At 46.1% G+C, this 1,153,433-nt stretch overlaps 3 protein-coding genes, 1 long non-coding RNA gene and 1 pseudogene across 14 annotated transcripts; 1 reads left to right on the forward strand and 4 right to left on the reverse strand.

Moving 5' to 3' along the window:
- Nucleotides 1-2,169: 2,169 nt before the first annotated feature.
- Nucleotides 2,170-898,168, reverse strand: PDE4C (phosphodiesterase 4C). Of its 9 annotated transcripts, none has more exons than XM_085638143.1 (18): nt 897,951-898,168; nt 764,185-764,258; nt 722,623-722,685; nt 624,312-624,541; nt 90,680-90,871; nt 89,246-89,282; nt 88,652-88,725; nt 86,570-86,619; nt 71,756-71,868; nt 38,763-38,856; nt 27,179-27,348; nt 24,588-24,686; nt 22,738-22,902; nt 21,405-21,504; nt 19,486-19,640; nt 17,258-17,380; nt 15,495-15,677; nt 2,170-2,924 (listed from the first exon to the last, which is right to left on the reverse strand). In XM_085638143.1, exons 2-18 carry the CDS (start codon nt 764,221-764,223, stop codon nt 2,301-2,303), a joined length of 2,511 nt encoding a protein of 836 aa, XP_085494269.1. In that variant the 5' UTR covers nt 764,224-764,258; nt 897,951-898,168; the 3' UTR covers nt 2,170-2,300. The 9 variants fall into 9 exon arrangements, with proteins under 9 accessions (XP_085494269.1, XP_085494270.1, XP_085494272.1 ...); XM_085638144.1 differs by lacking the exon at nt 897,951-898,168 and adding an exon at nt 869,633-869,807; XM_085638146.1 differs by lacking the exon at nt 722,623-722,685 and having other exon boundaries at nt 897,951-898,162.
- On the forward strand, nt 182,579-727,048 carry LOC146772335 (uncharacterized). 3 transcript variants are annotated; one of them, XR_014972127.1, is made up of 4 exons: nt 182,579-182,816; nt 193,244-193,387; nt 614,052-614,209; nt 726,348-727,048. It is a non-coding gene; the product is annotated as an uncharacterized LOC146772335 (long non-coding RNA). The 3 variants fall into 3 exon arrangements; XR_014972128.1 differs by lacking the exons at nt 614,052-614,209; nt 726,348-727,048 and adding an exon at nt 213,859-214,087 and having other exon boundaries at nt 182,640-182,816; XR_014972129.1 differs by lacking the exons at nt 614,052-614,209; nt 726,348-727,048 and adding an exon at nt 193,774-194,189 and having other exon boundaries at nt 182,640-182,816.
- Nucleotides 758,365-759,502, reverse strand: LOC146772336 (polypyrimidine tract-binding protein 2-like; annotated as a pseudogene).
- A 92,915-nt stretch (nt 898,169-991,083) lies between the features above and the next one.
- CIST1 (colon, intestine and stomach enriched 1) lies at nt 991,084-1,073,302 on the reverse strand. The gene is made up of 4 exons (XM_085636911.1): nt 1,072,889-1,073,302; nt 1,000,968-1,001,420; nt 994,646-994,803; nt 991,084-993,747 (listed from the first exon to the last, which is right to left on the reverse strand). Exons 1-4 carry the CDS (start codon nt 1,072,956-1,072,958, stop codon nt 993,700-993,702), a joined length of 729 nt encoding a protein of 242 aa, XP_085493037.1. The 5' UTR covers nt 1,072,959-1,073,302; the 3' UTR covers nt 991,084-993,699.
- Nucleotides 1,073,303-1,075,176: 1,874 nt separating this feature from the next.
- Nucleotides 1,075,177-1,077,885, reverse strand: IQCN (IQ motif containing N). The gene has a single exon (XM_085636991.1). The coding sequence runs from the start codon at nt 1,077,883-1,077,885 to the stop codon at nt 1,075,177-1,075,179; it is 2,709 nt and encodes a 902-aa protein (XP_085493117.1).
- Nucleotides 1,077,886-1,153,433: the final 75,548 nt, after the last annotated feature.

Here is a 1,153,433-nt window from a genome sequence, read left to right on the forward strand (position 1 = left end):
AAATACGTCAAGGAGAACGCGACAAAAGGCTACGAGACACTGAAAGTAGTGCTTTAGAAATGTCCATACATAACTACATTAATGTATAAATAAGAAAGTATTTTATGATAGTCCTGCAAACGTAAATGAGATTAAATCCCCCACTTTTATTATTAAATTGGCCTTAGGCAAGAAGGATGAGGTTTTTATTAAAAACTCCCCATTTTTCTATGTTTTATGAATACATAACAATGGATAAAAGACCCGCAACTGAGCAGTTGTGTAAAAACCTCAAACTCCATGTGGTTATTTTGCACTTATTCAACAAAAAAATGAAGTCAGTCCCGAATTTATGTATCTGAAAGGAATTGATGAGTAAAGGAGGGTGAAAATGGGATCATCAACATAGCTCGCCATCCCCTAAACAAATAAAACTATTTCTTGCAAGCCTGGGAGAACAAATTCAGAGAAATTTAGGGTAAAAATAAAAATCTAGCAAATCTATGCAAAGCTTCTGTCTTCATAAGAGGCAGGGACACTGGAATTATGCAATTCTACGGGTGCAGCTTCTTTGTGATTTAATTATGGATTTTCCGCATTTGCCACATAATCCATCATCTGCTGCATAATCTGTTGATGGTAACAAAAAAGCTGTTTCCAGTTTAAATGGATCAAAAGTTACTAACAACGTTGCAAAGTGTTTGCATGCAGCGCAAGAAACTTCGCAAAGGTTAACAGGGGCCGTATTACAGATGACTGCGCCAGCGCAAATTGCCGCTGTGCGCCAGAGTATGCACCTTACGGCATTACAGAGGATCAGTCTGTAATGCCATTGTGATGTTGGCACAGACTTTGAACTCTGTGTTTATGTGCGTTTGCATCTGTGCGCATATTGTATTAGCACACAGACGCAACCGCACATAAACACAGACATACTCTGGCGCACAGCGACAATTATCACTGGCGCAGTCATCTGTAATACGGCCCCTGGTCGTCCTTTAGCTGTTTTTTTCTCTATTCAGTGGTTACACTGGTATTAATGACGTAAAATCTTTGTCCAAACAGTATTACCATGTGCACAAATGACAAAATAATGAAGCAATACTATCAAAAAATCTGCTCCACTATGCCGCATAATTTGCCTTTTCTGGCCACATAATTTAGCTAACTCTACTGCATAATTTGGTGCTCCCCTGTCGCATAATTCCATTGGCCCTGACTATAGGCTTAGAAAACAAGTATATTTCTCCCTCTCAAACCTAAGTGGTTTCTTCTTTTTCGTTCTTTGAAATATCATTTCATCCCAGAAACCACAGTGAAAATTTCTGGGAGGTTACAGAGTCACACAGCTTCATTTGCATAAGTCAAGGCGAAGGCGTCTGGGAGTCAAAGGAATGTTTGAGGTATGTAGAGACATGAAAAAAGGGCTTGAGTGAATGATAGAATGGTCAGAGTCATGTAGAGAAATGGAAGGAGGACTTGAGCGGATGATAGGTTGTTCAGAGTCATGTATAGAAATGAAAGATGGACGTAAGCGGATGATAGGATGTTCAGTCATGTATAGAAATGAAAGAAGGACTTGAGCGGATGATAGGCTGTTTAGAGTATGTATAGAAATGAAAGATGGACTTAAGCGGATGATAGGATGTTCAGTCATGTATAGAAATTAAAGAAGGACATGAGCGGTTGATAGGGGGTTCAGAGTCAGATGTGAACAATCTTGTTTACCAAGTACCCTGGCATGTGATAGTTACTACCCAGATATGGGATAGTGCCTGGAGACGTTCTGCCCTTAAGAGCCGGGGTTAGAAGGCGAGAGACTTAAGGCACAAATAAAGGTTCAAACCCAACACTGGTCAGGGACTGTTTTTACAGGGTAGAATAAGTTCTGCTGATGTCATCAAATGGATTCCTGTATAAAACTATATTCTGACATTTTGGAATAAACATTCACTTCTCAGTTGACACTGTTGTTTGCTCTGTGCTATAGAAATACTTTAAATAAAATAAATAATACATACAATTTTTTCCCATTTTGGGACGCTCTATTTAGATTCATTTCAGGGATTTTGTGTAATCCTGAATGAAAGCATTTTTTTGCAGAAAAAAATGGAAATAACAAAACAAATACGCAAATTAAAATAAAAAGACCCATATTAAATATTATACCACATTTCTTGGTGACAGTGGTGGTTTTAAATAGATACACTCCTTCTCTTTTTCTTTATTTGTGTTTTTTTTTTATAAAAGATTCTAAAGCAATCAGCCAAGTGCGTGGTTAAAAGTGACAAAGTCGTTGTGAGGTTTTGTTTCAATTGATGTTACGTTCCGAGTGGAAGAAATGTGACGTTGCCCTCCTGGTCGAGGCTGAGTGCCTTCTCCCCTGAGCTCTCCTTTCGGGGGAGGTCTGTCTGTACCCGGGAGGTACTTGTGTCCGTTTGCGATAGCGTCCTCTCAACAGATTTTCTGTTGGTAAAGTTTAAAGCTTGTTTTTGCTTCACCATCGATAGCTTAGGGGGGCTATTCTGCCCCTCGGCCACATAGTCCAGTAACGATTTCTGAGACACGCTCCGACACACCCCAATGGGCGAGAGCTGGTCAACTCCTTCGTCGCTGCCGTGGATCTCAGCCGATTCGGAGTCATCCGTGGCCAGTGTCTTGGAATCGCTCCCGCTAGTGTCCTCTTCCAGTGGGCTCTCGGTCTCTTCGTGCTCGGTGTCGGACTCGCCTTCCTCTTCCAGCGTGAGCTCGAACTGAAACTTGTCCCCACCGGAGGCCCTCTCTGGATCTTGATCCTCAGGGGGCGGCGATGGGCTCTGTTGGATCATGTTCTGGTACCATTCGCGATTATCTTCCAAAGTGTCCAAAATGTCCTGGGCATCGGGGTGCACCAGATCCGCCCACGTCTCCCACAGAGGGTGTACAATGTAGTCGATGAATCCAACCTGCAAAAAAGACAACAGAAGGTTGGTGGTTACACACAAGGTGATATTGTGATCGGGGTGGCGGAAGTGTCTACGGCTAAATATCTGAGACATCAAAGAACACATCTACTCATCCACACAAAGCTTGGGTGGCTCCTACACCTTCTCACAGCAGCGTTCTCCTTTCTTAGAACCCTCTTGTGGTCAACTTATGGATTTGTATCCATACATTGCAGATGAGAGATGTGGCTGAATCCTGGCTTAGAGACATGCACAATTGTGTGCTCCCTGTGCATCAAAATTACCATTGTACATCTGAAAGACATCTAATGCGATTCCTGCATATACCTGTAGTGCTTCACTATGGTCAGTCGTACCTTTTCTTTGTGCAGTCAATTTCCATATAAGCCAGGATTCCGTTTGATACCTGCATGCAGTTTTAGTGCTTGCTCATCACTCATTGCTGGGTTCATGGACACTCATGCGTGTGTTCTAAGAATCTCTCAGTAGGAAGCCGTGTCAGTACACGCATATGCATTGCTGAAGTCACTCTGAGTCCAACCCCCGTATGAAGAGACCCCAGTCTGCACCTTACATCAGTTATGAATCATTTCTACTTCTTTCATAAAACATCATGAATTCACTAGACAAAGACAAACACCTTTTTGTGTAGAACCTTTGCAGGCTCTACAGATAAAGGATCGCTGACCGCATAGTGCCACAACCTTGTGTGTGCATAGTCACACGCCTTGTCTGCCGGCTCTTTCCCACGTAAACAGTCCATCCAACTTTATATATGGCCAATATTTGTGGCGTAGAAGGACCACCATCAGATCTTATGTATGAACAATATCTGTGCATCCGCTGCAAAAAATCTCTTATTACTGACTGAGTAGACGGCAAACCCGCTGCATAGGAGTAATGTGTACCCATGATGCACAGTTACACTAGACTCTACCTTGGGAAGATGTTTGTCACAATATCGAGTAAAAATATAATTATGCCATAATGTCATATGCAGAATTTTGACTGCTGCGATACAGAGAAGGTAAGTATACACAGTTTAACATAAATAATTCCACATCTACCTACCTGATGATATGAATATTGTGAAGTGAAGTCTATATCGATAAGCATACATTTACTATTCTACATTCCACGCCTGATGTGATGCGGAATTAAGAATAGTAGATGTTGAATTAAGAATAGTAGATGTTGAATTAAAAGTAGTAGATGTTGAATTAAGAGTAGTAGATGTTGGATTAAGAATAGTAGATGTTGGATTAAGAATAGTAGGTGTTGAATTAAGAGTAGTAGATGTTGAATTAAGAGTAGTATATGTTGGATTAAGAATAGTAGATGGTGAATTAAGAATAGTAGATGATGAATTAAGAATAGTAACTGTACACATAACTACACAGACTTAACGTCATGATTTTGTGGCAGTCTAAATTCTGTATACAATATTTGTCGGGACGATATTTAAAACCCAATACTGTGGTCGAACACCGAGTGGCGTTGTGGAAACGTGTAATATTTTACTTAGCATAAACTACAGCCATTTTGACTGTGGTGTCCATTTCCTTTCCTTCGTAATTCTTTCGTACTCTGCTGTTTGCCTTTTCACTCTGCTTGTGTCATCTATTTTAGTTGACCTCTTTCACATGGCTCAGCAATGTACGTGCTGGGGGGTTTGTAGCTGCCAGTGCACCTGGTCTTAGATGTTATCTGTTGACTGTTTACTGCTGCCATAAGCATTCCTGCTCCCCCTCCCTATTTGCTGACCAAGTGGTTATTCGTCTGCCTTGGTTTGCTGATAGCTATTTCTAAACTTGTTCCTTCCATTTTTGTCCACATGCTTACATTGCAGAAAAGGAGTATAAAAGACGATGGTTTGTGAGTTCAGTGTACTACCTCCTACAGCACTTGAGAGTGTTGTGTGGACGTGGTGAGTGATTAATAAACTTGATTTATTTTACTTTAGCTCCAGTGCCGATCTCTATTTCGTTGGTCTTTGGACCCGTGGACAAGAGGGTGACCCTGCACCCGTGTGCTCCCTTTTGGGTACATTTCAACACATGGGGCCCCATCGGAGACACGGCCGTCCGAAGGAGTGGTCTTGATGGAGGATCGAAATATTACTGAGGATGCGCACTGCATGAGGAGACCTTTGTCTTTGCAGGCCGACGTGACTTTTCCGGTTTTCCCGATTTGACCCTCCAGGTGGTGGCCGGTCTCGACTGGGGTTTTCTTTGGTGTATTCTGAAGTGACCATTAGGTCGACCAGAGATTGGCAGGTGGGAGTTAGAAACTTCTGTTTGGTAAGGCCGCTGAAGCGGCACTCTTGATTTTTTTTGGTTTGGTCTTTGGTTTGGATTTGGTATAAAATCTTTGCAAAGACTGAAGGCAGATAATGTGGAGATTTTTCTCCTTTTGGAATATTTGTTTGGAGTAGTAATATTTTACATATATTTGAAAAAAAAAACATGCCTGTTCTCAGCACACTCCGTAAGTGGTGTTGCTGCTCTTGTGGTACCGAGAAAGCTTTGGAGCAAAGTCAGCCGGCTCCTGCAGAAGGGACCCCAAACAGGGAGATGTACATCAAATACGGTATTTCTCTCATAATGTATGATTCATTACGGAACAAATACACAAAGAAAGAGTCGGATTTACAATGGCCAGTGAATGGGTCATTTGATTCTAAAAAGGTTCAATATGTAGAACAGTGTTTATTTAAAAGAAAAAGTAGACAGGATATGTTTGATTGTGTACGTATGTGAGATAAAGAAGTGTGGGAGAGAGCGACGAGAGCGGAAGCCATAGCAGAGAAAGAGCAGCGAAAAACGATATATCAAAAATCGGTGGAATTAAAAGACAAAGAAATGAAGGAAAGAATAGAAAAGGAAGATAGAGAACGTCGATTAGAGGTAAATGGCCAGTACCCTATTGGACGCCCTATTTATCCGATACTTAATAAGCCTCGAGATGATTCTATTTTGTTAGATCGACCCCCACCCCATATAAATTCCCTACTCCAAGTGCCCCTGAGGATGAAGCTTCTGACGAGGAGCTTTCTTCCTCAGAGGATAAAGATAAGCAAGGTGGGTGGCAGACTCGCTCTACTTTGACTAAGGCAGAAAAAGATACCTTAAAAACCGCTGCTAGAGAGGAAGCTCGTCGGAATAACGGTGCATTGATCCTCGTAGCTATGGTTCAACAATGGAAAGATATAGAGCAATTTATTTTGTAGAAAAGTTCACTTGGGAGGTACTATATGGTTGGCGGCATATTTCTAATGAAACAGAGCCAGATGATATAAGTACTAATTATAAACAGTTAGAAGATGGGACTTTCCTTTTTTCGAACCTACCTGATATGATTAGACGAGTGGTCTAATTACGAAACGAAACATTGCGTTTACGAAAGGAGCAAGAATTAGCTAGGAAAAATAAAGTTGCAGAAGCAGTTCAATCTCAGGCAAACAAAGTAGGTGCTTCGGTAGATGTGAAAAAACCCAATAGTAGTGAAGTTGTTATGAAACCAATGCGTGAAGCTGCACTCCTGTATGTTCCTCTGAAGGGTGCGGGAACAAACTATGATAAAACTTCGGATGATGCAAAGGGATATTTTATGTATAATCAGGTTTATACTCCTTGGAGTAGAGCCGATGTTATGGCTCTTAAAACTGCTTTGCCTGATCCCCGAAGAAATCCTGCCACCTTTTATGAGGATGTGGAAGGAGCCATCAGCTCCTGCACTATGACCTTGCCAGATATTGATATGTTCTTTGGGCTTATTTTGCCCCCTGATATGTGGAGAACAATACGTAAAATAGATGACACTGTGGCATTTGGTGATACCTGGGAACATTCAGAAGAAGAAAAATGCGGAAAGAGCGCCTGCGTAGAAACCTCAGAAGGAGATATTAGATATTCCTAAAGCTATTGTGACTAAGTTGAAAACTCTCATATCCCTAAGAAGATAGATTGGACTACGTTAGCGTCCTGTAAACGGAAAAATAATGAGTCCGTTTCTGATTTCTTTTCAAGATTTGAGGAGACATTCCATGATTTTAGTGGCCAGTCATTGGCCGATGATATGGGTAAACATTTGTCTGTCGACAAATTTGTCACTAATATGTTACCGGAAATAGCTAGTCGCTTAAAGGCTAGCAAGAGTTCTTGGACCACGTCTTCCCCAGTTTCCCTTTTGACCATGGCCCAATATTATGAGCGACAGGAACAGGAAGCGAAAGGCAGGGAGGATAAGAAGGTTAAAGAATTAAAGACAAAAGTTATGTTGGCTCAAGTATATGGTCCACTGTTAGGGGAGGTGGAAGAGGCGGACGTGCAATGTATACACCTGGAGCTTCCTCTTCCTCGAGCAAATTTGTCTCCTGATCAGTGTGCCTATTGTAAAGAGACTGGGCATTGACGTTCTGAATGCCCTCGTTTGCAAGGTCAGCAGTACCAGCGAGGAAGGAGAAGTATGAGAGGACGCCCAGGGAATTCAGGAAACAGGGGAGGTACAGGAGCTAGTCCCAGGTTTGTGGCGGTTGAACAATGACCAAATTACTCTAATACTTTTAATAGATGAAATCAATACCAAATGTCTGATTATTCTGCTGATGCACTTGCATATTCCGATTACGCATAGAGATGCCTAGGATGGGGTAAGGGACCGGTTTAGGTGCCAGTAGATCAAATGGGTCCTTATGTTGATGCAAATGTCTTGGGATCTACTGATCGGTTTCTGGTTGACACAGGGGCTACCCATAGTGCTCTGTCTAAAAAATTGGTTCCTAGGGCTCCCCTGTCCGGCACAATGATAACATCGATAGGATTCGATGGAACACCTACACCTAGCCCGCTTTCTCAGCCACTTGAATTCGAACTTGACAAATTCACTGCAGCATGTCCATTTTTGCTTTCCCCTAAAACGCCAGACAACATTGTGGATATCGATATGCTTAAATATTTTCGTGCTACAATATGTTGTTCTCCGGAAGGTGTGCGTGTTATTTTAAATGACAATTATCCAATGGTTGAGACATCCTGTCTTATCAATGAAGATGCCGCTCTGGCGTCCCTACCTTGTACTTTGTGGGCTAGATCAGATACTGATGTAGGTCAAATGGTTATTCCACCTGTGCATATCCAAGTAAAGGGAGGTGTTTCATTGCCTCGTCTGCCCCAATACAAAATATCCAGAGAGGGTGAAGAAGCACTAGCAGGTATTCTTCCTATTTTGAAAAAAGACACTGACACTAGAATTTATAGATTCATTATTGATTTGCGGGAGGTCAATAAAATTGTAGTGCCCCGATACCTGGTAGTTTCTGATATCACAACCCTTTTCACTATGGTCCCTCCCTCTGCCACTACATTTTCGGTGATCGACTTAAAGAACGCGTTCTTCTCAATACCCATTCACCCAGACAGCCATTATCTTTTTGGATTTACGTTGGAAAAGAGATCATTCCGGTTCTGTAGAGCTCCACAGGGCTATACAGAAAGTACCAGTATTTACAGCCAGTCTTTGAAAAGACAACTTGATTCCTTTCCTGTACCAGAATGGGTGGAACTCATTCAGTATATCGATGACATTTTGTTAGCTGCTGACACTCCTGAGCAATGTGAAGAAGGTACATTGTTACTGTTATCGTTTCTTGCATCACATAATCACAAAGTCTCTAGAAAGAAATTGCAATATTGTAGACAGCAGATTACCTGTTTATGTTATGTTATATTTAATTTGTACAGCGCACGGCTACTCGAAAGTGTCCCACCAATCCAGACTAAAAAAGCAGTGTTTTTAGTTTTTTCTTAAACAAAAGAGGGTCCTGGGTAGCCCGAAGAGCCAAGGGCAAAAAGTTCCAGGCAAGGCCAGCTTTGCGCACAAAGGAGTTGCCCCAAGTCTTTGGCGATTAAACCTGGGGGTCTGAACCAACAGCTGAGCAGACAAACGCAGCTGTCTCCCTGGTGTGTAAAAGGCAAACCTCTTCTGCAGATAGATAGGTCCCAGGCCATAAAGGGCCCGATGGGCAATGGATAACATTTTGTATTTCAGACGGGATTCGACTGGGAGCCAATGCAAGGAGCGCAGGTGAGTGCGAACACTAAGCCTTGATCGCAAGCCCAGAAGAACCCTGGCCGCTGAGTTTTGAACAACTTGCAATTTCTTAACTAAAAAACCTGGGCTGGCATACTCCAAACGGAATAAAATGAGGGCACGGACCATAGTTTCTTTGGCACTAGCTGGCAAAAGAGGAAGAAACTTCCTCAAGGCAGGTACCAGCCAGCTTCTTCACCTGTGTCGAAAAATTCAGGTTTTCATCGAACCAGATGCCAAGGTTTTTTACGGCGCCTTTACTTGTAGTTGGTCGAGGAAAACCCGGTGGCCAAAGCGTATCTCTAAAATCAGACGAGAAGGAGCCACTGTCACCTACTGTCTAAGGAGGGACGTGCACTCACACCAGACTGCCTTCAGACCTTTTTAGATACTCCTGTGCCTCGTACTCAGAAGGATGTCTGTGCACTGATTGCCCTCACTTCTTTTTGTAGACAGTGAATCCCCAGTTTCTCGCACATTATTAAACCTTTGTCGCCCCTTTTGACTAAAGACACTCCGATGCCCCTCACATGGACTACTGAATGTCAGAATGCCTTCCAACAGTTACGCCAAGCTCTTTGTTTTGCACCAGTATTAGGAACTCCAGACTACACTAAGCCTTTCACACTCTACGTACACGAGAGGGAATGTTGTGCCCTCTCAGTCTTAACACAGATTCACGGTGATAAACAATGTCCTTGTGCATATTTCTCAGCTGTTCTTGTCCCAGTCGCTCGCGCGCTGCCTGGATGTTTTTGAGCGGTGGCAGTAATGGTTGTATTTATACGTCAGAGTGAGGGAATAGTTTTGTCACACAAACTGCTTGTGTTAGTACCCCATTCAGTTGATGCTTTACTAAATCAAATGAAAACACAGCATTTGACTAGTGCTAGTGCTCGTTTGACGGGATATGAATTGACACTTTTGGTCCCTCATATCACATTGAAAAGATGTTTGACACTTAACCCTGCTACACTACTGCCATTTCCAGTTACTCAGCCTCAGTCACAAGAGTTACATGATTGTATATTTCTCACTGAAGAGCGACAAAGGGTTGTGTTGACCTACAAGATAAACCTCTCTCTAGTGTTGATGGGGAGTTATGGGTTGATGGCTCATGTTTAAAATTACCCAATGGCACTACATCTGCTGCCTATGCTGTTACAACACTTCAGATAGTAGTTGAGACAGCTCGTATCCCACAGAAGTCGGCCCAAGCGGCCAAGCTGATTGCACTAACGAGCATGTGAGCTTAGTACAGACTTACTTGTCAATATTTTCAATGACAGCCAGTACGTATTCGGAGTGGCACACAATTTTGGCCACTTATGGAAAGAAAGGGGTTTCCTTACCTTACATGGGACACAGATAGTACATGGAGAATTAGTACATAATTTTCTTTCGGCCCTAACTTATCCTAAGAAAGTGGCAATTGTTAAGTGTAGTTAACACAAGAAAGTGACTGATAAAGTAGGAGCAGGTAACGCCTTTGCGGATCACACAGCCCATGAGATGGCAATGCAGCGAAGTACCACATCTATGTATGTGGTGAAGTCACAAGCTGAACGTTGGCATGATGCCAGGCAAGAGGTGCTGGACATGCAACAATCTGCCTCCGCTGACGAACTAGACCAATGGTCTAAGGAGGGAACACTGGATGATGAAGGCTGCTGGAGGAATAAAGACTAAATGGAAGCTACCCACGGCCTACTTATACCCCTTGATTCGCATGGCACATGGGCCGGCACATGTTGCTGCATCCTCAATGGCAAAACAACTCATGCAAGTTTGGGATCATCCCGATATTGCCGGCACTGCTAAAAAGATAGTCCAGTCTTGTCTGGTCTGTCGCCAGTATAATCCTGGAAAGGGAACGCAAACTCCAACAGGAGGGTTTGCGACACCAACTGCACCTTTTGAGGTCCTGCAAATGGACCACATTCAGTTTGAGCGCTGTAATAATCTAAAATATGTCCTAGTAGTGGTTTGTGCCTTCAGTAAATGGGTGGAGGCGTATGCTACGAAGGATAATACAGCTCTCACAACAGCACAAGTTCTCCTAAAGGAGTTCTTTCCTTGATTCGGCATTTGTCGGGTCCTATGGAGTGTCAACGGACCTCATTTCATTGGGCAAGTTGTAGAATATGTCATGAAAGGGTTGAGGATTAAGCAGAAATTTCAGGCCGCTTTTCACCCACAATCAGCAGGCCTGATGGAGCGTTACAACTCCACCCTGAAATTGAAATTGGCTAAAATACAGGCTTCCACGTCTTTGAAATGGCCTGATGCACTGCCCCTAGCCTTGCTTTCTATCAGATCAATACCACATACACGATCTGGCCTTACGCTGCATGAAACTGTCTTTGGAAGGCCCATGAATATTTGGGGGGGTCCCTAAGCCTAGCCCTATACATGATGTTCCCCACATATTGATGAGCGACTATCTGCCCCAGTTAACTGACAGCTTGTCTTCTATTTATCAGCAGGTGCGGAAAGCTTCCAGACAAGGGTGAGGGCCACGATCTGCGGCCTGGCGATTTCGTGCTGACGAAATCATTTCAATGGACAAGTTCCTTGTCACCTCGGTGGCGTGACCCAGAGCAGGTTCTCCTTGCTACCAGAACTGCAGTACGAGTGACCAACCGGAAGAACTGGGTCCATGCCAGCCATTGTCGAAAGGTTCCACACACCCTCGTGAGCCCTGCTGCATTGACAGATCACCGTGACATCCTGGTCACCGAGAAAGGATGAGCTGCATCACCTGAAGGGCCTGAGGAAGTCTTCCCGTACTACACGATCCCTGGTGCATCTAGATATTTGCTTCGATCCAGGAAGAAAGACATTTCATTGCAAAAAGAGACTGTTTGAGCCACTGTCCTGGGTGGTTAAAGACTGACTATAAAGGGGGATAGCCTTTTAGTGACTACTCATCTCAACGTTAGTGAAGATACCAACGCCCGCCCAGGACCTTAGGGCATCATCTGTTTTGTTGTTTGCCGACGAGATGAACATGCCTGAGGAGAAGAAATCGAATGCTGTAAAAATCTGTAGCAAATACACAATGTTCATCACTGGACTAACTTTGACTGCTGTTATCATTGCTGTAATAATGTGGGTTGTGGAGGAAGTAACTCCGGCTCGAAACTTACTGACTGCTACTATTCCTGTCCCCACCGAACATTATTATTTCACTCTTCCCTATCATGAAAAGAAGCACCAAATGTCATATCTCAATAACACTTTCCTACAAATGTTGCATCAAACTCATAATGCTAAGAAAACTACCAACTGCTGGGTATGTGGAATGATGCCAGCCCATCAGAAGAAAGGAGGAACGCCTTTCATTCCTCTGCCATTCTCGCATAATGGCTCCTGTAGAGCCTGGTTCGCACTGTTGTGGGCCTCTGAAATCAGTAATATTACTCTAGCTGATGTAGGAGGACTTAATGCAAAACTAAACAAGGTTTGTTACCTTGATGAGGAAAGGGACCCACAAGCCAAAGGAACTGTATGGGAAATGGAGGAGTATCGCAAAGGAGATTCCTCCACAAGCTATGTTTTCCCCAACACTCGAACGGCCAAGGGTAATGGGCCTCCTGTTATCGCTGTTACTAGAGGCCGAGCAAATCTTTGTGTGAGCAGTTTTGGCAGTATCCCAGTGGGAAAAAGTGACTGTACTACAGTATTGAATATCACTGGAATGAACAATAGCAGTTTTTTATCTTCACATAACACTTATTTCAATTGTGGAAGTATAGGTTACTACCATCTACCAATCAGATGGTCTGGAATATGCTATGTGTCCTTCTTGCTTCCTCCTGTGTTCTTAGCACCTGCATCTTATCATAAAGATCATAAATTGTTTAATGACATTTCCTTGAACCGATTCAAAAGAACTATAAATAATGATGAAGTGGATCAAACTGACACTGTATTACAACAATATGTTAACTTTAATTTGGGACTCTTTTTCTTTGTTGGTGCGGCTTTAAATAGCAGGAAAATACAACGCTTGACCCGAGTGGTAGAGGCTGTGAACAATCAAACAGCAATGGCTCTTGGAAATATTACAGAGGAACTCCAAATTATGAGAATTGTGACTTTACAAAATAGAATGGTGCTAGATGTAATTTTTGCTGATCATGGTGGAGCATGTCGCATTATCGGGAGTAGTTGCAGCGTGTTCATCCCTGACCACACCCCTTCTGTTTATGATGCAGTTTCTAAAATGCATAAAATAGCCACTGAGATACATCAAGAACATGGACTTGGACTGGATGGTTCTGGAACTTATTTTCTGTATGGGGTTTGAAAGTATTAATGACCTTATTCATAATTATTGTAATTATCTTCTCTTGTTGTTTATGTATTCAATGTGGGCCAATGCTCTGTTCCCTCTGTATTTTCACTTGTACTACTTGTTTACCATCTAAAACGAATGTCCAGAATGCAAATGCCTGTTTAGCAATGGAACGAGAAATTTGTGAAATGATGTCGGTTGATATTCATGATGTATATCATACCCCTTTTAAAAAATAAGAAAATGTCTTAGCTTATGCGAAAAGGGTCGTGTGTGGAAATGTGTAATATTTTACTTAGCATAAGCTACAGCCATTTTGACTGTGGTGTCCATTTAGGTTCCTTCGTAATTCTTTCGTACTCTGCTGTTTGCCTTTTTACTCTGGTTGTGTCATCTATTTTAGTTGACCTCTTTCACATGGCTCAGCAATGTACGTGCTGGGGGTTTGTAGCTGCCAGTGCACCTGGTCTTAGATGTTATCTGTTGACTGTTTACTGCTGCCATAAGCATTCCTGCTCCCCCTCCCTATTTGCTGACCAAGTGGTTATTGATCTGCCCTTGTTTGCTGATAGCTATTTCTAAACTTGTTCCTTCCATTTTTGTCCACATGCTTACATTGCAGAAAAAGAGTATGAAAGACGATGGTTTGTGAGTTCAGTGTACTACCTCCTACAGCACTTGAGAGTGTTGTGTGGATGTGGTCCCACTCATGAGTGATTAATAAACTTGATTTATTTTACTTCAGCTCCAGTGCCGATCTCTATTTTGTTGGTCTTCGGACCCTTGGACAAGAGGGTGACCCTGCACCAGTGTGTTCACTTTTGGGTACATTTCCACAGCATGACCAATGACATTTCCCTGGACCATTTCTGATCTACTCATTTTTCGAAAATGCGCACCTATCAATCACATGCATAAACTCCTATTATTCCAAACCTAAGTCTGACACCATTGTGATATTTATCTGCGTGTAGCTTTACCTGTCTCTATAACTTGATAGTATCTACCTGCTACATTTGAAAAGCTCCGTCAATTTCTGCTTGCGTATGGAGTTTGACCCCACTATCTGCAGCCTTACGTTGCATTGCATAGGAGAGGATGTGGCATAATGGCTAGAGCGGTCGACCTCAGGGCTGGGGAACTGGGTTCAAGTCTCGACAGGGATGCTCAACATCCCGTGCAAATCACTTAATCTCCTTGTGCCTAAAAAAATGAATGTGTGGGTCTGTAATGAAACTGGTGCTCATGCAAAGCGCTCTGATACCTTCGAGTCAAGTTCGCACTATATAACCGCCCCTCCAAAAAAAATGTTGGACGATTGGATGAAACGTTGTCAGTCAATCTCCAGGCATGAATTGTTTTTCTCCACACAAGGCGACCTGCAAACTTTATCCAGGTACAATCTGCGACAACTCACTTCTGTGTGGCATCTAACCATGCATGCTTAATTTGAAAGGTTGTCTAGGTACAGCAGTGTACACATTTGAAGCCTACATCTCGCAGTCTTATCAACGAAGTACGCATCCCATTTATAAAAAATCATGAAATGTTTACATGCATCTTGTGTCTAGGAGTCTAAAGGTCTTTTGTGAATTGGGTGTATAGCCCTTTGGTAAGGGGGCTAGATGTAGTAACAGTCTATACATTTAAAATGTATTGGCAATGCAGGATTACAACTACGTGTGGTGTAATTTTTCAAATTCGCAATTTAGAAAGGATTCCAGAACTCCTAGGAAAGTGCGTGAGTTCCAGATTCTTAGAAGTAGTTCCGCGTAATTTAAGGTGCATTTACAAAGAAAAAACTGCTTGCATAAGTTTGTGAGTACTAACTAACTTGCAAGTTTGTGGGCATTCACTTACTCTTACATATGTCCCTTGGGTAGAGATTTATGATGCTGGTGTAAAACTAAACAGAAGTAAATTGATTTTCGAGTGTAAATTCTTTCTTTTTAAACTACAAACCTGAATTTACGCTCGTAAATCATGCCATTCGCACATCTGAATTGAGGTTGAGTGCACATTACTTTTGTGAATTAAGCCCAAGGTGTATCTGCCGTTTTAGGCGGAAGTGTTCTCATCGTGAGGTCATGGCGCTGCATGACTTATTAGGTGCATTGCCTACCATGACGTGTTCTGCACTCTATTTGTCATTCATACTGAGGACAGGTCCCTCGACATACCTGTGACTTTTCCACCGAAGCGTTGTGCTTATCACACATGGGGCTGATCTCCATGCCCTTCTCCCGCTCGCAGTCTCCCTGGTGAAAGAACTCGACCATGATGCGATCCGTCCACTGTCGGTATAACTCTAAGGGCTTTGTGGGATTGCTGAGATCTGCACAGTGCACCATATTCTGCAACACCTGGGTTAAAACAGGAGACCGGGTGTCAAAGGTCAGAGGCATAGAAGAAAACTGCACTTGACAACACTGGATCAAACCATTAGAAGGGTTCATTCGGGTGTGTGAAGTGACCACTGCCCTTACAAGCTATTTATTCTATTGGTTGTTGTCGCACAACACTTTGCAAAGTGTGATCCTCTGCTTCCTCAAAAAACCGAGTGTGATATTCAACCAGAGTGGGGTTGGTCTCTTGGAAAGTTATGGCCGTATGATCGCTCATCAGTAATCCCTTCACACACCTCTGAAAAGTTAGTGTTTAATCCAGAGTGAAGGTGGCAAGCTAAAGGAGAGACGACAATTCAACACACTTGAACCTTCTAAACTGTGAGCATTGACAGTAATGTCAACGTTTTTTCATACATTTGCACCCATTTTCTAGCCTTGTGTCCAAATCTTCTGCCTGCACCTGCATTTTCGTCATATGGTCGAAATATCGAAGTTAAAAAAGAATCATTTAAAGAAGAAAATAGTGCATGATTGGAACAATGGGTGAAGCTGGGAAACTTTCGACAAAGGCCTCAAAACTGCTCATGCCACCCTATGACAGTATCGGTAGATGGACACAGTGCCAGCTGGTCTACCTAGTTGTTGCAGCCTGGTCTCAATTCTTTTGTTTTCTAAAAAAATAACCCCCCAATTTGCTCTTTTTTTTAATTGATAAAAATACCATGACATTGATAACCTCTGCAGTTTTCTCTCAGCTTGCAGACATCACTGTTTTTCCCTGGTCAGTACTAACATTTCATGCCTGGCAGTTGCGGACAGGAAAATATAATAGTTAGAAGGTTGATCCCAATTGGGGTGACCCCTTTGGGGCCATCACACCTGTGGTTAGGTATCAAAGAGGGCGTTTCAGTCAATGGAGCAGCCGTCGGCTCTGTCGTTCGAAACACTGTCCTTCCGTGGGCTCCAATGAGGTAGAGACACCTGGATGGATGGGACTTTCACCAATTTTTGGCAGCTGTCCTCTTACACCCAGCTCCATTTGACTATATTAAATACGCGATCATATATATCATATATCATATATCACAAAAGCGTGTTAATTTACCCTGCAGCTCGCTAGAGTAATCAGTTGAAGCGCTGCGAGGCCTCCGGGTAGTTACGCACTATATAAATATAATTTTTCATTTCATTTCATATATCACAGATATTATGGCTCCTTGGACACATGTGAGCAGAAATGGGACAGAAATGGGACAGTGACTGCAGTTCATAGTTAAGAACTAATGGTTAATAAGACTGAAATGCCTAATTGCCCGAGCAATAACTGGGGGGAGGAGCGCTGCTTCGATTTAAAGCAGAGGACAGGGTTACGTCATGGTGTGAGGGTGGTGGAAGAGACTATGATTCCTCTGTGGAGCTCACTTTTAACACCGGTTTGCCACCACTGCCCCAATTCAGGCTCTGTTGTTGTGACACTAACATTCACCCCTGTCCTACTGGTCTTTCAAGTGAAAATCTCTGATTATTCTCCCCCATTTCCTGCTCAACAGTTTAACAGCACTTTACAACACATACTCCGCGTCTTTCATATGCACCTGTATTCGATCGGAATAGTTATCGAGCAGCAGGACTCCTAAGCTTGTGACTTTCTTGGTTTCGACCATGGTCTTCAGATCTGCCAGCAGGTTCATGTGTTTGGACATGTCCGTCGCCAGCACCTACGGGGGAAGAACAAGGGGATCAGTACTATCGTAAACGATACGAAAACCAGGGTACATAAGGGATCACAGAAAGGGCCTCTGCTCTTCTGACCAATCAGGAAAAGGCACTTATCTGCGGCATCCTATCAAAGACATGGTGAGATCATCATCACTGAAGAAAGAGTGCCGTAGAGTAGCATAGAGTGGATTGGAGTGCCGAACAGTACAGTAGCGAAGAGTAGAGTGGCGTAGAGTAGAGTGGCGTACAGTTCAATGGTGTAGAGTAGAGTAGAGTGCCATAGAGTGGCGTTGCGTAAAGTAGAGTGGGGTAGAGTGGAGTGGCATAGTGTGAAGTGGTGTGGCATAGAGTAGAGTGGCACAGAATAGAGTGGGATACATTAGAATGGCATGGTGTAGTGTAGTGGCGTGGAGTGCTGTGGAGTATCAGAGTGGCATGGAGTGGCGTGGAGTGCCGTATAGTGGAGTACAGCAGTGTAGAGTGCCATGGATTGGATTGGCACAGAGTAGAGTGGAGTGGCGTACAGTGATGTTACGTAGGGTGGCTGAGTGGGGTGGTGCATAGTGATGTGGAGTGGCATAGAGTGGAGAGGAATGGTATGAAATAGAGTGGCGTAGAAAGAAGTGGTATAGAGCAGAGAGTTGTATAATTGTATTGTGTAGAGGGGAGTTGCATAGAGTGCCGTAGAATGGCCTAGTGTGGAGTGGATTAGCTTGAGTGGCATTTGAAAACAGAATAAAATGGAGAAAACATGAGAACCCAAAACAGAAGTGTCCTGAAATGTGTATCTCAAACACAGTGCGATCAGCAGACGGACTCTAATTAAGTTGGTTCATGCTCCACAGAAAGAAAAGGAAGTGACACTTGACATGAACAGGCCAATTAGAAGGCAGCAAAGAAGAGTGACAAATAAGCCAACGAATGGTAAGCAATGGGTGGTCCCCAAGCCCTTTATTATGAATAATAGGCCTCGCAAGCGGGAGTGCATGCAGCATATGCGCTTTTGCACGCAAGACCTACAAATTACTCTGTAAATAGTTCTCATCTGGAAACTGCAATGAAATGTATCTCATATGGGTACCTTGGAAGTCTAAACCATAGTTGGATACCTCAGTCCGCACTTTTTAACAAAGTTCATTTTCTCATAGGTAACTATCTTCACCAGAATTGAATGTATAATAATCAATAGTCAATACATTAGGAGAATACTCTCTTAATGAATGATCAAGTGTGCCCTTTTTCAATGCCATTGTACGCTGGAGACATTATTTTATTTTCATCATGGAAGGCTCTTCCTGTTACATGATCCAAGTCTGAGCAGCATGTTGACTCCTGGATTTTTTTTTAATCTCAACTATGAGAAGAAATGTGACTTTCCCAAAATCTCATGATAACTGATCAAATTCACTCAACCAATCAAGAGACTTATATTGCATTAAACCACATAACATTGGCAGTTAGCCCATATACGTCATTTACTTAATACAACAAGGTCTTCAGGGATTTCTTGACCATATTTTAGGTGCACAATGATGCAGAGAATCTCAGAGGAGGGAGATAGTATAAAAGGCAAATTTGCCTGTAAATTGTACAATAGATTTTGGCTTCTTGGTTGTTAGAAAGTAACAAATATAGTTTTTGGTTAGATAATAAACATTAACAGTAAATGCCAATTTGTTGATAGGTTTTTAAAATGACAGAGATGCAGCGGATTGGAAAATAACTTAACCCAAAGCTGTTAAGAACACAATTATATTCTGAAAAGGCGCTGCTGGGTTCTGCACTACCTGCAGCATTTAAATGTCATCCGAGGGTGGGTGTAAATCACAGCCATAACATCCTGTCTTCTGCACAATGTAACAATATGCACATGTTGCCTCGATTTACGCGTGAGAGGTAGGTATACCACAATTGACGAGGCTTGAAAGATAAATGTCCAGCCCTAGATACCAAAGTCACATGACGTAGTGCTAACATGTAAACATTACTGTAAACAGGAGGTGTAAAAAAGGAACCAATGGTCTTGGCATTAAATGAACACCCTAAAGGGTGGATAACTTAAAATTCTCTGAATACCAGACTTTCCCAAATGACCAATCCTCACCATGTCTATGACCATCTTTCGTAGAGATTGCCGCTGTTTTTTGGTCAGGTTCTGAAAGATGTCGCAGTTCTCTTCCTGCAGAAGCTTAAAGCCAACAGCCAGGTGGTGGTTTTCCAAGACGGAGGCGTCATTGTACATAAGTGCTAACTCTGAGTCTACGATGGAAAGAGAAAGAGTATGTGTGACTTTTAGATACATGAGATACATTAAAAATGCCTGGGCATCTTTGCTTTGTCACTGTAATATTTAATGGAACTTTGTCCTAACCCAGTGGATAGAAGACAAGTTACAAAATATTTTCCTTTGCAACTTTGTGAGTTTCTTTTAAAGTCATTCACTTATAGCAGAAAGATTCTCTACAAAACATAGTCCTTTTGCGCACAAAACTTCTCATGTAAGTGAAGTTGGGAAAGCGTAAACTTATCAAACAAGGAATATGAAGGTTGGCAACATGCTCGGCCACCGTCCGAAGTCACGAAAGTAGATGGGCTGAGTTGAGTTTGGTAAACAGCACATTGTACAACCACTATTGCCTCACCTGAGACATTTCCAAATACATAGAGATGTATAGATTGAAAGAATGTTGAGCTTTGTGTAATAACGTTTATGATTTTGAGTCTATGCTGCTTGTAAAGAAAACTTAGAAGGATCAGTGTGGTTTCCAAGAATCAATTAAACTGTTTTTCCTCTTTCCTTTCCATAACTTCCAGGCGCTGGTAGAGTAAGGCCAATTCCCTTTAGAAACAGATATCTTCTGCATTAGGCTGTAGACTAAAAATGCTTTTTATGGGTTTTGGGTCTGTATTCCCCCTCAATGACTCACTGAAAAGATGACTCAGCGAGTTTCCTCTTAAAGGGAATGACCTACTTAGGTGTGAACTAGCTGAGTCAGACCCTGGGCAAAAAATGCAGAATACCAAGAACAGAGGTCTACGGAAACCACGATGAGGTGACTAAAATAAACCTCTTACCAAGAAGGGATTCTAAGGGAATGATGAACAAGTCTCAAACTTCGAGGTCAGGCGTAAAAATCTGAAATAATCCATTCATTCATTTGACCACATACACAGTCATCTGTTCAACTCTTCAATAAATGTCGTCCATATAGGCCTACTTAATAGCTGCTGGGTGACTGAGTGTGGGTGACATTGCTTAATTTGTGAACACATCAGTGCCAGGGCCCTTCTCAGGAGGCCACTACAGCATGCGCCAACCATTGCCCCTGCCAGCGCTGCCATAACAGCACCAACACAACTACTAACCATCACACTCCTCCAAGTGTGAAAACTCAGAGTATTCCAGGCCGCTAAAGGTATAAGAATGGCTTAGGGGGCAGGTATTAGTCATTTTAAACATCTGTTGCTGTGTGTGTCTCTAAATTGGATAAACAGCGCCACCATGCGGCAGACTATCGTTAGAGCAGTTGTTGATAATTAAGTGTCCATGCCGAGACCCGGAAACCACCGGCTCAAATTAAGCACTGGTGGGGGGAGAGAGTGAAAAAAGATGGTAAGCACAGCACCCACACTGGCTACGGTGGGGACAGCTATGAGGTCTTTTTCTTGATACCAGGTGAAACTCATGGAATGCTGCACCTTGAATCATAAGACTATTGCATGAGAAAACAATCAATACAGCAGGACCACAGGATTTTCTTTTGTTTAATGTGGATTTACAACCAAAATGTAGTCACAGTTAAAATCAGTTTCTAAAAGAAATTGCCCTCACCTGACCACGCTGAGGTGACACACTCTGCCTCAGGAGAGGACATTACTTGTTTCCACCACTAGGTGGTGGCATTCACACTGTTTGCACCTAGTTGTTTACTCAGATTACAGATCAACAGAATAAAATAGTTCACTGAAATAGAAAAAACCTAAAGGTAATGATTATGAAGTGAGGAGAGGATTCCTACTTACTTGTGTTGATCAGAAATTGATTAGACACCCCTGGATGATCAACATCATGGATTGCGCTGGCAAAAATTGCAGACAGAATTTCTAGATCAGTAAAAACAGCCTAGGATAAAGTAAAAAAAAAAAAAATTGTGAAACTGGAAACTAGAAACCTTTTCTGGGTTGCATTTTATATTTATGTGACCAATCTTGCGCAAAAAGAAAAATGAGTCTAAATGTTTGCATTATTAAGGATATGTGTATTTCTAAAGCAGAAATAGAATATTTAAAACTCCATATATCTTGAAAAAATAATTACATTTGTAACCATCTTGGAAACAGAAGAGCAAATTTAAGTTTGTACTCTTTGGTTCACGTCTACTCTTTTATGTTAGCAGTTGGAGAAACTGATTTCCTGCAGTCTTCAGACTGAAAGTTAAAATAACCGACCTCTGTCAAGACTCAGATTCCCATTACAGTTAAAAAGTTGGACCCAGATATACAAAGGGCTTGCGTTGCACTTGTGTTACGCAGCGTGACGCGAGGCATGCAAGCCCCTCAGCCAGGTTTACCAAGTAATGCAGAGCCACCTTGCGTGGCTTATTAGATCTGGAGTAACTCAAGGCAGCGCAAGTTGCTGCCTTGAGTTACTATGGGTTGGGAAGGCGTAACATGGGTGGCGCGTGGGCGTTCCCACACATCCACCTATGGTTTTTGGTGCATTGCCACATCTACTAAGACTAGCAGACCTGGGAATGCCTCAAAATGATATGCCTTCCCAACAGAGGCGTAATGAGAGAAATATGTTTATTTCTCCTTGTTATTTCCTCTTTCTACGTGCGATGCATTCTGCAGAACACGTAGAAAGAGGAAACTGCCTCTGAGTAATTTTTTGTGGAGAAATGTGTCCCTTCCTGCACAAAACAAATTCTGGCTGTAACCCAGGCAATCTTGCACCAGGGCGCAAGGCTGTCTGCGTTAGCAGTCACAAGTGCGCCAGCACAGGGAGATAGCAGGAATGCACCATATGCCTGTAAATATGGCGCATTTCTGCCCTTTCTATTTGATGTAGCACAGTAAGTTGTCTTGCTGCATTGCACCAAATGTTGCTAAATCTGCCCTAGGTTTTGAAACAAAGTATTTTTTCCCAAAATGTATAGTTTTTAAAAAGTACAGAGAATCACACCTTTGGCTGTAGCATGTAGCTATACATGCATTCCAAAAGCCGGAAGTCAGTTTTGCCTCCAAGTGACTTCAGACAATGGAAGAAGCCTGGGCTTCTATATGAAGCCAGGTTTAGGGGAGATGACACCCTAAAAAGCAGAGGGTCACTGGTGGACTTCTGGCTGATGCTCACCTCCAGAGCTGGAGTAGAGAGCAGCACGTGCGTTGACTGGACCACATCAGCCGCGTGGATGTTATTGTGGTAGGCCACGTCAGCACGGTAGTGATCCTCCAGCGTCATCATGTAGGTGATGAACGTGTCGGCTGGAATCCGGAAGGTCTTCAGCAGGTCTCGCTCCTGTAAATACAGATTAACAAACAGCTTGTTACCTGTAATGTCGAGCTGTCGCGGTGGACAATGTGCAGATAGCTGAACAAGGAGGCCTGCTCGGACCGGAGACGCGGTGAATATTTGAACAGCCACTGGGCAGGGCCACCAGGAGCAGTTGTAGAGGAGTTTCATCATTAAAAGTTGAAAAGTAATACGTTTTCTATTTTCACACAATAATCAAGTTTTGAAATTGCTCTAAATGTATAGCTTCTAGGACTCCGAGCTTGATTTCTCTATTGCTTTTGCAGCCATACCCTGAAAAGTCCTCATGGAAGTGTAATAATTTTCCTATTTCCATGCGCTGCGTTCGGCAAGTTTCGAAGTGCTCCCATTTACCTTCCTTTTCACGTTCGAAAGAGCCTTGCAGAATCACCATCTCCACCCAGGTAAAGATCACCATAGCTTGCTCAACCAGACTCACCCCGGCTATTTATCCTGACTACGGTGACCAGATGCATACAACCTCAGAGGTACGGTCTGCTGTAATGTGGTTGTTGCATTTGTCCCCAGTTCATCTCCAATCACAGTTAATGCTGCCATCATGTAGCTAGGTGGGTAGGTGCGCCTTCTCTGTTAAACCTATCTATGCCATTTCTAGAGGAATTGCTTCCGAACACAAATAAATAGACAAATACAAAGGTTGGCATCTGTGAATAGGGACATTTCCCAATTGTTTTACTGATTTCGGTTCTTAAATTAGTGGTAAGTGCATAAGCAAAAAATGTGGTTCATTAAACCATTACTCCTGGAAATTTATTACTACATAAGCTTTTCAGTTGGACTCGAGTTTTTTTTATGAATCCCCAAAAATTCTGAAACCTACTTCAAATGAACATGGAAACCTAGAGGAGCGGATTTCCCACAATTTGTAACCAGTAATGAGTTTTGCAAAAACGATCTAATAGTCCGGTTTGTAAAATTGCAAATCGGAGTGGGTCATAATCCAACCTACCTAAATAATACTACTTTGGTAGGTTGAAAATAGGGACTCACTTTGATTGGATACTATCACTGGGATGGTGGCTTGCAAGAGTCATAGGAGCATCATGCCTGTTATTACAGTTTTTTTTAACCTGCCCAATTTCCGTAAAAGAAACAGGACTCCTTTTAAAATAAATAGTATTTTAAAAAGTTCCTTTGAGAGTTGGCAGTGGTTCCCTGTAACACTGTCTACTTCCACAGAAACATTTTCCACAAGCCACAGTGTTGGAGGGCTCCAAGGGGCACCCCTTTATTTATGCAAATTAGTTACCCACCAACTGGGGATCGATACATTTTCAAGGTCATGCAGCCTAAATTATGGTTGCAAACCATTTTCAGTTTGGAACGGACACCGTAGAAACGCCCCTTACAAATGGTGTTTCAGTATCCATTTCTAATCCCAATTAATGATTCGAAAAAACTTTTCTGAACTACTAAATTGGTTAAGTACATTAATGACAGGGTTTTATTGTTTGCAAACCCACTGTTTTACCAATTTGGAAAGTTTGCGAGCGTACATCTTGGTCCATATTCCTGGTGTCAGGAAAATGGCGAGAGTTCTGGCTTTCTCCACTTAATGCCCAATCATCAGACACCTTTGATTTATCGCACAGAGCTCAGTATTAGCACTGTCGAAGAGTTCCTTCCGCCACTTTGAGGCAGTCTCTTACCTGGAATATGGTGTACATGATGACCGTCAGAGGCCGGTTTCCCGAAAACTCTGCTACTTTGAACATATCCAAGCCCCATTTGTTGGAGTCTTCAATTTCCTACACGTGGAAGAAACACATGGATTACATATACGTCTTAAGCAAGAAGGAAGTTTCCTAAGGTACCTTCCATATTACTATCTCTGTTCAGATCTGGAGGTTAATCATCGTCTTCCTAATCTATGTTTAGGTCTAATTTTAACAGTATGGAAAAGACCAGAAATGTTAACCTGGTCAACTGAAGTCACTTGACAGGCAACCTACAGCAATTTCAGGGCAACAGCCAAAAAAACACACTTAGGCCAACGTTTACTAAAGTTTGATGCAACGCAAGGTAGCAAGGAAAGTTTCTGCACGGCATCAAATGGAGAGAGCAGCAATTCACCATAGCTACTAAGATATGGTGCATTTTGGCTCTCTCGCAGCAGTGGAATACTTCTGGCTGCCTAGCGCCATGGCACATGGATGCCTGCATTAAGGGCAAGATAGTTTTTGTGCAGTGAGGGGCACCTTCCTACAAAAAACCTATCCTTTGAGGCTTATTCCTCTTTGTACGTGTGCTGCAGAATGCCTTTCAAGGCTCATAAGACTGAGCCGAAACGCATTGGGTCAGTATCCCTGAAATAAATTGCACTTTTTGAATCTCCAACACCCATCTCCAGGAACCTTTCTGGTCTTGTGGCGCAGAGTGAATGAAAGGTATGTATGTATGAATGTCCTGGCTGGCTGTGGAAGTCTAGTATGTCAGGTCGCAGTAGAGAGGTCACAGGTCACAGCTAGACTATTTGCACTTCACCCAGTGCAAGATGAGGCTTGGGCATCATTGTGAAAGGACGACTCAGTGTACCAGGCAACAATGCACCATCACAGGTTAGAAAATGGACTGCGTTAATGTTGAGAACAAAACTATTTGCAAAATAGAGGCTAGAAGGAAAAGACTTCTCTAATTCTCACACGAGACAGCACACCAACCAGCAATCACGTGGCACTGTATACAACCTAACCTTTAGGTTTCACACGAGACTGCATACCAGTTCACCCCTCATGAGACGCGTAGAAGCTTTTCTTCCAGCTCTTGCTGAAGACTTCAGACCAGCCCACTCTACACCTCTCACACATGATTACATTCCAGCACTGCTTCTAGCTCTCATATGAGACAGCCCTTTAGAGACTGCCAACCAAGCCTCTCAGCAGAAGTGCCACCAGTTAACACCAGCCTGCCAACAAGCATAACACTAGACTGCCCAACTTTCACATCAGACTGCCCACAAGTTTTTTTATTAGGGGGCTCGCGAGCACTCACACCAGACTACAGAAAAACACTCTCCTACCAGAGCTGACACCAGACTGCCCACTGTCTCTGACACTAGACATCCTCCATCGCTCACCTCCCCCCAATTCTCCCACCAGGTTGTCCATTAGCTCTGATACAAGTCTGCCCACCAGATTCTGCTCCAGACTGACAACCAGCTCTCACACCAGACCGCCCACCAGGGTAACACAAGCTAGGAAACCTGCACCACATCAGACTGCCCACCAGCGCTCACAGCAGAGCACCCAGCAGCTCTCACAGCCAAGCACCCACCAGCTCTCACAGCCATGCACCCACCAGCTCTCACAGCCATGCACCCACCAGCTCTCACAGCCATGCACCCACAAGCTCTCACAGCCATGCACCCACCAGCTCTCACACCAGGCTGCCCACCGGCTCTCACAGCCATGCACCCAGCAGCTCTCACAGCCATGCACCCACCAGCTCTCACAGCCATGCACCCACCAGCTCTCACAGCCGAGCACCCACCGGCTCTCACAGCCATGCACCCACCGGCTCTCACAGCCATGCACCCACCGGCTCTCACAGCCATGCACCCACCAGCTCTCACAGCCATGCACCCACCAGCTCTCACAGCCGAGCACCCACCAGCTCTCACAGCAGGGCACCCACCAGCTCTCACAACCATGCACCCACCAGCTCTCACAGCCATGCACCCACCAGCTCTCACAGCCGAGCACCCACCAGCTCTCACAGCAGGGCACCCACCAGCTCTCACAGCCATGCACCCACCAGCTCTCACAGCCGAGCACCCACCAGCTCTCACAGCAGGGCACCCACCAGCTCTCACAGCAGAGTACATGAACCTCACACTCCAGGCAATCCAAGGGGCATGATTCAGAGTTGGGCATTAAGAGAAGTATTTGGAGGAAATCAAATAAATCAGAGGAAAAATCACTAGTCGCATCTCGTCCGCCAGACCCTGCCTGCATCGGTGGAAATCCCACCAGTGGGTTCTCCTCACATTTCACATTTTCTCCAGGATTCGAAGGAATGCACATTAGCACACAACTCTAAACTAGTCCCTTAACTTAATGTCGTGAAGAACTGCAATCCAGCAAGACTTCACCCGTCGAACACGACCAGTTCAACATCTGATGTCTTCATTCAATACAGAAACCAAACCCCAGGTGAGGTGACCAGGAAGTGACTGGTTGCCAGAAGGCATCACCCACCAAAGCCCACACTAAAACCTAGCCCAAAGCCCGACAATGCTCACCGATGCTAACGATCCCTCCTGCTCGGTCTTGACCCCGAAGCGTGGAATACTGCAGGTGGTGAAGCTGGAGCTGTGGGTCAGCTTCTTCACCCCACTAATCTGGCACATCGGCCTCTTCTTCTTGTCCTCTTTCGATGTCGGCGACGGGATTTCCACTTCATGCTGCTTATCTAAGGACGAAAAGGAGACAGAAGCCAGATATGAGACGCGGGCCAGCCGGGATCCAAGCCCGATTAAAGTACACCGGTTCAGATCTGCATTCATCGTTAACGTCCATCAAATTTACTCTACAGGAGACAGCACCATTGAGTGTTGTTTACGAATACCTAACTTTTTGTACGGCTTATTCAGTTTTACTCAATTTAAATGTTACAATGTTATGATTTGACTTCAGTTGCATACCATTTTTTGTGACAAGTTTGGTTTTCCTATGTTTTCACTGTTTTAGTCATCCAGCAAGTTTCTCTTGAAGCCAACGTGAAATGAAATGAAATGAAAGGACATTTGTATGGCGCATGGCTACCCGGAGGCCTCCCAGCATCGCAGTGAGGGCAGGCTCCTGGCGTGATGTATGTGTGTAAGCTGAACAGACACCAGCACACTGGCACCGCCCTTGATGCACAGACTCTGAAGAGGCTTCAAAGGAACTACATGGAGAAGTAAAATGTATTTAAAAAAAGGTTATGGAGACACAAGAACATGCCATGCCTATTAAGATTGAAAAAGATATATTTTTTATAACATGAAAACCCATGTTAAGGATTCTCAGCCTAGAACCAAGAATAAGGCAAGATTTGGGAAAAGACCAGATGACGTTTACAGGAGCACTGAAGCTCTGGTCAGAATGAAGTCCACCTCCGGTTGGGCTCGTTGGGCGCGTCCTGCAGCCGGATGCAGTTTCAAACCTGCCGCCCACCTCCAATCCCACCCACCAGCTGAGCAGTGACCAATCAGAAGTCTTTACTCCTATGCCATCTGGACAGGGCCCTTTGACAGAACTTAAGCTTCTGAGAGTCCAGATGCCAATGGGCTAACGTGCACCCAGCCGGTATCACCGCGCCCGTGCTCGCCACACTAGGGTGCCACTTTATGGGGTCCACAGATAGGCGGTAAAGCCTGTCCTGCCCTCCCGCCCAGGGGCACAGTTCTTCTGGTGCACGGTGGAATTACTGTGCCAGTTTTATGTGGATGGGTTGGCAGCGGACGCGTAATTGGCTTAATGTTTTATCGCACATTAAAGAGGCAAAAATCGAAAATATTGCACATGCTGCATTTTGGTGAGAGTACAGCACCTGTTACAGGCTACCAAAATAATGTGGTCCTAAAAATACCAATTTACACATCTCTGGCAGAGGTGATATCGTAATACGGGCCAGATGTATCACAGCATCGTCCTTGGGGCGCCAAGGGGCGCGGGGGAGGGGCCACACTGCGCATCTTGCACCTCTGTCATGTCTCAAGCACAGCGCCGATTGGGGGACACCCCAGCGCCGCATCCCCCCTCGTGGCCTCGCGCACCCACCTAGAACCAGAACCCGGAGCTCCCCCGGCTGAAGGTGCATCTCCCCCCGGGGGCTCAGCTTCTCGGGCGGAGCCCCGCAGCAGGCATCGTGCCCTCCGCTTGGCAGCCTCCCGTCGCCTCAAGCCCCGAGCCCTCGCTAATATTATTTCAACACTGCCAATTGACGCAAGTTGGGGTCTAATAATATTACCGCTGCCATGGCAACGGGAGACAATGTGTGGAGGAATGTCGGTGCTTCCCTTAAACCCATGTAGTACAGACCCCCCTCGCGGGCCTTTCTTCCCGGATGGCAGGGACCAAATACCTCGCAGCCCTCAAGGTCGTGTCGTGGCTGGGTCACAAAATGCTAATTTGTGTGCCCTTCAGAGCTACACTGTGTCTTGAATTATTACTGCACAGAAAAATATAAAGACACATTCATAATCCTATTTTACATACAATCAGAGGATGTTTAAAATCTAATTATCGATTATGTCTGAGCATCATGATGGATATGACGACACAATAGGATCTAGTGAGAACAAGCAAAACACAAGGTGATGTCACTATAAAAACAGAGCACAGTGACGTCACAAAGGGTGCGACTAATACAAAAGGACACAGAGACGTCATAGAGGTGACATCACAAAGGATGGGGGATTGTAAAACAAGAGATCTTGTTGACATTACAAAGGGTGATGGGAGATCACAGGAAGGGTGATGTCGCAAAGGATGTGACTGTAAAACAAAAAGACATGGAGACCCCTTAATGGTGGCATTATAAAGAATGCTAATGTAAAACAAAAGGACATGGAGACGTCATAAAGATGACATCACAAAGAATGAGATTGTAAAACAGGACAGAATGGTGACATCACAAATGATGACGGGGATCACAGAAAGGATCACATCACAAACGATGTGAATCTAACACAAAAGGACATGGAGACGTTATAAAGGTGACATCACAAAGAATGGGATTGTAAAACAAGAGAAAATGATGACATCGGAAAGGGTGACATCACAAAAGATGTGAATGTGACCCAAAAGAACATGGAGACGCCATAAAGTTGACATCACAAAGGGTGCCGGGGGATCATAGAAAGGGTGACATCAAAAACAATGTGAATCTAACATAAAAGGACATGGAGACGTCATAAAGGTTTTTTTATTATGCTCACACAGAGTATAGAGTAGCGAGGCGCAATTAGAATGAAAGAAATGGGAACAAAAGGTGGGGGCACTACAGGTGTTTGGACAAGAACCCTCACTCACCCGAGGGTGACATGCTTCATCATCGGGTCCCTCCACACGCTGGGACCGCAAGGTACCCAGTGTGAGCTACAACTTTCCCGCAGGAAGTGTTTTTAGTAGCACGTCTATGTGTTAGTACCTCTAGGGTAAGGGTGAGGGGCAGTGTGCAACTAAAAAGTGTCTTAAAACTATCTCAATGATAGATTCCTATGTCCTAATGGATATAGGTTAAAAGCAAAGTGAAACAGGGTTATGGATATTCACCCTGTATACGGTCAACATGTTTCTGCCTTATGTGACTAAGATGTTCCAGGCATTCTTCAGGACCATAGTGTATTGTCACTCTGCTATTTAAACGTTTACAAATTATAATGTCAAAAATATCATAAATATACTCAGGCCTATATCTTGACCAACAGTGCACAGTGGCAACAAGTTCATTAGTAGGTCAGATGGCCCCATGGGCAATGTTTAAGGTCCGACTCTACCATCTTAACAGTCTCTTCACACGTAGAACTCTCTTATACGTGTGCATCTGTGATCTATGGCGACTCTGGCGGGTGACAAGTGACAATAAAAAGCATGAGGAGATATCACAGGAAGCCTGATGTCACAAAGGAAGTGAATGTAATACAAAAAGGACATGCGGACGTCATAAAGGTGACATCACAAGGGCCAGTTATGAACCACAAAGGGTATGTCGACATTACAAAGGACACGGTGACAACACAACAGCAGCAATGGTGAGACCCTAGGAAGATGACATCATAAATGAATGAGACATCACAAAAGTTCTCACAGGCGGAGGATACTCCCCTGACTGGATGTTGTATCTTATATATATTTTGTAACTCTTTTTTTTTTTTTTAGCATTTTTTGCATAGAATATCAACCCAAACCATGTCCCATTTATGGAATCTTCTGGTGTCAAAGGAATAAAGTGAAGGGCATAAAGAAAGAACAGAGCAGGTACAGGGAGAAAGGAACTAAGGGACGGAAAGACAGGAAAGGTTTAATAGAGGCAAGAGACAGGAGGGAGGCGGAGAAGGAAAGAAAAGAGGGGTACCTTGTGATGTATTTGTGATGTGTGCCAGGGCTCGTGTGCCAGTGTTCACAACATCGCCCTCCACCCACTCTTCAGATCATGGGACTACCAATCTCAGCCACATGCTGGCATTGCCAGATGACTCCTCAGACCAGCTGCTTGATGCCAGCATGCGTAGCTCTTGCTCTGGGTGGCATGCGGCGGGGCACCCCGCTTGAACTGTGCCCTCGACTGGGGACAGACTATAATTAGAGCCCTGGGTGCTCCCTCGCTGTGAAAGTTCCTGAGGATGGCAACACAAGCAAACACAAACCACGCGCCACAGCTGCAAAGAAGCGGCTACAGTAGAAAGCCCATTCACCACCCAAGCAAGGACAGAAGGAAGGCGAGCCCGGATTGGTCAGGCGGGCTGAACCTACATCTGTCATGGACGCAGGGTCACCTCCACAAAGAACTGCAGTCTAGTGCCACACACAGCAAACAGTTTGCCTATAGGTCTTAACGTGCTATAATACTACCTGGGGTGGTATCTTCTGCTAGGAAGGATGTAGGAATGCCAGCTTTTCTTTCCTGGTCTTTGTTTTATGTGCTGAGAATTATTCTTAAGTGTCTTAAAATACTTTTCTTTTATAGAGTAAAGGGGGGACTGAACATTCAGTTATTAAGTACTACCTAAGTCTTCATATATATATATATATGTATAGGATTGACAAAGCCTGCTGTGCAGGCTTAAACGCGTCTCTTTTTATGCGGGTCGTGGGAGACCTGAATAACAATAAAGAAGCCTTATCTATGCATACCTTGAGTACGTGACACTTCTTCGTTGGAGTAGGATTGTTTTCTTTGATATATATATATATATATATATATATATATATATATATGAATTTGACGCAAATCATTTATAACTGTGCCCAACTGTGGTCAGATTTTTATTCTCTCCTTTGCTTGCTTTTATGAAATGACCACTGGGGCTTGAAAACTGTAATGGTTTTCATACAACTTAGCAATTGTGATTTTAATCAGTTCTAAATCAGTCTAATAGGACTTGGTGTTTGCGCATAAACAGACACCCTCGTACTATGTGTGATGAGGTGATTAATCAGTGAAAACACCGTCTTTTGATTATACATGAAAGTATAAGTTTGTGCATAAAAACCCAACATATGTAACTGACATATTATGAATAGAAACGTGTTATTTTGAACTGCCATGTATCCAACTCTTAACGCTCATGGAACAACTGAAATACGGAGCACAGTATGTTTTCTATGTTGTTTGCATAACACATGGTCCGTCTCTTTAAAAGAGGCAGATTGCACGTTCATGCCTGACCCGTGATCAAGGAGTGCTGTAACTCCGAAACGCGTTGGGATATTATTTACCGCCGTGTGTGAATAAGCATGCGTTCATTTCAATAGGGTGCCGATGCAGTGATGTCTTGACCTGGAGTTGGGGTTCCTGTGTCGACTTGCAGTTTGTTGTGGAGAAATATTTGGAACCGATATTAGAACAGCAGGTCCATAATGAAGGCCACTATATATGCAGCGAGTTCAGGAGTTCGACATCGGCATCAGCCCACTGGGGTAATGAACTGTATTCAATATTTGGGAACGGCGGCAAACCCACTTGGGCGAAACAGAACCACCATTACCAGAATGCTTTTCATCTACGAAGGAGGCCCCCTGGGGGCGGAACTTTGATTTGAATAAAACAGGTGACTGTAATGTGCCGCTGTTTGCTCTGAATCGGCCTGTGAACAAGGGCGTAAGCCCGAAACGCTCAGGCCATTGTTTGAAGTGATCCTGTGTCTTGGCTGTTGACATCGCTGCAACTTTCATTATATATATATATATATATATATATATATATATATATATATATATATATATATATATATATATATATATATATATATATATATATATATATATATATATATAGTCACAACAAATGGCTCCTCTTTCACAGCGCGCTCACGGGTGGGTGCGAGTAGTGCGCATCAGGAATCGTAGTCCGCATTATGTATTGTCATCAAAAGGAAGGGATTACTCGCACTCCAGGATATTTTGAATATATATTCTGGAGGGAGAGTAATCCCTTCCTTTTGATGATTATATATACATATATACATACAGTGGTGGAAGTGTATTAAGAAAAAAGGGAAATGTGATGCTGTGCACAATGGGGGCAGAGCGAGTAGGCGTGGGGTGGGGTCAAAAGGGGGGCTAAAAAACCAAACTATTCCAGACCTTTTTTCGGTCTTTCACCGTCATGTGTGTACATATACATTAACACACTGCTTAAAAGTTACACAAAAGCAAATTAAGTTAAACAGTGAAAAATGCACCATCGTAGTTTTTATAATGTCTACTAGAGGTCTGTGTCTGTGACCAGAGAGCCAGAAAATTGAATCCTGGTTGGAGCAGCGGAGAATACTTAAGGTTCGTAAAACAGGCCCCTGCAGCCCCTTCGGTGCAGGGCCCTGTGTTACGGGCCTTTAAAAAGAACGCACTTCACAGCTCAGCTGGAAACTCTTTTCCAATACCACTTAAAAACAATAAATCTGTGTCATCAGGCAGCTTCAAGTGATTTCATTAATTATAGCCAATTCCAGCTTCCAAGCACCCTTCACATTTACAGATTGACCCGTTGAGCTTTTTTACACTTCTTTCAGGTCATCAGGCACCCTGGCAGGAAGGCTTGTTTAGCTGTCTGCCTGCCTTCGGCTTCCTGGAGACTCCCTGCCTTACACTCATCTGAAGCATTTCTGCTCATCATAGGAACTCCCTGCCTCCTGAGGTCACATCCCCGCCCCACACTGAGCGGGTTCAAAGCTACCCGGACATCTCGCCTCATGGGAACAAGGAATGACGCACACTGGACTGAAACTGCAAACACTTCTACCGTGTTATGATACATCGAATAATGCTACTATTGTTGTTATGTCCTTAAATTGGCCTTTTATCTTCAGAAAAACAGACTATTTCTTGAAAAATCTCTGTCATCGTTCCAGCCTCTGCAATCCTACTTAGCTACAGCGGGCATGGATGCTATGCAAGGCCGTTCTGGAAGTAATGCCAAATGCTGGTGCATAGATAAATTAATTATATGCTAAGAAAGTGTACAACAAAAAATGCCACAGTTGTGCTAGGAGTTGGCGAGATAACTAGAAAACACGCATGGCGTCCATCAGAGTAACTACAGGTATGGTCTGTTAAAAAGTATTTTTTTAAATGTATAAATGTTTGTTGAAATTTTAATCTTTATATCCCCACCCTTGTACATGAATAAATACTAATCTCCGTAAATTAAACACAAAGTATACATTTCTTGAAAAACTTTCAGCGGCTACACATCATACCTGATAGTAAGCGCTTTCCGGCTAGCCCCACCCCTCAGCTTTACTTCCACGTGCACACACTGCACCTTTGCAAATCCCTGAACAATAAAATAACCCTTCACTCTCGCCCGATGTCACTCCTGAGTTTTGCTGACTTGCACAGACTAGCTAGAGCCGGGCCAGCTTGGAACTAAACGAGGATTGTTTTTTTAATGTTTTTTTTTTGGCAAAGTTTTCCCTCTAAAATATCTGCCTCGGTTGTTTGTCTTTAGGCGTTGGGACCGGAGCCCCCTGACAACAGACCTAGTTAGTATGAGCCCCTCTAACAGGTGTGAGTAGTGCACACTTACCCAGTTCTTTATGGTCGAGGGAGTGGGCTGCATTTTAAACCAACTGATAGGGTTCTGAAGTTTATGTTGTCTTTTTGCTCGATGGGGAAGGAAGGATATTGTGTACTAATCTTTCCATTGTATTGTGCAGGGATAGATGGATGTCTTGCACTGCTGTCCTGCATGGGGAGAGAAGGATCTCTTGCACTAGTCTCTCCTCTGTCTTGTGCAGGGATAGATGGATGCCTTGCACTAGTCTCTCCTCTGTCTTGTGTAGTGATAGATATATGTCTTGCACTAGTCTCTCCTCTGTCTTCTGCAGGGATAGATGGATGTCTTGCACTAGTCTCTCCTCTGTCTTGTGCAGGGATAGATGGATGTCTTGCACTAGTCTTTCCTCTGTCTTGTGCAGGGATAGATGGATGTCTTGCACTAGTCTCTCCTCTGACTTGTGTTGGGGAGATTATTGTTTTATGTTACACTCCTGCACTTGGAGAGACAGATGACTTGCTAAGAGCTCAGATTAAAGGGCAAAGAGGTTAGAACCACTACACATTTACCTATCTTACAGACTTCAGCACCCACTCACAATGCGCCAAACTAAGGAGAGATTAGTGCAAGACATCCCTCTCTCCCCGCACAAGACACAGGAGAGTTAAGTGCACAATATCCTTCTGTCCCAATGCAGGAGAGTAGTGCAAGATATACATATCTCCCCACACACGACACAGTTGAGGTTAGTGCACAATATCTTTCTGTCCCGATGTGGGAGAGTAGTGCAAGACATCCGTCCCTTACTGCACAAGACACAGGAGGGATTAGTGCGAGATACCCTCTCTCAATATGCAGGAGAGTAGTGCAAGACATCCATCACTCCTTGCACAAGACAGAGGAGGGATTAGTGCGAGATACCCTCTCTCAATATGCAGGAGAGTAGTGCAAGACATCCATCACTCCTTGCACAAGACAGAGGAGGGATTAGTGCGAGATACCCTCTCTCAATATGCAGGAGAGTAGTGCAAGACATCCATCACTCCTTGCACAAGACACAGGAGGGATTAGTGCGAGATACCCTCTCTCAATATGCAGGAGAGTAGTGCAAGACATCCATCACTCCTTGCACAAGACAGAGGAGGGATTAGTGCGAGATACCCTCTCTCAATATGCAGGAGAATAGTGCAAGACATCCACCTCTCTCTAGACAAGATGAACTTCTGTTACACTATGCTGTCATCGCTGCCCCCTTGCTTGTGCCACCTAGGCAGAGAGGTCATTGCCCATTAGGTAGGTTACTGCACGGGCAGGGGGTCAGCAGAGTGCGATAGTGAGCAGAGAAGGGTGGATTCTGCAGAAGGATGGCATGGTTACTTACTCTCCTAAGTAACTGGGAACTAGTCCTGCTCAGTAAAGTTGTCACTGTTTTTACAGGACTAGCCTAGTCTCTTCTTTGGGTGAGAGGCTTCATTCTGACTGTGAGAGGTGGCAGAAGGCGTTCCCGGGAGAAGCCATCTGAAGCCACCCTGCTCTTGCCACCCAGGGAAGATTGCCACCCAGGAAAGCGTGCCACCCAGGGAAGCGTGGGATGTTTCTACTGTCCACACTCGGTAGATTGTAGTTCTGTCTTTGGCGCGAGAAGTGCCCAAACCTTACACGACTGGGTCCTATACATGCCTGGGTAGCACTGCACTGAACGTGCTCTACAACAAGTGACGTCAGCTGCCGTTCTTTCAACTTGGTCCCCTCAGACTCGACACCGGGCAGCTCCCGAGCTCCCGAGCCCAAAAGGCCCTCGTGTGCTGGTTGGAGTTGAAGTTCTGTAGGTCCCCCACACACCTGCCAAGCCCACCGCCCTCTAACACATACATATCTGCCAGCAAGTGGTGGGGGGCGGGGGAGTCACATTTAAGGACGGACATCGTCTCGCGCCGGCTGCCACATATCTGCACCTTCTTGAAAACCTCAGAGCGGATTTCCTGTTGTCACTTCTGTGCCCCCGGAAGTCCCTGGCGGCTGTGGTACGTGATCAACGTGAGAGTGACGGAAGCGAGCGGGGTGAAGCGGACAAAAGGTCATGACCTCGTTCTCACAGCGCCATCTGCTTCTCTGGAGAGATGAGCAGATGGAATTTGGGTCAAGTTCAGGGGCTTTGCTAATGGCTGTGGGAACAACTCGGAGCAGAAGCCGCCGGCCCTGGGAGGTGAAGGGATGCTTTCCGTATGGGGCTGTCAGACGAGCAAGCGCCATCATGGACTAAATGTGGCTAGCACTGGCTGCCCATTGACCTGATGCACTGTGGGAACTGAAGTTTTTCATGACTCTTTTATTTTTTACTCACACCGCATATTGTTTATGTTGTCCACAAACATAAAGTAAGGCCCAAACCATAGAACCAGTTCGGTGATATATGTGACCAGACCTATGGGGCACAGAACAGGCCCTTCACCGATGCCACATACAACTGCATAAAGGGCCACTGGGCACAAGAGTTGGACCAGCACCCCAGGCCTCCATGTCCAGCAAGTACTGGCCATGAACAATGCCCTTCTCCCAGTCACTGTGTCCGTCTCGCCTACTCCATGTGTGCCCTTGGGACTGTACACATGGCGCGATCTTCACCCACACCGTCTGCTCAACATCTCCTGCTCCAATACCAGGGCCACTGGAATGACGCGATTCTGACATTGCAGCATTTTCCACACAATTATTGGTTTGCCGCATTTACCATTTAATCCATCATCTGCGCATAACAAACTATGGTTTAAAGCTCAAACGGATCAAAAGTTACTAAAACACGACAACACCTATTGCTACACAGTGGACGGCCCTTCACAAAGGGTGACTGGTCATCTTTCAGTTGCTTATTGCTGTATTTAGGCGTCAAATTGGTACCAATAAAGTGAAATCTTTTCCCCGACAGTGTTACTGTGTGTAAAAATGATAAAAATAATGAAGTAAGCTAAAACAAAATGTGCTGCATTGTGCGGCGAATTTGGTTTTTCTTGCGGCAAAATTTAGTCAACTGTTCCGCACAATTCTGTTGTCACCTGCCGCATAATTCCAGTGGCCCTGCCCAATACGCACTGACCATGCGTCCGGGCAGTATCTATTGCATTCTTCCTTTTTTAAGACATAAATAAGGGAATGTAAACGGGAAGTGCAACTTTCGGGTCCCCCGAACTTCCCCGGTGCAAATATTACCAATCTAGATGGAGATGAAAGTTCGGAGAACATATGTTGCCCCTGGAAAGCTTTCATCCGTATCATAACTGCCATCATTATGAGCAATCTAAAAGATGCCCTGTAATGAGGCGTAGGTGAAGTGACAGGTGGTACTATGTTCAGGGCCTGATCATCGAGGCAAATCCATGATGTGATTGACAGTTTCTCAAGCCAATGGTTGAAGGTTTCTGAGCTACAGATAGCAGGTGTCACAGGTAATATCAATTATTGCATACTTATGGTTGTATATTAACATTTAATAGTGATAGTTACATCTCATCAGTAGTTATAACAAATAAGGTAAACAACATTGGAAACAATAGTTATATTCACAACTGATTGCTTAATCAATTGAGCGACAGCCAGTAGGTACTCAGAAGACACCGGCTGCTCAACCAACTGAGCTACAAACAAGAATTTGTGCATCAAGGTGTGTGGTACAATGGGAATGCAGTGTGCTTGCCTTTATACTGATCACAGCCACATCGCACCCCACCTGAGAGACCTACACTGGCTCCCTGTCAACAAGAGGATAACTTTCAAACTCCTCACCCACGCACAAAAGGCACTCCACAACACCGGACCAAAGTACCTCAACAGCCGACTCAGCCTCTACACCCCCACCCGCCATCTCCACTCCGCAGACCTCGCCACCGTCCCCCGCATCCGAAGAGTGACCGCCGGCGGCAGATCATTCTCCCACCTCGCCGCCAAGACATGGAACACCCTCCCCATCTGCCTACGGCAGACCGAAGACCTTCTGACCTTCAGAAAACTTCTCAAGACCTGGCTCTTCGAACAGTAGCAGCTTCCCACCCCCCCCAGCGCCTTGAGACCCTCACGGGTATGTAGTGTGTTTTACATATGCCGTGATTGATACTTAAATAACTCACCTAAAAAAGTGCTGGAGATGTATTCGGAGACTTGGTTTCCAGAGCGACTCGTTTCTGACAAGTGTGTTAATTCTCTATTCAGCATCCTTTTAAACTGTAGAAAAGTAAACAGGATTAAAAAATAAAGTAAGAGACAATATGATGGAAGAATTTGATATGATCACAACATACGTGAGAACTTATGGTGAGGTACATCCGAGCTGCACATATAATTCACCTATTTATTTTCAAGCTATAGGAAAAGTTTGCCATTTACCAAAGCAACTTGTATTTTATTACCTTGTCCAATGTCTTTTTCATTTTTTTGTGTAACTTTTAATGTTCCCTAAATTCGATTTTTCTCTCTTGTTCCCCGTGTTCAAATATTACCTTCCCTTGTTTTTCTCAAATCTTTTAACACTACCAATTTGTTTTATTCTCACCCTCTGCTTGTAGTTTTCCACCAGGTCTTCTCATCCCACGAGTGGCTTATCCACATCGCATTCAATTCAGAAACTCACCTGTAGCAATTATACAGACAACCCTCTTCCCCTGAAGTTGATGCATGTTGGTTTATACATTAAACACAGTTGCCATGGCCTAATTTTGTAAGGGGAATTGTATAAAATACACTTTGGATTATCTTGAAAGTAATGGTTCTTCATCCACTTCTTCTGTGGTAGTGTAAGTAATTTTCCTAGTCTCCGTAGAAAAAAGTCTCTCTCAGTACAGTTGGTAGTTTAAGCCGTCCATCCATTTATAAAAAGATCGGATTAAGCCAAACTCCTTTTGAAATAGGTTAACTCATCTGCCCATTTGTAGTACAATAGATTCTCATACACCCATTCACGATACAATAGGTTAACTCATCTGCCCGTTCGTAGTACAATAGATTCTCATACACCCATTCACGATACAATAGGTTAACTCATCTGCCCGTTCGTAGTACAATTGATTCTCATACACCCATTCACGATACAATAGGTTAACTCATCTGCCCGTTCGTAGTACAATAGATTCTCATACACCCATTCACGATACAAGAGGTTAACTAATCTGCCCTTTCGTAGTACAATATATTCTCATACACCCATTCACAATACAATAGGTGAACTCATCTGCCCGTTCGTAGTACAATAGATTCTCATACACCCATTCACGATACAAGAGGTTAACTCATCTGCCCGTTCGTAGTACAATAGATTCTTATACACCCATTCACGATACAATAGGTTAACTCATCTGCCCATTCATAATACAGATGAGTAATCCATACACTCATTCATACAACATGAGATTGTGTTCAGCCCATTCAAAAAACAATAGATTGACCTACAACCATTCGTGCTACAATTGGCAAGCCCTCTGCCCATTCACAGTACAACGGGTTGTCATACTCCCATTCACACTACTATAGATTAAGCCCCCCCCCAATTCATAGTTCAATAGATTAATCCATACACCCATTCATAATACAGGAGGCGGAGTCGTCTGCCCAATCATAGTACAACAGATTCACATACACCCATTCATACTATAATAGGTTAAATATTTTGCCCATTCACAACATAGTTGATGAATCCATACACTCCTCCAATCAACAGGAGATTGTGTTCCGCCCTTTGATAGTACAATAGATTCTCATACACCCATTCATACTACAATAGATTACGTTGTCTGCCCATTTATTGTACAGTAGACGACTCCATACACCTATTCACACTACAAGAGCTAAGGCCTTCTGTCCAGTCATAGTACACTAGAATGTCGTGCACCCACTTACAGTACAATAGGTTACGTCCTCTGCCCCTTCACAGTACAATAGGTTGTCATACTCCCATTCACACGACTATAGATTAAGTCTTTCCCCCGATTCAAGGTTCAATGGAGTAGTCCATACACCCATTCATAATACACGAGGCTACATCTTCTGACCTTTCACAGTACAATAGATGGTCATTCACCCATTCATACTACAATTAGTGGTGCCCTGCACCGATTCGTAGTACAGTAGATTAGGCTACACACCCACTTTATACAAAACAAGTTGTCATTGGTCCATTCATAGTACAATAGAAGTCATAAAACCATTCAGACTACAATAGGTTGAGTGCTCCATCCATTTAGTAGAGTAGATTTGGTTCTACAGCTATTTATGGGAAACGGCCACTACAACGCGGCTGTTTCCACGCAAACCTTAACCACGCATGCATTACAACGCGTGCGTGGTTACCACGAAAGCCTTTACCACGCATACCTTTACTACGAGATACGTAGTAAAGGCATGTGTTGTAAAGGCTAAAATTAGAAAAAGGGGGCTTGGGGGGTCTCCCCCCCCCCCAAACAACTCACCTGATGTCACATCGAGAAGTGCAGGCAATCGGCGTCGTTTGAGAGGAAGCGGAAAGAAACTTCCGCTTCCTCTTTACGACGTACGACGTCATGGAGAGGAGACGACGTGAAGAGTTAAGGGGAATTGCATTTTTTATTTTTAAATATATATAAAAGGATTGAGGGTTAAGGGCAGGGGTAAATATAAGAAGGCCTGGGGGGTCACGTAAGGGTACAAGGGGAGGGGTATAACCTTTACCAAGAGTATGCCCTTACCATGCATAAATTTACAACGAAAATCGTTGTAAAGGTATGCGTGGTAAATGAATATTCGTGGTAAAGGTTATGAGTTGAAAAAGCATTCCGTTGTAACGCATGCGTGGTAAAGGCATGCGTTGCAACGGAATGCGTTGTAACAACATACAACCCTATTTATACTACAATAAATTAGGCCACGAGTCAATGTAAGGAAAATAGTGTAGTAGACCAACTCACACTAAACTACCTTAAATTCTCCACTCAGTCGTAAATGATTGGTTACATTTCCCTTTAATGTGATCTAGCCGTTCAAGTCCTCAACTGATGTAGGTTCCAGCAGATAACACTTCATAGCACTAAATAGCTTATTCTTGAAAACATTCACCACGCTTTTACTTCAAATAGATGTGGAGGGTTTTACCGTTTTGAAGTGCGATAAGTAGATTGTATGCGTGTGGTAAGTTTTGTGACATTTGATGAAACAGCTTAGAGAAATGTGTGATTTAAGGTGACCAACAGAGACGCCTGTGTTTGAACAGAGCTACAGAACCCCTCAAAATCACCCTTAAAAGAGTGACATCCTTGATCTGACCAGCCTTCCCCAAACTTGTAAGTGTAACCACAGGTTCATCTTTGGAAACTTTCCGAAATTTTATAACCTGCTGCAAAATGTTTTAAAAGTTTAGCCAAAAATGGATTTCGAATTCCCCCAAGTAAGGTGTTATTTAACCTTCCATTCCTGGGCCAACGCGTTGACTTTGAACCAGCGTTTCTAGTTGCGTATGTCAAATACACCCCCAGTACCTTGTAGAATGGGTACTCCTTGGGACACTGGGTTAACTCCTGAGTGAGTTGCTAGTAAATTAAATTACACCACCAGTGCCCAGTAGAGTTGACTACTTCACGGGTCACTGGATTGATTCCTGAAAGAGTTCCAAGAATATCAACTAATTTACGCCACCCATTCTTAGTAGACTAGGGTGCTTCCTTGGTCAACGGGTTAATTTTGGACTAGCGTTTCTAGTAGAGTACGTAAATTACACTGCCAGTACCTTGTACAGTGGGTTCCTCTTGAGACACTGGGTTGATTCCTGAAAGAGTTCCAAGAATAGCAAGTAAATTACGTCGCCCGTTCTTGTTTGAGAAGAGCATTTCCTGGGTCATTGTGCTAATCCCTGAGTGAGTTGCTAGTAAATTACTCCTCCTGCTCCTAGAACATAGAGGAACTTTAGGACTCGCCGAGCTGATTCCTGAATGAGCTCTTAGAAGAGTAAGTAAATTACACCACCAGTTCCTAGTAGAGTAGGGTACTTGTAGGTCACTACGTTGAGCCCTGAATGAATTCCTAGTGGAGTAATTAAATTACACCAACTTCTTCTAGTAGGGAAGGTCACTTGGGGCCCTTCTGGGGTCACTGCCTTGCCTCAGACTAGACACGGGCACCTCGAGACGTCTGAAATGGCCGATCCAAGTGCGACTCGCTGCCCACCGGATCAGTCCCAAACCTGTCACCTCAACGTGGAAAGCCCGCAACAACCTGCCCGACAGACCAATGGCGACTGCAAAATCTGGAGGCGGCCCTGTAAATTTCACTTGGGTTGGCTGCCTCACCGATATACAAACACCTTACAGAGAGGGGGGCCTTGAGAGATATGCCCCCACATCCGCCCACTCCTCAGGATCCTGTAACACACCCATTAAACTGGCTCACTCCTTTTACAATATTGCTCATCAATTCAGATTTTCAACTCTCTTGAATAAAATATTTTTTTAAATAAATGCCCACTTGTTAAAACTTGTAAGGGACCCCTGTGAGGTGGGTATCAGTTTCCACTCCTGACATTTTAGCAAGCAGTACTTTCCATTCTTACATTCTTAGTTTTACGCCTCCCGTTTTTTTATTTTCATGGTTTTAAATAAGTATGAACAAAGATGCAGAAAAGGCATTAGGGGCTTTATTTTTAACAAGTGAGTAATAAATAACAAATCTTAAGTGGGGTAATAACAGAATACGTAATTAGACAGAGTACAAAAATAGAGAAATGTACACACTGTACATAATTAAAGATGCTTATAATCAGAGATAAATAGACTGAGTGGCGGATACAACAATAATAAAAGACGATAAGTCTAGGTTTAATGTGCTAACAGCATAGTTTCATAAAAGCGAGACAAGGAACAAAAGGTGGACTGTATTGAAGTCTCCCTGGCCTTCAATCTAATCCTGCACAAAAAGTTCCTCATGCAGAGCAATGCAAACACTTCAGCGAATGCTGGAGCATCCAGCCAATAGCATTTAGCGAGAAATATATATATTCCACAGGGCCGTGCCAAGACGTGATTGACAAAGTCTGAAGCCAATGGCCGAAGAGGCTGGTCAACGAAAGCCAATGGTTGAATGGGGTGTACCAAAACTTACTCTTTACAGAGTGTAAGAAGTAGACTCAAATACCTCTGCTGTCAAGACCCAGACCTTAAAACTAGAAGTACCAGCACGCAACATGCCGAGGAAAATATCAATTGTTCCAGATGCTACTCAAGTGGCGACTTTAGAAGTGATTTGCCCAAGATCACACAACGTAATAAAGTAAAGCTAATTGAGTCTCTTGCATCCATAATCAATAACTATACCAGAAATCTGTTTTCACTCCCTTCTCTTATATGACGGAAGGCGCTATGAGCTAAGCATGTATTTCCTGGCATGTCTGCAGGGTACCCTAAGTAAATAATTTAAAAAAACGCCCTAGCATAAACCCTCTGAGCCAATAAACTAGCCAGCTATCGATTGGAGGAACGAACCTCTCTGGTCCTGTAGAAATACTGCGTATTGTTGCTAGGAGCGACAGGCATCGCCCGCTGGCTGTCTGCCAATCACATCAACAAATGGCAAGGTGTTTTTTTCACGGTGTCGAACCCTCACCCGCTAAATCCTTGGACATAGTGGCTGGTGCCGAGATGTGCAGTGCCCCCAGGTCTATGGAGTCCTACCGGGTCTGCCTCCTTACCCTGGAAAAAGTGAAACTACAGGTGCCGGGACGCTAAGAAAAATAAACAAAAGGGCCTGGATAACGTATTCAAACACAGGAGGTGGGGGAGGGTGATGAATTTGAGCTCCCTGTTGAGGGCGGGCGCCCAGTTTCTGAAAACAACGGCATCCCACGTTGTCATGACAACCTTATTTCTCATTCACAATACGTACGGTCCCTTATACAGCAGCCATAACAAACTGAAACGCCTTCTTGGCGCTTGATCGCCCAGTTGTTGTTATTAAACAACTCAATGGCAGTGCAGGAAATGAGGGCGATCCGGCCGGACGCTGGGTTTGACAACAGCAACCTACAGGGGAACAGCTCCAGCTGTTCCAACACAAATGCCTCACTTACATGGCCAGCAGCACCCTTTCTATCCAAGTCTTATCCTAGGGGTGAGCTGGATGGAGCTTTACACCTTGGTGCCCATCCTGTGGAGGGAAGCAAGGACACACAGCTCGCTGTCACCAGAGAACTGGTTAAGAGACAAACTATGAGTTGGAAAGAATTTTCGGCCTTTTCCAACCCTGCATGCCAGACATATCACTGCCTACGAGAGTAATTACATTATTAACCATTTAGATAACACTTAAGATTGTATTAATCATTATTAGATGTACTTTCAAGCGCTACTCATCACAATGTAGGTTGTCGGAGAGCTTTACATCACGCATATATGTTACAGAGGCAACGAATCATATAACTGCAGGCGTCAGTAGACAGGAAATGTTACATAAGACAATGAGGGTTTGAGGGCAGGAGTCTCACATCACCAATCCTGCTGGGGATAATGTATCTGGGGTCTACAGAACGCAGTCGTTGGGGCTGTCTGTCCTGATAAGTCTTGGCCACTACCGAGTGAACTCTTTTTAGCAACCTTAGAATCACGAAAGATGGGTAAAAACACACAAGCGTTGAAATGCTTGCATTGCAGAGTGCGTGCCGCTGATTGGTGCTTGTTCGCAACTCGCTGCTGAGTTTGACAACGATTGTAACTTATGCCCAGCAGGCCGAGCAAGGATCTCTGCGGCAGCAGCAGGAACCCACTGAGATAGCTGCGTCAAATACGAAGCAGTGACCTGCGTGTGGCAGGTTGTGGTTTGCGGCAGGCACATGAACCCTCGGTGCTATTTCATCATGAGGCAAACCTGTGACTGGACTTCTGACCGGTCTCTGCAGCACGTGCATTGACACCAGAGTTACTTTACAAGGGAGTTTTTATACCACAAAACTTGCTGGAAATACACAGATCTCTACAGCAGGCGCCTTTACCCTGCAACACATCTTAAAATGCCGTCTGTTTGAGACACGTTTGGCCAGAACAGATGTACTGTCACATCTGTCCTTACTGGCAATCACTTCTGGGCAGAGTTTTTTATTTATTTATTAATATGTAGTTAGATGACTGTCAGATTTCTCTCCTTATGACTCGCCCCGTCATAACTCCGCCCCTTTCTGCTGGCTAGCGAACCCCAATACAAGGCACCCTAAAGAGCTGCTCACTGGTACTCGTTTTATTGCCCGCAAGGGGATGAACCAGCCATCGTGGGCCTCCTGCTGTTGTGCAGCATCCACGCGACCCCCCGAGCTATCACAGGGGCTCACTCACCTTCTTGCAGCACCAGGAGGTGGATAGCTGGGGAGCCCCCTCAGGCATCTCCGCGCTCAGAGTATCCCGGCTCGGGTATCGGGCAGGCCAGGCTCGCCTCAGGCAGGACGGGCTCCTCTCTGGTGGGATCGGGGGGCGGCGTGGCCTGTGGTGGGCGTGTGGGCCTCGGGTGCACGGGATGGAAGGAGGCAAGATGCCCCCTCTAGGTGGCCTCAGGCCGCAGCATCCGAGCCCGCAGCACCGACAGAAGAACCGGGGGGTGGGGGGATCCCCATTCCATCGATCGATCGATTGCTGCTTCTGTATGGAGCACGCTGCAGGAACAGCTCGCATCACCCCCTCTGTTCGTGGGGGGCATTCTCAAAAGGACCCCAAATATGCTGTAGCGCGAGAAGAGGTTTCGGACCACACGCGATGGATGAATCTTTGGATGCAGATCTGCGGATAAGATCAGCCGCCTCCAGGGATCCCCCGGCCTGAGCGCTCATCCAATGCATTATCAGGGGATCCAGTGGGTACCAAGGATCCGGTGGGTGCAGTGCTCGCGATCTCAGGGCCCGGACAGGGGTCTCTCCCCGAGGAAGGCCTCGGTGGCCTGCAGGGCCTCCTTCCCCGGGGACGCCCGGGGTCCATGCGTGGCGGGGGATGCTCGCTCCCTGGCACGGCAGGTGTCCCCCCTCCACCGCTGCGCGCCCCCGATGCCTCTCACCCGCCAGGCCGCACGAGCGGGCACGCGCGGCAACAGAAGGCAGGCCGGCTCCGGGGCCGCTGATTGGCTGCTCCGCAGAGAGGACCCCTAGAGATAGAGCATCCTCGTAACCCCTTCCGCGCCGGTGGCTTCTTCCTTCCAGAAGATCCCAGCATCCTCGGGAGCGCGGCATCCCCGGCCCGGGCGCGCGCAGAGACGGGCAATCCCCGCAGACTGCATCCACCCCGGCAGAGGGCGGGCTCCAGAGGGGCTCCCTGAAACCTGGAGAGACTGCTTTATTTATTTATTACTGCTGCAATCATAGAGGGTCTCCATGCACTCTGGAGAGACTGCTTCCCTCATAGAGGGTCTCCCTCTTCTCCGGAGGGGCCCCTTTAATTTAGAGGGTCTCTCTGCACCCCGGAGACCCTCCTTCAACCTTAGAGGGTCTCCCTGCACTCAGAGACTGCTTCAAATTAGAAGGTCTCCCTGCACTCTGGAGAGACTGCTTCGCTCATAGAGGGTCTCCCTTTTCCCCGGAGGGACTCCTTTATCTTAGAGGGTCACTCTGCACTCCGGAGACCCTCCTTCAACCTTAGAGGGTCTCTCTGCACTCCGGAGACCCCCTTCAACCTTAGAGGGTGTCCCTGCACTCTGGAAGGACTGCTTCAAATTAGAGGGTCTCCCTGCACTCTGGAGAGACTGCTTCAACACTAGAGGGTCTCCCTGCACCCTGGAGAGACTTCTTCAACCTTAGGAGGTCTCTCTGAACTCCGTGGAGAGAATGCTTCAATCATAGAGGGTCTCCCTGCATTATGGAGAGACTACTTCGATCATAGAGGGTCTCCCTGCACTCTGGAGAGACTGCTTCAACATTAGAGGGTCTCCCTGCACTCTGGAGAGACTGTTTCAACCTTAGTGGGTCTCCCTGCACTCTGGAGAGACTGCTTCGCTCATAGAGGGTCTCTCTGCACTCCGGAGGGGCTCCTTTACCTTAGAGAGTCTCTGCACTCCGGAGACCCTCCTTCAACCTTAGAGGGTCTCCCTGCACTCTGGAAGGACTGCTTCAAATTATAGGGTCTCCCTGCACTCTGTAGAGACTGCTTGAACCTTAGAGGGTCTACCTGCACTCTGGAGAGACTGTTTCCATCCTAGAAGGTCTCCTGCACTTCTTAACTCGAAGAAGGTCTCCCTGGACCCTGAGTGGTCACCCTGAATTCCAGAGGCTACCCCTGTTCTCTGGGAGGTTTCTCTGAACTCACAGGAGTCCCCCTGAACTCAAGAGGGTCTCTCTGAACCTTAGAGGGTCTCCCTGAACTCGAGAGAGTTTCCCTGAACTCTGTAGAGTCTCCTTAAACCCCAGGGGGTCTTCCAGAACTCCAGAGGCCTCTCTGAACTCCAGGGCGCGGGTTTTCGGTTTCTCTGGGATCAAAGAGCTATCTGGACCCCAGAGAGTGTACAGCAACTCTAGAGGGGTTTCCTTCCCTCCAGGGGGTTTGCCGTCCTCCAAGGGCTCTCCTTGACCTCCATGGGGTGTCTCTGAACTTCCGGGATGACCCTGAATTTCAGAGAGGCTTTCCTGTCACAAATAACCGTCAAAAGGTCCGCCGCCCTGCACTGGTGCAGTAGCGGTGTCTGTGGGGTATGGACCATGAGACATTCAATTGGACCAGTACATAGGAACCTGCCAAGACCTGTATTGGAGAGTTCTTAAAGCGCCACTCGGCATTGAGAGGAGACCCTGAATGGATGAATGGCGGTGTACTACAGTGGCTTTCGGGTTGACCCCAGGCCTACAGGAAGGTTGGGGGACCTGCGACGGAGGGGCTCACATTTCTAGAGTCGGAGTAAACACCAAAATCTGCCCAGGCAAAATGGTTCCAGCCAGCCCCACACTGAAGGAGGCTGGTACTAGAATATGGTCATGGGGTCATGGCTGGGTCATGGAAACCTCCCTGTGATGACAGCAGACCCCCCTCTAACCTGCATCCCACAGGAAACACGTCAGAGAAAAAGAATGGCCAGTCCAGCCCGCATCACACTTGACTCAAGTTTTTCAAAGGAGCCAGCCTGACTCCAGGCGCTACTGACCCTCCCTAGCCGACACCAGCCCGACAGACAACCTCCACAGGGCCAGTCCGCCTCGTGGCCGAGGGAGTAGCCTGAAAATGAAAATATCCCCCCCGCCCCCCACACTTTGATCCATCCCTCTAATGCCTTCGGATGGGTGAAGCGAGCAAGCCATATGAACCCTAGATGAGGTCCGTCATAACACCTTCCCTCATCTATAGCTTCATCCTTTAAGCTTTTCATTAATCCATTCATCTATCCGTCTTTGGATGCTTCCAGCCATCCTTTTACCATTCTATCCATCCTTCCTTTAATTCTGCCTGACCTCCTTACATCATTACACCCTTCTACCCTTCCGCTCACACTTCCAGCCATTCATTCATCCATCACTTCACTCTCCGTTTACCAATTCACCCATCGATCCAGGCTTCCATTCATCCATTCACCCAGCATTTCATCATTCCGGCCATTCTTTCTTTCACCCACTCGTGTACATGTTGTTTTACCCTTTGGTCCTTTCACCACTGTATCCACCCTTTTCATCCTTTGACTCTCCCTTCCTGCCAGTTTCTTTCTTTTCAGATGTCCTTCTTCTCACTCTTCCTCCCAGCCCCCCCCCCCCTCTCTCTCCTTCACTCCTTGTTTCACCTGCTGGGCCTCCTTTACTGTGAGGGCTTTAAATCCGTGTCCGCCATTATTGTTTTCCTTTCCTTTTCTTTTTTTAAAGAGATTTGTCTGCAGAGCTGCAGACAGAATAGGTTCATCCCCCACTTAAGCTGTGAAAAGGGGGGTTCACGATGCCACTGTTCGTGCCAGCCTGGTGACACGGGGTGCTCTGTGGTGGGGTATGTCAATGTGAGCCCAGAGACTACGGCGATTTCACAAGTCCCTGCACCAATAGTGATATAAGGATGGTGTGCCGTGCACAGGGTGATCTATGATGGGGCTGGTGAATGGGGCTCTTTCCCTAGTCTATTCACCAGAAGTGACACAAGGACAATGCACAAGTGATCAGCTATGTTCATGTGCACCAAGAATGGGGCTCTTCCACTAGTCTATTCACCAGAAGTGACACAAGGACAATGCACAAGTGATCAGCTATGTTCATGTGCACCAAGAATGGGGCTCTTCCACTAGTCTATTCACCAGAAGTGACACAAGGACAATGCACAAGTGATCAGTTATGTTCATGTGCACCAAGAATGGGGCTCTTCCCCTAGTCTATTCACTAATAGTGACACAAGGACAATGCACGAGTGATCGGCTATGTTCATGTGCACCAAGAATTGGGCTCTTCCACTAGTCTATTCACCAGAAGTGACACAAGGACAATGCACGAGTGATCGGCTGTGTTCATGTGCACCAAGAATGGGGCTCTTCCACTAGTCTATTCACAAGAAGTGACACAAGGACAATGCACAAGTGATCAGTTATGTTCATGTGCACCAAGAATGGGGCTCTTCCACTAGTCTATTCACCAGAAGTGACACAAGGACAATGCACGAGTGATCGGCTATGTTCATGTGTACCAAGAATGGGGCTCTTCCACTAGTCTATTCACCAGAAGTGACACAAGGACAATGCACAAGTGATCAGTTATGTTCATGTGCACCAAGAATGGGGCTCTTCCACTAGTCTATTCACTAATAGTGACACAAGGAAAATGCACGAGTGATCGGCTATGTTCATGTGTACCAAGAATGGGGCTCTTCCACTAGTCTATTCACCAGAAGTGACACAAGGACAATGCACAAGTGATCGGCTATGTTCATGTGCACCAAGAATGGGGCTCTTCCACTAGTCTATTCACCAGAAGTGACACAAGGACAATGCACGAGTGATCGGCTATGTTCATGTGCACCAAGAATGGGGCTCTTCCACTAGTCTATTCACCAGAAGTGACACAAGGACAATGCACAAGTGATCGGCTATGTTCATGTGCACCAAGAATGGGGCTCTTCCACTAGTCTATTCACCAGAAGTGACACAAGGACAATGCACGAGTGATCGGCTGTGTTCATGTGCACCAAGAATGGGGCTCTTCCACTAGTCTATTCACCAGAAGTGACACAAGGACAATGCACGAGTGATCGGCTATGTTCATGTGCAACAAGAATGGGACTCTTCCACTAGTCTATTCACCAGAAGTGACACAAGGACAATGCACGAGTGATCGGCAAGGTAATGTGCACCAAGAATGGGGCTCTTCCACTAGTCTATTCACCAGAAGTGACACAAGGACAATGCACAAGTGATCGGCTATGTTCATGTGCACCAAGAATGGGGCTCTTCCACTAGTCTATTCACCAGAAGTGACACAAGGACAATGCACGAGTGATCGGCTATGTTCATGTGCAACAAGAATGGGACTCTTCCACTAGTCTATTCACCAGAAGTGACACAAGGACAATGCACGAGTGATCGGCAAGGTAATGTGCACCAAGAATGGGGCTCTTCCACTAGTCTATTCACCAGAAGTGACACAAGGACAATGCACAAGTGATCGGCTATGTTCATGTGCACCAAGAATGGGGCTCTTCCACTAGTCTATTCACCAGAAGTGACACAAGGACAATGCACGAGTGATCGGCTATGTTCATGTGCACCAAGAATGGGGCTCTTCCACTAGTCTATTCACCAGAAGTGACAAAAGGACAATGCACAAGTGATCAGTTATGTTCATGTGCACCAAGAATGGGGCTCTTCCACTAGTCTATTCACTAATAGTGACACAAGGACAATGCAAGAGTGATCGGCTATGTTCATGTGCACCAAGAATGGGGCTCTTCCACTAGTCTATTCACCAGAAGTGACACAAGGACAATGCACGAGTGATCGGCTATGTTCATGTGTACCAAGAATGGGGCTCTTCCACTAGTCTATTCACCAGAAGTGACACAAGGACAATGCACGAGTGATCGGCTGTGTTCATGTGCACCAAGAATGGGGCTCTTCCACTAGTCTATTCACCAGAAGTGACAAAAGGACAATGCACAAGTGATCAGTTATGTTCATGTGCACTAAGAATGGGGCTCTTCCACTAGTCTATTCACTAATAGTGACACAAGGACAATGCAAGAGTGATCGGCTATGTTCATGTGCACCAAGAATGGGGCTCTTCCACTAGTCTATTCACCAGAAGTGACACAAGGACAATGCACGAGTGATCGGCTATGTTCATGTGCACCAAGAATTGGGCTCTTCCACTAGTCTATTCACCAGAAGTGACACAAGGACAATGCACGAGTGATCGGCTGTGTTCATGTGCACCAAGAATGGGGCTCTTCCACTAGTCTATTCACCAGAAGTGACACAAGGACAATGCACAAGTGATCAGTTATGTTCATGTGCACCAAGAATAGGGCTCTTCCACTAGTCTATTCACTAATAGTGACACAAGGAAAATGCACGAGTGATCGGCTATGTTCATGTGTACCAAGAATGGGGCACTTCCACTAGTCTATTCACCAGAAGTGACACAAGGACAATGCACGAGTGATCGGCTATGTTCATGTGCACCAAGAATGGGGCTCTTCCACTAGTCTATTCACCAGAAGTGACACAAGGACAATGCACAAGTGATCAGCTATGTTCATGTGCACCAAGAATGGGGCTCTTCCACTAGTCTATTCACCAGAAGTGACACAAGGACAATGCACGAGTGATCGGCTGTGTTCATGTGACCAAGAATGGGGCTCTTCCACTAGTCTATTCACCAGAAGTGACACAAGGACAATGCATGAGTGATCGGCTGTGTTCATGTGCACCAAGAATGGGGCTCTTCCACTAGTCTATTCACCAGAAGTGACACAAGGACAATGCACGAGTGATCGGCTATGTTCATGTGCACCAAGAATGGGGCTCTTCCACTAGTCTATTCACCAGAAGTGACACAAGGACAATGCACGAGTGATCGGCTGTGTTCATGTGCACCAAGAATGGGGCTCTTCCACTAGTCTATTCACCAGAAGTGACACAAGGACAATGCACGAGTGATCGGCTGTGTTCATGTGCACCAAGAATGGGGCTCTTCCACTAGTCTATTCACCAGAAGTGACACAAGGACAATGCACAAGTGATCGGCTATGTTCATGTGCACCAAGAATGGGGCTCTTCCACTAGTCTATTCACCAGAAGTGACACAAGGACAATGCACGAGTGATCGGCTATGTTCATGTGCACCAAGAATGGGGCTCTTCCACTAGTCTATTCACCAGAAGTGACACAAGGACAATGCACAAGTGATCAGCTATGTTCATGTGCACCAAGAATGGGGCTCTTCCACTAGTCTATTCACCAGAAGTGACACAAGGACAATGCACGACTGATCGGCTATGTTCATGTGCACCAAGAATTGGGCTCTTCCACTAGTCTATTCACCAGAAGTGACACAAGGACAATGCACAAGTGATCGGCTGTGTTCATGTGCACCAAGAATGGGGCTCTTCCACTAGTCTATTCACCAGAAGTGACACAAGGACAATGCACAAGTGATCAGTTATGTTCATGTGCACCAAGAATAGGGCTCTTCCACTAGTCTATTCACTAATAGTGACACAAGGAAAATGCACGAGTGATCGACTATGTTCATGTGTAGCAAGAATGGGGCACTTCCACTAGTCTATTCACCAGAAGTGACACAAGGACAATGCACGAGTGATCGGCTATGTTCATGTGCACCAAGAATGGGGCTCTTCCACTAGTCTATTCACCAGAAGTGACACAAGGACAATGCACGAGTGATCGGCTATGTTCATGTGCACCAAGAATGGGGCTCTTCCACTAGTCTATTCACCAGAAGTGACACAAGGACAATGCACGAGTGATCGGCTGTGTTCATGTGCACCAAGAATGGGGCTCTTCCACTAGTCTATTCACCAGAAGTGACACAAGGACAATGCACGAGTGATCGGCTGTGTTCATGTGCACCAAGAATGGGGCTCTTCCACTAGTCTATTCACCAGAAGTGACACAAGGACAATGCACAAGTGATCGGCTATGTTCATGTGCACCAAGAATGGGGCTCTTCCACTAGTCTATTCACCAGAAGTGACACAAGGACAATGCACAAGTGATCGGCTATGTTCATGTGCACCAAGAATGGGGCTCTTCCACTAGTCTATTCACCAGAAGTGACACAAGGACAATGCACAAGTGATCAGCTATGTTCATGTGCACCAAGAATGGGGCTCTTCCACTAGTCTATTCACCAGAAGTGACACAAGGACAATGCACCAGTGATCGGCTATGTTCATGTGCACCAAGAATGGGGCTCTTCCACTAGTCTATTCACCAGAAGTGACACAAGGACAATGCACAAGTGATCGGCTGTGTTCATGTGCACCAAGAATGGGGCTCTTCCACTAGTCTATTCACCAGAAGTGACACAAGGACAATGCACAAGTGATCAGTTATGTTCATGTGCACCAAGAATAGGGCTCTTCCACTAGTCTATTCACTAATAGTGACACAAGGACAATGCAAGAGTGATCGGCTATGTTCATGTGCACCAAGAATGGGGCTCTTCCACTAGTCTATTCACCAGAAGTGACACAAGGACAATGCACGAGTGATCGGCTATGTTCATGTGTACCAAGAATGGGGCTCTTCCACTAGTCTATTCACCAGAAGTGACACAAGGACAATGCACGAGTGATCGGCTGTGTTCATGTGCACCAAGAATGGGGCTCTTCCACTAGTCTATTCACCAGAAGTGACAAAAGGACAATGCACAAGTGATCAGTTATGTTCATGTGCACTAAGAATGGGGCTCTTCCACTAGTCTATTCACTAATAGTGACACAAGGACAATGCAAGAGTGATCGGCTATGTTCATGTGCACCAAGAATGGGGCTCTTCCACTAGTCTATTCACCAGAAGTGACACAAGGACAATGCACGAGTGATCGGCTATGTTCATGTGCACCAAGAATTGGGCTCTTCCACTAGTCTATTCACCAGAAGTGACACAAGGACAATGCACGAGTGATCGGCTGTGTTCATGTGCACCAAGAATGGGGCTCTTCCACTAGTCTATTCACCAGAAGTGACACAAGGACAATGCACAAGTGATCAGTTATGTTCATGTGCACCAAGAATAGGGCTCTTCCACTAGTCTATTCACTAATAGTGACACAAGGAAAATGCACGAGTGATCGGCTATGTTCATGTGTACCAAGAATGGGGCACTTCCACTAGTCTATTCACCAGAAGTGACACAAGGACAATGCACGAGTGATCGGCTATGTTCATGTGCACCAAGAATGGGGCTCTTCCACTAGTCTATTCACCAGAAGTGACACAAGGACAATGCACAAGTGATCAGCTATGTTCATGTGCACCAAGAATGGGGCTCTTCCACTAGTCTATTCACCAGAAGTGACACAAGGACAATGCACGAGTGATCGGCTGTGTTCATGTGACCAAGAATGGGGCTCTTCCACTAGTCTATTCACCAGAAGTGACACAAGGACAATGCATGAGTGATCGGCTGTGTTCATGTGCACCAAGAATGGGGCTCTTCCACTAGTCTATTCACCAGAAGTGACACAAGGACAATGCACAAGTGATCGGCTATGTTCATGTGCACCAAGAATGGGGCTCTTCCACTAGTCTATTCACCAGAAGTGACACAAGGACAATGCACGAGTGATCGGCTATGTTCATGTGCACCAAGAATGGGGCTCTTCCACTAGTCTATTCACCAGAAGTGACACAAGGACAATGCACAAGTGATCAGCTGTGTTCATGTGCACCAAGAATGGGCCTCTTCCACTAGTCTATTCACCAGAAGTGACACAAGGACAATGCACGAGTGATCGGCTGTGTTCATGTGCACCAAGAATGGGGCTCTTCCACTAGTCTATTCACCAGAAGTGACACAAGGACAATGCACAAGTGATCAGTTATGTTCATGTGCACCAAGAATAGGGCTCTTCCACTAGTCTATTCACTAATAGTGACACAAGGAAAATGCACGAGTGATCGGCTATGTTCATGTGTACCAAGAATGGGGCACTTCCACTAGTCTATTCACCAGAAGTGACACAAGGACAATGCACGAGTGATCGGCTATGTTCATGTGCACCAAGAATGGGGCTCTTCCACTAGTCTATTCACCAGAAGTGACACAAGGACAATGCACGAGTGATCGGCTATGTTCATGTGCACCAAGAATGGGGCTCTTCCACTAGTCTATTCACCAGAAGTGACACAAGGACAATGCACGAGTGATCGGCTGTGTTCATGTGCACCAAGAATGGGGCTCTTCCACTAGTCTATTCACCAGAAGTGACACAAGGACAATGCACGAGTGATCGGCTGTGTTCATGTGCACCAAGAATGGGGCTCTTCCACTAGTCTATTCACCAGAAGTGACACAAGGACAATGCACAAGTGATCGGCTATGTTCATGTGCACCAAGAATGGGGCTCTTCCACTAGTCTATTCACCAGAAGTGACACAAGGACAATGCACGAGTGATCGGCTATGTTCATGTGCACCAAGAATGGGGCTCTTCCACTAGTCTATTCACCAGAAGTGACACAAGGACAATGCACGAGTGATCGGCTATGTTCATGTGCACCAAGAATGGGGCTCTTCCACTAGTCTATTCACCAGAAGTGACACAAGGACAATGCACGAGTGATCGGCTGTGTTCATGTGCACCAAGAATGGGGCTCTTCCACTAGTCTATTCACCAGAAGTGACACAAGGACAATGCACGAGTGATCGGCTGTGTTCATGTGCACCAAGAATGGGGCTCTTCCACTAGTCTATTCACCAGAAGTGACACAAGGACAATGCACAAGTGATCGGCTATGTTCATGTGCACCAAGAATGGGGCTCTTCCACTAGTCTATTCACCAGAAGTGACACAAGGACAATGCACAAGTGATCGGCTATGTTCATGTGCACCAAGAATGGGGCTCTTCCACTAGTCTATTCACCAGAAGTGACACAAGGACAATGCACGAGTGATCGGCTATGTTCATGTGCACCAAGAATTGGGCTCTTCCACTAGTCTATTCACCAGAAGTGACACAAGGACAATGCACGAGTGATCGGCTATGTTCATGTGCACCAAGAATGGGGCTCTTCCACTAGTCTATTCACCAGAAGTGACACAAGGACAATGCACGAGTGATCGGCTATGTTCATGTGCACCAAGAATTGGGCTCTTCCACTAGTCTATTCACCAGAAGTGACACAAGGACAATGCACGAGTGATCGGCTATGTTCATGTGCACCAAGAATGGGCTCTTCCACTAGTCTATTCACCAGAAGTGACACAAGGACAATGCACAAGTGATCGGCTATGTTCATGTGCACTTAGGAAATGGGGCTCTTTCTCTGGTCTATTCACCTGAAGTGACGTGAGGATTATGCCTGAGTGATCGGTTTGTTGGGTATGTTAATACGCGCCAAAAATAGGTATCTTTCCCTAGTCTAGTCCCCAATAGTGACACAAGGACAATGCATGGGTGATTGGTTATGTGGTTATTTTCATCTGCACCAAGAATGGGGCTCTTCCACTAGTCTATTCACCAGAAGTGACACAAGGACAATGCACGAGTGATCAGCTATGTTCATGTGCACCAAGAATGGGGATCTTTCACTAGTCTATTCACCAGAAGTGACACAAGGACAATGCACGAGTGATCGGCTATGTTCATGTGCACCAAGAATGGGGATCTTTCACTAGTCTATTCACCAAAAGTGACACCAGGGCAATGTACGGGTGGATCCATGATGCAGGTATGTAAATGTGCACCAATAATGGGACTCTTTCACTAGTTTATTCACTAATAGTGAGCAGCACTGACAAGAGGATAACACACGAGTGATCGGTTTTGTGGGTGTGTGTAATGTGCACCAAGAATGGGGGTCTATTCACCATTAGTGACATGAGGACAATGCACAGGTGATCCATGACGTGGGTATGTTAACATGCAGCAAGAATGGGGCTCTTTCAGTAGTTTATTTACTAATAGTCAGTAGAGGATAATGCACAAGTGGTCGGTTATGTGGGTGTGTGTAATGTGCACTAAGAATGGGGCTCTTTCACTAGTCTATTCACTAATAGTGACACAAGGACAATGCATGAGTGACCAGTTACGTGGGTATGTTAATGTGCACCAAGAATGGGACTCTTTCACCAGTCTATTCACCAATAGTGACACGAGGACAATGGATGAGTGGTCAGTTATGTGGGTGTGTGTAATGTGCACCAAGAACGGGGCTCTTTCACTGGTCTCATCACCAACAGTGACACGAGGACGGTGCCAGGGTGGTCAGTGACATGGGTATGTTAAATATGTGTCAAGAATGGGGCTATTTCTAGAGCCCCTGCACTAACAGTGATACTAGGATGGTGTACCGGGGGATCCGTGACTATGCTAGAGTAAATTAATGTGAGCCAAGAATGGAGCTATTAACCAGGCCAAGACTGAGTCTCGGTCACATGCACAGGGCCATCGATGCAGCCTGGAGTGAGGCTCTGCTATAGTCTACGGTGGCCTGTAAGCCGTCCAGGAGTCAGAGTGCATGACTGTCAACAAAATCACGTACGTTGGGCACGAGTGAGTTTCCACCAACGTGTAAGTTGTTTGAGAAATTCAGAGACCGGGAGGTGAGTGGAGAAAGTGTTGGCTGCTTAACGGGGTTTGTGGCTGGCAAGTGTGTGAGAGGGTGCGGACTGCATGACGGGTTCTGTGGGTGGCAGGTGTGTGGAGAGGGTGTAGAGTGTGTAACGGGGTCTGTGGCTGGTCGGTGTGAGAGAGGATGTGGCGTACCTTCAGGCCCGACTCCAGGACTCTGTATCTGGGAGGCTATGAAGATGCCTGGGTGGGCCATGAAGATACAGGGGGGAAGTGGGCAAAAATCAAAGAATATTTTTAGAGATGTGCTATTTAGACTGACAAAATCTGACCAATTTGGAGATGTCAAGAAGCGAAAGTACCACATACTTTGTGATGTCGGATCTAATGACCGATCTGTGGTAATGTCCAGAACACATTTTTGTATCTTTGACTTTAAACTACTTACTCCTGGGACCTTGCATTCCCCGTCTTTAGTTAAAGCACAGTGCAGCGATATACTTGGCTATTTATTTACGTATAGGTGATAGATGCAAAAACATCAGCTTTCCTCGCCACTGAATTCACAACTGTGAACGTAGCAAACAAGTTTCAGAGGGGTGTGGGGGTGTATGGGTTCTTACACCCCTTAAAAATGTATTCTGTAGGGAATAGTTGGGTACTGACACTTTCAATATGGTAGAGTGAGGTGTTTGTCGGATTTCACTCGGATTTTTTTAAATACACACAGACAAAAACACACAAACACTCCTGTTAGTTTAAACAATAGTGTGTTTCAAGTACTCCTAACAATCCGCACTCTTCTCCCTTCCCACTGCCCCTTAAGCCCCCCTTATGCTCTGCTTCTTATATAATGTATTTTAACAAGATATGTTAGCGTGATTGTCGGGAAAACTGAAGCTCACCCCCCCCCCCCCCAAATGTTACTGGCCAAGCCACGCCTCTGCTAGCCAGTAGGGTCTGTGAGGGCCTGGTGAGACTCCTCGCGGGACCTCCATCTTGGCCCGCGGCCAAAATGTTTTCGACTATCCATTACGCATGTTTCACTTTTACAGATACTGCAGCGTCACGAGTCAAAAGTTGAGAGTATTTAAATATGTTTTTATACTGGGCTAGGAGTTCCCTTTGGGAACGTTTGAAAACAAAAATCTCTAATGGAGCTTTTTAAAACAGTGTGGGCAAGTAACATTAATCAAAACCAAATATGTTTTGTCGTTGTGAGATGAATCCCCCTCCTTAACGAATTTTTGGGAAAACTTTAAATGGAACATTTTAATACATACTGGGTCAGTAACTTTGCTTAAAATACACAAGAGTTTTTCTCTTATATTTATTGAAAAGAGAAGCCAGGGTGTTTTTAATGCGCTTGGTGCAGTGTGCATCCCTTGGAAGGGTGTGAGGAAAAAGCTCCCAAGAGAATCATTTTACAATCCACTTAGGAATAGGGTCATTTTATAAGAAGTAGGCATCAAAGTGGGGATAAGCTTGGACTGATTCAGCCACAGCTGGACCACAATATAATTGAAGTATTCCCAGGCATGTGACTGACTCTGACACAGCCCTCTCAGCCTTTCAGAAGCACCCTCTCTAATGAATCCTTACCTCTACTCATCCATTGGTATTTCAGCATTCCTACAGTGCTTGCTGCACCTCTTGTTGAGTCCTCAAGATGCACTCCTAGTGGACTGGTAGGTTGGACCCTGTCTTACAGATGGGGTTAGCTTTGGTGTCATCTAATGTGTAGAGTTTTCATGTCATGCGTGAGCGCCCCGAAGGTGAGGTTCACACTTGTCTCAGCAGCATGTAACTACACCCACCAATGCGGTGTACAAAACTGAGTGCGAGCGTCATTCAAATCCATTTGTGCTGGTTTTAAGGAGAGCCCTTGTCTTTGTTGGTGATCTGAATGCCAGCGGCTTTGACGATGAATATTCTATAGGGACAAGAGAGCTAAGGTTTGCGTGGAAGGACAAGAGAAGGTACCCCCTGAAGAGGATATGGTTGAATCGGTTCTGGCACAAAGACAGCCGAGGCACTGTTAGGCCACCCGTACATCCATCAATTGAGTCCACCCAAGAGCGAAAGCCACGTTCCACTGGAGGCGCTTTTACACCACCAGTAAACCACTCTATGGAGCCCACCTAGGAGTAGCAGAAGGCTCAGAGCCATGGAGACACATATGGGCCGGGGTATGATAATTACTACATAACGTGGTGGAACCACCTCATTTGTGTGCAATCCATGATGGCAGCCAAACATCTCACAACAATGGATCTATGCCTAAACCAGCCCAAACCTGTTTCTGTTGCCAATGCCTCTTAGCTGTATCAGATAAACGAGTAACACAGAAAATGCTACAAAGAATTAGAATTGGAAGTGTTTCAATTCTGAAAATAAGAAACCGTGAATGAACTTTTAATAAAGTCAGTCTAGTGGTCTCCAGAGAGTCTCAGTCACTCCCTTTAACACCACAATCCTGCGCAATCTCTTGCTCTGGTAGGTACTTACCACCTTTCCTCTCGGTATCTTTCTGAAATTATCCATCTGAATGTCTCACTCGTCTCCTTCCTCTTTCATCTCTGCCTTTTCAGACTGTCATTCTGCATGCCCTTCCGTGTCCTCTCCCTCATTCACAGTGCCCTCTCACTTTCTCTTTCTCTCTCCTCACTTGTACACTTGTTAGTCAGTTATTTGGATTCAGAAGGATAGCGGAGGGATAGAAGAGGGAAAAAGGTTTGCATTTATAAAGCACTTGCTACCCCTGATGGGCTGTTGAAGCACTTTTTGAACTAGTAGCACGCTACTCCAGACACCATAAAGGATTAATGAAGAATTAGTATAGTGAAATATTAAAGTAATATGAGTGGTGGATAGATTAGTCAGTTATTAGGATTGAGAAGGATAGTGGAGGGATAGAAAAGGGAAATGTTTTGCATTTATACAGCGCTTGCTACCCCTGATGAGGTGTTGAAGTGCTTTTTTGACCCACTGGCATGAAGTGTGAGACACTCGTACTTCCTTCAGCTTCATCTCTCAAGCTCACAATTGTGCCCCATCATGAACAGTTTTACACAACCTGACCCCGCCCAGACATGACTCAGTTCACAGTGTACATTACACAAGAGTCATGTTTCATTAAAACGCTATAGAAACACAACGTCTGGAAGAAACAGATATGCACAGCAAAGGGAAGATGACGTGAAATGTGAAATGTAAACCGCGTCACTGACATGTGGTTTTTACAGTTGTTGATAAATGGATCCGTCTTTTCGTTTAAGATGTGTACATACGGCCTTGTAGGAACCCGTTCTAAAGAATGTTTTTAATATTTACCGGGTCTGAGAAATGGCAGGTCCCGTCCCAGTTAAAGCCCTGACTGTAGCCTGCAAGGGTCACAACAGCTGCTGTTCACTGCCCCCACAGCAAACCAAGGCTTGTTTTTTCCTTAGAATGGCAGAGGGACGCCTTGGGCATTGGCCTTGAATAACAGACCCGGCTCTACCCCCCCTGTGACTGCCCTTTGGCACGGACGTGAAGTATTCCAAGGCACGGGTCATTTCGCAAGTGAGTCGATGAAGCAGAAAGCACGGGACGCAGGGACACGTGAAACATTAAAAATAACACAAATGCACACCCGTATATTTGTAGACTGGCCATGGGTGGAGCAGAGACTTTCCTTGGGAGGGCCTGGCAAACGTGGCCACCGTGCCTGGCGGGGTCTTTCGCTGGTTGTAGAGAGGAGGGGTTGCGGAATGTGTGACGGGTTCTGTGACTGATACGTGTCGCGAGAGGGCGTGGAGTGAATGACTTGGTCTGTGGCTTATGAATGTGAGTGGACAGTGTGGCGAGGTATAAGGCTGGCAGCTGCGAGGAGATGGTGTTGAGTGTGTGAAGGGGTTAGTGGCGGACAGTTGTGTGGAAAGGGAGCAGAGTGTATGATTGGGTCTGTGGTTGACAGGTGTGGGTAAAGTGTGTGGAGTTTGTGGCAGGGTCTGTAGTTGGTAGATGTCAGGAGAGGGTGTGGAGTGTGTGAAGGGGTTAGTGGCGGACAGTTGTGTGGAAAGGGAGCAGAGTGTATGATGGGGTCTGTGGTTGGCAGGTGTGGGTAAAGTGTGTGGAGTTTGTGGCAGGGTCTGTAGTTGGTAGATGTCAGGAGATGGTGTTGAGTGTGTGACGGGGTCAGAGGCGGACAGTTGTGTGGAAAGGGAGCAGAGTGTATGATTGGGTCTGTGGTTGGCAGGTGTGGGTAAAGTGTGTGGAGTTTGTGGCAGGGTCTGTAGTTGGTAGATGTCAGGAGATGGTGTTGAGTGTGTGACGGGGTCAGAGGCGGACAGTTGTGTGGAAAGGGAGCAGAGTGTATGATTGGGTCTGTGGTTGGCAGGTGTGGGTAAAGTGTGTGGAGTTTGTGACAGGGCCTGTATTTGGTAGATGTCAGGAGAGGGCGTGGAGTGTGTGACGGGGTTAGTGGCTGGCAAGCATGATGAGAAGGTGTAGAAGGTGAGATACACCCCATGGTTCTACAAACGGGGTAACCAACAATGAAAAAGGCAACCAATCAATTATAAACATGCACCAAATCACAGCTGGAAATTCTAGTAGCAACCCCTCTTATGACATTGATGTCTAATAAGGATTCCAAAGATTTAAACATTCTATACCCAGGGTTTGTCAGAGGAGTTAACCAATACCAAAACTCTTGCCTACTAAGGTAAATGGTCAGATTCCATAATATTTGTCTACAATCTTTAGAAGAGCGTAATAACCCATCCTTTTTTTTTGCATATTTATATAGCGCGAACTCGACCCAAAGGTATTGGAGCACTTTACATAAGCACCGTATTTACATTACACATTCAGGCACGAGGAGATTAAGTGATGTGCCCAGAATCACAGGATGTGGACGCGACCCCGAGGCTCGAACCCTGGTTTCCAGCACCAAAGTCGTCAGTGTAGCCGACGGACCACATCCTCTCCCATTTAATGCACATTTGCTTTAACGTGTGTTTTGACATAAATATGTCTGCAACCCATCTCATAACGATTCATAATAAACAGGCTAGACTTAAGTCATCTGACATAACTTTTCACAATAAAGCCACTGGTCCTACTACCTTTACCATTGGCGCGCCACCATAACAAACTCTGGCCTACCATACCACGCTTAAGGTTACCCACAAGGCCACCATCCATTACACATCCTACAATTCGAAAAGCTTCAGAATTAGAGCTGAAAAAACATTATACAACCTCTCCTAAGAGGAGATGAGAAGGATTATCAAAGTACAAATCTTCTACCCCCAGGGTTTTTCAGAACGAGTACTCAGCACGAAAACCCTGGCATACCACCGAAAACTCTTAACCCCTTCGCTGCTGCGGACATTCCGCTGCAGCGCTGGGGGGGGCAGGGGGGCAGCGCGGTGGGCCTGTGCTCATGACGGAGCCGCTCCGTCATGAGCCACAGTTGAGCTGTGCTCATGACGGAACGGTTCCGTCATGACTCCGCCCATTTGCGTTGTCGCCCCGCACAGGCGGGGAAACAGCGCCGCGCAGGCGGAGCGGCCGCCGACAGGATTGTCATGACGGAACCGTTCCGTCATGAGCACACGGCAACCGTGGCTCATGACGGAACGGTTCCGTCATGAGCAGGGAAGGGGTTAAAGTCCAAGTAATTCCATGTTTGTTTACAGACTTTAACACAGCGTGATGACAATCCACTACTAACCGCCTAATTGTAAACTTTTCAGAATAAATAAGTGAGGCCTGCAGATTTTGTAATAACGTTTCAAAATAAGCAGATTAGACCTCCGGCGCCTGACATGACATCTCGAAATGAACCAGTCATGCCTATCGAGTAATCTTCCAACTTGTGATCATAACAACTTAGACTTTCTGATTGAGCCTACGCTTTCCCACAAGGCAACCACCAGGTATACAGTCATAAAAATGCAATTTTACCAAATTAAATGTGGTCAAACAATATATAACTCCTGTAAATGGGCGTACACCAGGTGAAAGAAGACTAAGGCAATCTTGTAGTGTGCAAAGTCTTTATAATGGATTAATATTCTGAGATAAAATGATAACTTCAGCTCAACCAACGCGTTGGTAAGTGCTCGGTATATTGCTCTGGGCACAAAAGGGCCGTCAGGTGCCCGAAGAAAACAATCCGAATGAGGATAGACATTGAACCACAGACGAGGATTCCACCGTCTGGGCATTCACTGGCCCTGGGAATTTCCCCTTGTCGCTGGTGCAATACACTGGAGCAACTACCTTCTGATGTTCTTTGTTGAGGACTCACTTTTGCTTTGATCACAGATTGTTTTCTTCGGGCACCTGACGGCCATTTTGTGCCCAAAGCAATATACCGGAGCACCTACTTCAGGAACCCCATTCACTTGCCGCTGTCGAGGTTCCGCCCTAAGACTTTTCAAGCCCTGATGAAGTTCTCCGATGAGAATGAAACGCGTTGTTTGAGCTGAAGTTATCATTTTATCTGAGAATAATAATCCATAATAAAGACTTTGCACACTACAAGATAGCCTTGGACTTCTTTCACCTGGTGCACGCCCATTTATAGCCATATCTTCAGGATCTGGGAAGCAGAGGTACCACGCAACGGCTGGTGCCGGGCTTTCAGTGCACAGGACTCTATAATTGATGAAATAGGGGCGAGGTGCAGAACTCTCAGTCCGCCGTTGTAACTCTGTTCTTGTAATAAAATATAACTCCTTATACGAGGGTTGAACAAGGATTATCACACTTCAAATCTCCTATCCCCAGGATTTGTCAAAGGAGATGAGCAAGCCCCTTGCTCACTATAGTAATCTGAGTCATTCATTGTCACATAAGACTTATCTACAAGCTTCAACACCATATACAGACAACCCACCCTCAAAAACCTATTGGCTTTGCCATAGGTGTTTCACAATCAGTATGTTTGGCCGACTGCCTTTGTCGTAACTTTCCATGATGAACATACTAACCAATCTGGCATGAAGACTTGATCATTGGGTTGCCACCATATCCAACCCAGGCCACCAGTATTGCACTTAAGTTTTCCAGCAAGGCACCCATCAGTTATCCAATCAACAAATTGCAAATATTTACAAAAATGCCAATTGGCAAGATAATGTCCTGCCTCGCCATAGAGGGGTTAAAAAGGTCTGTCAAAGTGCTGATCTTTTTCCAGGAGTTGTCACAAGGGGTGTCCAACATCAAGGCCGTTGCTCACTACACTAATCTGTCAGATTCCATCCGACACAATACCTGTCCGCAGGCTTTGACATTTGCAACAACAATCCATCCTTAAATGCCTACTGACGTTGACATCTGCTTTTCAACAATAAATATGTCAGGCCTACTGTCTTTGCCATTACTTTGCATTTACACAGATAAGACCCACAGCAATGATCATTGCTTTGCCACCATAAACATTGTCTTGAGCATAAGCTGCCGAGAAATATAAAAATTGCAATGCAAGCACTCTTTGTCAGTGGAACCGCATAACATCTGCCCAATCAAATGCTGTCCTCGAAGCGATCAAATGTGGGTGGAGCCAAAGCCCTTCTCTCAGTAGTGCTTCTTAAAGCTCCTTTTCAGTTGATTCTAAAAGTCCAGCAACAGCTTTGATGTCAAGCCAGACCTAATACATTTGGCGGCATAAATATGGGGCACTGAAAATGCGCAGGCCCTGGGGACAAATGCCCCTTCCCCCTACAGCACATCCCCTTCTGACAGACCTGTAAATAGGATTAGGTTTGAGGTTAGGGGGAGTAACGGTTATGGTTGGGTAAAAAACGTGAGGTGTTACATCAAGGTTACAGGTTACACTTAGGGTTAGGCAGACCTATGGTTAACATTCTATGCTTTGAAGTCATAAAATTCAATGCCTAGAATTTTGGAAGTCATTTCACGTTTGTCTTAGTGAAGCTACTGCCATGCATACAATTCTCAAATACGCATAATACAGAAGTCAATCGTTGTTAGGTGAGATGCCAGGTTCCAGTCTCGTGTTTTATGTATTAAAGCTCTTGAGAGAAAAAAAAGGCAAAGCAGCTGATGGGCATTTAACATTCAGAATAATAATCCCTTGGTTCATACTAGGCATGGGCACTGAACTCCGCTCCGTTCATGGAGTTTTCTGTACTCCGCGGAGCTCGTGGAGTGCATAATCGCGTAGTGCAGAAGGGTTTTTTCCCTGCTCGTGCTTGCGAACGGTAAGTTCGCGAGCACGAGCTGTCGCTCGGGTAGAATTTGTACCCGAGCAGCATGAAGACCAGCGCTAACAGCAGTTTGCACTACACTCCACCACTTGCGGAACTTTGCGGAGTTTTTTTGTAACTACGCGGAGTTCCGCTTAGCAAAACTCAGCAAACTACGCCCAGGCTTAGTTCATACCTGAGGTCAACGTTTTGGCATGAAGCCAACATTCAAGCGCGAGACCTCGGGTCAGATGCAAGGACCTTGGACAGACAGTGGACCCGACTTTGCCTTCCAGAGCTGGTTTTAGGCTTGAGGCCTGACTTCAGACACAAAGTCTCGCTTCAGATTTGACCGTAAGGTTCAGACATCAAGCCTCGACAAGACACACATCAGATGCCTTAAGATTTGTTCCATTACGTCATGTTGGCACCTTTCTTAGAAAAAATCTCAACTATTTATTTATTTTTTGCTATTCTGGAAAAGCCAAGAGCTGGTAATTGAAAAACAAAATTGGAAGAAGTGATCATTCTGAAAGGATTTAGACAGATCTCAAATACTATATAACCAATTTCTTTATGGGTTTGCTCTTTTAGGTTTATGTGTCAGAGAGGAAATAATACAGACTCTCACTGCTCTGAATAATATTTGTACCAACCTGGACTAAGAAATACAGGCCAGGCTGGTAAATAAAATAAAAAAATCAGCCAGAAGGCAATCCTAAAAGTCACAGGTATACCAGCACATCTGACTCGAACCAACCTTTATATATATTAGGTTTTTCGTTGAATGATTTGGCCGTGCAGTTAAAAGCTGCAGGTTCCCAGGAGCCGGTTACACCACGACAGGCACGCTGAGGTGTCCTCTGCTCTGTGGTGCAGCAAGGGCAACGCTTTACTTGGGCAGGTGCTGTCAGGTACGGAGTACCTGCACTTCTTTAAGCTGAAAGGGAGAGTACCTGCACTTCTAATCACTGCTGCAATAGCTTTAATGGGAGAGTACCGGACAGTGCGTTCCTGCATTACTATTTATCCATTAAGAGGAGTGAGCAATGTGGCTGGTTCCAAGTGTCCTAATCCTGGGAAGAAAAATGACTCCGCCCACTGGTTACTGCCATGGAAGAGTTGGAAACACCCGCCAATCCCCTTCAGGAAAATTAATAAAAGTGTTACTGCCAACTACACTGACTCAAGAAGGGACAGGGCCAAAAGTGAGAGCAAATTAAAGATAAAGTTGCCGATACAGTCAACAAAACCCCAAATTGCTACAAGCTTCCCTGCCTGCCCCTCAGAATGGGACTCAAGAACGCAACATCCAAAGCAAACCCCTCATCTGCAGCCGAGCGTCTGGAGCAGAATCCCTCAGAGAGTTAAAAATGATTTGTTCTAAGTGCATCTGTTAGGAAATTTGAGAGATTAAAATTAAAAAATAAAACTTATTAATTAAGAAGCAAAAACCACTTTCCTAAGTATGTATACTGTTAAAAAGAAAACAAGCAGGTAAAGTCTGCACTACACTTTTACCACACTAAACCAAGATCAGACCATGAGGAAACAATTGTTGTCTTTGGACATATTTCAGGCCATGAAAGTGTTTTGAATCATGGTTTGGTAAATGAGAAAGTGTTTTTGCCACTCAGGCCCTAATTGCAATTTGTGTGTTAACTTACTAACTAGTTGAGTGGCAAGCACCACACCTGGCGCACTTTTAACCAGGCGAATGTTGGCACGTCAAACCTGCCGAATTTTACTGGGGGGGGAGGGGGGAATCCACGTTAAATGAACATGCATGCATATACTGAAGTGATAAGCACAAAAAGCTGCATGTTATTCCCCAATCTAAGGGGGATGATTTTAAATAAGCGCTACTTGTACTTCCTGATAAATTCGGATGTCTGAGGCGTCGGAATACATAATATCGCACCCTTTTCCATGCTGGCCACAGTAGGGCCCAGGTGTTTGGGGAAGCATGAGTGTGTCCACCGTTGAACCCTTTCTTTTTTATTTCAATTAAAGAAGTTATTTTTTTGGGGTTGCAACAAATGAAATTCGACCGAACAATACGTTCAGTTAAATTGTATCACCTTTGGACTTTGTTTAGCATAAAGTGTTTTTAACAAAATATTTTTTAACACAAGCAGAACAAAACAATCCAATCAAAGGTCATATAACCTTGGAAGAAGTGTGACCTTTCAAGATGGCAGCCAGTGTGTGTGGGGGACTGACATTCATGCTCATTGAATCATGGGAGAAACATGTACAAACAGCCCTTTGCATCAACAACAAACAAACCACTTTTCCCCTGAGGCGAAAGATGTAAATAAACACTTCCACCAACACAAAATTCATCCCACACCAAAGTGCTTGTTTACCTATAGTGAATGATATACACATGAAATGACTAATGCCCTGCATGAGATTTTCTGCTACGTGGAATAGTGCTGAGAACGCAAAAGGGGTCAATAAAGTGAAATCGTGATTAACATTTAACCATAATTTTCCAGTGCTTTTCCAGTGCTTAATTTGAAGGAAAAAAAAGTGCCTGGCCCTCATCAGGAGGCCATCGCAGTTTGCACCACACATTGCCATGGTACTTACACAACTACTAACCATCACACTTTAGAGTGACAATTCAGTCTGCTGGAGGCCGCCAAAGCTTTAACAATGGCTTGGGTGGCAGGTAATAATTGTTTTAATGTATATTGAATTAACAAACAACTGTTTTCCAGCACATATTTAAATTGTAGAAACAGCACCACCATGTGGCAGCTGTCATAAGTGAAGGTTCAGGCAATTAGGTGTCAGCAATTAAGTGCCAGTGCTGAGCAACGGAAAACACTGGCTCAAATTAAGAACTGGCTAGATCTTCCCAAGTGCCAAACAAACATCAGAGCAGATTCTGTTTTGAGTTCAAGGATAAAGTGTGAATTTATTTGATCCTTTAAGTCAGAATTTGGTTCTGCAACAGCATTTTCTAAAACAGCCGCTGTCACTGGCGGCTTGGCACTAGATGGTAGGTGCTCACTTGCATGATGTGGAGAGTGGGCTTGTGCAGGAGTGTGACAGCGATGGCCACTTCTGAAGGATCAGTGGCTAATCTTGCGATGACTTTGTCTGGAGGCACCAACTGGAGAATTTACACTTCTCCTAAGACTTGGGCGTTTTTTTTCTAAAAAGTACAATTTTGTATCTTCAGGGTCTCAATAAACTTAGGGAGAGCACATGGAATAAACAAAAACAATAACCTGCCATCTTTTCTGGGAGATTGGCATGGTCAAAGAGGACATACAATTTACTCCAATAACAAATCTCTTGCCCCGTACAATTTAGTGTTTCGACAACTTCCACAGTCACTAGTTAGATTGTAATTTACATCTGTCTTATTTATTTTTACTTAGTACAAGTTAAGCTGTGTTTCACTTCCTAGACTGCCCTCATCTCTAAAGCAGGAAATGACGTCAGAGGAGACCTGGAGGTGCAGCTGCCGACCTGTAACTGCAGCAAAGGTACAATGTAAACAGCTGCATCTGCTCTTACTTCCCACCAGCAACGTCACACTGCTTTACTACAGATCTATTGGTCTGAGCTTCCTGTCTGTGAATTATGTCACTTCCGTTTAGGAAGTTTAAGTCATTTTGACAAACTGGTGATTATTATAAGACAGAGGGCAGGAGGTTTGGATTGGAAAATCTATTAGGAGTAAACACCAGTAGTAGGAAACATCCTTATGTTATTTTTGCTATAAGTGTATAGTCAAGGCAAGACAATTCTTATTGGACAAACCCATCAGTTACAATTATAACTCAACAATTCCTCTCGTGAAGGTCTTATTGTCTGTGAAATGGCATACCCAACACATAAATATTGCAGCTTCCTAGCATACTGAACCCATCATTCCACAATTTAGTAGTTCCTCAGAGCACTATAACTTTTCTTAGAGTAAATCGTTTGCCAGCGCCTAGATTGAGCAATAGGGTTTCATCTGATTGCACAAATTAACCCCCTGTGCCTTAGTTAGTGGCCACTCATCACTCCAGCGTGTTAATGCCACATGTCACAAGAATTCTTTCCTTAAATTTAGTGCTACTCTTCGGAGTAGTCTGAGCATTACAGGATTATAGTACAACATAGAGACCACGCCGTAAAATCTGATAAGTGATAATGATTTTGCGTGTCTCTGCTCCTGTATTGGTCAATTTGTACACCTGACCCAGAGGCAATAAGGAAAGCAGACAACAGTGTTAAAGAACCCAGGCTGATGGTTTACCATCCCAACGGAGTCTACCAGGCCTTACCAGCCGTGTTGACGTGAGTAGGTGCGATGGAGTCTGCCAGGCCATAAAGGCCCATGTTGATGCAATAGATGCGATGGAAGCTACAACGCATGTATGGGCCTTGTTGATGTGAGTAGGTCCGATGGAGCCTGTAAGGCCTTACTGTCCATGTTCAAGTGAGTAGGTGCGATGGTAGCTACCAGGCTTTAGAGGTCATGTTGACATGAGGAGGTGTGATGGAGTGAGCCCGGCCGTAAGGCCCATGTTGATGTAAGTATGTGTGATGGTAGCTACAAGACTTACTGGCAATATTGGAATGAGTCGGAGCAAATGACGCTCCCAGGCATTGCCAGCCATGTTGAAATGAGTCGGTGCGATGGAAACCAGCAGGCCTACTGGTCATGAGGAGGTGACGAGATGAAAAGCGATCGCCGAGACATTAGAAGATCAGGAGGGAGGGTTGTGCATGAAGGTGTCATTGTTTTGACAAAACATTGTAGATGTTTCAAGCTCAAATTAAGGATAAGAACTGGGTGAGAAGCTAGAAAAAACTAGGTGGGAAGACATATTAAGTTTAGTATAACTTTTACTGAAGGGCTGCAGCCATCAACGGTGGACATCTCTACAGAAAACAGGAGAACCTTTGAAAAGTCAAAACATGACTGGGTCAGACCAAGTCCGATAGGTCTTCAGACGAAGAGGCCTGGCAAGAGATCTTCCCATTTCCCTGCAGGTTCATCATTCACTCTGGTGAAGTTTAATGAATGAAGGCAAGAGGGCTTCCAAGCACTGCAGAGACACATGGGACGGAGAGCCGTGCACGGTGCCTGGACACCTCCGGCCCATTGCATACACCAATGTAAATAACATGATAATCAGTAACATAACATTAGATGAGACAGGTGGGTCCCACCAAGACTAAGGGACAAGATGGCGGGCACGGCCGCGCCGCTTACCTTATTCGAGGCCATTTCACTGACTGAATGCCTGGTCTGCAGAGTCTCCAGCTGGTCCAAACACCAATCCAACTCTCCCAGGGTCTCCACCGCCAGCTTCTGAAAGGCATCCTCTGCGGAGAGAGAAGCAGGCATTGAGGGGAAGTGTGCCCGAGCGGCCTGCCGACAAGCCCCAGGTGGCCAGTGTCATGTCCGAGCAGTGGCCTCACGCCTAGGCCTGCTGCTTCCCTCCTCAACCATCCACCCTGGTCCCCTCCAACAGATGGAACTGTGCCCGGAGGTCCCCAACGGCGTGTAGGCCAAAACCCCCAAAAGTTGGCGATGTCCGCTCGCCCGAAGACCACAGGTGGAGCCCCCAAGCAGCCGCGGTCCCCTGGAAACACAACCAGCCTGGTGAGATAGCCCTGGCCTCCCCGCGCCTTCTTACCGCCCTACAAAAAAACACCCCAGTGGATCCTTCGGTGTCGCCTCCGCGGTTGCTCTTTCTACGACTGCGGACGACAAGGGTCAACCAAAGCCAAAATTGGGTGAAGGGACCGGGCTACGTCGCTCAGAGGTGCCATTGATTCCGCGCAGCATCGCGCATAAATATTTTCAGAAAATTGCAGCCATTGTTGTGTTGCCATGGCGACGCAACAGGGCTGCGCTTCGCTCCAGCTAATGGGCAGGCATCTCCCCTCCTCCCTGGAAACATTACAAAAAAAAGGAAAAAAAAGCTGTATTAAAGCCCCCGGGAAATAACACGGGGAATGTCCGCGCCGAAAAGGCAGCAGATAAAGGCAATATTTAACCCCCGGGAAATCCAGTTAGGAAGGGCTGCTGCGGTACTTCAAAACAGTGCAGCTGCCACAACCCGTTCAGATATGGGACGGGGGGAGGGAGAGGCAAAGTGCGGACTGGAGTCAGGCCGGCAGGGAGGGCGGCTGGAGAGCAGGCCCATTGGCTACGCTTGAGCATTGGACAATAGCGAGCCAGTGTTCCAATCTCGGCTCCCCTGCCTGAACGCACCATGTGTGATCCTGCAACATCTCATCTGCCTGTACCCTGGTTCCATTACCTAACGGTGAGAAACAATCTCGAGGGCCTGTATCAAGTGGTAGAAATAAAAAAGAAACGTGCTATTCTGTTTAGTCTGGTGCCTAGAAGCCAATGAGCCTGTGATGTGGCGCTGCTATATAAATCTCTAAATTAATAGCCCAGGTGTGGGTCCTTGTTGGAATGTTTCGTCAATGTAACATTCAAAATTACCGCTAATTTGGGGTCTGTTAATACAGCACTATTTCGAGTTTCATTTCATGGGATGGGGAGTGACCCTGAAAATCTGTGTTTTATGAGACATTTCCTCTATGATTCCCTCTTTCAGTCACTCTCCCCTAGGTATATTCCATCAGGTTTTCCTGGCGAAATTCTAGCAGAGAGAGAAACTCGGAAGTGAGGTGTTGGAGCAGAGGTCATGACCCCGAGCCGGTCGTTAACTCATGTTTTTATAGCTAAATCGGGTTTAACGCAGTTTTTACAACGCAGACCTAACTGGCGATTTAGTTAATTGGAAATTCCACCACTTTGTTTGAATTAACATATGTGCACATCTAGTTTTGGGGCAGGTGTGTGGAAGTTTTTAGCACAGGCTTTTATTGCAAACAAAGTCAGTGGAAAGGTAGAAATTTGACCTTAGCCAGTGATGTGTAAAGAATTTTGGGGCCCCAGGGAAGACATATTTTGAGGGCACTTATTAAGAACAACTTTGAATGTTATTACCAAGGCCCCAACAAACCCAGAGAGAGACAGGAAAAGGCAGAAATAGAGAAGAAAAGTTTGACAAACAGAAATAGACAGAAAGGAGAGAGATTGAAAGTTCACTTCCAAGGATGCCCCTTGGAAGGTGGGGGGCCCTGGGCAGTCCCACCTTCTAAGCGGGCCCCTTGGAAGGTGGGGGCCCTGGGCATCCCACCTTCTAAGCGGGCCCCTTGGAAGGTGGGGGCCCTTGGCATTCCCACTTTCCAAGGGGGCTCCTTGGAAGGTGGGGCCCTGGGCATCCCACCTTCTAAGCTGGCCTCTTGGAAGGTGGGGGGCCCTGGGCATCCCACCTTCTAAGCTGGCCTCTTGGAAGGTGGGGGGCCCTGGGCATCCCACCTTCTAAACTGGCCTCTTGGAAGGTGGGGGCCCTGGGCATCCCCCCTTCAAAGCTGCCCCCCTGGAAGGAGTGGGGCCGTGGGCAATCCCACTTTGACCGTGCCTTAAAAGGTCTCTGACCGTAGCTCATTTCCAGACTGTCCTATGGAGAGAACTGTAGACATTTTGATGCAGGCGGGTTCCTTTCGAAGGCGGGTAGGGCTGGATCAGTGTCACTTGGATGCCAGACACTTCATATATTAATAGCAAGCTACAGGACAAACCAGGTGCAGTTTTGGAAACCTCTCTCCCAGGGTGCAGGGCCCTCCCAGCATCCTGTTCTAGCTGCCGCTGTTTACTAAGGCTGACTGGTTATAAAGTGTGATTCACCTGCTCCACACACATGCAACGCTAGAGCACCCATTTAAAGTCTTCAGATGGATGAATGGCTGAATGAACCCTCTTGGAATTCGAACCAGTGGGCTGCATGTCGTGATATCGAGGTCAACAATATCGACCTATCAGAATATCCCATCCACTACATGGCCTACCACGCCTTCTCGCGGTAAGCAGACATCTCCTATTTACTTAGCGCCACATCACATGGGGCCCTTTAATCTCCGACTCAAGTGGAGTCGCAAGCTGGACTTTCTCAAAGTCCATACCCGAGGTGCCTCCATGTCTGGGCAAGACTCTCTACATCTAGTTACTGAGTGTCTCTCTCATTCCTTACTATGACGTACAACATGTTGTTGGTCTAAATTGCTTTATCTCCACTTGTACTTTGTACCACGTTACCATGTTCTAAAGCGTTTTATCACCCGGGGTCCAGGGACTTCTTGGCGGCTCTGTCAAAAACCGGATAATTACATGAAGACAGGGACATCCCATGCTGTGAGCACATTAATACAGCGAGAAGATGTGTGAAAGAATATTGAAACAGTGTCAACTGAACCCAGGAGGCAGGGTTTTTTAAATCTCTTTCTTATGCTGTTTGTTAGCGCCTGGACAGCTGAGCTCTCGCAGCGCTGCGCTTTATAATTAGTTAGCATAACGTAAAATATGTTCCTCAGAAAAATATATTTTCATAATGTTTTTTATTTTGTCGTTTACAGGCACACACAAAATAATATTGTACAAACACACACACAATAATATAACACACACAAAGTAAATGTCATTCTCTTGGGCCCATGAAGAAACTCTTCCTTCTCATGCACTACATGGGATAGAAAAACAAACTGTGCCTTTCAATGCTGTCCCACCAGCACATGCAAAGCACTGCCTCGGAATGGAATCTGAAGAGGCACAGGAACACCGCTTTCCAAAGAAAAGGGTGTATCAAGCATCAATGTCTCGAACATGGGTAAATCAATTGCAGCGGATTTGATCAAAAAGAGTTGAAACACAGGGCGACACATTCATGTAAAGGTAACTTATGTTGGACATATTAAACTTCATATGTACAAGCACATGGGAAGGTAGCACTGCGTTACATTAATGGACATATCACCAACAAGATACTGTGCACAAGGGCTTGTGAAGTTTGTGACGGCGCAAGTGACATGTGACGTGGTATATACAGTGATAGTGGTGGGCGCGACAAAGGACAATGTAAAACAACCACAAATTTACATATTTAGGACATCCAGACAATAAATGATGTAAAATTTCGAAACAAAGTTAGGTCTGGTGTCCGTAAATAGGGGCGCCAGAAGTTACGCTGTTAAAGTCGACGGATTCTTTCCATACAAATTTACTCATATCACTCCTGGGCTGCATCAAATTCCCTCGGGACCCGAGACGCTCGGCCCCCGCCCCCCCCCCGGTTGTTCAGATCCACTCCGATCAAGCTCCTGACACCACGGATGTCTCTGCTTCTACCGGACAGAACCCGGTCACCACCCTTCGCCTCACTGCTTCTAAATCTATTGTAACCTGTCCTGATGATGGCCTAAGACTTCTGCAGCCCGAAACGCCGTCAACTTTAACAGCGTAACTTCTGGCACCCCTATTTACGGACACCCGGCCCAACTGTGTTTTGAAATTTTACATCATTTATTGTTTGGATGTCCTAAATATGTCAATTTGTGGTTGCTTTACATTGTTCTTTGTCGCGCCCACCACTATCACTGTATATACCACGTCACATGTCACTTGCACCGTCACAAACTTCACGAGCACTTGTGCACAGTATCTTGTTGGTTACATGTCCATTAATGTAACGCAGTGCTACCTTCCCATGTGCTTGTACATATGAAGTTTAATATGTCCAACATGTCCAATACAAGTTACCTTTACATGAATGTGTCTCCCTGTGTTTCTCCTCTTTTGGATCAAATCCACTGCAATTGATTGTGCCGTCTATATTTGCTATTCACATTATACCCATGTTCGAGACATTGTTGTTTGATACAGATTACTGCCCCAGTCACCTTGTGGTTTACGGGCTACCTCCTGTGGTCTGATACTGCTTCCAAAGAAAAGGGGCACATAATAAACACTATCCTAAAAGGCAGGCCTTAAACTCACCAAAGAGAAACACTGCATCTTATTGGAATACTAAATGCCACTTGAACATAGGCAGTCTTTCAATACAGTTTTTAGTAACACAAAAAATGCTACTTTCAATGCAATCCTGTGGGACAGAAGCAAAGATTGCCCTGGAGTCCGATCCTATGACCACAGTATCCTAGGATGTAATCAAAGGGGGTACAAGTAGAAACATTACCTTTCAATGCAATTCGATGGGGGACAAGGACAGACTCCTCCTTTCAATGCAGTTCTATGGGCACACGGACAAACTTCTCCTTTGAATACAATCTTACAGGATACAAGGAAAAACCTCTCCTTTCAATCCAATCCTATGGGGCACAAGGACACACTTCTCCTTTCAAAGCAATCAGATGGGGCACAAGGACAAACTTCTCTTTTTAATTCAATCTAATGGGGCACAAGGACGAATTTCTCCTTTTAATGCAGTCCTATGGGGTACAAGGACAAACTTATCCTTTCAATGCAATCTTTTGGGGCAGAAGGACAAACTTCTTCTTTCAATGAAGTCCTATGGGGCACACAGACACACTTCTCTTTTCAAATCAGGACTATGGGGCACAAGGACAGACTTCTCTTATCAATGCAATCAAACGGGGACACAAGGACACACTTTTCCTTTCAATGCAGTCCTATGGGTCACAAGGGCAAACTTCTTCTTTCAATGCAATCCAATGGGCACAAGGACAAACTTCTCATTTCAATGCAGTCCTATGGGACACACGGACAAACTTCTTCTTTCAATGCAGTCCTATGGGGCACACGGACAAACATCTTCTTTCAATGCAATCATATAGAGCACAAGGACAAACTTCTCCTTTCAATGCAATCATATAGAGCACAAGGACAAACGTCTCCTTTCAATGCAATAATATGGGGCACAAGTACAAACTTCTCTTTTCATTTCAGTCCTATGGGGCACAAGGACAATTTTCTCCTTTCAATGAAGTCCTCTTGGGCACAATGACAAACTTCTTCTGTCAATGGAGTCCTATGGGTGTATGTAAATGTTTGCTGTTTAATGCAATCAAATGGGCCATAACAGCAAACGCTGCCATTGAATGCAATCCTAGGAGACACATGAACACTTCTCTACTACACAACACTAAGTAGTACATAAAGAGACAGTTCTTTTCAATACAATCCTGTTGGCCACTTCAAGAAGAATGTTGCTAAATGCATAAGAGGGAGAAAAGTTGTAAGCATTTTTGTCATTGGTGATGGGTGTGACGTCATCACAGACATCCTCGCACTCTTTAACGCTCCTAAAATGTGCTCACACAACCTACCAAATATTTCTATACTGTAACTTAACCGTTTTCATGTACTCTGTGCAGTGGCACTAAAAAGAAGTCTTGTATATATGCCACATAGCACTGCACGGCAAGGCACTGTTTTTCATGACCCCCACTGAGTTTCACTCAAAGCGAGGGTCTCACACCACATGCATAAGCCAGACATAATGTCTTTGCGAACGCTATTAAAAAAAAAAAAGCATCAAAAAGGATTGCTTTCTATAGAATATGGTTAATAAGATCGATTGCAACAAAAGTGTGATGATGGAAAGCATTTTTTTCCAGATTTAAAATAGTCCCTCATGCATCTCAGTAGGAGGAGGAATGATACACCAAACAGCCAATAGCATGAGTTAAGAGACACATACTATTCTGACTGAGCGAAAGTGCACTCTTAGTTTATTTAATAATTAAATAATAATAAACAAAATGCTAAAAATATGAGCATCCATATCTATTTGAGGAAGCTGTTAACTTGTTGCCTGGTTTCTGCCTATAGGCGTTCTCTGTCTGCCCTCTCTCCCTCTTTGGTTAGAAGAAAGTGGCTTCATGTAGTCTGCAGAATTATTGGCTTAATGAGACAAGCGATGGATGGGTGAATGATTGAATGGCTGGACAGACATGAGTGAAAGGAGGAAAGGTTTGGATACATGGATGGGAGATTGGTCTGGAACCACATATCTGCAGGTGACTCTCGTACAAATGTGAGTGGATGACGAATGAATGGCTGGACAGCAATTGTAAAACAGTGTTGACGTCACATGGGTGACACAAGCTGTTTCATGCACTAGTCTGTGCCCTTTGGTTTCACATTCAGTCCACAAACCTACAGTGAACCTCATATATGTTTATCTCACTTGTCGCACATTTCACTTTTTATCCTCGTGAAAAAAGGAGTTACTTTTCTTAGAGTTTGCGTGACAATGCCAGGACTTTCACGACTGGGGGTGGTCTCTGTAGCCACAAGCTGGTGTGCAGGGCTCAGACCTCCCGCCCAGGAGGAATGCTGTAACAGGTTGTTTTCGAGAGGTGAACCTTCGCCCTGCCCCAGCTGCAGATAATCTTTGGGCGTGCTGCTGACGTCATGGTCGTGTCTTCTGGCAGAAGGATTCACTTCCTCTGGTTCCCTTAATTCCTTGTAGGGACATCTGATTCCAGTGCATTCGGACTCCTAAATCCTACTTTGCACTGCCCCAGGGGCCCTGGTGTTTTAATGAAAAGCTTCTAAAGGGGCCAAGGGCGGGAAAGGGTTCGCTGGGCTACTGGCGCAAGTCAAGGAGGACATTTTGAGGCCTCTCCGCTGGGGCCAAGCTCAACCGTTAAATGATGACTTTAATTTGACCTTCAGAATGTGGCCCGTGTGAGGCCATTTCAGGCTTCTCTGCTGGGGCCAAGCTCAGCCCATAACCAATGAATTTATTTTGACCTTTCTAGGGTATGGTTAGTGTGAGACCATTTAGGCTCCCCTGCTGGGGTCACATTGGATCTACAAAGGACTTGAATTTGACCTTGCATTTGTGGCCCGTGTGAGACCACTTCAGTCCTCCCTGCTGGGGTCAAATCCCACCCATAAGTTATGACTTTAACTTGACCTTTCCAGGCTGTGATAAGTGGGAGGAACTTTTCATCTCTGCCCAGTCTCGCACGGCTTGTAAGGGGCATTTACGGTCTCACACTCCAGCATGCACTGTGCACACTCACGTGCAGTGTGGAAGGGCGCAAGATCACACAGTGCGGCGCAGCTCCTGCCACAGGGCAAACTTCCAACCTCCAGACACAAGTCTGTGAGCCACGTCACTCACGAGCACCCCGGGAAAATGGAAATCCTGGACTCTGCACTACACTACAACTGCATGACGTGACATCTGAATGGCCTTGGGCAGGTTACTCGGAGTACGTCTGGCCGCAGGGAGAGAGGCGGGGAGAGGTCCTGACAGCGATGAGATATTGGTGTTGCTGAAAAGGAGCTTACCGCGCCCCTAATATTAGGGGGAAAGGGCGCATTACATTTTGCTGCTGAATTAATACATTCTCAAAGTTCAAAGGTGAGCTCGAGGCCTCTGCCCTACAAGCAGCAAACCACATGGTGACTGGAAACGTAGCACAACAGGCGTGAGGACTAGAGTGAGGAAAAGTTGTATAAAATGATGCTTCCAAAGTGAAGTGCGGTTCACCCGTATCTTGCGTAACTTTATTTTTTTAACACAAGTGGGTGCAATGAGTGGGAAAGTGACGCTGGACACAGGCAGGAGACGGACTGGAGGATAAATGTTTCTAAGCGACACATGTGTACAACGCTCATGCAGGCACACGCTATGCATAATGCGAATTTTTTGGAAATTTGCCAATTCCACTTAAAACAGAAGTTCGGTAAATTAAAATTTTCCCCAGGGGTATCCAGTTTGTGACACTTCAGACCAGACTAACAGAAACTCGTTTGGCCTGCTGGTGACTGTCTTAATCTGTAAACTTTGGGGGCAATAGATACAAACCGAGAAATGATGCCAATTAAAGAAATAAAAGTGACTGTGCTGCAAAAACAAAGAGAATCAGAGCGAGAGCATAGATGGAGAGAGAGAGAGAAGAGGAAGGGAGGAGAATTAGTGTGAGCGCCAGGATAACAACGGACACCCACTCCCAGCAACATTTTATTTAAAAAGTAGAGGTTTCATTTGATGATGGTCCCACAACTTTCCCCCAATGCATTCCAACTAAAAGCTAACGGTTGACCCCGATATCATTGAGACACGAGCTTTTCAAACATGACGTTCGGTAGTTGGGATGCCTCTCCTGCATACGTGCACTCGGCGGCCGGAAGGGCTGGAGGAGTCAGTCTCATGTCAGGCTCTGCCTTTAAGGGCCACCTGACATCAGACGCCGCTGCCCCAGCCCCGCCGGCCTCTGAGAACGAGGGGCCGGGTGGTTGCGGGCCACGCCAGGCCGAGCAGGCTGTACTGGGGTCGGAGAGAGCAGCTGGAGCCCGCTGCCCCCAGGGGCGGCCGAGACACGAGCTGCCACTTTTATTAACGAGATGCGTGACGTCAATGGGACGCAGCGTGAGGGGAGCCCTCGGTGGGATCAGTGTCTGCAGGCCAGGGGTGGGAGGGAAGATCCGGCCTGGAGTCCACGGAGCGGAGGGCTGCTGGAGCTGAGAGTGGAGGAGCGGTGCCGGGGCAGGGGGAGGGGGCTACATGATGTACCGAACCAGGGAGAGGGATCACCGAGGGACAGAGAGATGGCATACCCGATTTATTTAACTTATATGAAGATATAGCCGTCTATGCCTCAAGTGACGCATTCTTCACCCCCCCATAACAATGGTAATAAATAGCATATTATGCTCGGCATATCTGTATATATGGTTACAATTTTCCATGTGCATTTGATGTAACACAAATATTTAATGCTTCTGTGAGGAAAGTAACTGTAAGGCAGTAAAACAATATTTCTCCTGTCACTTTTGCTGTACTGTAGTAATAAACTTGAATTTGACCTTTGCACTGTACTAATACAAGTGTCTGTGTGTTTATAAGTACAGTTGCCCACAATAACATGTGATCATGTGATATGTGATATATATATATATATATATATATATATATATATATATATATATATATAATGTGCTTAATTTATAAAGGGAGAGAACAGAGCTTTACCTCAATAACCAAGGGGGGGCGGGCATTACCTCATTCAGGAAGACAGATTGAGGGGCAGCCCCAGTTGCCAAGGTGTAGACAAGAGCACGCCTCATTTACAAAGGGCGAGCTGGCTTCACTTCCGGTATACAGGCAGACAAGGGGTGTACCTCCTCCAACAGAGGAGAACAAGTGTTGCCTCATTTATGAAGAGAGAGAAGAATGTGTACGTCATCAACTGAGGGCGAACACATTACACCTCATGTGTGAAGGCTCAGAAGAGGCTGTACCTCATTCAAGAAGGGAGAGCAGGTTATACCTCATGTCTCAAGACTAAGATGAAGGTGTACCTCATTTAGGGGCCGTTCTTTCTCCTGTTTGGGCCCTCTTCTGTGGAAGGCTCTTCCGTTGGCTCTTCGCACACAGATGAATGTTGCACTTTTTCGTAAGTCACTTAATACCTGGCTTTTCAATCAGTAGGTTTTACTTCCTTATCTTTGTCATTTCCGCCGGGAGCCGGGAAACCCTTTTGGGTAGCTGTTGCGCCTAGATATAAATTTAAATAACATAACATTTATCAAAGTGAAGAAGGGTGTTTATCTCGCTTGTGAATCACAAATCAGCTTTCAACTCCTTTGACAAGTGAGAAGCAGGGCTGCCTCACGTGCAAAGGCCATGAACCTCTCTTAGTGCCCCACTGAGGGCGGGTTTTTACCCTATTTACAAGGCAAATAATGGCGAAAGGCTAACTCATATCAAAGAAGAGAAGACCGCCCTCTGTTTACACGGGCAAAGAAGATTAGTTAAGCCCGGTTACTGAGGTACTGAAGGGATCGTACTGCAATACCAGGGCAGGTAAGGGGGATTTCAGTCACATATATTCAAGCTGGGAGCGTCTTTCACCAAAATTAACAAAGTCAGAGCAAGTCATTATCAAGGCAGAGAAAGGAAGGCGCCTCCGTAGACAGAAACACCTGAGCAGAGGGGTTCCAGGGCGTGAAACCCGTTGAAATGTCCCTGCACCCCCATGTCCTATGGCACGTTAATGTAGGCTCCGTCTTACGGACACTGCCTCACACCCCCGCAGAGAAAGGGGTTCACGTAATATATATATCTGCATTCAAGTGGCAGCCGGGTGTTCTTGAGAACAAGCAGAAACGTTTCTACGAGACGTAGGTAGTGGCTTACATCGTGGTTATGCGGGAACTATCCGGGTTTGGTTGGGTGCAGCTAAAAGATGGTGAGGATTCTTGGAGGTGCACATGTGTTGTAGCGGGTGAGCAACGCTAAAGACAGGGGTCTGGAACCACTGATGTAGGGCGTCTGTTCTTAAATTCTTGTTAACCCCTCTGGACACAGCCCGACAGGCCTCGTTAGGTCTCCATCCTTTCAGGCTCCGCTCGGCCCACAGACCCTGACATTCCATGAGACATCACGTTCTTACAGCATCACTGTCGTTTCAAAACCTTGCTGTATGGCTCGGATGGCGCAAATGTGCACCAAGTGACAAGGGTAGAGATTGGACAAAGTAATAAAAAAATTATTTTGATAGTGTAGTAGTGGAGGGCACTGTGGCACGCCAGTGGGGATTTCAATGAAGAATCTACGTAATTGTCTGGTTGCTTCGCTTCTACCACCGGAGATGGGCAAAGACCCAACACCTTAGGGTACAGCATGGGTGGACCACCAAACATAATTATCTCCATTTTACTGAGAATCAACTCTAAATAGTTTATGTCCTTTGAGTGTTTAATGGCTTGAAGACATTAAGGAAAACCCGTGTTTTCCGTGAGCGCTTCCTTGTTAAAGAGTCTGGTATCATCGTTGTAGTAAAGAAACCTAACCCCAGACTTTGAAGAAGTTTAATCAGTTGGGCAAAATAGGATTTAAGAAGATTGTGGAAATCCAGACTTTGTAGATGTTTCATCAATTGAGCCATATAGGCTTTAAGAAGGTGGAGAAAAAGCAGAGCTGTGAGGTATCAACACATCAACTCAAAGGGCATCGAAGAAAGGAGAAATTGTAAATACCTGAGTTCTTCTCGATAAAAGGAAATCCACTCATTTCAGAAAATATCTCTTTAGCCCCTTGATTTCAGGTCTATAGAGGAGAGTCGAGTGCTCACTGGCGTCAAACACCACCGATCGATAGAGAAATATCTGTAACCAAACCCACCAACATCGACGTACACTCATGTCCACAGTGGTGGCCAAGATGACTGACTGTCTGGTTGAATGTCTGGGATCGTCGCAGGGGACTCCGTTCATTGACAAAACTTTTAGGAAATTTTGCAAGATATTACAAGTTCAAAATTGGCATATTGTTAGGAAGGTCTACTTGGTCGGGCTGAAACTTTTTAAAAACAGATGTGCATCGAATCAATTCAAGAAGCGAATGACTATCCCCAACTCGAAAGATGTCGAATAATCTTTGACGGTAAGAAGACTATTTCTTTAAAGGTTCCGGCATGCAGACATCCTTTGGGGCATTCTGTAGAATTACTTCTTTTGACTAGCGCAATGATTGTCTTAGAAATGGTTTAAAATTCTCCATACCATAAAATTGTATATAACAGAAACCTCTGTTCCCCTGTGATCTGTCTCAAGAGTCATGTTTTTAAACTCCATGTATATAGTGTTATTTTTCCTGTGAAACATTTGGTGAATTCCTCACAACTCCACTGTGCTGAGCTCTATAAAAGTTGGCTAAAATTCTGTTTTGCAGTTGTTTTGTCCATTCTGGTAAAACAATACAATTTGTTTTGATTATTTTTTATTTTTATGCACATGGTATTGTGCTTGATACACAATTTAAATCTCAACTTCCTTTCTAGATGGCAATTCCTTTTTAACCCCTCAACCAAGAAGATAAACTATTTTTTGGTTTTAGTCTGCCATGTAAATTGTTGTCTGTGAACGCTTTCACATAGACAGCATGTGATTCAGTCACCCCCAAAAATATTCAAGTATTCAACTGGCCTCTATTTATTATTAAAGGCCGTCTATAGTTTTCCTGTGACTAACCCCCGCCATTATGATTTAGTCCAGCTAGGAGGAGAGTGACTGGTATCCGGCTGGATAGGGAGGTATAATGCCAAGGTGGCGTGAAGATGCCATGAGAAGAGGAGACGTTGCTGCCACTCTGTCTACAGAACACCAGATTCAATGCATGACCTGCTATGTGGGCGGGGCATTCAGCTATCCTTAGTACACATAGACCCTGTCGCAGCTTATTTGGATATTTAAAGGGGCCATCTAGTGAAGGATGTCACAATAGAGTTTGCAACCCAACCAATGAAACAAAGAGACATTCCGGACCCCCCATTGTTGGTGACTGCTGAGGACGCAGGACTGCGTAAGAGGACACGCTTTATACTTTCCCTGGATGGCTGCTTTAAGACCAAACCAATCTATCCGCAGATTGAAATTCCATAAATCTAATCCGCCGGCCCACAAGCTGAGCTGAAAACTGCATGATATTACCAACGTTTATTTGATTGCAATAATAAGTACTTAATGTCCGTCAATCTTACAAGGTGCTTTAAAGGAACTAATGATATGCAAATCCATAAGACATTCATATTTGTAATTTTTTCTCACTTGTTTCTTGCTTTACTAGTTTATGTAAAAAAATAAATATTATTGTTGATGCATGAATTTTCATTAAAAAAAATTAATGTCCATCAATATGAATAAAGGGCAGAGGTAATAACTGCGTTTACATTATAACAGTTTGTACTAAAAAAAAATGCCTCTTCAAGAAATGAAATAAATGTACAGAAGAGATCCTATGTGGTATCATAATAGTGGACAAAAAGGCCAAAGTTTTTCATGCAGAGGAGCAGACACATGCAAGCCCTGAAGCAGCCATGGTCTCCCTGCCTCTTGGTGTACCGCTGCGAGCAGTTCCTTGTGCCCACAGCAACATGACGTACTGGCATGTACAGGAATGTACGCATTCTGACAGCCCCACCGCCGCAGTGTGTTACCTCCACTGCTTTGTGCATGCTTTTCACGGCAGCCATGTTCACATTCTAAGCAACATCATAAACAACACAGACGTTTGCTACACCAAGTCAACAGGCAGAACAGTATATGAGGAATCAGGGACTCTAGCTGCATTTCAAAAGGAGAATCTTTCTGGCGTTTCATATAGAAACAGGGCGGTGCTGCATGAAGGCCACTGCAGACAGCTGCCTAATGGCGTTACCACACATTGGCCACAAGAGGGAGCTAAATACCAACAAATGTCCTTACTAAGGCCTTGTTACTAGCAGAGAGAAAGCTCCAGAATAGAAAAAATGTATTTTGCTGTTGGGTCCAAATATCAAAATAGCCGTATGAATAACCTTTTTAAAATAAATGCTCTCCCCTCAGAACACGTCTCGCAGAGAGGCCCCTTTGCCGCCACTTACAGAGTATCTTCCATCACTGAACAATACCTCACCATCTTCTAATCCTGCCGGACATTACCCAACAAGACTATCCTCAATAAAAAATAGGAAACCCAACCACATACGATGCTAAGAGACCACTTTGTCTCTGGGCAAGACGTCCTCCATACTGGTAAAGGGCGCCACCAGTATGAAAGGTTCATACCAACATAACATTCTGTATCTTTTTTTACAACTGTCCTTGGAGAGTTGTGTGTATGCACAACTAAGCAGGACTTTACAAGAAGTGGTACACTGTAAACATGACTTTATTCTAATAAAGAGTAACCCACGGGGTCTCTATAATATTCTCCCATAATTTTGAAGTTTGAGAAAACTATGCGCGAACAGAGCCCACGGTTGACATAAGCGCTCCCTCATATTATGGCAAAACACTATACCCGGGTCCAGTGTGAGTGCATGTGTAGAAGCGTGGAAGAGAAAACCTGCAATTAAACTGAGCAGTATGCTTACACCATCACAATGCTCCCCTGATGGATAACAGATGCAAATGTCCAAAATATTCCCAAATGCCTCTCTTGCTTTGCTCAAATAAGCACAATTATAGATGTGCGAATGGACGGAAATGTAAACACAACACCTTATATGGGAAAAAAACACTACTGCACATATCAAACTAATAGTTGCTAATTCTGCGGCTGGTTTATTATTCTGACACTTTGCGTCTGTTTCCCAACCACACTAAATTGTGACCCAGAGACGTGTAGTTTGTTCTAAGGTTTTTCCCATTCTCTGTATTATAGTCTTTCCTCTTTTCACTCACCTGAGAGGTTGGGCTTGCACATCGAAGGTGTATTGCTGGTGGTCTGTCGTCTACAAAAAGAAAATGAGTGAGAACTATTAGTGTGGGGGACATACCAAGCGATGTCACTGACGGACAACTTTTAGAACCATCAGGGCTGAAAGGGATGTCTTGAGTCCAAGGACATGTGAAGGATCTACGCATTGTGTAACTTGTCCACAGAGAACCCAAGTGATGTCCCCATGAACCTGCCCTTCTGATTGGCCATTAACGCTGACAAACATTCATGGATGCAACAGAAAAACAGTGGTTCCACTGTAGTAGTTAATCTAACTCATTTAGTCAATAATGTGAGTCAAAAAATTTGAATAAAATGATTAATGGGACTCATTTCATTGTGGTAACAAAATTGCTGATCAAATGGTTATATTGTCGCAAAAAGTTTGCTCATGAGTCAATATCCTAGGTTCAATGGCGTTTCAACCCTGAATTACTTTATGGGCCATCATCAGGGCGGTTGAATATCTGAGGGGTTCTACTGGGTGGACCTGAGAAGTCCTAAATTGGGAGCAACAAGAAAAATGAGAAGAGTGGAGGTGGCTCATCCCTGATTCGAGAGGCCAGGGAATGGAAGAAATATCAGTAAGACAGCCTGCTGTTGGAAGAGTACGCATGCAGAGTGTCGCACACGGCAGGAAAACCAAAAAAGTGCAACACATGCAAAAAGTAGGCCCAATAGCTATGGTGTAGGAATTGGGCTTGTCATATTGAGGGAAAAAACATTATTGAAAGAATGTGGAGGTGCGGGACAGTAGAACACCTGCATCTGTCAATCCGGCAGTGATTAATAGCTTCCATTGGTCAATCCTGAAACGCTACTGAGAATGGTACATGTGAGACAAGGATATACGATCAAATAATGTCTTACTGTGAGAATATAACCTCTTTCATCAATAATTTAAGGTAGCCCTATAGTCATCAGCTCTTAGTTCCCACACGTATCCCCATAAAAGCTGTACACAAAGGCGTGACTTACTTCTGGGCATCAAGCATATTTTCACTAGTTTTCTTGTGTGTTATCTATTTAAAGTACTATGCTAAACATTTTTTTTTCTACATGAGTATTTTGAGACTGTTGTTATCAACACTGACATTATAATGAAATGTGTTCAATTAATTGTATTGATCAAATGTTGATCATAAATAGACAAAAGGGCAAATTTAGAGTTTTGTGGACATTTTACTCAGTCAATACTGACATATTTAGAATTTCTTTGACTTTAATATGCTCTTATGGAGGTTGGGACATCCAAAATGTTTTTGATTTGGTACCCTGTTCGCTAAACTCTTAAGAAGGGTGGAAATTAGTTAATTTGAATACTCCAACCACTGTTTTCCTGCTGCTTCATCGTGTCAGGTTCCTTCTTGGCTTTCTGTGGGTTTACCCTTAGCTCCTTCTTTGGGAAGATTCATCCCTGTGTCTAGGTGACGGGTATGGGACTGTGTCTGAACTGTCTCCTGATCCTTCATAGACTTTGTGTCTGACATGTTCCTGACTCTGCCCTCACCTAATTGGCTTTTAAACTCACCAGTCTCTTTAGACCATGATGCGTACATGAGCTGGTCTGTCAGCCAAGAGATTGACGAATAGCTAAGGGACTGACTTAGATCTTGGCGGACGGGTTACTCCATCACAACGATGACATCCTATGGGATTAATTTTTCTGCAGACAGGATATCCATCACCGTTGTGGTGGAGTAACCCGTCCGTCAAGATCTTCTGCACGCCCCAAGTCTTCAAGCCTGTATTGACCGTCACAAGGTCAACACGGGAATGATCAAGAGGCGTCGATCTTATGGCTGAAGGAGTAAAAGAAGAAAAAGCGCGACTCATCTCCACCGGCAACTCTATAGACCTTAACAACACCGATTTAGGCTGCTTTTGTAAGATATAGGGGCATTTATAATTGTAACGGGTGGTAAACCCGAAAGAGACCTTTAACAGTGAAGTACGTCACAACAGATCACTAATGTGACCCATAGAACCACCAGCAAACGTGACCCTCTTCTCTCCATGCACATGGATTTGGACTCATCACTTACTTGTTTGTCACTCTGTCTTGTAGATGGGTCAGCATTGCAAAGTTGCTCCGTACAGTGCGTAAACTCGCCAGGACCTAGAGAAAGGCACAGCGGAAGCTTGAGCATGGTGGGTTCAGCCATAAACAACTCAACATCTTATGATGAACAGAAGCGTGAAGGTGGCATGAAGACGATGGGTTTAATCAAAAACAAAGTCCTAATAATGTGGTGATCAGGACTACATTGTAGGCTTGAATCCATGGCTTTAGCCAATGTCATGTCCACATCTTACAGAGATTAGAACCACAATGGATGGATGAGGTCAATGGACTTATTTTTCATCAGACTTTGGCCCAGAGCATGAGAAAGGTAAAAAAGAGAGAAAGGCAGAGCTACAGAAATAAAGCAAAAGAGTGACAAAGAGGTGAAAAGACTCTGAAACAGTGAGATAAGGAGACAGGAGCAGAAAGGTGGAGAAGAAAGAGGCATAAGTTGGAATCAAGACTCGGTAGCTGTGGTATTCTGCAACTCCAGGATATGGCAGTGCCGGTGGTGGACTCTTAACAAAAACTCCAGCACATTTTTGTGTACAGTTTAAGCACTGGTGACACATACCTGTGCAAAAGGTGTCACAATCATGTCTTCTCCGTGTCTGCAAAGAAAAAATTCTCATTAGTTGACAATGTTTGCAGGAATCCAGATATGTTTTTCCCTCTGCCAATAACGCATAATGATTTCAAATTTTTGAGATCTTCACGTGTGAAATTCCCCCTCCAGCAGTCCCTAGTTCAGCCTTCTCTTAAAAGGCTGTCGGGTGGTGGATTGGTCGGCAGGGTTGACCGTTAGATAATTTAATGATAGTTGCTCACCCTGCCTCTAGAGGGCAGCCTTCAGTCAAGGTTGATGTTAATTCATTTCATCTAACTGGGCCTAGAAACCATGATACCAGTACAAGAAACCAGAGATTAATACAAATATACAAATAGTCTTTGATGTTCAAATGGACCTGCCCGGCCACGGTCCAATCCTAAAAACATCCAAATGGAGAAAGTTGCTTATCTTCGGGAATTAGAACCCATCACATTTGGAAAGTTCACGCCCCTCCATTCTTTGTTCACACAGACACCTGAGATTCGTGTTTCTGATTTCAGTGTTTTAGTTGCTCTTCAACCACATCCGCAAAGTTTAAATGTCAACCTAGACTTGTATTGATTCTTCAATAATGACTATCAACATATTGTCAAGGTAAGTAGGAGTGAAGTTAAGGAAAGAAAATCTATACTTCTCCGAGTATTATCACATTGACGATACGTTGGTAGCTGATATTCTGAAGCGGATGGTGATCGACATTTGCGACTTCGATACTGTGACATTCAATAATACAGGACTCAGGTGTTTGCGACATTAGATGTTTGAAATAACATGGAATTTAAGTTATTGACGTAACTGAACGAGAAGGCCCTGAATGAACACAGAAGACATAAGAGTGAGTGACCATGGAAACATTTGTGTGGGTAAGATGTTGGTGTGAACTATGTTATATAGTACTCAATATAATTCCATCGAGATTACTACTTTGGAAAACAGGCCATTTTCATAATATTCACATATATTTATCATTTCCAGACAGCAAGGCATGCGCCTGAGTCCTCATCCATGCATTTTAATAAACATTTTGTATAAAAAATTATGAAGCAAATAGATGAGTTAACAAAGTGAAATTGACCTGCAAGTGAACACAATATTAATGAGTTGCCAGAAACTCAGCATGACACAGAGAGCTCTAAGTCAGTTGTATCTTTTTCACAAATTAGATAAATAGAGTGGGACCAACCACAAGTTAGATAAAGTCTTCTTATCAAACATCATCTTTAACTTGCACTTGCCACAAATACAACTGCTACCACTTCTGCTCGACTGTGGCCCTAAGCTACTTCCGGCTTCGTCAGTCACTTACTGACCACGCGTCAACGTCCTGAGCCTAGACATGCAGGGAAACTGTGACATATGAGCAACTCATTACGGCCTAGAAAACAATGGAAAACTTACAGTTCACTGGCGATGGAGGAGTTTCGAGACATTGCTTTCGGTGACATGTCATAGTCACTGTCGGAGCGGTAGAGGAAGGACTCTCGTCGTTGGCTGTGCGGGAAGTTTCCTTGGAGGATGAGAGCGGAGCCCGGGCTAGCCTGGGGATCCAGCGGGCTTCTCCCCGTTGACAGGCCATTTTCCACATCAAAGCTGGAATGGAAGAAGAAAAGGTTAGAAACATGTAGCAAGAATATGAACTTATCCTCTTTCTGATATTTAGAATTTTAGAACTATGTCTTATTTAAAAAAGAAAAAGAAAACAGAAGTTTAAGGCAAATTCCCTTTTGGTCCCTGGCAGAAAAGATTAGGATGGCGGCAAAATGGTGGCAAGATGGGAATACTTTTCATTTAATGTTCATCTAATGTTTGTCTGTTATCGTCAAAATTATTGTTACAAAGCGCTCTGATACCTTTGGGTTTGGCCAGCACTAGATAAAACTCTTAAATAAATAAATCTGAGAGACCCTATAAGCTTCAGAGGACATGAAGTGTGGTGGGGCACCTACAAAATGGGAGAAGTTGTGACATTATAACTGGGTTCGAATGGCAAAGATGAAAAATTAGAGCAATAAAATAATTGATAAAAAACATATAATCTACTGCGCGAGACTTAGCGACGTTCTAGTACTATGCCAAATGTTTAAATTACCATGAACCTCATAGTGGAAAGGTGTTTCCTAACGTGAGATTAATGATCAAATACAGGACAAAACCCAGTTAAAATCCAAGAAGTTATTTTTAGCAGAAGTTACAGATATTCTGGTAATGGTCACGAAAGCAGTAAATTGAACGAGATTCCATCGTCATCTATAAACACAATGAAACTGCCGAAGGATAGGATTACATAGAGGTTTTGCAACCTTCAAATGTATGGGAGAACATAGGGTCGATTATGAGGCCACTGAAGTACCACAGTACACGCAGTCCTTCAACATATACAATAAAATGTAAAAGTACCAACAAGTGGAACCTCAATGAAATCTACTAAACCATTGAAGGTGTCACTGAAATCTACCACATCATTCAGACTGCCGATGAGCAACAAGTCGTATCGGCATTAAAACTGCCAGCGAGTGAGACGTCACTAAATCTACCACCTCATTGAGGCTTCTGATGAGGAACTCTTCACTGAACTCTACAACGCCACCTGGATGTCCAACGAACGAGACATCACTGAAATAAACTGCGTCACTTAACGTGCCAGTGAGCATGACTGCAGTGAAACTATGCCATCGAAAGTGCTGATGCGCGAGACTGCTTTGAAATTCACCACCACATCAGGATTTGACGAGTAAAACTTAATTGAAACCTATGGATGTCATAGATGGTGAACGAGAGAGGCTTTGTTGAAATCTACCACATCATTGAGGCTACAGGTGACTCACTCATCCCTGCGATGTCCACCACCACCAAGACGGCCAGTGAGTGAACCATCACTGAAGTTCACCAAACCCCAAAAAGGTGCTAATAAGTGAAACTTTGCTGAAATCTCCCACACCATTGAAATTGCTAAGGGAGGAGACCTCAATGATCTACCACGTCATCGAGGCTGGAAATGAATATGAACGCAATGAAACTGACCATGCTGCGGAAACTGACGATGTATGAGATATGATTGAAATCTATCAAGTCACCAAGGAAGCCAACTGAGAGACGGCACCAAAATCCATTAATCTTTCTTAAATCTTTATTTCGACTCATAGAGTCATAAAAGAAATACAATACAAACAGAAAACAAAACAAAATTTTCCAAGACAAGGAACATCTGCATGTAAAATTGGATATATCATTTACAGAAATTTTGCAACCATAAGTACTCATGTAAAACAATTTAAACTTTTAATTCATTAAAAAAGTTCTTCTGATCTTCCATACAGCTGCTAAATACTTGCTAACAGCAAATACAGTAGGGGGGATAAATCAGATTTCAACAAACGGTAGGCATCTAAATGGTGCCTAAAACCCCAATTTCTGCAAAAAAAGAAGAAGGCTTCGTTGAAGTCGACCATACGAATGAGTAGTCCAACGCGTGACAATCTACTAATGTCTACTACACCATTGAGACGTCCAATGAGAGAGACTCTCCTGAAATGTAACTTCCCAGGATGGCTCTCATTGAGTGAGACCACTAACATCTGTCAGGCCACAGGGTCCATCAATGGGTGAGACTTTCTTGAAGTCTACCACATCATGAGATTCCATTGAATGACGCCCAGCTGCTATTCATCTGACAGATGTGTTCACTGTGCACACATACTGAATTTGAGTACTGCACGCAAATACAGAATTTTCGGTCAACTAATATTGGAGAATAAACCTGGCCGAATGGGCTCAAACTCAAAGAAAGCCAGTATCAATAAGCTGTATGAAACCCTGGACCACCAGAGTGATTTAGACCTGGTGCAGGTATGCACACTGCTGAACCACACCGCTTAGAAGACCCTGGTAATGCGGATGAACATGGACCTCAGGTGGCACAGGACCACCGTGCCTGTCCTTGCTCACCCGCCTCTGGCCTTCATCAGGGCACCTCGGGATCAGCCCGATTTACCGGCCCTGACCGTAGTAAACTGAAAATAGCCCGGAGAGGTATTTTTAGCAGTTCAGCGACAACGTATCGTTGCCAATCCATCCTGGCCCGATGGACTGAGCGGTGATCTCAGTGCAAGCTTCTGACAGCTGGCCCCGCCCTCCAGTGAACTACGAAGATTCCACCACGACACCAGTGATGAGGACGGATGAGACATCCCAGACGGGTGTCACCTCCCATCTTTATTAATGACAGCACTTCTCAGAGGGGTAGTTTGGGGGGCAGGGAACACATTTCCTGTCCTACAATAACAATGTGGAGCAGTTGCAGCAAATATACTGACTTTGGTACAGCAAACCTAAATTCTATTCCTAGTTCTGGCCTTGTCCATATTATTTAATCCTGAATAAATCAATTTTTTTTCCTGGCCCCTTTTAGCTTATAAAACAGCCTTAGCAGTGCCTTGTAAATAAATGGCTGCCACTGGTGTTAAGCGCTGTATACGAAACCTGAACCATATTGTTCAGTTTTTAAGTGTCCATATGCAAATGCGTTTGTACTTCTCCAATATTCTTGTTCATTTCTCTCTTCCTCAATCCGCCAATACAAAACTAGTATTTATTTGGTTTACTTTTCTAACCCCTCGTCTCCATGACCCATGGCTCAGACCTTCTACCCAAGATGAGGCTGCAGGTGAAACAGTAAATGAACTAGTCACATTTTCGAAATAGGTTTAATTTGGTATTTAGCTCAGGATGTGTCATTAATGCTATGAGGCCACGAATTTGAAAAATTTTGAATAACTTATTGCGTGGACTGAGTTGAATGCCAGAGGAGCGTGAAAGCTTAAAACATTTATTGCGAGGGCGCATGTAAGATACTTGGGACGTGGACGCTTGAGTCCGGATGTTTGTTTTGTCTTTCGTTGAGGGACCACCTGCAGTTTTTGACTTGTCATGCACAAATAGCCTGTGATGACAAAGCAATTCTTTGTAGAAGATGCAACAGATTTTAAATTGAGTTCCAATCCCAGCATCCATTGAGGCCAATCCAAACATTGTGTGATTCTAGACAAATAACTTTGTCTGCATGTGTCAGAGATTGTAGAAGTGTGTTTTCTTGGGTAATGTAAGTATATGTTGGATGAACATTCAACTATACAGTGTGACGTCTTCCAATACCCCGGGTAAAAGTTTCCCTTGCCCTCTTCTTCACCTCCCACCCATGTCTCTCCAATCTGGTCTCAACTGACCTCCACACACCTCTTGTTTCAAGGCACCCTGGTACAATATTTTCCTGTAAATAGTTCTTCTGCTCCTTAAAGCTAAGTTTGCACGAATCTATTGACTGTGTCTATTGTCTCACTATTGTCTCGCAATTAACAAGTGCAACGTCAGTAGCATACACAGGTATATTGTTTTATACATATAGAGGTGATCAAGGTGGTCCCTCCACCGAAACGCGTCTTAGAGCCTACTGAATAGTAAAATTCCTGTGAACTACTCCAGCGTGTCGGTGCCTGTCGCTTTGAAAAGGTCAGAATTGCTGTTGAGATATATATATATATATTTTTCTTTTCTTCTTAAAATAGATGGATTGAAACAGACAGTGGTGCCATGCCAGGAAAGCTGGAATTTAAATCCTAATTGAGAGTCCAAAACAGTAAGGGAATTCAGTGCAGGATTGAGGTACAAGTGGCTATATCACACAAAGCTCAAGACACGAGTGGGTATATAACACAAAGCTCAAGGCACGAGTGGGTATATCACACTAAGCTGAAGGCACGAGTGGGTATATCACACTAAGCTCAAGGCACGAGTGGGTATATCACACAAAGCTCAAGACACGAGTGGGTATATCACACAAAGCTCAAGGCACGAGTGGGTATATCACACTAAGCTGAAGGCACGAGTGGGTATATCACACAAAGCTCAAGGCACGAGTGGGTATATCACACAAAGCTCAAGACACGAGTGGGTATATCACACAAAGCTCAAGGCACGAGTGGGTATATCACACTAAGCTGAAGGCACGAGTGGGTATATCACACTAAGCTCAAGGCACGAGTGGGTATATCACACTAAGCTCAAGGCATGAGTGAGTATATTGCACTAAGCTCAAGGCACGAGTGGGTATATCACACTAAGCTCAAGGTGCGAGTGGGTATATCACACAAAGCTCAAGATACGAGTGGGTATATCACACAAAGCTCAAGACACGAGTGGGTATATAACACAAAGCTCAAGGCACGAGTGGGTATATCACACTAAGCTGAAGGCACGAGTGGGTATATCTCACAGTAAGCTCAAGATACGAGTGGGTATATCACACAAAGCTCAAGACACGAGTGGGTATATAACACAAAGCTCAAGGCACGAGTGGGTATATCACACTAAGCTGAAGGCACGAGTGGGTATATCACACTAAGCTCAAGGCACGAGTGGGTATATCACACAAAGCTCAAGACACGAGTGGGTATATCACACAAAGCTCAAGGCACGAGTGGGTATATCACACTAAGCTGAAGGCACGAGTGGGTATATCACACTAAGCTCAAGGCACGAGTGGGTATATCACACAAAGCTCAAGACACGAGTGGGTATATCACACAAAGCTCAAGGCACGAGTGGGTATATCACACTAAGCTGAAGGCACGAGTGGGTATATCACACTAAGCTCAAGGCACGAGTGGGTATATCACACTAAGCTCAAGGCACGAGTGGGTATATCACTCTAAGCTCAAGGCACGAGTGGGTATATCACACTAAGCTCAAGGTATGAGTGAGTATATTGCACTAAGCTCAAGGCACGAGTGGGTATATCATACTAAGCTCAAGGCACGAGTGGGTATATCACACAAAGCTCAAGACACGAGTGGGTATATCACACAAAGCTCAAGGCACGAGTGGGTATATCACACTAAGCTGAAGGCACGAGTGGGTATATCACACTAAGCTCAAGGCACGAGTGGGTATATCACACTAAGCTCAAGGCACGAGTGGGTATATCACACTAAGCTCAAGGTATGAGTGAGTATATTGCACTAAGCTCAAGGCACGAGTGGGTATATCACACTAAGCTCAAGGCGCGAGTGGGTATATCACACAAAGCTCAAGATACGAGTGGGTATATCACACAAAGCTCAAGATACGAGTGGGTATATAACACAAAGCTCAAGGCACGAGTGGGTATATCACACTAAGCTCAAGGCACGAGTGGGTATATCACACTAAGCTCAAGGCACAAGTGGGTATATCACACTAAGCTCAAGGTATGAGTGAGTATATTGCACTAAGCTCGAGGTATGAGTGGGTATATCTCACTCAGCTCAAGGTATGAGTGAGTATCTTGCACTAAACTCAAGGCACAAGTGGGTATATCACACTAAGCTCAAGGTATGAGAGAGTATATTGCACTAAACTCAAGGCACAAGTGGGTATATCACACTAAGCTCAAGGCGCGAGTGGGTATATCACACTGAGCTCAAGGTATGAGTAAGTATATTGCACTAAGCTCAAGGCACGGGTGGGTATATCACACTAAGCTCAAGGCGCGAGTGGGTATATCACACTTAGCTCAAGGCACAAGTGGGTATATCACACTAAGCTCAAGGTATGAGTGAGTATGTTGCACTAAGCTCATGGCACAAGTGGGTATATCACACTAAGATCAAGGCGCGAGTGGATATATCACACTAAGCTCACGGTATGAGTGAGTATATTGCACTAAGCTCAAAGCACGAGTGGGTATATCACACTAAGCGCAAGGCGCAAGTGGGTATATCACACTAAGCTCAAGGCACGAGTGGGTATATCACACAAAGCTCAAGACACGAGTGGGTATATCACACTAAGCTCAAGGCACGAGTGGGTATATCACACTAAGCTCAAGGCGCGAGTGGGTATATCACATTAAGCTCAAGGCACAAGTGGGTATATCACACTAAGCTCAAGGTATGAGTGAGTATATTGCACTAAGCTCAAGGCACGTGAGGGTATATCACACTAAGCTCAAGGCGCGAGTGGGTATATCACACTAAGCTCAAGGTATGAGTGAGTATATTGCACTAAGCTCAAGGCACGAGTGATTATAGCTCATTTAGAAGTGCCCACTATACCTCAAATGATGAAACGTGCGCCTACTCAAACTTTGTAATGTTCGTGATGGTTGATTAAGAGCCTTCACCTGTGCCCAATGCGTTCCTATGAGTTGTGCCTCCGCTTCCAGAAACCGCTCAAGACGTGAAACCCGTTCCTCCCAATGATGACGGGCAAGACACCATGGTCATCAGTCGACTTCACAGCGACACAGGGCCAGCCACACAATCGCAGCATTATGAGGAGTACGTTCCATGACTCGTTACACATGGCACTAAAACACTTTTCACGTCAGTTACACTCATAACCCCCACGCACCAGTATAGTGAGGTAAAGTGCACACGTTCTATCCATCACTCCTCACGCTGCTGTACACGAAGGCACTGATTACAAGTTCATGGCTCCATCCTGAACTCTGTGTGAACAGGAGTATACACAGGGTTTGGAATTAGGAGTTGTGTGATAATTATCACAATCTTGCAATTTTCCCGTGATAGATTCCAGCGGGTCAAACCAGTCGAAATATATCAGAAGGCAAAGACGGGGAGAAAAAGGGAAAACATGCAGAGTCGGCGTTGTAAATGACCATTGTGCGCGTCATGTCTCATTTCCAAGATGAAAACTTGGAACAGGTATTTACCACACTTGGTAAATACCTCACACTGGGGTATTTAACGGGGTGGTAAATACCCCACCTTATTCTGTACAATTAGTAAACAGGGATTTAAATGCAACGTTGTGATATGAGCAGCACTCATATTCAGCAAGAAACACTTTTCACCTGCACATAGGCCACACTGAACATGGCTATGGCCTGTCTTGACAGCGCAGCTGTTGCCAGACAATTATGTGAGCATCGCCACAGAGGGGCTTTGGCTCCACCCACATTTCGAAATCCAGGGGTACATGTTTTGATTGGGCAGAAGCTGTGCGCTTCCACAAACAAAGGGCTTGGCCTCCAGGCAGCTGTGATCCTTTTATTTATCCAGGTGCCTGAGCTTGGACTTTCAGGGGCACATATGACATTGTAATGCTATTCAAATGTCTCAAATAACTAGATAATTTATGTTGTGCTTCTCTGGCAGCAGCGCAGATGGGTGAAGGGTGTCTTTAACCTACATGGATGTTTAGGTCTGGCTTGACAGTGCAACTGTCACCTGACCTTTTAACCTCTACCAGTATAATTCTACAGTTCTCTGCTTCTCCGCAAATATATATTAATTTTCATGCTGTTTATTTGTAATCTTCCACATTACTATACAACATTCCTTTAAAGCCTGGCCTGTTGTCATTGCCAATGCTTGTTGAGAATATTTACAGTCATTAGTTTTGTAATGAATTCCTATATTCTGTTATGAAGATTTGGTGCTAACTTTTGGTTGAAATTATTATTGCTGTCCCACCAACGTTTTTTTAAATGTAATATTAATCCATAATGTTACCTGTTTCACTGCAATGAATTTCTATAAAAACACTGAAAAATGCACTTTTTGTACTAGTCTGTAAACAAAAATACAAACATAGGGTTGAATGAGGCAGACGAGTTCTGTGATCGCAAACTATGGAGCCTTATTAGGTCCACGTACATGAATCTTGTTAAAAAAAAATCTCATAAACAGTCTTTTTGGAAAGTTTTCTGTTAAGGGGTACAGAGGATCAAAGTGATAGGTAGTTGAAACGTGTCATTGCTAAACGTTTGACTGTAACCGTGATTATACTGCACTCTGTGCAACATATAAATGTGTTGTGACTGTATTCCTTCCCCGCAAAAAACAAGACTTTTCTTCAGGGTTCAAGCGATTTTAGATGTGTAGTGTCCACCATGCCTCTGGTGCTGAAATGAAAGTAAGAGTCCATTTTAAATGCACATAATTCCGCATATTTCACTTCTACTTGGGATAAAATGACTGAAAACCCTGCATTTGCGCTGCTTCAGTTTTTAGGTCTCGCCTGACCCAGCGCATGCGCTGGTCTGGCGAGACTTATTGAGAGGGCTCCAAAAAGTGCTACCAGGCCAGCCTAGAGCTACAGTGCATGTGCGCGGGCGCGCGCGCGCCGCGTTTTACCGAGATTACTTTCACTTTCTCACCCACAAGGCCGCTTTGATGTTTGAACGCAATCGCGATCACTTAGCTTGCTGCCTCTCGAATTATTTGACTAAACATAGTTTCGTTTTTAATGCTGAAGGTTTTCTATACCCCTCTTTTATCTCGAGTGCTCTTCCTTACCTCCCGTGAAAGAACAGCCGCAGCATTACGGTGTGGCAGTCGCTGTACTATCATGGTATCTAGCTCAAACTAGAACTTGATCAGTTTTTGAATATACGGGAATGCGAAACCTTTTAATGTTCAAGTGTTTCTGATTCCCAGCTTCTAGTTCTTCCTACAATTAAAATGCAAAGAAGCGCAAAAGTTGAGTGATTGTCCTTTCAAATGTTAAAATTTGTAAAGTGATAATCTTCATTCTCCAAACTTAAAGCTATTTGTAATAGTAGTCTTAAATACGATCACACACCAGCATATCTTTGTAACAGAAATACTCTTATTTCGGGTAGATCTTCCTCATCAGTGTATAGCAGTGATCTTCAAATGTTATACCGACATCCCCTCAGTAACCTGTGCAAAGCCTCATTCAATCCCCCTCTGCAAAGCCTTTCTCCGTTTCTCTGCACAATCATAGTAAAACGCAGTCGGTGCTTATGATATTCTAGCCTTCTGAAGGTTCCGGCAATATTTTTGACATTCCGTGCACTGAGGCAGTGGCCTGTTAAGCGCATTACACACTCTTTTCACTAAGACAGCTGGTGAGAAATGCAGTAACCCAAACAACCTTCATGAGCGCCATCCATGCTGCTGATAAATCTTCCTAACTGTTAACAGTGGCTTGTCGTACTCACTCAGAGGGCTGGCACTTGCACAGAATGCATTTGAAATGCAAAATACCTCGCATTTGAGAGAGTTCAAGCTATTGCCATTGTAAATGACTGTGCCTTTTATTCATTTCAAAACAACACATAAATAAAAGGCATTGTCATTTACAATGCCAATAGCTCAAACTCTGGAAAATGCGAGACCTATTGCATTGCAAATGCTTGTTTTCTCTATTCTAGGGCGAACCCCCTCGATGAATGGCTCCAGGGGACTGATTTATATTAAGGTTTTCATTGTCTTTGCTACGAGGAACAGTAGTCTAAGAAGATTCCAAAAGGCATATATCAAACGACCACTAGGTGGCGATGCTTCCTAAATAAAGTTAGAAAGAAAAAGCAAGCTTCACTAAACTGCATGACAAAGGAGTCGGCTGGAAGCAGGACACGTGGTTAGTTATCACTAGATCGTGTTTTCCTTCTTCATGAGTCATTTCTCAGCCATTAATGTTTCTTGTGCTTTGGTAGCTGAAGGGCCCGTTAATATGAGCCCTCGCACAACCTTAGGAACTATAATATACATTATTGATAGAGAATTGGTTTCCTCTGAAGGCTAGGAGGATGTCAGGGTCACTAGAATTGAGCAGCAGAGAAAGACCAAATTATGCGGCAGGGTAAACTAAATTCTGCACTAAGGAGAAGCAAATTATGCGGCACAACGTGTCATATTTTGAAGCAGTGCTAGTGCACTATTTTGTAATTGTTACAAATGTTAACGCTGTTTAGGAAAAGATTTCACATCATTAATATCAGTTTAACACCTAAATACATCAATCTGCATCCGAAAGGTGACCTACCACTGCGCGACAAAAGGGCCGCCGATGCGTGGCAACACGCGTGGGGATCTTTTCTGTAACTTTTCATCTGTCTGAGCTGAAAACAAATTTTGTTTCTTAAAATCTGCTACTTATGCAGATGATGGATAATGTGGCAGATGTGACAAACCATAACTAGTCGGAAAATGCCACAACTGCAGAATATTATAATTCTAGTGGCCCTGAGTGTAACTAAAATGCACTACATCCATAAAACACTTTACACTGGAGTCTATCTCGCTGAGCAATGATCATGTCAAGGAGTCTTGGGTCCCTTTGGTGCTCTGTTAGCCATCTCCTCAACATTCCCTGTCAAAAAGAGAGACGCTCTTAAACATTCCCTCTTTGGTGGGGCGCCTAAGTCTGGACCACCGCTCCTGCGCTGTGAGGTCGGCATCCTCCTTTCAGAGCTGCAAACAAGAACCTGAAAGTTCTGCTTTGCCAAAGTCATCCATCTTGAAACTATGGCCCCCTTTAACTGATGCATTATACTGAACTCTTGATATGATGTAACTGGACATATGCACATTTGCATAGATGTAAAGCAGTGTGTTACCCATTGCCTGTGGCTCACACCACAACACTGCAACTAAACAAAGACATAAATAACACTGATATCTTACAGAATAAGTCTGCCTGGATGAGGTGCTAGTAGTGAATTGTACAAAGCTTTGCTCATCCAATAAACTAAGCCTGGGCAAAGCACTACGCTACGCTCGCGTAGTTTGCGACGTTTGCGCTACTTCGCACTACGCGAATTGCACGTAGCACAGTGCAAACACGCAGAGCGTAGTGCAGCGGTCATTTTTTGCTTGCTCGCGGTCCTCAACGTCAAGTTGGCAACCACGAGCAAGCAATATGACTTCCCGGCGAGACTTTTTCCTCGTTCGCGATCAGCAACATCAAGTTGCCGGTCCCGAGCGTGGAAAATAAACCTCCCGGCGTGATACTCAACGTGGGGAGGTCAGGTTTCTCATTGCGAGTGGTTGCGCATGCTCGCGACCGCTCGCGATGAGAAACTACCAGTCTGCGTTGAGAAAGCTGCCGCTCGAGTAAAAATCTACTCGAGCAACAGAAAACTACAGCTCGCTCTGTGCAAGATGCCGTTTTCAATGATTGCACAGTGCCGGATGCTTGTCCGCACTGTGCAATCATTGAAAACGGCATCTTGCACAGTGCGAACAGGGTACTACGCAGTTCGCGAAGTGCTACGCGTAGCTCGAGTAGTGTGAAGTGCACTTTGCGTAGCTACGCGTAGCGCTACTTCGCGAACTACGCCCATGGTTACAATAAACATTTTCTACACCTCAACCGCAAAGACATGAAATCTTTTAAAAATTGCTTGCAAACTTTTGTTAAACTTTTCAAAACTTTGCTTGCAGGTGTTAATTTCTTGAGAAAAAATTATATTTTCAAACACTTTTTGTGAGAGAATTTTACTGTGTGGATTTTTTTTCATTCTTTTAAAACTTTGCAAACCTTCACACAGGTAGCAAAGGTTTGAGAAAAAAAAGTCATTTTGTTTGAGGAAAATACCCTCTAAGTGTGAGCTGTGTTAATGTTTAATGAATCAGATGCAAAGTACTGAGCAATAGAATTGGGTTGAATACATTGAACTAATGACAAACTGAACAGCCTGACTATTTTACATTTCTGTGTATTTTGGACCTAGTAAACGTCTAATCAACACTTAGCTCATATAACACAATATTACCTTGAATTTCTCACAGGATTACAAGAAGAAACGTTAAAGTTATCAGCAATCTACCTGCTTCAAAGTACTTTTAATAAGAATTTTAATGAATCTATCTCGTCATCCCGCAGTCTTTGTCCCCGCAGGGAATCACAATGCGGTTGTTACAACGACCGCGTTGTGATTCCGCATACCATTACTCCGCAAGTCGGAACAACGACTTGCGGAGGGGGGCGCTGGATGTTGGAATAGTATAATTTACTATTCCAACTCCAGTCTGGGTGGACACTAGGGAAGGTGTTGGATTTTAAATCCAACACCTCCCCCCCCTCCGCAAGTCGTTGTTCCGACTTGCGGAGTAATGGTATGCGGAATCACAACGCAGTCGTTGTAACAACCGCGTTGTGATTCCCTGCGGGGACAAAGTTTCAATACCTTTTTCCTGACAAAGACTTGTTTAATCACTATGTTACATAGCCGAAACTTTGTAAACATGTTGTAAGTTCAAAAACTTTCAAGAACAAACATGGGCTCTAGGCGATACATCACACTTTGTTATAGATTGCCATAGTTACAATTGAACGTCCGAGGGAAAATATGTTTGCTGCGCAGTTTGGTCGATTGGACCGGCCTCTGTCAATTTAATGATATAATATAATTAGAACTCCAGGTCTTATAGTATTTAATATAGAAAAATGTCCATCTTTTGTATTCATATTTAGATCTTTTGCAAATGTTATCTATATTTGTTTTGTGTTTAGAGTAAAGACAAAAGTGCAACCAGTATATTTCAACAATTACTTAGTATGACAAACGTACACTGACATTTGAATACCTGATGGACTTTTGTTGCTATTAACAACGTTAATATGGGATCTACACAGTCTTTTTCCTGGGTATCCTATTTCGTTAAGCTACTGAGACAAGCGCTCAGCTAAACTTTGAACTCTGAGTCTTTTGATGGTAAAAGACAATTTGTAATTTCACGTATTCGATCAGTCTCAGATATTATTGTAAGTACTGAGAACTTTTACTGTCCGCTGTTTTATCCTGTTTTATATCATCTCCATGCGTGAGTTTATGTTGCTTGCTATTGGTCGCATTCGGGACCGCTATATCTCTGTTAAGCGCTCTGACACCCTAACGGGTCACATTTGCGCTATATAAAACACTAAATAAATAAATAAATAACACCACCTTTAAAGCTGTTAAGCTACATTAAGGAACTTTTTTAAAATGCCCTATCTGTTAATGTATACTGCTACTTACTCAGCAGTCCTGATTGACAGCTGTATCACTCAAAAGAAGAGCCATTTCCTTTTCTCTAAATTTAAAAATAAATACAGATGCAAAACAATGATTTGTGTGTCCATATTTAGCTGTAAAAATCAATTTGCCAGTGCTAAGATATAAATGACATCTATTCAAAGTACAACAATTCAAGTAAAGCAATCATTGTGCAGAAGTTACCATACACAGATCAACGTTCAGAAGTGCCTAGAAAGAAAGGGCATTTTGGGTTCTGTCGTCGCAATTTAAAGAATAAAAATGGTATTCATATAGACTCTTTTGGCCGTATTCAAGAGGCCTATATCCAAGAGGATGTCTGTTTTAGTCCTGGAAATCGTATAGGTGGATCACTCTGATATCTGGAGTACGACACACTCGCTCACTTAAAAAGGGGCAACAACTGTTGCTACATTTTTAGTAACGTTTGATCTGTTTGAGCTACAAACAAAAAATGTTTTGTAAAAATCTGCCAATTATGCAGCAGGTCATAGATAATGTGGCAAATGCAGTAAATCCCTAGTTATGCGGAAAATAAAGCGGCCACGAATCGCATAATTCAGTGGCCCTGTCCGATGTCTCCATGGTTTAGAGTATGAAGCGAGGTCCGACACAAATCTCTGTGTTCATCGGGCTTTGAGACAGACCGTAGGTGGTAGCCTCGTCTAATCTTTTTCGTATATCCCGCTATTGTCCCACAGACGCCGATAAGCTTTTGCAGGAAAGGGGACCAAGGGTCATTGTATCATCCATGCCAGGAAATCTGCTTGCGCAATATATTCATAACTGTATCCCTTGTGCATGTCTTGCTTACGTGAACCGGTCCTGTGCCAACAAACTGCTCCCCATTACTGTACTCTACAACCGTCGCTGCTTGGCCATCCCACCCATCTTCAAGTGAAAACTCCTCTTTCCAGGTAGTGTTTTATGGGCTCTTAGAAGCCAGTTTTCCTGTTACTCACCCGATTGTGCTAATTTTATCACTGTAGGAAGAGAGAAAGGCATAGTTTCCTTTGAGGTGCTCAAACACGCGTGCACACATTTCTGCGACCAAGGCATCTATCCACTAAACTCAACGGGTAATATGATTATTAACATCAAAGGCTAGTTGGAAAAAAACCACTTGCCCTTGGGCCTACTGGGGGTCTCACAGGACATTACTGCGCATGACCCTTGAACCTGACCTCCCTGGTGTACCTGTTTCGATGCACAATCTTTTTTCGGTCAATGCTATAAGCACCTCTAGCTGTCTATCGGCAGACCTACTGTTTCCAATACATAACACACTCAACTGTGGGCTTTGGGTCAGCCCCTTGCTTATGATTGGATGGTTTTGTTGACTATCTCAGTTGTCGGCTCTCGATTCTCAGGCTTTTCTCCTTGTTCTGTTTTTTTCCCACTCAGGAACATTTGAGTCTCGGAGCCTTCTGATTGGACGAGCCGTATCCTTCCACTGTATACCTGATGGGAATCTTGTTTTAATTTCGTTTGAGCTCTCCATGGAGGTGCATGTGTTTCTTTGCTCTCTCCCTCTTTTCCGCTCCACTCTCTCACTCTTTGCTTCTCTGCCCTGACCCGTTTCTCATCCTGCTCCCCATGTTTTTTATATTTTTTGCAATTATTTTTTTTTTGCAGGGCCAGGCAGCTGAACAGTGCTGTTTAGTCGGTTGCTCTTTTGTCTCTCTCGCTCCCCAAAGCTGCTTGCTCCAAACCACCTCCCACTCCCTATAATATATATATATATTTAGTTTTTTATGAGGGTGAGGTAACTGCAAACTGCTGCCATGCCGTTTGCTCACTTTTTCATCCCTTGCTCAACTTGTTTAACCCTTTTTTCCATTTCAATTTACTGGCCTAACAGGGATCTCTGCTATTTTAGAGCGGGAATAAAAAAATATCTATCTTCGTCATGAAGTATGCGCACTCACGAGTCTTGATGTGTCATTATGCACCTATGCGCATGCGTCATGATGAATGCATGCGCACTAGTGACCTATTCCAACATTGCCAGCTGTGTGTGTGCATGCCTTGACACATGCAGAAATAGCACAGCAAAAGTCAAGAGTTGGGCATTTTAGAGCCAAGACCTATTGGCTTAGTGAATGCTTGTTTAACTGGGGCTACGGCATGTTCATTGTAATAGGAAATTAATAGCAGGTCCAAAGAGTAGATAGAGGCATTCTTAATTTTAGAAAACTATCAGTAAGATATAGTCACCCTGTGTAAGATTCCGAAAAACTTTACTTGTTGGAATCACTTTTTACCACCGTATCAAGAAAACATAAAACGTGACCTCAACAATAACACAGCAGCACAGCAACACAACACACAAATACAAACAAAGCCAGACCTCACACCTCAACCACAGCACCTCACTACATAACACAATCATATCTTAGTGACATTTGGGCAAATTTACAAGGGGATATTCTCCTTTACAAAGCGGCGTTAGGGCACTTTACAAAGCAGCGTTAAGCCACTTAACGTGGTTTAAAGCTGCCTTGTAAATAAGGTCTCTTTTCACGCTTTACTTAGAGTGAAAAGGGGCGTGCAATGGGTGTTGCAGTGGGCGTTCCTCCGCAACACCCATTGACTTTTGACGCTGCCCCGTATTTACAAAGATGGGGCAGTGCCACAAACTGAGGCCAGGGAATACCTGGTCTTAAGCAGGTGACACGAGGAGAAATTATTAATGTCTCCTTGTATTTTGCTCTTTCTATGTGTGCTAAAGAATAAATCGCCTTTCAAGGTGTCCGATCCTGCACATAAACAATCCCCCGCCTCCTCTGAGACAAACGGCCAGTCATTCTTGGACTGGTTCTTATCCTGGTAAAAGGTGTGGAGGGTGGTGTCAAAAAGCCACAAACAGGTGATTATTAGAAAAAAAGTTGCCCCATTGACAGTTCCTGTTCCACCTTGTACTTTCTTTTTCTAATGCAATTATCCTCATGATAATAATTCAGATACAGGGCGCAAGAAAAGTTCAGAACCTTTGTCAATCTAACTGCGTTATCTGTATTGCTAAATCTTTGTTTTGTGAATGATTTACGTTACCAAAATTAAGTTTTTGCTATAATTTTTGTCACAAGGGCCTATTTTTGCAAAGTGTTTTTTAATGCCATTTAAAGCGCTACCTTCACAACGGTTGAAAAGTCTGCATAGTTTTGAATAAATCCACAAATTACATAGAAAGTACTTCGCAAAGTCATCTGCCCCTAAAATAAGCATGTATTCAGCGCTACAAGGCTATGTCAAGAAGGGAAGGGCGCTATATAGAAATAAAGTAACCCAATAACTCTCAAATTAGAAACCATTTTTATATTTATTTGTAGTTGGAATTTTCTTGAACCCGACAGCAGGGCTTTGTGAGCTGATGCACATGCTGCAGAAATCTGTGTGTAACCTGAACGTCACATGTTAACATTCTGATCGGATCCATGCGTCCAAAGCCAGAGAAAAAACACATGCCCCACCATGGGTAAAAGGTGCTATAAATGTTATGACAAACCAATGGAATCCATTTAGGTGGAATAAGCTTAGCACCAGTGCAGACATTGTAAAAATAATTTGTGCCAGGGTCCTCGTTTGGAAGCCACTGCAGCGTGCGCTACCCATTGCCCCTTCCAGCGGTGCCAACGTCACACCATCACAGCTACTGTCCATCACACTCTTGCAAGTGTGATAATTTGTACTATTCCTGCCCCAAAAGCTATACGGATGGCTGGGGCAGCAGGCATTAGTCATTTTAATGCATACTTAGTTAATAAACAACCATTATTGTGCTCATCTCTAATATAGACAGACAGCACCACCTCGTGGCAGACTGTCAAAAGTGCCGGTGATGACACTTAAGTGCTGGTGCCTTGCACTGGAAACCACCGGCTCAAATTAAGCACTGCTTAACACTGCATGACTGTGGCAGAATTCTTTCTATATAAAAGTTTAATATTGTATAATATGGTCAGTGTCTAAACAGGCCTAAGGGAAGCACTTCTTTCAGGTGTTATCAGTGTCACAAGCTGCCACAAACTCTGCTGGAGACATGACGCCATTAAGGATCTGTTTGCACGATGATGTTAAGTTCATAAGATGAATGAAGCCGATTTGAAGCTGCCCCATAATTGCACCTAGACCGCTAGGGCACCAAGAGAACAGTAGTAGACAGAAGCATTCTGGTACTTGTGGTTTTCATTTTTTCCTTCCAAAGACAGGGGGCTGCATGGATCCTTGCAACTGGGCATTTGTGTCCTGCACAAACTGTTGACATGTGGCCTTGACAATAGCACTGTAGAACTTGGGAGTGGCTGCAATTATGTACTTTAGTCCAAGTTGCAAAGCCAAAAAATACAAATCCCAGAATGCATTATATTGTTAACTCAAAGTCCAGGAATAGTTTGCCTCCCAGGGACAGGGAGTCATCTTGCCACTCTGCCTGTTCTGAGGTGTGTTTTGTTTAAATAATAAATATTAATAAAATATATATGTCCTTTGATTCTGAGTTCTGAGACTCTAAAAACAATTTAGAATTTCATAAGGAGAAAAAAGTTAAGGGTGTGTTCAGGAAACTCAAACAGAATCTGGGCCAAAAACACTCCCTTAGAAGGATGCCAGACAGCCTCATGTTTTTATTTTCATAAACAAGCCTTTCCCTGACCTTTTAAAGAAGGATTGAACACAAGGGAGTTCTACAGCATTGTATTTAAGTCTCTTAATTTGGATGTCTGCACCTGGCATAAGACTGACGCTTCACCAGCCCTACTAGTTTCTTGATGGTAGCCCATGAGCCATGCAGGGCCGACTTTAAAGCAATGCAACTGGTTCATTGGCACTGCCGCTGAGTTCAGGGGCGCTGTGTTTGCAAAAAAACTTATGGGTTTAAAACCAGCTGCTGCAGAGTTCCTTGTGGATCAAGCAGTTTTCAGGCAACAATAAAAATGTCAAGATAACTCTGGTGATTAATGTTCCTACTGGAGACATATGGAGCTTGTCTAGTGGCAGTTCTCTAGAAAGGACAAGAACCATTTCAGAGCTCTTCCATAAGATGGAATGTAATCTCCCATCAAATGCAACAGAAACATCAGCAGAATGGGGCAGGTGGGATTTCCATATAAGAAAGAAATCTTAGATCTTTCCAATGATGCCGTGCAACACATGTACAACGCATTTTAAAGCAAACAAGTTATCGTTGTCGAAAGTGAGGCATGAGAAGCTCATCCAGTCCTGTTTTTTTATTTGCATTCCTAACAATAAAAAAAATTCATAACAATAAAAAACTAAAATGCAAGCACCATATTGCAAAAAAACAAAGAGCAAAAAATACTAGCTCAGATCCTCATGCCCGACAGGGACAATCCGATGAATCCGCTTCCAACTCTCGCGGGAACATGAACGTCTGAGACGCTGTATGTGCGTCAGTGGACTCTCCGGTGGCCAGGGCGAGGACACGACCCATTTATCTTTTACTGCCAGCAGTCCTGCAACCCTGCAGTGATTACAGCACCGCACACAGCGCACATCGCGTGCACTAGACTGTCAGACCGGCCTGGGCAGGCGGGCGAGGCGCATCGGCGTCACCGGTGAACAGGAGGGAATAAGCAAGCTGTCAAGAAATGAGGCCATGCAGAGTATCACTGTTTGCATGAAAAGCTTCTGCGTTAAGCAAACCAGTTTGTTGGCTTTGTCAATGTTTATTTTGTTTTTTTAATGGTTTTTGCAAAAAATATTGCTGGAATTGCTCCCTGGCCCTCATCAGTCTAAAAAGCACACACTGGCTACAAGTAAAACAATCCTTTGCTCCTCATAAAGCACACATTGCCATAGAAGGTCTTGGCCCTTCAGGGAACTACTGTGCGTGTGGAAGTGCTCCTTGTGAAAGAGCAGAATGCTGTCACTCACAGTGAAGTTAGCTACTCGCGGACGCGGGCTGACCCACCGCCCCGTGCTCTATGCATTAGTCTACTCAAGTGTCAATCAAATATTGCTTTTGCTCAGCAAGGCACAGAGCATGGGGAAATGGATGCATCGAGGATCTGTTGGATATATGGCACACAGGAGCGGCCCGTCCATTGGGGCTGGGGGGCCACGCCCCTCCACCTTTTGCCCCTCACGAATAGTGTCTGTCAGGCCGCACAAAGGTCAGCCTGACAGACACCGTTCACTTTCAGTTCCAGCAGCCAGGAGCCAGACATGCACATGTAGCGCAGGCTCCTGGCTGCCTGAGCTGAACTTTGCTGGGCTGAGGAAGTCACAGCTCCTGTGGGCGTGATGTCCTCAGCTTAGCAAAGGTTTCTGAGGCCCACCCCTCAGTGACGAGGGGGAGCGTCATTGATTGCCTCGCACCTGGGCACTTCACTATTAAGCCCTGAAGTGCCCAGGGCTGAGTGTCAATCAGTGACACTTCATCAGAGTGGGGTGGGTTCACCAGTCTCACTGACCCCACCCCACTCTGTGATGACGTTGGGACTGCTGCCTTCCCTCGCCAATGAGGGACGGCAGCAGTCCCAAGCCTCCTGGAACCTCCGAGGCAGAGCGGGCTGAAGGTAAGTGTTTGTTTTTCTTTTAAACTGTTTGGTGCATGAGTGTGTGTCTGTATGAATGTTTGGTGAAGAGTGTTGTGAATGGACGTGTTTGCTTGCATGCGTGCGTGCGTGTATGTATGAATGTTTGGTGAAGGGTGTTGTGAACGGATGTGTTTGTGTGCGTGCGTGTGAGCATGTGTGTGACTAATTGCTTTGAGTGTTATGTGTATGTGTGCATGTGCGTGAGTGTGTCCAGTCTACCTCCCACCCTCCAAAACTTACCGCCCACCACTGATGGCAGTGAGTGAGAGCACTTTACCGGACCACATGTGGACAGCTGTCTGAGAAGGAAGGCACTTCAGTGTCAGGGCTGAGATGCCCGATTCCTGTGCCACTCCTTCATTTTTTATAGTTTTGCAATTTTGAGCATATTTCCACTGTTGGCAAGAAAATAATAAACCATTGCATGTTTGCCAACGTGAGACCTATTGTTTTTGCCAGTGCTTGTTTGTTATATTGTGGTATTTCTGCAGCTTTACAATGCTGCTAGTGACCAGAATTTTAAGCAAGAGCCTAGAATCAGGCATTAAAGGGCTTGTGAGGGCGGATGGGCATTGATGAACAGTTTGGGATCCCTGAACACGGAAGAGCTGGCATGTCACGGTACTGGCCACACATGTCCTTCCTCATAACTCTCCCGCCTCTGTGGGAAGGGTCCATCTCCAGACCAGGCACCCTTAGCAAAGCAATTAGCTCTAAATGAAAAAATATCGTTAATTTTATTCATGCCCCTCAGACAAGCCACGCCCCGCATAAGCCGGAAGGGGCCGGCTGACCTAGAACACTTCCTGTTAGAAGCCAACCCCGTACGAGGGTCCTAGACGAACACTCGCAATGCGCTAGCCCTAGGAGTGCGGAAAGGAGAGTTAGAGTAATGCAAATTACCTCTAAGTAATTCGCCCATTACAAGCCACGACTACTGGGTAGCAGCGCAAAGCGTCTGGACCGCAATTGCTGTCCCTGCATCCTGTTTTTATTTTCTGAATTTTTGTCTTTCTTAACAATGTTTGAAAGAGTTCTTTATCGAAGGTGGGGTGTTACTGACATATAAATACATACCTTAAAAACATTAATCGTGCATGGTCATGTGAAGTGTCATTGGCATAGCAAGGATGCCATAGGCCCTAATGCAAACAAGGCAAGCATTGGCATAGCCAATAGGTCTCGCCTTTGGGACCTTATAAGTGTTTAGTTATCCAGCACAATACCCTTGGTGCAACAACATCAAGTGTTGCATGACTTATAAGGTCCCAAAGGCGAGACCTATTGGCTATGCCAATGCTTGTTATATTAATCTATGGTGTAAATGATGATAGAGGTTTTCTGAACTTAAGCTCTGACTGAACACTAACCTTCATTGACAGTTATCTGATCTCGTCACACTGTATCCAAGTTGCAAACCTATAATCACATCCAGTAAAGACTGCTGGACCTGAGTACCCAAGAAGCAAAGGTTTTGAGTAAAGCAAGAATACTCAAACCCTGGGACGACAGGAGCCACCTGTGTACTGCCCAGAGATCAGTGAGAGAGCCAGAGTCACGCAACATTAGAGTTCAGAGAATGCGGTCCATACTGGAGATATAACTCTCACACGGAATACGATTTACGATTGCGCACTCAGCTACAGAAGGAATCTATCTGCATGCGGATTCTTCCGATCCTCTTATAAAGACTCTTCGGTCCCTAAGATAGTTAAGAGGTAAAATCCAGCAAAGTATTTGACTGTTGTGGTACTTTTTCCTGGCATGAGTCGCCACACCTACCAAGCCCCATAAAAAACTTTTGGACCTATTCCAATCAAAGACGGCAGCTAACTAAGGAATATCCGACATAATCCTGGGGCATGTTGTATGTAAAACTCCCCACAACAGACTAGGAGGTGTGGTGATGGCCACAGCTAACCAAGGAACACGAAATTTCCAAGTCTGGGTGCAACATCAAGCACAAACACAAGAAACCAGCAGAGTCCCGCACAGGGAAACGAGCGGGCCCCGGAGTGACGAGCGGGCAAGGTGGGAGAGACAAGCACCAGCCGCTTTAGTGAAAACACAGCAGCCAGGAAAAGCGGTGAGAGACATCTAGGGCCCGAACCGCAGTGAAATGCCATGTGGTGAGCAGAAATGAACTAGCGGGGGCGGCAGAAGAAGCCTACGGAGAGAAGCGAGCAGACCCCGGAACAACATGCAGCCGAGTTGAGAGAGGCTAGCGGGTGGTCACGCTTGTGCAGACATACTAGTCTAGGAAAGCGGTGAGTGGCCCGGGGGCCCGTGCTGGAGTAAACGACCGGTCGGTGTGCAGAAGCAAACTAGTGTGGGAGGCAGCTGAAGAGACCCAAGGCCAACTGGAGGAATCGCGAGGCCCGCTCTGGCATACTGGGGGTACAGAACATACGCCAACGTCGCGCAGCCCTCCAGGGCCAGGCACGAAGGTGGGAAACACAGTAGCCGCCACAGCAAAGTTAAGTCCTGCATCACCCCACACATACTATACCCAGGGGGGCTTGGAGGGGCGCATGATAGGGTATAAAGAACACGGGCACGCCTGTAGTTCGAACAATTGCAAATAACAGTGGATTTGCCCGTACAGCGCTGGAGAGCGAAGGGACGGTAATGAGCATCGGAACAGCGCGTAGGCGGATCGGGAAGCCCAGGAGTGGTGCGAAAAATTGCAAATAACAGTGGATTTGCCCCATTAGCGCCGGAGAGCAAAGGGAGGGTAATTAGCATCGGAACAGCGCGTAGGCGGATCGGGAAGCCCGGGAGTGGTGTGTGCGCGCGCAGCCTTCACTTTTCAAGCACTGCACTTGTGCTTGTGGCGCGCTGCTGCTCGCTCCCGCAAAGGTGGATGTCGCCACAAGCACGAGTGCAGTGCTTGAGAAGTGAAGATCGACGGCTAAAGGCCCTCCTAGACAGTGCATGCGCGCTGCCTAGGCGCGACCTAAAAAATGGTCTGCTAAGGTGGTAAAAGGCAGCCATTCACAAGGTGCAGTGTCCATTACTGGGCCTCGGTGCCACAGAACCTGCTGCTCTAATGATAGCTGTTCTCCTAGGGGTGGTGGTAGGAAGAAGGTTGTCTGTTGAGTGGCTACACCTAACTGCCCTTGAGGCCTGCTACATGCCCCAGCTCACCACTGCGCCCTCTTCTGGTGGGGCAGTTGTGTACGCAGCTGAAGAAGCACTCAATGGACTTGAGCTTGTGTGAGATCAGTTGTGAATATACAGAGGCAGGAGTACAAAGCTCTCACAGGGGTCAGAATTGCAAGAAAGCTTGTAACAGAAGCCATGCCAACTCAGCGGTCAGCGGTCAGCAGGCGTCTGCCAGCTGGAGTTCAGCCAAGCACCAACGTCCTGTTTTATTTGCCAAGATTTGCGCACAAAAGCCAATTTTCTAAGGTTATTTCGAGTGGATTAAAAATGCAGGAGACACAATTAAGAGAACAAGACCCATGTAACTGAGAAAACGTGTGTGCAAAAGACACATCACACGTGTCAAGTATGTGAGAGGGCCTGATGTACTCATTGTGTGTGCGAGATGCAAGGCCGTCCCATGTGCATAACCAGGGTATAGACAGGGCCACTGGAATTATTAGGAAGTGGGGGAAATGCAGCAGAGGTTTCTAAATTATATGGCAAGAATATGCAAATTATGCCGCATAACGAGGCACATTTTGTGATAGTGTTACTTCATTATTTTGACTTTTTCACACGTCCACTATGCCTGGGCACATCGTTAGTACCAAGTTAACACGTAAATACAGCAAAGGGCAACTGAAAGATGGCCAGTCTGAATCGGCGATGGGTCTCCACTGCGTGGGAACTCACATCCCTCTATTTACTTCTGATCCCTTTGAGCTAGAACCATTTTGTTTTGTTAAACTCTGCAAATTTTCCAGCAGACGACAGATTATGTGGCAAATGCACAATTATACGAAAAACACACCATTCACACAATCGTATGATTCCAGTGGCCCTGGGTATAGCTGAGGTGTGGTATAAAGCCGCTGGTGTAACTAAGGTACCATGCAGTACAAGACTGTGACACTTTTGTACACATGCGGCCTAAGCCCGCCTCATCAGTGTAAACATGATACACGAGGTATAATACTGTAGGTTAAACATGAGATACATACCGCTCTCACCAGCGTGTGCGATGTGTAAGACAGTATCCTTTGCATAAGAAGGGTATGCCTGCAGTCTGAGATGGTACCACCTTACCAGGGTATGCAAGCGTGCATCATCAGTGTACTCACGCTGCATACGCCTGCACCATTTGTGCAACAAAGGAGTGCTTGAGGTGCAATATGCCACACCGCCTGCATTACAGAGTAAGCATCATGCACAAGACCCTTTCACCTGTATTACCAGTGTAAGTGTGCAACATCCGCATACTCATGCTGCACACACCTGCTCCATCCATGCAGTGAATGTGTGCTTGGGGTGCAATATGCTACACCACCTGCATATACAAATTAAGCATCATGCACACGACCATTCCATCTGTATTACCAGTGTAAGTAAATGTGCAACATCCGTGTACTCATGCTGCACACACCTGCGCCATCCGTGCAACAAAGGTGTGCTTGAGGTGTAATATGACAAACCGCCTACATATACAGAGTAAGCATCATGCACAAGACCCTTTCACCTGTATTACCAGTGTAAGTAAGTGTGCAACATCCGTGTACTCATGCTGCACACACCTGCACCATCCGTGCAACAAAGGTGTGCTTGAGGTGCAATATGACAAACCGCCTACATATGCAGAGTAAGCATCATGCACAAGATCCTTTCACCTGTATTACCAGTGTAAGTAAGTGTGTAACATCCGTATACTCTTGCTGCACACACCTGCACCATCCGTGCAACAAAGGTGTGCTTGAGGTGCAATATGACAAACCGCCTACATATGCAGAGTAAGCATCATGCACAAGATCCTTTCACCTGTATTACCAGTGTAAGTAAATGTGCAACATCTGTGTACTCATGCTGCACACACCTGTACCATCCGTGCAACAAAGGTGTGCCTGAGGTGCAATATGACAAACCGCCTGCATAAACAGAGTACGCATCATGCACAAGACCCTTTCACCTGTATTACCAGTGTAAGTGTGCATCATCCATGTACTCACGATGCACACACCTGCACCATTTGTGCAACAAAGGTGTGCTTGAGGTGCAATGTGCCACACCGTCTTCATAAACAGAGTACGCATCATGCACAAGACTATTCCAACTTAGCTTTAGGGGGTTTGTTTGGGGTGCTACATCCTACACAATAAATATATTTTTTTGGTAAATGGTTGGGTCAAGTGCTTTCATGCGGGTTTGGTGAGGCGTCTGTCGGAAGTCACAAGGAATTTTTACACACACAAACACACACACACCACCTCCACCCCTCCCTCTCTCTGTTTTTAAAGAATTCAAAATTGTTGGCTATTTTACAAAATATTGTTTTTCTCTCACTTAGTACCCTATCAATCCGCATTCATTTCCTTTTCCACTGCCCCTTAAGTCTTGATTGCCGTATAGTATATTTTAGCATTGTATTTGGCATGTAGGGTATTTTAGCATTGCATTTGCCGTGTAGTGTATTTTAGCATTGCATTTGCTGTGTAGGGTATTTTAGCATTGCATTTGCAGGGTAGGGTATGTTAGCATTGCATTTGCCGTGTAGTGTATTTTAGCATTGCATTTGCCGTGTAGGGTATTTTAGCATTGCATTTGCAGGGTAAGGTATGTTAGCATTGTATTTGCCGTGTAGTGTATTTTAGCATTGTATTTGCCGTGTAGGGTATTTTAGCATTGCATTTGCAGGGTAGTGTATTTTAGCATTGCATTTGCCATGTAGGGTATTTTAGCATTGCATTTGCAGGGTAGTGTATTTTAGCATTGCATTTGGCATGTAGCGTATTGCTGCCATGTAGTGCATTTTGGCATTGTATTGCCGTGTAGTGTATTTTAGCTTTGCATTTGCCACTAGTGTATTTTAGCATTGCATTTGCCGTGTAGTGTATTTTAGCATTGCATTTGCCACTAGTGTATTTTAGCATTGCATTTGCCATATAGTGTATTTTAGCATTGCATTTGCCGTGTAGTGTATTTTAGCATTGCATTTGCAGGGTAGTGTATTTTAGCATTGCATTTGGCATGTAGCGTATTGCTGCCATGTAGTGTATTTTGGCATTGTATTGCCGTGTAGTGTATTTTAGCATTGCATTTGCCGTGTAGTGTATTTTAGCATTGCATTTGCCGTATAGGGTATTTTAGCATTGCATTTGCAGGGTAGGGTATTTTAGCATTGTATTTGGCGTGTAGTGTATTTTAGCATTGTATTTGCCGTGTAGGGTATTTTAGCATTGCATTTGCAGGGTAGTGTATTTTAGCATTGCATTTGCAGGGTAGTGTATTTTAGCATTGCATTTGCCGTGTAGGGTATTTTAGCATTGCATTTGCAGGGTAGTGTATTTTAGCATTGTATTTGGCATGTAGCGTATTGTTGCCGTATAGGTTATTTTAGCATTGCATTTGCGGGGTAGTGTATTTTAGCATTGCATTTGGCATGTAGCGTATTGCTGCCATGTAGTGTATTTTGGCATTTTATTGCAGTGTAGTGTATTTTAGCATTGCATATGCCGTGTAGTGTATTTTAGCATTGCATTTGCCGTGTAGTGTATTTTAGCATTGCATTTGCCATATAGTGTATTTTAGCATTGCATTTGCCACTAGTGTATTTTAGCATTGCATTTGCCATATAGTGTATTTTAGCATTGCATTTGCCGTGTAGTGTATTTCAGCATTGCATTTGCCATATAGTGTATTTTAGCATTGCATTTGCCGTGTAGTGTATTTTAGCATTGCATTTGCCGTGTAGTGTATTTTAGCATTGCATTTGCAGGGTAGGGTATTTTAGCATTGCATTTGCCATATAGTGTATTTTAGCATTGCATTTGCCGTGTAGTGTATTTTAGCATTGCATTTGCCGTGTAGTGTATTTTAGCATTGCATTTGTTGTATAGTGTATTTTAGCATTGTATTTACCGTTTAGTGTATTTTAGCATTGCATTTGCCATATAGTGTATTTTAGCATTGCATTTGCCGTGTAGTGTATTTCAGCATTGCATTTGCCATATAGTGTATTTTAGCATTGCATTTGCCGTGTAGTGTATTTTAGCATTGCATTTGCCGTGTAGTGTATTTTAGCATTGCATTTGCAGGGTAGGGTATTTTAGCATTGCATTTGCCATATAGTGTATTTTAGCATTGCATTTGCCGTGTAGTGTATTTTAGCATTGCATTTGCCGTGTAGTGTATTTTAGCATTGCATTTGTCGTATAGTGTATTTTAGCATTGTATTTACCGTTTAGTGTATTTTAGCATTGTATTTGTCGTATAGTGCATTTTAGCATTGTATTTGTCGTATAGTGTATTTTAGCATTGTATTTACCGTTTAGTGCATTTTAGCATTGTATTTGTCGTATAGTGTATTTTAGCATTGCATTTGCCGTATAGTGTATTTTAGCACTGTATTTGCCGTTTAGTGTATTTTAGCATTGTATTTGCCGTATAGTGCATTTTAGCATTGTATTTGTCGTATAGTGTATTTTAGCATTGTATACTAGTGTGATTATTGGGAAATCTGAAGCTCACTGCCCCGTCAATCTTGCTAACCAAGCTACGGCCTGTAAATATCCAGTCTGCCCCAGAACATAATGATGTCTCTGTCACAATTCATACTCATTCTTACTCCCTGTTTTCATCACCGCCACCATTTCCAATGCTAATGTCAAGGTGAGTGCAAACGTTAGAAGCTCGCTTCTGTGAAGTTTGTAAAAGTTAGCAAATTGCATGACATCTTATGAAAAGTGCAGGAGAAAATGGTCTTTAAAAATATGCTTTCAGGCTGAAAGAGCACGCAAACTAACTTTTTGCAAAATGTTGCAAAAAAGCATGGGAATTATGCTACATGCATAAATGAAAGAAAAATTAAAAATGTTTGCAATTTATTGAAATTGCAAATTGATAATTTTGGCCCCGTTTCACCGGCAGAAGTGTAATTTTTCACGCTCCTACTAATTTCCAAGTAATGTTTGCGAAGCTTCCAAGTTAGATCTGAGGTCTACTAAATGTCAATCAATCAAACCGGATTTGTATAGCGCTGCTTATCACCCGTGAGGGTATCCAGGCACTGAGGTGTTAGTCGAAATGTGTTGACAGAAGGGGACTTCTTTGTGATAAAGATGCTTTGTGTCCATGCGGTGTGTTACTCCGCTCGATTTGCTGGTTGTATCACATTGAAACCGTAAGGACCACAGAAGGTGGCTCGTATGGTCCAGTTTTACAGGCCTCAAGAGTAGGTGTTCCCAAAATATTTTATGCAAAACTCCTGGGGCCTCTACTAATGAGAGAAGACCACTACAAATTATTGAGTGCATCTATAGGCATTAACAGCTGGTAATTATACGATCTCGACACCGAGGGCCTGAGGTGCCGACGAGGACCGTATAGATGGAGCTGGTAATCAAAAGCCACTATTGACTTGCCACCACACCACCTGACTTGCTACTGAGGAACATCTTTCTCCACAAAAATAAAAAGATACATACGATTTGAGGAAGCAGTACGGTGACAGACTAACCTCTAGCTGCCATCTTGATTGTTCCCGAACCTCTATGAACTGTACCGGAAACATCAGCACCCAGCACATTCCCACTCCCCCTCTCCAACACCTGTGAGCACCTTTAAAACATTTTTTTTAAAAGGAGTGGCTTTAGGAGAAAGAAGACGATGAGGTCAGCAGAGAGTACATCGCCCGCCTCTATGCTGAAGCTCCACCCACAAAAAGAAATGGTGGCGCTCAACTGGAAAAGAGAAAGCCCAACCAACTACAGAGAAAAGGTAAAAACAAACCAGGAAGGGGCAAGTTGGCTTAAGCTCTGGGATGGGGTAAGTAACCAAGATACATTGGCACACCTCAGAAACAGGGTTCGGCTTATGGCTCTCACCTGGCCAGTATTTTATCCGCCTGGCCTATATGGTCATGCCTATAAAAAAAAATGGGGGAAAGCAGTTAAACCCAATAATACTAAACCCAAAACAGCAAATGCATGAAGAACTCACTTAAAAAGTATTTGAGATCTGTCTAAAAGATTTCCAAATGAGCATTAAAGCAAACAGAGGAATAGTTGGCATGTCAGAAAAGAGCAGTGGGGATTTTAATCACATTTCTTTTCACCTACCAACTCTGGTCTCTTACCGAACAGCAAAACACCAACTCTGGTCTCTTACAGAACAGCGAAACACCAACTCTGGTCTCTTACAGAACAGCGAAACACCAACTCTGGTCTCTTACCGAACAGCGAAACACCAACTCTGGTCTCTTACAGAACAGCGAAACACCAACTCTGGTCTCTTACAGAACAGCAAAACACCAACTCTGGTCTCTTGCAGAGCAGCAAAACACCAACTCTGGTCTCTTACAGAACAGCAAAACACCAACTCTGGTCTCTTGCAGAACAGCAAAACACCAACTCTGGTCTCTTACAGAACAGCAAAACACCAACTCTGGTCTCTTGCAGAACAGCAAAACACCAACTCTGGTCTCTTACAGAACAGCGAAATGTAAATAAATGCCTGGTATTTTTTTCTGAGAACCGATGCGACTCTAGTTCTGCAACTTCAGAATCCTTCATCAACGGGCCATTACTGGTAGTTATTGCCCGCACATTAACTGTTTTAGTTGGCTCTCAAGATCCCAACGTTCCATCCCATGCGTTAACTTCTGCTTGTGAACTGTGTGCAACATCGTGGAAACAGATCAGTTTCATCTTTCTTCAAAATAAACCTTTACGGACCAGTTCCCAAAGAAAATCCCCTCGGGTTGATGTTTGGAAGTGTCGGAAAGAGAGACCACAGCTGTTGAGGCAAACGCCTACAACATCTGTCCAACTTGGCATTCCAAACTTCAAATCTTGGCCTGTGGTTCTTTGCCTCACACTTGCCAGCATGAACATAATTTACAAGGAGAGGAGTGTGCAGAAAAACATCTGGAGGTTGCAGAGTGCTACCAAGTGTCAAGACGCCTCTGGGATACATCTACAGGGGTTTAATTACACAATCTTCCTGAAGAAGCCAAATAAATTGGGAAATGTTGAGTCAACATGATTTATTTCAAGTAGGATGTGGATAGGAGGATATATAGTCCACTCCTTTCACAGCTCAAAAGATAAAATCATTTCACATAGTTAACTGAGATTGGACTTTGGCCATCAAGCCGGCTCCAGCGAGGAGCTGTATTCAAAAGTGTCAAGTGCACTGTGGGTAATCTACGATGAGAATGACCCCAGCACGGCTCTCAGGGCAACAGTGATGGAACCAAGCTTCTTGGTGTTGGAGCGGCAGTGGAGGATGGAACCAAGCTTCTTGGTGTTGGAGCGGCAGTGAAGGATGGAACCAAGCTTCTTGGTGTTGGAGCGGCAGTGAAAGATGGAACCAAGCTTCTTGGTGTTGGAGCAGGAGTGAAGGATGGAACCAAGCTTCTTGGTGTTGGAGCGGCAGTGAAGGATGGAACCAAGCTTCTTGGTGTTGGAGCGGCAGTGAAGGATGGAACCAAGCTTCTTGGTGTTGGAGCGGCAGTGAAGGATGGAACCAAGCTTCTTGGTGTTGGAGCGGCAGTGAAGGATGGAACCAAGCTTCTTGGTGTTGGAGCGGCAGTGAAGGATAGAACCAAGCTTCTTGGTGTTGGAGCGGCAGTGAAGGATGTGGCAAGCTTCTTGGTGTTGGAGCGGCAGTGAAGGATAGAACCAAGCTTCTTGGTGTTGGAGCAGCAGTGAAGGATGTGGGCAAGTTTCTTGCTGTTCGAGTGGCAGTTAAGAATATGGTCAAACTTCTTGGTGTTGGAGCAGCAGTTAAGAATGCGGACAAGCTTCCTGGTGTTCGAGTGGCAGTTTAGAATGTGGTCAAGCTTCTTGGTGTTGGAGCAGCAGTTAAGAATGTGCACAAGCTTCCTGGTGTTGGAGCAGCAGTTAAGAATGTGGACAAGCTTCCTGGTGTTGGGGAAACAATGAACAAAAGTAACCTTCCTGCTGATGGAGGCACAATGAGGAGTGCACCCCATCTTCTTGCCCCTTTAAGTCCCAGGTTCAAATCCAGGCGGGCACATTTAGCTTCTCATCCTTCCCAGGTTGAGGAAAGGAGTGCTAACGAAACGTCATAATCCAAATGTCAGATAGTGGTAGTAGTTCAAATCCACGGACATCTGGCCACCAATGCTATATTTAAGTACGCTTAGGGGTATTTTATCTATCACGCAACACACGGGAGTCATTAAATTAAGTCAGAAGTATCATGCGCTGAGGGATAGTGTGAGTGACTGATATTAATGGAATGCCTACCCGAATTTCAGTCTTTGGTGGTCTTGCACCGTATACTTGAAATAGGATGCAAAATGCAACTATGGTCTATTGGTAAGCAAGGGAATTCCCTGCAAGCCTGGTTCATCTGAAATACAGGTAGAGCTGGGGTAGAATCAGTCACGTGGGGCAATGCCTGACATGTGACTGATTATGCCACAGTCCAAACAGCCTATCAAACAGATCAGAACCATAAGATATTGAATGATTTATCACTGGGCACCTTTGGTCCCCACCTGTGGATAGAGGGCAACCTATGTTGCCTCTCAAAGCCATCCATAAATATCTGTGCCCCCTCAGTGAAGGGGGGTCACTCGCGATTGCAACAACACGGTCACTCACTTCTATAATCCTGGAGCAGAAGAAGGAATCGTTGCGAAAGCCTGGCCAGACCTGACCAATCAGCGCAAGACTAAATTCAGCATCCCTCCGAATGCCAATGACCTTACTTTCTCAGGACTCATCAGCCAATCAGAATCAGCTGAAGTGCAGACCAAAAGCCAGAGTGCAGAGAAAAACAGAAAATTATATTTTATGGAACTCAGAAAGTTCTTGGGACGGTTAACGCTCTGCTTCCAGAAGCAGATGGAATGACGGCGTCTTGGCCACTCTTGTATACAAAGGAGGCCTACCCGTGAAAGCAGATACACTATTTTGTGCATGAGCCAACAGGCCCCTCCCTCTTTATACACATTACTGGTAATCTTCCGCCCTCTAGTCCTGACGTCAATGCAACCGCTATCCCAGCTGCTGCTGGAAGATAAGCGCTTGAGAACTAGGCCGCTGGCGGTCCCTGATGTGGTGGCCCGACTGCAAGGAAAGGCAGACCGCAAGAGGTCTGCACCAGGGCATAGTAAAAACACACAAACCGAGCTTCAGCCAGATGAGGGCATGTGTCGGTGTGGAGCCCTGCAAGCCAGGAAACCCAGAGGGCGTTTAATGTGGAAAGCACACACGTGAACGTAGTCTGCTACCAAAGACTGGCTCATATGTCTTATCACTTCCTTCCATCTTTGAACTCTCAGGTCATATTTTCTGCTTCTTAACCGGCCTTTAAGGTTGGACTGGTAAATAAAATAGGCCCGGACACCAACATAACAAGCATTGGAAATGCCAAAAGGTTTGGCTTTAAAGGAATATTGTCTGGTAATGTGAAGCATTATAAGTAGATAGCATGGGAATAAATATCTATTTCTGTGGAAGCGAAGAACTGTAGAGTAATGTTGGCGTAGGATAAAAAGGTCATGTGACAGTAGCACTGTCAGGCCAGATCTAAACATCCATGTAGGTTAAAGACAGCCCTCCTCCCATCTGGCCTGCTGCCAGAGAAAAACACATACATTATCTGGTTATCTAAGGCACTTTAATAGCATTTTAATGTCATGTGTGTGCGCCCCTGAAAGTTCATGCTCGGGCAGCTGGCTAAATAAACAAAATGATCACAGCCTTGTGGAGGGCAAGCACTTTTTTGCGGAAGCACACAACTTCTGCCCAATCAAAACACGTACTTGTGACTTCCAACATGTGGGCGGAGTCAATGCCCCCATCCTGGTTATTAAAACATAATTGTCTGGTGACTGCTGTGCTGTCAAGGCAGACCATACAAATGGCCCCTATTAGCAAATTAAATATTTCAAACTGTAACATAACCGTTTTTAATTATAAAGTGTAAACCTTGATCCAACAGTTATATGCAAGGCAATCACTGTCTCTTGAGTATGACCACCGCCACCACCACCGCCACCCCCACCGCCACCCCCACCGCCACCACCACCACTGCAGATCCTCTCGGCTACGCAGAGAAAGATGTGACGACCGGGCCTCTCAGTAATTTAACCGACTACCGGTGTAATTTTCAGAATGCCAACAGGGTTGTGTGTCTAGGCATACAAGAGAGACGAGAAGATAATGGACTCTTATGCCACAAACAGCACTCCGGCTGGTTTATAGCCTGAAAAAGGAGGAACAATGCCATACACTCCAGGTAACTGGCTGTCGCACTCCTTCAAAAGAGGCTTCCAATGCAGAGAGCCATTAAGCTACAATCTCTTTATTTTGCAGGGCGATCTTCCCAACTATGTTACTCCTCCTGTGTGCAAAGGTTTTACCACGTGCTGCAAGCTGCCTAGGCCATCCTCACTGGAGGGACCGTCCTAAGACTGGAAGACACATACTGGCCTACAAGTCCAGCTTCCAAGTTCAGCATCCAACAATGAGAAGTTCTGGATGCTGGTACGTCAATCTGCGACTTTTCTGCTAGTCGATATTTTTCAAATCGGACACGCTCCTACAATGCACCATAAGCAGAAGTCTTTGCCTTTTGCGGAGCCTGGCTTAGTATCAGAAATCTTCTGTTAGTATAAAAACAAACTCCTTCAGTACACAGTTTTACTTATGGTGGAGTCGGTATTAATGACGAGAGCCCATAGGGACCAGAGATTAGTCACAAGTAAAGATTCACACCTCTTCGTTGTGCTCTTATCATCTTCAACGGACGACACATCGAAGAGCACCACTTAGGGTCTGAATGTTCCCAAGATGAGCTCCAGACATCCCTCCTCTGGAACAGATTCAATGTCAAATTATTGGTCCCCAAGATATCAACCTATTCGTATATCTTAACTATGATATCGACTTCCAGAATATCATCGATTTGCTGTAGGTTTACTGTTGTTAACTCAGACTTAACAATACTTCAGCGAGGATATTATAGCCATGAGTTAAATGTAGAGTAATAATTCGACCACGATAATGTGGAACAACGTGTGGGTGGAACCACAGTCTCTGGATCTCCTCCAGACTCCCCCTAAATGTTGCTCCAGGGGTATATCCTTTATAACTCTGTGATATGAAATTCTACCCTCTTTCGCTGGGCATCCATGGGCCACAGAGACATGTCACCGGTCACAAGATTATGGCCAGAACTTTGAGAATGTTTTAGGACTTGAAGCTTTGCATCTCTAACCCCATCCAACCCAACTTTCCAGCTCTGTGGCACCATCTTTGCCCCCCTTAGGTCTGGCGTAAAACAGCCACAACCTGTCGGAGATCACAGCACCATGCATGCGACCATTAAACTTCCTTTTCTATGCATTATAACTTTATCTTCTTTTATACTTCTTAGTTACATTTTTTGTCCTTCTTCGGTGTCTACCAGTGCAGTCTACTCTTAAATTCCTAGAGCTCTCTCTCAGGTCCATCGAGCCGCGTTCGTCTCAAGATTTCGATTGCCAGAATGAGGTTTTGAAACAGTTACAGTCTTCAGTACAGACATCTTTGCTTGTACTCTGTCGTTGTCATGCCAATTCCTTGAAGTGCGAAGCTTCTCCCAATAGTGGGGGCGAATGGAGCACTAAAAATAACGCAACGGTGAAAGTACAGTTTTACATCTTGATATCCGCTGCAACATCTCCATAAACTTTGTTGCAGCTTTGATTCCTCTATTTGGATAGCAGTCAACAGGACTTCTTGACTGGACTGAAGAAGCGTTGCCCTTATTAAGCTAAGGAAAAATCTAGTGAACTGTAGCATTGGTACGGACCACGTTCAGGGTTATCCGAGGCGTCTGCCAGCACACCCGGTCACTTGATATCCATATGTAGGCAAATATTTTGAAGAGTTATGGCCGAACAAGGGGCTGGGATGTAGCAAGAGGAGTTGATGGTTTAGCGATGGGTGGAGCGAGATATGTCCGCAGGTGTCACGATTTGGGAATGGAGATTAGCAATCACGCTGGATAATGTGGTAATCTGTTCATTTCATTGGTGGCGAGGGTTCTTGTCGGGTAAGATGAAGTTCTTTATTTACATGAGCCCTTTTCAAAGCAGGTGTTGTATTAATTGTATGGTAATTGAATTCATATAGCAATTACTACCGCTGACAAGGCGCTGAATCTCTCTTACGGTGAGTAGCTCACCACTCCAGGACCAATGGTTATTGGTTGCTGTGATTATTGCTGGTTAGAGGGTTTATTCTTGTGGTCTAAAAAATATACCCCTTTCGTGCATTATCGCAGTAAGTTTGAGGTCAGTTTTGTGGCTCTAATAGCCAGACATCCCTGCTCAATGCTTGACCACATTAAATTTGAAATAAGTTCTGCATCTTGCAATAGTCCCTGTTGCAAACATTTTTGTTGCATGGGACCGCTTTTAAGGAAGAGAAATGCAAACATACGCTAATGGCCGCCTAAAACATTTCTTTAATAGTACAAGCTTTATAAATATTGCATGTAGAGTATGCCTTTTATTTTCAGTGAGACAGTTTTGTGTGCACTTCAATCGTCCTGCATGTGCCGTGTAAAAATTCTTTGCAATAAAATATTCCAGGTAATCATAATGAAATATAGCCTGGAATTCAGAGCGGGTACGTCAGTGCTGCTGCAAAATATTTCCATGACGCAGTAAGACATTTGTTTTACAGCCTCTTCCATTATAAACACATGGAAGGAGTCAATTTATTACTAAATAAAATCAAGAACTAGCAAAGCCAATAGGTCTGGGTTGCATTTTGAGTCTTGACAAATAAATGTAAACAGAACATTTCTGCTGCTTGGAAAACACAAAAATGGGATTGCTTTCCAAATGTCAATATCTATGAGATAAGGAATTTAATGTGTGATAATTCCTTGTATTTTTGAGTCCCTCGTCCATAGCAAGGCAACAGCTCCATAGAAAGCTGAACGATTCATCAAACAAACAATAGCATAAGGTAAAGATGGATATTCCTATGAGCAGAGACAAATCCTTCACTATGAAGATTTTAAAGAATTGGTAACAATGGGTAATGTCAAACTGGACCAAATAAAGTGTGAAAGGGGAATATATTTTTACTCACATAAAAATACATGAAAATAAGACTGAGAAGCGATGGACAAGAATCAACTAGGATTGTTAAGATCACATTTACTGCCCGCAGAATAAACCTTTGCAGTTGATGAACGTAAGGTGCGCATGCTCTCCCGCTTGTCCTTCCTCCATCTCACTGCTGAGCGCTGCGACGTAAGACGTCATAGGAGCGCCGCTCTGGTCACTCATGGAGGACACCAAAATGCATCTCACATGGGCCTTGATGGAAGCCCAGCATCCTTCCAGCCAGGCACGCCTCATTATGTTAGCCAGCTACCCCCGATAAGGAGCTTTGGTGCCTCCCAGTGGGGTGTGAAGCGACGATAGACATTGCAACTACAACTGCAGACTGAGGCATTCCTGTTGAAAATGTATTTCCTCTTAATCAATTGCTGGAAATGATTGCTGCCCGGCCCTCGTTTGATAAGCCCGATTTAACCCGAAGTGTCCGATGCTGTCCCGCGGGCCATGGCGAAATTTAAGACTTTCCTAAAGGGTACATTTCTATACAATGACTCTTCGAAGGACTCGTTTGCATAGGTATTGGTCAAACTGGACATCTTGCATGGGCCCGGCCAGGCCCGGTTCTAGGGGGTGGGCCAGGCCCACCCAAAGATGATACACAAAAATGGAGCCAAGGGGGTCAAAAAGGCAGGTCGCCCCCCACTCATGACCATATACAAAAAAGGACCTGCCTCGTGCTAATCCTTGTTTTAAGCACAGTGTACACACTCAACACTTTATACTCAACGTACTGGCTTCTGCACAAACTGTTGCTCTTTAGCCGTCTTTGCGGCCCTGATTGCCATTCGCTAAGGAGTTCTAGCGTCACTGGCTATGTAAATGCCTGAAACTAGGTATATTTAGAAAAGTGTTGGATGGAGGCTGGATAGAACCCGGAGCGCAAGACTGACGAGATATACGAATCCGCGGTTTGCGGGCAAGCAGCTCAGAAGTACCCGAGGTAGCACAGACGCTCCTATTCTGAGGGTTGAGGTATGCTGTAAATGAGCAACCCCAACGGTCCTGACAGATACTATACTGGTCAGAGCTAATAAAGCAGAGAGGCTAGTCGACCCTAGCCCTGAAGAAGTTGCCGCCAATCCATACAGGCAACGAAACATGTTGGTTTTAGTGGACAGCCACACAGCACTAAATAAAAGTCTGATTTAGCTAGTGTGGTCTTGCCCGGTTTTAATTGGGAGTGCTTTGGGTCCTGATCAGACTCACTCTCCTCTTTCTTAGTGTCGACACCCACTTTTTTGTTGTTGGAACATAGACACAGTTTAGATTTTTAGTTCCACTTCACATTAGGTATTAGAATAGACACAACAACTTTTGATTTATTCTTTATCTTCATTTGGGACGGCAGTCACCTATGATGAGAACGTGAGGTAGCGGGCGAGTACCTGTCTGCATAAACCTCGTTGGGGTTACGTCCGTGAGGTACTGCCGTCCGCCTCACTTTTTTGCACTTCTTTCTTTTGAGGTATTGGAACAGAGACTATACTCGATGGTTCTGTTGAATTTGAATTTGAACTCGCTTTTTCTTCCTCTTTTCTTCTCACACATAGTGGTGGGGATATAATAGCTTTTTAGGGGAAACACTTTTCTAAATATACCTAGTTTCAGGCATTTACACAGCCAGTGACACTAGAACACCTTAGCGAATGGCAATCAGGGCCGCAAAGACGGCTAAAGAGCAACAGTTTGTGCAGAAGCCAGTACGTTGAGTATAAAGTGTTGAGTGTGTACACTGTGCTTAAAACAAGGATTAGCACGAGCCACCCAAACATGAGCCTTGGCCCTCGTAATGAATCTGCCACCGAGGTACAACAATAAAAAAATGTTCAGATAACTGGAGATTTATGATCCTGCTGGAGAGCAGTAATTTGTCTGTTGGTAGTTTTTAAGTGCAGAAAAACTGTATTTTATGTGGATAGCTCAGTGGGCTACTGCCTTGTGTTACTTGCAGTTCAGATTTTACAATCCTAAAATAGGACAGTGACCAATGAACTGTCATCAAAGAGCTGCATACAAACTTAGCTTTTTTGTGTTGTGGTATAGTTAGAATTTCCCTGGTCTTTCATTATTCTAATGTTGCTAAAGGGAGTTTGTTTTGGCAGATATACATTTTTATCAGTAAAGCCAATCCGCAACCACTGGAATACTCTTTAAATCCTGAGTTTGTGCTTCTCCACCCCCTTAAAATATATTGCTCACCAGCATGGATGACGTGATTCCTACACCTTGTAATCCTCATTGTGTATGTGACACTCCCTGTAGACTAATTTACATGATTGCATGATTGATTGTCTCCGTATATTGTGTGCGTGATGTAAAGTACTATGACACCCTACACTGATATGAGCAATGCTATACAACAAATAAAATGCGTATGCGAGAGGGGCTACGGAGAGATGAGGGGCACTGGTAGAGGGTGGCAGTGAGGAAATCCGAGGAGGAGGTCAACGGGGGGGCGGGAGCTACGGAGAAATGAGGGGCACTGGTGCAGGGTGGCAGTGAGGGAATCCAAGGAGGAGGTAATGGGGGAGGGGCTTTGGAAAGATGAGGGGCACTGGAAGAGGGTGGCAGTGAAGGAGTCTGAGAAGGAGGTCATGAGGGGGAGGGGCTATGGAGCGATGAGGGGCACTGGTGGAGGGTGGCAGTGAAGGAGTCTGAGGAGGAGGTCATGAGGGGGAGGGGCTATGGAGAGATGAGGGGCACTGGTGGAAGGTGGCAATGAGGGAATCAGAGGCGGAGACAATCGGGGGCTAAGGAGAGATGAGGGGCACTGGAGGAGGGTAGCAGTGAGGGAATCCGTGGAGAAGGTCGTGAGGGGGAGGGGCTATGGAGAGATGAGGGGCACTGACGGAGGGTGGGAGTGAGGGAATCCAAGAAGGAGAACAATAGGGGGAGGGGCTATGGAGAGATGAGGGGCACTGGTGAAGGGTGGCAGTGAGGGAATTCGAGGAGGAGGTCATGGGGTGGTGGGGGCTACAGAGAGATGAAGTGCACTATTGGAGGGTGGTAGTAAAGGTATCTGCGGAGAAAGAAGTAATTGGTGGGGCGCCGAAAAAGACTTTCGCACCAGCACTAAAGCCGGCCCTGTCATGGCCTTTCTGTTTTTGCTTATTTAATTAACAGTTGGGTCATTAGGGCAACTGTGGAACATACTTTAAAGTGCATGCTAATTACATTTACAGCTATATTCAATGTTTCAAGTTTGAAGGTGATTTTACTAATGTTTTTTTCCGGGAACAATGAAAGTGGAGCCTGATGGTGGCTGTATGGGGCTGTGGCCCAAGGTCAGCTGTGAGATAAGGTGCACTGGAGAGGGGTGTTAGAAAAGTGGATAATCAGGCCTGGAAGGGAGTGCGGGGCAGAGTCCGGATCAGGTGGAGGTAGTAATGAAGAGGGATTCTCCCTGGGGCTCGCACAGAGGGAGCCCGAGAAGAGTCACTTGCCTGATACTCCCACCTCAGAAACCTCCTCTTCCCATCAAAGGGACATTACATGGAAAAAAAACACTTTTTGAGAGTGATAAGATTTAGAAAGAGATTTGGAAAACACTGCATTTTACTGGGCTTTTTAAGACTAAGAAGAGATAAAGGAGGGCTGTGAAGCAGGCCTGGCTAGACATATAAGCGAAAAATCGGGCCTGCAGTAGCCCACCCGAATGCAACCTTGGCCCACCCAAACAAAAATTCCTGGAGCCGGGCCTGGGCCCGGCCCTCCTGCGCCCATGTCGTACTTCCTGGTTCAAACCTGTCCAATAGGAGAGGTGAAGGCTGGAAGCTGGTTTACATGCTACACTCGCTTGACAAGCGACTGACACCACATCCCCCCCCAGCCTACCAGTAATATCTTATTTCTCTCCAGGCCTCTGGGTGCCAATTAAAGGGTGTGAGACTGCAGAAGAAAGTGGTGTGAAGGGGAAAATGTGAGGGGCTGAGACACTCGGACAGCAACTTGCCTTTCCACAGAACTTAGTAGTGTTAAATTCACAGTCTCATATTTTCAAAATTACAACTTTTTCAATTATTCGCCACAAAATCATCGGTAGTTAGTTATCTGATACAGCTAAAAAGCCACTGTCAAAGCCAGCAGGTCTGGCTTGTTTTATGGGTAGGTGTGGGTTACTCTGTGAGAAGTCTGAATGAAATAACAGACACCTCACATAGAGGCACCCATGATTGGTCAGTAGGCACGCTGTGCAAAGCACGGGATTTTAGTTTGCGCGGTGTTTAAGCCACGCCCTTAAATATGTAAGCCACACCTCTTGAACAGGATTCAAATTACACATCTTTGGCCACGCCCCTTTTAGGGTCACCCACCTTTTTCATCCCATTTAAAACGTGGGCAAAGAGACGCAGTCCCTGGAAGCGTTTCAGGGCGGCCAGCCAAACCTCACCGCGGTGGTGAGCCGGTCAAGGCTTCTGACAAGGTGTGGCTCTCCACCGACCACGCCTCCTTGGCGTCCCTTCTGAAGGCGTCTGGACACAGCGCGCCGCGTTTCCTTCCTGGCTCCTGGACACGACCGGCGAGAAGAAAGGTGTGACACACACATGGCCTCTGGCGTAAGTCTCACTAGGGACACCAGATTTCCTCAAATATTTTCAACAAGGGCGTATCACACAAAAAACATAGCTTTAGGGGCAAAATATTCTTGCAGCTGATAATAAAATAGATATGCGATGGTGAAAAACACAACTTAAATTTGCGCCATGTAAAAATTGCATTTTATGTGAAATGAAGATATCACAGCAAGTACTTTGGAAACATAAGAAAGAAGTTTGATGTATGGCACTTTTAAAAAGTGAGCAGCAAAAATATTTTGGCACTGGGGGAATAGGCGCTAAAAATATTTGTTTACATTAAGTTCAATTCTTGACATTCACCAACCAGGTCAGTGGAAGTGAAATTGCAAGAGGGAAACATTGTTTCAAATTATTTGCTGTGCTGTGTGTCGCAGACCGCACTCTCCGCGGGTTTGCTCCTTGCTAGGTGTAAGGACTTTTGCTTCTCCTTGAATAGATGTTGCGCCCAATTTTTTCTTTTCCAAGTCTGCAGTAGTGGGCTCTAGCGATCGGCAAATAAAAAGTTGTCCACACCCAGTGTAAGGTGCGACAGAGCGGTTTAAATCCAGCAAACGGTGCATTTCTTTCATCATGGATTCAGGTATGCAGACATTATGCTAGTGACTGAATTTGCAACTAGAAACAAGTCAATATCTCTGGCATTGACAAGATTTTACGGTAAACAAATATTTATTGAAAGCATACACCACACAAATTAAGAGGAAAGAAAAGCAAATGTCACTGACATCTGTGTGCTTGCAAGAAATAGTTAAAAAAAACAAAAAACATCAGATGTAATTTGAACAGAGCAGTGATAAACAGTGTGGGTACCTCTAAGGAGGAAGGCACATTCAGTGAAGGCATTGGTAAATTTTGTTTTTTTCAGTGCACACCGAATCACAAGGAAAAAAATGTTTTTATTGTGGAAATCTGAATGATGTGCTGCTTCTGAGTTGCCGCCACCAACAATGTAAATGTGCGCTGGGACCCGGGCCAGGACATTCCATGTCTGTGGTGGCCCCAAGGCCACAGAATGTCTAAGAATGTCCATGGCCTCACCAGTCACCACATTACTGGTCAGAGGTGGAGGAGGCCACAGACTGCCTAATAATACGGTGAGGCTACGGACAGTCTGAGTCCGATACGGGGGAGGCCTCAGACAGTCTAATAATGCGGTGAGGCTACGGACAGTCTGAGTCCGATACGGGGGAGGCCTCAGACAGTCTAATAATGCGGTGAGGCTACGGGCAGTCTGAGTCCGAGGTGGAGGAGGCCACAGACTGTCTAATAACTCTGTGAGGCTACGGACAGTAGGAGTCCGAGGTGAGGGAGGCCACAGACAGTCTAATAATGTGGTGAGGCTTCAGCGATTCTGAGTCCGAGGTGGGGAGGCCTCAGACAGTCCAATAATGCAGTGAGGCTACAGACAGTTGGAGTCCGAGGTGAGGGAGGCCACAGACAGTCTAATAATGTGGTGAGGCCACAGACAGTCTGAGTCCGAGGTGAGGGAAGCCACAGACAGTCTAATAATGTGGTGAGGCTTCAGACATTCTGAGTCCGAGGTGGGGAGGCCTCAGACAGTCCAATAAAGCGGTGGACCAGGGACGTTTTAAGTCTAGACAGGGGCGTAATTCAGTGCCCTGCATGATGATTCTCATTGGGGAGATTCCGTCCAGAGTGTGGAGACAGTATACATTATGCGCACAGAGACTGCATATATGCCACAGTATACATTATGCGCACAGAGACTGCATATATGCCGCAGTACACATTATGCGCACAGAGACTGCATATATGCCACAGTATACATTATGCGCACAGAGACTGCATATATGCCACAGTATGCATTATGTGCACAGATGCTGCATGTATGCCACAGTATGCATTATGCGCACAGAGACTGCATATATGCCACAGTATACATTATGTGCACAGATGCTGCATGTATGCCACAGTATGCATATTGCACACAGATGATGCATATATGCCACAATATGCACACAGAAACTGCATGTGTGCCACAGTGTGCATTATACACACAGATGATGCATATGTGCCACAATATGCAATATGCACACAGAGACTGCATGTGTGCCACAGTGTGCATTATGCGCACAGAGACTGCATGTGTGCCACAGTATGCATTATGCACACAGAGACTGCATATATGCCGCAGTATGCATATTGTGCACAGAGACTGCATGTAAGCCACCCAGAATGCATAGTGCACACAGATGATGCATGTATGCCACAGTATGCAATATGCACACAGAGACAGCATGTGTGCCACAGTATGCATTATGTGCATAGAGACTGCAGGCATTCAGTGATCCTGGTGTCACATAATTCAGGCAGGTTCTACACTCAGATGCACACACTTCCTCCCGGCTAGTCAGTACTGAACACACGGAGCTGTTGTTTATTTGTATTGCTGATGCCTGCAGAGTCCACATGCGGCCAGCAGCAGCTGGACACGCTTTTGTTTCACTCCAATAAACAAACAGGCAAACACACTCTTAGGCAAAGAGACATTTTAAAGTGTTGCACGTGCAGAAGGCACAGTGTGAAAAAAAATCCAACATGGGGATGAATGGTGCAACCCAAAGGTGCTCAGCGGCAATGATTGAAACCATGGATCCAGAGGTGTCCAATGTGGGCCGAGGAGGGCCAGCCACGTGCAAGATGGTCCGGATAGCTGCTGCCTTTAGATGGGGGGCCTGTAAATATACGATGTGCGGAGACCCTCAAATTCTCGCATGGATCTGACCCTCTTGGGCCTACATTGGACACTCATTCACTAGCACTGCTGAATTTTACCCACCGCTGAATTTTACCCACCGCCTGCCCTATGAATTCTCCAGTGTGCTCGATTTACCCTCACTTTTCATACCCTTTGCGTTGCTGTCCCTGGACAGTTAAAAACTATGGAATGAGCTGTGGGTCGCCCCCGTAGAAGCGTGAGGTGTTCTAGTATTCCAGTGCAGCCTATAGAACTTCACTTCTTAAGAAGCAACTGTTCTGTGGGACTCATTTACACAAGTAGCCGTGTGTGCAAGTCGCGACCCACCTAACTTAGTTTAACCTTTGTACATCACTTAACGAGGAAAGAAAACACAGGTTCATAATCAATAGAGCGGAGCCTTTCTCATTTCCTCTCTGGTCAAAATAAATTACTTTGAACTCAACCTTTCTAAACAGGTACAGAACATAAGCAATTTTGGGACAGTAGTGCAGAAGACGCAATGTGTGAATAAAAAGAAGTGCAAACGTGACTTGTATACAAGTAAAACCAAACTACTGCTGATAATCCCTGGTTTGTGGGCAATTTGTACAGAAGCCTGTTGTTAGATCACAGGTATTCCTTATATATATGACTGTGTTTGTAAACAAATTGATTTCTGTCAACGTTTCGACCATATACTATTCATAGGGCTTCATCAGGACAAGTCATCTGACTATTGTGAGTACCACAATACTCCCACACCATGGTGTCAAAGTCCACCCAGAAAGATTCAACAGCTCAAGCTCTCACTAGCAAGGCTGTGCAATGCCAACAATCTCAGCACTGGAATCCCCTGAAATATAGAACTTGATTCTCTGGTGTCTGAGCAGCGCAGCGATGTACGCAGGTAGCATATCCATGCAGTGGACACAGTGGCTTTGGCTCTGACCGGATGAGTGTTCCTCCTTCATCACAAGCTACTGTATGATGAGTAGATCACTCCACATTCTATGGAATGCAAATCGCTGTTTTACATTCCATAAATACACTGAATTATCCACATTAAAATCAATTATTTTTATTTTGCTTTTTCAATGCAGCAGGCTTTTAAAAAAATGTTTTACTAGTTGCTTGAACTTTGCGTGCTGGAGCAATCCATATACACTGACAAACAAGCACTGCCAAAGCGGAGAGATCCCACATTAAGATGGCACAAAGGCACACACAAACCATGATTGTACACTTTCACAGACCTATTGTGTTTGTCAATGGTTGTTTGTGCGCCAAAAAAACAGTTGAGAATCAGTTAAGAAGGAAAATTCACGCACACACCAGGCATTAACAATGTGCAATATTAAAAAAAAGAGTATAAGACCCTCCTGGGGTGCTGTGGGGGATTCCAAGCTGTCTGCATTGTTCAATGAACTGCCTCAGAGGGGGTGGAGGAGGGGGGGGCTCTGGCAGGCTCCCCTGCAGAGGTACAAGATGTAAAATATGAATTGATTAACTGTTAAGTTTAGGTATCAACGAACGTCAAACAAAAGTGCCTGGGCCATTACATCACGAACTGCTTCAATTCAGACTCAGGCTCCACCATCTGCAGACTGCCTTAGATGGAAATCCTAGGCTTCCCAGCAAGCCGCTGCGTCAGAGCCTGCTGGGCTGAGGCGGAGTCAGTCACAATCCTGTCTTACACCTACCGGTCTTTAGAAGCCTGCCCAGCCTTTGCCCATGGAGAGCGGCTCCTACTTACAGTAAAACCAGCTGTTACGTCACCAGAGCTATGGCAAGGGTTTTAAGTAGTGACGTCAGACAGCTTTTGGAGGTAAGTTTGCATTGGTCCCTGGAGATACCAACAACACTGTGCCCTTTTCCCCTAAGAGTTGTACCTGAGCAGTGTGGCTGCTTCTAGCCGCTGAATTGTCCCAGTATTATATTTTATGTTTATTTTGTGATAGTTGGCTTGAAAATACTGCTTTCTTGAAAGGACAGCTGACAACGAGCCCTGATTGGATTAGATTGTTTACGCTTTGTTTACATTTCTTAAATACATTTTTGATAAAACCGTAGACATTGGGGAGGGCCAGTGGATTTGCTCAACTCAGTGGGTGCAGTGTTTACCGTATAATTATGATGTGCCACATAAGGTGCCATATAATTTGCAGTTTTCACAAAGCATGTTGCTTCTCACTAAAAAAAACTGACTGGAAATATTCCTGACACAGTATAGGCAGCACCACTCGCCTTGTTAGCTACATAATTCAGGTAGCCTTGCTGCAGAATTTGGCCGGCTGCCCGCTGAGGCAACCAGTATTCATTCTCCTGCCTTCTGCCTCTAGGCAGGACATGCACCAAGCCGCCTTGGGATGCTCAACCCCCCCCCCCCATCTTTTTTTGCCGGTGCAGAAGTATTCTTGTGGTACCGCAGTACCATAAGGGTGACGCTTAATCAGTACCTCTGCTGGAGTGCCAAAGTACCTCATAGATGGATAGTGCTGGGTTTCGGGGGACTATCATGGTACCCGCAGCACAAAAAGTTGTCTTTTAAATTTTGTTCCCTGGGGTGCGCTGTTCTCTTTGGGTCATCCCCCCCCAAATAATGACAGGGAATCAGGGTGTCCCTACCTTTCCCCCTTAGACTCCATTTTTACATTTTCAGGACATGGACAGAGTCCCAACGTTCTGTAATGGAGGGCTCAACTTGTTTCTATGAGTTGCAGGCCGCAATTGTTTGGCACTGTGGGGCCGGTAGCCGTCCCGCGGTAACTAAACAGCCAACGGGAGAAAAAGCTCCTTCGACCAACCAGAGGGCCTATTTTTCTCATTTACGATACCGCAGGACTCCAGCGGGACTCCTCGGGGACTAACAATCCGGCTATACTTCACATTTTAAATCCTTAAAACCAAACCGGAGCACCTCTATAAACACAAATTTCTCAAAAACGGCTGAACGGATTTACACCAAATCATAAAAAACACACTTTCAAAGTAAAGTTCTAACTTTTTGCCAAATTTGGTGTAATTCTATTCATATTTTTTTTCCTGTGTCATAGTTTCTAAAGGAAATTAGCACGGGAATCAATGTTTTTCATTACCCTGACCCCCTACCACATCGCATTTGTTCATGACACAATGCATTACAGATTGACGCAAAACTTTGAGGTGCAAATATTACTGCATGTTAATCAAGGTAAAGGCTGAGCGACGTGGTGTGGGCTGCAGATGTGTTTCTGAAAGTGAGTTCAGAATAAAACTAAAGCCTGTTCCAAAAAATCTGTGAGAAAGGCCAAAGCGTCTGTTGAGAATAGATTATCCGCTGGTGGGTGTGTGTGGGCATGTGCCCATGGTAAATAGTTGTAGGACAGTGGTATAGACAATTTCCAGGTAGTGAGGATTTTTTATAAGTTAGGGGAGTTTTGATCCAGAAATTTGCTGAAGATTTTGAGGAATTGTAAATTGTTGAATAATGTAGACTGTAGGGTTGCCCCCCCCCCCCCTTAGAGGTGGTTCATCTCACTCTGGTGTTATAAGCATGGATCTAAGTTTGTATACCATTAAGCCCATTTCAAGAATGTGTGGAAGGTTGTCAATAATGCCTCAAAAAGCATACCTAGCCAAATTAGTGCCTGGCGCTTTAAGGAACTACTTTGTATGCCGATGTGCTCATTGTGAAAGGAGAGAATGCCTTCACCACAGTAAACTGAGCCAATGACTGGAGTGGACTGAACCATTGCCCACACACGGTACTTTGTAGGGGGCGAAAGAAAAAAGTGTACAGCACTGTAATTGACAAATGGATGTAGAGGGCTTGATGAAAGTTCCTATAAGTAAGTTTACTACACATATAATTTTAATAAAAATCAGCAGACTTTGGCTACCACAAGACATAAGAAATAAAGTAAAACAAAATGTTGGGGGGGGCAATTCCATAGTTCGTATAGGGTGTATGTTGCTGGAAGCTTGGGGGTGGCTGCCCCAACTGGAATGCAGGACTATAGAAATGGCAGGGGTCTGTCCCCTTGGCCGCAGCCGCAGGGAGGCTCTTAAAAGAAAGACATCTTACCTTGAACTTGGCCGGCAGGGCCAGGAGGAAGGAAGCAGAGCTTCCCTTCTAGGGACCTACGAAGCTGGGTCACACGCACTTTCCAACAACCGGGCGGTGCAGGGTGAAGGAAGGCGTCCACTCTAGAGACAGCCTAAACAGGCAGAAATCTAAATTTAAGCCCTCGAACAACAAGCTCTGGTACAGCAGGTTCCAGCATCCGGCGTCCAAACAAAAACAGAATGAAGATGATTCAATTATTCGGCAAATCCCAGTAGCCTCTGCGAATTCCTATTTTTATGCAAATGTGCCCGATGGCAAGAGATGTTACATGAAGTCCAAGTTAATTCGAGTGCGTGGACCTGAGAGCCAAGAATGTGCTTCTAACTTAACCCCTTCATCAGGTCGACCACTTCCAATCCTGATTAACAAGGCTACAGAGAGAGGAGTCTGAATATATATATATATATATATATATATATATATTCTAGTAAGCCGAAACGCGTCTCTCTGTTATTTTTTAGATTGAGGGTGACTTGATCCAATAAATCAGATGCTGTATCCTGACTGCCTCGAGTCCGTGCCTTCTTCCATGCATAATTTGTCAAATAATAAGTTCCAGGGCCCTGATCAGGAGGTCACCGCAGCTTGCACCGCCCATTGCCCCGCCATCGCTTCCAATGACGGTACTAAAGCAACTACTAACCATCTCTCCCGCCTGCACGTGCGACAGTTCAAATTATTCCAGGTCCCCAAAGCTAGAGGAATGGCTGGGAAGGCAGGTGTTAGTATTTTTTTTTAATGTATATTGTATTCAAAAACAACTGTTGTGCTGCCTATCTCTAAATAAGATGAGCAGCGCCACCATGTGGCAGAGTGTCATAAGTGTGGTGATGACAATTAAGGGCTGGTGCCGAGCACCAGAAACCAGCGGCTCAAATTAAGCACTGGTGTGTGTGTGGGTGTCACTCTAATATAGCTTTGATTGCATTGATTCTTGTGATTAAATGGAAATACATTTTGTGATTAATAAAGATTAATTTATAATGTAAATAATGGATCTCCAAGCTTTATTTAAGGACTGGCATCAATATATAGATTGTGATTATCAGAGTGCCTAGATACCCTCCCTATTTTGTGGCAAACCTATAGATTTTGATCGCATAGCTGTTGACCTGGTGGAACCCATGGATGTGTACACACAAAAAATAGACAGAGGATCAGCAGAAAATGTACACGTCACATAGATTCCACAAAATACAGTGGAATGCAACCAGAAGAGCCTCTAGGGGGAGCAGAGGCTCCGGTGTTATCACCTCTGGGGACCTCTGAATAAAACCTTTGCCATTAATAGATGTGACGCAGGCGGCTTAAGGTATTTGTCGGTTCTTGAAGAGGTGGCAGGGCTGGGGAGAGAATTTTTAGAACCTCAGGTTAAATTATGTTTTATCACTTAGTTGGTTTCTAGCAACAGGCCATTTTTGAGGTCATTAGATGCAATATGGCGCTCTCTACTGGCTATTTGATGTCCTACTCTGAGGCAGCTGCAAAGAGTGGCCTTAGTGTGTCCGGTGGAGGATTGCGCAAGAACACTGGTGCCTCTGCCCGGCGGGCGCTAGAGAACCGGAACGAAGATGATCTGAAGCCCTGGACTTGACACAGGACAGGTCTCTTGGAAGACCCCAGGGGTTGCAATCTTGACCTTTGGTGACCAGTAAATAACAAGCACAAAATGATGGTTTCCTTATGATGGCCAAGGGTTCAAGACAAATGCCACCGTCAAACATTCCGAAGAGCGCAAACCAAAGGGCAATTCGGAAATCCATTACATATCCAGAAAGCGATGAGAAAAATTGCATCCTGGCTGAAGAGGGGTGAAACCCCGAAACCGGTCCTAGGATGCTTGGTTCCAGTCCAGGGAGGACCTGGCTTGGCAGTTCGGGCTGGACTGTTCCCATGAGGCACAGGGTCAAGACTGATTTGCATATGGCTGGGTTCAAACTGGAATGGCATGGGGAGCAACAAAACGATGGATTCAGGCCCAGATCTCTGTACTGGGGTGAATGTATGACATTGTTCTGCATTCTGTCCATCAATTGTTGTTTTTGAAATTTACAGGAGGCCGGGAATCAAGTACTTCCAGAAACACCTCTGCCTCCGAGGAGCCAGGGTTGAGTCAGTCGCGTGTGAGGCTAAGCACGACAATATGTCGCGATACCTCTCCTTTGTGGTAATCTCTCTAGTTCCCACGGGACATCCCCCATCTGAGCAGTCCACGCCTCTAGGTTCACACCGGCCTTCCCAGGTGACTATGAGAGTGAAGCGAGGGAAATCCAAGTGTTGTTGGCACAGACGCGAATCTTAGAAGACAAAGTTGTTTGCCTCAGGAGGCCGTCCTTGAAGCGGGAGAAACAAGCCCACACTTTGCAATAACAAGCTGCAAGAGAAAAGTACAAACATGACATTTTTACTAAAGTGTGGAACTGTGAACCACACCCAGAATGAGTCAGGAATATCTCATTCCCAGTGACAATTCTGGACAATTAAACCCATTTTTAAAAAGAATATTGAAATGGGAATGTATTGATCTCCGATTGTAACTATGTTGTGCTCTGTTGTCCGCAACACAGTGGCTGGCACATGAAGGAAAGTCTGCCAGGATGAACCAAGAGGAAAGAGTGAGTGACCAAGTACCTATAAGCAACAAGCGAAAAACTTTAAAACTCTGAAGGCAATTAAAGGGAAAACACTACAGCATACCAGTTTACGTGGAAATCTATTTTCTTTTTTACTTTGCCCCCATTACTGAATTATTGCATTGTTGAAATATGTTTATTTGTGTTTGGCTTCAAAAATTACATCTTATTCATTTATATTCATTAAGTGCTTAAATTATTTTACCCTCCTTGGGGATTATTATATGTAATTGTATTTTTTTATTTATTTTCCTAATATTGCTCTGTTTTTTAAGAAATTGACTGAATTGCACTTCAATGCTATTGTTTGCTATCGCTTGCCTTTATATATTTTTTTACATTTTATTTATATAAAAGGATTTTGGGAAATATGTATCCAAAATAATTTTGGTAAACGTATCTGTATAAAGTACTAATATAAGGTTTGTCTTTGAGCAGTGACTTTAGCCTTGTAGCACTTTAAAATGTTTCATACTAAAGGCTGGGCTTTCATGGTACTGAGAAATGGGAATATGAACAAGTAAGTTAAACTAATTTGAGGGTATTATTAAAGAGATATTTCGTAAATCAAGAATAGAAATTTCGTATTCAGTAGAGGTGGATGAAGTATTTACCTATGACTGCAAAATCTGGAGAATATGTCGATTTCGAATCAGCCTAACTAAGTGTAGCTTTACAACTTCACTAATGCAATGTTCCCATGCCCACAGGTTCCTCCTATACCTGGGATGTTCTCCAGCTGCAAGATGCCCCATGCATGAAGGGTGGTCGAACTGACAGTTAGGAAATGGCCCCTTTCTGCAAGGTGAGGTGAGATGTATGAGGTGGCGAGGACTGGACCATGAAGGGGTGAGGCTGCCACAACCAGGACGGTACACGGGAGAGCCTGGAAAGATATATCCCATGGCGACCAAGACACGGAACGAATGGGGCAATATAGAGATGTGGAGTCAATATGAATAAATCTGAAATTACATATATTTACCTTCACAATATTGAGGAAATCAGTATTTCGGTTATAAAATTATTATGGCGGTGCAATATTTTGAAGTCGATATTATAGCATACAGCGGGTGGCAGGACTCTGCCGGGAGACTGCCACCAAGCGGTGGCGGCCCACCTGTTGCTCTTCCCACCAGTAAGAACGTTTTATAGCTGCTACAGAGAACTGCTGAACCTGCCCCTCTTTCTTTTGAAGTTTTGTACTTCACAATTCTTGGACAGTTAAAAAAAAAAAATGTTGCCTGTTGCACAGACATGCTAATACCATGTTCTGTTTCCTCTCTTTTGAGGCCAAACTTCTTTAACTTGAGATCCGGAATTACAAGGGCAGTGGCAGGCGTGCCGAAGGGTAATCCAGGAGTGAAAGATGCCCCTGGCAACCCCTGACTATTGTACGACTGAATATTGACACCAATAATATCATGGTATAAGATTATTGAGTACAACATATAGTAAGTGCATATAGGGAAGTACAGATTTACTATTCCTTACTCCACATTTACGTACCATAAAGATATATATGTGCAGTGAAGATCCTTGTATTAGGAGTTAGGTATGTAAAATCTAGAATAACCCGGCAATATTTTTTCTCCATGTTTTCTCCATGAAATTCTGTTTCACCAAAATTATGGGTCTGATACTCAGGGGACATACCCTAACTGACATCCTGCAACCGACCCACTTTGAAAGAGCCCTTGGCACCAGCCTTTAAAAAGCATAAAAACAAGCCAAAAGTTATCCCCAAATCAAGAGGATGTGGTGTAACGGTCAGAGCTGCGGACTCTGGAACTGGGGAGGGTCGAATCTCGGCGCCGGATCAACATCCTGTGATTCCAGACACATCACTTAATCTCCCTGTTCCTACAGAGCATTAAATGTGTCTTGTGTAATGTAACCAGTGCTTATGTAAAGCGCTCCAATACCTTCGGGACGAGTTCGTGCTATTTAAAAATGCTACCAATTTTTTTTTTTTTTACTTTACTGCATTTATTGAAGTGCAAGATTTACGAGCAACGAGTGCAGGGGTTTTTAGAGGGCAACTGAGTGTCAAACTTCCCTTGTTCGGAAATTGTGCAGTTTATTAGTTCACTTCCAGCCATGTGGAAGGCTTAGCCGAAATGATACATGCATTTACTGATTGTGTTTCAAAAACTTCATCTCTGACTAGAAGAAAGAAACTTCTCGATTTCCCGTCTTGTTTGCGGTTGCCATGGAGACGTTTGTCCTTGGTGTGTTGTGCCACAAGTCTGGAAACACAGATTTGCTTTGTAGAATGCCAACCCCTCGGGCGGTTTCGGAGGGGGAGGGGGGGTGGTGGAGTTTGGTGCAGGGCCTTGGCTGCCTCTCTGGTGCCCTGCCTTTCTCATCGCTTCTCTGGAAGTGGGCGTGGCCAGGGGGCCCCTCGGCCTCTGCCCTCAGTAGTAGCTACAACTCTTTCAAATTGAGTTTGACAGTAAATTGTGCATTGGTTGGAAGTGCGCAGGCAGGCGTCACTCCAAGCACCAAAAGTAACATTTTGAAAAGGAACTCGTAACAAAATACATTGTGTCGTTTCTTGCTCGATATTATATTTTTTGATAATTTAAAATACACCACAGGTCGACTGTAATATTGCAACATATTTGAACGTCATGGGAGGGGAGGTGGCAGACAGAGTAGGGCATGTCCTGCTGAACATTAAAAGAGTCTATCAAACAGGACCAAGCATCCCAAAAAAGGATTTTGCGACTATGCATTTTTTTTTATTCATTTTGTCATTTAAAAATGATTTTTCGCTCGTTTCACTTATTGAAGGCACAATATTCCAGCGTGTGGGTTTTACAGAAAACTACCAACCCTGCACATGTTCAGTTATGCATCTTAGCGGGATCCGCAGAATTCCACATTTCCAAACTTCACAACTATTGCAAAATCAATTAATCGTCGCAAAGCACATTTACCGAATTTGCAAACTTTCACTCCTTATTTCTAAAAACTATTTCTCGCTATCTGTTGTCATTTGCTGCGCTGTATGCAGTGCCACAGGAATTATGTGACTATTGTAGCCGCGACGTTTTATGCATAATTTGGGATTTGCTGCATTTGGTACATTATCCATAATTTGCCGCATAACCTGTAGATTTTAGCAACAACAAAAATAGTTTCGAGCTCAAACAGTTCAAAAGTTACTAAAAACACAGCAGTGCTACCACGCAGTGGAAGGCGTTTGCAAGGGTTGACTGGCAACCTTTCTGTTGCGTATTGCTGTATTTGGGTGTTAGTCTGCAACTAATGAAGTGAAACCTTCGCCCAGACAGTAATAAATTGTGTAAAACTGACAAAATAATGATGTAATACTATCACAAAATGTGTTGCATTACGCCGCATAAATGGCCTGTTCTTGCCGCATATTTAAGTCAACCCTGCCACATAATTTGGTCATACCCCCAGCATTATTCCAGTTGCCTTGATTATAAGGAATGGGTTTCCACGGTAATATACAACTTTATAGTTGTGTACCTGAAACAGAACACAGAGAATTTTTACAAAAGTGCGGTGTCCAAATATCTAAAAATCCCAGCCTGCTTTATATATTGTGCTCAAGTGAACCTTTTAGGTGACAAGCAATCTTTGAATTAATGTATGTTCTTATAAAACAACCAGGCTTGCTGCACATGAGCGTGCTTCAGAAGTTCAAAAATAGAAACAAGCATTGACAAAGCCAATAGGCCTCGCCTTTTTGGCTCCAAAGCAGACCTATTGTCTTTGCCAATGCTTTTTGCTGATGCCGTTGAGAAGAAGTGGGGATTCTTTAGTGGACAAAGGGAATCCGATCAATGAGAACATGCAGGTACGTACAGCAAGGGTACATGCTTTAGAAATTGTTTCTTTAATCCACACATTGACCGGGGCACACTGAAAAAACTTGTAGTTGGCACTGGAAGCATGGGAAATATAGAGGGTGGTAATGTCTGCATACTAGATACTAGGCACAACTTAAATATTATGGAAACTCGAGAGAAGGAATTAGGCAAAGCCAAGGTGGCATATGAAGCAAACCTCCTAGTGTCAACAACATAATCAAGCTGCAGAAACAACTGCTACGAGGCGAACAGGGTTCATACACTGTTGCAAGTTAAGGGAATATTCAACAGTGTCTAAATTATAGCGATTTATGCCAGGGTATAGTTCAATGTAAAACTTGACGGTCTTCACCAGAGTAAGGAAGGTAGAAATATCCTTAAGCCGAAACGTCAGACCACAGATGTTGTCATTCCCACCAACGCACTTGGACTTAGAATAAAATATCCCTCAAGGGACCACTCTGGACGCGAAACAACAACAAAACCCCTTTGTCAAGATGTAAGATCGCCCTTGCCGCAAACCCAGCTGAGACGTCGCTGCTCTGCGCGGTTTGCGTTCAGGACTCAATGCGATTTCTGAAGTATACAAAGAAGGCTTTGTGCTCTGTAAATGTCTTGAAACTTAACAGCGGTAACTGCTGCCGAAGGAGATAATAGGATGGAAAGCGATGGGCTACAGGCCTATTGTGAAAACTGAAAGCCGCTTTCTCAGGGCATGGGGCCAAGCGAAGATGACAACATCCGCCTTCTCGCTTCATACGGTAGACATTTAAGAATGGTAACATATAGTTGCTAATCCTATAAGGTGAGTCAGGACCGACGTATGGGAGAATATTTGGTGATGGTTCAGCTTCAGCGGAGAAGGCCTGTGTAGTGAATTTTCAGGTGTCCTGGTTCATCGCAGGGTGGAACCCATTGACAACTGCAGGTCAGAAGACAGGAAGTGTTTCAATGACTATCGGCCCACCACTGCGCTCTACCACATCGCCGTATCTAGGGAGCGGACCGCGGAACAAGACACCCACATTACCTACAGGTTTGCACCTTTGGTGACTCCAAGGATAATGATGTCACAAAAAGCAGCGTCCCTTTAAATGCGACTTATCAAGCTGGAGATAGACCCCTCTCATAGACACTCAACAATCACAGTCGAAATGTGTACTGCTTTCACTTCATCAGTGTGATGTTGTTGATCAGTCAGAAGCATAATGTTATTTCAAGTAAAATAAAACACCGGGCAAATGCTTCCCAAAGTAACATGTGTAGAATAGACACTTACTCCATGCCTGCCGTCAACAGACAGCAAAGTTCAGTAAATGGTGGCTGAAAGACATTGCCAGCTGCTGGATGGATTCATGGCACACGCGACGAGAGTGGGAGCCTGGCACGGCTTCCTCTAAGCTTTAATAACTCCTTGTTTGGTGTCAGTGTTACTAAATGCAGACTAGAGGTGGGCACAGACCTCAAGCCAGGCCTTGGTGGTGAGATCTTATGCACAACGAATAGAAGGTCCAAACTACACGTGGTCCGGATTCTAATTCTAGCAGTGAAGCGTGTCCAATGATGTCAGCCATTACTGCACCGCGTGATCAGCTTGAGAGGCGAGTGTACATCTCTTTCAGGAAGACGTTTTAACCCTAGAAGGTTGACGTGGAGGCACAGGACTCAACTAAAGTCTTGAGATCCCAACTGGCCATGTGGGCTTCTTAAATGACACCCTGTGGAGACCACACCAGTCACAGCGCAGCGACTGAAGCTAGCCAGGGACTGAGGCTTCCTTCCAAGGTGTACAAACCACACTCAAAGCTAGCCTCGCTCTACAGACCAGGAGTAAGGTGCACAACCTGGACTATGATGAGAAGCTGCCTACGGCTCCCGCCAAGCTGTACCAGCAGTTTGAGGATCTGTCTGGTTTTAGCAGCTCCCAGCCACCACCTATCATAAGAACTGAGCAGAGACAATTTTCTTGAGTTTGTTTCCTCAGCAATGCTTCCTATAAATGTTATTTTACTCCCATTCTGTCACTACCACTCTAACATGTTACTATCTCTCTCTCCAAATCTTTATCTTTCATTCTCCTTCTTTTCCTTCTTCACTCATTCCTTCCTTCGTCCCTCTGGATAGATTAGACGTTTCTCTTTCTCTCTTTAGTTGTCTCTTTCGACGCCCATCTAAATCTTTGAATACCTCATCACTGATCTATTTCTGCAACTATTCTTTTAATCTCTCTTTTTCTGTACTCCTGTCTATATCATTGTCTGTCTTTCTCTAGCTGTTGGCCCCTCTCTCTAAGCAAATCCATCCATCCATCATTTTCCCAACCTCCCTCAACCCTTCATTTCTGCCTCTCTTGAACAAAAATCTATCTCCCATGACTAGCCATGGACCAACCCGGCTGAAGCCTCGCCGACCCAAGGACGGCCTCTGGGGAGCTTGGACGCTGCTTGAACAACACTTGCCATTCAGCACCCCCACAATCACCGACACTGTCTGCTGTCCGGAGAGAGAACAAACTCCACAGCACTGTAAACAAAGAAGGAGCTCCGCCCACTCATGTGCCTCCTGGAGGAGGCGTCCTCAAGGCGCAGCACATAGGCTCAGGGGCGGTTCCCATTTCACGGGTGGAGCGGTGACCCGCCCTTCCTGGGTCTGAATGTGGCATACGATGGTCAGAGGGAGCTCGGTGATGATCTACTCACATTTACTCTGGGTGTTTGTGCACGCCCTCAACATTCAAGGGGTTTGTATAATATTGAAGTATTACTTACAGAACATGTTTACCCAATGATTCAAACATATTCAGTAAGATAGGGGATAAAGGGATACAGGGTTGGATTGCAGAAAACATTTTTATTGTTTTGTGGCTAAGACATAGTAGAATATTTTCATCTACGGACAGCATATTCTACATCAAAATGGCCTATTTGATCCAACAAAATGACCTCAACAACCACTGGACTTACTTTTGTTTCAGGAATAGTGAGGTCTTAAATAGGGGTAGGCGGAAGTTGCGCAGTTTTACTCCGCTGAATTCCGTGGAGTTACATAAACACTCTGTGAGATTCCATGGAGTCCGGCGGGCAAAATTTGGCATGTCGCCTGCTCTCGCTGACTTTTAGTGCCGAGAGCTTTTATTCCAGCGTGACTGGCATCAGGCGGCGCAACAGAGGGCGCTGCTTCCTTCTACCGCTCTAATAGATTTTCTACTCAAGCGGCAGCTTTCTCAATGCAAACGGTTGCAACATGCTGTGACCTCCTACATTGAGAAAATCTCGCTGGGAGGCATTCTAGTGCTTGAAGGTCATGCTAGGGGACGCACATTCTTACTCCCCAGTGTAACCTTGGCACGCTGCGCTCAAGAAAAAAATCTGCCACAAGGCACTTGCCAGAGTTTTGTCCCAACTCCATGATACTCGTAGAGCGCAGAGTGGGCAAAACTCCGCGACCTCCGCCGGCGGAGATGAATTTCCTGCCCACACCTAGTCTTGAGCCCTTTTCACAACTTACACTGGCGACAGATCTAGAGCGGTCATCGTAATAGTTATTGGCATGCAGATAACGAGCCCTGCCGGTTAAATACCAATCTTGACTTGTGATTGACCCATGGAAATGAGTAAGGTGACCTCTATCTGACCTCTAGTTGGGGTTGGATTGTGCCTGCTAGGACAAATGTGGCTTGCTTGATTTTGAAGTCTCCAGAAAATGGCAAAGCTGTATAAAACTCCCAAACTAAACTGTGCCTCCCAGAAGTGGTAAGAGGATTTTGGAATAGCAAGCGGACAAAAGCCTTTCCCCCTTCTCTTAGTTCCAGGAATCCCGAACTTCCACAGTCTTTGAAGCAAAGAAAGATTGGCAAACAACCATATAGTTATGGGGAGTCACTTGCTATTTCAACCGGACGGTAGAAAAATATTTTTATTAATCTATTCGTGGAGGCGTAACAGTTCCCAGGCTCATTAATCGGGTCCCTTTTTAGTGCACAAACTCCCCCAAACCTGCCACAGACTTGACAGTAACTATGTCCCATCTTGCATGGGTGCCCAGGATGGAACAGTAGCCTCCTCTGGTGCTGCAGAAAATTAAAAATTCCCATTAGGAATATTTTGTGGCCAGTTTGTGTCATTATATTTCTCTCATTTTGAAGTATTGAGCCACAGCTGATCTAAAACATTTGTCAATACTATTAGAGCAGAAGTATAGGCTTCAAGTCTATTTTCTAACTGCAAAATAAAAATCACAGAGGCGTAAAAAATACTGCCGTTAGAAGTTACATGCTTCCAGTAGAAAAAGTGTCACATAGCGCTGAGCTTCAGCAGACTAGTAGGCTTCAATACACGCTATGTTTCTAGTCCTTGCTTTTCATTTAACAAAACTATGCATTCTGGGACATGTAGTATTCCTGAGTTTGAAAAATAGTAATTAGACTGCACACCTGGTAACTGTGATTTGATGTCCAGCCTATATGGAGTAGTGTTAACTTTCAAGGGACCACCACAAATGATGTAAATTTATGTTTCTTGGTTTCTTTCAGTCCTAAGATATTTATTCAAATCTGACTTCAGAATTAACAATATATGTGCCACATTTGTACATCCTGTATAACGGATTTAGAAATGCTTGTAAACTTTAGCTTATACAGCAGTTACATGGTTTCATTTCCATGCCCATTTGAAAACCGTGGCAGTAACTAACCTCCTTCTTCGATACTGGACCCCGGTATCACTTAGTTAAAGTTAGGAAACTCTCTCCTTTGCAATCAGAAGGAGTCAAAGTAATGACAACGCTCACCTTGACAGACTAGCCGCAGCGTATCACCAGGCATTGCCCTGCCTTCAAGACTGCATTCAAGCACTGAAGGAAAAACATCTTATTACCTCCTTTCTCTCTAGGGACTCAAGGGTATCTGGGGGTGCTGCATAAACCCGCCACATCCCCAGTTCCACTGCCCTTGGATCTAGCCTATGACAGACAGACGGACGGACTGACAGTTGCCCTGGAGCCAGCTCTCAGTCGCCCACCGCACTCCTCAGCCTTCCTACATCATGACGGACAGGTGGACAGATGCGGCTGACTTGAGATCTCAGTCATACACACCTCTCTATACGTCCACATCCTCACAGACTGAAGGACAGAAACGGCTGAGACAAACTCTCAGTGAAGCCCACGTCTCGTAGGTTCACATCATGACAGACAGATGGACAGACATAGCTGAAACGAGCTCTCAGAGATGCACAGCTCTCCGTAGGTCCGCGTGCTGGAGGACAGACGGTCAGACACAGCTGAAAATAGCTCAGTAAGGAGCAGGCCTCCTCAGGTCCACCTTGTAACAGGCAGGTGGACATACCCGGCCTGAAACGAACTCTCAGCGATGCACTCCCTACACCCTGCCCATATCTCGACAGACAGAAGGACGGACACCGTTCAGATTAGCAGACGGTGATGCCATTTCCACTGGGGCTACAGATGGACAGAGGCTGCTGGAACTAGATGCAACTAAAGCGCATCTCTTCGCAGTTCTACCTTATGACAGACAGACAGACGGACAGATACAGCGGAAATACAATCCGAGGGATATCTCAATCTGTGTACATCTACAAGCAGAACGGACGGGCACGGCCGATTGAGTGTTGCATCCATGCAGATCTACGCAACGACAGACTAGTCTGGAACATGCGATGAGTGACGACCAGCTCTACTTAGGTCTTCACGACGGACAGACAGATGGACAATGCTGCAATGAACAACCCGATCCCTGTAGGTTTCCCAACACAATGGACAGAGAGACTCCACAAAGGCTGCTATGAGTGACAGTCAGTTGTACTTAGGTCTACAAGATGGACAGACAGATGGACAGACAATGATGAAATGGACATCCTGATCCCTGTAGGTCTATAAATACAATGGACAGACGGACCCTGAGGAACTGAGCTCCAAGTTATATGAGATCTTTAGCATAAGGGAAAGTCTGACAGACTTCCATGATGGACCTTCCATGCGCTCCGCTGTCCCCACCATCGACTATAAGGATCTATTTCGTTGTCATTTTTGCGCAGTGCCCCGCACAGCAGACTACGATAGTTCGAATGCGCCGTTGATATTGTATCAAGTGCCGCTGGGGCTGCCGTCTGAGGTCTGTATCACTATAAGTGTTCACATTTCACCTTAAGAGCATCGGTAAAGACAGAAGGTGCTTTCAAAGCTGTCTCATGGACCACGTCGCATACCGCAGCTCACCCCTCCCGTGTACCCGGCATCTCCTGGGCTCCTCTTCACAGCTGGTGGTCACATCGTGCAGGACCGCTTATGAGACATTCAGACGGGACCTCTCGAGGGACATTCATCTTGCACCGTTAAAGGTTTCCTGGTTTGCCCCTAATGCTAGCCTTCAGGAAAGGCCCAAAATTACAGGATAGGCAAATGTCAACAGTTGAGACCTGAGCTGTGAGCTTTAAAGCCTCATAAAATGACACTACCCCGATTATTTTTGGGGTCAAAAACTCTGTGTGCCTAGATGAGGCGAGTGCAAAGTTACCAATGGGGTTGAGCGATATTGACAACTCTTTAACCCTGAGAATTTGCAGTTTGTCAACCTCTCGCATCTTTGCTTTAGGGAGATATTTTCCACCTGAAATGTTCTGGTGGGAGATTTTTCCTTAGAAGTAAATTTTATGTATTTTTTTGCCCTGCAACGTGTACTTCTTTATTGATTTTCTTTTACAGTTTTAAAAGAAATTACTCGAAAATGAGTGCAAATTTCTGCAATTTCACACAGCCGGTTTCTCAAATCCAGCATGTGAGTTTAGTATCAGTAAAACACTGTAGATCTAAATTGATGAACAGACACTTCAGACGATAGAGGGTGTACGAACCACAACGTGCCGCACGTTCACGAGCACTGACAGGTCTGTGATGCCTTCGCATAGTTTTTGTTAAACCTTCTGAAGCCGGGAGGTGTGAGGTTGGTGGTGCTGAACAAAAATGGTCTTAGTGTTCTAGCCTGGAAATTGATTCCAGACATTAAGAACAGGTTATCTAATCCTTAGAATTGGCGTGTTATTGATATCCCTTTGTCGCGCAGTATGAGAATGAAGAAAAATGCACTCGACACAAACAAAGAAAGGAGAGAGGTACTGAGAGGCGAAATGCATCACTGCTGTTCCCTGGATAAAAGCATCGATTTAAGTACCAAATTAGAGATGTAATTTTTCAGGAAAAAAATTGAACACAGATAATGATTTCCAGCGAGTAAACTCTTTGTTCTTTCGTGAAAATGGCAAAAAGGTTGAAAGCGGAATGTGCCGGAGCTTTCTGAAAAGAGGCGGCTATATTTAGCCTTCCGCCTCATCTGTCCAGCTGTAATTATTATGTCTGCGGCTTCAACGCTTGTGTATCAGTCGGTCTCAAATAGTTTTTCTCCCAAAGATACACAAATTTCGCATAGTCCATATCCTAATGTGAATTTGAAAGAGGTGGCCTCGCCTAGAATAAAATGAAGAGAACTGCCGACAGGCTTGTACTTTTGAAACTTTGACCTGCGACAGAATCTGCCCTCACACATCACAGACAGAATCCGTTCCCAATTTCCTTAAAACCAAATCTGGCTTTGAGGGTAGAATACACACTATTTACATGAATAGAATGTTGTTTCCTACAGATAAAGGTCTACGGTCTGCTGTAATTCTCAACTAAAACATAATTGCAACGATCTCATTTTTAAGTTTTTTCGTAAGCCTATTTCGTACGGTACCTACATGACATGAAGTGGCTTCACCGAGCTCTTAGTCCTCTGGAATTATTTATTTATTCACTCCCATCCATGAGCAGCTCACACATTCCATGTTGTTTCTTTGCATTTTAGTATGTGAACAATTGGCACGTAAAAAAATTGAAATTTAAAAATGGTAGTAGTAAAAAGAATCACATTTTACCACTTTCCTCTGACAGTTACTCTGTGTTAACACTATCTCTTAAGCCTTAATCTGTCTCATACTCTAAATTTAACTGCTAACTGCTAAACCCTATGCTTAACACTTATACCACTCCTGTGCTATTCATCAGTGCCTAATTTGAGCCGGTGGTTTCTGGTGTTCAGCACCAGCACTTAATTGTCAACACCAGCACTTATGACAGCTAGCCACATGGTGGTGCTGTTTGCCTAATTTTGTAATGAAGACACCAACAATTCTTTAATAATTCTATATACATAAAAAATTACTAATACCTGCCACGCAAAACATAATAGAATAGCTTGGATGGCAGGTATTAGTAATTTTTAATGTATACAAAGTCTGAATTGTCATTGACCGCACTGACACTGGCAATGGGTGGTGCAGGCTGCAGTGTTCTCCTGACAAGGGCCCTGTCACTTATTATTTTTATAAATTAAGTACTACTAAACATAACATATACAAATATTGTATTTGTATAGCAAGATATTCATCCCCCAAAGAGGTATCTAGGTACTATTGACACTCAGAGGTGTATTGATATCTAGCTCAGTGCTTCTCATTTTATTGGCCTTAGGAGGATGAAAGGCTGAGTGAACCTGCTGGGATTCTAACCCGTGACCGCCAAACACAGATCCCAGGAGTGGCTGCAACAGTTCACTGAGCTACCACTGAGATGTTCTGAATATTTTTCCTATGTTCTTTTTTCATTTCCCTCCACTGTGTCTCAATGTATGCTACAAACACTGTGCCACAATGTGTAGTTCCCCGCTTTGAGAAAGACCTTCTGGTCGAAACGCGTCAGCTATTTGAATACATTGTTTTGGACCTACCTGGAGTAAGGGCATTGTTCTTCTGGCGCGGCTGCATCAGCAGGGACCTTTGAAGTATATATATATATATTTTACATACATACATACATATATATATATATATATATATATATATATATACACTCCAGATGGCTTGTTCTTTTTTCAATTCTTTATTACGGCTCGTCCACACACTGACACGTTTCGGCTGTCCTCAGCATTTCTAAAAAGTGTGAAATATATCTATCTCTTTGAAAGAACATAGGCAGGACTTTCTGATGTGAGTTGACATAATAAGCGGGTTGAACTTTGAGCTAAAACAACACACCTCATCACTCGAGGGCTAATGTAGGGGCTTCACTCTGGAGGAAAGGCAAAGCCGATAATGCTAGTGCAACACAAGTCCTGCCTTAAAGAGAAAACACATGTATTAATACTAATGGTGGCACAATGATGGTGGTATATCAGTGAAAGGAACTTGTGCAATAGGACTCGGACAAAATATTCCAGAAGTGTTCCTGAGGTGGAGAAAGGGACTAGAGCCATTAAAGCGGTTTTTGAGCTTGTGAGCCTCGTAGCACCAGTAATTAAATGTGTTTCATGTTTACAATGTGTTTAAAGACATTCATCTGAAATGTCTATGTTAATGTGGAACGCTTGGACACGTCTACTGTGTACATTACATCCAGTGCTAGTAGGATAGCTCAGCGGTTCGATCACCTGAGATCTGTTTGTGTGCTGCAGATCAAAGCTTCCTTGGTCTGAATACAACTTTTATCCTTTTGAGGTCGCCCCTCCTTTTAATCCCTTTGAAGGTTGATAAAATGAGAGTCATTGAGTTGGGCAACAGTCACATCGATGACGTAAATGGTGAGAGACAATTCAGTCTGTGTAGTCTGTTCCATCAACAGTCCTTTTCATTAAATATTTGCAACAGCAGTACATTTTGTTTTTTGAAACCCCCCAGCATTTAGGATAAGCTCTCACCTCTTTCCATCTGATCAGCCAATGACATTTTCTTATCATTAGAAAACTAGACAGTGATTTATTTGTGGGTTGCAAATTCAAGAAAAAATGAACAGGCTGGTTCCTTCTAATGAAAAGATCTTCTGATAGAGCGTGGGCTGTGTGGCAAGTATCTCTGGTACTACAGGGGCTAAATTTAAAACTCAAAGACACAATATCCTGTAGGGCCAGGATTCCAGCGCACTCTAGGAACAGCCTGGACATCATATTTATAAGATGGTCACGAAGGCGTCGCTCGCTGCTAGAATGGGGCACAGTGAGATGGTGGGCATTATAGACAGGCAACCATGAGAGATTCCGTATTCCTGACTTCACTGAAGTATCCGGCAAAACAATTGATGTTTCTTAAACATGCCTTCATACATGTTCTGTAATGTAGGGTCTTGCGTGGCATACAATAAATCAATGTGGCGCCTTGGGCGCATGACGGCCAATGCACAATGTTGCCATACATATTATATGGTAAGTTATCTGCATAGGAAATCGCCAAATCTGCATTGTCCCACGCTTTCATTCTTTTTCTTACTAATTTCCTAGCTACATATTTTGGGAAACTAGTGAATTTTAGCCAAAACAATTGTGAATTAGCAAAAATTGAATTTACGACTAAAATCTTGGCAAATCCTGGTCTTTGGTATAAAATCCACAGGTTGTCGATAACCCTCTGAACGTGATCGATTCACAAGTCGTGTTTGCCACAAAAAAGCAGTAGTCGGAATCTGTGAAAAGAGGTGAACGGGCCCTTTTGCTCTTTCTGGTTGACTTGAAAATAAACCAAATCATGATTTGAAATTCAGATCAACGGACTGCTGCTGGCGTCAAGTGAAACCGAATAAGCTGTTTTTTTCATTTTATTTTCAACAATATTAAGAATAATAATGATTTTAGCAATGCATTGCAAATGCTAAAAATTCAATTAAGATCATTCAGAATTCTATGCATGTCTAGAGGAAACTGTGCCATCTCTAGGCAGTGAAGCAAATTAGGAAACATTTACACAGTTTTGGGCTTTATTCCAATGATTCCAAAACTAGTTTATCCGCTCATAGACCAATTAAGTCTATATATTCATATACAATGGGTTTACAGTAGATTTTGAACTGTACCTCAAAACTAACTCTGTAAAGCCAAGTCACAAAGATTAAGTTCTCTTTAGATGTGTTTGTGGAATGAAACTCTGAAATTCTCTTTGCTAATCGGCTTAGTTCTAAGGAAAACTCTTTTCTAACCGGCTTATTTTTCAACCCTCAGTGCTTTAACCATTCTGTTGCGCGACACTTTTGACGGGTTACCTTTCTCTGATAAGTTCTCTGTGAGTATACATCTATCTAACCGCCTAAACCAAGTTGAAATTTTATGGCATTCAAATATTAAAATTATTTTGAAAGTGTTTGTGGTAGGCACGTTTTTTGGGGTATTTATGGATATATATACATTATACATATATATTGGAAGGGATGTGGCCTAACAGCTAGGGCGGTCGACCTCCAATCTGGGGAACTGGGTTCGAGTCTCGGCAACAACCCTCAACATCCTGTGATTCCGGGCAAATCACTTAATCTCTCCGTACCTAACAAAAATGAATGTGTCCTTGTGTAACGCAACTGTTGCTCATGTAAAGCGCTCTGATACCTTCGGGTCAAGTTTGCGCTATATAAAACACCGGGAAAAAATATGTTACTTCTATAGTGAAAATCTAACCAAACGACAGGGGAGACCTGTATATGGTGAAAGGGAAGCTTAAAGTCAGTGAGTGATGTGAAAGGAAGCAGAGTCGAGGACGGTTCTGAATTGTGTCATCTTTAACAAGGTGAATTGTCAAATCTTTCCTAAATTGGAGCTGCGTTGGGCAGTCCCGATGGACACAGGGATGTTGTTGCAGATCCTGGGCGCACAGATGGAAAAGGCCTGCTGCTATGTTTTTTCCTTATTTAAACTCCTCAGTCTGCAGTCAAATGGTGCCCTGGCTGCCGTTGTGCTGAGAACCACCCGTTCTGCACCAAGACGCACATATAATATTTACTTTGGATAGCATTCCATTCCATCCATTTTAAGTTGGTTGCACCATTACAGAAAAGGGCCAACCACTTTCAAAGCAGTCTCGTCCGCCGTAAAAGGAGCCATCCAGCCAACACTGCCAACCAGGAATGTCCAACGTAAGTCCAGGAGGGGCAGATCTATACCAGAGTTTCAGGATATCCCATGAGATAAATGTACATAAAATGTTTGTAAGTGTGCCTCACTTACATAGTAAGAGGCATCCTGACACTCTAGCATGGATTGAACTCTCCTGGACTCACTGGACACCTTTACTAGAAGATAACCCTATCAGTGTAATGGCCTACCGTAATCATGAATGACAGACAGCTTGTCACTCTAAGGACCAAGGGGTCTCCGTAAAGCACGGGCAGACCCCTTCTGCTATAGCGACTGACTGCAGGCAGTACAACGGTGAGTAATGCAGTCTTACCCGATTGGACCTGCAGAAGGTGGGACTCTTCCCAGGCCATCTAGGAGGGGACAGTCTCGTCTGTGATTGCTTGGAGGCCTCATCCACCCTCTGGCCCTCCTCCTGAATAGTAGTTAGTACTCCTCTGCCTGCCTCTTGCAGCTTCCAAGGCTGTCAATCACCTCTAGTTAGGTACCTGTGACTGCCCATCACCTCCTGGTGTTGTTTACCCTTCTGCAGTGGGATCTCTCCTGGAAGGAATTCAAAAGACTGGAGCAAGAGAGGGTTGGCTACTGGCTCCAGCAGGCTGAGCTCCTGCCCTGAGCTGGGGGGACGAGTGTAAACTGCATCTCCATGTGGTGACCCCAAACAGCAACAAACACAGCTGCACTGCCCTTCCCACCATCCTGCACAGCGTGACAAACAGCTGGCCATGAGCATAGGCCAGAATTGAGGAATCCTTCCCAGGAGGACGATTTAAAAGGCAGGATCTGATCTTTGGAACGCAAGAAGCTGACTCTGTTGGTGCAAACTATCTAAGGAGCATTTACAAGGACACTGTGCAAGCCCAGAGGAAGAACATAAACCACACCCGTTCAACGACTGCACCCTTCCGGAAACCAAACATTATATCTATGGAAACCTCAGGCCAACACGAAAAGAGCCTTCTGAGTGAAAAAATCCTGGTGCTGGTGGGTGGGAGCACCAAAGTGGCAAAATCTAAATTTGCTTGCAATTCCAAATATACTTGAACTGCAGCCGATGGGCCCACCATTTAATACAGCAAGTATAGAATCATGTCCAGTCACATAAAAACCAAGCTACACACCAAAACACACACAATTCAATAAATGACTGCATGTCTCCAGTGCCCTGTAGTGTGGCACACCTGGCACCTCTGGTCGAGCCAGCAGCAGTTAATCCTCCAGTGAGCCCTGCAACCGCGCCCGCCATCTAGACTCCAGAACAGAACTGGAGACTTTTTGCTCCCACCACATCCAGCAAAATCTGTAACCGTTGTCTCAGCATGGGAGTCGGAAGGCTAGAAGAGAATACAGACCCTTAGAAATGCCGGTAGTCCTAGGATGCTTGTTTCCAGACCTGGCTTGGCAGTTCGGGCTGGACTGTTCCTGGGCACAGAGTCAAGACTGATTTGCATATGGCTGGGTTCAGACTGGAATGGCATGGTGAGCAAAAAAACGATGGATTTAGGTCCAGATCTCTGTACTGGGGGTAAATGTACGACATTGTTCTGCATTCTGTCCATCAACTGTTGTTTTTGCATTTGACACAGTTGCCACATAATACAACATCTGCTGCAGAATCCTTCGATGTTAATTTTTAAAAATGTTGCTAGCTTAAGCGTATCAAAAGTTACTAAAAACTTGACAACACATGTTGCTGCACACTGGGAGACCCTTTGCAAATGTTAATTGGTGGTCTGCTGTTGCATATTGCCGACTCTAGGTGTCAGACTGGGAGATATGAGGTAATACCTTTTCCCAGATAGTGTTAATGCGCAGATCTGAAAAATAATATCACAAAAAGTATGAATCTTACTTTAGGTTAAATTATTCCTCCAGTAAAGCTCTAAATGTGACTATGATACATTATTCCTACAGTAAACCTCTAACTGTGACTATGTTATGTTATTGCTCCAGTCAAGCTCTAAATGTGACTCTATGTTACATTAGTCCTACAGTAAACCTCTAAATGTGACTCTATGTTATGTTATTGCTCCAGTCAAGCTCTAAATGTGACTCTATGCTACGTTATTCCTACAGAAAACATCTAAATGTGACTCGATGTTACATTATTCCTACAGTAAAGCTCTAAATAGGACTCTTTGTTACGTTATTCCTCCAGTCAAGCTCTAAATGCGACTCTATGTTACGTTATTCCTACAATAAACCTTTAAATGCAACTCTATGTTACGTTATTCCTACAGTAAAGCTCTAAACATTACTCTATGTTACGTTATTCCTCCAGTCAAGCTCTAAATGTGACTATGTTACATTATGCCTACAGTAAAGTTCTAAATGCGATTCTATGTTACGTTATTCCTACAGTAAAGCTCTAAACATGACTCTATGTTACGTTATTCCTACAGTAAACCTCTAAATGCGACTATGTTATGTTAGTCCTACAGTAAAGTTCTAAATACGATTATGTTACGTTATTCCTATAGTAAACCTTTAAATGTGACTCTATGTAACGTTATTCCTACAGTAAACCTCTAAACATGACTCTATGTTACGTTATTCCTCCAGTCAAGCTCTAAATGTGACTCTGCTAAAGTACTCCCCTAGTAAGGCTCTCGGTACGACTTTACAGCATTTCTGGCCGTCCGGTTCCTGGTTATTGCTAAAATTGCCAACTTTTCGTTCAGGACTTGAAACTTCACTGACCCTTAGTTTTCACCGCGTGTTCCAAATTTGTATTTTTTTTGTAATCAGGTATATATGTTTTTCAGTTTTACCCACCTATAAGTGTTTCACATATAATTGGACCTGATGGCCAACTAGCCAGAGAGTAGTAACTAAGGCGTCGCCTGGATTCTGTAAATGAATAGGGCCGACGGGTACAAACTACTGTGAAAAAGCTTGTTCTGTAAAGGTCTACACAGCAGAATCCTTCTCAGTGGTCACCAGGCAAAAATCTTCGGCCCCGTCAAGAAACAAGACACCCTCAAAAGCATCGAAAATGCACATTTTCAATCAAATACATCTTCTTTAGGTGTTCACTTACTCCTTAGAAAGGCTCAAATGTTTATCTAAAGGAAGCGCCACTTTGAAGGAACTTTGTCAACTGACAACGTCATTTAGCAAAATATTTAACACGAGCCTTGAGGTCTGAGTAGGAAAAAGGCACCTACAACTATCTATTCCCCTAATGGGCCATCAGCGAGAGAGAAAGAATCGTTTGTTTGATGACATCAGCTTGGGTTTTGAGATCTATTGTGACATCATTCACCGTTTATCTTCTTTTAAGTCGGCCAAAGCCTTGTCCATATACAACCTGTGCTTTATAAAACGTCTATCATATATAAATGTATTGTTTATTCAGAATGGATCTTGGAGCACGACCAATACTTTTAATTTTCTGTAAATCCTGGAGCAGTGCGATGTCTGTTCTGAAATAAGCTGAGCATTGATTGTAAGAAGACAGACACTTTTTAAGAGACAGGCGTCGAAGGTGTCGTTGACATAGCTCTCCGTGTTGACAGGAGGTCGCACCTTATATAACGTATTATGCAGAAACTAATGTCACGAGTAGGCCTGGGCGGTAAATTCCGTTCCGCTCGCGGAATTTGCAGAATTTCGGTAATTTTGCGTTCCGCGGAGAACGCGAAATTGCCCAAAATTCTGCTTTCCGCGACTTCGCGAAATTTTTTCTTGTTCGCGTTCTCAAAATGCGTGTTCGCGAGATATTTCTCCCCGAGCACGCAAACAGCAACTGTGAACAGGAAAAAAGCATTGCGAACATGCAATTCCGCGTGTTCGCGGAATTTCTGCATGTTCGCGGAGATTTTTACCGTTTCGCGGAGATTTGCGTAACACGATTACGCAAATTCCGCCCACCCCTAGTCACGAGTCTGATAAAGGCATCGTAAACTGTAACCGTGTCATATCAGCAGGCACCTTGTGATACACTTGACATGACACTAGCCAGCACACAGGTAGGATATCAATCAGTGACAATCAGTATGCCCAAAGTTTCCCAATGGCGGATAGCATCTTAGTTTTGCTTCATTCTTAACGTCTCCTTTAGCTGGAGCTTCAAAACCAAATATACGGTCCCCTGGAGAGGCTGCATGGTGGTTAGCACATTTTAGAACCGAAAATGTGAGCAATAATCAGGCTGACGGTTGCTTTGACGCGGAGACATCCTTACAAAAACACAACGCGGCCTAGTGTTCTCGACAAAGACCAGAGCCCGGAGTTTGCTGAAGGCCTAGATGCCGGAAGCCTGAATCCACATCAAAGATTCCCCGGCTTCAATTAGGCAGCAAGAAGCTGGAGCGGGCCTTCCCACCACCGCTGCCTATGCGCAATGGTTCACCGCCCACCTTTTCTGATTTGCTCCTAATGAGAGCGCAGCGGTTGACTCTAATGGAAAATGAGGAAAGACGCTTTTCTCTTCCATTAGCCGACTGTGCCTGGCTGGGAAGAGCTCGCCTTAATTAAAGATGGTTAGAATGAAAAGGTTCCAGTGAGAACGGGAAGAGGAATGTTCCAGAGAGGGGAGGCATGACGAGTTCACTCCTAGAAATTGATGCAGATACGTATTTCCGATCTCTAAGGTTGCCCACGCTTGCTCTCGTAACCTAACCTTCAACGACTTCTTGGACCAGTCGACCTCCCATGCGTCCAACATAGTCGGGATTTAATAAGCTAAGATGGCAGGAATGTTCCAGAGATGAGAGGCCTGACGAGTACGCTCCTAGAAACTGATGCACATACGTATTTCCGATCTCCAAGGTTGCCCATGCTTGCTCTCGTAACCTAACCTTCAACGACTTCTTGGACCAGTCGACCTTCCATGCGTCCAACATAGTCGGGATTTAATAAGCTAAGATGGCAGGAATGTTCCAGAGATGGGCGGCCTGATGAGTACGCTCCTAGAAATTGATGCCGTACGTATTTCCGATCTCCAAGATTGCCCACGCTAGCTCTCGTAACCTAACCTTCAACGACTCCTTGGACCAGTCGACCTTCCATTCGTCCAACATAATCAGGATTTAATAAGCTAAGATGACAGGAATGTTCCACAGATGGACGGCATGATGAGTAAGCTCCTAGAAATTGATGCACATAGGTATTTCCGATCTACAAGGATGCCCACGCTAGCTCTCGTAACCTAACCTTCAATGACCTCTTGGACCAGTCGACCTTCCATGCGTCCAACATAGTCGGGATTTAATAAGCTAAGATGGCAGGAATGTTCCAGAGAACAGCGGCATGATGAGTACGCTCCTAGAAATTGATGCCGTACGTATTTCCGATCTTCAAGATTGCCCACGCTAGCTCTCGTAACCTAACCTTCAACGACTCCTTGGACCAGTCGACCTTCCATTCGTCCAACATAATCAGGATTTAATAAGCTAAGATGACAGGAATGTTCCAGAGATGGGAGGCCTGACGAGTACGCCCCTAGAAATTGATGCACATAGGTATTTCCGATCTCCAAGGTTGCCCACGCTAGCTCTCGTAACCTCACCTTTAATGACTCCTTAGACCAATCGACCTTCAACTCGTCCAACACAGTCAGGATTTGATGAGTAGACAGCACAAATTTGTTCTCATTGCTGTACCAAGTTAGTTCAAAGAGTTGTAATTTAACAAGTACATTTTAACAGAGGGTACACGAGACCTGACTTACACCCTTTTCCATCTTGAGTCACCAAACCGTCTCATCCTGGCCTAAACGCTTTCATGTCTCTCACTTTCCTTGTCTGCTCACAAAACAGTGAACCGTACAAAGAGGACTAAAACATGTACATTCCTATCAAGGAGACCTCTGAGATGCTAGTGGGGCTGGGGAGAGTCAGCAACAAGTCAGGCAAAAAAGAAGAAAGTCAAACCTTTGGAAAATTCAACTCGACAGGGGATATTTTTAAAATGGCGCCACTCTGGCAAGAGGTTTCACAGAAGGAAATGAGGATAAAGTCATTATTAAGCGGGAGGAATTTATTAGGAAGCATAACGCCTTTAAAATTAAAAAGTCTTGCCAGGGTGTCTCTAAAAAGGTAACTTCTTGGGACGGAGGCCGAGTGAGAGGCGCTGTTCGCAGACTAGAGTGCGCGTTTCCTGTTTACCTGGCCTTGGAGATAACTTCCTGTGCTGAAGTGCACTTCCGCCGCAGCGGCAAGTGCCTCTTGAGCGGTAACAACTCGATGACAGCGGATTGCCTGCCTCGCCGCGCTGGACTTTGGACAGACCGCTTGTTAATGGCCGGGCGGCTGGCTCAGCATAGCGCCTTGAGGTCGCAAGGCCCTTGCACCAGCGCGCGGCAGGCGTTCGAGAGCCTTCTCTATGCAGACGTGTGCATAATACTGCAAGCACTGATGCCTGACCCGTAATCTCAGTTTTTTTTACAACTGAGGTGAGACGTCTCTCAGCCAGGCGGAGGATGTCACGTCCACCGCATTACAGATTAACCACCGTTCATAGGTTTATCTAGAGGGGGCATCTCTCGAAATTGCAGCCTGGGGCACTACACTGACGAATTGCGCCCAATCAACGCTCACGGTGATGTCACACGGCTCCAGAGAGAAACTTGCCAAGAGATAGTTCTGTCGGCTAATGCACCTGCTGCGTGTAACCAGAACGCATCCGGGTGAAATCCTGACACAAAAACCTATGCTTCGGGCTGGTGGTGACCCCGACATTTACATTTCTGTGATACCACGAGGCAGCTTCCTAAAAGTAAGGTAACCAAGGGCTTCCAAGATGCAGTCAATCCCCCCCCCCTCCCCCCCTGTAGTTCATACACCTACTTCACAGCAGCATGCAAAGGGCTGCGTTTATAAACTGCAGGGGGTTGTGTGTGATGGGGTGTTCACCTTACTTATGGAAAGCTTAAAAAGGCCGTTGCTTATCACAGTTTACGTGAGGGAGATTTGTATGCATCACATATTGCAGACTGAACGCTTCTAGACACATGCATGACTCCCCAAGGAGACGTGGGCCAGGCCGGCTCAGTCACATGCTAAGTTTTGTTATTTTAAGTTCTGCAAGCGTTGCTTTACTGGTTTTTTTGGTTGCTTGTAAAACACACACTGAAAAATGCACATTCACATTCCCTGGCCTCTTTGCTGAGACTGCAAAGAAAGATTCTAGTTGCAGAAGTAACCACCGCCGACTGGGAAAAAGAGGACACAAATTTGGTTCGTAAAAAGAAAAAAAACCACAAAGACCCATACATTTAATTTAAATGTAAGCACCCTTCCACGTAAATATCAACATTAGAGACTTTTTTTGATAAAATGTGCAAATCACCACACCTGTTCTGCTATAAATGAACTATGAAATTCAGAAATGGGGATCTTATCTGGCACGCGGGTGAAAATCGGTTTCCAAACTTCTATCAAATGAATATACCCAAATATTCCACCAAATGTCTAATCCGATAAGCACTTTCAATTTCAATATCCTATGCAATTTCTGCACCCACGATCACTTCATCCAATAATCCATTAAGTGTAAGATTATTGTCAGCGCTCTTCAAAACAAAAACTATATCTAGCAAGCGTGTGATCTTATTGGCCGCCTAGACAAACACGTGGCAATATTCCAAAATCTGTCGGATCACATCTGTGGTCTCAAATATACATTTAAAAATCAACCCACTTCCTGACCATGTAATTCTGCTCAAGTGCACATTAGGAAATCCCTCCACGACGGTCCAGTGGCATAAGTCCTTTCACGTACCTAGATAAAAATCCCACTAATTGTCCAATCACATAAGGGGTTTTATATCCGAACACTCCAGAGGTTTTGCCTTATCTTATACAAATACCTCTTAGTACTGACTTTTATAATTGCCCGGTACGCCTAACACTCTTAATTATACATCCAAAAAACTTAGAAATGTTATCCAATCATATCAACATTTTCTAGAACATAAACTAATGGTTCTATTAGTCTCCGATAATTCCAGCTTTTTTCCATTATACAATTGAATGCTCATTCACGATTGTGAATATGCTGGTTCTCTCAAATATATAAGGTAATACGACGCCCAATGTAAGATCTTGTTGGTACCCTAAAATTTACAGTAAGTATGTAAAAAGTTGTATTGCAAAATGAATTAAAATGTTTGCAATCAGTGTCCATAACAAACAGTAAGGTATATTGAACATATAATTACATAAAATCTGTAAATGTCTTATTAATAAACATTGGTTCCTGAGGCCAAGGCGACTTCAATAGATCTGTCATGATCCGGGGGCCAACGGCGCAGTTCCGAGGATGAGGACTCCAAATCCCAGAGGCCCCCGCGGCCACCCGTCGGAAGAGACGTCACAGCACCCCGGTTGAGTATAAGAGGCGCGGCAACCAGGTAGGCGGGGCCAATGATTCCCGTTCGAACTAGCGGATCCTAACGGCTTCGACCTAACTCCCGCATCGTCCCGCAAACCCTGACTTTAATCCAGCCGGCGAAACGACGTGGAGATCTCAGCAACGGACTTCTCGATGACCCAGAGGAGGTAAGCAGGCTACGGTTCTCCTGGCGCGCCTCTGCATTATCCTTAGGCGCCACCTGCTCCTCCAGACTTCCCGGCGTTCCTCCGCCCCTGGATTTCCCGGGCGTGAGTGGCAGCGCCCCCTACATCTGCAGACCTCCCGGTGCTCCTCCGCCCCAGGATTTCCGGGCGTGAGTGGCAGCGCCACCCGCATCCACAGACCTCCTGGCGCTCCTCCGCCTCCCGGATTCCCAGGCGTGAGTGGCAGCGCCACCGGCTCTTTCGACGCCGACCACAAGCAGCGGCGGCTCCTGCGCTCCTCCGCCCCCGGAGTTCCTGGGCGTGAGTAGCAGCGCCTGAGTCCGCAGGCCGCCTCGAGCCTTTCCCTTCGCCTCCCCGTGAAGGAACGAGGAGCGCGAGTGAGGAGAGCGCCCAGAACGCCTCCCACGTCTGCAAACATTCCGAGCAGACTTCAACGGGAAAGGAGACCCTCTCACTCTTCGTCCCGTCCGTGAAGTAACGGATAGGGACTCGCAGAGAGCTGCCATAGGGGACACAGCAACCCCCGAGACCCCTCCAGCGTCCCTGAGGGGACCCTAGCTCATCTTCCGCTGTGGGAAGAAAGGAACCCCAGGTAGGGGGAAGAACTAGTTGGGGGTGTGGGGGAGGTAGAGAGGAGCCTGTGGCTTAACCAGTCTTCTTGTTTCTTCCAGGTCTCTCTCCCAGCTGTTCCTTCCCGTCCTTCCCTCGCCCACCTCTCTCCTCGTCCGAGGGTATTACACGTGCACCGGACAGGGGGCGGGGGGCCCACACATAGCATCAACGTTATCCTGAGGAGAGGAATTACTGGGACCACGACAAGATCTCCCAGAGGCCGCTCCAATTTTAAGACAGGCAATCAATTTACATTTTAAAAAGGCACCCATCACCGACGGGATTCTGACAGAAAAGCAGACCCCAATCGCTCTGTGACATGACCGAATGTTTAAAAGTAGGAACATTTGATTCAAAAAACCTCCTTTCAACAGTCCGGGCTTTACAGGCATTCGATGTGTATCCGTGAATCCTCTTTCTGATTGCGTAGCCGATATCTAATGTTGATCACCATTTAAATTGCCATCTCGATGGCCTTAAAAGGGAATGAAAAGGAATCTGAATCTAATTATCGTTTTTTTTTTTTTTAAACTGAAATGATGGTTGAAAAGTAGTTTTCTTTCATTATATTTATATGTGCTGCTCACCATCCATGAACAGTTTCAGTCTTTTTTCGATTTGTGTAACTCCTCATGAGTTCACAGGTGTCTACCTTGTTGCATAGATTGTCTGACCTGGGAGGCTGGCCAGGTTTTTTTCTCCAGATTTCTCCAAATTGTAAATGTTATCAGACTGAGTGAAAATTTTCCCTCCACAATTTTTTTCCTTTGGTGAGCTCTTGCAACTAAATTCCGCACATGGATTGAGCCGTGGCTTTTTGCAATTTTACACAACAGGACAGGTAAGTTGCCTGGGTACAAAAGTTAAATTTCAGATGCACAAATACAGAGGACAATCATATTGGCAAATTCTAGCATTTTAATCCAGTGTGATATGCAAATATAGCATACTTTCTAATATGATGGTGAATAAACCTTTGAGTGTCAATCACACCCTCCACAAAATTCTAACCCACTGAATGTGCACGTGTCCATTCATATCAATACTCTTTAATATTTCACTTATTACACAGACAAATGGCTGATGAGAACCAAATAATTAAACATATAACCAAGTAGGAGTTCAAATGTCTAATCGTAGCTCATTTCAAAATTCTGGAACTCAAGCAAACTTCGAACAAGAGCAGCACTTTGAAAGTATCTGATCCCCCGCCAAGTCTAAGAGCTCAACAGTTCCATTTACATCAGCTAATAGTATTCTTCCTATTAGATCAACTCACCCACCCTCAAGAATATCACCCTGCACTCTCAAATTCCACTTAACGCTCTTGTGCAGTTTGGCTCTTCTTAACTGCCAACGCGGCAATGAAGATTTGAATTCTAAGACCAAAGTCAATAAGAGTGTGGATGAAAATCCTGAAATACAAGTGTTCAACACTAGAAATTACTCCGATAGTATTCGATTTGAATGTTTATCTTAATTTTTCTTTTACAACAGGTAACCAAATATAAGTTAACCAGCCTTTGGTCAGACCCAAAGGAAGCAGTCTAACCGTAACTGTTTACAGTGTCCCTTCTAAGTGTGGGAGCAAGAAATAAAAAATACAATCTGACCCGATTACGTCAAGTTAACGCGGTTGAGTGTGATTCCCTGGGCATGGTAACCCCTCGATCGTATGTGTGTTCTCCTACTTGGTTAGACTATGTGAGGAAATCTGATGAAAGTATCTTCTTGAGCAAACACTTGCTAAATACTGTAATTATGCTGGTAGCTTCCCAATCCCTAATTTCTGAATTTATTGCAGAAGAGGACAAAGAATATTTAAGCTAGAACGGCCAGTCCCCGTTGCACAATTTCAATACAAACTACTAGGCCACAGGCCTACTGAACTGGAAGACAAACACTCTCAGATATGTGGTGTTCTAACTGGGCCTTAACACCAAGGTGTAACAGAAGAGCTGCAAAAGATCTTGAACGCCTACATTTCCATCGGTTTTTGTTGTCTGCGTGTCTTAAAAGTGAGGGTCCCAAACTCCTTGGCGCAAGATACCTTTCGCAGCTGAAGCTAGTAAGGCTGAAAGTTGATAGCCTGGTAGCCCACCGCTGAGAGTTGTCAAACATTCCCTGGTTGCCTTTCATATGTTGAGTCCCTTATACAAGAATTTAAAGAGACGCCAATTTTGTTCACGTGGCGTATATATCCCCAATCAATAGACTGCGGCAGGGCTTTTGTCTGCAATAGGAAACAAATGCCTTAAACTCTTCGATTTAATCCGTGCTTTTTTATCATTAGAATATTTTGTTTCATAATTCACATAAATTAATCTGTACAACAAAGACACTGTTGTTTAAGCTCCTGTGTCGGCTCTCCTCTCGTCACTGTAAATATGACGAGCGTCCGTAATGTTTAAAGCTCAGCAAATATTTTTGTGGTGAGATAATAAACCCCCCAAAAAGGGGTGCTAGTTTTCTCAGTACAATAAATGAGTGGGTCGACATTCAGGGTGTTTTCTCCAAGTGATTCTGGGCCATTCCATATCTTACCTGCCCGTGCCCACCATGCCACGCATCGTGGACATGTGCAGGGGAAATGAGTGACAGTCGCTGTGCCCTTAATAAAATGGGGCAACCATCACTGTCACCCAGTAGTCCGTTGGTCTACACACAACCACATCAAAGGTTTACACTGGAGTAGCCATTAATGGCTCTACTGATGAGGGACTCACGAGGACGGACAGGTACACAGGACGGTGAGACACCTTGAAGAAAGTGTGACGAAAGGGTCCTCCCTCTCGGAGCATCCCATGTAGCAAAAAACTACAAAACTAAGAAATGAATCGCGAGAGGTGATTATCTCCAGTACTGATTGGGTTTGTAAGTATGCATGCGTATTTTGTCTTTTGGTCCTGACGAAAGCCACATTGACCCTTGGAGTCATGAACACAGATGGCTGAAACATGTTGCCCACACTAGGATAAGTGGGATCAACTAAATATCCCAGAAATATCTACCACTGTTTTCAACAATGACCGGAACTGCCACTTTTATTAAAATACAATTGGTGGTAGAAGGTCCTGAGCCAATTTTAACACCACCTTTCACTATCATTCGCACAGTCATAGATAACACAAAAGAAAACAGCTCCTCTGTAATCAGGTGTCGTAGCACACCCTGGAAGCATTCGGCGACCAGGGTGGGAACCCAACAATGAATCATGTCACCAACTAGGTTGGTGAGTGAGGGTTCTTCTAACATACCCTCTGGGTTTCAAGGCACTTCGGCCTTAAAGTCTATGAGGGACTGGTCTCTAGAGCTGATTTCCCCATATTTCATATCTCTGTAAAATCAGAGGGCACCTGAGTATGCCATGCATACACCCTTGCCTCACCACTCTGCTATCCTTTTAGGCACCATGCACACCTGCCTGCAGCTGTTTGTGTTTTTCGGCTATTTATTTAAATGATACATGTTTACAAGGTATCAACATGTTCTAAAGTAGTTCGAAGGAAGGGCACCGGCAGAAAATAAACCACTTGTACAAATAAAGATGGAAAAAAATGCCAGTCATTTTTAGATGTTGGTTAAAAGCCAAAAGCTAAAAGCTTCAAGCTCTGTTGCCGGGGAAACGGCCTAGCGGATGATGCCTTTAGAATGAAAGGACCTGAAAAATACGAGTGCAGATTAAATTGTGTATGTCCTAGACACACCCATTAAATACACGGTAACTTTATAGATCGGAAAAAATGATGGGGTGTCCCGAATACCAAGTCTACGGTGAACAAAGGGGTGAAGACATTTCACGATTTCAGCATTATGAGGTTTTATCAGTGATTGCTTTGCTGAGCTGGAAGGGGGATCTAATGGAATGGAACTTGGCTCGGCCTCCTTAGGAGAACGGATGCTGATGAACAAAGAGCCTATACTGACTGGCGACGAGGAAATCAAAGAAAGGGGTGTAACGTAGTGGAACTAAGACACTGCAGTGGGGTCAGGCGTTTCTAAAAGGCCCAATAATGGTGCTGTTTACATTAAGTTTTGTGATTTATGGAGAAATTTGCCACTAGTGTTTTGGTTTAGAATTCACCAAACCGTGGGATAGAATTTATTAAAAATCTCAAGAAATGTAAACCATATCCTTATTAATTATGTATTAATCTCTTGTCAGGCTACACCGATTATCAAATGGAGTTAGGTAACGTGAATGAATCACTTCATGAGGAAGTGTGAAGTTCTCAAACTCAAAACGTATTTTCACTTTATTCGACTCATTCCCGCCCACCAAGTGCGGGACAACAAACCGCAGCAATCTGTGTTTGCCCCTATCCTGGTCTTGAGTGACAACGGAGAAGCACTAAAGCCATTGGTTGGCAGTCACATCAGTCATACAGGAAAGAGGTGGGGCTATGACCAACGGTAAAGGGCTGCTGAGGGGGTCACTCGTGGCCCCGCACTACAGCGGGAATATTCCTACTGTGCTGCAGGGCAACCTTTGGCCACCATTTTTAAAATACTTTGGTAGACCTGCACTTTTTAAAGCTCAAGGAGTTAAACAAGAAATTGCTAAGTTACAGGGTCGAGAATTTAACATGCTCATACTTTTAAGTATATAAACTATCCTCTGAAAAAACAATTTTAAAGGGAGAGATAGGGTATATTTATAGTAAGAATAAGTTAGTCTGCTGGGGCTATCTCCAGTATTTAATTTGACCTGGTGGTTGCCGGTGGGGTGCCCCGGCACTCATTTTTTGGAACCGGCCCTCATTTTTTTCCCCATTGGACGTTTCACCTGGGGAAAACATGCAAAGGGGGAAAAAAAAGAGAGATGGAAAAACCATCAGAAAGGGAGAAAGCAGGAACCGGCAAGTGCGAGAGGGGCAGAAAGTGTCGGGTAGTCGATTAAAGAGGCATGAAGTGGAGTCCATACTACGCAACTTGGAATTTCTACCCGTTGACACGTAAAAGAACAGGCTGTGGGCTTCTGACCAGCAGTTTATGCACTCACACTCATTTTCTTTTATAAATTAAGCACTGGCTATCTCCAATACTGTAATCCTCTTTATTTTAGAGTTTCTTTGTAATCAAGGCACCCCACCCTCTGAACATAATTTACCCATCGTTAAGTTCCTTCCACCTAAGCCTATTAACAGCCAAGTTAAAGGTCTTGGAAAAATAAAGGTTGGAGACCCTTGTAGAATAATGCAATATTCTTGCACGCGTCGAGCTCGCCCAACCTGCTGCGTTGCAATGGTGGGTCTTCACCCCTCTGCAGTATGTCAGGTAATGGGATAATGTTCATGGAGCCCGTGGCCAGGGGCCCGGACGCAGCAACGGTGCAGCACGGTCGATATAGGGTGACTAGATTTAGAAAACCAAAACCGGGGCATTCCACAAACATAGAAATAGGACTGCAGTTTTGCTTCAATGGAGGAACAAACATTTAATTGATGGAAAAAGTTCAGACAATGAGAGGAAGTGACATGAAAAGTCAACTTTTACACAGAGTATCATGCTCGTTAACAAAACTGGTTTATGCTAGGGGGCAACATTCTGCATTGGAACTTACGGTAACATTCTGCATTGGAACTTACGGTAACATTCTGCATTGGAACTTACAGTAAACTTGCTTCCCTCTCTATTTGTTCAAAACTCTCAAAACCAAGACATGCTGTGCTCCATTTACTAGAACTTTCTGGTACAGATGGTGGAAAACGAGGACTATTCTGGCAAATCCAGGATGTCTGGTCACCCTATATTGATAGCTATGCTCGGGTCAAGGGTTGAAGACCTGTGCTAGGGCTACGGTCTATAACCCTCTGCGGTATCTCGGTCACTTTTTTATTTGCCTCAGGGTTGCCAGAAAGCTGACTTTTGTTTTTGCGTTTTTTTATAGCGCAAACACGACCTGAAGATATTACAGCGCTTCATGTGAGCACCATTTACATTACACAAACTTTTTACCACCACAGTTCTAAAGTCAGTCACTCTGGCCCTGAAGACGCAAAAGTTAATTTTGACAGTCTGACCTTTTACCATACTGACGGAAGACTCCACAAAGAAAAGATTTGGTACAGTCCGTGGGGAAGGAGGCTTTTAACTCAGTCAGAGGTCTATGTTTAGCAATTCAGACATCAGCTTAATATTTTTACCATACTCCCATGGCCTTTAACTGAATAAAAGAGAGGCTCTGCAGAAATTAGAATAGAAATCTTTTTAAAGCCGCTGTCAAGAGCCGCACGACTCTCCCGCGTGACAGGTAACGCTGAAACTTGCAGCCTGTGCAGAAACGCACTCCTAGTTTGGAAAAGCTGGAATCTTCCGCTGGGCCAGGTCCTGCCGCGTGCCTTCACTTCCGCGTTTGGAAGAGCAGCAGATGGCGGCCTCCAGGGACTTGTTTCCAGATCCATATGCGCCACGTTCAGCCCAGTCAGACTTTACACCCATTTATCTCCGTCTCATCTGGGCTGGGTGACAGCTGCAATGCAGGCTGTCCTGGCATGGGCTGGTAAGAGGCCTGTGTGAACCCAAGGCCAGTTAGCAGACTGGCTCAGTGCCAGGGCTTGGGGGCAGCCGATGTGGAACAGGTGGCCCCGGAAGGAGCTGACGTGATCCCTCAGTGGGCACTGGGACACTTGGTCAGAGTTGTAGAGCTTTGAGGATCGGAGAGTGCATATGAGCGAGGTACCGAGAGCGTCTGCATCACATCTGGAGTACGCCAGGGATGTGTCCTTGCTCCCGTACTCTTTAGCCCAGTGGTTCTGAACCTGTGGTCTTGGGACCCCAAAAGGTCCGCGAAGCCTATTCAGCAGGTTCACGACTACTTAGAAAATTAAATAAAATTAACAGAATAATAAAGTGTATATAAATAAACAAGCAAAATGTACAGATGAACATTTTAAAAGGTTCTGTTAATTTGATGGAATTTGAAATTGGTGGCTAAAAATTAAGTTAGTGTCCTTAGATTGATTCGTGGGAGCAGTCAATAGTGTCAAACAGACTCTAGTACGGACGATGAGCGGCCTAAATTGAATTTAGAAAAGCTCCAGTCATCTTAAAAAGAAAATTGGGAATTAATTAAAACATTAAATAATTTGTGCACTTGTTTAATGAATGCTTGTTTCTGTATTTTTTGTGTATTGATTAGTGGTTGAAATCCTTGAAAATGCTTATTTTGCTGTCCCTGCTTCAAGCAATGATGCAGCGGTGGTCTCTGTATTCCAGTAATGATTCAGTGGGGGTCCCCAGCTTCCAGTAAAGGTAGAAGTGAGGTGTCCATAGAAGTTAAAGAGTTAAGCACCACTGCACTAGCCTGCATCTTAACGACGTCAGCGATTTCCAAGAAAAGTTAAACCTTGATACGCCTAACCGAAGTAGTAATAGGTTACCGATTTTTGTTGTTCGGTGACGATGCTGTTCTTTTATCTCCCTCAGAATTATCTTTGCTGAAATTGGTTAGACACTCCACAGACTGCAAACACCCGACACTCAAGAGATGTTAAAAATCAAAGGTGTGCTATTGATAAACACTCCTGTACTAAAAAGTTAATTTTCAATTTACAATCATTCTCTTAAATGGGACTATGAATTGGATTCACTGGGTATTGAGTATGAACATAGGTTGAAATGGGGCCGAGTAAGAGAGAAAGCAGCGCACGCTACAAAGCAAACAAACGCAGCAATCTTGAGGTGTTCACAGACAATTGGTAAGCAACCCGTACGGTCAATTCCGCAAGTCTACAAAATGGAGTCAGAAGCAGCTACTACATGCGGGGCAGAATTGTGGGCCTTCGTAGATACGAAAGAACTGTAAATAACTGAATGTTTGTTTTTGAGGTCTGTCTTGCGATTGGGCTGTAGTTGTCCTCTGGCAGTGCCTCGTTTAATGCTCGACATAAGGCCCATTGCAGCGGTCATGGCCGTTCTCCAATATTATATTGGATACGGCTACGTAGAAACAGAAATGCAGGAGAGTATCACGTGAAATAGCCTCATTTTGAGTGGTCGCTACTAGTTGATGTCATAGTTATTTTTAGGGAGCTAACGATTGCATATATTTGCGAATCAAAGCGGTGTACCGGTTTTGTCATAGAGCCGAAGATAGTTCCCTGACCGACAAGTAATTGCGTCAGAAGAGTTTTATGGATGTTGAGGATACTTTTTATTGGCTGTAGCCTGAAGAATGCCTTACTTGGGAACTTAAATTTAGGGGTCCTTTCCTCTAAAATCTATAAGTCTAAATGGGATCGGACAAAACATAATGGTGGATTTTGAAACTGACGAGTGGGGTGGCCGGGAAGTAGTTTGCAATGTATGCTTCTTGGCATCAGATCTGCTGCAGTTGGCAGCAGATGGCTGGCACCTTTATTTAATTAATGTGGCACCTCAAGGGCTACCAGTGCCTTGGCACTATGTTATGGAATGGACTGGGCACAAATAAATTTACCGCAGGTTGGATATATCTGCAGGTCTGGTTGCCCAACGGGCAGGCTTAGGGAGAGTAAGGCGAGTGAATGTATCGAATGTCAATGAAAGTATTATTGTTAGTCTCTCTATATTTTATAGGAATTTTTATGGCAATCAACTATATTTAATTGAGTCTATGAATTTTTGGAGAATATTGGATAGAAATCTTTTATTTGTAAATTGTCCTCTATTTCTCTTATCATGGAATTGGTTGACAGTGGAATTTAGCACCGATTAAAATGTTGTTTTATTTTTTTTATTTTAAATGGTTATGACTGTGCTGAAAGCAATAAGTTGTATCAATTTGGAGGGAGATTGGGGGGGACTTTGGAGCATCAGGGTAACCAGCCCCGGTCACAGGCCTTGAGACTCCATCAGCAACAGGCTCTAAGAGACATGTTTACATGTGTAGTTTCTACTCAGTGCCCTTTCCAGGATCTCCAAGAGGGAAATAGAATTATTTTGAGGAGCTTGGGGTGGACCAGGGCTCAAACTTGTGATGTCACCAGGGTAAAAGTATGGGTCAGGCCAGTTCTCTGACCATGAAATTCTGGTGAACAAGCAGACATATCTGGAACACAGATTTTGAATGTATTCCTTTTATGGGAACTTGTTAAAAGAAAAAAAAGCTATTGGGGCCACTTATCAGAAGAGTGAATGTGTTAAAGCAGGGAAGCTTGCAGGCAATGGGGAGACTTGTCTCATCAACACTTGCACTTAATCCGAGCAGAACATTTATGACATCCTCCCTGGGTGCACACGGTGTTCTTAAAGGGAGTGTCTCTGTTTTTTACTGCTGGATTTAGACAGCTCAGGTGTCAAACAAAACCTGCTGGTTACAGTATATATTGAGTGAGACTTGCGCCCGCCCCTTTCAATCATCGGCTTTCTTTGACCAGCCTCCTTCAGCCATTGGCTGGAGGCTATGTCAATCACTTCTTGGCCCAGTGAAGCACTTATTTCTCTTCTTATTGGCTTTAGAATTGTCAATCACTTGTTGGCATGGTCCAGTGAGGTATTCATTTCTCTCCTTACACTCTGTTCTCTTTGAGATTGTATCCTTCCACCTCCACTTGAGTACTTGCACTACACAAGGGACTATTTTACTAGTATTGCTCTATCTATCCGCCCCTGCGGCTTTTAATGTGCCTTTGCTGCATGCGTTAGCATATTAAAACCCAGACCTATTGGCTTTGCTAATGTTTGTTTAATAATATATTTTCAAATGCCACACATGCATGTGATGCTGAGCAAAGGTACCATCTGTACCATGTTATAAGGACAGTCAAACCCTTCATCCTTCTGCGGTACCACAAGCTTGGATGAGAAACAGATCCATGAAGATGGAGCTTGGAGGCTGGGCAACTTGTCTTCTGGCTACCTTGAGCGTGTTCCTGATGTCCTCCGTCCCCAGCGATGGGCCTACCTGGCGCTCATCCGTTTCACACCGCCTGGATGGACATCCATGGGAAATCGATGCTCGGCTGCCAGGCGGGGTCGGGGGCAGATTAATGACACTCATTTTCTGCACCTTGATTGAAACAGATTGAAAATCTGCTTCAGTCAGACGGCCCAGGAGAAGACAGACTCTTGGATTCTAAGATGAGAAGCTGCCTTCACAAACAAGCACTGGTATCTGTAAGAGAACTGTCCTACAGCACCCAAAAAGTGTCCAAAACCATATTCTCTTGAATGTCACTATCCAACTTGTAATCCGTAAACTGAGCACGTCACCGTGGCGAATACCTTTGTTTCGTGCAGCGACTATGTTTATTGGTTTGGAAAGCAAGTACACCAAATTTGTTAAACTGTGGATTTCAAAACTACAAATAACACAGAGGCGTCTTACGTGGTCTCGAATACTTGCATAGCCCCTGTATTTATACTGTACAATGCTCCAATACCCTATGGTTAGGTTTGTGTTATAGAAATACCATATACATTCATACTGTACATTTTCCACTTTACACTGGTTAATCTCTAAAAAATATTATAGGGACCTGAATAGACCGACACATGGAATTACAACAGATTTTGGAGAGCAAAATGCATGTTTAAAGGAAGTGGGACCATTTTTTGGGGTGGGCGAATTGAAATGGTATGACCACCAGGTGAAGTTTGGAACTCCAACAGGTACAAACTTTCACTCCCGAAAAGCCAGATACCCGATCAGATGTAGGCAGAATATTGTGAATCTGTATTCCCCGCTGTCTCAAGTGCCCACCGTAGCCCTGAGTGGTGGTGGTGGTGGTGTGTGAGGGTGGAAGGAAACACAAATGTGAAAGGTCAGCTACACTGAGAGATCTCTTTCCCGACATCCTGAAGTCCATTCCTAGGAATTGTAAGAGAGGATAAGTGATGGGTACAGGCCGCCTCTCAGGAAAGGGAATGACCGGTGGCGAGCTTGCTGCTCAGCAGCCAGGACATTTCATCTGCAACGCCAGGCCAATTTTTAGCCCCCCACACTTTAAAAAAAAAAAAAAAACTTCACTAGCTATGCAGTTCACAAAACCAGTAAAGTTATAAAAAAGTTTGCAAATCTGTGCAATACACAAGTTTGCACACCACTAATTTACATACAAAAAGTGTTATTGTACGCCGTTAAGACCCCTTTCAAGTTACTAAATATGAAGGTTTTAAAATTTAAAAATGAAATGATTCTTTCTACATCTACACAGAACCATATTCTTTTTGCCACAACTGAAAAAGGGGGTGAGACAAATTGAAGTCTGCCTAATTTTGCACATTTTGGAAACTTCTCACTTCTGTAAACCAAATTTTGTGAACTTTTTAAAGCATTGCCCATAAAAGATTGTTTTTTTATGTGTTTTTTTCAATAAAAGGTTGCTTCCAATAAAAGTGAGAATTTTTCCCCTTAAAAACAGACTTACTTGTGCAATATTTTTTCTCCCAAAAACTCTTCACACACTAATTCCAAGTGGTCCCCAAATATATGCATTTTTAAAAATGTTATTCAAAAACATCAGGAATATTGATGTTCTGGAAATTTACTTGGACTAATTTTGACACGAATCCAGAAGGAAATGTTTCAATTTTCCATGTTATTGTATTGTACTCCTTGGTTTAGTAATAAAAAGTGGGGTTATCTTTTTAAACAGTCTTGAATGCAGAAGGAACAGTCTATAACTTAGCTGCAAAGAGTTTATAGAACCAGTGCCCTTTAAAGAACACAATCATTTAGAAAGAAGCCAGATTCAACAGGAAGACTAAAGTTTTTAGATGTTTACATGTTGGGTTACGTCACTGAACTTGGAGAGGTGCAGATAGGAGCCTGGCGGCCATGTTGGGTACCCGGTGAATACAACCGCTGGTGTGAGTAAAGCCCCTTTTAAAAATTGAGTCTTCGAAGTCATCATCACACCTCTGGTCCACTGTTCTACAAGGAAACTATTCTAGCGCTTACTCCTAATGGGTTTGGAAGTTTAAAATGCAACCCAGTTCTATCAGACCAGGGAACAGAGGCGTGTCCATACAACATGGCTTGCTGATGCCACAATTTGGTCAACCGGGACCTGTGATTAGGACCTGGGTCTCCTGGATCACAGAAGACAACTTCATCAAGCGACAACATCTTCAAAGCTTCCGAAAATGCAAGCACAATTAGGGCAGGTACTTGACATTTTCATGAGATATATTTGGGGGAACTTAGCTGGATTTGTTCTGATGGTCAGTTCAAAAACAGAAATCGAAAAACGGTGTTTAAAGACCATTGGTACTGCCGTTCGACAACCAAATGTGTCACCTGAGGAGTGGGTGTCACCGTCTCATGTAAAATCGCACTACTTCTTGTATCATTTTGCATGTGTTGCCGCCACTGCCTCCTATGAGAAGTCTGCCACGCCAACTAGGTGCCCCACGCTTAAGTTTGGCTCAAATGTAGTGTTGATTCCAACTCCTGCCTCATACTTCCACCACTAGATACTCCCGGCCCCACCATCTCACTCTTTCAGGTTCTTTTTCATCCTTATCTTCTGACGTGGTCATTGCTTTTCTGTATTTTTTGTGATTTTCTCTCTTGCGCAGGGTCAGCCTGCTGAGGAAAAATGAGTGCCGGTCCCCAAAAATGAGAGCCGGAAACCACTGGCTCAAAATAAGCACTGGGTGTGTGACCCCCCCCCCCCCCCCCCCCCCCCAAAAAAAAGGGGAGGGTGTCAAGTCTTGACGACACCAGGACCCTAGAGTCTGGAGTCCTTCCAGATAGGGCATGGGACATCACTTCCTGTCCAGGGGTCTTGACAGGTAGTGTGGTGACAAGCTGGACATTCCCGACTAGGACAGCGCAGGGACGGCGTGGGAGGACGCACGCTCGGCCAGAAGATGAAGCAGACGTGTGTTCGACAAGGCACTTACGACTTCAGCATAAGTGCCGACAACCTGAGTCTTCCGTTGAAGCCTACATGCCCAACACAGTAAATCTCGAATAGCCATGGAGCCAGTATTGCCATTCTTCTCGCCACACCCCCACTTTCGGACAGTGCTGGCGCACCGGGCACAAACACTGCAGAGGGGCCCGAATGTGAAAAAGAGTCCAGAACACTGAGGGCTGTGAAGTCCTGGATGAAACAAGGCCTGTATTACATTTTTACTATACCGGTGAAGATTGAGAATTTCACGAATTTGACAAATTCATTAAATTTCTCAAAACAAAGTCATTTCGTGCAGCTTTTTTATAAATGGGCGAGCACCCGGTAAAAAAAAGTCTCAAAAAGAGTCGCCGAGAGACATCTACTCGAACCAGCCTCTCGCGAAATTTTAATACGCAAGATGTGCAACCGATTAATAAAAAGTTAGCAAATGTACCAGCAAACCGCACATTGCTATGAAAGTGTAATTTTATGAAATATTCAAAGGAATTTGCGAAATGAAACAAGAAAGGATGATTCGATTTCAGACCCCCGTAGATTCAAGCACCTTCCATGAGCAGATGTGATCCATGTGAAACTTTTGTAAAGCCCAGAAGATTGATGGTCCTGCCTGCACTCACAGGAGCAGCGTGTGAAGTTTGTGTTTGCCACATTAGTCTGTGTCAAGACCCCGCCCAATGCGTGACTGTTTGAAATTACTATCAGCTGTGTTAGTCCAGCTGGTTGCATTAAAGCAAAACAATACTACAAGTCCCAGAGTGCACTATTTTACTAAATGACATACAAGGCATGGGCACACAGGCCCTTTCAAATGGAACCATAGACCATCCCAATGAAACACGAGTCCTCACGACTGCCCCACGTGAACCTTCACACCACTAGTTCCTGTCACCATTATCGTAAACAGGTGTACTGGCTACTAGTGGAAATCACAATATTTTCTGATATAGCGACATCTCTGCAAAGTCGTTAGGGCCGCAGAAGTGGCAGTCACACTTCAGACATCACCAGTGTGGACTGCACCGGCAGCAAGAGCGCCCTCTGGCGGTGTAAATGTGAAACAGCGCTGCACGTGCATTCAGTGACTTTTCTGAATCTGTGCACGAGGCACCAATCTGAGAGCAACTATTTATTTTCACTAAGACCCTCACACAAGTCACTAAGGCCTCAATGACTAGCACTCTGCAATAGTGTTATTATTTTTCACATCTGATGCATGGTAATACCCTGGGGTTGGTTATTTAACAGATACAAGAAATAAAAACAACTATGACTTTTGACCTCAAAATAGGGCTTAATTTGTAGTTTTTGGGGGTTTACTACTTCAAAATCTACATGTCATCTTATTCACCAGGTCTTTGTCATCCCGTAAATTACAGCGGGTTGTAGGGTTGTATTTAAACTTGTGATCTGTTGGTGAAAAACTCACTAGCCACTGGCACAACTGCTGTGACCCTGGGCGAGGAAAGAATGGCAGACATCATGTAAAGCCAAAAATGTGGCGCAGAAAACAATTTGAGCTAAACTAATGGACTGAGTTTACGCTCATGCGCAATAGTGAACTCAGGTGTGGGATTTCTCAATTAATATCTGTAGTAGTAAATGTATTGTCTGATTAATAAAAATCATCACAAAACAACGCATATTAAATACACATATACATTAAAAATACACCTGTTAAAATTCCTATTCAATTAGTAACTGATTTTTGTTCTCCCTCTGGCAATTTATGTTACTTGAATGTCCTCCATGCTAAACTACGTCATTCTATAACATCCTGGCCTTTATCATCCTATGGAACGTTGACTCCTGTGTTAGTTTACACTATTTTAAACTCAGGACCACAGGTGTAATGCGATTCTGCTGCCACAGTTTCACCTGCGCTCATTTTCTTTTACACCATTTCCATCTATTGTTGGCAGATTTCAACAAAAACATGTTTCTAGCTCAAAGTGACCAAATTAAAAATGCGGCAAGCGTGGTGCCGCACAGTGGAAACCTTTTGGAAAACTGAGCAGGATTTTTTTAGCTGCTGACTGCTGTATTCAGGGTCTAAAATGGCACTGACAGGGTGAAGCAGTTGCCTAGACTGTTGTAAAGTTTGTTAAAATGTCATAGTAGTGAAATGATACTGCTATGTAATGTGCCGCATTCTGCCACATAATTTGCATTTCTTGCAGCATATTTTTGTCGTCCCTCGGCCACGTTCGTGATTTTCTTCGCAGTCTCAGTGGGCTAATGCGCGCGCTACAGTGACTTGTGTTTGACCCCATGGACCAGGCTTTGCCCCCACACGCGTCAGCTCCACCTTTCAGCCTTCTGGAGAAGTGTGAATGCGTACAGCCGAGTTAGGAATACACATCTATCATTTGTCATTAGCGCCGAGAGACCCCCTTCAGTGTGCCCTACGAATAAAATTGCGTTTTTTAATTTGAGTATTATGTAAAGGAGCGAATGTGACGCCTGTTATTTAATAGAGCCTGGAAACGGTAGGGGTGTGACACTAAGCGCTACATGAAACATGTTTTTGTTTAATCTTATGGTATGTACACCTGCTGCTGTTGTACCATTCCCCTTATGCTAGGTTATGTTCCCTTGGCACTATGTGCTAAACATGGCGTGCTTTCCAGGCTGTGTGCTAAGCATGGCATGCTTTCCAGGCTGTGTGCTGAGCATGGCATGCTTCCCAGGCTGTGCTAAGCATGGAATGTTTTCCAAGCTATGTGCTAAGCATGGCGTGCTTACTAGGCTGTGTGCTAAGCATGGCATGCGTTCCAATCTGTGTGCTAAGCATGGCATGCTTTTCAGGCTGTGTGCTAAGCATGGTATGCTTTCCAAGCTGTGCTAAGGAAGCATGGTTTGCTCCCTGTTGCCAGATATCGCCCTCTTCTACCTTTACATACGTTAGAGATGCGCTGCTCCTTTATGGATTTATGTTAGATAGAGAAAGTGACAGAATAGCGGCAAGAAGCCTTCAGAGCTTGGCGCTGCAGCGGGTCCCCGAGCCACGCACCAGAACGCCGCGCACTTACCGCCTCCTCTTCTGGATGATGTCGATGGGGCGGTTGACGGCGCACGGGGACCCGTAGATGTGCCCATTGCAGACTCTCAGAGCCCCGTCTCCTAGCGCCAAGAAGCCGCAGTTTGTGGGCAAACTCATGCTGCCCTTCCGCGTGCGCGCCCCTCCCGAAGCAACGAGGCAACCAATGTTTAAAAACAACAAAACCTCCGGAAGTCGTTCCAAGACCCCGGAGCTCCCCAGGATTCACCCCGTCCTTTGGGGGTCCCGGGTAGGATCCAGACCCAGCTCAGCCGCGGTCCCATCGCAGGGGTGCTGGTGCCAGTCCACGGGGGCGACCCCGGACATTCCGCGGAGAGGGCGCCATCGTCCACGAGGGGCCGGCTCCTGGGGGCCCTTCCCTGCTTCCGAGAGACCCTTTCTCCCAGTAATGCTTGGATCCGGTGGCACGCTGCCTACAGCGCCGCGATGCCCAGCAGCAGTGGCGGGCGGGGTGCCATGCTCGCTCTATTCCTTTGTCTTGACATACCCCCTTATTGTCTTTTACTTTGATTTTCTCTCCCCGATTCCTCCAGCGCTCGACCCTGCTCTCGCGGGCCCTTCTCCTATCTCCAGTTCTGTCCTGGCACAACTGTCTTCGAAGCGCCTGGTGCTCTGTGTCTGCTTCGCAGCGCTCTCCGCGTGGCTTTGCCTCGATGCCTTTCCCACTTGTGTCTTTCGGCAAAGATCATTAAAAGTTTCTATGGGGTGGCCAGCCGTGCCCCCCGCCCCCGGACAGCGGTGAGCGGACAGAGGCAGCGCCCGCGGGCGCACAGTGCCAACCCCACAGCAACAGGACACCACCGGCCCCGGGTGCCGCCGGTGCTCGCCGTGATGTCAGTGTGCGGGGGAGGGGCCGAGCGTGTGCAGGGCTCGGAAATATTCTCTTTAACCCTCTGCGGGACACGGCAGTGCATGCGGAGGGAGCTCGGCCTCCCTGGGGAGGAGGGGGTGGCGCACGCCCCCCACCCCTTGTCTTACACTACACATTGCTGCGGTGCAGGAACCTGAATGTAACAGTGACCTTGGAGTGCCGGCCCTCGCCCCCGCCGAGGTGAGATTTCACAAGTGCATCCGACTCTGGCGTCCTCACGCCCGTCCTCGTGTTGTGGTGCAAAAACCACAACAAACATCACCATGACCGACCCCCTGCTGTAGTGTAAGGGTCATGAATGTGCCAGGGACTGTGTAAACTCGCGACAGACCTTCTGCTGTGGTATAAGAATCATGTATGTGCCAGGGACCGTGTAAACTCGTGACAGACCTTCTGCTGTTGTGTAAGAAACATGTATGTGCAAGGGACCGTGTAAACTCGTGACAAACCTTCTGCTGTGGTATAAGTATCATGTATGTGCCAGTGACCGTGTAAACTCATGACAGAACTTCTGCTGTGGTACAAGAATCATGTATGTGCCAGGGACCGTGTAAACTCGTGACAAACCATGTGCCAGGGACCGTGTAAACTTGGGACAAACCTTCTGCTGTGGTGCAAGAATCATGTATGTGCCAGGGACCATGGAAACTCATGACAGACCGTCTGCTGTGGTGCAAGAATCATGTATGTACCAGGGACCATGTAGTCTCATGACAATCGTTCTGTTGCGGTACAAGAATCATGTATGTGCCAGGGACCGTGTAAACTCGTGACAGACCGTCTGCTGTGGTGCAAGAATCATGTATGTGCCATGGACCGTGTAAACTAGTGACGAACGTTCTGCTGTGGTGCAAGAATCATGTATGTGCCAGGGACCATTAAAAAAAGTGTCCAACTCCCTGCTGTGGTACAAAAATCATACATGCGGAGGAACCATGCAACCTCGTGTCTGATCTACTGTGGTACTAGAATCATATGTGTCAAGAACCCTACAACCTCGTGTCTAGCCCCTGCTGTGCTGCAAGAATCATATATGCACCAGAAACTTGTATCCTTGTGCCTGACCTCCTCCTGTGGTGCGAGAATCATCTATGCACCAGGAACCATGTAACCTTGTATTTTACCCCCTGCTGTGCTGCAAGAATCGTATATGTATCAAGAACCTGGATTATTGTGGCGGACCCCTGCTGTGGTGTAAGAGTTGTACCTCTTCCATGAACCCTGCATTATTATGTCGCTGGGGTGCAGAGATTGTACGATAATGGTGCGCTGCCCCATACTGTGGTGCAGGGATGGACTGATAATGGTGCGTCACCTTATGCTGTAGTACCAGATAGTACAACAATGGTGTGCCACCTCATACTGTGGTACAGGGATAGAATGATTATGGTGCGTCACCTTATGCTGTGGTACAAGGATTGAATGATTATGGTGCATCACCTTATGCTGTGGTACAAGGATTGAATTATAATGGTGCGTCACCTCATGCTGTGGTACAGAGATAGAATGATAATGGTACCTCGCCTCATACTGTCATACAGGGATAGAATGATAATAGTGCATCGCCTTATGCTGTGGTACAGGGATAGAATGATAATGGTGTGTCGCTTCTTGCTGTGGTACAGGGATGGAATGATAATGGTGCATCACTTGATGCTCTGATATTACAATATGGTGTATCGCCTCATGCTGTGGGATAGAATGATAATAGAGTATCACCTTATGCTGTGGTACAGGAATTGAATGATAATGGTGCACCGCCTCATGCTGTGGTACAGGGATAGAATGATAATGGTGCATCACCTCATGCTGTGGTAAAGGTATAGAATGATAATGGTGCATCACCTCATGCTGTGGTACAGAGATCAAATGATAATGGCGAGCCATCTCATGCTGTGGTACAGAGATAGCACGATAATGGTGCGCTGCCTCATGCTGTAGTGCAGGGATCGAATGATAATGGTGCGCTGCCTCATGTTGTGGTGCAGAGATAGTATGACAATGGTGTGCTGCCTCATGCTGTGGTGCAGGGATTGAATGATAATGGTGTGTCACCTTATGCTGTGGTACAAGGATTGAATTATTATGGTGCATCACCTTATGCTGTGGTACAAGGATTGAATGATAATGGTGCATCACCTTATTCTGTGGTACAAGGATTGAATGATAATGGTGCGTCACCTTATGCTGTGGTACAAGGATTGAATGATAATGGCGTGTCACCTCATGCTGCGGTACAGAGATAGAATGATAATGGTGCATCACCTCATGCTGTGGTACAGAGACAGAATGTTAATGGTGAGGCACCTCATGTTGTGGGATAGAAAGATAATGGTACGTCACCTTATGCTGTGGTACAAGGATCGAATGATAATGGTGTGCCGCCTCATGCTGTGGTACAGTGATAGTATGGTAATGGTACATTGCCTCATGCTGTGGTACAGAGATAGAATGATAATGGTGCGTTGCCTCATGCTGTGGTACAGAGATAGAATGATAAAGGTATGTTGGCTCATGCTGTGGTAAGAGATAGAATTATAATGGTGCATCACCTCATGCTGTGGTACAGAGATAGAAGGGCAATGGTGGTTTGGCTCATGCTGTAGTACAGACAATTAATGATTATGGTGCATCACCTCATGCTGTAGTACAGGGATAGAATGATAATGGTGCGTCGCCTCATGCTGTGGTACAGGGATAGAATGATAATGGTGCATCGCCTCATGCTGTGGTACAGAGATAGAATGATAATGGTGCGTCGCCTCATGCTGTTGTACAGGGAAAGAATGATAATGGTGCGTCGCCTCATGCTGGGATACAGGGAGAGAATGATAAAGGTGCGTCGCCTCATGCTGTGGTACAGAGATAGAATGATAATTGTGCGTCGCCTCATGCTGTGGTGCAGGATAGTACAATAATGGTGTGTCAGCTCATGCTGTGGTACAGAGATAGAATGATAATGGTGTGTCACCTCATGTTGTGATGCAGGGATAGAATGATAATGGTGCGTCGCCTCATGCTTTGGTACAGAGATAGAATGATAAGGGTGTGTCGCCTCATGCTTTGGTACAGAGATAGAATAATAATGGCGCATTGCCTCATGCTGTGGTTCAGGGATAGAATGATAATTGTGTGCGGCCTTGTGCTGTGGTTCAGGGATAGAATGTTAATGGTGCGCTGCCTCATGCTGTGATAGCACGATGGTGGTGCATCGTCTCTTCCTGTGGTACAGGATAGTATGATAATGGTGCGCCACCTCATGCTGTGGTACAGGGATAGAATGATAATGGTACACCACCTCATGCTGCGGGATAGAATGATAATGGTGCATCGCCTCATGCTGTGGTACAGGGATAGCATGATAATGATGCGTCACCTGATGCTCTGGTAGTACGATAATGGTGTATCACCTCATGCTGTGGTGCAGAGATAGTACAATAATCGTGCATCGCCTCATGCAATGATAGTACGATAATGTTGCGTGGTCTCTTGCTGTGGTGCAGGATAGTACGATAATGGTGTGTCACCTCATGTTGTGGTGCAGTGATAGTACGATAATGGTCTACTGCCTCATGCTGTGGTGTAGGGATAGTACGATAATTGTGCGTTGCCTTGTGCTGTGGTAGAATAATAATGGTATGCTGCCTCGAGATGTGGTGCAGGGGTAGTACGAATATTGTGCGTCACCTCATGCTGTGATAGTCTGATGATGGAGCATTACCTTATGCTGTGGTACAGGGATAGTACAATAATAGTGCGTCACCTCATGCTGTTGTACAGAGATAGAATGATAATAGTGCATCGCCTCATGCTGTGGTACAGGGATCGAATGATAATGGTGTGTCACCTCATGCTGTGGCACAGGGATAGAATGATAATTGTGCATCGCCTCATGCTGTTGTTCAGGATAGCACGATAATGGTGTGTCGGCTCATGCTGCGGAACAGGGATAGAATAATAGTGTTGCATAGCCTCATGCTGTGGTACAGGTATAGAATGATAATGGTGCGCTGCCTCGTGCTGCGGTACAGGGTTAGAATGATAATGGTGTGTTGCCTCAGGCTGTGATAGTACGATGGTGCAGCACTCATGCTATGGTACAGGGATAGAATGATAATGGTGCATTGCCTCATGCTGTTATACAGGGATGGAATGATAATGGTGTGTTGCCTCATGCTGTGGTACATTGATAGAATGATAATGGTGCATCGCCTTATGCTATGGTACAGGGATAGAATGATAATGGTGCATCGGCTTATGCTGTGGCACAGGGATAGAATGATACTGTTGCATTGCCTCATGCTGTGGTACAGGATAAACAATAATGGTGTGTCGGCTCATGCTGTTGCACAGGGATAGAATGATAATGGTGCGTCGCCTCATGCTGTGGTACAGAGATAGAATGATACTGGTGTGTCGCTCATGCTGTGGTACAGGGATAGAATGATAATGGTGCATCGCCTCATGCTGTGATAGTACAAAAATGGTGCGTCTCCTCATGATGTGGTGCAGGGAAAGTACAATAATGGTGCGTCGCCTCATGCTGTGATAGTGCCATGATGGTGCGTCACCTCATTCTGTGGTGCAGGGATAGTACGATAATGGTGCATCGCCTCATGCTGGGATAGTGTGATTATTGTGCGTCACCTCATGCTTTTGTGCAAGGATAGTATGATAATGGTGCATCGCCCCATGCTGTGGCTCAGAGATAGAATGATAATGGTGTGTCGCCTCATGCTGTGCCACAGGGATAGAATGATAATTGTGCATTGCCTCATGCTGTGGTACAGAGATAGAAAGATAATGGTACATTGCCTCATGCTGTGACAGTACGATAATAGTGTGTCGCCTCAGGCTGCGACAGTACCATGATGGTGTGTCGTCTCATGCTGTAGTACAGGGATAGAATGATAATGGTGCGTCGCCTCATGCTGGGATAGTGCGATGATTGTATGTCACCTCATGCTGTGGTACAGGGGCAGTACAATAATGGTGCGTCTCCTCATGCTGTGGTGCAGCGATAGTACAATAATGGTGCGTCTCCTCATTCAGTGGTGCTGGGATAGTCCAATAATGGTGCGTTGCCTCATGCTGTAATAGTACGATGATTGTGTGTCACCTCATACTGTGGTGCAGGGACAGAACATTAATGGTGTGTCACCTCATGCTGTGGTGCAGGGATAGTACGATAATGGTCTACTGACTCATGCTGTGGCATAGGGATAGTACGATAATGGTGCGTCGCCTTGTGCTGTGATAGAATGATAATGGTATACTGCCTCGAGATGTGGTGCAGGGATAGTACGAAAATGGTGTGTCGCCTCATGCTGTGATAGTACAATGATGATGCGTCACCTCATGCTGTGGTGCAGGGATAGTGCAATAATGGTGTATCGCCTCATGCTGTGGGACACGGATAGTACAATAACAGTGCGTCTCCTCATACTGTGGTGTAGGGATAGTACAATACTGATGCATCTCCTCATGCTGTGGTGCAGGGATAGTACAATAATGGTGCATCACCTCATACTGTGATGGTATGATGATGGTGCATCATCTCATACTGTGGTGTAGGGATAGTACAATAATGGTGCGTCCCCTCATGCTGTGATAGTAGGATGATGGTGCGTCGTCTCATGCTGTGGTGCAGGGATAGTACAATAATGGTGCGTCACCTCATGCTGTGATAGTATGATGATGGTGCGTCACCTCATTCTCTGATAGTATGATCATTGTGCGTCACCTCATGCTGTGATAGTATGATGATGGTGCGTCACCTTGTGCTGTGGGGCAGAAGGAAGAGTGCTTGGAAACACAGTGCATGGTGCCAGTCTCAGCTGTGGTCGATGTGCAAGTACCTCCAGATCATGCAAGTGAGGGAGGGGTTCCAGTTTTGGGGATACAGGACATGGTCTATGCTTCTTTGGACCCCTGTGTATCCGACCGGAAAGATCCCTGGTACAAAACTGAAGTAGGGGTCCAGGATGGGGTGTCTAGTGACGATTGCCTGGGACTGACTGTAGAATGTGGTTGTTCAAGGGTGGTAGGGGACTTCAGCACGTTGATATGGTTGTCACCTTAGTATATCACTTTAGGGGGTCATACCAGTGGGTCAGACATAACATTTATGCCGATAACCAGGGCCCCTTGAATAAAGTGACAGAAAATGCCGAATTATGCAGCAGGGTTGACTAAATTATGCAGGACGAAAAGGCAAATTATGCGGCATAATGTGGCACATTTTCTGATAGTATTACTTCCTTTTTCATGTAATTTTTACATTTGATAACACTCTTGGCATAACACTCTGGGCATAGGCTGCACCTCATTGGTACCAGTTTAACACCGTTAAGCGTAAAGCGCTTCAATCTCTTGTCAGGGGTAGTAAGTGCTATATAAATACAATTACACTTAAATATAGCAATAAGAAACAGAAAGGTTAGCAGACAACATTTAAAAGGGCCTTCCACCGTGCTGCAACATGTGTCACTGCATTTTTAATAACTTTTGAACCATTTGAGCTAGAAACAATTATTTTGGTTAAAATCTGCAGATAATGCAGTAGAGGATGGATTACGCGGAAAATGCGGGAACTCCATATTTATGCGAACACGCTTGCACAGTCACGTAATTCCAGTAGCTCCGCCCATAACTGACAAAGGTGCTGGGCCAGAGTAACGCTTATACCAAATTTTTCCACAAAAAGTAAATATATTTATTCATGGAGTTAATGTCAGTTGATTTGGTAAACTTCATGTCAGTCTTGGGTTCTCTTGTCAGGATAAACTTTAACAGGTATAATGAGGTTGTGAAAGTTACCCAGTGTTTTTGTAAAGAAACGGGGCCCATGCCTTTGAAAATAAGCGGTGGTCCACGGCCCTTGTACCGGGATGACACGTCCCTCTGTCGGACGCCCTTCAGAGGGAAGGAGGTCTCTTTAAAAGGGACAGGTACCCAATTCATCACACCTGGTGAATAGGCACTATACATGGTGAGCTGGAATAGGTTACCAGCTTACTTGTGAAGACAACGAGGCTCCATTTTAATAAGTGGTTAATTTATAATACAATAAGTACTAAGGATTTCGTCAGGATGACACAGCAGCTCTCACCATCTATTCCCCTGCCAGCGCTGCCAATGAAAGTACCAACACAACTAGTAACCATCACACTCCTCCAAGCGTGACCAGTCAGACTGTTCCAGGCCCTCAAAGCTATAAGAATGGCTTGGGTGACAAGTACTAGTGATTGTTAATGCATGTTAAATTAATAAGCAGCTGTTGTACTTGGACCCAAATTTGGCAGACAGCACCACCATGTGGCAGACTGTCACAAGCGCTGGTGCTAAGAATTAAGTGCCGGTACTGAGCGCTGGAAAAAACCAGCTCAAATAAAGCACTGATTTTAATCCTCCCCAGGACATGGGAGATGGCTGCAGATTAGAAATTCTTGCTTTTCGGGTACAGGGGTGGGGTGCGCAGGGCAGTTGAGGCAGAGCAGGGCATCTGAAGTCCCTTTTGACATGTCCCCGCCCCCTGCCAACGCCAAGCCTCTTCTATAAGAGACAAATGGCACAAGCGCATAACCAAAATGTTGGAGACACACACAGACAGTCACTAACAAAGATAGGCACACAGCCTAAACACATGGACGCACACGCACTTAAATGAACCCAGACACAGAGGTACACAGACACGCACACAGATGCACACACTCACGCACATACGAATGTGAACACACACATACACACATCACAGAAAGTTGGAACTTGCGTGCCCACCCCTCCTAAGTGTAGTTTGAGGGCAAGCGTGGAGAGTACAGAGAAAGGGACTGTACAGAGGTATGGCGAGAGAGGCGATATGGGGTAAACAGTAGGAGGAGGTAGCAGCGTGAGGAGGCAATGAGGCGGAAGAAGAGAGAGGAGGCAATGAAGAGGTAGCAGTAAGAGGAGGCGATGAGCAGGGAGAGGAGGCAATGGGATCAACAACACGAGGATAACAATGATTAGTAAATGAGGTCATACTCAACGTCATTGGAATTATGCGGCTAGTGAGGGCTAATTTACGTGGCAGGGTTGACTAAATTATGCAGCAAGAAAAGGCAAATGATGCGAGGTAATGCGGTACATTTTGAGTTAGAATTATCTAATTTTTTGGGGCATTTTTACACATTCTGGGGAATGGTCTCACCTCATTGGTGTCACTTTGGCAGCCAAATACAGGAATAAGCAACATGAAGGTGACAGTCAACCTTTGCAAAGGGCCTTAAACGACATTTTTTGCCGCATTTGAATTACAAACAGAGATTTTTCTGCTGAAATCAGCAGATTACGCATCTGATGATGGATTATGTGGCAAATGCATGGTGCCACAGCTGCAAAAATCGCATAATTCCAGTGGCCCTGGCCGCACTGCCAGGGAGCGAGCACGTGGTAAACGTGAAAGGATGGAATGGGGTCAGTAATGGGGTTTGGGGTACATTAATGGATGGAGGCAAGATAAATCATACAGCCAAAAAGAAAGGGGGGTGGGATCAGAATACAGAGCACTAGGAGGAGTGGGGACCAGTCAGGAGAGAGCATGGAGGTGAACAGTGAGAAGGAGCACGACAGGACACACCACAGGGGGAAAGACGGTGGAGGATGAACAGACTCGTGTGAAAATACCCTTAAGACCTCACGCAGCAGAGAGGTCTCGGGGGGGGGGGGGGCTGCACGCCAGCCAGATTGTTTCTACAGCTGCAGATGGAGAACTGGGAAAGGTTCAAGGAGATGATTACAGAAAGGAGCCAGAGGCTGCAAAACAAAAGTAATAAAGCTCATCACCTCTTATATTATTGTCTCTTTATTCAATTCCCAATAAGATCCTTTCTGAGTTGCTCTTATGACGGTGTGCTGTCTGCGTCTGTCACCCGCATGTCCGCTGTCAGATTACAAGCCTCAGAAAGACATTCACACATAGTAGCCCTTAAGGAACATGTTTCTCTGCCATTATTGCTTGTTTCATAACATTCGTTAATCGCCCCCTAAAGCCCCGGGGTCTTGTAATTCAATTACTTTATTGAATCCGGACTGTAAATTGACTTTTAAGAATAGCACATGAAGATTTTTGGAGAAAAACAGATTTGTTTTATCAAACAAATACCCTTGATATATTTTTCAATATAGCAGCCAATGATATTTCCTCTCCTTGTAAGCTCCAGTGCTTAAAAACATACACTTAGCATGATATCGCTGGGCTTACTCTGAGCGGTTTTAAAATTAAATGGGATTAACATCGATTTGAAGATCATCAGCAAAAGCATAGGTTTAAAACAAAATTTAATACAGGGTATTAGTGGTTATAGATGGCCCACTCTTTTTATAGTATTTTTATGGAAGTATGCTTTGTGCAAAGTTATTAGCATCCACCAATAATGAGATAGAATACAGAAACACCGCCGACAAGAGGGTAACTCTCTACAGTTGTTTTGACTCTTGTAATGGAACAATCCATTAGAGAGGACTGTCTTGGAAGAATTCTTAGTAGTAATGATGGAAGAGGTGGCAGTTTTTAGTCTACTATAAATGGAGGCCAGTCAGAGGTGTGGTCACTGAATTAGTTGTGAATTCACTCTATCTTAGAATGAATGCATCCAATAAGTGTCCAGATGAAAACTTACGGTCCAAAGTCGTGCTCCCAAATACTAGGGGGGTTTATAAGCTGCCATATATTACATGAGGTACTTCATCACGTTCTGTTTTTTAGTATTAATGGAACAACTTTATAAAGGTTGCACAATTAAGTTTATTCATGCATTGTCAATTTCACAGTAATGTAAATTCAGAAAGCGTTGCTTAGATTTCACCCCTCAAATATTAACTTTATTTAGACCTACATCATGAGCAGTGACAACAATATTATACAATAAGAGATTTTAATAAAATCTTGCCCCTCCTCTTAATTAGGAAATTCCATATTGCCATAATGCTTTTAAGAAGAATGCATTTTGTGTAAGAGGTCCTATTGTGCAATATGTTATGTGCTTTAGCAACCAGCTGTAAGACATGGCCTCTTGCTTGCTATACACACACACTATGCCCCTACCAATACCAGCTCACAAACCGGTCCATTCTGATCAAGCAGAATTTTTTTTATTTCTTACTTCCCTCGAAGAATTACAAATAACTAAATGCGACTTACTCCTACCCTCCCAAATCAATTTATTATTTTGTAAAAGGACATTCAGGCACAGTTGCACATGGAGTAATAAACAGACTGCAGTAAGACAACCTTCTACGCCCTAAGATCTTTCAGTGATCATTAAAATGTAACCTACATTTACCTGTAGTCTGTTGCCATTCTTCAAATTTGTATAGAATAAAGCTTTCATTGATATCTGCGAAGATTTTCTCTCACAAATCGCTCATAATTCTCTTGAAATAAATGATTACTTCCATTAGATGACAACGATTCCTGCAGGTAGGCTTCCTTTTAAAAACCTGGACTTTTTTTGTCTCTTTATGTTGTTTTGAGAAAAGCAAAGATTACTAACATTCATCTAACCTCATTGTCATAAGTAAAATTGTTTTAAAGTTAACGCGAGACAAAATGGAACATTCCTTTTCAGAGCGAGTACGCACGAGGAATTATCTGCCAGTCTGAGACCGAAAATTGCATCGAGGGGTCAACGAAGAATTGGATGAAACGAAGAATTGGATGAAACGTTGTGATGTACGGGGTCAGGAAAACAACGAGGATCCGTGTGATATTGGTATGATACCAGAATATACCGTTTGTAATATCCTCCAACCAAAATATTGACTATCGCAGTATTATGAATGTAAATATATGTACAGGAAGGTATAGATGTAATGCTCTTAACTACACATACATGTATGTTGACTGTATGTCTTAAATGTACATAGCGGAAGAGCTAAGAATAGGACATCTTTACTTACCATTATGTTCTTCTCTTCACAACATTTTGGGAGTCAATATTTTGGAGATAATTGGCAGGTGATATTTTGATGATGAATATTTTGACATACAAACTGCACAATTTTGCTTGTATGATAAAAACTTTGCACACCTTTACACACGAGGAAACAACTATCTGCAAATATTTCAATAGACTGAACTATATGAATTTTCTTCCAGGTTGACCTTGGAGATTTTTTGTATTGGATGACAAGTGCAGGGGTTTTGATTGGGTGATCAGTGTAACATACAGCTCAGAATGGACGATGGCCCAGTAAACTTTGGAATGTTATTTCTTTCATTAGCGCCGGGACGCCCCCTTGCTGGGGCAGCTGTCGCGCTTTACAAGCTAAGATAACATAACATAACATTTCTCAAAATAGCGCAAGAACAAAATATAGGACCATTTTCAGAACGAATCTTCATCTACAGGAACTCGTTTCATCACACTGAATACGTTTTGTGTCAACTGTTTGTCCACTTATGTTCGAGACTACGCCTAATCTTGTTTTGGAAGAAAAACATACAGAACATCGATTTGCTATAATTGTGCTGGTGCAAGACATTCTTTTAATTTGTAAACAAAAAAAGCTTATAAAAATATATAGAAAGAAACCTGTTTGCCACTTATTTTATATTGTAGGATTTTTTGTCTTTAAGTATATACTGTATGGATTACTACTGTGTCGATTGTTTGCTGTTGGAGCACTTCTATGTAGCATGTTGGATCATTCATCCCATTTTTGGTGCCCCAAACTGAAACTTCTAGAAACTGAAGTCAGACAGAGGCAGGAGCTTACACTGGAGAGTAAGGACCTGTTACAGACGGTGCTTCTGAACAGAAACTATCATCAAAGACCGCAATGAGGAACACAGGAACAGGGCAAACGCTGTGCCGCGGAACACCCGAAACTGTTAAATACTGTGCTGCCGACAAAGGATCCGGACAAAGACAATGTTACCGAATAGAGGACCCAGTCGCGAGCTAGCGGTTTGCGAATTTTGCATATTTTGCTTTTGCGTAATTGTTATTTTTTGAAACATTATGCAAAATTACCCGTAATTACGCTAAATTTGAATACATCATTTAATATATATTTTAGAATGAAATGCACCCTCGTGTCAATTTGTAACACAAGGACACAGAGTGCACTCAAAAAATATTGTGAAAAATACAATTTATGCAAACAACTGTCACTGGAGGCCTGGGCGATTGGCATTGCGCTCGTTCTCCTGTGTTATAATTTTTTGCAATGAACAATGGCTTAATTATGCAACATTGTGTAAAGTTGGTGTATAATTCCTGAAATTATGCTAATTACACCAGCATTATCTAATTTTTACCCACGCCTAACAAAAAATGTGCTGACGAACTGCTTTTTAAAATACGGAAGCCAGTAAACGACTGCGCTGCTGAACATAGAATCTGGTCAAAGAATGCACTGTTGAACCCAGTTGAACTGCACAGCTCAACATAGGATCCACCCAAAGGGTGCATTGCTCAACATAGGATCCACCCAAAGGCTGCACTGCTCAACATAGGATCCACCCAAAGGCTGCGCTGCTCAACATATGGATCAACCATAATGCTGCACTGCTCAACATAGGATCCACCCAAAGGCTGCGCTGCTCAACATAGGATCCACCCAAAGGCTGCTCTGCTCAACATAGGATCCACCCAAAGGTTGCACTGCTCAACATAGGATCCACCCAAAGGCTGCGCTGCTCAACATATGGATCAACCATAATGCTGCTCTGCTCAACATAGGATCCACCCAAAGGCTGCACTGCTCAACATAGGATCCACCCAAAGGCTGCGCTGCTCAACATATGGATCAACCATAATGCTGCTCTGCTCAACATAGGATCCACCCAAAGGCTGCGCTGCTCAACATAGGATCCACCCAAAGGCTGCTCTGCTCAACATAGGATCCACCCAAAGGCTGCACTGCTCAACATAGGATCCACCCAAAGGCTGCGCTGCTCAACATATGGATCAACCATAATGCTGCGCTGCTCAACATAGGATCCACCCAAAGGCTGCGCTGCTCAACATAAGGATCAACCAAAAGGCTGCACTGCTCAACATAGGATCCACCCTAAAGGGTGCGCTGCTCAACATAGGATCCACCCAAAGGCCGCGCTGCTCAACATAGGATCCACCCAAAGGCTGCGCTGCTCAACATAAGGATCAACCAAAAGGCTGCACTGCTCAACATAGGATCCACCCTAAAGGGTGCGCTGCTCAACGTAGGATCCACCCAAAGGCTGCGCTGCTCAACATAGGATCCACCCAAAGGCTGTGCAGCTCAACATAGGATCCACCCAAAGGCTGCGCTGCTCAACATAGGATCCACCCAAAGGCTGTGCTGCTCAACATAGGATCCACCCAAAGGCTGCGCTGCTCAACATATGGATCAACCATAATGCTGCGCTGCTCAACATAGGATCCACCCAAAGGCCGCGCTGCTCAACATAGGATCCACCCAAAGGCTGCGCTGCTCAACATAAGGATCAACCAAAAGGCTGCACTGCTCAACATAGGATCCACCCTAAAGGGTGCGCTGCTCAACGTAGGATCCACCCAAAGGCTGCGCTGCTCAACATAGGATCCCCCCCAAAGGCTGCCCTGCTCAACATAGGATTCACCCAAAGGCTGCACTGCTCAACATAGGATCCACAAAAAGGCTGCGCTGCTCAACATAGGATCCACTCAAAGGCTGCGCTGCTCAACATAGGATCCACCCAAAGGCTGTGCTGCTGAACATGAGATCTGGTTGAAGACTGCACTGCTCAACATAGGATCCAGTCAAAGAGTACACGTCTGGACATAAGGACCAGTCAGACTGCTCTCTGAACATATGATGAAGTTAAAACTCACTGCTGGGCAGGATGCCCTTGTTTTTCTCATTTCTGTACAGCGCTTTGATACCCGTATGGGTCTTGTTCGCACTTTATAAAACTTTTCAAATAAATAAAAAATAAATACAAAGAACGCAAAGTATAAAATGGGAGAAACCCAAATGTTGCCCAACAACCATATAAGATAGACAGCTCCTTCCTACCTGACGAATAAATTCCAAAAGCCTCCCCTTGTTTGCCATATTCTTTTTGTCAACTCAAGGGTAACTAATCACCCCAGGAGTCACTCTTACCATATAGATGTGCAGGCGCCTTTCCACCTGTGGGGCAGCCTTCGGATCTCGAAACGAGACCCTTCGGAAAGACCCAGGGATCCATCATACTCAGATAGACATACTTCACATAAACACTCTCAGATATGCTGAATTGAAGAATGTGCATTTATACCGAACCCAATGAAACAAACAATGCACCATTCACAATAGCCATCTACAAATGGCACGTAGCTTGCCATGCTGATCGTACTACGGAATATCGTATATAGGAACATTGTGGTATCGGAATATTGAGGAACAAAACAGAGAAATGTAAGTGCATATAGAGGAAGTATAGATTTACTATTCATAACTCCACTTCTAGGCACCTTGAACACACACACACACAAACATATACATCTATTACCTACTGGCGGTCGCCAGTAGGTAGTTATAGTTAGGACCTATTTTCCATAGGAAATCCGCAACATTCTATTTGGAATAACGTTGGCGCCGATTGACGAATCTTCGCAAAATTTTCCAAACTTTTGGCCAGCTCCGGTTCGCTCCTATCCTGAAAATTTCACGGTGATTCGTCAAGCGGGGGCCGAGAAAAAAGGGAGGTCCCAAAATGCGTTTTCCCCATGCATTTTCCCATAGGACCTGTTGACGCAGCTACAGCCCGAACTGCTGAACGGAATTACACCAAATTTGGCAAAGAGGTAGTCCTCAGTTCAGACTTGTGCCTTTTGCTTAAATGGTGAAAATCCGTTCAGTAGTTCCTGAGAAAATTAGGGTAAAGAAGTTAGTGTTATCTATGGCCTCGGAGGATCCGCGCACCCTCCCCGCACCCTCCCCGAACCCTCCCGAGCACGAGATGAATGCTAATTGGCTGCCAACACTCTGAATCAGGAAGTGTTGGCAGCCATCTTGTGCCTCGGTAGAAGCGAGGCACAAGAAAACCGAAAGAAAAGGCGCAAAACGCGACAAGGGGGCAGGGTAGAAACACCCTGACCCCCTAGGCCTGCTCAGGGGGTCCCACAAGTTTCATCAGTGATGTCATTTGAGATGTCATCAGTGATGTCACTGACCATGTCATGAATGATGTAATATGTGACATCATCAGCAGTGGATTGCGGGCGCGCGAGATGTAGTTAGTACAACTAACTATATCGGAGGAATTTCAATGGTTTTGCTCAAGTGAAATGTCCAGCTAACTATAACAGCCCTGAAACCTATTGTTTTGTAATTGAATTTCTAAGGTTTTTTAAATGCTAATTCCTAACTATATCAGGCCTGAAACCTATGCTTTTTTCTGTGAATATATATATATATATATTATATATATATATATATATATATATATACACACACATACATGTTCTCAAGTTACATATATGAGGAGTTAGATATAAAATTCTCGATTTACTTAATTTCAATATTTTTGGCCCATATATGCTGGCCGTGATATGTGGTGCCACTGAGATTCCCATTTTATATTCCGTGGGCACCCCCCCCCATGCTTACTAACACCTCACATCACATACAGAACTCAACTTGGCCCCAACCCATCCTCACAACCAATCCGAATACTGCTAAATTTTACAAACAGGTATTAAAAACAACTGTAATTCCCTGAAACTCCAGCTGTGTGTGGTGTGGAAGCCGCCCTGCGACACAGGGGTGCACTATTATTAGTGCAGGAGGCCCATTGGCACTGGGACCAGGAGTGAAAGAGTGCGACACCCCCAAACTCGGACTGCCTTGAACTGTCCCAACAGAAGCAGGTGAGCCACTGATGTCCTTGTGTGCATTGGACCAGAGCCCCCTTGCTGTCAATAGATGTCACACCACTCAAGGCAGGAGGAATCTAGATGTGGTGGGCAGGACCCTGGAGCAGCACCCCCATTTCACTTTTGTTCCCTTCGAACGAATTTACATACACTTGGCGTGCCAAAACTTAGCTGATTGAGTTAGTAGGTTGGCAATTTTTGTGCAAATCCGTCCATGGGGTCAAAAGTTATAAACAAATCATAAAATGCCTTTTCAGTGCAACATGGGGCTGAGTCATAACTACTCAGGGCCTACAGCTGCTGTGTAATACACACACACACACCCATACATCAATACCTACAAAGTACACATAGTCACATAGACACGCGAACAAAGACACAGGCACACGTACAGACAGTACGACACAGTTCAGAATCAAAGATAAAATGTATGGTTGAGAAAACATTTCTGCTACAACAGCCATGAAAGTTCAAGCAGGACGGGGCGCAAAAGCGGCGTCAGCATATGTAAAAAAAAAAAAAAAAGTTAATGGAAAGCATAACAATTTCAGGAAGTCAGTTACTTCCTCCCCCTTTCGAGTTTTTCATTCAGTATCTGCAGACCGCTGCCAGCTGGACGGGATTATGTAAGAAGGAGCTTATCCGGGAAACAATTTGACTTTGTAGCCAAGTAAAACCCTGTACTCTGGATGCTTGAACCTCTACAGTCTGAGGGCTCTCTCCCGGGGCCAGAGACTTAATTAATTCAGTGGTCTTAGAAAGGTGCCCTGCACCTCTCCTATCCAGGGTCTACACTCAGAAGACCGCGCGAAACATCCTGAGAAGGCCTTCTTCAGGGCAAACGACTGCAAACAATGTGTATTTGGAGACACCACTGAGAAAGAGTGACAAACAATTGCAGCTGCCTATTCTGAGACAAGGGAAAAACAAATCTGTTCTCTCTGGCAACAAGATGGGGAGAAATGATTACTATTCGGATGTAAAATTAAAATTATGAGTGTGCATCAATGTGATGAGCAAAGGTTTCGTCCTCCGGCAAGGGGCAGCTTGGTAGACCTTTTCTGGGATGCTTTAGGGTAACAGTTAGAAGGTTTCCACAGAATATTTGGTAATGGCCCAGTAGCAAATCAGAATTTTCCAGGACAGACTCACTGGGGTGATCTCACTGGAAGGACTGTGGTCTAAGTTGGCCCTGCAGCGTCACAGCTGGGATGGAAGTGTAAGGCTGGGTGAGCCCATGAGTGTCATACATTTCTGGGTCTGTGATTCGTGGAGCGCAGGGCTTGCTCCGTCGAGCGTGTTTGAGGGTTGTAAAGTGCCAGGGTGCTGCACCTCCAATCCATGAAGGGCCCTGATGTCTTTGTCTCTCCATCAGGCTGATAGTGCTTAGAAGCAAGGGGGTAGGCAATAGCTCTAAACCCCTCCGGCTCTGCCCCTTGCTATGGCACTTGGCTCTAGAGAGGCAAGTGCTTGGCCGTCCCTGGGACCTTTTGGAAGAATGTAAAGGGTTTGGTGTTCGAACCCTCACTCAAAGGCGCTCCTCTTTCAGCCCAGGACTAGATTAAATCCAAGCTCTTAACCGTTGTGTAGCTTTTGGCCAGTTTGCCAAGACTGAGGCCTCCTTCACGCCTTCCTTCACTCATGTGGTGTATTTGGGGCCTTAAAAAGGTGCCAGGCTTCTTAGCACGTCACCGACTGCCAGACTTTCTCATCTGGCATCATTTTACTTGACGGCATCTCTGCCTCGTGGCTGCTGCCGCACGGATTATAGGGCCTTCTCCAGTGCTTAATTTGTAAAATAATAAATGCCAGGCCCTTCGTCAGGCGGCCACTGCAGCATGCGCCACCCATTGCCCCTGCCAGCGGTGCCAATGACAGCACCAACACAACTAATCAACACACTCATACAAGTGCGACAATTCAGACTTTAAATATACATTACAAATAACTAATACATGCTGCCCAGGCTATTCTTATAGCTGTGGGTGGCAGGTATTAGTGATGTTAACGTATATTTAATTATTAAGCAACTGTTGTTGTGCATCTCACAAAATTAGAGAAATAGCGCCACCATGTGGCAGGCTGTTAAAAGAGCGGATGTTGATAATAAATTGCTGGTGCTGAGCACCAGAAAACACTGGCTCAAATGAAGCACTGTCCTTTTCTGATTACCACCTTTTTCCGTTGTGCGCACACAGCACACCACTGCTCCTCAGGCTAGGGGTGCTGTGTAGTTGCATAAATGTTTTAGACCTAACTATAATTGTAATTAGTGTGTGTATTCCCACACCCTCTCCTCCTATCACACTGCTAGGTGCTGCAACCCAAGACAAGATGAAAGCACCCCATTGGTCACTCACACGACACCACAACGTGAAACGGTAGTACAACAAGAAATACAATACTCTGCCAACCACACACTCCCCCGCGGGGTAGTGCGCTACCCGTCTGAAAAGGACCTTCAACGCCCACATATGGGTGGGATCTGCCATATAAATGCTTAAAAAATGATAGTTATTGATTACGAAGAGGGACCAGGAAGGCGCTTTCTGTGCACCGCTCTCTTTTGCAGGGCAGGCCTTTCCAAGTGAAAATGCCACCTTTTGACAAAAGAGCCTCTTAATCTTTTTTAGTCTTTGTAACTCACTCACTCCAACCAGTCCGGTAGCGCTTGGAAGCCCGATTTCGGGTAGCCATGCGCTCTACAAATACTGAAGGATATGTAATACAATAGAAAGAGCAGAAAAATGACTTATTTTGTAGCATATGGGAAGCACTCTAGCAAGCAACGATGTATTTTGCCTGGCGAGTGACCCAAACACGTTTGCTTTCTTGGGCAAGTCCTTGTGCACGTCATCACGTCTGCACTCCCCTCTCCTTCCTTGCTTAGGGAGGTGAGAGATACCCCCTCCTGTGCCTGTCTGACCCGCCTCTCTGCAGGCCCTGTCGAGCAGACCACCAGTCCTGAACGTTCACTCATTAAATATGGCAATCCGGAGTGTTAGTCCAATTACTTCAATTACAGCAAACCAAGACTACATCTCCCAGAATCCATTGTTCTTAAATGGAAGACCAAGTCTAGAAGCAGTGTCGGTGATGGAGCGTCGCGCGGTGGCCTCCGTTTGTTAAGCCCAAATTTGCACCTTCCTCCTGGGCTCTCCCCCCCCTCCCCCATAATACACTCACTCATCTATCACTTCTTTCTCTATCACTCTTCGTTGTCTCACACCGCTGTAAGGCTGTGTGAACGGGACATTGGCGCTATCGCAGAGGAGCCCACAGCCTGGCTGAGCAGGAAGAGGGTGGCCCAGGGTCTGTTTATTTTCTATTGCAGGTACCCCCCACCCCCTGTTGCTATTGCCCAGTCAGTGGAGTGCACACTGTGTTTTGAACTACTTAGAGGTCTGTGCAGAAGTCATCGCAGGGTCCCCGCCCCTCCAAGGAGCCCGGATGGCAGCGGGCTCGCCTAATGCCTCGTCTGCTTAACAGCAGCCGGGGCAGGGCTGTGAAAGGGCCTGAAATGCCGGCGTTTAAATCTATTAATAGCTGGTCCGGGGCGGGAGGGGGGGCGCGGCCTGAGTGGAGGGAGGACATCGGCTGCAGCGTTTTTACAAACAGCTACATATCTCGGTGACGTGGGTTACGGGCCCGCCCTCTCGCATGCGCCAGAGCTCGAGTGTGCAAGGGAATGTCCCCAGCTGTAAGATACCAGCCAGAGCTCGAGCGTGCAAGGGAACGTCACCGGCTGTGAGTTACCAGCCAGAGCTCGAGCGTGCAAGGGAATGTCACCATCTGTGAATTACCAGCCAGAGCTCGAGGGTGCAAGGGAATGTCACCGGCTATGGGTTACCAGCCAGAGCTCGAGCATGCAAGGGAATGTCCCCAGCTGTGAGTTACCAGCCAGAGCTCGAGCGAGCAAGGGAATGTCACCATCTGTGTATTACCAGCCAGAGCTCGAGCGTACAAGGGAATGTCACCGGCTATGGGTTACCAGCCAGAGCTCGAGTGTGCAAGGGAATGTCACCGGCTGTGAGATACCAGCCAGAGCTTGAGCATGCAAGGGGATGTCCCCAGCTGTGAGTTACCAGCCAGAGCTCGAGCGTGCAAGGCAATGCCACTGGCTGTGGGTTACCAGCAAGAGCTCGAGCGTGCAAGGGAACATCACCGGCTGTAAGTTACCAGCCAGAGCTCAAGCGTGCAAGGGAATGTCACCATCTGTGAATTACCAGCCAGAGCTCAAGCGTGCAAGGGAATGTCCCCAGCTGTGGGTTACCAGCCAGAGCTCGAGCATGCAAGGGAATGTCCCCAGCTGTGGGTTACCAGCCAGAGCTTGAGCGTGCAAAGGAATGTCACCGGCTGTGAGTTGAATTAATCATAACCTCATATGGCTTTTCTTTACAAAAACCATATCAAATCAATTGTAAATCAATCTTCACAATAAGCCCACACAAAAAAGCCTATTTCCTTTTTATTCAACCTAACCTCAGCCGAGGTAGGTATTATTTTATTCTAAAGGTCATTAATATCATAGACTTTTCAATAAATTTATGCGAATTACAGATATATACAATTCATATTTACAGTGACATGTGACCCCACGTGAAAAAAGAGTAAGACTGTACGATTTTTATATTATCATTTGAGGTTATCAAGATTACAAGTGATGGCCCGTTATGTCATGAGCCCGATTATTGCAATTTAGAGATAAGAGAAGGAAGACTACATAAACTTAAATGTTTTAGGGTGTAAAAGTAATATAATTCTTATTTGAAACGATGCGCCCTTCCCAATCTAAGATGGCCGGCATGTAGCCTTCCTTTATGTCTGAAGTGACGTCTGGAGCTCCGTAACCTTAATATAACGGGACTTACTACTTCCAGGTTGCCGTCAGGTATCCTGGTGATTGAATCCCATACAGCGTTATACCGACTGCTGGACGGGCGTCTCCATTAATGTAAGTTGATGCCCCACAAGGTTTTTTAACTAAATAAGTGCGTAAATATATTAGAACTACCAAAAAATAGCGGCGTATTTCCCTCATTGAATTACTTAATTTTTTAGTGATAAACGCTTCGGTCTAAATTGAAAATTACCGAACACACCTGCGATATCACCTCCCATTATACGCGAAGACAGGCAAATCTGAGTAAGTCCTTTTAAATTTACAACGTAACTAAATGTATTGGTTGATGCACATAATAATGTGCTAATTCTTGCATACCAGTTGCAGAAATCACCGCGTTAAGAGATATCATTCTCTAAGAATTAACAATGGAAAATCTTGATTGAGTCCTTGAGCCACTCGGAGTGAAACAGTGAATTAGAGTAAGTTCAACTCTCCTTATCACTGGGGTGAGCACTTTCACGCACTAATATAGCGGGTGTACTCAAACATTGTACCTTTGATTGTAGGATTAGGAGATACTTATCCACCGCCGCTACACATTGGATCCTACATGGACATAAGTGGGCAAGTATTGGTAAGTGACCGTCCGTGCCCCTAAAAAGCCCAATTCCTTTATTAATCGTTATATCAATAAGATTACTAACGTAGAGCTTAATTTGTTTAGTCCCCAGAAAATACAGTCCTGAAGAGACCCGGTACCTAGAGTGGGTCGAAACGTCGTCGACAACACATATAAAGAGACAGTTTTTTGACCAACAATTACAAACAATAACGAGTCTGTCCTTATATAATTTCCAATAACCTTTTCCCCTGTTTTTCACCTTTGTCATACACTAGCATTTATAATAGGTTATGGTTTTTCACGTGGGGTCACATGTCACTGTAAATATGAATTGTATATATCTGTAATTCGCATAAATGTATTGAAAAGTCTATGATATTAATGACCTTTAGAATAAAATAATACCTACCTCGGCTGAGGTTAGGTTGAATAAAAAGGAAATAGGCTTTTTTGTGTGGGCTTATTGTGAAGATTGATTTACAATTGATTTGATATGGTTTTTGTAAAGAAAAGCCATATGAGGTTATGATTAATTCAGAGTGACATTATTGAGTCACATATTATTAATTATTGTTTACAAATGAGTTCCTTGTGAATTTTGTCTTGTACTCAGTACCTACCCGGTTCACAAGGACATAAGACATAAGGGTTGCTCTTGTTATTTTGAATACCGGCTGTGAGTTACCAGCCAGAGCTTGAGCGTGCAAGGGAATGTCACCAGCTGTGAGTTACCAGCCAGAGCTCGAGCGAGCAAGGGAATGTCACCATCTGTGTATTACCAGCCAGAGCTCGAGCGTACAAGGGAATGTCATCGGCTATGGGTTACCAGCCAGAGCTCGAGCGTGCAATGGAATGTCCCCAGCTGTGAGATACCAGCCAGAGCTCGAGTGTGCAAGGGAATGTCACCGGCTGTGAGTTACCAGCCAGAGCTCAAGCGTGCAAGGGAATGACCCTGGCTGTGAGTTACCAGCCAGAACTCGAGCGTGCAAGGCAATGTCACCGGCTATGGGTTACCAGCAAGAGCTCGAGCGTGCAAGGGAACGTCACCGGCTGTGAGTTACCAGCCAGAGCTCGAGCGTGCATGGGAATGTCACCATCTGTGAATTACCAGCCAGAGCTCGAGCGTGCAAGGGAATGTCACCGGCTATGGGTTACCAGCCAGAGCTCGAGCATGCAAGGGAATGTCCCCAGCTGTTAGTTACCAGCCAGAGCTCGAGCGTGCAAAGGAATGTCACCGGCTGTGAGTTACCAGCCAGAGCTTGAGCGTGCAAGGGAATGTCACTGGCTGTGGGTTACCAGCCAGAGCTCGAGCGTGCAAGGGAATGTCACCATCTGTGATTTACCAACCAGAGCTCGAGCATGCAAGGGAATGTCCCCAGCTGTGAGTTACCAGCCAGAGCTTGAGCGTACAAAGGAATGTCACCGGCTGTGAGTTACCAGCCAGAGCTCGAGCGTGCAAGGGAATGACCCTGGCTGTGAGTTACCAGCCAGAGCTCGAGCGTGCAAGGCAATATCACTGGCTGTGGGTCACCAGCAAGAGCTCGAGCGTGCAAGGGAACGTCACCGGCTGTGAGTTACCAGCCAGAGCTCGAGCGTGCAAGGGAATGTCACCGTCTGTGAATTACCAGCCAGAGCTTGAGCGTGCAAGGGAATGTCACCGGCTATGGGTTACCAGCCAGAGCTCGAGCATGCAAGGGAATGTCCCCAGCTGTGAGTTACCAGCCAGAGCTCGAGCGTGCAAAGGAATGTCACCGGCTGTGAGTTACCAGCCAGAGCTTGAGCGTGCAAGGGAATGTCACTGGCTGTGGGTTACCAGCAAGAGCTCGAGCGTGCAAGGGAACGTCACCGGCTGTGAGTTACCAGCCAGAGCTCGAGCGTGCAAGGGAATGTCACCGTCTGTGAATTACCAGCCAGAGCTCGAGCGTGCAAGGGAATGTCACTGGCTGTGGGTTACCAGCAAGAGCTAGAGCATGCAAGGGAATGTCACCATCTGTGAATTACCAGCCAGAGCTCGAGCGTACAAAGGAATGTCACCGGCTATGGGTTACCAGCCAGGGCTTGAGCATGCAAGGGAATGTCCCCATCTGTGAGTTACCAGCCAGAGGTCGAGCGTGCAAAGGAATGTCATCGGCTGTTAGTTACCTCCTAGAGCTCGAGCGTGCAAGGGAATGTCACCGGCTGTGGGTTACCAACCAGAGCTCGAGCGTGCAATGGAATGTCCCCAGCTGTGAGTTACCAGCCAGAGCTCGAGCGTGCAAGGGAATGTCACTGGCTGTGGGTTACCAGCCAGGGCTCGAGTGTGTGAGGGAATGTCACCGGCTGTGAGTTACCATCCAGCCTCAACGCTTGTGCCTCCACCCCCTACATAACGGTGGGATTGGCTTAGGTCAGATAGCATTTGTACGCGCGTGATGGCCACTGGGATGGGATTGTGGTGCTCAAACTCAGGGCCATTGGAATTATGTGCCAATGGCTGACCAAATTATGTAACAAGTTGACTGAATTATAGGCAAGATATGGCAAAGTATGCGGTACATTTTGTGGCAGCATTATGGTACTGTAACCTCATTTTTTCATGTTAACACTGTCTGGGCAAAGCTTGCACCTCATTAGTGTCAATTCAACAGCAATCCGCAACTGAAAGTTGACTCTGCGCAGAGGAGGGCAAGCTACTGCGGGATAACGCTTGTGGCAATGTTTTTAGTAACTTTTGATCCGTTTGAGCTAGAAACATTTTTTTTGTTAAAATTTGGAACGTAAGCGGAAAATGATGGACTATGAGGCAAATCTATATGCGGAAAACGCAGCGGCTGCAGAATTGCATAATTCCATTGGCCGTGCTTCAACTGTCCAGGTCAAGTGCAGGTGGACCTGTGTGGTTGGGGACGTGTGGTCGTGGTGCATCCTTTGCCGTGTGGGGGGCAGGGCATGAGACATGAAATGTGATCTAGGTAGGTTGTGGTGAACATGGCGGTGCTGGTGCGTGTGTCAATATTTATAGTTTTAATATGTAAAGTGATTTGGCGTGCTTCCTACAGCATTTATTCGATGAACGTCATTGACTGTCTGTGCCCCATTTTGGGACTTTGCCTCTGGTATCCGACTATGAATGGTTGAGTGGCTCATTGTTGAAATTGGTGTCGTCTTCTGGAGAAACAGGGTTCATTAAGGTGGAGGCACTGCAAAGGAGTTGTGGAATTGATAATAGCGTGTGCAAGGGATTTGTGGAATTGACGGATAGTGTGTGCAAAGGAGTTGTGGAATTGACGGATAGTGTGTGCAAGAGAGTTGTTGAATTGACGGATAGTGTGTGCAAGGGAGTTGTGGAATGGACGGATAGTGTGTGAAGGAGACTTGTGGAATTGACGGATAGTGTGTGCAAAGGAGTTGTGGCATTGACGGATAGTGTGTGCAAGGGAGTTGTGGCATTGACGGATAGTGTGTGCAAGGGAGTTGTGGAATTGACGGATAGTGTGTGCAAGAGAGTTGTGGAATTGACGGATAGTGTGTGAAGGAGACTTGTGGAATTGACGGATAGTGTGTGCAAGGGAGTTGTGGCATTGACGGATAGCGTGTGCAACGGAGTTGTGGCATTGACGGATAGTGTGTGCAAGGGAGTTGTGGAAATGACGGATAGTGTGTGCAAGAGAGTTGTGGAATTGACGGATAGTGTGTGAGGCAGACTTGTGGAATTGACGGATAGTGTGTGCAAGCGAGTTGTGGCATTGACGGATAGCGTGTGCAACGGAGTTGTGGCATTGACGGATAGTGTGTGCAAGGGAGTTGTGGCATTGACGGATAGTGTGTGAAGGAGACTTGTGGAATTGACGGATAGTGTGTGCAAGGGAGTTGTGGCATTGACGGATAGTGTGTGCAAGGGAGTTGTAGAATTGACGGATAGTGTGTGCATGGGAGTTGTGGCATTGACGGATAGTGTGTGCAAGGGAGTTGTGGAATGGAGGGATAGTGTGTGAAGGAGACTTGTGGAATTGACGGATAGTGTGTGCAAGGGAGTTGTGGAATTGACGGATAGCGTGTGCAAGGGAGTTGTGAAATTGACGGATAGTGTGTGCAAGGGAGTTGTGAAATTGACGGATAGTGTGTGCAAGGGATTTGTGGAATTGACGGATAGTGTGTGAAAGGGAGTTGTGGAATGGACGGATAGTGTGTGAAGGAATCTTGTGGAATTGACGGATTGTGTGTGCAAGGGAGTTGTGGCATTGACGGATAGTGTGTGCAAGGGAGTTGTGGCATTGACCGATAGTGTGTGCAAGGGAGTTGTGGAATTGACGGATAGTGTGTGCAAGGGAGTTGTGGCATTGACGGATAGTGTGTGCAAGGGAGTTGTGGAATTGACGGATAGTGTGTGAAGGAGACTTGTGGAATTGACAGATAGTGTGTGCAAGGGAGTTGTGGAAATGAAGGATACTGTGTGAAGGAGACTTGTGGAATTGACGGATAGTGTGTGCAAGGGAGTTGTGGAAATGACAGACAGTGTGCTGCTAGGAAGTTGTGGAACTGATGAACAGCGTGTTACCAGGAAGTTGTGGACTTGACAAATAGCCTGATGCTGGGGAGTTGGGAATTGATGGCTAGCGTGTTGCCATGGAGGTAAGAATTGATGGATGGTGTGTTGCTAGGGAGTTTTGGACATGATGGATTGTGAGTTGCTAGGGAGTTGTGGAATTGACTGATAGCATATTGCTAGGCATTAGGGAATTGATGGATAGGGTGTTGTTAGAGCTGGGGGCGTAAGATTGCGCTCAGCATTGCTAAGATTTGGAGAAACATTTGAGGAGACACATTACAAGACAAGCATTACAAAATGAAGCAGCAGTGACTTAATCAAACGCCAACAAGCACAGTACACCTTGCAACATTTACTGTGGTCTGTGGTATGCAGTCCACAGCCACCCACTGACCCCAGGGCTACAGCTGTCCCTGCCCCCTGGACACAACAACATAGACAGGTTGTGACATGGGCCCCTCCGCTCAATGTCTTCACAGTGCTCCGGCCTTTAGTGGCCTGTATCGACAGGGCAAGGTCTCTCACATAACATGTGCCAAGTGCCACTCAGGGCCCACTTGGCATGGCCAGCGTCCAAGTGTCTCGTGGCGACTGTCCTTCAAGTTTGGGTATCCATTTCCTCCCTTTTCAGTGACTCTTGTGCCTGGGCTGGGCATGTGTCTAGCAGCCACTGGGCACAGTGGGTCCCCAAATACCACAGCTGGCCCGCCGGAGGTTTGCTTCAAGCAAAAAGAGTCTTGCAGGAACTGTGGAACCGGAAGTGTGCCAGGCTACACGTGTTTCACCAGCATTGTTCGCTGAGTAACATTAGAACTCACATGGACAGGAAATTGAGGTGGTATATTGTCTGCCTTTTATGCATCATGTACAATATTCACACAGGTAATCACTAGGCCTGGGTGAAAATTTTGTTCTGTTCGCGGAAATTGTGATAATTTGGCATTTTCGCGTTCCGCGGAGAGCGTGAAAATGTCAAAATTTCCGCTTTCCGCAGCTTGGCGATAATTTGTTTCTTGCTCGCGCTGTAAAATTATACATTCTCGCGCGCACGCGATCGCCTTACCTGAATCCCTGCGTTCGCCACAAGTTTTCTTGATCCGGTCGCGTTCTTCATGAGATGTTGGATTGTTTTTAGCCATTTGCGCTGTCTCGCGACAGTTCGCGCCCGCAGTGACGTCATGCGTCGCGCCATCACGTCTTTCTTCTCGCGATCATGCACCGCGAGACAACTCAAAACAAGATGGCCGTGCCCGCGAGCAACCACATGGGTAAGTTGGCGACCCGCAACCATGCAGAAAATCTCGCGAACATGCGGGAAAAAAAATTCCGCATCTTCGCGATATTTCCGCTTGTTTGCGATAATTTTAAACATTTTCGCGATAATTTGCGAACGTGGATTTCGCAAATTCCGCCCACCCCTAGTAATCACTAGACCGGAGCGAAATGTAAATAATGCCATCAAAATTTGCGTAATTCCGAGAGTTTTGCGTGGTGCTTCTCATGCGAAATCCCCGAAATTAAGCCCTTATCCCACTTTGTGTAAGTATGCACTATTCACAGTAAAAATTGACAGAGAAATACACAATTCATTATAAAAATTTACAGCAAACACACACAAAACAACCAAACGGGAGTGGCTGTTATTTGTGGTGCTTTTGTTTAATGCATCTTAGCTCTAAAATATAGCGTAAAATGATGGATTTGTATTGTGAGTAATTTCGCCATAATAATTTTGTATAATTAGATGAAAGCAAATGACGCTAGATGTGAACGGGTAGAACCTGTAATTCTCACAAGATTTCTCCATAAAATGCATAGGAAAATATTTCAATTTTTCCCACCCCCAACAATAACCCAACACTCTTGGTGGCTTATGGTTGTTACGGAGGAGCAACATACGTATTCTGGATAGTTCGTAATTCAGGAAGCAGCGGACAGCTCTTCTCCCCTGGATGCTGTCCAAAAATCTGGAACTTTTTTCCAGTTGAGGTCGGACAAGCTTCAGACAGCCTTGATTTTAGGCACGGACTTAAAACATTGCTTTGTAGGTGGCATGTACGCAACCAAGACTTAATTGCTATATACACCAGGATGCCTTAACCACATATACGTCTATATAATCATTGTCCGCAGGAGCATAGCCTGGCGCCGGCCACGGTCCAAGCCACCTGTAGCGACCAGACCACCGGCTCAGTTCTGTACAGCGCTTCGTGGCCTACGCAGGTCTAGTTTGCATTGAAAAAAGGCCTACGCTGCATAAAAACAGAGTTTTGTGTCTTTATGAATATCTTCTGAAACTTGGACCCCACGTCTTACTTACAGAGCTTTCAAACAGGTGAGGCCAGAGGTGCAGCGGTAGAGCTTGGAGTCAGGCTTTCTCAGGTAGTGTATTGCAAATGACACACACCTTCTCTCAGAATAAGTGGAGCACTCCAACAGGAAAAACATATTTTGCCTGGAGGTTCTGGAAATCCTTGCTCTCTTCCTGAATGTGGATTAGCAGGCTTCGCATAGACGTCAGTGAAGGTGCTCTGCGGAGACGGGAACTGGAAGTGGGATTACAGGTGAGGGGTGGGTGGAGGTGAGTAGACCAGGTGAGGCGCTCCCAGTGAAAAACAAAGGGGGACTTGAAAAGCAAAGGTGGTAGGCAAGGCCTGCTTTGAGGGGAAGTATTTGGGTACAGGGACAAGAAGCATTAGCACAGTAGTGTCGTCCGGTGTGCCTCGTAGGCCCAGAGGAGAGGATACGCAGAGACACTTATAGCTGCTCACATATATAGACTCATAAACAAGAGCTTTGGTGTTCTGTTACAGGTGAGGGCCTCTTTTCCAGGTCCCTGGCACAGGCAGAACCTGTTTCAGGAATGTTCTTGAAAGCGAAAGGGATCAAAGTCCTATTCTTGAGTGAGAGTTCCGACCTGCGTCTCTCCTTTAGCGCGCCCTCGAGCTTCCACCAACATCAACACATCTAAATGTACCATCTGGAATCCCACAGGTGTTTGTACTGCACCTCATCTTACTCCATTCTTAAGAAATGATCTGAGCAGCCAGTTCTTAGAGACATGAATTCCAGCTGTGCCCTCACCCCTGGCTGATCTGAACTAATGTATCAGAATATGCCCAACAAAACTCTTTTATCACCTCTCTAGGCGCCATGACAATCTCTATTTATTACATAATGGACCAAGTGTGCACCGATCAAGTGGGGATTTTCTAAAAGAGTTCAAATGAGAAACCTATAATCCAATTTTCTGAATTCTCATTTTCTGGTCGGGCTCAGAGGCAGCTTTCAGCTTTATCGCTAGTCTCATGTAAAAAATAAAAAAAACTAAATTAGCATAATGTTAGTCCGATACAAACAGGGTCTATGGATGAGCTATTTTCATCAATTGGACTGCTCACTTGTCATTCACCATCTGCTCCCACCCACCATCGCATACTGAACGCCGGGGCAATAGTTCCGCTCAATTCAGTGATGGGCTCTCTCGTACTGTGAGCGATGGCATTATGACTGATCACGTGAACATGTGCCTGGAAAGAAGTGTTCAGAAGGGATAGCGCTCAGTTTGAACTGTATCAGTAGCATTTAGTGTCGGCTGCCCACGGTGGCGCCGCCAACAGACTGGTACGTTACCCCAACGCCCTCCTTTCGGCCTCGGTCTTTCTGGTGACTCTCTGTCTCACCACCGTTGACGCTCAACCCTCATAATGGCTGCATCTCAAACTCTACTTTAGACATCTTCCTTACCTCCGTGCCTTGTCTCTCCACTCTAACTCGTCGGTCTTGTGGTCTCGGCCCCTCCCCCACGGGTGTGTCTCGTCCCCAGCTCTGTTATAGCTTCTCTACACCACGACACGCCTCCCGTCCCCTTGTTGCCTGGTCCTTCTCATGGCCTTCACCTCTCCTTGCCATGCCTCCTTCCTTCTTGCCCCCACCATGCTGTGTCCCCCCCACCCACTTGCCACTTAGGCCTTTTTGTGGCTCAGCCCCGTCTCCCTTGAGCCTGGCAGGTTCAGGTGAAGCGCGGCTACGCACCAAAACAGTCGCCTTTGACCCTAAATTAAAGATTAGCAGCAAACTATACAAACTGTAAAAAAGTCTACTGGGACATTCACATTTTTAATGAAAATTCACTCTTTGTTTCTGATGTGAAAATGGCAGAATTCTTTTGTGGTTTCATTTTTAGGTCGAGCCTACCAGTGAGCGCAAGCTGTCTGGTTGCGAAAGATCTATTGTGATCTCACAGTTGGCTTACAGCCCGGCTCTTTCTTGCCATTCGCTGGCTTTAGTGTCACTCTAATTTACTAGCCTCTTATTCGATGGCTTGTCTTCCTCTTCTTGTGTTTTTATCTCGAGCAAAACCTCTTTACAATCCTTTTGTTTGGCTGACTTGTATGCTTACACCGCTCAAATTTTAGGTACTATTTTTTTCTTTTTCATTCAGCACACAGAGAGTGCATGTGTTTGCTCGCTTTCCCATTTTGTACAGCTTTACCCCTCAAATACCACTTGTGCTAAGGCCGGTCCTAGGATTTTTAGGGCCCTGGGCGGGAATGGAAGTGGCCCCCCTAATTTGCATAGGGCGTGACATCACATTAATACGATATACATTGACTTAATCCTATGGTGTTGTTGAAGAGATTTTGCATGAAGCAACTTTAATTTTAATGATGTAATATCCACAGAAACATAAATAATTGCACTGATAAAATAGGTTGAAATATTTTAAAACTATGTTAAGTGTAAATAGATTATATTCACTCTGGGTGAAAATGCTTGGCCCAGGTTTCTACAAAATATATATCTTTACTCCAGTGTTAACATTTGTTCCAGGCTAGTACGTTATTATATGTATAGGTATGTGGTAGTGATATAGTGTAAACCAAACACATACCCCTGCAATGACCAGGGTAGGGGGCCCTCTTTTGTGCCTTGCAGCAATTGTGTAGCGCTGTGAGGCCAACGGGAGGGCCCCCCCCCCTTAGGCCTTGCATTGATGGCGACCAAGACAACAAATGAGGCACCCTTGTAAGCAGCAGAGACAGTGTGGCTGCTGTTTCCTCCACCCCACCACTGACCTGTGCAGGGTGTTAATCTTCCCCCCACCTCCCCAGACAATCTACCTTGCCATTTGAAGTGGGAGGTGCAAGGCCGAGCCACACCTGGCTGCTAAATAGTGCATGTATTGTGGGTGTGGGGGGGGGGCAGAAATGCATGTGAGAAGCGTGCTGTGGGCTGTGACCAACTGATGTGGGGCCCCATGTGGGTATGGTAGAGGTGGGGCCCTGGGCACCAGCCCACAATGCCCAGGCCTAGTGCCAGCCCTGACTTGTGCCTGTGTTGCATCCCACCCTTTCCAGCTTGTCTGTAAAAAGCACATCAACAGGGATATCTTTGCTGAGGAGCAGCTGAAAGGAAGACGGGCGTCTAAAGAAGCATGTCACTTCTCCTGGAGGTCCATAAAGAAGGCAAATTAGTGGATCCCATGGAAAGTAAATCCGGCATCAGCAAGTGTTTACATTACTTTCTGACACTTCCTTATTCTTTTAACAGCCTGTTTAGAGTTTACTGAGTGAAAAGGATTTGAAAATTAAGCCATGGCATTTTTGTAAAAATTGAAAACAGTGAATTCAATGTACAGTTCTGAGATACCATAAGATTTGTGTTGGTTTTTTTCTCCTGTATTTTGAAATGTTTTTTTTCTTTGAACAATGCTTTACAGACATACATTTGCACACCTGACAGTGCAGCACTCATAGGATAAAGGCAAGACCTATTGGCTTTCCCTATGCTTGTTGTGGGTGAATTTAGTCCACCCTGAGGTACACCGCATAGACCTTACATGTAACTATTTAGCTATGTTCTAATAACTGTGTAACCTTTGTAACGATGTAACCTGCAACTTTGGTCTGATACTCATGTAAAGCGCTCTGATACCTCCGGGTCTAGCCAGCGCTATATAAAACCTTTCAAATAAATACATTTCAAAGAAAGGATATCGACAGTGAAAACAATTTGCATGGAAACATATGGGAAAATTAAGATCAACTACCCCTAAAGCCAACGTAAAACGAATTAAGTAGTTGTCGTGCTTTGTGAAAAGCAGAAAATGCCCCCAAGACATGACAGTGCAATGTCTGGGCTGTGCGGCTGCCTCCCTTCCTGTTAGTGTCTGATGACAACAGTGATTGGCCGCCAAATGACGCACGAGGTCAGCAGGCGCGTCATGCGGGTAAGACGATCCGTGCACTGCCCCAGGAGGGGTCCCTGGCTTCCGAGACCTCTGCTCCAATCAAAAGTCAGGTCTTGTTTTGTGAGGGGGTGGGGAGTCGACAGCAGCTGTCTGCATATCTCCTCGAAGGTTCTGTGCCTGCAAGAAAGAGCAGGCAAGCCTGCCTTGGTTCCAGGCCTGTAGAAAGGTGCGTCTGCAGTGCTTGTACACTGCCTGCCAGGTTCATGCAGACGGGCTACACTGTGGGAGGGATTCCAGTATGCTCTTTCAGGAGCTGACGCTACATACATACATACATACATACATATATATACATATATATACAGTTCACACTTCGCTGTGGTGAGAGCAGAGAAAAGTCTGCAAAATGATAGTTCACCAGCAAACTTTCTGAAGTTTCCGACTCTCACAAAGTTTGTGCAGTTTCCTGGTCTAACTTTGCAATCTGCTGTGCAAATAGATTTCTCTGGATAGAGAAATTATTTTCAAAACTTTGAACCCAAATCAGATTGCACCGTTAATAGCAAATCACACCCAGTGCTGCAACCTGGGCACAAATTGCGAGAAGGTAAAACCTGGTGCAACTTGAGTCAACAGGTAGCACATGGGCGCTGTTTTTCTGCCCTGCAATGAGGAATAATGCATCATTAGAGAGTTATTCCTCAATCTGTAGTGGGCAAAAGGAAGTTAGGCCTACATTTCAAACACCAGAATCCTGATCTTTACCGGGTGCACAGTTTGCACCCGGTGAAGCAACACAACTTGTGGGACTAACATAATCAAAGCCGTGGACTGACAATTTTCATTCTAGTCAAGCCCAGCCTAGTTTGAAAATGTATTAACCCATTTTTACTGCCAGTTTACCTTTTGTTATAGCTTTTCCATGAATAATGTCATTGAAGAGCAGAAGACCACAAATGGCATCACCCCCCCCCGAGGGGGCAGCCGGGATGACAGATCTCCTCACTCCGCCGACCAGTGCTTGAGATGGAAAAATTGAACCTCCGGTACCTTATACCAGAGTACCTGTTCACTTATGAGAAGTGCCCGTACCAGTGCCGGAGTGGCAGTAGCGGGCACCGGGCGTTTCCCCGATGGGCCACCAGGGTGGGGGCCGGTTTTGGGCCCCTGGGGGGCTGTTATTGTTACAGGGGCCAGCAATATTGAACCCTGTAACAAAATCGTCCGTAACAGGCCCAAGCAAACAGCTCGGCCGCACCCCACCCCACCCTGGGTGCCAACCGAGCAGTTTGCCAGGGCCGGTTTCAGTTCCCAGTCCAGCCCTGGCCGGTACGCTCCCATTGAATGTATTGCAGCAGTGCCGATAAGTGCCGGTACTCTCCCTCTCTAAATAAAGAAGTGCAGATACTCAGTACCCAACAGCTCCGTCCCATTTAACGCAGTGCCGCTGACCCGGCGGTGATCCGCAGGCGGTGTATCTGAGATCCCCATTAATTTCGAGTGGTTCTTTTCGCCAAATGTTCTCATTCAGACACTACCAGCAAAGTTGTAATGCCAGCTGGCCGCCATGTTCTAACTGTGTCCAGTGTTTATTTTAATTTCCAGAAACAACCCCCCCACCATGTCCGAATGCTGAGACGGTCTAACCACTGGGACAGGGTGGGAAAGGCCTGATGAGAAATACATGGGGGGAGAATGGTCTTTGCTGAATCGAGGCCTTTGCTCTGACAGTGAATGAAAACTGCAAAATGCAGACCTACCCAGATACTTCTCAGAGGGTAAGAAACAAAACAGACTCACCCCGCACTCACAGCTGGAGATAGGAGCGGTCGTGTTTATATTAGAATTCAATATTTCCGCTGAGTCGTCACACAATCGTTTTGCAAGAAAACACAGTGCTGTGTTTATAAAAATATGTAAAGCAACATATGGACTACTCTGGGGCAGTTCTGTTTTACTTTTGGTGGCCAGATCACAAAAAGTTTCTCCCTGGCTCTGTTTTGTGTCCCCGGTGGTAAATAGTGTTGTACGAAATTTGCATAATTTGCTTTTGCATAATTACGTGAAATGTTGGGAAAATTACACCAAATGCGAGCCGCCATTTGATTTAGCACTAAATTTTAGCGTGAAAAGCTTTAACGCAATTTGCTGTTAAAGAACAGCATGAAACAGTATTGTGTGAAACTGCTGCTCGCAGTCTGGCCATTGGCACTGTTCGTGCAAGCTTGTAGTAAAATGTTGTGGCAAACAGCACTTAATAATGTGACATGGGGTAATGGCATAATTTGGGGAATTTCATGTAACAGGCAAAAGATATCATTTCTGAAAGTATGCAGAGTAATTTAAGTTTCACACGGGACTATTGGAAAGTTTGCTCCAGTCCAAACACCATTTATCGCTGAATTGTGTGAGCCTGATTCTGGAGGAGGCAATGTGTGACAAGAACCTTTGTGCTTATTTGTCGTGCGGTATTGTATTGTGAAAACCAAAGTCCCGGGCACACGTAAGCTAGGTAAATTACTTACTGTCACAAAAGGTCACACGTATTTTCACAATGTCTGATAATATCAACGCAATAGTTCTTTCAAGTATTTAACCTTTACGAACATAACCAGCCAACACGTGTTTCGTTAAAATTGGAAAGTATCCCGTGACTTCTTCAGGGCTGTTTTAGGAGCATCGTAAACGGGTGGTGTCGCTTCGCTGGTGATAATTCCTAACCGGCTGCACTGGTGGTGGAAAATAAGTGTAAAAGGAAACTCAGGGTAGCGAGTTGTCAGGAAAGGCCAATCTGGAATGCCGGAGACCTAAGGAGTTCTGAAGCGGAGCCTGCCTGAGAAATCCGCTTCTGTGGCCAGAACGCCAAGGTGCCGGCGATCCCAATTAGAGCGCCTGTCAGAGGTACTGTGAGTTTGTCGTATGCATTCCTGTCGCAGGTGCGCTTCAGGACGGTGACAGGCACTGGTTCACCTCTGTACCGGATGTATTTTATTGTGGTAGTGAGATGTTCTGTTGATGTAAGATGGGATTTCGCTTAGGGTGAGCTGGGGGCTGTCTCTGGGGCATGTTAGCCGGCTGTGATCTACAAACACGGAAATGGAAACACTCTGCGTACACAACACAAGTCTGATCCAGCTGGGTTTGTGTTTCTAGATACCACAAGATTCAGACACACAAACATAGCATGTCCAGACACCCCTGTGGAAGAGTTGCTCTGTGTTTCCGGGGTCGTTGGTGATATACATAGGTTCCTTACAGGCCGCTTTACCTCCCAGAATGGGGGATCACTTACAATCTTTGCATCCAGATCTCACCTCTCTTACGCTTTGGCTTACTCTGAGCCCTAGAGTGACTGTTCACCCACAAGCTCTGTAATTGAGTACATAAGCCCCATAGACGGTGCTCGGAGCGAGCGCCAACACCACAACGCAGGCTTGAAGACATGTAACCTCCACAGTTGCTTTGACTTCCTGTGTCCTAAAAGTCCAATACAAACTGCCCAATGTGGCTTGCAAAAGCACGGTGGGGTTCGGAGCCACGCATGTCTGTTCTTCATCGACACGGCGTTGGCTTACACAGCGCTGGAGCACTTGTTTCACAAGACAGACAGACTCTAAGGAGAAGACGACGCTTGATCTATCATCGAAGTATATGTCGGCTTGAAGTGATTCGCCTCACTCATGGCTGTCCATTTGTGCACCTCTCACTGCATGGGCCACAGAACCCTTGGTTGTGCCTCTGCCTGCACAAAGTTCTGCTGGTCCACCTCAAATGGACTTGCCAAGGGCAACTGAACCGTGCATCTTTGTGCCATGCACCCCAGGCCATCTCTCTGTTTGAGTAGCGACCTCTGGGGGTGATGTGGAGCCCAGGGTCTTCTAGACAATATGGGGTTACATGAGGCTTCTTCCAGGGTTGCTCCTGGCTGAATGAGGTGGTACTGTCCTAGAATGAGGGTCCTCAAACTTGGAGCCACAAATGGATGCTGAACAGGGGGTGGAACTGTAGCTGCTGTGGGCATGCTCTGGACATGGGCAAATTCTAAGCTCTGGGCATTTACTCTAGGCTTCTGGACATAAACAACAGGTCCTAGGTGGGGCGTAGGGATATCACGTGTAAAATAAACAGTGGCTTTTACAAAGGTCCCCCTTCAATCTCTCTGATTGCCTCCTCTGACCTCACTGGAGAGAAAAATAGAAGATTACTTAGTAGGTAGGGTTATATGTCAGGATATCGTAGTCATAAATATCATAAAAGATAAATGCAGTACCCCAAATGCTGTTGTCTCCAATAAAGTGTTTCTTGGTAAACAATATTTAGAACCCAATATTTATGTGATATGACACTCTAACGACTATGTTGCGGTATCACACTGTAGGTGGGTTGACATAGGGAGAATGCACTTCCAGGCAGCCAGACCCTGGGCAGGGCTGGGGCCCTCCTTCCGGTTATGTAAGAATGGGCAGATAATATTTACAGTACCAGATAAATACAGGTGTCCTTGAGTGAGGAATTTAACTAGGGCAAACAGGGAAACAGAGTGAGATGACCATATTCATTGCACAACTTGGAAGTTTAGTCATTTCTCGAACTCCTGTTTGTTTGTGCAGGGATCAGAGTTTGTCTCCCAACACAGACTCACACTTTTTGTTGCTTCTCTCTGGCATCATACCCTTACGCCGGGGTACTCTCTAAGACCAAGGCAGGCATTGGTCTGAAACTTTGCTTCGGTGAATCAGCTAGATGTTTCGGCTTCATCTAAGCTGTGGCTAGGCAGACCTTCCTCTGGTGCCTCAGATACCCTGGCTTAGGAAGCCCCGTTAGAAAGTCACAAGAGAAGGTCAATGCAGATGCAGGCCGCTGAACCATCTCCCCATCCAAGGAAGAGGTGCAAGGAGGGACGACAGGTGGTTTGCGTGGCACCTTCCAGTCTGAAGGTCTGCTGGAAGTTGGCCAGTGGAAGGCGGCCTAAAAAGAAGGTCATGGGGGGGGGGGGGGTCTTCAAGGAGCTGCAGCCCACCCACCACCATGAACACCCACTGCTGCCACAGAAGGAATCTAAATCAAACTAAAACTTTTTTTTAGAGAAATACAAATGCGACTTTTGCATTTTATGAAGGTTTCTTTTTTTTTAACAAAGAGTCAACGGGCATTGCATGTTCGCACATAACTAACATTGTTGCCCTGACTTAGAACCAACCTGTGGAATTTAGTGCACATTTCTGTTTTTGTTGAGAGTTTTCAAGCAAAGAATATATTTCTTTCTATGAGTAACTTGAATATTCTGCATTTGAACCCGATTTGTCTAGGGTTTTGTAGCAAGTGGGTGCCCAGGACCGGAAAGTTTGACCCTCTGCTGTGTCCACAATTTCAGATTTAATTTATGCTAGTCTGGATTTCTTTAGAGCCTTGTCTTTAAAGAGAATGATCACGTCTTTCTTTCTTTTTAACTTAAATTCAAGAATGGGATTAATTTGGCTGTGATCGGCCACGCTGTTAGGGGTCTGTCACTGGCACGGTCGCCTTACTCCTTGGTGGACTGGGCGCTCTTTGCTCTGCCAGGTTCAGTTGGGAAGCCACAGCAATTTCAAGAATATTTTTTGAATTGCTCGTCACGCCCCCACCCAATTGCTAAAGCCTAAAGCTCACCAATATGCAAGACCTATTGGCTTTACCAATGCTTGTTATTGTGTTCCAATCTTTTCACCACTTTAAAATATACATTTTTGTATTTTTTTTGTATTGCAGTTTAGTGTCTAGTGTTTCAATGCCCTCTATATTTTTCAGTACATATTTAAATGTCTCTTTCGAAATGACTGACCCATCGGAATGTTGCAGGGGTGAATCCCGTAGCACAACTGTTTACGGGGCAATGGGAGGATTCCGTGTTTGACAAATCCCAAATGTGAAAGATAAGTGTTAATATTAAGTATTATCAGATAATCCCTGCGTAGTATTGGGAAGGCAGTCGAAGAACCATAGGGTAACTACAGACCCACAGAGCCACAGCGCCACCTAGTGAAGCAGAAAGGAAACAGACCGAATGCTAGGTTTATAATTAGGGCTCCCGGTTTTATGGTATTTATTTTTTGGCCATTTTATCTGTATTGATCCATATTTATTTTTTGCCCATTTTATCTGTATTTATTTTGAGTTTTGCGTATAAATGAAGTTGTAAAACTGTACATTTCCATATCTATTTAACTCATAGATGCACACTCATACTTTGATGTCTGTTGTGTTTTAGCTATTTAAGCTGCCAAATATTACATAACAATACATCCACTGGTAAATACTAGCATTATACCATAAATGTAGGTTGACGTAGGATGAAATTTCTTTTAATAACTGCATGTTTTTTTATTTCCCATGCTGTCCATCTGCTCATCTGTTGGCCTATAATTCATGAAAGACAGCACAGAGAGTCACTCAAAATAAGCACAATTTTCTGTACTTATCCACTTTTAAAAATAAATGCAGACAGAAAGCACATTGTTTTTTGTCTGTATTTATCTGTAAAACTTAGTAAAAACGGAAAACAGGGAGCCTTATTTATAATGTGAAAACTTTAAAAAGTATGCTAGTGTTTGGGCGGGGGCTGAGGTAGAGAATTGATTGGAAGCGAGGGAAGTGGTGCTATCCTTCCGTTATTGATGAGTTTCGGCATGTGATAAGTCAACAGATGGCCCTTCTGCAGGGTCTCCAGGCAGTGACAGTGATGCTAAAGTAATTCTTTGAGGAGGGTGCCGTCCTACAGTAACTCCACGCACACACCTCAGGAGTTAGCACAACTGGCATCAAAGAGCAAGTGAGCATAGCAAGGGAGAAAACCTTTTCCAGAGCGGCCCAAAGGGGTTGTAGGACTCTGAAATGTATCACTGAGCTGCATATTATAAAGTATGTATGTGCCCCATAGATATATTGGCCGTGATTCTGTTGGTGGAAAATAATCCAGGAGTTATATATCACACCAGAGCCATAATGATACCATGGGCTACGTTAATTGACAGCTGCAGTGAATCACACCTATTGCGAGTTTTGGCGGAATAACGTGGATTCTGGTGCTTAAAATATCCAAATCTGCATGGAACAGTAAATACCATATACTTTTCCCCTGTTAAATTCCAACAGATTTAACCAGCAAAAGTTAATGAATGGGGAAATTTATATAATGCACCTGATACTTTCCAGATGTTGTAAATACCACCCTACTTATAATTAGGGGCTCTGCAGAAACAGCGGTTTATGCAGGGGTCAGAAAATACCCATCCACATGTAATCAAGGCCAGTGAGTGCCCTGCATATTTTTTCGCCCAGTCTCATCCCTGCACAAGAACGAAGGAAGGAACAGCTAGTAACTGGAAGGGCGAGCGGGAGAGGGTGAGGCTGGACACGCCCGTCCACTGCCAGAGCAGCTATTCCTGGTTACGGCGCCGCGTGGCTGGTATTTTACCTCGATGGCCAGCGTTTCTATATTAAGGTCGTTTATAGAAAAAAGTAACAAATGGGAAAATCAGAAAAAGGTGGTATTTCCACTTCCACATGGAAATTAAAAATATACAATATTGATAAAATAACCTCAAAAAACATTTTAGAGATGTTTACAATAGCGCTAGATAATTATTTATGAACCAGAAGGAAACCTGACAGCTGAGAATGAGTGAACAGGATTTTATATAAAATCGCGTCATAAATGTACCAGATCAAGATTGCCCCAGGACCGCAAACGTCCAAGTGCCCAGTATTTTTCCTCAGAAGATGGCAATGCCACCGCCTCTTTTTAAAACCTAATGGTTTCCTTCCCCGCTTCTCGCGGCGCTGTGCTGCAGTGTTCTGGATTCCCCTACTGGGTCCCCCCCCTTGTCTTGTTTGAATGCCGCCTCCTATGCGCAGGGCCTGCGCGCCATCCCTTTCAGGGTTAATTTAAAAGAACCAACAGCAAAACTGAGAAAGGGGGGTTCGATTTTATGAATATTGTTTCTCATCTAAAGAAAAAGAAATGTGATAACAAAGCATTTTGTACGTTTATACGTGCCATGGCCCTATTTTATTTGATAATACAGCTCCTTACCAAAAGACCATGATGTCACAGCCACCCCCCAATTGGCGTGATCTGAGGGAAGGCTCCGCCCTTCTGGACAGGGAAGGACAATATGACACAAGCGCTTAGTGACGTCACAGGAAACCGAGTGCCTCGATGCACAAGAAGGTTCCATACTTCTATAGAGAGACGTAACTGTAAGATGCAGGCCATTAGTGATGTCATAGAACCCCCAGTGCCTCGTTCCAAATGACAACAGGATGCACACCGTTAGTGATGTCACAGAACCCCCAGTGCCTCGTCTCACCCTTCTATATATGGATCAATAGGACGCAGGCCCTCGGTGATGTCACAGATACCTCATTACCTCGTCTCACCCTTCTATATATGGATCAATAGGACACAGGCCCTCGGTGAGGTCACAGATGCCTCAGTGCCTCGCCTCACCCTTCTATATATGGATCAATAGGACGCGGTGACTTAGTGATGTCACAGAAGCCTCAGTGCCTCGCCTCACCCTTCTATATATTTGGATCAATAGGACACGGTCACTTAGGGATGTCACAGAAGCCTCAGTGCCTCGTCTCACCCTTCTATATAAGGATCAATAGGAAGCAGGCACTCTGTGGTGTCACAGAAGACTCAGTGCCTCGCCTCACCCTTCTATATATGGATCAATAGGACGCAGGCCCTCGGTGATGTCACAGATGCCTCAGTGCCTCGCCTCACCCTTCTATATAAGGATCAATAGGAAGCAGGCACTCGGTGATGTCACAGAAGACTCAGTGCCTCGCCTCACCCTTCTATATATGGATCAATAGGACGCAGGCCCTGGGTGATGTCACAGATGCCTCATTGTCTCGCCTCACCCTTCTATATATGGATCAATAGGACGCAGGCCCTCGGTGATGTCACAGAAGACTCAGTGCCACGTCTCACCCTTCTATATATGGATCAATAGGACGCAGGCCCTCTGTGATGTCACAGAAGCCTCAGTGCCTCGTCTCACCCTTCTATACATGGATCAATAGGACGCAGGCCCTCGGTGATGTCATAGATGTCTCAGTGCCTCGCCTCAACCTTCTATATATGGATCAATAGGACGCAGGCCCTCGATGATGTCACAGATGCCTCAGTGCCTCGCCTCACCCTTCTATATATGGATCAATAGGACGCAGGCCCTCGGTGATGTCACAGATGCCTCAGTGCCTCGCCTCAACCTTCTATATATGGATCAATAGGACGCAGGCCCTCGGTGATGTCACAGATGCCTCATTGCCTCGCCTCACCCTTCTATATATGGATCAATAGGATGCAGGCCCTCGGTGATGTCACAGAAGCCTCAGTGCCACTGTACACTTTGTAATAAAATGAATGTACTAAAACCGATGAAATGAGAAGAGAAGCTTACCCTCTAAGTGGACACCGAGTTGTTCAATGAGTTGTTTGTAAATTTCTTCTAGACACCAGTTTGTGCTTTGAAATGTGGAATTATTATTGCAAACATTTTAGGTGCGGAAAGCGGTAGAATAAAAAATAATAATAATAATTACGGTGAGAATGTATTTCCCCCACTGACTAGCATTGTAGCAGCGGCCATTTAAAGCCATTTTAGGTTTGAAGAAATCTCTGGTCTCCCCTCTGAAACGGGTCTAATGTTGTTGTTCGATAGCAGCTCTATCACACGCAGCCTGCTGTCGGTGGGGTCTCTCAGCCCCTCTCTAACCAGATGATTCGGTTCGGCATTTGGGGTCCAAATAAGGCAGGACCGCTGCCTCCTGTGTGCTGGGGCCCGTAGTGTAGATGTCTGTCAGAAAAGACATCAACAAAGCCCACGTGCTTCCGCAAAGTTCAGCACTATTTCTGCGCATGCGCTTTTCACCACTGGTAGCGCAGATAAAATGAAAAGAGCAATATCGCCCCCAAGCGGCAGTTTGCTGATATAGACACGTTATCATTTACCAGAAGTCCAAAAGCAAACCACAGAGCAACGTTTGTAGAATATTCATTTCATTTCATTTCAAATTTCTGAATGTAGAAAAAAACAAGCAGCTCACGCTCCTTTAATGTTCTAAACCTTTCGAGATGGGAATTCACAAAACATTGAAAATAATCATTCTTCGGAGAAGCTTCTCTGGACCACGACGAGGGTCCTTCAAACCAAAAACTAAAGTTGATCAAAGCATCCACTTGCATTTACTCCTCCTGTACCCCCTCCCCCCTCCCCCCCCACCCTTCTTCACTGCGGCAGCTGGTATTAACCCCCGCCTGACCAGGCAGCCCCCTTTACAAAGGCCTGGTGTCTTACCAATCAATCAACAGTCCTTACCAATCGGCAATACACCGCATTTACAAACCCAGCATGAACCAAGCCTGACCCAGCACTGCAGAAACACCCTCTGGGTACTAGGTGAGTTCCTGTTAAACCCACGGCCTCCCTGGATAGGCTTTAAGGCGCATCAACAAAGTATTCTATTGTAATTGCATTTACATAGCGCTTACTACCCCTGACGAGGCGCCAAAGCGCTTTTTCGGTGAGTAGCAGGATATTTCAGAAACCAACTTCTCGGCCTGGAACCTCTGCTCTAATGAACTGAACCTTTCAAAGACACCAAGAAGGAGCCGCACGACTCGTGAAAGGCACTTCCAGTGGTGAGTCGTCGCCTGTGCACTCATTCTACAGGTCACCTCCCACGACAGCGTGGTCTTCAGAAAAGAAAAAACCCAGAAAACTTACAGACAGGCGCACTTCTCTCTGATCCTCACTGAAGAACAACCTCTCAAGCGCCTAAAAGCGATTCAGGTGGGCGGCTCAACCCAAATCAATGCACAGGAAACGCATGAAGAATACAACAGATGCTGCATTTCGCACGTGACTACAGCGCGCGGGAGGAAAACACGTTTCAAGCCATTTTGAAATTATGGACAAGTTGTTAATGCAAGCCACTGCTGTCTGACAGCTCTCGCGCGTCCATCATTAATGTTTGCTTATTCAGGCAAACCCACTATTCGATACCACATCACTCACCGCATAACACTCTTTGCGTGTGGCTTTTGTCAGCTCTATGAGGAGTCGTGAAGTACGGACCGGGGTCTGGAAGTTTGAAGCAGAAACTGTAACTGGGCAGAAGTGGCGCGAGGAACTCTCAGTGACAAGCACCAGGAGGAATGATTTGCACCATTACCACATGATGCTTACTTGACGTGGCCACCACGTCACGGATGTACATTCCAGCAATCCACTCAATTGCACCATAAGAATGGAAGAATATGTCCTGTATTTTACAACTTATGTAGCGCTGCATGTCTGTGAAAAGACTACAAGGCCACAAAGCCATCTGAGTTTCAGGTCAACACTGTTTGGAGATAATATATCCGGGACCACTGGAATTGTGCGGCTACAGCGTTTTTCACATTATACATTTGTCACATTTGCCACATATTCTATCATCTGCTGCATAATCTGCTGATTTTAACAAAAAAAACGTTGTAGCTCAAACTGTCCATAAGTTACTAAAAGTGGAGAAATGTGTGTTGCCGCATAGTTGAAGGCCCTTTGCCAAGCTTGACTAGTCACCTTTCTGTTGCTTATTGCTATATTTGGATATTAGACTGGCACTAATAAGGTAGAACTAATACCCAGACAGTGTGAACAAGTGTGAAAAAGACGAAATAATGAAGTAATATGGTCACAAAATGTGCTGCATTATGTTACATGATTTGCCTCTTCTTGCCGCATAATTTACTCTCCACTGCCACATAATTCTAGTGGCCCCGATTATATATATATATATATAGGGGTACTGGAATTATGCAACTTTGTGGCCCCTGTGTTTTCCTGCACTATTATGGATTTACTACACTAGTTTCATAATCCATTGCGTGCTGCATAACTCACAGATGTAAGCCTTTGTTCTTTGCTCTGACAAATCAAGAGTTGTTTGCAGAAGTACCATACAATGGCATGCCATTTGCAGAGGTGAATTGCCAACATTTCAGCTTCTGTATTCAGGTGTTAAACTGATGGTACAGAAGTAATCCTCCCCATCACACAAACACTATTAATGTTTGTTAAAATAAGAAAACAGAGAAATAATACCGGCCCAAACTGTGTCACATCATGCTGCTTTATCTAGCTTTTGGTGCCGCATAATTTAGTGAATCTTGCAGCAAAATCTGGTTTCTGTTGATGAATAAATCCAATGGCCCGGATTGCACGTCATACCTGCCATTATTCCTTCCCCACCTGGTTTTAGACCTGTAAACTAATTATACAAACGGAAACAACTGCTCTTCAGGGACACGGCAGGCCAAGAAACCCTCCCAGAAGGCCACACTGGCAAGTCATAAGCCCTTACCCTCTGGAATTTGCATATCAGTTAACCAGGAGGAGTGCTGAAAGAAATGATAGCTTTAAACTCCAGACAGGTAAGTGGCTTACAGTTTTCTGGTTGGTGCAGTGTGGTGTCCCCGAAGAACACCTTATGTTACAGTGCTTGTAGCATGGCACACTTGAGGTAAAGACAGACGGGAGGTGACCCGCGGCTTCATGACAGCAAATAGTGGGTCCTCTACGACTGCACTGAATTGGGACAGATAGACCAGAGAATGCTATTGGATGCATCCCAGCCAATAGCTGGGCATTTTAGGACTGGACAGTCTTGGAACAGGCACATTGGAGAATGCGCTGGAGCACAGCTAATGGCAGGGCAGTGTAGAAATGAGTAAACTTGGTACAAGGATTGTTGATTGACCTGCACGTCCTCTGAGGTTTGAAATAAAATCTATATTTTTGTAAAAAGAAAGAAGTTTCCAAGCTTCGAATGCACCAGCCACCCGTGTGAGCTTATTTGCTCATTACACAATTATATTTCTCTCTGCTACATTTTGGTTTTGTCGTTTTTAAGTTAGTCACAGCACTTACCGGATTCTATAGCCCACTTTCAAGGCAACAACACCTCTATGGTGGTCAAGTGTTTTTCTTCTGTGAGCGGGTACAGTTTTCAGAGCAGTGAAACCTTCAGGGCAGGTAATTTTCATATTATACTCTGCAGTAACTTGCACATATTTCTACATTCCTTTCAATTTCTATCTGATTATAATCTTTTAAAAGGCAGTACACGCTTGCTAAGATGACTTTTGGCTCGATGGAACAACAGTCCATTGTACGTTTATTAGGATGGAGCATGCCACCCTGCATCTGTTGACGAACCGGCCTATGTGCGGAGGAACAGAGTGTGCCTGGTGACGTCGACTCGTTTTTAACTCCATTTTTGGTCTGAAAGTGGCAGACTGCTTCCAACATGCACTGCCCTGCTTTTTCCTAGTGCTATTCGGTGAATAGGGTGGCCCCAACAGCCTAACGGCCAGCGTTTCCAACTTTGGAGCTGGGGATCCAGGTTTGAGTCTCGGCGTTGGCTCAACATCCTGTGATTCTGGGCAAATCGCTTCATCTCCCCGTGCCCAAGAACAGTGCCTCACGCGGGATTAGCTGCACTATACAAATCCGAATATTATGAGTATTATTGGTATAAAGAGGCCGGTTTGGGGGGACGTCCGCTGGCCCATTAGGTCAGTGGTGGCTATGGCCACTGCTCCATTGGCAGGAGACCACCAACCAAAGGGAAAGATCTGAAGCAGGCAAGGGGGTGTCCGAGACGTCAGTGGAGCTGCAGCGTCTCTGCTTATAGCAAAGAAGTATTGCCAAGTAGGCACCACATTTTCTGTGCCTGTTAGTCAAAGTATTTTGTTTTTCAAAAACAATAAGCAAATAAACTCAAAGAGCTGGGAATTTTCTCCCGGTTTCTAGTCTACATTACCTCGGAGTCATTTGTCTTGATTCCTGTTTGGAACTGCCAGGGTTTCCTTGGTGGTCCCAAAGAGTAAAAAAAAAAAAAAATTTACAACTAAACGACCACCCTATACAGGAGAGATGCACCCACATGACCAATTGGTTAATGTTTTCCCCTGACAGTGCCAGCTAAGGTAAGATATTTGTAGACCTCAGACTTTCCCCGACTGTGAATAGAGTGGGCTATCGGTCAGAGTGGTGAATATGGCAGCTGCCGCCTTTCGGTGGTATTTCCCATATCGGCCAAACTCAAAATGACCTCCGAAGTGCCTTGACGTTGTTAACTGCCTTTCACGGTGATCGTCCCAGAATCCACTCTTCAAGTGCAGTCCTATCACAGTGCCATTCCCAGAATCCACCTGTTCATCACACCTGGACCACTCCCTATCTCTGAGATGAAGCTTTCATAAGACCGCAGCCTATGGCATCCAACAGAACTAAAGACAACGCCAGATGAGAACAAAACGCTGCTCTGCAGCAGTGAGGACGCACTGGACTAGAGGGAAATTGTGAGATCCACATTCACCCTGATAAGAAGTCAGTGTTGGGGACTGGAATGTGTCGGACTCTGACCCAGCCCTTCCCATCTGTCACACTCCAGGCTGTTGTAGATGTTTCCTAGTTTTCTTGTAGACCAGTCCACATCCGACGCCCACTAAGGCGTACTCAAGGATTCCACATCTGCACCAAACATCTACTATGTGCCACAGTCGTCCAGCATGCGCCCAAATTACCTACCACCTGCTCAGACCATCCACCACCTCCCCCCAAGTCTTGACCACATACTGAAAGGCCCCTCTGTTGTCCTAATGCTCACCCCCCCGCCCCAAACCCTCCCCTGCATGAATCACCCTCTACCGGCTTGATGAATGCACCAACAACTCAGTCACCGTCAGTAGCCGGTCTTTACACTCATAGGTGCAGCTGTTGGGACAACCTTGCAGTATAAAAGGTGAGTCTCTATGTGGGCCCGGCTGACAAAAAAAACCTCTGCAGTGTGTTTACGATAGAAAGCTGTGTGCTGAGCGCCTTCTTGAGGGTCTGGGGTGGCTTGGCCAAGGCTTTTTCAGTGTGCGGCCAAGGCCTTCTTCGGTGTCTGGGGTGGCTTGGCCAAGGGTGTCTGGGGTGGCTTGGACAAGACCTTCTAGAGTGTCTGGGGTGGCTTAGCCAAGGCCTTCTTCGGTGTCTGGGGTGGCTTGGCCAAGGGTGTCTGGGGTGGCTTGGACAAGACCTTCTAGAGTGTCTGGGGTGGCTTGGCCAAGACCTTCTAGAGTGTCTGGGGTGGCTTAGCTAAGGCCTTCTTGAGTGTCTGGGGTAACTTGGCCAAGGCCTTCTAGAGTGTCTGGGGTAGCTGGGCCAAGGTCTTCTTGAGAGTCTGGGGTAGCTGGGCCAAGGTCTTCTTGAGAGTCTGGGGTAGCTGGGCCAAGGTCTTCTTGAGAGTCTGGGGTAGCTGGGCCAAGGTCTTCGTGAGAGTCTGGGGTAGCTGGGCCAAGGTCTTCTTGAGAGTCTGGGGTAGCTGGGCCAAGGTCTTCTTGAGAGTCTGGGGTAGCTGGGCCAAGGTCTTCTAGAGTGTCTGGGGTGGCTTGAACAATGCCTTCTAGAGTGTCCGAGGTGGCTTGGACAAGGCCTTTTTTTTTTTTTTTTTTTTTGAAAACCTTTATTGCATAGTTCAAATTGTACACAGCTTGTTACCTACATCCTGCTTTGATACAGGCCGGTAGCGACAACTCAGCATCTAGAGTGATAAGCATTGCAGGGCAAGTATCGATCACTTAACACAGCTCTTATGCCTACAACCCTTATGGGCCGGCAGCAGAATAGAAATAACCGATTACCTATGTGGAAAGCGAGTGCATAGGAGAAAGCCAGATGAGGTCAAACATGGAGTAGTCTAGGTTCGATTATCTATATTAACTAACTCAACGAAATCACAACAGCAAAACCCTCCCAGGGTGTGCCCACCATACTCAGTATGTGGAATGCCGTATCTTACAGCACGGGGCTGCGGCACCGCGCAGCACATCACGGAAGAAAGTAGGAGCAGGAAGGGGCGCAGCGCAGTCCCGGCCAGCAACGCCGCTGTTCTGGGAGGGGGGGGTAGATATGAACCAGTCGGGAAGCCAAGAAAGTGGAGTTACCATTTAGGATGCCATGCCATCCATCCCAGTAGGGAGCAAGGGGCACCAGTCCCCGGAACCAGGGGGGACCACAGAGCCCCCGCCCCTCTCCCCCGAGCCGCGGGCCTGCGATATGTGAGTACCCTGGAGAGCGTGCAGCCAACCCGGATGTGTCAAGTGGCGTCGTGTGCGGTGCGTGCCAGGAGAGGGGGGGGGAAGCGGGGTGAGGGGAGACAGCAGCGAGGAGCGCAACTGGGGCTAGGTGTAGGTCAGTTTGAAACGGGCAGGTCATCCCCCCCCGAACCTCCGCGCGGGCTCCCTCCCGCCTCAGTCGCGTCCGGAGGGCGTAAAAGATATGCCTTGAGGGGCCCCCATAAGTCTTTGGGATGAGACTTGCGGGGTAACAAGTCCGCGTAATTGTGAAGTTGTTCCTGCCAGGTCGACATTGATGACAGCCAAGTCTTAAATTTGGGCGCTCGTCCACGTCCCCATCTGCACGCCACGTGCCGTTTAGCCAGCCTTTAGCTTGGGGCAGGAGCGACCCAGGAGGGCAACGGCGGGGCAGGGCGCTATGTCCAGCCCAACCATCACCGACAGGGCAGCAAACACCTCAGTCCAATATGTAGCTACTGCACGGCAGGACCACGCCAGATGTATAAAATCCGCACCCGGTCCTCGGCACCGCTGATAGCGGTCGTCATCTCGGAGTCCAAAGCGGTACAATTTGGCAGGGGTATAATAAAGTCGATGCAAAAATGTATAATGCACCAATCGAAGACGCGCATTTCCCGTCACTGCAGTGATGTGGGTGCAGCTGTCCTCCCACTGGTCATCCGACATGGGAGCGCCCAGATCACCGTCCCAATCCCTCCGCGCCCTGAGCGAGGGGGGGTGGGAGCCGCCTGCACGTGTGTATATAGCAGAGAGACCACATGCGTCGGGGCAGGAGTCTGGAGCAGGGCATGTAGTGGCGCCACAGTCTCCGGCTCAGCAGGGAACTGCGGCGTGACAGCCCTGATATTTTGCCGAAGGCGGACGTAGAGGAATGTGTCCATTGCCGATGGGGTAGCGTCCCCCAAAAAGTGCGCAGCCGAGCGAAAGCTCCCCTGGTGGTATAGGTCTCCCCACGTGTGGATCGCCAACCGAGTAAGCATTCGGCGTCCCAGTTCCTCGCAAGTAACACTCAGTCTGGGGTCATGCGCCAGGACCATACGGGGAGAATATAGAAATTTGACATCCATGTAATCTGCCAGGCGCCTCCAGGCCTGCACTGTGCAATCGACCGTAGTGGGGTCACGGGTCCCCGGAGGAACCACTGTGTATAGATACCCCGATGGTTGCGCAGGCCTCATGAACCCATCTTCAACTGCAAGGTGGGCCATAAAGGGGGGAGGGTGGAGCCAGTAAACCGCGAAGTGGCCCTGGGCGCAGTCATAATATTTCTGGAAATTCGGGACGTCGAGCCCTCCCTGATGATAGGGCAACATAAGTGTCCTTAGTCCGATCCGGGCCTGCTCCCCCCCCCAGATTAGTCGAGAAACCTGGGAGTTCAGGGTCTTGAAAAAGTATGCCCCCGGGTTATAGGGGATGTTGGTAAATAGGTATAACAATTTGGGTAGTACCACCATCTTGATCAGGGAGATGCGTCCCGCCATGGACAGGGGGAGGTGGATCCACTGTGTGATTTGATCCGAGAGTTTATCCAGGACAGTCCCGTAGTTAGCCCGTATCATGGTTTCCTTGTTCCTGGTCACCCGTATCCCCAGATAAGTGAGTTTGTCCGCTTCCCACACCAAGGGATAGTCCAACGGGAGCCGCGGAGTACTGTCCGTCAGGGGGAATAAAGCAGACTTCGCCCAGTTAATTTGTACGCCCGCTACGGCTCCAAATTTAGTCACCTCCCGCAGTAGTGGGTTAAGATTTTCTCGCGGCTTGTGGACAAACAGGGTCATATTGTCCGCATATAGCGCGATAAGGAGTTGGCGCTCCGGATAAATAAGAGAGCGGTGTTTGTGGTGTTGTCGTAGTTTGGCCGCTAACGGCTCTATGGCAATGGCAAACAAGACGGGAGAGAGGGGGCATCCCTGGCGGGTGCCTCTGTGAATGGTGAAGGGGGCGGAACGTGACCCATTCAGCAGAACCGTGGCCTGAGGATGTCGATATAACAACCGGATCCAGTCTAGGAAATTAAAGGGCACTCGCATCCGCTCCAACAACGCCAAAAGATAGTCCCACTCCAGAGTGTCGAACGCCTTGGTGGCGTCCAGGAAAACCGCCGCGGCTTCACAACTGGGGTCAATATCCTGCAATACCGCTTGCAGGGTGCGCAAATTGTGGGAGGTCGCTCGGTTGGGCACGAAACCGGCCTGGTCGGGAAGGACAAGACGTTCCATAAGCAGATTAAGGCGCGTGGCCAGCACTTTAGCAAGGATCTTGCTATCCGTGTTCAATAAGGAGAGGGGTCGATAAGAGTCGCAATGTTCCGGGGGCTTACCCGGTTTCAGCAGAGATGTGATTAGGGCTTCGCGCATCGTTCCCGGCAGGATGCCCTCCTCCAAGGCAGAATAGTACACCCTTTTCAGTATAGGGGCAAGAACATGAATGAAGGCTTTATAAAAGTCTATCGGCAAGCCGTCCGAACCCGGCGCCTTGCCAGATTTCATAGACATGATAGCCTCCTTTATCTCATCAAGTTCGAGTTCGTGGTGCAGGAATTTCTGCTGGGATGGTCCCAGCCACGCTATCGCGGTGTCTTCCAGGTAATCCTGCAGGACTATCGGAGTAGTCCTGTGAGAGGTGTATAAACCTACATAATGGTCGGTAAGGACTTGAAGCTGGGCCGAAAGGTCCCTCTGCGGAACTCCCTGGCCATCTAGCAGGGTGGAAACGTAATTTCGATACCTAGGGGGACGGACAGCAACGGCCAAAGCTCTGCCGGGTCTGTCGCCCTCCCCATGTATCCGTGCTAAATAAGGCTTCCCCAGGAATTTACACTCCTTGGCAGCCGCGTCAGTGTATTCGGTCACTTTATCCCGCAGACGCGCCGCGACAGCGCGATCATGTGGGGCCCGAGCCTTTTCTTGTTCCAAGAGGAGTAGTTCAGCTTCACGTTTGCGTACGTCCCCGCGTAGAACCTTAAGAACCCCCCCCTTCGCAATGCACCAACCCCGCACAGTAACCTTGAAAGCCTCCCATACCGTAGTGAATTGGGAGACTGAGTCAGCATTACGATCAAAAAAGTCAGTGATGTCATCCTCCATTTCTGCCATAAAGGCAGGATCCGTGAGGTGCGCGGTGTTGAGACGCCAGCTCAGGTATGGGGAGGTGTCAAGGGGAACGCGGATCGACAGTAAGACAGGGGAATGATCGGAGAAGGTCCGGGCAAGGTGACATGCCCTGAGCAGCCATGGGGCGAGACCCGCTGAAAGGAAAATATAATCGAGACGGGCCCAGGAAGAGTGCACAGCGGAGTGATGGGTGCCCTGTCGAAGCGTCGGATGAAGGTGTCGCCACGCGTCTACCAGCTGGTGCTGGTCCGCTAAATATGCCAAGTTGCGCTGGGTTTGCGAGTAGTGTGACGGCTGTGGGTGTGACCTGTCCATCGCGGGGCTAAGGGCGGTGTTGAAGTCCCCCCCCAGTACTACATGAGAAATACCCAGCGTGTGTATCTTCCCCCAAAGATTCAGGAGCGGAGCCGGGTCATCCACGTTGGGGCCATAGTAACAGGCAAACAGTATGGTGTGTGAGTGTAGTGTCCCCCAGATCATGCAATATCTGCCACACGTCCCCACCTCAGTACCCGCTGGTATAAACCCCACCCCACGCCGCACCAATATGGTCACCCCTCTCGCGTAAGTCGAATAAGATGAAAAGACCCTGCACGCAGCCCATCTCGACGCGAAGGGGGGGCTTCCTCCCGGCCGCAAGTGCGTCTCCTGAAGCATGGCAACAGATACTTTATGCCTATCTAGGTAGCCCAGGACTTGGCGACGTTTTCTCGGGTCGTTCAGTCCCCTCATGTTCCAGGAGACTAACTGAAACTGTTGTGCTGGTTCAGTGTTCTCTACGCTCCCCATGGATCCAAGCACAATAGCACCTGACCAGCAGACCCAGCCTGGGACAAGTCATAGCAAGCATGGTAATGATATATAAGGACATTCTTGGGGATAACTTCTAATACCCAACTCCACCCCTCAGTAACTGGGGAGTACGTGATAGGAAATCGAAAGCAGAATACATGCCCACCCACACCGGCATCCCCAACTGGCCGGGAATAAGGACCCCACCCTGCCCACCCATTCCCAAACAATATCATCCCAACTAAAAAAACCTGAAAAGCAGCATCCCCTGCCCCACATGGGGGGGGGGGGTGCAATGGGGTTCGCCCAACGGGGGGATAGTGCCCAGGGGGCGCCCAACCAGCCTCCCATCTCCCTACTTACACCCACGAGAGCCAGATAGCTAATCCAGCATCTCAATGTGGGACGGAGATGGGTAACCGGGCACATACATCTATAATGACCGGCCCAGGCAGTGATAACTGTAAAGGGTTACCTCACCGGGGCGTGTAGCAGTTCAAGCAGATGTACGCAGTAGTGGCACCTAAGAATGTCAGCATCCGTACAGTGTGAGGGGTCAGTCCTGCTGTGCCAGTGGAGAGGACGATCTAGAGCGGCGTTGTCCATCTCTACCTCGAGCGTTGTCCCTCTTGTGGCGTGTGAGAAAGTCTTCCACCTGCCGAGGCTGCTGAAAGAAGAGTTGTTTACCATTGTGTGTTATTTTCAGTTTCGCTGGATACAACATGGCGTAAGGTATTTCCTGTGATTGCAATTTCTTCTTGACCGCTGCGAATTTACGCCGAGATTCCTGGACGGTGGCGGTGAAATCGGGAAAGAAGGAGAAGGTTTCATTGCCGTAGCGCACGGTGCCCACCTCCCGCGCCCGGCGCAGTACGGCATCTCTGTCCCTGTAGTTCAGGAATCGGGCGATGATGGGCCGCGGGAGGGCTCCAGGTGGAGGGCGGGTGGCCAAGGATCTGTGTGCCCTCTCAACGATAAGGTGTGGGGAAAAGGAGTCCCTACCGAAGAGTTCAATCACCAGGTTTTCAACAAAGGTCTCAACCTTTCCAGTATTTGTGGATTCTGCCAGGCCTAGGATGCGAACGTTATTGCGTAGGTCCTCATTCTTGTCAGCGATAACTTTGAGGAGCCTGTCCATCTGTGTCATCTGCTTGCCCGAGGCGGCCGCGCCGTCCTCGAGGGATGATATCCGCTCCTCTGTCTCACGGATACGGGAGTCATGATGATCCAGTTTAGCCACAACTCCCTCCAGCCTGGCATTAATACTGTCAATTTTGGAGTCGATTGAAGAGAGGCTTTGTTTCATGCCCAGCAGGAGGGACTTCCAGTCTGCGTCCGGGGCCTCAGCGAGCGGGTGTGCCCCCTCCGCGCCACCCGACGGGGGGGGGGGTTCTTTTGGCCTCATAAGGCAGTTTGGACTGGCGGGCGTCGCTGCGGCCCATGTTGCGATGAGGTGTCGGCCCCTCCGTTAGTCCGGCCACTCCCCCAGGGGAGGAGACCCGGTCGGGATCCAAGAGGGAGGGCCCAGTCGGCAATCGAGACCGGTCCTTAGGCAACCGGCAGGCGAAGGGGTCCCGGAACCTCCAGACTCAGGCCAGCGTCCGGTAGGGGCAATGGCGGCCGCGTCAATGCGGGCGAAAGGGTGTGGACAACAGAGGTCGTCGCAGGCCTAGCCGGGAGTCCGCCGAGCAGTCCGGGCCCAGACTGGGGGCAGAGGCCCTATGGCTCCGGGGAAGGCAGCGGTATTGTCAGGTCCCCTCCGTACCACAGTCAGGGGCTCCGATGTCAGCAAAGCGGGCCGTAGGCGCAATGGACGAAAGGACCAGACCCCAGCAGGAGACCCGCGCGGCAAACTCAGATGGTCGGGCCCCAATGTAGTTCACACCGTAGCGGCCCCCCCTCAGGGTCCGCCACATACCCACGGGCGATGATCGGGAAGGCTGCAATGGATGGGGGAGCACGTTTCAGGGGAGGGGGGGGGAGCCAGACCAGGCCGCGGTAGCAGAGTGGAGGAGGAGGGGGCAACGAGGGTCCAGCCAGGCCGGGGGGAGGCGGCACGATGAAGCAGGCAAGCAGACAAGTAGACAAGATGGCGGCTAGGATGCGGCCGACTCACCGGGGTCCCGCGTACACATCCAGTCAGTGGCGGCCCAGCTCCACCTCTTCAGCGGAAGGCAATGCAAGGTCTCAGGCACTTCACCCGGGGCCACAGGGCGACCGGCAGCAGGCGATCCCGGCTGGAGCAGTGTAACGGGTCCCAGTATCGTATGGCACAGGACAGTACCTTCGGGATGGGTGCACCCTCATGCGGCGGTCCGGAGCGGTCGCCAACGGCCCGCAGGGAACCGCAATGCGTCCCACTCCTCAGCTCCCCTCATCCGGGCGGCGGTCATGCATCGGCGCTGTAGGCAGCTCGGTGCCCCCTCCGCATCAATCCAGCGCCCGCAACCGGCCTCCGTAGCAGCAGTCCGGGGCAGGCCTTCGATCCCCGGGGTCTCCCAGCGGGCAGCAACCGGCCAAGTCAGGTCTCGCGCCGGGGCCGTCTCCCGCCCTCCAGCACACCTGCGAGTATCTCGGCTCACCGATGCGCGAGCGCCTCGAGTTTTGCACCGCTGGAGTCCGCAGGTTCTCACCAATGCAGCGGTGAGGGTTGTGGGTGAATCAGACCGGTCAGGATTGCTTGAAGTGTGTTGGTAATGCCCGGTTGGGCGGGAGCCTCACTACAGTGCGGCCATGTTGGTTTAGCGCCACCTAGCGCCCCGGCTTGGCCAAAGCCTTCTTGAGTATCTGGGGTGGCTTGGCAAGGCCTTCTTGAGTGTCTGGGGTAACTTGGCCAAGGCCTTCTTGAGTGTCTGGGGTGGCTTGGCAAGGCCTTCTTGAGTGTCTGGGGTGGCTTGGCCAAGACCTTCTTGGGAGTCTGGGGTTGCTTGGCCAAGCTGTCATGCTTACACTAAAAACAGTAAACCTAAAAACTATAACACAGTAAACAGCGAAGACAAAATAAAAACAGAAATCTTACACACTAAACAACATCAGCTTGCAATCCTAAATATAAGATTCACAATCAATGTGATGTATCTAAAATAATTTTCCCCATAAATATTGATCATAATTCGTCATTATAGGAAACGGTGCACCCTGTGTGTCCTTCAGCACCTGGGACAGCGCCGGGGCTGTCTAGGGTGCTGAACTAATCCACTTGGAGGTCTGTGGGGCTGCGCGTGGGTTCCCTGCGGAGATACAACATCGGCACCAGAGCAAGGACTGTCTACTGAGCTTCACACCGAGATGCACAACTGTGTTTGGGGAGTTTTGTGAAGCACACCCAAAAGCAAAAACAGTAACTTAATCTGGTCATCAAACTTGGATTGTGATTAGTAAAAAAGTACTTGGTTACTAATATTTGGAGGGATGTTATTATATCTTATTAGAAATTCAGGTATCACTGTCTCACGAAATACTGGTCGTGATCTAAAATTGGGAGCCCTCGGATTACCTGATCTTGAGGGTTAAGTATTTTGAGGAAAATCTGGCTGTGATAAAAAAAAAAAAAAATCTGCTGAGTCTAGGAGGACTCACACGAGTCATTCAACCATTTTGCTAGCCCAAAACTACAAGCAGCGTGACCTTTGCAAGAAAATCATATATATTTCGTATGGAAAATATATATTTAAAATTGCCTATGTCTGTTGCCGTGCAGAATGCAACCAATGTCAGTGGTGAGCGTTTAAGCTTCTGTGCAAATTCTCAGCTTTGCTTTCCTTAACGCCTGGACCAGGCGTGGGAATGACTTCTCAGCTTGTCATGGTGGGAACTCTTCTTGCTCCTCAACACCCTGGCGCACACATCACAAACTGACAATCCTGTGTAATTTTGATTTACCAGTCAGAGGTGCCTTAGAACCTAACAGAGCTACGAGGCATCTGAGCTACCATGAAACACTTGTAGGAGAAACACGATTGGCTTCCGGCTTCAGCAAACAACTCCATCACCCCAGTGAGATGTGTCCATGGTCAAAATTAAACAACAAATATATATATAACACTTATCCAGAGGTTCCCACAATATATATAAGTGGAAAGTGGTCAAAACACTCCATATATTGACAGACAATTCCAAATGCAGTACACAGTGACGCATCTACCGATGTCTGTTCACAGTTCCACAGTCACAAAGTTACACAGCCGTGCAGTTTCTGAGGTTCATATGATACGTTTCACAGATTATGTAATACACAGTGACGCAATAACAGTTTCACAGTAACAAGGTTACACAGCTGTGGAGTTTCTGAGGTTTTTTTACTAAGTTACACAGATTCAGAAAGAAACAGGGGTGCATAAGAAAGCTTCACAGTAACAAAGTTGCACAGCCGTGCAGTTTCTAAATTCCATATATTAAGTTACACAGTTTCCAAATGAAACAGACATAATAACAGAGTTTCATAGTAACAAAGTTACATAGTTGCACAAGTTTGGGGGTTCATATACTAAGTTACACTGAAAGAAACAGCAGCGCCATAACAACGTGCACTAACAGTGCTTCATAGTAACACAGTTACACAGCCGTGCAGTTTCTACGGTTCTTATATTAAGTTACACAGTTTCCAAAAGAAACAGACACAATAACAGAGTTTTAAAGTAACAAAGTTACATAGTTGCAAAAGTTCAGGGGGTTCCTATTCTATGTTACACAGTTTCAGAAAGAAACAGCAGCGCAATAACAGAGTTTTAAAGTAACAAGGTTACATACCCGTGGAGTTTACAGTTTCAGAAAGAAACAGCAGCGCAATAACAGAGTTTTAAAGTAACAAGGTTACATACCCGTGGAGTTTACAGTTTCAGAAAGAAACAGCGGTGCAATAAAACCAGTTTATTATTTTTAAGCAGAAAGCCGTGAAACAGGGGTAGTAATTTCTATGTTGAAAAGCCTGAGACTCTTTTAAAGATATTTACACCCCTTACACGACTTACACGACTTACTGTCGACAGCCCTATCTGTTCTCTCATTTCTGCGCTGCCGTGAAACTCTTTCTGTGATATAATGACGCCAAAGTGCATCCGATGTCATTTGTGGAAACCGGATTATTTGGGGAATATGAAGGCAGCGATTTAAGGGTCGTTAAAATAGGTAACGTTAAAGCAATGGTAATATATATAATTTACAGTGCTTAGAAAGTCAGAACTGTGGTAGAAAGCGCTACAATATGTACCCCTCTGTGAAGCTGAAGGCTCTGACAGTAAAACGCTATTTGATACACAAAGTGTCATTAAATTAACTCTGTGGGTGGGTTCTCGTGGACAGCTTTGGAAATACATAATTTCGCCCCCTGGCACTGTTCGTCTGTCTCTCTCTCTCCTTCCATGCCCTCCTATGTCCATACCCTGTTCCTTCTGCTTCCCAGTCAGCAGGGGGTCTGGGAGCCCCCCCCCCCCTCCTCATTGGCCCCCACCTTCTATTTCCAGGTCAGTAATCAAAGAATCTTTATTTTCGGCCTGACCTCGACTAATGCCATAAGCCCCCTCGTGCTCGGAGCCGTGAGGTGCCTCCTGGGAGCGAGCACGGCCTGACCCGCCTGCTGACGTCATCGCGCATCCGGGTAATGACCCGTGGAGAAACCACGAGGATGACCCGAGGCCCCTGGACGGCACCTGCGGAGGGGCACTGCTCACATCCTGGCACCAATGAGCATAGAAGCAGGTCACAAATCCTTTCCGGCACAGCCAAGCGCAACAGAGAGGCGCATTAAAGTATGGCACAACACTGAGGCGCGTGCATGGCACACCGTGGTGCAACTCCGAGGCGCATTAAAGTATGGCACAACACAAAGGCGCGTGCATGGCACACCGTGGTGCAACAAAGAGGCGCATTAAAGTACGGTGCAACACTGAGGTGCGTGCATGGCACACCCTGGCGTAACAGAGGTGCGTGCATGGCGCACAGTGACGCAAATCAGAGGTGCATTAAAGTACGGTGCAACACGGAGGCGTGTACATGGCACACCCTGGCGCAACACAGAGGCATATTAAAGTATGGCGCCACACTGAGGCGAGTGCATGGCACACCCTCACGCAACACAGAGGCGCATTAAAGTATGGCGCAACACTGAGGCGCGTTTACTGCACACCCTGGCGCAACACAGATGCGCATTAAAGTATGGTGCAACACTGAGGCGCATGCATGGCACACTCTGGCGCAACACAGAGGCGTATTAAAGTATGGTGCCACACTGAGGCACGTGCATGGCACACCCTGACGCAACACAGAGGCGCATTAAAGTATGGAGCAACAATGAGGCGCGTGAATGGCACACCCTGGCGCAACACAGAGGCGCATTAAAATATGGTGCAACACTGAGGCACATGCATGGCGCACCCTGGTGCAACTCAGAGGCATATTAAAGTATGGTTCAATGCTGAGGCGCAAGCATGGCACACCCTGACGCAATACAGAGGCACATTAAAGTATGGTGCAACACTGTGGTGCATGCATGGCACACCCTGGCGCAACATAGAGGCGCATAAAAGTATGGTACAACACTGAGACGCAAGCATGGCACACCCTGACGCAATACAGAGGCGCATTAAAGTATGGTGCAACACTGCGGTGCATGTATGGCACACCCTGGCACAACATAGAGGCGCATAAAAGTATGGTGCAACACTGAGGCGCATGCATGGCACACCCTGGCGCAGCACAAAGGCGAATTAAAGTATGGTGCAACACTGAGGCACATTAAAGTAAGGTGCAACATTGAGGCACATTAAAGTATGGTGCAACACTGAGGCACATGCACGGCACTCCCTGAAACAACACTAAGGCACATTAAGGTATGGCACAACACTGAGGCACATTAAAGTATGGTGCAACACTGAGGTGCATGCATGGCACACCCTGGCGCAACACAGAGGCGTATTAAAGTATGGTGCCACACTGAGGCACGTGCATGGCACTCCCTGACGCAACACAGAGACGCATTAAAGTATGGAGCAACAATGAGGCGCGTGAATGGCACACCGTGGCGCAACACAGAGGCGCATTAAAGTATGGTGCAACACTGAGGCACATGCATGGCACACTCTGGCGCAACACAGAGGCGTATTAAAGTATGGTGCAACACTGAGGCCTGTGCATGGCACACCCTGACGCAACACAGAGGCGTATTAAAGTATGGTGCAACATTGAGGCACATGCATAGCACACCCTGGCGCAACTCAGAGGCATAATAAAGTATGGCGCAATACTGGGACGCATGCATGGCGCACCCTGGTGCAACTCAGAGGCATATTAAAGTATGGTGCAACACTGCGGTGCATGCATGGCACACCCTGGCGCAACATAGAGGCGCATGAAAGTATGGTGCAACACTGAGGCGCATGCATGGCACACCCTGGCGCAGCACAAAGGCGAATTAAAGTATGGTGCAACACTGAGGCACATTAAAGTATGGTGCAACATTGAGGCACATTAAAGTATGGTGCAACAGTGAGGCACTCCCTGAGACAGCACTGAGGCACATTAAACTATGGTGCAACACTTAGGAACATGAATGGCACACCCTGACACAACACTGAGGCACACGTAAACTATGGTAGAAGACTGAGGCACATGCATGGGACAGCACTGAGGCAGACAGAAAGTATGGTACATCCCAGAGGCACATGTGTGGCACACCCTGGCACAGCACTGAGGCACAACGCAGAAAGCATGGCACAGCAAATTTAAACTATGGCTGGGCCCAGAGTCACCTTGCACAAACTAGCCTGCAAACACTGGTACTGTGGCACAGAGAAACATTACATGGCCTGGCACAAAAAGGAGATCAAAGCACGGATGCACAGAGGCACATTGCACACCCTGGCACAGCAAGGAGGCACATGGCAGCAAACATTTGCACTACATCACAGCACAATTCCATAACCTTGCACAGTGCACAGGGGCATTCTGCGCCCTGGCCCAGCACAGGGGCACACTACACACCCGGCACAGGACAGTAGCAAAGTAGACAAGAGCGCATAGAGCACGTGTTTTGAAGTGGCACAGCATGGAGGCTTTCTTCACACAGAGGCATAACGTATAGATGAGCCAGGCCACGGCATAGCACAGTGGCATACTGCACACCCCACACAGCATACCAGTAGTCTGTTTTGCACACTATAGTATTGAACAGTGGCGCACTGAGCTCAATGACACAACAAACAAGCACTGTCAAAGCCAATACGTCTGGCTTTAATGATCCAACATACACATTCACAAATGCGGTTTACATGTGTTGCATTTGCAAATGTTGTTCATCAGATTAAAACTTGTCCTATTGGCTTTGCCAATGCTGGGGGGAAAAAGTGGCAGAAATGGTTAAAGAATTAAACATGACAAACAGCATGATGAGCGCGTGTACTTTTCAGATGTAAAATAGTTCCTCATGCGTTCCAATGGAAGCACTTCCTTGAAGGTGGAATGATACACCAAACAGCCAATGTCTTGAGGTGAGAGAGAATACACCTCTGGGTGGCTCCAAAGCCCGCTCTATGTATATTTAAATAATTGGCAACAATACATCTCACGGACAACAAACTACGAACAAGCGCACTACCTGACACTACCTACAGGCCCACTGCACACGGTGGCACAGCACAAATGTGACATCAACCGTATCATTATCTTCATGTCATAGGTGTAACACAGCCTAACAGGGAATCAAAACATTCCTCACCAGACTTGGAACAGAAGGAAGGGGTGTACCTCTCAACGATGCAGCTGGTGCAGTGGCACCTGGGCTCATGAGTGTGAAGGACCCACTGTACACCAATTACAGCTGCCTTATAATACTTAACCGGGTACCAGGGTACCATTTTTCTTGCTTGGACTAGGAACTAGGGCACCCCTTAGTATGTCACCGACAGAAAATGGGAATCAGCAGCCAACCATAAGCTTCTGCGCCCTACCCGTGCTTCAAGGGCAACATCCTTCTTACACGTGTCCCAGTTTGCTCTTAGAAAAGCTAAGCCATGCTGCAGTCACAAAAGCAAAGATGGCAATCCATAAGCAACTTGGTGGGTTAAGCACTTACTGCAAAGACAAGTGTCCTACCTCTACGCCACAGGATGAAATTCCCACAGTGTTTACAGTTCCTTGCATCATTCCACGGTTGTTAAAATGAGTACCATTGTATTCAACAGGTTCAACACCTGTTGTTGATGCACCTAGATACAAGTAGGAATGTGGTTTGAACTCTACAAATGGTCACTAAATTAAACCATCAGCTTCTCTTTGCTAATTAACAGCAACTCACCAGAGAACTGAAACACTTGATGGTTATGGTTGAGTGGTCCTGAATTTTGTAAATAAATGTTTTGTATGGTAGTTCACACGTTTTATTTTTCAGCATGATTCTCAAGTGAGTGCCTGCTTTCATTTCATCATATCCTTGTTTTGATATTTGTGTTGGTTTTTACAGTGCTTAATTTGTGAAAGAATGTGTGCTGCTGCCCAAAGCTCTGCTCAGAAGCCCGCAGCCGGTGCAATTAAAGGTCGGCATGCCCAACACCAAGGCTGGGAGTCTTGAATCCACTTCATGCCTCTTTAACCCATTACCCGACACTCTCTGCCACTTTATCTCACTCTTGCATCTCCCTGCTTTTCCCCTTTATGACATTTCTTTCAGTTGTTCTTTTCCTACGTCTTGCTGCTTCCTTTGTTTTTCCCGCTTTTGCTCTCAGTAAACGTCTGATTCAGTAAAATAAGTGCTCGTCCTCAAAAATCAGTGCTAGTGGGCCCCACCGGCGACTGCCGGCTCAAACTAAGCACTCATTTTCCCATATGGTAGGAGTAGTAACTGCAGAAATGGACTCTTACAGTGGGACACCACCAGCAACCCCTACAGTCGTCTCTCGGTCTCTATCTTAGTGGATAAAATCCAACTGAACCTCAGGCTTTAATCCCAGAGCTGGTTCTTGACCCAACAATTGTGCGATTCAGGATATAGCACCTTAACTCTCTTGGCCTTAAACTTTACATATCTGTAGTGTCAATATTTATCGAAAGGAAGAACTAAACAAAAAGTTATTATGTTCTCGTAAGTGAATCCCTTTCCAGTAAGCAAATCTCTTTTCTGATAACTGTCAAACATGTTGTGCTTCGTCTATCCTCCACTTCAAAGAGCCTTCGGCTGTTCGCGGGATCTGTAATGCAAATTTCCTCAGTCCATCTATCGACAACGACCATAAGAGGCGTATGACTCTTGGAGGCTACGGAGTAGTTCTTAGAGGAAATGAGAGATTTAAAAACTATCAAGCAGATATGTCAGTGAGCAAACACAGGAAGACTCTACTTCAAATTTAGAAGGTGCTCCTTGGGGTCAAGAAATTAGGTGCTCCAATCTTCGTTTAATGATCATCTACTTAGGAAACAGAACATCACTTTCTCTTTTTCTTCACCTGCCACAACCTGGACACCTAGGATCTACGGAGGATTGAACAGGCGCAGAGCCCGGACACCCAATGCCAGGCTGTGAAGTTCACTTTTAATCTCTTTGTTAGAGTTGGCTGAAATGTACATTTCTTTCACCAAGATCAGTCTTCACGCTTGACGAAGGTTGCACACATTGTAAATTTCAACGCATGAAAGTTCATCCTTTTGCGGAAGGTTTGCTACAAAAGTTTTGTATACAAAGAATTTTCCCCCTAAAAGTTGCTTTTTTATGAGATTTCTTTGCCCCAAATCTTACTTTTGTAGAAGTTTTTACCTTTACAATCTTTGTGAAGATTGCCTCGCCTGTGAAGTTTGCCGAGGCTCCGGCATTCTCCAAAGCCTTCAGGTTCAGCCTCTTTTGATATTAGGATATTTATCTTTGGGTCACCCCCTTTAATTTTAGTTGGGGATCCAGACAGTTGTGCTTACAGTTCGGCCCTGCAGGGGGTCCCGCAGGCAAGGGATCTGAATAGCACCATATTAATTGGCTTGCAATAATATATGTTATTTCACCGCCTCACTCCGGCGTGAGACAGCAGGCGCAGACAGAGGCTTAAACAATCCTCGCCTTGTGTCTTCTCTTGCCTTGAAGGCGTCACAGCTGGAGGTCATGTGGTGTGTGTGTGCGTGCTGACGTCATCGCAGCTGCCCAACCATTGATTCAACTCTGCGTGGGCTCTAAAGATTGTTCTACCTTCACAAATTACCCGGGAATAACCTCTGGAAAAAGAAACCTATCATTCTTCAAGTCGATGGTAAAAGAAAGTGTTTATACATTGTTTCACAGAAAAAAGAATCACACAAAAATGAGCCATGACTAGAGCTCTTTTGATATTTATTTTCTGCATTTATGAGAATACCCGCAGGCGCCGGGGTGTGATGCCCATCAGGATCACATGAACACTTCATCTTGTCATTTTATTATAAGTGATTTTTGTTTAGTTATGGTGATTTTTTTTTGTACGGTGCATATTTATCAATTACTTGCCCTCAAGGTGCTTTTCAGTTCAGAGTATGCATCCACCATTATAATTTTGCCCTTCTCTGCTGGTACGTCCATAGACCAGCCCTGATCCAACGGAGAGACCTTGGTATGATGAGGAGCGTTTGCTGTTCCTTACAGTTGTGTAAGGAAAAGACGAGCAGATCTTGTGAACTGTTGGCCAAGTCTGTGTGGGGGTGATGCAGATTTTCAGTTTCCCTTTTTCATCAGTCATCGCAGTGTCCCCTCTTACACTACCACCCTCCTCAACCATCCCCAGCACCCTGTTGGGGACCTCCTCACCTCTCCTCTACTCCGAAGACTGTCCACAAACTCCACTTTGACTCCCCATCCGTTGACCGGTCACCATCATCTTCACCTCCACTGCCCCTTTGCGGTCATAAAAAAACTCCATGGTACCCTTTTAATAACCCCTGCCTTCTCCACTTTTGCAACAACAAGTTTACTAGGGATCACCCCTTCCGTTAAGAGGCCTCACCTGCTCCTTCACATGAACGTCATCTGCTTCAAGATTAACAGACTCATGATGGAAGCGAGATCATAGTCCTCGGACCTCAGAAAGACTTGCACTTCTGTGACTTCTCTTCCGCACACCCCGAATTGTCATCTCCGCTCTAATCACGATGACCGGTCCGACCGAAGAGTCACCAACTTCAGCCCTTGCATGAGCAGAACCACTGCTCCTCTGTCCAAGAAAGACACCCAAGACTTGTTTTGAGAATATGAGTCCAACATGGGACTACTTTCCCATCTTTAAGATCACAGAGAGTAAAGCACTGATCTGTCATGACAAAGACGTAAGCCACGACAAATTAACAGAAGCAAAAAAATGTATGATGCCCTTGAATACAAGTCAGTCCTCCCTCACAAGCCGCACGCACAACTGCAGGCATGCCTTGATAATTAGGCAGGAGATCGCAGAGGACAATTAACCCCTAACTTGGTAATTTGGACCAAGAAATATTATCCCCTAGTAAGTTGGACCCAATGTTCCTGATCGAAACCTTGATGAACGGATTATCCTAAACTTCGGGCATATGTCATCAGCAGAGGATTGCGGTCGCGTGAGTTATAGTTGCCTGCACTAACTATAACGGGGGAATTTCATTGGTTTTTTACGAGTGAAATGTACAGCTAACTATAACTTGTGTGAAACCTATGGTTTTTTCAGTGAATATATATATATATATTTACAAGGCTACGTTTACTTCTGGCCTCTTCCTGCTTGCCTGAAAGAAAAAAGATAAATACACTAATTTCAGACTTCACACGCACACACAATCGGGACAGGCTAGATATTTTGTGATCATTGGCATCCTTTAGTCTTACTTCTATGTCTGGCCTGTCCCGGTTTTTGTTTCTCAAAATCTGGTCACCCTAGCGTTGGCTGGGGGGCGGGGGGGGGGAGGGGGGGTTAGTGCTTCCTTTGAACTGCACTCAGAAAGCAAACAATTAAGGCCCATGAAATTGTCCGGGATGGGAGCTATTTGGACCAGAGATTGGGCGGCGAGATGAAGAGATTCCTGTGGTCTCCGCCTTGCATGCTGTGGACCCGGCGCACACCCTGAACATGTTGTGTGACCTGCTGCAAATGTGTCTTTCTTGAAGACTTCATTAACTGACGTGTTTTCTATAAACTCTCTTGGCTCGCTGGTATTAAAGCGTACATTTTTCACAGCCTCCCTCACAGAACTCTCGTTTTTGGGGCGGCTTTCTCCTCGCCATTTGGCGCCACATTAAAAGTAACTTATTGACATAAACGAGCAATCCGGAAAGAAATGTTTAACTTGAAGAGGAAGGGAAAATGAACAAACAAGCTCTTGAAATGTTGGATGGGGAAACTTCTAGATGGCTGAGTGCTTCCTAAGTCCTATTTAATGAGCACGCCTCAGACCCATGACCCTCTTTAAGACAAGGAAATGTGGGAAACAAAAACATGGTGCATGAAAGAGTAAAAGCAAGCCCCCGGCTGGCCCTACTGGAACAAAAATTCCTGTTAGTGTTGTGTAAAACAATCCTACACAAACCTTTGGCCTTCAGACACATGAGTAATCAAGCGAGCCTGAGGGGCCTGCAGTGACCAGACTAAAAGGTCTCCAGCCTTGCCCGGGTTCATAATTAATGAGACGGAGCAGTCAGTTGTTGTACGTACAAGTGGCCATTGTGCTGTTTTCGAGGCCGACCAGAGGCAACTTCAGTGCCCTAAAACTACACTAAAGCACCAAATGCGCAGCAAATTACAGTTTATAAGCCCAAGGGCCCAAGATATGCAGGGCCATTGGAATAATGCGTCAGGAGAGGGTCAAATCCTACGGCAGGTTTGAGTAAATTAGGCGTCAAGAAAAGGCAAATTATGCGGCGGAATGAGGCACAATTATTGATAGCATTACTTCATTATTTTGCCCTTTTTAGGTCTCGCCTGACCCAGCGCATGCGCTGGTCTGGCGAGACTTTTTGTGAGGGCTCAAAAAAGTGCTACCACTGTAGCCTAGAGCTACAGTACATGTGCGCGGGCGAGCGCACCTCACTTTCGCGGCCGCATGGCTGCTTTGATGTTTGATCGCAATCGCGATCACTTTCTTTTTTTTTTATAATTATTTTTATTTGCATTTCCAACACAAAACATAATAAGCATGTCACAATGAATCGTCCACCACCTTCTACCCCACCACCACCCGCCGCCCACCTCCCCCAGCATAGCGCAAAACATATCAATGCATTGACATAGAAGAACCCACCATCCATGTAGGAAATTAGCTGCCTCCAAGTCCCTTCCATATGCAATAAGGCTGCCATAATAACCCTCTCTACCCCCTCAGAGCCCCCCCATCCAGGCCATAATAACGTTGCCATTTCCCCCACACTCTGGAAAATTTCTTCGGGCAGCCCCTTGCTTTGTAAGTAACTCTTTCAGCCGCCATATATATGTCCATCCCCCTCCTCCATTCGTCAAGCTTCGGGGGGTTCGGGGCTCCCCATTCCCGTGCCACATCCCTCTTGGCCACCACTAATGCTAACGTCAGAAAGATGAGATGGGGTCGAGTCAGATCTATATCGTTTATTATCCCCAGTAAAAATAATTTGGGCTCCAGGGGTAGGGACACTTCAAGTTTTTCCCCGAGTTCTCTCATTATCCTGGCCCAGTAACTATGGAGGACCCCACACTCCCAGATGGTGTGGTAAAAGTTGCCCTCGGCATGTCCACACCGCAAACAGCTAGGGTCGATGGCCCGCCCAATCCGGTGTAGCCGGAGTCGATCATAGTAGACTCTGTGGAGGATTTTGAATTGGATGAGTCGGAGTCGAGATTTTATTGCCACTTCCCTAGGGTGCATCAGGGCAGTTTCCCAATCAAGCGTGTCCATCTCCCCTAGATTCGATTCCCACACACTCTTCAGTTTTACCAGTCCGTCCGGCATGTTGTTAAGTAGGGTTTTATAAGTCAAGGAAACTAGCCTGGCCTGAACCTGGTCCTGTAGTAGGCGGCCTTCCAGCGGAGCATATTCCGGCAAGGGGTCCGACAGCGCCTCTTCTGCGTGGCGTATTTGCGCATACTTTAGGAACTGAGAGGAGTGCAAGCCGTACTCTGCCCTTAATTCCTGGAACGACTTCAAGGCTCCCCGGCGCTGGAGGTCACCCAACACGGAAATGCCAATATCATCCCACCGTCGGAAACCTTTCAGCTTATGTAATTCCCGTAACCATGCACACCTCCAGATTGGGGTTTGTCTCGACGGTTTGTGCCGCCATCCAGTTCGTCTTGTCGCCCTGTCCCAGAGCTCTACCGTCACCCTTGTTGCCGATAATAGTGCTGCCTTCCCCTTCCCTCCATATATATAGTGCAGGCATGTACGACGGTCTAATTTCACCCTTTCCAATCTATACGTGGGGTGATCCACCGGGGCATGTAACCAGGCATTTATTGGTGCAAGATGTTCCGCCCAGTTGTATGCCTCCACGTTGGGGAGCGAAATCCCTCCATTATACTGGTTTCTCTGTAGGGTCTCCAGCGCTATCCTAGGCTGTTTCCCCAACCAAAGCAGCTCTCTTAGGCCCTCATTTATTTCTTGAAACACCTGACGCGGGAGGAGGAAATACTCGTTTTGTAGTGCATAGAGGAACCACGGTAAAGTGATCATTTTATACATCGCCGCCCGCCCTAGCATTGTGAGTGGGAGGGTCTTCCATCTGCACGCATCCTCCTTAAAGTTCAGTAGAACCCGTTGGATGTTTTTCGTATACGAGACAGAACTACTACTTGTTATGTAAATTCCTAAATATACAAACCCTTCAGTTGTCACCCGTAATGCCTCGGGTATAGCCCTCCCCAGGTCTCCCTCCCCGTGATTGTACAGGACCGATTTATGCCAATTTATAGTATAGCCTGAGCGCAACCCATAGTGGTCCAGCAGAGAAAACATGCGCGGTATCGAGACCTCTGGAGATGTAACATACAGCAGGATGTCATCCGCGTACAGCGAGATCTTCTCTTCATATCCCTCACCTTGGTGAATTTTAAAACCAGCTATCTGACTATCCTGCCGTATTTCACATGCCAGCACTTCTATGGTGAGGGCGAATAGTAGCGGAGAGAGGGGACATCCCTGACGGGTCCCTCTTCGTATGCGGAAGTCCTTCGAAAGGAAACCATTAACTTTAACCCTCGCTCGTGGGTCCGTGTAAAGAAGCGTAATCCACTTCCTAAACTTCGGACCAAATCCAAACTTTATCAGCACGCTATCTAGGAAGGGCCAATGCACCGCGTCAAACACTTTTTCAGCGTCTAGGGAGAGAAACACATGGGGCTCTTCACGCGCACACACCTCCATCAACCAGTTGTGTGTCCTCCGCAGGTTGTGTCTAGTCGCCCTATCTGGCAAGAAACCAGTTTGATCTAAATGAATCAGGCCTGAAATCACTTTTCGAAGTCGGAGGGCCAGGATCGTCGCTAAGAGTTTCACCTCTACATTCAATAGCGATATAGGACGGTATGATGAGCACACCTCCGACGGTTTGCCCTGCTTATAGATAGGTACTATCGTAGCCATGCGGAGATCTGGCGGGAGCATCCCTTCCTCCAACGCCCCGTTGAATAGCGCCAATATATGCGGGGCGAGGATATCCGCCGTTCTTTTAAAGAATTCCGCTGGGAACCCGTTAGGGCCAGGAGATTTCCCCGGGCGCAGCTTAGCAATCGCTTCCCGCACCTCTGCTGCAGTAATCTCTACCTCCAGGCTCTCTCGCTCCTCCACGGCTAGACTGGGGGTCTCAACCTCCTCTAAATATTGACTGATCTCGGCCGTCGTGCCCCGGTCTCTAGCCCCATAAAATTCCTCGTAATAATCTGCAAATGTCTGCGCTATCTGAGCGTCGGTTCTACTAGGCCGGCCATCTGCACCCATCACCTGATCAACCCACCTCGCCTCCTCTTCTCTGCGACTCAGCCATGCCAGCAGTTTCCCCGATTTATCCCCCACGTCGTATAATCTATGCTGAGTTGCCAGTGCCTGCGTCCTGGCCTCGTTACACAATCGCGATCACTTTTGCGGCCGCGATTTTCTCCGTGAGCCAGTTTTTTTTTTCCTTTTTATTACTTCTATGTGGTAATGGTGGCACCGTGCGCTGTCATTACTACAGAGCAGTAATAAACAGAAACAAGCATTGACATAGCCAATAGGTCTCGCTTTTGGGACCTTATAAGTATTTAGTTATGCAACTGTTGCATGGCTAAACACTTATAAGGTTCCAAAAGCGAGACCTATTGGCTATGCCAATGCTTGTTACAGTTGCTAACACTGTCTGGGCATTGGGTGCACCTCATTAGTACCAGTTTACCACCCAAATACAGCAATAGGCAACAGAAAGGTAACGTGTAAAAACTTTGCAAAGGTCCCTCCACTGCACAACAACATGTGTCGCTGGGTTTTTACGGATTATGCGGCAAATCTATATTTATGAGAGATTTCCACAGCTGCACAATTGTATAATTCCAGTGGCCCTGAAGATAAGTCATGTGATGGCCAATGACCTTCAGGCATACCGACTTTATATGTCAACCCGTTTTTGCACACATCATGTGGTTTACCCTTCTTTACGTCTCACCTACTAGACAGCACATGCACTGTCTGTTTTGAAACATATTGTGTCCTTACCAAGAAGACAGAGAGGCTTGTAGTCCACCCATTGCTTAACATTGTTTGGATTTCCTGTCACTGTCATGTGCCTCTTTTTTATTTGTGTTCCAATTTGTCAATCTTGTGTTTGTCCCTCCCATGGAGCATAGACTCTTTACCATCTGTTTTGATTGGGTGGCTTCTATCCTTCCACTGCTTGCTTCTCCAGCACTAGGTTTTGTTTTTCTTTTTGGGCAAGCACTCCAGGGAGTGTGTATGTTTTGCAGTTGTCTCCCTCATGTACTTCTCTTTCACTGCACTCTGTATTGATCTCTGTTGTCTGTGTGCTATCCTCTGGCCACCCCCTACATGGTGCTCGGCCTCGTATACTTCCCTATGTTGCTTTCTCACTCGTGTCATTCTCCCCCACCAGCTCCACAATGCTCTCTTTCTCTGTCATCCGCTTTCCCTTCACCTGCACCCTCCATGTGGCTATATCCACTGCACTCCTGTGTTGCTTCTACCCCCACCCAAGCCCCGTATTGCTTCTGCCCTCGTTGCTTCCTCCTCCTCAACCAAGGTGTTGCTTTCACTCCCCGTTGTTTTGCTCGATCCATCTTTAAAAAAAAAACCTACGTTTTTGTGCATTTGTTTTTTCTTTAGTTACCAATCCAGCCCAGCTCAGCTCAGATACAAAGAAAAAAAAAGTGGTTGCCTAATTTTGTAGGTGCATGGATAAGTGGTACACAGTCTTTCAAAATTAATTTTTTTAGCCATGCTGCACAGCTTTAGGGATACTGTGAAGCATGACAAAAAAATAATTGGCAAAGCCGACGGATCCCTAAGGTGCAACCTATTGGTTTTGCCAATGCTTGTTTTTCTGTATTATTGTTCAGCTGTGAGTGTCAACCATATTTCAATTTACTTAGCATTTTTACTTCTACTCCAGTTGAAAATCTGTCCTCTAAATTCACAACTCACTATGAAAAATAAGCTGGAATTTTAATCTCAAATTTACATATTCACCTACTCAAATATATTACTACCAAGCTTCGGTGGTGTATGTGGGTGTTCCTAAATGTATACCATTTTCTTTTTTATCTTTACGTACATTCCGAATCTTCGTTTTCTCTAAGATACAAAAGTTCTTTTTTCGATAATCTCTTAAATGCATTTATGATTCAAACTACTTACCACTATACTATCCCGACTGCAAAGGGTCTGAAATGTGAATCCTTCTGAGGTCCCCAGATCTAGTGACAGTATTCACGGCGTAGCCTCCTGCATTGGATGTCCACATGACACCTCCAGAAATATATACCTTGATATAAATTAAATGGATGCACTACTCTGGGTGAGACTTGCGGAACTGGAGGCACTCATCCAGATGAGGACCTCAAAAGTAACTGTAACACTTCAAATGAGGTCTCCAGAACTCCCAAAATATTCCCGGTGAGGCCTCTGGAACTGGACACCTGGATACCGGTGAGGCTTTCTAGAACTGAACAACGAAACGAACAGTGGTAGGGAAAATCTGCGCAGGGAAGTGGAAGCCTTAAATTAGAGTAAATATCCTACTTATAGCTACTGCTCCAAGGTTAACCATACAACGACCACCTCGCGTCGTAATTTATGGGCAATGCCCACCTAGTATAATTAGAATAAAGGTAAACCGAGCAAACAGCTCAAAAGTCAAAGCATCAAATAAAGTCCAAGTGTCAGTTCTGTGTTTTATTCTTCTTTGAATTCGTGCTTCTCGGATATTTGTAGGTACACGCCGATAATCGCGCTACAAGGTTCTGATTGCGGATCTCTGTTATGCAGCTTTAAGGATATGAGGTTATTACTTATGATCTGACATTTCAAGGATAGAAGTTTGGACTTTCGACTTGACTTTACAGATGGAAGGAATGTGCATTACTTGTTTAGGATTATAGAGGAACCTCTTGATCCTACTTCCAATTAGATTTTGCAGAATTGCGCTGATGAAGTCCATGGCTAACAGCCTTTTGGACGAAACACGTGTTGGCTTGGCTTGAAGGCATTTATTTGAAGAAACTGTATTGGAACAAGAGACAAATATCTGAGAAGCACGAATGAAAAGAAGAATAAAACACAGAACTGACACTTGGACTTTATTTGATGCTTTGACTTTTGAGCTGTTTGCTCGGTTTAACTTTATTCTAATTATGCTTTCTAGAACTGGGCACAACAGTCCAGATAAAGCTTCCAGAAATAGACAAACATTCTAGGAGAGGTATTCTGAAGTGGGCACAATCCCCAAGATGAAGCTTCCAGAAATAGACACCTGGCTCCAGATTGGGTATTCTGAAGTGGGCACAGTACTCAAGATGAAGCTTCCAGAAGCGAATACAAGGATCCAGATTAGGCCTCCCGGAGTGGATGCACTATCCGAGATGAAGATTCCAGAAATGGACACAAGACTACAGACAAAGCCTCCGTCACTGGACCTAACACTCAAGATGAACCTTTCAGAAATGGACACACGTCTCCAGATGATTCCGTCAGAAGTGGGAAAAATGCCCTACATGGAGGTTCCAGATATGGATACAGTATTCGAAGCCTCCAGGATTCGGTACAGAGTCCAGAAAACCCCAGATATGAATACAGTTCCCCATACCTCCAGAATTCAAGACAGAATCCAGAAAAGCCATAGATAAAGTATATAGTACTCCAGGCCTCCCGAATTCGGCACAGAATCTAGAAAAGTCCCAGATATGGGTACAGTACTCCAGGCCTTCAGGATGCGGCACAGAGTCCAGAAACCCCCAGATATGGATACAGTACCCCATACCTCCAGAATTCAAGACAGAAATCCCAAAAAGCAGCAGATATGTAAACAGTACTCGAGGCCTCCAGAATTCGGCACAGAATCCATAAAAAGCCTCAAATATGGGTACAAATTTATGTAGTACACAGCAAATAATTCTGCATTACTTGGAAACCGAAAGGCGCACCCTAACAACATGCACAGAAAACAGTGGATACTTGGAGTCACACACTGTGAGTTTGTTAGACAACTGGCATCTATAACTTGAACATTAGCCAGCCAATCAGGCGCTCCATCCGGCACTAGATGTGCCTTCTCTAAAATGCCATTGTGTACTTATTTAAAGAGCATCGGGACACGCAGTGCTCGGTCCCTCTCAGGTGGCCATATATAGTAAGAACGCTTTCAGACCCTTTTGTTCGTGCATCTTGCAAACATGCAGTGCAGCCACAGGGCGGCCATGTTGACCGGGTTCAAAAAGTGACTAGGACTTTTGCCAGCTCCATTGACGGAAGATGACCACGGCACCTCGGACGCCCCAACTCATGGGACCCATGAAAATTCCCGGGGACAATGGTCGCCCCATGATCCAGGACCAAGGATAAGTCACTCATTTATTAATTCCTTATAGCGCCAACCAGTCAGTGCGCGACACCCATGCTGCCCTCTCATGAACCACAAAGACAGAGAACAAGTCCTAGGAAATGGGGGGGAGGCAGGGCTTTAAGTGGGCCGGGTCTCACCGGGTCTGAGCACCGGCAGCTTTTTGAAGGGGGCCTCGAAACGGGTCTCTATCGGGCTCTGTTTTGTGCCCTGGCACAGGCGGTCCGTTCTTTTCCGGACTGCAGTGACAGCGGGCACATCGATGTGGCGTGCTCACACTGCTCACTTCTTACTAGTGGAGAAGTTACGGTATGACATCATGCCACGTGAGTGTTGAGGGGGAAGGAAAATCCTTTAAAGAGAGTCATTTTCTCTCTGGATTTCTTTTCTCTTTTTGAATCTCAGGAGCAGCAACATTGTCTTGGTATCACCAGGGCTTTAAGTGGCAGTTATTTCCATATTATATACAAGCCATAGCTGATGCTTATTTATCTTATGCAACTAACAACCACTGACAAAGCCAATAGCCCTGACTTGTTATAGGGATGATGTTACTTGTTGTATCATATATCTGGATGCAATGATAGACACAGCATAATGCAAGTCGGCCGGCACACTATGCTAAGCACAGATTTTTTGCTTATGTGTTTTAAGCCACGCCCTTAATTACGTTGGCCACGCCCCTTTGAGAGACCCCTAGTTTTTTCATGCCATTTAAAGCCCTGGGTGGAGGATTAATTAAAAGTCAATGATGTCACTTTATCCCAGGAATGGTCCTCACAACTTCATCTGCACTCACAGTCGAGCTTTACATTTCCAATGTATATTATGTGAGAAGCGCAATGTATGCCTTCATCAATAAACCACACATTTGCATGCATTCACCTGCCACCGCAAGGCAAGGAACGTTTGCGGCAATATATGAGCCTACGTTTGGAAATAATGCATGCACCTATACATTTTCAATCAATCAAACCTACCGTTCAATTAAACATAAACCAAGGAGTGCAGATTTTGAATTAAAAACGATGCAATTCTATTTATTGTCCTTTATATTTAACCCTCAAGTTAAAAGCACTGAAGGTGTCTGAGGCCAAAGGCACCTATCTGAGGTCCATTATAGAAAGTGTGCTCGCGAGAAGAGTGAACGTTCACATGCGGGGGTCTCAGAGGCTAGTGATGATGGTGTATGTATTTAATAGTGCTCTGAAGTGGCCACCAGCTGAGTGGGCGCTATATATAAACTAGGCCTGGGCGTAGTTCGCGAAGTAGCACTTCGCGAAGCTACGCAAAGTGAAGTTCGCACTACGCGAGCTACGCGTAGCACTTCGCGAACTGCGTAGTACCTTGTTCGCACTGTGCCAGATGTCGTTTTCAATGATTGCACAGTGCGGACAAGCAACCGGCACTGTGCAATCATTGAAAATGGCATCTTGCACAGTGCGAGCTGTAGTTTTCTGCTGCTCGAGTAGATTTTTACTCAAGCTTCAGCTTTCTCAACGCGAACTGGTAGTTTCTCATCGCGAGCGGTCGCGAGCATACGCGACCACACGCAATGAGAAACCTGACCTCCTCGCGTTGGGAATCTCGCCGGGAGGTTTATTTTCCATGCTCGCGATCGCCAACTTGAAGTTGCTGATCGCGAACAAGGAAAAAGTCTCGCCGGGATGTCATTTTGCTTGCTCGCGGTCGCCAACTTGACGTTGAGGACCGCGAGCAAGCAAAAAATGACCGCAGCACTACGCAACACTACGCTACGCGTGTTCGCACTGTGCTACGTGCAGTTCGCGTAGTGCGAAGTAGCACGAACTTCGCAAACTACGCGAGCGTAGCGTAGTGCTTCGCCCAGGCTTAATATAAACAACAATAAACTAGATATTCCCAAAAATGCAAATGTTGAAATAATATTAAAAACGTATTTTAATTCCTTCCCAAGTTTTGGAGTAGATTCTAATCGTGGCCCTTTCATGGATTCAGCCAGGGGGAGGCGGTGTTGCTGTTTTATGAGACGCTTTCCTCCTTCTCCCTCAGTCATACCACCCAGATTTTCATTACCACTGTGAGGGTCCATAGGTTGGATCTTAATCCTGACCGTTTTCTGCCCTAAAATGCGCCACCCAAGGTTAGAGGAACTCTAGGATCAGAAGAGAAAACAAAAAAATACTGTAGGGCACACATTTGCTTATTACCCTACTCAGCCCTCACAGTTCCTGGCCCTTCCCCATCACGTGCCTTAGGCGAGGCCTTTGCTGATATTCCCTTAGTAGTTACAGCCAGGGCTTTAAGTGGGATGAAAAAACTGGGGGGAGGGGGTCTCTCAAAGGGGCGTGGACAATGTAATTAAGGGTGTGGCTTACAAACACCTAAGCTAAAAATCTATGGTTAGCATAGTGTGCCGCCCGACTTGTATTTTGCTGTTTTGGTCGTTGCATCCAGATATATGATACAACAAGTAACATTATACCTACAACAAGTCAGGACTATTGGCTTTGTCAATGGTTGTCAGTTGCATATGATAAATAAGCAGCAACTGTGGCCTGTATAGGATATTGAAAAAGCTTCCACTTAAAGCCCTGGTGACACCACAACGATGTTGCTGCTCCTGAGTTTCAAAAAGAGAAAGGAAAGCCAGAGGAAAAATAACTTTCTTTTAAGGATTTTCCTTCCCATACACCGCTCACCTGGCATGATGCCAGGCAGCAACTTGCCCACTAGTGAGAAGTGAGCAGTGTGAGCACACGCACAGGTGGCTGTGCTTGCTGTCACTGCACGGACCGCCTGTGCCAGGGCACAAAACAGAGCCCAAGAGAAACCCGTTTCGAGGCCCCCTTTAAAAAACTGCCGGTGCTCAGTACCGGTAAGACCCGGCCCACTAAAAGCCCTGGTTACAGCGTCACTTCCTTGGCGTTCCTGACCCCGGAGTCCCATCAGATTTCCATAAGATCTTTTTCTGGAGGTTCTCGCGCTCTTTGTGGAAGTAAACCACGAGCCACTCGGCCACAGTTGCATCTACATAGGTTTGATTTATGTAGTGCCTAGAAACCTTTCCCACCATGCACGGTTTCCATGAGAAAACTAACAGAGGGAGATGAGAAAGCGGGGGTCTTTACACCATGCCACTGTCTCGAGAGAAATTGACTGAGTTCCCAGGAAGGAAGTGACGCAGTTTCAGTCTTTAAAATGATTCCTGCAGGAGACAGCCGAAGTAACTCTTCCAAAAATAAACAGAGGCAAAACCGAGCGTCCATCTGCAGCGCGCGCTCACCCTTCTCTGCAGAGTCCTGGCCCCAGGGAGGGGAAAGTTCCCCCTCCCTGAAGTCCAGAATGGTACAAACTCCGAAAACTCTTTTTCCACAGCTCCTTCGGCCTCGAGAGCTGGACAGAAATGACATTATATGACGGGGGCTCTTCAGAGCTACGCTTTGGGCTAACAGTACCTCAGCAGAATGGTTTAATATCGCCTTCTTAGAAGTTTCCCATTCCAGGGGGAGCTGCTCCCTGCAATAAAATGTTTTTAAAATGGTGCCAAACAAGTCATTATACATGCCCTGTTGCCAAATAGAATGTCGGAAATTCAATTCGTTTTGGACGCATTTCTGAAGAGAAACTCGTTAAATAAATCAATATTTCCAGGTCAGGAGCACTCTTTTTCCGCAGCAGTAAATCATGTATGTGCCTAAGAGAGGGTTTGTGCCGGTGGCTGGGCGCTCCTTTCAGGGTTGTATGGGCTGAGGGGCCTCTGCTAAGGACGCAGACTCATGCTGTCTCTTAATGTCTAACCCTACCAGCCCCCCACACCCTCCCCCCGGGAATCCAGCTGCAACATCACCTTCTAAAACTCCAGATGCCAAAGGCTTGGTGCTGTATGACATTGTGACTTGCACAGGTGTCAACAGATGTATAATTTACCCACAAACTGCAGTTCCTTTTTCATGTATGAATCCCCACAATGTATCAATTCAATGTGTAAATGCGGACACTGAAATATAAGGATCGCAGGGTTGTGAATGTACAACTCATGAAGTAATAATATGCAGAAGGTTGACGGGTGGTGGGTAGGGTTCGTTGTTGTGGTGTTGTGCTGCAGAGTGGCTTTATTGTTTTTTTGAGTTGTGGTGTTGTGTTCTTCTCTTTCGCTTTATTGTTATGATCTTGTATGCTTTTGTGCTATGCCGTTGTGTTATGGGTGTTGTTGTACTGTGGTGTCTTAGCAAATTGGTTCACGTTTTGTTGTGCTGAGCTTTCGTATAGTTTTTAATGTTATTTTGTAGCTGGGTTGCTTGTTCTATGTTGTCACGTTTTAAGTATGGCTGCTCTATGGGTGGTACACAGTGGCTTACAAACACTACAAATAAATAAATCATAAAATTGTGTTGTTGTATGGTTCTTGACATGTTGTGTTTCTGTGCTGTTGTAATGTTATGTGATGTGATGGGTTGCGGCGTGCAATTTTGTTGTCTGTATTTTGTGTCCTTGTGGTCTTGCTATGTTGTTTTCTATTCTTGTTGACGTGTTATACCATGGTGTAATGTGTGTGTTTTTTATGTATTGATGTGGTGGTGTGCTATTTTGCTATATTGTGTTAATGTGATGTTGGGTTAAGTTGTTGTTATAATGAGTTATTCGGTTGTGGTGCCGTTTGGAGTTATCTATTGGGACATGATGTTGTTGCTTTAGTCGCGTAACTCTATATTGCCCGTGTGCCCATAGTTCTTAAAAGATGTCTTTGTCCATAGTGACACAGTCACAACGATTGACAAACTTGTGAGCAACTTCACCATTCAAGGATCAGGGATTGGGCCATTGTGTGTTTTCCCTACCTGGGACCACCATGCCTTGAATGGTGCCCTGTCCAAGACTGGGTGTGGGCGGGTGCCACTGTGACCCGACTGCCCCGTGGTAGATGGTCTGTCGGCTCAAGGGTTTATGCTGCGGGAGCCGGCTCAGGATGTGCCAGTGTGTATCAACGTCTTACCCATTCCTATATAGACCAGGGTAACTGTGACTTTGGTGGGGTGGGAAGTCTGGTAATTTACATCACTCTTTTGGGAGAAACATTCGTGTTTTTGGAGGGATGAATAAATCGTCTGGGCGTCTTCCGGATTGAATCCCTCATTTGCTTCATTCAAGAATTCAGTCAAATGGATTCTAATGAACAAATCTATGCCGTTGAGGCATGAAATATACTCCAGAACTTGGTCTATCCCTGGACGCATGCTTAATCCACTTAAACTATACTCTTACTCTGTTCTGCTGGCTGCGGACCACCTGTACCCTGTGGTCTTCTCTCTAGGAGAGATGCCCACCCCTTATTCAAGCTCGATGATGCTGTTGTCATTTTTATACAAACCGGTCCTAGGAAGCTTGTTTCCGGTCCAGGGAAGGCATGGCTTGGCAGTTCGGGCTGGACTGTTCCCATGAGGCACAGGGTCAGACTGATTTGCATATGGCCATGTCTGAACTGGGGTGGCAGAGTGGGCTAAAGAACGGTGATGGATCAAACCCAGATCTGTTGACTGGGTGTGAATGTTTGATTGGTTCTGATGCTCCGTCCATCATCACCCCCTTTTGTACCGCTTTGTTCGCTATAAGTTGACAGGGTATGCTCAGACGTGAGTACCTTGCTCACTTTGTCACTGGATTCAAGCAAGCCTGGCTGAAGACGGCTGAAATGCCAGAAACCGGTCCTAGGAAGCTTGTTTCCGGTCCAGGGAAGGCATGGCTTGGCAGTTCGGGCTGGACTGTTCCCATGAGGCACAGGGTCAAGACTGATTTGCATATGGCCATGTCTGAACTGGGGTGGCAGAGTGGGCTAAAGAACGGTGATGGATCAAACCCAGATCTGTTGACTGGGTGTGAGTGTTTGATTGGTTCTGATGCTCCGTCCATCACCACCCCCTTTTGTACCGCTTTGTTCGCCATAATTTGGCAGGGTATGCTCAGACGTGAGTCCCTTGCTCACTTTGCCACTGGATTCAAGCAAGCCTGGCTGAAGACGGCTGAAATGCCAGAAACCGGTCCTAGGAAGCTTGTTTCTGGTCCAGGGAAGGCATGGCTTGGCAGTTCGGGCTGGACTGTTCCCATGAGGCACAGGGTCAGAGTGATTTGCATATGGCCATGTCTCAACTGGGGTGGCAGAGTGGGCTAAAGAACGGTGATGGATTAAACCCAGATCAATTGACTGGGGGTGAGTGCTTGCAATGTTCAACACTCCGTCCATCATTTCCTTTGGTTTTGCTTTGTTCGTCATAAGTTGGCAGGGTATGCTCAGACGTGAGTCCCTTGCTCACTTTGCCACTGGATTCAAGCAAGCCTGGCTGAAGACGGCTGAAATGCCAGAAACCGGTCCTAGGAAGCTTGTTTCCGGTCCAGGGAAGGCATGGCTTGGCAGTTCGGGCTGGACTGTTCCCATGAGGCACAGGGTCAGACTGATTTGCATATGGCCATGTCTGAACTGGGGTGGCAGAGTGGGCTAAAGAACGGTGATGGATCAAACCCAGATCTGTTGACTGGGTGTGAGTGTTTGATTGGTTCTGATGCTCCGTCCATCACCACCCCCTTTTGTACCGTCATTTTTATACATGTCGCCTCGATCACTGTAAAGCACTCTGATTCCCGCAGGGGTCATATTCGCGCTATATAATCTTTATAAATAAAATAAACAAGTATATAAAACTCCTCATCCTCTCCATTTTTGCTGCCCCACTCCTTCTTTTACATCTCTCCCTTGCCTCTCTCCATGGACGCTTTAGGGCAACCTTATGATGGTAGTAAAAGCAACGTAACATATGGTTAAAAAAATACTAATGTGCAGTCATGTTCACAACTACAAGAGCAGTTCAAAATACACTAATTGACCTGGGCTGTTTGTTGGCCATGTTTGGCGTGGGCGGTGCGCCGCTAGTTTCAGGCAATGGCCTCCTTCCAGAGCCGCAGGTTTCAGCCACGAACGCCTACGCAATGCACATTATGATGAATTATTACCGGTGGTAAGAGGGATCGACGGATAAGATCAACACTTAAAATTACTCATGAGGCAATAATGCAAGGGAAGCTACAGATGCGGATGTGATCCTGTGGGGTCACGTTGTGATTTATTTTAGTTCATTTACCTTTTAGTGAGAGGTCATCCGAGGGTACGCTTACAGGCAGCTCACTAGCGGCATGCTCTGTTCCTCATCGTACTGCTTCTCCGATTGCTTACACACTCCTGAATACCCTTATAGATCCACTGCATTATCTAATCATCAAAGTCGTTTTCGATAAGAGCGTCCTTCGATCGTGCTGGCTCAATTTTGTGGCTTTAACTGAATTTCAATGTAAGAGTTAATAGTTACTTGGAAGTAAACACAGGATGCCTATGCACACGTTATGAGGTAATACTGTGTCAATACAGAAAGTAGTGGAGAGAACAGCAGTTTAGATACAACTACAAAACAAAAGTCCAACAAGGTTATTATTTCTTGGTTTAATATGATTCCGTTGCCCAGCCAACACGTGTTTCGTCCGGGTGTAAACCCACGACTTCTTCAGGGCATCAGGCGAACAGTGAACAATAGAAAGCTCTCTCCGCCGGTTATACTTCCGTCCCGGCTGCGCGGGAAAAGTAAAAGCGTAAATATTCAGAATAGGCAATCACGGGTGAGTAACCCAAACGAATCAGGACCTGAGAGACGAGTACGTCACAGTATGTAATCGAATTCTGGTCAACGAGCCGGAAGTGATTGCAGTGAACGTTATAACGTTCACTGCAATCACTTCCGGCTCGTTGACTAACCAGAATTCGATTACATACTGTGACGTACTTGTCTCTCAGGTCCGGATTTGTTTGGGTTACTCACCCGTGATTGCCTATTCTGAATATTTACACTTTTACTTTTCCCGCGCAGCCGGGACGGAAGTATAACCGGCGGAGAGAGCTTTCTATTGTTCACTGTTCGCCTGATGCCCTGAAGAAGTCGTGGGTTTACACCCGGACGAAACACGTGTTGGCTGGGCAACGGAATCATATTAAACCAAGAAATAATAACCTTGTTGGACTTTTGTTTTGTAGTTGTATCTAAACTGCTGTTCTCTCCACTACTTTCTGTATTGACACAGTATTACCTCGTAACGTGTGCATAGCCATCCTGTGTTTTCTCAATTTTAGACTCTGGTCTACTGGGGGGGGTTTAGGGTTTGTTTTCCCCTCGTCCTATTCGCACCGTTCCAGTTCTAGCACCTTACATCTACGTACACACTGTGGGCGCCATCGCATACCGCAAAACTTAAAACCCTACGTGATTATCTCGTTACTTGGAAGTACAGTGAAATCAAAACGAAATCTGAAAGCAAAGGGTATTGTAATGCATAGACATGTACGGTGAAAGATGGACCGCTCCTGACTTACGGACATTGTAGGCAGCTGCTTTGGGGCGTTACCAAAAATGGCCACAAGAAGGCACCAGAGTGCAACGAATGACCTCAACAGCGGTCTTGTGGGTTGACTAAAAAGGCACTCGGATGCCGCAGTGTAATTTTGCCTCATGCACCTAAAATCCTTGCACTGGTACTGATGCACAAGTTATGGGGACCTCTACTTTTCACCGTTCTCTCATGTGTGAGACGGAGAATTAAACTGCAGGGATCCCGGCACACACCACGCCTCTCCTCAGCATGGTGAGAGCAGCCTTGGTTTCCCAGCTGACGTGCAATTTCACACTCCGGTACCCAACAACCACTGTTTGTTGATTTATTAAGGACATTGGGCTAAAGTGAAATTGCTTGGCTCGTCCAGAGAACAATCATTGGTCGATGTCCAACATGTTTGCGGCCCTGCTAACTTGAATCACTCTAGCATCCTCCTGAATTACATATATCCTACACCCGTTGTAGCCGGTAGAGGAAAGGTAAGACATACCCGGAGCAAAATGGTGGTCAGGTCATGATACAGGATCTGGAGACTTTTCAACAAGCACGATTCATGCTCAGATGGAGTCGTAAATGGGTAAAAAATAAACGTAACTCCATTTTAACTGGTGTTTGTCAACCCTGTTCCTCCTTTGGCAGAAATGTCTTGCATTGTCATGTTTATTTGTTAACGCTTTCATTCAGTAGGAAATTACTGGCCCAAGCAGACACTGCTTGAAACTAAAAAGAGTAGTGCACCCACAAAGTGAGTTAAATGGATACTGTAGACTACATGTACCATGATGCAGTGCTGGGAAAACTGCTGACACTTAGATATCAAACATAATGCATTTCAGGGATTACTCATGTCACATGTCAAGGGCGGTGCGACTTTTTAAACCAAACATGCTGCCAAAAGTTACTTTCAACGTGGTGCTATCAAGGAATCTTGAAATTATTTTTGGTTGTTTATGTTTTTTTGATGCTAAATGAAATTTATCAGATATCTTTCCTCTGTGAGGCCTGCAATGACAAACCCCGTGGGGAAACAGTTCTCTGTGGGATAGATAGAAGGGATGGCCTTAAAACTCGGGAACCTCACTGAAAAAACACAAGTAGAAGTCCTTGAAGGCAAAATTAGAAAGAAGGTGGGCCCCTCTATCAAGGCTCAGCTCCAAAGTTTAATATATAATACTTGTAAAAGAGAAAGGACCAGATGTGCAGACACCTTAAATGGAGAGATAAATACAGCAGAGCGCGAGTGCTTGATAGAGGTGGAAGTAAGAGACAGAAGAGAGAAAGAGAAAAGAGAAAAATTGGAGAACAAAAGTATTATTGAAACCTATTTCAATCTTAGGCACACCACATAACCACCAAATAAGTATGGAAGAGGCGATACTTCACCACACACAGACAATACCCATCCGATGTGCCAAAAATGGCCACCATCGAACACCCAACAGCACCTGGCACCCAGAACTTTCTGCATAAGGCCTGTGCACTAGCATTTGAAATGTACGGTTTTGCAGCAGAGTACTGGCAGACAGGAACTCCTGACATCCTCATACGCGCAGCGCAGCACTATGGCGGTGAAGTAGGATAAGTGGTACCTTCCCGCCACACTCCACCTGCGTGACACCAACACACAGATAGCTTAAACTAGAGTCTGTCTTTGTGCGCTCCACCCGGCACCACAGCTCTTTGCCTAGCTCTTTCTGGGGAAAAAAAGCTGCATAGATAGGAATATGGACAACAGGTCACCGAGTTTAACAAAAGAACGATAACGTTCTTCGGCACACCATCCGTACACTTAAAACACTCGAAAGATCTGAGCAGAACCAAACATTTTACCCTAATGTGACCTCTACTAACCATATGCAACCAGACTCCACCACCCACACACAGCCTGTGACATGAACAATGTAACATATGTTAGATTTTAGTTTAAGTTTTGGTTTATGTTGAATTGTTTTCCAAAATCTATTGTTTTCTTTCTAAATGTGTGTATTCTGATGCAACCAAAAGGGTGAGTGGGTTGTCAATGCCATATATATTTCCCCTAACTTTTTTTTCTTCTACTTGCATTCAGACTTTGTGGTTAACGTCAACGGGATTGTTCCTGGCTGACTTGGTAAAAATGTCACATAAATGTGTACGGAAATCCCACAGTTTAAAGATTATACCCAGCTTTGCTCATTTGTGAGCGGAAATAACCCAAAGTGAGCTTATTATGTGCACTCGGCTTAAAAAAGTGTTTTCCAGGAGCAGGTGTGACTTGGTCCCGGATATTCACAAGTAAGTCACACTTACAGATGGAGTAAGCCACATTTACTCACAGCTGACTTGATTTAAGTGCGATTGGACATAGAAATTTCACAAGTTTTATTTTTCCCCTATAACTGTTGGACATCAATTTATCAGGGTACCTTTGGAGACCACCCCCACCCCCAAAAGGTAATTGTAGTTGGAAAGTATATCAGAAACTCAACCTGGAGCGTAAAGGTAAAACATCAAAAACATGGCACTGAGTGGTCACTCACCAGATGCACGAATGTCTCCGGATGGGATACTGGCTGTAGGGCCCGACCTTGGCACCGAACATGGAATTCTGCATGGCTGTCCGGTGGAATCCGGGGCCCTCCTCAAATTCTTCCTCTAAATTGGCCAATGGACTAGTTCCTATGCGTAAACCCATGGATCGAAACATCTTTCCGGATAACGGTGGCGATGGCCAAAGGGTCCTTCATAGCCCGTTGACCGGGACTTTCCCGGAACCCTGCTCGAAGAGTGTGGGTCCAACAGCAACCCTGGACCGCGTGCCAAACACACCCCAAATTTCCTCCACCCCATTCGTTGCTCCAACCAAGAGTGTTTGTTGAGTCTGTGGATAAAGACGCAAGCCTTTCCTCCAATAATCCAGTGCTCTCTAGAGTTCAGAGTGATCCCCCCCGGACACAATGTAACATTCCAAACAGGGCTACTTATAAACCACAAAAGTCGAGTGGGACGGTCCATTGAGCAGGAGGCGTCGGGGCTCCCATCTCTGCTTTTGATGGTGCTTCCTCTGTGGTTTGCTCTCTAATGGCATGGTGCAGACAAGGCGGTCTTTGTGCAGGAGTCCCGGATGACGAGGCTCCCGAGAGAGGTGGCCCATCCGACGCAGCCCGGCCCCGCTGCGGTCTGAGGCTCTGGGCCGGGCCGGGGTGAGGTGGACCAGGGTTTAGGGGCAGGCTCCGGAGCCTGGACGTCAGCGCTGCCACCCCCAGCCCAGCAGACTGCCAGGACGACAGCGCCCAGCGCGGTGGGGGCCCCTGTCCCGCCTTCACCGTCCCACTCTCTTCGCTCTTTAAAAGGGACATTACAAAACACAAAACCCTACAAAATGCGAAGCCAGAACTTTATCACTGTAAAAGGAAGTTTGAAAATGTTGCGATTTTAAAAAAAAGGTCGCATATTTTCAGGGGAACCTTACAGAGTTTACCGAGTGCTCCAAAGTGTCACCTGTCATGTGTCGGGCCACGGACAGGCATGGTATTTACTGTTGCATTCTGGTAGTTGGAGTCTTGCATTAAAGTACCTGCGATGCAACTGTTAACGCATTTACATATTAAACAAATTAACTGGAAGAGCTACTCTAAAGTGACATGAGACGCGAGTCTGCTTTGTAGAAACACGAGAAAATATATTTATATTTCAGGGAATGTCTGAGTCAGCAACCTGCACAGTGGTGGCCAGACCAGGCAGTCGTGGACACTCACTGGAGATCAGGAAGTCCTTGGGGGTGGGGTGGGGGCGGCGGATGCTCTTTTCGGGTGGGAGCTGTTATGTCTACTCCCTGCGCGTCCAAGATAACACAGTGCGTTCTGAGTGCGGTTCTCTCCCCACTAGTTGCTCCAGTGATAACAGTTCTATATGACGTCATTGACGGCTCTGAGGAACTGTCCAGTCAGAGCAATCTTAAGCTAGGAAATTTGCTGCAACGCTGCGTTTAGCTCATGCCATCTGGTAGTCCAAGAATTCACACCAGACCGGCTTGCCAAAGCCAGACCTGTTGAATTGCCAAAGCTTGTTTTTAATTGTGAATTCTCCCACACACTCATCACAGTTTTGGGCTTTGTGGAGGCACTCGGGCAGGTCAATGTGGAGATACCCGGGGCAGGTTGGGGTGGCACTGACTTTTAGAGTTATGTTTACTCTAGTTTTGGAAATGGAAAACGAAAAATATTCCTGAATCTAATAAATTGGGGGTCAAGGTGTGCCGCAGTAAGGAGAAGACAGGAGGGAGGGGCGGAGTCATGAAAAGCAGAGTCTTACAACAACATTCATTTTTTTTTTTTAACTCGGCTGCAAAGATATTGGCAACGTGGACAAGCGTGATAGTTAAATCTGTTCTGGCTTACTCATAGTTTCTTTTACGCACTTGCGAAAAAATAATAAACTGATGGGCAAATCAACAAGCCGGCGATAAAAAATTATCGCCGCTTTTGCGTCCGTGTTTGGTCGAAAAGCGGCGATCATTTTATCGTCCTATCAGCATGGTCACGCTAACGCGTGAATCCATGCTTCAGCGCCTATTTTCATATCGCCTCGCCAATGAGATGTGAGGTAGGCGTTCCCGTGAGAAATATAGCGAAAATAATCGCTAACGAAGGATCTCCCTATTAACCAGGGAATCGCTAACCGGCCTAGCGACATTAAAAGTAGCGCTAACCGGCTTTATCGCCGGTTCCTTCCGCCTGCTAAATCTTTGACTTAGCATGGGAGGTGGATCGTCATGCTGAGTCCACATCTCTCTATCACCGATGTTTTTCACTGTCGCGGCTTTTTTATCGCAGGTTCTCCTGCGTTATTGCCCCTTATCGCCGCTATTGCCGTGATTTCTATCGCCTCGGCAATCGCCTTGCTGATAGTGCGCTCACCGGGCGATAGAATCCGGTGATAGGCGGCGTTAATTTTGTGCACGCTAAACACGGCCAGCGATAATTATCGCTGGCCGTTGATGATATGCCCCTGTGTGCCTTTGCTTACCACAGCTGCATTGGAAGCTAGGAAATATGCTCTGCTCCAGATAGCTCCTAGCCAGGATGTACTGCGGCGGGCGAGCCCAACCACCTTGGGGGTCGGGCGTCAGATGGCCTTATCTGCTACGACCCACAGCTGACCCTCCACTTGACAATAGCCAGCAGACACGTTTCCACATGGGTTCGTGGTTAGCAGTGAGATTTCAGATCACCTTTGGTTCTTGCATCAAAAATAACTTCACATCATCAGTTATTCCCATCTGGGCCTCAAAGCGGGTGGGGGTATAGAGCCTTAAATATTTATAGGGGGGTAGAGATGAACAGTGCAGAGGTTGTTTCTGGTCTTCCCTCGGCTGGGTGGTTTTTAGGCTCTTGGGTGGCGAAGGATGCGCTCTATGCCAGGGGATTAATTGTTCACCCCGTTGCCCCGCCCATCTCAATATCGTGGCCCCTGAGTCCTCCTGGGTCTGCCCCTAGCATGGTGTTTTAGATTCACAAATGGGTGGGTCTGTTGCCCCGTTTTTAGGGGGGCTGAGGAATCGAAGGTTTCTGGTTCTTCACGCTAACAGTGACCGCATCAGTCTGGTTGGGCCGTTAGATTTTGATTATTTCTAGCTTTCTCAATATGGGGACCAATAGTAATGCCAACAATTTGTAAGATATTAGATTTTCATATTTCACTGTTTATGAGAAGTTCATCCTCATTTTGCAAAAAAGTTTTTAATAAATATGGTTTGAAATGTTTACCTCTAATCAAAAGAATGTAGTCTCCGGTCATTCTCTTGCCTGAGACCCTATACGGTGCACCCTAGGTCTTCACCTTTCAGGACTCAAACAAAAGAAGAACTGATGGTCCTTTAAGTGAAGCATTTGTGTTGGACCCAGTTGGAAGTGAAAATAAGAAACCATCTGCCCTTTCTGCAGGTTGTTCTTCAAGATGAAAAGCTGAAAACGTGTGGGCACTGACGAACATGTCCAGGTGTCGGCAAATTATACCAGGACAAAGCTGGCATATTTTCTTGGGCCCTGCCCGGATCCGGGTCAGTTATACCTGTCGGGTTTGGGATCCTACTAGAATATACTCATTTCCTGTAATGTCTACGTCCTAAGCAACCCCTCAAAGCATAACTTGAAAATGCCCAGGAAAAATGGGGCTTTATTAACCCTGTGTATAGAGACAAGTAACCCCAAAGGTATACGCCATCAGATCTGAGCTTGACACTCTTCCAGAACAAGAAGCCAAAGGCGCTGGTAGTTTGGAGTTACTGTACATTAGTTACTTTTTCCTGATATTACTTAAATAAACTCTTAATCTAACACTCTCTCTCACAACTAACATTTTTGTGTACATTTTATAATTTTTTACTCATAAATGCAATTTACTTGTGCACTTCTCAATTTAATATAACCAGTAAGCTTAAAAATAATCTTGCTGATACAGATTTAAGGATGTTTTTCACCTATATTTTTATGCAACAAAAAAATGCAACAACTTAAAAGAATCTATGTTACTTAGAAGCTTTTATATAGTGTCTGAGACACTCTATAGCCTCAGAACGTCTTAGAAAATATACACGAAAATTAAAGTTAAAACATTATTCTAGTTGAATGGCAAATGAAGCATTGGTTTGCCATTCCTGCTAAAATACATTTTAAAGTCCAGAAAGAAATCTCAATGTAGGCACTAGTGAAAAGTGTAACTGAGAATATTACTTCATTTTTATAACTTTCCCAGCAAAACAGTGGGTACAGAAGACTTTATCTTCAAGAACATAGAGACACCTGAAGCTGGCCTCTTCGTCATCAACAACTTTATCGCGGTCGATAGACCATAAAAGTGCAAAGTAAGCAACAATACAATAAAAACACTCTCAGATACATGGACTTCAGACACCAGAGTCCACGATTACAGCTTCAAATTATTACTATTACCCACTCCCCGATAAATGGACAAAATTCATAGCAGCATATACAAAAAGACCATATAGTAAAAAGCACATACATCAATTAGGGAGAAAAAGGTGCTGATGGATTCCGTAAACTTCAGTATTAAAAGAAAGACTAAATAAAACCACATATATAAAAGTACAATTTAAAAAGAGAGGGAAAAAGGGAGCCAGCCCAGCTAAAAATAGGGGAGTTTTTGTCGGCTATGCCCTATACAGATATTTTTTTTTTAAAGCGGCCTGCGCACACACCACATAGATAGTAAAAAACGTGACACCGCAAATACAATAGGGGATAAGGTGTTGTACATCAATAACCTAAATACCTCTACACAGCGTCTGGTTCTCAAATTTCTAAAGAGCTGCGTCAACCAGCGGCGCCTAGATTTTCTATAACCAGGGCAAAAGAAGAACACATGCAACTCTCGCGAGAAATGCGCATGCGCGGGCGTCTGAGCATGCGCATTTGTGTGAAGAAGGTGCCGTCAAGCAGGAAGAGGAAGCCCCGGGACGCCGCACTGCAGGTAAGGTATTTTATTTACTTTTAATATTCTTTAAATTATTTTAAAATGAGGGCGGGTGGGAGGCGGGCGGCGCGTAGTGGGGCTACCCGGAGCGCGCAAGTGTGCGTAGATTTTGCCACACTATGCGCTGCTCCACGTAGCCCCACTAAGCCCACCACGCCCAGGGTTAGATTCCATCAGTACCCCAAAGGGCCAAGATTGATTGGTGAGCCGCCCCCAATACCAGTGCGATATGCCTACCGCTCCTAGATTTGAGGGGGTAAGTCAACGGGTTTGGGAGACGGAGCACCACATAAGCAGGAAACCGGGGCAGTTGAGTGTTGATCAATTTCTGTCAAGATCTTGTCCCAGAATTGGGTCAATTTAGGGCCTTGTAGTAGTGTCCCAGGGGTATCGTGATATCTCCAACACCTTTCGCTCCGCTCCAGGTTCCCTCTATCGAGGCGAACCAGAGTGAAATACCAATAAATGGTAATCTTCGTTGCGGTTTCTATGCTGGATGTATTGGCCACTGTGTGTCTTGCATGATAAAAAATGTCTCGCCATTCTTTAAGGGATAGCTCCCGCCCTAATTCCCGCTCTCATCTCAATTAGGGAAAGGATGTAGCCTTACAGCTAGAGCGGTCGACCTCAAAGCTGGGGAACTGGGTTCCAGTCTCGGCAGTGACGCTCAACATCCTGTGATTCTGGGCAAATCACATAATCTCCCCGTGCCTAACAAAAATGAATGTGTCCTTCTGTAACGAAACTGGTGCTCATGTAAAGATCTCTGATACCCGGTGTCTCGGGTCTAGTTCGCGCTATATAAAACTCTAAAAAAAAAAAAAACAATTGGGCCGTGGATCCAGTGTCCAGGGTCTTATCTGACACCAACTTATATAGGTCAGATACTAAATGCTTGTCTGATTCTTTGCTGAGTGGCCATTTCTCAAATGTAGTCAGTGGTTGCCGAGCTGCATCTCTTATCTCGGGCGGCACCAGCCAATGCCGAGTCTGTGTATACCGGAATCTCTCCCCCTCAGGAAAAGCATTATAAGTGTTAAACTTTAAAGGGCTCTCTTCATCGAAGAAATGACCAACCGATCTGCATCCCAGCTTTAGCCGTTCTCGGAAAGCCACTGTACTCATTCCTGGGGCGATCTGGGTTCTCCACCACCGGCAAAAGCGGGGCAGGGAAAGACGAGAGGCCCTCTCTACTGGCCACTGCATCCTAGACTCGGCGGATAGGGGCCGTGATCGCAGACAGGTAAGGATTGGGGAGGCGGTACGGCCAGCCCAGAAAGGGGATCTTCCACAGGGACGTTCCGGCTGGTGCTCTGTCCATGAAGAGCCGGCCCTTCTCTGATTCTGGGCACGACCACTCCACCAGGAACCTGATCTGCCCTGCTTGGAAACATCTCAAAATACATGGAATACCCAGGGCCCCTTCGGCAGGCGCCCGCCAGGGAAGCTTGCGGCACATTCGGGACCGCTGGCCCACCCATACGTAGTCATGGACAGCTCTTTGTAGGGTTTGGAGTGTTCCCGTTGGGGCGGGGGCCACAGTGGGAGCATCTTAAAGATGTACACGATCCGGGGAAAGACCGACATCTTTAAAGGAGCAATTCTGTCAAGCCGCGACAGCGGGAAGGTGCGCCATTTAGCTGGGTCAGTTTGTACTCTTTTAACCAAGTTACGGTAGTTTACCTCTATCACTTCCTGGATGGTCGGTGTCCGGTGGATCCCCAGGTACAATATATTCCGCTCCCACCGGATGGAGAGAGCCTGAGTTAGGAAGTCATTTGAGTCCCGTGACATTGTAAGGCTCAATGCCTGTGATTTGGCTAAATTAATCTGGAATCCCGAGACTGCCCCGAACCCCCCAACCTCCTCCAGGAACTCCGGAAGGCCCTTTCGGGGGTCGTCCAACAAGACAATTACGTTATCTGCATATAAAGTGCTTAGATGTTCCTCTCCCCCAAAGCCTAATTGCATTTTTTACATTTTCTGTTTCTTTTTAAAACGGGTTGTATGATTTTACAACGCATTCCATTGCAACGCATGCATTTACCACGCATGCGTTACAACGAGAATGCCATTAGTACGCATAACCTTTACCTCGAAAATGCCTTTACCACGCATGCTTTTACAACGTTTTTCGTTGTTAAACCATGCATGTTAATTGCATTTTCTTGCTAAAGGTTATCTCCGATCTCTTCCCCTTCTCCATATACCGCTCCGATTCCCACCCACAAACCCTTTTTTTAAATACCCCTCCCTTTAACCCTAATATTTTATCCCTTTTCTACACAACCCCCTCATCCCTTTTTTAATTAAATAACACAAATATCCCCCTTACCTCTCCAAGTTCTTCCGATGTCAGGTCACACGTCGTAAAGAGGAACCGGAAGTGTCTTTCCGGTTCCTCTAATGACGCGGATTGCCTCCTCATCGCGACTTCAACTGGTGAGTTTTTTTGTGGGGGGGGGAACCCCCCCAACCCCCCTTTTTGCTCCAGTTTATTTTTTTTGGGGGGGGAGAACCCCCACAAGCCCCCTTACCTTTAATACACATGCCTTTACTAAGTATCTCGTAGTAAAGGTATGTGTGGTAAAGGCTATCGTGGTAACCACGCATGCGCTGTAATGCATGCGTGGTTACTGTTCTGCGTGGAAACGGCCGCGTTGTAGTGGCTGTTTCCCTTTAAAACGTTTACTCCTTAACTCTCAATGCATTTTTTTTTTTTTAACGGACCTCCTTGGCACCCTAGTGTCCAGGCTTCTAAACTTCCAACAACTGTCTCTAAATTTCTCCCTAGTTTTCAGATTTCAGTCAAAGGTGGCTTCAATTTCGGTGAAAAGATGTTTGATTTTGCTTCACGCATTGCATGTGATCTGGCAAAAGCTTGAAATTATTTTGCTGCTCTCTATGGCTACTGTTTTCTGGAGTTGCTCTCTGAGCTGTTTCTTCCCATCCTGTGTTTAACAAAGTCTTCAATGTCCATGTAGACAATGTTTAGGGTCTTATTAGAGTTAGGAGGAGCGAAGGTGCTATAAAAACGGACACCCATCTACTCCGCCGAAATACAAGTCCCATAGGATATAATGCACATGTAATGACAGGACATCAGCCACGTGTCTGAAGGTGTATCTCGACGGTAAGGCCCCCCTTTTGCCTCCATCTTTGTCTCTGTCCTCCATATTTTCTTCACTCCGTGTGTCCACCAAAGTCTGTGGGACTCGGTTACAGAGCGTTGGCCTCGCGCTCCTGCTGGAATGGGAGGCTCTCTGTTTACAACCACTCTTGTGAAGATTTCCTCCTTTGTTACCCCGTTGTGCACTGCCAACGAGTGGTATCTTATGACCGCTTGGAGCAAAGCCACTCCTCGGATTGATTCTGGTACAACCCAGTTCTGCTTTTGTTCAAAAGGATGTAGTGACGCATAAAACAGCCTACAGTAGCGCTTGAGGTTGCCTTATTGCGGTCTGACCACACCCTGAACATTTATTTGTTAACAAATTTACCACAACTAATCCACAAGGATGAAGGGAGCACTCACAGTAATCTGCTCTATTTAACTGTAATCTTGGGTTCCAGAGTAGCATGTGACTGGCTGCAAAGCGCTTCAACGCCTCATCATGGGTAGTAAGCGCTATGTAAATACAATTTACAATTACAATTTTAATGAGAACAACGAGGGGCACTTACACGTCTCGACCTCAGAGACAGACCTGGGCTCTTCCCGCATATGTGTAGCATCACCCTCACATGTACCGGGTAACGGCTTTGCAGGGGCACGGGTAAGTATGACCCAGAGTGCTTCCACATATTAGGAAATTACACGGCGGAAAATAATGCATGGATGTACCCTTTGCTTATAAAAGCCACTATTCATGACAAAGTCAGCGTGGAAATGTGCTGTGTGTTAATCTGAAGTGCAGCCGAGGGCATCAACTTTAAATAAAAGGGCTACTGTCTTACAGGGTGTGTTAGGAATACTTAATCCAGGGCTGGAGACCAACAACGATATCTCAGTCCTACAACAGAGGGGGAAACGGAGAGACTGATATGACTTGCGGCCTTTTAGAGCCACTGTTTTGCACGTGTAATGATTTTCTGTCTTGCAAAGAGCACAAAAATATGCTCTTCACCCCTTGGGGCTTTTTGGCGCCGAATAACAGGTGTTTATTGCTAACCAACTCAATGGTACTCATAAGATGGGGTTTCTGAAAGGAAGTTAATGGGGGTTCTGCCCGTTTGCTGCCAACTCACTAAAACAAGATCTGCGGCTTTGCCTCTTGCTGCAATGCAAATTTCAGGGTGCACGGCACACTGATCCTATTGTATGTAAATCAGTGACCAAAACGAAATGAGATGGGAATTGTGATTGGTCGAACTGATCCTTCCAGAAGAAGACCTACCATATATGCCAATCATTGTTTAAAGAGGTTGAAAAGTATGCATTTGTGAGAGCAAAATGATAAAATATACACACAAATGCAAGAGAGCTGTGTGCTCAACTAACACTCCTCCTCCATGTTGCACTCACCAGAAAAGGTACTAAAAGTGATTTACTCCCACGTGCACCTTTGCTACACACAGGTTCCACTAGTGTAAACACATTTTTTCACCTGGTCCTATGATTAACTGCATTCTTAATAAGACAGAGCTTTATAAGGCCTTCTCTGCAACATATCAAGCACTTAGGAGGTTAATTATAATTATGGCTCCCGGTTTTATGGTATTTTTTTGTTGCCATTTCCATCTGTATTTATCTATATTTCTTTTTTGGTCATTTTATCTGTATTTATCCATATTTATTTTGGGTTTTGTGGAAAAGTTAAGCTGAAATTAGTATATTTCTACATTTATTCAAGTGATAAATATGCAGTCATGCTTGAATGCCTGCCAGGTTTCAGTGCTAAGAACATCTGCAGAAGATTAATTAATGCACTTATATGAAAATATGCAAATTTCACTATCAACTTTGAGCATATCTACTACTGCTAAAGCCTCTTCACTAAAATTCCTTTTTTTTAACCCCCTTATCTATCAATCCACACATCTATTGGCCTGGCAGTGATGTGCGACAGTATTTAGAATTACTCAAAAAGCACCCAGTTACCGTTTTACCCACATTTAAACATAAATACAGACAAGGAAATGAATGTTTTCTGTCTGTATTTACCTGTAAAAACAGAAAACAGGGAGCCTTAATTATAATGGTTCTTGGTAGTCTGCTATCTGCATGTTGCTCCATTAAGCAATGAATAATTTACTTATCTTCTCCTTCCAAGGGCTGCGTGAATTATTCTGCACACTAAACCTTTGTACTCAACCCCTGTGTTATGGGCACGGAGAAAGAAAACCTGGAAGTCATTCACTAAGAAACTGCACGAGCACAATTATTATTACTGGCATCAGACCCAAAATGTCCAGCTGGGCAGAGCTATTATGGGCTGCCCAGCACCTGGCACTCAGCTGCAGAGAAGCCTTGCCACGGATTGTAAGCGCTATATAAATACCAACCACAAATGCTTAAGGTACATACCACTAAATAGGGACAGAGATTTCCACATGCGCCAAGTTAAAGCTATCCATATGGGTCCAGGGATTGGACACCCACCAGCCCAGCCTTCCCATAATCCTTCTGTCTCCTCTCAAAGGACCCTCGGTGCAGAGCCATCAAACCGCGAAGGGACAATCGAGCTACATTTCTAGATTAAATCCCACCGACCCTTTATCTGTTTCACTGTAGGATGACAGAGTACTTGCTTTTCATTATTTCTTTGTCTCTAACCGATTCTTACATTTTTGTTTTTTTAATATTAAAGTTTGTCAGATGCATTGGGGGTCACAGAGAACAGCACCCCCAGACATTAATGTGAACAACCCTCATCTCCCATTCCTACCCACACACCTATTTTCCCACTCTTTTAAGGAAAGGTGCCGCTTGTGTGCACGTACCAGGTGACGTCACACTGCTGCTGACAAGGCTGTACATGTTATGTGTGTGACTTAGTTTACAAAGCCGTTGTGTGTTCAATATGTGTATGAGAGAAGAGGCTAATGCTCCCGCCCATATTTTACATATACAATGCAGTAAGAAGACATGCTCCTGTTGTACGTGTTACGTGTGAGACTAACTTGCACTGCTTTACGAGTGCTGTGTCGATGCAGTGCGCAAGCTAAACCTACAGTACTACTGCTCACGATGTGTCTGTTGAGTCTGTTAGAGGAACTCTATGCATGATAACCTGTCCTGTACCTGTACTGTGAGTGAAAGAAGCTTGCACTATTGCTGACAGCACTGCACCTATTCTGCATGTGTAAGGGATGTTTGGACTGTGACTACCATCCTCGTTGGACATGGTCTGTGTGTGAGGAAGGCCTACAGTGCTGACGCCCATGTAACCCCTATTCCCAGTGTTAGGGAAGCTTGTACTGCAGCCTTCCATGGGGCACCTTTTTCCAAGTGCAGAGGAAGCCAGTGCTGCCGCTACATCCTCCTTGTCTGTTCTGATGTTTAAGGAAAGTTTACACTGCTTCTGCCACCTGTGGCAGTCTGCTAGGGAACATTGCTCTCATGATGCTGTTACTGTGCTTGCTGTGAGTGTGAGACATTTCTCTCTGTTATCAATGATAACGTTTCTGATTGAGGGAAGCTTGCAGCGCTGATGTTCATGCTATATTTCATATATGTATCGCAGGCAAATTAGCTCTTTTGCTAAGTGTTCTGTACAGGCTTTTGTGGTGGAGGCACTGTCCTGTCTTTATTGCAGTTCCTCTGTTTCAATCTCTGCTGCCTCAAGGAAGTGTGTACTGCTGTTGCTGTACGAGTGAGCGTCTGTGTGACCTAATATATATTTGTGTGTGAATGTGTGCCTTTCTGTATGGAAGAGAGAGAATGCAGTGCAGTCAACCGTAGTGTACCTGTTCTATGTGTGGAAAAAGCTTGCACTACTGCTTGTGATGTACCTGTTGTTTGTGAGAGGGGGCTTGCACTGCTGCACCCATTCCAAACTTTTGTGTATATGAGAGACGTTTGCACTGAGGCTGCCTGCACTGAGCCTGCTCTGTATATGTGGGTGACGCTTGAACTGATGTTGCCTGCACAGTGCCTGCTCTCTGTATGTGAGTGAAGTTTCCACTGATGCTCCCTGCACTGCCAGTGTATGTGAGGGATGCTTGCACTGATGCTACCTGCACTGCGCCTATTCAGTGTAAGTGAGTGAAGCTTGAACTGCTGCTGCCTGCACCATACCTGTTCATTGTATGTGAGGGAAGCTTGCACTGATTCTACCTTCACTGTGCCTATTCAGAGTAAGTGAGGGAATCCTGTACTGCTGCTGCCTGCACTGTGCCTTTTTGTGTATGTGGGTGAAGCTTGCACTGCTGCTACTTGCACTGTGCCTATCCTGTGTGTGTGAGGGACTCTTACTGTGATGCTGCCCACACTGTGCCTGTTCTGTTTATGTGAGGGAAGCTTGCACTCATGATGCTTCCAACACTGTGCCTGTTCTGTGTGTGTGAGGGAAGCTTGCACTGCTGTGTATGTGAAGGAAGCTTGCACTGCTGCTGCCTGCACAGCGTATGTTCAGTGCATGTGGGTGAAGCTTGCACTGATGCTGCCTGCACAGTGCCTGTTCTCTTTATGTGAGGGAAACTTGCACTGATACTGCCTGCATCATGCCTGTTCTGTGTATGTGAGGGAAGCTTGCAATTATGTTGTTTGTGCCGTGCCTGTACTGTGTATGTGAGGGAAGCTTGCACTGATCCTGCCAGTGCTTTACCTGTTTAGAGTAAGTGAGGGAAGCTTGCTCTGATGGTTCCTGCAACGTGCCTGTTCTGTGTACATGAGAGAAGCTTACACTGATATTGCCTGTGCCATACTTGTTCTATGTACGTGAGGGAAGCTTGCACTGATGCTGCCTATGCGGTGCCTGTTCTGTGTACATGAGGGAAATGTGCACTGCTGCTGCCTTCACCTTGCCTGTTCTGTGTATGTGAGGGGAGCTTGCACTGCTGCTGCCTGCACTGTGTCTGTTCTGTGTATGCGAGGGTAGCGTGCACTCATGCCTGCACCCTGTCTGTCTGTGAATGTAAGGGAAGCTTGCACTGGTGCTGCCTGCACTGTGCTTGTCCTGAGTATGTGAGGGAAGCTTGCACTGTTGCTGCCTGCACCACACATGTTCAGTGCATGTGGGTGAAGCTTGCTGCCTGCACTGTCTGTGTATGTAAGGGAAGCTTGCATTGATGCTGCTAGCACCGTGCCTGTTCTTTGAATGTGAGGGGAACTTGCACTGCTGCTGCTTGTGCTGTGCTTGTTCTGTGTTTGTGAGGGTAACTTGCACTGATGCTACCTGCACTGCGCCAGTCCTGTGAGGGAAGCTTGCACTGCTGCTTCCTGCACTGTGCTTGTTCTGAGTATGTGAGGGAAGCTTGCAGTGATGCTACCTACACTCTGCCTCTTCTGTGTTTATGAGGGAAGCCTGCACTGCTTCCAAAACTCACATATGTTGCTTTCATAGACCTTTCCTTGCGGGGCAGAGCAGACCGCTGTGTTGCTTTCCTTGGACAAGAATGCGCATAAATTATGTCCACCAGTGGCCACCAGCACTTGAAGATGCCCCTCGGGGAGACATGTTCAGGAACCGCAGCTCCGCCTCTCAGAGGCACCAGGCTAGTTCACCACAGAGCTTGCTCCCTGCTCACAAGCTGCCCAGACTTGCAGGGTCTGTACAGCAGCCAGAGCTGCCCTGCAGCCAGGAGGGCGGCGGAGAGTGCCGCGTCTCTTCCTAAATAGGATATTTCACAGCTCCTCACAGCCCCGAGGCTGCCCGAAGGAGGCCGCAGATCCGCGCGCGCTATAAATACAGGTGGCAAGACCCTGCCTCGCGCCAGACTCCGTGGAGGGCGCGCGCAGGTGTCGCGCGCGGTCCGTGGACTCTGATACGTCACATTATTGGGCCCTCGCGTCTGTTGTGACGTCCACAGACCCACCAGCTGCCGTGATACTTGGAATGCACGTCTCATTGACCCAGCTCTGACATCCGGTTCAAAGGGCGTGCGCGGGCCAAGGGCAACGTCACCAGAGCCCTTTAATTTCAGCAGGCGCTGGCCCTGGGCCGCCTGTCCTTGGAGCGTGATGCATAGGGCAATGCACGACCTGCGTGTGAACATTTTATTGAATTATTTCAATTAATAATGTACAACGGCAGTGCAAATTAAACTGCAGTAGGTCACCGGGGGGAGGGACGGGGTGACCTCACCCGGATGCAAAGAGCAGCGCTGGAAATAGACACAAATCTGCACTCACGTTTACCCCGACCTAACAGATTACGAATTTTTGTACGTGGTTTTCATAGAGTGCCAGGAATAGACCAGTGAAATACAACAGCTGTGTGGTTCCAGGAGTGTGCCTGGCGGGCACAAGTTGCTTAGTAGAATGTTCTCCCAGGGCTCCCAGTACCAACCCCCCAGTATCTGTGGGGCGGACTCGTGATTTACCACCGCTTCTAGCATCAGTAATTCCAAGACGAGGGATTACCGGGGAATACAGGTATGGCCTGTAGGTCCGCCACGAAGAGGAGAAAGACATGCAAAAACAGGGTCACCTCGCTGATTTCTGCACAATATTACGGAATTTTGGGCTTTTGTGTGGACACTTTCTACTAGGTTTAACCCGATGGTCTTGCCCCCGGGTCAGCTGTGATAATACCTCATTTTGCATTACCTCTGGAGGTAGGACCACTACGGGTCTTGTAGTACTGAGTGAGGCAGACACCACTCCTTCTGCAGAAATCGGTATTTTGAGTCCACGTGTAACGTAGGTGCAGTGGGAAGTGCACGTGGGTGAATCATACGGAAAAGTTAATTGGTCATTCAGCCTTTTTTCGATACGGGGAGAATGTTGATGCAAAACTCCTTTGCAGACATGAAATATGGCGGTGATCCATCCGCTTCACGCCCTGGAAATCCATTACCCCTGCAGTGCTTAATTTGTAAAAGAGTGAAAGCCGGGGCCCAAAGTTTCGCTCCAAGCCGGTGGGCGGGGCTATGGGATGTCAGGGGTGCCTTATATAAACGGTGGTGGTCTGAGTCCACCTCAGGCCTCTTTAAACGAGTGAATCACACACGCTGAGGACAGGGAGGAGAGGCCGCAATGGGACAGGGAGCCATGCACTGGATGTCAATAATCAGTCACTGGGACAGTATATCACACACACTGAGGACAGGTAGGAGGAAAAACCGTAATGGGACAGTGAGCCGCGCAGTAGGACGCCGAGAATCCGTCAATGGGACAGTAAATCACACACACACGGAGGGCAGGGAGAAGAGGCCGTAATGGGGCAGGGAGCCGCGCACTAGGACGCCGACAATCAGTCACCGGGACAGTAAATCACACACACACCGAGGGCAGGGAGAAGAGGCCGTAATGGTGCAGGGAGCTGTGCAGTAGGAAGCCAAGAATCAGTTACTGGGACAGTAAATCACACACACACTGATGGCAGGGAGGATATCTATGCGGTAATGGGACAGGAAGCTGTGCAGTAGGGCGCCGACAGTCACTGGGACAGTAAATCACACACACACTGAGGGCAGGGAGAAGAGGCTGTAATAGGGCAGGGAGCCGCGCTGTAGGACGCCCAGAATCAGTCAATTGGACAGTAAATCACACACACACACAGGACAGGGAAGATAAGCCGCAGTGGGACAGGGAGCCGCGCAGTAGGACGCCGAGAATCAGTCACTGGGACAGTAAATCACACACACACTGAGGGCAGGGAGAAGAGGCCGTAATGAGGCAGGGAGCTGCGCAGTAGGACGCCGAGAATCAGTCACTGGGACAGTAAATCACACACACACTGAGGGCAGGGAGAAGAGGCCGTAATGAGGCAGGGAGCTGCGCAGTAGGACGCCGAGAATCAGTCACTGGGACAGTAAATCACACACACACTGAGGGCAGGGAGAAGAGGCCGTAATGAGGCAGGGAGCTGCGCAGTAGGACGCCGAGAATCAGTCACTGGGACAGTAAATCACACACACTGAGGACAGGGAGGAGAAGCCGCAATGGGACAGGGAGCCGCGCAGTAGGACGCCGATTATCAGTCACTGGGACAGTAAATCACACACACACTGAGGGCAGGGAGGATAGGCGGTAATGGGGCAGGGAGCTGCGCAGTAGGGCGCCGACAGTCACTGGGACGGTAAATCACACACACACTGACGTTAGGGAGGAGAAGCCGCAGTGGGACAGGGAGCCGCGCACTAGGACGCCGAGAATCAGTCACTGAGACAGTAAATCACACACACACTGACGTTAGGGAGGAGAAGCCGCAATGGGACAGGGAGCCGCGCACTAGGACGCCGATAATCAGTCGCTGGGACAGTCAGTCACACACACTGAGGCTTCCCTCCTCATCTAATTAACACAAAGACTTTCGTTGCCATGTTGGCCTCTGCCCGGTGAAAGCCGCTCGCCCACTCCTGTTGTGCTGTGTAAAACGCAAGGGAATAAACTTAGCCTGAATGTACTACTTACACCTGACCCGGGACAACATGTGTACTACTACTAACAATTTCTGTGTTTTCATTGTTCTTCAGTCATTGACTTCTGTATCTAGGAGAAATGTGCAGTGCTCTGAAGCCCCAGTGCATGGCAACGGAACTATGTATACATATTTTTAAAGAAAAATTAAATACGAATAAATAAGATAAAATGGGATCTGTGTGTGTGGCAGGATAGTTTTGGGGACACAGTGTCTCTCTTCCACAGCCCCACTCCTCTTTCATTCGCCCCCGCCCCACTCCCTCGTCCCCCTTCTGAGATGCGGGGTCACCAGGGGTTGACATCCCAAAGGAGATAGACATGCCATCAGGAGTTCAGGAAGGTCTCAATAAAGTAATTCAAACAATACCTTTGAAAAGACGACCCCCGCGCCTCCTCCCCCCCCCCCCCTTCCCCATGGGAGGTTAATCAAGGCACCAGGGCGCCTCCAACGAGACACAACACGTAAAGGCCGAGGATGTCACGCGCGCACACTCAGCCAATCAGGCGCGGAGATAAAGCATCTCTGAACTAGGGGAGATGACGTCTATGACACCACGTGAGTGCATGCATCTTCATTTGATCTTTTGACTATATGTTCCAAACCCTATAACAAAGATTTCACAGGGCGTCTTATGACCTTCTCGCTACGGACTTTTGTTTTGTAGTCTAATGTGGGGTGCAATCGGCCCGAGCGCTTCGGAGCACTTTACATGAGTAATAACCAAGCTTGAGCAACATTTTAAATACACCACAGTAATTGGAGCCATCTTGGTAATTTCTAATTACTCTTTTGATGTGAAATTCCCAAAAAGAAAGCACTTACGCCCGTTCACTTTTGAATACTTTGGCACAAAAACCCTACAGCAGGAGCAGAGAACCCATGAACTTAGTTAGTGTCGCCGGCTGCTGCTGTCGGTTGTACTTAGCACTAATTTCTTATTGCAAAATGAGTCATCAGCTCCATGCGCGATGCGAAGGTGCATTCTGTGTTAAGAAAACAGCGCCAGCGCCAGAACCCCTGTTACCCGCACCCGCCACGAGGAACGCCGCCACTACGGTGCCAGCACACTCCACGCTCTCAACCCCGGATGGACCCACACCTGCTTCAAGGCCGCCCCGAAACGCACACATGGTCCCTTCACCTGCCGTAACTGCAGCTACACCAGCCTCAGAGCCGCTGAACAACCCGCCAAGAAAGACCTCAGCCACCTCCGATGTATACTACTGAACACCGGCTCCGCACGCAAACACACCGTCAAGCTCTGGGACCGGCTCGACACAACATCCCCAGATGTCACCTTCCTGACAGAGACGTGGATGAACGACTCCTCCACACCCGACATCGCCATTGCCATCCCAGACGGCTACAAGATCACCCGCAGAGACCGCGCCAACGGAGTCAGAGGAGGAATCGCCATCGTCCACAAGAACAGCATCAGGGTCTCGACTAGCACCGACGACACTCTCAGCACCGCCGAACACATGCATTTCCAGATCCACACGGACCCCAACTCCACCCTCAGAGGCACCCTCGTCTACCGACCCCCTGGACCCCGCCCCCAGTTCAGCAACTCCATCGCCGACTTCATCAGCACATACGCCCTGACCTCCACCGACTACATCCTTCTCGGAGACCTGAACTTTCACCTTGAGAAAAACAACAGGAACTCCACAACCCTGATCGATAACCTCGCCAACCTCGGACTGAGGCAACTCGTCACAATGCCGACCCACTCTGCCGGCCACACGCTCGACCCCGTCTTCTCCTCAAACCCGCACGTCTCCTTCAACCACACCACCAAACTCCCTTGGACCGACCACCGCTGCATCCACTTCACCTTCCAGAAACCCACCACACACCACCGCGCCCAACTGATCCCCGGCCGCTGCTGGAGCAAAATCATCGAAGACCAACTACATGCAACCTCTCTCTCAGCCCACCCACCGCACCCTCCAACACCGATGACGCTGCCCACAGCCTCAGACGCTGGATCGAGGACTGCGCCAACACCCTCGCCCGCTGAAGAAACCCCCCACAGAGACACCTGCAAGAGGGCCAGCTGGTTCACCCCAGAACTCCTAGCCTCCAAGCAAGCTTGTCGGAAACTAGAGAAGAAATTGCACAGTGAACAGACTCCGGACAGCCACGCAGCACACAAGGACACCATCCGCAACCACCACCACCTCATCAGGGCTGCCAAGAGGACCTCCTTCAAAGACCGCCTCGGCAACAATGCACACGATAGCAAGGAGCTCTTCAACATAGTGAAGGAACTCTCCAACCCCAGCTCCAACACCAATGACATCCCGCCGTCGCAAGCCTTATGCGACTCCCTCGCCACTTTCTTCCACCGCAAGATAGCAGACATCCACAACAGCTTCAACACCAAGACAGCCCCAACAGACTCCCCGCACATCATCGACCACGACCCCCTGCTAGCCTGGGCCAGCGTGAGCATCAATGACACCATCAAGACCATGAGCACAATCCACTCCGGCTCTCCGTCAGAACCATTCCCGCACCACGTCTTCAACAAAGCAAGCAGCTCCATTGCACCCAACCTGCGCAACGTCATCAATCTCTCCCTCAAGACTGCGACCTTCCCAGAGAGCTGGAAACACGCCGAGATCAACGCCCTACTCAAACAACCCAAGGCAGACCCAAGAGACCTCAAGAACTTCCAGCCCATCTCTCTGCTCCCGTTCCCGGCCAAGCTCATCGAGAAGATCGTCCACAGACAGCTAACCCGATACCTTGAAGAAAACAGAATCCTGGACCCTCCCCAGTCAGGGTTCCGCAGCAACCACAGCACCGAGACCGCCCTCATCGCCGCCACCGATGACATCAGGACCCTGCTGGACAACGGTGAGACCGCAGCACTCATCCTCCTAGACCTCTCCGCCGCCTTCGACACCATCTGCCACCGCACACTACGCGCATGCCTCCACGCCGCAGGGATCTGAGACAAGGCTCTGGAATGGACCACCTCCTTCATCTCCGGCAGAACCCAGAGCGTCTGGCTCCCCCATTCCGATCCGAAGCCTCCGAGATCATCTGCGGCATACCCCAGGGATCCTCCATCAACCCGACACTGTTCAACATTTACATGGCCCCGCTCGCACACGTCGCCCGACCGCACGACCTCAACATAATCTCCTACACCGACGACACTCAATTGATCCTCTCCCTCACCAAGGACCCCATCACCCCCAAAGCCAACCTCCACAAAGGAATGAAGGCCGTCGTCGACTGGATGAAGATCAGCCACCTGAAGCTGAACTCGGACAAGGCAGAGGTCCTCATCCTCGGCTCCAACCCTTCAGCCTGGGACGACTCATGGTGGCCGACAGCACTGGGGGCAGCCCCGACACCCACCGACCACGCACGCAACCTGGGAATCATCCTCGACTCAACGCTCTCAATGACCAAGCAAGTCAACGCCATCTCCTCCTCCTGCTTCAACACCCTCCGCATGCTCCGCAAGATCTGCAGATGGATCCCGACAGATACAAGAAAGACAGTCACCCAGGCCCTCGTCAGCAGCAGACTCGACTACGGAAACGCCCTCTACGCGGGAGCCCTGACCAAGCTCATCAAATGACTACAACGCATCCAAAACGCCTCGGCACGGCTGATCCTCGACGTACCACGCCACGGCCACATCACCCCCCACCTGAGAAACCTACACTGGCTCCCCATCAACAAGAGGATATCCTTCAAGCTCCTCATCCACGCACACAAGACACTCCACAAGACCGGCCCAGCCTACCTCAACAAACGGCTCTCCTTCTACATCCCCAACCGCCAGCTCCGCTCCACCGACCTCGCACTCGCCACCGTGCCGCTAAGACCTGGAACACCCTCCCACAGAGCCTACGACAGACCCAAGACCTGCTGACCTTCAGGAGGCTATTCAAGACCTGGCTGTTCAACCAGTAGCGCCCCCCCAGCGCCTTGAGACCCTCGCGGTTATGTAGTGCGCTTAACAAATGACTGATTGATTGATTTAAATGCTGGGTTACGCTACTCATGTAATTCTGCATAACCTCATATAACTTTGCTGTGATTTTGCATAATTACGCTAACCCTAGGATTTGGTAAAGCACCAACGGACATCACGCTCATCCTACAGGAGCAGTGCAGAAGAGGGAAATTACTGAGATTGGTTGCAAAAATGAATGAATGGATGAGGCAAAAAATAGAGGGTTGCAAGCATTTCACAAAAAATAAGTCAGTGGAGGTATACATCTTTGAACCTGTCAATTTGACAGTCTTAGTGTTGCTATAAATTCCCTGTTTTGTGTTCAAATGTTTATCGTGATCACAATGTGCAGGTCACCCGTGTTGACCCCTCAGGGAATGGAGAAAAAAAATAATAACTGTGGATAGATTCATCCAACTGCATTTCCACAGTGCATAATTGCAATCTATGTCTTAAATCAAGCTCAGCAGAAACAGGAAACAGCCCTGGAAACTGTAGATGGTGCAGATTCCCTGGTGCACCCTGGGAAAGTATTAAATCAGCGCGGGCTCATGGGAGTGCCTCTGTGCGTGTAGACTTACTACTTTGTGAATGGGGCCCAAACTATTTTTGGTGATGGTAAAACGCGAGGCAGTGAGTGGACGAAAAGTTTGATAAGAGAGTGATGAAAGAGTCCTCAATGCAAGGCGACAAGACATATAATGTCCCAACGGAATCTTCAGCCCATCAGTTGCTTGTTTTTAATTTGTTAAAAAAAAAAAAAAATCTGTGCCACAAGCAGCCTCTTGAGTTAAAACCATACACCTCTCATAGTCCCCACCAATTGTGTGACATTGTGTTAATGTATACTTGTATCAAGAACATTTGGAAGATCAGCAAACTTTGCAAACTGCAGGAGGTTCAAAGTTGAATAACTTTGCCCAACTCAGCAGACACATTTTAAACATTACCATTCCCAAGTTTCAACAAAAAACTATATTAACTATTGCAAATTCAATTTTTTCATTAGCTTCTTCTTACTTAGGCAGTCAACCATTTTGTGACCTGCCTTCAATATCGCTTACAATTATTAACATCAGAGAAAACAGGAATTTAAGTCAGTGAATCCGTTAAAATGAAAACAAGCTACAAATTAAATTGTTGTAGATTCTGTTTGCTTGAAAGTAAAACAATGTGATGAATTCCTTTATAGAGATTCAGTTTTAATAGATCTGCAGACTGCTTTTCCTGACCTTCTCTGGGTGTCTCTTCCTGGCCCTTTGTTTAGACAATTCTCAAAATGGTGGATTGTCTTTGTAGTAAAATTATTGTCAAGCAGCTAATAATATGAAAGATGCAAATACTATTCTAATGGAAATTTAAACAGTAAAAGTTTTCAACTAGCCTAGTTGAAATTCAAAATAGCATGTCAAGCTTAAAGCTACTCACCAAAAACCAGACCGAGCTTTACAACACAAAACACTGAAACCACTGTAAACTAACTAACAACACTACCACTGTGACTGTTAACTACCTTCTGAACTCAAAGGACAGCTGGTAAAGAAACGCATAACTGCTTAAACAAGCACAGGTGTGGACTTGGTCACTATTTAGCTAATGCAGGAAGAAAGAAGGCAGACTTACCCACAACACATTTTTCATATATGGGTACTTACCTAAAAAGAAAACAGAGAAAGGTGATTACAATCTGCAAATTATACAAATTCACGATTAATATACTCAGAAAGTTTGAGAAGTGCGTGCACATCAATTAAAGCTTTGTTATAATAGCTTATTTTTAAGCTCAATCTACTGGTCTCTGCACGGTGCATCAACAGCAGACATCTGGTTATATTTGAATCCAGGCAAGTCTACTGAGCCTTTCATCCTACAGAGGCCGATAAAAGGAGTATTGTCGATGTTGGTACCATTCAAAATCTGTGTCACTATCACCAAGCAATTCTGATGTGTGAACTAGCATTCTACAAATTCACCAGTGGCATCATATGATTCTATGTAACATATTTATTTACCTATAGCTTATAAGTTATAATAGAGCGCAACATGTCATTTTTTTGGTTACTTCAGAGTAGGTCAGGCATACGTTGACGAGAAAGGGACAGTGTTAGACTGGCATTTCGGACAGTCTGGCACTGCCCGATGAGCCAGGTTGAAAGGGCAAGTGTATGAACCATCATTTCGATCCGGTGGGCCATGACAGGACCTGAAAAAACAGCCCTTTCACTGGCCCTTTCAAACATCCCATCTGACAGGGCCATCGCGCCTAAAACTGTGGCCCAACTCTGAAAAGAGATCGAAGAGTGACTCTTTCCAAATACAATATTCCTCAAACACCACTCCAGGAGGCATTGAGCAAAATTAAAAGCATGGTACAACCGTTCAGGTTTCAAGAGTTTCCTAAAATAGATGAGGTAGGTGACATCATCACCACATTCAGATGCCCAGTTTTTAGTATCACTGCAAGGGGATTATTTTCTGTTTTATGGAACACGTATAAAGTTTTTTTGTGCCTAATTCCAACCTAGAACATGTTTAGGTGAGTTGCAAAAATAAATCAATAGTAAATATGCTACAGACAAATCCATTTGAAGTCACAAATATCAGAAATATATCTTGCCCACCACTAATCAAACAGAAAATGAATGCACATTGGCCATAGGATCATGTTTTGTAGTTTATGTTTTGAACTTACGGCCTGATACACTAAGCACTTTAACAGTCACAAATGCTCCAATTTGGCACTGGCAATTAGTAACATGCTTTTTCCGATGTACTAAAAGGTTTTCCAATCAAAAAATAGAATTCTGAATGGATACAAATGCGATATCTGGGAGTGGCGTGTTGTAGGTGTCCATTCTCAATAACACATCAACATCTTACTGATAAATGTTTTCTGGCCGAAATCTTGTGGCAAAACATTGATGCGTACACTAGGGGTGGGCGGAATTTGCGTAATGGCGTTACGCAAATCTCCGCGAAACGGTAAAAAATCTCCGCGAACACGCAGAAATTCCGCGAACACGCGGAATTGCATGTTCGCGATGCTTTTTTCCTGTTCACAATCGCTGTTTGCGTGCTCGGGGAGAAATATCTCGCGAACACGCATTTTGAGAACGCGAACAAGCAAAAAATTCCGCGAAATTGCGGAAAGCAGACTTTAGGGCAATTTCGCGTTCTCCGTGGAACGCGAAATTACGCAAATTCCGCAAATTCCGCGAGCGGAACGGAATTTACCGCCCAGGCCTAGCGTACACACAGCTCAAAGAAGGATGGTAATACATTCGCAAAACGGAAGGCCCCCCCCCCCTTGGGAACTCTTCCCCTTTGTGAATGTAAAAGACAGGTTTGTGGAAGAGAGTGGTCCAAGTGACCACTGCCAACTCTTAAACAAACAAAAGGGAAACAAACTTTGTTTAGAAAGCAATCACAGTCATGGTGTGCTGACCCCAGCATGCCGCCCTCTCTGTGATGGCCTCCAATCACAGTGACTCGCAAATTAGTATTCATAAGGTATGTTGAATTTTAATTCTCTGCAATTCAGAATTTTAAGAAATGACCTGATAATACAAACGTCGATTCTTAAAATTCTTTTCTGGTTGCAAAAATCCTGGTTGCACATCTAGACGTTACTGCATTTTCGTGTTCACGGTGAGGTGAACTACAGTGTCAAGGATGTAAGTTTCGGGAGAGCATTTTTATTCTCGGTCACAAATGACAGCATCGTGCATAACGTCTCAATATACTGATGTACAAGCTGCACTTGATAGAACCTATGCTAACCCTGTAACAGAACTGCCAATGTGTTCTTGTATAAAATGTAATAACAAATGTTGATATCTAAGAAGTAGGTGATATGCTCAACACAAACAGCAGGTGGCAGCATTTCCCCAGAACCACAAAGAAATTGCTCAGTGACAGAGCCTTCACTACATGTTAGACAAAAAGAGGAAGAAAATCAAATTAAACATGCATAGTCCAAAATGTACCTTTTGTTGCAGAGAGAACTTCGGCCAGATTGTTGATTTTATGAAAATTCAAAATACCTGAAAGATCCTGGTTTCCTGACCTCTTTATTTCATGAGCAAGTCGAACTGCAGGAGAGCCACTGTAGAGGGAGGTTGGTGGGTGTAAGAGAGTAGGATCTGCTTCTTATAGTTACCCCCACATTTTGCTGATGTGACACTGTTTTTCACTTAGTCTGGCTGGGATCCGACTATCCAGGACCCCAGCCTAGCTGCTTTCTCCTCTAAATTGAATGCATGCACTTTAGGTACACTCCAGCTTGGATTCTGGGGTACCCTTATAAGTCCCTAGTATATGGTATACTATGTACCTAGGGCATAGGTACCCCAGAGGCCTCTCAGGGGCTGCAGCATGTATTATGCCACCCCTTGGAGACCATTCAAAATGACTTAACAGGTCTGCTACAGCAGCCTGTGTAAGGTGGTGCATGCACCCCGTACTCAGATATAGGTTCACTATATCTACCTTATATCACTGCACATATAAACCTATCAGTCGCCCCATGGCAGGCCTTATCAATCCTGAAGGCAGGGTGCTGTGTTTTATGTGAGAGGGTGCTCCTGCATGAGCAGAGCCCCTCTGCAGCCTTTAGAACTTATATTCCGGGTTGTTTGTGATGCAGCCAACCATATACTCTAAGTGCATTATAACCTCGCAGTAAATCCTAACTTTAAAACGGCTGCATGGAATCATGTCGTGTTTGGAGTCAAACACCTTGGAATCATACCTCCCCGCCAGTAACTGGCGGGGAGGTATGAGTCCAACCTCCTAGAGGGAGAAATATGACAACACCGGTACACTCTGTACCAGCTCTCTCGACCCTGGCATCATAAGATGGATGCTGCCAGCCACAGACACAAGTCTGCCCTCCTGCTGCTGGATGAAACTCCAGTAAAGGAAGGCTTGACAATAGGTTTCCTATCATAGGGAGGTGTGACCACCTCCCAGACAGGCTTTAGTGCATTGGAGCTGGGTGGGTGCACTCTGAGAGTGCTTTAATGTCTGCACTGGGGGAACATTTGGTGTCCCTGTGCATAGTCCAGCTCAAACCGGTTGCAGGAGCCATTTGCTTCTGCTCTGGTGCAAAACTGGACAAAGGACATGGGTGTAGCCACCCCTCTGTCCTGACCCTCCCATAGGTGGGTCCCCAGAGTTTGTCCCACCCCTTCCTTGGGTATAAAGTAGGAACCCCTGACTACAGGGCTTTAGATATTACCTGGACTAAACTCTGCTACAGAAACCAAGTACTTCGATGATCTGCATGATGCTGGATGACTGAAGAATCTCCTTTGGAGTAAAGTAGTTACTTCCCTGCTAAGCAGGCACCTAAACGCATCCAAACGGTTTGCATCTACGAAGCTCCTGAAGAACTCCAAAGATTTCTGCAACACAGGAGGTGGGTTCCCGTGGTCTCTGAGGTTGATCTGCGCTCTCAGCTATATTGAGGCCCGTAACCCTCGTGGGGGACCGTGCAACCCGAACCCCAGTGCACTAGAGTACTTTTGCAGCAGCATATGCTTTCCAGCGACCCCTGAGGCTGTGCTTTGGGCTACTTGTAGTCCTGACCCCGAGCAGTGTTTCCACTGAAGATTTCCGGCCTACACTCCACGAGTGTTCCGTGAGCTGGTATTTTGTGATTCCTCTCAAGGTCTCTTCGCGATCCCTGGTCTGTCGACCTGTGGGTCCCTGTGAAGGCAACTTTAACTTTTCGTGGGCTTTTCTGGTTGCTCCAGACGTGCCCTGACTCTCATAGCTTGGAGAGTCCCCAGGACCTTGCTGTCCTCACAGAAGCATCTTTCCTCTGACCGCGTGGGTTGCAGTTGCCAAGGCTTGTTATTGTTCAATCCGGACACTGACCCCCACAGCACTCGACATCCTTCGTGGGACAGCTCACCTCTGGACTTTGGTCATCGTTGACGTCTCCTGGTCCCCGTGGCTGCAGAGTCAAGCTTCACCTCTTCTCGCCGGAAACACCCGACATCAGTGGGCATTCGTCTATCGCGCCCCTGGTCACTGTGAAGTGACCCAGACTCTGTCCCCTCTGCTTTCAAGTTCTTCTAAGCTCTGATCCAGGCTTGGATCACATTGGACACTTTTCATCTTCCCGGCAGCAGCACTTCTTCGCATCACACCATTGAAATCAACAAGCGTTTCCGACACCACTTGACCCCTATGTACTCGGCTTCCCTGGGATAGGTAACACGGGTACCTCGGTACTATCAAGGGTGCTGGCCTTAGAACCTTCTATGTTCCAAAGGGTTTGCTTACAGTCCTCTCCTAAGTGTCCTTAATCTTTAAAATTCCAACGGCGACTTTCCCATAGAGTTGTACGGAGCTCGCGGCTGTGTTCTCACACTGCACCCGGCCTCCGTGGGTCCCCTGTGTCACTACCTTGGGTGGATTCTTGGGGTCCCAGAAATTCTACATGCTCTAGGCACTGTGTCTAATCAAGTCGTGGTTGTTATACCACTTTCTTAGTATATCGTTCGGTCTCCCCTTGGAGCCTGCTGTGTATTGTGCTATTTACTGTTGTTCTAGTAATTTAATATTGTGTGCCTTGTTCTCTAATCTCATAAAGAGGTTAGTAGAGAGTGTTTAGTAATAAATACATATATTTTATATATTCCTTGTGTGGTTTTCCTTTCATTTGGTCATTCAGGAGGTTATATACTGGTAAAACAAGCTGCTTTACATTCCTTCGAGACTTAGCCTGAAGGCTGCTCTCCATAGCTACCACTAGGATAGCTTTCAATAAAGGTTGTCTTTAACCTAATCATCAATAAGGGTCATTTGGACTGGCGCAAGGTGCCCACTTTAATTAGTGATCAGCATATACCAGGCCAACTTCTCACAGTAGGGCATGTGTGTTTCTTGCCCGAGTGGCACCCTCAAAGCAGCAGAGTTGTTTGTGAACGCCGGAAAAGGAAATTTACTATTCTATATCCATGCCTAGAATATTTGTAGAAAGTGAAACTTTCCTCAAAATAGTCACAAAGGCTTTCTTTCCTATTTTTTTTTAACTCCAGTTCTGGAATAATGCAGGAAAGTTAAAACTTCCTAAAGCTTTTTTTACAGGGGTTTTTTAGGTTAGCAACATTAGTCAAAACTTAGAAGCAATGAAAGAACTCTTTACAAGTAGGGTGCACACCAGCAGTGGTATAGTGCGATGGGTAAGAGTTCTCTGGGGGGTGTTTGGGGAAAATTGGTGGGAAAATAGTACATTTTCGTAAGGGCCATGAACATTAGTCAACGTCAGGTGCCGTTTAAAACCTCTCAGCAGGCAGGGTGGGCAAAATTCAACCCACTAAATGACCAACAAACTAGCAAGACATTTCAGGGGAAATCATTATATGCAAATTTCCCCATGAATATTCAATCTGATTGCTTGATAATTTGACTGGATTTGAACTTCCCAGTGTTTGATGAAGAACCCCTAATTTGCCGGTCATTACATATTCTTTCCAAAACAAATTAAGACTATTCAGTTGAAAACTGTGTGTTTCGTCTATGTTAGGCTGATTAACCTCGGATTTTTCTGATTCTATTCAGTGTTGGGACCGGCCTTTGGACAGCCTGGCACTGCCAACTGAGTCTGTCCAGCTTAGAAGGGGCCAGTGTTTAGGATATTTTGTTTTTGGTCCTGTGGGCCATGAAAGAACCAATCAGAAACACCCACACACCGGTCCTTTCAAGTTGGCCCATCTGGGCTGCTCCAGACTGCCCAAAAGGTTAATCCACCACTGGCAGTGTGTTCACCTCCTGGTGTTCACAGGTGTGAGTGTGGCGTTATCTACCAATCCAGTGAATGGGAGAGATGACCCCCCCAACTCTTTGTACAGCCTTTCCGTGTATGATGGCGGAGGGCTTTTCAAATCCAATGTATATGAGAGGGGTCCAGAGAAGCCCCACTCTATATTCCCATATCCGGCATAAAGTCTTCATTAAAAAGAGGTTTGAAGACCCCTCCCCCCGAAGGTTTTAGAAATATATTTCCAGCCTAGAGTGAGAGGACCCCCTTCAAGGAAGATGTTTGCAAATCAGGGACCAGGCGATACAAGCCAATGTCTGTGACTTGTGAGTTCCTTCCATAACAGCAGGCTTTCTGTGAGTGTCTCACTCAAAGCCAAGATTAAGGCGGACCCTCAATATAGACATTGGCACGCTCATACGAGGGCTTTAGAATACAGGCTGGGACGAGGCTGGAACAAGAGAACCTCTCATATCATAGAAAAATATTGACATGGTTCCCACCTGACTCCAGAAAAAAACATAATGCACGCCCTCATTAGTACCAGACTGGACTACGGCAACGTCCTCTATGCCGGAATCAACAAGAAACTACTTTGCAAACTCCAGAATGTCCAAAATGTTGCAGCCAGACTGATTCTAGACATCCCTCATCACAACCACATCACCCAACACCTCCGCGATCTCCACTGGCTCCCTATCGGAAGAAAAATAACCTTCAAGCTCCGCACCCCCGCGTACAAGGCCCTCCACAACATCAGGCCATAATACCTAAACAACCTCCTCTCCTTCCACGCACCCAAAAGACACATCTGATCAGCTGACCTCTCTCTGGCCACCGTTCCACGCATCTACAAAACCAGAACAGGAGGAAAGTCCTTCTCCTACCTCGCAGCCAAGGCCTGGAACGACCTTCCCCTCCAGCAAGCCCCCACACTGCTCCAGTTCAGGAATGACCTCAAGACCTGGCTCTTCATATGACCCCAGCACTCAACGGAGCCGCCGCCCTCCCCCCTTACCCCCAGCCCCTTGAGACCCTTGCAAGTGGGTGAGTAGCTGCACTTTACCAACTCCTGATTGATAGATTGACATGTAGCCGGAGGTTATTGGAACTACTCACCCTACAACACATATACTGAAGGAAGGTGGTGGGCGCTTGAGACCCTCACTATGCACCAATATCTGCGTATAAGGCAGATGGTCCCTCTGACTCCAGACTTTATTAGAATTGTTGTGCATGAGTTGGCACTTTCTATAACTACTCAATTTTATATGCCAATGTCTGCGCGTGATGGCTTGCAGTTCCCTAACCACAGATTGCGTGCCAGTGCCATGTATAAGGAGGGAATCCCCAACTTTGGGTTATAAGCCAGCACACGGAGCAGCCTGGAGTCAGAAGGGCCTTCCCCTCTTCACAGGAGTTGCCAAGCATCCTGAAGTTATAGGACCCTCTGACACCATAAACACACACTGGTGTATAGTATGGAATAAGCAGTACCCTTCACGCACGATGTCTGGTTTTGGTCTATGGGGTCTTCAACCCACAGCTCTTTGCAAATGTCTACGCACGAGTCTTCAGTGACTCCTGAGGACAAGCCATATATGTGCACAGGTCCTCCAATCAACTCAAGGCTTTGAGCCGATATACGTCTACGGCTCTCAGATTAGCGCGTCAATGCTCACATGTTTTCCTTTCTTCGCATCCTTTCAGTCTTGAGATGGCATCGGCGATGGTGAACAGAGGAGATATTTCACTTCCAGGTGTGAGAAATTAATAAATGACCATATCTTGGGTGGAAGCTGACGGTTGTTCAAGATGTCCTAAAACCTCAAAAGTTTAGACACCAAAGAAAGTGGCTCTGAGACGTGGCCATGTATCAGTTCAGGGGAGGCTTTCAGGGTGAGCTCTTGATTTTAAATGTCCAGAACGCTCCAATCTGTATGCAATATTTGCAGAAGTGTAAGAAAGACAGATTCATTGTTGACAAGAGCAGCCATTTGACAGCCACTCATTGAAAGTGTGAGACGAGGCCAAGCCTTAAAAGCTTGGCAGACTGTTCTTTTTTCATTTCAATAGATTTTTATAATTTTTTTACGGCATATGACATGACATTTAACAGGTACTTGTCCAGGGATGGCCAAATTTGCCTGCAGGGCTGTCTCCATGGTGAATCACATAGGGCCACTGTATCCGCTCACCTGAGATACCTCACCCAGTTGAGCCATCCCTTAAATGTTGCCTTGGAGGTGTCTTTCCTTTTATTGAGTACAATTTTGACTCCTGCTGTTAGAAGGAGATCCAGTAGGTCTCTGTCTCTAAGTGAGTGGTGCCTGGATCTTCCTAGAGTAACTGTCTTCATGGCATGTAAGAGCACCCACTTTCCCCACTGAGATACCTTAACCTGGGTCCATATAGGACTAGTTCGAGCCCTCTGGGTGAAGCTGAGAAACAGTTCTTTTTTATTAACGATATGCCGTTATGAAAATTTCCCTTGAAAAGGTTTACGAAGTTTACAAAGTTGTGACTTAGAAAAGTTTCTGCAATGAAAAACCCTACAAATGTTTTTTTTGGGATAAATATTTACTCCAGATATTTCATTTGCAGGAGCTTTCACCTCTTAAAAGGGAGTTTGTGCTAAGTTTCTTTCAAACAAAGAAGAAGATGTTTGTGATTATTGTCTCACAATTTGACCATTTTGTAGGTTACAAAGCTTGAGTATTTGAAAAAAAGCATAACAAAGTTAAAAAATCTAGCAATTTTGCACACCTATACTCCCAAATAATCCTGCACCCTGGGAGTAAAAGGCAGGGACTGGGTTGCACGTGCACAACTTTTGTAGTCACTGGCTCTCGATTTATTAGTCATTTTCAAGGGTTCTAATTGGTTTTGTTTGAATTGCATCTAGGCTGCTACTTCCAGGACAAACTGATTTGGTAAATGAAAGACCACAGTCTGGTGTCTGAATGACTTTGAGCCTTCTGTGAAGCGCAGGCACCCACAGACGTTTAGAAAGGTTCTATGAACTTCCGCTCTCTGTGAGTTTTTGCTTCTCCTCCTCCTAAGGCACTGAAGGTCAATGTGACGCGTCTTACTTCCCACAGTTTTCTGGCTTGTGTTGGAATATCGTTCTAGGACCATTCCCACAATCCTCTGGTTAAAGAGTTTGCCAGTATGCATGGGTGTTGCGTCTCTTCCGAGCGCGTACCCGAGATTGCAAGCGTTCAGAAGACGGTGACGTTCTCCTCGTGTAGTCAGTAGAATGTTGCTGGGCGCGTGCTTACGCCGGCATTTCTGTGCTAGCAGCCAACTGGCTGGGCACTTTGCGAGCCGTGCGAAACTTCAGGTGAGCAAGGCGGCAGTGTGACTTTGGAACTCGGTGCTAGGCAAAGCATGTCAAACGTGGGCTTTTTCTTTGTGCGCAACCAACGCCCTGAGCTTACGGGGGCATGGGAACCCCTGACAAACTGCCCATTCCAACATGATGGCCTGTCTAGTGAATTCTATCAGAGGTTCCCAAGCCAAGAAAGACTAGAGCATTTTTCTGTGATGTCAGTCATCATTTGAATCATATCTAAGGGCACATTTGCTAAAGATGATTGCATTACACCTCATTTGTTCCCTTACTTTTTGGCATGTCCTTTCTACTATTTTTGTCTCTGCTTTTTGTAGTTTTAACTTCTAGTGGAACTACTTTTTCTTATTCCTACTAGGCTGCCTTCTCATCTCTGATGTCAGGGGAAGCTCGGAGCCATGCGAATAACATCTGTGAGAATCTGTATCTTCAATCAAGAGAAACAAGGTTGCCGAGGAGGTTTTTTACTATTCATGGGTACCTCTTAAGGAGGCATTGAACCCCTATTAAATTCAGGATGGCACCGGGGCTAGTGGTAGGAGTCACCCTTTTCTTGGGCATCAAGAAGGCATCTCAACAGACCTTCTCACTGGACAGTCCTTGATATGGGGAGAAATTGCATCAATCACCGAAGGATGCGATTAAACAGCCACGAGACCTCAATAAGGACTGTCAAGCAAGTAGAAAAGAAGAGTAAAAATGCTTCTACCTTAAGCACAGGCTTTGGCTATGAAGTTTGGTGAATGTGATAACTTTGATTTGGCAAAGCTCGGTGAAGTATTCCAATTGCACTGGTGCCAACATTCCCAACCTGCAGATTACGAGCTTATTTCACGCATGGGGTAAGAATGTTTTTCTACAGAGGCAAATATCACCGAAGATCCAACGTTTTTAAAACTTTGCAGAGCTTGCAAGGTCTAAAACAAGAGTCGGCTTTGCAACTTCTCACAACTCACTACCACTGTCCCTGCAAAAAGAAGCACCGTAGAGTCAACAGGACATTGTCGCAAACACCTCTTAACTACAGAAGGGGCAAAACTGGTCCTAGATGCAAGACATATGTTGAAAGAACATTTTATTTGTTATTATTCTGGACTTCTGAAATTCTCGTAATGAGGTCACTGAAGGCGAGACAGATGAGATCTGCGAGGCACTTCTGTTTGGGAGTTTCCTCTTGTGATATCACTACAGTGGGGTAGATCTCAGTGCAGTGCTTCTACGGCGGGGGCAGCTCTCAATGCGATACCACTGCAGACAAGGTAGTTCCCAGTGTGACCTCACCGCAGTCTGGGACACTCCCACTATGATGTCACAAAAGTATAACCGGCATCCGCTCTGGTAGGACCTCCCTGTGTGATGTCACTGCTTTCATGGGATTTTCCCAGTGAGATTTCACTGCAGTGATGAATGGCTTCTTTGAGATGTCACTGCAGTAAAGGCAGCGCCCAGAGGGATGTCACTCTATAACGGCATATCCCAGGTGGCTTAGCATCGTAAATACATTTAGAAAACTCTGGCCACAGAAGGAACAAGTAGCTCAGATTGCCACATTTGTGAAGCTTTTGATCGGTATGCCTCTCTTGGAAGAGTTTCCTTGCGAGTGTATAAGCAAGGGATGGGGACCCACCGCTAGAAAGGTAGGTCTAATTTCCTCTGTCTGCGATAACTTAGACCTGATCACTTATATTTCCCCATTCTGGCAAAATAATTGGGGAAAAGGACAGAACGACAGAAATGAACACTGGATGGCAAAGGGAGTATCTTGTTTTATAACAACAAAATCTTTTCAGATTTCCATTTTCTAAGAAAGCGAAAGGTGGGGATCAGCATTGGTCGACGAAACCCAGAAAGCGTGAGGAAGAAACGTGGAAAAAACTAAATCCAGAAAGAGAGAGCATCTGTTGAGCTGTCACGGACGCCTGCAAAGGATCAGCCCTGCTCCCTAAACGTGCTCTGGGCAAGCAATGTTACAACAAGGATTCCTCCGGAGATTAATAAGGGACACAAGAACACAGAATATACATAAACCTGTGATAAATTACTTCCTCAATGCATCCTCAGCACAAGAATTGCCGTATTGGGCCATCAATCTAAGATCGTACCTGCGCCAGCCGTCTCTCCCCTCGGAGAAGCCTTCCAGACATACTTTGTGAAACAAGGCCACTCTTTCAGGTCATCACATGCCTTCCTGCAAGCTGTTTTAGTTTATTAATGTACCGCATTTATATGCCAGAAACACCAGCTTCAAAAGTACAATCTAAACAAGCATGGGCAAAGTCAATTGATCTGGCATGACTGTTAGCTTTTTTGCTTTGTCAATGCTTGCTTTGTTCTGTCTGTTTTGCAAAACTTTATTTTTGGAGGGCTCTCATCAATCTAGAAAAACATTGGCTAAAAGGAATATATTATTTGGCCATAGTAGCCCATGACACTTAAGGGAACTACTTTGTGTGTGGATGCACATCTTGTGAAAGGACAGAATGCCATCATTCACATTGAAGTTAGCCAATGGCTGAAGTGGGAGGACCCACTGTCCCATGCTGTATGCCGCAGTGGGTTGAAGAATAACGTAAACGACACAATAACAGACCAATGGATGAATAGGGCTGGATAAAAGCTTATATAAGTAGATATAATAAGCATATAACTTTAGTAAAATGAGAAGGTCTTGGTTATAGCCAGATCTAAACACCACTCGGAAATACAAAATACAGAGTAAAACAAACACATATACAAGCAACAACAATAAATATCGTAAAAAATGATATGGAAACAACAAAGGCGTTGCCATACATGCATTTATAGGGAAATTAGACTACTAAACAGATCAGTGCCTCTAAAAGCTAGCAGGGCAGGGGCAGCATCAGTCGTATCCAGTTGATTCTACCGCAGCCATGAATCTCCGTTCAAAGGCATCGGTCTATTGTCCAATTTAACGGCTCATAAAATTGGTCGGTCTGCCTCTGCTCCTCAACACTTGCATCTGTGCTTCCAGGCACTTTGTCGTTGAATCAGGCACAGTTAGAGACGAGAGAGTTAAAGTGCCTCTCTTATTCATGGCAAGCCATCGCCTAAGGATTGCCAGTTTATTCCCGTATTTACATTTCAGTGAGAGTGTTTTCTGCTACATGGCTGAGAAGCCTGCCAAAGACTCAAAGTGTTTGGAAAGATCCCAAACCCCAGAGCTTGTAAAGTCAACCTGGTGAGATGCAGCAGAACAAAAGCGTAGGCAGGAAACTCTTTTTTCCAACAGTTATGCGCACTCGGAAAATTCGGTAGATCATAATAATGCAGATTATTTACATAGAGTGCACTGGAATGTTAACTGCATTTAGGTGATATGAGTAGCTAATTTATTCCACACTCATCTTTGTGCATTCGGAAAATCTGGTAAATTATAATCAAGGCTACCTGTTTTCCGTTTTTAGAGATAAATACAGACAGAAACTCATTTATGTTCCTATCCGTATTTACTTTTTAATTTGGATAAAAACAGATTTTTTTTTTTTTTTTTTTAGTGATTCGAAATGCAATCAGTCGTGGTTGCCAAATGGATAGCTATGTGGATTGACAGGCACTGGGGTTAAAAAAAGGAAGGGATTTTAGTAGAGACTTAAACAGCAGTAAATGAGCACACGGTTCATACTAAAATGTGTAAGTTTTCATCTAAGTGCATTGATTTATCATCTGTGGGTTTTCATAGCATTCAAACCTCTCAGGCATTTAAGCACAAGTGTACAGTTATCGGTTAAATTAATGTGGCGATATACTAGTTTCAGCTTCTTTATTTTTACAAAAGCTAAAATAAATATGGATAAATACAGATAAAATTAGCAAAAGATAAATATGGATAAATACAGATGGAAAAGTAAAAAAAATAAAAATACCATAAAACTGGAAGCCTTAATTATAATGGTAAAAATTAGTACTATTCCTACATCCCACACCAGCAAGGAAACTCCTTCTTGGCGCCTATAATTTAGCGCATATTACCATCCAGTTTGTTGCCACTTTCTGACTTCCTGCAGAAGGCTGGAAGACAATGGTACAGATTTAGAGTTTGGGAGAGAGGGTACTTCTTCACAACGGAATACCCTTTCCACCAAAATAAAAGTCCAGCAGTCTCATTTAGAGTTGGACGGTCCTTCGGTATGCTGACGGCAGAGACTACACCATCTCTGCCGCCGAAATATAAGTCTCTGCTGACATACACCTCCAACGAGCCGACAGAGTAACTCCATGTTCAATGAATCACAGCATATACATGTGCTGTCATGAAGTCCTTTGACAATTTTCTTTAAGTGTCATTACAAGTGGCACCTTATACATGTATGGGCTCATGTACTGTGTGGCTGGCGGCGTTCAATCTGCCTGGTTGTGGCAATCTCCGGTCACCAGCCACAGTAGTGGAGGGCTGCGCACCACATTTAGAGATCTACACCGGCCTGGCGGAGAAGTCAGTGAAAGTAACCCCACTCGAGACATGGTGCCTTTACTGTAACTTGGCGACGCTGTGGTAGTTGAATCGCCAGATCAAAGGTTTAAGACAGCAGAGCAAGGTGTCATTCAGGTAGGAAACACCATATGGTCCCGTCACAATAAAGGAGGCAGAGGGAACCATGATTTATTGGGTTGGTTGAATCATCAATTTATGCCATCAAATTCCTGAAATTGTGCCAGTATGACACTTTGTGTAATCAAGTGTCGTTCACAGTAAAATTTATTATAAACACATGGGAACAACAGAACGCGAGCAGGTGTTTGCTGAGGGTTTTTTTTTTGCATTATATTTCATCACCAAATATATATCCAAGCATTCAAAATTTATGAGAACACATTTTGTGCTAAAATATAGCACAAAATAACAGATTTGCATTTTGCATTCAAAATTTTTTTTAAACAAATTACATGAATTGTATACACCCCTACTTGCTAGAAGGGTCTTAGACTCACAGGAAAGGCAAGCTTTGAATTTTTCTCCTCCGCAAAGCAATCTGCGACAGCTTCCACTCATGTACAGCTGCTTAAATATACCCAAATAAAGTAAGCAAATGTATTCTTCCCACCCTGCAAATGTGTGTCAGATTAGTAGGACAATACTACTTGTGTAATATATTTTACAATCGAACAACCTGTATGGAGTGATGTGCACTACACCAGTGCCACTGTAGGTAGCGCTGGTACCTACTACCAGACTTCAAGAAACCATGGAAGATCTGTTTGTTGCCGGCAGAACTTCAGCATTGGTTCTGCTGGATCTGAGTGCTTCCTTTGACACCGTCTCTCATGAAACCCTGCTTCTTCACCTGGAGGAGATCGGGGTCAACAACAAAGCCTTATCTTGGTTTTCGTCTTTTCTGGTTGATCGGACTTTTCAAATAATCGCTCTCCCTTTTGCCTCCTGTGTTCACCCACTTCGGTGTGGTGTTCTGCAAGGGTCAGCATTGAGCCCCACGTTATTTAATGTTTACATGTGCCCATTGGCGCGTATGGCCAAAGCGCGGGGCATCTTCCTGGTGTCATATGCAGATGACAACCAATTGGTGATTTTCTTCTCAAACAATCCTAGCCAGGATAGGGCGAAATTCAAAGAAGATTTAATGGCCATCTCGGAGTGGATGACGGCCAATTTCCTGCAGTTGAACTCAGCCAAATCTGAGATTCTTCTGGTAGGCAGAGATTCCCATCTCTGGGACAATAAATGGTAGCCTCCTGCTCTTAGAGCCTCTCCTGCCCCTAAACCGGTGGTGAAGAATCTAGGCATTATGTTGGGCAAAGATCTTAATTTTGAGGCGCATGCCAAATCAGTGGCTGGGAAATGTTTCGAGCTACTACGTGGCCTTAAACCGATACTTGGTCTGTTTGACCCTCAAACACGTCAGCTGATCATCCAAGCCTCCATCCTGGCCAGACGGGACTATTGTAACGTGCTTCTTCTGGGTTCCAATAAGTCTGTGATGAACCGATTGCAGCGGGTCCAGAACGCTGCAGCCCACGCCATCTTTGCCCTCCCCAAATACTATCATGTTTCCAACCTCCTCCATCGTCTGCACTGGCTGCCCCTTGAACAACGAGTTTGCTTTAAAGCGATATGAATCACGCATAAGATTTTGACAGGCATCGGCCCAGGAATCCTGAGCGATCTAAGCGCCCATTACGTACCTTCACGAGCGCTGCGCTCGGCGGATCTGCTCGTTGCAAGAATTCCACGTATAAGAAGGACCAGATCGGGTGGTCGATCTTTTAAGCAGCTGGCCCCCGCTTTATGGAACTCCCTCCCTCTACACATCTGTAGCAATCCTGATCGCCGGGCCTTCAGAAGGCTGGTAAGGGCCTGGCTTTTCTCTCACTGCTAATCTTTTGCTTGCTCCCTTACTCTGTGTCTTGCTTCAGCGCTGGGACGCCTCGTTGCCGGGGCAGCCATGCGCTATGCAAGTATTCTAATCTAGTCTAATCTAATCTGTTTGTTGCACCAAGCCTTCCTGCAGAGCAATGTTAGTTCCTCCAGCACTTTCAAGCTCAAGTAATGTCTGCCCTTTAGGGTCAGTTAACTTCATATTTTAACTTATTAACTCAACTATAAGAAGGGAGGTGTTTTAGAATATCTGGCACACATCTTCTCCAAGAAGTCCTGGACCCACTGGTCCGTTTTCTGTCTCTCCTGTGATATGGGTAAGCAAAGATGCGAGGTAAAGAGACTTGCAACTTTGCACTCTTTTCTGACTCTCCCCCCACATTAACTCTCAACCCTGTTGTCTGTGTTTAGTCCCCAATACTTCAAACATCTGGAAAGGGAGGTGACCCCAAGACGGGTTACCTACAGGGTGAAGACTGTCTACCGGTGTTGGTCTGGGGGTGGGAAAACTTTGCATCTGAGAAGTTTGGCAAATACAAAAAACTTCACCCCGATTTGACGATGCCAGCTTAGTACGGAGGTCAGACCTGCATTACAGCGTGATCCCTCTCTTGAGAACTGACTGGGACAACAGTGTTGAGTTACTTGTTCCACTAGGGGGTGTACTTGAGGAAATCAGCAATATTACTCCTCGTCGCCTTCCTCACTACTAAGGGGCCGATTCCGATGTTGGACGGACTCAGGTCCGTCCGACATCGGTCAGGAGCTGTAACCGACTGACCTGCTATCATCGGTTACGGCCCTGCAAGTAGGATGCGACTGAACAGGGTTCGGTCGCACTCGTATACTTCACAATGGGAGCATGCATTCTGAGCGGAATGCATGCTTGCATTGTGAAAAGCAGGGGTGCAGTTCATCCCTGCACCCTGTGGCCGGCACCCCAAGGTGCCTGCCACTGGGTGCAGGGATCCACAGAGGGGCACCATAGGTGCCCCCAGGCCGCCATTCGGCAGCCTCGCACCCATGGGAGCCCTACTGGGGGCCCCCAAAGACAGTTTCCGACTGCCTTTTCGCGCCGGAAAGACCGTCACGAAAAGGCAGTGAAAAACTGCCATCCTACTCCCACGGTCGTAAAGAGGCGGCCGGGGGAGTACTGAGGGATTTCTGGACGGCGGACAGGCTATCCGAGCCTGTCGTCAGCCATCCGGAAATACGAGTCGGATTCCTTTCCGACCGAGCCCATCGGAATGGCTCGGTCGGAAAGGAATCCGGCTGACACGTTCCGATTCGGTCGGAAGGGCTCTGACCATCGTTCAGAGCCCTTCCGGCCGAAATAGGAATCGGCCCCCTAAGGATTAATATTTCGCCCCCTGCTGGTGGGATCACTCTTTGCAGCATGGAGGCGCATATTATCTGAAGGATGCTGTGCTAATGCAAAGCAATGTAATCTGGGGTCTGATTGGCAATAGGCCCTGTTGGGAGCTATGAAAAGCTTTCACTGAGGTGTTCGGAATTTATCAGATGCATTAATAATCTCATATTGCATATATTATTGGTATTGGGCTATTGCATGGGTACTCGCAAATATTTTCCCAGGTGCCACAAAGTAAGGTCTGTGGTGTGCCCAAGGGCCACATTGATGCCAGCACGGTAGCAGTGGGGCTTTCTGTTATGCTGTATCTAAGTTACAGATCCTCTACCGCGCCTTGGGGTAAGCCTTCTTTGCTTGCTGTCACTACCGTGGGAGAGTCAAGTGTAAAAAAGTGGTAACTTAACTGCTGAACTGGAATAAAATACAATTGTCTAATCTCACTTTGCCTCCTTTTTCTTCATATTTACATACAACAGCCCCTTGAAATACATGTGGGCAAGATATATGCCGTATAAAACTTTCTCTTGTGTTTGATTTATTAAATTATAATGTTGTCCATCTATAATAATAACCCAGAACACCCAGAGGGTTCCTCATGATAGCGGACTTGCCTCTGAGTTCAGTATTGGCGGCATGACTGTTTCTATGTTTATTTTTGAAAACTGTCACTTTTAATAAACACACCTCAAACCACTGATATAGTCTGACATTCTAAGGTGAAACGCATGTTAATGAAGGAAACTTTTTTCGAAATTTGAAAATACTTTTATTTTTTTACACATTTTCTGAAAGTAGTCGTACAAATGAATGTGTTCTTAAAGGGTTGAGGACACCTTATTTGCTTCTTTTCTTCTTTTTCAGTTAGTGTACATAAACGCTTGCCTGTTTAATTAACACCTTTATGAATGTTACTGCTCTCAGCAGCCCAGTGCGGTCGTTCAGCTGGGGGCTGCATGTGAATGTCAGGAGGGCCGCAAGCGGCCCCCGGGCCGTACTTCGAGTATCATCAGGTTATTGGGTAAAAACATGCTAATTTCTGGTGCTTACTGCTTGTCTGGTCAAATCCAGGCCTCTTCCTTGTGAAAATCCGGTAAGTTTGACCTGCAGAAATGTAACAAAGGGTGCCATCTTTACTGCACCTGTTGATTGTAAGGTGCGACAAAGATCACACCACTTGGAACTGCGATCGGTGTTTGCACAGGGATAGTAATTTAACAGCCACTTGTAATCAGGACCTTAGTATTCTCCCGTACCCCCATTTCTATGGCAGCCCCTATCCCCTCATGCTAGGATAGCTGGGTGTGTTGAGCACTATCTCCAGAAAGCTGTTTGTATCTTGAAAGTCAAATCTTCAGATGCTGTAAACACTTCATTGAAAGATGGGCCTTACAAATATAACTGTAAAATATATTTATTTTTGGGTGGGGGGGCATTCTTTTGGTTTTACCATTTTTCAATGTGGCCAGAGAGTGTTGAACTCAGTAAAAAAATATATTGTTCCTTGCAGTGAATTCTTTTAGAGGTATGAGGGTGGATTTATTCACAGGAGCGGCTTGTCTGTAATGGCGGAGGAGCGTTGCCCCACAGCCCGAGCCAGCAGACGATAAATAAAAATAACACAGTTATTGTCATTTTACTTATGCTGGCCGTCTGAGTCCCGCAATAACGATAGGGTGGGGCGGGGCCGGGCATGTCAGGGAGGAGGAATGGACTCCACTCATAAGTGCACATTTGTGCTTGGCCGGCTGTCCTAGGGTGGCCAAACAGACTTGTCCACTTATGTTTCCCCAACCCGGCTGTGTTACACAGCAGGGTTGGAGAAAAGGCACAGGCTCCAATGCACCAATTGAGCGGCAAACAAGGCCGCTCAGACCAATCCTGGTGTTGCTCTCATGAGAGAGCACTGTCTGGATTGGGTGTGGAGACTGTGCCCTGAGGGCCCATTCCCTTCTGGCCCGACGGCGACGAGAGGAGCAGCGAGGCGGCCATCAGCGGGTGTGGAGCAGCAGGTAAGTCTTTTATCTTTTTATCTTTTATTTTATTTCAAGCCCCCCTACCCAAACTCCTGCCCTCGGCCACCCTACCACTTAAGATAGGCGGCGGCCACCACTGTTTATTCAGAAATAAAAGATTGATATTACTTTCCTTTTCCGTGCACGTACACTCATACTTTACAAAAAGCAGTACAAGTGTGTTCCGCGGCGTCACACGTGGCTGTCCCGGGTCAGTTTCCGCCAGTTCTGGGAAGGAGCATGCCGGGAGGAAGTTGGAACTGCGCCCAGGCACCTGCGGAGGATTTACGAGAGTTCACAACAATGCACCATAAACCCTGCTCTGCAGTCCTACCTGGCGCAGGTGTGATGGCAACAGGTTTTCTTGTTTGGGATGTATTGTTACAGCGGGGAGCGCCTTCTCAAACATGCTACAACCTGGGGGTTCACGCAGGTGAAATTTGCACCGGCCAAGTGTTTAAATAGTACGAACCACAGACAGTTGACTCTTAAATAAAATAAGTTATTACCCAATTCTTGTTAGTCATTGACAATCACCATAATGTGCTGCAGAGGCACCTGTGAGAGGTGGTGAAAGGTTTGAGGTACAGACCTGACACGGTACACGCTCTTCTTAGACAATTACAACAGAAATGGAGGGTGACTTTTTTTCTACTCCAAGGTCACGTCTCCAAGGTCAACTCTGGTCTTCATGAACCTCATCGAAACGCCACCCATCTAGTCACTTACCCGCTCCTCCGCCCAGAGGGCTCCCTTGGAACAGCTTGCCACCCACGTGCACATGTGCTTGAGTGTCCCGTCAGGGGTTGAGGAGCTATTTCAATTCAACTATGATTCAATCGAACACTACACCAGCCTTTTTCAACACAAACACACACGGCTGCCCTGCATCGTGGCCGTCTATGACCGTGGCTTCCTTATCAATGTCAGCGATAACCGGATACACTTGAGAACACCGACGGTGAGAATGGTGACTGCCGGAGGAATGTGCCAGGCTGGATGCTTCAGAACAGAGGGATGGAGAAAGGCGTCAACTGTAAGTTCAAGAGTGGCAGATCTCAGCCATATTACCATAATATACATTTATGCACACCATTCCCAGATATTCCACAGTCCAGGACATTATCTACATTCAGTCCTGCCTTTCGGCCAGATTTTCTTCATGGGATCCCCCGTTCCTCACGATGAAGGTACGGAGACTTGGAGCCCCCTGTGGTTCTCACCATTCTTAATTATATCAACTAGTGCAGCGCCTAAGAGCCCGTTCCAGCCCCTTGGACTCTGTGGAAGTAGCAGCATACTGACCACTCCTGGCAGTGTGATCTTGGTCCTATCACTGGTTACTGTCGGCCCAAATTATTGCAATACATTTTAATTCTGGTTATCAACCAACTCCTTGAGCAAAGGCCAGTGGATGCAACCTGGTGTGGCCTACACTGTCTCTGCCCTTATGCGATCTGACTACGCATGACCCTGCCATAGAGTATCGACAGTGACTTCCGTGAGGGCCTGGGCTTGGTTGACAACCTCTTGAATTGTGCCCAAAAGCCCAGCTCTATGAGGGTCCCACATACATCACTCAATTCTTCAGCAAGCAGATGCCCTCACCACAGCTGACTTCCCACAACCTACTGACTTTTCAAGTGGTGAAGTACTGGAACCTCAGCCAGAGAATGCTTCAAAGAGGCTCGTGCCTGAGTAATCTCCATTGCTCCCGCATCAGGCCTAATGATGACTATTTAAGATGCCGAAACATGGTGAAAACTCATCTTTAAATGTCAGAATATGGCGCTTTCACCATATAATGAGGCCTGGTGATGGTTTCAAACCAACTACCAACTCCTGTCTTCCATCTCAAATCTGCCTTACTAAAGTACATTGAAGGGAAGAGGTGTGGCGCAGCGGCCAGGGCGCCTGTCTCCGGGCCACGGGGTTCACGTTTCGATCCCCAGTGCCGGCGGCAGATTAGCCCAACACCATGTGACTCTGGGCAACAGCTCGCCTAATCTTCGCGACGGCCCCCAGCGCCTTGACACCCTCGGGTAATTGTGCGCTTTACAAATACTGGATTTCACTGGATTTCAAGTGGATGAGAAGCAAGCTGAACACTAGAAAAAACATGCAAAATAAATATGTGCAATACAGGATATCCATTTTTTCCCAAAATATAAATTTGATCGCTTTGTAACTACGTCAGTGGCCAAACTGCTGTGTATTTCAGAAGCCGCACGACGCGCTGCTTGTACTCACAGTGAGTGAACCTGTGGTGAGCTGAGGAGAGTACCTGCTGCTTGCTCATACTCATTCTGGCAGGGGTAACAGGGGGTTCATTTCAACCACACACCCTCTGTCCCACTCCTACCGAGAGGTGGCCTAACCTTGAGCCACAGAGAAGGAAGTGACACCTCAACTGTGCTGCCCTCCTTGGTAAAAAGCCAAAATAAAGGTCTGACTTGCCAGAAACATTTTAATATCTTGTTTGACTAGTGTCACGTGATCACATAAAGCCTTTTCAAGTCACTTTTACAAACGTTAGTTGGTTAATCAGATCTTTGACTCAGTCTACTCATGACCCGTGGCTTGTGTTTATACTTCTAGACTTGTCTGCTACTGTGCGTTGAACACAGTGATGCAGTGAGAGGCTCTTACCACAGAGATGCAGTGAGAGGATTTTACCACAGAGATGCAGTGAGAGGCTCTTACCACAGTGATGCAGTGAGCGGCTCTTACCACAGAGATGCAGCGAGAGGTTCTTACCACAGAGATGGAGTGAGAGGCTCTTACCACAGTGATGCGGAGAAAGGCTCTTACCACAGTGATGCAGTGAGAGGCTGTTACCACAGTGATGCAGTGAAAGGCTCTTACCACAGAGATGCAGTGAGCGGCTCTTACCACAGTGATGCAGGGAGAGGCTCTTACCACAAAGATGGAGTGAGAGGCTCTTACCACAGTGATGCGGAGAGAGGCTCTTACCACAGTGATGCAGTGAGAGGCTGTTACCACAGTGATGCAGTGAAAGGCTCTTACCACAGAGATGCAGTGAGCGGCTCTTACCACAGAGATGAAGTGAGACACTCTTACCACAGAGATGCAGTGAGAGGCTCTTACCACAGAGATGCAGTGAGAGGCTCTTACCACAGTGATTCAGCGAGAGGCTCTTACCACAGAGATGCGGTGAGAGGCTGTTACCACAGTGATGCAGTGAAAGGCTCTTACCACAGAGATGCAGTGAGCGGCTCTTACCACAGAGATGAAGTGAGAGGCTCTTACCACAGTGATTCAGCGAGAGGCTCTTACCACAGAGATGCAGTGAGAGGCTCTTACCACAGTGATTCAGCGAGAGGCTGTTACCACAGAGATGCAGTGAGAGGCTCTTACCACAGTGATGCACTGAGAGGCTCTTACCACAGAGATGCAGCGAGAGGCTCTTACCACAGAGATGCAGTGAGAAGCTGTTACCACAGTGATGCAGTGAGAGGCTCTTACCACAGTGATGCAGTGAGAGGCTCTTACCACAGAGATGCAGTGTGAGGCTGTTACTACAGTGATGCAGTGAGAGGCTCTCACTAATGTGATGCAGTGAGAGGCTCTTACCACAGAGATGCAGTGAGAGGCTCTTACCACAGTGATGCAGTGAGAGGCTGTTACCACAGTGATGCAGTGAGAGGCTCTTACCACAGAGATGCAGTGAGAGGCTCTTACCACAGAGATGAAGTGAGACACTCTTACCACAGTGATGCAGTGAGAGGCTCTTACCACAGTGATGCAGTGAGAGGCTCTTACCACAGTGATGCAGTGAGAGGCTCTTACCACAGAGATGCAGTGAGAGGCTCTTACCACAGTGATGCAGTGAGAGGCAGTTACCACAGTGATGCAGTGAGAGGCTCTTACCACAGAGATGCAGTGAGAGGCTCTTACCACAGAGATGAAGTGAGACACTCTTACCACAGTGATGCAGTGAGAGGCTCTTACCACAGTGATGCAGTGAGAGGCTCTTACCACAGAGCTGCAGTGAGAGGCTCTTACCACAGTGATGCAGTGTGAGGCCCTTACCACAGAGGTGAAGTGAGAGGCTCTTACCACAGAGATGCAGTGAGAGGCTCTTACCACAGTGATGCAGTGAGAGGCTCTTACCACAGTGATGCAGTGAGAGGCTCTTACCACAGTGATGCAGTGAGAGGCTGTTACCACAGTGATGCAGTGAAAGGCTCTTACCACAGAGATGCAGTGAGCGGCTCTTACCACAGAGATGAAGTGAGACACTCTTACCACAGAGATGCAGTGAGAGGCTCTTACCACAGAGATGCAGTGAGAGGCTCTTACTACAGAGATTCAGTGATAGGCTCTTACCACAGTGATGCAGTGAGCGGCTGTTACCACTGTGATGCAGCGAGAGGCTCTCACCAATGTAATGCAGTGAGAGGCTCTTACCACAGAGATGAAGTGAGACACTCTTACCACAGTGATGCAGTGAGAGGCTCTTACCACAGTGATGCAGTGAGAGGCTGTTAACACAGAGATCCAGTGAGACACTCTTACCACAGAGATGCAGTGAGAGGCTCTTACCACAGAGATGCAGTGAGAGGCTTTTACTACAGAGATGCAGTAAGAGGCTCTTACCACAGAGATGCAGTGAGAGGCTCTTACCACAGTGATGCAGTGAGAGGCTCTTACCACAGAGATGCAGTGAGAGGCTCTTACCACAGAGCTGAAGTGAGACACTCTTACCACAGTGATGCAGTGAGATGCTCTTACCACAGAGATGCAGTGAGAGGCTCTAACCAATGTGATGCAGTGAGAGGCTCTTACCACAGAGATGCAGCAAGAGGCTCTCACCACAGAGATGCAGTGAGAGACTCTTACCACAGTGATGCAGTAAGAGGCTCTTACCACAGAGATGCAGTGAGAGGCTCTTACCACAGAGATGCAGTGAAAGGCTCTCACCACAGTGATGCAGTGAGAGGCTCTTACCACAGTGATGCAGTGAGAGGCTCCTATCACAGAGATGCAGTGAAAGGCTCTCACCACAGTGATGCACAGTGACATATCTAACCACAGAGACGCACAGTGACTGATCTAGCCACAGAGGTGCTCAGTGACTGATCTAACCACAGAAACGCGCGGTTCCTGTTCTAACAAAGGAGATGTGCGGTGAGGTATCTAACCACAGAGATGCGCGGTAATGTATATAACCGCAGAGATGCGTGGTGATGTATCTAACCGCAAAGATGCGCGGTGACATAGCTAACCGCAGGAATGCACAGTGATGTATCTAATCGCAGAGATGTGCGGCGATGTAGCTAACCGCAGGGATGCACAGTGATGTATCTAACCGCAGAGATGCGCGGTGATGTATCTAAGCGCAGAGATGCGTGGTGCGTATCTAACCGCAGGAATGCGCTGTGACGGGTCTAAACGTAGGGATGTGCAGTGACGGATCTAACTGTCAGGATGTGCAGTGAGGTATCTAACCGCAGGGGTGCGCAGTGATGTATCTAACCGCAGGGATGCACAGTGACTGATGTAACCACAGAGATGCGGTGTTATGGATCTAACTACAAAGATGTGGAGTTGGAGCGCCGGATCTAACCATAGGGATGCACAGTGACTGAACTAACCACAGGGATGCGCAGTGACTGAGCTAACCACAGGGATGCGCAGTGATGGATCTAACCACTGAGACGCCCAGTGACGGATCTAACCACAGGGATGCGCAGTGACTGATTGAACCACAGGGATGTGCAGTGACGTATCCAAACACAGATGTGCAGTGATGTATCCAACCACAGGGCCATGCAGTGATGTATCTGAGCACAGAGCTATGCAGTGACGCATCTAACCACAGGGATGCGCAGTGACTTATCTAACCACAAGGATGCGCAGTAGCGTATCTAAACACAGGGATGAGCAGTGACATATCTAAACATAGGGATGCACAGTGATGGATCTAACCACATGGATGCGCAGTGACTTATCTAACCACAGGGATGCGCAGTGATGGGATATGACCACTGAGGAGGATAGTGAGGTCCTCTAACCACAGAGATGTGAAGTCGAAGGGAAGACCCCTGGGTTGGATCGAGGACGTGGGACCCGTGCTCACTACGCCACTGGAGTCAAGCTATCCTGGCTGATGACGGCTGATAGCCAGAAACCGGTCCTAGGATGCTTGATTCCGGTCCAGGGAAGACATGGCTTGGCAGTTCGGGCTGGACTGTTCCCATGAGGCACAGGGTCAAGACTGATTTGCATATGGCCATGTTTGAACTGGGGTGGCGTAGTGGGCAAAAGAACGATGGATTTAACCCAGATCTCTTGACTGGGGGAGAATGTCTGCATTGTCAGCATTCCGTCCATCATTTGTTTGTTGTAACGCTTTTCGCCCTAAGTGGGATGGGTATTCCCAGACGTGGGACCTGTGCTCACTACGCCACTGGAGTCAAGCTATCCTGGCTGATGACGGCTGATAGCCAGAAACCGGTCCTAGGATGCTTGATTCCGGTCCAGGGAAGACATGGCTTGGCAGTTCGGGCTGGACTGTTCCCATGAGGCACAGGGTCAAGACTGATTTGCATATGGCCATGTTTGAACTGGGGTGGCGTAGTGGGCAAAAGAACGATGGATTTAACCCAGATCTCTTGACTGGGGGAGAATGTCTGCATTGTCAGCATTCCGTCCATCATTTGTTTGTTGTAACGCTTTTCGCCCTAAGTGGGATGGGTATTCCCAGACGTGGGACCCGTGCTCACTACGCCACTGGAGTCAAGCTATCCTGGCTGATGACGGCTGATAGCCAGAAACCGGTCCTAGGATGCTTGATTCCGGTCCAGGGAAGACATGGCTTGGCAGTTCGGGCTGGACTGTTCCCATGAGGCACAGGGTCAAGACTGATTTGCATATGGCCATGTTTGAACTGGGGTGGCGTAGTGGGCAAAAGAACGATGGATTTAACCCAGATCTCTTGACTGGGGGAGAATGTCTGCATTGTCAGCATTCCGTCCATCATTTGTTTGTTGTAACGCTTTTCGCCCTAAGTGGGATGGGTATTCCCAGACGTGGGACCCGTGCTCACTACGCCACTGGAGTCAAGCTATCCTGGCTGATGACGGCTGATAGCCAGAAACCGGTCCTAGGATGCTTGATTCCGGTCCAGGGAAGACATGGCTTGGCAGTTCGGGCTGGACTGTTCCCATGAGGCACAGGGTCAAGACTGATTTGCATATGGCCATGTTTGAACTGGGGTGGCGTAGTGGGCAAAAGAACGATGGATTTAACCCAGATCTCTTGACTGGGGGAGAATGTCTGCATTGTCAGCATTCCGTCCATCATTTGTTTGTTGTAACGCTTTTCGCCCTAAGTGGGATGGGTATTCCCAGACGTGGGACCCGTGCTCACTACGCCACTGGAGTCAAGCTATCCTGGCTGATGACGGCTGATAGCCAGAAACCGGTCCTAGGATGCTTGATTCCGGTCCAGGGAAGACATGGCTTGGCAGTTCGGGCTGGACTGTTCCCATGAGGCACAGGGTCAAGACTGATTTGCATATGGCCATGTTTGAACTGGGGTGGCGTAGTGGGCAAAAGAACGATGGATTTAACCCAGATCTCTTGACTGGGGGAGAATGTCTGCATTGTCAGCATTCCGTCCATCATTTGTTTGTTGTAACGCTTTTCGCCCTAAGTGGGATGGGTATTCCCAGACGTGGGACCCGTGCTCACTACGCCACTGGAGTCAAGCTATCCTGGCTGATGACGGCTGATAGCCAGAAACCGGTCCTAGGATGCTTGATTCCGGTCCAGGGAAGACATGGCTTGGCAGTTCGGGCTGGACTGTTCCCATGAGGCACAGGGTCAAGACTGATTTGCATATGGCCATGTTTGAACTGGGGTGGCGTAGTGGGCAAAAGAACGATGGATTTAACCCAGATCTCTTGACTGGGGGAGAATGTCTGCATTGTCAGCATTCCGTCCATCATTTGTTTGTTGTAACGCTTTTCGCCCTAAGTGGGATGGGTATTCCCAGACGTGGGACCCGTGCTCACTACGCCACTGGAGTCAAGCTATCCTGGCTGATGACGGCTGATAGCCAGAAACCGGTCCTAGGATGCTTGATTCCGGTCCAGGGAAGACATGGCTTGGCAGTTCGGGCTGGACTGTTCCCATGAGGCACAGGGTCAAGACTGATTTGCATATGGCCATGTTTGAACTGGGGTGGCGTAGTGGGCAAAAGAACGATGGATTTAACCCAGATCTCTTGACTGGGGGAGAATGTCTGCATTGTCAGCATTCCGTCCATCATTTGTTTGTTGTAACGCTTTTCGCCCTAAGTGGGATGGGTATTCCCAGACGTGGGACCCGTGCTCACTACGCCACTGGAGTCAAGCTATCCTGGCTGATGACGGCTGATAGCCAGAAACCGGTCCTAGGATGCTTGATTCCGGTCCAGGGAAGACATGGCTTGGCAGTTCGGGCTGGACTGTTCCCATGAGGCACAGGGTCAAGACTGATTTGCATATGGCCATGTTTGAACTGGGGTGGCGTAGTGGGCAAAAGAACGATGGATTTAACCCAGATCTCTTGACTGGGGGAGAATGTCTGCATTGTCAGCATTCCGTCCATCATTTGTTTGTTGTAACGCTTTTCGCCCTAAGTGGGATGGGTATTCCCAGACGTGGGACCCGTGCTCACTACGCCACTGGAGTCAAGCTATCCTGGCTGATGACGGCTGATAGCCAGAAACCGGTCCTAGGATGCTTGATTCCGGTCCAGGGAAGACATGGCTTGGCAGTTCGGGCTGGACTGTTCCCATGAGGCACAGGGTCAAGACTGATTTGCATATGGCCATGTTTGAACTGGGGTGGCGTAGTGGGCAAAAGAACGATGGATTTAACCCAGATCTCTTGACTGGGGGAGAATGTCTGCATTGTCAGCATTCCGTCCATCATTTGTTTGTTGTAACGCTTTTCGCCCTAAGTGGGATGGGTATTCCCAGACGTGGGACCCGTGCTCACTACGCCACTGGAGTCAAGCTATCCTGGCTGATGACGGCTGATAGCCAGAAACCGGTCCTAGGATGCTTGATTCCGGTCCAGGGAAGACATGGCTTGGCAGTTCGGGCTGGACTGTTCCCATGAGGCACAGGGTCAAGACTGATTTGCATATGGCCATGTTTGAACTGGGGTGGCGTAGTGGGCAAAAGAACGATGGATTTAACCCAGATCTCTTGACTGGGGGAGAATGTCTGCATTGTCAGCATTCCGTCCATCATTTGTTTGTTGTAACGCTTTTCGCCCTAAGTGGGATGGGTATTCCCAGACGTGGGACCCGTGCTCACTACGCCACTGGAGTCAAGCTATCCTGGCTGATGACGGCTGATAGCCAGAAACCGGTCCTAGGATGCTTGATTCCGGTCCAGGGAAGACATGGCTTGGCAGTTCGGGCTGGACTGTTCCCATGAGGCACAGGGTCAAGACTGATTTGCATATGGCCATGTTTGAACTGGGGTGGCGTAGTGGGCAAAAGAACGATGGATTTAACCCAGATCTCTTGACTGGGGGAGAATGTCTGCATTGTCAGCATTCCGTCCATCATTTGTTTGTTGTAACGCGGATCGAGGGAGGGGCTGAGTTCCACTCAACAATAATCGATTTTAGGTTTCATGACACCAAATTATCCCTTTACTGACCCCTGGAGGGTGTAGAGACTCATGACATACTAGTGGCATTATTCAACCCTTACCCTTGGTTGAGTCTACTCTATTCTACTCCACTCTATTCTATTCTAGTAGATTTCTAAAGTGCGTGGCTACCTAGAAGGGCCTCCCAGCGCTGACATTATTTTGGTTCCATAGCCTTGTGTATACATGTTCGCTGAAATGAGGAGTCTTCCAAAGTTTAGGTTGAATAGAGGATTCTTCAAAAGATTTCTGAATCTTAATTCACACTTGATCTTTCTGATTCCCAATGGAAGAGCTTCCAGAGTTTAGGAGCAAGGAAGGCAAGCGAGCTTCCTCCACCCCTGGTTTTCTTGATCCTAGGCACCACAAGCAGTTGCTGGGTTGTAGAGCGCAAACTTCTCGTGGCATTGTAGGTTCTTAACAATCTTTGTATCAGCCAAGACATTGTTCGATGAGCAAGACTGAGTGACTTGAACTGAATTCTTTTGAACAGTGGGAGTAAGTGCGAGGTCGCCAGAGCCGCTGAGGCCGATTGATGTTTGAAGTATTATTAGTAGAATTCGGGCTGCTGTGTTTTGGATTACCTGGAGTCTTTTTAGCACAGAATTGGGACTCCCCAAGAATTGAGAGTTCCCATAATCCAGTCTGGATATTACTAGACCTTGCAGAATCACTCTACATGATGGTTCCGGCAGCCATCTCAACAGTTTTCTCCGTGTTCTGAGTAGGCCGAAACAGTTGGATGCCAATTTCTTGGCCTGAACCTCCGTAGGGAGTTTGCTGTCGATCTGAAAGCCCAAGCTCAGACCTCAGATTTAGGGTTGGGCTGAGTGCTGAGAAAATCTGGCCAATTCAACTCCACCCACCAAGCCGGATTGTTTCCTACCACTAGGACTTCCGTCTTTTCTTCATCTAACTTCAAACTGCTTGCAGACATCCAGTCTACTACAAGCTTTAAGCAGTTGCTGAGTTAGTTGGATGTATTTTCTGTGTGGTGGAAAGGGAGATGATACTCTGTGTGTCATCTGTGTAAGATACAATTGAGAAACCACGTCTTCACAATCATGCACTTGAAAAGTTCTATTTTCAAAGAAAGAGGCGAGCCATTTTAGCTCTGTCCCATGAGGCCTGCTTCTCCCAGTCTTTGAACCTAGACGGGATGTGAGACGGTATCAGAGGCTGCGCTCAGGTCTAATAGAATTTAAACCACTGAGCTGCCTTCAACCAGGATAGCTTGTGGTTCCTCCATGGCTGCAAGCAGAGCCGTTTCTGTGCTACTTCCTGGTCTAAAGCAGGTTTGGGAAGGAAGTAAAATGCAATTTGTCTCAAGATACGAAGAGAGATTCTTGTTTACAAACTTCTCCACAACTTTACTAGGCCCTACAAGGAGAAAAATAGGTCTGTAATTTTCACACTGTAGGGGGCCAGCGGAGCATTTTTTCAGCAAAGGTTTGACAGTGGCATGTTTCCATGCTGGTGTGACTGTCCTGGAATGTATTGAGTGGTTCAACATGTCGGTCAAAGTAGATAACACTACTTTTCCACCTTTTAACATTATCTCAGGGACATAAAACCCCACTGAAAATGTCTGATGAGAAAAAGAGTGAATTCTTTGTAAAGACTATTAAGAGAAGGCTTGAACGACTCTCTTGTGAGCCCATTCCTTACTTTTCGAATGAATATCTAATTTCTGAGTCTGGGAAGAAGTGATTTTGCTAAAGACCCCCTATAGGTACCTGCACTCCCTCGCTCGTCGTTGAAGGCATGCGAGACACACAATATGTGCTAATTATAGACTGTGGGTTGCAAACTCTTGACTTGTTGGCCAGATATCCGCAGGCTGACCCGTGAAGCGAGCAGCCTGCTCCTTGGTTGAGGAGAAGCATCGCTCATGGAAGTATTCCCGGATTATGGCGTTTTCTCCCCGGAGCCGGTACACCATGTTTGACGAACCTCTACTTGGCGTTGTTCAGCCTGTCAGGATGTTTGCTAGATGGGATGATTTGCTGTTAAATTTAGCTCCCAGGTCTGGAAAATACATTCTGATGTGGAAACTGCGCAGTCATGTTCTGCAGACCGTACATTTTTTTGGAGATGGGAACCAATAGATATGCTGGAAGAAACTTTCGAAGGGAACATGCCAAAACGAGATGACAAACACGACGGAACTGAGCATAACTGTGGGACGGGACAATCTTCTAAAGCAATCACACAGCAGATCCCCCTAACAATGTGGAGAAACCCAACATGTATGTGCTCCATGACCCAGGAAAGGGGCATCCTAGGTTTATATGTCACAATATCAGGATCAATCAGGAATATCTATGTACACGCATATCAACTCATGGGTATCAACTACCAACAGAGCATCAAGGAATGGATATGTAGGGACTTACAGATTTACTATTACTAACTGCAAGTCTGTATATGCGGGGACATATAGATTAAATATTCCAAACTCCCAGTTTATATACGTGGGGATGTATAGATTTACTATTCTTAACTCCACATATGTATATGTGGACCCATCTAGATTTACTATTTTTAACTCCAAGTCTGTATATGAGGAAACGTGTAGATTTAATATTCCAAACTCCAAGTTTCTATATGTGGGGATAAACAGGCTTACTTTCTTAACCCTAGAACTGTATATGTGGGGAAATATAGATTTACTATTCTTAACTGCATAACTATACATGTATGGACATATAGATTTACTATTCCTAGCTCCAAGTCTGTATATGTGGGAAAATATAGATTTAATATTCCAAATTCCAAGTTTCTATGTGTGGGGAAGTATAGATTTGCTATTTTTAACTCCAAAACTGTATATGTGGGGAAATATAGATTTACTATTCTTAACTGCATAACTATACATGTATGGACATATAGATTTACTATTCCTAGCTCCAAGTCTGTATATGTGGGAAAATATAGATTTAATATTCCAAATTCCAAGTTTCTATGTGTGGGGAAGTATAGATTTGCTATTTTTAACTCCAAAACTGTATATGTGGGGAAATATAGATTTACTATTCTTAACTGCATAACTATACATGTATGGACATATAGATTTACTATTCCTAGCTCCAAGTCTGTATATGTGGGAAAATATAGATTTAATATTCCAAATTCCAAGTTTCTATGTGTGGGGAAGTATAGATTTGCTATTTTTAACTCCAAAACTGTATATGTGGAGAAATATAGATTTACTATTCTTAACTGCATAGCTGTACATGTAGGGACATATAGATTTACTATTCCTAACTCCAAGTATGTATATGTGGGGAGATATAGATTTAATATTCCAAATTCCAAGATTCTAGTAGTTTTGAAGTATAGATTTGCTATTCTTAACTCCACATATGTATATGTGAGCACATCTAGATTTACTATTCTTAACTCCAAGACCATATATGAGGGAACATGTAGATTTAATATTCCAAACTCCAAGTTTCTATATGTGGGGCTGTACAGACTAACTATTCTTAAGTCCAAAACGGTATGTGTGGGAAAATATAGATTTACTGTTCTTAACTGCATAACATTACATGTAGGGACATATAGATCTACTATTCCTAACTCCAAGTCTGTAGATGTGGGGATGTATAGATGTACTATTCTTAACTACACAACTGTATACATAGGGACATATGGATTTACTATTCCTAACTCCAAGTCTGTATATGTAGGAACATATAGATTCACTATTCCCAACTCAGATTCAATAATCTTAATTCATATTACACAGCCATAAAAAAATAAAAACCTATTAAATTCATCTGCATAATACATCCAATTAATCAGTTAAAACAATAACAGACTTCATCATAAAATCAGTAAAACCCTGACCCGAACATACACAAAAAAAAAAAAAAAGTACTTACCCATACCACTTCCTAATCTAAAATGCTTCTCTAATAAAACTTATAACAGCAGAACAGACTTCAGGAGTTTGAAGATTAATAAAAAATCTAAAACCTTCATGATATGAATTAGTAAAGCGAGTACGCAATACAGACACTAAGAACTTTGTTCCTTACCAAGATGCCTCAGCTAGAATTCTCATCAACGGCGAACTTACCCCTAGTTTTAACATTCAAAGAGGGACTAGGCAGGGCTGTCCTATCTCCCCTTTATTGTTCGATCTTTACATTGAACCTCTCGCTCAGTCTATAAGATTAGATGAGACTATAACCCCGTTCAAGACTCAGCAATATCGTTCTAAAATCGCATTATATGCGGACGATATAATTATCTACACAGATAACCCCGAGATATTACTGCCAAAGGTTGGGGCTCTACTGGAAGAGTTTGGGGCAATCTCCGGATATTTAGCTAACTCCGCAAAGACGGAGGTAATGTGCTGGAACATAGATCAGTGGAGTGGGGCCTCCATCAAAAAATTTAAATATCTTGGTATTGTCATCGTAAAAGATCTTGAAAAAATCCCATCTATCAATATAGAAAAAACAATAAGGGAAATTGATCAGTTATTTGCAAGGTGGAGGAACCTCCCTTTGACCATCTTTGGGAAGGTGAATCTAGTCAAAATGACAATCCTCCCGAAATTAACCTACCTGTTTAATGCAATACCTCTAGGTTTTCCTAAACACTTTATCTCGAAGGCGCAAAGTAAAATCGGGAGCTTTATCTGGGGTGAGAAAGGGGTTAGGCTCTCCTGGAAAAAACGAAGACGTCGCCTAGCCAAAGGGGGATTGGCTCTCCCAGATATACAGTGCTATCTGGTCGCCTTTCAGTTTAAGGCCATTAGGATGCTCCTAGTAGAACCGACTGCATGTTCTTGGGGAAGGCTGTTGGGAGAGTTGGTTAACTCAGAATGCTGTGGAAATAGAGTTGGGTTTCTCTACAAGTTTGGTTCACCAACATTTTTTAAACGAGTAAGGCTGAAGGTGATCAAAAATGCTTTGGAGGTCTGGTATTTCATTCGCTCTAGATGTGGGATAGGCTACTACTCCGATCAGGCACCGATTTGGGACTCCCCGGGGACCCCCCCTTGCCTCCAGGATAGTTTGGCCCTTCCAATTAAAAGAGCTGGGGTTGAGATCTGGTCTGAGTTGGGGGATGAAAATGGCATTCATCCTTGGGAGGTATTGAAAGCAAGAATTGGTTTGGGGTTTTCAAGATTTAAGTTTATCCAACTAAAATCCTGGTTTGAAACAGAAAAGGAGAATTTAAGGGGGAATGGAGAGGTTGAAGCTGCATTAAAAAACATTCAGCATCGGAAAAAGGAGATCTCCATATGGTATAGGCTACTGATCAACGCGGATGATGTCGGTATCCCCCAACAGGTGTCAGCTTGGAACAATTCTCCATTTGAAGCCGATATCGGGAACCTCTTGGAACCCTCCGTGACCCTGCTTTATAAATACACCAAATCAGCTAGTCTGAAGAAAAATCATTTTTTTGTCACCAACCGAATCTACTATACTCCGGAGAAGATCTCGAAATTCGCCCCCAACCCTGAACCAAGGTGTCCCAGGTGCTTGCTCCCTAAAGCCAATGACATACATATCTTTTTTGATTGTCCCAAATTAGGATCATACTGGGAAGGGGTGTGCAGATATCTAGGTATGTCCTTTGGAACTGACATTTTGTTGAACGGCTCTCTGATTTTCTTTGCTAATGATCAGGTGTCCACTGCCAGTATGGCTCAATCCGATAGAGGGCTGTTACTATGTCTGATTTTGTTGGCCCGAAGGGAGATCTGTCTAAGATGGAAGGACCCCCTCCCTCCGAAAATCGAGGACTGGTTAAAATCCGCACTTGCTATGGCCCGATTAGAATCTTTGAGCACCAGCTCTGGCCCCCCTACATTGTGGGCACCCTTTATACGTATGGGTCAGGAATTGAGACTCTGCTGATCCCCTGTTGCCGATGTTAAGGGTCGATAAAAACCATGGTCCTATGATTAACACCTAAATCCCGGACGATATAAGGGGATTGGTTGGATAACCTAAACAAGTGCAGGTGGTCGGAGGGCGCCCCATCATTAAATCGACCAGTTATGCCCTGCAAACAGTTTATAGGTGAGATGAGGACACAAAAAAAAAAAAAAAGAGCTTTGTTCCCTGAGATTTATAAAGTGCACAGTAAAGAAGAAAGTGCATAGTGCCTTGTCTAGAGGTGCCGTCACACGGGCATGAGGGGAGGTTGTCACACCATCCACCTTGAACTGGAAATACCACCAAAAAGTGTACCGTGCTCACTCTGGTCCAAGTCACGTAAAATCTATATAGGACATTTTCAGTAAAAGAGAGATAAAATGTAATCTCCCGATTACAAGCCCCAACTTTGAGATTTACCAAGGAGGTGGACTGAGAAGGTTTACACACACGCTGTTCATAATAAACCGAGTTAATCAGGGTTTTAGCTGTGCGTGGCATTCGAGCTGGTTCTTGAAAGAACTCGCCGACCCACCTCCCTGAAACTACGGCGCATACAGCCAAGCCGAAGAAGGCTATCAGCGTTGTCCAGAGTCAGACAATTTCCAACTCCAAGTCTGTATAAGTGGGGACATATTGATTTACTATGCCTATATCCACATCTGTATATGTAGAGAGGTATAGATTCACTTATCCTAATGTAATATCTGTTGATGAGGAGACGTTTAGATGTACTATTCTTAACTTCCCGTCCGTATAAGTAGAGACGTATAGATCTACTACTCCTAACTCCAAGTCTGTATAGGTCGGGATGAATAGATTTACTATTCCCAACTTCACACCAGTATATATGATGATGTATAGAGCTACCCAACTGCATATCTGCTTACCTTGACCATATATTGCGACCAATATTGTGGAGTCGGCATTTGAGTGTGCCAATATCTAAATCTCGATATTGTGATAGAACACTCACATGCCCACTAAATGCCTTTATGTGGATGGGAAGGGCACGACATTGAATCCGCAAGAGGAATACAGTGGCCTGATGGGACTAAAGTGACACTGAGCGCTGTGGTGTAAGCGTCCCAGAGAATTAGGGGTTCTCTGTGCAGGGGTGCAGGCAGACTTATGCACAAGTGCAGCTGTGTTTCTGTCATTTACACATCCTGCTACTGTTTTGCACCCCTGCTTTTTTTTAGGTCTCGCCTGACCCAGCGCATGCGCTGGTCTGGCGAGAATTATTGAGAGGGCTCCAAAAAGTGCTACCAGGCCAGCCTAGAGCTACAGAGCATGTGCGCGGGCGCGCACACCGCGCTTTACCGTGATTACTTTCACTTTTGCGGCCCCACGGCTGCTTTGATGTGTGATCGTGATCGCAATCACTTTCACTTTAGCGGCCGCACGGCCGCTTTGCATAGCCAATAGGTCTCGCTTTTGGGACCTTATGAGTATTTAAACTGCAAACTCTGGCTCGTAATAAGGATCCGAGTGCTATAATGTGTGCGCCTAGTCCGCACAAATACTCCTTCTCCGGGCCTTTCGAGCACTAAAGGCCGAGGCAGGTATGGGGTGGGAGCTCATATCTGCCACATGCATGTCACATACATAATGGGCCTCATTTACCAAGAGTTTCCTCTCAGCACCTGCGATTTACTCCTGCTCAAATCCTGGCTTTTACTCGAATTCCAGGAGTAAGTCAAAGGTATGCCTGACTTACTCCTGGAATCCAGGAGTAAGTCTGCAGTAAAATCTGCTTACTCGTGGCTTATTCCTGGAATTCAGATACAAGCCAACTGTACTGTAAGAGTACACCGCAGCAAATACGTTGTCACCTGGACAAACTATTCATCAGCCGCCATATTAATCCAATGAGCAGTTTACACACACCTATTTTGCTTCAGATCTTTGTTTCTTTTGCTCTTCCCACAAGAGATGTTTACCTGTAAGTAATTCCCCCTTCTTTGTTACTTTAATCCTTGTCACTTTCCCAACACGTATACGGAACGAGAAATAAAGGAAAGGCCAACAGGAAAGAAAGCAGAAAACAATCCAAGCATTATCCTGCACCAGGCGGATGTGGGTTCCATCGAGGCCGAACCCGCCCAATTTTACCCATAAAAATGAGATTGAAATCGGCTGGAAGAGAGCACGGATGCCAGAAAACCTGCCTGCAGCGAGAGAAGCGCGGGGGCTCCTGGGAAACGGAAGAGTCCGAGGTGGAACCTCGGAGAAAGATGCACAACTGCCTGTAGAACCCGCGGTGCTGAGATTTAGAAAATGTGGCCCTGTACTCAAAAAACAAGGTGAATCTGCACCCAGATGTCTACCGACCTGCAGACATGTTTATTCACCTATTGTTGAAACTCCCATTATTACACGTTAGAAAAAGTCACTACGAGGCACAGTATTACTCGATTATGGCTTGTATTACACGTTAGTAAAACTAACTACAAGGCACAATATTACTGGATTATGGCTTATTATTAAACAATAGTAAAAGTAACTGTGAGAGCACGATATTAGTCGATTATCACTTATTATTACATGCTAGTATATAACTATGAGGTACAATATTAATTCATTATGGTTTATTATTATCTGTGGCGGCACCTCCGCTATGGCGGAGGAGTGTTGCCCCACTACTTTAAATCAGTGCCAAGTGGAAACAAAAACTGATAATAACTATTAGTAATTAAACTTTTTTTGCTTCTTGTGTCCTGCTGCTTGGGGGGCGGGCTGGTGGGCGGTGCTGCCCTGCTCTCGGAGCAGGGGAGGAGTGGTCTACCCGTTCAATGACTGTTTGGTCGGCATCCCCGGGCCGCCCAAGCCAGTCATGCTCATTTTCCCCGTTCTCCTTGCAGGCTGCATGAAGAATATACCCACCCCTCCAGCCCCTGGCTGAGTGCCATGTCACTGCGCTTAGACCAATAACAACACTGCATTGCAGCGTTATGATTGGCTTAGGGGAGGGAGCCTGGATGCTTGCTTCCTGTTCCTGGAGTCGGAGGCAGGAGAAGAGACGAGGGACCCAGCCTCAAGGTAAGTTTTTTGTTTTTATTTATTCCCCTGCGTGACCCCCCCCCCCCCGTGATACGTCCCCCCACGACCTCCCCACACAACAACCCCTTGCGCCCGCCCCCCACTCACGAACCATACCCGCTGCCACTGATTATTACACGTTAGGAAAAGTCACAATGCGGCACAGTATTTCTCGATTATGGATTATTATGACACATCACTAAAAGTAACAATGACGCACAATATTACTTGATTAAGGCATATTACTGCACCTTAGTAAATGCAACTATGAGAGCACAATATTACCCCAGTACCAGTGCTTAAATTGAGCCGGTGGTTTCCAGTGCTCAGCACCGGCACTTAATTGCCGGCACCCGCACTTAATTGCCCATACCTGCACTTATGTCAGCTGCCACATGGTGGTGCTGTTTGTGGTATTTAAAGGTGTGCAGAAAATCGGTTGTTTGTTAATGCAATGTACATTAAAAACAATAAGCACCTGCCACCCAAGCCATTCCTAAAGCTTTCGCGGCCTCTCACAATCTGAAATGTCACACTTCAGTCTGATGGTTTGTAGTTGTATAACTACTGTAGTTGTGCATGTGGCAGTGTGTGATGCAAACTTCAGTGGCCTCCTGACCAGGGTCCCGGCACATATTTGTTTACAGTACATGTAGACATGGGAATGAACTGATTTACAAGTTCGACTTATTGTTTATGATCTATCTGTTGCAGGAAGTTCATTTTGTTAATAAGCGACAAGACTTACAAGGCCTTGAAAAGGTTCACAAATACAAACATATTCAAGTGTCATCTTATTAAACGATGTAACTGCAAAGAAGCTCACACCCATCTAACTCCAGACCACCTACTCACAAGAAAGGTCTGTGTTTAACACACAAAACTAGTGCAACACCCTTAAGGTATTAAGTAAACACCGACAGGCAAATTCTCTTATATCTAAACGCATTTCAATTGGAATGCCTTTTCCTCCATTGGAATGCCTTTGTCGCAATTAATATACCTTTGTCGTAAGCGGAATACCTTTGTCGCAATTAGATTTCCTTTGCCTCAATTGGAACACCTTTGGCTGCATTGTAACCCCGGGCGGGTAACTCCGCTCCGCCAGGGGAGTTTGCGGATTTTTGCCTACTCTGCACTCCATTGCGAATGCGGAGTATAGGCAAAACTCCCCTCCGTGGCGGAGCGGAGTTAGCCAGCCCCTTCACCCTCCCAAATTAATTAAAAATTAAAAAAGAAGGCACTTGCCTGCGTGTTTGCTTCCTCCTCTGCCGGCCGCTCTCCTTCCTGCTCCTCGCCGTCCCTCTTCACGCGCAAGACGTACAACGTATCTTCACACGCAAGACGTAGAACATAGGAGTTTTTTCATAGAAGAAGGACAGCGTGGAGCACGGAGGAGGGCGGCCGACAGAGGAGAAGGCAGCCACGGAGGTAAGTGCCTTCTTTTTAAATTTTTAATTAATTTGGGAGGGGGGAGGGAGCGGAGCGGGGTTCCACAGAGTTTTTTTCAAACTCCGTGGAACTCCGCGTAGAAGCTGTACGCCAGCTCCGCCTGCCCTCCCGCCCGCCCTAACTTCATTGGAATACTTTTTGGTGGATTTGCTCTTGCGTTTCTTCTGCCTGCCTAGATTAGGGACATAGTTCTATGAAAGCCAAAAATTCCCCAAGCAGACACCGACGATAGACAATGGCCATAAGTCTCACGTGGAGAGATGGGCACCATGGGTACAAATAACTTTGATGATATTTTATTGTGCTGCAATTTGAGGGAAACCAATTCAACTATTAAAATCATTCGAATTACAATTTCTATGAAGCATCAGTCAATACACAAACATATTTTTCAGAAAATTTAGTGAGGGATTCAGTAATGACTGTGTGTTACGTTCCTTTGTCTGGCTCATATCTATCATCTGAGCCTATTTGAGAAAATGATCTGTTCTAGTACCAGAATTACTCCGCTCAGTTGTCTTCCACATATCTCTCATGTTTTCACTACACTAAGCCTGGACAACAAACACTGATAGGTAATCATTCAGATATTATAGAGCAGGGACCAAGACCTAAAGAAGGCCAAAGACTTTCAATAGACTCAAAGTTTAGGCCGAAACATGTTGATCCAAATGAAGTAAGGGTCGCACCAATTCTCCCTGTTGTTTTAAACTTTACTTTCAGGAGACAAGAACAAAATAAATTTGGCCTACCATGAGGACATGTTATTTATAAATTGGTTCCTCCATTTCAATTTATTGCTTGGAACTATGAGATAAAGACTCAATTCCTGTTTTCATACTTCAACAATAACTATATAACATAGCAAAGCTCCAACATTAAGAACCCCAAATTGCGGGGCGGAGCTTGGCTCGCGATGAAGATGGCCGCCTGAGCCTCGAGCTCCTCCACGCCGCCAGTCTATCCTGAAAATATCCGACTACCCTTCACCACTAAACGACATATGGGAGCTGGATCCTTGTGCCTGAGTGCCTCCGCATCCCGTCGCTGAGACTCCGGGCCCCATTGGCCGCCCTAATCCGGAGTTACGGGGCTTGCCTGCGGGCGGAGCGCTGGGCCTCGGCTCCCCGAGCTGGAGTGACCTCGGGGCGGAGCTGCGTCGCCCTGCGTGCGGGACGGAACTTTGGAGCGCGCCGGTCCCCGGCGTTGCGGGGAGCCGACTCTCGTGGCTCCTTCTTGCTCCCTGCGGGGGGAGGGACGGGGGTGTTGTGCGCTCTGGCCTTCGCCCGTCCCCGCTGCGCGAGCGAGGGAGCCTGATCGGCGTGCCGGGAGCCTGGAGTCTCGGTGTCCTCCCGTCCCCCCTCCTGGCCTGGACGCGGCGACCTGACCGGGACCTGAGCCTCGAGGTGGCCTGCGCCGGGGTGGAGACATCGTGGAAGGGACTGCTGAGTGAGCGGTCCCACCCGGACTACCCTGGAACCTAGAGGGTGAGCGGTACAGCCATTTTTGCGCCCGCCCTAGAGACAGTGCGCGCCTGGTGCCCGGTGCGCCCTGGTTGATGCCCGCGGACTGAGAGTGGGCTGGGCGCTAAGCCACAACTGAGGCCCTGGGGGAATAGTGTCAAGACCTGCCAGACGCCTGCTTACAGCATCGGACCTCTCCTGAGCCCCGGCTGGGGTGGTGCCTCCCCCGGGAACGTCACTAGAGAAGGACGTCGCCCTCTTGGGGGGGGCCTTTGCTGCGTCCGGGCTCGGACCGCCTCAGTTTCGACCAACACAGCTGCGCCTGGTCAGAGACACATGGTCTTCTACTGCTAGTGTGCTGGAGACATTGGGGAAGCAGTGGATGGGTTGTAGTGCTGCCATAACTCCTGTCTGCGACGCCTCACATCCCCGGACGCAGACGGAGCCCTCTCCGGGCGCACCCCGCATGCGTGCCTCACACACCCCGGACCTCCCGGGGCCTGGCCGGGCCTGGAGCGGACGCGGCGAGCGCCGGACAACATGGGGGGGAGGGGCCACCGCGGAGGGGCACAAGCGAAGCTCGAGAAGTATGCCTTCCTTAAGGACCAGGGTGCGACCCCCCCGGATAAGAAAGCGGAGTTTACGCTTGCGGATGTCATGGCCACGCTGACTCAGATGCAGGCCTCGATTGGCACTGTCTCCACAGAGGTTACACTCCTCAGGGCCGATGTCGCCAAAATCAACTCCAGGCTTTCCGAGGTGGAGGCGACCGCGGCCACCCTCACCCACGACACGGCCGACCATCAGAAACGTATACAAACTCTCGAACAGGTGCAGAAACAGCTGCTGGCCAAGCTGGATGATCAGGAAGGCAGGTCCAGAAGGAACAACGTCCGGGTCGTGGGCGTACCGGAGAGTGAGCGTGGCCCGGCTCTGGACCTCTTCGTGGAAAAATTAATCACCGAACAGCTGCAGCCTCGTGGGCTTTCAAAATTCTTCTCGGTGGAACGGGCGCACCGGGTGCCGGGGGGGAGGCCTCGACCGGGGGCCCCCCCCGCGCCCGATCCTGGCACGCATTTTCAACTTTCGCGACCGCGATGCGATCCTCCAGGCGGCCCGCGGGGTGCCCCCACTCCGGGTGGACAACAGCACAGTCACCCTCTACCCGGATTACACGGCGACGGTGATGCGGCAGCGACGAGACTTCACAGCGGTCAAGGCTCAACTCCGGACCCGAGAACTTAAATATTCCATGCTCTTCCCGGCGAAGCTTCGGGTGGAGGCTGAGGGTCGTACATGGTTCTTTGCATCGCCTGCAGAGGTGTCGGAGTGGCTTGAGGGATGGCGTCCGGCGAGAGCGAAGAGTCGCACGGAGCGTGCCCATGGCGGCCTCTCCGCCTCCCCTGGGGACTTGGATGTCGGGGGGTCCGGGGCAGAGGATGGCGTGCCCTGAGGTCGAGCTTATCCACAAACAGCCTTCATTGGAGATGGTGGTTGGGCCTGGCCTGGGGCGCATGGAGTACGTGGAGGCCTGGAGGCGAACAGGGGCCTCAGACTCTTGACCTTGTCGCCTCATCGTACATTTGGACATATGAAGGGATGAACATATGGTGTGGGGAGCGGCGTCGGGACTGTGAGCGGCTTCCCCCCACACGCAAGTATCAAGTTAATGGGAATTAAGCACTCTGCTAAGTTGGGGTGGCGGGTAGTTCTAAATCCGCTGGGCAGGGAGGCAGGGAGGGGGGTGGGGGGTACGGGGTTTTCTTGGATTGTTTGTTTATGTTTTCTTTCAGGTTTGTTAACTACTCATTGGTCCGCTAGGCTTGATAGACATGTGCAGGCACACAGGGGCGACATGAGACCGTTCGCCTCTCCCGCACCCATACAATACTATGGCGTCACCCACTATGGCATCAGAGACTAATGCTAGATTACTAGACGTCCATACACAACAGCGCGGTCTTTCTTTCACTTTTCTGTCCTGGAACGTTAACGGGTTGGGGGACAAGATTAAGCGGGGACTAGTGCTGCAATACCTTAAGCGCAGAGGGCCCGCGGTGGCGCTTTTGCAGGAAACACATTTAGTGGGCACTACCACCAAGGCTCTGGACAGATGGGGGTTTAAGATGGCGATACACTCTGAGTTTACAACCGGATCCAGAGGGGTGGGTATACTGATCAACAAGCGCTCCCCCCTGATTCTTCTTGACTCTCGTCGAGAGGAGCATGGTCGCTTTGCTGCACTGACCTGCCAATGGGAGGGGAAAGTGTACAACTTGGTGACCGTATACATCCCCCCGACACTGCACCAGACCTCCTTCAGGGCATTGGGTGAATTCCTGTTGGCGCTGCCGCAGGGCGAGCTTGTCATGGGCGGAGACTTTAACGCGACTATGGACCCTTCGCTTGATAGGTCGTCATGCAGGGCACACGGCGGTGACACCCCCATTCTCCGAGAATTTACTGGGGCGTTGGGCCTCATAGACACATGGAGGGCGTATAGGCAAGAGGAGAGGCAGTACACCTTCCTGTCAGGAGCACACAACACTCTTTCCCGCATAGATTATATCTTCACATCACCCTCTGGGTTCAAAGGGATGACTGAAGTTTCACACCTCCCGAGGGGCATTTCGGATCACTCACCGGTGGTCATCTCGTTAGCGGCCGTCGACCTCTGTAACCGCGCCGTATTCCCGATTCACCCCGGATTTCTAAAAATCCCTAAAATCAGTAAGGCCCTTAAAACGGCGACCAAACACTATTTCACTGAGAACACTGACTCTGTCAGGAGCCCAGCAACCCTCTGGGAGGCCTTTAAAACAGTCCTACAAGGACAGGCCATCTCTGTCATTACGGCACATAAGAAAACCCAGCGACTCGCTGTGCTGGAGCTTGAGCAGGGGGTGAGTGAGGCAGAAGCGCTTCATGCCACGCAGGCTGATGAGGACTCTGCGCATAAAGTTCGCATGGCGCAACAGGAATACAGATCCCATCTCTGGGAGGCGGCACGAGCTAAACAGGTGGCAACACACCATACTATCTACGAACTGGGCGACAAAGCCGGCAAACTCCTGGCATGGCTGGAGAGAGGGGAACGTGCGGCGCGGTGGGTGGCCCGGATTCAGCTTGGACCCGGGGACTTTACATCGGAGCCCAGGCAAATAGCTGGGGCTTTCGCGGCCCACTACAAAAAGATATACACCCCGGAGGCCTCCTTTACCGTCGCAGACAATGAGCTCTTCCTTCGGGACATCGCAATGCCTCGGCTGCCCCCTTCCGGAGTAGCGGCCCTGGACGCGGACCTGACGGCTGAGGAGCTCACACTTGCTATTCTTGCCCTTCGCACTGGGAAGGCGCTGGGGCCTAATGGAATCCCGATTGAATACTATAAACAAAACTCCTCCCTACTGGTCCCGCGCCTGCTAGCTATGTATAGGGACGGGCTATCGACCGGGATCCTCCCCCGCGATCAGAGGATGGCCACGATAGTGGCGATCCCGAAACCTGACAAACCGACGCACTATTGCTCCTCTTACCGCCCGATCTCATTACTGAATGCGGAGGCGAAGATACTAGCTAAGGTGCTGGCGACGCGACTACAGCCCTACCTCCATACCCTAATACACCCGGACCAGTCGGGATTCATGCCCCACCGTAACACTGCTCTGAACATACGACGTCTGCACGGCATCGTTGCGTGCCGCTCCTCGATAGAGGAGGACGCGGCCATCCTGTCGCTAGATGCGCGGATGGCATTCGATAGGGTAGAATGGCCTTTCCTGTTTGCTGCTCTTCGTCACATGGGACTGGGCCCCAAGATTTGCGCGTGGATCCAGCTTCTCTACACCCAGCCCCTCGCGCAGGTAGTAGTTAACGGCCACGTCTCGGACGCCTTCCCATTGGGTCGGGGGACGAGACAGGGGTGCCCCCTTTCCCCGCTCCTTTTTGCGCTGGCACTAGAACCTTTAGCTGCATGGGTACGGCAGGACCCTGTGATACGGGGGCTCAAATGGACGATGGGATGGGAGGACCGTATCTCCCTGTACGCCGATGATGTCCTCCTGTACCTAGCCTCGCCGGCACGCTCCATTACCTGTCTCCTTGACATATGTGCATCATACGGGAGGAGGTCAGGATATGAGATCAACTGGGAGAAATCCATCCTATACATGCTCCAGGGCTCCCCGCCTCGCCTCCCGAGGGGTTGTAATATCCGAGTGGCCCCTGAGGGCTTCAAATATCTTGGCATTTATGTGACGGCGGACCGCGACAAATTTATGGCTGAAAATCTCATGAAGCCCCTGCAAAGGCTACGTGCCGACGTCAAACACTGGCGTTCATTGCCCCTGACGTTGCTGGGAAGGGCTTCGCTCTTCAAAATGCTTGCCCTCCCTAGATTCCTATATATGCTACAAAATACCCCTTTCCCGGTGGCAGCCTCCTATTTCACGGCTATCAATGCAGAGGTTACCAGTCTCCTATGGGAGGACAAGGCACCACGAATAGCTCTACACAAGCTCACCAGCGGCTGGTACGATGGCGGTATCGCCCTCCCCGACATCAAGACCTACTATTGGGCGTCGCAACTTATGATCGTAAACCAATGGCTCCATGCGCCGCAAGATGACCCTGCTTACCGCATGGATAGGCAGCTGCTGGGGGGGGAGGGGGTGCTGGGAGCCCTATACAACCCTAAAAAAGGTCACCCTCCGGAGGGGCCCGCGTCCCACACTCTCCGGATATGGTTCACGGCACAGCGCGCAATGGGCTGGGCCGGAAGGATTACCCAGGCTACGCCCCTCTGGGACACGAAACGGCTCGGGGTGCTCCGCACCACCAAGGGATTCCATCAATGGGACCTCATCGGTATCTCCAGAGTCGGGGACCTCTGGAAACGGGGAAAGGTGGTTGCTTTTCCCCAACTGCAGACGGAGTATGACTTGGCTGAATCTGAATCATTCCGCTACCTACAAATACGCCACGCTCTCCGGGCGGCGATTCCACCAGGGACACGGCTCCCGGAGTCATCGCCCCTAGAGGACCGGCTCCTGACAGAACATCTTATTCAACGAGCGACGTCCCTCACATATAGGAAAATAATAAATAATCGCCCTGATCCTTTCCTGACCCTTAAGAGTAAATGGGAGGCAGAACTTGGGGACTTCGATGAGACGGAGTGGCAGTCCGCGCTGTCGTCCCCCAGGGAGGTGGGCATATCGTCCAAGCTCAGACTAGTCCAACTCAAAATTTTGCACCGCACCTACTACACCCGCACACTCCTATTTAAACTACAGCGTGCGGAGTCCCCGCAATGTCTCAGAGACTGTGGTCACGAGGGATCTTTCTTCCACACCATATGGGAATGCCCTGCCATCAAGGTCTACTGGAGGGCGGTGATGCATACGCTCTCCCAGGTGACTAGAATCGTGACACCCCCTGAGCCTCGGCGATGTCTCCTTAACATATGGGAACAAACTGATCATAAGAAAATGATGCAGCTATGGGTTACGTTAGGGATTATGCTGGCAAAACGCAATATAGCCCAACGATGGGGTTCGGGGCAGGCGCCTACCCTGGCGCAATGGATACGTGACATGGACCAAGTTATGGTGGTTGAAAAATCGGTATATGTACATAGGGGGTGCCCCCGGAAATGGACACAGGTGTGGAGCGGGTGGAATGTCTACAGAGGGAATATTTGTGAGCCCCCACCAGATGTGTCGGAGGCTGAACTCAGTGATCAAGAGTAATGTGATGGTTGTATGCACGGGTGAGGGCTGGGAAAGGCGATATGCTACATATTCCATGTCTTTATGTCTCACTTGTAATAATACTGCACTGTATAATGCCGTTTGTAGTAACCTCCTGCTATGCCTGAAGATCGATGAGTGGTCTTTTTTCTTTAGTGTTTGCAAATTTAATAAAAATATTTCAAAAAAAAAAGAACCCCAAATTGCTACGGAGCCCACCTGTACTGAAAAGACTCTTACCACGTTACTAGGCCCATCAGGCTTGAAAGAAAAAATAATTGGCTATGCCCAACACCGGTACTTCAAGGTGATTCTAGCCAGAGATTGACACCTCTGCTTTGTCATTTCTGAGCTTTAACATATTCTTACTCATCCGAGACTGAATAGCCGGAAAGCAAGAATGTGGAATCTGTAGAATCTCCTCAAGGGGACGGTCGAGTCTGAAGTCTCTGCCCCCGGCCTACGTGGGTGCTGATCTCATGGAAAACAAGACTCAGGGGGGGCCCCGACCAAAGGGGAACAACGAGGAACAGGCCTGGGCCAAGCCCCCGATTCCTGCTTCTTCCAAATGGTTGATTAAGATGGATTTTCAAGTGTATCAAAGGCAGTGGAGAGGTCCAATAGAATGAGCCTAGTGAGTGTTCCTTCTCAGATCGTCTAAGATGGATACCAGGGCAGTCTCTGTGCCCAATCCAAGATGGAAGCCTGTCTTGACTGAGTCCAGTAAATGGATGGCCTCAAGATGATTAAAAAGTTGGAAGGCCATCTGGCCAAATTTGCTTCCCCTGATTATACAAATAATAGCAAAACACTACGCAAATCCATGTAACATAACATACCATAGCATAACACAATGACCAATAGGAGTTGCATGGTCTCCAATGAGATGCACTGTCGATACCAAGCAAAATACTGCATAAAACATGGCAACGGTGTGAACATGTTCTAAAATAGTAACTGAAATTATGTGTTTTCATTACTTAAGTGACAGTAAAGCTGTATGTATCCAATCATAGCCAATGATACATTTACCGTTACCAAGAGAAACATTACTTTAAATGTTGGCCAACCATGTTTTTAATAGAGGTACAAAAGATAAAATAGTATTGATATCCTCCAAACAGAATATTTTCAATACAGAAGCAATATAGAAATATTTCATAAATGATGTAGTAAAATCTAAGGTGCTCGGAATGTCATTTGGATTGTGTGGTGAACAGAAAGACTTGTCATTACCGCACTAATTTCTATCGGTAATGACCTGTGCACCTGGTGTGCCGCGTGGGTGGGCACACTTTGATTAAGCAGGTAACACACTCTATGTGTTCTCTACTGGAACTGAGGGGCAGAGAGATAAAGGGATCTGCTTAGGATCAAGTGATCAAGTCAGGAATTGAACTTGGCCATTCTGGAGTTCCAAGTGGGCAACTTAGCAGCTATTCTGACGCTCATGTAAGACCCTTTTTTCACTTTTTCTTCTTTTGAACAAGAAGTGCACTTGAAAACTCATAGCCCAGAGGGAGAGCTAAACAAGAGAGTTGTGTACACAGCCTCAAGAAGGCCGTGGCTTCATCACAGGCACTATTTAGATAAAGTTGTCACACTGAGGAAACCAACGAGCCGCGAAGACAATGTGGAAAGTAAACACAGCGCCACTAACTAAACACAGGCAGGAGTTGAATACACTGTGTTCAGCCCACGTCTCAAGTACTCACCTCACACACAGCCCGTGAGACAGCATCCAGAATAAACTTTCAGCGCAAGAGTGACACGAAGAACAAAACTTTGCATTGTGCTTGTAGGCAATGCATTTCCCTGGGTACGCCTCAATGCAGTGCGTAAGATACACACCAACTTCTCCGCAGATGTTTTATGGCATATGCCTTCAGAACCGCTGTGTCATTGCATGAGGATTCAAATCTATGGACACCCTATGTTTTGGAGTACTAAAGAACCACAGAGTAGTAGAATTCTACCCATTGTCAGCCAACGGATCCGTAAGAGATTTCATATCAGTAGCCGCTCCGCTGGAACCCACAGAATAGTGTTGTGGGGCTTACTCTAGCCCATGCAAGGTGGGAGGGAACTCGTTGCAAAGGGTGGGTGGGCCAACAAGAGTGGTGCAGGGCTTACTGTGGCCTATACGACAGGGATCACCTTGGACAAGAGGGATAGGCCTACAAGAGCTCTCCAGGGTTCATGGTGACCTTTGCAAGGTCACAGGGATGTCTTTGGAAGAGATGATTCTGCCAAGTAAACGCTGTGGCGTTTACTGTGGCACGTGCACGGTCTCAGGTGTCTCCTTACTGGCTGTGGACAGACCAAGAAGGGTGCTGAGGGCTTTTCTGTGGCCTTTACAAGCTCCTGACAATCTCCTTGCAAGAGTTAGGTAGGCCAAGACTGCTTAGGGATTTACTGGTACCTGAACAAGGTCACAGTGATCTCTGTGTAAGATATGAACATGTGAAAGTAAGCGCTGTGGAGTTTACCGCGACCTGTGTAAGGTCTTGACAATCTGCTTGCAAGAGGAGGAACAAGAAAGCTTCTGTACGATTTACTGAAGACGATGGAATGTCAGAGGAAACTCCTTTCTAGAAGTGGATAAATGAAAAGTGTGCTGTGCGTTCTACTGTGGTGGCCTGAAAAAGGTCTCATGCGTCTCCTTGGAAGAGTTGGCTAGGCCAAGAAGAGTGGTGACATGTTTACCGTGACCTGTACAAGATCTCGAAGATCTCCTTGCTAGAGTTGGTTACCTCGCAAGAGTTCTAGCAGACGCATACCCCTTTGCCCAAAGTTGAGGAAGACCTCAAGACTGCTTCAATCCTCAAGAACTCACAACAGCATTCAAATAAAGATTCCAAACTATGTAAGAGCTTTGCAAGGATTCACAGACCAGTTCTAAGCAGAGTTAGTCATTCAGGATTCAGAGGCTTCAGGAAAGAACTGGTTGGTGGGCGAGGAGGGAGTGACCATGGCAACACCGTAGGTCTGGAGAAAAGCTGGAGCGTGATTCCGTCAAGAGAATCCCAATGGACTCAGCCTACGATGTCCGTAACTAACTGGAAGCGACCTCACCACCAGGGGCTCACATCATTGCAATAACAAAACCAAGAGAATTCTGGAAGGGACATTAAAGGAACATTATTCCAAAGCTGGATTTCCAGAACTGTAAGATTCAGGGGAGGGTAGGAGGGAGAGACTGAAACATAGAGATGTGTGCTCAGGTGAACTGATGTCAACAAGGAGGGCGCATACCTTCTTTTAAGGTATATCAGTGCTCGGGGGGCGCTAGAGGGCGCACAGCGGAATGGCTGCCTCTTGAGACAGCTCCGCCGGACGGGAGAAATAAATGGCGCGAGAGGCATGATAGACGGAGCGCTGCAGCCGGCAAATACCACGGAGCAGATCGGAAGGTGGGCTCCACAGATGGAGAGTGCGAGAGCCGACCGAGTGACCTGCTAGCCCCAGAAATTCAGACTTTTCCACTCGGCGGTGAGCGCGAGTAACGGCTCCCAAGATGGCGACGCCCGGGAATACGTAGCCGAGATGCTGCTGGCGGCCACTGTGACTGACTGAACAGATGCCTGCCAAGAATACGTTTACGGCGCTGCGTACCCCTTACATGCGGTGATCTGCCGTGGAGGATCCGGTGAGTCGGACGAATACGGCGGGACACGAAAACCGCCACGACTGGCACCGTGAGCCCCGTGCTGGGACTGCTGCTGGAGCCTCACGGGGAAACCAGATCGTAACATATGGGAGTTGCGAGATGCCCGCCTATCTGACTACCTGCTGCAGTGGTGAGTGCTGACTATCTGGCTACGGCACGGTTGCATGGCTGGGGGCAACTAGCAGTGGCGGATGAGGCACTTATGAGAAGCCGGGACCGTGGGGGGCGCTAGCCCGGGATCTTTGGATCGAACGACTGCCACTACACGTGGATGCCAGCAATGCCATGGCAGTGTGATGATGGCCGCCATTGTTGAAGCGCGGTGAAATGCAGGAGGCCGGATCCCCGTGACACCGATGAAACGCTGCAACTGCGGGCGTACCGCGGATGGCCACATGAATTTGCTAATCAGACGATAAATGCTGGGCATCAGTCGGAAACCGCTGGCGCTGGGTGGCAACGGCGAAAAACGCGAGGTGTGAGACGACGAAACGCCGAGGTGCCAGCAAGGGGAGATACGGTGAGCTGCGCACACGCTGTTCTGCTAAGCTGACACACATCACAACTGCGGGGTGGACAGTGCCGCCCAGTACCTCTACGAGCGGGACCTTTGGTGGCCGGCGAGGGATTCGGATGCGATGGGGAAGCCAGAAAAGTCGCAAACCAAACTGACATTTGAAACCAAGCGGCAGACCAAAGGCGCTACATCGCCGCCAGACGAAGTAACGGACGTGGGAGAGCTGCCACCTCCGGGCATGGCGGAGGCGCTGAGGGCCATCCAGCAAAGCCTGCAAGACATCCATGGTAAACTGGATACCATCACGTTGCGGGTCGACAACATGGCGGCCAAACTGGAGGGGCACGGTGAGCGACTGACGGAGGCGGAGACCCGACTTGGGGCGATGGAAGACGTCTCGCAAAACACGGCCCAAAAATGTGCTGAGGCGGAAAGGCTGCTGGAGGCGTTGAAAAGCAAGACGGAGGATTTGGAAGCGCGGTCGAGGCGCAATAACGTGAGAATTACGGGGGTCCCGGAGTCCACCAACACTGGCCGGATGGAAACATATGTTGAGGAGCTGGTTAAGGACGTTGTGGGCGCGGAGAACCTGTCTCCACTGTTTCCTGATTGAACGCGCGCACAGGTCACTGGCCCCGAGGCCGAAGCCTGGGGCACCCCCGCGCCCTATAGTCGGCAGGGTCCTCAACTACAGGGACCGCGATGCCATCCTCCGCATAGTGCGGGAAAAAAAACAGATCACGCACCAGGGAAACACACTGGCATTCTACCCAGACTTCACGTTCGCAGTCCAACAGGCGAGGAAGGAATTCAATCCGGTCAAAAAGAAACTGCGCGACCTGGGGATTACGCCATGCTCTATCCCGCCCGGCTGCGCATAACGCATGGAGGGCGCGCGACGCTGTGTCATTCGCCTCGCGAGGCGCATGAACTCATCAAAAAACTCGGAACCAAGCGCAAAGAGAAGCAGAGGGTTGATCAAGGTGCGGAAACTGACTGATGTATTGCAAAGTGAGATACAGGAAGGCTGGTGAAGACACTCCCCACCAAGTGGTGCATCTGCGGCCCTGTCGAGGTCTGGGGGACCGACACGGATGAAAATGAGGCATACGGACTGTCAGGGACGGTGAGTGCGACCGCTGCGAACAAGGATATTCAGGCCTGTGCCAGACTGGTGACTGGTAACTTTACTAATACTGCAGCTCTGCGGGGGGAAGCGCTGGCTTCTGTCTATGGGACTCTGGAGGGACAATGCCATAAAACGATAGAGCCCACCTAATGATGGACGTAGTCACTCTGTGACGAGTTACCGTGTAAGTCGCGGGCCTGGGAAGGGCCCAGATAGCTGGGTAACAGGAGAAATGGTCCCTGACAGTCAGGGCTGGAACAGGGGCCTGAGGGTCAGACATGGGAGGGATGATAAGCAAAGGACTGTTTGCTGCCCGTCAAATAGCAAGACAACACTGTTGCGATTCGGATGGAAGGGATCATAATGGCTGCTGCGCTAGGCCCTGGGGAGGGTTGTTAAGATGCCTGCATTGATATGGGAGCTATTGAGCTCCGAAGCATAGTATGATCCCGTCCCCATCCATTGAGTTGGATGGAGGGGTGTGTTCTAGGCGGTCCCCCGAAGAGGGTGATCCCCGTATTCAGTTAATTTGATGTTTGTTGTTAACTGTGGGGTGTGTCTTTGGCATGGTTGGGGTGCTAAAGTGGGTGGGGGGACATGGGTTGTGGTTGGGATGTTGAACTGTTGGTCACTGCGCATGAGATGCATCGCTGAACTCCAAATACCATTGCTGAGGACTAATGGGGCCCTCGCCCGCTGCGACAAATACTGGGGCGCACTCACTAAAGGTGGGGGTGACTGGTGCACACATGTCGATACTCATCGATGGCTGAGAACAGGATAGGGACGGGGTATCTTAGACTGCTAACGTGGAATGTGCGGGGGCTGGGCAACCCCAAGAAAATTAGGCAAACGCTGGCATACCTAGACAGGCAGCGCATAGACATTGCACTACTACAGGAGACACACTGTGCACCGACACGCCGAATAAATGTGGGACGGAGATGGGCTGAATCGGTACACCATTCATCCTACTCCTCGTATGCACGGGGGGTAATAGTGCTGATCAGAAAGGGGCTGAAATATATGATAGATAAGGTTGAGACAGATGCAATGGGGAGATTTGTAATACTGACTGGTCTCCTGTGGGGACAGAGACTAGCCGTGGTAAATGTGTATGGGCCTAACGTGGACGACCCGCAGTTCTACCACTTACTGTGGGGTAAACTGCGTGAATTGCAGGCCCCTCACGTAATTTGGGGTGGAGATTTTAATCTTGCGCTTTCTGAGGATGTCGATAGATCCGGAACGACGACGGAACCACACAGGCGCGCGCTACGTGTCCTCCAAGATATAATGGTTGACAGGGCACTTACCGACATCTGGAGAAGTAGACACCCGGATGAGTTGGAGGCCACACATGTAGCTACATCGCGCGGCAGTTGGTCCCGCATAGATTACTGGCTAGTGACTGGGGATATAGCATTGTGGACACGGGAGGTTAGGCACTTACCCAGAACACTCTCAGATCACAGCCCGGTGCTCCTCTCCCTGGAGCTCCCGAACTACACGCCACCTCCATTCAGTTGGAGATTTAATGCCACAGCACTGATGGACCCCGTATATGCTGATACTATTGGGCAGGCGATACGGGACTTTTTTGACAATAATGCGACTTCTGCGACCGACTCGGGAGTACTGTGGGAGGCTTGCAAGGCCACCATACGAGGAGTCTGCATAAGCACTAACGCAGGTATTCTAAAAGACATTCAACAGCAGATACGAGCCAGGGAAGACAAGTTGAGACTTCTAGAACGGGAGTATGAGAGCACACAGAATGTTCGGATACTAGGGGACATTAGGAAAACACTGTCTGAATTTCAGAGCTTCGCGGAAGACGAAATTAAATATACAACTAAAACACAAGTGGCGAGGGCGTATGGGGAGGGCGGCAGACCGGGCAGGCGCCTAGCGACTACCATATGCGAGGGACGTGCCCCGCAAAACATACAGGTGATTCGTGGGCGCCAAGGGGTGCGGAAATGTGGTGAACAAGCAATACTGGGTGAATTTGTGGCTGCGTACGGTGAACTGTACGCATCCAGGCCAACGGCCACTGAGGCCGAAATCGCAGACTACCTCGAAGACGTGGCGATAGCGTGGCTATCGGACACACACCGCGAATACCTCTCCCAGCCTATTACGGTAGAGGAAGTCACTGAGGTAATTAAGTCGCTGCCGAATGGTAAGACGCCGGGCCCCGATGGATTTACTGGCGAATTTTATAAGGCGTTTGTTGACCAACTAGCCCCACATCTGGTGGAAATGTATGGTAATGCTCATGAGCAACAACACTTACCGCCAACCCTGCGAGAGGCGATGTTATTGGCGCTACCCAAGCCACAAAAGGACCCGGAACTTTGCGACTCCTACAGGCCGCTGTCCCTTATAAACGTGGACAACAAGATATTGGCAAAATTGCTTGCGGCCAGACTTAATCCGCTCATGCCCAGATTGGTCCTACCCGACCAATCTGGATTTATACCAGAGCGCTCCACTGCACACAACACGCGAACATTATTTGCACTCACGCACTATCTAACACCTGAGACGAAGGCGGCGGCGGTCTTCTTGGACGCAGCCAAAGCCTTTGATTCTTTGGAGTGGACCTATATGAACACGGTGCTGAGGAGGATGGGCTTCCCGCCCATGTTCCTCCAATGGATCAACCTATTATATGATGCACCTGTGGCACGGGTTAGGGTGAATAATTACATCTCAGGCACCATTGATATTCGGAGGGGGATGAGGCAGGGATGCCCCCTGTCCCCTCTCTTGTTTGCGCTGGCGTTGGAGCCCCTTGCGTGCAAGATAAGACAGGGGCACCATTACTCGGCCCTGCAGTTCCCGCAGCGGCCACTACACATATCATTGTACGCCGACGATATGCTACTCTTTGTGAGGGACCCACAGGCCAATCTGAATCGATTGTTGAGAGAGTATATAAAATTCGCGCGGCAATCCGGGGTCATTATAAACTGGGCCAAGTCCATGATCATTCCCCTGACTGACAGCACGCAACCACACCCAATGGACTATCCTCTGGAATGGAAGATGGACCCGATAAAATATTTGGGTGTGTGGTACCACAGGGACCCGGAAGTCGTGATCAGGGCTAACTACGGGACGGTGATTGACGCATTAGAGGAGAAGGTGGGGAGGTGGATCCAACTGCCACTATCGGTGGCTGATTGAATCGCTATCGTTAAAATGGTGGTACTGCCGAAGCTACTCTATCTATTCACTAACATCCCAATTCACCCTCCAGCGGAGGTGTTCCGACGGATTACCTCGATGGTCCTTCGACTTATCTGGGCGGGAAAGACGGCTAGGGTGGAGATGCGGACACTGACGTTGCCCTACAGTAGGGGGGGGTTCGGGGTACCTGACTTCTGCCTATACTACCTCTGCGCACAAGCACAGTATGCACATTTTTGGTATCACAAAGTCCCGTTTCTCACCCACACTGCGATTGAGGAGGGGGATGCTATGCCAGTTCCACTTGAGGCGATTATCACCCATCGCAGGCCTCCTTTGCACATGAACGACATAAACACCATCGATGCCACAAACAAGGCGTGGCATACCATGGGCAGAAAAGCTAATAAATTGCCACTGTATGCCCCGGCACTCCGGCTTCAATGGCACCCGGCAATATCGGTCACGCAAGAAAAAATGGGACTGGAACTGCTGCGCCAAGTGGGCATTGACACCATGGGGGACTTGTACGAAGATGGGACTTTTAAAACGCTAGAAAAACTGACATTTATTAGTAACATGACTGCCTTATTTCGCTTTAATTATCATAGACTGCAAAGGGCTATGAAGCAGCTGTACCCAACGTACCCGCTGGAACCTCCGGGACTAACCGCGTTGCAGTGGCTAATCACCACACCTGCGAGAAAACACCTGGTGTCCACACTGTATACGAAGATGCAGGAGGACATAGCGGCAACCACGAATGCTTCCATGGAGAAGTGGAATGGCTGTCTGGACACTCCGCTCACAGAGGATGAATGGGCTACTGCCTGTACTTTAACGGGCATGCTGACACCTAATGGCAATCTCCGCATTCTGCATTTCAAATACTTGCACCAGACATACTACACACCGGCCAGACTACACCGATATGGGCTGCGGGTGGACTCTAGATGCGAGCGCTGTGGGGCAGACGGGGCAGATTTCATTCACCTGGCCTGGTCATGTGGGGCAGTTGGAGAATACTGGGTGCAGGTGACGCAGATGCTTGGGGCTATGGTGGGCGGTGAAGTGCGCTGCGAGGTCAAAACCTGTTTGTTGGGGCTGCTGCCTGACTTTCGAGCCCTAAAACAAAGATTCTGTATGGTTGCGCTGCTAATGGCCAAAAGGAGGGTCTCGATCTGTTGGAATGGCAGGCGGAGCCCGAAGCCTACGGACTGGCTTACGGACTTAACGTATTGCAGAGATACCCTGAGGACTTATGAAGAAGAACTTCCTGCCGGATCGCAGCCCAGGGACTACTGGGTGTATCTAACCCAATATTTGCAAATGCAGCAACAGACTTCATAAGCGATTAGCACATGTGATAAAAGGCGGTGGGTATGGGAGTCCTCTGCTTAGGAAATGAATAGACAAAATTGGATGAAGGATGCTGTTGTGACGTGACCGCAATGTTATGCTTGTTTTCTGTTTGTACACAATTACAAATGCCAATAAAAAAAAAAAAAAAAAAAGGTATATCAGTGCTCGCTGTGAAGTTTTATCCTGTTGTACTTGAGCTAAGGAGTGATCTTATTGGCCATGTGTTTTTCAGTTTTGTTTCCAATTAGTCATAAACGTTATTCAAGAACATTTTTGGGTTGGCGGGTGTTGGATGGCATGTTTCGCGTAGGTGCTACATTTAATGTCCTTTTAGATGACATCCCTCTAGATAGTCAGAAGTCCACAGAAAGGAGGCGACATGAGGAAGGAATCCGCGACTAGACCAGACTTGATTAGATCAGTCTCCATCTCACATAATCTCAAAAAATGGTCCTAACTTTTCCTCTCATTGGTAACTCAGAAACTAATAGATTGAGATCAGAAGAGAGTTCGGGAGGAGGAGCTGTGGAACCACGGAGGGCCACAAAAGTTGCTGTTTCTCAATTTCACATATATTAAAGCTACACAAATACTCTGGCTGAACCCGATGAGAAATGGATCAATGTTGGCAGCCATCGAACAGCCCTTTCGACCGAGCATGGTTGCGACCACCCGTGTTGGAAAAATCTCGCCAGATGTCCTCCTAGTGACCGAAAAGCAAGCTTGGGGCGGCCAAATCTCACTCGAGCGCGCCAACTTACCGTTTTGGCACGTGTGTGAGAAAAAGTCCACCCACCACACGATGATTGGTGGAATTTGCCCGGAACTCCGCGTTACAAGAATAATGTGGAGTTGCCAAAATTCCGCCAGTGGAATGGAATATATCATACAACAATAGAGAACCGATTCAGGCTGTCACCCAGAGCAGAGATACAGAGCAGAGTGTCCCATAGGCATCCAAGCACACGCCAACAGTCATCCAGCAATGCAACTGACATAGAGACATCCCTGCATGCAGACCAATAGACTCGTAGCTACTCATACACACGCCAGCTGACAAACAGGCATCCATGCACACAGGCCAACAGAAATACATTCCCACATAAAAGACATATCAGATGCCAAATCGCACAGGCCAACGGAGAAAAATGCACACGTTACAGCAGTTCAGATGCACACACAGACATATAGAAGACATGTAGATAGAGTATCCACTCACAATCATCAGATATATATCCACAGAATATACAAGGACAGATATACATTGATAGACAATGCGCATGCACACAGACATGGACTGCCTGGTGGATGTGTACGTACACGATGCAAACGTCTTAGTGCGTAGCTGCATTGTAAGGGAGAATGGTTCATTTGGGTTGGAGTAAGTATAAATGCCAACATCCATTTAAATAATGACCTCTTCATCTTCTCCCTTTCCTTCTAAACTATGCAAGAATTACTTTTGGGTAGCTTCACTGTGCTCTCTGTATGCCCATTCAATGTTTGGCCTTTTAGGTCAATCGCGCTTATGCAGCACATTAATTATGACTCTGTGAGCCCTTGCATCTCTTCATCACTGTACTGTGAACACTTACAACACTGAGTAGAGTCTGCATACCTAAACAGTTCCTACAAGTGCTAACTTTAGCACCAATGTACGCAACAAAAACCGTTCCTGTTGTGTTTATGATGTACACAATGTAACTTGTTTACATTGTGTGCCTTTCAATTAAATGAATGCATGTTAATATTTTGCAGACATATTGCTGTAGTAGCAAACTTGGCAAAGGGTGATTTCTTTGCCTCTCAAGAATTTTCCTTTCCCGTGGTTACACTCAGCTGCCAACACACATGTTTCTACACAACTCATCTTAATGTGACAGAGAGGGAGATAACAGTTAATAAACCACTATGAATGTAATCCCTTCTTTCATTCGGGTGTTGCTTCCCACACAAGCATACAAAGCAGAGGCCTTGCTCTCTAATGGATACCATAAGGAACCAGACTTTGAGAAAAAACAATAGTGGTGCAGCAGCAAACTCCTACACTCATACACACTTACATTCATCTCTTGTACAACCAATCAAAAACGCTATACCACATACCAATGCCAGACTCATCCGGTTTTATATTAGGGGTGGGCAGAATTTGAGTAGTCGCGCTCCGCAAAGCTCCGCGAAACGGTAAAAAATCTCCGTGAACACGCAGAATTTCCACGAACACGCGGAATTGCTTGTTCGCAATGCTTTTTTCCTGTTCGCGAACGCTGTTTACGTGCTTGGGGGAAATATCTTGCGAACACGCATTTTGAGAATGCGAACAAACAAAAAATTCGGCGAAGCCGCGGAACGCAGAATTTTGGCCAATTCCGCGTTCTCCGCGGAACGCGAAATTACTCAAATTCCGCGAGTGGAACGAAATTTACCGCCCAGGCCTATTTTTTATATACAACCTACATGCCATTAATTACTCTAAAGAGGCATTAAAGAAAACTTTGAAAAGGCAATCCCTTGAAATGTGTATTTTACGAATGCATTTCTACTTGCAGATCAGCAGTGGGATATATATGAATGGACTCTCCAACCAGGCAATGACTCAACTCCAGTGCGGCAATCACAGCCAAAATCTGGGTTTACAGCTCTGAAAACTCTCTCAAGAACCAGTCAGCCAAGGATTAGAGAACTCTAGATGGCCCCCCTTGTGGGCACGAGCTTATATCTACCGACCAGGGAGTACAAAACTGGGCAAAGTATAAAACTGAATGTACCTTTATTTGACTCAGACACGAATGAAAGGTTTGCTAATGAACTGTAAAAACAAAAGATACCTAATTTGCATAATAAATTAATTCCCAGTTGAACCTTAAAAGAACACACTGGCAAAACCATTATTAGAAAATGAAGCCCACAGACGGACCAATCACAGCTGTACTTGGTATCAGAACATTGGAATCCTGGAAGCCGGTTGGCCAATAATGAATGACTGGTACTGGCCTTTTTCATGAACATTCCAAAGTCATTCTGTTCTTCCATGGTTAATTGAGAAAACGTCACTCTTTGTATTTGGAATGTTCTAACAACATTATATCCCTTCTGCTCTGGGCCAAAGTGGACGTTAAACGCCCTCTGTCCCAACCGGCACCGCGCTCGGCCATGGCTACACTGCCTTATTAGAATATTGAAATGTTATCAGCTCTACTGAAGAAAATGTCGGAAGAGCTCCAATGTGACCAGTGCAGAGCACCTGCTCCAACATTAAAATTTTGTTTTTCTTTTTATCTCCATTTATTTTCCAACATTTGACCCTATATGTCTAGAACGTCCAAATAGCATTACAGCCCTTATCACATGCGGCTTGATCCTAGAACTTAGAACGAGAGCATTTAATGACTGGTAAATACTATAATAACTAGTTAATTCCACAGCTCTGAAGTTCCTGGTGTATAATGTGTCGCCTATTTCTCTTTTCTCAAGGTACCCGTTATGAAGTCACAACAATGGTTATCAACCAATTTGGCGTAGGACCTAAACTAGACAAAAAACACAGTTCATTTATGTTTTTATGAACTAATGCTTCAGAGTAAGAGAAATCCTTACTGAACATTCTATAGGGCCTTAATACCATGATAATTGTTTGTCATCTGTTTGAGTCACATACAAATAGTGGCAGTAAATTATCTCACCATAATTTACCCTGGCGTTAACTCCGCTCCGCACGCGGAGTTTGCAAGTGTTTTCCGCACTCCACATTACGCGGAGATCGTGGAGTTCGAAAAACTCCACATTGCATTGTGGAGCGGAGTTTTTTTCCTTGCTCGCGTTCTTCAACATCATGTTGGTGAGCGAGGAAAATCCACCTCCTGGCGAGATTTTTCATCGTTCGCGATCGTCAACATCAAGTTGGCGAGCGCAAATGTGGAAAATCAACCTCCCGGTGAGATTTCTCAACGCGGGGTCAGATTTCTCATTGCGAGTGGTCGCGTATGCTCGTGATCGCTCGCGTTGAGAAACTGTCCATTCATGTTGAGAAAGCTGCAGCTCGAATAAAAATCTACTTGAGCGTCAGAAAGGAAAGCAGCGCCCGCTTGCACTGTGCATGGTGCCGTTCGCGATGGCTGCACAGTGCGGACAAGCATCCGGCACCGCAAATCACTGCAAACGGCATTTTTCTATCGCACTCTGACGCTTGTGGAGCTCTGCGTAGTGCGGATGAGTTTTTTTTTTACACTTCGCGGACTTCCGCATAGTGGAACTCTGCAAATTCCGCCCAGGGTTACCGATAATGGTTTCAAGAGTGCTCATTAATTATATATTGGTTTCTAATCTGAATATTACATGAAGCGGCTCTCGGAACCCTTTTCAGACTTTCAGAATGTATAGTTTTAGAGACTTAAGTCGACTGTTACTCACGTAGTATGGGCACCACGCAGCAGCCTTGACATAAGCACACAGAGCCCTGAAATAAACTACATGGATTTGTCATTCACTCCCTTCTGTGTTTCCAATAGGCCACCCAGTCTATACCTTAATTTGTAAAAAAAAAAAAAAAAATCTTAAAAGTGCAGGTTCACAGCGTTTTTCTTAGGAACCTGATGCTGTCACTGCTGAATACACGGTTCCTCAGAATACCAAGGCTGCCTAGACTTATTTTCACAACCCTACACTTCCTGTCACTTTAGTGCCCACTCACGTACAGGTTATTTTTAGTACCTTCTTCTCCTTATGTTCCTGTTTTTCTATTTGTCTTCCTCTTTCTTTCTTCCTTTTCGTCCATTCTCTTTCTTTTGCTAGTGGTCAAAGTCTAACGACAGAAAACAAGTTACAGTCCCAAAAATGGCTGCCAGTGCCCCCCACCCTCAACCACTGGCAGAAATTAAGCTGTGACCCTTTTTAGAGGACTGCTTACATCTTCCCACATAGAACTCATGAGCAAATAGTGAATAAATCGTCTTCTACCACGCGTCCCAAAGTTGTTTTTTTTTTAAATTACATTGGTAAAGCTGGAAACCCATTTCTACAGAATATTAGGGTGATGTAAGATTTTACAAAGAAAGTGTTTTTTTGTACTTTCTCTCACAATATTTACTTATATGGGCATTGCTGAAAGGGAATCATACATTGCAGTCAGCCACCAGATATGCATTACTTTATCAAAATCTGGGGCAAATGAATGAACAAGGAAAAATTTTAGATTACAGATATTCTGGCTAATATATTGGACAGACACTGAGGCTATTTTTCAACCTATGCTGAACTTATTTTGGTATTTTACTAGTTGCAAATGTTCAAAGCATTTTTTTAAAAAACTAGTCTTGTTTCGGGCATAAAATCGAAAGACTTTTCACACAATAGCCCAAACACAGCTTGTTTAGCCAACCTCACTTTTCAATTCTCTCGCTTTAATATTTTGCCTCCAACATGATATGTTGGGCTTTTGGTGTCCTAGTAATCCCAGCTGCCTCAATTGGGAACCTAAATTACACTCATATCCCCGTCCTATACCTGTGTCACTACCCAACCACTGAAAAGGGTGCTTAACAACAGAATTATTTTTTAAGAAGAAATATGTACAGCTCTTAAACACTTGCTAACATGTAGATCTGGCAGTCAGGACCCTCTTGGGAAATAGGGTGGCTTCTGGTAGCAAGATGTGGCATAAGGCAGAAGATGTGGTGTAACAGTCAGAGCTGCCGACTGGGGAACCAGGTTCGAGCCTCGGCTCAACATCCTGTAATTCTGGACAAATCATGTCATCTCCCCTTGTCTACCAAAAAATGAATGTATCCTTGTGCAACATAACTGGTGCTCATGTAAAGCCCTCCAATACGTTCGGGTCGAGTTTGCGCTATAGAAAATGGCAAAAAAATAATTTAATAAAATATAAAAACTATACAATCATACAAAGCGATTTAGTACATTTAATAAAACATAAAAGTGCCAGAATGGGTGACATGAACTTATTAAATCAACAACAATTTGACTACATATGTCTGTGAACCTTCAAGTGGCTGATAAAAATTTAACTATTTACACAGCCAAAATGTAAAATAAGTTTTAAAAAAATAAATATACCAATGAAAACCTTTTGGGTCAGGAAAGAGGAGAAACTTGGTTTTGGAAATGTTATGTATTGGTCTACAAAAGCTAGCTACTGTGTCATCAACAAAAGCTTGGTGTGACTCAATCACTCCTTTTTCCCCTCCCTGTTGTGAGAGGTGGAGATGAGTGGGTTGGCGGAAGCAAGTCTGTGCCGTGTGTGCTGCTGGTTCAAGGTGAAGCCTGAAGCCAAACAGAGCCACACCTGAATCAGAGTCCCGGGACCGACTTAAACCCAAGCATGCACATCTGAGGGCGGGTGTGGCACCACACACAACCCTCCTGCAGGTACAACCATACCTGTGTCAATGACACTAACAGCATCCCACAGGGAGTGGGAAGATACGGTCAACTAGTGTCGCCGGCCCGGATTGTGCTGCACTGTGGTAATAGTATAGCGCCTTACGCCTCTCGCAAGGCAATTAAATGCTTCCGAGTGGGTTAGTAAAGGCTACTCCAGCTATTAAGTGTGCAGTGAAGCGACGTAGTTGTATTTTGAGTGCACTTATCTTTTTTGACTAAGCTGCTACACAGTCCATTGTGTGTGTTTGAAGTGTCTGGGTGTATAGACTTTGCATTCTTTGAGTTTTGCTGTTGCGAATGAAGTTGGAGGGTGCTTCATCCAGGGCCGACTGGGAACCAAAACCGGCCCTGGCAAAGTGCTTGGCTGGCCCCTCGGGGCTTGGGGGAGCCGCCGAGCTCTTTGCCAGAGACGGTTTTTGCCCGATTTTGTTACAGGGGCGATTTTGCAGCTATGCTGCAAATACGGCCCTGCAACAAAAACGGCCCCCAGGGGCCCAAAACCGGCCCCCACCCATGCGGCGCACCAGGGAATTGCCCGGTGCCTGCTACGGCCAGTCCGGCCCTGGCTTCATCGATATTGCAGCGAGCTTGTGGCTGTACGTAGGAAGACAGCGATGAAGACGATGGAGAGTTGTGCTTTGTGTCCATGGTACCCACATACCCCCTGTTTGCTTTAGCACAGTAGACTGAAAGTCAAGATGCTGTTTCATGGAGAGAGATAGAGAGAGAGAATATATATATATGTGGTTTATATATAAGTTATGGTTCTATGTTGTTCAAAGTTGACACGGAACAGTGATGATGACAACTCTGAGAGTGGTTTCTACTGTAAATTAATTGTTATGCGTAATCTGTGAGACAATAACGTGTTTTTCTCAAGTCACTTTTGCTCTACAGTGGTAATAAACTCAAATTTGACCTTTGCACTACAGTAATGTGTGAGTGCATAATAGTACAACTGCTCTAAATAACTTTTTATGTAGCTGCATTGATTTGTAGTGCCATGGCATAAGTAAATATATATAACCCTGTCCAGTGCTTTAAATGGGCCGGTACTCACCAGTACGGAGTAGCGGCACTTTTTAATTTTTGCCCCTTTAGTACCGGAACTTCTCCTAGGATGAGGAGAGAACCGGTACGCATGGGGGCCTTGCCTAGACACAGGTGGCGTTCCTCGCATGCAGCACTTTTCACGCTGTCCGCTCTGGTTCAGCAATCCTGAGCTGAGATCGCACAGGAGCGCCAGATCAGCCGCTCTTGTCGCCTGGGCACAGTAATCTTGTAGTGCTTCTCTGCACTCCTCCAGCAGCGTGGGGCGGCAGGGTGTTTTATTTACCCTTTGATCCTGCACGGTAGGAGTTGAGAGTCCACCATAAAACTAATGGACGAGGGCGTGGGGCGAGCGTTATAGCATGCCATTGTTTTAAATGACTGTAAATGTTAGTTCATCAGCAATTTAAATTAAGCACTTTTACTTGAATGTAAATCCCTGCCCTTGCTGACAATTTTACTATTACCCTCAAACAAAAACAAACAAAAAGGCAACACATTTTTTTTTTTTTGGGGTGGTTCGGTGCATTTAAACCGCTTGTTTCGTATGGGAAACCATGTTTAACCCAAATGTGACAGGCAGCTCCATGGAATGCTTTAGACTTTCATACAGTTCTAGATTTTAGCTGGTAATGCTTTTGCACGCTGGGACTCGTAGTTCTCCTTTCTCATTATAAGTAAGGGTTTCTAAAAATTCCAGCATGTAAATCTTTGATGGCAAAATTCAGAGACGGTTTTGAACATACCTGTATTATTAATAGGACAGATTCTTCAGTTTTTTTACATTGCACTTGGATTTCTTGCGTATAAAGTTTGGAAAGGTTGAAAACCTCGCCCCGCCCCTGACTCAGCCCCTAATCCCTACCCACACTCCACCCCCAGTCCACCGCTCCTTTTGGTGAGTACCTGCACTTATTTTTTTCCATTTAAAGCACTGACCCTGTCTCATATGTATGTCTATCGCTGCATGGAATAGCGCCTTGAAGCAATTCATTTACAGTGTCAGCTCCACAAACAACATATATAAACATTGCATTGTTAACCATCTCTCCCTGAGATGACCCTTCGTACACAAGACTTGAGTCGAGCCAACCTACGGATTGATGTGTGTGAGAGAAGGGCCCGGAATGTAAGATCTGTATTTGGGTCAGGCAAATCAGGCTGGAATTTTGGAGGGAACTAGAACCATGATTAAAGTCAGAGGTCAAAACTATGCAATGAATAGAGTCAGCAGACATCCCATACACTCACTTACCCTACAGCCATATGTCTGTCTAGCATTGCTAACATCTGGAGAGTGCATTCGATTAATCACCAGGCCCTCGCGTGACCCACCTCCAGCCCTACTGGCATTGCAGAGTCAGTACCCTACGATGGAATCTCCAAATGACAAAGGCCAGGGTTCTAATGCATCCCAGTATTCCAAGCAGACGCCATCTTGGGTAGGGATGGTGAGGTTGAGTACCTCACATGGCCACCTCTGAACACACAGACTCCTGGCTGGCTGGCACGCTCCTTTCAGGTTAGCAGTAGGGGTTGAGTCCCGGGCTACTGGAGAATACTAATTAAAACTGTAATTTCCTATTAGATCAGCTAGGCATAACTGGGCCTCTAGAAGCGGAAATGACGCCCTTGACGGCTGACTTCACTTCCTGCGATGCACACTTTTGAGAGTTCTAATGTGGAATCCTAGCGTCGCTAGATTCCTCGAGGTCTCTTGTGGGCTGTGGCACTAATTAGCGGAGGGAAGTAATGAGGGGTGGGCCCTGCCAGCGGCTGTAAAACCACCGTCTGTGCGTCAGTCCACAAAGGAATGAGCGTAAGAGCTGCGTGTGCTGCGCGTGCCAAGTGCCTCGCGCTGTCTCGGCATTTCTAGCCCTTAAATGTCTGGTGCGGATCCTCGTCCATAAGTTACTAATCAGACCCGGCGTGGCGGGGGAATTTGGCGCACGAACGGCCCAGCTATTAAAAGTTCGTTTTCCTTGGCCCGCTAAAGTATAATTCAGGGGAACATACCTAAAAACCATCTGCAAGCACGTACACGCTCACGTCGGCAAACAGGATTAAAATGACATCTGTAAAGTAATTGCAAAACATTTAAATTCTGTCTTTGAAGTAGAAAAATTTAACTATGCACTGATTTAAGTGTATCAACATGGCGAGGCCATGCCAGCAGGTGAGAATTCTAGCAAAAATATGTTCTTTGTAAAAGTTCTGTTTTGCAAAAACACAATTCCCGAGAAATTCCTCTTGTTAAAAGTTGATTTTTGAATGTAACTCAAAGCTACGTTTGCTGGGTTTGTTCTGAGTTCTGTGTTTTTTTAAAGGCACAACCTTTTTCAGTTTTACAAAGCATAGGAAGTTTAAAAAAATCAAAATCAAAAAGTCAGCAAACCTAGATTAAGCAGATTTACTACCTAAAAGTATTCCTAGCCTGCGGTTTTTTAGGGAGAGAACACCCCTAAAAACCAAGAAACTCTGCTAATGAACACAAAAATACCTTCTCTGTTTGTGAGTCGCCAAACAATGGTTTGCTCCTGGTGTTTGCCGCATAATTGTGCCTTTTCGGAGTATGTGGGACTATTGTGAATGTCGCGTGTGTTTTTGGGTGTCACGGGAGGCAGGGCAGGTGTGGAATTTCACCAACATTCTTCCTCAGCGCAATCTTTGCCTTCTAATGTCCCCCAGACTCAGGTGGGTGAGACACCGAGCACAGAAAACATGTTGAAAATACCCCAGGGCCTTTTGGAACCACTCTCTTACGATTGGGTCATCCAATGGACTTTGACCGCTGTTCTGCATTTGGATTCATGGTTTTCCGTTACCGCCATTGGACGATCCCCATTCATCTCGGCTCCCCCCATTCTATAATTATCATCCATCTCTCGTTCCATTGGATGACCATCATCCAGTCTTTCCTGTGCCATTGGACAGTCATGATCCATCATAGTCTGTGACAATTCACATCCTCCACCGTTCCTCCTTCTCTTTGCTATTGGGTGATCACTACTGTTCCTTCTCCCAGTGATTGGTTGGCCACCTTCCCATTATCATCCTGTCATTGGACTATGATGACCCATATCCTTTATGCCAATGGCTGATAGAATCGTGATCTTCTAGAGATGAGACCATGAAACGAAATTCGGGCGACCTCTGCAATTATTTATTTATCATTTTACTTATTTTCATATTTATTTACTTTTGTATTGATTTATTTAATTGTTTTGTATTTACTTGTTTATTTGTGTTTTGTATGTATTCATTTTTGTATTTATTTATTTTTGTGCATTTTTTTTCTCTCGCTCAGTGTATTTCTGTAGCATAGACCGACACCAATGGGGCAGAGTTTACAATTAATATCAGATACAGTGAAGTACAGCGTGAAGTACACACTCCTAAGTGGGAGTCTAATATTAAAAAACAAAGAAAATGGCGACCCACCACACTACTCGATGTGTTTTTCCATCGGTCTGGAGCTTATTAATTTTCTTACTGTCCCTCAACGCTGGTTTTACTTGGCGCGTGACAGACAGGACAAAAAAGGACCTCACACCGTCCAGCCTAACCTTGCTTTATTCAGATATTTCATGTCCCTCTTTGCCTGAATGAGGCATTTGATATCAATAAAACCCACTCATAGAAATTAGTATGAATATTTTTTTTTCTAAAAGCAATTTTGTATTTAACTTCCCTTTTATATTTAACTTCCCTTTTAATCTGCTTTGATCTACCAGTGGTCTACCAGGCCTCGCTTTACTTTCCAAGATGACCACGAATGAGCCCCTGGCTGATTTACTAAGTCACAGAGGTGTAGATTTTTAACAGGATACAATATATGGCCACCTAAATGTTTTCTAAACTGCTACAAAATCCTTCAATATAGTGTATCCATAGGGGCAGCCAACCAATAGGAAGTGACCCCACGAGCACAGATAAAGTAGCAAGAAAGGTGCTGTTCGTCTCCAGGAATCCCACGTCACGAAGGAACGTCAGAACATCCTCCCATAGCCCGTGATGAAAGTGGACCATAGATGAACGAAGGATTTCGTCCATTGTTCACCAAAAACTGGTAGAACCGGCTCCCGGTGTGGAGGAGCATCAAAAGCGCAACACTAATCTGTGTACATTAAGAGGCGGAAGCGTCCCGGTCGGTCAATACAAAGGAGGAACCTGAGCTTATGATTTCTCACTGGCGTTGTGAATACAAGCGCCCAGGTGACGTTTGGTGTGATCCTTGGCAAGGCACTTGTCTCTCATAAGGCTTAGATCTCTAGTGAATTGCCTTGAAGGTCTTAAAGCGAAACCTAGTGAAAACATGAAAAGTTTAGCCTTGTGAGGTGATGTTACGTCACTATGTAGGTTCTGCTGAAGATCGTTTTAAGAGGTTACTAATGGGCGGAACACAACCCTGATAACCAGTGTCTTCAACGACACATTAGCCCTTCCCGGGAAATTTTAATTCACACCTTTTGAATGTCCTCTCTTTTTTTTCCAGACAAGACAGATATTGCCCATAATATTACAAGCCACCAAGAAACTTCTACCTCTGGCAGTAGACAGTGTGTACAGCAAAAAGATGGAGCTGGGACTCAATAGGTCCCGCATCTTTTCTTGTTCTCCTTGCTGGAGGTGGCTCTAAAATATTCTGGAATGGCCCTATCGAGTAGGGAATATTGTTAGATGTTAATATTGTAGTCATCATATCAAAGACAAACATATTGATTGGTATGTATAGATTTTCTATACCTAACTCCACATATATGTACCATGACAATATATATATATCTATATAGATCTATATGTATCTTCAAAGTACATAGGTATGGAGTTAAAAATAATAAATTTATACTTCACTATACGAACAAATCTTTCAATATTTTTGTCCACCTTTTTTGGCTACGATATTAAAATATAATATTTCCTATTCGATAACCCAGACTACCAACTAAAGAATCTTCATCATCATCTCGGGCTAACCAAAATTCAAATATTTAGTCTCATGCCGTTATATTGCTCGTAAATCGAGTGTCGCAATCCATTTCTTAAGTGGAATTAACTGGCACAGCCATCAACAATGGATTTATTGATAATCTGTCCAATGTCTTCCTGGAAATGGTTCCAACAAATTTTGCTTGAACAGTCTGTAGGCGCTCAGGAGGAGCTGGCACGGTCTGGACTTCCGCCCCATGAGTGTCTCACCTGTTACAGGTAGGATTTTACTGGCACTGAGATATTGTTGTCCTCAAGGCCACTTGACATTTGAAATATGCGAACCGCAACTGGTTCGCACCACTCATGAATCGTAACCACAACGGGTTGGCACCACTCAATGTTCGAGGGGCGCCACGAGGAAATAATATCGCTATTATATTATGCAGTGGAGTTTGGAATTTTAATTTGGCTAATGTAACTGAACAAAAAGAAAGGTTTTGGTAAAAAAAAAATTAGTCCTCTTGCAAAGCATTTAACTTTTTGAGTAATTTTTCTCCTGTAATTATGTTTTTTTTTATAATCAGCAATGCTATAAAATAATTTTGTGTAGTTTGAAGAGCTGAAATCCCAAACTTTTGAACATTCTTAAAATAATGGAGGGTAAAGTATCTTTTACACGGGAAGACTGAGAGATAAAGTATACAGTTGCATTTAAAAAGAGTGTCGCCAATGGCCTTTTAAACTAAATTCCTGGACTAAAATCGGGCACCATTGGAATTATGCGATTCTGTGACCGCTGCGCTTTCCACAGAATTAGGGGTTTACCACATAATCCATCATCTGATGCATAATCCTCAGATGATTTTAACCCAAAAAAATATTGTTTAGCTCAACTGAATCAAAAAACACACAAAACAAGGAGAAACATGCTTGCACAGCAGAAGATCGGTCACAAAGGTTGGCTGGTCATGTTGTTGCTATATTTGTGAGTTAAACTGATATTAATAAGGTGAAATATTTTGCCACGTGGTGTTACCGTATGTAAATTGAAAAAATATTAAAGTAGCGCTATCTCAAAATGTGCACTACCCCGCAACAAAATTTGCCTTTTCATGTTGCATAATTTAGTCAACCCTGCAGCATTATTTGGGACTCCCCTGCCGCATAATTCCAGTGGCCCTGACTAAAGTCGAACCATGCATGCTTGAAAATGAGGTCATAAAGGTGCCTATCAGGCCAAGCTCTGCAACCCCCAGAGTGCATTGGCTTACTTAACCCAAACCCCTCTCAACACCTACTTTAATGTCATGAAAGAATTGCAGCTAACTCAAAGATTGTAAAGTTAGTTTCCTTCAGGTCTTGTGCTGCCATAAATAGTCCAAAAAGAACTATTGATGGACAGAATGCAGAACAATGTCATATATTCACCCCAGGACAGAGATCTGGGCCTAAATCCATCGTTTTTTTGCTCACCATGCCGTTCCAGTTTGGACCCAGCCATATGCAAATCAGTCTTGACCCTGTACCCAATGGGAACAGTCCAGCCCGAACTGCCAGGCCAGGTCCTTCCTGGACTGGAAACAAGCATCCTAGGACCGGTATCAGGGTTTCACCCCTCTTCAGCCAGGATAGCTTGATTCCAGTGGCATGGAGAGCACGGGACTCACGTCTGAGCATACACGTCCCACTCGGGGTGATAAATGCAAAAAGAACTATTGATGGACAGAATGCAGAACAATGTCATACATTCACCTCAGTACAGAGATCTGGGCCTAAATCCATCGTTTTTTTGCTCACCATGCCATTCCAGTTTGGACCCAGCCATATGCAAATCAGTCTTGACCCTGTGCCCAAAGGGAACAGTCCTGCCCGAACTGCCAGGCCAGGTCCTCCCTGGACTGAAAACAAGCATCCTAGGACCAGTTTCGGGGTTTCACCCCTCTTCAGCCAGGATAGCTTGATTCCAGTGGCATGGAGAGCACGGGACTCACGTCTGAGCATACCCGTCCCACTCAGGGTGATAAATGCAAAAAGAACTATTGATGGACAGAATGCAGAACAATGTCATACATTCACCCCAGTACAGAGATCTGGGCCTAAATCCATTGTGTTTTTGCTCACCATGCAATTCCAGTTTGGACCCAGCCATTTGCAAATCAGTCTTGACCCTGTGCCCAATGGGAGCAGTCCAGCCCGAACTGCCAGGCCAGGTCCTTCCTTGACTGGAAACAAGCATGTGTGTCTTTTGCTTTCTCGCCCTAAGTGCGCCAGGTATGCCCAGACGTGGGTCCTGGGCTCACTGTGCCACTGGAATCAAGCTATCCTAGCTTAAGAGGGGTGAAACCCCGAAACAGGTCCTAGGATACTTGTTTCCAGTCCAGGGAGGACCTGGCTTGGCAGTTCGGGCTGGAATGTTCCCATGAGGCACAGGGTCAAGACTGATTTGCATATGGCCAGGTCTAAACTGGGGTGGCATGGTGAGCAAAAGAATGATGGATTTAACCCAGATCTCTTGACGGGGTGAATGTTTTGATTTGTTCTGCATTCCGTCCATCAATTGTGTGTCTTTTGCTTTCTCGCCCTAAGTACGCCAGGTATGCCCAGACGTGGGTCTTGGGCTCACTGTGCCACTGTAATCAAGCCATCCTGGCTGAAGAGGGGTGAAACCCCGAAACCGGTCCTAGGATGCTTGTTTCCAGTCCAGGAAGGACCTGGCTTGGCAGTTTGGGCTGGACTGTTCCCATGAGGCACAGGGTCAAGACTGATTTGCATATGGCCAGGTCTAAACTGGGGTGGCATGGTGAGCAAAAGAATGATGGATTGAACCCAGATCTCTTGACTGGGGGTGAATGTTTTGATTTGTTCTGAATTCCGTCCATCAATTGTGTGTCTTTTGTTTTCTCACCATAAATAGTCCAACCAATGTGTAAACTACAAAGCATTGGTAATGTCTCATGAGCTAGCCTTCTTGACTTTACGAGGCCTGGTACCTATTCCTCTTGAACATATGGGGGAGAATGAGGATTCTTGTAGCAAGCAGGCTGGCTGGCACTACATACCCGAGGCACAAACAGAGGTAAAGAAATGCAGCAACACGTGTTGGTTTGTACATAACAAGGTTATGGCGTGATTTGCCCAAGATCACACATTTTGAGCACCAGAAGCCACTTGACTAATGACAGAAAGCCCAATCTAAGATGGCTGCTGGAGTTCCAAGATGGCCAATCCCCGACCCAAGATGGCAGTGGATACTGTGGGATGGTACCAGCCCGATGGTTTCACCTGCACCCCTTCTAGGCTTTAGCTATGGGTGTCGTTTTGGCGGCAGCGTGGTGACGTGGCTGCGTACCTGGCCTGGTCCTGCATTATATCCAGACTAAACATCTTATTTCACCCGCTTGCGAGTCCTAGAGGTAGCCTTTGGTGGCTGTGAACGCTCTATGGATATCTGCCTTTATTATAAAGAGCTTCGACGCCTCGTCAGAGGTGGTAAGCGCTATATAAAGCCACAACGAAATACATACAATACTTATTAACGAGGATCTTAAAGCGCGAATAACTTGACATTTTGGTTGTGTATTTATTTTTTAAATCGATCTTCATTTTTAGTCGAGATACAGAAAGACAAATAAACCTGGATTTTACTAGGGAACTCTGCTTCAGGGCGGAAAGGTTCATCGGAGAACGCGAATGACGTCACCCTCATCGCAGCACGCTTGGCCAAAGAGTAGGCAAGCCTTAGTTCCTGATTGGCAGCGACCCCCAGCCAATCACCGTCAAAAGTCCACAATCAGGATTTGTTTACAGAGCCATTAGCACGAAATGTCAGCTGCAGAAAGGAAGGCCGCCGCAGCCCCGCCGAGGAATGTGGGCGCTTTGTAAACACTACTTCTTCTAGGCACCACTGTCTCTGAGAACCAGAGATTGGGAGGGTCACGTAACCCACAAAGGCAGAATCCGGGGTCACCTCCGGAACCACAGAGTAAATAGTCGTTGCTCGGAGACCACACACAGCGCTGAAAGGACAAGGCAGTGTCACTGCGCATTGTCTACGTAGTGCTGCGTGGGAGGAGTCGGGGTAGCCGGTAACAGCGCTACTGCCATCCGTGGGAAATACGTGTTTATTGCACCATCTCTATGGCCCTTTCTTAAAGAAAGCGCTATAGAAATGGTGCAAAATAAAGCGCTATAGAAATGGTGCAATAAACACGTATAAAGTTTCTTACCTCTCGTCGAAGACCCAGAGCGCTTTTCTGGTGCAACCGCTGTGCAATTACTGCAGCTGGAAAGCAGGGGTCAGGTGTATGAATGGTGCACTTTGTGTCGGGCTACTCAAAATGTAAGGGTCTAACCGTGCCAGATTCTCACGATGGACGCATGGGACAAACTATGATACAAATGACCCCAAAGAAAACCATTACACCAGTCAGCAGATATCCTGAAAAACTGGCCTGGATCTGACCTTTGTGGACTTGAGCTGGGCACCCTTGGAACACACAGTCTTCAATGTGAAAAAGTCACCCCGATGTTTTTCTCTGTATTTCTGTAAATCCTGTGTCTGGGCAGTAGTAGTTTTAAGTGTGGTGGAGTCAGGCATTGGTCTGACTTCTAACTAGAGATGGGCGGAACTCGTGGAGTTACCCAAAAACTCAGTGAGATGCCGCAGAGTTCCCCAGGTGGCGCAGTTTTGTACGCTGCTGGTGCTGATTCTAAGCACTGGTAGCTAGTCTTGCGCTGTAAAACCAGCGCGAATGGCACCACACGGCGCGCTAGAGGCACTGTTTCTTTCTGCTGATCGAGTCGATTTTGAACTTAAGTGGCAGCTTTCTCACCACGAGCAGCAGCTTTCTCAACGCAAGCAGTTGCGACCTTATGTGACCCGCATTTAGAAATCACGCCGGAAGGTGATCTAGCGCTTGATTTTTGCACTCGCCAACTTATTGTTGGCGAGCTGTGCACGAGAAAAAAACTCCGCCATGCGGCGGTTGTTGGAGGTTTCCCAAAACTTCACGAACTCAACCAGAGGAGCGGAGTTTACCGTCCACCCCTACATCTAACTCACTCTGTTCCAGCCGAACAGTCCATCCAGATGCACCAGTCTGACATGTGACTGACCCTGCCCCACGTATACTAGCATTTCTGAGACACAGGCCTATGAGGAGTTTTCCAAACTCCCCTAACTAAAGGCCAGTCCACTGGCAGCTTAAAACAGACTCCAGCATCTGACAGCTGCTTGCACATCACCGTGGGCGTCTGAGCAGTAAAAAAGGACTGGCGCCTCCAAGAAGCGCTGCGCCTGCTCTGTTTACCTGTAAGTGACCGAGAAATCTGACATAAACATCTCCATTTGGTACTAATTTAAATACAAAACGTGCAGGTTCTGATGGAAAATAAACAGAGGAGCTTTTCAAACAAAGTACGCAGTGCACGGATACCAAACCAGAAATGACACTTTGGGTCCCTGCCACGAGCCAGCATTAGTCGCCCCATTAAACTACTTGGACATATGTTATGATATGTTAAGTGCATTTGTATAGCACATTCCAACAGTTTGTCTGGTCCCAAAGCACCACAGGCGTCTGGGCACTTTCTATAGGTCTGGGATTGCGGGTTCTGCTGAGATGTGCCTGGATGGATATCATATTGGGGAGCATCGAGTTATTAATGGCCCGGAAGGTTTGTCGTAGACGAATGTCTTCTTTCGCGATGGATTACATTGGAATGCTGCCCGTTAGATCCTGCTATGGATTTGTGTTTTATTTTATTTGGAAGGTTTTATATAACTGCCAAGGAGGCCACGCACAGCAACATGGTACCTCTTATTTACATAAGTTAAGATAAATTATTTACACAGAAAAATTAAAGAAAGAAGCAATAGTCTGAGCTTAGCTGTGGGTTGCATCGTAAGGTTGCACGGCCAATGCATCAAGACCTCAATGAGCTAAAGCAACATAGGATGCTGATAAAGAGGTTCCCCCATTCTAAAAGCAGAGCCTTGTTTTAGATGTTTTTTCTTAGATAAACAGAGATAAGCACGTTCCCATTACATAAATAGCCTCTTTCTACAGCAGAGCCTTGTTTCAATTGTATTTTCTTAGATAAACAGAGATAAGCATGTTACCATTAGATACATTGTCTCTTTCTAAAGCAGTGCCTTGATTTGGGTGTATTTGTTTGATCAAATACAGCTACACAAGGTAGGATATGGAGAGACTATAGAGTATTGAGGAATTAAGTAAATTATTTTATCAGGGAAAGTGTAAATAGGCTGAATGATTTGAGACTATCTCATAGATGCTGGTGGGGTGTTCCATATCTTATAGGAAGGCCCTTGGATGGAAAGGGTACCAGATGAGTTTTTCTTAGAATTTTTAATCTTGAGGCAAAGTATAGTTTTGCATCTGACCACACAGGATCCCCAGAGATGGTCAGTTTCTGGGAGAGACACTTGCAGACATTCAGGTGCCTTACGGATTAAATAGGAAGTCTTGTAAATACCTCAATTGGAACCCATTTTAATGAGGAGCAGACCAGTGTGGTGAGGTCCTGAGTTCCGCACAGACCTGCTTCCAGCGTTGCAGGACCGCCCTTAGTAGAGTAGGGTTTTACTGTTTTCGGTACACCAGCGAGGAGAGGATTTCCATGGTCAGAGCAACAAATGGCGAGGGATTGCACAGCAGTTTTTAAGTTAGTAGGGGCTCAAAAGCTGCCTTTCCTCTATAATCTGATACCCAGGGATTGGATAGATTCATCGGTTGATGTTGAAAGCCGGCAGATTGTATTGCAACTAACCACCCCCTGCGTTTTGAAGACAATAGGAGAATTTCAGATTTAATTCCGTCTTTTTTTAGCTGTTGATCGATTAGCCATTCTTGAACGTTGGAAAGGAAGGCACTATAAGATCATAAGATCCGCCTCGTCAGAGAGTCTAAGATCTATCTGGGATTCGTCGGCGTAGAGATTAAACCAAACTCCTACACTGGTTAGAAGTCACAAAGAGTTCCCAAGGGGTCAGTATAGATATTGCCAGTTAAGGGGCCAATATTGAGCCCTGGGGTACCCCACATGTCACAGGGGAAATTCGGAGCAGGACTCCCCAGATTTAAGACACTGATATCTACCTACAAATAAGGATTTTACCCATTATCGTACTCTGTCATTAAGGCACAGCCGTTCCACCGCGGTATGGACTGGTAGTTGATGGTTGTGCACAGGTCTAAAAGAATCTGGGGTCCTCTGTCATTTCATTATCAACTAATATTTTCAGTGTGTCATCCTTCACACCCACCACTGATGTTCCTAATGCTGTCTCTAAGCAAGAAGGGTGTTTCCTTTCAGATACTTTTTAGGGTGGGTGCAACAGAGTTCTCCATGAATTTCTTTGGGAATGGTACGCATGAGCGATGAGGGGCTTTTGATGCAGTTTGGGTCCACAGTATGTTTTTTAAGAACTGGTTCAACATTTCCTATTTTGAGTGTTGCCTGGCACCCACCTGTGTTCAAAAAAGGAACTGATCACTTCAAGCCAGTTTGGAATAAGAGCCAGGTGATGTTTTGGCCAAATTAGGTAGTGCGGGTCAGCCGTGCCGCCGGAGGGCTTTGGTTTCACAATGGTGTCTTTAAGAGACTCCTCTGTAACCAGTTTGAAGTCAGACAATGTGGTACTTCTTTTCTTGGTGTTATTTATGCATGGGTTATCTAAGGTGGAATAGCAGGAGACTTTTTTGTTTGATCACGTTGATTTAAAATGGCAGAATTTGCTTCATCACAATTCTCTGCCCCAATCCCAAACGTGGATGTCAGAGTCCAAGATTCCATCAGCATTTGAAAGGATTTTCTTGATGTTTTTCGCCCCATTTAGCTGGTTGCTGGAATAGTTAGCTTTCACCAGGATTACATTTTCTGGTAGACAGCTTAACTTGTTTGTATTTTAGGATGCCCTGTTAACCCCTTGCATGCCCGCCCCTTTCCCCGCCCAGTGTCGCGCTTTTTATTAGCGGGCGGAGTTCATGACGAGCTGGACTCGTCATGGGCCCAGCACCACCGCAGCCCATGACGAGTCCAGCTCGTCATGGGCACTGAAGGGGTTAAAGGCAGCTAGGTTTTTTAATTCCATTTTCTTTCAAACTATCGGAATTTCCTTCGCTCATTGTTAAGATTATGAGTGTTCCAGTTTGCAGATTTTTTCACCCTTTCATGTTTATGGTCTGGTTTGACAACTCACACAATTATGCATGCATCACGAAAGAGGGACTTTGGCTGCGCCCAGATGTTGGGAGCCAGGACTACATGTTTTGATTGGGCAGTCATTGTGTGCTTCCACAAAAAAAGTGCTTTGCCTCCACACAGATGTGATCATTTTGTTGATTTAATTCAGAGGCACACGCATGACACTGTAATGCTGTAAATGTGTCTTAGATAACTAGATCATTCATGGTGTGTTTCTCTGGCAGCAGCACAGATGGGAGGAGGGCCGTCATTAACCTACATGGATGTCTGGGTCTGGCTTGACAGAGCAACTGTCACCTGACCTTTTAAACTACAACAATATTATTGCACACTTATTATACAGTTTTTTGATTCTACAGAAATGCAAATCCATTCCTGTGCTATTTATTTCTAATGCTTCACATTATCAGGCAACATTCCTTTAAAGCTAGATCCATTGGCTTTGCCAGTGCTTGTTCAGAGTTAGGGCCGCCATCTTGCCAAATAAGGAAGATGTTAAAACATTGTACTGGAGGGGGAGTGAAGTTCCTATGTGGAGCCTGTTGTGCATGGATGTGTATGTTAAAAGGGCATTCGCAGTTTGTTTCATTCTGCTGGGTTTACGGTAGTCCATGGCTCGGCTTCAAGTTGTCGATACCTTTCAAGGCATCTGTGCCCATTACGAGGTTTAGATGCCATTCTGCGCGGGTTTAAGTCAGCTTGTTCAAGATGGCTGATGTAGTTTGGTGCGAGGCTACAGATGTGTTTGTGTGACGTCAGTGGATTTACCATCGAGTTGGCAAATGATCTGCCCTCTAGGGGGCTATGATGTGTTTGGTGTGCATTCATTTGCCAGCAGTTGTGTCTAATGTGTTCTCTTGTTGTCAGGCGATGTAAGAACAAAGCCACAGAGCCCTGAGTGTAAAGCTGAGTGAAATGAAGATATGCTGTTTTAAGAACATGAGTTGAATATAAATTAATAGACCGCCTGTTTGTGTTGAATGACTCTTAGTGATCAACAAGATGTGTCACCTTCCACTGCAGCTAACACACTGAAGGGTTAGGTAGGTCATTTACAGCCAATGGCAACACATGCCATATGTGTGGAATCGCTAGCCCATTCTAACTTTTAATGCAATAACACATCGCACCCGCAGCGGGGGCCACCCCTTCTCCTACATCACCGCCAAGACATGGAACAACCTACCCCTGCACCTACGAACAGCACCCTCCCTGGCAGACTTCAGAAAGAAACACACAACCTTGCTTTTCAACTGAGACTCGACACCCCGAGCACCCAGATACCTCTAGGGGTGACAGTGCAGCACTATACAAATGTTGATCAATTGATTGACATTGAATTCTGGGGCTTGTAGTCTCTGCTTCACCATCCAATATTTGGTATTCAAAATTTAAGCACACCACGAGCTATTGGCTAAAATGCAAGGACAGGCAGATGGTGTCGTGCGTGACATCGGGTCACTTATCAGTGGTCAGGAACTTTAGGTTTTGCATTTTGTTTTGGGTCACCATTTGATTTCATGTCTTCACCCCTTATCCTGTCTTCTCGGAGTGATGCCGGCACATCCTGTGACATCACGCATGAGTGTACACTCATTTAGCGTGACACTGACACATGCCTCCATCCAACTGCAACAGTACCAAGAAGCTAGACCGTATTTTTTGTCGGTTGATGTATTTGAATGTTCACTATGGTTGCAGTTTCCGTTACTGTGCCTTTTTTATAATCGATACTTTTGAAGTAAATATTTTCACATGGAACCCTGCCCAAAACATCACTGAGGGATGAGTAGGAACACAGTTGTGCCAGCAACTCCGCAAGCACAGCCAAGGAACACCTCAGAACAAGTTTAGGTTTCAGCATATGAAGCACTATGCAAAAATCACGTGACATCATCTTTGCCATGGTAACACCTACCAACGTGTGATGCAGTGCCAGAAGGTTCGACGGGAGGGACACTGATGGCTCGGGGGCAAGGTGGGAGTATCACGTGAGGCCAAGAAAGCCTAAAACACATCTGTTGAGGAGCAACATCACCAAGCCAAACATCTGGTACCCAGGTTAGACTTTTCCGGCCACCTAGGGAAAACATCCTCAACCTCCTTCAACATTGTAGAGCGTCAAAGAGAACTATGAAGCATCTGAAAACGCAGACATACGTACAACGTACCATTGATAAACCCACTCGGCTCGACATATATGCCTCGTCTTTGCGTGTACTTGCATATGTTTGGGGTAAGTCACCAGTCTAGTTCCCGGATGCTAACCCACAACTTGGAAGTAGCACTGAGGGGACACACGCGGCAACCTCCAGAAAGGTTCGGCTACTTGAGACAGGTGCTGAGGCCCTGGATAGCAGCAAAGATCAGAGCACCTCATTAGCTGGGGAGCCATGGAGGGTGAACGGAGAGGGTAGGGGCAGGAGTAGTCAACACCGAGGCGGCGCTGGAGTGTATGTTCAATATCCCAGAGACTCGAATGGGACTGAAGTCACAGAGGCAAGCCGGGAAGAGATCAATGCACCAAGCAGAGGTAGGAGCAATCCTCTCCGTCCTACCACACTTCACGAAACCTTTACCATTGTAGGATAAAATGAATGCCATTGTCGATTCTCGCTTTGTGTTCTAGGGGTACGTGTTATCCTATCTTGGTGGAAAAAAACCAAGGTTGGGTCAACAGAGGGGTCCAATGTGAAATTCTAGAAGTTATGGCGGAAAATTGATGCCAACGCTTGCTCCCTTACACCTGCAAGCATCAATGCACAATGGTCAGTTTGTACAAGGTAAGGAGTGAAGAGCAGCTCACAGGAGACCCACACGTTGCACATGTGATTCACATATTGTTTCCTACTATAACAAAAGCATTCCGGATCCCACAGCACAATTAAAGCAGAAGTACAAACACACAGACACAGGACACAAAACGCAAGCACTTCTAGAGGCGCACCCAATCATGTACCAACCACGCACTCAGCTGACGAAGGCGCAACAGTGGTCTGGGGTTGAGAGAAACGATGAACGTTGAGCTACATACAACTCAGTGACATAAGCAGATGGTTAGTGCAGCCGGGAGAACGACCATGACTGGCTGAACGTTACCCTCATCTGATAGGACCATTGGATGGCTCTGCCATGACTGGCTGAAAGTTACCCTCATCTGATAAGACCATTGGATGGCTCCGCCATGACTGGCTGAAAGTTACCCTCATCTGATAGGACCATTGGATGGCTCCGCCATGACTGGCTGAAAGTTACCCTCATCTGATAGGACCATTGGATGGCTCCGCCATGACTGGCTGAAAGTTACCCTTATCTGATAGGACCATTGGATGGCTCTGCAAATATCTTGGAGAAAAAAATGACATTCTTTTGCCTTAGGCACTCAAGACAAAACTCATTCTGTACTTCCATGTATCAGAAGATGAGTTTTTGTTTTGTAAGCCTGGCCTTTGAGGCAGATGTAGCTGTTTTTATAAAAATATTAATACATATTACACATATGTAGAGGGGTGTTTTGTCACCAGACTTCATTCATTGGCCTCTTTAACGGCCATTCACATTTTTCTCGTGCTCATCTCAGCCTAAAGCATGGGGCAACAACGGGCCAGCCTACTTTGCTACATTGGCTCCCTCCCCTTTGAGTGACTGCACAAAGCCTGTGCATATTGTCCACATCCACCTAAAATAGTTCCTTTCACTTCGGTCACAAAGCGAATTCAAAATCTGCCTTTTTATTTATTTGAATATTAAATATAGGCTATTTATTTTGGCTGCAGTTGGTGGCCCTAATAGATCAGGATTTATTTTCCATCTGCCTTATTAAGTTGCTGTTATAACGCGTTTAAGTGACATTGTAACGTTGTAGTTGGCTACGATTTCAGTGTCTGGTTTGGTAGCTTTCGACGCATTTCTGTCTCCTTCATAAACAATGATTCTAAAAGAAATGCTGGGAGTAATTGGAAGGCTGGTTAGTTACAAAATACAATTGTAAGGCAAGTTAATTCGAAAAAATACCACTAGTAAAACAGCCTCATCACTGAATGTGTTTTATTTTTATTTTTCATGGAATGTATATGTTGGCCATGTTTAACCCTTTCGATGCGCATGACGGAGCGGTTCCGTCATGCGCGTCGGTTGCGCTGGGCGCATGACGGAACCGCTCCGTCATGGCCCCGCCCGCGCACCGAACCTTCAGCACAGCGCGGAAATCCGCGCCGCGCTGAAGGGGTTAAATACCTGCATTTGTTTTCGTTTTTTTTTATATATTGCACCTTCTCTACTTTTTTTCAAAATAACCATTGCATTAGCCCTCCATGACCAGACCTGTTAGCTATGCCAATGCTTGTTCCCATGTGGTATTTATATAGCGTAGACCAGACTCTTGCCGTTAGCGCAGCGCTTTACATAGAACAGAGCAAACAGGTGACGCTGCTTTGGTTACAGAGGTACGAAGGCGCGTTTATGAAGCATTAAGGCCTGAGGTGAGGGAGTCAGTCTTAAACAGGGGTTACGCTCGATCCAGAGGAGGAGACGCGCTTTTTTCATTCTTTTCTTCTTTTTTGTTTTATTTTTTACATCGTTTGGATTGAACCACAGAGTTCAAAGGTAAAACAGTTTTCAAATTTTTTTTCCTTGTATTTTGTTGTGAGCTTGGCTTTGTAGATGACGCACTAGGACTTCAGTTCAGGGAGAGCTTGGATTGGGGTGCCCCTGGTGATGTTTCAGACCTGGGGTGAAGTGACTGGACTTTCTTTGCCTGAGTTTGGAAGGTGACTTTGACAGAACTCACATTTCCTGAGATTGTACTTGAGAAGCTCACCCAGTCCAGGACTTTACTTTGTATTCTGGACCCTGTAGTCATGTTTATCCAATTACAGAGTTAGGCCTACAAGTCCCAGAATGCAAAGAGGGAAGTGTGGACTGGATCAGCTCCTCGTGCACAGACCTAGGAGGCTTGAGAGCTCTACTCTGCATGGCAAGGGTGCAATGGAAGGGAAGCCCTTATGCGGGGCATTGCCAACATCAATATAGGTGAGGCATGCATAGTTTAATCTGTTGTATCCTTAGCAGGCCTTGTCTGCATCACTGCACTGTACATACATTGACATTTAGTATTTGTCTTACAGTGACCAGACTGTTGATTGCTGCACAGAGCAAGAGAGAGAGAGAGAGAAAGAGAGAGAGAGTGTGTGTGTTCCACTGCACTAACACAGTTTGTGTTGGCAGCCAGCGGTTCACTGCATCCTCACAATGCCCCTGCTACGGCATTCCTTGCTAAATCATGCAGGATTAAACCCCTTTGCAACAAGCACGCGGCCCAGCAGAGGGGTGAGGGCAAGAGACAGATCAGTGGGGCGACAGGTGCACATACTACCGAGGCAGGGACTTTACACCTTCTATTTCCGCAATTTGTAGAGCGCATGGCGACCCGAAGGCATCCCTGCGCTGGACAAGGTGTAGCACCACCCAGAAGTAGAAGGAACACTAAAAACCGAGCTATTTAAAAAGTCAGGTTTTAATCGCTTTTCGAAGGTGTAGCTCATTCGCTATAGCTCGAACGGCCCAAGGGGGAGAGAGTTCCGGAGCTTTGCTACATTAAAGCTGAAGGTCCAACCGGTCACCCCTTCCATGTCTTTGACAGCCGGGGTGGTAGCCAGGTGGGGATTCGCAGATCGAGGTGATCTATTGGGGTTGTAAGGGATGACCAGCTGACGTTGGATGGGCGGGCCTCGGCCTTGTAAAGCACGGTGAGCAATTCACCACAATTTAAGTTTCCCTCTTTGAGCAGTAGGGAGCCAGTGGAGATCTCTCAATCCCCGTCTAACTGACTGCGATCTGGGAGTTCCCAGCACGACACGTGCGACCACATTTTGCACAACCTGCAGTTTCTGGATAACTCCTTTACGAGACCCCAAGTACAATGAGTTAGCATAGTCCAGACGGAACCAATACCCGTCTAGAGGTCTGGGGAAGCAAGGATCGACTCTTGTGCAGCATTCGCAGTTTACCAAAACAACCGGCCGTGGTTTTTGAGGCCTGGACTTCTCCCAGGCTTCTTATAACAGCCTTTTGGATCAGGGGAACCGAGGCCCATCGGCAAACTCTAGATCATGTTGGACGGAGGAGTTGTTCCCAAGAATCATTAATTCCGTTTTGCCCCCAGGATTAAATGCTGAAGGGGCAGAGCCTGGGGCAATATCATCACCAGTTTGGTGTCATCCACCTAGGAGACTATAGAGATCTCAAACGGAGCTACGATGTCTGCCATAGGTTGAAGATATATATTAAAAGGAGCTACGATGTCTGCCAGAGGTTGAAGATATATATTAAAAGGAGCTACGATGTCTGCCAGAGGTTGAAGATATATATTAAACGTGGGGCTAAGTGAGGACCCCTACGGGACAGCACAAGCCACAGGCAGAACTTCCGAGGAACTGTCCCTATTTAAAAAGGAACTCACCCACTCCAGGACTTTCCCTGCAACTCCGACCCTACCAACTCTATCCAGAAGAATAGAGAGGTCAACAGTGTCGGATGCCGCACTGAGATCCAGAAGCACACTAGCCACGGTGGCCCCCTGATCCAGCCTCCTTTTTACCTCCTCCTCTACCGCTAACAAGGTGGTCTCTGTGCTGTGCTTAGGCCGAAAGACAGTCTGTGTATGATGCAGGATTGAACTGGATTCCAAGAAATCTGACAGGCATGTATTTACATACCTTTCTGCCCCCTGACTTAGACCTGGGAGCAGAGACATTGGACGAAAGTTGTCTAGACAGCAGGGATCACGGTGAGGCTTCTGTAAGTCGGCTCTAATCATAGGATCCTTCCAAGGAAGGGGCACCAGGCTCGTTTCCAGGGACAGATTGACCAATTCTAGTAAAAAAGGGAGAATCATTTCTGTCTCAAGAGTGAGGATTCTCAGAGGTGCTGGGTCAAGAGGAGATCCAGACTTAATTTTCCCAAAAACAACAGTAAATTCCTCCAACGAGAAGGGGGGGGGGTGGTACAGGATAGGCAGGCATGCATTCTCACTAAGCCTCTGTGAGATGGAATTATCGGTTCTATTGGTATCTTGAAACGATTGGTAGCTGTTCAGAATTTTAGTATTATAATAGTTAGCAAAGGCATTACACCCATCAGTGGAGGCTTCAACCACGGGGGCATTCGTGGTGGACTCCAGCATGGAGTTTGTAATTCTGAACATCTCTCTTGGAGAATTCACAGCATTATTGATGACTTGTGTCTCATAGAAGAAGGTCTGGGCTTGTTGAATTTCCATTTGACTTATCCTCACCTTCTCTCGATATAATACTTCCCTCGTTGTCCTTTCGCCATGCCCTTTCTGCGATGTATTAGTTTTTTTAGTGCCCTACGGTAGGGGGAGTACCATGAGGCCGACTTGTCTTTAGGTTTTTGGGTCATGGCCTTCTTAGGGATGCTTAGGTTTAGGAAATGAACCAACCAGTTCGAAACCATGTCATTGGCTGTTATCAAGTCTATGGCCAAACAAGGGGACGTGGAGCTCAAAGAACTTCTCCGGGTGTCACGATTAAGCTTGGACCAAGGCCGATCTTTAGCTGCCCTGCATTTCTGGAATGACCTGACGCAGGGTACCTTGAGAATCATGGGGGTTAGATAGTGGTCTGTCCAGGAAACCGGTACGGGGTCCAACATATGAAACGGGGCGGATCATTCGTAAATATCGGATCCAACAAATGGCCTCCTATTTGCGTAGGAACCCGAACCACGTGCTCCAGTTGCATGGCGTTAGGTCAAGCAAAAAACGAGTTGCTCGACTAGCACGAGCTTCTACTCTATGGACGTAAGTATGCGCTTTAGCAGCCAGGTCTACTCTTAGCTTGGCCAGCTCCCTTAATCCAGGGTTTTTGAGTTCAGACTTGTGGGGGGTTTATGGTTGGTTCTTCCTGAGGGAGAGCCCCAAGACGTTTTCGAGGATAGTACCTGCTTGGGTGGACAGGAGAGGTATCTTCATTGGATTATAGACGAGTGACAATGAGTAACAGGTTATGTTTTTCAGAGAGGGCTTCCGAGTGACGTCAAACAGACAAGAGCAAGGCTCGGGTTGTCTATGACCCCACTCGTGAGAAAGATTCCCTTATTTTCCTTTTTATGTTATGTATGACCCCTAAAAGTCATCGGCCTTGGTTTTTAACTGATCCTCCGGGACACAGGAATACTAGGGTGAGCCCTACATATCTTGGCCTCTCCGCCCTGATCTAAATGTAAAAACAAATCTGGCCTCTTGCCACCCTTCCTTACCCCCCTCTGTGCCCTCCCTTCTCCTCTCCCTAAGCTCTGCCCTCTATTGGAGCAATCAGGTCTCTTTATTTCTCACTGTTGCTACGTCATAGCAGTGAATAACCAGATTTCCAATACACTCGTCCTGATCCGTGCTTAACAAGGACGTGAAGACACACATGATTAAAACCATAAAACTGCACCAATTCACCAGGGAGCACGCTCTTGTCTTCTAAGTTTATTTTAAAGTGACAGGGCACCAAATGCACTCTTCGGTTTGTGAAGTCTGTGAAAAGAGCGCCAGGCTGTTGTGCTGTTTGTCATCAGATACGTCATGTGACCCGCCTGACACACATGCAATATTAATAGAGTATTCACCAGCCCAGTGAATGTCCCGAGGGCGCGGGAGACACAAAGCGCGCCTTCTGCAAACTCTGTTGATAGCTGGGGGGGGGAGAAGGGGGGGAGAAAGCACTGCTATAGGAACTCTGAGAGCCTAGTAGTGTCAGATTGCAGTAGTGACAAATCAGTGCAGCACTTAGCGCTTTGAAGAGGACATCAAACTGCTAGTAGTGTCTGGGTGGTGTATAGCATCAGCTATGATGGCCACTGCTTTGAAGCCATAGAACGCCACAGTAGGCGCTATATTAAAAGTAGGCAATAAAATACTCACTTTAACAACTTTAACAAAGGCATCAAACAAAATATAATATTACAGCATTTTAATGTGAGGGGTTATTTCATCTGAGACAGGGACTTTCTGCAAATCAATACAGTCCAGGCCAGCGCTGACAATATTCGACGATCTAAGAAGTGAATGGTTCACACTCCCCGTGCAATGGGACAGGGGTGGACATTCTATAATATGTTAAAATGTGAGACCAATTATAGCTCCTAACAGCGCTCCCGAGCCGACCCAGCGCCCCCCGCCCCCCCCCCCCCCCCCGCTATGTAGTATTTGTGTCTCTTTAGTACTAGCGCCGCAAGTATCAGCCCTGGCAGAAGACATCTAGACTGGATGCACTGCTCACACTGATAGAGGCCAGCCAGATGTTACTCACCACTAAAGATATGCTCCTCCTTTCATCGACTTCATAAGGATGAAATGAGGACGCCGTCTCGGGCACTGGTTTTCAGGATGCACACAACGCTGAAGCAAGTGCCTAAACCCACTGAGGTGTATTACCTGCTCATATGCAGCGAGAACACATTGAGGAGACATTTCATGAAGCCATGGTGGGAGTTACCTTCCTGAACCCCAAGACCCGCTGAGATTTGGAGGAGTGTTCCCTAAGCAGAACTGAAATTCCACACCTGGAATGCTCCTCCTTTCAACACCAACACTACCCCACCTGTTAGCCCCGCCCCTCTGCAGGGCCAGCAGATGCCCGTTCACACTAGAACATTTCCATGTGCCCATTTCTGGATTGTCCATTTACAAGGAAGCCGACCCCGGAACTTCAGGGAAGTGAACACAGATTACACCACCAGCGCCTGACGTCATTCAAAAATCTCACAGACTCACGTGCTGTGCCCACGTGATACTGTTATCTTGTGGCCCACTGCGCCCAGGCAGGCTGCCACCGCCCACACACCACAGGTACATCTGGCACTGACAGACAGCGCTGGTGCCAGTGGGAAGGCAGCGCATGTCCCAGGCTGAGCTTTCGGTTTGCATATCTCACTAACCAGGCATGTTAGTCAATCGAGTGTGGGAGGATATCGACACTACAACTCCCAGAATGCACTGATTTATTACATATTACATTACAGGGCGCAAAACGTGGCCTGTCTACATGGAACGACCTGGTAAACCTAACAAAGCACAAACCACAGGTGCCTTACAAGACACACACCGTAGGTGCAGTGCCAACCACACACGGGATCGTTGCCTTACTAGGTACACACACACCACAGGTGCAGTGCCAACCACACACGTCACAGGTGCCCTGCTGGCTTCACACACAGCAGGTGCAGTGCCAACCACACACGTCACAGGTGCCTTACTAGCCTCACACACAGCAGGTGCAGTGCCAACCACACACGTCACAGGTGCCTTACTAGCCTCACACACAGCAGGTGCAGTGCCAACCACACACGTCACAAATGCCTTGCTAGCCACACACATACACGCACCACAAGTGCAGTGCCACATCGCGCACAAAAAAGATGCATTGGTGTCTACATACATACCACGTGGGTATTCCTAACAACACATAAAACAGGTTCGCCCATACGCTGCTAAGCAGTAAGCACCCACCTGCTACAGGCGTGTGGCGAACCTACAGGAACACCGCTGCTCACACAGATACCCAGGTGCACTTCTAACAGGACACACGGGGGGGAGGGGCACTACTAAACAAACACCAATCCCAGGTTCAACACAAACAACACACAGTCTAAATAATTGTGCTAAGTGCGCAACTTTCAGAGGTGACATACAAACTTCACGAAGGGTGCAGTCCCCGCCGGCTGCGCGCCAGAGGCGCACGGATAACCGCACCGTCACCACGACACGGCACAGGTGACCGGTTAACCACCCAGGCAGGACAGGAGCACCAAGGACTGCACGTGCCACTGACGCTGTTCTTACCACGCTGTTATCACAAAAACCACAGGTGCACTGCAAACCACACACACATTCCACAGGTGCACTGCTAATCACGCACATGCCACAGGTGCACTGCTAATCACGCACATGCCACAGGTGCAGCGCTGAGCACACCGTTACCGCAGCTACACTGCTAACATAGCCATAAGCATACCGCAGTCGCACGACTAACCACATTCATGCCGCATGTCTACGGCTAACCACATAGAAAAGCACTTGCTGCACACATCCCCGGGCGCACCGATGATCACACTTATGCCACAGGTGTATGACAGACGCACGTATATGTCAGATACACTGCTAACATAGCCATGTGCATACCGCAGTAGTAGGACTAACCACACTCATGCCGCATGTCTACGCCTCACCACATAGAAAAGCACGTCTGCCACAGTTGTACTGCCAGGCGCACATATATTCCAGACACACCGCTAGCCACACACGCACTCCACAGGTGCATTGTCAGACAGAAATCACAGGAACATAGCTAACCACACACACCAAGGACGTGTTGCTAACAACGCACACACACATGTGCAGTGCACCACACTGGGATGACAGGTGCAGCTACCCAAACACACCCTCCCGGGAACTGTCCCCGGGCGGGCACCCCTTCCGCGTGCCCTGCCAGCCTGCACGCGCCACGGCGGCCTCGCTGCCCTTACCACAGGGGGTGTGCCAGGGTGAACCGCCGCTGCACCCGGTGGTTTCGATTCAGCAGCAGCTTCCGAAACAGCAGAGGCGAGTTGCGGGGCGAGTTCAGCGGCGAGTTGCGGGGCGAGTGGACGGGCGAGTGGCGGGGTGAGTTGAGGGGCGAGTGGCGGGGTGAGTTGAGGGGCGAGTGGCGGGGGGAGCTGAGCGGTGAGGTCCGCGGAGAGATCCGCGGGGAGATGACCAGCGCCACGGGGGTCGGGACTTTCTTGGAATTCAGCATCTTGTCGTCCGAGCGCCACCAATCCTCTCGTGAGTCAAAGTCACCAATTGGAGGTATCTTTTATTGGCCTAGCAGAGAATCATCGTGGCAAACTGCCCGAGCTGCTCCTTGGCGCGCTCTGTGCGGCCTGCCAGGGCGGGTTGGCATAAGATGACACAGTGCATCAGCCTTCAAAGTCCAACAGACTCCTGGAGGAAAGCAACTGGAAAAAGTACGTCTGGAACTCCGAGTCCCACCAGCCTCTTTTCTCTGTATTTCTATTCGTTTTATTTTTGTTATATAATGATCGTGCACAGCCAGGTGGCCCTTTCCTTTGCGCAATAGCCAAGGAGCGCCTTTCGAAGGCGCCCTTCTCGGCGCCCTACCAGCAACAACCTTTTGCTCCGCGATGTGTGCTCCTGGACTCCGTGAGTTGCCGAGTTCCTGTTTTCTCCCGGCCGTGTGCGCTCCGGCACTTCTGAATGTGGGGAGGGCGGAGCTGGGAGGGGCCTGTCCGGCACCGGGACGCCCCTCCTGATGGGTCTCCACGCCCCCCCCCCCAGAGTTGGGAGTCACTCACCAGCAGTGTCTTTGAAGGGAGGCTGCAGGAGGAGGGGCGAGGCTGCCCACACCCCACGCCCCCTCCCGTGCCCTCTGGAGCTGTGTGCACCGCTCCACACAAGTCCAACGACGCACGGCGGGAGGTGCCGGTGTGCCAGCCCGCCCCTGTCCGCTTGCCCAAACTTGTTGCCTGCCACCCCCTTTTGAAATCAAACTCCCTGTCGTGCGTAACGGTAAGAGAACCCCGTGCCGAACTCTCGCCTGCCCTGCACCCGGCTCACATCACCAGGAGCAACGGTGCGCGGCAGCTCAGTGGGTTCGTGCACCTGCTGCGGAGATCTGCGTGTAAGATGGCCCGAAGCAGGGTCTGCAGGCCTCTGCAATGGCAGGACGCAAGATCTCTTCTCCATGGTTAACAGCATCCAAATTACTTATAACAGCGGAAATTGAACTATTTGAATGTACCGATGTGTTGGATAAAACCCTGGCTCTGCTGACCTGGAAGAACAGAAGCCCCGCCCTGCAAGTTGTAGTGTTTTAATCAAAGGTGAGCTGCCCCGGCCTGGCATCACCCCAAAATTGTCTATACGCTTACCAGGTTTGCGTTAAAAAGACACTCAGTGGCAGCGCTGTGAAGTTGTGCGTTTGTGGTAACAAGCGCTGGTAATAAACATGTGCGCTGGATAACCAACCCAGAGGAACCTCAGCGACCACAATGTGGTGTTTAAATAGCATTTATATAGCGCCTACTACCCCTGACGAGGCGCTGCACTAGTCTTGTGTGTCTATCTAGCCATTTACGTTAAAAACACATGGTGCACAAAATCGCCGGAGCAAATTATACTTGTCGAGGTGACCTCAAACTTTTTGTGCGCCAGTTTTGTGGATGTGTTAAAGAAAAAACACAATGTATTCCCATTTTATGTACTATATTTCTTTATTCTTCATTTTGCGCTCAGAGCTAATAGCTGGTGGTCTGCGCGTGCGCCGACCCCGAACAGATCAAATCTGTGCAGAGGTTTAAATGAGCTATTTTGCAAAAAAGCGATTAAAACAGAATTTATTCCCGTTTTAAAGTTCACCATTGTCCACAAAAGATCTTGAATTTTGTGAACACAGCTGCAAAATAGGTGTGCTCCCCACGCCCCACAATGCATGCTGGCGTTTCTCAAATACTTTTGATTGTGCAAAACAGGATGATGGAAAATCCCTCCTTTTGTGTGAAGAGTGCTTTGGGGCGGGGAGGCCGATGGCTCCAGGGCCGGTGTGGGCATGTCTGCTTCCCGTCTATGCTCGAGTAGAGAAAGAAAGAATTACTCTCTTTTGAGAATGTTTGGCCTGTGGAAGACCCCGTAACAAAGTTACTCCAAGACCTGAAATGACAGTAAAATACCCCTCAGTATTACATCCTCCTAATGGAATAAGTACTCTGCTGAATTCAGTGCGGGCCTCAGGAACCGAGGGCTGACTTCTGTTAACTGTTCCTCTGGCGCCCTGTCAGCCATCTTTCATCCTGAACAAATTACATTATCTCTCGGTGCATCGGTATGTACATGTGTAATGCAAGTAAGCCAGCAGGGAGTTGACTGTTCCAATTACAAGTACCCCTACTAGCATCATTACACATTCCTTTCTGTAATCTGCTTTTACTCCTAACTTGACCCGACAGGCCCTGCTCAAAGGTTCTCTGAGCAGACCATGGGTTGCCTCTAAAGAATATTGGTCAAGGGGCCGGATGTACCAAGGCTTTTTGCAGTCGCAGCGGTTCGATTTGCAGATTTGAGCCATTTGCAACAGCAAAAAGATATGTAAGAAACCCAAATTGTGATTCAGTAACACGTTACACAGCCGCAAATTGAGTTTGCGACTACATACTCAATCCGTATTTCCAAAGGGCGTGTTTAGGACCTCCCTTTCAAATACAGAATCGGAATGCTATGCATTGATGTTACATAAGTGATATCCGCACTCTTAGCATAAAAAAGGAATTTAAGTATGAGACCTGAAAAATGCAAATGTTACTGCCAGAGACAGAATGTCATGTTATGTTGATTTGTATAGCGCACTAATCACCTGAGAGGGTATCCAGGCGCATGGGCAGGTATGTAGGTGTGTGGGACCCAAGGTGCTTATATGGACAGCCAGGTCTTCATCTTCTTGCAGAACTCAATAAGTGAGGTCAGAGGCTCTGGTGTGTTGAGGGAGGTCAGAGGCTCTGACGTGTTGAGAGAGGTCAGAGGCTCTGATGTGTTGAGGGAGGTCAGAGGCTCTGGTGTGTTGAGGGAGGTCAGAGGCTCTGACGTGTTGAGGGAGGTCAGAGGCTCTGATGTGTTGAGAGAGGTCGGAGGCTCTGATGTGTTGAGAGAGGTCGTAGGCTCTGATGTGTTGAGGGAGATCAGAGGCTCTGATGTGTTGAGGGAGATCAGAGGCTCTGATGTGTTGAGGGAGATCAGAGGCTCTGATGTGTTGAGAGAGGTCGGAGGCTCTGATGTGTTGAGAGAGGTCGTAGGCTCTGATGTGTTGAGGGAGGTCAGAGGCTCTGACGTGTTGAGAGAGGTCAGAGGCTCTGATGTGTTGAGGGAGGTCAGAGGCTCTGGTGTGTTGAGGGAGGTCAGAGGCTCTGGTGTGTTGAGGGAGGTCAGAGGCTCTGACGTGTTGAGAGAGGTCAGAGGCTCTGATGTGTTGAGGGAGGTCAGAGGCTCTGGTGTGTTGAGGGAGGTCAGAGGCTCTGACGTGTTGAGGGAGGTCAGAGGCTCTGATGTGTTGAGAGAGGTCGGAGGCTCTGATGTGTTGAGAGAGGTCGTAGGCTCTGATGTGTTGAGGGAGATCAGAGGCTCTGATGTGTTGAGAGAGGTCGGAGGCTCTGATGTGTTGAGAGAGGTCGGAGGCTCTGATGTGTTGAGAGAGGTCGTAGGCTCTGATGTGTTGAGGGAGATCAGAGGCTCTGATGTGTTGATAGAGGTCGGAGGCTCTGGTGTGTTGAGGGAGGTCAGAGGCTCTGGTGTGTTGAAGGAGGTCGGAGGCTCTGATGTGTTGATAGAGGTCGGAGGCTCTGATGTGTTGAGGGAGGCCGGAGGCTCTGGTGTGTTGAGGGAGGTCGGAGGCTCTGGTGTGTTGAGGGAGGTCAGAGGCTCTGATGTGTTGAGGGAGGTCGGAGGCTCTGATGTGCTAAGGGAGGTCAGAGGCTCTGATGTGTTGAGGGCGGTAAGAGGCTCTGATGTGTTGAGGGAGGTCGGAGGCTCTGATGTGTAGAGGGAGGTCGGAAGCTCTGATGTGTTAAGGGAGGTCGGAGGCTCTGATGTGTTGAAGGAGGTCGGAGCCTCTGATGTGTTGAAGGAGGTCGGAGGCTCTGATGTGTTGAAGGAGGTCGGAGGCTCTGATGTGTAAAGGGAGGTCGGAGGCTCCGATGTGTTAAGGGAAGTCGTTCCATGTCTTGGGTGCGATGTAAAAGTAGCGACCTCAAGTTTTGCTTTTACGGACGTGGGGAGTGTGTGCGAGTGAGAGTGAGGTAGAGCGTAGATGTCAGGGGGGTTGGGGCTACTCAGGTATTCATGTCCTGAATGTTAAAAATGACATACCTAGTGCTTTCTCCAATTCGACAGCTCTGTGGTGGGCAAGAAAATAACCTTAGTTAAAAATAGATTCAATTTTCTTCAGACATGTTTCATGTGTCTCTAGCTAGCCAAGATTACAGGACAGGCAGTGTAGCCACCACGTGACAGGAAGTACAAGTGCAGGTTATTAAAGTACAAAAAACCCTTCATGCTCCATGGGCACTACCAGGTCGTGGGCACACAAGCATGGGTTGGCACAGTAGACATACGGTAGAGCCGGCAACTGACACATTTAAACGGTTTACTGCCAGTTCCATATGCACTATGAACAAACACTAACTATGGTTTTTAAAAAGGAGGGAAAGAGTTGATTGTGCAATTTATTTATCCAGAAGTACCGACTAAAAGTTGTCAATTGTACAGGAAGAGAAAAATTCAACACCTGAATGTTTACGGGCCGAAACAGTACAGCGGAGCAATGTTTTTCGGCATCAGCAAAGAAAATTGTGTGACACTCACTAAAGGCCCAATTCCAATGCGGTTGGGAACGCCTCCTAGCAGCATATGCCCCGTTCGAATCGGATCAGGAACGTGTCTTTCCAACCGAATCAGAAAGGTTTCCGACCAACCGAGTACAATGCGAGTTAGGCGTTAGGAATATCCCAATCCGAACCCGACGTCATTTGGAATGACCGAGCCGTACGGAGCAGAATCGTATGTCTCTACAGGACGCGTTTCTGAACAACTGATTACGATGCTGGATTCAGACAGCCTTTCCTAATCGTGCTGTCTGGCTCGAATCAGCAGTTGGAATCAGACTTTGGGGGCCCATAGCGGGCCTCCCTGCACCCGGAGTCTTCCCTATCGTGCCCGTGGGGGTGCCCGTGGGTCCCCCCTTAGCAGCCATGCACAGTGTGGCAGGTACCAGGGGGTGCCCGATTTTCCCCAGTCACCCCTTTCTTCAATGGGAACCTATGCATTCGGTCGGAACATAGGCTCCCATTCAAGTCAGTGGGAGTCCAATCAAATCGTATCTGGAAGCATATGGATGCATCATACTCGGTTGGTCGGACTCTCCCGATCTGAGTTAGCCGGAAACCATACTCAAGCCAATTCGGTCGGAATGATTTCCTAACCACATCGGAATCATGCCCTTAGTTTGACTTGGATCCTGGGTAGACTGTGGGTCAGTTCCAATTGTATATGGGGATTTCATGACTTTTAGTTATGCCCCCATTTTATACTACGTGATTGTCCTTTTACCAGCAATTACGCAGCAGGAAATGGTCATAGAGAAATAGACTGCGCGCCAGCGTTTCTTGATTTCACCAAACTACAGGCTTGGAGTATGGGAAATCAAGATTCTTTTCCACAAAATTACAGGAAAAATATACAAAATGACTCTTTTAATGCGAAATTGTGTTAGCTGGTGTCTCACGTGACATTTTTTTAAACAAGTATACTCGTCACATAAAAAAGGCTCGCGTGTTCCATGCAGGACACCAATTCAAGCAGAAATCGTGCGGGGGGACGACAATTTCTATATAAACCAGTCTCCCAGTGGTCACTCACATGGCGCCAGTAGGCGAGTGTGTGCTCAAATGTTATGGGAAAATGCATCATGTGAAATTTCAGGTAACCAAAATTCAGGAATTTAGCATATTTTCTAGGTATGAGAAACATTTTTCTCCGCCTCCTAAAATTTCGAGGCCTGCTAAAAAAAAAAAATCACCCAGAAGTCATAGTTTGTCTACATGAAATTTAGCCAGACTCTGGGGTGACATGGGGGTGTCTGTGACACACAACACTGCTTGTGGCTTCTCAGGAGGGGTTTGTGGGGCCAGGCCACACATCTCCCCTGATGTGTTTACATTTCTGCTGCTACAGCAGCTATTGTGTGTGGCACACCCCATGGTTTCTGCTAATCAAATTATGACAATTACTCATACACAGTTTATGGTTCCTGTTAATCAAATATTTTAATTGCCCACGCAAAGCAGACAAAGGCAACTGATGGCGCGCTGTGCTAGGAGGGCACTGAGTGCACAATGACTGATCATAAATCTATGTGCAAAATAAACACTCACTCTCCAAAATAAACATTTCCAGTCTTGAAGGATACCTTTTTAATAGTGATCAGCTGTTTATCCACGCCTTAAGACGCACACAGCATTGAGGCTGGAAGTGGTAATGCGCGTCATTAAACATGTATGTGCTTGAGAAAGTGATAGCTTCTCGGTTACAAGGGCTTGTAACCCGAAGACAGCTCTGTTTGTCTCCACAGAGAGTTCACTTTCACACGGCTGAATAAACTGGCCAGGGAATAAGGTAATTTCTTTTGTGGGATGTGACAGGGGGCGGGCTTTGAGAGATTCGAGCCCAAGTAGGCCTTTCTAAGTTCCTGCTATTTTTATTTTCTCTGTGACTTCCTAGAATGCACCTTGACATATAAGTCTTTCATTTATTTCCTTATTCTTCCCTTTTTATAATTTGAGTAGGGTAAATTAGCTTACAAATGATATCTGTGGATGTTTTAGCTTGTGTGCGTGTGTGTGTGTTTGGGGGGGTTATCACCATATGGTTGTGGCACAATATGGCAGAGGAGGGCTTTCGGGTTAGGGAGTCACTTCTCAGAAACTGTACTCGGTGTCAAGTGGTATGCAAGAGATAACAGGCCTACAGTTGCCACAATGCACTATGTTGATCTATAAGAAGAGCTGCAACCAGAATCTGTGTGGCAAATGAGAGTGAAGGTTCTACATCAGTGGTGCCCAAGGTATGTCCAGGATTCCCAGACATGTGCCAGTTTTCAGGAAATCTATTGAAGAGATCTTTTGCATACTTTGCATCCATCGAGATCAATTTTACACGGTATTTTTCGCTCACAATCTAGCCAAGATGAGGTCCTTCTTCCTTAAAGAACTCGATCCAAAGCCGCCTTCCAACTTATAGAAGACATAAAGTTAAAAAGCGAAGCCGCCAATGACAGTTCCGATGGATCGGACATTGAGCACAAGCGCCCCTCCATTCCATGTGGTCTCGTGGTCGCCACCTAGTCTTACGCTGTTAAAGCGAATAACCCTTAAAAATCAAGTGCCGGGGGAGGAGCCTAGCGCTTGACCAAGATGGCCGCGTGAGCTTTGAGCTCCCGAGACCCACGCGCCCTCCGTAGACTATCCTGTCTTAAATCCTGTTTTATATGCACTGCATCTTGCAGATGACTCGGTACGGAGGCGATTGATGCTGCCCGAGCTCGGATCGCCCACCGGGACCCGGAGTTGTGCACGGCGGAAGATTGAGGCCTATCTCCGAGGGATGCCAGGGGCTGGCGTTGGCAGGATGCCGGCCTCTAATTGAACAACAGCGGCCAGGCGAGGTGTGAACTGGTGGACGGAGAACGCAGTACTTTCACTTTCACTTTCTCGCCCTTTGTTTGTCTTGGCCCGGGAGTGCCTTCGGATGCTTTACCATCCTCTGGACGCCCTGCGCCCTACTCTGACTGGTTATTGCAGATCTGGCTTCTCCTGTTCCCTCTGACTGAGAGAGGGTCGTCTTTTTGCACCGGACTGCTTGGAGCCAGACATGTCGGGTAAAGCAGAGGTGGATAGGCTGAAACCCAAGGCTATCAGGCGGGGAGCCTATACTCAATCCAATAATATGGATCGCTATGCCCAGCAGAAGGGCTCGCCTGGTGGATCGAGCCAGTCGCTGGATGTACAGAAGACTGCCTCACCCCCGGCCTCGGAGCTCTCGTTGCAGGATGTCATGGGCGCGCTCGAAGGGATGCAGGCTTCGATTGGGAGACAGTTCGATGCCCTGGCGCACAAAGTGGATACCATCTTGGTGGACGTTAACCTGATCCGCGCGGATTTGGGCAAAACTAATGAGCGGGTTAAAACCCTTGATCTCAAGACCACGGGCCTCGCTGATGATGTCTCGGAACTTCAGACCGAGGTTTGTAAGCTGCGGGCCGAGAGTGACCTCTCCGCCCGAAGGCTTGAGGACTTTGAGGGCCGGGCCAGGCGCAACAACGTGCGCATTATCGGGGTCCCGGAATCCTCGGACGAGATTTCCGCGGACCTGCTCGTGGAGGACTTGGTGCTTAACCATCTGAAGCCTAAGGGCCTTGGGAAGTTTTTTGCAGTTGAGCGGGCTCACAGAGTACCGGGCGGGAGGCCCAGGGTGGGAGCCCCTCCGAGACCGATCGTCGCCCGGCTCTTTCACTTCCGAGATCGGGACGCTATCCTGCAAGCATCGCGGGCAACGGGCCCGGTCCCTTTTCAGAACGCGTCAGTGAGTTTCTATCCTGACTTCACCCAGCTGGTGCAAAAGCAAAGGCAGAGTTTCCTGGGGGTGAAGAGACGGCTTCGGGAGAGGGACCTGAAGTATGCCATGCTTTTCCCTGCCAGATTACGTGTGGTGTATGAGGACCGAACTTTCTTCTTTGAGTCGCCTGCTATGGCCGGAGAATGGCTGGACGCTTTGCCCCGACGACGGACTGGCGAGGATGCTGCCGCAGACGGGGAGTGTGGCCGGGATGGGCAGGGTTGATGCCTTTGGAGCCGGACTGACTTGATTTGGTACTAGACAATGACTTGAGCTGATTGCAGTAAATACGGAGGGTTGCGGGAGGACGATGGGAGCTCTTTCCTCCCTCAGGGTACTTTTTGTAGGTTTGGGTATTGGTAGGGCGACAGGCACGCTGCAAGTTGGGGGGGCTTTGTAAGCTGCAGAAGGGGTGCAGGGTGGGGGGGAGAGTTGGGATTTTGGGATTGTTGTTGGGGGTTTGTTTTTGCAAGGCGTAGTAATCATTGTCAGGGTTGTCCCATGGTGGCTCTTCGGGTGTGGGGTGGGCCTCTTTGTGTGTGGGGATGGGAGGTAGGGGCTTAAATGTTCTTAGCTGGAATGTTAATGGCTTGGGAGACCGTATTAAGCAGGGGATAGTCTTGCAGTTCTTGAAACGGTCTTTGCCGGATGTGGCCCTACTGCAGGAGACACACCTTATAGGCAATACTTGCTATGCTCTTAATAGGAAAGGTTACAAATTCATAGCTCACTCGGGATTCTCCTCCGGCTCCAGGGGTGTGGGTATCCTAGTTAGAGCTTCACTACCTTTCGAGGTGGACTCCACCATTGTTGATGATAGGGGGAGGTTTGTGGCGGTGGCGGGGAGGTGGGAAGGAAGAACGTTGGTTTTGGTTTCGGTCTATGTCCCTCCTGCCCTGCAGGCCTCCACATTTGCAGATCTGGGCAGGGCCTTGTTGGACCTCCCGGAGGGTATGCAAGTGGTGGGGGGAGACTTTAATGCTGTCGGCTCTGGGTTGCTGGATAGGTACCCGCCCAGGGACACCGGGGGGGCTCAGAAGTGGCTTCCAGACTTTATAGATACACTCGGCTTGGTAGACTGCTGGAGGCTCTGGCACCCCACACAAAGCCAATATACCTTCCACTCCGGGGCGCATGGTAGTCTCTCTTGGATTGATTACCTGCTCACTCTGGCTGCGCACGCCTCATTAGTGTCTGAGGTAGGCCTGGGCGGTAAATTCCGTTCCGCTCGCGGAATTTGCGTAATTTCGCGTTCCGCGGAGAACGCGAAATTGCTCAAAAGTCTGCTTTCTGCGATTTCGCGAAATTTTTGCTTGTTCGCGTTCTCAAAATGCGTGTTCGCGAGATATTTCTCCCCGAGCACGCAAACAGCAATTGTGAACAGGAAAAAAGCATCGCGAACAAGCAATTCCGCGTGTTCGCGGAATTTCTGCGTGTTCGCGGAGATTTTTACCGTTTCGCGGAGATTTGCGTAACGCAATTACGCAAATTCCGCCCACCCCTAGTCTGAGGCCAGGCATATGGCGCGGGGCATATCGGATCATCGCCAGTGTGGGTCCGGCTGGATGTCGGCCGCGAGGGAGGGGGCAGGGTTGCTCCTATTAACCCCTGGTACTTTCGTGATCCCAAGATGCGCAGTGCGCTGTTGAAGACAGTTGATCACTTTTATAAGGACAATCAGGGTTCCGTTGACTCGGCCGTGCCGTTGTGGGAAGCATTTAAGACCGTGCTGAGAGGAGAGGCCCTCTCCTTGGTAGTGGCAGCCAAGAGACGGAGAGATGGCGAGGTTATGCAGGTTGAGGAGGAGATCGCGGCGTTAGAGGTGGCCCTGGAGGGGGAGGTTACGGCGGCCTCATTGCACGATCTGAGCTTGAAGCAAGCCGAATATAAGGACCTGGTGACGAATGCCGCCAAGACCCTCAGTAGGGAACAGCAGGGTCGCTTGTACGATGTTGGCGATAAGGCCGGGAAACTCCTAGCTTGGCTGGACAAAAAAGAACGTGTTAATAGAGTGGTGCCGGAGCTGACGAGAGAGGGGGGGAGAGGTGGTTGTTGATCCCGAGGGTATAGTACAGTGTTTTTCGGATTATTTTCGTATGGTTTATGCCTCAGTTTCGGATAGGCCAACCGAGGATTCGCTTGACCTCCTGCGTGACATCGCTCTGCCCTGCCTTTCTGACGTAGATAGAGATGACCTCGACGGAGACATAACGGTTGATGAGGTGGCGGGTGCCATCCGCGCGCTGAACTCGGGCAAGGCCTCGGGCCCTAATGGTTTGCCGATTGACTTGTATAAGCTGTTCCCGGATAGGGTTGCCCCTCACCTGCGCGCCATGTTTGTGGAGGCGCGGGGGGGTGGGTCCCTTCCGTTGGACCAGCGACTGGCGACGATTGTTGTAATACACAAGGATGGTAAACCCCGAGACAAGTGTGCCTCCTATCGGCCGATATCACTCCTTAATGCTGAGCTGAAAATTCTGGCTAAAATTCTGGCGGGCCGCTTGGTCAGGGTGCTTGGAGATTTGATCCACCCGGATCAATCCGGCTTTATCCCGCACCGTAACACTGCGTTAAACCTTCGGCGTCTTCATGGAGTGATTGCCAGGGCGGGCACGCTGCGGGAACCAGCTGTTGTGGCGTCTCTTGATGCCACGATGGCTTTTGATACGGTGGAATGGGCATATCTGTGGGCTGTGCTTGCCAAGTTCGGCTTTGGTCCTGGTTTTGTGAGCTGGGTGAGGTTGCTTTATGAGGGCCCCCTTGCGAGTGTTGTGGTAAACGGGCGGGCGTCGACTCCGTTCCAGCTTGGGAGGGGCACCCGGCAGGGTTGCCCCCTGTCGCCTTTGTTGTTCGCCCTTGCCCTCGAGCCGCTGGCGGCGTGGATACGCTGGCATCCGGATATACGTGGACTTAGATGGTCGCCCGAGGATCGTATTTCGCTCTATGCCGATGACATCCTGTTATATCTCGCCTCGCCCAAGAACTCGCTTATAGTGGTTTGTGACGTTCTGACATCTTTTGGTAGGAACTCGGGTCTCGTCATCAATTGGAGTAAATCATATTTGTATGTTCTGAGCGGCGATGTTCCGCCTGTCCCGCGAACTTGCTCGATCCGGATCGCCCAGCAGGGCTTCGTGTACCTGGGGATTTTTATCTCCACGGATTCCACTCTGCGGTACGAGAGGAACCTGCTCCCCCCGCTGGCGCGTTTGCAGCGGGATGTTGCGGGCTGGCGGAGGCTGCCGCTCTTCCTCGTCGGGCGCGCCGCCTTGTTTAAAATGATGTCTCTCCCCCGGTTCCTCTACGCCCTGCAGAATACCCTTGATTGGGTACCGGCCAATTACTTTCGGGAGGTCGAAAGCCTCCAACGATTGTTGTTGTGGGATGGACGGCCGCGCATAGCGATTGCTAAGTTGACGCTTCCGTGGTACGACGGGGGTATTGCGCTTCCGGACATTCGACGCTACTATTGGGCCACCCAGTTGAGCGCGATTAATCATGGTTTCTATGGTCCGGCTCTAAGCCCCGGCTACGCCATGGACCGATGGTTGCTGCGCGGCGGTAACTACCATAGAGCGTTGTACTCGCGGGCGCTGGACTCGTCCCTCACGGGGCCCACTGGGGTGGCGGTGCGCGTGTGGAAGTTGGCGACTGACTCGCTGGGCTGGAAGGATAGGCTCACCCTTGCTACCCCGTTGTTTGAATCCGAAAAATTGGGGTGGCTTTGGCACACGAAAGGCTTTGATAAATGGGACTTGATCGGTATCTCCAGGGTTGGAGACTTGCTGATTAAGGGGAGGGTGAAGTCCTTTGAAGAGTTGCAGAAGGAATATGAGTTGGGGAAATCCGAGTTCTTCCGCTATGTTCAGGTGCGTCATGCCCTGCGGTCAGTCCTCGTAGAGGGTGAGAAGGTGCCTGAGTCCTCTCCATTGGAGGACCGGATCCTCGATGGCCATATGCCAGAGAGCACGATTTCTCTCATATATAAGAAATTGATTAATGTTCGGGCGGACCTGCTATTGGGGCTGAGGGACCAGTGGACTAGGGACGGACTCGAGCTGGATGACGAGGACTGGCAGTCTGCGGTTTCCTCTCCTAAGGAGGTCGCGATCCCATCACGTCTGAGGCTGGTGCAGCTCAAAATACTCCACAGAGTCTATGTTACGGGGCCACGGCTGGTTCATATGGGATTTTCTGAGGAGGGCTTATGTAGGAGGGGCTGTGGTATGGTGGGTACCTTCATGCATATCATTTGGGAATGTGGCGTCATCATGGAATTTTGGAGGAGAGTCCATGCGGTGATGGGGGAGGTGACGGGCATTGCTATGCAGCCGGAGGCGCGGTGCTGTCTCCTGAATGTTTGGGGGCCTACCGATCACGATGAGGCACAGACCCTGTGGGTGACTCTGGGTAATATGGTGGCTAAGCGAGACATCGCGCGCCTGTGGGGCTCTGCGGGACCCCCCACATTGGCTGCGTGGAAGGAAAACATGGACTGGAGTATGCTCAGGGAAAAGACAGTATATTGCGCTAGAGGGCGCCCTCGGAAGTGGCATCCCATTTGGAGGCGGTGGAACCAGTATAGGGGGGGCATATGTCTTGCCCCTGATTTGGATCCCCCCGATGAACAGCTCTCTCCTTAGCATTCTTTCCAGCTTTGTATATATATCTGATTGTTAGTTGATTTCTTGGGTCTCTGCTTTTCCCCCTTTTTCCTCTTATCACAGCGCTGTGACTGTTAGACGAGGGGGGTCTGCTCTCCCCTGAGGGGCAATCACCAGTGGTATTTAGTTTTTTTTTTCGCCTTGCTGGGGTTTTGTGTGAGTTTGTGTTTATTTAAAACAGAACCTTTCTTGCTTCTCCTTTTATGCACTGTGGACGTTTCTTTGTTCTGCTCTCTTAAAGCTGCCGTACCTCCGGGTTGTTGGCTGAATAGCTGTGACCATGTTTTTTGAAGAATAAAGGTTTTAAAAAAAAAAATCAAAAAAAAAAAAAAAAAGCAAGTGCCTGACTCTGAAGCCACAAAGATTAGTGCCCCATTGAAGGACTGGCTCAAAATCTTTTTTTTCAAAGAGGCCCAAAGTTGGTGAGTCACAGGAAACATTACTGGGCAGGATCTCAACCCGGTGACGCAAGAATGACCCGTGCTAGCCGTGTTTGGAACCCGAAGGATACCGTGCTAAGATGGCTTACAAGCATAAGGATGAACATGCTAAGTAGGCTTGGAAAAACAAAAATGACCACTCCTCATCAGGCCTAGCATCCTAAGAATGACCAGTCCTCATCAGGCCTCCAAGCATCGTAAGAATGACCAGTCCTCATCAGGCCTCCAAGCATCGTAAGAATGACCAGTCCTCGCCAGGCCTCCGAGCATTCTAGGAATGACCAGTCCACGTCAGGCCTCCGAGCATCCTAAGAATGACCAGTCCTCATCTGGCCGCCTGGCATCCTATGGATGACCAGTCCTCATCTGGCCTCCTGGCATCCTATGGATGACCAGTCCTTGTCAGGCCTGCTATCATCCTAATAACGGCCAGTCTTTGTCAGGCCTCCTAGCATCGTAACAATGACCAGTCCTCATCAGGCCTCCTACCATCGTAAGAATGACCAGTCCTCATCAAGCTTCCAAGCATCGTAAAAATTACCAGTCCTCATCAGACCTCCAAGCATCGTAAGAATGACCAGTCCTCATCAGACCTCCAAGCATCGTAAGAATGACCAGTCCTCATCAGGCCTCCAAGCATCGTAAGAATGACCAGTCCTCGTCAGGGCTCCTAGCATCGTAAGAATGACCAGCCTTCGTCAGACCTGGCAACCTAAGAATGACCAGTCCCCATCAGGCCTTCCAGCATCCTAAGAATGACCAGTCCTCGTCAGGCCTCCTAGCATCGTAAGAATGACCAGTCCTCATCAGACCTCCAAGCATCGTAAGAATGACCAGTCCTCGCCAGGCCTCCGAGCATTCTAGGAATGACCAGTCCTCATCAGGCCTCTGAGCATCCTAAGAATGACCAGTCCTTGTCAGGCCTGCTATCATCCTAATAACGGCCAGTCTTTGTCAGGCCTCCTAGCATCGTAAGAATGACCAGTCCTCATCAGACCTCCAAGCATCGTAAGAATGACCAGTCCTCATCAGACCTCCAAGCATCGTAAGAATGACCAGTCCTCATCAGGCCTCCAAGCATCGTAAGAATGACCAGTCCTCGTCAGGGCTCCTAGCATCGTAAGAATGACCAGCCTTCGTCAGACCTGGCAACCTAAGAATAACCAGTCCTCGTCAGGCCTCCTAGCATTCTAAGAATGACCAGTCCATTCCAGGCCTGCAATCCTAAGAATGACCAGTCCCCGTCAGGTCTACTAGCATCCTAAGAATGACCAGTCCTCATCAGGCCTGGTACCCTAAGAATGACCAGTCCTCATCAGGCCTGGTACCCTAAGAATGACCAGTCCTCATCAGGCATGGCACCCTAAGAATGACCAGTTCTCAGCAAGCCTACGAGCATCCTAAGACTGACCAGTCCGCGTTAGGCCCAGCAACCTAAGAATAACCAGTCCTCGTCAGGCCTCCCAGCATCCTAAGAATGGCCAGTCCTCGTCAGGCCTCCTAGTAGCCCAAGGATGACCAGTCCTCCATTCCTAGGGATGACCAATCTTCGCCAGGCTTGGAGACCTTGAGAAAATGACAGCAGCCTCAGAGCAGAATCTGTCCTCAGAGTTTCCCCTCTCTGGCGGGTGAACAAGGAGTCTTCCGGCTTGTGTCAGCAGGAGACCAGCCCAAGACCAAACATCTCCACTCCTCAGAATTGTTCTTGATCACTCATATTGTGGTCCTTGTACTTTTCTGTCCCTAGTTTCGGAAGAAGGAAAAGTCTAATCTAAACCAAGAGGCCTTCTGCTGACAGTTCTCAAGTAAAAAGAACCGCTTGCACCCCCGGCTCACTGACCCTGGTGAGCAACGGGTAATAATCGCTTGGTTGATTCAGATACCAAATGCATCCTTAATCAAATGTAATTGGTTTACCCCACAGTGGGTGAAGCTTGCACAGTTAGCGAAAAGGGGCCATCTAGGGATTAGGCAATGTATACACGTCTTATTTGTTTCATTTTATATTTTATTTTTTATTTGAAAGGTTTTATATAGCACAAACATGACCATCAGCAATGCATGTCAGCTCAGTTTCGGTACTGTGACCCGCACGGAAACCTGATTGGAATTGATCAAGGAGTTGAAACTGACCAATGTGATTACACAGTTGCATGTGAACGCATTTCTCAAGTAGTTTGGCTAGGGTCAAGATATTGTAAATGGGCCTATAATTGTTAGGATCATATACGTCTGCATTTGGCTTTTCAGGTCTGGGGGTGACTTGGCCGGTCTTGAGGCAATCAAGAATCCTCCCTTGAAGGAGAGATTCATGGACAATCTTGAACCAGAGTGGGAGTATGGAAGGCATAAGATCTTCAAAAAGCTTGGCGGGCAGAGGATCCTTGAAATGATTTGAAGATTTTAATGAGTTTATAGTTTCAGTAACTGAGCATCGTTTGGTAGACTGAAGGAATTCCATATTGCCTGATTATTTGGCAAGTGAACCATGGAGCCAGAGGGAGGAGAACCCAACAATGGGGATGGCGGGGCAATAGACTGGGTCATGCCCAGTGTGTTTGGTGAATTGCGTTGTAAATCTTGTTCGCTCTTTCTTATCTTTTTGATGAAGTGTACATAAAAATCTTCACTGCTAGGGGTTAAGTCATTGAGTGTAGAGTGCTGATTAGTTGAGTGGTTGGCTTGTTGTTTGATAATTTCTAACAGTTTTTTCGTCCGGTTTTTGGCATGGCCGAGCTGAGACCTGAAGTGAGCAGTTTTGACACTACGGATATCTTTGGTATAGGTGCTTCTTACCGTCCTCAGCTGCCGAAGGCTTGCTATAGAGGGAACGTTTCTCCTTGACCCTTCCACATGCCTCAGTCTACATCTTTCCTCATTAAGGGAGCAGCTGAACCAGGCTTTGGAGGGATTTCTGGGTATTCTTTTGAGTTGCTTTGGAGCAAATGAGTCAGGTATATCATTCATGGAGTGAATGTAATGTTCGGTGAGGACATCTAGATTTGTCAGGTTAGAGGACGGGCGAAATAGTTTATTACTAATGTTGGTTCGCTCAATTATATTGATGTTTCTTAAGCCACGTGACCAATGTTTGGCCTTACGAGGTTGACCTTGTCTGGTCAACACCCTCCCAGGATGAGAAATGAGATTAAGCAATGAACCAACCAATCACAGGGAGTTATGGCATACATTTGAATAACTTTGTCTTTGGAAATGATTACGTCGAGGGTGGATCCCTTGATGTGGGTGGGTTCCTTACAGGACTGTGTGTGGTTTAGGTCGGAGAGGAAAGCTTTAAAGATGCACAGTAAGGGATCAATCAATAGCGTCGTTCCAATGAAGGTTGAAGGCCCCAAGGAAGATATGATTTTGTTGGGGGTGAGAGTTGGAGGCTATGGTCTCCATTACTTGTCCTATGAAGAGAAGATTATCTCCTGGGGGGTGATAGATCATGTGAAGAGAACACATTAACTTGTCAATGTTCCAGATTTCAATGTCCAGGTGTTCACAGGTGGACATCGGAACCATCTGACTATGCCTCAGGGTGAGAGTTGAGCGAGAGATGCAAGCTATGCCTCCCCCAACTTTGTGAGGTGTGTCCAATCTGATTATGTCATATTCAGGGGGAACAAGCCTGTCCAAAATTGGTGAGGAGGAGTCATTAAGCCAGGTTTCTGTTAGGATCAGGAAGTCCAGATCTTGTGAGAGTATGAGGTCGGCTATGCAGCATGCCTAATCGCTGACCTGCAATTCAAAAGCATCGACTTGATGTGGGATTTGGTAACCACGGCTGCTTGGGGAGATGTGGAGACCAGTAGTAAATTATCAAGGTCTAAAGTTCTGAGATTGACACTGGTTTCTCTTAACGGGTTGGAGGGAATTTTCTGGATCTTGGATGGTGCGAGATAACATTTATCAAGGGCGGTATTGTAATGAAGTAGAAGGGAGTGAATGTCAGCATCCGACATATGGTCAGTGATCCTATGTGACCTGGTGTGATGGTTAACTAGAGGCCTTGATTTCCAGGTAAAATGTGCCTTTTTTCCCAAGGATCGGCCTTTACTTTGGCAGAGTTGAGCCGTAGTGGGGAGGCATGATTGGTTAGTCTTGGGGGACATGTAGAGGTTCCAGCGTTCCTCCATCATTGAAGAGAAGTGTAAGACCCTCTTTGGCTAGTTGGAGGTCCTGTTTGATGTCTTTCAGTTTACCCTCAATGTGGGGGGTATAAGGAGTGGTCAGTTGGTCTGGGGATAGGACGGGAGTGATGTCTCCTCGCGAAAGGAGCAGTGGTAGGCAATGTAGATTCCACATAGCTTGGGATGAAAGTAGTAGTGGAGGTCTTGGGAGGTTGGGGGCTAGTGGTTGGTGACATGGAAGGGGTATGAAGAGGGGAGGGGAGTGGTGTTCTACAGTTTTCGTCCATGTGTCTATTCTGCTGTTGGGCAGTTGAGTGCCAGGTGTTGGGCAGCATAGTGGGGGAGTGGGGTGCTCTTTGAGGTAGGGGTGAGGTAGAGGAGGGGAGTTTAGTAGGTTTACAGTTATCTAGAGTGCTGTTATTTATTGTTATAGGGGTGTGAGCATAGTGGGATGATATGTGAGTAGCAGGACAAGGCCGGTTCCTTTCGTATGTGAAAGGGCGTTCCTCAATGGGCTTCTTGTGTCGAGGGGCAGTAGAGATCCAGTGACTAGGGTGCGCGGTGGATGGGTTGGGTTCCACCTTGGATGAGGGTGGGAAGGAAGAAGGGTAGCGATTGGAATTACCCCAAAATTGCTAGTAATGGACGTTTTACCTGAGTGAGGATAAGGAGACAGTGACAGGTGGGTATCTAATGCGTGCAGGTCTGTTACGTCGGAATTAGGGCAGACTTCCATTGTGCACCAAGGCCTAGGCCCGTCCACACTGGTTTCATCATTAGTGCCAGGGGACTCATCAAGATGAAGCCAAGTAGGTGAGGTGGAGGTAGAGGAGGTGGTGGGTGAGGAGAGGGATATCTGTGTGGTCGAGAGACTCCGATTACTCGGGTGAGTGATGTAGTGTTAGCTAAAGTATTTTTAATCATCAAAAAGATTTTGTCAAATTGATCCAGATATCGGTCCGAGGCTTGTATGAGGATATCCCCATTGTTGTAAATGGAAACTGCTAGATCAGCATTGAAGTCTGGTGAGGGAATTGTGGTTATTCTACAGCTGTGTGGTGTTTTCCTTAACGGCTTGGAGCCAATATGTTAGTTCTGACTATTCTCCATTGGGCTCTTCTGTTAGTGTAGAAGATTAGGTTGTTAACCCCAACGACTTTAGAGGTGCAAAAGTAGGCATCAGAGATAAGTGTTTCTGGGTGACGTTTGAGTGGATTAGGTTTGAAGTTCTTTGCGGCGTTTTTGGATAGGTTAGGAGGGTAAACAATCTTGACTGCTTGATGACCCGCCGGTAACAATCTGTAGTCGTAGGGGAGGTGGTTCCTTGGAGCCATGGAGGTGGGGAAATAAAGGTGAGAAGGGAGAATGTTTCTAAGTAGGGAAGAGGGTGGAATACGAGGAACAGAAAATTGTGTGTAAATATAAATATTTGACAGTCTGCAAGACAGATTTCCATACAGCATCAAGATGAAATAGACATCCTGTTACATATAGTGAGCACTACTTAATCAATGGATGGGCAGATAGTATGGGCATCTTTAGGGAGAATGTATAAGATCGGAGAAACAGACTGGCCTATGAAGGGTAATGCAGAAAACACCATTTACAAAATGGCCGCTCCTTTGGTAGGTCCCAAAGAGTAGTCCTACCTTTCTTTCAGTGCAGTATCATGTTGAAAAGCAGGAGAATCCTACCTTTAGTTTGATTGCCTTGTGAAGATGTAGAGTCCTCTTTCAATATTCGTATAGCGCCAACCTAACCAGAAGGCAGCGGAGAGGCACAGGTAAACCAACTACTAGGTGGTTGTCCTGGCACCAGTATGAGGCGCCAGGCAGTGCTTAATTTGTAAATAAAAAATATATGCCAGGGCACGCATCAGGAGGTCACTGCAGCTTGCACCACACATTTCCACTGCCAGCGCTGCTAATCACAGTACCAACACAACTACTAAACATCACACCCTACAAATGTGGCAATTCAAACTGTTCCAGCCCCCCAAAGATATAAGAATGGCTTGAGCAGAAGGTATTAGTTATTTTTTAATGCATATGGAATTAATAAACAACTGTTGTTGTGCTTTTCTCTAAATTAGACAAATAGTGCCGCCATGTGGCAGATTGGCATAAGTGCTGGTGTTGCCAAATAAGTGCTGGTGCAGAGCACCGAAAAACACAGGCTCAAATTAAGCACTAGCACCAGGCTACCCTTACGCACTTCAAACAGAGCCACCTTGGCCAGGATAGATGGGAGCAACATGTCACTTTGTTTGGGGTGTCACAAATCCTTGCACTTGGCCCTTCTTGTCTGTGATGTGAGGTAGTAAATAGCTGATTGTGCAAGATTGCAGTGGTTGAGCTGGCGGGAGAGGACAGAAAGAGCAAACCATCTCTATCAGCTGGGTACACAAGGGGGCGTCCAGCTTTGCTGTGGATGGCCAGATATATGCCAGACTTTGAGAATGACCTCTACCCACATAATCGAGTTCCATTTAGATTCATTGTATGTAAAAGCATATCAGGGGGCTAACCTGAATATCTGGCCTGGATCCGCCCACGTGGATCAGCGGTGCTGCCGGCTGCCTTATCTGGACCATAGGAAGGTGGACAGCCGCAGTCACCTGCGTTCTGTCCCACACACACTGACCTATCCTTTGAGTCACCGGATAGTTTGAAAGTGTGTAAACATCTCGTTGGTCTTGCCTTCTTGGTTATTGAAGAGGCTGAACTTACAGGGACTTCCACGGGCCTTCCCTCTTGACTGTCATGGTTTCCTTCACAAAGCTTTTTTCAATAATGGTGTATTACGCCTGGAAATCTAGGAGAAAATTATCATCAAGTCCTAGTTCTGCAGAACCATCATCAGCTTCCCTTATGCAAAACTCAGCAAAAACGGTTGCGTTTTTCTCTACCTATACATTTTTAGAATTACAACAAAAGTCATATCCTCTCAATCTCTTATTTCTTCCTTCATTGTCTCTCCTTTCATTAGTAGAGCGCGAACTGGGTAAAAAATGTCGACACTCCCAGCAAAATAACATTTTGTCATTGGAGTGCTCCCTCTCACCCGTTTAAAAAAAAAAAAAAACATTTTCTGTGGCTATTTCCTGGATATAACACTGCTTATCGCTATAACTCTACTCCTGTTACCACAGTTCGCCTCATGGAAGTGTTTGCCCCACGTAGCACTTCGAGGCACCCTTTTGGTCGTATAAAAGCACTTTGTGTACGACCAACGGAAGGTACAAACAATAGACGTCTGCACTGAAAGTTCCTTGCAGAACAACGCGGGTGTCTGTGGTTAAGTGACTGGGGCCTGCTGTGGTCCCCGGGGAAGTGAAACGCTGCACGCATACGTCAGAAGTAAAAACAACAGAACCGTAACGAGCAGTTACCAGGAAACCCCCTCGTCACACTTGAGTTAGTGTTTCACAGCTGACAATAGCGCCTGTTGACAAATGGCCTCTGGGCGCATGGAGCGGAACCCAGCAACGGTTGCGATGAGGCAACGGGTGCTCCAGGGGCCAAGGGGTCAAGAAGGGATCAGGTGAGAGGTACAGGTGGCCGGCTCTGGGTCACCTTACTCAGGAGCCTCGCCAACTAACCCTCAATGCTATAATGCCCATGTTTAATTCTCAAAAATAAATTCTGCATGAAAGAAACTCTGCTATTTCTTTTGAAGTTGCACATTTTGCAGCAGCCGTGATTATTCTCATTTGGCCACTATTTTGCCAGTTCAAAAATAAGTTTGCTAAAAAATTTCCCTTAAAATTGAAATTAGCAGTATTTTTCTTCAAAAAGAAAGCCTTTTAAGCAAACAGGAGTATTTAGCTTAACAATTTCAATAGTTCTAAAATTAAATGCTTTGTGTGCCCTCTGAAAGGTACTACAAAGTGCCCAATTTGTAGATTTTTTTGTTAAAAATATTTTAAAAGTTACTGCTGATCTGTAGTCCTCTACTGTTACCAGGAACAATACATTTTGTGTATTCAAATGTAAATTTGCAATAAAGCACGTGTAACTTAGCACAGTTTCTGATGTTTTTCTTAAACTTAAGTAAGGGGGAGGAAGCAAAGTGAAATAGATCGCACTTTTCCAAAAAGCTACACCGTAGCAGTGGTGGAAAGTGAACTAGTACCAGTTTTTAGGTCTCGCCTAGCGATGCAGCGCATGCGCTACCCACCTTGGCGAGTTCTATTGTTGTGGGTTTTGCTTCCGAAGGGGGACAGGAGATGTGCACTTGCCCAGACAGTCGATGTGCACGCTCATGGCGTCTCTTCTCTGGCGATCTCGGCGTCTCGCGCGCTCCCACCATGCTTTCACTTTCGCCCGCTCAAACAATGCCACCGCTGCACTCGTGACACAGAGTGCTGTCGCTGGTATTTGTTTTCGCTCTTCATCACTCGCTTCTTCCTTTTCTCCCTCCATCGGGCCCCTTCTGCATTTATTATACACCACCCTTCCACACCAAAACATGCCCCCACACAGGATATTCAGATCGCGCACAGTGTCTCTTCTCCACGCACACGGCGTCTCTTCCGTCTTTCTGCACGTTTGTGTTCATTGCAGCTCCGACTCCGATTAACTTCCGGAATAGCTGGGGACCGGTCTACAGAGGAGCCCTCCGTTGTGCGCTCTACGCCGTGCTGGTTTTACGGCCTCTTACATATTAATCCCCACTGCCGACGCTGCCACACTCAGCCACTGAATTGCAGCAAATTGCTGGCCGTACGCCTGGCAGGCCACAGGAACACCCCGGGTGACGCTACGGCTGACCGCCACTCCGCCTCTCCTCCAGGCAATCTCAGCCTGTATGCAGGCTTCAAGGCCCTGTGGGAGGCAAGGCACAGGTACCAGGAGCCCCGCAGGCCACGAGATCTGCCGCTGGTCACCCCGGGCCTGCTGGGCCCCCAGTCGCGACCAGCACGACCGTCATCCCAGGCCACCGCAAGGCAATTCCGCAGGCAGGCTCCAGCAGCGGTCTCTTTATGCCCGGCCCTGGAGATCGGCCATCACTCTGCAGCCCCGGTCAGGCCACACCACAACTCCGGCCGCACAAGGTCGGCATGCACACCCCCACCGGCAAGGCGTCTAGAGTGGTTCTGCGGCGGCAGGTCTCACAGCCTCCATGACTCGATGCCGCTGCCCCCCCCCACTACCCCCAGCAGGCCTCAAGACAGTCCTTAGGTGCCTCCGCAGTCTGTTGCCGCTCCACTTCAGAGCCGAGGACCCCAGTGGGTATATACATTAACAGGAGCTACAGGTGGTTATGATAAAAGTAATCCGCTCACATTGGGTTGTGTAGTCCAGGTCGGCTCTTATAAATTGCATATATTTGTTTGCTTTTCAGTCTCGGAAACAAATGTGGGTAAAAAATGTTTTATTAACTTGTTTTTAAAGTGACTTCAACACCGCCCCATTGCTTTATACATTAGCTATTGTAGTGCTACAAGGTCGGGAGGGGTCTTTCGGTGACGATGCAGGTTCCACAACGGCTGGTCTGCAGCTTTTTGTTCTGCTGATGTATGCGTCTGAAACAGCCTGGTGATCGCCTTATACATGCCAGGCAAGAGCGAGGTGCTGAGAATCAAGCATGGCATGCAACAGGGAGAGCCTGACACAAAAGAGCTGTAAATCTGCTTCTATGCATTAATAATGGACCCCTGTCTGCCCCCAGACATAAGATTAGCAGGTGATTGTCACTGGGATTACCATATCTTTTCATAACCATATGTAATCCAGTTATTTTGTCTCATTGGAATTGAAGAAAGACTACATGTCCCAGAATGCATCTATTTATTAACTGAAAAGTCCAATCGGGCTGCACTGTCAATGCAGGACCTATCGAAAGAACCTTTGTGGACTGCATGGTTGATTACTCCATTCAGGCACGGCTTGGGTACCAGTTTTGGAATACTATTTTAAATCTCTTCCCGCTCCTGCCTTGGGTGGCATCTGCCTCCGTTTTCGAAGAATAGTCCCTCATTTCAGGCATCATACTACTCTTGTCATCTCTGCACTCTATAATTTATAAGCTCTTACAGCCCTGACGATGACGCTAAGCCCTAGAAAGTACCAGGTGAATGGCAATTTGGATCTCTTGGGGTGGAGTTGGGTTAGGCCCGTCGGGGGCAGAGGGCGTCTTTCGTCAAATATTTATCTGTCCCTCCTTTTCCCCCCCATAACAGTACCCTCCTTCAACAGTTCAGGCGTCCAGTGCCTTAAAGGGCAATGGGATTAGCACATCTCGGACAAGGCGGTTTTAGCCAGATCTCAGGTTCGTCAGAATAGGATGGGGGTCTCTCCGTCGTTAAACTGGGAAGCAATAGTTTCATAATGCTGTTCAATTGGTTTCTAAATGCTCCAAAACCGCAAGACATAAGGATGTGGTCCGTTGGCTAAACTGCCGACTTTGGTGCAGGAAACCAGGGTTCGAGCCTCGAGGTCGCATCCACATCCTGTGATTCTGGGCAAATCACTGAATCTCCCTGTGCCTGAATGTGTAATGTAAATACAGTGCTCATGTAAAGCGCTCCAATACCTTCGGGTCGAGTTCGCGCTATATAAAAATGCAAAAAAAAAAGAATTGTGTCCAGGATCACACAGTCTGTTTATGCCTGGGCATCAGGCTGTGACAAAAGCAGAAACCCACTGAGCTATCCACATAAAATATGCGATCTGCATGGCACACATTCTTCGCAGCAGGCATAGCACCCTCCAAGGTTAGCGCCAGGTGCGGCTGCACGGAATGCACCACCTTAAAGCCAGCCCTAATGACAGGTGTTACCATTGCGGAATGCCGTGGCCTCTATATTCATTTCAGAAATACCGGTGCATGACACCGCACCTGCTTTCCTTGGCCCCTCACAGTCTCTACCTGCTGTCTGCCTAACAAACAGCTATGCCTGCATACTTCGCACCCACCACACATTACCTACACCCATCTGTCTGTCACTGCATACCTGCCTACAATGTAAAGTTGTAATAGAGAACTTGTTCTTGTTCTCTCTGCTTGCCTCCACTGTAGCCCTTGCTCACTGCAGCTGTTTCCCTGCTGTCAAAACACATGGGTAAGACAGACTCATTTACAACAACAATAGCTCTGATTCTCGTTGCCTTTATTGTTTGGACAGAGCAGCGTTGGTGCCAATTTTAATATAAACTTAGAAATGTTGTATGCGTCAACATATATTTTCACTTCCTTGTACAACATGAAACTGTTTATCCCGTTCTCTGCAGCTGTCCTTCTTTTGAGTCTTTGTGTATATTAAATGTTCTCTGGATGCCAAATTTATTTACCCACCGGCCGCATGTCAGGGTCCGTCGTTTCGGGCTAAATGGAGCGGTGAAAGGCGGTTGAATTAGAACAAATGCGAGTAGTTTTTAAAGCTTTTTATTCTCCAAGGGAACCCTTTGGCCCCTCTTTAATCCTGTCCCCACTCTCAGCGATGGCGTCCATGGCGAGCAGCTCTAACTGTGATAAAGTTTCTATTACTTGCGTCGGTGGCTCACATCGCATCTGTTCCCTGATCCATAGGTTGACTGCAGTCAAAGTACCCTGATGATAACAGACTATCCACACATCTCTTCTACAGTGCAGACTCTCCCATAGTTCTGGCACATTACTTAAGCCTGGTTTACTGTAATGGCATGGGCTGGTCACCCTAGTTGTATAGATATATTAACATCCTTAAGGTGAAATGGGCTCCGGACAATTTTATAACAAGCTTTCACATAGGTTTCTGATTACCTGAGGAATGCCTCTGACGTTACACACGCCATTCCAGTGTTTATCATAATGCCTAACAATTCTAATCCAAACCACATAATTCCACTCTACACCACATACATGCACAACACTCCAAACAAAGACACATGGGTAAAAGGCATTATCATTTACAACGCCGATAGCTCTAACTCTTGCAAATGCGAGACCTATTGCATTGCAAATGCTTGTTAAAAATGTGTTACAGGGCTACAGAGTCTACCCAGCCAGCGCTGTGAGTCCAACCATCTATCGGAGGATGGGGCGGGGCAAATTATATGTGTGAACAGGGAAATTAGTGGTAATCCCACAGGGCTGTTTGCCAGGCTGGAGGGGTGATGGACTCTGCGTCCAAAGACCCCCAAAAGTAGCCATCTTTGTGCATTTTGAGGTGTGAGTCCCATAACTTAGTGTGGACTCCCTCAAGTTGGGTACAGGTGTCATCTGGTCATACATATCCTTTGTCACTGGATGTTACAAATCTTGGGACACGGTATCACTTGCTGTGTGAATCTCACAACTCGGCCTCACTGCGTATGAGTTTTACACGTTTGTGCACATCTATCATTCGGTGTGCACAACACCACATGGAGTACAGTGTCACTCATTGAGTGTGAGTCTCACACCTTGGAGCACAGTGTCACTCTTGAACATTTCAAATGCTCTCTTTAACTTTTAACAGAGTCGTTTTCAAGGGGTTCCTGTCCATATCCCTTCAAACTTCACTCCTCTGGACTCCTGAACTTCAGGCCATTCCTAAAAGTACGGTAGAAACCTGGTATAGATTTCCACACAAATTTCTGCGAACATTTGTGAATTGAAAAAACGGTAAAAGTATATTTACTTATTTTAACTTCAACAGCGTCAATGCAGGAGCAATAGGTAGGGTGCAATGACACCTTATTGTAACATTGAAACACTGAATAACAATACAATATGTGAAGATTTAACTTTCCCCCAAATATCATAGGATTGGCGTTAGCCAGAAGATTTGCCTTAAGGACTCTTTTCCTGAAGTGTTTTAAGTCTAGCATTATTATAATAGTAAATTAGCTGCCCATGGATTAGCCAGAAACTAAACAGAACCACTAACTGATGCTGTATTTTTTATTTGTAATCTTTATTGAGCTGTCTGCTTGGGTTATCGATTAATATGAGACAGGAATACTGTTTACAACTAAGCCTTGGCTATACCCAGATGTTTAGTCTTGGATTTGCAGTTATCCGAACGCTGTCTGAGCCCACTGTGTCACAATGAAGCATGCTACTCCATGTACTTTACCTGCTGTGTGTATGTCGGAGAAGCTTGCACGGCTGCTACCTGAGCTGCAACTGATCTGTCATGAGAGAAGCTTGCAGTCAGCTCTCTTGTGAACACAGTACCATAACCCATCAACAGGTGCTGAAGTGTACAAGGAATGAACATTCCACGCCCATTCAAATATGGGCATCTCTGCTGAGACTACAAACAACTATTAGTATTGCACTATTAAAAGTACACCACCTCTGCTTAGAACGTCTGATACTGCCATTTTAAAGAAAGAACAGAAAATAATTTGTTTTGATGTAGTGCTTGATATGACAATTTTGGCTCCTTTGGGCGCTGTAAATAAGAAGATGTTACTCGTACCCAATATACTGACCTCAACAGGACGGAGGGCCGGGTTTGTATTTCTGGATTTGAAATCGCGGGAAGGGAGATCAGGAATAAATAATGGATGGATGAATGAGTCCTTGGATGGATGAATGAGTCCTTGGATGGATGGGTGGATGGATGGATGGATGGGAGGTTGGATGTGTGGACGGGTGGTGGATGGATGAAAAGGGGGATGATGGATGCGTGAAAGGACAGAGGGGGAAAAGTATGGCTAGATGGAAGAGTGAAAAGATGGGTGAATAGATGGATGAGTAGATAAATGCTTAGAAAGCAGCAGGGACTCACTGGTTTGCTCAGCGCCATTAGAAGTTTGAGTAAACTTTCTCTTTTCAGCTTCTCCCTTAAATGCCATCTGAGCCCGTCAGTGCTTGGCATGTACCCACTAAGTGCACCACAATGGGCAGACCGGCCTCTCTGGCACGTTTCCTCTTGGCTATTTTAAAATGAAGTTTGCCTTGTTGTTTTCCTGTTTAGCGCGCACTGTTCATCTGGAGTTTGACGCTGGGCACCTTGATAACCTCACAGCGCAAGCACTCTTCGCTGGCACGACCTATTTTCTTTCTGAATTTCCCCATGTTTTGGGCATCGCTCGTGTAGGTGCGGTTGTCTGCGATCAGATGCCGCTGGCACGCGGGGATCTGAAAAGGGATCTGCCCAGTGGAAACAAACAGAGTCCCCTTAAAATAAACAGGCCCGCCCTGGGAACAGCCACGTAGAATGGAAAACAGATCTGCGTTAACATAAACTCCTCACAGAGACCAGAGCGCTGCAGCGGAGAGAACATGGGAACAAAGCAACCGCGCCACTGTCTCGGCTCTGCCACAGACCCGCTGTGTGAGCCTTAGTGCCAATATCGGCAACTGTTGTCACATAACACATAGTAAATACATAAATAAACCACACAACACTTTTTGTAAGTGGAGAAATATTGCTGCAGGTTTATTAGCATAACCAATATGCAAACATGGTGGGTTATCTTACGGGCGATCCGATCCCAGGGCAGGCCAACCCTTAGCAGCCTGCCCATCTGATAAGCCTTAATTACACCATGGCAGTCGCCGATTGGTGCATACCAAACCTTGGGAGGGGCCACCCCTCCCATCCGTGGACCACCAGTCCACGTGCTTACTCACGCCCCCCCCCGAAAGAGGTGGGCGGAGCGTATGCTGGCAGCCCCCGGTTGCTCAGACCCACAACCGCCCGTAGGACTAACGGGGCGCCGTAGTTCTTCCAGGGGACACTCTAGACATCCCTGGGTATCCTGGCTTAGCACCACGCTGTGCTGCTGCATGAAGTACCCCTTGGTATCTGCAGACTCTGGATCGCCCTGTAACTCCTCCTGCAACACAAAATAACATGTTAGAGAGCCTAACCCCCTCCTTGTACCTCCGTCTGCTGGGTAAGCGGAGGGGCGGGCAAGGCGAGACGAGAGGGACAAGAGGGCGAGGAAGGGGCGGGCACAGCCTAAATACCCTTGCCCCTTCCCCCACCGCCGGAAGTACCCATCGCCGGACGTCTTCCCTGGCTGGGCCCAGGGACTAGACCGGCTGCCCCCAGTGCCTTCATGCGGCACTAAGGCGGCCGCCCTGTTAGGGGGGGTGCTGCGCAACCCCCCGGGGCAGCCTTGCATAGTGCCAATATCGGCAACTGTTGTCACATAACACATAGTAAATACATAAATAAACCACACAACACTTTTTGTAAGTGGAGAAATATTGCTGCAGGTTTATTAGCATAACCAATATGCAAACATGGTGGGTTATCTTACGGGCGATCCAATCCCAGGGCAGGCCAACCCTTAGCAGCCTGCCCGTCTGATAAGCCTAAATTACACCATGGCAGTCGCCGATTGGTGCATACCAAACCTTGGGAGGGGCCACCCCTCCCATCCGTGGACCACCAGTCCACGTGCTTACTCACGCCCCCCCCCCCCGAAAGAGGTGGGCGGAGCGTATGCTGGCAGCCCCCGGTTGCTCAGACCCACAACTGCCCGTAGGACTAACGGGGCGCCGTAGTTCTTCCAGGGGACACTCTAGACATCCCTGGGTATCCTGGCTTAGCACCACGCTGGGCTGCTGCATGAAGTACCCTTTGGTATCTGCAGACTCTGGATCGCCCTGTAACTCCTCCACAGCCTTGGGAGTGGCCACCATCACTACCAGGGCCCCCCACCAAGGTAGCCTTATTTCCTTACAACCTGCTGCAGCCAAAGCTTCCCCTCGGTCCAGAGGAAAGGATCCATGCCGAAACTAGAGAGGTCCACCCCACCTCCCTCCAGGCACCCTGTGGACTCGGCGTGTATAAGACCATGCCTGATGAAGCCAAAACCACTTATTGCCGGGCTTCTCCCAGGTCCAGCAAAAACAAGTCTTAACCAATACCGGACCAGAGGCCATCATGCCCCGTCGGGACAGGTGCCCCCATTCTTTCAAAACTCCCCGTGTATTTTGACTGATATGACCTGAAACCTATAAATAGGCGTTGGTCCAATGTTAACTCGCATGGCTGAAGAACAATACCTATGACAAGCCACTGCTGCCAGGAAGTGCCAATGCGGGTGGAGGTAAGAGTTGACAAGCCCGCTCTACTTCCTCTTTCCTCAGTTGTCTGAGTTTAGCACTAGTCGGAGTATGACCATTGACTTCCGACAGCCACCACCCTATGTGAAGCCTTGCCCTCCCCAAACTTCTGCTAACATACCAGGGAGCAGACAGGACAACGTGACCCAAGGGGGAACCAAAGCATAAATACCTCTCTGTGTTAGAAACCTGAGAAAGCCAATAGTTCTCCTGCTACTTTGTAGCCCAAATCTGTTTCCCAGGAGTTTCCCCCCAATCATGGGGACCAAATCGCCCCCATTGGAAGGCCACTTCCACAACCTGCATAGCTGCCAGCCAGAGCTGGAGGGCGAGAGAAGTTACCCGTTACCGTTACTCAACTCAATGGTACCTGTTTCCTTGAACTCAAGGCCGGCATACTAAGTGAACCTACCAGGAAATGCATCTTGCGTTTCCCACCAAACCTATGTACCATGTTGCCCTGGTTGGAAGGCAACGTCCCCAACCTGCAGCTGCCCGCCCAGGCCGGAGGGCGGCAGAAATCAACATTATCGTCAACCAAATCAAGGTGCCTGTTTCAACGAAACCCAAGGACGGGATACGGGGGGGACCGACCAGGATCTGTGCCTGCGCCAGAGGTTGGACCCAAGCCCCTCTAAGTTCGGCCGCTCAATCTGTCTGTTGACATGGATTGCAGGGCAGACCACCGGCATCTAACCCATGCATGGCCCGGCCAGAGCTAAAACACCTCTGAAAGGCATGACAACGTGCTAACCACCAACCTTGCGTTCAGAAAGTTCAGACATCTACCATGGGAAATGCGCGCGATGAAGCAACTGGCACCGTGCCATCAAAGTCTCAACGTATCCTTCGAAGACTGCAAGAGAGCTCATATTATGGTCCGTATTATGCTCACTGGCACCATACCGCCCCGGCAGACAGGGGGGCCTGTTCATATGTAGCCCCAACCATACGTATGTCACTGACGGTATACCAGGGTACGATGACACTCAGCTGACTATATTGCTGAGTGCACGAGCAACATCACAGGTGTGTCTCTGCCTGTGCCGTGTCTGGCTGCAAAGTTCGCGACATTGCCAGCCCCAGTCCCGGGCGCAAAAGAAGCTTTACAGCCGCTGGAGCTATCGATGGTACACTTGGCCTGCAGACACAGGAGATGCCCTTACGACTGCCGTGTACGAACCCACAGGCATTGGCTCTTCATGGTGCAATACCTTCCTGCTAATAATGGGGTCCTAAGCGAATGTTGACAACCATGGTCTGCCATAGCGGGGGTGCCAAATCTACTCAGTTTCTAGAAGAACACCTGGTTCACGCCCCCAAAATTACCACTTATCGCCGTGTTGCCTGGGCAGGAGCAACTTGTCAAAGTATCCAATGCAAACAAGCAGTCTAACCTTACCCATAACAGTGACCCCAACTGGATCCAGTGCAAAGGAAGATATCTCCCTTCGCATGCCACCCCTTTAGCACCACATATACCGCCTTAAACATGCCGCTTAAAAGGTATGTGTTTAATGCTGAATGGTTTGACTTCTGCTCTTGACAGCGTCCCTTCTAACCAACAGTGTTGGAAACCACTAAGTTGATTCTAGTGCAAGTCGTCCCCTGTTAACCTGGCACTGTTAGACCAAATGGACCTATAAACAAGCTTCCTAACCAAAAGTATATCATGTTACCCAACATGGGACACTGTTACTTCAACCCTATGTATGTTCTGGCATGGCCATACTTCCACCGGTATCCCCCTTAATCCTGTTCAACCACTAAATAAAGCTGTCCAAGGGAACAAGAAGTTACCCGTGCACCTCGCCCTTGGGCCAAGTATGAGGAAGAGTCACTGTCAGGTAGGGAAAAAGCACGCTCTACTCTGTTCCTAATTTACCAAAGTGCCGTTACAAGAAAATTCTCCTCATATGCAAAGCCAAAGTACTAGGGCAAAAAGATTTTCATAGGCATAGACATGTACCCCCAAGTCCTCATTCTATAAGAGCGCCGTGTTAGTGTCTCCGGCTTGGGGAGGGGCAGCTCATACTTTCTGAACACCCTGCTGTCTGAAGTCGCAGCTAAACTTCATTACAAGTGTATGTGCTCGGGCCTGTCTAAAGAAAATGTAAATCCAATACTACTGTCGTGCTGGAACCCACAACCACTGCTCTCCATGGTTAGATAGCTACCTGCTACTAATGGCTTTCTTTGTAGAAAATTTTGAAAATTCTTGTTCTGCAAAGAAGGAACTGCAAGAACTAATGAGTTCCATGAAAGCTACAACCTAGTTCGACACTATACCAAGTTACAACTATATCGCCATTAGCATGAGTAAGCGTAGCCTGTCAACGTATCCAAACGCAATTGAGAATTCGAACCGTACCCTGAAAATAACATCACTGGCCCAGAGACGAGGCAAACCATGCTAGGGCCACTCAGCCGCCTCCCTCAAAATTTCTGCTGGTTAATTGACCAAAAACTGGCCGGTACCTTAAGTAGTAATTATCTTGCGCCGTTATCCAAAGTACCCGCACCTGCCAGGTTGCTGGTACTGCACGAGCACTCTGGCCAAGTGCGAATTGTGTTTCCTCAATATTCTGGGATAGTGTTTTCAACATACAAAGACAGCCGCGGCTCACTGATATTACTGCAAATAATATTCTGTCACCTCCTTGGTGCATCACCTTGGCCTTCTATGACAGACACCGTCCTGTGAACTTCCCAAGCCCCATATAGGCCCCCCCTGCCTACTCACTGCTCCCTACAGCAGGACAGTTGTGTAACTCTAACCAGGACTCACCAAAGCGGCTCCCTCAGTTAGGTCCCCACTTAGCTCCTGCTGTGCTGTAAACATAGAACACCACAACTACCCAGCTTTGCTCAGGCAATGACTAAGGGTTCAGACCGGCCACTAGCACGCCGCGCAGCTACTAGGCTTTTCAGCTCACTGAGAAGCCTAGCTGATCAACAATCCTAGCGTTAATCCAACGGGCATTGAGAAATACATTTCAAGTTATACAAATGCAAATGTATGCGAACGCAAAGGAGTTGAAACGTAAAACATGAGCTCCAGTTACATGACATACAGAGCACGTGTCATCGCATCCCTATATTTACTACAAAAGGCACTGCCTACAACAAGCCCATCCATTGCTAATCAGTGCTTCTATTTGCATACGGTGAGATAAGCCACATTATAGCTCAGTTGCAGGCAACCGAGAGCTGGCCGCCCCCACTCCTTGCTCCTGCGCTCCACCCAGAGCCCCAGACCACCAAATGAGAACAAGCCAAGGCCACTCAGCCTCAGTTACCAATGAACAAAACACTGCGGCCTCTGTTCCACTGCCTCACTCATGAAATTACCGGGCACCCAAAGTGAACGGCTAATATAAAGACACCAACGGAGCGGAGGGAGCCCTGCGCAGGCTTACGGGTCGTTTAAGTTAACTAATCCGCAGGGCTACACAGCTTGCTCAGGCGAGTACTATGGCAAGCAGCCCGGCCACCAGCACACCGCGCCTTTACCAGGTGTTCCGCTCACCGAAAAAACCTGACTGAACACCACTCATGGCGTTAAACTCACGCGCATTGCGGAACATCTCAATTATACCAATGTAAATGATGTGACGCAGGAAATATCGAAACAGGATGCACCAGATACGGGGGGCAGTATAACATCAGAGTCTGTAGGCACGACAGGCCCAATGAACGCACCAACGTGCGACAGGGCAGGCCGAGACATGGTTCCCCAGCCCAAAATTCCGCAGCTCTGGCTGCGAGGCCACCAGTTCTCTTGAACCCAAAGAAGGCTAAGTAAGCACTATCAATAATACTAGCTCCGCTATAAGCACCGCAGGGGACCCCACCCATAGCAAGGGGCAGAGGGTGTGGCCTAACGGCTAGAGCTGTCAACCTCAAAACTGGGGAACCTTCGAGTCTCGGCATGGACGCTCAGCATCCTGTGATTCTGGGCAAATCACTTAGTCTCCCAGTGCCGAACAAAATGAATGTGCATATTGGTAAGGAGACTGGTGCTCCTGTAAAGCGCTTTGATGCTTTCGGGTCGAGTATGCGCTACATCAAATTCCCCCCCCCCCCCCCAAAAAGCGTATTGTACCCGAGTAGTGTTACGTGGCATCGAACCTTTGGCTCGCAGGGCATAAAAGAATGTCGCCAGTGAGAGCGTTGCACCACTGAGCAATGAATGGGGCGAGATGTTACCTACGGCCTGCAGGTGACATGCAGATCTCTGCAGCATGGGCATTGACCCACTGGGCTATGTTACAATGATTTTAAACCTGTGACCTGCAGGTTACGTACAGATCTCTACAGCAACTGCATTGCACCGTGACCTATGTAGTGGCATTTAACACAGATTTCTGCTTCAGGCACATTAACTCGCTGAGCTATCACACGGATTAAAAAAAGACCTCCTGACGAGGGCCATTCCTGCCACTTAATGACAAAACCAGTGGTGTCCTTACAACCTCATGATCGTACCCCATGGGGCAGGCAAGCTGTTTATTTCCTATTCAAAACCATCTAGAAGCGTCATGGAAATGTTTATTTACCCATGCTTACTATATTTACCCATGTATTTTTGTATGCAAGGGCTGGGGACTGTAGACTGTATCTATTTTCAAATGTACCCTTTAAGGAGATTTATGGTGCCGGCCTTTAAACAGGTTTATTTTGACAAAGTTCTCCAGACGGATTACTTGTTTATGGCAAAGGCCTGACTGCGTTTGTAATTGTGCTATTCAGCAATTCCTTAAAAAAAAAAACATTCAGAATCATGAGACAGCTCAGTGGGTTTTCTTGTACTTGCTGTAGAGGCCTGTGTGTTGCTACAAGTAACAAATGCAGAACTTTAGCGCGGCAAGTAGGCCTTTGACTCTGAAAAATAATAAGTCAACAGTGCATCAAATGCATTGTTAGCGCCTCAAAGCTGCAAGGCTTGAGCAGTAGGCACTATGGAAACTATTATAAATACTATTTTGCCAAATTTCTGAAGTTTACTTCTGCTAAATGTGTGCATTTTTTAAAACTTTCTAAAGTCCTTCCAACTCATTAAATGTGTCCAGGGGTTTAAAAAATAGTACTTAAAAAATGTCATATGCTTGTTTGAGTATATAGAATATATTTGAAAAAAAACTTTTTAAAAGGACTGTTATTGGGGGGAAAATGTGCACCTTAAAATGTCCTTATTGACACCCCAGGAAAACGAATAGATAAATATATATAAGGTATAAAAAGTCAGTCTATAAGGCAATCCATTCTAAGACTGAACATATGAGAGAAAGGTCAGAAAAAGAGAGATATAAGACAAGGCTGATGGAAAGAGCGACGGGGGGGGGGGGGGGGGGAGTTTAGAGGACATATGTTTCCATACCTTTAAGGAGCGTTTACAGGAGACCAATCTCTACGTCACCCAGAATAACATTCCCAAGAGACTCCGTAGAAACGTCATAAGACGAGAGTCCGGTTTCATGAGATCCGTGGCCCACATCAAAGATTTTGGGAAGGCGCGGACTATCAACATGTTTTTGCTGGAGACTTTTTATGAAAAAAATCTTTTTCTATAAACCTTTCAGCAAAAAAAAAAAGTAAACTTTCAGAGATTGTTCCTCCCCAAAAACAAAGTTAGCAGATTTTTCATCCATTACTTAAAAAAAAAAAAAAAAATCTCTAAGTTTGCGAAGTAGGTACAGACTTAAAAAAAACATAGATGCGGAAGTCAGCCTTACAAACTTCTCACAAGCCATAGGGCAGATGAGTTGTCCGAGTGTATTACCCAGCCCTTCCGTGAAGGCAACGGCGGCCCTTCCCCCAGTAGGGGCCACATTTTAGGAAAGGTGGTCCCACAAAACGTGCCATCATACTGAGGACACATATGCTGTTCCAGCAGGATATCTGTCAAGGGGGGTCTGCCCTGCACTACCATGAACTCCAGACTGGCCCTGGTGATGTCCCTTTCACATAACTATCAGGTGTTCTAAACTTAAACTTGGAACATCCTTCTCAAGGATATCGGGCGCGTGCGCCATATTTGGGACTAAAACAAAAGAGGTGATATTACTTAATCTTCCATATTCCATTTGTTGTCTTCTAAGGTTCAGGGTTGTTTCGCTCCTGTCCTCTGCGTGTAGAAGTGATGCGCTGGCGGTATTACACGTCACAAATATATAAATACAGGACGGTCTCTGCTTGTTAAACTATATGTTTACCTTACATACCAACATATTCATTCATTCATTATTATCTTTATTCGAATATGCATTATCCGTAAAAGTACCAACATTAATCATAATCACATACATAGTCCTAAAAACTCATCATTAAAACTAATCAGTTAAAATATTACTAAATTATCCATAACTTGATATCATCGGCGATGTTAAAGTGACAGTGTGCAAAGTGCAAATATTTCACGAAAGAGCAGCTCAAGGCGGGCAAATCCTTAAATCTCAAAAAGGTTACAGTTAGCAGCATTAAGTGAAAGTGCAGATGTGCATAGTACAAAATGTAAATACAAGTAATATAAAATCCAAAAATACATATAGTACAGCCTAATCCAGCAATCATCAATTCATAGAAAGACGTGAGCGGATGGCCATTTTCAGAAAAGTGCACACTCGATATGTTATATCATCGTGTTTAAGCTGGAGAACAATTTTATGTGCAACCTTAAGATCCGTTGTGCCCTTTGACCTGAAAAACGGTATCAATAACTGCATACTATATTTTTGATAAAAAGAGCTAAAGAACAAAAAATGTAACATAGACTGTTTCCCTAAATTACCACCTGGGCAAACCAAATTCTCAATGTTAGGTTGATAACCCGTAGGGAAGCACAACAGATACTTTACTGAGCCCGATCTAAGACGAAAAAGAAGGCTTCGCTCCCAGCGAGTAATATCTCTTAAGAGATAACTAATGGGAGAGCAAAATGGGGATCCGCCCTCGCCTGTCATTAAAATATATTGTTTCACAGATACTTTGGCGGATTCCTGGGCGTATCTCGCATCCCCGTAATATTGATATAAAACTTTGTGGATAGTCTTTCCATCAATTCCATCTAATTGCTCAGGATTATTAAAAACATGCTCTAAATTGACCGCAGTCAAATTTGCCCGTACTCGGGCCAGCCAAGGAATGTCACCGCCCTTATCACATTTTAAGCAATCTGCCAGAATCTCCCTTGTTAGTAAGGTTGCTGGGTTTTTCCAAACCATACCAACACATAATGAAGACCCGTGGGTGGTAAACTGTAATCGCACGCGTCGCGATTCCAACTCAAAGGTCGCTATATTGTATTATATTGAGTTGTAACATTTATATAGCGCTTACAGCCCCTATGTGGGGCACTGAAGCGCTTGCAAGCATGGCAGCACGCTACACGGCGTCGGTTTCTGGTCGGAAGTGAGTTGTCTTTGTTTTTGATTATGTGTAAAGTGCTCCATGTAGGGCGGGGTGAGCTTCAAGGCGCGGGTATCATGTTATGAGACGCAGCGCTTAGAAGTGTGACGGATGAAGAAGTGGATGAGAGAGACATGGTCGGCTCTAAGGCAGTACATACTTTAAACATGGACTTTGGCTGCCAAGACAGACATCTCTCAAAGATGCTCAGCAATCACAGACATGCGTCATTCTACCTCGAGCCTCGTAGTGACGAAGAGCAACAAAAGGGAAAAAAACTTCACCAAAATGATTTATTTTATTTGTTCAGAAATTAAACTTTCCTATGAAAACTTTACTCATCCGGACCACAATTTAATTAAACAAAATAAGGCAGTGGGCTTGGCAGACGCATTCTTTACGAAGCTCCTTTTTAGCTTCAGAGATTCCAAAACTCAGTGTAAAATGAACTTTGGAGACAGGGGTCGGTCTTCTGAAAATAAACAGGACTAGCCATCTGCCCCCCTCGCCCCTCCCATGCACTCATGTTTGTATGGGGCGGCCGGGGTTTCCTCTCCTCCCAGCTCACATGAAGGAGGGAAGGGCGTGTGACCCCGGAAGCCTTATCCAAGGCGATGACGTCACGCGCCCCAGCTATCGCGAGGGGGAGGCAGAGATAAGAAAGGTGGATCAGTTCCAGACGCACGTCCTAGCCATGGGAACGGAAGAGGGCCCAGTAGGGTATCGATTGCATTTATAGCCCAAATCTAAACAAAAGTATGATGACTCCCCCCTCACAGAATCCACCCTCTCCTTTGTACAGCTGTTTGGGAGGCTGCCGGACACTTGCCAATATATATATATATAAAAACTGTCTAAAACAGCACAATGTTGGCTGCACGAAACACGCTTTGGCATGAAAATAACCACTTTGTGTAGATGTGCCCTACGAGAGAGGGATGCCTCAGCCGATGACTGGAGTGGACTGACTGACTCATGCAGTGCGCTGCAGTGGGAGGAAGAGACACGTGACTCACACAATGACAGACCCACCGATGACTACAGCCGATGAAAGGGCCTATTATTAACCATATTGTATGTATAATTATACTAAAATTAAAGGAACTTGGCTTACTCTAGAGCTAAAAATAATAACGAAAAAATTGGGGAATTCCATAAACATAGAAGTAAGACTACAATTTTGCATCAACCATCTCCTCAACAAATCCTTTCCCGTCCAACGTCAACGAACCTAGACTTCAATATCCGGGTGGACTCCTCTCTCTCTCTCTTGACATTCAAGGATAGTTGGTGACCGGACTGTGTTGGCCGCCTTCGTTTGTTTTCGCTCCCTCCCCTACACTTTTTACCTATTTTCCATGTTCTATTTTTATCTCTGTTTAGCTTCCTTACGCCTTCCTACTATGTAATGCAATTTTCTTCTGTCTTTACTGTGTGTATACAAAGCGGTCTGATACCCACGGGTCAAGCTAGCGCTATATAAAACTTTTTAAACCGTTGCGTGCTCGGCTCGTCATGACTCACAGCTGAGCTCGCCATAACGGCCGTGGCCCACCCATGCGCGATTAATTCCCCGCCTGTGCAGGAGAATTAATCAGTGGGCGGGGTCGTGACGAGCTCAGCTCGTCATGAGCACAGCTCCACTGTGAGTCATGCGTCACGAGAACAGCGGCGCCGCGGGGGAATTACCCCCGCAGGGAAGGGGTTAAATAAAATAAAAAATAAAATATTTGACTTAAATGACAGGGCTCACCAACACTGTAAACACAGACACTGAGGGTGCACCGTCACCAGCGACTGATCCGCAGTGTTTGTAATGACTCCACGTGGGCACACCCCGGCAGGGGCGGCCCTACCCTGAAACAGACCGAACCGGCGCTTCTCAGCAGAGATGATGGAAGTTTAAAGGGGCAGTTGCACTGCAATTGGGACAGTATACGCTCTTCATAGCAGAGCAGTTTTATTTGAATTGGTGGTTAATGGGCACTTCTAGACAGGGGGCCGCTTTGCATTTTTGGGGGCAGTGCCCTTATTTCACAGCGATGCTGTTATTTGATTTGTTCTAAATGGGTCGGTTCCATCTTCTCTGAGCAGGAATTTCACGTTTTAATGGGACAGTTTCAGAGTGTCTCAGCAGGGTTACTAAACATTTAGTTTAATGTAACTCTGACTTGCTGCACCCTTGTATCCTGCTACTGTTGTAAAGCACTCTGATGCCTTCGGGCCATGTCCACGCTATATAAAATTGTAAAAATAAAAGAAATGAAATTGGAAAATACATGGCGCTACAATTTAAAAGGGACAGTACTGACACTCTTCCAGGTGATTCCTTACGTGTAATGAGACAGTGCTCACACTTCACGTCATGGCTGCTGTGCTTTGAAACCTAAAATGACATACATTCTCAGTCAGAAAGGCACCAGGACTTTACATTTGGTCTGTTATTTCTTTAATTGGCAGTATCAGATGTTCTAAGCAGAGGTGGTGGTGTACTTTTAATAGTGCAATACTGATAGCTGTTTATAGTCTCAGCAAAAGATGCTCATTTTTGAATGGGCGTGGAATGTTTATTCCTTGTACACTTGAGCACCTGTTGATGGGTCATAGTTCTGTGTTCACAAGAGAGATAACTGCAAGCTTCTCTCATGACAGATCAGTTGCAGCTCAGGTAGCAGCGGTGCAAGCTTCTCTGACATACACACAGCAAGTACAGTACATGGAGCAGCGTGCTTCGTTGTGACACAGTGGGCTCAAGCAGCGTTCGGAATAACTGCAAATCCAAGACTAAACTTCTGGGCATAGCCAAAGCGTGGTTGTAAACAGTATTCCTGGCTCATATTTGTATATAAAGTGAGTAGACAGCTCAATAAAGATTAAAAATCAAAATACAGCATCAGTTAGTGGTTCTGTTTAGCTTCTGACTTGTAGATTTTTAAACATTAGCAAAAAGCTTCACTTAATGGCTTAGTGTAGTTTAGCTCTCTGGGACACGCGCCAGTTGACCAGTCCACTGTGGGAGATGTAGTGTTTTGCTGTGAGAGTCAGATTGCTACATCCCTGTGTTAATCACACAAACATTACCTTGAGTAGGGCTGACTTTAGCGCTGGTGGCGCCCGGTGCGACAGTCATTTTTGGCACCCCATGACCTCCTCCTCGGATTCTCTCACTACCACTGGGCATAAGTGCCCCTCATCTCTCCAATTATAAGCTAGTGCCTAACACAGCACCCGCCCCCGAGGTCAGCGCCCCCTCCACAGGTCAGCACCCGGTGCAGCCGCACCAGTCTCACTGCCCTGAAGCCGGCCCTGACCTTGAGCGACCTTTAGCCTCTCTTCTGCACACTCCTCTATTCCCAATCGCTACTCTCACTACTCACAGAGGCTGATTGCGTGGCAACGCCAGGTCCTGCGCCAACCTGCGACCAGCGCCATCCACCCCCTCTCAGGGGTGCCCACATGTCACCACCAAAATGTTCCGCCTGCCCCAATGTGGCTGCCCTATTAAAGTGTGTTAAGGTGGAGGTTCGAGAAAGGAAGGACAAGGGAGGAGACTAGGAGGCGGGACTGGTCCTGTCCATGGCAAGCCCCATTGGCCCTTCTGTGCCAGGCCCCCGAGCACCCGTCCAGCTCACACATGTGAAGGACCAGATCTGGATGCCAATGCCTGCAGCAAAGCACCAAGGTAGCACCTTAACCAAGAGAAAGATAGTTCTTTTGGCTAAGCACCTGCTGTGCCAATCAGAGTTCACCCTACAGATTAACCTGGTTGAAACCCAGCAGGGCCAACACTGTCTTTCATCCATCCAGATTGGATAAACGAGTCCTTCGGAGTTAGGTTGTTACGTTATCTATGTCTGTATGGACATATATACATATATGTATTTATAGAGTGCAAGCCCAGCTAGAGAGCACCATTCCACAGTGGGCTGGTCAGCTGGTGTGTTCCCAGAGATCTCAATTACACTAAGCAAAGCAGTTTCTTAATGTTTATAAATCTACAAGACAAAAACTAAACAGAACCACTAACTGATTTTTAAAAAAAAACATTATTAAGCTGTTTACACAATTTATATATGCGAGGCTGGGAGCTTTGGGGTACAATGCGAATTCTTGCACGATGAAACAAAGTATTTGTGGTTGGCGATTCCTGCCAAGTGGAGAAATTGGGCCAAATGTACTAAGTTTTCGTGCAGCGCATTGCATTGTGTCAAAAGGAGAGAGCAGAAGCGTGCCGCGCTTGGAAATAATTAAAGTTTTCAAACTTGGCATGTGCTCTGTACAGTACAGCACAATGTAAAGCGCTCTGATACCTTCGAGTCTAGTTCACGCTATATTAAAACCCAATAAATAAATAAATAAACAAGCACAAAAAAACAACGTTCTCACATGTTCTCGCCTACCTCGAGGAGGCATATTTTTATGACGAAAATCCATGCCTGATTGGGATTGACGTCAAAACCCACAGGTGGTTGCAGGGAATGCCCATGCACCATCCTCGGATGGCCTCTTGTAACAACATAGCGCATAGGGCTACTCTACATTACTTTAAGGCTACGCTCCAGTGCAAAACAACTTTTGAGCAGAACAGTACATACCAAAACAACCCATTGCGCTGATGCAAACCCGGAGCAAAGTGTTAGTAACGCTGGGCCATCGTGTTGTCCGATGAGGTGGGCAGGTCTTAATTTGTAAAATAATAATCTGCCCGGGCCCAAAGATTTCTTCAGAAGCCAGCGGCTGGCGCTATTGCACGTGAGGGTGTCGAATACGAAGGTTGCATTGTCTTGATTCCACCTCATGCCTCTTTAATCCACCGCTAGACACTCCCCGCCTCGTTACCTCACTCCTGCGAGTTCTTTTTCACCCCTGCTTTCTCCCTTTGTTACTGCTTCTTAGTCTTTCTCTTCCTTCTTCTTATCCCATTTTTGTGTTTTTCTCTCTCTTGCTCTGGATCAAAGTTTATTGAGGAAACAAAATGTGTTGGTCCCCAAAAACGAGTGTGGGGTGGGGGGGCGTTCACCTGCAACCACCAACTCAAATCATTCACTGGAGGTGAGTTTCAGTTTATCCTTGCATTGTGGGAGATGACGATATTGACGTGTTCTCTTTTTATGATAATAATTAAAAAAAAATTAAATTGGTGAATCCATGAACTGGGTGCAGCACAGAATTCAATTTGTCAGATCCAGGTATCAAAGGGAAAACAGCCACGGTAAGGAGGCACCCAGGAACTGCACATGAATAATGTCGTTCATTTAAATAGCGCTTTAAGGCAACCTTCAGCCTGATTCTAAGCACTATCCTTGTTCTGCATATGAGGGAACTGAGGATTAGCAAGAAATCACTCATTGCTCCAGTTCTGGAAATGGAAAATATGCGCTTTTGGAACTTTGGACGGTGGGGGAGGAGGGAGAGGGGAAGTGAGCAGACAGGTCATGTGACCAGCAGCTCATGAGCAACAACAACTAACAACAAGTTGCCAGGCACAGACTCCATGTCAGACCGGCATTAAATACACCTCTTCCCCTTACAGCTCAGAAGTGTTACGATAACAAGGAAGTGAATAAATGTGTGGTGGAAGAAAGAGCTGTGGTGGGAATCAAGACCAGGTGTAATGTTCCCGTGGACACCAAGGACACGGACAGCGAGTATAGGTGGTCAGCTTCTTTATTAGCTCCTTCCTCACCTAGGGCTAACGGCTAACTGCCGTCCCTAGCCCTTTGCTCCTCCCTTTCTGCCCGCCCTGGTCCCCACTCAGGCCGGTCCTAGTGCCTGACCTGTCTGGTCAGCGCGCATCATTACATCTCCCCCTCTGTAAATAAAAGCAAAGTAAAAACAGTACAGTAACTGTCTCTTTAAAGTTCCTCAATAAGGCGGGACGGTTTTGTGATGACCCGTCTGGGGCGTGACTGAAGTTCAGGATTTTCACACTCGTTCTCGTCAGCCAGTTCCATCAATGCCCGACTGTGTGGGGGCAGTATCTCTGGTTCTTCCTTCTCCATTTTTGGTTCAGTCAGTAGTTCCTTAATGTTGGGTCCGCACTTTTTAAAGTACGTCACATTCCTTGTTAGTCTTTTTCCGTCAGTCTCGGCAGTGATCATTGTTCCCTTTTGTTGTATCACTTTCAGCGGGACTTCGTGGTACTTGCTGTCGGTCTTCCGGGGCTGCTCTTGTCGCGCAAGCACCCAGTCTCCTTCTTGTATTTGTGGGGGCGCAGCACGTCGCCGTTCATCAGCATAGTCTTTCATCTTTTCTTTATTTATTTTGTCTCTGGCCGCCAGCTCCTCATGGTCAGAATCAAGATACTGTTCGTTCACTGCCCTAGTCATCGTTGGTAGTCTGGTACGCACTGGGCGTCCCAGCATGAGAGTGGCAGGACATTTGCCTGTGGTGGAATGAGGCGTGTTTCGGTACGCTCGTAGCACCTCGTTGAGGGCCCTTTGAATGCTCTTTCCAGTGAGTTCGGCTTGCTGAATGGTTTTCTTTATCGTGCCCATGAAGCGCTCGACCATTCCATTGGCCTGAGGCCATAATGGTGTGATCTTGCGGTGCTTGAAATTGAGGTGTTGAGCAAAATCAGCAAAGTCATGGCTGTTGAATGGAGGCCCGTTATCTGACTTTACCACTAGAGGAATGCCCCATGCAGCAAAGACCTCCTCTAATATCGGTATGGCGCTCGACGCTTTCGTTGATGAACACAGGTGTGCTATGGGGAATCTGGAGTACTCGTCCATGATGACCAGGACAGATTGGTTCGATTTTATTGGCCCGAAGAAGTCAACGGCAAACACCCTCCGGTAGCGGAGACATTTGTAGTGGTGCAGGAGGATCCGGACGGCTCACCAATTGGCATTGCGGGCAGTCTTTCAGAGTTGTCTCTACCATCATGTCTAGTGTCGGAAACCAGACTCTTTCACGGAGCGCTCTCTTTGTGGCTACTATGCCCCGGTGTCCTTCATGAGCCAAATTGATGACTCCTTGTCTGAGTTGTCGTGGGATCACTATTCTGGTGTCTCGTAGGACGAGACCATGCGCCGCTATTGACAGTTCGTCGTGGACATGTTTGAATGCCGCCATTTCTTGGTCGCTTGGTTCACTGCTGTGCGTGTGTCTCCAGCTGTTTGTTTGGATCCGACATTTCACCTCTTGCAGGGTGGCATCTGTTTGCGTCGCTTCGCAAATGGCTTCTAGTGAGACAGCCGGAGGTCTCGCTTGGTCCACTACTAAGTGGATGTATTCGTCTGCTATTGATTGTTCTGATTTGCTGGATCTGATGGGGTGCCGGGACATGTAGTCGGCAGGGTTTGCAGCTTTTCCTGGCTTGTGGATGATAGTGTAGGTGTATTCTTGGAGCCGGAGGCCCCATCGCTCTATTCTTGGTGGCATTTTTGCCCGCGGGTTTCCGAAAATTGTAGTCAAAGCTTGATGGTCAGTCACTAGTGTAAAGTGTTTCCCAAAGATAAAGATGTGGAAGTGTTCACACGCCCAGACAACGGCCAGGCTTTCTTTTTCTGGCTGTGAGTAGGCTCTCTCCGTGTCTGTTAGACTTCTGCTGGCGTATGCTACTATGTGTCGCTGATCTTCTTCTCTCACATATTGTGCTAGGATAGCCCCTAGTCCTACGGGGCTGGCGTCCACTATTATCTCTGTTTTCTTTTTTGGATTGAAGTAGGCTACATTTTTCACCGACTCTACAGTTCTTTTGATTTCTCTGAACGCCCCTTCACATTGGGTGGACCACTGAAAAGGTTGTCCTTGCTTGGTGAGCCTCCTCAGGGGGTAGCTCAACGTGGCGTAGTCAGGTATGTATCTGGAACAGTAGCTGGCCATTCCTAGGAACGATCTTACGTCGCCCACGTCATCTGGGCTTGGTGTGTCATTTAGCGCTGCTACTTTGTCTGGGTCTGGTTTCATGCCACTTCCAGAGAATATGTGTCTGAAAAATTTCAGCGTCGGTTTGTGAAATTCACACTTGTCCTTGTTTAGTGTGAGGTTGGCTTCCATGAGTGCCTGACAGACTTGATCTAGTGCTTTGTCGTGTTCTTGGGTCGTTGCTCCATATACTAGGATGTCGTCGCTGTAATTTAGGACATGTGGAATATGATGTATTGTTCTCCTGATTGCCTCTTGGAATATTTCCGCTGCTGATGACACTCCGAAACTTAGTCTTTTGTACCTGAATAGCCCGAGGTGTGTCGAGAATGTCATAATGTATCTTGACCTTTCATGCAATTCTAGCTGGTGGTATCCTTTGTTGAGATCTAGTTTTAGAGAATATATTCGCTCCATTGAGTGAAGTGATCATGTCACTGATGTGAGGGCCCGGATGTCTCTCTCTCTCTATCGCCATGTTGGGCGCCCTCATGTCCACACATATGCGGACTCGGCTTGTTTCCCCTTTCTTCGGGACTACCACCACCGGGGCGATCCAGAGGGTCGGCCCATCTGTTCTTTCTATGATACCTGCCTCCAATAGATCCTGGAGCTCCTTCTCCACGGCTTCTGCAGGTGGAACGGGATTTTTCGGTGGTGCTGCGCTACCGGTGTGATTTGTTCGTTTATGTGCAGTCTTATTTGGCAGTCCTTCATTTTTCCCAAGCCTTGAAAGAGTTTGGGGAACTTGTGGATGATAGCTGGTTTGTCAGCCACTCGGTATAAGATGTCAATCAGTTTCAGTCGTTCTGCGGTGGCCAGGCTCAGGAGGCAGTCGGCCTCAGGTCCCTCGATGACGTGGATGTATGCTGATATTGTGCGATCTTGATACGACAGTTCGGTTGCAAATCTCCCAAGACACGTTAGTGGCTTTTTGGACATCCACGTGTACACTCGTACATGTGCGTTGTCCAGCTTGCGGGGTGATTTCATTCGTTGGTATTCCGTGACGGGCAGGTAGTTTAGTGACGCCCCACTGTCTAGCACAAACTTGGTGGGGTGAGCCCCAATTCTGATGTCCAGTCGCGGGTATTCTTTCAGCCGATCAGGGTCGGCTACACAGTAAATGTATTCCTTTCGGTCTTGAGAAATTGGTGATGTGGATCGAGATTCCCTTGATGACGACCGTCGAGACTGATATATCCTGCAAGAGTGGCAGCTCGATTGTGACGACCCAGTGGATGAGTCTCATCTATCCTGGACTGTTCTGACATGGTGACGACTGCTGGAAGGCTGATGTTGCCGGTGCCTTCCCCTTTGATCACCTTTGGGTACCGCCCCGCACATGCTTTCAAAGTGGTTATCTCTACCACACTTCCGGCATTGTTGGCCAAGTGCTGGACATGCGTCGGCATGTGGGAAGCCGTAGCCGCATCTGTAACATTTGAGGTGTTTGTCTGACCGTTCCTTGTGGTGTGGTCTGCCTTTGTGTCCGTTGCTTGACTGGTGGTGTTGCCTCTTGGATCTGGAGGAACGCCTCTGTGGTGGTGATCTTCCATGCATAGGCCGAGACTGCATCCTGAATGCTTGCTCCCATCTCTCACCTTTCCCGGCTTCTATTTTCTTCGCATGTTCATCTGCTTGTTCTTCTACTCTCGTCATCTCTTCTATCTCTTCCAGCGAGTAGCTTTTCTTGAGCAATTTGCGTCTTAGTGGTTCAGAGAGGCATCCTTCTATGACTCTCAGCCGAAGGGCGTCTTCAGTTGAGAAGTTGTCAAATTCACAGTATCTCACCAGTCATCTCAGCCGTGTGACGAACACCCCCATTTGTTCACCTTTCTCTTGCGCGGCCAGATTGAATGTGTACCGCTCGTAGTCAACGTTCCGTTTGTGGAGGAACTTGCGATCTAGTGCTTCGCAAACTTTGTCATAGGCACCAGAGGACTCAGCCGGTAGTTCTTTTATGATCCGTCTGACTTCCCTGCCAATTAGGTTCTTGAGGGCAAACAGTTGTTCTTCAGGGTCCGTCACCTTGGACGCTTTCATGAAATCCTCGAAATCTTCTATCCATTCTTGCCATCGCGGACTCATGCCCCCGCTCGATTCAAGAATGAGGGGCTCAGGGCGGCGCAGGAATGAGGCTCCAAACATACTTGCGGGCGCTTGGTCGGGCATTGTTCAGCTGTTGTTGCTGTTACCCACTTCGTTTGCTCTCTGTTGCACTCACCAGTGCTTGTTTGTTGCGTTTGTTTCGTTGCACTCGTCAGTGCTTGTTTGTTGCTTCTGTTGCTTTTACCAATGGTTGTTTGTTACTTCTCTTGTCTTTACCAATGCTTGTTTGTTACTTCTGTTGCATTTACCAATGCTTGTTCGTTGTTCCTATTGCATTTACTAATGCTTGTTTGTTACTTCTGTTTCATTTATCAATGCTTGTTGCTGTCTGGCTCATCCGCCTGACTTAAAGATGGCCGCCGATGGTTCCTAACAAGGGATCGGGCAAATCTCGTGCCTGATTTTAAGATGGCCGCCGCGAGAATCTCGTGTACCATGAGATTTTGGCTTTTCAAATGGCCGGAGACCCGCGCTTGTTAGCGCTTAATTTTACTCAATGTCACTCACCGGGGCTCCACTTCTGGGCACCGCTACCACGCCAGTTAGGGTTATTTTCTTCACTTTTGGGCACTGTTCGCTGTTGCCGCCGGGGTGGGCTCACGGTAGGCTCTTCAGATATCGCGAGCAGCTCTGGGCCAGTCGCCGCCGGGGTGGGCTCCCGGTAGGCTCGTTACGTCTCGCGCTCCAGCCCCACACGCAGGGCGAGCAGCTCCGGGTCAGTCGCCGCCGGGGTGGGCTCTCGGTTGGCTTCTTGGGCTTCACGCTCCAGCCTCCACATGCGGGGCGAGCTCCCGATTTGTTGCCGCCGGGGTGGACTCCCGGTGGACACTTCTGTCGTCGCGCTGTTTACTGGTTAGCTTCACGCACACGTGGAAGCTCGACAAACCCTCGTCGCCAGTTGTAATGTTCCCGTGGACACCAAGGACACGGACACCGAGTATAGGTGGTCAGCTTCTTTATTAGCTCCTTCCTCACATAGAGCTAACGGCTAACTGCCGTCCCTAGCCCTTTGCTCCTCCCTTTCTGCCCGCCCTGGTCCCCACTCAGGCCGGTCCTAGTGCCTGACCTGTCTGGTCAGCGCGCATCATTACACCAGGCAGCCTCAGTATTCATGAGATTAAGAGACAGGAAGTGTAGGGGGTAAAAGAAAGAGGCGTGGTGGGAATCAAGACCAGGTAGCCTTGGTATTCATGAGATAAAGAGACAGGAAGTGTAAGGGGTAAAAGAAAAAGGCATGATGGGAATCAAGACCAGGCAGCCTCGGTATTCATGAGATAAAGAGACAGGAAGTGTAGGGGGTAAAAGAAAGAGGCATGAGGTGGAATCAAGACCAGGCAGCCCCGGTATTCACGAGATAAAGAGACAGGAAGTGTAGGGGGTAAAAGAAAGAGGCGTAGTGGGAATCAAGACCAGGCAGCCTCGGTATTCATGAGATAAAGAGACAGGAAGTGTAGGGGGTAAAAGAAAGAGGCGTGGTGGGAATCAAGACCAGGTAGCCTTGGTATTCATGAGATAAAGAGACAGGAAGTGTAGGGGGTAAAAGAAAGAGGCGTGGTGGGAATCAAGACCAGGTAGCCTTGGTATTCATGAGATAAAGAGACAGGAAGTGTAAGGGGTAAAAGAAAGAGGCATGAGGTGGAATCAAGACCAGGCGGCCCTGGTATTCATGAGATAAAGAGACAGAAAGTGTAAGGGGTAAAAGAAAGAGGCATGAGGTGGAATCAAGAGCAGGCAGCCCCAGTATTCATGAGATAAAGAGACAGGAAGTGTAGGGGGTAAAACAAGGAGGCGTGGTGGGAATCAAGACCAGGCATCCTCAGTATTCATGAGATAAAGGGACAGGAAGTGTAGGGTGGTGGAAAAAGAGGCATGAGGTGGAATCAAGACCAGGCAGCCTCAGTATTCATGAGATGAAGAGACGGGAAGTGTAGGGTGTAAGAAAGAGGCGTGAGGTGAAATCAAGAGCAGGCAGCCTCGGTGTTCATGAGATAAAGAGACAGGAAGTGTAGGGTGGTGGAAAAAGAGGCGTGAGGTGGAATCAAGACCAGGCAGCCTCAGTATTCATGAGATGAAGAGCCGGGAAGTGTAGGAGAGGAAAAAGAGGCGTGAGGTGGAATGAAGACCAGACAGCTTCGGTATTCATGAGATAAAGAGACAGGAAGTGTACGATGTTGGAAGAAAGCGTGAGGTGACCTTTGTATTCATGAAATAAAGAGACAGAAGTGTAGAGAGTGGAAGAAAGAGGCGTGAGTTGGAATCAAGACCAGGCAGCCTCGGCATTCGCCAACACTATATTCGGCAGCACAAGGGACAGGCTCCTAAGAAAAACTTTGGACCCTTGCACCTATTTCTCTACAGATAATTTCATGAATACCGAGGCTGCCTAGTTTTGTTTACATCTCATTCCTCTCTCTTCCACTTCCCTACACGTCCTGTCCTTTATTTCTCTCTCATCAGTTCTTTTTCATCAGTTTTTTCTCTCTCACTGTTTTCCTCTTTCTTTACCTCCTTCTTTCTTCCTTTGTCAGTGTTTTCCTCATGGTTTCCCTTTTTGCCCCCTTTCTCTTTCTTACACTTGGTCACAATCTGTTGATGAAATATAATTCCCGGACTCCAGACATGAGTGTGGTGCCCACCACTGGCAGAAATTAAGCACTGATTGATCCACAAGAGCCTTATACCTGAAAGACAGAATACCTAAATGTTTAATATGTTAATTATCTGTATGCAACTGTATCTGATGCAGAACAATTGAAGGCCCAGGATGCATCTGGCCCTCATGGACTAACATTGGACACCACTGGGATATTGTGTAGAAGAATAAGAAACACTAGTTTCTTTTTGTATAAAAACAGTGCTGGGAAATGTCAGTTTCCAGTACATCCCTAATATCCAGTGTGAAACCGAACTTACATCTCTAATTTCTGACAATATATACGGTGTATCATTTATCCAGCTCACACAGAACTGTATACAATCTCATGTTCAATGACGTTTGTAAAGTTGTTTCACACCCATGAGTCCACAGGCAGACCTAATGAAAAAGTGATTCCACTGCGTGCTGTTACTATTTCTTGTGTAGATAAAATTTAGTAAACAGGATAGTACAAGCATTTCTAGTAGTGGCGCAAAACTTTTAGTGGGACAGTACCTGCACTTTTCAGCACTGGTGCAATACTTTTAATGGGAGAGTACCAGCACTTCTCAGCATTCGTTCAACACTTTTAAAGGGAGAGTACCAGCACTTTTTAGCACTGGTGCAATACTTTTAAAGGGATCGTATCAGCACTTCTCAGCATTGGTGCAATACTTTTATTGGGACTGACCAGTGCTTCTTAGCACTGCTGCAACACTTTTAATGGGAGAGTACTGGCACTTCCCAGCATTGGTGCAATACTTTTAATGGGAGAGTACCAGCACTTCTCAGCATTCTTTCAACACTTTTAATGGGAGAGTACCCGCACTTTTCAGCACTGGTGCAATACTTTTAATGGGAGAGTACCAGCACTTCTCAGCATTCGTTCAACACTTTTAATGGGAGAGTACCAGTACTTTTTAGCACTGGTGCAATACTTTTAAAGGGATCGTATCAGCACTTCTCAGCATTGGTGCAATACTTTTATTGGGACTGACCAGTGCTTCTTAGCACTGCTGCAACACTTTTAATGGGAGAGTACTGGCACTTCCCAGCATTGGTGCAATACTTTTAATGGGACAAACCAATACTTCTCAGCATTGCTTCAATACATTTAATGGGAGAGTACCAACACTTCTCAGCATTGGTGCAATCCTTTGAATGGGAGAGTACTGGCACTTCTAAGCTCTGGTGCAATACTTTTACTGGGAGAGTACCAGCAGTTCTCAGCACTGGTGCAATACTTTGAAAGGGACAGTCCCAGTACTTCTCAGCATTGGTGCAATACCTTTAATGGGACAGTATCGGCCACCTCTTAGTAGAAGACTCCAGCTCTGGGATAGTTGGTACCCACACTTATATGTTTGCATTTAAAGCATTATGGATTGGAAACGGGGAGTAAAGAAAATACGCAATGCAAACTTTTCCAAATAAAAAAACAATTGGAACTTGGTGGAATACATAAACAACATGCAGGTGAACGTCTGCTTCCGGGTGAGACATTGGTGGGGATCACGCTTACGTTTTTTATGGGTAAGACATTTCTACAATTTGAAAATGGTGCAATCTGAAACCTTTTCCAAAGTCATTTTGTGCAATGCATGTAATGCACGTGCGTTCAATGCAAGCGACAGGACATTAGTGTAAAGCACTTAGATAATTATTTTATTTGTGGATGGGCCCTTGGGACGTGAATCAGAATAAAATCAAGCAGGGCTGCGAAAGTGATGCGAAATCCTATCGAAAACCGCGAGATGGCAGCAGTGAGCCACGGAGCCAGCTAGTCAGATGGAAACTTAAATGAACTGTGCGAAGGGCAACGCGAAAGAAACAGCCTCGAATCCGAACGTAACACCTCCCTGCTGGTGTGAACGCCGCCGCTGACTGGTCTGTTTTCTTCTGAAACATTAGCTCACAATATTTTTGGGCAAGGTTTCAAAGTGGAGGGCGCTGTTGCGATATAGAAAGCTAGGCTTATGTGTTGCAGGAAAGAGGCTGATGATTTTACATTTCATCCGAGTTTGTAGTCTTGTACAGTCTAAACACCTATGCCCAATTTTACGTCTATGCACAGAGAGTACATATCACGGAGCCTCTTTTCTTGGCTCCAAGAATGTGGAAGGGAAAATAGGATTATGCCGTGGGAGCCCTAATTATTTCCACATGAATAACAATTTTCTGTCCCTTTCTTGTAATTTGGCGCCGGCTGGTGGTGGTACCATAAGGCTGTGTTGCCTTATGTAGCCTCAGGAAGTGCCGGCTCTGAATCTCCAGACCATTTAAACTGTCTGAAACCCCTGATCTCTGTGCATCTCAGTCCTGTACCATGGCTGCACAATGTGACCTCTTTTGAGCTGCCCCTGTCAAACTAGCAGCAGACTCTTGCCTCTCCCAGTGCCACTGGAATCAAGCTATCCTGCCTGATGAGGGGTGAAATCCCGAAACCGGTCCTAGGATGCTTGTTTCCAGTACAGGGAGGACCTGGCTGTTCGGACTATTCCCATTGGGCGCAGGGTCAAGAGTGATTAGCATGGGGGAGGAGCCTAGCGCTTGACCAAGATGGCCGCGTGAGCCTTGAGCTCCCGCGACCCTCGCGCCCTCCTGCAATCATCCTGTCCTAAATCCTGATTTTCATGCACGGAATCCTGCAGCTGAGTCACAGCTGGGGCGATTGACGTTGTCCGGGCTAAGATCGCCCACCGGGGACCGAAGTTGTGCAGGGCGGAAGATTGCGGCCTACCTCCGAAGGATGCCAGGGGCTTGCGTTGGCAGGATGCCCGGCCACTAATTGAACAACAGCGACCTCGGGAGGTGTGAACTGGCGGACGGGTGCCGCTGCACTTTCACTTTCGCATTCTCGCCCTTTGCTTGCTCTGGGTTGGGAGTGCTTCATGCCGGTCCCTTGCTGTCTGGAAGACCTCCGCTCGGCCCTGGCTGGCTGCTGAAGTCCTAGTTGACCCTGTTTCCTCTGGCTGAGTGAGGGACGTCTTTTTGCGACTGACCGCCCTGCTGTTCGAGATGTCGACCAAATCGGAGGCAGACAAGTCGAAGTCTAAGACTACCAGGCGGGGAGGCTATACCCAATCCAACAATATGGATCGCTATGCCCAGCAGAAGGGGTCGCCTGGTGGATCGGGACAGTCGCTGGAAGCACAGAAGACCGATTCATCCCCAGCCTCGGAGTTATCATTGCAGGATATCAAGGGGGCGATAGATGGGATGCAATCTTCGATTGGGAGACAATTCGAGACCCTGGCGCACAAGGTGGACATGATTTTGGTTGATGTCAACTTGATTCGCGCGGACCTGGGCAAAACCAATGAGCGGGTCAAGTCCCTGGACCTCAAGACTACTGGCCTCGCGGACGATGTCTCGGAACTCCAGGCTGAGGTTCGTAAGCTACGAACCGCGAATGACCTCTCCGCCCGCCGGCTCGAAGACTTTGAAGGTCGGGCCCGGCGCAACAATGTGCGCCTTATTGGGGTTCCGGAAACTTCGGAGGAGCTCTCCGTGGATTTACTCGTTGAGGACTTGGTGGTGAATCATCTTGCGCCTAAGGGCCTTGGCAAGTTTTTTGCGGTGGAGCGGGCTCACCGAGTGCCTGGCGGACGGCCTAAGGTGGGAGCCCCCCCGCGGCCGATTGTCGCCCGGATCTTTAATTTTCGGGATCGAGACGCTATCCTGCAAGCATCGAGGGTGACAGGCCCGGTGCCTTTTCAGAATGCCTCTGTGAGCTTTTATCCTGACTTCGCCCAGATGGTGCAGAAACAGAGGCAGAGTTAGGGAGATGGACCTGAAGTATGCCATGCTTTTCCCCGCCAGGCTACGTGTGGTGTATGAGGATCGGACTTTCTTCTTTGAATCACCGGACATGGCGGGGGACTGGTTGGATGCGCTCCCTCGGCGGCAGCCCGGCCGGGACCGCGTGGATGGAGCGGAGGGCGACCGGGATGGACAGAAGTGATACCTCCGGTGTCGGTCTGTTTTGACTCAGCCCCGGACAGTGACTCGCACCCTACTGCAGTAATGGGAGGGCGGCGGGGGGAAGATAGGAGCTCTTTCCTCCCTTGGGGTACTTTTTGTAGATTTGTTTTTGATAGGGCGACAGGCACACTGCAAGTTGGGGGGGCTTTGTAAGCTGACGCAGGGGTGCAGGGGGGGGGGATTCGGGATGTTGGGGCTGTTGTTGGGGGTTGTTTTTTTCTTGCAAGGCGTAGCAATGGTTGTCAGTATTGTCCGATCGTGGTTCTCCGGGGGGGGGTGGAGGTCTCTTTGTGTTTGGGGATGGGGGATAGGGGCTTAAACATAATTAGCTGGAATGTCAATGGCTTAGGGGATCGTATTAAACGGGGGATAGTCCTGCAATTCTTGAAACGGACCTCGCCAGATGTGGTCCTCCTGCAGGAGACCCACCTTATAGGGAATACATGTTATGCACTTAACAGAAAGGGTTATAAATTCATTGCTCACTCGGGGTTCTCCTCGGGCTCCAGGGGTGCGGGCATACTTGTTAGAGCTTCCCTACCATTTGAGGTTGACTCCACCATCGCTGATGACAGGGGGCGCTTTGTGGCTGTGGCGGGGAGGGGAGGTGGGAGGGCAGAACGTTGGTATTGGTTTCTGTTTATGTCCCTCCTGCCCTGCAGGCCTCCACGTTTGCTGATCTGGGCAAGGCCTTGTTGGAACTCCCCGAAGGGATGCTGGTGGTGGGAGGAGACTTCAATGCGGTTGGGTCTGGAATGCTCGATAGGTACCCGCCCAGGGACACCGGGGGTGCTCAGAAGTGGCTTCCCGACTTTATAGATACTTTTGGTCTGGTAGACTGTTGGAGGCTACGGCACCCCACTCAGAGACAATATACCTTTCATTCCGGGGCCCACGGGAGTCTCTCTCAGATTGATTACTTGCTCACTCTGGCTGCGCACGCCTCATTGGTATCTGAGGCTAGGCACATGGCACGGGGCATATCTGATCATTCGCCGGTGTGGGCCCGTCTGGATATTGGCCGGGTGGTGGGGGGCAGGGTGGCTCCCATTAACCCCTGGTACTTTCGTGACCCCAAGCTGCGCAGTGCGTTGCTGAAGACAGTTGATCACTATTTTCAAGATAATCAGGGTTCAGTTGAATCTGCGGTGTCCTTGTGGGAAGCTTTTAAGACTGTATTGAGAGGGGAGGCCCTTTCCTTGGTAGTGGCCGCCAAGCGGCGGAGAGACGCCGAGGTGACACAAGTAGAGGACGAGATAGCGGCTTTAGAAGTGGCCTTGGAAGAGGATGTTGCAACGGCCACACTGCATAATTTGAGCTTGAAGCAATTGGAATATAGGGATCTGGTGACGAACGCTGCCAAGACCCTCAACAGGGAGCAGCAGGGTCGATTGTACGATGTTGGTGATAAGGCCGGGAAATTGCTGGCGTGGTTGGATAAAAAAGAGCGTGTTAATCGAGTGGTGCCGGAGTTGTCGATGGATGGGGGAGAGGTTGTCACTGATCCCGACGGTATAGTTCAGTGTTTCTCGGACTATTTTCGTACGGTATACACCTCGGTCTCGGATAGGCCGACTGAGGACTCGTGTGACCTTTTGCGTGATATCGCTCTGCCCTGCCTTTCTGCCATTGATAGGGATGACCTCGATGGCGATATAACTGTAGACGAAGTGGCGTGTGCTATCCGTGCGTTGCGCTCCGGTAAGGCCTCGGGCCCAAATGGTTTGCCGATTGAGCTGTATAAGCTTCGTCCGGACAAGTTGGCTCCTCACCTGCGCGCCATGTTCGTGGAGGCGCGGGTGAATGGGTTTCTTCCGCTTGATCAACGGCTGGCGACGATTGTGGTAATACATAAAGACGGTAATCCCCGGGACAAGTGTGGCTCTTATCGGCCGATATCACTTCTCAACGCCGAGCCGAAAATCCTTGCTAAGATCCTTGCTAACCGCCTGGTCCGGGTGCTTGGCGACTTGATCCACCCGGATCAGTCGGGCTTTATCCCGCACCGTAACACTGCACTGAATCTTAGGCGTCTCCATGGAGTGATTGCTAGGACGGGCACGATGCGAGAGCCGGCTATTGTGGCGTCCCTCGATGCCACGATGGCCTTCGATACGGTGGAGTGGGCATACCTGTGGGCTGTGCTAGCCAAGTTCGGCTTTGGGCCTGGATTTGTAGGCTGGGTGAGGTTGCTCTATGAGGGGCCTCTTGCTAGCGTCATGGTGAACGGGCGGGCGTCGACACCGTTCGAGCTCGGGAGAGGCACCCGGCAGGGCTGTCCCCTGTCGCCGTTGTTGTTCGCCCTTGCTCTTGAGCCGCTGGCGGCGTGGATACGATGGCACCCCGATATACGTGGGATTCGTTGGTCGCCTGACCACGAAGACCGTATTTCACTTTACGCCGACGATATTCTGCTATACCTCACCTCGCCTAAGAAATCTCTGATAGTGGTTTGTGACGTCTTGACTTCTTTCGGTAGGAACTCTGGTCTTGTCATCAATTGGGGGAAGTCATACTTGTATGTCCTGTGTGGGGATGTCCCGCCTGTCCCGCGCAACTGCTCGATCCAGATAGCCCAGCAGGGCTTTTTGTATTTGGGGATCTATATTTCCACCGACCCCATTTTACGATACGAGAAGAACTTGCTCCCTCCCTTGGCACGTCTGCGACGGGACGTGGCGGGCTGGCGGCGGTTGCCGCTTTCTCTCCTTGGCCGTGCCGCCCTGTTTAAAATGATGTCTCTTCCCCGTTTCCTCTATGCCCTGCAGAATACCCTTGACTTGGTCCCGGCCAGTTATTTCCGTGAGGTCGAAAGCCACGAGCGCGCGCTATTGTGGGAAGGGCGTCCGCGCATAGCGATTGCTAAGTTGACGCTTCCGTGGTATGACGGTGGTATCGCGCTTCCAGACATTCGACGTTATTATTGGGCCACTCAGTTGAGCGCGATTAACCATGGTGTATATGGTCCGGCGCTGAGCCCCGGCTTCGCCATGGACCGATGGTTGCTACGTGGGGGTAATTACCACAGAGCGTTGTACTCGAAGTCGTCGGACTTAACCCTTACGGGGCCCACCAGGGTGGCCGTGCATGTATGGAAGGTGGCGACGGATTCACTGGGCTGGAAGGGTAAGCTTACCCTTGCCACCCCTCTGTTTGACTCCGATATTCTGGGAAAGTTTTGGCATACAAAAGGGTTTGAGAAATGGGAGCTGATTGGTATATCCAGGGTTGGAGACCTTTTGGTTAAGGGTAGGATAAAGTCATTCGAGGAGCTGCAGAAGGAATATGAGCTAGGGAGCACGGAGTTCTTCCGATACGCTCAAGTGTGCCACGCCTTGCGGTCAGTCCTTGTAGAAGGGGAGAAGGTGCCTGAGTCCTCTCCGTTAGAGGACCGGATCCTGGATGGCCATATGCCAGAGAGTACGATCTCGCTCATTTATAAGAAACTAATTAATGTTCGGGCGGATCTTCTTCTAGGGTTGCGCGATCAATGGACCAGGGATGGCCTCGAACTCGATGATGAGGATTGGCAGTATGCAGTTTCTTCTCCCAAAGAGGTCGCGATCCCCGCGCGCCTGCGGCTGGTGCAGCTTAAAATACTCCATAGGGTCTACGTCACGGGGCCCAGGCTGGTCCATATGGGTTTCTCTGAGGAGGGCTTATGTAAGAGAGGCTGTGGTATGGTGGGCACCTTCCTACATATTATTTGGGAATGCGGTGCGATTATGGAGTTTTGGAAGCGAATCCACGATGTGATGGGGAAGGTGACGGGCATCGTCATGCAGCCTGAGGCGCGGTGTTGTCTCCTGAATGTTTGGGGTCCTACTGACCACGACCCGGCACAGACTCAGTGGGTGACCCTAGGGAACATGGTAGCCAAGCGCGACATCGCTCGTCTGTGGGGCTCTACTAAGCCTCCTACATTGACAGCGTGGATGGAAAACATGGATTGGAGCATGTTTAGGGAGAAGACAGTGTATTGTGCTCGAGGGCGCCCTCGGAAATGGCACTCTGTATGGGGGCGATGGAACCAGTACAGAGGGGGCATATGCCTGCCCCCAGACCCGGACCCGCCTGAGGAGCAGCTCTCCCCTTAGCTTTCTTTCCGGCTTTGTACTTCTTGTTGGTATGTGTTTGTCTTCCTGAGTCTCTGACTTCCCCTCCTTTCCCTTGCTATAGATCTGTGTCTGTTGGACGAAATGGGGCTCGCTCCCCCTGATGGGAACCCTTTTTGTGCTTTCAGTACTTGTCGCCTTGCTTGTGTTTAGGTTTGGGTTTGTGGTTATTTAAAACAGAACCTTTGATTCTCCTGTCAGTGAAATGTGGACGCTCGCATGTGTTGTGTTTCTAAAGCTGCCGTACCTCCGGGTTGTCGGCTGAATAGCTGTGTCACTGATTTAAAAGAATAAAGGTTTTTGAAGAAAAAAAAAAAAAAAGAGTGATTAGCATATGGCTGGGTTTAAACTGGAATGGCATGAGAAGCAAAAAAACCATGGATTTAGGCCCAGATCTCTGTACTGGGGTGAATTCATGACATTGTTCAACAACCTGTCCATCAATTGTTCATTTTGCATTTGTCACCCTAAGTGGGACCAGTCTGCCCAAATGTGGGTCCTGTGATCTCCATGCCACTGAAGTCAAGCTAGCCTGGCTGATGAGGGGTGAACCCCGAAACCGGTCCCAGGATGCTTGTTTGTAGTCCAGGGAGGACCTGGCTTGGCAGTTCGGGCTGGACTGTTGCCATTGAGCCCAGGGTCAAGACTGATTTGCATGTGGCTGGGTTCAAACTGGAATGGCATGAGAAGCAAAAAAACATGGATTTAGGCCCAGATCTCTGTACTGGGGTGAATTCATGACATTGTTCAACAACCTGTCCATCAATTGTTCATTTTGCATTTGTCACCCTAAGTGGGACCAATCTGCCCAAATGTGGGTCCTGTGATCTCCATGCCACTGAAGTCAAGCTAGCCTGGCTGATGAGGTGTGAAATGTGGGTCCCGTGATCTCCATGCCACTGGAGTCAAGCTAGCCTGGCTGATGAGGGGTGAACCCCGAAACCGGTCCCAGGATGCTTGTTTGTAGTCCAGGGAGGACCTGGCTTGGCAGTTCGGGCTGGACTGTTGCCATTGAGCCCAGGGTCAAGACTGATTTGCATGTGGCCGGGTTCAAACTGGAATGGCATGGGGAGCAAAAAAATTCTGTCCATCAATTGTTCTTTTTGCATTTGTCACCCCGGGTGGGACGGGTACGCCCAGACGTGGGTCCCGTGCTCTCCATGCCACTGGAATCAAGCTATCCTGGCTGAAGAGGGCTGAAACCCCGAAACCGGTCCTAGGATGCTTGTTTCCAGTCCAGGGAGGACCTGGCCTGGCAGTTCGGGCTGGACTTTTCCCATTGGGTGCAGGTTCAAACTGGAATGGCACAGAGAGAAAAAAACAAAACAATGGATTTACGTCCAGATCTCTGTACTGGGGTGAATGTACGATATTATTCTGCATTCTGTCCTTCAATTGTTCTTTTTGCATCTGTCAAACTAGCAGCAGAATCTGGACTCTCCCAGTCTCTGCTCTCCTCTTTCACACTTGCTGCAGGACCCGTCCTCTTGCCGTCTCCGCTCTCCTCTTTCACACTTGCTGCAGGACCCGTCCTCTCGCTGCCTCCGTTCTCCTGTTTCACACTTGCTGCAGGACCCGGCCTCTGCCAGTCTCCGCTCTCCTCTTTCACACTTGCTGCAGGACCCGGCCTCTCGCTGCCTCCGTTCTCCTGTTTCACACTTGCTGCAGGACCCGGCCTCCTCAGGTTTCTCTCCCCTCTGAGTCTTTCACTGTCACACTTACTGCAGTGCCATACCTAAACTTTCCTTTCACACTCGCTCTATACGCCAAACCCAAATGTTTCTTCTAGCATTTTACTCTTCCTGTTTCCTAATCTCACTCTTGCAGGTTTTTTTATCCTTTCTTTCTGTGTTTGCCACTTTTTTCAGTTTTCTCACTGTTTTCTTCCGAACTCTTCTTCGGCTTCTGCTTTTCTCCCTCTTGAGCTGAGTCTATACCTGAATATGACAACAGGGGCTTCTTATCAGACATGATAAATAACAAAATACAGGGAATACACTATTCACCGCGTGCAATTAATAGCTCCTATTCCACGTTTTTGGGGAATAACATGCAGATTCTGTTGTTTAATGCACTAAACTCTGCATGGAGTTCCCCCTGTTCACTGCCAGCAGGTTTGTGTAGCCATAATGTCACGGATGGGGATGTACTGCTAACGACCTGGCAATTACCGGGTGCATTAAATACCACCCTCTCTAAATTCCGTCCTGTGCAGGGGTCCCAAGCACTGACCGTCTCGTACTCAGGACCAAAGTCTGATGGTGAACAATAGGTCCTGATCCCCAAACTAAGCACTGGTGCCTGCAACCACTGGCGGAAATTAGGCCCTGGGTCACCAGAAGAAGATGGAATTGGCAACCAAAACCTACAGAGCTCAGTCAATAACACCTCAGCGACTGAGTGACAGTCATTGTCCTGTCCTTCTCATGCCGATTGAGAGAGGATCAGTGGGAGCCGAGGGACACAGTCCTCTCAAAACTGGATAATCATTCACGGATCTGATAGCGCGTAGAATCACTCCTTCCTTCGGGTTATTGATCACCTTTCATTGGTAGTGACCATCCATCAAAGGCACGTGCTCACTGGCCAGCAGCCGGGATAGGTCAAATGTCCGTCAAGTAGCCAATACTTAAGACAGCCTTGGGCCCTTTTGGTCTGAAAATGTTATTCTTGAAAAGGCTTTTCTTCAGGAGAAAGGGGGTTATGTCCGGATCAGGAAGCTGAGAAATGTGTTGATCTGAGTAAACTGTTTGCTTAAAACAAGTGGGTATTTATTGGAGTTAGTGCTTAAGACTAGATCTGGGCTTGGTGATGTCAGATTTGAAAGATAAGCCCATGAAAGTCATTTTTTTACCAGTGTTTCATATAGTGCAAACTTGACCCAAATTTATCGGAGCCCTTTACATGAGCACCAGTTGCATTACAGATGGACTCATTCATTTTGTTAGCCACGGGGAGATTAGTGATTTGCCCAGAATCACAGGAAGTTGAGCGTCCCCGCCGAGACTGGAAACCGGTTCCCCAGTTGCAAAGTCGACTGCTCTGGTCATGGAAATAAAATGATTTGTCCAGGATCACTCATGTTTGTGGCTATGTTTACCCAGTGTTTTAATTTGGGTCACGTGTTCTGCCTCTATAGGTTAAATAAAGGATCACATCTGTAAGTCTCGATAACAAGAATTTGTGCAAAAATGACTTAGGCCTAAAAGGCGTTGGAGTATCAATTTATGTCTGTGCTCTAGTAAGTGTAGGGTCACTCTACTCACTACACACCACACATCGTTTGCTATAGGATAAGCAATGGTAAGCGTAGGGTCACTCTACGCGCTACACACCACATATCGTTTGCTATAGAAGAAGCAATGGAGAGCAAACACAGTTGATTATAAGATCATCTGGTGAATGATGTCACAATGCATCACAAAACCCCCACTGATGTCATCAAATAAAGCAAGATTCTAGAATGCCTATTGTTGGCGATTGTTAGCCATCAAGGTCCGGGAGAAGAGAATTGTTTGTCTACACTCGATCACCCCTTTAAATTCACACTCTCCTTTGCAAGCTTTCAGATCTATCCATTAAATAAACATCAAGGACACAAAACCTTATTCGATGTGTACTGAAATCCAGGGGCATAGCTTGGGGGGTGGTGGTTGGGGAGTTACACACCCCTAATACATGTATTCTGTAGTAAATGCTTCTCAGATAATGTATTTTACCATGATATGTCAGCGTGACTGTTGGGAAATCTGAAGCCACCCTCCTGCGCCCCCCCAATCCTACTGACCAAGCTACGCCCCCACTGAAAACTGAAAACCAGGTCTGAATAATGGATTTGGTAATGATGTCAATTTGTAAAAGTACGGAGGTTTCAGTTCTTCGAATCCATTTTCTAATCACCCTATTTGCGATCTGCTCTCTCTGCAGAAAGAAGCAGATCACACAGTGTGGTTCAAGGCATTTTAGTGCGGGCCAAAGTCGCGCTTTGTACGAAAGGGGAAAAAGGATATTTTGAATCCAAAGTTGAAAGTGTCTGAAAGTTTTCATGGAACTTAGTGAGAAATAAAGGTATCCGAAGTCGGGGAAATTCGCACACAGTTTGGAGGCATGTGCAGCCACATTTCAGTAGGATGGACAGAGTCTAGTTGAACAAGCATTGGCAAAGCCAATAGGTCTCGTTTTTGGGACCTGTGGGCATTTCCAATGATTTTTCGAACTGCAGGCTGAGCGAGCAGGGGCTGGTGGATCCTTGGCGTTGTTTCCTTAGAGACGAGGGTAGAGTGTTCTACATTAAAAATGGAGAAACATAAGAAGAACCATCCTAAACCTTTGAGGGCGTCTTGTCGCTAGCAGTAGGGTAGGTTTTACAAGGTCATGGTTAAGACACCTGCAGAATCCAAGTCAATAAAGCCAAGTAGAAGAAGGGAAAGGACACGGGCAGCTGCCATCTTGTAGTGAAGGTCCCACGGCAATAAAAAAAGGACCACACCCAGGGGTTCATGGGTTACAAGAAGGAGGAGGCAACGTAAGTTATCTGGGCTTTAAAAGATGCCTTCTCATCCAGGAGTCGCAGCGATGAGATGGTCCAGAGGTAGAAGGAGTTGGGGTCGTCTACATAAAACTCCACGTGGCTGCGTGTTGACCTGATGAGTTCAACCAGAAGACTTATGTAAATGTACGGTGGACTCTGCGCCTACACAAGGAACTCGCTGTCTTTAAAGAGGAACTAGATTGGATGTGATCAGGCCCAACTCTCCCCGTCATCCAGGATAGCCTGCCGCATGCAACAGCAGAAGCCGATCGGTTTTGCCTGGACTGGCCGGCATTCTCCCCACTTCCCTAGGGATATGGTGTCATCAGGTATCTGACACCCATCTCATTTTTTGGACCCCACCAGCGGGATGCAGCGGGACTCATAATATATTCAGGAATTTGTCTATTCTGCTCTTGGGTCAACACTGTCTCAACTATTTCTCCGTATTGTTCAGAGATTGCATCTTCCTTCAGTCGGTCTGTGGAAGATCCTCTGTGATGCTGAATTCCTCACGGTCGCTCCACCGTGGGAGACATCCATTACAACGCGGGCATTGCATCGCAATGCCTTTACATCGCGATCATTGCAACGCAAGTCGTTACAACGACTTGCTCTGGATGGCGCTCTAACCTGAGGAATAGTATGATTTACTATTTCAACACCTTCCCTACTGTACATAGACTGGAGTTGGAAGAGTAAATCATACTATTCCTAAGTCCAGCGCCTTCCAGCGCAAGTCGTTGAGTTTCTAAATCACAAAGGGTCCACGAAGACTGACGATTTAATAGAAAACTCAGAGGTGAACAAGCGAGATGACTCTCGACGAAAGATAGATGCCTGCCAAGAGCCAGTCATGGACAGAAGTGATTGGCACCGTTCTCGGCCTCTGATAGGCACCGACCGAGGTGAGGTAGAGAGAGGAGGACGAGCAAGGGTAGAAGGCTGGCAGGTGAGGCCGGCTGCTGATGGACAGGCCAGAGATATTGCTGTGATCCGACCAAGAGGCGGGTGGAGATCAAAGCACGTTCCACCTCAAAACCATTTCTATAATGTGCTGCAAGAAGGGCGCTGCCAGTGTCTGTCTACGCCTTTCACAGGCTGTCAAGCTGGGGTTATATAGGGCTATCTAGCCAGCAGGCCATAATGTCTGCAGTATTACGGAATTATGGAAATAGCCAAACTGCTGTGCCTCGATAAGTATACACGAAGATTAGTCTGGCCTCCAGAACCAATAATCCTTTTGAATAAATCACTTGCAATGAAAATTGAGATTTTCCCAACGCATAATTAGGAATAAAGCCTTTCATCAGAATTTTTTCCAACTGCAAATTACTTTATTTCTGTTTTATTTCTCATAGAAAGAAGGGTGCATTGTTGCATCTATTGTTACAGCCTAAAGATTGGTCTTGAAGTCTCTTCACAAATCACACTTTATCTGTGATAAAGGATTTAAGAGTTGCTTTGATAAGTCCCTTTTTATTCATCTCGAAGCAGGGCAGCCCATTTCAAAGAGGTCGTCCAGTAAAACAAACCTTCACGTTAACCAATCCTGCGTCACCAACCACCGCAGACTGTAGGGATTCCAGAATGTCCTGTTGTTTGAGGTCCGGTTGGGTATTGAGACCCACTGTGACATCATTCACTGGATGAGAACAATTTTGACGTCATTTACTAGATGAGGACAATTTTGGCATCACTCACTGGATGACACCTATTGTGACATCATTGCCTTGTTGATATCTATTGCGATATTTACCAGATGGGACATTTTGTGGTATCAATTGTTTGATGAGGCATGCTATCCCATAATTTCCTGGATGACACCTATTGTGACATCATACACTGGTTAATAAATATTGGAATATTTACCAGATGGGACATTTTGTGACTTCAATCACCATATGCACATATTATGACATCATGTAATGGATGACACCTATTGTGACATCTTTCACTGGATGAACCTTAATGAAGCATAATCCACTTGTTGAGACCTATTCGGGTACCACTTCTTGAATAAACGTAGAGTGACACCATTTACTAGATGGATTCTATCGCAGCACCATTTACGGGATGTGACTTATTGTGTCATCTAGGGGAGGTGAACTATTGTGATGTTCACTTGGTAAGTTCTATCATAACATTAGTCCCTGGATGAGACCAACTGTTATATCACTTACTGGACGAGACATTATGAGTCGGCAGTAATTGCGTGAGAAGTACTCTGACATTCATTCACCAGATGACGCGTATTATAACATTGCGCAGTGAATCAAACCTACTCTGACATCACTTACACGATGAGGTCTATTGCTACAAACACTATATTAGACCTAATGTGGCATCATTCACTGGGTAAGATATTCATGATATGGCTTGTATTATGACATCAGCCACTGCATGAGATTAGACCTAATGTGACATCAGCCACTTTGGAAGATTAGATAATGTGACATTGTTCAAGAGATAAGACATCCATCAGACGAGATCTACTGTGACATCAACCGTGAGGGAGACCGCTTGTGCCCTTCAGTGACGTCAGTCTCTGGTAGATCTCAATCAACGGTGGAGAATTTATGTGACATCATTCTCCTGATGAGAACCACGGGGACATCTTTGACTGGGTATTCCCTCACGCATGGTCCAATGTCTTTCAAAGGAATTTAGCTTGTTTCTGAGTAGGACTTTTTACAATAGTGCCTTGAAGCACATTCGACGCTATGGGCGAGCAGACCATCGCAAGCTAACTCATCATGTCTCATTTTCAGAAGAGGGAGTGCGTGCTCCACTGAGCACCACGAATGTCACATCGAGGGTATCTTTTTATTGGTTAACTTGCTTAAAAAAAGGAATTACTTAAACCAGCCTTTGTGAGAGACACGGCTCATACGATAAAAGGAAAGACAAGTCTTGAATCGATGTGCCAAGAGATGCAACCTCAAGGCGCTGCTTGTGATCTCTAATCCATCCATTCTTTGGGCTCCCTCCACTGCAGGTACAAAGCACTGTTCACCAATGGCAAAATATTACACGTAATGTAATACAAGCAGAGATGCTGTTTTATTTCTTTTCCTTGAAGCGAGGTCATGGGCCTTCTCCCCACAGGGGCTGCACTACTGCTACCTCCTGCGAATATATGTCTTTGTCCCGCAGTCTTTTTCCCCGCAGGGATTTACAATGCGGTCGTTACAACGACCGCGTTGTGATTCCGCATACCATTACAACGCAAGTCGGAACAACGACTTGTGGAGGGGGGGCGCTGGATGTTGGAATAGTATAATTTACTATTCCAACTCCAGTCTGTGCGGACACTAGGGAAGGTGTTGGATTTTAAATCCAACACCTCCCCCCCCCCCCCCTCTCCGCAAGTCATTGTTCCGACTTGCGGAGTAATGGTATGCGGAAACACAACGCGGTCGTTGTAACGACTGCATTGTGAATCCCTGCGGGAAAAAGTTTCGTCATAAACGTTGTTTACCACCTCCTGCGCCTCCAATCTCATCTCAACTCATCAAACAGGCGACGGTGATCACTCAGCTGATCCTGATCCCGGCATCTTCCTCTAGACATGAGGGGACTCAAAAATCATTGCCAACCTTGGCTAACTTGCCACAAAAGTATTGAGCAGAGCCCAGGGTTGTGAGCTTTCTTCAGAAAGGAAGCTGTTTATGAACATACCATGTATATTAGAACCATCAGCAGTGCAAGCTTCCCTCACACACAGAACAGGTATAGCAGTAACACTGCAAGGTAAACAAATGCCGCAGCGCTCCAAGTGTCTCTTTTGTCTTTGCATTCACACACACATACACAAAGACACAGTGAAGATACAACATTGTTCATCACACACATTAATATACGCAGCAAACAACTACGATCCTTAGCCGGGCGAAACTGTTTCCTTTCACACTGCCACAAAAGAGCCATTATTAAAGTATATATTTAACACATTTCTGCTCTCCCTACAGAACCAACCGAAGCCTGCACAACCAATCAATGGAAACCCCACAAATGTATGAAAGGGCCACAAATGAAGGTTCTATCGAAAGTTAAGAAGCTCTGTACAAATGCTGAGAGCATAAAGCGAAGCTTCTCAGAGACAACTAGAGGGTTACTTTTCCCAACACACCGCTGGCGTGGTGGACAAGCTTCGCCCACACACTGTTTAGGTGCAGCACTGCAGTGAATCTGCAGGAACACACCACTCTCCACATGTAGGAAACTTTGGGATGTACTGACAACAATAACTTGACAATAGGATTTAACTTCAATTCTCTTTCCAGGCACAAATTAACAACAGAGTAAAACATCTGAGGTGTGCAGTTGACATTCATGTCTAGTTTCTTTCCAATTCTCTTGTTCTGGGTGCCTTATGGTACTACCCACATTTGTACCGCACAGTGCGACCATTTCTATGCCCAGTGGCTCTTTCAAATTCTTGAGAAAGAGATAGAGATATGTCTGAATATTTAAAAAAAAAACAAGTCACCAAATTAATAACTATTGTGTTCCAGCAGTTTTACACACTTGTGTAACTCAATATAATCGTGTAAGAAATGCTAACCAAATTACTTATTGCAAATAATGCTATGATTATCTTTATGAAAATGATTACAATTTACACAAAAAACATAATTGACACTTGAAAGGATGTTGCTCTTTCATTGTTTGAGAATGACTGCAGCTGCCGTCTAAATAGGAAACCATGAATTCCAAAATGGCTGTTCAGTCCACAATAGTAACCAGAAAATCACAGGTTGGCACCATTAGTCCGAATAACAGTGGATCAGTCAGCTACGCATACACTCATGGGCACTCTGGTATAATGCACGTTTTTAATTTTAAACATGCTACACCTGCTCACCAGTGTAACACCAGTGCAATAAATTGCACCCAGTATAATTAAAGCCTCAGTATTCTAAAACTAAAGAACTACAAACTGGATCAAGAAAAGGAATTTAGGACTTTACCGTTCAGATCTTCCAAGTGTCAACTGGAGGAATGTTCTCATGCATGCAGTGCTTAATTTGAGCCGGTGGTTTCTGGTATTTGGCACCGAAACGTAATTCTCAACCCAGCAATAATGACAGTCCACCACATGGTAGCACCGTCTATCTAATTTTGAGATGAGCATAACAGCAATGTGTAATACTTCAATATACATAAAAATTAGTAATGCCTGCCGCCCACGCCATTCTTATAGCTTTGAGTGGCCAGAAATAGTTCCAACTGTCACAATTGCATGCATGACTACTACAAATCACATTTCAAATTATATACGGCAATGTTTCTCTTCACAGGGCACAGCGTTTTTCAAAGGGGAGACATAGTCGATCCTTTTATTCACCTTGTACGTGCCTTACTGTAGTTTGTGTTCGATGTGACGATCACCACCACCATTACAGTGTGGATATAGAGGCATGCTATAAACAGTATATACCTAAGAGATTAATATTTAAATATACACTTATTGTCTCTTGTTGTTTAAATAATTTGAGTTATCAATTTATTACGATTCGTAGGACCCGATTACGAGTCATGTGGAGTGATATCCCTTGGTGGTACCCTGTGCTGTTCACAAAGAGCCTAATATTCCTTCTCATAGTTTTCCTGAGTGTGGGAACGCTGGTCGTGATTTAGTGGGCAGAAATTCTGGTGGGTAATATCACGTAAGGTTCTGGCTGCAACAGTAGCAAAAAGTTGTCCTGTGGTCTCTGTCAATCAATCAATCAATCAATCAATCAATCAATCAGGGATATGTAGAGTGCACTACTCACCCGTAAGGGTCTCAAGGCACTGGGGGAGGGGGTTTGGGAAGCTTCTGTCATCAGAAAAGCCAGTTCTTGAGGCTCTCCCTAAATGCTTGCAGTGTGGGGCTCAGTCTGATGTGGAGGGGGCGTTTGTTTCGGGTCTTGGCCATGACGTAGGAGAAGGATTTGCCCCCCGTACTGGCCCTGTGGATGCGGGGGATTTCGGTCAAGGCCAGGTCAGCGGAGCGGAGGTTTCTCTTGGTGGCATAAAAGGAGATTATTTTGTTGAGGTACTGGGGTCCGGTGTTGTTGCGGGCTTAGTAGCCGCGTATGAGCATCTTGGAGCTGTCAAGAGTTTTCTTTTGCAGGGGGAGACAAGCAATGCTCCCCCGTCTCTATATTTCCACTATCCACCCAGCTCCACCTCCTTCCACACCACAGGGAAGCCACCACCCCTGGTTACCATCTGCTCAAAGCAGGTGGTACATGAGAGCGTTATACCCTGTGCAATAGGGAATATCTTGTGAAATTCAAAACCGGTAATTACACAGCTAGACATTTATTCCCCATTCTGAGTGATCTAACTCACAATACGCAGAATGTCATACCAAGATACTAGACGGTAACAGTATTTCTGGCAGCTGACAACCTCCGCATGGACTCTGCTTTACTGGTAATCAGGGCCTTAATGGGATTCACCTTATTGACCTAAGAAGAATGAAACACCGAGTCCTGGATTCAAACATTTGATCTGCCGATTGATAGGCCATTCTCTACAGTGAGTTCTCCACTCTAGTCCTCTTTCCATGACACTGCTCCACAAGCTCCTCCCTCTTGACCACGCCCCTTGGATTTGAGCTAATAAAGTCATTGTTTAACCCTTGGTAATGTCTCAAGCCTGACTTACTGAAACTGACTTACCACAATTGTATTTCGTGAAATTTGAGTTCTACGGGAGACTGATATCATTTTATTTCGTTCTGCCCGCGCAGTGACGCGCGTAAGATAAGTACATTAGAGCGCTGCCAGGACGGAGGCGGGGAGAGTGAAACACACACATCTCTAGCCTACTGAGGGGTCTCCTGAAACGATCAGACGCAGCACACCTCTCCTGTGGCCTGTAGAGCTGCAGTTTAATGAGAGAACCAGGGATCTGACCTTCTCTCGACAGCATCCTCTGAAGGTCGGACAGCAGCCTGGTCCCTCAGAGACCCCCAGGCTGGGTCGATACTTGAACCTGGTGAGGAGAGGACAGAGCAGGGGAGATCCGAAAGTGGTATGGCCGGTGCGGGGGCGTGGGGAACGGGAGAGGAAGGAATAGAGACTGGGCGACTGTGTGAGTTGTGTGTGTGTTTTTTGTCTGTATATGTGTAATATTGGCTTGTGTATGTGTGTTTGTAATAGAGGTGTGCATTTATATATGTATATGTGTACGTTTGCATGTGTAACTCAACCCTAACACCTACTAATGCCTCACTCGTTCTACGGTCCTTGCCTCTGACTATCTACACCTATGCCAAACACACAAAAGGGACAGGAGGAATGGGCGCCATAATTCTAACCACTGGCACTCGCTCGGGGTAGCATTCCGGCCCATCTTTCTTCCGCACACCATGCCACCTCAGTTTGGAACCAGCCATATGCAAATCAGTCTCCTTCACCCTACTCAAATAGGAACACTGCAGCTCAAACTGCAAGGTCTGTCCCCCCCCAGAACCGGAACACAAGTAGTTCAACACCACCGGCTTTGCCCTGTCAGTCGGATACAGCTTGGGTCCGGCGGCACAGTGAGCGCGGGACTCACGTCTGGGTATACCCTTGGCCACTTAGGACTTTACATCAAACAAAGAAAGGGCGACGGGAGGCTGCTTGCAATAAGTACAACCCCCTGGAAATCGCTCGGTACCATTCCCACCCACCTTCTTTTGCCCGCCATGCTACCTCAGTTTGGACCCAACCAAATTCAAATCAGTCTTCACCCTGCTCCAATGGGAACAGTTCATCCTGAACTTCCGGTCCTTCCTGAGCTGGACCACAAGCAACTCAACACTTTTGTGTGTTTCACATCTGCACCCATTGCCTTTGTTGAAATGTATGACTCGTTTGTACAGTGACGCATTTTTCGATCTAATTGTGTTTTTAGTAAAGCGCCCACATATTTTGCAGTGAATGAGCGCTATATAAAACTGTTAAATAAATAAACAAATCATTAAAAATATAAGGCTGAAGTTTGTGGGGAAGGAGTCCATGTGAAAGTCATTGTGGGGGTAGGGTTATAACAGAGAGTGTAGGCAGGCTCGAGCATGTGGCGTAGAGGTGCATGGAAAGGCGTATGTGGTGTAGGGCACTGGCAGGTGTGATAAGTGCGCATGAGAGGGGCTGTGCAGAAGTGCGATGCTGTAGTGTGTGGCCTAGAGGTGCTCGTGGAAGGGATTGTGAGCTAGGGCCTTATATGAAAACAGACTGGGTCAGGGTTCTGAATGAAAGGAGCGCACAGAAAGGAGTGTGTAACGAGCCCTGCAAACATGACTACACTCGCGCAAGTTATCGGATTTTTACCAGGTGCGGACAGTAGAGGTAACCTTGGTGCAGTGGAACAGGGCTGGGGGGAAGTCGACAGACGACGGAATATGATTTATGTATTCATTTAATTTTCCCTATTCCATTGTCTATCGTCTACCAACCCCCCACCCCCGCCGCGGCTGATGTTTATTCCTACAATCTTCCACTGCCGGCTGAGCCTTGCAACAGCCAACAGTTATTCCCAAAATCTCCAGGACAACCTTAAAATATTAGTGAAGTAGCTTCTAGTAACTTTATTACCTGAGCTGGTAAATCACTAATGGTTTCTAGCCCAGTTCTACACTCGGGCTGCCTTGGCTCCACCCACTACGTCTCATAAAACGTACTCCCCTTTGTAAAGAGTGCAGCTGTGAAGCTTTCTTTTCAGCCCGTCATCTCAAAATATTCATAGTTCAAACCAGCAAGATGTGCAAATGGTTTGAAAATTGGCAGGGCCATCTCAACCTCCCATCTTTCAGAGGTTGGTCAATAAAGCACCATCAATCAATCAATCAGTGAATTGTAAGCGCGCTACTCACCCGCGAGGGTCTCAAGACGCTGATGGGGTGTTAGGGGGGGTCCGCAGATCTGTTTAGCCGAAAAGCCAGGTCCTGAGAGTCTTCCTGAAGGTGTTCAGGGAGGGGCCGCGTCTGATGCTTGGGTTACAAATACCCTATGAGTAGTTTAAGCGCTGCATAAAAACCTTTCGACTATACTGATGTTACGTTTGTTCTGTACTGAAAATTAAGGGCTTTTCAGTCAACTAACTTTATTTTCTGGAATTCTGTTGCATTCCGAAGGAAAAATTGGATTTTCTGAAGACTCATTTCGCCTGTTTTATTGAATCTTCCAGCCTCTGGGGCTGAAGCAATTTAACATCCAAGCCAGGGACGGTGCAATTTACATGAGAAATACAGCGCTCCATTTTAAAAGCACATTAACCAAGACGGGTAGCAGGAACCAGAACTAGGTCGTAATTCACTCGACAATTTAATCTGTCAGGAGGACATTATGTCTAACCGATAAAACTCAGTTGAAGGGGATAAATTAATCCAGAATGCTCGTGTCTCTATTTTATAGACATCCACGAAAAGGGACCGTGAGCTAAAGGCAACATTTTTGGGTTTACAATCATTTTTCGAGCAGTGGGGCCTATGGTACTATACTGCAAAATCTTTTGCAAGAGGTGGATAGAGAAATATATTTATATCCGTGCATTATTTTACGGTTCTTGGACAATTGATGCGAGGAGTGTGCCAAACTGTACTACACTCCTCTAGTGATGCTTTTTTAAAAATATATATATATGTTTGCAAATATCGCAATGTAGGCCAAGTTATTTTTTTTTTTTAATCAGTTACAAAATCATGTAAACATATTTTGTTCTCGCGACAAAATACATTTAATGTGCTTTTGAGGTATTACTAATTTCTCAAAATTTATTTTAGTAAGAATTTTTTTTTAAAAACATGGAAAAAGTTTTTTCACAGGAAATTTCCCCTGTAGACAGAGTTCTGCAATGCAAACAAACACCAGTACTTCTCCTAGGGGCAAAGTTTTCACTGGTGGAATTTGTTTCATGGTCTACACTGAACTGACACATGCTTCTGTCGCGGAGTTGGTGTTTCGGGCGGGTGTGTTAGAGGCTCTTTGATTGGGTTAGCAGTTGATGGCAAGGCCGTACCAAGCGTTGTAGTTGGTGGACTTCATGAAGGGTGTGCTGGTAAATTAATCCAATCAGTTTTCTCCTAGTGTGCAGAGCTGGCCGCCATTACTTTGGGAAGAACCCAAGGTGAGTTTGCTGTGGGTACATTACTGTTCTTGGCACCGGTGGACTTCTTCAGGACTGTGACACAATCTACAACCCACTAAGAACACTTTTTTGGACAACCTGGAACTTACAGCTCCCACAGCACAAACCTACTTGTGACTTTCTTTCATATTCCACCCGGCGTATAGTTATACATTTGAAGCCCTGATAAAAGCCTGTTAGGACAAAACACGTGATGGTTGTTGATGTTACAAGAAATAAAAGACTCTAGAAACCAAAGGGCTCTGATTCAAGCATAAATATATCTCTTCCAATGAAATACTTTACGACAAACTACCTGTGCACACCCTGATAAAAGTGTGCATCCGCAGTGTTTCCTGTTTAGCATCTGACATAGAGTAGGGAGCAGCTGCTACGTTTTCCTTGCCCCTTGGAGGCCCCTGAACTGCTCCCAGACCCCCTTGACAATCAGTAGGCGGAAGAGGAAGTGACGAGGGTTCCATGAGCTGTGTTTACTCTCTGTAGTATGCTCACCTTGTCCTTTACCAGCCCACCAGGCTGTTTAGGCTCTAATAGAAACAAACGATCACCCCTGCACTATCACAAGTGGGTAGAGGGGGGGGTGTCCGAGGTCGTGTGAGGTCACTTCCGCTACCCCTGCTATTCTGTACACTTAATGTCTGCCGCATTAATCACGGCATAACTCTAAGTAAAAGCTGTATATCTCGTAAATAAACAACCAATGCGCAGACCATAAAACTGCAATAAAACGGCGCCTACGTTGGAGCGAGCCAGGCTGACACAATTAGGCCTGGCGGAGGGAAAACATATTTCCTGAGCGAGCTAATGCGAGGCGGCCCGCCACCGCACCCTGCCTCCTCGCTATCGGATGTCTTCTTTTTTTTCGTTTCTCAAATCGGGAAAAAGGTTGTTTGCGCTTCTATTATTATTATATATATATTTTTTGCTTATTAATTAAACCCATCTATCTTGTGCGATCAGAAATAATTTCCCCGGATTATTTATTGCTGGCACGGAAGGGGGACAGACTTCATCTACCAGCAGAGGGTTAACCGCCTATGAAAAAGCTCTTGGTTGATTGCTGTAATCTTGTCATATTCCAGTCGTCCACACGCTGGCTGCCAATGTTCGTGAAATATACGAGATAAAGTACCTCCGTTTGTGTATGATGTCGCCCCACTGGCGGCGTGCGGATCTTCTGACCTGTCGGCACTGAGAGAAGATGAAGTGCTGAGTGTGTCAGTCACTAGCACGTGGGCGCTAATCTTCAAGGCAGAGGTAACAGGGCCCCTATGTATTCCTTCCCTTGCATACTTTGGTCCTAACCTGGTTGCTCCCTGAATCGCTTATATAGTCTAATTTGATGTGTGCGGCCGCTTACTCGTTCATTTTATTTAACAATTTAATATAGTGCTCCTTACACCAGACTGGCTTTAAGGCACTTTACAGAGAGCAATGAAAGATGCATGTATAAGTACAATAGCGCAATAAGTCATATGTCGCTTTACCAGGTGCGATGAAAAAAAAAACATCACTGCATAGAGATGCATCTGAGGGCGTGGGGAGGGAAAATGATGGTGGTACAACACTGGTGGTTCCCTCTAACACCTGTATTTGTATATGATCAGGTATACCTGTTGAACAAGTTACTTATCTTCGGTAATGATATATCTGTAAGAAACATTAGTTAGTTAGATTCCTCACCTTAGAATATCCCCAGGCGTCAGGCTGGATCCGGAAAGATTTTCGTCAGCAATACCCTTGCGCGTCGTTAGGCGTCGTCTGCGGCTCCGCATCCATCGTCGTGATCGCCGGGATGACGTCGTCGGAGTACTTAGACGCCGCCCTTGCGCGCTAACGTCAGTTCTTGTACATAGCTTTACACGCCAGGAACGCAGAGCCATGCAAGAGACCGACACTGGTGCCAAAAAATTCTAGGGCCCTGAAAGGGATGACCTCAACCCTAGATATCGGTTCGCAGAACGGGGAGGATGGGTGGGTCGGTGAGGAATCTAACTACCTAATGTTTCTTACAGATATATCGTTACCGAAGGAAAGTAACTTGTTCATCTGAAAGAAACACGTTAGTTAGATTCCTCACCTAAGAATAGATACCCCAGCAATACCATCCCAAGTGGTGGGTCTGCGAACCAAGATCACACCAGAAAGTCCTGGAGAACAGAACGGCCAAAGAATCCGTCTCTCCGGACTTGGCTGTCCAGGCAATAGTGTTTGGCGAATGTGTGCCGCGAGGCCCATGTTGCTGCATGGCAAATGTCTTGCAAGGGGACTCCCCGGCCCAGGGCAGTGGTCGCCGCTGTGGCCCGAGTGGAATGGGCCCTCAGCCCTACAGGAGGTTCCTTTTTAGCTAAGGAGTAACAAGCTTTGATACACAAAACGACCCACCGAGAGATGGTTCGTTTGTGTACCGCCCACCCCTTCTTAGCACCCACATAGCCGACAAAGAGTTGGTCGTCCACCCGGAACTGCTTGGTGTGGTCCAGATAGAAGGACAGCGCCCATTTTGGGTCCAGACGGTGGAGCCTCTCTTCCTCTTTCGAGGGATGCGGAGGCGGAAAGAAGGTGGGCAGCGTAACAGACTGCCCGATGTGAAAGGCAGTCGCCACCTTAGGAAGAAAGAAAGAACGAGTTCTGAGAACAACTTTGTCTAGATGGACAGAAAGGAAAGGAGGCGTAGAAGAGAGAGCCTGGAGCTCACTCACCCATCTAGCAGAGGTGATGGCCACCAGGAAAACAGTCTTAAGCGTCAACAGACGAAGGGGACAATTATGAAGTGGTTCAAAGGGAGCGCACATCAGATACGTCAACACCAGATTCAAATCCCACTGAGGCATTACGAAAGGGACAGGAGGAAACATGTGAGTAATGCCCTTAAAGAAGCGAGAGACAACAGGGGATTTGAAAAGAGAAGGCTGATCAGGAAGCCGTAAGAAAGTAGAGATAGCTGAAAGATAACCTTTAAGAGTGCCCAGAGCAGAGCCCTGCTGGGCCATGGAAAGAAGAAAGAGGAGAACCTCAGAAAGAGGGGCGGAAAGGGGATCCACAGCCTTTGCTGTGCACCATGCCACAAATTTGTTCCACCTGCAGGCGTATACCGTCTTTGTGGAGGGACGCCTGGCTGCCAGAATCACAACACAGACTTCAGGAGGCAAGTCAAATGGCATCAACTGTCGCCGCTCAATCTCCAGGCATGGAGGTGGAGACTGGACAGGTTCGGGTGGCGGACCGTCCCCTGCTGCGACAGAAGGTCCTCCTGAAGAGGCAGTCGTATCGGGGGATCGATTGACAGACTGAGTAGCTCGGGATACCAGTACCTTCTTGCCCAGTCCGGAGCCACCGAGATGACTTGGGCCCGGTCGCACCTGATCTTCAGCTCTCTGGGCAGAAGTGGTATAGGCGGAAAGGCGTACAATAGACCGCAACTCCACCCGCGACGAAAGGCGTCCCCGAGCGAGTGCCGCCTTGGAAACTCCAACATGCAGAACTGCTGACATTGCGCGTTCTCTTCGGTGGCGAATAGATCTAACCAAGGCTCTCCCCACTGCCGAAAGAGGCCTTGCGTCACGTCCGAGTTCAGATGCCATTCGTGGTCCATCATGCACCGGCGGCTGAGTTCGTCTGCTCTGGCGTTCAGAGAGCCCGCCAGATGTTGAACTACCAGGGTGATGCCCTGATGTTCCAGCCAAATCCAGAGGCACAGAGCCTCCTGACAAAGGATCCACGACCCCACCCCGCCCTGTTTGTTGCAATACCACATGGCGGTAGTGTTGTCCGTGAACACCTGCACTACACTTCCCCGGACAGAGGGAAGGACTGCCTTCAGTGCAAGTCGGATCGCCCTCAGCTCCAGAAGGTTGATATGGAGCCGGGACTCCGCCAGAGACCAGAGACCTCTGATCTCCGCCTCTCCCATGTGGCCCCCCCATCCCAGGAGAGATGCATCCATCACTACTACGTGCTCCGGTTGGGGTAGGGAGAGGGATCTGCCACTGACCCAATCGCAGTCCGTGAGCCACCACTGCAACTGTCTCACAGTGCCCTCCGAGATCAAGACCTGGTCGGACAGGTTGCCCGATGCTGGGCCCACTGAAACTTCAGGTCCCACTGCAGAGCCCGCATCTGCCACCTGGCGTGATGCACCAACAGGATGCAGGAGGCCATCAGACCCAGAAGCCGCAACACCAACCTGACCGAAACCCGGGATAGAGGCCGGAAGATGGGAATCAGAGCCTGAATATCCCGGACCCGCTGTTCCGGAGGATAGGCCCGGAACTGCGCCGAGTCCAGAACCGTTCAGATGAAGAGGAGCTTCTGGGAGGGACTCAGATGCGACTTCGGCACGTTGATGGAGAACCCCAGCAAATGCAGGAGGTCGGCCGTAGTCTGGAGGTGGGAGACAACTGCCTGGGACGAACCCGCCTTCAACAACCAGTCGTCGAGATAGGGGAAGACTGGAACCGTGAAGCACAGGTAACGCCGGTGGGCCGGCAGGACGGGGATGTGGAAATAAGCGTCCTGCAAGTCCAACGCTACCATCCAGTCTCCAGGGTCTAGGGCAGCCAGAACCTGAGCTAAGGTGAGCATCTTCAACCTCTCCTTCCGGAGGGAGGCGTTGACGCTCCTGAGGTCCAAGGTAGGGCGTAGGCCCCCTTTGCCCTTCTTGGGAACCAGAAAGTAGTGGGAATAACAACCACGACCTACTTCTGGACCAGGAACGCGCTCGATGGCCCCCTTGGCCAAGAGGGCCGTAACCTCCTCCTGCAGAAGATTCAAGTGATCATGCGGTGGTACTGTGGTGGCATGGCTGGAGGGGTCGCCTCGAAGGGGAGGGAGTAGCCCCTTTGGACGATTTGCAGCACCCACCTGTCCGACGTGATGGAACACCAGTGGAGCAGGTGATGGCGAACTCTGCCTCCAACTGGTGTGGAATGGGCCTGAAAGCACTGACTAGGGGGGCCTTAAGGCGGATGCTGCTGGGGTAGATGTGGACTGACCGGCACGTTGTCCCCCTGTACCGCCTCGGCGGAATCCACATCCGCGACCGCATGGAGGTGGGTTCTGCAGCCTGTGGCTTGGCGGACGTGAGGGGGTGTCCCTTCCTTGGCCACGAAAGGGGCGAAAAGTAGAAGCTTGCGGGCGCGGGGCCAAGAGGCCCAAGGACTTGGCCGTAGCCCTGGAGTCCTTAAAGCGCTCCAGCGCACTATCCGCTTTGTCGCCAAAAAGGCGACTGCCATCGAAGGGCATGTCCATGAGGGTGCTCTGGACATCCCCAGAAAAACTCGTGGACCGCAACCAGGCGTGGCGGCGAAGTGCCACCGTGGTCGACATTGCCCAACCTAGCGAGTCTGTAGTGTCCAGTCCACATCGGATTGCATGCCGTGCTGCATCCCGCCCCTCGGCAAGAGCCTGGGAGAGCCTTGTCCGAGCCTCCTCCGGGCACTGGGGCAGCACGTCCTCCACCGTATCCCACAGAGAGTGGGAGTAACGGTCCAAGAGACAAGCGGTGTTAATAGAACGCCAAATCCCAAACTAAGGGAGGAGAACAGCTTCTTACCAAACTGTTCTAGTCTCTTGGATTCCCGATCCGGGGGAGCGGACGGGAAGGAGGTCTGGAAAGTAGAAGCCTGGATAACCAGGCTCTCGGGTGTGGGGTGCATGGACAGAAAACTGGGGTCGCCCGGTGCAGGGCGGTGGTGCCGGGCCACGTTCCGGTCCACAGGAGGGACTGTGGAGGGCTTGGACCAGGTGCCCTTAAGAACGTCAACCAGTGCTACATTAAACTGCAGCAGAGGCTCCGAGGAGCTTGCTGATGGTTGGAGCACCTCAGTGAGGAGGTTAGTCCTCACGGCCACAGTAGGTAGCTCCAGCCCAAGGGCTTCGGCCGCCTTGCGCAGCACCACAGAGAGTGCAGCACCTTCCTCCGAAGCCACGGTCGGAGGAGAGATGAAGCCAGTGTCAGGGGAGGTATCCAGACCACTGGCATCCCCCAGCTCGTCTGCCCAGTCGTGAGATAACTGACCCTGCCGGGTCAGAGGGTCTTCAGACCCCTCCCAGTCGTCACCGTCATCCGATTCCTGGTAGACAGGAGGAATGATCGGAGCCGGGCGGAAGATGAAATTGACACCCATCGGCGTCGGGTGCGGCGCCGGACGGCACTGCTCCGACGCCGGGCCCGGTCCGGGACTAAACTGGGGAACGGCGCCGTCTGAAGGTGGCGCCGGGGGTGGAACTGGAGTCGGCGCCGGCGGAGGGGTCGTGAGGTCGACCGGTGCCGACTGGGATCCAGGCCTGGATCCTGCGGGGACCTGCGGCGTCGGGACTGGAGTCGGGGCCGGAGCCGCCGGCTCGCTAGGCCTCCCAGTTGAGCCTGCGGGGCCCGAAGGCGCGCCGGCAGGCATCGACAGCGGAGCCAGGGTCCTCATGGCCTCAAGGAAGGCACTGATATCCGCCAGAGTCGCGCCAGCCCCAGGGACCAGCGGGTATGGGGACGGACGCGACTCCTGCGGCTCCGATGGAGCCGCGTGGGTGGTACCACCCAAACCCTCGGCCGAATCGCGCGACCGGCGAGGGGAGCCCGAAGAGCGATATCGCCTCTTGGACTTCTTACTATGCTTCGACTTACCCGAAGACTTGGGACCCGATGAGTGGTGGTGATGGCTGCGGCTCCGCGACCGGTCCCTCGACCGGGACCGTAAACGGCGCGGAGCTGACTGCCGGAGCTCGAGTAGCTTGCGGGACCGCTCCCGCCTAGCCTTCGTAGTCAAGGCCCGGCAGTCGGGGCACGACTCGGCATCGTGGTCGGGCCCCAGGCAGTAAAGGCACCGGCGGTGGTGGTCCGTAACCGACATCAGTCGGTGATAGGAGTTGCAAGCTTTAAAGCCAGGCATCCCTACCGGCACCAGAGTCGAGTCAAGATCGAACCAAAAGAGTTCAAAAAGTTTAGTCAAAAAATGAATAAAGGGTATGCTTCTTCACGGATCGGCGCTTACTGGCGCGGAAAAAAGAAGAACTGACGTCAGCGCACGAGGGCGGCCTCTAAGTACTCCGACGACATCATCCCAGCGATCACGACGACGGATGCGGAGCCGCAGATGACGCCTAGCGACGCGCAAGGATATTGCTGACGAAAATCTTTCCGGATTCAGCCTGATGTCTGGGGATATTCTAAGTTGAGGAATCTAACTAACGTGTTTCTTTCAGATTTTATTTTTAAATGCCTTTTTTTTGTACTCTGCTCTTTCTCTCCAATCTAGGTCTAATCCCAGGAGTTATTCTGAATGTCTATGTAAAGTATTCAGGGCATGGTGCGTACACTCTTTATTTACCCATCCTTGTGAGAGTAGAATAGGGTCTTCTTGGTCCTGACGAAGTGCAATGATAAGCTAGGGACTGTAACAGGCACGAAACATGTTAACCTTTTTGATTCACACGTTCTGCAGCTAAATAGACCATTATTCTATTCTATGCTCAAACCACGTTTTTATACATGACAAAGGGACCCTACTGCCAAACTAAGTTCTGCTTTGGCCCGTAGTAATTTTCAACACACATCGCCCTCACCCATTCCACTCACATTTTGTCACTCGCTCGTGCAAGTCACATCGGCAAAAAAGAAAAGATCTACGGCAAAGAGCCCCCTCGAGGGTCCCGGTGGGCATTGCAGCTCCGGCTCAACGAGGAGCTGTCCGATGATGAAGCATGATACCCCTCGGGGTGTGTGAGGGCCCTTGGTCCTAAAAGGAGCACTCCCCTCCCCTGACCACTTGTTGGACCTAGATACCCACGTAGGAACAGTACACGCCTTGTTCTCATAGCTGTAGGGCCCGTGTGCTGGACCTAAAAAAGCCCCAGTCCCTCCACCCTTGTTTTGAGGAAAATTATAAACTGTGGAAGGGGGGGTCGAGTAGAAGTCAGTTCACAGGCTCCCTCTACACTCATTCTCTCCTTCCCTTCCCTCTCAGACCCAGGGCTGCTCCCTAGAATGTGACATAATATAGGAAGCTGGCAATGTTCACCCAGTAATGGGAGGTACCGTAGCACACTCACTCAACACAACATGTCACATGCAGACTACAAAGCCCATCTGTGCCATTCTCTTGACTCTCCCTTTCTCCAGTGTTGTGAACAAAAGCCGCACACCAACACCCAGCTGATCACAATAGACAAAGCAAACTTTTAGGCATCCAACCGCGCAGCTACAGCAGGTGCTCGGCAGCCATGTTGATTTCAGTAGCGTTGGTCGTCAAGATCCACTGCGCGTAAACATGGGGTAGCGCTCACCAGACAGAACATCTCATACACCCTGATGGATCACAGGTGTACCATACCGACACCTACCACCCAGCTCGGAACCGGCCTTTGATTAATTTTCATTCCCTAGTTATAATCCCGCAGCTGGTTGTACTCTTGCGCAACAGATGGACCAATCTTGAGTTGGGCTGTTTGTTGCTCGATCAATTTCCTGATTTCTGAAGTCTATTCCGTCCAGATAGCTTTCTCTTCTGGGAGAGTTGGTTCGAGTAGAAGTGTCCCAGGGGAATTATGAAATCAGATTTCTGCCACGTGCACTGTGCCGGCAGTGCCCACCTCACAACTTATAGAAACTGGGTGGTCCAATGGTAAGTACACAAGATGATTCACACTAACAAAGAGATGGGGAAAATATGGCTCTCGCGACCAGTGGCTTCAATGGACACTTAGAAGGGGCACCATCAGTTTAGCAACAGAACGTCCCTGAGTTTGTAACTACACCCGCCATAGTGGCAGGCTGTTTACAACCACCTCTTCCTCACTGCAGTGTGGCTGGCGGGCTACTCAAACTTATCTGGGGGGTGCTGGGGCTTACTCCGAGGGTGAAGGAGTTGCCGGACTACATCACCTTCAAGCAAATCTGCTTCATGAACCAGTCCTTATCATGTTTCTTAATCTTCAACTCTCGACACCGAGACAAGATTCTCCAAGAAGATCTACTACTGCCTTCAGTTGTGACAGCACGTGGTGCAAGGTGCGCATCACCAAGCGCGCCACGATGGGAACTCCTTGTCACTATGACAATTACGATAAGCGGTTCTCTTCATAGCGGCCTTCTGGTGGCCTAGGAGCCAGGATAATGATCAGAGGTGGCTCATGGCCAATGCTCCACAACCTGGCCACGATTCCAAAGATTCGACTGCGGTACCTACAGGCACACAACAAAGCTGTCTCTGTAAGTAATGGTGCAATTTGCACCACAAAAGACCTGGCAACCAGGTGAGGGGTGTCGGAGGAATAGAAACAGGAGTCTCTCAAGGAGGGTGTAAGTCCATCTGACGGAAGAAGAAAACAAATAGGGAAGAACAGATTAAACAAATTACGGTGAATGAACTTGTCGTCGAACTACCACCAAAGGTTAGGCGCAACGTTAAACATTGGTACCTGCAGTTTTCACCAATGGGCAGAGCTAGCTGAAACACCAAAAAGGCATATTCCTTGGGGGCTCTGGAGTGGCTCCCTTCATCGGGGGTAGTAAGTGCTATATAACTACTCATTATATTAAACTTTTCTGAGGGCAAGACCAACTGTACTTGTGGTGCCTGCAAGAAATTGTACCTACTTCAGATCAATCACCCTCACCGGTGCGTGCAATGCAAGTGAACAGGATTCGAAGCGCGATATCTCAGTGCTCCAGTACGCACCTATCGACGCACCCACGAGGAACACAGAGAAAAACATATATCTATAATTAAAATGACAGCGCTGAGAAGAGCTGGGACATTTGAAGCCTGTGGGGACAAAGACTGATTAAGTTGTTAAATATCAATTTTTGAAGAAGGAAGCTTGACTGTAAATCAAAACTCCACAGGAAACTTTTTATGAAATAAAGCAAAGCCCAGAGCACATACCCTACTCTAATTAAACCTAGTAATTGAGGAAAGCACTAGAAATCTCCCAAGCTGCCTTCCGTGTCCTGCGGATTTGGTACGACCCATAACTATGTGAGTTAACACGTTAACAATAAAACAGACCGCCTTCGAGCATATGTTGCGGATGTGCAGCAGCAACGCACACAGAAACAACGTTGATGGGGTTGCAGGTTGTTTTAGTAACAAATATGGGCTCACAGTTCAGGCCAGATAAAATCTAATTCGCCAAAGGACAAAGGTTGCAGTACAGCTGAAAAAATTCTCCATTTAAAAAGCCATCTGTATGGAGGTTACAGGTAGTGGCGGAACGTTTGTATGTATGTGGTTTTTCTATAGCATGAACCTAGCCAATAGGCAGCAGGGCGCTGTGCAGGCTCAAAGGGAAGTTTAACGTCGACATGTGATAGGTGCGGTAGCTGGTTTGTGGACGGTTCATGCATTTTGATGTAGTGTTCTTTAAGGAGGTGCGTCTTCAAATCTTTCTTAAAATGGAGCAGCGTTGGGGCAGTCCTAATGGATTAAGTAGATATTGTAAACAAAAAAGTATGCCCTCCCTGCAGAATGTAGTGAGGGACCCCCAACCCATATCTCATAGAACTATATAGGCCTTGGGCTGAGTGGTCCGTCTGGGGGGTGGGGCTCCGGGCTCCGCAGGGACCAGAATTAGGCCCGGGATTTAAAGCGGGTTGCTCCAGTGTGAGTCACGGATGGGAATTACACTCATGATTTAATGGGGCTTGCTGGGATATCTATGGATCTGTAAGTAGTTGAGGCTGGCAAGCCAAGAACGTTGTAGGGAGAGCCGCGCCACAGCCCAGACAGGGGCATGGCTTAGAGCCAAAGGACAAAACAAGAGGCCATCATAGACACAACAAATTTAGTGAATGTAAAATTATGTCAATAGTGCTTAAACCTTGAAAAAAAAAAGTAAATTATGTTTAGACTTTTGTGTTCCATTTTAATATATATCTTTTTTTATTATACATTAATGAAGTTTTTTTGTGTTTAGGGCTAACTCTAGGATGATTTGTTGCCTTTGAATGATGCTTTGTTTGCCCAGGATCACACAATTTAAACTGTGAGGAAGCAAGGGTTTTTATTTCAAATGCTTTATTGATTTTGAAATAGAGAGAGAATCAGGAACCCATGGGTGTGTAACAATGTTAAGATAAGGACATGGCGTGCATACGCCAAAAGGTCGACATTGGAATAGCAAAAATACATTGGCTGCACAAAATTTAAACCTGGCAGATACCTCTTACAATCGTTCCTGAAAGAGAGAAGAAAGTTGAAGAAAGGAAAGAATAAAAAGAAAGAAAAGAAATAAGAGCAGAGGAGAAGCAAGAGTTCATACACAAGAAATTTCCTTGAAGTTCTTGACAACAGGATAATCCAGGTATATCATATGTACCCTGTGCAGATAAGGGAAACCACACATAACTCATCATTATGAAATACAACAAGGGTATACAATAAGATTGCAAGGAAGCTCACGGGGGTTTGCGAGAGTCAAAGTAATTGTTCAGAGTGGACCACATTGGTCTAGAAGGGGATCTCCAAGGTGAGTTTTGCAAGGCCACATTGTCCGCACCTCTCAGGTGAGTAACCCAATTTATCCATCCTTTGTAGGAGGCCTTACTTGTGGACCTCTTGTTGACGGCAGCAGTGAAAATGGTCCTTGCTAACTGGAAGCAAGGGGTTTTATTCACAAAGACTACAGTTCTCCCACAGGCACTACTGTGGAGCTACAAGACATTGTAAGGTCACAGACGTTTGCATGGAGGCAGCCCCCTAAGGTCGATTGAAGGGCGAACATGCATATTAAAGGTTTTACATATAACTATATATAGATATATATATTCATACTCTTTTCAACATCTCTCTTTTTGGCAGGTTCATGTTGTTTTTTTTCTTTCCAATATGTCTCTCTTGCTAACCGACCTACCAATGGTAGTTTTTCAAATTAATGGATTTACAACCAATAACATGTGCCTAGCGCCAAGTGCACTTTCCACAACACCCCAAAACAAAAAACAGTCAGGAATCTAACTGGGAACCAGTGATTTGATATATAGCTTTCTGCAGTTATCATATTTCTTAAATTCTACATCAAATGTTTTTTCATTGTCAATTTGAACCAGTGAGCACGTGTAACAATAACATTTTACAATATCAATGTCTGCCTCCAACACAAAAAGTATATCATTTGATATTAGATTAGCGCCTTGACACCCTCGGTTAACTGGTTTGCGCTTTATAAATCTCTTTTGCATTTGATTTCATTTCATAAAACCACTCTGATGATAAATACAAAGCTCATCAATTTTCTATTCTGTTCCTCTATATTTTTGAATTCTTGATACAGAGGATCTATTCTGTTACATGTTACAGCTTTTGTACTTCATGTGACTGATATGAGTGTGATTGGCTTTTCTTTTGACCAAAAACAGTACGTTTATGGGCAAAAGTAGGGTAAGCTTTCACAAAGTCTTTTCTCGCACCCATAGCGAAGTTCAACGCAAAACTTACCAACCTCAAAGTTTTACAGATTCAATTGTTTCCACATTAGTGGAGAAAATATCACATTTAAATCAATTCATGATGCAAAAGACATAAAAAAAGTCTGCTAAAAGGTGAACCTGCAGTGAAAAACGTTACATATGTTTTCAAATTTGGCTTAATTTCACTAGATTAAAATGTATCTCAAAATGCAATGTCAATGATCCCAGAAAGTGCTGACCATCATCACACTAGTGGCGGAAAACTGAAACTGGCAAACTACGAATAGCAAAAATAGTGTACATCCAAGCATTACTAGACATAGAAAAAACTGTGCATACTTGTTTGTAGGGGTGGGCGGAATTTGCGCAGTCGCGCTGCGCAAAGCTCTGCGAAACGGTAAAAATCTCTGCGAGCACGCAGAGTTCCACGAACACGTGGAATTGCTTGTTCCTCCCGTTCGCGGTGCTTTTTTCCTATTCGCGAACGCTGTTTGCGTGCTCGGGGGGAATATCTCGCTAACAAGCATTTTGAAAGCGCAAAGAAGCAAAAAATTCTGCGAAGTCACGGCTCGCGGAATTTTTGGCAATTCCGCGGAACGCAAAATTACCCAAATTCTGCAAATTCCACGAGCGGAATGGAATTTACCGCCCAGGCCTAGTTATTAGATACTCGGCATTTCTTTAACATTCAAAGGCTAGTGATTATTGGCTACAGGCTACTTGATATTGAACAAGATGTCTATGAGCGGCTAATACGTAATGCAGCAGATAATCATCAATGTGCTTATTCTTAACACCACTCCTGCCACTCAACTTTCTGGTTGAGATGGCACCAGGGTGTTGTTCAAAATCGTCTGGCCCAGCAGTTCGGGCTGAGCTGTTCCCAGGCTGATTTGCATATGACTGGGTCCAAACTGAGGTGGCACGGTGTACAAAGTAACAATGGAATGGGACGTGGTCGAGTAGTTACCAGTGGCTGAGATTAATTCAAGCATTCCGTCCATCACTTTTTTGTATACTTTAGTGTGTCACCCAAAGTGGGACAGGTGTGCCCAGACGTGCCGCTGGAACCAAGCTGAGTCCGGCTGATGAGTCCTAACTGGGGAGAAACCGATCCTGGCTTGCTTGTGTTTTGGTTCAGGGAGGACCTGGCCTGGCAATTCAGGCTGGGCTGATCCCTTTGGAGCAGGGTCAAGACTGATTTGCATATGGCTGGGTCCAAATGGAGGTGGCATGGTGGGAAAAATAGCAACTGATGGGGATGCGGCCCGAGTAATTACCAGTGGCTGAGTTCAATTCAAGCATCCGATCCATCACTTTTATGTATCCAAAGTTGATAAATGTCCGTCTCCTCTTCCACGGATTGCTGCCCACTGGTCCAATGGGGATGAGCAGTTGCAGCTATGCAAAGCCCCTCACATATAGCTCCTTCATGTTTCACATGCCTGATTGGCACTGTAAGCTCATCAGAAGCAGAAATTCCCCAGACCAGGGCCTACTAGTCAGCTGGGGTAAGGAACCAGGGGCCGCCTAACTCCTGCTCATGCGATGGTGGGGGTGGACAGAACACGAACAAAGTCATCATGGGGATGAAATGCCCCCATCGACTTCCTGTTAATTGAAGACTGCTCCTGCAACTTCATCAAGCTCACTGTTGTGAACTGCCAGGGCGGTGGCAGCCCTGTGCATGCCAAAGCAACAAAGAGACCTCAGAGTTACAGAGACTGGAAAACTAAGATGCGAAACCCTGCTTGGACCGTAGACAATTGTTGCAGATCATGCCAGCCTTCAAAAACCCCCACTCGCTTCCGGTGGCACAGAGAATTGCATTCAACGTTTTTAGTAATGCCTGTAAAGCCTGGAATGGCTGTGGCCTGTAAGTACTACAGGCTCCGTTTCCAGCCAGCACACACTGAATCGTGCCTTGAGATGCTGTGATTCAAACCTAATCGCCCACCCAGACTGAAGCATAAGTCTTACGCAGGGGCAACCATGCGGGTGGTGGGCACCCAAACTTGAACTGTATGTGCCCAGAACTTAGAAATCTCCCAAATCTGGCAGCATTTGAGAAAATATTAACCCCTTTGATGCGTGCATCGGCCAACGGCCGTCGCGAGCACTACCTCCGTAGTGCTGCGCACGTCCGTTGGCCGACGCAGCCCCACCCGCGCAAGATTTCACCCGCACCGCGGCGGATTTTACGCCACGGTTAACAGGTTAAAGAGAAGCCTTTTCAACAAGTTTTTTTGTGTCTAAACCTGAAAACTACCAGGCCCACCTACTTCGAAAATAGAATGGGCCAGGCAGAGCGTAGGGGCCTGGGCGGTGAACTCCGCTCCGTTCGCAGAGTTTGCTACACTCCACGCTCTGCGAAACTTGTGAAGTACAGAAAACTCTGCTCCGTGTAGTGCAGCCGAGTTTTTTCCCCACTCGCGCTCACCAACGGTAAGTTGGCGATCGCGAGCTACCGCTCGGGTAGAATTTCTACTCGAGCAGCAGGAAGATCAGTGTGAATGGCAGTTCGCACTGCACTCCGTTATTTGCGAAACTCCACTGAGTTTTTTGGTCACTTCGTGGAGTTCCGCGAACTCCGCCCTGGCCTGATCGCAGCTCGACTTTTAACGCTGCAAAATCTGAACTTGACACCAAGAGATCTACAGGTCTGCAGCTAAACTTTGGAGACCACGCTTTCTCCTTTATCAGTGCTACAAAGTAGTGTCCTGTCATAAGCTAGCTCCTTGCAAACAAATTGATAACAAACATTGGCAAAGCCAATATTGTTCATCTTTTGGCTTTGTGGCAAAAAGGAAAAAACTGTCATTGCCGATGCTGAACAGCATTTACAAAATGAAAGAAGCCACAGCACAGTGATACGTACTCACTTACTCATGCCTCATCAAGTAGTCCCCAGTGTGATGAAATATCCAAATGCTTTGCCACAATGCATGCGGTCACGTACATTGTCACTTACGGACATTTTGATTTGTTTTACTTACTGTTCCAAGATGGCGGGCATTCTTTTGGGAGCTTTAAAATAATATTTAAAGAAAGGAGCAGCACAATTGTAATTTGCAGCTGCCGGGTACTTAGAAAAAAATTATTAAAAAATAGGATTAGCACGGGTTGAAAAGAAACGCAAGAGCTGCGGGTTGGGGGAGCAAATAAAAGCCTCGAGCGAATGGCGGCCATGTGCAGAGAAGGTGGGAAAGCAACAGAGACGGAGGTTATTAAAATTATAAAAAGGAAACTGAGAGAGGTAGGGAAAGTGAGAAATAAGTTGGGGTGGTGAGGCACGCCACAGAAAATGGGTGGGGTTGTGTGTGTGAAGGAGAAATCATTACACGGGGAGAGCATAAAAACACATGCACTCCCATACAGCAAAAGAAAAGAGTACTTTCCTGAACGTAAGCAGTGGAAGGATACAAGTCATCCAATCAAAAGAATGGTAAAGAAGCTATGCTCCAGGGGGGAGACGGGACAAACACAAGAAGAGAAAGAAAAGCCATCCATTAAGAGGCAAGCAAATGATAAGCAATGGGTGGGAACAAAACCCACAGTAGATATTCAAGGGAACAAAATGGGACTTTCGTCAACAGACAGCTAAAGTTGTCCGTAGGTGAGGCTTTAAAATTATTATTACATTTCAAGTGCTGAAGCCCCGTCGAACTTCATCCATGTAGAGCTTCCCACCAGGAAATAACAATACGGACAACAACATCCTGGCCCCGTACACACTATGGGCCTGATAACGAGTTTCGGCGATCCTGAACCCGAAACTTACCACCGCCCTCCCGCCAGATTTGTAGTGAAAAGTGGTCGGGTGGGCGGGCAGCGTGGCGGTCCCGCCGCCGTGCCGTTCAAAGGCTTATTGTAAGCCTTAAACAGCACCGCTGCGGGACCGCCAGTGCACATTCCTGCACACGAAGGAATGCACCATGTTGAACATTCCTTCCCGTGCTGGAACTGGGGGTGCAAAACTACAGCGGGTCACAACATGTGCCCCCAGTATGCACCTCTGTGCACAGGGGCAAGAGGGGGTCCTGTAGGGCCCCTTTCTTTCCTCACCACCAGCAGTTACACGGAGGAAGAACTTCTATGAGACCGCTGGCGTGAGGAAAGTCGTAATATGCTTGGCGGTGCCTCAGGCCACCACCAAGCATATTGCAGCCCTCAGACTCCTGCAGAACCGCCAGGAAACGCAGTTCCCTGGCGGTTGCAGTGGTGCACTGACAGTCCAACCGCCAAAGTAGTAATAGGGTGGTCGGACCGCCGGTGAGGCTGTGGCTGGACCGCCACTGCCGCACCCCGCGAGTCTGGCGGTCCTCGGACCACCAGACTCGTAATCAGGCCCTTTTTATCAAGTGCCCTCCAGCCACGGTAGCTAGCGGCTTGACTCCCAAAAGCCGATAATTCAGCGCTATACATTAAACTCCAGCTAAATCCAGTTCTGAATGAATAACCCCTAAAACGATTTGCTGCCCCATACAATAACAAGATTATACCGCCGGCATGGGCAGCAAACCGTGTTTTCCATCTAATCTTAAATCTATACCCATTACTTTCCTGCGGGAGGGGTGGCGGGGGCAACCAGTTTGTGCGCGTAAATTGGTTACCTTCTTAGAACAGCCTGAGACAGGCTTCATGAATGACACATTATGCGCCCAGGAGCCCCTTGGACCACAAACCAGGGATGGGGGTGCGGGGGTGGGTGGGTCCCCACGCTTTTTCCCGTTACCCCTGCTCCGCTAGACCGACCCCAAGCGCTGGAGAGAGATATTAAAGGCGCCGGGCCCGGCTTCCTGCACGTGCCCGGACTGCGGAGCTGGGCCCAGGGCACGGATTTTATTACATTTTCCAAGTCCTCGGATTTAGAATTATTAGATCCCGTCTCTGCCAGAAGACTCGCTCCACGGTGTGAAATGTCGACTCTTCAAACGCCTGGTTAAAAACGGCAGACCCGTAAGGCCTGTATCTCTTTACGGATTGGCCTAGGAGGGGAGGGCTTATATATTTGTATTTTTATAAATATAAGAGGCATTTTTAAGAATTAACTGATGAGGCAGATACAATGAGCCGCTACATAGCGCATCGAAGACCTCCGAATCCCGGCTCCAGCATCAGATACAAAAACCCACCCAGTCATTCGCCTGCCTCGGACCTCGGACAAGGTATTCCGGAGCAGCCTCGGAGCATCATTAGCCAGACGAGGTGGACGGGAAATGTAAGGAAAGACTATAGTGAAATAAACAGCAACGACGGACTTTTAATCTATCACCCTCCTGCTTTGCACAGGTCCACATTCTCCAACGTTGTGAGCTGGCAGCCCCCATCGAACCCCTCTAGAGATACAGGTGCGTTATTTGACGGAAAGCCTCGTTTCACATCAGTGGCCTGTTATAAAATGGCGGCAGGACGGCCCTCCGCCAACCTGTGGGAACAGAGTAAAGCCGGCAAAACTCTGAATCATTCCTTTAGTCCTCCTCAGTAAAAAAGCTGGTAGTGCTAAGAAACCCAGCCATCAGTACTATACGCTATATTTGAACAAGCACAGCGATGCTGATATCAAAACGTATTTAACGCGCTCATTAAAGTGGCGGTGGAAACAAAACTCCTATAATAATTTGGGGTGTAGAAAAATATTTTATATCTTAAGGTTATTTTGAGAGAGTGATTTTAGGCCAGGGCAGGAGCCCACGAATCAGAGGGTGGGGGGAAGCGGATATGAGAATCAGGGTCGCGGCTCCTAGGAGTGTAGCGCCTAACACACGTTTGAGGAGAGCAGAGAGTCTCGGCGCCAGCAGGAAGGCGCCAAACCACACCGCTAATGCACTCTAACGAACACACATTACACACACCCTGTCCATTCGGCAGGTGTAATCGTGCTTCTGCACAAACAACTGCTAAGTGCCTCAGGTCACTAAAGCACGTCCTAATTTCTACCCACAATGGGCCGGTCATTATTTGCTCAATTTAATGCACCGTGTGTAATTGTATTGCGCTTAAAGATGTGTGTAGTTTCATCACAAACATGTATACAATAACCCTTTCATCTACTGTGACTTCTCCATATGAAGCCTGAATGCGTACTCAAACAATAAAAAAAATCTCAAGTATATAGTGGGTGTTACTGCAAAAAGCCTAGCAACAAGCAAGCAAGGCGCCATGTATGCTGTTGATGTGCTGCTCAGATGTGGGTCGAATAACCAATCCTCAACGTACCAAATTTGGAAAGAGACCCATCTTTGGGAATGGCGGAGCCTTTTTATTAAAAGTTCAAAGCACACTCCTACGCAGAAAGACAGGGCCGAGCGGCGAACCATCTCAGCTGTGTATGTATATGTCTGTCTGATCATCATGTTACATGCATCATGCATGTGTGGGTGAACCAGAGTGAAAGAGGCCCAGGCCTGTGCCTGTCCTTAAGATGGTAGTCTGTGTGATCAGCATGTTACACGCATCGTTCATGCCTGGGTGAACCTGAATAAAGGACGCCCAGGCATGTGCCTGTCCTCAAGATGGAGGGATTGTGTCTGTGTGACCAGCACGTTACACGCATCGTGCATGTCTGGGTGAACCAGAGTAAAGGAGGCCCAGGCCTGTTCCTGTCCTCAAGATGGAGGTGAATGTGTCTGTTTGATCAGCACGTTACACGCAGTGTGCATGTCTGGGTGAACGAGAGTAAAGGAGGCCCAGGCATGTGCCTGTCCTCAAAATGGGGGTGAATGTGTCTGTGTGATCATTACTTTACATGCATCGTGCATATCTGGATGAACCAGAGTAAAGGAGGTCCAGGCGTTTGCCTGTCCTCAAGATGGAGGCGTGGTTACATTTCAAGACCGTAGAAGTGTATTGCTCACATCTCTGAGACTAGAGGGAAGCGACCTCGACAATGAAGTAAGGAAAGAGGAGACAGGCTCCACTTGGAAACTCAATGAAGGTTTTTTTGCTGCAGAGAGCTGTTGATCAGTCTCCCGAGATACGGACGCTTGGTGATGGAAGGGGTGAAGGGTGGGACACCAGTTCCTGTTGAGATATTGTGAAGGTTCTTTAAGAAAGGGGTGAAAGTTCTGTCTCGCTTCCTAATCGCTGTCATGTGGGCAGTCTGCTCACATCTCTCTGAGCCTCTGGTGTGTATACCCCGACCTGGAGACAACCCAGCTGTCAGCAGCATCGCTCTCCACAAAGGCTGGGTCTGGGAGGCAGCATGAGAAGGTCACATGAAAGGAGAACAGATCCCCAAACCAGCTCTGGACAGTCAGACAGAATACACATCCCATGTCTCCTGTACCTGTTAAATGGTAGGAGCCGTCGACCGACTTATTGTTCCATTTTGACCAAGGAAGAGGGTGCAGAACAGAGGGCCAAGATGACTACTGTGCGGCAAGGTCTGGGGCCTGCCTGGCAGCCAAATCCCTTGAGCCAAGGGGACCGCACCTGGAGTTCGACCTGAAAGAAGACATGTTCCTTCTCCTGAAGTGACTGGAGAATCCTCCCTGGAAGAAAAGGGAAGGTGGAAGCCGGCTCCAAAGGGGTGTCAGGGCAAATCTTAGTTATCTGTTATATCTTTTGCGTAAAAAATTCCAGAGGGCAGTTTCATCTTTTTTTAAACATGTTTTATACAGTTTTTATGAGACTTTCTCTTGGGTGAACAACATCATGTTACAGCCAACACATGCTTCGCCCCTTTTACATGGCCATCTGGCCTGGGGCTTCCTCAGGGCGTACAATAGTATCGAGGGACATGAATGTAGTCCCGTAGTATCGGTTGGAAAGTCCTTTGTTTTCTGATAACTTGCAGTAAAGGGCACAATGCCCGCGATCGGTCTGTCCTTGCGGTCGGCAGGTGGAAGCCAGTCCAGCAGGAGGAGGGGGGCTACTGCCATGGCAAGTACCGCAAACCCCTGTGCTGATGATCCATCCGACAGAGATGCGTGGAAGTGTGACTGGCATGCTCCAAGCTCGGAGCTGGTCACTATAGTTGAAGCTAAGGATTTGCGGCGCTGCTGAGGAGGGCCCGAGCGGATTGCTCCATTCATCTTGCTGTTGTAGCTTTTGCACTCTACACAGTCCTGAACCCCTCCGTACCTTCATTTCTTTTTCCCCTCCTTGCCGGGATAAATTCAAGGCCCGTTCCTTTTGCATTGGGCCTGAATAAAACAGGTTGTGAGGGCGATAGCTTAGTTTAGAGAAATTATGATAGTGACAGGTGCCAAATATAGTGAAACATGTTTTGGATGGCCTAGGTAAACAATGCCTGTGGAATAAGAGAATTACTCACTGTGTACGGACTGTGATGAGGAGGTATTGAGTACTTTTCTTTCCACAAAGATAAGCATTGGGCTGCACAACCAAGTTACTACACCAATTGGTGTCAGTTGAGTGCCGTGGAACCCCCACACAGTCCTCTTTGAGAAGCCTTTGGTTGCTCGCCAGCGCTACCACTGAGACGCAAGTACTGAAAGAGATGTCCTTGGCCAGTTTGCAGAGCCAGGGTAGGACGGCCTCCCAGACATCAGAGGCAAACAACTCCAGCCCCCACAGCTGTGGTCCAGTGACCTCTTGCCCCGTGCCACCACCCACCACTCCATCGAGGTCTGGCACTAGCAATTTTAAGTATTTGCCCTAGAAGCAGATGCAGACTCTAAGATTTAAAAAAAAAAAAATATTTGAAAGGTTTTATATAGTGCGAACATGACCCGTAAGTGTATCAGAGCGCTGTACAACAGAAAGCAGATGCAATTGGGCAGTAAAAAGCATACATAATCAACATATAGTAATAATCCACATTTGTAAAGCGCAAGCAATCACCTGTAAGGGTCTCTAGGCGCTGGGGGCCGTCAGGAAGATTAAGCAAGCTATTGAACAGATTCACATGGTGCCGGGCTAATCTGCCGCCGGCGATCGAACCGTGATCCCCAGATTCCGGAGTCAGGCACCCTGGCCGCAGCGCCACACCTCTTCCTTTATAGGAAGTTAACCAGCGTAGTTAAAGAAAGAGCAAACCAAACATGTGGAACATGTAACGTATCAAAAATTGCATCAATGAATGAGAGACCCCTGTTGTCTGTAAGACATAAAAGTTAGTTATGTTGTCTTCAGGTCGATTGTTGCAGCTGGTTATTCAGGAGTAGCCCTTTGACTTGTTTTTTGAATGAAGTGGTCGAAGAGTTAGAATGGATATCGGGAGGAAGAGCGTTCCAAATTCTTGGGGTAAGACCAGAGAAGGAGCGAGAATATTGATGTAAAAGACGGCAACACCAGTTAGAGGCTCATGTCCTTCATAGCTTTGACAGATGGATTCATGTGAGAAAACTGGGTTTGGTTAAATTCAATATTACAGAATAAGAAACAAATAGAAGGCCTGGAGACGAATCCGTGGAAAGCAATCAAAGGCGTAAGCGGTGCTGAACATAAGCAATTGGAGAAACACGCTCAAACAAGCACATCAACTTAAAATAATTTTTTCTCACTAAAAATATAATAAATACATTGTTTTCCTTGGGATCCAACAAGCAAGGAGATTAGCCATTTTGGTCTGAGTTATTCTTTTAATATTGTTCAGCGCAACAATCGTTCATGTCAAGTTAATTTTCCCTTGTTGCTCCGCGTGATTTGATTGGCAAACGCAGTACGGCACGTGGAATTATTCCATGGCCCCCTGTGAGCTCTGCATCCTTACAACAAATGGACCTATTCATTTCTGTGGTGGACAGGCTGCTTATAATTTAATCGAATCAGAAACAATTGGCTCATCACCTTCCGCCTTTGCCATTACACGCCGTTATTAAAAACATTTCTCAATATTGCCACGGCCGTAACTCAGTTACGTCACCGGAAATCTTCATCATCTCAAACAAAATGGCAGCCGCGCGGTGTTGTCACAAGCCATCTGATGCAGTGTCACGCGGTTGCGGTACAATATGGCTACCCAGATAAGCACATGAGTAATATCTAGTAGAAATGTTACTGTCCGTAAAAGAGGAAGCACAAATATAGGTTGTATCGATGAAACCTTTTTACAGATCCACCAATATTGTTCATTTAAAAAAAGTAATAATAATAAATACGTTTTTTGAGTAAATTTATATGCACAGTCAGAGCTGTAAATGTTACTGGGACTGTTTCTAAATGCTGACAAAGTTGAAAGCTTGTTTGGGTGTCGTTCACCACTTTTGCATTGGCCACTCCCAAGGAAACGGCAATTTTGTTCGATTACTGACGCTGACCTACAACTGCGGAAACAGTCACAACAGTTGCATGCTTCATCTGAGCTTGTCTTGCTCACCTCTGGTGGAATCGGAGAAAAAAGCATACCTGGAAATATTGTTTATGCAGCCCCCTACTGTACCATGTGAGTGGAGACGGCGAATTCCACCATCTCCACTGATCTCTGTTTGGGAAATCATGCAGGCGCTGACAAAAAAATTGTGGGTATTCTGTCAGAGCAATTGTCCAGGCAGGACAGCTTATGATCCCTGCGTTCATCCGACCCCCACTAAATGAAACCCCCTGGTCCACAGCCTCTCAGGGGTTTTGTGAAACCAGACTCCTGGTCCTCAGAAAACCAGTGCTTGTTTTCTATAAGTAGCCCCCTGGTCCAAAGCCCATCAGGGTTTTATAAAAGCAGCCCACGGGTCCTCAGCCTAACGGGGTTTTATATGAACAGCCCTTTTAGTCCTCATCTTACCAGAGGTTTTCTAAAAAGCAGCCCATTGGTCTACAGCTGATCATAAGATTTTTATACGCAGCCCTTTGCCCTTCAGCCTATCAGAGATTCTCTTTAAGCAGCCCTTAGTCTTCAGCCTATCAGAGGTTTTCTATAAGCAGCCCTTAGTCTTCAGCCTATCAGAGGTTTTCTATAAGCATCCCTTGGTCTTCAGCCTATCAGAGGTTTTCTATAAGCAGCCCTTGGTCTTCAGCCTATCAGAGGTTTTCTATAAGCATCCCTTGGTCTTCAGCCTATCAGAGGTTTTCTATAAGCAGCCCTTGCTCTTCAGCCTATCAGAGGTTTTCTATAAGCATCCCTTGCTCTTCAGCCTATCAGAGATTTTCAATAGGCAGCCCTTGGTCTTCATCCTATCAGAGGTTTTCTATAAGCAGCCCTTGGTCTTCAGCCTATCAGAGGTTTTCTATAAGCAGCCCTTGCTCTTCAGCCTATCAGAGGTTTTCTATAAGCATCCCTTGCTCTTCAGCCTATCAGAGATTTTCAATAGGCAGCCCTTGGTCTTCATCCTATCAGAGGTTTTCTATAAGCAGCCCTTAGTCTTCAGCCTATCACAGGTTTTCTAAAAGCAGCCCTGTGGTCCTCCAAATACCAGGGGTTTACTAAAAGCATCACCTGTCCTCAGACTACCATTGGTTTTCTAATAGCCTCCCCCTGCTCCTCAGCATATAAGGGGTTTTCAAAAGCCAGCTCACTTGGTCCTCAATCCACCAGTGGTCTTACAAAAGCTGCCTCTTGATCCTCAACCTACCCGTGGGTCTCATAAAGTAGTCCCAAGGCCCTCAGCCTATCAGGGGGGTGCTAAAAGCAACCCACTGGTTCTCAGCCTATCAGCAGTTTCATAAAAGCAGCCCATTGGCCTCAGCTTTCAGCAGTTTCCTAAAATAAGACCTCTGATCCTGAGCCTTGTAGGGTTTTTTCTAAAAACAGACCCTGGCCCTGGGCCTTCCATGGTTTCCCTAAATGCAGCCCCTGTGTTCTCAGCCTATCAGGGGGTTTGAAAAAACAGCCCCTTGGTCTTCAGCCTATCAGGGGGTTGAAAAAACAGGACCTTTGTCTTCAGCCTATCAGGGGTTTTGTAAAAACAGCCACTTGGTCTTCAGCCTATCAGGGGGTTTGTTAAAACAGCCCACGCTCCTCAGCCTATCAGGTGTTTAATAAAAGCAGCTCACTGGTCCTTAGCCTATCCGAACAGATGACATTTACAAAAAAACATTTTTTCTGACTAGGTGCCCGAATCACACAAAGAGAATTCACAAATCTACTCCTATAGGTGTACTCCTGCATTTGGAGTAAATTAACAGTTTTAAAATTCTGAGATTTCCAAGAGTACTCTTTGGATCCTACAACTGTAGTTATTCTCCCTGGAGTACGCTTCAAGTCCGCTTCTAAATTAAATGTTTGCATGTGTTACAGCAGCTGTCCGTGGAGGGAGTTCCATGGGGCGGAAAGGCGGGGCGGGGGAGGGGCAGGGTGGGGGGTACTAAACACCGGAAAATTGATAATTGGAGGTAAGTAAACAATTAAATAAATAAAACGAATTTCGTAGCGCGCGCTGCACCGCATTTTGTGATGCTGGGCGCACTATGAAATTCGTTTTATTTATTTAAAATAAATGTGTTGAATGCACATGTAAATGTTTGCAAATGTGAAAAGTCCAGCGCAAGAGCAGATGTAGTTCGTAGATTGTTTTTTTCCTCCAGTGGAAAAATACTTTTGCCCATGGAGAAACTCTTTCCCCTAAACTGAAACCCATTTTGGCGATGTACCTTATCCAACCTCAACTTGACACTTCGAATAATTGCATTGACGTGAACCAGAACTACAGCTCCCAGAAGGCCTTGGATAGTTGAATAAACACATAGGATTAAAATATGTCATCATGATGACGTAAAGTTACCTAAGAATCAGAACAGCAGACCTCAGTCAGAGGAGGGATGTTAAAAACAATGGGTTTGATTTATATTTCGGCACACGGGTTACTCCTTTACAATGGTGACGGATATCCTGTACGCCGAAATATAAATCCAATAGGATATAATGGAATTGAAATTTCGGCAGACAGGATATCTTTCACCGTTGTGACGGAGTAACCCACCTACTGCAATATAAAACAGGCCAAAAGTGTGGGCCAGGAGGGCTGAACACTGACTCACTCCAGTGTTTTGGGGCAGTTCAGGGATGTACTGGTGAACCAAAAACAGCCCGGATAGAAATGCTCAAACCAGCCCCAGAAGTACCAGGACTTTGAAAACTGGCCTCCCTGTCCACTGGGGATATGCCCAGGGGAATGAAAGCCCTGTCCGGCCCTGGCAAAGTTCCAGCACTTGGGATAACTCTTTCACAAAGGCCTTTAGTTTAGATATTTCTCATCCACAGCACGCCCTTGATCCCAATTTATTCTGATTTCAACCTTTTCTGGTGATTTTCCCCCGTGCCTCGAGGGCTGCACATGTTTGAATGTGGAAGTAATAGCCCCCACCCCCTCCTGCTTTCCCTCCTCTGCTCCCACTGCAATCACATCCATGGGGCTCAGTTTTAATAAAAATAATACTCATGCAATAATGTCACCCCTCAGCTCTTCAGCAAGATCTGTAATCATCCGTGCTGCGAAGAGCTCGGTACCTGCGCGTATTTTTGGGATTTTGTGCTATTTTGAGGGCTGGCACGCGGGCTGCTGTAATTTAGCGCTCTGGGGAAGATTGGCAGCTTCAGGGAACTCTGAAGAGTGGCATGATCTTTAATGACCTGCCTGGCATCGACTGCTGGCATCCTGCTGTGCCCACATACAATCCCTATCACTCAGCAAGAATGGTAGAGGGGGCCCTGGGGCCCAGGTGAGGGGGTGGAAGGGACCAGTGCAGGAAGAAGCAAACGCGTGCATCACAGCTCCTTATAGACATATAGGTTTGTTGGAGCTGTTAATTAATTTACATACAGACACTTGGATTCAGATCAAGGTGGGGGACGGCTCAATGTTGTCAAGGCGGATACAAACCAACAACGGCCTCAAGCAGGGCTGCGTGCTGGCCCCCACATTGTACAACCTGTTCTTGGGGGACTTGGTGCCCCTACTAAACAACTGCAATTCACATTCGCCAAAATTAGGAGGCCTCAATTTACCATGCCTCTTCTATGCAGACGACCTGGTGTTATTAAGTCATACAAGAGTCGGGCTTCAAAATCTTCTGAATACGACCCAGAGATATTCTGAGTTAAATGACTTAACAGTGAACCTCGAGAAAACGCAAACAATGACAATCAGCAACAACAAAAAAAAAGTTTTCTCGTGGTTCTGGAAAAACACCTGAATCAAAGACACCTCGTCGTATAAATATTTAGGCGTGAAGATTGACAGTGGTGGTCAATTTAGCGAACAAAGGGCTAGCATAAGAGGCAAAGGCACCGGTCTGGCAATTGCCTTAAAAACACTAAATAACAACCTCTCCGGCCCTTCTTTGACCCCCTTACTACATGTTATACGTGCCAAACTGTTACCAACACTAACATACGGGAGTGAGGCCCACCGAGGCAGAGATGCCGTCATACTTGACAGTACAATCGTGTCGGCATATAGAATCATCTTCAGCCTCCCAAGGCGATCCTCCCTTGCACAGATCAGACTGGAGTTTGGAATTCGGTCACAGTTATTGGCACGTCAGGGGGCATATATCTGCTCTTGGGACGAAGTAAGGAAAACGACTGAAGGGACGCTGAACGAATATCTATGGAAAGAGCTAGAGCAGACCCAAAACTCACCAGCTGCAAAATACCTGGAAAAAAGCATAATGAACACCGGGCTGGCAGAGCTCTGGGCGTCCCCTGTAGATCATAAAACACTCAAAAAATTGGTGAAAAAATCGATCAAGCTACAGTCATGGGTACAGGATAAAGCCATCCTATCAAAAAGATCTCACGCTTGGATGGTATTAAATACATACCTGACACAAGCCTCCCAGCCTTACCTTGCCCTAGGTTACACAAAAAAAAATCAAACTGTGCTTTTTAAGATATAGATTGGGCTTGTTACCATGCATCTTACATCTTCCTCACTGGCTGAGATCGAAAGCAGGTACATTATGCAGGTTATGCGGCAAAGGGGCAGAAGACATGTTGCACCTGCTATGCTCGTGAGAGGAACTGCATGAAGAAAGGAAGCTCTTGCTGAAACGCCATCTCATTCTACAGGGGGTACGCACACGAAGGAATGCAGTGCTAACCTGCTTCTCAGCACAGGACTCTCAGCTGAGCTGTAGATTTGTGAAATTTTTAAAAGTAGTAGAAAAAAAACTACCAAAAATTGACCCATGATTAACTCAGTAAAACAGGACATTTGATCTAACTTACACAGATGAATTATCTATGCTGTAGATTTTAAAGAATTTTATTATGTGTTATTGTATCGCATTGGTTTTAATTAACTGTGCAATAAATTATAAACTGAAACTGAAACTTATAGACATATACCATAATGTATTGTAAAGCACACCATCGCCCCATGGGGCGTCTTAACTCTGAATAACAAATATTTTATGTTAACCAAATCATTGATACTCATTTTATTGACCTCAGAAGGATGAAAGGCTGAGTGGGCTGCCTGGATTTGAACCCGTGACCACAAAGTCAAGCACAGATTGGTGCAGTAAATGCATTACCCACTGAGCTATCATCAGGGCCAGAGGCACAGTATCAGAAGATAGCATTTTAAATATCAAAGCTCTACGAGATAAGTATAGGTTTATAGGTATAGGTTTAGTATGTCTAGAATCAGATATGGACCGTGGCAATATATATATTCAAGGCGAATACATGCAGAGATGAGAAGTGTACATTTATATTTACTTAAAAATAATCGTCTCCAGTGTAACTAAAAATACCCGGTGCGCTGCCGTCCCACCGCCCATGGACATCTCCAACGTAACCAAAATACATGGTGGGCTGCCATCCCACCGCCCGTGGACGTCTCCAGCGTAACCAAAAATACCTGGTGGGCTGCCATCCCACCGCCTGTGGACGTCTCCAGCGTAACCAAAAATACCTGGTGGGCTGCCATCCCACTGCCTGTGGACGTCTCCAGCGTAACCAAAAATACCTGGTGGGCTGCCATCCCACCGCCTGTGGACGTCTCCAGCGTAACCAAAAATACCTGGTGGGCTGCCATCCCACTGCCTGTGGACGTCTCCAGCTTAACCAAAAATACCTGGTGGGTTGCCATCCCACCCCGTGAACATCTCAAGCGTAACCAAAAATACAAGGTGGGCTGCCATCCCACCCCCGTGGACAACTCCAGCATATCCAATAATACCTGGTGGGCTGCCATCCCACCTTCTGTGGACGTCTCCAGCATAACTAAAAATACCTGATGGGCTGCCATCCCACCGCCTGTGGACGTCTCCAGAGTAACCAAAAATACCTGGTGGGCTGCCATCCCACCGCCTGTGGACGTCTCCAGCGTAACCAAAAATACCTGGTGGGCTGCCATCCCACCGCCTGTGGATGTCTCAAGCGAAACCATAAATACCTGGTGGGCTGCCAACCCACCGCCCGTGGATGTCTGAAGCGAAACCATAAATACCTGGTGGGCTGCCGTCCCACCGGCCATGGATGTCTCCAGCGTAACCAAAAATACCTGGTCTGCTGCCATCCCGCCCCCCTTGGACGTCTATAGGGTAACCAAAAATACCTGGTGGGCTGCCATCCCACTGCCCGTGGAAGTCTCAAGCGTAACCAAAAATACCCGGTGGGCTGCCATCCCACTGCCCGTGGAAGTCTCAAGCGTAACCAAAAATACCCGGTGGGCTGCCATCCCACCCACGTTGGCGTCTCCATCGTGACCAAAAATACCTGGTGAGCTGCCATCCCACCCCGTGGCCAACTCCAGCATATCCAAAAATACCAGGTGGGCTGCCATCCCACCCCCGTGGATGTCTATAGCGTAACCAAAAATACCTGGTGGGCTGCCATCCCACCGCCCGTGGATGTCTCAAGCGTAACCAAAAATACCCGGTGGGCTGCCATCCCACCCCCGTGGACGTCTCCAGCGTAACTAAAAATACCTGGTGGGCTGCCATCCCACCGCCCGTGGATGTCTCAAGAGTAACCTAAAAATACCTGGTGGGCTGCCATCCCACTACCCGTGGATGTCTCAAGTGTAACCAAAAATACCCGGTGGGATGCCATCCCACCCCAGTGAACGTCTCCAGCGTAACCAAAAATACCCGGTGAGCTTCCATCCCACCCCCGTGGACGTCTCAAGCGTAACCAAAAATACCCGGTGGGCTGCCGTCCCACCCCCATGGACATCTCCAGCATATCCAAAAATACCAGGTAGGCTGCCATGCCACCCCGTGGACATCTTTAGGTTAACCAAAAATACCTGGTGGGGTGCCGTCCCACCCCCATGGACGTCTATAGCGTAACCAAAAAAACCTGGTGGGCTGCGGTCCCACCGCTCTGGACATCTTCATCATCATGAAAAATACCCTATGGGCTGCCAACTCACTACTCATGGACATCTCCAGGGTAATGATAAATACCCTGTGGACTGCCGTCCCACCGCCAGTGGGCCTCTCCCACATAACCACAAACGTCTGGAGTGCCGCCATCCCACCGCTCATGGCTGTTTCCAAAGGAACGCTATATACTTTGTCTGCTGCCATCCCATCCCTCATGGGTCTCTCCAACATTGGCAAAAATACCTTGTATGCAACCTGTGGTGTCCTGTGTCTACTTCCCCGAAGGTCTAAGCTGCTGTCTGGGATGCTGGGAGTGAGTGATGTAATAGAATGTTGGCGGGTGGTGCGGAGTGGAAGCTAGGGGCCACGGAGCGTTGGATAAGGCTGGCGCCCTGACATCACCCACCTTCTGTTGCCGTAACCTAAGGGCCTACCATGGAATAAAGATTGCACCTTTCCTCTCGTCTTTAATTTTTCTGTCTCTTCCCCTTACTTTTCTTTTTCATTTTCTATTTTTTTCTCCTGTCGGCTTCTTTTTTATATAAAATGATATTACTGATTTATACTCATAAACTTATGTTATTGGTTTTCACATCCATAGTGATTGTGTTACTCTGTTAGTTCTATTGCCAATATGTTACACTTACTATGTATATTATTATTGTTCTATGACTCTTCAATAAAAATATTCAACAACAAAAAAATCGTACCTCCTCTCTGAAAGGCTCCAGACCCTCCCCTCCGAAAACAACATTTGATGACAAGTTGACAAGGACCTGCGTGAAGATGCAACAAGACTCTGGTGGCAGACGGAGCCATTTCTGCCAGAGGAGGAGGCCTGCTGTGAGAAGGAAGCTGGCCCTGTGAGAACCAGTTTTGGGCCTCCACCCTCAACTCACATCCACCATCAACTGGTGTCCGCTCAAGCTGCTGGGCAGGGACTGACCAATGAGGAGGGAGGTCAAGACCTGTCGAGGACAAGGAGACAGCTGAGGTGCAGTGGCGGCTGCTCCGCTTTCAGTTTCGATCATTTCATGTTTGCGCTGCTTTGCGGGCGGGCGGGGCTGCTCCGCTCCCAGAGCAGGACGGGGGAGGAGGGGTTTGCCCACTTTTAAGTATGCAGTGACTGCCCATACCAGTCATGCGCACTTTCCCCGTTCTCCACGCAGGCTGCATTACAGCCTGCACAGAGAACATGTCCAGGCCCCTCTTCCTGGGTTGAGTGTCAAACCAGGACGCTCAAAACCCAATCACAACCCTCCATTGCAGTGTTGTGATTGGTCAGAGTAGCCTGGGTGCTTACCAATCACAACGCTACGTTGCTGCATTGTGATTGGTCAGTGGGGCCTGGCTGTGCTTCCTGTTCCTCGAGGAGGGCAGGAGCAGAGACGCGGGACCCGATGGGAAGGTAAGCTAATTTTTTATTTATTTATTTGTTATTATGTGCATCCTCGCACTACTCCCTGCCTCCCACTCGCGAGCCATGCAAGCCGCCACTGATGAGGTGAAGCAATGTGAGTCAATGCGTATTAATGTATAGTCCGAAGACTATGGACATTGTTACAGGGATAGAGCTGAGGAGACATCGGGAAGATGAAGGATATCTTTATAGTAAGCATAACTCTGAAATGATCCATAGCGCTTCGGGCACTCACTCAACAGTGACGCACCGAGCAGCGCGGTTGATTGTGCTGTAGGATTTATCAAGTGCATTGACTGTGCACAGGAGGATCTATACCTTTGGAGAGTCCTGTGTGCATTCTGCATATTTTATTGCACCCCACATGGAGTAACTATAGGAGATGACGCAGCCCCTGCTAGCGCCTTGTGTAAGGCGTTGTACAGAAGTCACGTGACAGTGCGCAACACCAAGTAAATGTGAACTCCCCGCGACAGCGTGAGTCAGTCGGAGCTGGAAGAAGCGGGTGTCATGTTGGGGTGCATAGCATTGCAGCGTGCTTGTTTGACATCAATCAGCAATAAATCTTCATGATCTGAGACACAGCGCTTAGCCCTCATCTCATCTTTTTAAAAAGGCAATGCGGAAATGCTAAATTTATTCCTGAGCTATAGTTACAGAAGTCAACAAATTCATAAGCGGTGGTAAATTTTAGAATACAACATATAGCACAGCATGTGTGCTATATGAAACACATTTTTGTGTCTTAGAAACAAGGCACATGCGTATACCTGTGCCTACACAAATTAATATGCGTCAGAGCGCACGCAGAACCCTGCCTGCCAGTTCCCCGTATGCTAAAAGCAGAGTGACCCAAATCCATTGAGCGTGCACCTGCTTCCTCTCTAGGTCCTATTGACATGAGTCACCAGGGGTATTTTTTTTTAACGCTGCATACATAATTTTCCTCAAAGCAATCACTGTAACTAGATGAAAAGGGATACAGGAAACCGTGCTGCCGGGAAGTCGTTTCTAAAATGCCAGGGCCAGGTGTATACCAACAGAGGCAGTATTATGGAGTCAGTGATGTGGCTCGTAGGGAGGCGCTACAATGGGTGACCAGTGTAGACACATGGTCTCGAAGTCCATTGGACATGAAGAGCGTAGACGCCCATGGACTGGTCTTCGACAGCCATTAAGATCAATGGGGTCACCCTGTATCCCTCTTTCACAATCAGTAGTGATTTTGTACTAGACTTTTATAAATGTACCACACCTCGTTAAGTTTTTGTCAAAAATATTATATTTATTAAAGTATTTGTTTTGTTTCTCCATTTTTCTCACTAATTGTGTAAACAATTTTATACAAAAAGATAATACCAATGGGGTCTGACAAAGAAAACACAAAAACAAATACACAGACAATTCAATGGGTGACTGTGGTAACATTTAGTGCAAATGGGTGACCTTTCAAATTCAAACAATAAACAAGACAATAACATAAATTCTCCGTCCTTTTCAGGTCTTTCACTTTAGCTAGTCCTATTTTTTTTAAATAATTGCTATAGTGAATCAGGACATGAGTGGGTTGTACGTCGATGTTTCGACCCTGTATATATATGTATTTATAGATACATCAAGTAGTGTCTTCTTCAGGACAAAAGAAGGAAGTGCGATAGCCCTTGGTGGTTGGGAATTCACAAGATTTTATCTGTTAACTCCTCCGAGCCCGGAAGGAGTTATTATTCGGGTATCATCAATCCACCCGCTTTTCAAACTTTAGCTGTGTACTCCTCTGGATGTGCTTGTCGGCCTCCAGGGGGTAGTGGGTTCAAAATGTCAGTAGTATTCAGTCCTTGGACAGCATCATGTATTGATGCCAAAGTCCATCAATGCTTGCTTCCTAAACCTCCTTAAATACTGTATTCTCGAGTGTCTCTCACCAACTCACGGTCAAGGCTTCGACAGCAGCGTCATCGGTCTCGGAATGAGATGGGGCATTGAGCGGTGAACACAGAGCCCGTCCTACCAGAGGGTGAGTTTGCGTCATGGCGGGGATCTTTTGTTTGTGGGATTCTTGGATTGGAGGAGACCCTCAGGACTGTCTGTGTTGTCCAAAGCAGTCAACACATGGCAGATGCATCTGCAGATCTTTAAACCGCTTTCAGACATGTGTAAGTTTGTTTTGAGCTGGAGAGGAAAGTGAGTACAATGTGGTGATATGTTGCAGCGTAAGGACCTGGGCCCAGATACTTGCCCTGAGCTCCAAGCATGACTTTTGGCTGTGGAGGGAGCAACCCCAGACCACTTGTTAGCATTTATAGCTTTGCTGATCACCATATATATTTTGTAAAAAAAGGGAATTAAAAATGGGCAGAGTGTCCATAGCCAGAGTGTGAGTAACAATATACCCTACTAAGAGATTGACGATACCGTAATAACAATAACCAACTACAAACGCATTATTTTCTCTTTCTCTCTCCGTTGTGAGTGTGTCCTTCTGCCTGAATTAAAATGTATTCCTAGAGGGGCACATTGTGATGTCATAAAGCATTTTCAAAGGAGCTTTTTCATTGGTGAATCACCATTCACTTATGAATCCAGGGGTACCCAAGGTCACTACTCGGGAACAGGTCCATGTTTTCACCCATGACATTGTTGACACAATACTTTAACATCTAGAACCCTTCAGTTCTTCAATCAATCCGGTGCCGGGGAACCCTACTGACGGGTAACAACCCCATACATGCTTGGTACGGCATTATGTCTCCAGTGTGCTCAGGCTCCTGGTCCTTTGGCGTGAGAGATGCCTTTCGTCCATCTTCTGCTCAAGCCTGAGAGGTTCTTCGACTGACTATTTACCTCCCAACATCCTCGGCGCTAACAAGTGGTGGGGCTGCCACAACTTTAAGCAGTAAATTCTGTGGCTCCAGTGTATGGAAAGTGTACTTACGTTGTATGAAGTTGTATTTGTTGCTCACCTCACAAACAGCTGAGCGAAAGCTCTGAAACGACTGATTTAAGTGCATCTAAAGAACTCCCCCCCCCCCCCCCCCCCCCCCAAGGCCAAGGCAACATGGACTCTTAGACCAAGCTCTTGGTGTCACGAAGTATTCAGCCCTTAATATCACTCGTGTCCTACATTCAGGGGTGATCAGACTGCACGTCAAGGAAACATCTTCCACAATGCACCTTGCCTCTCAGTTTCGAAGTATACATGAGCCAGGTGATGCAAGACGTCATTACACCAACGCGCCCAGTCGGTAAACCCTAAGAATTAACTACAAGAAACAAGTACCCTTTAGGTATACTCTCAACCCCCAAGTAAACACACAACTCCTTAATGACACAGATTGGAAGACAATCAGCTTTTTCACCAGGTTTAACGCTGTTTGCTCAAGCTAAGAAAGATATTTATTCTCTCGCCTAAGATTAGGGCACGGCGGGTCTCGTTGGCTGCGCTAATCCCTTCGATTTCGCCTTCACTGGTCATGTATTTATAATCATACACCTCGGACAGGTAACAAGTAAGCCTTGCGCTTCCTCTGCCAATCATACATCTCTCTCCTAGAAGGATTGCTTCATAAATATGTATCGGACTTTTTAAACAGGACGCTATGCACATTTTCTCACAGGGAATTTACATTGCTGAATAAAAGATCGCAAATGGGAGGAAAAGCCACATTGAAAATCAACATTTGCATTAGTCTGTCAACAGAATAATGCATAGGAACGCAAAGTCTGTTTTTAACCTCTCCCCTTCCAGTCCTGCTTAGAGCCCCATCACAGTTTAATATCCCAGGTTTATGAGGACATATTAGAGAACAAAAGAGACTGTCTTGAAATCCATTGAGTTCCAAAATAATTCAACCAGTCCTTACTTCTATATCCTTCTCCTCAGACTACCATCTCTTTAAAGTTAACTTTGACATAAATATTAGCAGGGGACAGGTAAAAAAAATTGAAAAAAGTGGTCAGTGCAAAAACAGTAACTCTTGTCACAAGAAGTGCTTCGAATTAATACTTCGTGTCTTATGAGTTCTTTTCAGAACTCTACTATAGATCATTTCTTGCCTCTATTTTCTTCTGTCTTTCTCATCAATATGTTTAACTGTCAGTAGCTTTCATTGTCAATCATCAATTACTTCCAACCCACTTTCTCAGACAATCTCTTTCAATAACCACATATCAATGTTTCTCAGTCTCTCTCATTTACACTCAATTTGGCTTTATCAATCTGTTATCAGTCATTATCGATTTTTCTCCCCTTTCTTCTTTCAAACGCTCTATTTGAGCATACTCTCTCTTGCTTTCTCACTTCACCTTCAACGTCAGATACAAAGACAAACGAAGCAAGCCAATTGATTAACACACGCAAAAACTAAAAAGCCTACTAATAAAATTTACCTCAAGGTCTTTTTTCCTGTAAATATTGTTTTGTGTCCTACCCTTGAATTATGTCAAAACAAGGGAAAGAGAAGACAGCAGGTAAAACCATAAAACAAGCGCGAAGCCTCTACGTCTTGGAGGCTCCGACACAAACAGCGAGTGTGAGGATGTGCAAACAGATGATTCAAAATGGCATTCTCTTTCACAAAAGACATGTTGCAGCTCTTAATGAGCCCAGGCAACAGAGGCAAAGACACTGTTGGAGCCGAGAGCAGTGTCGCGAGTCACACAGGTGACACAGGGCTGACATGATTTCGCTTTAATGAAAGGCGGGAACTCGAAGCGAGAGTTCAAACAAAGCCGTATCTGTGTCTCTCCACGCAAAGCCTTTTCCAATTATCCTGCGACATGAAAATTGATCAGACAAGGTGTTTTTTTTTTAGGAAGAGATATCGCCTGTAGGTGCTCTCACGCAATCCAATTAAAACACCTAGTTCATGTACCAGAAGAAGGCACCAATATGTGTCCATTCAAGCAAATTTTGAAGAGACAGGCTGTAGAAGTTGGCACTCTTAGAAGCAGGATCACAGATGAGTCAGGAAGAAAACTAAATATCTCCTGAAGGTCTCTCAATGAACAACAGGCTCATGTTTATTCCTTGGCGCCCTTCCAGTTTTGAAAAGCATGTATCGCTACCTTCGCAACCGCAGAAATTGCTGCCTTCCAAACGTATGTAGCACTGTTGACTTAGAAGCATCATTCCCAAATGACACTATTGCACAGGAATGTCTTGTTATTGCTTGTACAATACATTCCAATCAACAAATTGTTGAAATAAGCATTCAGGTGAAATCTCAGGGTAGGAAGCATTCCGATGTAGTGGGGATTATGGTGGAATTCCGCAGAGTTACATGAAAACTCAGCGCGATACCGTGGAATTTCGCGAGCGTGCGGAATCAGCACGTCCCGCTAATGTTTTGCACTGGGAGCTTGTTCTGCGTTGCAAAATCAGTGCAAACAGCACCATGCGGCACACCAGAGGGCACTGCTTTTTTGCTGGTGCTTGAATAGATATTCTGTTCTAGTGGAAGCTTTCGCACTGTGAACGGTTGCGACTGCCCGTGACAACAAACATTGGTGCCATCCTAGTGGGTGGAAATCGCGCTGGGGGAAGCTAAACTCCTACAGCTCTATGGAGCAGATTTTAGCCATGAAATATTTGCTGCTGAAAACCACAACTGAGGCCTATCCATAAAACATACTGCAACCTTCCCTTTTACAGTGTCAGTGGCAGAAAAAAAACCTTGTAAAAGTCAAATAATAAAAAAAAAAGTAACTGCCTTACTGAGGCTTGGCTCCCCTGTGCAATTTGAACATGTTTGTAAATTGAAATATAATGTTTTATCAAACGTTTGCTTTAGAAAGGTACCTCTGGCTTAAATCCTCAGCATTCTGGGAATGCCCACTTCCTAACACTTCTCTGATGTCAGCAACAGAAGGTGCCCCATGTCCACCTCTTCAGTGCTGACAAAGTAAGAGGCTAAAGTTAGGAATTCTTTATTATTTATTTTTTATTTTATTTATGCAGGTGGAACAAACAGGCAACGAGATTTTACAAATCTATAAGTTCCTTGTTGTAGGGGTACATCATCATATCTTTTTCCATTTATAGTACAGCAGATATATTGGGGCAGTCTCGCATGTGTTCTCAAATGTCCATAAGGTAACTCGCCCCATCTGAACTCAATCCTAACCCAAAAATCTTATGTCTGTTCACACCTTATAAGACACATCGCGGTGGGTTACAAGGAACCATCATATATTTAGAAACCACAATTGCCTTCCCCCTTCCCACTGAGGTAACTCAACTTCCTGTCTTCCCTCCCTCCTCCCTTCCCTAAAAAAAACCAAAACAGTTAGGAATCCTTGTAGAGCTTGACAAACATATGTTTGGAAACTGAAAGTAAACAATTTCCCCCAAAATATACCTTTCCATCTGAACAGGAATCGTAGCCCTGCTGCAGGGTGTTTAACTTCCCCCCGAAATGTTATAATATTTGTCACAGAAGGAGGTACCCTGCACGCTTGAAATGGCTGTTTGAGTCCAGGAGCGGAAACTTCCGGGTGTATTTCTGTTGTTCTGTGTTGCAGCCATGTCTTTCTATAAAATACAGATCACCACCTCGTTCTTTGTTTGCTGCTGAAGTAGAGCCCGTTTATGGGAATTCCTGCGCCTTAAAAGAAAATATGTACAAGTCCATCCTATTATAAAAAAAAAAGGAATACTTCGATAATATAATGTAATATTTTTTCTTTCGAAAAATTAAATGGATAAAAAAATCCTATGTGCTTAATTTGTATAATTAAACCGTTAAGTAAGAGGGCAACGCACTGGTCCTTTGGGATGCAAAGATTTAATTGCAAGTTATTACATGGCTATCATAGCAGTATTTAGTAAATGGGATAATGGCGCAGAGCCTGCCATGCTTCCAGGGGTTAGACTTTAATGCATTAGCGCCTGCTATGACCCCAGACGCCCGATTACTAATTAAATCTTATTTCTTCCTCATTTGCAGGGAACAAATAACAGTTTCCTGTCAAAGTGATAAACAAAAACACAGAAACTAGTCTCTGGGGAATGAATGTATCAAAGCAGCCAGGAAATATGCAAAGTGAGTGGGCGAGCCTCAGGCCCGCAGAACATTATTTAATGGTTGTTTGATGTGAAACACAGTGATGACTGCACAACCAACGACCAGCATCAGACATCCCCCAATGGCCTAATTTCCCCAAGAATTCTCATATTGCACCTTTTGACTTGAGTTGTACAGTTGCACCTCTCCGGACAGGAGCTGCAAACCACAATATCTGGGACCGCGGCATGGTTCCATCTGTGAGGGTACCGCTCCATTGATGATGACTGGACACGTATAATGTCTCTAGAACCCGATTACAAATACAGGTTCTATTTATCACGCCTGATAAATAACGAAACCATGCTGAATGTAACTCATCGGGTGTGATAAGCAGCATCTATTACTTGTTTCTGGGCATAACATGCGGATTTTGATTTTCAACGCACCAAAATCCACGTGATACTGTAAATACCGTATGCTTTCCCCTGTTAAATTTCGGCAGGTTGGACCTGGTTGAGGTTTTCAACGCATCTGATAATTATCGGAATACGTTAAATGCCTTTCCAAATTGTAATTCTGACCTGTGAGTAACAGGGCCGGACTGGGAACGGAAACCGGCCCTGGCAAACTGCTCGGCCGGCCACCCTGGGGTGAGGAGGGATCGTGCAGCTGAGCTGTTTGAAACGGCCAATTTCGGACGATCTTGTTACAGGGGGCCGATATTGCCAGCCCCCGGTAACAAAAATGGCCCACATGGCCTAAAACTGGCCCCCACTGTGGCCTACCGGGGAAACGCCCGGATCCCGCTACGGCCAGTCCGCCCCTGGTGAGTTAACCGGGGTTTACTCACGGGTAAGAATACACAAACCGACTTGTAATCAGGCCCCAAGAGCCATAAAGATTTATTTTAGAGAATGTGTTGCGTAACAATATTTACTCTCACGCTAGAGTGGGTCTGGCTTTTGTGGATCGAGTGTGGATTCACTGCCGAATTCATTTAAAGAGGCACACATACATATGGTGAGCACAATCCACCACAGCTCTTGCTTTACTCAGTGCTTAACTTGAACCAGTGGTTGCATGTGGAGGCCACTGGCAGCCGTTTGAGGGAATAACACAAAAGGGCGGAAATAAGGAGGAAGAGGGAGATGGAAAAGCAGTGATAAAGGGAGAAAGTAGAGATGAAATAAAACTTGTAAGAATAAGATAAAGAGACTTGGAGTGTCTAGTGGTGGATGAAACTGGCATGAGGTGGAATCAAGGCTAAACAGCCTCGGTATTCATGACATAAAGAGACAGGAATTGTAGGGTGCTGGATGAAACGAGCATGAGGTGGGCTCAAGACCAGGCAGCCTCGGTATTCATGAGATAAAGAGACAGGAAGTGTAGGGTGGTGGAAGAAAGAGACACGAGGTGGAATCAAGATCATTCAGCCTCGGTATTCATGAGATAAAGAGACAGGAAGTATAGAGATTGGAAGAAAGAGACATGAGGTGGAATCAAGACTAGGCAGCCTTGGTAATCATAAGATAAAGAGACGTTAAGTGTAGAGAGTGGAAGAAAGAGACATGAGGTGGAATAAAGACCAGGCAGCCTCTGTATTAATGAGATATAGAAATAGGAAATGCAGGGTGGAAGAAGAAAGAGGAATGAGGTGCAATCAAGACCAGACAGCCTCGGAATTCATGCGATATAGAGACATGAAGTGTAGGGTGGTGGAAGAAAGAGGAATGAGGTAGAATCAAGACCAGACTGCCTCGGTATTCATGCGATATAGAGACAGGAAGTGTAGGGTGGTGGTAGAAAGAGGCATGAGGTGGAATCAAGACCAGACATCCTTGGTATTCATGAGATAAAGAGACAGGAAGTGTAGAGAGTGGAAGAAAGAGATATGCGGTGGAATCAAGACTAGGAAGCCTCGGAGTCCATGAGATAAAGAGACATGAAGTGTAGGGTGGTGGAAGAAAGAAGCGTGAGGTGGAATCAACACTAGACAGCCTTGGTATACGACACATCGACATTTGATAGTGCAGACCGCAGGCTTCTGAGAAAAACGTTGCGCCCCAGCACATATTGTTTTACAAATTAAGCACCAACTTAAAGTCTACATACTGCCACCAGATGCCCTATCAGACCTGCTTCCCTCACCTTCAAAGCCTCACACTTCAGCACTCCTGGCTAGGTTTTTCACAGTTCTTTAAAAACTATTTGTCTGGAGGTTTATTAAATCTGCCCTACAAAAATTTAAAAAAGCCTTGAAGCTTCCCTTTTCATGTGGAGAAACGTGTGCAGACCTTTCCACGGCAAAGCTTCCACAGGGGTGCTGAAATGCAGAATGGGTGTGTTGGCCGACTACATCACCTGACTTAGGCTCTCCGGTTCTACTTTACGTGCCAGGGTTGTAGGTATTAATAGCGCCGAGCGTGCAGTGGTACCGGTACCAATTGGCAGTATTTCATGCTGAAACCATGGCACAAGGGGACCATTTTCCTTATCTCCATTAGGGCTCAAGGGCCATTGGGACACTCTGCGCTTGGCATGAGACCATCCCATGTCACTGATATACATTTTGAGATACCACATTAGATCACTTACACCAGTGATGGTCGGAGTACGGCCCGGGGGGCGCATACGTCCCTCCTGACCGTTATGTGCACTGGCAGCTATTCGCTGGACTCGGCATTTAGCTTAAAATATGTTATATAAACGTGCAATCTTTTATTTAAATGTTAATTGCAGTTAAAGAAAAGAAGTAACTAGGGGGTTCTGCACTGCTTAACTTTAGAGACACCTTCATTTATAGACATCTAGCATCAAACGTGTAAAATGTTTATAAATTCTTCAAATTCAGGTCCTATCACATTAGTAGATCAGATTATATCATTGCATTGAGAAGTATTATTTTAAAAGTGATGGTTTTCACACATGAATTTAGAAACATTTATCATTCCCACCTCACCCTGACCTCAATGCCCATAGTGAACTAAGAGGCAAGTCCGTTGTTATGGGCACCCTTTGGGTGGCCTGGGTTGCTATTATACATGAACAACATTATAGTTTATTAAATCAAACACAGGAAAAGGTTTTGTACAGCGCACATCCTGAAGTCATGTATTTTGGGGTGGTCTTATATGTGGTAATGAAGAAAAAGGAGAGAAAATGAAATAAAGCAATTGTCTAGGATGACACAATTTGGTCAAGCGGGAAAGCCAAGATTGATACCTGGTTTTCTGGTTCCACATTTTATATTATTTTATTTTTTTACAGAATTTCATATAGCGCAAACTTGACCCGAATCGGGTATCAGAGCGCTTTACATAGCACCAGTTGCATTACATGAGGACACATTCATTTTTGTTAGGCACGGGTAGATTCAGTGATTTGCCCAGAATCACAGGATGTTCAGCGTCATTGCCAAGACTCAAACCCAGTTCCCCAGATTCGAGGTAGACCGCCCTAGCCGTTAGGCCAACTCCTCTCCCCTAATTCTCCAATTCAATTCAGCCACTTGCTGTACATGTTTTATTTTCCCTACAGCCACCTTAACTCCACCCCGCTTCAACCCCCCGAACACTACCCTGTCTGCATCAGTTTGACCCTCGTCACTTCCCAACCACACCTTTTGGCCCCTGCGAAAATGTTTGCGAGTAACCATGACTTACACTATGTCATTATAAAACCATGCGGTCTCTTCGGTATTTTATAAATGTAATCACTGATGATGAAATGTCTTTTAAGAAAAAATATTTTAAACTACTCAAAACCTTTGAACACCACAATTTCATTAACATTCTTTGTCTATAAAGGGGTGCTGAAACATCACCAATTCTTAAAATGCAGAATGTATCTTATTATTTGTAGAATTCATTTTATTATTTGTCTGCACATTCCACATAAGAACTCCCATGGTTTCCAATTTCCATAGAATTAATCTGATGAATTATGTTTCAAATAGTTCATTCTGAGTGAAGATGCTATTTTAAGGTAAAAGGAATTTTTCCTTGTAAACTTTGTGTTAAAGATCACCCACACTCCCTATAAAAATATTATATTTAATTGACCTGAGAACAGCCAGCATTACCAATAAACACAGCAAAGATGTCGCAAGCCTCCTACGCTCTGCATAATTCTCATATTTGATGAAGTATTTTATGCTGTGGAGCTCTGGATACACTGTCCCACCTGTGATATCTGTGCATCTCGAAATCTAATTCTATTCCTATTGAGTAAGGATGTAGCGTCAGAGATGTGAGGAGGAACAATTATTCCCCTTATCGGGGAAATTCCACAATCTGGACAAAATTCCCAAACTACAGAGAAAACTCACATCTCTTATAGTTTCTGATCACTCTAGAAAAATAAACATTTTCACACAAGAAATACAACAAAAAATACTATGTTCTTCGCTTCCACCGTAACAAACCGAAGCTCTCAGGACACTGGTCCAATATCACCCATCTTTTTCATAATCTAATTTTAAACAAATATAGGAACATTGCTTCAGCACAGACATTGTGCTACCATAACATATCCTAACCATCGCACGACAATAGTATTTCTGCCACAATTTTGGTAAGAGACAGTGAAAGACCCTCAACAATTGAAAGCAGACATGACCAACCACGAAAATAGAACACATCAACATCGCACACTCAGGAGAGCCAAACACACACCCAAAATCTTCGTAGGATCCAACTTCAAGCACAAAGGTTTGCGTGGATGCGCGGATATCATCCTCCGTTGCTCTGGACCTGAAAGAGATAGCTGCACTAGGTCCAGATGGATTCAAGAATCTAATTCAAATTTCCATAGCATCTGTGTGAAAGGGTACCGAGCATCTCTGAAATCATATCCCGCATGACGTGCCCAGTCGTGCTCTATAATCAGGCATTTCCGTTCACATCATCAAATCTAACTTTAAGCCCAAGAAACACAGAGGATAAACTTTCACGGTTCGGGATCCGAGGCTCTCGAGCAGCCGAACCAGCATCTGTGGGACCTTCCCAGTTCCCCAGACTACAGAAGAGCCCAGAACATTCTTTCATTCGAGAGGCTTTCGATTTCAATAAGGGATCAAGCGCCTCCACCAGGGACCATGAATCCAGACAGCCTTGGGTTCCCGAACAGGTTTGGGAGACCCTTGAATCAATGATCTATTGAATACATCTTCAACGGAAGGCATGCTCTTTTCAGATGACATGATGTCGAGCTCTCCGACGCGGTCCAAAGGTGTGATGCCGATGAATCTAAATAAATTCATGTTTCTGAGAGGTAGAGCTGGCGAGAGTTGGGACCTCCATCTCCTGGTCCCCCTGGGGATTGTTTCATCAAATCCTCCCCAAGGAGAATCTTTTAATAGAACTCTCTCTGTGGTTTTATTAGCAATGCAATATTCATGTTTAGACGGCTACATTACTCAAATGTATTGATGTGTTTATTGGGAACATTCTTTCAATCCCACACACTTCTTTGCAAGTCATGTCATTTTTCCAGGCAAATTTGAAAAGAAAGATTAATGGGGTGAAAAATAACTAACTGCTGTGCTGACATTGTGCTAGAGAATGTATTATTGTGCTGCCCATCAACAATTAAGAGGAAGACGTATCTTCAGGACTGCCGGGGTAGCACGAAGCGTTGATGCAAGATGAACTATCACTAACAGCTCTTATTAAAGCCATAACACATGAGTCTGAGACATACAATAATTTCATATCAACACAAAAGAGATTCCAAACTCACATCGTAGGAAACAAACATTACTGAAATGAAAATTTCTCACAAAAATTCCTCTTAGGGCCTTTTGATGGGCACGCCAACACCCCATTAAACCCTTGATTCCCCTCCCACGTCCCGCTCACCCCCTGACCCCAAGCTGCAACATCCCTATATGCACCACCAACAACTTGGCACCAGTGTGTTGGAGCTGAGCTGTGAGTGGATCAGGAGAGTTGGGGGTGGTGCCGAAGTGTTTGTTTTCAAAAATCTGTCTACTCTGATGCAATCATGTATGGACCTTAGTTACAACTCCGAACTTACACTTTTGAGTAAGTTTGCAATTGTTTGCTATTTACAAAGGTATTTTTTAGGGATGGGTGAGAAATTCTTGTCCACCTACATAGTTGTCTGAGTTTTGGCTGTTCCGGCCAAATTCCACCAGCCACCGCATAGTGGAGGTTTTTTTGCACATGGCTCGCAAACGGTAAGTTGGTGAGTGTTGGACCCGGCCTCGTAACATGGCTCTACTGGTCCCCACACCACCTAACCTGGTGCCGGCGGCCCCAATCCCCCGGCCTCACCAAGCCTTTCCACCAGAACACACGCACTCAACCCGGACACCCTCGTCCATGGCCTCTCTCCTTTCGGCCACCCCGGGCCCGCGTGCCCACTTCATGCACCAAGATGGCCGCCCGGCCTCAGCGCGACCCGGGCCTAGAGGCGCCACTCCGGCTGGAGAACATCACGCTTCCAGGGGTTGAGAGAGGGAGGAGCAGTTTCTATCGCACCTCTGAACTCCCCTGGGACGATGGGTTTCGATCGGCCCTCCTGCCTCCCTGAAGGCTGGCTCCACGCCTGCTGGGTGTCTGGGACTCCTCCCGACCCGGCCCTGAAAGGATCAAAAGACAATAGCAGGAAACCCCCGACAAGCGACCCCCAGGTGACAAGACCCCTGCCTGCACAGACTCCGGACATCAAAGAGGGGTCGACCTATAACCAGGGGTGCTCTGGGACTGTCCGGCAGATTCGACGCTGGGACAACGAGAGCCTGCCGACGCGGTCGCGGCTCCTGGAACTTAGAACTACCTGAGCCCTGCTGAGTGACTCGCGGCTCCCCGAAGATCGTAAGACCTCCGAACTTGTACCTGAGCCCTGCTGAGTGACTCGCGGCTCCCTGAAGATCGTAAGACCTCCGAACTTGTACCTGAGCCCTGCTGAGTGACTCGCGGCTCCCTGAAGATCGTAAGACCTCCGAACTTGTACCTAAGCCCTGCTGAGTGACTCGCGGCTCCCTGAAGATCGTAAGACCTCCGAACTTGTACCTGAGCCCGCTGAGTGACTCGCGGCTTCCACAGACTCCACTGGTCCCGCCGGACCCCACGACAACCAGCCTACCCCCCAGCTCGAGGATGGTGAGCTGTGCGCCGGGGACAACCTTACCTTGAACTTTTGTGCCAAAGACTGTCCCGCTACCCCCTATCCCTTCCGAGGCTCATTGAGCCCGCGCTCTCCTTGTACATATTTGCAGTGCTAACCTATTTGATAAAGATTGGTTCCTGAGAACGCACGGTGTGTTGTTTCTGTGTCGTGTGGTGCCCGAAGTATGATCCTCGATACGAGACTTCTCCTCCTGAGGAGTCTCCCGCCAGTGCCCGGCTACGATACTTGAGGGTGGGTCTCAGGGTAGTCAGGACTCCCTTCCCGGGCTCCTCTGAGGTCGCCGTCTAACATTGGTGGCAAGCGACGGGATTCGGGCCCATCACCGAGAGATCGTACTGTGAACGACGGACGCACTACCAACAAAGATGGCAGAAGGAAACACCGTGATCCCCGCAGAAATCAACGCCAACAGGGTGTTCCAGGTGGAACAACTAGAAGAATACACACACAAAGAACTAAAGCAATTCTGCAAAGAACTTAGAATCGCTACCACCGGTCTCAACACCAAGGAAGATTTGCAGAAAGCACTGAAAGCCTGGGTGGATACCGGGGCCTCCTGCCCGGAAAACACGGGGGAGCGCCCCGACGAGGCCGAACCTCCCCAAGGCGAAAGCAGCAACAATCAGGTGCGAAACATCGTACTAGAAGGGGGCCTATCCCCGGAGGAACTCGCGGACAGAGAGAGAAGCCGCAATCACGAACTCGAGTTAGCTAAGCTCAAAATCGAAGGCGAATTAAAGTTAGCAGAGAAAAAGCTAGCAGTAGAGCAAATGCGCGTGCAAGGCGAGCTAGAAGAGAAGAAGCTCCAACGGGAACACGAAGGAAGGAAGCTCCAACTGGAGCACGAACGCAGCTTGAAGGAAATCGAACTCAAGGCCAGAAGTGAGGAAGGGAGGCCCCCGGGAAACCGAGAGGCGACCTCCCCAGCGGAGCAGAAGGTCCACATCCCCAAAGATGTGGTCAAGGAATATTATAAAAACGATGACATTCAGCAATGGTTCAGGGCCTACGAGGTCGCCATGACCTCCCATCGGGTCCCGCAGAAGGACTGGGGGGCAGGGTTGTGGGGACGATTTCTGAGCGAAGGAAGAGACACCCTGCTCGACCTACCCCTCTCTCTGCAGACCTCCTACAGCCACATGAAAGAGGCTCTACTCACAAGGTACGGTCTCACCCCCGAGATGTACCGTCAACGATTCCGGGACTGCAGGAAAATCCCGGGCGCCACCTGGGTAGAATATGTAAACTTTTTTAGTCGGGCCTTCGATGGGTGGGTCAAGGGCAGCAAAGTCACCACTCTTGAGGAACTCACCGACCTCCTATTGTGGGAACACCTGGCTGCGAACTGCTTTGTGGAACTACGCCAGCATCTGCTCGACAGCAAACTCACCGATCCCAGGAAGCTGGCGGTGGAAGCAGACCGCTGGACCAACACCCGGGTCACCCGGGGCATGGTAGGAGAATACCCCCGAGCCAGTCAGGGACCACCCCGCCAGAGAGGAGGGGGGAACCAGGGAGGCCAGAGAGAGTCCCAGCCTAGTCCTCCGAAGACCCAATCTCCACCTTTCCCAGCGCCCCCCCACCAGTAACCGGATCCCCCGGGAGACGGGGACACAGGGTAACCGTCACTTGTTTCCGTTGCCAGAAGCCCGGGCACTACGCCAATGACCCAGAGTGCCCCATGGCCACCCAAAACACCCCTGCAAGACAGATAGCCAACGTAGCTCTGGGGGAGGAGGTTGAGGAAGCCGGGGAATGGGAACCCGCAGCCATGGCCCTAGTATCCCTGGGAGATAGGGAGATGGTCCCTGGTAGCCTCCTGCCCTCCAACACGAAGAAATACGGGCAGCTCGTTAAGATCAATGGCCACCAAATAGAGGCCCTGCGGGACACCGGGGCCAGCATCACCGGTGTCCTCAGGCACTTAGTCCCCGAGGAGCAGATCCTCCCCAACGTCTTTTGCCCAGTCATTTCCGCCGATAATAGAGAGAGTATGTGTCAGGTAGCTCTGGTGCCGTTTGAGTGGGGTGGAGTAATAGGTAAACTGAGGGTGGCCGTAAGAACCTCCCAGCCGGTCGACTGCCTCCTAGGGAACGACCTAGAGAGTTCGCCCTGGAAGCACGTCGAACGCAAGGCCCACCTAGGGATGATGGGGCTCCCCGAGTGGGTGTGCGCCACCACCCGATCTATGTCAGCCCGACTCACCCCCCTGGGAGAAGTCGAAGACGCCCCGACCGAAGAAGTCAGAGCAGTAACCCCCGAGGGTCCTCCCGTCCCCCCATCGGAGGGGCCCGTCGCCGGCGACGAGCCCTCCCTGTCCGACACCGCCCCGGTCCCTGAGTTAGGCGATCTACCCGAGTTGGCCCTGTAACGCCCTGAACGTCTCAGGATCGTTTAACAGACACGACAATGAGGACGCAACCACTTGTGAAGGGTTAGTTCTTTTAATGAAGGCAAATAAAATACAAAGAACAAACAAAAGTTATAGTCACTGGAATCCTCCAGGCTAAGTACGTTACCAGCCCACAGCACGGATGTTCCTAACCGTCCTCTGCATATACGCCGATCCCGGCGTATGCCAACAGAGGGCAGAAATGAAATGGCCGACAATGCCAATCGGTAGGCTGTGAGGGGCACGAAGAGTGTTGGGGAGAATCGAGGAGTCAGGGAAACACCCAGCCGGGGTCTCTACCTGAAGGGAGCAGCCGCTCAACCTCTTCCTCAGACTGCACCGGGACGCGGAGTCACCTCCTGGTGATGTGTCACCGATACCCCAATCACAAGCAAGAAGACTGAACCGAGAGCAGCCGCTCGATCGATCCTGTGGACTTCCGAGTCTGTAACGCGGCAAACACCTCCTGGTGTGCGTTACAGCTGGCAGTCCCTGTGTCTCTGGTCGGGCTGGGAGTTACGACTCCAACCAGCAAAAGCGCCACTGCGCTTGGACTCAGCCGAGTCAAAAAGCGAAGCTCAATGGTTGACCGGTAGAGCTTCCGGGTCCTTCACAGGTGACGATGGGGCAAGACACGGCCCAGGGAGTAACGACTCGACCTACATCCGTTCTTGCCTTACTGGAGCACCACTCCGGAACACTTCTCTTCACGAAGCAGGTACGTCGGTGTAAACACAATATCCGACAGCCTTGTACCTCCCGGTTCCTCCCTTTATAGGGAGTGTTTTCCTTGAGTTATGTAACAGCTCTCCTGTTTACATAAGGGCGTGTTTTCCTTGAATTATGTAACAGCTCTCCTGTTTACATAAGGGCGTGTTTCCCTTGAGTTATGTAACAGCTCTCCTGTTTACATAAGGGCGTGTTTCCCTTGAGTTATGTAACAGCTCTCCTGTTTACATAAGGGCGTGTTTCCCTTGAGTTATGTAACAGCTCTCCTGTTTACATAACCTCTCAACCGCTAAGCATCCTGGGAGATGTAGTCCGTTTTCGCTGGTTACCGTTTTCCTCCCCTCGTATGACAGGAATTCTTGACAGGCCCAATGGCGCCACGAGGGTGGACCCACCCGGGAGGAGTTTTGCCGGGAGCAAGCCACCTGTCCTTCCCTGGTCGGACTACGGCGCCAGGCCGAGGGCCAAGCCGCAGGCGACCAAACTGGCACGCACCGAATTTATTGGGAAAATAGCATTTTGTATAGTGAGCAGAAGTCGGTGGAGCTGGGATCCGGACGGGTGCTGGTGATACCCCTCCGCTTCCGAGACTTCCTCCTGGGCTTAGCCCACGACGTCCCCCTTGCCGGCCACCTGGGTCAAGACAAGACCTACAGCCGTCTCGTGACCCATTTTTACTGGCCTAAGATGAGAGCAGCCGTAGAAGCCCACTGCAAGTCCTGTCCCACGTGCCAAGCTAGCGGGAAGAGTGGGGGGAAGCGCAAGGCTCCCCTCCAACCCTTCCCGGTCGTCAGTACCCCCTTTGAACGAGTCGGGATCGACATCGTGGGGCCCCTGGACCCCCCCACCTCCCAAGGTCACCGTTTCATCCTGGTCCTGGTGGATCACGCCACCCGATACCCTGAGGCGATCCCCCTACGCACCGTCACGGCCCCCGTAGTGGGCCGGGCCCTGATGGGGATCTTTTCCCGGGTAGGGTTCCCCCGCGAGGTCGTGAGCGATCGCGGCACTAATTTTATCTCGAGGTACATGACGTCCCTGTGGCAACAATGTGGAGTGTCCTACAAATTCACTACCCCGTACCATCCCCAGGGGAACGGCCTAGTAGAGAGGTTTAACCGGACTCTGAAAGGGATGATCACCGGCCTAGAAGAGCCCCTCCAGCGCAAGTGGGAAGTCCTGCTCCCCTGCCTCTTGTTCGCTTACCGAGAGGTCCCCCAGAAGTCCCTAGGGTTCAGCCCGTTTGAGTTGCTCTATGGACACCCCGTCCGGGGTCCCCTCAGCTTGGTTAAGGAAGGGTGGGAGGCGGCACCCCAGACCACCCCACGAGATGTGTTCCACTATGTTCTGACCCTCCGGAACCAGACCAGGAAGTTCCGAGCACTGGCCGAGGCCAACCTAGAGACAAGCCAAGAAGAGATGAAGCGCTGGTACGACCAGAATGCCACTCTGGTCGAGTTCCAGCCGGGCCAACAAGTATGGGTCATGGCTCCCGTGAAGCCAGGCGCCCTCCAGGACAGGTGGACCGGGCCCTACAAAGTGATTGAGCGGAAGAGCCCAGTCACATACTTGGTGGACGTCCAGTCGCCTCGGGATCCCCTCCGGGTCCTTCACGTGAACCGCCTCAAGCCTCACTTCGTGCGGACAGAACTAAGCCTCCTGCTGGCCACCGATGACGGGGCCGAAGATGAGTCCGATCCCCTCCCGGACCTCCTGTGTGTCAAGGAGCAGGATGGCTCCGTGGAGGGAGTGAATCTCTCCCCAGCTCTCACTGCCCAGCAGCAAGAGGACTGCCGCCAGCTACTAGGACAATTTGCCGACCTCTTCTCCCTGATCCCCCGAGTCACCGACTGGTGTGTCCATGACGTGGACACCGGGGACAGCCCGCCGGTGAGACACCGAGCCTACCGGGTCCCCGACCGGGTCCGGTCCTGCATTCAAGCTGAAGTCTCAAAGATGTTGACCATGGGAGTGATCGAGCCATCTGACAGTCCCTGGGCCAGCCCCGTGGTCCTGGTCCCGAAGGCAGCGGCCCCCGGTGTCGCCCCCGAGCTCCGGTTCTGTGTGGACTACCGGGGGCTCAATGACATCACCCGAGCCGATGCCCACCCCATTCCACGAGCCGACGAGCTCATTGACCGACTCGGGGCAGCACGGTTCCTCAGCACCTTCGACCTCACCTGCGGATACTGTCAGATTGCGCTCACCGAGGGGGCCAAGGAGCGGTCTGCCTTCTCCACCCCAGATGGGCATTACCGCTTCTGCGTAATGCCCTTCGGAATGAAAAATGCCCCGGCCACCTTCCAGCGACTGGTAAATAGAGTCCTGGCCGGGCTAGAACAGTTCAGCGCGGCATATCTGGACGACATCGCCGTTTTCAGTTCCGGATGGAGTGAGCACCTCCAGCACCTCTGGAGGGTGCTAACCGCCCTGCGCCAGGCAGGCCTGACAGTAAAAGCCAGCAAGTGCCAAATTGGACAAGGATCAGTAGTCTACCTGGGGCACCAGGTCGGGAGTGGCCAGGTCGCCCCTCTACAACCAAAAATCGACGCCATCGTGGCCTGGGAACCCCCCACCACCCAAACGGAGGTCCGAGCCTTTCTGGGCCTCACTGGCTACTACCGCAGATTCATCAAGGCGTATGGCAGCCTTGTCGGCCCCCTCACAGAAATCACATCCAAAAAACAGCCAAAAAGGTTCAGTGGACAACCGCCTGCCAGGAGGCGTTCGATGCCCTAAAGAAGGCCATGTGCACGGCCCCCGTCCTCCAGGCTCCCGACTACTCCAAGGAGTTTGTAGTCCAGACCGATGCCTCCGAGCATGGCATTGGGGCCGTCCTGTCCCAGATGAATGACCAAGGCCTGGACCAGCCGGTCGCCTTCCTCAGCCGGCGGCTGTTACCCAGAGAACAGTGATGGAGTACCATTGAGCGCGAAGCCTTTGCCGTGGTCTGGGCACTCAAGAAACTACACCCTTACCTGTTCGGCACCCATTTCAAAGTCCAAACCGATCATCGGCCCTTGCGATGGCTTATGCAGATGCGGGGAGAAAACCCCAAGCTACTGCGGTGGTCAATCTCCCTTCAGGGGATGGATTTCACCGTGGAACACCGTCCTGGGATGGACCACGCCAACGCCGATGGCCTCTCCCGGTTCTTCCGCCTCAGCGAAGAGAACCCCCCAAGATGATGGGCAGTTCTCTCCGGCTTTCAGCTGGGGGGGACGTGTGTTGGACCCGGCCTCGTAACATGGCTCTACTGGTCCCCACACCACCTAACCTGGTGCCGGCGGCCCCAATCCCCCGGCCTCACCAAGCCTTTCCACCAGAACACACGCACTCAACCCGGACACCCTCGTCCATGGCCTCTCTCCTTTCGGCCACCCCGGGCCCGCGTGCCCACTTCATGCACCAAGATGGCCGCCCGGCCCCAGCACGACCCGTGCCTAGAGGCGCCACTCCTGCTGGAGAACATCACGCTTCCAGGGGTTGAGAGAGGGAGGAGCAGTTTCTATCGCACCTCTGAACTCCCCTGGGACGATGGGTTTCGATCGGCCCTCCGGCCTCCCTGAAGGCTGGCTCCACGCCTGCTGGGTGTCTGGGACTCCTCCCGACCCGGCCCTGAAAGGATCAAAAGACAATAGCAGGAAACCCCCGACAAGCGACCCCCAGGTGACAAGACCCCTGCCTGCACAGACTCCGGACATCAAAGAGGGGTCGATCTATAACCAGGGGTGCTCTGGGACTGTCCGGCAGATTCGACGCTGGAACAACGAGAGCCTGCCGACGCGGTCGCGGCTCCTGGAACTTAGAACTACCTGAGCCCTGCTGAGTGACTCGCGGCTCCCCGAAGATCGTAAGACCTCCGAACTTGTACCTGAGCCCTGCTGAGTGACTCGCGGCTCCCTGAAGATCGTAAGACCTCCGAACTTGTACCTGAGCCCTGCTGAGTGACTCGCGGCTCCCTGAAGATCGTAAGACCTCCGAACTTGTACCTAAGCCCTGCTGAGTGACTCGCGGCTCCCTGAAGATCGTAAGACCTCCGAACTTGTACCTGAGCTCGCTGAGTGACTCGCGGCTTCCACAGACTCCACTGGTCCCGCCGGACCCCACGACAACCAGCCTACCCCCCAGCTCGAGGATGGTGAGCTGTGCGCCGGGGACAACCTTACCTTGAACTTTTGTGCCAAAGACTGTCCCGCTACCCCCTATCCCTTCCGAGACTCATTGTGCCCGCGCTCTCCTTGTACATATTTGCAGTGCTAACCTATTTGATAAAGATTGGTTCCTGAGAACGCACGGTGTGTTGTTTCTGTGTCGTGTGGTGCCCGAAGTACGATCCTCGATACGAGACTTCTCCTCCTGAGGAGTCTCCCGCCAGTGCCCGGCTACGATACTTGAGGGTGGGTCTCAGGGTAGTCAGGACTCCCTTCCCGGGCTCCTCTGAGGTCGCCGTCTAACAGTGAGCACAAGCGAGATTTGGCGCCCCCTAGCACGATATTCGGTTCCTAGGAGGGCACCCCGTGAAATTTCCCCAATGAGGGCGGTCGTGACTGTTCATGGTCAGAAAGCTGCCGCTCGAGTAAAAAATCTTGAGTTCAGTGGGCCAACATTAAAGGTCTAACCTGTAAACTCACACTTCCTTCCCCTCTCTTCCAATACAGTTTAATGACAGGTCTACTTTTGATTAAACTACACACAATAGGTCATAAATAATAAATAATACCACATCCTATTCTTTAGGCATTGAAAATCAAAAAGTTACAACAACATAAATAAATAATGGAGCCATTAAAAAACAGACTGCTATTGCCATAGGGGAGATAAAAAAAACTAAATCTGAACAAGGAAAACTTATAGAGAATATTTAATTGAAGAAAAGTGAAATAGGCTAGATGGTCTCTTTGTAGAGGCAGGCTTGCTTTTAGGCTAATGGATACAAATAATTTCACAAACGTTTCAGCCATTTCCACTCCACCAGCAACAAGCTACGGCTTTCAAGCGCCACAGCCTCGGAAATATCTTTCTCCGAAAGTGCATGAGCCAGTGCCTTGGGGGAGCAAAGCAATTTCTCTTCCCCCGTCTTCCTAGAGCAGAAACTATAACATGTTTCGGTCGTGCCTGATTCCCCTGAACAGTCTAAATTTAGTCGGACAAGCCCTCTCATCTCTCCTCCCCGAGGCAGATGATGTCAGGTGCTGCAGGCTAACTTGCACCAGGCAGGCGCACTATGCCTTGGATAATTGGGTTAATAACTGCAAGGGAAGGTAGGCTTTGGCTGAAAGATCCACCGGTCCCTGCTAATTGGCATGACAAAAAGATGCTCAGCGATGCCTGATGGCATTGGCATTCTGCGTTGGGAGCGCTCCGTGGGCGGCATATCCACCCAACAATCGGCTAATGATGGGAGTTCAGCGCCAAGCATGCCCTAGTGCGGCGTCTAATCTTCTGCGTAGGCTTTATGTTGTAGGTCGCACTTTAGCGGAAGGAGACAATGAGTTATTTTAAAATTTTGTACCAACAAATGACAGGTGGCGTCGAAGAGCAGCGATCTGTCTGTCTAGGCAGACGCGTGACAAAAATGCACCAAATTCAGCTTGCCTTAGTCTAGGTAAAATGCAGAATCTTCCCCGTTTTAGGCGTAAGCAAGAAGTGGGGTCACAATGCGCATGCGTAATAACCTAAAACAACCTACAAGGCAATAGTAGCAATATGATTGTGAGCAACGAAAACAAGGACCGTGCTCTCGAGGTCAGAATAAAAGTGTTGTTTCCCACAATATCGAGATTAAGAATATCGACCAGCACATATGTTGGCTCCACAATATCAACTACTAATGAATCGTGAAGGTAAGCATACACAGGAAAGGATAGATTTACTATTCTTTTTTTTTTTTTTTTTTTTTTTTTTTTTAAAACCTTTATTTCTCCAAGAGTCTGGACACAGCTATTCAGCCGACAACCCGGAGGTTCGGCAGCTTCGATAGAGAAGGACAAAGAAGCGTCCACATTGCATTAAAGGAGCAGTGAAAAGATTCCATTTTTAAGTAAACACAAACACACAACAAACCCCAGCAAGGCAAGAACACTGAATGCCCATGGTGATAGCCCCCCAGGGGAGGCCGGACCCCAATCATCTAACAGTCACAGTACTGTGATAAGAGGAAGAAGGGGGACAGCAGAGGCCCAAGAAGTCAATTAATCATCACATCTTATATACTGGGCTGGAAAGAATGTCAAGAAGAAAGCTGTTCCTCGGGGGGATCCAAATCAGGGGCAAGACAAATTCCCCCCCTGTATTGATTCCACCGCCCCCAGATGGCGTGCCACTTCCGAGGGCGGCCTCTAGCGCAATATAATGTCTTTTCCCTGAGCATACTCCAATCCATATTTTCTTTCCACGCGGTCAATGTGGGGGGCCCCACGGAGCCCCACAATCGCGCGATGTCTCTCTTAGCGACCATGTTACCCAGAGTCACCCATTGGGCCTGTGCCGCATCGTGATCAGTGGGCCCCCAGACATTCAGGAGACAACACCGCGCTTCCGGCTGCATAGCAATGCCCGTCACCTCCCCCATCACTGCATGGACTCTCCTCCAGAATTCCGTGATGACACCACATTCCCAGATGATATGCAGGAAAGTACCCACCATACCACATCCCCTCCTACATAGGCCTTCCTCAGAGAATCCCATATGAACCAGCCTTGGCCCCGTCACATACACTCGATGCAGTATTTTGAGCTGCACCAGCCTCAGACGCGACGGGATCGCAACCTCCTTGGGAGAGGAAACAGCAGACTGCCAATCCTCATCATCCAACTCGAGTCCATCCCTAGTCCACTGGTCCCGCAGCCCCAGAAGCGTATCCGCCCGGACGTTTATCAATTTCTTGTAGATGAGCGAGATCATGCTCTCAGGCATATGGCCATCAAGGATCCGGTCCTCCAAAGGGGAGGACTCAGGCACCTTCTCACCCTCCACGAGGACTGACCGGAGGGCATGACGCACCTGAACATAGCGGAAAAACTCGGAAGTCCCCAGCTCATACTCCTTCTGCAACTCTTCAAAGGACTTCACCCTCCCCTTAATCAGCACATCTCCGACCCTGGAGATGCCGATCAGGTCCCATTTATCAAAACCTTTTGTATGCCAAAGCCTACCCAATCTTTCAGATTCAAACAGCGGGGTAGCGAGGGTGAGCCTATCCTTCCAGCCCAACGAGTCAGTTGCCATCTTCCACACACGCACCGCCACCCCAGTGGGCCCCGTGAGGGACGAGTCCAGGGACCGCGAGTACAACGCCCTGTGATAGTTACCACCACGCAGCAACCACCTATCCATGGCATAACCAGGGCTGAGGGCAGGGCCATAGAGACCATGATTAATCGCGCTCAGCTGGGTGGCCCAATAGTAGCGTCGGATGTCTGGAAGCGCAATACCCCCGTCATACCATGGAAGCGTCAACTTAGCAATTGCTATTCGCGGCCGCCCGTCCCACAACAACGTTCGTTGGAGGCTTTCGATCTCCCGAAAGTATTTGGCCGGTACCCAATCTAGAGTATTCTGCAATGCGTAGAGGAACCGGGGAAGAGACATCATTTTGAACAACGCAGCGCGCCCAACGAGGGAGAGCGGCAGCCTCCGCCAGCCCTCTACATCCCGCCGCAGGCGCGCTAGGGGGGGGAGCAGGTTCCTCTCATACCGCAAAGCGGAGTCCGTGGAGATAAAGATCCCCAGATACACGAAGCCCTGCTGAGCGATCTGGATCGAACAAGTTCGCGGGATCGGTGGAACCTCGCCACTCAGAACATATAGATACGATTTACTCCAGTTGATGACGAGACCCGAATTCCTACCGAAAGATGTAAGAACGTCGCAGACCACTATCAGTGATTTCTTGGGCGAGGCAAGATACAACAGGATGTCATCAGCATATAGCGAAATGCGGTCCTCGTGTTCGGGCGACCATCGAAGTCCCCGTATATCCGGGTTCCAGCGTATCCACGCCGCCAGTGGCTCGAGGGCGAGGGCGAACAACAATGGCGACAGGGGGCAACCTTGCCGAGTGCCCCTCCCAAGCTGAAACGGAGTCGACGCCCGACCATTTACCACCACACTCGCAAGGGGTCCCTCATACAGCAACCTCACCCAACTCACAAAACCATGTCCAAAGCCGAACTTGGCCAGCACAGCCCACAAATATGCCCATTCCACCGTATCAAAGGCCATCGTGGCATCGAGAGACGCCACAACAGCTGGTTCACGCAGCGTGCCCGCCCTGGCGATTACACCATGAAGGCGCCGAAGGTTTAACGCAGTGTTACGATGCGGAATAAAACCGGATTGATCCGGATGGATCAGGTCTCCAAGTACCCTGATCAATCGGGCCGCAAGGACTTTAGCCAGAATCTTCGGCTCGGCGTTAAGAAGTGAGATAGGCCTATATGAGGCACACTTATCTCGGGGTTTACCATCTTTGTGTATAACAACAATTGTCGCCAGTCGCTGATCCAACGGGAGGGTCCCACTCCCCCGCGCCTCCACGAACATGGCGCGCAGGTGAGGGGCAACCCTATCCGGAAACAGCTTATACAGGTCAATTGGCAAGCCATTCGGGCCCGAGGCCTTGCCCGAGTTCAGCGCGCGGATAGCTCCCGCCACCTCATCGACCGTTATGTCTCCATCCAGATCGTCCCTATCTACGTCGGAAAGACAGGGCAAAGCGATATCACGCAAGAGGTCACGCAAGTCCTCGAGCGGCCTATCCGACACTGAGGCATAAACCATACGGAAATAGTCCGTGAAGCACTGTACAATCCTCTCAGGTTCCACAATCACCTCTCCCCCCTCTCCCGTCAACACCGGCACTACTCTATTAACCCGTTCTTTTTTGTCCAGCCAAGCTAGGAGTTTCCCGGCCTTGTCACCAACATCATACAAGCGGCCCTGCTGTTCCCTACTGAGGGTCTTAGCGGCATTCGTCACCAGGTCCTTATACTCGGCTTGCTTCAAGCTCAGCTCATGCAGTGAGGCCTCTGTAACCTCCTCCTCTAGTGCTCCCTCCAAAGCCACGATCTCCTCCTCAACCTGCGCAACTTGGGGTCTCGGAAGTACCAAGGGTTAATAGGAGCCACCCTTCCCCCTCCCTCCCGGCCAACATCCAGCCTGACCCACACTGGCGAATGGTCCAATATACCACGCGCCATGTGCCTGGCCTCGGACACTATTGAGGCGTGCGCAGCCAGAGTGAGCAGGTAATCAATCCTAGAGAGGCTACCATGCGCTCCGGAGTGGAAGGTGTATTGGCTCTGTGTGGGGTGCCGGAGCCTCCAGCAGTCTATCAGGCCAAGTGTGTCAAGAAAGTCTGGAAGCCACTTCTGAGCCCCCCCTGTGTCTCTGGGCGGGTATCTATCCAGCAGCCCAGAGCCGACAGCATTGAAATCACCCCCCACCACAAGCATACCCCCCGGGAGATCCAGCAAGGCCCTACCCAGATCTGTAAACGTGGAGGCCTGCAGGGCCGGCGGGACATAAACCGAAACTAAAACCAAAGTTCTTCCTTCCCACCGCCCCGCCACCGCCACAAACCTCCCCCTATCGTCAACAATGGTGGAGTCCACCTCAAATGGTAGCGAGGCTCTGACTAGGATGCCCACACCCCTGGACCCAGAGGAAAATCCCGAATGAGCTATGAATTTATAACCCTTCCTATTAAGAGCATAGCACGTGTTACCTATAAGGTGCGTCTCCTGCAGTAGGGCGACATCCGGCAATGACCGTTTCAAGAATTGCAAAACAATCCCGCGCTTAATGCGATCCCCCAAACCATTAACATTCCAGCTAATAACACTTAAACCCCTACCCCCCATCCCCAAACGTAAGGAGGCCCACCCCACACCCGAAGAGCCACCATGGAACAGTCCTGAAAATAATCAATACGCCTTGCAGAAACAAACCCCCCAACAACAAACCCAAAATCCCAACTATCCCCCCCACCCTGCACCCCTGCTGCAGCTTACAAAGCCCCCCCAACTTGCAGTGTGCCTGTCGCCCTACCAAACCCAAAATCTACAAAAAGTACCCTAAGGGAGGAAAGAGCTCCCCTCGTCCTCCCACAACCCTCCGTATTTACTGCATTCTGTTCAAGTCATTAGCTAGAGTCAAATCGAGTCAGTCCGGTTCCGAAGACATCAACCTTGTTCATCCCGGCCACTGTCCCCGTCTGCGGCAGTGTCCTCTCCCGTCCGTCGTCGGGGCAGAGCGTCCAGCCATTCATCGGCCATGACAGGCGACTCAAAAAAGAATGTTCGGTCTTCGTACACCACACGTAGTCTGGCAGGGAAGAGCATGGCATATTTCAGTTCCCTCTCCCGAAGCCGCCTCTTCACCCCCAGGAAGCCCTGCCACTGCCTCTGCACCTGCTGGGTGAAGTCAGGATAAAAATTCACCGACGCGTTCTGGAAGGGGACCGGGCCCGTCACCCTCGATGCTTGCAGGATAGCGTCCCGATCTCGAAAATGAAAGAGCCGGGCGACAATCGGCCTCGGTGGGGCTCCCACCTTGGGCCTACCACCCGGCACCCTATGGGCCCTCTCAACTGCGAAAAACTTTCCAAGACCCTTAGGCTGCAGATGGTTAAGCACCAAGTCCTCCACTAGCAGGTCTACAGAAGTCTCGTCCGAGGACTCCGGGACCCCGATAACGCGCACGTTGTTGCGCCTGGCCCGGCTCTCAAAGTCCTCCAGCCGACGGGCGGCGAGATCACTCTCGGTCCGCAACTTACGGACCTCGGTCTGTAGTTCCGAGACATCATCAGCGAGGCCCGTGGTCTTGAGGTCCAGGGTTTTAACTTGTTCGTTCGTTTTGCCCAAATCCGCGCGGATCAGATTAACGTCCACCAAGATGGCATCCACTTTGTGCGCCAGGGCATCAAACTGTCTCCCAATCGAAGTCTGCAGCCCTTCGAGCGCGCCCATGACATCCTGGAGCGAGAGCTCCGGGGCCAAGGGTGAGGCAGTCTTCTGTGCATCCGGCGACTGGCTCGGTCCACCCGGTGACCCCTTCTGCTGGGCGTAGCGGTCCATATTATTGGCCTGAGTATAGGCTCCCCGCCTGGTGGCCTTAGGCTTCAGCCGATCCACCTCTGCTTTGCCCAACATGGTTGGCTCAAGCAGGTCGGTTCAAACAGGACGACCCTCTCTCAGCGAAAGGAGGCAGGAGTGCGCAGTCCTGCGTTGGGCCGCCAGAGTAGCGTGCAGAGCGTCCAAATGATAATAAAGCAGCCGAGAGCACTCCCTGGGCAGGACCAACAAAGGGCGAGAAAGTGAAAGTGAAAGGATAGGGACCTCCGTCCGGCAGTTCACACCTCGCCTGGCCGCTGTTGTTCAATTAGAGGTCGGGCATCCTGCCAACTCTAGCCCCTGGCATCCCTCGGAGATAGGCCTCAATCTTCCGCCATGCATAACTCCGGTTCCTGGTGGGCGATCCGACCGCGGGTAGCATCAATCGCCTCCCTGACAAGTCATCTGCACGATGCCATGCATGCAAACAGGATTAGAGACAGGATAGTTGACGGAGGGCACGAGGGTCTCGGGAGCTCAAAGCTCACGTGGCCATCTTGGTCAAGCGCTAGGCTCCTCCTCCAGATTTACTATTCTTGACTCCACGTCTACTCAGCATGAGTTATGCGGTTAGATGTTATCCACAATATCGACAACAAACGTATCATCAAGCGTACACTGGGAAGTTTAGATTTACTATTTTTAACTCTACTCGCTTTACCTTACCGCTATGCTAGTAGATGTTATCCACATTATCGATTTCCAACTTAATCGTTAAGATAGCATATTTAGGGAAGTACAAATGTACTATTCTTAATTTCACATCTACTCACCTCGAGTTATGTTGGCAGCTGAAACTGTGGAGTTGATCTAAGTGCAGGTCGATATTGAAACTTCAACGTTATGATAGAACAGTTTTAAAGCCTTTAAAGAGAGATGTAAGTGTTGCCAATTTGTAAGGTCATCCGTGAATATCACTAGCCATTGCACACGGTGGCAGAGGTGGGACTAATAAGTATTTTATAAATGCTACTGGCCAAGTATCATGAAAGCAGGAATTAAAGGCTCTAATTTTCCTGTAGGACCAGGATTCAAATTATTTCTAGGGGTGGGTGAAGAATTCCGCTCCACATGCGGAGTTTTGCCCACTCCGCGCTCCGTGCGGAGTTCCAAAAAACTCCACGAAGTGACATGGTGCGTTTTTTTTTTCTGGAGTGGCTTGCCAATGGTAAGTTGGCGAGTGCTTGTGAGGAAAAGTAACTCATTAGACCTCCTCCTGGTGAGATTTCTCACCGCGGTTGGTTGTGGCAGGTCACGACCACTCGCAGTGAGAAATCTGCCATTCGCGTTCTGGAAGCAACCGCTCGAGTAGAATGTCTACTCGAGTGGCAGAAAGCATTAGAACCCTCTGGAGCGATGCATAGTGCAGTTCTTGCCAATTTTACAGTGTGAGACAAACTACTTGCGCTAAAAATCAGTGCGAGCAGCGCGACTTAACAGACTCTGCTGCTGGCGGAACTCCACAGAGTGCGGCAGAGTTTTTCTGGCACTTCCTGGAGTTCCGCGGAGTAAAACTCAGTGAATTACGCCCAGGTTTCATTATGTCAGAGACTATATATCCTTTCTTGATAAAGTGAGTATCTGGAGAGATGAGCTGATGACTAGGTTAAAGGCGAGACTAATTCTCACGACTCTCTCATCTCTCATGCGTCGGTTAGGGAGATCATTGGAAGAGTTGCTGATAAGAAGCTGGAGAGTTGGGGTGATGTCTCTGATGTGATACTGAGGCCGACAGAGTTACTATAAGGTTTTTAAAGACCTGTTGCCTGGGATCCCAGATACCATCAACCAACACAGAAATGAGGAACGGTAAAAACGAGGGGCTCATGGCGGACTAAATAACATACAAAAGGAAAACCTGAAGTGTTTAGGAAATCTGAACTGACCGGTGCAGGGAGGTCAGCTCCAAGAGCCTTAGATGAGAGAGAAGATGAAACATCAGGGGTGTGGCTTCAAGGGGGGTATTCGGGGTGTCAAACCCCAAATAAATGTATTCTCTGATAAAAAAAATTGGGCACAGATGCTTTAAGTCAAGTATGATGAGGTGTTTGTCGGATTACACACCACGGATAAAAAACACACTCTCGTTTCTGTTTTGAAGGTATTAAAATGGCTATTTTACAAAATATTGAGCTTTAAGTCACCCTAATAATCCACACTCCTCTCCCTTTCCACTGCTCTTAAATCCACCCTCATGCCCCGCTTCTCATACAATGTACTTTAAACAGAGTGAATGTTGGAAATCTGAAGCTGCCCCCCCCCCCCGCCCCGTCTTACTGTCCAAGCCACAACCCTGTTAAAAACATATTTTAAGCTAGGAGAGAGCGGGGTAGGCTGAGCCAGGAGCTCTGGCAAAATGACACTTTTTTGCCTTAAGGATACTCTTGGGAAAGGGCGTCCATCCTTTGGGCCTGGACTGAACAATGAGAGGAGGTCAGCAAACGCCCATGTCATTCAGGAGTCACCAGGGGTCCCTGCTGCGACCCCTGGCACTGCCCTTTTCTATCCCTGGCACTGCTTTTGTGACCTCTGACCTCAGAGGTGACAAATATTGAATAATAATATTCACTATTAGTGTAATAAAACATGGGGTACATTAGGTGGAAAATGACCCTATCTGGAAGCGAAGGTAGGTAAAAATCCTGTTAAATCTTTGTTGTATGCATGCTTTCAGGTGAGAGTGTGTTTATGTGAGTAAGAGTGTGTGAATGTGTTAGTATGTGCAAGCATGTATGTGTGAGTCGAAGTAAAGGTCAAATGGTGTGTGATGTCACTTCCACTACCCCTGCCATTTTTTGTGAATTGACGTCCATGTAAACACCTATCCAAGCCCACCAAGGCACACGTTAAAATCTCTCCTTACTCGATTGTGCATGGATCCCTTTTATCCTAACTAAGTTTGAGTGTATGTAAGCTCCACGGATTGATTTTCAATTTACTAGGAAGCGGTGTCGCTGGCCCCGGCAAAGAGAAATTAAATGATCGGATTCACTTGATATGCACTTGAAGCCCTGCAAATGCATCTGTTCTTCCTGCTGACAGACTGATGCTGACTTTCAATCAATCAAACATTTATAGAGCGCAGCAAATCACCCGTGAGGGTCTCGAGGTGCTGTTTAACTCAATTCTTGCAGGAAGGGTAGAGTCTGCAACTGACTGCTGTCCTGGGTGAACAGAACAGTCTTCTGGTATTTTCTGGAAGGAATCAGTGGTGGTCCTGGGTTAGCTTGTAGTGTGGTCCAGTATTTCCAGTTTTTAGAAACTTATATGACAACAGGTGGACACTAAGGGTGAACGCTCGTATCTCACTGCAGAGAGTAGGTACAGCTGGCAGAGACAGATATGGTGCATTAGACAAGCTACTTTTATCCTGGCTCTTTGAGTGGCGTTAAGTATTTGAGAGCAGTGTTCTTTTGTCTAATAGGCATTAAGTGTTCCCCCAGTGTTCTAGACCTATCTGGGTGACCGCGTTGCTATTCTGAGGTTTTGAGGCGCAGAAAGAGTTCACGCACTCAAGCTAAACCCTGATCGCGGTCCCTACCGTTGTGATTTGCAGATCAGGGTTGTAAGTGGGAGGCATTGCTGGTCTCTGCCGGACACCAAGGGGGCTATTCACAAACGTAAACTTACACTTGAGTAAATCTATACGTGCAAGTTTACTCTTACATTTTGAAGGGAAATTTCCACTTTTGGTTATTCACCATTTACAAGTGTAAATGTACTACAGACTCTAGACTTGCATATCTCAATCCCATGATACCAGGGACTGGGCACAGATCCCTCTATGATAAAGCATGGGAAAAACTTAAAAACATATTAAACTAGGTTTGTGAATAACAGTTTGCAGCTTGTGAAAAGTGACATTGTCATACTGCTAAACGTGTTACAAAACACAGTTTGCGAATAGGCCACCAATGCATTTTTCAGGGTCACTGTAAGGTTTATGGCCAGGGTGGCCACCGATATAAGGTGTTTGAGGATGAACATACTGATGGCGTGATGGATGGGTGACTAGACCACATGCTGGACGAAGGACATCGATATATAGTTAAAACTGCTGATGGTGCAGTTAGCAGACTTCTGATTTTGGCCTCTACGCCTGCCCGAAAATCATGAGCGTCTTCTCCTTCTCGGTGTTGATAAGCTGTCCCTACTCCTTTCTGCTTTCCTCAACTGCCAGGTGATCATTGTTGACTTTTTTGGGAGGGCTCACATCCTTCTCTGCACCCCGTGGTCCCCCGCTGTGTCTTGTGATCCGTTCCCTCTCTATAATGAGAAGTTCCTACCTACGAAGTGGGGCGCCTGGAGAAGGAATTGATCAGACGCTTACCCAGAAGGAACCCCAATATTTTAACTAACTGCTCCAAGCAAATTCTATTTGGAAATCTTTCGCCCCAGTCCCTCAGCTGTTCGACTTCTTTGCACTCAGACGGATGAACTCATGGCCATCCAAGACCAAGACCAGGCCTCAATGGAGCTCTCAAGACAGTAGCGTAACGCAAAATGATGGAGCCCCCCTGCAGAAGGTATTGAGGGCCACCAAGTCTCCCATATTTCAAAGATATGCATTGGCCTTGGATGAATGGTGCTCCCTAAAGAGTTAGTGGACCCCTGTAATGGTGGTGGCCACTCTACTGCAGGGGCTAAAGCAGTGCTTAATTTGAGCCGGTGGTTTCCGGGGCTCAGTATCGGCACTTAATCATCAGCACCAGCACTTTTCATAAGCACCAGTTAAGGAAACATTCACATTTATTTTTAGTAGGCACAAAGAGATCAGGTGATTTGCCCAGAATCACAGGATGTTGAGCCGACGCTGAGATTTAAACATGGTTCGAAGTCCACAGCTCAGGCCATTACACCACATCCTGTCCCCACTTTCATGGTTAGTAGTTGGTTCTGTTTTAGGCGGCGCTAACAGGAGAAATGGGCTGGTGCAAGCTGCCTCCTGACCAGAGCCCCGGCACTTATTTCTTTTACAAATTAACCACTGGGCTGAAGGGGCCTGCGTTACTCACCCTGCCTCAATGCCTAGAGCCCACATGTGTAAGGTTTTAGGGGTTTCGGCAGAACTGACTCAAGTAGTCAACAGGACCTTTGAGAATGTCCTCTATTAAGGTAGTCTTCAAAGAAGTCAGTCTAACAGCCAGTGAGAGAGACCAAGACATGTAATCCTTGCTTGTGAGCTAATCTACTATTCAGCTAGGTTTCATGAACTCCTGTCCCTGGCAGACTACTGCTTCCAGAGGCAGCCAGTCAGATCACTGGAAATGGATTCACACTCACAGGCAGCTTAATATAATAGATGAAGGGCCACAACTGATTGGCTACCAATTTGATAGCCCTGTGAATGTGTCCATCTATCCGCAAAGTGCTTGTGAAATGCCGTTGGCAGGGCTGTCACGGCGGAGAGGGAAGGAGGCAGCGGGAGAGGATTGCCCCAGGCCCCTCTCTTTTCAGAGCCCAAAGCTGCCACTTCTGTTCTATGCATCAGAAAAGTGGGGTTAGCTATCACAAAAGCAGGTTTATTCTCAATAAGGCAGGTACTCTTAGCTGCCACTAGGAGTCACCATAAAACCAAAGGGGCCTACATCACGTTTGTGACCTGAGCCCCAAAAAAGCTTCTGAAAGCCAGAGATTAGGTTTGGAAAGAGATGTGCGTTCCCTGGAGGCTGAAGACCAGGCTTTGCAACACAACAAGTTCTCTGCACACTTGTTTTTCCTTGAGCTGTCTCTTTTTAATGGCCATAGACACTCAAGGAGCCGGGTCTGATGGCTCAGTGGACTAATATGTCCACTGTAGGGGTCGGTGTTTGACCCCATGGTCACAGATTTGAATGCCGGCTGGTCCACTCAACCTTTAATCCTTCTGGGGTCGATAAAATGAGTACCACTGAGTGGGGTAACAATAAACATCTGTTATTCAGCGGCAAGAGGCCCTTCAGGGTGAACGTGTGCTTTACAAATACACGTTATGTTATGTTTAAGGAGGGCGAACAAAGCAAAACCAAAGGGGATGATGGACGGAGTGTTGAACAATGCAAGCACTCACCCCCAGTCAACTGATCTGGGTTTAAGGGGGGCACCAATTCTAGGAGACTCTTGAGGTGCTCTCCTGGAACAAGGGCTTTCTAAAGACAGACCTGAAACTCTCCATCCAGTACACAGCTGCCAGTATTTCTGAGTGAACCCCGCCATTCCATGGGGTGTCTTCAGTCCCTTCAAAGTAGCTTCTCTCCATTGTTCCGAGGTGGCTGTGAAATGATATCTGTGGTAAGGCCTGGCTTGTCTTCTTCTCCCAGAGAGGGTAGATGATAAGTAACAACAATAGAAAGGGGTGAACTGAGGGAAATGCAAATATTCGAAAAGCTGAGGTCAGCCAATTGGAGTGCAGATGAAGAGACAGACACACAGCGAAAGACCGCGCACGCGGAATTCGCTGTATCCTCCCGAATTGTTCTCCGCATACTTTGTACACACGCACACAGGGGCGATTAGCTCAGGCGGTAATTACATTTCCTCTTCATGGGTCTGGCTTAGACCTTTTGATTTTATGCTAATTATAAACAGACAGACAGACAGACGTAGGTCACATAATGCTCAAGTTTATAAAAATATATGCTTTTTTTGTCCCAAAATTATTTTGCACTTAGGCATTTTCTATATTGGCAAGGACACGAAAGCTGTCCCAACAATAACGTTTTGTAATAGCAATGATGAAAGAAAACAAGCGTTGGCAAAGCCAAAACTCTGGCAGCCAACACAAGTCTTTGCCAATGCTTGTTTTCAATGTCAGCATCCTTGAGCGTCAAAAAACGAATACAAGCAACTGCCAAGACTTCCAGACCTTAAGATATATTACAGCGTCCTTCACTGATAGATTATTTCAACCGCAGGAGAGTAAAGGATTGTAAGTGTAGTGAGAAGGAGAGAAGGATTTTTGGTGGTGTGAAAATTTCCTACCCCTATTAATTTCATCCAAACGTCACAATATTAACCTCTTCAAAGACACTGCCTCACCGCTAAGGTTCCATTGGTAAGGACTTACTAAATTAGGGTTATTTTTTCCTTCAAATAAAATCTACAGGATGCCCAAATTAATTAGGACTATGTTCATTTTTTTTTTATTGGGTTGTTGGATTGAAATGGATAAAAAAAATATTTGCGAAATATCAAGGCGCAGAAAGGTCAGGAGGCCACCTTTATTTTTATGTATTTATTTTATCTTGAAGGTTTTATATAGCACGAACAAGACCCTTGCGGGTATCAGAGCGCTTTACAGGGTAAACATGAGAAACACAACAGGCATAGAGTAATAGGAATATGTCTCATGCAAAGCAAGGATCACATTCATGGCAGAAGTATCCAGGGAGGCAAAACCTAGCAGCTACTTTGGGTGAGAAATGATGGAGAAATGTAAAGGGGTCAGCAGATTTGTTTTAAAGGATTTTTTTAGGGAGGTGAGATGGAGGCTGTCTGAGTCCTTCAAAGATGTCACAACTCTAGTCCATGAGTAAAATTACTCCAGAAAAGTTTAGTATTAGATGGAAAACCTGTACAAGAGTAAAAAAAAAAGTGAAATTAATTCAACATCTCCTTGAAACTAAACCGCAAGAGTTTCTGTCGCGAGTTACAGAAAACAGATGCACATCTGGAATCTAAGATTTTTTGAATAGATTTCTGAGTATATGCCTTGATTTTTTTTATAAATCCCCGGAAATTAGTAAATTCATAAGAATCATAAGGAGTCGCTGATTTCCTTATGTTTGTTTAGATTCAGGTTGGAGTTATTCACCCAAGATCAGGGGACAAGCGAATTGTGAGGCTGCTTTTATGACGCCACTTTTTTGTTGTTGTTTTTTTTGTTGTTGTTGTATATTTATATACCGCGAACTCGACCCGAAGGTATTGGAGCGCTTTACACGGGCACCGCATTTACATTACACATTCAGGCACGGGGAGATTAAGTGATTTGCCCAGAATCTCAGGATGAGGACGCGACCCCGAGGCTCGAACCCTGGTTTCCAGCACCAGAGTCGGCAATGTAGGCGACGGACCACATCCTCTCCTTTTACAAACTCAGCCTCCACAAGACACTTCTTCCTTTTCGAAAATGAAAGTAGGTGGATAGAAGCATAGCTGCATCTTGCAGAGGTCGACCCTTGAACTTTGCTCCCTATATACCTCGCCCCCCCAGCACTAGTATAACAAGCATTTGCAATGCAATAGGTCTCGCAATTGCGAGATTTTGGGCTGTTAACATTGTAAATGGCAATGCCTTTTATTATTGCAGGTTTTTTAAACACAAATAAAAGGCATTGTCATTTACAGTGCCAATAGCTCAAAATCTCGCAATTGCGAGACCTATTGCGTTGCAAATGCTTGTTAATCTTTGCAGGTTTAGCCCTTCTGCTGTCTACACGCGATCTTGTAGGACTAATTACCGACTCAACCCAGAGCCGGCCTTTGTAAAGATAGCGCCCTGGGCAAGAGAAATGGGGCGCCCCTGCTGATGCTGGCGAATTAAATGAGGCAGTAGGAGATGGGGGCTTTTGAGTTCACTGGCCAGTCCCTGGCTGAGCAGTGACTGGCCCCTGAACACAAACGTCTCCAGCCACGCCCCCAGCTCACCTAAATCACCGATGGCTCAGTTGCCTCAGGCTGATGATGGTTTTGTTGATGTGTGTCAGCAGGGGTGAGAGGCTGAAGAGAGGGCAAGGAAAGGGGCAATGGGGTGTTACAAGACTTTGCCCACGGTATGGAAAGATAAAAAAATGGTAGAATGACACGCTGTGCGTACCATGTAGCTCAGTTCGGCCTTCCGTCCTAGATATAGCGGTTTGATTGCTAAAACCTTTTGATAAGGTTTAGTGACATCCCGCCCTCCCTGCGAGAATGATTTTTAATGGCACTCATGCGAGGGAAGTTTCATAGCGCTTCATGTGGCGACATCCTGCCCTGGGGGTTTCATAGCGCTTCAGGCATTTATTACAAGGTGTGTGAGGGTCACAGAGGCTCCTTGGAGGTGCAGCCCTCAGCTCTAGCGCTCTCAGTCATTGTGTAAACAGGTGTAGCTCCTCAGGGCGCACAGGCGCATTCAGAGAAACGCCTGGAGTGTTTGTTGTAGGAACAAGTTGTGCCGCTCGAGAGGCAGAATGGAGACCACTAACAAAGGCTGCTGCACCCTAGAACCGCCCAGCATTCAGAGCAGGCAGCAGCGCCCAGAGCCGGTCACTCAACCCTGGAAATCGCCAGACATGCCGAAACCCTGGGGGCACCAAGGCACCTCGATGAGTTACACAGAGATCTGTGGTGCGTAGGGAGGGCTGTGCCCACCCCAGAGATGCTGTGCCCATGTCTGGCAGCCACCGGTGACCATATGCACCAAGTTCAGGATTAACAGTTACCATCAAAATATAGTTTATTTTGGTACATTCAATCAGATGTACATTAGTTATTGGTAACAGTATGCAAATTACAAAATCTCATTATTCAGTTGTTCAAAATACACTCCACTTCAAAAAGAAAATATACCCGCTTTAAAAAAATGCACTCTGCTTTTTCTCTGTTAATGATGAGCCGTTACCCTACACACACACGGTTAGTTTTATCGCATCACAAACAAGCATTTGCAATGTAATAAGTCCGATTGCATTGCAAATGCTTAAGTTTAAAACTGAGCGCGACGCCGCTTGGAGGACACCGCGCTCGTTTTTTGCTTTTTTTAACATTAACACTGAGCGCAGTGTCCTAGAAGCGGGCACTGCACTCAGTTTTAAAGTTAAGAAATATATAAATAAACAGAGCGCGGTGTCCTTGAAGCCGCGCCACGCTCAGTTTTAAAGTAAAAAAACAGAGCACGGTGTCACTGAAGTGGACGCCGCAAACATAGAAATAAATAAAGTTAGCGCGGTGTCCCTGGCGGGTGCTGCACTCATTAAAGAAATTGAAAAAACATACAATTTAGAGGGCATAACGCTGTAGCATCGCGCTTCGTGGACGAATGACAAAAAGAAAGTGCTTACCCAGTTATTTAAGAAGACCGTCTAATGCCGCAAGTAAACGATTGAGTCCAGATGGACTGTCAGAGAAAGAGACAGGGCGGTAACCAAAACGCCTTATTTGCAATGGGAAGCCAGCGTTTAGCGTAAACGGTGATGCAACAGTGACGCGAGCCAATCAAAATAATTGGCTGAGCTTAAACTCCACTTCCAAATTATCTCGATGACAAAAAGCCTCGCAGAGCGAGCAACGCATGCGCGCTGCAACGCTAGGCGAGGCCTAAACATGACAATCTTCATCACAGTCCATGAGCTGTCACATCACAGCGCCTCAATGGCTCCTGCAGGAACAGGCAGGCGGTTGACATTTGGCTCTGCACTCATGAATGATTCAGTCCTTTGTGCTGCTTTTCAAAAGGCACTTACGAAGGCCCTGCTTTTGTGCAATTTTATATTCCAGTCCTTATTGCTCACATGAGTATTGTGATGAAAACACAAATAGCCTTTTGTGAAGCCGGTGATGCTGTCACGGTGTAGCACGTGTACCACGCCTGTTCTCAACACCTTTGGTCTGCATCAAATTACTGAAAATCCAGACCCACAAACGCAGCATCTGATTGGCTGAAGTTGAATAAATCTCATATAGAGATTTCAAATGCTGGATTATTGAATCCAAGGCCTCGTCAAGAAAGCCAGATGCGGAACAGTGTCCCAAAGTGATACCACACGTGCAAAGATGCACTACTGTGACACTCAGGTGCACAAGCGCGTGCCCGTCAAGCGCAAACAAGTGGCATTGTTTTAAAGATATATTATGCAATTTTTGTGCTGATGAGTCGCGAGTCTGCACTGTGTTCTCGACTCCCATTGGGGGAGAATTTGTAAATGAACAGAACCCTCTTCGAAACATAAAGTAAATATGGAAAAACTGTTCAGCTTAAATCGACATACACTCAGGATTCATAATAGTCAAAAGTAAAACGTAAATCAGCTTCTCTCACTGAGTTACTTAATGTGAGGGATTCTTTGAGACTGGTTATGAATACCACCAGGATATATTAATCTGTTTTTATACCATATGCAATTTATCACAAATTCCTGAGTCACTTAGGGTTAGACCCACTTGAAATGCAAATCAGCTTTGACGAATCACAGAGATAGGTGGTGTGGATGTTAGTCGGTCACAGAGTCAGAAAATGTTGCGGAGTGGAATCGACACTGCACAGCTCTCCGAGAAGCATGTACACAAATCATGGTGCACGGCTAAAGTCTGTCTCTGTTTTTGTGGGATATTTGAGAGGTCAAAAAAAAAAAAAAAAAAAAAAACAATTGTTCCTATAGTTCCTCAGAAAAGAGAGAGAGAGGGGATGGTGTCAACAAAGAGGCTGACATTTGTTAGTAGCACCATGTGGACCCAATTGGGAAATCCATATGTCGGATTTGAATGCCCTCACACACCCTTGCAGGTGTCATGCTTCATCATTTGGGCTGCTCCTCGTCGGGCCGGCGGTGCAATGCCCGACGGGCTCCCTCGAAGGGGCACTTTAACGGAGATCTTTTATCCGACTGCCGTAAAGGTGAAGTGCGGGTATGGGGCCTGGTAGTTGTAGATATAATGTAATGTGATTAAAAGGAGGTAAGGAGTGTCCGGAGGAAAGCAAAGTTTTATTCTGGTGGCCTCCCACCTGAGATTAAAAACGTGTGTACATAGCAATACAATGTCCCTGATTAAAGTGGCATGTAGCTATCAAAGTTCGGTCAATATGTTTCTCGCTGTGAGTATCTCTACTCGCGATTCTTCAGGACCTTTCTAAAACAAGTATATATATAATATCTACAATGTGTGGACCTATTTAGGTTGTGGTTGTACAAGGGGTCTACAATTATAGACTCAATACCTGTCGATGTCAGGAACTACCCTAGTCGGTCATTTCCCTGTCATCAACAGTACTCGGTGGACTGTCCCAGGGATCAAATTCCTCAATGTTCATGGAATAGCTTCTTCCCTCGACGAGCGCGTTCACCTACCCTCTCCACCGAGTCCGGGAGGTCCACACACTGTGCACGGCCATAGGCTATATACGTATGCCAATCACAGTCCACGGCCAATGTCTGTCCTCTGTGGGTATTTGACTATCCTACACAGTGCACTGCCATAGGCGACATATATGCATCACTAACAAGCCATAGCCAATCAGTCTCCATGGAATATTTAAGTGGCCTGCACACTGCACAGCCATAGGCTACGTACATGCGCTACTCACAGTTCATAGCCAATTTCTGTCTTGGTGATGTATATAAGTAGTCCACGTGGTGCACGGATGCAGGCAATGGACATGTGCTACTCACAGCCATAAAGCAATGTTTATTAGAGGAATATTTAAGCAGTTAACAGGATGGGTGGCCACGGGCCATGCTTAATCGGTGCTCACAGTACATTGGTAACCTCAGCCTTCATGGATTATTTGAGTGGTCCACGGGCTACATACCTGTGTCGATCACAACCCAGAACCAGTATCTTTCCTTGTTGAATATTTAGGTCGCACAGCGTGCATTTGTGAGCCATGCACAGGCAAATCTCTTGGCCTGCTGCTGGTCTTGGTGGAATATGTGAGTGGTAACCACAGTGTATGGCCCTGGGGCACGCATGTGCACAATCACGGCACAGAGCTAAAGCCTCTGTGAAGGTCTGTGGACACTGTTTCCTGCATCAATCAATCAATCAGGATTTGTAAAGCCGTAAGGGTCTCCAGGAGCTGTGGGAATCATGCTGCATGTGCTTACTGGCTGAACATCTAGGTCTTGAGGTTCTTCCAGAACTGCTGGAGCGAAGTTGAGGCTCTGAGGTGCAGGGGGAGGGCGTTCTAGGTCTTCGCCGCCAGATAGGGAAAGGAGCTACCTCACTGTTTGATCGATGGATGCGTTGTGTGGCTGCTAGGGAGCGGGATTAAGAGTGGAGTTTCCTGGGAGGTTGGTGGAAATTCACTCGTTGTTGAGGTATGCCAGTCTTTCGTTGTGTAGTGCCTTGTAGGCGTGGGTGAGGAGCTTGAACTGGCACCTCTTCGCGATTGGTAGCCAATGGAGGTTCTTGAGGTAAGGGGTGATGGGCGTCTGGGGAGGTCAAGGATGAGTCTGGCTGCAGTGTTCTGGATGATCTAGAGTTGGGCGGTGATTCCTACGTAGAGGGAGTTGCCGTAGTCGAGTCTGCTGGTGACGAGAGCTTTTGTGACAGTTCACTTGGTGTTTGGTGGGTGCCATCTGAAGGCTCTCCTGGGCATTCGGAGGGTGAGCAGAAGGCGCTGACCTGTTTCTTCATGGATAGCTGGCTGTCGAAAGATGATGCCGAAGGTTGTGGGAGAGTTCGGTGGGTTTGGGCAGAGGGCCCCGCTCAGGTGGCCACTACACATGCATGCAATGGAAACATACAATGCACAGCTGCAATGTGTGTATCCAGTACATGAAATAAACATAGCCCACAGCCAGTGAACTATGTCATACTCGTAGAGTGACAGAGTGCAAACTTCCACAACTCCTGTCGACCAGTAATGCATAAATATGGGCCTCGCCTTATGCTTCAGCGCACTAGCTGTATGTGTGCAATATGCACAGTAAGCACCAAAGATATGAAAAAACATGGCCTGATAGCCCCGTATATATGCAACTGTGACATGATAAATATTAAAACTCATGCAAGAGATGGCTGGCACTACATGGATGAGTTGGAGAATGAACTGCCCTTCATAGGGTGGTGCGGTCCACGGAGGGGAGGGTGATCTGTGCACGGCAAGGACAGAAGGGGTTTATCTGTGGGTGTTTGTCTACGCGTGAGAGACCAGCAAACTTCTGGTGAGAAAGGGGACTTTGTAAGGCAAGTTTAATAGGACCATTTTAAAGATCACCAGTTCAACAGGATTTTTTACAGGTTCCTTTGGAACACAGGATGAGGGCTCCCACCACAGGTCTTTTTGACTGCAAAAACCTGTTTGTAAGATAATTTTCCATATAGTTGTTTTCTTCACATATACACCTACTTTTAGGAAAAAATACAAAACTTTGTGCAGTTTGTGAAGTTCCCGATGACTGCAAAGTTTGAAAACACTTTCCACAATGCACAAACCGTGCTCAGTCGTGTAAGGACTCCGCCCTACACTATGGCATATGCGGAGCACTTTAAGGCTGCCTCGTTTCTGTTGCTGATGAGGGTGCACTGATCTATGTTAACATGGATTGCTCCAGTTTAACTTTGCAAGCTTGGGAGATGTAATGTAATGTTGTGAGGCCCATAGTATTTGTCCTTCGTTTCCAAGCACCGAAGACACAGGATCAGTAGCTGCGTCATCCCCCACCCCCTCTAGCGCCTTGAGATCCTCATGGATGAGTAGCGCACTCTACAAATGATCTGATTGATTGACAGGAGGCATGGGGTGGCACGCTGGTATGGAGGTACAGGGAAGCGTGTAGATTCGAGGACATATGCCGACTTGGGGATGCATGCAGAGGAATGCAGACATAGAACGGCATGTAGACATAGGGAGGTATGCAGACACGGGGAGGTATTCAGACATGGGGAGACATGCAGACACGGAAAGTCATGCAGATACGGAGAGGGATGCAGGCATGTGAAGGTATGCAGAGGAATGCAAAGACAGAGAGGCATATAGGCACAGAGTGGCATGCATATGTGGGGAGGCACGCGGACACGGGAAAGCATGCATACACAAGAAGAAGAGCTATGCAGTTCCTATGGGGGGAGGAGGGAGGCAGAGGTCTGAGCAGGCAAAGCGTGGGGTAGGTTCCCGGCAAATGGATTCTGGCTGAACTGACGCTAACAATTGTAACGTACCCTCTGCCTGTACCTCGATGGAGCTAAATTACCACCCACACTGGGTCGGTCCATCTCAGGAAAGGTACCTCAACGCTAGGTTTTTTAATGCTTGGTTCACCCCTGAGAGCATCACCGAACCAACCACTGTGTCGATAGTGCAGTTACACCCTCTGGTCCTGATGAATTGCCCTGTGATCCCTGACACATGAGGCAAGAAACATGTCGACCACTATCTTGTAGCCACCTCTGACCATTGTATCAGCCGTGACACACCGTTGCTGTTTTTAATTGGGACCAGTGGGCTTGCAGATTAAAATGATTTTGGAGTATCACTGTGCCCCATTTTATCCCTTCCGACATCATCCCTTTATGTACCCTATCCTCCCACACCCGCACCACACCTAATGGCTTGAGAAAAAGATATTCGACAAAGAGCCCCTCATAGGGTTCCCGTCAGGCACTGCAGTGCCGGCCTGATGAGGAGCATGCCCTATGATGAAGCATGACACCCAGCCGGGTGTGTGAGGGCCCCATTTCCCAAATTGGGAGACACCCCATCTCCATCTCAGGGTAAAGGGTGTTTAACCGACCTAGCCTCTACCCCCCACCCCTCTCTCTCCATAGGAACTGCATACCTCTTCCTCTGACTGGATCCTCTGGGGCCCATATGCTGGACCTACAAGCGCCCCATATCCCTCTCTTGTTATAATAATACATACACAGGAAGCCATGCAGAAACGGGAAGCATGCAGGCTTGGAGGCATGCAGACACAGTGAGGCATCCAGACACGGGGAGGCATGCAGGCTTGGAGGCATGCAAAGGCATGCAGACACACTGAGGCATCCAGATATGGGGAGGCATGCAGACACAGGGAGGCATGCAGACACAGGGAGGCATGCAGACATGGGGAGGCATGCAGGCTTGGAGGCATGCAAAGGCATGTGGACACAATGAGGCATCCAGACATGGGGAGGCATGCAGACACAATGAGGCATCCAGATACGGGGAAGAATGCAGACACGGGGAGGCATGCAGACACACGGCGGCATGCAGGCTTGGAGGCATGCAAAGGCATGCAGACACAATGAGGCATCCAGACACGGGGAAGCATGCAGACACAGGGAGGCATGCAGACACAGGGAGGCATGCAGGCTTGGAGGCATGCAAAGGCATGCAGACACAATGAGGCATCCAGACATGGGGAGGCATGCAGACACAATGAGGCATCCAGACACGGGGAGCCATGCAGACATGGGGAGGCATTCAGGCTTGGAGGCATGCAAATGCATGCAGACACAATGAGGTATCGAGACACGGAGCAGCGTGCAGACACGGGGAGGCATGCAGACACGGGGAAGCGTCCAGACACGGAGAGGCATGCAGACACAATGAGGCATCCAGACACGGAGAGGCATGCAGACACAGGGAGACTTGCAGACACGGGGAAGCGTGCAGATACATGGACACATGCCGACATGGGGATGCATGCTGAGGCATGCAGACACGGGGAAGTGTGCAGATACATGGACACATGCCGACATGGGGATGCATGCTGAGGCATCCAGACACGGGGAGGCATGCAGGCTTGGAGGCATGCAAAGGCATGCGGACACGGGGAAGCGTGCAGATACATGGACACATGCCGACATGGGGATGCATGCTGAGGCATGCAGACACGGGGAAGTGTGCAGATACATGGACACATGCCGACATGGGGATGCATGCTGAGGCATCCAGACACGGGGAGGCATGCAGGCTTGGAGGCATGCAAAGGCATGCGGACACAATGAGGCATGCTGACACGGGGAGGCATGCAGACACAATGCACAATGAGGCATCCAGATACAGGGAAGCATGCTGACACGGTGAGGCATGCAGGCTTGGAGGCATGCAAAGGCATGCAGACACAATGAGGCATCCAGACACGGGGAAGCATGCAGACACAGGGAGGCATGCAGACACGGGGAGGCATGCAGGCTTGGAGGCATGCAAAAGGCATGCAGACACAATGAGGCATGCAGACAAGGGGTGGCATGCAGGCTTGGAGGCATGCAAAGGCATGCAGACACAATGAGGCATGCAGACACGGGGATGCATGCTGAGGCATGCAGACACGGGGCAGCTTGCAGACACGGGAAAGTGTGCAGATACATGGACACATGCCGACATGGGGATGCAGGCTGAGGCATGCAGACATGGGGCGGCTTGCAGACACGGGAAAGCGTGCAGATACATGGACACATGCCGACATGGGGATGCATGCTGAGGCATGCAGACATGGGGCGGCTTGCAGACACGGGAAAGCGTGCAGATACATGGACACATGCCGACATGGGGATGCATGCTGAGGCATGCAGACATGGGGCGGCTTGCAGACACGGGAAAGCGTGCAGATACATGGACACATGCCGACATGGGGATGCATGCTGAGGCATGCAGACACGGGGCGGCTTGCAGACACGGGAAAGCGTGCAGATACATGGACACATGCCGACATGGGGATGCATGGGGCGGCTTGCAGACACGGGAAAGCGTGCAGATACATGGACACATGCCGACATGGGGATGCATGCTGAGGCATGCAGACATGGGGCGGCTTGCAGACACGGGAAAGCGTGCAGATACATGGACACATGCCGACATGGGGATGCATGCTGAGGCATGCAGACATGGGGCGGCTTGCAGACACGGGAAAGCGTGCAGATACATGGACACATGCCGACATGGGGATGCATGCTGAGGCCTGCAGACAGGGGGAGGCAGGCCGGCAGTAAATGCAGGTCGTTATCTGTAAATCACACCAAGGTAAGAGGCAACAGTCATGAAATCTGACTTGAAGCAATCAATAAAGGCAGAGCGGCTGATTGAGGGCACGGCCCGTGTCTCTCTCCTTTTGTGATGTCCTTCAAGCAATTTCTCAGACACAATTTCAGGGGCTCGACTTACTACACAAAAGGGCAGGTTCGGCGGCTTTTAAATGCTTTACTACTCGCGAAAAGAAGGTAGTCAAACAGCTGATTGCAGCCCTGGTTGAACCCTGCACTGCTGAAATTCTCGAGAGCTGGGACGGTTCTGGGCAGGATTTTTATTCCTGCAACATTGAAAAAGTCTGTGGTAACCTTAGCAACTCGACAACGAGTTTTTTGCTGGCCACATTCACGTGAAACTGTCACCTTTGCACCTGCGCCCAGTGCGGCTGCACCAGTTGCACTACCCTAAACCGGCCCTGCGGGACAGACTACCAAGGCTCTAGAAGGCAGAACCACCAATCACGCACTTCCCTGGGCAGGCGCAGCTTCCTGTTGCCCCTGCACTTTTGTTCACGCCTGAGGTGGGCTTCTGTTCACGAGGGGTCGTGTCGTGGTGAGTTGCACCAACTCAGTTCACTGCCCTCGGGGATTTTTTTTGCATCTGAAGCATCAACGTTCATACCTATAACTAGTAATGAATGCCGGCCACTTGTAAGCGGCACGTCTCGGCGGTCCAGCTATACCTGTAATATGATAGTTCTCAGCAGCCCTTTTATACTTGTAATAGGTCACTCCTGCACAGGTCTATATAGAACATTTCTCAGCAGACCAGCTCTACTTACAATATATGACACATCTCAGCAGGCCAGTTATCCTTGACAAAGGACACGCAAGCAGGTCTCCTGTAAATCTAATACAACACTCTCAGCAGGCCATCCCTACCTCGAACAGGAGACTTCTCTGAGGGCCAGCTCTACTTGTAGTAGGGCAATTCTCTGCAGGCCAGCTCTACTTATAATAGCAAACACAAGGAGATGATGGACGGAGCGCTGAAACGTTTCAGACACACATATCTGGGTTGAATCCATCAACGTTCTTTAGCTCAGTTCGCCACCCCAGTTCAGACACAGCTATATGCAAATCAGTCTCGACCCTGTGCCTCATGAGAACAGTTCAGCCCGAACTGCCAAGCCATGTCTTCCCTGGATCAGAAACAAGCAACCTGGGGCTGGTTTCGGACTAACAGCCCTCATCAGCCAGGCTAGCTTGAATCCAGTGGCAAAGTGAGCAAGGGACCCACCTCTGGGCATACCCTGTCTCAGGGCTCGCCCCTTCCCGCCCCCGGGGACCAGTCCAGAGACTCACCTGTCACACGACCCTCTTCTTGTTTGCAGCTTCCGGGAGCGGAGGTTGCCATTGGCGACCCTGGAATTCCGGATATCCCGGGCTGTTGGCCCTTTAACACCGGAGCTGATCTGCGGCAAGGCCCCGCCCCCAAGGGAAACGACAAACAGGATTCGCCCCTTCTTAGAGGCGGGACTATCAACCAGGAAGCTGAGGAGAAAGGAAGCGGAGAGGACGCGCAGGAGAAGCCCAGAGGAGCAGAACGCGGAGAGGGAAAGACGACTGTTGCGGAGCAAGACCTCGACGCCTAACAGGACAGCAAGGAGCCAGGAGGCACTCCCCGCCAAGCACCCAGCCACAGACCTGGAGGTTCGTGGCTCCAACAGGTGCGTGACAGGTTCCGGGGGCCTGGGAGACGGGCGGGTGTTTCATTCCTGGAGGGCAGTTAACGGGCGGGATCCATAGCCTTGTGGGTGTCACCGCTACTCGCATTTCAGTGGTGGTGTCCCCCCCTTCACAACCCGTCGTACTGGTGCTCCCTCACTATCCCTTCCCCAGTAGCCACAAACCCGCCTGATATTAAGGCTGTCTACTCCTTTTGTTTTTGTCGTTTCATACCGTTCGGGAGAGTCCGTGAGAGTCAACGCTACCCCAGAGGAACGGAGAGCCAATTCTCCAGTGAAGAACCTGTGAACTGTGGCATATTTTCCTTTCGTGTGCAAAATACCTGAATTAAACCCCTTGCAGCATAAACCCTGCCTCGTGCATTCACTCGTCCCGCGACACCCTGCCAACTCTGGGGACGAACAAAGCAAACACAAGGAGATGATGGACGGAGCACTGAAACTTATCAGACACTCACCCCCAGTCACAGATCTGGATTGAATCCATCATCGTCCTTTAGCTCACTTCGCCACTATGGTGAGCAAAACAACAATGGATTTAGGCCCAGATCTCTGTACTGGGGTGAATGTATGACATTGTTCTGCATTCTGTCCATCAATTGTTCTTTTTGCATTTGTCATCCCGAGTGGGACGGGTATGACCGACATGGGCCCCGTGCTCTCCATGCCACTGGAGTCAAGCTATCCTGGCCGATGAGGGCTGAAAGCCCGAAACCGGTCCTAGGATGCTTGTTTCAAGTCCAGGGAGGACGTGGCCTGGCAGTTCGGGCAGGACTGTTCCTATTGGGCGCAGGGTCAAGGCTGATTTGCAAATGGCTGGGTTCAAACTGGAAGGGCATGGTGAGCAGGGTCAAGACTGATTTACATATGGCTGGGTCCAAACTGGAATGGCATGGTGAGCAAAAAAACGATGGATTTAGGCCCAGATCTCTGTACTGGGGTGAATGTTTGACATTGTTCTGCATTCTGTCCATCAATTGTTCTTTTTGCATTCTACTTGTAATAGGACACTTCTCAGCAGCCCTGTTATAGTTGTAATAGGACACTTCTCAGCAGGCCAGCTCTACTTCTAATAGGACACTTCTCAGCAGCCCTGCTATACTTGTAATAGGACACATCTCAGCAGGCCTGCTACCCTAGCAGTGGAACACTAAATGTGCTTCTCAACAGGCCCACTACATTAGCATGACAACAGTATATGTGCACTTCGGCAGGCCAGCTACGCTAGCAGTGGTACAGTAAACGGGCTCATCAGCAGGCCTGCCACACTAGCAGTAGAACAGTAAATGAGCTTCTCTGCAGGCTTACTACACTACCAGTGGAATAGTAAATGTGCTACTCGGCAGGCCTGCTACACTAGCAGTAGCACAGCAAATGTGCTCCTCAGCAGGCCTGCCACACTAGCAGTAGAACAGTAAATGCACTTCTCAGAAGGCCTGCTACACTAGCAGTAGAACAGTAAATGCGCTCCTCAGCAGGCCTGCTACACTACCAGTGGAACAGTAAATGCGCTCCTCGGCCGGCCTACTACACTACCAGTAGAACAGTAAATGTGTTTCTCAGCAGGGCTGCCACACTAGCAGTAGAACAGTAAATGCACTCCTTAGCAGGCCTGTCACACGAACAGTAAATGCACTTCTCGGCAGGCCTGCTACACTAGCAGTAGAACAGTAACTGCACTCCTTGGCAGACCTGCTATACTAGCAGTAGAACAATAAATGCACTCCTCCACAGGCCTGCTACACTAGCAGTAGAACAGTAACCGCACTCCTTGGCAGACCGGCTACACTAGCAGTGGAACAGTAAATGCACTCCTCGTCAGGCCTGCTACACTAGCAGTGGAACAGTAAATGCACTCCTCAGCAGGCCTTCTACACTAGCAGTAGAACAGTAAATGCACTTCTCAGCAGGCCTGCTCCACTACCAGTGGAACAGCAAATGCACACTCTGCAGGCCTGCTATACTAGCAGTGGAACAGTAAATGTGCTTCTTGCCAGGTCTGCTAGACTAACAGTGGAACAGTAAATGCATTCCCCAGCAGGACTGCTATACTAGCAGTGCAACAGTATATGCGCTCCTCGGCAGGCGTGCTACACTAGCAGTAGAACAGCAAATGTGCTCCTCAGCAGGCTTGCAACACTAGCAGTAGAACAGTAAATGCATCACTCAGCAGGTCTGCTACACTACCAGTGAAACAGTAAATTCGCTCCTCAGCAGGCCTGCCACACAACCACTAGAACAGTAAGTGCACTTCTCAGCAGACCTGCTACACTAGCAGTAGAATAGTAAGTGCACTTCTCTGCAGACCTGCTACACTAGCAGTAGAATAGTAAATGCACTTCTCAGCAGGCCAGCTACACTAGCAGCAGAACAGTAAGTGCACTTTTCAGCACATCATCTGACAGCAGAGAAAAGGCTCTCATTATTAGAAATAGTTCTGTTGCCCATGAACCATACTCCGGAAAGGGCACGATTGTGACCGAAAAGTTCCACGTAACGTTCACGACTGGTGCATAATTGCAAGTCTTGTGCCGGACTCACCACCCTCAGGCTGTGACTTGAAGCCTTCTAAGCCAGAGCCCAGCTTCCTGTGCCCTCCCCGCTAGAGCAGGAGAAGTCCCTGAAAAGGTTACAGAAATCATTTGTGCTCATTAAACCCCAGGATCCCTGCAGGGCCAAATGCCTCTAATTGGAAAACCAATTAGGTCCAAAGAGTATCAGTAGAAATCCACCAACCGCACGTCTTGGGTTGAAAGGCGTGTCCGCATGATGATGGTCACGGCATGAGGGACATGTCAGGCCCGCCCGAGGCTCCTCTGCTCGAGAGGAGCTGTAAATGTCATCCTCGTTCCTAGGGTCTGTATGTTGACTTACTACTGCTTGTAGTGAGCAGCTGCAACATGTGCAGGTCAGAGCGGTGGGCCCGAGTGTGGGGGGGGGGGGGATTTCGATAGACAACGACAAGGGAAAATATATTATTTATTTAATTTTTCTCCGTCGTCTCTCGAAATACCCCCCACCCGCCCCACCGATTTTACCTGCACGGGCCGCTACAATGGTACTCTGCATGCGGGGGCCAATGTATCATACTCGGTTAACATGGTTTGCATGCTTTGAGATAATGAGATACTTGAATGGCAATGGTGCTCTGCAAGCTGAGGCCACTCTATAATACTGGGCTAACATGGTTTGCATGCGTTGAGATGATGTGATACAGGAATTTCAATGGTGTTCTGCACACTGAAGCCCAATGTATAATAATGGGCTAACATGGTTTGCATGCATTGAGATAATGTGATACAGGAATGACAATGGTGCTCTGTATGCTGGTGGCCACTCTATAATACTGGGTTAACATGGTTTGCATGCATTGAGATAATGAGATACTTGAATGGCAATGGTGCTCTGCAAGCTGGTGGCCACTCTATAATACTGGGTTAACATGGTTTGCATGCGTTGAGATAATGAGATACTGGAATGGCAATGGTGCTCTGCAAGCTGAGGCCCAATGTATAATAATGGGCTAACATGGTTTGCATGCATTGAGATAATGAGATACTGGAATGGCAATGGTGCTCTACGTGCTGGGGTCTAATGTATTATACTCATCTAACATGGTTTACATGCATTGAGATAATGAGATACTTGAATGGCAATGGTGCTCTGCAAGCTGGGGCCACTCTATAATACTGGGCTAACATGGTTTGCATGCGTTGAGATAATGAGATACTGGAATGGCAATGGTGCCCTGCATGCTGAGGCCCAATGAATAATAATGGGCTAACATGGTTCGCATGCATTGAGATAATGAGATACTGGAATGGCAATGGTGCTCTACGTGCTGGGGCCTAATGTATTATACTCATCTAACATGGTTTGCATGCATTGAGATAATGAGATACTTGAATGGCAATGGTGCTCTGCAAGCTGGGGCCACTATATAATACTGGGCTAACATGGTTTGCATGCGTTGAGATAATGAGATACTGGAATGGCAATGGTGCTCTGCATGCTGGGGCCCAATGTATAGTAATGGGCTAACATGGTTTACATGCGTTGAGATAATGATATACTGGAATGGCAACGGTGCTCTACGTGCTGGGGCCCAATGTATTATACTCATCTAACATGGTATGCATGCATTGAGATAATGAGATACTGGAATGGCAATGGTGCTCTGCAAGTTGGGGCCCAATGTATAATAATGGGTTAACATGGTATGCATGCATTGAGATAATGAGATACTGGAATGGCAATGGTGCTCTGCATGCTAAGGCCCAATGTATAATACAGGGCTAACATGGTTTGCATGTGTTGAGATAATGAGATACTTGAATGGCAATGGTGCTCTGCAAGCTGGGGCCACTATATAATACTGGGCTAACATGGTTTGCATGCGTTGAGATAATAAGATACTGGAATGGCAATGGTGCTCTGCATGCTGGGGCCCAATGTATAATAATGGGCTAACATGGTATGCATGCGTTGAGATAATGAGATACTGGATTGGCAATGGTGCTCTGCATGCTAAGGCCCAATGTATAATACAGGGCTAACATGGTTTGCATGTGTTGAGATAATGAGATACTTGAATGGCAATGGTGCTCTGCAAGCTGGGGCCACTATATAATACTGGGCTAACATGGTTTGCATGCGTTGAGATAATAAGATACTGGAATGGCAATGGTGCTCTGCATGCTGGGGCCCAATGTATAATAATGGGCTAACATGGTATGCATGCGTTGAGATAATGAGATACTGGATTGGCAATGGTGCTCTGCATGCTAAGGCCCAATGTATAATACAGGGCTAACATGGTTTGCATGTGTTGAGATAATGATATACTGGAATGGCAATGGTGCTCTACGTGCTGGGGCCCAATGTATTATACTCATCTAACATGGTATGCATGCATTGAGATAATGAGATATCAGAATGGGAATGGTGCTCTGCAAGCTGGGGCCACTATATAATACTGGGCTAACATGGTTTTCATGTGTTGAGATAATAAGATACTGGAATGGCAATGGTGCTCTGCATGCTGGGGCTCAATGTATAATAATGGGCTAACATGGTTTGCATGCGTTGAGATAATGATATACTGGAATGGCAATGGTGCTCTACGTGCTGGGGCCCAATGTATTATACTCATCTAACATGGTTTGCATGCGTTGACATAATGATATACTGGAATGGCAATGGTGCTCTGCATGCTAAGGCCCAATGTATAATACAGGGCTAACATGGTTTTTACATACCGGAGGGGGATAGCAATGCTGCTTCATATGGGGGGAGGCAATGTGGGAAATGGCATGGCAATGTGTTCTGTACTTAGAAATTCTTTGTTGAGTCTGGAAACATGAAAGTATCTGTAGCCTAATAAATATCTCCACTAACTGCGGCTTGAACAAACGCGACGGAGTACGTCGCCTGTCAAACCCTCGGCCGACCCGGCTCATTCAGAGACAGACAGACTAGGAGTATTTTGTCAACGGAGCCTGCATTGGTTTCTTCCATGGAATATTTCCTCTGATTGATCGACAGAGTAGGGGGCATTGTAGGAAGGACATTACACCATCCACCCTACTCGGGGGGGATGATGTAATGTCTTTTTTTTCCCTGTCCGTCTGGCAGTGAGGTATAGGATAAAAAAATAAAATAATGACCCCCCCCCCCCCCCTTTGAAGAGATCTCCTAGGATGTAGGGTTCAATAGTGTTTTCATTTTTCAGTAACAAACTACTGATTTGGGAGTTTGTTCCTCTGAGAAAAACAGGAAAAAATTGAAAACGTTTGGTGGACGGCCACCGTCCACGCAACTTTTGGTTCATTGGAGGGAACCACAGAGACAGATAAGTGATGGGCTGGCGGTCATCTCTAAATTTGGTGGAAAGTAGTTGGTCCGAATGGAGGAGGTAATGTCGCCCGCCACCCTGATGGGTGGTACTCCTTCTGCCACCCTTTGAGCTGAGGAACAGGTGTGGCTCATCAACAACCACCTGGCACTTTGAACTGCCCGGGCACAAGGAAATCCATATGTATTAATTTCCAGCTCTGCCAATTAAAAGAAAAATCACCGTGTGAGGTAGGGGCGGGGCGTCCAAAATGTCAGTGTGTGAGGAGGGGTCGTGGCCTTCAGGGAAACAGTGTTTCACGCCTAGAACTGCCTGTGAGGCACTTCTGCCCCCTGACCCCACATACCCCAGCGCTCTATGAAACCGAAAGCTTGCTGAGGCTGCCTCTGATGTCCTTGAGTGTTTTCACACCTCTAAGTGAACATGGGCTACATGCATCCTCCAAAGAAGGGCTGTAAACCCGCTTAGTGCAAGAGTTTCCATCTCACTAGTTCTACCACTGAGTGATATCGGCTCACCAACAAGTGACCGTGTGAAGGGAGTGATATCGTGTGACACACAGTGGCACCTTGTGAGTTGGCAGGTCTGAATTTCCCGGTGTCCCTCCCAATTCAGGTGCAACGGTCATTATCCGAGGGACTCAAAATGAGGCGCCGGAGGGGAAATGTCGGTCACTTCTCGAACCCTGCCACTCCTAGCTGTAGTTACGTGCCAATCAGTTTGTGGTGCATTGTAACTGACATGCATCTATCTTACTGTGGTAAAGTTAGAAGGTAGCATGTCATGTAAGTTAGGGAAGCGTCACTTTGGGACACTGTGTTTGGATTGAAAAAAAAACTACTTTTTCTGAAGCTCTGACACACAGGGGATTCAAAAGGAAGAGAAACCTGTCAAACCTGGCAAAATCCGGGCAGAAACCGACAATATTATTTAGAGACGGTAGGAGTGTATGTTAATAGTTTATGCTGCCAGCCACCGTGACATTTTATTTAATAGACAACACGGTGACATTTTCAGCAGCGCTCGCGCAGCCTTCAATTACGAGACTGAGAGGAGATGTGAAAGGGATGTGCGGTGGGTGCAGGGTGCTATTAGGAGGATAAGACAAACCACTGCGGAAGCGCCAAGCGGTGACGCGTGACAGATACAGGGGACCCTTCCAGGCAGGTACTTCTCACCCCTGCTTAATTTCAGCCGGTGGTTTCCAGTGCTCGGTACAGGCACTTAATTGTCAACACCTGAGCTTATAGCGCAAACTCGACCCAAAGGTATTGGAGAACCATTCATGAGCACCAATTAAGGACACATTCAATTTTGTAGGCACATTGAGATTAAGTGATTTGCCCGGAATCACAGGAGGTTGAGCCGACGCCGAGATTCAAACCTGATTCCCCATCTCCAAGGTCGCCAGTTCTGGCCGTAACGCCACATCCTCTCCCCACCTGTAGGGTTTCATGCTTAGTACTTAGTTCTGTTATAGTCAGCGCTAATAGGAGCAATGGGCTGGTGCAAGCTGCCTCTTGACGAGAGCCCCGGCACTTATTTTTTCACAAATTAACCACTGCTTCTCACCTGCCTATGCACCCACGTAATGTCTGCGAAGGATGCTTCAGCAAATGGGCAAAGGGCAGAGACTTACCAACTGCCTCTGCACGTGGAAATCCAGACACGCACAAGTGAAAAGTGGGTAATAGGTAAATCTGTTATTTGCAGCGCTTAGAAGACCAGGAGAATGGATTGGAGCGGCATATAAGCTTATTACTATTATTATTATTGTATATTGTTATTACATAGCAAAATAATAAATGTAATATATATTTATGCTTATAATAGTAATACTACCAATAATAATAATTAAAATAAGACTGCTAATGCCAATAATAATAATAATACCTATAATAATAATAGGAAGAAGAATTGCAATATTAATATTTGTTCATATAATTATTCATATTATTCACTGTCATTGTTATTTATAATATTGTAATAGTAATACATAATGATAATACTAATAATGCTACTAACAGGAGTAATAATGCTATTTAATATATTACTAATAATAATAAGAACATAAATATATATTATTGGTATTATATAGCAAAAATACATGTTATAAATACTCATGCTAACAATAGTAATATTAATAATAGTAATGTTTATTTAAAAATTTCACATTATTCATTATTATTAAGTATAATATAATAATAGTAATACATACTATTAATCAGAGTAATAATGCTATTACATATATTACTAATATTAATAATAAGAGTAAGAACAGACCATATTAATATTCTTAGTATTAGTAAGTATAGTAATTGTAGTAGTACTAATAGTTGTAGTAGTATTCATTCTACTAGTAGTAGTTGTTATGGTAGTAGTAGTTGTAGTAGTAATAGTTGTATTAGTAGTAGTTTTTCTAGTAGTAGTTGTTATGGTAGTAGTAGTTGTAGTAGTAGTAATAGTTGTATTACTAGTCGTTTTTCTAGTAGTAGTTGTTATGGTAGTAGTAATTGTAGTAGTAGTAATAGTTGTATTAGTAGTAGTTTTTCTAGTAGTAGTTGTTATGGTAGTAGTAGTTGTAGTAGTAGTAATAGTTGTATTAGTAGTAGTTTTTCTAGTAGTAGTTGTTATGGTAGTAGTAGTTGTAGTAGTAGTAATAGTTGTATTAGTAGTAGTTTTTCTAGTAGTAGTTGTTATGGTACTACTAGTAGTTGTAGTAATAGTTGCAGTGGTAGTAGTAGTATTATCCTCTGTGCTCACTAATTGTGGAAGGCACAGGTGGGATGCGGTTCGATAGCAACACATGCACCATTGCTAATGGATGCGCTGTTTTGTTAGACCACCTATTGTGTGTAAACCAGACACTACCTCAAGCGGACTTCATTGAATGATCATCATAGATGCATAGCTCAACACTGTCGACTGAGCCACCTCTAGGCACCTTTGGATGGCACAGGATGATCTACCGCACTTGACCAAACCCTGGTTGAACATCTCTCCTGGTGACCCCCACCATCAACATCTTCAAAAACTAGGAGCAGCCAAAGCAGACCAGCTGTTCACCGTGCGTGGGGCAGAAAAACAAAACATTAAAAAATGATTTCACTCAACCGACCAGGGTAGGAGGTGTGCAGAGGTCAGAGTGATTAATGCTACAACTAATTATGCCCTCGGCTACAGAAGAAGCCAGGAGAAAGATATATTCCGTAAGAACTCTACAGCAGGGCACCAGCAACATATCTTTAGAAGACAGAAGTCCTTCAAGCACCCAATCAAAGCCAATAATTTGTAAGCTTCACCTCCTGAAGCACAGATTTGAATCCACCGCTCTACTGCCCAGTAGAATACAGAACGGGAGGTCCCACCATCCAAACTTGAGGCGGCGACCCAGACACTGGTTGAGCTCTGAATCTGGGCTCTTCTACCAAGTATCTCTCATGTACACAGAAGACCACAAGCACCCCCAAACCTGCTACCACTAGCATCCTCTTTCAAGCTCCTAGGAGCTTGGTCGTCCCTGTGCTACTAACTAAAGAAATAGCTCCGGCAAAAATATTATGGAGGGGTGGATGTGGAAAATAACTTTTTTTTAATTCTTGCTGCATCCACCTGCCACTTTGTCAAGATGAATCAAAATTTCTTGCTGAAAAAAATCAAAATAAAGGCGACAACCTTTTCCGGTCGCCTTCTTGTTCTCGCTATGACTCAGGCGCGTTGAGGCTCATTAAGGAAATATGCCCCTTTACTTATCTCAGAGGAATAACACAAGTCTGTTAATTGCTAATTATTCACAGGAAATGTGCACTAGGTCTTGAAAACAGCTCTTATTAGTCCACTTCTATAGAAGCCATCTTTGAATTTTGAGAATACAGGCAACTTTTGACCCACTTTTCAGCTTCAAGTTCCTTCAAAGTTGCCGGAGTGGACAGGGATAGCTTCCACGGAGACAATTCACTTAGTGGAGTATTTTTAGACAAGCTTTTGGCCGAGCATGCCCACCAAGTTGGTGGTGTTTCTCTGTTAGGTGATCTGACATTAGTCATTTTTAGGAGAAGTGATGGCCAACTCATCTTGTTGCAGCATTTGACACTGTCAAAAATTCCCCTTCCCCGTATTGGAAATATCTGAAATTGTGGCTCTTCACCTAATAAGTCAAAACAGTGCTCCACATTTTCTGTGAAATACTGTCTGATACTTTAACAGAGCGATGTAACCTTTTTTTGCAGGTAATCTTAATAAATATGAAAAAAACCACAAATTGATCAATTATTCGCCTTTAACTTGCATGTCTAAGAAAATATTATGTTATCAGACGTATCGAGCTCACACCATCAGCCATGTTTTGGTCTACGGATGCTGTGTGGAAGGGGTGAAGGCAAGGACGAAAGTCCGCAAAGTCGTTGGATGGCTGTTAACTCTGGTGAAAAGCCAAGTTTTTATAAGTTTAGTACTCCTAAGATGGACATGCGCACATTTTACTGAGCACAGGAGCAAATTCCACCACCTCCCACATTATGAAACAGAATCACTGGCCACCAAATTCAGAGGGTGCGGATGTCAGAAGTTTTAGCATCAATTTTCCAGCGTTTTGAAGAGTGCGGGATGGTGAGCATCGAATAGGCAAGTGACCTCACACAGAGACGCACATGATGACATCGATGATGTATTAATCGCTCTAGGTTTTGAGCGGAAGGCCATTTTGTACCTTATTGGGTTTTGGGATTTGTCCGCCAACAACACCAACCATAAATCCTGGCATTAAACCTCTGCAGTAAATGTTGGCAATGCAATTTACAAGGCGAAGGATTCTGAAAATTGATGCATCTGACTCTCTCTTCTTCCTGCAGATGGCAGGATCACATTGTCCCACATGGATGCCCAGGAAAGAAGATGTATTAGAAAAGGCAGTAAAAGAAACAATTAAAGTGCCCAGTTTATGTGAATGACTACCTCAACGAGGGGATGTGCTCTGTTTCCAGGCATAACATTGACTAAGTATCACAAAGTGGATATCAATCAGCCGAACAAACTACAAAGATCATATAGTCGATCAATTCACACAATCCCGCGGTCAGAAAGACCCGTGTATGTTCTGAAGTATCCGGCTTTTTCTAAGTCGATTGGTCTTATTGTTTCCTTTATGATAATCTCCCAACTTGTACTTTTCTTACTCAGTTTTAGATTTTTTTTATTTCTTTCCCTTTTCGTACAAATTCTTACCATACACGTTTGTCTATCTCACATGTCCCTTGTGGCTTATTGTAATTGTTGTTTGGTCTAGTCGTAAACCCATCAGCTCAAGACTCAACGCCTAATCTCTTTTTCTCCACTTTACCACATAGTGGGATCCTGGCTACGGCATTTATTTCTCCGCTTCTCCAGTCTGGTACTGAAGAAAAAGAAGCAAATGCAGAAAAGATCCAGCAGATATTAAAGATGTTAATTTCAAAGGGTGGGTGAAGTTTTGCATATTGCATATGTTTGCTGGGTATACCCAACTTTGCCTGTAGAAAGAGTTTCCAGCTTGAAAATATGTTCTTGGGTATATATTTCATACTTAGGCCCTGTTTACAAGTTTAGGGCTAAACTCTGATCCCTGTGCAAACACGTGTTTGAGAGGTAAGTAAACCCCTGAATGAATTCGAGTTAAACCCTCCCTCCGACTGCAAGCAGGCAATATACCCAGATGGATGCTTTGCACTTCCTGGATGGCTGAAGGGACTTAGTAACCGCAATTACACCTATGCAAAGCCAGGCGTCTTGGCCAGCCTTGGTCCAGTGTTGGGCGGGCCTGTTGGGCACTTTTTCACTCTGGAAGTTTCAGTTAAAGCCTGTTGAAAGGGCCAGTGTGTATGCAGTTTTTTAGGGGGGTCCCGTGGGCCATGACAGAATAAAAACCAACATTGCCAAAATTAACCGTGGCTGGGCTGAGCGTTGCAGTGGCACTAAAAAGAACAATTTCTTTTAAATGTGACTCCAGGGCCATTGAGTCAGAGTACCCCTACCCTGCCCCCTTATAACTTTTCGTTTTTGTTTTTCACGATACGGGGGACTAAGTACCAAAATGGAGGAAGCAACGTTTCCCTTCATGTTGCGGCCAGCCAATCAGAAAGAGTAATTTGAGCTTCTAGTACTGTGGTACTCCACAAAAAGGCCTCAGCCTAAAATATCTATATATTCCTTAAAAGCTAATGAAAATATTTACCCCAAATCCCAAAAAGCACTGTACTTTAGCTGTGACCAATGTTCAAGTGACGTGATAGTTAGGCCTTGTAATAATAAATTAGCTATTGTTTTAAAACACATAAAACACTGACATTCCCCTATTATTGTTTACTGAGCTAACTATAACTTGCGCCCCACACCATACACTGCTTATGACATCACACATGACATGTTAAATGACATTGATGACATCACTGATGACATCTCAAATTACTTTAATGATGATGTTAGTGAGAACATCCTGGGATTCTGGTGGCCTAGTGGTTTAAGATGTCATCAGAGCCACAAGGTGGAAATACAGGACCATATTATACGGTTACCAGTTATGAATCCGATGTATACTATATTACTTATATACACACATTCAGCCACATAACACTGTACAGCAATCCACTTAGTAGTAATTATCTCCACACATTTCTCTACACATATTAATACAAATAACATTTAATTACTTAGCTCAAAAAAGGATTTTGATGGTAGTGTTTTTTTAATACCTGAACCCAGAGGCGGTAAGCGGACGATTGGGCCTGTTTTTCTCCTGCCGCACTACAGCTATTATATCTCTATTTCAATCCCTCCTCTTAAACAGGAGTTGAGTCACAGGGAACTTCTATTTGTCCTTTCAAATCAAGTTCTACAAATGGCTTTGCCCTCGCATGAGTCAACATTGACAAAGGGACTTCAAACAGCTCCCTGGTGGCTAAAGCCGGCTTTCGGCATGTTAGCCGTTGCTGTGACTACTTGAATTATTATTAGGGGTGGGCGGAATTTGCGGAATTAACCTTCGCAAATTATCGCGAGAATGTTTAAAATTATCGCAAACAAGCAGAAATATCGCAAAGATGCGGAAGTTTTTTTCCGGCATGTTCGCGAGATTTTCTGCATGGTTGCGGGTCGCCAACTTACCCATGTGGTTGCTTGCGGGCGCGGCCATCTTGTTTTGAGTTGTTCTCGCGGTGCATGATCGCGAGAAGAAAGACGTGATCGCGCGATGCATGACGTCACTGCGGGCGCGAACTGTCGCGAGACAGCGCAAATGGCTAAAAACAATACAACATCTCATGGAGAACGCGACCGGATCAAGAAAACTTGTCGGCGAACGCAGGGATTCAGGTAAGGCGATCGCGCGCGCGCGAGAATGTATCATTTTACAGCGCGAGCAAGAAACAAATTATCGCCAAGCTGCGGAAACCGGAATTTTTGACATTTTCGCGCTCTCCGCGGAACGCAAAAATGTCAAATTATCGCAATTTCCGCGAACGGAACGAAATTTTTGCCCAGGCCTAATTATTATGCTTTACCTCTTGCAAATTATGTTTCATCTACATTTTCAAAGAAATATGCTAGTGCTGACTTTTTGAACTGGTGCAATCCTCTACTTTTCCAGCTCCTTAAAAAATTAGTGAGCTTTTTGCACAAAATATAAAATGCCAAGGCTTAAGCCAGCAGCCAAAAGCTTCTGAACTTGTCACCTGTAATTGGCAAACTTATTATAAAGCATTGATTTAATTGACTTTGTGTGGATGACCGGCCGAGTTGGCCCTACTAGGACCTGAATACACGATCAGGAGGTCAGACATGGGTCTCCTCAATCGGAGCTCTACTGCCCGGGCTATATTGAGAGCCCACTAGCCCCGCAGCAGTCCTATTTTCCCACAGACCCTGCATGTGACAAGCAGTGGTTTGGGGCTTGGACCAAAAGATCTCTGTTCTATCTGGAGGGGATGGTCTTCATATAAGAGTCTGGAACCATAATGAAAGGAGGTAAGTTCTTTATTTCATGTTAGGCCCCTGGGTTACAGCAGAAGCAGGTCAGGAATCCGTACTCCCTCCTACTTTCCCTGTCTCGTTGCTTCCACTCCACACCTTCACTCACTCTCAGCATTCACTACACCGACTTATGCATTCAAGGAATGGGGACACACAGGATACTACAACGACCAATCAGAGTTTCTTAAAGATGGCGCTGACAGTTTCTGGTTTCGTTTAAGGATTTAAGCTTCACCATATCGCTGTAAATTCCACAAGTATCTGCATTCCCATGCTCCCGCACGAAAGCACGGGTCGCAGAAATACACGGGAAGCTCGCGGACAGAGTAATTTACTACTCTAACTACACTCTTCGAATATTTGGGTAAGGTGTATTTTTGTGTGTCCTTGATGAATTCCACGTAAGTAGAGTGGGTAAGCCTATCTGTATGTTAGTGCCCATACGTGCAATGTCTGTGCATCAACAGAAGAGGTTGTAGGGCACTGAAAGGCCTGGAACTCTAGCAAGGAGTAAGTGTGTCTTACGGTCTAAAACAGTTGACCTTTGAACCTGTGGAACCAGGGTGAAACCCAACCACAGCTCCACATCCTGGGATTCTGGGCAAATCACTTCACCTCCCAGTGCCTAAAAAGGAAAAAAATACTGTGTCATATACTCTTGGTCTGTTATAAGGAACTCTAATGCCTTTGGGCCAGTAAAGATTGTTTACTTATGCAGACACTGAAGAACATAATTACACAATTTGACAACAAACAGAATGTTGTCCTAATGTATGGCACATGTACAATATTTACATCCCTCTTCTGGGCAGGCCACCAGGACACATTTACATACGTGATAGTCAAGAAACCACATGTGCTGCAGCTAAACACGGAGTTGTATGTTCACAGAAGCAGTAATCAGAGAACTGCTTACCCCACTGTCCCTGCTTAGGGCATCACTTGAGCACCGCGGGTCACACCACATAGAAGATCAGCGCGTTGGCCAGCCAAGCCAGAGGGTGTGGGCCACCAACAGGTGCCCCGCCATCCAGCCAGCCTCTGTGCCTAGCTCGAAGCCTCATGAATGGGTTAGCCAAAGATCCATGAAGTTCTCATCTAGGTCCTAAAATGGATCTCTTTTGGCACCCTTACTGCCACTACATCTGGCAAAATGTTGTCAAATATGAGTGTCTCTGGGAGTGGGTGTTTGTCTCAGTGTAGAAGACAGTGAGTAAGAGCTGAGCCTTCTCTTTCATTTGCACGGGCCATGTAATCGCTGCTCGAGGGTGAAAAGTGGACCAAGGGGGTTACCCATGCACGGGTGGGTTTCTAAACCTCCCACCTTGACCCTAAGTGCAATACTCCCCAGATGGAAATGATGTCTCCTGTATCCGGCTAATTCAGACAGTATAGGTTTCCTGAGGAGGGAAACACAATGCCCTCCTCTCTGGTCCAACTTCCGGCCAGTAGAGCTGCTAATGGCGCCCATCTGCAAATTACAGGAGGTTCTTACCAGTGATGTGCTCTCTGTGCTGGAGACCGCACGCGCTAAGTGCTGCCCAGGGCACTTGTCCTGTGGTCCAGGGTCTGTAAAAGCCCACCTCATTGAGGCCGAACGGAGTGCCCGAATCCATCGGCAGACAGCGCTGAAAGACTTATGTGCCGAGGACAGCGCGTGCACAGTGCATTACTGAAGCATCGGGGGACCACAAAGAAGCTTGAGGGATGAAAGTGAGATGAGGGGTGACAGGGGAGAGGAAGAAGAGTGGTCATTAATGGAAAAAAAGAGAGAGTGAGGGGGAGAGACAGAGAGGATATATATATATATCTCAGCTTCATTCCTCTATACTAATGCTATAATTTCAGACCGAGCTTGGGTGGTCTTTGACGACAAAACACCCTCTGATCAGGAGCGCGGCGGCTGCTATACAAGTAAAGCCGATTTTATATATCTGTATGTATGTGTGTATATATATATATATATATATATATATATATATATATATATATATATATATATATACATTACCTACTGGCGGTCGCCAGTAGGTAGTTATAGTTAGGACCACGTTTCCATAGGAAATCCGCAACATTCTATTTTGAATAACTTTGGCGCCGGTCGACAAATCCTCGCAAATTTTTCAAAATAGGTGGGGCGCTATGCTCCGCTCCTACCCTGAAAGTCTCGGGGGGATTCGTCAAGCGGGGGCTGAGATAAAAGGGGGGTCCCAAAACGCGTTTTTCCCATGCATTTTTCCATAGGACCTTTAGACAGGGCTACAGCCCGAACGGCTGAACAGAATTTAATGAAATTTGGCAGAGAGGTAGTCCCCAGGTCAAGGAAGTGCCTTTTGTAGGTTTGGTGTAAATCTGTTCAGTAGATTCTGAGAAAATAGCCTTTAAATCAATATATATATCTGAGCCAGCTTACGGTGCGCTTACGGTACGCTTACCGTACGCGTACGGTGGCGTGCGCGAGCGCGATTCTGATTGGCTCTTAGATCTTAGTAAACATTCGAATCGGCCGAAACCAGGAAGCGGCGGCCGCCATTTTCTCTCTCGCACTGAGAGTGTGGATTAAAATACAAAGCCCAAAAACATGTAAAGGGGCTGTTTGGACAGCTTCAAAACACCTAGCCATGGTGAGGGAGTCCCCAAAGATCCCCCAAGGCCAAAAACGGATTTTTTATTTTTTCGCTAATTTCGCCGATTACGCTTACCGTACGCGTACGGTAAAAAAATACTAAAAAAAAAAATTATCCACACCCACCCCACCCCGTGTGCAAATGGTGCCCGAAGGGCACCATTTGTGCATTGCTTATAGCCTCAATGAAAAACTAAAATATTACCTTTCCAAACTAAGTGCATCATATGTCCTCCATGTGCGCACGGTGCGCGAAGTGCATCGTGCGTACATGGCCCATCTAGCGTAACGTGGGCACGCGGTGCACGTAGCGCACCGCGTGCCCACCGTGCGTGCACGGCACTAACTGCGTAAAGTGGGCGCGCGGTGCGCGAAGCGCACCGTGTGCTCACTGTGCGCGCACGGTGCGCGCATGGAACGAACTGCGTTAAGTGGGCGCGCACGCCACGAATGGCGTAAAGTAACTTAGCATTTAAAAAACACTACAAATTCACTGAAAAAACCATAGGCTTCACACACGTTATAGTTAGGAATTAGCATTTAAAAAACCTTGCAAATTCACTGAAAAAACCATAGGTTTCACACATGTTATAGTTAGCTGGACATTTTACTGATAAAAAACCAATGAAATTCCCCCGTTATAGTTACTGTAGGCAACTATAACTCACGCGACCGTAATCCTCTGCTGATGACATATGTGTCTTTATGAAAAAAAAATATTTGTAATATATGTATAGCTAAAATTTAATGGAAGAAGACATGGGCAAATAAGTGTCTAAATACAGTATTAGCATCAGCAGAGGATTGCGGTCGCGTGAGTTATAGTTGCCTACAGTAACTATAACGGGGGAATTTCATTGGTTTTTTATCAGTAAAATGTCCAGCTAACTATAACATGTGTGAAACCTATGGTTTTTTCAGTGAATATATATATATATATATATATATATATCTCGTGCTGACCTACTGGCTGAATGGATATGGCTAATATGACATTGACCAAGTGCGTTCAACATCGACACGGTCAAACGTCCACCCAGTGTAGAGGAAGGAGCAGCTCCCATCACCCAGTCCAGGATCACTCCCTACCGGCATTCTAGAACACGGCTTTGTTTGATGACGTCGGCTTGGGTTTGGAGATGTGTTTATTATACCAATTTGTAAAGCGCATGGCAGCCCGAAAGGGTTTCTCGGCACTGGATACATCGAGAAGACAGAAAAAGGAAGAACTCGAAAAGCCCCGTCTTCAAGAGCTTCCAGAACACACCAAGAGATTTACAAGATCTCAACGAGGCGGGTGAAGAGTTCCACAGTTTAGGGTCCAAATAGCAGATGGATGGGCCACCTTGCCAAACCTGGGGACCATAGCAGGATTCAGTTTACTAGAGCGGAGAGTCCGACTGGGGCAATAGGGTCCCACCAGTGTCCTGAGATAGAGTGGACCAGAATCCGCCAAAGCTTCAAACACATAACATAGTGCTTTGAAGCGAACTCGCTTGCTAACTGGGAGATGTATTGTGACATAATTCACCGGATGGCTCCTTTAAAGGACTTCTTTTATAGAACACATGAGACTAAACGATGCCAAATTAAAAATTTGGGGTAGATAAAACTGTAAATAAAGATGTATGTGTACAACACATGTTTGTGGAGTAGGGATTGGCGTGAAGCCCGCAGATCACAGTCTGGCCTACTTAACTCCTCCTCTTCATGAGAGCTGCACAATGAGTAGCGGCAACCACCCCAGAAACAGCAACCACCAACTACCATCGACTACACCACCTTTAGGTGAAAAACAACCAGAATGGGGAATGCAGGACTCTCCCTGCGCCCTCCCTACAGTGACACTTTTGAAGGTGCCAAAGCTGGGGCTGGGGCTGGTCCAGGACAGACTGACCCCTAAATGTTCCCACTTTCCAAGACTCATCACTTATGCAGGAACAGTTTCTACTATGTTCACCCAATCACAAGTTAAACAAGTAACAATAAACAATACCTCAACCCGCCCCCCTGACTTTGCCACATTACCAGGACCAGTCAAGATGGTCGCCCAGTTCTGCGTCAATGCCTCCGGCCAACAATGTTGGATCACCTGTTACTCTCTGAGATACGTATTTTATGTTGCACTGTTATTATGCCCTCTTTTTACACTATTTTTGTAAAGGAACAATGGTCCCATTTAAGTAGAGTAAAATAGCATGCCACAATTAGTACAATGAAAAATTGGGTTTTATGTTTGAAGACAGTGCAGAAATTACTGGTAAATTACAGTAAATAGTAAGGGAGAAAAATATACAATGGAGTTTATAAATGGTTGTCGACGACGTTTCGATCCCTTTGCGAGTGGTGATCGATCACACACCCCGAGCCTTCACTTCTATCCGGATCCTCGCACGCTCCCCAGGCTTCACCCCAGGCAACTAATTGTCATTCTCCTGTCCTGAAGAGATCCCACCACTCGCAAAGGGATCGAAACGTCGTCGACAACCATTTCTAAACTCCATTGTATTGCAAATTGAAATGTCGGAGTATGAAATGTCTTACTGACTTTTTGTTAACACTTACCTTCGTGCACCAAAAAAAGTCACCTTTTAAATCACTTGCCTGGGTACCGGAAATCGGCTGATTTCCTCTTACCCTGCCACCAACTCACTCACTGTTTTATATTTTTCTCCCTTACTATTTACTGTAATTTACCAGTAATTTCTGCACTGTCTTCAAACATAAAACCCAATTTTTCATTGTACTAATTGTGGCATGCTATTTTACTCTACTTGAATGGGACCATTGTTCCTTTACAAAAATGTATATACCCTCGGTCCCTTCTGACTCCTAGGGTTTCCTTGTTCCTTATAATCGTACTCTTTTTACACTATGTCAACTGTGAATCCTTCTATCAATGCTGTGTCTTGTAAAGCGCTCTGATACCCTCGTGTTTATCCTGTGCGATATAAAACTCTCAAATAAATGAATAAACAAGGAGATGTGTGCGCTTGGGGCATGGTGCCTGGGGCTGCAATTCCTAAGAAAAAAGCCCTTCCCAAGTACCCTAAAATCACTCAAATAAATACAAAATAATAATTGGGAAGTCTGTACCCAGGCCGCCATCTTCCTTGTGAGTTGCATGCAAGCCTGCTGAGTTCTCAAGGGGAGCCATTGTGCGCGCGCTCGGAGACCATCACGTCACTTGGAAGATGGGACGCTGGACATGGGATGCTCACATGGAGTCCACCATGAGGATAGCTTCCGGTTCACGCATCCCATTTGACATCTTCTTAAGCCTGAGACTGGTCCCAACAACAATGCGGCTGCTCCAGCCCACCGCTCCCAGCAGTAGCCAATTCAGACATTTACTGCCACCCAATGGGCGTTTCTGGCAGCCAGCTGGATCTGTTAGCCAACTTTACTGAGGGCAAAGGGTGGAAGCTGTTGCTGTTCATTTTAACAGCTTGACCACAGCTGATGTGGGGATGTATTTAGGGCATCTCTGGCAAAATTATGTGGCAAGGAAAGGCAAAGTTTACGCTAATTTGCCTGAGCAAATGTTTCATCTCATTAATACCAGTTTAACACCCAAATGTGGCAGTAAGCAACATTAAGGTGACCAGTCGACCTTTGTAAGGGGCTTTTTACTGCGCTGCAATGCGTATCCCTGCGATTTTAGTGACTTTTCATCCTTTTGAGAGCTGGAAACATTTTTTGTGTGAAAATCTGCAGATTATGGGAGTGAATGGTGAATTATGTGACAAATGCAGCAAATCCATAATTATGTGGAAAAGGCCAGAGCCGCAAAATCGCATAGTTCCTGTGGCTCTGATTACAAGTCATAGAGTGTCACTATTTTGACCATACACTACAAGGATGACTAACAAACCTTTAACAATGCAACATTTACCTGATGCAATCAACTTTTGATAAAATGTGGTTTGTTTCACTGGGAGGGATGCAAATGCACAACTGTACACGCGTGCCTCGGTGCGTGCAACATAATTCATGCGTTGCACGTCGTTATTACACGTGTGAAAAACCATAAGTGCAAACTGATGGTGATTATATTACAGTAAATAGTTATTACCTATTGTTAAAATACATTTGCGGCTCTGAAATACCCAAGGAAACAGCACTCGAAATACCAGCAAATCAAATATGTGTAAACAACTTTTCAAAAATTATTTTTCCAGTTTGTAGATAACCGTCAAGGGGCAGGTTACAAAACTTAGCACGAAAGATATTTTGGTTTTATTACAAAGAAAAATGACAAATGTACTTTTGAGATAAATTATAAATTTAAGAGCTACAGATTTAACTGATACCTATATTATTAGTTTGTTATTTTCTGAAGAAATATTTACACACCGATTGTATACCCTGCGGCGATGGATGACGTCATGCAATAGCCTATTGGATAGAACATGGTTGAAAGGCACTTTACAGTGATGACTTAAAAAGAGTTAAGGTGCAGATATCAGGTCCAGGGGTGTCATTTTTGGGGTACGATCCTGAGTCATGGAGAATCTGGAAATTTCAAAGATGTGAAGACAGAGAAAGGGACTGGATTTTAGTATGACAGGGTGACCAGAGGACATTACCTCCGCCGCCCTGATGGACAGAGGACCGCCATATCTAGAGGTGACTGCCAGCCCAGCTGTGATTCACTGAAGCCACTACCATTGCGGCTTCTATGGAGGCACTGAAAGTATGGTGCATGCCTGCCGTCCTTGAGTAGAGTGCACACCAACTTGGGAGTTTGTTTATGAAAAACAAAAAGCGGATGGCCCCATACCTTGTGAGTGTTCTCCAACGTAGTCATCGGAGTGTATCCCTTTTTTTTGTTTTTGAAGGATATGTAAATCGAAGGGGGGGGGGGTAGCCCCCTATTTGCAATCCAGAAAGGGATGGATCAATGGTTTTGGTCTAAAACCATTGATCAATTATTACCCAATGTTGAGATGGTAACGGATTTGCAAAGGAGAAACTGTCTCCATGGGACAACCTTTGCTTTGAAAATCACGTTGGGCGGCCTTGGGGGCAGTGGGCAGATGCTCAGAGAGCAGCTGCCTTCTCGACCCAATATCTTCCCTATGCTAAACAGTTGTTTAAAGCAGCACCTGCCCCTTCAATAGACCAAGGCTGCAAAAAAACAAAATGCTTCCCACCTGGGAAAGCAAATCGAGGGACTGAGGTCTCCTGATGGGGTTAGTACATCTGGTCAATGGCTCGCTCTCACATTCTAACCTGGGAGGGAAGTGTCGGGAGTCGAGCGCCTTCAAATCCGAACCTAAAAAATGATTTAACGTTCATCAAACCTCATGAAAGCCTAGATACTTGCTTGACCTCATTCAGTTTGCCCAATTCAACTTGTAGCTCTGAAGTGTAAGTCCAGTGCTGATCATTTTCTTGGGAAATGTCTGTCGTAGTCACCCTGCATAAGAAGACACCTCAAAGAGCTCAGACTACAAAGTGACTCCGATGTCCCGGCTCCTTCCGCAAGCGTTCCCTGACTCAAAGCTCGCCTTGACCATTAATAATCCATGAAGATGGAAGACAGCACGAGTACGTGATAGTCTTTCTTCTTTTTCCTCTGCCTAGGCACATGGAGCCAATCTGGGCAGTGCGGTGACTTCTGAAGGGGACGGTGTGATCTCCACTGACAACGCGGGTGAGTTGTGCCAGCAGTTCTACCCAGAAGAGTCAGAAAGGAAATCCTTCCTCTTTGTTGACTCAGTTTGTGTTAACATTCTTGACCTTTATGTTCTGTTTCCTCTCAAGATCTTAATATTTAATGATATGAGTCTTTGGAGAATTTTAAAAGCACTCCTTGTATGCCTCATTACGCTGGTCCACAGATCACCCAACACTCAGCCGGACTCTTGAAACAGGACGCATCACACAAATGTAATATAAAGCGGATTTGCCTTTTAATGGACATTATGGTGTCTCCAACTGCACTCAAAGCTGCCCATAAAACCAACCTAAATCCCTCTGAGCTGAACACCTTTCACCTCCTTCAACAGACAGACGTTCAACAGCTCCTACACCAATCCCACAACTCTGTCCAACTAGACCAGTGGGCCGATTTCAGGGCATGCCAACACCACCTACCTTCACACCGACCAGATGGGGGCTTCGAAAGCCAAATAACTCAAACAGCATCAAAGCATCTTGTAAATCTCTTCTGCAATTTTTGAGAAATTAGCGTTTAAAGAGGGGCATTGGGGATGAATGGTTAACCCCTTGAAGAAGTTTAAGATAACTGGAACTTTGAGTTTCACGGATGTACCGTGGTACTCCTGCAGTACCAACATTTATAAGAATAGCTGCTTCTGATTGAGTGCGGGAACTTTTACTTCCGCCAGACTTGGATCTGCGGAAGGACCCTTGGTACCAACACGATCTGATTGGTTGACTGCAACTTTGGAGAAAATGATGCTGCAGCCATTAGAAAACTTGGGGCCAAGGTCTTTGAGTCCCCTAAAAAAGGGCGATTAAGGGGGCAGCCTAGGCCCATATGGATGTGGTCCCAAATACATTATCTCTTAGTTCAAATTTTTAAAAATTTTTAGTCCCCGGAACCATGGTTCAAGCAGCCAGATCCATTGTGCCCAGAAAGGTCCTCCTTTGTGGTACTACAGTTCCAACCCAGAAATGTGGTACCAAAAGAAACATAATAAACATTTTTTTAAAGTTACAAGTGTCTGGTCAACCCCCTGCATATAGCTGAAATCGGTGTGCAGCGGGCTGGGGGACTGGCCATGCGCTTCGGGGGTTTGCACGCAGAGGCTGGCCAGAGGTCATACCCTTTGGCTAACCCCTGGCTGCACATTGCGGTAGGTTGTGTGCAGTGGTGATTAGGTGTTTGTGCGAGCATGGGCTCAGGTACACCGAGGAGTTACCACAGGCAGAGGTGCAACTTAGAATATGAGCAAAAAACAAAGATATTCAATAAAAAACAAAGGTTGAAGTGATGTTATAATTAGGTATTGTAATAAGTTATTACCATATTTTTTTTTTAAATCAGAAATTCCCTGAAAAATACAAAAGTTCAAATGACGTTAGTCAGGTGTTGAAATGAGACAAAAATTAATGTTCAAAAAACAAAAAGCCACTTTAATTTGCCAGCTGTAATTTAGAGAACCAAAAATAACTTGCACCCATGTGATGCACTGTTTATAACCTCACATATTGCATCACTCTTGACATGTTCAATGACAAGGTAAATGACAACTCAGCTTACATCATTGATGACTTCACTGAAGATACAAATACACAATGCAATACGGTACAAGGGCTCGTACCAGAAGGTGGGAGCAAACTCAACCTTTCCAGCAGAGAAACATTGATTTCATGTTATAGAAAATAAATATGAATTTGTAAGGTTGGGTGCCTTAAAGGAGAAATAGGAGATGACCTGTGACATTCCGTGGACTGATGGAGTAAACACAAGAATTATTTACGTATAGGGTGAGGAAGGAGGGAGAGACTGTATCGGATGTCTGCGTTGCTCTGACATACCCGTCTCCCGCTCGGCCATATCAAAGGATGCCATATAAAAAGGTTTCTGCATCCCATGTTTCCAGACATTGAGCATGACGTGTGGGTCTGAGAATGTTAGTAGTCTTATGATGTTGGTGGATGGAATTGCCAATGCCTGTTTGTGAATTTCATGAAGGGACTTGTGGAATCTGCAGAATTTAGGGTGTTTGATGATTTATGAAAAAATGCACTGAATGAAAGTGCTAATTTTTTCCAGCAATCACTCCACATTTTAAGGGAAACATCCTTTACCCCGCATTCAGAACCACAACCTACCTTTACAACACAGTCACTACCCCAACTGTGGCGTTACCACGTGTTCCTTTACCCCGCAAGTCATTACAACGACTTGCTTTAGGGGGCACGCTGTTGGACTGGTGTTGGATTTTAGGTCCAACACCTTCCCCACTGTTGCGTAGACTGGTGTTGGAATAGTAAATTATACTATTTCAAAGTCCAGCGCCCACTAAGGCGTTTTAATGACTTGCGGGGTAAGGAAATGTGTGGTGATGCTGCAGTTGGGGTAGTGACTGCGTTGTAAAGGCAGGTGTGGTAAATGCATGCGAGGTTCCATCATACACCCCACTTTAAGGCCCAATCACGCCTCATGCGAGTCATGCCTTACAATAGCAGGCACATGTTCCACAACATTAGCCCATTTTAACATTTCTTGCAGATTGCGGATTCAAATAAAGTCTGTGTTGGAATATAATTGACAGTGACTTTCTAAAGCTAGTGTTGCTGTAGCAAGAACCCCCTCCAGCCCTACCCCCGAGAGCATTGTTTCAAATGACGCTGTCTCGCATTCGTACAACAGCGACGCAATTAGAGCAAGCAACACAAAAGGTGTTTTCGCAATTTCAATGTCCTTGTGACAGACGCGCATTCACTGATTAACTGCAATGCGCAGCCCCAAATTTAAATCAATTAGTTAAGATTGACTGTCGGTGAAAAGCCTCACAGGGGAGTGTATCCAAATCAATTATATATCAAATGATATTCTCGGTAAGACACCAAAGCACAGTGGTCCGCTTTGCAAAGTGCATGAACCGAGTACAGAAATAGAAGTACATTATCTTGCGAGAGTGTTGACTAACATTACCAACTCTACTAGGAAAATCTACAATCATAAAAAGCTGTTTTCAATGCAGCACAGTGTGATCATCATAGAGGATTTTAAGAAGGACTTTTTAATGACCTTCTTGGAAAAGGCATTGTCCCAAAAATTGCTGGAACACAAATGTGTGGTGTTTTCATTGAGTTCTAAGTCCAGATTCAATACCCTTAACTGATATCTTAGACAAAGTGAGGCTATCCAATGAATGATCATGAGCAGAGTTGAAGAGGAAGGGCACCTTGGACAACCTACAATTCACCTGTCCACCAAACCTCAAACAGCTTTCAATCTTCCTGGCCTCTTCAGAAAACTATTCCGATGAGTTTTGCAAATAGCAGCTTGAAATAAGTTCAAAGAACCCAGGTCTTTGTGTTTTTAACAATTGCCCTTCATCCAGCCCTGTAGACCACCATAAACATTGGGCAATTGAATCATGTTAGAATTCAAGTTCCCAATGAGTTTAGAGCATACATGGATTTGGGCAAATTCTAGATTTACTGGAAATGGTGGCATCTTATCCATCTCAGTTTTGGTGATCTGAAGATCTGCGTTTATTCAAATCTCGGGTACTCTCCTCCAATATCAAGAGGCAGAAATCTTGATCATCGATGAAAAAGCAAAATGTTAACCTAATCAGAATGTAGTATAGAGTAGTACAGAAGACGCTAAATCTGCATATTTATATATTAGAATTGAAACAGAAAACAGCTGCCCTGCATAGAAATCTTCCAAGACGCTTCTGAGGTCCACGTCTCTCCTGCAGCCACAAAATCCCTTAAAGACGGACTATCAGTGACTGACATTCAGGATTTTGTTGTAGTTAAAATTAGGACGATTTGGGAAAAAAATGTAACTCAAGTAGAAGAAGTAGGGCTGATTCCCTTTGTTTGTCAACTGAACAGCCCAGTGCCCCGCCTTCCTCTCCGGTTAAAATACCCTCAACCACAATAGAGTCCATCACCTGAGCTAGGAATATTACTCGCGTCCAGCTGACTTTGACCCTCACAATGGCAACAGAAAGTTTTCAAGTTTTCGCCTATTATTGCTTATTGCTGCCATGATTATCAATATATCAACCATACCGAAGGCTTCGCTCTAGATCTCATGAAAGAATCGCTGGTGACCTGGTTGATGAAAAAAAAGCCAAATTAAGACCCAGGTATAGCCCTGTTTCTCAAAAAGATTTTGGAAAAATATGTAACTCAGCAGTTATCAGCACATCTGGAGAAGTGTAATCTACTGGTGAGCCACATTCTGGGATTCATCCTGGTAAGAACAGAGATGGCCACGCTCCATGTGAGAAAAGGATTGCATAGCGTAGAGGACGAAGATTCATCAACGCTGCTGCTGCCCCCGGACCTTTCAGCCGCTATTGACACGTTGAGCAGTCGACTCTTCTCTGTCATCTCCAGATTGGTTGTCTGGTCACAAGAGTCAGGGGGGTGCATCAACTGTTCAGACCTATTTCTGGGGGTACACAGGAGTTCCCCTTGTTGCCTGTAGTTTTCAACATCTAGAAGAAGGCATTAAATGACCTTTGACCTTAATGTGGTGCAAGATTCTATATATTTACCAAATAACTGACAATTGTTTCTACCTTTGAGTGGTGACCAAGACTGATTACTAAAACCCCAAAACTGATGAAATATGGCAGGTTAGCTTTCAATTCTAGCAAACTCTGGTGGAAACAATGACGGCAGTGAATTCACTGTTTGACGCGCACAAACTCGTGACTGTAGGGAACGCTGACGCTAATTTAAGAAACAGGGCTATGTCCTAGGGTGTGGTTCTAGACAACCAACTGAAGGTGGAAGATAATGTCCATACCCTTCCTAGAGGTTTTGCGTACTACATATGTGTTCTAGCAAGACTGTAGCCACTTCTATCTGAGAACAACAGGAAAACCCTGGAATATGTCATTATTGACGCGTGACTGGAACCCTATAGCTTACTTTTATGGGAACACCCTGGTAGGTCCTTGGCAGGCTTTAAAGAAATCAAAATGCCCCTGCAAGGGTAGTTTTATCTGTTGGGAGCACACCAACCCGATATTTCATAGTTTACACCGGGTCCTGGTTGTGGACTGGGTAAAATACTAAATTTTGGTCAACTTTGCCCCTTGCCACTGGGCTTCGATGATGAAGTTTCATGCCCCAACCAGGCGCCTACGTTCCTATGATGACGCGCCACATATCTCAAATAAACGTAAGTAGACAACGTTGGGCAGTAGGCAAGGGCCATTCCCGCCGCAGTTTAGGCAGGCCTCTAGTACATGGAGCCATAAATAAAACCTAAACAATCTGTTGTTCTCGGTTGGCCTTTTCTTGGGGTTCGTGGTGGTACCCTGATTCACATGGGGTTTAGCACTGATCTGAACGGACACTCCAGTTGGCCGGAGTCACACTCAGTGTTTGGAAGGTGATGCAATAAGCTGCACAAGGCGGCCTTCAAATCTCTGCCCAGTACAAGGACCCATGCACTTGCAGATGTGTCTGGCAACACCAGAGGTCCGGCAGCTAAAGTCTTAAGTTTGCACCGGTCGGCTCTGTGGACAAGCACTCTGAGGAGCGGCGGTAGAACATAGGAGCTCATCCGAAGGGGAGGGAGCTAACAGAACTGTGTAACTAAAATGTTAATGTAAATCCAGTATTTGTAAAGCGTACAGCTACCCGGAGGCATCACGGCGCTGGGGGCCGTCGGGAAGATTAAGCGAGCTATTGCCCAGAGTCACATGGTGCTGGGCTAATCTGCCGCCGGTGATCGAACCGTGAGCCCCAGCGTCCGGTGTCAGTCGTCCTGGCTGCAGCGCCACATCTCTTCCCTAACTAAGAGTCCAGGAGCAATGAGGAGGAATCAGTGCAGCCTTAGGTGTGATCCTCTGGTCTCCAACCCTACCGGCCTTTATGAGATACCCATGGTAGGAGATGTACTGTGTGTCATGTATGTCAATTCCGCTCAGGAACCCTTTACTAAATCCATGAATGCAGTCAATTTGTAGATTTGTAGAGTGCTACTTGTCACCCGTGTGGGCTTCCAGGGGCTGCCATCACTAAAATAATTGCAAACGCTGTCATTTTTCAAATCAGAGTAATGGCCAATGGGCTAAGAGCTTGACTCCTCACCTTGCAGGGGTAGAACTGGGGCCTGCAGAAGCAGTCTCTCATTGGAAGGTCTCTCATTGGAAGAGTCAAAGAGGCTTGAGAGGGTACAAACTGCTCTGCGAGACATCTATCCTCGGACTGTCAGTGTCTCCTCAAAGGCAGTGTTTGAAAACAGAGAGCAACATATCTTTGGCGAAAATACAGCCTTCAACAAGCAGGCAATCCTTACAAAAAATACAACCTACAAGACATGTCAACTGAAAGCCCCTGAAGTCCCCCGGGTGCTGTGGCTGGAGTTAAAATAAGAAATTAACCAAGAAACAAAGTAGGAAATCGTTTTATCGGGACTTAAGAACTAAAAACAGATGGTAATTTTTGTAGTCAATATTTTTCCACGGTCGAGGTATTTGCTCTCTGCATATTTGTAGCTTCTTTTTTGGAAAAGAGGTTTTTGCAGTTTTTCTTTTCACAGACACCCTTCCCAACACCTCCCAGGGCACCAAGGTGAGTGAGCTGCTATCAGTAATGCAGAGTACAGAGCATGCGCATGGGCGTGACGCGGCCACGCACTGCTGTCACACTGACTGCTCTCTGCCTCCTAAATGTGCTGCCTGCTTCCCAATGTGTCTCTGGAAGTGGCGGAGGGTTCATTTCCTCAAATTAAAAAAAAAAGTACAACTTTCTCTTTGCCGATTTCCTGGAATTGAAAATTGAAAATGTTCACCATCTAGAAAAAGGAAATTATACATTTTAACAGGAAAGCAAAGTTCTAGGCTACCCCCCTTTCAAGATTTGTGACAAGGAGTGAACATAAGAAGATGACCCAACACTGGGTCTGTGGGGTGATGAGCCCACTAACAGAGATGGAGCCCTAAACTCACTCACTGAGAGACGCCTTCTTGTTATGGAGCTGCAAAAGAGACGGCTGGACTAGATGCAGCTGCAATAGAAACGCATAGACTAGAAGAAGCAGCAATAGAGACAGATGGACTAGAGACAGCTGCAATAGAGACAGCGGGACTAGAGGCAGCTGCACTAGAGACAGGTGAACGAGAGACAGCTGCAATAGAGACAGCAGAACTAGAAATGTCTGCAATTGGAGAGCTGGACTAGATATAGCAGCAATAGAGACAGCGGGGCTAGAGGCAGCTGCAGTAGAGACAGCAGGACTAGAGGAAGCAGCAATAGAGACAGCTAGGCTAAAGGCAGCTGCAATAGAGACAGCTGGACTATAGACAGCTGCAATAGAGACAGGCGAACTAGAGACAGCTGCAGTAGAGACAGCAGAACTAGAAACTTCTGCAATAGAGAAAGCTGGACTAGAGATAGCAGCAATAGAGACAGATACACTAGAGACAGCTGCAAAAGAAACAGCTGGGCTAGAGGCAGCTGCAGTAGATACAGCTGGAATAGAGGCAGCTGCAATAGAGACAGCTGGAGTAAAGACAGCTGAACAAGAGACAGGTGTAAGAGACAACTGAACTAGAGACAGCTGCAATAGAGACAGGTGAACAAGAAATGTCTACAATAGAGACTGCTGGACTAGAGATAGCAGCAATAGAGACAGATGGACAAGAGACATCTGCCATAAAGACAGCTGGACTAGAGACAGCTGCAATAGAGACAGCTGGACTAGAGGCAACTGCAATAGAGACAGCGGATCTAGAGACATCTGCAATAAAGATATCTGAACAAGAGACCGGTGTAATAGAGACAGCTGAACTAGAGACAACTACAATAAAGACAGGTTAACTAGAGACAGCTGCAGTAGAGACAGCTGCAATAGAGACATCAGAACAAGAAACTTCTGCAATAGAGACAGCTAGACTAGATATAGCAGCAATAGAGACAGATAGACTAGAGACAGCTGCAATAGAGACAGCAGAACTAGAAATTTCTGCAATAGAGACAGCTGGGCTAGAGGCAACTGCAGTAGAGACAGCTGGAATAGAGGCAGCTGCAGTAGAGACAGGTTGACTAGAGAAAACTGCAATAGACACAGCGAATCTAGAGACATCTGCAATAGACACAGCTGGACTAGATATAGCAGTAATAGAGACGGCTGGGCTAGAGATAGCTGCAATAGAGACAGCTGAACTAGAGGTATCTGCAATAGAGACAGCTGAACTAGAGGTAGCTGCAATAGAGACAGATGAACTAGAGGCAGTGGCAATAGAGACAGCTGAACTAAAGGCTGCTGCAATAGAGACAGCTGTATTAGAGGCAGCTGCAGTAGCAACAGCTGAACAAGAGGCAGCAGCAAGAGACAGCTGGACTAGAGGCAACTGCAACAAAGACAACAGATCTAGAGTCATCCGCAATAGAGACAGATGGACTAGAGACCGCTACAATAGACATAGATGGACCTGAAAAAGCTGCACTAGAGACAGTGGATCTAGAGACATCTGCAATAGAGACAGCTGCAATAGAGGAAGCTGCAATAGAGACAGCTGCAATAGAGACACCGGGACTAGAGCCAGCAGCAATATAGACAGCTGTACTAGAGGCAGCTGCAATAGAGACAGCGGGACTAGAGGCAGCTGCAATAGAGACCGCTGTGCTAGAGGCACCTGCAATAGAGACAGTTGTACTAGAGGCAGCTGCAATAGACACAGTTGTACTAGAGGCAGCTGCAATGGAGACAGCTGTACTAGAGGCAGCTGCAATGGAGACAGCTGTACTAGAGGCAGCTGCAATAGAGACAGTTGGACTAGAGGCAGCTGCAATAGAGACAGCGGGGCTAGAGGCACCTGGAATAGTGACACCGGGACTAGAGGCAGCTGCAATAGAGACAGCTGCAATAGAGACACCGGGACTAGAGGCAGCTGCAATAGAGACAGCTGCAATAGAGACACCGGGACTAGAGGCAGCTGCAATAGAGACAGCTGTACTAGAGGCAGCTGCAATAGAGACACCGGGACTAGAGGCAGCTGCAATAGAGACAGCTGCAATAGAGGAAGCTGCAATAGAGACAGCTGCAATAGAGACACCGGGACTAGAGCCAGCAGCAATATAGACAGCTGTACTAGAGGCAGCTGCAATAGAGACAGCGGGACTAGAGGCAGCTGCAATAGAGACCGCTGTGCTAGAGGCAGCTGCAATAGACACAGTTGTACTAGAGGCAGCTGCAATGGAGACAGCTGTACTAGAGGCAGCTGCAGTAGCGACAGCTGAACAAGAGGCAGCAGTAATAAACACAGCTGAACTAGAGGCAGCAGCCAGAGACAGCTGGACTAGAGGCAACTGCAACAAAGACAACGGATCTAGAGACATCCACAATAGAGACAGGTGGACTAGAGACCGCTGCAATAGACATAGATGGACCTGAAAAAGCTGCACTAGAGACAGTGGATCTAGAGACATCTGCAATAGAGACAGCTGTACTAGAGGAAGCTGCAATAGAGACAGCTGCAATAGAGACAGCTGCAATAGAGACACCGGGACTAGAGCCAGCAGCAATATAGACAGCTGTACTAGAGGCAGCTGCTATAGAGATAGCTGTACTAGAGGCAGCTGCAATAGAGACAGTCGTACTAGAGGCAGCTGCAATAGAGACAGTGGGACTAGAGGCAGCTGCAATAGAGACCGCTGTGCTAGAGGCAGCTGCAATAGAGACAGTTGTACTAGAGGCAGCTGCAATAGAGACAGTTGGACTAGAGGCAGCTGCAATAGAGACAGCGGGGCTAGAGGCACCTGGAATAGTGACACCGGGACTAGAGGCAGCTGCAATAGAGACAGCTGCAATAGAGACACCGGGACTAGAGGCAGCTGCAATAGAGACAGCTGCAATAGAGACACCGGGACTAGAGGCAGCTGCAATAGAGACAGCTGTACTAGAGGCAGCTGCAATAGAGACACCGGGACTAGAGGCAGCTGCAATAGAGACAGCTGCAATAGAGGAAGCTGCAATAGAGACAGCTGCAATAGAGACACCGGGACTAGAGCCAGCAGCAATATAGACAGCTGTACTAGAGGCAGCTGCAATAGAGACAGCGGGACTAGAGGCAGCTGCAATAGAGACCGCTGTGCTAGAGGCACCTGCAATAGAGACAGTTGTACTAGAGGCAGCTGCAATAGACACAGTTGTACTAGAGGCAGCTGCAATGGAGACAGCTGTACTAGAGGCAGCTGCAGTAGCGACAGCTGAACAAGAGGCAGCAGTAATAAACACAGCTGAACTAGAGGCAGCAGCCAGAGACAGCTGGACTAGAGGCAACTGCAACAAAGACAACGGATCTAGAGACATCCACAATAGAGACAGGTGGACTAGAGACCGCTGCAATAGACATAGATGGACCTGAAAAAGCTGCACTAGAGACAGTGGATCTAGAGACATCTGCAATAGAGACAGCTGTACTAGAGGAAGCTGCAATAGAGACAGCTGCAATAGAGACAGCTGCAATAGAGACACCGGGACTAGAGCCAGCAGCAATATAGACAGCTGTACTAGAGGCAGCTGCTATAGAGATAGCTGTACTAGAGGCAGCTGCAATAGAGACAGTCGTACTAGAGGCAGCTGCAATAGAGACAGTGGGACTAGAGGCAGCTGCAATAGAGACCGCTGTGCTAGAGGCAGCTGCAATAGAGACAGTTGTACTAGAGGCAGCTGCAATAGAGACAGTTGGACTAGAGGCAGCTGCAATAGAGACAGCGGGGCTAGAGGCACCTGGAATAGTGACACCGGGACTAGAGGCAGCTGCAATAGAGACAGCTGCAATAGAGACACCGGGACTAGAGGCAGCTGCAATAGAGACAGCTGCAATAGAGACACCGGGACTAGAGGCAGCTGCAATAGAGACAGCTGTACTAGAGGCAGCTGCAATAGAGACACCGGGACTAGAGGCAGCTGCAATAGAGACAGCTGTACTAGAGGCAGTTTCAATAGAGACAGCTGTACTAGAGGCAGCTGCAATAGAGACAGCTGACTAGAGGCAGCTGCAATAGAGACAGCCGTACTAGAGGCAGCTGCAATAGAGACAGCTGTACTCGAGGCAGCTGCAATACAGACAGTTGTACTAGAGGCAGCTGCAATACAGACAGCTGGGCTAGAGGCAGCTGCAATAGAGACAGCTGGACTAGAGACAGCTGCAATAGAGACAGCGGGGCTAGAGGCAGCTGCAATAGAGACAGCGGGACTAGAGGCAGCTGCAATAGAGACAGCTGTACTCGAGGCAGGTGCAATAGAGACAGTTGTACTAGAGGCAGCTGCAATAGAGACAGCAGGACTAGAGGCAGCTGCAAAAAAGACAGCTGATCTACAGACATATGCAATAGAGACAGCTGGACTGGAGATAGCAGCAATAGAGACAGCTTGACTAGAGATAGCAGCAATAGAGACAGCTGAACCACAGTCACCTGCAATAGAGACAGCCGAACAAGAGGCATCAGCAATAGAGATAGCTGGACTAGAGGCAGCTGCAATAGAAACAGCTGAACCACTGGCAGCTGCAGTAGAGGCAGCTGCAATAGAGACAGCTGAACTAGAGGCAGCAGCAATAGAGACAGCTAAACTAGAAGTAGCTGCAATAGACAGCTGAACTAGAGACAGCTGGACTAGACACAGCTGCAATAGAGACAGCTGAACTAGAGGTATCTGCAATAGAGAAAGCTGAACTAGAGGTAGCTGCAATAGAGACAGATGAACTAGAGGCTGCTGCAATAGAGACAGCTGTACTAGAGGCACCTGCAATAGAGACAGCTGAACTAAAGGCTGCTGCAATAGAGACAGCTGTACTAGAGGCACCTGCAATAGAGACAGTTGTACTAGAGGCAGCTGCAATGGAGACAGCTGTACTAGAGGCAGCTGCAGTAGCGACAGCTGAACAAGAGGCAGCAGTAATAAACACAGCTGGACTAGAGGCAACTGCAACAAAGACAACAGATCTAGAGACATCCGCAATAGAGACAGATGGACTAGAGACCGCTACAATAGACATAGATGGACCTGAAAAAGCTGCACTAGAGACAGTGGATCTAGAGACATCTGCAATAGAGACAGCTGCAATAGAGACACCGGGACTAGAGCCAGCAGCAATATAGACAGCTGTACTAGAGGCAGCTGCAATAGAGACAGCCGTACCAGAGGCAGCTGCAATAGAGACAGTTGTACTAGAGGCAGCTGCAATAGAGATAGCTGGACTAGAGGCAGCTGCAATAGAGACAGCGGGGATAGAGGCAGCTGGAATAGTGACACCCGGACTAGAGGCAGCTGCAATAGAGACAGCTGCAATAGAGACACCTGGACTAGAGGCAGCTGCAATCGAGACAGCTGGACTAGAGGCAGCTGCAATAGAGACACCGGGACTAGAGGCAGCTGCAATAGAGACAGCTGTACTAGAGGCAGTTTCAGTAGAGACAGCTGTACTAGAAGCAGCTGCAATAGAGACAGCTGACTAGAGGCAGCTGCAATAGAGACAGCCGTACTAGAGGCAGCTGCAATAAAGACAGCTGTACTAGAGGCAGCTGCAATAGGGACAGCCGTTCTAGAGGCAGCTGCAATAGAGACAGCTGGACTAGAGGCAGCTGCAAAAGACACCGCAGAACCAGAGGCAGCTGCAATAGAGACCGCGAGACTAGAGGCAGCTGCAATAGAGACAGCTGAACTAGAGGCAGCTGCAATAGAGATAGCGGGACTAGAGGAAGCTGCAATAGAGACAGCTGGACTAGAGGCAGCTGCAATAGAGACAGCCGGACTAGAGGCAGCTGCAATAGAGACAGCGAGACTAGTGGCAGCTGCAATAAAGACAGTGGGACTAGAGGCAGCTGGAAAACACACCGCGTAACTGGAGGCAGCTGCAATAGAGACAGCAGGACTAGAAGCAGCTGCAAAAAAGACAGCTGATGTAGAGACATATGCAATAGAGACAGCTGGACTGGAGATAGCAGCAATAGAGACAGCTGGACTAGAGATAGCAGCAATCGAGACAGCTGAACCACATGCACCTGCAATAGAGACAGCTGTACTAGAGGCAGCTGCAGTAGCGACAGCTGAACAAGAGGCAGCAGTAATAAACACAGCTGAACGAGAGGCAGCAGCGAGAGACAGCTGGACTAGAGGCAACTGCAACAAAGACAACAGATCTAGAGACATCCGCAATAGAGACAGATGGACTAGAGACCGCTGCAATAGACATAGATGGACCTGAAAAAGCTGCACTAGAGACAGTGGATCTAGAGACAGCTGCAATAGAGACACCGGGACTAGAGCCAGCAGCAATATAGACAGCTGTACTAGAGGCAGCTGCAATAGAGATAGCTGTACTAGAGGAAGCTGCAATAGAGACATCCGTACTAGAGGCAGCTGCAATAGAGACAGCGGGACTAGAGGCAGCTACAATAGAGACAGCTGTACTAGAGGCAGCTGCAATAGAGACAGCGGGGCTAGAGGCAGCTGGAATAGTGACACCGGGACTAGAGGCAGCTGCAATAGAGACACCGGGACTAGAGGCATCTGCAATCGAGACAGCTGTACTAGAGGCAGCTGCAATAGAGACACCGGGACTAGAGGTAGCTGCAATAGAGACAGCTGTACTAGAGGCAGTTTCAGCAGAGACAGCTGTAATAGAAGCAGCTGCAATAGAGACAGCTGACTAGAGGCAGCTGCAATAGAGACAGCGGGACTAGAGGCAGCTGCAATAGAGACAGCTGTACTAGAGGCAGCTGCAATAGAGATAGCTGGACTAGAGGCAGCTGCAATAGAGACAGCGGGGCTAGATGCAGCTGGAATAGTGACACCGGGACTAGAGGCAGCTGCAATAGAGACACCGGGACTAGAGGCATCTGCAATCGAGACAGCTGTACTAGAGGCAGCTGCAATAGAGACACCGGGACTAGAGGCAGCTGCAATAGAGACAGCTGTACTAGAGGCAGTTTCAGCAGAGACAGCTGTAATAGAAGCAGCTGCAATAGAGACAGCTGACTAGAGGCAGCTGCAATAGAGACAGCTGTACTAGAGGCAGCTGCAATAGAGACAGTGGGACTAGAGGCAGCTGCAATAGAGACAGCTGTACTAGAGGCAGCTGCAATAGAGACAGTTGTACTAGAGGCAGCTGCAATAAAGACAGCTGGACTAGAGGCAGCTGCAATAGAGACAGCTGGACTAGAGGCAGCTGCAATAGAGACAGCGGGACTAGTGGCAGCTGCAATAGAGACAGCGGGGCTAGAGGCAGCTGCAATAGAGACAGCTGGACTAGAGGCAGCTGCAATCGAGACAGCGGGGCTAGAGGCAGCTGCAATAGAGACAGCGGGACTAGAGGAAGCTGCAATAGAGACAGCAGGACTAGAGGCAGCTGCAATAAAGACAGCTGTACTAGAGGCAGCTGCAATAGAGACAGTTGTACTAGATGCAGCTGCAATAGAGACAGCTGGACTAGAGGCAGCTGCAATAGAGACAGCGGGGCTAGAGGCAGCTGCAATAGAGACAGCTGGACTAGAGGCAGCTGCAATAGAGACAGCGGGGCTAGAGGCAGCTGGAATAGTGACACCGGAACTAGAGGCAGCTGCAATAGAGACAGCTGCAATAGAGACACTGGGACTAGAGGCAGCTGCAATAGAGACAGATGTACTAGAGGCAGTTTCAATAGAGACAGCTGTACTAGAGGCAGCTGCAATAGAGACAGCTGACTAGAGGCAGCTGCAATAGAGACAGCGGGACTAGAGGCAGCTACAATAGAGACAGCTGTACTCAAAGCAGTTTCAATAGAGACAGCTGTACTAGAGGCAGCTGCAATAGAGACAGCAGGACTAGAGGCAGCTACAATAGAGACAGCTGTACTCAAGGCAGTTGCAATAGAGACAGTTGTACTAGAGGCAGCTGCAATAAAGATGGCTGGACTAGAGGCAGCTGCAATAGAGACAGTTGGACTAGAGGCAGCTGCAATAGAGACAGCTGGACTAGAGGCAGCTGCAATAGAGACAGCGGAACTAGAGGCAGCTGCAATAGAGAAAGCCGTACTAGAGGCAGCTGCAATATAGACAGCGGGACTAAAGGCAGCTGCAATAGAGACAGCTGTACTCGCGGCAGCTGCAATAGAGACAGCTGTACTAGAGGCAGCTGCAATAAAGATGGCTGGACTAGAGGCAGCTGCAATAGAGACAGCTGGACTAGAGGCACCTGCAATACAGACATCGGGGCTAGAGGCAGCTGCAATAGAGACAGCTGGACTAGAGGCAGCTGCAATAGAGACAGTTAGACCAGAGGCAGGTCCAATGGAGACAGAAGGAGACAGTTCACAGTCTGGCTTTACAATAGCAGATGTTACCAGCAGGGGGTGTCAGTTCCTCCTGAAGGAAGGGATGTAGAAGTGGATTCCATCAATACTTGAATATCCCTGGAGAGGAGATTCACCGTGCGAGAGGCGCTTTTAGTGCAAACGTACGTGGCGTGTTGGAGGCCTCTGAGTAAACCCTGTGTAAGGAGGAGCAACATAGAACCTTTTCTTTTTCTTGGACAAAGTCATGTATGCATGTAGACACCTCTGCAGAGAGGCAAAAAAAGGAAACCAGTCTAGCCGTGTTAAAGGACCCAGGTAAAACGTTTGAGGTCAAGAGCAGGCAGGAAAAGCGCCTCTTGATGGGCATGTGGTAGTGTTCCACATTTTTAAAACTTTACTTCTGACAAAAGTAATTTTTGCTGAAAAAAAACATACAGAGCCATGCGTTCCAGGAGAATGTTTCCCCAAATTAAAGATATCGAGGAAAAATCTCTAGCAAATAAAGTGTTTTTGTATCTAGATCCAGTTTGCGACAGAATTCATTCACAGATGAAGCTGTCAAAATGTGCACTTGGAAAAACTGTGTGGGAGAGTTTCAATTCTGCACAGCACAGCCTGGAGCACTGTAAGTACCGCAGTAAAACGCAACGGAGCATTAGTACTTACTGATGCTCAACCCTAGACCCCATCATTGTGAGATATGCGCGTGCACGCATCATCGCATGCGCATACAGAAAGATATGGTCACAATTGTATTTCATTTCTACTTTACTGTTCCTTAATGGCGAGCGCCACTTGGAGTAATACATAAAAAATGTAATTCAAAAGTGTGTGAAGGGCTTTGTGAAAGGGCAGTGACCTGGAAAGAATTGGCAGTACCACGGAACCCCCCCCCCCCAAAAAAAAAATATTTTTTAATTTAAAGAACCATGATGGGATGAGTGGTGGAGCAATCGAGGAGTGGATGGGGTTGAGTGGGTGAGGGAAAAAATCAACGAGGTGGGGGAAAGCGCTGTAGAGTGGGGTTGATGCTACAGACGAGCTGGTGTTTGCAGGGAGGCGGAGCTGGAAATAAAAAAATAAGTTTAAAAAAAAGGTGGGGGAAGGGATGGCTGAGTAGAGGTGGGGGAGGGCAAAACGACGATCATGGGGCCGTGGGCGGGTATATGAGGGAGAAGCTACAAACAAGGGAGAGAGAAAGAAAACCCGTGTACTCCCACAGAGGGCTGAGAAAAAAGTAGTTCCTTGAGTGTGAACAGTGAAAGGATAGGAGTTATACAGTCAGAAGGATTGTAAAGAAGCTACGCTCCAGGGGACAGACAAACACAAGAAGAGAAAAGAAAGGCACTGATCAAGAATCAAGAAAATGAGAGAGAAAAGAAAGCCAATCCGCGGTGACCAACGGGCGGGCTCTAAGCACATTCTTATTACCCACAAGAGGTCTTGACAACAGATAGCTAAAGCTGTCCTAAGGCAAGACCTAAAAGGGCACATTTTTATAAACATGCATTGCAATAATGCAAAAAGTATGTATTACAATAACACATGAATGTGTCAAGGATGGTGTATACTACGTTTGACTATAAATGATTCCATGGAGTATGAAGGAGACTTTTTTTTGCTTTTTGTTATAAAAATGAAACAATGTAATGATGCTGCAAATCTAAACTGGAGCCCTTGTCGAAGGAATCTATATTCAGTCAATTTCACAACGTTCGATTGCATTCCCCCGCCAACAAAAAGTAGGATTTTGAAATCAGAATATATTTCACCTCTCTAAAGCTTTTCCCTTATGAATGACTTCTTATGGTCTTGCTTGACAGCGTATAGCAGTCGCCAGACAAATATGTGAGTATCACCAGGAGGGGGACGTTGGCTCCGCCCACATGTTGGGAGCCAGGAGTACCGGTTTTTGATTGGGTAAACGTTGTGTGCTTCCCCAGAAAAATAAGTGCTAGCCCGTCACACAGCTGTGATCATTTTGTTTATTTATCCAGCTGCCTGAGCTTGAACTTTCAGGGGCGCACACATGACACTGGAATGCTATTAAAGTGTCTTAGATAACTCGATCATTCATGGTGTTTCTACCGGGCAGCAGTCAAAAGGGAGGAGGGCTGCCAATGCGCATGCATTTTAGGTCTGGCTTGAAATTGCAATCATTAGCCAGACCTATTGGCATTGCCAAAGCTTGTTTGCTTTCTGATAAAAGATGTGTCAAGAGACAGCTTAGCACTGTTGGCGCCCGGTGTAGCAATCATTTTTGGAGCCCCCACCCCCATGACCTCTTCCTCGGATTCCCTCTTGACCACCCGGCAAAAGTGTCCCCTCAGCTCACCATAGCCCCTCTCTCACATACATTTAATTTGTTTTAAAGCACTGGTAAAGGCTGACTTTACTAATAAGAATGTAAATCTTCGCAAACCCTTTTTTAGCAACATTAGGAATAGATAATGAAAGACTGGGGAAAAGAAACATAACGTGGTAACCTATCTGTGTGCATTAATTACAGTTCGCAACAGTCACTGTTCTGTGTTAGGGTGATATCTTATGAACTGCGGAGGCAAGAGGCTCTCTGTGGCGAAAGCAGGAACCCACTCAGCTATCCACATAAAATGCACATCTGTGATCTGCACAGTACCAGGTCTTTGCAGCAGGCATCTTAACCCTCTGCGCTACATTGTGGCGAGTCAAAACTGCCACTAGACAAAACTCCCATCTCTCTCTAGCAGGAACATTAACCACAAGGGTTATTTTGACATTTTTACTGCTGCCTGTAAACTGGACACACAAGGAGCTGTGCCGCAGGTGTTTTTACATCATAGGTTACTGCTAAACACAGCCCCCCCCCCTCCCCTCCGTGGCGAGCGCCTCCCTCCCCAGGTCAGCGCCCAGTGCGGTCGCACCACCCTAAAGCCGGCCCTGGAGGTGTACAATGAGTTTCCAAAAGTAGCACCGATATCAGAACACAACTCAGCCTGCAGTGACATTGCGAACATTTTACCAACTCTCTCCAGACCCCTCCCCCCTTGCAATGCCTCATGCCCCACGGCGCTTCCAGTGCACGCAGTAACTTTGCAAGTTTTCAGACCACGAAGGGGCCGGAGGGTGGCACTCCCTACCGTCTCTGGAACGAGCAGGGCCAGGACATGCGCGGCTTCTTCAGGCCGGGCCGCCGGCTGGTGTCCGCCGGCCGGCGGTACAGATAGCGCTCCGAGTCCGAGTGATAGCGCTGCTTGATTTTAATGTGCGTGCGCGGCTGCCGCCAGAGGTGCTTGGGGGCCTTGGCCGTCCCGGCCCCCTCCCGGCTCAGGGTTGAACATTTCGCCAGGGGCTCCGTCGACGCCAGCTCCATGGCGGGTTCGCCTTCAGTGGGCGCTCAATCGGCCAAAATCACTCGTAGACCAGTCGGAAAGGGGGGGTCAGAGGTGACTCCGGCAGACGGGACCATGGGCGCAGCTCCTTCGCTATGGGGGTGGCGAAATTCTGTTTCCAAGATTAAAGCGCTATGAGACGGCTCAGCGTCAACAGAGCGCTGGGTCGGTGTCCCTCCAGCAGAAATCCGCGTGCAAACACACGTTCCGTTAGACAGTGCTATGGCGCACCTATCCTTACAAGGTCGATAACACGAATGCCAGTCAGCTTTGTAAGCACTATATCTTGTAGAGTTAACACCGGAAGCAGGTCGGTGTCAGGCTGTACGCTGCAAAACTTAAGACTTCGGGGCAGCGAGGATGTGGGTCTGGAAGAGATGGCGGGAACCGGAGTTTTCACCAGCCTCCTGGTGCACCAGTGCAAGGCCGGACAGTGCACCGGAGCTGGGCGGGAGGCAGTTTCACGAGTATGCACAGTGCACCAGGTCACCAGTGCAAGGGCGGTGGTGGAAAGTAGGAGGCCGGAAGACAGCTTCAGGAGTATGCACCGGGTGCACAAGTGCAAGGGCGGTGGTGCTGCGGAGGTGTCAGGAGTTTGCGCTATGCACTGGGTGCACTAGGGAAAGGACGGACGGTGCAGCGAATGTGCCAGGAGTTGGCACTGTGCACCGGGTGCACTGGTGTGAAGACGGACCGTGCACAGAGGTGGCCAGGAGGCAGCTGCAGGCAGCGGGAGTTTGCACTGTGCACCGGGTTGAGCTGTTGCAAGAGCGGACGGTCCGGTGGAGAGGTCACGGGTTTGCAATGAGCACCGGGTGCACTGGTGGAAGGGCGGAGGGTGCCCGGAGGTGGCCAGGAGGCAGCTGCAGACAGCGGGAGTTTGCACTGTGCACCGGTGGTGCTAAGCAAGGGCAGACGGTGCAGCGGAGGTGGCCGGGAGGCAGCTTCAGGAGTGTGCCCCGTGCACCGGGGGCACCAGTGCAAGGGCGGACGTTGCAGCAGAAGCAGACGGATTCAGGAGTTTCAATGTGCACCGGACGCACCAGTGGATGGGAGGGTGGCGCAGCTGAGGTAGCCTGCAGGCAGCTTCTGGGGTGTGCAGTGTCCGCCGGGTGGGTGCACCAGTGGAAAGAGTGGCCGTGCAGGGGAGGCGGCCACTAGCAGCAGCAGGCAGCGGGAGTGTGCCCTGTGCACCGGGGGCACCAGTGGAAAGGCTGGCCGTGCCCCGGGCAGCGAGGCCAGCGGGAGCTGTCCACAGCCCCGGTGCTGAAGCCGCTCTCCCTCGCCGTGATCCCATGCGCCTCGCAGCAGCAGCAGCCGCCTCTCAGCGCCGGATGTTGCTCTGTGCCCGAGCAGGCAGCTGACTGCAGACAGGACCGACTGTCAGGGGAGGGAAAAGGCCGGCGCTAAAGTGACAGATTGAAAGGCGCTCAGAGCACGGCTCCAAGAGTGGGCACGTGTGTTTTGACGAGAGGGGAGGGCGCCCAGAGAGGGATCTAAACTGACAAGGTAGCTGAGTAGGTTGGGTGCCTGCTGCGGTGAAATGAATAACCTCTATGAACCTAATCCCTTCAGATAGATGAGTGGGCTGAGTACCTGCAGACAGAGATAGGTACTGCCTGGGTGTGCCTAATGTTTTGGCATAGCTGAGTGGGCTGAGCGCCTGCTGCAGAGATCCGGAGTAGACTAATGAGCTCATGCACGCCAGTGTGTTCATGAATGCGGTAGAGAAATGCTCAGTGGGTTGTGTGCCTGCTGCAGGGCTATGTATGCAACGTCGGAGAGCTTGATCTGCGAATATAACTCAGCTGGCTGCCTCCCTGCTGCAGAGCCCTTTTGCGTGATGGGCAGTTTCGTAGCTGATAAGCAATCACAATTGTACTGGTTATTAATAACAACACCTATTCTTCAAAGCGCCAAGAAGCGCGCGAGTTTGTGGGAGGCGCTTCAGAGATTCGCAGTATCTTCGTGCGCATCTCTACAGCAAGGTTTCCAAAAGGGACAGAGGCAGGAATTCTTTCACCGTCTTCTCCCACTCACGCCCCCGATCCCCGCCTGCACAGGGTACCCGGAAATCCAAGAGTGCACTGGTAATTTTAGAAGCACACAGATGGCTCCCTGAGCACGGCTGTGCATCCGAGAGGACGACGAGCGCCGTTAGACGCCTGGAGAGATCCGGCGTCTGTTAAAGGGCGTCCCCGCTGCTTCTGCAGAGCGAGCACGGCAGTGAGAGGCCCGTGTACGCGCCACGGTCTGGTAACGCCGAACACAAACACCCCACGTGGGACCTGCACCAGCCCTGCAGCCCGATGGAGGCAGGGGTCTGCTTTCTGAGAAGCTGTCTCGCCAGCCACATTCCAAGGGTTAAAGTGTGTGTGACAAGCACTGCACACACGACTGAGCACTGGAAGGACGCGCGCAGAGTGAGACAGCCTGGTGGGTCGAGTGTCTGCTGCAGGGATTTGTGAGTAACTGCACACCACTGGTGCACATTTGCACCATCTGAGATTCACCAAAGTAATGCTATGAAGTTATGCAATTATGCACTGCACGCAAGTATCAGTAGGACAGTCAGCTAGTATGTGCAAGATAAACGTAACACCGTAGAGTGTTTTTAAAACACTCATTGCTTCTAAGGACGTTGGCTTTAGAGTCCACCTTCAATGTCCCCATTCTACAATTGGTTGCATAACCTTCGCACGGCAGAATGCGCATAGAGTAAATGGGTACCCACTGGCTGGATAACCTCACAAGGTAGCACGTGCATGGAGTATATGGGTACACACTGGCTGTACAACCTCTCATGGTAGCACACGCATAGAGTATATGGGTGCACACTGGCCGGATCTTACATGGTAGCATGTGCATAGAGTACATGTGTACACACTAATTGGATCTCACATGGTAGCATGAGCACATAGTATATGGGTACACACTGACCGGATCTCGCAAGGTAGCACGTGCATAGAGAAAAAGGGTACACACTGGCTGGATCTCACATGGCAGCATGCGCATAGAGTAAATGGATACACACTGGTTGGATCTCACATGGTAGCATGCGCATAGAGTATATGGGTGCACACTGGATGTATAACCTCGCATGGTAGCCCCCGCATAGAGTATATGGGTACACACTGGCTGGATCTCACATGGTAGCACCGCATAGAGTATATGGGTACACACTGGCTGGATCTCACATGGTAGCATGCGCATAGAGTAAATGGATACACACTGGTTGGATCTCACACGGTAGCACCGCATAGAGTATATGGGTACACACTGGCTGGATCTCGCATGGTAGCACCTGCATAAAGTACATGGGTACACACAGGCCGTATAACCTTGCATAGTAGCACGCGCATAGAGTATATGGGTACACACTGCATGGTAAACCTCGCATGGTAGCAGGCGCACAGAGTATATGGGTACACACTGGCTGGATCTGGCATGGAAGCATGTGCAGAGAGTATATGGGTACACACTGGTTGGATCTCTCATGGTAGCACGTGCATAGAGTAAATAGGTACTCACTGTCCAAATCTCACATGGTAGCACGTGCATAAAGTATACGGGTACACACTGGTTGGATCTTGCACGGTAGCACCGCATAGAGTTTATGGGTACACACTGGCTGGATCTCACACGGTAGCACCGCATAGAGTTTATGGGTACACACTGGCTGGATCTCACATGGTAGCACCTGCATAGAGTACATGGGTACACACAGGCCGTATAACCTAGCGTAGTGGCACGCGCATAGAGTATATGGGTACACACTGCATGGTAAAACTCGCATGGTAGCAGGCGCACAGAGTATATGTGTACACACTGGTTGGATCTCTCATGGCAGCATGTGCATAGAGTAAATGGGTACACACTGTCCAAATCTCACATGGTAGCACGCGCATAAAGTATACGGGTACACACTGGTTGGATCTCACACTGTACCACCGCATAGAGTATATGGGTACACACTGGCTGTATTCCCTTGCACGGTAGCACCGCATAGAGTATATGGGTACACACTGGCTGGATCTCGCATGGTAGCATCTGCATAGAGTACATGGGTACACACAGGCCGTATAACCTCGCATAGTGGCACGCGCATAAAGTATACGGGCACCCACTGGTTGGATCTCACACTGTAGCACCGCATAGGGTATATGGGTACACACTGGCTGTATACCCTTGCACGGTAGCACCGCATAGAGTATATGGGTACACACTGGCTGGATCTCGCATGGTAGCACCTGCATAGAGTACATGGGTACACACAGGCCGTATAACCTCGCATAGTGGCACGCACATAGAGTATACGGGTACACACTGGTTGGATCTCACACTGTAGCACCGCATAGAGTATATGGGTACACACTGGCTGTATTCCCTTGCACGGTAGCACCGCATAGAGTATATGGGTACACACTGGCTGGATCTCGCATGGTAGCACCTGCATAGAATACATGGGTACACACAGGCCGTATAACTTCGCATAGTGGCCCGCGCATAGAGTATATGGGGACACACTGCATGGTAAACCTCGCATGGTAGCAGGCGCACAGGGTATATGGGTACACACTGGCTGGATCTGGCATGGAAGCATGTGCATAGAGTATATGTGTACACACTGGTTGGATCTCTCATGCTAGCACATGCATAGAGTAAATGGGTACACACTGTCCAAATCTCACATGGTAGCACGCGCATAAAGTATACGGGTACACACTGGCTGGATCTCACACTGTAGCACCGTATAGATTATATGGGTACACACTGGCTGTATACCCTTGCACGGTAGCACCTGCATAGAGTACATGGGTACACACAAGCCGTATAACCTCGCATAGTGGCACGCGCATAGAGTATATGGGTACAAACTGCATGGTAAACCTCGCATTGGTAGCAGGCGCACAGAGTATATGGGTACACACTGGCTGGATCTGGCATGGAAGCATGTGCATAGAGTATATGTGTACACACTGGTTGGATCTCTCATGGTAGCATGTGCATAGAGTAAACGGGTACACACTGTCCAAATCTCACATGGTAGCACGCACATAAAGTATACGGGTACACACTGGTTGGATCTCACACTGTAGCACCACATAGGGTATATGGGTACACACTGGCTGTATACCCTTGCACGGTAGCACCGCATAGAGTATATGGGTACACACTGGCTGGATCTCGCATGGTAGCACCTGCACAGAGTACATGGGTACACACAGGCCGTATAACCTCGCATAGTGGCCCGCGCATAGAGTATATGGGTACACACTGCATGGTAAACCTCGCATGGTAGCAGGCGCACAGGGTATATGGGTACACACTGGCTGGATCTCTCATGGTAGCACGTGCATAGAGTAAACGGGTACACACTGTCCAAATCTCACATGGTAGCACGCGCATAAAGCATACGGGGGGGGGACAACATTTACAACGCAACTTTTACAAGGCACTACACTTACAACACATTTTTTACAACGCAACATCCATTACAACGCATTCCATTACATAGCATGACACTACAACGCATTTTTAAAAACTACCTTTACAACGCATTCCATTACATCGCATACTACCTTTACAACGCATACCATTACAACACATAATATTACACTACACTATCCAACACTTACCCTACTGTTGCACCCCCTGGAGTTAGAATAGTAATTTTTACCCCTATACTATCCAACACTTACCCTACTGTTGCACCCCCTGGAGTTAGAATAGCAATTTTTACCCCTATACTATCCAACACTTACCCTACTGTTGCACCCCCTGGAGTTAGAATAGTAATTTTTACCCCTATACTATCCAACACTTACCCTACTGTTGCACCCCCTGGAGTTAGAATAGTAATTTTTACCCCTATACTATCCAACACTTACCCTACTGTTGCACCCCCTGGAGTTAGAATAGTAATTTTTACCCCTATACTATCCAACACTTACCTTACTGTTGCACCCCCAGAGTTAGAAAAGTAATTTTTACCCCTATACTATCTAATACTTACCTTAAATGCAATTTAATATTATGCGTTGTAATGGTATGCGTTGTAAAGGTAGTATGCGATGTAATGGAATGCGTTGTAAAGGTAGTTTTTAAAAATGCGTTGTAGTGTCATGCTCTGTAATGGAATGCGTTGTAATGGATGTTGCATTGTAAAAAATGCGTTGTAAGTGCATGCGTTGTAAAAGTGTGCGTTGTAACGACATACATCCGCATACGGGTACACACTGGCTGAATCTCGCATGGTAGCACCTGCATAGAGTACATGGGTAAACATAGGCCGTATAACCTCGCATAGTAGCACGCGCATAGAGTATACGGGTAAACATTGGCTGGATCTCGCATGGTAGCACCGCATAGAGTATACGGGTACCCACTGGCTGGATCTTGCAGGGTAGCACGTGCATAGAGTATACGGGTACACACTGGATGTATAACCTCGCATAGTGGCAGTGGCATAAAGTATACTGGTACCCACTGGCTGGATCTTGCATGGTAGCACCGCATAGAGTAGACGGGTACACACTGTCCGGATAGCTCAGTGAGTCCATCACCTGCTCAAAGACCTCCAGGTCACAGGCTCGGCTTTCGCCGCAGACCCCTCCCCTTTTAATCCATCAAAAGTCAATAAAAACGAGTGCAATTGAGCTGGTCAATAATTACAACCGTTAATCACATTTATATAGAGCGCTCACTGGCCCCGACGAGGCGTTGAAGCACCTAGAGGCAACCCACTTTGTCTCGCGAGCCTAAAACATAGCATAGATGGATCATTGAGATTTTATCAACCAGGACAATACACTTTTTTCATGAACTGATACACTGCTGTAACATTGGACATTAGTGGTGCCCTTACTAAGAAAGCTTCAAAAGGCGGCCTTGCCTACTGAAAAGAGCTCTGTAGGGCGAGCTTTAAAACGATATCTGCGGGAAATGTGCAATGTGCTGCGCTATCAGCATCACTCTATTCATGCTGTAATATGAGTTGTACAAATGACGTTGAATCGATGACGTCACAGCTGGTTCCTTGATTTCCGATTAGTGACACTGAACAGGTGCAACGACACTGGCTTGATATTGGGTCGGTAGTTTATATGACAGAAGTTGATTAACGAGTAAGACAAAGAACTGATGGCTGTGAATGATAGCTCCTTGACTCTGGCTCATTCCTCAAAGCGCTTTGACACAGACAGTATCCTAGCTTCCATTACGCCGAAAGAGGTCAAGTTGTGAGATGCTGCTGCCGTATCTTTCTTGCTCCTTTCCGCACAGCCACGGGAGCAGTTTTTAATAGTAAAAAGAACACAACAATAAAAAATGCCAGCGCTGCGAAAACGTAACTTCTTGGCGCTACAAGTACTCAAGATCGCACCTGAAGAGGCGCAAACAGAGGAGTGCATCGGAACCTCCTCATTGTGAGGGGAGAGTCTGTAGAAAGAGAATTAGAAAGAGGGGAGATAGAGAGAGAAAGATGGACACCCCGCACACACCTGCCACTACTCCCAGCATGCATTGCAAGACTCGACGATGGGCTCATTATCCGAACCTCGGCGCCCGAGAGACCGACATCTCGCCCCTCGTCAGCCTGGCTCTGTGTCAGGCCGTCCATCGCCAGACCCGGCCAACCCACAGGGAGGGGGGGAGGGGCAGAGCTCTCCCACCCACCTCTCCCAGATAATGTAACACTAAAAATAGCAGCAGAGAAGACGGAACGGCGCTGAAAGAAACGCGGGACTTTGGGAAATCAAAAACTGAACTCTGTCCCTTCAGCACGTCAATGGACGGGCTCGGTCAGCCAATAGCGGCCCGGCTCCGGGCTGGGGGTTGTAAGCACAAGCGTGGGTGGACGCCACTGCTTGTAACAACCATTGCCTGGAGCAACCTGCCCCACTTCAAGTCTTTACACTGTAATAACAAGTATAGAATACGGAGGCTGCCTGGTCTTGATTCCACCTCCTGCCTCTTTCTTCCACCCCCTACACTTCCTGTCTCTTTAACTCATGCATACCTGAGCTTGCCAGGTGTTGATTCCACCTCCAGCCTTTTTCTTTTACCCCCTACACTTCCTGTCTCTCTATCGCATGAATGCCGAGGCTGCCTGGTCTTGATGCCACCTCCTGCCTCTTTCTCACGCTGCCCCACACTTCCTGTCTCTCGCATGAATCTCTGTACTGGGGTGAATGTATGAAATTGTTCTGCATTCTGTCCATCATTTGGTCTTTTTGCGTTTGTCACCCCGAGTGGGACGGGTATGCCCAGACGTGGGTCCCGTGCTCTCCATGCCACTGGAATCAAGCTATCCTGGCTGAAGAGGGGTGAAACCCCAAAACCGGTCCTAGGATGCTTGTTTCCAGTCCAGGGAGGACCTGGCCTGGCAGTTCGGGCTGGACTGTACTCATGAGGCACAGGGTCAAGACTGATTTGCATATGGCTGGGTTCAAACTGGAACGTCATGGTGAGCAAAAAAAACTATGGATTTAGGCCCAGAACTCTGTACTTGGGTGAAAGTATGACATTGTTCTGCATTCTGTCCATTAACTGTTGTTTTTGTACATTCTACAGTGTCATCATAATGGCTGTATATTCTACAGTGACATCACACTAGCTGTATATTCTACAGTGACATTCCCACAGGATGCTGTACATTCTACAGTGTCATCAGACTGGCTGTATATTCTGCAGTGTCGTCACACTGGCTATATATTCTATAGTGTCATCACACTAGCTGTATATTCTACAGTGATATCACACAGGATGCTGTACATTCTACAGTGTCGTATCACTGGCTGTATATTCCACAGTGACGTCAAACAAGATGCTGTATATTCTACAGTGACATCACACGAGCAGTATATTCTACAGTGACATCACACTAGCTGTATATTCTACAGTGACATTCAACAGAATGCTGTACATTCTACAGAGTCATCATACTGGCTGGAAATTCTGCAGTAACATCACATAGGATGGCGTACATTCTACAGTGGCATCACACTAGCTGTATATTCTACAGTGACATCACACGGAATGCTGTACATTCTACAGTGTCATCACACTGACTGTATATTCTGCAGTGATATCACGTAGGATGCTGTACATTCTACAGTGACACCACACTGGATGTATACTCTGCATAGACATCACACTTGCTGTGTATTCTTTTTTTTTTTTTTTAATAATTTTTATTAGGCAATTTTCCCAAATATTTACAACCAAGTTGTGTAATCCCTTTCATTGCCCACCTTTCCATACATGCGCCGTTGAAGATCCCAGGAAGGCTATTGTTTTTAAGGATTGGGGTATAAGAAGATAATCGTCCGGTACCAGCTAGTTTCCGCACAAAATTCCAGGTTTTATAAATACCAAATATCGACTTAAATCTCATCTTTTTTAAGAAACCATCATTCATATGGCGCCATAAGCAGCCACTAGACTCATTTCCTAATAAAAGCTCTTGTGGTGTTGGAATATACCCTTCATTGTTAGTGTTTGTGGAAAATAATAAGCTAACACAACATTTTAAGGTAGTAGCCCAATAGTATAGCTTAAAATTAGGCAATGCCAATCCTCCTCTATCTCTAGGTAAGGTAATAGTTCGTAATGCCCTTCGTGATTTCCTGTATCCCCATAGAAACCGACTAAACATATTATCCATATTCTTAAATATTTGCGGGGAAAACTCTAAACAGATTGACCTAAAAAATAAGAACAATCTAGGCAAAAAAAGCATTTTAATCAAATTACATCGAACTCCAATGGATAGGTGAAGATTGTTGCAGCGAATCATATCCTTTTTTGTACGTTGTATTAGTGGGGCGATATTATCATCAACTAAATTCTCTATTTTAGCGGTTATACTCACACCAAGATATATAGCTTTCTCCGTCACCCGTGTATCAATCAACCCTATTTTACTATTGGGAATGATCTGAGTTTTGGCTTGATTTAATTTATAGCCAGATACCTCGCCAAAGATCTTAGCTTCTTCTTCGATTACTCTAATTGAGTTCACTGGGTCGCTAGTGACCACCGCAATATCGTCCGCATATGTTAGTTTTTTTGTTGCCTGGTCTCTTACCCAAACAGGTTAAATCCTAGCAATGTTCTCTAATCTCCGTATAAATGGGTCAATATATATAGCGAATAAGAGAGGCGAGCATGGACACCCCTGCCATGTCCCTCTGGTTATGGACACCGATTCTGATATTGACCCATTCACCATAACAGCAGCAGATGGCTCCTTATACAATATCTGTACTGCTTTGATGAAGGGTTCCCCAATACCACTTCTTGCCATAACTGTCCAGAGATATTTCCAGGAAACCCTATCGAAAGCCTTTTCGGCATCTAATAATATCAGTGCCATAGGGTCTCCTGAAACCTCACACCAATCAAAAATGATATTACTCTCTGTATATGATCGGTAGTACCCCTACCAGGGATGAACCCATGTTGTATTAAAGATACTATTTTATGTATGTTAGGGGCTAATCGTGTGGGCAATAGCTTAGCATAAATTTTGGAATCACTAGTTATTAGCGTTATAGGACGGTAAGACCCTAGCTCTGTAGCATCCTTATGCTTTTTTTAAATAACTACAATTTTAGCCATAGACCAAGACCCTGGAGGTCATCCCCCTTGAAATATATAGGCAACCAACTCTGACAATATATCTTTCATTTGTGGAGAGAATTTAACATAAAATTCAGTGGGGATCCCGTCCATGCCCGCCGCTTTACCTGTGGCAAGGCTATTCAAAGCACGAAGAATTTCCTCCCATTGCGGGATATCATCCATACTTTCGGCGTCATTACTCTCTAGCCTCATACAATCGTCTTGTCTTATATATTCATTAATTGCTTCCTCAATATCATGTTGTATATCAGTTTCTCTGCATAAAACCTGGTAATATTTCTGAAACGCAGTCCTAATTGTATCAGGATCTGTCATTAACCCGGCTTCCGGGTCTCGAATAGCCTTGATAAGGTTAGCAGTGCTTTGCTCTCGGACTCGTACAGCTTACTGATGTCCGACCTGTTCGCTTAGTTCGTATACATTTTCCTTATATATTGTGGCTCGCTCGATAGCTCTTGCTGTTAATACCTCAATAACGCAGTTTTTAGCAATTGCAATCTGTTTAAGCTCTTTTTTCAGCTTCCCTTCCCTCCTGAATAGCTTTTATTAACCCTCCTTCTGCTATTGCAATATTATTCTGAAGTACTGCCATCTCATGTTTCATTTTTTAGTTAGCATTCAATGAAAATCGCAATGTTTCAACTCTGATCCCGGCCTTTAGGGCATCCCAAACCATCTCGATTGGCGCACTGCCTATATTCTCTTCTAAGAATCTAGAAATCCATTGTCGCATAAACTCGCAATACTTCTCGTTTGTTAATAATGCCCTTTCGAACGTCCAGATTTTAGTATTGCGTTTTGTTGACTCGATTTCCATAGTTAATAGAAGAAGATTGTGGTCAGATAGTACCCTTGGTAAATTTTCAATAGTACAGCTAGAGGCTATGGTGTTAGAGACCAGAAAGTAATCCAGCCTTGCATGACGTGCATGAGGATAGGAGTCGTGAGTATAACCAGGATCATCTGGGTGTTTTGTTTGCCAGATATCGATGAGACCATGGGTTGAACATAGATTTTTGAAAGCTTGGAAGACTCTAGGCTTCCTCCCTTTATACTTAAAACAAGGATCATCTGACCAATCGCTAGGTAAATTAGATTAAAATCCCCACAGATTATTACAGGGAGTGGCCAATGGGCGAGCTCATTAGAAATGTGATCCAGGAGATCGGGGTCGTCACTGATGCTACTATATATTGAGCAAATAACTATTTTAGACCCGTTGTTCAGATGACACTCTGTAATGGCCCATCGTCCATATTTATCAGCTGCTGAGCGAGTGAATTGCATCCCGGTCACTTTCCCTAAGATAGCCACACCCTTCGTCCGAACGCCTTGGGTTGTAGCAGTGATCAATTTAAAGCCTAGTTTATTGAGCAAATGTATTTCGGACCCCTCAATATGTGTTTCTTGAATACAAAAAATATTTGCCCCTGTTGATTGTAACCAATAGCCACTCTATGCCTTTTCTTTTCATCATTAAGACCACAGATATTGATGGTCAAGATTTTTACCTTATCGAAGTTTAGCATTCCCTGCTAAGCATTTAATTATCTTCTCTGTATTCATTCTGATATCAGCGAGAGAGAGAGTACAGAAGAAGAATGAACACTTGCTGTGTGTTCTACAGTGACTTCACACAGGATACTGTACATTCTACAGTGTCATCACACTGGCTGTATATTCTGCAGTGACATCACACTGGCTGTATATTCTGCAGTGACATCACACTGGATGTATATTCTGCAGTGACATCACATAGGATGCTGTACATTCTACAGTGACACCACACTGGATGTATACTCTGCATTGACATCACACCGGCTGTGTATTCTGCAGTGACATCATTTACGATGTTGTACATTCTACAGTGTCACCACACTGGGCTGTCCCATCACGGTGGAAGCTGCACATATAGCAGTAACTGATAAAGAATCTGTAGAGGCCGCAGTGATATGACACTGCGGGCTCAACATACTAATGCCACGTGACACTGGAGGCTTTTATGCTTAGGGTTTTATGTTCACGTCTCTCAAGCAAACATCAAAGAAACTGAGGGGTACATTCACAAAGTATCTGTGAGTACAGGAAGTAGGTCTCTACTAATTCGGGGTATATCAAATACTAAAAGAGTGGGGTTAAGTCAAATTTCAGGAGAAGCTTTGGAAGAGACAAGCAAATATGAAAAGACATCTGTGAAACAGCGCGACTATTGTTATTCACAAAAGTTACAGCGTCATCTACTACTATTAGTGATAAAATAGATTCAAATTTACTCCAGTCAGAGGCTTTGGAGTAAGTCAAGCACCACACATGGCCAATCACTGCCACTGCAATACATTGCAATGGAAATCAGCAGAGGCAGGAAATAACACCAGCACCACACTGGGAAAAATAGAAAAGAAATAGAAAAATATATAGTTTTTCCATGCTCAAAATATGTTTTATTAAAATACTTTCAAATTTACTAAAAAATAAAAAAATATGAATTTTAACTTCAAGTTACGTAAAACAGATATACCAAGAAGCTACAATCCAAAACATTTGATACCACAACCAATCACACACCGCCTGCCCACATAGGTATGCAAGAGACATACAAAAAGGCAATTGTTTCACCAGCTCAGTGAACATCTTGGTTGCCTTCTCTCTCATTTTGAGGCATAATCATTTGAGCTGCAGGAGAGAGGATTTGCTGTCAGACGGTCGACATCTTTGACATGTCCAGGGACGGAGTCATTGCTAGATATTAACTCTCACCTTTTTGTTGAAGGAAATTCTTAAATCTAGTATTGGTTGGAGATGTCCACCTGTCATACGTAAATCCCATTCAGGTGGTGATCTACACTATATACATGTGCGGGGATCTCTGAATGTATATTTCCTTTTGTGAATATGGACCAAAGTGTCTAAATCCTTAAATACGTATGTCGCCTCCCATGCGATACCGCTCTTAATCTCGTAAATGAGGAATATGTGGATGAATACAGAAATATTGTTGACTATATCTCTCCCTGTATTCTTTCTAGACCCTTGATAGAATTAACTTTCAGAAGTATGACACAAAGATATTTGAAATCATTTGCATGTTCTGTGCTCAGCAGGGACTCTCTTTGGCAGAATTCAATGCTCGCGATGGCAAGGAAATAGGCGTTCTTCCCAGAGGTGTGCTTGGCATGAATGCCATAGCTCAAGAGTTTGTGAAGTCTGGCACTGGGTACTAAGGGATGAATAGATAATAGGGCTGCTTGGAAGCCTGTGAGTGCCCACTGCCAATTTACTTACGTGTTGAATACGTTCTCACACGCCCTAAACAATGTTCCAGTTTTCTACAAACACCTGGGAACCAACAGCGGACAAAAAGACGCATCTGAATGTGAAACAGTTTTTTGATAGGTACTGTCGCGACAGTGGCAGTTCACTGCGCGAGCATTCTCCACATCTGCTCTAGCGCCACTCAAGGCCATAGTAGGTACTGCAGCCAGTGAAAAAAAGTTTGATTACCTTTCTTTAAATTCTTCATTGGATTGCCCTGAAAGTCAAAATTAACTCAAGAGAAATGGACAAAACTCAAAAAGTGGTACACACTAGCTTCCCCATCCATCTGAAAGACAAAAAACAAACCACAGGAGATGAGCAAAAGATGAGAAGCAAATTCCACCTAGTTCTCCAAATCCAGAAAACCAGAACAAGCAGTCCGCAGTCCTTTTCCCTGCCATGCAACTAAGTGAGGGAATCATGTCTGCCTGAAGGTACCAGACTCCGCCCTGGCTTACTATCCTTCCAGAAACACGTACAGACTCACCTATTCCGAGTTCATCTAAAACAGTAACTTTCCTCCTCCGTGGAGCTAGACGCCTGATGTTTACTGCTTCTTTAACAAAGTCGGCCATTGCGGCTCGGTCTCCACTGTAAAAATACCTTTAGTAGACATATGAGGAATTTAGCAATGACCTCCTAAAAAGCACTTCTCCCCCCAAAATCTTTGCAACCAATACCTCTAGAAAAAAACGTAGCAGTGGTGAGGCAAGAGGATTCCCTGTTTGTTGTGCTCGGTTGGTGGTGATTGGTCTGCGATCTGGTCTACATAGGAAGCATTGGGTGTGGTGCGGGAGGTTCAGTGGGTTTACAATCATGGTGTGGAGGCCTTAAAGCTGAGCCTGTGAATAGATTTTGGCTTTACCGCAGGCCGTCAACACTCTGAGCTATCCCACCATCTGGTCGTAGGTGCAGTTAGTCAAACCTGGTTCACAAAGGGTTGAAAACTGTATGTTGAGTCCTCTGAGCGCTGGAGGAAGGTGCAGGTATCTTATGATCTTACATCACAGGTGTCCAGGCATCAATTGCATTCTGTTCTGGGAACTGTAGTCTTTGATTACGTCTATTGTACCCATATGAATATTAAATCAGAAAGCTATGGTTTGTAATAGGAAAGTTCTGGACTGGAAAAGTTGAGTTTGCATGTCATAGAGTCATACATTTAGTTAGATGGAGGAGAGAGACTGGACTGGCCTTCTGAGCCTCAGAAAAGTCAGCTGGGACAGAGCTCATTTTGATAGGATTTATTGACTTCTGCAACTTGCCTTTCCCTTGAGAAGTAGTGATGTGGGTTCCTTTTCATTTATCACATCAGTGCATTCTGGGACTTGCAGTCTTGGATTTTTTTTATTGCTCCAATTTATGCCTCACCTCAAAATAATTACTTGTCATCAACCCTTGAGAGGCCAATGTGTGTTTCTGTGCATTTCTAGAGTTCCAATCTCAATTGCCTTCTTACATCTAACTTCATTTTCAAGTGTCCCAGACTACCCCTCCCCACCTCCACCGCTGGGGGTCTCGTTATTACATTTTAAGAACTGATTCTTTAGATTGTGAGTTCTTTTTTTTTTCAATTTGGTAAATGTATTGAATTTTAAAAGGAAAAAAGCGATAATTGGACCATTATGATAATATTAAAATTACAAATAAAAATATGCAAGTAAAAACCCATGAGTTAAATGAATATAACAACATTAATAAATATTTAATATAATAATATGCAATTACTTAGCAGTACATGTGATGAATAATTTGGCCTCCTCTATAGAACCTTCACTTATTCTTGATCCATGTATTGTTGATTGGGGAGTCAGAGCTGCAAGCATAGTGGGATCTGCTCATGGGGCTGTTGACAACCATTGCGATTCGCGCTCAATGAAAGGTCATGTCGGACGCCTCTCTGCACGCGCAAGCGAGGTTAGGTAAAATGGCTTCCAGCTGAAGCAAATACTTCAGCTGTCTACTTCTCAAAACTCAGGGCCCTCCTCTGAACTCCTCGCCTCTAACCGCAGCTTTGTACAACACTGTTCCTTTGTGGATAGGTTTGCACTACTTGCATACCCACGCAGGCTAAACATCCACACGCATGTGCTCTTTGCCCATAATAACACACTCTGGGATATTTGCAAGCATAGACCAAACAGAAGGTTGACTGTAAGATATACTCCTGGGGGGTGGCGGGTTAGGGTATGACTCATAAACTCATAAAGAAAACCTTACTTTATTATCAGTCGGACATTCGATTCATCGACAGCACCAGAGAAGAGTTGAGTAAGAGCTTGTGATGGCAACCACAGCTGAAGAACCATTCATGTTTGCAAAATGAACTACCAAAGCCAAGAGTTATTTTAAAAACGGAAAGGATGTATCCGCTTACTACTTGCATTTACTTAGACCCTTACCATTTGGGTGTCTCTAGTACCGCTCCTCGGTCATGTCAGTTTTGATATGAAAAAGTCAGCAACCACTCCTGCCCTGTCCAAAGCCACCGTCCTTCCACCGACCCTCCACCCAGCTGCCCCCAGCCATTCCATAGGTTGGTCCCATGGTAAGAGCCTGTCTATCGGTAGCCCTGGCACACTAGCCAATCCCGTCTCCCACTAAGCCCCCTCCGCTCAATCCGCGTCCGTCTCCTTCCGTCGGCCCGTCATTCACATGTCCAATATCTAAACCACACAGTATCACAGAGAGGAGTGAGTGAGATAAGTGAATTAAAAGGAAACCATGGAATAACTTGTGCTTTCTGTGTAAAGATAAACCTCTAATTTGTTACTGGTTTTATGTCCTGGAGTCAGAGTAACATTATCAACAGAACAGGTTAGATGATAAAATCCGTCCAGTTCCATATTTATTTGTTCTTGTTCTCTTTTACGTAGCCATATCTTTTGTAATGTGAATAAAACGTGACCAACCACCACTGTGTCAAAGCGCTAGACACTGATAGTCAATAGAGAAAGCTTATCTAACGAATAATGCATACTGTAGGGTTCTGACACCGGTCTTCTTCTGCTAGGGCACTGATGGTTCGGTGGAATGGTGGCTGGATCCCCAGCCCTCATGATTGTCCCAGTTAGAAGAATGCGTGTTGCCAGGACTGCCTTGAAGAGACCCTGACAAGCATTCTTAGGGGTACGTCGGGGAGTAAGGTTGAGGCCGCGGAGCATGGAGACAGAGATCAGGATCTGGTTGTGCCAGAGGGTGGATCTGGTGTGGTTTTCCAGGTTCTGCTGGCCGCACGTGAGCTGCCGGTGTGTATGTCATGAGAGACGGTATGGAGTGCTATGTGGGAGCAGCTCTTTTCAAGAGGCCCCCTCTCAACTACCCTCACGGCTTGTGTGACTCCCTTCTCATATCAATACCCTACCCTCCTATCAACAATCGCTCTTCACTGCCCCCTTAGTCTATCAAGGTAGCGCCACTGATACTTCCTACTCAGGACTTTTCACCTGTCTCTGTCAAGAGTCCAAACAGAAGAATGGTACCGAAGCATCCTGTCTGTGCGGACCCTACGTCCCTCCGGAATATCTCTGTTCCCTTATCACTGCGTCAGAGCTGCTACCAGAACCTGCAGCATGTTACAACCCTCCCCAAATCAATGAAAAAATAAATAAAGAGGAATTAGGGAAAATTGCTGCCAGGAGAAGTAGTTATGACATGGAAGGAGCTTTTCTTGTCCATATACGGGACATGTTTGGAGACAGTGGCACAGGTTAGGCTATTGATGAAACAGTTTTTATAAGGATTTCACCCAAATTAACGAATGGCATTTGAATTTAGAGTTGGGCTCTTTAGTTGGGTATTCACATCCACTGGCTTCAAGGCAACCTTGAGGAGGTAAAGGTGGTTAGAGAATTCTTAGAGTGCATCCTGGAGCACATTAATGTAGGTAGATACCTCAGAGAGTTAAACCGATACATCAGAGAATTCAACCTTGAGCAGATAAAGGTGGTTAGAGACTTCTTAAAAGTGCAACCTGGAGCACATAAATGTATGTAGATACCTGAGAGAGTTAAACCTATAGCAGATAATGATGATAAATACATCAGAGAGTTCAACTTTGAGCAGATAAAGTTGGTTAGAGACTTCTTAGAGTGCAACCTGGAGCACATAAATGTAGGTAGATACCTCAGAGAGTTAAACCTATAGCAGATAAAGAAGTTAGATACATCAGAGAGTTCAACCTTGAGCAGATACAGGTGGCTAGAGACTTCATAGAGTGCATCCTGGAGCACATTAATGTAGGTACATACCTCAGAGAGTTAAACCTATAGCAGATAAAGATGTTAGATACATCAGAGAGTTCAACCTTGAGCAGATAAAGGTGGTTAGATACTTCATAGAGTTCAACCTGGAGCAGATATAGATAGTTAGAACTTCAGAGAGAGTTCGACCATCGTCCCGGAGCCCCGAAGGTGGCTCACAGCTCACTGGTGTAGATCTTACATTGCTATACAGCTTTTCATCCTCCTGAAGTCTGTGAATTCAGTCTGTAGCAATGGGTAAAGGTACTTCTTACATTTGAGGAGGCTATGAACCCCCGACTCTATGGTATGGATAGGCGGTGCTATGCATTTCATATCACCATTCGGACTGCCTTTAATAAATTAATTGAACGTTTTCACTGTATGGGAGAAGGTGCTTTTTGGAACTTTAATTTATAGTAGACGTACGTGATGAGCTCTGGCTAACATGTTTTCATATATTAAAAAATAAAGGTATAACAATCAGTTTTTAACATTGCTTTGCCTTTAAAACGCATTACATGTAAAAAAAATAAAGAGAGACATAAGTTAAACAAATACAACTTCATTTCTAAAGGCAGCTCCTCTTAGTTCTCAAAATAGGTTTAATGCAGCTGACAATGGTAGCTGACAGACTCTGTACCAAACAGACATGGGGTTCATTAAACGCTTTCCTTTGCCCGCAGAGAGCTTCGCGAATTCATTGCGCCGGTGGCCTCCTGCCCGTTCCGCGCATTAGCAAGAGAGGCTCATTATTTTGTATTGATTCGAAATCTCATAAGTAGGTTTTATCTCTATAATCAATATATTTGGTTCTTCCTAAGATTACTTTAATTCGGGAAAAAAACATTGTAATTGACCGGTCTTCTGTGCACGGCGTGTTCCAAAGTGGCGCGGAACAGCCTGGTCACAGCGATGCTCGGCTTCAAAAGTTCAGTTTTGGTTATTACCAAGCAAACATTCACAGTTTAGAAACTTTGCTGAAACCTGCATAGAGTAGAAACTCAGACCGCAGAATGTGAAGGCCCCTGAACTTATTGGCTATTTTCATGTAATACGGCAGCATGCGGGAGAGGATGTGGCCTAACGGCCAGTGTGGCCGACCTCGAAGCTGGGGAACCGGGTTCGAGTCTCAGCAGGGATGCTCAACACCCTGTGATTCTGGGCAAATCACTTAATCTCCCCGTGCCTAACAAAACTAATCTGTCCCTCTATAATGCAACCAGTGCACATGTAAAGTGCTCTGATGCCTTTAGGGTCAAAGTCCCCGCTATATAAATCTAAAAAAGAAAAATGCGGAATGTGGCTGGTAATTCATGTTTTGCATTTTTTCCATGATTTCCGGGCTGAAAATCGCTATACATAGCAACAGGTTGGGAGGTGGGAGAGAGGTACCAGTATTTAGCCAGCCACCTTCATTCAATGGTCTGTTATTATGTCATTCACATGTTTATTCCTTCCACTACAGCATACATCATTGGGCCATGGGTCAGCCCACTAAAGCCATTGGCTAAAAGTGACAGCATTCACCCTTTGATAAAAATACATCCACACACAAAAAAGTTCCCTTCTGTGCCAGGGCTGCTGTGGCAATGTGTGCTTTTTGAGACAAAAAATAAATTGTTTTTGCCCATTTTTTAAGTTGAATATGGTCCCGGAGCTCCCCCCTCCAAAAAAAAAACATTTGCAAAAACCAAGACAAAACATTCACAATTCCAAAAGGCTGGTGGGCAACACCAGGCCTATTGGCTTTAGCAATGCTTGTTTGCATATGCTTTAGTTTTGCAGTAATTTTTTTTTTTTGTCATTATTCCTGAAGGCTGTATTATCACACAGAAGCAAGTGTATACAGATATTGCTTTTTTTTTGTTTTATTACTTTGCCAGACATTCAAATAAAAACAGTTTACGAGTTTCAGAGAAACAAAATCCCACACCGGGGCACCAGTGGATGCTTGCACAAGATTTGCATGAAATCACAGCTTCTTTACTAGACAAACAAAACCATGGAACGTGCATGACATGAGTGTGCATTGTTCATAGAAAGTTTCTCTCCAACCTCCCAGCCCCAGGCAAAGAGCTCTGAAGAGGCTTCAACCCCAGGCAAAGAGCTCTGAAGAGGCTTCAACCCCAGGCAAAGAGCCCTGAAGAGGCTTCAACCCCAGGCAGAGCTCTGAAGGGGCTTCAACCCCAGGCAAAGAGCCCTGAAGAGGCTTCAAACCCAGGCAAAGAGCCCTGAAGAGGCTTCGACCCCAGGCAAAGAGCCCTGAAGAGGCTTCAACCCCAGGCAGAGAGCCCTGAAGAGGCTTCGACCCCAGGCAAAGAGCCCTGAAGAGGCTTCAACCCCAGGCAAAGAGCTCTGAAGAGGCTTCAACCCCATGCAAAGAGCCCTGAAGAGGCTTCAAACCCAGGCAAAGAGCCCCGAAGAGGCTTCGACCCCAGGCAAAGAGCCCTGAAGAGGCTTCAACCCCAGGCAAAGAGCCCTGAAGAGGCTTCAACCCCAGGCAGAGCTCTGAAGGGGCTTCAACCCCAGGCAAAGAGCCCTGAAGAGGCTTCAACCCCAGGCAAAGAGCCCTGAAGAGGCTTCAACCCCAGGCAAAGAGCTCTGAAGAGGCTTCGACCCCATGCAAAGAGCCCTGAAGAGGCTTCAACCCCAGGCAAAGAGCCCTGAAGAGGCTTCAACCCCAGGCAAAGAGCCCTGAAGAGGCTTCAACCCCAGGCAAAGAGACCTGAAGAGGCTTCAAGCCCAGGCGGAGCTCTGAAGGGGCTTCAACCCCAGGCAAAGAGCCCTGAAGAGGCTTCAACCCCAGGCAGAGCTCTGAAGGGGCTTCAACCCCAGGCAAAGAGCCCTGAAGAGGCTTCAAACCCAGGCAAAGAGCCCTGAAGAGGCTTCGACCCCAGGCAAAGAGCCCTGAAGAGGCTTCAACCCCAGGCAGAGAGCCCTGAAGAGGCTTCGACCCCAGGCAAAGAGCCCTGAAGAGGCTTCAACCCCAGGCAAAGAGCTCTGAAGAGGCTTCAACCCCATGCAAAGAGCCCTGAAGAGGCTTCAAACCCAGGCAAAGAGCCCTGAAGAGGCTTCGACCCCAGGCAAAGAGCCCTGAAGAGGCTTCAACCCCAGGCAAAGAGCCCTGAAGAGGCTTCAACCCCAGGCAAAGAGACCTGAAGAGGCTTCAACCCCAGGCAAAGAGACCTGAAGAGGCTTCAATCCCAGGCAGAGCTCTGAAGGGGCTTCAACCCCAGGCAAAGAGCCCTGAAGAGGCTTCAACCCCAGGCAAAGAGCCCTGAAGAGGCTTCAACCCCAGGCAAAGAGCCCTGAAGAGGCTTCAACCCCAGGCAAAGAGCTCTGAAGAGGCTTCGACCCCATGCAAAGAGCCCTGAAGAGGCTTCAACCCCAGGCAAAGAGCCCTGAAGAGGCTTCAACCCCAGGCAAAGAGCCCTGAAGAGGCTTCAACCCCAGGCAAAGAGACCTGAAGAGGCTTCAAGCCAAGGCGGAGCTCTGAAGGGGCTTCAACCCCAGGCAAAGAGCCCTGAAGAGGCTTCAACCCCAGGCAAAGAGCCCTGAAGAGGCTTCAACCCCAGGCAAAGAGCCCTGAAGAGGCTTCAACCCCAGGCAAAGAGACCTGAAGAGGCTTCAAGCCCAGGCGGAGCTCTGAAGGGGCTTCAACCCCAGGCAAAGAGCCCTGAAGGGGCTTCAACCCCAGGCAAAGAGCCCTGAAGAGGCTTCAACCCCAGGCAAAGAGCCCTGAAGAGGCTTCAACCCCAGGCAAAGAGCCCTGAAGAGGCTTCAACCCCAGGCAGAGCTCTGAAGGGGCTTCAACCCCAGGCAAAGAGCCCTGAAGAGGCTTCAACCCCAGGCAAAGAGCCCTGAAGAGGCTTCAACCCCAGGCAAAGAGACCTGAAGAGGCTTCAACCCCAGGCAGAGCTCTGAAGGGGCTTCAACCCCAGGCAAAGAGCCCTGAAGAGGCTTCAACCCCAGGCAAAGAGCCCTGAAGAGGCTTCAACCCCAGGCAGAGCTCTGAAGAGGCTTCAACCCCAGGCAGAGCTCTGAAGGGGCTTCAACCCCAGGCAAAGAGCCCTGAAGAGGCTTCAACCCCAGGCAAAGAGCCCTGAAGAGGCTTCAACCCCAGGCAAAGAGCCCTGAAGAGGCTTCAACCCCAGGCAAAGAGCTCTGAAGAGGCTTCAACCCGAGGCAAATAGCTCTGAAGAGGCTTCAACCCCAGGCAAAGAGCCCTGCAGAGGCTTCAACCCCAGGCAAAGAGCCCTGAAGAGGCTTCAACCCCAGGCAAAGAGCCCTGAAGAGGCTTCAACCCCAGGCAAAGAGACCTGAAGAGGCTTCAACCCCAGGCAGAGCTCTGAAGGGGCTTCAACCCCAGGCAAAGAGCCCTGAAGAGGCTTCAACCCCAGGCAAAGAGCCCTGAAGAGGCTTCAACCCCAGGCAAAGAGCCCTGAAGAGGCTTCAACCCCAGGCAAAGAGCCCTGAAGAGGCTTCAACCCCATGCAGAGCTCTGTAGGGGCTTCAACCCCAGGCAAAGAGCCCTGAAGAGGCTTCAACCCCAGGCAAAGAGCCCTGAAGAGGCTTCAACCCCAGGCAAAGAGCCCTGAAGAGGCTTCAACCCCAGGCAAAGAGCCCTGAAGAGGCTTCAACCCCAGGCAAAGAGCCCTGAAGAGGCTTCAACCCCAGGCAAAGAGACCTGAAGAGGCTTCAACCCCAGGCAGAGCTCTGAAGGGGCTTCAACCCCAGGCAAAGAGCCCTAAAGAGGCTTCGACCCCAGGCAAAGAGCCCTGAAGAGGCTTCAACCACAGGCAAAGAGACCTGAAGAGGCTTCAACCCCAGGCAGAGCTCTGAAGAGTCTTCAACCCCAGGCAAAGAGCCCTGAAGAGGCTTCAACCCCAGGCAAAGAGCCCTGAAGAGGCTTCAACCCCAGGCAACGAGCCCTGAAGAGGCTTCAACCCCAGGCAGAGCTCTGAAGGGGCTTCAACCCCAGACAAAGAGCCCTGAAGAGGCTTCAACCCCAGGCAAAGAGACCTGAAGAGGCTTCAATCCCAGGCAGAGCTCTGAAGGGGCTTCAACCCCAGGCAAAGAGCCCTGAAGAGGCTTCAAACCCAGGCAAAGAGCCCTGAAGGGGCTTCAACCCCAGGCAAAGAGCCCTGAAGAGGCTTCAACCCCAGGCAAAGAGCCCTGAAGAGGCTTCAACCCCAGGCAAAGAGCCCTGAAGAGGCTTCAACCCCAGGCAAAGAGCCCTGAAGAGGCTTCAACCCCAGGCAAAGAGCCCTGAAGAGGCTTCAACCCCAGGCAAAGAGCCCTGAAGAGGCTTCAACCCCAGGCAAAGAGCCCTGAAGAGGCTTCAACCCCAGGCAAAGAGCCCTGAAGAGGCTTCAACCCCAGGCAAAGAGCCCTGAAGAGGCTTCAACCCCAGGCAAAGAGCCCTGAAGAGGCTTCAACCCCAGGCAAAGAGACCTGAAGAGGCTTCAACCCCAGGCAGAGCTCTGAAGGGGCTTCAACCCCAGGCAAAGAGCCCTAAAGAGGCTTCGACCCCAGGCAAAGAGCCCTGAAGAGGCTTCAACCACAGGCAAAGAGACCTGAAGAGGCTTCAACCCCAGGCAGAGCTCTGAAGAGTCTTCAACCCCAGGCAAAGAGCCCTGAAGAGGCTTCAACCCCAGGCAAAGAGCCCTGAAGAGGCTTCAACCCCAGGCAACGAGCCCTGAAGAGGCTTCAACCCCAGGCAGAGCTCTGAAGGGGCTTCAACCCCGGACAAAGAGCCCTGAAGAGGCTTCAACCCCAGGCAAAGAGACCTGAAGAGGCTTCAATCCCAGGCAGAGCTCTGAAGGGGCTTCAACCCCAGGCAAAGAGCCCTGAAGAGGCTTCAAACCCAGGCAAAGAGCCCTGAAGGGGCTTCAACCCCAGGCAAAGAGCCCTGAAGAGGCTTCAACCCCAGGCAAAGAGCCCTGAAGAGGCTTCAACCCCAGGCAAAGAGCCCTGAAGAGGCTTCAACCCCAGGCAAAGAGCCCTGAAGAGGCTTCAACCCCAGGCAAAGAGCCCTGAAGAGGCTTCGACCCCAGGCAGAGAGCCCTGAAGAGGCTTCGACCCCAGGCAAAGAGCCCTGAAGAGGCTTCAACCCCAGGCAAAGAGCTCTGAAGAGGCTTCAACCCCATGCAAAGAGCCCTGAAGAGGCTTCAAACCCAGGCAAAGAGCCCTGAAGAGGCTTCGACCCCAGGCAAAGAGCCCTGAAGAGGCTTCAACCCCAGGCAAAGAGCCCTGAAGAGGCTTCAACCCCAGGCAAAGAGACCTGAAGAGGCTTCAACCCCAGGCAAAGAGACCTGAAGAGGCTTCAATCCCAGGCAGAGCTCTGAAGGGGCTTCAACCCCAGGCAAAGAGCCCTGAAGAGGCTTCAACCCCAGGCAAAGAGCCCTGAAGAGGCTTCAACCCCAGGCAAAGAGCTCTGAAGAGGCTTCGACCCCATGCAAAGAGCCCTGAAGAGGCTTCAACCCCAGGCAAAGAGCCCTGAAGAGGCTTCAACCCCAGGCAAAGAGCCCTGAAGAGGCTTCAACCCCAGGCAAAGAGACCTGAAGAGGCTTCAAGCCCAGGCGGAGCTCTGAAGGGGCTTCAACCCCAGGCAAAGAGCCCTGAAGAGGCTTCAACCCCAGGCAAAGAGCCCTGAAGAGGCTTCAACCCCAGGCAAAGAGACCTGAAGAGGCTTCAAGCCCAGGCGGAGCTCTGAAGGGGCTTCAACCCCAGGCAAAGAGCCCTGAAGGGGCTTCAACCCCAGGCAAAGAGCCCTGAAGAGGCTTCAACCCCAGGCAAAGAGCCCTGAAGAGGCTTCAACCCCAGGCAAAGAGCCCTGAAGAGGCTTCAACCCCAGGCAGAGCTCTGAAGGGGCTTCAACCCCAGGCAAAGAGCCCTGAAGAGGCTTCAACCCCAGGCAAAGAGCCCTGAAGAGGCTTCAACCCCAGGCAAAGAGACCTGAAGAGGCTTCAACCCCAGGCAGAGCTCTGAAGGGGCTTCAACCCCAGGCAAAGAGCCCTGAAGAGGCTTCAACCCCAGGCAAAGAGCCCTGAAGAGGCTTCAACCCCAGGCAGAGCTCTGAAGAGGCTTCAACCCCAGGCAGAGCTCTGAAGGGGCTTCAACCCCAGGCAAAGAGCCCTGAAGAGGCTTCAACCCCAGGCAAAGAGCCCTGAAGACGCTTCAACCCCAGGCAAAGAGCTTCAACCCCAGGCAAAGAGCTCTGAAGAGGCTTCAACCCGAGGCAAATAGCTCTGAAGAGGCTTCAACCCCAGGCAAAGAGCCCTGCAGAGGCTTCAACCCCAGGCAAAGAGCCCTGAAGAGGCTTCAACCCCAGGCAAAGAGCCCTGAAGAGGCTTCAACCCCAGGCAAAGAGACCTGAAGAGGCTTCAACCCCAGGCAGAGCTCTGAAGGGGCTTCAACCCCAGGCAAAGAGCCCTGAAGAGGCTTCAACCCCAGGCAAAGAGCCCTGAAGAGGCTTCAACCCCAGGCAAAGAGCCCTGAAGAGGCTTCAACCCCAGGCAAAGAGCCCTGAAGAGGCTTCAACCCCATGCAGAGCTCTGTAGGGGCTTCAACCCCAGGCAAAGAGCCCTGAAGAGGCTTCAACCCCAGGCAAAGAGCCCTGAAGAGGCTTCAACCCCAGGCAAAGAGCCCTGAAGAGGCTTCAACCCCAGGCAAAGAGCCCTGAAGAGGCTTCAACCCCAGGCAAAGAGCCCTGAAGAGGCTTCAACCCCAGGCAAAGAGACCTGAAGAGGCTTCAACCCCAGGCAGAGCTCTGAAGGGGCTTCAACCCCAGGCAAAGAGCCCTAAAGAGGCTTCGACCCCAGGCAAAGAGCCCTGAAGAGGCTTCAACCACAGGCAAAGAGACCTGAAGAGGCTTCAACCCCAGGCAGAGCTCTGAAGAGTCTTCAACCCCAGGCAAAGAGCCCTGAAGAGGCTTCAACCCCAGGCAAAGAGCCCTGAAGAGGCTTCAACCCCAGGCAAAGAGCCCTGAAGAGGCTTCAACCCCAGGCAGAGCTCTGAAGGGGCTTCAACCCCAGACAAAGAGCCCTGAAGAGGCTTCAACCCCAGGCAAAGAGACCTGAAGAGGCTTCAATCCCAGGCAGAGCTCTGAAGGGGCTTCAACCCCAGGCAAAGAGCCCTGAAGAGGCTTCAAACCCAGGCAAAGAGCCCTGAAGGGGCTTCAACCCCAGGCAAAGAGCCCTGAAGAGGCTTCAACCCCAGGCAAAGAGCCCTGAAGAGGCTTCAACCCCAGGCAAAGAGCCCTGAAGAGGCTTCAACCCCAGGCAAAGAGCCCTGAAGAGGCTTCAACCCCAGGCAAAGAGCCCTGAAGAGGCTTCAACCCCAGGCAAAGAGACCTGAAGAGGCTTCAACCCCAGGCAGAGCTCTGAAGGGGCTTCAACCCCAGGCAAAGAGCCCTGAAGAGGCTTCGACCCCAGGCAAAGAGCCCTGAAGAGGCTTCAACCCCAGGCAAAGAGCTCTGAAGAGGCTTCGACCCCAGGCAAAGAGCCCTGAAGAGGCTTCGACCCCAGGCAAAGAGCCCTGAAGAGGCTTCCACCCCAGGCAAAGAGCTCTGAAGAGGCTTCAACCCCAGGCAAAGAGACCTGAAGAGGCTTCAACCCCAGGCAGAGCTCTGAAGAGGCTTCAACCCCAGGCAAAGAGCCCTGAAGAGGCTTCAACCCCAGGCAAAGAGCCCTGAAGAGGCTTCAACCCCAGGCAAAGAGCTCTGAAGAGGCTTCAACCCCAGGCAAAGAGCCCTGAAGAGGCTTCAACCCCAGGCAGAGAGCCCTGAAGAGGCTTCGACCCCAGGCAAAGAGCCCTGAAGGGGCTTCAACCCCAGGCAAAGAGCCCTGAAGAGGCTTCGACCCCAGGCAAAGAGCCCTGAAGAGGCTTCAACCACAGGCAAAGAGACCTGAAGAGGCTTCAACCCCAGGCAGAGCTCTGAAGAGGCTTCAACCCCAGGCAAAGAGCCCTGAAGAGGCTTCAACCCCAGGCAAAGAGCCCTGAAGAGGCTTCAACCCCAGGCAACGAGCCCTGAAGAGGCTTCAACCCCAGGCAGAGCTCTGAAGGGGCTTCAACCCCAGACAAAGAGCCCTGAAGAGGCTTCAACCCCAGGCAAAGAGACCTGAAGAGGCTTCAATCCCAGGCAGAGCTCTGAAGGGGCTTCAACCCCAGGCAAAGAGCCCTGAAGAGGCTTCAACCCCAGGCAAAGAGCCCTGAAGAGGCTTCAACCCCAGGCAAAGAGCCCTGAAGGGGCTTCAACCCCAGGCAAAGAGCCCTGAAGAGGCTTCAACCCCAGGCAAAGAGCCCTGAAGAGGCTTCAACCCCAGGCAAAGAGCCCTGAAGAGGCTTCAACCCCAGGCAAAGAGCCCTGAAGAGGCTTCAACCCCAGGCAAAGAGCCCTGAAGAGGCTTCAACCCCAGGCAAAGAGACCTGAAGAGGCTTCAACCCCAGGCAGAGCTCTGAAGGGGCTTCAACCCCAGGCAAAGAGCCCTGAAGAGGCTTCGACCCCAGGCAAAGAGCCCTGAAGAGGCTTCAACCCCAGGCAAAGAGCTCTGAAGAGGCTTCAACCCCAGGCAAAGAGCCCTGAAGAGGCTTCGACCCCAGGCAAAGAGCCCTGAAGAGGCTTCAACCCCAGGCAAAGAGCCCTGAAGAGTCTCATTAAAACAATGGCACAGTGACCTGTTCAGCCTTCACCTGGGAGCCCATGGGCCTCCAAAAGATATTTTTAGACGCCCTGTTGTGCTGTCCATGCCTCATAATAGCCTGTTCTGGGAATGAGGGGGCTGTGTCTGACTCACCAGGGCTGGCCCTAGTTAACAAACAGGGTCTGTGGAAAAATATAATAAAAAGATTACAGTCCGCAAGCTTGCTCTGCAAAGATATGTGCAACTAAAAGGTCTCTCGCTTAATTTACATCAAAATCAAATATCAGTATAAGAGTTTTTTTTATCTCATAAATCATGTTTTTCTGGAGATTGCCATGCATATTGGCTAACAAAGAGCGGCAAATTTAAAAGAAACTCCACGAAACCTGTTGCGTTTTGTCAGATTTTCTTGTAAATTGACAAAGTGAAGTCCTCAAAGAGACAAGCCATCTTATGGAATATTAAAATTGAATAAGTATTCTTACAATAGTGCCAGAAGTAATAGGCCAATAGAGAAATCAGAAGCCATTTGTGAGGCAGTTGTAGTGATGTGCGAGCCAGTTGCACCTACAATGTGACAGAGTCACCCTCAATTATGCAACCCTTTCTGTATGTCCCGCACTTTCCACAGGAAGAGTCCATCTATCCTGCAGCATGTATGGACCGGCCCAGCGGACATATTGGAACATGCGTTAAATCGCTGAATCATCAAAATCTGCCTCAACTCTCAAGGGCTATAGTGTCATGTCCTGCTTCCCTACTGGTCCATTCATAGATGAACCGAGCTGCATTATCAGAGTTTATTCCATTAAACGGAGCCGTAGCCTCCACAGCATAACCCTTTGTAGGTGGACACTAGCACGGCTATATAGATTATATGATGCTGTTGTAAGAAACGTGGTTGTGGCACGTCAATCAACACCAAGATGGCTGCAAAGGCTTCACTTTCTCTACAGCTTTATAAAATAGTCAGAAAAGCAGACAGCAATCACATCGATGTTAGGTTATGTTATGTTATATGAATTTGTAGAGCACGGCTAATCACCCGTGAGGTATGCAGGCGCGGACTGGTGCTTTGCACTTTGTCAGGTTGGTTGCGAAGTTTGTCCGGCAGAGAAGCTGTTGAGGTGTCAAAGAGCTCTTAAGATGGGAGCTATATAAAACTTTATAAATAAATTCATGCAGGAGTTTAGCAAAGGATCGCGTTGGAGAAAAGGCCGGGGTGACTCAACCTGCACAATAAAAGGTAGCAATAAGTTGTCGATGGCAGAACAACATTACCGCTTACGGTCACAGTGTTTCGGATGCGAGGCTGAACTCAACAACCAGGGGAGTGTGGCAACGGCATAAAAAGTGTTTTCCTCTTAATAATAGTCTGAATCCGTCTGGTGAAAATGTTAAATTAACTGCTGAAAGGAATTAGCTCAGATAAAGGCGACTATGACACACATTAAAATAAGATTAATTCGTTCTGGAATCAGAAAGAATAATTGACCTCATCATTGGAGACCTAACATTTCAGTTTCTGAATCCAAAAACGATATTTGTAAAATAAAAGAGATTGAAGATGCGTGAAGGGGAGATTATCCTTCTAGAATAAATTTACTTGCAAAAAGATGGAAGACGGCTCCTGAGACAATAAGGAATTACATTCTCACAGACATCCTCAGTAGGACGTAGATATCTAGGCACATTACTCCTAGTTTTACGCCACTCCACATATTTTAATCAGGCAGACTACCTACTAGAATAAAAAAACAGTTTTAGGATTGACTGACCTGTTTTAATTCACCCACATCACATCTACAGTACTAGGGCCCTCACCCCCACTGCACCAACCAGCAGGGACAAAAGATCTCCGATAAAGAGCCCCATTTATGGGAGCCCGTCGGGCATTGCAGCTCCGGCCCGACGAGGAGCAGGCTCAAATGATGAGGCATGACACCTAGCTTGCTGGGTGTGTTAGGGCTTTAGTTCCGAAGAGGGTCTTCCCCCTCTCGCCTTAATCACAGGACATTCATATGTGCTCCTGCACTTTTGAACCTAGAACCCCTTTCTGTGCCCTGTATATCCACATGCCTTTAGGAACTGCATACTCTTCCTTAAACACATGGCTCAGAGGCGGGTCATATGCTCACTACGCCACTGGACTTAATGAAATATTGACGAGGCCCCAAAAAGCCGATACTGGTGTGGGAGTGGCTTGCGTTCCAATCTGGAGGGGGCATGGTCTGTCAGTTTAAGGTGAACTGTTTCGATTGGAGGAGGGCCGTATCTAAACGGCATGTGGCTGCGCTCCGTCCAGAGTGTCGTATTATTGGGCTAGAAAAGATGGACAGAAATGCAGCTCAGACTGATTACCAGCAGCCCAGGTTAGTTCAAGCCTTCCGCCTCTCACATTTTGATTTTCCAAAAAGATGAATGAAGCTGATGACCTGTAACATCGTATTGAGATTAGGTGGGGGTATTTTATTCCTTATAATACATGACTTCACCATTACATTACTCCATGTCCCTATTAAGTGTGTGCTGTATGTCTACATCCACTGTGAGTCCGTCTGGATCTAGACATTCTTAATAATGATAGAATCAATGCTGTAGAAAATGAACACATTTTTTAAGCATTATATGCATTCTATGCGATGTATGCATGCTATGCATTCTATGCCGGCCACTGTTCAAGCAGGATGCTCGGTTCATGTTCGTCTGGCACATCCTTGTTCTTCTGCAGTGAACTTTAGCCCTACATCTAGCAGACACACAGACATAAATGCCACATTACCAGACTATGACGAGAGCCCATGGTAATAAAACGGGGGGTGACAAGCTGCCCTTGCTTGTCACTGTGTAAGTGCTGGGCAGAGTTCAAGCTCTGCTCCCGAAGCAGCTTTGACTCCGAGTGACGAATGGGCTGCGAGAAGTCACAATACACAATGTCATTACAGCAGTCCTGTAATTTAATGATCAAGGGCGACAAGTGATGGCACGTGCTAACCGTAACAAAGATATTACAGACGAGGGTTCTATAGAGGCATCACCGATTGCTGTGAATGATAGGACCATAGAACATGATTATCTGCCACACTGCCTACGAGTGTATCTGTGATCCTGTGAGAGCGAGTAAGGACGGGGGGGGGGGGGGGGTGAGTACGTGACAGAGAGTACAAGAGACAGAAGGCGATAGAGCGGGGAAAAGTGTGTCTGTGGGAGAAAGACAGTGAGATTGTGGCTGTGAGTGTCTGAGTAAGAGAGCGAGGGGAGAGAGTTTTTCTGAGAAAAAACGAGAAACGGTGTGTGGCTGGGAGGCAGACAGTGCGAAAAAGAGAGAGGTAGAGAGAGAAACAGGAAGAGAGAGACAGAGGGGAAAAATGTAGAGAAAGAGACACCAGAATCTAGGGTCTGTGAGAATTTGAATAAGTGGTAAAGAGGGAGAGACAGTCTTCAATGAGCGAGAGAGGGTCTAGGTGAGAAACAGGCGATGGAGGCAGACAAAGAGGGAGAGAAACAGGCACAGAGAAAGAGATCCAGAGGGCCAGAGAAAGAGAAAGAAAGAATCGAACATTGAGATCTGCAGCTGTCTGTACGTAGATGGAACGTCTCATGGTTGTTTTTCACCTCGAGACACTCTAACAGATGAAGTCACCCCTTCCCGGCTGAGCGGGCCCTGGGGTAACGCGGTGAAAGCTGAAGTCACCCCGGTCACGAAGCACTGCGCCGCGGGCAATCGCATCCATGACCCCGGGATGACCTCGAGCTGCCTCATCCGAGGCGGTATTGATCTTATAAATACACTGGGGGGCTGTCTGCTGCAGGAGGAAGATGTATAAACAGGCTTTCGAAGATAACGCCCCCACCTGCCTGAAAGATGCGCCCTGAAGACCTACACACACATTCAAAGCACTGTACCATCATTTATAGACAAGTCTGACAGGCGTCTCGGGCCTTCGGGAGACTCTTGAAGCTTCCCCAGCAGGCTGTGTGTCTGTTTGTGAGTGGCTTCCAGGGGATTTGTCTGTGCTTGTTTATGAACTTGTATTTAACTAACTCCACAACTGGACCAGGCCTCTCTTTAATGGCTCTTCCAGGGATGACGAAAGTTGCTGTTGTCGTTTGCAGTATACATTTCTGTTAGTTTGTCATTTCCTCTTAATTCACTCCAGAGGGAAAAAAACAGCTACAGATAAATATTTTAGGCGAAAACCTTTTGATATAAAATATCGTGTTTGTCTGTGTGCGCTTTGCAATCGATACTTCAATAAAAATAATTTAGGTGATTAAATTTTTTCGTTGAAATCTTATACTGGTTTTGAATGGTTCTCTCCGCCCTACTTAGAAAGTTTTTTTTTAAATCCTGAACAATAAACTAAATCCCAACCTAACGTCTGACCGTAACCCACTATCTAAACCATACCTAAGCGTTACCTCATCTTAACCATTTTCATAAACCTAAGTACACACCCTAAACTTACCAAAATCTTGTTCCATACCTTTACTCAAATCTAACTCTAAAATTATCTAAACTTTAAAAGAGCCGCCCCCTCCAAGTCCAAACCTCTACCCTAACATGACCGTAACCCTCACACCATCTAATCGTATGCTGACCCCAATCCAGTCGTAAGCATGACCTTTTCCCGTATATTAACCATAACTATTCATTATCCTGATCCTTTTCTGACACCACTGTAATCCTAACTTAATCCTTTAGCCTGGCCCTAACCATAGAAAATGAGAAAGTTACGAAAATTGATGTATACGAAATGACCATTTGTTTCTTTGTTTTTGCAAAATAAAAAGATTTATAAAAAAAAAAAAGAAAATGAGAAAGGACCTCTGCATCCTTTGGGATGTGCCATTAAACAAACCTAACATTTTCATGACAAGATTTAATATCATAAAGTCATTTGAAAACCAGCCAATGTTTGCAGGCAATTTAGAAGACACAATAAAAAAACAGCAAAGTATATCATTGATTCCATCAGACAGTAAATGTCTTGTTATCTAGACATCTCTTAGAAAAAGAGGTTCTATGTGCAAAATAAAGGGAACACCACAGTGCTTAGAGCAGTGACTAGTGAAAAGAACAGTTCAATAAATGTATAAAAATGTCTGTCCGTCACAATGTAATAAGCTCAGCTCTTATTGTGTTTTAATACATGTGTATATTGGTCAGATCGGTGGGAAAAGGGATTGTCCAATTCTAGGAGTTAGCGGCAACGTTTCGACCCCTGAGGCACATTAAGCTGAGGTCATCTTCAGGCCACTGTCAGGGAAAACTTTAATGGAAGCAACCTAGTGAAGAATGGGCAAAAGAAACCAAACAACCCACAACCATGTGCCACAATATGGTGTGAGTGACATTACTTATTCTTGTGTTGACCTATGAGGTTCATATAGCCTTCCCAGCAGTGGGAGAGAGAGAGTGTGTTTGTGTGAGAAGGAAAGCAAGTCCTGCCTGCCAGAGCCCCATATATTTCTTTTGTTAGAGTTTTATATAGTGCGAACTAGACCCGAAGATATCAGGTATCAGCGCGCTTTACATGAACACCAGTTTTGTTACACATTCCTTTTTTGTTAGGCACAGGGAGATTAAGTGATTTGCCCAAATTCGCAGGATGTTGAGCGTCGCTGCCGAGACTCGAACCCAGTCCCCCCGATTCGAGGTCAATCGCTCTAGTCATAAGGTTACATCTTCTCTCTCTCTCTCTATATATATATATATATATATATATATGTATGTATATGTATATATATATGTATATATATATATATATATATCAAATATAGAATATAATGATGCACATCTTTCAATCTCCCGTGGAAAATAGAAAGACCTGTCTATCTTTTTAATTTTGCTGTTTGAGTTTGTAATGTACCTCATGTTAACGATTGATAGAAAGGTTCCATATTCTGGATAGGAAATAATGTCTAAAATACATATGTGTGCCTCCGCGTCTACATTACTTTTGTGAGTGTATTCACATCTCGTAAAAAGATGTCCCACTCTCTTGGAACATGACAGCTTCAAATGACGGAACCGTAGCAGGCGCCGAGGCTCAGCGAGGCCTCTGGGAGCAGATCCCTTCCACAGACACAGGTTTCTAGTTCCAGTTGTGGACACCTTTTGAGATCTGGATTCAGAGATCGATTGGAATTGAACAGCATCTACAGAGCTTGACATTCACCCCTTAGGGCATCTTGGCGCTAATGACCAGACTCTGACGCTAACACAGTAAAGACAGGAAAGTCGAGACGGCGCTGATGGAATAAGTGGGTCTTCAAGGCCTTCTAAAAAGATGGTTTAAGTGCCAGAGGGAGATTGTCCCAGAGCTGTGGTCCAAAATAGGATGAAGTCTTGGCTCCAGCCCAAGTCCTTTTCACATGTGGTACAGCAAATAAAAGATGGAAACTAGAGCACATAGGTTTGTGCGGTAGGTAGCGCCTAAATCTTTCAGATAAATCAGATTTTTCAGACCCATGGACCACTCTGAGCAACCTTTCTTCAGCAGCCCTCTGTCTAAAAGAAGCCAGTGCAGGGGGCTCTTTGCTTAAGAAATGTGATCACAGTTCTTCAGCCCACATACCACTCTGAAAACCGAATTCTTAATTTTCTTCCAGGTTGCCACAGATGTCTTTGAGAGAACTCATACAATATATTCCAATAATCAATTTTGGATTGTAGTTTTCAATCCACCAACCTACACTTCCTGTCTCTTTATCTATCTGCCTAGTCTTGATTCCAACTCATGTCTCTTTCATCCACCACACAACTCTCCCTGCCCCTTTATTGCGCTCTAAAGATTATTTTTCTTCCCTCCTTTGTCCTTTTGTCGTCGGCTTTTCTTTTTTCTCTTCGTCCTTCTTTCCCACTTTCAAGTCTTTCTATCGCTTGATCTGGGTCAAAGTCTGATTTCGAAAAATAAGTGTGCCAGTCTTCAAAAATGAGTAATGTTGGCCCCAAACTCCAACCCCCGGTTCAAATTAAGCACGGCCTTTGGGGCTTAAAAACGTAACTTGTATGGGAAAAGCAAATGGGAAAAGCAGCCACAGGTTCGCCTATATATTAGATGAGAGTACTCCTCTGAAATATTTACCGTATGGAAAACACATTTTAAAAGTTTAATATCGTAAATCACATGTATGCACACTTACAAGCGTGCATTGTATACCTGTGGATATGCCGTAGTTGTATGTGTAGTAAGTGTGCAACTCAAAAAGGACCGAAGGAAATATATTACATTCAGCAAAATGTACTCTCGTAATTTTGTTGAGACCAAAAAAAAAAGTAGAAATCTGCTTTCTAACCCTAATTTGACCTCAATTCCATGAAACAAAATATAGTAATGAATCGGACGTATATGTTTGATTTCCTGAGGGGCAAGCTGTTTTCCTTTTGATGTCTCCATATGGAATTGGGACCCTGCTGTTTATTGAGTGTTCCATCAAAGTGTCAGTCCCACACTCACCCTACAGATGTACCCCATCGATCTGGTGGGGGCTCACCCCGCCCTCCTCAAGCAACCAAGAGTGATGTGCTTGTAAGTGATTGTTGTCCATCAGCCGCTTTTCTGCAGATCTTCGATCCAAAATAAAAGTCCAATAAATCACACATGCCCTATAAATACTTTCATTTCTGAGGTTTTCATGGACTTCTTCTGAAGAATGATGGGGTCTTCAGTCTCCACATATCTTCTCCGGAGAAATACCAATGACCGGCCACGCGCAAGTCAACGCTTTTCATGTTTTTGTTTTACAATACAGAGCATGTGAGAAATGGATGATATATTTAAGATTTCATGGAAAACTATAAATCCAAAGTGAATGAAAAAAAAATTCAAAAATGTACCTTTTAGAGCTCTGTGATGAATTATTTTCTAAATTGAGACACTGTACAATTTTTTGGGTGGGTTTTGGGGGGTAAGCGGGCTTTTTGCCAACCCCAAATGGTGTTCCACTGTATTCGTCAGCCCCCTCAGAGTTGTCACCAAAGACAAACATCTCCAGCAGTAGAAGGTGGAGAGGAGATATGCTATGAAGGACACCTCCATTTTCAAAAAAAGAATTGATGAAAACGGGGTGTGATGTGAACGACCATTAAAACATTTTTTGCAAAGGGAAGTAGCGTCTGGAAGCACAGTGCGCCTTGAATTCTGCGCTGCAGCGTGCCCCAAAAGACCAGCCTGCATTGCTAGCTGCCCCAAGGATCATATTGGTTCCAGGACTGGGCGACCAGAAACAAACACAACATGCATAAGCAAGTGCAATATGTCTGCTGTTGGTTTGGCTTTGTCAGTGCTTGTTTTTGTCATTGTTATTCAAAATTTTATTGTTGGAGAAACTGCTGGGCTTTTGACAATCTAAGAAAAAAAATGTCTAAACGTAAAAATATTTTGTCGGTATCAAAAATCACACATTGGCATAGTAGACCAGTCACTGAATGGGACTACTTTCTGTGCGGATGTGCTTTTCGTGAAAGGGTAGAATTCCATCACTCACACTGAAGGCAGCCAATGGCTGAAGGGGGGGGTTTCCACTGCTATCCAGTATGCGTAGTGGGCGGAGAACATTGTGAAGGGCACAATAACAAACCAGAGGGTGCTGAGGGTGTCTGAAAGCCCATAATAAGCATCATACACATAATTTCATTCAAATCGAAAGTTCTAGGCTAATGCCAGCCCTAAAATGATAATCTGGTGGCTGCAGAGAAACCTCCCATTTAAAAAAATAAAAATAAATTGTGAGTGCAGACTCACCGCGGAGTAACTCACTGGTAAGTTGTGTGCGTTGGTGAGTTCAAGGCGATGAAAAGTCTGGGAAATGTTCCATATTTTAGTACAAACTGAATGTGACATCAATCTAATCTGATCCTCGGCAGACAAAAATAAAATGCTCTAGGAAGTTTATTTTCTGCATTATTTAACATAACATAACATGTGTATTTGTAAAGTGCACTTTTACCCAGAAGGATATCTTGGTGCTGAATAACATGTTTATTGTTACCCAACACAATGGTTCTCATTTTCTCGACCTCAGAAGGATGAAAGGCTGAGTGGACCCACTGGGATTCGAACCTGTGACCATGAGGTCGAACACAGGCCCCTACAGTGGGCGCATTAGTCACTAACCCACCAGAACCACTATTAGGTTATTTATAGCGCTCAGAAGCACTCTTTCTGCAAACAGAAGTCTTCCAGTAGGAGACGCTGCAAGGGCCGTAAAACTAGGACGTCACTGAGCTGAGCACCAGTCCCGAGACATAGCTATCAATTGTGCAGCAGGTGCAGTGACACTGAGGCTCAGAGCTGCAAAGGACTCTCTGCACCCCAATTATGAATGTTGATGTTACTCAGTAAGGGCATATGGGGTGCATAATTGCAGAGGGAAGCATGTGGCAGAGAGCACGAAAGACAGAAAACACCAGAAGGGAACACGGTTAGCGTCATCGCATGGGGTGCCTCGGGTAGGCACGGCAGGGTCCCTCGTGCAGCTTTGTCGGAATGTCTCTTGTGTAACCGTGCACAAACAGTGCACAAGTGCCTGCTGACATAGGAAGTGGGGCTGGTGTACAGAAGGTGCTATGCTGGCCTTAGTGTCAGCTTTACCTTTAGTGACGTGTTACCCTCAGGGATCTTTAATTAGTGCCTCTACCTGGAAGGGTTAATCAGTGACACATATTGATTGTTGTATTTTAGTGCCCAGAAGCTCAGGAACGCTATAAACACCATCCCTTCTAACTCCATGAATGAAGCATTGTGGATGTATTTCAAGAAGTAGGGATGGCTTCTGTTGAGAGCAGCTCTCGACACGATGGAATTAAAAGTGTGCTCTTTTATTCGCCGCACCCCCTGTTAAGTTCTAGCAATGGTCTTCAGTTTTGTGTTTTCTCTGTGTTCACACTTTATTAGTATTATTTTTTTTTACAGAGTTTTATATAGCACGAACTTGACCCGACTCGGGTATCAAAGTGCTTTACATAGCACCAGTTGTGCTACATTAGGGCACATTCTTTTTTTTGGGGGGACCAGAATCACAGGATGTTCAGCGTCTTTGCCGAGACTCGATCCCAGTTCCCCAGATTCGAGGTCGACCGCCCTAGCAGTTAGGCCAACTTCGTGACATATATAACTCTTGTACCAAATTCATTAACTGGGGACTTTAAGACCGCCTGGTTAACAAGTGAAGGTATCATTCAACAGAAATGGTACAGGTTCCTTCCTCCCAAAATGGCTGCCAACCCTCTGTGCTCCAAGCATGCAGTTTCCTTTAGTAACTTTTCATCTGTTTGAGCTAGCATTTTTTAAATCTGAAATTATGCAACAGAAGGCGGAATATGTGGCAGGTGTGGTAAATGCATAATTTAGTGGAAAGTGCAGTAGCCAGAATTCCAGAGTCCTGGTATAATAGAATAAATATTTAGTTTACTTTTGCCCCTGGGCCCGAGAGGGCAGCATTTGATCACGCACACCGATCCTGCCTGCATATGCTATTCGGCCAGCCCCTGGCCTCTGGACGTGCCACAAACATGGCTTCCTCTCATCTGCAGGGGTCCCTGGGCGACCTGCAAATCTTCACGCGAGCACACGCCACAGACACTCGCCACGCGCGTCGAAAGGACCCCCAGCTGCTGGGAACAAATAAAAAAACAATATTTCTCAATTCTTTGAATTTATGGCCCCTATCAGAGGAAAAATAAGTGAACCACCGAGGGGGTCAGAATTAGCATCCCTCACAAGACGGCAACGAAATGGATTTTTTCCCGCTGGCGCAAAGAACTCTGTTTACTATTCATAAGAGTCGATTCCTCCTTGGTGTTTTTGACTGTTCAATCTCTGTGATGTATGGAAGGCGAATGTGTAACTGGGAACATACTGTGGGCCTGCTCCGCACAATTATGCGGAAATCAATACGGTGCAGCTGTGGAGAAAACCGAATGATCAAATACATTTTTCATTTCCTGTTCTAGAAAGGTGCTGGTTCAAAGCCAGCAGAAATCTTAAAACAGCAGCCACGCGCTGCGGCACGCGGCTGTGACGCACTGGCCGGAAGTGGTGCATTTGTGCGTAAAGGGATGCTGTCGTTAATCTCTCCTCCCTCATTGTATTCCTAAAGCGGGTTCTTGCTAGTAGTACCTCGAGGCGCTCTACCTCGAAGCTTGAGGTACATGGATGGTTAATGCAGCGTAAATGTAGCGAGACGTGTTGTTTGAAGAATACTGGGGCATTGTCAGGGCCACGGGAATTATGCGGCAGGAGAGAGCCAAATTATGCGGCAGGGTTAAGTAAATTATGTGCCAAGAAAAGCCAAATTATGCGGCGTAATTTGGCACATTTTTTATTTACACTTGTTAACACTGTCTGGGCATTGGGTGCACCTCAATCATAAATATGGCAATAAGCTTCAGAAAGGTGACCAGTACACCTTTTCAAAAGGCCTTCCACTTCCCGGCAACATGTGCGCTGCGATTTTAGTGACTTTCCAACCGTTTGAGCTAGAAGCAAACTTCTTATATGTTAAAATCTGCAGATTATGCAGCAGATGATGGGTTGTGTGACAAATTTGCCACATCTATAATTATGCTAAAATCACCACAGCCGCACAATCTCATAATGGTGGGGGGGGGGGGGGGGGGGGGGCGGCGGTCTACCCATGATGTGGAGCAAACATTTAATGCAGGTGCTTGGGCTAGCAGGCAAGGTTACGGTGGCCACGTGGAGGCTGGATGTGTTTGAATTAAGGAATATACAAAAAACCATGCACCGGACTCCTTTTTGCGTCAGTGTGTTGAAATGCCCAAACTGCTGGACAATAATGACACAGATTGTATTTCATACTTCACAGAGTCACATCATATACAATTCCCTGCCACATAATTTAGGCAATGTGCCACACAATTTGGTGCTACACTGCCACATAATTCCAAGGGAATAATACTATAACAGTCACAATCCATTACTTAAATAATCAGTCAAAATAGGTTATTCCTCTCTCCCCTTACCTTTGTTGTCAGTATAAGTCTAAGAAAGTAAAACTGGTTTAAAATCAAACCCTACAAATAGAGAAGTGCAAGTACTCAGTGCACAGTGGCGCCTGGAGATCTCTGCTGCTGCTAGCCACCAAGAATGGACATGCCACTGACACAGAAGAAGGACTACTGTGACGAGCACGTACTGTGAGTAGCCCAACGCACCAAACACCAGTGGTGACATCAATACCAGAAACCGTCTTGGATACGATTGCTAAAGTTAGATCAATTAATGAGCCTGTGCCTACTACAGGAAGTGGACAAAGTTTAACAAAGTATTAGCAGACAGGAGAAGGTACACAGTCTCACACTGTACTACAAGTCTCAGAGATCCCACAGTGACCTCATCGTTCACTGCACTCCACTTAAGGCTCTCCACCCAGAGACCTCCAGAAGACAGACCCTCAAGTTTCGAAGGACGCGATGACCTCCGTCAACACAACTCAGGCTAACTGACTGATCCTAACTTACCTACCTCAGGCTAGACCTGAAATCCTACTCACACCCACTGACGACTCATGCCATGCACACCAAAGGCTTCCGTACGGTGCTAAGCGCACATTGCTCAAAAGCAAAGCAAACCATGCTAGAAATCACACAAAGAGCAAGTCAGCACCCCAAAGCAATGGTCTCCGCTCCCACCAGCTGGATGAATCCAAGGGCGATGAAGCCGCCAGGTGATTTTGGAACAAACCGTCTGTACTCAGGACCCCCTATCCATGGTCGAACAACAAAGGGGTACCCTCACACCTCCTTACATGGGGAATTTCATACATATCCTTGGTCTTCAATCCTTCGCAAAATAAATGAAAGATGAGTTGCGGTCCAGCTCAAAGAGCGCATCAAAAACTGCAAACTCCTGTTGACTTTCCATAGAGGTTTTGTCAGTATGGCCGACGACTCTGACTTCCAGTTCTTTAAGGGAAAGCGCACCTTCTGGTACCCAATAACCAATCATACATCAACCTCTTTCGTCTTTAGAGGGCAGGGTTCCAAAGACACTGTTCGGAACTGGTTCCGGTCCTACCTCACCTTTCAACAGGTGAACATTGATAGATCCACTTGAAACGTCCCCGCACCTCGCCTTCTGACCTGCCTCAAGGCTCTATACTGGACCTAGTTCTGTTCTATGTCTACGTTAGATTTTTAAGAGGAGTACTGAAAAACTGCGCCTCTTTTTACCACTGTGTGATGACACCCCACATATTCACATTTATCAGAAAATTGTTTATCCGAAACTGAAACTTGGATCACAAATATGAAACTAAAGCTCAGCTCAAAGATAAACAGAGTTCTTTGATCTGTGACTGAAAAATAATTGCATCTGGCGAATGGCTGGACTGCGCTTCTGAACAAAACGGCATTAGACCTAAAAAAACCACCTCTTAGGCAAAAACCAAGGCGGCCATTCTGCACTTTTAGACACCCGCGAAGAGGCAACCGCGAAAAACAAAATGGCCGGCGCAGAAAGCAAACCAGCAGACGTTTCCAAACGCGATCCGATCTGAAGAACTTGCTTTACTCATGGTCTCCCCTAAAAATATAGTTTTTTTTAACACCTATTATATAAAAAATATCAACTGAGAAAAATATTAATTGCCGAAGGTATACTTTTTTTTTAAAGAAAAGAAAAAAGAAAAACAGTAATTTAACTAGAAAAGTCAATGAGGGGAAAACATGTTTCCTTAATCGTAATGTATTTGAGCAGTGGTGTTAGTAACTAATTTATTGATATGCGTGTCCATTTATGGAATAGTGGGGGGCACTTCTCTGTGGGTCTAGTAATAATATCGACGTGGCGGGGCCCGCGCACCTCAAATATAGGGGTCCAAGGCTATCTCTGAGGGGAGGGAAGGAGGGCAGCCCAGGTTGATTGCCGCTGGACCCGCACTATTTGGGGTCACAGGTTCCTATTAAAATACATTTAAATCCTGGAAAAGTGACCCACAGTTTGGGATGTAGCTTACAGGGCCGTGCTACTTTGTGGAGGCAAGTGCTGTATTTTCTCTCACCTTATTGAAAGTGTTTTCCTAAGAACAGGCGCTCCTTGGATTAAAGGCCATAGGGGCCCCCAAATGTTGTTCCCTGGGCCTCACAAAGGCTTTGACAGCCCTGCTGGGAGACAGGACAACCGGTCCAGGCACAGTTTGCCAAAAGGATAAACGTGAGAGCGGATCTGAGGTCTGAACACATAAGTAGGGAAACCCAGGAGCCTGGGGGCGGTGTGAGGACAGGTGGGGGAAGAGGGCTGCAGTGAATCCGAGCACTGCAAGGCCAGCCTCATTACACCCCCAATCAAACACTGCAGCTTGGGCTCGCGTCACCGGCCGAGTATGGCCAATTAAATATTCAGAAGCGGAGGCCTCCCTCTGTGAAGAGGGATCTACCCCGGTCACTCAGTCAGACCCCGGCTCCGGTGAGTGACAGGTCCGACACCACCTCCGGAGTGACTTCCGGGAACAGGGTCAGAACTTCCTCGTACATAAAACATGAGCCATTTTATTAATTTTACATCATAGCGAAAATATTCATCCGCTTGTGAGTGACGTGTGTGAGGAGGACCAGGGATGCCGCGGCACGTGTCCTGGGGTCTGGGGGACGGACTGAAGGAGCGCGTGAAATGAGAGAGAAAAGGGTTAGAGCAGGAAACAGGGGATGGGGGAGGGGCGTGAGTGATAGGAGAAAGAGTGTTTGACATTATGGCACTATTATGTTCGGGCATTGACGATAGATAAATAGATAGATAGATAGATAGATAGATAGATAGATAGATAGATAGATAGATAGATAGATAGATAGATATGGGGCGGCCACGGTGGGAAAGACACAATTAGAACAATAGGGGCAGGGGGCGTGGCTTGGCGCCCGAAGGAGATGGCGGCGTTCGGCTAGGAGCTCCGTCCACACCAGGGTCTACCGGCGGTTCGCGCCTCATTTTCCACCAACAAAGGGCAGTCTTCCCTGTCGGAACATGCCAGGATCATTTTTAATCCTTTTTTGGCGCTGAGGCACAGTTATTTCAGGACTTACAGCCCATTTTATTTTCGGTCGCGGCTCGTTATCGGCCGCGGCCGCCATCTTGTTAACTCTCGCCCGTGATCGCCTCAGCAGCGCGCCTTATCGCGCATGGATCCCCTGGACGCCTCACGCTTATACTACTGTCCCCAGCACCTCCTGAAGCACAGATGTGGATAATCTGCACTCTAAGGTGACTTTTTTTCTTCTCTCTTCAACTATGATTATTCCCGTTGCCTTTTTCAGCTGACTGGAATTTTCAATTTTCCTCATATATGGCGGCCATCTTTATGACTCTAGCCTCCAACATTTTTGACTCCAATTCTGCGGCCTGGCATTTCCCTTCTTTTTTTAATTTGCTCCCTGGTCCTTTTTCAGCTGGGCAGTAAGATATTTCTTTCTTCTTTTTGACCTCACGTTCCATTAGTGTGCTGATGGCGCATTGCTCCAGTCAAGTCCAAAAACGTAGTTATATTAAGAATTCCAAATTATTCACAGCATTGGCTCATCTGGAAGCTTCTCAGTCTTTATCTTCAACCGAGATGACATCAACTGCGGACATCTCCTCACAGCCTTTGGCAAAAGTGAACACTAAGAGGTTAAAGAAAGACCCGCCTTCGCCTCCTAAGTCCTCCTCGCCCATCTCAATGGAGCTAATCCTCGAAGAGATACGGGCCCTGCGCCCTTACATGGAGGAGACGAATGCTAAATTGCAGATTCTCACTGACAATTGGGCTTCGATGGACGAAAGAGTGTCGTTGGTGGAACGCGACGTTTCCTCTCTTCAGGAATCCGCGTCCAAGATCTCCCACATGCACACACAGATTTCCTCTCTTCAGAAGCAGGTGGAGGACCTTGAAAATCGCAACAGATGCAACAATCTCCGTCTTTATGGCTTGGTGGAGGGTTGTGAGGGAAATGATCCCATCAGTTTTTTCAAGTCCTTTCTCCCGAAGCTTCTTCACCTACCTGAAGACACTTCACTGAATATCCAACGTGCCCACAGGCTTGGTCGAGCTTCCTCCTCTCCTTCCGCGTCAACGAAGCCTAGAGGTGTAATAATGTACTTTCTAGAGTACACAGACTTGCTGAAAGTCCTCTTAGCCGCCAAAGCCTCTCCTCGCCTCACATGGTCAGGCTCCACTTTGTTCTTTGCGCAGGATTATGCCAGGACCACTGCAAACCGTCGCAAGGCCTTCCTAGATATGAGACCTGACCTTCGCTCCATTGGTGCCAGATATGGACTTTTTCATCCTTGTCTGTTTAAGGTCACTCATAATAACAAGACTACGACATATGAGGATCCTGCGCGACTTCGAAGTTTCCTGAACTCCTGCGGTCAACCTGACATGGAGATAGCTGGTCCCTCTTCCCACCCACCATGACTTGTTTTCGTAGTTGCAATTTGACTCTCTAATTTGTTCTGCTTTAATCCCTTCATTTTTTGCAGGTTCTTCAGATTGTATGACTTCTAGTTAAGATTATATTTTTCATTTTTTCGTCTGAAAGTGTTGTTCTGGCCCCTCAGTTGGCCATATGTTTGTTTTTTATCTTCGTTGTATTCGAGTTTCTAACCATGTTCTTTTTCTCCCTTCACAGATCATTGTTTTGCGTTCCGTTGTGTTATCTCTGGTTGGACGTCTCCCTCACCCCGAATGCCTTGCCTCTCCCAGTTGGCCCTACCTCCCTCCCATCATCTCCACGTGTGTTTCCGCTTGTTCCCAGTTCCTGATTGTATTTTTCCCTTGCTACCCCTCGTAAGTACCCTTTATTCCTCATTTATCATGTTTTGCTATGTTCTATACCTTCTTATCTTGCCTCTTCCCTCGTTGCTTTCAGATTTATTGGTGTCGTTACCTTTTCCTTGGCTCTCCTTCACTTCTCTTTCGTCACTCCTTCTTCTCCCCACTGCAAACTGGTTCTCTTGCTCGTATTCATCTCCCTTTACCTATTTGTTTCTCCCTTGGACCTTACTTACCACTATTTTTCAGAATTACTGTATCTTCTTACCATTCTTTCTATTTTCTTGGCTCTCTCCTATTTTTACGGCCTCACTGGTTCCTCTCTCATTTTTTATTCTTTCCTTGTTCCATCACGTCAGCTCTCACCTCATTCTTTTTCTTTCTTGTGCCCTCGCTTGCTCCGAGGCATTTCCTTGTTGTCCTACTCTCCAATTGGCCCACTTTTTGATTAATCCTTAATGTCAGTTCAAATTTTATCCTGGAATGTTAAAGGTCTGCATTCTCCTATCAAGAGACAAAAAGTTCTCTCTCATTTAGCCAAATTAAATGTAGATATTGCCTTCTTACAAGAAACTCATCTGTCTGACGATGAAGCTGCTAAACTTAAGAGAGGTTGGGTGGGTGCTGTATTTTCATCTCCGGGTGATGGTAGAAGAAATGGTGTGGTTGTACTGGTTCGCAAATCTCTTGCTCATTTGCTCTTAGCTTCTGAATCAGACCCTGAAGGTAGATGGTTGTACGTAAAACTCTCCTTAAAAGGCGTCCCTCTCTCCCTTCTTAATATCTACGCCCCTACTGGTGGCGATCAGGCTTTTTGGCGCGCAATGGCCTCCCGTATCACTGAATTTATTGATGATAATTTTATTTTAGCAGGTGATTGTAACCTACCCCTTGATCCTTTTTTAGACAGAAACTCCAAGGCACCTTATATCCCTAATAAATCTCACAAGCTTTTCGCTCAAGCGATATCCCAACATAAACTCATTGATGCCTGGCGTCTCTGCAATCCCACTTCTAAAGAATTCACCTTCTATTCCCCGACTCACCATTCCCAGTCACGTATTGACTATATTTTCCTCTCCCACCACATGTCCCAATCCCTCACCCATGCTGATATAGGCCCCATCTTATTTTCTGATCACGCCCCCGTTTTGATAAACATTGACATCTCACCCAAGTCCACTGGACCAAAGAGGTGGCGCTTCAACAACACCTTACTCCTCGATCCCAAATTCTCCGCCTCCTTTGTAGACTTCACCACAGAATTTTTCACCATTAACGACACACCCACTATGCCTAACCATGTTGTCTGGGACGCCTATAAAGCAGCAGCCAGAGGTTTTATTATCAGCTTTGTAGCTACTAAACGCAAGAATGCTCGTAAACGCACCAGTGACCTCCTTTGTACGATCAAACAGTTAGAGCATTCCTTCTATACATCCCACTCGCAAGAAAGTCTGACTGCTCTCATTGCCGCTAAGATGCATTATAACAAACAATCCACTGAGGATGCTTCATTGTATTTGTTGAAATCCAGTTCTAAATTCTATGGAGGTAAAAATAAGGCGGGGAAGGTCTTAGCCAATTATTTAAAAGTCAAACAAAACAAACTGAATATTGAATCTGTCTACGATGTTAATTCTGTTTTAAAACATACGGATGTTGAGATTTTAGAGCAATTCTCCCAGTTTTATTCCAAACTCTATTCCTCTGAGACGCACCCCACTGCTCATTCTCTTGCTACTTTCTTTGCCACCATCCAACCACCTTCCAATTTCCCTGTTGATTTATCCGCCCTTGAATCACCAATCTCCAGTGATGAATTACTTACAGCACTTCAGTCACTCAAGAAGGACAAGGCCCCTGGGCCAGACGGATTCACAGTTGAATTTTACCTGCATTTCTCCAAATTGTTGTTGCCCAGACTCCACTCCCTTATTGATTCCTTCATATTAAATGGCTCTTCCTCAGGTACATTCTCAGACGCCCACATTTGTATCATACCCAAAGAAGGCAAAGACACCCAGCATTGTAAGAATTACAGACCAATTTCTTTGGTCAACATTGATTATAAACTGTATGCCAAATCTCTCGCCATTAGATTAGACCCCTATCTCCCCGAATTGCTAGGCCCTGAACAATCTGGCTTCGTCAAAGGTCGCTTCATCACAGATAACACCAGACTTTTGTTTAATGTCCTTTCTAAATCTCCACAGTTCCAACATTCCCTAGCAGCCATTGCCCTAGATGCAGAAAAAGCGTTCGATAGGGTTGAGTGGACTTTCCTTTTCTCCGCCCTCAAATGGTTTGGATTTGGCCCATGTTTTATTTCTTTTATCTCCTTCCTTTATTCCATCCCTAGAGCGGCGGTTTGTGCCAACGGTCTAGTTTCCTCTTTTTTCAATCTAGGCAGAGGCGTTCGTCAGGGATGCCCTCTTTCCCCTTTTCTTTTTAACTTGGCCCTGGAACCTTTTCTTTCAAAGCTTCGTCAGAATCCCAGCTTGCATGGTTTCCAAGTCTCCCACACTAACATTAAACTTGCTGCCTACGCAGACGATATTCTATTATTCATGTCTAACCCCGCAACTTCTATTCCCGCATTTCTAGCTGAAGTCCATGACTACTCTCAGATCTCAGGTTATAAGCTAAACAATGACAAGTGTGAGATTTTACCCCTTACTAAGTTCACTTTTAAACCGGACTTTATGGCGTCCAATTTTACTTGGAGCCCCTCACACATCAAATATCTAGGTCTACACATTACTTCCTCCCTCTCTGACACTGTCTCAATGTGCCTCAATAAATGCATCCAGAAATTATCCGACCTCACTTCCAGATGGCACCCATTATACCTCTCCTGGTGGGGCCGTCTTGATACGATTAAAATGATGCTCTCCCCGTTAGTCCTTTACACCATCTCCAACATCCCAATCCCTATCCCTGCTAAGTTCTTTAAGAAAATTAACACTATTCTCTCTTCCTTTCTCTGGTCCGGCAAAAAAGCACGTATGTCCCTGCTCAGATTGCAACTCCCCAAGTCTGAGGGTGGAGTTAACTTTCCGAATTTTCCCGCTTACCACAAGGCATTCCTTCTGCGGCAAGCTTCCCATTGGTTGCAAGACCCTGCTGAGCCGTCCCCCTTATGGGTTATCATTGAACGACTTTCCCTATCCCCCTTCACCTTTGCTGAATACCTCTCATTCTCTCGCAAGCCTCACTTTTCCTCCATTCCTATCCACAAGTTTACAGCCAAGCTGCTTCTTTCCACCTCCCCAGGTCCCCCCTCCTCTGTAACAGAGTTTCTTAACTCCACTATCTGGCACAACAACAGTATAACCGTCAATCGCAAGCCCCTTTACTGGAAAACCTGGAGACAGAGGGGTTTAATCTGGGTATCTCAACTCTTCTCTAATTCTGATTTCTTATCCTTCTCCGTTCTCAGCCAACACTTCCATCTCCCCCGTTCTTTTGCCTGCAAGTATCTTGCGCTTAAAAATGCAGTCATGTCCACTTATGCTCTCCTCTCTAACCCCCTCATGCATCCTCACCCTCCCAATCCTACCTCACAGCTTCATTCCTTTTTGCGTACTCACCCTACAGCCTCCTCATTATACCACTCATTTCATACGATCCTCACACCTAGACCAAAATCCAAAGTTGAGGAACAGTGGGAATCTGACCTTGCCATTTCTTGGCCCACCTCCCTTTGGGATAAATTATGGACCAAACTTCGCAAGACATCTAGAGCTGCATCCCTTACACAAACTCTTTTCTTCATATACAACAGACTTCTCTTTTCTCCCCAGGTGTTGAATAAGAGATTTTCTTCCACACCGGATCTCTGTTGGTCCTGTTCTGCTCCTAAGGCCACTCTGTTTCACATGCTTTTCTCTTGCACTTTCACACAAGATTTCTGGACACTAGTTTGGGCCCAAATCAATGCCATATTTCACACTACATCCCCCTTCTCTTTTGTCAATATCTTTTTAGGAAGCCTTTCTCCTTGTTGGGATGACACTGATCTTAATACGCAAATTGTTGATTTGTTGTTAGCTGTTGCTTTCCAGCAAATCACCGTCAACTGGAAAAACTTTACGAATATTTCTTTTAAAGCATGGTGGTACAATGTTTATTATAATCACAGGCTAGATACTGTTTTTGTGCACCCCCTTAGTTTAGCTGCTAAACGACATGATTTATGGCTTCCTGTAACCTTGTACCTAGATACCTGTGCTAAACGCTCCTCTCATGTATCACCTATTCAGCAAGAGGTCCCTAAGCCTCCCTGAGTGACATTGCTTTTTATTTGCACTATTCTTTGTATATAAGCTACCTTATTGCTCGTTATTACCAGCGCTGTTTTTTTTGTTATTTAGGCTCAAATTTTTGTTATCCTCTGATTAACTCTATATTTTCATTACCATGTTTTACTTTTCTCCTCTATTTGAAGATATGTTTGTATTCTTTCTCATGTATTGACACCTTCACTTATCCAATAAAAATCTTTTGAACTTAAAAAAGAACAATAGGGGCAGTCAGAAACGAGGGACAAAGAAAGTAACAGCCAAAGAGTGGCTGAGAGAGAAGGGGAGAGAGAGAGAAAGAGGATACAGAGTGGAAAAGAAGAGAGGGGAGAAGAGAGATAGATATTTAGTTTTCTTTTTTTATTTTACAGAGTTTTATATAGCGCAAACTTGACCTGAAGGTATCGGGTATCAGAGCGCTTTACATAGCATCAGTTGCGTTACATGAAGACACATTCATTTACGGGGAGATTAAGTGATTTACCCAGAATCACAGCATGTTCAGTGTCATTGCTGAGACTTGAACCCAGTTCCCCAGATTCGAGGTCGACCGCCCTAGCCCTTAGACCAACTATTCTCCCCTGGAGATGGAGAGAGAGAAACAAGGGAGGGAGACCGCGAGAAAGAGAGGCAAAGCAAAGAGTATGGATAATGAAGAGAATGAGAGAGAGAGGGAAATAAAGGAGGGAGAGGAAGATAGAGTGAGAGAAAAAAATCAAGAACCAGGGAAAGAAAAACACATAAATGCTGTCGGTTTATCCGTGAAAGGCAAACAGTGTGACCTTGGGCCAAGGCATAGTTAATGCGGCCTCCTTGTCCCGCTCTGCTGCTTCACTGTCCGAGATCCTTATGGCCTTTATAGAGCGATGAAATGTCAGAGTTTTAAGCCTGGGCAAAGCACTACGCTACGCTCGCATAGTTTGCGAAATTTGCGCTACTTTGCACTACGCAAATTGCACGTAGCACAGTGCAAACACGCGTAGCGTAGCGTTGCGTAGTGTAGCGGTCATTTTTTGCTTGCTCGTGGTCCTCAACGTCAAGTTGGCGACCGCGAGCAAGCAAAATGACATCCCGGCAAGACTTTTTCCTCGTTCGCGATCAGCAACATCAAGTTGGCGATCGCGAGCGTGGAAAATAAAACCTCCCGGCAAGATTCTCAACGCGGGGAGGTCAGGTTTCTAATTGCGAGTGGTCGCGAATGCTCGCGACCGCTCGTGATGAGAAACTACCAGTCCGCGTTGAAAAAGCTGCCGCTCGAGTAAAAATCTACTTGAGCGGCAGAAAACTACAGCTCGCACTGTGCCAGATGCCGTTTTCAATGATTGCACAGTGCCGGATGCTTGTCCGCACTGTGCAATCATTGAAAACGGCATCTTGCACAGTGCGAACAGGGTACTATGCAGTTCGCGAAGTGCTACGCGTAGCTCGCGTAGTGCGAAGTGCACTTTGCGTAGCTACGCGTAGCGCTACTTCGCGAACTACGCCCAGGGTTACAGAGTTTGAGGACTGACCAAAAACCCACTAAAGCTGCTATAATCCGAATAAAAGAGCTTTATGGGCACACGTGTAGGTAAGAAAACTCTGAGTCTTGTTCCTGAACATCAACACCACTTAAAGAGGCAGCAATTATAACAGAACAGTGCCTGAAAATGAGAAATAAAACTCCATCTTCGAGCAATGTCCTGTGACAGACAGGCCCATGGCAGAGAAATGCAAGCGTGCTACCCTTAAAAATTAAAAACAGCGCTGTCACTCAGAGACATAGCGCTGCCTGCCATGCCACACGAAGTGTGAAAGCAAATTGACCAATGTGAAACCAGAAAACATAAGACCTGCCCCCAACATCGCCACACGATCTCGCACTCAGTGTGATTTTGTGCACATTCATTTTGTCACTCTTCCACAGTCCTTAGATTGCACTGCTAATTGGGGCACAAGTCCTAAAAAAAAAAGTGGGGGGACTCTCCAAGTTAGGTAGTATCAGAGGAAGTGACATCACGGCATGTGGCATTACAGGAAGTGACATCACTGCATGTGACAGGTTCCTTTACCCAAGGATTGATATACTAACTCTGCTGCCAGCCTAACCATGTGTAATATTCCATGTGCAGCACATTTCAAAGTAGATGTGATTACTTTAGCTGCCTGGTGGTTATCACATTTGATGGAAAGATCTGTTTTTGTCTAGCCCTGGTTTTGACTTAAAGTAGCATACCGGGTTAATGCACCTCCTGCAAAGCACATCATGTAACATGCAGATGGCAGATTTTATTTTATGTAGATGGGTAAGTAAGTGGATTACTGCTTTGAACACAGAGATCCTTTTGTTACACACAGTGGCATGGTAATCCTAGTATAGCAGAGTGAGCTCTGAAGGATGATATGTGACTCCTACACCCAGTAACCCTCACTGTCTTGTGTAACACATCCTGTGCAATGATTTACAAACTTGTGTGATTTATTGTCAATATAATGTGTATGTTTGCTGTAATGTGATCTGACACCCTATATTGGGATGAATAGTGCGGTAAAACAAATACAAATTACTGGTATTTAAATTATTTTGCACGGGGACAGAGTAACACACCTGACGTTCTTACAGTGCATGAATATCTATTATATATGGGGGTCCCAACAAAGTCAAAATCGTGCCTCTATTATGCCCGTCTGCACGTTGCTGCTTGGAAGGAAACCAGATAACGGGCGGGACGAGTTCAGCATATTTTAGAATGGGGCTCAACTATATGGCAGGGTGGACGGCGTCCACCCTGTGAAAAGAGTGGGTGGACGTTGTCCACCCGTGTGTACCCCGACTCGAGCCCTGCTGCTAACGGGTCAACAAGTAAACGATGTGGCAAAATAAAACAATAATTTCACTTTTATTCTGTTGCCACTGGCTCCCCGTGTGCACTAAACTGATTGTAATAAATGCTTTTAAACGGCATGATCAGTGAAACACAACATAGCCGGGGGACGTCTTGGGCAGTCAGCGGGGGCTAAGTTCCTTTTGAGTACCCTTGGCCCCAGACCTGAAGTATGGGACGGTGACAAGAACTGAGACTGGAACATTTATGCCGATTCAACGGTAGAAGCCAGGCTGAATGTTTGATATTATGTACACCAAAACTTTATTGCATAAAAAGCCCACCCACCCTAAAATGCGATATTTATTTATAAATCCCTTATGAATGTTATAGATGACGGGGACTCGCAAACATTTCCTCAAGGGCCAAGAAGTTTGGTTGATGATGTGACGAGGGCCGCACTGATGCCGGCAGGGTGGTGGTCAAGGGATTGGGGTGGGGTGGAGTTAAGGTGGCTGTAGGGAAAGCGAAGCATGTACGTCTAGTGGCTGAATTGCATTGCACAAAGTGGAACCAGAAAACCTGGGATCTATCTTAGCTTTCCCGCTTCACCAAATGGTGTCACCCTAGGCAATTGTTTTACTTAATTTCCCCTCCTTTTTCTTCATTATCACATATAAGAGCACCTCAAAATACATGACTTCAGGATGTGCGCTGTAAAAAACCTTTTCCTGTGTTAGATTTAATAAGCTATAATGTTGTTCATGTATAATAGCAACCCAGGCCACCCGAAGGGTGCCCATAACAAAGGATTTGCCTCTTAGTTCACTACGGGCATTGAGATCAGGATGAGGTGGGAACAATAAATGTTTCTAAGTTCCTGTGTGAAAACCATCACTTTTAAAAAAAATACTTCTCAATGCAATGATATAATCTGTTCTACTAATTTACGAATGTGAAACGGTCCCGCATGTCAATAAAATACACTTTTTGAATTTTGAAGAATTTTTCATATTTGTGCACGTTTGATGCAAGATGTCTTTAAAAATGAAGGTTTCGCTAAAGTTAAGCAGCGCTGGTCACCTTTGTTACTTCCTTTCTTTAACCACAATTAAATAATTGATTGTACATTTATAGAACATATTTTAATGTAAATGCTGAGTGCAGTGAACAGCTGCCAGTGCTGCTTTTGACAAGGCGGCCGCACATAAAGGTCAGGAGGGCCGCATGTGGCCCCCGGGCCGTACTTTGAGCATCACTGGTCTAGAGGGAAGTATGAAGAGTTTGTCTCCCACCACCAAAAAGTATGTTTCCGAAGCTCATGGCAAATAAGTATGACAAGGGTGAAGGGCAATTATCTCGCTGTTAATGCCCTCCAATTAGAGCCCTCACTCTGTGCTTTCTAAAATGATTAATGCAGGTGCAGCATGCTCTAATACTTGTTAACTAGTCATAGAAAGATGAGCTATAGAGCTGAGCCTGAAAATGTCCCAGCCTGTCTCAGAATGTTAAAATCAGTAAATGCACACATTGTTTTTCAAACACAAACATCAGTTCAATGTTAGTGATGCGCTCCATCAACGCCGAGGAATAAAAGTTGCCAAAGTACAAAAAGTAGCTATAATAGTCAATACTTTATAAAGTTGTTATGCTTTTTTTATTCAAATCTGGGGTGGGAGGGGTTTAAAGGAGGAAAAAGCTGTGATCAAACCTTTGATGTCTCTAAGATATGATTAAATATTATCTATTAGATGGAAGATAATACTACATAATACCACTATTCATTTCCACTGTACCCAGCCTTTAATGTGAAGAAAGCTTTTAGCCTAATCTCGCAGAAGAGTTTTTTTTCCTTCTCCCTTTAGAAACCAGAAACATTAAAATATCAGTATGATGAAATTACAGGACCGGTGACGAATATCTGGGGGTCCTATAAGAAAAGTGGCGTCACACATCAACCATACACATTGGTCATTTTCAGTCTGGGATTGGCATTGAAGGCATGGAATGACCTACTGCTATCAATAGGCATAGAGCGGGCCTTGGGCCCGCCCCTTTCAACCACTGGCGTTCTTCAGCCAGTTTCAGCCATTGGCTGGAGAATTTATCATCCATGTCTTGGCTCAGGTCATTGGAGAATCCATCTCTCACCTAATGCGATCACTGTTTGAGTGTATGCTTCCACCCCACACCAGTGTTGTATTGAACTGCATAATAAAATATTTTGTAACCATCTGTCCACCTCTGCTGGCGCCCTCCTGTGGGCTTCATTTAATGCGTTCACGGTGCTAATGAACCCTTCCTTGAAGATCTTGCGGCAAATGCTACTTCCTAACAATACACACCTTGTGCATTCTCAGCAGGCATAAGCCATTTCTGCATGTGACAAAATCGACAGATCAAGTCTTTTTTAATCTAAATGCAGAATTTTACAAAGACAGAAACCATTTAACTCAGGAAACGTTTTGAAAATGGGACGCACACATTTTCAGAGAATGAATTTACAGCTTCAGAATCATCCCTGGCACACTGTGCGGATGGATGTCTTGACATCACAGCACACACCCAACAATGATGCCTAGGGTGATCAAAAATGCTTTTTGGACATTAGTAGTTTTGCAATTTTAGCAACCGATGGCAAAGGCAAAATTAGTTAGTGTAGGCACATTAAATGCATTATGCAGCTAAAGGTATGATACACAAATGTTAGCAGAGAAATATAAATGTCTGTATTTGTTAAATTTGTAAACTATTGGGAACTACATCCAATATATAACAAAAATAAACAATTTACAACATCTACAGTTCAAAAAAGGACTCAATTTAGGAAGAGAACAAACAGTAAAGTCAGTCAGTCCAGTACTCCTAGGTATTGCTCTTACTTCAGATGAACTTTAAGTTCCACTCATACCTACAACGCATGCCCTGAATCTGCCCAACCAATCATTCTCCTGGCACCAGGCTTCGGAACCGAAAGTCACCAGAGGGTGTGGCCCGGCTCTTTCTTACCCGGAGCAATCTGAATCCGAGTCATCATACCCAGAGCCTGGTCCAGTTTCTTCTATGGTGAAGACCACCCTCGAACCTTGCTCCGTGTCCGCCGCTTTCCCATATTCATTGGCCGCCGCCTGGCGGTGCATCAGGGGTGGGAGCTGCGGGGCCCCCGAGAACCGCCTCTTGATGGCGCTGAGGGGAGGCATTAAGCAGGAGGTGTTGAGTTCGAAGGATTCTCGTGACCTCTGGAAGAGAAAAGAAGATATATGTTGCTGTTGACCAATCACTGAACAGTAATACGCGAAACGTTTCAAAGTGGAAGGACAACCTGAATCGACCAGAAACGGTTTCAATTATGCGCAGTCTTACGCATCTTAGAGTGTTTTGTCTATTTTCGCTCAATTACAGTTCGTCTATTGAATCCTCTTTCATGATGATAACATTGATTGGATGTATAGCTTCTTGGTGACTTTATTTATTTATTTTAATTAGTCGACAATCATTCAGAATGTACTTTTGAGATCTTTCAAGTTAATTGTCCTATCCACCGAGAGTGGTGTGCCTTATCCAAAAAAACATTGGCTAACGCATCCTAGTAAAAGTAAAGAATGGGCCTTTGGCGTTGTTTCATCATAGACTATTTACAAATCAAATTATTTAACTAACAAATTTCAGCCCAGAGGGTAATACTCTGCAAATTAAAAATCAATACATCCATCACTAACAATAGAGCCCAAATCAAGCACAAAGTTGTGACCTCTCTCAGTATATCACTATCTCTTTCAGGAGGTGTCTTGAAATGTTTCAACTCTCTTTGAAATTGACATCTTCATCAGGAATGATTTGGTTTGTACTTTGCTCTCATGAAAGGCATTTTTTTGCAGGACGCACCATTCTGACCACAGGACATGCTTACAATAACGGACCGCAAGAATTAGGACAGTTTTTAATGCACATACATGGACTGCCTTCTTTAGAAAGTGAAGTTGTGAAAGTGTGATGGAAACCATAGAACAGAATTCAATGTCGCGTAAGCAAAGGGCACCATTTAATCTTTGTCAGTGTGCTTTCCGATGAGCTCAGCTTCACAAAGCCAGGCACTGTTCCCTAATTGTTCATTAAATATTTTCATCTGATAATGAAAAGGTTCGCATCACTTACCCATGATAATAATTTTACTAATGCATTACGGTAAAATGAATTACATTGACAAAGGAGTTTGAAGTTGACTACTCTACAATTTTACAAAGTTGCAAAGTTTGTCCAATAGGCACAACCTTGCTGCAAAAACAAACTTCCAGCCATTTATCTATACATTTTCCAATTAAAGGTGTGATTTGCAATGGTTTTTCCCCATAACCCTATTGTTTGAAAGGATATCACATGCTTGTCTTTATAAACGTCAATAACTTTAAAAAATTTGGATGTTGCAAGTTGTTATAAGCGAACTGCACTAGCTTTGCACACACGCATTTATGGTCAAGCACTTCCTATTAACCTGTCCCCAATGTTCACTTTACCACGTTCGTCTTCTTTTTCACATATAATGCACTGTATCTCTCCACAAAACGTACCAAGAGCCAGGTACGACTGGACCTAGTAGGTAAAACCTATGGTTAGGGACCCTTGATGAAAGTGTGACTAGAGGGCCAACCTACCTCCGCTCCCCGTGGGGCCTATATCAGTACCTCTGATTACGCAAGTATTCACTGCCTCTGCATAACCTAAATAATTTTATAGTGCATGCCCGATTTATTGTTTTAAGATACACGGTGAAAGGGTAGCACTAGAAAAGCAATCCTGCCTGATGAAGGCCTCAGACCGTGTTCGGACAGTAGAATAGGCAGAAACATGTAGGCACCATAAGGGTCATAGGAGAATTAAAATCCCAATTGCCTCATAATAAAGTCTTTTTTAAGCTTTCCAATTCACCTCACTAATAAAGGGAATCCTTGGGAGTGGATGAGGAATTTTTAATGTTAGCTCCCCTAACTTTCCATATACAAAGAGCTCCCTGGAATATGGTCGAGCCCACTCTGAACGTTAGGAGTCAATGTGAACCCGTTGATGAAGCTACTAAGGTGAGTGAGGGCTGTAAATAAAAAATGATTATTTTTCCTTTTTCCCGCTTTCCTGTGAAGTGGCGTATAGTCGCAGCACACACTTCACCACATCTTCTCTCGTGTGACAGAAGGGTACTGTGTGTTTTGAATTGAATGATCCGAGGAGAACATATCCCCCATATCCTTTGTCTCACAGAAATGCCCCCAGACCTTGACACCGTAGTTTAAAGGATCTTTCCACCATCCACATACAATACATATTTGCTGTGAGCTGAGATTAGCCATACTGAGATAGGTGCAAGTGTGGGTCAGAGGTTATTGTAAAGAGAAACATATCCTCCAATAATATTAGCATAGAATTTAACTACTAAATGATTACATAGTATAAACTAGAATCCAACCTACGAAAGGAGAATGATTGTGCACCGCTGGGCAGGGTGAGGAGCCAACGTTAGGACCCCAGACGCCGACTCTTACACCTGTACCTTTCACTAACACCAAATCCACAATAATAATTCTCTCAGGCACCTGGAGGTGATTTAGTTTGCATAGGAGCTATACACAACATTCTCTTATTTACTTAGAGGTACATCCTTCAACATAACAAATGCAAAAGGGCCTTATGTATATGAAATAAGCATATTTTACTTATACGGTATGGTACCACAGTAACACTGTCTAATATAAATACCATGCCCTAAGTATCTTGAACAAAATGATCACTTAGATGGCATTAAAAGTAGAACATCTACACTTAATAGGGGATATATTTGTAGATTATATTGTTTTTAGGTCGAGCCTAGCAGCAGTGCGCATGCACTGCTCGCTCTGCGAGGCATGCTGTATTAGAGTTTGCACTGGAAGCCCTGCCCACTCTCCGCCCATATTTGTCATTGGCTTGTGACATTGTCCTTCAAAAATGCTGGCTTCTGATTCGTACATAGGCATGTTATTCCCACCCCGGTACCGCCTTGTCTGCATTTGTTAACGTCCATAACGACCGGACCTTTTACTTGGCTCGGTATACTCTCTCTGTTATTTAGTAGGTGAGCACTATTTTCTTTAGTGGTCTTTCCTTATGCGATCGTGCTCCGCTTTCACTTTTGCGGCCGCGCTTCTTTATTTAATTAATTTGCAGCACCGACCGCATCAGTTCAGTGTAGCACGTGCAGACAAGCATTTGCAATGCAACAGGCCTCACATTTATGCGAGTTCAAGCTATTGGCATTGTAAATGACAATGCCTTTTCTTTTTTTTTAAACATAAATAAAACACATTGTCATTTACAATGTCAATAGCTTAAACTCGCGTAAATGTGAGACCTATTGCATTGCAAATGCTTGTTATTGGATAGTAAATGGCTGTAGCTCTCAGTTGAGGGAGGGCACTCCCCAGATTCCCAGTCGAAAGCATCAGATGAACGGGAGTCCGATGGGGCCTCGACTTGTTTCAGTCATGTGATGTTTTCCCTCATCCCGCGATTGGTATGTTTAGACATCTGAAGATGTTGGATTGTCCATTCTTTGGGTCTGGATAACAGACCTCCTGGTGCCCAGAGTTGTATGAGGCAGGGAGACTGTGAAGACTCAAAGCATCATTCCTTGAGAAAGATGAACATTGGCTCTGATGTTTGCCAGACTCTGTCTCTAAGGGACTAGAGCCCTGATTGGTGGATGTGAAGCAGGTGGTCAGTCTTCTTTTCAGCATTCTAAGACAAAATGATGTCAGCACCAGCCCGAGGGAGGTAAATATCAAAGGATACACAGTGGCCCCAGAGTTATCTAAGCAGCATAAACACCGCTTCAAGAGAAAAGAAATGTGCGTCAGTTATGAAAAAAATGACAAAACCTGGAAAAATTTCCAAAGACCTGCAGAAAGTTTGAGATACGATGTATTGCTCAGTGGAAATTTGATTAGTCTACTGTTCTTACTGCCTGAACATTAAGAGACAGAGTAGCCCAAATGAACATAGAAGGACCTTTAGAAATGTGAATCTTGTTGACCCTACAGCGAGACCGATTGTGCCTCGGGAAGAGCAGGTATTCAAGCTCTTGGCAGCATTCATTGTTATGAAACAACTGAGATGCAAAGAAAATCACATTTCTAAACACTAATCAAATTCTTTACCTGTCAGGTATGTGTTATTTTTATTAAAAAAGAGGAATTAATTTCAACCAATGAGGATGGTCTTGCTGAGAAGTTCTGAAGTCCTTCCCAGAGGCAACTGACTTCTCTATGTTGTGAAGAAGACTGACCGCAAAGATCGCAAGAAGGGATGCGCAGACTTACATTTTGCCCGCCCACTTTTATGAAGTTAGTTAGCTTTGCACTTTGTGAAGTTTGCCACCTTCTAAAAAAGTCACCAGAGACAAACATTTCATAAAACGTTTGGAGAAGAAGTTTGCTTCAAAACATTTCTGAGAGGTAATTCTGCTTAAAATCAGATAGTGTGGGCTGGTTCTTGAACAAGCCCACCTTATGAAGGATTTATTTTCTGAATTTTATTTAATACTTCACAAATTTCAACAGTCTTGAAAAATAAAATTGCAATTGTAGCACTGCTTACAGATGTTTCTTAAAAAAGCAACAAGTGGTCCTGCACGAACAATATACATATTCTGAGAATGCATAATTTAGTTTGGTAGCTTTAAAAAAACAAATTAATGTTAATCAATGTCACTTGTAAACATTGACATTTCTCCTACCAAACAAGTAAACTGTTATGGCACGTGCTGTTAAACACAAATTCTATGTCACAAAATGGTGCTCACGATATGTCATAGCAGAGGAGAATTGTCTGCTTCCCAACATAAAAATCTCCATGTTCATGCCGAGCATGGAGAATTAATAATAATAATAATAATCCACATTTGTAAAGCGCAAACAATCACCCGTAAGGGTCTCTAGGAGCTGGGGGCCGTCGGGAAGATTAAGCAAGCTATTGCCCAGAGGCACATGGTGCTGGGCAGACCCCTGCCGCCAGCGCCAGGGATTGAACCGTGATCCCCAGATTCCTGAGTCAGTCGCCCTGGCTGCAGCGCCACACCTCTTCCCAAGTTAGAGGAGCAATAGGTGTTATCTGCATCTAAAATAGTGGAATGCACGCAGTGATGTGCTTACATAGGTTGAGTACTATGTTACGTGTAAACTCTGAGGTGGCACGCGTGCACTGATGCACTTGTACTTCCTCCTCTGACATACTTATGACATGTTTTACAGAGAATGCAAATGTTCATAATTTTCAAATATTAATATATATATATATATATATATATATATATATATATATATATATATATATCCGCTCCCAGCTCCACACTGAAACGGAGCACTCGCAGGCAGGTGCAGACTTTGCGGGTGTGGACTCCGCAACAATATACCGCTCCACTCCTTCTTTTTGTCCAAAGGAAAATGTCGCACTCGCAGGGCGTTTTCAACACAATTTAATCGAATAACCAAATGACCAGCAATAGACGCGTTTCGGCGAGATGCCTTTCTCGATGTCACTAGCACATCGGAAACTAACGGACTTGGCGGAACACACAGCTCAATATTGCCAGGGAACTTTGGGTATACTTGTCAAATATGCTTGGAGCGATCGGGACAAGGCGCTTAGTGAGATCAAAGAAATTGAAGAGGAAATGGTCAAAGATGAAGAGAACAAGAAGAGAATAGAGGAATTTATGGGTCAAAAGAAAGTAAGATTACAAAAATACGAACAGAAAATTAAATACCGTAAACAAGAAAAATTTATACGGGATGAAAATGATTACTTACAGGGCAGGGTGTTAACATTTGCCCGCAAGTTTGATGGCCCAAGAAAAGAACTGAGTACAAGATCCAAACAATTGTCATCAAGAATAGAAACCTCAGAATCGGATATTACGGAGAATGAATCGAGCGACGAACAAGGAGGGAGATCAGTGGAAGCGAGAAAGATCCAGAATCCTTTTCACAATGAGTTTCAGATAATCCGCCAATCTTGGCTACGAGGGGGCAAAAACAAGCCACCAGAAGGAGATGTAGAAAGACAAGACGGGCCGGTGGTGGCAGGAAGAGGAAGAGGCAAGGCATCCGTTTGGAAATATCGCAAGAGACAAACCAAGAGACAATAGATCCATCTAATCTAACGGTAGTCAATCTAACGGATAAACCTCTTTCGCAGTTTGAAAACAAAGTACTCAGCTTAGGACCAACATTCTGTCCTAGTAATCACTTGGAGTACACACAAACGAGAATAGATCTTTTTAATTTCGTACGAAAATTGAAATTACATAAATATTTCAAATTGAGATCATGTATGAAAGAACAGAAAGGGGTAACAGCAAGATTGACGGTTACGGATGTATTAACTGGAAAAGACCTACCTGCAATAGAACTTTTGGAAAATCTCAGATTGGAAGTTGAGGACAACCTGATACAATTTGAAGATATGGCACAAAGAGCAAGAAATATGGGTGTTGATCAGGAACGAGAAGAAAGTCAGTTCAAACAAAAATCACTCTTCAACCCTCAAATACCACCAGATGCCATAGACGTTTTCTCTGAAACCATGATCAATTTTCTTCTGAAATTCAGATTCAAAAATATCACCAAATCATCCCCCAGTAATCTGTCCAAATCTGAACAATTGGCACTACAAAATTTGATGCAGGATCAATCAGTCATCATAAAACCCTCGGACAAGGGGGGGAATGTGGTATTGCAAACTAGAGAACAGTACTGCAAAGAAGCCTTACGTCAATTATCAAATCTTAAATGTTATCAAAAAACAACTGGAGATATGTACCAGAATAGCATTAAGGAATATGATAAATTGATTAGCAAATAATATAAGAGACTGATGTTGGGACCAGAGGAACATTTGTTCTTAAGAAGTTCTAATCCGGTGATCCCTACTTTTTACCACATTCCGAAATTACATAAGGACAGTCGACATCCGCCTGGTAGGCCAATTGTATCATCTCTTAAAGGATTGACAGAAAACTTATCAACTTTCATTGATCATTTTTTATTTCCTTGTGTTGCCCAATTAGACTCTTATGTGAAGGACACTAAAGACTTTTTGAACAAGATCATGTATGTAAAACGGGATCCCACTTATCAACTAATGGTATTAGACATCACTAGTCTATATACTTGCATATGCCATGAAGATGGGGTGAGAGCTGTCAGGTTTTACTTGGAAAAACGTCAATTGAGATACTCCGAACACAATCAAATGTTAATAGAATTTATGGAGTTCTGTTTGAGGAACAACATTTTTCTATTTGAAGACCAACATTACAAACAGCTGTCTGGTACGGCGATGGGCACCTGCTTTGCCCCCAGCTATGTGAACTTGTTCGTTGGCTGGTGGGAGGAGCGGGTGCCCAGAACCTACCATAGTGATAGTGAGCATGGTAAGGTTATTGAGTGGTATCGATATATCGACGATCTCTTTATCGTGTGGCAGGGAACGACAGAGTCGGCTCGAAGATATATTGACCTTCTCAATCAGAATAACATAAATTTACACTTTACGGGTATGGTTAGTCCGGTGGCAGTGGACTATCTAGACCTTAAGGTATTTGTTGAAGAAGGTAAAATCCAGACAGCTCTATACCGAAAATCCACTGCTGGAAATTCAGTATTATTTGCCACCAGTAGTCATCCCCCCAAGCTCGTTAATAGCATACCATATGGCGAGCTACTCAGGATAAAAAGGAACAGCACCAAGGAAGTAGATTTCGAGAGAGCTGCTTCAGAAAGCATAGCTAGGTTCAGTGCAAGGGGATACAACCCCATGCCACTAATTTCCACCCTGCAAAAGGTGAGAGGGATTCCAAGGGAGAATTTGTTAAAAGACAAAGATAAATCTGTGACAGATAAGGGTAAATTTCGGATGATTACCCCTTATTCGGCAGAAGCTAATCATCTAAAAAATATGCTTAAAAAAAACTGGCATATTTTAAAAACTGACAGTATTATATGTGAAGTTATTCCTCCATTCCCACTAGTGACGTTTAGAAAAGCAAGGTCACTTTGTGATATGTTGGTAAGAAGCCATTTAGACAAACCACCACAGAAAAGGGGCACCTTGAGAGAAATGATGGGCTTTTATCCATGCAGCAGATGCGAAGCCTGCGCTAATAGCAAAAGAGTCTTAACATACACTATCCCTGACATAGGACTGACAAAGAGGATCACCAAATTCATAACATGCAGCACTCCATATGCTGTTTACTGTCTGGTATGCCCATGTGGGCTACGATATATAGGTAGCACCATTCATCAACTGAAGATTAGAATTATAGAACATCAGAGGGCTATTGATAAGAATGACCAGATGTATCCTGTGGCACGTCATTTTGCAGAAAAACATCAAAGTAATCGCAACTTGCTGCAATTTTATGGATTGGATTGTGTCCCTCTCAACGCCCGTGGGGGGGACAGAGTAAGGAAATTACGTAGACTCGAGTCACGCTTTATCATAGATTTACTCACAAAGTCTCCCCGTGGTTTAAATAGTGGAGAGGAATTATCTGTACACATAGGCCCATGATCAGGATGTCTTGGTGGCACATCAAAGGACTATTTATTTGGTATTTAATTGGTATTTACTCACATTTGGTATTGAAGCCCAGCCCAGTCAGTTCCGAAAATTGTGTAAATGGTATTGTAGTAAAGACTGTAGGTGACTACGTTATTGGATTAGAAGAAATAATGTTGCAATGTTGAAATATGCCTGAGATATGAACTGTAATAATGCGACAAGTGATAATAATGTAAGAAATTTGAAAAGTTGAAAAAGTAAAATGACAATTCGCAAGAAACACATGTACAGAAAGGATATGGGCCGATCCACGGCAAAATGAAATCAATGTATTAGGATACTGTGTACTTAAAAAACTGATATAAACAGTAGATGTGCAAAAGCGTGATTATATAGACCATGCACATTTGAGTAAAATATCGCTGAATCATCTACAAATGCATTGTAAGGTGTGACAAATCAGTATTTGTATCCATTACAAAATGGTGCTGATTTTAGAGTGATTATGTTAGTCCTTTCTTCATGTTGTTGATGAGGATAATGTTGAAAAACATGGCGTTTCCGATGTGCAGTGACATCGAGAAAGGCATCTCACCGAAACGCGTCTGTTGCTGGTCATTTGGTTATTCGATTAAATTGTGTTGAAAACGCCCTGCGAGTGCGACATTTTCCTTTGGACAAAAAGAAGGAGTGGAGCGGTATATGTATATATATATATATATATATATATATATATATATATATACATACACACACACACACATATATATATATATATATATATAATGGAGCATACTTATTTAAAATTGTGTGAGCATGGAGATCTAAAGTTAGAGAATGTAAGAAGTAGGTAGGAGTTCACTGCTGTGGTTCACACATCACACTAACTAGAGCAGTGGGTTTCACTAGTCAAATATGGCTGCACTAGTTACATGGCAAAGTGGTTGTCCAGATCACAGCATTTGGCCAAGATCACACACTGCGTCAAGTGGAGCTCATTAGACGGGAGTCTGATGGGAGAAGATGACATTCGAGGAAATAACATGGTGGATTTCAGCTAAGGTGGTAAAAGGCGCTGTTGGCTTCCAGGGGCCCCCTTCCTCAAATGACCTCAGGACAGAGCCTAGGGTTTAGGTATATCAAGCCCTGAAATCTAGAACCCTACAAATGTTTGAGGCTAAAAATATGGATCACCCTCTCCACATTGCGTAATGTACTTCTTTATTTTTAGGGAAAGTAGAAACTCGGTTTCTGCCTGGAAACAATATATTCTCCGCACAATTCTAATCCTGTCCATGTATCTCGGAAGCCTTGCTCGGTGTCAGATTGCATCTTGTTCCGCCGCTGTGTGTCAGCCTCGCGCCTCTTGAACTTCAAGCATTGGCGCCTGTAATTGACTTCCCGCGTCTCCTTGGCAGCGGGGGGCGAGGTGCTGTGTCTAATCACTTGAGGAGTTGCAGCTGGAACCCAACAGCACTTATGGGGGCTCAGGAGTCCCCACCGAGCTGGACTATCAGCCAAAGGGGATGTTCTGTTCCACAAGGGAAATTGTTTTTAGACCACAGCGACACAGGAGCAGCTCTCCAGATGCAGTTTACTTCTACAGTGTGTAAGACACGGGTGCACAGAGCTATGTCGCTGCCCCAAACCTTAGCGCCTGCAAAAAACACTCAACTATCCAGGATTTACCTGTTACAGGGAAGGATTTTCAACTAGTTGCTAGGATCTTTATTAGGGAGTCTGGTAGCAGGGACAAGGCTGGCATCCACGTCGTGTTTAAGGGACATCTGGGTAACACTACGGAATTCCACTGTTACTAACCCTGGTGGACATGGCCCTTCTTAGGGGGAAATACCCCCAAACTGATCGCTTTTTCCTCCTAGTCTTTGCCGACTCTCTCAGCATGACCGTAGGAATCTGGACACCTTCACCCTGTACAGCAGAGGGAGGGTGCACGCGCCCACCTTGCCCGCATGGGGCAGCAGAAGTGCACACAATGGGTTTAGGGGGTGTACCTCCGTGTGCTCTGTAAACAGGTACACCACATACCCAGGGCGGGTACAGCATTGGCTCGCAGTGGGCCCACCAGATAGCCTGTCAACACTGTATTAGGGTGTCATTGTGCCCCTGCCTATGTTGACATCACTTTCGCCTCAGCTGACCCTGCTTGGGTCGTCCCATTCCATAAGGGCCCCCCACCCCCACCCAGGGAAGCCCTGAAGATCGCAGGGGAGGTGGTATGCTGAAGGCCGGGAGGGAACATATGGATGTTCCCTGCCCAGGTAGTGTGGAACCCCCACGTGGGGCTTCCCCTGTCTTGAAGCTCAGCTCTTCCCATCAGATACTCCCGGGGAGTTGCAGAGTATCTTGTGTGGCCTTAGGGCTCTGAGCACGTCCTCATCGTCAAGGGCGGATGGAAGTGTGTACACCTTCCTACCCCGTCTAGGGAGAGGCGCTGACACAGTGTTCAGAAACATGGGGCGGTCTTCCAACTCAGACCAGGGAGGGAGTACTTGTATCTAGGGGGTCTTAACTATGCGCCCAGCCTGCCATTCCAGGCCAGGGTATGCACATCAGCCCTTATGCTGTATCAAATACGTGTCCAGCTTGCTGTAGCTGGCTGGAGGATGCCTCCTGGCATCTATGGCATTGTGGATAGGTGCCCAGTCAGCCATCATGGACCGGTGAGTGCATAACTGAATCCCCTGGTGTTCTAACACCGGGGTCAGGCCTACCGTGGCAGGCCTTTGTCAGAGCTCTTGCACCTATGGTGCTAGTGGCAAGGTGCCCGGCCCACCGTCGCAGGCTAGGTGTAAGCAATCGCACGCATAAGGGGATCAACCCGAGTCGGGCTGGCCCAGGAAGGGTAGTGAGCGTGCACTCACACGTAAAGTGCCAGGGCCTAGGTAAGCCCATGGCCTGGTCTGCCATCGCAAACCGGTGTGTGTGCAAATACAGCTATCGTGATTAAACTCATGAGCCACCTGCCAGAGCAGGCCACTGCATGTGCGCACCTGCACGTATGATGCCTGTGATAATTGATTGCGTGTGTGGCCTGCCATTGCAGGCTTGTGCGTCAGCACTTACACACGTATTGGTGAAACCCATGTCCAGTCTGCTGTTGCAGACTCTGGCAGGTGCACTTGCATCTCTGGTGCTGGGAACTATGTGTCCCTCCTGCCATCACATGTCGGGTGCACAATAGCGCACATGCACCCAGATAATGAGGAAGGCCTGTGTGTGTTTCCCTACCGATGACGCCTGCACTGCCCATAGGTTAACATGGGGAAGTGGTTGACATTACTTCGGGCTGCAATAGTGGATCGCAGTGGAGCAGCCTTGTGATGTTTCTTATCGATGCCAAACCCTTTCCAATGGTAGAGGGTTTTTTGGCATAACTCACTTAGAAATGGCACTTATAGAATATGGACATTTCTATGCTCTAAGAGTCTTGTATGCTGTGGTGCCTGGCTCTAGTGGACACCAGAGGTCGAGGGAAGCCCATCTGTGCATTCCCCGAGCAACAGCCATGAACCATAAGCATCTCATGAGAATGACAGACCTCTGCCATTTGGGGGCCGCATGGGATAGATTGAAGATAGAGGTTGTGGCACTCAGCCTCTAGGGACCCGATCATGGCCCCACTAAAGATTAAGACCTGCATTCGAAGGCCCCATGGCAGACTGGCCTACAATTTAGGAGAGACACCTGTGGTTCAAAGGGAAAACCTCTAAACCACCTTGACTTTCAAGACACACAACAGCATAACTATGGGTGCCATCCTTATTAGCAAGGGGTGAGATATGCTTGTGAGGACACGGGACCGGAGAACCTGAACTGTGTAGTGCATATTCCCAGAGGACTCTGTCTTGTATATGCAGGATACCTGTCCATGAAGGGGACCACTTACCCATTCTGAATGGTGGCTGGCCTGGGCGAAGACTTGCTGAAATGTGGAACCCTGGAATGTGCTCTCCAAGGGTCCGTCTGTGGGCCTCCTGGTCTCCCGGAGATCTCAGAGACATCAAAGATCTCCCATGAGGCACCTACACCATCTGCCTGTAACATCTGGAGAGTGGTGTCCCCTCATTTGCCCACATTGCCTACGTAATCCAATTGGGTAGCACGGTGTGAGCCTGGAGCTAAGACTTGTGTCTGGAGACTGGATTGTCTAGTGCGGAGCCTCAGAAATCGTGCCTGCATCTAAAGTGTGTGGTTCCTGTACTGCTGAGACCCTGACACTCATAAACGTCTAGTTGGTGGTGAGCGGATTCACCGGTTGGGGGACCCTACGTGGCCTATTTCATCGTCCGTGCCACATCTCTCCCGTACGACAAGCCGACTGCATGCTCATTGCCTGCAGTGTCCCATTCACAGAGTGCGACCCTCAGAGGTGGGGGTGTACCTGCAGTAGTGCCTCATTGTACCTTGTGTGGCATTGCTGAACTTGCACCCGTGTGTGTGACTAGACTGGTCTGGTGCAGCCTGTATCATCGTGCACTGGACATTGTGCCTCCTTTCCAGAGAGGTACGGAATTTGTAACTCTTCACTGTGTGACCGGAATGGCCTGGTGCAACCCATCTCAATGTGCACTAGTCATTGTGCCTCATTTCCATGGAGGTACGGAATTTGCAACTCTTCATATTGGAGACCTGAAGTGTCTGGTGCTACTCATACCAATGCGCACCAGACGCTGTGCCCGGATTGCCTGGGCACGACCCAGGTCATCATGTACCGCATGGGGTGCCTCTTCCTCTCGAGAAGCTCCCCTGTATTACTCCCCATTCTTCAGTTGTTCCCTTGTGACCCTCATCGAGGTGGACCAACGAATGTATGACGTGACAACGCAAACATTTACAACGCATGTCTTTACAACACAGTTTTTACATCACAACATCCATTACAACGCATGATTATGATTTTACAACACATTTTTAGAAACTACATTTACAACACATTCCATTACAACGCATACCATAACAACGCATACCATTACAACACATATTACTTTTAGGGCAACAGTAGGGTAAGTGTTGGATAGTGTAGGGGTAAAAATTACTATCGCCACTCCAGTGAGTGCAACAGTAGGGTAAGTGTTGGATAGTGTAGGGGTTAAAATTACTATTCCCCATTACTTACCTTATATTGCGTTGTAGTGACATGCGTTGTAATGACATGCGTTGTAGTGACATGGGATGTAATGCATGCGTTGTAGTGGCATACGATGTAATGGCTGCATTGTAATAACTGCATTGTAAAGGTAGTGCGTTGTGATGACTGCGTTGTAAAGGTTGTTTCCCGGGCCAACTGCCCTCTTCACACCTGGCCCCTCCCGAAGACATCTTGGTGCCAGGTAGTAGCAAGAGAGAGATTGACTGGGTTGAAGGAACACTTCTGAGACAGTTCAGAGGCGAGTCAAGAGTCTGTGTGAATCTCCTGTGTTTTGAGACCTACGAGGGAACTTCCGAAGTGGCTGCTAACCTTACCTTGTTTACATCAACCTCCTTATTAAAACTTGCTACATATCTCCACCTCCTTACCGAGGACCCAGACTAAGTGTGACTTCGGCCGCGTGTGGCCTAGTATTTGGGAGGCGGCTGGTTATTATCTTCCGTCTTCCATAGGCCAATCTGTGTGATGTGGCGGGTGAGGGAGGCTGGGGCCACGGAGTTTGCAGGGGGTGATCCATTGATCTGCTGGGTACCAGTAGCATTGCATTAAGGTGCTGAGTGCGTATGTGTGCAAGAGTACTCCGTACGGACTGGGCTGCTACCTGTCGCATCGTGTAACGGTGCGGAGTGAGTGTGTATGAGTGGGAATGACAGTCTGTAGATCGCCTGTGCCTCACGACATTGGCCGGCAGTGCACTTTTTAAGTTTATTTCATGGCAAAACACAATACATTAGACATAGGGTTTACCCGTAAGGCTCTGGCCTGTGGTGCTGCTAAAAAGTGTTCTATTTTCATATAAATTCAAATCTTTGACATCAGTCTGACAACGGGTGTCCCCTAATAACATGTAGGACTGTATTATCAGGACTGTTAGGGTGGGCCTGGGGGGATAGCGTGTTGCACGACATAAGGGGGCTCTCTCACTATTGGGGGGGGGGGGGGTTAGATTAGAAACTGTCCACAGTGTGCACACTATTAATATCATAACAATACGAGTGGGCCTAGTAATCCTAGTAATATTTCCAAATGTGTTTTATGCCCAAAGTATATGGTTCTCATGTTATAAAGATTGACTTTGCATAAAGAATATAAACTTTTATTACATACATCCCGTGTGAAGTCTCTTTTGTGACACTCAGTGTATTTATCACGTGTGACTGCTATACCTTTACTTTACACATTGCCTCTGTGGAAAGCCTGACTGCTCAGTGCCAGCTACCTAACGGTGAGCACAAGTTATATGGCGAGTGTTAACACCTGCCTTTGACGAGAGCAGTAGGTTCCGCCTCGCTAGGGGAATCCTTTCAACCAATCAGAAAGTGCCGGTTCCAACAAACCCTAGCTCTACTCTTCCTGCACTTCCTCTTTTGAAACAGGGCACATTGAAGCCTGTGTTTCAACAATCATTACATTATACATTTTCTATTTTATAAGCTTAACTTTACTCCTGACGTGAAACCAACATATTATATGATAGAAGATGAATTGTACTGAAAGTACTCTCCAAAATGCTGTATTTTATCTATAGTTTTGTTCGCCCGTTCCCTTCTACAGAGTACATTTAATGTTTTATAATTATTCATAATGTGAAGCATATTAATAATTTAATTACTTAAGGTAACATTTAATTTAGTGGAAACTGTGTTTAGTATCTGCCTTTGAGTTAAATACAATGGACATCTCAAAATAAAAGTGATAAACATTAAAATATTGACTATTTGATCCCAGATACCAAAACCACAAGCTGTTCAGTTTAGCAGAGGTAGTTTTCTGTTGTAGGTGTCAATGCTGAGTAAACAGCTGTATAACCTCTTTTAAACAGGGCCAGATCCAGAATGGGGCTCAGAGGGGGTGAGCTAGAATAAAAAAAGAAGCAACGCAGTGCTGGACAAGGACAGACATGTCACAGTGGAGGTGGTGAGTCCACCTTGGGTCGTGAACCCAAACAGTGTAATGAGAGTGAAGATAGATCCATAAATACTGGTGATGGTAGCCAAGTTGTACTTCATCTTTGTAAAGATTATTCTTAATTCTTAACTCGCTTCGTCAATTTTACAGAGTTCATGATATGTACAGATCTAATAAAACATAAGTGCATGGGAAAAACAAACAGAATTCTAACTTCAAGCACTATACCAACTTCAGACATGTAAGAGGATTGGACAGGAATATACCCAGCAAGAGATGACCAATTCACAAGAAAATATATGTCCTATAACAATTACCCAATAAAAAACAACAAAAACCCAAACCTCAAACCCCAGTCAAAACCGGTCTTCTACACCATTCTCCCATCAAAGCAATGCAGCCGGTGCTCTCAGAAATGCTTAATTTGTAAATCAATAAGTGCCTGGGCCCTCGTCTGATGGCCACTGCAGCTTGTACCACCCATTGCCCCTCCCAACGCTGCCAATGACAGTACTGACACAATTACTAACCATCATACACCTACAAGGGTGACGTTTTTGACTGTTTAAGGACCCCAAAGCTACAAGAATGGCTTGGGAAACAGTTGGTAGCCATTTTTAATCTATATTGAATTAATAAACAACTGTTGTTGTATGGTCTCTAAACAAGATGAACAGCGCCACCATGTGGCAGATTGACATAAGTGCCAGTGTTGACAATTAAGTGCTGGAGCTGAGCACCGGAATCCACCGGCTCAAATTAAGCACTAGCTTTCGGTCAATCAAGGATTCCTAGGTAAACTCAAATTAGACAACACTCAGCCATGCAGGGTTTCTTGGACAAAAGAATCTTCCAAATGACCGTCTACCCACTGATGGATTTCAGGCACTTTGCAGATTATAGTTAATTTAATAGAACAAGCAAATCACATTCAATCCATTGACGAATGTCTTCCGCAATCCACCAAGTGAATGACACTCGATTCTGCACAGGGTTTATTGCTTTAACCCGTCCAGCTTATGACACGGAATCTATTGATGGATATTTTACAACCAGAAAGCACATACCTGACAATACTCATCCTGACCCCTGAGCGACATCGAGCTCATCCCACCCTCGTCGCCAAAGTTGTGATGAGATAAGGTCACTTAGGAGTCTGGTAGTCAAGTGATCACAACAAATACAAAGACAACAACACCACTGGTGTTTGGCATGACAATATGTGAGCATCAAACAAAGCTACTACACCGAAAGCAGGATCGGAAACCCTATTTAGCTACATCTGTTGCTCGTATGTGCCCTCCCTCTAATGCGACACCTGCTACCCTCGAAGCCTAGCCTTGACGTCTAACTGGATAAGACGGGCACACCATAGTAACAAGAATCACAGAGCAGAAGACATGGGGCAATAGCTACACACATGAAGATACATATGCATCCCAAAGCTAAGACTTTTATTTTAATTAAACCATTAATTTCCCCATTTATTAAAAGGAGACAATAACGGCAACAACATAACGATGATCCGGCTTCTGTTCCCCGCTATTCTTAAAGTACTTTAGAGTAATTGTTCCCTGCTGAGCAATATCGAGTGGAAGATCAGGGCACGGGGAGGTAATCCTGCATTCAAGGCACAGACAGAAATTTGGAAGGAGAATAGAGACATTAATGAGGTTTTCCTGACTTATTCACCCCTCCAGCCCTGCATCAGTGAAGGAAAAGGCACAGTAGACTTTGCCCACCCGAGCATGCAGCAGCATTATTATTCATGTCAATTTCACTCACTTGCCACTTCCTATCTGAACAGGAAGTGCACTCAGAGGCGAAGAGATTTGGCACTTCACCCCTCCCCCCTCAACACATTCTCTAGCCTTGTTCTCTGGGGTGTCAGGTTGGTTCAAGAAGGAACCAACGTAGATGCAAATGAGTTCTATTCAGGTTCATTGTATGTAGATTTATCTGATGTGGTTATCCTAAAAATCCGGAATGGATCCAGCCTGCCTGGATCTACGTGAAGCATGTTCATCCTTTCACCGAAAAATACCAGCTTTTTTGATAATTGTCCCTATTGGCTTGTTTAAATTTAATTCCTTTTACCGCATGACCTGTTTAGGAGTTAATTTTGGGATTTTGGGACTCTGGAGCGAAGACGCATTGGGTCTGATTCTGAGTTTGGAGGACAGGTTACTCGGTCACAAACATGGAGAATATTCCATCCACCTTATGCCAAGTGCCATAGGATATTTGTTATGCTCAGGTATACAGTGGGGGGATGAGAGGTAGAGTTATATATCATTCCACATTGGGCCGTACCTTTTGTTTATCATTAGAACTGAAAGTATGTCTGCTCTGAAATCTAGTCCTCACCCCCTCCCCGCATCCTCGAGAGGGCTGTAGAGTGGACATCTGTGGTGAGGAAGGATTTCTGCACAAAACACTCAAGCACTAGAACTTGAAACTTGGTGCAATTACTTCACTTTACATGATGCTATTATGTTATGTAATAATTTATTTTTATAAAGCTTTTTATGACTCCATTGTATGGCAAACTGTTCTTAGGTAGAATTTTTTTTCTATGTGTCAACGTTTTGAAATTGTCCTCACGTACACTGTTCTCACGTAAAGTGCTCCGAAGACCATTGGGTCTTGTTTGTGCTACATAAAACTTTGAAAACAATAAATGTATTATGTGTGTCTACTGCTTTTAGGGTATGGTATGTCAGTGTAGATTTTCAATGATGCTCCCAACTCTAAAAAGTTAATGTAATTTATAAAGATGACAGATCCTGTGCAGCCTTCACTACCAGGACACGCCTCCTGGAAACCGGAAGCCGCAGTTATGTGCAAACAGATGCTATATATAAAGATCCCCACAAAATTGGTCATAAGTCCTTTGGAGATCGACACACGTGCTAACGCTTTTTGCCAATTATTTGACAGAGATTCCATTCAATGACACCACTACACCAAAACTACAGTGGTAAAGAAGTGTCCTTCTTTGACCCTTCAGTCTTTGACCTTTCAATGACATCACATAAAATAATAAAAAATGACCCATGGCTTAAAACTGTATGTTTATTTAAATAAAAAAATCCTCATTAACATTTGGCTGTGGATCAGCATAACAACTATCCAGCTAATAAAGCCTCTAAATCAATAACAGGTAAATAAGTAGATTACATTTGTGGCATTTTGTGTAATTTTGTTACATACATTTCCGACTGGGCCCAGAGTGTACGGTGCATGTGAAAAATAGGCAATGCCCTGATATGTCACTATTGTTTTAGGAAAATGCTATATTATTGGGCCAGATCATACCCGGAGAGCTGGAAAAACCACTGAGAGGGTCAGAGGACTATTGAGATGCAAATTATCTCCGTTAAATTAACTAAAGCCAAGTTACGTACTTTGTTAAGAACAATTACACTTTTATGGCACTACTAAGGGCATTATTTAGAGATTGTCTGAGAATATTGCTACCTAGAGCCACTAACTGATGATAAATTGCTCTGAAAATGTGTTGCAAATGCAAAATAACAATGGCTGCTAGCAATATTTACACCGAGCAACTCCACTGGACATCTTTCGGTTCACCCCATTATTGGAAACTATTTTAAGGCGGACCCGCACCGGATCCTGAAATTTTTTTTTATGCAAGTTTTTTTCCTTTCAAGCTGTCCAATGCGATTTCAGATTGTCTTCTGCTAAGATGAAACTGATCCAAGCATTGACTCTCCATGCTTACGACGTAGAAATCAATAATCGAGCCAATCAATTCTCCTTATATAGTTGTGATCCAACCCCCGAATCGTGGTCAATTGAAGATGCTGCAATCGGCACTCACTATAGTTATACCAAAACCACGGGACATTCCAACATAAGCTACCCCTGCTTAAGCGACTTCTTATAAAACATTACTCAATGGTCTGATAACAAAGACAGCGGCACTTGCAATAAAGTTGCTCACACTTGAGATCCCTGAGTCTTTTGTGCAGTGATTGCTTATCTTCATACTGGATCTACTCAACGGACACCGAACTATGGAGGGATTTTATGTTATTTCTTTGTATTAACCAACACCTTTGAAATGATAGACACTGGCCCGGAGTCAGAAGGGTAATAACTAGCGCGGCGCTTGCAGGAAGCTAAGCGGCGCTTCACACAGCAAAGCACACAGAACAAATTTTGTGTTGAAAATTGACAAGAGCTCAGCACCAGATGACTTTGGCCCCGAAGGGTTTCTATATAAACATCAGCAAATGCAACGAGATGCAAGCAGTGTGCAATCAGAATAGCCCATGATATTCTCATGCATATTTTTTGTGAAATTACACACTTTACAAAGCTTATTCTTCAACGGTTGGCTGCATGTGGAAATCCGTAGATTGCGACTCGAGTGGAAATTTCATGCAAGATACTGCCTTACTGTATTTGCTTGTGAGCTCTTTGCAAATATGGAAGTAGATGCACATAAGGTGGGGTTGGGAAGGAGGATGTAGTAAGGTCATGGTAGTGGCATGGGCAAGGCTGCATACTTAAGAAGGAGACTAAAATGGTTTACAGAGTAGCAGCTTTTATTCTGGTATTTATATCTTACTTGAATTTTGAAGAGATGTCCTTACACAACCTAGTGAAGTCTGTCTAGGCAGCAAAGAATATGAATGTGTGCAAACAAAACAACTCGCAAAGCACAAAATCCTCAAAGCCACATATCAACAGATGCATAATTAAAAGGAAACCAATAAGTGATTCAGATGAGTGTTGGAGGATGCCCGGAATTATTTGCATTCGATAATACTGAGCTTTACGCACATGCGGATAGCCGCATTCTAATTAGTTTCAACAACCTCTGGTGTTTATCCCACAACAAATATGCAAAGCGGAGTACATATGAAATGCTCCGGTTTGCTAGTAGCTGGATGGTGACTTTGAAAACAAGGCCGCAATCTGGCATGGAATTTGTGCCAGCAAATTTGGTTCCCCCAGAGCTTCCACTAGGAATTTTGGGCACATGTATTTCATCACCTGAGAGAAGGAAGCCGACATGTCGGCCGGTAGGCTCAACACGGAGAGGCAGCTTGTGGGGTATTGCAAAACAAACCCCCTCATTCAAGAAAGAAAATGAATGGAAGCCAATTTTATTTTAATTCTAATTAGTCTAAGAAAAAAATCTGCAATGGTTGACTTGAAGAATACATTAATAGCTAGAGGCCAAGAGAGATTTCAGAATTGCGGCTATTGAAAAGGCGCCTGGGCTGCTCCGCAAATACTAATTACAAATCCACACTCTCTCCCAAGCAGTTTCCAAATTTGGATCAGTCTGCAGCTGCTGAACTGGCCCAGTTCCTGGCCCTGGCATCCATTTTGGATACATTTTCCAATCTCTGAGGCAAGCTGAATATTTCACTCTATATAACTTTACACTGCGGCAAGACACCTGGCAAAGAAAGTGCCAAGAAGCCCAAGATAGAAGGTGCTTTCCTATATGAAGTGGAGCCAATCACACTCGAGGGCTAACCTCTCAAGGGGGGAGGGGGTGTTAAGATGAAGTCCTTCTGGCTTTTGAAGAGTTGCAAGTCATAGGCAAAGATGTACCACCCGAACAGGAACATGTTGTTCTTTTCTCAGCCTCAACACAAAGCAAGCATTGGCAAACTCAATAGCCTTGGCAAGCTGGTGCAAGGCTTATCTTTTAAAAAATGATTTTACTGCAAGCATGTGACACAAAAATAAAAAAGATAACATACAATCATCTAAACGTGGCTGCCATATGTTTGCAATAAACATTTACATTTGTTTAAATCTTTCACCATATGCAGCTGTTTTAGCAGTGATATCTTTTAATAGCCACACTTTTGTTGTGTAATGTTGTGTAATGCATATTATTATTAATAAAAGACACAAGAATACATCATAAGCTATTGAACCACTCAGATTGCTAGCAGCTATAAAGTTCCATTGTTCCCTTCATAACCCCAACTTTAGAAAGGAGATGGGAAAGAACAGTCTAACAGGGCATCCGAGCCGCAGGCTAAATAAATATGCTGTATTATGACAAAAAAAGTTATATGCAAAAATGAACAAGAAAACACAGTTTGAACCCGTTTCATCACTAAAGAGTAAGGAACTATTTTTAGGCAGATGTGAGCAATGTTGTGCTGTCATTCAAAGTGAAGGGATACTATGGGAAACGCTGGCTGACCCTTTGACCCATGCGCTGTTCTTTGGTGACCAGAAGCAAAACGCGAATGGCAATTAAAGAGGTGAATGGATGAAGCCCACTGACCACAAGCCCCTTGAGGTCTGTATATTATATAGGGTTTAAAACAAACCCTGGCCTGGAGAGACCAGACCTAAGTAGTGCTGCAACTGAACTGAACGAATCCCTTCTGCTTAACGCCGCTCATCCTGTGGAAACGTTGTTAATGGCAACAGACATCATATAAGGTAGAATATAAAGCAAGGGGCGGGTGTTTTTTTATGGGTGGACGGGGGAGGTGGTAACGCAGTAATGGAGGAATTTCCATGAGAGTTACTTGGCGCAGCTGCAGAATATTTTGGAAGAAATGCTGTACCACAAATATATAGTAACATAAGTGGCATCAAGGTAAGTATATGTATGTGGGTGGGAGGGAATGAATGAATGAAATTAAATTTGTATAGCGCTTAGCTACCCTGAGGCCTCCTAGCGCTTGTGGAGCGGAGAGACAGAGAGGCATGTGGTGCTAGTGTGAGGTACTGAACAGATGAGTTTTGAGACGTTTCCGGAATGCCAGCAGGTTAGGTTCCCCTCGGAGGGTGGGGGGGAGGGAGTTCCAGAGGTTGGAGGCATTCAGGGAGAAGGAGCGTCCCCCCCCCTCTGGATTTCCGTACTTTCATAGAGGTGGCGAGGGACGCGGAGCTGGAGCGGAGACTTCTGGGGGGTTGATAGGGGGTGACCAAGGACTGAAGGATGCCTGGGGCTGATTTCCACATAGCTCTATGGGCCAGGCACATGGCCTTAAAATGTATCCTGGCCCGGATGGGAAGCCAGTGAAGGCTGCGCAGGGCAATTTTCGCTGTTTGTCTCCGGGGAATCTGGAGCAGTAGGCGAGCTGCACAGTTCTGGATTACTTGTAGCTTCTGGATTGTGGACTGAGGGGCACCGAGATACAGTGCATCCCCGTAGTCCAGGCGGGACAGTACCAGAGCTTGTACCATAATCCTCCTAGCGTGGAATGGGAGCAGGGGATGGATCTTGTTTAGCATTCTCATTAGGCCGAAGCAGGTGGCAGAGAGCTTAGTGGCTTGGTGGTTAGAGCAGAGGGAGCTGTCAAGCCACACGCCTAGGCTCTTAATCTGCTGTTTTGGGGTGGGCATGGCGTCAAGACAGGTCGGCCAGGTGAGTGTCAGGGAGGGAGATGGAGATTTGCCCAGAAACATCAGTTCGGTCTTGTCCCCATTTAGCTTGAGGTGGGATAGGTACATCCATTCGGCTACCGCCTCTAGGCAAGCACCAAGAGCGCCGGATGATCCCTCCGGGTGGTTGAGTGCCACCACCAGTTGGGTATCATCTGCATAGGTAATTATCTTTATGCTGAAAGGAAGGACTATTTCTGCCAGTGGGGCCATGTAGGTGTTAAAAAGCGTGGGGCTCAGGGATGAACCCTGGGGGACCCCACAGCTGAGTGGCCGCTGATTAGATGAGGCAGGTCCCTCAAAGACTTGAAAGGACTGATCCTTTAGGAAGGATTGGAACCAGGTAGGTGCCATATTTGTCACTCCCATGTTTTTTAGGCGCTCAAGCAGGGTGCTATGGTCCACAGTGTCGAAGGCGGCACTGAGGTCTAAAAGAATAATAGCTGCTGAGCTGCCCTGGTCCAGAAGTCTCCTTGCCTCCACTGTTACCGCCAGAAGGGCCGTCTCGGTCCCTAACTGAGGATGGAATCCTGTTTGGGTGACATGAAGCAAGTTATTGGATTCCAAATGCTGAACCAGAGTGGAGTTTATATGTCTCTCCAGCAGCTTGCTTAGCCAAGGAAGGAGAGAGATGGGACGGTAATCGGCCATATTAAGGTGATCAAGATTGGGTTTTTTCAAAAGGGCTTTCACCTGAGCACGTTTCCAAGCCAGAGGCACCGTGCTGGAGGTGATAGAAGCATTTAGAACATCTAAGATGACTGTAACTCTGGGAATGAGGGTGTCCAGGGAGTCGCGTCTAACAAAGGGAGTTCTTCTAGAGAGCACTGTAATTCAGGGTGTAGACTACTGGTGCTGAGTAGAGTGGGCTTCGGCTGGTGGGGAAGGAAAGGCTCGCATATCAGCTGGATTTGTTGGTGGAAATATTCTGCCAGGTTATTGCACCGATCTGAGGCTTCCTCTATATTGGGAGGTTTATGCGGCAGAGTAGAGAGGGATTTAGCGATGCGAAAGATTTCCTTAGGAGAGTTAGCAGCTGCATTGATTCTCTCCTCATAGAAGTTGGATTGGGCTATTTTGATCTCTGCCTTGTATCTCCTAATTGCCTCTCTATACTCCTGTTTCCTTTCCTCTGCAAAGTTCTGTCTCCATCTCCTTTCAAATTTCCTACAGGTCCGCTTAAGCTCCCTTAATTTGGTGGAGAACCAAGGTGAAGACTTTTGTTTGAATTTCTTATGAGAGGGTTTTTTTGGGAGTATGGTGGCCAATGAAGTTTGGATCCATGAGTTAAAATTAATGTTTGCTATCTCAGGGTTAGGGTCACTGTAGAACAGCAATCCATTGGCTGACGGAGGGATTTGACCATTTCCTATCAAGTGTCGACGTAGTGTTCTGAGGAGGAGAGGCGGCGAAAGTCCCCCAGACCATGGGAATTAGCGAGTGATCGGTCCACGGGAGGGGGACGGGGATGCCGACCAAAAGATTCTGATCATTACTGAACACTGGGTCGAGGAGATGGCCCTTGTTATGTGTGGGGGCAAAGCCTGTCTGCGTGATTTGAAGTGCCGAGAGGCTGGATGATAATTCATTGGCCAGATGGTTGGAGTGGTCGTCCATGTGGATGTTGAGACCCCCTAGTACGGTGAAATTGGCTGGGGTTAGAGGTAAGTTGGCAACAAGTGTGGGGAGAGCATTAAGGAATTGCCCTATGGATCCTGGGGGTCGATAGAGCAGTAGGCCGGAGAAGGTACTGGTAGGAGAGAATTCTAGGGAGAAGTTCATGTATTCACAATCTGGTGGCCCGTCGGTGGAAGACCGGCAGCTGAAGTGGTCTTTAAATATTATAGCTAGTCCCCCACCCCTTCCAGTCTTACGGTCAGCTATTGAATAGCCAGGTTTCCGTCAGGAATAGGGCGTCTGGTTTGAGGTCTTCTAGTAGTAGTGGGAGTTCAGTTGAGTGCCTAGGAAGGGAGCGGCAGTTCAAGAGGAAGAATCTGAGGGGGGGGGGCACATGGCAGTGTTTCCTTGCTGTGGGGTTGGAGCTTGAAATTACAATGGGAGCAGCGTGAAGGGCTGTTAGCAATGTTCATTGAGTGTAAGCATTTGGTACCAGTGACCCCTCTCAGAGCAGTCAGTGACTGGGCACTATAACTGAAAATGATTTGGGAACTGCCGGGGTCGTGGCCCCTGGTCCCGGCTGAGCGCGGACGGGCACAGGTGGGCTTGCCTTTGGTGTGTCCGCTGCGCGCGAGATTGGCCATCCGGTTTAAGTAGTAGTACAGCGCGAGACTAGAGCGCTGACTACAGCCGGAAGTGTCCCGCCCTGGAAGTGCCTTCCTGTGATCGCCCTCCGCTCAACGGCACTTGCTGAGTTGGAGAGAGGGCAGATAGATAGCTACATAACTAGATAGATAGACAGACAGACAGACTTTCATAAATAGACTGACGAATAGATAGATAGATAGATAGATAGATAGATAGATAGATAGATAGATAGATAGATAGACAGATAGATAGATAGATAGATGTTTATTAGAGCAAGAGAATGAACAAACACACTTTCATTCAATTACTACAGTGCCGAGGACGGTGTTTAGCCAAAATATCGAGTTTTAAATTTCGACCTACAATAATATCGTGTTTTTAATATCGTAGGTACAGAATATCGAAGTCAAAAATATCGATGGACAGAATATCGATCCCAAGGTAAGTAATATCGAAGTTAATAATATCGAAGTACTTAATATCGATGTAAGTAATATCGTAAGTAAAAATATCGATGTCAATAATATCGAAATTTATTTAGTGTAATGTCATTTAATATGTATTTTATTTGTATGTTAAAGATTATTGTAATGTATTTTAATACATTTAAAAATAAATGTTTAGAGATTTATAATTATTTTACATTTAATTTAGCGTTTTAGTATCAGAGCGGGTTGTGGGTTTATAGGGGAATAGGGTGGGAAGTAATTTAATTATAATTAATGAATTAATATGTATTGTTTAATTGGTATTTATGATTAATTAATTGGTAATTAATTAATAATTGGTAATTAATCGATTAATTAATTGTTAATTAATTATTAATTGTAAAATTATTTTATTAATTGGTTAATTATATACATTATAATTACTTTATTAATATTTATTTATTGTTATTGTTAATTAATTAATTGTTAATTAGTAATTAATTGGTGATTTAAGTTTATTAAGTGATTAATTGATAATTAAATTAATTATGTGAATTTTTATGTGTAGTGGGTTGTGGGTTTATAGGGGAATAGGGTGGGAAGTAATGTAATTATAATTAATGAATTAATATGTATTGTTTAATTGGTATTTATGATTAATTAATTGGTAATCAATTATTAATTGGTAATTAATTTGATTAATAGATTAAATAATTTTTAATTAATTATTAATTGTAAAAATAATTTATTATTTGGTTAATTATATAAATTATAATTAGTTTATTAATAATATTTATTTATTGTTATAGTTAATTAATTGTTAATTAGTAATTAATTGGTGATTTAATTTTATTAAGTGATTAATTGATAATTAAAATTAATTATGTGAATTTTTATGTGTAGTGGGTTGTGGGTTTATAGGGGAATAGGGTTGGATGTAATTAAAATAAAATAAATAATGATATATTTTATTTATTTGTAATTATTATTAATTAATTGTTATTAGTTAGTTAAATATAGTAAATATAAATAATTGATTTTTGTATTTTATTTGTTGTTATTGCTAATTAATGTATTGTTAATTAATAATTAATAGGTGGAGAGGAGGAGCCTAGCGCGCATCCAAGATGGTCGCGTGAGCACAGGGCTCCCCGGACCCTCGCTGCTCCTCGGAATCTATCCTGAGATTATCCTGATATAGTTTACGGAATCTGGAAGATGAAGGCTGGCTGAACACGGATCTCCTTTCAGAAATCGAATCGGACCTGGGAATCCTGATTTATCGTGGTCTGAACTTTTGGGACCCACCCGACGGCGGTGCCCGGTGCGAGGGCGAACTGTGGAGCCGGGGCGTAATTGAACAACAGCGGCTACAGCGCTGTGCCAGTGGCCGCTCCATCACTTTCGGTTTCACTTTTGGACTTTAAAGGGGCTGGACGGCGGAATCGCTTGGTGTGGCTGGGTGTTTCCTAGGCCTCTGCGTGAGGCCTTTGTCTCCGCCTGCTACTAGTGTGCCCATTGCCTTTGGTCCCCTCACACCGCTATATTGCGGACTCTGGTGAGGCGCCCGTCTGCGGTGCCGGTGCCCATTCGACCCTTGATCGACGGTCCCCTTCGGTGAGCGTGGCCCAAATGGGGGGCAAGGGGGGCCCCGAGGGGCGTAAGACTAAAGCTTCCCTCCGCGGGGGACCGGTCCAGGCGAACAACATGGACCGCTACACTCATGGCAGAGGGTCCCCTGGAGCGGCCGGCGCCCCCCCAGACGCCGCCGGCGGTGGCACATCCGTCTCTCCGGAGCTGTCCCTGCAAGACATCATGGGCGCCATTGATGGCATCAGGGAGACCATCGCCACGCAGTACGAGGCCTTGGCCCGTAAAATCGACACGGTGGCAATCGATGTCACATTAATTCGAGCGGATCTCTCTAAAACCAACGAGAGGGTTCAAGCGCTCGATGTGCGGACTTCCACCCTTGGTGCGGATGTGTTGGACCTGCAGACCACTCTTGGCGACATCAAGATGGCCAACGATCAGATGGCCCGGCGGCTGGAGGACTTCGAGGGACGAGCCCGACGCAATAACATCCGTGTCATAGGCGTACCGGAGTCCTCCGACAACCGCCCGGTTGACCTCCCGGTTGAGGAACTCATCCTCCAACAGCTGGCCCCCGCTGGCCTAAGTAAGTTCTTTGCCGTGGAGCGGGCCCATCGAGTTCCGGGCGGTCGACCGCGGCCGGGGGCCCCCCCGAGGCCTATTGTAGCCAAACTTTTCCACTATAGAGACCGAGATGCGATTCTGCAGGCCTCACGGGTCCACGGCCCGGTTCGTCATGAGAACTCGTCAATTAACTTTTATCCGGACTTCACCCAACTTGTCCAGAAACAGCGGATGGGTTTCCAGGGGGTGAAGCGTCGTCTCCGTGACCTGGGCCTTAAGTACTCTATGCTTTATCCCGCAAAACTTCGAGTGGAACACGAGGGTCGGACTGCCTTTTTTGACTCTCCCGCGACTGTGAGTGACTGGCTGGACTCGCTGCCGGACAGGGGCGACCGGCCTGGGCCCTCTGCCGGTACCGAAGGTGACGGGTCCCCTTTGGAGTGACTTTTGGTCCTTGACTTTGCCATTTTGCACTGTTCGGCTGGGTTTTACTTCTTTTGTTCATTTTGTCTCACTATGACCTGTGTGGGGGGCGGGCGAGGACGGGTCCCTTTCCTCCTCCGGGGTCTTTTCGTAGAATGGGGTTAGTAGGGCGACAGGCACACTGCAAGTTGGGGGGGTTTTTTGGACCGCAGGGGTGCAGGGTGGGGGGAGTTGGATGTGGGGGGGGGTTGGGGGGTGGGAGGAGTTGTTTTGATGTGTGTTTTTTATTTTCAGGGCGAGGTATTGATTTTTGTCCAGTTTCGGGGGCTGTGCTACTGGCTGGGGGACCTTTGATCTACTGGAGGGGATGGGGGGGGACGGGTTGAGGTTGATGTCATGGAACGTCAATGGGTTGGGTGACCGTATCAAGCGGGGTGTTGTGCTGCAGTATTTGCGTCGTCTGGCTCCTGATGTGGTGTTTTTACAGGAGACGCATCTGGTTGGTAATGTTTGTCATGCAATGAACAGGGGGGGATACCGCCTCGTGGCTCATTCTGGTTTCACCACAGGTTCTAGAGGGGTGGGCATTCTCCTGCGATCCTCACTTCCGTTAGAGATCACCAGGGTAGTCTCGGATGATAGAGGGCGCTATGTGGGTCTGACTGGGAGGTGGGAGGGGCAGTCCCTTTCCTTGGTCTCAGTTTACGTCCCCCCGGGCCTCCAGAACTCCACCTTTTCGGACTTGGGTCGAATGCTGCTTGAACTTCCCGACAGTCTTTTGCTTATGGGCGGGGACTTCAATTCGGTGCTTTCGGGTTACCTGGATCGTCACCCGCCCAGGGCCCTCCCCGCTGCCCAGGCATGGCTCGGCGGACTATTGGAGACCTTCGGTCTGGTAGATAGTTGGAGATTGATGCATCCGACACAATGTCAGTACACCTTTCACTCTGGGGCGCATGGGAGTCTTTCCAGATTAGACTATTTCCTTATGCCCGCGGCCCAGACTGCTCGAATTCGAGAGGTTAGGCACCTGGCGCGGGGTATCTCTGATCATTCCCCGCTGTGGCTGCTCTTTGACACCGGGTCGCGGTCTGCAGGGCGGATCGCTCCCATTAACCCTTGGTACCTGCGAGACCCTACGACTCGCGACAGCTTGGTCAAGTCGATTGACCAATACTTCCTTGAAAACGAGGGGTCGGTGTCGTCCGCAATGTCCCTGTGGGAAGCCTTTAAAACCGTGCTCCGCGGACACGCCCTCGCCCAGATAGTGGTGGCTAAGAAGATCAAGAGTGAGGCAGTGGTGAAGCTGGAGACTGACATCTCGGGGCTGGAGTCGGCCTTGGAGGCGGGTGTCACTCCGGACGGGCTCCATGCCCTCTGCTTGAAGCAGTTTGAATACAGGTCTCTTGTTACTGATGCTGCCAAGACTATGTATAGGGAGCAGCAGGGTAGATTGTATGACGCCGGGGACAGGGCGGGTAAATTGATTGCTTGGCTGGACAAGAAGGAGAGAGTGAATCGTGTGGTCCCGGAGCTTCGGGCCTCGGATGGAGCGTGTGTGACTGAGCCTGGTGAGATTGTGGAGTGTTTCGCTGACCACCTCCGGGCCGTGTACTCCCCGGTGACGGAGAGGGATGAGGAAGACTCTCGCCTTCTGCTGCGGGATATTGCTTTGCCCGGCCTGTCCGTCGAGGACCGTGAACAGCTGGACACCCCCTTGTCTGTTGACGAGATTGCCACTGCGATTCGGTCCCTTCGCTCTGGCAAGGCTATGGGTCCCAACGGCCTGCCTATTGAGTTGTATAAGCTGCGCCCGGATAAAATCGCGCCTTTCCTCCGTCGTATGTTCCAGGAGTCCCTCGAGACGGGTTCCCTTCCCGCTGACCAGCGTCTGGCTACTATAGTCGTGATCCCCAAGGAAGGTAAGCCACGAGACCGCTGTGCCTCCTACAGGCCTATTTCTCTATTAAACGCCGAGCCTAAGATACTGGCTAAAGTCCTCGCCAATCGTTTGCTGAGCGTTATCTGTGATCTGATCCATCCTGATCAATGCGGCTTCATCCCTCATCGTAACACCGCTCTTAACCTGCGGCGTCTCCACGGCGCCCTCGCTAGGGCGGAGTACCTCTCCGAACCAGCCGTACTGGTTTCTTTGGATGCCACGATGGCCTTTGATACCATCGAGTGGCCATTCCTGTGGGCTGTCTTGACCAAATTCGGCTTTGGGGAGGGATTTCTTGGCTGGGTGAAGCTTCTTTACACTGGACCAATGGCTCAGGTGGTTGTCAATGGGCGGGTCTCTCGGCCTTTCGCTCTCGGTAGGGGTACGAGGCAGGGGTGCCCGTTGTCCCCTCTGCTCTTTGCTCTCGCCTTGGAACCGCTCGCTGCCTGGCTCCGCTGGGAGCCCTCGATTAGAGGGATCCGGTGGGCCCCGGGCTTCGAGGATCGGGTCTCGTTGTACGCGGATGATATTCTTTTGTATCTCACCTCGCCGCGACAGTCGCTTAATGTTCTCTTTGATGTTCTTACTTCCTTTGGGAGAAATTCGGGTTTGACGATTAACTGGTCTAAATCCTGTGTCTATCCTATCTCTGGTGGCCCTCCTCTCTTGCCGCCTCGGCTTCCGATCCAACTATCTCTGTCCGGCTTTAAATACCTGGGGGTGTACGTCTCGTTGGACCCGGCGGTTCGCTACGAGCAGAACCTCCTGCTTCCACTTCGGCGTTTGAGGGAGGATACGGCTCGGTGGTGTAAGCTGCCCTTGTCCCCGCTTGGTCGCGCAGCGCTGTTTAAAATGATGTCCCTTCCCAGATTCCTTTATGCACTTCAGAACTCCTTCGACGTCATTCCGGTGGCCTACTTTCGGGAGGTGGAGAGCCTGCAGAGGAGACTGGTATGGGACGGGCGGGCGCGTATCGCTCTGGCAAAGCTTACTCTCCCCTGGTACGACGGGGGCATCGCGCTTCCCGACATTAGAAGGTACTATTGGGCCTCACAGCTATCGGCCATTAACCATGCCACGTATGCGCCTGGCTTGAACCCGGCGTATGAGATGGATAAATTCCTGCTTCCCGGCGGTAACTATAATAGGGCGCTTTACTCCCGCTCGGCTGGAAGGACCCTTACGGGCCCTACTAAGATTGCGGTAAGGATCTGGAAGGCGGCTAATGTAGCCATGGGCTGGAGTGAGCGCTTAACATGTGCCACTCCTTTATTTGCCTCCGACCGACTGGGAAGCCTCTGGAAAACGAAAGGCTTTGAGCGTTGGGACACGATCGGTATTAGCAGAGTGGGAGACCTATGGATTAAGGGCGCGGTTAAAACCTTCGCGGCGCTCCAGAGTGAATACGAGCTTACTGAAAGGGAGTTCTTCCGTTACGCCCAGGTTCGGCATGCCCTGCTCTCGGTCTTAGGGGTAGGGACCAAGGTCCCGGCTTCTTCGCCCCTCGAGGACCGCATACTCGATGGTCACGTGCCTGACAGCACTATCTCTCTAATTTATAAAAAACTTATTAATAATCGGGCTGACCTCTTGGTGCGTCTTCGGGAGGCATGGACGGGAGATGGGGTGGAGCTGGACGACGAGGACTGGCAGTCCGCACTGTCGTCCCCTAAGGAGGTGGCCATCCCGGCCCGTCTCCGTCTGGTCCAGCTTAAGATTCTCCACCGGGTTTACGTGACGGGTCCCCGTTTGGTTTCGATGGGATTTTCTGACGACGGGCTCTGTAAGCGGGGCTGTGGGCTTAGTGCCACCTTTCTCCACATCCTTTGGGAGTGCCGCGAGGTGGCGGAATACTGGCGCCGGGTGCATGTGGTAATGGGACAAGTCACCGGGGTCGCTCTGTTGCCGGAGGTGCGTCGCTGTGTTCTGAATGTGTGGGAGCCCAATGATTATAACGCGGCCCAGACTCGGTGGGCGGCCCTGGGGAACATGATTGCCAAGAGAGATATAGCGCAGCTTTGGGGTTCCCAGCGGCCGCCCACCGTGTCTGTATGGAAGGAGAACATGGACTGGTGCATGTTCAGGGAGAAGACTGTGTATGTGGCTCGTGGTAAACCGGGGGCATGGGGTAGAATCTGGGGGCAATGGAATCAGTATCGGGGAAATATCTGTGCTGCCCCCCTGGTGGACACTTCCGAGGTTGCCTTGTCCCCCTGACCCTTGATGGTTCCTTGCGTATTTGGAATATCCGAGTGTAGACCTGGCTCTCCCGTGACCCCCCCCTGACCTCTTAGTCCTCCTTTCCCTTGACCGCCATCTGGTGGTCGGATGTAGGGTCCCCCTGCTGTAGTCTGACGCCCACTTCATGTCACTACGCCTCGCCTTTTGTTTTTAGTTGTTATTTATGGTAAACGTATGTATCCTGATTCCCTTAGGAGTATCCGGGGCTTCTGTGATGGGCTGGGGACCATGGGTCGGTTGATGACTTTAACACTGTGTGATCCTTTTTGATTCTAGCGGCCGGCCCTGATGGTTGTAGGCCCATGCTTGTATCCTTTTTTCTGTTCAATAAAAACCTTTTAAAACAAAAAAAAAAAAAAAAAAAAAAAATAATTAATAGGTGAATATTTGTAATTTCGTAGTTAATATGTATTAATTCGTGAATTAATAACTTTATTAATTATAAAGAATGTATTATTAATTGTAAATAAGAGATAAATTGATATTTAAATCTATTGTGTATTTTGTATATGTAGTGTGTTGTGTGTTAAAGGGGGAATAGTGTGAGATGTAATTTAAATTTATTTATTTAAATATCTATTTTACATAATTGGTATTTAATAATAATAATTTTTTTAAAACATTGTTAACATGCAATTTTGTTATAACAAATTATTGAATTGGTCATAATGTTCATAGAATCACTATGCTATCTAGTGCTTTCCCAACTGTTTTACTATCTGGAGTGGGAATAGTAATTTTTACCCCTACGCTATCCAGCGCTTTCCCTACTGTTGCACTCTCTGGAGTTGGAATAGTAATTTTTACCCCTACGCTATCCAGCGCTTTCCCTACTGTTGCACTCTTTGGAGTTGGAATAGTAATTTTTACCCCTACGCTATCCAACCTTTTCTCTACTGTTGCACTGTCTGGAGTGGGAATAGTGAATTTTACCTTTACGCTATCCAACACTTTCCCTACTATTGCACTCTCTGGAGTTGGAATAGTAATTTTTACCCTTACGCTATCCAACACTTTCCCTACTATTGCATTCTCTGGAGTGGGAATAGTAAATTTTACCCTTACGCTATCCAACACTTTCCCTACTATTGCACTCTCTGGAGTTGGAATAGTAATTTTTACCCCTACGCTATCCAACGTTTTCCCTACTGTTGCACTCTTTGGAGTTGGAATAGTTATTTTTACCACTACGCTATCCAACGTTTTCTATACTGTTGCACTCTCTGGAGTGGGAATAGTAAATTTTACCCTTACGCTATCCAACACTTTCCCTACTATTGCACTCTCTGGAGTGGGAATAGTAAATTTTACCCTTACGCTATCCAACACTTTCCCTACTATTGCACTCTCTGGAGTTGGAATAGTAATTTTTACCCCTACGCTATCCAACGTTTTCCCTACTGTTGCACTCTTTGGAGTTGGAATAGTTATTTGTACCCCTACGCTATCCAACGTTTTCCCTACTGTTGCTCTGTCTGGAGTGGGAATAGTAATTTTTACCCTTACGCTATCCAACACTTTCCCTACTATTGCACTCTCTGGAGTGGGAATAGTAATTTTTACCATTACGCTATCCAACACTTTCCCTACTATTGCACTCTCTGGAGTTGGAATAGTAATTTTTACCCCTACGCTATCCAACGCTTTCCCTACTGTTGCACTCTTTGGAGTTGGAATAGTAATTTTTACCCCTACGCTATCCAATGTTTTCCCTACTGTTGCACTCTCGGGAGTTGGAATAGTTATTTTTACCCCTACGCTATCCAACATTTTCCTTACTGTTGTTTTTGTTGAAGTTGGACTAGTAGTTTTATTGTGTCTGATATTAAATATGTTTTGTAATATTTTAGCTATTGTAATATATAATTAATAATAAAAATTATTCAAATTAAAATTATTGATTATTATTTGCTATATGTAATTATTTAATATTTATTAATGTTATTGTTTTATGTGTATAGATGTATTGGTAATTTAAATAAATATTTAATAATTTATATGTTACAGAAATTATTATTAAAAGTAATTATTAAGTAAGTGTATATATTATATATTATATATATATGTTTCATTAAAGTTTCATTTAATTGTATATATTTATTATACATTTTACATATTATACAATATATTTAATTATGTTTCTTTGATTTATAAGTATTATTTGGTTTATTTTACATATATTTTTAAACTAAAAAAAAAACGATATTTTTGAATTACGATATTTTTGACATCGATATTAAATTATCGATATTTTTGTACTTACCATGTTGTAGATAGGATGTCGATATTCTTGACCACGATATTTTTGTTGCGATATTTTTGTAGGTCGAATTTTTGTCTTTCGAAATTATGTCATACAATCGCCGAGGACAAATTCATCTTCACTATCATGGTACCAATGCAACTGACTTGAGAAAACAATGCTTACTGCCTCACAGCTTCCATTCAGGAATCATCTGACAAAAGAACACACCTGGGTAATTCACACAACGTTTAGTCATTGTGATTCCTATGCTAATCATTACCTCTTCGGGGTCAGGCCTTGTACCCAAACCGCCATGGCCGCCGAACCCGGACTGCACTCGGCTTACCATGTACCAATTCTGCACTGTACACAGCCTTCGGCCAGGCACTATGCCCAACCGCCTTTACCTGTGTGCAGTGCAGGTTAGTTGCATGGCCCTGCACCTGGCATAATTTGATACCTGTGTATCACAATGTGAGAGAAAGGGGTACTCCACTACCATATACCCTCCAAACCCTATAGCAACCACACACAAAAATATATCACAGCGCTGCACGCCTAATGGTTGTTCGTAGAATCGAATGGGCCTCGAAGAAAGAGCATTTTTAATACTGGACGGAAAAGCCCCCCCCCCCCACACACCTTCGTAGTATGCTTCATCATAGGCGTCTCCGTCCCACCCTGATGAGATAGTACCATCAGCACAGTTTCAACCTCGAAATGAGGGAGTTCAAGATAAGTGATGCTGGATAAATGAGGGTTCCAGAATATTGCTAAGACTACCTCTTGGTACACCTAAAGGAAATACCTATATTAAGAAAGTATATGGGATAGGATTAAAAAAGAATATTGGATAACAAGTGAGGGATTAAACTCTTCCGTCCATTAACGGTTAAAATGGCAACATGTGTCTTAACCAGTACCCCCAATGGAGCCGCACAAAACCTGGTATACCTGCACTGGGTGAAGCTAGCTAACTGCCTGCCAGATGTGATAAAAATGAATCAAGCTGTGCTAAATTTATATGCCCCCTTTAACTGTGCCTGCCTCGTACCCCAACGATTGATCGGCAGAAATCTGGACAAGCCAATGAAAAAACAGACCTTCCAAGGTGGGCGGGATTTGCGTACTCACGCTACGGTAAAAAATCTTTGCAAGCACGCAGAAATTCCGCGAACGCGCGGAATTGCTTGTTCGTGATGCTTTTTTCCTGTTCGCAAACGCTGTTTGCGTGCTCGGGGGAAATATCTCGCGAACACGCATTTTGAGAACACAAACAAGCAAAAAATTGTGCGAAGCCGCGGAACACAGAATTTTGGGCAATTCTGCGTTCTCCGCGGAACGCGAAATTACCCAAATTCCGCGAGCGGAACGGAATTTACCGCCCAGGCCTACTTTGGAGCCCTTCATTTTTAACCCCTCCTCCCCTTTGGCAGATCTGCGCAAACTAAAATTACTAAAAGAAGATAAATCACCCTTAGTTCCTGCCAATGTTTCATGCACAACCATTCAATGGGGCCAAAGTTTTTAGTAAATCAAAAATATCTTTTCTCCCCCTTTTCGCCCCAATTGATTCTTTAAGAAACCTAGTATACCTATATTGCGTGTCACCAACTAACTACTTGAAACACTTGATACAGACTGACCAAACAGCACAACAATGTTAGCAAATGGAAATTCTATTGACCCTCTCCCCCCCATTTAACTATGAACCACGTAGGGACTGGTACCCAATTGACATACAAATAGATAACGACCCTTCCCAGCCTCTGGCAATATTTCTGCAGATACATCACGCAATCTCAAACCTACCACCAAATGAATCCTTTTTTAGCCATCCACCCTTTTAAAAAACTTGCCCTTTATAGATCTGCACAAAGTAAAATAAAATAAAAAAAACAGTAACAAGCTGACTGACTAATTTCATCCACATTGTATGCATTTTTGTCAAATGGTACCAAAGTTATACGTAAATTAACAAATCCAACTGACAAGAAGTACAAAAGTGTGAACCTTTAAATCCTCCTGGCAAATTTTTTAATGCAAATAGCTCAAAACTGCTGAATGGATCCACACAAGAAAAGGAAAAGCACATTTTCTGGGTAAAGTTCTATGTTGATGCCAACTTTGGTGTAAATCCGTTCAGCAGTCTTTCTACGGGAGCTACAATTTTAAAAAATGATACTCTTTATCTTTCCACCCTCCCCTTATATTTCACGAAAGTTGGCATTACAATAATGTAACTTTCCAATTACAGGCGAGAAGTGATGTAACAAACACTAACATTGTAGTACTCATTTCACTGGTGTCGCAACAAAGAACTGTTAAGTTGTTGCCCCCACTAGGCCTCGAAGCTGTGACCTTAGGTTGCACACGCCTTTCTGCTGCTGGTGCATTAGCCCACAGAGCTGCATTACCAATCTAGAAGCAGGCCCACGCGCCATTACCGGGAGCTAGAAGACATGGTAGTGTGACTTAAAGCGAGCCCAGGCGTGAGAGACATATCAATTACCAGCATTCGCTGCAACCTTAAATAAACACCAATTTAGCTTCCAAAAGAGAAGAATTAAGACCCACTGATTGCATCTGAGTGCCTTGTAACTCTCCTCGTTTAAGATCATCTCGTCACCCAGACTAATTAAAAAGCCCTGCTGTAATTGATTGCTGCTGAAATTGAAGGAGACGCGACCACCTGAGCAGAAAGTCTTTGCAGAATTGCAGATCGGGGGACGTTAGATTGTATCCACCGTCTTCCCAGGGAGACTGGATAAAGGGATTATTCCAGGGCCTCCCAGCTGCAAAATTGGCTTATTGATTCTATGCTCTCTCACGTCATAGCAGAAGTGGTGTCCAACATAGCTCCCCTCTTAGGCTACGGGCTTATAAACACATGCACATAGAACTGTCCTTGCTTCAAACACTAGGAGTGATGGAGGGCAAAAAGGAGGGAACAAGAGAGGGAGGGAGTAACCTTGTGAAATGGGTGGGCTTCCCCCAAACATGTCTAGCCTCAGAGCAGATGGTAACGGGTAACAGACCTTGGGGTTCTGGTTGGTGAGGAGGAAACAGGAGAGCCAAGTTTGGAATAGAAGAGTGATGAAGAGAAGAAAAGGAGGAGGTGGAAGTAGGAAAGAGAGAGAGAGAGAGACGATATAATGTTAGAGAGCCAGGTACACAGAGCAACACACATGGGATGACACACGCAGACACTCCACATACACATATGCACATTCAGTACATGCAATTAATATAAATGCAGCTCATTTACATAGCTAATAACTTTCCCGAAAATCAGGCTTGAATTAAGCCCTGCAGGACCTGCGTTTGATCCCCATTTTATAGGGGGGGGGGGGGGGGGGGGTGTTGCCCCTCCATATTTGCCCACCATTTTAGAGGGTATGTTCTGGTGAATTCACCTGTGCCCAGAAATGCTCCTACACCTCATATAATATTTAATGTTCTGGTTCCTCCTCTTTCAGGTGTCCACTCTGTCTTCTCTAGGGTCAATGGTAGGCATTTCACAGTGCCCTGAATAACCTTTTAAAGCAAGAGATGGGATGCAAAAAAAAAAGAATGCATGAATATATATGTAGCAAATAAAATTAGACGTTTGTTAGGTCTGGCCCACAGACAGATTTAGCAATCAGTTGTCAAAGGATCAGTTGTGTACAATTTCAATCCTTACATTGGCCTTTGGGTCCGCCCCTCGCCTTTCAGTGGATATCTTTCTTGTCAATCTCCTTTGCTTTCTGTTTTAGGTCTCGCCTGACCCAGCGCATGCGCTGGTCTGGCGAGACTTTTTGAGAGGGCTCTAAAAAGTGCTACCAGGCCAGCCTAGAGCTACAGTGCATGTGGGCGGGCGCGCGCGCTTGACCGCGATTACTTTCACTTTCGCGGCCGCTTTGATGTTTGATTGTGATCCCGATCACTTTCGTGGCCGCATGGCATAGCCAATACGTCTCGCTTTTGGGACCTTATAAATATTTAGTTATGCAACTGTTGCATGGCTAAACACTTAAAAGGTCCCAAAGGCGAGACCTATTGGCTATGCCAATGCTTGTTTCAATGGCTGTTGTTTGACCCTCCACTTAAGCATATCTTATTTACCATCCTTTTGATTGGATGACTTGTATCCTTCCACCTATTACATGCAGGGATCTACTTTTTCTTTCATGCTCAGCACTCCATCACAGTGCATGTGTTTTCTGCAACAAGCATTGGTGAAGACAAACGTTTGGCTAATGCCTTTCAAAGACTAGACCCATTAGCTTTGTAATGCTTCTTTTTGGAAAAGCATTAAGGTAGCATTTGTTTGCAGAACAACCCTTAAATATGTTTTTTTGTAAAGTGTGAACTAATCCCCCCTAAGGGTCTGAAGGCACTGGGGCCGTCTGTAGAATAAGTGAGCTATTGCCCAGAGTCACATGATGCTGAGATGAGCTGCCGCCAAGGATCGAACCGTGAGCTCCGTGCCCGGAGTCAGCCACTCTGGCTGCTGTGCCACACCTCTCCCATTGATCAAAAGAACAGCAGCCTCGTATATGGTAACACGGTTCTTCCCCAGTCAATCCGGATGCCTGGCTAAAAAAAAAAACAAAACTTCCCAAATGTTAAATGCACTTTAAAAAAATCTGTGTATTTTTAGATTTATACCTATTTGCTGGACCACCAAAATCCTGACCTGCAAGGCAGGGTCAAAGGACAACCTATTTGACCCTGAGTATCAATGAGCCGATAGGCTCAGACACCAGTAACCGCTCCACATTTATCAGAAATGATCGGAAATATTGGACTAAATAGGGGTATAGTTTATTTGTTCCCTTGCTTTGTTGGTGATGTGCCGGGCAACAGGAGTACCTGATGGAACAAACAGAGCTTTAACAGAGCCTGCTTGGACCAGTCCTAGCTCCTAGTTAGAACTTCTTGCAGAAGGAACTATATTGACTTAAACGCTAGCTAGAGGGAGTTAGAAAGAAGGGGCAGGCGCAGCCCAAAGGCTTTGTTTGGTCTTAATGAAATTCTTTATATTTGAAAACTTTATAAACTCTTAAAAAGTTGGGAATATTGTAAAAAAAAAAAAAACAGGTGATAAGCACGTATTTAAATTATGGTTTTGCAGATGAAAACCCCTGCAAAAACCTACTGTTGCAGGCACAACACGACTACAAAAATACAGATTTGATGGAAATTCTGCCATGATAAAATTTTGAGGCAAACTTTGTCTACTGCAAAAAATGTTGTCAAGTATCCTGGCATAATTTAAACTTTGTGCTTCCCTAGTAGAGAAGGCAGTATGGCTGCCCGGTGATATAGGTCTAGACCAGACTATCTTTAATTACGAGTTGTCAAAATATCAAGATTTTGAATATATTTGCCCCCTTTTCTGATCTAACCTTACAGTGTTTTGACTTTTGCAGAGGGTCTTCGGTTTAGGAAAGGCCCCAAACTCTAGTTAAACTGACAACAGATTTTATTTCTAAATTGCCATAACTGACTCCCTTATTAGAGTGCAGCCAGTTCTAGAGAAGGACATTTTTGCTAACATGCACGTCAAATTTAACATGTGATTTTAGATTACATACTTTCTTTCTAAGAAGCGTGTGCTGCAGCACCCACCTGTGTGCTAATTGTGGTATTTTAAAAACCTTTGCAACAGCAAATCTGAGCTTAATTTGAGCCAGTGGTTCCCGGTGCTCGGCTCCGGCTCCTTAATTCCCGCACTGGCACAAATGACGGTCAACCACATAATGGCGCTGTCTGTTTAATTTTGAGAAGAGCACAAGAATAGTGTTTAAGAATTCAAGATACATTCAAAATGAATAATACATGTAGCCAAGGCCATTATTATAGCTTTGGGGCCAGGAATAGTCTGAATTGTCACACGTGTAGGAGTGTGATGGTTAGTAGTTGTGTTGGTGCTGTCATTGGTAGTGCTGGGAGGTGAATGGGTGGTGCAGGCTGCAGCGGCCTCCTGGCGAGGGCCCTGGCACTTACTTTATTACAATTTAACCACTGCAGCCAATGGATGTGTTAGGTTCCTGCATTATGCAACTTTGGGGATTGATATACATTCAACTTGAGCTGAAAGCATTACAAAACCATACACATGTCTATCTCCCATCAGATGTTTTCACACCTATATGAAGCTTGGCCAATCAGTATCCAGGATGGAAGCTGGGATATCTCTTGCTGCTGCCAAGTGGGGCATGTGGGTGTGAGTGGGCATCTGAGGAACCTTTCTTTATTAGAACAGGGGTCCTCCAAGTCTCACTGGGGCCGGACACTACAGGAGACTGGAGAACATTTGCAGGGTCCCTGGATGAAGTTCCGTGAGCTGAAATTGAAGGACCAGAGTGAAATAGCAGGTTCCACATTGGTTCAACAAAGTGTGCTTCCAGGAAAGTAAGCGCATCACATGCCTGCCAAAATGGAAGTCGGGTTCTGGTCAGTTGGCGGGCATGAGACTTAGAGGAGGGCACAGGGGGAGGCTAGCAATCAGCGCTAGCCCACTGGCTGCCATTATTGGCCCCCACCACAGCAAAGCCTTCTGAAGATCCCCCCTTTTTGTAAACTGTGCAGCTTGAACCCCTGATGTCTATCTAAGCACACCTTCACCACAGCATACATCCAATTCTTCAAATCTATCCATTAATAGCTGCAAAGACTTCATGTACAAAGCAGCTGTGATAACAAACATAATATCCAAAGTATAGCTCAAGGCAGCTCTGCTTCGCTGCTGCAAGCGCAGCGCGGAAAATAAACATCGCCAGACCTCACGACGCGTGCTCTATCACTGCCTGCTTTTATCAAGCATTAAAATGTCCCTAATTTGCCTACAACATGATAAAAGGCAGAGGCTGCCTCCACTCTGCACCGAGCAGTAATAAAATTGGTTTTCTGTCTTTTTTCAAAACCATTAATTCTTTTTCGGAAGTGCCCTTCCAATTGCTGCCGCATCTAGGTCAGACCCGACTGCGGAATCGCTAATCGAGAGGCAATGACACAGAGGAGCGGGGCTGAATGTTAAATCAAAAGCGAGCGGGGTTCACAGAGGGCCCATGTCTGAAGCGCATGTCTAAGAATAATTACTAGGGTTAATGGTGATCTAACTAGTGGGCCATGGTAGAGCAGTCAGTAACGAGCGAGACATTATTCAGATTGCAATGTATTAAGCGATTCCAATGAACTACATTAGATGTTAACTTCCCTTTCCGGCAGGAGAGGAGGAACCCTTCGAAAAGGCTCAAACCACTATATTTGTATCACACTGTCGTTGCGTTTATAAAGCACTCCACACTCCTGACAATGGACTGAAATGCATTTTTCAGCTGGACGGGCGCGTTGTGAGGAGGAGTGAGCCATCTAGATGTGGTATATGTTCTTGAGTTTTCAGCATCTGGCTTGAAGACCAAAGTTTTGCTCTTTTCATATTTTGGTTGCTGAAACTTGTTATGTTATGTTAAAGTAATTTGTTGAGCTCACTTACACCAGGCGGTTTCTTGGCGCTGAAGAGTAGACGGTTGCAGTCGCGAAGTAGTGAGTTCAGTTGTATGCCTGTGAGATTAGACAACTTTTCAGTGATTTCCTGAATTGGGTGTAAGAGCGTGCCATACGCAGTGCAGGGAAAAGGATCCAGAATTGAGGAGCCAAGGTCTTAATTCTAAGGTCCCCATGTTTCTTCCGTTTGAAGAGATTGGGGGATAACAGGTTCTTATTAGACGAACGTAAGTCACGAAAGGAGTGTACCGCTGTAACTTTGAGGCGATGAAGACAGGACCACGTCCTGAGGGAGATTTATAGATGGTGCAGCCTAGTTTAAATAGGCAGCGTTGGGAAACAGGGAACCAATGGAGGTTTTTCAGCAGTGGTTTCACGTGTTGATGTTTCGGCTGGCCAAAGATCAGCCTAGCCGCTTGATTCTGGACCAGTTGTAGGCGATGCAGTTGGTATGCTGGTATGCCAGCGTACAGAGAATTTGCGTAGTCAATACGCGAGATGACCAGCGCAAGAACGACTTGAGTCAGGGCCTCTGTGGACAGGAATCTGCTGATTTTTCGAATTCGTCGCAGATGAAAAAAACATCCAGAGACCACTGAGCAGATCTGAGCCTTCATAGTTAGGTCATTACTAATCACAATTCCCAGGCTTTTAACAGAACTCGCTGGGAGTGGGGGGCTCCCCAGAAGTGGAGGCCAGAAGTTGGAGTTCCAAGGGTTGGCCGACCCGCCAGTGAGGATCAGCTCGGTTTTGTCAGGATTTAATTTGAGCTGATTTATATTCATCCAATCACTGATAAAATTAATTGTAGATTGGAAACTATAACCTCTCTTTTACGTAAGGCCAGGATCAGAGGTAAAATATACAGGTTAAAAAGAAGGTGTGAGAGGGAAGAACCCTGCGAGACCCCACAGGTCAATTTTCTTTGTTCTGCACATGACTTGGCATGAAATGGAGCAAAACAGAAGGAAGAAGGTCTCGGGACTTGAGTTAGCTCTCGGTGGGCAGCCGACCCGGTCAGCAGAGGGCTATATCAGATCCCTCCTGCCTGGCTGTGTGCATTTAGCACATCTGCCAGGGCAGCAGAAGCGCTAATAAGCAGAGACGTTTAACAGGTAGGCACCATCTTTTTTGACACTCGCCAAACGCTTTTCTTTTACTCAGTGAAATTGAACATTCAATGGCCCTAATACACAGGTTTTGATTCTCTGTGTGTCAGGGAAATTACTTTTCCTGTCTTGGACGACCTGGCATATCTTGGTGGTCCCATACAAGCAATTACAGTTAAAGGGCAGCGGTCACTGTGACCTGGTAGCATAATGTCTGACTGTCAAAGGTCTTAGCTTTGGTGAAAACCATTATGTTACTCCACGTGGGGCGGGAGAACAATGAAGCGGGGGGATGGGCATCTGCAACCCTAAGGCTTTGGTGTACAGGTGAAAAGTGTGTTCCTTCTGCAAATTGTCAAAATGTACTATACAAATTCACTTAACATACCACATAACATACTGTTTATCTTGTGACCTAACCTGACACACCTGGATTTGACTCTTTGATGTCAAGTCAGCTGAAGAGACTCAAAATCTGAAGTAACACAGCTACCAAGATGCACACAATTCACAAGTTCACATATAATTCACAAAAACATGTGCACAATGATGTCACCCCCTCCCCCTTCTATGCCTAGTCTTGTGAGATGCAGACAATGCGCAGGGCAAAGTGCATGCTATAAATATTGGTTCAACACCGGGTGACTCTAATGAGGGCCTTAATTGGCTATTAGTGTGGGCACCAGCCCGCTGCCATTGTTTTCATCCCCAAGTTAAAAGGGGCAAGCAGACTCCTGGATGGAGATATGTAAGGGTGGGCCACCTGCACATGAATACATTTACTTGGAAAATTCATTTTATGTAGGTTGATATCTGCATCAGTACAACATACTACCCTACATAACAATCACATATTGCATTACCATATGCTATGGGAAATGATGCTTACAATACAAATTAAAAATAATACCTGTTGTTCGCGAAGCACACAACACATACACACGCACCAGAAACGAGGCTCTCTCTTGGTACTTACTTAATACATAGGTGGCCTAATTGCCAAGGGTAAACGCTCACTTTTGTGTAAGTTTACTGGTTTTTTCTATTCACAAACTATGAGGTAACAGTAACTTTGCGATTGTAGAGACTCTGCAGTGGGGACGGGGAACTCTGATGATAAAAAGATAGGACAGGCCTATATGTTTGTGTGCGAAAGTCTACGCCTCCAATGCCGGTCGTGAAATTACAATTAACTCGCTGTTTGTTAACAGCAAGAAAAAGTAAACATAAAAAAGTGGAAGTTTAGTTTGTGAATCATGCCCTGGGAGTGTAATGTTACTACAAGTAACTTTATCAGTAGTAAAATTACACTCGTAGTTTGTGAACACCAAAAAGCAGTAAAGTTACTACAGCAAGTGTACACGTACACAAAAGAGTAAGTTTACCTTGGTGAATCAGTCTCTTGGTGACGATGTAACCCAATGGAACGTAGTGTACTGACTTTGGAAGGATGGAGGGCAGATGTGTCATCGGACCTCAGACATGAAGATAATATTTACAGCGCATGCTCACCCCTAAGAGCCAGGGCCCTTAACAGCGTTATAGGCCCCTGGGCAAAGCAGGGCACTGGGCACTGCCTACACAACTACTCACAGGAATGAAAATGTTTAACGGAAAATTAGTGTTAAATTCTGGTCTGCATGGGGCCCCAATGCTCGCGGGGCCCCCGGGCAACTGCCCAGGTGTTAAGACGGCACCGCTAAGAGCTTGCTTTCCTGTTTGAACGCCCAATTGTAACTTACCAATCCGAGGCCATCTCTCCAAAGTGACTGTTAAATACATTAAATGTGAATATAAAAAAGGATTTCAAGTCCATGGAATATTTTAAAATGCTGACAGCAAGAATCATGTCCCAAGTCATAAATACATATTTGGTACATGTAATGAAATGTGGAGGGAATGAATAGAAGGTTTCTGCCTGCACAGAGGCCATGGCAGCTGAGGAATAGCTCAGCCCTTTCAACCTCATATTTGAGTCTTCCCACACAATGAGGTTTCAATTCCAGTGCTCCTTTAATTTCTACCCACTCTGGGCGATCAAACAACTTTGAATCGCTGCAGTAGGATGAGAAAAAAAAATCAGTGGTGCGCCTCGCTCAGCAGCAGCAAGCTCAATTTTATTTATTACACCCAGGCAGGCGATGGTGAAAAATGAAATCACCTTTAGAAATTGGTTTGCAAGGAACAACATTATGCCTGAAGATATCAATTTGAGAAATTAGCTGGTGAGCCTTTCTGAAATGTCAGAAGACATTTTCTAAAACGAGGTTCCCCAGCTTAGAAAGTGCCGTCTACAACAGCATCCTTCTGCAAGAGCCGCGGGGGGTGCCTGAGCCAGGCTCTCTCCAGGACTCCATTCTTGGTGTGCGCGAGGGCACAGATGTTCTGCCCTGATGGACTTGGTCATTTAAGTAGAAATTTGACCACTTCCAACAATTAATATTTTTTGGGGCAAAAAGTTAAACAAATTTAATAATGGTTAACGCTCATCAAGCGCAGTCATTGGTAAGCGGGGGTGCCAGGGTATTAAGGTAACAGTATTAGTATGTTTTCTGCCTAGCAATAGTCACCCGTGCCTGTCACTTCCCCAACATTATTAACAACAATTGGCTTTGGAGTCCAGAATAATATCAATTAAGTAGCTAACTTCAGAAGAAGGATAGGCGAAGGGGCAGATTCAGAGTTTGATTGACAGGGTACTCTGTCCCAGCTGCGGCCGAGTGCCCTGTCCATCAAACCGGAAGTCCACCCGCCCTCTTTGTGGTTTGGAGGACGGCAGCTTTCTGTTGATGGAGCTACAGTTGTCTCTGATGACAGGAAGCGTCCACCGATGGCCTGACGGGGCAGCGTCCGTCAAAGCTAAGGCATGACACTGACAAGCCTACCTAGGGTGGACAGTGTAATATCTTTTTGTCTGTCTGTCACCACCAGAAAGAAACCTAGTTGTGAGGGAGACAAAAACGAACAATGACCCCTATATATATGTAAAACAGCTACTTAGGTGGGGGGAGTCATCAGTTTTTGTTTGTTTTTTAAAACAAATTCCCACTTTGGGAGCTGGTTTTCAAAAAAACAAATAAATGTATAAAGTTTGGTTTGTGAACAGCCATCAAAACCGCCAGCAGCTTTCCACCAAACCTTCTGCATCATGACAGGAGCCGCCGTGACTGCGATTCCCAAAAAGGTTCAGAGGTCACAGCCAGGCCAATGGTGAGCTTTAAATCTGGCGGACGTAAAATCCTCCGCTACGCTGGCGGACTGCGCTCCAACCACCAAACGCCAGATCAGGCCCAACGTCTGGAACTGAGGGTCAGACCTGTGCCTGGCCGTTAACAATAACAAGAATGATGATGACAATAATAATGAAAACAAAAAATTCAATTAATAATAAAGCTGTCATTAAAACTACTATTACTACTACTAATAATAATGACAATAAAAATAATTATGATAATAGTATCAATAACATTAATAATCTTGTTAATAATAAAGAAACATTCTATTAATAATAAAGTTGTCAATATAATTACTACTTCCAATAATGATAATCAAAATACTAATTATGAAAATAATGATACAAATAATACTATTAATAGTATTAATTATAGTAATAATGAAACTATCACTAATAATTATTAAACATATGTACCCCAAACTACCTTTGCGAATAGGGCTCCGTACTATATATAAAGTTTGTGCATCTTTTAAAGTAGTGGAGTTGAGGAATGCTCACATATAAGAATCACTGCGTCTTCCTTGTAGATCCTTATTAAAGAAATTGACGACTTTGAAAGTACTTCTGCTCTAGTGCGTTAAAGTTGGAAATGACACAATTAGGAGTCTAATAATGTAAATACTTTGCTACCTCTGGCAGGCATAAACAAACCCAATTTAGGGCATGATGCACTTTACATAGTAAAGTTAAAGTTCGGAACTCAAGATACGGGTATTATAGATGCAAGACGTCCTTTGAGGTGTGTTTCAATTCATTCTCAACATAATTCTTTAGCGAATGTCCCCCGGACATCTGCGATGTTCCACTTTTTGGTAAGAGCAGAGGGAGGTCCTTGGTGGGATGAGGGACTCTTCAAGAGGAACAACTTTTCCTTAAAAGGGTTCAACCCCTTAAAACTTCCTAAATTGAATCCTGTAATTCTTTGATAAATAAATTGCCAATGGGATTTGGAGAGTATGGAAGTACTACTCCATTGAAAGGGTTTACATTTTAGCATTAAAAAGAATTAACAATTTAAGGTGCTTTCCACATCGCTTGCAGGGCTATTTCATTAAACTGCCTTTAAATTGAGACTATCATGGATCAATTGGAACAGGGGTGTGCAGCGTTGGTCCAGGTGCCAACGGTTCATGACACATTTTTAGGATAACCACATAAAATATCCACATTCAATAAATTTACCAACAATGAACCAAAATGGAATTAATTGAGACAGTCAATGGCTGTCCTAAAATTTGGCATGAATCAGTCATTACTTTGTCAAACCTAGTTTTAGAAGCACATAAAACAGTATTTGAGACAGTAAAATACATTTCAGTCTGCAGACTGGATAGAAGATGATGTTTTGTGTACAATTTGACTGCTGTAGAGGAAATCACCCTGTAAACTCTAAGCTCAAGTCCTTATATCACAATTTGCTAAATTGTGGGAGTCTCGCCAAATTACAGATTTTCCCCTCTCTATCTCTTTCCTGCCCCTGCAAACATTGAACATTGTGAATACTTCAAAATAGGCTTCCATCCTCTAACAAAATCTAGGATAAAAAAGGAACTGGAAAAAAACACATTATTTAAATCTACAAAGGGCATGCCTAGTAAATGTGGGTATACGTCTATTCGTCTTAATAAACCTGAAGCCCGCCGAGCTGTTAAACTGTCAGAGTAATGGCCATCGAGGGCAAAAACCCATCAACAACAAAAATAACAGCAAAACTTGCAGATAATTAACTTGAAAGGTGTGAGGCTCTTATAGAGGCAGCAGAGCAAAAAGCACAGACATTAGCAAAACAAATTAGCCCCATGGGCACCAACCGAGGATTGCTTGGAAATCCGTATTGATCGCAGGATTTGTTCCTGCTTCGCGAACGGTCACGGGCAGCAAGGTGCAGCAGGAGGCGAGCAGAGCGGTAATATGGCTGGCCGCTCTACAGTGGTTGGGGCGCACCGCAGGGATCTCTCTTACACCATAGTGAGCTTCAAGGCCTTCAGAGATCCGAGGTTGGAGACGCAAATTTAAGACACCAGACCACGATATTATTCTGAAAGCGGGAACTCTGGTCATCATCGCAGTCGTGGTTACAGAACATCGTTACCAAACTCTACTTCCGCATAAATATTGTGCCTACATATTGTCTACAAAACTTTTGTCACAGTGGAGTTAATAACAGAAAACCTACATCCAATGGAAGAATATTTTTTGTAAATGTTATTTATGGCACAATATTTATGTCAGACGATGTTTATTTACATGATGTTCTGACATACACCAGATAGATCAATAGATAACTGATGCTGGTTGATCGGATGACTTGTTCCTTCGTCTAACTCTTTGGTGCTTGTGGGGAAGCCCACCCAAGTTCTGTCCTATTTCATGTTTTACAGTGTTTTAAGAGTAGCTCTGTGACTTTTCAGAGTAATTCTCTCAATTACAGCACAACTTGGAAAGACTGTGTGAGAATTGCTGAGCAGGGAAATGCCCTTTATGAATGAAAACATGATGGGTGGCAGCAAAGTTGTAGCCTCCACCCCGGTGGTCCAAATAACTGTCTTACTCCAAATCGGTGGCAGATGTTGTTTTTCGATTCTCACCGTTTGCACTTGGAGAGCGTTCGTGTCAGGCGAAATAGGTCTTCAACTTCGATTTTATGCCATATACTGTGAGTCGCAGCGTCAATGAGTTCGTTGAGCCTACTCGCCATGTCATTTTACAGTGGGACATCAAGTTTTAGCCAAGACCTTTGGATTGAACAACAATACACATTTGCTAAACGTATATGAGACTTCCGCAAGCCCTCTTCATCCATTGGTCTGTTGTTGTATCATTTGCATTTTTCTTTCACCAATTGCAGCATAGGGCATGGGGCAATGGGTCCGCCCACTTCAGCCACTGGCAATACTCGGTGTGAGAGGAGTCATTCTGCTATTTTACGAGCTGATCCAAATAAAGTAGTTTCCTTGACTCTCTTGGACATCTATTGCAAAGTGTATTTAGTGAGACCAAAATATTATTTTTGCTTTTAGCCATTGTTTATTTTTTATACTTTCAACGGCCCAGCAACTCTTCAAATATAAAGTCTTAGAAAAACCTTGATTAAACAAAACAAGACCAGACAAAGACAAACCTATTGGTTTTGCCAATCTTGTTAGTTAGAAAAAGAACAATTAATGGACAAAATGCAGAACAATGTCATACATTCACCCCAGTACAGAGATCTGGGCCTAAATCCATCGTTTTTTTGCTCACCATGCCGTTCCAGTTTGGACCCAGCCATATGCAAATCAGTCTTGACCCTGCACACAACGGGAATAGTCCAGCCCGAACTGCCAGGCGAGGTCTTCCCTGGACTGGAAACAAGCTTCCTAGGACCGGTTTCGGGCTTTCAGCCCTCATCAACCAGGATAGCTTGATTCCAGTGGCATGGAGAGCAAGGGACCCACGTCTGTGCATACCCGTCCCACTCGGGGTGAGAAATCCAAAAAGAACAATTAATGGACAGAATGCAGAACAATGTCATACATTCAACCCAGTACAGAGATCTGGGCCTAAATTCATTGTTTTTTTGCTCACCATGCCATTCCAGTTTGGACCCAGCCATATGCAAATCAGACTTGACCCTGCGCCCAATGGGAAAAGTCCAGCCCGAACTGCCAGGCCAGGTCCTCCCTGGACAGGAAACAAGCATCCTAGGACTGGTTTCGGGCTTTCAGCCCTCATCAGCCAGGATAGCTTGACTCCAGTGGCATTGCGAGCTCGGGACCAACGTCTGGACATACCCGTCCCACTCGGGATGACAAATGCAAAAAGAAGAATTAATGGACAGAATGCAGAACAATGTCATACATTCACCCCAGTACAGAGATCCGGGCCTAAATCCATTGTTTTTTTGCTCACCATGCCATTCCAGTTTGGACCCAGCCATATGCAAATCAGTCTTGACCTTGCGCCCAATGGGAACAGTCCAGCCCGAACTGTGCCACTTGATTCAAGCTAGCCTGAAGAAGGGTGACATACCCTGAAACCGGTCCCAGGATGCTTGTTTCCGAACCAGGGAGAACCTGGCCTGGCAGTTCGGTCTGGACTGTTCCCATGGGGCACAGGGTTAAGACTGATTTGCATATGGCTGGGTCCAAACTGGGGTGGCATAGTGGGCAAAAGAGCAATGAATTTAACCCAGATCTTTTGACTGGGGGAGAATGTTTGCATTGTCAGCATTCCGCCCATCATTTGTTGGCTGTAACAAGCTTGTTAGTTAGGGCACAGCACTGAGCTCGTATTGAAAGGATCCTTTTCTTAATGATGGTGCATTTCTTTTACTTCTCCTATTTCTTGTTCTAACTCTCTCACATGATATTTTGCTCTAAAACTCAACACAAAACTTATCAAGTTGGATAGCTGGTTTGTATTTCTGAGTCCTCAATGTGTAAATCTTGTGGTATTTACTGACTCTCCCCTGCCCCACCCACCTACCACGCTACTGCTCCGTACTGCTGGGGATGTTACCAGTCACTGCCACATCTGGGAGGAGATGTGATGTAATTCACTCTTCTTTTTCCTGAGGAGATCAACACACCTTAAACACTGGAATAATGGATATCCGGCGAATGATGGTGTTAACATTTGTTGTACCTATTTGACCTGGTCTTTTAAAATGCAAGGTAAACACTGATTGGCCATTAATATGAATAGACATGTGACTGGATGGTGCATGCTACAAGGTGAGTGCCACTAACTTTGGGTTCCATGTATGTGCGTTCCCACTCACAGAAAGAAAAGTTAGTGATTTGCAATTTCTCACAGTATTACAGAAGCCTTGTGGAACTCCTGCTTCGTGATACTGTGGTCTGGCCTAGTCATAGAAACATATATAGGTATGACTTCATTGATTAACATAGGTTATAATCTCAATGACCTATGGAAGAGGTGTTTTGAATGTTAACTCTAGAGCCCTTACATGGTACGACGTTGATGCGGAGACTCCAGTAGAATTCTCTGCCTTTTACTTTTACTAACATTTCCATGTTTGTCCAATACAGTATTTTTAACTTTGCTTTATTTTCAGTTTGTGATTGTTATCCATTGGCTATCTTTAAACTGTGGTCTTAAGGAAGACCGCGTGATTTAATATGCATTGAATTGATCATTAACTCTTCCTAGTGGACACCCCGTGACCATGCTGTGAAACACATACGTACGTTGGGTATCAGAAAGGCTTGTTGATTTTATTATTTTTTGTTATTATGTTATTTCATGGGGCTTGGTGGTGGAATGCACTTTGATAGCACATACAATCACCCTGACATTCATGTGATCACATGGATGAATTTGGATCATATGTGTGTTTTTTGACTATTAAAAAACAATGTAATGTTGACATATTGGGAGTCCCATCTGATTTGCAGGTATGTTTGTGTCAGCCCACCTTAATAAATATATGAAAGACCAGCCCTTCCATCCTGTTCCACAAGGTCAAAACATTATCAAACTCATGAAGAACCCCTTTAACCCCAGCGCAATGAGACGAAAGGGTCCGCCTCGCCAGTGGGAGAAACCATATACCTCCCCTACTGGTCCGCACGGTGGTCCGTAAATAGCTGAGAAAGCAGGAAACTAACATGCGTGTTTGTCCCCCGCCACCAGGATGCAGCAACAGTTTCTTTAATTACTTTCATTGCAGGTATTACTGCTGATGCAGGCAGTATTTCTTCCGTAACAATATCCCTTGTGTTCAGTTGCGACAATTTTTTTTTTTCGGCAAGCACAAACTTTCCATATAATTAATAGTCATTATTGTCCCCTCTGGTATAACACCTCGATTGGATGATCAACAGCGTCAGACATCTCTTTATCCTGCAAGTCACACATGTGGAGTCTGAAAATGTCCAACTAGGCTCTTCATCTTTCATTCTTCTGAAGTCAATAAAATCACCATGATTCATTGGGATCATTATAATTTTGATTTTTGAAGCACAAAAGAGGATTGTTTTTGTTCGTTTTGGTACATAGACGAAAAAAACTATTATTCTTCAACAGTGATTTTAACTGGTATTTGATCATTAAAAGCTAAAGTCAGGGTGCATCGATTAATTTTTTAAAGAATTTAATTCTGCTAAGGTTATTTCTTGTGGGCCATCTTAGGATACTCAAAAACATGGACAGGGGTTATTCAATCAATAAAGGTCATTGTCAAGAGCACATGGCCAAGAAATTAAAAAACTCAAAAACTGTAAATGTTGTCAAAAAGCTATAAACCAAGAAGATAATTTATTTTTGACACTGGGACATGTCCTAAAATAACGTTATGCTTCATATAGAGGAATACACTCTGGGATTTTCAGATACACAAGAGTAGTCTTTCAAGTGTGCGTAGTAGGTCAAAGGGATGCTCGTTTAATATCTTGGTCCGAACCCAGCGGCTATTCCCAGCTGTCATTAGCAGCTGCCATGAAATGTCATCGAATGCCGCTATTGCTCTGGAAGAGACTAGAGAGTACTGGATTTGTAAAGTGCGGCACTCGAGAACTTTTGAGGTAATGCCGCGCCGACCAACTCCCGGAGGTACCTCATTAAAATCAATACTGTCAGCTAGTTGAGTCTGAGCTCTGCCGGCTATCATATCTCCCATGGGCCTGGTGGCAGCTAACGGACAGTGGCATATCACCAGAGGCGCATCGCCACTGACACCACCCTTTAGAATGGTAAAAAAGATCTGGGCAGCCTTGATGCGCCGTCCCTATTGGGTTTGCTTTCAAATGTCATCCTGATAGGAAGAAAGGCCCGCCGTCAGATGGAAGAGGGACTTGCACAAAACTGATCAATCCCTGGTATAAGGTCAAGAAAGCACTCCGCATCGCCAACAAAAGACTAGCTTCGATGTACCATGCCACGGTGGAAATGAGAAGACAAAAGCCTCTTCAGCTGAAGCTAAGGTTTCGGCCACTTCCCACTAAGAGGGTTAATGATGGTCTTCAAAAGAACACCTGAGCTTAAAGACACAGATGTCTGCAACATCTTTGTTTACTTTTCTTATGGGGGTCTATCCAAGACACCAATAATGCAGTGTGTGATTTTTGAAGGCATGTGAAAAGTCTTTTTTTTCACCCTTGAAGTTTTGCAAAGTTTCCAATTTGCCTTTAATTCCTTTTTAATTGAAGACACCCGAATCCTAGTTCCTGATTATGTAATTAGCAGGTTGGGGCCTCCCAGAAGGAAGTCAAGTTTATTCACGTGAACCCTCCTCTGTGACAATAGTTCAAAGGATATCTCTGCCTACTGTCTTTGCTGCGCGCTCTTTGTTAGCTCACATATTCACTAACAAAACAATGAACCTTTTGACGGTACCACGGCTGGGTGCACTAAAGTGCCTACTATAGTCCTTAGACAAACATTGGCAAAGTCAATAAGTTTGATGTTTGCACACGGGCGTTGCTTAAAGTAATCAGCATGCCTCCAGCAGTGCAAAACAAATTTAAAAAGTAGCTTTGTGAACAGTGCATGAATGAAACAAAAAATGTAATATGTGACAGAGTGTACTTTCAGACATTAAATAGTCCCCCATGAAAATAGAAGGAGAGATCCAAACAGCCAATAGAAAGAAGGTAGCATAACATGAATATTTTTTAAAGCGCACATTCATCCAAGGGTATCTTGGCACTCAATAACAGATGTTTATTGTTACCCAAATCAATGGCACTAATTTTATCGACCTCAGAAAGATGAAAGGCTGAGTGGAGCCCCCGAGATTTGAACCTGTGACCATTAGGTCAAACATAGGCCCCTACAGTGGGCACATTAGTCCACAAAGCCACCAGACACGGCTCAAATCAAATATAATCAAATACAAGTTTTTTATTTGATTCAGACCTCGTCTGAGGTTAACAAATACAAGTACATAATTTAAAAACTGTATTTATACTTTTGAACTTTCTTTAAAAACACGTTGTAGACATGGTAATTTAAATTTAACGAGTACAAATACATAATCTGTGGTTGTTAAAATGTTAACTTTTTTTACAACTTTAAAAAACTCTTTAAGAACTTGTACGTGTTATAGCAAATAAATTCATTTAGAGGAGACTTACACAATGATATTAAAAATAGTGTTATATCTGAGGCAAATATGTTATATGAAACGTTGCCAGGCTTCTACCAGGATCGACTTTGGGCAAATTGAAAGTGCATGGCAAAGGGCTTGCACTCCACCGTTACACAAGTCACAGATACCTGATAAACATTCAGAGGAATTCCATCTGGAAGAGTAAACTTGTAATGGAAGAATTCCCAATTGCAGGAGAAGGACACAACGCCCTACTCTATGTTCAAACTAAAACTTTAAGTAATGCTCAGGAGTTTTATATATTATAGTGTCCGCATATTGTTTGTAATGTTTTCATTGAGTACAATACTCCTTGTCTGAGTCATAATTTATTCTCGGCGTCATATGTTTTAAAAAAAAAGCTTCAAATGTGCTGGGGACCAATCCTGCAAAAGTGCTGAAGTGCATTGTGATGCCTCAAGGGCTGCATTTAAGATTCCTATTGAAAGTATGTGGTGCCGAGTATCTCTAAAGGTCTCTAATTTTAATATATGTCTTAAAGAGCCGGGATCCGCATGTAAAAGATTAAAAGCCCACCTTATAATATTAGAGATTGCTCGAGCATATGTACTTATTAAGGAGAGTTCAAGGCGAAGGGCTTGTGCGGGAATGGATTGAGAGACTTCCAGTAGTTTTTTTAGGATAATCCCTTCTTTCACTTTTATTGGTTTGCCAGGTTTTAATCTGTATATATTTCAGAGCACAAGATAGAATAGGTGGAATTTTCACACTATAAACCTCTAGCAGGGATTTAAAGTGTCTCTTCCCTGTCGAGGAATAAAATCTCTTCCAGGCCCCAACATGGGAGTCGGCCGTTCACCCCAGGTGATGAAAATGAGCAGCATTTTGGAGATTATATGAGAATATTCGGCCCAAGTAAACGTACTCTTTCACTACCTCAATTGGTTTACCTCCCAAAAACCAAGTAAATGGCGAAAAGTTCCTTCTTCCTCTAAAAGGTAAAATTGTTGTTTTAGAAATATTAGGGGCCAGGAAGCTTTCCAGACCCGGCTCAATACCAAAGACTAAAATACTCCTGTGGACTGATCCAAGATGTGATGAGCGATGTCTCGAGCCAATGGCTGAAGGCGGCTGAACCAAAGCCCTGTACAGTATGTATAGAACACAATGTGTTCACCGTGAATGGCACTTGCGCCGAGCAAAAAATTTGTGGTTAATGGAGTCCACAGGAATTTGTAAATAGATCCGGAAGGTTCCTTTCGCTTTGAGAATCTGTAGAGCAGGGGTGACTTGTGAGGCTTTAGGAAGATAAAGGCACACAACGTGTTTATGATATTCAGTTCTTCGCTTGAAATTGGAAATCCTCACCTTCAGAAAGTTGGGCAAAGTTTCCTGATTGTGCCCAAGGTGAAGTACTTCCTCCACACCCATTACAAGAAACAATGTTGTGCCATCACAACTCCTGACAAGCAGAGACAGGGCACCTGGCTTTAGAGAATCAATTGGTTTTTCACACAGGGAGGCGACAGCACTGGCTCGGAGTAAGGGAAATTTCCCTGCTACCACTTGTTGCTGGGTTTAGCCCTGAAAAGCAGCAAGCAAAGAGTCACTACTAGGCAATCACTGAACAGGTAGCCAGCCCCGCCAACTCTGTGAGACCACGCCCCTTTAGAGATCTGAACCTCTGGTGATAGGGATTCCCCAATTAGCAGTTCATGCAGCTGGGGTTGCCTAATACGGAGGCAGCCTCATTTTGATTCCTCCTCATGCCTCTTTCTTCCACCACCCTACACTTCCTGTTTCTTTATCTCGTGAATACCGAGGCTGTCTGGTCTTGATTCCACCTCATGCCTCTTTCTTCTTCCACCCAACACTTCCTGTTTCTTAATCTCATGAATACTGAGGCTGCCTAGTCTTGATTCCACCACACGCCTCTTTCTTCCACCCCCTTCACTTCCTGCCTCTTTATCTCATGAACACCGAGGCTGCATGGTCTTGATTCTACCTCGTGCCTCTTTTTTCCACCCCTACACTTCCTGTGTCATTATCTAAGGAATACCGAGGCTGCCTGTTCTTGATTCCACCTTGTGCCTCTTTCTCCCACCACCCTACACTTCCTGCCTCTTGATCTCATCAATTCCGAGGCTGCCTGGCCTTGATTCCACCTTGTGCCTCTTTCTCCCACCACCCTACACTTCCTGTCTCTTTATCTCATGAACACCAAGGCTGCCTGGTGTTGATTCCACATCATGCCTCTTTCTTTCACCCCCAACACTTCCTGTCTCTTTATCTCATGAATGCCGAGGCTAGGTGGTCTTGATTCCACCTCATGGCTCCTTGTTCCACCTCATGTCTCTTTCTTCCACCTCAAGTCTCTTTCTCCCACCGCCCTACACTTCCTGTCTCTTTATCTCTTTTTTGCAGGTTGTCTCACCTCTGCTTTCTCCTTTTGTTAAAGTTGACCTAAAGGTGCACTTCAACAAATTTCAAACTATACTTTTAACACTAAAAGCCTCCTAGAGTCAAGTCTCTTCTGCAGCAGAACCACTGTATTCCACTACTGAACAAAAAAAAATGTGTTGGAACGGGGGGCCTGGAGGACTCCTTCTCCCACCAAGTGCCCCTCTAAGGAATGTCTTGGAAACATCTGAGACAATGCAGATTAGGTAGGCCTAGAAGACACATCTACTCAAACAAGCTTTCCAACATTGCTTAATTTGAGCCAGTGGTTGCAGATGGAACCCACTGCATTCATTTTTGGGGATCACCACTTATTTTTCCTCACCAGATTTTGATCCTGAGCAAGAGAAAGAAAAACACAAAAGGGGTGAAGGAATAGAAGGACAGAAAAACTGTGACAAACATAGAAAGTGGGAATGAAAAAGACAAAGAGCCTGCGAGAGTGAAGTAAAGATTTTAGGGAGTGTCTGGTGGTGGATGAAAGAGGTATGAGGCGGAATCAAGACTACACGGCCTTGGTGTTCGGCACATTGACCTTCGATAGCGCTAGTTATGGGCTTCGGAGCAAAACCCTGGGCCCCAGCACTTACTATTTTACAAGAATTCCTTTCCACTATCATTGTGTCCAGACCTGTGGTTGAAATGGGATTAGAGAAGTGCAGGTTTTCACTATCAAGGAGTACCTATATGCTACTGATAAGTAGCGGTACTGTCCCATTAAAAGCACTGAATCCTGCTGAGAAGTGCAGGTTCTGTCTCTTTCAAATGAAAGTGCCTGTGGGCACTTGAGCATTTATAGCACTGCTCTCAACAGCTTTTCTCTCTTCTGCCTCACCCCTCTGCCTCCTCTTTCTCTCCCTTCCTCCCATCGCCCCACAACCCAAGCTCAGCCACCGCGAATAGAAGGCGGGGCCGGCATCGGCCATACCGAAGGTATGGCGGTCGTGCCAGCCCCCGATGACCATACAGGGACGTGCCTGTTGCGCGCATTGATGACGCGACAGGCGCGCCTCGCCACTAATTGGTCGAAGTCAGGGGCGTGACCCGGAAGTGATTGAAAGCACTTCCGGGTCACGCACTTGGGCTAACGCCAGGCCGGTTAGAACTGGCCTGGCTGGAATCTGGGTAATAAAAGGCTGGGGAGCAGCGGAGTCCGCCTCTTTGCTCGCCGTTCCCTCAGCCTGCCATTAGTCACGCCAGCCTCGCTAGGAGGCTGTAATTTAATTTTCCCACCCACCGTCCCCTAAAAGCAGGGTTTACAGGGTGTATTGTTAGGAATTTTAATTTTCAGGTTGACATGGTTATGTTTATCATATGTGTGATGATTTTCCTTTCCCATTGTTTTAGGAGGTTTTTTCCTTGTACATGTTATGTTTATTGTCGTATTTTTAGTGCTATTCCTTGGTCAGGCGGTAAGGTCATGATTGGTGAGCAGTAAATTGAAGGTCTTTAGAGGGCGGCGCCATTCTTGAATGGGGTCGCCCAAGGGGTAGGGACAAGAGGTCTCTCCTAGAACTCCAGGGTCAGTTACAGCCAGTTGGCTGGATGGGTGCGTGGGAGGGGGAGTTACACTTTCCGGTAGGCTGCTTGGCCACCCCGCACGTGCACAATGGCGCAAATAAACGGCACATAACTGCAAGGGCCCCATTATGGAGATAATCTACAGGGCGTACGGGGGTGACCTGGGGGAGTACCCTCATGGGGAACGGGCCCTCTGCGCATGCACACTCCGGTTGGAGGGCAGGCATAAGGGCGTACGGGGGTGACCTGGGGAAGGGGGGAGTACCCTCACGGTGAATGGGCCTCCTGCCCATGCGCACTCCGGTTGGAGTGCAGGCATAATTTGATAAGGATCTGGCGCCAGTTATTGACCTTGCTGTAGGCTCATGATAGGGATACGCAGAAAGATAAAATGTTATTATGATTATTGATTATGGTATTTTTAAATTCGGATAGGAATACCTTTGTATTAGAGATATGTTAAGGTTAGCCATCTGACATCTGCACCTATCAATGTAATCAATATAATGTAATGGTTTTCTGTGTATTGTGTAAATATTGTATATTCATTTTTGTTTTCAGCATTTTATGTAAATAAATACATCCGGGGGTTTACGACCCCCTAATCCAAAAATCTTCTCATGTTATCTTGATATTGACAGGGGAGGAGGGGGTCTAGGTAGTACCTGGCCATAGTGCTTTGAAGCGCATCTCTCCCTTGTAGGCACTTCCATTTCACATGGCCCCTTTGGTCTCCGAGGCACCATTTCTCGGTCGGAATACACAGTGTGTTAAGCAGGCCGGGCTCTGCTCTCGGGCAGAGAGGCGGCCCTCTGCTGGGCAGTAATGCCTCCACCTGCTGGGCAGGAAATCAGAACTGGAAGCCCGGCTGCACTTACCCACGATGGCTGCAATTAGCATGACGCAGGGCCTCGTTAGGAAATGAACAGCCATTACCTGGAACTGCTGCCTGCCCCCCTGCAAGCAATTTGGAAATGTCACTTTGCATCTCTAGCAGACACAGCACCTCCCCGCACAAGTGCCCTGTGATTTCTTTCCCCTGCAGACGACCACGTCCTGCCTGCCCCTTCCTGTTTTAAAGTACTGATTATGTGTCTTCACGCAGTGCATGTTAAACCACACTATCTTAACTTTTACTCTCTTTTTAACATGACCCTCTTATGTCTGTTGTTTATTTTATTTTGTGCCTTGAACCAGTGACAAAGAAAGACTTCCCTGGTCCTCTGTGTACCACACAATCACATCCTCTTTCGCCAGACTAATGGAAGATTTGCTGGAGGGGAAGTTATTAAAAAGGAAACTTCCATTAAGCAAATGGATATCTCTCAGTCATAACATCACCAACAACACCTAAAACAAGCATTTGCAATGCAATAGGTCTCGCATTTACGCGAGTTTGAGCTATTGACATTGCAAATGACAATGCCTTTTATTTTTGTTTTTTACAATGCCAATAGCTTAAACACGCGTAAATGCGAGACCTATTGCATTGCAAATGCTTGTTGAGAGATGCCAAGGGGCATCCTGAATGTAATCTGGATGCTGAAAAAATACTAAAGTAAAACAACAACAATTGAAGAGCAAGTCACAATATAATCATTTTATGAAGGTTAAAGAAATAGAATTTCGGGTGGGAGAAGATATAAGAGTTAGGAAACCCAGGGATTCTTAGAAAGGAATATTTAAGGTTTCCCCATGAACACTGTGGTGCATGTTTCTTAGAGTTCGGTTAAAGAAGAGGATGGTGGATCAAAAGGAATGTTACCAAAGTGAGGGGTGAAGATGTAGTAACCAAGTACAAGGCTGGCTGCACTAGTAGCTGGAATTGTGATGTCACTGTCGCTCCCTCAGGACTTCAGTCTAATACTGTTGTTGAGTCAGAGGAACAAGACAACACTATTAGACTCACGGGCCCAAGTATTCGTGGTGAGTCCTCATGGAGAGTGGTCAAAGATTTCAAGCCAAAGTCTCTGGGTACCAAATCCAAGAGAGTGAGTTTTAAGCTCAAGTATTTTAATGATTATATTGTGGAGTGACCCATAACTTTTCTTTTATCTGTATTATCACCCAGGGCACCTGTGGTATAGTTATGTGTGTCTTTGCTTCGTATTTAGGTCATGATTCATTATTGGCCAGAATTGGCATTCAGGGCATTCTATAACCCTCTGTTGTAAGGGTCTTTTCTATTGGTATTGATAAGATTCTAGGAAAGAATACAAGTGTGAAACAGCAAGAGATCACTGGGACTGAATGCGGTCTTCTGGGCTCAGTGATTCTGTATCCAGGTTTACTACATATGTACCAGTAAAAGTCGTCATTGGTTTACTTCGCCTTGCCTACCCGCCTTCTTCACTTTATATTTGGCTATGTGGAGAACTTTTACGCGCCCTCTTCACTTCAAGACCTTATTGCTTGATGTTCATATGCACTCAGCCTGAGTTTCTATATTTATTATATTATGCGCTGCTTTCAATTGTTAATATTGAAACGCTTCTCTTTTTTAATTGTAGTACTTGTTTATTATCTCACCTTAAACTCTACAAATATTTCTATACATTTTTGGTTAATTTTCCCCGGTTTATATTGTTATGCCTTTGTTGTCTTGACTAGTAAATGGAATGTGTTAAAGGGCCGATATATATGTTTTTTGTTATAAGGGGGGTGGTGTGTGTTGTGTATGGCAGGAGTGGAATGATGGGGTGATATAATGTGTAATTTTTGATGGTTGCCTGGTGCTGGAGGATTCCAGTTCAGGCAGTTGTTGTCAGTGGGTGATTGAGACAGCAGGAGGGAGCGTTGGTGTGCTGTAGTTACGGAAGAATAGACTAGATTAGAACCAAGCTCGCACGTGTGGACTCTCCATCTCTTTTTAAGGTCGGGTAGGATAATGGTGGGGGGAGAGAACAAAAGGTGCGTTTCATACTTAAGCTTATTTAGGAATTTTTGCCTACAGCTACTGCAAAATCCGCTGAGTAGAATTACACCACTTTAGGCCTAAAGCAAGGATTTTACACGGAATATGGCCTTATTGTGGTTTGGTGTAAATAAATCAGTGCTGGGTGGGCTTTGAAGAGTTACTCAATTGTGTAACCTGGCCACTAATTCACAAACAGTTCATGAATCCAAGTCCGTGGACCTAAATGTTGCGAAATAACAGAATCCTATCGGATGAAGGTTAATTTTCTGTCTTACTCCACTGGAAGTTCATTGAACTCAAGGAGGCTCCCCAACCGATTCACTGGCTGAGAGAGGAACATTTCTGTTTCCTTGCTATTATACAACACAGGCAGCAAGAAAATAAATTAAAATAAGGTATAGGAGAATAGAGGAGCATTCTTTGGCACCCAGGACATTATGCCGTTGATAGTGGATGAGGAGACGAAAAAGGACACGCAAGGCCCCAAAACAAAAACAAATGCAGACTTTTTCGATGCTCCATGGATCCTTGGTACAGTTTACAGGCCCCCTTGGTGCATATCTCCCTGCCCAAAAAACACACGCACATTTGACCCTGCGGCTAACCTCTGCTGTGAATGGCCAGCAGGCTGTGCACTGTGTGCGGCAGGCTGCATAGCAGCCTCAGCGTTGGGCTTGGGTTCAGGTCAGGTCTTGCAGACGAATCCCATTGCTTACTGCCAAAATCTGTCCTCAGTGAGAGTTGTGTGGCTGCAGGACAGCTGGGTGCGTAGCCTTGAGCACATTTACACTGACCAGATCATTTATAAGAATCAGTGTTGGGACATAAACCCTGGAAGGTACCCCTCTTATAGGCATGGGAACGTTCCTTGTACTTCTGCACATGTGCAAAATGAGCGCACCCATCCCACAGTGTATTGCACCATTATTCATTTCAAAACGAGAGGCTTCCATACAATGGCAAACAATGTAACGTAAAATTTAGAATTTCCTGGATGTCACATCGTGTGTGCATGCACGCTAGTACTGTATTCCCTTTGTTGGCATGGACATTCGCTGCGAACATACGCATACAGTTAACACAATGCATTCCAGGTCACTGTTATAAAGGTGTGTGCTTGTTTCAATTCCGGAGGCACAATGGCCTTTGATGAATGGAACTGTACAAAGGGACATTGATGGATCGAGCTCCACTCCTTGTCTGCTTGATTGACATTTACTGAAAGGTTTCCCCACCTGCCGAATATGCTGCTTCAAGCTGCAGATCACCTGTGAATCGCCGAGGAGGATTGGATTGAAAAAGACTGCTTTGTGGGATCAAAACAAATCGAAAAACAACTTTATGGGGGAGGGTGAAGGGGGATGGTGGCGGGATGAGAATTTGCCATTCTTTTTTAACGGAGATCATTCGAAAACTAAATTCCAAAAGCTAGAAAATATAATCATACGGGGCAAGCAGGAATGCCGAGTGGGGGGAAGACGCGAGGGGTGCGCGTGCGCAATGGCAAAAGTGAAAGCAGGCTGGAGAGTGGTGTGCGATGTGCGCACACCATGACGAGAGGAAAGCCAGATGGCGCCTCTGCTCGTCATTTTGACCGTACGGCACGCTCTATACCAGCCAAAAAGCTGTGGTAGCACTTTTAAAAGCCCACACACTAAATGTCTTGCCCGAGCAGCGCATGCGCTGGCTCAGACGAGACCTAAAAATCATGTAGGTTAATGCACTTGCTGCAGAGATGAATGCATGGCCTGAAAGCCACCGTTTCAATTCGCAGACTGCCAGCTTCCTAAAGTTTTTCACCGTGTGGGAGGAGCAGCAGGGCCCTGGAGGGGCGGGGCTTTGCACAAAGCATTGTTTCTAGGCATTTCAACCCTCACCTACCCCCTAAGAAACTTGGAAGCATCTCGGACTGTGGCTGAGGTCCTGGGACATTGTCACGCCCCGTAATGGGCATCCGCTCTGCAGAAGCGGCAAACACGAGCTGGAAACACACGCTATGCAGGAGCCTCCGGGTCACCTCGCGTGACCATGTGAAGGGAGCTGATATCATGTGACACACGGTGGTGCTGTGTGAGTTGGGAGGTCTCAATTCTCCTGGCCTACACAAAATAGAAGGTCGATCCAAGACTTAGCTATGTTTGCCTGTAGGGCAGCCAAATATGGTGGATAATTCCCGTCCTGCACAGGTAACGCTTCTTTCTTCCTGATGCTGGTAGACCTGTGTGCCGCACATCTGATGGCGCACATGTTGATGATTTTAATGATATATTGAATATCCTGACATGCAGGCATCCACCGAATCGAAGTGATCCATTCAACACGATGTTACACATAACCTAGGGTTGGTTAACATTGGAGAGTGATATGTGGTACGGGAGACCAACCAGCGTATACACAGAGGATGCGCTTTAGTCAAAGCCAAATGCCGAGCAGACGCCATGTTGTTGAGGCCCACTCGGCATTCTTTCTATTTTTAAATTAGCAAACTCCCAAACTATGAGTTTGTGTGTGAAAAACAAAACATAATGTCCTTGACATTATTTGTATTTATTATTTGCATTTATTTATTTCATTTTGTTTTTCCTGCAGTATTTCGCCATGCCGTGCATGGCAGACGAGGCCGGGAATATGAGCAGAGATTGCCCCGTCCTAAATTCAGGCTTTGTAGATGGGGTGCTGGATTACCAATTTTGACATTAGAGGCTTCGCTCACGGAAACATTGCAATCTCTCAACCTCTAAATGAGGTGGGGAACTATGAGGCTAGAGCGGCCGTAGCGCCATTAATTTACAGCAGAGCTGAATTTTGACCAACCTCTAAAACAGGGTCTATGATTTTTCCAAGTGGCACTACGTCCATTACCTAACTCAATGAGTCCTATTCACAACGGTAAATTTAAACATATAAATCTACTCCTGCACCTAGGTGTAAACCAACACTTTTTTGTGCTATTCACCATTTCCGAGTATAGATTTATAACTAAGTGCAAACATACACGTCTGCACCCCCTCGCTTAAGAGGTTGGAGACAATTAAGACTGAATTTACGAGTCACTACTAGTAAATTTTCACATGTACGCATAGCTCCCTGCCACCGTGGTAGTGATATCCCTGAAGCAAACTGTATGGAAATTATTTAACTTTATATTTTTTTTAGTGTTTAAAATATATTTTAAAAAGTAAATGTAAAACAGTTTAAATATTTATTTTTAACATAGAACTGATAAAATAAAATGTTAATTTTATTAAATTTATCATAAATTACGATTGCCACCTAATTCCTACTCTTAGTCTCCCTAACAACTCAATAGTTGGCAAGTTAGCAACATGCAATTCAACATTGGGGAAAGTAAGTCCAGTCAGTGGGGCGGTCTTTTTTTCTTCACAGCCAAAAAGTTTCTCCTTTAAGACATCCCTTCCCCTGCATCCAAATGGACTTTCCCGGTGTCAACACTCTCTGGATTTTCGAGGTGTCAACACCCATCCCTTCATTGAAGACAATTTATGACAGTCCTTTGCAGTAGGAAATCTCACACAACAGTTTAACGTTGGCAAAGGGTTGGATAAAAGTTTGTGAAGGCGCAGAAGCTGATGTTTGTGGATGTTAAAAAACTCATAATGCCTCTTTACCCCTGCTCCCCATTCTTTGTTTGGCATTTACATCAGTTTAATTCATGCAGTTACGTGTCCCATTATGGAAGCGTAAATAGATTTATGCCTGCAAAGCATCATTTCGTGACTCCCTACCAGGCTTAAATCAAGTAATTTGTGGCTGTAATCTGAAGTTATAGCGGTAATGACTTTGTACATCGGGCCCAAGGTGCATATTTAAGCGTTCTTATTAACACTGTCAGCTAAGCAGCATCGGCCCGTGCAGGTAAGAGCGGTGGGGCCGGGTTGGGGGGGATTCGACAGACGACCACGAGGGAAAATTGAATGGACAATTAATCTTCCCTCGTCCTTGTCTATCGAAATCCCCCCCACCCAGAGAGGTGGCATCTCATCTGATCACATTCATTTAGTTCTCATAATACCTCAGATGACTTCAGACTAATTGACATGTGTTGAATGAGTTCAGGTCACGCCACCACACAAGTCTCCCAGATATAATGTGGTGAACGCAGTGCCTAAGAATGCTCACTTTTGTGGAAAGTGTTTAGTATTCGCTTTTGTTGGTGCCGCCAGTGTTGGGTATCTCTAAAAACGTGTTTCAGGATATTTTTTCTTCTGCATAGAGTAAGATTTGGGGGTGCTAGCTATGCGGCTCGCATTCGAGGGTGTTTTTACCACTCCCAGAGCGCAGGTGTTTCCCAATGAGCTCCTCAGCCCAATAACTCAAAGGGGCCAAAGGGCAGGAGGGAGCACACAGCCTGGCATACCGACACACAGTGCGCCAAGATGCACTGTGGTAAATGCAGTCCATGGTAGCACTCACTCCTTGCTCCTTGGTGAGTTGTTGGACTGACGAGCGCTTAGGGATGCGCCCGGAGTGGTACAGCAACCTTGAAATGCTGAGCACCATCCCCAGCACCCCAACATTTTGAAAAAGGACATACATCCTGAAACACGTGTCTCGAGATACACAGCCCTGGCTCAACTAACAATGGTGAAAACCAGTAGCGGCTGCTACCGGACAGGGGTGGTGGGCGGGGGGTTAATCAACAACAACAAAAAACACCTTCTTTTAACGGCCGGCCGCCCGCAGTCTCCTCTTCCTTTCTGCAGTCCGGCGGCAGCAGAAAGCACCTGGCACACAAGCTCCCCTGAGCCAATCACAACGATGCAATGCAGCGTTGATATTGGTCTGAGAGCCGTGGAACGGTGCTCAGACTGAAACAGGGAGCCTGTGCATGTTCCTGACCAGGCTGGTAATGCAGCCTGGTAGGCACATGCACAGTGTGCATGATCAAACCACTCCTACCCTGCTCTGGCCAGCCCTGCCCCGCCCCAAACTGCACACAAGCTGCTGACTGCATGCAATAGGAAAAATAACATAACTATAACTATATGTTATTGTCATTGTATTTTTCCTTTTTGCACAGTGGGGCAACGCTCCTCCGCCTCAGCGGAGGAGACGTCACTGGTGAAAACTAAAGACTTTCAAATGAAGTGAGTGTTTTTCTGCACTGCATTTACCAAAATGCATCTGGGTGAAATGTACGCTGGTGTGCCAGGCAGTGGTCTCTACCCACCCTTGTTTATATATATATATATATATATATATATATATATATATATATATATATATATATATATATATATATATATATATATATATATATATATATGTTTCATTGAAAAAAACACAAGGATCAAATTTATGTTTTAGTTAGGTATGGTAATGTGATCTTAGCTTACATTAAGAAAAAGCTCTAGAACGTTCTGCGCTTAGAAGTCCGCTGACTTGGGAGGGCTGCAGGCGGTGGAACTAGAAACTCAGCCCTGACCTGGGGACATTTCGCCCATACACAGTTTTGCAATTCGCCAAAGAGCACTGGCAAAGTAAAACCGTTCGTACGCCTCAAATTAAAATCAAGGAGTCCAGCGTGGTAGCTGGTTAGACACACGCTGCAGGTAAATATTAGGTACGTGGGCTGCACGCAACAGGTATGAGGGGAAACTCAGATTTTCATCTTTGTTGGGTCCATCACATGAATATTGACTTTAAATGGTTAATAACCTTTATGCATACATTATCTGTAGGACAGATGTGTAATATATAGACCCCCAAGTAGATGTTTCTGGTGTCTTTCTGCAGATAAAACCCTCCTGGCAGGCCCAGCTGGAGCTTGTGGTTGCCCTGCTGCACGCCCACGTGCTACTGACGAGCTCTGCACGTCAAGCACAGACGGCAGGAAGGTTTCTTCGAAACATATTTAATAAAGACAGCAAATATTGACTGCTCGGCTGCTTTATGGGCCGCCGAGATTGCTGTTTGCCTTCAGGGTCACGGAGCCCAGGAGAGGAAGCCTCGAGTGCCCAGAGGGGAGGGCACAGAGGGGAGGGTGGCAGTCGCGGCTCGGCTGAGACCTGTCAGTGCCTTCTGATAAAAGGTGCAGTTCAATGGGTTCTATTAAACTTTAGAAATATTGCAATAACCAGAATGCATTAATTCAGGGGTGTCCAATGGAGGTCCATGAGGGCCGGATGCATTTAATATTTTCAGGATATATAATAAGCAATAAGACAGAGTACGGCATCGACGAGCAGGAAGAGGAGCCTACATTTCACTCCTAGCCTTATACCTCCGCACCCACACCTCTTGCGGAAGCAGGTAGTCCCCCACTTCCATCTGCCGGGCCTGGCATGTCTTGTTTTCTCACTATTACAGTCGGGTCATTCTCCATAACCCCAGTCCCAGAATCCCTTCCTACACTCTTCGCCATCACCAATCTCCTTTTTCCCTCAACCATGGGCACCCACGTGCGCTGCCAACAACCCAGCTCCTCTCACGAGTGCTCCCTCAAACTGAGGTGGACATCTTCTGTCAACACCTAGCAGGCGTAAAGATTTACCTGCTCCAATGCTTTGGGACGTAGCTCCCAGGGTCATAGACACTGTAGTGCAGCTCAAGGGTGAAGCAGAGAAAGTCTTCACACATCTGGGTCTTCTTCTGTTTAAGTTTTGAGTTAATGTAACCAAACATCTGGGGCTCAAGGCCACTTTGGGTCACTGCCAAGACTGATTTGCATGTGGATGGTCCCTGTCTGTAGTGGCACAAAGAGTCCAAAAAACAAAGGCATGGAATGCACACAAAATCACCACCAGCAATTGGGAATTATTTAACCCTTTCCATAAGACACTTGGTTTTTCCCGTTCCAGGTAATGCGATAAAACCCTAGATAGCTTGACGCAACCATAGATCATAGTTCACTCCACATAGAAACTGAGGCATAAGCATCTAATACGGATCACAAAGCATAAGCTAGTGAGGTCGCTGACTGCACACCAATTAGCGCACTTTTCTGTTGAGCTTTCGAGGCCTCAGGTTCTGTAGACCTCTGCTTAGTGGGTATTAGGAGCCCCGGAGGTCTACTGTGGAGCCGTCTCGGTACATCGCAAAGCCGATCCGGCATTGGCCCTTGCATCAATTTCTGGCGTCGTTTGCAAGCGGTGAAGAGCAAAGGAAACAGATGTCCTGGGGTCTATTGTGTGACACATTTCAAAGAAACTCCAGGAACACCACCGCCGCTTTCAGCATCTTCTTTGCCTATTACAGAGAAGTGCTAAACACCGGAGGCCGATTATGAGCCGACGCCTGCGGATTTCAATTTCCATGGCTTTTCATATCGCGGTCCCGCAGACATCACAGGAAGAGAATACAGCCCCTCCAGCCGGCACGCTGTGATGTTCCTTCAACAACAGGAGGTATCATGGACAACCAACCGTCCAATCTGAATATCAGCAGGTGTCCCTGAAGAGCGATGGCTTCGAGCTTCAAAGAGCGGAACCTTTTGTGGTGGGGCGGTGCCCACACTGTGACGGATGAGGCCACGGACAGCTCAACAATGATGCTACAAGGATGCTGCCAATTTTTTGCTCCATTTACCCCAGATCTGATCTCCATCCCATGTAGAGAAAAATGCACACGAGTTGTTGATTGGCGTTTGCAGTTCTGCATATATTTTCTTACCAGCGACAGCGTGGGCTTATTGACTGCTGGCCACTTTTGACCACTATTGAGACCAGCGGTGATTTAATGGCAGATAACGGGCCACCTCCAGATGTAGGTGAGGGGTCCCTGCAAATCACAGATGTCCAGAGGTTTTAGGTTGAATGGGCAACACAGGTTATGCAGGGGCATGTGTTACGCCCATGCTCAGAAATTCTGAGAGACACAAAACTGGCTCTTTGGAAATTGAGTCTATAACGAAGAAAGTGGGGCAAGAGTACGAAGAATTAAAAACAAAAACAAAGATCAAGGAAGTGTCCCGCATGTAGTAGGTTTTCAAAATAAAATGTTTTGCAAGCATGGTTTTGGCATGAAACATGCTGGTACTTGTGTGCTTCATCAAAACCTCTGTGCCAAAAATTACTGCACAGATGAAGAAGAAATGACAAGTTATAAGTGATGTGGGCATGCAAATTAAATGTACATTGTAAGTATACAGAACCCAGCAAACTATACCAGCATGGTCTTCAAAGGAAGGTCCAATGAGAGTTGCATCCAAGACAGATGTTTTGCATAAGCCTTTGACTATGTAAATTATTTTCATATAGATTAAGTGTCTGTTAATATAGGTTACGCGGATAGGCTGAAAACTTTGCATGTATCTGGCCCTCTTTGGTCAATCTTCACCATCACACTCAGAAAATGGATTTCAGCAGCGCCATTTTAGGTGTGGGCAGCTCATCCATTATTGCGTTTCCTCTTTCCTTTGCATTAGGGTTCTTGTGATCTGTATTTATAAAAGGAAATGTAGTAATAACAAAACCAAATTCAATAAAACAACCACTGCACTAGCCTCTCAACTAGCCATAGGACCACCAGAGTTCAAAAGCAAACATCTTTGGTTCTAGTGTACATCAAGTGAGTCAGAAGGGACTGTTCGTATGCACCTCTAATTTCCCAAAACTTTGTTCTGAGTTTCCATTTTTAAGGTTTTAAAACCCTTTGAGAAATGTAACACAAGTAAGGCTCGCTTCTGCAGATTTTGTCAAGTTTTTAATAAAAATTTGAAAAATTCATAAACTTCCTGAAGTTTGCAAAGTGTAATGAATAAAAATAGTAAGAAAATGGTAAGAAAAAATTCAGGTGGTAACTATGCTAAAACTTCTAAATTCTCTCGAAAAAAAGATTTGTGAAAAATTCTCCTGTAAAATCTTTCTTTTGCTTTAATCGTTGACTGCAGGGAAAGCTGTGCAAACTTCACAAGCATCTCATTTCCTGATGAGTAAATATAATTGTTTTCAAAGTTGTAACTTTTCGGTTCTATTCAGCGCTCTTTCTAAATTGGTTACTGGGGAGAAATTTTCCCCTAAGATCTTAATTGCAATTGAATTTACCCACTAACTTGATAAGATTCCTTTTTTTTTCAAACCCTCAATTTGTTTGTATGATCCGTTCTTGCAAATCAAACATAAAAAGCACTTATAAGTTTGCAGAGCTTTCGAAGTTTTGAAAAAAAGCTCCTGAAGGATAAAATATGCAACTTCTAACAGCGCAACATCAGGTAGAAAAGTTGCAAACTTAAATGCAACTTCACAAGTGGGAATTTGATCCCGCACATTCTTACTTAAATGCAGGTTCTGGTTATCCGAAGGTAAAACTAAATATAATATATTTAAAAAAAAATTATATGCTTACATTTAAATTTGCAGTTTGTATTCAATGCTTCAACTCATTTGTACATTGCGCGAGCGCAGATGCCGGGATCTGGGTAATCCTAGGGACACTAGATGATATTTTAGAAAATCAAACATGTCTTATGAGAAACACAGATAGATAGTCTCTGTCAAAATAGTTTTTATTTCAGGCAAGAGGGACATTTGTGAGTGAGTGACAGAGCGATTTAGAAGGCGATATCATCTGCCGTTTATCCTCGGTTTGATATCAGACGTTCGGCTTCGCGCCGCGGTTTGATCGAATTTTATCATTTCTACTTCATTGACCGGGTTTCAGCCTCAGCGACCAGGCTGATGTACCTGCCGGCAGCTCTTTGGGAGAAACAGATATCAAACACAGAGGCATAGGTTGCATTTTAGGAGCTTTGTATATTAATACAGCCATATATGGTGTGTAGTTCACCTCACACACTCCCACAGCACCTGGTGCACCGGTGACATTGCTTAATTTGTAAAAGAAAACATAATAAATAAGTGCCATGGCCTTCATCAGGAGTCCATTGCAGCTTGCACGACAATGTGTCCCTGCATGCACAGACAAAGTCAGTACCGACACAGCAACTAATCATCACAATCCTAGAAGTGACCATTCCAGGTCCTGATGTATATTAAATTAATTAATTACTGTTGTTGTGTTATCTTTAAATTAGACAAACAGCACCACCCTGTGGCAGGCAGTCATAAGTGCCGGTGTTGACAATTAAGTGCTGGTGCTGAGCTTCGGAAACCACCATCTCAAATTAAGCACTCACTGGGGCTAGAACCACCCCAGATTATCCCTTTCAAAGATGGCCTCCTGCTCAAGCAGGAAATAATAAAAGACATGTTCCCTTCAAAAAGATGGTTTCTAAGTCAGGCAAGAAAAGCAGATGGCATGCTCCTTTCATAATTCCCAACTCCAGGCCAACTAGATATAGTACACACCTAAGATAGTGGTGAACTTCAGGGCAGCCAGAGAACAGCAGACTGCACGCTTGACTTACAAAGATGGATGCCAAGGGAAAGACAGGGCACTATTGAGGGGAATGAACCATAGCTTTGGTTTTAAAAAGTGGAATGCAAGCACTGACAGGCGGATAGACCTAGTCCCTGATTACGAGTCAGACAGTGTGGAATTCCCACCTGAGCATGACTGGCCCATTCTTCTTGCACCCAGCTTTGCTGGGAGCGGGATAGCCAGACCGGATTTCCCAAGCTGGTAATTCCATCTTGTAAAATCACATGAGGGTTTAGCTGCAAAAGCAGCCAAGACATGTCCCACGGTCCCTTTCATCCTTTTCCACGGTCCCTTTCATCCTTTTTCTCTGTCAAGGGCAGAGCTTGGAATGCTCCAACATACTATGGCTCGAATTCCCATTTCCTAGCCTACCCTACCAAACCCTACCCTACCATCTCAACTCTCCTATAACCCCCTGTCACAATTTCATATGGAAATGGGAATGCCGTGGAGAATTCCACCCGGTATGATCAGGTCCGCAGAACAATACCCCATTATTTGGGGATTAACTTTTAATGATAGAAATTATACGGTAACAATTATTCCAGTCTCCAGGAATTTCTTCATGGAATTATTAAATAGTCATAATTGAGGCCCCAATGTTAATATCAGGTTAACGAATTGTGAGCGGGCATAATTCCTCTAACATGACTTCTGCTCAGGAACATTTTAGAAATAATTTCCACAAACCATTAAACTTTTATGATAATACTGATAAATTAGAAACAATCATGGAAAATTATTAGCATTGGTAAATGGATGAGTGTCCATAGTTAATGCTGTGGTTAGTAGAGAACACCTTCTAGAGCACTGGCCACAGAAGACAAAGAATCAAAGATGGCCTCCTGTTTTCACAGCCAAGCCCTCGTTATCATCTGGGTGGGTGAATAAGGCAATTATTTAAGGGGTAATTAGTGAGAAATTGAAGGAATTTTGGCAACGGGGTTGAGAGAGACACAGGTTTCTCTCTGCCTGATACACCTCACAGAGCGGCAGAGATTCAGGTGCCGCTGGCACCTACTACACGATGGGTGTGGAACCTACACTGAACATAGAAACACTCTTCCTAAATTCCTACTTTTGCGGCAACAGGGGCTCGCTAATCAATGACCTTATTATTTTTCACCAACCTACGTGCTCAGTGGAGGAAAGCCTTCACCTCAGAACTCAAGGTCCCCTCCACCAAGAAGATACCGCATGGTCTCAAACTTACTATCGCTCCCTCTTCTGTGTATGCAGCTGAAACCAGCATCACAATCTACAACAACAACACTGTCCTCACTCAATCCTACAACCGCAACCTTGAACTCGTTGAGGATCTCTTCCCCCTCATAAAATCTATGATCTGCAATGAAGCAACACCCACCCCCACATCCTCGTCACCCTACAGAGGGATCTCCATACCCCACTCACTTCTCCCATCACTTTTTCAAACCCTTCTCTTGGGCCTCCCACCCATGGTCCCAATTCAACCTAGACTACCCCCAAGAACGACAACCCTAACCCACGTTACCACATCACCACAGTACTAAACACAACATCTTCACAGGAGGGATGGGACCACTCCCCAAACCACCATACGCTTACCTGCCCTCCTTCTTAATACACAAGAGAACTGAAAATCAATGTTGATCACTGGAGTGACAACATCATCTCCCCCAAATCTCCCCACTATGAATTCGTTCACCGCCCCCACCACTCCCAAATCCCCCACTTCTCTAGAAAACACAAGAGCCTTCCAGGACAATACTCTCATCAGGCGGGATCCCATTTGTACTCGCCACACTGCCGCAGTACCCAAATCCTCCTTACACCAAACTCCAACCCATGCATGCAGCATTGCATGGTCATTGACCAACATCCCATCTCTATAACATAGGGCCTCCTCAAACCGCTAATATCCCCACTATCTGCCATAACCCTTCTTACGTCTCCTCCAAACCAGTCCCACTCACTGCACCTCCTCTATCTGTTCAACGTTGCACAAACTAAAAGCTGATTTACATTTCATGAGGGCGGACTTCCAGAACCTAATACATATTGCCTCTAATCTGGAACACAAATGTCTGAATCATAAAAAGCATTACGGGACCCAAAACACTCCCCTACTCACATGCCCTACTACCATGAGCTCTGCCAATACAAGAACCCCACTACCAAAATGGAGCTGCAAACCAAATCTTGACCTCTCCTCCCGACCCAACAGAGTGGTTATCAACTGATCAAAGAACAATATCCTCTCCCTGCTCGGCTCCTATAACCAGGCACCTGTCAACCACTCCATCAAAATTCAGACACTCATCTTTCATCGAGCCCCTCATCCCACCTTTAAGTTCATATCACTAAATCGAGCCTCAAACTAGTCCCCAGATCTCATCCACCCACAACTATTACCAAAACTAACCTAAAATACACGTTACTCAATTGCCGATCTGCAGTGAAGCATGCTGGTGATATTGTTCACCTTACTTATGATCTGGACCTCCTACTCCTCACTTAAACATGGCTTTCCGACTCGTCATCCCCCATACTGGACATGTTAGTTCCTCCCAGCCGTGACATTATCCATTTGGATCGCTCTGGGTGTCGGGGTCGGGCATTGCCTGTATCTCCCGGCACAATCTCCTAAGAAACCAAACTCATATCCTGTCTCTGTCTTCATGCGAATATCTGGGGATCAATATCTCAAGTAATGACAACACAGAGTGTACGACACACGTGATCTACCACCCTCCCTGTGACAACCACTCATTCATAGAACAAATCCTGGAGATCAGCTCTACCAACAACGGATCACACAATAATCAGATTTTTTTGGTAACTTCAGTATCGACTGGAATGTCACAAACAACCCTTTGGTGAATAGCTTCATATCATTCCTCCACAACCTCAACCTGGTTCAAGCCTGCAATAGCCCGACGCACAATAAAGGGGCCACCTTAGACCTAATAATAGCAAAGGAGCCTTCCATCTAAACTGAATCCATCCTTCCTGATCCCCAGGAAATCCCTTCTTAAACACCTCTTCCTGCAAGAAAGAAATATTCATCATCAGGCGGCTTTTGAACTTTTGTATGAACCAAGCGATGTGACAGTATGTTATAGGGACGCCTTGTTTCTCTCCAGAGTAATCTACATTAAAGCTCAATTAGATGATTCTGGGAATATAATTACTCAAAAGGGTTAAGGAGCTACATTTTATCCCATGCCCCGTTTTGCTGTCACTATTTGTATTTGAATGGTCACATTCAAATAGTGTAAGCTGATTTTAATTTTTAACTGTAATCACCATTGCATGAATTTGGTGCAAATTTGTGTCATGTGAGTATCCCGTGGTATTTTTAAAATCTATTTTATGTTCTGTTTTAACTGTCTTGGCACTGTGTGAATTTTGGTTTTATGAGACGCATGTTCTTAACTATATTGTAATATATGTAATTGTATTCATTTATTGCTTTTATGGTTCACACAATTTGTGCCAAATAAAACTTTCTTGAAGTGGAATCTAACCTACCATGTGACTGGACAGACCACCACTGCATCCTATTCTCCATAGCAGGAAGGGTAATTATCTCCAAAGGCCAACCAGCGAAAGCCAAATGTTGGACCAGAGACACCAGAAACATCAACCCACACACCATACGCTAGTTACCCACAGTAACAACAGTCTACCTCCACCCACTAACATCTCAGACACATAAGACCTCACCAATCACCACATCAACTCCATGTCCGAAATCATTGACGCCATTGCACCCAAACAACTGAAAAGAATCCAGGTCACAAAATCCAACCCTCGGTTCCACTACAGCCTTAATGGTGAAAGCTTACAGCGGGCATATCAGAAAATCTAAAGCATCTTTCTTCAAACTGCAACTTGGCAAGGCTGGAAATCGTCCCAAAACGCTGTTTGAACTTGTCAAAAATCAAACCAACAGGAAACATCAATCCTCTTTTTGCTTCTATGATTTTAACCCAGCCCAGTTGTGATGCATTTGCCTCCTTTAACGAAAAAACCAATCAAATTGACACTCAACTCCAAACCGCTCTAGAGCTCCAATCCATTACCGCCAAGCCACCTCACCCCTCATCTATCAAGGAGTCCACCCTGAACGCCCCTCCCCTGAACCAAAAAACAACGCCTCTTGGTCCATCTTTAAGATTTTTAATGAATCTTATATCTTAAATCTACTATCCTCTCTGAAATACTCTAACCACTACAACGACCTCTTACCCTCCAAACTTCTCAAAGAGACCAAACACTCCCTGCTTTCAATATGGACAGGGATTATTAACGCTTCCCTGACACAAAGCTCCATAATGGATTTTCTAAAAAGTGAACAGGTTACCCATATATTAAAAACCCCAATGCCGACCAATCAGAGCCCAATAACTAGCACTCTATTACCAACAACCCAAATCTGGCCAAGCAACTGAAAAAATGCGTACATCAACAGCTTTGTAATCACATAAAACAATTCCAACTCCTCGACCAATACCAATCAGGTTTCAGCCCGAGCCACAGTGCCGAAACTGCTCTGGTCCATATCGTTGATGATGCCCTGAGACTTCTCGACCAGAAGGAATCCTGCCTATTAATCCTGGTTGATCTGTCAGCTGCGTTGGCACCGTCAAACATTAGAACCTCTTGAACTTCTTAGAATGCAGAATAGGTCTATCGGGTATGGTGCTACAATGGTTCGTTTAATTTTTACACAACAGAACTCAAAGAATTATGCTCAACCACGCCCTATCCATCCAGATGCCAGTCACGAGTGGCGTCCCTCAAGGTTCCTCACTAGCCCAACCCTTTCAACCTACTCATTGAACTGCTGACTAAAATCCTCCAACACTCCAACACTCATACCATACGTATGCAGATGACACGCAACTCTACCTAAAGATCGCCGCTCCAAAAGACATCAGCATCCTCAATACCACACTGACAAAAACCTAACACTAGCTCACACGCAACCACCTTAAACCTAACACCATCAAAACTGTATTATTCCTCCTAATCTCTCCACCCAACCACACTCCGAACTTCAATGAATGGCTCGCCGATCTAACAGCCCTGAACTGCACCTCACACATAATAACCTCACCAAAGTCGGTAGGAATAATCCTGGACAATCAGCTCTCTCTGCAGGAATACATCAGCGCCGCCAACAGAGGGGCTAACTACCAACTGCAGTTACTAAGGAAATTAAAACCGTTCATCCCGACTGCAGATCTCAAGACAGCAATACAAGCGTTAAAAACCTCCAAACTAGATTACGGTAGTGCCAACCTCGTGGGTCTATCAAAAGCAAAACTGGCACCGCTGAAGGCAACTTTTAACACGGCAGCTCGACTCATTACCTCTCGCAAAAAAGTGACCACATCACCCCTGATCTCAAGACACTGAACTCACTACCCTACAGGCGAAGATCCACCGGACACAAAAAGCGCTTCACCACAACACTCCAACTTGCCTGGCCAGGGAACTCATCCTATCAGGAGAGAACAGAACTTTAATCAGTACGGGCTCCCTTCTACTGCAGAAACATGAATTCAAAAATGAAAACCTGCAATCGCTCCTTCTCCGGAATTGTCCCCAAAGTTTGGAACTCACTTTCTCCTGAGACCAGAACCAACCCCTCAAATGCCTTATTCAAACAAAGATTAAAACAACTATTAAAGATCAGATTCCTTCCCCAATGAAGATGCAACCTTTCCGATGACACTCCACATATTTGTTAATGACTATTCCTGAAACAAGATGACGTACGTCAACCTTCGTCCGTCCTCTTACTCTCTTTGATGTTCCCCCACATTTGTCCACTCATATTGGTTTATTTTTCGTGATTTGCAGTCCTCAGACTCTCGAAAGGGTCACTTGCATATGCTCATCTGTTTGCATCCAGTTTGCACAGCGCTTTGATACCAGAAAGAGTCACATTTGCACTATATAAAACTCAATAAATAAATAAAATATATTACTTGTGAGAAATTTACAAGGAATTTAACCAACGCAGCACACCAAACAAAGCTGTGTGAATGGTAGTGATCAGAACAGCGCCATGTGCACTATGGTAAGACTCTGAGCGGACATTCTTTTTCTGAAAAACATTCATCAATCCACATAATGCAAGACCCGCATTGGCGCTGTTTTAGGGGTGGTATCTAGGAAGCCTAATAAATAATGATTATGTGGTGTATGTTTTTTATCCAAGGCACTAAATAGCACCTATGGATGTATGACGTTACAACGCATGCTGTTACAACGCATGCTGTTACAACGAAACTGTTACAACGCAAATGCATTGACAACGCAGGACATTACAACGCAAGTCTTTACATCGACTTGCACTAGATGGCGTGCTAACATTAAAAAAGTGTAATTTACTATTCCAACTCCAGTCCACGTAACAGTAGGGAAGGTGTTGGGACAGTAAACTACACTATTTTTAATGTTAGCACGCCATCTAGTGCGAGTCGATGTAAAGACTTGCGTTGTAATGTCCAGCGTTGTCAATGCACTCGCGTTGTAACAGTTTCGTTGTAATGGTAGTGCGTTGTAAAAGTTGCGTTGTAAAGGTTGTTCCCCAGCACCTATTAAACGTTTTTTCGCTAAAATGGGTCATAATGTGAGGATTTCGGTGCTTAAAGACCGAAATGTTTTTTATAGCACTCTGTATATACCAGTGTGCAAAAAATATCCAAAGCTGACTGTGAAGTATTGAAGGGTCAAATAAAAATTTCACAATCTCAATTTTTTCGAAGCTTAAAAACTTCTCACTTGGGAATAGTTTAATAGTTTAGTTTCATCACAAAAAAATCAAAGAAGGGCAACTATTTTCCCACACAAACTGTTTTTCAGGAGAGAAATTTTCTGAAAAACGTGGATTTTTCCTGAAATATTCCTTCTGCAAAACCCAAGACTGAACAATTTTTCAAAAAGTAATACACACATTTTTTGGAGTAAAACGTTGCACACCATAAGTGAGTGTGTGACTCGGCTGTTGAGCGAGTGAGTTTGTGAGCAAATATTTGTATTTTTAAATTTAAAATGAAATAGCCGGAATTAAACAAGTAAATCACTGATTTTTATGGAACACAGTTCACTCCCTGAAACTTAATTATTTGCATGAATTTTACCAGCCTCAAAACAGGGTCATTGTTCACCATTTAATTGGGTATTTGCATAAATTGTGTCGCTTCAACAGATGGAATCCGCGATATAAATACTTTTTCTTATCTGTACACAAACGAGAACTCCTTGGCATTGATGTGTTTATGGTAATTCATTAACTGATCTTGATTCAGCCATTAGCTGAAGATCACTTGATGTCTACTAGAAATGAGAAACGTGTAGAAGATGTATTTACGTGCAATCTAATTAGGGTTGGCGCTTAATTAGGTCTTCGGCTGTCTCAACCCTCCCTTCAGGGTCAGATAATATGCATGTAGTCCATGTTTACCGCGCTTCTTGCTTGCTGTCAACTGGGATGCTGAATCAGACGGATGGTTGGCGTAGGCTGGCGTTGAAAAGATCTACTTGCCCCAAGCCTAATGTACGTAAAACTTGAAATTGGATAAACAGAGTTTAGACAACAAGTATTTAGTTTTCAGTGGAGTGCTCTGATTGATTTTACCAATTGGTATCTAAACAATATTTCTTAGCTGTCCAAACTTGACTCTTGTCATAGCAAGGTCTAGGTATGAAATGCGTACAAATAGCAGCATCTCAGATGTCAAGATATGCAGACTCTAGTGCAGTTTTTTTTTTTTACAATGCAGCTTTTTAGAAATTTATTTTTTATCAATCATTCTCATGCACACATAAATATGTTGGTTCATGGCAATATACTGCCTCTTACGTATTGTTGAATAATTACTATACTACAATCTAATAGTGGGATCAATATCTTATTAAAGAGATCAATTGGATCTTATAGTTTGTAGATGATTTCCTCAAAGAAGGCTAAACAAAATATTTCAGTTGACCGTTCCGAATGTGTTGGGGTGGCACCTTTCCAAAAGCTAGTGGAGGATTTAAGTCTTTCAAAGTAGTGGTTAGCCATCGCCACGGGGAACGTCAGGCATGTATAAGAGGTCATGTAAAAGAGCTTCATTGAGAGCTGGAAGGGTTGGAAGGGCAGAACGCTATGCTGAGCTAGGGCTTCCCATATCGCCGACCAATAGCCAGTGAAAAGCCGGTAGGATTCCACAAGGTGGCTCAGCGTGCCAGCCTCTTGTTTACATCTGCAGGAATTTTAATCTTAGGTTAGTCCTATACTAGCTAATCGTGTTTGGATCCAATAACATTTGAGTAGTATTTTATATAACTTTTACAAGGTCTTTGTATGGCCAGCCTGGGTTTGCCTTTCATCTCTAATAGTACTGTACAGTTCTGCAAATCCCTCATGCTTCAAGTCTGGTAACGAAACATCGCTAAAGGTAGCCATGTACGTCCGATCCACTCAGCATGGCTAGGCCCAGCACGTGAGTGGCCCTTCCAAATTTATGGAATTGTCTTACATGCTGATTGTCCGTCGTCCAAAATGGCGGAGCCTTAGTGGTATGGCCTACATGAGTAGCACCAAAAACGAGCAAAATGTCTACATTTTAAGGGATTTCTCCCGTAGAACAAAAACTATAATTTTAACTTTGTCCATTGAACACTCTTTGTCCTTGGAGCAACATCTCGCAGCCGCACAACCATCAACTCTTGGAATACCTTGGACTGCTCACTTACATCTACTCACTTACATCTACTAAAACAAAGTTTATAACATTACCAATCCTTCATTAACCCTCTGATCCATTCTAGCCATGGGCCATTAGTTCCATCATCCCCTCGTCCTGTGTCCTCTACTCACTCACTCATCTCCCTCTTTATGCTTGGGCTTTTGAAAAGCGTATGGCTGCCCAAGGGCTCCTAGCGCTGGGAAAGAAAGTTGCTGGTGGAGGTACAAGTTGAACAGTTATCGTAGGAACAGCCATGCCATAACCTTCTTCCTGAAGCTGGGTTCTTCTTCTAGCAATCTCAGCTCCTCGGGCATGGAGTTCCACAGCTTTGGGACCAGGCATGAAAATGATCTGCCTCCCCATCTTGATCGCTTGGTTCTTAGCTTTCCTATAACGCGGACTTGTGAGGACCCGAGACATCTCTTCGGTGCATATGGGGAGATGAGGTCATTCATTGTTTTGTGAGCCAGGCAGAGAGATTCAAACTTGATCCTGGCTTCAATGGGCAGACAGTGTAGCAGTTTCAGGGAGTTCTTCACTGATTCGTGTCTTGGGATTTTGAGAAGAAGCCTGGTCGCCGCATTCCGTGCAACCTACAGTCTGTTACTAACATATTTTATTGAGTCCAGATACAGATAGCTGACATAGTCCAGGTGGGAAACCACAAAGGCTTGGTTCAACAAGTTCTTGCCCTCCACAGACTGAGCCAGCCTCAGGAGTGCTGGTATCAGGAAAAAAGATGGCTGACCTGTCTTATCCCTCTTATCACTGGTTTGTGTCCCTGCTCCCTTAATTCGCTAACATTTTAGAGCGCTTGGTGTTCTAAGGTCCTGGCGCTAAATTAAATCCTCTGCGGGCAGCTGTCTCACAGCTCTGCCACAACAGAGCACAACAGTTTATCTCACTGCAACATATGTCTTTACAAATAACCTTGAAGTCAGAACAGGTAGAGCTTCAAAAACATAATTTTTCCACGGGTTCCAAAAATTTCTGGTCTGAGATGCCCTAAAGTTGGAGTTACTCCTCCATAATAGCATTCTTCTGCTCTTCAAGTCAACCTGCAAACCTTCTCACTAATGTGCAACGTACCCTCCTGCAGGCCACCAAGTATCCCACCTCTGCTCACTGCAACACTCTATGCATCATATAAATTCTCCTGGACCTGTTTTTCACGCCTGACATCCTCGAACATCCATCTTATCTCTCCGGATTTCAGACATGGCTAATCAAGGTTTCAGTTTTATTCATCCATGGATTCATTCTCAGCCTAACGTTTCTCCTCTCAGTCTTTACCCACGATCCTCCAAGTGGGCAACACTCACGCCTTGAATGTTTGTCCATGTTCTTTCCTGCTGGACATCTCATTGCTGGATGTCTCTATATCCTCTTAGAGGTTTTGTTATAATCTCCATGCAGGTGACACCCCAATTGTCTTCTTTCTTTTCCATCACATTTTATTCTCATTATTAATGTTAAATGTCTCACCGCCTTCAAGCGAAGGATGACCCTGTGTTGCTCTTTTTTTTTTTTTTAAAGAAAAACAATGCATATTATTGACTCTTTCAATCCCTCTCTGTCAAATCTGTTATTATTAATTTCATTATAATAATAATTCATATTATAAAGTCCGATATAGTGCATAGCTACCCAAAAGGGTTTCCCAGCACTAGACAAAGGTAGATAACTAGCTAGAGAAGAGATAATCAGAACACCCAGTACTATTAGAAAACCTCGGTCTCGCTCATATTCCCTCTCCAACCCGAATTACTACAAAACTCTGGGAATTGTTCACCTCCCACAAGTCACACAACTTCTTTATAATCAATGCGGCAGCACGGATTCTGGTCGCATTGCCGAGATCTTGCTCAGTAGCGCATGTTCTCCCCAAACTCCATTGGCTGCCGGTTGACAAGCGGATACAATTCAAGGCGTTGTGTATCTCACATAAGATCCTGTCACGACAGACTCCATCGGGGCTATTCCATCTGTTGGAGGCCTATGTGCCTAAGCGCTCGTTGCGATCCGCCGACCTAGCTCTGGTCTGTACTCCCCGAGTTTGGAGAGCTAGGGCCGGGGGGCGCTCCTTCCGCTGGCTGGCGGCAAAACTTTGGAACGCGCTCCCGATCCCTATCAGAACTATCCCTAATCATTTGGCATTTCGCAAAGCCTTAAAGACATGGCTTTTCCCTACTTCTACTGTCTAATTGCTCTGTCTCTCTCCTAGGCTCTTGTCTCTGGTCCTTGGTCTGTGCTGGGATGCCTCGTTGCTGAGGCAGCCATGCGCATTACAAACTCGCAATAAATAAATAAGTAAATAAATAAATACATAATCCTAAGATTTGCTCTAGCCTCACATTTGGCAGACCTAAGTTCCTCTTACAGGGTTTCCAAAGTGTGCATTATCACCCAAAGATAAAGTTAGCAACTTCTCCACCCATGTAATCATTTCTCTCCATCTCTGCCACCCTGCATCCCTGCCCAATTTAGACTTCTAACCAAGGTGTTCACGGCTTCTGGTGACTTATTCGCCGCACAGCTTAGGCCCTATCCAATTACAGCCCAGTCAAACCTGGCCCTCTGCATTCTCTCACCTTCTCTTTCACTTTGGCTTCCTCAAATTTAATTCACTCTGCTCCATCACTGAAACACAACCCTCCAGGTCTCAGAAACATAATTTCCACAACAACAATTTAGATTGCTAAGAAGACACATCTCTTTGCTTGCCCGCCTGTAGTATGGTCTCTAAGGTTATGCTATGATGCTGTGTTGTAAGTTTGCACCTATTCTCTTCACACTCCCCTCAAGTCATCATATTGAAAATTCACCATCCATGAATGTCACATTGACCTATGTACCATACCCATGATCTTTAAGAGAGAGTGTTTATGTTAAAAATCAAGGGCTACTGTTCTTTATAATTACAAACAAAGTGACCGTTTCGAGGCGTGACTATCGCCCGATCTCACTCTGAGAAGTAAAGGACATCTAACAAAGTACTTCAGGGTTGATCGTAGTTGTTTGGGTCTTTCGTGTGCATAGCCCCCCTAAATATGAATGAAATGGTTCTATGCGAGAATACCAAAAACAAACATATTGCCCTACAACAAGATTGCGTACAGAATATTGAATTCCACTATATTGTGTAGGTATGAATATGTTGGTATTGTTGCAATGTTTTTCACTCCACTTATACATACCTTAGATAAATCGACACAAAATGTGCAACTCTCTTAGTATTTGTAGCTAAGGTCTAACATGGCAATTTTAATACAGGGGGGAAAAAGCAGAAAAACTAATATAGCATTCTGAAATCCTATTTTAGCCTGTCAGTCTTCTTAGAAAAATTTGCTCGCTTCTACAGCAAAAAAGGGTAAATGGATTTACACCAACGATACGAATGTAGAGATTTACACAGACAGCATGCTTTTAATGACCTAGTATGAATCTGTTTGGTAGTTGTTTAGATAATGGCGTTTCGAACACGAGCCGGTGAACTTTATAGGGTAATAATAGTTGTGTAGAATTTGGTCCCTGCATCGTCAAGGACAGATTTAAGGACAGCATGATTATCTAAACTCAAAAAGTAAACAAATGTGACAGGACGAATGAGCTTTCCTTTCTAGCTTTTTTTTTTAACTGTAGATATATAAAATGAAGGTAAGGAGATGTGGTGTTAAGAAAAGAGTAAATATATAGTTGCCTGCAAATATATACCTTTATGAAATTTTAGTAGAATATTATTTAAGATGTGCTATTTTGCTAATGCACTATTGGAATGGGCGTGTCCTTGTCTGCCCCAGCACTTCAGAATACAACGTCTTTAATTTCTCCCGGAGATACACAGCCATTCCTGCAGCCTTTTATGGAGCTGAATGAAAAGGACTCTTTTCTATCTTAGAGGAAGAATACAGCAAACCCGTGGAGGGGGACGTGCGAACACGCGCAGCCAATTTCAGCTGACAAAACGCTTCCCTCTGACAATCCCGCCATCAATTGCTCATCGGTTTCAGGCTGATCTTGAATTATTTCTCAGTTAATAAGCCCCCTTGGAGGCCCCGCTGAAGCCCCAGGCGCGGTACCCAAGAAGCGGCTGACATAACTCATTCTGACACGCGAGCACGTTGTGAGATGAATAAAAAGGTTCATGTTCTGCAGGAGAATGGCAAATTTAAAGATTCAAATATGTTCTCCATCTCGTACAATTATGGAGATAGAGCAAGAAAATATGCTCGCGCGACCTATTTTCTTCCTCGGAAGGAGATGACTAGAATAATAGTCGAGAACTTGGTGGAGGGGCTCATTTAATGTTCATCAAGAGAAGGCGGGGTAGTAAAAGAGAGGAGGCTTTAGAAGGAAGGCAGGAATTATGCAAAGCACACTTCAAGGAACACTCAAAACAAATGTTTTACTTATCAACCACAATCCCCCTGAGCCAGCATCCGACACACGTTTCGCTTAGGGTTTCTCCCAGATGAATTCCTGGATTTCTAATTGGCCTCATGAAAGTTGGTTTATGTTTTTTTTTCCCAAATAAGGTTTATTACATGAAATCTCTGAAGCAAACAAATATAAAAACATTTTTATAAAAATTGGATCATTTTATCACACACCTAACCACAGTCAATACACTGACCACTCTCAGAAAACATATATTAAATTTACAAACCTTTTCCAAAAGTAATCAAATGGTGTGAGGAGACATTAGCAACAGCTTCTCGCCAGACTCACTGGCTGAGTTCTCTAGCGGGTGCCTTCATAACACTTGTCAATCAAAGAACCTGTTCAAAATTGTTGTCACATCACATCATGCCACCCATCATGTTGATTCAGCTCAATGATCAAAGACTGATTCAAGGCACTACTCACAGTAAGGCGCATCCTTTATTCCTTCTTCAACGCGGGCATGGTCTCCTCCTCTTCGTTGAGAACCAAGTACCCCTCCTCGCTTACGTGACTCAGACAACTTTCACAACAATCAAACAACCCCGAAGCGACTCAAGTTGCAAGCATGTTGCAGCACATTTTTGGCCTTTCTACACTTAAGCCTTTATAGCGCCTCAAAGAGTTACCATAGTCAACTGCATTAAATATATGCACACACACATCACCAGAGATGGTAGGTGAGTGCAAGCATGCCTACGTCTATTCTGACACTTCCTCTAATGTTTAGGTGTAGGAGCGAGCACTAGATTGCCGTGATACTATGCGGAGCAGTCTCTGCTACACACCCACGACACCAAAACACAGGCTGAAATGCACTCACACCATCCTATCCATCCACGCAACTAAGCATTCTGACCCGCACCCATATTTCTTTCAGACTCACTCATAGGAGCAGCAAAGCCACAATTAGAGTACAACTCTTGACCATGAGGCGTTATCATACACGACGTATGAAGGCCACATGACGGACACAAAGATTTACACCCATTGAACGCCCATGATTAAGGTGCAACTTGTAGACAGTTGTGCCTCAGGGCCTCTTCAAGGGTACAAAGTGCTACATAAATACAACTACAACACAAAACCATACACTAGCGTAAGAATAATAAAAATGCGTATCAGCTGAAATGTTTAAGAAATGAGATAAGCGACTCTGAGTCAAGTTACAAGCTGAATGGAGCTGTTTCCCCGCAGTGGGATACCGCTCCACCTAATTGCAACTGGCCCGGTGTTCCCACACATGGATTTCCCAGATGTGGGTACTATCGCCCTGGTTTTTTTGGTCAGACAATCCAGCCAGTAAAATCAATTTAAACTTGGGTGGCAAGGGCAGCCCAGCTCCTGCCCCATGACCACACTGACACCCTCCAATGGCTTGGGGTGGAGCGGGCACTGCTCTCCACCACCAGGTCATATCCGCCCCTGATCACAGCCACCTGCGCCACCCCAAACTGGCTCTTCCTTTCCATTACTCAAGACCAGGCCCTTGATTTCAAAATGGACATAAATCCTTAAACAGGGAAAAAGAATCCTTAGAAAGAGAAAAAAACTGAAGACCAGTGACAACTAACCATGCCTTGCTCTGCTCTGCTCTTCTGATGCAACACAGAGAAGCATAGTTAAAACAAAAGACACAGAGGCCTATTATAAAGGTACATTTACACTGGTACATTTACTCATGTGTAAATCGACTCCTGTTCCCAGGAATAAATCTATACTTGTCTGCATTTCATCATTTCCCAGCATAGATTTACACATAAGTGTGACCTACATGTGTCCACAATCTCATTTCCGAAAGGGGAAATAGTTAAAACTGAATTTAGAAGTGTGAAGTTGCTACATAACAGCTTTTTTTGTAGGTCATGCTATCTACCACTGTGTTACAAATCTCCCTATCGGAAAGTATGGGGAAAATTATCAGTTTATTATTCTTTAAAACATATTTTCAAAAATGTATTACAATATAACAATTCAATAGGATGTTAAATGTGTATTATTCACATAGAAATAAGAAATGTAACTGTTACAGCACATTAATTCATTAAATTAAATGTGTACTAAAATATGAATTAATTGAAATATATTTAGTTAATTTACAAATATTTCTTAAAGATTAATTTAAAAGCTTCCCACCTACAGTGACATTTTATTTCTATTTAATAAACATTAAAATGTGTTAAAAGTTATTTGTTGAATTAATTTAAATTACTTTTAATGTTTTTAGCAAACTTTAAATGATTCATTTAATTTAATTTTTAAATTAACTTAAACATTAAAACACAAATTAATATATTTTTTTAGCATTAAGCTAAATATTTATATATTTCAAAAGTTAAAATAGTTTTACTCATTAATCATTCTTTCCTATGGGGTGTTATTTTCCCCTGCTACTCCCCTTCCTTTCCCTGGTAGTGTGTTGCAGTACCTGTGAGCGGCCATGTGTGAAGCTTGACGCACTCAAAGGCTGGGCAGGAGCACGTTTACTACTGTTTTGTCACCTTCAAGGCTGTAATAACTTTAGAAGTGTAGTTTGTGAATATCAAGCTTTTTACTCTTTTGTAGGCGGATGCGTGTAGGAGACTGCACTTCTCTCAACCCCTTCTTACTTTCTCTAAACCACTCCTATTTTGTAACAGGTGTTCCACACTTTCCCATCACTCTATTGGCCATGCCCACATTTACTACTAAGGGGCCGATTTTGATGTGGTCGGAAACAGCTCCCGACCGCATCAAAATGTCCAGTTCGAATTCCTTTCCGACCAACCCATGTTGATGGGGTCGGTTGGACAGGAATCCAAACCAAATTTCCGAATGGCCTCCGACGGGCTCAGAGAGCCCGTCTGCCATTCGGAAAGCCTACAGTAATCCCTCGAGAGGGTCTTTCTGCATGAGGGATTACGATGGCAGATTCGAACAGCCTTTCTGTGCCGGCCTTTTCGACTCAGAAAGGCTGTGGGAGTCTGACTTTTGGGGCCCTCAGCAGGGCCCCTATGGGTGCAAGGCCTCCGGATGGTGGCCTAGAGGCCACCTATGGTGTCCCCCTGTTAATCCCTGCACCCGGTGGCAGGCATCTTGTGATGCCTGCCACGGGTGCAGGTATGAATTGCACCGCAGCTCTTTACAATGAGAGCATGCATTCCGGTCGGAATGCATTCTCCCATTGTAAATAATAGGAATGTGACCGAACAGTGTTTGGTCGCATCCTAATTGCTGGGTTGGGAACGACAGGAGGTTGTTCGGTCCCAGTTCCCAAATGATGTCAGACGGACTCAGCTCCGTCCGAAATCGTAATCGGGCCCTAAGTAGTAAACTTACATATGTGAGGATCCCCCCATAGAAAAGACAGGGGAGGTGGAGATTTCCACTGGTAAATTTATAAATTGCATGCTGTAGTAAGTTAGAAGTACTACTATACGTACAACAGCAAGGTGAAAGCATTGATAAAGACATGAACTTCTCCTCTCTAGCTGAGAACTCCGGAATTCATTTCTGTAACACAGGCCTGATTACAATCATAGCCGATGTCCCGTCCACCGAAATATAAATCCCATGATATCCTATGGGATTTATATTTCGGTGGACGAGATATCCGTCCGTCTAAATATAAATCTCATTATATCCTATAGGATTTATATTTCGGGAGACAGGATATCCGTCACCGTTGTGATCGAGTAACCCGTCCGCCAAGATCGTTATCAGGTCCACAGTGTCATATTTATTTTCAATAAATTTGTTTTAGCCGATTCAAATTATTTCACCACTACGAGTTATCGGCAGACGGCAGCATTTTCAAAAAAAGAGAGACTGCAGCCTACACGTAGCAGGCTCTGTTCTCCCTGTGGACATTATCAATGATTAATGACCACCTTGCCCGGGGCTGCAACCTTTCCAGTTTGCTGCTTCATAAAACCTGTTATAATCTGTCACCACGGATGACTGACAAGCGGTTTCTCATCAGCAGTGCGTGAGTTCCACATTTCCACATAATGCCCACTCAAAACTGTGTTTTTTGAGTATACAATAAACACCTGTTATTCAGCGGGCCGAAGGGGTGAACGAGCGCTTTTCAAATGCATGTGTTATTATGTTATGTCTATAGCTGGACTTCCTGGGATAGGGGTTTGCATCTTGCAGGAACCCTGGAAACTGAAGACAGGATAGAAAACTGATAACCAGAGCCTATATATAATATAGATGCTGTTATATACAGACAGTCTTCAGGGTGTATGTTGTACAGACAAGGGAGACCTCGATTTGTAGATTTCATTGGTATGTAGAAATGGTTGTTCCCAAACTATTGTACAAAAACATCCCCTTTTGTTTTCGTTATTTGATATATTTTCTCAAAAGAAAATAACCATATTAAAAAATATATACAGAGCATAAATTGTGGCCCGTGCCAGAGAAGTATTCCTTGTACAGTAAGCTATTAGCTATGTAGGGTAACATTCCACCCCCAGGAAGTGCTTCATTTTGGAATGAATAAGGGACTATTTGACAGCTGAAATAGAAAATAATAAAAATAAAAAAAAAACAGAAAAATACAGCGATGGAAATAAAATAATACAATGATGATCATAAGGCTCGCCAGTCAAATGGAATAATGAAAATTAAAAACGGAATCGAAAAATCAGATGGTGTCTATTTCTTTCTTAGGCACATCTCTGGCCCAAATCAGCAGTGTTCAAATTGAGCAGCTCACACAACTAGAGTCATACAGGCACATGCATCAACCACAAAACCGGTCGATAACGGGCAGATTCTCAGAATCTGCCCCTTTGCGACCGGTATTTTTGCATTTGGGATGCATCATCCCAAATGCAAAAATCGCTTTTGAAGGAATCTCAAAATAGCGATTCCTTGAATAGCGATTGCATTTAAGGAATCCCTAATTGAGATTCCTTAAATGCAATGCATGAAAGTTTTAAAAATAGCGATTTCGCTACTAGCGGGAGCAAATTACCATGAAGCTGGACTTCATGGTAATTTGCTAAAACTTAGAAAAATGCACTTATTTGCATTTTTCTAAGTTTCACGTTGCGCACACACATGCCCTTAGTGCATGTGTGTATGCAACATGTGTGCAGAGTACAAATACATGGGTGCAATAGGGTGTCATTTTGACACCCTTGCACCCGAGAAATTGCAGGAGCAATTTGCGAGTACCTACTGGTACTCGCAAATTGCTCCCGCAATCTCCAATGCATTCCTATGGGCCTGGAGGCCCATAGGAATGAATGGGAAGCCATTCATTAATTGCGACTCGCAATTTGTGAGTCGCAATTAATGAATGTTAAGGAATCGCTATTTTAATAGCGATTCCTACATGCATAGGCTTTTGCGAGTCCTTAATTGCGAGTCCTAAATATTCGCAATTAAGAACTTACAAAAGCTTTTCTTGATGCATAAGTTGTTTAGTCAAAGTATGTGTTTTTGATGGAAAATGAGGGGAGAGAAAAAAAATATGAAGACCTGTTTCTTCATGTAGTATAGATTAGCTTTGGAGTTCCCCTGCTTACATTTATTGGGAATTTAAAGAAATATATCACAGGGAGATTATGAAATTTGTTCGTGAGCACTTGAGATGGGAAACAAGGATACTGTCATTGCAGATCTGGATTTCTGGATGCACCAGGCAACCTCCCCCAACCTATCAGCGCGTTACTTCTGAACACGCGTGCTGGTGTAACGCTTCTGCGGTTTCCAAGACATGTAGACGCAGTGTTGCGCTTGGTAAACGGACATATGAAATCTTCTTCAAAGGAGAAAATGGTAACATTTGGAGAATGCTTGTTGAGCTCATTTATGAAAACATGTACCATCAATTATCAATAATTACCATGGGCCATCTAATAAATTAGGTGGTAAGTACTGAGATAAGACAACAAGTTTTCCATGAAACACTAGCACCGCTACCGAGGCGCCGAACTTGAAAAAGCCATTTTAATCATCACAGAAGCAGATGTTCAAATTATTCAAATCCAAGCTATGCATTAAATGAAATAATGGCATAATTGAAGCGAAGAAATGTAAATGCATGAAGGTGGATGCATTTGCAATCATTATCCTTAATGCAGTGAAGGTGGATCGCTTCTGGAACCACGGCAACGAGCATCGAGGTTGGTACAAGAGATGTTGTGGGGGCGGAGGACATCGTGTGGTGGTGCACAAGCGGGTTGGGTCTTAAGTTCTAATCTAACTTTGCTGTTCTGATCTAACCCTCTGGGTAAACGTCGCTCATGTCAAAGACCCCACTGCCTCCTGGGACATGCTCTGGCCGCACTCAGAAATGGATTTGCTATTTCCCTAGATTTGGCCGGATATGCCTCGGCCATGTTCAGGAATGGATTATCCATTCCTGTGAGTTCTACGGGATACTTTCCGGCGGATCCGAGGAACAGCCACCTACTACCGTGGGTTATACAGGACATGTTTTGACCAACTAGAGGAACAGAGCAGCTGTTACCATGGGACATGCTCCATATGAGCCCAGGAATGGATTGGCTGTTTTCAAGGGTTATACAGACATGTTAGAGCTATGCTGAAGAACTGATTTGGTGTTAACGGTAGGTTGTATGGGAGTTTAGGGATTGATTATCTGTTAGCGAGGGCGACAAGGTCTGATTGAGCTCCTTTGGATGCTATGTGACATGATCTGGCCAAACTGAAGAATCTACTGGTTGTTACAGTGCATTATAGAGGAAACGCTCTGGTCGTGGTCAGGAGTGGGTTTGTTGTGGTTCTGGGGTTCATGGGTCATGCTCAGGCTAATCTCAAGAAATTATTTGCTCTTACTGTGGGTCACACCAGACATGCTATGACCAAGAACCAAGACAAGATGAGTTGTTTCGCTTGGTCATACGGGACAGGCTCTGGTGGAGCTCTGGAATTCCTTTCTTTATGTGGCAGTCCCTGGAAGGCTGCACCTGTGTTACCATTGGTAGGGCCGGGTATGTTCTATACGTGCTCAGAGAAGGTGCAGCTGTGTTGGGATTGGTGGATATGTTCAAGAATGAACCAGTTTTCTAACCACCTTTAGAGACAGCTATACCCCTCAGTCTCAGAAAAGGGTCACGAGTGTCGCTATTAGTAGGGCCATGGATGCTGAGTTTGTGTTCCGGAACGCGCCAGCTGCGTTACCATTGGTTGGGCTGGGTATGATCACAAATGAATCATCTGTCTTACCTTTGGAAGGTCTTGGTAAACTCTGGATGTGCTCAGGAATGGGACAGCAGACTCACCACTAGCAAGGCCAGGTATGCTACCGCCGGGCTCAGAAATGAATCGGCCATGTCACCATCGATAGAGCTGCATATGGTAAGGAATGAATCAGCTACATTACCATCAGCAGGTCCAGATATGTTCTTGATATGCTCAGGAATGGAGCAGCCCTCACTTGAGTAGCTACCTCACCATCAACGCGACCGGGTATGATCTGGCTGTGCTGGGGAATGGTTCAGCTTTGTTACTCTTGATAGGGCCAGGTATACTCTCCCTATGATTAGGAATGTTTCTCTCTGCTACTCCCGGAAGGGCCAGGTAAACTTTCTCAATGCCTAGGAATGTTTCTCTCAGTTACTCACAGTAGGGCCAAAAATACTCTCCCTATGCTCAGGAATGGTTTGGTTATGTTACTTTTGGTAGGAGCTGGTATGCTCTGCGTATGCTTAGAAATGTTTCTCTCTGTTACTCATGGTAGGGCCAGGTATGCTCTCTCTGTGGTCAGGAATGGTTCGGCTCTGTTGCTCTCTGTAGGGCCAGGTATGCTCTGCCTATGCACAGAAATGTTCCAGCTGTTGTGCCAGGGGTTGGAAAGGAAGAGATCAATAATTCCTCAATGGCATTAACTATGCTCAATGCACCCACCGCTGAATGAACCTAAGAGTGGAACGCTGTTATTGATGTCCCATTTGGCAGTGTTGCACTAGGCCAGGTTGAGTGCGCTATCGCAGCCAAGGGCTGGGATGGCGGTGTTTATTTTGGGCAGATTACGTTTTCTATTACTGACCACATGTGTACATTAGATTGATGTGTGAACACATAATCAGACAGCCATTCCATGATGAATCGATAAAACAGGGGCAAAGAGAGCTGTGGTTTCTTTCAATAGATTGATCATCATATACCTGAACTATGCCACAGATTAGTAGTGAGTAAATGCAACAGTTTAGAAATCGGGGATCTAATCAAAGAAACAGTATTGCTACAGTAAGGTGGGATGAACTAGTCTTTCAGAGGGGGTAGGTACATTTTGAGTCTCACTTCAATGTTGGGCTGAGTTAGTAGTAATCGTATACATATATATATTCACTGAAAAAACCATAGGTTTCACACACGTTATAGTTAGCTGGAAATTTTACGGATAAAAAACCAATGAAATTCCCCCGTTATAGTTAGTGCAGGCAACTATAACTCACGCGACCGCAATCCTCTGCTGATGACATATGTGTCTTTATGAAAAAAAAATATTTGTAATATATGTATAGCTAAAATTTAATGGAAGAAGACATGGGCAAATAAGTGTCTAAATACAGTACTAGCATCAGCAGAAGATTGCGGTCGCGTGAGTTATAGTTGCCTGCACTAACTATAACGGGGGAATTTCATTGGTTTTTTATCAGTAAAATTTCCAGCTAACTATAACATGTGTGAAACCTATGGTTTTTTTCACTGAATTTGCAAGGTTTTTTAAATGCTAATTCCTAACTATAACGTGTGTGAAACCTATGGTTTTTTCAGTGAATTTGTACGGTTTTTTAAATGCTAAGTTACTTTACGCCATTCGTGGCGTGCGCGCCCACTTAACGCAGTTAGTTCCATGCGCGCACGGTGCACTTCGCTGCGCACTTTATGCAGTTAGTGCCGTGCACGCACGGTGGGCACGCGGTGCGCTACGCGCACCGCGTGCCCACGTTACGCTAGATGGGCCATGTACGCACGATGCGCTTCGCGCACCGTGCGCACATGGAGGACATATGATGCGCTTCGTTGTGAAAGGTAATATTTAATATTTCAGAACTGTGATATGCTATGCACAAATGGTGCCCTTCGGGCACCATTTGCACATGGGGTGGGGAGAGTATGGATATTTTTTTTTTTTTTATTAATTTTTACCGTACGCGTACGGTAAGCGTAATCGGCGAAATTATCGAAAAAATTAAAATTTCGTTTTTGGCCTTGGGGGATCTTTGAGGACTCCCTCAACATGGCTATGTGTTTAGGAGCTGTCTAAACAGCCCCTTTACATATTTTTGGCCTTTGTTTTTTAACCCCCTCTCAGACTGCGAGAGAGAAAATGGCGGCCGCCGCTTCCTGGTTTCGACCGATTCGAATGTTTACTAAGATCTAACAGCTAATCAGAATCGCGCTCGCGCACGGCGGCGTGAGCGTATGGTAAGCGCACCGTAAGCGCACCGTAAGCTGCCACAGATATATATATTGATTTAAATGCTATTTTCTCAGGAACTACTGAACAGATTTACACCAAACCTACAAAAGGCACTTCCTTGACCTGTAGACTACCTCTCTGCCAAATTTCAAGGAACTCTGTTCAGCCGTTCGGGCTGTAGCTGTGTCTAAAGGTCCTATGGAAAAATGCATGGGAAAAACGCGTTTTGGGACCCCCCTTTTATCTCAGCCCCCGCTTGACGAATCCCCCCCGAGACTTTCAGGGTAGGAGCGGAGCGTAGCGCCCCATTAGTTTTGAAAATTTCGCGAGGATTCGTCGACCGGCGCCAAAGTTATTCCAAATAGAATGTTGCGGTTTTCCTATGGAAACAGGGTCCTAACTATAACTACCTACTGGCGACCGCCAGTAGGTAATATTTATATATATATATATATATATATATATATATATATATATTGACGAATCACCCCGAGACTTTCAGTGTAGGAGCAGAGCGTAGCGCCCCATTAGTTTTGAAAATTTCGCGAGGATTCTTCGACTGGCGCCAAAGTTATTCCAAATAGAATGTTGCGGATTTCCTATGGAAACAGGGTCCTAACTATAACTACCTACTGGCGACCGCCAGTAGGTAATATATATATATATATATATATATATGTTCACCAAATTCATTTGAAAGAGATGTTGCCAACAAAAAAAATGTTTTCTTACAAGAATTCTCTCGATAAAGTGGTTATTTTTCCTGTTGAAAATGGTCCTTTTTTGCAGGGTTATCCCCAAACTTTTAGCTTCTTCCTCTTATTTTTTCCTGACCTGTGTTTGTTGTCTATAGGACTCTGGGCACTTTACCACTGCTGATCAGTGCTAAAGGGCACATATGATCTCTGTGTAAATTGATATTGTGATTGGTTCTCCCTGATTGGCATATTTGTTTTACCAGTACGTCCCTGGTAAAGTGCACTGAGTGTGCCAGGGCAGGTAAATCAAATGCAACTAGTGGGTTTGCAGCGCTGATTGTGCCACCCACTTGAGTTGCCCTGAAAAGAGGTCTCAGGCCTGCCACTGCAGTGCCTGTGCGCAGTTTGTTAACCAGTTTGTTGCCAGGCCCTACCCTTTCCTTTTTCTTATACATAGGAAACCCCTATGGTAGGCCCAAGGTACCCACCTGGGCAGGGTGCAGTGTATGTGAAAGGTAGGACATGCACTGGTGTGTGTAACATGCCCCGATAGTGAAATACTGCCAATTTAGTTTTTCACTATTGAAAGGCTATCTTGCCCCATAGGACAGAATGGGGAATGCTTCGTAACATTTTACAAGCATATCTTCCCATAGGGATAAAATTAAAAAATTGAGTTAAGTATCCCTGAACTCAGGATTTAATAACACATCTTTTAGTAAAGATGGTTTTTAAATTGTGTGTTTGAAAATACCACTTTTTAGAAAGTGGCTATTTTCTTGTTCAACCATCCTGTGTGCCTCTGCCTGTTTGTGGATTGACTGTATGGCTTTCGAGTGACAGGGCCTGGGGAGGTGCAGTGGCTCCACGAGTCTGGATGAGTCAGCACTAGGCTGAATAGCCTGATCTGCATTTGGAGTAGTGGGAGGAGTAGCACCTGTACCTGAATAGGGCTGTGCCTGCCTTCCATAATGCTGGCTCCACCCCCCTGTGGTGTGTCTGGAGCCAAGGCTCACACTGACAATGGATGTTGTTGTGCACTTGCAGGGTGCCCCCCAGAACTGGTTTGAACTGGGTGCAGAGCCCCTTGCACAAAGACATTTTGGGATATAAACCCTAGATTTTAGATCATTCCTGGAATTCAAGAGGAGTCTTTGCCAAGTAGAAGAGCTGGAGAGATTGAGGAGAAGTACTGCCCTTTCTGTGTGTCTGGGGTTGGCCTTCAGTTGCTGTTTCTGCCAAGGAAAGGAGGAAGACTTTGCTGTGTGCTGTGTCCCCTGCTTGAAGGAGATCTCCAAGGGCCTGAAGTGTGCTGGCCTCCTGTTCTTAAGTCTCAGGGACACAGAAGACTTCCTGCAAATCTGCTGGTGCTGCTGGACTCTGCCATCTGTGAGTCCTACCCTTGCCTGAGGTGCCTCCTTCCAGTTAAAGGACCTCAGAGGTGGGTTTTGCAGCTAATCTCTGCAAGAACCACCGCGAAGCATCGCAAAACCGTGCAAAGTCTATCGGAACCGGACGACGCGAAGCCTCGCTGGGTCTCGCCGGGCGACGCAAAGTCTCGCCATGCAGCTCCCAGCTCTGACGCCGGATGGCGCAAAGCCTCGCAGAGCCACGCATCACCTCCGGTGTGTCACGCATCGTACCTGTGCGTCAAGTTTTCCACGCATGACCCGCAGACCAGAACCGTCTTGGATTTCGATGCCTCACATCCCCCTAGAGTCGGATTCAATGCATCACTTCTCCTGTGTGCAGTAGAACTGTCTCCTCGCCTCCCCAAGGACTCAAGAACTGACGCATCGCTGTGTTTTCCAACGCTTCCTTTCTCTGCGTCTGTTTGGTTTTTGTAACTTTGACGCATCTACAGGTACTTTGATGAAAAATCACGCATCCATAGTTTTCTATGGTACAAATTCTTGAAACCTTTTGAAAGTCATAGTTTTAACTGAGTATGTTGTCGTTTTGGTCATGTTTAGTTTAGATAAAGGTATTTTATTTTTCTAAACTGGTGTGGTGTCCTTTTGTGGTGTTTTCACTGTGTTACTGTGTGTTTTGAGTACAAATACTTTACATATAGCCTTTGGAATAAGCCTGCCTGCTCGTGCCAAGCTACCAAGGGCGTGAGCAGGGGTTATCCAGAGTGTGTATCCCCCTTACCCTAACTAGAAGCAAGGGTCCCTATTTGGACAAAGGTACCTACCTCTGCCAACGAGAGACCCCCATTTCTAGCATCTCCTACTTTTTAAGATGCACCCCGGCTATTATGTACGATATGTATTACCTGCTAATTACTTTCCCCTAAGCTTGCAAGCTTTCTTACGGTCTTGAGGATTGCACATTTGAAAAATGTGAAGGTGAAGGAAAATCCTTCAGAACTTTGCACCGTCTTGTCATGTACCCTAATTGATGTACGAAATAAGATTGTAGCTGTTACTTAGGACAAGTATGGATTTTATAAATGATCTGGAAGAGAGCAACAGTGATGACACAGGACACGGTGGACATGCTATGGTTCATCTTGCAATGGAAAATAATCAGCTGTGTGAGTTGGCCCATATCTCACTTATTATTAGGGACGGTCAATGGAAGAGCAGCAGTCTTACTACGGCCATAATATAGGTATCGCAGTTCAACCTTGGACTTTTACGGTGATTGGTTAATGAGGCTCAGAATTGAGATGTATTGACCAATTAAATTCAAGATATCACTGAGAATGCGTTTCAGCCATTGGATAAGGCCAGATTTGTACGAATAGCATTACCAAAGCTTAGACCTGATTGACTTCAGCAGCAAAGTCCTGGACAATCAACGATGAGCTACTTCACCCTGCCATTGGATAGTCCCCATAATGTATGCAGTGCCATGTCTCAGCCAATAAAAGTATTCAAAGTGCAGAGCCGCCATGCTTGAAAACCAAGGCCTTCTCATGAACCAACACGCAAATATGGTTCACAGTGTCAAAAAACACCACCAGAGTTAATGTCTAGCTGTGAGGGTGGAAGCCCACTTGCGAAGGCCAAACATGGAATAGTGGAATCAAAGTTTGTAAGAGCCAAGATCTACAAAATGTTAGGTGTTTGATTAGCAGGGTGTGAACGCGGACATCAGGTGGGGAGAGCAGAGGCCTAGCCCAGCTTTGAAATGATGGGATACTCACCATCGCGGTACATTCTCGATCTGGTCTGCTTGCCGCACACTCACATCTGCTAACGGTCGTTTGCTAACAGAGAAAAGATAACTTTTAAACTCATGGTCAAATAAGCGACTGGCCAGACCCTGTGGCATAGGTATCTTAGTAACTGCATAATATAGAGGCATTCCCACACATTTGGATTCTTGGACTTAACAGTACTTAATATTAATAGTGCACAACCTAGTTCAATAAACACTCCATACTAGCACGAGGGACAGTAAAAAATAAATACACTAGTACAACGGAGTCTAGAAGAGGAGGGTCACTTCACCTTATGCTATCGTGCATTTGCTATGCTCACGGATAGAAATAGCTGAAATTGTATAATGGAGAATGGCACACGCGGACTGGTCCCGGGATAGGAACACGGGTGTTGCATCTCTAACAATCGCCAGCAATAGGCATTCCGGAATGTTCCTTATTTTGATGATGTCACCTTGAGTTTTGAGACTACTTTGTTGTGTAGTTCCCACTAATCTGTGGGGCCTGCACGTTTGTGGACAACATAAACTTTGGGTGAGGTGCCCAGACTGATCCCGGGCACCCCCTCAGGATATGTTGGCCTAGAGACCAGCTAGCTCACAGTGCCACCGTAAGCCCCCCCTAACCCTACCAGGGAGCGGTTTGTTTCTGGCAGCCCCTGAACATGACAACCCTGATCCCTCAGGGAATCGTGGTAACAGATCAGAACCTCTCGCTCAGTCACTTGTGCTCTTTGTTCTCAGTGAAATAAACAGAGAATACACAATGGGATGTTTTCAATATATTTATTGAACCAATGTTATTCTTGTATAAAATACATGTGCTGCGATAATCAGTAGACAGAAGCAGATGAAAGTGATTACAAGCACCAAAGGAGTAAACAGCAGATACAGTTCTACCATGGTGCTAAAACTGTGTATATATGTAGGCATTTAAGCAAGGTAGTAATCAGGCGTACTCCTACTATGCAATCCCTACACTATGTGTGTCTAGAGTGTGTGTAGGTGTTGGGCCAAGAATCGCTCCACAGGACAATCCAACCCCTTTACCTGGCGGAAGAGAAGGTAGGACCCTGTCCTGGTCACGAACTGGACACCCCTTACGGAGATGTCAGACCGCTAAGGGGTGAAGTCTCCGCATGCAGGGACCCTCGGTGTCACCTGAAGTGCCTCTTCAGCTAACCCTCTTGCGATGTACGTACAGATCAGCAATGTTATGGATACGTAAATAACCCTGTTGCCCCATGGATGAAGATAGAAAGACATTTGTACACTGTGCATAGAGGCCTTGTACCTGGTGTTCGAGGCATCGTGATAATGTTATGTGAAGCCAGATGTGTAAACAAAGATATTTTCTGAGAAACTAACCCCAACATTGTCGTGCATGGAAATATGTGAAAAAGGCCACAGCAGTAATGTTTTTGTGCAAAAAGAGACAATGCAAGAACATGTGCAGCTATGCTACTTGGGCCTAACCTGAGCACATAACAACTTGTGACATCATTCCCTGGATCACACCCTTACAGTGAAAAGAAAAAACAACAGTTCTATCTGGACGCTCCAGCACACCAACAACTATCAATAGTAGGAATTTCCTTTGCTTGGTGGTGTCTGGTTGGGTTTTGAGACCTATTATGTCCTCATTATTAAGATGCCCCTTTATCGGTGAAAGGTTGTACGTAGACCCATAGTAGCCTTAGTGCACAATAATATAAATAAATACTTTAATTGAATAAAGTTATACACAGAACTCATGTTTATGTTACATTGGTGAAAATGAAAGTACAAAGACTTATGTTGGGCACCTTTCTTCCCTTTCCATGTCCCGAAAAAAGAATAGTCAAACTGTTGTATGTGAAGAAGAAAGGGAACTACCCAGTGATATCAAAAACTAAATAAGTGATAAAGGGTCATAAGAATCTAGGGGGCCACTAATGTGATGTGGACAGTGTGTCCATTACCGCAGGGCAGTCCATCACATTACCGAGGGTTACCCACCTATTCTGCAGTTTATTTGTGATGAAACAGCTCCCATAACATACCGACACAGTATACTTTAATGTTTTTCAGAAACAAACTGGAGATTGATTTTGAAAATCAAAGCAGAGTTTTTTCTCCCTGCGCATTAGTACATTGCTGCACATGTACGGAAATAAGAGACGCAACTGAGCTTATGAAAATAATACAAGAGGGCTTCTATAAAAGGAAGTAAACTGTATTCTTGAGAGCAATTACAGTGTATTATGGATCGGAATGTAAGGGAGGCGCTCTGGAAAGTAACAGGTGGGTTTAGTATATGGAGAAGGATGAAGTAAAATGAACCATCAAAATATTAGTTGGACACGATCATAAATAAATTGGGCTCTGGAAAGGGATTGTGGTAGTAGCATGGGTAAGAGAAGACCTAAAGTGAGCTCTGGAAAGTAAAAATATGTTTATTATCAATGAGAATATAACCAAACATAGATGTGGAAAGGAAGGAATAGTGTCAGTATGGGTAAGTATAATAGTAAATTAAGCTCTGGGAAATAATCAAAAAGACGTGTAAATAAGAACAGATAAAACAAGACTTTGCAAACGAAAAAAAATGTAGTACCGATAAGAATCGAAGGAAACAGAATTTAAACTTTTTTTCTGGTAAAAATATATTAGTATAGATGTGAATGGATTTACACTGGGTTTTGGAAAGGACTAAAATAGTATGGATGGAAATGTTAGCAAACAGTGTTTTGGAAAAAATGCAGTTTTCATTGTTGGTCGAGATGTGGAAGGGACTCAAATTATTAATGTAGAGAGCGAATGGAAGTTTATTGAACTCTGGAGACAGTTAAAAGTGGTTCTCTGGAAAGTGATCCAAACTCTATTCTGGAGGAAAATAAAACATTTAGCATCATTGAGAATGTATCTGAATTCATATGAACACATATATGAACACATATATGAACACATATATGAACACAAATGTGCACCTAACAGTGCAGTTCCATTGAGCTCCCTTCCAATTTCCCCACATGAAACTCTGGTCCACTTGCGTTAGGCATTCAAAATACTTTCTTTTGCCCAGCGTCTATGATTATATGGGTTCAATACATCTGTCATCATGAATCCCTAAAATTGAAGAGTTTAAAATTATACTTATACTTAAAAAACATAAATGACTACACATTAAGTTAATTATATGGGTCCCTGTGGATTGTTTCACTAACACGCACCATTTATGTCAAAGTCTTTCGCACTCTGTTTCTTCATCATAAGCACTAGCTTTTAGTTTCAGTTTTGTTGAAGGTGATGGAGCAGGTAAAACAAAATGTTGTATACCTCCTCTATTTTGCATGAAATTAATTCCGTAATCATTCTAAGAATTAACTCTTACTAATTAGTTTGAAGAAGAAAATTATTAACCAACCTTTACACCTGGATAAACACAAGACCCACGTGGGACTAAATTGCTAATTGCATGGCAGAACAACTCATTAATTAACTGTGGTACGCAAACTAACTTTAGATTGTGGTGAAATAGAGAATTGCTGGATTCATGTTGCTTTTGTGATGATTTGTGCTTTCAGTACTGCAGAATGGTGAGTATTATCGCTTTAAATGTTGCTACAAGCTAGGAAAATACTAATATACATTGGGATTAGAGTGGGATTAAACCTTAGAATCTTCATTTCTATATTCTAATTACTGTTATGTCTGTTTTTGCTTAAGTTGGCATTCGGGCCTGCTAGGCCGCAGTACTTAAGATGGAGCTCCTGTGAAGCCGCTGTCATGTGAGCGCGATGACTACTGCGCAGAATCGGATGGCTCTGGAGATCTCCAAGTGACCTCAGCCCCTGTACCATTGTGTTCCTCGTCAAGGATAGGAGCATGGAGGGTTGCCAAGTGATGAACGGTGTGAACTACCAAAGGGACAATGGGAGACAAGGAGGCTTGCTTGTTATTACTTTGGAACTTTTGCCTGTGAACCGGAGGAAAAAAAAAATTAATAAATACATGTTACGCTTTGCTATGCCAAGTCTCATGGAAAACCAGTGGGTCATGTGAAACTTTTCAAAAATTGCAAGTTGACATGGACTGGCCAATCAAAACAGTTTCTACCCCTAAATTGTTGCATGTTGATCTGAAGTAAGAGAGAAAAAGGGTATAAAAGAACCTCATCCGCCCAAGGGGGGTGGTTCACTGGGCTGATCTTCCGTGGCGTTGGGTCTATGTTGAGCTGATGAAGATTTCCATGGCTTACCTTGGGTTTCTTTGATTTCCGGGAAAGGTTATTTCACCTGATGGTTTGATTGTTGCTGTGGGTTGGACAGTTTATCCTGGAGATTGTAGCCGACACTTTGAATAATCCTCTGTGTGGTCGGAGGGTCACCAACGTTTGATATTTGGTAAATATAAAAGCATTTCTAAATCTATGCTTATGTTCCAAAGATTTGATTTCTTCTTGAAATAAACCAAATTATGTTATATTCTGTAGCGCCTAAATGCTAATGCTGAGCAAATTAATATTAGATAAACAAATTTGGATTAATAAGAAATGAGTTTGTGATTCTTTAATTGAGTACTGAAAATTAATCAAATGTTTCCTAGGCTTTAATTGTGTTTTAGCTGGTTCTAAATCACCATCAACCAGTCCAACTAATTGGTCCGTCGACCAAGTGGTGGAGTGCCTTGATGCTAAGGTCAGGATTCTATAGGTGCGGATGTGTATAATGTGAAGAAATTTTAATCCGGATAGGTAATAAGGTACCCACATGTCCAGCGCTTTTTCTCCTGTGTACAGATTTGAGTGAAAGGAGTGCGTGTTGGTGTTATGGCCCCCGCCAATGAATGAGTGTATGGATGAGTGGTTGTGATGACGAGTCTGTGACATAGGGAGAATATGTAAATTTACCCTTTTCCGCTGGAGCAATGGAAAGAGTTACTTGGTAAAGAATCTACATTGCCTGTTGGGCATCAAAATAGATTTTAGGTAGGATTTTCTGGTCCTATGATGGTTGCTTGGAGTAACTGTGGGAAATCAGTCATAGTGGAGGCTGTTTTTTTAACTTTAGATATACATGGTTGGTTGCAGCTAAAAATGCAGTATCTAATGCTGATGTTGGATAAAAACATAATTTTCACTTATCAATACAACCATAAACAAAATAAATACAATTGTCTAATTCACCTTACCTTGTTTTATGTTCAATAGTAAAATTAAAATTAACAATCATTATGTGGATGATTCATTTTTATAGAGTCAGCCTTCGCATCAACGTGTCCTTATTTGTCATGAGCATTTGATTCTTAAATAACATGGACAGATCAATGTTTTTAGAATAAGAATTAATCGAAAATTGATGACTCTTTTTCTATTGAGGCCCTGATTTTTAAAAATGGACTTGCAAGCGTTGTTTCAAGTGATTGCCATTCTGGACATTTAGAAATCACATACAGCATTAGCTCCTCAACCAAACTCAAAATCTGTATTTCCTTATAACTATGGGCCATATGTATCAAAAAAGAGTTTTGCGATCGCAAAATGCAAAGTATGTAGGATTTGCTAAAAATTTTGCGAATCCTACATATTCCTTATTTGCGAATTGCAAAATGCGATTCGCAAATAAGGAATACCTTCCCATTCATTCCTATGGGCTAGGACTAGGAGGCCCATAGAAATTAATGGGAAGACATTCTCCATTTGAGAGTACCAATTGGAGAATTGCAAGTTGAGAATGCAATTTCAAGGTTGCCAGGGTGCCTAAAGGACACCCTGTTGCACCCCTGAAATATGCATGTGTGCACATTTTGCGCACATACATGCCCCAAGGGCATGTATGTGCGCCAAATGGCACTTTGAAAAAAGCAAAATAGTGCTTTTTTCTAGAAAATCGCAAATTACCATCAACTTGAAGTTGGTGGTAATTTGCGATTCCTTAAGGCCAAATAGCAAATTTCTGGTGCTTCCAGAATTGCATTTAAGGAATCACAATTTGCAATTACTTAATTGCATTCGCAAAATAGAGAATCGCACATTTTGCGATTCTCTATTTTGCGATGGCCTTTTCGGATGATACATCCCAAAAGGCCTTTTCCCATTCGCAAATGGGCCGATTCTGAGAATCGGCCCGTTTGTGAACGGGAAAAAGGCTTGATACATATGGCCCTATGTCTCTCTTCAACATTTGTGTTTTTACATTGGTACCATTTGTTTACAAAAGAGAAATCAGAATTGCATTTTCAATCTCTTGAACTTTTCATGTGCCATGGCATTTTACCAAACATAACTGAAAGTTTGTGTTCAATTAAGAACAGTGTTCCCAATCGGCACCCCTTTGAGACGTTGTCTCCAAAAGTAATCATCAAAACTTTTTCATTTAGTGAAAATAAATACAGTAAACTGTCAGGTTCTTCTAGGTTCAACTGTCTTGTGATTTTAATTCATCGTCATTGTTACGTCACAATGGTTCCATCCAATATGAATTAAGTTGTTATTCATCTCAAATTTACATTTCACAACAGTACATTGAGATCCATGTGTACTTGTGAATTACGAATCCCTATGCATTTCGGAACTAAGCCCTTCTTCAGGGGATGAATGTGAAATCACATATAAAATGTCAAGCGCCCTATAGTTTTATATGTGATTACATTAGTACACTAGTACACATGAATCTCAATGTACTGATGTGAAATGTAAATTTGAGATGAATAACAACTTAATTCATATTGGATGGAACCATTGTGACGCAACAATGACGATGAACTAAAATCACAAGACAGTTGAACCTAGAAGAACCTGACAGTTTACTGTATTTATTTTCACTAAAAGAAAAAGTTTTGATGATTACTTTTGGAGACAACGTCTCAAACGAGTGCCGATTGGGAACGCTGTTCTTAATTGAACAGTGCAAATTTTCAGTTATTTTGTCCAACTCCCGAGGGTCAGAGGGAGACACCCGCCAGCACCCAAAATACAAGAAAGATTCATCTTGTCCACACAGAGTAACTTATAACGAATTATAGTGTGCCACACACCATCCTTCAATTTCATTTTACCAAACATACCAGTAGTCAACAGAGGGTACATCAACTTCATGATAATAAGAACATTAACAGTGTCACAATATGACATGTGGCCAGTCTAACAATGTCTGCAAAATTAACAAGAATTGGCAAAGCCAATAGATCCTGGCTTGCTGTGGTAACCCCTCATCTAGTTCAATGCAAACACCAAGAGGAGGCGGAAGAACACTTGGACAGCCAATACAAGAAGTTAAGAAATGAACACTCCAATTGGTTTGTTCACAACGTGATTGACAAAACCTCAAGCCAATGACTGAAATTACTTGTTGAAGCTAGCAAATGTTTGAAAAGAACTGATACAAAGTGCCCCGTACCTCACAGATATTTTTAGCAATAGGTCAGTTTGGCAGGTGTGATGTCAAAACCTAGATCTAACAATCACTTCTTATAAAAACAAAGGGAATGTGATATTAGTGGCTAGTGAAGGTAGCGTTATACGTATTGGTACAGTGCCTTAGTTGAAGTGTGGTGAATATGGATACATTATTTTGTGTAATTAGTGCAACTACCAGACAAAACAGAGAAAACAACAGTTTTTTTAGATCCATAACCGAGCGCTGTTACTACAATTTTAAGTTTGTCATTTTTTATTTCTTTTTGATGACATAATTTGTGTTTTATGTTTAGAAGAACAACAACAAATCAAGAGATAGGTTTTTAGGTCTGGCCTGATAATGCAACAGTCTGATAGATGTATTGTTATTAATACTTTAAAATATACAAACAGTGGGTTTTGGCTCTGCCCAGAGGCGTATAACTCTCTCATCTCATGGCTGTTTAATGTATCATTCAACCTCCTGGGGCACAAACTACAATTTTACATCTGAAAGTACAGTGAATCGTCAAAATTACATTATTTCTTTCATGGTTGCATTTCATCTATAATGCGTTTTTTCCGGTTTTTGTTTTATTCACTGCAGCACACTTTTTAATGTTTTACTCAAGACTCAAAATACAAGCCAGACCTATTGGTCAAACTAAGGCTTGTTAGTTTTATAAATTATAATTAAATCAATTTGAGAAAACAATGAGCAGCAAAGACATAAAATCCATTGGCGCCACAGGGGGGTGAAGTAGATGTTTTTCAGTATATGTCTCCTCTACAAAATGAAATTTGATAGCCACAGAGATAAGAGACAAAATGTCAAAGGGCGAACAATTCTGAAATTGGAAAAATATTTCATTTGCTGGCCATAAGTAAGATGCGCTGGCACGCGCCGTATCGTTTCTTTTTATCTCTCTGAGTGGTTTCAGACTCGCAATCAAAGCCACAATTAAATCTATTTTTCTGGCCGTCTGTCAGATGATGGGAAATTTTCGAATAAATACTTTACAAGTTACCAGACAGCATTTACCCTTGAAAGTTAAGGGAAAAAAAGCCGTACCCTTTGGCAAATTCCTGGAATCGTCTTTGATTAAAAAATGAATTGAAAAAGATACTGAAAGGAATGAAAAACAGCAGTAGGGTTTAAGGTTTGAAGAGTTCACATCTTCCTAGCCTTTAAGTCAGTCGAGGATTTGTTTGTTCTTGATAAGAGAAAGTAATAAAACTCATTCATCACCCTCCTTCCTCCCAGCTAGAGGGAGTCACGGAAATGACGAATCTGGGAGCAAGATGAGAGATTTGAAGTAAATCTCTGTTTCCACCTCCATTCATCAAGAGTTGCATTGGGTGGGTGATTGACAGTTACTCTTACCTTGAATTCAAAGGGTGTCCACCCTACAGGCAACCGCTCCCTGCCGGACTGAGGTGAGTGTATGTTCAGGTGGAATGGAATGTTAAATGTGATGGTTCGAGCAATGACTTGGGAAGTATGATCCCTCTGACATTGTTGAGTAACATCATAGTTATACAATTATGTGGCATCGGTGCTTTTCACCCAAATCCACCTTTTAGTTGTAAGAATATCCAGCCCATATTCAAATAATAGGTATTTTTTTCAACACAGTAAGTGCAAAAAACGATGTAAACTTAGTTCACAGAAAAAACTCTGGACAAGGTAAGTGTGCACTTTTTTCCACCAACAATGCATATTTTACCCCCACTATTTCCACAGAAATTATTTTAAAAATACTGTTCCATTTCATTATTTTTGTTGTAGAAGTGAAAAGCTGGTTCCACAAATACCCAGAATTTGAAGAAACAAAGTCCTGCAATGGCATTCACCCCTTATACGAAACAGGCAACAGAATGTGCACTGGTGCACCTCTCCAAAGGTGTGGCACACCACATGTACACAACTCCTCGGTATTCGCATTACATAACACCACAAATGTCTATTTTTTCTTATTTCCCAAGTGAAACACTGGCTCCTGATTTCCGACATTTATTGTCACAACTGTTGTAGTCCACAATCTATCCACGAAATACACGCTCTCGTGATTCGGTTCCAAATATTACAGGTGGGCAACTTAGAAAGTTTACAAACGCTGCGATCGACAACGCGAGCGCTCAGGTATTCTAGTCACCCACTGATCTCCTCAAAATGTACCTAAGATATTGTTAGGTCTTAGTAGCTCCTCTTTCTGGCGATCAAGCTCTAATTCTCCTAGACCTGAGATGGTCGGACTTCTTCGGCTCAACAGCCTCTACTGCCCCACCTGATAGGCTTTCCAGCTGCCTTGTAGTCTACTGGGAAAACATCACAGGGTAGCTTCCGCTGCACAGCTTCTACTCGACAGTTGCTCACTACCTTCATTTGTTTCTAAGAGTAATAATGTTGACAACCCTTCTGAAAGTAACCTCTCTACTCCATGTTTAAACTCACTTTGCTGGTGTGTGAAGTAGCTTAATTCACATCACAAGGGCTTCTTTGCAAACATGGCGTCCAGAATCTCTTGGCTTATAGCGAACAACTTCATACACGTCAAAAAACTCCAGCGTGGTTATTTAGTTCCGTCTTCAGACATCATGGACTGGTAACAAATACCCATTGATGGTTTACAATGTACAATCAAGGACCTGACTTAGATTTTGGCGGATGTGGGACATCTTCCAGAGGGTTATGGATGTCTCATTTGACCTCTTTGTAGTATGTTGATGTCTACGTCCACTAACGCCCTCCTTACGAGTGGCCATTTAATACTGAAGGGGATGGTGATAATAATTACCGGCTCCATCGAAATTGCGAAACCCGCGGGAACATTGCAGGTCACTTTATTTCCACCAGGAGATTCCAGCTGTGGAAAACACCCAAAATTGCCAGTGAATATAAGTGGAAAAATGAGGATATACCAGGAACATCAGACTCCTAATTCCCCTTTAATTCCTCATATTGTGATAGATTCTCAGGGTCCAACTTGTAATGAACCAGAGGCGGCTCCTCTGTTATGGCGGAGGATCTTTGCCCCACTGCTGGAACCAGCAGACGCTTGTAAAATAAAATAATAATAAAGCAGTTAATAAAACTGCTTTATTATAATTTTATTTGACTCCAGAGCCAACGCTGAGTCTTGAGGGCGGGGCCATATGGAGCATGAGGAGAGGTAGGCTCAGGGAAATGCTAGTGCACGTGTAGGTTTGGCCGGCTGTCTTAGGACAGACAAACCGACATGCGCACTTGGATATCGCCAGGCTATTGCTTGGAGATATTGGCTGGCTCAGGACCACAGGCTCCCAGTCCCTGCTGGAGCTTGGAACCAGACCACTCTGCTCAATCCCTACGCTTCTCTCTTGCTGGGTAATACCAGCATAAAAGTAGCATGTGGATTGGCACAGGGGACTCTGGGAGCCTGCATGACCATCGTCTGACGAGGCGGTGGACGTCAGGCTGCAGGTACGATTTTTTTATTTTTATTCTTCCCCCGCCGCTGCCCCACCAATTTCCCCAGCTAGCAGCTGCCACTATAATCAACCAGATTTTCCCCACTTCCGGAGTTACTGGGAACCTCCAATGTCAGTAACTCTAGGGGTGGAGAATATGTGGCCCAGTTACCGGGCAACTCGTAATAAAGGCCTATCTAGAGTGGACAAGACATCCACTGTTTTTCTGCAGATGTCCCACATTCACCAAACTCTAAATCAAGCCCAAAGATTTCAAGGAAAATAGGAAGCGCAGCAGGAAAATCTGCTCAACTTTATAGAAAACACAAGTATATCTGACTGAAATCAGCAAACAGCTGGTTAAAACCTCACCTCGCGAAAAAACCTCAAACCTGAGCAATTAGAAATGTTCTTCAAACTCTTGGCTGACTTTTTAGTGGAGAATATATTATCCCCAGTGGTGGCCTGGCGCCATTTCCAGTCGGCGCGTTAGCTGCAAGTAATGAAGTGCTGCTCACAGCAAGGGGGAGGGTTCTGGAAGCATTCGAGATGAGGGTCTCAGCGGAAGGCACTCAATAAGCAAGAAGCACGCGCCTCCTTGAGCGGGGGGTAATCAACGCATCGGGGTCTGGATGACGGCAACTGATCAATGCGGAATCAGGAGCGCCTCGCGCCTGTACCTCTTCATTCATATGAAAGGGCTCTTGGATGTGCAGATACGCAACTCCCCGCTCCAGCACCACGCACCAATCAAGCCCTCTAAACTGAAGGAGGGAAGTCAAACCGCGCAGTTAGCCAGTGGTTGATGGTAGACCCAACATGACGGGTAATTTTGTGGTTCTTTGAGCTTGCAAGAGAATGGGTTTTCAGATGCGTGCCCTTTAACTGAACTAGTCTGGACATGTGCAACCTATAAGGTTTCGATATGGCCCTCCGGATGAGTGGATCACCTCCAATTTCTGATTTTGTAAATTTGAGCTTTTTTCTAAATGAGATGTTCTTCTGAGAAGTCTGTCCAGCTGTGGCAGTGATAACCACTTGGAAGCAACCCAGCCTTAATAGCTAGCCCTAGAGGTCTTTGATAGGCACCATCCCAGTGCTTAATTTGAGCCGGTGGTTTCCAGTGTGGGCACCGGCACTTACTGGTCAGCACCGGCACTTATGTCAATCTGCCACATAGTGGTGCTGTAGGGCTAACTTAGTGATAAGACACACCTACAGGTGTTTAATAAGTCACTATGCATTAAGAAGGATTAATACCTGCCACCCAAGCTATTCTTATAGCTTTGGGAGCCTGAAATAGTCTGAATTGTCACACTTATAGGAGTGTGATGGTTAGTAGTTGTGTTGGTACTGCTATGGGCAGCGCTGGCACGGCAATGGGAGGTGCAGCTGCAGCGGCCTCCTGACGAGGGCCCTGGCACTTATTTTATTACACTATCCTACCCTGAAAAGTCTGAAGTTTCCTACAGGCCAGTGTTCCTCGGGGGGGCGGGGAGAGGGGTGTAACACATTCCTTCAAATCAATGCCTCTTAAACTTAAGGGCGACCCATTACTCTTCCAAAAGAGGATGATACAAAGATGACGTCGAACTAACTGAGTGCATTTCTTTATTTATTCCTGTGGTTGTCTTATATAGTGTCGGCAAGACCCTATGCACGACACAGTGCTATATAAGAACAACTTTTGTGCAACATGTAGTTATGTTTTCTCACATTGGAACAGTTTAGCTTGGTTTTATGTTACATATGAAGAGTTGCAGGTCATACGAAAGCTGATCTTGTGTCGTTTTAAACAACTGAGTAACATGGAAACAGTTTACTACACGGAGGCGTGGCTGGAAGTCATGCCAAACCTGTTGGGTGCTACTCCGGCACCCATTAGGGATTAGTGGTTACTACCCCCTCATCAGTGGTAGTAATCGCTAAATAAATGCATTTACAATATAATACAATATAATGGAATTGATAGGGATATATCGGCTAAACCGGACAGTGCAGAATTTCATATATGGACAATCAGGACAGTGCAGAAAGGCTTGCACTGCAGTATTTCTCTAGCTCTTATCCTCACCCTGTCAAGGGAAAGGGATGCTTTTCCTGGCAGGCATGTGAATATTTACTTCTTCTATAGTGGAGGCATGACAGGAGGGTGTTGAGTTTTGGAGTCATGCATGAGACCTTAAGAGAGAGGCCAAGACTTGCTTTGAGGGCACTCACATGTGGCTTACCCGTGTGGTTGAAAGCAGAACATAGCATCTATTCCAGCATGTCCAACCAGCCAGTGGCTGCAGCCTATGATCAGATGGGTCCAGTATGCCCAACCAGCCAATGGCTGCAAGCCTAGACTCAAATGGGTCCAGCATGTACACACCAGCCAATGGATACAACCTAGGGTGAGATGGGCCCAGCCTGAACAAACCAGCCAATGGCAGAAGCCTAGGGTGAGATGGGTCCAGCATGAACAAACCAGCCAATGGCTGCAGCCTAGGGTGAGATGGGCCCAGCATGAACAAACCAGCCAATGGCTGCAGCCTAGGGTGAGATGGGCCCAGCATGAACAAACCAGCCAATGGCAGAAGCCTAGGGTGAGATGGGCCCAGCATGAACAAACCAGCCAATGGCTGCAGCCTAGGGTCAGATGGGCGCAGCATGTACAAACCAGTCAATTGCTGCAGCCTACGGTCAGATGGGCCCATTATGTCCAACCAGCTAATGGCTGCAGCCTAGGGTCAGATGGGTCCTGCATGTCCAAACCAGCAGATGGCTGCAGCCTAGGGTCAGATGGGGCCAGCATGTCCAACCAGCCAATGGCTGCAGCCTAGGCTCAGATGGGCCCAGCATGAACAAACCAGCCAATGGCTGCAGCCTAGGTTCAGATGGGTCCAGCATGTACAAACCAGCCAATGGCTGCAGCCTGGGGTCAGATAGGTCCAGCATGTCCAACCAGCCAATGGCTGCAGCCTAGGGTCAGATGGGTCCAGTATGTCCAACCAGCCAACGGCTGCAGCCTAGGCTCAGATGGGTCCAGCATGTCGAACCAGCCAATGGCTGCAGCCTAGGCTCTGGTAGGTCCAGCATGTCGAACCAGCCAATGGATGCAGCCTAGGGTCCGATGGGTCCAGCATGTCGAACCAGCCAATGGCTGCAGCCTAGGGTCAGATGGGTCCAGCATGTACAAACCAGCCAATGGATACAACCAAGGGTGAGATGAACCCAGCCTGAACAAACCAGCCAATGGCAGAAGCCTAGGGTCAGATGGGCGCAGCATGTACAAACCAGTCAATTGCTGCAGCCTACGGTCAGATGGGCCCATTATGTCCAACCAGCTAATGGCTGCAGCCTAGGGTCAGATGGGTCCTGCATGTCCAAACCAGCCGATGGCTGCAGCCTAGGGTCAGATGGGGCCAGCATGTCCAACCTGCCAATGGCTGCAGCCTAGGCTCGGATGGGCCCAGCATGAACAAACCAGCCAATGGCTGCAGCCTAGGTTCAGATGGGTCCAGCATGTACAAACCAGCCAATGGCTGCAGCCTGGGGTCAGATAGGTCCAGCATGTCCAACCAGCCAATGGCCGTAGCCTAGGGTCAGATGGGCCCAGCATGTTCAACCAGCCAATGGCGGCAGCCTAGGGTCAGATAGGTCCAGCATGAACAAACCAGCCAATGGCTGCAGCCTAGGGTCAGATGGGTTCAGCATGTCCAACCAGCCAATGGCTGTAGCCTAGGGTCAGATGGGCCTAGCATGTCCAACCAGCCAATGGCTGCAGCCTAGGGTCAGATAGGTCCAGCATGTACAAACCAGACAATGGCTGCAGCCTAGGGTCAGATGGGTTCAGCATGGGGGAAGCCAGGCCATTATTTCTCTCCTGAATTCCCCATGGGTGTTGCTCGTCCTAGTTCTCTTCGGGCGAATATTCCATCCTTTGCTCGGATGGTGTTAGAAGTTCTGTATATTTGTTCTGTTGCATAGTGGGGTGCGGCTTGTCCAGTGGGTGAGTGCCTCTGTGGCACAATCAGTCTTTAAATTGGCCGGTACTGTCTGGTCCTGAGTACTGGCACTTTTTATTTTGAGAGGGAGAGTACAGGCACTTCTCAAGAGAAATGTAATACTTTTAATTGTAGAGTACCAGCACTTCTCAGAAACAAGCAGGTACTCTGGTACAGAGTGCCTACACTTCTATTTTTCCATTTCAAGCACTAGGCACAATGTTACTCAAGGATACATACATCTGTCCCATTGGCTTCGCTATGATGAAGTTGCAATCTCCAAACACAAAATATATCTCTCAAAGAGGCATTAGTTACTCTGCGTCGAGGCTCATTACTCTGTTACTGGTATTACCTTCAAAATTCCACTTTTATCTACAATAGACCTTTCTGCAGCCTCCTATGATGGCGGATTGTCGTCAGAAGCCTTCTCTGCACAGTTTACCCTCCATCAGACAATAGAGAGGACCGACCCCCCCCTCCTTCTGGGTACCCATGCCATCTCACGATTTACGACGCACCGCCTGATGAATCTGCGTCTTTGGTCACTTGTCGCATCGCGCAGCCACACGTAGGCATGAAGATTAGATGTTTTTTCCGCGAACCTATATTTCCCACACTTATCGCTCTTAAGCACACCCGCGGAGCCGAGACAGGCTTACATTAATGTTTACTGTGGAGCGAAAGGGCCCTTTGGTTCACTGTGACATTTGGGCTTTTATCGCGCCTAATTAAAACGCCAGCTCTGGATGTGACGAGGAATACATTAGGTGGGAGCCCACTTCTTTCCACCACATCCGGGTACATGTTTCTGCCTGGGATTGTTTATGGTCCGAACCTCACGAGAAACACACTCTACACTCGGCAGGGACGAAGGCGCAGCTGCCACTTGGCGAGCAGCAAATAAGAGGTTTTATGGTGGCCATTCCGGCTATGGTCTGGGACCACCGAACTTCCCCCTCCCCCCAGCGCATAAACACATTTTAATGAGGGACATGAGAGGTAATCACTTTTTGGAGGCGGGGGTCGAACAACCCCCGGCCGTATTTATTAAAATATGAAACAAAATTAAAATTTTTGAAAATAAACATTATTTACACAAAATTATACGCAGAAACATAACACGACATTTGATTACAATTCATATGCACAGATTTCAGATGGCTAACCTTAACATAACTCTAATACATAGTTCTCCTATCCGAATCTAACATAATGATCATAATCATACATTAATTACTTTCTGCGTATCCTATTTGGGCCTACGGCAAGGTCACTACTGGTGTCAGATCCTTATCAATTTACCACGCCCCCCCCGTAGGGTTGCGCATGCGCAGAGGGCCCGTTTACCGGGAGGTTACTTCCCCCCCGGTTACCCCCATACGTTCCCTGAACTCCATGCAAATTTGGGGGGGTCTTGCACTGTGCGCCATTTAGTGACGTCCATGCCAGTGGGGGGTGGCCAACTAGCCTAAAAGAAAGCGTGACTCCCCCCTTTCCCCGCACCATCCAGCCAACCGGATGTACCGCCCCTGGAGTTATAGGAGAGACCCGTTGTCCCTCCCCCTGGGCGACCCCATCCGAGAATGAGGCCGCCCCCTAAGGACCTTAAATTTACTGCTCACTAGTCATGACCTTACCGCCTGACCAAGGAATAGCAATAAATACGACGATTGAAGATCCTGTAAACGGGAAAAAAGCCTAAGGAAGAAAACCACACCATCAATTTCAAACACCAATAAATCCATTGCAACAGGGGATGGAGGGTGGGAAAACAAAAAGCGTGAGCAGCCTCTTAGGGCTGCGTTCGGGTGTCGGGAGAGCGCGGGACAAAGAGACCGAGTTCCGCGCTCCCCGGCCTTTTATCTCAATACTGGGGCCAAACCAGTTCTAACTGGCCTGACCCCAGTCCCCCCCATGACCCGGAAGCGCATTAAATGCTTCCAGGCCATGGGGGTAGCCGTCGCGAGCCAATCCCGAACTTGGCACGCCCACGGCGTCATGGTGACGCGGTGGCACGCACCGCCGGGTGCACAGGCGAGGGGGGGAGGGGGTCGGTGCCCCGCCATATTTGCGGCGGGGCCGATCCCGGCCCGCCTTTTTCGACCACGCAGAATGGAGTGTCCCTTAAAGGGACCGTCCAGTTGGAGAAAAAACACTTCGCTTTTTAACTAATCCTGCCTCCCTAACAATTATCAATAAAAGGCCTACTGGAATGCTGCTTTGTTTGTGACGTCAGCTTGGGTTTTGAGACCTAGGATGACATAATTTAACAAATGGCCCTTTTAGGGAGTGACTGACAGGTGACCTCGAAAGGCTTCTGGGTTTAAATGTATCTGCAAACAGAGCATACAGGGATGCTGGCAGCATCCTCCATTAGAACTTTAATGTGTAGTTAGTGTTTTGTTTTGCACAATTTATTTTAGCATCGAGTGGCTTCAAAAGAGATTTATATGTTTAAGATATGGTAGCCTAAAGTCGTTATAACGAGCACGGGCTTTAGGAAAGATGAGAAACGAGCAAAACATGACACAAATCAGTGCTTAATTTGTGGAACAATAAGTGCCAGGGCCCTCATCAGGAGGCTAACACAGCTCTCACTACCCGCTGCTCCTGACAGCGCTGCCGGTGACAATACCAACACAACTTCGAACCATCACACCCCTACAAGTGTGACAGTTCAGACTATTCCAGGCTCCAAAGCTATAAGAACAGCTTGCACAGCAGGTATTAGTCAACTGTAATGTATTTTAAATGACTGAACAACTGTTGTTCTCATCTCTAAATCAAACAAACAGCACCATCATGTGGCAGACAGACATAAGTGCAGGTGTTCACAATAAAGTGTGGGGGCTGAGCACCGGAAATCACCGGCACAAATTAAGCACTGCAAATCGCGGACAAGCACCAGTCAAGGTTGGATTTCAAACAGACTCTGAAGTCACGTGCCCCCTGTAGTCACGCTTTTCTCTGTACTCACATGCACTCTGTAGCCACGTGCCTGCGGCCATCATCAGTCTGGGGAGTCCGTGCCGGCCTTCCATATACAATCATTACGACATCCCAGAATAGACGAAGTCATGCGTGTGCTCAGAGATGTGAGAAAAAAGTGGCGGCACTCCTCAATGATATACCTCGAATACTGTATGGAAGTGTTCGAGATCGAGTTGCAAGGTAAGACAAGGGAGAGTAGATGCCGTAGGCAGATGATTGGTTCAAGCATGAAATATTTTGCAGGTGGCGTGTTCCAGCAAAAAATATTTTCGCAGGCATTTTGTCCGTGAACCAGTCCACTTGTCCTATCTTAAGTGGCTTTTGAGTGTGAGGTATGCCCTCACATTCAGTTTTATCGCACAATATCCTCTAGTGCATCTAGCAGAATTTACTTGTAATTTTGTGTTATATTTCGTGTCACTTAAGGTGAAAAAAAGACACTTTTTTTACCCGAACTTTAAATGGTAAGTTCCCTCACAATTTCAAGTTCAGTCAAGGTAACACAGCCTTTCATACTTGCCTAGCCAATAAAATGTGTCCCATTGAGTTATCAAATACTGGTGGGATGGGGGAACCGCAAGCGTCTCACTTCCTCCATAAATATGAGAACATAATATTATAGAACAACACATATTCCACTTACATTCTGGATTGATGACCCAATCCTTGTCTAGGGGTCTAAGGTCACAGCTATTTCAATATTTTCTGCATTCATTATTTAATTAATCATAGAATGAACAACAGCATTATTAACTCACGATATCCAGCCCCATTATTAATTGATGATATCCGGCACCATTATTAGCTGACGATATCCGGCGCCATTATTAATTGACGATATCTGGCACCATTATTAATTGATGATATCTGGCACCAATATTAATTTACGATAGCCGACACCATTATTAATTGACGATATCCGGCACCATTATTAATTGACGACATCCGGCACCATTACTAATTGACGACATCCGGCACCATTATTAATTGACAATATCCGGCACCGTTATTAATTGACGATATCCGGCATGTTACTAATTGACGATATCCGGCACTGTTATTAATTGATGATATCCGGCACCATTATTAAGTGACAATATCCGGCACCATTATTAATTGACAATATCCAGAACCATTACTAATTGACGACATCCGGCACCATTATTAATTGACGATATCCGGCACCGTTATTAATTGATGATATCCGGCATCGTTATTAAGTGACAATATCCAGCACCATTATTAATTGACGATATCCAGAACCATTAATAATTGATGGCATCCGGCACCGTTATTAATTGACGATATCCGGCATGTTACTAATTGACGATATCCGGCACTGTTATTAATTGATGATATCCGGCACCATTATTAATTGATAATATCCGGCCCCATTATTAATTGACGATATCCAGAACCATTATTAATTGACGATATCCGGCGCCATTATTAATTGACGATATTCTGCACCATTATTAATTGACGATATCCGGCACCATTATTAATTTACAATATCGCACATAGCTGCTCAACAGCCGGTACACGAGCATTATTAAGAGTAAGGAGGTGTCACAGTTGGTGCTACAGGGGATGAGGGAGGTTACAGGGGGGCAATCCATAGTGATTTAATAGGATTAGGCCTCATCTTTGTACCCTGACGGGCAGAAGCTGTTCCCCTACAATTTTTTTCTCAGGCCCTTTGGATATAGGAAATAGGGAAAAAAATAAATCTCATAAGAATGGTGAATGGTGCCCTTTCTACGTTTCTCATATGAATGCCGATCAGGCATACCATACTGATGCATAAAACTTATGGACTTAGTCAGTGCTTAAATTTTCAGGAGGCCACTGCAGCTTGCACCACCCATTGCCCCTGCTATGCTGCCAATGACAGTGCCAACACAACTACTAACCATCACACTCCTACAAATGTGACAATTGAGGCAATTCAGGCAGTCCAGGCCCCCAAAGCTGTAAGAATGGCTTGGGCGGCAGGTATTAGTCATTAGATTTATTAAACTGTTGGTTTGCTCATCTCTAAATTAGACAAACAGCACCACCATGTGGCAAGCTGTAATAAGTGCAGGTGTTGACAATTAAGTGGCGGTGCCAAGCACTGGATACCACCGACTCAAATTAAGCATTGGACTTATCTCATTCTTGAATAATACCTAAGGAAGGACTTCTTATTTTATTGATACCTAGACAAGTATATTGACTTCTTGTTACAATATTTTTAATTGAATAACGTTTAGAACATTTAGTACAGCGGATCCATCACAATATTTAAGGGTCTGAGTTTTATGATCAAAATAAATACACAAATAATCAATTTGTTTGTCCCTCTCCTGACCAATGAATAACACAAGTGCCTCACTTAAGGCCCAGTAATTCCAACAAATTTAGGACTTTGAACAAATAGTCCACATAGCTAGTCTTCATTAACCCAGTTCATTGGAAACCTTTCCCGATGTTCAAATCCATTATTGGGTGGGGGTGTGCTTCGCTCAAATGCCCGTCACCCATCCAGAATCAAGAGATGCTTCCCACTTCTTCAAGGTGAAGTTTAGCCTACACCAGTCACTGGTGGTGATTATATGTGAATTATCTTGAGGCAAGATATGAGTCACTGTTACGGCTAGCTCTTCCATAATGCATCAGGAAAACAGTGACCGAGAAGAGATGGAAAGCAGGCACGCGGGCCCTCAGTGGCAGTGGGAATGTTTTCTAACAATTCTAAAAAGCTACTACCACTGCCACTTTCTTTGGTTTTGCAAACATAGACCTATGTAAAGAGTGGCAAATAAAAAAATAAAAAAAATACACAAAGTTGCAAAAAAGTTCAGGGATAACCTTGAAGACCCCAGACGATAACCTTGTCTATAAAAAGCCTGCTTTTGCTCTGACCTTCAACAAAATTAACTGAACAAGTTACTCAGTGAAGCTGTTTACTCCATGTGTTGTTCTAACACTCATTGTTATCCCCATCAATTCACTTCATTTTGGCAATAGTTTTGTGTACATGTTTTATGTACTTACCTCGGATCATCAAATGTAAAATAAAAAAGACTAAAAGAATAGGGAAATGCAGTGCAATAGTCAATTCACATCTCTGCAGCCTTTTAAATACTCCTAAGTAGTTGTGCAAATAGGAACAATTTATTTTCTAAATCCAAGGTCAGAATATTTCAGACAAAGATACATGTTGATCTGAAGGCAATACCCTATCATCTTAAAGAATTAAGAGAAATGTTCTTACTCCATTAGGGCCCCAGGGTGAAAGGTCAGCCGGGATTGTGGTCCTAGCTCATCAAAAGTGACGTCATCGGTAAACATGTCAGGTCACATTCAAGTCAGAGGATCAGAAGAGACCTCATCAGGAGGGAGATGAATGATCAATATTGATTACAATGACAAAATAGTTTTTTCCCCGTTTAAATTTATTTGCAAGGATTATATTCATGTCCTCCACTATGTTAGAGTTTCACTCACAGTGCCGAAGTAGCCTTCGTAAGCAGTCACAATGCGGCACATACCCTCAGCCCTTAATAAATAAACACAAACACTCAGGCCCACCTTCTACCACAGCTCTAGAGAAGAACTGCTTGACTGATAGAAGAAACCATAAGGTGAATGATATTACTTGATACAAATCAGATCACAGAAAAACTGATCATCTCTAGAAATGAACATTGAAAAACTGGTCAGGTCTAGAAAAGGACATTAAAATACTAAACAGCTCTAGAAAAGGACATTACATTGTAGGGTGTTCCAGGTGCATAAGATGCCTGTATGTCAATCAGCATGTATGTAGTATTTGCATGGCACAAACGTGGCCCACAGGCAGCAGAGCACTGTACATGGCCCAGGCACGGTGCAGTCAGTGAGTAAAACAGGAGGAGCTGGGTTACAAAAGGGAAATTGGGCTCTTGCTGCGTCATGGTGTAGTCTTCTTTCAAAAGGTGTCTATTCTGTACACTCCTAAACTGGGACAATCCTGAGGGACAGCATGGGTGCACAGATGAAGAAGGCCTGTCGTTGTGTTGTTTTTCATTTTTGAATCTCTTCATCTCCTCTCTGATGGTGGCAGCAGGTGTGCTGCTAGTAACCAGAAGTGGTGAGCTTGTCATCCAGATATGGGCCGTGATGCAGCTGGTTTGAAGATGGTGTGGCCTGGCAAGTGCAGCTGATGGAAGCTCTTCAAGTTTAAGGTTATGTAGGCACATTTCTTCAAGCCCATGTTGTGGGTCCCATGGTGTCTAGGATATCCTTGCGGAGAGCAGCGTAGAGTCTGTGAGGCTAAAAGGAACGGCAATGACCCAGACTAGATGTAAGACTTTGAGGGCTTGAACAGCAGCTCTGAAGTTGATTTCTGGGAGGAACCATTTCCCTCTCTTCAACAGAGGGAGCTGGTACCAAGCACCTTTGTGTCCTTGGTGAAGAGTTCCCTGACGATGAAGGTGGTGTACCCCATGAATTTTGACTTTCCATTACGTGAGATTTGGGACTTGAATCCGTCAAGGCAGGGGCGTACCTTCAAGGGGGTTGTTTGGGGTGTTACATCCCCTAATAAATGTATTATTTATTAAATAGTTGGGTACAGGAGCGGTCAGTCGAGTATGTTATGGTGCTTGTCGGATTTCACCTGGAATTTTTAAATACTCACTCAGACAAAAACACACACACACTCTCATCTCTGTTTTGAAGGTCTTAAAACATGGTTATTTTCAAAAATACTGTGTTTTAAGTACTCCTTCTCAATCAGCACTCCTTTCCACCGGCTCATAACCCCCCTCATGAGCTACTTCTTATATATTGATTACCATGATATGCCAGTGTGATTGTCAGAAAATCTGAAGCTCACCCCCCACGCGCCCCCCCCCGTCTTACTGACCAAGCCACGCCCCTGTATCCAGCTACCTTTCATTGATCCATGGTTGGACATGCATGTTGGTGTTAACATATTGTACAACTTCAGTATTGTTAGGTTCAGGTTCAGGTTCGTGCTTGAAACACGATTGGAAGCGGTGCTGGCAGTGTTTGAGGTATTTAGTGCCATACTACAGAAATCTTTCTGATGTTTGTCACTGGCATATTGGTGAATTTTGATGCTATGATCAGTGACTCCCAGAGGGCTCCACATAAAAGTTGAAGAAAGCAGGGGACCGGAAGGAAACCTCGGGGATTTACAGACAATAGGAATCTCTAGGACCTGGAGGCATCCATGTCAATCAAGCGGTGTCTTTTGAATAGGTTAAGAGGAGAAAAAGCAAAGGGCGTGCCCAGTGAATGCTATGAATTCATAAGGTGGATGAACTTAAATTGGTTGAGCGTGTCAAAGGAGTTTGAGAGGTAAAACGATATTAGAAGGCAGGAGCCATCTTTATCTGTAGACAAGAGGGCGCGGTCCACTCCTACAGAGGTTGACCCTGTCCTATATGATCTTCAATCATTTTTAGCTTCATCCATCCAGGTCCAGAAGCTCAGAAATGATACTGTCTGCACTTCAGATCATGGACGCGACGCCCAGCATCATCAGAACCTCTGGGCAAAATAGCCTGGTCTGGCACACTTGAGCCATCAGTAGGGATTGGCCATTCTACTCCCTGCCCCAAGCAATCTGAGGGTACGCACTTTCACTGCAACATTAACCCATAGATTTGAATAAAAGACTGCCCTTTTCATTAGTGACGGGGAATCTAACACCCGATACAACTACATGGCGTATGATGCTGTTTCTGCCTTCACTTTCTTTGAAGTAAATGTTTTATAAACTCAGCTAAAGGAGATTATCCTATTAGAAGTACCCAGAAGTTGGTGACCCTGCACCCAGGGACATTTCTGCCCTGCCTGTGTGTACACAGGCAATCTTCCCACCACAGAAGGAAGTACTAGAGTCTGAAAGCGTTGTAGCTTGTGCCACAGCACGGGTTCTACATCGCTCTTGAAGCCGGTCACCTCCATGTGATTGCAAAGGTGCCACTTGACACCGGGCTGGTTGGGTCTAAGAGACAGACCTCTTGTTAAAATGCACAGAATACCTTTGCACAGGCAAAGATTAAAGTAACCTGGGAAACTCTCCAGGCTTAGCAGATGGCAAATACTGGGAAATCGGTCAAACCTCTCCAGCAAAAACCAGACTCTACACACCTCTACACCTGTGATAAAACCACTTTGAGCGAGAAATGCATAGAGAGTCATACCAGTGAGTATTTCTAGCCTGTACTCACCAAACCACAGAAATTATGGTAGAGACTCCTCCAATCAGCAGAGAACATCCTGAGGGTTGCCTCAGCAAGGTGTCTCTCTAAAACACATTTATATTCAGATATTTAAATAGCCTTGAGGAGCTCAGCGTGCATTATAATTATGAATATAATTAGCTGTCTGTGATGCTTGATTCTGGTTATTAGAGCCAGGGAGTTTGGGTTTTTTGGCAGGCTAATAAAGTGATCTTTAACTTGAGTGACATGCTTATTAAAAACTAATGTCTATTCCGTTTGTGTCAATAGAGGATGGGAGAGGGGCTGAGGTAGGGAATATTCCCCCCCCCCCATGAAAAAAATGCAAAGCTTTGAAGGCAGAAATGCAGCGCCAGCTGAATGTTAATGCATTCATGGCGCTGCTATTGAATGTTGCATTAGTGTGAATATGTATAGCAAAGAGTTCATCGCTCGGCTCACCCCAGCAACGCCGGTCTATAGTAGCAATGCATCGTGCAAGGCTTCGCCACTGCTGCTCTCCCCCACAAATCAAAGACTGGTGTGGGTGGGTAGCTTGCTGGGTTATTCTCATGGTGGTGTTTGTTAAAATGTTTTAAGTCTTGGAACCTTCCACCCTAACCGTGTGAACGTTGGGTGGTTCGTGGGAGGGGTTCGGAGTGGTGGCCCTCTGCTCACCGATGTCAGCTGTCATGTGCCTGATGCAAGTGTAGTTTTGGCTTACCTCTTATGTGTATTAGATTGTTGTTTGGTTTTTAAGGGGTATGTGGGGTGCTTGTAATACCTGTCTTCGTTTGGTGAAGAAGATCTGGTGTTCAGAGGTCTTTACCATTGATTAACAGTTGCTTCCATTTTTATCGGGGACCGTGAGCTCATAGTGCATAGGGCAGGATATTTCACTTGTCCCAAGACCCCTTTATTTCCCTATTGTGTGTCTTTTGTGCTGCACAGTGGCTCTCCCTGCGGTTAACAAAAGGCTCCATTCTGGCTATAATATGTTGTACTTTGTGCTTCTGTGGTTAGTTTGAGTGATTGGTTTTATTTCACAGGAAGTTGGCACCTTCTGGGAGCAGTTCACAGGTTACTTATCCAGAGTAACTCAGAGTGGAGGGTGGACCTGTTTTCATGACCATGATAAGTCTGAGGGGGGAGGGGGGTGGAAGCTGGATTTCTCTCCATCATCCTCACCAACAAAGAATGACAGATATGGGGTGGAAACAACAAAGAGAGTAGTTGAGTTATGTGTTGGAGCAGGGATTGTTAGTGTGTATCAATATCCCATATGTGTGTGGTCCACTGGGGGAATTCTGAGATGTTGTTGGGAAATATATGGCTTTGTTTTTGTACATTTGTGGAGCTATGGATGTGTTGAGTGTGAACTGAAGTGGTGTGAGGAAGAGAGGTGTAGTGTAGGGGAGTGATGGGACGAGAAGAACCTTTGTGAGTGGTTTATACACTGTTATGGTTAGTGGGCAAGTGTACTTCTGGGCAAGCAACAATTAGGAGTGGTTGCCCATGAACTTAGGCTATGTGTTGGGTGACCTCTCTCTTAGCTGATCCAGATAGAATACTTCCTTCATTGGCAGAGTTGGGAAGTCTGATTATGTCTGTGTAAAGTGCAGTGAGTGGGTGTGCGTGTGTGTGTGGTTGAGCTAATTGATTTTCTTGGTTGATAATTGACATTAGTGTGTTTAGGTATTTGGTGCACAGTGGGCCGTTTAGAGTGAGTGTAAGTGCTGGTTGGGCCGGAGGGTCGTCGGGGTACACACAGTTGTTGGTTAAGATGTTGCCGTTTGAGCATCCAATCTTGTGTGGAAAGGTTTATCGTCAGCCGAGGTTTAGAATTGGTGTGGCGTGGTGAAGCGATTTATGGTATGAGTGGTAAGCTGCTGTGTGGTTAGATAAAATGCTACGAGTTGTGTTTTATTTTGGTGAATTGTTGAGGGAGCTATTAAATCTACTTCCAAAGCCTGATCTCTGCCTGACTCTTCGGCAGCACTACATGATTTATTAGGTATTAGGACTATCCCTCACTCGGCGGACATATCACTCGATTAGTACAGTTAATCGATCTGTCCTCCTATAGGAGGGTGCACCGCTATCCCTCGTTTGTCAGAGGGACCTCCTCTATCGGAGGGAGCCCTGCTATCCCTCATCTATTGGAAATTGTCCCGGGATCCCTCATCTATCAGAGGAACCAACACTATCCCTCGTCTATTAAAAGGAGCTATCGTTCATCTACCAGAAGGAGCACCGCTACCCTTCGTCCAATGAAGGGAGCACCACTGCCTCTCGTCCATCAGAGGGAGCACCAATATCCGTCATCTGTTACAGACGGCAGAGTTATCCTCGACTCTATAGGTAGCAGAGCTATACCTTGCCCATCTGATCTATCCTGGAACAGGAGTATGTATACGTGTCGGTCTGATTATTTGTTTACTTGTCTATGTCCGTGTTCGGCCAATCCACCTGCCTACGTCCATTGCTCTATCCCAGTGCGGCTAGAGGCGGGTGTCTGCATGACAGTCCTCCCACAGCGGACATGTGCTAGGGCTCGACCACCTTCCCTTCAACAAAAATCTGACTCACGCTGGCTTCTCTAGAGTATCGCAATGTCTGCGCCCCCTTATGGAGCACCAACAGAGGGGGGAACCCTTCCATCATAGCTGCACCCACAGAAAAACATAGGTCTGTTCTATCTTTGTATGTGTGGATAAAGAGCCGCCTTAAAGATATTACTGGTAAAATACCTTTGTGAATAGCAAATAATTGTAAACTTAAACTAAAGTGTAAGTTCACCTTTGTGAATGAAGCCCACAATCTCAGACATGAAAATGCACAAAAGAACGTACACTGACGAAAGGTCAAATAATTGCAGATCTCTGTACTCTACGAATACATCGGCATGTTAGACTGCCCTTAAGCTCTAATGGAGGGAGGTCAGCATTAGGGACATAGAGACAGGGTTATATGGAGACCAAGGAATTGGGGTCATGGAGTGAGGTAAATAACCAGAACACGCCTACCATGAGCAAATCACAGCTGCCGTGGGACTAGAGGTGGGCGAGCCACTTGAAGCTTGAGCCAGGCTGGAGCCAGATGCTGGGCTCTGGCTCAGCTCGAGATCATCTTGGAACCTCGAGCCCAGAACGAGCCGAGTGGAATCTGCCTGCCACCCTCACTCTAACCTCGTGCACGAAGCTAAAAACAAAGCATTAACATTTGAAGTAAAAAGGAGAGGCAAATATATACCAATTTAGTGGCTGATTTGTACAAAGTGAAACCAGATATCCTGAGATTCATCCCAGCTTCTCTGCTTAAGCAAACTCTGTGATCCTGGGCAAATATTTTGCTTCACAAATCCCCCTTTTCTTCATTAGCCTCTCGATGAACCTACAATGTGCCTTGTTAATACCAAGCTGCTGCACGTTAAATAAACACACTGTTTTCAATTGTGAAGAGTCTTTATCAAAGTTTATGTGATTTTTGTTGCATGGTTTACATGGCAAACATTTTCAGGGCTCGGCTCGTGCACAAGCTCTTACAGCTGAGCCAGACCCTTGGCTCGACTCTGGTTCGGCATTCCCTGTTCATTTATTGACTTGCCCGCCCCTAAGGGAGAGTAACCTCCTTCAAACGAACCTGACAAAAAATTACCACACTTACTCTATAATTACAAAATCAGCACCCATGTTGCCTGACAATGCAATACACCCCCCCCCCCCAAAAAAAAAATAGTCACCACCTAAGACCATAAATGCAAACACAAGCTCCAGTCAAAATTAATTAAAAGGCCAAGTCATTTGCATATTTATATATATATAAACCATTTAAAATAACACTGTGTCGTTGCAGCTGCCGCTTTCCCATGCTGACATTTGAGTGACTGACTCCACCCCTTCTCTTCTTGCCTTTCCGTGGTGCTATCTCTCAGCAAATTTGCTCTGCCAGCCAGTCAGGCAGGCATTCAACTGACTGTTTACCAACCCTACGGGTCTTCAGATCGATCTAGATTTGTAAACAAATCCCCCCATTTAATTTCCCAACCTGTCATGTGACTGACTCTTCTCCAGCCCTTTGAGGGGCCCCTCACTGAAGAGCATTCTCAAACTCACAAAGCCATCACAGGAAGTTGCCTTCATAACTTTATCTGCTTGTTAATCCTTCTAGGAGCACCAAATCCATTTATTCTAGGCCATTAGGAGTCATATAAATAGAAAAATAGAAAAACACAAAATCCTAATAATGGGTTCTGGGCTTCATTGGACAGCTTCCTGCTGGTTCCATCCATAGGCCGCAGTGATGCAGGGCCAGAGGCAGCCAATCAGAGCAGAGTTCTGTGGAGTGCCCTGAGGGCAAGTTGTTTTCCCAGACATCAATTTTTCAGACCCAGCCTGTGGTGGGGGAGCTTCGAAAGTGATTCATTCACTTGTCAATGTTTCAGTAATTACATTAACCCCTTGTGGGAAGCAACGCCATTTCAAGGCACCGCACACATGGCGGCATATTGTATAGGGTAGCAGCGCCATAACAGAAGACCAAAAGGCCATTTCACCATCACACACCTACGAAAGAGGCCGGATGTACAAAGAGATGTTCTAAAAAACCAGTCACAATTTGCGACTAGTATTTTTGTGACCAGTACAGAAATGTACGACCCGACATAATAAGTCAGTACATGAAATTCCAATTCAAAGTGGGTCGCAAACCGGCTACTGCATGAAAATCACAGAGGTAGGTCATAAATTACAACTCACTCCAAATGGTGGCCATCAAGGGATAAGGACACGCGAGGATCAGCAGACCACCATGTCTGTCTCACTTTTAAATAAAGAAAACATTTTTTTTTAATGCAGCCTGTTTTCCTGAAAGAAAACAGGGCTGTGTGTAAAAACATCAGTTTACTTTATAAAAAATATTTTTTTAAGAGTTTGCAGTGGTCCACTCCCCAACCAATTGTGTTTAATATTTACAAAAGGGAAGGGACCCCCAAATGAGCAACCACCTACTAAGAGGTGTTGGTAACTGTTCAATGGTTTGCAACCAGAATTGCAGCTGCAAACGTTTAGTAGATCTGGTCCAAGGCGTTGCTGGCCACCAGACCACACCTGCGAGGGCTTTACCGGGTTCTACAGGATGCTGAAATAAACTAACCGCTACACAACGGCATCCACTTTAAATTACACCAGGCACTCATGGCCGTAACTTGCTGACATCGTTATGCTGCCCGCCACAATTTGCTATAACTAGCCCTGCTAGAACAGGGCTAACCTTAAAGCCATACATTGCCATGTTAGGCTTTCGCGTCAACCAATACTAAATTTAATGGCTGCAAAGCTTGCCTAAGGCCTCAGGGTCCTCTTGAGCTGAGATCTTTTTCCAACTTGAATTTTACCAACCATACATTATTGGTGAGCAGGCTTTTGGGGTCCTCCGCACTGCTGTGGTTAGCTCATCTCGACTGTTGGCGATTCTAACTCCGCACCCAAGGGTACTGCTTAATCGGCATCAAAAGCGTTTAGACAATTTTACCCTGAGCTAAACTATTCCAAAGAAGCTTGGTAAAGAAGGGAGTTCCTATTTAGCAAATATGTGTTTCGATATAAACTTGTTGAGGCAAATACACCCCAAGTTCTGAGCGACCACAGTCCAAGCTCGGAGAGAATCGCTAAAGCTGAAATATTGTTTCCTAGATTCAGGGTTAGCCGCCAAAACTTTCCCTTTAACCTTTCGAGCATCTACCATATCAGACCCTTTCAGAAGTTCCCATTCCAGACCTCTGCACCGTATAGGGTAACTGTACAACAACTGGATGTCTTTTGGACCTGGATGTAACGTCATGGGATATCAGATTCGCCTCACCCAATCCTATATCACAACTATCCCGACCCTATAGGGTTCTATAATGTCCCTTTGTTTCATGTCTGGGTGGGTTTTGGATTCCTGAATTTCCTTTTGTCTGATGATGCCAGCCACTTCTCAACTAATCCCGTATCATCAATAAATTCCCAAACATTAGCATTGCCAAATGTCCTTATATTTGCGGATGTCTAGAGTGGTGTTCCAGAACTTCTACATGAATGGTGGTTTCTACCTGGGTTTTGGTTTCCAGATGTCCCTTGGCTTTACAGGTGTCGCACTTTATCCTTGAAAATACGAAGTCGGATCTTAAACATGAATAAAGGTATTATTGATTGTCTGGTGGAATATGTTTGAGATGAATATCACGAAAAATACCGGGTGTATGGAAACTATTCACACCAAGTGAGCAGATCGTCTGGGACTATAGCTAGACTCAAGTAAGTGATTTATTGCATAAATTCACTCATACAGCTTTAACACATCCGATTCCCACACCAGCGCTCCCAAAGTTAAAAACACACGTGATCAAATGCATTATTCCCATAGCAACAATCACCAACAATTGGCATTCTAGAATGTTGCTTTGTTTGACGACATCAGCGCGGGTCTTGATATGTATTGTGACATCATTCACTGGACGGCCCCTTTAAGAATGAGCCATTCCGCAATTACAATTTTAAAAAACTGCGAAATGGTCTGATTGTTAACTGATTTTTGGCCCCTCTCATCCTTCCATTTAAAATTTCAATTACATTTCAATTAAACTGTGAAGGATGGAAAAATGGACAGAGAGATGGAAGATGGACGGATGGTTGGATTGATGGATAAATGGATCTACTGACCATCAGAAGTATATCCCAGTACAGCAATATGTACATTACATCTAACAGAGAGTTATTTTACACATGAGCCAATCCCCTACACTCGAGAAGAGTGGAGACATCTTATCTGACATATCGCGCATCTGCACGGTCCCAGGAGGGCTTTACAGTAGCTTGGAGAAATGCTTTGCAGAATATGTGAGGGAAGATCTCCTAAATTATAATTAAATGTTCCCCTCCTGCTCTATCTTTTGGCGTCTCCCAGCTGTGACACCACTTCAGCTTGCACAAGTCAATACTCTCGGCACCTTGAAGCGGGTGCGTGACAGTTGGTGGAGTAAATTGGGTGTGTGATTGTGCATTTCAAGCTCATTAGCTGTCTTAGAGTGCAGCTGTATACAAGTCAGGCGATCCAGCAGCCTGGATCCAAACATCGGCCTTCGTGCTGCTCATACTCCTACGATCACAGACATCCAAGCACCTGGTCACGTCTTCAGGAAACTCTCCATCGTTGGCGTCGGGCTGGCATCGCTATTCTGCAAGCATCCACCCTCGTCTTCCAAACACTTAGGACCAAGGGACTTCAAGAACCCAAAATAACCGAACGATCTTGTATCCCACCCTAGAGATGTGTCTCCTCCTAGCAACAACTGCATAAATTATACAAATTAAGGCAGTTCTGGGACGCCAATGAGGCAGATGTTTTGTAAGCAATCTTTGCCAAATTGATGCCTTGGGAGGGAAAGCAAATTTAACTTTCATCGATTTCCAAGGATTTGCAAATCTTCCAACATTTATGACTTTTTTAATGAAAACTAACACTAAGGCGCCGGCGTGACAGCTGGTTTAAAATATTCAGCATCTGCAGTTAGCTTTATGACCCTAACCACAGAATTCTATCAGAGACTCATACAAACTCATGCCGTGAGACTTCAACCTAAAACGATAATGCTATCTTGAAATACCTTCAATTTTCTACTTTCAAATTTTTGTAACACAAGGAGCACTAAAGTGTACCTTCAAAAGCCAGATGTAATGCAGTTTTTTATACATATCCCTACGGATTGATAGCTTTGAACCTTACGATTAATGTCATCCTGTCTCTTCTATTGCAGTTTAGCATAAAATATTTGTCAGTATAAAAAAGTTGGACAAAATTAGAGAAAAGGTGTACAAAAACTGAAAAAAAGATCATCATCTTATGCAAACAGAATGCTTGAAAGAAAAATAATGTAGCTTTTATAGGTATGAGAATATGGCAGACTTCAAAACCACACAAAGTTGTAAAGTTTGTTTGATGCCTTTGCAAACTGGAGACAAATTCAATTTCCTTTTTGCTTGGCAAGGGTTTCCTCTGGTTTTTTCTTCTTTAAAACAGTTTTCAGTCTAAACACTTTTGCATCAAAAGTTGAGTAATAATAATTTTTAACAATCGTATAAGGAATTTATTTAAAAAAAGATGTTGCAAGGGCTGTGGTTGAGTAGCAGTGAGTCCGCACTGAGATGAAGTCCCATTACTTGTTATACTACCCCCCTTTCACTCTCCTTGGGGCAACCCCCCCTTCTACTCCACACACCCTGCTCTTCAGCCCCCATTACTCACTTCACCTTGTCATACTCTATTATGGGGGCAAAATCTGACCATTTGCATGGTTCTAAAGATTCTGCTCATATCACCAACTTTGATTGCTGTTTGGTAGATAGCTCCCTCGTGTGGCAGTAATGTGCAATAGGCCGTGTTCTTGCTTTTCCCTGGGTTGAATTGACTATGCTCCTGTCACTATCTAGATAACTGGGACAGGACATGTCTATAACCACTCCCATAAACATTCCACGCAGTACACATATCCTACAAAGCAGCATATTGCTCCCTAGACATGCCATGTGTAAACTAGAAGTGTTCAAAAAAGTGACATCGATTTGTGAAATTCCATAAAAAGTTTACAAAATTTTAGAGCGCAATTTGCTTTATGAGCATTTTGTGCAGTGTTTTTTTACACAATAGTTTGTACTTCACATAAAAATGTCCTGAAATACCGACAGGAGACTGGTTCAAGTAGAACATGATTCTTTGTGGAGACACTGAGCCAAAAAACCTCCGATAAACAAAACCCAAAAAATTACATAGACGTGCCAATGCAAAATTTGGTGAATTTGTTCGAATTTCATATAACATGACATTTAGAAATCGCACAAATGTTGCCAGGGTCATTAAAATTTGGCTAAGTGCCAGTGAAGCATCCGAAAGAGTGTAACACACGGCACGTCTCACGTCCACTAGGGTAATCCAAAGATACCACACATGTGCAAGCCCATGTCCTAAACCATGTCTCTGTCCCGGGCAATGATCAAGTGATCAACCTAAGAGATTCCGAAACAACCAACAGATGTCTTTGAAAGAGCTCTCAGAAGCCAACAAAACACACCCACCGCTCATTGAACATGAACCCGACACAGAGCCTGAGACAGACCTGAAGACAATGTCCAGAACTTATCAGCAGAGGATATCCCAGACAAGAATGAAAGTACATCAAAGAGTGGGTTTAACAGGGCACAGAATCTTCCATCCCATGCATGGGGCAGGCTCACTCTTTGCAGATGGATGTTTATCAATCAGAGCCTGGCAAGGTGAGAAAACAAAGTCTGGAAAAGATTTGACAATGTCAAAATTCATTTACAATAAAACATTTTTAATATTTTTTGTTTTAATTTTGAAATGTGTAAAAGGTTGGGGGAGATCTCAGACTAAGCTCAGCTTTAGGGAAAGGATTAGGATTGGCTAGAACAATACTAGGATGTGATGAAGGACCTGTTGTAAGGCAAGATTAAAGAGTAGGGCAGGGTGTGTGTCGGGGCTGAGCACTGGCCCACATTACGAGTGGTCCGTAAATTAAGATGGGTCCATCAAGGGAGTCCCCAGCCTATCGGAGTTAGAAGTTTTGTTTTTTCACATGTTGTTTCACCTGGTGATAGAAATTGAAATCTCTATGTGAAGTATGAGGGTAAAACATGCGAGAATTGGCCAGGAATGACCGATTCTGACTAGTTATTCCCTAAAAACTTGCACTTTCTGTTATTTTCCCTGCCCCCATAATTACTGGGACCTCTGGTAATGGTATTCTATGCCTCAGTGTTAGGGATAGCATTAGTCTATCGATAAGGATTAGACAGGGTTCCGGTTAGAGCTACCATTGGTTAGTAAGTAAGTGTTTGCTAAGTTAAAGGTTAGAATTAGGCTGGGGTAAGGGCTAGGCTTTGGACTCTGGTTTTGGGTGGGGGAATGGTGTGAGTTAGGGATAGTTATTAGTGTTAGTCCTGTGATGTTGGGTTAGGCTAAAGTATCTTTTAAAAAAAATTTATTTTAGAGTTTTATATAACACAAACTAGACCCAAAGATATCGGGTATCAGAGCGCTTTACATAGCACCAGTTTTGTTACATAAGGACACAGATGAGAACTTACAGTAACAGAATGTAACATTTAGAAAAATGAACAAATAACTAAGGGTAGGCGGAACTCGCAGAGTAACATAAAAATTCTGCAAGATTCTGTGGCGTTCCGCAAGCGGGCAGAAATCAGTATGTTATGCTGCTTGCACTGAGTTTTAGCTCTGGGAGCTTGTTCTGCGCTGCAAGTGCGGATGGCACCATGCGGCACACCAGAGGACACTGCTACTTTGCTGCTGCTCAAGCAGATTTTCTACACGAGCGGCAGCTTTCTCACCGCGAACAGTTGAAGCAGCCGGTGTTGAGAAAATCTCACCGGGTGCCATTTTAGCGCCCGAAAATCACAATAGGGTTTGCCAATTCTCGCACGCATTCACCAACTTAACATTGGCCAGCCGAGAGCGAGAAAAAACTCAACTTGTGCAGCGGTTGGCAGAGTTTTGCTGGATCTCTGCAATTAATCATAACGCCGAGTGGGCAGAACTCGATGATCTCCGAAGGCGGGGCTGAATTTATCACCCATCCCTACAAATAACCAACTTTTACTTAGGGAAACTTGTTAACAATTATATAAAATATACTAAAATTTGAACGAAATATTTCAAACTTTTTATTCAAACATTTGCCCTTTTTAACTTATTATTTACATTTTTGGACCCACTATCTTGAATGTGTTTGCCATTATTATTTTCCCTCATAGTGCAGTTAGCAAGGGCACTACACCTTGCGAAAGCCATTTGTAGCAGTGTGCGATGTTGGCAAGCCTCGTCATCAACAAACAGATTTAGTTTTTGTTTTTTTACTTTGCCCACTTCTGTTACATAACACTTTGATAAAGTTTTCTTTGTTTTTAAAAAAAAAAAAGAAAGAAAATTAAAACTGTGACAACCAATGTTCCCTCTAATTTTTTTCCTCTGTGTGCGGCAGTTTGAGGTCTTTGTGCAATCCACCCATGGCAATGTGCGCCAAGAACCCGACCGTATGTGTGGGTGCAGCGACAGGGGTTCTGACATTGGGGTTCCTGCTTGATTGTGCAGATAAATGACCTAGGTACTGGAACAGAGGAGGCCTGTTTGATGGGGAAGGCAGGGCTGGACCGGGAACCCAAAGTAGCCCTGGCAATTTTGCCACACCGGATCCCACCCACCAGGGGCGGGGTGACGGGGGTCGGGGGGGGCAAGTGTCAAGCACTACTGCTGAAAACCGGTCCCCAGCACTGATGCTTTTGTTACTGAGGTCCCATATTGCAGCATCGCTGCAAAACTGCCCCCAGTGACAAAACTGGCCCCCACTGCTACAAAACTGACCCCCACCCTTCCAGCCTCCCAGGCAAACGCCCGATGCTTGCTAAGGCCAGTCCAGCCAGGGGGTTGGCCTTCGTATTGGTGATTGGCGTACAATGGTTGTGTTATGTTCGAAATGAGAAAGTGCAGTGCAGAGAATCTGCAACCACGACAAAGCTACACTAAGATATATTAGGAAACCGGGGCAACCGGCCTCATTTCATAGTGCCAGTGAACCTCTTCTTTCCTAACTAACTACACAGCGGCGCCTCGGGGACATCTTAAGGACTTAGAGTTCCTGGAACAGCTGTAACTGGAAGCCCTAAAAGAGACGTTTCTTTGGCAAAAGCTGGATCCAATGATGGCTGTCCATCTCCAGATGGTAGGTCAGGGCGAGTGTAGTCCCTACTTTTGTCATTATTGTACTTCACATTTAAATTCACCAATTTAGAAAAAGCAATCCTCCGAGTACAGCAGGCATTATATATATTTTGTCCGTCCAAGGCTAATTTTGCTTGCTGTGCGTTTACTGGTTCACCATACTGCAGCAAAGCTTGAAATTGATTAGTCTTAGTAAATGTAATAATCTTCAAGACCGCACCAAACTTTGAAAATATCTGGTGAAGGACATCAAGTGTCACAGGATAGTACATGTTGTCAATAATTATTCTTAAAACTGGACTCTGACCAGAAAAAACTGAAATGTGGCCAGTTGTCCCAGCTGGAGAGGAATTCGATGTATGTACGGATGTCACAGCCTGAAGAACGGCCGGAGCTCGCTGATATAATGCACCGTCTGTTTTCAACTCCTTATGATTAGAGTACTGGATAAAGACAGGTTGGTTACGAAGACTGGGAGTCATTGTTGTGTAGTAATTAACCACTGTGATTGCTGCCTCTTCACTACCCATATTCAAAAACGCCGGATTTTTTCCCTTCAGCATAAGGATGTTGGTAACTTTCCCAAAAGCAAACCTAAAGCAATTACTTACTTCTCCAGGGCCGGACTGGCCGTAGCGGGCACCGGGCAATCCCCCAGTGCGACGCAGTGGTGGGGGCCAGTTTTGGGCCCCTGGGGGCCGTTTTTGTTACAGGGCCGTAAAATCGGCCAAAAAACGGCCCCGGGGGAGCTGGCCGAGCTCTTTGTCAGGGCCGGTTTTGGTTCCCAGTCCGGCCCTGTCCGTCTCTGTTACTTCACTTGGCAACTTCCAAATGTGGAGGACCCTGGAAGGTGCAGCATCTATGTTATCCTCTCCTTTAAATTTCTTACTATCATTACCATTAGCCGTAACAAAGATTGCTGCTCATATTAGAATTTGGCCCGTTAAGCTCACTTCCTGAAAGCAGTTCGTCTGATCCTCTCTTCACACCAACTGCAACATCAGAGACAATGCCGTCCATTGCCGAACAGGTCGCCGCTGTGATAGTAAGTACAACGATGCAACCGCCTCCGACAAACAGCGATAAAACTGAATTTCTTCTCTTAAAGGAGCGCGGCTGCGGGCTGATAGTGGGCCACTGTAAAAATATTTATTAAGTGCAGTGCATTACGGTGCTGCAATTAACAAATATTTTCACAAAGGCCCACAAACAGCCCCCAGCCGCACTTCATTAAGAAGGAAAAACAGCAGCAAGTGCAGGAGCCACCGCAACCAGGAAATTACCATTTTTCACGCCTCTCGCGTTATAAAAGCAGCAGCGCGAATGCTCTCCTGGGATGTGCTGTGGGTGCGCGCTCCACACGCAGCACTGCGCGCTCGGGGGAAACAGGCTGGCGCGCACGTTACTGGGTACACTAGTGACAACGTGTAGGTTTAACAACTAAAAACAAAACATACATTCAGAAAAAATCTCCTACAAAACAGCAGGATGGGCTTGAAAAAAATCTCTTATCAACACATTTTATGGCAAAAGTTTGCATGCAGGTGAAGCAGTGAGAAGGGACATTTTTTTAGGAGTTTTTAACTTTGCATTACTGTGTTAGCTGAATTTTAATTCTATAACCACCTAGGGCCATATGTATGAACACATTTTCCCATAGACACAGAATGGGTAAAACCCTTTCATACATATGGCCCCTACTGCTTAACTCGAAACCCAGCTGGGTTGAGATTAGGAGGAAACATTTCCGAGAAAAGTATGAGGCTGGGTTAGTGGTAAACCCACATGATCGAGGCTTCGTATAGAAGATGTCCTTTACGCCAAGGCCCGCATCATCAGTTGGTCGTAACTAAGGGCGGGACTTACCATAACTGGTAAATATTACCAATACCTTGGGATGAGGTTTTAACTGGGTGTAGTAAATATCTCCTAAAGCAAGTTTTAACCCCAGAAATAAGACATAACTTGCAGACTTTCTATTTATCGAACAGAAATCCATGTTTTGTGTTGTTTTTCCCTGATACATGTTGCCAAATTCCTAGGTATAATTAGGGCCAAACATCAAATCCTGTTTTCTGTTTTAAGATCATGGTCAGCCTGGAGTAATACTGTCTTAAAGAGTTTAGATGGCAGACAGGCTGATCAAAAACATGAAATCAATGCCAATTCAAGACTTGGCAAGGACGGGTGCCGCTGTGCGAGTGGGGCATGCTCAGACTCGCCGGTGCCAGCAGAAGGAATCCCAAACACAGCTCCAGGTAAACCAAGCGCAGTGGTGCAATGATGCAGGTAATGAGGTTAGCAGGAAGGCGGAAGACAGCAGGGGGTCTAACGTATCACGTGATCCAGGATAGAGCGTCTTCTAAGATGACCTTCAAGAGGACAATCACCAGAGAGGGATATGAAGTGCTAGTGGGAGACGACCAATGAGGGGAAACCAACTGCTCTTGGCACTTACAACTGGTTGTCAGAATAGTGAATACAAAAATATTGTGCTACAAAAATATCTTAGCCAGGATATCAAAATAATATGACAGTGCCACCAACTCAGAGCATAGAGTGAAAAACTCTGGAATTTGTTGAATCTTACCCTGAGGGCAGAACTCAGTCACCTCCCTTTAAGAAAACTCTTGAACACTGAACGCTTCAAGTAGGCACTTTCTTGAACCTTTGAGTCCAGTTTAGGTCAGTCATCTTACTAGACAATATATTCGAAAACGTAACCGGGAAAATTTACATTTCCCCCCTTACTTTTTGTGTTTTCCAATTCATCCTAGAGATATGAGGTTTGTATAAAAAAACTGTCCCCAGCTTTCAATTTAATATGAATGTTGAATTGGGTTGTGCGAAATCGCATAATTTTATATCTGAAATTATGCAAAATGCTGGAATAATTACATGAAATTAAGCATACATTACACCAACTGCACTTTCGGTTTCTGGAGTGAAAATTGAACAGGAGGGCGTACGTCACGTTCAAAAGTCACTTGAGATAAAAGCAAGCGGACTAGCTAGAGCAGAAAATGCTTTGTACAAAACTGTTATGCTCGAACCTGTCTCACACAAGACATTTTCCCGCCCAAAGCAATCCCCTGAAGCAAAAACATGTGCGCAATTTCATTTTTGCTCAATTTCTGACGTTTTGCAATTGCATAATGCAAAACCGCACAAATGACGCAAAATGAGGCGCGCATATCGGACATTTCACACGGGCCAGTTGTTGATCAATAACCATGTGTCTGACCTGTGCAGTCTTCTGCTGTTGCCAAGCACGTACTCAGCAGGAAAAAATCAATGTATGTATTGCAGGTGAGATAATGGCCAGATGTATCAAAGGGTTTTACCCATTCTGTGTCTATGGGAAAATGTGTTCATACATATGGCCCTTACTGACGAGCCACTCCTGAGCTGTTTTTGCAAACTTCAATTGGTGCAAAGACCATAAGAGGTGTGACACATTTTGAAACACTGAACAACCTAGACCACAAAGTGGACATCTCAGGAGGTCAACATTACCACTAAACAACCTTCTTGCCTAAATGCACTGCTGTCAACAGGATAACACACTCAGACAGTCTTTCTCTGGTAGTGGCTAAACTGCAAGGACCCACGCCAGCCCCTACTGAACAAACCCACGCCAGTGCACCTTCAAAAGAGCTCTACTGTTTACTAGTCCAAATGCGCTTCATCCTATGATCCGTACCCCTGGCATCCTTCTGTTAGAAGCTGTAACGTCTTACGTCAACTCAACGTATCACCTTACTCAATGTATGTTTCGGTTGCTTGTGTAACTATGTTTTGTGTCACAGTGTAAAGAACACTCCTACACAGTTGAGAATGGCTTGCACTATATAAATCCACAAACTGATAGATTTAAAAAAAAAAAAAAAAGATATTTGCACTTTTAACATTGTGTATGTGCACGGTACACCTCAAACAATTCACTCTCCATTGTCAAAATCCTTGACACTTAAAAGAGGGATAAAAATGTTTTCTTCAACCATTGAAATTATTAATTTATAATTCATTGAAACCTGCGCTATAAAACCTTGGCTTTAATATACCTATTACAGTCAAGATGTGATGTAATAAAAAAATCACATAGCTGCTCCACAGTAGGAACGTATTACAGTTACGTCGGGAAATCCCAATGCCTGCTGCTAGAGCCAGTTGCCAAGGTGAAAAACATTTCACAGAGCATAATTACAGTTGTAATTTATTGTGTAATGTCTTTTCATTCTTCTGAGCTGTTTTTCTAAGTTGAACAGTGATCAGCAGAAACAAGATATTCCTGGTAATATGTTCATTGTTTTCAATGCTATAGGTCATTACAGGAAATACAGATTCTTCCTGCATTGTTCTACAGATTCAGAGATACAGAACTATCTTCAATTTGATTTACATTACACTGATTCTAAAATCAGTTGAGACAAATTACTAGTTTGCTTTTTAAAGCGTTTATTTCACATCACAGAGACTGTTTTTGTTTTTCATGTCTACAATCAAAATGTTTCTTTCATATGCAGGAGCAAGACCGAAAGGTTTTGCGAGAAGAGTAATGGCGTGACTGTGTATTATAAGGAATAAAATACCCTTATCCATATGATCAAAGGATATTGAAAGACCCCTCCGAGTTCCATGGCTTTACAGAAACTCAGCATTTGGTCTCATCACTCCTCCCTGACATGCATTATCCTTATAATGAATTACATGGGGCACTGATTCCCATATGTTTTTTTATTATATCTTTGACAAAATTCCCCATCAAACACTTTTTTGCAGGAAAATTCTCCTACAACACGTCAATCTTTTAGAAGAATAAGTGCAAAAACTCTTAGGAATGTTCACTTAATGTGCTTAAAAAAAATTGCAACTAAATATACTTGTAGAATTTTATCTCGCTTAAGCCTGTTATAAGCATCACTAATCTCTTTAGATTTCCAAAGTATTACACACAATTTCATTGAGTGTGCAGTGGTGAAGTCCTTCAATTTATCACGTCTCTATAGCAGTACATCAATTGTGAATTAGTCAGAGTGAAACGTCACCAAATTGTGTGATTATCACATGGTTGGGTAACATGCAGATTGTATCAACAACTTAGAACTGTTGTGAATGATATTAGTGACCACCCAAACCTGTGGGTGGATGCATAATATTTTAATATTGACTATGGAGGGCAAGATCAAGTTCTGGGTCTGCTTCCACCAAGCCTTACACAAAGCCAGGGGATCACAAACTGGGTACCCACTGTTGTGCATTGTGGTCTCAGAGTGTAGACCAGAAGAGTTTGTAGGTTTGAAGATGTTTACCACTCCACTTAACTAAAGACGTGTGCTCCTTGCCAAAGCACCGTAGAATGTTGTGCCTTATAAGAATCCTTCTGATAGTTATTATCTAAATTGATGTAGGATAATAATAATAATAATAATCCACATTTGTAAAGCGTGAACAATCACCCGTAAGGGTCTCTAAGTGCCGTCGGGAAGATTAAGCAAGCTATTGGCCAGAGTCACATGGTGCTGGGCTAATCTGCCGCTGGTGCCGGGAATCGAACCGTGATCCCCAGATTCCGGAGTAAGTCACCCTGGCCACAACGCCACACCTCTTCCCTCTCAGGATGAGTAGCTGAACAATCAAATGGACCACAGACACATGTGTATTTGATATATAAAAGAATTTGGCAAAGATATTGCATTTTAAAAACCCAGTTGTCCTACCTCTGATGTGAGGAAAGACATAGTCCGACTCCTCCTCATTTTGAAGCTGTTTCGCTACAACGCACTTCCTCTTCCTGCAATAAAAAAAATCAGAATAAATACATTTTCTTACCACCGCAGCCAATACCTATCAGCAGTGCTTAATTTGTAGAAAAATAAGTGCCAGGGCTCTCATCAGGGGGCCACTGGAGCTTGCACAACACATTGCCCCCACCATGCTGCCAATGCCATCACACTCCTACAAGTGTGACAGTTCGGACTATTTCAGCCCCCAGAGCAATAAGGATGGCTTGGGAGGCTGGTAATAGTCATTTTTAATGTATATTGAATTAATAATTAACTGTTGTTGTGGCCTTCTCTAAATTAGCCAGATGGCGCCACCTTGTGGAAGACTGTCACAAGCACCGGTGTTGACAATTAAGTGCTGAGCACCAGAAACCACTGGCTCAAATTAAGGACTGCCTATCAAAATGCTGAACAAATATATTAACATTATAATTTCACATTTAGCAAGAGTTTGGAGGTGAGCATTTAAACTCAGAAATAAGTTACACTCGCTGTTGGGATCATGCTACAGAGACTCACTGTACCAGCCTTGAACTGCTTACCAGTCCATTGCATTCTGGGAGCTTTAGTTTGGTTCACTACAAGTAAGTAAGTTAAATTGTGAGGATTTGATTGTTTTGAAAAAGGACAGTCTGTAAACTCCGAGTCTCTATTAAAGGGTTGTGTGTACATAGTATGAAGTGTTGTATTGTATATGTGTAATTTTCATCTGCACCCTGAGCTGATAACAGCCTCTGAAATGTATCGTACAATGATAAGCGGATTCATCACGGCCTAGGGCAAAAAGGCCAGAAAATCTAGAGACACATTGCAAAGACATTTGCATCATATATACTAAAATCACTTTCATATTTTCACTATACTAATTCACCACTAATCCTTTATGGGTGCCGGAGTAGCATGCTACTTTCTGCAAAAGTGCTTCAATGCCTCATCAGGGGTAGTAAGCGCTATATAAATTCAATTACAGTACAATACAATAAGTGCGCTATCACGCATTATAATGAGATCAGCACATATGTGTGTGAGTGTGAAGCGTGTTGATATGAAACAGAGTGTCTTTGTTCACTTCAAACTAAACGCTAAGAGATATATTGGATGGAAGGGAAGGATTTGTTAAAACCATCAGTTGAGAGAAGAGAGTCAGGGCTGGTGAAACTGCTACTCCTTCCTCTCCAATAAAGCACATAGAAACCAAACTAGGGAGCTACTCGCTTTCTTTATTAAATGAGGGTCAAGTGCGACTTAGCAGTCTTTTATCAACCCTAACACTTCTGATTTCGCACTGAGCAGTTACGATAGCTCAGAGGGTTAATGCACCTGCAGTGTAGAAAAGTATCCTAAATTCAAGTCAAGTTTGAATTCCATTTGAGGGTGACTCTTTCGTCATCCATGATTAATGAAACAATTACCATTAAGTCAGGTACAGACTTGCCAACTCACACGGCGCCACCGTGTGTCACGTGATTCCAGATCACGGTCAGCCAATGATGAGCTGCAGTCACACTTGGAAAGACGAGCTGGACACCATGGCAGGAAGTAACTTTCCAGCTTACTTTTGGAGGCAGTAATTAGGGGTGTGAAAACACACAAGATATAGGCGACAACTCTTTGTTTTATTTTTTGAGAGGGTGTGGAATGGGGGAGGGGCAGAGTGACCCCTTAGGTAGTTCTCAGCAGGAGCCCTCGCCCCTCTAAGGCGAGATCTCAACCCTCCAAGGCCCTGCCCTCTCCTCACATGCTGAAATATATTTATATGTTTGTAGGTCTGAAGTAATAGTGTTGCCTGTCCTATAAAGCGCCACGAAGGTGTAAATTCATGACAGCGCGCTCTGAAAAAACAGTGATGTTATTTTGTGCTGTAAAATCTCAGAATGTTTTAAAAATTCGTTTTTTTCCACGACAGGCTCTGTAATCAATCCGCAGCCTCCACCCAACAGCGCACTTTCTAAACTAAACTGGCTTAATAATATTTTTACTAGTTACAGGGACAGTTTGAATGTCAAAGAGTTGACTTGCAGTTAACTTGTTCAGCTCTTTTTAAAAACACTTTCCTGCAATCATGTGAATTTACCAGAGGGTGGCGCTCTCTGCTGAGGTTAAGGATTGTTCCTTGTATACCAGAGGCATATTTAATCATAGGAAATATGCTTGAACGTCTTTGAAACGTTTTCTAATGTGTGCAGGAAAATAGATCAGCAGGAAATCTGAGACATTTTTGAGGCAGGTGAAACTTGCAAATATTCTTTAGCACAATCTTAATGCCATATGTTGTACAGAGAGGAGGAGGTATTTCTGGTCCATGTCATCAGCCAATCAGCAGGCTGAGAAAACTTTTAATATGCAAATAACTTCCATAGCAGAACAATTTACCCTGTGCCCACAGTGTGCAATGGCCTGGTTGGATTATCCTATGGTAATAAATTTAATGTTTTTGTTGTTTATTTTGCCAGTGCAGATAGTAACCATGCTGGCAGTCTCTTAAACCAGAAATAGTTCAGTTTTCAGAGTTTTACAGCCACAAATAGCTTGCTTCAGGTCTCAGGTTGTGGTGAGGGCATTCCACAATCTGGGTCCTTCTACTCCTAAGAGCCTGCCTCTGTGTTTCACCCAGTTTTAGGTGTGTCGGTTGATGAGATGTGCTGACACCATGTTTGGGGTGTGACGCCACCCAAATAAAGGCATTCTTGGCTTGGTAGTTGGGTCTCAGGGCCAAGAGTCGGGTCTGTTTTGTCTGTGTCTACTTCTCTCATCGTGTACCAAGAATAAAAGACAAAATAGAGACCTTTGATGTATAACTGGTGAGGGAGAGACAGAGATATACACCTAGTGACTGAATTTCAAAATGTGAAACCAAATAACCTGCAATCAATAACAGCTTCCCTCTTGTCCAAATTGTGTGACCCTGGGCAAACCTTTTATTGCAGTCTCCTTTTAATTTTTTATCACACACAAATACACTTCTAAATACTTGAGTTCAGTATGTGCGCTGTAAGAGCACTTTTTATGTTTGATGTAATAAACTCTAACATTGCTCGACCTATAATAAGAACATGGGACACATTTAGGGTTTTCTGACTTGCTTCTTAGTTCACTGATGGCATTGTTTTTGGAGGGGGGAGCGAGCCCTTTATGTTTCTAGGTTTCTGTTTAAAAATTCACTTTTCATAAATGTCAGTGATATACCCTGATGTAGTAAGGTGAAACGCTTCTGCATGTTAAAGAAATACACTTTTTTTGAATTCTGAAGAGTCTGTATCGTATATTTACATTACGTTTGTTGCAAGACATACATGCCAAACATTTGCATGGTTCGGGCCATGCGTGGGCTCTTGGCACTAATCCTTAACCTTAGCTCGGCTCTGGCTCGTCCAAATAATTTGCTGGCACACCCACCTCTATTAATAATTTAGGATTAGTACATAGGGCCATCAGTCACTTGATAAAATGATTTGTAAAAGGCAAGGACTGGAAACTTGGAGCCCTGCCTACATGCACAATGTCACAGCTCTAGCATTAAGGCTTCTTGTAACCGATACGTAGGAGAGTGCATGTAGTGAAAATACATTTTAAGTAAGTGATCCGAGTTCAGGATCTACAGGCCACTGTGTTGCACGTACACATGAGTTTCCAGGAAGAACTACTGTGAGAAGTTGGCCTGGCATATACTGTCTCCTAGTTATAGGGACACCTTGCACCAGTCCAATTCGACTCTTATTGATGATAGGTTTAAGACAACCTTTAAAGAAAGCTATCCTAGTGGTAGCTGTGGAGAGCAGCCTTCAGGCTAAGTCTTGAAGGAGTGTTAAGCTTACTGTTTTACCATAATAACCTCTTGAATAACCAAATGAAAGAGTAGCCCTCACAGGTATATATATAAAATATATGTATTTATTCTAGACAGAATCCCACAGTCTCTTTATGAAGCTGTGGCAAAGTTACAATATCAAACAAGCATTGATAGGCACAATAAATAGCACTATTAACATTGGGCCCCAGGGGAGGACCAAACCATATACTAAAAAAATGGTATAAGAAACACGACAATTCTACAGGCAATGCCTAGGGCATTCAGGATCGCTGGCCCCTTAAGAATCCACCCCAGGTTATGAGGAAGCGGACTCACGGGAGGCGCGTGCAGTGGAAGTAGCTGCTATCGGGATCTCTATTACAGCCTATGGAGAATGTCGCGGTTGGAAATAAACAGTTTAAAAATACTTCTAGCAGGAGTACAAAGTTAAAACTTTAGACTTAAGCTTTTGAAGAGCCCACTACCACGAGAGTACCGAGGTACCACTGTTACCTGCCCCAGGGAAGCCGGGTGCATAGGTCGTTTCTGCTGTCAGGTCGCGGGCTGATTTTCAATGGGAAAATAGTCAAAAGTTCTGCTAGCCAAAAGCGTCGATGATTCCGTGAAGATCAAAGATGTGAAGATTGTAGAGAAGAACCTGAAAGCAGAGGGGACAGAGTCTGGGTCACGGTAAAAGTGACCAGGAGGCTCAAAGCAAAGAGCCCTTCGATGTTGGGTGCTTCAGGTGGAAAGTGGTGTAGCTTGGATCTGCAGCCACGGACTCCGGGAGGCTTCAAGGAAGGCCAGCTTCAGGAGGGCGACTGTCCCACGTTGGATGAGGGTTGCTGCGGTGTTAGTGTCCGGATTGGATCTACTAAGCCTTGGCAACCGCAACCCACGAAGGATAAACAAATCTGCTACAGTGCAGACCCAAGAGGTCTGGGAGAGGTTTCCATCAAGGAGACTGTAGAGCAGGCCTGGAGCAACCAGGGGAACTCTTGATTCTTGAGATAGACCTCCGCTAGGGCCCACAAGTTGAGAGACAAGGGACCTTGGGAGGCAGCAATTTGGAGTGCGTAAAAGGGCACCCACGGGCCACCAGAGGGGGCTAGGGTGCTGGTCTTTGGCACAATTGCTGTAAAGTGGTTGGCTCAAAAACGGGCCAAAGCACAACTTCCCCACTGGTCAGGGTCGTGCGCTACGCAAGAGGTGGCTGGTGTCCTAGGGTATTGGGGATCTCGGCACCCACACGGTCCAGGGTGCCCAAACTCATTGAGCACACTCACTGGCCTCTGGGATGCGCTGGAAACCCACCTCAAGGGTGCTGGAAGTCGTCGAAGTCCGTAGGAGCAGCGAGGTTCCAACCGGGTCACTTGCAGTGTTTCATGTGCCTGCCAAGCAGGGGGATAACTCCTTTATCCCAAGAGAGATTTCTTCCGTCAGCTGGGCAGCAGCAAGTCGAAGGTCAAGACTGTAAAGTGTAATCTGAGGCTCTGGGGCCACGTTATTCACCTTTATCCCCAAGATTAGGGGAGTGTCCAGAGTAGTGTCCACCAATGGGAGGTGAGGCGGGAAAGGGTGGCTACACCCTCTCCCCTTTGTGTGTTTCCCACCTGGGCGAGGGGCAGGATGCCCCTGAACCGGTTCCAAGCGGTGTATGCAGAATGAGGGTTCTGCAGCTGCCTACGTGCAACTCTGAAAAGACATTTGGTGCACCCACCCTGTTCCAATCCACATTATCCTGTCTGGGGAGATGCTAACACCTCCCTGCCACAGGAGCCCTATTGTCCAGCTGGCGAGGCTGGGGTTTTTCCCAGGAACAGCCAGCCAGGGTCGTGTAGGTGGCGGGCAGTAGCCATTTTGTGTTACTTGTGCACTTTTAAATTGGTGTCCGAAATCTACTGCTTTTCCCATATCGCCCCTCTAGCAGGGGGGAATCGTACCCTCATGCCCATGGCTGGACTGGGGGTATGATTCTTTCATGTTTGACACCAAACACAATATGGTTCTGTGTAGCCATTCTCAAGTTATCACGCTATCGCGATAAACTTATAATGCGGTTAAGAGTATATGGTATTTCTACACTACAAACAACCCAGCAATGATTTTACGAAGGTTGCATAGACTCATGTAGGGGTCCCCCTTCACACATACCTCAGCACCCTTCCTTGTAGGATTACCAAGGCCTGCTATAGGGGTGACCTATGAGAGTATATGTGTTGTAATGGGGTGGGATATAGGATACCTATATCCCTGTAAGGGGTGCCAGCACCACCTTACCCAGACTACAGTAGTGGTCTGATGGTGTCAGTTTGTATGGCTGTCCCAGGGTGGCACAATAAGTGCTGCAGCACTGGTAGGCCTACTGAGGGACCCATGCCCTGGGTACCTAGGGTACCATCTACAAGGGACTGTCAGGGCATCCTCAGCATCCAATTGGGTTGTACCTAGGGTACTTCACATTAGTTTTAGGGAGAAAGCAGATAGGCTGGGGTCCTGGATAGCAGGATCCCAGCCAGACTAGTCAAAAACCACTCAAATACCAGGCAAAAAGTTGGGGGCAACCATTAGTCAGATTCCACCTTCCTACAACTACCTAGCCAGGTGGGAAGGTGGGATCTTATTGGTAGCTTTAGGGGGGCATTCGGGATGTGACCCTCCTCCTCCAACAATGCATTCTTGGTAGTGGAATTTGGGGGACCTGAGTCCGTCTTGTTAAGTCCGAGTTCGTTTTTCTTGTGCTTTTCATTTGGCTAAGAGCTTTTAACTTTTGAACATAAATGTAAATAGTGACTGGTTTGCCAAAGGAATAGCAAATCTGTGTCCATAGAAGTACTAACTGAATAGGTGCAAATGTACTACTTGTTGAAATTCACAAACGTTGGCGGTAGTAGGCTTGGAAAGCCGCAGCAGCCTCAGTTTCCAGGCTTTCTGCAAACAAACACACAAAAGATGATGGGATGCAAGCTTGCAAATGGCCAAATCAGTGGCAATCGCTCGGGCAGCATTTCAACCCTTCATTTTTCGCTCACTGTGCCACTCTGGACAGAGGCCCACCTGATGCAAATCAGAACTGACCCTGCTCACTTTTTTTGGGCTTGGGTCGGAGTTTGTGCAGCCGCTCGCTATGTCTGGACGTGGTAAGCAAGGAGGGAAAGCTTGTGCTAAGGCCCCCCATGTGGACAGTCCATCCCGAACCTTGGACATCCCACCCCTCCACCCCACTGCTTTTCTAGTTGGGAGATTTGAGATTCTCACTAAGCTACGCCCCGGGCTGACACAGAAAGGAGGTCTCAGGCTGCTGTAGATTCTGCTGCCAGTTTCTGCAGGTTGTCTTGGTCACAATGCATGGATGGTGCAGACGACCTTGGATTTAACCCTGACATCTCCTGGATGGCACCAGGCTGCTTCCAGTGCAAGTTTAATGTGGCAGTGCTTGCCAAGACCTACAGACAATCTGATGGACTAGTCCTGTAGCCTTTGTAGCCCGGTAATGAGGTTCTTGGGGAGTCCATCTAGGAGCCTCGCGTATACTATGTAAGCGATCTAGGGTTTTGGAATAAACGAGCCCACAACGCAAACTTTGAGATTATTTTCAAATTCTGCATGGTAATGCAGGATGACTCCAAAGCACGACTCAAACTAATATGTTTCAAACAATCCTAGCAGAAACTGTTTAATGTGCCTTAAATTTACAAACATAAATACAAATTTAGGGGAATGTTCTAAATCTGGAAATGGTGGCCAAGATCTCAGACAAAATGTGGAATTAAATGGTTCTCCAGCTTCCTTATTTTATTTTCGTTACATTGGCACGTTTACTTTCTTGTTAAAGTCACTTTATCCCCCATATGTGCTTGAAAGATTTTAACAGAAATGTCACTTGGTCAATGCCTGGATTTTCAGTGCAGCTGTGCAGTCACACTTATCTAAGGAGCAGGATGTAACTCCTCTTGAGTGTGGCACTGTCGATTCACAGCTTGAGTCTACATATAAGTTGCAGGCGGGTCCGCTACGCATCCTGGGTGCCCTTGCATGGCTCGCGTCTGCTGGTTGACTATGCATCGGCTCCCATGAGTCGGACAGCATGTTGGCGCTGGTACCCACGTGGACCTCAATTCCACATGACGTGGAGTATCTCTAGACATACCAATTGCAACTCATCAAACTGCATCTATATGATGTCATGTCCTTGTGGTCTACCTTATATAGGTATGACCACCCGTGCAGTTAAGACCCGCATGTTGGAACATAAAAGTAGTTTCAGGTGCGCCAAAACTAACACCAAAATGACGTCCCACTATCAACTTGAACATCATGCCCCTAATTCGTTCCAATGGGTTGTCTTAGAATCTCATCCACACATGTCAAAAAAAGCCCTCTTTAGACTCGAACAGCGGTGGGTCCTAAGATTGGCTGCAGACGCCACTGGTCTTAATGAGGACATTCCATGGAGCATGCTGACTTGAGTTTATTAATACTGACTCCTGCACACCCTAGCTCTATGGAGCATGCGGGCACCGTTCGATTGATTAGCCTTGCGTGAATTGACCCACATCCTTTTGGTTGTCAGTTCCCTACGAAACCTTGAATTCCGTTTTTCTCAATTTGAGAATTCGGGATTTTTCGGTTTCCATTTGACTATTGAGTTCACTTGTACACTCCTGGTTTTTCCATGGTTTTTCCACGATTACGACATAAACCTTTCCCGCGTTATTCTCGATTTCTCGAGTAACTTTCTCCCCGCACACGTTTTGCGATGATTTCCACGCACGCGCCTCGCCTAATATTCAACAATTAGGTTAGCGGTCTAGTGTTCATCGCGGGAGCATGTTTGACGTCACCGGATGTACCCGCCCCCATACACCCGCACTCTACGCCATTCTGTTCCTATAACTAGGGACTGTCTGGACATACAAACACCAGACTGTAGCGGCTGGTGAGATGTTAGGCGTACGGTGTTTCCGAAACTACGGAATCGTGAGTAGCGAGACCTTTTACTTTACATTCTCTGTACGCTGACCTTCAGATACTTACTTGCACGTGTGTCGCGTACAGTTTTTGATTAGCGAGACTTCCATTTCGCCGAATTTTAGGCGTATTGAACTGCATTGTATTCCTTGAACGCTGTCCATCAGAAGCTTCAAGTGTGCGTACTGTGTACAGTTCTCTTACTGCAGGCTGCTGTACATTGTATTCCCCTGTACGTTCCCCTACAGAGGCTGACCGTGTGTTTGCTTTGTTTGCGTCAAGACGATTGGTTTATATTATTAAGCACTACTTGCCGCACTAGTATGTGAGCGACTCAACTTCTTTTTGGGTCCTGCTGTTCCACAGCCAAGTTTTACAGTTCTTGGGCCCTCGTAGGAGCTCAACTGCGGTTTACCTGTTATTTGTCTTATCTATCCTCTCTCCATACTTTAGGACACTAAAATTTAGTGCTCCCTCACCCTGGCCTCAAACCCAGCACAGCCTAAGAAGGTGAGTTCTACAAATTACTTGTGGTTAATTGACCTAGTACTCCTTGCACTGGTCTCAGAGTTGGGTTATCATTTCTGTGATGCTTTTAGCCCTGAACAAGTCCTACAAACATCGCTCACAATTCACGTATGTCACCGTTGTATATTTCTTGACACCACCAATTGTCTGGAACTAACCTGATATCTCGGCTTGAGTTGTATTTTTATGTTTTCATTTGTTATCTTCCCTTTTTCCGCAGGTTGTGTTCTTTTCCAACGGTACCACACATTTTTAGGGTGCTGTATGTGTGTCCACCAATATTACCTCTTAGAGGTTGTGGGCACCACCAAAAAGGTGTACGTAGCCGTATCTTTCCCCCGGTCCTGAAGAATTGCCAATTAATACATTATAAGGCAAGAAACATGTTGACCTACTGATCCCCTTAACACGTCCACCTAAAGGTGAGAGACGTGCGGATTATATTTTTAATCAGGATGGTGACCATGCTTTATTAAAATTGATTACAGTGGGTCACCTACCCCTGTTTTAATACACTTTCTTTAACCTCATTTGCACCTACACTCACTATTACAATTAATTCCCTTTCCCCCACACACACCTCACTCATCGGCGTTGGAAATAAAGAACTCCGACAGGAAGGCTCCATTGGGTGCCTGATCGGGTATTGCACCCGCCGGCCCGATAAGGAGCAAAGACCCGGTGATGAAGCAAGACACCCGCTTGTTGGGTGTGTGAGGGTCTTCTTTTCCGAAAGGAGGACCCTTTACTCCCGTCTTTCACATCTATTTCCACAGTATCACCCTGGTACCCTATGGTGATTCTAACACACCTTGCGTTTAATTTTAGGAACTGCAAACCTATTGTTTTCACAGCGGGTCTTACATGCCATGTCCAAAAAATGCGATTTACTTCATTACCACCTCTAACAAAGCTATATAAATGAAATGCTATAGGACAGTCTCACGCCCTTTAAGAGCATCGATGGACAGGGGGTCTCAAAGCAAAATCGAGACCTCTTAGTCACTTGTTGTCGTCAACCATCTTGTGTTGTGCCAGCAATTTCCAGTTGTATATCCCTCATTCCACACAACACTCTGTTTCTTTCCAGCTAAATTTGTGCTGTATAAACACACAAACATCTCTATGTCAAAATATCAGGGAACCATATTGTGGGGGCAAAATATTGAGGCCTAATGTAAACATCCATGTGAAAGTCTGCCACCCTGCAGCATGTTCGGTCCACCGGCAGGCTGCAACAGTTCTCGCAGCTTCTATCAACCTATCCATCGAATATGGTCTTTGTAAGGGATCTCGGCTGGGCAAGGACCCAGAAGCGCCTGGTTGCAATTCCAGGCACGTGTGTTTAATGTAAGCCACGATTAAGGTCCCTGGTGAGAAGTACCTCTGTATTCATGGATTCCCAGAACCAGTGGTTTGCGGACTAAGATGGCGGCATCCTGCTCGTCATCATTAATCGAGAATGTCCCAGATCAGATCTGCAGGCTTCAAACCACTGCAGCCCCGCTCCACATCCAGCATCGCTGTGCAGCCATCACACCCTGCCTCAGAATACTGCAAGGGCTCGCGAGGGAGCTTGGGCCAGCGGGTGCCGTAGGGTCAGACCGTCTACGAGGAATTAATCATCTTTCGCGCCAAGCAGTGACATGTTGTCGGTAGTGCTTACTTTGTAAAACCCCAAGTGCCAGGGCCCTTCTCTGGAGCCCACTGCAGCTTGCACCACCCACTGCCCCTGCCAGCGCTGCCAGTGACAGAACCAAGAAGCCACTAACCATCACACTCGAACAACCGAGACAATTCAGATCACTCCAGGACACTCAAAGCTGCAAGAATGGCGTGGGAGGCAGGTTTTAATCATTTTATTGTGTATTGAATTATTAAACAATGCTTTTGTGCTCATTTCAAAACTAGACAGACAGCGACACCTTGTGGGGGACTGTCATTAGTGCTGGTGTTGAGAATTGTCAGTGCAGCGCGCCGGAAACCACCGGCTCAAATTAAGCACTGGTGGTGGGTAGAATTGTCTCTCTTATGTCTCAAGTCGGAATTCCTCTTTGCATAAATCACTTTGCAACAGACATTTCCAAATTGTAAAGCAGGCCATGGGGGCAATAGCGTAGCATGGGTTGCAGGCGCCCAGGGCAAGGCAAGCATCCTTCCACTTTTCTTTCAAAATATTGCACCCCTATTTAAATTCTGCACCCCTTAGAATGCGCCCAGGGCAACGTCCCTGTGGTCCCGCCCATGCTACGCCACTGCCTGGGGGCCCAGAATTGATTTGAGGGCAACTACCAGGCACTCGCACAGAGGAGCGCCACGCTGAGCACAGAACCAGGGTGGCAGCGAGCCACTCAGCAAGGGGCGCTCAGAAACATTTGCTGTCACTCATCTCCTGGGTGGCAGTAGGCGTCAAAGGTAAGAGGGTGTCAAAAAAACTCCTACAGACCCCTCCCCTTTCTGAAAAAAGTTCCCTCAGTGAACACCACACCACTTCAGGAAGGCCAGGCTGGCCACAGCGTGTTGACAATTAGTTACTTAATTACTTTTTTAAAGGGGACAGCTGAACATAACTACAATGTTTAAATTGTTACATATTTTTAGAGCTACCAAGTTTAAAGTATATTTGTGAAAACATATCTTTGTCATTTTAGGGGGTCCCTATTATTTTTTTTGATGTAAGGGAGGGGTGTGGCATTAAGTTTGAAGACCACTGCTTTACACCACAAATTGTTTGCCAACTCTGATCTTGCTGCATTTTCCGAAACTGTTATTTTGCACACTGGTTGTGCTGCTTATAGGAACAGTTCCACGAATTTTAGTGCCCTGGGCATAGCAGGATTTCCTAAATTGGAGCACTCGCAGGAAAAATGGCACTTTTAGGCCTTTTTTGCAATAATTTGGTGCCACTGCATACAGACACTCTATGGCTGCTTCCTTAGTTCGCCTTAAGAAAGCAGCAGCCCTGGGGGCCACGCCCTCTCAATACTCAAAAGTACTTATTCATGTAGTGTATACTCATGCGACTTTGAGATGAAACCACAGAAATCCTTTTTGAATGTTAATTCGGATGCAGTGCCGGTGTCCAAAGGCTTGCCAGGGGTTACTGCGAGACTTGGGGTCGAAACGTAATGTGGAGGCCCCCCCTCCCCTCCCCACCCCCCAAGCTTCCTCATTTTTCGCCAGGTGTTATGAGCAGCACCTGTTTCCAATCATTAAAAAAAATGTACTTTATGAAAAGAAAAACACTGCATCTAGTAGTCTGGCCAATTAAGCGACCTCAGTAATAATGAAAATGGAAGGCTAGCTTGCAATTAAAAATCTCTCCCTCCCTCCCTCCCCGTTCCTGGCGTTCGTTGGAGGACGAGAGACAGACAAGTAAAAGGACTCTTGTTTCCTTCTTGCCCAGAGAAGAAAAATACAGTGTCCCCTTTTGCTCTGCCGCTTCAGCTGCCCCCCCCCCACTCTTTCCTTCTTCCCTCTCTGTCTGTCTAGCAGTTCTTCTCTTACTGAAAACCGTGACTTCAAGACGAGGTTCTCACTCTCTTTCCTCTCCTTTCTTTTATTTGCTCCCCTGTGAAATGGATCCAAAAAAGAAAAACATTTTTGCTGGAAAAATGTCGTATTTTTAATTCCAAAGTGCAGCATCTGGAATGAAAGGTTAAACATATGAAAAATAACGAAATAAAGTGAGACAGAGTCGTAGCAAAGTGGCCAGATTTATTTTATTCACACCCAAACACATTAGCGCCACTTTTACAGAGTTTGCCAGTGAAGCGCTATTTTTGTTTTCTTATCTTTGTTTTCCCTGGGCTTGCAACTAGGGCACCAATTCTGGAGGTACTGCAAAGTGTGGATTGGAAAACAAAATGTGTACTGCAGCTCTGCGTCCAGGGATGTGTCTTTTTACCATACTGCCAACGTTTTGTAAGGATATAAGCAATGGACATTGAAATGGGTCCATTCAGGGCCCTGTACTCATGTCCTTAACTTTTCAGGCAAAAGCACTCACTGATTTCTGAATAGTGAGTGTAAAAGCGTTAAGGTAAGCATGATGTTCCTTCTTACATTTCACATGGTTTGCTAAGTTTTACATTCCCTACGAGTGTTTGCTTTTTCCAGGATGTTGTTACTTTTTTTGTAGGTCGCAAATTGCTCTTGTCTAGTGTGTCATTTAAATTGAGCCGCATCCAGGTGTTTATAGCCGGCAGCAATTGGGTTGCAGTTGAAGGCAGTGAGAGTTTTTCTCAGTGGGGCAGTATGGTGTTCAGTGGGGGAGAGGATGTGGCACTATGGTCAGAGCTGCCGAATTTGGAACTGGGGAACCAGGTTCAGCCTTAATAACCAGTCAACCTGACCACTCTCCAGAGGGAGCACATTCCTATGCTAGACCTTAGAAGGCTTCGCAAGACCTTAGAAGCGCTGGTGTCTTAGCACCAGCAGGTGGACCCTAGCACTGGCACGTCTGGGTTAACCTTCAAGGTTTGTCCACCACAATTCATACTGAAGTTCACCTCCAGTCTTGCGGGCAGGCCTATGAAGCAGCACACCCTAGAACAACAGTGACTCTGTCACTGAGGTCACAGGACCCTTGAGAAGGGCCAGCTCTAGGGCGGTGCAACCGGTGTGGCCGCACTGGGTGCTGACTTTGGGTGGAGGCATTATGTTTGCAAATATATTAAGGTTTTAAAAGCGCTTGCTGCCTCCTTCCTGGCCTCGAGCAATTTTCGGCAACAATAAAAATGTCATGATGACTCTGGTGTTTAAAGTTCTTCCTAGAGAGAGATTATTTTGTCTAGTGGAAGTTTTGATTCATGCAAAGGTAGCTCAGAGGGTTAATGTGCCTGCTGCAAAGAACATGTACCATGCAGATCACAAAGTGCACATAATGTAAATAGGTCAGTGAGCTACTGCTTTTGTCAGAGAGATCCTTTTGTTACTTGCAGTTTATAAGTTAAAATTCTAACATAGAACAGTGAGCTATTAACTTTCATCTAAGAGCTGCATACAAACTGCAAGGTATAAATTAGAGCGTTATGTTTTTCCCCCAGTCTTTGATTATCCTAATGTTTCAAAAAGTGTTCTTTTGGACAGAAATCAATTCTGATTATTAAAGAGAACCCCCAACCATGGTATTACATTTTAAATTCAGAGTTTGTGTTTCTCCAGACCAATCACTATTAAACTATACGGCCTACTAGTATGCGTGTCATGTGACTCCTACACCTTGTAGTCCTTAGTCTTATGTAACATTTTCTATACAGTGATTTACACACATATTGATTGTCTCTGAGTAATGTTTGTGATGTAAAGTGCTCTGACACCCTACACTGGTATGAGCGGCGCAGTAAATCAAATTAAATGCATCAGAGAGAGTGTGGTTATGGAGACTTGAGGGGCACTGTTAAAGGGTGGTAGTGAGAGAATCCATGGCAGAGGTGGTCATTGGGGGGCAATAACAAACATTAATGCACAGGGCACCACCAGTGCTAAGGCCGTCCCTGCCCTTGAGGCCAGTCTGCCTCTCCTATAGTTAGTTCCATTGGCCTTGTTTCAGAAGTAGTAGCTGCAACTCACCAGGGATTGGCAATGCAGAATTTGCACGCACACTAAACTAAGTTTGCAAACTTCACAGTCTCTCTGCTTCATTCACAAGCACTTTTTACATGTGCTGCTTGCTGTGGGGCAACTGAAATAATTATGCAGCAAAGGAGGACAAAATTATGCCTCGGTGTTGACTAAATTATGCATTTAAAAAAAGGCTGCAGTGTAATGCAGTATATTTTCTGATATTTTATTATTTTGATATTTGTACACATGCTAACAGTCCTTGGAAAGATTTTGCCTTATTAGTACCAGTGTAACATACAAATGCAGCAGTGAGAAAGGTGATCAGTCAACCTTTGCAATAAGCCATCCACTCCGCAGCAAAACAAGTCACATTTTGTTATTAACTTTTGATACGTTTGAGCTATAAACAATTTATTAGTTTAAATGGTCAGATCATGCAGCAGATCTTGCATTATGAGGCAAATATGGCAGAGCCGTAATTATATAGAAAACATTTGCAAACTAGGATATTTTGCCATTCATGTTTGAACTGCTCTTGTGGAAAAAGGGAGAAGTGCTGATGACAAACTCCATGGCTCGGCAACAAATGGCTTTTGCTTCCACTTTTTATCGTATTTGGAACATTCTGTGATTAGAAGCATATCCCACTTTGTGAATGTGTTAATGTCAATAACTCATTATAACCTTAAATAATCATGTGTATCCATTGGTTGATTAAAATGGGCAGTGAAATGCCAAACAAATACAAAAGATTGGGATGTTTGCACATTCTGGCCACACCTCTGGCTCCACCCACTGATCCAATCCTTGGGTTATTCCCGCCCTCTGATTCTCCGCCCACACTTACCCTACTTTTTCTCCCTCACTTCGACCACTGGCTCTTGCCCTTCACCCCAACTCCACCCTCTCTCTCTCACTCAGTCTTCCTGCTACAACAAATATTTTCCATACAGATCCTATGTCAGACGCCTGCATGTGTGATCTTGGCCAATGTAGAAACTTGAGTGTTTCATAAAGTCTAGAGGTAGGCGTAGTTTTTATTACGCAACAGTTGTTTGCGTAGTCCACCATACTGTGCCTCCCCTGATTCACGTTAAACGGCATGGCACCACAGCACACACAGACTAACCAAACTCAACGAAAAAAGTTCCAATATGTACTTTTAAGGAAATACTTCCCAGACATCGCGCTTTCAGCAAGAAAGTACTCCTCAGGTTGACTTTGTCACAGTGGTACAAGTTACATTCTGCAGCAGGCCTAGCTTTTAGCATCAGCTCAAGGAACGCCACAATGACGTCACGCTCCTCCCAGAAACCAGAAACATATACTGCATCTTTGTTTTAAACGTTCTCCTTGTTTCTATGTTGCTGGAATCCATAGTTACAAAAATGCAAAAACAGAGCAGTGAATGTTTGACCTATAAGGCGTGATGCTGAAGTGGCGTAGAGAGTCTTGGGCCAGCTCGCCTGGAGGGCAGGCTTGGTCCATGGATTTTTTGTGCCACATGCAAGGCGCACAATCTACCTGTAAACAAATGTTAAAGAGCAATAGGTCATCCATAAAGCTCCTAGACACTAGCAAGGAGGGTTTCCTGTGAAAAGGGTGCTTCGTTAACCGCTTCATAGCGCCTCGTGAAATATCACGAATAAACACTAAATATCCTCTTAAACCTGCATTTTAGTTGCTAAAATGCTATGAACTGCATTAAAGTTTACGCAGCTATGTTCTAGCTTATTTGAAACATGTTTTATTGGGTTAAGCCCTGCACACCTTTAAAAGTGATAAATAAATAAGCAAATGGATTGTGATTTTTTTGTAAAAGTTGATATAATATTCAGTTTAGTGTGCAGTATGTCAAAGAATGCGCCCCATTCCACAATCCAAAGAAAAAAATGTCCCAAATGTTATTTTGTTGGGAAGTATCATCTACAGTTACACAAAACTAACAAATGTTCACAACTTCACAAAGTTACAGAGCGCTTAACATTGAAAACCTGTATTTTAAGTGGGACTTTAAATCTTCACTACCGTAGAATTAACCTGTTCCATACAGCTCCACATCTTTGACTGGGATACACCAGTAGCCAACTAAACCACCAGCATACATTGTGCAGCTAGGTTGTGAGCTGAAACCTCACATATAAAATCAGGAGGAACGCGTGCTTATTCGATAAACTCGTGTGTGTTTGTAAAGAAAGCTCAGTGAGCTGAACGTCAGCTGTTGGAAAATGCGGTGTTCTGGAGTCTCGGGTTTGTATCGCATGAAGGCAGATATATTTCTTCCTTTGGAGATGGTTAAATAGAGCATCACATATTAGTAGTAACATATGTTACTTACAGTGCTTAGACTCAGCAGAGGTGCAGTTTTAAGCACTATATATAAACCAATTTGTTATAATTAACACATGGTTCTTCAAAAAAAATGAATGTTCTAGATTGCAATTTAAAATACATGAAAATCACCTTGGTGTACTTACTACACAGTGGCCAGTTATCACCCGCTCGCCCATTCATTGCCCGTCGTCCGTCCACCTCTTGGAACCCAGAAGATTGGGCTAAATAAAGTGGCACTTGGACCATTTCTTTGACTTTGGGTTGGTTCCTGCTGACTCCCAGCATAGTGGCTGCTTCGCAGCTTCAGAGCGCTACAGCTATAGTGTCATACCCTTCCATGGGACCTGCCGATGTGGGTTCCGCATTGTGCTAAGTTCACAATCAATATGTGGACAGGAAAAGCAAGCACACCAGTCCCGGATACCACCGGCTTCAGTATGGAGCAGTTCCAACAGGAGGTCTTCCCAGGTGCTCAGGATCCCGCCTCCCAGCGTAGCCTGGTTACCCCTGGTAACTAGCACGCGGTGGACTCCGCTTGGAGATATTGACTTTCCGAAATCAGGTAAAATGACTCAGAACTGGTGTTAGGAGAACAAACAGTGCATCATGGGACCTTGTGAAAGGTCTCCGTGACACTGATAAGTGATGATGCAAGGGGCCTCATTCTCAAAAAAACTCAGTCATTCCCTCCCATTGGTGTCTTCCTACACGTGCTGGACTGTTTTGAAATTCACAAAGGTTGAAAAGAGATGTTCTAAGAAGTTGTGACTGTTACAGTAATCCAGTCTCCCTTGCACACTACTCAAATATTTTGTGCATTCCATTTGTGCATATTTTTCACTGTGTGGAAGCCCCTTCCACTACAGCCCACAACTTTTTGGGGTGTAACCAGGCGTTTCCGACCTTAATAATGTTCACCCACATAATATTACACCGCACTGATGTAATATTACATTACAAGTGCAAATTCTTTGATTGCGAATTTGCACTTTTAAATCAAGCCATTTGAGCATGTGCTCTGACCCTACACATAGAATTGTCATGCTGAAATGGGCCAATAGTGTCTAGGAAAACAGAGGTGAAGATGTGGCATTTTCTTAAAATTCTTTGTGCAACTATAAAACCTGGTTGTTAATCAAGTTATACCTCATTTTTTTTTGTATCCTGAACCAATCAAAAAATGATATTTTCACTGTCGAAATAACTAAACCACAGATCTCCAGAGGCGGTGAATGAAGTCTATAGGACAGAAGCCCTCTCTTCACCGATTGGACCCGATCTGACTCATTCTGGACTGATTTAGAGTCTGGTGAACTGGTTACTTCATCACAAACGTCACGGATACCCTGTTGACCTTATAATAAGTGCCACAGGATATGATGCACTTGTAGTTAAGTGGAAGGGATATTGTCACACTTGGGTAGGAGTAAACTCTTCACTAGACCCTAACTCAGGCCCCAAGTATCCTACCTCGTGCTCTGAACTAATTGAAATGCAGATCTCTACAAAAACTCTGAATAAAGAGATAAAATCTAGATTACTTAGTAAAAGTGAAAAACAAACATCGCTGACTATAAGCAATAGAAGGCATTTGTACCAATGTTGACAGGCAGTGACTATGGCAGCACACAATGGAAGTGTGTGTTCACCAGGGATTCAGTTTCTCCATTGGTTGCTGGTGATGGGGACCGGCAGTCATTTTGGGAACAAGTGGTATTTTGTTTTCATCATCAGACTTTGGCCTAGAGTGAGAGAGAGGAAGACCGAAAAGGAAGAAAGAAGGATGCGAAAAAATACAGGAAAGCAAAAGAGAAAGGAGGGACAGACAAGAACCTGTAGGAGTGGGGTAAAGAGACAGGACAGGAAATGTATGCCTGAGGTGGAATAAAGACCTTGTTATTCATGAGATAAAGAGACAGGAAGTGTAAGGGGTGGAAGAATGAGGCGTGAGGTGGAATCAAGACTAGGCAGCCTCGGTATTCATGAGATAAAGAGACAGGAAGTGTAGGGGGTGAAGAAAGAGGCATGGGGTGGAATCAAGACTAGGCAGCCTCGGTATTCATGAGATAAAGAGACAGGAAGTGTAGGGGGTTGAAGAAAGAGGTGTGAGGTGGAATCAAGACCAGGCAGCCTCGGTATTCATGAGATAAAGAGACAGGAAGTGTAGGGGGTGGAAGAAAGTGGCGTGAGGTGGCATCAAGAATATGCAGCTTTGCAGCCCTGGCATTCGGCGGGACCGCCCAAGGCTCCTAAGAAGAACTTTGAGCAGCTGCTGTTATAGCCATTTACAGATTAAGCATATTGTTCCTTCATGCCTCCCACTGAGCCCCCCACTAAGCCACCCCCCATACACACTGCATTCCTCATTGCAGGGTGGCTTAAGGACGCATCTGGTGAGGGTATTTCGAAAAACAATTAGCAATATAAATGGCGGTCATTCCTTAAGTGCCTCTGACCACTGACCCGCATCTCTAGCTCAGCCAGAGCAACCCAAGGCAGACCAGGGTGAAGTTTGAGCTGGCATCATCTGCCAGACCCTTGGACATGGCGTGTCATGTCGGGCATCTTCAGCCAGTCCTGGCTTTTTAGCCAACAGTGCATTGCATGCTGGGATCTGCAGGTGATGGCTAATCAAATTTGTGGCACCTGAAGGAGCCACACTTGACACACAGCACAGCACCTTGATAGCTATGAAGGCTGCAGTCAAGTTAGCCAGCACGGAACCTTCGCAAGAGCCAATCAGAGTGCACCATTTATGCCCACACAATGCTACCCCTGCGCTGCACACTCCGAACGATTGACGGCTCCACAAACGTGCAATACTTAGGGCAGGTCATTATGGTGAGACTGCCACCTTGGCAATTAAAGAACAGGTTAATTACACGTTCCTGTCACCTTTTGGGGAGCTGCACTGCGAGACGTGGGGAAAAGTATGAGTGATTGGATTGCCTCCTTCGGTGGGTCTGCAGTGCCTGGCGCACTGGCTTCTGAGTCGGCACATAAATCATGACGTCAGCTTGCCTCTTGTTGGCCAGAGGAAAGAACTTCTTTTATCAAAATGCATTCCGTACCTTTGCATCTCATCGCATATATTAATACAAAGGACAAGAAGCGGTAAATTATAATTAAGCCTCTCAGTTTTCAGGTATTGCTAATTTTTGCACATAAATACGGACAGAAAACCTCATTTTTCCATGTCTGTATTTATTTCTAACTATGGGTAAAAACAGAAAATATGTCTTGCCAGTGATTCGGTGGCGGCTCCTCCGCAAAGGAGGAGGAGCGTCGCCCCACTGCTTTTCGCAGTGGAAAAAAAGGAAAAATAAAATGATGATAACGCTTATTTTCCTGCTGCGTGTCTCAGCGGGCGGGGCGGGCAGATCTGCTCTGACCTCAGAGCAGGGGGAGAAGTGGTGAGCACTATGTAAGTGCACATGAATGTTTGACAGGCATTCTCAGACCGGCAAAACATTCATGCGCACTTTGCATGTTCATGAGAACATGCCCAGCCTCCCATTCCCTGGCTGAGTGCAGTTTCACAGCGCACAGACCAATCACAACACTGTATTGCAGCGTTTTGATTGGCTATCGGGAGGCTGGGAGCGGGGTGCTTCCTGCTTCCTTTGCAGAAAAGAAGCCAGGAAGAGGCAGCAGCAGCCAGCCAGCAGGTAAGTGTTTTTTTAAACCCCTTCTCCTTCCCCTCTTCAACCCTCCCCACCACACTGCTGCGTCCCAGGAGCAGCCACACCTGTTCTCAGCGCTATCTGTCATACAGTGGAGTAGCAAGTAGGCGGTCCGCCCCGGGCAGCACAAGTTTTTGGGGAGGCAGCCTGCCCCCTCCCCTTCTTGCCTGACCTCTCAGGCAGCAATTGCCAGCACTCAGCCCCCCCCCCCTCGCTGTACAATACCGCTGTCGCTGGGCAGCAATCGGAGGTATCGTCAGCACCCCATCACACCCCCCCCACCCCGCAGATCAATGCAGCCGCCACGGGGTGGAAACCTAAGGGCGGCCCAAGGTCTAGCTACCTCACTGCTGTCGTGGCTCCAGGCCTCTTTAGTTCAGCGCATTAATGTCCTACTTGGCGCTCTAGAAGTTCCCCTGGACCACAGTTCTGCCTGAACTCTGGATTCTAAGGCGCAGTGCCAGCACACACAGATGATGCACCTACCACATCTCCAATTCACCACAGCGTCCACTAGTGGCTGTAGATTGACAAGCAGGCGCTATATAAACAAGCATTGGCATAGCCAATAGGTCTCGCCTTTGGGACCTTATAACTGTTTAGCCATGCAACAGTTGCATAACTAAATACTTATAAGGTCCCAAAAGCGAGACCTATTGGCTATGCCAAGCGGCCGTGCGGCCACGAAAGTGATCCCGATCAAACATCAAAGCGGCCGTGGGGCCGCAAAAGTGAAAGTAAGCTCGGTCAAGCGCGACGCGCGTGCCCGCGCACATGCACTGTAGCTCTAGGCTGGCCTGGTAGCACTTTTTGGAGCCCTCACAAAATGTCTCGCCAGACCAGCGCATGCGCTGGGTCAGGCGAGACCTAAAAACCTACATATATGATAACAAGGCTGGAGAGGGTAGGTCAATTTGAGCTAAAGTGCCATGCTACCAAGCCAACATCACATATAAATATCACATATTTTGATCAAGTACGGGACTTATGGTGCCAGGGAGATCAAAGGGCCCTTTGTAGACATCATATCAATAAGAATCTGATTCTCTTAAAGAGAACAAAAATACATGGTTGGTATCTGCAGTCATGGAAAAGGAAATGCCTTCGTTCTTGCTGCTTTCGTACTGCAGACCTCACAATCCAAAGTTTTGTGCCCCGGAGTCCAGACCATCTGCCGTAACTGGACATGTCTCTCCATTGAGGCCGGTGATTGATGTCACAATAGATCTCAAAACCCAAGCAGATGTCATCCAACAAAGGAACATTCTGGAATGTCCCATTGTTGGTGATTGTCACCTACGCAGGCTAGGGATATGCCAAGTTGCCAAGATTTGCTTCTTAAAATATCATGGTTGTATTAAAAACTAGGCCTGGGCGAAGCACTACGCTACGCTCGCGTAGTTTGCGAAGTTCGCGCTACTTCGCACTACGCGAACTGCACGTAGCACAGTGCGAACACGCGTAGCGTAGTGTTGCGTAGTGCTGCGGTCATTTTTTGCTTGCTCGCGGTCCTCAACGTCAAGTTGGCGACCGCGAGCAAGCAAAATGACATCCTGGCGAGACTTTTTCCTTGTTCGCGATCGCGAGCATGGAAAATAAACCTCCCGGCGAGATTCCCAACGCGAGAAGGTCAGGTTTCTCATTGCGAGGGGTCGCGTATGCTCGCGACCGCTCGCGATGAGAAACTACCAGTTCGCGTTGAGAAAGCTGCAGCTCGAGGAAAAATCTACTCGAGCAGCAGAAAACTACAGCTCGCACTGTGCAAGATGCCATTTTCAATGGTTGCACAGTGCCGGTTGCTTGTCCGCACTGTGCAATCATTGAAAACAACATCTTGCACAGTGCGAACATGTTACTTCGCAGTTCGCGAAGTGCTACGCGTAGCTCGCGTAGTGCGAACTTCACTTCGCGTAGCTTCGCGAAGTGCTACTTCACGAACTACGCCCACCCTTATTTAAAACTCTGCAATCTTTACAAAGTTCAAAGAGCCAGCAGATAAGATGGGTTTGCGGTCTTGCTCTTCTTGGGGCTCCTGGCCGACAGCTAAAGTGGGCCAGCCTGTTGCTGGGCACTGCAAAGGACCAGGTAATAGACTGAGTATACCAGATGCTGAATTGAAGTTGGGGCACACCGGATGCCGCAACAGAACAAAACCTTTTGGGCATGCGGGCACTGTGGAGGCGGGACCCGTTAGAGAGGTTCTTGACCCGCAAGCATCCCCTCCAACCACATGACCTTGTACATATATATTTATTTATATATACTGTTTACAAATGTAAATGTCAAATGTCAAGGTACTTATAGAGCGCACTGTCACCAGACGGCCACCTTGCGGTGTCGCCTTTGCGGTTTCCTGGCGCTGATACTCATACCGCTGTGGAACCCCTCCTGGCTTTCCCTGTGAAGTGTCCACTCCTGGGCACCCCCAGGGTGAAGCCAGGCATCCTTAGCGCTGTTGGGGCCGGTGTGGAGGCTAAGCAAGCTATTGCCCAGAGTTGCAGCGTGGGGCCCATGATAGAATAGGCACCGAGGCGAGAATAGACAGGTCCGAGGAAATTGAGCCCGAGCCCCGCCGAGGTGGGAATCGAACCCTGGTCCCTGGCCAGAACTCTGCTTCAGGGTCTGCCGCTCTAACCATTGAGCCACACTCCTACAGAGATGTATTTATAATAGACAATACCATTTGACTACCTACGTGATGCTTGACACTCCAGATAAGCTTCTCTTTTGATCACAGCCATCCTTTCCGCTTTAGTGTAAACTTTAGGAACAATGAGCTGTAAACAGCACGTACAATCTCCGCGCGCCTCTCCGCGAGATTATTGGCAATGACTCACGGCGAGAATGGAGTATGTTATCAGGGCGAAGCATCAGTGAATCCAGCCTCTGGGCTTTGGTTACCGCTGCCGTCTCAGTCAATAACTATTGATATCAGACGGAAATGTCAATATCCCTGTTCTAAACAGCGAACCCGCTTCCCCGGCACCTGGCCCTGGGCTTCTCTGCTCTGCTTATGGTGTTGTAAATGGGATCTGTCGCTTTCCATCTACATGACGGGTAATGACTCCTAAGCAATGAGATAGGATGGTTCCAGCGAAAAGTACCAGACTACAGATCTAAATGTACAGTCGTTTTTACACTGCGCTAATGCCGGAGGTAAACCAGAGAGCAATACCACACTTGGCGTACTCACCAATGAGCTAGGTAGTCATTATGACCTATTAACAGCACCTAGAAGCCAGGAAACTGGTAAAGCATGCTATATACGTGTAGTAATTATCATTTATCATAAAGGAACTGATGGACAGTGTAGGAAGGTGGATATCTGACTATGGTTACCCCCAACTTTTTGCCTAGTGTCTAGCTGGTTTTTCGACTTAGTTGGCCTGAGATCCTGCCATTCAGGGTCTCAGGCTGTCTGCTCTCTCTTTAAAATGGACTCCATGTACCCTAGGTACATAACCAATTGGTAAGGATCACCTTATTGGCCCCTGAACAGTGTACCCTAGGTACCCAGGGCATAGGTGTACCCTAGGCCTACCAGGGGCTGCAGCATGTATTATGCCACCCCTGGCCTGGCCTTCCATTCTGACACAACTGGCTGATCACTCAGCTGGGGCAAGGTCGTGTAATCACCCCTTGCTTAGGTGTAGTATTCCTATACCTAACTTACATATAGACACATGTGTACCTATCAGTCACTCCTATGGCAGGCCTTAACAATCCTGGAGGCAGAGTGCTTGGTAACATGTGAGATGGTGCTCTAGCATGAGCTGAGCCTGTCTGCAGCTTTCGGAACCAAGTCCTTATAGCTGTTCTATGATATAGCCTACCATATACTCTTAAAGTGCCTTATAATCTTAGACGGTTATGGTAACTATGGTTTGGCTTTATCGAAACATGTCGTGTAAGGTGTCTAACACTGTGGAATAATACCCCCATGCCATTTCTGGACATGAGGATAGTATTCCCCCCTTCTAGAGGGAAAGACATGTTAAAATCATACTTCAACTGTTAGCCTCTGACCAAAGCCTCAGCATCACAAAATGGATGCTGCTGCCACGACACAAGTCTGACCTCCTGCTGCTGGGAGACCTTCCAGCGAGGGAGGCCTGGACAATAGGTTTCCTGCTTGGGGAGGTGCTAGCACCTCCCCAGACAGCCTTTAGTGTATTGGGGCAGGGTGGGCTGAAAGGAATGAGACATGCCTGGGGCACACAAGGTGTTCCTTGCATAGTCCAGTTCAAACCGGCGCAGGGGCACTCCAGCCCCAGCTCTGGCGCGAAACTGGACAAAGGGAAGTGGGTGTATCCACCCCCTCCCAGGTCCCACCCATAAGGCGTGACCTAGCAGGTATCCCAGCCCCCCAGATTAGTATAAGAGTGGGAGTTGGGCCTCAAGACTTTAGATTATCCTGAACCTGCAACTTGAACAGAAACTCTGGACCTTCGACATTCGACGAAAGAAGAAGACTGAAGAATCTCCCTTGTGGCCAAGGAGTGGCTACCCTGTGCAAACAGGCACCATCAAGAGACTACCCTTTGCTTTGCCCACGTTCTACGAGGAACCGACTGCAGAGCCCGACCAGAGCCTTGACTTCCAGACTTCTCCGACCCTGATCCACATCCACAGCAAAGCTGAGATCCGTGGAGGCGACGAGCGACGTGGGACCGGCTACCTGGGAAAAGTGGCTAGTAACTTAAAGCGCAGCTTCTGAGGCACCCTCGAAGTTGTGCACCGGGGATTGAGAAGCCCCAACCCCAAGCACCATCTGCACCGAAGATCAGCCCCCCACACTCCACGAGTCCTGCGTGGGGCCCTTCTGCATTTTCCTGCTTGCCGCGTCTGTCCGGTTGCTTGCCCGCTGGCTAGTGGCCTTTGTGACGACGCACCCTGAAATCTTCTGCGCTGGTTTGGCTCCTCCAGACTGGCTCCCGCTTCTCTGCAAAGAAGAAGCACCCCAGACCTTCCTGGTCTGCACCAGAAGCAAGTCCTCCGTTCTTCGTGGGTTCCGCTTGCCAAGGCTTGGTGAGTCCTAGTCCAACTTCGACGCCGCCGACAGCAAGAGCCTTCGTGGGACAGCTCGCCTCCTGGTCCTGGTCGTCCTCGACGCTTCCTGGTCCTCCTGGCTGCAGCGACAAGCTTCACCTTCACCTGCAATCTTCACGACATCACCTGGTTCCTTCCTGGTTCCACGTGGTCACTGGCTAGTGACCTTGACTCTGTCCCTTCTGCTTGCAGGTTTCTTCTCTTCTTGATCCCAGCCTTGGGATCCACCGGACACTCTTCACTGACTGCCTGTCAGCATCTTTCTTCAGGCATCCATAGGAGTCGACGACGAAAACGACGCATCTTCACCCCTATGCACCCGCAGCCTGTGGGCTAGGTAACTTGGGTACTCCGGTGCTCATCAGGATAGTGACTATCCTAGTGTCTAGTTTTCCAGTCTCAACTTCCTAGCTACTCCGGAAGTGTCCTAAATCTACCGTTTTCTAAACTGTACTATTGCTAGTGACTTTTACGCATTACGCGTGAGTGTTTCCACTCTGCACACGAATCCCGTGGGCCTCCCACTTCCTAACTAACGCTAGTGTAGTGTAGTCCCAGCGATTCCCTAGGCCTAGGCCTATTCTATTTCCGTGACAGTGGTCCTTATACCACTTACTTAGTATATGGTTTGCGTGCCCCTAGGGCCTAACTGTATTACTTACCTGTGTGACTTAATGTATGCTTAAATAAGACTGTGTTGTACTTACCTCTAATCTCATAAAGAGTGCTGAGGGTTTGACTAGAATAAATACACTTTATTTTATATATATATCTGTTGTGGTGTCCTTTCATTTGGTATTCAAGGGATTATATATGGTATCACAGCTGGCTTCACATGCCATTCAGAGTTTAGCCTAAGACTGCTCTTGTCCATGCTACCACTAGGATAGCTGGTCTATAAGGTTGACTTTACAACCAATCACCATAAGGGTATTTGGACTGATATAAGGTGTACACTAGAACTAGTGACATCATACATCAGGCCAACTTCTCACAGACAGTGAGATAAATTGATATCAGCAAGATCACACAATTTATTCTGGACATAATCGACGAGATGGCGCCTATAACATATCTGATACAAACTGGCTTTAATAAAAAAAAGTTTTTGCCCAGTTCAGTGAGATTTAGAGGAGGGGGATAGAGCTGAACAGAGAATTTGAGGCAAGTGGGGCAGGGAGGGATTCTTCATACCTCACGTAACTCAATAAAGTCTGCCCAGAGCCTGGGTCAGAGGAACATCGAGGTAGGACTGCCCTGTTGGTACAGGAGCCGATTAACAAAATTTTTGGTGGGGGACAATGTCACATGACCCAATTTGGAATTTTGGAAAGAATTGCTGGTAGAAAGGGAGTGCGAAGGGGCTGTCCACCTGTGAGATGTAAACAATTCCAACCATTCTTAGACTGGACGATGCTGGTCATTTAAGAGTCAAATCTCGGTTCCTGACCCTTCTACACTCACACTGCCCCCTCTGCTCGCTCACGGCTCTTTTATGCTGCCGGCAACATCTGCCACCAATGGTGTCTGGTCGTCTTTGAAAGTAACGGTACATCATACTTGTACCTAATTCCAGTGAGTGAGCGTAGCGGGTTAACCAGAGTTCTTCTAGGAGGGTTCGAGTGGTTCTACCCAAGAGATGTTTCAAATATGACATCAAACTGTGCAATTTTCAGATAAATGTGTTAAACAAGCTACAGTCTTTGAAAGGGCATTAATGAAATTATACGTTAATTCCATGGTGTGCTATTGAAGCCGGACCCTCCACAAGAGGTAACCCCATTTTTTCAAGTCTTAGCGATGGTGCCCTCCATATATCAATAATTATCTCCGGTATGCCAGGCCTTTCATCTTCTCTCTGGTGCCCTCCATATGCCATGGGTGCCTCCTTATGCTAAGAATTACGGACACTATGCCAGTGCCATAATTTCGGTATAGGTGCCCCATTTTAAATTTGGGTGCCCACATATGCCAAAAATAAGCAAGGGCTAGCATGTTGCCATATGTGTTCAATATCATGTATGAGCTCTCTTATACCTAGAACTACCCCCAACATCCCTGCAACCAGCATTCTCCAAAAGGCACCCCAGTATGCCAAGAACTACCTAAAGTATGCTACGGCTCTACTTTGCCAAGGGCATCTCCTCCCCCTTGGGTGCCCTCCTCCATATGCCAAGAATTATCTCTAGTATGCCAGGGTCAGCAGCACACTGGCAAGCTTAACACACACACGCACTCACACTCTCTCACACACACCTGCATACAATCACTCTCTCATAATCGCTTATCCACACACTCACACACAAGATCACACTCACACACTCATTCTCACACCACCACTGATACACACTTACTGGCTGAAACACACATAAACTCACTCTACAACACTCATAGACTCACACACACACACTCTCAAACACTCTGTCACATACTTGTACACACACATACAAGCTCACTCCCGCACTCCCGTACTCTCTCACACTCGCTCTCACACATTATCCAGTCCACTTAAACACTCTCTCAGACTCATCCTCTATCGCTCACACTACAAGAAGCTTGCTCTTTCTGAATAGGCCTAGCATCAGCTGGTCTCCACCGCAGCAACTTCAGGCCATTCCTCCGAAAGAAAATAATTTCAAGGAGACGAATGTCATGCCAGAACCCACCCATCGGCACCGAGCTCTGCAACGAATGCAACAAGTATTCTCTGCTGAGTCCACCTCGGTTCAAACACAGAACGACACATGAAAGACAACAGCCAATGCCCACTGACACCTGCAACATTAACCCCTTCCCTGCTCATGACGGAACCGTTCCGTCATGAGCCACGGTTGGCGTGTGCTCATGACGGAACGGTTCCGTCATGACAATCCTGTTGGCGGCCGCTCCGCCTGCGCGGCGCTGTTTCCCCGCCTGTGCGAGGGGACAACGCAAATGGGCGGAGTCATGACGGAACCGTTCCGTCATGAGCACAGCTCAACTGTGGCTCATGACGGAGCAGCTCCGTCATGAGCACAGGCCCGCTGCGCTGCCCCCCTGCCCCCCCCAGCGCTGCAGCGGAATGTCCGCAGCAGCGAAGGGGTTAAGTTGTCCATCCTGGCCGGGAAACAACCTTTACAACGCAGTCATTACATCGCACTACCTTTACATAGCAGTCATTACATCACAACATCCTTTACATCGCATGTCACTACAACGCATGTCATTACAACGCATGTCACGACAACGCAGGCATTACATCGCAAGTCATTACAATGCATACCATTACAACGCATAGTACCCTTACACTATCCAACATTTACCCTACTGTTGCACTCACTGGAGTTAGAATAGTAATTTTTACCCCTACACTATCCAACACTTACCCTACTGTTGCACTCACTGGAGTTAGAATAGTAATTATTACCCCTATACTATCCAACACTTACTTTAAATGCGATGTAATGGTATGCATTGTAATGGTGTGCGTTGTAAAGGTAGTTTCTGAAAATGCTATGTAGTGGCATGCGATGTAAAAGAATGCGTTGTAAAGGATATTGCGATGCAAAAACTGCGTTGTAAAGGCATGCATTGTAAATGTATGCGTTGTAACGTCATACATTCATCCCGGCCTGGCGCTCTAGCCCCCACCAGAAGACGGATCAATGTCTAGCTATCAGGTGTGGATCTCAGGCACTCCCCATTAAACTGAATCCCACACATGGGACCATAGCTAAATGGAAGTCCGTGAGTGGCGTCCCTTCTATTGAATAGGCACTGGGAACCATGGCAACGACTACAAAGATGGAAGTCAAAATCCATTTAGGTGACTTCCAGTCGAAGATCCACCCGTGCTGTGGGATAGAAACTACGACAATCTGAATCAGGGATTAGCTCATCTCAGTGAGCGTGAAACGGCACGTGTGCTCACTACTAGACCTCGATGTGGACTTTGATTCCATTAAACATATGTTGATGCCTTGTTTAAAGCCGAGTAAGGATCTGTGGAATGATACGATGTGGAAACGCTTGATGCAATCAATCACCGGATGCAGCTCAGGTATCTCTGCCTCAACATCCAGGAGACCGGCCTCCTGCTCATGAACCTGTGGGTCCACCACTTCCTCCTAACTGGTCAGGCTCGAAGCGGATCCTCAAACCGGCTCTGAGGGTTCACATGCCGGGTGGCCTCCTCGATAGCAATCTCTCCACACCATGGGGATAAATCAGTTTATCTTCTCCAATAAGGGGTCTAATTCTAATCTACACCATCTTCTGTCTGGCCTTTGTGGCTTTGTCTCTTCTCAGACAATGAAAAAACTTGGAATCATCTTTGCCCCTGAAATATCATCGTATTCACCGATAAGTAAAGTAGTCAATAATGGAACCTCCAAATGTCTGTGATCAGAAACACGCACCCACTCCTTCATTCCTCACATCTTATTGATTTGACAGGAGTTCCGATCCCCCAGGGGTTGGGCTACTAGAAGTATGCCTCTGCTGATGTCCCAAAATCTCACATCGAAAAACAATACAATATTAGAGAGTGAGAGCATGCGTCGATCTCAGATATTGTGAACCTAGCTGTCTGGAAAGGTCTTGATGGGACTTCTGTACAGCTGAGGATCAGACATGAGTTACTATGTTTCGTGCACAAGTCACTCCACGGGAAACACCCTCTCTGCATTCAGAACCTGGTCACGCCCTACCTCCCCGTGAAGAATTCGAGGTCTATACTTCATCGAATCTCATCCCAGGCAAGGCCAGAAGAATAAATGGGGGGAATCAATTAACATCCTGGGACTTCCAGAATGATGTCTTCTTGCCTTAAGAGGTCACGGGAACTATTTAGAGTTCAGTAAAAACTTTGTACCCTTCCTTTTCAGTGACGCTTTCACTATATGCCATGTCCGTGTGGGACTTAAGCCCATTTATTTTCTTCCAGTCCTTCGCTTCTCGGTGGAATGTTCCCTCATTCTTGTCTTCATTCCACCTCCACTGCTGATCTCGCTCCTCCTATTCAGTTATTTTTCCTTATAAAAAAAGGTACGTCACTTGGTCCTCCCTGTCCCTTAGTGCCATGAAGTGGCCATTATGTGAAATGTTAGCACTATATAAAACCCCTAAATAAATAACCTCCATGATTGCAGTCCATTAAGTTCACCAGATTCACAGACTCCTGCTGACGTGCATCTGTCCACAATAATCTCTCTCCATCTTGTGGTAGTGACGTCCGAACTTGACATCCATCCCACCTTCTACACGTCTGCCACGGAAGGGTCACTTTGAGCTTCAAAGGGATCCTGACACTGATACCCATTAAATATTCAGAACGAGGCACTACTGCCACGTCACAACTTTCATGAAGGCCCTAGGCTCGCTCCTGGTCAATATTCCAATTCAGTGCCGTGTGTCTTCCTCAAAAGCCACGGCCACACTCCTGGAGAGCTTGCCAAGAACTCCACAATACCAGAATCCTACATCACCAAAGGCCAGCCAGCTTGAACTTACAAGCCACGCTATTGACTCAAATAATCCTCAAACGATCCTTTTGTTGTAAGGGATCTATGCTCTAGAACCCTCTCCTATACGTCTCTGACTTGGGGATCGCTCATTAAGTTTTGGAGCAGGTTCAATCCACAGATCTCCAGATCCACTTTGACGGATGCTTATCTTAATAATGATACAGGCATGCGCCATGATGTCCATTGAAGCCCTCTAGGCACTGGGATTTAGATTTCCTAAAATGTACTTTAACAGTCATCGTCTAGTAGGGGATGAAAATGTGTTAGAACACTAGGTTCATTGGAGCGGCATAAGGTTTATCAGTGGGAGTTTCCCGGCTAGGGGCCACTTGTCGAGAGTTCCAAGGTGTTCATGGCCAGTGGGTGAACCGCCCGTCACCTAACCCTGCACGTTGAGAAACCATCTGATTTAAAAGCGCTTTATTTGTAGATGTTGGTAGTCTTACTATTTTATGAGTTTATTTTTAATTTTTACACAAAATACCAAGTCCTCTGGGAATGGGGCGGACCATAAAAAAACATGAATGCAATTACAATTTTTGACTTTTTTCCAAAGCAGCGGCGGCTTTCGGTCTTCACTGCGATCATTAACTGATTACAGCACTCAGTGGCGCTCAGTCACTTGACTGACACGAACTTTAGGTTTCCTTTGGACAGGATGAAGAGGTGCGGACGTGATTACTCTTCAGAAAGGGAGGGTGGGTGAGCTGTCAATCAATCAATCAGTTCTTTTACAGCGCGCTAATGTCCCCGAGGGCTCCTCCAGGCGCTGCGTTGCTTTGGGGTCAATAGCTCCCCCACTAAGTTAAGCTGTTTATTTGCTTAAATATATCTCCTGTAATGTTTGTTGTTATATGTTGTATAGCGCTTTGCGAGGTTCTGAACACTCCGAGACATTACAAACAAGCAATGCCAAAGCAATACCGTTTTCCGGGCAGTTCCAGTGAGCACAGGGCCCATGGTGCATGAAGGGGTGCACTCTGGGAGGGGCGGGGGGAGGACTCTCCACCTGGTGAGCTGGGGAACCCTCCAGGAATCCCCGCAAAAGGCCATGCCTTATTAATGTAAATGAATGCATATCCCTTGATTGGCTGATTAATAATGACGTATTTGAGTCAGGGGGGACTCATCGTCAATATGCAGTGTGCACTAAAAACAATGGGGGTACGCGTTCCTAAAACACGAGTGTCACGTGCCCCACGCCCCTCATCCGCCCCTGCCCCCTCATCTCCCCCCTCGTCTGCACGTCCTGGCACAGATGTGCTTTCCCAGCTGGGGGCAAAAAACTCGCGGGGTAGGGATGCGCTCGCCTCGAGCGAATTTCTTTAACCAAATCCTTACAAAACGTAAAATATGTTTAAAAAAAAAAATCGATATGCCTAGCACCTGCTACGAGGTGTTTTCCTAAAAGAAATGTCGCCGACACGTGCTCTGCCATTGGCTGACTTTTAATGCGTGTTTGGGGCCCTCCGGCTGTTTGGGGAAGTGTTTTCTTTCTCACAGAGCACTTTTTAAGTGCCTCAAAAATAAACAAGTGTCAGAACTGCTCCCCTCAGGTGCTAAGGAGCTAAGTGCGGCGACCTATCACAGGGCAGTGTGTCCTGCTTGGACGCACGAGACCGTGTTTGTTCCAACTGGACGGCAGGGGCCGGACAGGCACTGACGTCAACTTCCGGCCTAGGTTCCTGGAGTAGGAGGTAGTAGGTACAATTGTAGATAGGCTTCCAAGACAGGGCAACAGCGCCCTCTGTCAGTAGGGATGCACCTTCCAACCCCCCTTCCCCCCAATTTGAAGGTGTATGAAAGTTTTTCTGTAAGTTTTGCAAAGTTCTTTGTAAATTGTTGTCAAGTTTTTAAAGATTTTTGCTCGGCCACGTTCGAGTGAAAATTAGAACATTTTATCTCGCGTTTATCACTATTTACCACTAACAAAATGGTTATGCATAGAATATACTTCTAGTACACTTTCGAATCCTTTCCCTGTGCAAAATCGCTGTGTCTAGGCAGGCTTGCAAAGGGAGGTCTTACATCGCAAACGTTTAGAAACTGTTTCCAGCATGGCTGGCTTCCATTTTGATTTAAAAAATGGTCTTGCTAAGCTGTAAAAAACAGATCTTGCTGTACCGAAAAACACTGCATCCGTGTGGCCTAGGAGACTTTCAAAACTTTGCAAAGGTTTAAAATTGTCAACTTTCCTGAACTGTTTTGACAAAAAAATGACACCTGCTCTTGTGGCCTACTGCTACTTTCGCGGATTCCTAACGCTTAGTCCCATCCCTTGCACTCCAGCAGTTTAGGAGATGTTACCTCCATGGGCGTCCGCAGAAATTTTTCCAGGGGGGGCGAACCTGGCAAATGAAGGGGCGTGGCTAATGTTAATCAATGGGGGCGGGGCTAAAATGGCAGACAATCAGGATCGGGTAATGTTCGGGTCAACCTGAGAAAAACAAGGACTGGCATAGCCAATAGGTCTCGCCTTTGGGACCTTACGACTGACTCACTGACTGAAGAACTTACATAGCGCACTTTTGCCGAGGCGTCTTGGCGCTGGGTCAGTATGATGCCGGCAGTATGAGTATTTAGTTCTGCAGCAGGTCCCAAAGGCGAGACCAATTGGCTATGCCAATGCTTGTTGTTATATCTGGGCATGTTGAGAGGCTAGGGGACTGGGTCTCGATGTCGGGTTGGGAGCACAGCAATGACCTACTCAATTTGAATGAATAGGTAATACAACCGGAGGGGTGAAATGAAAGGTTCGCTACCAGGAATAACAGGAAGGTAGAAAGTTAGGCTGGTTAGAAAGCTAAGGAGGGGTAGAGACAGGCATGGTGGTGAGGGGAGAAACAGATGCATGCTAGGAGAGCGCTGGGAGGGAGTGAGGCGAAATGGGAAGAGGCACTGAAGGTGGGTCGGGTAAAGACCGTAGTGAGGCAAACAGAAGGGTAGCGAGGGGTGAAGGGTAGGCAAAGAAGTGAGGTGTTGAAGAAAAAGATTCAGGAGCAGAGGCAGGTAAATCAAAGCTGGAGAGGGGAGAATAACGCAGTCGTAGAAAGTGAAGGGGCCAGGTACAGAGAGGGAGAGGTGTGTCATAGACAGGTAGAGACAGCTGAGGAAGAGGGAATAATAAAGACTGAGGTAGACAGGTGAGGTAGAGGGGTGCGTTGATATAAAGGAAGTGCAGAGATGTGTCACAGATGTTACTGAAGAGGAAAAGAAGTAGAGATATTGAGAAAGAAGTAATGCACTAAAAGAAGTAAAGGGGTGAACAGAGGTAGAACGAGTGGAAGGGGAGAGAACACGTAGAAGATGAATGGCAGGGTAAAATGAGCGATCAGGCAGTGAGTGTGAGGAGTGGGATACAGAGGGATATGTGGCAGTGAGCGCGAAGTGCGGGGTACAGAGGGATATGTTGTGGCAGTGAGCGCGAGGTGCGGGGTACAGAGGGATATGTTGTGGCAGTGAGCACAAGGTGCGGGGTACAGAGGGATATGTTGTGGCAGTTAGCGCAAGGTGTGGGGTACAGAGGGATATGTTGTGGCAGTTAGCGCGAGGTGTGGGGTACAGAGGGATATAAGGCAGTGAGCGCGGGCAGAGCTGGCTTTAGCGCTCGTGGCGCCCAGTGCGATAATGCTTTTTGGCACCCCAAATGACCACCTCCACTACAGGTTCTTCATAACAATCCTTTAACAGCGCCCCTCAAGCCTCCGTAACCATTCAGTCTCAGGTGCATTTAATTCATTCTATAGCGCCGCTCCTATCCGTGTAAGGTGTCAGAACACTTTACATTACACAGATTACATAGAGACAAACAATCATAAGTGTGTAAACAGTGCATAGGAAATGTTACATAGGAGAGAGGACAAGAAGGTGTAGGAGTCACAGGTCATCCGTACAGGTAGGCAGGATAGTTTAAGAGGGCTTGGTCAGGAGAATCAGAAACCTAGAATTTAAAACCTAGCACCATGGATGGGGGGTTCTCTTTATTAATAAGAATTGATTTCTACCCAAATTAACCCATTTTGCCACATTAGGATAATGAAAAGCTGGGGGGAAATCATAACGCCCCAGCCCAGTTTGCATGCATCTTTCATAACAGTTACTTGCTCACTGTTCCACAATAGGATTTTAACTCATAAAGAGTTATCAACAATATGGTCTCTCTGACAAGTGTGACCCACTGACCTATTTACATTACATTATACGCACTTTGTGAGCTGCACGTTCTTTGCAGCAAGCATAGTAACCCTCTGCGCTACCTTAGGATGAGTAGAAACTTCCATTACACAAAACTTTGATCTCTTCCTCTCTCTCTCTAAGGAAGTGCATTAATCACTGCAGTCAAAATTTTTATTGGTGGCTGAAAATTTCTAGGAGTCCAGGAAAGAAACAGGTGCTTTTAAAATCATCATATTAGGGCCCCCTACACGAAGTCAGCACCCGGTGCGGTGGCACCGGTCGCACCGCCCTAGAGCCGGCCCTGAGTACGGGGAGTGGGGTACAGGGGGATATGAGGCAGTGAGGCAGTGAGCACGGGGAGTGGGGTACAGGGGGATATGAGGCAGTGGGGAGTGGGGTGCAGGGGGATAGGAGGCAGTGAGCACGGGGAGTGGGGTACAGGGGGATATGAGGCAGTGGGGAGTGGGGTGCAGGGGGATATGAGGCAGTGAAACACAGGGTCGGGACGTCCTGCCAGACATGATAGGGTGCATACTGGCAGATAGATATGTTATTGACACGAGTCTGTGTACGTTTTAGTGGGATCTGAAGTCCGGGCTATGCTGCAACCCCAATTTTTTATTTGGGAGAATAATGCATCGACTCCTCCCAGAACTTCATTCAGAAGGCCCCTTGCTCTTAGGCTACACAGTGTTAAAAGGAGGTCTTTGTGTCCAGACCTAACCACTTGTGCTTGTGGCGCACAGCTCAAACTGGCCATTGTCATTCTGTTTGTGATAATCAGCCCCAGACAGAATGACAATGGGCGGGAGGGGCTGTGAGGAGGAGTGCGAGGCGCCCCATCAGGGAGTTGAGGCCTCTGACAGGGAACACCTCTGCTCCCTGCAGGGCCCGTAATTACGGACAAAATGCGTCTGTAAAAGCATGCGTGGCCGCAGGGGGGGCAAGGAGGAGCACTCCAGGGGGGGGCAAGCGCCCCTCCTTGCCCCCCCCTGCGGACGCCCATGGTTACCTCCTCTTTCCTACATAAAAACAAGCACTGGCATAGCCAATAGGTCTCGCCTTTGGGACCTTATAAGTGTTTAGCCATGCAACAGTTGCATAACTAAACACTTATAAGGTCCCAAAAGCGAGACCTATTGGCTATGCCACTGCTTGTTTTAACTGCTGCAATCTATTGAAGCCTCACGGAGAACATCAAAGCGGCCGCGAATGTGAAAGTAATCACGGTAAAGCGCGGCGTGCGCGCCCGCTCACATGCACTGTAGGTCTAGGCTGGCCTGATAGCACTTTTTGGAGCCCTCACAAAATGTCTCGCCAGACCAGCGCATGCGCTGGGTCAGGCGAGACCTAAACATATGTATGTCCTTCTGTGTGGTGACCAAGCTTCCTAGATTTACCTGGATAGTCCCAGTTTTTCGCCAGCTGCACAGCAGATTTTGGCAAATTTATCAAGTCTCAGTTTTCGGAGAGGGGTCGACTGAACGCTGAGGGAGGCGTGTGTTTATGTATTCCAAGCCTGGAGCAGTTAGCAGCTCTTATCAGAAATTAATTCAATTAGTTAATCAATTAACAGACACGACGCGGAGTTAAAAAGCTGCATTTGGTGTGTTCCTTCAGTGCATATGTTGGTCGGCACTGCCATTTAGGTCTTTCTGTGCCTCTTGGTTGATGTAAAATTGAAGTCCTTCTTTTATGTCTTTGGAATGTCTCACTTTTTGGTTTTCAAGATCTGGCCGCTTTACTGTACCAAAGCATTTGCCGAAAGGCACAGAATAGGTGGAGCACTAGCTACACCAGGCCCCAAGTCCTGTCGGTTTTAAAACTTAATGTCTAACTGTTTTCACAACAGGAAGTGGTCGGAGAGGAGCCGGTGAATATACCCCTAGATGCATTGACTTGCCAACTAAAAAATACATTTCACCGTGTGAGGATGGTGGTAGGCCTTGTGCCTAGAAGTACCCAAGTGACACTTTTGCCCCTTCACTCCATCAAGCCCCTTCAGCTTACTGCGGCCTGTGCCAATGTCCTGAGGTGTTTTTGGCTTTCCAAAGCCTCGCCAGCCAGCTTCAAATCCACCCTCTGGTGGTTTCCAGCTCGTTTTCCTCTTTTCCCTGCTACCATGTGGCATCCGCTCCCAGGTAGCTGTGTGAAGGGAGCCAATATCGTGTGACACGCAGTGGCCCCGCGCGAGCTCGCAGGTCTGCATGCGTAAGTTTGTCCAGGGACAGCCTCTGGTGTGGTCGCGCTGGGCCCATGCCCGGGGCGCCGACCTTCAGAGAGTCAGGAGCTGTGTGCCGCTGTCTCCCTCTGACCTGGCCCTACAGAAGAGTGCGTCAACCAGTGTATCTGAAGGGTGTAGGCACACAGGTTTACACTTTGTGTTTCTCTTCTCCTATCTCCTCACCCTTGTCCCGCTCAACCCCCTCCCATTTTTCCAACACACCCACAATTAATAACAGCAGGTGGGAGGGAGGGTGGTCCAGATTTGGTTTGGCCCAGGGCGCTCTCTTTGCACAGGCCAGCTCTGATTGTGTCGACGTAGGCAAAAGTCCAGGCAGTTCCTGCCCTGGAAGACCCCCTTCCCTCCAACGGAAGGGTATTTACTTGCACGGAAAGCACCTCGGAGCACATCTTTTTAAAGATATTTTTGCGTGACACTCTTACGTTACTTTCTGTTTCCAGGGGGAGAGTCTCCTCGGTGACTTCACTGGTGTTGGTGGTTACTGACACCCCCCTCCGCAGCACGTGCCTATCTACGTCTGTTTGTGGCTTGTAGTCACAGCAACCGCCCAATCTCCTCAACTGGTTCCTCTCACAAACGGTGTTGACACAACAAGTCTCGAGTTATCTGGGCATCTCGGCTTCGCTTGGCGGGGGTGGCGACCTGGGGCTCCTGACTGGCGAGCTCCCTCCCTCGGGCCCAGGGGGCGGGAAAGGGGCCGGTGGGGGCGGGAGGAGGGGCGCCCTGTCTCCTTGTTGGGGCGCGTTGTCACACACGGCCATGAAAACAATGCGCTTAATCGGCAGTGACACCATGTTAGAGTAATGTCTCCGCAGATCACGGTCTTTTAACCCTCAAGTGACCCCTACACTCTTTCGCTCTCTTGGGCCTTGTATTTCTCTGAGAGGAATTCCAGTTGCCCAGTTATCAAATGGCTCCCACTGGATGACGTTGCACCACACGCAGTAATGAACACTGGACTTGAGAGATATTGTTTGAATTAATCTACAAATTAAAACCAATATCTGTCACCAAACAACAAATAAAAGGTAAAATCACGAAACAACATTAAAAAAAAGTTTTTAAGATATAAGAGGCTTGGGCTGGGGTTCCATCCCAGACTAACCTTAAACTCTTTACGTATCTTTAAGAAAAACGACTTTCTAAAATGTAAAACAAAATAGGTCCGGCTCATACATACCCCTTCCTCTCCCCGCCCCCCTCTTTTCAAATTCTGCACGTTCATAAAAAGCGATGCTCTGTGTAGACTTGTTATCTCTGATGTGAACATTTACTGTTGTAAAGCGCTGTGAAACCTTCGTGTCTAGCTAGCGCTATATAAAACTCTCAAATAAATAAATGAAGTCGCTTGACGTCATGAGGCATCTCTGCGTTCGACGGTTCGCATCCTTAGGTACCCAGTAGTCGATACTCAAAGCTGTACGTCGCAGCGAAGAGCGTCTGTCAGCCACCTTGTTCTCTCAGGGACCCTCATCATACCCTTGCAGCAGGGGTGTCCAAATAGGGAACAAGAGGGCCATACCTATGGCAGATTTTCAGGCTATCCACATCAACAGGACTACATGCTCAAGTGGACTCATTTACATAGTCAGATGTTATCCTCATATCCAATATGAATCAACCCTCCCGGGCCTGCATTGGGCACCCCTGCCTTCAAGGTCCAATGGTCTCCAGACAAACACATGCCAGTAACTATCACTCTTTGGAAGGGAGGGGTGGAAGAGATTGTGCCTTCTCAAAGGAGCTGCGCTGCCTCCCTTCTTCCTGTGCCCTCATCGGCGTTGGTTATACAAAAGTCTCTGCAGCTGCAGCAGCACCCACTGGGCTATTTTGCAGCAACAGCATGCATGTAGTGCTGCTCAGTGGACCTACTGGTGACGGTAAACATGTCGGGTCTGGTGGTACAGTGGACTAAAGCAGCCACGGCAGGAGTCTGTGTTCGACCTCATGGTTACAGGTTCAAATCCAGACGGGTCCACTCAGCCTTTCATCCATCTGAGGTCGATAAAATGAGTACCATTGAGTTGGGTAACAATAAACATCTGTTATTCAGCGCCAGGACGCCTACGGGTAATCGTGCGCTTTACAAATACATTTGTTATGTTACAACGACTGCGTTACAATGCATGCCATTACCCCACATTTTTACTCTGCAAAAGGGCTTTACAATGCATTCCCCATTACAACGCCCGGTGGAGTTAGAATAGTAAATTGAGTTGTAATGTTTTGCGTTATAAAGCCCTGCGCTCTAAAAGATTTTGTGGAGTAAAAAATGTGGGGTAATGGCATGCGTTGTGAACGCGTGCGGAGTAAAGTGTCATATTCACTGGTGACACTCCAACAGGCATGCTATATCCAGATGAAATCTAGGGCTTTTCAAGACTGAGCTGCACACTTCGAGTTCTAGACCCTAGAAGCTAAATTGTGGTGATGAATTAAAAGGCAACATTCTGAGAGGACTATTTTGCAAATAGTATATCAAAAGTGAGACTTCTTTGCCACATTTATTTAATAACCATCTGCTCTCCCCCCAGCAGTGTGTCTGTTTTTAAATTCCATTAGCCATTCAAACACATTTTGACAAGCAGAGATGTAGTGCATAATGGTGCAGCAAGTGCAGTTGCACCAGGGTCTAGGGCTGTGAGTGTTTCATGGCTCCTCAATTATGGATGCTTTTACTACTCGGCATGGGAGCAGAGGGCTAATTTTATATGGTTCCACAGAGCCCTATCGCACCGTTGCTACTCCACTGTTCACAAGCCCATGATTGTTATGTTATGCAGATTTGTAGAGCAGGCTGTTACCCGGGACAGTGTCCTGGCACTGAGCAGGTGCAAGTCTAGCTACACCTGGGGCCTAGTGGGACTACTCGAAAAGCCCGGTCTTCAGCTGCTTGCAGAATTCAGGCGGCGAGGAGGGGGCTCTGAGGTGTGGCGGGGGACGTTCCACGCTTTAGGAGCGATGTAGGAGAAGGCTCGTCCGCCGGATCTGGTTTTCAATATGCGTTGGATTTGTGCGAGTAGGAGTCTGGACGAGCGGAGGTGTCTGGAAGGTTTGTGAAAGCAGATGCGATTGTTGAAGTACGCTGGGCCAGTGTTATGTAGTGCCTTGAAAGTGTGGGTGAGGAGCTTGAATTGCGCTCGTTTGTGAATGGGGAGGCAGTGGAGCTCCTTCAGGTGCGGTTTGAAGCGAGCGCGGGGTGGGAGGGTGAGAGTGATTCTCCCTGCGTCACACTATGGGGATGTAGGTACTTCCTGTATAACACACCTGCAGCTTTGCACCTTGCCACTGAAGACCTGTCAATGCAGAGAATGCTGGCATGTGTCACGCGCAATCAGCATTCTCCACACAAGCGTACACCGAAGGCTAGGCGAGCGGGAAACTTTTACAAGGAGTGGGTTTCCAGACTATGAGCAAAGCTCACCTCTGATTATATTAACCCATCAATGGCATCATTGCCACCGAAGCACATGGTATGCACCCCGAGAAGCCTTCTGGCCTTTAGTCCGAGTTGTGTCCTGCAGGTGGCAAGAGTGTACAGCAAACCCTGCAGCTTTCCTACACACTCACAAGTACATCTGGGAAGACACAGGATGGGCGGCAACAATTTACTAGTTAGTCATTCTCTGAAATTAAACTCTCTGTCTCCACTATGGTCAAACGTCTCTAACAGCCCTGGGAAGTAAGGGCTGTCAGAGAAATGGCTACATATGCGCCTACCCAATTTAGATGGCTTACCATGTAGTAATCTTTCACTGTTTCTTACCTCCAGGTAAAACCTGGCTGTAAGAAACACTCACTAAAACCTTTATAATGCCTGCCCCATCACAGGAAAAGACTCCCATGGCATCAGGAGCATTACTTTTTGTCATTTCAAAAAAAGATTATTCAGTTTCAGGATTTTCTTCCAACACAGCCCTGTAGCAAACAGTAAAATGCATGCGCGAATCGCCGTCATGGCATTCTATGTTCTTCCCTCTTTAAGTACCCTCTTATTTCATTCTTATACCTCTGCCCAAAAGTTCTTCCTTCCACAGGTCTAGAAAGTGTTCTGAGTAGGCTAAATGATGAAAAGAGACAAAAAATAAAAATATAAATCTCTAATGCAACTTTTTTCTTCTTAAAAGTCTCACTGGAAAAACTTATTCGACCTTTTAAGGATCACGGTTACACTTTCAACATCTTATTCTATAAAGTCTCACTCTCAAACTTTTGTTTTGCAACTCTTTTAAACTTTCTGCTTCTTTGTTAAAGATTCCTCGACTTTTCTCTTTCGTTTTTGAATCCTCTGGGCTCGAAGTATATGACAGAGTCTTTGGGTAAACTACGCTTACAAGGAGTTGCGGGATTTCTTTAAATCCCATAGTTATTACAATTTCTGGGTGCATTGCTCGTCTCACACTTATTTAAGGCATTATTTTAACAGATACTCTCTGATATCCAGTACGCCTTGTTCTTTCCACGGATTCTTTTTTAAGAGGTGCCTTTGCCTCCAGACTCGATTGGTTTTCCATCTTCTCAAAACTGGAACTTGATCAAAATCTCAAGAGTTCCTCGAACTCTCATGTCTCAATGTTCACCCAATCGCTAACGTACTTGGCAGAAAGCCAGGGCTGTGATCCCAAAGAAAAAAAACCCTGTAAAATGAGACACCTAAATTAGGATTTTGGCAGCTGTGAATAATCAAAACCAAACATGGAGTGAGCTGGCTCTGCTTTTATTTACTTTAAAAAATGGATTAAGGCGAAAGACTTGAGGAGACTTGTAAACACTGCTCTGTTATCCAGTCCTTCTTTAATGTTCATTACCTAAGAGATGCCGCTAGCAAGGGGAGCAATGCTACCTCACCTGGCAATGGCCGGGAAGCGTTTTATCTATCTCCTGACTTATGGATGTCTTGAAAAAGTGCATTGGTTTCTTATGAAATTTTATGATTTTAATCTTTTTATTATTTTAAAGGAAGATCAGGCATAACAATAGCCACGACCTACATCCTTAGGCCTTCTTATGACATTTTAAAGACACAGTATCATCTAATTTACTTAGCATTCTAACAAACAAAACATTCCAGCCTGAGCATTCTACACCTACGCAGAGCATATTTAATAAATATTATGGTCCGACGGTGCATCTGATGAGGCGATCGGGCAATAATAAAATAGGAGACCAAAAGGTCTAATGGTCTATAAATGTCACTAGAGCAGCGAGATGTCATCGAGGGACTAAAACACACAATACCTATGCTGTATTTTACATAACGTAAAGAAAGGTAAATTTTATACTTTCCATTATTTGCAAGCAGTAATTCATAGGATTATGTCATTGTCTTGAATTTTGAGGAAATAATTCACGGAAATGGCATTTTACAGGCAATCTTTAAATGAAGGAACTAACATCTTTAGGGATCTACAACTCTTACAGCACATCAAGGTTATTTTGTATTTATGTGTCAAAGAAAGACATTTATGCTTCAAGCTCAGAGATAAAAGTAACATTAAGAAATTGTAAGTGCTCATAGTACAGACAAATACTGATAATGTGCACACCATAGAGTGAAAAAGTACTGTTAGTGAATGTGCACTCTACAGACTGAAAAATGAGGAGGGAGCAGAGAAAAAAACCTGTGGCAGACAAAGAAATAAAGCCATTGTGTAATGTGGACTTGTATTGTATCTAGGGTTTCTGGTGAGCCGAGAGATGATAAAATAAGAAAGTTATGGCAGGTTAATAGCTATGTATTGTTATATTGCATGTTTCATTTAAAAAAAAAGCTGTTTCCTTCAATGTGCAGCTAAAAATTGCCTCAGATTCAAATTAAAAAGTTTCGTTTTTTTCTACCTTTCATACATAAATGGTTTATAAAGCAATGGATAACTGTGTAGGTCGGTAGATGTTGTGTTTTTTTGGCTGTAGTATTTACTAGATACTTACAGATTTATCACAATTGCCATATAATTGGCAGAGATCACAAGAAATGTTTCTATTTCAAATGGATACAATGTTACCACTAGAAAATGTGCCACAGAATTTGCCTTTTTGACACATATGTTATATAAGGTGGCCCTATATTTTGGTTTTCCATTGCCCCATAAACCCAGTAGCTTTACTAATGACAAATTTCGTCATAGTGGTTTGGGTGATGTCATTGTGATGCTCACACTGATTTTCACAAAATGTCACGGATCCCTGAGAAATATAGGTTTTTATATCCCCACATTTTGAGTAAGGAAAGCACCCAACCACAGAGCGCTACATAAATCAATGGCGGTTTTCGTGGTGTTGTAGAAAGTCTTTATGTTAAAGCGCTGCTCCTAACCAATGTTACCTACTTTGATTTGCTAAATCTATGCAGCACACTCTGTATGAAAGGCCATTTGGGCATTCTGTGTTCTCCCTTGTGTTTGTGCAAACCTATGCTTTTCTGATGAGCCGTAACAAGAGCGAAACACGTGTCAGGATATGCTCTAACTTACTCACGGTTACCTTAGATAATATTCTTTCAATCCAAATCGGTCATTTTTAGGTCTCGCCTGACCCAGCGCATGCGCTGGTCTGGCGAGACTTATTGAGAGAGAGGGCTCCAAAAAGTGCTACCAGGCCAGCCTAGAGCCACAGTGCATGTGTGTGGGCGCGCCGCGCTTTACCGCGATCACTTTCACGGCCGCTTTGATGTTTGATCGTGATCGCGATCACTTTCACTTTTGCGCCCGCTTGGCATAGCCAACAGGTCTCGCTTTTGGGACCTTATAAGTATTTAGTTATGCAACGGTTGCATGGCTTAACACTTATAAGGTCCCAAAGGCAAGACCTATTGGCTATGCCAATGCTTGTTCTAATTCGGCGTGGCTAACATTGGCCATATCATATGCTTAGAAAGTTTGCTACAAGGACAGTTTTGAGGCGAGTAGATTTAAAGAGCCAGTGGTAATGTACAGGCGCTACCTATAAAAGAGCAGCTGTCCTCTTAAAGATAATGTACTACCCAGATCCCTACTTGCGATTTGCATAATGTATGCAGCGCTCTAATCCTGACTGGGCGCTGTTAGAATCTGTGGACAGGGAGAAGGGACAAGGGTCTGAGTGGCTTAACCAATATGATGGTTTTAAAATAAAATGTGCCAGACAGATTAATGAAGCTAAGAAATTGACGCCAGTTAAATATGGCCGGGGAATACGATGCAATTGAAGTCTGTCCTAGAACACTGTGTCAGGATAAATATATCCACATAATATTTTGCTGGCATGATTATGTGTCTATAGATGAAATCCCAGAGTTATAATTCCCCCAGAATAATGTGCCCGGTGATGTATGCCATTGAAATATTGTACCAGCTTACACATGAGCCATTGAAAGCTGAGTGAGAGTGAATATATGTCAAGATAAAAATGCCTTTATAATGAGGGATCATGCTAAATATAAACTACTAATAGTGTGTCAGGGCAGGTAGGACTCATGGAATGAGTACACGGATAACTATGCCACACAGCCCTGTTCCAAAATGGGTGTATCGCTAAATTACAAGCTGAGGACAATTATGAACCAAGACTGTGGTCAATTTGAAACACACCACCATATTAGTGTAATGTCTCCAGGATATCCCGTGGGATTAATAAACCATCACAGACACAGGCGCAAGGATATTGCCTGCCGGCTACTCGCACCCCTCCAGTGTTGAATTGAATTGAATTGAAAACGCACTTCTTAAGCGCATGGCTACCCGAGAGCATTCCAGCGCTACAGCAACCCTTTAAGCAGGTAGACGACTTAAGGGAACAGAAAAGTCTTGCTTACGAAACGAGAGATAGTCTGAATCACAGTAGGGCTGCCATAGGTCTGTGTGAGTAGGGGATAAGTTGAGTTTGAGATGGCTGGTCCCATGGTATGGTTCTCTTATGTTACCACAGGGGTGCTCGAGGGTGGCAGTTAGAGGCGCCCTGAAGTCTGACAGTCAACAAGCAGGAACCTGAAATATAACACTTGTTCTTGAGCTTGGCGGTGTCACCGTAATCTCCCCTTTGCCTTACCCCATGGCTTCTTACTTCTCACACGCATGTGACCACCAAGGGTGTGCTCGGCACCCGCCTCATTCTTTTGAGCCGCACGTGTAACCAATCAAACATTGGATTCCCTTGTGCCGCAGGGAGTTATGGGACGAGGGATTCGGAAGAGAGTATTGTTTTAAGATACGGATGTTCCATTAAACTGTTCTCTATTGAAGCATCCATTGGTGCTGATGTTGCCTTGGAAACTTCCTTGGACGTTTTGCAGCTAGAAGTCTGCGGTCGCCTGACGCAGCGCATCCTGGCTGCGCATTGATACCCGGTGCCTGGTGTACACGGGCGCTCCACCGCAGGATGCCTGTGCCACAGAACCCAACACCAAGTGGCTTTTTGCAAAATTTTAGATCTATGCCTTATATTTTTTTTTTTTGCATTCATTCTCTTTACCCCACGCCCTCAACCAAAATTGGCGATCACCAACACTTTTGATAGGATAACCCAGTGGGTACAAAAAGAGTAAATTGACAGCCTTTTTGTCCAGTGGACATTGCTGTATGAATTGTGACTATATCCATGTGGTATTAAACAGTAGCGGGTTGAGGCGCGCATTATTGGCTAAGTCGGTGGTGACATATTCTGACTTTTGCCGAGTGGAGCTTTTGCTGAGTGTCTTGTTTGTCAAAGGAAGGACCCACTTTGGAGACAGGAAAATTGCTTTCTGTAGAACTAGGAAGTCATGGGGCTGAGACCTCTTGACCTCACTTCCGACAGAGGAGTTGGAGTGGAACCTGTCATGGCACTCAAGGGGGGGGGGGGGCAGGAAGGCAGCTCACAACAGAGTCCAAAGAGCAACATGAGACAGAAAAAAGAGCAACCTTGGTAGTTTATCCACAGAAAATAGAAGCCACTGATTTATCCCTAGGCATGCCAAAACAACCAACCAGGAGCCTTGAAATGAGACAAGCTACTTCCGGAAAGAGAGAGAATGCACATGGGGAGGATTTGCGAAGCCTCCAGAGTGGGGCACAGATAGACTGTGGCCGAAATAACTTAGACTCAGTCGAGTAACTTGTGACTTGTACAAAGTTTTGAGAATGCCTCTCTCTGCTCCTGTATCAGGTGATGTAACATCTTCATGACAGTCGAAGGGAACCCTCTTGCTGCATTGAACCGGTGTGAAAACGCGGGCCCAAAACTACCCAGCCTGCTGGGAATGTTCTTACAGCTCCCTCCGGGAAGCGGCGGGGTGCTGCCAATGAGCTGAGGGCTGAGTCCCAGTGGCCCCACCATAGATCTTAACGATAGCAAAAAAACAGGGGGACCACGTATAGTTGTATAGTTCAGCAAAATAATCATTTTGCAAGCAACATTTTACTAAAGTCACAAACTGTGCAATTTCTTGAAGCTGCAAAGATTGTCATTTTCACAACATTTTGCTTTCAGATGAAACTTCCAACAAAATACTTTTTAAGAAATTATTCTCCTGCCAATGAGACTCTCTGTAATCGCAAAGGACATTAGGTCTGTGGTAAAGTTAGCCGAATGACAGGTGCGCTAACTCTGTATGGTGGCCCTAGAATAGTCTGTGACACTTGCCCAGATGTTCCAGAGCGATGTTGATAAATGTACATTGCTGGTGACGTTGGTGGATTGCTAGAGGTTTGTCTATATATGCTTAGCTGCTGATCCATGTGTAAGATATATGCCAGGGCATCTCTTTAGCGTCTGGCAGCTGTACCAACTCTACAGGATCTGAGGTAGGCCCACTCTAGTCTTCTTTATACTTGGTATTAGATGCATGAATTATCTAAGACCAGAACCCTCTACCTAGAGGGATATTTACTGCAGGGTGATGTCGCAGTCTAGTTGTCAGCCAACCACGTGACCGTGCGTTTTGCCTGACGGGATAGCGTGGGATTGTGCGCATTGGAAAAAGGCACAGAGTGGAGAGCCAGCGGTATTCTCCCTCTCCATAATAAAGCATAGCTTGCCCCGCACATACAGTGTCCGTGTCTCCTTGCAGGGTGGAGAACCTGCATTACAGACTGGCGACGAGCGTCTACGGACCCCACTGCATCTGCCTGCTGACGCGCCTCGCCACAACGATGTACAATCACGGTGGGCAGCGCGCACTGCATCCAAAGTACGGAGAGGGAGAGCGACGCCATTGAAACTGCCAAACTATACTTCACCCAGCCAGACCTCCAGAAGCGACCGGTAACCGGCCTGCCAGCCAGCAGTTGTGAGGTACGCCACCAGCGCGACTGCCATAGCGTGCTCCTTCCTCCACTCCCTAACGTTCATCCCACATCTCTGAGATCTCAAAAAGAAGCTGCTGGCGACATTATCATGTACCAAGTGCGGGCGTGCACACAAGGGTGTCCAACACAAGTCCAGTGGCCATATAGTAGGCCCAGCGCCCCTGCAGAGCAAAGCCTCCCACAGCGGCCTGCTTTCTGGCTCCCATGCCGAATTCCCACACAGCGTGTCCTGTGCATGGCATCACAGTGACACACACACTGGCCCCATTGCACGCGGTTGCCTTCCGCACATCGCCAAATTGAAAGGTGCATACGCCCAGCGATCCAGTGATGCCATTAGTCACCTTTCCTTGCGATCTGGCACACAATCCAGGCACCACTCTACATTTCCAGCCACCTCTGTCTACAGCAGATTCCTACGCTTGCCCCAGTTGCTGATCTTTGCCGGTGAATGTGCACTTCAGTCCATCACGATGTGCGCCCAAACCTTCTCCCTCACAAACCCAGTGCTTTTCCTCCCAAAACCAGGTGAGCCAGCCATGAAGTGGGCTGATTGGAAAGGGTACTTCCTCAACTACTTATCAGCCCTGGAAGATGAAGGGGAGAGAGGCGTTCTCCAGCAAACGCAGGAAGAAAATACTACTACACAATCTAGGGCCGGAAGGGTTGAGGGCCTACGAGAACATGGTTAAGAAACCAAGAGGCGCAATGGATGAAGACGTGTTCCAACACGCGTTGGAAGATTTAGACAATCACTACCAGCCGGTTATTTGCACGGCCATTGACAGATAAAAAAAATTCCAATGGAAACAAAGTGAAACAGAGACAGTGGAAGACTATGTCGCAGCGCTCAAGAAACTGGCAGTCAACTGCAAATTTGGCCATCTTCATGACGATTTAGTGCGTGATCAAATATTAATGCACACTATCAACACCAATGTCCAAGAAAAGCTGTGGGTGAGTGGGGAAGCGCCACTTCACAATATCATAGCGATCGTCAAAAAAGCCAAACTGTCCAAACGATGTGCGGTAGCGGCTAAGAAAGACAATGAAAGTAAACCCACAGTCTGCAAAGTGAGCAACACAAAAGTTTCCAGTGACAGACTGGTCCCCACGGCAGGATACAGAAACAGCAGAAGGCAACGAGGAACTCAACAGGGCCTGCCAGAACTCCTCCATAAAAGAAAAGTTCTTGCTACAGGTGTGGCAGCCACATGCACATGGCCAATGACAGACGTTGCCCTGCGTTCCTTGTAATATGCTCCTTTTGTGGGGTGGTGGGACATTTTGGCAAAGTCTGCAGACGGCGACCCAGCAGTGCCTCTGTCAAATGTGTCAAGTATGACTCAGAACCCGAAACAGGGGAGGGTGAAGGGGACGATGATTGTATTGTGTGTATTGATGAACAAGTGTGGGGCATAGATTGCAAGGCTAGAAGAAAGCCATCCTGTTTATTGACCATTGGGGGGGTTCAGATATCTATGGTGGCAGACTCAGGGTCCTCGTTCACAATCATACAAAGGGAGCTTTGGGACAGTGATTCTGCTGACACCATAGGGAGCCACCTACACCCCACAGACGTACACCCTGTCACTTACACAGGAGAGAGAATCCCCATAGTACGGTTCAGACAACCACAGGCAAACTGTACGTGGCAGAAAAAGATCTCTCTGTCATTGGATGGGCCGACCAAGGAGCATTGGGCATCCAACTTAAACCCAGCGGAGAAACCCAAGTGGTCATGACAGACGACTCTCCCGAACCGGATATAATCAACCTGCGGATAGACTTCCCTGATGTATTTGGTGGGACTAAAGGGCAACTGTCCAGGTTCACACACAAGATAGTGCTTAAGGACGGCACAGTATCAGTCAGCCACAAAGTAAGAAACATCCCTTTCAACTGTAGGGAAGCCGTACAGCTGGAGTTGCAACGTCTGGAAGACAACGGCATTATAGAACCCATCGAAAGCGCCGAATGGCTGGTGCCCTTGGTTGTGGCACGGAAACCGAACAAGAAAGTGCGTCTGTGCATTGACCTTCGAGAACTGAATAAAAACATACTGGTGGCTAAATTCCCATTACCACACATCAACAAACTTTTGGCCCAGACCAAAGGAATCAAGTGGTTCTCTACAATAGATCTCACAGCAGCGTACCACCAAATCTTGCTCCATCCCTCATGTAGGAAGTTGACCTCATTTATCACCCCGTTCGGCTGCTACAGATTTCAACGACTACCGTTTGGGCTGGCGTCCGCCGCGTCGGTATTTCAAAAACTGATGCACAAGTTATTTAAAGACAGCAACAACGTCTTATACTTCCAGGATGACATACTCATCATGGGGAAAACCAAACTGGAGCACGATGCCCAACTTCGAGAGGTGTTAAGGACACTGTCAGAGAACGGCCTTACGGCAGAACTAGAGAAGTGCAGGTTTGGCCTACGCAACTTCACGCACCTGGGGCACGAGATCGGTGAAAATGGAATTTCCCCGGAGAAGGCAAATGTAGAGGCCATCAAGTCTGCGCCCAGACCACGAACCAAGGATGAAGTCTGTTCCTTCCTGGGGATAGCGGAATTCTATAGCAAATTTGTCCAAAATTTCACAACCAAAACCCACAGCCTGCGCCAGCTCTTGAAAGAAAAGAACAACTTCTGTTGGACGCCAGAACCGAACCTGGAATTTTAGACCATTAAAAAGGACATATGCGAAGCCGTACCCCTACAAGTGTTCGACTGCTCAGCCCCCAGCATATTGACAACAGATGCCAGCGAGAAGGGGTTGGGCGCTGTCTTGTCGCAACACTCCACAGAAAACACAATAGGCTTCGCGTGGCGCTCACTCGCCCCCAACGAGGAGAAATTCAGCGTCATCGAGAAGGAAATGTTGGCATCAACCTGGGCCATGGAAAAGTTTCGGCAGTACCTCTGGGGTTCCCGTTTTACCCTCAGAACAGACCATAAACCGTTGATAAAGGTCCTAACGTCCAGCGGCCACACAACAGCCACCCCACGCATAGCCAAAATAACGCTCAAGCTTCTGGATTTTGTTTACGATGTGGAATACCTGCCAGGCCAAAAGAATAAGGTGGCGGATTTTCTCAGCCACTCCGCTGCCATGGAGGGTGCACCGAATCCCAGTGACTGGGATGAGTACCAGGTGGCGCTCACTGAAGACCATGAGAACATCTTCAGTGCGCAAGACTGGACCTCAGCCTACGAAAACGACCCTGTTCTGTCCCAAGTGAAAACCTTTGTCACGCAGGGGTGGCCTGAAAAAAAGCATTTGAAAGATGATGCCCGGAAATATTGGGAAGTGCGGGATGAATTGTCCCTCAGCGACGACACTGTATTTTTACTCAGAGGAGCCAAAGTAGTTCCCCCGAAAGCTTTAGTGGACCGCATCCTCTGCATAGTGCATGAAGGCCATCTAGGGATCGTGAAGTCTAAAAGGAGACTGAAATGGTCGTACTGGTGGCCCGCCATCGACACCTACGTGGAACAGTATGTACATGCGTGTCAGCACTGCGCCAACGTGGACAAATCGCTAAGGCCCCCGATGGACGAGTTCGCCACTCCCTCCAGCCCCTGGAAAGAGTTGTCGGTCGACATATTGTACCCCATTCTGGACTCTTAAGGTGTGCCCAGATATATTATCGTTCTAGTCGACAGGTACTCCAAGTGGCCGGTGGTGGAAGTCTGCAAAAAGGCGGACACGGATGCAGTCATTGCATTCCTCACCAGCGCATTCTTGAGGAAAGGAATCCAGAGAGTCATCACATGCGACAATGGCCCCCATTTTACCTTGGAGAAATGGACAGCCTTCACCCGGAGAAATGGAATCAAGACCAAACACACACCAGTGTATCACCCCGCTGGCAACGGCCTGGCCGAACGTTTCAACTGAGTCATCATGGGCTCGGTCCAAGCGGCCATCAGGGCGGGCAAGAACTAGGAAACAGAAATCAGGAACACAATATGGGCATACTGCATCACGCCCACACTGACAGGATACAGCCCATTCAAGATACTACGAGGAAGAGAACCATTTGCGAGGGACAATCTCGTTTGGATGAACATGAAACTTCAAAGCAAATGGTCCGCTGCAGTGGTTAGAAGCAACATAGAGAAGTCTCAGAAGATTTACAAAGATAACTACGATAGGAAGCACGGAGTGCGAGAAGTCTCTTTGGTGTTAGGAGACCCCGTCAGGGTGAAGCTTGGCCACTTAAGCAAGAAAGGTGAGAGCAAGTTCAGCAAGCCCCTACAAATCAGAGAACTCTATTCCCGCTCTGCCCTACTGAGTGACGGCAAAATGTGGTCACTCGGCAGAATGGCGAAATGCAACAAGGTCCTCCAGTGGCAAAAAGACAGCACAATCACAATGGCTGGCTACGACGGAGAGGACTCAGACGCAGATGTCGCCCCACCACCTGTTGACTCCAGAGCTTTCAGCACAATGAGGGGGACAGGGGGTGATATGGGGACCACAGGGGTGAGGAATAGTGTGGATACACACCACCTCAGAAAACCGATGACGTAGGCAACCCAGACATTAGGCAAAGGGTTCCCACCGCACGCGACGAGAATCAGGTAGCGAGCAACAGGCAGGCCACATCACAGGCAAGGGAAACACACGAGGAGCAGGCCTCCTTCACACGCACCCACACAGGCAGGATAGTGGTGCGCCCAAGCAGATATAGCGAGTTTGCTATGTAAATCCTCACCAGGTCCTTCCCTCTCTGCTAGCTTAGGACAATCACAGCACAGTGATCTCTCTTTCTCTCTCTCTCTCTCTCTCGCTCCCTCGCCTTCGAGCCACGACTGTGGGTAGCAACTGTCACAGCTGTACTTACGAGGCTCCTCCGTTGAGGCACCACCACATAGGTCCTATGTAGACCCACTGTTCACATGTTCTGAGCCTACGCAAAGCAAATGCATTGTTATGTATATTCCATTGTGTTGTTATTAAGGGGGAGATGTGTGGTGTCGCAGTCTAATTGTCAGGCAACCACGTGACCTCGCGTTGTGCCTGACGGGATAGCGCGGGATTGCGCGCACTGGAAGAAGGCACGGAGTAGAGAGCCAGCGGCATCTCCCTCTCCGTAATAAAGCATAGTTTACCCCTCACATACAGTGTCCGTGTCTCCTTGCTGGGTGGAGAACCTACATTACATGTTGAAGAACCTGCAGGTCACCAAGGACTTTTGAATAGTTGCTTGGAGTCAGGGAAAAGTCAAAAGACGTATTTATACTCAGCTCATGACTAAAATCTCATTGTTGTCCGAGACACTTTGAGAGCATACTTCACCCGCATTCAGACCATCTAGCTTTCCGGTCCATCCTCAAGAACTTTTCCTGCAAACACATCCCCAGCCTTTCCCCCCTCGAGTGCTATGAGGCAGTGCCCAGTTTACGATGAGCTTTACAAATGTATTCAATACATGATTTTGTGGCTCAGCAATGTATTTGACAGGACTGTCTCCCCTCCAATTCAGACTCATTGCCACTAACTCTAAATTAAGATGCGGAAAATCCACCATAGTGGTGGATTTTCCCCTATCATAAGTGCACTTTAACCTTCCAAAATTCCACAAAACCTGATTGGCCAAATCAGAATGTGTAACTACAAAATGCAAGTCGTTTTTCAATGGAGTCCCAAGCCATAATGTTAGGTTTGGCTTAAACAGAGCATGTGTCGCGAGAACACGGGGTAGCCCACGGACACTGCAACTGCGCTTGCTAACTTTACGCTCTGCCAGGCTATTTTTCACTAGTGTCAGGCAATTCTGTAACAGTCTTAATTCTGAAACAGTCTTAAGGACATGCTCAATGAATGACTGATAAAAACTTTATTTTTGCAGCTGTCACTCCGTGAAAATATTGATCCTGCACATTGAAGTAGCCAGTGGTTTAATGGGCCCTGGAGCAAGGAAGCCCCCCCCCCCCTCACGGGCACTGTTTGAATGATAAAAGAGAGCAATACTCAGGGTTCTGTGGGCGCCCCGGGCCTCGGTGCCACTGCACCTGCTGCACCAGTGGAAGCTACGCCCCGGTATAAGGGTTGGGAGTAGATGAGGCTGGTTTCTTATGCACCCATAACTGTTTATCAGTTTTAAAATAAGAGAACAGTTTTAAAATGGATCAAATTGAATACACTTTACAAGGGGATAGATAGGCGCACCGCACCCCTGGCCTGAGTGTGTGGCTCCCGTGGGCTCGTGCCCATCCGCTGCCCTGAGGGGTATTCCTTCCGGGTCAGAGGGGTTTCGAGTGCAATGAATGGCCCTGATCACCCCCCTCCTGAGAGATGCAATCGAGAAACCTTTGCCTACCTGAGTCGGGTAACTTTGCAACTTCACAGACTGCGAGCCATTCAGAGCCAGGGCCCACTGATAAATAATGCCTGGCTCGCTCCCTGGCCATCTGCAGCTGTTTTTATTTTATTTTACATTTCTGCTCTTTCATCCCTCGCCAAGAAGCCCATCCAGGCAGGGAGCTGTAAGTGCGCGGATCGCCTCGTTCATTATCCGCATCAGCGGCTCCCGGAAACATTTCCGCCCAAGCAAGCGGAGCTCAGCGAGCAATAAACCCGCAGCCGCCTGCGCAGCAGCCCGGGTCAGCCGCCTCCCACGTCCGCTCTCCAGGAGCCGGCCTGCGGGAGGACCGACCGATGGAGGTGGGAGGCCGAGACACCGGGACCAGCCAGACACGAGCCGAGCCAGAGCGGGCAAGGCAGCGGGGCTTACAGACGCCTGCCATGCACAGGAAGTGACGTCACAGAGAGGCCAGGGCCACTCGCAAGAGAAGGCTGCGATCTACCCTTGCATGTCTATGTCCTCCCATGCCTGACCTGACTCACAGATGTTTCCAGAAGCATGTATACACGCAGAGCGGTACCATTTGCAAGTGTGCAGGCTTACTCTGGACAACTTCTATATGTTCCTTTTTCAAATGTGCAAATATACTGGTGTCTTTATTCATGTGAAAATCTGAGACGCAAGTGCAAATGGATTAACTAGCTTTTCCGCAAGGAGAATACTTATCATGGAGGAACCCCCTTTCCGCTCCACCCCAATCAATTAAGGTGTTCTGATCCTCTGTCAGTCCTGCAAAGAAATTTGCTCCTGCCACTTGTTAGAAATCATTTTCCAATGTTTTCTACAGAAGCATAGGGTGGAGACAAGTTTGTGAAGTCACATAAAGTTGTGCATAAACTCACAAAGAATTGTGGCCTCAGAATATCCACTTGCCATGAACTCCCCTAACAGGAGATGTACTCCCCAAAATAAGTGTTGCAGTAAATCTCTTTCCAAGTAAAAATCCAATTTATGTGAAGTTAAAAGACGTATTGCAATGTTAGTAGACAATGTTATCCTAAATTGCAGGTTAAATTCATGTGTGCCCAAGGCTTTTTGGACTGGGTGTCCCATGAACACTGAGCAGTCCGGATAAACCTAACGTGGAAAGTGAGAATTGGAGAAAGTAAAAATATAAGAAAATATTTCTCTTTGCTTTTATAGCACAAAATATTTTACAAAATGCATTCCAGCCATAAAAGTGAAATACACGATTTTTCCTTCCTTTTACAATTTGCTTCACTAAAGAATTCCAAAGCTAGGGTCGGCACTTTTATGATTTAGTGTCATGAGAACAACACACAAGGGCAATCTCATATCTTTGACACCATATTCTAGGAACCGCCATTTTATTTTCAAACATGTTATATTCCAAGTCTATCACAAGAGGGTAATAGAACTTGAAGGGGTCATTGTCCCGGGTACAGCAAATTCACATTTGCAAAAACACTTCTTACTTTCTTTGCCTGACTTTCCCATGCACCCTTTAAGACCTCTGCCTTCAACTGAGGAAATCTGATCAAGGAACAACATTTCACTGTGTGTCATTCTGTATCAGTTCATTTTCAAGAAACTGGCCAGAGTGACTATTTCCTGTTCTGGAATCCATTCAGCGTTCCTTTCTCTGAAAACGTCAGTATATCCAGATGCATTTTTTCCCCAGAAACCCTCACTAGGAGCTCTGAAGTAACTTTTGTGGGTGGGTAAAGTGGGGGACTTCACTTTGCAGTTAGTTGGAGGAAATAAAACGTCACCCAGCAGTAATGTTATGAGTGTTTGAGGAGCGAACTCTCACCCCGGTGGGTATGCTGGCACAGATAATGATTTATTCACTGGAAAGTACATCACACTGAAATATCCAACCTTTTTCAAATCTTGCTCAGCGAGCTGAAATACCAGCGCACAATATCAGAGCATCAGAAGACACAGCTTCCTGAATTCCAAATATATGTTTTAATGAATAAGTAACTGAAATTCTGAAGATCACTGGATGAAGCCGTTTCCCTCCCAGGTAATGCTTACGTGGGGGGTTCCATGTGACGAGTGGATAAAAATTTTTTTGGAGCCATCATACAATGATATATTTTTTTTTTAGCGAGACTGGCGGCCTGCCCTCGCGCCTGTCCTCGTGCAATGGTCAGAAGCTCTTCTCTGAGTGGACTTGAGGGCTGCTGCTGTCAGTATTTTTGGCAAATAGATTTGCAGCCCCCACAGGATGCTTGAGGGGGGCTCCAGCTACATATAAGGATTAGTTCTGGCTTGTCTTTTTTAGGTCTGGTGATAGTCAAGACCTTTTGATTTTACTAAAATTATAAATATAAATTCAGCCACTGCTCTTTATTCATCGGTCTTTTATCGTGTCGTTCACATTCCTCTTCTGACCACTAGAGCAGGCGCTTAGGGAGGTTGATCTGCCCACTTCACTCATTGGCTAACTTCACCATGAGTGACGGCATTCAGCCCTTTCACAAGGAGCACAGCCACACAAAAAGTACAGAGACTAATAATCAATGTGTGCTTTATTATAAATTGGTGATGGGCCACAGCCCATTAAAAAATAACAAAAGAGGCACTGACAGGCAGTGAGCAGGCTTCGTATAAGGAGCAATCCGACCGGTCCAAGTTAAAGCAAGCCAACAACAGAGGCTCCATTCCTGCACCACTAAATGACGGCTCCTTCCTTGCATGTATAGTGGTTTCCTTATGCTTCTCTGCCATAACTAAGATATGAAGCAATCCCTGATGACGAGTGCTGGGCTATGTATAAGGGACTCCAGATGTTCAGTAGATAGGAGTACTGAGATACAAGAAGCAAACATCAATCTGCCTGATGTTTAATTTGGTGAAATCTGGTAGAAGGATTTGAACCAAAGACTCCAGGGTAAGTGGCCAGTGACTTAGTCAAAAGACTGCATCTCCTCCCAGGCATGCGCATCTGTGAGGCGAGGCATTCGGTACCAAACAGTCTTAAATACAAGGTTTGTTCCGCATTCTGTAGGCCATGCCTCCCTGAGGGACCGACTGAGTATCTACCGTCGCTGAGGATGAAATCAGCCAAATGTAGTGGATAAAGTGTGACGGATGAAACCGGTCAACAGCGAAGAAGAGTCATGCTCACACAAACTCAGAGGGCTCTGCCTCAATGCTGGACGAAGCTGCGACCCGGATTATACGATGAATAACAACCTCGACCATAGCACACAGTCGCCTAAGGATGAAACACCACAGGGCTGCACCCTCTATGAAGACAACACGGCGAACACCACCAAACCATCTCATCCAGAGAGAAAGGAATGTGTGCTTGGTACTTCCATTGGTGAAACAAAGACATTTGTACAACTGATATTTCAACATCCTGCCAGATGGACAAAATAAAGCCCACTGTCTCCTAGATGGCCAAAGAGGGGTATAACCGAGGACTTGTCTGTTGCAGTTCCACTAGAAAAGCAACTTCGTGAAGTTGGCAATGTTGCTGTCTTCACAAAACATCACCCGCGGTGCAATAAAACACTTTTCCAAGTGACCTTACCCACCCAAAAATTCTTTCATCTGGGAATTCTCTAGTGAAAGGTGGGTCTTGTCGGGGATATCTTTGGCCAACCAAACTTTAAATGAAAATTCATGACTGCAATTTTTAAAGACTTCATTAAAGCCAATGTTACTCATCCCTAGCGATAACACACAAGTGTGGCATTTTGTCGGACAATTTCAAGAGCCAGGAATCCTGTTTCACATTTTTTAGATGTTTGGAGTTTACAGGACCCATGTTATAAACAACTAATCTAAGCGAAGAATAAGATAGATCTAGGATAGATTCATTTAGGAGTCACCAGTAAAAACACAAATTAGTCAAAGTGTTTGGTAGTCAGTGATTTCAAACGAGGCATTAACATAGACAACAATCACGTAAAAACCGACGTGGGTAAGAGACGAAAGATTTTCATAATCATAACTTCAAAGTCCTGAAAAAGAAGAATTGGAGAAAGTGACCAATAGAGAAAAGAAGGAGAAAGCAAAATGAGTGAAGGAGTATGCGGATAACGAATAAAGTTCAGAAGATAACAGCTACATTGGGAAGAAAGAATGAGTGTTAGGCAGGAGAAAAAGTGTGGGGAACAGAGTGGAGTTAATTAGGAGTGTATTGGTGTCACGGGATATGAAAAGTACATCAATTTAAGATTTAAAAGACCGCTGTTACTCTCCACTATGTTCTGTTGCAACATTTGAGGCAACTCCACAAAGTTCACTCGGTCACTGCCCACAGAGGTTCTGCCCTGTGGTGTGAGAGGACCAAGATCTTTCCTGCAGTAGGAGATGGCGATCCTTTTCTTGCTATATCCTTCAGCTTTCAGTGCTTTTCCAAAACGAGATAATGGCTTGTAGAGGTCTTATTTTAATGAACAACCTGTTCCTCAGCGTGCGGTCTTGTATGCAGACGCACCGGTCTTTCCTTAATATGTATTTCGTTGGAGGAAGTGATACACAGGATGGATTTGGCTGAACAGGAGATTTCATTGCACCATCCATTAAGCAATAACATTTCCTACACCACACTCCTAGGGGGTCCACTTTTGGTCCACAAGGGGGGATCCATGCTAGATTTTCAAGACATTGACCAGAGATCAATTTTCAAACAATTAATATAATTGGAGATATTTACATGGTAATCTGAAACTTTGACATGGTCCAGGCCTCCAACATTGCAGTCCAGCGGCCTATTGGAGTAGTAGCATTTGGTGACTGTTTGATAAGCACTATTGCTTGAGCACTGAGGAAGTACTTCTTTAAAGAGTTTTGAAAAGTTATTCCCTTTACTTCAAGGAATGTACTAGTGTTTAACCGACTGGCTGTGGTGCATGAAGAATCCAGTTCTAATCTTGATTTTGTGACCAAACGTAGTTTTCCGCAGCTAGTCTATTTTCCCATGACTCGGTTCACGTATGCTCCAAAATGGCCGCCACCTGGGAACAGGATAAACGCTGCTCTTATGATCTTTAGACACACTTAGTTACTTTCCAGGGTACAACCTTTCATGTTCTCACATCATTCCACTTTAGACATCATGTTCCTAAGTCGTTGATCATTAGGTGGCATTTTCCAGTAGACAGCGATGTTCCTCTGGTTTCGAGAAGCCGACTCCTTATCGGTTCCAGCAGCACTTTCAGCCTGCTTTCAGCTCGGCCTCCTTCCCATCTCATCTGGGCATGCCTGGAAATAGAAACTCTGGCTGACATTATCTCCGGCGCATATTTTGCTAACCCTAATGGAATTCCAACTCAATTATCTTCTGACTATTTATAGTCGCCAACTATCTAGAAAGCGGCAGGGGCCAATTTCTTTAAATGGGAGCCCCCTGGCTATCAGCTGTGAGATTGCTAACCAGCTGCAGATATTGTTTGCTTATTTTAAACATCAGAGTGGAGAACAGAGCAGCCTTTTAGAATAAATGAGAACTCTGGGTAAATTCTCCAAATTAAATTTTAGAGGATTTTGGCATACTCTGTTAAAGAGCTCCTGATGTGGTGTTAATGGGTCTGCATTTTTCTCTGCAAACACCTCAATACCATTGCACCTTTATTAACAGTAATCACAGCAATGTGAATAATATTTATGAAATCATTATGTACACATTAAGAAAAACGATGATCTTTAAGAATGGTAGAGAGATCTAGCTTTGATAAATACATATGAAGGGATAATTTCTTCTGAAATAGGAAGTAACTGATGCAGCCAGTGGCTTAGCGAGGGGGGTGGCGCTCTCACATGAGTTTGCTAATGCAGGAATCCTAGGCAGCGCCCCCCGTTCTTCAGCCGCTGATTGCAGCAAATGTCTGATTTTGTGCCATCAATTGTTCTTTTTGCATTTGTCACACTGAGTGCGCTGGGCATGCCCAGACGTGAGTCCCGTGCGCTCCATGCCACTGGAGTTAAGCTATCCTGGCTGAAGAGGGTTGAAACCCCGAAACCGGTCCTAGGATGCTTGTTTTCCAGTTCAGGGAGAACCTGGCCTACCAGTTCGGGCTGGACTGTTCCCATGAGGCACAGGGTCAAGACTGATTTGCATATGGCCATGTCTGAAATGGAATGGCATGGGGAGCAAAACAACTATGGATTTAGGCCCTGATCTCTGTACTGGAGTGAATGTTTGACATTGTGCAGCATTTTGTCCATCAATTGTTCTTTTTGCAGAAATAAATTTGTCATGTATTTTGCATATCCATAGAAGAAATAAGGATTTCCTTTGTGATATTTTTAAACTGCTATTGGATTCAAACATTTTTGCTGGAATTTTCATTAACAAGCTGCAAATGGTTCTTAGCGGATTGAAAATCGAAGCCGCCAATTTAAGGCACTGGACTTTACATATCCAGTGGCAAAAGAGGGAGCTTTACCAGCATTACCGTTCAGAAAATGCAGCTCGGTGAATACCAGAGACCTGATTCATAAAGGAAAATTCCTACGTGAATGTATGTTTATAGCTAAAAAAAACATTAAAAAACATTTAGGAGGGAGGTAAAACTGTGCATGTACTTCTATGCAGTGCTTTAAATGGAAAATACAAGTGCAGAGACTCACTATATAAAGTGCCCGTAAGAAGTGCTAGTACTTTCCGATTAAGTGTATTGCAGCAGTGCTCAGAAGGGCAGGTACTCTCCCTTTTAAATTAAAGCAGTGCTGGTACTCAGCTCCGGACAGCGCCTGCCCATTTAAAGCACTGCTTTTTTGTGTTTTTTTAAATGAAAACACTGATAGCCGAAAGCGTTGGGCAGCACACGCTTCTGTTGCTGAAAGTCTTGACAGCAAAACAAAACCACATATGATTGGCCCTATGCAGGGGGAGCGGAACAGCGCAACCCAAGCACAGCGCCTAAACCACCCAGGGCAACATTAGTGGGAGAGGCTACTGAAAAACAAAAAATAAAATCTTCATTGCTGTGAATGGGTGTAACTAGATGTGGGTTTTTGTACATATATGTGTGTGCTTTTTTGGCGGCTTGATATGTCCACCTCTGAGAAAATGCATGCCTAGGCACAATTGTTGGCACCTGCAAATCTGTGAAGGTTTTCTGCACTTTGTAGATAATATAAAATAAATAGATCTTGGGCACATGTGGCTCAAGATATTCCTTGGGGTTGGAGGCACCCACGGCTTAATGATGCCCACCCGTGGTATAGTGCAGGTCTGTTCATCATGGTGGTAGACTCTGGCATACTGTGGGCATCGATAGCATGAAACTGCCCATTCCTGGCATAATAATACTGTTAATTCTTGATGTGTTGTGGACATCCATCAAATGAGGGTGACAATTGCAACTGTATTTCCTTCACTGGCATCATGGCAGTCCTTCGGATATTGTGTGTATCCATGGCATGATGGTGCCCATGCCTGGGATAATTCTTGCTGTGGCATAATGGTGGTAACTCTTGGCATGTAACGGGCATCCATGGTGATAAGTGTTATGAAAGGAGAAGCTATCCATGAGCGACAGAAGTCCATGAGGATTTGATAAAAATGACATGAGATTTTGGGCACCAAACATGTTGGTCTTGGAGTGCTGGCTTTAGGTCAATCAATCGATCAGGATTTATAAAGCGTGGCTAATCACCCGATAGGGTATCTAGGCACTTAGAATAGAAAACAAAACAAAGGGTACATATTTACCCCATATTACCCAAAAGGATTCAAGACGAGAGGCCAACCGCCAGCAGATCGGCCTAGAGGTGAATCAAAACCTTTCCTGAGAGTCCATTGCCTCTTACAGGCTGGCAGAGCTGGGGCGGGATCATTGGCACTTCCGATTTGCACGCCACGTCATTCTCCCGCCCAACCAGCCATTCAGAGTCGTCTGCTGAGTTGGAAAGACTAACACAATATGTACTAGCTAGCCCAACTTTGCAACCCACTTTACCAAGGCACTAGCTTTACGTAGCAGGAACACAAATCCATATTGTTAAAACAATCATAGAAAAGCTGACCAGCCAGCATGAGTGGGCACTGCTTGTAAAGGGACCATCGCTGTGGACCCTGCATCGGCTGCACTCAGCGGCCTGCAAAGCATCCTTAGATCTGGACATGTAGTCGCACCATGACTAGTCACTAGGATGTTGTGTTGAGTAGTTGGCGGTTGTATAGCACCCTGTCTGTCATTAGTATGACCCTGTAGTGCTGTAGGCCATAAGCGCTAGATTTGGGGGTTTCTGTCACACACCAGAGCCTGAGTCATTCCGTAATGAAATGTTCTGGGTAAGGAGTTCTGGTCAATTTTTGGTTGAATGCGGTGTAATGTCCATGAAGCTGCGAGTGTGTGATTCTGGTTTTGGAAGTTTACCTGAGTGTTTTACTACCTACTTACACAGCTCTTATGAAGATAAAACGTGCCTTGCTTTGCACAGCAATCAGAGATAGCCTGCCTGGCGCTGATGCCACTAAGTGGGTGGGTGTGTGTATAGTGCATGGTGCGTGATCTTCCATGACTTGTTGTCATCTGTGGCTGCATTGCTTTGTGTCTCATTCGATCGCCGTGTCTAGTGCTGTGAAGCTGAACGGATACGTGTGTCACTCTGATGCATGACGTCACTTCACCCAGTGTCTGCTTCTTGCACGAAGGCCTTGCTCCCAGCAGAGAAGCAAGGATAACCCTGGCATGGCTCCCTTGACTGCTGCTGGAGATGTGAAATACAGGAGTCGTCAGGGGCCGTTCCAGGGCCCCGCACAGCTCTGGGCCCCGGTGCCACTGCACCTGCTGCACCAATGATAGCTACGCTCTCTGCAAGCAGCAAAAACACGATGTGGCATCGGGACACTAGGCAAGGAATATTTATTTTAAAGCCCACTGTTCAGAAGAAATGAGAATTGTACTGCCTATTTTCTGCTAATTCAAGCCTACATGATGCCAAACAAGACTGAATTATACTTAACCTGCACACAAAACTAGCTGGAAGTCTCCATTGGAACCCAACAATTGCTAAAAATGACGGTGGGTAGTGAAAGTCGTCAGAGGTAGAGCTAGGCCGAGAGTGGTTCTGACAGAGAGGGAGAAAGATCACTTTGCCAGGAGGGTCCCTTGAATGGTGGTGGCCCTGACCCATTGCCCACTTTGCCCATGCCTTATAACATCTCTGCCAAGCCGGGCCCTGTTCTGCAAGCGTCCTATCAGGAGAGACAATCAGCCAGCGCCCGCCTGATCAAAGCGATCTGATGTTCTAAATTTCCATAAAGCCACTTATTGCACGCATCACACTGTGAAATTTGTACGTTGCTGCACAGCGTGGCTCTGGCAAGGCTATTGCGGATCAGCAGGGGGCGGGCTCTTCACCAGCTCAACCAGTAAAATCACTGAGCTTGACTTCCTAGCTTGATCATTCCTCAACCAATCAGATTGTCCTGTGGGATAAATTAATCTCTTGCGTGCCTGTCGAAGCCGCCACCTGCTGGCGTGGTGCGACTGCTCTGACCCTACGTACAAGCACAACAAAGTCTGTGTGTTTAGCAATGCCTTGCTGCTCTTTCGCTTGGAAAGCCTCCACGCTTTAATGAAAACAAGCTGTCCCATTCCAAGAGCCCCTGGAATCCAGGGATGATAGAAGAAAGACTCAGGCTCCATTCTTTAACTCTGATCTTATGAGAGTCAGGGCAGTGCTGAATGTGTGCTGCTGTTTGCAGCTAGTGGACCCAACACTCACTTTTGGAGACAAAGGCTAATGCGTTTTTTTATCAATAGACTTTGACTCAGAGCAGGTGAGAGAAATGCAGAAAAGTGAGGAAGAGAAAGAATGGAAAACAGGACAAAGAGATAACAAGCATTTGCAATGCAAGAGGTCTCGCATTATAAAAGTGTGAGCAGTTGGCATTGCTAATAATAATGCAACACTAGCTATTGGCATTCTAAATGATAATGGCATTTATTTATGTGTTTGTTTTATAAAATAGATTCAAAAAAGGCATTGTCATGAACAATGCCAATAGCTGGTGGAGGAGGAGCCTAGCGCGCAACCAAGATGGCCGCGTAGGTGCGAGGCTCCCGAGGACCTCCGCGACCTCCTGAATAAATCCTGGAAATATCCTGTCCTTGTTAAGGGGACTGTGTCGGGGAACCCGAGCTGAGGCACTACCCGTTTTTTGGGCTCGAATCGGACCCCGAACACCGGTGGGAACATCGACTGAAGGTTGCGGCCTTCTCCTCGCCGGCCCCCCGGATTGGAGTAGGGGCGCGATCCGGGGACAAGGTGAATAACAGCGGCGAGCGGGGCTGGGCGACTCGCGCACCCCGCACTTTCACTTTCGCTTTTGCGCCCTCCTTGCTCTCTGGCGAGGTCGGGCTGCGGAGCGGGGTGCGGTGGTGTGGCCTTGTCCAGGTACCCAGCTGGCCCGCCGGCGGTGGGTCGACCCGCGGCTCTGTGGTCGCCCCCTTGACACCCGTGATCTGGTGTGACGGCCCGTTTGGAGATCTTGGCGCGACGGTGGAAGGGCCAGCATGGCCACCAAACAAGATGGCGACCGGGCGAAGGTGAAGACGACCCGCCGTGGCACGGCGCACCAGGCCAATAGTATGGACCGCTACACGCTCCAAAAGGGTTCTCCGGAGACAACGCGGTCATCCCCGGTGGGACCGACGGAGACACCTGCCCATCCAGTGGATCTAACCCTCCGGGACGTCATGGGCGCCATCGCTGAACTGAAGGCCTCAGTGGACCAGCGTTTTGATACCTTGTCGCAAAAAATTGACTCGGTCCTGGTGGATGTGGGCCTTGTGAGGGCGGACTTGTCAAAGACGAACGACCGAGTCGATTCCCTGACCCACACCACAACGAGCCTCATGACTGACGTGGTGGCCCTCCAGAAGGAGGTGCGCCGGCTTGGCCAGGCGAGCGCCCTGATGGACCGGCGACTGGAGGATTCCGAGGGACGCGCCCGGAGGAATAATATCCGCATTATTGGTGTGCCGGAGGGATGTGAGGCGGAGGCGGCGGATCTCTTCGTGGAAGACTTGATCCTGACCCATCTCCAGCCCCGGGGGCTGAGTAAGTTTTTTGCGGTGGAACGTGCCCACCGGGTCCCCGGGGGCCGCCCTAAGACCGGTGCCCCGCCGCGGCCCCTTATTGCCCGAATCTTTAATTTTCGGGACCGAGATGCCATCCTCCAGACCTCCAGGCAACAGGGACCGGTCAGGTTGGACAACATGGACGTAAACTTCTACCCAGACTTTACCCCGGCAGTCCAGAAGCAGCGGCAGAGCTTTATTGGCATCAAACGTCGTTTAAGGGACCTAAATCTTAAGTACTCAATGCTCTTCCCGGCTAAGCTGCGGGTGGAGGTGGATGGTCGCACGCACTTCTTCGACCGGCCCGAGGCGGCTGGGGACTGGTTGGACACCTTGCCTGGGGATCGGGGCCGGGGGGGTGGGGGGAGCGCAGCTGGCGAGGAGGGCCCGCTGGATTAGAATTGAGGGGTGACTGTATTGCCTTACTCGGGACATTGTTCCTTCACCACATACTGCTTCTGTAGGTTCCCCTCCCATGGAGGTCATGTGGGGTCTGCTGGGGGCTTCCCTCCTCCTCTGGGGGACTAGTTAGTATTTAGCTATGGGGCGACAGGCACACTGCACTTTGGGGGGGCTGTCTGGGCTCATGCAGGGGTGCAGGGAGGGGGGAGTTTTGTTGGGACCGGGGGGTGGGGGGGGTGTGTTGTTTGTTCGTACCGCAAGGCAATCCTGCAACTGTTTTGTTGTCTTTAGACTGCTCGGTGGGGGACGACCGATTGTTTCGACGTATGATGGGGGGTAGGGACTTGACTGTGTTGTCATGGAATGTTAACGGCCTGGGGGATAGGATTAAGCGTGGTGTGGTCCTGCAGTATTTAAAACGTATTTCCCCAGATGTTGTCTTTCTGCAAGAGACGCACCTTATAGGTAACACCTTTCATGCAATGAATCGGAGGGGATACCGTTTGGCGGCCCACTCTGGCTTCACCTCAGGCTCGCGGGGGGTGGGTATTATGGTTAGGAACTCGCTCCCGTTGGAGATTGATGAGGTGCACCACGATGAGAGGGGACGTTACACTGCTCTGGCGGGACGTATGGAGGGTAGAGTGTTCAGTTTTGTGTCGGTGTACGTCCCGCCTGGGCTACAGGCCACTACATTTGCGGACCTGGGGCGCCTCCTTCTGGAACTTCCGAGTGGCCTATTGGTGGTTGGAGGGGACTTTAATGCGGTTGTTTCTGGATCTATGGATCGCCATCCCCCTAGGGACCTCCCCCGGGCACAGGCGTGGCTGCCTGGCCTTTTAGACACACTGGGCCTGGTGGATTGTTGGCGCTTAAAGCATCCCGTATTGCAACAATACACCTTCCACTCGGGGGCCCATGGTAGTCTTTCGCGGCTTGATTACATCCTTGTCCCAGCGGCCCATGCGGGGAGGGTGGGAGAGGTGCGCCATCTGGCACGGGGTATTTCAGACCACTCCCCATTGTTGTTGCATTTCGATGTCTTCCCGAGGGGGGATGGCAGGGTGGCCCCGATTAACGCCTGGTATCTGCGCGACCCCACCATTCGTGCCGACTTGATCACATCCTTGCAGCGCTATTTTGAGGAGAATGTGGGGTCGGTCCCATCTGCCATCTCCCTATGGGAGGCTTTCAAAGTGGTTCTTAGAGGGGAGGCCCTCTCCTTTATTGCCAGTGCCCGGCGGCGTGAGCGGGAGGAGGTGACCCGGGTGGAGGCCGAGATTGCGGAATTAGAGGGTGACCTGGGGAACGGGGTAACAGACGCCAGGTTACATGTTCTGCAGTTAAAGCAGGCGGCCTACCGGGCCCTCGTCACGGAGGCGGCCAGGGGCCTTGGTAGAGAGCAGCAGGGGCGCTTGTATGATGTGGGTGATAAGGCCGGTAAATTGATTGCGTGGTTGGATAAGAGAGAGAGAGCGAGCCGAGTGGTGCCTTTGATTGAGAGTGTGGATGGTGCGTGTGCCACGGAGCCGGAAGCCATTGTCTCCTGTTTCGCGGATTATTTCCGCGGAGTCTACTCCCCTGCTTCTCCCTGTTCGGAGGCGGACTCCCGTGCCCTGCTTCGGGATATTGCACTCCCCTCCCTTACGGCGGAAGACAGAGATTCGCTGGACGTCCCTCCCACCTCGGACGAAATTGCCTCGGCTATTCGCTCGATTTCATCCGGCAAGGCCATGGGCCCCAATGGCATTCCCATTGAGCTATATAAGTTACGCCCGGATGTGCTGGCACCCCACCTGCGAGCGATGTTCCTCGCGGCCCACTCGCAGGGCTCCCTCCCGCCGGACCAGCGTCTGGCCACAATTGTGGTAATCCACAAGGAGGGGAAGCCCCGTGAACGGGTCACATCCTATCGGCCGATTTCGCTTTTGAACGCGGAGCCCAAAATCCTCGCCAAGGTGTTGGCTAACCGGTTGGTTGGCGTGGTGGGCGATTTGGTCCATCAAGACCAATCGGGCTTTATCCCACACCGCAATACGGCTCTTAATCTACGGCGCTTGCACGGCGTGCTCGCGCGTGTCCCATTTGTGCGGGAGCCAGCCATCTTGGCGTCCTTGGACGCCACCATGGCGTTTGATACGCTCGAATGGCCATATCTCTGGGCGATGCTCGCGAAGTTTGGGTTTGGCCCGGGTTTCATCAGCTGGGTCAAATTACTATATTCGGGCCCGATGGCGCAGGTGGTGGTGAACGGGCGTGTGTCGACCCCGTTCGCGCTGGGGCGGGGCACGCGACAGGGTTGTCCCCTGTCGCCTCTTCTATTCGCCCTGGCCCTGGAGCCCCTGGCGGAGTGGCTGCGGTGGCACCCTTCCATCCGTGGTCTCCGCTGGACCCCCGAGCACGAGGACCGCGTGTCCCTCTACGCGGACGATATCCTTTTGTATCTCGCCTCCCCGCGCAAGTCCCTGATCGTCCTAGTTGATGTTTTGCGCTCCTTCGGTCGCAACTCAGGCCTAGTCATTAACTGGGCGAAATCCTGCGTCTACGTGCTTTCCGGGGAGGCTCCGGTCCTGCCGCGGGACTGCCCGATCCAGATTGCCTCCCAGGGTTTCCGGTACTTGGGTATATATATCACTCTTGACCCGGAGGCCCGCTATGAGCGGAATCTGCTGCCCCCTCTCCAGCGTTTGAAGGAGGATGTGGTGCGCTGGCGGCGTCTCCCGCTCTCACCGCTCGGTCGAGCGGCCTTGTTTAAAATGATGTCCCTGCCGCGCTTCCTCTACGCCCTCCAGAACACTATGGATATGGTCCCGGCACGCTACTTTCGTGAGGTGGAGGGCCTTCAGCGGCGCCTGTTCTGGGACGGGAGGCCGCGTATTGCTCTGGCTAAACTGACGCTCCCGTGGTACGATGGAGGGGTCGCCCTCCCGGACATTAAACGGTATTACTGGGCCTCCCAGCTAGCTGCAATTAATCATGGCCTTTACGGGCCCGCCCTGAACCCGGCATTCGAGATGGACAAGATGCTCCTGCCCGGTGGCGATTACAATCGAGCGCTGTACTCTGGCGCGCCTGACTCCCGTCTGACGGGACCGACGCGTGTAATGGTGCGGGTTTGGCACGCGGCTAATGCAGCTATGGGGTGGAAGGACCGTTTGACCCGGGCGTCTCCACTGTATGCCTCTGAGAGACTGGGCTCCCTGTGGACATCGAAGGGCTTCGAGAAGTGGGACACGATCGGAATCAGCACAGTGGGGGATCTCTGGACGAGGGGGGGATTCAAAACTTTTGAGACGCTGCAGGCGGAGTTCCAGCTGCAGGGCAGTGAGTACTTTCGGTACCTGCAGGTCCGCCATGCGCTGGGCTCCGTCTTCCCGGATGTTGCATCCATTCCGGAGTCTTCCCCCCTGGAGGACAGAGTGCTGGATGGCCATGTCCCGGACAGCACGATCTCCCTCATATACAAGAAGCTGATTAATGATAGATCGTGCCTGTTAACTAGTCTACGCGAGGCTTGGGTGGCCGACGGGCTGGAGCTGGACGACGAGGATTGGATGTCCGCGGTGGCCTCTCCGAAAGAGGTGGCCATCCCGGCTCGCCTTCGTTTTGTCCAGCTCAAGATTCTTCACCGGGTCTACGTGACGGGGCCGAGGCTTCTACGTATGGGTTTTGCCATGGACGGACTGTGTAAGCGTGGCTGTGGTGCGTTGGCGACTTTTATGCATATACTGTGGGAGTGCCCGAAGGTGGAGCGATTCTGGCGTGGTGTGCATGAGGTCCTGCATGTGGTCACGCGTGTAGCGCTGCTGCCCGAAGCGAGGAGGTGCTTGTTGAATGTATGGGAACCGAATGACTACTCGGTTCCGCAGACGCGGTGGGTGACTCTGGGATACATGATAGCGAAACGTGATATTGCTCAATTGTGGGGATCCCAGAGGCCCCCTGCGGTGTCGGCCTGGAAAGAGCACATGGATTGGTGTATGTTCCGTGAAAGGGTGGTGTATGTGGCGAGGGGCAAGCCTGGGGCGTGGGTGAAAATCTGGGGCCCCTGGAACGCCTACCGTGGGGGCATTTGTGAGCCACCACAGCTGCCGGCTGCCTCGCCTGCTCCGTCTCCCTAGCTGGACCCTCTTGCTCGGCCGCGGGCACGCGGCCCCCCAGTCCTTGATCTCCTCCCATCCCCCTCTTCAGATCTTTCCTGCCAGTCTGGATCCCCCACTATGGAGCAAGTGTTGTCATCTTGAATCTCGGGTTGCCTTGCGGTTGTGGTTTTTTGTTGATGTTGTTAGTCCTTAAAATGAAACCGTACTCTGTGGCAGGACGCCGTGAGGCCTGCACCGTTGATTACTCCTGTGTTTCTACTGTACACCGCTGAGAGACCTTTACTGTCTGTATGTACTATATTTGTGATGCTTTAGCGGCCGGCCGTGCGGTTGTAGGCCCATAACTGTAACCTTTTTATGGATGCAATAAACGGTTTCAAAAAAAAAAAAAAAAAAAAAAAAAAAAAAACAATGCCAATAGCTTAAACTTTTAAAAATGCGAGACCTATTGCATTGCAAATGCTTGTTTTAGTACTGCAGGCTTATAAAAAGTTTTAGTCACTACTCAAAATGAAATCCATTTTATCAGTGTTGCCAGTGCTCCTTTATGTTTAATGCCATAAATGAAACACAATCTTCTAAGCAGATTGCTAAATAGCATCTCCAGCCCCGATCACAGTGTCTCACTTCATGCTGGACAGTGGGCACCCTGTTTTCATGCAGCGCCAAGACGGGGTGAACTAATGCACAGACTGAGGTCTGTCAGCCTCCGAGGCTCAAAGTTGAGTGTGGTTGAGTGTGTGTGTGTGGTTGAGTGAGTGAGTGAGTGTGTGTGTGGTTGAGTGTGTGTGGGTGTGTTATGTTAATTGTAGTTTGTAAAGCGCTTAATACCTACAGGTCTCTAAGTGCTGTGAGCAGAACTACGGAAGTGCCAGGATGAGGATGTATCGCGGGAAAGGGCGTTAAGCCCAGGCTTCCATGAATAAGAGGGTCTTTAGTTTCATCCTGAAGGACAGGAGACAGCTTTCAGAGCGCAGCTGGCCTGGCAGTCTGTTCCATAGTTGCGGCATGAGAGTGGAAAAGGCTCGACCCCCTTTCGAGGAGTAGTGGAAGCGAGAGCATTTTAATAGACCCTCCGTGGAGGACCTGAGAGTGCGGCAGGGGGTGTATGTCGTCAGGCGTTCCTTGATATATTTGGGGGCTTGCCCAAACAAGGCCTAATGTGTAATGCAGAGGCCTTTAAATGTGGCCCTCTGCCTGATGGGTAGCCAGTGCAGTTGTTGTAGTAGGGGGGAGGCCCGAGTATGTCTGGGTAGTTTAAAGATCAGCCTGGCTGCATCATTCATAATCACCTGGAGTCTGTGAAGCAGTGAGTCTGGCAGTCCAATATAAAGTGAGTTACCGTAGTCGAGCCGGGACAGGATCAAGGCGGTCACAACTGTTCTCATTGCTGAGAAGGAGAGGATGGGGGAGAGTCTCCTCAGCCGCCTGAGTAGGCTCACGCAGATACCGAAGACGGAGGTGATTTGGTTTGTCAGGGAGAGGTTAGCATCTATTTTGATTCCCCGGCTTTTTACCATCGCAGCTGGAGCGGGGATGGCACCCAGCTCGTCCGGCCAAAACTGGGAGTTCCAAGGATTGCTGCTATTGGTGACAGCTAGCACCTCCATTTTATCTGGATTGATCTTGAGTGAGTTAGTGGTCATCCACCTGACCACAAATCTCAACATGTCCTTTACCCGGGCGTGGGCTTGGGGGCTGCAGTCTATTTGGACAATAATTTGCGTATCGTCCGCATAGTTGAAGACTTGACAGCTCATCAAGGCGAGCTTCTTTATCAGGGGTCTGAGGTAAATGTTAAGCAGGAGGGGGGATAGTGCCGACCCCTGCGGGACACCGCAGGGGATAGGCCCCCTCTCTGACACCAGGTCCCCCATCTGAATTTTTTGGGTGCGGTCTGTCAGAAACGACTTAATCCACCGGAGGATAGGCCCTCCAATGCCGATCTCTCTTATTCTCTCCAGGAGTTGTGAGTGGTTGACCGTGTCGAACGCTGCAGACAGGTCAAGGAGGACTAGGACACAGGGTTTTTTGTTGTCTGCTTTAGTCCTAATTTCGTCCAGTACGGACAACATCACCAGTTCAGTACTGTGATGGGCCCTGAAGCCAGCCTGCCTATCCCCAAGCAAGCTATGGGTCTCCAAGAAGCTGGAGAGGGTTTGGAGGACGTGTTGTTCCAGTATTTTTGCTAGAAAGGGCAGCTGAGATATGGGTCTAAAATGTTTCATATTAGAGACGTCGGCCCCAATCTTTTTAAGAAGGGGAATGACTCTAGCTTCTTTGAACTGTGAGGGAACTTTTCCTGATTCCAGCGAGAGGTTCAGGATTTCTTCCTCAATCGCTGGGAGAGCGAGTTTAGAAATCCTTGGTGGACAAGGATCTGATGGTGAGCCTGATTTAATTTTAGTTGCGATGCCTCGCAAGGTCTCCAGATCAAGGGGCTGAAAGGAGGAAATCAGCTCAGTCCGATTTTCCTGTGTCTCCGCCTCTGCGTTAAGGGGGAACTTAAAAGGGGAGTTTTTAATGTCAGTCAGGATTTCTTGGACTTTATCCAAGAAGAAGGATAGAAATTTGTTACAGGATTCCATACTAGATGGAGCGACCGGTACCTGTTTTTGGCTCAGTTCATTGAGGATTTTAAATGTTTCTTTCTGTTTGTTGGAAGCCAACAGGATCCTGTTCTCGTAGTGTTTGGCCTTCCTGCTAAGCAAGGTCTTTTTGTAGGCGGCGAGTTTTATCCTGTATTCTACGCGGGCCTGTGGCTCATAGGCTTTACGCCATCGTCTTTCATAGTGGTGGAGTGTACATTTCAGGGCTCGAAGATCTTCTGAGAACCAGGGTGAGCCCTTACCCTTATTTCCTGTTTTTATTCTTCTAGCTGGGGCTAGTATGTTCATGGCAGATGTTAGACGACTGCCAATGGAGTCCGTCCATTCTTCCAAATCCAGTGTTATTGGCCTCTTAACTGGGTGTCCGCGAAGGGTACTCTCTAGACTGGGACCCAGGATTTTGTTTCAGCTCCTTACTAGCTTCCAGCCAGGTGGTAGTCCAGGGTTATGTCTGATAGGAGGGAGTAGAAGGTTAATAAAGTAGTGGTCAGACCACCCGCAGGGGGAGATGTCTATTAGATTTACGGAGGGATGAGTGGTCCATACCAAGTCAAGAGTATGCCCTTTCTCGTGGGTAGGGCCTAATACTAACTGATTAAACCCGAGGGAGGTAAGCATGTCCTCGAGCTGTTGGGCCTGTGCCCCTCTGGGTATCTTGTCCCAATGGTAGTTGACATCTCCTACTACCAGAAGTTTCTGAAAGCGTGACCGGAGATTGGTGACGCATTCGGTAAACAGATCAACAAAGGAGGGTGGGCAGCTAGGCGGGCGATAAACTACTATGATTGCTATGTTAGAGGAGCTGTTGCAGACCTTTGTTACTAAAATGTCTACCGCCTCCAAGTTTTCGCCGACAACTTCTCAATGATCATGTTATTTTTATAAAGTAGCGCCACCCCACCGCCTCGCTTCCCTGCTGTCCTATTGTGCCAAAAAGCATCATAGCCATCGGGCAGGGCTGCGATTAAAGTGGGTCCAGAGTCCTCGTCGAGCCATGTTTCGGTCAGGGCGAGGATATCAGGGGCGTCTTCTTGCAGAAAGGTGAAGATTTCAGGGGCATGTTTCTGTAGAGATTGTGTATTAAGGGTGGAGAGTTTAATTTGATTACTGCGCTTGGGGTGGGCGTGGTCCGTGTTGTGTGGGGATATGGAACTTCGTGTCTCCTTTTCCTGTGAGCTGAGAAGTCCTTCTCTCTGGATAATATGTGTTATTTCTGTCTTTAGTGGGTGTGTGCCGACACCCAGTGCTCGTAGGTCATTGACCGAGTATTCCTGGAAATGGGCAGAGTTATTGGCCCCTGGGCCCTTTCGGGCGCGGACGGGCTTGCCTTGGGTGAGCGTCATCGGCGTGCCAGCGGCGCGCCCGCTGCGCGCGTCCGCTCCAGCGTGCCGCTTTTTGTGCTCCTCGTGACCCCTGGCCCCTCCCCTTCAATCAGCCCTGCTGTGCAGCAGCTGAGGCCCCTAATCTCGTGGGGTGAAGCGGGGGAGGGGTGCAGGACCGGTCAGGAGAAGCCCTGGTGAGCCTAGTCACGAGTGCGTGGCAAGCGTAAGTTTAAAATGAAATACACAGTAAATACAGTTGACAATGTTAAAAGTTGTAAAAACGAGCAAGTTTAAAAGAGTAGTTCGAGTCCTTACAAGCAATTCAGTCACTGCCTAGGCTAGCGCGTTCTGCTTTAACTGCGCGTCCGCTCCAGCGTGCCGCTTTTTGTGCTCCTCGTGACCCCTGGCCCCTCCCCTTCAATCAGCCCTGCTGTGCAGCAGCTGAGGCCCCTAATCTCATGGGGTGAAGCGGGGGAGAGGTGCAGGACCGGTCAGGAGAAGCCCTGGTGAGCCTAGTCGCGAGTGCGTGGCAAGCGTAAGTTTAAAATGAAATACACAGTAAATACAGTAGACAATGTTAAAAGTTGTAAAAACGAGCAAGTTTAAAAGAGTAGTTTGAGTCCTTACATGCAATACAGTCACTGCCTGGGCTAGCGCGTTCTGCTTTTTGTGTGGGTGAGTGAGTGAGTGTGTGTGGTTGAGTGTGTGTGTGCGTGTGTGTGTGTGGTTGTGTGTGTGGTTGTGTGTGTGTTTGTGTGTGTGGTTGTGTGTGTGGTTGTGTGTGTAGTAGTGTTTGTATGGTTGAGTGTGTGTGTGGTTGTGGCTGAGTGTGTGTGGGGGGTGTGGGTGTGTGTGGGTGAGTGAGTGAGTGCATGTGTGGTTGAGTGTGTGTGTGTGTGTGTGTGTGGTTGAGTGGTTGAGTGTGTGTGGTTGAGTGTGTGTGTGTGTGGTTGAGTGTGTGTGTGTGTGTGGTTGTGTGTGTGGTTGTGTGTTGTTGTGTGTGTGTGGTTTTGTGTGTGCGTGGTTGTGTGTGTGTGGTTGTGGTTGTGTGGGTGTGGTTGTGTGGGTGTGGTTGTGTGTTGTGGTTGATTGTGGTTGTAGGTGTGGTTGTGTGTGGCTGTGGGTGTGTGTGTGTGTGTGTGGTTGTGTGTGTGTGTGTGCGTGTGGTTTGAGGTCTGCTCATGTCTTGCGATTTACTGTGAAGTCATGACTGGATGGCCCATTTAAAAAGTCCAGGCAAAGCTTAGAGAGAAGCCGGCAGTACAGCACACCAGGCAGCTGTAATGCAAGATGCATTGCAGCTTGGACAATTTACTTTAAACAATGGACAGGAATGGAGGCACCTAAGCAGGGATTAAGACGACCCATTTTCTTTGCTTGCAATTGGCCACATACTCCATTAATATGCCACATCTGAACAAGGGGTACACAGGCTACAATAGTACAAAAAATAGCAAAAACGAAACTTACAGTTTAACGGAAAAGTAGAGGAGGTGAGCACTTCTCGCGTGCCCACGGCGTGAACCATAAGCGCCATCTTGGAATCGCTATTTATTTACCAAATTCTGAGTCACATCCAGTTATGGTAAAAACAAACTGGGCGGCAATCTTTAAGTTATACTAATGCGTTCCCATATGAATCACGCATATCGTACGAGTGAATTTCATGTAAGAGTGGTAAAAACAAACTGGGTGGCTATCTTTAAGTTATACTAATGCATTCCCATATGAATCACGCATATTGTACGAGTGAATTTCACGTAAGAGTGTATTGACAAGAAAAGAATTATTAGAATATGACTAAATCGGACATCGCAATTGCGATCACTCTAAAAGCGAAAGTGATAACGATGACTCACGCTAGGGATGTGTGCGCAGCAGCAGGGGGAGGGGTATGGTGCTGAAGGCTGGCGCAGGAGATGGCTGGGCGAGAAGGGAGGGGAGAATGCGGGGAGCAGCTGTGCGCGTGCACGCCATCATGCACTGTAGCTTGTCGCCAGCACAAAAAGGTGGGTAGCACTTTCTAAACCCACCTACAAAATGTCTCGCCAGACCAGCGCATGCGGTGGGTCAGGCGAGATCTAAAAAGGATGAAAAAAACTTGCACAAATGAGATAAAGAGACAGGAGGTGTAGGGGGTGGAAGAAAGAGGTGTGAGGTGGACTCAAGACCGGGCTGCCTCGGTCTTCATGAGATAAAGAGACAGGAAGTGGAGGGTGGAAGAAAGAGGCGTGAGGTGGAATCAAGACCAGGCAGCCTCGCCATTCATGAGATAAAGAGACAGGAAGTGTAGAAGGTGGAAGAAAGAGGCATGAGGTGGAATCAAGACCAGGCAGCCTCGGTATTCATTAAATAAAGAGACAGGAAGTGTAGGGTGGTGGAAGAAAGGCATGAGGTGGAATCAAGACTAGACAGCCTTGGTATTCATTAAATAAAGAGACAGGAAATGTAGGGGAAGGATGAAAGTGGCATGAGGTGGAATCAAGACCAGGCAGCCTCGGTAGTCATTAAATAAAGAGACAGAAAGTGTAGGGTGGTGGAAGACAGGCATGAGGTGGAATCAAGACTAGACAGCCTTGGTATTCATTAAATAAAGAGACAGGAAATGTAGGGGAAGGATGAAAGAGGCATGAGGTGGAATCAAGACCAGGCAGCCTCGGTAGTCATTAAATAAAGAGACAGAAAGTGTAGGGTGGTGGAAGACAGGCATGAGGTGGAATCAAGACTAGACAGCCTTGGTATTCATTAAATAAAGAGACAGGAAATGTAGGGGAAGGATGAAAGAGGCATGAGGTGGAATCAAGACTAGGCAGCCTCGGTATTCATTAAATAAAGAGACAGGAAGTGTAGGGGAAGGATGAAAGCGGCATGAGGTGGAATCAAGACCAGGCAGCCTCGGTATTCATTAAATAAAGAGACAGGAAGTGTAGGGTGGTGGAAGACAGGAATGAGGTGGAATCAAGACTAGACAGCCTTGCTATTCATTAAATAAAGAGACAGGAAATGTAGGGGAAGGATGAAAGAGGCATGAGGTGGAATCAAGACCAGGCAGCCTCGCCATTCATGAGATAAAGAGACAGGAAGTGTAGAAGGTGGAAGAAAGAGGCATGAGGTGGAATCAAGACCAGGCAGCCTCGGTATTCATTAAATAAAGAGACAGGAAGTGTAGGGTGGTGGAAGAAAGGCATGAGGTGGAATCAAGACTAGACAGCCTTGGTATTCATTAAATAAAGAGACAGGAAATGTAGGGGAAGGATGAAAGTGGCATGAGGTGGAATCAAGACCAGGCAGCCTCGGTAGTCATTAAATAAAGAGACAGAAAGTGTAGGGTGGTGGAAGACAGGCATGAGGTGGAATCAAGACTAGACAGCCTTGGTATTCATTAAATAAAGAGACAGGAAATGTAGGGGAAGGATGAAAGAGGCATGAGGTGGAATCAAGACCAGGCAGCCTCGGTAGTCATTAAATAAAGAGACAGAAAGTGTAGGGTGGTGGAAGACAGGCATGAGGTGGAATCAAGACTAGACAGCCTTGGTATTCATTAAATAAAGAGACAGGAAATGTAGGGGAAGGATGAAAGAGGCATGAGGTGGAATCAAGACTAGGCAGCCTCGGTATTCATTAAATAAAGAGACAGGAAGTGTAGGGGAAGGATGAAAGCGGCATGAGGTGGAATCAAGACCAGGCAGCCTCGGTATTCATTAAATAAAGAGACAGGAAGTGTAGGGTGGTGGAAGACAGGAATGAGGTGGAATCAAGACTAGACAGCCTTGGTATTCATTAAATAAAGAGACAGGAAATGTAGGGGAAGGATGAAAGAGGCATGAGGTGGAATCAAGACTAGGCAGCCTTGGTATTCATTAAATAAAGAGACAGAAAGTGTAGGGTGGTGGAAGACAGGCATGAGGTGGAATCAAGACTAGACAGCCTTGGTATTCATTAAATAAAGAGACAGGAAATGTAGGGGAAGGATGAAAGTGGCATGAGGTGGAATCAAAACCAGGCAGCCTCGGTAGTCATTAAATAAAGAGACAGAAAGTGTAGGGTGGTGGAAGACAGGCATGAGGTGGAATCAAGACTAGACAGCCTTGGTATTCATTAAATAAAGAGACAGGAAATGTAGGGGAAGGATGAAAGAGGCATGAGGTGGAATCAAGACCAGGCAGCCTCGGTAGTCATTAAATAAAGAGACAGAAAGTGTAGGGTGGTGGAAGACAGGCATGAGGTGGAATCAAGACTAGACAGCCTTGGTATTCATTAAATAAAGAGACAGGAAATGTAGGGGAAGGATGAAAGAGGCATGAGGTGGAATCAAGACTAGGCAGCCTCGGTATTCATTAAATAAAGAGACAGGAAGTGTAGGGGAAGGATGAAAGCGGCATGAGGTGGAATCAAGACCAGGCAGCCTCGGTATTCATTAAATAAAGAGACAGGAAGTGTAGGGTGGTGGAAGACAGGCATGAGGTGGAATCAAGACTAGACAGCCTTGGTATTCATTAAATAAAGAGACAGGTAATGTAGGGGAAGGATGAAAGAGGCATGAGGTGGAATCAAGACTAGGCAGCCTTGGTATTCATTAAATAAAGAGACAGGAAGTATAGGGGAAGGATGAAAGAGGCATGAGGTGGAATCAAGACCAGGCAGCCTCGCCATTCATGAGATAAAGAGACAGGAAGTGTAGAAGGTGGAAGAAAGAGGCATGAGGTGGAGCCAAGACCAGGCAGCCTAGGTATTCATTAAATAAAGAGACAGGAAGTGTAGGGTGGTGGAAGAAAGGCATGAGGTGGAATCAAGACTAGACAGCCTTGGTATTCATTAAATAAAGAGACAGGAAATGTAGGGGAAGGATGAAAGTGGCATGAGGTGGAATCAAGACCATGCAGCCTCGGTAGTCATTAAATAAAGAGACAGAAAGTGTAGGGTGGTGGAAGACAGGCATGAGGTGGAATCAAGACTAGACAGCCTTGGTATTCATTAAATAAAGAGACAGGAAATGTAGGGGAAGGATGAAAGAGGCATGAGGTGGAATCAAGACTAGGCAGCCTCGGTATTCATTAAATAAAGAGACAGGAAGTGTGGGACAGTGGAAGAAAGGCATGAGGTGGAATAAAAACAATCAAGTGTTTGAATTCAACAGCCCCAGGTTTCGGCATCTCTGGTAGTCTTCTCATAAGAAAAACTTTAGACTTCTGTACTTATATTCATTCATATGTTGCTCTGATGGACAAAGGAAATAATGTTGTTTTCCAGTGCACCACCCCTCTAGGAGACGGCAAAATGGACTGGGTCACCCAAACACACTGTCCACAAGAGATGTCACATTGTGTCAAGCCTTGTTGAGTATTAGAACCTAAAAATTCTCTTCTCTTTTTTTAGTCCTTTTTTATTCGTTTTGGGACTTTTCTTAGAAAAGACAAACAGGCGACATGCATAAAACAGTCATAAGCTTAGTTTGCCAGTTGGGTCGGACTGCATGCCGGGATCCGAGTTGGTCGGAGTTACCGGAGGCAGCCAGGTGGAAATCCAACTATTATAAGTTAGATCCGTTGGGTTTAGGGGTTTCAATTAGGATTTAGGGGTTTCAATTAGGATCAGGGTTGGAGTTGGTGTCAGAGCCAGTGTCAACAGTTAGATTTAACAATTCAGTTTGAAATAGTGTCAGTGATTTACAAATACTGCTTTTTTCTAGCATTGAATTAGGAGAAAGACATAAAACCGTCAGGTGCAAAATGTCTCCATCTTTAAATATGATGATTGGGAACAGTATATAACCCTTGAGCTTTTTTTGTTAACCCATTTAGTGTAAATGCCATTAAGCAACAATAATCTGTAATCACAGGCAACTTTTGGAAATGTTCTTACATAAACTGCTTGCTTACAGTATGAAGCTAGTCTCATGTAAAGCACCCTGAAACCCCTGGAGGGCCTTGTTTGCACTACATAAGACTTAAAAAATAAACAGGAAGCACTTTTCCTTCCAACTTTTTTATTAATGAAGAACCCATGAGGGCGCATGGGATGGAGTAGCTTCTTAGTCAAGGGCGTCACAAGGACTTTTCATGCTGAAGGTGGAATGAAATGTCACTGCTTCTCCACCCTTCCCATCCCCCACCCCAGCAACAGAGACATATTTGATGCTTCTAAGGACAATCCGACACCTTGACGCTGGCCGCACTCTAGGCGGCGGCCTAGTATCACCTTGCTGTAGTAGTACCGACTATTCATATGACCTAAAACAATAGACCATGTAAACAGTCCTTTTAGGGGCTCTTATTACAACAACAGAATACCTTCCACCCATATGTGGTCCCGGTGAAAGGAATTAAATTACCATTAACCTATTACTGTAAACAGTGAAGTTGATGACGCCGTCAGCTCCGCCCAGCTAAAGATCTTGTGTTACGCGCAGTAACAGTGCACCGTTTCAGGGGGGTTGACGGGAGCTGCACCGACCCGTATCTGTATCTCAAACTTACAAACATGTCTAGCACGCGCCACCACATTAAGTAAGGCAAGGTAGGGTTGTCTCATTTTCTCCATATAGTTCTCATTCTGAGTACTTGAAACAAATGTCTACAGCACGGCATGGTGCACTCACAATCCAATGCGTAAACAAACCATTCTAGCTTTTTAACAAAGCCGAAACCTGTCTGGAGTTGCTTATGTTCCTTCTGGAGGGGGCTTGCCTGGCAGTTCGGGATGGACTGTTCCCATGAGGAGCGGGGTCAGTACTGATTTGCATAAGGCGGGCCTCTGTCTAGAGTGGCACAGTGGGTGAAAAATTACGGCTTGGGATGCTGCCCAGAGAGACTGGCAACTGTTAGACTATTTGCAATTACTCGTTCCATCAGCTCTTGTGTGTTTGATGTGACACAGCAAGTAGCCAAGGGTCTGCTCAGATGTGGGTACCTTGCTCATAGTGCCTCAAGGGGGCTAACCTGGCAGTCGGAATGTCCTGTTCTCATGAGGAGCAGGGTCAGTACTGATTTACATAAGGTAGGCCTCTGTCTAGAGTAGCACAGTGGGTGAAAAACAATAAAATTGACAGTGATTGGATTTTAAAAGCAATATTTTCATGTTTTCCGCAGACCCTCTTTGACCTGGATTCGGCTATCAGATACGACTTGCGGTATTCCGGAGTATTTACCGATATCTAGCTGTCTCAAGACTATAATGTGTTTTGTAAAAGAAAAGTTGCACAGAGTGTCCATCAGACAGGCCTAGAGACACTACACATGGTCCACTACATATGTGACGTGTTCATGCAGCCCGTCGTTAGTTGTGGCGAGGTCTGTATCATATCATTCCTAATTGTTGCAATCACTCTGTTGTCCCACTTTTAAGGTTATTGTTGGAAAATTCTTGCTAAAAACGAGCTGCCACATTTGTGATCAGTAATGTCCTCTCTACTACATCAAACTACTATCTGCATAGCGCTTTCTACCATTAGTAAGACACCATGGCACTTCTACCTTCTTCAGGGCGTGCCATCGTTCAGATGTGTTTGCTGTTTGGTCTTCTATGCTTGTGTAAGGATAGTTTAAAGTTTTTTTAATGTTATCCTAATATCAGGATTAGAAGTGGATTGCAAAGTTGTGAGTGCATGAACTTGCGGTTTACCTGCCCTACCTGGAAGCGGATGTTGTAAGCGGTCTCTGCAGGAGGCACCTGGATGCTTTGCTCCCTTCATCCTGAAAGTCCTGGAAGGTTTGCTTGTCTGGTTGAAAAATCTAATCTGAAGTCTGATCATGTCTTGGACAGGATCCCAGCTCCGGGCTGGCACCGCTTCATACACTCCACGTTAGGGCCTTGGGCATGCCCGGTCCTGCGTGTTCACTCTTAACAGACGCTCAGAGTCAGTTTATGTTTGCGCCATTACACTTAGGAAAAAAACTGAATTTCTCATCACAGCAACTTGCTTGTGCAATACACCCCTGCCCTCTCCAACACACGCCTTACGAAGAGTTGCTGTGACAAAGGGGAAGTGTTGTTGCCCTCAACAGCACACATTGTGACAAAAAGATTCTTGATCTAGGGGCAATCCTGGCAAAACTGTCAGTTGCTCGGTGCAAGTCCTGTTGAGCAACGCGCTCTTAGACAACATCCATGCCAACGACAACCTCTGGAATCAACCAACGTGCTGCCCTCTCTGTAGCCTAAAAGACCAGAGGTCAGTGCTGGGAAACAGGGGGATCCAGTTGGATCCCGGATCCGACAGCTATCACTGAGCCGGGAAACATCCATTACAACGCAGTCATTACATCGCACTTCTTTTACAATGCAACTGTAACAACGCAACTGCCTTTACATCGCATGCCATTACAACGCATGTCACTACAACGCATGCCATTACAACGCATACCATTACATTGCTTGCCATTACAACGCATGTCACTACAGCGCATGCCATTACAATGCATACCATTACAGTGCATGCCATTACAATGCATTATAAGGTAAGTACTGGAGATTTTTTAGTTTTAGGGTGGGTATGGGTTTTGGGGTAGATGGCATTAGTAATTTTTACCCCTAAACTATCCAACACTTTCCCTACTGTTGCACTCACTGGAGTGGGAATAGTAATTTTTACCCCTACACTATCCAACACTTACCCTACTGTTGCCCTAAAAAGTATTATATGTTGTAATGGTATGCGTTGTAATGGTATGCGCTGTAATGGTATGCGTTGTAATGGTAGTTTAAAAAAATGCTCTGTAATGGCATGCATTGTAAAATCATGCGATGTAATGGTAGTTGTGATGTAAAAACCGCATTGTAAAAGCATGCGTTGTAATTGTTTGCGCTGTAACGTCATATAGTCATTGAGCCGGATCCTGGATACACCCAGATGTGCTTTATGTTCGCGCAGTTTGCCGACACCAGGACACATTCAGACGTGGCTGCGCTTTGTCTGCATTGCCTTTAGAGCAGCAATCTACAGGGAGCGGGAGCATTCCCATATTTTAGGTTCCAGCTGGGCTTAACTCAACTGGATCAGCATTCTTTGTCCATTGGTCCCTTCAACTGTCATTCCCATTTTTCTTCCGCCCACCACAGCCTAAAGCAAGAAGTAGTGGGTCGGTCCACTTTAGCCATTGGGTCTCTTGCAACATGAGTGACAGAATTTTGCAAGATCACATGAACACATATGCCTCAAAAGAAGTGCCTTCAGTGTCGGGCCGGCTGGCAAGTCCTTTGATTTGCCAATGCGTAGTTTTCTTTCGATTCTTCCTACTTTTTTAAAAGTCAATATAGTAAAAAAAATTGAGTCAATAAGATTCATCTATTCCTATTTTTTTCAAAACTTGTTTTGTTGTTTTATAGTTTTTCAGTTACATGCATAGTTTTTCATTTGACACATGACACATATGTTCTATTTAGGTCAGTTTGCATAAAATCTCACATTACATCCGCTATACACATAGTTAAATACCCTCTAGTATATGAGACGACACATCTAACGTAAATCAAATAATTAAATTGTCCTAATTTCTGAACCTTTATGAGGTTCAAGCCAAGCTAAAACATCCCAAGACTCATATAATCCTATACATTGAATTAATATTAAATAAGGGTTTCTATAGAGGTACATCTGCCTGCTTAGAAGCAATAATACTGTTATATTCCTAACATATGGAATGGTAAATTTTTATTTTCATTGGTTTTTTTTTACACGTCTATTGCTGCCACTAGACTGTGGCATGTTTCCTTTCATTTTCTTTACTTTTTAACATTTTTTTTGCTCTAAAAATCTTCAAAAATAAACATTTCACCAGCTTGCCACGCCAAACCCAGTGGCTACGCTATTGCTTATTTTTCAATGCAGCTCTGTAAATCAATGTTAGACATCTCAGAACAATGTTGGCCAGCTAGGGGTTTGTGGTGCTTGGTTACATCAGTGTGATGCTTTTGCAATGAGTTCGATGAATTGCTGGAGATTGATGGGGGCCAACAGCAAACAGTCACGGTGATATGGCGAGCCAACATTCTGGGACGAAAAAAGCAGCTGTAATGCAATGGAAGGAAATGTACCCACTGGTGGTATCTGCACCAGGAAGGCCACAGGAGTCTGTCCCGGAAGAGGTTCACTTTAGAAACAAGACTCAGAGAGTGCGGTATTTAAACTGCACGTCAAGACCAGAGACGAGTATCATATTTAGAACTTTATTACCACTTCTTAAGCTAGCATTAGCAAAGCCGATAGGTCTCGCCTACAGGGGAGTTATTGGCTTTGCCAATGTCTTTTAAGCATGTTGTATAGCAGAGAGGCTACTGTTCAGCATGGATAAAGGTTAGTGGAGTGGAGTGGCGTAGAGTACAGTGGCATAGAGTAGAGTGGCATAGAGTGGAGTGGTGGAGAGCAGAGTGGCGCAGCACAAAACACAATGGAGTAGAGTAGACCAAGAGTGGAGTGGCGTAAAGTGACATGGAGTAGAGTGGCATAGGGTGGAGTGGCATAGATTAGAGTGGTGGGGAGTGGCACAGAGTGGAGTAGAATAGACTAGAGTGGCATAGCGTAGTACAGTTGTGGGAGAAAGTAACTAACGTATCAATAGAGATGGCAGATAGGGTGAAAGCAGCATAAATATGAAGCCGTATGCCTCTGTTAAAAGCAGGGAAGCACTTTGCATGTCCAGAAATAATACTGAAACGCTAACAACAACAAAAAGAGTGTGTTGCAAAAAAACGAGGAAGAGCAAAGATGAGGAAGAACACATGTATTTGTCCATGCTGCGGGTAGAAGCTAACACAAGAAAGGAAGGGAAGCCTACGGGAGGTAAGCAATCGAAAGATTGGAAATGAGAGTGACAACTGTAACATGTAATGGCATGCTGTGGGTGGGATGTAGGCCCACTGAATTGTAAACAACACGTCTCGCAGCGCAGAGCATGCACCGTGTAGGCGCGACATAGAAAGGTAACAACCAGCTGGAGTTGAAAGCTCGCCATCAGAAACAGAACTCTTTATTTTTGCTTGTGAGATAGAAAAGCAATGTTTTTTGTTACTCCTGGACTGTAGGTTGGGTTGGCATTGTAATTTCATGGTGGGTTAATGCTTAAAAAGGTTTTAATTTGTTTGACAGCATTTTCATCAGAAGGTTCTAAACACCTGTTTAGCTTGGCGGTTGCGTGGAAATTTGTCACTTGCTCTGTGTTTACAAAATTCATGAAATGTATGCTTTGCACAGAGTTTTCCTTAGAAAGACAACACACTTTCTTGAAATTGCAATTCCCACTTTCAGGGACATCAAAAATGTTTCTTTTGGCACAGTCCTTGCACTTCAACATTCCACAGAGATTTCTTATAAATGATAACCATCTTTTCACTGCACCCCAGAGACAGAAAAATGTCTGTGATTCCTACACCATTTCCATTCCTCAGAAAATATCAAACATAAATCTTTGCACTTGTGAGGTCCTGCCTGCAGGGGAGATAAGCTGGTTCTCTCAGACTGTGAGTCAGCATGTGTGATATTGTATGGAAGGGAGGTGGAGCAGACCTGTTGTATGCAGTGAGACAGGCATATCTAATGTCTGGTGTTGGATATTTACCTGTTGAAGGTGGAGATACAGCACCTTGTGAGCCGGCAAGATGTAGACATACAGTAGGTTGTGAGGCAACATGTCTAATGTCAGGTCAGTGGAGGTAGAAGATGGAGGTGCAACTACAGTACAAGGTGAGACAGTATTTTAAAGTCAGTAGGCATGGGGAGGTGGTAGACCTGTAGGTGGCAGTGAGCCACCCGGCTGGTTGTTTGCATGGCTGCATCTGAGGGTCAAGGTGAGCAGAGCTGCCTGATGTGGATGGGGGTGGCCGCTGTGGTTCTGTAACGCTCTAAGAGGCTGCGTGTCAGATTACTGTATGCGTACGCCATTCTGTGGTAAACTGTAAGGCAGCTGGTGTGATGTATGAGGTGTAGGTGTGTTGTGTATGTGGTAAGCCTTGAGAGAACCTGCCTAATGTTTGTACAGGGAGATGGAAGTGAGCCTGTGGTACAGCATGAGGCATCGTGCTCAACGTCTGTAGGGGGTGCTCCGAGGTGCATCGAGTCATTATGCCTTGTTTAGAGTTTGGTGTACGAGATACACCTTCAAAAAGTGTTGAATGCCCAGTTCACCATATTACAAGTACCATCAGCTACAATGCTCTTATAATATGGTGGACCGGACATCCAACGTGTGTTGAAGGAAGGTTCCGTCCACCAAACTCCAAATAAGGCCCATAGTCTATTGGATGGTTGTAGTGGTGTAGTGTGTTTCTGTGTTACACTATGTGCTAGACTGTGAGCTACACTGTGTAGGGGAGGCTGAGTGATGGGAGATTGAGGAGGGTATCTGGGCGACGTTTAAGAATTGTTGGAAGAAGGTGCCTGGCAATAATTGAGACTATTTGGGAAAAGCAGTATATTGAGGAAGATTGAGGGTGCAACTTAAGGGATTTGGTATATAGAAGAGTGTCCACGCAATGGTTATGACTTGTTGGGAGAAGCAGTGTCTTGTAGGCGATGTCTGACTGATGTTTATAAAATTGAGAGAATATGTCTGAGATATGTAGAGACGTGTTAGGAGAAGCAATATAGAGAAGAGGGTGACTGGGCAATGGTTATTAATTTTTGGGAGAAGCTGCATATGCGTAGAAGTGGGTGTCTGGTCAATAGTTAAGACTTGTTCGGTGAAGCAGTATATACACAGAAGAGGGTGTCTGGGCAATGGGTAGGACTTGCTTGGAGAAGCAGTAGACAGAAGAGGGTGACAGAATGAGTAATAGCCTGAGGGATGGGACATAACACTCTGTTATAGTTCAGCCCAATAAAAAACATATTGCTCTCAAAAACCCACTGTCAGCTGCAAACCACCTGCTGACACTGCAGGCTTTGGCAATGTCCTTGTCATGTGCATGACTAGCAGATGTTCTGCCTGCATCAGTGGTGGAAAGCAAACATCTCAATTTAATGTGATCCGTGTACTGGAAAATTGCTTGTAGATGGGAAGCGAAGATGACATAAGGTCTAAAGAAGTGCGGTGGTGGGAACTTGCTGCAAGTGAAAGAAATCCAGTCTTCAGATCCTAGGGCAGGTGTTAGTTCCAACTTCTAGGGCAGGCCAGAGGTTCCTCCCTACTACTGAGGGATGAATAGCTGAATGAATTGCTAATTAAATTGCAACAGAATCTCTTACTCCTCTCCCATTAGTAGCGGTGACTAACGCTTGGAGCACTCCGCCTCCAGCTCGCAATGAATGACACCTAAACTGCATGTGCCACGTGATAAAAACACTGTCAACCTATTCCTCTACTTGGAGGTGCTTCGAGGACTTTTCTTGTGTAAGAGGCGCTTAGCAAATACAAGAAAGCCATATAATACTATGTCGGTGAAGAGTCCAATGTGAGCTGGGTGCAAGCTGTTGTTGATTTCCTGAGCCGTGAGTGTCGTACTCTGCTTGGGGCGGGGAAGGGTCGTATAACAATCTCACAGAGAGGGTGGTGTAATGGTCTGTGAGGACAAGTTCTGGCTGGCAATATTCCATGTTTCAGATTGGGACTGGCCAGTTGGATGTACGGTTGTGGCTGAAGTCTGGCCGAGCTAGAATGTTCTGTGACCAGGAGTACTTGGGGAGAGTTTGAGTCTCGAGAGATCGCTCTTGGGGTAAGAGAGACTCTCCCTTGGAGTCCACCCTATTGGTAAGCGTTGCCTGGGAAGGGTCGCCCCAGAATGGAGCAGGGCCTGACTTTGACAGCTAGACACCAGCACAGAAGGAATCACTAGAGTTTGCTCCATTGGAGTGTCACCATCAACTGTACCATTCCCGAGGACTCGTTGGAACCAGACCTGGCAGGTAAGAGAGGGCCAGCGGCCCGGAAGATAGCACTGAAGTGGCTGACACCATTGGGGGGTCGACGTGGCACCAGGTGAACTGCCTACATTTGGTCCAGTAAGGGTGCTGTCCCCATCCTGGTTGCAAGCCTGCATAAGAAACCCTAAAAGAAGGGGGTAACATGTAGCCCAACCATCTGTTGAGGGGCGAGACCTCAAAAAGACCCACACAGCTGTCCTCCAGGGTCCAGCTGGTTGGTGTGCTCCGGGTACCGGGTGGCATGGCGGCCTGGGACGCTTAGCAAGTGAAATAACTCTAGAGAGGTTATAGGTCATCCTGACACTTATGCATTGTCTATCTTGTATCTGCTGGAACCACGATTCACAGCTTCCAAGTTTCCCAGGTCCATGTGTGATGTGCTGCACCATTTAAATTATTTTCCTTTGAAGTCTGGGACTTTTAGTCCTGTTTTATAATTAAATAAACAAAACAAGTCCCATAATCTAAAGTTATTCCAAAAAACCCTGGACATCATGCAGGACTTGAGAACCTTGGCATATCTGACTATCGCTGCACGAACACTATATACCCCAGATGAATGTATGGTCTTCTGGCCTACAAATGCCCCCAGAAGGTTTGGGTGAGCACTAAACCCTCTTCAGCACGTGATCTCTATAGACTACATCTTAGTGTCTCTCTCATTTTTCAAATACATAATATGTTTTTCCCTAGGAGATAAAGGGGACAGTGACCACCGGCCCCAAGAAGTCTTAATTCAAGCACTCCCAGATAAATCGATCCCCAATCCAGCAGGTATGCACGCATGTCACACAATAAATCTAAAAATAATTAAGTCATCTACAGCAAACACCAGCGAGGTGCTTCTGGCAGCAAAAAATCAGCTAAACGAGCTCAGCTATCCCACTGAAAACCCCACTAGTACATTGGAATGTTTTACGGCTCTGTTTGCAAACTCCCATTCATCCGTAGTAGTACACTTTTTTCGCAACGATCCAACGGCTGCAGGGAAAGCAACGAGTGCACAGATTTACCCTGAAACTCCTCAAAAAATGGATAAATAAATCGTTGAGATCTTTGAGGCAACGCCCGGGGGACGAGAAGCTACTACAACAGCTCCGTAACAGTAAGGCCGGACTTAAGAAACATAAGTGGGGCATTACCAGGTCCAATGAAAATGAATTCTGGGCAAAACTTTATCAAGATTCCAAAGGAAATAATAGTGCTCGATTTTGGTCAAATATAAATAAAATATTACAACCGGCACACGGAGGTCTAATATCGTATATAACAGAAAATACACGGTCATCCTTTTTTAGAATCTCATTTTAACCAACAGGCACTAGGACCACAAGCACATATGGATAATCAACCAGCTTCTTCGACTCAAACTGCGACAGGTGAAGAAGCCGAAGCTGACGGAATTGATACTACTATGATCAGGGATCAAATCTCTAAAGGGAGGAAAGAAGGAGCGCCAGGGCCAAACGGGATTCCACCCGGAATACTGGTCAGAAACTCTGGCTCCTCTCTTTAGCTCTGTCAGACAGTTTGGGTCCTTGCTCGCATCACGGAAGGGCTCCATTATCTCATTTATTTCTAATGCAGGAGATAAAACCCTACCAAAAAACTATTGCTTGATTGCATTGTTAGATGTAGAGGCAAAATACTTTGCGGGAACTGTATTTACAGAAATGCAGGAATAGGCAACAGATAATAACATAATCCCCCCCTTGCCAAACAGGGTTCTGTAGAGAAACCGCCACAGCAACCAATCTATTAACAATGTCACTACTCATCGACAAAGCAAAATTAACCAAACAAACACTCCATTTCTGCTTTGTGGACTTCGAGGCGGCGTTTGACAATCTCAACTGAGCTAACCTATGGAGGAAATTGGCTCTCTGGGGGTTCCCTCCAACTCTTCTGAATCTATTGATACAGCTACACTCCAACATGTGGTTACAGGTTAAGCTAGGCAATGGCTCCCATCTCTCGAGGCGCATACCAATAACTAAAGGTCTCAAACAGGGTTGTGTGCTGGCTCCAAATCTTTTTAACCTTTATACAGCAGACATGACACCAACCCTTAGTGCCTGCAACGCACATACCCCTCGATTAGGGGGGAAAGCCATTTCCAGTATATCTTATGCGTATGACGTTGTTCTAGCAAGCCACACCCAAGTCGGTCTACAACGGCTGCTTAATAAGTTGCACGTATATGCAGTTGAAAATTGCTTGGAAATCAACACTAACAAAACTAAAACCCTGACAATCAATGGGAAAAAACGGTCTCATTCGTGGTCTCTGGGGAAAACTCCAATTGCAAATTCCTCTGAATACAAATATTTAGGGGTAATAATTGACAAGGGTGGTCAATTTGCAAAACAGCTTGAGGCCATTAAGAGGAAAGGGATGGCGATAGCGTTAACATTAAGGCAACTTAAAACAAAACTGACTGGACCAACATTTTTGCCATTGCTTCGTGTTGCGCAAGAAAAAATCCCACAATCAATTACTTACGGCAGCAAAGCATTGAGGGGCAGGACGCTACAGTGCTGGACACCACCCTGGCAAAAGCATACAGAGTCATGCTAAACCTCCCCCTTATACCTCACCAGCACAGATTCGTCTCAAGTTTGGCTTTACGAAACAACTCCTAGCGAACCGAGGCTCTTACATCACGTGTTGGCACAAAATCAAGAATTCCACCAGGGATACATTGAACCACCAACTCTGGCAAGAACTGTGCGATACATCTACCTCGCCAGCCAAAACCTACCTGGAGGAATCACTGGCTATCACTGGGCTAATCGATCTGTGGGAAATCCCAACAATGCACTAGCAGTTTAAGGATATTGTAAATAAGTTAATTAATAAACTCTCCCTTGCAGAAGACAAAGCTGCCTTTGCACGTAGGAGCCACGCATGGATGACTTTGAGTAGCTACAAATCTTTTGGGCCGCAGGCATATTTTGGTCTAGGGTACCCAAGGAAGCCCAAAGATGCTTTTTTAAAACACATGTGAGGAGTCCTCCCAGCTACACCGCACCTTCCACCTTGGCTAAGAGTGAATTGCGGGAAGTCATGTAGGTTATACGAGGACATAGAACATTTAATTTGTTCCTGCATCAAGTTAAAAGAGGAGAGGGCTGGCCACTTAAAAATCCATTTTAACGAACGATGTATACGAACAGGGAGACAGGCAGTGCTCGCCTGCTTCAACCCGAAGGACCCGCATCTCAGTGGTAAGCTAGTCAAGTTCCTGTCATAAGTAGCAACTAAGCAAGGTCCAGTGGGACCAGGAGGAAGTGTAAAAACAATAAAAGACTTCAATCCTTTACAATTGTAACATGCGGCCCAGTGCACGATGTAAACTCTTCAGTTCTTAGAAACATATCTGTATTTATTTTTTAACACATTTGACTTTTACCAGAGTGCATTTCGTAAATGATTAACTCATCATAAGCTTTTATCAGAGTGTATTTTTGTAATGGTTTTATTTAATCAAAAACAATAAAAATGTTACTTACTCTTCAGCAAGTGTTTATGGGAGAGCTGCCCATGACCGCTTGTGTGACACCCAGAACAAAGGAGGGCTGGGACAGTGCCAGTCCAGCACAGACAAGATCACCCAGTAAAGAATGTTAATGTTCACTGGAGGGAAGGGCTTCTGCCACATATATGTGTAGATTAAATCAACTGTTTGAGGGTACCCATAAAACTGACCACTGCACCTCCTGATGCAACAACACAAGCAATGCCTTGGAAGATGACATCATATAAATAAGGCTAAACAACTTCCAACGTGGAGAAAAGCTCCATGAGAGCCAGATGTTTTAATGTTTCTAGTGGGAACTAACATGGCTTAAAGAGTGTGTGTTGCCGACAGTAGTTTATCGTCAGCAAGTGTCATCATCCATTGAATGTTGTAGACGAGCACTGCTGAGCCGGAGATGCAGCCTTGCAAGGCACGGTCTACTGAAACTGAGGTTGGCTTATTAGCTTAACCAACTCTGTATGTAGTTGTGTAGGAAGGTATGGGGTTTATATGTTACAAACTACAAAGGAACAGAGTAGAGTAAAAGGATGAGTTCAGAGGGACAGAAGTCAGAGGGAGGTTGAGGAAGGAGGGCAGTCAGGCTGCGAAGAGGATGTCCATCAGTTTCATCCATCCAGAAGATTGGACATTGGTGAGATGTCCCCGGGCGAGGGCGGTGATTCTCTTGCCTTTTCTTGTTTTCGAACGAAGGAGGCAGCTCTGGAGGAACTTACGTTGTCCACTATAGATCTCGAGCGTGGATCCTTCCCGTTCTGGAAATGGTCAGAAAGGTACTCGAGCCGAAACCTGAGGGCTTACTATAAACATCTTAAGGGCTGGATTAACTACCCCTCTGGGATGGGGGAGAGAATAGATCACCCCAACATTTGATGGGACTGCCGGGGAACTGCTTTGTCAATGAGGAAAAATATTTACTATAACGAGACAAAAAAAAGAAGAAATGTGCATTTGTACAAAGAACTCCATTCCCGCTGACCTGAAATTTAGAAATAATCATGTAGGAACAAGAACCCGCGGGAGATTTTACATGACATTCATGGTTTATGAAAATTATGAAAAACAAAGTAACATTGACTAGGAGACCAGGGTCTTTGATCACCGAGGGCTTATGAAGATGTGTAAAAGAACTGTGAGCAGGAAAGGTTTCCTCGGAGGGTGACTATATAAAATGTAGATTCCTAGTATAGCTTAAGAGAGAGCTACAAGTGTTCAGTTGATGAGTTTTGAGGCACTTTTTTGAAGAGGGTGATGCATACCACCTACAACTTTTCTTTTTTTATCACAACATGTGCTATTCATCAACTCAACTCTCAGAGCGATATCCATTTGCAGGTGTGGTCGTCAGAATATTTTCTAGCATACATTTCTGGTCCTCAATATACCGTATGAAATATCACTTCGATAGAGCTAATCATATAAAGTATATCCACCGTGGAACAGTATTTTTGTACGCTATATTTAGGCGTCCGCCACACATGACATATGAGAAATATAATTAATACTTAATCGAAGTTCCCCATACTTTTTTGGTGAATTATCAATCAAACCAATCAAATTTTGCTCCTACCTCGATTCTACGAATAGCGCTTTCTGTACTTCGAGGGTCGCCCGCCCCCGCAATTCTATGGGTTTCTCGTTAACTGTAGCCATGTGTGGGTAAAGGTAAGGTCATTGGTGGTTCCATGTAGCACTTGTGCATAATGATGGCTCAGTATACCAAATTTAGAGACCGCATTACACCAAACGGCAAGCCTTGTATCATCAAATGTGAAAAATTGTAGGTCTTCATGCTACATACCAATCGGAGACTTCAAGCACATCATAAATATATAAACACAATAAATAAATCAAGGCACTTTAGATTGGTCCTGTTACATGACCAGGTCGCAGCATCTTATCCACTGAATGGTGAGTTGGTGATTTGTGGGAGGGAGACAGATGCTCTGTGATGTTTTGTGGGTCGACTGCGATGGTTGTGGTACATGATTGTCCTTCACTTGAGAAAGAAAACTAGGTGGATGTGTATGTGGGTGGAGTCCAGACAAGTCCAGTCTGCATCTGAATATTGTTCTGAGTTGGCCTACCACTCTTCAGGGGAAAAACATGCCATGTTACCTCTATGGGAACTTTTTTCCCAGCATTGGACTCTTCCTGTCCATTGCACACTCCTCATGTTTCTTCATTTGTTTCCAGGCCTGATCAGGGTGTTCTAGGTCACACACAACTGTGCATTCAACTATTGTCTTACTTCTTTAAGTGGTTATTTTAACCCTTGACAGGTCTGTTGTCAGATTTGAGTAGCTCATTTGGTTCTGTTCACCTTTTCATCAAGAGCCACACGTAACTTACAGGGGATTCCTTAGGATCTCTGGTACATAAGAACAATAGCAGCTCTAAGTCAGACATGAGGCAGAAGTGGCGTAAGCCGTGTGTAGGAAGGTGGATATCTGACTATGGTTACCCCCAAATTTTTGCCTAGTGTCTAGCTGGTTTTTCGACTTAGTTGGCCTGAGTTCCTGCTATTCAGGATCTCAGCCTGGCTGTTCTCTCTTTAAAATGGACTCCATGTACCCTAGGTACATACCCAATTGGTTGGATCACCCCTGTCAGCCCCTGTACCAGTGTACACTAGGTACCCAGGGCATTGGTGTACCCAAGGCCTGCCAGGGGCTGAAGCATGTATTATGCCACCCCAGGCTTGGCCTAACAATTTGACACAACTGGCTGATCACTCAGCTGGGGTAAGTTGGTGTAATCACCTCTTACTTAGGTGTAGTATCCGGTCTTTACTCATAGACCGCCCCGGGGTACCGACGGAGAGAGCGGGGCCCCCTTCCCTGAGTAGAAACCAGGTTGATGTGAGGGTATCACCCAGAATTCTGGGGTATCCAGTTTTGACATCCGTAGAGTTCAACCGGTGGTAGGAATGTCTGTAATATTTTTATACTTTCACACTTTTTACATAGTAGCAGCAAATTAGGTCCTGATGAATGCCCTTGATACTATACAGATCCCAGTGGGCAGAAACATGTCGACCAGATACTATGGACAATGAGCATAATGACAATGTATTTATGCTAAGTTGCCATTTTGCTTTTTAATTCTGGCAGAGGTACTCTACCAATTAAAGCACTTTTGAGTTCCCCTAGCCATTTTTATTCACTCTTTATGATTTAGTGCTGCACTTTCAGAACCCCTCTCACGTGAGCGAGAGTTCACTTCATGGTTTTTGTCATCTCTAGTGAAGATCTGACTGCAACCCTTGTATGCCACTTCTCTTTACTCGCAAACAGGTCGCTCCACCTAGACCTGGTGCGGTGTATCAAGAGAGACAGACCCAGATGATGACAACACACTGACTCCTCGGTGATTGATGGGTTCTGTTCCCAGAAGGGTTCTTTTCTTACTAGAGATGTCGGAACCAGTAGATATGCTTTTTGTTTATCTTTGTTGACTCAGCACCAGACCCGGGTTGTTTAGTGTTATAGTGATTTGGTTAAGGGGATTTACAACCTGCTGGTCTTTAAATTCTTTCCCTTGGACCTTCTCCCACTTGGTTCTGTTGTTACTGTAGTATACCTATACCTAACCTTAAATGGGACACCTGGTAACCTATAAGTCACTCCAATGGCAGGCCTTAACAATCCTGAAGGCAGAGTGCTTGGTTCCATGTGAGATGGTGCTCTGGCATGAGCTGAGCCTGTCTGCAGTGGTCGGAACAACTTCCTTCTACTGTTTCCAGATATCGTCATACCATATACTCTTAAGTGCATTATGAACCTCGCGGTTAAATGCTATCTTTGGTTTGGCTTTATCAAAACATGTCGAGTAAGGTGTCATACGAATTGGAATACTAACCCCTCGCCAATTCTGGTGACGGGGTTAGCATTCCACCCTTCTAGAGGGACACGACATGTACAGTACCTGAAACCCGGGTAAAATCAGACATAGCCTCAGCTCCACAAAATGGATGCTGCCACCACAGACACAAGTCTGCCCTCCTGCTGCTGGGAGTCCTTCCAGCTTGGGAGGTGTGGACAAAGGGTTTCCTGCCAGGGGAGGTGCATGCACCACCCCAGACAGGATTTTGTGTATTGGTCAGGTAGGGCTTGAAAGAAACCAGACATGCCTGTGGCTCACAAGGAGCCTCGGTGCATATGCCAGTTCAAACCTGTCCTGGGGCACACCAGTCCCGGGCCTGGGGCGAGCTGGACAAAGGATTGGGGGTGTAACCACCCCCCTTCCTGGTCCCACCCATAGGGAGGGACCTAGCAGGTAGTCCGGCCCCTAGAATCCGCTTAAAGGTAGGAGCTGTGTCCTAAGACTTCAGACATCCTGGAATCAACTTGAAACTAAGAAGAAGACGGGAACTTCGACATTCTGCTGCACAGAAGACTGAAGGAAATCTCCCCTGTGGTCAGGGAGTGACCACCTTGCTAACGCAAGCACCATCCAGCGAATCAACGTCTGCTTTGCCGCTGCCTCCCGCCGGAGCCCGAGCCCGAGCCCAGAGACTGACAAGACCTGGACCTCCAGACCTCTCACCGCCCGATCCACAGTCCCTGAAAAGAGGAGATCCGTGGAGGCACCGAGACACGTGGAGCCAGCCATCTTGAAACGACCACGACAAGCTGACAAGTGCAACAACCGAGGCTTCCTCCAAGTTGTGCTTTGGGATCTGAGAAGTCCAACCCTCGAGCAGCATCTGCACCAAAGGTGAGCCCTCCAGCATCTCCACGATCTGCGTGGGGCCCTTCTGCATTTTGCCACTCGACGCGCCTAACCGGTTGCTGGCCCGCTGGCTAGTAGCCATCTTGGCGACGAACTTTACAAAATACACCGCTGGTCTGGTTGCTCCAGACTGGCCCTTGCTCCCCTCCAAAGGAGCAGTCCTTCTGACCTTGCTGGTCAGAGCCATCAGCTTATTTCATCTCCTACAACAATTGCTTTTGCCAAGGCTTGTTTGCTTTGATCAAGTCGCCGACACCGCCGACAGCGAGAGCCTGCGTGGGACAGCTCGTGAACCGACTCCTGGACGTCGTCGACCTCCAGGGACCACGTGGCTGCAGAGACAAGCTACACCTTTCTTCCTGTTTGCACCCGACATTGCCTGGTACCCACCTGGTGCCACGCTGGTCACTGGATAGTGACTGTGAACACTTTCCCCTCTGCTTACAGGTCTTCAACATCTCCGATCCACTCTTGGATCCACCGCATCTCTCCCGGACCGACCGCCTGCAGCATCTTTGTCTTCAGGCTCCACGGAACAGATAGAAGAAACCCGACGCACTTCGAGGCCTATGCACCCGCTTCCTGTGGGTGAGGTAAAGCTGGCACACCTGTGCCCAAGTGTAGTATTACATCTCTAGTGCCTGTGTTCCAAATCTTGAGTTCCTAGTCCATCCGGAAGATCCTTTTTGCAGTAACTTTGTACTTTTTACGCACCCATTGAAACCTATGGGAGCACGCGTGTGACTATTTGCTCTGCACACGCCACCCGTGGACCTCCTGGTCACTAACTGAAGTTAGCTCCTTGTAGGCCCAGCGATTCTAGAGGCCCTAGGCCTTTTCCCTTTTCTGTTCGTGGTACTTATACCACTATTTTAGTATATGGTTCGAGCGGCCACCAGGGCCTATCCATATAAAGTGCAACTTCTGTGTATTCTACTGTAATCTTGTTTGACGATTTGTGCTCCTGTGCTCATAAAGAGACTAGGGGTTACTTTGAGAAATAAATACATATATATTTTGAATATATATCTGTGTGGTGTCCTTTCATTGGTATAAAAGGGGGTTGCATTTGGTAAAACAGCTGGCTTAACACGCTTCACGAGTTTAGCCTCAAAGACTGCTTAGCCTACGCTACCACTAGGGCAGCTAGTCCGAAAAGGTTGACTTACAACCACACCATAAGGGTTGCTTGGCATGGTACAAGGTGGTCACTTTAACTAGTGAGCATCATATACCAGGCCAACTTCTCACACCATGGGCACCAAACTTGCTGTAATGTACAGAAAATGTGGCTCTGATGCTAAAGGAATTAGTGGCCAAGTGTCACTTGGTCAAGGGCCATCAAAACTTTTTGACAAAATAAGGCGCTTGGAAATCTATAATTTTACTGGATACGTTTTGGGAAGGTGACGTTTTTTAACTTCACTACGTGGCAAAGTTTACCGCATTCACAAACTTTTTTCTGTGTGTGAAATTTCCCACCAGACAATTTTATGGGTCAATTTCTCTGCAAAGTTCTACAGCAGAACTTTATATTTACAGGTGTTTTATGTGTAAATGTTTCAGCGGCACGTTTCACGCTGCAGTTTTCCATAAATTCACAAACTTCTGGAAGCTGGCATAGCTCTAAAGCATTTTGTTAAATTCACAAAAGCCAAATTTGCTAATTTCTCAGACGCCTAGAATAAACCTGGCTTTCCTCTTCTACCTACCCAAGAATGGAAACCCTGGAGCACCAACCAACAAGGATATCCGCATAAGAATTATCCAATGTTATGGTCACTGAATTTTCTGGCTCATTATGGATTTGCTGCATTTGCCACAATACCCCATATGCTGTATAATATGCAGACTTCACTAAGTGTTATTTTTGTTTCTCTTTCAAATGGATCACAAGTTACTGACACAGTCTGTATACAATGCAACAGAACCCTGAACACTTTCAGAAACTCAACCAGTCACCTTCCACTCAAAAGCTGTGGGATTCATAGATTATGAGAGTAGATGTTTCCCAGTTGGTGTTCTTGGCTGCAAAAGATGGACTGCGAATATGAGTGCATAAGGGAGCAACTCTTTTACGCATTTCATTATTTTCCCATTGAACGCCGCACAATCATAAGACCCCGACAGGAGTTTCTTGTAGCTTTTACTAATTCTGCAACAAGAGTCGAACGCTGTCCATAGCCAAATGGAAACCTTCAATAAGCCAGCCTCACACAAAGTCATTTTGCGATCAACATCTCTGCAATTCGATGCATGATATCTTGCCCGGTCTAGTAATCTATGGACAGCAATCTATTGAAGACTAGGCTTGGGTGTAAAATTCTACTCCGTTCGTGGAGTTGTGCCCACTGGGCACACCCCATAGAGTGCGGAGTTCAGAAAAACTCGGCGTAGCGGAGTTTTTCTTCTTGCGTGGCTCACCAACATTAAGTTAAGTCGAGCGAGAAAAACTGTACACAAGACCACCCCAGGCGAGATTTCTCAACGCTGGCAGTCGCAGCAGGTCGCTATCGCTTGTGTTGAGAAACCCGCTGCTCTTAAAGAACATCTACTCGAGCGGCAGAAAGAAGCAGCGACCTGTTGCGCTGCGCGCGGTGCCATTCGTGCTGATTTTACAGTGCAGGACAAACTACCAGCTCTATAAATCAGGGCGAGTAGAGCAACTTACCTCACTCCGCTGCTTGCGGAACTCCACGGTGTGCAGCAGAGTTTTTTCAGGACTTCGAAGAGTTCCACGTAGCGGAACTCCACAAACTCGGCCCTGGCCAATTTAAGACCCATTACCAGGAACGGTCTCACAGGCTTCATGTGAAGAGTTAAGATGTGTGTTAGTAGCGTAGCCCAGCTGAGGGTGAACTTCGCTCCCTCTCACTTGGCAACTCTGTATTTGGAAAATTGTCGCAAGCATGGCTGCAGGATTCGCGCACAAACGTTTGCTAAAGAGGGCTTAGCAGTAATGTTTGATTCATTGCTTTATAACCAACCCTTAGCTGCAGTTAGAAAACAATTTCACTCTACTTTTTTTTTTTTTTTTTAATATGAGAATCTCGGGATTCCCTACTTCAAACAACACTTGGCAAGTTCAATAGTGGCTCTATTCACCTGAACGTCATTCCGCTGTGTTCATTTTTGACGCATATTCCAGTGGTGGACTGGGAGTTAAAAGCAGCCATGTGAAATGTGATCATACAATCACTCTAGTGTATCATGTGAGGGCTACGAGTGAGGCTGACACTCTCTTGGATAATTTCAGGGGCAAATTATTTACCGTTACCAATAAAACTGCGTGGTGCCTCAGAGGAAATTGCCAGGTTGGATAGCTGATGAACCCTCGCTCCATCCACCACTAAAAGCCAGCCGCGGCCCGTGGAGGGAGTTCCGTGGGGTGGTAAGGCGGGGCGGGGGAGGGGCAGGGTGAGGGGTTCTAAAAACCGGAATATGGATAATTGCAGTTAAGTTAAATAAATCGTAGCGCCCCCCCCCCCCCCCCCCCCCCCCGAAGTCAGACGAGCCCCTGGGGTGCAGGGGCCTGCGTTTAGATCCACATGTGCGACTGCATTCGAGGTGTCTGTGTGTGTTACTTCCTGAGTTGTCACACAGCCGCAGAGGCGGCTCCGTCTACATTCAGGACAGACAGCGCTGTCACGACGTCCAAACACGCTTGATTCATATCTCCCAGCATGCTCCAGGGCGTGTCAAACGAGGCGGCTAGCAGTGTGTGATCGCGCGGCCTGGCTGACCTCGTTTGCTCCTGGAAATTCAGGAGGAAGTCACAAAAAATCATTGTGAAACACGTCGGGTTTCGAGTAAATTTCAACTGTAGAAGAAATATTGCTACAACTCGTGAATGTTAATGACTTATTTCTCCAACATGACCTGCAAAGTGTTCACACCACTGTAAATATTACGTGTTACTGACACCGCCCTCAGATGTGTCCTGATGTTATCGACATAGGAAGTAATAAATGCAGAGCGAACCCAGCAAATGTTCAAACCTGTGGCCTTCAAGATACACAGAGACTCCTCCAACTGGGCTATTTACCTACTATTAAAGGTCTGTACAGAAGCTCGCTTGGCCTGCCCAGGGCTCTGCATGGCGTGTCAAGTAGGCATTTAGCCTTCTAGGGACACGTCTTTCCTCAGGGGCAGGAAGGAAGTTTTGGACGATGAACGCATTAGCCCAAGATCACAAAATGAAGGGAAATGGGAGAGCCAAGATTAAGTGATAGAAATCTTAAATTCAGCCACACAATATTTCCACACAAAGTGTTCATAAAAGACTCACTTTAAAAAAAATCGTGTAACTCTTTTATAACACTAAAAGGATCCTGAGAAACACAAAACATTTTACGCCGCCGGTTCTGCAGGGCCTTAGCGGTAAATAGAACCGTTCTTGTAATTCTGCGCTACTATTTGTATGCGAAATTCCAGATATGGTGGTATTATGTCACTTTGCATAATTGCGCAGCGTTCACGGTAAACATTTACCGTGAATGCGCAGCTCTCACTAAAACCTTTCACAAATGCTGGGAAGACGTAAAAGACAGAGCGTGAGCAGCTGTTGTTTTCGGCGCTTTTATTTTTTACAATTATTTTTTAGCACGAAATCCATCCTTGAGTACAAAAAGAGTGTGAACATGCATTTCGCGCAAAAATATAGTGCCAAATGTCAGTTTTACATTTCACATATTTATGCATAATATTTGCGTAATTTTGCTGTCGTTTTGCGTAATTATACAATAGCAAAGTACCAGAATTTCACACACACCTACATTTAGCACTGTATGATGAAAGCGGCTTTGCTGTGGTGATATGTAACAACAATATTTGTGCATACTTAAGCAGACATGTTGCAGCTGAGGTACAACACACAGCAAAATAACTGCAAGAAAATGACACCCCAAATCATCATAAAAACATCCCAATAACACAACAGTAAGACATCACATCAACACAACAACTACGTAGAGCACAAACACAAAATAGTACCGATAAAACAACCTAAATGAATTCCAGCATAACAATAACCAAAGCACAGCACCAACATGCAACATAACAATAATGCAGCAGCCAACACAAAACAGCGCACTAATTCACCAAAAGAAAACAACCACACTGTGACACAACCGCACCACAAGTGATGTGTTATATATTTGCAATAGAGTGTATTGATTTAATGTTTTTGTTGTGGTATATTCTTTGTGTTGATTGCGGGTTGGGTTAGTCTGTGTTTTTTCTATTTGGTAGTATGTTCCAATTGTGATGTGTTGTGGTGTCGTAGTGTGCTGCCAGTTAGCTTTATTCAGTTATGCTTTTATTGCTTTTTTTTTGCAATTGTGGTGCAGTGAAAGTAAGTTTTTATAATCAAAGCTGTATGCAACACCACCACCCTGCTGGACAACCTCGCAAACCTGGGACTCAAGCAGCTGGTCACCACCCCCACCCACTACGCCGGACACACACTCGACCCCGTCTTCTCATCCAGCAAGGACATCGCCTTCAGCTACGCCACCAGACTCCACTGGACGGACCACAGCTGCGTCCACTTCAGCTTCAGAAGGACCACGATCCACCACCACCAGCAACAGGTTGCACGCAGAAGCTGGAACAAGATCACAGCCGACCAGCTCGCGACCCCCTGAGCATGAACCCTCCCACCAGCGCAACGAACCCAAGCCAGGCGGCCACCAACCTCGCGAAGTGGATCAGCAACTGCGCAGACGACCTCGCCCCTCTGAAGACCCCGCCTAGCAGACCCGGTAGCAAGAAAGCCCCATGGTTCACCGACAAACTCAAGAGCTCCAAGAAGAACTGCCGAGCCCTCGAGAGAACATGGCACAGAGACCCAACACCGGACAACATGACTGCCCTCAAGCTCGCCACCCGAAAACACCACCAACTCATCCACGCCACCAAGAAAACCGCATTCCAGGAACGACTGGACAACAACGCACACAACAGCAAGGAACTCTTCAACATTGTTCAAGAGCTCTCCAACCCCAACGCCGGAAACAACGACATCACCCCTTCGCAAGACCTCTGCAACTCCCTCGCCTCCTACTTCCACAACAAGATCGCGGACATACACAACAGCTTCAGCACTCAACCGACGCACGCCACGACCGAACCACCGCCCCCCACCACCACCCTCCGCGCCTGGACCCCGATCAGCGCCGAAGACACCGTCCGCACGATGAACTCCATCTACACCGGATCTCCTACCGACCCCTGCCCTCACCACGTCTTCAACAAGGCCGACGCTGTCATCGCACCCCACCTGCGGGACATCATCAATACCTCCTTCGACACCGCTACCTTCCCGGAGAGCTGGAAGCACGCCGAACTCAGCGCTCTACTAAAGAAGCCATCAGCCGACCCCATGACCTCAAGAACTACCGCCCCATCTCGCTGCTCCCGTTTCCTGCAAAAGTCATCGAGAAGACCGTCAACAAGCAGCTGGCCGCCTTCCTCGAGACGAACGGTTCCCTCGACCTCTCGCAGTCTGGCTTCCGGGCCAACCACAGCACCGAGACGGCCCTGATCGCAGCCACCGATGACATCCGAGCACTGCTTGACAACGGAGAAACAGCAGCCCTCATCCTCCTAGACCTCTCCGCGGCCTTCGACACTGTCTGCCACCGTACACTAGTGCAGCGACTCAGCAACGTCGGAATCCAGGAGAAGGCACTGGAGTGGATCATCTCCTTCCTCGCCGGAAGGACACAGAGAGTCCGCCTCCCCCCGTTCAGATCTGAAGCCACCGAAGTCATCTGCGGCGTTCCTCAAGGCTCCTCGCTCAGTCCAACCCTCTTCAACGTCTACATGAGCCCCCTCGCAGACATCGCACGCCAGCACAACCTCAACATCATCTCCTACGCCGACGACACCCAGCTGATTCTCTCCCTCACCAACGACCCCGCCACCGCCAGAGCCAACCTTCACGAAGGGATGAAAGAGGTAGCCGAATGGATGAAGAACAGCCGCCTGAAACTGAACTCGGACAAGACGGAAGTCCTCATCCTGGGATCCTCACCCTCCGCCTGGGACGACTCCTGGTGGCCCCCCGCCCTAGGCAGCGCACCCAAACCAACAGACCACGCACGCAACCTGGGCTTCATCCTGGACTCCTCCCTCTCCATGACCAGACAAGTCAACGCCGTCTCCTCGTCGTGCTTCAACATCCTGCGCATGCTACATAAGATCTTCCGGTGGATCCCCACCGAGACCAGGAAGACGGTCACCCAGGCCCTCGTCACCAGCCGTCTGGACTACGGCAATTCCCTCTACGCCGGAACCACCGCCAAACTCCAGAAGAGACTCCAGCGGATCCAGAACGCCTCAGCACGACTCATCCTGGACATCCCCCGTCGCAGCCACATCTCCGGACACCTGAGAGACCTGCACTGGCTCCCGGTCAACAAGAGAATCACCTTCCGACTCCTCACCCACGCACACAAAGCCCTACACAACCAAGGCCCAGGATACCTCAACAGCCGCCTCAACTTCTACGCTCACAAACACCAGCTTCGATCGACCGGCCACGCCCTCGCCGCCGTCCCCCGCATCCGAAGAGCCACCACAGTGGGACGGTCCTTCTCCTACCTCGCCGCCAAGACATGGAACTCCCTCCCGACCCACCTCCGCCTGACCCAGGACCACCTCGCCTTCAGGAAGCAACTCAAGACCTGGCTGTTCGAGCAGTAGCGGACCCCCCTCCCCCAGCGCCTTGAGACCCTCTGGGTGAGTAGTGCGCTATATAAATGCTTTGATTGATTGATTGATTGATTTTAACAATATCGTCAGGAGAGAATAATTCTTAACAGGCCCAAAATGTCATTAAAAGTTCATCAAAAACCAACCAATTTCACTGCACACTGATATCGTGAGATTGAAGTCAAACATAACTTTATACAAAATGCTCCATTATTTAAATATGTTCCATAGTTCAAAACAGTTCATTTTCACTTCATAGTTTCACATGGCTGTAATATAACCTCATATTTGTTTCCAGAGAGTGGTCTTCAGGGTTGGCGCATAGGGTCAGCTACATTGCGCTGGCATCAGATTGAGTGAACTCTGTTCTCATGGTGGCGCTCATTCACTGACTATTAGCTTGCGGTTACAGCCACAGCCTAATGTTTGCCTATTGTCTTATGGTGTGCCCAGGGCTTCAATTGGATAAAAAAAAATATGGGAGGGGGAATTTCTCAAAGGGGCGTGGCTTAAAACATGTAAGCTAAAGATCGGCTTGGCTTGGTTTGCCGCCCGACTGGTAATTTGCTGCTTTTGTCATTGCATCCAGATATATAACACAAGTCACATTACACCTACAAGCCAGGGCTATTGGCTTTGCCAATGGATGTTAGTTGCGTAAGATAAATAAGCAACAACTATGGCTTCGTTGTTTATAACATGGAAAATGTTTCAGTTCTGACATGAAACTGTGAAAGAACTAAAGCGAGTCTATTTGAAGTTACATCAAAGGCAGTGAAGGGGGCGCTGCTGCAGAGTTAAGATTTGTTTTCACCCTGAGGGTGAGGTAAAAAAATGGAGAGCCCGATAGGAACCCGTCTCAGCATCTGCAGTGCTGAGCACCAGCAGGACCCGGCTCACTTAAAGCCCTGGGTGCCCTGTTAAGTTTCTGTTGTGTTTTGCTGTTCGTGTTACTGTATTGTATTGTGTTCTGCTCTGTAATTACCTTAGAGATGTCCGCAAACACTGTTACAAAGCCCCCTTGAAGCAGCACCGCCCTGTAAATGTCAAGTGACAGCAAGCCTTCCCCACTGCGGCAGTGATAAACTTCTCCTGCTCCGGCGCTTCAACTATTTAAGACACCAGCCAGCCCAAAACATTCGCAGACACCACAGTCCTCACCACGAAACCTTCGTACCCAGGGCTGTGTCATGTCCCTGTGGTAGGTACAGGCAGCGTTTCGTGCAAACACCTTTACCACTTTACTATGAACGCAGGTTTCTGGACGTGGTAATGTGCTATTTCCTGCTATTTTCTTTAGCTACGTCAACAAAAGCAGCCAGATTCCCAGAGAAACGTTGGTGCAGGTGTTTCTCAAGTCCCAGTGACAAGCAACCATTTACCGCTGTCTACGGAGGTACACCGTCGCTGGCCTAACTCTGCAACCATTTGAGGCACAAACCAACCCAAACTGTGCCAGAGACGGCCTTCGGTCAGCCCTTGCAGGGCTTAGTGTCTCTCGTCGCGCCCCTGGACCCTTCCATCAAAGCTCGCCGCACTAGCGAGTTGGCGAGGGTCAAAGGAAGCTTGTGCTTTCATGGAAAAGAACCCACCTGCCTCCCGGCTCTGACCGTCCCGAGGCTCCGTGGGCATCTGTGAAGTGTGTGGCACGCCTGCCCCTGCCAGACGAGGTCCCTCTGAAGTCCTCTCAGCAGACGGGCTCAAGGAGAAGGCATGCCCTTGAGCGAGGCTGCTGCTGCTGCCGCTCTGAGCATCCCCCCCGAGGACGGAGACCTCGGCGCAAACTCTACCCTCAGCCCGGAGCAGCGGGGCTGCCAAAAAAGCTCTCCCAGCAGCCGAGATGACAGCTCGGCCAGGACGGGGAGAACGCGTCAGCCTCACGTCCTGTCTTCAAGTGTTCAGAGAAAGCGCCAAGCTCTTCAGACTGGCTGTGCAGGGCCTGCCTGGCACTTTAACATGCAGGGGGCGAGGCATCAGTATGGGCAGGGGGGCCCTGGCTGGCACACTGTCAAATATCAACACATATTGGCCAAGCCCACTGAGTTTGACTTCAGTGGGGTGCCTGCAAACGAACACACAGCATGCATGTATGTCCACATTTGTACATACATGCAGACCTACCAATCAGGGCTTTAAGTGGGCTGGGTCCAGCACCGGCAGTTCTAAAAAGCAGGTGCTGAGACAAGTCCCCATGGTGCTCTCCATTTTTGCCCTCACCCTCAGGATGAAAAAAAATCTTAACACTTGCAACAGTCTCACCCTTCCCTGCATGTGATGTCACTTCAAAGAGACTGGGTACAGTTCCTTCACAGTCTCATCATTTCAGACTTGAAGCATTTTCAATATTCCATACACCGAAGCCATAGTTGTTGCTAATTTATCTCACCAAACAAAGCAAAGAAGAGCTCCCAATAGATAGAAACCTGTCTTAGGGGTATTTGGAAGGCAGAGCAAAGGAAAGAGATTATCTTTCTTAAGAAGACCCCTCACTCACCAACCTGGTTGGTGACATGCTTCATAATCGGGGTCCCACCTGGACAGCCGAGTGCCATCCAGGTGTGCTGCGACACCTGACTACAGTGGAGCTGGTTATTTTGTGTTAGGGTGAATAGAAAATTTTGGTTAAAAATTGGCCAGATTAAACTCAATCCAAATAATTTATTATAGGGCAATTTGGACAATGTTAAAAAATGATATGGATACCGCGATAGGTTAGATTGCCCTATATGGGCTTCGGGATATTTCCCGTTAGGCCTTATGGTTGCACTGGTACACTTTTACTCTTTACAGAGTATACTGACACCCATTCAATTGAATATGAGGAGTGGGTATGTATTCTGTGTGTGTGGCTCCTGATCGCCAAAGTCAGATGCGCGAGATCGTGTGAGTCCACTACCTCATAATTAAGGAGGTCCACTGAGTATTGAATGATCGTCTCACGCTCACAATTTCTTTTGGCAACTACAACGAGCATTGACCCTACAATGAATGATTATTACATGTATTATATGTCTATTCTGTGTTTATGTGTTTATTTTCACAGATTTTTCCCCTTTCGACGATTTGAAGGAAGGGAGTCCTAACCGTGAGTAGATGGTTAGGTTCTGAGTGACCAAGGGCAGGGTACACCTTAGCGAGTGTACACCCCCCCGGGTCACGTTCACTGGTCCTCACGAAAACCCGGTAATAACAACGGATGGTTGAAACATGTAGACCTTTTTTCACTTTTTACTCACAAGAAGATACTGTAGGTGAATCTAACCTATCGCGGTATCCATATCATTTTTTAACATTGTCCAAATTGCCCTAGAATAAATTATTTGGATTGGGTTTAATCTGGCCAATTTTTAACCAAAATTTTCTATTCACCTTCACACAAAAAACCAGCTCCACTGTAGTCAGGTGTCGCAGCACACCTGGATGGCATTCGGCTGTCCAGGTGGGACCTCGATGATGAAGCATGTCACCAACCAGGTTGGTGAGCGAGGGGTCTTCTTAAGAAAGATAATCTCTTTCCTTTGCTCTGTGTTCCAAATACCCCTAAGACAGTTTTCTGTCTATCGGGAGTACTCCTTTGCTTTGTTTGGTATTGTATTTTCAAGGGGACCAGGAGTACCCCCTCCAATGGTCTTCCATTGCGAGAATCCCTTTCTCTCCATTTTTGTTTTGGAGCTAATTTATCTTATACAACTAACAACCATTGGCACAGTCAATAGTTCTGACTGGTTATAGCTGTAATGTTACTTGTTGTATTATATATCTGGATGCAATGACAGAAGCAGCAGAACACCAGTCGGGGCGGCACACTGTGCTAAGCACAGATTTTTAGCTTATGTATTATTAAGCAACGCCTTAATTACATTGACGACCCCATCTGAGAGACCCCCCAGTTTTTTCATCCCACTTAGGTCCCTCCTACCAGGCATTCCTCCAAGCTAGCACAAGTGCTGGATGAAGAGTCCTGACTCCATACACACGGAAGTACAGACATACAAACACACAGACCAATCGGCACAGACCACCGCCCACGTTACTGAGTTCTAGGTTCCTCAAAATTACATTAACCAGCACATCAACAGGTCAAGTGGCCTGGCGAAGGTTGTGAGGGTTGCCATAGCCATCCACAAACATTGTGGCCTTGCTCAATTTAGCTGCACCCGACAAGTCGCAGCTTCGAACTCCAACCTGCCATTTTCTAGCAAGTAGACTCTCGGAACTGTCCAAAGCACCCAGTCATCCTAAAATTTAATTGAACATAATCTGCAATTGGCTGTAGCCAGATCCTGCAATCTTGCAATTTAAGGGTGATATAAGCTGTGCATTGAGCGAGCAGGATCAATCAATCAGGGCCTTGTATAGTGCGCCGTGAAGGTCTCAAAGCGCTGGGGGGCTGCTGGTTCTTGTGGGTGTAAGATCATTTAAATAGCCAGGTCTTGCGGTCCTTCTTGAATTGGGTCAGCGACGCAGATTGCCTCAGGTGGAGAGGCAGGGAGTTCCTGGTCTTGGCGACGAGGTAGAAGAAGGATCTTCCTCCAGTTCTGATCTTGTGGATCCTGGGGACGGAGACTAGGGGGAGTTGGGTGCAACGGAGTTGCCTGGCGTGTACGTGGAATGCGAGGCAGTGGTTCAGATACGCTGATCCTTCATAGTGGAGAGCTTTGTAGGCATGTGTGAGGAGCTTGAAGGTGATTCTCTTGTTGACTGGGAGCCAGTAGAGTTGTCGGAGGTGCTGCATGATGTGGCTGCAGTGGGGGATGTCGAGGACCAGTCTGGCTGTGGTGTTGTGGACATTCTGTCGTTTCCTGAGCTGTTTTTGGGTGACGTCGGCGTGGAGTGCGTTGCCATAGTCGAGTCTGGTGGTGATGAGTGTGTGTGTGACCGTCTTTTTGGATTCTGTGTGTCTTCCGAAGCAGGCGGAGCGTGTGAATGCTTGAGGATGCTTGAGGAAACTGCAATGATTGATTTGGCAGTTCAGGATCCGTCATCTTGTAATTTAAGAATGAAAGGAGCGGTACCAGGCGCGAGCAGGATCCTGCCATCTTGTAATTTAAGAGCGACAGAAGCTGCACCTGACTTGGACAGGATCTACATCTTGTAATTTAAGAGTGACAGGAGCTGTGCATGGTTCGGACAGGATCCGACATCTTGGAATTTAAGAGCGACAGAAGCTGCACCTGACTTGGACAGGATCTACATCTTGTAATTTAAGAGTGACAGGAGCTGTGCATGGTTCGGACAGAATCCTGCCGTCTTGTAATTTAAGAGTGACAGAAGTTGAACATGACTTGGACAGGATCCGCCATCTTGGAATTTAAGGGGGACAGGAGCTGTGCATGGCTCAGGCAGGATCCTGACGTCTGGTAATTTAAGTGTTACAGAAGCTGAACCTGGCTTGAGAAGGATCCGCCATCTTGTAATTTAAGAATGACAGGAGCAATGCAGGGCTCGGACAGGATCCTGCCGTCTTATAATTAGGGGTAACAGGAGCTGCGCGTGGCTCGGGTTGGATCAGCCATCTTGAAATTGAAGCCAGGACATCTAATAGATCACTCTCTGCACCACAGCATGATCTGAAACCGACTGATAAGTGCATAATAGGTCGATATTTTCAATCAGAGACTGACTCTCTCTTGTCACTAATATCTAATTGACTTCACTTAGAAATTACAATCATTCTATGTTGTGACATTAGCTCATGTCTTCTAAAATGAGGGTAGATTTCTTTAGAACGGGTGGAACATATGTGCTTCTTTAAAAAAATTAAGGAACTCCAGCAAAAAAAAGATCTGAAAATTGACTGATAACAGCCTCAAACGACATCAAAGGGGCAGTCAGTAGATTTTGCACAATTTAATATGTATATAGAATTCTCTATCTATACTGCCATAAACGACAAAAAAAGTCTTGCATCTGAATCTACGGTCCAGGAGGAGAACAAAAATATTTTGGAGACCAGTCACAAAAGTTAAAAATTGTTTCTCAACAAGGTCACAATGGATGGTTTGGAGAGCATCGTCTGCACTGCCTGTCGGTTTTTTGCATCTTTTCTCGACATCCACGTAAACTGTACAATGGAACTGCTTCTGTGGGACGTATTTTCTAAGCCTAAGCAGAGTTTGTGGAGTTCAGCTACGTGTAACCCCGCTAAGTGCAAAAAAACCTCTGCCGCACTACGCGGAGCTCCGCAAGTGGAGGAGTGTGTTGAATAAATGCTGTTCGCAGCGATTTTCAGTGCCAGGTGCTTGTCTGCACTGTGCAATCATCGCAAACGGCACCATGCACAGCGCAAGCAGGCGCGGATTTCTTTTTGCCGCTCGAGTGTATTTTTACTCAAGTGGCAGCTTTCTTAACGCGAGTGGTCCCGTGCATACGTAACCACTCGCAATGAGAAATCTGACCACCTTCGTTGAGAAATCTTGCCGGGAGCTTGAATTCCACGCTTGATGTTGACGACGGCAAACGGGGAAAAATCTCGCCAGGAGTGGATTTTCCTCGCTCGCGCTTGCCAACTTGACATTGATGAACGCGAGTGAGGAGGGCAGTTTCTCAGAACTCCGTGAGCTCCGCGTAAAGAGGAGAGTGGAAATCTCTGCAAACTCTGCGTGCGGAGCAGCGTTCACCGCCCAGACTTAGTATTTTCGCACTGAAATTGGCTTGTGATCAGATGTGAAGACGTTCTCCACACGGTAGTTTGATGCGCTTACTTCAGTGACTATACCAGTTTGTTATTGGACAAAAAGGAACCAAATGAAAATGGGCTGGAAGTTGTAGACTGTGGCAAGGGTGCTGGTCCTTGGACTAGGTTGATGGACCAAGTGGATTGACTTTGTGTAGGAAGGTGGAATCTGACTGCATGGTTACCCCCACCTTTTGCTTGGGGTTTTGCTGGTTTTCAACTTAGTTTGACTGGGATCCTGCTAATCAGGACCCCAGTCTATCTGCTTTCTCCCTAAATTGGTTGTTCATGTACTTTAGGTACACTCCAGATTGGATTCTAGTGTACACTTAGAAGTCCCTAGTATATGGTATACTATATACCCCGGTCATAGGTACCCCAGAGGCCTCTCAGGGGCTGCAGCATGTATTATGCCACCCCTGGGAGACCATTCAAAATGACACAACAGGTCTGCTACAGCAGCCTGTGTAAGGTGGTGCATGCACCCCTAACTTAGATATAGGTTCACTATATCTATCCATATCACTGCACATATAAACCTATCAGTCACCCCTATGGCAGGCCTTATCAATCCTGAAGTGCTGGGTTTCATGTGGGAGGGTGCCCATGCATCAGCAGAGCCCCTCTGCAGCCTTCAGAACCTCTATTCTGGGGTTGTTTGTGATGCAGCCATCCCATATATACTTAAGTGCATTATAACCTTGCGGTTGTCACAGGGTCACCACGGAGGAAGGACGGGGTGGAGACGGTAACGACTGTTCGTTTCCACCCCGGCCACAGGACTCAAGCGGCCCCTTTAACCCGAACTGGAATTTCCTGGAGGAGGAGTCCGCGGATACGACGTCATCATCGATGAGCCAATCAACAGAGGCGCTGCCGCGTAAAGGGAACCCGGAAGAGGACGACAGGGCGAAAGCCAGTGGAGGAGTCGGGGTTGGAGAGATGGAGGTCGAGGAAACGGAGGAGAAGGCGAGAGAGCGAGCGGAGGGACCGAAGAAAGCGGAGCCGAGCAGCCGGAGAAGCCAGGAGGCCAACAGAGACGCGACTCGCCCCGCCACGTTCCCGGAGGAGCGTGGCTGGGAAAGGTACGGGACCGAGCCCTGCGTTTTTCTTTTTCACGGGGAGGGACTGAGTGAGTTGAGTTGGGGAGGTCACGGAGCTGTGCGAGGCCGATTGTTGGGTGTCTACCTTTTATTTTTCTTCACCTTACACTCACGCCTCTGACCGTAGGGTCTCCTCAGTTTTGTTTGCCACACGAATGATACGGTGGCAGTCCCGGTGACCCCTCACTCCCATTCCTCTCATATACCCTACGCCCCCTACAAACCTACTCACCCGTGTGTCCCTGTGTTTGTTCCTTCCTTTCCCCTATATACAAACGGAGGAGGAGAACATCCACTGAAGGAAGATCCCCTCGTCGGGCCCACAAAGCAGGAAGACACCAGAATATCCGGGACGGTTGAGACCTAGTGAATAACTAATAAAAAAACATACTCTATACAGTAACGGGTCGTGGCTTATTATACCCCCTACACCTGACGCATTACCACAGCGATAAATGCTAACTTTTAAACGGCTGTATAGAAACATGTTGTGTTTGGTGTCAAACACCTTGGAATCATACCTCCACACCAGTATCTGGTGTGGGAGGTATGATTCCACCCTACTAGAGGTAGAAATATGACAGCACCGGTACACCCGGTACCAGCTTTGCAAACACTGCATCACAAAATGGATGCTGCCAGCCACAGACACGAGTCTGCCCTCCTGCTGCTGGATGAAACTCCTGCAGGGGACGGCTGCACAATAGATTTCCTGTCACAGGGAGGTGTGACCACCTCCCAGACAGGCTTTAGTGTATTGGGGCTGGGTGGGTGCACTCTGAGAGTGCTTTGATGTCTGCACTGGGGGCACATTTGGTGTCCCTGTGCATAGTCCAGCTCAAACCGGTTGCAGGGGCTACCAGCCCCTGCTCTGGCGTGAAACTGGACAAAGGACATGGGTGTAGCCACCCCTCTGTCCTGACCCTCCCATAGGTAGGTCCCCAGAGTTTGCCCCACCCCTACCTTGGGTATAAAGTAGGAACCCCAGGCTACAAGACTTTAGATTTACCTAGACGAAACTCTGCTACAGAATACCAGAACTTCAACTATCTACACTACATTTGATGACCGAAGAATCTCCCTTGGAGTAAAGGAGTTACTCCCCTGCAAGGCAGGCACCTAAAACGCATCTGACCGGTTTGCATCTACACAGCTCCCAATGGACTTCGAATACTTTGCAGCACAGGAGGTGGGTTTCTAAGCTTCCCCGAGGCCAACCAGTGCTCTCAGCAAACCTGAGACCCGCAGCCCTCGTGGGGACCGTGCAACCTGAACCCCTGGACACTGTGCACATTTGCAGCAGCATATGCTTTATGGCGATCCCTGAGGCTGCGCTTTGGGCTGCTTGTAGTCCAGACCCCGAGCAGTGATTCCACTGAAGATCACTGGCCTACACTCCACGAGTGTTCCGTGGGCTGGTATTTAGTGATTCCTCTCGAGGTCCCTTCGCGATCCCTGGTCCGCTACCTATGGGTCCTTGAGGAGGGAACTGTAACTTTAAGTGGGCTTATCTGGTTGCTCCAGATGTGCACTGACTCCCCATCGCTTGGGGAGTCCCCAGGACCTTGCTGGTCCACACCGAAGCATCTTTACTCTGACCGCGTGGGTTGCAGTTGCCAAGGCTGGTTGGTCTCCAATCCGGACACTGAACCCCCAGCACTCGACATCCTTCGTGGGACAGCTTGCCTGCAGTCTCTGGTTGTCGCCGACATCTCCTGGTCCCCGTGGCTGCAGAGTCAAGCTTCACCTCATTACACCTGAAACACCCGACATCGGTGGGCATTCGTCTATCGTGCCCCTGGTCACTGGCAAGTGACCCACACTCTGTCCCCTCTGCTTTCAGGTTCATCTCATCTTTGATCCAGGCTTGGATCACACCGGACACTTCTCATCTTCCCGGCAGCAGCACTTTGCAGCATCTCGCCACTGAAAACAACAAAGATTCCCAACATTATTTGGCACCTATGCACCCGGCTTCCCTGGGTTAGGTAACACAAGTACTCCGGTGCTCACATGGGTGCTGGCCTTAGAACCTTCTAAGTTTGAAAGGGTTTGCTCAAGGCCCTCTCCTTAGTGTCCTTATTCTTTAAAATTCCAACTGTGACTTTCCCATAGGATAGTACGGGGCTCGCGCCTGTGTTCTCACACTGCACGCGTCCCCCGTGGGTCCCCCGTGTCACTACCTTGGGTGGTTCCTTGGGGTCCCAGTGATTCTACGTGCTCTAGGCACTGTGTCTAGTCAAGTCGTGGTTCTTATACCACTTTCTTGATAAATGGTTTGGTCTCCCCCGGGGCCCACTGTGTATTGTGCTATTTACTGTTGTTTTAGAACTGTGATATTGTGTGGCTTGCTCTCTAATCTCATAAAGAGGTTAGTAGAGAGTGTTTAGAAATACATATATTTTATATATATACCTTGTGTGGTTCACCTTTCATTTGGTCATTCAGGAGGTTATAATCCGGTAAACCAAGCTGCTTTACACTCCTTCAAGACTTAGCCTGAAGGCTGCTCTCCATAGCTACCACTGGGATAGCTTTCAATAAAGGTTGTCTTTAAACCTAATCATCAATAAGGGGTTGTTTGGACTGGTACAAGGTGCCCACTATAACTCGTGGATAGCACATACCAGGCCAACTTCTCACACTTTGGACCTGAAGAATACGTCCTCTGAGAACAGGACAGACATGTTGTGTATTTTTTATTTAATGAATTATTTGTGCAGGGGGATCAGAACGTTTGAACTGAAAAACTTTTCATAGCACAGTGAAAGTGATTTATGTAACATTTAGGAGTGTTTGATGATGAAAATGCTCTTGACTGGCAACTGTTAAAATTGGTAAAACATTGATAACTCTCAAGCAATTTTCTAGTAGATTGTATAATGCGCATAACTTTTACTACAGGTCACTCCGTTCTGACGAGGAAAAGGTACATCAAACTATTCTTGATGTTAATATGATATTTTTGAAAAATAAAATCCATTTTCTTGCAAGTCTGACATTTTCATAGTTTTTTCAAGAAATACATAAGTAGCAGGGGACAAAAATCAACTTTGCACAAGCTTAATCTTAAATAAGTGTATATATATATTATCTAGACCCACATAGCATCGCTTAGAAGACAAGGGAGCGTCAATACTCGAGCGGCATGGGAGAGTAGATGATACTTTGCAGCTATTCCTTCAGAGCGTAACTTTCTGTTACCGGTTCATGTGACATTACCACGTGATTTTAAAGAACTAAAGAAACAATTATGTTGATTTTACTGGGGCGTGTGGCGCATTTCATGAAGACGTAACCAGTGGCCTAGGTTTTCCAGCTCCAGGCAACAGATTCATATATGGCTATGTAAAGTGATCCAAAGTTTTCTTCCACTTCAAAAAGATCTTTTTTACTTTACTAACTTTGTGAAATTAGTGACGTTTTAAAAGAATGCATGAGATGAGAAACGGGAAAAATATGAAAATATTTAGTGTCATATAATGTCCTCATGGAAAAATATATAAAAATAATTTCTGCATAAAAATATGTTTTCTTAGGAATTTTCTTCGGAAAGATATTTTCTTGTGTGGCACTTTGCTAGCAGATCAAGTGCTATGAAGTCCACAAACTTGCAACCTGACAAGGAGTGATGTGAACATCATTGCACAAAGCTGACGCTGGAATTAAAGTGACGCACACGCCCAGGTGTGTCGAGAGCCAGGCACCTAGAGTGGCGGCTTTGGAGGCCATATCACTAAATTTCCCAGAAGCCTAGCGTGGGAGTCTGACAAGTTTTATGTGGAGAAATGAGCTAAGCTCTCGGTTCACATTGCCATTGAAGTACAACAGTGTCTTAAACACAACATTAATCTTGAAATATTTATTCAGGAAGATGAAAAGCAGGTTTTCAAGAACACAACTTCTGAGGGTTTCTGCAACATGTTTGGGATAAAGCCACCGAGATGTCAGGAGGCTGTTCCATGACGTGGCCCGGATGGAAAGACACGATTGTGATCGTGCCCTCTTATGCAAACTCTCTTATTTTTGTTTCACTTCGAAAGAAGATTCTCCTTCTAAAAAGTTGGGATTTAGATGTCTCAGGCCTGGAGGTGAACAAGCAACCCTAGGAAAAATCAGTTATCATCATACCTGCCAACTTGAAGAACAATCTCACTGTGTGAGGAGGGGCGGGGCCTTGAAGGGGTGGGGCCTCCTGCTGAGAAGTACCTATGAGGCAACTTTTAACCCCACCCCACCACACCCCCAAGTCCCCTCCTCCCAAAAGCTTGCTGAGGCTGGTGCTGATGTCCTGGGGTGTTTTCACACCCCTTAAAGGACGTCGGCAGTCAAAGCCTCAGAAAACACGCTGGAAAACCACTATTTACAGGGGTTTTCAGCTAATTTTCCCTGCTATGTGTGATATCTGCTTCTCACCGGGAGAGCGTGTGATGGGATCAGATATCGTGTGTCCCACGGTGGCACCGTGTGAGTTGATAGGTATGTATCATTATCAGCCTTAATCATACAACTTCATTCAGGTTTAGACGGTCCATATATCATCCTACCCATCAGGAACAATAACAGCCATCATGCCCCGCCCCCATTGTCATGTGACCTGTACCCAGCCAATGAACACCTCAACATCACACACTCCACACTGAGGCAGCAGCAAGGATGAGACTTTGGCAAACCCACTGGCAATAGAAACAAGCTGCACCACCCCTGGCACTAGGAACCAGGGCAAGACCCATTAACCTATGGATACAACAGAGAGGCTATTGATGTCTTCATGCTCATTCCAGAAAAAGACCTCGCTTTTAGGCACTACTCAAATTACATATAATGGATTACACATAGCAATCAAACATGCACACATCGAAACATCAAGACATGAATATACATCATAAAACACAGTATCTAAACAGAAATATTCAACATGTACCTAAATACTGCTAGGAGCATGAAACAAACATGCTCACATAAGATATAACAGGCTTGCTCTCTTTCACTGAAAGAACAACATAAAACGTACTAAAACAACCACCAAACAGTGACCAACAACATAAAGAAAATATAGAGCATGCAATGCATATCAACTACACCAAACTACGTGCTCACATCATACCATAAAATTTCAACATAACACACACCACTTCTGCTGCGCAGAGTTAAACAACTGCAGTCATATATCACACCATAAACATAACACCATACTCTGGATGACATCTTCATACAACTACAACAATTTTTAGGGTGTAGACCACACTTTTCAACACATGCAGGAGACATATTTTAGTTGTGTACCAAAGGTGCCATGGACCCTCATGAAAGCAGGAACAATGGGCTTGCTGGGACCTCATAGATCAGCAAAAGGCAGATTTATCAGTTCTGCTCCTCATAGCCCTGTGATCCGGTGCCACTGCACCTGCTGAACTAATGATAGCTGAAGTAGTGGGGCTCTTGGAAGAGGAGAAAGTGGAAACTACCCCACTCTCCTCTTACCTTAGAAGAGCATAAAGTAATCTATTCCCTCCATACAGCAGAGCATACAGGGACACGTCCTTCTCTCAGGGTTGGACACGGCTCAGGGGGCACAAAGTTTTACCCTAGAAACTCCAAATACAACTATTTTGCAAGGAGAGTACACCAATCAAGCACAAAGGGCATACCCAAGACGGGCGAGACTTCATCTGCAGGTGAAGCAAGTAATTTATATACAGTCCCAGGACCGGTCTGACAATAAAGTAATTATCAGCGGCCTTACAACACCACCATAGATGACCACAAGGGGGCATTGTGATCAATGGTCTTAAAAAGCGTCTTGCTACAAAAGGAAATGGAGTGACAAAACAACAAAATAATATTTTACTTGGAGATCATAAAGCCCTTGTACCAGAGCTGTCAGCTCCTCCGTAGACTGTTGATTCTGCTCCAAGCACCCCACAGGGGCATCATTTAGGAGTAATGAGCTGTAATATTAGAATTAGATTGTTTGCCGCTCATTTTGACCACTGTGGCTCAATCAATAAGGCTGTGCATCTTTTAAAAGTGAGTACGCTGTTAACTTTCCTTGTTTTGGTGTCTGTATCTGCCTGTTTTTTCAGTTCCTGTGTCATAAGAAGCCGGCACCAAAAGACTTAAATGGAGAACTAAGCAAGCTTTGGAAAAAGCAATAAAGCTAGCCTTTGACAAACTGAAGTGAAGATTAATTTTATTTTTTATTTTTTAGTGCAAGCATATGTAATAAATACAAAACTAAGAAAAATAAAACATCTCACAGCGTAAACGTGACACTCACATTCTTCTAATAAGAATGGGAATCAAAAAAGTATTGGCACACAAAACCTGGCACGGAAATGCACTTCTTTTTGAGAGGATGTGCACATGTGATGAGGCAAAGAGAACCCTGGTACTCACAGTGCAAGAGAGTCAATGGCTGACATTGGCCAACTTGTTCCTCCATGCTGTATATTGTGGTAGGTGGAAGCAACAGGTGAATGACAGCTGAAGAGACCAATGGAAGAAGAGGGTTGACCCAAAAGCCCATCAATGTTTGTAAATAAGTATTTTTTAAATTTATTTGCGACTATGTTTATTACAATAAGCAGGCCGGACTGCTAGTCCTGCCTCTAAGGTGGGACTGGAAAACAAAGGGCAGTCTATAAACTAATTCCGCTGATCGACATGCATTTAAAGATAGTGAGAGCAAACTTATTAAATGCCATCTTCAACCTTCTGGAGTGTGCTTTAAAGTTTGCTAAAAGTTAGTTAACGCAACAATAATAAGGCGTTTGAACATACTGTTGCAATCCACATTTCTGTCTTAGTGCAGGAAACAACTAGTATCACTTTGGCCAAATGTAAAGGTACTCGATTTACAGGGCTTGATAAGAATGAAAGGCAGAGTTGCCCCTGGCATTCAAGGTCAGAGCTACAGATCCCTGGGGACATCAGATGCTAGCATTACACTCACTGAGCCATCTCCAATCACCGTGTCCACCTTTAAAAACAGTCTGAAGTCATCCACTAAACCTAGGTTCTTGCAGAGAGAAAACTATTTTTAACTGGAAGATTTCCGTCAAACTATGTCAAAATCAGGCTCCCAGGGCAAAATGTGGAGAAATAAAATAAACTTCACAATTCTGTTAAATTAAAATGTTGTGTACTTCAAACACTTCTACTGGCAAATGTATGATTTTGCTCAACCCTAGTTTAAAGAGAAGACTCGTTGAATGCACCTTTAAAACCTACAAACCTGTGACACTTAATAAGTATTCAACATCATCCCGATGCACAAGACACATTTTTTCTCTAGATGGATGGTGTCTCAGTAAACCTTTAGTTTCAGTTCAGGAACCAGTTTATATCCATGTGTGTGCTTGTATTTCAGCATTTGTAGAACATCAACCTAAGATCACCCATAATAATAAGCATAGAAACCTTATTTATAAAATCACTGTGACCATTAGTGGTCTTTTGACATATTGCCCACTTATGCATTTCTTTTAGGATACACAACTAGTTCTCTGGGAATTTGTAGATGCACTATGTCTGGATAACTCGCTTTTAAATAAATTGGTCAAATACATTTGAAAATGGATACTTGGATACTGAAGGAATGAAATCTATATTGTGAGGTATGTGCACCCCGACATATGTTGTAACTTTTTGGCAATATGATATAGATAAAGGATTGGTTTGATATTTTCCAATGAAACTTTGCATTAAAAATGAGAATTAACCATATTGATGTATTTTAGGTTATGGTTTTTCCATATACATATGTTTGTTCCTCCCTCTTCTTAAATAAATATAAAATGATATAGGGACTGTACATACTATGTATGGTTCTTGACTTGATATAAGTTCTCTTTGTTTATATACCATTCATTCAATGATGTCGATAGTCTATTCTAAAAATTAATTAGGCTCTAATGCTCTAATATTTTAAAATGCTGTATATTCAATGTTGTAAATAGTGTGTGTTTTTATATAGCTTTGGAGCCCTGAAGAAGTCCGATTGTGGACGAAACGCGTTGGCGGTTGCAAAAAACTGCTTATTTGTGAATAAAGGACTAAACTCTATATCAACAGAATAGAATGTATCGACTTCTTTTCGAAACAAGAATTGTGCTGTCGACTCATCCTATTGTGGATTATCCATATGTAACTTCTACAAGTGTGCTGAGCTTCTTTTTGTTAAATGCCATCTTCAACCTTGTGGAGTGTGCTTTAAAGTTTGCTAAAAGTTAGTTAACTCAACAATAATAAGGTGTTTGAACATACTGTTGCAATCCACATTTCTGTCTTAGTGCAGGAAACAACTAGTATCACTTTGGCCAAATGTAAAGGTACTCGATTTACAGGGCTTGATAAGAATGAAAGGCAGAGTTGCCCCTGGCATTCAAGGTCAGAGCTACAGATCCCTGGGGACATCAGATGCTAGCATTACACTCACTGAGCCATCTCCAATCACCGTGTCCACCTTTAAAAACAGTCTGAAGTCATCCACTAAACCTAGGTTCTTGCAGAGAGAAAACTATTTTTAACTGGAAGATTTCCGTCAAACTATGTCAAAATCAGGCTCCCAGGGCAAAATGTGGAGAAATAAAATAAAGTTCACAATTCTGTGGAATTAAAATGTTGTGTACTTCAAACACTTCTACTGGCAAATGTATGATTTTGCTCAACCCTAGTTTAAAGAGAAGACTCGTTGAATGCACCTTTAAAACCTACAAACCTGTGACACTTAATAAGTCTTCAACATCATACCGATGCACAAGACACATTTTTTCTCTAGATGGATGGTGTCTCAGTAAACCTTTAGTTTCAGTTCAGGAACCAGTTTATATCCATGTATGTGTTTGTATTTCATGACTCAAAGCAGACTTTTTCGCTGAGATTGTTGAAAACAACGTGAAAGGAAGGAGAGCACAACTGCTGTATAAGAAACCCCTCACCCACCTACCTAGTAGGTGGCATGCTTCATCATCGGGGCCCAACTGGATTGTCTAGCACAATCCAGTTGTGCTACAACGCCTGAGATACAGCGGAGCAGGGTTATGAGCAGTGAGTGAAGTGCTATACAGCAGTTGTGCTCTCCTTCCTTTCACGTTGTTTTCAACAATCTCAGCGAAAAAGTCTGCTTTGAGTCATGAAACTTGTCCATTTTGTTTGATCATATTGTTCTGGGGAAGAGGACAAGTTTTTCTTTTCCTCGCTCTCTTGTTGTTCTTATTTGTGTTTGTATTTCAGCATTTGTACAACATCAACCTAGATAAAAGGCAGTGGAACACCGTACAGAGTCAAAGGGAACGCTCCACACATAGGACTTTGAGAGATCACTTGTTTGAGAAGTGTTACTGCATCATGGTGTATTGTTCTTTAAAGAGGTGTGTCTTCAACTTTTGCCTTCATTTCGTTATAGTTGTGCGGCAGATATCCTGATGGATACAGGAATATCCTTCCAGATACTAGGTGCAGAGATGGAAAAAGCCTGTAGCCGCTGTTCTTTCTTTTTTAAAGCTTCTTTGTCTGCAGTCTGGTGGCGTCCTGACTGCACCTGGCTGCAGGTGTGCCAAGAGTTGTTTAAGAGTTTAAGCTTGATAGTCAGATAGGCAGGGATGCCAGTCATGGTGGCTTTGTGAACAATGCAGCTGGTTTGGAAGATGATGGGGGACCAACAAAGGGAACCAGGGGGCTGCCATTTGGATGGCAGTGATGTCATCAGATTTCTTCAGGCCCTGAATGAGACGTGCTACAGCAAGTGTGACGCTCATACGGGAAGCAGCCTGGAGTCTGAAAAACTAAGGTCTGTGGTGTTTCCAAAATCTGGATGCAAGAGTATAAGGGCTAGAACAACAGTTCTCAAGTTACTTTTTCTGCAAGGAAACGTTATTGTTTCTTTAGCAGAGAGGGCTGGTATTCGGCCGTCTTTGTTTTCATGGCGATGTAGGTGGGTGTCAACGGCAAATCCAAGTGACTTGACAATAGGCAAAGCCTGGGGGTTCAAAGCCATCAAGCTGCACGTTGTTGAGTCCGGTTTGTACTATTTCCTGCTTGTTGTTCTTGGCAACTAACAGGATTACCATCTGGTCACCGGCATAAAACATGGCAGGTTCACTTAGCCTTTCATCCTTCTGAGGCCGATAAAACAAGCACCACTGAGTCAGCTAAGACTAGATGTCTGCTAGCAGCACTGAAGTATGGCTTCTTTGCTAAATTAGTGCTTTTTGAAAGAAACCATTATATAAATGTTTTCAAAAGGAACCTCTATCATTTTGAAAGCTACAGCGAAGTAGAAGATATGTATTGGTTTCACTTTCCTAAACTTTTTAAGTCGACACCTCCACCTGTTTTCTCTGCTTCCAGAGACAGTGACTCCTGAGTCCTGAGGTCTAGGGTGAACGTGTGAGCAGCCTCGTTCTCCATGACCTCTGGTGACTGCCAGCTCACATTTTCCAATTGCAGGCGCACGCAAACGTGTCTTTTCACAATCAGAGAGCAGTACGTGCGCTCGTGCGGTGACGGCAGCCAATCAGCGCGCGCCTGCTGATAACGCGAGAGTTCCTCAGACCTGCGGGTGGCGCCACAACAAATGGCCACGTGCTGCAGCCCCGCTGGGTTAAAATACCACGGAAGGGCTGCACGCGGCTGGCCTCGCTGGAAGAACCATACGAACTCCATCGACTCCAAAACAGAGCTGTCCTAGGGCCGCAAGTTTCCCGAAACATCTAATGTCCATTAACGTGTTTACTAGGGCAGCAGTGGAGTTTATGGCCGCATTAACTTTACCTGCTGACGTTACAAACATGCTCTGCTTCGCTTGCATGGACGCGAGGACACATTAACGCCGCGGTGTTGATTCAGCCTGCTAAAGATCCAACCTGCTGAGGCTGGAGGGTGTGGGGTGGTGACGGGGGACCTGCCCCCACCTAAATCATCATTCATTTACAAGCAGGGTGACAGTAGCAAGCTGGTATCTCTAGTCCCTACCGGCCAAAATTAGAATTTCTTACAAATAAACTATTGCCCGGTCTCACGAGACTTACAAATAACCAGTTGTTTACATTTGCACCGATTACAGTGCACTAAGTGGTTTCTTTGTCCGGAAACCCCAAGCCCAGGTGCCACTGCACCTGCTACGCTCTTGATAGTTACGTTCCTGAATGAAGGAACGGGTTTCACGGTGTAGGCGCAACGCAGCAGGATACGCTAAGGTCGGTATAGGGAGCTGTCGTTTGACAAGAAAGAAACACAAAAAGGCCCCCGGGCCTTGAAGGCACGTTTGAGTGTGGATAACAGACGGCAGCAGGGCCCTGAAGACATGTTTCTGTGACTTATCTACTAATGGTTTTACAAAAGATAAAGTTCTGAAATAATGAATGACTGCAAACACGCAACCGAAGGGCACGGGAGCCAATGTTCCTTGCTTGCATTCACGCCTCTGGCAGCCTCGCGGCACCTCAGTAGGGTGGGGTGAAATGGAAGGTTATAATGCGTAAGCCTGCTGGAGCGGAAGTCTCAGCAGTCCCAAAAGACATCTTTTAGGTGTTTTAGTCACTAATGAGCGTATATCCCCTGTGAACCAGAGGGTGGGTTTCTCCAGGAAGTTGCCCAACTAATAATGCTCCTCTCAACATACCATCCGCTGCTGCAGTTGCATTTTTAGGCATAAGATGGCAGCAGCGTGAACTGCCCAGAGATACAGTGGGTATAAGAGGAAATATTAAGAAAGTGTGGTCTCGTCAACCGTGTGCCCGACAGACCTACGTTCTAATCCCAACTTCCTCCTTTGAACAACGTTTGTGATCCTTGGCAAAAATTCCACCTCAGCTCCTGTCCCTGCCAAATTTGTGATTTCTTACAAATAAACTGATGCTTAGTCTACCGAGATTTACAAACAATCCGACATTTACTTGTGCACCAGCTAATCTGTAATAAATGGCCTCTGCTGAGTTCCCCAAGCCCCGGTGCCACTATACCTGCTACACTATTGATAGCTACGTCCCTGCATCCAGCCACAATACCAGCCCTTTGTTCAGAAAAACACTTAATTCCTCAGTTGTAAATCGTTTCTGCCTTTCATTCCACACTCAGTCACAAGAGGTGAACTGTACATTTAAAGAATCTCTTGACAACGGTTTCAAAGACTAAGATGCACCTTTCTCACACACTGTTGTGTTAGTCAATGTAGAAGCAACTTTCATTTATGCAAGTCAATGCACAAACAACATTCTATTTACAAGTTAATGGGGACATGTTATTCTATTACGCAAGTTAATGGAGAAAACCATTCCATCATGAAATTCAATTGAGGAATGCTGTGCTATCAAACAAATTGATCATTTATTTCACATTTGTGACAGCAAAATATATATACGTTCTTGAAATAATCATTGCACTACGTTGTTGTCACACTCCTGTACTTGTTTTTCTGAAATAATTAATTGCATATATATATATATATAAATAAGTGATTGATTTATTATGTGCTTCTGAGCTAGGCATTTTTTTCAGTAAACTTTCATTGGGTAAACACTGTGATATGTGAATGGGAAGACACTACTTTTTTTGTTGTGTGTTCTATCAAATAGGTCAACGTATTGTATTGCAATGTGATTGCATTTATAAAGCACTCACTACCCCTGACGAGGCGTTGAAGTGCTTTTTTGGTGAGTAGCACGCTACTCCGGAACCCATAAAGGATTAGTGTTGAATTAGTATAGTGAAATATGAAAGTTATTTGAGTGGTGGATATGTTAGTCAGTTATTTTGATTGAGAAGAATAGCGGAGGGATAGAAGAGGGAAAAGGGTTTTCATTTATATAGCGCTTGCTTCCCCTGATATAGAATCAACTTTCCATCGAACTAGTCAATGGAGAGTAACTTGTTACGTAGAAAGAGAAAGACAAGTAATCTTCCTGTATCACTAGTCAATGGAGAAACTATTGTCTACTAAACAAGTCAACTAGAAGGAACATACTCTGAGACATGGAAATGGACCAGCAACCTTAGAAAAAGAAGTCAACAGAGAAAGAACTTTCTATCAATCATGTCAACAGATCGATTGTAGTGGTGATTCACAAGGCCGGGAAACCCCCAGATGATTGTGGCTCCTACCGACCTATGTCATTGTTGAACATTGAAAATAAAATTCTAGCCACCATCCTCGCTACAAGCCTCATAAGCTAATTACATCACTGGTTCAGGATGATCAATCTGGCTTTATGCCTAAGCGTGCCACTCGTTATAATCTACGCAGGGTGGCCAATTGGATGGGCGCCATTCGAGATCAGGACACTGCACATTTACTGCTATCCCTAGACGCTGAAAAAGCGTTCAACACCATTCATTGGCCCTTTATGAGGTATGTCCTGGAGAAATTTGGATTCGGGCCAAGTTTCCGAGACTGGATAGTGCTACTTTATACGAAACCCATGGCTAGGGCCCGGGTCAACGGGGCTCTTTCTGAACCTTGGCCAATACAACGGGGAACTAGACAGGGATGTCCTCTTTCCCCGTTACTTTTTCTCTTATTTTGGAACCCCTTGCCTGTGTTATCAGAACTACCCCTGGATTAGGTGGGTTCGTAGACGATACCAGAACACTCAAAGAGGAAGGCATATCTTTATATGCAGATGATATTTTATTATACGTGACCGACCCCAGTATGACCCTCCCCCGAATCTTGCAGATTTTTGAGGTATACGGGAAGCATGCGGGAAACAAAATCAATTGGAGTAAATCCACATTATACCCAATTGGGGGGGCGGTGGAACCACAGGGGCTCCCTGATTGTTTACGTTGGTCAACGGAAGGCTTCACATATTTGGCCTTTACATTACCACTGATGTCGCGGAAAGCCTGGCACGTAATGTTAAGAGAGTTATCCACAATTTTCAAGAAGACGTTAAGAGGTGGCGCAAACTCCCCCTAACTATTATGGGAAGGGCCGCCATGTATAAAATGATTACGCTTCCACAGCTGCTCTATGTGCTGCAAAATATTTATCATAAAATCCCAGACACATTGTTCAATCAAATAGATAGTGAGGTACGCTTGCTTCTATGGGATGGGGCATACCCACGAGTGGCACTCCAAACCTTGCAAAGAAGTGTATATAATGGTGGTCTGGCTCTTCCAGACATCAGGGCATATTACAGGGCATCCCACCTTATTGTTATTAATGAGTGGATCCATATACAAGGAGACCATTCAACATATAGGCTGGAACTATCACAATTCAGAAATCGTACATATCTTCACTACATATATGGTGGCAAGGGCAGTAGCCAACTACTTCAGGCAACCCGGAGGACACTGGAGGCTTGGAAACACGCAGAGAGGCAAATGCCATGGGACAAGAAATGGACCAGGGAGACCCCGCTATGGGAAGGGAAGAGACTGTCCGAAATAGAGAAGCTTAGAGGTTTCAAAAAATGGGACCTAATTGGCATTTCCAAGATAGGGGACCTTCTAGAAAGGGGGGTGTTGGCCTCGTTTGAGACACTCAAAGACAGATATCAACTGCTACACAAATTTATGCATATCTTCGTTTAAAATATGCATGGATGGCGGAGGGGTTAGAGGGGGAGGCAATACCAGAGTATGCCCCACAGGAGGGTCGCCTATTACAAGAGGAGATCCCAGCTAAAGTTGTTTCCTATACATATAAAACCCGACTCAATAATATGCTGGATAAGCTTGGTCCACTTCGAAGCAAGTGGGAGGAGACTACCGGAACATTGGAAGACATAGATTGGGAGGCCGTTCTCATGTACCCTCGGGAGGTGGCAATCAAGCTTCGATTACACCTCATTCAATATAAAATTTTACATAGAACATATTTTGACAGAGCCCGACTTCACAAAATGGGGAAAGCGGATAGTCCGAATTGCCTTAGATGTCATGGGATAGATGGGACTTTCATACATACCATATGGGAGTGTAGGGAAATCCAGACATACGGGGGGAAGAATGTGAATGAACTTAATAGTATACTTGAGGTCCAGATAGAAATGGAGCTGAGGTTCCTTCTTTTGGATATTTCCACAGAGGTAGATATCCCTGGACGAAAATTACTACTGGCTAACCTGGGACTAGTAGTGGCCAAGCGTGACATAGCGAAGTATTGGGGTGTGCAACAAACGCCTACACTAAAGGAATGGAGGGCATGTTTGGACCTATACATGGTTGCAGAACAGGTGACGTACAAAGCTAGGGACTGCCTGCAGAAATTTAAGAAGGTATGGACACCACAGATGAAATATTATGGCTTAGAGTTGGAGGGGGAAGCAGAGAATTAGGGTTTATTATCTGGGAGGCGGAGAGAAGAACCCAGAATGAGGTAATTTATGACCCATTTGGCGTTGTACAGGAAATGTGTGCGTTTGATGTCATGATCTATGTACAATTGGATCTCTCATGTCCCTCAATGTATAGCCCTGTAGTGGATATGTATTATGAACACTGGCCGACTGAAATTGCTCTACAACTAATCATGTCAAGTACTCATATTATGTTCTATATGTTATTTTATTGTCAAAATAAAATGTATATATATATTTTTTTTTAAACAAATCCCCCCAAAAGAGCATGTCAACAGATAAAGAATAATCAACCTTAGGTCTTAAATAACTAACCACATTCATGATAATTTTGGGGGTAATGGAAGTGTATTTATTTCAAGACAGCAAGTACTGTTGTGTTTGACAGTTATCCTTTGATTATTACATGTGTGATAGAGGGCGCCCACGTCTTTCCTAATTCTGAGTGTTTATTGGTGAGATGTGATGCTCATTTATCACGCCTCGAGTGCATGAGTATGTTTGAGAAAGAGTCCGTCGATTGTTCTTATACGATATTAAACAATCACTTTAGACAATCTCATGCATGGGGATTTTCAACCAGAGAAAGATTGTGCTGTATGTACGTTATATTGTAGTTTTTCCTCATAGACTGTTGCTTTAAGAGATTGCAGTGAGAAGGGTGTTTTCAGTCAGAATAAGTAACAAGGCAGGCTTTGTTTGGCCTAATTTGGTCGACCATGACTCCCAACTTCAATAATTCACAATACCTTCATAAAGTATTTCCTCTAATTCAATCTCAAAACAGAGATATCTCTGGTGACATAAAATGCATTATATATAGATCTTAACACACATTGTTACCAAAGATGTGCCTTTAAATGTTTTAAATGGTATAATATACTGATTTATGCTACTCACTTAAAGGTAAATCTTAAACCATCTTCAAACTTCCCCATGCAACTCCTGGTTGTACGTATACGAAACAAAAGAAAGCAATACCTACATTTTATATTGCACTAAAATATTGAAGCCTCTAAGCGCTGACAATAGAACACCACAGAATACACTCATTTTAATGCCCTCCGAAAGACATGATTTCTAGCTGTCTGAACCTGCCATTGATCACAAATAATAGCAGGAGGAACATAAACCCACTGAGCTAGCATAATAAACTATACTGCACTCTATCCTTTCTTTCCATTGAAGAAGGTCCTTAATGCTTTGAAAACCAATTAAACATTTCCAATGACAGTTATCAACCAGTGCCCACCCCATGAGCCTTTCTTCACGATTATTTCACGTCACTAGCATCTTTTGAAACACTCAATGTTTTGGGATGAGGGGTCTGTAGCAGAAGTGGCAATGCCAAGTTACAAGCCTCTCTGAGGTGCTTACCTTCAGAGCTGCTCAATTGCATCACTTCTCTGCACTTCAAGAAGGGCAAATAGCATTTGTGATTGTTGACTGTCAATGAGAGATGTCTGCCTTGGCTCGCCCCTAGCCTGGTATCAGATTAGGTGACTATTCAGAAACCTGCTGACTCGGTTCATGCCTTAATTTTGGGGAGCACTTGCTCCACAAGAGGAGTATATGTGGATGTGAGGTACCCACGAGCAATAAAAAGTTTGAATGTGAGTTCCTGGGGCTCTATCATGAGGGGCTGAGCTGGCTCGCGCAGAGCAGAGCGGCTGTTTTGTGCTCCTGCAGTGTGTAAATGGAATTCATTTAACATGCTCTTTCTTCAACTTACTCTTAACTTACTCCTATATTTCAGGGGGAAGGGTTTAGTGAATGAAGTCACGTGTTAAAATGTCCACTTCTCTGAGTTTTGTTAACCATATCATACATTTCAGTATATACTACGCTTTCGTGCCCCCAGGGTTTGGTTCATGCAATTAATCTCTGATGACCAAAATCTTTTGGCTTTGCCAGTGATGGTTTAATCCACTTGCAAAGAAAAATATTACTCCGAAAACTATTCAAATCTGGTCTTCAGGTGAAGAAGAAATTCAAACAGATGTCAGACATTTTATGTATTTTCTGCTGTGTGTGATCGAACTGCTCGAAAAAATACCATATATATATATATATATATATATATATATATATATATATATATATATATATATATATATATATATATATATATATATATATATGTATATATATATATATATTATCTACTGGCGGTCGCCAGTAGATAGTTATAGTTAGGACCGTGTTTCCATAGGAAATCCGCAACATTCTATTTGGAATAACTTTGGCGCCGGTTGACGAATCCTCATGAAATTTTCAAAATAGGTGGGGCGCTCCGCTCCGCTCCTACCCTGAAAGTCTCGGGGGGATTCGTCAAGCGGGGGCTGAGAAAAAAGGGGGGTCCCAAAACACGTTTTCCCCATGCAATTTTCCATAGGGACCTATAGTCCACGGTACAGCCCGAACAGCTGAACAGAATTACTTAAAATTTGGCAGAGAGGTAGTCCTCAGCTCAGGGATGTGCCTTTTGCATATATGGAGTCAATCTGTTCAGTAGTTCCTGAGAAAATTGCAGTTAAAAGCACATACATATCTATAGCCGCGCACCGTGCGCGCACCGTGCGAGCACCGTGCGAGCACCCTAATGTGCGCAAGCGTAATTCTGATTGGTGGTTACATGTTAGTCAACGTTCGAATCGGTCGAAATCAGGAAGTTTCGGCCGCCATTTTGTTTGTTTTCAGTGCAAGAGTGAAAAAGGAAGGTCGCGAACGTGAAAAGGGGGCAGGGTAGAGAGTTCCTGACCCCCTAGCCTTTGTCAGGGGGTCCCTGAAGGACCCCGAAGGCAGAAAAAAACATTTTTTTTTTTAAATCGCGGTGGTGCGCGCGCACGGTGAAAAACCAAAAGAAAAGAAATACATTTTTTAAAAAAATGTTAATACGTAGTTTATTGTAAAATAAATATATAAAAAAAACAATAATACATACATAACTTAGCATTTAACAAAACTTACAAATTCACTGAAAAAACCATAGGTTTCACACACGTTATAGTTAGGAATTAGCATTTAAAAAACCTTGCAAATTCACTTAAAAAACCATGGGTTTCACACGTTATAGTTAGGTGGATATTTCACTCGTAAAAAACCAATGAAATTCCCCCGTTATAGTTAGTTCAGATAACTATAACTCGCGCGGCCGCCACTCTATCACAAGGATGATGTCATCAGTGATGTCATGAGTGATGCCATTGACCATGTCATGAGTGATGTAATGTGTGACGTCATGAGCAGTGGATTGCGGGCGTGCGAGTTATAGTTATCTGAACTAACTATATCGGGGGAATTTCATTGGTTTTTTACGAGTGAAATATCCACCTAACTATAACATGTGTGAAACCTATGGTTTTTTAAGTGAATATATATATAGACACACACACACACATATATGTATATGTAAAATTTTAGGTAAAAACACACATGGACCCAGTCTCTGGCTCTGAAGAGGACTATTTATTATGCGGATGCTTTGTGCAAGAGCAGAATGCTGTCACTCACAATCAGGTAAGCCAATGGCTGAAGTGGGCTGAACCTGTGACCCGTGCTGCATGCTGTGGTGGAATTGCAGTAAAATGTGAATGACGCTGCTGCAGACCGATGGAGAAAATGGGCTGATTGAAAGCCCCTGTTAGTATGTATAGTATATGGCGAACGACCTTTACAACGCGGTCGTTACACCGCGATATGTTTACATTGCGGTCTTTACAACGCAAGTTGTTACAACGACTTGCGCTGGATGGCGCTATACACTATAGGAATAGTATGATTTACTATTCCAACACCTTCCCCACTGGTACGTAGGCTGGAGTTGGAATAGTAAATCATACTATTCCTAAGTCCAGCGCCCTCCAGCGCAAGTCGTTGTAACAACTTGCGTTGTAATAACTGAGGTGTAACGCACCGCGGTCTAATGACCGCGTTGTAACGTCACATATTCATAGCATATATTTTTTTTATTAAAGAAGAAAGGTCTTGGTTAACAGCAGGTCTAACAAAATCCCAGTCACTCCGGTCCCTCGCAGAAAGATAAAGTTGGTTCATATCGTGTTGTGGATGCCCGAGGCATTTTTTTAATTTATTTGCATTTTATATGACGCGAACTCGACCTGAAGGTGTCAGAGAACTTTACATACACTTGTTTTGTTTGGCACGGGGAGATTAAGTGATTTGCTCAGAATCACAGGATGTGGAGTGTCGCTGCCGAGACTCGAACCCGGTTCCCCAGCTTCAAGGTCGACCGCCCAAGCCATTAGGCCCCGTCCTCTGAACGAAAATACTACTTTGTGATGAATAAACACCTAAACAATGACAACATAAAAAAGAGACCAATTCTCAGTTATCATGCGATCTCTATTTGATTTTTCTCTCTGATCCCATGAGAAGGCCCTTGATGCTGCAGTTCAACTGGTTGAGTGAGGGCGGCTCAGTGGGCAGGAGGCAGGGAGAGCCAGAGATGGGGAGCTGGAAGATGGCAGAGGGCTGGATCACACAGAGGTTGTGAGGTGGCCTGGGGCCTCAGGCTGGCACATCATTAGTTCCTTTTAGAGGTGAGCAGGTGCCAATGGCAGTGAGGTAATAGGTACGGTTATTTAAAAAGCGCTTTTAAGACCCCTTGCGAGGCCTAGTGTGCAGGGAAATCACGTGCATTCTCTTTAAAGCACGGAACGCCCTCCACCCCACACCAGAGCCTCCTCTTCAAATATGCAAGAAGTTGAAGGCCCAGCTTTTCAATTAACCAACGTATCACAGGCAGGGCTAGGCACACATAACCTGCTCCGCGCCAGGATACACCAGACGGGGATTAACTGATTAACCAACCTACCACAGGCAGGGCTGGGCACACACCTGGTCAGCGCCAGGATACCCTTGCGGGTGACAATGCACTTTACAAATACACATAACAGACAGAAACTCCACAAACCACTTTGAAAACAACTGTCAACAGCTTGTAGAGGGCACTCTTTGAAGCATTGTTCACTCTAAAAACTCCCTCTGTCTGTCTCCTTCAGACAGACTGACAACCACCTTGTAGCCAGCGTGTGTGCACCTCATGCCAGACCACAGACCCACAGGCAAAAATCTAGATTTAGGTGAATAGCCACGTTTAACATGTATGTAAATGTTTTCAGTTATTTCCAGGGAGGCGACTGGAGCAAAAAGCAATCTGCCCAAGGTCACAATTAACCTCTTCAGTGCCCCGCCCTTTCCACGCCCTGTGCCGGGCGTTTCATTAGCGGGCGGGGTTCATGACGAGATAGTCTTGTCATGGGCACAGCGCAACCGCGCTCCATGATGAGACTATCGCATCATGGGCACTGAAGGGGTTAAGTCAAGTAAGGAGCAACACTGGGTCTCCCAGTTCAAAAGCCAACATGCTCCCCCCTGACCACATATTCAACAAAACGCAACTAGGAAGCAGCCTTTAAAGTTTCCACAGGCATCATATGTACAGTAGAGTATAGCTCCGACTGTACAATGACACTTCGCTCTCTGAAGCGACCCTGACAGCTAGTGGCACTACACAAAGCCGCGGAATGAGTGTGTGTGTGGAGCAGCGCGCCCCCTGGGAGGGCCAAATGCCATTAGTTTGAAGTTGGTCAAGTGTTTTATGTGTATTTTGTGATTTGGCGGGTGGCAGGGCTTCAATTAGAAATACAGGAGGGCACTGTTTAGAGCAATGGGTTGCTCCTGAGAAGCGCCGGTACTCTCCCATTAAATTTATTACAGGAGTGCTGAGAAGTGCTAGTACTCTCCCATTAAATGTATTGCAGCAGTGCCGAGAAGTGCCGGTACTCTCCCGTTAAATGTATTGCAGCAGTGCCGAGAAGTGCTAGTACTCTCCCATTAAATGTATTACAGGAGTGCCGAGAAGTGCTAGTACTCTCCCATTAAATGTATTGCAGCAGCGCTGAGAAGTGCTGGTACTCTCCCGTTAAATGTACTGCAGCAGTGCTGAAAAGTGCCGGTAAACTCCCATTATATATATTGCAGGAGTGCCGAGAAGTGCTGGCACTCTCCCATTAAATGTATTGCAGGAGTGCCGAGAGGTGATGGTACTCACCCTTTCAAATGAAATAAATGCGGGTACTTAGTACCGGACAGCACCGGCCCATTTAAAGCACTGGAGGGTGGCATGAACACAGAAAACAACAACTATAAGAACAAGTCCCATATGCAAGTCCGTGTCAGAGAAGAGAATTCACAGCGACCCCCACCTCCCCTGTGTGTTTTGAAAAGGGGGGGATACTGTCCAGCCTGGCTGATAACACACAGACACCGGACCCGGAGCACCTCACCTCCTGTAACAAGACACCCGTTAACTTCCCACCACCTCCCACCCAGGGAAGCATGTCCCGGATCACACACAGACAGTGACACACACACAGCCCAGGACACAAAGTTCATACCCCCAACGGCAAACACTGCCCTTTGAAAACCAGAGTCGCCGGCGGGAGCTCGACCCCTGGCAGTGCTTGACGTTGTCAGAGAGAACTGTTCACGCCTGGAGAGAACTCCGCACCCCGCAACCCGCAAAGGCACCTTCGGGGCAACCCGAGTCCAACTTCACGCGCACAGAAGAACAGACAAAAGTTGCTGCGTAAACGAGGTGCAAACTGGCAAACAGCCCATGTCTAGGGCGAATGCCCCCACATCTGAGAGACATTACATAACGTGCCCAGGTGGTGGGTGGGTACGCAGGACCGATGCCCCCGTGCACTGTGCCACCTGGGTACACTGCTCTCGGCTAGTCTAATGTACAATGCCAGCTCCAGGCAGATAGAGCTGGGGGGCGGGTGGTACTCACAGAATCCGGCTCCTGCAGCTATGAGTCTCTGGGGGGTCTGCGGGCGCAGGGGGGCGGCATAGCTCCTCACCCTGCCATGCTGGCGTGCCTGTGATGGAGGCGCTCAGCTCCTGCTAACACTCAGGTCTCGGAGGCTACAGCATCCAGTTACATTTCCTCGGACCAGGGCGCCCTTAACCCTTTCAACTCTCGGGAGCGCTCAGACCCGCAGGCATCACCCGGTGCCTGGGAGTGCATCTAGCGCGGACGTCACTGGGCGCTGGCACGGCGTCAGCTCAGCGCGGCATGGGGGGACGAGTCAGGGAACGTGCCGAGCGCCGCGCTCAGAAACGGATTTGCCTCTAGGCGCTTTCCTGTCTGTAAACATTCAAGGTCAAATGGACAGGGCTTTAGATAGGGTGGAAAAAAGTACCGGGTCTAAAGGGGGCGTGACCAATGTAGTTATTTATGGGCGTGGCACCCAGCGGGAATTTAATTCCTCTGACCGTTCTGTTATTCCCTCCAGATATAATGACAGAACAACTGACATACAGAACACCAGCCTGGGCGGCGGGCTCCGTCAGTGGTTGTCTGTGTGCGCTCTGCAGAGAGGCCACAGATTGGATGGCTATGTATTCTTAACATCTTTTTGACCCACGGACGGGCACTGCAAGAAACTTGGACTGCCTTCAACCTGTACACCAGCGCTCTCTAACATGGCCGTTATAACCACATGGAGGCGACCCAGACGAAAATATGCGCTATCCAAAAGTAATATACTGAACAAAAAATTAAAAAATACAACCTCCTGGGGATAGCTAGCACGGAAATGGTGTGCAGGATACAGTAAAAAGCGAAATATAAACAGGGACTAAATCAGTGATATGAATTAGCTTCAACGCCCCATCAAGGGTAGCAAGCGCTATATGAATGCAAGCCTTTTCCCTCTTCTATCCCTTCGCTATCCTTCTAAATCCAAATAACAGACTAACAAGTTAACCACTCAAATTACTTTCATATTTCACTATACTAACTCACAGCTAATCCTTTATGGGTTCCGGAGTAGCGTGCTACTCGCAGAAAAAGTGCTTGGGCGCCTCGTCATGGGTAGTAAGCACTATATAAATGCAATTACCGGAACATGTTGATTGTTCAGAAGACCGCCCTGCTTTTCCAGTGAAGATAATAGATGGCTCTAGGGCCTGACGGGGAAATCTTTCAATATCCATACTCAAACACTACCCGGCCCACGTAAAGCCCTGTAAATGGATTTATTGGTATGGCAAGCGCTTGAAGTTGTTGCCAAAGTTGATGTGTCAAATAACCAATATCTATCTATCTATCTATCTATCTATCTATCTATCTATCTATCTATCTATCTATCTATCTATCTATCTATCTATCTATCTATCTATCTATCTATCTATCTATCTATCTATCTATCTATCTATCTATCTATCTATCTATCTATCTATCCACGCCCACACACCTCTATTAAACGAATGTGTGTGAGCATTGTTCATACTGTATTTAGTGCTCCAAATTTTGATTTAAAGATAAGAACAGTTATTTGCTGAGAACCACACAATGTGGATACATTAGAGAAGCCAAGATTCCTTCACATATTGCTAAATTCAATTTATTGGCATTTGTGACGTGGCGCTTGCAGAGTGGCTGCTTCAAAGCCCAGACTAAAGTTGTCATTGTTTGGCAGCATTTATGTTGCACACATTCACAACTAGCCTGGTTACACAACGCTTTTGTCTTGCCTGATTAGTTGGGGGCGTGGCTTACATATCAGTTCGGAAGAGTGTGTGGTTTAGATGTGGCCTAAGTGGTTGGAGTCATGTGTAAGGCTGGGAATCATGCACACTGCTACTGCACATAATCACGCATGTGTCGAAAAGTGTGCAAGTAGGAAGAGCACTGACGTGTACACGTGGCTACAGATGTCACGTGTGCTGCTACACTACACTCCGAGTCAAGTGAAGCTAGTGGGCCTGACGGATCCCTACTTCCGCTTAGTTGTAGACTGTCAGTCAAACTCAAAGAATGCAACTCGACTTCAGACTTGAGCTCAAGCAGAGCTACAGAAATACACACTTGTTAATTTCTTTGGCATTTGCCAAGGGTAGGGAGACCACAGTAGGGGTCTGAAAGCTAGAAGGTGCCTGGTTTCCAATACTCTCAGGGCCCAGGAAGTACTGCTTAATTAAATTCAAAGAGGTACATTTGCAATTTTTTAAGTATTAATTTTCATTTGACTTCCTCCAATCCAGAAAGCCGACTCAAAGCACACGGGGCAAAAAGTAATAACAAGTGACAAGGGATGTTTTTTTAGAGATTAATTTGAAGGTCCCTAATTAAATGTTACAATGTTAAGGAACACCGAATGCGGGACAACTAAAACTTGACATGGAGGCATGTATTGCTTGACAAATAACCTTTTATCATTGGCTCCTGATGAATGCCAGTTTTTCTAGTTCAGTTTGTTTCGACTCTCATTCCAGAGATGTGCCACATGACTTGGGTGGACACAGGTAAGGCGGGGTGGCCAGTCTTCAACTGGATGACATGGAAAAAGAGACGTGTCGGCTGGCTCGGGTAAGGCAGGCTGGTCTGGTCTTCAACTGGACTTAATGGAAAAGAAGACGTGTCAAATGTTGGCACGGGTAAGGCTGGCTCACCTTGTCTCCAGCTGGACGGCCTAGAGTACCTGACTTGGGTACGGTCGGCACAGGAAAGGCGGGTGGCGCAGTCTGCAAGTGAACAATACAGAACATCAACGTACAGAGACCCGAACAACAAACCCAGTTGAAATATCGGTGGAGAGCGGTGGAGCCATTTGAGCAAAATCAGTGAGATGCAGATGTCATATGCAGGGCCTGCTTTAGCACAGGTTGCGCCCGGTGCGACAACATTTGTTGGCACCCCCCCATCCATGGTAGAGGTGGAGACCACCTCCATCACAGATTCCCGTACTACCACCCTTTAATAGTGCCCCTCAGGTCTCAGTAACCACTCGCTCTCTCAGATGCATTGAATTAGTTATATAGCGCCACTCATACCAGTGTAGGCTGTCAGAGCGCTTTGCATCGCACACACATTACACAAAGACAATCAATCATGCGTGAATAAATCAGCATATACAAAATGTTACATAAGCCAGAGGACTACAAGATTTAGGAGTGACATGTCATCCATAAAGGCAGGCAGCATAGTTTAAGAGTACTTGGTCTGGAGAAGCACAAACTCAGAATTCAAAACGGAACACCATAGTTAAGCGTTCTCTGTAATAATAAGAATCGATTTCTACACTTTCTGAAAAATTAATTTATGCTCTAATCGATACGCTACAGCTCACTGTTCTATATCAGAATTTTAATGTATAAACTGCAACAAAAGGATGCCTTTTAAAAGCAGTTGCCCACTGACCTATTATATGCACCTTGTGATCTGCATAGTACACGTTCTTCGCAGCAGGCACATTAACCCTCTGTACTATTTTATGATCAGTCAAAACCTCAACTACACAAAACTGCCATCTCTCTTCAGGAAGAACATTACTCACTGGAGTTATCTTGAACTTTTTATTGTTGTCTGGAAATTGCCAGAGGCAAGGAACTCGGTAACAGGTGCTGTTAAAACTGAAATAAACTTGCAAACTCAGCCCCCCTGAAGTCAGCACCCGGTGCAGTGGGACAGGTCGCACCGCCCTAGAGCCGGCCCTGGTCATATGACACACCTGGAGACACCTTCCCAACCCCATGAGATGAAAGGAGTGACACAACTTGACCTTTGACCAGGATGACGTACTCGTTTGCTGTTCACTGAAAAAACTCCAGCCTGAAGTGGATTTCCAAATACAGATTGATAAAATAATTATCAGAAACGCCCAGTTATTACAACTGAAAAGAGTGAAAGACATATATTAATTTTTAAATTATGAGTTATAATAGCTGTTAAATTTCTGGTGCCGCAAAGTTTTTCATTACACAAGAGGTAACAATCGAAATTTTTTGAGTTTTCGCGAGTTCGAACCCGTGTTTGTAAGTCAAGCAACAACACAGGGGAGCAGTTAATTGCAGCAGAACAGCCAATGACTGACCGAAAGTGACCCTGGTGACATGGGGGCAGTGATTCTATGTCAGGACAGGAGGCTCCGATTATGCTTTCTCATTTCTTTATTAGAAATGCTCAGCAGCCAATTAGAAGAACCGTTGTATAACGAAAAAACTACAGTACCCATGAACACCAGGGTACCATGTGACCAACCATAGAGTCTCACATATAAAAGGTAGTGTAGGTGAAAGTACGTCCTCTTTCTTTGCTGCTCCGCAGCCAGTTAAGTGCCTCTTTGTTTATCTCTATAGCTTTGATACTTTGTTGCATTGATACTTTGTTGCGCTATTTTATGTATGCCGCTTTGAAGCGCTTGCTTGTGTCCTTTGGTTGCTTTGATGCTTTATTGCATTGCTACTTTGTTGCGCTGCATGCCGCTTTCAAGCGCTTACTTGTGTCCCTCGCGCTCGCTCGGTGCTTTTTGTACGCGCGGTTCAGGGTCTGGGAGCGTGGTCTCACCTCCCGAGGTCCGGACGCTTGTCGGAGCGTCTGCGTCTGTTATTACGTGGAGTGGGAGTACAGGGGCTGGAGGACTCGCGCGCTAGCGCGCAAGCTCCTCTTTTGCATTTTCTCGAGGCGGCCGTTACCGCGCATGCGCGGCGGCCATTTTGTTTGTTTATTTTTCGTGTTCCTCACGGAGATTACGATTGAGCCGGTGGTTTATACACCGCTGCCCACAGCCTCGGTTTTACTTCAGCCCCATCGACGCCCTTTGCATTTTAAAGGCATTGGGCTGCATAATAACGCATAGGCTCTGCCTAGAGTGATATATTTTCAGCAAGCCCTCCCTCCACAATTTATTATACATACTGGGTCAGGTTTTTTACCTTTCCTTCTGGCTTGCTGTGGGGTCCTTCACTCCCCCTGCATTGTGCCTTTGGCATAACTATATTATTTGAGTGTCATCTTGTGGGCATTAATATCACAGTTCTGTGTAAGAATGGAAGATTATCTGGATGACGATGACTACTCCTTTGAGGATGACGACTCTAGTTTTCTAGAGCAGGATTTGGTGGAGGCTCTGGACCAAGGGGTGCAACACTCCGTTAATAAAGCCCTTGTCCACGCTATCAATCCTTTGAAGCGTCATTCGACGAACTACGCCAAACAACAGGGTTGGTTGCCTTCTTTCCGTTTATCAAAATCTCCAGCTAATCCGCATAGGTCGGATTTTAAAAGATTGGCTAAATCTTTAGCCTCAGATAAGGCTTCCTCCTTGCCATCGGTGGGCGCTTCTGCCTCCTCTGGACTTCTGACAGACACTGAAGGTCCTCCTTCCTCTCCTTCGGATCAGGATGTTCCGCCGCCACGCAAGAAGTCTCGTAAGGAGCATTATGTTGATGCTCCTACTCATCCTCAGGTCCTTACCTTCGAACCTTCTGAACTTTATCATCCTCACTCATCTTCCTGGCTACCTTCTCCTGCGGTGGCGGCCTATGTTCAAGCGCACATTCGACAGCCCTTTGAGAAGGATGTCAGGGCTCGCCTCCGGTCTGAGTGCCCTCGCCCGGATCTCGCTGATCACCTAGCGGACACTCCGGAGATTGATCCTACAATGCTCTCATACCTTAAAAAATTTGCGAAGGATCCGAAGAAGGGTCTTGACAGATCCTGGCGCTCCTGTCAGGACAAAATGCTGGATTTACTAGGTCCACTCACCAAGATTCTGGATCTTGGTTTTCAGGCCAAGGAATCTTCTTCTCTCGTGGATCCTGACGACCTTATCGAGTGGTCCCAGAGGGCTATTTGCCAGCTAGGTAACGCTAACTGTGCGATTTCGAGCGAGCGTCATCGCTCCATTCTTCTGAAAATAGATCCGAAGTTGGCGGAACTCTCCACTTCCGAATCCGGTCCAGTGGCTCAGGGTCTTTTATTCGGCCAGCCTTTTCTTAAGGAATTTACCAAGTTTGTTGCGACCTTCAGCGGTCTTGATAAGGCTCAGGCTTCGCTCAAACGTGCACTTCGTCCGGTTTTTGCCAGGGCCGGACGACATAGGGGACGCTCGTTCGGCCGTGGCTCTCAACATTCCTCCCAGAGGGGTTTTCAGTCCCAGAGAGGTGGTGGTCAGGAGTCTGGATATAACTCATGCTCCAACTTCTATCCTTCCCGCAAAGGGAGAGGTCAATTTCGTAAAGGCCGTTCCGGTGGAAACCAAGGTGCCTACCACGATTCAAACACCTCAGGTGAGTTTGATTCCTTTTTCCGAGGTGGTTCTGGGGGGCAGAATACGATTTTTCCTACACAACTGGCGTCTAATCTCCAACGATGCTTGGGTACTGCAAACTGTTCAGGGTTTCAAAATAGAGTTTTACCAGTCCCAACATCAATCCCTCCCTCCATGTCCCCTAATTTTCTCTCTTCAGGACCAAGGGTTTATCTCGGCGGAGATCGAGTCCCTTCTCAAAAAAGGGGCAATCATTCCAACTATCCCCCACCCCCAGGGGTTCATCAGCTCTATTTTTCTGGTTCAGAAAAAAGGGGGCGGCTTTCGTCTGGTCCTCAATTTAAAGGATTTCAACGGAGGTGTCGTTTACTGACACTTCAAAATGGAGGGGATCCATCTATTGCGCGATCTTCTGCGCAAAGGGGACTGGATGGTTCGGCTCGACCTCAAAGATGCGTATCTCTCGATTCCCATTTTCGAGCCTCATCGCCGATTCCTTCAATTCAGTTGGCTGGGGACTTGGTACGAATACACGGTTCTCCCGTTCGGCCTCTCGTCAGCACCTTGGTGCTTCACGAAACTTCTGAGGCCCATCGTGGAATGTCTGTGCTCTCGGGGTGTCCGCTTAATAATATATCTCGACGACATTCTTATCATGGCGAACAATCCCCTCACAGTCTTGACGCATCTGGAGTGGTCTATCGACCTTTTACAATCTCTGGGTTTTCTCGTGAATCCTCAGAAATCTGTCTTGATCCCGACACAGGTGATAGATTTTCTGGGTTTCCAGGTGAACTCCCTTTCCTGTCAACTTCTCTTACCCAATGAAAGATTCGGTACATCAAGAGGGAATTGAGGTCAGTTCTTTCCAGACAGACTGTGTCGTTGAGATCGTTAGCACGTGTTGTCGGTCTATTGGCGTCCTCCATTCAAGCAATCTTCCCGGGTCCTCTGCATTACAGGGCACTTCAAAGTTTGAAGATTCGTCATCTCGAAAAGGTCTTCGCTATTCCGATCAGATTCCTCTTTCCGAGGATGCGAAGAGAGAGATGCAATGGTGGTTAGACCACATGGAGGCCTGGAATGGGCGAGCCCTGTTCGGTTCCTCTCCGGATCTGGTGATAGAATCCGATGCCAGTTTATGGGGTTGGGGAGCCCGGTGCGGTCCCGTCTCGACCGGGGGTCGGTGGTCCTCACAGGAGTTGTCCCTTCACATAAACTGCCTGGAACTCCTGGCGGGTTCCTTTGCAATCCGGTGTTTTTCTCCTCTTCAGTCCAATTGTTGCATTCTTCTCCGCATGGACAATGTTTCAGCGGTCCGGTATGTCAACAAGTTAGGAGGAACGAGGTCCAAGATATTGGCGGAGATCGCCAAAGATTTTTGGCACTTCTGTCTTCAACAGAAGATCACAGTTATTGCCGAATATCTTCCCGGCTGCCACAATCAGATTGCGGACTGGAACTCTCGCCATCTTCGCGACTTCAGCGATTGGCGACTTCATCCTCGCATTTTTCGCATTCTCCTTCGGACCTGGGGTCAATGTCAGTTAGATCTGTTCGCTTCTCGCCTAAACACTCAGCTCCCTCTGTTTTTCAGCTGGAGGCCGGATCCGAAAGCCCTAGCCACGGATGCGTTTCTTCAGACTTGGCCGTCGACGCTGTGTTACGCCTTTCCCCTGTTCATGATGATTCCCAGGGTTCTGGCTTACACGAAACGTTTTCAAACAGATTTAATTCTAATTGCTCCTCTGTGGAGAGCTCAAGCGTGGTTCCCGGTTCTTTTGGAGATGTGTTGCGCGGTACCGTTCCTTCTTCCCCAGAAGTGGAATCTTTTGTTGGATCCCCTCGGCAATCTGCATCCCCTTGTTCTATCGGGCAATCTCCTTCTGTTAGCGTGGCGAATTTCGGGGATCGCTGGTCACTCCCAGGCCTTTCACGCGACGCTTCCAAATTCATCAGTGAAGCCTGGTCTCCCAGTACTCACAAACGTTATAGAGCCTCATGGAAACGATGGTGTGACTGGTGTATTCAGCGGCAAGTTGATCCCGCTTCAGCGGATGTGGCTCTGATTATTAATTTTCTAGCCTCTCTCGCTTCCTCCGGCTTGGCTTATCGCACGGTCAACAACTTCCGTTCCGCCATCTCAGCGGCTGATGTTCATATCGATGGTAAACCTGCGGGTGAGCATCCCTTGATTTTCAAATTGCTTAAGGGCATTTGTTTGTCGAATCCTCCGTGTCCTAAATATGTCTCGCTTCGGGATGTCTCCATTGTTTTAAGATTTTTGGGGGCTTGGCCTTCTAATTCATTGCTTTCCCGTAAGCAACTCTCAGCCAAACTGACTATGCTGTTATGTCTTGTTTCTTGCAAACGAGTTTCTGATGTGCGTGCGTTGGACTTGGCAGGTCGCAGTTTTACACCCGAGGGTGTCACCTTTCTTCTTTCCAAATGCACCAAAACGGCTACTACTTCGATTACATTTCCTTCCTTTCCTCATCATCCCAACCTTTGCGTTGTTCAATGTGTCAAGGATTAAGAGGTATGTACTGCCCCTTTACGTTCAGATAAACAGGGTCAGTTACTTATTGCTTTGCAGAAACCTTTTCGTCCTATTACCCCTGCTACTTTAGCTCGCTGGGTTAGATGGCTCTTGTCTGAGGCTGGAATTGATGTTTCCATTTTTGGGGCTCATTCGGCTCGTGGGGCTATGGCCTCTAAAGCGTTCTCGATGGGTGTTTCATTATTGGACATCATGAAAACCGCAGATTTGTCTTCTGACTCTGTGTTCAAAACTTTTTATTACAAACCTATTGAACATATTGCTTCTGTAGTGGTGGATCAGCTTTGAACAAGCATAATCGGAGCCTCCTGTCCTGACATAGAATTAAAAATTTGCAAACATTCGTGACAAGAATTTTCAATTCTATTAAAGACAAGGAGGCGAGGATTATCCCACCCAATGTCATTGTTATATTTGCATATGATTTATGTTCATTGGTTTCTCTCTTTACCCCCCCCCCCCCCCCCCCCATTTTGTTGACTTCACTCTCTTTATGGGATGAGTATTACGGCTGTATATTTCTTTTCAGGTTCTGACCCGAAATAGCGGTCCTTCTGTTCCACCTGCTTACTCTGTTGGATGGTCTACTGCGTCCTGTGATCTGCGGTTGCTGTGTTCTATATCGTCAGGGTGATCACCGGCTGTTGCTGATGGATTCTTTTACCTGGCATTCATCGTTTTTTCATTGGACTTCCTGTTTCCTGTGAACTGTTCCTCACCAAAGAAAGAGGACGTACTTTCACCTACACTACCTTTTATATGTGAGACTCTATGGTTGGTCACGTGGTACCCTGGTGTTCATGGGTACTGTAGTTTTTTCGTTATACAACGGTTCTTCTAATTGGCTGCTGAGCATTTCTAATAAAGAAATGAGAAAGCATAATCCTCGCCTCCTTGTCCTTCATAGAATTGAAAATTCTTGTCACGAATGTTTGCAAATTTTTAATTAGCCGTTCACTTCCGCGCTCCAAACATTGCTTCACTAAGCAACCAATCAGAAAGGTCCGGCTGACGGACACGCAGGTCCGTTCCATCTTCAAGTCCTTCAGGGTGACGGATAACAGGCAGGATCCGAAACTTGACTCCAACTAACACCAGAGAGGCGCTATGAATTCAATGGTGTTGGATTTTCAACTGTTTACTTCTACGCTCAACAACTTGTGATGGAAATAAAGGATTCCTGCACCTGAAAACAGAAATTCTAGTTCCTGCCCAGTTGATATTTCTGCAGAAGTAAGTCCAACCAGGTAGTAAAGTGTTTATATGGTGGCAAAGAAAAAACACCCAAATATCGCGCAGGAAGTTGATTTGTTGTGGAGAAATATAGGATAATAAAAATGAGCAGCATGCTTTCGTGTTAATCATAAACCAGTAGATGTTTAGCTGGTGGACAATGTTTTCTGTGGATGTGAGGGCATGGGAGCATATTTACGAATAAAAACTGTAGAAAATGTAATTCTCAAAAGCTTCATGGAGTTCGGGACAATCAAATGCCGGTGGCACCGGAAGTAACATAGAACACTCTTTGACCACCGGAAATATCGCCTGATTTTAGCATCGTTAGCCTAGGGGGTGACCAGCACTTTAAAGCCAAAAACAGGAAGATTTCCCAAAAATAGAAGAAGGACTACAATTTTCAACCTAGCGTCTTAGTGGAGATTTACAGAAGAAGCTGTAAGAAAACACAGAAAATGCCATTTTTAAACCCAGTAGCTTGCCTGTTAATTAAATTGCTTTCTTATAACAGCTGCTAACTATTCCTGCTTTGCAAACCATAAAAAGATACCTCCCATCGTTTTCAGTCCCTCTCTAAAAACCAGGACATGAGCTTAATTTCGTGAAATCTGCCGGGACAGCTGGGGAAAAACCGGGACTGCCCGGGCAAATCCGGGACCCCTGGTCACCCTACCTTAGCCCCTCAACAGCCTTCTACCTCTGAAGGGCTACAGAAAAGTAAAGCAAAGAGTTAAAGAAGCAGGCACTGCTTGCAGATCCTTGGGTTGCCCAAAATTGCTAATTATTCTGCAAAACTTTGTTAGATCACACAAAATTTGTGAAATGCACCTAAACACGTAAAATTTGCACAAGAATCATAAGATACCTGGTGAAGACCATGAGAAGAATGTGTGTCACAGTCATAATTTTACTGCTTCCTCGGGATATATTCAGCTGAAACCAGTGAACCAGTGACCCCAGGAGTAAAACACACGAAATTTCACACCTGTGAAATTTTGGCAAATTTATGTAATGAAGAATATTCCGTTTTGGAAAGATTTCTTGGGTGTAAGGAAGATTTTCCTCTGGCCTATAGGAGCTCTGTTTACATTTAGTTTCTGCTGCTGCATTCTTGACCCCTAACATTAGTGGAGGCAAGGGTAGTGCTTGGGGTACAAAAATGCAAATGGGAGGCAATAGGTTCTACCGCTTGCTCCACCCTAATTGACGGCCATGATACACCTTGAGTATTTCTGTGAATCCACTTCCCAAAAAATCACACCGATTCACAGAATCAGGCTAAGGGGAACTTTAGTATTATAAATGACGCTTACACTTGGTAAAAAACACCATTACGACGAATCGTCCAACACCAGTAGTATCGGTGGCTCAAGAGGAGGAATGTCATGGGGGAGGGTTGCCCGGCAAACTACTCTATAACTCGTAGGTTTGAGGGTATTCACAAACATTTCCCACATCCATTCCCGCCCTGAAGTATAAATGTAGCTGCTAGAAGGTACTGGAGTAAGTGGAATCTGGGACTAAGCCTGTTTCCAGAATGGGCATGTGTAATGAGCACCCCCAGATGTCATGGAGATACAGTGGTGTGGGTTTCTATAGGAAGAAATATGTTTTCCACCTGGAAATGCACACTTCCTCTTGAATTTCTGATGCACATTTTCCACCTGTTTGCAAATCAGCATGAGTAAGTACCCCGGAAACCTAAGAGTTCTTCCAAGGATGTTTGTAAAAAGTCCTTAAAATCTTCACAAAACCTAGGTATTTGGATATATATTTTAAAAATATGATGTATTAAATTGTGTGAGAGAACATTTGTTTACCATAAATTGATAGCACATAAATCACCTCTTGTTTCATTAGTCAAACACTCAGAGCTCCATTTAATTCACAAAATATAGCTTCAGTGGAATTTATTCCAGTAATGCAAATCAACATGGTAGTAGTATAAACTGGTCAGATACTTGGGTGTAAATCAAGATTAAGTTGTCCTTGCTTATGATGGAGCAAAGAGGCTCTTCACCTCCAGGGCTGTGTAGCTTTGCTTGGATTTTTACAAAGGGGAGTTCAATCCAGGTTCAATCCAGGGGGCATCGACTATCAAGCTTTCGGGGAGGGGAAGAAATCATTAAGGAATAATACAAAAAGTAACAATAATTATAATGAAAGAAAATATAGTAAATCTGACAGACAATAAGAACATAAACACTAATATAGTGTATTATAATACTAATATAACATACTCTCATATAATATAATACTAATATAATAACAATAAAACAATAGCAAAGCAGTATTCTTAATTGCAGTAAAATAGTAGCAAAAAATAATGATATTACTAATAACATTTAAATAATTAATGATACCAAGCAAACTCTTAGCTATCACAATGAAATGAATGCACATTGGTGAGACTGATGCAAAGTTAAACTTTTTTATTTTTTAATGAGAGTTTTAGCAATTTTGAATTTTGGAAATTTTTCCTCCCACATTAATTTGCGTCTGTGCACAATCAACTTCTTTATCATCTTCAGTACCCCTCACACCACCACATCTCAGCACACACACAAGTTATGGGACTTAATGTTAAGTTTGAACGGCTCGATATATCGGTTGATATATCCTCTCTCGGGCCCCCCTCCACGTATTCCAACGAGGTGTCCTGCCTCAGTCGTGAGTGATGGGTTCAAATACTTGGGGGTTTACATCACCAGAGATAAGGTGGAGTTTTTTGCCAAAAATCTCGAACCCCACCTGGTGCGACTGGGTTCAGACGTGAACCACTGGAGATCCCTGCCTCTCTCCCTTATGGGGCGGGGTGCGTTATTCAAGATGCTGGCTCTGCCGCGACTGCTATATATCCCACAAAACACACCATATCTGGTCCCTCGCGGGGTGTTCAGGCGCATATCCCAGGCTCTGCGGACGACGCTTTGGAAAGGTGGCAACCCGAGGATAGCGTTGCGTAAGCTCACAAGAGGGGTGTATGATGGGGGGCTAGGCCCTCCCGGACGTCCAACTGTATTACTGGGCGTCCCAGTTGCAGGTGGTCAACGACTGGGTATACGCGGAGGGTTCAGAACCAGCCTATAGAGCTGATAGGTATGTCATACCGGGAGGCAACTGCGAACCTCTGCTGTATGCCCGGAGACAGCGTAGTGATCTACCCTCGCACACAGGTGTCTTGCTTCAGTGCTGGAGGGAGTGCAATAAATTCCTTGGATGGGCGGGCGCCCTGACGGGTAGGACCCCACTTTGGCTGGGAGATCAGCTAGCGGAGGTGACAAGATTAACCGGCTTCAAGGGATGGAGGCTTATTGGAATTGAGTACTTGGGAGATGTGTGGAAAGGGGGTGCCCCTAGATCCTTTGATTATCTTACAAAAGAATTCCAACTACACGACTCCCAACACTACCATTACCTGCGCCTTACCCATGCCCTGCACTCCCACATACACACCGATGCCTCAATCCCGGAATACTCCCCTATGGAGGACAGGCTTCTCATAGATCCCATTCTAGAGAAACCCACGTCCACGATTTACCGCAAGCTCATGAATGACATGCCTGACCCGTTGGTGTCCCTGCGGGAGAGGTGGGAGAGAGATGTTGGGGTCCTGGAAGACGAGGATTGGCAGGACGCCCTGCAAAGCCCTCACGAAATCGCGATTCGAACTAGGTTCCGTCTTGTACAACTAAACATCCTGCACCGAGTGTACTATCCTAGAACCCACCTGTATTCCTGGGGGAAGAGTCTATCCCACCTGTGTTTGAGGGGATGCCGGGGGTAGGGCACCTTTTACCATGTCCTATGGGAGTGTCCGGAGATAGTGCCCTTCTGGACCAGGGTAGCTCATACAATGGCAACAGTGGTGGGATCGCCGGTCCCGGTGAAGCCCCGTTGGCTATTACTTATGATCAAAGGGGCCACAGACTCGTCCAGATACAATGAGATATGGCTGGCAATGGCAGCCGGGGTGGCGAAACGCAACATAGCCAGTTGCTGGGGTGCACAGGCGCCCCCACAGTGGGACCAATGGCTGCGGGACCTGGACTGGTGTCAGAGAGCAGAGGAAACCATTTACAAGTCCAGGGGCTGTGCCAAGAAATGGAATAAAGTATGGGGGCCCTGGAGGAAATACCGAGCCACACGGGGGGGGGAGTGGTCAAGGGGTATAAGTGTAACCAGTCTATTGTATCGCTTTTCTTGCCTAGGATTTTATGAGGCACTGTTGTTCTCCTTCATGTCATACGAACACTGCTGTATTTTGAATGAGATCATGAGCAAAGTTAATGAAAAGTTATTTTAAAAAAAAGTTTGAACGGGTCGCAATTAATAGAAACATATATACTTTGCTTGCTATGATGAACTCACTATGGCATTTCTATGGCGGTGCAATTTCATATAAACATAGAAACTACAATTGTATTCAACTTTTTCACATATTTTTAGTTTACTTTTATATATGTTTGTTCCATGGCACCTTCCTTGTTTTATATATTTCAGTACTTATTAAATACTACTAACTAGATACAAGCAATGTCAGTATATAAAAAAACTACTAAATATATATTATACACACATATATATATATATATATATATATATATATATATATATATATATATATATAGAGAGAGAGAGTCAAAAATACATCACTGGGTCTTGTTTCAACAAAAACAATGAACATGAGGCCTTAGACCATACTCTGCTGCAGAAGTATTTTTTTCAAATTTGCTAATATTACTGTTATTAACAAAAATCATTTTCAGAAGCCTTGTGATTTTATTGAACAGATGCCACGGGCCAGCCCCCACTCTGGTAAGTGTTACACCACTGGACTACAGTGCAGTTCACCATCAGTATCTTGGCCAAGGTCACATTGAAGGTCATGGTAAAGGCTGTGACGTCTACAAACAATTTCTGTTATTACATTAACCCCTTGTGTGCCACGCCCTTTCCCCGCCCTGTGCCGGCCGTTACATTAGCGGGCGGGGTTTATGACGAGCTGGACTCGTCATGGGCACAGCGCAACCGCGGCCCATGACGAGTCCAGCTCGTCATGGGCACACAAGGGGTTAAATAAACGCCCATGGCCAATATCCATTAAAGCTAGGTGGGTCGCTAAAGTTTGTTGTCATTCTATACATTTGGAAAGTACTGGGATAGAGAGTGTTACCTGCTTGTAAAAATTGAGTTTTTCCCTATGCTGGGTATCAGATATTAAATGGGGCTATGCAAACTTGTATTTGCATAATTACATGAGATTAGGCAGGCAAAATAAAAATGTCACTTGGGCCTAGTATTAAATAGAACTGTTGGAGTCCTGTCTCTTAACCGAAACCAGAGCATGTGCAAAAAAGAATGTATTTATATCTAGTGAACCAAATTCAATAGAGTTAAAATAATGAAAACATGTCCTCCACTTACCATCCCTCCAAGCAACTAACGTTTAATTAAAAACAACAACCACATTCCTTTCTGTAGACTTAGGAACAGCACTAGAAGAAGCTGGAATGCTAACATACACAGCTGGTGGCAGCCTACAGACCGGTGGTTAACAGATGGCCAATGGAATGCCCTGATGCCAGCACAGAAGAGACACTGTGATGGGCAGGAGGGATGCAAGGATGGTGGGCACCACAGGCAATAACGCAAACGTGTCTTGGGCACCTCCTCCACCCCAGCAAAAAGGAACATGTAGTCAGACTCCACCTGCAATACAGTGTACTCTGGTGCCCCCTACTGGTGACACCACAAGTCTACGCCTTAACATCCTATGAAGATATCGCCAACATTGTTGATGAATTGCGAGTGGTCCCCACAACCGTGGCGTTTTAAGGTGGAGCTGCATGAAACGGGCAAGCCATCAACATGGTCGTTCTACATCATATATGTAGCGGTAAGTGGCTAGACGTAGGACCAATGTTAGTATGCAGAAAGGTAACATTGATGCTCTGAAACTTTTTGAGTGCAGTGTGACCCAGAAGGGAATCTGAGAGCTAGAAACAGAAGGAGACTTAGAGAACAGAGATTAATAGAAGCTTCAATCTATAATAACCAGTTTTTTAGGGCAATGAGTTTTATTATTTTTCACATCGCATCGCCAACTATGTCACAAATATATAATCCAATCAAAATACTTTAGTTAGAAAATTTGGCATCATTTATACCTACTTAACAAAATAGTATTGATTACCTCTAGTTTGTTCTTTATACTGTTTTCATTTTTTTATGATGCTCATAAAAAGAATTGTAGCAAGCTGTGAAATAGTGACCAGCCTATTTGGTCAGTAATAGAAAATGTTCGTTTTTGCATCTGGCATTTAGCTGTTTTGCCAGACTGTTTTCCCCAAAAATCATAATAAATATTTATACATATATACATAGGCATAGGGGCTTTAGGTCAGCCCTCTTAGTTCATTGGTCTGCTGTTGTGTCAAGCACATTTTTCTCCCGCCCACAGAAGCATACAGCATGGTGCAATCGGCCAGCCCACTACATCCATTGTCAAACTTCACAGTGAATGACGCAATTCAAATTTTTCTCACGGCGGGCACGCACACACACTAAGGGCCCAATTACGACTTTTGGAGGAGCGGGTGGTATGCCACCGCCTTGCTCTCGCTGGACAAAGCCATGGTGAGGCCGTCCGCCAGCTTAGGAGTTTCCTCCTGTCTGGCGGGATGTTTTTTAGCATTCCCATGGCGGTGCCTCCAACACCAATAACAGTTCCTGCATGGCATGGACTGTAAACGTCATGCTGTGCAGGAACTGAGGTGCATACATACAGGGGGGCACATGTTGTGTCCCCCTGCATGCATCCACATAGCGTGAGGCACCAGGTGGGCAGCCAGTCTCGTAATTAGGACCTCAGTCATTTTCGTGAGCGCCAAGGACTAGTAGGACCATACAGCAATGTATGCTGTTTGACCCGAAAAGTTTTTGTTTTTACTTTTAGCCAATTTCTTTGGGTATAGAGGGCCCAATAGCTTCCACAGTAATTACGTTTTCCGAAAAGCATGACATAAACAAAAACAAGCATTGACAAAGCCAACAGGCTTGTAGCCAACACAGACTCATTGCCTTTGCCAATGCTTTTTTATTTATGTTTGTCAATTTCCTTTTTGCATATGTTTGTAAAAACAAAAAACTTTAGAGAAATAAAACTAACTTTGCATGCTTGGCAAAAGCAGGCTATTTTGCTTTCCCAGGGCCTGTTGGAGTAGCCAAAAGACCTGCAGAAGTACAGAGGCTGCGTGTGGGCCTAGATCTTTGAAAGCGAGGCTGGCGGAAATTGGAGTCCGGCCCATCGATAGTCTGATTACAGATGCATTCTCCAAGGACGAACTAATTTAAGAAAGCAAGGCCTCTGTGGAGGAAGTTTTGTGTAAATCATGCTAAAGGGGGTAATGGCATTTTTGTTATACATCAGTCTGGCAAGTATAGAAAATGTGTAAAAATGAATATGTCAAACCACAGTAAGTAAAAAAAACAAATCTGGTGCAGCTCATTAGAGATCTAGGTACTAATTAGAGTCGAAAAACATGCCTGCCCCAGAGTTTGTTCTTGTTTCTGTGGCCAGCAAAAAGAGCTGCTCCATCAAGGGGCGAGATAAATTATAAATCCAGTGGCAATGTTTATGGAAATGCATCAACGTTTTCAACTTTGCAAAGTTGGAAACGTTTGTCATTCTCAAACATTTGTATACTGGTAAAATTTATTGCAAAAATGTCTTTTTTTTAAATGCAGAGAAATTGCCCTGCAAAAAATATGATTATCTAGCTTTTCTAACATTAACCATGCAACCTTCAGGCTTATTACCTGTAAAATCTGTTTGTTGTATGACTTTTTACCCACTATGTTTTCTGACAAACATTGCCAACTGTAAAGCTGGAGAAGTTTACCAAAACTTCACAAAATTGTGACATCTGTCTCCATCAAACAGCTACGCCTTGGCTTGACAATCTTAAGGGTAGACATTGATGCCTAGGTAGATAAACAATTTGTTTTTTATGGATGTATTTTGGTACTTGTAGGCGTGAATTTAAAATGGCATATGCTAACATCATCTCTCCTCCTTGTAAGATCCTAAAATAATAAAAGCCTCCTTCTTTCTAGAGTACCTGCTGACCAAGACCAGGCAAATATGTTAAGCAATTTAGCCCTCTTGTAAATGACTGAACTAGAAGTTTTGCCTTTGATTCTCTTACTAGACTGATTACTCTGCTACTGTTAGTTTAGGTGAGAACGTAGAGAATTACTATATGGCCAGACAGAGGACAGCCTAGCTGCCCACACATGTACCGCACAGAGTATTCACACATAACTACATAACAGCATCCATAGGACTACAAGTACCAGAATGCACTGCAGGAACAAAACCGCAGAACTGGGTGAGCATGAATAGAATTTGGAACTCTTGGAAGTTCTTGAAGCACTGGCAGTGCAGTGAATCCAAAATCATGGAGTCAGAGAGTATGGTGTTGTAGGCGCACACAGGGTTAACAAGCACTGGTAATGTTGAGGGAAATAAACTGCATACATAAGGTCCCCGCTCACAGATGGGCCCACGGCACAAAGCACTCAGTGGTATAGTTGTAGTTTTTTCTTTCACAACATGATGTATCCTGGGAGTTGCAGTTTCGTTTCATTTCAGCTGAATTAAGACACCTAAAAGTAATGATTTACAGGTGAGGTCGCGTCACGGAGTTATCTGTCATTCGCACGTACTAAGTAAATCTGTACGTGTAGCATTACTGGCTATGAGTTCGGTATGTCTGGCCCTGTTATCTGCTGGTTAATAGTTAACATTGAGAGCAAAGGAGTACATACTGCCCACACAGATCCTGTCTGCATGCCAGCAAGGGCTCCCTAGCATCTATGTCATCCTCTACGTCATCCGTTTGCACTTACAGTGCCCTGTGAACAGGCCTTTCCAGTCCTGTGCTAAAGCCAGAGGCTGGGTGTTTACATCCAGCCTCAGGATTCTGCAGCATTGCATGGGGGTGCAGGGTTCAAGTTACCAGAGGACGCCATGTCAGCAAGGACGGAATGGTCTAAAACTCCATCCCTTTTCCTTTTCAAGTTATTGTTTTATTCTGTGTTAATTCTATCGGATGAACTGGAGTGAACTAGGACTACCACTCCCAGAATGCTTTAGGTTGAAAAATAAAAACCCAGGGATAGATCACAGCTTCAGTGTTGGCATGGGGTCATCTGCTAGCCAGAGGAAGAGCTGAACACTTGCTGCTGAAAACAGGCATTGGAAAAGCCAACTGGTCTCTCCTGTGCAAGAGCTATTGGCTTTGTCAATGTGTTTTAGCCAAATTATAGAGCAGCTAACCAGGATTTGTCGTATGTGAGACCTTATGGCCCTTTTGTGAACCTATAAAATCTTTACCAAATTTAGCAACAACATTTAGGGTGCAAAAAGCATTTTTCCATGAATTTGTGCCCAAGGTAAGGTTCTGTGAAGAAAATAAATATTGGACACTTGAAAAAGTGAGAAATGTTTACACTTCACTTACTTTTGCCAGCGAATATTATAACTTTTCAAACTCCAACATTTTAAATGGTGGAGTCCTTACAAAGCCACCATGTTTATATGTGAAATATGCCATACAGTAATTTTGCCATGGTCAAGGCTCCTGACATCACTTCCTGCCAGATAGCTGAGCTGCCACGGGAAAATATGGCATTAGCCACTCCACAGAGAATTTCTTAACTTCTTTATTAGAATTCTTGTGCAGCTATATGGCCATTCGAGAAACAACAAAAGAGTTTTGGATTGAAATGCTTGAATTAACCTAAACCACTAGTAAATACTTTGGGCTCCATTCAAGTCCCTTAGACCATTTTTCTCAATGTGCCGCTACAAACAAGGACTGACCCTATGCAACTCCGTCTTGGCCCTGCCCCAAAGGAGAGAGTCCAGTCTGATCAGCTGGCCAGGGACCCTCTTCACGGGAACACTGCCAACCCCGGATATGTTTGTGCCCTATTGGGCCTCAGCAGTGACACATAGCTGGCATGGCCATCACAACAAGGCTGGGGCAGAGGAGGCATTGTGCGCTATAGCCTGCACATTTCAGGTTTTGAAGGCTGGACCGTGCTCTTGAGCATTTATAGATTTTTAAAGCAAGTGTTTAAAGTAGTAGTGTTTATTAATTATGTGGCAGTGTTTACTAGTGATGTGGCAGCTAACATGGCATACCACAAATGGTCTCAGATCCTGGACCAGCCTTGCTTTCTTGTTTCACCGAGGAAATATTTGTATGTCTTGTCTTTCTTTCCCTTTATTGTGTTTGTCTTTACTCTGGAGCACAGCTCCTTTACCATCCCTGTGATTGGATTAATTGTACTTTTCGTCTGCTTAACTTCTGAGAACTGCTCTTTTAAGGTGTCTTACAAGACCTTATGTTACCTTACAGTGGGCTTAGATGGCCCCATTGCTTGCCATTGGTTGACTTCATTGTCACTCTCTTTTGTTTGCTTCTTATTCGTCAGTTTCTATAGTCTTTCTGTGCTTTTGTTGTGCTTGTCCCACCCCTGGTGCATGGACACATTACTTTGTCCTTCTACTGCATACTTTTTTCATATACAACTTTTTTCTTTTTGTTTAAGCACTCAGCGAGAGGTCATACGTTATCCAGCTGTCACCCCTGCATGCTTCTCCCAACTATGTTCTTCCCCCATTACCCTGGTGCCGACCATTGTCTGTGTGCTGCCCCAGCCCCTCTCACTCACCTTCCAATGTCTGTGTGTTTCCCAGCAACAGTAACGCCTACTCTCCATTGTCTGCCTGCTTCCTCCAGCCTGCCCTACATCGTCTTTGAGGTTGCCCCAGCCCCTACCACCCACACTCCGTTGTCAGTGTGCTCCCTGTCCCCTCCCGAAGTCCTCTCCCAACTTGCATCCTTCTCTCCTGTTCTCCCTCCCTCAGTGTTGCCTCGTTCCCCCCAAACCCACACCCCCATTTGTTTCTTTGTTTTATGGGAGAGGTTGCAGGTTGGAGTGAAAAGACGAAAGGTGATGGGGAAGCACATGGCTAAAAATAAGTTTTAGAAAACTGCTATGATGCTGGCAGTGCTAATGCATTTTTTTTAAACTGGCTACAAATCATTGCCAAAGGCAATAGGTTTTTATGGGCAAGAACTATTGGCATTGCCAATGTTTGTTCTTTTTATGTTCGGCACGCGATTGGAATACAAGTCTGCATTCCTACAATGCAAATATATTTTTGTTATGTGCCTCACATGCTGCTTCCACACACAAATCCCAAACCCCTCCGCACACCCCGTGTTGTTACCCCCGCTGGTCCTTTGCTCCCACTACCACATGCCTTTAACTGGTATTTTCGATCCTGCCAAAACTTCTTCATTGTAGCGGGCTCTCCCAACAATCTAGAACTGACTTCTGGACCGGCGCCTCAGCTACTTCCCTTTTTACCCCTGTTGCATTCTTTAAAGACTTAGGGACCGATTACGATGCAGCCCGTAAACGCACCGAAGGGCCGCATCATAATCGGCCCGCGGTTTACTTTCCGACCGCCTAATCATGATCTAGAAAGTCGGAAAGTAAACTGGCTGGTCATTCCGGCTGGCTTCCGAAGGGCTCCAGGAGCCCGGGAGCCAGTGGGCCAAGAGGATACCTATGGTGCCCCCTGTTGATCCCTGCACCCCGTGGCAGGCACAAGGTGCCTGCCACGGGGTGCACAGATGAACCACACCTCCCATTTCCCCAATGGGACCATGGATCACCATATGCTCCCATAGGGAAATGTAGGAATGCGTTGCATCCTAATTAAGTGGTCGGGGCCGCAGACCGGGTGTCGGTTGGTCCTAGGACCGAGTCGGTGTCGGGCGGAAGCAATTTCGCAGTACATCGAAATCGACCCCAAAGTCTTTTTTGATAAGCCGGATGTGAGAAGTTGGCCTGGTATATGATGTTCACTAATTAAAGTGACCACCTTGTACCCTGCCAAGCAACCCTTATGGTGTGGTTGTAAGTCAACCTTTTCGGACCAGCTGCCCTAGTGGTAGCGTAGGCTAAGCAGTCTTTGAGGCTAAACTCGTTTAGGCATGTTAAGCCAGCTGTTTTACCATATGTAACCCCCTTTTATATCAATGAAAGGACACCACACAGATATATATTCAAAATATATATGTATTTATTACTCAAAGTATCCCCTAGACTCTTTATGAGCACAGGAGCACAAGTCGTTAAACAAGAAAGTATCACAATATACGAAAGTTGCACTTTATATGGATAGGCCCTGGTGGCCGCTCAAACCATATACTAAAATAGTGGTATAAGTACCACGAACAGGAAAGGGAGAAGGCCTAGGGCCTCTAGAATCGCTGGGCCTACAAGGAGCTAACTTTAGTTAGTGACCAGGAGGTCCACGGGTCGCGTGTGCAGTGAGGAAGGTTACACGCGGGCGCCCATAGGTTTTCAAAGGGGGCGTAATTGTTCAAAAGTTATTGCTAAAAGGGTCTTCTGGTTGGACTACGAATTCAAGACTTCAAACCTAGACATTAGAGATGTTACTCTACACTTGTGCACCGGAGTGCCAGCTTTACCTCACCCACAGGAAGCGGGTGCATAGGGCTCGAAGTGCGTCGGGTTTCGTCTATCTGTTTAATGGAGCCTGGCGACAAAGATGCTGCAGGCGGTCGGTCCAGAAGAGATGCGGTGGATCCAAGGATGGATCGGAAGTGTAGAAGACCTGTAAGCAGAGGGGACAGTGTTCACAGTCACTAGCCAGTGACCGGCGTGGCACCAGGTAGGTACCAGGCGATGTCGGGTGCAAACAGGTGAAGAGGTGTAGCTTGTCTCTGCAGCCACGTGGTCCCTCAAGGTCGGCGACGTCCAGGAGTCGATTCACGAGCTGTCCCACGCAGGCTCTCGCTGTCGGCGGTGTCGGCGACTCAGAAGAAGCAAACAAGCATTGGCAAAAGCAGGAGTCGCAGGAATCGAAGAAAGCTGTTAGCTCTGACCAGCAAGGTCAGAGGGGCTGCTCCTTTGGAGGGAAGCAGGGGCCAGTCTGGAGCAACCAGACCAGTGTTGTAGTTTTTCAAGATGGTTGCCAAGATGGCCACTAGTCAACGGACCAGTAACCGGTTAGGCGCGTCGAGTTGCGAAGTGCAGAGGGGCCCCACGCAGATCGTGGAGATGCTGGAGGGCTCACCTTTGGTGCAGATGCTGCTCGGATGTTGGGCTTCTCAGGACCCAAAGCACAACTTGGAGGGAGCCTCTGTTGTTGCGCTTTCAGCTAGTCGAGTGTCTTTCAAGATGGCTGGCTCCACGGGTCTCGGTGCCTCCACGGGTTCCTTCTTTGCAGGGACTGTGGATCGGGCGGTGAGAGGTCTAGAGGTCCAGTCCTTGTCGGTCTCTGGGCTCGGGCTCCGGCGGGAGGCGGCGGCAAAGCAGACGTCAATTCGCTGGATGGTGCTTGCGTTAGCAAGATGGTCACTCCCTGACCATAGGGGAGATTTCCTTCAGTCTTCTGTGCAGCAGAACGTCGAAGTTCCCGTCTTCTTCTTAGTTGTAAGTTGATTCCAGGATGTCTAAAGTCTTAGGACACAGCTCCTACCTTTAAGCGGATTCTAGGGGCCGGACTACCTGCTAGGTTCCTCCCTAAGGGTGGGACCAGAAAGGGGGGTGGTTATACCCCCAATCCTTTGTCCAGCTCGCCCCAGGTCTGGGGCTGGTGTGCCCCAGGACCGGATTGAACTGGCATATGCACCGAGGCTCCTTGTGAGCCTCAGGCATGTCTGTTTCCTTTCAAGCCCTACCTGACCAATACACAAACTCCTGTCTGGGGTGGTGCTCGCACCTCCCCTGGCAGGAAACCCTTTGTCCACGTCTCCCAAGCTGGAAGGATTCCCAGCAGCAGGAGGGCAGACTTGTGTCTGTGGTGACTAGGGGTGGGCGGAATTGGCGGAAGGCACTTCCGCCAATTCTCGCGAGAATGCACGCAATTTCCGCGATCACGCGATATTTCCGTGATCCCGGAAATTGGTGCTTCTGGCCTGCCGCTGCCGCCCGCTACAGTTTGTGTGCGTACTTGCCACGGCGCCGACGTCCCTGGGGTCCCTCGAGTCAGCTGTCCATCGTAGTGGGGGAAAGGGCGGAAGACGTTGCCCACCGCTGGTGTGTGGGGCGGGGCTTCCATGCAGTTCACATGCCGCGGGCCAGAGACCGATCAGAGCAGCAGACGAGGAGACAGAACCTCCTGGTGTCAGGAACTACACGGGGATTGCGCTCGAGAAAGTCATGGCTGCACATCAGGTAAGGAGTCGCCACGTTACTGAATTTGAGCTTCCACTCGGGCCCCTGCTTTATTTATATCTGTAAGTGCTTCCTGTTGTGGTTGGCAGGCAACAATTTCCGTTCCCTCCCGGAAATTGCGACAATTCGGCATTTCCGCGTTCCGGTCGGAACGCGGAAATGTCGAATTGTCGCAATTTCCGGGAGCGGAACGGAAATTGTCGCCCACCCCTAGTGGTGACAGCGTCCATTTTGTGGAGCTGAGGCTATGTCTGATTTTACCCGGGTTTCAGGTTCTGTACATGTCGTATCCCTCTAGGAGGGTGGAATGCTAACCCCGTCGCCAGAATTGGCGAGGGGTTAGTATTCCAATTCGTATGACACCATACTCAACATGTTTTGATAAAGCCAAACCAAAGATAGCATTTAACCGCGAGGTTCATAATGCACAAAAGAGTATATGGTATGGCGATATCTGGAAACGGTAGAAGGAAGTTGTTCCGACTACTGCAGACAGGCTCAGCTCATGCCAGAGCACCATCTCACATGAAACCAAGCACTCTGCCTTCAGGATTGTTAAGGCCTGCCATAGGAGTGACTTATAGGTTAACATGTGTCCCATTTAAGGTTAGGTAGGGACATACTACACCTAAGTAAGAGGTGGATACACCAACTTACCCCAGCTGAGTGATCAGCCAGTTGTGTCAAATTGCTAGGCCAGGCCAGGGGTGGCACAATACATGCTTCAGCCCCTGGTAGGCCTCAGATACACCAATGCCCTGGGTACCTAGGGTACACTACTACAGGGGCTCACAGGGTGATCCAGTTCCAATGGGTTATGCACCTAAAGTGCATAGTGTCAATTTAGCAGAGAGAACAGCAGGCTGGGGGTCTGATTAGCAGGCCCACAGCCTCAATACGTCAAAAACCAGTGAAGCAAAAAGCAAAAATTTGGGGTGACCATAGGATAGCAGACCCTACTCTCCTACACAACCCCCCCCCCCCCCCCCCAAACGCAGGGACATTAAACTAGCCTGGACCAGTCGTGTCTTCATGTCCTAAGTGGAAGTACCTGGAGAGACCATCTGCATTCCCATGGTCTGTACCTGGCCGGTGCTCCACTGTAAAGTCCATCCCCTGTAGGGAAATGGACCACCTAAGCAGTTTGGGGTTTTCACCCTTCATCTGATTTAGCCACAAGAGGGGCTTATGGTCGGTCTGAATCTTGAAGTGAGTGCCAAACAAGTATGGCCTCAGCTTCTTCAGGGCCCACACCACAGCAAAGGCCTCCCTCTCAATAGCTGACCAATTTTTCTCTCTGGGGGTCAACCTTCTGCTAATAAAAGCAATGGGTTGGTCTTGACCATCTACATTAAGTTGTGACAGCACAGCTCCCACACCCAACTCAGAAGCATCTGTTTGGACAATAAACTCTTTGGAGTAGTCAGGACTTTTCAGGATAGGTGCAGAGCACATGGCCTTCTTCAGGTCATCAAATGCCTTTTGACAGCTTACTGTCCACTGAACCTTTTTGGGCATCTTTTTGGATGTCAGATCATTAAGAGGAGTCACAATGGACCCATAGTTCTTAACAAACTTCCTGTAGTACCCAGTCAAGCCCAAGCAAGCTCGGACCTGAGTCTGGGTGGTGGGAGGAGACCAGTCCTTGATGGATTGTATCTTACCCTCCAGTGGTTGAACTTGGCCTCCACCTACAAGGTGGCCCAAGTACACAACCTTACTCTGCCCTATCTGGCACTTAGTAGCCTTGATAGTGAGGCCTGCCTTTTGCAGGGCCTCAAGTACCTTCTTCAGGTGGATCAGGTGATCCTCCCAGGTGGAGCTAAAGACAGCAATGTCATCAAGATATGCTGCACAAAAGTCATCCAACCCAGTAAGGACTTGATTCACCAACCTTTGGAAGGTGACAGGTGCATTTTTCAGACCAAAGGGCATCACCACAAATTGGTAGTGCCCTCCTGGGGTTGAAAATGCTGTTTTGGGCTTAGACTCCTCAGCTAACCTGATTTGCCAATAGCCAGCTGTCAAATCAAATGTGCTCAAAAACTTAGCAGAAGCTAGTTTATCTATGAGTTCATCTGCCCTTGGAATAGGATGTGCGTCTGTCCTAGTGACAGCATTGAGTCCTCTGTAATCCACACAGAACCTCATCTCTCTCTTGCCATCTTTGGTGTGAGGTTTGGGGACCAGAACCACTGGGCTAGCCCAGGGGCTCTCTGAGGGCTCAATGACACCCAACTCCAGCATCTAGTGTACCTCAGTCTTTATACAGTCCCTGACATGGTCAGGTTGCCTGTAAAGTTTGTTCTTCACAGGAAGACTGTCACCGGTGTCCACCACATGGGTACACCAGTCAGTTTGACTAGGTATCAGTGAGAACATATGCTGAAATGATTGTAGAACTTGTCTACATTCAATTTGCTGATGCTCAGTGAGGTTGCCTCCCAGGGTCACTCCTTCAATTGAGCCATCTTCAGGGTTCTGAGACAACAGGTCTGGGAGAGGGTCACTCTCCTCCTCCTGTCCCTCATCTGTAGCCATGAGCAAGCCCATGTCTGCCCTGTCAACATATGCTTTTAACCTGTTAACATGGAGTACCCTGTGGGGACTCCTGGGAGTGCCTAGGTCCACCAAGTAGGTAACCTCTCCCTTCTTTTCCAGGATTGTATGGGGTCCAGACCATTTGTCTTGGAGTGCTGCTGGGGCCACTGGCTCCAACACCCATACCTTCTGTCCTGGCTGAAACTCAACCAAGACAGCCTTTTGGTCATGCCAAGCTTTCTGTAAGGCCTGGCTTGCCTCAAGGTTTTTAGATGCCTTCTCCATGTACTCAGCCATCCTGGAGCGGAGACCAAGTACATAGTCCACTAAGTCTTGCTTAGGCTTTTTGAGAGGTAACTCCCATCCTTCCCTCACCAGACATAGGGGGCCTCTTACAGGGTGCCCAAATAACAATTCAAAGGGGCTGTAGCCAACTCCTTTTTGTGGGACCTCTCTGTAAGCAAACAGAAGGCAGGGTAGAAGGATGTCCCATCTTCGCCTGAGCTTTTCAGGTAATCCTTTGATCATACCCTTTAGGGTCTTGTTGAATCTCTCAATAAGCCCATTGCATTGTGGGTGATAAGGAGTGGTGAACTTGTAGTTGACACCACATTCCTTCCACATAGCTGTCAAGTATCCTGACATGAAGTTGGTACCTCTGTCAGAAACTACCTCCTTAGGAAACCCCACACTGGAGAAAACTCCCAGTAAGGCCCTGGCCACAACAGGAGATGTTGTGGTCCTAAGGGGAATTGCCTCTGGATACCTGGTGGCATGATCCACTACCACCAGTATAAATCTGTGCCCAGATGCAGTGGGGGGATCCATGGGACCGACAATATCAATCCCCACTCTCTCAAAGGGAACCCCCACCACAGGTAGTGGTATTAGGGGGGCCTTAGTTGTGCCACCTGATTTGCCACTGGCTTGGCAGGTTACACAGGAGCAACAAAACTCCTTGGTATCTTCATTCATGTGAGGCCAGTGAAAGTGAGGGACAAGCCTGTCCCAAGTCTTGTTCTGGCCTAAGTGTCCTGCTAGAGGAATATCATGGGCCAAGGTAAGAAGGAAGCCCCTAAATTGCAGAGGTATAACCAACCTCCTGGTTGCACCAGGTTTTGGGTCTCTAGCCTCTGAATAAAGGAGCCCATCATCCCAATACACTTTATGGGTACCTTGAGCATTCCCAGCAGCCTCAGCAGCAGCCAGCCGTCTGAGGGGTTCAAGAGATGGACAGGATAACTGAGCCTGCCCCAAGTCAGCCCTAGAAGGTCCCCCTGTCCCCAGAAACTCAACCTGGTCAGGTTCAAGCTCTTCAGGGACAGTTCCTTCAAGGTTCTCAAGATCATCCTCCTGGGAAGACTGATCATCAATTGGAGGCAGGGGGGAAGGCACAGCCTTAACCCTCCTGTTCTTCTTCTTGGTAGGTGCTTGGTCCATTGTTCCAGGATCCAAGACCTGAGGTTCAGTAAGGCACTTTTTGGCCTGTGACCTGGTAACAGCAAGGACATGTGGTGATATACCTAACATCTCTGCATGTGTCCTGTACTCCACTTCTGACCATAGAGAACTCTCTAGTTCATTGCCCAACAAACCTTCTACTGGGAGGTCTGCACTAACCACAACCCTTTTTAGGCCAGTTACCCCTCCCCATGAGAAGTTAACAATAGCCACACTATGGGAAGTAGTGGTATTGCTGGCATTGGTCACCAGGTAATTCTCACCTGGTATGTACTGTCCAGGATCCACAAAGCCTGGTGTCACCATAGTGACACTGGCACATGTGTCCCTGTAGGCTTGAGCCACTTCTGTATTAATCAATGGAGTCTGTCTGTACTTGCCCAGATTACTGGGGCTCACAGTCGGGGACAAATCCATGTCCCCATCACAGATCAAGACTACCTGTGTAAGGGTTCTGTCTAGGTCAGAATCTCCTTCAGTTCCCATAGTGATTCCCACTACACCCTTTGGGGACCAACACTGCTAACAGTACTACTGGGAGCAGGTGCCTTAGGGGCCACAGTGTTGGGGGCTCCACCCTTTTTACAATCACTAGTCCAGTGAGTTGTATTCTTGCAAGACTTGCACCAGGGTTTCTTTGGCCCTTCTTTCTTCTTTCCTTTAGATTGTTGGGACCACCCTCATTAGTACTAGTTTGGGGCCCTGTTGAAGACTTCTGGTCTTTGGATTTCTGGTCATTACCCTTTTGGTCTGTTTTCTTCTGATCACCCCCTTGGCCCTGGTTCTGGTTCTTTTGCTTAACCCTGGTTCTGACCCATTTGTCTGCCTTCTTACCCAATTCTTGGGGAGAGGTCAGATCCGAGTCAACCAAGTGTTGATGCAGTTGCTGGTTTTGACAGTTATTTAAAATCTGTTCTCTCATCATCAAATTGTACAATCCTGTATAATCTGAAACCTTACTTCCCAGCAACCAACCCTCCAAAGCCTTAGTGGCACATTCAATATATTCAGACCAGTCCTGAGTCTGTGCCTTCTGGGTATCTCTGAACATTAACCTGTACTGTTCAGTGGTTAAGCCTAACCCATCAACCAGGACACTGTTCAGGGCTCTGTAGTTTCTGACATCCTCCTCTCTAACAGTGAGGAGTCTATCTCTGCCTCTACCTTCAAAGGAGAGCCATAAGATTGCTGCCCACTGGTCTTCAGGAACCTGCTGTACTTTGCAGGCTCTCTCAAGAGCAGTCATCCACTTGTGGATATCATCCCCACTTTTGTAGGGGGGCACAACCTTGCACAGGTTCCTATTATCAAAGACCCTATCTTTGTCCCTCGGGACAATGCTGCCACCAGTGGGTATCGACCCACTCTCTCTAGGTTGCCTAGCCTTGTTCAGTTTCTCTTCCATCAGGGCTACTTCTAGCTCCTGATCCTGATCCTCAGCTGAGCTTCCTGCATTCTGGCCTCATGCTCCCTCCTCTGAGGGCTGGTCATCCTTCTTCTGGACTGACCCTGAGAGCCTCTAGAGGCATGAGAGACATTAGAGTCACCTGAGTGATTCCTCTGCCTCCCAAACCCCTGGTTAAGCCCACTGGGGAAGCTCAATGGGGGGAACCCATTGTCATTCCCAAATAGTCTTAAGTTAGCTGGGCCAAGTATAACACTTGGCACTGGGCTATTTCTCCCATCAGAATCACTACTATTATCAGACTCATCCCCCTTGTCATCCTTGTCCCTATGCTGATCCTCATCATCTGTAGTCTGATTCTCACCTAAGGGGCGACTGTTAGGAAGGGGTGCTTCAGTCGCATCTTCAGAAGGGGGGCCTCCTGTTCCAGTCCCTGAGGGGCCTAACTGGGAGGCTTTCCTGAGAGCTCTCTGATCTTCATCAGCTTGCAAGAGTTCTCTGAGTTCAGCAGAGGTAGGGTTCCTGGGCTGTTTAAGGCCCCTGATATTAGACAACTGCCTGAGCTCATTCTGGTTTAGGGTAGCAAAGATGGATGGTGCCCTCTGGGGGTCACTCTCGACAGAAATGGGTACCTTGGACCCCTCTGCCCCAGCCATTGCTCTTAAGTGTGGGTGGATGTGTTGCAATCTACCTACACTTGGGTTTTCCTACTAAACCTATCTAGTAGTTGTAGTCAGGGTGTGCTACTCCCTTTGCTCTACAACAACTAAGTTCAGTAGAACTTAAGTATATAACTAACTTGTTTTATATGTACCTAAAGGTACCTGTATGATCTTTCAATTGGTAACAAAGAGATTACAGAAGTAAAACAACAGCAAGCTCAAATCCCAACCGCTGCTCACCAATGTGAGAAGTTAGCCTGGTATATGATGTTCACTAATTAAAGTGACCACCTTGTACCATGCCAAGCAACCCTTATGGTGTGGTTGTAAGTCAACCTTTTCGGACCAGCTGCCCTAGTGGTAGCGTAGGCTAAGCAGTCTTTGAGGCTAAACTCGTTTAGGCATGTTAAGCCAGCTGTTTTACCATATGTAACCCCCTTTTATACCAATGAAAGGACACCACACAGATATATATTCAAAATATATATGTATTTATTACTCAAAGTAGCCCCTAGACTCTTTATGAGCACAGGAGCACAAGTCGTTAAACAAGAAAGTATCACAATATACGAAAGTTGCACTTTATATGGATAGGCCCTGGTGGCCGCTCAAACCATATACTAAAATAGTGGTATAAGTACCACGAACAGGAAAGGGAGAAGGCCTAGGGCCTCTAGAATTGCTGGGCCTACAAGGAGCTAACTTTAGTTAGTGACCAGGAGGTCCACGGGTCGCGTGTGCAGTGAGGAAAGTTACACGCGGGCGCCCATATGTTTTCAATGGGTGCGTAATTGTTCAAAAGTTACTGCTAGAAGGGTCTTCTGGTTGGACTACGAATTCAAGACTTCAAACCTAGACATTAGAGATGTTACTCTACACTTGTGCACCGGAGTGCCAGCTTTACCTCACCCACAGGAAGCGGGTGCATAGGGCTCGAAGTGCGTCGGGTTTCGTCTATCTGTTTAATGGAGCCTGACGACAAAGATGCTGCAGGCGGTCGGTCCAGAAGAGATGCGGTGGATCCAAGGATGGATCGGAAGTGTAGAAGACCTGTAAGCAGAGGGGACAGTGTTCACAGTCACTAGCCAGTGACCGGCGTGGCACCAGGTAGGTACCAGGCGATGTCGGGTGCAAACAGGTGAAGAGGTGTAGCTTGTCTCTGCAGCCACGTGGTCCCTGAAGGTCGGCGACGTCCAGGAGTCGATTCACGAGCTGTCCCACGCAGGCTCTCGCTGTCGGCGGTGTCGGCGACTCAGAAGAAGCAAACAAGCCTTGGCAAAAGCAGGAGTTGCAGGAATCGAAAAAAGCTGTTAGCTCTGACCAGCAAGGTCAAAGGGGCTGCTCCTTTGGAGGGAAGCAGGGGCCAGTCTGGAGCAACCAGACCAGCATCGTAGTTTTTCAAGATGGTCACCAAGATGGCCACTAGTCAACGGACCAGTAACCGGTTAGGCGCGTCGAGTCACGAAGTGCAGAGGGGCCCCACGCAGATCGTGGAGATGCTGGAGAGCTCACCTTTGGTGCAGATGCTGCTCGGATGTTGGGCTTCTCAGGACCCAAAGCACAACTTGGAGCGAGCCTCTGTTGTTGCGCTTTCAGCTAGTCGAGTGTCTTTCAAGATGGCTGGCTCCACGGGTCTCGGTGCCTCCACGGGTTCCTTCTTTGCAGGGACTGTGGATCGGGCGGTGAAAGGTCTGGAGGTCCAGTCCTTGTCGGTTCCTGGGCTCGGGCTCCGGCGGGAGGCGGCGGCAAAGCAGACGTTGATTCGCTGGATGGTGCTTGCGTTAGCAAGATGGTCACTCCCTGACCATAGGGGAGATTTCCTTCAGTCTTCTGTGCAGCAGAACATCGAAGTTCCCGTCTTCTTCTTAGTTGTAAGTTGATTCCAGGATATCTAAAGTCTTAGGACACAGCTCCTACCTTTAAGCGGATTCTAGGGGCCGGACTACCTGCTAGGTCCCTCCCTAAGGGTGGGACCAGGAAGGGGGGTGGTTACACCCCCAATCCTTTGTCCAGCTCACCCCAGGTCTGGGGCTGGTGTGCCCCAGGACCGGATTGAACTGGCATATGCACCGAGGCTCCTTGTGAGCCTCAGGCATGTCTGTTTCCTTTCAAGCCCTACCTGACCAATACACAAACTCCTGTCTGGGGTGGTGCACGCACCTCCCCTGGCAGGAAACCCTTTGTCCACGTCTCCCAAGCTGGAAGGACTCCCAGCAGCAGGAGGGCAGACTTGTGTCTGTGGTGGCAGCGTCCATTTTGTGGAGCTGAGGCTATGTCTGATTTTACCCGGGTTTCAGGTTCTGTACATGTCGTGTCCCTCTAGGAGGGTGGAATGCTAACCCCGTCACCAGAATTGGCGAGGGGTTAGTATTACATTTCGTATGACACCTTACTCGACATGTTTTGATAAAGCCAAACCAAAGATAGCATTTAACCGCGAGGTTCATAATGCACTTAAGAGTATATGGTATGGCGATATCTGGAAACGGTAGAAGGAAGTTGTTCCGACTACTGCAGACAGGCTCAGCTCATGCCAGAGCACCATCTCACATGAAACCAAGCACTCTGCCTTCAGGATTGTTAAGGCCTGCCATAGGAGTGACTTATAGGTTAACATGTGTCCCATTTAAGGTTAGGTATAGGCATACTACACCTAAGTAAGAGGTGGATACACCAACTTACCCCAGCTGAGTGATCAGCCAGTTGTGTCAAATTGCTAGGCCCGGCCAGGGGTGGCACAATACATGCTTCAGCCCCTGGTAGGCCTCAGATACACCAATGCCCTGGGTACCTAGGGTACACTACTACAGGGGCTCACAGGGTGATCCAGTTCCAATGGGTTATGCACCTAAAGTGCATAGTGTCAATTTAGCAGAGAGAACAGCAGGCTGGGGGTCTGATTAGCAGGCCCACAGCCTCAATACGTCAAAAACCAGTGAAGCAAAAAGCAAAAATTTGGGGTGACCATAGGATAGCAGACCCTACTCTCCTACACCGGATAGCTGCAATTTGCTATCAGGCTGCTCCTTTCTCTTTAATATGTTTTTGTGCATTTTTATTTTAGTTTATCGCTTCAATATTCGTGTTTGCACCTAGGAATGTTAAATTAAAAAGAAAAAAAAATGGCCATCACGTGTGGACGCGTGCATTCTTGGTGATGCATGCTCACCTATAAGTCATTCAGCTCTGGCGGCTTTTCTTTGTTCCCTGTGGTGCACCAAATCGGCAAAGAAGCATTTTATTATCTTTTCTGTTTGAAGAAGCAGAACAGCATTGGGAAAAACCATTGACAAACAGGTTAAGCTTAAGTAACACCATTGAAAGATGAGAACTATTGGTTTTGCCAATGCTTGCTTTATAGTAAGAAGGAATTAGCTAGTGGGATCCCACATGACATTTTTGATCCGGTTCCGCAAAAACCTCTGGCAGCTGAGCCCATTACCACAGCGAGCACAGGACCCACGAAAGGGGCATACCAATGGCACGTAGAGCACCCCTTTGAGGAAATTGAACATCTGTCTAGGCGCTTGTCAGCGGAGAGGATGTGTCATACGTTGTTGGGTACGTGTAGGAAGCCTAGACACCGTGCCTTTCCATGGTGGAGTGCAGCCATCTTGCTGGCGCCTACCACCTCAACGGCACGTAGCTATGGGGCCCTCCTCTGTTGTGGTGCCCACAGATTTCCATCACTGCCAGGCTGAAGGGGAGGGTGACGTCAAGGCTGGGCTCGAGAGGGCGCCCTCCATGCCCACAGCTTCCCCTCACTCATGCTCATAGTATGAACCGGCAGATGTTCTTCAAAGATAAGCCATCCGCCCCCCCTCCGAGAGTGGGACAGTCCTTCCTCCAACTTCCTGTGGCGGGCCAGAGAGTGCATCTGATAGCCCCGGCCTGTCAGATGAAGGCGCAGATACCGCGACAAATATTCGTGGCGGGGGCCGCTCTAGGAGAGGGCAAGATTTATTTTCTTAAGGCTAGACGTGGCTGTCTAAACAAGCTTTTCAAATGTTTCTGGCCTTAACTTCCAAATCCGCTTTCTTTCCAAACAATAAAAAGATGTTACTGTTATATGCCCAGGCCTTGGTGAAATGCAATTCTGATTTAGCATTCATAAAGGCAGTTTTTCAATGATATACAAAAAGAACCCAAGCCCAGGCAATGTTCCTAATATTAAATATTTTTGAATGCATACCTTCATATAAAGCTGTAAACCCCGAAATGCCTTTCAGTGTAGGAGGCCTCTGTGTGGGCCTGCTAGGCTCGGCTGAAAACTGGCTTGTTTTGCAAAAAACAGCAGGGAGAAACAAAGCACGGAACAGGTTTTGAACCTTTTTTCTGTACTATTTCCAAACTTCAAGTTTCCTACCTTAAATCTCTTGCCGTGGTTGTCATGGAGGAAGTGTGTAAAATCAGTTTACTGCCTCTCACATACCGTACACACTTAAAGGTTTTCTGAAACAGTATTTCTGTGCCTTAAAAATGGAAAATCCCTTAGATGGGCAGGGTGTATGGGACCAATTCATAAAGCTCAGATTAAAAAATAAAATTTGCTTCCAGGGGTTAATACTACTTTTTGAGTACACGTCCGCCTTTATAGGATCTCAAATAACCTCCGTTTATTCCCTATTTCCAAGATTAGTCCACTTTGCAAAAGTCAGCTCCTGGAAAGACAGAATGCTTGCTTTATATGGTGAAAAAAATCACCAGATTTGACAATTTATTTGCTCTTAAATACAGTTACATATGTAATATTCCACCATTCCTGGTTCTGTGGATCAGGATTTGAAATATATATCATGAGGGGCTTAGTGAGGGATACAGAGTTTATAGCATCCCATGAAATTTTTCATGGTTGGGTGTGAGAAACTTCAGTAACTGCACATTTTGTGGGAATAATATGTTGATTTCAATACTTTCTGCACTAAAATCTACACGTTCCACTAATTACTGGGGATTTCTTCTATGTTAGATCCCAGAAGATTTGACTTTGCAAAATGTAACAGGGTATTTATCGGATCCTGTACTTATGGGATGCAATAACATTTACATAACCTATAATTCTGATCCCTGTGCAAACGTTTTGTGCGTGAAACTGATTTATCCTGACCACTCACCACGAGTGCTTAGGTTGTGTTTTTTTTTTCTGCAGCTCCCTGGTCATAACCTGAGAGGGACAAGCTGCCGACACCTCAACCAGACTGATCCAAAGACAAACCAGGGGGTTTTCTGGAGTGCGACTATTTCTGCGAGGCTGATAGGTTCTGGGGGAGCCAGTCACATTTCAGATTAGCCAGTCAAGTGTCTGACACTTCCACAGCAGTAAGTGGTTGTCAGAGGGTTGATCGTGCCAGGGTGACCTCAGATGCCCCGTGCAGTCATACGCAAGGATGCAACTGATCTGGAACATGTGAATATTGCGCTCTCCTTGATGCCAGACAGAGGTGCGCCGTGTTGTGACAGGCCCAGGGAAAAAAGGACATCAAATCAGGGGGTCATTCTTTGTATCCTATATTATGTTCACCCTCAGTATTATATTGTTCTCCACTGCAGGGGGAACCTGTCTCCTGCTGTGCTGTTCATGCACGCTCTTGCAAATGCTGATATGTTCTATGTTCAGTGCTTAATTTGTAAAATATTAAGTGTCAGGGCTCTGACCAGGAGGCCACTGCAGCTTGCACCACCCGTCGTCCTTGTCATCGCTGCCAAAACAACTATTAACCATCTCTGTCGCATGTACATGCGAAAATTCAGATTATTCCAGGTCCCCAAAGCTAAAGGAAAGGCTGGGGAGGCAGGTATAAGAAATCTTAATGTCTTTTGTATTCCTAAACTACTGTTGTTCTGCTCACCTCTAAATTAGATGAGCAGCGCCACCATGTGGTAGACTGTTCTAAGTATGGTGTTGACAACTAGGTGCCGGTGCCGAGCACCAAAAACCACAGGCTCAAATTAAGCACTGTCCATGCTCCCCGTGCCTCCTGCATCATCACAGGAAGTGGCGTCCAGTGTCCTGTCTGTGCACCAGAGGGGAGTCCTGACACCATGACACCCCCCCTCCTTAAAGGAAAATGGTACATCTCTGAATTGACTTCTCCCAACATTTGCAGTAAAAGCCCTTCAGTGCCTTTTCATGCACATGGTCACGCCCTTCGGGTTGTTCGTTCAGTGGGTTTGAGTGGCTCCCATTGCTTGGATGGTATGATATTCATTTTCCCAGGTGACTTCAACTGACATGGCATTTTGGTCCCTGGTGCTGGTGGTCGCACTGTTCTCTGATTGGAAGACGTTCTCCGAGTCAGATGTCTTTTACAGTGATTGTCTGGCAGGATGTTTTCTTGTCCTGAATGTTTGGTGATATAGATGTTCCTTGGACTTGCTGTGAGATGCTTGAATTGATCCCCTGGAGTGTGGTGGCATGCTCTCTGGTTCCGATCTCTTTTCCGGTGATTGCTTGACAAGGTGTTTTCGAGACCTCTGTGTTTGGTGCCGTGGATATTTTGCAGACTTGCTGTGAGATGATTCCACTGATCCCTGGGCTGTGATGACCTGGTCCGTGAGACTGATGTCTTGTTCAGTGTTTGTCTGGCGGGGTGTTTTCTGGACCTTGGTGATTGGTTGCATGGATTTGGCTTGGACTTCTTGTGACTGATGACAGTGTGGTCCCCCTGGACTGTGATGACATGCTCTCTGCTCTAACGCTGATTCAGTCCGGTCAGGAGAACATGATGAAATGTTCCATGAGTCTTTGGGTAATTGGGTAATTTTGTGGCTGACACGCCTCAGCTCCACTCATAAGCCTTTTCACCCTGTGCTGTGCTTGATATGGGTCCCATTCTAATGTCTGTCATTGATGTCTTGAATGTCTGCTTCTTGGTTCTTATCCGCGGTGTTTGTGAGTCTTGTCTGCATTCTTCTCCCGTGACATTAACCGATGGCTCTCTCTTTCCTCTGTTACCTTTCTAGCATGTGTTGTCGTATTCCTTTCCAGGGTGTGGTTACATTAAGTGATCTTCTGCAGGTTGTCCCTTGCTCTCTCCTCCATATCATTTCCATGGAAGGTGGCTCTGCCTGGCACTTCCCGTGAGGCTGGTTGCCTCAGAGGACATACGAATCCTTGCTATTTCTGTGATGGTTCTGGTCCCTGGCTGATTAGGGGTAAGCCGCGCTGTCTTCTCCTGGTGTGGGTTTGCCTTCTTTCTTCTCCTCAGATCTTACATTAATGAATGATGCTTTGTCTATGGCCTGTCATTGGCTGTTGCTCTTTTGAGTGGTTTTTGAGGAGTTTGTATCATGTGCTTTATGAGAGCCAACCCACAACAATCTGCAGTCGAATGGCATCCTTAGATGTGACTATGTTGAACGCACAGGGGCTGATTCACAAATGGCCTCCACACTCATGGCCGAGGCCCCGTAGTCATGGCAAAGGGCCCGCACTTGTAGCGTCGGCCCCGCACTCGTGGTGGGACCTCCACAATGAGTAACTGCAGTATACAGATCTCGTCACCAGTGCCGGACCCACGCCAAGACTACAGGGCTTCCGCCATGAGGGCGGAGGCCCTTTGTGACTCAGGCCCATAGTGTTCCTCTAAGGTTTCTAGCTTTTGCGACTGGGGTCGCTCCTGATGTACTGAGCTGAAAATGTGGCCATCTTGGTCGACATTCTTTTTTGAATCAAAGTGCTTCTTTGAGTTGAGTTTTAATATGTTTCCCTTTTTCGTAGAGAACTCCCTGATTAAACGACAACCATGATCCCCTACCAGATGAATCCCAAGCTGCTGCTTCAGCTTGTCACTCCATTCACCCGCTGCTTCAAGAAAGTCATCCAACGACTTACATCATTTATTCTGTCTCTGCCCGAATCTCTTTGTGGACTGGGGGTGGTACCTCTAAGCGTAGGGGGTTGCATTTTGCAACCCTCTCTCTGCATGCATGATGGCTTTACTTGCAACGTTCTTTAATTATGTTTCATGCGTGTGTTTTGTTATATATGTTGACTCTCCTGACGTTTGGCTGGGATATATGTTGACTCTTACTCAGACTTCCTTTATCCATACATCTATATGAGCTCTGTGACACCCCCTTGCAGTCTCTTAAAGCCTGCATACGTACAAATGCTGTACATTTCCTTTAAGCTTTATACTTCTGCTGTCCCCCGCTCTTTGCCAATATTGGTACATGCTGAGAATGGCAAAGCACTGGTAATGGTTCTCACACCTTTTTAGGTCTCGGGACCATCCGGTCTGCCGAAGGCAGAACCGGAAGTCCGGAGATTTAATGATTTTTAGAGTGGCTATTTAGCCCGCCTCTCTTTTTGCTTCTCCTCCATTGGCTGGCTTCCTAAACGGAGGCCAGCCATTGGAGGAGAGAGCCGTCCCTCCAAATAGGCTCGGTCTTTTTCAGATTCGGGGGGTGTTCCCTGCTCTTCTTTCCACTTTTTAGCCACGCCCCCGAATCTGAAAACCGCCGCTGCGTTTCTCCGAGGCATTTCTGCTTCGCCTCGGAGAAAGGCAGTGGTCAGGGTTGCCAGATTGGGCTATTTCTCGCACAATTAGGCGATATTTTGCCCAATTGTGCGAGAAAAATTCGTGTTGGGCGGGCTGCCGAAATTTGGCCTAGAATCCGCCGAGTGTGCGGCGAATTCAAAGCTTTGTGCGGCGCCGCCCCGCCCATGTTGCAGCCGATGGTTGCCTTCCTCAGTCACCACACCCCTTTCTGTCCTTTAGGTGTTTGTGCTCTGCGGGCTGCGGCCCCTGCCCACAAGTAACATCTGCAGGGCCGTATATCTTTGCAGGCGGGAAGCTGCTACCAATTAGGGTCCTGCAAGACCAGCAGCGACTTCCCGACCTGCCCCCAAGAGGGTGCCGACCTGCCCTGGGGTTTCTGTGACCCAATCGTGGGTCAGATTATTTACTCGGTGCTGTGGTGGGCGCGTGACGCGTCAGGTACAGTACTGCCCCGCCCCATACCTTTGCCCTTTATCTTTGGGATCCCCCACCCCACTTCCTCCTTTTCCACTTCCGAGCTGAGCCTGCGACTACGAGGGAGAGTGACCAGTACCACTGACCGACCATCTTGATTACGACCGCGAGGCCTCTGCGTGGCTCCTCGTCTTCGGCCTTCGATTTGAAGCAGCCTCAGCCTGCCCTGCAGTCAGCTGTTCCTCCCGGCTCCAGCCCCTCCTCTCCTGTGAACTCTGCAGACTGCACCGGCGGCCGTCCCCAGCAAGTTTAAAGGTGAGGCAGGTGTGTAATTTGAAATGCATGCGTGCCAGTGGTCGAAGTGGGCGGGATCAGGGCTGGCTTTAGGGCGGTGCAACCGGTGCCACCACACTGGGTGCTGGCTTCATGGCGGCGCCGTGTTTGCAAGTTTATTAAACTTTTGAAGCACCTGCTGCAGCGTTTCTTTCCGCCGGCATTTACCAGGCCTCACATAAATGTCGAGAAAACTCGTGTGATTAATTATCTTCCGGGAGAGCGAGCAGCATTTTGTATAGTTGAGGTTTTGACTCATATGAAGTTAGTGCAGAGGGTTAATAGAACGTGTACTAAGTAGATTACAGGGTGCATATGATGTAAACAGATTACTGCTTTCAAAAGAGACATCCTTCTGTTACTTACCATTTATAACTTAAAGTCCTAATTTAGAATGGTGAGCTATTAACTTTCATCCCAGAACTGCATACACACTGCAAAGTAAACATTATTAGAACATTGATTAATGTTGCAAAAAGGGTTAATTTGGCTTGAAATCAATTCGTATTATTAAAGAGAACTCCCGACTATGCTGTTTCTTTTTCGACTCTGCGTTTGTGCGACCGGTGCCACCACACCGGGTGCTGGCTTCCTGGCGGCGCCGTGTTCAAAAGTTTATTAAACTTTTGAAGCACCTGCTGCAGCGTTTCTTTCCGCCGGCATTTACCAGGCCTCACATAAATGTCGAGAAAACTCGTGTGATTAATTATCTTCCGGGAGAGCGAGCAGCAATTTGTATAGTTGAGGTTTTGACTCATATGAAGTTAGTGCAGAGGGTTAATAGAACGTGTACTAAGTAGATTACATGGTGCATATGATGTAAACAGATAACTGCTTTCAAAAGAGACATCCTTCTGTTACTTACCATTTATAACTTAAAGTCCTAATATAGAATGGCGAGCTATTAACTTTCATCCCAGAACTGCATACACACTGCAAAGTATACATTATTAGAACATTGATTAATGTTGCAAAAAGGGTTAATTTGGCTAGAAATCAATTTGTATTATTAAAGAGAACTCCCAACTATGCTGTTTCTTTTTCGACTCTCTATCTACCTCACTCTCTATCTCACTACCTCACTCTCTATCTACCTCACTCTCTCTCACTACCTCACTCTCTATTTCAATACCTCACTCTCTCTATCTCACTACCTCACTCTCTCTCTGCTAATGCAATAGGTATCACATATGCAAAAAAAAAAAGCTAATGCCAATAGAAATGACAATGCCATTTATTTAGGGATACAATAATGATAAAAAAATAATGAGCAATACCCATAGCTCTACCTATAATATTGCCGAGACCATTGCATTGTAAATGCTTGTTTTTGGTGCCCCAGACTTTTTTTGTGTTCTGTGACTTTCTAAATAGATAATTTGTTGCCTTGGTGTTGTGTCTGCACATTGATCATTCATAGCTGTTCTTTCTGTGCTTGTGCATAACTTCACCTACCAAGTGTTCCTTGTTAACAGTGGTCTTCTCCTTGGAGTCATTTTATTCCGGATTCCTCTTCGTCACTCCTCATGTGGCCATTTGAACTGCAATTCTACATTTTTACACATTTCTAATCAAAGTCGACTCATTCTAAAATGGCTGCTGCACTTTATCCCTTTGTTTTAGGTCTCGCCTGGTGTTAGCAGCGCGCATGCGCTGCACTTGCCATGCGAGTGCCTTTTGTAATCGATACAGATTCCAAACTGACTTAATGCCACACCCTTGTTTTCAATTGGTGCGCGTCATCGTTTATGTTAAACGGTAATGCGTGATTGAAAACCGGGCTTTCAGGTTACCGCCTTGTCCAGTTTAAGGACGGCCCATGTGGACAAGCTCACGCCATCTTGTTTTGTAAACGGAGACGTAGGCGATAAGGACGTTGGAAGCTTGTGGCAATAGCTCTGTATTGTCATGGAAACCAAGCCGTGCTACTTTTTTATTTTTTATTTCACATTTGCTGAGACACGCGGCATGCAGCTTGTTGTCAGAGTTATGTTCTTTCATGCTACATTGGCTTAGCTGCGCATGGATAGAAACAAAAGGTAAGCTTTTTTTCTTTATTACAGAAGTAACGTTCTATTATGTAATGTTTCTTCAAAGGCACTGCCCGCACATTTATAACACAGTGTATGAATTTGTGAAAGCGCCGTATAAGTTTGTGCGTTCGTATTTATTTTGCGCTGGTTTAACTTATGATGGGGTGCCCTCTAGTGGACTCATGACAAGCTTCAGGGCAGCAGCACCCGACTTAGTCAACAACATTTTCGATATATATCTTCGCTCTGTCTCTTCTCCTGCCTCTTCCTTCTCGTCTATGTCTCCCTGTTCTTGTTATCTGCCTCTTTCTCGTATCCTTTTCCTCCCAATCTTCCTATCTACTCTCCCTTTCAACAGCTGCCAATGTCTCCATTCTTTCCCTACCCTTTCGTGTCTCCTTCCTTCTCCCTTTCTCTACTCTTGCTTGTCCGGCGCCGTCGCATCTTTCTTAACCTTCCCCTCTCGCTCGGACTCTCTCTTCCGTGGTCTCCTGTCTCCCCCCCTCCTTCGGGATCTCAGCGTTCCCAAGTCTCTGTCTCCCTCTCTCAATAACAACTCCATGCTTGCCCTGCTGCTGGGTCTCCCTCTACGGAACTCCAGCATCTGTCTCCTCCCCTCTTCCCGTCCTTCATCAGCTGCCGCTCTCTCGTCCCTGCAACACTCCATTATCCCCCGCATTGAAAATGCAATAGGTCTCGCCTTTCATTAAGTTAAAGTCATTTTCTTTGCTATACAATACCATTAGCAAAGCAAATGGCTTTAACTTAATCAAAGGCGAGACCTATTGCATTTTCAATGCTTGTTTAGTTCGTTTTTGTGTCCAGGCTCGTGTGTAAGCATGACCTCATCATTGTCACCACTGTGCTTCCCTTGCCATGAAATTACCTGCTTTCTAATTGGCTTCCCTAATCTTGTGAGACTGTGTTGGCCAATCATAGGTAGCTTTGCCTGATTTTAAGATGGCTGATGTATTCGCTCCTTGACTTGCTTTGTTTCCTTGTTGAAGAAACCGGGCCATTAGAAAATGAGTGCCTTATTTGAGTAATGTTGGCATTTATCGGTTCTAGGTAAGTGAAGGAGTTTAGGGGACCAGGGCTGAAGACTGAAAGGGATGTGTCAACCACAAGGGGGTCAATTGTGGCGAAGGACCTCGTACCAACAAGACCTTTAGGGGTGGGATGCAGAGGCTCAGGCTTTGATACTGGAGAGAGGGAGAGAGTTAGATGAGGGCACACGGGTGGTGGCCAATTAGTACCAGACCCCCACCTGTTACCTAACACCACCCCTCTTGGTAGAAGGGACATATCCCGCTGATGCAACGGGTCAATGGAGCTGCTTCCTTTTGTTGTTTATTACATTTTGTAACTTTGCACTATGTAAAACGCACAAAGGTTTAAAGAAAATTTACATTTGAAGTCAAACAACTTTTCAATTATGGACACCCTTAATTTATGCACAATATTGCCAGAGCCCACTGTAAATTAGATCTTGTATACAGTTACATGGCACTTTTAGACATTTAGAGAGGCACACTTTCAAATTGTTTCATTGGTCACCCTCAAAGCTGGGTAATACGGGTAACTCCACACTTCTAGAAGCTTGTAGGTTGCATTTTGTGCACAGCCTACCAACTGTGTCCAACAAATGTTTGAAAATAATACCTTGCTGTTTTTTAAGCCTGATGTTAAACGTTGATTTTGCTACAAATATATGTATAATGTGCTTACTTATAGGGGCTTTCAGCTATCTCTCTTCATCTATTGGTCCATTGTGTGTCATTCATATTCTTGTTCCACTCATTACAGCACAGAGCGTGGGGCAATGGGCCAGCCCACTTCAGTCATTGGCTAACTTCACTGTGAGTGACAGCATTCCTCCCTTTCAAAAGGAGCGTATTCGCACACACTGTAGTTCCATTGAATGCCGTGGACTACTATGGCAATGTGTGCTTTTTTGATTGAAAAATAATTTTGCCTTTAGCCCATGCTTTCTTTTTTATATTGGAGAGGACCAAGCAGCTTCCAGAACACTAAAAAAGGGTGGCAGCCAACACAAACCTATTGGCTTTGCCAGTGCTTGTTACTCCTGCAAACTTAACTTTAGCAGACTTTCAGTTTTCTATTTTACTTCACAAGCTGCATAAAGTTAACCCAAATACTTGCAAAACCCAAATGAAACCCCATGATTTTACAGGGGAAAAGTTTCGACTCTTCGCGCGCATCTAATTTGGATAGTTCACGGGTTCCTTTATGTTTTATTGTAAAGAGCGGAAAAAGTTACTGTGTACTTCGGATCTCCTCAGTATGTCACCAACTCCTCCTACACCCTTGAGACGTGCACTGCTTGAGGAGTTGAGCTTGTCTTCTCTCACCCACAAGCCTATCCAATTACACCTAGTTGACGTCCCTCTTCCTGTGCCCCTTTTAAATGGCTCCTTCTAACTTCCGGACCCAAACCACTATTCCAGAAGCGCCATTCCTGTTGGTGGCAGGAGACATATTGTAATAATAATAATTCAGAATGAGATTCAGTACTTCTCTTTCACCAATGAAAGCTAGGAAATGAAAAAAAACACAAGAAAAACAGACAAACAATAGCTCATTGTACTGTTTCTGAGACTTATTGTGGTATAATCAGAAAATCCGAATTTAGTATAATCTTATATTACATAAATGCAGATGTCATTATGCTAAAATACATGATATATTCTGACAATACAATATTTTTGTGGTCTATGCTTTGCCTACGGTAAAAATGCACCATCACAATTTGGTATTTCATATTTTAACATCCAACCGCCTAAGAAGGCGCTTGGATGCTCAAAGCAGTTGGTAATCACGGACATTTAATGGCCCAAGTCAAACCTTTTAATGGTAAAATGTTGAGGAATGTCCCTTCAACCCTGCATGGTTGGCCACCTCTCAGGCTAAATGGATTTTCCATTACGTGTGAACTCTGTTACATTTACTTGCTGGTTTAATATATGACTTTTTATCGTGCTTGATGGATTCCCCAAGGCACTACTTTCCCAACTCATTAATTACAGAGTGTTCCGCCTGCTGCACCCTGTTTCACCTGCTTGATTTACGGGCAGGTCAAGATGACTCCAATTTTACCTGTTGCCTTTGCCTTGGAGTGCAAGAAAGACTTTTTCAGTAGACTGTGAGTAGCCGAAACATACGGCTAGCCAACAAGAACTTCTCATGCAGAGTTTTCACAATGGCGCGAGGGATGGCCAACACAATCCCAGAACATCAATTGAACCGTAGAATTCTACACCGAAGAATTGCCTTATCCTATATTTCAACTGCCAGACCACACTCAATTCTTTTCTGAAAATACAAATTATGCTTCTGTTGAAAACAAGCTTAGGGCTGTTTTGCAGGAGCCATCTTTAAGGACAAAGCAAAGTGTAACATTGCAGTATTTACGTGAATTAATTATTCCAACAGTACTATTATGCAGATCGCCCTACGTGGACCCGAATTGTAGGCAATTAAAAAATACCTTTTCACTATAAAGTTGTCCTGAACAGTAACTAAACCGTATAACAGATGTGGGAACATATATGTAATATATTCCATAACTTAGGGATGCACCCCAGAAACATTTGGCTGTGATGTGAGCCCTGCAGGCACCCATCCCTTGATGATGTCACAAAAGCAAGGCGATGAGGTCACACATCAGGCATGCCATTCATAAATTCTTATGGCTCACCCACAAATGTAAATGATGGGGAATCAGAAAAGGCCGGGTAGGGGCGGCGGCTGCGTTTAACAAACCAAAGAGTACTCAACTGAGTAACAATCGAGGTTCCAATATTTACTTCAGAAGGCCAAAAGTTTAATGCTGCTAAATAATTCATGCATCCCAAAGACTTTTCCTGTGTTTTTCATCTTCTGAGGGGACTTTCAAGAGCAGCTGACAATCAGTTATTTACCGCCCCTTGGACAAGGGGGTGTTTGAAAAAGAAGCCAATAATAATTACTGCTTCATCTTGAAATTACCAGAGATAGTCCCATTAAAATAAAATTAAAAACTGCCTTGATTCGCGGTCTGACGAGAACCTCGCATATGAGAGAAGAGGTATATTTGCAAGCCTTAATAACTTGCATAATTAAGCCACACGAGCACATGGTTTTGCCCTCAAGCTCTTGAATTGTACAATTCCAAGAGTTATCAAGTTTAAAACATTGCTTATAATCTAAGGCGACGTTCACTGTCAATGTCTGAGTGATGAAACAAACTAGGAAAGACCAACACGACATTCTAAAATGGCATAATCACGCCACACTGGGCCCCAATAGGGTGTGATGGCATAAAAACGCTTCTCAGGGTGCGCAACGTAACTCAATGACCTCAACAGGCAGCACCGTAATATCAAAATATAGTTACATTTCTGGCAAATGTTCCTCAATCACATCACATTCGGTTGTGATGACATCACGGTCAACTGTGTGACACCACAGTTTGACTGAATTCAGTCGCAATAGTTTGTAATGACACATCAGGGTTCTATAATTTCACAGTTTGGCCTAATAGCAAGACAAAAGTTTATAATAACGTATCAAATCACTATAACGACATCACAGTATCACGAAACGAAGACACAATGCTGCTCCATAACACGCAGGCCAATAATATGTTCGCTACTGCATCATCTGAAGATTTTAACAACAAAAACAATAGTTTTCAGCACAAACTGATCAAAAGTTACTAAAAATGCAGCAACACATGTTGCCGCACAGTTGAAGGCTCTTTGCACAGGTTGACTGGTCGCCTTTCTTTTGCTTACTGCTGTATTTGGCGATTGTTCTGGTACTAAAGAGGCGAACATCTGCCCAGACAGTGTAACAATGACAAAATAATGAAGTAATATTCTCACAACATGTGCCACATTACTCTACATAATTTGTCATTTGTTGCTGTATAACTTAGTCAACAATGCTGCATAATTCAGTTTTCCTCTGCTGGCCAATTCCAGTGGTTCTGGTGATACCACCTTCCTAGGCTGCAGTTTTGTAAGATGTACTTTGTTAAAGAGAGGATGTGGTCCGTCGGCCACGCTGCCGACTTTGGTGCTGGAAACCAGGGTTCGAGCCTCGAGGTCTCGTCCACATCCTGTGATTCTGGGCAAATCACTTAATCTCCGCTGTGCCTGAATGTGTAATGTAAATACGGTGCTCATGTAAAGCGCTCCAATACCTTCGGGTCGAGTTCAGGCTATATAAATATGCAAAAAAAAAAAAAAGACTGGCGCTCAAGAAAATAAAGTTCTTTTTTACCCAGCGTTCCTACAGTCTACGTTGCCTGAGGGTAAATTACATTTCAAGTGTTCTAGCTTGCAAACATTTTCAGCATAGTTTATTTCACTTTTGAATTTATTATTCACACACCCAACTGCCAGCTAGTAACATCCTGTTACTATTAATCCATCATCGCTTAGATTGTTAGGGCTGGAGAAGTTTTCCCACCCACTATTCGCAAACCGCCTCCAACCTATGGGCCTGTGTTACTCGATGTAAGTGAAGCACTCAGCAAACACAAGGGAGCGTAGGGCTGATGCCTGCCTCTGCTTCTCACTGGTTGTGTGATCGTGGACAGGATTTCAAGAAGACCTGCAGCCTCTTTAAAAACATTACATAAACTTACATTTAATTTTATTATTTACGTTGGAGAAGAATAGAATTCATCAGGAGATTTAATGGAATTAAGTCAGTTTAATAGAAAATACAATTAGATCCAGAATACTGGTCAGACGAATGTTCATTAAGGGTAAGATTTAAAAGCTGACTTTAAAAGGTCAGAGATCAGTTCATTGTTGGTTAATTCCTGCCTCTAAAGTAGTTTTCTAACATTCTGTGGAATTCAAAAATAACTGGGACTGAGTAGATGGCACTGTGCTAATTCTATGCTTAAAAACTTTGCTAGAGAGACAGACATTTGAGGTGAGCAGATCTAGAGTGTTGTGGTAAATATTTAAATTACCTGTACTATTTTTTATGCGGTAAAGTCTAGTAAGAATAACTCAGTCAAAATAAGAGGCAGAATCCGTGGTATTAGAGGTTCTAAAAAGGACTTTATTCCTTACAAAGGAATTATGGTTCGAACCAGGCAATCACACTCCATCACCACGAAGGTTCAGGAAGGGATAGGCAATGCATTATTGACAAGTAATCATATATATATGAAAAGCATTACATTAAGACAGATGCAGGAGGCGTAACAGCTGATAATACAGATAAGAATACACATACGTAATGAAAATAGGCGTAATAATAGGCGTATACTAGAAACGTCATTTAAAATGATGTCACAAGTGGGTGGATCCATAAGAGAATCCTGTAGTGTCAGCAGAAATATTTGGCAGAGATGCGCGCGCAGCCGCATGACGTGTGATTGACGTGCAACTAGAGGGTGAAGGGGACTTGACATTTAGCCCTACATGTGGAGACAGAAGTCTGGGGTGTCAGGACAACCTAGTCCTAAATCATATCTAATATCTTGTGTTTAAGGAACTATATTATCTAGAAGGAAAGGTCTTCGCGGACAAATCCTATTCTATACTGACTGTTAGTGCGTGTACAAGCGTCTAAGTGTCTACATGAGATGCGAGGGGGCAGGAATCTTCCATAGTAACAGAGGCTATGAATTACTTGCATAAAGACAGCGAGGCCGAGCCCTTTGCTCGGTAGCAGGAAGGATGTTTACCTAAGCTACTTAGACAGGAATGCATTGGATGAGGAACGGAGCAGATAACTTGAAGGTGAAATACAGTTTTTTGGCAGGCAACAGGCCGCGTCAGCCACCGTTAGCCGCGCAGGGAGTAGGACAAAGTTCATGGATACAGATGCAGGTCCAGGCTGGAGCATTCAGAGGCAGAAGCAGGAAAAGGCTCGATGGCAGAATTCAGGGCCTACCTTGCCAGAGCTGGAAAACGTGAAAAGTATACCATATAAAGACGGTGGCAAGGCATACTTAGGAACGGAATATCTGGCCCATTCATGGCAGATATGAAAGAGTACATATTAACGTTGGACACAATTGTATTTGCGTCTTCATAGCTAGAACTGGAGGGAACATACATGTACTTGTAGCATGTACATGGAGCCGTTGGGGTCTAAGATAGGGGACACAATTGACCATAAAATTCATATTTCCTCATTCCCTCCTTGTCCCCTACGGACCCTCATGAAATATCGATCTTCAGGAATCCATCAATCTGTTCATGTAACATCATTTGTTCTTCTTTCTTCTTCCGGGATCTTGAATGAAAACTTGAACGTGGAATACACGATGTGGCACACAGGCCGCAAATCGCTGGTCCACATTGTAGACATAGGCAACAACTAAATACTATGAGAAGGCCAATACCTAGGAAGGATAGGACTTTCCATCCCCAGGCTGACAACACGCTCCAGAACCAACCGGACCATGTCCAGGTGCCTGCATTCTGATGTATCTGATTTGCAATCTTGTGAAGACGAGTTATGGCTTTATATACGGATGGCGCGTTTTCTGGGATGAAAACACAGCAACTTGATCCGATGACCCTACAAGCTCCGCCCCTATCTGCTAGGATGACGTCAAGGACAAGACGATTTTGAAGAACAACAATCCGCATCGCAGACTGCTCCTCTGTTAAGTTGCCTAGGGCAGAGGTAGTTTCATTCACCACTGCTTCAAGGGTTCTAGTTAATCTGCGTATCAGTTTACTGTTTGAGACAACACCTATGTAAGGAAAGAGACCTTTATTAAAGTCTGTATATTGTTCCCATGCTGTTTCGGTGTAGTCAACAATCGGGATATCTCTCTGGGGTCTATGGTGTACTAGATTGGTATTTCTATGATAATCAGGAGGGGCTAGGAAAACAGGTGGCAGAAGGAATGCAATGTAACAGGTACCATCCCAATCTAGGGGTAGGCGTATATATGCGGTATGCCCACATATGAAGTAGGAATGACGGGAAGCTCTAAATGTAGACTTGTCTTTATCACTGAATTCGATCACAGTAGTACATTTACTATGACCCAGGTGTACTGAACCATTCTTTCTTACACAGAATTCACCTTTGACTGGTAATACTGACATAGCAGGCAAGACTAGTGTAGCGTCAGATTCAACATTTAGAATCATGAGGTTAAGTGTAAAATTACCTAATCCATATACTTCATTTTCTAGATCAGTTCCTGTTCTTTTGGGAAGTCCCTCCTTGTTAGGATAACAGGCTTTAAGCAAAACTAAGTTCAGGTTTCCCCATACCCAGTTGCTTTGGTAAACTACAGTGTTTGAATCTAAGGAATTAATCAAACTAAACCATGCTCCACAGGAACCATTGTGTGTGAACGGATATGGAAAGAGAGGCAGAACTCCTTTGTATTTCTGATAGGGAGGGAGTCGGCCACATATCCAACAATTTGTAGCATTGCTGGTCTGATGGGAATGATGTAACATACTAATGAATGTGTTGTTGCGCAGCGCAAATCTATAGGACAACTCATGTGGAGGTAGTTCACTAAAAGAATGTTCGGCAGTAACATTGTAAGCACGCTTGAAAATAGGATAGTACATGTGTAACAGCACACTTGCAGTAATAATAATAAGACTTAGAAAAAACATAATCAACAATGTCACTATACAGTGACTATGAAGTGATTTACAGTATGCATGTTTCTTGAGCTGCTTCTGTCTATTTTTCTCTCTCATTCGGTCTAGAGGATACATGTCAAAGACTTAATTCAACCGATTCACCTTGGAGAGGACTTAAACAATCGAATTGTCTGACTTGCTAGACCTTAGTTTCAGTTTATAGTTCTCTTTTTCTGTCTTTTCAACCAGGGGGAGTTTTGAGTCAGTCTGTGAGGGAATGCAGGGCTGAACGTTTAAATCCGATGGTAGTCCATGAAATTTCTTGATATGACTCGAGTGCAACCACCCTTTACGTCCCTCAATCTTCACAGCTGTCCTTGTGGTCAATAAAATGAGTTTCGGTTGTTGCCAGCGAGGCTCCAATGGACTCCTCCTGTCGAAGTTCCTTACAAGCACCAGATCACCTGGAACCACTTCATGAGGCTTCACCTCAGTGTTATTGGGAAAAACTGCAGCTACCTGTGAACGACAAGATTGTAGTGCAGACATCAAGGAAGCCAGGTAATCTGTCAGCATATTACAATCAACATCAGTGATTTTACGAGGTATAGGCGTCCCCCACATATTTGGTGGCCTACCGAAGATCACCTCATACGGGGATAGCCCTGTTCGAGAATGTGCTACCATTCTCATGTAAAATAGTGCAACCGGTAAGGCTACTATCCAGTCGACACCTTTTTCTCTACAGATTTTGGACAGTCTTATTTTCAGAGTTTGATTATGGCGTTCCACGAGACCTGCTGCCTCGGGATGTCGGACACAGTGGAATTTCCATTGATAGCCTAACGAGTGAAACGTGTTTCATTAGCTCGGAGGAGAACGGCTGGCCATTATCTGAGTACACGATACGGGGCAAACCATACCGTGGGAAGAATTCACGAACTAATTGTTTGGCAGTAGTCGGGGCAGTGTAATCTGAGACGGGATACGCCTCTGTCCAACGGGAAAGAGCGCATACAACTACGAGGACATATTTGAATCCTCGACATCGTTCCATCTGGATATAATCCATCTGGAGGACTTCAAAAGGGTGATCGGGAGGTTGAAATCCACCCTGCTCTACAGGTACACCTTTACCTGGGTTGAACTGACAACAAATCATACAGGTTCGGACTTTCTGTTTGGCTGCAGCTCGTAAGTGTTTGTTGAACCAAATGTGTTGAATACTGTCTAACATGGCTTTTTCTCCTAGATGTGCTGGACTATGTATTGTGTTAATGATAACTTGAACCATTGAGTCGGGGAGAAACCATATAGATTTTCCCTTCGTCATCCATCACTGATCTGTCTGGATCCCTCCTAATTCGGTCCATTTCTTTATTTCTTCTGGTGTGGCATGTGTCTGTATGTCAATTACATCAAGGGCGGGATCCTTAACTGTCATGCAGTGTGTCGGCGTCGGAACTATTGTCTTTGTCAAGTCAGTTATATGAGTCTGATTCTGAGCAGTCTGTTTAGCTGTTCTGTCAGCTAGGTCGTTACCCTGAGAAATAATGTCAGTCACTTTCGTATGGGCTTTGCACTTCATGATAGATATTGAAGTAGGTAGATGTATTGCATCTAATAGAGCTTGAATGAGGGGACCGTGTTGAATGTTGGCACCGTGAGAAGTTAAATAACCTCTCTCTCGCCAAAGGACTCCGAAGTCGTGAACGACTCCGAATGCATAACGTGAATCTGTGTATATGTTGACTTTCTTATTTTTGGCTTTAATACAGGCTTGTGTTAGAGCGATAAGCTCTGCTGCTTGAGCTGATAATGTGTCGATACAATTTGTTTCAATGACTTCGGTGTCTGTCGTGACTGCATAGGCGGCCACTAACTTTCCTGTACTTGTTCTCATACATGAACCATCTACATAAAGTGTCAGGTCTGGATCTGGTAATGGGACATCTGTCAAGTCTTGTCTGGGTTTCGTCGTAATAGTAATGACTTCAATACAATCATGTGCCAGTGGGTCTGTTCCACTTAAAGGTAAAAGTGTGGCAGGATTTAATGTACTACAACGTCTGATTTCTATGTGTGGCTGAAACAATGTCAATTCGTAACCAGTCAGTCGTGCTATAGTCAAGTGTTGTGTCTGTGTCCGGTTCAAGAGAACCTCTACTGCGTGTGGCACCTGTACTGTCAATTGATGTCCTAATACTATGGAATCACTTTGTCTAATCGCTAGAGCTGTTGCTGCGACTGATTTCAGGCACGCAGGAAGAGCCTGAGCTACGGGATCTAATGTGCTAGAAAAGTAAGCACATGGCTTGTGTGATCCTGCTTGTTCCTGAGTGAGTACTGACAAGGCAGTACCTTCACGTTCTGTAACAAAGAGTGTAAAAGGCTTACTGTAACATGGTGTCGCTAAGACAGGTGCTTGGCATAAAGCTTTCTTTAAGTCTTCAAAAGCTTGTGTATGTTCTGGAGTCCAAGGGAGGACAGTCGATGTCGCTGCCTCCTGTGTTGTCAACTGAATGAGTGGTTTAGCTAAAAATGCATATTGTGGGATCCACTGCCTGCAGTACGAAGTGAGGCCTATGAAGGCCCGTACCTCCTTTTGTGTCTTGGGTGGTGGCATGTTTACAATTAACTGGATGCGATCAGGTGTGAGCTGTCTCCCCCATTTGGACAGCAAGTGCCCTAGGTACACAACTTGCTGGGCACAAAATTGCAGCTTTGAAGGGGACACCTTGTGCCCCTTGTCGGCTAAGAAATGTAAAACCGTCAGTGATGCTTTTTCACATTCGGATTCGCTTCGGGCGGTGATCAGTAGATCATCGACATACTGAAGCAATGCAGTGTTAACAGGCATGTGGATACTGTCAAGTTGTCTTTTCAGTGCTTGGCTGTAGATGCTAGGACTTTCTGTAAATCCTTGAGGTGCGCGTGCGAATTTAAAACTTCGTCCATTTAAACTGAATCCGAACAAATATTGGCTTTCCGGATCGATTGGGACGCTGAAGAAGGCGTTCTTGAGGTCAATTACAGTAAAGAACGTTGCCTCTGAATCAGTAGCTGTCAGTAATGAAGAGATATCTGGGACCACGGGGTATTGTGGTACAATGCATTTGTTTAATTCTCGCAGATCAATAACTAATCGATATACTGGGGGTGCTTTTGGATCAGTTCGTTTAAGAATCGGAATAATCGGAGAATTACATACATTGGAGTCGGTTTCTACAACCACTCCTTGTGAGATGAGCTCGTCAATGATTTGCAGTAAAGCCACTACAGCATCTGGAGGTAATTTGTATTGTCGCATTCGTGGTAGTACCACTCCTGTTTTGAGTGTGACTCGATATGGTGTAATGTGCATACAACCTACATCAGTGGGGCCTTGTGCCCATAAATGTGCAGGTAGATTCTGTAACCGGTGATCCATGTCTCTAGACACGTAGTGACCTTTAAAGTCACGCAAAAATAGTCGTACTCCATCCGGAGAACAACATATTATAGCTCCTAGAGCTTTCAATGTTTTTATACCTAACAAGTTTTCTGGACATGATTTCGTAAGCAATAGATCTGTAGTCCGTGTTAATGGACCAACTGTAAATGCAAGTGGTTGTGATACTTCGTTAATAGTAGGTTTTCCTGAAAAACCAAGGGAAATATTTTGTGAGCCTGAGAGGGGTGCCCCTGGGACTTCGCTGTGACTGATAGTGGTTCTGCTTGCCCCTGTATCGAGTAGAAACTTTCTGTCTTTTCCTAATACTTGACTCTGTACGTAAGGACCCTCTTGATCTACGGGAACCTCAATAAGGGGTAGGCCAACTTCCCTCTCTAGGCTATTTCATGTGTAGCGCTGATACTCTGGGTAGTCATTTTGTGCATACTGGTACATCTGTTGTGTCGTGTTTTGTGTTGCAGCAATAGGCTGTGGCTGTTGTTGTTGTTGTTGTTGTGGTGCGGGCTGTTGTACAGCTGGCATAGGCTGTATATTCTGAGGTACTTGTTGTTGGATCTGATCCTGTCTAGGCGGACGTGGTCTCTCTTTCGTTATACCCATAGAGATATTATGTTTCAGAACTGCGCAATCGTGTATATAATGACCTGGCTGTTTACAATAGTTGCATGTCCCTCTAACAGGACCCGCTGAATCATTGGACTGTGTCATACCCTTTTTATGACCGTCAGCTGGAACTGACTGGGCAACAAGCATTTTCATTTTCGTGTCTTTCATACGTCTTTGTTCATGTTCTTGTTCTTCCCTAATTCTGTTGTGATGATATTGTAACATTTGTAACATCTGAGACGGTGTGTTTCCTTGCCAGGTACTCTCGAATTTCAGTACTCTACTCTTAACTTGGGGCAAGGAATTTTCAACTAATTTTGTCACAAACAGATGTGGATACGACTCACTACTTGCTTTTATGCCACTATTAATACCAAAACATTTTTCAAATCGGGAATAGAAATCACTAGTGTCTTCATCTTGTTTTTGTTTACAGGCTGAAATTGCACCCCAGTCTTCCTTTTTCGTAGTCAATAAACGTGGTAGTACCTGCACTAATAATCCTGGTAATGCTGTAGTCTTTTCCCCAAGCCCTGAACCTGCAGCTCGGGCCTTTTCTTCGTTTTCTAATGCTGTCCAATCTATCTTTTGGTCTCCCACCTCCCATTCCTTTTCTTTGAGTTTCTCGTAAATACCGGCAGGTAATAAGACTTTTAATATTTTCATAATGTCAGGGTATGTATACTCTCCCATGAGTAACATGTCTTTTATCTCACGGTGGAAACCTGCTGGGTCTTTGTCATGGCTAGGTACTACTTTCTTCATTTCTAATAATTCAATTTTAGTTATGGGCGTGTACACAAACACGCGTTTAAAAGTATTGTCATCACCTCTGACTGGGTGCACTTCGCGTAAGGGATTCTGTCTGTCTATGTGATAGGTTTTTCTTTCTTTGGGGGGAACTGAAACATGTTCTGGGCATACGAAGACAATGTACTGGTGTCGATGTTCTAGAATTTCTTTAATTAAATCAGTACCTGAACCTCTCCATTTGTTCGTGAGTAATTCTATCAGTATATCAGGTAGGGAACCAGGATCGGAGTGTTGGCTTCTATATAATATAAGGAGGTGTTGTATCATGTATATACCAGCTAAACGCTGTTCGTCTGGGGTAAGATTCAGAAACGTGTGTGCTAGCGCGTCATCACTATATTTTTCAGAACTGTCAGCCCATTGTACGGCTGACCTGGCTAATTCTTGTTCATCCATAGAATCGAGCATATGATACCCCCTTCGGTCTCGGAGTAATTTATCAGCAGTCTGGAATAGGTGTTCAGGGGACCTTACATTTAACATAGGGGCTTGAAAATGTCTGCTACATTCTGGACGTATCGGACACATTGGATCATTGAAGTGTCTGGTATTGTTACAAGATCTTCCCCTACCTACATAAGCTATCGTTTCTAATTGTCCTGTGGGCATTTCTGATTCTTCCTCCTCCTCTCCCTCTGATTCAGTTTTGTCTGCCTCCATTCTGGCTTTATGTATTCGTTCTATTTCTTTGCGGATCTTTCGGCACATAGCTACTATACACGTCTGTTTATCATGTTTTCCCTCTGATATATTCTGACCCCATCTGGTAAGTACTTGCATTTCATCCTGATCTACCCCAGGCCTGTCTTTGTCTCTGATCAAGCAGTTTATGAAGAAGCGTAACAGTAATCTCTGTATATCCACTTTCTGGTAATCCATGGCTTCGTCAATACTTTCAGGGCCTTGCCCTGTTTGGACAAAGTGATATATATTGTCTAGATGATTAACCATTCCTGGTAGTGTTGTTAAATATAGTGAAGCTCGTCGTATACGTAGTGATGATAGCAGCATTCTGTCATTTTTACCGGGCACTGGATCATATCTACAATCCACAAGATGTTCCTTAAACATGTCGGATGTTGCTATTTGGGGTGTACGTTGGTTTGCTAAATCTCTAAGAGACGATTTACTTCGTGACGGTGGCGTGGCAAAAATTGCTGTCGCACCTCCTGTCGCACCTTCTGAGGTGCTAGGCACGAAAGGATTTGTGGGATGTAAGGTAGAAACTGTGGATGCAGGAAAAGCGGTGGAAACAGATGGACCTGTTGGATTGTGCGGAGGAGTTTGTTGTTGCGGAGGTGGGGGCGGATGATCTCGGGGTTGAGCACCATCGACAGGTGGCGTGTGTGGTGGATCATTAACATATTCGGGAGCTACATCGTCTAAATAGGAGGAAAGGAAAATATCTTTTGCGGTCTTGGGATGTGCTTTAATCGGGAGTAATGGGGGTGTCAAATCTTTCGGTATTTCCGGGGTGGCCTTAGGTAAACCTTCGGCCAAAAGAGGATACATACCATTCATAAGAGTGTTCCGTTGTCTGTCTACTTGTTCTGTTTTTACTCGGATACCTTCCTCAACTAATACGTTTTCTCGGGCCTTATTTGAGTTCTCCCTACTTTTCTCTTCCTGTCTGAGCGTTTTCTCTGTGCGCCTATGCGATTCTTTACGCCATAGTTCAATGGCATCTTTCTGTGACTGTCTGGCTTTCTTTTTCCATAATTCTTCTTCTACTCTCATGATGCAATCTGCATCCCATGTCCCAGCTGCGGGCCACCTCTGACTTTCTGCTAGATCCTTGGTGTAGTCCACCCATAAGTCAATATATAATATGGCATCTAGGCCATGTTTATGATACATAAAGTACCCTGGAGTGTCCCTAGGTGGAATGGGAACAGCTTCTTCGAGTACTCCTTTTCTAGTTTTTATTTGTCTTAATTTTGAAAAGAACGGCATCTTTAAACCTTGCTACTTGATTCTTACTTGAACTGGACTTGAACACAATTAATACAATAAACACAATAAGGAACACTCATTCATACCACCATTTTTAAACACATTAAAACATTTAACATTTAACATTTAATTTTTGACGGACAATGATAATTAGAAGAAAACTAGTCACCGACATAATACTAGATAATACTGAATTATATACATGAACATACTAGATATACTGCTAAACAGTACAGATACACTGCTAAAACAGTGCAGACCGGATTTGTGTACCCAAACCCGTCATGACCGGCACAAATTAATGTGCACGTCTAAATGCCTCCCCGGCAACGGTACTCACCGGGTAGCACGGAACGGAAGGCCTCGGAACTGAACTGAACTGGACCGGACTGGACTCGACTCGACTCGGAACTTCGGAACCTGGTGGGCCTCTGTATACCTCGGATCTTGCTCTCTCAGCTAGGCTCTGGTCGGGATACTTCGCACTTCTCACCGCCTCGTCTGGGTGTTGATCGCAGCCTCAGTCACCCCCGCTTGGCCGGAGGGAGATACAGGAAATCCTGCGGGTATGCGTTTTTGTCCGTTCAGCTGTGGCAGGGGACCGGGCCTGCAACGCACCTCCGGCGCGTGAGATGAGAAAGTGTCCCTGTTCGGGCGCCAATTTATGTGGTAAATATTTAAATTACCTGTACTATTTTTTATGCGGTAAAGTCTAGTAAGAATAACTCAGTCAAAATAAGAGGCAGAATCCGTGGTATTAGAGGTTCTAAAAAGGACTTTATTCCTTACAAAGGAATTATGGTTCGAACCAGGCAATCACACTCCATCACCACGAAGGTTCAGGAAGGGATAGGCAATGCATTATTGACAAGTAATCATATATATATGAAAAGCATTACATTAAGACAGATGCAGGAGGCGTAACAGCTGATAATACAGATAAGAATACACATACGTAATGAAAATAGGCGTAATAATAGGCGTATACTAGAAACGTCATTTAAAATGATGTCACAAGTGGGTGGATCCATAAGAGAATCCTGTAGTGTCAGCAGAAATATTTGGCAGAGATGCGCGCGCAGCCGCATGACGTGTGATTGACGTGCAACTAGAGGGTGAAGGGGACTTGACATTTAGCCCTACATGTGGAGACAGAAGTCTGGGGTGTCAGGACAACCTAGTCCTAAATCATATCTAATATCTTGTGTTTAAGGAACTATATTATCTAGAAGGAAAGGTCTTCGCGGACAAATCCTATTCTATACTGACTGTTAGTGCGTGTACAAGCGTCTAATTGTCTACATGAGATGCGAGGGGGCAGGAATCTTCCATAGTAACAGAGGCTATGAATTACTTGCATAAAGACAGCGAGGCCGAGCCCTTTGCTCGGTAGCAGGAAGGATGTTTACCTAAGCTACTTAGACAGGAATGCATTGGATGAGGAACGGAGCAGATAACTTGAAGGTGAAATACAGTTTTTTGGCAGGCAACAGGCCGCGTCAGCCACCGTTAGCCGCGCAGGGAGTAGGACAAAGTTCATGGATACAGATGCAGGTCCAGGCTGGAGCATTCAGAGGCAGAAGCAGGAAAAGGCTCGATGGCAGAATTCAGGGCCTACCTTGCCAGAGCTGGAAAACGTGAAAAGTATACCATATAAAGACGGTGGCAAGGCATACTTAGGAACGGAATATCTGGCCCATTCATGGCAGATATGAAAGAGTACATATTAACGTTGGACACAATTGTATTTGCGTCTTCATAGCTAGAACTGGAGGGAACATACATGTACTTGTAGCATGTACATGGAGCCGTTGGGGTCTAAGATAGGGGACACAATTGACCATAAAATTCATATTTCCTCAGTGTCGCTGGTGTTGAGAGTGCTGTGCTTTTCACCTAAACCCGAGAACTACCCAGAGCTCTCTGCTTCTTTTTTGCATAATTTATGTGTCACTCTAAGCAGGCGCGCAACACCCATTGGACTCACAGGGCTTCAGCCCCCCCCCCCCCCCCCGTCGTGCGTGGCAGCCCGGGATGAGACAGCTTCCCGGCGCACACACAGCCGCACCCGAGCACTTCACAGGTCTTTAAAAGACCATTTGCATGTTAATGAGGCCTCGCTGTTGTTTCACCCCTTCTAAGAGCCCCTGCAGCTCCACTCTGCCTATGGCTTAAAAGATTCAGCCCCCCCTGAAAAAATTTCTTAGCCCCCCCCCCCCCCCCCGAAATTTGGCTCTAGTTGCGCCTCTGACTCTAAGCCTGAAATGGTATAGTTTTGACTTATACTGGGTGCTCCCTTGTGTCTGGACAAACCTAATCCTCTCTGCTGGGCTATAATGATAGCGAAGCACGTGTCGGGGGTTGCTTTTACTCATTCTAGGCTGGCTTGGATGGTTTTTTACCAATTCAAAGCTGTAATACTGGCCTGGAGTGGTAAGGCTTTGGTCGTTTTACAGCTCGGTGTAGATGAAACTGTGCTAATCCTATTCTTAGAGACTTTGCTGTAGAAATGGCAAAATACTTCCTTCCTTTCTAGCTTGGTGTGGATGGCACTGAGTTTATCTCATGTTTGAGTTGAGCAGATTCAGAGTGTAGCTGGTGTTGTAGGGTGCGCTATACAGGAGCTGCACTCAACCTAAAATTGGGAACTACCCAGATTTCTCTGATGCATATATATATATATATATATAGAGAGAGATCATGTCTTACCAATATTAAATCACATAAAATGAACATTATAGTTGCCCCCGCTTTTTGCTGATGTTTCACTGTTTTTCGACTTTAGTCTGGCTGGGGCCCTGCTAACCAGGACCCCAGCCTAGCTGCTTCCTCTCTAAACTGATTACCAGTACTTTAGGTACACTCCAGATTGGATTCTGGGGTACCCTTATAAGTTCCTAGTATATGGTATACTATGTACCCAGGGCATAGGTACCCCAGAGGCCTCTCAGGGGCTGCAGCATGTACTGTGCCACCCCTGGGAAGCCTTCCAAAATGACACCACAGGTCTGCTACTGCAGCCTGGGTAAGGTGGTGCATGCACCCCTTACTGAGAAATAGGTTCACTATATCTTTCCATACCACTGCACATGTAAACCTATCAGTCACCCCTATGGCAGGCCTTACCAATCCTGAAGACAGGGTGCTGGGTTTCATGTGAGAGGGTGCCCATGCATGAGCAGAGCCCCTCAGCAGCTTTCGTAACCTTTATTCCGGGGTTGTTTGTGATGCAGCCAGACCATATACTCATAAGTGCATTATAACCAAACTGTAAATGCTAACTTTGGAATGGCTGAATGGAAACATGTTGTGTTTGGTGTCAAACACATTGGAATCATACCCCCACACCAGTAACTGGTGTGGGAGTATGATCCCACCCTTCTAGAGGGAGAGGCATGACAGCACCGGTATACCCGGTACCAGCTAACAGAGCCCTGGCATCACAAAATGGATGCTGCCAGCCACAGACATGAGTCTGCCCTTCTGCTGCTGGACGACACCCCGGCAGGAGAGGCCACCACCTCCAAGACAGGCTTTAGTATATTGGGGCTGGGTGGGTGCACTCCAAGAGTGCTTTGAAGTCTGCACTGGGGGCACATTTGGTGTCCCTGTGCATAGTCCAGCTCCAACCAGGTGCAGGGGCTGCCAGCCCCTGCTCTGGTGCAAAACTGGACAAAGGAAATGGGTGTAGCCAGCCTTCTTTCCTGACCCTCCCATAGGTGGGTCCCTAGAGTTTGTCCCACCCCTTCCTTGGGTATAAGAAAGGAACCCCTGGCTACAGGACTTTAGATTACACCTGGACAAAACTCTGATACAGAATCCTGGAACTTCGACGATCTACAAGGCGCTAGATGACTGAAGAATCTCCCTTGGATTAAAGGAGTTACTCCCCTGCAAGGCAGGCACCTAAGACGCATCTGAGGTTTTGCATCTCCGAAGCTCCCGCCGGACTCCGAAGAATTTGCAACACAGGAGGTGGGTTCCCAGACTTCCCAGAGGCCGACCCGAGCTCCCAGCAAAGGTGAGACCCGTAGCCCTTGTGGGGACCATGGAACCGGAAACCCTGGACACCGTGCACATTTGAGGCTGTGCTTTGGGCTACTTGTAGTCCACACCCCGATCAGTGTCTCCTCTGATGATTACTGGCCTACACTCACCGAGTGACCCGTGGGCTGGTATTGTGTGATTCCTCTTGAGGTCCCTTTGCGATACCTGGTCCATCGACTGGTGGGTTCCTGTGAAGGCAACTCTAAATTTAATTGGGCTTACCTAGTTGCTCCAGACGTGCCCTGACTCTCCATCTCTTGGGGAGTCCCCAGGACCTTGCTGGTCCGCACCGAAGCATCTTTTCTCTTCCTGCGGGGGTTGCTGTTGCCAAGGCTTGTTATGTTCAATCCGAGCACCGGCACCGCAGCACTCCACATCCTTTCTGGGATAGCTCGAATCCAGCTCCTGGTTGTCGTCGATGCCTTCTGGTCCTCGAGTCAAGCTTCACCTCTACGCACCTGAAACACACAACATATGTGGGCATTGGTCTATCGTGCCCATGGTCACTGGCAAGTGACCCAGACTCTGTCCCCTCTGCTTTCAGGTTCTTCTGATCTTCAATCCAGACTTGGATCACACTGAACACTTTTCTTCTTCACGGTAACAGCACTTTGCAGCAGATCGCCATTGAAATCAATGATGATTCCTGACGCCATTTGACACCTATGAACCCGGCTTCCCTGGGTGAGGTAACTCGAGTACTCTGGTGCTCCCATGGGTGCTGGCCCTAGAACCCCCTAAGTCTAAAGGGGTTTGCTCAAAGTCCTCTCCTAAGTGTCCTTAACTTCCAACCACGACTTTCCCATAGAATAGTACGGGGCTCGCGCCTGTGTTCTCACACTGCACGCGTCCCCCGTGGGTCTCCTGTGTCACTACCTTGGGTGGTTCCTTGGGGTCCCAGCAATTCTATGTGCTCTAGGCACTGTGTCTAGTCAAGTCGTGGTTCTTATACCACTTTCTTAATATATGGTTTGGCCCACCCCTGGGGCCCATTGTATATTGTGCTATTTACTGTCGTTTTAGAACTGTATTATTGTGTATCTTGGACTCTAATCTTATAAAGAGATTAGTAGTGAGTGTCTAGAAATAAATACATATATTTTATATATACCTGGTGTGGTTCTCCTTTCATTTAGTAATTCAAGAGGTTATAATATGTTAAATCAAGCTGCTTTACACTCCTTCAAGACTTAGCCTGAAGGCTGCTCTCCATAGCTACCACTAGGATAGCTTTCAATAAAGGTTGACTTCAAACCTATTCATCAATAAGGGCTGTTTGGACTGGTGCAAGGTGCCCACTATAACTAGTGGACAGCATATGCCAGGCCAACTTCTCACAACAAGCATACTGAAAAGGTAAAATGTCTTCGACTAGAAATATCACTGCTGCAAGTTACTACCAAACTCTCTTCCAGGACATTATTTATTGAGTTAACCTAATCTTCCCCAGAATGGCACAGGCATAATCATTCCTTTCATCTTGATGTCAGAGAAATGAACTTTGGAAAAATGCAAACTAAAAAACTTATCTTGTTTGGGAATCTGAAATGAAAAAAGGCTACAGCCAAAGAAAACTCCCCTCTATATTCCAGCAAGATATGTTTATCTGATTGAAAAACATGCAGTGGGAGACTGTTTACCATTTCCGCCTTTTCAAGCTTCTTGATTATATGAGCATGGCACGAGACTGAAAAGAACATTTTATAATTTTTCCAAAACATCAGGCTCTGATGTTCAACACATCCTGCACTGTCTGAAGCTTCAAGTGAACCAACATGCAATGCCCACCACCCCAAAACGTCTGAGCAAAAAAATAAATAAAAATAGACTTTAAAGACAATTTTTCAACAGCTGAATAGCTTTCTTTATTATGTATCTGCTTTTCTTACCCAGTAGGATTTGGGTGAAGTGTCCCCAAAGACAGGGCCTTCCATAAAGTGAAGTAAGGCTGCAACCCAAGAGTTTCACTATTAAGGGGCAACACAACTTACAAAGAAAGGCAAATACATTGTGTTTTTATTAGTAAATGTGGGTGCTGCCCAGCCTATAAATATAGATTCAGATTTTCTAACATTTTGTACTCTAACCGGTGGCTAGAGTATCAGCCAGCTACGCACTCAGATACAAAGCGGCACAAATCGGCACGCCGATGAACTTTTGCATAGAAAAGCCATTTTGCCCTTAAAGCTAAAATGACACATCATGAAGTGTTGAATTTGAGCCGGTGGTTTCCGGTGGGAGGCACCGGCACTTTATTGTCAACACCAGCACTTATCAAAATCAGCCACATGGCAGCGCTGTTTATCTGTTATTGGATGAGCACAACAACAGATGTTTATTAATTCAATATACATTAAAAAAAATGCTGCAGCATGATGGTTAGAAGTTGTGTTGTTACTGTAATTGGTATCGCTGACAGCAGCAATATGCGGTACAAGCGAAAAGGGCCTCCTGACGAGGGCCCGGCACTTATTTTTTTTTTTCAAATTAAGCACTGAAACATGGTATGATTCTGTACTCTACCTTTTTTGCAGTGAATCAATGTCTTATCAATGTCTAAAACAGAAGTGCACCCACTGAGTGAGCAAACATGGTCAGCAGGTATCCTTCACTTCACCAGCAACAAACCATGGTATGCTGAAAAAGACCACCACGTTAGCAGCGAAGCATTGTCAAAAACAAGTGTGCCAAGCAACCAAGCAAACATGGTCTGAAGGTGTAGCGCACCCTACATGCATCACCTCCCCAAGAAAATAAGGTCTGAAGCTGGTCTGCAGCCCCCTAAAAAAGTGAACATTGTCTGAAGCTCCACAGCAGCTCCTAAGCAAGACATATGTTTTGAAGCGTCGATTGCTACTGGCACGCTAGAGCCCATATTAACACATGATAAACGCAAAACTACAAGTCACTCAATGCATATCACTGTTAGCTGAAGAGCCAGGCATGGCTGAAGGCTCCACTCTCAATAAAGGGCCATTTGCTTGCTTGATCAATAGAAGACTTCTTGCATTTCTTCAGCTTCTGTCGGCTTTGATATACAGAATTCATGACCCTATATATCTGGATTGTGGATCGGGCATTGATTGTTCTAGCCTTGACGGATTATTTTCTGAATTAATTTTTTCAAAGAGCAGTGATGGCTCAGTTCTGTAGATGGTGGGTCTGGTATTGATGGCTGCTCCTGGACAGAAAGGCCACGGCTGATGGGCTACAGTTGAAGAGGGGCGGCCCACCTCATAGTTGATATAGTTCCACACACCCTGCCATGTGGGCATATCTACTGAGAGATGGTGTTTGCTGCACACATGCAAGTTTGTGGGCAGTCAAAAACTTCTGGCTAACTTTCCCCATGCTGAAAAAGGTTGGAGGAAATGTGTCTCTATCAAAGGCAGGAGTAAATCCATCTCCAGGGTGCAAGTGGGAGTGGAATAATCCCAAACATGAAAGGGAAGGTTACTGGATTAAGTCGAAACTATTCGCAACTGGTCAGGTTGAAACGGTGTCGAAAGCTACTGTATATTCTGGTGGCTTCTTGGTCCAAGCTAGCACATAATTAATCATGCTCGGTATTAATGATATATGTCTGTATACATGGGTGCAACAAGCAGGGCTTAATTTGTGGCAATGTTTGCCAGTTCTCTGCACCACTACTTTTTCTTTAACACTGGCACATATTAATCCACCACATGGTGGCACTGTCAATCAATTATTCAGGTGTTTGCTAAGCGCGACTACTCACCCGGAAAGGGTCTCAAGGCGCTGGGGTGGAGGAGGGAGGCAGGTTCCAGTCCATCAAGGAGGGGGTCTGTCGAAGAGCCAGGTTTTGAGATTTCTTGAGAAGATGGGAAGCGATGTTTTCTGTCAGAGGTGGAGCGGAAGGGCGTTCCAGCCTCTGGCCGCGAGGAAGGAGAAGGAGCGTCCTCCCGATCTGGTCTTTCTGGTGCGGGGGACCACGGTGTAGGAGAGCTGGGCTGATCGTAGGGTCCTTTGGGGTGCGTGGAAATTGAGTCGGCTGTTCAGTTATGCTGGTCCGGTGCCGTGGAGGGCCGTATGTCCGAGGGTGAGCATCTTGAAGGTTACTCTGTCCTCGATGGGGAGCCAGTGCTGGGAGATGTGGCAGTGTCTTGGCAGGTTGAGGACCAGTCTTGTGGCGGCGTTCTGGATGTTCTGCAGCCTGCAGGTGAGGTTTTTGTTTATTCCTGGTATAGAGTGCGTTGCCGTAGTCGAGTCTGCTGGTGACCAGGGCGTGAGTGAGGGTCTTTCTGTGTTCGAGGGGGATCCATTTGAAGGTCTTACATAGGAGACAGAGTTGATCTGCCGGTCCATTTTGAGCTCGGAGTCCAGGATGATTTCTAGGTTGCGTGCGTGGTCCGTGGGGGTGGGCGGGTTTGCGAGGGCGGGGGGCCACCAGGTGTCATTCCAGGCATTGGGATTTGGGCCCATGATGAGTACTTTTGTCTTGTTGGTGTTTAGTTGTGGGCGCTGTGCATCTATTTTGTTTTGTAGCACAATGTCTTATTAGCAATGTAATATATATTTTTTTTAAACTAGCAGATAATTACTGCTGTTTGGCATTTCACAACAGTGGCAGGAGCAGTGGACTCCCAAGAAATATTTTGAGCCCTGGCCATTCAATTCTTACAAATTAAGCACTAGCAACGAGACACTATCAATGGTGAAAAACTCTGTATATACACCATGTAATGTAGCAAACATAAATTAATCAGTTGTTCCAACTAGTTTTCCGGCTATCTATCCAGGGCCAAATTTACCATCGTAAATCACAACAAGCCTGTGAATAATTTACAATTGTTTTGCTATTCTCAGGTATTTTCTTTAGTACGATATATATATAATCACTTACGTTGGTCATAGCCTGGGCGTGTAACACATTGGTACTTACATAGTACATTTATACCTGTTTTCTCAACTCTATAAGTACATAATCTGTACAACAACACACACTTCTAAGATTAGGGAAAATGATTTTCCTTTCTTTATTTCATATTTGGATTCTGCACATCCTCCCTCATACATCCTCATTATCCATGCACTGATTGGAGCAGGTTATGCACTATGTACACCATTGACTTCTGGGTCATTTGGGAGCGGTACCCAAAGCTGTAACTTGGTAGGTGGACACTTGTGTTTGCAAATTCCAGGCCAGTTTTCTGATAACGCCCTTGCGTGCAAATATTTTAGAAATTTCTATGTAAAGTTTAACAACCAAATTAGAGCTTGCCAGATGTTTTGTGACTTAATGAATTGTACAGACATGAAAGTGGTCTCTAAGAGCCTTGCACAAAAATAAGTTACAGTCGCTCCAAGTCTCTTCCACGTGTTTGTTCTCATTTTACAGAGAAGCACAAGAATAGGAAAAATGGGATCATATACTTGCCTTTATTTCAGCTGAATGTTACCACCAGCTAAAAAAATGGCGGTAACTGATCAGAGAATCTCAGTAAACACATATATCACTTACCTACTAATTGGTGTAGTGCTATAAATTGTGCACGCACCTATATTTAGTGTTGTGTCAAGCTCTAAAGATGCCTTTAGGTTTATTTAATGTTCAATTTGTTCCTCAAAATATGAAAAAAGACTCATAGCTCATGAATAAAGTCAGCTGAGCTCACACCGCTTTTGAACTCCAAGGTGAAGACCATCAGAATGTCTCGGTCCTGAGTCGAAACCTGTTGATCCCCCAGACATCTGGAAGTCTTGTGTTATACACTGTGGTATCCCTTTGTGTAACATATTTTTTAAGTGTTTTGTAAGATTCTTTTTTTAACTTTGCAAACTCATTTCAAGTGTGGTGGCAGAATCAGGAACTAAAATCTCCTGAGAGAAAACAATGTTACCGCACTGTATCGTACTGTGCCCAGGCAGGTCTTTGCGACTGATCCCACGTTTTGCCAGTGTAAACATAGTAAATGATGGAATAAATTGCAGAAAAACATTGTCACCATGTTCTACCAAAGTGTGAGTTCTAAAATATTGATCTGCAATAGTATTGACTCCGAAATATCATCAAAGTAAGTAGATGTGGTGTTAGACCGGTAATCTGTACCTACCCATTCTATGTCCACTGGGAAATGTGGTAATACACAAGGGTCTTAGAAAATCTTCAAGTATTTTCTACACAAAATAGTGTTTACAAATCCCCTAGGTGCAGGAATAATTTGTGTGAAACTAAACAAGCACTGTCTGCATCTGAAACAAAAGTTACTACACAATTTCCAATGAGGCCATGAAAGTACTTCACAGAGTTGGACAAATTAAAAACAAAATGAAAAAATCAATAACAGTATTTTTTGGGAAAATGGAAATATCTGCTTCTGTTCGTAAAACTCTCGCAAAAATGTCTGAATATTATGTTTTACATTTTTACAAGACATTCACAAATAGTGTAAGTGGTGCGAAGTTCACAAAATTCGAAACTGTACAAATTATAACATTTGTAAACTTTACACTGCGCAGAGTTTACATTTTGCGCCAAAATACTGATGTTCTAAATTTCTCTAAAGTGGCCAAAGGATGGGGGGCAGCTTTATCAAAAACACAGGGGATAATACATTTATCAGCAATAAATGTTTTATGATTGACACTTCTGCGTCCTCGTGGCTTCCTGAGCCACTAAATGCAAACTAAATTGTTTCCCTTCTTGCAGCTACCTTTTGCTTCAGCCTCTTTCCTAAAATAGAGCTAAGTCATGGAAAAATTGCTTTAATGCCTAAAGCTGGGCCCGAGGACATAAATGCGCTTCAAATGTCAGAATTCTGCGCAGGCTGACATTTTTTGGCGCGCGGAAGAGGACGGCGAGTGCGGCGATTTACAGATCAGCCGGTAAGTCTAAACTAATTACTATGCGCCGTATCACTGCGCGACTTCGACAGCGTTCAGCTCTTAATCTCATTGGATCACGCTGGGCTTTCTCTCTTGCTTTGTGAAAAGGGTAAAAGGGAGGAGCCAGCGAATGGAGGTTACCTGGGGTAACCACGCAGACCCCAGCCAATTGGAATCCTGGAAATAAGAAGTTAAACACTGACAAACTGCTTAGTGGTCCTATGTTATGTTAGCAGCATGTGCTTAGTATGTTATGTTAGCAGCATGGGGTTAGTGCTTTCCTGTTGTCATTATACCACCGCAGCGCTTTGCAATTGAAATGGTCCATTTACGCCCTGTTCTTGCTATCACCATGACTGGGGTCACCAGACGTTGTTATTTTTGTGACGGGTCTGTGTAACAACTCTTCTGTGTACTGCTCAGTGACGATTTCTACTTGTTTAAAAGGTGGGCCTCTTATTTGGGTATATGAAGCGAACTCCAGGACTTTGCTGCTGTGTCTGTCTCTTCTACAAGTTGTCCTTTCCTTGGTAGGATTGAATTGAGTTGTGGTGTTAGGTTGGCCAAGACGTTTATTGAGAAAGTGTGCCACGCATGTGCCTCTGTGTATACCTCTATCCAAACTACAGGCCAAATTTAGAGCTCAGCAGATATCCTGTCTTCTGTATTACAAGTGCCATAGGATATAATGCGCTCGTAAGGCGGATGGGATATCCGAACCATTTGTGATGGAGAAAACTTTAAATCGACCCCTTTTGTGTCTCGGTTGTTGTGCTGTGTGAATGAGGGAGTGGGTGCCCTGTGTGCTCTGTTGTTATTAGGTTGTAGTGTATCGCACGGTTGGATTTGTTATTGAAAGCCAGGTACATGACAGTGGTAATGGGTTGTGTTTCCCGTGACTAGTTCTTGACCCCGTGTTCTCACACTGTCTGCAATGATTTGTCCACCCCTCTTCCCGCCTCCCCGCCGCCTGTCTCTGTAATCAACAGTCCTCACACTTGAAACTGCTCTAAAAAGAACTAAGGCTGCATACAATCATTCACACCACACAGCCAGAGGTATACAAAGGCGATGCCATTATGGCGGTGCTCAGGGCCGGCTTTAACACTGGTGGCGCCCTGTGCGACAATGTTTGTTGGTCCCCACCACTCCCCCCACCCCAATGACCACCTCCACCATGGATTCCCTCACTGGCACCCTTTAACAGTGCCCCTCAAATCTCCATAACCACTGCCTCTCAGATTCATTTAGTTTTATAGCGCCACTCATACCAGTGTAAGGTGTCAGAGCACTTCTCCATATTAGGATTTTGACTTAGAAACGACAAGTAACAAAAGGAGCTCTCTTACAGAAGCGGTAACCCACCGACCTATTTCCATTATATGCACTTCGTTTTCTGCATGGTACAGGTTCTTAGCAGCAGGCACATTAACCCTCTTGCCTACCTTAGGATGAGTCAAAACTTCCACTAGACTAACCTCCGGTCTCTTTCCAGGAAGACGATTAATCACAGGAGTTATCTTGACATTTTAGTTGTTGCCTGATAATTGCTGAAGACCAGGAACTCGACAGCAGGTGCTTTTAAAATGAGAATATACTTGCAAAAATGACGCCCCCACCCCAAGTTAGCGCCCGGTGCGGTGGCACAGATCGCACCGCCCTAGAGCCGGCCCTGGTGGTTCTCATAGATTACTTTTCTGCACAGCCTGTAGTTGTGCATTCTGTTGTGTGACAAAAGATGTGATGTGTGGCACACAGCCCATGGCAGTGCCATGCGCAGGAAGAATTCCACATGCCCACATTCCCAGTACATTTACACCATCCGATCCAGACGTCCTCTCAGTGGTTAATTTGTAAAAAAAAAGAAAAGTACTGGGGCCCACATCAGGAGGCAGCTTGCACCGGCCCATTTCTCCGGTTAGCGCCACCTACAACTGAACCAACTACAAACCCTGAAAGTGATGTGGCATAATGGCCAGGGCTGGCAACTTCGGAGCTGGGGAACCAGGTTCGAGTCTCAGCGCCAGCTCAACATCCCGTGATTCTGGGACAATCACTTAATCTCCCTGTGCTTACCATAAATAAATGTGTCCTTAACTGGTGCTCAAAAGCGCTGGTGGTGATGATTAAGTGTTGGTGCTGAGCACCGGAAACCACCGGCTCAAATTAAGCACTGGCACCCTTTAGACATGGTCATGCTCTGTCAAACTCTACTGTAAACTCACACTGCCCAGGCCCAGGAGTTAAGGAAAACCTAATGTAAAGCTGCGGTGACTACAGCAGAGACACGTACAGTGTATAGTTATACTTAGATACAACATGTAAGGATATTCTGTTGTCACACAGTCACTAAGCTACAAAGTTTGTATAACAATGCAGTTGAAATGCACATAATGACAGACCTACATAGCATGAACAGAGACAGTGACTCGGTTATTGTGGCTGCACCATTTCTCAAACTTTAATACTGATTTTTAAAACATGACACTTATCTTTTAACTCCTGCTTTCATTTACTTGGAACTATGCGCAAACACAGAATAATTCCAGTTGTGAAGATAAAACAAATCACGCCTTTGAATACACAACAAATAAGCCAATCGGAGGCCTTAAAAACATTAAGTAGAAACGTGTGTACATCAAAATATACAGCCTTTAACAGTGTACGTTTAAAAAACAGATTCACCTCGCTTATTAATTTACTAAAAATCTGTCAAAAATGGGAATAACCCCCGCAGCTCAACTATAGTTCAAAGGTCACTTGACACAGTCACATGGCCACATGGTATGATTCTATAGAATGGGTAATAGTTCAGCTATTCAGTTGCTTAGCTAGCATCTCTCTAAAGGTACTCAGTTCACAATCTTTTCAACACTCTCTAATGTCCAATCATCCTCGTCTGTGCTACAGATCACACATACATAAAAGGCAGAGTAACAAAGCTACAGAAGTGCTCTGGCTGTGTGTATCCCCCAAGGTCTTCTTGCAGTCCTGAATATAGCAAAGTGACACAGTTGCAAAGGGATGATTGTTACTTAGATTGTCTCAATACTTAGTAGTGTTACATCCTGCAGTTACATTGTTAGTTCAGTTGTAGGACAATCTGGACAAAGGACTACAGAGTAAACATGCCTATGTATAGATGGTGTATTCAAAGCTCTCCACTGTTAGTATATCTACATATTGTTTTGGTTGTACAGGTTCACTTATGGCACACCACATTTGGAAACTGAATCACAGGTTTGATGGTTTGAGAAATAAAGGCTGAGATAAAATTGTTTTTGAGTAACCTTCCTGAATAACAATGAAAGGGCATTTGTAGGGGCTTTCATCGAGTTCCTACTGACCCTAGAAGAGGGGATTACGTTGCACTCTCAAAATACATGCCGCGGAAACAGCAAAGCCTCAAAACCTAAACCACTACTTACGTGAAGTCATTACAGTGTCCTGTAAATGGGAAAATCAGATGTTCTCCTTACAGGGCCAAGGTTTTTTGGTTGCCTTCGCCCTCCTAAACCATGCAGTGACCTCTGACCTGAGTCCAAATACAATCGCTGAGAATCTCGCATCTCATCAGTTTTTGTTGTTATCCTTTGGATAACTGTGGGAAAGACCTGCCCTCATTTCTGAAAACTTCTGTGCACTGAAGTAATTTTCCAGATGCCCAGATATGCATCAGATCATGTTCCCAGGTTACGCTTCTGTTGCGTAGTAACCGGTTCTCATAGGTTTAGTTTGGAAGTTTTACTACGCGCTCCACCAGGGTTTTCCCTCAATATTCATGTGGTGCAGTACACACAAGGCCCAGAAAGGCGCATTATGAGTGTGTCAACATTCGTTGCACTTGGGTGAACTAAGCTAGAACTGATGCTTCGCATGTGAATGAAGGGCACACGCACGATCTGGCTATGAGGTCACGACCTTGGGTAGGATCGCGTGCCCATGCATGTGTGGCCTGTCCATCAAGAAGAGTTTGACAGTGGCCTAGAGTTCTTCTTGCACGTAGGTGGTCTCAGGGCTACCCCTGTGCACCTGTTCACTAATCCACAAAAGTGGCCTATGCTGAGATGTCACTCAGACTTGGGTTCGGGACATCCTACCTGCAGAGGTGTCACAGGAAGAACTTCAGAAGAGTCAGCCAAGCTGATTGGCCAGACCAAAGGTCATGGTTCATCTAATTGGCTGATATAAAATCCAGCCTTCCTTTGCTGGCTTTAGAATATCAGGGCAGCAGGGGGCAGCACAGGGCACCTTTGTCTTTCACTGCTTTCCAGGGGACCCCACCCTTCCATTTTCGTGTATCCCTTCGGGGCAGAATGCCACCTATACGGAAGCCAGATGCCCCATTCCATTCCGCCCATCCCTAATCTAAAATGCAGACAGCAGGTTGTAGCTATTGCCCAGTCATGTGGGGGTGAACCTTCACTCAATATCTGCAAATATCATTGACTTTAGTAACATCTCTTCCTGTGAAGAAGAACAAACGCACCCCTTCCTGCTGCCTGTGGAAGGGCCACGTTTATCTTCTTGTCATGTTGATGCTCCAGTCCTCAAAATATGAAGTCTCGGCTGCTGTTTTCACCACATCTGCTATTTCCAAGCATGACACACTGCAAATCCGATATTAGGATAGCTGTAATCCAGCTGTGAGAGCCACCCTGTCCTGCAAACATCACTTTGTTGCTAGGAGATGAAGTGGCTATGGAAGTAACAGAGATTTCTCCCTAATAATCATGTGTAATTTGTATTGCAAAATGTCATGCCTTCAATGGAGAAATATGTTTGTATCATGCTGTCATCATGGCCCCTACACAGAGTACTTTGGAAGGTAGTCTTGTACTGGGTGTGACGTGATGGTATTAGTTTATTTTACACAGCACAGCTGTAGCTCCAAGAAGCAGCAATGCACTAACAGATTTCTTTTTTTATTGCAGCTGAAGCTCCTTGTAGATGAAGCGCTATACTTAACACACTGTGGTGAGATGGGACACAGAAATTAAGATGTGTTGGTGAGGGTCCGACATGTATGGGCTAATATTGGAGAACACATTTGGTTTCTGAATATTTACAATTCATATATTTCAAATATGAGGCACAAAAAGGTTTATTTATTTGCAGAGGATCACACAGTTTGTTGTCCAAGTGCCACCGCCGAGATTAGAAGCAAGGTCTCCAGAATCCACCTCAACAACTTTGCCACTTGATCTTATCGCAAACCACTCACCTCATGCCGAGACTCGAGACCCTCCAGAACACCGCTGCCAGACTCATCCTCGACCTCCCCCGCCGTACCCTCATCTTGCCTCACCTCAGAGAACGCCACTGGCTCCCCATCCAGAAACACTGCCATTTCAAGCTGCTCACCGACGCATTCAAGGCCGTCCCCAACAGTGGACCTGCCTACCTCAACCATCGCCTTCACTACTAACGACCCACCGGACGACTGCAATCTATCACTCTCTCTCGCACATCCCACGCATTCACAGAAGCAGAGCTAGAGTCGCACTTTTTCCTACATCGCAGCCAAGACCTGGAACAACCTCCCCCAACCCCTCAGGACCTCTTCTTCACTGCTCGACAACCGCAAGAATCTGAAGACATGTCTCTTCAACTAGCCCCATGGACGACCAACACCTACTCTTCCCCGACCTGCACAGCTGGTCAAGTGCCTGGATACCCTCACGGGTGACAACTGACTCAACAAATCTACATTACATAGCAATATTTTTGTTTTCTACTATGTCATGTGCTCGGATGATACCAGAAATCATGTGACCATCAGATAACTGTAATTGTACCACCTTCAGATACAAGGAATCATCTCCCCATCTCACGCTCATAGTAAGATACCAGTAATCATGTCCTCACAACACGCTCATAGTCAGATACCAGTAATAATCTCCCCATCACATGCTTGTAGTAAGATAAAATAAATCATATCCCCATCACATGCTCGTTGCAAGATACCAGTAATCATGTCCCCATCACACGCTCATAGTAAGATACCTGTGATGATGTTCCCATCACACACATGTAGTGATACCAGTAATCTTGTTCCCATCACACGCTCGTAGTAAGATACCAGTAATCTTGTTCCCATCACACGCTCGTAGCAAGATACCAGTAATCATGTCCACATCACATACTCATAGTAAGATACCTGTAACCATGTCCCAATCACACACTTGTAGTACGATACCGGTAATCTTGTCCCTTTCACACGCTCGGAGTAAGATACCAGTAATCATGTCCCCATCACACGCTCATAGTAAGATACCTGTAATGATGTTCCCATCACACACATGTAGTGATACCAGTAATCTTGTCCCCATCAAACGCTCGTAGCAAGATACCAGTAATCATGTCCACATCACATACTCAGAGTAAGGTACCTGTAACCATGTCCCAATCACACATTCGTAGTCCGATACCAGTAATCTTGTCCCTTTCACACGCTCGGAGTAAGATACCAGTAATCATGTCCCCATCACACGCTCGTAGTAAGATACCAATAATCATGTCCCCATCACACGCTCGTAGTAAGATACCAGTAATCTTGTCCCTTTAACACACTCGTAGTAAGATACCAGTAATCATGTCCTCATCACACGCTCGTACTAAGATGCCAGTAATCATGTCCCCATCACACGCTCGTAGTAAGATACCAGTAATCTTGTCCCTTTAACACACTCGTAGTAAGATACCAGTATTCATGTCCCCATCACATGTTCGTAGTAAGATACCAGTATTCATGTCCCCATCACACGCTCATAGTAAGATACTTGTAATTTTGTTCCCATCACCCAATCGTAGTAAGATACCAGTAATCATGACCCATTACATGCTTGTAGTAAAATACCAGCAATCATGTTTCCATCACAAGCACCTAGCAAGATACCAGTAATCATGTCCCCATCACACGCTCATACTAAGATACCAGTAATCATGTCCTCATCACACGCTCGTAGTAAGATACCAGTAATCATGTCCTCATCACACGCTCGTAGTAAGATACCAGTAATCATGTCCCCATCACACGCTCGTAGTAAGATACCAGTAATCATGTCCTCATCACACGCTCGTACTAAGATACCAGTAATCATGTCCCCATCACAGGCGCGTAGCAAGATACCAGTAATCATGTCCCCATCACACGCTCATACTAAGATACCAGTAATCATGTCCTCATCACACGCTCGTACTAAGATACCAGTAATCATGTCCTCATCACACGCTCGTACTAAGATACCAGTAATCATGTCCTCATCACACGCTCGTAGTAAGATACCAGTAATCATGTCCTCACAACATGCTCATAGTAAGATACCAGTAATCATGTCCCCATCAGACGCTTGTAGTAAGATACCAGTAATCATGTCCTCACAACACGCTCGTAGTAAGATACCAGTAATCTTGTCCCCATCACAGGCGCGTAGTAAGATACCAGTAATCATGTCCCCATCACACGCTCATAGTAAGATACCAGTAATCATGTCCCCATCACACGCTCATAGTAAGATACCAGTAATCATGTCCCCATCACACGCTCATAGTAAGATACCAGTAATCATGTCCTCACAACACGCTCGTAGTAAGATACCAGTAATCATGTCCTCACAACACGCTCGTAGTAAGATACCAGTAATCATGTCCCCATCACAGGCGCGTAGTAAGATACCAGTAATCATGTCCTCATCACACGCTCGTACTAAGATACCAGTAATCATGTCCTCATCACACGCTCGTACTAAGATACCAGTAATCATGTCCTCATCACACGCTCGTAGTAAGATACCAGTAATCATGTCCCCATCACACGCTCATAGTAAGATACCAGTAATCATGTCCCCATCACACGCTCGTACTAAGATACCAGTAATCATGTCCTCATCACACGCTCGTACTAAGATACCAGTAATCATGTCCTCATCACACGCTCGTAGTAAGATACCAGTAATCATGTCCTCACAACACGCGCGTAGTAAGATACCAGTAATCATGTCCCCATCACAGGCGCGTAGTAAGATACCAGTAATCATGTCCTCATCACACGCTCGTAGTAAGATACCAGTAATCTTGTCCCCATCACAGGCGCGTAGTAAGATACCAGTAATCATGTCCCCATCACACGCTCATAGTAAGATACCAGTAATCATGTCCCCATCACACGCTCATAGTAAGATACCAGTAATCATGTCCTCACAACACGCTCGTAGTAAGATACCAGTAATCATGTCCTCACAACACGCTCGTAGTAAGATACCAGTAATCATGTCCCCATCACAGGCGCGTAGTAAGATACCAGTAATCATGTCCTCATCACACGCTCATACTAAGATACCAGTAATCATGTCCTCATCACACGCTCGTACTAAGATACCAGTAATCATGTCCTCATCACACGCTCGTACTAAGATACCAGTAATCATGTCCTCATCACACGCTCGTAGTAAGATACCAGTAATCATGTCCCCATCACACGCTCGTAGTAAGATACCAGTAATCATGTCCCCATCACGCGCTTGTAGTAAGATACCAGTAATCATGTCCTCACAACACGCTCGTAGTAAGATACCAGTAATCATGTCCCCATCAGACGCTTGTAGTAAGATACCAGTAATCATGTCCTCATCACACGCTCATAGTAAGATACCAGTAATCATGTCCACATCACACGCTCGTACTAAGATACCAGTAATCATGTCCCCATCACACGCTCGTAGTAAGATACCAGTAATCTTGTCCCCGTTACACGTTAGTAGTTAAATACCAGTAATCTTGTCCCCGTCGCATGCTCATATTAAGACACCAGTGATCATGTCTCCAACGTGTCCTAGTTATTGGTAAACATGTTCTAATCAGATACCACATATTAAGGCCCAATCAAATACTCACAGCGATAGTAATCATCTACTCACCTGGAGCTAGATTACGTGCATTGCACCAGTGACAAAATAATTCTTTACTAGTGACCAGACAGTTTTCTCAAGTTTTTGCACTCAGCAACTGAAACAAATTGTCATCTTCGTCAATACAGATATTTCCCTGGTTTTTAATCAGTGACTTCAAATGCCACTTTGCCCTGGCGCTGTGCTAGTGCAACATTGCCTGTTTACCAATGCAAAACGGCCCATTCTCTGGTGCAATGCATGCAGTCTAATTGAGCAATAAACCATCTTGTGTGGCATGAGCACACCTGGGCAGGTAATCCAGGCCCTTTTTTGTGTTGACAGATTTTTATTGTACCATTAAAAACCTGAGATAGCTTCAAGGGCAGGTCACTGCGGAGCCAATATCCTTTTATTCTGTTTGTTTAAACACATGCTCTGCCATCAGGTATCTTGTTTATCGTCCATCAAACCTGAAAGGTGGTTATCCCTGTCGTGATCTGAAGTGAGGTGAGGTGACTGGGGCCACTGGTGAACACTGCACTTTCTGCAGGTGCCGCAAGCTAGGAGCAAGGGCCACTTGGATAAAACAGACCCCTTTAAAAGGGCCATTTCACCAGGCACACACCACAGGTGGCCCTTTTCTCGAGCCATGTGAGGTGCAACCACCAGCACCCTGTGAATGCCCCGGACAGCTCCTTCTTCTGTGGATCCTGCGTGAAAAGGGACCTGGGTTGAAATGGAAAATTGGTTTTGCCTCTATTAGAATTGTACTCTCTTATGGGAAGTTCTTATCACGCGAGAAGCGTTTTTTTGGGGGTCTGGCTTGAAAGCGCAGCTGTATGACAGACTTGTTGTTACCAATGCTTCAAAATTAGACAAAGAGTTGATTTTGCCTCTGCCCAAAGGAGTATTCCCCTCTCACCTCAAGTGATTGGCTGTTTACTGTTGTATTTCACCTTACAGGAAGAGCTTCCATTGGAATGCATGAGGGACTATTTTATAGCTGAAAAGTATACTCAATAGTCACACTGTTTTGCTCATTATGTCTCTCCCATGTGCATTCTATACAGAAAGCAATCTTGTTTTACTACTTTTTTCTGAGTATTAGCAGAAAAACAATAGCTTGGACTTTTGTAGCAATAGTGCATGTAGCGCGTTACAACTACTACTTGTGCATGCCTGAGTTTGTCTGTGTTTCCAGATTAAAGCGAACCCTGTTGTCTTTGCCAGTGCTTTCTTATTTCTGCAGCTGGAGGTGGTACGGAAGGTTAGGTTCAGGCCACAACTAAGCAGAGCAGTTATTTGAAAAGCCTCTGAAAAGAACCCACAATTCAGGGGCCCGTTGGAGTCTTTACTGGCCCCATGGCAGCAGGGTGACTATCAGCCAGCCCTAGTTTTTCCTCAAACAGCGATAAGCATGCTTAAGCTTGCAGGGGTCTGTCTTAGCCTGTGAGACTTGAGGAAGTGGGTTCTGGGAGTTGCTAACCAATGAGAAACATCCATTACAATGCAGGCATTACAACACAATAGCTTTACAACGCAGCCAATACAACACAAGTTCATTACAACGCATGGAAGTACAACCCATATGCCTCACTCACCAGCACCTTCCCTGAGGTAAGCACCCAGCGGTGTAAGAATAGTAAATTAAGTTGTAATGGTGCATGCGTTGTAATGGCATGCGCTGTAATTGAAGTTGTGTTGTAAAAAACGTGATGTAAAAGTATGCATTGTAATAGTTTGCGTTGTAACATCATACATCCCTAACAGATTTCCCAGCGTTCACCGTGGTGTACCCAACTAAAAAAGACAACGCTGGTACAATGAGTTCAGACCGACTGGGGGTGTAAGGGGAGACCTGGCGAAGTGTGTTGAGTTGGTAGGGATTTCAGGTCAGAACAGGCCTTTGAGTCCACTGGGCATTTCTCTGGTGGGCTGGAGCCCTTGGAGGCCGGTTTTGAAAGCCTAGAGCCACTCCTGGTGTCTCTTTCACTTCTCTGGAGAGAGAAAAAGGGGGGTGCTTCAAAAGAGAAAGAAAGGGGGTGGAGGATAGCGATCAGAGAGGTAGAAGAGAGACAGAAGAGAAGGCAAGAGGGACTGCATGAATGGAAAGAGAGAGAGATTACACAAGGACACAAAGGAAATGGCGCTGCATTGAAAACAAAATGTTTTGCCATGGCTGCTTAAAGTTCCCCAGACTGGCACTGAGAGAGGTGGAGGTGGTACTGACAGCTAGCAAGAGGAAGTATATTATAAAAAGTAAATAATATTCTTATAGCCCTTGAAATATAACCTAACAATTGATTTTTCTCTGTGTTGTACAAAAATTGCCCCAGAAATGTTGCTAAAAACACAGATCTGAAAATTTGAGGACATAAAATGGAAGTTACACTCCCAGAGACAGCTCAGGAGATTGAGTAACTGCTGAAGTGAGATGTGTCTGTTGCACACAAGTCAAGGGCTCCAATGTCAAGCAATAGCTTGATGGGTTAATGCACCTACTGCAAGCGAGAAAGAGTATCTGAGTGTGTGTTTTATAACTTTAAGGTGCACAGCGTGAAACGTTTTATGTTGGAAAGAGTGTCTTGTGCATGTAAAGGTTTTATATAGAGCGAACTCAGCTGGGAAGCAAGGAGAAGCTGAAACATGGCCGTGATCTCAAGAGGACGGAAAATATAACACAGGGACTTAGTTATCGATGGTTCAGAAGGTCCTAGGATGCTTGTTTCCTGTCCAGGGAGGACCTGGCCTGGCAGTTCAGGCTGGACTGTTCCCATGAGGCACAGGGTCAAGACCGATTTGCATATGGCCAGGTCTAAACTGGGGTGGCGTAGTGAGCAAAAGAATGATGGATTTAACCCAGATCTCTTGACTGGGGGTGAATGTTTTGATTTGTTCTGCATTCCCTCCATCAATTGTGTGTCTTTTGCTTCAGCAGATGCACCGGCACCGCAGCCTGGAGCCTTGTGGGGCCCACTGAGCCCTGATGATTGCAGTATATACCTGTCCGTTCACAAGTTAAGGGGCCCATTTTCCTTGCTTGTTCTAGGGCCCATGGCTAAACCACAGGTACAATAGTACACAGATTATGAAAGAAACACACTTTCATGAGTTCTGAACTGCGAGTTCAACACTGCCCTATCTCTTGCATGCAAGGTGAGACCCTCCCAGGTGGTTTTGTTAGTAAATGGAATTAATATCACTTACATCTGAAATTAGCAGGCGATACCTTTTTGAAAAGTTATTAAATATGGAATTGACGCTTTGCTGCCCAGCTGAAATCTATCTCTATGTCTCCGAGAAACATATTTAATGCTGAGTGGATTCCTTTCTTGCCTTGCGGCACTTCTCGGACGCAGCTCATTGATATAATCATGATAGGATACCGTGTGTCTTGGCACCATCTAGTGCCCATTTTAGATATTGCAGGGCCATTACATATTAAATCACTAAGGCACATTTTATCTAACAGCCGCTTTATGCGGTTTGTAAAAACAAGCTACACATTATTAGGTCGAGCATTCGAGACCTCTTGTATATACTTTAGTATATACTTATATGTGTATGGACTTTGTGGCCTCTGGAGATCAGCCCTAGGACTTGTCTGCTTCCGCTTAGGGACTTTTTTTTCTGTTCAACTGCCTCTTTTTAACTGTCTTGATAGAAAACGACCAGCAGAGATTAGTAAAATACCAGAATTATTTTCTACTGAGGGACTTTCTTTTTTTCTGGCAACTGCCTCTATTTAACTTTCTTGATAGAAAACGACCAGCAGAGGTCAGTAAAGTACCAGAATTACTTTAGCATTCTCTAGATTCCAGTTCATAGAATGTCTTCCACGAGCACCTTTAGACAATATTTTTTTCAAATCTTGTATTTTCACTGATATGACCACCAAAGGCCCTAATTTTATATTAAAAACAGAGCTTTGGACTAAACCATTTCCCGCTGAAAGGCAATATTTCTCTCCATGAGTTCCCATACCTGGTGTGTCACGCAGTTTGGTGCTTACTTTCCCTCCATGTTAAAGAACAGTAGATGTTTCAGCACCCAGGCCAATGTGCTGCATAGCTAAATACATATAAGGTCCCAAAGGCGAGACCAATTGCATTGTAAATGCTTGTTTTTTTACTTGATGTCAGTGCTTTAAATGGGCTGGTCCTGAGTTCCGGCACTTTTTTATTTTGAGAGGGAGAGTGCCTGCACTTCTCAAGAAAAACATGATACTTTTAATTGGAGAGTACCGGCACTTCTCAGAGATAAGAAGGTACTCTGGTACAGGGTACCAGCACTGCTCTGTTTCCATTTTATGCACTGCCTGATGTTGATGTGGGTGTTGGATGTCAAAAAGATACTATTAGAGCGGAAGTTGGGTTCCGAAAGGGCAGAATACACTATGCTCCACCGGAAGTGCAGATAATATAATGTACAGAAAGCTTCACAGTACATCCAGTGCCGGACAACGTTGGGATTCCTGTGACAAATTTCTACAAAAAGCCAAACACCAAAGAAAACTGTATAACCGCCCAGAACGTGTAGGTAACCCAAGCAGTCTCACCTTGATGGTGTTTATTTCAGATCTGCCGTTCCTGATGCTGCCAGGCCTGCATCATTACCAGATGTCCCTTCCCACCTCTTACTACCCCTTTTCCACACATTGGTTCCGCGTGCTGCGGCTCTCTTTCTTTCTCTTTTCGATCTTAGCATGGAGGTGCATTTCATCGGGGACATTATATCAAGAGCTCCCTCAGGGGAGTTTGCATTATATATCATAGGATGCTTCTACTGTCGTTCTATGCTCCCACATACCGGTACTTCCTCACCTTTGTTTCGTATCCGCGCCAGTTCCTATGAGCATTTTACCTAGTAAATGTAACGTTGTATGGGGTTGTTCTGACAAGTTGTTGCTACCCCTTGCCGACTTGCAACGTGCAAGTCTTTATTATGCTTAAAAGTTCAATAAACCACAACAGACTGCCATGAACCACAGCAGACCTGATAAACTAATCTCCCCACAGAATACTCTCACTAGGGTTCGTTTCACCAGACTAATGGCACCAATCTATAGATCATTGATCCACACCGATACCCAAGTCGTTCTGTTCCCTGAGCAAAGATACTTCTTGCTGATTTTACAGTCACACTTTATGAAATTGTTAATCTCCTTAGTGGCTGGATGACACTAGCCAAGCAATACTTGTGCATGAAAATGTGATATTCTGCCACACTCACCTGACAAGGCGGCTGCTGCTGCGAGAGCGCTTGCGCGTTTTTGCAGTAAAACTGCTGTTTTAAAAACGTTATATATTCTTCTTGTTTGTTTTGGTCATTTTGACCCTTTTTTAAATTGCCCCTTACCTGCACCATAAATCGTGCCCCTTCACCGCCGTTTTGGCGGGTCTGGTCTTGGGGTGGGTGCCTGGTTCGTTTTTGGCGGACATCTTGGAGTGGGGTGAGTGGATTGAGGCTTTTCCAGCTGACAGCGCTTGAATGCACATGTGACGCCTGGGAACACCTATTTAGGGCGAGTCCCTCCTGCTTTCAGCCCCTGACAAGGCTGCTGCTGCTGCGAGAGCGCTTGCGCGTTTTTGCAGTAAAACTGCTGTTTTAAAAACGTTATATATTCTTCTTGTTTGTTTTGGTCATTTTGACCCTTTTTTAAATTGCCCCTTACCTGCACCATAAATCGTGCCCCTTCACCGCCGTTTTGGCGGGTCTGGTCTTGGGGTGGGTGCCTGGTTCGTTTTTGGCGGACATCTTGGAGTGGGGTGAGTGGATTGAGGCTTTTCCAGCTGACAGCGCTTGAATGCACATGTGACGCCTGGGAACACCTATTTAGGGCGAGTCCCTCCTGCTTTCAGCCCCTGACAAGGCGGCTGCTGCTGCGAGAGCGCTTGCGCGTTTTTGCAGTAAAACTGCTGTTTTAAAAACGTTATATATTCTTCTTGTTTGTTTTGGTCATTTTGACCCTTTTTTAAATTGCCCCTTACCTGCACCATAAATCGTGCCCCTTCACCGCCGTTTTGGCGGGTCTGGTCTTGGGGTGGGTGCCTGGTTCGTTTTTGGCGGACATCTTGGAGTGGGGTGAGTGGATTGAGGCTTTTCCAGCTGACAGCGCTTGAATGCACATGTGACGCCTGGGAACACCTATTTAGGGCGAGTCCCTCCTGCTTTCAGCCCCTGACAAGGCGGCTGCTGCTGCGAGAGCGCTTGCGCGTTTTTGCAGTAAAACTGCTGTTTTAAAAACGTTATATATTCTTCTTGTTTGTTTTGGTCATTTTGACCCTTTTTTAAATTGCCCCTTACCTGCACCATAAATCGTGCCCCTTCACCGCCGTTTTGGCGGGTCTGGTCTTGGGGTGGGTGCCTGGTTCGTTTTTGGCGGACATCTTGGAGTGGGGTGAGTGGATTGAGGCTTTTCCAGCTGACAGCGCTTGAATGCACATGTGACGCCTGGGAACACCTATTTAAGGCTCCTCCCCTAGCGCAGCGGGATCGCGCAGCGGGCGCGTCCTCGCGTGGCCGGAGTCGTGCCAGAGTCCTGCCCGTCTGCGTCCGTCCGCGCCCGGTTGTGCTGGCTTCGCGGCGATATTTACATCAGGTGCATCTCTAACCATGCTTATGTATACCAGGGAGAGTCTCCTGGCATTTAATACCTGTCTGCCTCCCTGCGCCGAAGTCCGCGGTGACCCTTTGTGTGGCCCCCATCGCTGTGCTTGTGGCGGCTGGCTACTCGAAGCCCCTTCCTGTTTGGGGTCTTGTATAGTGCAGCCTGCCATAAGCAGTAAGGTCTCTTCGCGACATCTCACCATCTGGAATTTAAACGTCAGATCGGCGGTCAAGCATTATCAGGATATTGCTGATCTTGTGGACAATGACCCCCCTGACATCTTTTGTCTGACAGAGACATGGCTGCAAGACACCGATTCTACGGTATTGAATCTGGCGTTCCCCGTTGAGTATTCCATCTACACGCTCAACCGCTCTTCGAGAGGGGGTGGCGTCGCTCTTGCTGTTAAATCGTGCTATTCTTGCGCCTGGAGTGTGCAGAACATCACGGGCTGCGAAAGCGCCCTGTTCAAGGTTGCGGTTACTCCGCATTTTACCTTGTCAGGATTGCTGATTTACCGTCCACCTGGTAGCTCAGTGGCATTTCGAGAGGCTCTCCCTGAGGCGGTTAGTTCACTAGCAGTAGGGTCTGCCAATTTTTCTATCATTGGTGATTTGAATCTCCATTTTGACACTTTGTGTCTTTCTTCTGTGGGAGGGATGGTGGCGGACCTTGAGGCCCTTCAATTGTTCCAGCTGGTCTCGGACCCCACTCATAGTGGTGGCCACACTCTGGACCCCTTTTTTTCTAACTTAGAAGGGGTTACAGTGGCCCCCCCCCTCCCCCTGACCTGGTCAGACCACTCACTCGTGACCATTCACTGTAGTCTTGATGAAGCCCCACTTAAGGTGCCACTGCGAGCCATGCCCAGACGGCGCTGGAGCAAATTAAAGGCGGAAGATCTCCACCGCCTTCTTACTGACGACCCGCTGGGTGCAGTGGAGAACGTGGAGTCTGGTTATGACCATTTCTGCGGATGGGTAACCAGGGCCCTCGACTCCCTTATCCCGATGGTTTCCAGTAAGTGTGGCTCCCGCGCCCCCAGTCCCTGGTATGATGGCAATCTGAGGGCTCTGAAAAGTGTCTGCAGACGTACAGAGAGAGACTGGAGGAAGAGGTATGACAGCAGCAAAAAAACCCTGTATATGGCTGCGGTCAAGTCTTATCACCGCGCGGTTTGTAGAACCCGGGCTGAATACTACGCTCTGGAGTTTCGCAATAGTGGGAATCCTGTTAAAACCATCTTTAAGGCCCTTAAAGACCTTGTGGCAAGGAAGCCGGCCGGTAACTCCATCAGCTCCAATACTCATTGTGAAGCGCTGGCGGCTTTCTTCCTGGAGAAGGTCCAGACCATATATAGGGCCTTCCCCTCCTCCACTGCACAAACCAGTATGGGGCCTCCCATCCGGTTGGATCAGGTGGTGCTAGACTCTCTCCCCTCTCTCTCTTTGGAGTCTTACACGGCCTTGGCTCTCCGAGTTAAGTCGGGGTCGCCGGACGACCCGCTCAAGCCACCTATGTTCAGAGACCAGGTTTTTGCTCGCCCGGTTTGCGACTTAATCAACACGTCGCTATCATCAGGCCAAGTGCCTTTGAAATGGAAGCATGCGGTAGTAATGCCCATTTTGAAAAAACCATCTCTCGACCCTACAAAATCGGAGAACTACCGCCCGATTTCACTTCTCCCGTGGCCAGCCAAACTCGCGGAGGCGCATGTCAACACCGCCCTCTCTGGTCATCTGTTGCGTGCCAACATTCTGGACGACACCCAGAATGGTTTTCGGGCTGGCCACAGTACGGAGACAGCACTGTTATCTATGGTCGAGCACCTTCGGGTAGTTCTGGATGCAGGTCAAACGGCGGCGCTTGTTTTGTTAGACCTAAGCGCCGCCTTTGACACGGTCTCCCATGACATTCTCCTGCAACGTCTTGAGGAGATAGGGGTGATCGGCACTGCACACCAGTGGTTCCGTTCGTTTCTCAGGGATCGTTCCTTCTGTGTGGCGTCCCCGCCCTACCAGTCCAAATGTCATCGTCTGTCTCTTGGGGTCCCACAGGGTTCCTCACTGAGCCCCACGTTGTTTAACATCTACGTGAGGCCGCTGGCTGAGGTTGTGAAGCTCTGTGGTATGACCATGGTGTCGTACGCAGATGACACCCAGCTAGCGGTCACGATCAGCGGGGACTCGGGGGTGGATGCCCCAAGATTCAGAGAAGGACTCAGGGCGGTGGCTGGTTGGATGACGTCCAACTGTCTCCAACTAAACGCCAAAAAAACGGAGGTGATGATCTTTGGGAAGCGGACGGACCTATGGGGAGATACTTGGTGGCCCTCTGAGTTGGGGCCGACCCCCACTCCGGTTGCGGAGATCAAAAACCTTGGTGTTTGGCTGGACCCTTCCCTCAACTTCGTTGGCCACACCAAAAGGACGGCGGCTTGCTGCTTCGGCATCCTGCGCAATCTGCGCCCTGCCCTTAAATACTTCGATGCCGCAACTCGTCAATTGGTGGTGCAAGCAACGGTTTTGGCACGGCTGGACTATGCCAGCTCCCTTTTTATAGGATTAAACCAGGCTGAGTTAACCCGACTTCAAAGAGTGCAGAACGCTGCGGCCAGAGCGATCATAGGTCTTCCTAGGTTTTGCTCGGCCGGTCAATCTTTGCGAGCCTTGCATTGGTTACCCGTTAGGCAGCGGATCCACTTTAAAGTTTTGTGCCTTTCCTTCAAAATTCTGAAGGGCCTATCACTTCCCTTACTGCACCAACTCTTGCGCCCTTACATCCCGGGCCGCACTCTGCGCTCGCTAGACCAAGAATTAGCGGTAGCCCCTCGGTTCAAACTCAGTCGGGTGGGGGGTCGCTCTTTTAAGGTGCGGGCAGCCGCACTCTGGAACGCTCTCCCTTTGAAACTCCGGACCTTTGGTGACCTGCTCTCCTTCCGCAAGGCCGCTAAAACTCATTTATTTTCTGAGCTTTGTTAAATCCTGCACTCCCCAATTTCTTAATAATTATTTCTGTTCCCCAGTTGTGTTGTGTTCGCCACCTTGTCGGTGCGCCGGGACGCTCCTTCGCTGGAGCAGCCGTGCGCAATACAAATAGCACTAACATAACATAACATAACATTACTTAATGCGTTTGTTGTTTTAGTGTCGCTATTTTGCTTTGATTATTTTCGCATGTCTATTCCTTATGTCCTTTCATTTGATGTACTGTATGTATTGCTTTATTTGGAAACAACCAATAAAATACCTTTGAAATAAAAAAAAAGTTGAATAAAATTGTTGCAAAAAAAACAAGCATTGGCATAGCCAATAGGTCTCACTTTTGGGACCTTATAAGTGTTTAGCCATGCAACAGTTGCATAACTAAATACTTATAAGGTCCCAAAAGCGAGACCTATTGGCTATGCCAATGCTTGTTTCTGGTTATTACTGCTCTGTAGTAATGGCGGCGCACGGGTGCCACCATTACTACATAGAAGTAATAAACAGGAGAAAAAAAAACTGGCTCACGGAGAACATCAAAGCGGCCGCACGGCCGCAAAAGTGATTGCAATCGCCATCAAACATCGCAATCGCGATCAAACATCAAAGCGGCCGCGAAAGTGAGGCGCGTGCCCGCGCACATGCACTGTAGCTCTAGGCTACAGTGGTAGCACTTTTTTGAGCCCTCACAAAAAGTCTCACCAGATCAGCGCATGCGCTGGGTCAGGCGAGACCTAAAAAACAAGCAACACATGACACCAAATACTGGGATATATAAGTAAGGATAGAGTCACTCAGAGCTGCTCAGTGGCCGTATGGCTCTCGTTTACACTGCACCAATGGGCCTTTCTGATCTGCATTACACAAGAGAGAGTTCAAAGGTTACTCAAAATCCGGTCCACCGTTGCACATTTAGTGATGGTACAATCCCAAAGATGCTTTCCTTCATTTGCATGAGGACACGCCCCCAAATATATTTGCAACTTATCGCAGCCAAGCCCTCATTGTTTTTAGAAATGTCTTATAAGTTGCTTGGATTTCTTTGTAATTCAATATTTGGCAGTTTCCCCTGTGTCCTGTCATTCTTCATAATTGGTATATTCCTTTTCTCCTGAGATTCCCCCTATACAATGTTGGAGTGGGAAGTTCCAGTCCCCTGAGAGCCTCCAACTCTTCCGGATTCTGACAGCTGATTCCTGTCAGAGGCAGGGTCCGGGTGACGTGGCTTCTTGTGGGTAATACACTTTCTCTTCCCATTATAAGTTATTCTACTGCAGATGTTGTTTAAAGAGCTGGCCTGTTGAAAGAGAATTGTGGCAAAGGAACAGATGCATGCGCATATTACAAATCGTCCAGGATCACACAATGCGGGCAAGTGGGGAACCAGAGAGTAGCCCTTTCCTACTGGCCTCTTGGCTCCCCAGCCCACAGTGCAGCCACTAAGCCACATCGCCACCCGGAGCACACCCTTCAGTGGATGTAAACCGAAGCAAGGGCCAGGAATGGAGAGCACGTGTTGGGGGGCTCTTGTCTGTCGAGGGGCAATTGCTGAAGCCCCCTCGGGTGTTCTGCTGGTGCTGGCAACCAGCTGAGACCTCGAAATCTCCTTCAACGAAGCCCTGAGAGCAGCACCCACGCATAACTAGTGTTTGCGTTTGCTTCTTAGGGTAAAAAAATTATTTCATTTTTATGCACAGTGCTCGCAAATCCTTTACTTGCAGCTTTGTGGCGCTTCAAATAATAAACGTTCTCATGAAATTAGAATCTCAAACTCTCTGTCATAAGGTGCGCCTTTGTAGGCTTAGGGTTAACGTCATCCTGAGGCGACAATCACTCGGTTCATGATCGACGTCCTATTTTTTTTTCATTTTCTTTTTAAAACAACGTAGCTTTTTTACACGTTTTTCTGGGCCCAATCACACGAGAGTTTACTAATGCACAGCATCTAATTCTGGAATATTTTCTAGGCCATTATACTAGATTTACCAACACCAGAAGAGCAAGAACTTGACACCCCTTCTGGGTTTCAAACCTGTGACCTTCAGAGCAGACACAGATCTTCGCAGCACGAGCCTTACCCACTGAGCTATAGATAGGCACACATCATCTCATCAGTTAAATCTTCCTAAAAAGGTTGCGACAGTCTCAGAAACTAGAACAGAATTTCCACAATTAAGCCTGACAAGCAGAGCATTCAGATTATGAAAGCAAACACATGCCCTTGGCTGGCCTAATACAACATTTCACATGGATGGTTCCAAAGGAAAAGCAAATAAGATAGACCAGCCGCAAACCGAAGCAGTGTGTTATTAGTAAACAAGAGACTGTGTGCCAACTGGGCTGCTGTTCCTTAATGTCAAGGTTAGTGTATTATTTTCAGTCAGTACAAAAATTAATAGCACACTACAGTTCTCCAAATAGTACATATGTTTGCTTTCAGTTAGACAGCTTTAACAAATATTACGGTAATCATGCGGCTCTGGGTGTTCTGCTAACACTCTGATTTTCATTACAAGACCGGAGGCTATCATTATACAATATATCTTTTAAGTGCCTCTCTTGCGGCGCCTTTAAACAACTTGAACACTACAACAACCCAGAACTGGAACTCCGTAAACCCATAAGTACTCTCCGCATAGAATGTTCTTCTTCCTTTAAATGCTGCACCTGAGAGCGATAAGTTGACTTCGTTCATAGTACTTAGCTATTTTTTGTTGATGTTGAAATGTTAGCCTCCGTGTCTTTAATGAAATCTTGATTCTCTACTCATATCAATCGGTGAATCGTCATTCCCTAGTATCCGAGCAGCCAGTGCGTGGCTTGCAACAGACACCACACACTGCTTAATGGGCCTTGCAGGTAAATGACTACACTAAAGTTCAACAACAATTGACTGTGACCCCAATCCCCCAACCAGGCCTCTCTTCCCTGCCTCCCCTCACCCTACACGGTGGCCCTTCCAGAGGCACAGGCATGCGGAGGACCCATGAAATTCCTTGGCTCCGAACAAAGTGTGTTCGGGCACCAGGCAAAATTTCATTTTTCCATTCAGGTTCTCCTTCTTTCATAGCAACGTGGCCATCTTGTTGCCATTTGTTGCAATCTGGCGCCCTCCAGTGGCCTCTTGTAATAGCCAAATATACAAGTGACGTCCAGTTGCATCAATGCATCATTAGCCCTGAATAGCTCGCTCTGGCCAGTCCGTATCCAATAGCATGAGCTACAATATTTTTTTTTTTTTAAAGAAATCCACAATATTAGACCACATTTACCTTACTTAAACAACTGTCTGCTTCTCAAGGGTCATCACATAAAGCAGGCAGATCACTACAAGTCAGGTGGGCACCATGGGTCGGATTCACAAAAATAAGTGAATTTGTACCTTTTTTTCACATTTACTCCCTTGTGGTCATAACCTACATATGTTCGAAACCTCCTGGCATCTAGAAGCATAATTTACATGTCATAAGAGCAGGCATAAGTAAATGCATTTACTATAATTTTTAACTTATGGCTGTTTTTTCAGCACTGAGTGTGTATCTGAATTTTGAAGGCCATGCATGCTTAATGTTAAAGTACGCATTTCTTTTTGCATTAACTTTGAATTTCTTTAACTTTGGTTTTCTAAATCTCTCTTTCCTGCTTCACTTTTTATGCTGCACTTCCCACTTTCAGCAGCACTTATACTTGGATCTTTCAGGTATAACTTAGAAGTGCTGACAGAGAGGGGAATATGTTTGCACTTTTTCACCAATACCCACTAAGGTTCGAGTGCATGAGCGCGCACCATAGGTAAGTAGGGTTTTCTGGGCCGCACTGCTGACACATGAAACGCCTACTATTATAAATTATGTTCAAAACCACCACTGAGCCCTCTGTGCATAAACATATATACCAAGCAGTGTGACTCAGCTGAAAGTTAGGTACTTTGGGCCAGATGTATCAAAATTGGATTTTGCAAATCTATAATAGCGAATTTTACTGATTCGCTATTATAGACTCACAAAATGCAATGTATGAACGTTTCAGTAAATATTTTGCGATTCCTACGCATTCCGAGTCGCAAATAAGGAATTGCTACCCATTCATTCCTATGGATCTAGAGGCCCATAGGAATCAATGGAAATTGCATGCGCAATTTGCGAGTACCCTCTCGGTTCTCACAAATTGCGCATGCAATTTCAAGGGTGCAAAGGGGCCAAAATGCCACCCTGATGCACCTCTGAAATATGCATGCGTGCACATGTGGCGCACATGCATGCCCTAAGGGCATGCCTGTGCGCCACATGGCACTTAGAAATTCTGCGAATTAGGCCGTTTTCGAACGCAAAAAGCGTAGATACATCTGGCCCCTAATCTTTTGTGTTCCAAATCGCTCTTATCAGCAACATTCGTATAATTGGCTCATTCGAAACTAATGAAGACTACAACTCCCAAAATGCAATGATTTGTTAAATGCATGACATCGAGCAACCTCACATTTTTACCTGCCACCCAAGAAACACTGTTGAATGTGTTTTTTTTATCCTGCTTAGCAAGCAAATATATTTTGGCTCAGGGTTTCTATACGTCCTGTGCATTCTTCAAGCAAACACTAAGGCCCTAGTGCACATATTACTCCCAGTTCACAGCCCAAACACTGATGTCACTTCCTGTTAGAGGGGAATAAACAGAAAGTGAGAGGAGACAAAGTGCATGTCAGGTTGGGCTGTTTAGCTATAACAGAGAAGAGGTATTGCCAAGGTGCCCCCAAATCGAGGGAGCCACGCCTATGGCGGGCATGCTGGACAGCTCGAGGGGCTGAGGGCGTGTGACACTGCCGCCACCAGCCAATATGGGCAGCAGTGATTGGCCCTCAGGCTTACGGTGACCTGGAACCGGTCTTAAGTGCTACTGGGCCATCATCGATCTCGTCTGCCCCGGGCCACAGAAGGGGCGGCAGAGTGGTGAAGCGGTCTATTTTTTCAGCAAGTCTTCTAGAGGCTGCAGGGTGCGGGAGTGCTCCCTGCCAACAGGCACTTATGGCCAATCCCCGCACAGGCGCATGGGCATCAAGGTAGCACAGGCCCTTGGGGTAATAATGAAAGTGTAGGGGTGCCCGAGACAGATAACCTGGCGGGCAGATGGGTCCCCTGCACAAATTTACTCTGTGGAGGGATGCAAGGGGATTGGCCACTCCCCTTAGAGAGGGGCCCTCACTGGTTTACCAGACACAATCTCACTCCTAGCCTCAATGCTGGATACGCAGGGACAAGGCTTGGAATGGTTAGGGATGGCTATCTACTAGAGTCTATGTTAAGGTTAGCGATCCATCAAAACTGTAAATAATACTGTATGGGGTTTTATGGGGTTTCTGTGAATCAACTTTGTAAAGTGATATTGGTTGCAATTTTTAATGTGTATAGTTTCTGTAATCATAATAAATACGGCCGGGGGTTTATGAACCCAACCCCAAAAAAAAGAAGTTGTTGTGTGCTGTCTTCAGCTATGGGGGTGATGGGGGCACAGGAGGGAGGACCCAGGGTCATTTCAGTGGGGGGTGCTGGGTCTCAGCGATTCCTGGCCATATATAAATTAGACTTAGCTGCACCCAGAACTTACACAGTGCAACAATCAGACAAGCACTGTTTGCAGGTCTCCCTTGAAACCCGGATAGGCAGGAACTGAAAAGGTTCTTGAATGCTCGCCTTGACTGCATCAGTGCTAACCTTCTTCATCTAAATCACTCCAAAACCAACCTCATCATACTTGGGAATAAGGCAAGATTGTTAACTGAACGTTTTTGTTGTATTTTTACTGCCAACGGATCCTCAGTCTGCAGGATAGCTCAGTGGTCTCTAGCTGTTTTCACCAGATTACAAAATTAACACTTTGATTCCCCTCCTCTCTGCTACAACCTGTGCTCTCGAGCACCACACAACTCTTGATGGTCACCTAGTTGACTGTAATGCTCTGTGTGCAGGTCTCCTCTCTACAGACTGCAGAGAGTTCAGAAAGCTGGTCATGAGGCAGGCCTTGGGTACCACACAAGGGACCATGTGTCATCAGCCTGCTGATCTCCGCATTAGTTGCCTGTGGGTGACAGGATCACATTCGCCGCATGAGCATACAATCAGTTTAGAGAAAACTTAAGAGTACGTAAGAGAGGCGCACACGATTGAGCTGTACATTCTTATGGCCCCCACTTACCCTAGTTTTTTTGTAACTTTTCTAAAGAGGATGTCACTTTAGCAAGTGTAAGTTACTCCTATTTACTGGTGTACATTTCTCGAGTTTGTCAAAACTTTGTGAATATTATGTTTCAGCATATACACAACAGATGACAAAATGAATAAAGGTGGGGAGTGGGGGGTACAGGACGGCTGTAACTTACATCAGGATTCAGGAGCAGTACATACTTACCGCTATATGTCTGACGCTGATTAACATGTGGCGCTCTGCGAGGAGTCCAATCTGAAACTAGCCGGTGTTCTCAGAGCAGACCGCAACGGTCAGGTGGGCAACCAAGAAAACACACACTGACCACCAGCTCCAACACAAGCTCTGAGGTGTCCAGCACAGAAGAGACCATGCAGGCCGGATCCCTGCCAGATTATCAGGATATTCCCATGAGATACACTGATTTACAAGGATTCTAATTTTAAAATGTGTCTTTATTGAGTTTAAACAACAACAGATAAACACAAAAACTTTAATGGCCATACAGCATGGGACCCATAGGCAAAGGGCTTCAGTTTGTTAGTAGTGTGCATTGGGGACACAAACTGGATATGTGGGATCCAATCACTCTATAAACATATATGCGGCACAGCGAAGTATTCACAAGCACATTTCCTTCAAAATATATACATATTGTTTTAAAAGTTATTAGATAGCTTGTAACTTTCACTTCTTCTGACGTGTATTTTCAATTTTCTTTATTACTAACCACTCAGTTTCATGGGCGTGGTAGTTTGTCAATAGCAGGTTGCCACGTTTGTTTGCATACATGCACATAACTTCTGCTTGATCATAGGAAACTATTGTGACAAAGCCCTTTCGTCTGAATCGGGTATCCAAACGCTAAGAAGAGGGTCCTTCTGAGATGTCCCAATATTGGGACATTTCCACTGCTTCTGAACCTGCTGAAGGGCCTCCCATCTTAGTCCGACCACCCACACATGGATTCAAGATGCAGCTCTTTGAAGCGGTGAAACAGGGCTATGACAGGGGGCAACCCAAGCTGTTTGCCCCAGCCCACACACTTCCAGCCCCTGTCTGCAAAATAAATGTATATATCACAAAAGCGGCTGGACCATCCTCCAAATATGTCCCTGGATATTCTTTCTGTTTTCAACCAAGTGCTTATGAGAATGGAAAACCAGTGAGGGGCCCTGCATGAGGTTTGTGACCTGGCCCCACAAAAGCTTTTGATAGGCCTGTTGTGTTCCCAACTTGTTCTTTTAAAAAATTCCAAACAAAAAGCGTTTTAGTGCATAATAAAATGGCTCAGGCCTAGACAGTGGGGCTTCTCAAGGGATAGAAATTCCTTCACTAGGGAGCCGGAGTCTGTGTGGCTGTGAACTGCAGCTGTGAAGCCATTTAATTGACCCTATGATCCAAGACCTCAAAGGACTTTCTGTTGTAGGGTAATTTGACAACAGTAATAGCCATAGATTCTCCTATTGCCCAAAAACAACTAGAGAGCCCCTCGCCAGATATATACAGAATGAGGAATTGAAGTCACCAGGGACAGTCTGTAAGACCACATATAACCGACTACAGCGCAAATAGGTTTCACAAGGATCTTGATCCTTTCTGGGCATTACCTCCGATTAGTTCCATTTAAGAATGATAGACCACAGCCTCAAAGTATTAGCCGGGGCTTATGGCACACAGAGAGGAGGTAGAGCGTTGCACTTGTCTTGCACCAAGAGGCACAAACAAAAAGACATGATTGGTCCCAAATAACCTTCAAGGCTTATATTTCTCAACTTCCTTTAAAATAACGGGATAGCACATCGACAGGAAACTCCTCTTAGGGAATATCTGCCACCCAGACACTTCCGGGATGATATAGAAAAGGCGCCAAACTCTGAACAGGGGTAATTAGATCAGGAGCGATGCCATGCCTCATCCTGGTGCACCATAGGGCAATTGCTGTAGGTTTCCTTCAGTCCCACTTCTGCTATTACGGGGATGGGACGGCTTTTCCACATCCTCACCCCTAAGCCGAAGCGCTCAAGTGTTTGTAAGGACTTTGGCCACATGAGTATTTAGGCCATTCCCTGTATCTTCGACACTTGAAACCCTAATTCTGTCTGTATTCTTTGACATCACTTTATGCATGTTCATACGCAAGGAATGTAGATGGGAGTCATTTACTTAGCCAGTTGTTAGCCTGAAAATGTGGCGTGATCGGGCTGTAGTGGGCCGGCGATGAACCCCCGGCTAACTAGTAGTCCTGGCAGACACCGCTGACTAGATGAAGAAAAAGACATTTCGGATGGGCCAATTTGTCAGCAAGTTTGGTGCTTTTTGGTTGAGATATCCATTGTTGTCATTAACGTGACCAGAACCAAGTTTGTAGCAATGTTGGGACAACTATGGGGTGGACTGAGGAACAGTGAGTGAGATAGTGAGATGAGAGAGAGAACCAGAAATACAAAGAGAGAGAAAGAAGAGACATACAGAGACAGGAAAAAAGACTTACAGCTAGGCAAATGGGTCCAATCTGAGAAACAATAGAATGCAAAAAAATACAAAAAACTTGGTTCAGAAAGGATTTCTTCCATGAGTGGATGTGACTTACTCGAGACAATTTGGAAGTACGTCAGGAGCAAATCAAACCTGCTCACACAGGAGCCTTGGTTTGTAGGGCCAAGAAACGTCCAAGGACATAAATAAATAACTCCAGAAAGGTGTCACCCAAAATTTCTAAAGAATTCCAACTCGAAACACATTCAGGTTAGGAAAGACTCTATTCACTATCGAAAGTTAGCACTGTTTAATCATTGTAGGAAAATAACGATTGTGCCTGTTCTCTAGGAGTACCCAAGAGGCAAAAGTCCAGGATTAAAACATGGCCTCCAGAGGTCTTGGTAACATTTGGAGCATCACAACATCGGTCGGAGAGCCCAAGAAAATGACACTGAAAAATACAAAGGAAGATTGGTTAGTCTGTAAATCCCCAAAAAGAAAGAAAATGGCAGCTTCCGAGCTCATGCGGCCACACTGGTCGTCTTCCCATCCAAATTTCAGTTTGCAGATTATTTGGGAGGATACCGAGCGAAGGGGGCCTCCTCATTGACGCCGTTCTGTAAACAAACACAAGCACGGTGTCAGGAAAGGACAGTGGTACCAGTGTAGTCAACGTTATCGTTTCAGGACAGACGTTAACCATTCCAAAGGAAGTTCCACCCACTGCATAGCATAATATAACGTGTATTTGTAAAGCGCATGTTCACCCAAGGGTATCTTGGTGCTGAATAACAGTATTGTTACCCAACTCAATTGTGCTCATTTTATCGACCTCAGAAGGATGAAAGGCTGAGTGGCCCCACCAGGATTTGAACCTGTGACCATGAGGTCGAACGCAGGCCCTTACAGTGGATGCATTAGTCCACTGAGCCACCAGACCCGGCTACAACCTTAACCCCTTCAGTGCCCATGACGAGCTGGACTCGTCATGGGCCGCGGTGGCGCTGTGCCCATGACGAGTCCAGCTCGTCATAGACCCCGCCCGCTAATGCAACGGCCGGCACTGGGCGGGGAAAGGGGCGGGCACTGAAGGGGTTAAGCTGCATGCCCAGGACTCCAAATTATGAGATTTCAGACCAATCTGTAAATCCTGCTCCTCTCACCAGCAGCAAAATTCACACTCTGTTTTCACTCTTTCCTTGGTGCTCTTAGAATTAGATAGATAGATAGATAGATAGATAGATAGATAGATAGATAGATAGATAGATAGATAGATAGATAGATAGATAGATAGATAGATAGATAGATCTAAAAGGTTTATAGATGTGGAGTTAAGAATAATAAATCTATAATTACTAATATATATTTACGACAAAGGATATTGTGTTTTTCTACTATACTTTTACAACATTTTTGTAGCACAATAATTCTGCAGGTGATATTGTGAAACACACCCCTCACCTAACCACTGACTCCCTCTTTAGAAAAAGTGCACGCTTAAAGGTAAACATCTACCATGGGCAGCTCGTCCAGTCTCTTGAACCGCGGTCCCCCTCTCTGGCAGACCTTCACAATGACCACCGCCAACACAATCGCCAGGACGGCAGCGAAGATGCAGAGCACCACGATCAGGCCCGGGTTCCTCTGGGACAAAGGCTGCTGTTGGGCTGTACCTGAGGTATTGAAATAAACATTGGACAAACCATTCTTCACTATCAGCAAACAGACGCGCAGCACTACGCATGTCAGCGGGCAGCATTGTGGCATTAAGGTGACATTGTCATGCAGAGCCGAGTCGGGTAGGTTTAGCTATTCCTGTCTTCTATTTTGGTTCAATTGAAAGACGGCCTTGATTTAGGGCCTGATTACGGTCTTGGCGGATTGGATACTCCATCACAAATGTGACAGATATCTGCCAAGATCGTAATCAGGCCCTTAGTTCTGCATATGTAATTAGTATGATATAATAATATTTGTATAATTCTATCTGCTGAAATCCCTCCCCCCTGATCTCCACCTGTATTCTGGGATGCAGCAATTCTCTTCCCACTTTGCAAAGGGATTAACTCATGCTAATATCAGGCATAAATGTCCAACCTTTATAAGGGTTAACAGGGGTCTGGCAGAAGCAATCAGGCCTGGGCGGAGTTTGCGGAGTTTTGCTATGCAGAACTCTGCGAAGTTACAAAAAACCTCTGCGAAGTTCTGTGAGTGGCGGAGTGCATTGCGAACTGCAGTTTGTGTTGGTATTTCTGCCGCTCGGGTAGAAATTCTACCCGAGCGGCAGCTCGCGAACTTACTGTTCGCGATCGCGAGCGGGGAAAAAACTCCACTGCACATCCAAGAGTGCAGAAAACTGTGCAAACTCCGCGAAAGGAGCGAAATTCACCACCCAGGCCTAGAAGCAATACCCGAGAAAGTGCAGGTTTTTGAGCATGCGCAGACTCAACGGGCATTCCCGCCATTGAAGGTCGACTGCGTGCCGCTGTGGGTAGATGTACCCATACAAAACTCTCCAGGCAAGGAAAACCTTTTAGAAGTACAAAACCCACTATTAAGAATTCAAAAGTGGTTATATACAACGGCACGCCAACCTTTTCTGTAACTAGAGCCACTTATGATCAATTAAAGTGATTCTCAGCTACTAATAATATTAGTGTTGCAATAGTGACCATGTAAGATAAGATTACATTAGCACCACCCCGTGCACGATTACCAGCATGATTTATCACTCAAAAATAAACTTTAAATACATTTTGGAAACCCATTTGTATTCAAACATCAGCGTATGAGTTCTACAAACACATATTTTCATTGCAAAGACACACCTGTTAATTTTGGGATACATAGTGACCTGGATACAATTAATAGTTCACCAAAACAAAAGCTTCTAATTTTGCATGCTATGCTGCACACAGGGGCGCTACTTCCAGGTACCTGGAAATCTACCAGTAGCCCACGAGCTACTCGTTGGAGAAGCCTGTTGAATACTATTAAAAAGGCAGTTTGCACGTGTAAAACAAAAGTACACACGTGATTCGCTTTGTAAATCTAGAGCAAACTTTTCTCAAAGTATAGGTTCAACAGAATTTTTTATTTTTTTTAGTCTTAAGCATGTTTATAGGCCACATAAATTGCAGCAAAAGTAAAGACTTTCACGCAGATCTCCAGAAGTGAAAACCCTCGCAAGGTACAGAAAGTTGCCTTTCGCGAAAACTGCAAAAAAAAATATACTCTCAAACAGCCAAAATGTGTTGGCCTGCTCAGAATCAAGAAATATGAAGCAACGAAACCAGTTTAGTTTCATTTCACCCACTGCTTTTTTTTCTTGTCTTCTGCCACGTTGCAGATTTTTTAAATGCTTTGAAAAACTCACGCATTTAATGCCTTGGGGAGGCCCATGACGCAGTGCGCGCTCGTGCGTCATGGCAACCGGACAAATGTGTAATCGCCTGTCTATTATTGACTGGGCGTAGGCCACACTGTGCCGAGCCTCGCGTGGTAAACTTTCAGGGTGAAAGTTAATGTGTGTGTCTAGGGAGGAGGCACCGCCCGCCCGGTGCTCTGTTTATACAGTGAGAGCCAAGCTGGAAGCACAGCCTTCACTAGGCATTCTTTGCACGAGCAATGCATAAAACCAGCCAATGATGAAGTAAACGTTCTAAAAGAAAATCTCGGTGGATTTTTAAGAGGGGCACGAGACTTGGCTTCTCTACATTGAGAGAACAAGTCATGTCACAACAGCAGGAAGTTAAGGGCCAGGCAGCCAGCATCCAAAAGGAAACTCGGCTAGGGTTGTCCTCTGGTGGCATCTCGGCTAGGGTTGACCACCGGTGGCATCTCGGCTAGGGTTCACCTCCAGTGGCATCTCAGCTAGGGTTGACCACCGGTGGTATCTCAGCTAGGGTTCACCTCTGGTGGAATCTCAGCTAGGGTTGAACACCAATGGCATCTCGGCTAGGGTTCACCTCTAGTGGCATCTCGGCTAGGGTTGAACACCGGTGGCATCTCGGCTAAGGATCACCTCCAGTGGCATCTCAACTAGAGTTGATCACCGGTGGCATCTCGGCTAGGGTTCACCTCTGGTGGAAGCTCAGCTAGGGTTGACCACCGGTGGCATCTCGGCTAGGGTTGACCACCGGTGGCATCTCGGCTAGGGTTCACCTCTGGTGGAATCTCAGCTAGGGTGGATCACCGGTGGCATCTCGGCTAGGGTTCACCTCTGGTGGAATCTCAGCTAGGGTTGACCAATGGTGGCATCTCGGTTAGGATTGACCAGTATCAAAAAGATACTATGTTTGCAGATCAGGACGTTTCAATTTCAAATGCTTGGTTTTGATTGATATCAAGAGTGTAGTCCAATTGGTTCACTTGAAGCAGCAAAGACTACAGTTCCCAGAAGCCATCAGTTTGTCCTTTAGATGGCAGGGATAGGAAACATGGTGGTCAACATGCAGTGAGATGCCAAACCTACTCTCCAGAGTGGTAGAGACTAAATAAAAAAGAAATGGGTACAATGAATGGATATTATTCAGCTGTACATCTGTGTAACCAACACTCTGATGTGAAACTTGTTACTGGAACTACAACATACAAGAGCCAAGAACCATGACACTGATGCTTTCAGAGAACCCTTCCTGGTACATCACAGGACCAAATCCAAGTGTAACGCAACAATCTTCACATATTTTGAAATGTTTCAAGGTAAATGTTCAAAATACTTTTCAAGTTTGGTTTTACAACACAACTCGACTTTCAGAATAGTTCTCTGTACTCCAAAATGTTCTCCAACAGCTCCAAGGTGAACAATGGACTTAACAAAGGAACATCCATGTGTCAAGCTCCTGGCTGCGGCAACATTGAATATTGGTTGCCTAGAAAGGACATCAGGAGGCATCAGAGAAGATGTACCCTATAATCCAAGATGGCCACAGCCGTATCCAGGCAACTGGAAGGTCAGGAACTGCTGGGAAATGTAGTTTATCATTGGAGCACCACTGCGTAATGCCTTCTCAACACATGTGAAACCTTGTACTCTGAGAGGACCACCAACCAGCCTTTCCTTCTCTGGGATGGACTAAATGTCAGTGGTTTGAGTATTGTGCCCTTGTGCCAGCGTAACCCCTCAGCGGTAAGACACACCTCCTGACACGCCTTCTGGTAGGTGTGTGTTTTAATATAGTACATCGTCAAGAACCCCCTGTGGTTGTCAGGGATGACGGAGTTTCCTATTCAATGGACCCTTTCTCTATCAGTCATAACATTATGATATGCAAAGTGAGGCTAATGTGTGCCGAACCTGTGACGTATAGATTGCAGATAGATCTTGGCTGCAAGTGCCGAACCCACTGAGGTCTCTTTCTGCTCAGGCTCTAATAATGATGTTGATTAATTGATGGCTACTGCCTCTTTGAAGGTGACCTTATAAAAACACCAGAGGCCATAATACAGAAACATTGCTCCGGTGATAAAAATAACCCAAGTCCATTTGACACTCTTCTTGAGTTCGTCTCACATGGAATACTGGAACAAAATATTGACTAAGTCCATATCACAGAGGTCGATTTAGGACCCATCATTACATAACACATCTCCTGTTCATAAATGATCGCATCTTTGTAACAAGGGTTTTAAAGAATAAATCCTGCAAGCATTTTTTTTCATTTAAGAGTCAAAAGAATCTAAATGTTTGAGTAAAAATATGGAATTATTCCGCTGTTGAATGATGTCTGGTAAATCGCTACAGACTTTCTGATTGCAGAGCAACGGAGGGTGTAGAAGTTATCAAGCGATGGTTATGAACCCAGGCTTTCTATGGTACTTTCCTGCCATCTACTGGTAGTTCAGCGTACTGCATGTCGCTAGCATCTCGATTTCATCACTCTAACACCGCCTTTGTTTGTTTGAGGTCTGAGAGCTCTCTTTCGTTGCTAAAATTATGTTTACGTTGACACTGCCATAAGTCCAGAGACAGAAGAGGTACAAAAATACAGTGAAAATGAGGGAGTGTGGGATTCGTCAAAAGACGGTGCCAGGAGCAAGGTGGCAGTCAAAATAGATCGCACTATACATAAATACAGAGTCAGTAGCTGCATAAATGAAACCTTTGCTTTTACAAGTATCAAGTCAATTGGTCAATTGTGAAATGAAAAGTTATGTTATGCTATAGGCGTTTGAAAAACACACAATTGGCTCTTTGTACGGCATGGCGGTGCTTTCAGTAGCTTGCGACAGCTTTCGAAATGTTTTTGGGGTTTCCATCGTCTATGGGAGCCTGATTCGTCATGTGGTGATATGCTGTCAGTGGAGTGACTTGGTATGTGCTTTTGGTAGGTGAAAGTGTCACAAGTGCTTAATTTGAGCCAGCTATTTCCGGTGCTCAGCACTGGCACTTAACTGTAAACACTGGTCCTTATGACAGTTTGCCACATGGCGGCGCTGTTTGTCTAATTTAGAGATGAGCATGACCACAGTTGTTTAATAATTGAATTTGCATTCAAAATTAGTAATACCTACTGCCCAAGCCATTCTTATTGCGTTGGTGGCCTGGAATGGTTTGAATTGTCACATCTGTAGGAGTGTGATGGTTAGTAGTTGTGTTGGTTCTGTCATTAGCTGCACGGGCAATGTGTGGGGCAAGCTGCAGGGGCCTCCTGACGCGGGCCCTGGCACTTATTTTTTTTTTTTTTACAAATTCAAGCACTGAGTGTCACCTTTAACAAGGAACAGCTCTATGTTCTCGCCCTAGTGAGACTGGAGGGTGGTGACAAATTTCGTGCACAATTCCTAGGATGGACCGCCTGCCAGCTGCCCATCAGAAGTCCATGTGTTTCTGGCATTATCCGATAAACGGGGTTAGCGTTTAGTATGCTCTGCTGTATGGCCGTGCCCGGTCTGACCTGCTCGAAAACGCTGTTGTGAGCAAGGCAATCCCCTATAAGACCCTTCTTCCATAACCTAGCACTTCCAATATCTTTATCTCATGAATCCCAAGGCTGCCTAGTCTTGATTCCACCTCACACCCCTTTCTTCCACCCTACACTTCCTGTCTCTTTATTTTATGACTACAGAGGCTGCCTGGTCTTTATTCCACCTCACGTCTCTTTCTTCCAACCTACACTATCTTACTCTTTTTCTCAATCTACAGGTTCTTTTTTATCCTTGCTTTCTCCCTTCGTCACTTTTTTCCTATCTTTTTCATCCTTTTTCTTTCTCCCCTTTCTGGTTTCTCTCACTTGGTCAAATTCTGATGATAAAAAATAAGCCCTGGACTACTAAAATGAGTGCTGGAGCTGACTACCTGCAGCCCCTGGCACAAATTAAGCACTGGAGCACAGATAGGCTAACAGAAGTAGTACCTAGGAAGTATTATGTGTAGATTTACTTAATGATTATGAACTGACTTGAGCAACCACAAATCTGATGTGGCTTTCTACTATTGAAAGTTGTGTATGTACATCTTAAGACACGGATACACAAATGTGAAAATGGTGATTGGGAAAACAGCATTAAAAAGAGACAATTATCTCTTGCTTCTTAAAGAATTGTTGTCAGTACCCATTTTGTAAGTGTGAAAGCCCCAGACCAACCAGGCAGGATTTACAGCTGTGAACCCTAGGTGGCTCACGCATCTCTAAAGAGCGCGCGCAACCCACTGAGATACTGTGTGCTATAATTTATTACCAATGTATTTCGAGGCTCTTAGGAAGGGTGTGGGAAGTTCCTTGGCCAAAGAGCATACCACATGAGTATCACGCCCATCGGGATGAAGAAACAAAAATCTTCAAACAATAGCCGTTAAGATCACACATATTAGCGTACACGTTGGTGATTGTACCTGAACTGTTGGTCGTCGTCCAGCTGACCGTCACAGTGGGCTTTGGTGTGATGGTAGTCTTGCTGGAGTCTGATGGGGCCAGGCTGGTGCTGTTTTCATGCTTGCTGGACTCAGAAGAAGATGGCGCCCCCGTGCTGGTGACATTGCTCGTGGTGGACGAGGACGTGGCGGACGAGGACGTGGCGGACGAGGACGTGGAGTTTGTTACCTGGGTGGCGTTTCCTTCACTTCCTGCCAGGGCAGAAGTCTCTGCGACACTGCTTGCAGTGGTTGGATGGCGTGTAGTAGTCCCCTCTGCAGTTGACGTGAGGTTTGCGCTCATGGACGTGAGGTTTGCGCTTGGGGACGTGAGGTCTGCGCCAGGAGCCGTGGTGGTGTTGGCAGCTGACGTGCCAGAAACTCTTGTGCTTTCCTCCACTGTTGGCCCAGTGATTGCCGTAGCTGATGTGGTGTCTAATGCAAGGAATCAAGGTCTGGAGTCAATATATCTTGTACTTGACGCCCAACATTGCAATTATAAACAACAGAGATGAAAGGCCGAAGATGTATTGTAAGCGCGTTAACATATATGACGTGCCTCGCTCTTCTACTGATTGAATGTATTCATAAATAAACATGCATAAAGGTCTACATGAAAAAAAATAGAACTTTAGTCGAGAAAGAACGTGATTATATTTCAACAGTTTAATCAATGAAACAAAAGAAAACACTGGGACAATGTATATTCAAATCAGAAAGCCTGGTATTAGCAGCCAAAAATAGCCAATAAAAAAAAGCAAAGGGGGTGCATAGATCCTGCCAGTTAAATAATATTTTCTACCACCGTATTAAACACTTATGATAGTGCAATACTGATCCTGAGTGTGAAAAGGTTACTACACGTTCACGCTTAGCTCCCAGCTTTGCATTTAATGTATATGATCTTAAGTGCTATAGTCACCACTCATAATTTCACCCAAAAAACTGATGTTCACTAACATCGTCGTAAAACTTAGACTCCAATATAGTTGCTATGTTTGTATTGTCAATATTCCAAAGTTCACAGTTGGCACTTGTCTCTAAAATCAATATTTTGTTACATTAACATTTAGAAAATGTCATTGTCGCAGTCAAGATTTTGCTATCGAGATCTGAAAAAAAAGTTAAAATTATGGGATCAAACTAATGACATTGATGGTGCAAAGCGACTTTGCAGCTGTTGTAATTTGCAACAAGAGATGAGATGCACTCGAAGTGCATGTCAGGACAAATACAAAATGGTATACACACAAGGAGGGCCTGAGGAGAGACGAGGGACCAGCGAGAGCAGGCTCCCAGTCAATGACTCAATACACAAAAAGCCCTTGGGTCCAGAAAAACTGAGTGACGTCACAGACGGGAAACAAACTGACATACAGGGGGGGTTTCCCTATTAAGGACGGTTTCCCTCACAAACCAAAGGTGTCATGCTTCATCATGGGGAATGTCTAGGCTAGATGTGCTCGAGAATTGGAGCTCGTCAAGTCAAGTCCTGGTTGATGGTCCTCTAGCAACTGATATTTTAGAGCTGGTAGTTGATGTGTGTCCATTAGTTCAAACTGAACTCTTCACAAAAGTGAGGCTGTGGAGGTGGGAAACAGGGTAGTTCCCCGGGCTGTGCTGTTATTTATTATCTTGGTTGATTTTTAGGTGTCGCCCACCGACAGCTTTTAGCTGTCTGGTGTTGAAAGGCCTCTGGTGGACCATACCAACACGTACAGTGGGCTTCGGGCTGGCGTATAGCCTACTCTTGGTTGCTATCGTAATGGAAAGTTTCAATTCTATTAAGGACTCAGAGGCGAGGATTATGTTATTCTTCCTCCACTTTATTGTGTGACGCAGTTGTTATCCACTTTCAGCCGGAGGTCGATCAAGGCTTCTAGGTGGACAGCTTCAATACTTTGCTTTGGTTATAGCCGCATAGATTGCCTTTTGTGCCCGCTTGAAGATCTCTTTGTCTGCTGAATTATTATCCTTCCTCCATTTATGCTCTAGTGTCTTACAATGTGTTTTTTCTCTGTAGTAGGGGCAGCTGAAAGCCATTAACTAGATGGTGTACTTTTGTGTACTTTGCTCCGGAAGACCGGGGCCAAATCTTCTGTAGCATTTCTGATCCAACTATCATATTTTGCAAGATCGTCATTCAATATGCCAGATAATTCAGGGAGATGTTGCTTTAACACCTTCGATAATTCCTGCAGATCTATTCTATTGAAAGCTTTCTCATTATGGGTCAGCCCGTTCTGGGGGAGGTCCTGTATTACTTGTCATTGCCAGGAAAATCTAATAAAAAAAAGTATCCCACCAGGGCAGAGGTTGCAGATCCTTCACCTGAATTTGCACGTTGGAACAAACTTGATGGGTCGGTTTCACCACATACATGCTGAGATTAAGCATATTCATTGTCTCTTTGAAGGCTAGCGCATAGGTGCTCTCAGTTTTATCTACATGTATGTGAAAATTACCTAAGAACATGAAATGCGCATATTTAAGGTGTAAGTGGGTAACAGCTTGATCCAAAGGCTTCCGAAAAGTGCCAGCAGGACCCGGTGGCCTGTAAACTAGCACTCCGGCTACTGATTGTTGGTGAGATAAAGAGATGAAAAGGCCCATGGCTTCTGCACCCAAAAGGTCCTTCACGCCTGAGTCTTGGAAACCCCAATCGTCTCTAAGGATAATTGCTAATCCTCCTCCCTGCCTTCTGGTCTGTCTATTTTATAAATGTTAAAACCCTTCGGTAGAGCATTAGTGATGGTGGGGTTGGATTCTTCTGATAGCCAGGTTTCCGTGATACACAGAAAGTCCAGGCTACCTTCCCCCACAAGGTCATAAATGCTGTATGTGTGTTTTTTGCATGGAACGTGCATTTATCAATGCAGCACGCGCTGGGGAGTGCCTTTCTTTGAAGCGAGGTGCATTTTACTGTTTATAGCCGAAGTGACAATCCGGGCAGTGTGTCTTATCCCCATTTAAAAAGGCTCTAGGCTATATTTGGTATTAGGTCATCGGCACGAGATCCGGCAGAGTCTCTCTGCTGTAGCTGATGCACATCTTACAGTCTATGAATTCACGGGCAGCATGGCTGGCGCTGACCGCTTCTGGGACGCTGACGAGCGCAGACGGGCTTGCCTTAGGCACGCGAGCGGCGAGTCCATGCAGCCTGACTGAATTTAAGCATGAAGCCCTGGCAACACTAGAGCACACATTCCCCAGAAAATGGCAGCTCTAGTTGTCGAACCGGAATGCTCTTTCCTCCTCGCTTCCTGTGCTGCACGACTCCCCCTCCCCGAGCACCGATCAGAAAAACACCGGTATGTACAATTATTATTCAAATTTACTCCTTCAATGTGTGGCCTATTAAGTAATGTTTGTAATTGTCAGCAGGCAGCAGATCCGCTATTCAAATTGTGGTAACTGTAGATGAAAGAAAAATGTTCAATAAAGTTTTTAAAAAAAGTTACTCCCTAATTTCCATTGGTAATCTAGTATTACACTCTCTTCGTAACAATGTTTACCAACTTTCTATGCACTTACAGTTTTGCCAACTATGAAAATAGAGGAAGAGGGAAAGGAAGTCATTTCTCAAGTGAAAAATCTAACTGTGGTAAGGCTAGAATTAAAACCCTGGTGTTCATGAGAAAAGGAATAGTTCACCTACTAGCCCACATCAACTGCCTGTTGTGAAAAGCATTGACTATCATAGAGCCTCAATGGGTGAATTGTTAAGAATTAATTAAGAACTGGCAAGTGGGTGCTGCTCTGCGATTTATTCTAAGGGTAACCTACGAGTATTAATAACAACTCAGCAAGAGAATTAACCAGCTGTGAACAATCACCATGACTCAGACCAAACTTATTATCCAAAACAAATGCACACAGAGCATCTAGGACTTTGTGGTGCATGAAATCTTGTGTCTATGTTTTAAAAAACTCTTTAGCCGAAGCAAACAAAGTTTGGTCATGTTTGGTATTTGGTTGCAGTGGGAAGTGGTCTAGTTGCCACTTCCTGGTCTGGCTGGATCTTAGTTAGACAGCAGGGTTATGATACTATTTCAGCAGTGACCACTGCACAAATAAATATTTCACCCAGAAAGTCAGAAAAATGAAGGATTATTTTAAAGGATTTCGGTATATTATCTCACCACAGATGTAATGCCCTCCTTTAGGGAAGGAGCTGGGCTACAAACAACCCAGGGCCTCTGACCATTTGGACAGTTGCCCATGGGCAATGGTCTGAAAATTAGTTGGTGCCCAATAAGGGCATTTACATCATAGTCGGGTTTGGTTTACCCAGTTTTCATTTACTGCCTGGAGGGACCCTGGGTGGACAATGCCGGAGAGCAATTTTCTGGTCATGAACATTCCAATTTTCAGCAAGATCCATGTGCAGTCAGCTTATATGTAAAAATATATCATGCCAGGGCATTATCTAAAAGGTTTGGATGAATGTTAATAAGCAAAGCTGAGGCTGACAAATTCTGCAGTACCGTGCGGAGTACGGCTTCAGAATTGAATATAGTCATGAAGATGAAATGGGGCCGGAGACCGGGGGCTTTATATCACTGTACTAATGCTGACAACATAGATCTGTGAAAATTATTCCATCATCTACACCGACCTTTCCCTACATTTAAAGTTACCTATATATCTTCACTATTCTTAACTGTACCCATACTTACCTTGCAGTCACGGGGGGTGTAGGTAAGGGGGGGGGGCGAATCGACAGACGATGAGGGAAAATAAATTGTAAAAAAAAAAAAGAAAACCACTTACCTTGCGCCCTCGTTGTCATTTGTCGACTCACATCCCCCTCCCCCCGCCAGCCCCACCGATCCTACCTGCACCAGCCGCGACTATTTGATAGGTAAGCATAAGGGAAATTTGTAACAGTAATTCTATGCTTACCTTCCAATATAGTGGAAGGTCGATGTAGTCGATACACTATTATTGTCACGTGGTATATAGGGTGCCCCTCCCGACACCCCACCCACAGTGACAGACTTGCACAGGTCAAGTTTAGGTACCAAGAAGTGAGATTGGAACTCAGTGGTGAACTGTCTTAGACACTGCGGATACGTTTACGCAGAATACCTCCATCCTTCTTAGGTAATCATCGGTGACTTCAATAGCCCCATTTGGAGACGAACCTCGGCTTCCTGGGGGTCGAATTGCTAGTTTTAGAGAAATGTTATATGTGGGCCAGAGAATGCCTTTCCCATAGATTTGAAACGTATGATAGCTTGCTAAAATGTTGCTAAAAATGCACTTATCATAGTGAGATTATAGACATGAACCATCCAACAGCAAGGACTCCATCCTGGAACCATCACCACCCAAGAGGCAAACATGCACTTATCCAACCTCTAAGTCCTTCCACTCATGTAAGAGTAATGACAATTTACTAAATCACATTATTCATTTTCCTGATTTTACCACCTGTTCTCCAGATCAGAAATCTGTGAACCCTCTAAACACCTTAATGCAAGAATCCTAACAGTTCTTCAGATTATAATATTGAAAGCACAATCCGATGTTGATAGTAAACCTTGGTGAATATAGAAATCACCACATGGAGACGTAAATGTTGTTGGTTCCTCAATGACAATAAAACTCTGTGTGAGCAAATGCTCCCAATTCACATGTGGATTTTTTTTATATATTCTAACGCAAACTACTTTAGTAGAAATTGGTCCCAACAATTTGAACTTTACAACGTTCTTTCATTGCTGACATTTTGATGAGACAAGTATTTATTTCAAACCATTGTTTTTGCATTCTATCGATGTTGCATTGTTAAATGCTAATTTTGTAGGTAATGTTTTTGTCTCTTGTAATCCGTAATATACCATATTGATTGAATAAAGGAATGGTGACGAGCATGAACAGGCACCTGCGGTGAACAGAGACAGACACTTTTTCTCATAAATGGGGAGGAGTAGCCTGGCATGGTGAACAGTTTGTTCGGCGCAAAGGTGAGGCCTTTCTAAAGACAGTAACATGTTGGGTTGGCAGACCAAGGAGGAGTGTTGCAGAATGGCCTATTTTACAGAAAGCAAGTGCACTGATCTGCAACTTTGTGGAGAGGAGTGGGAGACAGGGTGTATTTTCCAAATATTGAGTATTATAACATGGGGCAGAGGTCCTTGAGGTGATAACGTTTAGCCTTAATGCCCCTGGTCTTGTGTAGTTCCCACTAATCAGTAGGTTATGCACGTTTGTGGACATCATAAACTTTGGGTGAGGTGCCTAGACTGATTCCGGGCACTCCAGCAGAATATATGTTGGCCTAGAGATCAGCTAGCTCACAGTGCCACAGTAAGCCCCCCTAACCTGAACAGGGAGCGGATGGTTTCTGGCAACCACTGAACATGACAACCCTGTCTCCACAGGATCGTGGTAATAGATCTAGAACCCCTTCGCTCAGTCATTCGTTCACTCTTATTCTCAGAGAAATATACCGAGAATACACTATGGGACGTTCTTCAATATATTTATTGAGCCAACATTATTCTTGTTATGGAATACATGTGCTGGGATAATCAGTAGACAGAAGCAGATGAAAGTGACTACAAGCACCAAGATAGTGAATGGCAGAAACAGTTCTACCATGGTGCTAAGAACAGTGTATACATGCCGGCATATAAAACAAGGTAGTAAACAGGGGTACTAATATTATGCAATCCGTACCCTAAGTGTTTCTAGGGTGTGTGAGTGCGTAGCCAAGAATCCCTCCCCCGGGATGATTCAACCCCATTACCTGGCAGGACACAATGTAGGACCCCGTCTTGGTCATGAACTGGACACCCCTCGCAGGGATGTTAGGGAGCTTCTTGGCGAAGCCTCGGCATCAGAGACCACTTGATGTCAGCTGAAGTGTCTCCTCTGGATAACCCCCGGAAATGCTTATATATTTATAATAAAAAGCATCCTTGCGATGTATATATAGATTAGCATTGTTATGGGTTTGCAGAGAGCCCTGTCACCCCGTGGAAGAAGATAGAACAGCATCGTACAGTGTGTACAAAGACCTTGTACTCAGTGTTCCAGGCATCATGATAATGTTGCAAGAAGTGAAGCATGAATGCAACGCAGTTTCTGAGAAAATAATCCTACATTGTCATGCACGCGAATATGTGCAAAAGGTTATTGTGAAATGTTATTCCGCAGAATGAGGACACAATTTATTATTTTGTTGACATTGTTTAAAATCACCTTGGCAAAATCTGGGCGTTTTGCCCGTCATGCTGGGGAGCTGAGGAGTGAAAGACACCCATACACTCTGTAGCTAACAGCACTAAAGTATCTCAGATTCTCATCGCTCATACCTACGTCGTCAGGATGATCCATCAGTAGAAGCAGATGAAGTGTAAATATCACCTGCTCACTGTTGATAGGTTTAGGGCTGGCTTTGTGTTTATATAACTCGTGGGTGGTTGAGCAAAATCTCAAACCTTCAGTCTTAAGGTAGTAGCCAGAATTTTCAGTTTTACTGACTTTGGCAGCCATATTTATAAACCGCTGCTCGACCTCCCCATCAGCGTTTTCTGCTCAAAGACATAAATGAGGAAAACAAAAAAGTGGTGGGTGGAATGCTTGAATTAATCTCAGCCACTGGTAATTACATGTGCCGGATCCGCGTCCATCGTTGTTTTGCCCGCTACGCCACTCTAGACAGAAGCCAGCCATAAGGAAATCAGCAGTGGCTCTGTTCCAACAGGAGCGATCCAGCCTGACCTGCGAAAACAAACATCAAGGTGATGGAAGGAGTGCTTGAATTCAGCTCAACCATTGGCGACTGAGCAGGCCACATTCCAGTTCATTTTTTTTTTTGCCACCACGTTGCGTCAGACAGGAACCCGCCATAAGCAAAAAAGTTTCTGTCCTGCTCCAAGGGGAACGGTGCAGCTCGAACTGGCAACACAGGTCTTCTCTGAGAAGGAACAGTGTTTTCAGCTTAGTTAGACCTCATCATTGAGGTATAACTTGAGTTCTGGGGCACTATGTTCACAAGACACACGTCTCTTCATACCAGTTATGTGATGTTCTGTTATTTCCACTTTATTTATTTATTTAGTGTTTTATAGAGCGCGGACGTGACCCGTTCGGATATCAGAGCGCTTTACAGGGATAACAAATTTGTATATAAGTATGAAATAGTCAAAGAAAACTAAACATAAGTAGGAGTAGAAGGAGGTGAAACATTTCGTGAATAACAGGGTGTATACAATGTTCAGATCATAATGCAGAGAAATCGAGCAAATACATTTGTGAAAGTACAAGGTCAGTACAAGATGGATAGCAGCCAGTCAGTTCAAACTCTAACGGCAACAAAAATAAGCAAAGCCACTGAGCGGTGAGTGCAATGCATGATTTATGGGAGAAACTTGCCCATTAGGAAGGTTTTGGCTTCCTTTTTAGGTCTCGCCTGGCATTAGCAGCGCTCATGCACTGCTCTCGCCATGCGAGGGTCTTTTGGAATCAATACGATTCCAATGTGCACGCGGTGGGACAGAAGGGACAGAAGATATGCATGCGCAGACTGGAGGCTTCACTGGCGGCGTGACACCAGGCACTTTTTTTGGGGAGAAAGCACGGCGTTTCTTGTTTTCAATGCATCAAACATCTAGAATTGTCGTCAAGCAGTCAATTCTGGCTTTTGGCCTCTGGGTGGTGCCAAAACATTCTTTACAGACATTCGCATGCCGTAAGTAACTAGTACTTTTCAACCATAGTGGAGGTATGTAAGAGTCTCAGCATCTCCTGCCTAATGATAATGCAGCATACATACGAATGTGAAACACAAAGCGTGCACAACTCAAAGTTCTCCCTCACAATATAGTGACAGGTCTCTGATTTCTTCACATCTCAAACCAACACCTCTTTCGTGCTGTGCACATCAAGCCGCATGGATTTTAATTTGAGAAATAATTCATGGCTTGCAGTTTCATTACAGCATTACATTATTAAGAACCAGACATTTCCCACTATGCATCATATGTCAGAAAACTATGAATATAGATTCATTGTATCTATTTTATGTAATGTTTTATAAAACAGTGACTACCAACTTGAGGTAGACTCGGACCCCTTTCTGCTGGCACACAGAAAGGGAGAATGAATGAATACAGTTGAAGTTAATTTGTTGAGGGTTGGTCCGTTCACAAAAGAAACTCTTTTTGTACAAGTTGTATTAGATAAACGGATATTGATACAAAAGTTACATCTAATAAAAAATATCAGGCAAACTGGTCGTCGGATAGCAGCTTATCTACTTGTCTAAACTCCCAGGAAAACCCAGTGCTTCAGTGTTCTTTAACCCTGTGGCGCAGCGAGAAAGCCATGGGCACCGTGTTGGCGAGCAAACGAGGCTCTGTTCGTTGGGTAGTAAAATACAGTCATGACAGGAGTTCAGTGGCCCCCGAATTCTTCTGGGCCCCAGAGCTGCTTCGCTGTTGATGGCTACAACCCTGCTGTGGCAATGCTACATATATTACCACATTTTAAGCACCCCCCCCCTTTCCCTAATATTTACATGGAGATATATTACAGAGGACCTACATAATTTAAGAATATTTTTCATGGGTTTAGCACAAACTGTGAATGAGAGTGCTAACCTGTTACTTTAGTGCAATCGATTCTAGCAACCGGAAGTGTCACGAAAGTCTGAAGGCTTGTGTTGCAGATTTTAGTGAGCCAAGTCTTTGATGGTCAGTAACCGACTTCAACGTAATTAGAAACAAGCATTGAAAATGCAATAGGTCTCGCCTTTTATTAAGTTAAAGCCATTTGCTTTGCTATACAATACCATTAGCAAAGCAAATGGCTTTAACTTAATCAATGCTTGTTAAATATTGACAGAGAGGGAATTTTTCTGATGAAAGACGGCAGCGAGTCCCAAATTCTTGGTGCGGCCCCAGAGAAAGCATGATTGTAAGTTTTTTCCTTTCGGAAGCGGGGTGGCTGGAGCACAAAGTTTCTGGCGGACCAGGGGTTTCTGGCTCCTGTAGAAACCATGATTTTCTGGGCGAGATATGATGGGAATTTTGTGTGTAGTGCTTTGTGGGTGATACATGCCAGTTTGAGTTGGATTCTGGCTTCAGGAGGAAGACAGTTCAGTGCCTTCAGATGCGGTGAGATGTGGTCGGATTTTTTTGAGCCTGTTAAGAGTCTGGCGGCGGTGTTGAAGCAAGCTTGTAGGGGGGCCGTGGAGATCTTGGGCTGGCCTGAAAGGGTTGAGCATCCGTATTCGATTCTGGAGATAACTAATGCCTGGACTGCCATTTTTAGGTCCGAGGCATCAAGGAAAGGTTTTAGTTTCCTCAGGTAGCTCAGGTGAAACCTGGCAGTTTTAGCTATCGAGTTGCAGTGGTCTCCCATATTCAGGTTGCTGTCCAGGATTATGCCGAGAGACTTGGCAGATTCCACTATGGTCAGTGTGCAGTTTAGTGCTGTGATTGACTTGGTCCATTACCGGATGTCAGTGTTACTTGTAGGGGGGGGGGGGGGGAGATTAGAAGAAACTCCGTTTTTTGTGCATTTAGTTTGAGCTAGGTGCAGGCGAGCCATTGAACAGTCAGCTTTAGGACCTCATTCAAAGAGTTGCTCTCCTCTAGAGATGATTTTGATGTAGATCTGGGCATCATCGGCATACATATGGAAGGAGATGTTGGCGGTACGTAGTAATTCAGCTAACTGTTCAAGGTAGAGATTGAAGAGGGTTGGGGAAAGAGTTGATTCTTGGGGGACTCCGATCGTTATCGGAGAAGGAACAGATAGATTACTGTTGACTAAGAATCTCTGGGTGCGGTTCCAGAGGAAGGATCTAAACCAATCAAGAACGGTTCCCCTTACTCCCCTTCTGAATTCGAGGTGTCCAAACAGTTTCTCGTGGTTGACCGTGTCGAATGCCGAGGATAAATCCAGTAGAATTAGGAGACGTGGTTTTGCCTCGGTCAAGGGCTTGGAGAGCATCATCCACAATATGGAGATTAGTAGTTTCCGTGCTGTGTCCAGGCCTGGACCCGGATTGGAATTCGTCTAGCAGATTAAAGTTGGTGATATGTTGGCTCAGTTGAGGTTGCAGACATTTCTCCAGAGCTTTGGCTAGAAGTGGGATATTGGAAATTGGTCTGAAATTGCCTTGAGTAGCAGGATTCAAGGTGGGTTTTGTAAGATGGGGACGACTTGACCGGCTTTTAGAGAGTCAGGTATGGACCCTTGTAGTAGGGAAGCGTTGATTATTGTAGTCCAAATGGAAATGATAAATTGAGAGTTTGCCGCCACGCAGCTGGAGGGAAGTGGGTCATTAAAGTGGTTATTCGCATTTAAGGAGGATAGAACTTTCGAGATGGAATAGTCATCATATAACTTGAAGTTGGACCAGTGCGCTTGGTTCTTAGATGTTGTCTGGGGGGGAAGAGAGGAGAGATGGGACCCGGCAGGAAGAGGTCGGATGGTGTTGGCGGATTTAAGTTATTTCCTTAGGGAGGTAATTGTGGCTGTAAAGAAGGAGGAGAACTCCTCACAGGTTATTAAGGATTTTGAGGTTTCTTTGGAAGTTTTAGCCAGTTTGTTAGATTGGTGTTTGACCATTTTAAAGAGCTTACGAGGTCTGTTCTTGGCGTTTTCCAATTCCGATCTAAACAAGTCTTTTTTTGATTTGACGATGTTCCTGTTGTAAGCATTTCTGGTCTGTCTGAGAAGTTTTAGTTGGGAGGCTGAGGGGTGCTGTCTCCAGGTTCTTTCTGTTAGCCGGAGGGTTCTCCTTTCATTATTGAGGGATCCGTTGAATTTTATGTAGCGCAATGACTTATAACCGGAGGTATATCTTGGTGCTAAGCCAACATAGAAACATTGCAACAGCCTGAAACAACCAAATCTTCAAGAGTTTTCAAAACTTGGTAAACTCGGACACAGAGTAAGCAGTCATCGCAGGGAAACAAAAAAGTAAACTGTGGAATGTTTTAATTAATCCTTAATTCTAGTGGCTGATAACTCCATAGGGCTGCATCAAAGTCCATCATTTAGCTCAGGATAGTGGGAGAAAGGCCTTGAACGCGGCCACAAGTGATCACTGGTTAAGATTAATATAAACGTTCCATCCATCAACTTGTTTGAGATACTGATGCGCTGGACATGTAGGAGCAGGAAAAGGAGGGTGGTCAGGCTACATGGTACCAGACAGCTAGGGACAGTGCGGAGGCGGCATACTGCATGTGGTCAGGGTGGCTAAATAGGATGCGAGAGAAAGCAGTGCAGGTGGTCTAGGCCAGTCAGGAATCTTGGCGCTGGGTAAGGAGCTCATGGCCAGGGACGGGGAGGACAGCTGCTGAACAGCAGCAGTTCCGCACTGCCTGGAGTTGTCGCTTGCAGTAATAGGATCAGTTTACAGATGTCACAAATGGATGCTAACACTTGTTGCCATTTTTTTACACTTCAGAAAGCTATGCCCTTTGCAAAGCTTCTTGTTGTTTAAAAAAATGTGCAGAGTTGCAATCTTCAAACTTTTTAGCTTTGCACAGCTCTAACACAGATCCCAAACTCCACACATGGTGAAGGTTGCAAAGCTGTGTAAACTTCATTTGTAGAAGAAGTTGCTCACATTGTTTCTGTGAGAATTTGCTGATTCAAGTTTCAAAAAACCTTTATTCAATCTTACATGGAGATCATAAACCACACAGCAAAATACATAATAAAAATATCAACACAGAGATATATAAAAGCAGATAAAATTATATAGAGAGACAACTATATCGTAATACAAAGACATAATCACGGACTAGCGTCGTCATCTATTCAATACCCTGAGTGTCCAGCTCAATGCAAAGCAAAGTGGAAAACACAATTCTTCACATATGCACATAGCATATCAGAGTTACAAAGGCTCATTGAAACCTCAATATAAAGAATAATAAAAAGCAAACCAGTGCAAAATATGCGACTTGTAAAGTGCAGTGGCAAAATATTAAGCGGCCTTCAAGTACAGCGCCCCTCCATGGTTTTCCTGCTTCGTATGGGCATTTTAAGAACCCAGCACACACTGAAACAGATGTGTTCATTACCTAACATCTGGAGGTACATAAGAGCCTCTCTGAAGTTCTTAAAGGCCAGAGGTTTCAGAGAGTGCTTAAGACAAAGTTGAAAAAATGTACACTAAAATGTACAGAAAAATAGAAAATGCAGCCAGGATTGCTCTGCAATCCCATCACAGGGACAAGGAGGCAGGTTGCCATCTTATACTTACCACCATCAGAGAAACACATTAAACGCCACACAGCACCTGACCTGAATCTAAAAAGGAGGGACCTCTCCCAACATGTATCCTCCAGAGTTTAATAAAGGGCTAAATCTCCTGTAGATAATGTGATAATGTGCTAAAATAATTACGAGCAGAGTAATTTCTAAATCGTCATTTGTTCTTTGGGAATAGGTGAACTCTGCATAACGGGGTTTAACCAACTTCTTATCAGACTTACTAATGGTCTTAGACGAGGTGAACATTTCAGAAAGACCAATGTCAGAGAAGGGCTTACTGACATAGTTCAACCAGGGAATAGAGACCCTTATCCTGACTGCGACAGTCCGAAATAACGTCTCTATTGAAACTAGCTTTATTGTTTGACCACGCACTCACCCAAAGCAGGAGGGGGGGCATTTGATAGTATCTGTAACATATTTCAAATTAAGTTCAGAATGCAAGATGCAGGTGGGACTAGACGGTGCAACACTCAACAACCGCCTGCAGATTCTGTTGTCCTCCACCTGGATGGGGACACTGTTATGCTATCCCCATGTCCCTGCTCCATGAGTTGCTGTTGGAACACACTGTAATCTATAAATCTTGAGGTATGGAGAAATATTGCCCCTTCCGCCCTTCTGGACAAGGTTGAACAAAGATCCTGATTTGCTGAGTCTTATTACAGCAATACTTACCTCTGCAGATGTCTACTTACCTCGGCAGATGTCTACTTACCTCTGCAGATGTCTAAACTTTGCAACATTAGCAAGCTTCCAAAGCTTGAAGACTAGAGAAAAAAACGCCATCATATTCCGGGCATTTATTTTTCCAACTTTGTACACGCCCACTCATCCGACATGCTTTTGGCAAAAATGCCCCTTCTTTGCTCTGCTTCCCTGACTCTCATTTCCTATCTGCTATACTTTACCTTTTGTGTATTTGAACAATGTGAAAGCAAATATCAGAACAAAACCCTTCCCATAGGACCGAAGTGCAAGCCAACGTAGTTCATGCCAGGAACAGTTTGTTACACACCCTTTCTTTTGTGTTCCTTGTTTCCAATACAAATTATTCATTTTCTTCTGGCACAGCAGTGGGTATCTCTTTCTCTTCCTTGTTGCCCAACCAAGACTTTTGTCTGGAGTGCATTTGCTATCCAGAGGTGATTGGGCAAATGGTGAGACATGAGCCAGATGTTGCATTAACCATTTTGAGAATCAGTCAATAGTAACAACTCACACGCTACTTTTGTTTTCAGGCAGTTCGGGGCACTTCAACCTGAACACAAATCAGTAAAGGTAGCTTGGCCAATGTTCACTGACAATTCACACAGAAGCAGACTTTTGTTCTCTAGAATCTTCACATTCTTGATGTAGACAGCAACCTGGGATGCTAAGAGCACAGGAGAAGTTGAAAAACACGTGGGGTCTGTGTATACAAAAAGGAGAAAAAATGGTCCATCTGCCTAGACCTGAATAGATAATTCTTCGAACCTATGTTTTTATGTTTCTTTACCCCGGCATCTTCTGTATCTGGCCCTGATAATCCGTCTTATTCGCCTTGCAGATAACAAACATTTTCAGGGATGTTACTATGTCTTATTCGTGTTCTACTCTATACAAGGGAGTCAGTGTGATGTAGTTGATATGCCATGAGGGTACTTGAAGACACTGATTACAACTAAGGGAGAATTTCTTTTCAGGGCCGGATTTGGACCAGAGATAGGAGTCCAAGTAGGGCAGTATTTGCTCATGTGCTAAATGCATATGTGGAATTGCCAATGTGAAAATTAAATAGTGTCAGAAAGAGGATCATTAGTTTGCAAAGGTGGACCTTTGCCAAGTTAATAACTACATCTTGGTTATGTCGCTACGGTTCTCAGTGAAGATATGCTCCACCCCTGCTAGTTGAAGCACAATCAGCAGATAATTCCCCTAACAAAAGTGTGATAAGTTCAAGCAGTACCAACAATTTTAAGTAAATATAGAACAGCAAAATCAAATTCCCAAACCAATTTAGAAAATTAAAGATAATGTTATTAAGTAAAAAGACACCAAAATGATCAAGGTCAGTTAAGGGGAGCTGAAGATATGTATTTTATGAGGTTTAAGGGAAAAAGTGCCTAGAAAATGTATAGCATTAATGTCAAGAATCATTTCAGTTTACCATGATCTGAACATTTTTCAGGCTGACTACTAGTCCAGGCCCCTTGATATACCTCTGTAAAAAAACTACTCTCCAGAAATGTTCATTTTTTATTTGTGTTTTTGTATCATTAGACACGTAATTTAGCTTGGGTAGACAATGCTAATACGGGCCAAATGTTTCTGGATGACATTCTTAGCTATGGCAGATGTAATGCAATGATGATGTAATATTTCAGAAACCATGAGACCTATATACTTCATTTTGGTGTCAAAACATAGGTTTTGGGGGTCAAGTAGTCTTATAGAGACAGAAAATAACTTCTCGGAGCAACCCTTCCACCATTTTCCTAAATGGCGGCTCTATAATGATGTGTTTTAGCCATCATATTGGTAATTTAGTTTAATGTTTTTTTATTTCGGGTTTTCCATTGATTCAAATTTGTAAACATGAGAGAAGCATGTGATAGCAGAGGATCTTTACCTCCTGACAGAGTGTTGCTTACTACAAAATCTGAGGACTCCTTTCACAAAGAAAAATGTATCATATGCCAACCTAATCCGAGAGAAAAGCTAACATCAACTGCAGCTGGACAGCAGAAAATTCGAGATGTTCAGAAATACAGCAAGACAAAGTAATTTTTTTTTCATTTTTTTTATTTTTTCAAAAAGATATACACGAGCAAATATGTTCACACATCTTTTTTGCCTACAACCCGGAGGCCGGCAGCTTATTTCTGGCATCAGCATAATCGACAGAACACAGCTTGTGTGCCTACAACCCATCGGGCCGGCAGCGATATATCAGACCCGTTGGAAATCATCCGCTGTGCCCATTCGTTATTGCAGCTGGTTTCGCAAATGTGTATATTTGAAATCTAAACAAGCCAACTACCCTTCCCTCCCTCCCGCCCTATCTGCCTACTCCTAGTGTATTTCGACGTCAACCAGCATGCCACGCAGTTAACTTGGCTGTCGTGGTCCACCTATCTCCAGAGTCCCTTATGTGTCTCGCAATCCCAAAGAGCCTCTCCCTTTACTTCCCAAAATGTGCAACGCATGCTTCTTAGATTAGTTCTGGCACACAGATTGTGATGACCCCTCCAGCTTCTATCTTCCTATCGCTTCTGAAGGTCAGAGCCCCCCGCGGCCAGCCAGGTCACCAGTGGTGTCCAGATGTCTGTCGGTCTGGATCTGCTAGGCATTAACTCCCAATAGTGGGACAGCTGATCTTTACAATAAATCACTGCGTTTAGCCATGCCGCTATAGTATGGGGCTGTTGTTTTTTCCAGTGAATTGCCACCTGTCTTTTCGCCAGCAGTAACAACATGGCCGTAAGCTTACGGGATTTCTTTGGGACCTCAGATACAAAGCCCAAAAGCGCCATCAGTGGAGTGACCGACGACTGCTGACCTGTGATTTGCCGAATATGCCCAAAAACTGCATCCCAGTATCTTCCTATCGGACCGCAGTCCCATGCTAAGTGGGAGAATGTAGCGCAAGGAGCCCAGCATCTCCAACAGTTCGTGTCTGGGTGTATGCCCATGCGATGTAACTGTGATGGCGTTCTATATAATCTGTGCAAGTAATTGAAGCGGGTTATCCTCGGTCTATAGTTAGGCGAGAGGTGTTCTAGTTGCGAGCAACAGTATTGCCACTGCTTATCCGTGATAACAAAACCTGATTCCGCCTCCCACTCCGCCCTGGCTATGCATCTTGTTATCGGTGATTCTTTTTGCATTATGCTGTATACGCGCGTAATCAATTTACGAGGAGACGGACTTACCAGCATGTTTTCTAACGTAGGTAGTGCCGGCGGTACTTGCGAGAAGGAAGCATTTCGAGCCCGGCACGCGGCCCGTAGTTGATAGTACAGGTGTTTGATCTTTGCACATCTGTTGTACTGTTAGGAAAGTATTACCAGGGAAAAGATCCCCACCCTTCACTAGGGCATGAGCCGTTGCTCTAAGCGTTATCGCCTTGTCCACTAGTGGAGTCAATAATGGGTTACCCCTCAGCGGCATAGATGGTGCATATAATTCCTCTATGTTGGCCCTTTTAGCTATCCCTTTCCATGCCCATCTCATTGTTTCTACCATATCGATTTCTGAATGGGGCCGCTTGTAAGGCTGGTATAGCGCCGTTTCTAGCGGGGTGGGAGCCACCCTATCTATTTCTATCACTACGTGGGGCTGGAAGGGCATAGGGTGCTGCCAAAAATGCAAAAACTGCGCCTGCGCACTATACACCCAAAGCTTGAAATCGGGAGCACCCAAGCCCCCCTGAGCAAAGGGTAGTGTCAGCAGCTTCCAGGACACTCTCGGCTGTTTACCCGCCCATACCAGTTCGAGGACATGTGAACGCAGTTGTCTAAAGAAATGTGTGTTTAGCGGCATCGGTATGTTGACGAACAAATATAGGAGCTTGGGGAGTATCACCATTTTTATGATGGCTACACGCCCCATCAGTGACAACGGTAGCTGCTTCCATTTCTGAACTTTGCTCGCTAGCCAGTCCATTACCCTACCATAGTTCGCCAACCATATTTCCTGTACCGACCTGCTTACCCATATTCCTAGGTATTTAACCTCCTCTACTGCCCACTTGATGGGGTACTCCGTGTCAAACTGGAGCGTGTTCTCAGTGAGCGGGAATATCACGGACTTGGACCAGTTCACCTGTATACCTGTAAGGCCGCCATAACGGACAATCTCCCACATTACTGACCCGAAATTGTCCCTGGGGTTTGTTAGGTACACTATCATGTCATCCACATACATTGAGATCAGCAGACCTCTGGACGTGAACCCAATGCTCCTCTGCGTGTCGTGCTGGCGGAGTCGGGCTGCCAATGGCTCCGTGGCGATAGCGAACAACAGCGGCGATAATGGACAGCCCTGTCTCGTTCCCCTGGTTATGGCGAAAGGTTCCGACGTTTTCCCATTTATAAGCACCCTAGCCATAGGTTTCATGTACAACAATTGTATTTGTTTAATAAACAAGGAGCTAAACCCCATGCGGGGCAGCAACACAAAGAGAAATTGCCTCTCTAACTAATCAAACGCCTTGGTGGCGTCTAGTAGTGCAGCAATTGCCTGGACATAAGGGGCCAGATAGTGCAACACACCAAACAGCGTACGTAGGTTATGGGCAATTGATCGGCCCGGTATAAAACCAGATTGATCTGGCAACGCTATTTGCGGTAGCATGGGTTGCAGCCTGCTTGGCATAGATTTTAGCATCGAGATTTATTAGGGAAAGTAGGCGATACGAGTCCGGGGCTGTGGGATCATTGCCAGGTTTCAACAAGGCTATAATAATGGCCTCTCTCAATGTGGGGGGGAGGATACTAGTCTCCATAGCCTCGTGGTATACCTGCAGCAGGCGTGGTGCCAATAAATCAGAGTATTCTTTATAAAATGCCGCGGTAAACCCATCAGCCCCCGGAGCCTTACCAGCCGGCATACTACCTATTACTTGCCGAACATCTTCCACCGTAATGGGAAGCTCCATGTATTGCCTTGCACTATTGCTGAACCATGCCAATGCCATGGTATCGAGGTAGTCAATTATGTCAGATTGGGAAGGGGCAGTCTTGGATGTATATAACTTCTCGTAATACTGGGCCATTGTGTCAAGAATTTCCGGCGGTGACCTGACCAGCTCCCCGTCCTCTGTACTTATTTCAGTTATGTATTCCGCTCCCCCCGGCGATCTGAGCAAGCCCGCCAGAGTTTTCCCGGCTCTGTCTCCTTCTCCATATCGCCTTGCCTGTGCATTTTTGTATTAATTCACCACTTCTCTTTCCGCCTCTGCCTGATATTCTGTTAGCTTAGCCCGTATCTGCGCCATAGTAGCTAGCATTGGGAAGAGAGTCTGTGTTTCCTCTAGTTTCCCTATTTCTATTTCCAGTCGTCGCAATGTAGTACGGATATCTCTAAGAACCCCCTAATTGAGTGCAATACAATTACCGCGCACCACAGCCTTAAACGCCTCCCACAACATGCCAGGGGAGTCCACTGAGCCTTCATTTAATGTAAAGTAATCTTCTATTTTCCCCCTTAATTCCTCTCTAAAGACTTGTTCTTGCAGCGCCCGGAGGGAAATCTCCAATTGAACGGGGCAGTATATGGACCTGGCACTTTCATCGTCAGTAATACTGGTGCATGGTCTGAGAATGTATGCGGGTGATGTTCAGCCTCCGTTACCCAAGTATGCATGTCCCTAGACAGTAACCAAAAGTCTAGCCTCGACCAAGCGCCGCTATGCCGCGTCACACATGTGCCCTCTCGAAGTGTCGGGTGTAGCGCTCTCCATGAGTCTACTAAGTGCATGTCAGTTATAATGTCTTGCAGCGTCGCAGCTGCTTTCGGGTGGTGCTCACGTGCTATGCCATGCCTATCAGCCACGTCCGAGAGGACCACATTGAAGTCTCCTCCCCATATGACCGAGATGTTGTTTGATGTTTGCATCAATTGCCCAATGTTATGAAAAAACCCAGGGTCGTCTGTGTTGGGGCCATAGTTATTTATGATCATCGTGGGTGTATTGTATAGTGTACCCTGTATCAGAATGTAGCGGCCTTCTCTGTCTATCACTGTGCGGTGTGTGCGCCACTGGAAACCCCTGCGCAACAGCACAGCAACGCCCCGTGAATAGTTGGAGTACCCGCCAGCAATTATCTCCCCCCATCTTTTGTTTCTTAGCATACCTGCCGTGTTATCCGTCAGGTGAGTCTCTTGCAGCAGACATATGTCCACTCCGTGTCTGGTGAGGTATGAGTGTATCAGTCTCGCCTTACGGCGATCATTCAGACCCCTGATATTCCAACCAATACATTTTAGATATTGCATCATGGTGACATAGACCGTTCACAACGACAACCCACAAGGGACTTATGATCTCCCAGTGCTGATGCGTGGAGATCCTGAAACCAAATGCTTTCTGCATTAACAGCTGAGCGGCGTCTCAATATGAACATATCTCCCTGTGCCAATCGCCATCGGTTACTGGTCTTATATTTATCTTGTGGCAGATAACCCAGAAAAAGACTAACCTCATTCCCCCATCCCCTCCCACACCAACCCCCCAAACAGGTTGTGAGTTCCCACCCAGTACCCAAAACCTGAAAACAAAGGCCCCATATTAGGAGCTCTGAGGGAATCATCCCGCGGGGATCACGAGTCCACCGGCATAGCAGCCCTACACTCATGGCAGAGTGGCCGAGCTGTATACTGGTCCCCCCAGGTCTGGAAGCAACTATGTGTGCTCAACAGTAACCCTTTATGGGCCGGGATAACCCCAACATCACCGAAGATCTAGACAAGTCTATCTGAGGAAGTCTTATGCCCCAGAAACAACTTTTACAACTAACCCATCTCAACACAATATCTCTATATCATGAACTTAGCTGCTCATTCAGTGCGGCACTTCAAAGTCCTCAGTCATTGTCACTCAGGTTATTTGCCTCAGGTGCATCTTCTGACTGCGGCTTTTGTCTCTGCTCCTTGGCCAGCTGCTTGACATACGTCAGGGCAGCTCTCGCATCCGTGAAGAAGGTGGGTTTGCCAGGACCTTGTATTCTCAACCTAGCTGGATAAATCAGCGAGTATTTAGTTCCGATCTGCTGGAAGATCTTTTTAGCTGGCAGCATCTCCCTGCGGGCCGCCTGAACCTGCAACGTGAAGTCTGGGTAAATGGCGATGGTGTTCCCGTCATATTGTACATTCCCTTTCTCTCGCGCCGATCGAAGTATCGCATCTCGATCTCTGTAGTTTAGGACTCTTGCCAGGATAGGTCTCGGCGGAGCGCCAGGTCGCGGTCTAGGGCCCAATGATCTATGTGCACGTTGTTAACAGAAGGACTACAAATTCATTGAACTGTTTGTGGATGTAACAGTCTCACATTGCCTCTTTTGAATGATTTGGAAAGTGATGTTCCTATACGCAATGTATGAACCTTCTGGGTAGTCCATACTATTTAAAGATGGCTCCACAATAAGAAATATTTCCTGATGGACAGTAGCCTTAGTTTGTTTTTGTTTTAGAGGTGTTATTTGTAAATATATGTTCCTTGTATATGCTCAACGACTAAATGGCTAAATAAGAAAATGCGAATATATACGCAGATGACAGGATAATTAAAGGTATCCGTGTTAAAAATATTTCTGTATTTCTTCCTCCTTACCAATTGTTTATAAATTGCGTTTCAGATACCCAGGTAATAGGAGGGTTATTGATGGGTATACCCCTAACCAATAGAATTGCACGTTCTATGAGGAACATAGGGGACAAAGCAGGGCCAAAAAGCTCTTTCATCATGGTCTCTATGTATCTCTCCATGTTTTGAATGTCTGTGGATTCCGATACACCCGTGATTCGTACGTTATTTCTTCTCGAACGTGCTTCCAAATCCTATTTCTTTGACCGGATTACCTGTAGCACCCCATCCATCTCACGCATTTTTTTATCCATTTCCGTCTGCCCCTCTTCCGCCTCCGTGACTCTAGTTTCCAGCACTCCCATTCGACCTTCCTGTTTGTCCATTTTCTGCGTTATCCGATCCATTCGCATCGCCAGGGAGTCCATTTTGGAATCAAGACCCTGAAGGCTCGCCTTAAGGTACTTAAACATGGCACGGATGTCCTCTGCTGGCGACATCGAAGTGGCCCCCTCCTCCACCTGATTCTGGCTGCCCAGTCTCGACCTCAGCCACTTTGTTTGCTTTTTTGTCGAAGGTGAGCCTTGGCTGCCTCGTATCTGGTTTCCCCATTATGTCCGATCCGTGCCTCTCCGCCGTCCGGCACTAAACCCAGCTCTACCTCAGCCGGCCACTTCCAATGATGGGCGATATACAGCCCCAGGTGGCACTGCTATAGTCTTCCCCTTCTGCAGCTCCTCAGGGCAGTCAGCCGTCCCACTGCTACAGCCTCTCTGTGTGGCGCTCGCAGGCCAGTCCCGCCCGGCGCGTCTCAGTACTCCCCACCGCTGGTAGCCTCCTGTACTGTCGTCTGCTCATGCCCAACACATCCTTCCCCCGCACCAACGGGCTGATGCAGTCAGTGTGCGGCGTAATAAGTGTGCGGTAGGGGCCGCTTCTCCTGTGCCCCCAGGCCCTGGATGGCACCCCTCAGCGATATCTGGCGTCTTCTGACCCCGCGACCGCACCGCCAGAGAGGCACGATGGCAAAGTAGTCCAAGGCGGCGGCGCGGCAGCTACTAGCTGGTGTCTGCGCTTTACGGTACCCTCACAGCTTTCTGCGTAGCTCTCCGTCTAAGGTCAGCAGCCCAGCCCCCACTTCCAATTTTGCACAGGCCTCAACTCCTTCGCAGTTCAATCCAGCCGCGTCCCATGTGGCACATCGTCTTCCCGCATAGCATAATCAGCAAGCCGGGTCCCCAGGGTCTCTCCACATGCATTAGGCGCTCTGTTTCCAACCAGCTCGCGGAGTCATTGATATCCACAAGCTCGCCACTACTTGCAAGGCTTATCTCCGTAGCGGGGGCCAGGGGAGCACTCACTTCGGCCCTACCGCCTCTCGATGACAATGTCCCGCTGTAAGGCCTCAGCGGGGGAGAGCATCACGCCTGCATGCGTAGTTCCCCGCAAATCTCCCGGGACACTTCTCCAAATTGCCCCGCAGCGCCGACTGGAGCGGCAGATTTACCGGGCCGCACCGCTCCCTCCGGGCCTCAGCGCACGTCAGATTCGTCAGTCCTCCACATTAATTCATCCTCCGCATGCCTTGAGCCAGCCTGTAGCGGCCCCCAGCTTATTAGTGGCGCGGCCAGAGAGGCTCTCACCGCAGGCCAGCCGCCGCCGCTCCGTCCCGTACGCGTCTTCCAGCCGCAACTCAGGGCCTCCGGCTCGAGTTTACCCGAGGTCCCGGCTTCCCTAGGGTCGTTCGCCTGCAGGCCCGATATGAACTCCGGCTCCAGCTGCTCCCGACGTGTGTATTTTATTGCTCCGGCGATGTCGCCTCTGCAACCAGTCTATGTAACAGCAGCAAGCACTATCTCAGGGTGATATTGCCGAATTTTGAAGGATTAATTCTGCTCAGCCGGTGGAGCCTCGCTAGTGCGCTAGTGCGCTAGTGCACAGCCATATCGCAAGCCAGCGAAGCCACTCTCCCACAGCAAGACAAAGTTGACAAAAGATTGAAAATGATGGGTGAAGGGGATCAAATATGTTATCATTGTAACAACAAGTGCTACAAGTCGTATACAATGGAAAAAAGCCTCGAAACAATTTGCCAAAAAAATCAACCAAACCCAATGCATGATGAAAGAACAAAGTACAGAGTATGTGAGTCTCAAAGGGCCTACAAGTTTTTATCTGCAGCTGGTTTATTCCAAGATGAAGTTTTCAGCCGAGTGGCAGATCTAAACAGCGAGGTGAATGTATTTGATGCAGATTTGTATGCCAACCAGAACTGCATGAGTGCATACATTCAAAAATATGAATGTACAATGAGCTTCCAGCAGCAACGTAACCACCAGCCTTCACTTATGTTTGCATTCTTTCCTTTTTAAGGTTTAAAGCCACGATTGAGTGCTGGCTAGGGGTTCACAATCAGTGAGATAAGAGAAATAATGGTCAACAATGAGGAAACTGTATTGATCCATAATAATCAAATTAAGATTTTTCTGGTGAGAATGTACAACCAAATTAGTTTGTGTCAGTCTGATAAAAAGAATGAGCCATTTATGGTGTTCTCAGCTGATTTGACTCCTGGAGTTCTTGCTGCCAAAATAAGATCGCAGGATGCAGAAAAGCCAGCTGGAACAATTTTAAGAAATGTCTTAAAAGATTTAGATTTTGGACTTAATGACACATTTTGTGATGCCCCAGAGCACCACAAATCATGGGAGTCAACAAGAATGTCTGATGTTGTCTTAACATTTTTTTGACCATTGTTTGCTATCAGCAAAGCACAACGGTGGCAAACTAAAGTTCTTGAGTTCGGAACAGAAGCCAACAACATTGATGATGGCTTTGAAGATATAAGCGATGAAGTGGAAGACGATCCCATGAACCAACAGACGTATGCTGTGCACATGTACTGTCTTTTCCAAATCATGTTTTATGAATTACATCACAACATAAATAAAATTCTGCTGCACATGATGACTGCCCACACAATCTATGACAAGTACAAAAGTCGAAAGCTAATCACTCCAATGATTAGGATTGGTCTTTTAACAAATTAAAATGACATAGTACGGAGCAGGAACTAATTAAAAGCTCATTCTGTAAAATCCTGTGGCTCCTACAGCACACCACAGTGTTATAATGCAAACCATTACATCAGAAGTCATTTCAACGTTTTCCTGTAGGTGGCACGCTGGACTTAGGAATAGTATAATTTACTATTCCAACTCCAGTGTGCGCAACAGTAGAGAAGGTGTTGGAATAGTAAATTATACTATTCCTAAGTTTAGCACACCCCCTACAGCAAGTCGTTGAAATGGCTTGCGATGTAATGGTACGCGTTGTAACAACGCGGTCGCTATAATGACTGCGTTGTAATCACATGCGATGTAAATGCTGTTTCCCGAAGTGAACCAGGCAAAGGGTGCACTTCATTCAAAAGACAAAACGCAAAGTCAAGCCATGTTCAATACACTCAGTTCAAAACCTGAAAACCATGTTCGAAGAGTTTGTCAAAGAATGTGAAAAAAAATCAGAACTTTGCAAGTACTGGGGAAATGTTTTACACATGATAGCTTTAGTGAAAAACGTGGTACATGCTGATCGGGAAGGTGATTAGAAGCTGCAAGTGAAGACTGTGGAGTCACTGATTACTGTATTTTGCTAATTCGACTGCATGAACCACCTGAGATATGGGTCCTGGTATTTGGAAAGATTGAAGAAGCTAGAGGTGGTAAAACATACCTCTACAGAACATTCATCCAAAGACATTTTGTGGTGAAAGACAGAGAGGGAAGGTTCAAAGCTGTGGTTCCAGATATGAAATTAGAACAGATGATCCAGAGATCACAGAAAAGCTCCAAGGGAATTGTTGGTCAGACACATAAAAGTAAATATGTTGCATAATGGCAGCTAGTTTACCATGGAGTCCTTTTTATTTGCAATGTTTTTGGAGAGAGGACTAATTCTAAATTAACGGACCATCATGAAACTGTTCCTCACCACGAACTTGTTGGAAAGAGAGGATAACGTTTTAATAAACATGTTGACAGCCTTCTTCATTTCATGCAGCAGCAAGGAAACCCCTTTGAAACGACGAAGCCTGTGTGACTACACAACTTCGTAACCAAACAATATGTGGATAACGATATAAAGACACGTCTACTAGGTGTCCTGGAACATGGATAGAAACTATAAGCAGAACTGAAGCAGGAGAGGTTTGTAATGAAAGAGAAAAAACAGTTTGACGTAATCACTAAAGCTAACCTTCAATGCTTTAATCGTCATAGTAAGAGTTTCGTCCAACCAGCCACTACAAAACAGGTTACAAAAAAAACAACTTTCACAAGCACATAGAGATGGATGTCCAAAAGAAAGCGGTGAATTTATCACGGACATTCTGTCGCATGATCTTCTTCCAACAAACGCATTATTTGATGGAAATGCTGAAACCAAACCAGTGAAGCACAAACTCGTACAAGACCTCGAAAAAAAACCTTTCACCTGAAGAATTTCAATTCGAAAAGGTGTCCTCATTGAAAACTGCTGTTGTTGTGGACTATATGTCACAATTGCAAATGGTCAATATTTCATCCATGCAAAACTTCGGAGAGGTCGTTCAGACTGTTCTACACATATCAAAATCAGTTTGCACCTTGCAAGAACTGCACATTGTCTTTGAGAGTTATCCTTAACTATCTGTCAAAGAACGCGAGAGAATCAGATGAATATCTACAAAGGGAACAATTGCCCTTGAAGTTCGACACCTACACCTGTGCAATTTGATAAATTCGTTTCATCAGCATTGAACAAGATGAACTTAGAGATGGAATCTCGCCAAAACATTGCTGATGCTTCAATGAACACTGAATTTCCAATTACTGCAAGTGGAATGATTGCCAATGAGGAGCTGGTGCCTGCAGAGATCTATTCAAAAGGTACGGGCCATATTGTTCAAGAACTTAATAGCAAATTGGAGGAAGCTGACCATTGTATTATACCACATGTTGAGCGGACTGTTCAAAATGGTTCCAATTGAGTCATTGTACTGTCAAATCACACAGATGTTTTCTTTGTGCTACTTAGATTTGTTGCAATGTTCATAAGTCAAGGATGGTCAAAGTTATGGAAACGTCATGGAACAATCGAAAAAAGACACCTAATCCCGCTTCATATTCTGTACAAGAAACTTGACCCAGAGATGCCAGTGTTCTTATCAAAGTTCACGCTGTTGCTAAAGCAAACACTGAATTGGTACCTATGGCATTCTGCCCCTGCACGTCAGTCGTGAACCTCAAACCTTAGTCGGAGCCCCTAACAAGTAGGCGGTAACTGTTGAAATGAATGAATGCACATAAAAAGAACGGAACAGGCAAAGATCGCGCCTGACTAACTAAATGAAATTGATACAATGTTGTACCTTTCTCCGGTTTGTCTCTAGACGCGAATCCTTCTAAGAAGCCCGCAATCTATGCACGCTGGTGCCCCAGCTCAATCGGAATTGTTACTGATGGCGTCCCGCCTCTGCCCTTCTGTTGGGAAATTTTAATCACAGTCGGAGTGTAAGGAGCCGGAGGACGCGGACAGGCGGAAGTGTGGCAGCCCGACAAACCGGAAGAGGGGTAGCCCGACTGACGATGGGTTGCACAGACCGGAAACGGCCCGCGGTCTAGTGGTGCGTAGGAGGCGTGGTGATCCCCGTCCGGAACCTGAAATAGACGAGAACGGAACCAGGAAGACGGGCAGCAGCAGCGTGGAAGAGGAGCCCGGTGAAGGAGAGAAGACGGCGAAAGTGCAGGCGACCAGGAGAGAGGAGGACAACGAGCGCGGAAGGAGAGACAGAAGTGGCGAGGACGAATCCAGGAGAGAGAGGGCCGAGACGACAGGCGACCACGGAGAGAGCTACGGAGGACGCGGCCCCAGCAAAGAGAGAGAGTGCACCGCTTCCAAGCCCGGCGGCCTAGAAAGAGGAGAGGACGCCCCGGGTCCAACCGCCGCGGCCCGCTTCACGGGTCGTGGCCTCAGGCAAGTGCCACTGCGAGGGTCTTTTTGGTGGGGCTGCTGGGGAGCTAGAGCGTAAAAACACGGGGAAGGAAGGTAGCACAAAACCCCACTCCCTCACCAGCACTCCCTTTTCCTACCCTCGGTTCCCCTCTTCTCCCTCACGAACGACTGGTGAAGGTGGCACAAAAATACCCCCTATTCGACCAGTGAGTCTAACCTAGACGTACCTTGTTTTCTCTTTCTTTTGGCTCCACCGGTCCTTGGAACCTCCCGAGAGAAAGAGCACCCCTGCAGACATAGAGGAAGACCAAAAACCCCTGCAAAGAAAGGAAGAAGTTCTGGGGACGCTTATCTCCATTCAAGCCCAGGCGGCGAATTGTTACTTTCCGAGGAGACTACAATCCTGTTGCTTTGTTTCTTTTGACTACAACCCTTGTTTAGACGGTAGCTCCCTATCTGGGAGACACACAATAAAGGGTCTATGAGCAGTAACTTCCTGGCCCCGCCTGGTTTCTGTTCCGCGCCATAGGTCACTAGGAGGGAGACCCCTACAAAGTGGTGTCAGAAGTGGGATCCAGTGTACAGAACCATGTCACAGCCCGTGCCTATAGAGGACGTCCTTACTCAGTTGGCCGAGGGCCAGAGACACTTACAGTTGGTGTTCGAACAACAGTTACAAGCTGCTAGACTGGAGCGAGAAGCACTGCAGGTCGCCCTTAAGGACCAGGCAACAGTAGCAACCACGAACCAACAAGTACAAGACACAGCCCTACTACGGCTTACTGACGCCATAGTTCATACACGAGTTAACCCCACGGTCCCAGGAACAGTCCTCCAAAAATATAAGGAAGGGGAGGATCCGGATTATTTCTTTTTAAACTTCGAGCGGGTGGCGTCCACAGCAGCTTGGCCGCAAGAGCGATGGGGCCAATACATTGCCCCGCTCCTTTCTGGGGAACTACAAGCCGCTTATCAGGCCGCCAACCCGGACGGGACAACAACATACGCGGAAGTTAAAAAAGCGATCCTGGAGAGACTGGGGTTCGACCAAGAGCATTACCGCGTCAAGTTCAGAAAAGAAAAGTGGACTGCTGGAGACAACCCTCGGGCTTTGTATTATAGAATACGGGACTTGGGAACAAGATGGTTAATGCCCCATGTATCCTCCATAGAAGAAGTAACTGAAAAAGTGTTTCTTGAACAGTATCTAGATGCCCTACCGCCCAACACTAAGTCATGGGTGAAACAACACCCAAATCTCACTACTGCTTCTGCGGTTGAGATAGCTTGCGCCTATCACCGAGGACCCGAGTTTAGAGCAGGCACTGTGCGAACCCAGACTCCGGTTCCCCTTGCCCGAATCCCGTTGCAGTCCTCCTTTCGACCTACTCCCAAACCCGAACCACGGCCTCTGCCGGCCCCCCGCCCCTTCCAAAAACAGATACCTACAGCTACTAGCGGACAGGGACCTCAGTGTTTCAGCTGCGCTGAGTGGGGACATATAGCCAGGCAGTGTCCCCACCGCGCAAGCCCCCCTGAGCCCATGGAGGTGGGGTACTCTCGTGGCAGGATAATGTTAACTAAGGAGGGTTCCCACAGATACAAAACGGAGGTTTATTTAAATGGGAAGAAACGACAGGCGCTGTTGGATACTGGGTGTCATGTTACGGTGGTTGATGGGTCCTTGGTTGGGAGACACCAGTTACAACCCACGGAGCTCGTAAACGTAACCTGCGTACACGGGGACACCAAATCATATCCCACGGCCGAGGTCTTATTAGACATGGATAACGACCCACACCTGAAAAGGGTGGGAGTGATCCCTTGTTTACCCGAACCCGTTATCATAGGGACTGACCACCCAAAGTTTGAGTCCTATATTGAGGGAACAAAAAGACAGATGCCCACCTGGTTAGACGAAGCTCCTTTTGTCTCAGCAGAGATTGAGTCCCAAAGCACCAGAGACAAGAAGAGTAGACGAGAAAGAAGACTTGACAAGAGATCTTTTGTTTGTTCCCCTCTGTCACAAACTGCCTTCCCCCTTTCACTTGCAGATACCGAGGAAACAGCCCCGTACAGTTTCCGGACTGCCCAACGGAACGACCAATCCCTCATACACGCCTGGGAACAGGTTCAGGACGAGTCACCAGACAAGGTAGGACCATATTTTCTAGTAAAGAAGGGGTTGTTATATAGAAGCGAAAAAAGAGATTCAGTAGTAAGAACCCAATTACTGGTTCCCCAACTGTACAGAAACCATATACTCCAGTTGGCCCACAATAAAATGGGAGGTGGCCACTATGGAACAGAAAACACTCTAAAGTATCTCCTAGAGAAGTTTTACTGGCCGGGTGTATATAGGGACGTGGCCAAACACTGCACAACATGTAGGCAATGCCAATACACCAGTCCGGGGTCCGTCACTAAAGCCCCCCTCATGCCTCTGCCCATTATCGACGTTCCATTTAAACGCGTAGGGATGGATTTAGTGGGACCCTTAGTTCCTTCAGCCCGTGGACACCGTTACATATTAGTCATAGTCGACTACGCCAGTCGATATCCAGAGGCTTTTCCATTATCCCGCATGACCACTCCGGCGGTGGCTCAGGCTATGATTACCCTGTTTTCACGAGTCGGTTTCCCCTCTGAAATCCTGACCGATCAGGGTACCCCGTTTGTATCACGAATGATGAATCAGATCTGTACCCTGCTGGGAATAAAGAAAATAAGGACCTCGGTGTACCACCCACAAACAGACGGCCTGGTGGAGAGGTACAACAAAACCATCAAACACCTACTCCGCAAAGTCGTCTCTGACACAGGGAGGGATTGGGATCGTCAGTTGCCTTTAGTCCTCTTCGCCCTACGGACACATGAGCAGAGGTCTACGGGGTTTTCCCCGTTTGAGTTACTGTTTGGGAGAAAACCTCGCACTTTGTTAGACATGGCTAGCGAACAGTGGGAGGAGGAGGAGGAAGAGGGAAAGAACCTGATGAAGTACACCACAGATCTGAAACCCTCCCTAACACATATATGGGGGTTAGTGCAAGAAAACATGCAGGAAGCTCAGGAGACACAAAAACGGTATTACGACCACAACAGTCGTCTTAGGGTGTTTCAGCCCGGGGACAAGGTCCTTTTGTTACTCCCCTCCTCAGACGACAAGTTACTAACGAAGTGGCAGGGGCCATATGTAGTGGAAAAAAGGGTTACACCCGTCACCTACAGTATTCTACTACCCCACAGAGCGGGAGGCAAACAAATATATCACGTGAATCTCCTGAAGAAGTGGGAGGAACCCGAGGAGAAACACACTCCGGCTTTATTGGCCTGTCACTCACCACAGCTACAAATACCTCTCCTGTCAGTCAACGACCTTACTGAACATCCCGTTCCCTTTGGGGAGCTGTTAACAGCTGACCAACAAACCCAACTGGGTGTAGTAACCAAGACATTTCCCACCCTCTTTTCCACAAACCCTGGAAGAACCAACTTGGTCCAGCACGAAATAGTGACCTTACATCCCCAAGTCATAAAACAGAAACCCTACCGCATACCAGAGGCACGCAGGGAGGCAGTAGAAAAAGAAGTGGTTGATATGCTCCGGGCAGGTATCATAGAACCCTCCCAGAGCAACTGGTGTTCTCCGATCGTAATTGTGCCAAAGCCAGACGGTAGTTTGCGCTTTTGCATTGATTTCCGCCAAGTGAATTCCATCACAAAGTTTGACACATATCCCATGCCACGGGTAGACGAGATGGTGGAGCAACTGGGCCAAGCTCGCTATATGTCAACCCTAGACCTAACGAAGGGCTATTGGCAAATACCATTAGACCCACCTTCCAAAGAAAAAAACGCCTTTTCCACGCCGTCCGGCCTTTACCATTTCAACGTGCTCCCATTCGGGTTGCATGGGGCCCCAGCCACATTTCAAAGACTAATGGACCAAATACTACGTCCGCACCAGGCATATGCCGCGGCTTATCTTGACGATATTGTGATTTTTAGCCCCACCTGGGAAGACCACCTCGTACATCTCCGGGCCATCTTTACTGCTATACAAGACGCAGGTCTTACCATCAACCCCAAGAAGTCCCTCCTAGGAACCAACACCATACAATACCTGGGGTACACCATACAGGAAGGGCACATCAGACCCCAAGTAGATAAAGTCGAGGCCATCCGCATTATTCCCAGACCCCAAACTAAGAGAGAGGTCCGTTCCTTCTTAGGCTTTATAGGTTATTACAGACGATTCATTCCCCATTTTTCCTCCCTTGCCAGCCCCCTCACAGACCTCCTGGCCAAAACACATCCCTCACACATCCGGACATGGACCACAGAAGAGGAAGCCAGTTTTGAGACCCTCAAACGTGCTATCTGCACTGCCCCCGTGTTACGGTGTCCTGACTTCAGTCGCACATTCGTGCTTCAAACTGATGCTTCCGGTCATGGGTTGGGGGCAGTCCTGTATCAACCAGATCCCCACGAGGAACTACGTCCTCTGTTATATATCAGTAGGAAACTATTTCCCCGGGAGGCAAACTACTCAACTATTGAGAAGGAGTGTTTGGCCATTAAGTGGGCTATCGAGTCCTTACAGTACTACCTCCTAGGCAGACAGTTCCTTGTCCTCACTGACCACGCTCCCCTAACGTGGCTTGCACGGAACAAAGACTCCAACTCCCGCATTCTCAGATGGTTTCTTGCCTTACAACCCTTCTCGTTTCAGACTATCCACATGCCGGGTACGAAGCAAGTATGTGCTGATTACCTATCCAGACATCCGGGCATTGAATGGCCCCAACGTCCATTCCTGAGGGGGGGCGAATGTAAGGAGCCGGAGGACGCGGACAGGCGGAAGTGTGGCAGCCCGACAAACCGGAAGAGGGGTAGCCTGACGATGGGTTGCACAGACCGGAAACGGCCCGCGGTCTAGTGGTGCGTAGGAGGCGTGGTGATCCCCGTCCGGAACCTGAAATAGACGAGAACGGAACCAGGAAGACGGGCAGCAGCAGCGTGGAAGAGGAGCCCGGTGAAGGAGAGAAGACGGCGAAAGTGCAGGCGACCAGGAGAGAGGAGGACAACGAGCGCGGAAGGAGAGACGGAAGTGGCGAGGACGAATCCAGGAGAGAGAGGGCCGAGACGAAAGGCGACCACGGAGAGAGCTACGGAGGACGCGGCCCCAGCAAAGAGAGAGAGTGCACCGCTTCCAAGCCCGGCGGCCTAGAAAGAGGAGAGGACGCCCCGGGTCCAACCGCCGCGGCCCGCTTCACGGGTCTTGGCCTCAGGCAAGTGCCACTGCGAGGGTCTTTTTGGTGGGGCTGCTGGGGAGCTAGAGCGTAAAAACACGGGGAAGGAAGGTAGCACAAAACCCCACTCCCTCACCAGCACTCCCTTTTCCTACCCTCGGTTCCCCTCTTCTCCCTCACGAACGACTGGTGAAGGTGGCACAAAAATACCCCCTATTCGACCAGTGAGTCTAACCTAGACGTACCTTGTTTTCTCTTTCTTTTGGCTCCACCGGTCCTTGGAACCTCCCGAGAGAAAGAGCACCCCTGCAGACATAGAGGAAGACCAAAAACCCCTGCAAAGAAAGGAAGAAGTTCTGGGGACGCTTATCTCCATTCAAGCCCAGGCGGCGAATTGTTACTTTCCGAGGAGACTACAATCCTGTTGCTTTGTTTCTTTTGACTACAACCCTTGTTTAGACGGTAGCTCCCTATCTGGGAGACACACAATAAAGGGTCTATGAGCAGTAACTTCCTGGCCCCGCCTGGTTTCTGTTCCGCGCCATAGGTCACTAGGAGGGAGACCCCTACACGGAGCTCCCAAACAAGTAAGCGGTCACTGCAGAAACAATTGAATGTCCGTAAATATAGAATGTCCAACAGCGGACAATAAACTAAAGCAATACAATCTCCATTTTTGCAGATTCAAGTTCCAACCAATACTTCTATAGGCGCAAAGAAAGCATTAAAAACCACAGGTAAAGCAAAACTTTGGTCACTGAGGTTAATTCAAACAGAGGAAATGGGTATAATAAAGCAAAGCACATTTTCTTTTTCATTACTTTACGCAGATTACACCGTGTATCAGCCCTGATGAAAATCCCTTAAGCAATCTGGGGATTGGAAACGCGTCGGCATTTCCGCTAAATCCATGAGGGTGTATTAATCAATTTTAGTCTCTGGAGAGGGTCCTGTTAACATATATATCCCCACAGAAACATAGTTTTCCATCCATGGATGCTTTCTCTCTTTAGAAACAAAGCCAAGCAAAGGGTGTGTTAGAGAGAGCTCAATGTATGACTTAGACACCCAATATGTACTGGTGTGATTGTTTGTAATGTATTGTATTTATGTTTCACAACTTTCTTGTGTTTTTCACATTTAAGTGTATATTCTTCATGTCACAGTTATTTTATTCAATAATGAGTTGTGTATCTTTAAATGCCTTATGGAAAATTTAAATGAGTGCAAAAAATATGTGTTAATCTTTGCTAAATGTTAAGCATGGTACAGTGACGAATAGCATTGTCACATAGCCTGCTGAAATAAACAGCAGCCTTGAAAACCGGTGGCCAGGTACTTCTGTTCTCTAAAAGTGTTCTTATCAAGGCACATATTCTTACGAGTGATGACACTATGAGCAAAGTTGAAACAAAGCTTGGAGCTTTAACTGCTGAACCTGTGAAGCTTCTAAAAAGATTTGCTGAGACAGAAGGAGAATGTGACTTTAAAGACGTAGAAAAATACCTTGTGCGAGTGTGGAAAATGTGTTCTGGCACAGTGAGTTCAAGAGATCAGTCCCGCTAAGTGACCTTCCACCGACGGCATATTCTGTGCGTGGACACATTAAAAGAGCGTTCAACTTGATCAGAAGACGTGTAAATGTTTTGGATCATACATATGTAGAGAAAGATCCGTGTGAATTTGGTTGGTAAGATATTGATGAGGAGCTAAAACCTAAATATTTTCTAAAGCCTCTACCCATAGAACTTACACGTGCAAGTACTTGTAAAACCTGTGCTACAAAAAGATGTCCGTCGATATGCTCTTCTCAAAAGTTCAACATTCTGCAAATGTACCACGAGTTATTGCAGAAACAGATTAATAAAGTGAACTATGAAAATGTGTTGAAAACAGGACTGATAACATTATTTATTTTCATATTCAGATCATTAAAATGGTTTGGTGTATACATAAAAGGATTAAAAACTAATATTATTTGTTTAATTCCTTTATATGTTTCCTCTTCCTCTATTATAGCCGCCATTTTTTAAAATGGCAGAAGGGTTGCGCTCAATGATTATTTTCTGTCTCTATAAGATTACTTGACCCCCAAAACCTATGTTTTGACACCAAAATATAGGTCTCATGGTTACTGAAATATTACATCATCACTGTGACATATCGTCATTTTAAAAAATTTCATCCAGTAAAATTCGGCCAAGATCATCAATGTCTAAACAAGCTAAATTACTTCTCTAATGATCCAAAAATACAAATTAAAAATAAAAATCTCTTTTCAAGAGGTTTGCCCCAGTCAAAGTTTTAACTTGGGACTTAGCTTACTTTTAAGTTTGCAAGGTCCTCAGGCAGGGCAAGGTTCAAGACTGAAGCCATCCAAGGTTCCACAAAGTACAATATTCGGATATGCTTATATATAGAGTAATGTGAAAACTAAAGAATGGCCACCCTTCCAGCAGTCTGACGTGGGCCAACTTTCTAACTAGTATACCATATCAATTAACAAGGGCCTTTTTTCCCAGTAGGACACATAATGTCAGGTAGTGCTTTTCTTGTGGCAAAATATTTGCCTGTTGCACATCTATTGTTTCTATCTGGCACCCAATGTTCTTACATAATGTGCTTCTTATGAGACTAATGCTGCCAGGGGTCATGCTGGAGTTTCTCCCAAGAGCTGCCTGTACTGAGCTTAGCTTTTTAGCGGCTGTAGGTGACAAAAGGTGCTAAAATATTCAAGTTTAAGTCTAAAAAGAGAGAAAAGCAGTGTAACACGGTAAAGAGGCCATGTTTGTCCTCTCTATGCAATGATATTATAATATTTTCTATACGTTCACTTACCAAACTGATTTTTACCTTAAGTGAAAAGATTGCCATTGAATTAGAACCCTTTCTACAGCAAGATTAACAATTGTGAGGAGTCTTCCCCAAAATGCCCCTGCTTGAATTCCTTGAAGTACCCAGTCTCAAAAGACAATGCCATGCAAAAAATGGTGTCTAACCTGCCAGCAGTTGGTATGTTGGAGAAACCTGCAAACACTACATAAGTGAGTTAATCTCCACCACAGATCAATTTGTTGGGACTCAACCACAGCATCCAAGATTTAAAGATTGCAGAATGTAGAGGACATTTCGAGAGAGTGGGAAAATAAAATGTGTAAATACAAATACATGCAACTGATCACTGCAAGAGGTGGACTGAACAGGCCATGCACCATCATTGGTCCCTAGCATTACTGAAAAACGTCTGCTCCTTTCACTCTACTCTCAGAGAGACGGAGGTTGTAACATTCTAGGCATGACCCATACAACCCTTCTCTTCTCCTAGGCACTCATTTGATGTTTTAGTGACCTTCTCCCAAACCTTCCGGCCTACGAAGACATTGACTTAACATGTAACTAACTCCACCCCAGTACAGCCAGCATTCCAAAGGCATCAACCTAAAATGCAATTGACAATATGCAAGTTCTGCCAGCAATTCGAGGCGATGACCTGCCATGTGGCTAACCTTGTGCAACTCCTAGCCAGCTCACAGTTCAAACCATGACGTCATATGTGACTGAGCCCACCTCAGTCCCACCAATCTTCAATAATCAGAAGCCTGGCTCTGCCTAGCTCTTTCAACTTTTTTGAGTCATCAATCCATCATGTTACTAATGCAGACTCTGCTCTCTCATTCTTTCTGCAACACCAGCATCATTTGTGATGGAATGCAACCAAAGAGGTCACTTAAGCTTACACGGCCAATATGCCATCCCTTCCACCTTGGCTGAGGACTTCTCATGAGAAGCTCCCAAATTCTTGGCGGGAATCTCTGTGCTGAGAAGGGAGGCCATTTACAGACAAAGAAACGCAGTTCGCCTTAAAGCAGCAATGTTAAACTGAGTTACTCAGTCTTACAGCACCAACATCAGACTAAGGGACTCATGGCTCGATTTAAATCTTGATGATTGGCTCGCTTCTCTGCCAGGGCCAAATTCAGAAATGTCTGGCAGCTCAGCAGACATTAGTAGCATTATGAGGAACCGCTGTCACAGCTGTTCCTGTCAATGTGTGAGAAGTTTGACAGACTGCATATGGCAAACTTACATTATTTTTTATTTTTTTTCAAAAATAAAATCCCACAGCTGTTTGAAAAGAAAAAGGAAAATAAACAATGGCCCCATCTCCATGTGAGTTCACTCCCATGGCGAGTGAGGAATTGGGCACTTTTCAGTGCCCCAAACTTCCAGTTTTTTTTCCTGGCTGTGCCAGGTATTGAAAACTGGCTGTATGGCTGCCAATCTAAATTAGGTGGGTGGACATACAGCCAAACCACTGAAGACCCTAACTCCATAGGGCGATAACAGGGGGTTTGGCCACAGCGGAGACAGAGTAGTCTCCGCGGTCATCAAACATATACTCCTCCAGATTCAAAATTTGGTGCGTGGAGCATAATATTGACAGGGATGGAACTTTGTCACAACAGCAAAGGAGACCCAGTCTAAAAACATCCACATCTGTCATAAATCCCCAACATCAGACCATGAAACTCATTATTAAAGCATCAACATTAGTCTAAGGGACACAGCCTTAAAGTATCAACTTCAGAACTGAAGGACTGGGACTTAAAGCACCAACATCAGACTAAGGGCCTCATTTACAGTTTGGTGGACGGGTTACTCTGTCACAAACATGATGGATATCCTGTCGCCGCATTGCAAGTGCATTATATTCCATGACACTTGTAATATGGTAAAAGGGATATGTGTCATTTTTGTCAATCAAGCAATCATTTGCATTTATAAAGCGCGCTACTCACCCGTGAGGGTCTCAAGGCGCTGGGGGGGGGGGGGGGGCCAGGTCTTGAGCTGCCTTCTGAAGGAGAGGTGGTCCTGTGTGGCGCGAAGGTGGCTGGGAAGAGAGTTCCAGGTCTTCGCTGCTAGGTAGGAGAAGGACTTGCCTCCGGCGGTGGTTTTGCGGATGCGAGGTACGACAGCCAGGGCTTGTCCGGTTGAGCGTAGGGTGCGAGGAGGAGTGTTGTTGATGAGTTTTGGTCCGAGATTGTGCAGGGCTTTGTGTGCGTGGGTGAGGAGTTTGAAGGTGATCCTCTTGTTGACTGGAAGCCAGTGGAGTTTCATCAGGTGTCCGGAGATGTGGTGGTGGCGAGGTATGTTCAGGATGAGTCGTGCGGCCGCGTTCTGGATTCGTTGAAGTTTTCTCTGCAGTTTGGTGGTGATGCCGGCGTACAGAGTGTTTCCGTAGTCCAAGCGGCTGGTGGCGTGGGTGACGGTCTTCCTGGTGTCGGTGGGGATCCAGCGGAAGATCTTGCGGAGCATGCGGAGGGTGTTGAAGCATGCAGAGGTCACCGAGTTGACCTGTCTGGTCATGGAGAGGGATGAGTCCAGGATGAAGCCGAGGTTGCGTGCGTGGTCGGTGGGTTGGGGAGTGCTGCCTAGGGCGGGGGGCCACCAGGAGTCGTCCCAGGCGGTGGGTGTAGGGCCGAGGATGAGGACCTCCGTCTTCTCTGAGTTTAGTTTGAGCCGGCTGTCTGTCATCCAGTTCGCCACTTCCTTCATGCCTTCGTGTAGTCTGGTTCTTGCTGTGGTGGGGTGGTTGGTGAGGGATAGGATGAGCTGGGTCTCGTCGGCGTAGGATATGAGGTTGAGTCCGTGTTTTCGTGCGATGTTCGCCAGGGGGGTCATGTAGATGTTGAAGAGGGTGGGGCTGAGGGAGGATCCTTGGGGGACGCCGCAGATGATCTCCGTAGCTGTGGATCTGAAGGGGGGGAGGCGGACTCTCTGAGTTCTTCCGGAGAGGAAGGAGATGATCCAATCCAAGGCCTTGCCTCTGATGCCGGTGTTGCTGAGGCGACGTATCAGGGTATGGTGACAGACCGTGTCGAAGGCTGCGGAGAGGTCCAGGAGTATGAGGGCCACGGTCTCTCCTTTGTCGGTCAGAGATCTCATGTCGTCCGTGGCTGCGATGAGGGCGGTCTCGTTGCTGTGGTTAGCTCTGAAGCCGAACTGTGAGGGGTCGAGTGAGTCGTTGGCTTCCAGGGCGGTGGTGAGTTGAGCGTTGACGATTTTCTCAATCACTTTGGCGGGGAACGGTAGGAGCGAGATGGGCCGGAAGTTTTTGAGTTCGGTGGGGTCTGCTGTTGGTTTCTTGAGGAGTGCGTTGAGTTCGGCGTGTTTCCAGTTCTCCGGGAAGGTGGCGGTGGTGAAAGATGTGTTGATGACGTCTCGGAGGTGGGGTGCGATGATGTTGTCGGCTTTGTTGAAAATGTGGTGCGGGCAGGGGTCGGATGGTGATCCTGAGTGGATGGAGTTCATGATGCGGGTGGTTTCCTCGGTGGTGGTTGGGTTCCAGGTGTCGATGGTGGTGTTGTCGTTGGCGGGTTCCGGTGGTGGGTTCGTGTTGGTTGTGGTGAAGCTGTTGTAGATGTCGGTGATCTTGTGGTGGAAGAAAGCTGCGAGGGAGTCACAGAGGTCCTGTGAGGGGGGGATGGAGTTGTTTTCGGCGTCGGGGTTGGAGAGCTCTTTGACGATGCCAAATAGTTCCTTGCTGTTGTGGGCGTTGTTGTCTAGTCTGTTCTGGAAGGCTGATTTTCGTGCGGCGCGGAGGAGTTGGTGGTGTTTGCGGGTGGCGTTCTTGAGAGCAGACATGTTCTCGTCGGTCTGGTTGAGGCGCCAGGTCTTCTCGAGGGTGCGGAATTCTTTTTTGGAGTCCTTGAGGGTGGGGGTGAACCAGGAGTTTTTCTTGTGGCTGTGTTTGTTTGTTTGGGTCTTCAGGGGGGCCAGGAGGTTGGCGCAGTCTGAGATCCAGCTCGTGAGGTTGTTGGCGGCTTCGTTGGGGTCTGTAGTGCTGGTGGGTGGGTTTTGAGAGAGGGTTGCTGTGAGTTGTTCGTTGGTGATTCGATTCCATTGTCTTCTTGGTGGTTGCTGGGCGTGGTGGTGTACGTTGGTTTTCTTGAAGCTGAAGTGGACACAGCTGTGGTCTGTCCAGGGGAGTTTGGTGGTGTGGTTGAAGGAGATGTGTTTGCTGGAGGAGAAGATGGGGTCGAGCGTGTGTCCGGCGAGGTGGGTAGGTGTGTTGACCAGTTGTTTGAGTCCGAGGTTGGCTAGGTTGTCCAGTAGGGTGGTGGTGTTGTTGTCGGTGTGGTTCTCCAGGTGAAAGTTGAGGTCCCCTAGGAGGATGTAGTCTGTGGACTGGAGTGCGTGTGGGCTGACGAAGTCTGCGATGTCTTCGCTGAACCTTGTGCGTGGTCCTGGTGGTCTGTATATGAGGGAGCCTCTGAGGGTGGCCTTGGGATCGCTGTGGATTGAGAAGTGAAGGTGTTCGGCGTCGGGGAGTGAGTCATCGGAGTAGGTCGAGATGCGAATGGAGCTCTTGTGGGCGATGGCGATGCCTCCTCCGGTGCGGTTGGTGCGGTCTTTCCTGATGATTTTGTAGCCGTCGGGGATGGCTATGGCGATGTCGGGTGCCGAGGAGGGGTTCATCCAGGTCTCGGTGAGGAAGGCGATGTCCGGGGTTGTTGAGTCGATGAGGTTCCATAGCTCGATGGCGTGCCTGTGGACAGATCGGGTGTTGATCAGGATGCAGTCGAGGTTGTTTCCGGGGGAGTCGTTCTTGTTGGGTGCGATGTGTGTTTGTAGGCAGGTGAAACGGCAGTTGCGGCAGGTGAAGGGTCCGTGTTTCCGCTTCGGGGTGGCGCGGCAGCAGCCCGGCGTGCGGCCGGGGTTGAGGGCGGTGAGGGTGGCGGTGTCGTAGGTCAGGCGGGGGGGTGGAGGTTGTGGGGGCCAGGGGTTGTGGCGCTGTGCGCGGTCCAGGCGCGGACGGGTGCAGACGGGCTTGCCTTAGGCGCGCCTTCGGCGCGCCCGCTGCGCGCGTCTGCTGCGCGGCCTCGCAGCGGGCGCCATATATGGGTTGCCGGGGAGGAGGGGTCAGCTGGGAGGCGGGTGGCGGGAGGGTAGGCGGGGCTAGGGAGAAGCGGCGGGAAAAACAGGCGGCAAGGCCACGAAAACTGTGATGTAGTAACCCATCCCGAGTCCTAAATCAGGCCCAACGTGGCTAAAAGTGTTCATACTGTACATAGTTAATGTATTTGAAGACTTCTTGAACAACTGCTGCCTGTGCTGTACTCATTGTGTGGGTGAGGGAAGCTTGCACTGCACTGCTTGTGTTGTGTCTGTTTTGTGTGCAAGGGAAACATGCATTGCACCTGGTTTTATTCAACCTCAGCTCATCCGTCAGTAAAGGACTCTTGCACTGCCGCTGCTGTTTGCTGTCTGCTGTTTGCACCGCTCCTCTGCCTCTTCTGTGGCCAAGGGAAGCAGGCATGCACTGTTCTATTTGTAGTCTACCTGCTCTGCTTATTAGTGAATTTTGTACTGCTCTGCCTGTGTTGAGCCAGTTCCGTGGGAGAAAGAAGCTTTCACCAATGCTGTTACCACCCTAGTGTTCTATGGATGAGGGAAGCTTGCACAGCTGCTGTTTGTGCTCTACCTTGATGGCGTGTGAGGAAATCTTGGACACCTACTAATTTCTGTAGATGTACTGATGACTTTACCAGATCTCTGAAAGAGGAGCTTACATTAATAAAAAAAAGTTATAACAAGCTACTGTTTATCAGAATGCGACGCGTGATAGGCGGAGTATGCTGAACTGGGCTACAGTTCCAAAGTTCTCGTGGATTTTGTGCGCTTGTATTATAAATAGTCACTTTGACACCGGCTAGCTCGCATAACCCCCCCATAAAGAGGACCTACTGGTTACACTTCAGAATTTTATTTGAACTCAAACAGCTTAGACAGCACAAGTGGTCTTGCGCTGCCTGACATCAAACACTATGGTAATACCTTGGCTTGTTTGTAAAGGGTGCAGTCTACGGTGCTTAAGGCTAGACGTGCCCAGAGGGTGCCACAATATGTACCTAATGGGTGGAACCCTTTATCATGAATATGTATCTGTCCTTCCTGTCTCGTTGTCACGGTTAGCACTTACAGCTTTGGTTTTCGACAGAAGGCTTGTAAAACGTGCCTACGTCTTTGGACAGCCATCACAGATGCAACCTTCTAGATACTCGACCCCAGCCCAGACCATATGTCAGAGAGCTTGACCATTCTCTACAACTCCACTGAAGCACTATCTATATGATTTTGTGTGGCTTATGTATGTGACAACAAAAATAGTGAATAACCAATCGAAAAACACTGCCTTGCCGGGGGGGTGGGGAGGGGGTGGGGGGGGAGGGGTAGGCCCATAATCCTGCAGCATACAGACCGTATGAAGTATGAGGCAGAGCTGGCCACGAGCAAGATGGCCACCCTTTAGTCCAGCTCCACAGAACAGCCTATTAAAATGACATTTATAGTCAAGACTGGACACCGACAATGGATCTGAAACCTACTTTGAATGGGCGATATGATTCTGCATCATCAGAAAATTTGCCGGATGCCATTGGACATAAATGACCCCTTCAATAACCAGTGTATGACAGACTTCACTGTGCACCAGAAAAAGGAAACAGCTTCTGAACCAGAAAACTGAGACCACCATGGGTCTCTTTTTGTCTATGCTGATCAACACCAATATCAGTAGGTAAGCAACAGAAAGTGGAAGGCGAGTCTGGGTGCTCTTCAGAGCTGCCGCGTGGATGGCAGCCAATGTAATGCATTGAAGCAGAAGCAGTGTGTGCAGACCCCGGCAGCTAAGGACAGCTGTGATAGGCCCTCAGATAGACTTGAGCCCACAACAGGGGACATACAACGAAGGGCATCACCGCAGAGGCTATGGTGGCACATCTTGAAAACAAGAATCAAAGTTAAAGCATCAGGAGATGTTTTATGAGAATCAAAGATTCGACATCGGGGCTTCTTGGTAAGACCAAAAAATAATAACCATGAGCGATACGATGAACGCCATGGAAACAAGAACATTCTTACTTGAAGGCCTCTGAGCGAGTCTGGTTACAGTTTTTCGCACTAGTGACACATAATGATCGATGTGAGTGAGGGCCTTAGAAGAAACAGACAAGACATTAAACCTCATAGACAAAATGATACACGCTCTCCTCACCAGACTGTAAACAGAACTCAGAGTCTTCAGTTATTGGAGAAAGACTGTGTTGCAGGTTCAGCCGGGTACAAAATCACACCGCTCAAGAGGAGGGTTTGATGGTTGGTTCTTGTATTTAGCTCTGCCTCTAGTTGTTTATAGTTTAAGAACTGGCTTTATTTTTTACAGTAAAAGCCTATCAATTATAGTGAAAACCACTCAAGATTGATAATCTGCGTATATCTTTTTATTTCTTAGGCCACTGTATTCTGGTCTCCTAGTGGACGCCTCAGATCTGCCTTCAGAAAGAGTGCCTCTCGAGAAAAGAGAGGATTCAGATTCAGTCGATTTGGATGGCTTTCTCTGTCTCTTCTTTTTCTTTTCTTAAATATACTGCTCTTTCCAGGTCCAAATAAGTGTCTATAGTCTACTAATCTCTGTCTCTTTCCATTCTCGTCTGCAGGAGTTTATTCACCATCCTGTTCTTTATCTTACTTTATTCACTTTCTCTTCATCAAGGATCGCACGTTGTAATCACCACCTTGTGATACACCCAATTCCTACTGCCATTTATAATTGCTCCAGATTCTTGTGCACATGTCCACCACCAAACACTAACTTGTGAGAAGGAAAAAAACTCCTAACTGAAAAACAGGCTAGATCCTAGCAACTGTAAAAAAAAGTTCATGGTGGTTTAGATACCAATTTATATCTCAGCAGGCTATTCATATGGCACAACTGTATGGTGGTAAAAGTTCCTAGCCTTAAGACCACGACTGGAAAAAACGCAATGCTGAATTTGGTGTACTGGAGCTGGCCACTATGTTGGTGAATTTGAAAGGAAAAGTCACTGAATATCAGGAACCTGAGGCATCAGAATATTTAATAGACAATCTCGACCTAATCTTCATGGAAATCGTATTTGGGTAAATCAAGATGGGCAGGAGATGATACACAATATCAAAATGGGACTTTAATTTGAAAACAAACATCCAATCATGTCCTATGGAGAAGAGATCTCATGGTTGCTCTATGAAGAAGGTCTCCACCCAATCATAGATATGGTGAAAAAGAAGATAAACAAATCCCAGTCACCATTGAAACCCTCAACAACTGATGAGGAGAGACTAAGAATGCCATTAAGGGACAAAAGCCACACTTAGAGGGCAAGATATACCACTCAATTACTTGGTTCTTCTGTAAGGCATACTCATGATACTACAATAATATAATACTGATGTCAGGCCACGGTTCACCAATAGAACATACACACCAAACTAGGTCATTAAGCGGATAACCAATAGATTAAGGTAATGAGCTAGCATTTGGTGGACAGACTACTGAGCGCCAAAATTAGACATTACCGCCGTCCCAGCAGTGATCTCTGTTCAATGAAATTAACTGCTGTCAAGGCTGGTGCCTGTCAAAGTAGAAAAAGTTTAGTGGACAGCCACTCACCAAACTTGACAAACGTTTTGTGTTTCAAAAACAATCTCCCACTTTAGGATTGAGAGTTGGTAATTGAAAAACAAATATCTAATGGCCCTCAAACCCAGAGAGTCGTTTCAAAGCCTGGTAGGTGAAAGCCTCTCTTGGCCCACACCAAAGTTTACAGTTTGTCTACAACACAACCATTGTTTACCATGGGTTGGCTTTATCGCCACTTTTCTTTGCTTGCTTCGAATTTGATGGCTTGCCTTCCTCTTCCTCATTTGGGGACCTACTTTATTCTTTCAGGACTCCATGAGATCGGATGGGTTTTCCGGCTCTCTTTCTCAATGTGTGTGGCTGCCTTCCCCCACACGTCCACATGCAGCGAGTGCATTAAGTTGCTTCCTCATTCCCCCATTAACGATAATGGGGCAACCCAGTAACCCTCAGAACCTGGGCGTACTAGTATAAGCAAAGAACAATGGTTCTGTCGGAAATTGAACAAAGTAACTTAATAGGTACTGAATACACTCTTCAATTATCAAGGACACACACAAACCCAAAGAAACAGGACAGAATCCAAGTCACTTGATAGAATGATATTAATTAATGTAATGAAAGCACCAAAAAATTTACAGGGTAAACCAACCAAAATACACATTCATAGTGAAACAATAGGTGAGACAGTGATAATTTGCACAAAACAAGTCACATATAACGAATATGTACAATGGACAATACATAAAAATAATAAACAAACAGATCCTGTTTCCAGTACATAGACCACTTTAGGGTTCGATTTCCTTGTTACATAAGTGGATTTGCACAGGACGCATAGGACAGGTAACGTCGACGTTTCGACCCAATGAAATTGTGCCAATTAGTATGCATCAAAGGGGGTCTTCATCAGGACGAGAAAGGTTGGGGACCTGTAAGCGCAAAGATTTTGGTGTCAGGGCAGTGTGTGCGTCACATGTAAAGGAAATAATTAATTTCCCAAAGGCGGTCATGTAGCTCACCTGAGGAACCGACTTAATTAATAGGAAATAGATTCCTCTTGTCTCTAATGCAGATGGCCAACATCAATTTTGAGAAAAATGTTCAACTCCTGCAAAAAATTAAAGAGGAGGGGCTATTGTAAAGACTAAACAGGCTGCGTGTAAAGATAATTGAAATGTACCCGTTTTAGAGAAAAAAGCACGTACCTGTGGGACGGTAAATTTGATTTGGAAGGAGAAGTGGTGCTGTCTCAACAATTGCCACGTACTGTGGACATAAAAGATAAAGGCACTAAGATATAAGTAGCCGGGAAATTTAAACAAGGTAATCATCGAGAAGCCGGATGTCTATGTACACATCAACTAATATAAGGAGAAGTGTAACTCTGGTAAAGGACTATCAAATACCCGTCGTTCTTAAACAGAGTCGGGCCAAACCAGAGGCATATTGCATGTTCATTACACGGAGATATTAAATTATAGGCGTGCCGAGCGCCGAAGCGCAACCCGTCGTTCTTAAACAGAGTCGGGCCAAACCAGAGGCATATTGCATGTTCATTACACGGAGATACTAAATTATAGGCGCGCCGAGCACCGAAGCGCAACAACCATCAAATGATTAGGGTATTATCGCATACAAGTGTCAAACCATTTTAGTGGACCTAACCCCAAGTTCCATTATGTGAGTAAAACGAACTTCAAAGGAGTTCGTTTTACGGTTACGGCAATTGCGGTTCCAGCGGTGAAAATGACGGTGAGACGCAAACTTACTTCAAGTCCGCGAATTGGACAACTTGATCCGTCAACGGCTCAGCTGCAACTGACAGCGAGCTCTCGCTAGACCCGGCTATATGACATAGTCAGGGGAGCCGTGGACGTGCGAATGCCAGGACGAGTCAGCAAAACGGGAAAGACCCGGGATGGATTTTTGGAAAGGGACTCCCACGGAATACTTAAAAACAGAACGTATTGGTGTGATTTTAAGGTACAACAGGGGCAAGAAGCCATTTATCAAAAACCGCATCTTCAAATGTAGTATATTGTAAAACCAAATAGCGGATGAAAGCCAATCATATTTTAACACACGTATTAAATACGATTTCAATATTCGTGATATTAGACTCCCTCATATGGTATATGCGGATGTGCTTCCAAATAGGAATATACTGCTATGTTGCAAGTTTACAAAGATAGGGATTTACATGTTTTAGTATTCATGAAGACATCATCTGTTACGAGCTGGGTATACACACATTATGCATGACAGTATCATAAATCGCATGACAATAATAGTGGCATATGGCATATTAAAACCTACATGCATTTTACGATGGAATTTTTTTTAAAAAAATCATATACATGCCAGAATTACAGATATTACGCATGTCAATATCACAAATTAAGCCACATTCACATCGCATGACAATAATGGTGGCATATGGCACATTGAAACCTACACATATGTTATGCTGGATAATTTTTTTAAAAAAACATACACAGGTCAGGATTACTGGATGCAGACCCAGTAATATATCTTATAGGAAGTGATCGAAGAGATCAAGGATGAAATTAGAGTTTGCTCATTTGTAAGTAAGTCTCCTCATGCTCGTTCAGACCAGAGTTGGTGGCATCAAGGAGATGGATCCAACGACACTCCTTATAATTGAGAGAAGTGCCCATGTTACCACCCCTTCTGTGTAGTGTAACTTTCTCTAACACCCACCACTCCAGATCCTGGTGTGTGTGTCTTGTGTTTGTGTAATGTTCAACAAGTGGAGCTCCTAGTGATTTACACTTGATCCTACTCTGATGTTGTTGGATCCTATTTTTGACTTTTTGTGTAGTTTGGCCTACATATATCATTCTGCACGGACATCTGATGGCATAAATCACATTCTGGCTGTTGCAGTTTGAAAAATGATTGAGAGAATAGGTCTTTCCTAAGTGGTCAAAACTGGTTCCGATCATGGTGTATGGACAGACCTTGCAGTGACCACATTTGTGATGTCCTTGGATTTGTGGTAGTTGCAGCAGAGATCTTATGTTAGGTGTGGGTGGGGGTTCAAGATACGAAGATACAACAAAGTCCTTAACGTTTTTAGCACGCTTAAACGCAAACAGAGGAGCTTCAGAGTAGCCAATGTCTGGTCCAACCAAATTCCAATATTTCTTGATAACTTTATTTATCTCGTTACTTCTAGTATTGAATGTTGTAACACAAATTAATCTCTCAATTTCTTGGTTTTTGGGTTGCACTTCCAGAAGCGTTTCTCTAGGCCTGTACCAGGCCCTTTTGCGTGATCTATTTAGAAGTCCCTTTGGGTATCCTCTCTCTCTCAGTTTGGCAATGAGTATATCCGTTTCCTTAAAGAAGTCTTTTCTTCTTGAACAGTTGCGTCTTAACCTTAAAAATTGTCCGTATGAAAGATTGTCCCTTAAGTTTCTGGGGTGATGAGAGTTATATTGTAGCAAGGTGTTACGGTCTGTAGGCTTCTTATATAGGGACATCAGAATGCTACCCTCTTCCGCTTGCAATGTCAGGTCTAGGAAAGGTATTGATTCATTGTTGTATGTCATAGTGAATTGAATGTTTAGATTTCGGGAATTCAACCATGCAACAAAGGCTATTAGTTGGGCTTCTGGCCCTGTCCATAACATAAGAACGTCGTCTATATATCTCTTCCATGCCGTAATGTTGTCAATGAAAGGGTTCAAAGCAGAGTAGATGGTAGTGTCCTCGAAATGATCCATATAAAGATTCGCTAGACTCGGCGCGAATCCGGCCCCCATAGCTACTCCTCTACACTGAAAATAGAACTCGTTGTGGAAGATAAAGTAATTTTTCTCCATCGCGATTTGTAGTAGTTTGACCAGAAAATCTGTGGGAACCCATTGTGGTCTTGGACGCGAGTCTAATACACTCCTAATAACTTCTATGGCCTCATTTTGTGGTATGCTGGTGTATAGTGAGCATACATCCAGAGTTGCCAACAATTGCAAAGAACTGTCAAATGGTTGGCCTTCAAAGGTTTGGATGGTGTGCATAGTGTCCCTAATGAATGATCTTGTTTCCAAAACAAAAGGTTGTAAAAAGCTATCGAGATATTGATTCAGGGGTTCCAGGATGGAGCCACAGCCAGATACTATAGGTCTTCCGGGAGGTTTATGTAGGTTTTTGTGGACTTTAGGGATGGTATAGATAGTCGGAATCCTTGGGTTGGTTTTATTAAGGAATTTGCTTTCAGATTCCGAGAGGAATCCCTGTTCCATACCGTAAGTTGTTAGATCACGGATTAGCTTCGCAATCTCCTTAGTAGGATCACATGGGATCTTTTTGTAACTGTCGGGACAGCTGAGTTGTAAGTTGATCTCTTTTATATAGTCTTCTGTGTCTTGTACAACTACAGCTCCACCCTTGTCCGCAGGCTTGATAACGATGGACTTGTTGTTGTTCAATGTCGAAAGTGCAGATCTTTCTTCTTTAGTAATGTTATGCTTGATGTACTTGGTGTTACTTAGTAGTTCCATCACTTCAGACATCACTACTTTCTCATACGCCAAAATCTTGTCATTCATTAAGTAAGAGGCCGGTGTGAAAGTGGACGGTGGACGGAATTCAGTTGCAGTCGTCTTCTTTTTATAGCTTTCATTTTTTGCAAAGAAGTATTTTAGGCGAATCTTCCTGAAGAGTTGTTGCAATTCTAGCTTGATATTAAAGGAGTTTGGAATGGAGGTGGGAACAAAGGACAACCCTCTAGCTAGAATGTCATGTTCTGCTTTATTCAGAGAGTATTTCGAGATGTTCAATATAGGGTCCTTTACATTCATGCCAATTTCAGTTGTTCCTTGATGTACGGTTGAGCCTTCCATGGTAGAGATGTTGTCTAGTGTGGGAATTACCACCGATAGGTCTGACGTCTGGTGCGAATCTCCCCGTGATTCTGTTGTGGTTGTGCTTGGAAGCGAACTCTGGAGTTGCCCCGTTTGGTTCCCACGTGTTTGATTCCATCTGGGAGGTCGCCCCCAATTCTGATCTCGACTGGTCCAGGAGGGTTCCCCTAAAAAAGCTGAGTTGGCTAATCCGAAATTGTCTTGGTATCTGGTACGTGATTGGTAAGTTGGACCTTGTTGGAAAGTTGGCTCGGTCCAGATTTTCTGGTCAAACTACTACAAATCGCGATGGAGAAAAATTACTTTATCGTCCACGGCTCCCCTGACTACGTCATATAGCCGGGTCTAGCGAGAGCTCGCTGTCAGTTGCAGCTGAGCCGTTGACGGATCAAGTTGTCCAATTCGCGGACTTGAAGTAAGTTTGCGTCTCACCGTCATTTTCACCGCTGGAACCGCAATTGCCGTAACCGTAAAACGAACTCCTTTGAAGTTCGTTTTACTCACATAATGGAACTTGGGGTTAGGTCCACTAAAATGGTTTGACACTTGTATGCGATAATACCCTAATCATTTGATGGTTGTTGCGCTTCGGTGCTCGGCGCGCCTATAATTTAGTATCTCCGTGTAATGAACATGCAATATGCCTCTGGTTTGGCCCGACTCTGTTTAAGAACGACGGGTTGCGCTTCGGCGCTCGGCACGCCTATAATTTAATATCTCCGTGTAATGAACATGCAATATGCCTCTGGTTTGGCCCGACTCTGTTTAAGAACGACGGGTATTTGATAGTCCTTTACCAGAGTTACACTTCTCCTTATATTAGTTGATGTGTACATAGACATCCGGCTTCTCGATGATTACCTTGTTTAAATTTCCCGGCTACTTATATCTTAGTGCCTTTATCTTTTATGTCCACAGTACGTGGCGATTGTTGAGACAGCACCACTTCTCCTTCCAAATCAAATTTACCGTCCCACAGGTACGTGCTTTTTTCTCTAAAACGGGTACATTTCAATTATCTTTACACGCAGCCTGTTTAGTCTTTACAATAGCCCCTCCTCTTTAATTTTTTGCAGGAGTTGAACATTTTTCTCAAAATTGATGTTGGCCATCTGCATTAGAGACAAGAGGAATCTATTTCCTATTAATTAAGTCGGTTCCTCAGGTGAGCTACATGACCGCCTTTGGGAAATTAATTATTTCCTTTACATGTGACGCACACACTGCCCTGACACCAAAATCTTTGCGCTTACAGGTCCCCAACCTTTCTCGTCCTGATGAAGACCCCCTTTGATGCATACTAATTGGCACAATTTCATTGGGTCGAAACGTCGACGTTACCTGTCCTATGCGTCCTGTGCAAATCCACTTATGTAACAAGGAAATCGAACCCTAAAGTGGTCTATGTACTGGAAACAGGATCTGTTTGTTTATTATTTTTATGTATTGTCCATTGTACATATTCGTTATATGTGACTTGTTTTGTGCAAATTATCACTGTCTCACCTATTGTTTCACTATGAATGTGTATTTTGGTTGGTTTACCCTGTAAATTTTTTGGTGCTTTCATTACATTAATTAATATCATTCTATCAAGTGACTTGGATTCTGTCCTGTTTCTTTGGGTTTGTGTGTGTCCTTGATAATTGAAGAGTGTATTCAGTACCTATTAAGTTACTTTGTTCAATTTCCGACAGAACCATTGTTCTTTGCTTATCCTCATTCCCCCAAGCTAGTCCGTTGATCCCACGAGCTTTAAAAAATATATATTTTTGATCTTCCCCCTAGCCCAGCCTCAAGTGTCTCCGTTGCGCCCTCACCCAGCACGTTCGCTGTTGTGGCCCTCCCCCGCATCATCCACCCACCAACCATTACCCCAACTCCCCACAAACCTTTCGTTTTTAAAAAGAATGTTAGGAGAGCATGCTAGCTACTCCGCCTAACAAAAAGCGTTTTTGCAAAAGTCAGATTATTTTTTAAATTTACTGAGTCAAGCGTTGTCCACAATATCCATAGGTAGAAAATTAATAAATGACATCTGCATCATTGCACTGCACGCATTCATTAGCATGTCTGCCACCGCCAGTGGCCTTTTTTAATTATTATATTGCCACTGCTGCACGTCATTGGCATAGCCAAGAGTCTAAAAGGCGAGGCCTATTAGCTATGACAATGCTTGTTTCCAGTCATTGTATAATAAACAAATGGTTCTCCGCTTGGGGAGCTGCTTGTACATCACTGTGCTAGCTCTAGCTAGAAGCACTGTGAGGCAATAACTCATCTGTAATGAGCTATTACAGAAGAGTAGCAGTTAAGTGTTTCTATTACATGTGAGCCGTAAAGTGACAACTATGGAACACCCCCCGCAACTTCTCCTATCCTATACTTTACCACAGACTTGACTTGATCTGACCTACTTATGCTGACTTCTCTAGCTACTTTGTTGTTTAAATGTTCACTGAGTTGCCATACCTTGGTATCTTGTTGTAACAATGTGCTGATGTGAAGCGCTCGGATGCCCTCGGGTCCAGCTAGCGCTATAAATAAATCTTAAATAAATAAATATGTTGTTGTGTATAATTTCAATGGCTACCTCTGTGCACCATACTGGATTAGAAAACCAGTGATTTACCCCTCTTATCTCACTTAGTGACAAATCAGATTACTGGGGGGATGCCTTGACAGATAATCCATCTGCACAGACCAGAGAGAAGTAGAAGAATGTGGGTGGCACTTTGGCGTTACTATCCGCAAACTAATTTGCATGTTGCGGGTCCACGCAGAGCCACAGTAAGAAAGGAATTTCTCTCCATGCTTGCAGGGAGCCACTCTCAAATTGTCATCTGCTCAATGCTCTTCATTGAGAGCCGTCGGCACGCTATCCGATGTAGGCCCTTAGCGGCACAGGGTGATCCTGCCTCGAAGTGACGTCATTGCACTGTGGTGCACCAGAACATGGTGAGGAGGGGATGGCCACTCATGCATCATGGCTGTCCTTCAATCATAAGCATCACCCAGATGATTGTATGCCACACACAAGGTCATTTTCCTTTCACATGCTTCTTTTCTGGATACCCGAGAGCCGATCATTTCAATCTTACACCCCTAAATTCAGATGGGACCTTCCTGGACCAATAAATAAAAAGCCAGGTGAGACCCAGTTTTTAAAAAAAACAAAATGAAAATGCCTTCTATTTAAAGAGGGAGAAGCAGGAGAGAGGTGGAGTTTATTATTAAGATTTTAACATGAAAGCGTAAGGCTTCGGCTGAACCAACTTCCCAGGAGCAAATTATATCAGTGTTGCTGGATCCCCAGGGAGCCCTCGCAGCTCTAACAGATCTTTCAGGTCCAGCCCAACAAGGCTGGAACAAAAGTGGTAAAGAGACTTTGACATCTAGAGATGGATCTGCAATCACCTTCCTTTCGGCTTTAGGTAGCAGTCTGGACCGGGCTCGACTTTCATCGTTTTGAAGTTTCAAGGACCCAAACATGAGGCCTTCTTCAAGAGACAAGAAGATCAGAACAATTTAAAGATAGCTTCTCACTCTGCACTGTGTGCACCTGTAGCAAGAGAGAAAAGCAGGAGGTTACAACTGTAGGCAACAAGACCGATGCTTTGGGGGCAGTACATATCCGGAAGGATTGTCTCGCGTATACAGAGTATATAAGCCACTAATGATTTCCTTGGACTCTGTGTGGCCGGCTTCTCTTGCTCTAAAACAGGAGGCTAATTTAAGGCACATTGCTTCTTTGGCTGAAAATAATTCTTATGAGATATCGTTGTGTCATGTGGTGCTTCTCCCGAGTCCTTCTGCTCATCAAGCCTTGAACGTATGCGACCAGTTGACTGGCTTTTAATTTGAATACATCAGACCTGAGCATTACCTCACTATAACACCTATTTGTTCTAGAGGGTGTTTCCTATTGATGCCTGAAGCACCTCTCACACAGTAAGTGAGTTATTATGCGAAACCAGATCATTATAGCCTTGGGGTGTGTAATCAAACCGGTGGTGGTATCATTGTGGCATTGTCTGAAAAGTGCTCTGACATATAGTGTATATTATTTTCAGAGTGTGTGCCTCTGAAGCTCAGCACCTTCGCCTCAATCCTACCCATTATCATAAGCAAATATATTTTAAGCAGGCTGGTGTATTTGTACGGTTGCGGTCATCCATCTACTCTAGGGAATCTTCTTCTGGTCAATAAAAGCTGACACCAAGGGTAAGAACTGCGCACAAACCTGTTTTGCTCCAGGTTGGAAGACAACCCCTATCTTTGTTAGAAGACAACTTTAAAGCATTGTTATATTTTCTAGCACATGAAATTAGCTAGGAATACTTTGTTTCCAGCTCTGAACAGCAAGAACCACCAGGGAACAGAATCTTGGGCTCCCTCAAATACCAGCACATGGATAACAATGACCATCCTCAGTGCGCCGCAATGGTTGAAAGGATTCCAATGCAGTTCTGACAATGGTGCTTCCCTATCCCATTCTGGAAAGTGCTTTTTGCACTTACTAGGAAAATTCTTTTTTTTCCCTAACATTGCGAGACTGTGGATTATTTAGCAGTTAAACACAGTTAAACAAGAGTGACCCTCTGTTAAAAGGCTCTCCGCATTGCTAAGTAAGCTCCTATAATCTCAAATCTAACCAGGGGAACCAGCTCTTCTAGGAAACTAACGAACGGAGGACATATGACTATGTAAAAATATAACTTTTCAGCAAAGTTTGTCCGAGGAGACAACATTCCATAAATTCACATATTTGCAATGTTTTTCACCTTGCAAAAAGTTATTCCGGCCAAAAGAATGGGGGGCATATTTCTGCCCCAAAACTTTTTTTGCAGGGGAATTCTTTTCAGGGGGGTGGTCAGAGTTTTTTTCTGCTGAATTTTTAATACATTTCTTGGGGGGGGGAGTAAATTTGCCAATATTTTTCTGTTTTTTAAAAAAAAACACATTTGTCAGAAGCCAACTTAAAAGAAATCTGCATATCTCTACTGTAGACCTTTCAGAGCTCTGTAGACACCTGTACAGGTTGTTTTCTACTAGGTTGATTGGTTTCCTATTGTCTGAAAAACAAATCCTGCAGTAACTCACTTTGCGTGCATACCACTGCCACGCAACTTCCTTCTGCCCATCACCACCACTAAGCTTTCTCTTCGTTGCGCCTGGGCCAGTTCAGCTAAATACCTAACTTTATCAGAGCCTATGGTGACCCACTTGGTATACATTTACATTCAATAATCAGTGTGAATCATTTACATATGAAATGGCATTCTGCACATTTGGCATGGTGCCACCTACTCCAACCACCCTAACCCAACTCAGGGCATGCCTGGTCTATTTTCCTACCTTTTCAAAGTCACTTGCATTTTTATTATTCAACATGGTAGTAGAATTTATTGTTTTGAAAATCCCATCTTTTGCTATCTCAGTAGTTTGAACTTTACAATTTGTTCTGTTTCTCTCTTCTTCCAATATACAACCTAATGCGCATCCTCCGTCCAATGGGAGGCAACTCGCTCCCGCTTTCTGCAGAGGTTCAACTGGACTCTGGACTGGATTCTGGAGCCCACCTGGAGTCAAGGCCCTTCAGCAAAAGTGAACAAGCTAACACACACCTTCTAGTCTAAGAAGGCAAGCATAATTAGCACCAAGTATCAGATTTTAAAAGAAACCACCAAATTATGAAAATATGGTGGTGTGGATGGGGTAGAGCAGAGATGCCCATCATTGGTGTCCGGCACGGCTGAATCAAGGCAAGACTTTCACAATAAGCATTGACTATGTAAATGAATCCTATTTTGCTTCAATAGGCCAGGCTCAAAAATTGTGTGTAAATTTGATTTACACATGCAAATAGCCCACAAGTTCAAAACAATTTTTCGAATGGATTTACTCACACAGAGGTTTTTGTGTCAGTAAACCTATTCTAGTGAATGGGGAGTGGGTGTTGAAGACCCAGAATGCCCTGTAGGTTTGTGCACACACATATAATCTTACACATTTGTGGATATTCACCAAATATTTTCTGACCTCCTTATAAAATATCTGACGTTTGCTTCTGTCAAGGGCAGGAGTAAATTCCTTTCCAAGTTGAGGGGAAGGGGAACATGCCCTAAAATTAATCCTGGGCAAAATTTAAATTGCTTCTGAGTAATTACACCCTTCCGCCACTGTGTGTAATTATAAGCCACTCGGCGTAAAAATGTACAGTCAATGGTGCAATTCATGGTGTAAATGTACCACAAACGCCTGGGGAATAACAGAACAAGAGTGGCTGGTGTTGATGGTGCTCTGTTAAAGGTCATCCTCATGCCAAAATCAATGTGAGGATGCATTTAGTGATGAAATATAGGGCAAAATATTGGATTTGATTGTCACATGGTTACGCATAAATTCATCTTAACGTCGCATAATTTAGCCATCATTTCTCACAATTATGTAAAAGCAAATTGGGTGAATTACACACACCATTGCCTCAAACCAGAGTAGGACACCGAGGAGGGGGATTCTTGAAACATAAAAATATTTTCCCTCACAAAAAAAGGTGGTAATTTTTTTCTGCATGTGACAATTTACGTTTTATAAATGGAAAAAGCAAAAATCACTAATGTTTTCCAGAGGTTCTGCTTGGAACCTGCGACTTTTGTAGCAATCTGAGCCTTCCTTTTGAAAAGTTTGTGAATTTCCCAGAAAGTTTCAATTCAATGCCTAAACAATGTACTAACCCTGTGGTTTTGATTTACGACTGCCTTCCTGAATTGAGAACACTGTAGTTACATAAATCATCCCTGAAAATCGGTTAATTCCTGGCATGGTTTCATCTTGGGGCACATACATTTTAGTTTTAAGGTCTGTAAATGCCTTGGCCATATCAAAACCCTTTCAGACATTTACGAACGACTGTGCTGTTTGTCACATCATTTCATGGCCCAGTCTCTCAGTTCCGTGTTATATGGAGTGCTTCGAAACCTACTGCGTGCAGGTATTAAGCGCTAGATGAAAAACACGACATTCACAAGCGGGCCTGACGACACGAGAAGTCCAAGAATGCTGCACATGACAGTGCGCCTGCGCCGCTCGCAGGACGGTCTGCAAGCGAACCTGTGTGACAAGTTCACGGGGAAATGTGGAATAACCTGTTCAAGCTAAGACACTGAATACATACTTTGAAACTGTACCCCTGACCCGCTCACGCTTAGCGGTTGAAGGAGAAAAGAGCCCTTTTGGGAACAAAACGACTGGTGTCCTAGTTAACTTTTCAACCACATACCATAATCAGTGTCGTCCACACGAGCATAGAGGCCCAGGCAGACCAGAATTGAACACTCATTTTTCCTTTAAACATTTTTATTCATGTGAGTGGCTGTGTGGGCAGGGCCCAGTGCGCTGCTTCGTCCGGGGGCCTATAATACTGTTAAGGGCCCTGACTATAATTTCGCAGCAATGCATCCTCAGGACTCAGCTGCCTCTGTGGACACCTTGCGCACACCTCTTCTCTGCTGGGGAGAAGCCGCTGGGACCTTATAGTGCAATGTTTGGGAATTTCATTGTGTGAATATTGGCTTTCAAAACAGCGGCCTTATGAAGAGCTGTCCAGGAAGCATGGAACTATAGAGCACCTCAGGAAGCATGGAACCCTAGAGCACTCCAGGAAGCATGAAACCCTAGAGCATTCCAGGAAGCATGGAACCCTGGAGCCCCCCTTGAAGTATGGAACCCTACAGCTCCCCAGGAAGCATGGAAGCCTAGAGCACTCCAGGAAGCATGGAACCCTAGAGCACTGCAGGAAGCATGGAACCCTAGAGCACCCCAGGAAGCATGGAACCCTGGAGCCCCCCTTGAAGCATGGAACCCTAGAGCACTGAAGGAAGCATGGAACCCCTGTGTACTGCAGGAAGCATGGAACCCTAGAGCACTCCAGGAAGCATGAAACCCTAGAGCATTCCAGGAAGCATGGAACCCTAGAGAATCTCAGGAAGCATAGAACCCTACAGCACCCCAGGAAGCATGGAACCATAGAGCCCCTCAGGAAGCATGGAACCCTAGAGCACTGCAGGAAGCATGGAACCCTAGAGCACCCCAGGAAGCATGGAACCCTGGAGCCCCCCCCCTTGAAGCATGGAACACTAGAGCACTGAAGGAAGCATGGAACCCTTGTGTACTGCAGGAAGCATGGAACCCTAGAGCACCCCAGCAAGCATTGAACTCTTAAGCACCTCAGGAAACATGGACACCTCAGGAAGCATGGAACCCGTCACAGCCACCGCCACAAGGCATAGAGGAGGAACAAAGAGGCAGGCGACCCCCCCCCCCCCTCCCCTCACCCTGCCACGTGGCTGCTGCAGCCAACGCTGCTTTCCCGCACCAGGAGGCGTTTCAATTCAGCTTGTGGCTCCCGCAGCGTGGGACGCGCCCGGGCCAAGCCCGAGACCAGGGCAGGCCCGTCTGTGCCCGTCAGAGCCCGGAGGAGGCTGGACCGGGCTACCCCGCTCACCTCTGCATATCGGGGTTACACCATTGAAACTGCATTTTCTGTGAATTGACTGGTGGAGTCTCTTACAGGCCGGGCGAAAAGGCAATGGGTATGAGAAAGCAAATCATGCCAGGGCCTGGGGAGGGGCGGCTGCAACAACTCTTGATCAATTCCTGGCCAGGGCAGCAAATGTCCTGTCCAATGAAATTGCCCTCACGGAAAGTAGACTTTCACTGGAACTAACTAATCTACCGCAGAGTTTACCATCTCCAAACGGCTCAGCCCCAATGGAGGGGCGCAGCAACAATGTGCCTACTTCAACAGATGATACTACTTTGCCACTAGAAACAGAGGGCACCCAAGGGGAAGGTGCCTCTATGCTGGAACCTCCAGTTGAAAAGAAAAGAGGCGGTGGTAAAAAACCTACCCAGGCCCTAAAAAAAAAACAAGTGGAATCAGACATTGTTGACATAGACCCTGTGGCTTCTAGTCAGATATTGACTAAACTTTTTTTTTAAATGGAAGACATTTTAAGGTCACAACTAGCACCTGTTATAGCCCGGTTAGAAAAGATGGAAGCATTACTTTGTAAGTGGAAAGAGCCCCATCACAGCCCTGTAGCGGGTGGCACGGTGACAGAATCGGTGGGTTTGAGGGAAGGGTCGGGATCTACGCAGGGTAAATCTGATCCCATAGTCCCCACAACCAGTAAGGGTCAGCAGGCAAGTAGTGGTACGCCCTAAGCATATAGGGAGAGCCCTCAGTCAGTACTAGGGCGCAACAAGTCACCCCAAGGCTATATGGGCCCACAAGGTACTGTAAGTGCCCCGAAAGACAATAGGGAGGAACGTGAAGGCCCAGGGGTGGCCCCGCACAGACCTTTAGTGACTGTTCCTATTGATTCTCGGGTTACACAGGGTGCGGAATCACAGACTCTTAGATCCACTAACAACTCTGGTCAACTAGAAGAGAGAACTGACACCTTAAACCTACCAACTGAGTCAGTTCCTCTAGTAGCCGTTTTAGTGGGTGCGCCTCCAATTAAGCGGGATGCTAAGGAGGCAACAATAGATCTGATACACAAGGTGACCCACTGGCTGGACAGACCATTGGTAAATGGCCGCACCATAGCAACCCACGTCAGTATGGCCAGAAGAGTGGGGTGGGTGGGGGAAGCCACAAAGATAGGTGGGGTGATTGTATCGTGGTTAATCTGACACACCCGTCATACGCTAGACCTCTGACCTGCAGTCGGTATGAATCAGATTTCCACAGAGGAATACAGACCCTTCCGCTCTCTTTCTTTTATCCCGAGGGGGTCCAATGTTGGAGCACACAGGGGAAAGCCCGTAGTTTGTCGCAGAGTAAGTTGATGCAGGGTTCAAAAGTGTATCCAAATACGTCTAGGCTTGTTCCCCTTGTAAATAGATACGCCCCATTGAGGGACTTAGCTAGTGTTGACTGACCATTAGCCCCAAGTGATGGTATGTCAGGTATCAGTCACTCCTAACCAGTTAGTATGGTCAATAAGATTAAGTTGAACTTAGTTCCTGCAGAGAATGGGTCATCTTTCAGCAAATTCCTGTCTTGGAATACAGAAGGGCTGAGGGCGAAAAAAGACGATGAGCACTGGTTAGCCACAATAAAAACTGGCCCCATTGTTGCACTGCAAGAAACTTGGGACACCTCAGACTCCTTTTTTTCTTGGATGGCTTTGCTTCCTTATCAAAGGCCGCTTCTCCTTCTGCCACAGGTCGAGCAAAAGGAGGCCTGCTCACTTTAATCTCGGTGAAACTATCATGTACTATCAAGAGTATGGCTCGCCCATCCCCACACCTGTTAGCAGTGGAACTAACTTTTCCCAGGAGCCCAACTTTGGTAGTTATTAATTTTCATAACTCCTTTTGCAGGAACCATGATAGTGAACATTTAGCTTTACGTTAAAGCTTTATAGAGCACGCTGCGCGGGATAGTCATAACCCCGTGAATTTATCATAATGGGGGACTTTAATGTACATCGTTGCTCTGTAAATTTTATCCTGGAGAGGGGATCATCGGACAGTATGCCTCCTGTGGCTCATTTTGAACACTCTCCCGAAGGCATCCTGTTAGAGAGTATATCAGCCGATAACAACCTACATTGTTTAGAGCACACGAGCGAGTCAGTGGCAGTGCCCTCCTTCCATGGAAGGTGGAGCTGTTCAACCACTGATTACATTGCGATGTCCGCCCGCTGTCTCATAACATAATGAAAGTGAGCTCATCTTGGACGGGTTAGTGACCACAACCCAATTATTATTGAATTTAAGGGTTTGATGATCTTTCGGGGAACAAAGCCTACGGCTCGTGCCAATAGCGAATTTTATCCAACAGACCAGGTTCGTAAAATTCGGTCGGGGTACATTATACCGGAGTATTTTTTAAACCGGCTGTACACTGAAGGTAGGGATGACACTGAGCAATGCGTTGATATTCACACTGAACCGGATGCGGTACTACAGGCATTCGATAATTTGGCTAAGCAGATTGCAATAAATTTAACTGATAAAGGAAGACCAGGTGACAACAAGGAGGTTAAATGGTCTAACTCAGATTGCTCCAAAACCCATAAAACCCTAATTGTTGCATTAAAAAACAAGCCCAAGGATTATTAATTGATTAAAGTCTGTCGGAAAGCGTACAATATGGCCTTAAAAGCAAGAAAAGATGAAATAAGGGAACAGGCTTGGGAGGATCTAAATCAGGCTAGTACTACGACAAATAGTTCCAAATTCTGGAAGATTGTAAAGAGCCCTTTTTTTATTTTTTAGAAATAATGATATGCCTAAAACAAAGTGCGTAATTCCTGCCGATAGATGGGTCAGCCATTTTGAGCAGACTGATACGGAGGTGGCCGTAGTACATACGGATATCCCTTGGGAACCTAATACCGAACCACTTTCTCTACGATTTAAGATGGACGAAGTACAGAAAGCTATAGCGGCTGCATCAGCACATAAAGCCCCAGGGCCCGATGGGACACCAGTGGATCTTTATAAATCAGACCCAAGCACTTGGGTAAAGATTTTAACAAGGGTTTTTAATGCTGCTACAGTGGCCGGCCCAGCCTCACTCATGGTCCACGGCAGTGATCTTACCTATTTTTAAAAAGGGCGCCAGAGACGACCCAGCATGCTACCGCACGATCTCGTTATGTTATGTTGACAGGTAAATACACCCTTGCCAAGAAAAGTTGCATGTTCATGGCATTTATGAACTTAACGTCCGCCTTTGACGGAGTGAACAGTTCAAAACGATGGCCTTTATTGCTAGAGATAGGCATGGATGTATATTTGGTGTCCTTCTTGCACTGGTCTCACTTAAATCTAACTGCCTCAGCTAGCTATAATGAAAATGGGTCCCTAACCTAACCATGGAAGGTTAGGAGGGGGGTGAGGCAAGGTTGTATCCTGGCTCCGGTTTTATTTACCCTTTATATCAATAACCTAGGAGCCAGATTATCTGACGCAAGCAGGGATACTCCGAGAGTTGTTTTAAAGTCTATCCCTGACCTTTCATATGCTGACAATGCAGCGTTACTTGCCAGGACACCAATTGGGTTAAAACGTCTTGTAAATACTTTTATCAATTTTATGGTCTCATTGGACCTTTCTACTAATTTTACAAAATCTCATATAAAGTCATCGAGTAAGATCAGGCGTGAGAAGTGGGCACTTTTATGCAAAGGTGGGAAGTTGCCCAATGTTGCCACATATCCATATTTGGGTGTACTATTTGATGAAAAGGGATACTGGGTGGCTCAACGAGCATTGAAGAGAAAACACTCTAGCGAGAGCTGCCGGGGCACCGCTAGACTTTGCTAGAAGATTATGGGGCAAACCCTTATTGCCATTATTGAAAGTTTACAATGAGAAATGTATCCCCATGACAATATATGATAGTGAGTGTTGGGGCTATAAAGAGGAAAGGATCTGCAAGGTGCAGAGACTCAAATTTTAAGGGAACTTTTAGCTGCTCCCCCGAGTATCCCTGCATTTATACTGCACGAAGATTTAGATCAGGGTTATATTACAGATTGTATTGCAGTGGCCCCGTTAATATTCCGATACGAACCGGAGCGACAGGACTAATGCCTGAGCTCGCTTCCGAGTAACCGGAGCCTCTACTAACGACTTGAAGAAGAACCTTGCTTGAGCTCACAAAACCAGGAAGTGTGATCGCACCCACTGCTCAAGACTGGAAATCCTCACAAAGGAGGCCAAACACTGTGGAGGAGACTCATGCTCCCACAAGGCCATCTGCCATACCTAAACGAGGAGTTTTAAATGTTATCACGCCCTGCAAACCCAACTAGGCATTCTTAGGCTGTCACTTCCCTGTCCTGATGAAGACCCGCACTGGCTAGATAGTAGTGCAGATCCTGGGTTGAAACATCGACAAATATCCCTTGGACCAGTTGAAAGACTCTGAAAAAAGACTTATTTATTCAGTCCGCAGACCTACTTAAATATCTATTTTTCTGGCCTTTTAAATCCTTGAATCCTTCTAGTCACTAGTATATATTACGCACTATCACCATATCACTGAGCACCACATGTCAACTTGTCACATATTATATTTCACTGTGTGCCTCGACAGCCTTGCAAAATGTAATTTGGGTATTTATAAATGACACAATTTATAAAACTCTTAAATACCCCATATGGTCTTTGTGTGTGTTGCTTATGACTAATTGTTTTTCTATGAATAAACCAATGATTGGTTCAATTGTTTAAGAAATAATTTTCACCCGACAGAACCAACTGCTACTTTTGTACCCGTTACTATGGTGGCTAAAAATCTGGTCTCGGCCCAAACCCAGCTTAAATAAAAGTATTTTAGAGGAATGCATGAAGTTAAATAGGTTTGTAGATATTCCCTAGCTAAATTATGTTTTACAACAGCTCACGGCAAGGGGGCGCCCCAAGCTTTTTAAGCAACCAAGACCACTGCACCTCGGGAAGGTGAAAGCCATTAAAAGTAAATTTTTAACAAAGAGAAGGCTGGAAAGGGAAACAACTGAACTCACCAAACCAACAGTTTATTTATTTATTTATTTTGGGCATTTTTAAAGCGCACTGTTACCCAGAGGTGTCCTGGCGCTGAATGATCACTAGGAGGCGTGGGAAAGAGAGTTAGTGTGAGAAAAGCCAGGTTTTAAGGGCCCTTCTGAATGTGAGCAAGTCGGGGATCTGTCTAAGGTTGGAAGGCAGCGAGTTCCATGTCTTAGCTGCTCCCAGGGAGAGACTTCTGCCTCCCCAACGAGCTTTCCTAACTCTGGGGACTACTGCCAGGCCCTGTTCGGCAGATCTTAGAGCTCGGGCAGGTTTGTACCATTGGAAAAGAGGGGTCATACACTGGGGGCCTAGGCCGTGAAGAGCCTTAAAAATCACGCAGAGTGACTTAAAGGCGATTCTTTTCCTAACAGGCAGCCAGTGTAATTTTACAAGGTCCTGGGCTACTGAGGTGAACTTGGGGGTGCCTGTAATCAGGCGTGCTGCTGCATTCTGCAGGATTTGAAGTTTGTTCAAGAGTCCCTGCTGAGCATTCAGCAGCAGACCATTACAATAATCCAGCCGGGACAGCACCAGACTGGTCACTACTGTCTTCTTGTCTTCTACTGGGAGAAAGGGCAGGACTTTCCGTATGGTTTTGAGAGCATAATGGGTGGTCGAGGCCAGTGCGTTGATATGTGGCCTAAAGGAGAGAGAGTCATCCATCAGGACCCCTACATTTTTTACCTTCGAGACCGGAGCAGGGGGAGCCCCCATTTCTTCTGGCCACCAGCGAGGGGACCAGAAGTTCTCACATTAACCAAACAGTAGCACCTCTGTTTTAGCCGAATTAAGCTTCAGGCAGTTTCCTGACATCCATTTGCTCACCTCCCGCATGCAGCATCTGAACCTGTTTGCTGTGCTATCCAATTCTCCCTGACTCAGTGACACCACAATCTGAGTGTCGTCCGCGTAGGATGTGAGATTAAATCCGAAGGATCTGATCACTGGTGCCAATGTCGAGACGTAGGCATTAAAAAGAGTCGGGCTCAGGGAAGACCCCTGGGGGACTCCGCAGGGGAGCACAAAAGGCTCAGATTCGAAGTCCCCCAAGGCCACCAACTGCGTCCTGCCGGATAAAAAGGCCTGCAAGATGTCAAGGGCCTTTCCCCGAATCCCACTGGCCCTCAGACGGTCCACCAAGATGTTATGGTGGACCGTATCGAAGGCCGCGGATAGGTCCAGCAGGATCAGGGCGGCTCTACCCCCCATGTCCAGCACCCTTCTGATATCTTCAGCTGATTTGATCAAGGCCGATTCAGTGCTGTGTCCAGCCCTGAATCCATGCTGTGAAGAGTCCAGTCTCTCTCCTGATCTCAGGAAGGAACTGAGCTGTCTATTTAGTAAGCCCTCCATGATTTTGGCTGGGAGGGGTAGTCGGGCAATGGGTCGAAAATTATTTAAATCTGTGGGATCTAAATTGTCTTTTTTTAGGAGGGGTAGGATAGAGGCCTGTTTCCAGCGTAGGGGAAATTCTCCCCTGTCCAGCATGTTATTGAACAGGGGGGTAAGACCCGAGGCGATGGTGGAGGGAGCTAGTTTGGCAATTGCGGTTGGGCAGGGGTCATGTGGGGAGCCTGATTTTATTCTCATAAGTCCTTTGAATACCTCTTCCTCGCTAATGGGTGAGAAGTTCTCTAATATGTCCAATTTACTATTGGGCTCCTGATACATATCTGGAGTGAGTGAGTCTGAGGCATTAATCCTATTTTCATTGTTCAAAGGATGGAAAATCTTCTCTACTTTATTTAGGAAGAATTTGGCTAGATCTTCGCATAGTTGGCGACTAGGAGGTATTTCTACTGATTTGGGGGCTGCCAGGGAGGAGATTGTGTAGAATAATTCCTTAGGGGAGTTTTTCGCTGCCTTGATCCGTTTGGAAAAGAACTCACATTTAGCCATGCGAATTGTCTCCTTGTATGCTCTCAACTCTGCGTTAAGCCGTTTTTTATCCTCTACCTTGTAATTTTTTCGCCATAGTCTTTCTAGTTTTTTGCAGCGGGTTTTATGGTCTCTGACTTGTTCAGAGAACCAAGGGGCAGAGGGGCTTGTCCGAGTGGAATGTATAATAGTTGGGGGGGCAAGTTGCATACAGGCAGCCTCCAGCCAGCTAGTGTAGTCTGTGGCTGCTTCCTCTATGTCTTTTGTAGGGGGCTTTATAGAGGCTTTCAGAAGATCCTCTAAAGTCTTGCCTTCTATGTTTTTCCATTTCCTCAATATTTTAGGGGCAGATTTAGCTTTGTTTAGTGTAGGGGGGGGGGGTAAGGCTTATGTTAAAATGAACAGCAGCATGATCCGACCAGGAGATCAGTTGAACAGACGTAACCTCTAGGTTAGGAATATTGGAAAAGATGCCATCAAGGGTATGCCCTGCTTTATGAGTCGAACCTCGGACTAGTTGTTTCAGTTCTACTCCCTGTAGCAGTTCTAGGAGATCTTGAGTGTCCGGGTCCCTACAATTCTCCAGATGAAAATTAAAATCTCCAAGTAGTGTGAAGGAGCTGGCACAAATAGCTTCTTCTAACAGGCTACTCAAGGCTGAGAGAAAAGGTGCTTTGGCCCCAGGGGGCCTATAGAGTAGGCAGCCTCTAAGAGTCTGATGATCAGAGAGGATAAAATTGAAAATGAGCGCTTCGTCTAGGTCAGTTACGTCTGGCTGTACTATCCCTCTAAGGGATTTATGATAAATAATGGCCAGACCAGCACCTTTCTTCTTTTCTCTGTTCCGTGTAAGACAGACATAGTTTGGGGGAGTAGCGATGACAATGTCTGGGCCTGATGCAGCGTCTGTCCAGGACTCAGTTATGAAGGCGATCATGACCTTGGAGTCAAGGATAAGCTCCGCCAGTTCAGTGCTGTGTTTTACCAGAGATCTGGCATTGAGTAGCATGCATTTCAAGGTGGGCAGTTCATTTGTCGCTATAGTATCGTGTGGAACCTTGAGGGTAGGCAAAGATTGCCAGAGTATCTCGGGGAGGGTCTGCTTACAGTTAGAACATTGATAGGGGAAGAGCGGGAGGACATCCTCCATGGCTCTAGTAGGGCAATATTTTGTGTCAATGTTACGGCCAATCATCAATAAGGTGTCGCGGTTGTAGACAAGCCTTGATAAAGAGTTTTTAATTAGCCGGACAGGGGTTCTGGCTATGGGCGCGGGCTCGGCGCGGACGAGCGCAGACGGGCGCAGACGGGCTTGCCTTTGGCGCGCCTTCGGCGCGCCCGCTGCACTCGTCCGCTGCGCTTCCTGGGCCAGGGAGTCATTTTATGCAGGCGGGGGGCGGGGCGGAGCACTAGACTGCTCGTCCAGCTCGTTTTCCTCACACTGAATGGCGGGACCGGAAAGGACGATCTCACAGGTTCGAGCCTGGATTGTGCAAATGCGCGATTAAAAGTATTAAGATCACAATTAAAACACACACGCTGAGTAAAGTATTTATAGCAGCAATACCAGCAAAGTTCTAAAAAAAAGGGAATCTCGAGTCCCGGCTTCCGCCTCAGGACTGGTGACACACCCTACTAGCATCAGCGGGGATGTGATAGGTCTGCGCTTTTATGCAGGCGGGGGGCGGGGCGGAGCACTAGAGTGCTCGCCCAGCTCGTTTTCCTCACACTGAATGGCGGGACCGGAAAGGACGATCTCACAGGTTCGAGCCTGGGTTGTGCAAATGCGCGATTAAAAGAATTAAAATCACAATTAAAACACACACGCTCAGTAAAGTATTTATAGCAGCAATACCAGCAAAGTTCTAAAAAATGGGAATCTCGAGTCCCGGCTTCCGCCTCAGGACTGGTGACACACCCTACTAGCAATCAGTTAGACTTTACATGATAATAAGCCCTGGGATTTTAGACAAACCTTTTTGGGCTTTTATTAATAATTTCAACATTGTTTTCTTTGATTAAGATTCAGGTTCAATTGCATTCACTGCCTCCTTACAGTACCACAGGGTTTTGCTACGGTCAAACCTGTTCTTGTGAGGACTTTTCAGACCAAGATTTGATGCACTTTATGTTTTTTGTGGGTTTTATAATGATTTACGATCTAAGCACATTGTACCTCTTTTTAAAGACTGCCAATTTGCACAAGTAAGACCAGCCCTGATATACTTGCAAATGCTTTCATCCCCTCTAATATGTTATGGGGTTGCCAGCTTTTTAGCAGGCGCTGTACGTAGAAGGAAAAAAATGGACCGCAAGTAGAAATGACCTGGGCTTTTCGGAGCTGAATGTTGAAATGTCCTCTAACCTATTGGATGACTTTTCAATTTTGGTAGTGATATAATAATGCTTTTATTTTTTAATATTGAATAGGTTGGCTGTACAGGTTGTATTACATTATGTCTTATGTACTTAAGGGCTAACCAACAGCTTATTATGTTTCCTGCTTTTTACTACGTATTTGTACTGGCTACTACTTGTGTATATCTACTTTTATAGTCATAGAGTGGCCGAATAAAGTTTTATTGACTTGACTTGCATGAAACCCTAGAGCACCCCAGCAAGCATGGAACCCTAGAGCACCCCGGGAAGCATGGAACCCTAGAGAACCCCAGGAAGCATGGAACCCTAGTTCACCCCAGGAAGCACGGAAGCCTAGAGCACCTCAGTAAGCTTGGAACCCTACAGAACCCCAGGAAGCATGGAACCCTAGTGGAGTCCATCAAGCATGGGACCCTAAAGCTCTCCAGGAAGCACAGAATATTAGAGCAGATTATGATGCACAGAGCCCTGGAGATGTTCAGGAAGCATGAAACCCTAGAGCTCTCCAGTAAGCATGGAACTCTAGAGCACCACAGCAAGAACTGAATCCTAGAGCACCCCAGGAAGCATGGAACCCTGGAGCAGGAAGCATGGCACTGTGGTGCGGTCCAGAAAACATGGAAACCTCAAGGTACCTGTAAAGCATGAAACTCAATAGAAGTGAAGGAAACATGGGACCAAAGAGCAGCCAGAAAAACATTGAACCCTAGAGCAGGCCAACAAGCATGGGACCCTAAAGCTCTCCAGGAAGCATAGAATACTAGAGAGGATCATGAAGCACAGAGTCCTAGAGCTGTCCAGGAAGCATGGAACCCAGGAGCAGTCCTGGAAAACATAGAACCACAGAGCTGACTAGGAAACATGGAACCCTAGAGCAGTCCAGGAAGCAAGCAAGCTTTGAGCTGCTCAGGAAGCATGAAGCCCAAGAGCAGTCCTGAAACCACAGGAGCCTAGAGCTGCCTGGGAAACAAAGAACCCCAATGCAGTCCATGAAGCATGGTACCCTAGAGCTCTCCAGGAAGCACAGAACCGTACATCTGTCCAGAAAGCATGGAACCCCAGAGCTGTCTAGGAAGCATGAATCATTAAAGTGGTCCAGGAAGAATGGAACTCTAGAGATTGAGGAAGCATGGAACCCTAGAGTACTCCAGGGAGCATGGAACCCGAGAGCAGTCCATGTGTCTTGGAGCCCGAGAGCAGTCCAAGCAGCATGGAATCCTAAAGCTTTCGAAGAAGCACAGAAAACAAGACCAGTTCATGAAACATAGAAGCAAAGACCTGTCAGAAACGGTTCTAACAGTGTGGAACCCTATAGCATAGATGTGGCAGATAGATCTATCATTCTAGGATATTCAGAGCAGCTCAGAACTCTTGTTCTGCAGCGTGGAACACTCTGAGTTAGCCGGTACCACATGGAAGGGCAAGCCCAGCGGCATGAGGCATTCTAGTGCAGCCGCAGCATGTGGATCTCTTTAGGGTATTCCTGGTAGAAAGGAACTTTGTAGAGCAGCCCTGGCAGCATACAGCTACATACCCAGTAACTCTGGCAGTATGGAATATGAAGAACTGCCCTGGCGGCATGGAACTCCCAAGAGCAGCCTTCATTATCATGGAACTATCTAGAGCAGTCTGGCAGCACAGAACTAGAACTACATATGCAGTAGCTCTGGCAGCTTGGAACTATCTAGAGCAGTCCTGGAAGCAAGAAACTCCCAAGAGCAGACGTGGGAGCTTGGAACTTTCTAAAACAGCCCTGGCAGCACTGAACTACCTAGAGCAACCCTGGCAGCGTGGAACAATCTAGAGCAGCCCTGGTACAATGGAACTATGTTGAGCAAGTATGACAGTAAGGCATTCCCAACAGCACAGAACTATGTAGAGCAGCCCTGGCAGTATAGAACTATCTAGAACAGCCCTAGCAGCAAGGAACTCCCAATATTATAGAACTATCTAGGGCAGTCCTGGCAGCAAGAAGCTATATAGAGCAACCCTGGCAGCAAGGGATTCCCAACAGCATGGAACTATCTAGAGTAGCTCTGGCAGACCAGAACTATCTATAGTAGCCCTGGCAGCATAGAACTATCTAGAACAGCCCTGAAAGAATGGATCTATCTAAAGCAGCCCTGGCAGCACGGAACTCACAAGAGCAGCCGCCTTGCAAAATGAGCATGTGAGTGCAGGAAGCACGCATGAGTTCTACCAATTCTCTGTTCTGTGGCACAGGCATGAACCTTCGCCACACCCTGCAGCTCTACGTTTTCCACTAACTGCACCTAAAACAGAAGTGTTTATTCAGGGTCACCAGATGATCCCGTGTCACCAAGGACACAATGCACCAGTCTTCGGGCTTTTATAAAATCATTATTTTCAGTTCAACTGGGTCAACTGAAGTGCCCTAGAACTACAACTCCCAGGATGCACACGCTGGAAAAGAAAACACAGCAGTCAAAGGGGATGTCTCCCTTATTTTCAACATAGCCCGTGGCATCCGGACTACGCGACTGCATATAAGTGCAGAGAGGCGAGTGCTGGCCCTTCAATTTCTTTTAAAGCTTGGGGCATTACGAACGGAGCACCGGCCACTGTAGGTAACCGTCCGGCAGACCCACCATTTCCACCCCGGTGACACTCTAACGTGCACTTTTCTTTATTAATGTCAGGTGACCACCCCTCAAATTAGAAAGTCAATCCTACAGTGTGTCATCTTTTTCATTAATGGGGCCATCCAGTGAGTGATGTCACTATAGGTCTCGGAGCCCAAGCCGACATCTTCAAAGGACCTTCCAGGAATGTGTAACCTTGGTGTTCGTTAGCGATGCAGAACTGGGTAAAGTTAATCTTATCTCTCTACTGGATGAGCTGTTTGACATAGAGTCTTGTACTGCCTCAGTCTGGGGTCTCCTCCTCTGGAAGAGGGTCGAAAATACTGTCTATGAAACATAAAATAACATTACAGTTTTCAAAATCAGTTGATACAGATGTTTTCAAGATAGCATTGAAGAACTATAACTTGCTCCCATTACTGTTTTTGCCTCTTTCCACCCTGTCAAATCAATTTCTGCAAAAAGCACAGTGAATAAACCTCCAGATAAATGTAGCGCTATCAAACGTTCACGACAAAGAAGCCCAGCCCACCTTCAGGATAGCCTGCTTACACTTTAAGGCCATACACAAAATGCCTGACCTTGCAAAAAAAACTCTCTCAAAATGAAGGGCACACATGGCCCACTGACAGCATCTAGTGCCTCGAACACCTGAAATTCTGAATGTTGCCGGCACTACACCAATCCTCTGAATGTTCAATACAAATCTAGTACCCTGCAAGTAGTGAAGGACTCTACACGCAACAGGTATCTCTTTGGGGAGCACTTTAAGATTCACTTCTTTAGGCACTACAACAGGATTGCATGAACTGAGAAGGTAAATTTAGACGTAGTGATACCTATTTAGTTACTTCCGACTATAGTGAGTGTAAGGACATTTTATACACTTGTTCTGAAATTCTGCACTGCTCTCCCGCAACAACTGTCTAATGCACCAATCCATCTCACATACCTGTTCTTTTCCCATTCCTGAGAGAGATCGAATTTTAACAGCTGTTTAGATTAAAAAAATGGAAAAAGTACAATAAGATGTCGTTTGCAATTGGCTGCAAAATGTTTTATGGGAAGTTAATATATCGCTCTCAGACACATAAGTAGTTCAGATTAGGTCACTAGAGTCCAGTGTTCCGGAAATGAACCTACTTCAGTCTAATAAATAAATACGCAGCTTGTCTCTTTCCTTGTTTACCTTGTAATTTTGCTCATGGAGCAGACTTTCACGTTGTCTGGTGGCCAAAGCCATTGTGAAGTCAAAACGGGGAAAGGTTACCACAGTAAATTAGCAGTGTCTTTTCATTGTTGCAGCTGTGGTAAGAATAGTACAGGCAGACTTTGAAATATTGGACAAAATACCTCCTCTCAAACATTATAAAGATATTGCAAATCACCCTGGAGTCCGGGAACATATAGAGAAATGAAACTGAAAGCAGAATTCCTTTGTAAACTCATGGAACTCTGAGGTGATTTGCAACATTCTTTTATAAATAGTAGAGAGTGTTTTATTCCTTATAATACATGGCCACACCATCACCCATTCCACAAACCTCTTACATTCTTGTTGGACTTCGCCTTTCAGAAGAAAGTGATAGTAAGGTGTAAAAAAGAAGAATAAAAGAGGACTCTATATTATAAATTTAAAGACACCAAAAGTGGTTAAGAAATTCCTGCAAAAACATGTTTTAATCAGTTTAATGTAAATCAGATTTTAAAAAAAAAAGGCTTTAGCTTAGAATGATAAGAAACATGCAGAGTGATTCTTCCTTTCCTTTGTGCAAACGATACACGCTGCCATAATCTCTTCACTATGCTGATTACTGTTCATTTTAGAAAAAAAGATCAGAAGAATAAAAAGCCAGTTTTCGTTTTCATGGTATAAACTGTAGCTGCAGCGATGCTCTGTGACCCGCCTTTCACCTTGGCTGCTGGCAGCAGGCATTATGAACTCACAACTTAACTGTAATTAACTATTAGTGTGAGCAGCTATCGTATTACAGGAGACTAGAGACCTCGAAACTCGACTGTAATAAAGACATTAGAAACGGGTTGCAGACTTCCGTGTATTATATAGATATTACCGGCTTCTGCAAATGAAAAAACAGCAAGCACTTCACGTGTACAGTAATATACAGCGCCTCGATGTGTGACCCTGCCTAATTAGCTTTTAAAAAAAACAAAAAGTTGGTTAAACATACAGTCCCAACACCTGGCATGCCACCTTCCACGTCACCTTAAGTACAGGAACTGAGTTCGGTCACAGCTAAGTTTCTTGGCACCGAGTTTTCAGAAGTCCTAAAATCACACAGCTCGCATATGGCTTACCTGCTGCGCTGACACGCGAACAGCACCCGCACAGAAGGAACAACACGGCTAGCAGCCTCTGGGTGGCCATTGTGGCAAGTGGCGGAGCGCTTCGAAGGCAGCCGAGCACCGACACACCACGTCGGTATATCCTTGACTGGAGGATGTGTGCGTCGCTGTGGGCGTAGGTCAAACCCAGGCTGCTGCAACTGTGAAGAATGCGCGCTTTCCACCTGCTAAAACGTGCCGTCGATGGGGCACCGCGAACCCTACTGGTGGAGGAGAGGAAAAGCAACAACCTGCTTCTGACAGAGGATAAAGGTGTGCTTCACCCCTGGTGCAACATCGACTCATTGGGTCACAGCGGCCTCTGCTGGCAGAAGAGAGGAACATGCACACCTGCTGCTGAGCTGATAGCTATCTATGTGTGTGTGTGTGTGTGTGTGCTTCTAGAGAGGGAAAAACCCAACCTGCTGTGACGTGGAATGTCTGCTTTCCGCCTGTAACCCCACAACCACACGTCACCTTCCTGTCAGACATCATTTAAGGAGGACTGGAGAATACTTCATGGGGCTCTGAATGGTGAATTTAGATAAAACCCTATAAACAATTATTTTATTTTGTCTTTATTTTTTCCTTTTTTTTTTAATCGCTCTTATGCCCACAGTTAATACTTTAATATTTTATTCCTACTATTTAACACAAACCTATCATGCTAGTTAGGTTCGTGCTATACTGCATTTCTTTAATACAATGGCATATTTGACATATAGGATACAATGCAATGCCATTGTGCGCATTATATACATTAAGCCGTGACGTATTCCTTCAGACTGTGTTAAAGGCCCTTCCTAAATCCACGAATTGTGTGCACACACCTTCTAAATACGAAGGAAGTAAAATAACAACAAAAATGTATTGGCACCGTCATATTTACTCCCTTGCGTGGTTGAAGATTTCATATTTTTTTTTTTAATTTTCCAAGTCTACATATGTGAATCTGGATCAGTTTCATGTGGACATCTGTGACAGTCTCAGGTTTCCACAGGAACAGTTTAGTGAATTCTGGAGTTCGACCTTGCAAAGGTAGTTGGTGCACAGGGTTGTAGATAGTGTGCAAGTGAAAATGCCTTCATCTAATTGGAGTGCACTTTCTTCCATAAGGAAGCTAGTTTTCCCCTTAAGAAACCCCTTTCCTTAAACCCCCACCAATTTTGAGTGTCCTCCTCCCCCCCCCCCATCCCACTCTGGAAATTGATTTACTCCTATCCTTGACTTGACAAGAGCAAAAGTCTGACTTCTTTCAGCGTGGGAATGGATTTGTGGAGAACTTATCCATGTTTACATCTCTTTACGAATGCGAATTCACCTTTTAAGAATTTAAAAGTAAATTTACAATTACACGTCAAATTGAACTCGCATGTGCAAATAAGTTTTGTAAATTAAACTGACTGTATTTTGCTGCTGTCTAGTACAAGACCAAACCTTGAACTGCAATAAACTGTCTCCCAAATTCACAGCTCAACTAATACTTTGTCATTATTATGTGATTGAAGATTAATTTTGCTCAGATCTTTGCATGGTTGTCTTGATTTTCAACACGACTGCAGCACATAAAAATACTCCTATCCATTTTTTTGTTTTTTAGAGATGGGAGAATGATTGCTTGTGCCTCAGAGTGATGACACCCCTACAGCGTGAACAGCAGCTTTTTACCAATTTACTATAGAAAATCAGGAAGTGCAATTAAGCAGTCTCAGGGCAACCAGCATCAATCAAGATTTGCAAATTCAATGCAACAATAAGTTTTATAATTAATATTAAAACGGTTAGTTCTTAACAAACACTCATCCTCGCTTTGTATCAGGGAATCTTCTCATGAAACATGGGATTTTTTAGGATTTTTTCCCCCACAAAACTTACCTTTCTGGGATTGTTGTCTCAGCTTTAGAAAGCCTTGTAAAACTTAAAAAAAAAATCCTCAAAGCTTTAAAAAGAAAAAACATCTCAAGGTTTTGCAAATGTGATTTTTCACAACTATGCCTGGGGTTGTATCAGGTGAGACTCAAGTCCCTCTGACTGCAGATCAATATGTGATCTATGGAATTGTACAAAGTTCGCCTTTAGGCTTCCAACCAGAATACTGCATCATAAATTATTGTATTTAATTCTGGAGTGCAAATGTACTGAAAATAGGAGGCCGACTAGTATAAACAAACCTGGAGAGTTTATTTGCAATATAATTGGACAGGCTGATAAGTGCTAATGTAGGTAAAGAGGGACTATTTCGTCCATAATCATAGTACGCATTACGTGTGGGATCTTTGGTTGAAGCGTAAGTCTGCTCCATCGCTGGCGTTTCGTAGGGAAGGACGAAAACTTTGGTGTTCAGAGTGGAACCGGCTCTCTTGCTTATCCCTGTGGTGCTGGCGAGTCCTTCCTTTAGGGGACCCGCAGGAGTGCATTGAAAATTGCTGTGCATCACTGGAATACCTTGACTCTTTTTTCCTCAGTTCCTTATCCCTGTTGTCATACTTGTCCATTATCCCAGCTCTTTGCAAATATTGCCTGACTTTGTAGCCTCGATATAGTGCCTGGATTCTGGTGGCTGCGTGATGCTGCTGTCTTAGCCCAATCCGTGTCTGTGGGCTTTTCCAAGAAGATTGGATGGGGCAGGGTTTGTTTCGTTCTTTTTGGAATCTATTCCCAGTCTTGAATACCCACTTGTCGTTCATTTCATTGGCTATGGAGTTGCCATTGGAGATACTTTCAGCTCCCGGTGAGGGTTCCCTTGGACCTCTGAAAGTAGAATATCCCAAATCTGAGCTTGTTTTATGTGGTGCCATTCCTTGTCCCTTAATTTCACGCATATGAGTATTACGGCACCCCGCGTCATTCCTTCCTTTGCCTCCCGTGTAAGTAAATTCAGCAGCAGAAGTCCTCCTGCTCGTTTTTTCCATATCTTTGCTAGATTGCAGTTCTTGTTTGCACTCTCTACTAGCACAACGTGCCCTTTGATTCTGTGTGTTACATTTTTTCCAGGTCCCATAGCCTTCTTCGAGAGGTGGATTCAATCCATGCTGGAAAGTTTGTCTGAATGGTGGCTCAGCCTTGCTTGGGTCGGGCTGCTGTCGGCAATCTTGTCTTCTGCTAGAGTTGGATTGGTTTTGGTCTAGATCCGGTGATGGTTCACGGCAATTGTTGCATCCAGTTTTTCTCTTGCAACCGTCGGAGCTGCTTGGAAGCACCGGGGGCTTATGCGCTATTTCACGTGCATAAAGCTCATCTCGATCCTCTCTTCTGTTGTGCCGCATTGAGTGTTTCATCTCGTTGGCTTTGTCCTTTGGGTTGCCAATAGGACTCTCACCTGTAAGTTTTCCTGAGTATGTTTCAGGGTTTAAACTCATCGCAAATGGCTTAGACTGATGCGGTTTGTTGTCGTTCAAGGGCCTGGATTTCTCTCTTGCTTTGCAAAGTGAACACCCATGAGAGCAGTTGCAGTTAGCTTGTTTGTTACCCATGTTGTTGGTGTTTGGTGTTTTGGGACAATCTGGCTCCTGTCGGTACGGCAAATTCTTCTCCTGCTCACGCTGTCTGCTGTTGCCAAAGGTGGTTCTCCCCTTGAAGCCTGAAGGATTTGGAGAGTGTTCAGACATAGTGTGTCTCTTGTAGCAGGGAGGACTAAAAGCAGTCCCAGCTGGCTTCTGCTCTGCTTTAATATTTAGATGTTTGTCCTGCTCATTTGGTTGACGCTCGTATAAGCTCTTTCTCCTGTCTCTTGCTCTATGGGACTGTTTTGCCTGAAAGTCAAGCATAAGCCTTCTCCGAAAAGTGTCAGGGCTATATGCAGGCCCAGGGACTTTATAGTCACGTTTGTTTGACATAGAGATCTCTTTTCCAGCTCTGGCAGCATTACATAAGGTCTTCCCTGGTCCTCTGTCCTGCTTCAGATTAGGAGACTTGCCCCGTGCAGTAGTACTGCGGCAAGAGAAAGGGATGGACAAAGGCATGGGGGGAATAAAAGGTCTTGTATAAACGTGGGTTGTGGCAGGAGCTCCCATTTTGTTACTTACATTTTTTTCCATCTTTTCATACTTATATAGGGGTCGCTCTTGCCCTTGTCTTGCAACACAAGGATTTTGACAACACGTGTCGGCTTTTTCTGACTCCTCGGTTGAGTCTGCAGGTGAAAATGTGCTCAACACCGGTCCCTGACCCACACCCTCAAGGACATTTCCTCTGGTTTGCTGTTGTTGGGACTGAGGTTTCCTGATGTTCTTTCCATGGTAAGGGCTAGTGAAGGAAGTCGCGGGCTGGTGTGTGAAGGCACCACTCCATTCAGGCGTTGCAGGTTTATACAATTTCGATTTACTGTTGTTAAAACTATCTATGGATTCTGTTGAATAATTTTGTGAGGAGTCCTCCGAGCTAGACTTCCCTGCAAATCTGAGATTTCTAGGTGGTTCCCTGAAGGTATACCGAGCACTGTTGTTTGTCTGAGTGACAGGAGAGTGTTGATTTAGATTCTCAAAAGACTTCTTTGTTTTGTATCCTCTGAACCATTTCTGAATGATGGTGGCAGCATGATTCTTGTCTGAGACCTCAGTTGGTGACTTATGGTCATTGTATTGGCATTGTAAGGCAAGGGGAGATGCGTGTTGGTTAAATACACATTGTTGCAAAAACTCGCGCCACTGGTTTTTTATCTGGGCAGCACGCAACTCAGGGGCACGCAGTTCATTCCGGGCTTGGTTGCCTCTACTGTTAAACTGGGGTGAAGTGGATGGTTCGTAATCATCCGAAAGACTTCTTCGGGTGGCATAACCTCTCCAGGCCGCTTGTATAATGGTTGCAGCATCATACTCTCTACAGAGTTGTTGCCGGGCCGCATAACCTCGCCAGTGGGATTGGATCAATGTAGCAGCGTTGTTCCTAATCATGTCGGTCTTGTTTTCTCCAAAACAGGTCTTCAATTGGGGTCGAAAGTTACTAAATGGACTTCCGAACTGGGCTGACATATTGCAAGCTTTTGGAGATCTGATTCTGGCTGGACCTGGGAAAAATGCTTTGCTGTTCTTTAAATAATCTTCAAGTACCCTACACGAGTGTGCCCTAAAAGTTAAAGAAATAGTCAGCTAGCTATGGAAAGGCAGCACTTTGAATCACAAAAACAGTCTAAACAAAACAATCTAAGTACACATTTTCCCATTACAAACTACCAAAATAATCACTTGAAAGTCATTCACAAAAGGAAAACAGGATTGTCAACAGGGAGGGATCACATTTCAAAATAAAATAGTGCACTGTGCCATTTACTATCTCTTCCAAATCTTGTGCTCCACTGATGCCTACTTCTGCACAGCTCTGTGTTCTTCACTTAGTACCACTTCTTTAAAGGGATTTGAATACCAAGGACGTATCAAAGGAGGTATATAAAACGAGAGAAGCGTATATTTTTTTCAATAAGGGCCACTCTTCTTAAGTGGGCATATGTGCTACCATCCTTGGTCCTAACACCTGAAGTGTTGCCCTAACACACCTTTTATTGAAGATCAAGGAAGCACTGGGTTCTTTTGCAGCCAATTATACGCCCTTTTATGGGGACGTGGCCCTATAGCAGTGGCGCTTAGCACCAGAAAAGGTGTGATTATGCAGACTTAGGTTATCTAGTTGTGTGGCTCTCGCTGATTTTAATTGATGGAACTAATCGAAGACTGTTAGCACAAGAGCGTATGATGTCAGACGCAATCGATCTAAGGAAAGTTTTGGCTTAAAACTTGTAGGAGAAACAAGGCAGAACCTTGGTGAATTCTTGGAATGTTTTTTATTTTTCTGTTATATGAATTTATTCCACATTTAAGATATTGACGGTGAAAAGTATTCATTTAATTGCTCTTGATACAGTGGCTTGACAGTAAATTTGACTAAATAGTTGAGACTATATTTTCAAATAGGGAGCTGCAAAACCTAGCTATAACCCCAGGGAGTGCCAAGGAAGATAATTGAAATGTTTGAATTTTATATTCCTTAGAATTTATCAATATTTGATCCAATTGTTTCTGTTCATTAAAAGGACAGCCGATCACCAAAAATGTCAGACCAACTAATCTACAAATTTAAATCCTGTAACACTAGAAACCACATGTCTTGAAAGAGCCTAGGACACTCCCAAATACCAGTCAAAGGCTATTACTCAAACTTACTAACAGGTTGAGAGCTGGCTTTTATGCTCAGCATAAAAATTCTATAAATTCACAGGTACTTTTCACTGTTGTCAATACTCCTAAAAAGCCTTGTATCTCTCTATAAATGTCAGTTTGTCACTTGTATAAGGGGCACACTTGTCCTTCCATCCAGGACATATAAATGATAGGACACACTCTAGGGGCAGGTTTCTCATGAAATGAGCATGCAAGGCAGTCTGTGGCTGCATCGAACGCTCGTTATGGAGTCTTAAACCTCTTTCTTTAAGGAGTAGTATATGCTGAATGTTGACTGGCTAAAATGGGGGATTGTGGCAGGGTTACCTGGTCATGTATGGAGGCAATAATGCATGCTGATAATTGTCAGTCATCTATTGACCTTTTTAGTAGATATGTGTGCATCAACTAATCCAGCTGCCTTGGGAAGGGCTACCCGTTGTATTAGTAAGTTGCAAGGGTTTCAACCTTTTGATGAACAGGCTGTTGTACATGAGGTTCAGGAACAAGTTGAGAATGAGTCCAACCCATTTAGAAATCTCTCCAGAGTGGAAAAGGAGGCATCCGAACAACTAAGACAAAACACAGACTTGATTATAAAACCAGAGGACAAGAGAGGAGATATAGTCCTCCAGACCAAGAAAGCCTATGAGAAAGAGTGCCTTAGGCTCCTATTGGACAGAAGGAAATACAGCATCCTGACTCGGGACCCAACAACTGAAATAAGAAAAGAAAAGAAATAGCCACTGTAGTGGAAGAAGCAGTGAACAATGAGTGGGTTTCAGAACAGGAAGGGCTTTTCTTTTGTAAAGATAACACTGTTATCCCATATTTCTATGCATTGTCCAAAGTACATAAACCCACCAGACCTCCACCAGGGAGACCAATAGCATCGGGTATCGTTTCAATACTTGAACCAATATCACACTTCTTCATTAAGCCGCTTGCTCAAACAATGGAGGCATACTTGCAGGACATGAGAGATGTACTGAAAGACATAGAATTTTACTCTACAAAAAAATTCCTGGTAGGCTTGAACATCAAATCTCTCTATACAAATATCCCTCAAAGGGAGACATTGAGGGTGGTAGAGGATTTATTATATGCACAGGAATGGACATACAGTACTCCGAGATCACTCATATGGGACCTAGCCGAAATAGTGCTGACCAAAACCGTTTCTGAATTTCAGGGTACCATCTACCTGCAAACCCATGGGGCGTCCATAGGGAGCGATTTCACCCCGAGCCTGGCCGGGCTGTGTGTGGCAGCCTTTGAACAGGAATATATCTTTGTCCGTGATAGCCCCTGGGTGGACCAGATAAAACTCTGGTGCCGGTTCATAGATGGTGCTCTGCTGATTTGGAAAGGAGACGAACAATCGATCAATGATTCCCTACACTGGGTGAATAATCGTAACCCCTCACTACACTTTACATCTACTATCACATGAACCAAACTACCATTTTTAGATTTAGTGATTGTACCAAGGGAAGGAAAACTGACCACTCAGGTTTCTCAAACACCTACAGACAGACATGGCCTCCTATCATTCAATAGTTTCCACCCCACATCTTTGAGGGAGACCCTCCAGGTGGGACAGTTTCTCTGGTTACGGAGGAAGTGCTCAGACATAAGAGACTTTAGAAAGGAATCAATTGGACTTTCTGACTAACTCCAAAAGAGAGATTATCCAGAGGTAACGAATACGATCTGCGTTACTAAGTTTAACACTGTATCAAAAAATATAAAACGCATCATAATGAATAAATAGCGCATTTTGAACTCCAATGGCCTTAATCTTGACAAACCATTGTTCTCTTTCAAGAGAAGTGTGAATATGAGGGATCTGTTAGTACACACCAGACCTAGTCTGGAGACTAAGGGCAACTACAGAGACTCTGGGACCTTCCACCAGTAACGAACCACACTAAATGTGGCTCTTGTGATGTTTGCAACCTTACCAAAGATACCAAAAGTATTGACGTAGGTCTGAAATATCCATAGGTGCAGAAGAAGCATACAAATTGCAACTTGGAAAATGTAATTTACATGATTAAATGCCCTTGTGGATTGTTGTACATAGGGAGGACAACACGAAAAATAAAAATACGGATTATGGAACATAGGAGCAACATCAGATGTGTGAAAGCAATGATGAAATTTACTAAATATTACCTAGAGAAAAAGCACTAGATAAACCGAATATTTCAAACACAGTATGAGACACCAAAAGGAATCTACTGCTCAGAGAACAGAAATGGAGATATAGGGTCCGTAGCAACGAAAATGGCTTGAACGATGACACCTTATGGAATTTACTAAACAGATTGTGAATATTAACATTTCTTTCCACACTGGTCCCTGGCACTGTTCTAGCCTGGATGCCCAAATGAATCAACACCGTGGAGTGTCTGTGTCATAAAAAGGTGTAGTACCCACTTAAAAAATGAGTGGTTCTCCAATGTTGACTGCATAAAAGAAAAAATGCCCCCCTTACCGAATACATATATGAGTACCCTAGATGGGAATACATTAGAAAATAAATTAGGAGATAATCATCACAAAATGTATTATAAAGTAAATTAAAGAGAATAAAGTACCTTTGAGTGATGAATAAGAGGCTATCATAAAAGAACATTTAATTCTGCCAATGGATCAGCATTTCTGTTTTTACAAAAGGCATATATAGGGAAATGTGGAACCATTCTTCTCCCAATATAAATATGATTATTCAGATCGCTGTAGAAATAGATTGTACTGATTACGTCCTATACACCCAAGATGGTGGAAGGAAAGGAACAGGACAGGACAGGGAAGACGCAGTGCGGTAGCATCGTAGGCGTCCTGATCACGTGACCACAATACAAGATCACGTGACGGAAGGGACGCGCCCATTAGGAGAACAAAGTGAGTGACCGGCACCTTCACAGCGCACGGAGAGAGTTGCAGAGGCGGCAGCCTCACCGTGACGAAGTAAGGAGAGGTTGGGGAGGGGCCGACCTCATGGGGACTATAGATACCTAAAACAAATGGGCCTCAGGGGACCAGTGCCCTTGGATAACAGACCTTATTATTAAAATAGATAAACTGACGGGCGGAAGGGCCGCTTGGCAAAGCTTATATTCAGGTAAATTATTCCCCTATGAAACTAGTGTTTGACTACAGGGAGCCGCCATCGCTCCTGCGCCTTTCTGAGCTACAACTACTGTGAAACTCGGTAAGACTTACTTAAGACAAACATGTTCCGGGTATCCCACCCTATTATCGACTATTGTTTCACTGGTCAAAGGTGGAAGATTTATGTGGGTCTCTCTCCATAGTTATAAATGAACTAATTAAAACAATGAAAAAAAAGCAAAAAACAGAACGGTGACACAAGGGTTAATAGAATAGCCTATAGTCATGCTTCCTGGGATATGTGTTAACCAGACCCAGAGTGTGGACCATGATTGGAAACAAAGAATGAGTGGCATGATTGTGATAAGATTGAAAATATGCACAAAAGTCTGTTGTACCACACAGAGTGTCAGCCCCCTCAGCATGAAATAATGGTTATTACTGTTATATTTCCATTTACAGGTACTACTGCAGTGAATTTTGCAACCCTAGACCAGATTGGATCCATCCCTAACCTAACCAAGTAAGGTAGGACAGAAGGGGAATATAGGGGAACTTTGGTCCTGACGAAAGCCGTAAGACCCATGTATGGGCTACATCGGTTGAAACATGTTGACAAACATGCAGACAGAAGGGGTGTGGGGTTACTAATAATCCCTGACACCACCAGCCTACATTTATTTTAATCCTGACCAGGAAGTCCAGGAATAAATGTGAAGGCGGGCATTCCTGAGCCATTTTTAGATTCAATTTTCTGCACCAATTTTTTTGGGGGGATCCGTATGATTTTATGTTTCTATTGTCTTCCCCCTCCCTTTTGCTCCACCCCAGGCATTGGCCAGCATGGGGGTGTTGACAGTAAGTCCTATGATGAAGCATGCTATAATTTGTGGGTGAGGGCAGTTTTAAAAAAAACAAAGCACGTGCCACCTGGATCATTAGTTTATTTCTTTAGACTCCTACTTCTTATTTGTGTGTGTGTGGATATTTGTAGGGGAGGTCGGTGTAGGAGTTTAACCTCTTCCCCTTCAAGTGTGTGTGATTTATTTCATCCTTTTGAAACTGCTCTGATAGTAAGTTTTGAAGCATCACAATGTACGATGCTAATATTTAGTGTTGGCTTGCAGAGTGCCCTTGTTCCAGAGAGTCCAGCGTTTTTATAAGCTTTTATTTCTCTAGCTATATATTCATGCCACTTTACCTTGAGTCTGGAAGCACTTTGTATACATATTTTGCTCTCTTCTTTGAATCAAGTGGGCATAAATATCTGGGCCCATGAGAGGAAATATGTCATAGTATGTTATATTAAAAACAGCTTGTATTACTCATTACTTTGTTATATGTATTATGAGAGGCAGAACAGCAGTCAAGATCTCACAATGATAACATCCGAGTAGGATGTAGGTTTATGAGACGGCCATTTTGGTTAGCAGGAAAGGCCAGGTGGCCGAAGGCCAAGCAAAACAACAATGTATTTAATAGTGATCTAAAAAAGAAACTGTTCTTCCAGCTCCTTATGAGAACGATGTAGATTGTTCCACCATTTCTCGTCTGGAATATTGACCCGTCCCATGCCTGACTTTACCTTCTTGAATTTTAGAGGTATTTAGGAGAAAGTATCAGCCATCAGAAGTGAAGCTAACTGTTGCTTCTTAAAGGGGATGTGCAGGTAAAGTTTCAGGTGGAAAAAGCCATGTATGTTGAAACTACTCCTTGAAATTATCAAGTGTGCACTGATGGAGCGACATTACTACAATGAAATCAGTTTCCAGAATTTCGTCCTCAGAAAATTTGAGTGGTTGCGTAGTTTGGTCTTGGAGGTTGATGGGATCACGTTGTCCTTTACCCGATGGAATGTTTCATGTGGATTTCACCAGTGCTTTTACACAGGAGTTAACTCCTCTGAATCTAGACATAGACCACTAACTCATTGCACACTGCACCACATAAGTCACTCGGAAAAGAAAACATACAATTTTCAAGGTCTTAGGGGAGAGGTTGAAAGCAGACATCAAGACATCGCAAACTTCTTAACTTAAGTCAAGCTTTGACCCCTAGAAAACTAGCTATATTTAAAATGCAGCACCTGCCACATTCTCCAGGTTTCAAACAACTATTCGTAACAAACCTCTTTTCGTTCTTCATGTCTTGCTCTGTGCTATCACACACTCTTGAAGGTGGTCTCATTAGCATCGTATTATCAGTATGTTGATTGAACCCCCTATAGATATGTGCAGAAAACAATCATATATGTTAACAATACCAAGAGTACACTACACATGAAATCCCTGTGATGGTTGTAGAGGTCATTGTTGAGGTCACCTAGTAGTCTATTATCACTGGGAATAGTCAATAGCAAACAAGGGGACTCCGGCGGATCACTAGAAGGGCCCAGCCGGCTGAAGAAGACCAGTCCTTGGCTACCTCTAAGGAAATTACCAAGGGCAACTGCTTTGCAAAACCATCACTGTCTTTTGATCAACGTTATCTCACTGAGTACCAGATCAGCAGATGGACAGGCTGGCGGCTATTTGGTACACTTTGTCTGTAATTAAATCATGATTTCAAATAATGTAACCTTTGTGTCTGTATCTGTCCTCTGTGTAGGGATATAGCAAAGTCAGATATAGATAGACAGGAACAGACACTCAGTGTAGTGCACACAAAACAGGGCACAAATACAGACATTCTAAAAGTGATGGATTCAGAGATCCAGGTGCGCACAGACACGCACAGATGTCCACACCGAGAGATGCAGCGGGCACATATTTATAACCCCTGTCGGTCATGGAGCATGCTAATGTATCAATTGACTTTGCTGGACAAGGCAGCAGCCACTTGGTATAAAAGCCCCCAATGGAAGTCCATTCATGCCTGAATTTCTGTTGTATGTAAGAAAATTTAAATAAGGCAGAGAGAGTAACGCATCATATTTACATACCTGTTTTCATTTTTGCTGCAGTAGTCTTTGAATTCTGTAGAAAATGAATGTTCTTCCTTGGTGTACAGTCGCTCTGGCATCTTACTGGGGAACTGTGGGCTGCTTTGCCTAATGAATCCAAATTTACAGATATCATTGGAAGCTCTTTCTCCTCTCCGCAGGAGTTTCATTTGCTACAACAGTGCAAACCAGCGGAGAATATAAATTGCCCCAAACCTGTTGTTTCTAAACAAATAACGTTAACATCAGCATTGCTGATTATGACTTTGCCTTGTCTGTATTAGTAAAGCAACATATCATGCTGGTGAGGGCTATATTGGTTGTTAATGCCCCACAGGCCGAATTATGGGCCTGTTTCCCAGGCCAGGGCTTAAACCGTAAGAGAGGGCTTTTAACAACCAGTGTAGCCCAAAGACGAAGGTCTGCAATTCTATAAGAACTCACTCAGGGTAGATTATTCTAAAATAAATAGGAAAAAAGAAGCATTGGAATGGTTGAGAAGGTCTATACCAGCCATTATAGACCCTGAGTGGAGCTCCAAACATTCCAATGTTCTAATATTTATATTAAGCAGACCAAGGTAGGAAGTAAATGACTGCCGAACATCAATGGGGGCTGGCAGAAGAATCAAATGGTGTTTTGTATATTTTTGCAGTTTATATCGCCCATTTGATATTGCGCTTACGTACAGTTTAAGGTAAAAGGAGTCTATTTTACAAAGCATTCTCTGAGAGTAGATGTGTCATAACCCTGAATCTCCAGGATTAAGCTCCATTTGCATGGCCCAAAACAAACACCAATCAAGACAAACTTGGCCTACAGAAAATTAACAGATTATACAAGTAAGCTATCAAAAAAGCTAAGAAAAGATACTATTATATATGATTAAAAATGCTAAATGTGCAAATAAAGAATTCTATAAAATTCGCAATGAATTCTGTGAACCAAATTGCCTAGAAGGAGTTTGTCCCATTACTAAAGATTTCACAGACAAACTGGCAAATCGTTCCACTGCTAAAGCAGACACGTTGGACTCATACTTAAAACAAAGACAAAGCACCAGTGCTGACCCTTTTCTAAAACAACAACCCAAGAATACTCAAACACAGCCTCTCCATTCCTCCAAACACATTTCACACGATGAATTTATGGACCTGGTCAAAGAAAGCAGGCTTGCCGGCAGCTCTTCTGACCATTGTCCACCGCAAACCTTCAAGACAGTTCTTCTAACAGCCTCTGCTGCCAATCCAGTAAGGAGATCCATCAACAGGTCCTTAACTTCCAGAAAAACTCAAAAAGTCATACATACACCCATTACTGAAGAAAACAAACTTGGACCCGCTGAAACCTGACAACTACAGACCAATCACAAATGGCCCTTTCCTGGGCAAAAGGCTAAACGGATAGAAAGAGCAGTATTCGTCCAGATGTCACAATTCATTGAAGATAATGCCAAACTTTCAGACTTCCAAATGAGATTCCGTCCAGGAAGAGGCACAGAATCTGCCCTCCTTGCCACCTGGGATGACCTGAAGAACACAGTTGACCACAACGGGGTTACTGCGCTACTTCTCTTGGACCTCTCGGCTGCCTTTGACATGGTTGACCATGACCCTCTAATACAAAGACTCTACAAAGCCAGCATAGAGGAGACTGCTCTAGACTGGATCACATCCTACCTTCACGACAGAACTAATGTCATCCATACCCCACCTTTCTCGTCCAAACTGTACTTCACAAAAGCAGGGGTCCCTCAAGGCTCTATCATCTCACCCATGTTTTTCAACATCTACATGAAGTCATTACCGGCACTAATCAATCAATTTCACCTCATGTGCTACAACTATGTAGATGACACGCAAATACTCCTTAATCTGGAATGCCCCAAAGACACTGGAAACTCCCCAATTTTCAGTAGTCTCAGAGCCGTGGCTCAATGGATGACGTGGAGCCATCTCAAATTGAATGCTTTCAAAACAGAAATACTCATGTGTGGTAAATAGAAACATTATGACCCACTCGCCGCATAGCCTGATGATCTGGGAACACCACCTAACGTATTGAAGGAAGTAAAAAACCTCGGAATGACCATGGACTCCAAGCAATCAATGAATGCCCAAAAACCAACGAACTAGCAAGATCAAGGTTTGTTACTATATAAACTCTGTGACAAATATTCCCCCATTTGGGATTTCCACACAAGGTCCAGGCTACCATTTTCCTTGTTCTGTCCAAATTTGATTACACTAATAACCTCTACCATGGATCACCTTTAACGACCATAAAAAGACTACAACAGATTCAGAACTCGGCTGCCAGACTACTCTTACATATAGAACGGCAAAACCACATCTCCACTGCCTTGAAAGCCCTGCATTGGCTACCGGTTGCCAGAAGATCCACATTCAAACTGCTTTATATGACCCACAAGGCGATGCGTGGAATGGAACCGCTCTTCATCAGGAATAAAATCACCAAACACATTCATCAGAGGAACCTCTGCTCTAGAGTGGCAGCACACCTCAAAATCCCAATATATAAGAAAAAAATCACGGGTGGCACATCCTTTCCTGTTCAAGCAGCCAAAATATGGAACTCTTTACCTTCCAACATAAGATCCACGGATAACCACCTTCTCTACAGAAAACTACTCAAGAATTGTCTTTTCCCCACATAACCACCAAACGCAAACAGAAATATACATCATATCCCTCTCTATAGAAGCATTTATTTGTACTATAGATATGTACCTATATATGTGTATTGCTTTGTATAAACGTGTAGAATAATTATGTTTAAAAAAAATATAGATATTCGTTAGTGCTGCTTAACAAATGTACAATTTGCTGATAGTTATCATATTCTATTTTTTAACATGTATTGAAGTGACTCATAAATAAGTAAATATTTTATCTTAACTATTTATCTACAATTGCTTCACTATTGAATTACAAAAAAAATGATTTAAAGTACAGCAACACTTGAAATCCGGAGTTTATTTAATGTATCTTTAATCATATACTACCTTCCTTTATGCATCTATATACCTTCCATGTTCTTATGGATCTATACACTTTTTACTTTTCTTCTAATTCAGCATATCCAATTCACTACTCTATTTCTCACCCTATCCTGCTCTGAATATATCCTCTACCCCCTCACTCTGACTCATCTCAATCCTTTTTCTACTACTCTTTCCAATGCGCTACCCTATTTCTCACCCTATACCTCTATCAATATATCCTCTATATCCCCTACATCCACTCTCTCATTCATCCCAAACCCCATACCACTACTATGATCGCCAAAATAACCTTTTATAGACTCTCCCCTACTCTACCCCTCCTTGCATCATCTGACATCTCTTTTACTATACCGATCCCCCAAAACAAGCCTTTCTAAACTCTTTCCTCTGACTCTTCCTTCTCCACCTCCCTTTTACTCATCCAAAGCCTCCTCCTACTGCTTGAGCTCCAAAACATCCCTCCACTATCCTTTCCAATCCAAATAACAGACTAACATGTCCACCACTCAAATTAATTCCATATTTCACTATACTAATTCACCACTAATCCTTTATGGGTTCCGGAGTAGCGTGCTACTCACAGAAAAAGCACTTCAACATCTCATCAGGGGTAGCAAGCGGTAAATAAATGCAGACCTTTTCCCCTCTTCTATCCGTCTGCTATCCTTCTCAATCCAAATAACTGACTAACATGTCCACCACTCAAATTACTTTCATAATTTACTATACTAATTCACCACTAATCCTTTATGGGTTGCGGAGGAGAGTGCTACATGTCGAAAGAGCACTTTAACACCTGATCAGGAGTAGAAAGCTATATAAACGCACACCATTTTCCCTCTTCTATCCCTCCACTATCCTTCTCAATCCAAATAACTGACTAACATATCCACCACTCAAATTGCTTTAGTTTTTCACCATACTAATTCACCACTAATTCTTTATGGGTTTCAGAGTACTCGCCGAAAAAGTGCTGTGACGCCTCATCAGGGGCAGTAAGTGCTATATAAATGCAATTACAATACATTTACAGAAACAATATTTGTGAATCAGGCACAGGGATATTAAGTAGTTTAGAATGAATTAAATCTTCCAGTTGAAAGTGAGATTTTAATAAGTAGACCACCTTCTATGCAAGCTCGAGTTCTTGGTCAATGCCATTGGGTTTTATTTTGGAAGTAAAGTTACTCCTCCTTTTGAGATCAGGTACACAAAAGTTTAATACCCTTGTGATTCGGAGCAAAGACAGAGTATGAAAACGTTTTCATGTGAATTTGTCAAAAGACCCTTTGGCCATTTTAAAGTGCTTCAGGATGTGGCCGACCAACTAAGTTTGGTTACTAAACAATGGAAGACTAGTCCTTTCCTGTTACATTAGGAATGAGGACATCTGATCACAGAGCACATGGTCTTCAAAAATGGTTTTTTGCATGATGATAGAATTCAGGTGAATTAGCCTCTGCAGATTTTCAAAACTAGAGAAGTCCGACAATGGACCAAGATGACCAGCTCCATGCAAAATTGTCGGGCTAACCGTACCAGGTAAATAATTCCCATTTGTATCTATAACTTTACCTTTTATTAGAACATTAAAATATTAGACGCTCCACTGAACACAGTGAAGTGGCTTTGGGATTATAATGGCTAGTAGAAGCCTTCTGCTCCAAAATGCCAACGTTTGTCTTTTTTTTCTAGCTTTTCAATTTAGAACATTCTATCCTCAGTGGGTGGAATGTTCTAATAGACTTATAGCTCTTAAACCTCAGGTCATACTGGTTGTTAAAGGCCTTGGCCTGTGGCTCGGGCTATAACTTGGGATCATGGCCTTTAATAAACCAGTATAGCCTTGAGCACCGAGCTATAAAGCTATACTGCACGTGGTCATCCCAAATAACTGGAACGGACCCAGCCCTTGTGTGAGAATATTGGATAGTCCTGCCAAAAACATTGGCCTGGAACCCGCATCGCCAATGCCTCAAATCCCTAATGCCAGTGTTTTGTAGGTTATGATACCTATTTACAATGATTTATTTATGTCATTTATACAGCGTAAAATGTCATCAAACCTAGCATAGTGCCGCTGGTGCATAAATATAGGTAGACAGCTACCGACCATTTAATTTTCCCCAAGCATGGCAGACTTACATGAGTAATGTGTTACTTGAGTCACTGAGAAGTTTGTTTGCCACTACTTATCATGTTATGTACCTGGACATCACAAATACTGCATGACACTTTGTGGGTGCAGTTAATTAGGCGATTTGACTTAAGATTGTTCGCAGCAAATATGTCTTTGTGACTTGTATGTTTGTCCCCTTGTCTTCTTTTTTGCAGGCGTAACTATCTTAGATTTTAAAGTAACCACTTATTAGGGTGCTGTATCAGTGGTAAGTATTAGTTGCTAGCACTACCAATAAGTGTGTGAACTTTTTGGTCCTGAAGAATTGCGGCCAATTTGACCGATGCAAGAAACATGTTGACCACTATTCACTAGAGCGTAATTCAGACACCCTCACTGGAAGATTACGCATGTTATTGTTTTTAATTAAGAGTGGGACCTCTCTTATTAAAATTTGTTATTTAGGATCTCCACTACTTACTTTTAACACACTTAGTCTCACACGCACTTCACTATAGGGCCCTCACTTGCACTCACCAACCGGCAACGAATGGAATAAAGATCTCCAATAAAAGGCGCCTCTAAGGTCGCCGATCGGGGATTGCAGCGCCGCCCCGATTCGGAGCAGACCTGATGATGAAACTTGACATCTGGGCCACCTGCTGACGATATATGACAGCTAGTCTGCCGGATGTGTGAGGGTCTCTTTCCTGAAGGAGGAATCTCCTCCTGACTCATACATTTCCATAATCTTTGACAGCCTTTTTAGGAACAGCATACCTTTGTACTTTTAGATTTATGCCTGGGCTAAGTATGCTGGACCTGTCTTAAATAGCCCCCTGTTCCTCCTTGTTTTAGACTTATTTGTGTAACAGCCAGGTCTTCAAGGCTTTCCTAAAATGCAGAAGTTCATTTGTGGATCAGAGGGGTTGCAGAATCTTATTGCAGATTTGGGCCGCTTTAACTGAAAAGGCCTGACCACCTTGCCCCGCCTACGGGACCTTACTGACACAGACCAAATTTGCTGTGCTAGTGCGCAAATGTCATCCTGGGGTGTAGCCTTTTCAGTTTTTGTCTCAAAGGCACTGGACCTGAGCCTTGTAATGGCTTGAACACAATGCACAATGCCTTAAACAGAATCCTCAGCTTCAAGTGTAGCCAGTGAAATTTTTCAAAGCAATAGCTGCAGATAATCTGCGGGTTTTATTTAAGGTACGTTTGGCTGCTGCCACCTGGACTCTGTACAGTCTGTTAAACAGATATTCAGGGGCCCAAGTAGCACAGCATTGCAGTTGTCAAGATCAAAAAATACGTCTGGAAACATACAGTGAATGAGCCTTGCAGACCACTTGGAAATGAAGACGGTATCTGAGTGACACTAAAAGCTCATCTAATTTACTCTCAAGAGTAACACTCAATATCCACCCATATCACCCGCTTGTTAAGGAATTGAAGACATCTTTCCGATTGCCCCCAAGCCTCTGCTTTTGGCAGGTTAGCATGTAGTCTGTGCTTCACCCAAAGTGATCATTCACTGAACTCTCTGCCTCCACTGAGTAGTCCACCTGGTCAAAAATACCTGCTTCCATTTATTTCGTAGGAATCTTTGTCTTCTCGAGATGCAGGAAGTTCCGCTTTTGAGGATGGTCTTTCCCACGTCTGATTGGTTTGATGCCATTCCCTGAAGATGGGAGAAAGCAAGGAAATACAATCAATGTTTCCAGGAAACCGAGCTATAACAAATCAAAGAACTTCATAAAGCCCGAAAGCTGAAAAGCACACTGGAACTGGCTTTAGATCGGGTTAGAAGCAAATAGCTAAAATCAATTAATGTTAAATAAATACTTCTGCAAGATCATGTTATGGTTAAAATCACCACACTTCAAAATACTTGGGTCAAAAGAGTGTATGTCATCCAACTTCTCTGTCACTTACAATGGTTTTAGAACGACCTATCTGCGGTCATACACATGGAACTAACATATATTTCCCTTTATCCGCTAACTTGTCTGTATAGCCAAATTGCTTAAAAACGTATAAATCTGTAATGTACCACTGTTGGTTTATGTGCCTTTTGCTCACTGCTTTGTCATGCATATGATCTTGAGCTATGTTAATAAAAAAAGATGTTTATAAAAAAAAAAACGTATAAATCGATCAGTTTCACTGTTTGAAAGTGGGTGCGCAAAGTAATTTTATTAACTTGAATTTTGGAGACTCCTGCTCGAAACGATGGCCTGGGAACCGCATGAACCATGCCACAAATCCCAAATGCCAGTGTTTTGTAGGTTACAATACCTATTAGTTAAAAACATACGTCTGGACACATACTGTGAATAGTCTTTTCGGACCACTTGGAAATAAAGAGAGTATCTGAGTGCTACTAAAAGCTAATTTACTTTAATTTCAAGAGTAACACTCACTATACACCCATTTCACCCACTTCTTAAGGCGTTCAAAACATCTTTCCGATTGCCTTCAAGACTCTGCTTTTGGCAGGTTAGCATGTAGTCTGTACTTCACCTAAAATGATCATTCACTGAACTCTCCGCCTCCACTGAGTAGTGCACTTGGTCAAAAATACCTGCTCTCATTTATATTGTAGGAATTGTTGTCTTCCCGAGATGCAGGAAGTTCCACTTTTGAGGACGGTCTTTCCCACGTCTGATTGATCTGAGGCCATTCCCTGAAGATGGGAGAAAGCAAGGAAATGCAATCAATGTGTCCAGGAAACTGAGCTATACCAAATCAAAGAACTTCATTAGGCTCTATAGTTGAAAAGCACACGGCATTGGCTTTAGATGGGGTTACAAACAGTTATGATCAATTAATGTTAAATAAATACTCCAGCAAGATCATGTTATGGTTAAAATTACCACACTTCAAAAGACTGTCTGTCTGACAAGGCAATTTTATGGCAAGGTAGCAGGCAAGCATTATGCATAACCTTTTATTCACCACTCCTGAGCAGCACTTTAAAAACTTCAAGTAAACAGAATGAAGACACAAAACAATAGAACGTTCAGCAGAACATAAGTCCTCAACATTCCAGACTCATCCTCTTTTCTTTGCTGCTTCTGAGCAGATAAGTATATTTGTATCTACTGGAATTAACTGTTATGGTATGATTGAATTTAAATTGTAATTGTTTAAAATGGAAATGAAGCTCAAATTTTGTATGAAAGATGTATAGTTCATATAACATTATTGTTTTTGTGTGTGCGTGATTATACCCAAATTTCTGATATTTTAGGTTAGTGTAATTTATTTAGAAAATGTTTTTTTATGTTTAGGCAGTATATTTATTAAGGTAAACTAATTTAGTGATTCTGGAGGGTTGTCACATTTAAGAGAAACAATTACTTTTTCATAAGCTGCTATTTTGATAACTGTAGATGGTAGTGGTTGCAGGAGATAAGTTTTCATATAGTAGAGCGTGCGAGTGTGGGCATCTGGTGTAGATTTCCCGATGCATGAGGAGATACAGCATGCGTGTGTCTGTAGATTTCCCGATGCGCAAGAAGGTCTGGTTCCAGGGAGCGGATGCATTGCACAGGGAGGTTTTGCTTTGAAGGGAAATAGAGCGGGTTCTGTATACGTCGGTACAGACACATGTCTATTCAAAGGAATTAGAGGTTGTTTCTCAGACGTGAGAATACATGTGCCCATATTGAAAGGTTGCTAGGCAACGCGTCTCCGATCGGAAATTCAGTTACAGCTGACCGTCACTCATCGGAGAGAGGTTTTTGTATTTGACGCTACGTTGGGAATAAAATTAATTTAAAAAAGAGGAATAAAGGAGTTTTGAACGCTTAGAGAATTCTAAAGTTGGATAAATTAGATTCAAATTGAGTGAAAGAGCAGAGATAAGCTCCAAATAGGTGCAAGAGAAGATAATTAGGAGGTTATAAGAGAAGGAAATAGGAAGTAAGGTAAAAGAAACTGTAGAAAAGTTGGTGAAGGAAGGGAAGAGAAAGATTGATAATGTAAAAGAGGAGGAATTTTGGACTCTATCAGAAGAGGAGTCTCAAAATAGGGGACCCATGGAAAGTGTTTTAGGAAACAGAAACACAGAAATGTCATAGAAAATAGTTCCGGTTCACTGAATAAGAAAGTGTCTGGTGTCCAAAGTGGCACGAAGGAGAGGCACATTGACCCCGCGAATGAAAGAGGTGGACAACCTACCTGGTCAGAGCACGTTGGAAATAGATGAATATATTTTGGATCGGTGGAGGAGCCTAGCGCGCATCCAAGATGGTCGCGTGAGCACAGGGCTCCCCGGACCCTCGCTGCTCCTCGGAATTTATCCTGAAATTATCCTGACTTGGCTGACGGAATCTGGAAGGCGAATTCTGGCTGAACGTTGACCTTCTTTCAGAAACCGAATCGGACCTGGGAATCCTGATCTACGGTGGTTGGAACATTCGAGGCCCAATCGATGGCTGTGCCCGGTGCGAGGGTGACCTGTGGAGCCGGGGTGTAATTGAACAACAGCGGCAGCGGATCTGTGCCAGTGGCCGCTCCATTACTTTCGGTTTCACTTTTGGATCCCTGAGGGGCTGGAGATCGTCACTGATTGGAGCGGCTGGGTGTTTATCTCCGCTGGATGCCCTTGTCTCCGCTTGCCACCAGTGTGTCCGTTGATTTTGGTTTCCTCGCCCGGCCGCATCACGGTATCTGGTGCGGCTTCTGACTGAGTGGCCGGCACCCCCTTGACGCTGGGCCGGTGGTCCCCGTTGGTGAGCGTGGTTCTCATGGGTGGCAGGGGGGGCCCCGAGGGGCGTAAGACTAAGACATCCCTCCGCGGGGGTCCGGTCCAGATGAACAACATGGATCGCTATACTCAAGGAAGAGGGTCCCCTGGAGCGACTGGAGCCCCCTCGGACGAAGCTGGTGGTGGCTCGTCCATGCCCTCGGATCCGACCCTGCATGACATTATGGGCGCCATTAAAGGCATCAAGGAGACTATTGCTACGCAATACGAGGCCTTGGCCCGTAAAATCGACACGGTGGCTATTGATGTCGCACTGATTCGGGCGGATCTCTCCAAGACCAACGAGAGGGTTCAATCGCTTGAAGTGCGGACGTCCACCCTGGTTACGGATGTGTCGGACCAGCGGGCCACTCTCGGTGACCTCAAGTCGGCCAACGATCTGATGGCCCGGCGGCTGGAGGACTTTGAGGGACGGGCCCGCCGCAATAACATCCGAGTCGTAGGCGTCCCGGAGTCCTCCGACAACCACCCGGTGGATCTCTTGGTGGAAGAGCTCATCCTCAAGCATCTTGCCCCCGCCGGCCTGAGTAAGTTCTTTGCCGTGGAGCGGGCCCATCGAGTTCCGGGCGGTCGGCCGCGGCCGGGGGCCCCCCCGAGGCCCATTGTTGCCAAACTTTTCTACTACAGAGACCGAGATGTGATTTTGCAGGCCTCGCGGGCCCATGGCCCGGTCCGCCATGAGAATGCGTCTATTAACTTTTTCCCGGACTTCACCCAACTTGTCCAGAAGCAAAGGATGGGCTTCCAGGGGGTAAAGCGTCGCCTCCGCGACCTGGGTCTCAAGTACTCCATGCTTTTTCCTGCTAGGCTCAGAGTGGAGCACGAAGATCGGACAATCTTTTTTGACTCTCCCGCGACTGTGAGTGACTGGCTTGACTCGCTGCCGGGCCGCGGGGACCGGCCTGGGCCCTCTACTGGTACCGAGGGTGGCGGGTCTCCCTCGGAGTGACTTTGGTCCTTGATTTTGCCATTTTGTACTGTTCGGCTGGGTTCAACTTCTCTTTTGCATTTTGTTTCATTATGATCTATGTGGGGGGCGGCTGGGGACGGGTCCCTCTCCTCCTCCGGGGTCTTTCCGTAGAATGGGGTTTATGGGGCGACAGGCACACTGCAAGTTGGGGTGGTTTTTTGGGTCGCAGGGGTGCAGGGTGGGGGGAGTTGGTAGTTGGGGGGGGTTGGGGGGCTTTGATTTGTGTGTTTTGTTTTTAATGCGAGGTTTTTGTTCTGTTCTAGTCTTGGGCGTTGCGCTATCTGCTGGGGGACCCTTGATCGATTGGAGGGGTTGGGGGGGACGGGTTGAGGTTGATGTCATGGAACGTCAATGGATTGGGGGACCGTATCAAACGGGGTGTTGTGCTGCAGTATCTGCGACGTATGTCTCCTGATGTGGTGTTTTTACAGGAGACGCATCTGGTGGGTAACGTTTGTCATGCCATGAACAGGGGGGGGTACCGACTCGTTGCCCATTCTGGTTTCACCACTGACTCTAGAGGGGTTGGCATTCTCCTGAGCTCTTCACTTCCGCTGGAGATCACCAGGGTAGTCCCGGACGACAGAGGGCGCTATGTGGCTTTGACTGGGCGGTGGGAGGGGCAGTCCCTTTCCCTGGTCTCTGTCTATGTTCCCCTGGGCCTCCAGAACTCCACCTTTTCAGACTTGGGTCGAATGCTGCTTGAGCTTCCTGACAGTCTTCTGCTTATGGGTGGGGATTTCAATTCGGTGGTCTCGGGCGACCGGGATCGCCACCCGCCCAGGGCCCTCCCTGCTGCGCAGGCGTGGCTTGGCGGATTCATGGAGACCTTCGGTCTGGTCGATTGCTGGAGGTTAATGCATCCTACACAGTGTCAGTACACTTTTCATTCTGGGGCGCATGGGAGTCTCTCCAGATTGGATTACTTTCTTATGCCCGCGGCCCAGACTGCCCGGATTCGAGAGGTTAAGCATCTGGCCCAGGGTATTTCTGATCATTCCCCACTGTGGTTGCTTTTTGACACTGGGACGCGGTCTGCTGGGCGGATCGCTCCTATTAACCCTTGGTACCTGCGGAACCCCACGATCCGCTATAGTCTGGTCAAGTCGATTGACCAATACTTCCTTGAGAATGATGGGTCGGTGATGTCCGCAGTGTCCCTGTGGGAAGCTTTTAAGGCAGTACTCCGTGGGCAGGCCCTATCCCAGATTGTGGCGGCTAAGAAGGTTAAGACGGGGGAGGTGGAGAAGCTGGAGACCGACATCTTGGGGTTGGAGGCGGCCTTGGAGACGGGTGTCTCTCCGGATGGGCTACATGCCCTCAGCCTGAAACAGTTCGAGTATAAGTCCCTTGTTACTGACGCTGCCAGGACCATGTATAGGGAGCAGCAGGGTAGGTTGTATGATGCTGGAGACAAGGCTGGTAAATTGATTGCTTGGCTGGATAGGAAGGAGAGAGTGAATCGTGTGGTCCCAGAGCTCAGGGTTGCGGATGGAGTGTGTGTGACTGAGCCTGGCGAGATTGTGGAGTGCTTTGCTGACCACCTCCGGACGGTGTATTCCCCGGTGTCTGACAGAGATGAAGACGACTCTCGTCTTCTACTACGGGGTATTGTCCTGCCCGGCTTATCCGTCGAGGACCGTGAGCGGTTGGATGCCCCCTTGGCCGTCGATGAGATTGCTCCCGCGATTGGCTCCCTTCGCTCGGGCAAAGCTATGGGCCCTAATGGCCTGCCGATCGAACTATACAAACTACGCCCGGATAAAATCGCGCCCTTCCTCCGTCGTATGTTTCAGGAGTCGAACGAGAGGGGTTCCCTTCCCGCCGACCAGCGTCTGGCGACTATAGTCGTGATTCCTAAGGAGGGTAAACCACGTGACCGCTGTGCTTCATATAGGCCTATCTCCCTCTTAAACGCAGAACCCAAAATCCTGGCCAAAGTCCTCGCCAACCGCTTGCTGAGCGTTATCTGTGATCTGATTCATCCGGATCAATGCGGCTTCATTCCCCACCGTAATACCGCTCTTAATCTGCGGCGTCTGCACGGCGTCCTAGCTAGGGCGAAATACTTTTCTGAACCAGCCGTATTGGTTTCATTGGACGCCACCATGGCCTTTGATACCATCGAGTGGCCATTCCTCTGGGCGGTCTTGGAGAAGTTTGGCTTTGGGGAGGGATTTCTTAGCTGGGTGAAGCTTCTTTATGCCGGACCAATGGCTCAGGTGGTTGTCAATGGGCGGGCTTCCCGGCCTTTTGCTCTCGGGAGGGGCACTAGGCAGGGGTGCCCGTTGTCCCCTCTGCTTTTTGCTCTGGCCTTGGAACCGCTCGCCGCCTGGTTCCGCTGGGAGCCCTCTATCAGAGGGATCCGGTGGGCCCCGGGCTTCGAGGATCGGGTCTCGCTGTACGCGGATGATATTCTTCTGTACCTCACCTTGCCGCGACAGTCACTTAATGTTCTCTTTGATGTCCTCACCTCCTTTGGGAAAAACTCGGGTTTGATAATTAACTGGTCCAAATCTTGCGTGTACCCTCTCTCCGGTGGCCCTCCCGTCTTGCCGCCTCTACTTCCTATCCAAACGTCCTCATCCGGCTTTAAGTACCTGGGGGTGTATGTTTCGTTGGACCCGGCGGTCCGCTATGAGCAGAACCTCCTGTCTCCACTCCGACGTTTGAGGGTGGATACGGCTCGTTGGTGTAGGTTGCCCCTGTCTCCGCTTGGTCGCGCGGCCCTGTTTAAAATGATGTCCCTTCCCAGATTTCTTTACGCACTACAGAACTCATTTGATGTCATTCCGGTGGCCTACTTTCGGGAGGTGGAGAGCCTGCAGAGGAGACTGGTCTGGGACGGGCGGGCGCGTATCGCTCTGGCAAAGCTTATTCTCCCCTGGTACGACGGGGGCATCGCGCTTCCTGACATTAGACGGTACTATTGGGCCTCCCAACTGTCGGCAATTAACCATGCCACGTATGCTCCTGGTCTGAACCCGGCGTATGAGATGGATAAATTCCTGCTTCCCGGCGGTAATTATAACAGAGCGCTTTACTCCCGATCTGCTGGTGGTACCCTCACGGGCCCTACCAAGATTGCGGTAAGGGTGTGGAAGGCGGCGAATGTAGCGATGGGCTGGAGTGAGCGTTTAACGTGTGCTACTCCCTTGTTTGCCTCAGACCGCCTGGGGAGCCTCTGGACGACGAAAGGCTTTGAGCACTGGGACACGATCGGTATTAGCAGAGTGGGGGATCTGTGGGTTAAAGGCGCAGTCAAGACCTTCGCGGCGCTCCGGAGCGAGTATGAGCTTAGTGAGAGGGAGTTTTTTCGCTACGCCCAGGTTCGGCATGCCCTGCTCTCGGTTTTTGGTGAAGGGTCCACGGTCCCTGTTTCTTCGCCCCTCGAGGACCGCATACTCGACGGTCACGTTCCCGATAGTACTATCTCCTTGATCTATAAAAAATTGATAAATAATCGGGCTGACCTCTTGGTGCGTCTACGGGAGGCATGGACGGGGGATGGGGTTGAGTTGGACGACGAGGACTGGCAGTCCGCGCTGTCATCTCCTAAGGAGGTGGCCATCCCGGCCCGTCTCCGTTTGGTCCAACTTAAGATCCTCCATCGCGTTTACGTGACGGGCCCCCGTTTGGTCTCGATGGGGTTTTCTGAGGACGGGCTCTGCAAGCGTGGCTGTGGGCACAGTGCCACCTTTCTCCACATCCTGTGGGAGTGCCGCGAGGTGGTGGAATACTGGCGTCAGGTGCATGAGGTTATGAGGCGAGTCACCGGGGTCACGCTGTTGCCGGAGGTGCGTCGTTGTGTGCTGAATGTGTGGGAGCCCAATGACTATAACGCGGCCCAGACTCGGTGGGCGGCCCTGGGGAACATGATAGCAAAGAGGGACATAGCGCAGCTTTGGGGTTCGCAGCGGCCCCCCACCGTGTCTGTCTGGAAGGAGAACATGGACTGGTGCATGTTCAGGGAAAAGACTGTTTATGTGGCTCGTGGTAAACCCGGGGCTTGGAACAGAATTTGGGGGCAGTGGAATGCGTATCGTGGAAGTATTTGTGCTCCCCCCCTGGTGGAAACGTCTGATGTAGCCATGTCCCCCTGATCCTTGATGGTTCCTTACTTATTTGGCACATCTGAGTATAGATTTGTATTCCCGTCTCCCCCCCCCCCCCCCTACCTCTTTGTTTCCCTGCTTTTTGACTGCCATCGGGTGGTCGGATATGGACGTACCCCTGCTGTGGCCCGACGCCCATCTTATGTTTTCTTGCCTCGCCTTTGTTTTAAGTTGTTATTTATGTTAAAAGGGTGTATCCTGATTTCCTCTATGTGCAGTCTGCTCTTCTGTAGTGTGCGGAGCCCCGGTGGGCCAGTCATTGTGATTGCACTGTTTGATCTTTTACCTACTAGCGGCCGGCCCTGGTGGTTGTAGGCCCGTGCTTGTAACCTTCTTTCTGCACAATAAAAAATTTTCAAAAAAAAAAAATATATATATTTTGGATCTCAATTATAATGATGATCCAAATGAATTTTCTGAGTTGGGGTGTTCAAGTAATCAATCCAAAAATGAGGTGAAGGATCCTTTTGGTCTATCTTTGTTTAATCCTGCTCAAATAAGGCACCCAAGAAGTGGTGGCCTTTGGGGCATGTTGCAGATTATATCAAGTTTTGTATAAGACGACCACTGGAAAGCAATGAGCGTAACCTTATGAGGGCTGAGTGCTCACGTCCAGTGATAGATATCAAGGAGACTAGGACTCTAGGACTCCTCATCTGGATCCGGACCTAATAACTTATTTGTTTAAGTTAGGTTGTGATCCTAAAAAAGGGTAAGGAAGATCTTTGAAGCAATGCGAGGACAAACTACTGGATGTCATAGGTCCAGTTGCTAGAATTTTTGATATGGTGGAGGAGACCTACTTAAATGGGACTGAGCTGGATATAAATTGTTTAAGAGGTTTGAGCCAAAGAGCTATTTGTTTTATTGGTAACGCCAATGCGGGTTTGATTGCCGAAAGGCGTAAGGCAGTTGTCTTCAGAATTAGCCCTAATTTGGGTGATTTTGTGAAAAAGGAAACAAGTGAAAAGTCTAAAGAACTTTTATTTGGAGAAGGCCTGGTTACATCTCTGGGAAAACATTCTTATAACATTTAGAGCCCTTGATTAAGCTCGTTTCCATGAGGAAAGTGCTTGGTAGCGCACGTTTATATGGCAGGACCAAAAGGCAGGGTCAGACTTTCGGCCGTCCATGTCAGAGGGCCATTTATTTAAGGAGAAGGAAATTTACAAGGATGAGGTGGATTTAGAGGAAGCTCTTATTCGAACCCTCTATCCTCAGCGAGGTAGAGGAGGCAGGAACAGGGCAGGTCATGGAAGATCTGGGTTCCAGGCAGAAACTCAAGCAGGTCAAGGTGAGTATGAAGAGTACAATTGGTTTTACCCAGAGAAACACAGGAGGGAGATTGAAGTTTTTTCTGGAGAAATGGAAAGAAATACAGGAGATTCCTGGATGTTGGAAGCTGTAAAAGGATTTGTGATGGATTTTGTTTGGAACTAATTCAGGAAAGAGAGCCAAACGAAATAATGTTTCAAGATCAGGTTCAGGTTATGTTGGAACAGGAAAAAAAGGACATTTTAGAGAAAAAGGCACTCATAAGGGTATCAGAGTAACAAAAAGGGTTTGTAAGTACTCTTTTTGTAGTGGACAAGAAGGAAAAAGGTTGGAGACCAGCGATAAATTTAAAGGAATTAAATCAATATGTGGTCTACATCCTTATCAAGATGGAGGGAATCTATCTGTTAAGAGGTATTTTGATGGACAGCGACCGGTTGGTGTAAACAGATTTGAAGGATGCGTATTTTTCAATCCCTAGTCCACAGGAAAGTCAGCGGTACCTTCAGTTCAGGTGTAAGGGCCATCTGTTTCAGTTTGTATGTCAGTTTGCCTCAAATCCCAAACGCCAGTGTTTTGTAGGTTTACGATACCTAGTTAGTTAAAAAAATACATCTGGAAACATACTGTGATGAGTTATTCAGACCATCTGGAAATAAAGAAGGTATCTGACTGACACTGAAATCTAATTTACTTTACTTTTAGGAGTAACACTCAATATCCACCCATATCACCCACTTCTTAAGGAATTCAAGCCATCTTTACGATTGCCCCCAAGCCTCTGCTTTTGGTAGGTTAGCATGTAGTCTGTACTTCACCTAAATTGAAAATTCACTGAACTCTCTCCCTCCCTTGAGTAGTCCACCTGGTCAAAAATACCTGCTCCCATTTATATTGTAGGAATCTTTGTCTTCTCGAGATGCAGGAAGTTCTGCTTTTGAGGATGGTCTTTCCCACGTCTGATTGGTCTGATGCCATTCCCTGAAGATTGGTGAAAACAAGAAAATGCAATCAATGTTTCCAGGAAACCGAGCTATACCACATCAAAGAACTTCATAAGGTTCAAAAGCTGAAAAGAGCACAGGCACTGGCTTCAGATGGGGTTAGAAGCAAATAGTTATGTTCAATTAATGTTAAATAAATACTTCTGTAAGATCATGCTATGGCTGAAAGTACCACACTTCAAAAGACTTGGATCAAAATAGTGTCTGTCTGGGCAATTTTCATCCAACTTTCCTGTCACTTACAATGAGATCTGCAGTTATATAAATGGCACTAACATATATTTCCCTTTACCTGCTACGCTTCTGTATAGCCAAATTGCTTGCAAACCTATAAATCAATCAGTTTTACTGTTTGAAAATGGGTGAGCAAAGTTATTTTATTTACTTGAATTTTTGAGACTCCTGCTCAAAACTAAGCCTGGGCAAAGCACTACGCTACGCTCGCGTAGTTTGCGAAGTTCGCGCTACTTCGCACTACGCGAACTGCACGTAGCACAGTGCGAACACGCGTAGCGTAGTGTTGCGTAGTGCTGCGGTCATTTTTTGCTTGCTCGCGGTCCTCAACGTCAAATTGGCGACCGCGAGCAAGCAAAATGACATCCCGGCGAGACTTTTTCCTTGTTCGCGATCAGCAACTTCAAGTTGGCGATCGCGAGCATGGAAAATAAACCTCCCGGCGAGATTCCCAATGCGAGGAGGTCAGGTTTCTCATTGCGAGTGGTCGCGTATGCTCGCGACCACTCGCGATGAGAAACTACCAGTTCGCGTTGAGAAAGCTGAAGCTCGAGTAAAAATCTACTCGAGCAGCAGAAAACTACAGCTCACACTGTGCAAGATGCCATTTTCAATGATTGCACAGTGCCGGTTGCTTGTCCGCACTGTGCAATCATTGAAAACGACATCTGGCACAGTGCGAACAAGGTACTACGCAGTTCGCGAAGTGCTACGCGTAGCTCGCGTAGTGCGAACTTCACTTTGCGTAGCTTCGCAAAGTGCTACTTCGCGAACTACGCCCAGCCCTACTCAAAACGATGGCCTGGGAGCTGCATGGTCAATGCCTTAAATCACAAATGCCTGTGTTTTGTGGGTTGCAATACATAGTTAGATCAAAAAATACATCTGAAAAAATACTGTTAAAACGATGTTCAGACCACTTGGAAATGAAGAAGGTATCTGAGTGACACTAAAAGCTAATATACTTTACTTTCAATAGTAGCACTCAATATTGACTCATATCACCCATTTCTTAAGGAATTCAAGACATCTTTCTGATTGCCCCCAAGGATCTCCTTTTGGCAGGTTAGCATGTAGACTGTACTTCACCTAAGTTGATCATTCACTGAACTCTCTGCCTCCACTGAGTAGTGCACCTGGTCAAAAATACCTGCTCTCATTTATATTGTAAGAATCTTTGTATTCTCGAGATGCAGGAAGTTCTGCTTTTGAGGATGGTTTTTCCCACATCTGATTGGTCTGATGCCATTCCCTGAAGATGGGAGAAAGCAAGGAAATGCAATCAATGTGTCCAGGAAACTGAGCTATACCAAATCAAAGAACTTCATTAGGCTCAATAGTTGAAAAGCACACGGCATTGGCTTTAGATGGGCTTAGAAGCAATTAATTATGATAAATTAATGTTAAATAAATACTTCTGCAAGATCATGTTATGGTTAAAATTGCAACACTTTAAAAGACTTGGGTCAAAAGACTGACAAGGCAATTTCATAACAAGACCGGAGGCTAATATTATGTACAATCTTTTATTATGCCACGCCACTCCAGTCAGCAGCGCTTTAAAGAAGCTTCATACCAAATAACTAGCCAGAACTGGATTTCTTAAAAAACATCAAAAGTCTCTAACATGGAACTCTCTCCCTCTTTTAAATGCTGCTCCTGATAAGATAAGTATCCTTTGATGTTAACTAACATATAATATGCTAAGTATTTTGGCATGAGAGGTTTTTGTGTTTGAAAGAGTGCTTCTACTTTTCAGCAGCAGGTTGTATGTGTGGACAAGTGTATATTTATTTTGTTAGAAATGTAAGTTTATTTGATGTTATTAGCAAAATAGTTTTGAATGTATAATATAGGTTATTTGTAGGATTTAAAATCGTCTAATGTTTATTATTATTGTGCAGATTGAATTTTATGGCATTTTAGTCGAATCGGTAGGATTCAAGGGAATCTCTTACCGTTGATTGAGTGCGAGGAGGAGCGTGACGATCGGACTTGTGCACGTTCTTTTCTCGTGGAGTAATTTCATTGTGTTGGGGAGTGATGAGGGGAGTGTGAGTGCTCAGGCTTGTGATGCGTTCTCTTCGCTCGCTCGCTCGTTGTTTATGTCTGTTTGAATTAAAGAAATTTAAAACATTTTTGAAAAGAAATGAGAGTATGAAGCATGCGCATGTAGAAGAAGCAGGCTCTGATTGGCTACTCGTGATCTCGCAAGATCACAGTAGCCATCTTGCTATGGGCATTATCTAGTGGAAACTTGTGGTGGCACGGAAAAAGGCTGTTTGACTACATTGTTAAGCAACGAGTTATGCTAGAGACGATCGGATAACTAAATATTTTACCAGACAGTGGATAGACAAGTGGGTGTATTAGATCTACTGTAGTTTAGAAGTAATTTATTTGGAGTTAGTGTTTAGAGATTAAGGAGGGTTTTAAGAAGAATGAATTCTCAGGTGGATGTTGTTCAGTCACAGGTAGTAGAAGGGAGAGTTAGTGAGGATAGTCTTAGGAGATTAATACAGAATGAGGTAAAGGCTTCTATGAGGGAAGTAGTAGAAATTGTTTTAGATAAGAAGAGAAAAGGTGAAAGATCAGAGGAGGATTTCTGGTCATGTTCTGATGAGGAAGTAGAAAAAGGAGGAACGAAGCAAAAGAAATCAAAACATTTGGAAAACAGAAGAAAGGATGAATTTAATTCCATCACTAGGAATGGTGTCCATGGCGGCACAAAAAGGAAAGGTGTCCTTGGCAACACACAGGATCAGTCTGATGAGGATGATCTGATGGAGGCAGAAAACACAGTTGTAGAGGGGTCAGGTAAATTGTATGATGAGTATAATTTTGATATGGATCAAGATGATGTTTTGAATGAAGACCTAAAAGATGATGTAGCAACATCAAGCAAGTCAGTTATCAGAGATCCTTTAGGGGCTGAAATGTTCAATCATTTTGAGCTGCGACATCCTAGGAGTGCGGATTGGTGGCCACTGGACCCCGTCAGAAAATTCATTAAGAAATGGATTAGGAAATAGGCCTGGGGGGGTGACTTCACTCCGTTCGCAGAGTTTGCAGAGTTTTCTGCACTCCGCACTCCATGGATCTTGCGGAGTGCAGAAAACTCTGCTTCGCAATGTGCAGCAGAGGTTTTTCCCCCGCTACTGAACAGTACGTTTGCAATCGCAAACAGTAAGGTCGCGAGCGCGAGCTGCCGCTCGGGTAGAATTTCTACCCGAGCGGCAGGAATAACAGCACAAACTGCAGTTTGCACTGCACTCCGCCACTCGCGGAACTTCACTGAGGTTTCTTGTAACTTTGCGGAGTTCAGCGTAGCAAAACTCCGCGAACTACGCCCAGGCCTAGGAAACTGCTTGAAAAGGAGGTCAGGAACATTTTAAAAGCAGAGTGTTCAAGACCTCAAATTGAGAGTTAAATTTGTTATACGCCTAAAATGAACCCTGAGTTAATTACTTATTTGTATAAGTTGGGTAGAGGCCATTGCAAGGGTCTAGAGCGTTCGTTAAAGCAATGCCAGGATAAGTTATTAGATATACTATGTCCTCTGGCAAAAACTATGGACACGGAAGAGGAGGTTCACTTGAATGGTGAGAAGGTGGATGTGGAGTTACTAAGAGGCTGGAGCCAAAGGGTGATGGTGTTTCTAGGGAATGCCAATGCAGGTTTGTTGACAGAGAGAAGAAAATCAATTTTAATGACACTCAACCCAAAGTTGGGTGAGATGGCAGAGAAGCAAACGAGTAATGAAGCGAAAGGTTTACTTTTTGGAGAAGGTATGGTGAAAGGTTTAGGGAAGCATGTAGCCACTTATACAGCTTTAGATAAGGCACAATACAATCTGAGAGGGGTGTTCGGAAGGGGTTTTTGATAAGCCTGGGCGGTAAACTCCGCTCACTGAGTTTTCCGCACTCCGCATTACGCGGAGCTCGCGGAGTTCCGAAAAACTTTGCTCCGTGGAGCGGAGTTTTTTCCTTGCTTGCACTCGTCAATGTCATGTTGGCGAGCTCGAGCGAGGAAAATCCACCTCCTGGTGAGATTTTTCCTCGTTCACGATCAACATCAAGTTGGCGAGCGTGAGCGTGGAAACTAAACCTCCCGGCCAGTTTTCTCAATACGGGGGGTTAGGTTTCTCACTGCGAGTGGTCGCGTATGCTTGCGACCACTGGCGTTGAGAAACTGCCTTTCGCGTTGAGAAAGCTGCAGCTCGAGTAAAAATCTACTTAAGCGGCAGAATGGAAAGCAGCGCCAGCTTGGGCTGTGCATGGAGCCATTCGCGATGATTGCACAGTGCGGACAAGCATCCGGCACTGAAAATCACCACATTTTTCTATCGCACTCCACCGCTTGTGGAGCTCCACGTAGCGCGGCAGAGGTTCTTTTCACTTCGCGGAGCGCAACACCGCGAACTCCGCCCAGGGTTAGTTTTTGGAAGGGCCAGCAGAGGAAGATCTTATGCTGGCCGCGATTTCCAGAGATCCCAGTACAACTTCTTGCGCAGGGGGGCAGGAAGTAGTTTCTAAGGCTCCTCTGATTTTTTCCCACAACGTGGATGGTTTGGAAGAACAAGGAGTGGAAATTAAGGAAGCGGTCAAACAGCTGCAGGTTCAAGAGGTGAGTATGGAGATTTCTTTTGGTTTTTCCCAAGAAAGTGTAGGAGGACGTTTACGATTATTTCAGAACGAATGAAAAAGGATCACAAAGGATCCATGGGTACACAATACAGTTCAAGGGTTCGAAATAGATTTTGTAAAAAGACCAGAGCAAACTATAGAACCAAAAGAGTTACATTTATCTCAGGAAAAAATTAGATTAGCAGACAAGGAAATAGATACAATGTTGCAGAAAGGTGCCATTTGTATGGTAGAAGGGAAGAAAAAATGAGTAGGTATGTGAGCACTTTGTTTCTGGTGGAAAAAAAGGACAAAGGTTGGAGACCAGTGATAAGCTTGAGAGGGTTAAACCAAAACTTGATTTACAGACACTTCAAGATGGAAGGTATCCATCTTTTATGGGACATTTTAAAGAAAGGAGATTGGATGGTAAAATTAGATTTGAAGGAAGCATATTTTACAATTCCAAAAAAGGTGGAGAGTTTGAGTTACTTGCAGTTCAGGTGGAGAGGAAAATTATTCGTATTTATTTTCCTTCCTTTTGGCCTTTCATCAGCACCGTGGTGTTTTACAAAGGTGATGAGAGTAGTTGTGGCCATTTTAAGACAGAGAGGTTTCCGGTTGATTGTTAACTTGGACGATATTTTGATTATGTCTCAGGATGCAGAGGAATTGAGGATTCAGTTGCAGTAAACAATCCAACTTTTAGAGAAGTTGGGTTTTTAATAAACAAGGAGAAGTCAGTTTTGATTGTGTCACAGAGTATGGAGTTTTGGGGATTCAAGATAGATTCAATAGGAGAAGTATTGAAGTTACCAGAGAAAAAGGTGAGTATGATTAAAAAAAAAAAAGAGGTTGTTCGAGTGTTGTGAAAAGAAACTTTTCCCGTAAGGGATTTAGCAAGAGTTTTGGGTTTGTTTTCATCATCAATCCAAGCGATTTTTCCAGGGCCTTTGCATTATCAAGCATTGCAGAGAGTGAAGGCGGAAGCTTTGAGAAGAGGTTTATGGTATGGAGACCAAGTGAAATTGGATTTGGAAGTGAAAGAAGAAATAGGTTGGTGGTTAAACAATTTGGATGCATACAATGGAATGGCGATTTTTGGTTGTGCTCCGGAATTTGTTTTAGAGACAGATGTCAATGGTTCTGGTTGGGGAGCATGATTCGGAATGAAAGAGACAGGTGGTGCTTGGTCAGATTTGGAGAGGAAGATGCACATAAATTGTCTAGAATTAACAGCAGGATTATTTGCTTTGAAGAGTTTCAAGAAGGAGGTTCAGGGACGGACCGTGTTGTTAAAGATGGAACATTTTTAGGTAGTTTGTTACATAAACAGGCTGGGGGGTTGCAGGTCAAAGGATCTTTCGGATATTGCAAAGGAGTTTTGGAGTTTTTGTCTACAACACAAGATTACATTGAGAGCAGAGTACCTTCTAAGGAGCATGAATGTAGAGGCAGACTGGAATTCGAGATATGTAAAAGATTACAGCGATTGGATACTGAATCGAGTTTATTTTGCAAAGATAGACGGGGAGTGTGGACCAATAGAAGTGGATCTATTTGCAACAAGGTTGTCATGTCAAGTGGAAAGGTATTTCAGTTGGTTACCAGATCCAGGAGTGGAAGCAATAGATGCTTTTCAACAGAGATGGACAGAAATGAGGGGGTTATGCTTTTCCTTCTTTTGCAATGATTCGGAGGGTTCTTCTGAAGGTGAGGAAGGAGAAATGCCAGTTGGTTCTAGTCACCCCTTTCTTGGTGTCTCAAGCGTGGTTTCCAGGAGTGTTGGAAGTAGCATGCGAGGTGCCTTTGATGGTTTCGGCAAGGGAAGGTTTGTTAGCCAACGAGGTAGGGGAAGAGCATCCTTGTTTTGGAAGGAGTATTGAACCTTCTTGTTTCGAAAGTGTCAGGTATTCTGGAGCATTTGGAGGTCTTTTGCAAGGGGCTGCAGAATTACTCGAGGAGTCTTGGGCACCAGGAACTAGGAGAAGATATAAGGAAGTTTGGACATTTTGGGCGAGTTGGTGCTTGGAGAGGAATTTGGATTCCGTGGAAGCGCCTGTGGTAGAAGTGGTGAATTTTCTGGTGGAGAATTTTGAGAAAGGTTTAAGTTATAGAACAATAAAATGTTATAGGTCTCCAATGTATGCAGGTCATTCGGTGGTTGGTGGCAAGACAGTTGGAAGTAATGCATTGGTTTGAGGAATTTTGAAAAGTATGAGGATTAGGAAACCTCCAAAAGCTAGGTATGAAGTTTTATGGGATGTTAATTTGGTTTTAAAGCTTTTTATGGACTGGCCAACAAGCAAATATTTGTCTAATAAGAACATTACAGTTAAGTTAGCAACTTTGTTGTGTTTAATTTCATGCAAGAAGGTATCAGATGTAAAGTGTCTGAAGGTAAGTGATAGAGTGTTTGGTCCAGATGGTGTATTTTTATAAAAAAGGAAGAGGACAAAAACTATGACAAGTTCGATTTTTTATCCAAGATTTGAAGATTGTAAGAATCTTTGCGTTGTAGAGTGTTTGGGGGAGTATGAGTGCAGGATGCAGGAGGAGAGAGGTTGTGGTGTGCTTCAGTTATTAATTTCTTTTGTTAAACCCTTTGAAGCGGTAAGTACGGCAACAATTTCGAGATGGGTGAAGTTTACAATGAAGGAGGCTGGAGTGAATGTTAATGAAATCCTGATTCTCTTGTCATGTTAATCTGAGAATTGTCTTTTTGATCCAACTTCCCTATCACTTACAATGGGTTTAGAATGACTTATCTGCAGCCATATAAATGGCAGTAACATACATTTCCCTTTGCCCGCTACGCATCTGTATAGCCAAATTGCTTGCAAACTTATAAATCAATCAGTTTCACTGTTAAAAATGAGTAAGCAAAGTTATTTTATTTACTTTCTGCAAAAGTAGGTACAAAACCTGACAAAAATCACTTTAGGAAGTAGAATAACCATAAAAAAAATTGTTAGAAGTATTTTCAAGGAAAAACCTTCCAGGAAACTTTTTTTGTTTGCTGGAAACTTTCCTCAAGGTATAACGTTCACATACTTAACTCGAACAAAATGAATTAGCATTAGATACACTATGCAGAAAACAATTACGTCTGATTAAGAGTAGCCATGTAAAAACAATTTCCACCCAAAAACCTGCAGTAATACCGCCTCCGGATTTGCTGCTGATAATACTTGTGACCCAAACAAAGTCGGATAAGCCTAAGTCACATCATTATAATATCTCTCCTGACAAATGGGTGAAACACTTCTCTACCCTTTATGCCCCAGGGGATTTAAATGATTTTAGGAGTAGCGATAATCCTTATGTTTTTACAACTTTGGATCCCACTGCCCCTGTCATCTTTAGCCTTGATGACACAAGCAGAGCGATCAACTCCCTAAAACCTGCTAAAGTTCCTGGCCTGGACACAATTCCCAGAGATTTGTATAAATCAGAGCCCTTGATCTGGTCTGCATATCTAAACGTATTGTCAAGTGCAATATCAGCGGGGGGCAAGCTGCCGAACTCTTGGCTTGGGGCAGAAATTGTAACAATTCACAAAAAGGGCGATGCAAGTGAACCATCAAACTATAGACCTATTAGCCTTATTGATAATGCCCAAAAAATCTTTGCTAAGCAAATTCTAGAAAAACTCCTTGATTGGGTGAATACTAATGAAATTATGTCTCCCATTCAGGCTGGTTTTAGAGTGAAGGTTAGCACAATAGACTAGATTTTTAGGTTTGCCATTTTATACAGGAAATATGTTTTATTACAAAATCAAAAACTATGTGGCTTTCATCGACCTTAGAGCAGCGTTTGATCTTAGTCCACGTCCAAATTTATAGCAACTCCTTACGAAAATGGAGGTCCCAGGTAATCTTGTATACTTAATCAATAAATTGCATGTAAATAATTATGCTCAAGTTCGCTGGAGTTCTAATGGATAATTAACGGATCGTATCCCCATTGAGAGAGGAGCTCGCCAGGGCTGTGTCTTGGCAACCACTTTGTTTTCCTTGGATATAAATTATGTCATAGAAGCCCTAGAGCAATACAGAAATGATTCCCCGGTCTTGAATGCTAGGAAGATACCAATTCTTCTTTTCGCCGACAACTCCCTCCTTATTTCTAAAACACCCATGGGACTCCAAATTTTAATTGATACATTTTAAAGTTTTTGTAACTCTAGGGACCTAGAGCTAAATCTGAGTAAAACAAAGTACATGGTGTTTGTGAAGACTAAAAAGAAGAGCCGCACTGTTTGTGTAGGTAGTGAGATTCTTGAAAGAGTACACAATTTTGATTATCTGGGTGTGAGACTTAGGGACAATCATAGGCGGACAAGTCAAATGAACAAAAGCACCCTAACAATAGAACACAGATCCAAATCCATTAAAGATTTTATAATCAAACAACATCACGTGTAATTTCACCTGCCCTGGAAATTTATCGCCCTATAGTTCAGGGCGTGGCGCTTTATGGCGCTGAGATCTGGGGCTGCGCTGACCTTCATTTGTTGACAATTGCGGAAAACAATTTCATTAGGAAATTGCTTGGTCTGCCACCTAGCTCACCACTCACCCCCTTGTAGTTTGATATGGGTCTGAAAAGAGTTGCCGATTTGGCTGTTTTAAAAACTTTAGTCTATTGGGCTCGACTCTGGACCATACCTGAGCTTGGAATTTACAAAGATTCACTCATTAATTTACTAAAATCCCAAGGTGCCAGGAATATCCCATGGGTTAAATTTGTTTCAGGTTGCCTGGTGGAAACCGGGGATGCAGAGCCACTGGGACCAACTGTCATTTTGCAAAAATGATCTTAAGATGTCAAAAGCTCGATATGTATCCTATATAAATGACAGATATACAACTAACAGTTCAAGTGGGTCCCTGACTACTCTGTTTTTAGATTTTAAGTCTTTTGCCGGGTTTGAGAAGTTTTTAGACCCAATATCCCCGCCCTCATTCAGGAGCCTGTATATATGTTTCCGCCATGGATCTCTCCCTTTACAATCCTTTACGATCCTTTATATGCAAATGGTACACAAAGCAAGATTCCATTACCTCTACGTTCCTCGTCCTCGACCCAGTCATCACTAATGAGGTATATGCCACTGACAGGAAACAAAACAGGAAACCCTTTTTAGGCTCCACCCACCCTCCTGCCAGGGGCTATAATTACATAGCTAACAGAAAGCACTTCCTGTTTTGTTTCATGTTGGTAGACATGACAGGGAACGCTGTGGTAGGTGTCGGGCACTTACCTTCTTGTTTCCTCCTATACTGGGCTCTGGGGATGCTTCTGGGCCGACGTGGGAGCTGTTGGAGTCGGGACGCCTGGCCTCCTGGATTCCGACCGTACCTTCGTTTTCTGTGCTGCTGGGCTGAACAGGTCTGTTTTGGTCCGCGTCATTGCGGCTGGTGTCTTCATTTCTGGTGAGTCTCAGAGAGTGTGTTCCCTCCTCCACACGTCTCAGCCCGATTGTTGCGGCCATCGCTGCTTCCCGTCGTCTGTTCAGACGTTCCGGGGCGGTGGTGGGGGGTTGTTCCAGCTCCGCTGGTGTTCGTTGTGGCCTCATGGGCATGGTACGGCTTCCCAGGGCCTTGCTTCCTGCGGTATAATGAGTCCTCCCCGGCGGCCTCTGTGGTAATAGGTGCCAGGGATGGGCTCGGAGTATTCCTTACGGCTCTGCCACTCGCTCGCAGGGTGGGGCCTCGACTCCTCCTTCGGGCAGCCTCTGTGGCAGTGGGCACCCGGATTGGGCTCCGGGTGCTCGGTGCAGCGCTCGAGGTGGGGCTTTGGCTCCTCCTCCTGTGTTTGGCCTACGGCGGCCGAGAATTTATGGGGTTTGTGCCTCTGGCTGGCCACGCCCCCCACATCAGTGCCTGCATTTGATTCGGCTGTTCCAGCATGCCGGTTTCCTTTGAGGTAAGCTGTTTCCAGCTTCTGCATTTAAATGCAAGGGGGATGTCCCGCTTCATTTCTGTTCTACCTGCACCAGTGCATGTTGTGCTGCTTGTTCCTGGTGGTTGTGCTGTAATTATGGGGAAGCATCAGCGTAAGCGCAGACATGTGTCTCCTGTCTCCTCTTCCTCTTTCCTGATTCTGCTCCTCCTGTGAAACAGGCCAGGTTGGATGACAGCCATTTGAAGCGTAAGGTTTTGGAGACTTTGTCCGATTTAAAATCCTCCAGGAAGTCAGTTGGTGGTCCTTCTGGTGGGGGTCTTGAATTCTATTCAGACATTTCCAGTTCTGACTCTTCCGATGGTTCATCCTTGGGTGCCGTGAACCTGAAGGACAAATATATCTCCAAGGACTTGTTGCCTCACATCATCTCTCATGTCAGTGGGAACATGGGTTTTTCGGATGAGGTTGTGGCCAGCACTTTGCAGGATGCGGTCTTGCCGCAATTTCGGAAGCCGGCTACTAAATCTCTTTCTATACATCCGTTTGCGATGGACGTCCTTTTAAAAGAGTGGAAGGACCCTGATCAAATCATGATGCCTTGCTTTATGTCAAAGCTCTACCCTTTACAAGACATGGAGGATACGATTCCTGAGTCTGTGCATGTCGATTCCATTGTGGCCAGTTTGGTGGGTCGTCCTTCTATGGCTGACGATAATATCCTTCAGGGCGGATAAGAAAATTTACTCTGCTTTGAAGAAGTCGGATGAGGAGTCTCACATTGCTATCCGTTCAGGAGTATATGGAGCAAATGTCGCTCGATCCTTGTTGGCCGACTTTAAGACTTTATTTTCAACGATGCAGGAGGGTGGCAGTTGTCGGGACGTGCGGGAATCCATGGAACGCCGGACCGAATTCCTCTCGGATATTGCCTTTGATTCTGTGCGAACTTCTGCCTTGTCCTGTGGTGCCTCAGTTGCTGCTCAGCGTAATTTGTTGCTGAAAGAGTGGAATATGGATGCGGCTCAGAGGTCCATGGCGTTGCAGTTGCCATTTACTGGCCCTCGTCCTTTTGGGGATGCACTTGAACAAAAACTACACAAGGTGTTCAAGGAACAGAAGTATTCTTTGTCATTCCGGCATCAGCCTCACCATAAGGAGTCTTTTTTCTCCAATGCCAAGTCCTTCCGCCAGCCTTCAAGGTTTCACAAATCTTCCTTTTGGGGCCAGAAAGGTGCTGGAAAAGGTTTCCAGCACCAGTTTCAGAAGAAACCCCCTCAGGATGCAGGACAGGGTCCTTAGCGTTCATGACTATGCCACCCTCCGGGGAGGTCCCGCTGGTGGTTCGTCAGTGGTTGGTGGGAGGCTGCGGTTGTTCCTGCCTGCTTGACGTCTGACAATGACCGACCAGTGGGTTCTGGATGTCCACTTCCATGTGTATCGGATCGAGTTTATTTCCCCTCCGTCGCCCTCAGGCAGGGTGCGGACGCCGATCCCCTTGGGCCTGGCTCGTCATCAGTCACCGTTGGACGGGGTTCAGACCCTGTTCCTGAAGAAGGCAATTCTGCCTGTTCCCGGTTCAGAATGGGGTCTGGGGACTTATTCAATAATTTTTCTCGTTTCACGGGGGTGGGGGGGGGGGGGGGGGTCGGATTGTGAACCAGTTTATCCGGAAGATTCCGTTCAAGTTGGAGACCCTGCAACGTGTGCTCCCTTTGATTCAGGAGGTTGGGTGATGTCTACTCTGGATCTCCAGGACGCATATCTTCATGTGCCAGTGGCTCTAGAGGATCAGAAATTTCAGTCGTTTTGCCTGGGAGGTCGTCATTGGCAGTTTCTGTGTCCTTCCGTTTGGTCTCCGGTCCGCTCCCAGGGTGTTCACCAAGGTGGTGGCTCCTCTGAAGGTGGTGGCTCCCCTGGTGGCTGGCCCATCTTCACCTCCTGGGAGTGTCTGTTTACTTATCTAGACGATTGGCTTCTCCAGGCTCCTTCGACCATGGTCATGTCTCAGCACCTGTCTTTGACCATTCATATGCTAGAGCGTCATGGATTTCTGCCACCTGCTTCCTGCCTCCCGGAGGTCCTTCATTGGGGCTGTCTTTGATTCTGTTCTGAGATAGGTGTTCCTTCCTCCTTCCAATGCTTCTGCGTCTTCAGTCCCTGATGAAGGTTTGTTATCTCTGGCTTCGGCTCCCCTGCTTCAGTGGCTCGAAGTGCAGGGTCATATGGCCGCAACTGTCTTCACGGTTCCATGGTTCACGTTCCATCTTCGGCCTTTGCTGTGGCATCTTCACCACTGGGTGCCTTTCCCAGTTCAGGACTATGCAGTATCAGTGCCGGTGTCTCTGGAGATTGTATCCGCTCTCCAGTGGTGGCTGGATTATTCAAATCTCTCCAAGGGGATGTGGCTTCACCCACCCCTTCTGGTGGTGTTGAAAACAGATGCCAGTTTGTCAGGTTGGGGGGCCACTCTGGGTCAGAGGTCTGTCCAAGCTCATTGGCTAAGATTAGAGTCCTGCCGGTCCTCCAACTGGAGGGAACTGTCTGCTGTGGAGCGTGCTCTTCGTTTCTTCCATGATTGATTGTTGGGGTGCAATGTACTGGTGCGGACCGACAACAGGGTCACTGTGGCTTACATCAATCACCAGGGCAGTACTCGCAGTCCTTTCTTGAATCTGGTGGCCTGTGCACTTGCAGGTTGGGCGGAGCCTCATCTTCTGGCATCTCTGCTCAACATATGTGGTGGCGGATGACTTGAGTTGAAGGTTTCCGTCTTCTCTGACCTTGTGCCTCTCTCCCAGGATTTTCCGGTTGATCTGCCAGAGGTTCGGGACTCCTAGGCTGGACTTGTTTGCTTCCAGGAACAATGCTCTGCTCCCCCTCTTGTTCCTGGACACCGGAAATGAGTGCTTGGGGGGTGGAGACCTTGTCTGTCCTGTGGTCCCCTTTGTTACTGTATACCTTACCTCCCTTTCCTTGGATTCTGGCGCTTCTGCTGAAGGTGCAGAGGGTGGGGGCATGGGTGGTGGCTGTCTTTCCTCACTGGCCCCGGAGGTCCTGGTTCCCGTTGTTGCGGAGTCTGACGGTGGATCCTCCTTGGATTTTGCCTCGCTGCCCGTCTCCCCTGAGGTCGACCTCTTCCTCTCTCCTGGTCCCTCTCACCTTGGAATTCTGGAGGTTGAACGACTCTCTCTTGGGGTCAGAGGTTTGACTTACCACCTTATTACGGTGATGCAGGTCTCTCGTAGGAATTCAACTTTGTCCTCCTACTCTAAACATTGGGCTTCCTTCTCCTTCTGGTGTTCTGGGCTTGGTCTGTCTCCTACCTCTTGCCCTGTCGCTACTATCCTTCAGTTTTTTCTGGATGGGTTTCAGAAGAACTATGCTTGGTCTACTCGGAAGGGCCAATGGGCTGCTATTCGGGCTTTCCGGGATCCTGTTTCGCGCCTGTCTTCGGATGGGTTGTTGGTTTTTCGGTTGTTCATGAGTTTCTCTCTCTCCTCTTCTGCTCGTTCTCCTGTTCCTCCTTGGGATCTTTCTTTGGCCCTGGGAACTCTCCAGTCCTCTCCCTTTGAGCCTTTGGAGTCGGTTGACCTCAAATTCCTCTCCTTTAAGGTGGCCTTTCTGGTGGCCATTACTTCTGCTCGGAGATTGGGTGAGCTCACTGCTTTGCATTGTTCTCCTCCTTTCTTACGTTTCATGGATGACGCGGTGGTCCTCTGTTTGGATCCTAAGATTCGTTCTAGGTTTCATTCTTCTCAGGAATTGATCCTCCCTTCCTTCTGCCCTTCTCCTTCCTCTCCTGCTGGGCTGTTGTTGCACACTCTTGATGTGAAGCGTGCCTTATCTATGTTGACCGGTCTGCGGTGTTTCGTTCTTCTGACTCTCTCTTTTTGACTTTTGGTCTGGCTGGTCGGGGGAAGGTGCATCCCGACTTACGCTGGGTCGCTGGATCATCTCTGTTATTTCTCTGGTTTATCAGGGCTCTGGCTTGCCTTGCCCTTCTGGGATTCAGGTCCGTTCCACTAGGGGTGTCTCTGCTTCCTGGGCTGCTTTTCATGGGGTTTCCCTTGAGATCTGTCGGGCTGGGACTTGGGCTGCTGATTCTACTTTTGTGAAGCATTATCATTTGAATTGTGCTCTGTCTGACCATATGAATTTTGGTTGTGGTGTGTTGTGTGCTGTGGGGCGTGTTCCCCCAACCTGATTCTGTTTATTTAAGAAACATGTTTTTCACTTGCTGCACTCCACTTTTGTGTTTGGTCTGTGTTCTGTGTGTGTTGTGCTAAAGGCCTTCCTGTGTGGTTGCTTTGGTATGCCTCATTAGTGATGACTGGATCGCGGACGAGGGATGCAGAGGTAATGCTCTGAGTATTTACCGGTAATCCTCATTACTCTTAGTCCTACTCTTCCTTGACCCAGTCATACTTCCCACCCACCCTCCCGGTTCAGGCCTTTGTTGCTTGGTATGTCAGGAAGTGCTTTCTGTTGGTTATGTAATTATAGCCCCTGGCAGGAGGGTGGGTGGAGCCTAAAAAGTGTTTCCTGTTTTGTTTCTTGTCAGTGGAATATACCTCATTAGTGATGACTGGTTCGGGGACAAGTAGGACTAAGAGTAATGAGGATTACAGGTAAGTAATCAGAGCATTATCTGCCTCGCATGCAGTCTGAACGACGAAGACGAGATACATATAATGTTCTTCTGTCCTGAGTATCGTAATCTACGTCGCAAATGTGTTGTGCCTATTTGCCGTGACATGGGAACATACAGACACTTGGCAGCTTTTAGGATTTTAAAAAGTGATACATCCACAAAAATAGTATTTGCAGTCAGCAAATTTTTACAAGCTGTTTGGTTTAAGAGAACTAAAATTTCAAAGCCAATTGTTTAAAGCTGGGCTAACTAAATATGCATTTTAACTATATTGTTTTTTGCACATTAGTACTTGTTGCACTATGGAAGCTCACTTTGTGGTTTTATTCCACTACGTTTTAGTGTGCTTGTGAGGATGTTACTTCATGGAACTGCATGTGGTGGCCTGCAGTTAGCAAATTCTTATAACGCTGCTTAGTTCAAGAGAACAACATTTTAAAGTTAACTGCTTTCAGCTATGCTACTATTGTGCCAACCAGACTTGTATTTTAACTATCTTGTTTTTTGCACATTAGCACAGGTCGCACTATTCACGGTCACTTTATGGACATACTGTACTGTTTTATACTGCTCCTGGGGAATGTTGCTTACAAAATCGCATGCGGTGGTTAAGACGTTTTTATTTTATTGTAAGAGATTGATGATGAACTTGCAACTGTTTTTTAGTATAGAAAAGAGATGATTGTCGCTAATTTGATATATTTCCTCTTAAATGTGAAACGAAGCATAAGCTGATCGATATGTATTCTGTGTTTATGTGCTCGTACTATTGCATTTTGGTTGTGTACACTTTGATGGTTATTCATAACCGAATAAAGTATTTCTACTACTACTACTGGGGACAAATTTACAAGGTAAGACCTTGTGTCATATATTCCTACAAATCTTAAAAAAATGGAATATCATGTAGAAATTGGTCATTAATACCAATGTTTGCATTCGATTTCCTATTCCTTTAGGATCTATACGAGATTACTCATAATCTTGTGATATTACCATCCCTCCTAATTACTGATACCCCTGGTGTTGGTAATACCGGTGCTGTAATAGAGCACCACAATTACTGCAGCAGTCAGACTGAAGGCCACAGCATTCTTCGACTGTGCACAGCAGTCATGCATAGAAAAGTTTGCAAGGGAAAATTACAAGAAACATTGAGTGATATTCATGGGAAAAAAATCTTGCAATTGCGAGCAGAGTTGCTTTTTTATTTCTTATTCTCAAACATTCCTGCAAGTGTGCCTGGGAAAGTATGCCAGGCACCAGGGCCTGACTGGGAACATTAACCAGCCCTGGCAATTCAGTTGGACCGGCCCCGGCAGGGGGTGGGGGAGGTGCTAGTGAGGAGCCCTGCTGTGAATCCGGCCTCCAGTAATAAAAATGGTCCCCACCTCTCAATGCCCAGTGCCCGCTATGTCCAGTCCGGCGCTGTCAGGCACTGATTTCCAGGAGTACTGGTGGCAATGTTTTGCGACCTTTGTGGTAAGTTTTATTGCCCCAGTGTGAAGATCTACAGAGCAGAAAACTTCACACAGGTGGATAAGGCCTCCTATGCTAGTGCACTTTTTTTCCATGAAGAATAAGTTTCAGAATGCAAATAAAGGTACACTTGAGTCGGAAACACCTGAGTCGGATACACTGCTGCAGAGTTTTTTTACATGTGTGGTGGAGAAATCTGACAGAGCAAATACATTTATGCCCATCAGGAATCCTTTTGCGGACTCCCGATTGGTGTAAAAAGGTTCATTTGGCTGTAAGCCTAGATTTGAGACCAAAATTACTTTTGTGAATAGGAAAATTGTGGACTAAATTTTCAGTTTGACTGGGTTTGACTGGAGTAGAAGTAATCTCACTAAGCAGGTAAAATTCTCACATTACAGAAAAAAAGTCTTTGCTGATGCAAAGGCGAAGATAAACCTGGAAGCTTTGCAAAATTGGCAAAGGGAAAAAATTGAATCTTTAAAAACTTGAAAAAACTGTGGAAAATCTTTATACAACTCTAAATAAGAGTAAAAATGAGGTTAATCATTTGAGATGAGGGTAATTTGATAAGTCTACATTTAATGAGTAATGATTCACACTTGACTTTTATTTACTAAAGCTTTTAAATAGTAAAACCCTGACAGTAAAATGGAGAATTGAAAACTGGAATAACAATCTCTACAGGAATGAAGATGGCAAAATAGGGAGAATATATGCAATATTTTACAGACACATCTTGTCTATGGGGTATTGTGCCTATTGCAACATGCTTCGAAAAAGCAATCGATGTTCTGACAATCGTCACTGGTTTGGAACTAGCTGGGTACTACCAAATCACCAGCTCACCTATCGCTCAGCGCGTGTCATGAAGGGACTAAGAATGGCTGGCTAGGCATTGCTCTGGCAAAATAACTGATCAACAGCATCTGCCTATGCTAGGGTATTGCACTTGCACATATGTAAAGATGTGTTTGTTTGCACACTCCACAAGTCTTTCTGATGAAAACAGGGTATTATCCTGCGTCTCTCTTCAACAACTTCCAACCAGACATTGTCAATGGGGAAATGAAATTTTTTCTCCCACTAAATTCCAATAATGCTAGCAAAGAATGCAAGATAGTTTGCAAAGGTTTGTTCATATGTGCCCTTTTAGGGATGTTGCAAGAAAAAAGGTTCACCAATAGCCATGTACTTTCAATGTTGCAAGGAAAATGATTTGAACATTTTACAACGGTTTAAAGCTGTAACGTTATATCACGAGAAAGCAGCACATCCATTTTCCTTCTGAACGTAACCGCTCTGTGACAGAACTTCGCTTAAATCCCCATTGTTGATGTCAGTCGGTCCCCAATAGTAAAAATTAGCTAATCAGAATATACCTTTTATTGTGAAGAGCGTGTCTATCCAAAGGAACTGTGAAGTCTGTTTTAGAGGAAGATCTTTCTAGTTTCTGGTTCAAATTCCGTTGGCCACACTCCCTGAGGATATGAGAAAAGTAGGAAATGTAATGCATTCTTAAGTGTTGCATCGTTCAAAGGAAGGAGATTTTACATCAATAAATAGAGTAAAAATGTAGTCTTCTTTTTTAGGTTATGGACTGCTTTCAAATTAATGGACATTTTCCCCTTAACGTCGTATAAATGCGCTTACTATGAGTGAAAGCTACAAGTAGGATAGAACAACAACATTGTGAACCTCAGTTAATTCTTTTACATAAAACATATTGCTTTAAAAAAAAGTATTGATGATGATTTATGTATAGATGGAACTCATAATAACTTGATCCTTAAAACATCTTTCCTTTCTGTTTCTTTCCATTTTGTAAACCACGCAAATCTGGTTTATTCTGGTTTGATATAAAAAAAAAATCTATACTGCGTTGCTGACTGCTGTTTGTTAATTTGGAACTCCCATGAAAAGAATAAAAATAAATTTTCTTGAATATAAAATTGAAAAGGGGGGAGTTTATCTGAAACAGTAATAGAATGGATCCATGTGACGAAAACAACTGTATGACTTCCAATCAGTACATACCTGCCTTCTCTTGTGTTACAAGAATCCCTAAAGTCCCTTGGTGCAGAAAAGTTACTCTTAAACGATTGCCTTTCTCGCTGCCGGTCAGTCTGTGGACTGCTTGTTCTAATGAAGTGAAATTTTTCAAAAAAAGCAGTTAGTTTCACAAGGGATATGGCAATACAGCAAAACCATTGTTTCTTCAGAATTCAAGATTTCATCCTATGAGGTTGCTCCATTCTTTTTAATTTCTATACATACCATGACAATAACATTATGAACATTGGTAAAAACCAACAAACACATTATAAAACAAAGAGGGGTGCAAAAAAAACTCTGATTACACCTAAGTCGGGAAATTCCATCAGATGTGCAAGCCACTGTTTGCGAAGGGATCGGAATTATGAGTTGTGTGTACTATTTCTCTTCGACAGGTAAGAAGGATGAAAGTTTTGATGGTTTTGCATAAGATGCAGCTATCATAAATAACAACTTGGAGTGGCAGCCTATGAAGTTTCCTAAGGGTTGGGGTGGTGTGAACAAACTCCTTTCGGCCAGATGTAATGAAGCGTTGGAATACCTTTCAAGGACCAGAGAGGAGTCGGGGAGACCATGGTACACAGAATTGCCCCTTCCAGGTACAAAAGGACTAAGGTTTGGACATTAATTCTGAAATCAGATTCAGACGAAATGGGTTTTAATGATTTGTGCTATACCCAATTTTGAAATATCTTGCCCTTTTTATGACCTAGATGAGGGTATGGGATTGTCACATAATAAACTGTTTGGTTTCACAGTGCCATCTGGGTTGCTGTAATCATGGGTAATGTTTAAGTCATACCATTGTAACAGCAGATATATTGAACTCTGAGAAACATTTCAGACTAGTCAAAGTAGACCAAAACATGCTCTTGATGCCCCAGTGCCAAGTGTATACTACAGAGGAGAGTTAATATATGTGCCACAACTTGAACTGGCATGAGTGTCAATATAGTTGCAAACCATCCCGCATACTTTGTACATTTTAACACCATGAAAGTACTGACATGTACCTCAGAAAAGACAAACACACACACACGGGCTCAAACTCTTTTTCTCTTTCTTTCAATATGTCTCTCCTTCGCTCTCAGTCAGGAAGAGAACCACCTCTGATTTCTTTAACACCTACAATGTATGTATGGGTATCCATATAGAAAAGGCCTAGCTACAAAGCAATGGATCATTATAGAAAGGTGTGGCAGGGGTGAGTGTACAGTGGAATGGGATGAGGAGTGAATGTTTTGATATGTATTCCAACAATGCAACATAATACCTATTTTTTACCACTTAGCTTTAAAGATGCACTTCAGCGCACTCTTGAAGCATCCGAGCAGCGTGTGGTATTTTATAAAACTGGATAAATACACTACATTTAGAAAGCTGCCCCTTCACTTTTTGGAAACGAGCTTGTGTCATATGGAACATAGTAAAAGAAAAAAAATGCCTGGGTAACTGGGTAACAATTATTTCAGCTTCAGGACCTCAAAGTAATGGTGGAAAAATAAAACATCACCTTCCAGAAAGATGTCATGTTGAACCCACCCCTAGAGGCCTTCAGTTGCTCACAGCAATGCACTGCAGAGATAAACATCCCTGTGCATTGTACACTACAAACTTTGTTTCTCTGCAAGTCTGCCAGCCAAGACTACTAGAGCACAACATACCGATTATTATTGGAAGTAAAATGTTGGTTGAAGTTCGGGGATAAAGCAACGTCCATCACTGAGGGAGGTCTCTCTTGTCTCCCACGCATTGGACGGAAGCCTTCTCTGTTGGCATAGGGACGATATAAAAGAACAGCGACATTGTCAGAAACTATACAACAAGACTAGAAACTAATAAGAGTCAAATGCAATTGTACTCAAGGTCTTTCCTTATTCTCAATTACATTTAATGCTTTTCTGACAAATATTAAATCACATGGGTGACTATATTTGGTGTTTTCTGGCTGTGTGCTACATAGCAAGATTGCCTTGAAGATCATCTGTCTTATATATACAGATGCTTACAAACTCCAAATCATCAAACATTGGACAGAAAAGAGCTTGCTTCAACTGAATGCTACCAACACAAGGGTCACCTCCATGGTCCTTGAAGGCACATTTACTAGACATGACCTAGGTGATGTTCTTTCCTGGATAGCAGACAACCCTCTGTAGATGATCAAGATATGAGTTAAAAAGATTTGGGTCAGATATTAGTCACGCGGGAAGCAAGAATTCACATTAGACAAAATTGATTACCTGAAATACCATGCTTTCAACTTCCCTGGTCATGTAGAATTTAAAAATATGCCAGACGTTGGTTGGGTCCATCACCATTGTCACTCATAATTCACCATACATGGGATGACCAAACCAGCTCATGCACAACATTCTAGAAATCAAAAATGTGCCTCCAAGGCTGATCCAAGTGGCAAGATGCGAGGCCCATGCAAGCATCGCATTTCTGCAGCTATGTCTAATTGTTCATTAGCCATTGCAACCGCTGCAGATTCCTTCTTTCTGTCGTGGATTTTAATACCTAATAAGTATGCACACACATGCATATGAAATATTATCTCCAAATATGTTCGCGGTGACCGAGCTAAAAATTGAATTGTGGTGGTAGAGAACGTTCAGATTCAAATACTTGGAATTTTATTACAACTGATCTGAAACTTGAGTAGCATCAACGTCTTTTCAAACGTTTCACTTACACTCTGAGATTGTGAGCGATGTTTTTGAGCTCTTAGGTCTATCACCCTCCAAAACTGTAAAAGGGTTTCGAATCCATCTGACCACTTCCAAACTTGTTCAATGTCAGAAGGCCAATGCATCACTCACCTAGGCTCTGCTTCATCACAATGATCCTTGACATCCCAGCTTGTTGGAAAATCCGCTTTAGAGCTATGTTTTTCTCTCATCTCATTCATCATCTGCCTGCCGTGTTCCCAGCTGAAGTGAAAGTTGTAACAATTTGTAGGTTTTTCACAAAAACTAACCACTGTATACAAATGTAAATCATTATTATTGCTCTCAATACATTCAACAGTTATATTTACTTTTTTGCAGACCACAAACAAACAAATCACTTGGATTTGCCAAATATTCCTTCCTCATACGGCAGAAATTCCGCAACGTAAAGTATGCGTTTAAATTCCCTGGCCATGTAGAATTAAAAAATATGGCAGAGATTGGGTCCAACACTATTATCACTCATAGTTCACCAATCAAGGGATGGCCAAACCAGCTCATGCACAAAATTCAACAAATCAAAAATGTGTCTACAAGGCTGATCCAAGGGGCAAGATGCTGGGCTCACGCGGCATCCCATTCCTGCAACTATGTATAATTGTTCCTTAACCATTGCGGCTGCTGCAGATATTTCTGTCTTGAATTGTAATACCTGCTAAGAATGCACACACATGCATTTGAAATAATATTCTCCAAATATGTTTGCAGTGACTGAGTTAAAAATTGAATTTTGGTGCTAGAGAACTTTCAGAATCAACGAGTTGGAGTTTTATTACAACTGATCTGAAACTTGAGAAGAATCATCGTCTTTCCAAATGTGGATTCTGCAGATGGACATTTCACTTCCACTCTGAGACTGTAAGTGATGTTTTTGAGCTCTTCAGTCTATCATCCTCCAAAACTGTAAAAAAAAATTAGAATTCTTCTGACCATTTCCAAACCCGTTCCATGTTAGATGACCGATGCATCACTCACCTGCCCTCTGCTTCATCACAGCGATCCTTGACATCCCGAGTTATTGGAAAATCCGCTTTGGAGCCATGTTTTTCTTTCAACTCATTCATCATCTGCCTGCCGCGCTCCCAGCTGAAGTACATTTTTTTCAAAATTAATAGGTTTTCACCGAAATTAACCACCAATGTATATAATAAATATTTCTCTCAATACATTTAACAGTTACATTTACTTAATCAAATAGTGGCTTTTTTGCAGACCACAAACAAACCCCTTGGAATTGCCATATATTACTCCCTCATACGGCATAAATTCTGTGAAACTTAAATTATTCCGAAGCTCCAGCCCCACTTGACAATAGTGTGGAGTGGCCCCTACCACATTAGCCAATACCTTGTGGGCAACTCCACTCCATTGGCCACCATGGTGCAGGTGCAGCAGCATGAATGATGCAAAAGCTCTGCCCACACTGTTAGCTCGAATCGCTCAAAGGCTCCGGCATCCATCAGAATTGACAACTACCCTCTAGTCCATAAACCAGTGTTGTCCACAATCTCTACCCCACTATTTCCAGTATTGTGCAGGAGCACACACCTCTTTGGCCATTATTGTACATAAGATGTTACTGTTCAAAATTATGTTCAAAAGTATGCACAATCCGCAAGTACTGTCCAGTAGCCCATCTCCAACTAGCAAACACTGCACATATCATCCACCACTCATTAGCAGTGCTATATCGTAGCACGCACCCCTTAAGCTACAACTGTACAGGGGACCCTCTTTCATCAGGCATTGGTATGCAAAACTACACCCCTCAGTCAGAATTGTGCTCGGCCACACACCCCTTAAGCAAGCATTGCACTGGAGAACCTCCTTTGCCAGCCAGTCATGCAGTCTATGTGCTATGCCACTTTAGCCAGACCTGTGCTAGAATGCACTTTAGCCAGCACTTTGCAGGAGACCCTCGTACATGAGCCGATACGACTAGAATATTCAATGCTTATGGACAAAAGACAAAAAATGAGAAGGTGACTCATGTAACAAGGGGAGATCCAGAGGACCTAGAATGATGTGCAGACAATAAATGTGTTTGAGGTTACACTGTAAAACCAAAGAATAGAGAAATAGGCACAATCCAGAGAGAAAGTAGATTGTTAAAGGAAGATTCAAACAGGACGAGATAAGGAGATGTCCAACAGAAGTTGTGGTAGAATAAGCGTATGATGTGGAGGGAGGTCAAAATGTAGGTGGCTGGTAGAACTTGAAATGGACTGTACGAAAAAGACCAAGTAATAGAAAAGACCAGGGAGCTTTAAGGAACTCATAAAAGGTTTGGATAATATATTTTATATCTTTAGTATCTAAATTTGTGGGCAGAGTAAGAGTAGAAACAAAATTAGAAAAAGAGAAAGAAGCTTTTTAAGGATTATCCCAGGATTATGAGAAAGAGGCATGGGATTGGTTAATTTTAATGTCATTTCAAGGGATCATGATTTTATTGGTGCTCATGGAAAACATAATTAAAATAAGCGTCTGCTGCCAACAGAATGAAGCATTGTGTACCAACTATAAATGGTCCAAATTAGGACCAGTAGATTGGCATTTTGGGCTTTGCGGCATGTAAAGTGATGTACTTAGTGCTGATGGTAAAATTACCTATTCCTACCTAGAACCTCTAGACATACCTGCTCTGTGGTATAGGACCCTGCGATTTAAAATCCATGGACACAACTCGGTCCCCTTTGCTGCCGTCTCTCTCTCGCCTGTCGTTGGTCGTCTGCTGGCTGCAAACCCTGTATATGTGTGAATGATAGAACTTATTTTGGAGTTTAAGAGAAAACAGCAGATCTAAGAGTTGCATCTCTACCCTTACCTAGGTTGCACTGGTGGAGACACCCAAAAAAGGATTTATTGTTGGGTGGTAATAGAAAATCTAGTGATTTCTGGTGGAAGTGCTAATTGCAAAGAATAAAGGAAATAGCACCATCATTGAGAAGCTGCAATTCTACTGATGGGAGTTCCATAATTAGCTCTCACTACAGAAATCAGAAGATTTCCCATCAGCACTCAAATCTAACTCTGTCTTAAATGCTAAGAGCGATCTGTCAACTCTCACACATTTATATGCTAAAGTTGCTTCACTAACAAAAAGTTTTAGGTACAGTTTTCTAACTTTTATAAGTACACAACAATGTCGATCCCTTGAAATGCTATTGCTTCCTTCCTAATTACACATTCTATTTTTGAAGAAAACCAAACATGTCTTCCACACAAAAAAACCTCACACCACTTAGTCCCACTGGAGATGTTTATTGGGTCATTTTAATACAAAACAAACCACAGGCAGAAACTGTGAGAATGAAAAGTCTCACAAGGCAGCACCCACCATTCAAGATCGCAGATCGAAGAATTTTACCAAAATTTGTTTACTCAAATTATCTTTCAAGTTCTAGAGGTTGAACAAGGAAATATATACATGACACTGATTACAAAGTTCCCCATTCATACCTGAGATCTGTGCACATACCTGATCTCTGCATTAGGACCATGTGACTTAAAATCCATGGACACAACACGGTCCCCTTTGCTGCAGTCTCTCTGTCGCTTGTCGTTGGTTATCTGCTGGCTGGAAACCCTTTATATGTGTAAATCATAAAATGTTTTTAGAGTTTGAGAGGAAACAGCAGATCTAAGAGCAGCGTCTCTACTCTTGAGTTGCACTGAGGACACCCAGAGAAGGCAGTTATTGGTGGGGAGTAGTAGAAAATCTGGCGATTTCTGGTGGAAGTGCTAAGTCCAAAGATGTGCTTCCTTTCTAATTACACATTTTAAACATGACTTCCACACAAAAACCTCCTATTGCATAGTCCCCCTGGAAATGTTGTTTGAGGCTTTTTATTCAAAAACAAGTCACAGGCAGAAACTGTGGGAATGAAAATTCTCACCAGGTGGCACCATGGCTAAAGGAAGTTCACAGATTGAAGAATTTTACCTCCGTTTCTTTATTCAAATTATCTTTAACGTTCTAGCAGCGGAACTAGGAAATTTTGTTTGTGATAATATGGGATAGTTGCACCCCGTGCTATATCCAATTCAAATTTCCCCAAACCACTTTTAAAATGTAACCTATTTGGCCCGTCTCTGTTTCATGAATGTTCAAAAGTTATTTCACCTATAGAAAATAAATAATGTTCATTAACCCCTTCAGTGCCACGCCCTTTCCCCCTCCTGTGCCGGGCGTTGCACTAGTGGGTGGGGTTCATGACGAGATAGTCTCGTCATGGGCACAGCGCAACCGTGCTCCATGATGAGACTATCTCGTCATGGGCACTGAAGAGGTTAAATTAAATAAACATATTAGCCAGGAGATACCTGTTTGTATCTTTAGATCCATGGTTGACCTCATCCCTGGAAGTGCAACGGTCGTGCCTGGATAAACGCCTTTCTTGGTTTTGGTTCACAATCATCTGCTGACTGTTCTCCCTAATGGTGGAAAAAAATATAAGACAATACCGTGCATTTCACCACCAAGGTCTAATCTGACAATAACATTGTTTTGCTAGGAGAATGCTGAGGTTAAAGAGATCAGACCTCAAATCAGTGTCTGCTCCAAGCAAAAACAACAGACACTGAATGGGTATCTGTTCAGCGCAACACCTCAAACCATTGTTTCCTAAGTGAAAGAGATCAGATGCAAAATAGTGCCTCCTACGGGCATAGAAAGCAAACCTCAAATCTGTTTCTCCCATGGGCAAAGTGATCAGACAGCAAACTCAAGTCTGCTACAGGCAAACATATGAGACCTTGAATCATTGTCAACTACAAATAAAGAGAACAGAACTCAAACCACAAATTGCTGTAAGCTGTAAGCTAAGAGATCAGACCTCAACTCTGTGTTTCCTTAGGGAAATTGAGATCAGACTACAAATTAGTGCCTGCTATAGGCATAGAAATGAAACTGCAAACACGTGACTTCCGTGGGCAAAGAGATCAGAACGCAAACAAGTGTCTGCTACAGGAAAAGAGGTCAGAGCTTAAATCACTGTTTGCTACAGACAAATTGATCAAAGAGTGTTTGCTAAGGAAAGAAGTTCAGTCCACAAAATTGTGTCTGCTATGGGTACCGACAATAAACCTCAAACCTGTCTGCTATAGGCATAGAGATCAGACCTCAAGTCAATGTCTGCTGCAGGAAGAGATATCAGACATCAAAGCACTGCTATGAGCATGTTAATTAAACATCAAATGAGTGTCTGCTACAGGCAAAGGGGTCGGAAATTATGTCACTGTCTACTACAGGAAAACTGATCAAACATCAAACCATTGCCTTCTTTGGGTATATTAGTAAGACCTCAAACTAGTGTCTACTACAAGCAAAAAGATCAGAGCTGAAACCTCAAATTAGTGTCTTCTGTTGGCAAAGAGATCAGATCTCAAACTAGAGTTTGCTAAGAAAAGCAGTACAGCCACAGCATTGTGTCTGAGGCAGGCACAGGCATTAAACCTCAAATATGTGACTGCTAGTGGGAAAAGAGAGCAGATCTCAAACCAATGTGTGCTACGGGCAAAGAGATCAGACATGGAAACACTGCTACGGGCACGTTAATAAAACATCAAATGAGTGTGCGTTACAGGTAAAGTAATCAGACTTCAAACCTAAAATTAGTGTCTGCTGAGAAGAAACAGATCAGACCTCAAATCAGTGTCTTCTGCCGGCTTTCAGATTCTCATAATACGTCCCCAGCATCAGTCTCAGCGTTCAAAAACAAGATGACAGGTGAATGTGTTTGTTGAACCCAATAATGCCTGTTAGATAAATGGTGCTGAACTAGGATCTAACATCAAGAGGCAGTCCAATGGGTGAGCCTCAATCCACACCTGGAGCTTTATGTCTGGAGTATGGGGCAACAACATTAATGACATGTTACAAAAAATATGCTTTGGAGCATTGGATGGCATGGAGTTTTTCTATAGAGCTTAGTCCCCAAGCAAGAGATGAGGTAAAGTCAAGAAAGCAACCATTCTCTGGCAATTTCTTGAACAAAGTAGCCCTATTTCAAGTTCATTAATACGTTTATTAAGATTTTCAGTCCATACATCTTGTGAATCTACCTTAAAAGTATTCCTATTAAATTTAGAAACTTTAAAAGAAAACTAAAAATTACAAAACACATTAAAATCAATTTTATTATGGCACCTTAAAAATCATCAATATTGCTAGTTTGCAAAAAAAAAGACCTCCAATAGATCTTACTAAGTAGGTTAAACTAGAGGCAATGAATTACTATGGCTGAATACATGACCTAGTTGCTTCTTTTTTGTCTTATCAACTATTGCATATGGACCAGCCCTGAAAAACTAACGTAACACTGCCTTCGTGATGAGGAGGCGACCACATGTGCACTTTTCAAGACCTACGAACCCGATATTCCTTACATTCCTCTCAGTTCTATAGGTATCTACAACTACGCCACGCCCTCCGCAGGCACATATAAAAAGGCGCTTCACTGCCAGAATACAGTCCACCCGAGGCGCAAACCATGACAGGTGACCTGGGGAAGGGAGGGATCTTCCGTATCTACTAATCCTTGACAAATAACACTCCAAACACGTTGGATCGACTTAGGGGCCCGTGGGAGGGATGGATCGGGCCTCTAGAGGAGGAAGACTGGATAGACGCGATGATGGCACCCAAAACAGTCACCATTTCAGCTAGACTCTGTCTGGTTCAACTGTATTATCTACACACCACATACCTAACACCAAAACGCCTTCATAGCGTTGGTCTGAGACCAACTGCATTATGTGCACGTTGTAACCAAGATCAAGCAGATTTCTTTCACATGGTTTGGATCTGCCCTGTCATTGCGCGATACTGCGACTCGATAGAGAAGGAGCTCACAAAGGTCCTGGGCTGGGAGATCCCGCATAGGCCATTAACTGTGCTCCTGGGAATCACAGATGGGTTGGACCGGTCCAGATTCGACAAACTATTTCTGAACACAGCCATGATGGCGGCCAAAAGAGACATCGTCGCCAACTGGATAAACCATGCCCCACCCACTATAACAAAATGGCGCAGAGGGGTGGATTGGTGCGCAGCACAAGAGAGACCTATGTACGAGGCCAGGAGGTGCCGGGCGAAGTACCACAAAGTTTGGGGCAAATGGTTGGGGTTATTTGAATGACAGTACCCCACTCTAGGGACTGTGAGTTATGTGTGAGGGTTTCTCATTTTGTTTTCCTCCCTGACATTGTGCATCTCAGGTGTCTTTTCTGTATGGGTAACATAAAGAAGTTCTACAATTGTTGTAACATGCTGCATCCGATTACTGCTGGTTTCCGCGGTTTAAAAAAACAATTAAATTGATTATAAAAACAAAAACACTGCCACCGTGGAACTTGTCCATTCAAATTGGGATAATGAGACCTCTGTGCTGTCATTGAATAATATAAATTACCTAGAATGTAGCAAACTCTGCAATGCATGCTTTACAATCCTTTGTCAATTCACTTCTCTTGTCAATTCACTTCTCTTTCAAATATCTATACTCACTCGGCTTCATCAGTCACGTACCTGCGCTCCTTTTTGTTTGAATGATCCTTGATCTCTCTAGATATACTGTAGGGTTCTGTAGGGCAATCGGATTCAAGCATCAGTGCTATTATTTGTTTGTTCTTTTCCCTGATAATGCAAGAAAAGAAAACATTCCCAGTTACCTAGTATAGCGGTTCATCACCTCCACATGTGGTCTCTATCACTTAAAGAAAGTTTCATAAATAAAAACCTGAAGGGGGCAGTGCATACGAAAAAACCAACATGTCCAGGCTTCACTGATAAGAGTTATATTGGATTCAATACAGTAATTAGGGATTGTGATAATCGAATGCGGCTGTCTTACAGTACGTTCTCTTCATCTTGCTAAAATGGCCAATTCCTCTCCTCCAGGACCGCAAACTGGGAATGTTTTCAACATAATCCCACACTGAATAAATGTACATACTTTGATGCAAATTGAAGGTGAATTTATTGCTTGACTGTTCACATTAGGTATTGTGAAAACCTGGTTTATTTGTGGCTTTTTCAAATTAGTATCACATCACAGAAATGTGTTCAGCAGAAAAGGGTGATAGACCAAACAAGTTACTATGTGATTCTACGGAGTACGGAACCACAAATAAGTAGGCAACCATCCTACCTACATTCTAGTTTGCAGAATGGGATACTCTGTCGAAACGTGGCGGATGCCCGACTGCCATTTTACAAGTGCTATGGGCTATAATGATCTAGAATACGGTGTACGGCACATCTGCGTGTTTGTGACTGAGAATACTGTCCACCAAACTCTAATTAAGGTCCATTACCTCCTCTTTACTGTCCTCATCCCAATCCTTACCCAATGACAAGGCGCCTAGCATTTCTTGATCTCTACAGCCATATCAAAGACCTGTAGAATCAGTTTTGTTTGATGACCACTCACTATTACCCCCTCCCTGCTGGGGCAGTAAAGTGAGCACAAACCATCAGCATACCCTCTTTTCTTCTTGTGCCCACCCTTGGATAGACACCTGGGCTTCTTGTGGTTCAGAGCCCTTCTGTCGCGTTATGTGGCTGAATTGAGAGTGAGGGAGGTGGATAACCCATAAACTCAAAGTCCCCTTTTCCTCTCATTAGTCGGTGTCTGGGATGCACGGTATCAAGTATGCAGCAAATTCCAAGTGGGCCAAAGGTCAGAAATCCATTCCCTCTTGTGTGCTTTTCCTTTTGCAAATCAGGTTCAGCCAACATGGGGGCCCACATGCCAGTGGTTTTGAATGGACTCTCCCACTTCTCTCAGGATTTGCTGCAGGTTTATTGTCTGTTTTTCACCACGGGGACTTGGTGATCCATGGGAGCATTCTCTCATTGCTTGCATGTGGATGGCCACCTGTGCGGAGGAGTTTGCCGGCTTGCATTTGGCTTCCCGTGGCATTATCCTATGCAGGAGCAAGCTTTCTTCTGAACGAGTGGGCAGACACACGCATTAGCATTATTAGATCTCACCTCTACCAGGGCTCAAGAGTAGTAGCAGCTGCAAGGGATATTCCCTCTGTGACTTTGTCAGTCCCTGCCCACTCTATCTCAGGTCCAGTGTAGGACACTGTTGAGGTTCTTACTGGATGTTAAGAAATACATAAACAGGTGTGTTCTCACTCTGCAGCTTCTCAAGAGTACTCCCCTTTTTGCAGTCTCCTCTCTCTCACCTCTGTAGCCTGCTCGTGGCCTTCTCCATATTATGGTGACAACAATGAGGGGGCACTAGAGGTGTACTACGTGTGAGGTGCAAATAAGTGCAGAAGGCTGATTTGAAAGAGGTGATGGGTTTCCACTGATCTAGTCTCCAATTGCCTCTAGGTGAAAGGAAGCCCAGATCCAGAGGAGATTGATACCAGCAGCTACAGTTGTGTACACACGCCCTGCAAATGCTGTGGTTCGACATTTCCGGCAAATGATCCTAGGTGGGCATCAGTCTTGCAGTTTCTTAGTCATCTTTACTTTTGGGCAAGGGAAAACTGGATCTTCTCCAGAAGTCCTGGACACTGAACATCCACAATAATCTAAAGTCTTGGCTGACAACCATGAATGCAGCAGACTGGAACAGGGGCAATGATGGAGAAGGGCTCACAACAGGGTTGTTGGGCTCCTCATTAACTGGGGCATTCATCCAATCGGAAGGAGCTGACAGTAGTGTAGAAATGTTTGACTAGGAAGTAAGGGGAGAGTAATTGAGGCCTGCACAGACAATATGATGTCAAAGGCATTGCTCAGCCATCAGTTTCTAGTGGGCTCTGGGCTCCTGAATAATCTGGTATTCCAGATTTTATTTTGGGAACCTGCAGTTAAGCTTGGCTCTCCAGTCATCAACCTGTTAGCTAAGTAGATCTTCCTCATTTTTTATCAATTTTCTGGAACAAAGGTTTCTGCGGGTGTGCGCTCTTCTGTGTCTGTGGCCACTGGGGTGATATTGCCATATCTCAGCGAAGGTGCAGAGGACAAAAGCTCTGATGATTGTGGCTCCCCCACTTTGGTATTTCCCTAGGGTATGCTCAAGCTGCATTGCTCCTTTTTAAGTAAATGTGGTGTGCTGTATATGAGGCAGTGTGGACTTCTTGCCAGAATGTGGTGGGCATTCAGTTCAGACGGGTGCAGAGCAGCTGCTAGGCCTGTTCTAGTCAGATTCATGTCTCACCCCAAGACTGATGTAGCCTGGGAGTATGAGATGGTTGCTGGTTTTATTCGCTCACCTGGCATTACCACAGCCTGTTTCGAGTGCCACTGACTTCTTCTGCTCATGGTGATTGAGGAAAGGATTGGATATTGAATTTCCAATGCCTACTGGCCTGGCTGTTTCCTAAGTATTTTATGTGATTTGGGTACATCCGAATTGAGGAAGGAAAAGGCAAGGAAGGTGATGAAGAGGAAATGGCCGCATTATTTACCAGTGATCTTAATCACATTGATTCTCACTTTCGGTATCTATGTTGTGGACAAGCTTCATCTGCAATCTTGGGGGTGGGATTTGTTATGGTTAGAGTGTGTGGTTCCAATAGAGGCCTTTTATGGACCCTCTAAAGGGAACTACTGATTAGCTATCATTCCCCTTTCAATAGTGAACTTCCGCAGTGTAGACCCACCAGTTGTGTATTTGATTGGAGTGATTCTCACTGTTCTTCGACACAGATGGTTCGGTTTTAGAGATAGACTTTTCTTCTCGTTGGTCAGTCTTCCGTGAACTGCATTCCATGATAATTTGAGAGAAATACAAAAAATAATGAGTTTTCACAGGAAACTGACTACATGGGTTTAGTTATTATGCTTTATTTACTTGATAAAAACAAACTAGTGTGAACTAAATAAGAGACTCTGACCACGGCAATTTAGATTATACATTCCAACACTGATGAAACACAACATACTCAAAATTAGTTATTGCCACTTTCTCAAACTGCAGGTCACAGCCAAATGGGTATAATCATTAAGTGTGGTACAATAACTGATGCCCACTGCTGCTGTTCTCATTCAATGGAGTACATCAGAGGTGAGATCTAAGGTTAAGGTATTACCATAAATCCCACATCAGCCCTCACAGAAAAACGCAAGATTGTAAGTAACACAAATTTAATAAATTAGATATCTGGATGAATATAACAGACTGAGGGGAAAGGCTGTTTATGCTGTGAGTTTTGACAGATGGTTGACAGATTCACTACCTAATAAGTCTTGCAACTTGGCTACTCTTATGAGTTCAATACCGTAGCACGTGTTTCATCCAGAAATTAAAATCTACCTGGCTGATCCTTTTCTGCTAGAATCATTGGCATCCCTAGGCACAGAAAGGTCCTGTTTGGAGGCAGTCTTTTCACACTTTTGATTACTCAGATCACTGTTCTCCCTAATGATATGAGAGAAACAGAAAATGAAATGAATACATACAGTAAAATCTGCTTAGAAAAAATCCCTGTTCTTGAAGCGAAGAAAGCAAGGCAAACAGAAACCCGCTACTAATGCGAGTACCAAAAGAAGCCTTGATTTGAGTGTTTCAACAGCAAACACACTACATTTGGAAAAAGTATAAAAACGTTTTACAGGATATAAAGTATAAGAGTTCATGCTCTACATGAGAATATCACATACCGTAATAATATCCCCAAAATAAAATCATTAAGAAAATAGATTACAAAAAGAGAAAAAAGTCTGAAATAGGTCGAGCAATCGTGAAGAAAAAATAATTAAAATCAGAGCTTCTTGAATTTTGCAAGCGTACATCCACAGCAAATTCTACATACTAAGAATACGGCCTTGTGACGAGGCGGGGTCGACAGGGGCTGAAAACGAACAGAATACAGACTGGTGGACTGTGACAGCTCGCACTGCCCCTCTTGTCTCCTTACAGCAGGATGATTGGAACGTTCCCACCTATCCCATGCCCGAGGCAACAATGTGTTTCCAAGGCAGCGCCTTTAATTGGGAAAGCCCTCTTGGAGAAACCCAACCCACTGATGACGTCTACGTTCCAGGCCCAATAAGGATGAGGGGATCCATGACGCCGATGTGCGGAATCACCAGTGAGGAGGAAGGAGGAGAACCGGAAAACGCCACGAACTGAGGAGGAGGAAAGACGTTGGAAAGAGAGCAGAGTCGTGCTGAGGAGTCATCAGAAGCCCCAGGAAAGCCAGGAGGCCAATGGCACCGCGCTTCACCCGGCACGCTCCCGGAGGAGCGTGACTATCCCAGGTATAGGAACGGTTTGTGGGTTAGGTCGGGAGGAGGGAGAACCCCGTGGACTAAACCGGGTCCCTCGCTGTATCCCCTGCTTGCACCCTGCCCTGAGCACCTTCACATTATCTCTTACACATGCATCACAGTTTGGGGTGTCCCTTCACTTCCCTCCCATTAACACTGTCAGTTCAGCACCTTTACCCCCATTTTTATTTCTTTTTCCCTCGAATCCTGGGAGCTGACCTGGACTGCGACGAGTAGAAGATCCTGTGGAGTGAGAAGCGGTCCGGACGTTGGAATCAAGACGACACACCTCCCTTTCACGCTGATAGACAGGCTTCTCATAGGAGACGTGTTTTGAGAACAATAAAACCTTCAAGGAAGAGGTGTGGCGCCGCGGCCAGGGCGACTGACTCCGGAATCTGGGGATCACGGTTTGATCCCCGGCGGCAGATTAGCCCAGCACCATGTGACTCTGGGCAATAGCTTGCTGAATCTTCCCGACGGCACCCAGCGCCTAGAGACCCTTACGGGTGATTGTTCGCGCTTTACAAATGTGGATTATCATTATTATTATTATTATTACTATTCGTTATCACTAACCCTGGGTGGACAATTACGCTACGCTCGCGTAGTTTGCGTAGGTTGTGCTACTTCGCGCCACGCGAATTGCACGTAGCACAGTGCACAAACGCGTAGCGTAGTTGGCATTTTTTGCTCGCTCGCGGTCCTCAATGTCAAGATGGCAACCGCTAGCGAGCAAAATGACATCCCGGCGAGACTTTTTCCTCGTTCGCGATCAGAAACATCAAGGTGCCGATCGCGAGCGTGGAAAATAAACCTCCCGGTGAGATTCTCAAGGCGGCGAGGTCAGGTTTCTCATTGCGAGTGGTCGCGTATGCTCGCGACCGCTCGCGATGAGAAACTACCAGTCCGCGTTGAGAAAGGTGCCGCTCGAGTAAAAATCTACTTGAGTGGCAGAAAACGACAGCTCGCACTGTGCAAGATGCCGTTTTCAATGACTGCACGGTGCGGACATGCAAAAAAACGTGATGCGTTGGAATGAATCGATACATTTTTACAACAAGAAGGACACCATAAATTATTCCTTCGAGACAAAGTACTTACTCTTTGAATTAATCATAGATCAATATCATTGTCAGAACACAGCTATAGACAAAAAATCTTTTTATGTATCAATATGCACACAAAGTGTCAATACATCATATATTCAATTATACATACAAATATGACAAACAAAAAAGACAAGTCAAAAAAATCAAGATACACAAAATACAAATGAACAAGGAAAATATCTTGTATTCCTTATTCCCCTATTAGTAACTATGGATGCTTACTCCTTTTTAATATGAGCATTCCATTATTTTAAGATAGCCCCACTCAATAGTACTCAGAGGAAAATACACTTGTATGCCTCTAAACAATTTTTAGTACTTTGTATCAATTATACAAATGATTTTATTTTAAAGAGGGCTTCTTGAGTTCAAATAGTCGACGCGTTTCAGCCCGGCTTGCTTTTGGGCCTCATCAGGACTAGGGTATATAAGGATATCTCTCCCTAAGGACACCAATCAGGTGGGGAGATCCCTGTAGAGCAGCATAAGTCACCCACGAATGAATCTGTATCGATCAGAAATTGCAATCTCTCTAGAACAATTTACTAAGGTGTAAGGGTGTCACGTCATATAGGCGCCTCGTAGATCATGACCCAGGGCTTGAATTTCTTTCTTCTTGCTTGTTCGTTAACTCGCTGCGAGGTCTGCGTAAATGAATCCGTCTCTCCACCAGGTTCCGGGTCCGTGAAGGCAATCACAACAAGCATCCGGCGCTGTGCAATCATCGCGTACAGCGCACTACGCAGTTCGCGTAGTGCTATGCGTATCTCGCGTAGTGCGAAGTGCACTTTGCGTACCTACGCGTAGCGCTACTACGCGAACTACGCTCAGGGTTAGTTATCACGACATAGTTTTCGACCCCTTTATTCCGCTGCGCAACGACTGATGGAGAATGCGGGCATAACGACGTCCGTCAGTACTCACATGATGGATACACTCATTCAGCACCTCGTGAAGGGCCAAGACACGCTGGGATGGGCCGTAGAACGGCAGATGACATCGGCCCAGGCCGACCGGGACATCTTTAAAGATACGATTGCCGCCCTAATAGAGGGACTACAAAAACTTATAACAGAACCAGCGGCCCAAGTTCAGAGGGAAACCCGGGGGTAGGGGAGGACCCTGACACGTTTCTTCTGAATTTTAAATGCGCTGCTCGAGCATGTGGGTGGCCTGAAGAGAAGTGGCCCTTCTTTTTGGCCCCCCTGTTGACAGGGGAGGCCCAGGCAGCGTATCAGGTGGCAAACGCTACCGGAGACACACCATAGGCAGTGATAAAAGATATAATTTTAGATCATTTGGGCCTTGATGCGGAGGCATACCGGGTACGGTTCAGGCTGGAGAAGGGAGAAACAGGGGAAAACCCCAAAACATTGTTTTTTCGTCTTAAAATGGCCACCGGCAAGTGGTTGAGGCCCAATGCCAGCACGAAGGAGGAGATCATGAACCGTATATATCTTGAACAATTTCTTGATGCACTCCCCTTCAATACACAGAGATGGTTAAAACAACACCCCCACCTCACCCCAGAACAAGCCATCGAAATGGGTATAACTTTTCCAAGAGCCCAACCCCAAAACCCTGTTTGGGAGTTCGAAAAACCAAGCCGAACCACCCCCATGAAGTTTGAGAGGAGACGGGGGCGTGGCCAAGCCGCGAGCTAAGATGGCCGCACGGCGCTGAAGCTCCGCCATCGACCCGGCGCAAACCCTGCTTTCCTCGCCCTCCTGATGCGGGCGCGGGACGCCCAACACCGTCGCTGATCCTTCTACGGCCCCGGAGCACGCCAGGATGCAGAACGGACCTCCCGAGCCACTGGGACGTCCGGCGACGACTACATCACCCTGAGGCCTAAGATGGCGGGCTGATCCGGGGATCAGGGACGCGAGTGCGTGGAAGGCGGCCGGCCGAGAGACAGGTACCTGGGGGGTTCAGAGGGGGGGGGCATTGAGCACCGTGGTGCTGTCTGGCAGGGACCTGCTTCTCTCCCTGTGCCGTTGCGGGCCGGAGGACGACCGGGCGCTCGGCTCTTGCCCTGCGCTCCGGGCGCGGCCTCGCTTGTTGTCTCCTCCCTGGGGCCCCAGGCTAATTCGGTCGGGGAGCCTGGGAGGGGTGGCGTGACGGCCTGCTAGCGGTGGGGGGGGGGCGGTTGGGGCTCGGCGCTGGGCCTGGCACCCGTTGTCTCTGCCTCGGTCCTTGGGCCCTCTCTGGGTTGGCCATGTGCTCTGCGGCCGGTTTGCGCGATCCTCCCTTGCCCCCTCCGGCAGCGTCGAGTCGCGGCTGCTGAATACATGGCGCTGGTGCATTTGATGTTCCATCGGGACCCTGCTGGCTACATATAGTGGTGGCCCTTGCCTGCTGCACAGCGAGGTCGAGATTTGTCCGGTACCTGGTGGGCACAGCAACGCCCGTGGTCCAGAGCAGCTTGGCTGAGGATTGGCCTGCGCCGTTGGACTGACGCTCCATCGTACCTGTGCCACCCCAGCTCTACACACGACTGGCTGGTGGCCGTCTGGCGGTTGGGGGCATGGGTCGCAAAGACCCAAAGCAGAAAACGTTGCAGTTCGAGAAACTATCTGAGCAGCCCGCGGAGAGCCGCCCTGACATGCCGGACCCTGCTGGTGGAGCAACCGGCAGCTCGACGGCCCGTGACCCATCCCCGGACTGGCTACAGGAGATGCGTGCCGGCTTCAGGGCCCTGGATGGTCGCTTTGATGCCCTAGATAAGACTCTGGAGACTATGGGGGCCAAAATCCAGGCCCACGACAAGCGTTTAGGGGAGGCCGAGGCCCGGATCTCTGCAGTGGAGGATAGATCGGTGCAGGAGACCAAAAGGGTGGAAAGATTGGAGCGCATATTGAAGGAAGTGGCCAGTAAAAACGAAGACTTGGAATCGCGCAGTCGGCGCAACAACGTGCGAATTATTGGGGTTCCGGAGTCCACGGCCACGGGCAGGCTTGATGTTTTTGTGGAACAACTGTTGGCTGACATCTTTGGGAGAGAATCCTTCACTCCTGGCTTCGTGGTGGAGCGTGCTCACCGCTCCCTGGGGCCGAGACCTAACCCGGGGCTTCCGCCTCCCCGCTCATTGCCCGTATTATGAACTTCCGAGACCGCGACACTGCCTTGCGGCTTGCCAGAGAGAAGGGTGAGATTACCTGGCAGGGCTCGAGACTCTCACTCTACCCAGACTTCACCGCCATGGTCCAGGAGGCCAGGCGTAAGTATGCGGGGGTGAAGGCGGCGCTCCGGAACCTGGGCCTCAAATATGGCATGCTCTACCCGGCCCGGCTTCGGGTCGAGATAGATGGCCGAGCTCGGCTATTTGACAATCCCACTGAGGTGCAGGACTTCTGCCGTAACTACAAACCGCGCAGAGGACCGCCGGGGGGGGATGAGGGCGGACGGTCTCCCCCTGGTAGTGGGTCTGCGGGCAGCCAGGACCTGTTTTTGACCTCCGGTGTCGGCTGAGACGGCGCCCGTAACCTAACTTTGTACTATTTGACTTTGGCTATCTGGGGACGTATTAGCATTTGGAGTATATTTGTGCTGTTGCGCTGGGTTGATTGCGGATCATTGTCACCCCCCTTTGGTTGAAACCGTTGGGATCTTTTTTGGTTGCGATGCTCTGCTTTTTACTGTTTGGTTACACTTGGTATTACTGTGTAGAGCTATGTTCTTTTTTTCCAGGTTTGGGACTGGCTCACGTTTGCGTGGTTTGGCTGGGTGGGGGGAGGGGGGTAGGGGTAAGCAATTTTGATCCTTCTGCTATGGCTGTGTGTGAACGAACTTTATTGATACACAGAGACATCCCGTCTTTTTTGCTCCCATCACCTGCTGACTGGCATCAATGGCCCATATAGGTTTGAATGAAGCTCCTCTCAATCTATCGTTAATGACTTGGAATGTCCGGGGCCTAAACAACCGGAGTAAATGCAAACAGATACTGCACTACTTAAATCGGCACCGGGTGGACATTGCTTTTCTTCAAGAGACTCACCTGCACGCTCCGATGACCGCCCGCTTTGCAGCTTCCTGGGGCGCTCACCGATACTTTGCCAATTTCAGTAATTACGCTAGAGGCACCGCGGTGCTGATCCATAGGAGAGTCCCGTTTCAGTGCCAGACGTTTCTGGGAGACAGGGAGGGACGCCTCTGCATTGTAAAGGGGGTTTTGATGGGTCATGTGGTCACTCTTGTCTGTGTGTATGCTCCCAACACTGATTCCCCAGACTTTTTCCATGCGCTTGCGGCCCAACTGGTAACCCTGGCGCCGGCTGGCATCCTGCTTGGCGGCGACTTAAACATGTTGCTGGATATGGGGCTGGATAGCACTTCTGGGGCCACAGATTCTAAGCCTAGAGCAAGGCGCGCGTTCCTGGACATTTGCCGTCGGTTCTCGCTGACTGATATATGGCGCAGGCGCAATCCGAGCACTACTGAATACACACACTTCTCAGGGCAACACAACACTTGGACCAGAATTGACTACTGGCTCCTCTCCCCGGGCCTGTCCCCTTGGTTCCGCGCGTTGAGGACGTTCCCGAGAACGTACTCGGACCATTCCCCGGTCTTACTTGGCTTAGACGTTCCTCGGCCTGAGGGTTTTGAGCGGCAGTGGCGTTTCCCCGGGCGGGCGCTATTAGATGACCTCTTTGTACATGAGGTTTCCGAAGCGATAGAGGACTACTTCACCATTAATACTGGCTCGGTGGACTCGTGGGCAGGACTCTGGGAAGGGTTCAAGGCATATATCAGAGGGGTTTGCATAGCTAAGCATGCGGGGGTCCTGAAGGTATTGCGCGCATCAATAACACAACTGGAGACACATCTAGATGCGATAGACACTGAGGCACAGCGGGCGCCCTCTGACGAGGTGTTTACCAGGCGCTTACGCCTGTTGTCCGACTTCCGGGAAGCCGCGGACAGGGAGATCCTCTATCTGGGGAAATACCATGTTGCGCGTAGGTACGGAGAGGGGGATCGGCCAGGGCGCACGCTAGCGCAGGCTCTGAGACCGCCATACAGCAAGTCCCTGATCGCCGAGGTGCGAGGCACGGATGGTGCGCTCCGCACAACGCCCGCTGAGATCCGGGACGAATTCCTGGCCTACTACACTGATCTATATACCACCAAGTTGGGGGACTCCGCGGCCGCTCGTGCGGCCTATCTATCGGAAATCGCTCTTGTGTTCCTGGATAGGGGCATGCAGGAGTTCATGGCGGAACCCATAACGGTGGCGGAAGTGCGAGGGGCGATCAAAGTGCTTCGGGGCTCTTCAGCCCCAGGCCTCGATGGCTTCTCCGCTGACTTTTACAAGGCCTTTTCTGATCTGCTGGCGCCCAAGCTAATAGAGGTGTATGCGGAGGCCTTGGAGCGCGGCTCCCTCCCGTCTACTCTGGGTGAGGCAGTCATAGTGCTGCTCCCGAAACCAAATAAGGACCCGTCGTTGTGTGGGTCGTACAGGCCCCTCTCCCTCTTAAACACCGACTATAAGATCTTGGCCAAAATAGTGGCCAACAGGCTTTCCCAACTGATGGAATTCATTATATCGCCCGCACAATCTGGCTTTGTCCCCCGTCGCTCGACGTCGCTGAATTTGCGTACGCTCTTCACAGTTCTGCACAGAATTAACCCGACCACACCTGCTGCAGCGATCCTCCTAGACACCGAAAAAGCGTTCGACTCCTTAGAATAGCCTTTCTTTCTTTCTGTCATGGAGCGCATGGGCATGCCTGCGAACTTCCTAGCTACTGTCAGACTCCTCTATAGTCGCCCTACGGCCCGTTTGCGTATCAACGGCACGCTATCTCGCCCATTCTCGCTCACGCGCGGTATACGGCAGGGTTGTCCGCTTTCACCGCTCTTGTTCATCTTGGCTATGGACCCCCTGATCCGGCATTTCCAGGAGCGGCACCTTCACAGGGGTCTCCAGTTTCGGACGGGCCCCTTGCTGGCCTCTGTCTATGCCGATGACACAATCCTGTACGTCAGGGAACCGCAGGCCAACCTTGCCCCCTTGATACATGAGATCCTTTGTTTCAGTAGCCACTCGGGTCTGGGCATAAACTGGCATAAGTCCATCATCTTCCCGTTGACTAGTGGCACCTCCCCATGGCCGTGTGAGTTCCCTCTGGAATGGTGCTCGGACTCGGTACGGTACTTGGGCATACAAATACATTTGAGCACGGACAAAATTATCCGCCTCAACTATGGCCGCGCGATTGCGCGGCTGGAGACGCAGGTGGATGGGTGGCTGCGGCTCCCGCTCTCTATGTCAGCTAGGATAGCCATTCTCAAAATGATAGTGCTCCCCAAATTTTTGTATCTTTTCAATAACATCCCTGTTCCTCTTACCCGGGCCTTCTTTTCCACCCTGCGGTCCCTCCTGATTAGACTGGTCTGGTGCGGGAAGCACCCCCGGATCCGCTGGACGACTCTCACACTCCCACAGGATCGAGGAGGCCTTGGAGTGCCTGATTTATATTTATACTACCTGGTCGCTCAGTGTGCACATGCCTATGCCTGGTATCACCCTGACGCTCGGATCCCATTCCTTCGCCCAGAGGCGGACTTTGTCCTCCCAGGTCGCTTGTCGGCGGTGTTGCCCAAAGGTGTCCCCAGAGACCCAATGGACATTCAAACGGTATCTACTACCAGCTGGGCTTGGAACAGACTCTCGCGCTACTTAGCTCATCCTCTGCTGTATTCCTCTTCCCTCCCGATACCCAACCCTGGGTTATTGCCAGGCACGGATGAGGCACTGGTGCAACGAACGTTAACGAAATTTAACCTCACCAGGATTGGGGACTTATACCCGGGTGGGCACATTTTCTAGGCATCGGAGGACACGCGATTCAGTGATGCTACGTTCATGGACCGGTTCGTTCTTCGCCGGCTATATTGCGCCGCGCGAGCGGAAATTAAGGGATTTCCCCTGGAGCTTCCTTGGAACCCCTCACCACCCTGATTGACAACGATACGGGGGCACATATTGTTTCCAAGCTGTACAAGGCGTGTGCAGCTCGGGTCCCATGTGCGGACGATCGGGCGCGGGAGGAGTGGGGGACAGACCTGGGTAGGCCTATCACGGACGAACAATGGACGGCATGCTGCAAAGTCACCGACACGGTCTCACTGAACAGTCGTCACAAACTCCTACACTATAAATTCCTGCGCCGTTGGTATATGACCCCTGATAGACTCCATTCCATTGATCCTGCGCGACCGCACACATGCTGGAAATGCGCTGCACCACATGCCGATTTTGCACACATGTCCTGGACGTGTCCGAGACTGCAGACATTCTGGACACAGGTTTACAAGATCCTAGAAGAGATGCTAGGGCTTACACTGGTTCCCACACCTGAGGTCGCATTGTTGGGTTATACCGTTAATTTCCCTAAGAATGTCCGTAAACTGGCCTCTCTGGGGCTTCTACTTGCCAAGAGGGAGATTGCAAGGCACTGGGGGGGTAAAACGGCTCCCACGTCCAAGACATGGCTTACGGCCATGGCTTTCTGTAGCACGAATAGCGAGATCTACTCTAGTCTCCTCCCCACGGTGGCGCGCCCTAGGGACATCTGGGGCCCTTATAAAACATATATTGCAGGCCTACCTGGCTCAACCCCGCCATCCTCGAATCCCGGAATAGCTCCCACTGGAGTAGGGTAGGTTGTGCTGCACCAATGTTACGCGGATGGAGTGGTCATGTGATGGTGCGGACACAGGGATATTTGGCTCCTGGGGTCAGGTGATGTTTACTACATGGCGTTTTCCCATGACCGAGATATGAGCAGGGGGGTGGCTTTGGAACCCTAGAGATAGATCCTTGGTCAGAGATCCCCCTGTTTCAGGTCGGGCAGATGTTGAGGATGGATTGGTAGATGGGGTCTTGTTGTCTGTTGCATTGATGATGTGGTATTGTTTATCTAAGAACCGGAAATGTCACAATGTTGCTCCTTACTTGCTTTCTATTGTACGCACAGCCGCAACCTTTGTCTTATTTGATTTTTCTAATCTCAATAAAACTTTTCCAAAAAAAAAAAAAAAGTTTGAGAGGAGACAACGTCCCTTAACAGAACCAACTAAAGTGAAATCACAAAAACCCAAGATGCCGACTTTCAGGGGCACACAATATTTCGACTGTGGGGACTGGGGCCATATTGCCCACCTGTGCCCAAGACGCAAACCAACGGAGGAACCCATTTAAGTGGGTTATATTCCGAAATCCATTCTATACACTGCCGAGATGGGAAGTGCGTTTTATGTAAGTGTACATGTGAATGGGAGGGCAGTAAAGGCACTGTTAGACTCGGGTTGTAGGCAGTCAGTTATACAAGGAGCCCTCATAAGACCAGCCCAACTCCTTCCCAATACGATAGTGCACATAAGGTGCGTCAATGGGGATGTGAAGCCTTATCCCCTCGCTTCTGTGATCCTTCACCCCCCCTGAAGGGTCAGCCTGTGAAGTCCTGGTGGGGGTTCTGAGTTACCTGCCTGAAGAATTAATAATCAGGACGGACAACACAGAATTTCTGGACTTGTTTCTTAGAACCATAAACTCAGAGTGAACGGGAAGAAGGGGTGTAGACAACACCGCGACACCTCTGCCCGCCCTCATAACCCCGGAACCATGGCTTCTAGACCTAAGCTTTAGGTTTGCTCAAGCCCATGATGTAACCTTACACAATGCTTGGGAACATGCCCCCCAAAACCAAGACACCCCGTCTCCCACCTATCCCCATTTCTTTATCAAGGAAGGATTACTGTACCGCAAGGGTAACTTAGAGGACCCACCCCAGCTACTCGTCCCCATGACTTTTAGGGAGCAAATACTTTTTTCTCTCACTCCCACTTCACCGCGGGACACACTGTGGCCGAAAAGACAACGCAAAACGTGTTGGGCACTTCTTTTGGCCTGGGGTGTACAAGGACATCAAGGCCACTGTCAGTCCTGTTTGGTTTGCCACAAGAAAAACACACACCGACCCCCAGCAGTCCCCTTACAGCCTTTACCATTAATAGGTAACCCATTTGAGAGAGTAGGGATGGACTTAATAGGCCCCCTACCAAAAACACAAAAAGGGAACCAATATGCTCTTGTGATTGTAGACTATGCGACAAGGTACCCAGAGGCCTTCCCCTTAAGAGCACCCACTACTTGTAACATCACAGACAGACTCATAGAACTCTTTTCCAGGGTAGGTTTCCCGAAGGAAATATTAACAGATCTCTCTCGACTTATGAAGGAAGTATGTCGTACCTTGGATCTCCACCATATAAAAACCTCCATTTACCATCCTCACACTGATGGCCTCGTCGAGAGATACAACGGGATCCTGAAGACCACCCTGAAGAAGATGCTCGCAGTCAAGGGCAAAGAATGAAACAGACTCCTACCCCTTGCCCTCTACATAATCCGATCCCAGGTCCAGAGTAGCTTGGGCTGTTCATCCTTTGAAATGCGTTACGGGAGACAACCAAGATCATTGCTCGAAATGACGAAGGAAGCATGGGAGAAGGAAGAACTAGACGAAACCCGAGGGGTATTGGAATATACCCAGCAACTCAAGACAAAGATAGGGAAGCTGAGAGACCTGGCTTATTCCCACTTAGAACGTAGTAGAGAAAAACAAAATTTTTTTACGACCGGGGAAAGAAATGAAGAACTTTGACCCTGGACGGTGTCCTGTTACGCCTTCCCTCCTCCACGAAAAAGTTTCAACCAGAATGGATGGGTCCATACAAGATCGTGGGGACCATAGGAAAAACGACATATCAGGTGCAGATAACACCTACCCGGAAACAATCGTATCACATAAACCTTTTAAATAACTGTCTGGGCCAGTTACCCAAAACCGCACACCTAACCTTGCCCTCCACCTCACCCAGCCTAACTACGTTAGGCCAACTCGTTGTCAACGAAGACCTGTCAGAAGGAGAGTGGTCTGCGTTGTTACAACCTTGGCTCCCTTTTCTTCCCTGTTCTCCGACACCCCCGGAAAGACGACATTGGCTGAACATTGTATAGAGACACCTGCTGGAAAAATCATAAAACAACGACCGTATAGGATCACGGCAGCAAAAAGGGCGGCTGTCAGGAAGGAAGTACAAGACATGTTGCAACTGGGGGTTATTAGACCATCAAAAAGCGAGTGGTCGTCCCCAATTGTGATGGTTCCCAAACCGGATAGCACTACACAATTCTGCATGGACTTCAGGGCCCTGAATGCCATCTCCTTTTCATGCCTATCCTATTCCCAAGATAGATGAGTTAATCGAAAAGTTGGGTAATGCCAGGTATATAACAACTCTAGACCTGACCAAAGGTTATTGGCAGGTGCCCCTGTGTGAGGAAGACCGCAAGAAAACCACTTTTTCCACCTCTGAGGGTCTCTATGAATTTACGGTACTCCCCTTCGGCCTGCACGGAGCACCCGCCACATTCCAACGGCTTATGAATACGGTGCTCCAAGACCATCAAGCTTTTTGTTCTGCATACCTTGATGACATTGTGATACACAGCAGTTCTTGGGAAACCCACCTGGAACATCTACAGACCATCCTACGTGCCTTGGAACATGCCGGGTTACACATCAACTCATAGATATCTCGAGTCGCGTACCAAAAGGTCAAATACCTTGGCTATGTGTTGGGACATGGAGTGATAGCCCCCCAGACAGAGAAGGTGGGGCCATTGCAGAGACTCCCTTCCCCACCAATAGAAGGGAAATTAGGGCTTTTTTAGCCTACTACTACTACTGAAACTTCCCAGAGCGGCCAGTGGACCCTTTTACAACATGTGCACTCTTGGCATGCCCATGGGTCATCAGCTTTCTCTTGTGCACCTAATACCGGGAACAATGACAGCCTTCTCCTGGAAAGTCTCTACTCTTACAAGACCAGGCACACTCCTTCCATCTTTCCGCAGGCAGGAAGGCATCTCGGCTCAAAGGGCAACTTCTCCAGCAGAAAGTGTTGACTTTTACTGACATATCTTAATCTCTAGAAGACTGTCAGGCACACACAGCCCTGATTGCACAGCAGCTCTTCGATTTCTCTTTGGAGAACTCCCTTCCTTGGTCAATATCAAATTCAATCTGGAACAAAGTAGGGTTGTTTGTATCCAACTATTACACACATTTTTCAGACTGGTGTGTGGCTCCATTGTCTAAGGCTTCAGAGCTGGTTTGTGTTGGTTCTCTTACAAATGTAACTTCCAAGATGCTCTCCAGACACAGCCTTTGTACAAAGTGATGTTTTTCACAGCAGGTGGTAATAGGGCTAGCTCCAAGTAAGACTACCGAAAACATGTGCACTAAATATTACGAGTTCTCTGCACCTGGCTGTCATCACATTTCCTTAAGCAATAGTCAAGGACAGACAAAAGTGCAGGCCCTGCCTAGAAACTTCCTTCCTTTGAACAACAAAAATTGCAGTCCCCCCCACTCACCCATCTTGGTCACAAAATGGCAGTGGTCAGGAGAAAAACTAATCAGCAGTCCTTCGCTCACAAGACCCTCATGGAATTTCTAAAGCTAGCAAGTCTCCATCCTCCTCCAGTAAGTGTCTGGGCCTCCGCCCTCCAGCCACAGGAAAGCAGGCAATGTATTTCCACAGATGGGTAGACTGCCCTCACCATCCATCTTTTGCCACCCTAAACCAGAGGCATCCCAAATGGATCCCACTGGTCACAATACTCCCAAGTCACCCAGCACCGAGTCCTACCATACACATTTGATACACATCGCACACATGCACCTACTTGACATGTAAAAGGCATGTCAGCACAAAGTTCTGGCTTCATTTCACATGCCACGTTATGCTGCCACCCCCTCCTTATATGATGCACCGAGGGCATAGACAGTGGTCCACTGCCTACTACTAAGGCATGCTTGGTACAGCCCTCCATGTCACAGGACAGATCCTAGATCTCACATTGTCAATTTTGTGACACTCAAATAAGATTAATTCCAATCTTTGTTTAAGTAGACAGGGTGTAAGACATAGACTGCATGCATAGAAAATACATGAAAAACCAGACTCGCATTTTATTGCGAAAGGTGTATGTATCTTAGTTTGTGTTCACTGGTGTATATGTTTAACACTAAATATTTTGATCTGGAAGGAAGAGAGGACACATTAATGTATTGATTTGTCTGTGCTTCTTTACTTAAAGATCATTAATTGTTGATGAATAACATTTTGCACCAGTTTATGCTGTAGTTTTGTTCTAAAACAAAATATCTTTAATTTACAAATCTGTTTGCTTGTGTATTTTAGAACTAATAAGCAAAAACACCCTTTTTAAATTTATGTTATTCTCGAAAGGTTGTGTATCCATGTTAGAACATTTGCTCACATACATTTTTCATGTCCATTAGTCTTCTATCGGGGTCATGTATGAGCGTTCTTGGGAGGGAATCCCCTGAAAATTTGGAAACACATACAAATACACTTGTTTGTGGGCATTCACAAACTGCTTCCTTGCCTATTCTCCCGTTGAGACAGCCAGATATCCATCCAGTCAGGAGGGGCCGGAATGGGAAGGGAGCACTCCAAAACTTTGGGGTGTGGACGAAGGGACTCTGTCCACTCCACTTGGAAAATTATTTTCCTTGTGGGTAACAAAAGTTATAGCATGCAAGTGCATTCACGCAACCCATTTTCTTATGGATAATTGTGAAATATGTCTAATAACCATGTTGAAATGCATTTGCATTAGTCAGAAGTGGGATTCTCAAATATTTTCTGGGAGCAGGCCACAGACATTTTAACTGTTGCAAATTCCCTGGAGTATTCCTAGAAACCTGTAGATTGTTTTATTAATTTGTGAATTGTATCTATGTATTTTCAAAAGCATAGGTCTCTATTTGCATAATTACCTGTATGTACCTATGTATGAACGTGTCATTCTTATTAGAAATAACACCACATAATTTTCTATATGCTTTGCCTTTAATCCCATTACAGGGTTTGCAATTTGCCTTGTTCGTGCTAAAAAGAAATACAGGCAACGTGGTCTTGTAAATCAAGTGTCTCATAGTATAATGTGGTTGGTTTGAATAAAAATGTTGTTTAAAAAAATCTGCCAATGTCCCAAAAATCTAAATGGTTTATTTAATTTTTGAGGTCCTTTTTTAAGGTTTAATGACACTCACAAATTAGAACAAGTTATAAGATAAATTACTATTATTCACATTTCTAGATGGAGGATTGAGTTACCTTCATTTTTCTTAGAAGAAATTCAATCATCGTGACCGAACCCACGCACTCAGCAGGACACACCCTCGACCCCTTCTTCATAAAAGAAAACTCCATCACCTTCAGCCACACCACCGAACTCCCATGTACTGACCATCGATATGTCCACTTCACCTTCACAACACCCCCCATCCACAGGCACCAGCACCTGCTCAAATGAAGAAACTGGATCAGAATCACCGAAGACCAGCTAACCTCATCACTCAGGAACTCGACCCCAACCATCGCGGAAAACAACGACGCCAACACCGCAACCCGAACCATGCACAGATGGATCTCCGACAGCGCCAACACCATAGCCTCCCTCAAGAAAAACAACAACACCCATGCCAAGAAAGCTAGATTGTTCACCACCAAACTTCGAGAGTCGAGACACACTTGCCGCCGCCTCGAAAAAGCCTGGAGGAACACCAAATCCACAGAAGCCCACAACAACTTCAGAGCCGCCACCAACACCCGCCACCAACACCCACCACCAACTCATCAGAAAAATGAGGAAAAAAGCGATTGAGGACAGAATCTCCACTCATGCACACAACAGCAAAGAACTCTTCAACATCATCAAGGAGTTCGCCCAACCCACCGAGTCCACCGACATCCCTCCCTCTCAAGACCTCTGCGACAAACTCAGCACCTTTTTCCACCACAAAATCAAGAGCATCTACAACAACTTCGACGAAGACAACCAACACACTGAACCCTCACCAACCACCCCCGACACCCTGAAGCCAGCGATCGACAGCTGGACAGCCCTCACCGGCGAAGACGATGAAGTCAATCCACTCCGGGGCCCCCACGGACCCCTGCCCACACCACATTTTCAACAGAGCCGCAGACACCATAGCACCCATGCTCTGCCACACCATCAACCGCTCCCTGGCAAACACCTCATTCCCAGACGACCGGAAACACGCTGAGATCAACCCCCTCCTGAAGAAACCCTCGGCGGACCCCACTGACTCAAAAACTACAGACCAATCTCCCTGCTCCCATTCCCAGCAAAATTCATCGAGAAAGCCATCAACAGCCAACTCGCCACATTCATCGAAGAGCACAACATCCTCGACTCCTCCCAATCCGGCTTTAGAAACAACCACAGTACGGAAACCGCCCTCCTCGCTGCAACAGATGACATCCGTATTTTACTGGACCAAGGAGAAACAGCAGCCCTCATCCTCCTCGACCTCTCAGCGGCGTTCGACACAATCTCTCACCGCACCCTAATACGCAGACTCCACGACGCAGGAATCCAAGACAAGGCCCTCGACTGGATCCGCTCCTTCCTCTTCGGCAGAACACAGCGGGACTGACTCCCCCCCCTTTCCTCTCGGACCCTACACCTACAACCTGCGGAGTCCCCCAGGGGTCCTCCCTCAGCCCTACACTCTTCAACGTCTACATGGCTCCGCTCGCCCCCATCATCAGAACCTACGGACTTAACATTGTGTCATACGCAGACGACACCCAACTCATCCTCTCCCTAGCCAACGAACCCAACACTGCCAGACACAACTTTCGAGAATGCATGGAAGCCATCGTCAAATGGATGAAAACAGCTGCCTACAACTAAACACCAACAAAACGGAAGTACTCATCATGGGCCCAAACCCAGACGCCTGGAATGACACCTGGTGGCACCCCGCCCTCGGAAGCCCGCCCACCCACACGGACCACGCATGCAACCTGGGAATCATCCTGGTCTCAGAGCTCAAAATGGACCGCCAGATCAACTCCGTCTCGTCCTCCTGCTTCCACACCCTCCGCCTCCTACGTAAGACCTTCAAATTAATCCCCCTCGAACGCAGAAGGACAGTCACTAACACCCTGGTCACCAGCAGGCCTGACTACGGCAACGCACTCTATGCCGGAATAAACAAAAACGTCACCCGCAAGCTACAGAACATCCAAAACGACGCCGCAAGACTGGTCCGCAACCTGCCAAGACACTGCCGCATCTCCCAGCATCTGCACACACTCCACTGGCTCCACATCGAAGCTAGAGTCACCTTCAAGATGCTAACCCACACTCACAAGGCCCTCCACGACACCGGACCAGCATACCTGAATAGCCGACTCAAATTCCATGCACCCCAAAGGACCCTTCGATCAGCCCGGCTCTCCTACGCCGTGCGCCCCCGCACCAGAAAGACGAGATCGGTAGGCCGCTCCTTCTCCTTCCGCGCAGCCAGAACCTGGAACGACCTTCCGCCCCACCTCAGACAGATAACATCGCTCCCCATCTTCGCAAGAAACCTCAAAACCTGGCTCTTCAACCGACCCCCTCCTTGATGGACTGGAACCTGCAAAACCTCCCCTCCTACACCAACCCCTCCCCCCCAGCGCCTTGAGACCCTTACGGGTGAGTAGTCACGCTTAACAAACAGCTTATCTGATTTGATTTTTTATCATGCAGGTTTACGGGAGAAGACAAGAATTATATTTGCTTAGTTTTTTATTTTGTTTTTTTAAATTGAATAACTGTTTCTTTTTCTAACAATTAATTTAGAAATGCATGTTCATTTTCTTTTCTTTTTTAATTTTAATTTATATATGATTTATTTCTGCATGATTTCATTTTGTCTGTCACTGTAACACAGTACTGAGAGTATATGGAGTTAAATCTGGCTTGCACAATTCCTCTGACAATCCGCTTGGGCTGCAAAGCCACGTTGAAGGTGACCATGGCAGAATGTATGTTTCACAGCCCTTGTGATG

The sequence above is a fragment of the Triturus cristatus genome, chromosome 12, assembly GCF_964204655.1.
Source record: "Triturus cristatus chromosome 12, aTriCri1.1, whole genome shotgun sequence".
Lineage (NCBI taxonomy): Eukaryota > Metazoa > Chordata > Amphibia > Caudata > Salamandridae > Triturus > Triturus cristatus.

Coding starts and splice junctions, on each gene's coding strand:
- PDE4C (XM_085638143.1), bottom strand. CDS start 764,223: ATGAGGAGGAGTCGGACTATGTCTTTCCTCACATCAGAG. Junction 86,620..88,651: donor CAAGACAGAGTGACAAACAA/GTAAGTGATGAG, acceptor TTCTTTTTGTAG/ACGACAGACCACCAGCAATA. Junction 17,381..19,485: donor GAAAGATGGTCATAGACATG/GTGAGGATTGGT, acceptor CTTCCCCCGTAG/GTGCTGGCGACGGACATGTC.
- CIST1 (XM_085636911.1), bottom strand. CDS start 1,072,958: ATGGCCACCCAGAGGCTGCTAGCCGTGTTGTTCCTTCTGTGCGGGTGC. Junction 1,001,421..1,072,888: donor TTCGCGTGTCAGCGCAGCAG/GTAAGCCATATG, acceptor TCCTTGCATTAG/ACACCACATCAGCTACGGCA. Junction 993,748..994,645: donor GACTGGACGAGCTGCCCATG/GTAGATGTTTAC, acceptor GTTTGTTTACAG/AACGGCGTCAATGAGGAGGC.
- IQCN (XM_085636991.1), bottom strand. CDS start 1,077,885: ATGTCAGCCCAGTTCGGAAGTCCATTTAGTAACTTTCGACCCCAATTG.